The 1,061,196-nt window shown below is 41.7% G+C and overlaps 1 protein-coding gene across 1 annotated transcript; it reads left to right on the forward strand.

Moving 5' to 3' along the window:
• Positions 1-98,667: 98,667 nt before the first annotated feature.
• Positions 98,668-974,890, forward strand: LOC117359265 (roundabout homolog 1-like). Its single transcript, XM_033941735.1, has 4 exons — positions 98,668-98,838; positions 478,882-479,020; positions 957,958-958,041; positions 974,491-974,890. Exons 2-4 carry the CDS (start codon positions 478,933-478,935, stop codon positions 974,613-974,615), a joined length of 297 nt encoding a protein of 98 aa, XP_033797626.1. The 5' UTR covers positions 98,668-98,838; positions 478,882-478,932; the 3' UTR covers positions 974,616-974,890.
• The last annotated feature ends 86,306 nt before the right edge of the window (positions 974,891-1,061,196 follow it).

A 1,061,196-nucleotide genomic window follows, 5' to 3' on the forward strand; every position in this document is an offset into this window, starting at 1 on the left:
AGGCGTCTTGCGGGTCTCCCTAGGCTCCCGGAGGCGCCTTCAATATAGGCGGCCTGCCTGGGGAGCATTTTTTAAAAAAACGTGCATCCCGATCGGCTGATTAGACAGCTGTAGGATGCCTACAGCTGCCTAAAATCGGGACGCACTTTGGAGAATCAGGGCCTATCTGTCTTAATTGGCAACACGAGTTACAATGTTGACAGAGAACAGATCTTTAGTAAACAGGCCCCTCCACCAATTCTAGACTCCATATCTTCTTTTGTGCTGTACTGTATGCCTGGAACAGGCTGCCAAAGTCAATATGTCATGCTCCATTTCTAGCGATATTCAAATCCAAGCTAAAAGCTCACTTTTTTGAAACTTTCAACTCTAAATTCACTCACCGTCGGTTACCTCTACCCACCGTATCATTCTTTCAGCTAGAAACACCTCAATCCCGAGATGTCCTGTCTGTCTATCCAAATTATATTGTAAGCTCTTCTGAGCAGGGACCATCTATTCAATATTAAATGTACAGCACTGCGTATGCCTTTCAGCTCTATAGAAATGATAAATAGTAATAGTACTAGTAAGCTGTACCTGAGACAAAGCAAGTTAAAGTGGCTTGCTTATGGTCACAAGGAGTGTCAATGGGAGCTCTTTGGTTCTCAGTCCCCTTACTAAGCCCCAGGTTATTTCTCCACTCCAGAACTTTGTTTCTACTATTCACATTTTAAAATGACCTAATTTCCAAGGTGCAATATGAGACGGGGATAGCACTGGATATACTGATGTCAGATGTGATTATGTTTGCAGAAAGAATATTTTGGCTCTTGCACTGTTTGCACAACTGGTTTTCATTATTTTAAATTTCAGTAATAAATACATGGGTCAAATGTTTTATATATATCCAGATGATAAAATTCCTGAACAATAGGGTCACTAAATTCAGAACCAGACATCCTGCTATATAACGGGATCATTTAGAGGACAAGGTATTTCTTCTCTTTACTGTTCTTATATCCCTTCGATCTATATTCACCCTCCTGTGTTAAGCTGTACATGTCAGATTCTGAGCTGGTTTAAATTCAATAAAAATTTAAGAGAAATTTTAAATTTATGGATAAAGTTTAAAGGCAGAGGAGTATAAGCTGATATACACATATTTGTGACTTGAATTGGCCTCTGTGATGACGGGATACTGGGCTAGATGGACCATTGGTCTGACCCAGTAAGGCTATTCTTATGTTCTTATATTTAAATAAACATTCAGGGTTGGTTGAAAGGGAATTTGAATATTTATTCACAAAACATGTTGCAGCAGCAAAGATATATCCAATCAAAGTAACAGGATTGACCATGACTGTCGAACCTCCTGTAAGTTCATTTGCATGCATATTTGCCACTGCACCATAGGCTATGAGGAACATAAGAACATAAGAATTGCCACTGCTGGGTCGGACCAGTGGTCCATCGTGCCCAGCAGTCTGCTCACGCGGCGGCCCTCTTGTCAAAGAATAGCGCCCTAACTGAGACTGGCCCTACCTATGTATGTTCTGATTCAGCAGGAAGTTGTCTAACTTTGTCTTGAATCCCTGGAGGGTGTTTTCCCCTATGACAGACTCCGGAAGAGCGTTCCAGTTTTCTACCACTCTCTGGGTGAAGAAGAACTTCCTTACGTTTGTACGGAATCTATTCCTTTTCAACTTTAGAGAGTGCCCTCTCGTTCTCCCTACCTTGGAGAGGGTGAACAACCTGTCCTTATCTACTAAGTCTATTCCCTTCAGTACCTTGAATGTTTCGATCATGTCCCCTCTCAATCTCCTCTGTTCGAGGGAGAAGAGGCCCAGTTTCTCTAATCTTTCACTGTACGGCAATTCCTCCAACCCCTTAACCATCTTAGTCACTCTTCTCTGGACCCTTTCGAGTAGTGCCGTGTCCTTCTTCATGTACGGCGACCAGTGCTGGACGCAGTACTTCAGGTGGCCTGGTACAGCGGCATGATAACCTTCTCCGATCTGTTCATGATCCCCTTCTTTATCATTCCTAGAGTTTCAGGCATCAAGACCCTAAGTCTATCAGATTGTTATGAAAAGGTTTTCAGAGAGTAAAAAAGCCAGCATAAATAAGACATAAAAGACCAAATTCAGTAAGTGGTGTCCAAATTTAGGCACTGGAAAATATCAGCACCCAATGCAAGGTTGAGTACCGTACCCTTTATAGAATAGCATGCAGTGCTGATTCCTGTGCCAAATTTGAGTACTAGGACTTATACCTACTAAAACCAGGCATAATTCCTGGTACCCAATTTGGCCCATAGGCATTCTATTACTATGATCACAGCGTCCAAGCAGTGACATGCTCCACATACACCACAGTTCACCTACTTGGCATACTTGTTGTGTATAAAGTTTTTCCCCACCATCTTATGGACCCCTGATGAAGACGTGTTGTTTGAAACAAGGACCGTGTTGGGTCCCTTTACCTCTTTAAGATAGTTTATTTGTGCGCAACAAATTGTTTATTGGAATAAACATTGTCTGCATCTTGTACTGTGCTCTGCAGTCTTTTTTTTTTTTTTTAGTTTCCATAGTATTTTGTAACGCGTGCAAATTTCTGGAAGCCCCCTAACCTGCCTCTGACCCTCCCATGGCCATGCCCCCCTTTTGGGTTGCATGCCATGGAATTTGGGTGCATAATTCTATAGAATATCACATAGCAAGATGCACGCACAAATCCAAGTTGGTGCCAATTAACATGAATAGTTAATTGCTAGCACCCAACTGCTGAAGTTCATTGGCTCGTTATCTAGTTTAGTTGCATCAAAGGATCGTACCTGAATTTGGGCATTCAAATCTGAATGCCTTTTATAGAATTCCCCCCCCCCAAAAAAAAAAAGAGTAATTTTATAATTGTGCAGAGCACCCATATTTATACACCTCTTGATCAGGTATATGTAGAGTTACCAGACTTCCATATTTTCCTGGACATGCCCTCGTTTTAGAGGACATGTCTGGGCGTCTGGATGGCTTTTCAAAACCTGGCACTTTGTTCAGGTTTTGAAAAACTTCCAGCTAGCAGCGACGTCAGGATGGTATCTGCGCATGTGTGGATGCAACGCGGTGATGTCATCGCGTCACACTAGCACATGCGCAGATGTCCTCCTGTTAAGTAAAAAGGTTGAGGGGGTGGGGCTGGGGGCAGGGCTGGGGGAGCGGAACAGGGCATGGCTCAGGCGGAACTGGGCGGGCCAGGGGGCAGGGCCATGGGTCCGGATTTTAGTTCTGGAAAATCTGGTAACCCTAGGTATATGTACAGTACAACTTTTGTGTGTAAATGTACATTTAGGCATGTAAGTGAAAGCACAACAATTAAGCACATAAATACAAACGAGTATTCCTATGACTGCCACTTATATGAACAACTTACAAAATGCTGTAAGTTACACGGGTACGAGTTGCCAGAGACGTAGCCACAGATGTAAACCTGGCTCTTCTGCTAAGCCTTTAATACACGTGGCGATGCATTTTCGATATGATGTCTAAATTCGAGTTTAGGCGTTTGGCGAAACACGCACAAAAATTCAGTAACAAACATGACTACTTTTGAAACAGGAAAAGGTTTGTCTATTTTGTATTAAAAAATGACCATTTCCCAGATGTCTTTGTGCACAGTACATCTATCTTTTTGAACCGTTTATGGGGGGGAAGGGGGGAACGCCTAAAATAAAATTGCACAAAACAAGTCATTGGGATGTAGGAAGGCCCAACATTTTTAGTATACTGGCAACATAGACATCCCAGCAAAAGAGTGGGGCATCCTAGGATGGAAAATGACATTTTGATAAAAATCAATGATGTTTGCAAAAAGCTGAAGAAGAAGATGAAAAGAAGGTGGCTGGATGATATCTGGGAGTGGACTAGACTGGACATCCAAAGTGCAGTGCACATGGCTCCGGATGGTGACGGGACTAAATCGCGCGAGACAATGGAGCGCCAACAACTGAGCGCAGACAACTGAGCGCAAGGTTGACGGCGCGCCGAAGAAAAGCACTATTTTAAAGGGCTCCGACGAGGGATGTGGGGGGGGGGAAAAACCCCACTTTACTTAACAGACATTGCGCTGGTGTTGTGGGGGTTTGGGGGGTTGTAACCCCCACATTATACTTAAAACTAAACTTTTTCCCTAAAAAACAGGCAAAAAGTTTGGTTTCAAGTATAATGAGAGGGGTTATAACCCCCCAAACCCCCCACAACGCCAGCGCGATGTCTGTTAAGTAAAATAGGGGGGTTCCCCACCAACACCCCCGTCGGAACCCTTTAAAATAGTGCTTTTCTTTGGCGTGCCGTCAACCTTGTGCTCAGTTGTCTGCACTCAGTTGTTGGCGCGCCGTTGTCTCGCGCAATTTTGTCTATGAACCGCTCCGGATAGGAAAGGGCTTTGGGGAAGAAGGACTGTTCCAATGTCTGACTTCAACAGTCCATAAGAAATTTGGGGGTGCAATGATAATGATAATCAACCTATAAATTAACAACCAATCAGTGTACATACAGTAATTGAATATCTGAAACATGAAAATATGCCCCCCAAATTGTGAAAAGTAAAAACATAATCTGAAAATGAATTACGGTAACAGCATTTTTCCCCTCCTCATTCTTCTGCTTTCAAGAAATAGGCTAGTTAGAAGAATGGGGGTTTTGAGCAATGAAAACAACGATTCTGCTGCCCACAGTCCCCGTTCTCATGAGAATAGATCTTGTGCAAAGAAGCAGGGTAGAGAATTTGTGAATTGCTGCTCTGATTTCGCTACTGCCACCATCCTTCTGGGATGACGTGCCACCATCTGCTGCTGCTGCTGCTGTTTTACAAGCCTGCTGTCCTTCCTAACGTGACCACCAGCTCCCCGCTGTACTCTCGTCCCCTGCCTGCTTCTGTTGGCCTCCTGGGACCAAGAGCTGTAGCATCCCAACCAAAAAGGAGTATTGTGCAGTGGCTTAGTAAGGGGTGGCGTGGGGAGGGGCAGTCCACCCTGGGCGGCATGTTGGTGGGGATGCTGGCACCCCTCCTCCCACTGCCTCTTCCCACTCCTCCCATTGCCATACATAACTAGAGGTACACGGGAATGGAAGGGGCACCCGCATGGCAGGGGGATTCGGGGAAGGAGCGAGGTGGGCAGAAATGAGGGTATGGAAGAGGCGCCACTGCCCCAGGCACTTCTCACCCTCGCTACGCCACTGGTATTGTGAGTAGATTAATTCAGAAAACTGTGATGTCAGCATGTTGATTGGAGGGTAGAAAAAGTGAGATGAATGAGTGCACAGCTGTGTTTTACTGTTATTTATTTTTTTTCAAATTGGGCGTGACAGAGTGGGCATTACTGATTTAAAATATATATATATTTAAACTAAACTAAAGCTTAACTTTATATACCGGGTCGTCAACTTAAGGAAGCTCGACTCGGTTTACAACAATTAGATAAAAACTAAAGAAAGTTTACAATGAATAAATAAATCTAAAGAAAGTAATAGCAAAAAGTTTCAAAGAGATTAATTTTCAAAATGTTTGGCAAAAAGAAAAGTTTTTAGAAATTTACGGAAAGATTGGAAAGAACTGGGGCTCCTCAGAATTAAGGGGAGTTCATTCCATAGTTGAGAAAGTTTAAAAGCCAGAGATTGACTGAAGATCTTAACTCCTTTAATTCCTTTTCTAGAAGGAAGGGAGAGTTTGAATTGTTGGATGCCTCTAGCAAAGGAAAATCTGTAAGCATTCCATAATAAGTGAACAAGGGGAATAAAAATGCCATATACAATTTTGAAAGAGATGCAGGCACATTTGAATTGAATTCTAAGATAAACAACAAAGAGGACTCCCCATCCCAGGCCACACTGAACTAATACAAAAATGAACTCCTCACGGGCCCAAATACCAATACAAAATTGGGAGGCAGGTGAGTGCATAGCTTAAATATTCAGGCTGTTTTGTTTAAAAAATGACATTAATGCAGTAGACTGAACATAATTCTGTATTTCACAAGATATAGAAACAGAAGGAGAAGAAAAATGAACTATCATTTCTTCAAACTTCTAATGCATCCTCATGACCACAACAGCTAAAAAGGAGAATAAAAGAGCAAACAAACATAAGATCCTACAACTATGTAATGTTATATTGTAAAACTGTGGTGGGACATGACGATTCTGTAGAGAACCTTTTCTAAGCCACCGTAAAAAAATTTGCAGTTCTGCGACTTAAACAGGATTTTACTATGTAATAGCTGCAAATCCCCCCTCCCCCTCCGAACACCTTTTACAAAGCCGAGGTATCAGCTGCCATGCAGCAAATGCTCCGATACCCATTAAATCCCTATAGTCATTGGAGCAATTGTCGCAGCAGCAGCCACTACCGCGACTTTGTAAAAAGAGCCCTTAATGTGGCAACCACTGGGGAAATTCCTAGTATTTGCTGTTATACTGTAGGTGCTATGTTAATCTGCAGATTCTACATAGTGCTACATAGTAACATAGGGCCCCTTTTACAAAGCTGCAATAGTGATTCCCAATGTGACGCAGCCCATTCAATTCCTATGGGCTGTGTCGTATTTGTGGCACCGGTACTCACTACCATGACTTTGTAAAAGGGACCCATATTAGTAAACATAGTAAAAATGTTGGTCTATAAAGACCTGCATGATCCATCCAATCTGTTTTATAAGGTGGCTAGAGCTGAATCTGGCACTCTGCTATCTGTGTTGCACTGTGTAGCAGCAGCAGTGCATAAACCAGCAGTGTTTTCTACCCATCGATTTGTTGTACTCATTCCTTGATACCTACAGTTCTCAACAATTGTGATTTTATCCCATCTGGACCCCTGATGAAGGAGTGTTTCTCCGAAACACAGCCCATGTCGGGTCCTGCATTTTCACACATGAGAACTACCATTGAAATCACAATATTTTATTAATTTTAATAAAGTAGTTTGGCACTTTGTACATTGTCTCTGCAGTTTTTCCCTTTTCTTTTTCATCGGTTGACTTGTCTACTACAGACCAGCTGGATTGCTTCTTTTGTTTTGACTCTGCACAGGTTCCACTTCAAGATTTGACATTGGTACACTTAATTGCTGTCTCTCCCTACCAATTTTGGGACACAGATCATAGAAATCTGCTCAGCACCAGTCCTTCTTCCCAACTACTGGAGTTCCCATTGAAGCCCACTCCAGCCTTGATCTTGATCAGTTCTTGCAATTTACAGGACTTAGATCAGAGAAGTCTACCCTGCATTGGTCTTACTTCCTAGCCTCCGAAACTGCTGTCAAAGCTCACTCCAGTGATTAAGTCATTTAAGTTTGCTGAAACCGCTCATTGTCTGAAAATCATTCAGGGTCTACCACATCTCCATTCCTGTTTGTGTTTGTCTTCTGTAGTCTTCATTCCAGCCCTTCAGCTGTGAGCACAGAATAGAAATGTCCAAAGTTGAACTTATTGAAAATGCCTCTCTTTGTGTGTAGAAAATAATATTGCATGTCCATTTGATAATAAAAATCATTTTGTAAACCCTACAGCTTTTATGAGTGCAATATGGTTCTACTCTAAGGGCTCCTTTTACTAAGGTGCGCTAGCGTTTTTAGCATGCGCTAACCACGCGCTATACAAAAAATACTAACGCAAGCTCTATAGAGGTGCTAGCGTTTAGCGCGTGGGGTATTGTAGCACCCGCTAAAATGTTTAGCGCACCTTTGTAAAAGGACCCCTAACATATTCACATTATATTTGTTTCAATTGCTGGTTGAAGAAATCATGACCCATTTTTGACCCTTACTTTATTACTATTGCTTTGGAATACAAGACAACACTTGGGACATGTCCCTGTTTGAGACAAATTGGACAATATTATGTTTTTGTTTTTTTATTTAGGGGGGGTGGTTCTAGACATTAGCACAGACTCAAATCCAAAGAGCTGAAAAGGCAGTTCTATTTCTACAGTCTCAATAAGAAAAGTGACTACTGTTGCTAAACCCAATTAACCTTTTTATGTTTATTTCGCTTTATATACCTTCTCTCTCATGAATTTTTCATTCTCTATTTAGGAATTTTCTAATGTACATCCATTCAATAAAAGAATGGGCATAAAGCCAATGAAGAAATTATTGCTTGTGTCATTACTTTGTCATTATGAGAATGATTCACAAAGTTACAGTAGCATTTTAATGTAAAAAAATGCGCATTATTAGTGAATACAACCTACAAACGAAAATTGGTCCATGGTAAATAACGCATACTGTCATGTTAAAATGCTACTGCAGCTTTGTGAATTAACCTATGGAGGTGTTGCACTGCATAAAACAATTCAAGGTTTAACATCATTAAGCAAACCAGAGCTACAGAAAAATTGTTAAGATTTGTTTAATATCAAATATTACACTGGAACATCATGTTTTAAGCACTATTTCAATAGTCTGAAGATTATAACATTGACCGACAACTAGAAAGAATGGAGGACTAATACTTGATCTTGTAGTCAACCTCCAAAATCACATATCACAGTTTTGAGGACATGATGAAACATTGACGTCCTTACAATTCATAGAAGATCTGATTTGAAATCCCTGAGGCAATGGAGACTAAACTGTGAAATGCTGGTCAATGTTGGATGGACCATTAGAAGACACAAGCAGCTATGCAATAATTTCCTTTATTAAGCTATTAAATTTGAAATTCTAAAAATTACAAATCAGATAAGATTAAAGTATAAATAAGAGATTGAATTTAGGACGTCAAAGGAAGTTATTGAATATGATAGCACCAAAATAACAGTAGAGCTTGTGAGCTTTTTCCTCCTAAAAACGTTCATTCCCTATGTGAAGTTATTATTGCTACATGTGTGATTTTGGAGGTTGACTATCTACAAGATTGATATGTTACCATGTTAATGATTTTATGGAAAATAATTTACCCCCTCTTTTACAAAGGTGCACTAAGCTTTTTAGCACTTGTTAAATATTAGCATTTGCTAAACGCGCTAAATGCTAATGCATGCATGTTATCCTATGGATGTGTTAGCATTTAGCGCACATATTGATTTAGTGTGCACTAAATCCATGCTAAAACGCGTGGAGGGGCATAATAAAAAAAAAAGTCTAAGTCACCTTTTGGCCTAAGGTCTTAAACGTTGAAAGTAGAAGCAGGGAAAATGTCCATTATCAAAAAAACTTCCAAAAGGAGGGTTTTTTTGATAATGGCCTGCCTCTACATTCAGCTGTTTAAACACCCAGACCACCACTACATCTAAACTTACACTATATAATCAATCTACAAAAAATCTAAGTCCCAAATGCCCAAAACAAGGGCTTTTAGGCGAATGAGGAGACAGTCCTTTGCCTAAAAGACAGACACCGGTTACAGAATCCCCCCTACAATGATCCAGGCAGGAGGGAGCCCTAGCTCTCCTGGCCCGCAGCACCCCGAACCCCCGACAGCATCGGGGCAAGAGGGAGCCCAAGCCCTCTTGCCCCGGCGGCACCCCGAACCCCCGACTATGTTCGGGGCAAGAGGGAGCCCAAGCCCTTTTGCCCCGCCTTCTCCCTGACAGTATCAGGGTAAGAGGTAGCCCAAGCCCCCTCTTGCCCCGCTGACTCCCCGACAGCATCGGGGGCAAGAGGGAGCCCAAGCCCTCTTGCCTCGTGATCCCCAACCCCACCCCCCGATGGGGCCAGGAGGGAGCCCAAGCCTTCCTGGCCCGGCGATATCCCCTAACCCCCACTAAAATACGGGCAGGAGGGATCCCATACCCCCCTGCCCTCGAGCACTGCCCTCCCCCAGTACCTGCACCCACCGTGCAGCCGAATCCCCATCCTTCCCACCATCCTATAGGAACCCCGCCGCAAAAACCTTATCTCTCTAAGCAGCGTCGTGCCGGCAGCACTCTAAACAGACTGCTTCGGCCTTGTATGCCCATGAATTCACTTTGCTGCATTACTGATGATGTCATCAGTAACGCGGCAATGAATTCAGGGACAGATAAGGCTAAAGCAGTCTGTTAGAGTGCTGCCGGCCCGATGCTTCTTAGGGAGGTATATAAGGCTCGCGGTGGGGTTCCGATGGGAGACTGGGAAAGATGGGGATTCAGTTGCGTGGCTGATGCGGGTACTTGAGGGGGGGGGACAGTGCTCGCTCACAGGTTCTGCTACATGAGGGATGAGAGGGAGAGAAGGGAAACTTTTGGCAAAAACCTGGACTAGGGCTTATTTTAGGGGTAGGGCTTATATTAAGACCTACCCCGAAAACCCTGCTAGAGCTTATTTTCTGGGAAACACGGTATTTTATCACAGTTTGATCTTACAGCTGTGTTTGATACCGTTGATTATAACTTTTTATTATATAAGCTAAGTTCTTTATGGATATCAGGCACCATGCTGTCCTTGATAAAGGAATTCTTTACTCTCAGACACTATTAAAAAAAACTGGGATTTCACAGTTTGACAAACGGGACTCATCATTTTACAAAAGTGTAGCTTGGTTTTTAGCGCTGGCCATGGTGATAACAGCCCCTACGCTCATAGGAATTCTATGAGCGTGAGAGCTGTTACAACTGCAACTGGCACTATAAACCATACTACGCTTTTGTAAAATGGGGGGGGGGGGCATGTGAGGTCTCATAGGTCTCCCCATTATCCCCTATTTTATTTAATATTTACATGATATCTTTTTGTGACAATTTTTCAAAATCTGGAGCAAAATTTTTCTGCTATGCTCATGATATGTTTTTATTGATACCTTTCCAAAGACATATCCCAACTAAAGTCACATTACATTCTATCTTGCATAACACATCTGGAATTGTTAAGTTCAGCACATGGTTTTAAACTAAATAAGGATAAAACAAAATTACTTTGGTTGGATAGAAATGGACCTGATATCCTTGAAGAAATATATTTCCCTGATGGTTTTAGCTTTCAGGTAGATAAAGTAGCCAAGATTTCTGGAGTTTATTTAGACACCATGTTATCCTTAATGGTTAAGAGACAAAAATTACTATTGCAATGCATAACAGCTTGGACTAGAATAGAAAAATGTTTTTCTTCAAACAGTAAGCAAAGTTTTCTAAGGCAATGCAATTTATAAAAACTACCTTTTATAAATTACATTGCCTTAGAAAATTTCACTTATAGTTTGAAGAAAAAACATGTTTCTATTCTTGTCCATTCTTGTTCTATTTTTATTTGCTTTTTTGCAAGGAATTAAAGATTTATACCCCTTTTTACTAAACCGCAATAGTGGTTATTAGCACAGGAAGGCGCGCTGAATGCTTCGCTCTGCTCCTGACGCTCATAGGAACTCTATGAGCATCAGAAGCAGCGTGGAGTAAAAGGGGGAGGGGGTTATTTATTTAGAACAGTATCTCCCAATTGTGTGCCACAAAAAGATTCTGGGTGTGTCATGAAAGATTCCAAACTTTTACTTTATTTTTAGTGAAATGGTGTGGTATAAATAAATTTTAAAAAAAACAAAACAAAGGAAATAAGGTGATACCTTTTTTATTGGACTAACTCAATGCATTTTACGATGAGCATCATAAGTATACAGTAGAATAGATGACATGTGTGTCGTGTATGCAAGAGTCTGTCAAATGTTATGAACGTCTGTGTGCATACGGATATAACCGCCCAGACAAGCATCATTCTTTGACGTGATTGGTCCTTGAAAACTAACAGCAAATAATTTTATTTTTATTTTTAATGCAGTAGTTATCCTAACTTGAGCAGCAAAGCAATCAAGGCTTTGTTACCGTTTGTATCTTCTTATCTTTATAAACTTGGATTTTCAACTCTGACAGAAATTAAATTGAAAAAAAAAAAAAGGAACGACTGCTTGTAGACTATTAAGCTACCTTTTGAGTTAATTTGCACACAAAAGAAGCACATTCATCACATTGATTAGCAACTCTATTTTATCTACTTTAGTTATATTTATTTATTTATTTTAAAAATTTATATACCGTTTAAACCTAAACGGTTTACATATCGTTACATACGTAATTCAGTAAAACAAATAAAATCAAACATTAACATAATCATCAGAAAATCACATAGGGCTTCTTTTACTAAGGTGCGCTAGCGTTTTTAGTGCACGCAGGAAATTATCACACGCTACGCTTCAAGAACTAATGCCAGCTCAATGTTGGCATTAAGGTCTAGTGTGCGTGGCAATGTAGTATGCGCTATTCTGCGCATGAAAGCCCTAGCGCACCTTAGTAAAAGGAGCCCATAGAGTGCCCATCAAAAGAACAGTCGCAAAGATCAATACCTACAAAAATGCATTATTACCATTACCCATATATAGCTTAAAGAACTTAAAATAAATAATTCTCAGATTTATTTTTTTGTTCGTTTTGCAATTTTATAATTTCAATTATAATGTGCCGTGAAAAACATTTGCTCTGTTTCATGTGCCGCGATAAACAATTGCTCTGTTTAGAGTGCTGGAGCTAAAAAAGTTTGAGAGACACTGATTTAGAAAGTTTATTATCCTGCTATAAGATATACAGTATACTTCATTTTTATGTTATCTGCTTTGAACCTGGTTTCTACAGATTTGCAGGGTCTTAGGGGTGCACCGTGACCGTGAGTAACTATGGTGCTGCTATAGGTGCATGCACCAAAAGGGTTCCAACCACAACCAGCATGTGAGACTGTGCCTCAGGGCTGAATGTACATATCCTACACACAGCACCCCTGCAACCTCCCTGTTCCTCATCAGGTCCTCAGTGCACAGTGACCCTACTTTCAGTGTTCCTGCAACCCCCAGAACTCCCCAAAATGAGATGTCATGGTACAGCTTGGGGGAGGGGAAGGCATTTGCCTACCAGCATTTAGCAATCCAAAAGGCTACAGCATGCCACACACTCATATCTTGTACCTTGCAGTAACTGGGGAGAAAACAAGAGCAACCCCCACAAACCACAACAGTGGGTCTCAAACCTCCAACCCTTATATTGCTGCCTCTCAACCCTAACCCCCTATACTACACAAGCATCTGTCAAGAAGGTAATCAATGAAGGACAGTCAATGAAGCATCTGTCAAGGAGGTAGTTAATGAAGGACTACACAAGCATCTGTCATGAAGGTAGTCAATGAAGGTCCATCCAGCCCAGTATTCTGGACCCACCATTGGTCAATCCAGGTCATAGGTAACTGGCAAAATACAAGAATAAAACAGATATTATGCTGCTTATCTCAGGCATAATTGGTGGTTCCCCAAATCCATCTTAATCATGGCTTATGAACATATCTTGTTGAACCTTATACGAAGCCATCTTTTAATGCCTGGTATGCTAACTGCTTTTACCACAGTACCTAGCAATGAATTCCATAGTTGATATACATGTTGACATGCTGTTGCAACAGGGGTTTTAGGATAAATATCAGTCAGTATTTTGCATAACAATGTGTGTCCTTACACTTTTTGACAAATTTCTGCACATCCTGATAAGCAAGGCCGATGGAAGGCCTCTGGTCCCTGTTCAGGAAGGACCATGCTCTAACCCTGTCAGCCCTTCTCCAGCCCTGCCTTCCTACAAGGAAGGTGAGCTCTACACTACCTTGCATCTGAGGGCCAGAGACCTTACCAGCATTAATGCTGGGTTAACATGATAGCACTAAGGACCAGATTCTGTATAGGACGCCTACATTAGGTGCCACTAAGCACTTTAATCAAGGATGCCTAGTGATACCTAACTTTGGAATCCGTGAACAACTTTAATAAAAATTAGTGTGGTAATTGACAGTGCTAGTTTTTAGCCAATCAAATAAAAAACAAAATTACCAATTAATAGTTCTGCATGGAACTCTTAGGATGCTCAGTGACGCCTAAGTCAAGGCTCCTTCTGACACCTAATGATGCCTACCTGAAAAGAAGGCATGGGTTGAGGACATAGAATAGGTGTGGTTGACTTAGGTGTCGCTGGGCATCTGAGTTAGATGTGGGTAAATTACGTTGAATGAAACCTAGTCTAATGTACTAGCACCTACCTCTTGGTGGCTGTATAAGATGGCGAAAGCTTGTAGAGGGATATGAGCCTTGAAAAAACCCGTTGGATTGAACATGTCGGCATAGAAGTCCCTACAAACTGACCACCTGAAGGCAAAAAGTTAAAAGCTAAGTACCTTTCTTAGAAATAGTTGTTTACAAAATGTTAAAAATAACTTTAAAAACAATTCAACTAAGGCAGTTAGAAAAGTTGGACCCAGTGAAGATATAGTGCGTGAAGCCAGATACAGTGAAATGTTTTGAGTATCATGGTGGCACTTCTGAGGGTTGGTGAATATTGAAGAAACTTTTGACAAGTGTGAGTCTATAGAAAGGGGTGTGAAAGTGACATCCGTTTCATGTTTTCAATATACAGAGTTTTGCTTGCACAAGAGCGATTACATAAAGATATAGTGCTAATCTTCAAAAATATGTTGGATTCTAAACAGGAAAGGTTACAAAGAGGTTAGGTATTCATCAAATACAAATCTAGAGGTAGAGCAATTTCCAAATCATATCTATTAACTATTGAGGCTATTGTCAATTCAGCAGGGAGTTATGTTATTTTGAGTGGATATCTGAATAAAATTTTGACTTTTAGCTTGTCTTTACACCCCAAATAAGGAGATTTCTTTCTTCTTCTTTTTTTTTTTTTGCCAACATAAGAACATAGGAATAGGCCCACTTGGTCAGACCAATAACCTATCTAGCCCATTTTTCTGTTTTCAACAGTAGCCAATCTAGGTCACAAGAAAATAACAAAACCCCCAATAGTAGCAACATTCCATACTACTTATTCACGGCAAATCGTGGCATCCCCCATATCTGTCTCAATAGCAGACTATGGATGTTCCCTACATGAACTTATCCAAACCTTCCTCCTTTAAAACTAGATACTAATGGCCTTCCTCCTTTAAAACTAGATACTAATGGCCTGATTCTGTATTGGATGCCAGTCTCGGCGGCCGCCTAAGAAGTGGCTGAGAATTGGGTACTGGCTCCTATTCAGAATCACTTCTGCCCTAACAAACAGATACCTAACCTCCCCAATTCTCTAACTGGTGCCCATGTTACCAGTGCTGGTTAGAGAATCAAACATTAGCCTGATCGCAAAGAAAGGCGGCCCAACTGCCTATATTTGCGGATGGATCCCTTGCCATCAGCTGATCATAGCAAGGGAATCTACAATCAGCTGAGGCAGCCTACATTTCAGGGTCTGTCGTGGCTCTAGGGAGATGCCTAGGGCTCCTTAAACTCACCAAAGGCTAGTTCTAGGTGAAACCATCCCATGCCCAGCCTTGGTTGAGTTTAAGTGTCCCTACCCATCTCCCTAGACCTGGGATAAATGGCTACAGTATAGGTGTCCTGCTTCAGGGAGGTTTTGTGTTTTTTGGTTTTTTTTTCTAAAAACGTACATCCCAATTGGCTGCCAGAGAGTGGTAGGACACCTACTGCCACCTAAAATCAGAATGCCCATTTGTAGAATCAGCCCCTTATTGCTGTTACCATATCGTCCAACAATGAATTCCAGAGCTTAACTATTATTTGAGTGAAAAAATATTTCTTCCTATTTGTTTTAAAAATATTTCCATGTAATTTCATTAAGTGCCCCCTGGTTTTTGTACTTTTTAAAAGGGTGAAAAATTGATTCACTCTTACCCATTTTACACCACTCAGGATTTTGTAGGCCTCAATCATCTCTCCCCCTGCCCCCTCCCCCCCCCACCCCACCATCTCTTTTCCAAGCTGGATCCCCAACTTTTTTGGCCTTCCTTATATGTGAGAGGAGTTCCATCCCCATTATCATTTTGTTTGCTCTTCTTTGAAGCTTTCCAATTGAACTTTTTCCAATTATTGAAATTAGAGACCAAAGAACAGATGTGTGTAGAGGGAGAGGGGAAGACTTTAACTTTACACTACTAAGATTAGACAGATCGGGGAACAAAAAATATTTGATAAATTTAAGAAACTGGGCAATTATCTCAGTGAAGCAGGACTATCTGATGTCTGGCTTTGAAAGCATAGTAATGAAACAGATTATTTTTTTTCTTCTCTTCTATTCATCAAACCTATTCCCATACAGATTGCAGGTTTCTTTCTCAGAAATCTCTTGAGTTTAGTTTAAAAAAAAGTAATATCAGTAATATCAGACTCATTTTAAAAACAGGTCTGGCCCCAAACATCTAAACTGTTTCAGATTATGTTTTAGAGTTTGGTTGGACATTTCTTTGAATTATAATTCAAAGAAATGTCCAAGCAAACTCTAAAACACTGGGAGATGAATAGGCAGCTGCTCTCATATCCATTTTTCACAGAAAAGTTAATGGAGCTTTGGAAAGAATTCTTAATGCTATATCAACAGCCAGACTCTCATGGGGCCCTTTTACCAAGCAGCATAAAAAGTGTCCTTAAAGTGCCCCTACGTGGGTATTTCCTTTTTATTTTTAATTACATTTTTTCCTAATGATACAGCATACTAAGAAAGCAGAGAGAAAACATCAAGAATATATAAATAACTTCAGGCAATATTCTGCTAGTTCACATCATGGAGAACATCTGTTCAAACAGAGAAGAACATTATGGGCTCTTTTTACTAAGGTGCGTTAGACCCTTAACGCGCGGAATAATGTGCACTAAATTGCTGCGTGCGCTAGACCTTAATGCCAGCATTGAGCTGGAGTTATTCTAGAGTGTTGGAGCATTTACCTCACCAGTCTGCAGTAAAAAGCTCTACTGCAGTTTAGTAAAAGCCAGCAAAATAAATTAAATAGCTGAAAATACAGGCTAATAAATTCAATAGAACCTAATTATTATCTCAGACAGCATAAACATTATCCTTCCTTTTTTCCACATTATCCTTAATAACAGATTTATTAAATAAGAAACTTTCTAACTGGGTAGTATCCAAAAAAACAAATACTGGGGTTTACAAAACGGCACTCAATGTTTTTAGAGTGGGCCAGCGAGGTAAATGCTCTGAGTCTCATAGGAATTCTATAAGCATTGGAGCATTTATCTCGCCGGCCCATGCTAGAAACCTCTAGCGCTGTTTAGTAAAAGGAATCCATAATGCTTATTCTCAGTCAATTAAACATTTGTAAGGAAAACTGAGAAAGAGGCTCCTACAGCCAAAACTTTAGGTTTCAGAAGTAGGAAAACCTTCCAATGAAGCTGTGTTGATCTAGCAACATCATGAAATATTGTCACAGTCTGCCCACAAAATAATACACTATTAATAATAATAACAACAGTTTATATACCACAGGACCATGAAGTTCTATGCGGTTTACAATGATTAAAAAATGTTACAGATTGAGTAGTACTAACAGAGTTAAGGTTTAGTGGTCAGTTATTGTGGGGAAAGATTATGCAGTGCAGCTACCTAAGTACTTTAGGAACAAATATGTTTTTAGGTGTCTCCTAAATTCCCCGTAAGTATTCGCAAGCATGAGTAATTGTTTCAGATCTTTACCCCATAATGCTGCCTGATATGAGAAGAGATGTTGATGATGTCTTTTAAATTTACTTCCTTTAACCGGTGGAGAAACAAAATTCAAGTTTGAGCTTCTCTTAAGTCGATTGATTGAGAAAGAGAAAAGGTTGGTTATATATCTGGGGGCTAGGCCGAAAAGTACCTTAAAATAGAAACACCCAAACTTAAACTTCACACATGCCTCCATCAGCAACCAATGCAGGAGTTGATAGGAAGGAGTTACAATGATCAAACTTATTCAGCCCAAGAATCAGCCTGACCGCAGCATTTTGTACCAGTTATAATCGCTGCAAGCTCTTCTGGGAAACTATCAGATAGGCAATATTACAGTAGTCAAGTTGGCTCATTATAAGGGATTGTACCAGAATTCTGAATGATGAAGCATCAAAATATGCTTTAATGGACCAAAGCTTCCAGAGAGTAAAACAGCCCTTTCTGACCAAAGAGTCCACCTGGTCTTTCATGGTTAAGCCCTGGTCTATATTACACCCAGTACCTTCATAGTGGATTGGATAGGATAACTGAATTTGTTGATGCGCAGCGATGTTTTAGTATCAAGTGGGTTTGGCGAGGCTACGAAGAATTTTGTTTTTTCTGAGTTTAGTTTCAGTCTAAATTCAGTCATCCATTGTTCCATCACATTTAGTACTTCTGAGAGAGAGGTCGTGAATGGGATAATGATCGTGAAGTCATCTGAATAACTGAATAATTTTATCACCAGTTGGGACAATTGCGCACCTAGTGATGACATGTAAACATTGAAATGCTGTGGGGACAATGGTGACCCCTGCAGAACGCTGGATGGATTACTCCAGGTTTCAGATAGATTGTAGTTAAAGCGAACTTGATAAGTCCGGGACGTAAGGAAACCTCGTAACCAGACTAGCACCTCACTTCTGATACCAATTGCATCTAAGCATTGTAACAGTTTCCCATGGTCCACTAGGTCAAAGACAGAGCTCATATCAAATTGTATAATCAGTGCGTTAAGGCCCCTACTAAACAAGGAGTGTAAATCATCCAAGCGATTACTGTCTCAGTGCTAAATAGAGGTCTGAAAGCAGATTGAGTTTCATGTAAAAGAGAGAACTGATCAAGATATTCCATCAATTGGGTATGTACCAATCCTTCCATGATTTTTACAAAAAATGGAATGGATGCTACTGGTCTATAGTTGGTTGCTACTGCTAGTGATTCTTTACGATTTTTTATAATTGGGGTTATTATAATGTGACCATTATTAGTAAGGAATTTTCCATTTTTAAAATTATCGTTAGGAATAAATTATCCTTAGGAAAATAAGCTTTAAGAATTGCCACTTTTAAATCTTCTGATTCCAATGTTACCAACAAAGTCGCTCGCTCAATAATGGTACGAGTATCTTGAGAGGTTCTAGTTTGGATCTATCCAAACTATCAGGAAGGTTCATAACATCAATAGCTCCTTCCTCCTTAATTCCTTAATATTTCAGATACCACATACTTTTCACAGTTTGAGATTTGCACTATGTTATGAACGTACAGTTTAAATAATTCTAATGAAGACAAATAATGCATAACAGGAAAGTTCAACAGTCTCACATTATAATAATAATAGCTTATATACCGTGAAGTTCTTTGTGGTTTACAATGATTAAAAGATGCTACAAATTGAGTAGAATTAATAAAGTTAACAGCTAGTGATTAACAGCTCTAGAGATCAGTTATTGTGGAGTAAGATTGTACAGGTCAGTTGCCTAAATACTTCAGGAACAGATATGTTTTTAGGTGTTTCCTAAATCTATATATATAAAATCGGAGGTATGTATGTTTGTATGTGTGTGTGTATGTGTGTATGTGCCGCGATCACGCAAAAACGGCTTGACCGATTTGAACGAAACTTGGTATGCAGATCCCTCACTACCTGGGATGATATGTTCTGGGGGTCTCGCGGCCCACCTGCACACGTGGGCGGAGCTACAAACAGAAAATCATATTTCACCCATTCAAGTCAATGGAAAAAATGTAAAAAGCTGTGGGACCGATTTGAACGCAAATTGGTATGCAGATCCCTCACTACCTGGGGTGATATGTTCTGGGGGTCTCGCGGCCCACCTGCACACGTGGGCGGAGCTACAAACAGAAAATCAGATTTCACCCATTCATGTCAATGGAAAAAATGTAAAAAGCTGTGGGACCGATTTGAACGAAACTTGGTATGCAGATCCCTCACTACCTGGGGTGATATGTTCTGGGGGTCTCGCGGCCCACCTGCACACATCGGCGGAGCTACAAACAGAAAATCAGATTTCACCCATTCAAGTCAATGGAAAAAATGTAAAAAGCTGTGGACCGATTTGAACGAAACTTGGTATGCAGATCCCTCACTACTTGGGGTGATATGTTCTGGGGGTCTCGCGGCCCACCTGCACACATGGGCGGAGCTACAAACAGAAAATCTGATTTCACCCATTCAAGTCAATGGGAAAAATGTAAAAAGCTGTGGGACCGATTTGAACGAAACTTGATATGCAGATCCCTCACTACCTGGGGTGATATGTTCTGGGGGTCTCGCTGCCCACCTGCACACGTGGGCGGAGCTACAAACAGAAAATCAGATTTCACCCATTCATGTCAATGGAAAAAATGTAAAGAGCTGCCATTCTCACAGTAATTCAAAAACGGCTTGACCGATTTGACCGAAACTTGGTATGCAGATCCCTCACTACCTGGGGTGATATGTTCTGGGGGTCTCGTGGCCCACCTGCACACGTGGGCGGAGCTACAAACAGAAAATCAGATTTCACCCATTCATGTCAATGGAAAAAATGTAAAAAGCTGCCATTCTCACAGTAATTCCAATTACCTGGGGTGATATGTCCTGGGGGTCTCGCGGCCCACCTGCACATGTGGGCGGAGCTACAAACAGAACATCAGATTTCACCCATTCATGTCAATGGAAAAAATGTAAACAGCTGCCATTCTCACAGTAAATCTAAAACGGCTTGACCGATTTGAACGAAACTTGGTATGCAGATCCCTCACTAACTGGGGTGATATGTTCTGGGGGGTCTCTTCACCCAAGAATTTATATGTTCTTGCTCCTGGAGGTGAAACTAAAAATGTTGTTTATAATCAAGTTTTGTGTTAGTTGTATTGTATTCATTTTGTCAAATATTTCACATTATAATTTGAATATTGTACTTTTTATAAAGCTGTAAAAAAATTATTTCATTCACCACTATAAAGTATTTTTATTTGAATCCATTTACAGCTATAATTAAATACCCGTGCAACGCCGGGGCATCAGCTAGTTCCTTATAAGTAGTAGGCATAAGCAATTGTTCCAGATCTTTACCCCATAATGCTGCCTGATGTGAGAAAAGATGTTTATGATGTCTTTTAAATTTACATCCTCTAATTCAGTGGTCTCAAACTCAAACCCTTTGCAGGGCCACATTTTAGATTTGTAGGTACGTGGAAGGCCTCAGAAAAAATAGTTAATGTCATTAAAGAAATTACAATTTTGCATGAGGTAAAACTCTTTATAGTTTATAAATCTTTCCTTTTGGCTAAGTCTTAATAATAATATTGTCATTTATAGCTAAAGAGACATATGATCAAGAAACTGTTTTATTTTACTTTTGTGATTATGATAAACATATCGAGGGCCTCAAAATAGTACCTGGCGGGACGCATGTGGCCCTGGGCCACGTGTTTGAGACCACTGCTCTAACTGGTGGAGAAACAAAATTCAAGTGTGAGCTTCTCTTATGTCTGTTGGTTGAGAAAGAGAAAAGGTCAGTTATATAATTAAGGGCTAAACCAAATAGTACCTTAAAGCAAAAACATCCAAACTTAGGGCTCCTTTTATCAAGCCGCACTAGCGGTTTAACGTGCGTAATAGCACGCGTTAAACCGCTGGCTGCGCTAGCCGCTACCGCCTCCTCTTGAGCAGGCGGTAGTTTTTAGCCTGCATGGGGGTTAGCGTGTGATGAAAAGTCGCGTGCGTTAACCCCGCTAGCGCAGCTTAATAAAAGGAGCCCTTAAACTTCACACGTGCCTCCATTGGCAGCCAATGCAGAAATCAGTAGGAAGGTGTTACATGATCGAACTTCTTCAACCCCAAAATTAGCTTGATCGCCACATTTTGCACAAGTTGTAATCGCCGCATATTCTTCTGGGAAATTGCCAAATAGGCGATATTACATTAATCAAATTGACTCAGTATAAGGGATTGTACCAGAATTCTAAATGATGGAACATCAAAATATGCTCTAATGGACCGAAGCTTGCAAAGAGTAAAAAAAAACTTTTCTAACTAAGGAGTCCACCTGGTCTTTAATGGTTAGGCTCTACCTTCATAGTAGACTGAAAAGGATAACTAAGTTTATTGATGCACAGTGATGTTTTCGTGTCAAGCAGGTGTGGTAAAGCTACAAAAAATTTTGTTTTTTCTGAATTAAGTTTTAGTCATCCATTGCTCCATCAGATTTAGTACTTCTGTTGCCTTAGGAGTAACTTCCGAGACAGAGGTAGCGAATGGGATAATGATCGTAAAGTCATTTGCGTAACTAAATAATTTTATCCTCAGCTGGGTCAATTGTGCACCTAATGAAGACATGTAAACATTGAAAAGCAATGAGGATAATGGTGACTCCTGCGGCACGCCAGATGGATTGCTCTAAGTATCAGAGAGATCGTAATTAAAACTACTTGATAGGTGCGGGACATAAGGAAACCTCAAAACCAGTCTAACACCTCTTCTCTGATATCAATTGCATCTAAGCAATGTAACAGTTTTCCATAGTCCACTATGTCAAAGTCAGAGCTCATATCAAATTACATGATCAGGGCATTAAGGCCCTTACTAAACAGGAAATGCAAATTATCCAAGATAACCACAATTACTGTTTCAGTGCTATACAAAGTTCTAAAATCAGTTTGAGTTTCATGCAAAAGAGAGAACTGATCAAGATATTCCATCAATTGGCTCTAGCCTAATTTTCTAGCGTTTCCATTTGCAAATGAATTGCCAGGTTATCCTTATTGGCTGCCATCACCATAGCCTGCATTGTTTTCAACTGGGAATCAGTCTTGGAAACAACTTGTTCTAAAGAAATAATCTGATTCTCCTGTTTAGCCAATTTAGATAAAGATGATAAATTCTCTTGTAAAAGTTTTCTCCATTCTTAATATGGCAGTTCCTTTAGTTTTTAAGGTTTTTAGCACTGCCCACATTTAATCCAGGGGCAATGCAGGTAAATCAATAGAAAACTTTACCGGGACAGGCACAGATAGAAAATGCTTGTTTTGAGTACCCAAGTAATCAGGAGTAGGCCTTAATGATAACACAGGCTCATTGAGTCCTAATTCACCATGATTATGAGGTAATTCCATCTCCTATAACACAGATGGCTGGGGAGGTACGGTTCAACCATTAGAAGACAAAGAGGCTATCAAAGGGAAGGCTATGCTAAATAACAAAGTCATAGAGGCAGCAGTCTTAAAATGAATTCACTGGACCTCTTACTAGATTTGTCTTCTTTGTACTACTTCTGTTTCCCTTCCTTTTCCCCATGTAGAAATTCAAGTAGCACTTCCCACTAGAAATTGACACAGGGAAAAAATCTGTCCCCATCTCCGTCCCGTCCCTGGCTCACCGTCCACTTCACCGCCCCGTTACCGCCATTCCCTTCACCGCCCCATCACCGTCACCGCTATCCCCTTCACCGCCCCATCACCGTCACTGCCATCCCATTCACCACCCCGTCACCGTCCCCGCAGCATCCATATAAGCCTCAGTACTGCGAAACACCATGAAGACAGAAGAGAGTCCTGCCACTACTACTACTGCACTGAGAATCTCTTTCAGTGCCTCTGCCCTGTAGTAAAAACAGAACATAAAATAAATCAAATGACTTGTCCTCCCTTGCAATGACGTGTCCTCCATGTTCACCTATACCTCGAATCAGGTCAATTGTGCACACCAAAAATTCCCACGTGAGCACATAATCATGCAGATGCTGCAGTACAATGAGCAACAGGAGGATCTGGAACGTGAGCGCAGGCAGGCAGTGATACAAAAACAGCAGACACCGATTGCAGCGTTCCGCCATCTCCCTCCCTCCACCTCACCTTAGATGTAGAGTATGCCGGCTTTCTTTTTCGCCCAGTCGCACGCATTCAAAAATCCATGCACACGCGGCTGCTCATTTGTTCAATATTCTCTTCTGACGCAATCGGAAACAGGAAGTTACAGGAGAGGAGAAGATTGATCAACTCAAGTAGCTGCACGTGCGGCTGGGCGAAAAAGAAAGCCAGCATACTCTACATCAGTGTTTTTCGACCTTTTTACTCCCGTGGACCGGCAGAAATAAAAGAATTATTTTGTTGACCGGCAAACTACTAGGACTAAAATTTAAAAACCACGTTTCCACCCTATCTCCGTGAGCTCGGTCACCTCATTAACTATAGAAAAATAGACAAATATAGTGCAAAATATAGACAGCAGATATAAATTCTAAAAACTGATACGTTTTGATCACTAAATTGAAAATAAAATCATTTTTCCTACCTTTGCTGTCTGGTGATTGATTTCATGAGTCTCTGGTTGCGTTTCCTTCTGTCTGTGTATCCTTTCTTTCATTTCTTTCTTTCTGCACTCAGGCCCAAGAATTGTCCCTTTCTATTCCCTCCCTCTTTCCTTCCTATGTCCTTAGTGCCCCCGGTGCCTCCTTCCCATGTCTTTAGTGTCCCCAGTGCCTCCTTCCCATGTCCTTAGTGCCCCTTCCTGTCTTTAGTGCCCCCAGTGCCTCCTTCCCATGTCTTTAGTGCCCCCAGTGCCTCCTTCCCATGTCCTTAGTGCCCCTTCCTGTCTTTAGTGCCCCCAGTGCCTCCTTCCCATATCCTTAGTGCCCCTTCCTGTCTTTAGTGTCTCCAATGCCTCCTTCCCATGTCTTTAGTGCCCCCAGTGCCTCCTTCCCATGTCCTTAGTGCCCCTATTTAGTGCCCCAGTGCCTCCTTCCCACGTCTTTAGTGCCCCCAGTGCCTCCTTCCCATGTCCTTAGTGCCCCTTCCTGTCTTTAGTGCCCCCAGTGCCTCCTTCCCATGTCCTTAGTGCCCTTCCTGTCTTTAGTGGCCCCAGTGCCTCCTTCCCATGTCCTTAGTGCCCCTTCCTGACTTTAGTGCTCCAGAGCCTCCTTCCCATGTCCTTAGTGCCCCTTCCTGTCTTTAGTGCCTCCAATGCCTCCTTCCCATGTCTTTAGTGCCCCCAGTGCCTCCTTCCCATGTCCTTAGTGCCCCTTCCTGTCTTTAGTGCCCCCAGTGCCTCCTTCCCAAGTCTTTAGTGCCCCCAGTGCCTCCTTCCCATGTCCTTAGTGCCCCTTCCTGTCTTTAGTGCCCCCAGTGCCTCCTTCCCATGTCCTTAGTGCTCCTTTCTGTCTTTAATGCCCCCAATGCCTCCTTCCCATATCCTTAGTGCCCCTTCCTGTCTTTAGTGCCCCAGTGCATCCTTCCCATGTCTTTAGTGCCCCTAGTGCCTCCTTCCTATGTCCCTCTCACTGCCTTCCATACTTCGTCCCACCCCCACACCCGAAGCCTGCCTGTCTACCTCTGTCCCTCCCTCTCTAGCCAAAGCCAGCCTGCTGCCTCCCTGCAGCTCAAAAAAAAAAAAGCCTCCTTTCTTTTCCCCTGCTCTTATTGCCATGCTGCAGCTGCTAAAGCCGACAGGAAGTCTTTTCGACGTCAATTCTGAAGTCGGAGAGGACGTTCTGGCCAGCCAGGCAGCGATTGGCTGGACCAGAACGTCCTCTCCGACGTCAGAATTGACGTCAAAAAGACTTCCTCTCGGCTTTAATAGCTGCAGTATGGCGGTAAGAGCAGGGGAAAAAGAAGGAGGCTTTTTTTTTTTTTGCACCTGTCCATCTTGCCGGCCCTGCTCTATATCAAAGGTGGGTGGAGGGAGGGAGATGGCGGAACGCTGTGATTGGGCAGATGGGGCCCACGCAATCCTTGAATGCCTCACTGCGGAGACAATTCCATTCACCGCTCCACGGGTCAGTGAATGGCCTTGTCCCCGTCCCCGCAGAGACCACTATTTTTTCTTCCCCGTTTCGGCGGGTTACCCGTGGCTAGTCGCGGCTAGCCGCGAGTAACAACCACCGTGTCGTTCTCTACTTCCCACTCCTCATTCCTCTAAGGTTCCAAAGGGGTGGGACCTACTTCTGTGAACATGTCCCTTTGGGCACACCCCCATGGCTGCGTCCCACGGCAGGTCACAGATTTTATAGAGCAGCCAAGGTCCCTCAGTGATGTTGGCTCACCAGATTCTGACCACAGTAGTGCTTGTATCCAGCTGAGCAGCTCCTCCAAAAGGTGGGTGTTCCTTGGCAGGTCACAGATTTTATAGAGTAGCCAAGTTCCACAGTGATGTTGGCTCACCAGACTCTGCACACAGTAGTGTTATATGCAACTGACTGGCTCTTTCGAAAAGTGGGTGTTCCTCTACAAAGATGTTTCCCATGTACTAAGGCCATTTTAACCACAGCTGGAAAATGCCTGGTTTTCCATGTTCTCAACTAATAGCCATACATTAATGTTTCCATTATTGTATGGCCATTAACAAAGAATAGCATGTGAGCAATTGTCAACACCTATTTTGTAGGCAGTAAGGGCTCATATGTTAACCCTGTGCTAATCAGTTAGCATGAGGTAACGTAGCTGCACTGATCAGCATAGAAACACCTATGCTCTGCCCCCATCATTCCCCATTTTTGAAGAAAATTCAAAAATTTAAGTACATGATTTGCACATGCAAATCTCCAACTTATTGCAGGATGCCTGAGTGTGTCCCATGGTAAGCCATTTTAAGCTGCAGTAAGCGTATTGCTTATTACAACTTTGTGAAAGGAGCCCACAGTTTCATGATGTGGGAAGCTGGGAAATCAGTTTTGGCAGATCATATTTCCTCTAGTTCTATATATATTTAAATTCAAAGACTTTATAAAAATGTTTGAATTGCAAAAAAAGATGCATACAGTGGAAGCCCCCTTGTAGAGCTAATCTTAGGAAGGATCTTTATATGAAGCTGATTGTTTTGAAAGGGGGAACTAAGGACTAGATTCACTAAACAAACCAATCATGTACTGATCGGTTTGCGAGCTCTTTGTGACCCGATTTCCCTCCGACCCAATTAACTAACCTCTCCTCTAATCCAATCACGATCCGTGCATGCAAATGAGAGGAATTGGCATGGAAAGCAGGAAGGATTCGATTCACTAAATATACTAACTGGCTGGCCAATGAAAAAACTAGCGACTGGTGAGGACCAGTCGCTTGTGCTAAAACCCTGCTCTCTACCCCGATTCCCCTGCTCTGGCCACCCTGCTCTGCTCTCTTCCCCGACTCTCCAGCCCTGCTCAGCCCCGACTCGCCTGCCCTTCCCCGCAGTGCGAGCCCATGGTTTTAACTCGCAGGTTTAAAGTGGGTTAAAACCATGAGCTTGCAAAGTTTTAAAAAATAGTTTAAAAAAAGTAAAAACCCGGTCATGAAGGACCACCAGCGCATGCGCAGACCATCTACAGTCTAGGAAGATGGTCTGCGCATGCTCAAGGATCACTCTCCAGCGATCTATGCAGTTGGTGGGGGGGCGTGCCAACAATCGCCTCCATTTGTAGGCAGGCCTTTAGTGAATTTGTCGGCCTACATGCAATCAGGCACGGATCGGACACGGAAAGAAGGTTAGTGAATCTAGCCCTAAATGGGATTGAAACTGCTCAATCAGCTCACTAGGGGGTCCTTTTATTAGGTGCATTAACAGATTTTGGCATGTGCTAACAAATTAGTGTGCATTAACTGCAATGCAGCCCATAGGTATACAATGGGTTGCATGATATTTAGGATGTGCTAACCATTAGCAACAGTAAAAATTTGGCTAACAGATCATACTACAAACATTGCAAAAAAAAAATCTAATAAACAGTTATTAATAACATATATGGAAGGGGCATTTTCAATAAAATGTCTAAATGTGAGTTATACAAAAATCCAGTACCAAACATGGCCATTTTCAAAATTGCAAAACACCTTTCTTGCTTTTTCAGAAATGGCCATTTTTCAGATGTCTGTCTATATTTTTGAACCATTTTTGAAAAAAACACGTCCAAAAGTAAAACACACAAAACAAACCATTGGGTTGTAGGAGGGGCTAGCTTTTTCAGTAGACTGGCCACACAGACATCCCAGAAGAGCAGTGGGGTATCATAGGGGGACACTGCAGTGAACTTCACCATAACCCCCTTATAGTATATGTTGACCCCCCTCCAGAGTATTGGGGGCTGTTAGTCACTGCTGCATGAAAGAACTGCAAAGAACGTGTCCTGAGAACCCTTGAAAGAGCCGCCGTTTGCGGTGAAACGGGTCCCCGTTGGGCGTATCAATACTCTGCACACTTTAAAGATAAGTGATGATTTGCTGTGTATAAAAAGAAAAAGTAAAAAAAGAATAATTAATTTTTGATATAGCTAAAATTGGTTACACAAAAAAGAAGGTGGAGGTAATTTGGTCAGTGATGGTAATCTTATAACCTTAATAACTTGGCATTTGGATTGAGATATCCTGGGATTGAATTATCCCTATCCAAGTGGGTTACTGAAACCATTTTACTCCATGATCTTTTTCAAATACCCTTCAGTGGGATTTAGTTTGGATTGAGGTTATTCCTTTAGAATCTCACTTTTGCATCTTCTGTGTTTTATTTATATGAATCTGAGTCCTCATATCTGTAGTTCACTACACCACCCACTAGGCTACTCCAGGAACTTGCTTGCTGGTTTACTAGGACTGGCCGTAAGATCAGCTCAGTAGCCTCATCTATTTGAAACATAGGGTAGAATTTTGCTGGCCTACATTTCATGCATTTATCACAGCCCTGGGAAGATGCCTAGGACTACTTAAGCTCACCCAAGGCCTCTTCCGGGCGAAACCACATACACTCCCAGCATTGGGTGAGCTAAGTGTCCTGACTAGAGAGCTGCACGGGAACGGGGACGACGAGAATCCTGCGGGACCCGCGGGGATCCCACGGGTTCCCCCTTCAGGTCACGGGGATCCCGTGGGGACGCCCCTAGGGTCGCGGGGATCCCATGGGGACGCCTCCGAGGGTTGCGGGGTTCCTGCGGGGCTGAATGTATTCAGCCGCGAGGCTCGTCTCCCTACCTGCCCTGTTGCACACAGCTGAATGGAAGTCTTCCTGATGTCAGCGCTGACGTCGGAGGGAGGGCTTAAGCAAAGCCTTCCCTCCCTCCGACGTCAGCGCTGACATCAGAAGACTTCCGTTCGGCTGTGTGCTGCGGCAGGGCAGGCAGGGAAAAGGCAGTGGTACAAGGCAGTCAGCCCCGGGTGCAGCACAGCCAGCCAGGTCCCCCGTCCGACCGACAACAAGCCCGGTCCGTCAAACCTCCCTGCCCTGTAGCCGCAAATTTAAATTACTTTCTTACAGCAGCTTCAATACTCCAGCTGCTGTAAGAAGGTAATTTAGATTCGCGGCTACAGGGCAGGGAGGTTTGTTGGACCGGGACTGTTCTGTTGTCAGTCGGGCGGGTAAGCGCCACAAAGGTAAGGGGCAGAGAGGGAGAAAGGGAGGAAAGATGGAGTGGAGAGGAAAAGGTGCTTAAGGTAAAACTGAGGGGGGAGAAGGACACTGAAAGCACTGGGGAAGACAAAGGGGTGGAGAAGGGCACTGAAAGCACATTGGGAAGACAAAGGGGTGGAGAAGGACGTTGTAAGGACATGGGGAAGACGGGGGGGGAGAAGGACGCTGAAAGGACATGGGGAAGACAGAGGGGGAAGAAGGACACTGAAAGCACATGGGGAAGACAGAGGGGGGAGAAGGACACTGACAGGACATGGGAAAGATGGGGGGGAGAAGGACGCTGAAAGGAAATGGGGAAGAGAGAGTGGGGAGAAGACGCTGGCAGGGAAGAAGACAGAGATGCCAGACTATGGGGGGAGCGGAGGGAAGAAGATGGGTGCTAGATCAATTTGGAAGGGGGGAGAAAGGGAGGCAAAGTAACAGAGCAAATGGAAGACGCAGAGAGAAGAGAGACAGTGGATGGAAGGAATTGAATGAGAACATGAGGAAAGCAGAAACCAGGCAACAAAGGTAGGAAAAAAAAATATATTTCTTTTTTTTGCTTTAGGATAAAGTAGTATATTAGTTGTGTTGATAAAAATTTATAAACATTAGAGGCTCTGGTAGAAACCCGTTTACAAAGTATGTATTCTTCCCAATTAATATTTTCAAATTAATAGTCTTTTTGCTTATTTGTAAATGGGTTTCTACCAGAGCCTTTAATTCAGTAGCATAATTAAATGAAATAACTATTTCTGTAGTTTATAGGGACGGGTGGGGACGGAGGGGATTCCTCGCGGGGATGGGTGGGGACGGGTGGGATTCCTCACGGGGATGGGTAGGGACAGGTGGGACTTTGGCGGGGACAGGTGGGATTTCTGTCCCCGCGCAACTCTCTAGTCCTGACGCGTGTCCCTTAACAGATGCCTACAGTGTTGGTGCCTGCCTCAGGGTTTTGTTGTTTTTTTTTTTAGAAAATGTGCATGCCAATTAGCTGGTTAGACAGTGGTAAGATAACTATCACTGCCTACAATCAAGATGTCATTTATAGAATTTGCTCCTAAGGGCTCCCACACTAATCGGTTAGGACCAGGTTCTGTAACTGGAACCTAAAAATGATAGGCACCTAAAGTTAGCTGCCTTTTGCATGTCAATCACACATAGGCGCCAATTACAGAATCGTGCTGAGCGTTGGGAGTAGTGTAAGCTATTCAGCACAGCTCACCATGCTACAAACTGCTAGCGCAGTTTGATAGAAGAGGCCCTTAGTTTGATAAAAGGGGACCATAGATTTTTAACATCAATATTCTTAGAGTAAAGGGAAAATTCTACATAAGGTGCTCCAAAAATCAGCACATAAAATTTAAAAAAACATGTAGCACTATTCTATAAACTGGAAGGAAAAGACCTGCTCTCAATTCTGGGAACTATCTTAAATCTCTTAAACCACTTTTTATATAATAGCACTTAGCACTGGCACCCACAATTAAATTTTTCCCCTCTTTTACAAAGGTGCGCTAAGCTTTATAGTACGCGTTAAATATTAGCGCGCAGCAAACACGTGCTAAATGCTAACGCATGCATGTTATCCTATGGACGCGTTAGCGGTTAGCGCACACGTTGATTTAGCACACGCTAAATCTGTGCTAAAACGCTTGGCGTGCCTTTGTAAAAGAGGGCCTTAGGTGCAACCATTTACACAAACTAAAACCTGGTATAAATCCCCTAACTTAGGTGCAGATTGGGCATATTCGATTATAAAGTGCATATATTACAGAATGCCCATGACCTACCTGTGCCCCTCCCATGGCCATGCTCCTTTTTCTGTACTGTGCAATAAAATTTAAGTGTACTTCCTTATAGCATTTACATAAAAAGATGCACCTATAAATTCTAATTAATGACAATTAGTGCTGCTAAGTGATTGTTAGTGGCCATTAGATGCTCATTAATCTAAGTTGCATGCACAAATTGTGCATGCACCCACATTTGTGCATGCAACTCAAAGTACCATATATAGAATCTCGGGGTTAGTCTAACTTTTGCATGTAGCTGCATTTAAAAAAATGAAACAAGAGTTAAAATATATTCCAACCCATAATACTTTGACTTCTATTCAGATGAAACCAAACTATGCTACTTTCCCTACAAGTAATGGAATTGTAGTTAAGCATGCAAACTGAGAAGTTTGCAAACATTTCACTTTGTGTGTATCTTCTTCTAATTTTCACATATGTGGTGGTTTCCTGTTAAATTTTGTTCTACTTGCTTTGCAGCCATACTTTTGGCTCCAGAGCTTAAGACAGAAACAGCACTAGAAGGTCGAACAGTGGCAAACAGTCTGTAGAAAATTAAAGAATTGTATACCCAGTTAATAAATCAACATTGCCATGCAGTTTTCTTGTTATAATTTTGATCATTCAACTTTCAGCAGGAGAAGAATAACCTACTGAGATCACTGCAGACAGCTATAGGGCTTCTGATAAGAGCACTTAAATAGATTATCCATTATGCACCAGCTCAAGAAGGTTATCTAACAGAAATATAATCAAAGTACCCTCAAGGGCAGGATTCTTGCTGATATATCAGGGCTGAAATCATTTTCTAACCTCAGGATTTTTTTTTTTTTTTTTTTCAGAGTGTGCTAGAATTCTAGTTTGAGTCTCATTCCAAGAAATATTTTATCAATGTCTTTGTTCTACACACTGAAATGAGAATATGTGCTCTTCCACGGTTGCTAAAGGGCTTTTATAAAGTAAACTAGATTTAGAAAATCCTTGCTCATTTAAGATATATGGAGAATAAAGATTGCATGACCAAGCGTTCAATGTCATTGTCTGAAATTAGTGAAACAGGAGAATAATCATTTCAATCGAATGCATGAAAGAAACAAAATAACAGATCCAGATAACAGGAAGGGTCTGTTTTTAAAATGTATGTCATACCTCTGCTTGTTTGGCTCCTTTCAGATATATGTGTTTATTTGTGCACTTTGATATATTGCCTTTATCACAGTCCCAAAAGTGGTTTGCAACAATAAAAACAGCTGCAAAAACATAGAGAATCCTATTATCCACATATCCATCTTCACAAACACATCTTCAGTATCCAATATTATCAGACCCTCCATTAACAACACTCAAATTACAGTATTTACAATAATAACCATAGAAATAAATATAAATCCCTGCCATCCACACTCCTTGTCCACCAGCTACAACGTTCCAGCTCCTACGTATCTAACAAAATTAGATCCCACAACTCATCTCCAATCATACCCTGCATCATAATTCAAGTCTTTCAGTTGGCTGGACATTTTGGACCTGATTCTAAAAGATAGGCACCAAGGAATTTGACTTATAGTGCTTCTCAAACTTCAGGTAGGCACCATTTATAGAATCACACCTAGAGGTGTCTAAATTGGACTTAGGCGCTGGTAGACAAAGATCTTAGTTGTCCCCTATTTATACCAGAATTTTCTTGGTCTAAATACTGGCACCTAAGTCCAGTTTGGGTGCCTAGACACAAAATTTATTTATTTATTTTTAAGCTTTATAAACCACTTAAATCTAAGCGGTGTATATATCAAACATACACAGTTATAAAAACAAACAATATAATAACAAATAATACAAAAATAGTAAAAGTTAGTACTTGGTAGAACATTTTAAGTGTTATAATAAATTCAAATCCTTCCTCCTTTACCTTAATCTTCCCTGGAGAATTAAATCCAACTGAGTATACAAAAAAAATCTACAAATAGTTGTGCTTTTAAAAGTTTCTTGAATGACATATGATTCCTACCTACTCTCAATACTCCAGGAAGGGAATTCCAAAGTTTTTTTTCCTGCTATAGAAAAAAAAAATAGCCATTTTTGATCTAACATAGAGGACCCCGTCTTCCTTCAGACTATTCAATTGCATTTCTCCCTCAGATCTCAAGTTTCTTGCTGGCCGATAAATCTCCTACAAATTCTAAAAACAAATAGTAGCAGAAGACTATAATATTTTGTGAACAATTGAAAACACCTTGTAGCATATCCGCTGCTGTACTGGTAGCCAATATAAAGACTTCAGAACTGGAGTAATATGTTCAATCCAATTAACCTTGCAGATGAATTCATTAAAAGCTGTAAAGATTTACACCTCCGTTTTGTCAATCCAAGGTAGAGCATGTGGCAATAATCAAGCCTAGTTAGCAATGCTTGAACCACAGAACGAAAATCTCCAGGTAGAAACATTGGTTTCAATCTAGGTAGGATATGTAATTGTGCATACCCTCCCAGGACTACCTTTGAGATCTGCTTCCTCATAGAGAAAACACACCAAAGATCTGCCCCAACCACGCCTACTTTCTGGTATGTGTCTGCCACCCAATTATTTTAAATTTTTGCCAATTTTGAGGTCATTATTGCTCATTAACAGCATTGATGAAGCTAATTTAAAAAATTAAGTTTGGCGTCTAGATTGGTTAGACATACATATCTAGGTGCCTAACTTCAGGCCCGTTTATAGGATCTGTCTACATCTATCCAAGAGGTATGTTTTAAGCTCTTCCACATTTTTTCAGAGTATCCAATCCCCTTTAAAAGTTTGTCATCAACCACAAACCTTAGTACCCTAAATTTGTAGTGAAACATCTTTGGGGATTTTATTGATCTGCCTTTCCAGGCCTGAGTTGAAAAATCATACCCCTAACCACTCTACTTTGCTCTCCTTAAGGCCACAATATTCTTCAATTCATGGATTATCTGATGTTGAGTTCAGATTTTCTATAGATGCTTTTCACTATTTCCTCTATTAGCAGTTCACTCTTTATTCGGTCATAGATCTCCACATCAAGCATTCTTAATTGGCCTATATGTATTTCCAGCTAACATGTGACTAAAGGCTGCCTAAGGGTCAATTCACTATGAAATTCAGTTAGCTTGTGTTTTTTTCGCAGACTCTTAGCTACCTTTTATTGTCTGTCTGTGTCCTTCTAATAAAACACATTTTTCAGTCTTACTTCTCTTCTAAGTTAAAATCTCATTGAAAAAAATGGGATTAAAACCAGAAAAGGATCAACCTGGCCTGAAAGCTGGATCTAAATTTTAACAATGCTTTTAAAAAATATGCTTCTAATTGACAGTATATGAATGAATATGTATACTTATTTCAGACTGGATCATAATATAGTTCAGAAAATTTTTTAAAATTGGATTGAAATTTCCATTTCACAAAAATACAGAAAATAATGAATGGTTGGTTATTTAAAAATGAATTACCGTATTTTTCGCTCAATAAGACACACCTGACCATAAGACGCACCCTAGATTTAGAGGAGGAAAACAAGAAAAAAAACCATTCTGAACCAAATTCTCCCTCCCAGGCTCTTCATCCTGTCCCTGTTCTGGTAGTCTAGTGGTAGGCAGGGACAGGGCACAGGGCAGGCAAGCCTAGTGGCAGGCAGGGCCCCCCACCCCGAGGCAAACAAGCAGACAGGCAGGGCCTTCAAAAGTACATAACCTTTCTTCTCATCTTCACTATCCATGTGTACCATATCTTTCCCTTCCATTAATTAACACATCGCTGTATCTTTATTCCTCCCCTTTCCAGCATTATTCCATGTCCCTGTCCCTATTCTCCCTCCTCCTTCAGCATTTCTTTGCTCTGTCTCTTTCCCTCCCCTGGTTGCCCTGGTTCTTATGCTGGGAATGTCATTTCATTCCTCCTGTACTCCTCATCCCCCACCACCCACCATGAGGCAGGCAGGCCCCCCTCTGTACCCCCTCCAACCTTTCCCCCATACCTTTAGTTCCTCCGGCGCAGCTTGACGGGCCCGTTCCTCCATGTCCCGCCCGAACGCGAAGGGAGTCAGAGGAGCGGTGGTGGAGGCAGCTGAGGCCCGGATGTGCCACCCAGCACTGCCATGGGGGATAGGAGGGAGGAAAATTGGAGGCCGGAACCAGCCGCCACTGCTGCTATTTCCATAGCTGCTCTTCTGGGCTGCGCAGCCATGCCAGGACTCCCAGCGGCTTCCAGATCTGATGTCCGCTGCTTGCACCCGGCCCACAGGGAGTGTGTGTGAAGCAGGACTCGCTGTCTCCAGCTGCCTCATCAGCAGCAGAGTGGTGCCTAAGTGAACTTGCCTGGTCGGCTGATGTGGCTACCCCCTCTTCCCTTCTGTAGCGGGACCAGGCAGGCGCACAAGGCTGCCTGCCTGGTCCCATGCCACTTCCCGCGAGAACGGAAGCGACGCAGGACTAGACAGGCAGCCTTGTGCGCCGAACTGCAGCTACAGAAAGGAAGAGGAGGCAGCTGCGTTAGCTGACCAGGCAGAAAGCCTTGCGCACTACTCTGCTGCTAGAGATGCAACTGCGTCCAGTGAGGGAGGGCACCAACATTAAAAAAAGGTAACTGGGTGATGGGGTTGGTGGTTTGGGTATTCATTCCATAAGACACACCCTTATTTCTGCAAAAAGGGGAAAAAAGTGTGTCTTAAGGAGTGAAAAATACGGTAATTTTAAAATAGAAGCCTTTCTGTGGAGTTTTACTTATAGTTGATAATACAAACTTAGGAGCCCTTTTACTAAGCTTGCTGCCAGGTGCACTCAGGCATCCTGTGGTAGTTTTTGCGTGTGTACGAGTGCTAACCATGCACTAAAAGATATATATTTTTAGCACTGGGGACATGTTTGGGGGAGGAGAGTGAGCATAGCTATGCACAGGAACCCTAACTGCCTAGACAATAGTTAAGGACTCACATGCTAATTGCCATGTGCTAATGGTAAATGTAACACATGGATACGTGCGGCCAATTTTCAGCGTATCTTTTGCTGTAAGACTGGCTGGAGGGATGCCTACACCCTCCAGCCAGCAGTCTCGCCTCTTCATGATGGCAGGCCTTCCCCTTCCCGGTACATCCTAGAATGCACCGGGGAGGGGGCCTAAGGCTCTGACTGGCCCAGGCACCTAAGGCCCACTCCCTTAATTATCAGACCAATAGGAATCCTAGGCCACTTTCAGTGCATTCCAGAATGCACTGGGAAGAAGGTCTATGACTCCGGTTGGCCCAGGTGCCTAAAGGCCCTGGGAGGGGCCTTAGGCACCTGGACCAATCAGAGCCTTAGGCCCCTTACCGGTGCATTCTAGGATGCACCGAGAAGGGAAGGCCCACTATTGTTTAGTGAAACATCTTACAGCCAAAGTTACAGAGGGACAGGGGGATTGGGGCTTGGGGGGGATGTTGGGCATCCCTCCTGCCTATCGTGGTTTGGGGGGTGCTTCAGGGATTCTGGCAGGAGGGAGTGGGCATCCCTCCTGCCGATGTCAGGAGGGGGTCCCTTGCTACAACCGCTCAGCTGATCGTGTCAGGGGTATTTCTACCCCATTATCAGCTGAGTCAGCATGATACCCTAGAGTCCACTGAGGAGTACTGCCAGCTCAGTTGATCATGGATAACTTTCCTTGCCGCGATCAGTTTATGGCTGCTGCTTTAGGATCCGGCAGTGGCTTAGATAGGTGGCTGAAATGTAAGCCAGGGTTTTCTAGGCTTATATTTCAGCTGCCTCTCTTGCAGTGAATAATGTAATGTAATGTAATGTAATGTAATGTAATTTATTTCTTATATACCGCTACATCCGTTAGGTTCTAAGCGGTTTACAGAAAATATACATTAAGATTAGAAATAGGAAAGGTACTTGAAAAATTCCCTTACTGTCCCGAAGGCTCACAATCTAACTAAAGTACCTGGAGGGTAATAGAGAAGTGAAAAGTAGAGTTAGAGGAAAAATAAAAATAAAATAAACATTTTAACAAGACAGCATTGATCTAAATACTTTGGAAGGTAGAAGAGAGGAGAGAAAGGAATAGAAGCAGAAGGGGGAGCCGTTGAACAGTAGAATTCTGGAGAAATTTAAATGATAGAAATAGAACAAAACAAAGACAAATAACAACTAGGTAGCTGCTTTAGCCCACCTAACACCACTTCCAGAGTTAGCCATGCCTACTTTGGCGTTCCATGGCCTAAAGCGGCTACCTAGTCGCGATGCTAGTCACCTTTTATTTAGGCATCAGTAGGCACTTCAACACTGCCATTTTTTTGCCATTTCTGACAGAGTTTTTCAATTAACTTAATCATTGGCAGGGCACCTACCAACACCTAAATTTAGGTGCTAGTTGTTGAATTTTCCTGTTAATGCCTACTGGCACCTAAGATCACTTAGGCACTGATAGACACTATTCTATAAACTGTGCATACCAGTTGATTGAAAACTGTGCCAAACGCTGCCTAGGAGTTAGACCAGGGGTGGGAAACTCCGGTCCTCGAGGACTGTAATCCAGTCGGGTTTTCAGGATTTCCCCAATGAATATGCATTGAAAGCAGTGCATGCAAATAGATCTCATGCATACTCATTGGGGAAATCTTGAAAAGCCGACTGGATTCCAGTCCCTCGAGGATCAGAGTTGCCCACCCCTGAGTTAGACTCTGCTTAAGAATCATGGCCTTCATGCATATTCATATTCATATTCATTGTGGAGTTATTGAAAACTAAACTGACAAGGATATTTTTTGTAGTCTATACAGGAAACCTTGTGTTGCTGATAGAAAATGAACAATAGACTTTCAGAAACGCTCTTATAGGCCTCCTAAAATCTGAATTTTATATATTTAAGCAGTACATTAAAAACATATCACAGCCCATTCCCTCCATCTATGCTAGAAGAGATATCCTACATTAATAAATGTAAAAAAATGCAATGCAATAAACATTTTTCCAAAATATATCCCCTCTTTTACTAAGATGCACTAACCAATTAGTACGTGCTAATTGAATTAGTGCATGCTAAATGCTAACTTGTCCATAGACTAACATTTACGCATTAGAGTTTAGTGCACGCTAATCAGTTAGCGCACCTTAGGGCTCCTTTTACAAAGGTGCGTTAGGGCCTTAACGCGTAGAATAGCGTGCGCTAGCCACTACCGCCTCCTCTTAAGCAGGTGGTAGTTTTTCGGGTAGCGCGCTCTATAGCACGCGCTAATCCAGAGCTGTGCTAAAAACTCTAGCGCACCTTTGTAAAAGGAGCCCTTAGTAAAAGAAGGCCATAGTCAAATAGAATGTCTTATCTCTATGTTGGTTAAGTCAACAAAGACACAGATCCCTGTTTTCCATTTCCAATGCAGAAGGGGTTTTCAAATTTCACCAGCACTGCAATATTTTTTTTGTAATGTTTGGATTAGACATCCTAGCGCACAGTGTGCTAAAATAATAACACGGCAGACTTTGAAAAGAAATTACTTACCACCATCTATTTCAAAACAGGTTGGATGTAACCATTTTTCATTATGGAATAAAGCGTCTCCAGGAGATGAAAAAAATAAGACCCAATAGAAAATAATAACAGTGAGTGGTGAGGTCTACGCTTTCCAGAATATAGTGTATATTGTGATAAATAAAAAGATTTTTCATAACCATTTTATATATTGCTTTCCTATTTTATAGCTGGTAAGAGATCACCATTAACATCAGTTATAAACATTGTCATTTTTTATGTAGACAGTTTACTCACCCAGAAGTACCCATCAAATTTCCTAGTCCCCCATAAAACAGTCAGCCTCTGGACTATGAATATTTCAGTTTGTAATGAACATTTATTTACCTGTCGGAAAAGTAAACACTATGAGCAGCTGAAAATAAAGTCAAATGACACAGTGGTTAAAAGTAAACAGGATATTTTATCTAGTAGCACTGGTAAGCAAATAAAAATGGAACTAACCCTGCTGTCAGATGCAATCCAAATACTTTAAATGATAGATTTGATATTAGATATTGTGTGTTGCATTACAGGTAATGTAAAAGAATTGGTTTCACAAAATGCAGTGGAGTGTTATATTGTCTTTAATGTATCTGCTTCAACAAAATGGTCTTGGTCTAATATTAAAGGTATAATATAAAAAATAAAAACTGTTCTACGACATAACTGTCGTTGTATTGGTCGTGAAGAAAACTGAGGAACCCTGTTATAACATGTGTTAGGCAGTTAGGTCCAGATTCTATATAATGAGCCTTAAAAATTGGTGCTGACTAGAACGACGCTTAGCGCATTTCTATAAGATGCAGATATATTTTATAGAATTGCACTTAGCACCACTGTGCGACTCGTAAAAGTTAGGTGTGGGAATTTAGGTCGGCTAAAACCAGTCCTAAATGCTTGCACCTAAGTTATGTGTGCATCGGGCATATTTTATAACAATGTGTCTACTTTTTAGGAACATCCCCTATCTGTCCCTGGCCACGCCCCCTTTTCAAATTCACACACTGGAACAGAATTGCGCTAACTTGTATATGGAATTTTTAATTAGTCTTAATTAGCATCAATTATGAGGTGTTCATTGCCAATTATTGGTGTTGACTGGGCCAATTAATTAAGTTGTGTACATACATTGGCTACGTGCACCGATACACGCATACAGCTTTAGGTGCCATTTATAGAATTTGTAGGTTAGCATATAAATTAGCACAAGAAAGCTTAGGGCACAGTTGCAGTAACAATTAATGTGTCTTTATGATGATACATCAAGATGTTCTCATATATATTCATTAGGGATATCCTGAAATCCCGATACATTGATGGCACTTGAGGACTGGAAGTACAGACCAAGAGGCCATGCAGTTAGTATATGAATTAGCACAGAGAAGTTCAGCGCCCAGCTGCAGTAGCCATTAATGTACCTGCTTGATGATGCATGCTAGCTCATGTGCTAACTGCATGCTAATTTATGTGCCCCTTGGTCTGTACTGCCAGTTTTCAGGGTCCATCAATGACTCAGGTTTTCAGGATATCCCTAATGAATATACACATCTCCAACACAGAGCACCAATTAATTTAAAAAGACAGCTTCAGCAAAATTTAAATACTAAATACCCAGGAAGCTATATTTATTATTATTATAATTTATCAAATCCACACAATAATCTATAAATCACATTCATACGTACAACACCAGATATCATATATGAGCTATATATTATATCGTATAGAAACCCTTCCATTGATTCATTCACCCCAAAAGTAAAAAATTTTATTGATTCAGTTCTTCTCACCAATTGCTGCATTGTATCATCCCAGCCAGAAGTTATCTGGACTCAAATATATTATATCTCACTTCAAAAAATTCTCGTTGTTTTTCATGGTGCATTGCATTGCATTGTCTGAGTTTCCTCATGACGTTAGCAAACAATTCTGTCATGAGGAAACTCGGATAATGCAATGCACCATGAAAAATGAGAATTTTTTAAATATATATTTGAGTACGGATAACTTCTGACTGGGATGATACAATGTAGCAATTGGCGAGAAAAATAATTGAATCAATGAAAGTTTGGACTTTGGGGTGAATGAATCAATGAGAGAATTTCTATATATGATAACTGGTGTTGTTTGTATGAATGTGATTTACAGATTATTGTGTGGATTTGATAAAAATGATAATAATAATATATATTTTTATAACATAATATTGTAGTGAATAACTTCCTGGGTATTTAGTAATGAATGTACTGTACACGAGAGAATCTTGCATACAAAGGTGTTAACAGACATTCAAAGCTCTTTCCTACATATTCATTAGGGATATCCTGAACAAGTGACCTGTTGGTGGTCCTCGAGGACTAAGAGTATAGACCAAGGGCAAAGCCTGTTATGGTGTGGAAAATGGGTAGATTAGGGTGGGAAATGAGCATTATATATGGTGATCTTACTGCATGCTGTCACTGGTTCAGATAGTACGGATACCCATCCACACTGTCTGTACACTTAATATATGGTAAACAATTTTTATGTGTGTACATTGCGTGGGAATATGCTGAGAACATGGCCCTCCCCCATCCCTCAACAGACCAAACAAAGGCTTTGCACTAACTAACCAGTAATTTGGGCACTTACCACAAAATAAACGCAAATCTTTTGTCCTTTGTGATACCTTTTAAATGAATCAGTGGGCAAAAAAATTTACTGCAAGAGCTTTCAAGCCCATATAGGCTCCACTCCTTGTACAGAAGAAGCCTGCATGATCTCCAAGGCTCATATTCTACAATGTTTTCATTGATGGGGAAGGGGTAAAATACGGACCTGACGGACCTCGCGAATCTAAAACCGCACGTCCTTAAAAATCTGAGGTCCATGCCACTTGTAGTTAGTTTCTGGCTCTGACAGACCTCGATGACAATTTAGCGCTGACGGATCCGTCTCAGCATAGGGAGGGAAAAGTATTAGGATCCGTCAGCGCTAAAATGTCATAGAGGTCTGTCAGAGCCGCGGACCTCAGATTTTTAAATTTACTGGGGCTGCAGGAAACCGGTTTAAAGGATTCATTTTGGAGCCACCCCAGCACTAGTCTCTGGCTCTGACAGACCTCGATGACATTTTAGTGCTGACGGATCCTAATACTTTTCCCTCCCTATGCTGAGACGGATCCATCAGCGCTAAATTGTCATCGAGATCTGTCAGAGCCAGAAACTAACTACAAGTGGCACAGACCTCAGATTTTTAAGGACATGCGGTTTTAGATCCGCGAGGTCCGTCAGGTCCATGTTTTACCCCTTCCCTCATTGATGTGGTAACAGGTAACCTACCCTGTTAATACTGGTGAACTGAAACTTCCCAAAATAGATAATTGCCAAAGGTATTCTTTTACAAAGCTGATATAGAAAGTGATTAGGGCCCCCTTATGCAGTTCTTTCCCGTGTGCTAAGGCCATTTCTGCCACAGTTGGAAAATGACCAGTTTTTCTTTTTTTTCCCCAATTAATGGCTATGTGCTAATGATTCCTTTAGCATGCAGCCATTAACAAAAATTAGCATATATTTTATAGACAGTAAGGCCTAGAGTCACTAAGAGGATCGGTAAGACCGTGCGGGTCTGCATCAATCCGATTTTTTTGGCTGATTCAGAAAGAGCTATTGATGCACTAAAAAGTTTGCATGCAAGAGATTCACATGGATGTTCATCATAATCTCCGACTCTGCCATTCGATGATCGCTGTAAAAGTGACTCTCACACATGCACAGAGATGGCAGGGGAAGCTCGAACAGCTGAGAGGCAGGAGAAACCCCGAAAGCAGCCTCCTGCCACTCAACTGTTCAGGGCAGGAAACCTTATTTTTTTCTTTCTTACACACACACAATATCTGCCCCATTAAAAAAAACACCCCCACCAACGATGACAGCTCTCCAAGACAATCTGACCTCACAAATCGCCCTTCTCCCTCACACCAATTCAACGAAAATGGCAGGAGGAATGCCCACTTCCTCTCAAGGGGAGGGGCCTTAGACATCTGAGCCAATCAGGGCTTTAGGCCCCTCCCAGTGTATCACATGATGCACCAAGGAGGGAAAGGCCCGCATATTTGAACTAGCTGGCCAACAAGCAACACGAACTGAGCTTCCTTCCAGCTCCAACTTCTATAAAAAGGTATGGGGAAGGGGGGGTCAGAGGGTGGGGTTTTGGGGGACTTGTGGTGACAGAAGGGCATGAGCATCCCTCCTGCCAATTTTCTTTCATGGGGGGGGTTCAGTATGGCAGGAGGAAGTGTGCATTCCTCCTGACATTTTCGCTAGTGTTTGTGTGTGTGTGTGTGCGGGGGGGGGGGGGGGTAGTTCATGGGGCCGGTTCGTTGAGGAGAGTCATCATTGGCAGGGGAGAAGGTTGTTTTTTTTTCCTTTTTTTTCTAATGGGGCAGATATTGTGCATGTGTAATATGAATCTATGCCCATTAAAAAAAAATTAGACAGGTAAGTGATTGATCTTGACCAGTCACTTTTTTTGGATCCCTAAAAGTGATCACTTTTTTAGTGCATCGGGAAGCCATGTTAGAGCATCAATCGCTCTACTAGTTTGCATGGCATTTTAGTATTAATCTGCTTATTTGCATGGTCGGATCAGGGAATGAGCGATCATGCAGAAAACCAGACGTTTGGCCATTTTCTGCATTGGTTTGGCAAATGTAATCATCGCTAAATATGTTAAAACAGGTTTAGCGATGATCGCTGGCTTTAGGGCATCTGGGCTTCAGGGTTCTGCTATTCATCAGAGGGTGATGCTTAATGGAGTGCCATAAAAATCAGTGCTGGGGCCGATTCTGTTCAATATATTTCTGAGAGACATCGCTGAACAGTTAGAAGGTAAAGTTTGCTTTTTTGCAGATGATACCAAGGTTCATAACAGAGTGGACACCTTGGAGGGAATGGAAAACATGAAAAAGGATCTGCAAAAGATAGAAGAATGTTCTGTCTGGCAACTAAAATTTAACAAAATTTATTTCATCTGCATTTAAAATCTACAATAACATGTAATACAAAGTGCAAAGTGCTACTAATAACAAAATCATAGGCTGGGGAAAGCTTTAAAGTAGAGTCCATCAATTAATCTTCAAAGTTCTTAATGGTGTTAAGTTTTGAAGCCATTCAGGCCCAATGACGCTCACTTAACTTGATGATGAGTCAATTAAAGTCCCAATATCTCCTTTGCTGTTATTAGTTGGACTTTGCACTTTGTATTACATGTTATTGTAGATTTTAAATGTAGATGAAATAAATTTTGTTAGTTTTTAGGATATGAACTGAATTAAAGAAATCAATAAATTAAATATTTAAGTAATTTTATGTTATGGTATTCTTGGTATAGCATTTTAATGCATTGAATATCAGTAATAGACTATATTTACCCTACTTTATATAGTTGAGTATAACTAAAATTTAATGCAAAGAATTGCAGAGTGATATATTTGGGGAGTAGAAATCCGAGGAAGCCATATGTGTTTAAGGCCGCTAGTCCCCGGACAACCACCGGATTGGAGTTTTCAAGTGCCTCAAGGCTTTATTTGTTTTGTGATGTATGGTTCTAAGAGTTTATGCCACAAGATCATTTGGACCCCTGAGGAAGGAGTATTTTCTGAAACACGGACCGTGTCAAGTCCTGTGGACTCACACTTGAGAACCATTTTTATCATTTTTTTTTTTTATCCAGCATTGATTGCTACATTGAATCCTTTTCCAATAAAGATTATTTGTTCATACCTTGTACATCGTTTTCTGCAGTTTTTCTTTTGGTTTTGTCCTTAGACTTTGAACTGTACCTCGCTTGAATGTTGTTCTTTTGTTTTGTCAAAAATGTAGAAGGAACTTAGGACAAACACTTCTAGGAAATAGCCATTTTTAAAACAAAAATATGTTTTCTGGTCTGAAAATGGCCATTTTCTCTACTAGAGTTTTGGATGTTTTCCCCAAAATGCATATAATCAGATTTAGATATCATATTGAAAATGCACCTCATTATGTTCCGTCTTTGCTTACACTCTATGTTGTCTATTAAAATGTGTTATCGTATATTGGGTTGCCATTATAATATAGTATACCATGTTGCACTTTGTTATGTAATTTGAATATTTTTTACTGATGCAATCATTTATAGCTCGTGTTTGACTTATTCTTGCTATTGTAAAGCACCTTGAGTGAATGCCTTCAAAAAAGGAGTAAATAAATTATAATGATAATAAATAATTTTATAAAATACCCTTTCTTCATGTACAACAGCCTTTACATGTAAATAAAACAAAAACTTCTATAAAATCATTCCCAGGGAACTGTTAGTATCTACTGAACATAAACTTCTAATCCCCAGTCTGTAAAACTTGATTCATGAAAAAACCATACCACAGATAAGTGCTGGATGAAATAGACCTTAGCTTTATTGCTCTAGTACTCACATCTATCCTATATGTCTGATCAAGTATCTTCTAAACTCTGTTGTCAGTCTGTTGGTTCACCTCTTGCCACTATTTTAAAAAGCCAGAACTTAATGGGAGGTCTGCCATGTACGAGTAAGGCCAACAGCCCTTATAATAGCCTTCCCCCATTTGGGAGCTAACAGGATGTTTAGGCCCAGTGCCTCATTAGAGCTAGGCTTGCCAACTGGATCAATATGCACCCGATAGTATTGATCCAGTCCTGGGTTTACCCCCCCCTTCATATAGGGTCTTGTATTCTTGCTTCTTTTAAGGAATGTAATGGGAAATCAGAGCTACAGATAGATCCCTATATACAATGGAGTAAACCCAGGGCTGGATCAACTATGTTGGGAAAATCTGGGTCTAGTTGGCAACTCTAACCAAAGCCTCACCAGACCTGGATCTAACAGAAAGAGTGACAACAGCTATATCATTCTAGACCTCCCCCTTCCAACCTTTTGGCTCAGGCATCATTCCACTGGACCATGTGGATCTCCCAATCTCTCCTACAAAATTGCAGATTAGGAGAACTTCAAACTTGGCCAGACATGAAAATGGATTTGAGGGTATGCTTAACATGAATGAGAAAGAAACCCAGGCTGTGAAAATTCTTACAATTCACTGAACTCGTACTCATTCATGTTTGATAGGTTCGAGAGGTGCTGCCTAAAATTGCCAACTTGCTTATTCATCTTCCACACCCTTTAGAATATAGGTCTGTATTAAAGCTCCAGCATCAAGGGATAACTTCAGATCACAAGATATACACTCTAGGTAACTAGGCAGAAATACAAGCCAAATTATTTCTCATTACGTTTACCATCTGCTTGCCTATTAAACTGCCAGAATTGTTACCTCCAAGGTGAATGAGAATAGCTGGTGGGCTGCATGAAAAGTTGATTAGCTGTCTCACCATTAGTATTAAATCAAACGAGCATGCCTCTCTTCCCAATCCATCAGATCTGCAAGCTGTATACAGTATGCTGAGGCCTAAATCAAAACCAGATTGCCTTTCTTGGTAAAATCTACAGCCCAATAAACAAATGAGTGTTCAATAACCCAAACCTTTAGTTGTTTCTGGACAACACATATATAAAATGAAAGCAGAATTATTGAAGGGACAGCAGGGAAAGTCACTTGGGGAAGAGGAGAGTGGGAACTATCAGGCAGACTGATATATGATGTATAGGCTGCATACTACACTTGCCTAGATTCTGGATTGCATGATTTGTAAACCAGATGCCGTGACACTAGACAGCAGATTGCATTAAACTATATTGCTGACTAAAAACCAGTCAATATACTTCATCATATTGATAAAGATAAATGCAAGTTTAATACATTTGAAGATTTGATATACTTAAATATTTAAAAGATGAAATAAGTTTGGCCAAAAAAACTCTTGCCATAGCCTATGAGGAAGTGTTAGCGGCTAAATACTGTATACTCTTTAATCACTTGTGTTTGATACACAAAAGAGTGCCGCTTCTGATGGCTTTGGTTAAATGCAAACAAGTGCTTTAAGACAAAGGAATATGAGTAAGCTTATAGAACTACGCTAATATGAGACTCTAGATTTAAAAGATATATACAGGTCTTAGGTCTTTATAGTTGTATCAGTGACACTAGACTCAGCAGCTATTGTGAATAAATGTGTGCTAAAACCATAGGAACCTAGACCTTCAGCCAGCAAGGTACATTGAAGCATGACTGTGAACTGGAAAATGCTCAAAGCAGCACCATCAGCATGTATGAGAAAATAGACCCAGTGATGTAGTAAGGGGAGGGGATGCAGACCACCCCGGGCACCATGTCGGTGGGGGCGCTGGCACCTCTCCACCACATCATACCACACCATGCCACTCTCATGCCATTCCTCCCCCCACCCCGTACCTCTGTAGATCTTCGCTAGTGCAAGAAATTTGTCCTGCCTGTTGCTCGCGCTAGCCTGGTTCCCCTCTGAATCACTTCCGGTTCACGGGGCCAGGAAGTGAAGTCAGAGGGAAATCCAATGTAGGTACGAGGTGCACGCTGGAGAAGCCACTCGTGTTGGTAAAGATTTAGAGGTACAGGGGGGAAGGGAGAGCACGAGTGTGAAATGGGAAGGAGAGGGGTGCAGAAGAAATGGGGGCATAGAGAGGAGGGCATGGGGGGGGGGCCTCCTGCCCTTACTATGCCACTTAGTAGACCCTCCTTCAATTGTTTGTATATGTACAGAGTAATATTCAACAGCTGCTTCAGTAAGTGGTTTTTTGTTTTAACATCGGCTACAGCAGTCAAAAAGTATTTGGATATTCAGCACCAGTATCTGGATAGTGGCCTCTGCTGAATATGTAAATGTGATCAGTATTGGACCTTATCCTGATAGTGACAACATTTTTAATCTAGATAATGAAGAACATTCTGTCCTAATTTATCTCCACCCCCACCCCCCTCAGCATTATCAGTATACTGCAGGTCTATAAGAATATTTAGAGGCGCTATTTAAATACAGCTTCTGAATATTCTGCTCAGCAGACAGCAGGAACTATGCTTTTCAATATTGACCCAATAATTTCTTATATAAAGGACTGGACAAGTAAACCAAATCCAGTACTTCTGACAAGGTGATCACTTTGCCACTACCCAGCTGATTTGTTTTCAACCAGTGCATTACTATTGCTAACCTTTAGAACTCAGTCTGTGTCACAAAAAATAAAATAATAATAATAAAAAATGTGAAAGGTTATTCTAAAAAATGTTTGCTAGCCTTCTTTTCATTTATTAAGTATGGGAGAAAATGAATTCTAAATTGATTGAACATTTAAAATTAATTAAAAAATAAATTATTATAAACAAAAATATTTAAAAATTTAATATAAAAAAATAATTAATTCAAACAGAGGTTTTTGACCTATGTTAATACCTTAAACCCCAAATTGGTGTCTTCCCATTGACTGGACTCTGGGGTTTTTTTGAGGTCTTTTTTCCTCTGTTTGGATGTCACTGTGCATCATACATTCTTTTCTAGTGTTCTATATCATTTGTTTATCTTAATTCTATAATAATAATAACTTTATTCTTCTATATCGCCATAATCTTGTGACTTCTAGGCAGTTTACAATCAAGATAGCTGGACATTCAGCGAAATACAATATGCAGATAATCAGATGAAATACAGAGAGCAGAGACTTTAAGAAAGCAAGAGTATAGAAATACAATTTTCTGAGCAAGAGTATAAGATGTACATTTTGGTAGGTAATGTCCGACAGGACCTCTAATTACACACATAACTTGCAGGAATGCCCTTGATTTGCCCATGACCCTTCAATTTCTGTGCTCCCTCTTTTGACATGCACAAACTTTAGGTATATGAATCCCAAGCCTAAATTTCTAAATATGTATTTTAATTAAAATGTATTAGCAACAAGAATTGCTCATTAAGATTCCGATTATTGGTGCTAATTGGATTCTCATGGAATTAAATAGCACATGCAAATTTGGTGCATGCCTAAGGGCTCCTTTTACTAACCTGCGATAGCATTTCTAGCGCACGCAGAATTGCTGCACGAGCTAAACCCTCACTACGCAGCTAGAACTAATGCCAGCTCAATGCTGGCATTAGCGTATAGCGTGCAAGGCAATTTAGCATGCGCTAAATCCGCTATCGCAGCTTAGTAAAAGGAACCCTAAATTTGCATGCATAGTTTTTAGTACTGTTTATAAAATTTAGGGAATCATGTGCTAAAACACATTTATTAATGCGAAAGAATGGAAACTTTTTTAAAATTAGAGTAATCTTTCCCTATAAAACTGGCCAATCCAAGCCTCAAGAGAGCTACCTATTTACACTATTTGATCCATGGTGGGACATTATTAACAAGATGGCAGGCAAGTTCATAGATTATCAGATCTATACCCTCTCTAAGTCCATACTGCACTGATAACCTCTGCAGCTTAGCCAGGAACTATGAGGCCCAGTGGCTGTGGTACTTCAAAAGGCACCACCAGAGGTTTTGAAGTAGAGAGGCTATATATTTCAACAGGAAAGTCATTCATTTGGCTTCCTCTTTTACTGTTAAGCAGCTAACCAGAGGCATCTATGCAGTTGCATTAAACATATTACTCTCACCCTTTGGTGACTGCAATATGGCAATAATCAATAACGTACTCAAATGAAAATAAATTTTGCATGTTTTGAATGCCAACTACATCCCACCAAATCAGTCATAACATCTAACATTTAAGTTCTTCTTCATTTTCTATCAATGAAAATCTTCAGATTGGTTTTGAGCCTGAACATTACTGAAAATAAACTACAAGAAATCTTTCTAGCCCAGCACTTGATAAAGTAACTCATTTGGATAATCTACCATTCATTTATAAACCAAAGCTGAAACTGATTAATTGCACTGATTCTGAAAGATGATTTAGATACACTTTTGTCTAGAGGGAATGAACTTAACTTGCTTTTGTTTATTTACCGCCATGCTGCTTCTGATGTCCATCTACCAGAAATAATTTTGTTTGTTCAGCAAGGCCAGGAAAACTCTATCTTTTTAAGTTATAGCTTTCCATTTTAACTTTCTAGATTAAACATAGATCTATCTTTATATTGAACTAAGTAAATATACCATACCTTAAGGCTGGTATTGTTTTGGACAACCTAATAAATTACCACCTCCCCCCCTCCATGACTTGGTAAAAGGGTGAATATATGATTAATATTATTATGATATACAGTACTCCCCCAAAATTTGCGGGGGTTCCGTTCTAGGAACCCTTGCAAATTTTACAAACCACTAATGTAGTTTATTGCCTGTCAAAAGGCAGGAGAGGCAGGAGAGGGCAGCTGGAGCACTGGCGGGTGAAGAAAATCACTTGCGATCTGCTCCGACTGCCTCTTCCTGTAGTTGGCCCACAAGTTATTCACAAATTTTCAATATTCGCGGGCCAGCTCTGGCCCTAACCTCCGTGAATATTGAGGGAGGAGTGTATATAAATCTTAATAGATAAAGAACAAATAAATAAATAAATAGAAACTGCTAATCTCCTAATAAATATGCAGGATCCATGGGAATCACCTGACAAGAGAAATTTCAAGGTCCCACCAAAGATCAATAAATGAACAGGAACAGTGACAGTTTCAAATTCTGCAACAAAACAATTCATAGTACTCTTAACAGACACTAACTCCCTCATCACATCACCTTTCTTTGCACCTTCCTCCTTTACCTAGAAACCAGATTCAGTACAGCAACTGCAGAACCACAAGCAAGGCCTGTGACATTGGTTCCAGCCAGCACTTCAATGAAAGTAGAGGGCATATCAGTAGCCATGATTTTGTGTATAAGGAATCTATATAGTTTCATATTGGCACAAGAAATAATTATAGGCCCAATATTCAGCCAGTAGCGACCAGTGTTGTGCAGAATGCTTCTGGTATTAATCCTGGGAATTGAATGCCAGGCCACATCTGGGCACCTGTATTGAATTTCTGGGTATGGCTAGAAAGTGAGCCCCATATTCTATAAATGGCACCTTAGTGTTTAAAAAAATGCAGGCGCCTATCGGTACCTAAAAAGAAGGCACCTGCATCATGGCTACAGAGGTGCTTTATGATGCCTAATGCCACTGTAGGCATGGCTAACGCTGGAAGTGCCATTAATAGGGTTACCGGATATCTGGATTACCCCGGACAGCTTTTCAAAACCTGGCACTTTGTCTGGGTTTTGAAAAGCTTCTGCCAATAAGTGCCATCGGAACGGTATCTGCGCATGTGCAGATGCAATGCAGTGACATCACAAGCATGCGCGTGATGTCATCGCGTCAGACCAGCATATGCGCAGATGCCATCCCGACGAACAAAGAGGTTGAAGTGGGCAGGGCTGATGGCAAAATGGGGTGTGTCTCGTCAGAATGTGGCATGGTCGGGCAGAACAGGGCGGGCTTGGGGGCAGGTCCAAGGATCCAGATTTTCATTTCCAAAAATCTGGTAACCCTAGGCGTTAAGCTTCTTAAAGTGCCTTGATAGCCTCGATTCACTTGAAAAATAGGCACCAGAAATGTAAGCAAGAGTTTTAAAGGTCTATATTTCTGGTGCCTACATTTCGCAAAGCCGCAATTCTACAAACGTCACCAGTGCTTGATTGACATGTAATCGACAGCCGTTGATACCAACCCCATTTGAAGAATCCGGCCCTGAATAACTGGCCAAGTGCCACCACTTATCCAGAATGCCCCTAAAATAACTGGTTAGCATTGAATTGAAAACCAGCTATTTTAGGCAGCTCTAACCAATTAAATGCCACTGAAAATCAGCGGTTAGTCCTGAACAGGCGATTTAACCAGCTGTTTCTAGATATTGACCTATATATGTTATGAGTTATGCTTGAGAAAATCTCACATGATCTGCACCACTAGCACTCCTAGAAATAGAATCAAAGCAGAGTCTCAGATTCTTTATTGTACGATAGTATTATCGAGTTAAAAGTCAAGGGCTCTCGTTCCTTTGTGAACTGAGTTTAATATGTCTTACACTCAAGCTCATCCTCTCAATGGGGAAGATTAAAGGAAGGTACAGTCAAAGATGCAGTCAAAGCTGTTCATTTTTTTTTCCTCACTAATATGGGCTTATTGTAATTGCTTTGCCTTCTCTTCTGTAGAGTTTTCTGAGCCATGAACAGCAGAATATTTGTAAATGTTTTTTTTCAGCTGCATTTTTTTAAATTCATGAAACAGAAAGACATTAAAGACATGGTTCGGGATATATTTACTATTGCGTATGAGACTGTGCACACTTCTGAATCTGGAGGCCAGTTCTCATTGTATTGCCATTGTTTAAAGGCTCTGATGACACATTGTTTAAAAAAAATGTTCAATATTGAATCTAAGGAGCCAGGGGGTGTCCATACAGACTGTGGTCTCAAACTAGTTCTATCATAAACAGAAGGTTTATCTGGGGAAACCCCCCCAAAAAAAAACTCAATTGTAAACTCCTCAGGAACCTCTCTAAATCAATCATGAACTGAATAAAATTAGATCTGATAGAAGTTTCTTGCTGGAAAGACAAAGAACTCATCATGCAAGCCTTTCGGAAACATGGTCGACTTGAATATGAAGGTCAAAAATTACTATTATTTAATGACTACTCCTTACATGTATCCACCCTTCGCAAGGCAATGGTGCCACTATGTTCCATACTTCATCGTCGGGGAGTGAGGTTCGCACTTATGTACCCGGCATCTTTACGCATATGGAGAGATGGGAAACCATCAAAGTAGCCGCACAACTATTTATAGACTCTATGTCTGAGACTATGATCAATAATACCCCAACAATTTAATTCTACTTGTCATCAGTCATGCAGTTTTCTTTGAGGTCTCTGTCTGATCAAATCAATTCCAGTTTTGATATTTTAGATTGTGCCAATAAGCTCTTATCTCACTGTACTATGTAATGAAATACATACTTTGTATAGTCTACTAAGTTAAGCACACTAATCTCACATTTTATATTACTGATTAGGTGTGGATTTTGTTAATTGCTTCACATGTGTTATTCTTCTTTGCTCATAGGAGCACTCTTAAAATATTTTAAGATATGCATAATATTATGGTTTACTTCTTTTCTAACTATATATTATGCTGATAATACTGATTTCTTCTTTCTTATTTTAATGCTCTTTCCATTTTTCTTCTTAGACAGAAGTGTCTACCTAACTTTACAAATATATCAGCTATTTTTTCTTGACCAAGGGGATATACTTTATATTTCACCACTGCATATCATATATTATGGCTGACCTACATGTCTTTTCTTTTAATGTGAATGGTCTGAATCATCCCATTAAAAGAAAAAAGATATCTAATTATGTGTTCAACAAACATCCAGATATAATTTTCTTACAAGAAACCCACCTTCCACCCGCTGCTGCCACGAAATTCCAACTAAAGGGATATTCCGCTCATTTATACTCCCCTGCAACTCATCAAAAGAAAAATGGTGTTTCAATATTTCTTAAAGATAAACTCTCTCCCATTATTCATTCAATTAAAACAGACACGGAGGGAAGATGGTGTCTGGTACATGCTGCGTTGCACTCAGTGGATTTTGTTCTTCTTAATATATATGGCCCGGTTAAAGATCACCCGGATTTTTTTAGAGATATTCAGCTAGCGCTAATTGAATTCGGTTCTTGTTCTCTAATATTGGGAGGGGACTTTAATCAAATCCAAGACTTGTATATTGATAGATCTTCTTCTTGTAAACCTTCCAAATCCAAGTCTTTCACAGCTCTTCAGGCTCTAAATGATGCCTTCTCACTTGTAGATCCTTGGCGATTACTTCACCCGAAAGGTAGAGAATACTCACATTTTTCACCACCACACAATACTTACTCGAGAATTGATTTCTTTCTCATATCCTCTTCTCTCATCCAGGATCTTACCAATGCTATTATACATCCAATCTCTCTTACGGATCATGCTGCCATTTCTTTATATATGTCTGTCTCGGCTCCACGTAAAGAATCTCCTTCTTGGAGACTGAACAACGCCCTTCTTTTAGATGAAGAAACTGTTGAAAAAATTAATTCGTTCACAGTAGAATTTTTTGAAAATAACTCTAAAGACCCTGAAGTTTGTCCTTCCATAGTCTGGGAAGCTTACAAAGCAACCCTTAGAGGTGAATTGATAAAAATTGCCTCTTGGAAAAAAAAACAGTCCATGATAAAGGAAAAAGAATTAGAAAACTCTATTAAAACATTAGAAATACAACATATGTCTAATCACTTACATGACCCAAATATTCTCCAAAATATCCAAAAACTTAAATATGAATATAATACCTTAGTTTCATGCACAGCCAGACAGGATATCTTCATCTCCAAATCTGGCCATTATATGGGAGATAATCTTATGGGTTGCCCCTTGGCCAGATACCTTAAAATTAAATCCAAAAGACTACATATCACATCTATCCAAAATGCATTAGGACAATTAGTCAAAACCAGATCTTTAATTTCTTCTCAATTTGAAAATTTTTATGCTTCATTATACCAATCTGAATTTGCGGCTTCTGAATCAAATATAGACTCCTTTCTTTCCTCCTTATCTCATCCAACCATATCGGACTCTCTTAAATTGGAACTAGATTCTCCGATAACCATAACAGAAATAGAAGCTGCCATATCTTCCCTACAGACTGGGAAAGCCCCTGGTCCGGACGTTTCACTAACAAATTTTTTAAACAATTCCGAAACATTTTAGCTCCTCATTTCCTTATATACTATGATTTCCTCCATTCCACTCCAGATAAACAATTTAATTTCACTGAAGCCACCATTGTAGTAATTCCTAAGCCTGACAGAGACGCCACTTTGGTCAAAAACTTCCGTCCTATCTCTCTCCTTAATTTAGATTACAAAATAATGGCAAAATTACTTGCATTAAGACTTACCAAAGTGATTCCACATCTTATACATAAGGATCAAACAGGGTTTATCAAACAAAGATATATAGGAGATAACCTGCGCCTCTTTCACCATATTAATGCTCACGCTAAAACTTTGACAGACCCAATAATAGGCCTAGCTATAGACGCTGAAAAAGCCTTTGATCGAGTGGAGTGGCCTTTTCTTTTCTGTGTCTTGAAATGGTATAACTTTGGCTCATTTTTCACGAAATGGATAGAAACATTATATCACTGTCCCACCGCTCGTATTCTAATTAACAATTCTCTATCCAATAAATTTCCCCTTCACAGAGGCACTAGACAGGGATGTCCTCTCTCACCACTACTGTTCAATTTAGTGTTGGAGCCTCTTCTCTCTGCTATTCGACAAAATCCCTTAATTAACGGTATTCCCTCCTCTGATTGAAACTTTAAATTAGCAGCCTATGCTGATGATGTCTTAATTTTTCTTAGGAACCTCAATCTTCTCTTCCTCATCTTATACATATCATCAAACAATACTCCCGACTTTCCGGATATTCTGTCAATTGGGAGAAATCAGAAATCTTTCCTCTGAATAATAACATTCTTCAATCAGATTTGGCTAACTTTCCATTCACATGGTCTAATGAAGCTGTGAAATACTTGGGGATTTTAATACACAAGGATCCGGTCCTCGCTCAAGATCTTAATATATCTAAAATCAAAAATTTAATTCTTAACACTACATCTCGGTGGTCTCCACTTTATTTGTCTTGGTGGGGTAGAATAGCATCCATCAAAATGACCCTAGCACCTCAAATTAATTACATTCTCTCTATGCTTCCTCTTTTATGCCAGAAATCATTTTTCCATTGGCTAAATAAGAAACTATCTGAATTTATATGGAACAAGAAAAAAACCTCGAATTGCTCTAGCCAAGCTGAAGGCCTCTAAAATTAACGGTGGTCTTAACTTCCCGGATTTCTATCATTATTATACTGCTTCATTAGCTAAATATGGAGCCTACTGGGTTAATGACTCCTTTTCTCAAGACCCTCCTACTTGGTTTGAAATGGAGTGTTTTCTATGCAAACCTCTACACATCTCCTGCTTACTAACGATATCAATACCTAGACATTTGAGAAAGTATTCTCTGTTGAATTCAACGCAGCATGCTCTCCATCATTTAGATAATATAGCTGAGATCTCAATTAGTGTAAGCCTACTCATGTCTCTTTGGAATAATCCCAAAATCCAAAATCATGGCAAATCCCTTTCATGGAAACGGTGGCAGCGAGCAGGTATATGGTTTGCTCATCAATTGTCTACTCTCACTACGTCAATTCCTTTTGATTCACAGTGGATCTCACTTATTGAAGTGCTGTCTTCTGTGCATATACGGTATGACTTCATGTCTTCCAAAAACACTATCTACCATTGGTCTTTATGGTCTCTATCAAAAGGAAAAGCTATATCTTTTTTCTATAATATTCTGAGAGATCATTTATTCACTTTTTCATATCAATCTATGAAACACTGGGATAATATACTCACCATTCCGCTATCTGACATTGATTGGGAACTCTTTTGGTCTTCAACAAACCGCCCACTTCTATCTTCTAGAGTTTCACAATCAATGTTCTTTATTATGTGGAATACAATATGGACCCCATTTCGCATGTGGAAAGCCAACTTAAAACTTGACTCTGTTTGCTGGAACTGCTTGAAAGAGGAGGGAACTCTTGATCATATGTTTTTTCATTGTACTTTAGTCCGCTCTTTTTGGACCCAAATTTGGAATACCATACAATCTATCACTAACTGCTCAGAAGAAATTTCTATGGACATTATAATCCTTCGATCTCAACATCCATGCTTTGCGCAATCAAAATGTCCTCCTAAACTCATTGATACCATGATTGTGACTGCTCTCATGCACATTCTGAAAAATTGGAAATCATTTTCATTATTAGATTATTCGTTTTGGTGGAACTCACTATATATGTATCATAGACTTGAATCATATGCATATGAGAGTAAAATCACACTCCGAATCTCCATGAATTTAAAAAGCAAGAAATCACCCTGGTCATTTTTAGATACATATGTACGCTCTGCTTTGTAGACACTCCTGTCTTCCCTTCCTTTTCTCCACCTTTCCTCTTTCTTTCCTTTCTCTTTTTATTTTTACTCTGTCTTCTTTCATCTTTTTCTCATACAGTCTTCACAAACAACTCCATTACTCTGAGCTTTTCTTAATACTATGGTCCTTTATAATTAATTTTATATTTATAGATCATATATATACAAAACGTTATCTTATTCTTATGTATTTGAATTGTTCCTTGTATTTTTCAAAATACTCAATAAAAATTTTTTGAACTTAAAAAAAAAAAAAAAAGAAGTTTCTTGCCCTATGAGATATGACATTTAACCGGCCAGGAGCCATTTCAGCTGCAATCTTAGCTTCTAAGCTGCATGGAAATACATATTACTCTCACCCTTTGGTGACTGCAATATGGCAATAATCAATTAAGTATTCAAATGAAAATAAATTTTGCATGTTTTGAATGCCAACTACATCCCACCAAATCAGTCATAACATCTGATTTTATGTCATTTAAGTTCTTCTTCATTTTCTATCAATGAAAATCTTCAGATTGGTTTTGAGCCTGAACATTACTGAAAATAAACTACAAGAAATCATTCTAGCCCAGCACTTGATAAAGTAACACATTTGGATAATCTACCATTCATTTATAAACCAAAGCTGAAACTGAAGTAATCCTGTGTGCAGGGAAGTAATCCTGCAGTGCCAGCATTTTTAACTGCCCTGCTGACTTCTGTCCTGCAAATCACCACACCTTCTCCAACTTCAAGCAAGCTTCCAGTACAGCGCCTCACTCTTCCTGCCATTTCCATCTGAGGAGAGGGTGGGGGTGGGGTGGGATGGAGCTCACTGAGTTCTATATAATCTTTGCAGTAAGGTGGCAACAAAAATGATATCCTCTTTGAAAGAGTAACTGTTCAGAAAGAAATTCTACAACTTAAAGGTAACCATAAGTAAGACATCAACAGTAATAAAAATAATAAATAACTATAATTAAATATTTTCCTCAATTTTGTCATCTTTTTATGATTACAAATGTTAATCAATAGCTTCTGTTACACACCTTTACTTGCATATTTGGCTAATGCCACCATGCACATTGAGGAACCCACCCTGTAATGTTTCACAGCAGCGTGCAGGAGTGGTTTGCCATTGACTTTTCCCATGCAGTGTGTGGCTCCACTATGTTGCTGCTCCCCAACATGGGGCACCTTGGCCTATGGCACCTGGTAATCCCAGGTGGTCGCCCATCAAGATACTAGCCAGTTCTGATCCTGCTTAGCTTCTGATAGCAAGATCATGCCTACTCAGGGCAGCCAGGCTGTGGGCACTTGTATATTTATTCACTGGAAAATTCCACACACGTTTGTAATCCTTATAGGGAACAATACTGTAGGCCTATAGAACTGTAAGCTATTTTTTAAAAGGATCCTCCCTCCCCTTGGATTTTTTCCTGTAGGAACCCCTTCCCTGGTGAGTACCATGAGTAGAAAAGTGCCCATGTAATACACATTTACTCAACTTTCTTTTTCAAAACCAATCTGTTCTCAGAATAATTCCTTCTTTTCTCTAAAATATTTTTTCCTCATTAATCAAGAGATACGAGTATATATTTCATATTATTCTAATCCTCAGAATGCCAAGAAAATAAATTCCACCATTCAGATACTAAGACAGTATTCAAATCATATATAATTAAATAATTTAAAGTGCTCTATTACTAAGGGCTCCTTTTACTAACTGCACGCTACACGAAAAATACTAACGCAAGCTCTATGGAGGCGTTAGCGTGTAGCATGCATGATAATGTAGCGCGCGCTAAGTGCGTGCTAAAACCGCTAGCGCACCTTAGTAAAAGAAGCCCTAAATTGTGTTAATTAAAAACAAGTGTATAATATGGAAAATGGTCTAACGCAAGACATGTTAAAGTATTTTATGTTAATTTTGGCATTTGCTCCTGCTAACTGTGTGGTATATATTTTGGAAAGGACATGTCAGTGATAGATAATGGGAGTAGAAGCACTATTCAGCTATTGATAGATTAAGGTCGGGATTCTTGTCAGGATTCCGAAAATTAAATAGTGGGAGGCGTCCTACTGTTCCCTAACTTAATTGTTTCAATTGGTGCTAAATGACGTGGTAGTTGACTGTGTCATTTGAAACCAATTAAAAAGTTATTTTAATAAAAAGGCACTGCTACATGGCCTTTGGGACTGGCAGAGTGATGCCAAAGCCCAGAAGTGGGCATGGTTAGGGTCGGTGCCAGACTTCGGCATCATTCTGCGCTGCTGGCTGCAGTTCAGACGGGTCCCTAGGCACTAGAAATGTAGGCCTGTGAAACCCTGGCCTACGTTTCCAGTGCCGAAAGTCTCATCAAGCCACAATTCTGGAAACGGCGCCTGTCGATGATTGACATGCAGCAGGTATCCATTTTGTAAGAATCAGCCCCTAATGAATACCGTTAACTTAAAATGTTGTCCTTTTGGCCCTGATTCTTTAAATTGTGCCTATCGGTAAGTGCCTAGATTGAGGCACCTACTGAGTTAGGCCCTAACTTAATTTTTTCTCAGTTGGTGCTGATAATTGAAAGCACCATAAAAAAACGATTAAAAAAAACAATTAAAAAAAATTAATTTTCAGGTAGGCACCTAATTGTTCTACAATGAGGCGCTCACTGGCTCCTACCTGCACCTACCTGAAAGTTGTCATGAAGGGCAGAGTTTAGGTGTGAAATGAGTTAGGCATTGGTATTTTAGTACTAGAAATCCTTGGCCTAATATACAAGCATCCAAGTTGCAGACACCTACCTGCACCTACTGTAACTCGATTTCCAGCAAATAATTGAAAGAATTGTTGTTGTCATTAAGCCTCTTGGATATGTAGAAAGAAATGTTGAAAGAAAAATCAACAAACAAGTTGTAAGTAATTCCTTTTTTTTTTTTTTTATAATTCTTTATTCATTTTCACAAATTACATTAAGTGTTAATATTTTCATTCACAGTAACAATAAGTACATCACTTATAAACAATCATTGGTATATTACATAGATTCTTATCCCCACCCCTCACCATCCCTCCCAACCATATACTCCATTATTGTATGATATATGTAATAATAAAATACCTACCTCCCTACCTCATAAACTGATAAACATAAGGGAAATAATTTTACTTAATCCTGACAATATTTTGTTAACCATTTATCAGTAATTCCTTTTATGGAAATAACACATCTGTAAATATCTAAAAAGATAACAACTCTTGAAAGCTAGTCACATGTGTATTAAATTAATTCCATAAAGAAGTATTGCTTCCAACACATTTGTTGACTCTTATTTGTACAAGAGGTCTAACATATTCCTACCTATTTCATTAGCAGCTTTATATAGCTTCCTAAGAGGTCTCATTCTTTGAAATTTCATTTAAATTGGTCCACCTTGATTAATCCCACTTATAACTCACCTGGCTGCACAATTTTAAAAAGGGTTTCAGTGTTGAAGTTAACTTGGATGGTAGACATCAGCACATAGCATATTAAAATATATGATAATCAGGTCATTAGTTAATCTGCAGCAATGCAGAAAGGTTTTTAAACTGTGTGTTGATGTCTACCAGGCTAGCACAATGGGAAAAATATACTACCAGATATGGGGTGCTATTAAAGGATTTTAATATTCCACAACCTGACTCCCCTCCCATGACATAAAAATATTAATCCCTAGTACACTACCAGCTCCCTAACCTAACCTGACCCAATCTTCCCTGCCCTGGCATTAACAAAGCTTGTTGTCTGACTCCCTCCTCCTGAACCAAGCCAAACCCACTGCTCACTTGACACAGAAATAAAAATTCTCTGGAAGACTAGTTCCCCCCCCACCCTCAGATATGACTTATTCTCTGGTATCACTGCACAACAAAGTTTTTGCTTCCTGAACACTGCTGGGTGTTTCTTATAGAATTTTGGGTGCTGATCATGAATATTACATCAAAAATTACCCATCACGTACCATTTCAGAGAAATCTTCAATTTTGTCGTGATTTTTTCTTATATTTGGATGCAAACAAGTTTTTCTCCCATAAGTGTCTTATCAACAACGGTTTGTGCCGCCTGGGTATGTCCATGCATAAAATCTAGCCAGGTTGGAAGCTGTTTTATGGAAGATGACATCCTGGGCATGTCTGGGCAGGTCTGAACGAGCTTGCGCTGTCTCACCATGCTATAATGGTGGCTTCCATACACCGATCCTGCTCATTTGGTTAATATAGATAGTCCGTGTGTGTATATAGTATCAGTATAGTAAAGTATAGTAGTATAGTAGCTGTAGCAATATAACAGTAAGTAAGCTTGATGCTATAGACGTTTTGGTGTCGGGCAATATGTCTCGTCGGTGTCGTAACAGCCGCGACACATTCTGCTATATCTGTGGGGAATATACACTTACGCCTCAGAGACGTTCGATGACTGCCCTTGTAAAGAAAGCCTATCATCTGTATTTTGGCTGCAAAATAGGTGATCAAGACAAGCAATGGGCGCCTCACATTTGCTGTGCGACATGTGCTGTTAGTCTGAGAGCCTGGCTCAGAGGTACTCGAAAGACGATGCCATTTGCTGTTCCGATGATATGGCGAGAACAGAAAGACCATGTGACGGACTGTTATTTCTGTTTGACTAATGTGTCTGGTTTCTCTGCCAAAAACAAGAAGTCAATTGAATATCCTAATCTGCCTTCAGCAATGAGACCCATGCCACATGATGACAGTCTTCCAGTTCCGAAACCACCAGAGGATTGGACCTTAGACGAACCAGATGAAGAAACTGCAGTGCAGGGTTCTAACAGTGACATTGACCCGGATTTTGAACCATCCTCATCAGGCGATCCACATCTGATAACACAGTCCGAATTGAACGATTTGGTCAGAGATTTGGGTCTGTCAAAAGCAAAAGCTGAGCTGCTAGGTTCGAGACTGCAGGAATGGTGTTTGCTATCACCAGGTACGAAAATTTCTGTGTTTCGAGACCGGCATCATGATATAACCAAATTTTTTGCACAAGTCGACAGTCTCTGTTTCTGTTGTGACATTGAAGGATTGTTCTCGGTCTTTGGTTGTGATCACAACCCGGAAGAGTGGCGTCTTTTCATTGATTCGTCAATGTTAAGCCTGAAAGCTGTTCTGTTGCACAATGGCAACGTTTATCCTTCAGTACCTGTTGGCTATGCAGCACATATGAAAGAAACATATGAGAATATGGAAATGTTACTAAAGTATGTCCAGTATACCAGGTATAACTGGAATATCTGTGGAGACCTCAAAGTCGTTGCTCTGTTACTAGGACTGCAGCTTGGCTATACAAAGTACTGCTGTTTCATCTGCGAATGGGACAGCCGAGACAGAGAGTCGCACTATTCTAGAAAGAACTGGCCACTCCGTAAAAAGTTAGTTCCAGGACAGAAAAATGTAGCACATGAATCGCTTGTTGACCCGACAAAGATATTTTTGCCTCCTCTTCACATTAAACTGGAACTCATGAAGAATTTTGTGAAAGCAATGAACAAGGAAGGGGAAGGTTTTCGTTATTTAAGACAGATGTTCCCAAGAATAACTGATGCCAAGATCAAAGAGGGTATTTTTGTTGGCCCCCAGATCAGACATGTTATGAGTGACAAGCGATTTGAAGATCTGTTAGTTGGGCCGGAAAAAATTGGCTGGAAAGCCTTGAAAGACGTTGTTGACAATTTTCTGGGCAATTACAGAGCCCCAAACTACATTCAGCTGGTAGACAAACTTCTCAAAGCATACAAGAGAATGAAGTGCAATATGTCACTCAAGATTCATTTCCTCCATTCACACTTGGACTTCTTCCCCGCAAATCTCGGTGCTGTGAGTGACGAGCACGGTGAAAGGTTTCATCAAGACATAGCTACGATGGAGAAACGATACCAGGGCAATTGGAATCCGTCAATGCTTGCCGACTATTGTTGGATGCTACAACGTGATGCACCAGACACTGAATATAAAAGAAACTCGGGAGCAAAACACTTTTAATTCTGTTTCATTTAGTCGCTTGTGCGAAACGTAAACTTGACTATATATTTTATTGTCAGTAAACATAAAAATGTCTATTTCTCATAGTTCTTACGTGATGCAGTAAAACCAAAACCATATTTGAGCATACCAAGTTGGTACCTGTCATAATCACCAAAAACTTTTCAGGAATCAAGACTTAACCAAAAAATTGTTGTGCAGTGTTTAGCAATACCCCAAACTCGCTCCCAGACCCAGACCCCTCTCCAGCATACTTTTAAGAAGACAAATCAATGCCCACTTGCTCCTGCCTTTATGCCACCATCTTGGAAAATGGATGCACTGAGTGGGATCAGTCTATCAAATAAGAAGGGGAGGATGGAGGAAATGTCACTTGACACCACAATTTTTTTTTTAAAGTCAGAGGGTCATGTCAGGGGATTACTACACTACCAAAGAATTTATTATTAATGTGGGGGGAGGGGGGCAGAGGTGGTCAAGTAGAGTTAAAGACCACTCGACCACCAAGGAGATTTTTAATGTCAAGGAATGGAATTTGAGTTGGTGTAGATCAGTGGTTCCCAAACCTGTCCTGGGGGACCCCCCAGCCAGTCAGGTTTTCAAGATATCCCTAATGTCAAGGAATGGAATTTGATTAAGATAAGTGGCTTTTGAAAGTTACAGCACTATCTGTTTACAAAAATACAAATAAAAAAAAAAATATATCTTAAAATTGATTAGAAAAAGTTCAAAAAAATGTTTTAAAATTATTTAAAAACTTATAACTGTTCTCTATATCTAGAAGGTAGAGCCAATGATTGAGATTTTGTTTGATCTGGAATCTTGGTAATTTTTTACCTGATTTCAAGTTCTCTGAGGCTCCCTTCCATCTATCTAATTGGCAATTACTATACTACCAACAACTTTATTATTAATGTGGAGGGAGGGGGGGCAGAGGTGGTCAAGTAGAGTTAAAGACCACTCGACCACCAAGGAGATTTTTAATGTCAAGGAATGGAATTTGAGTTGGTGTAGATCAGTGGTTCCCAAACCTGTCCTGGGGGACCCCCTAGCCAGTCAGGTTTTCAAGATATCCCTAATGAATATGCATGAGAGAGATTTGCATACCTGTCACTTCCATTATATGCAAATCTCTCTCATGCATATTTATTAGGGATATCTTGAAAACCTGACTGGCTGGGGGTCCCCTAGGACAGGTTTGGGAACCACTGGTGTAGATGGTGAATAAGGGATCCACTAGACTACTAGGGATTTTGTTGTAAAGGGGGGACATGCAAACGACACTTGGTTGTTGTTTGTTTTTTAATGTCTCCCTTCCTGTCAGTGTCTGAGCCAATCACCAGTCATGCATTTTTTACATGGAAGCAATTTGCTTGCTCATTGCGTACAGTATATCCATAGTATATTTTAACATTAATTTCCTGAGTTCTTGTCTTCTAACTTTTAATGCTGAGGCAGGAACTTGTGGTGCTAATAATGTTAGTGGGTGCTTTAAAGTAGTAGCAGGAGGCTAACACTGTAAGAGTTGTTGATCTCCAAAACCATCACAATACACAACCCACAGTGTACACTGATGTGACAGGTAACACAACATGAACTGATGCTATGGAAAATCTTAATTCTGAACATTTTCAATCTTCCTTCTTGATTTATTTCACTTGTCAAGCTGTGGATACAAGAGTCACAGTTTTCTCAAATGAGCCATATGGCATAATATATGACATTCAGAACCAAACCAAAACTGATACACCATAGTCTAAACAAAACAAAACAAGTGAGAATGGTTCTATTCTGTTCTATATTGTTGCTAAGCTATTTATAGCTGTAGAATTTTACCAAGACTGGATAATTAATTAATTAAGCCTGGACTTTAAAGAGCAATTCATCAGTCACAGAAGTCAGCAGTCAAAAATACTAACAATGAGCTGCAGTTTCTCATTATTAAAATAAATATCATCCTGATTTGCATATTCTTCTAAACAGATTGCTAAAAATGGTAAAATAAACATGGCTTTAGGTTATTTAAACTCATAAGCGATGTTTAAATTATTTCAGTGATGTGCTAGATTAGTCTCTCAAACTGTGTGCCATGGCACAGTGGTGTGCCCTGAGAAATTCTAGAATTTGACTTTATTTTTGAAAATTTTCTTCATAAGTGTACTCTAGAGTAGATGACATGTACATCGCATACGCAAGACTCTGTCAATGATATGAGCATTTGTGTGTGTAAGGATACCACCTCCTAAACAAGCATCATTCTTTGATATGATTGGTCCTTGAAAACTAAAAGCAAGTAATTTTATTTTTATTTTTGATGCAGTAGTTATCCTAATGAGCAACAAAGCAATCAGTGACATAGCAAGGGAGGTTGGCGCCTTGACCAATGGCATATGGCATCATTGTGCTGTGCAACCCCCACTCTTTCCTGCCCCCATCCCTCCCTCACTCTTCCCCGCTGCTTGAGTGTCCCCCAACTTTTCATTGAGTGTTCCCCTAGTCTTTGTACTTTTTGAAAGAGTAAAAAATCAATTCACTTCTACCCATTCTATACCATTCAGGATTTTGTAGACCACAATCATATCCCCCTCCAGCCATCTCTTTTTCCATGCTGAAGAGTTCTACCCTCTTTAGCCTTTCCTCATTTAAGAGGAGTTCCCATCCTCTTCATCATTTTTGTCACTCTTCTTTGAACCTTCTTTACATCTGCTACATGTTTTTTTTAGATACACTAACCAGAATAGAACACAGTACTCAAGGTGAGGTTGTGCTATAGAAGGGATGAGGTGGTATAGGGGTAGAATTTTTATCTGGGAGATAAAGTAGGAGGCCCAGGCTTCTTGTGGCTACCCAGAGGTGCAAATGTCCATACATAAATCAATTTTGTGTATATTTTAAATTGAACATATATAAATTGTGACTTCATATGACTTTTACACAAAACCTGCCCCTGAACACACCTATACCAAAATTCCATACTTGTATGCTTGGAGTAATTTAATTAGAAACATTTAATTAGAGGCATTTTAAATTATATATTCATATAGTTACCCTCTACATTTGTATACTTTCAATGCTTGCCAAAACCATGCTAGAAATACCCCTTTAAATCTACACATGCGATAGCATATGCATGTAAGTAGCACCTGTTCTAAAATCAATGCCTAGTGGGCTCATTTTCAAAAAAGATAGACATCCAAAAGACAGCATATAAAAGCACTTGAATGTCTTACTAGTCAAAACTTCCAAGTGGGCATTCTCAAAACAAATTTTCTAGATGAGTGGCACCTTGGATTACGAGCATAATCCGTTTCAGGAGCATGCTTGTAATCCAAAATGCTCATTTATCAAAGCGAGTTTCCCCATAGGAAATAATGGAAACTCGCTTTGATACATTCCCACCCCCCCACTCCAGATAATCACTCCCCCCCCCCCCGCTCGCAAAGGCCCCCTCGCTCCAACCAGAACCCCCCCACTGCGCAAACCGCCATCCCCCCCCCCCCCGCCAGTACAACTTAAATTAGAAGTCCTTGAGCATGCGCAGATGCATGCTCAAGGCAGGCAGGCAGAAGCCGGAGATGTCAGGTCAAAAGCGCGCCGGGACAAAGGCGCGCTTTGTCTATGAACCGAAGCCGGAAGATTTTCTAGGCACACGAGCTGTGCCTGCGTGCCGGTGCTGGTGCTAGACGGGGAGGTGGGTAAATTTAAGTTGTACTGGCGGGGGGGGCCGGTTTGTGCGGTGGGGGGTGCCGGTTGGAGCAAGGGGGCCTTTGCGAACGGGGGGAAGCGATGCTGGTTATTGGGGGGGGGGGGTGCTTGCAAATCGAGTCAACACTCGGTTTGCGAGTCAAAAGTTTGCTGAGTGTTTTGCTCGTCTTGCAAAACACTCGCAAACAGGGTTACTCGCAAACCGAGGTTTGACTGTATTTCTGATTGCCTCCAGTGTGTCCAAATCTTAATGGATGTGTTAGAGGTATGTATGGTTAGGCTTAGGAAGGGCTTAGGACTTTAATGCTCGTAAGGCATAATCAAATCTTCAACAAAAGGTTCTAGGCTTTTTTTGTAGATGTTTGGAGCTAGACCTGTTTTAAAAGAGTCTAAATGCTACAAAGGTGCCCAAACAGACCAGATGGTCACTGAAGGGATTAACGCATGACCCCTCCCTTACTCTCCCAGTGGTCACCGACCCCCTCCCACTACTCAGATGTTAAAAAAAAAATCAAGTACATTCTAGCCTGCATTAGGAGGGGTGTTAACAGTTTATTAAGAATGCATGCTGCTTTGAGGTCTGAAAAACTTTCTTTTGTGTATTTTTCGGGTGGACATATGCACATTCAAGAATGGCCAAAAAGATAGATGTACTAAGGACCAAAATATCTACATAGGTCATTTTCCCAAAAACAGCCCCTCCTTTCCTCTAAGGCCGACCAATTTTCAGCACTGTTTGTAGGGTTTAGAAAATTTCAGCACCTTTTTAACAAATGATTCTCTTAATATACCTTTGTGACAAGGATACAAGGAATATTGGAAATGTTATAAAATGTTAATGTATATTCAGAAATAAAAACAATAATTATATTTTGGTAACAAAACCTTTGCATTTAGCGTCATTTAGCATGTTTTTTATTCTCCAGAATTGTAGAGACTCGTGTGCTAATGGCCATGCGCAAATAGAAAAATTAGCATGTGGCCATTAATATGGGAAATAGGAAAACTGGCCATTTTACCTCTGTGGTAAAAATGGCCTTAGTGATCAGAAATGGCCTGCATAAGGACACATTAAAGACACTTTTTACTGCAGTTTGGTAAAAGGCCCTTAAAAGACTAATTTTATAAGAGGATCTTTTTTCTCAGAAGTCCAAATGTGTCTATTGATGCTTATATATATAAAATAGGTTCTCAATCCATCCCTAACAATATGCAAATGCTAACATACCATATTTACTCCTGCTAGTAGACTTTTTATTGTATATTATAAAGTATGCATATATCCATTTTCAACTTCCCCCACGAGCCACCTCATGGAATGACTATGCATAGTGTATGTCAAAGATATACACCATCTTATCATTGTACTCATCTATACACAAGTAAATGGCCACACAAATTAATAAAAGGCCTTTTCCGTGTATAAAAACAGGCTTGATTCATATAGAAACCCCATAAAATTACCTCTATAATAGATACACAACAAAAAAGAAATAAGATATGAATTAGGTCAGCAAGGGTATGACTAAGAAGCATAAAGCAGACAGTTATAGGAGAGGAAAAATGAATTTGTATTGCATTTGTTGTTAAAGATCAGCCTATTTAGTCAGTACAGACAGGCACTATCTAAATAGGAAATGTGAGGAATTAGATTGATGCTCCCAGTAGAGAATGACACGGTGAAAAAATTGGTCCCCGTCACCGCCCCGTCCCCGTCTCACCATCCCCGTCACCGCCCCGTCCCCGTCTCACCATCCCCGTCACCGCCCCGTCCCCGTCTCACCATCCTCTTCACCGCCCCGTCACCGCCACTGCCACCCCATTCACCGCCCCGTCACCGCCACTGCAATCCCATTCACTTTTCTTTATTTACGTATAAAGGAAACATTCTTTAAAACTTTAAAACTTAGTTAAATATTAGTTAATAACTATACAAAAACAAAACACGCAGAGAAAAAATTAATTAATATAAATTCCCTGACTTCCCTGCACTGTCCCCCCTTGAAGGTCTGTCCCCATCATGAAAGCCTGATGCCCCCCCCCCCGACGTCCGATACATCCCTCCCCCCGAAGGACCGCCGACTCCCCAACAATATCGGGCCAGGAGGGAGCCCAAATCCTCCTGGCCACGGCGACCCCCTAACCCCACCCCGCACTACATTACGGGCAGGAGGGATCCCAGGCCCTCCTGCCCTCGACGCAAACCCCCCTCCCCCCAACGACCGCCCCCCCCAGCTTCAAAATGATGCCTGAAGTTACCTTGGGGGTTCTGAGCACTATTAATTTTAATTTATTACAGCACTCCAGAAATATTTTTCTAATTGTTTTAACTTGGAAAAGCGAACCAGGATTGTCTTAATGAAAGGCTTATGTTTGCACTGCAGCCCTCCTGCCCTCGACGCAAACCCCCCTCCCCCCAACGACCGCCCCCCCCAGCTTCAAAATGATGCCTGAAGTTACCTTGGGGGTTCTGAGCACTATTAATTTTAATTTATTACAGCACTCCAGAAATATTTTTCTAATTGTTTTAACTTGGAAAAGCGAACCAGGATTGTCTTAATGAAAGGCTTATGTTTGCACTGCAGCCCTCCTGCCCTCGACGCAAACCCCCCTCCCCCCAACGACCGCCCCCCCCAGCTTCAAAATGATGCCTGAAGTTACCTTGGGGGTTCTGAGCACTATTAATTTTAATTTATTACAGCACTCCAGAAATATTTTTCTAATTGTTTTAACTTGGAAAAGCGAACCAGGATTGTCTTAATGAAGGCTTATGTTTGCACTGCAGCCCTCCTGCCCTCGACGCAAACCCCCCTCCCCCCAACGACCGCCCCCCCCAGCCGACCCGCGATCCCCCTGGCGACCCCCACGACCCCCCACCCCCCTTCCCCGTACCTTTGGTAGTTGGCCGGACAGACGGGAGCCAAAACCGCCTGTCCGGCAGGCAGCCAACGAAGGAATGAGGCCGGATTGGCCCATCCATCCTAAAGCTCCGCCTACTGGTGGGGCCTAAGGCGCGTGGGCCAATCAGAATAGGCCCTGGAGCCTTAGGTCCCACCTGGGGGCGCGGCCTGAGGCACATGGTCGGGTTGGGCCCATGTGCCTCAGGCCGCGCCCCCAGGTGGGACCTAAGGCTCCAGGGCCTATTCTGATTGGCCCACGCGCCTTAGGCCCCACCAGTAGGCGGAGCTTTAGGATGGATGGGCCAATCCGGCCTCATTCCTTCGTTGGCTGCCTGCCGGACAGGCGGGTTTGGCTCCCGTCTGTCCGGCCAACTACCAAAGGTACGGGGAAGGGGGGTGGGGGGGTCGTGGGGGTCGCCAGGGGGGTCGCGGGTCGGCTGGGGGGGCGGTCGGAGGTTCTTGGGGGGGCGGTCGTTGGGGGGGAAGGGGGGTTTGCGTCGAGGGCAGGAGGGCCTGGGATCCCTCCTGCCCGTAATGTAGTGCGGGGTGGGGTTAGGGGGTCGCCGTGGCCAGGAGGGTTTGGGCTCCCTTCTGGCCCGATATTGTCGGGAAGTCGGCGGTCCTTCGGGGTGGGGGTGCGAGTGGTCCTGCCGGGGGGGGGATGTATCGGACGTCGGGGAGTCGGCCGGGCAAGAGGGCTTGGGCTCCCTCTTGCTCCGATCGCGGGTGCGGGTGGGAGCGCGTGCGAGCGGTCGTTCGGGGTGGGGGTGCGAGCGGTCCTGCTGGGGGGGTGAATCGGGCGTCGGGCGGTAAATAGCGGTTCCTAGAAGGGGGTACATTGGCCCGTGGGGACAAACCTGTTCACCGTTTCCGCGGTCGGTGAATGGCCTTGTCCCCGTCACCGCAGCGACTGCTAGTTTTCTTCCCCGTTTTCGGCGGTGACCCGCGGCTTAAATGCGGTGGCCGCGGGTAAACCGTCACCGTGTCATTCTCTAGCTCCCAGAACAATCTGTAGGTGCAGATCTTATTCTGCATTGGGCTTTTGGTTGAGACTGAGAACCTGCATAGGTTAGCATTCTGCTACCTGACCCCAATGGAAATATTAAAAGGATAGAACCCTGTCTAAACAAAGAATATTTGATCACCTAAATACCTGTTACCTAGGTCCTAATTCTATATATGGTACCAAAAATATCCATACTGAAAAAAAAACTGTGTTTAGCGCTATACTGTAAACCACATGTCAACTTAGGCACAGTTTATACAATTACACATTAGTACCCATTTCCATAAATAAAATTTAGATGCAGCCATTTGCAATTAAAACTTCATGTAAATACCTGTATTTAACTTAAACGTGGATAAGGCATAGGCTCTACAACAGTTATTCCTGGCCAGTGGCGTACCTAGGGTATGTGACACCCGGGGCCCATTGTTTTTTGACACCCCTGCCATCATTTTTGACACCCCCCCATGTAAAAAATATTTTTAGTAATGTTCCCCCAGGTGCAAGCCATGAGGGGGGTATTCCTGGCCTGGAAGTCGTGGTCCAGGAACTTCCCTTCTCACGGCCCGGTCCCAAGGCTCTGGGTAGTCCCCATGGCCCAGCATGTTCTCAGCCTTCTCTCCTGTCCGATGGCCCTTTACGTTCCGTGAAGCTGATAAAACTGCTGGCCTCAGCAGTGATTCAACTATGTCACCCATGGCTCCCCTTCCTGCTTTCCATGTCTGCCTCTGCCACAATCCACCCGGGCAGAAACAGGAAGTTGGATCACTGGCAGACGCAGAAAGCAGAAAGGGGAGCCGCGGGCAACGTAGCTGAATCACTGTTGAGGTCGGCAGTTTTTACAGCTTCACAGAAGAAAAAGGGCCATCGGACCAGACATGCGAGAAGGCTGGAACATGCTGGGCCATGGGGACTACCCAGAAGGAAAGGGCCGTGAGAAGGAAAGTTCCTGGACCATGACTCCAAGGCTGAGAATATCCCCATCATTGCTAAAAGGGATCGACATAATGGAGCAAGCTCACTCACCAGCAGGGGGAAAGGATGGTGAACAAGAAACAGCGTTATTCACATTAGCAAATTTAACCCAGTCTCGGACCAGAGGTCATGGCCTGAAGCTGAGATGTGACACGGCCAGGACAAACGTCAGAAAGTTCTGCTTCACACAGCGAGTAGTGAACGCCTGGAACTCTCTCCCGAAAGAGCTGGTGGAGGAAACCACCATTCTAGGATTTAAGGGAAAATTGGACGCACATCTTCTTGCAGAAGAAATTGAGGGATACGAGTGACCATTGTATTTGCCAGGGTGTGCCTGGCTGAGCCTCCGCGTGTGCGGATCGCCGGACTAGATGGACCCCAGGTCTGATCCGGTGCAGGCATTTCTTATGTTCTTATGGTTTGCACCTGGAACGGACCTCACCACCCCCCCCCCCCCACCCCCACTTGGTACGCCACTGCTCCTGGCAGAATTCTGCAAGTGCAAAATTTGTGCAGAATTCCTCACCCCCACAGACACGTGGAGTGGCAAAATAAATTAAAAAAAACATCTAAGTCCGTTTTGGGCCTAGGGCACTAGTCGTCATAAGTTGGCAGCATCTAAAGTCCATTCTTGAAAAATACATTCAAAATATATATATATTTTTAGAATTGTCTGCTTCTACATCCAGTTGTTTGATCATCCAGATCGCTAAGTCATCTATCTTTATACCACATTCTCATCCAAAAATTCATCCAAGTCCCCAAAACCTAGATAAAGACCTTTTGAATGTGGGAGAGACCAGCAAAGTGATGGACTGGCAACCCAGACATTGCAACTGAGTAGTGGGGAATCTTACAGGGCACTGCTGTGAACTTCACAAAAAGGGTGCTACATAAACATCTTACCACAACTCCCTTATAGGTCATGGTGAGCATCCCAGAACACCCCCAAAGCCTACTATACCCACACCAATAGCACTTATGGCTGCAGGTAGCACCTATATTCAGCTTTTTTGGTGGGCTCACATTTTTCACCATGAATGCAGTGGTTAGAGTGGCTTATGGGCCTGGGTCCTTCTCTCTATGGTTCACTAGACCAGTGATTCCCAACCCTGTCCTGGAGGAACACCAGGCCAATCGGGTTTTCAGGCTAGCCCTAATGAGTATGCATGAGAGAGATTTGCATATGATGGAAGTGATAGGCATGCAAATTTGCTTCATGCATATTCATTAGGGCTAGCCTGAAAACCCAATTGGCCTGGTGTTCCTCCAGGACAGGGTTGGGAACCACTGCACTAGACCACCCATCCCAGACTACTTAAAATACCTCTGTGCAGCTCTACTAAGTTTCAAGTTTATTTAAAAATTTGATTTGAGCGCAATATCATATTCCAATGTGATTTATAAATAATAAAATCAGGGTAAAAAAACACACACACAAATATTAAAACTATGACAATACAGGACACAAGAGGGAGACAGGTTTAATTACAATTCATTTTTTTAAAAAAATGAACATAGAGGTTAAAACAGTAGGATGCTAGGTGCTGATGTTATGGAGGCAGGTATGTACGTTTCTATTCCTATTTTTATGGTGGTGGGGGGAAGGGGGTCTGTGATCACTGGGGGAGTGTTATCTGGTCACTTTGGACACCTTGTAGGCACTTATACCTGTTTTTAGATCGCCTAAGTCACAACATATAAGTTCTATCTAGGCAGTCTCGTTAAACTTTTGATTATCGCTGCAGGATGACTAAGTCTAGGTCGCCCACATCCCACCTATCTCCTGCCCTAACCACTCCTCAAAAAATGACCCTTTTCACTCTGGGCACACAGCGGCAGTCAAAAGTCCTAAAATGCTTTTAGATATGTCTAAAACCCATTAGGCGGGTTTGTAGACGTATTTCCATTTTGATTATGAACCTCATCGAATTCTGCACATGCTGTGCAAAATTCAGTGCAGATATGAGCAGTAGAGAAAGAAATGAACCACTGCACCTCCTCCTGTGCCGGCTTGGACCCAACTGTTTATGTGAACTGCGATCTCGCACATGTAGAATTCCGCCTGGAGTAAACAGTGCATGTAACTTATAGGAATACTCACAACCTGCCCATGCCCCTTTCCTGGTTATGTTCCATTTTGAGATCCACATAGTAGAATTTACATGTACAACTTTATAGAATATGCTTAGCAAGTCATGCATGTAAATTCTAATTAGAGCCAATTTGTGTCGATAATTGCTTGTTAAGTGCCAATTATCAGCACCGATTGGCTTGTTAACCAATCAAGTTGCGCATGCAAAATCGGCAGTCCACTCAGATTTGCATGTACAACTTTAGTCGCTACACTGTTTATAGAATCTGGGGAACAGTTTATTAAATTAATATTTTATGAACGCTACAGAATGATTTTCTTTTTTCAAAGCTCTGACAGCAGTACACAGAAGCGAGATGTATTTTATATCCTGTATAAGAGGCAAAAAAAAAAAAAATCCTCCTACCTCACTACCTTATCTTCTATGATCAAGGTAGTTTAGATAAATAAAAATCAGCCTATAAATAAAATGCAGAGAAAACAAAAGCAGAACATAAATGAGAATTAATAAATATGTGAAAATATACGTAGTATTAATAGTTTCATTTATATAAAGCATATATAATGAAATAATGGACACATGAAGCAAAGAATGTAAACCGTTTGCAGGAAAAGAAATATTTAATATTCTCAGTAAGCGATGCCCACACTAAATATTTCAGTACATGCATTTATTAAAATGTCAACCCCCTTTAAATTATTTTTATATCCTAGTGCCGACATCACTCTAGCTGTAAATTAATAGACAAATTACTGCAGGAGAAGTGAGGCTGAATAAAATCACTTTGTATCTTGGTGAAAAGAGTTAATAATGCCAGCCCATGGAGGCAGAAGGAGAAAACCAATATTACTTTTCTTCGCCAAGGCTCTGGGATTGTTCAAATCCTTGGGTAGTTCTGTAGTGCAAACATTAACAAGGTTGTTATGCTGGTGTTGTTGCTCGGGGTTTATCAAGTATTCATGATGTTCTCTGATATAGTGTACTGACACTGTGTTCAGGGACTAGGTGCGAACCTTTGTGTCTCGCTGCCAGGAGAGGTGCATGACTTCTGTTCATATTTAATTCCTATTTCTGCAAATTCTTCCAAAGCGAGTGACATTTCCACAGATGAGATTTAAGAAAAAAGCATAAACAAGACAAAGTGTGATCTTCTAATTGGTTTCATATTTCTCTCCCAGGACAAAATAGTCTATGACCCTGAAATAAAAAAGCTTATATGCAGGGGCTATTAAAAAAAAAAAAACCCAGAGATTTATAAAAGGGTATCGAGCAATGAAACAGAAACATGTATCCACTGTCCAATGTTTGGAATCTGGGAATAAACTTAAAAAGGAAAAGTATATTTCCAAGTTTGGAAGATTAAGGGCTTCTTTTTCAAAGCCATGCTAGTGGTTATAACGCACGCACCGGATTAGCGCATACTATAATCTACCACCTGCTCAAAAGGAGGCAGTGCGGAAATTTAGCACATGCTATTCCATGCGTTAAGGCCCTAGAGCGGCTTTGTAGAAGGAGCCCCAAGTGTTTCCATACTCTATCATGGGAAGAGTTATTTATTTGATTTATAATATGTTGTGACCACCATTCCAGAAACAACAGCTGCATGCTATAATTTGATATTAAAGCCTATTGTAAGGAAAGGGGACTTGATAAAAATAAATTGCACATTTTTTAAATATAGTCTTTAACTAAGGGGCTCTTTTACTAAGTTGCATTAAGTGCTAATGTGCACCTAACACAGTAAAAATGGCCTAATGCAGAATCCGCTAAAGCAGTGTGTTGCAAACCTTTTAAGTTGCTGGCACACTAATCTCGGGATTGTGGCTGGAGGGCACCCAGAAATGCACGGACGTCAATGTGATGATGTCTCATGCATGTGTGATGTCATCACATTGGCATCCATGCAGGTGCGGCCTTGAGCCTCCTATTACCGCTGGTGGGGAGGGGGGGCTGCAGAAGGAGAGGTGAGGAGAGGGAGCAGAAGCGCCGGCGAGGAGGAGAGGCGTGGGCGCTGGCTTACTGACTACAGGATATGCCTCACCATGAGAGGCACATCCTGTAAGCAGTCAACCAGTGCTGGTGCCTCTCCTCCTCATCGGCATCTCGGATCATATGTGGAATCCTCCGGGGCACACAGTTTGCGGTATACTGTGCTACATCATTCTATGTTAGTTTTGACATCTATGGACCCTTTTTTACAAAGCTATAGTAGCAATTCCCAGTCGGAAAATGTGGTGCAGTCCATTCAGTTCCTATGGGCTGCATCTCATTTGCCACTTTGGGACTCACTACTGCGGCTTTGTAAATGGGGCCCCAATGTGTGCTAAGTATGCAGTATTTATTTACATTTTATAATTTTTAAGAGGGTGTATTAAGGGCAGAGAATGGCCATGAATGCACTAACCAGCTACTAACTGGTTAGGTCAACCATAATGCAGGAGCACTTAGCACCTCCAAAATAAGAGGTGGTAAGTGGCAATTTTTTTTAAAGTGTCTTTGTGCTAAAACTAACATTAGCGCACAGCCACAAATACAACAAATAGGAAAAAAGCATTAGAAATGGGCTTAGCACATGGGACAGGCCTGTGTACGGATATGATAAGCTCATTTTTAGCATACTTAGAGGTCCTTTTACTAAGGCGCGCTAATCAATTTAGCGCACGCTAAAAATTAGTGTGTGTTAAATGCTAATGCACCCATAGAATATAATGGGTATGCAGTGTTCTCCCCAGAAATTTTTTCCAGCCAGGTGGCATGAAAAAGTAGCCGGGTGGGGCGGGAAGAGGAAATTTGGTGATGGGGAAAATTAACCCCCTCTTTTACTAAGGTGCGCTAGCATTTTTAGCGCACGCAAACCCCTGCGCTACGTGGGAAAACTAATACCAGCTCAATAGCATCTAGCGGACGTGGCAATTCCTATGCGCGCTAAGCGCATGCTAAAACCACTATTGTAACTTAGTAAAAAGAGCCCTAAATGTGTACTATTTTTATAAGTTAATGCTCAATATGACTTCCTTTTTTAAGGTTTGACACTTGTGCCAGAATATTTTTACTACATTTAAGAAGTATTTGCCCTTTTTCAAATGGTATAGAGGTTAAAAAAAGGAACAGGCATTAATGAAGTCATTAGGTTCAATCTAGCCATTTATTTCTGCATGAATTTAAACAACTAAAAAAAAAGATAAATATAGCTCATCCAGTCATACAAGAAATGGCTCTACAGCAGGGGGTGCCCACAGTTTTTGGGCTTGTGAGCTACTTTTAAAATGACCAAGTCAAAATGATCTACCAACAATAAAAAATTTTTAAAAAACACAAAGCACACTGTAAGCAGAGAAAATCTTAATTATCATTTATATTCCGCGGGTTTTCAAAGAGGTCAAGGCAGACGATTCTATGCAATGTCACCTCAGGAACAACTATACAAAAATAGACAAATATACCCCCTCCTTTTTTACTAAATCGCAATAGTGGTTTTTAGAGCAGGTAGATGCACTGAATGCCCTGCGCTGCTCTTGATGCTCATAGGCTCCCTGCGCTAAAAACCGCTATTGCGGTTTAGTAAAAGGGTGCCATAGTGCAAAATATAGACAGCAGATATAAGTTCTCTAAACAGACATATTTTGATCACTAAACTGAAAATAAAATCATTTTTCCTACCTTTTTGTCTGGTGATTTCATGAGTCTCTGTTTGCACTTCCTTCCTCTGACTATAAATCCAATATTTTTTTCTTTCTGCCCCTCCCCTTTTCTTTCTGTCTCTCTTTCTTTCTCTCTCCCCCTGCCCCCCCAAGCCATCACGCCACTTCCCCGATTCTTTCCCTACCCCCTAAGCCACCATGCCGATTTCTCCCTGCTTCCACGAGCCAGGCCAGGAATGTACAAGCACCGGACTCACAAGACTTCACCTCTGATGTCAATTCTAACGTCGGAGAGGAAGTTCCAGGCCAGCCAGGCAGCAATTGGCTGGCCAAGAACTTCCTCTCTGACATCAGAATTGACGTCGGAAGTGAAGTCTTGTGAGTCCGGCGCTTCTACGTGCCTGGCCTGGCACAGGGAGGCAGGAAGAAAAAGATTGCCAAGGCAATGCGATTGACTCACATTGCCTTTGCGATCTACTGGTCGATCGCACTCGACCATTTGGCCACCCCTGCTGTTATAGTATCCTGTCCTGACCTGAGGAAAGGGGTTTAGTCCCCAAAAAACTGCCTTATTTCCATTTCCTATTTATAAACTTTAATCAATAGATACAATACTACTTGATTCTACGTAAAGCAACAAAAAATTTTTTTCTACCTTTTGTCGTTTCTGCTTTAATCATCTTGTATTCACTCTTCTTTCTAGCCAGCATCTGTCCGCTCTGTCTTCCATGCAGCATCAGCCCCTTCCATCCACTGTCCGCCCTCTCCCCGTTCCATATGGCATCTTCCCTCTTTTTATGCTCCTTCAATAAACTGTCTATCCTGTGCCTCTTCTCTTCTCCTTTGTACATGATTGATTTCAGCTCTGCCACCTCTCCATTTTTCTCTCTCTGTCACCACCCCGTCCCCTATGCTCTGGCATCTCTCTCTTCTCCTTTCTTTCCTTCGCACCCCACAGTCTGGTATCTTCCCTTCCCTGATTCTCTGGCATCTCACTCCTTTCCTTTTCTTCCATCTCTCCCTCCCCCTCCATGCTCTGACATCTCCTCCTTCCTTTCCCCCTTCCTTTTCCCTTGGTTTGGCATACTTTCCTCCTTCCTTCCATGCCCTGGCATCTCTTCCTCCCTCCTATCCCTCCAATCCCTGGCACCTCATTTCATTCCCTCCCTCATCTTCTTTCTCCCTCAGTTGGGTGCAGCAAGTCTCTCCCCCTCTGCTCCCTTTCCTCCTTCTGTCACCCAAGACCTGGCGTCATGAACTAGCATTCACAATTCGCTGCTGTTGAAAGCTTCGGGCCTTCTTCTCTGTCAGGTCCTGCCTTCATGGAAACAGAAGTAGGCAGGACCCAGCAGAGAGGAAGGCCTGAAGCTGGCAACAGCAGTGAATTGTAAATGCTGTTGCTAGCCGAAGAAGTTCATGACGCCAGGCCGAGCACCCGGGGCAGACTGATACTCTCCCCCCCACGACCCTCCTATCTCTCCCTCCCTCCCATCACGAGACTCTAAACAGCACTGCTCTACTCTAAGCAGGCTGCTTCAGGGCTTTCTCCTGCCGTGATTCCCTCTGGCACGTCACTGATGAGGGAAGGAGGGAGAGATAGGAGGGTCGGATCGGGTTGGGGGGCGCCCGGGATGATGATGAGGCTTCTGCTGCTGCCAGCGAATCCAGAAAGGGTGAGACCCCAAAGCACAGCACTGGCGGGCCCGCCCTGACCATTTCGGGCCCTAGGCCTGTGCCTACTGGGCCTATCCTTTAATCTGGCCCTGCTTCCCCCCCCATATGCCCTGACATCTCTCTCTTCCACTCCATGCTATGGTATCTCCTTTCCCTCCCTCCCATGGTCTTTGCATCTCTTTCCTCCTTTTCCTGATCTTCCTTCTCTCTCCTTCCCTCTCTCTCCCCAATTGGGTGCAGCAGTATTTCTCTTCCCCCTCCCCCCATTGGGTACAGCAGTATCATCAGCATTTCTCTTCCCCCCCCCAATTGGGTACAACAGAAGCAGCATTTCTCTTCTCCCTCCCCCCTAATTGGGTGCAGCAGCATGACTCTTCCCCCTCCCCCTATTGGGTACAGCAGCATCATCATCATCAGCATTTCTCTTAACCCCCCAATTGGGTACAGCAGAAGCACCAGCATTTCTCTTCCCCCTCCCCCTCTAATTGGGTACAGCAGCATTTTTCCTCCCATCCCCCCCCCCCCCCCGTCTCACACACCCGGCAGATTCGCTAAAGACAAAGGCAAGTTGCAAAGTTTCTCTTGGTCGCTGACCTATCTCCCAAAGGGCAGTGACAGAGGGAAGCTTACAACTTGCTGCTTTTGCTTACTTCGGGCCTTTCTCGTTGCCGGGTCCTGCCTTCGTGGAAACAGAAAGTAGGCAGGACCCAGCAGCGAGAAAGGCCTGAAGTAAGCTTCCCTGTGTGGCTGGCCTATTTCCCGCATGCTCCGTGGCTCTGATGGTCCGTGCCGGCTTCTCTTCTCTTACCCCCCCCCCCCCCCCGACGTAACTTCCGATTTCGGAGGGAAGCCAGGTTCGAGTTGCTTGCTGGGAGTTTTTTTGGTTTAAAGTCCGGCGGGTCTTTCGGCGGCTCTTCAGGCTGCGCGTTAAGCAGTGATGGCAGCAGGATTCGGCAGATGACAGCTGGGCGGGCATCTAAATTTGCTGGGTGTTGCGCCCAGCTGAAAAGTGCTGGGGAGAACACTGGGTATGTTAGCATTTAGCATCTGCTAATCTTTAGTGCGTGCTAAGTCGGCTAGCACGCCTTAGTAAAAGACCCCTTTAGTAAGTGGACCCCTAAAATCTTTAAAACAAATTGGATAATTTTTTTTGACTCAATGCATATTAACCCCCCTCCCCCCTTTTATGAAGCCGTGTTAGCAGTTTTTATCGTCGGCCGCAGCGATATAAGTTCTGACGCTCATAGGAATTCTATGAGCATCAGAGCTTTTACCATCGTGGTCAGCAATAAAAAATGCTAATGTGGCTTCATAAAAGGTGGGGGTAAGTTTTGGAACACAATGCCAGAGGATGTGGTAAAAGCAGTTTAGTTTAGTTTATAAACTTAGTCAAGTTTATAATAATTGCAGAAAAATTCCTGGAGGAAAGGTCCATAAACTGTTTGGCTATAACGGGAAGGAAAGATTTACAATATATTATGGGGAAGAACAAAATGGAAGACAAAAAAAGATAAAGGGGAATAGAAAAACTGCATTAGTAAATATATATATATATATATATATATATATATATATATATATAAAATAATAATTTGCAATAAGCAGCATGGAATCTTGCTACTTGAAGCTTGTGACCTGGATTGGTCACTGTTAAAAACACAGGATACTGGGCATAGGATCTGTGGATGCTTGAGCACTGTCAATATTGAGCAAATTATTTGATTGTGTTCAGTAAGGGGTAATTTCCTTTGGGTTTAGCACTCCCAATCATCTACTGTGCTAGATGTAAATTTGGTCTGACTCAAGATAGTAATTCTTATGTTCTTAATCCTCTATAACAGGGGTGCCCACACTTTTTGGGCTTGCGAGCTACTTTTTAAATGACCAAGTCAAAATGATCTACCAACAATAAAATTAAAAAAAAACACAAAGCACACTGTATGCATAGAAAATGTTAATTATCATTCCTATTCCAGGGTTTTTCAAAGAGGTCAAAGCAGATGACTCTATGCACTATCACCTCAGTAACAACCATACAAAAATAGACAAATATACCCCCTCCCTTTTTACTAAACCACGATAGCAGTTTTTAACGCAGGGAGCTGCGCTGAATGCCCAGCGCTGCTCTCGACACTCATAGGCTCCCTGCGCTAAAAACCTCTATTGCGGTTTAGTAAAAGGGGACCTTAGTGTAAAATATAGACAGCAGATATAAATTCAGACACATTTTGATCACTAAATTTAAAATAAAATCATTTTCCCTACCTTGTCTGGTGATTTCATGAGTCTCTGGTTGCACTTTCTTCTTCTGACTGTGCATACAATCTTTCTTCCCTTCTTTTAGCCTGTATGCTTCTTCTCCTCCAGACCTCATTCCTTCCCCCCAACTTTTCCTTCCTCTTCCCTGCCCTTTCTTTCTCTCTGCCTCCCTTTCATTTTTTTCTGTTTCTCTTCTTTCCTTCTGTCTCCCTGCCTGCCCTTTTTCTTTCTTTCTCCCTGCCCTCCCCCAAGCCACTGCCACTGCCATTACCATCGGGGACCAGGACCCAAACGCCACCAATAACAGGCCCCAAGCTCTCCCTGCTTCGGCCAACCAGCATTCCTCTCCCCGACGTCAATTCTGCCGTCGGGAGAGGAAGGCTGATCAGCCCAAGATCGTGATCAACCTATTGGGGGAAATGCTGTCGGGTCCTGCCTTCGCGGAAACAGAAAGTAGGCAGGACCCGGCAGGAAGAAGAACAAATGCTTCACTAACCTGTCTCCCGCATTAGCCCTTAGCGAACGCTTGCTTCAGGACTCTCAACATGTGCGTGCAGGCTTCCCTTCTCCCCCCCCCCCCCTCCCCGGACATAACTTCCGGTTTCGGAGGGAAGAGAAGAGAAGCCTGCACGCACACGTTAGAGCCCGGAGCATAAGTTCGCTAGGGGCTGAAATCTCCAAGCCGGTGTTTTGGTTTTTTTTTTTAATGTTCAGCAGCGGCAGATGACAGCTGGGCGGACCGCCCAGCTAAAAGGCCCTAGGGAGAACACTGGAGAGGAAGGCTGATCGGCCCGTAGATCAGGACGGCAACACGAGTGCGATCGACTCGAGTTGCCTTCCTGAGCTACTGGTCGATCGCGATCGACGCGTTGGGCACCCCTGCTCTATAATAATCCTCTAAGCGCGCATGCGCACTTAGGAGACTGATTCGTGCTATATCCCTCCGTGGTCGTATTCGTCGGCTTGATGAGGTGCGCAGGGCAGCTTACAATGGTGGCAGCTTGAGGCTTGTGCACTGGCTTGGACGGCTGTCGGCGCTGGAGGAATTTGAGTGGCGGTTTAGGAATGGCTGGAGGCTGTTGTGCGAGGGGGCTGCTTTGGGGGGAGGGGTGTGCTGGGGGCAGATAGCTTTGCTCTGGGGGGAAGACAGAAGGGGGCCACAGTCAGGGAGACAGTTAGGGAGAAGGAAAGGGTGCTGCTTTTGGGGGAGGGGTGTGCTGGGGGGGCAGACAGCTTTGCTCTGGGTGGAAGACAAAAGGGGGCCACAGAGAGACAGTCAGGGAGAGGGAAAGGGGGCTGCTTTGGGGGGAGGGGTGTGCTAGGGGGCAGGTAGCTTTGCTTTGGGGGGTGAGAAGGCAGAAGGGGGCCACGGAGAGACAGTCAGGGATGGCACAACAGAAAAATATAGGCAGGCAGGGGGCCAGAGAGAGAGAGACAGAGAGACATACAGAAAGAAAGACAGGGGGCCAGGGAGAGAGACAGACAGAAAGAAAGACAGACAGCAGCCAAGGAGAGAGAGGCAAAGAAAAAAAGACATACAGACAGCCAGCGTCCAAGGAGAGAGAGAAAAAAAAAAACCAGACAGACAGCGGCCAAGGAGAGAGAGAGAGAGAAAGAAAGAATGACAGACAGACAGTAGCCAATGTCTCCTACAATGTAGGCATCTAGACGTGTCAATCACGCATTAGACGCCTCTAACAGAATCGTGTATATATTTTAAATGCTTACATTGTAGGCGTCTGTAATGTAGGCCTGGATTTACCATGCCTACAATGTAGGCGACTATAATGTAGGTACAATTCTGTTAGAGATGCCTACCAATGCCTAACTTTATAAAATACCCTCGATCCACCCCCCAACCATGTCTATATGGTGGTAGGTGCCTGAGTGTAGGTGCCTATATGGTCTCAAGACTACAACGGGAACTCACAGCAGCCATTTTGATGACGGCTCTGCACGGGACAGGAGCATAGGAAGATCGCTTCTGTCCCGCGTCACCGCTAGACCATCAGGAAAGATCCGGGAGGCTCGGAAAGCCTAAAAATAGAAGAAAAATAGAGGAAAACTCTTAGACAAAAAAAAAAAATCACGAATAACCGAATCCGCGGATACGAAGGGAGAGGTGTACTCAGTCATGCCCAAATGCTGACTTATGTTAATATTCTATGATGGCAATTACACATAATTGCCAATTTAAAATTTGAAATTAGCATGGAACATCCTAGCACTTAAATTTTGTTGACCATTTAAAAATTAGGGTACCTCTGTACATATATTGAAGGCCTCATTGAAGCATACGTTTAAACTTTAAAGTTAACTTTTTTCTGCTGTCTGAAAATTTGCTTCATCATGTTTAATTTGGCAAGGAAAATTGTTTCTAAATGCAGTCAGCATTTTCTCTATCCACTTAATGTAACTTGCACATAGAACCAGCCTTGTTCCCTGAAATGAGTTAGCATGAGTTTGGGTGATAATGTGACATAGTAGGAAATGGTTCAGACAATAAGAAAAGCTTATCTCGACAGGTAACAATAAACACCCCTTATGGCTAATCAAACTAGAAAATGATGAGTCACACAGGTTTCACTAGTTATTGTTCAAATAATAAAACCTTCAATTTATTTAATTAGGCTGGCACTGTGAAAATGATCTCCTTTCTTAATATTTTTGAAACGTGAATTAGATATACATTTTTGACAGTGCTATCCAGATTCTGCAGTAAGTAGTTTTTTTAAAAGACTATAAGTAGAAAGCCTGTGTGGTAAATGGAGGGCAAAAACTTAAGCCCAAATTCTATAAACAGTCTCTGAATTTAGGCACCTAGATAGGCATATATGCCTAGCCAATCTAAGCATCTAACTTAAGGGTCCTTTTATTAAGGTGTGTTAACCGAGTTAGGATGCGCTAATTGATTTAGCACGCGCTAAAGATTAGCGTGTGTTAAAAGCACCCATTATATTCTATGGGCACCTTAGCATTTAGCGCACACTAATCATTAGCGCTTGCTAAATCATTTAGCGCACCTTAGTAAAAGGGCCCCTTAATTTTTTAACTAGCACCATTAATGAGAAAAATACGAGCTCATAATTGATAAAATTAATTGGATGGTAGGTGCCTAACTCAGTAGGCATCTACTGATTTCAGGCAAATGCTTACCCCAAGGCACCTACCAGAAAATGGGTGTGAATAAGGGTGGATCATGGGCGGATCTTGGGTCTGTTTTCTAGATCGGCACCTAAAATGGACTTAGGTGCCAGTATTTAGGCCAAGAAAACCCTGGCATAAATAGAGGTCACCTATGATTCAGGTGCCTAGCGGTGCCTAAATCCATTTTAGGCATCACTAGGCACAAGTCTATAAACAGCGCCTAACTGAAGATTGATAGGCACCATATACCATGTTTCTCAGCACCTATCTTTTAAGTGCCATTTATAGAATCAAGGCCTTATTTCATGGGCACTATGTTGCATGCAGTAAAGTAGCTCATAGCATGGGAGCATCCGTAATATCAGCCACAACATGCAATGTTGAGCCTGGGCAATGAAAAAAAAAAAGTACTGTCATGACAATGTATCCTCTTTCCCTACCATCTCCATCCAGTTCAATAACTCACTGAAGTCACAATCTTCCCCTCGTTATCTCCTCCTTGGTCTAATTCCCACTCAGAAATCACAACCTGCCACCATTTCCCCCTAGTCTGAACCCCGCCAAGTCAAAGTCCTCCCTCAGTTTAATCCCTTCCATAACCCTAAAAAACCACCAGTCTGAGCACAAGTCCCATCCCATCCCATCAGAGAGCCTGACCTTCTCCCCATCATTCCAACCCCCTGAGACCTACTTGGAGGTCTCTCTGATGTTCCAGTAGTCCAAGGTGGGAACATTTACCCTTCCTATCATGGGACAGTGCTGGGTTCAACATGGTAGGGGTCTTCCTTCTACATAAGGAAAATTTAGAATCCAACATAGTCCTGGACAGCAGCAGATGGGGATTCTCCTTCCCAGGACAATGGAACATCAGTAAGAATCCTGGATAGGTCCCATTTGGTTGGGCTCTGTAGAGAGGAAATGTTTTTGCATGAGTTTTGTGATTTTGGGGAGAGGATCAGACTGAACTGGTGGAGAGGAGCTGGATTGGATGTCAAAGGGATTGGACTGGGTTGGGGAGTTTTGACTTCAGAAGAGAAATGTTGGATGTTGGGTAGATTGTGACTTGGGAGGGAGTAATTGTGGACTGGGGAAATGGCAGGGGATGCACTAATGAGGCATTTCTTGCAATAGAGGCCATGCTATAGGATTGCTGATAGTACAGCTGTACAGTACTTGATGCCATTTCCTAAGATGACATTAAACTCAGCTGCACTATCAGAAATTGTGATATTAGATGTGCAGTACTGATCTGTACACTAGCTGTCACAGCCAGTCACTTTTCCAGTCTACCCATCCAATCTGTGAACCACCCCTACCCTCATTAAGCAGATAGCACATGAGTTTTATTATGTTGTCTAATTTTAATGTGCAGTAGTCCTTAGTTCAGGTCTATGCTAACAAATTATTGGGAGGCTAAAGTATCATTCCTTTCTACACTCCTGAAGATACATAAAAATCTAAGGAACCCTGCCGGCCGCCCTATAGTTTCTGCCAGAGATTCTCTTTTAGAAAGAGTATATAAATTTGTGGATTTATCTATCTGTCTACTTACCAGTTTAATTCTTTCCTTGATCAAAGATACAACTCATTTTTTTGAATATCCTCAAGTCACAAGTGGGAATTCCAATGCGCGCAAGACTAGTCACACTGGATGTGCACTCTTTATACACATCGATCCTGCAAAAGGAAGCTTTGTGCGTGGTGGAGGAAGTTTTGAATACCCACCCAAGACCATGGCAGGTTACAACAGATTTTTTGGTGAAATTGACAGAATTGGCCCTTAAGAATAATCACTTTATTTCTGAGGATAAGATCTTTGCTCAAGTTTCAGGGCTAGCTATGGGTGCCTTATTTGCTCCTTCTATAGCCAATTTATTCATGGCGGAATTTGAAAAAGAATGGGCATATCCAGCAGTAGGTTTTCAATATGTGAAATGCTGGTATAGATATATTGATGACATTTTTATGGTCTGGACAGGCAATTTGGAAGAGCTATATGCACTTATGGAAAATCTTAATATTTTATATCCAAAGCAACATCCAGTATAATTCAGCACTGCCTATGGTACACAACAAAAAAGAAAAAAAGACCTCAGTGTCTAATAGGGGTTCCAAACAAACTACCCACATAGACAAGCCAATCTCAAAAACTCTAGTTTGAGACCAGCAGACACATCCTCGGTCAAAAACTCCAAGATAAGTGGTATTATATTAAAAACAAAATACAGTCATTCAATATCATCACTTATCTGAAAATGTGGTATTCCCAAAGTTCTTTATGTGCTGAAGCTTAGAAGCAGGAAAAAACCGGCATAGTGGAGCATAGAGCAATAGCACAGCAGCTAAATAATCATCACCGCTGGCTTAAAGAATTCCACAATATCCAACAGGGCCCCCTGTTTCGCAGTATAGCTTCTTCAGGGATTTGCTGCAAAAAAAGAAAAAACAATTTGTATAAACAATCAAAAAATGAAAAACGATCAAAATCACAGACCGCAGCACAGCTCACAGCATCAGTTAACCCGCTTCAACTCCTGTTCTAAAATGTACCCCCAGCGTTATGTCTGATTAAGGCTCTCAGCGTCATGATGTCATCTACATTCAAATTTATAATGAAAAAAGCACACAAAATATCCAAATCCAAAACTGCAACAACAAAATCAAAAATCAAAAAAAGCTCTCCATTCCACACAGCCATTCAAACCAATAGGTGAACAGGTCTGAAGAAGAAAAATCCAGCGCTGTTCTCTTCGCAGCAGGAGTTGTTTAAAATCACCACCTCAAACAGAAGGAAACACTCTCTCCAGAACCCAGCAGCGCAAATCTTCAAAATTATGATGTAAATCCATGCAGTGTTGCACCATCGGGGCTTTCACTCGTTCTCAGGCAATACAAGATCAATTTTCTATTAATCTAGTTTTGAAAGCCCTCAATGTCTGCCCCACATAGAGTTTCTGACAGGGACATCTAATGATATACACTATCCCACTGCTCTCACACGTAAACTATAACTTTTATGATCTGCTGGGTTCACAAAAAATGAACACTACTCCTTAATATTTGTCATCCTACTATAAAAGTTGAAAAGTCTCATCATTTTTAGGAGATTGCGTTCCTGGATGTACGTATGGGCAACAAGCACCAAGATGAATTAAGTACAGTGGTTTATTCTAAGCCGACCGATCAAAATACATTTTTGATCTATCAAAGTATGCATTCCAAGAGACTGAAAGATAGCTTACCAGTGTGAAAGAACTTTATGCAATTTGGTTGGTGAAGTAGAAAGAAAATGTTTTGCAGCGGGATTGCCCTGAAAAAGTAGTAAATACAGTGTATAAAAAAGCATTACATAATAATAGAGACTTGCTCTTGTCACCACAGAATACATCAGAGGATCATTTTTTTTTTGACTTGCAACCTAAAATTGACTTCATCTTCCCAGGAAATTGTGTCCATAATTAGAAAGCGGTGGCAAATATTTTCTAGCCACGAAACGCTTGGGCAATACCATTGCATGGTGTCTTTTGCTAGGAATGGTAACCTTACAGATAGGCTATGCAAAGCAGATGTATGGACTCCTAGAAATAGATTGGAAGACAGCGGATTTCAAAAATGTGGAAATTGTTCTATACGTGAGGTAACAGTAGAGGGCACTGTGGTACAATGGGATAAGGGCAAGAAAAATAGGACGTTAGCAGGGGTCACAACCTGTACATCAAAAATTGTGATTTACTTGATTAAATGTCCATGTGACAAGATTTATATTGGTCAGACATCACAATCATTTTGCACAAGAATTAAAGAACACAGATCATGCCTGCGTAATAGCCGACTAGAAGCACCACTGGTGAAACACTGTGTGCAACATCAACATAGTTTTGATAGCCTCCGCTGCACAGTGTTGAAATAACTTATGGTTCCCATGTGTGTGCGGGGGCGGGGGCGATATCAAAAAGTGGTTAGGTAGACAAGAAGAAAGATTGATTTTTGAGTTGTACACAGTAGAGCCAGGAAAATGCTTGAATACCTGATTGCAAAACTGCTTAGATAATCTTGATAGGCAGTATATAAAATCCTAATAAACTTGAACTTGGATTGAACATGACTATTGAATGGAAGGCTTTCTTCAAATGTGTTTGCTATGCCTTATAAGCTGCTGTAACTGTAGAAGAGATTTTGGGAAAAAAAAGGGGGTTCCCTTTAAGCTGTTGGATGTTTTGAATTTTGTGCTATTATGATGTCATGTTGGTGTCTTTTTAACTGGCAAGGCCCTCTTTCCTATTCCTATTGGAGACCGTATCTGGCGAAAGACGTAAGAAGACTTGAGGCGGTCCAGAGGAGGGCGACAAAAATGATAGGAGGCATGCACCAGAAGACATATGAGGAGAGACTGGAAGCCCTGAATATGTATACCCTAGAGGAAAGGAGAGACGGGGGAGATATGATTCAGACGTTCAAATACTTAAAGGGTATTAACGTAGAACAAAATCTTTTCCAGAGAAAGGAAAATGGTAAAACCAGAGGACATAATTTGAGGTTGAGGGGTGGTAGATTCAGGGGCAATGTTAGGAAATTCTACTTTACGGAGAGGGTGGTGGATGCCTGGAATGCGCTCCCGAGAGAGGTGGTGGAGAGTAAAACTGTGACTGAGTTCAAAGAAGCGTGGGATGAACACAGAAGATTTAGAATCAGAAAATAATATTAAAGATTGAACTAGGCCAGTTACTGGGCAGACTTGTACGATCTGCGACTATGTATGGCCGTTTGGAGGAGGATGGGCAGGGGAGGGCTTCAATGGCTGGGAGGGTGTAGATGGGCTGGAGTAAGTCTTAACAGAGATTTCGGCAGTTGGAACCCAAGCACAGTACCGGGTAAAGCTTTGGATTCTCGCCCAGAAATAGCTAAGAAGAAAAAAAAAAAAAAAAAATTTTAAATTGAATCAGGTTGGGCAGACTGGATGGACCATTCGGGTCTTTATCTGCCATCATCTACTATGTTACTATGTTATGTTATGTTACTGTTCTTATGTGCAGTTTGATATTCAAGAGAGGTTTTCTCCTGATGCAGCATTCTGCAAAACAAGGTCTTGCAAGGATTCTTGTTGAGTGTAAGTGTTGGAATATGGGTGATTTGCATCTGGTTGAAGAATTGGTATAACAGTTTTGTGGATTACTATCATGATTTGAGCATCAGAAGATGGAGCTTTGAAGAACTGTACTTTCTGCTTGAAAGCTAAGTACATTTGGATGACTGTGTTATGCATTTTTTGTGTTGCAACACTAGGCACTGATATTATAACCTCGTAGATATTTTTGATCTTTTTTGTATCGAGTGTCCTTTCTGAGTTAGTTGATAAGTGCCCGGTTTTTTGGCCAGATACTTTTTGTTCCCTATTTTTTGAGTGAAGTTTTTTCTTTCTGGCCTGTTTCTGGAGCGGACCAATGTTTTAAAAATTAGACTCTTCGGTGGAGTTGTATACTCGAGTACTGATCCTTTTGGGATTTTGAGGTCCACTTTATAATTGTTTGTTGTACTTGTGGGCCACTTGAAACAAAAAGTGGGAGACATTAGGGGCCTCTTCTATCAAACTGAATGGCCCGCGCTACTCCCGATGCTCATAGAGTTCCTATGAGCGTCGGGAGCAGCGTGGGCCATTCAGCGCGGCTCTCTGTGCTAAAAACTGCTAGTGCAGTTAGATAGAAGAGGCCCTAGGTGTTTTTGTCTATGCTAACATCTACCATGAGATAGAATGTCTGCCAGGTACTTAATGTAGCTTAATAACAGGTTCCATATATTTAATACAGATACATAATATCATTAGAAAATGGTCAAGAATAAAATTTAAACTGCAGAATATAGGAAAAATTAATGCACCAGTGTATACATTTAAGAGGTGCTTGGGAACCAAAAAAAGTATATATACAAAATTGATAGTATGCATATAAACCTATAAATCTATGCATATTCAATTGATTTGCATATGTATAAAAGTTCTAATGTACATTGATATTTTCTATCAAAGCAAATGGGAAAGAAAAATAACACCCAATTGGGGAAAAATTGTGAATATCTAAAATGAATTATTATTATTATTTTTCTAGTTGCAAACAATTGTAGTACATTTACCATTTATTAAAATAATATAAGACATACTCCCACACAATGGTGTAGTAAGGGGGAGAGGAGGTGAGTGGGGCGGTCCACCCCAGGCATCATCTTGCTAAGTGCACAGCACCCCTCCTCCTCTCCACCCAGGCTCTTTGCCACACGCGGGCACCCCTTGCCTTCCTTCGTACCTTTTTTACTTCCCCAGCACTAGGTTGATGCCCACGTCGGCATCAGTGCTCTCTCTGACATCACTTCCGGGACCCACGCCTAGGAAGTGATGTCAAAGGGCAAGCCGACACCGACGCAGGCATGCTGCTCATGCTGGAAAAGTTAAGAAGGTACGAGGCAAGGGAAGGGGTGCACATGTGGCATGGAAGGGACAGGTTGGATGGTGGGAGAAGGGCACCACAACCCCGGGCACAATTCACACTTACTATGCCACTGCTGTCACAAATAACTTGAGTGCACCAGTCATTAAGTTGCACACTTATCTACGGATTATATATCTATATCTATAATAATAAAATGTTAGTTGCGCATGTGCACTTTAAAGCCGTGTTCCCTGATCCGTCGCGGCCATGAGAGTGCGCATGCGCGCTTACACGCATCGGGCTTACCACCGCTGCAGCCAGCCGAGGTCTGCGCATCGGGCTTATGCTCAAGCCGCCAGCATGGCTCCTCTCTCGAACCGCACCAGGCACCAGGAGCTGCGGCGGCGGCTTTGAACTTAAAAAATGAAGTTGTTAGAAGGGGAAGCCGCGAGGCTGGGGGGAAGCCGCGAGGCTGGGAGGAAGCCGCAAGGCTGGGGGGAAGCCGCAAGGCTGCGGCGGCCTTCCTCACCCGGCTCTCACGGTGCAGCTGAGCTCTTGCGGCCGGCGAAACCCTAATGCTGACACTGAATCCAGGGTTGATGTTGGTTCCCCCACCTCAGATGCATCGCAGCCGTGGGGCCGGGGAAGGGGGCGGCCACCGCCGCCGAACAAACGAGATGAAGCGGCCGTGCTTTCTTTGACTGCGCTCTTTACACTGCCACCAGTCGTGTCTGCAGGCGGACCCCTGGGGCCGGCGGGTTGAGCCTACCATCCAACCCTCCTACCGCGAGATGAACACAAACCTCCGGCCTGCAGCAGCTCCACAGCACTCTAAACATTCTGCTTCTCAGCCTTCTACTGTCTTGATTTTCACTGCCAAGGAAATCAGGACAGTAGAAGGCCGCGAAGCAGAATGTTTAGAGTGCTGTGGAGCTTCTGCAGGCTGGAGGTTTGTGTTCGTCTCACAATGGAAGGGTCAGTGGGGTCGGCTGCATGGCAGCGGTAGGGGCGGGGGGGGGATACATAGGAAACATGCTGCAAATGCCAAATTCTACTGTAAGGGAGAATGGGGGGGTAGAAATTAAAGGTTCTACTGCACAGGGGGATGGGAGGCAGGCAGGCTGGCTTCGGGGGGAGGGTGTGGGTGGAACAAAGTCTAAAAGGCATTGAGGGGGGCATTGGAAGGAGGCCCAGGGAAGCAGGGAAGAGGAACCGGGGGAGCAGGGAAGAGGTGCTGCTGACCAGGGAATCAGGGAAGAGGAACCGGGGGAGCAGGAAAGAAGTGCTGCTGACCGGGGAAGCAGGGAAGAGGATCTGGGGGAGCAGGGAAGGGGTGCTGTTGGACCGTGGTGGGAGGGAGGGGCATAAAAATGGGAAAATGCTGCACAGGGAAGTGTGGAGGGGGGAAATGCTGCTGCACAGGCAAATGGAGGGGAGGGAATGCTGATATGGCTACTGTACAGGAAAATGGAAAGGGAGAGATAAATGCTGCATAGGGGACAGGAAGAGAGACAGATAGAAAGAAAGACAAATAGTAGGAGGGAGGGAGACAGAAAGAAAAGAAGAAAGACACAAGAACAGGGAGAGAGACAGAAAGAAAGAAAGACAGACATACATATATTCTAGCACCCGTTAATATAACGGGCTTAAAGACTAGTATATATATATATTGTGCTTTGAGTTTTGTACGTAAATTTGGTCACAGCACTAATTATAATTTACGTGCACATCTTTTTAGGTGTATTCAGTAAAGAGGTGCACATTAATTTTAGTACATGGATCCAAAAAGGGAGTGTGGCCATGGGAGGGGCATGGGTAAGGCATGAGTGTTCCAACAATTTGCGTGCACGATTACTGAATATGCCTGAAATTACAGAAGATTTCAGTTGTTATAAATCCCCACACATAAAACTTTGCCATGGCTCCTGGTGCTAAGTGTATTCTATAAATGGCACCCAACTCAAAGCACAAAATATAGAACAGCCCTTAGCATGCATTTTTTTCTGCACAATACATAAAATTTACTCAACCTTAATCAGCTGAACGTATATATATTTTTAGATAAATGCAACTTTTAAATTTAAAGAATCAGAAACATAAAATTGGCCACATGAAGGAAAATAGGTTGAGAAAAATGAATGGCTCAAACATTTTTTTGTTGTTCACTTAGGGCTCCTTTTACTAAGCTGCGATAGCGGTTTTAGCGCGCGCTTAGGGCTCCTTTTACTAAGGTGCGCTAGCGGTTTTAGCACACGCAGGAAATTACTGTGCGCTACGCTTCTAGAACTAATGCCAGCTCAATGCTGGCGTTAAGGTCTAGCGCGCATGGCAATTTAGCACATGCTATTCCGCACGTTAAAGCCTTAACGTGGCTTAGTAAAAGAAGCCCTTAGCATGTACTACATTGCCGTGCGTGCTAGACGCTAATGCCAGCGTTGAACTGGCATTAGTTCTAGCCACGTAACGCGGGTTTAGCGCGCGCTAAAATTCTGCATGCACTAAAAACGCTATCACATCTTAGTAAAAGTAGCCCTTAGGATAATACAGTAGAATCTTAGGGCTCCTTTTAGTAAGGTGCGCTAGCGTTTTAGTGCATGCAGGAAATTACTGCACACTACACCGCACGCTACACTTCTAGAACTAACACCAGCTCAATGCTGGCGTTAAAGTCTAGCGCATGCGGCAATGTAGCACGCGCTATTCCTCGCATTAAAGCCCCAGCACACCTTAGTGAAAGGAGCCCTTAATGTATTTTTTTTAATGTCAACTTCAAAATTAAAGAAATAGCAAATTTCAGCAGATCCATATAAAGTTCCCTCTCAATTAAAAATTCATTAATTTGGTGTTCACATATTAACACATTCTTCAGAGAGACAGTCTGTTTGTGTACCTTCTATTTAATCCATGGATTTTGTATCCTGAAAAGTGGTATAATTAGAAACTGACTGGCAAACTCCAGTGGGATACAGAATGAATAAAGGGACTATATGGGAAATTATTTTCCCTTGTCTTCCAGAAGAACAAGCAACTACACATGACTTTTATCTTACTACACATAGAAACAGCATGAAAAGAAGTCATTTTCCAGTTCTAAGGAGTTAGAATTGGAAGATACTGAATTTAATAATAAAGAGACAAGAAGCTATCATGAACTGCAATGAACCCTTCGTTTCATCCATTTGATTACTGCCCATATCATTGTCTTCAATATTTCAAGTCAAGCCAAATTTGAATACAGATCCCACATGCAAAAGGCTTGTGAATAATCCTTAGAGCTCAGCATTATCCATATTCATGGATATTGTATAGACTAAAATTTAAACAAAGAACAGAAAATCCTTAGTTTTATCCATTTAAATAGTAGTTAACTGATCAAATTCTCTTTTGCTTGTTGAAGAACTGATGAAGGTACAGTTTATAGGAATTCTAATAAAATCAGTGCTTTGAAAGAAGCTGCAAGCACTAGCAAAGCATCGTTCTCATGCAGAATTTGCTTGTAAAATCAGTGAAATGATCATACTTCATAAATTCCTCTGCAGAAAAGTCAGACTTGACACAATTAAATTAAATTCCAGGACAAAGAACTGACATTGTGGAAAGTCTCTGAGAAATGTGGTTTTTAGTGCTGGCTAGTGCGCAGAATGCCTTGCACTGCTCCTGACACTCATAGAAGTCCTATGAGCGTCAGGAGCAATGTAGAGCGTTCAGCACGCCGGCCTGCGCTGAAACCTGCTTTTTTGGTTTTATAAAGGGAGGGAGGGAGGGAGGAAATGATTGGGTCCAGCATTACTTTTCCAATTAGAACATGAAATTCAAACATTACACTTTATGATCCTTTCCATTTTACACTGGAGTCAAAAAGATTCATTTCATTCAAAGGGTTTGTGATCATGGCATGTTTTGATCCAATAGTTGCTCACTTAAGTTTGAAAAAGAATTATTGCTCCCTGTCTAACTGTTGACTTTTTTGGGTTGCATATGCAGGTATCAGTCCTTCCATTTGGGATTATTGTAATGCTTTGACAGGCTGATATTCAAAACTCTGGCGATGTTCTGTACATAGAAACATAGAAACATAGAAAATAGACGGCAGATAAGGGCCACGGCCCATCCAGTCTGCCCACCCTAATGTCCCTCCCCTACCTTTGCCCTGTGAATAGATCCCATGTGTCTATCCCATTTGGCCTTAAAATCAGGCACGCTGCTGGCCTCAATCACCTGTAGTGGAAGACTATTCCAACGATCAACCACCCTTTCAGTGAAAAAGAATTTCCTGGTGTCACCTCATAGTTTCCCGCCCCTGATTTTCCATGGATGCCCTCTTGTTGTTGTGGGGCCCCTGAAAAAGAAGATATCTTCCTCCGTCTCGATGCGGCCCGTAAGATACTTGAACGTCTCGATCATGTCCCCCCTCTCCCTGCGTTCCTCGAGCGAGTAAAGCTGCAATTTGTCAAGCCTTTCCTCGTATGGGAGATCCTTGAGTCCCGAGACCATCCGGGTGGCCATTCTCTGCACGGACTCCAGCCTCAGTACATCCTTTCGATAATGCGGCCTCCAGAATTGCACACAGTATTTCAGGTGGGGCCTCACCATGGATCTATACAATGGCATAATGACTTCCGCCTTACGGCTAACAAAACCCCTTCGTATGCAACCCATGATTTGTCTTGCCTTGGATGAAGCTTGCTCCACTTGATTGGCAGACTTCATGTCCCCACTGACGATTACCCCCAAGTCTCGTTCTGCTACCGTTTTTGCTAGGATCTCGCCATTAAGGGTATAGGACTTGCATGGATTTTGGCTGCCCAGGTGCATAACTTTGCATTTTTTGGCATTGAAGTTGAGTTGCCAGGTCCTAGACCAGCGCTCCAGTAGGAGCATCATGTTGTCGGGCATTGAATCTTTGTCCGTTGTGCATTTGCCCACTACATTACTTAGTTTGGCGTCATCGGCGAATAATGTTATTTTACCTCGAAGCCCTTCTGCCAGGTCCCTTATAAAGATGTTGAATAGGATCGGGCCCAAGATTGAGCCCTGTGGCACTCCACTGATCACCTCTGTCATTTCAGAGGGGGTGCCGTTTACCACTACCCTTTGAAGCCTACCTCCGAGCCAGTTCCCAACCCATTTCGTCAATGTGTCACCTAATCCTATAGAACTCATCTTGCTCAGCAACCTGCGGTGTGGTACGCTATCGAATGCTTTGCTAAAGTCCAGATACACGATGTCCAGGTACTCCCCAATATCCAGCTTCCCAGTCACCCAGTCAAAGAAGCTGATCAGGTTGGATTGGCATGATCTCCCCTTAGTAAATCCATGTTGACGGGGATCCCGTAGATTCTCCTCATCCAGGATCTTATCCAATTGGCGTTTGATTAGGGTTTCCATTAGTTTGCTCACTATCGATGTTAGACTCACTGGTCTGTAGTTTGCTGTCTCCAGCTTTGAGCCTTTCTTGTGGAGTGGAATGACGTTAGCCATCCTCCAGTCTAACGGGATGGTGCCTGTACTAAGGGAGAGGTTGAAGAGCTCGGACAGTGGCTCTGCCAAGACATCACTCCGCTCCCTAAGCACCCTGGGGTGTAAGTTGTCAGGCCCCATTGCTTTGTTAACCTTAAGCCTTGACAGCTCATCATAGACACTGCTGGGCGTAAACTCAAAGTTTCTAAACGGGTCAATTGAGCCAACCCTTGTCTGTAGCTGAGGGCCAAGTCCCGGCGCTTCTCGGGTGAATACTGAGCAGAAGTATTCATTTAATAGTTGGGCTTTTTCCGAATCCTTTTCCACATAGTCTCCTAGTGGATTCCTGAGATGTACTATCCCGCCTGAGTTTTTATTTCTGTCACTGATATACCTGAAAAAGGATTTATCTCCCTTCTGGATGTTCTTTGCTAGAGACTCTTCCATGTGGAATTTAGCCTCCCTGACTGCTGTTTTGACGGCTTTTGACTTGGTCAGGTAGTCTGCTCTAGAGTCCTGTTTCCCCGATTGTTTGTAAGAGATGAATGCTTTTTTCTTCTCCTTGATGAGGTCCGAGATCTCCTCAGTAAACCACTGCGGCTTGTTGATCCTTCGCCTTTTACTTACTGATTTAACATAGCGGTTTGTTGCTTCCTGTATGGTGGCTTTCAGAGACGACCACATTCCTTCCACGCTATTGGTTTCTGCTTGGCTTTGTAGCGCCTGGTGAACAAAGGAACCCATGTCTTGGAAGTTTGTGTCCTTGAATTTGAGGACCCTGGTCAGTGTGGTAGATTTAGTAAAACCTTTCCTAAGATTGAACCATACCATGTTGTGGTCACTGGAGGCCAATGTCTCGCCCACCGAGACCTCTGTGACACTTTCTCCATTGGTAAGTAGTAGGTCCAGTATTGCCTGATCCCTTGTTGGGACTAATACCAGTTGCTTGAGACCAGCTCCTTTCATAGAGTTTAAGAGCCTCCTGCTGCTGCCGGAAGCAGAGGTAAGTGTATCCCAATCCACATCAGGCATGTTGAAGTCTCCTAGCAATACTGTGTCCCCACGCAAGGTGATATTTTCTATATCTCCGATTATTTCCATATCCAGATCATCCTGTTGTCTTGGGGGTCTATAGATTACGCCAAGATACAAGCATTTGTCCTTCCCTCTGGCCAAATTAACCCAAAGGGATTCCCTAGTGTACTGGACATCTGAGATTCTTGTGACCTTAATGTCATCTTTAGTATATAATGCTACACCTCCTCCCATTCTGCCCTCCCTGTCCCGACGAAGCAAGTTGTAACCCGGTATGACCAGTCCCACCCGTGGGAGTCTGTGAGCCAGGTCTCAGTTATCGCGACCACATCTAGGTCGGCATTCCTTATTTCTGTTTCCAATTCCAGGATTTTGTTTCCTAAACTGTGTGCGTTGAAGTACATAGCCCTCCATGTTGTGTTTGTGTTACGTCTTAATGGGGATATTCCTGCTTGAGCTACTTGAACACCTTTAGCATTATTTGCATTATTTGTGCTCTCCATAGACCCATAGACATGTACTCCATGTACATGCTGGGAAATACCACAAGAACAGTGCAGCTAACTTCCCAATGACCTAGACTTAGTCATCCTGCAGGGATGATTGAATGTTTGACGAGACTGCCTAGGCGAAACTTATACGTTGTGAGTTAGATGATGTAAAGACAGGTATAAGTGCCCAAAAGGTATTCAAAGTGACCAGATAACCACTGCCGAAACAAAATAAAGACATTCACACACTCCCCCCTGTGTTCACTGACCCCGTTGAACCCCCACAAAGTTCAGAATAAAAATGTACATACAGTGGTACCTTGGTTTACGAGCATAATTCGTTCCAGAAGCATGCTCGTAAACCAAAATACTCATATAAAAACGAGTTTCCCCATAGGAACTAAGGGAAACTCGCTTGATACGTTCCCACCCACCCCCACCCCCCGAGGCCAGCGGCGCTGCTCTACCCCTCCCTCCCGAGAACCGGCATTGCTCCCCCTGAAGGCCCCCCCCCCCGCGTGATCCGCCAACCCCCCGCGAACCGGCACCATCCCCCCCCGCAATCCGGCATCCCCCTGCTCGCGTCGCACCCCCCCCCCTGCCACAATCTGAAATCCCCCAGCACCATTCGAACACGCTGCTTACCCCCATCTGGCCACCAGCACCGGCACCAACGCATAGGACATGCCGGTGCCAGTGCCTGAAGATCTGCGTCTTCTTCTTTGCTGGGTCTTGAGCATCTACACATGCTCAAAGCCTTCGAGTTCATGCTCTCTCTGAGATTCTCGGAGATCTCCGAGAATCTCAGAGAGAGCGTGAATTCGAAGGCCTTGAGCATGCGCAGATGCTCAAGACCCAGCAAAGAAGAAGACGCAGATCTTCGGACACCGGCATGTCCTGTGTGCCGGTGCTGGTGGCCAGATGGGGGTAAGCAGCGTGTTCGGGTGGGTGCTGGGGGATTTCAGATCATGGCGGGTGGGGGGGGGTGAGCGGGGGGATGCCGGATTGCAGGAGGCGCCGCTCGCAAATCGAGGCAAGCTTTTGTTTCCGAGGTGCCGATTTTGCGAATGTTTTGCTTGTCTTGCAAAATACTCACAAACTGGTGCACTCGTAAATCGAGGTACCAGTGTATCTGCCTCTTGTGACAATTCCAACCCTCCAGTCAGCCCTGACACACAGGAGAAGCGAGGATCTGTGAGACCATGCCACCAAGTAAAGCAGGCCTTTAGTGAAAGGCACTCCAAAATTTCAAAAGATGTCTATCCTCTAGCTCAGTCTAGGCAGTCCCCTTTTAGCAAGCAGGAGGAAAATCTCCTCACTAACCACCAGGGGAGCCAGAGAGAGAAAAAACCTACTGCCACCTCAGCTAACAGATAAAAAGCTAGCTTACAGAAACTAGCTAGGGTAGTTGAGGAACAGTGCTTGAGAAGGGCTTCCTAGTCAAAGCTGTAGGCCCAGGAAGGAGACCCTATGAATGGGTGAATGCTGAGGATTTTCAGACTTCAGACCTGGAACTAGAAGGGGAAAGCATGGACTGTACAGAGCCTGAGCCAATGGAGGCTATGGAAGTTAATTGCTGTAAAGTGGGCAAGTAGCCATTTTGTGGCATGTTTTTTTCTTTTTGCTTAAGAGGGGGGAAAAAAAAACCTCAACATAGTTTTGCTTGCTGGTGGAGCTTACCAGAGCCTTGATTGGAACTTTGGGAGAAAAGGACTTGAGGGTTGCTAGCAGTATTACTGTTTTTATTTTTATTTTTGCTACTAGCAAAGAACTTCTACTGTTGGAGAGGTTTTGTTTTCTGCTGTTTGTGTGCATGATTACCAACACTGCTGGGATAAGATTTGCTGTGGAGGAAGTAGGCTGGGATGATGTATGCTGTATCATCCGGGTGGGATATTTTGAGGGTCTTCTCTTCCTCTAACATTGCTAGGAAAGGGGATGAGCGAAGCTACTCAGCAGCCTATGCCCCACATTGGCTCTAAGGAGCCGACACACACCTGCCTATAGTGATAGAGGGCAGGTACTGGAAGCAGTAATTGTTTTGTTTCACCAAGATTATTTGTTGTCTTTTTTGTATTGGATGTCTGTAAGAACCTGGTGAAGAAAACTGTATCCAATTTATAATAGTCCAGGAAACTTGCAGGGCTGTGGCTCCCCTGAGGGGAAGTTTGGACTGTATGTGAGTTGTTGGTTTAGTTGTTGTTTTTTGTTTTGGAGAACTGTTTGCCCTGGATGGGATTTGCTGGGCCTAACTGGGAACAAGTCAGCCCAGTGAGAACTTAACTCTTAAAAGGCTAGCTTAAGCCTGACTAAAGGACTTACAAGAAAGTTGGGTGTTTGTTTTGAGAATATTATTCTTTTGATTGGACATAATAATAAACCACACATTTCTTTTGAAAACAGAGTGGTTTGAGTGTGGTTTTAATGTAATATGACTTTGCTTTGCCTGAAGGGTCATTCATCTGTTAGAGGGTCACGCAGTGAACAGTCTCATCACCCTGCCCCCATCCTCACTACCCAGCAATAGACGGGAGGATGACACTCTGGAACATCAGCACCTGACATAGGAAAGCCTAGTAGAGCTGCACAGAGGTGACTTAAGTAGTCTGGGGGGTGGGCTAGTGAATCATAGAAAGGAGGACCCAGGCCCATAAGCCATTCTAATCAATGTGAGCCCAAAACCTACTGTACCGCCATATAGGTGCCACAGGTGGGTATAGTGTGTTTTGGGGGGGCTCACCATAACTTATAAGGAAGTGCTGGTGAGATGTTTATGTGGCACCTTTTTTGTGCTCGTCTGCATTGTTACCATGTCCAAAAGTTCTTGTTCTAGGCATTTGGGACTTGGAAAAGATTGCAAAGGCAACGCGATCGACTCATGTTGCCTTTGCGATCTACTGGTCGATCGCGATTGACCATTTGGGCACCCCTGATCTAAACAATCAAGACAGACAAACAGGATGCCATGATAGGGGTTACAGTCGGAGCGGCTGGCTAGGGTGGTGAGCAGAGGGCAGAAGAAAGTAGGGTTATGAATTGAAGGCTATCTCAAAAAGGTGAATTTTCAGCTTACCTTTGATTAAAGGAAGTGAAGGGGCATGGCGGAAAAACTCAGGTAGTTTATCCCATGTATATAGGACAGCAAGATGAAAGGAATGATGTCTGGAACTGGAAGTGCAGGAGAAGGATACAGATAAAAGCAAATTATTTGAGGAACGGAGTTCTTGGGGAGGTATATAAGGAGAGAGGAGAGATACCGAGGGGCAACAGAACAAAAACACTTGTAGTTTAATAATTAGAGGTTGAACTGTATATGAAGGCAGATAGGGAGCCGGTAAATTGATCTGAGGAGTGAGGTGAGTGTAGCGAGGTTGACAGAAGATAAGTTGTGCAGCAGAGTTTTGTACAGATTGCAGGGGATAGAGACGCTTCAGTGGGAGACCTGTTACAAGTAGATTGCTGTAGTCTAAGTGTAAGGTTACCAGAGTGTAAACTATTCATAACAATGGCCCTAGTTATCTGGTCCAGAAATGAGTGCCCTGTGCATAAAATAGTATGATTTTTTTGAATACATGAATTTTCTACGAGCAGTTCATATGTCAGGATACAGTCTTGGCTATATAATTTAGTTCCTGAATCTGACAATACTTTAGATATTTAAAATTTGTCACAAACTTTGGAAGGAGGTGATCAGAGAGCAATCTATGCTTCAGTCGATATCTTAGATTTTTGATTCAGTTTCCATTTTTTTGGAAAATTTGTGTCCATTTTATTGGGGTTCTCTTTCCAGTTATTTTTCTAGTCATTGCTTCTATACTACAAATTTGTTCAAGTACTTTCCAACAAGATCCAGTCAGGCCTTAAGCTATTTCATAGCTCTAGCACTGCTTTCATTTTATATTTCAATAATTCATTAGGGATAATTGATTCTATACAACATTCTTTGTTACTGTCTTTTGATTTATCACCAGGTCTGGATATGATTACAGTGCCCTTGTCAAACAACTAGAGGAATTCATTAATATATTTAGAACTGCTCCCAACTAGTAAGGTTTTACATAAACTTCACCTCATTTATCACTTCAGGGAAGGCAATATTTAGTTCAATAAATCTTTAAGAATCCTACGTGAGGGAGAATCTTTGCTAAAATTGTTAATGAGTTTTGATGAATAGACAAAATTGCTACCAGCAAATAAAGAAGCTGACCCCTGTGGGGTGAATCTGTCCCCTATATTCAATGTCAGGGCTAATCCAGGTACAAGCACTGAATATCTGGATCACAAGCAGTTTCTAGAATTTAGCAGGATAATAGTTAGGTTGGTGCCTGGATAACTGCCCAGATAAAGTTAAGACAGCCTTTTTGATGTCCTAACTATGGGCTAGATTCACAAAGCAAACCAATCATGTACCGATCGGTTTGCGACCCCTTTACTATCAAATTTCCATCTGGCCTGATTCACTTACCTCTCCTGCAATCTGCTTCCGTGCGTGCAAATGAGGTGAAACGCGTGCAAATTGGACAGTGACGCGATTCACAACACCAAATTTCCGATCCGACTGGGCTAGCCGATCACCTGAAGAAGCGACTGTTGGGGACCAGTCAAAAATGTCTTTCTGACTGGAAGCCTTGCTCTCTGCCCTGCAATCTCTCCTGCCTGCTCGCCCCGAATGCTGCCCTGCTCAGCCCTGCTTCTCATCTCCTGCTGCTCGTCTTTCCGATGCTCTTCTCCTGCCTGCCCAAACTGCTGCCTGCTCCGAACTGCCATGATTTCCTGCCTGCCTGGACTCTCCCACCCTTCCCCGCAGTGCAAGTTCGTGGTTTTAACTCGCGGGCTCTAAGCGGGTTATAACCACGGGCTCCATTTATCTTTTTATTATTATTACAGCGGCAAGGTGAAGGCGGCAGCTGGCAAGAGCGGGACCAGCTTTCTGGGAGCCACGCGGGTTGGGGGTCAGTGGAGGTGGTGGCGTTTGGTTCAGTCTGTGGCAGGAGAAGCAGGAGAGTCGGAGTGAATCTACTTGTTAAAAATCTCCCTGAAGTCATGCCACCTTTCACTGTACAAAAGTACAAAAAAGTAAAAATAAAAAAAAAGATTGCTGTTCCTATAGTCTGCGCATGCGCGATCCATGCAGGCAGATGGGGGTGTTCCGCCAATCGCCCCATCTGCATATTTTACTTTAGTGAATTTGTCAGACCTGCCCAGATCAATCCCGATCGGGCAGGTTAGTGAATCCAGCCCTTTATCTGGGCACTTACACAATTAGCAGATGAAAAATCACTACTAACAAGGTATGTTCCAGCTCCACCCTAACTATGCCCCCTGAAATCCTTAGCACTAGTCAAATGGGAAATTCTAAAAACTGAACCTAAACTTAAGTGGCCTACTGGTGCCTAAATTAATTGACAAATGCCATTTAAAAACAGTAAAAAACAGGACAGATAAAGCGCCTGCCAGCGCTTAAATAACACGTGCCGGAATCATGCCTATATAGGTGCTTCACAGTGCTTAATGCCACTGTGGGTTTGGTTAATAATGGAAGTGGTGTTAGGTGCCATAAGCAGCCTATGTAAGCATGATTCATGACAAAAACGGGCACCAGAAATGTAGGCCTGAAAAACCCTGGCCTACATTTCCGGTGCCTATCAATTCCGGAGGTGTGATCGTGTAGTGAATCCGGGCCATAGTGCTACAGTGGTCTATGCTAATATTCAGTAATGCTAAGCGGTTAAGTGCCACTGAGTATCGGAAGCAGAGCTGGCTAGCAGGATTTAACTTTGAAGGGGCCTTCCTATCTGGATACATGCCACTGAATATCAACCTCTACATATCTTCATTCGGTGGTGTTCACGTACTAACCCCCCCCCAAAAAAAAACTGTTCACTGTTTAGTACCCTTGTTGTGAAAGTTAGCTGTGAGAAGTAAATAAATTATTGGCATAGTCAAAATTCCTCAGGTAAACTTTGCAAAAAAATTATTTACACATTGCCAGCATGAAATAAATGTATATATTCATGTTTTTTGGACCTTATGGGCAGGACTTTTGTTTTTGTTTTTTGGATTTAGAATTTTTATTGAAAAATGAACCTCTATCCCCCCCCCCCCTCTTTTATCAAGCTGTGCTGCTGAGCAAGAAACGCTAAATATATTTTTCCTTTGCATGGTGGTGGCAAGATATAAAAGTCCTACTGATCAAAGTAGGAGGGCCCCTTGGATCCCAACTCAGGGGCCTTCTGATACCTGTGTAATGGGATCCCATAGGGTGCATATATGAAATTAAGAAATTATCCTAGGGATTCCCCTCTTCCTGAAGACCTCAAAGCCTTGATAGTCTTCTAGTGGAAGAATAACCTATCAGTGCAGTAGACTTGGGAACCGGATTCAATTTCCCCTTGTCACTTATCCTCCATTGCCTGAGGTACGAAAAAGTACCTGTACATAATATGCAAACTACTTTGATTGTAACCACAGGACAGCAGTATATAAGAACATAAGAATAGCCTTACTGGGTCAGAGCAAAGGTCCATCAAGCCCGGCAGCCCGTTCTCAAGGTGGCCAATCCAGGTCACTAGTACCTGGTCATCCCTAGTATCCCTTAGGCTCCTAACTAGTGTTATAAAATATATATATCTGTATATACCACTTATAGCCTAAGTGGTTTACATTCAGGTACTCGGGCATTTTTCACTATCTCTCCTGATAGGGTCACACTCTATCTAATGTACTGTACCTGTGGCAATGGAGGATTATGTGACTTGCCCAGGGTCACAAGGAGCAGCATGGGATTTGAACCCATAACTGCAGGGTGCTGAGGCTGTAGCTCTAATCGTATACACACCAGAGCCCTGTCCTTAGACTGAAAAAATTGTATGCCCTTATTTGGCAATCAAATTCTTGCGCAAGACTAGGAATCAAATGGTCCCATGTGGAATGTAGCAACCACCGGATCACAAGTGAATGGGGATTTCAGCACAGAAGAGAGTTCAATATTTTAGCCCCAATCCAGAACTGGGAAAGAGTACATATTGGACTGTCAGCACTTTGAGGTCTCTGAAGAGGAAAATGGTCCATCCTATCATAATGCATTTATGCAATGAGTTAAGACTGAAGGGTAGAGTTGAGAAAGCCCATTGGACACAAGCATTCAAAGGCTTCCCAAGAGGGTTGTTTCATTTTTAGACATCACTGTATGAACAGGAAATTTTGGGCTTTCAGGAAAATAATTGCAGCAGTTCAGTTAGGGTTTTTTTTTTCATAAACTAGCTTGCAAAATATTTTCATGTGCTCATTTTCACAAAACTTTAATGAGCTGTTTTGCATTAATTTTCATTGCAGAAACTTGTTAATGACAAATTTACATAATATTTGTTGTGAAGCAAACATTGCATGAAAGTGTGTTTTGACAAAAGTGGTCTTTATGTGAAAAATAGTGCAAAATGCCTGCAATTTGACATGTTTACATGTTTTCTGGCACATTTTTGTGAAATTGTGTCGCATTTAATCTATGACTGGTATGTGGTAGTAGTGACATGCTGGAAAAATGTTCTTTACACTGTCTTTCCTTTCAAAATCAGTTGTAAAAGGTTGCTGTGGTGTGTTTTTTTTTTTATCAATAATGTTAAAAACCTTGAAGTCCCAGTGCATTCTGTCTTTTTGTTTTATTTGATCACACAAAGCCAGTCATAAGAATAATGCTTAACATTCCCAGCAAGTTGTGTTTTTGCTTTAGTCATAATGATGTGGCATTACTCATGTATGAATTTGTCACATCTCAGCAGGATGTCTTTATGGATCTCACAGCAGGGTTTTTCTAGGGATTACTCTTAATTCATTGTACCTTGTCCATGATTATAAAATACCTTCTTTCCATCACTTGTTCTCTACAGCAGTCCTACAGCTTAATAAAATATTTCCTATTTTAGAGTTTGTTTTACTAAAAATTTGATATACCGCTCCCGCATTTTCATGACCTAAGCGGTTTACAATGTAACAATTAAAAACAGAAAGGAATTCCACAGAACATATTCAAATAGTAAAGGTAAAAATAAGGAAAGATACAAGATATCCTCTAATAAAACCCTAAGCACACATGTGTACTTATGAAGTCGTGATCCCTGCCCCCGTGATGTGTGCGGGGCATTTGTTAGGCCGGCCCACTTCGATTATGCGAGGTAGGCCGGCCTAGCAAAAGCCCTGAGGCTGCCCGGGCTAGCGGATGCTGGACAGGGGGAGCCAGGGAAAGCAGAAGGAGTACTACTGGACAGGGCGAGCAGGGAAGGGGTGGTGGTGGACAGCCAAGAAAAGAGAGAGACAGAAAGAAAGACAGACAGCGGCCAAGGAGAGAGAAAGAAAGAAAGACACACACATCTACTCTAGCACCCGTTAATGTAATGGGCTTAAAGATTAGTATATACATATTCTAACTGTCAATAGTAATTGATAACAGAGCAATCATAACTGCACATAAGCTACATTTATTATTCTACTTAATTATTATTCTACTTAAAAAAAGCATACAATGATGATATATTATAGCATGGGGATGTTATATTATTATAGCATGGGACTTTTTAAACTCATTAAAAGAAAAGTTGGTTTTAGAAAGTTCATGGATGTTCCTTAAAATCCAGAGCAGCAGTATATGTAAAATCCCACATACATACAGGACTGACTCTTGGCATGTCTGCAGATTTTAGAAATTATTCTTTCAAAAATGTTTTTCTATAGATGCAAAATTAGAGAACCCTGTTTGAAAAAAAAAAAAAAAATCAACAACAAACCCTCAGACACAAAAATCCTAAAGCGTAGGAATGGATTTTTTTTTTTTTTTTTTTTTTTAGAACTTCTGGCAGCATTCTATAAAACTCATTTCTAATACTTTGGTCTCTGTGCTGCCTGATGAGATATACACTTGATTTGCTGTGGTAGAAAATACTAGGTTCAGCAGCCATCAGCGTGGGATCATCAGCATTGGGTCAGGTCAAAGCATATTAGCATTCAAAGTGAAAACAGATAGAGAAAAGTGAAAAAAAAAAAAGATTCTGGAGGGAAGATACATGAAAAAGACAAAGGATCTACGTACTAAGCATTTTTCCTATAGATTCATACTGCGAGAAAATCTTTACCTCCTGATATTCCAGAGGTACTTATCCGGTGAGGAATGTTTCCTAGCCGGCTAAGAATCACTTAGCTAGCATTTTGCCAATATTCAGTGGGAGATAACCAGCTCTCACTGAATATCCAGTTTGCCAGATTGGCTGGTGACTCATTATGTCATGTGACATAACCAGTAACCTCCGATATTCAGCAATTGGCAGGCTAAAGCTAGCAGCTAGATAGACCCACTTAAAGGTCAGGATTCTCTTTTGCCATTTTGCCTTAGTTTGGTAGCCACTGAATATCGGCTTGGTCAGTTATTCTGCTAAACCTTGATCCAGATATTTAATGCCGATGGCCAGATGTGGCTCCAGAATTGATCCAGGATTGCTGCAGACCGTGGGAGGTAGCCGAGCAGCCTGCTAAATCAGGGCTTTAATAAATAGATCCTCAGTTTGTTATTATTTATTTGTACAATTATTATTTTTATTATTTTCAGCTTCTGCAAAAGAAATTCTATTATGTTCTAGTTTGAAATAGTTCTAACCAATAACATATTAGGATCAATTTTGAGCCAGCGTAGTCACCATTAAAATAAGCATCAGTGCTTAATTTAAAAGCATCAGTGCTTAATTTAATCTACAGTACATATTCAAAGCTGGCAGCACCATATTGGCTGGTGACCCCACCAATGTTATTGATGTCTAAATCCGAGTTTAGACTTTTTATGGATCATGCACAAAAATATAGTCGTGAACATGACCATTTTCAAAACAGGAAAATGTCCATCTTTCTTTTTGTTTCAAAAATGGCCATTTCTCAGATGTTTGTGTATAGTATAATTCTTTTTGAACCATTTTCTAAAATAAAAAAGTCCCCCCAAAATTGCACAAAACAAGTCATTGGACTGTAGGAGGGGGCCAGCGGTTTTAGTAGACAGGCCACACAGACAAACCAGCAGAGCAATGGGGCACCTTAGAAGGCACTTCAGTGAGCATCACATAAAAAGTTCCACATACATATCTCGCCATAACCCCTTTATATTGTATGGTGAAACTTCCAAAATCCACCCCAAATCTACTGGACCCAATTATACAGCACATTAATAGCCCTTATGCCTGCAGGTGTCACCTACATGTAGGTACAGTGGGATCTGAGTGAATTTTGGAAGGCTCCCATATTTCACCATAAGTGTAGTAGTTAGAGTGGAATATGGGCCTGAGTACCCATCTATATAGGTAACTATACCGCCCACTAGGTTGCTCCGGGAACCTGCTACCGGTCTACTAGGACTGGCCATAACATTTGAAGCTGTCATAAAAACAGGTGTGTACTGTTTCATTCACATCTTTTGGGGGAGTGAGATAGGGTCAGTAACTGGGAGAGTGTGTGGGGGTCATCTGGTCAGTTGTGTATCTTTTTGATACTTGCCCCAAATGTCTAAATCAGGGGTGCCCAATACGTCGATCGCGATCGACAGGTCGCTCGCTCAGGCGACCCCTTTCGATCGCAGAGCGTGTTCCCTTCTTCTCTTCTCTTTTTTCCCCTCCTGACTGGCCTGCTCCTGAATTCTGCTGCTGCCTCCACTGCTCAACATTAAAAAAAAAAAAAAACGGCTTGGAGAACTTATGCTCCGGGGGCTATCGTGTGCTTGTACCAGCTTTCCCTTCTCTTCCCTCTGAAACCGGAAGTTATGTCTGGGGGGGGGGGGGGTAGAGAAGGGAAGCCGGCACGCACATGTTAGAGCCCTGTTCGCGGGCTAAAGCGGGAGACAGGTCAGTGAAGCATGCGATTTGCTCTTCTTGCTGCCAGGTCCTGCCTAATTTCTGTTTCCTCAAAGGCAGGACCCGGCAGCATTTCTCCCAATAGGTTGATCTGGCCAGTGGAACTTCCTCTCCGATAGCAAAATTGATGTCGGGGAGAGGAATGCTGGTGGGCCCGAAGCAAGGAGAGCTTGGCCGGCGGCGGGCGGCTTTGGGGGCCTGTTATCCGATGGCAGCGGCAGTGGCAGTAGCTTGGGGGAGGGCAGGGAGGGAAAAAGAGGGCAGGCAGGGAGACAGAAGGAAAGAAGAGAAACAGAAAAAAAGAAAGGGGGCATGAAGAGAGAAAGAAAGAGAGGGCAGGGAGAGAAGAAGAAAACGTTGGGGGGGGGGGGAATGAGATCAGGAGGAGAGGAAGCATACAGGCTAAAAGAAGGGAAGAAAGATTGGATGCACAGTCAGAAGAAGAAAGTGCAACCGGAGACTCATGAAATCACCAGACAAGGTAGGAAAAATGATTTTATTTTAAATTTAGTGATCAAAATGTGTCTGAATTTATATCTGCTCTCTATATTTTACAATATGGTCCCCTTTTACTAAACCGCAATAGAGGTTTTTAGCGCAGGGAGCCTATGAGCGTCGAGAGCAGCGCTGGGCATTCGGCGCAGCTCCCTGCGCTAAAAAATGCTATCGTGGTTTAGTAAAAAGGGAGGGGTGGTGGGTATTTGTCTATTTTTATATGGTTGTTACTGAGGTGACAGTGCATAGAGTCATCTGCTTTGACCTCTTTGAAAAAACCCCGGAATAGGAATGATAATTAACAATTCTATGCGTACAGTGTGCGTTGTGTTTTTTTAAATTTTATTGTTGGTAGATCATTTTGACTTGGTCATTTTAAAAGTAGCTCGCAAGCCCAAAAAGTGTGGGCACCCCTGGTCTAAATTATGCCCTGGACATTTTCTAAAATATTTGATTATTGCAGAAAAATGTCTAAATCATAAACCCACTGTAGTCCTGCCCAAATCCCACCTCCTACATGCCCTCATAAGATTTGGATGCACTGTAGGTGAATAGTATAAAAATCCTGTGTTTGCTTGGGGATTTTCTGCTACTTAAAATGTCAATTGTGTTAGGCATTCAATCGAGGTTTTTTTTGTACTATGACTCATATGTTGTCATATTCTTTCGCTTGTTGATTTATCTGGCTGTTATGCTTTTATCTGCTTCCCCCTTTCTGGTTGTATGTTCCTTTTGCAATTGCTAATAAAGATATTCACAACAACAACCAAAAATAAAATAAATCCACCTACAAAATGGATTTCAAAAATAGCAAATTGGAGAGAAAAATGTCTGTCTTCCCATGTATGCCTCTTTTTGGAAGGTTTTCTAAAAAAAAAAAATCGATAAACAGATAAATAATCCATTAAGGGGGAAAGTTACTATACAGTGAACTATACCATTTACCACAGCTTAATTTACTTCTAGAATCACTAATCAGGGGTAGCCTAGCACCACAGGAATTACATAGAAAATATAAGAACTAATACCTCAAATATATGAAAAATATTCCCACTGTAAAGGAACGATAATAGATGTGATCAACTTCACAAGCTGCTTATTTCAGCACCCTGGGGGCATGAAGCCTGGGAACATGATGCCTGAGGATATCGGGAAGCCTCTCATAAAGGTGTCAAAAACTGTCAAATAGAATCATGGTCTGGGTTTGGGTTTCCCTTCTCTTCTCTCCTTGGCAAAGACTCCTCCAAGGATACCCCTGACTCTCCCACACCAAGACATTTACATTAGCACTTCCTTTTAGGCATAAGAACATAAGAATTGCCGCTGCTGGGTCAGACCAGTACCCAGCAGTCCGCTCACGCGGCGGCCCTCTGGTCAAAGACCAGTGCCCTAACTGAGACCAGCCCTACTGGTGTATGCTCCAGTTCAGCAGGAACTTGTCTAACTTTGTCTTGAATCCCTGGAGGGTGTTTTCCCCTATAACAGCCTCCGGAAGAGCGTTCCAGTTTTCCACCACTCTCTGGGTGAAGAACAACTTCCTTACGTTTGTACAGAATCTATCCCCTTTTAACTTTAGAGAGTGCCCTCTCGTTCTCCCTATCTTGGAGAGGGTGAAAAACCTGTCTTTATCTACTAAGTCTATTCCCTTCAGATTCTTAAATGTTTCTATCATGTCCCCTCTGTCTCCTCTTTTCAAGGGAGAAGAGGCCTAGTTTCTCTAATCTCTCGCTATACGGCAACTCCTCTAGCCCCATTACCATTTTAGTCACTCTTCTCTGGACCCTTTTGAGTAGTACCTTCTTCATGTACGGTGACCAGTGCTGGATGCAGTATTCCAGGTGAGGGCGTACCATGGCCTGGTACAGCAGCATGATAACCTTCTCCGAACTTCTTAATCATTCCTAGCATTCTGTTCACCCTTTTCGCCGCCGCCACCACACATTGCACGGACGGCTTCATCAAATTGTCGAACAGTACTCACAAATCTCTCTCTTGGGGGGTCTCTCCAAGTACCGCCCCAGACATCCTATATTCGTGTATAAGATTTGTTACTGACATGTATCACCTTACACTTATCCACATTGAACCTCATTTGCCATGTCGCGGCTCATTTTTTGAGTGTGTTTATGTCACGCTGCAGATCTTAGCAGAACTGCTGCATCTTCACTACTCTGGATACTTTGTATCATCCGCAAATTTAATCACCTCACTCGTCATACCAATTTCCAGATCATTTATAAATATGTTGAAGAGCATGGGTCCAAGCACCAAATCCTGCAGCACTCCACTGGTGACGTTTTTCCAGTCCAAGTATTGTCCATTTACCCCCCTCTCTGTTTCCTATCCGCCAGCCAGTTTTTAATCCACATGAATACTGATTCCATGGCTCGCAATTTTTCAAAGTAGTTGTTCATGCGAAACCTTGTTGAACGCCTTCTGAAAGTCCAGATACACAATGTTGACCGAGTAACCCTTGTATATCCACCTGTTTACTCCCTCAAAGTGCAGCAGGTTCATCAAACAAGATCTTCCTTTGCTGAAGCCATGCTGGCTGGGCCTCATCAGATTGTGTCCGTAATGATGCAATCATTTATCAGTGCCTCTACCATTTTTCCCAGTACCGAGGTCAGATTCACCAGTCTGTAGTTTCCCAGATCATCCCTCGAACCTTTCTTGAAGATCAGCATAACATTCGCCACCTTCCAGTCTTCCGGAATCCTCCCCGATTTTGATCGACAGATTGGCTATTAGTTGAAGCAGTTCAGCTATAGCCCCTTTCAGTTCCTTGATTACCCTTGGATGGATGCCATCCAGTCCAGGGGATTTATCATTTTTAAGCCTATCAATCTGCCTGCATACCTCTTCTAGACCAGTGGTTCCCAACCCTGTCCTGGAGGACCACCAGGCCAATCGGGTTTTCAGGCTAGCCCTAATGAATATGCATGGAGCAGATTTGCATGCCTGCCACTTTCAGTATATGCAAATTTCTCTCATGCATATTCATTAGGGCTAGCCTGAAAACCCGATTGGCCTGGTGGTCCTCCAGGACAGGGTTGGGAACCACTGTTCTAGACTGACCATCAACCCTGTCAATTTCCCATCTTCGTTTCCCTGTCGGCTTCCGGTATGTTGTGCATCCTCTTCGGTAAACACAGATGCAAAAATTGTGTTCAGTTTGTCGGCGATAACTTTGTCCTCCTTTAGTACTCCCTTTATTCCATTGTCATCCAACGGCCCCAACACTTCATTCGTGGGTCGTTTCCCTTTAATATATCGAAAGAATGGCTTGAAGTTTTTTGCCTCCTTGGCTATTTTTTCCTTCTTGTCTCTTTTGGCTCCTCTTACCACTTGCTTTGATGCTGTTTGTGCTTTTTCCAGTTTTTGTCTGTTTTTTGACCTTTTCCATTCCTTAAATGAAGTCTTCTTGTCTCTGATCGCTTTCTTCACCACTACAGTGAGCCATGCCAGTTCCTTGTTCTTTTTCCTCTTGGATCCTTTGGCACTGAGTGAGATCTTAGTCTATAATAACTTCTGGGTGCCCAGTTTTGACTGTGAGCACGTAACACTGGCTGAGCCAGTTGGATAGGGAAGGGGTAGTTAAGGGTTAAAGTTTAGCAGGCTGTTGGAGGCAGGAGGGGGTGAATAAGGAGTTAGTGGGATAGGTATTCACAGTAGAGGATTTAGCAGGATTGGTGGGTGTGGAGAGAAGTGGGAGGGAATTGTTGTGGACAGGTGAGATGTGATTGGTGGGAGGTTGTGTGAGGAGTGGGGATTTAGAAGGAAAGTTTTGGTGCATTTGCAGCATTTTTGGTTGGGATGGAGGTCAGTAGGGTGAGGGTTTTATATGGGAAAAGTTCCCTGCCCATTCACCCCTCGTTTGTTTGTTTTTTCATTAGGGGTTTGGGGCTGGGGGTTGGTTCATAGCAGGGTGGGTGGTTAGGTTTGTCACAGTTTTATTGTGGGAAAATGTGGACCAGTGTAGCTATGAAATTAATGGGGGATTTTTTTTTTTGAGCTGCTCATGTGCAACACCGCTATGAGTGGTGGCAGGATTCTGCAGTACTGCGAGCCCTGCTGGGATGGGGTATTGGGATTGTGGGGACATTTTTGTGTGTGGAGCTAGTTTGTTACCGAATAGCTCCAGGGGTTTTGATTGTTATGCTATATTCTTTTTGATGTATTGTTATCACTGATGGATTTATTGTACTTTTGGGAGTTAATAAAGCTGTGGCCCAAATTTTGCCATTAATTGATTAGTGTTATTATTATTGTTGAGGGAAACATTTGCAGAGATGTGCGAATGACAGTGTTATAGAATAGCCCAGTATCAGCACACCTTCTATTTAGGCATCAATATTTGTACCAGTAATAGGCCTGGTGTAACTGTGGGCCCATATGAATGCCTCCTTGCTTTTTATGCTATGCCACTTATGCTTGCCCCTACAAAATAGCATGTTTCTCTACTCACCCGAACCCATGGCGGCTCAGTGCTTCTGCTACCCCCAGCCAGCATCAGTCCCTCCCTCCCCTTCACTTTCCCGCCACTCCAGCCCCCATCACAGCGAGACGGAAGAGGATGAGGAACGCTACGATGAGGAAGAGGAGGCAGAGAAAGATCGGTAGAACATCAAGCCCCCCGCCATGGCACTTCCAGCAACGCCAGCACCCCAGCTAACCCCAGCAGTCCTACTGATCTCAGCAGCCCTGCCAGCTTCATCACAGAGGAACAGAATTAGGCCTAGGTGCCTTGGCTAAGTTTGGGTATATGCGGATCACCAACTAATAAATATTCATTAATAGAGAAAATAATTTGCTATTATAGCCTTTTTTTTAGAGAATGGTCCTTAAATGTGTGTGTGTGTGTGTGTATACACACTTCTTGTTGTTGGGAGGGGGGGTTGTAATAAATATATTAAGGTAAAAATAAGTTTTGTTTTGACCATTTTGAAAGAAAGCAGATAACTGCAAAGGAACAGTGTTTTAAAATAATCCACTACCACTGCATACTTATTCCTGCCCTTGGTCATCTTTCAAAAATACCTGAGGGAGCAACAGATCTATCTTTTCATTTCCATGCCTATATTTTATGTACTCATGGCAATTAAGACACTCCAGAGCTTGCTTAAGTTGGCCATTTGTATTTTTTTTTTCTCAGATGAACATAAATCTCTCAGCCTTTGGCCTTGGGCCTCATAACACACCTGAGGCATCTTTCAGTCAAGGAGTAAACCAGGCCCTGTCATGTCTTATTGTTTCCTTGCTGCTGCCTTTGACAGTTAACAGCTGGGTCTTTTGGAGTTCATGTGACTGCAATTACTGAGGGTTCTTTTCTTAGGAAATGAAGAGAGTAAATGGAGGAGCTATGGGCCCTGATTTATATCATGCGGAGAACACAAAAAAGAAAGCAGGAAAAAGTAATTTGGAAAAACATAATCATTGCTCATTTTAAGGCTAGAGTTATTGCATATCTATTTTATATTTGTTATTGGATGAACATCGCCTTATCTACACCAAATCCAGATATGAGATATTAATACGATAGATAGTAATTGGGCCTGATTTGAATTAAACATTGTTTCACCAAAATCTGGAACTATATAAGTTGCTCTTGATAAATCTGTACGTTTGGGGATTCGGAACTATTTCATACTCTTCAACAATGATATAATGCTCACATTCAACAAATAAAATTGAAAACCTGCAAAAGTTTACATTCTAAAATCTGTCCTACAGATAAAGATATAGATACAGTATATAGAGATAGGGATAGGGTGTGACTGCCTAATCTTTCATGTAGAGAGCCACAAAATGCCTTAAATTTTCTTTCTGACACAAAAACTCTAATGAGAGATATTCAGATAATTAGCACAATTTTACTAGCATTAAGGAAAATGTAAAAGCTTTTAAAATATCCACCACCCAAGGTTCCCATTTAGTTTAATGGCTTAAGTACAAAATAGCCGCCCAGGTACATTAGTGTGTGGTAGTTTATTTAAAGACTTGGATAAATCTCAGTATCTGTACTGTGTATGATTGGAAGCCTCACTCATATACTGTTTTTTTAAACTGCATTAGGGCTTAGTGGTATTTAGACCTTATCTGATGATTTAGAGAGTGATTTGGTATAGGTCATAAAGGTTGGAAAACAGACATTTAAGTCCATGCAATCAAAAATTCCATTTTTGAAAAAGCTCAGCTAATGCATTCTGAATTTTTTTTTTTTAAAGCTGCACTGCTGGGGAGGGGGGGCATTTGTAAAAAGCACTACATGCATTTATAAATGGTAATTTTTTGTTATTTATTTTAAAAAGTATGGCCCCCTTTCTTGCAAAGCCATGTTAGGCTTCTTTATCGCTGGTATTAGACCAGATGCTCATAGGAAGGGATAAGTGACATTATTTACAAGCACAAAATGGCACATTTTGGAAATGTATTAAGATAGCCCAATGCTGTTTATGGCGTTGTCTATGTAATATACGCCACCAATCCACAACGGCATATAATAAACTTCAGAGTGCCTAATTTCTAAGTAATAATAATAATAATAACTTTATTCTTGTATACCGCATAACCATGGAAGTTCTATGCGGTTAACAGAAGAAGAGACTGTACAATTACAGCGAAGATACAATTTCGTTAATCTTACAATAACATTTTGGACAATGCATTTTTCAATCAAATTAAATTTACAAATTTCAATCAAGTTAAATTTACATTTTAGACGGTATATTTACGGAGAAGTTAATTTTTGCAGGTAGGTAATATATTCGGAGTAGTTATGTTTGCTATGAGTTACTACAGCAGAGTTACAAATGGAAGAGTTACATATGCCGGTAAAGAGTCTGGGGAGGGTCGAGGTCAGAGGAGGAGGAGGGAGGGGAGGAGAACGTTTAGAGGAATTTGTCAAAGAGGTAGGTTTTAGTTAACTTCCTGAAAGTTTGATAGGGGGGGGAATTGGAGATGAGAGTGGAGAGGCATTTGCTCCATTTGCCCGCTTGGAATGCTAGGGATCGGTCGAGGAATTTTTTGTAGAGGCAGCCCTTCGGGGAGGGAAAAGAAAACAGGTAGGTATTTCGTGTACGAGAGGGGCCTGCAATTTCGAGGTGCTCAGATAGGTAAGTTGGAGAAGAGCCTGCTAAGGTTTTGAAGCAGAGGCAGGCAAATTTAAAGAAGATTCTTGCCTCCACCGGCAGCCAGTGGAGTTTGGAGTAATAGGGGCTGACGTGGTCATATTTTTTGAGGCCGAAAATGAGGCGGACAGCGGCATTTTGTTCTATTCTAAGACGTTTGATGGTGTTTTTATAGGCTCCCAGGTATATGATGTTACAGTAGTCCAGTATGCTTAGGATTAGTGATTGGACCAGTAGACGGAAGGAGAGGTGGTAGAAGTGGTGTTTGATGGTGCGAAGTTTCCAGAGGGAACTAAAACATTTTTTGACCTGGGCACTGGTGTGGGCTTCGAAGGTCAAGCTTCTATCTAGGATGACTCCGAGTATTTTTATAGTGGGGTTGATGGGGTATTCTAGGCCGTTCAGTTTCAGGGAAGTGTTTGTTATTTTGTTGGTAGGGCTTGCCAGGAAGATTTTGTTTTTTTCTGTGTTTAATTTTAGCTTAAATTGTGAGGTCCATTGTTCTAGCTTGGTGAGGATAGAGGAGGTGAGTTGTTCCGTCTGTTGAGTGAATGAAGTTAGGGGGATGATGATGGTGATGTCATCGGCGTATATGAATGATTTAAGGTTTAGGTCGGCTAGTATCCGTGCTAGAGGGGCCAAGTAAATGTTGAAAAGGGAGGGGAATAATGGGGAGCCTTGTGGGACTCCACAGGAGTTACGCCATTGATGGGAGAAGGTTCCGTTGCTGTGGACCTGAAATGTGCGGTTGGTTAGGAAGCTTGAGAACCAGTTAAGTACTTGGCCGGAGATGCCGATGGAATCGAGGCAGCAGAGCATGATGTCGTGGTCGACCAGGTCGAAAGCGCTGCTTAGGTCGAATTGGAGTACGAGGGCGCTTTTGCCCAGTGAGAATAGGTGGAGGAGGTAATTGGTTAGAGCAGCTATGACCGTTTCAGTACTGTGGTTTGAGCGGAAGCCGGATTGAGAGTCATGAAGGATGTTGAAATTTTCTAGGTAGTTTGTGAGGTCATGGTTAATGAGGCCTTCTATGAGTTTCTGGAAGAGTGTTATGTTAGCGATGGGTCTATAGTTGGCAGCGGAGGAGATGGGTTCTTTGTTGTTTTTGAGGCGGGGGGATACGAGAATAATACATTTCTAAGTACCTCTATGGTCTTCAGTTCCAGCCAACCACCAGCCAAATTATTTGAAGGCTTGTTTCTCTTTCTGACTTTTATTCATCATCAGACCTTAGTTTTTTTTAAGTGCTTGTGCTCTATACACTATGTTTTGTACAAATCAAAAAACAACTTTAAAACTTATGTTCTTAGCTTTAGCTATTTCTTCTTTTTTTTTTTTTTAACCTCAGGAAGGACCTTAAGGTTCAACAAGTTTTGCCTGAAAGCTTTTTCAAGAACGGGTCCCCTACAAATAAGAGGCAAAAGCTGGTAAATACATCCGTTGCATTGTTCTAAAACTTTAAACTAATCCCTCAATCTCTTAGCAGTTCTAATTTTAGAAGTAAAATTACCCCTTTTGTTTTGCTCCACAGCATCCCGACATGTGTTCTTCTATGTAAAGATGGCCGTTGCATTTTTTAGTTCTGTTTAAATCAGGTGACTCATTAACTACCTCACTGATGAAATCAGTTTAGTGGGAGGAGCCTAAACTAGTGTCATCCATTCTATTTCCAAATTTAATCCTCCTGGATGCACCGTATTCAGAGTGTATATCCAGCATTCTTTGAAATTTAATCTGTTCTCAATGTAACCACCCTCCCACCCTTCTTTTATACAATCTATGACCCTCCATCTTAAATCATCTATGGTGTGAGATTTTTCCATCCAATGCTGGACTAGAGGTGCCTGGATGCTTTCTGTAGCTATACGTAACTTGTGTTCATTTAGTTGTATAAGAAAAAGTTTATTGATTTGCACAAAACATAGAGTATAGAGCACAAGCACTTTAAAAAACTAAGGTCTGATGATGAATAAAAGCCAGAAAGAGAAACAAGCCTTCAAATAATTTGGCTGGTGATTGGCTGGAACTGAAGACCATAGAGGTACTTAGAAATGTATTATCTGAAGAAAGAAAGATTGCTTAGAAATTAGGCACTTTGAAGTTTATTATATGCTGTTGTGGATTGCTGGTGTACATTTTGGAAATATTCATATTTGTGGGGTACTAATTAAGGAATTGTCCTCTAAAACTCAAACCTTTGTCAATTTGGGGTGGTTTGACTTCCAGAGAAGCAAATCCCCTTTTAAGGTCTCCTCCAAATCCCTGGTCCAAAGACGAAGTAAGCCAATATTTCTGTATGATTCAACAGAAATTTTTTGGGGAGATATGTGTATTGCTGATCTAAAATATAGGATGCTGTACATATGTGTATAATTTTAAATGTCATCCAAACCCAGGCAAACAGCCACCACCACACTCCTTTGAAATCTTGACACTCAACTACAAATATGAAAATATCACTTGTTCTAAAATCATTCTTCCTACATATATCTGAGTAAATCTACAGTAGAGGACATAATATGAGGTTGTGGGGTGGTAGACAGGACTAACATCAGGACTTTTCATGGAAACAATGGAAAGGCTAAAGCAGCCAGGGCTCTCTTCAGCTTAGAGAAGAGATGGCTGAGGGGAGATATGACAGATGTCTATAAAATACTAAGTAGTGTGGAATAGGTAGAGAAAGCGTTGTTTGCTCTTTCCAAAAATATTAGGACTAGGTGACATACAATGAAGCTACTAAATACTAAATTTAAAACAAACCAGATAAAATATTTCTTCACACAACATGTATTTAAATTCTGAAATGTGTTGCCAGAGAATGTTGTAAAAGCAATTAGCTTAACAGGGTTTTAAAAAAAATAAAAAATAAAAAAAAAATCTGGATAATTTCCTAAAAGACCATAAGCCATTATTAAGATGGGCTTGGGAAAATCAACTGCTTATTTCTAGGATAAACAGCATAAAATCTGCTTTACTCTTTTTAGATCTTGCCAGGTACTTGTGATTATGGATTGGCCACTATTGAAAACAGGATACTGGGCTTGATGGACTTTCTGTCTGTCCCAGTATAACAACTGTTATGCTCTTATGTTAATATCTGGAGGAGGTGTTGAAGACAAAAACAATGATAGAATTCAAACATGAGCTAGATAGACACAAAGGATCCCTAAAAAGAAAGAGGATAGTATCTAAACAAAACTTATCAGATCAACAGCTATAACTTCATCTATGATGCATAGGAGTGGTGCTTAAATGGCAGTTCCAGCTGTGGAAAAGTGAAGCCAATGGCAGACAGACGTCTATGGTATATATCCCATATAAGGCAAGACAGATCAGGATGGGCTATACGGAAGTAGGGCCAGTGCAGGGCAGACATTTTTTATGGTTTGAGTCCTGAAAATGGCCAGGATAGATCAGGAACAAGTATATATATTTGTACCACATTCGTACCATGTGAGTGCAAGTCTTGTATATCTCGGTGGGGGAGAAGAAGACATCTTATACTAAAACTTAGCAAGTAAAATCTAATAATGCTACAGGATTGTTGGTTCAATATTGCCTTGATAATGAACGTGACTTATGGGTAACTTGGATAGACCATGCAGATTTATTTACTTATTTTGTTTTCTATCTCGTTTTGCCTAAGGAGCTCAGTATGGGCTACAGGTTAAACATACATAAAATACAGTTAACAGGTTACAATACGACAGTTACAGTACAATTTTATGATATGGGGTTGTGTCCTAATTCTATACATACTATGGGTCTAATAACAATAAACATAAAATAGAGTTCAGAGGTTAAAATTTGTCATAGTTATCCTCAAAGGTGTAAGTTATCCTCAGCGGTGTAAGTTTTTCAATACAAGTTTTTATTCTAACTAGACACACATTAGGGATCTAATACCAATATACATGATGTACAATTACAGGTTAAATTTGCCATAGTTACAGTGGAAGATGTTTCAATACCCGTTTTTTTATAACATGATACGTACTGGGATCTAGTACCATTATACATTTCTTTGTAATCAATCGGTCATGGGCAGGGGAGTTAGATGAAGAGGTATATTTTTGTTGCTTTCCTAAAGCAGAGGAGTCCTTCAAGAAATCTGATCTGCAGGGGCAGTTGGTTCCAGTGGTTCAGTATGAAGTGGGAGTAGGAATGTCATTTGGCGGTTTGCAGTTGAATGGCATGACCAGGAGGCGTTTTGAGGCATATTTAATCCTGGAAGTGGAGGGACCTCTTCGACACGTATGGAGGAATCTTTTCCATCATGTAGTCCAGCGCCATGTCATGCAAGGATTTGAACACTAGTATCAATGCCTTGAAGACACAATGTTTGGCCATAGGCAGACAATGATAGAGCCTGGCAGACAGGCTCAAGGGCAGTGTTCCCTCTAAGGTGAGCGCATGAGCGATCGCTCACTATTTCCAGTGGCGTCGCTCATACGCTTTCCTCTGTCGCTCACTCGAGGGCGGGAGGAGGTGAGAGGAAGCGGCGGCGGCGGCCTGTATTTTAAAGTTAAAAGATGTAGCGGCGGCTCCTCTCATACATATGTCTGAATGTTGCGTTTTGTACATGTTGGAGACTTGGTATGTTGTTTGCCGTGAGACCGTTGAATAGGGAGTTGCAGTAGTCCATGTGGGAAAGGACTAAGGCTTAGAGTAATTGGGTGAAGTCAGATTCAGAGAAGCAGTTCCTTATTTTTTGGAGTTGACGTAGGTAGTAAAATGAAAAAGATACCTCCTGAGAGATTTGGCTGTAAAGTGACAGGTTAGAGTCAAGGAGTATTCCTAGGCTGTGTGCTTGGTCCTTTGCAGTTAAGGTAGTTGAGTCCCAGCATAGTGAGGGCTGGGTGTGGTTGCAGTGTTCTTTGCAGATCCAAAGGAGTTCCCGTTTGGAGGCGTTTAGTTGCAATTTATTGACGGTCATCCAGTTTTTTTATTTCCGAGAGGCATCTTAGGAGTTGCACGATCTGGGTTTTCTCCTAGCAGTAGGTATAGTTGGATATCATTTGCAAAGGAGCGAATCTATATTTGATATTTATGGGTTATGTCTAGAACTGGCCTAATATACAGTAGAGATTGAATAATAGGGGGATAGCAGATGGTTTTGATAGCGCATCATTGAGCAAACCATCGTAACACAGTGTCTTGGATTCCAATTTGAGAGCCACACAATGAGAAGAGGATGGTCAATAGTGTTGAATGCCGCACTGAGATCCAGCAGCACTAGAAGGACATCATTACCCTTATACATGAGGTTCCAGCAGTCTTCTGCTGTCATTTGCTACGTTACTACATCCCCCATTTACATCTGCACATGCTACAAGAAAAAGTAACATGATAAATAATGGCAGAGAAAGACCAGCAAGGCCAGTTGAGTCTGCCCAGGAGTTGTTGGGATTCTACTGTCTGAACAGTGCAAATTCTTCTATAAGTTTGTTCCAGGGCTTGGGAATCTCATTTAAATTTTCACAGAGCCCCTTTTTAATAAAGTATGGTAAGTTTCTACACCTTCTGTGATTTAACAGAAAAATTAAAGCTTAGTGCACAGTAAAAGACATTAGCATGTGCTAAGTACCATGTGATCCATAAGTATAAAATAGGACATGTGGAGGGGCATAATAATAATTTTAAAAAGTCTAAGTCTCCTTTTGGCCTAAGGCCCTAAATGTTGGAAGTAGAAGCAGGGAAAATGTCCATTATCAAGTCCTCCTGGTCCTGCGACACTCCCCCCCACCCCGGCAGAGAACGATCTTGGTAGGAGGGAGCCCAACCCCCTCCTGCCCAGGTGACCCCCTACCCCGATCGCCCCTGAGCCCCCGATTGGCCCCCCACCTGCCAACCCGTGAGACCCCCTGCCGTCCTCTAGACCTTCCCATTCCCCCTCCCCGTACCTGTAGAAATAGTTGGACGGACGGACGGATCCCAAGCCCGTCTGTCCGGCAGATCCGCCATCCCTCAAATGGCGAGCCTTAGGGCCTGATTGGCCAAGGCGGCTCAAACTCCACCCACAAGTGGGGCCTGAGGTGCCTGGGCCAACCGGAATCGGCCCAGTAGCCTTAGGCCCCTCCTGTGGGTGGAGCGTTGGGCCCATGTGCCCAAGGCCCCACCTGTGCAGTTAAATACAAATTAGCATGCACTATGATACCAGTGCAGTAACAGTTACAGCACTTGTGTGGTAACAGTTAACATGTGTTAATTTGCACATTTAATTCTAGAATGTTGTTTAAAAGCAAGAGAAAAAATACACCATCTGCATTTTCCTCTTGGCTGTTCCTAAAATCTATCAGTTTGTTTATCTAATGATAACTGACAGCATCTTCCAGAAGTGCAGGGAAAATTTTGTTGGCTATTTATTGAGCTCAAGCAGAAATTAAGCTGTGGGAAAGCCAATTCACTACCATTGCTAACTAGATTAATCCTTAATTTTCAGTGCTGGGCTATGTCTGGGCACCAGCATTGAATATTGGAGACTAATTTCAGGTAGGCTGACTTCTGTAGCTTATGCAGAACCGGCCAATATTTGGCCAGGGTCCACATAAAAGAATTATGTGGGCTGAAGCTGAATATTAGCTGTGCCCCACATAACTTGTATTTGGGGTTTTTGCGCTTGATCCCCTGAATAAACCCTTCCTCTCTTCTTCCCCACCCCAACCCATGAGTAAAGAACCCCTCCCACCCCTCTCCTGGGAATGACCCCCTGATCCCCTCACCCCCATTCAATCTAGGTAGGCATTCCCCAAGCCTACCTTTCCTTCCTGGTGATCTATTGGGGGCATTGGAGGCAGAAGAAAAACCGCCTTACTCTTGCCCTGCTCCTTGAGCTTCTTAGAAAACAAAACAAAACAATTGTTGTGACTTCTTGTGGTACTTGTGTAGTACCATGAGGCTGCTAAAGGATATAGCAGTCATTTTGTAGTTGCAACCAATAGAGGCAGGAGTGAGTAGACGTCATTCCTGTACTCCTGCCCCATTATCCTACTGAACCCTGAGAAATTTCATGTAGGTCCAGGGGATCTATCATGATTGGCGGGGTAGGGTTGGGTGGGAAGGGGCTTAGCCATGTAAATGGGGTACTATCTTTGTAGGAGGGGGTGATCAAGGAAGAGTAGGGAAGAGTGTTGAGAGATGGAGAAGAATAAGGAACAGCATACAACACTTTTTCAAAGCATGTCTTTGGCCAATATTCTGTTGGGGATCACATTGCTAACATTTTTGAGCTGTTCTAAGTTTGCTCGGTTAACTGTATAGATAGTGGAAGTGAATATTGCTGGCACCGGCATAACTGCTGGCTCCTTCCCAACCACACCTCCTGTATCACCCCTGACCTGCCCATTTTTGTAATGGACGATCAGAGCTGATATTCAGCAGCTATGCCTGGTTTACTGTCGCAGAATATCAACAGCTGAGCGGCAAGGGGTGATTTAAGAGTGCAGGAGACTCTTCTGCCTGCTTAAATCACTTTGAATATAGAGTAAGTCTAGTCATTTTTAGGGTGACATTTGCTTCCCATGCCATCCATAGCAACTCATTTACTTCCTACTTAGCCCCAATCCAACATTGCCCCTACACATCACACAGCAGTCCTCCCCCCCATTCCAAGTCCAGCATTGCTCCTACTCTTCCATCACTCCCACTCATTCAAATTCATCCCCTCTTTTCACCTTCCTAAGTCCTGCATTGTCACTTCTCTTTTCCTTCCCCTGTCAATCACCTACCCCATTCAGCATTACCTTCTCTCTCATTCTCTCTCTCTCTCTCTCCCTACCCCTAGATACATCATCACCTCCCCCCCCCCCAATAAGTCCAAAATTTCCCATAAAACTTCCCTCCCTCCTTTCAGCTGCCCACATGGCCCACTGCTGCCATGCCTCCAGGTCTGCATCAGAGTCTGGGCTGGTTTTCCCCCTTCTGCTGCTGTTGTAGCCCACTGATTCCATGCTTCCAATCCTGCAGCAACAATCAACATGGCATCGGCTATTAGCACCTGGGAGACTTTGCTGGTCTTGCCCTTCTGATGCATGTTATAAGTATCAGGACTGGAGCATGTCAGTGGTGTGGGACCAGGTTGATTGCTGTGAAGGGCCTGCAGATAAGGGAAGATTATCCTGCACCCCGATACAGGCCATGGTAGCAGCATAACGTGATGAAGGGATAAAAACATAAGAAAATATGTCCTGGTCCTGACCCTGTGATCAAATGGCCCTCCTACCACTTCTTCATTTTATCAATTCACAACTGGGCTCCTGGACCCACTTTTTGCACTAGCTGAAGGCAGCAACCTCTTTTGCCTATTGGTAAAAGTGGCCCTTTCTATACCACTGTTACAATACATGCCCTCTAGGAAGGTGGGTAGTGGAAGGAGAAGAAAGCTTACAACACCATTCTATGTCCTTTATATACTCTGTCACTATGTGTTGGGGAGGAGGAGGAGTTTACACTGCTATTGGCTTTATTATACTTGGATTTGTATACCTACTACCTCCATTGTATGCACATCCCTCTCATGCATATTCATTAGGGGTGGCCTAAAAATATGTCCTGTTGGTGGCTTTCAAGGACTGAGAGTAAAAATCGAGGGACTTTAAAATCAACACTATCCATGTTTGGCTTGTGTGTGAGAGAATCTAATCTAATCTTCCATTTGTGTGTCGCTCATACCTATACAGGCTCAAGGCGACTCAAGAATCTTGCTCTGTTATTTCTTAAGCTTGGTCTTTGGAGGACTTAGTTCCTGGTGCTGTGAAATTATCTTTTTTCAGAAAAACTAAACTCATAGAAAATAAAAGATTTTAATGAAAAAAATGGACAGTTTGGGCTTCCCTCCCTATCATATTTTATACTGTAAATGGAGTGGAACCAACAGACATCTACATTTCTGTATCTTTTAGCCATAATAACACAGATGTGAAGATGATTACAACATTGCAATATTTCGTGAGTCAGCTAGTTTATATGCAGTTCATGAGATCAAATAATTTATTATTTTTCTAGTTAATTTAAACTTTTGAAAGAACCCGAAGGCTTTAATGTAGAGCTTGCAAATAATGGCCAGTAATATGATTAAATTCTTGTTTAATGCTTATCTAAATTAGCTCATTAGTTGGTATGAAGGTTTGAAAACCCCCAAAGAGGGAAAATATTCAACTTTCATTACATTTCTGATACTGATCTAGCAGTCTATGGGTGCAATATTCATTATGGTCTGTGTACATAAAATGGTATATCACGTCTTACAAAGTAATTACTATGCAAATCCCATGATCTTCACAAGCAACATTCACCAGTGACAGGGAAACCTTGTTTGGCTTAAATAATCACTTGGGAACCATTTATACAGTCATTAGAATGAATGGCACATATTTCATACAGTTGATAGGGGGAATATGTTATTGCCTAAAATGCGAGATATATGCACTAAGGTCCTGATTCTATATGTGACGCTTAAAGTTAGGAGCCTAGATTGGCGTGACTAGCTGATCTAGGCACCAAACATATCTCCACCTTTACAAAGCCGTGCTAGCGTTTATAGCACCGGCCACCATGGTAACAGTTCCGATGCTCATAAAATTCCAAAGTCTAGGGGGCTCATTAACAAAATGAAAATACGTCTAAAATCCCTCCTAAATTGGCACTTGGACGATCTAAAAGACAAGTCGTCCGAGTGCCAATAATCAAACCGGATTTTAGACGTATCTAAAAATGACTTGGGCCTTTTTAGTGCTGCTGTATGCCCAGAGCTAAAAGGGGCATTTTAGGAGAAGTAGTGAGGGTGGGATTTGGGCAGGACGTGGGCTGACCTAGACTTAGTTGTACTGCAAGTTTAATGAGGCTACCTAGACAGAACTTATAGATAGCAACTTAGGCAATGTAAAAACAAGTCTAAGTGCCCAGAAGGTATTCAAAGTGACCAGATATCCACTGTATAGACAAAGTACAGACCCCCACACATTCCACCAAAGATCACTGACCCCCCCCCCCCCACACACACTGCCATAAAAATCAGAATAAAAACTTTATATATCTGCCTCGAACATCAGCACCTGGCATCGATAAGCCTAGTAGATGCATAGAAGTGGCTTAAGTAGTCTGGGGGGTGGGCTAGTGAACTATAAAGAGGAGGGCCAGGCCCATAAGCCACTCTAACCACTACATTCATGGTGAAACATGTTCACCCCCCTAAACCCTACTGTATTGTTATATAGGTGGCATCTGTAGCCATAAGGGCTATTGGGGTTGTAGACAGGTAGGTATAATTCATTTTGGGGGGCTAACCAAGACCTATAAGGGAGTTGTGGTGAGATGTTTGTGGCACCCTTTTTGTGAAGGTCGCAGCAGTGCCCTGTAAGGTGCCCCACTACTCTGTTGCCATTTCTGGGTGGCCAGTCCATCACTATGCTGACTCCTTCCACGTCCAAAAGGTCTTGCTCTAGGCGTTTTTGACTTGGATGAATTTTTGTATGAGAATGGGGTATAAAAATAGACGACTTAGCTGTCTGGATGATCAAACAGCTGGACGTATAATTAGACGATTTTCAGAAAAAAAAATTTGGACGTATTTTTTCGAGAATGGACTTTAGACACTGATGACTTTGGGCAACTAGCGACTTAGGCCCAAAACCTTAGATGTTTCTTTTGATTATGCCCCTGCATGTGTTTTGATAATGAGCCTCCAAATCTTTTCTACATAATATTCAAGGTGTAGCTGTGACATTTTGTGATACAAAGACATTCTAACATTCTCATCTTTGTTTTCCATTCCTTGCCTCCGCTGCACACTGAGCTGAGGGTTTCAAAGTCTCCTCAGCAGTGGTACCTAGATCCTGAGTATTCAGAACTTCAGGACAGTAGGGAATGGGTGGACATAGAGATCATGACCCTACCAATATTTTATCCACACAGAATGACATGATGTAAAATATAGGATGTCAAACTTATCAATACATCACCAAACAAATTAGCCTGGAAGGATGAAGATACAATAACTATGGAATTACAAGTTGTGAGAACAGAGCTGACTGTGATGCCAGAATAACAATTATTGTCTCATCTCCCATGAGAGCAGAGAGTGGCATTTATATTCAGGGTGGCAAAAGCCGATTAAGGAATTTCCAGAAGAAACTAATTCAATGTTAAAGCATAGCTATTGAGAGTTTTTACAGGACAAAGATCAGTGGGTATGATAATTTGTTCAGATTGTTGGTGCTGATTTGAGTAGATGTCATCAGAAAGAAAGGTCATAAAGACAATTTTTGCACTGGGAAATACAATTGAATGTGGCAAACAGTCTTTTTTTATTGGCATCATTTGAATCATGAATATGAAGCTAAAAGAAGGTAACTAAAGAAATATGAACATGATAACTCTTATCTTCCTTTGCTCTTAGCTAGGGCCAGCTCAAAGCATGGATCAAGTGAGCACTGACTCAAGCTGCCAAGCCTCAAGTGCACTGAAAGCCATCTTCACCTGATCCCTTGCAGTGAATAACTCTCTTCTCCAATGGAATCTCTCTATCCCCTCTTTCTCTTTCCCTCTCTTAATGACACCCTCCCTCCCCCTCCCTAAATCACAGGTTCATTCCAGCTGCTCCCACATCAAACCTTTTAATGTTTTCTTCTCTAACCCTGACCCAGAAGCATTAGAGGAGAGAGGAAGTATGAACGATGTTGGACACAGGAAAGGGAGGTACAATAATGTTGGTGGGGGGAGGTAAGGAGAGAGCGCAAAAGAGGAAAGATGCTAAGGGTGGGATTATCAACATGGGCTGCTATTAAAATGGGTTATTTTACCACAAGTTATACTGTTTTAACACAGGGTCTCATTGCATAAGATGGAACCCTGTACTAAAATAATATGATTTGTGGTTAAATAACCTGTCTTAACAGTGGCCAACATTGATACCTTCCCCCTTAATGGAAGGGAGAGAGGAAAGGCTGAAGAAAAAGTTGGGGAATAGAATCTAGGGTGAGAGAAAGAGATGAAAAGTTTTAAGCAGATATAATAAAAAGAGGGAGATGGAAGAACAGATGGTAAGGAGGAGGAATGAAATCTTGGTGGATAGAAAGAAAAAAATTAAATGGAAGCAAGCTGAGAGGTAGAAATCAATGTCTGAGGTGGTTATAGGAGAGAAAATGAGGAGGACATGATGGGAGAAAAGACATACCAGATGGACTGGAGAGCCTGGAAGGAGAGTTAAGACAGAGGACAGCACAAATCAGAAACTAAGATCATCATGATTAGAAAAATGAAATTGCCAGACAAGAGAACAAAAGTAGAAAAATATCTTTTCAATTTTGTGATTTAAATATGTTGAATTTTTTGGGGGTCAATGTTAAAAGTGATTTAATGGCCAGAAAAAGTTCTTAGTTGGTTAAATTGCCTGTTCAGGGCTAATCAGTCATTTTTCAGTGGCACTTAACTGGTTATTGCTGCTCAAAATAACCAGTTGGCGCTAAACTCAAAACTGACTATTTGGGGGGTTTTCCAGGGCACATTGAGCACTTGGCCAGTTAAGTGCCAAAATTCAGCATAATTGTCCATATTTAACTCATGAAAGTCAGTCCTATCTTTGTGCAGTAACTCATAGGGCCCTTTTTATAAAGCCACAGTGAAGTTACCATGGCAACATCACTACCACAGCTTTGTAAAAGAGGTTCATAGTCAGTTTAGTGCTGAATATCACATTTAACTATGTGTTAGCCAACACTGCAAACCTAGAAATGCAAAGGTAAAGTTCAAACGTGGCCTAGCATTGAATTTCTGGACAAAATGTTAAGAGCTACCAGCTGAATATTGCTCCCTAAATCCGCTAATTTTACATTTTGCATAGTACAAGTACAGTTACCACTTCTATTTTTCTGGTGTTATACTGCATGCAGAGAATAGTTTTTTGGAGGTTCACCACACATTCTATAAATCTCTGAGGGTCTTTCTATGTTGTAAATCAGGTTAATTCTATGTATGAATTTTATTTATTTATTTACACTTACATTTTGAAAAAGGAGCCATCAGGTCAAGAATAAGCAGCAATCATCCTATTCCCATTATCCTCGTTACCCCTGGGGTTGACTGGCTGAAGATAGCTGGTGTGTGGGAGCCCTGAAGTATATGTGTGTGTGTGTGTGGGGGCTGTGCCAAAGCAAAAGTTGGCTCAGTGCCACAGTTCCTTGAGCCAGCCCTGCTCTTAGCAATGGTATTAATGTGCCACTATGCTGACCCCTCCCACGTCCAAAAGGTCTTGCTCTAGGCGTTTTTGACTTGGATGAATTTTTGGATGAGAATGGGGTATAAAAATAGACGACTTAGCTGTCTGGATGATCAAACAGCTGGACGTATAATTAGACGACTTTCAGAAAAAAAAATTTGGACGTATTTTTCGAGAATGACTTTAGACACTGATTACTTTGGGTAACTAGCGACTTAGGCCCAAAACCTTAGATGTTTCTTTTGATTATTTTTGATATTTTAGAGACTTGGTAATCTGGGAATATTCTGCACATATTGGTCAGTTTTGATTCACATATATAGTGAATAATCTGTAGTCAGATTTTGAAAAGTTGTCAAGCAAATTATATAAATAATAGTATTAATTTTTACCTAGTTTGAGTTCATGCAGAACACAGATGAGGTCAGATATATCCAATGCATCCACACAGTATTTCATAAATTTAAGCATTGTTTTTTTCAGTATTGCTATTGCCTATTCATTTAAGTGTGGGCTGTCTCTTCTGACCTGCATATAAGGTGAACAAATGGGAGTTGAATTATAGGACAGCACACGGAGAAATAATGAGGTAGTGTGATATAGTCCCACTGTCTGAGTCTTCTATGGTGGGTAAGAAGCGATGGAAAAGAGATGTGGAAGTGAAGGGTGAATGGTGGGTTACACTAAGTTGTAAAAAGGGGGGGAGGGGGTTGAGGTTGGCTTTTATGTAGAAATGGAATAAGCTGTTGCAGCATGAACACCCATTAGCCTAATGTACATGAAAATTATGTAAAAATATTAAAAGGAATATTTTATTATTTATATTCTGCTTTTAAATAAGGTGGATTACAACCAAACATACACAATATAAAAATAACAAAACAAACTGTCAAAAAAACTGCAGAATTGCCAATAGCCTAACACAGCTTCATAGGGGGAGAGTGTGGCGCAGTGGTTAAAACTACAGCCTCAGCACCCTGGGGTTGTGGGTTTAAACCCACTCTACTCCTTGTGACCCTGGGCAAGTCGCTTAATCCCCCCATTGCCCCAGGTACATTAGATAGATTGTGAGCCTGCCAGGACAGACAGGAAAAAGTGTTTGAGTGCCTGAATAAATTCACATAAACCATTCTGGGCTCCCCTGGGAGAGCAGTATGGGAAATTGAATAAATAAACAATATTTTACCTAATTTTAATGGCATTTAAAAACATCCACCCCCCCCCCTCCAAATACTGTGGTACTTTTAAATTAAAAATATTTATTAAAGTGTTTAATGCTGGATGAGGTTCTGAGGGAACTTTAAATGTGCTATGATGGTTCCAAGTAAGCCTGTGGCTCATATGTGGGTGAACAAGTGGGGTCTGAGCACATTATAATATTAAAAGCTTATTTATTATTTGAGAGAAAAAAAAAGAAAAAGAAAACAGTTTTTAGAACCTGTGTGGTTTCTGTTTTTTTTTTTTTAATTGAAAATGTATGATCTAAAATCACATGATAATCCTACTATGGGGTAGGCTGGTATGATTTCTGTTCCTGGTCACTCTTAAGTTTAATACCATATCCAAGACTTCAACACGTCAGCAGTCTGGTGGAATAGATATGTGGTAATTCGTATAATTCCTATGAGCGTCCAAGCTGCTACCACCACAGTTGGCACTAAAAACGCCAGCGCGGCTTTGTAAAGGAGGAGGGTTAAATAAATCATCACACCAAATGTTGAGAACTGAAAAAGATGTTCATGTATTTATCTCCCCCCCCCCCTTTTTTTTTTTTTACAAAACTATAGCTCAGTTTTTAGCGCTGGTTACGGCGGTAACAGCTCAGAAGCTCACAGAATTCACATGAGCAGCGGAGCTGTTACCGCCATGGCCAGCGCTAAAAACCATGCTATGATTTTGTGAAAGGGGGGTTTATTAACTTAACCCCTCTTCTATGAAACCGCGCTAGAGGTTTTTAGTGCAGAGAGCCACGCTGAATGGCCCACGCTGCTCCCGACGCTCATTGAGTTCCTATGAGCATCGAAAGCAGCGTGGGCTATTCAGCGCGGCTCTAGCGCAGTTTCGTAGAAGAGGAGTTTAATGTGGCCACATTTTCATCTTTATGTATACTTGGCTTCCTCAGGGGTGGCATAAAGTGAGTGTCACTTTTCTTAATTCAATCTCATTTTTTATGGCCCCTTTTACAAAGCTGTGGTAGTGATTCTGCTGCTGCATTCAATGCCTATGGGCTTTGGTGCATTTGCCGCAAGAGAATTGCTACTGCAGCTTTGTAAAAGAGACCCTTATTATCTACTGCCCAGAGGATATTTATTGCTGCAAAATTAAGACACATGCCCAAAGGATCCATGGGATCCACATACCATATGTCTTTATTAGAAACCAAATGCTGATCCAGTGGTCTTCTCCAGGGTTATGTCATTCCTTCTGTAGCCCAGAAGGTAAATATTCAATAGTTTCTGACTTAACTGTGTGGTGCCTGTAACTTTTGCTACAAGCTTTTAACCTCTGCTCCCAAGGATTATAGGTTTGATCTCCAGTGAGCCTCACAAGACCCAGGCAAAAATAAATGCTATTTTCCTGTTTTTTTAGTGCGTGCCAAACGCTAACGTGTGCATGTTATCCTATGGATGCATTAGCAGTTAGCGCACGTGTCGATTTAGCATGCGCTAAATGTGCGCTAAAATGCAAAAGAGGGCTATAACACACACCAAAAACACATCTGTCTATATGTTAGCTCAGAGATATGTTAAGGGAGTCTTTTACTAAAGATTAGCACATATCATATATAGCAATGCCCATAGGAATAAAATGGTTGCTGTGGCAGATAACAATGGCTTCATTTACCCACCCACCCCCTTTTTACAAAAGCCTAGCATGGTTTTTAGCACCGGCCACAGCAGTAACAGCTCCGGCGCTCATAGGAATTCTATGAGCGTCGTAGCTGTTACTGCCATGGCCGGCACTAAAAGCCAGGCTACACTTTTGTAAAAAGGGGGTTATTGCATTAGATCACTGCTCTGAAAGCTAATGGAAATCCCTAATGATTTGCAGGAGGCCTTGGAACAAGTAGCAGGGGCCTGGTAGGCCTAGTCCACAGCTTAGTAGGGGAACAGGATTCAGGTTAAGTCTGCAACTATCCTAAACCTTTGCCAGGTACCTGAGACAAGTGGTTGAGTCTATAATGGTTCATGGTAAAAAGCCAGGCTTATTTACGGGATTTGGCTGAGGGCAGATATAACTAAGTTGGTAGAGGTCAGGCTTGATAAAATAAGGCTTTTAGGCAAACCAGCTAGTAAAACAGCGAGGGACCTGGGGGACAATATGGCTCTAGACTGGCTAGTTAGTTAAACCTGTCTTAGGGGTTCACAGACTAGTTGGATTTTCAGCATATCCCTAATGAATATGCATGAGAGAGATCTGCATATAATGTATGTTACAGGCATGCAATTTCCTGTTATGCATATTCACTAGGGATATCTTGAAACCCAGGTGGCCTGTGAACCTCGTTGAGTATCCCTGGCTTCTGGGTTGTTCAGCTATTGATCTGGCAAGGAAATAGGGAAAACTACCTGCTTGTTGATATTTGGTTAAGGTATTGTTTTGTTTGCTTGTTATGTTAATGAAGTTGTGGCTACAATTGCCAAGAACAGCAGTCAGTATGGTAATTATGGGAAATAAGGACAGGGGAGTTTATCATCTGTTCCTCAGTTACTCCTATATTAGAGAATGACATGGGGAAAAATTTTGTCTCCGTCCCCGCAACCACTGTCTCCTCCCCATCCCCACAACTAGTATCCCCGCAGCATCCATACAAGCCTCAGTACTGCAATATGTAGCTTATTCCTTTCTTATAAATCAAAGTTCTGGCTGCTGAACTAGAAAAAGATGTTCAGCTGGCAGGGCTTTATTTATAAATTTTTATTAACACAACTAATATACTACTCTATTCAAAAGATAAAAAGAAATTTTTTTTTCTACCTTTTCTTGTCTGGTTTCTGCTTTCCTCATCTTCTCATTCAATTCCTTCCATCCACTGTCTGTCTTCTCTCTGTATCTTCCATTTGCTCTGTTACTGTGCCTCTCCCTTCACCCCCCCCCCCCCCAATTGGTCTGACCCTTCTTCTTCCCTCCACTCCCCCCATAGTCTGGCATCTCTGTCTTCTTCCCTTCCAGCATCTTATCCTCATTCTCTGTTCTCCATTTCCCTTCAGCGTCTTCTCCCCACTCTCTGTTCTCCATTTCCCTTCAGCGTCTTCTCCCCACTCTCTGTTCTCCATTTCCCTTCAGCGTCTTCTCCCCACTCTCTGTTCTCCATTTCCCTTCAGCGTCTTCTCCCCACTCTCTGTTCTCCATTTCCCTTCAGCGTCTTCTCCCCACTCTCTGTTCTCCATTTGCCTTCAGCGTCTTCTCCCCACTCTCTGTTCTCCATTTGCCTTCAGCGTCTTCTCCCCACTCTCTGTTCTCCATTTGCCTTCAGGGTCTTCTCCCCACTCTCTGTTCCCCATTTTCCTACCGTGTCTGTTCCTTTCTTTTCTGCCACCACCTTTCCCTCTCGTCACCTCACCGCCCTTCAGCACATATTGTGTGGTCTGAGCATCTCCCTCCCTCCCCCTTACCTTTGCGGCACGTTTTAAGTTTAGAGAGCAACTTGCTCAAGCCGCCGGAGTCTGCCTGCAGTCGCGTGCATCTGTGGGTAGAAGCTTCTCTTCTGATGCAACTTCCGATTGCGTCAGAGGAGAAGCTTCCGCCCACAGACACATGTGAACGCATGTAGACTCCAGCGGCTTGAACAAGTTGCTCGCTAAACTTAAAACGCACCACAAAGGTAAGTGGGAGGGAGGGAGATAGATATAGAAGATAGATTCGGCCAGTAAGGAGGGAGGTGACCGCTCGCGGACCCTCCCATAACTGCGGGGACAAGGCCATTCACTGCTCCATGGGGCAGTGGATGGCTTTGTCCCCTGTACCCGCAGTGAGCACTTTTTCCCCCTCACCGTTTCAGCGGGTAACAGCCACCATGTCATTCTCTATCCTATATCACAAAAGAAAGAAAAAAACAAAAAAAACAAGCTTGTACAATTATGTACATTTGTTAAAATTCTGTTTGCTAGATTAAGTACTAAGAACCTGGTTCATCTTTGTATCCCTCCACCCCACCCCATCCAGTACATACAGCAAGGAATGGAGACCTTCATAAATCAGGTCCTATGTGTTAAAGTAATGGACAGTATACCTTACCTTCTCATCTATATTCATTCCAACAGCAATTACAAAGGTGGCAATTACAACCAGCTACCAGTCAACACAGCTTTGAGAAGATGTAAAGATAAAATCTTCTCTAAATCTCTGGGGAAAACATTGACCAAAAAAACAAGCATAATAAAGTGGGCTGTTTCTAATTTTGGTCAACAAAAATAGTCTTTCATTTTTCAACCAATGAAATACAATTAGAAATCCAGAATGTTTTTACACAAAGGTTTTTCAAAAAGAAGGAATAAATATCATATTTGTTTAATTCATGTCTTGTGCACAAAATCAATTACACAGATTGACAGTATGTGGATCAATTATTAAACAAACACCTTTGCCACAATGACAGCACCAGGAAATATATTTTGATGTCAGCTATTCCAATCAATTTTCTTTCTGTATTCACATATGACTCTATTTGTACTGAATTGCCAAACCACCTCATTTCACAGCTTCAAAGAATAAACCCTGCTGCTAGGTGGGAGAATCACAATTTGGCCCCCACTGTTAGAATGCAGGAGCTATCGACTGATGTGAAAACATCCTTTCTATTGTTAAAGTCCTGGGATGTGCTCTGGACTCTGTGTTTGAAAGTACATATCTCTATAGTCTTTTCCAAATGTATTTCCACCTCTCCTATACCTTAGCTTTTCTCTCAGTGATTGGAAGCAATATAGAAACGCATATCTTATAAATAAAGAATAACAATTTAACTTATCTTTCACAGAGCATCGGGATCATGAGCAAAATTAAATTATTTTTGCATTATATTAACTGTGTGTAAAAATGTCTTTTTAAAGGACATGTAATAGGCAATAATGCAACATTTGCTTGTTTACCTTATTTGGATGCAGTGCAGTACAGGGCTTCCCAAATGTCTCCTGGGGACCTCACAGCCAGTCAATATCCACAATGAATATGCATGAAATAAATTTGCATGCAATCACACACTAAAAATTCAGAAACCTAGGAACAGAACATTACAGTAGGTAAAGACCATATGACCCATCTAGCATATCCCCTGGAGGAAAAGTCCATAGTCTGCTGATGAGACAGACAGACAGGAGGCGAGCCACTGCTTGCCCTGGATCGGTGGTATGGAATGCTGCTACTATTTGTTTTTTTTTCCAGGTACTTGTGACTTGGATTGGCCTCCGGAAAGATGGGATACTGGGGCAGATGGACCATTGGTCTGACCCAGTAAGGCTATTCTTATTTACCTCAGGCATATTTGTTGTGGGCACTCTGAAAAACTTACTGCCTGTGTGTGTCCCCATAATAGGTTTGGGAAGTCCTAGTCTTAGTGGTCCTTTTACTAAGGCACGCTAATCGACTTAGCGTGCGCTAACGTTTAGCATGCACTAAATGCTAAGGTGCTCATTATATTCTATGGGTGCCTTAGCATTTAACATGCGCTAATCTTTAGTGCACGCTAAATCGATTTAGTGCGCAATAAATCAGTGCGCCTTAGTAAAAGGACCCCTTTGTGTTGTGGCATTTCAAAACCCATTTCATGAAATATCACACCATCTATTAGCTCAATGGATCCAGTTTACGGTATTATCTGTAAGTTCAAACAGCTGTTGACAAACTGAGCCTGCGACACAATGGTTAAAGGCGGCTATAGCCTTGTGACACCAGGCAAGTCGTTTAATCCCCAGTTGCCTCAGGTACATCAGATAGATTGTAAGTCCACCAGGACGGACAGGGAAAAATGCTTGAGTACCTGAATAAATTTACATAAACCATTTTGAGCTCCCCTGGGAGAACAGTACAGAAAATTGAATGTCAACAACAATATTTTACTTAATTTTAATGGTATTTAAAAACTTATCCCCAAAATACTGTGATACTTTTGCCCAAAGGGTTAAAGTTCAGAACTGAGCAAAAAAAATTGTAGTTTTCTCTGTTCAAACATTTCCTCGTGTGACTTTTCCAATCAATTTTTCCTCTCCTAATGTTGCAGGAAATTATAATTCTGGCATGTTATTTTAAAACTTTGCAAGCAGATGGACTTAAAGACTCTGGAGGTAATTTTAGAATAGCTGAGTGTCATTTATAGTCGTATTTAAATAGCAGATTTACACATGCACATTGGCACATACATATAATAAGCAATTTTAGAAAAGGTGCTACTTATATTTATAAACCCTAGCATACAGAGATTTCAAGAAAACCTGTCCTTAGGTGTGGTTTGGCCAGTTCTTCTAAGTGTACTATATATGCATTTAATACAGGGGTGCCCACACTTTTTGGGCTTGCGAGCTACTTTTTAAATGACCAAGTCAAAATGATCTACCAACAATAAAATAAAAAAAAACCACAACGCACACTGTACGCATAGAAAATGTTAATTATCATTTCTATTCCAGGGTTTTTCAAAGAGGTCAAAACAGATGACTCTATGCACTATCACCTCAGTAACAACCATACAAATATAGACAAATATACCCCCCTCTCTTTTTACTAAACCACGATAGCAGTTTTTAGCGCAGGGAGCTGCGCTGAATGCCCAGCGCTGCTCTCGACACTCATAGGCTCCCTGAGCTAAAAACCTCTATTGCGGTTTAGTAAAAGGGGACCTTAGTGTAAAATATAGACAGCAGATATAAATTCAGACACATTTTGATAACTAAATTTAAAATAAAATCATTTTTCCTACCTTGTCTGGTGATTTCATGAGTCTCTGGTTGCACTTTCTTCTGACTGTGCATCCAATCTTTCTTCCCTTCTTTTAGCCTGTATGCTTCCTCTCCTCCAGACCTCATTCCCTCCCCCAACTTTTCCTTCCTCTCTTCCTGCACTTTCTTTCTCTCTGCCTCCCTTTCTTTTTTTTCTGTTTCTCTTCTTTCCTTCTGTCTCCCTGCCTGCCCTTTTTCTTTCTTTCTCCCTGCCCTCCCCCAAGCCACTGCCATCGGGGACCAGGACCCAAACGCCACCAATAACAGGCCCCAATCTCTCCCTGCTTTGGCCAACCAGCATTCCTCTCCCCGACGTCAATTCTGCCGTCGGGAAGAGGAAGGCTGATCAGCCCAAGATCGTGATCAACCTATTGGGGAAATGCTGCCAGGTCCTGCCTTCGCGGAAACTGAAAGTAGGCAGGACCCGGCAGCAAGAAGAGGAAATGCTTCATTTACTTGTCTCCCGCCTTAGCCCGTAGCGATCGCTTGCTTCAGGGCTCTCAACATGTGCATGCCGGCTTCCCTTCTCTCCCCCCCCCCCCCCCCGGACATAACTTCCGGTTTCGGAGGGAAGAGAAGAGAAGCCGGCACGCACACGTTAGAGCCCGGAGCATAAGTTCGCTATGGGCTGAAATCTCCAAGCTGGTTTTTTGGGGGTTTTTTTTAATGTTCAGCAGCGGCAGGTGACAGCTGGGCGGACCGCCCAGCTAAAAGGCCCTAGGGAGAACACTGGAGAGGAAGGCTGATCGGCCCGTAGATCAGGACGGCAACACGAGTCTGCGATCGACTCACGTTGCCTTCCTGAGCTACTGATCGATCGCGATCGACGTGTTGGGCACCCCTGATTTAATATTTTAGAATGCAATACATACACCACCAGATTCCACAATTTTTGGGAGAGCTGATATGCATGTATACTAATTATCTAATTAACATCCCCCTCCTTTTTTTTGAAGCTGCGCTAGAGGTTTTAAGCGCAGGCTGGCTAGGTAAGAGTTCCAATGCCCATAGGAATTCTTTGAGCGTCGGAGCATTTACTGCACTGGCTCTTGCTAAAAACCTCTAACACAGTTTATCAAGCACTTAATTGGTAGTAATTAGGAATTACACAGGGATCTACCCCATTTCATAACATGCACGCCTAAATGTCATTGCACCCAACTCCAAAAGAAGTGTGGACATGGGAGGGGCATGAATGTGTCAGAGGAGTTCCCAGAAATTAGGCACAATATTATAGAATACCCATAGTGCCATGCGTAACTGCCAACAGTTGGGCGCCGATGTGTACAATAGCTTTTCATAGGCATAAATGCTCATGTCCAAAGTTAAGCACCAAGGCTCTAATTCTAGAAAGGGCACCTAGTTCATGTCAATCATGAGTTGGGAACCAATTATAGAATCATGCCAAGAGGTGCCTAAATTGGACTTGAATTCAGACACAGTCTTTGTTTCCACTACCTCGACCTAGGCCTTCACAGTGCCGCTGAACGACCAAAGCTAAATGGGGCACTTCAGGAGGAGTGTTGAGGGTGAAAGTTGGGCGGGACATGGGCCGGCTTAGACTTAGTCATACAGCATGTATAACCAAAAGTTATACAGCCCAGGATCGACGAATTTGGATGTTGTGACTTAGACCATGTAAAACATGGTCTAAGTCACAAAACCCCACCTAAAGTCACCAGATAAGCACTGCAAACACATAAAATAGACCCCCACACACTACCCCAGTGATCAACGACCCCCCCCACCCCCATAAAAATATTAATCACACCTTTAAAATTCAGCCTCCAGACCATCATCACCTGGCAGCCTGGCATAGGAAAGCCTAGTTATCCAGCACAGAGGTGGCTTAAGCCGTCTTGGGGGTGGGTTAGGGACTCATGCAGAGGAGGACCCATACCCATAAGCCCCTGTAATCACTGCATTGATAATGAAACATGTGCACTCCCCTATAAACCCCCAAAACCCTTTTGTACTGGCATATAAGTGGCTCCTGCAGCCATAAGGGCTATTGGGGTAGTAGATAAATGGGTCCGGGGATTCTGGAGGTGGTTTGGGGGGCTCACCGTGACCTATAAGGGAGCTGTAGTTAGGAGAAGACATGGCATCCTTTTTGTGAAGTGCCCTGTAAGGTACCCCACTATTTAGGTGCCATGTCTGGGTGTTCAGTCCATCACTTTGTAGACCCCTCCCATGTCCAACAGGGCTTGTTCTAGGCATTTTTGACCTTGGCGAAAATGAGGTATAAAAATGGATGATTTAGTGACTTGGACGATCAGATCTGCAGGACGATTTTTGAAAGAAAAAAAATTTTGGATGTATTTTTTGAAAATGTGTCCTAGGCTGTTTTTTAATTTGGACGACTTGAGATTTAGACGTCCCTTTCGATTATGCCCCTCCACATCTTTCTTTCTTTCTTTCTTTCTTTCTATTTATCTCTCTCCCTCACTATCTTTCTTTTTTTCCTATATTTCTTTCTGTCTCTCTCCCTGCCCAGACTCTCACTGAAGCTGCCTTCCACCTGTGCCAGCTAAGGGATCTCTTGTTCTTTCCTCAATCCAGCTGTGGCCAACTGCCTGCACATACCTGCCCCGCTACACAACAGGCAAACACATCCTGTCTCCCCTCCAGACCCCCTTTTTTACTAAGATGTGCTAACCAAATAACGCGCACTAATCGAATTAGTGCACGCAAAACGCTAATACATGCATGTTAGTCTATGGCTGTGTTAGCGATTAGCACGGGCTAATTGGTTAGCGCACCTAGGTAAAACAAAACATAAATGGCTTTTATACATTAAAAAAAAGAATATTCAGGTAGATAACCTGGATGGAGTGGAAGACCTAAATCCCTGACTACCTTTCTGAATAGATTTATGGACATGCTGGAATGTACATTGGTACTATGTTCTTATATGATTGGTCCTTGCTGGAAAATTCATTGAGAAAAACAGCATTTCCTGCTATCCCATCTTCACCATTAGTGCTGGAATAAAACATATGAGCCCAGTGCAAAAACTAAGAAATGGGGCCAGCAAGTGGCGGGCACAGTGAATCTGTGACATCATCAGCTTTGCCAAGGGGCCCTGAAATTACCAACTCAATCCAAGGACATCTCTTTGTTGGGCAGAAGGACATAATTTTCCATGTTTATTACGAATTTGATATACCAGCTTTGGAAGGTTCATCAAGGTGATTTACAATATAATCAATTGAAATCAAATAGAAAGAGAACTATGGTTATTAATAGGAAAGAGCAATGAAGAGAAAGAGACGGAGAGAAAAGAAAAAGTGTGGAGAGGAGACCAGCACTTGTCTTCAATCATTTCCTTTGCTGGCCAATTTTAGTCTCATGACATATCAGAGGAATAGGCATAGGAATGAAATGACCAGATTCTCTACAAGGGCACCTAACTTAATTGGCTAAATTCCCTTAATAGCTTCAATAATTGAAAAAAAGGAGAGCGATAGGAGCCTATCACATGACATCTGGTGGTGCCTAATGCCTAAGTGGGCATTTTTATGAATGGAGCTAAGCACAATTGTCCAAAAACTTAGGCACCTGAAATACAATATAGGCTTTTAAAACCCTGGCCTACATTTCCAGTGCCTAAATTTTTACAAAGGCACCTACAAGTGTTTGACACATGTCTCTCACCATTTTTCTAGGCACCAGCCGATTTAGGCGCTGTTTACAGAATCCAGGCTTAAATGTCTTATTCTACCATTTTCAGCTCTTAACTCTCCAGATAATTTATTTTAAAAAATGGGAGTTTAATCTACATATTTTTAAAAAAAGAAATGGAACAGAATCAATGACTTAAACAGCCGCTTTAGCGGAGGAGCGAAATAGAAAACACCATTATGTGAGTGCACTGAGATTGTGTAGCATGCTTGAGACCCTTTGGCAGAAAGGGCAATATTGGAAGTAACTGGGGCAAGCAAAGGACAAAATGTAGTGCATATGAGGAAGGAGTTCTATTTGAACATCGGAGCCCTCGCTTGCCGAAGTGATGGTGGCCCACCCCCATCCGTGTACTCTCTCTCTCCTTACTACCTACCTAGCTGAGGTCCGCTCACATTCCCGCTGTCTTCTAACTCGTTCCCTAGACCCTCTTCTGTTCTTCTCGGCCTCCTCTGTTCTTCCCCGGACTGTTGCCTTATTTTCAGCGCTGCCAGGAGCCCCCGAGGGGTCGCTGCAGAGCCACGATTAAACCTGCCTGCCTGCCTTGGGATCGTAGCAGAGCCACGACCCTACCTGCTGTTCTCCCCCACCTGGAAGTTCTTGGACCATGACCCCAAGGCCGGGAACTTCCCCCTCATGCTTCCACCCGGGGCGGTCTGCCCTGCCCCCCCCCCTTGGTAGGCCCAGTCATCACTGTCTCTGGCCTCGCAGCATCGCCGAGGGAGGGCGATGGTGAAACTGCCATAGGCAGAGTTCTACTGTACTGCGCATGTGGAGGCACGGAGGCACGAAGTTTAAAGTGCGCATGCACACAAAGGGTTTTATTATGATTATCAGTGCTAAATAATTAAATTAGGCACCTAGATCAGCTAGGTGTAAAAACTTCAGGCGTCTTTGATAGAAATTAGGCTGGTGGGGGTGGGCTGGAGGCATGTAGTGGGCAGGAAAAGGGTGGGACCAAAATCAGGACATCCAAGAGTGATAATGGAACTGGTAGAAACATCTAAGGGGAAAAAGAAGGGTATGTTTCTTTAGACCTGTTTCAATCACTTTCACGTAATGAAAAGGTGCTCTGAATGATGCCCTAACTAAAAATGACTGAGCACTGGAGGGATTAAGGCTTGACCAATCCTTTATCCCCCAGTGGATACTCTCCCCCCCTCCCCCTAAGAACTGAAACTCAAAGTGTATATTGGTCTCTATGACAACTGCAGATATTGTGGACATACCCAACTAGGGTTACCAGACGTCCGAGTTTACCCAGACATATACTCTTAACAGGACTGTCCAGGAACTTTGTCCAGGTTTTGAAAAGCTTTGAGCTTGTTGCCACATCTGGAGGGCAGCTGCACATCCACAGATGCAACATGGTGACATCACACACATGCACGCATGAGTGTGATGTCATCATATCGCACCCACACTTGCTTGGAAGCCCTCCAAATGCGGCTCCAAGAGAAGAGGTTTGGGGCAGGGCTGGGGAAGAGCAGGGCATGACTTGGATGGAACAGGACAGGGCTGGGTGGAACTGGGCCATATGTATGGATTTTACTGTTGTAAAATCTGGTAACCCTATACCTAACAGTACAGCAAGCAGGTCCCTTGAGTAGCCTAGTGGTCAGTTCAGTGGACTGTATAGAAGAGGACCCAGGTCCAAATCCCAATTTAACTAGTTCTGTTTTAGTAGAAATTGTGAGTCCTCCAAATGCGACAGAATACCAACTGTACCTACAGCTAGGAAACATCTGAAGGCTTGAAGGCTATTGTAGTGTTGTTCAATTAGGAAAAGTCCTTAGTGCCCCCAGTGCCTCCTTCCTATGTCCTTAGTGCCCTCAGTGCCTCCTTCCTATGTCTCTCTCACTTCCTTCCAGACTTTGTCCCAAGCCAGCCAGCCACCCTGCCTGCCAGCCTACCTCCTTCCGTCCCTGCAAAAAAAAAAAAAGCCTCCCTCTTTCCTTCCCCCCCCCCGGTCCGCCGCCGCTGCTGCTCTCCTTACCTCCCTGCTGCTGCTAATTGCCACCCAGAAGCCTTTTTCCCGATGCCTGGCTGGCCCTGAATGTCCTCTCTGATATCAGAATTGACGCTGGGAAGAAGGCTTCTGGGTGGAAATTAGCGGCAGCAGCAGCAGGGAGGTATGGAGAGCAGCAGCGGCGGTGGACCAGGAGGGGTTGAATTGGGCACTGGAGGAAGGCCTTTTTTTTTTGCGCAGCAGGGAGGGACAGGAAGTGATTGCCTCTCCAGTTGTCCCCGTGCACAGCTTCGGGACGCTGTCCCTGAAAACGGGACATTTTTGCGTCCTGAAGCTGTGTGTGGGTACAACAGGACAGGGGATCTAAAAACGGGATGGTTTTGTTCATGGAGGAAGTTAGGGGGTGGGTCACTAGTGTGGGCAGACTAGATGGGCCGTGGCCCTTTTCTGCCGTCATTTTTTGTTTCTATGTTTCTAAAACAGGACGTATGGTCACCTTAAGTATACTGGATAAAGATGTTCTTCATATGGTTTCCTTCATTTCTTCTGTGCAGACTTGTGAATGTCACCCCCACCCCCAACTTTTGACTTTAAAATCAGGCATAAAACTTGTGACCTACAGTATGTATGAGTATATTTGGTAAATTAACATTTAACAGTGTATACAAAATATAACATTTCTGGCCCTCTTTCCTATCCCAATCTAAGGAAGTGCGGGATGTTATAATTGGAAATGTCACATTCTACAAAGGTCCTGGAGGCTAGCTGCTTGTGTTCTGGCGGAAAATAACTGAACTAAGAGAAGCTCCATTCTTCATTTGCAATTCATGATCCATTGGCAATAGTATCACTCTCTACAAACCATCATTTGTAATGTTAATGCCCTTCCCCCACCATGCCCTCAGTTGTGATTGTTTACAGGTTCTGATTAATGAATCCTTCTGTTGGAAAAGAAAAATCCAATTCCCTTAAATAATTAATAATCTCAGAGCGCTCCTGGAATGGTGTCTGTATGCGTGTAGGCACGCACAAGTATACATGCGAATGAATTAGTGTGGCTCTCTGCATATGGTGTTTCTGCGTGTGTAATTCTTCCACCTAAGGTAATAGAAATGTTTAGTTTTATTTATTCAGAGTAACTTAACACTCACATTGGAAATGAGCGTCCCCTAATGCATTTTCTTATCTTCAGAGGCATGTACGAAGGCTTATTCCAGGGATGCCCACACTTTTTGGGCTTGCAAGCTACTTTTAAAATGACCAAGTCAAAATGATCTACCAACAATAAAATTTTTGAAAAACACAAAGCACACTGTATGCATAGAAAATGTTTATTATCATTTATATTCTGGGGTTTTTTCAAAGAAGTCAAGGCAGATGTCTATGTACTGTCACCTCAGTAATAACCATACAAAAATAGACAAATATACCATCCTCCCTTTTTACTAAACCGCAATAGCAGTTTTTAGCGCAGGGAGCTACGCTGAATGCCCCGTACTGCTCTCGACACTCCATAGGCTCCCTGTGCTAAAAATTGCTATTGTGGTTTAGTAAAAGGGGGCCATAGTGCAAAATATAGACAGCAGATATAAATTCTCAAAACGGACACATTTTGATCACTAAATTGAAAATAAAATCATTTTTCCTACCTTTGGTGATTTCATGAGTCTCTGATTGCACTTTCTTCTTCTGACTGTGCATCCAATATTTATTCCCTTCTTTCAGCCTACTGTACGCTTCCTTTCCTCCAGACCTCATTCCCTCCCCCAACTTTTTCTTCCTCTCTCTCTGCCCCCTCCACTTTCTTTCTTTCTCCCTGCCCCTTCTTTCTTTCTGTCTTCCTGCTTCCCTTTCTTTTTTTCTCTCTCCATGCCCCTTTTATTTCTTTCTCCCTGCCCTCCCCCAAGCCACAGCCGCCGTCATCGGGGAACAGGCCCCCAAGCCACCACCACCCCAAGCTCTCCCTGCAGAAGCGTCGGGCCAACCAGCATTCCTCTCCTCAATGTCAATTCTGATGTCGGAGATGAAGTTCCGAGCCAGCCAGGCAGCGATTGGCTGACCCGGAACTTCCTCTCCAACGGCAGAACTGACGTCGGGGGGGGGGGGGGGGGCACTAGTGAGCGCGAGCACGGATGGCAGCCTAGTGGATTAGCTCCGGAGACCCTCGTGTTAGTGCCTCGAAAAAAACCTCACTTTTACTAATTTGAAAATATAATTATTGGCTCAGCTTCTCTCCGACATGTTAGCGTCGAAACCGGGAAAGCGAAAGAATGCAGAACCGGCCTCCCCGCACAAGCAAACTGCAGGGAAATCAGACGACGAGACGTCAGCCATAATGGCCGAGCTTCGCGGCATTCGCGAGCTCCTTACCGACACCAAACAAGATATCTCGGACATTAAGGAGGACCTCACCAACCTGAAAGGGGAATTCACCAAGGTACTCACTCGCATTGACGTCTTAGAAACTAAAGCTGTGGCGACTGATGAATCGCTGAAACTACTCCGTCGCCAGACAGCACGTGTTGCTCTGCTAGAGCGGGCGTTGGAGGACGCTGACAACAAGGCCCGGCGTAATGGCTTCCGTATGCTTGGTCTGGCTGAAGGAAAGGAGGCATGCGATATTGTGGAATTCCTGGGTGCCCTGCTTCCACAGATTCTTAAACTAAATGATATTCACAAGCTGGAGTTTGACAACGCTTATCGAGTGCCTCATCAGCGACACCAGACATCCAGGTTTCCCAGACCGATTGTGGTTACCATGATGCGCCACAGCCAGACCATGCTAATCATGCAGCATGCGAAAATGCATGGCCCGATTGTTTTTGAGGGTACCAAATTACTTTTTGTACCGGATCTAGCAAAGACGCAAGCAGTTCCTGGCATACAGACCTAAATTGAAAGATATTGGTGCGAAGTTTGGTGTCCTCTTCCCAGCTCGCATGAGGGTTACCTATAACAACAAAACCACAGACTACACCGAACCTGCTGTCCTGGCTGAGTTCCTTGAATCTGTGCAGCCTTCCTCTATCGATAAGACCTGAACTGTGATCATGTAGTAATGCTTCTGGTATCTCTCACATGGTTTCATACCTGTTCTTGCTATTATGAGCCAAGTTCTTTTTTAGGTCTCTTATAGTGATGTTTATTTTCTCATACCTGTTTTATCTCTCTGGCAGCGGGTTCACTGGTCTACCTGTGCCACTCACTTACCCACAGGTCATGTTAGCTCATTTGCTAACTTTTCACATTGATACAGACTGTGTACAGTTTTTCATTTTATCTTCACAGGGTCTCATCATCGCTGATTTACCTATGTGTACCAGTACTTATATTATTGTATGCACTTTATTTCTTATGCTTGTTGAATTTTATCCTGTTTTCACATGTCCATAACTTGTCTATCCCTCAATGTCAAGGGCCTAAATAACCCAGTAAAAAGAACCAAGATTTTGAGATACATTGAAAAATTTTCTTCAGATGTTATCCTGCTACAAGAGACTCACCTCTCTGCAACTGAGTCCGCTACGCTGGTTTTGAAGGGTTTTTACCCAGTATTATTCTCTGCTGCTGTAAATAAAAAAGGAGGTGTTGTCACCTTTTTGCGGAGACGTACTGACTTTGCTATCACCTCTCATACTAATGATATTGGGGGCAGATGGTTGGCTGTTCATATGTCTATTAATAATTTTCCGATCAGTGTTATTAACATCTATGCACCAAATGTGGATCATCCACCATTCTTTGATGACATTGCCGATTTGATTACTTCTACCTGTGGCCCATATTATATTTTGGTGGGTGATTTTAATCTGATCCTGAACCCTCTCCTGGACAGGAAGTCGACTGTTCCCTACCGTAAATCGAGGTCCTGGTTTAAGATGCAAGACATGATGGAACAACTGAAACTTGGTGACCCGTGGAGAACTCTGCATTCTAATGACTTGGATTACACCTTTTACTCCGCCCCGCACGCCTCTTACTCGTGTATAGATTTCTTTCAACTCAGTTATAATTTGATGGCCAAAGTAGACACTGCCACCATTGGAGAGATAGCAGTGTCGGACCATGCTCCAATTTTTTTGTCCTTCAATGATGTGGGTACCAGACCCAACAGGAGTGTATGGCGTTTAACTCCTGTTTACTGTCTGATGACCAATTTATATCTACCATGCAGTGCCACATAAAATAATTTTTTGAGCTTAACACTGTGGAAGAAACCAGCTGGACTACAATCTGGGATTGTTTCAAGGCATATATTAGAGGGCTGATAATCTCGTACGCTGCTGCCAAGAAAAAGAAACTCCTGGAAAGTGAGATTGCCCTTCAGAAGAAATTGAGGGATGCAGAAGAGCATCATAAATCTCATCCTCATGACCTTACATCTTTGAATTCTTTAAGAGCTTTGAGATTTGAGTATAATTTGTTGCTCAGTTCCTCTGCTGCCAAAGAGGTATTCATGAAGTCAGCTTATTATTATGCCAACATCAATAAATGTGGGCATCAATTAGTGGAATATGTTAAAATAAAATCAGAAAAAACCATGATTCCGGCTATTCAGGACGATGCCGGATTGATGTGGCTCAATAATGCCGATATTTGTTCTCAATTTCACCAATTTTACACCAAGTTCTACACATCTGAAACTCCGGATGTATCTTCTATAGAACCATTCTTAGATGCACTGCCCCACGATACTCTTTCTGATGTACAAAATGCAACTCTCTCATCACCACTGGCAGATGCTCATATCCGTGAAGCTTTACTATCCATGGCCAAAAAGAAAGCTCCAGGGCCGGATGGCCTCACGGTTGAATTTTATCTTGCTTTCCGGGACCTGCTTATCCCTATTCTATTACAGCTATATACTCACCTAATTGACTCTGGTCTAGTCCAAGGAACATTCACCGAAGCTACGATTATTGTTTTACTGAAACAAGATAAAAATCCTCTCAGTGTCAAAAACTACCGGCCTCTATCTTTGATCAATATTCATGCGAAGATCTTTGCTAAAATCTTAGCCATCAGGTTACAGTCTGTACTTCCTACAATCATTCACCCGGATCAAAGTGGTTTCATGAGCGGTCGTCTTTCTTCAGATAAAACTAGACTGTTTGCACATATTATTCTTCAAGCTCAACAATCAACTTCTCCTCTTGTTGCGGTAGCCTTGGACACAGAAAAGGCATTTGATCGTATGGAGTGGTCCTTCATTTTTGCAGTATTGAAATGGTTTGGGTGTGCAGATACGTTCATTTCCATGGTGAAAGTTCTATATACGTGTCCTACCACCTCTATACGTATCAATGACTCGAATTCGACTTCTTTTCAGCCTACTCGAGGTACAAGGCAGGGGTGTCCTCTTTCCCCACTACTTTTTAACCTTGCACTCGAACTGTTACTCATTGCTATTAGAACTGATCCCTCCATTCGTGGATTCTGCCATGGAGATTTTCATGTGAAACTGTCCGCTTATGCTGACGACGTGCTGTTGTATGCAGATCCAACTTCTTTACCGTATATTTTTCTTTTGCTGGATAAATATTCTCGCGTATCCGGCTACAAGCTCAACATCTCCAAGACTGAGATCTTACCCTTGAATGGCTCGATAGACCCTGAATTCCTTCGAAGCCTTAACTTGCAACCAGTATCACAAAAACTGAGATATTTAGGTATCTTTTTTGGTGCATCGCTAGAAGATACCAAGAAATATAATTCAGATTTACTGTTCCAGATTGCTACTTCTCTGACGGAACGCTGGTCCCCTCTTAAACTATCTTGGTGGGGGAGACTGGATACCATCAAAATGATTTTAACACCCAAACTTAACTATATTCTCTCCATGATTCCCTTCTTATTGGATACTAAAGTATATACTAAGTTAGAATCAATACTGGTTTCTTTCCTGTGGCAGCAAAAACCTCCTCATATCGCAAAGCTGCTAAAGAACATGGTGGTGTAAATTTTCCAAGTTACCATGATTACCATCTGGCTTTCCTTGCTCGTCAGGGATCAAAATGGCTGCTTGAATCTCCTCTTGAACATCCTCCATGGCTATCTCTTGAGTTAAGCTTATACTCAGCGAACCATTTGAAACATGTATCATTCATGGCACCTAACCATATAACTGATAACAACATCATTTTTTCTTCCACCAGTAATGCGCTACGTGCAGTCGACAACTGTGCTGATATAAGTTGGAATTCGACCCTCCACTCTTCTATATGGAACAATCCACTTATCAAGATTCAAGGTCAATACATGGAGTGGAAATCATGGATAAAGAAGGATATCTGCTCCATTGACCATGTGACGGTGAATTCTAAACTAATGTCTTTTTCTTGTCTTGCCTCTACATATCACTTACCTGTCACTCATCAATTCCGCTGGCTCCAGCTTTATCACTGTTTATCGCTGTATTTAAAGATTCATCCCTTGTCTCCATTGGCCCCTTCTATATCACAGTGGTGTGTGAAATTCAGTGGCGCCAAGAAAGAAGCATCTTCCTGGTACCGAATACTTCGAGACCATCAATTTTCAGCCTGCTTATCTCTTCATTCTTCCTGGGAGGATGCCGCACATATCTCATTTAATTCTGCCACATGGAAGCTGATATGGGTCTCTGCAAGAAAATCTCTTAAAGCATCAGCCATGGCCCAGCAAATGTTTTTTCTCCTTCATAGGGCCTACTGGACCCCCCATAAGCTTTCCCTGACTGGTAACAAACTTTCTAATAAATGTTGGTCTTGTGCTGTGGAGGTTGGAACATTTGCCCACATGTTTTATTACTGCCCGAATGTTTATGCGTTTTGGTCCAAAGTGTGGGTTATTATCTGTGACTATTTACCTATTACATCTCCTCACTCATATGCTGCAGTGATTTTTGGTGCCTATGCTTTACCTGATGATTTAGATAAGTATTAATCTAGACTATTGTGTAGCTTATTACAACTTGCACATAAATCTATCCTGTCCAACTGGAAAGACTCTGCATCTCTAAGTGTAACCTTCTGGTGGAACCTAGTGTGTCTCTACACTAAATTTGAAAGAGTAGCTGCTGAGAAAATTAATTCATTGACTACCTTTAACAAGATTTGGGCTCCTATTGTTGACATGTGTTAAGAAACATCTGCATATTTGTATTGCCTTGTTTATCTCCTTCTTTTTATTTTTGTCTCATAGTTATTCCCTGTGATAACTGACGTTTATTTATAGATATTGTCACAGTTCTGTATCATGGTGTATTTTTTTTTACTTGTTCTCTTTTCATCCATTGTTTTTTGACAAAAATTCAATAAAAATATTGAACACACAAAAAAAGAACTGACGTCGGGGAGTGGAAGGTGATTGGCCCGGTAGATCGTGAAGGTAATACAAATATCACAGAGCCTGGGATGGGCTCTTTGATCGACTTGCTTTGCCTTCACGATCTACCAGTCGATCTTGATCTATGTATTGGGCACCTCTGGCTTACTCATTGGTCCTAAAACAAGCACAGTTGCTCATGCGCACCAGGGAAAGACAAACTACACCAGCATATAAAAATCACTCCAAAATGCACTATTCATTAACTCCTAAATATATTAAGGAAAATGAAGTATGAGAGGCAAGAGGAGTAACACTCAAAACAGCCAGTGTAACTCCCTTGAAAGGAAGCCCAGAATTCCGATATTAAAAATCTGTTCAAAACTGAGAATTTCTGCCTTCCACTTCATCCACCTTCAGATATTTTCAGACAACTCAAGGGAACAGAATTTCTCTTCCCCCCCCCCAATGGCGATTGTTGAAAAAATAAAAGAAAACTTATGAAAGGCAAAATAGTATGCACTGTTAACAATACTGCCCAAAATGGTTTAAAAAAAATAAAAAAATGACATGGGAAATTAAACTAACATCCACTTTTACTAAGGTGCACTATGTTTTTTAGCGCACGATAAATATTAGTGTGTGCTAATCACGCACTAAACACTAATGCATGCATGCTATCCTATGGATGCATTAGCGTTTAGCACATGCGTTGATTTAGCGCTCGCTAAATGCACGCTAAAACTCTTAGTGCACCTTTGTAAAAGAGGGCGTATATGTTGTGCTGTTTTTTTTTTAACCCCTTTTTATTCCTAATAGGTACATTAAAATGGCATGGGCTGCAGGAGTAAAACAGCAATACGAAGGTGTGCTGAAAAGTTCTCAGCCCAATCTAGAAGAGAATGATATGGATAAGGTTTAATCGATCTGAAACAATGTCAAAATAATAGAATTGCGTTTCTGCAAATTGGCACTTAATGAAATAAGATAACACTCTTTTCAGCTACAGTGGCAAAATAACCCTCAGAATTTAGGAAGTTGGTTGTTTGGGCTGAGGATTTTTCAGCACCCCCTTGTATACATATAGGACTTCTTTTACTAAGGTGCGCTAAGCATTTTAGCGCAAGCTAATTACACGCTAAATGCTAGTGCATGTTATTCTATGGACGCATTAGTGTTTAGTGCATGCGTAGATTTAGTGTGCGCTAAACACACACTAAAATGCTTAGCACACCTCAGTAAAACAGGGCGAGAGTCTGATTGTGAACCTACCGGGCAGTGATGTAATAAAGGTGAGGGGCGCCTGGGGCAGTGGCACCCCTCCCCTACCGCACATGCACCCCCCCCTTGCTTTCCTCCATACCTTTTTCGCACTCTCTCTGACATCACTTCCTAGGCAGGGGTCCTGGAAGTGATGTCAGAGAGAGTGCCAAAAAGGTATGGGGGAAGGCAAGGGGCACACACAGCAAGGAGAGGAGCAGGGAGCGAGTAGGTGGACAAGTGAGTGAGCAGAGAGTGAGCGGGCGGGCAGGGGAGCGAACAGGTAGGGGATTGGGGGAGGCAGAAAGGATGAGGGGTGCTGCTGCGCCCTTAGGAAGACCAAGCCCGGTGGTGGACCGCACCCCCACTCCCCACTCCCCCCTCCCCCCTTACTATGTCACTGCTTTCGGACAGATAGGGAGAAATACTTGAGTACCTAAAGGTACTTAAGCCCTTTTTTACAGAGGCGTGCTAAGCGTTTTAGTTCGGGTTTAGCACACGCTAAATCAATGCATGCGCTAACCGCTAATGTGTCCATAGGATAACATTCATGCATTAGTGTTTAGCTCGTGTTTAGCATGCACTAATATTTAACTAAAAAGCTCAATGCACCTTTGTAAAAGAGGGAGTTAGGCATACAAACGTCATAAGAAAAATAATTGATCGATGATATCTAAAGCATGAATATATACATCAATAAACACCATATTTTAAAAAATAAACAAACACCCTGTTTAAATATAAGTGTAAATAAGCAAAGTGCACATTTAGAAATACAATCAAATAATTAAAATATAAAACATGTATAACCCATATTGGAGAAAACAAGCAAAGGACAAGATGTAGTGCATATGAGGAAGGAGTCCTATTTGAACATTGGAATCTTAAACAGGTTCTCCCTCACGTCCTGTGCACTGTTTCAGGTTCCGATGTTCAAATAGGACTCCTTCCTCATATGCACTACATCTTGTCCTTTGCTTGCCCCAGTTACTTCCAATATTGCCCTTTCTGCCAAAGGGGCTCAAGCATGCTACACAATCTCAGTGCACTCAAATGATGGTGTTTTCTATTTCGCTCCTCCACTAAACCGGCTGTTTAAGTCATTGATTCTGTTCTGTTTCTTTTTAAAAAAATATGTAGAGAAAACTCCCATTTTTTTATTTTTTTTTTTATAAATTATCTGGAGAATTAAGAGCTGAAAATGGTAGAATAAGACATTTAGGCCTGGATTCTGTAAACAGCGCTTAAATCGGCTGGTGCCTATAAAAATGGTGAGTCATGTCAAACACGTGTAGGCGCCTTTGTAAAAATTTAGGTGCTGGAAACGTAGGCCAGGGTTTTAAAGGCCTATATTTCAGGTGCCTAAGTTTTTGGACAGTTGTGCTTAGCTCCATCCATAAAAATGCCCACTTAGGCATTAGGCACCACTAGTGCCATGTAATAGGCGCCTATCACTCTCTATTTTTTTATTTTTTTTTTTTTTCAATTATTGAAGCTATTAAGGGAACTTTGCCAATTAAGTTAGCTGCCCTTTTAGAGAATCTGGTCATTCCTCTGATATGTCATGAGACTAATATTGGCCAGCAAAGGAAATGATTGAAGACAAGTGCCGGTCTCTTCTCCACACTTTTTCTTTTCTCTCCGTCTCTTTCTCTTCATTGCTCTTTCCTATTAATAACCGTAGTTCTCTTTCTTTTTGATTTCAATTGATTTTATTGTAAATCACCTTGATGGACCTTCCACAGCTGGTACATCAAATTCTTAATAAACGTGGAAAATTGTGTCCTTCTGCCCAACAATGAGATGCTTGGATTGAGTTGGTAATTTCAGGGCCCCTTGGCAAAGCTGACGATGTCACAGATTCACTATGCCCATCACTTGCTGGCCCCATTTCTTAGTTTTTGCACTGGGCTCATACGTTTTATTCCAGCACTAATGGTGAAGATGGGACAGCAGGAAATGAAATGAAATATGCTGTTTTTCTCAATGAATTCTCCAGCAAGGACCAATCATAAGAACATAGTACCAAAGTACATTCCAGCATGTCCATAAATCTATTCCGAAAGGTAGACAGGGATTTAGGTCTTCCATTCCATTCAGGTTATCCCCCTGAATTTTCTTTTTTTTAATGTGTAAAAGCCATTGATGTTTTGTTTTACTAAGGTGCGCTAACCAATTAGTGCGTCCATAGACTAACATGCATGCATTAGCGTTTTGTGTGCGCTAATTCGATTAGCACGCGCTAATTGGTTAGCGCATCTTAGTAAAAGAGGGGGGATATTTTTATTCTATCCTCTTGCCTTATAGAGATTTTCTATGCTAATCCCACACCTTTTTGAATTGTCATTGCCCCCCCCCCCCTCACCTCCAATAGAAGATCATTCTAAAATCTACCAACTTTTCTGTAAAAAGTATTTTCTGATATCGCTTTTCAGTGTCTCTCCTTGCAGTTCCAGTTGGCTATAACAAACCCTGACAGGTGCATAGAAAATACATTCACATTGGTTTCAGTTGACTTTTGTAGTACAAAACCCATATGTATAACACTATCACTACCTATAAGCAGAGATAGGTGCATCCATGTTTTCTGATCTCATTTGTTCTGTTCACCTGACATCAAGAAGCCACTAATCTTTAGTGTTTGCTGTCTTGGTGCTGCAGTGATGCCCATTTAATTAAATGTATCGTAGACTTCAGGATTCATTGTTCCTTTAGATTACTTTTTACCACTCAGTCCATGGCTGGCTTATGTGAATGGATGAGTGCTATAATTAGAGGCTATTCTATGTAATGTCTTGTTTTGTTACACGAGTATTGATAACATCTTTAAGAGGGATACAGTAATGACCGTATTTTCCTTTACTTTACTCATGTCTTGGGTAGTTCATTAATAAGATTCCAACAGACTATTTTCCCAGTTGCAAGTACCAGATTAAAATAAAAGGTTAGAAACATTTTATAGTTAGCTTGAAAATGGTTTAAATGAAAATTCATGACAACTATTCTAACCATGGTCTGTTAAACAAAAGGATTTATTTATCAAACCACATAACATCCAGAATATTAACATCCAATTTTAACATGTGCAAATTATGCCAAAGCACAACAATTAATACATATGTTAATTCTGGCATTCATGCATACTTTAACTACATTCATTATGGCATAGTTGAGCTTTTAGCATTAAAACACATGCATTAATATTTGCACTGTTAATAGTTTATCTAAAGTAACAACAGAGTAATTTGCATAATTGTTCATGTTATTACATCATAAAACTTAACATTAACATAAACTTATTACCACTGATTTGACATGCTTGGAATGTCTGCATTAATTAATTCAGGCATTTAATACACTTGCATTAGTACTAACAGATTTAAGCAAATAAATCCCAAAGTTATTTCTGCTCATGTCTATTACACCAGTAGGGTAGCTAGGCCTAAATTGTCCCTTGCTGGAAAAATTAAGATGGGTCTCCTATAACTCCATCTCTCTCTGGTAGTGTGTGTGTGGGGGGAGGGGGGGAGAGAGAACATTTTAATTGTTGCAGTAAACAAACCTGAAAAAATAGAAATAGAAACTGAAATGCAGGTTATCAGAGATGTCCATTTCCCAAAGCTGACCAATTTTAATAAAATATGTGTTTTCTACTTTTGTAGTCTAATCATTGGTTTAGTCCCAGAATCTATTTTCTGTTCTTCTCTGTTTTTATCTTAAGTCTCTTTTCAGGGTCTCCTGCTTTTTTGTTGTTTTTTTTTTTTTTACATACAAATATAAGCATTGCCATACTGGGACGGATCAAAGGCCCATCAATCCCAGTATTCTGTTTCCAACAGTATTTAATCCAACTCACAAGTACCTGACAAGATCCCAAAAGAGTAAAATAGATTTTATGCTGCTTATTCTAGAAGTAAGCAGCATAGAATCTTGTTCAATATCCATTTTAACTCTGTTTCCATATCCTTCCTCTCCAACATCTCTCCTCTGTTCCCTGTTCCTATCCTCCCATGTTCAGCAACTGCCCTCAATGATCCTATCCTCCCTCCTTACATAGTAACGATGACAGATAAAAGACCTGTGTGGTCCATCCAGTCTGCCCAACAGTCACATTTATTCTCAAGGCAATGTTGAAGCAACAAACCACTAACCATTCATTTTACTTGCTAAGTTCCAGTATAAGATGCCTTCCCCTCCCTCCGCAAGATAGGCAAGACCTGTACTCGGATATTTTGAATGTGGAATAAAATATGCATAATTGTTCCTGATCCTTCATGCTGAATATGGGACAGAAATCGTAGACGTCTGTCAGACTTCTACAGTTTCTGTCCAGCATTGGCTACACTGCCTCACTGCTGGAGTCTCCATCAAAAGTTAACTCTGGCCTCTCCCGATCCGTATTAACATAGAAGGGACACAGACGGAGAAGTCCATCCGGCATCGATTTTACTTCCCCGTTGCTGGGGCTTCCATTTAAGTACCACTCCTGTGCATCATAAATTAAGTTATAGTTTTTGGTCTGTTGAGATTCGTGTTGATACTATCCATTTTCTATTTAGGGATCCTTTAAATGTATTCCATGTATTTTTGAACATGGTCACTGTTTTTTCCTCCACCACCTCTACAGGGAGGGCATTCTAGGCATCCACTACCCTCTCTGTGAAGAAGAATTTCCTAACGTTACTCCTAAGTCTACATCCCACAACCTCATATTATGTTCTCTAGTTGTACCGCTTCTCTGTCTCTGGAATATATTTTTTCTATAGATTAATACCCAAGTATTTAAACAAATGTATCATATCTCCTCTATCGCTTCTTTCCTGCAGGGTATACATATTCATGAATTCAAGCCTCTTCTCATACGTCTCTCGGCGCAATCCCAATATCATTTTTGTTGCCTTCCTCTAGATCACTTCAAGTCTTTTTACATCTTTAGCAAGGTACATCCTCCAGAACTGAACACAATATTCCAAGTGGGGCCTCACCTATGACTTGTACAGGGGCATCAACATTTCTTTTTTTTCTGCTGGCAATTCCTCTCTCTATGCAGCCCAGCATCCTTCTGACTGCGGCCATTGTTTTGTCATCTCTCCATTTTACTTTGTCTAGCATTCCACCTGTGTCACTATCCCTTCCCTGTTATCCAGCATTATCTCTCCCATGTCCAGTTTCTTCTCCCTTTCTTCCTGCACTCCTACTTCTGGTTCATCCTCTCTCTTTACTATCCATGCAGGTCTAACATTTCTGCCCCCTATACACTTTTCTCCTGGTCTCTCGGTCTCTCTCTCTCTCACTCTCTCTCTTTCTCTCTCTCTCTCTTACCTCTGGTTTCTCCATCCTTCAGTTCCAGCATCTCTGTACTTCTCTTGCCACTGCTGCTGCTCCCCCACCCCCTATGCAGGTCTGGGATCTCTCTAGCCCCCAGAGGTCCTACTTAACTCCAAACGCCCTTCTCCTGTGCAGGTCCAAAGTCTCTCTAATCCACATCCTATCCTAGCACCCCCACCCCCATATGAATGATATATCTCCCTCCCTTTTCACAATTATCCTTCCCTACAATCCACAAAACATATATAGTGTCACTGGCAGAGACAATGACTGAAATAAACAGACTTTGCCTGTCTCTACTAGGGCCTTTCCTGTGCCACACCCATCTCTGATGGAACTTCCTGTGAGTAGGAACAGGGACAGTCTATTTTATTCATTGTCTGCAAATGACATGTAGTGTATTTTGAGGACTGCAGGAGAGGGAGTGTGTAAAAACAGGGATTAGAGATATGTTGTTCTTGCACACAGGAGGCAGTTGTAGAAAAAACGATCCCATGTGGGGTGGGGGTGGGACATAAATAGAGAAGGATGCCAGAGTAGTGGAATGAGAAGTGAAAGTGAGTTAACTACCACCACAGGCAACCTCTAATATTGGGCAGCCCCAAGCATTTTGTTGGACTTGCTCAATGGTAGCTATGCCCCTATATTGCATCAAATCTAATCTATATGATTGCCAAAACAGATAAGCTGAAACATTTAAACATCAATAACCATATACTTAAGAGGACATCTTTGCAGCCCTAAATTATATTCTATTTTTTGTGTGTGTGTGTTGTGCGTTCTGTCACTCATGACTGCGTTATAAGTTCCAAAGCACAAGGATAGCCCATAAGATGTCTCTGCACAGTGTGAAATACATTTAAAATGCACTACACAAACAAGTGGTAGAGTAGTCTAATGGTTAGACCAGAGGGGAAACCTAGCCTAGTGATTAGTGCAGTGGACTCTAAACCAAGGGAGCTAGGTTCAAATCCCACTAAACAGTTTATTTTGTAATTGTGAGCCCTCCAGGAAAGGAAAAATACTGTACCTAAATATATAAGCCACCTGCAAGCCTGGTGTATATTCAGGTACAATAAGTATTTTCCTGTTCCTGGGAGATTATGGAATGGGAAAAGTAATTTGAACATCCTCAAACTAAAGAAAAATTTTTTCTAGAGCATCAAAAAACATGCAGCACTGCAAAGTTATATGTGGGACAAACAACTTGGCGGTTCCGAACACGATTTGGAGAGCACAGGAGTAGTATTAATTGTGAGCACTAGAAAGAGCCATTAGAGCAGCACTGTAAACAGGAAAATCATTGTTGCTCCGCTTTTAAATGCAATGTCATAGATCACATTCCTGAAACAGTAGGAGATAGAACTAGGAAGTTATTACAGCAGGAACAGGAATGGATCTTCTGTCTAGGTATGGAAGAACCCCGAGTTCTAAATTCTAGGATAGCTTGACACCTTTTCCTGTGATTAAATCCTTTTTGAATTCCATACTTTTTGAATAACAGTATCTGTGAAACATAAAAACAAAACAACAACAAAAAATACAGTCTTATAGTTAAAACACTGTCTGGTATTTGTGAACAGTGTGGGCAGGGCCTGTTTAACAGGGCCAGCCTAGTTTTGGTAAGAGAGTGTTTTGATTGGGTTGCTTAAGTTATAGGCAGGTCTGCAATGGCAGACGCTGTCAATTTTAAAGAAAAGGCACCTTTTTCCTGTGATTAAATCCTTTTTGAATCCCACATTTTTGAACAACAGTATCTGTGAAACAAAAAAACAGTATTGTATTTAAAACACTGTCTGGTATTTGTGAACAGTGTGGGCAGGGCATGGTTAATAAAAGAGCCAGCCTAGTTTGAGTAAGAGAATGTTCTGATTGGGCAGTGTAAGGGAATGTTTTGACTGGGTCTGCAATGGCAGACGCTGTTGAGTTTAAAATTTGATCCGAGAGTCTTTATATGTCCATGTTTTATAGTAAATACCACACCAACATACATACAAGACCATTTAAACATAATGTTTGGGTTTAAGAACGCTTGTGGAAGCTTTGGTTCTTGGATTTAGAAGGTGGGGCTGAGTCTATTAACATGGCTAACCTAGTTTAAGTCAGGGAGCACTGGCATTGGACAGCTCAAGCCGTAAGCGGGTCTATGATGTCAGACGCCATCGAGTTCAAAATCTGACTTGGAGGTTTCCATGTTTGCTAGCCTTTTGAGCACGGAGTTAAGTGCTGATGTAAGTTTAATTCATTTGTTTCACTAACTGAAGGGAATATAGTTTTACATTTATAAGGTATACCTTTTGAAATGTGTCTGCTTTGATTGTATTGCAGACGCAGCCTTATTGCCCTGACACAGCATCGTCTAGCTTAAGGCTTTTGTACATATTTTATGCTAGCACTCATCCAATCGCAGTTCTAAAACACTAGCGGGAAGTGCCCCCTTCAGTTTAAGAAAGCAAGTCTGAAATGTAGTGTTTAGCTCTGAGGAGGTTTTTTTAAAAAATATATATATAAAAATTTATTTAAAAATTATAAAATAATTTATTACTAAATTATAAAATAAAAATTATAAAATTAATTATTTGAATATGAAATTATAAAATCAATAGGTAATCATAAAATTAATAAAGAAACTTAGGGAGGAGGAGGTTTTTGAGCCAATGAGGGAGCTCATGAATACAGTTTGCTTGAATTCTGAGTTATGCTTATCGAAAATGCTTCTTCAATACGCATCATTTTGTCTGCTCTATAAAATATTTAAAATGGTAGCAAGTTGACTTAGATAAAACTACTTCTCCAAAGGAATGCTTGTGCCTTCGTATAGATAGAATGAACATTACCTTTCTTTTCTTTCTTCGTGCTCATTAGGCGCAATCCTGATTGGTACTGGTAGCAGTCAAAAGTGTTACCAGATGACAGAATATAATTTGTAGATAGCAATCATGCTGTTCCAGAACTTTTATGTTGCAATTAATCTTACTAGATAAGACAGAATTTATGGGGTCTGGAAATGAAAATCCAAGAACTTATCCTACAATAAAGAAGCATGCAGTATCTCCATCACTATGCAAGCAGTCAGGTGCACTTGCTAAAGATATATTTAGAAAGCAGGGTATGAAAACGGCAGAGCAAACTCATTTTTCAAGGGGTAAGTTACATGCTCCCTAGCTGCAGTACGTATCGATTTTTTTTTTCTTTAATAATGCTATTACTGTGGACAGTAGGGAGTCACTATATTCCAAGTACAGAAATTTCCTGTTTATATGCAGCACAAATAATATATAATTTCCTTAATATTTATGCAATATCACAAAGAAAATTACTCTGAGATAAAACAGCAAAAGGAAAAATAAAAATAAACAGCAAAAAAACAAAGATTATATATAGATAGATATAGATATAGATATACAGGGAGAAAGAGAGATACAGATACAGAATCCCATAATTGCAGAAATAAAATAAGATATTGCAATTCTATTCAGAAGACACCAGATCCGGGGGTGGGGTGGGGGATGTTGAACACTGATTAGTATTTGTTTGATTCCTGTAGCAATGACGATGAGACAATTACTGTAAGCCTCAAATTAGAATGGTGCGAAATGTGTAGGAATGAAGGTTGGTTGGATAATTAGATTGCTCTGTCAGATGTCCTCAGGTTCTAGCCTTGCTGTCCAGGTTGTTCAGACAGAAAAATTAGATATTCATTTGGGGTATATCACAGAAGCCATTATCAGACTAAATAAGTATGCTATAAGGGAATCCTATGAAACTGCAATCTCCTGTGATTCTACTATATTACCTTTATTTCTGTTTGTTGGCAGCTCTCATTCTCGGGGAACAGTATTTCTTATTGATTTGGAATTTTGGAGCTATAGACGTGTGTGTGAGCTTCAGGGTAAAGAACGTAGAAGTGAGATACAGAGATTGTTTTCTCTTTTTTTAATGTACAATTCATCAACAATTACAGTACTTGATGGAAAGAAACAAATAAATAAGAGTGAGGGAGATGAGAAATGAGAGGGCACTCCAAGAGAAAATAAAAACCTTTAATGTTACATCAGGATGCCCTTTAAGAATTGGTATATCTTTGCAAACTTTGGGGTCCTTTTACTAAGGCGCACTAACTGATTTAGCACGCGCTAACGATTATCGCACGCTAAATGCTAAGGCACCCATAGACTTATTAAAAGGACCCCTTTATGCAGCTATGTGTGTGTGTGCCCATAGTCGGTTATTGAGAAAGACTTGGGGGAAGCCACTGCTTGCCCTGGATTGGTAGCATGGAATCTTGCTACTCCTTGGGTTTTGGCCAAGTATTAGGGACCTGGATTGGCTACCATGAGAATGGGCTACTGGGCTTGATAGACCATTGGTCTGACCCAGTAAAGCTATTCTTATGTTCTTATGTTAACAATTCACAGTAGGAATTCACCACTCTGATCATTTTCATGCAGTTTGTAACACATCCACTTTTTGTTGTCCCGATCATCCTCCGATACACGCATGCAAATGAGGGGAATCGGCATGCAAAACAGGAAAGATGCGATTCAGTATACTTTCCGACTAGCTGGCCAATCAAAAAAACAAGCGACTGGTGAGGACCAGTCGCTTGTGCTAAAACCCTGCTCTCTATCCCGATTCTCCTGCTCTGGCAGCCCTGCTCCCTGTCCCGATTCTCCTGCCTGCTGCCCTGCTTTCTGCCCTGCTTCTCTGCCATGATCTTCTGCGCTCAGCCCCGAATCACTCCTGTTCTCAGCTTGACTCTCCTGCCCTTCCCCGCAGTGCAAACCCGTGGTTTTAATCCACAGGCTTAAAGCGGGTTAAATCCATGGGTTTGCAAAAAAAAAAAAAAAAAAAACAGCTAAAACGAACACCAAACGCATGTGCAGACTATCTACACAGGGATCTCTAAAGTCCCTCCTTGAGGGCCGCAATCCAGTCGGGTTTTTAGGATTTTTCCAATGAATATGCATTGAAAGCAGTGCATGCACATAGATCTCATGCATATTCATTGGGGAAATCCTGAAACCCGACTGGATTGCGGCCCTCATGGAGGGACTTTGAGACCCCTGATCTACAGGGAAAGCAGATGGTCTGTGCATGCATCAGGATCACACATTAGCGATCCATGTCGGCGGATGGGGCGTTCCTCCGATCTCCCCCATTAGAATATTATTGATTGCAGAATCCATCGGACCTGCCCGGATCAGACACGGGTCGGTCACGATCGGGCAGGTTAGTGAATCTAGTCCTATATTTTGTCATATACTGTACATACACCCACACACACACACACACATGAGGTATTTTTTCCACTATATTACTGGATTTGTTAGAGGATTGCCGTTTCTGTTTCTCGTTTTCTTTTATGTCTTTCTTTGACAGAAATTCCATTGTACTAGTTTTGATCACTCTCAGACACATTTTAATTGTTCTAACTAGTTAAATGGTGAACTGCAAAGCAGAGCCATGAAGCTTGCTAATAAGCTCACCAGCCTTCCAAGTTAAATCTGATGGGGAAAAGTCCTTTGAAGTACAGTAGGTGGAGTTAATCAAAAAGGAAATCCGCCATCTTCCTTTCAAAGTCAGTGAAGTGCAAACTTAGCTAATGATTCTTCAATGAATACCAAAAAAAGCATAACATGGAATGGGTTTAATATAGTAATGAATAATTAACATTGGTTTTTTCTTTGAACTGAAAAGAGCATGAAATAGAAAAGACAGGTGTGCTGTAACAGCAGATTCTCAAAGGGGAAAAAAGTACATGCTGAAAGCACATACTTTTGCAGGTAATAGGTTTCCATTATTACCGGTAAGGTAATTACAAACTTGAGCCTGTTTCATCACAGGGTCTGGTAAGGCAAAACCCTTTCTCAGCTCATAGATAAACAGTTTCTCAAGTAAGGTTCAAGGGCTGGTCCCAGCCACACCCACATATAGACCCCCCTTTTATCAAGCTGTGTTAGGGTTTTTAATTGCTGGACGCTGCGGTAAAAGCATAGAAATTCTATGAGCGTCAAAGCTTTTACCGCAGCAGCTGGCAATAAAATAACCCTAACGCAGCTTGATAAAAGGGGGTCATAGTTCACAGTCCTTAATATAATAAGGTTGGTTTACCTTAGCCACTCTGCTTCACTCATCTTTCATAAGCATTATTTTATTTCTTAGAGCTCTGCGTCGGCTCATGTCTAGGGAAACCAGGAGTTTCTCTCTCTCTTTCTCTCTTTTCTCTCTCTCAGGAACCTCTCCTGAAAGGTCAGTACTTCCCAAGGCTTGTATCAGCCTATAGCTAGTTAGCTTCTTCTCTCTTAGACTTCTTCTGTCTGGGAAGTCTCTTTCTGGAGGATCTCTCTCCCTGGGACCTCTCCTCTCTGATTCATCTCGGGGGAAAAATACTTCTCTCTACTTGAATCCTGCTCCTCTGACTCAGCACTAAGTTGTACAGTAGAGAATGACACGGGGAGCGATCCCCGCAGCGAACCGCTGCGTGGCTGCGGTTTGGCTGCGGGTTATGGTGACCTAATTAGCAAATCGCCGCAGATGCGGGGACAAATCCTTTCACCGCCCGCAAAAACGGTGAATAGATTTGTCTCCGCAGGCCAATGTCCCCCCTTCTAGGAACCGCTATTTACCTGTGTTTCACCTGCACGTTGCCGCATTGACTCCGCCCCCCAATATACTGGCTCCTCATTTGTCAGATCAACCCTTCCCCCCCGACGATCGCCGGCAGGAAGGTGCTCAGCCCTTCATGCCGACAGAACCAGCCCTCCCCAACGATCGCGGCAGGAGGGTACCCATCCCCTCCTGCCTACCCCAACCCCCCCAACGGCCCTCCCGACGATCGCAGCAGGAGGATATCCAACCCCTCCTGCCAGCTCCCCAACAGCCCCCCTATGATCACTGGTAGGAGGGTGCCCAACCCCTCCTGCCGGACCCTCCCCCAACAAACCCCGCCATCCCGAAACACCACCCTTAGTCTTACTTTCCAAGTTGGACCGGACAGCTCCTCGCTCGTCTGGCCAGCAGGCCTGCCTCCGTCCAAATGAGGCGGGCCCGCCTCTCCCCTCCCCTGCCTAACCCACAGGATCCTAGGGCCTGATTGGCCCAAGCACCTAAGGCCCCTCCTATAGCAGGAGTGGCTTTAGGTGCCTAGACCAATCAGGCCCTAGGATCCTGTGGGTTGGGCAGGGTAGGGGCGGGCCCGCCTCATTTGGACGGAGGCAAGCCTGCTGGCCATACGTGTGAGGAGCCGTCCGGTCCAACTTGGAAAGTAAGACTAAGGGGGTTCCGGGGTGGGAGGGTTCGTTGGGGGGGGGTCCAGCAGGAGGGGTTGGGTACCCTCCTGCCGGCGATCTTAGGGGAGGCCATTGGGAGGACCGGCAGGAGGGGTTGGGTACCCTTCTGCTGCGATTGTCGGGAGGGCCGTTGGGGGGGGTCTACAGGAGGGGTTGGGTGCCCTCCTGCCGTGATCGCTGGGGGGAGGGGAGACTTGCAGCCGTAGCCGCGGTCACTATGCTAATCATGATTAGCATAGTGACCGCGATTAGGTACACGATTTGGTACACGATTAGGTACACGATTTGCCGCGATTAGGTACAGCGGCCGCGTCTACTTACCATGTAGGCTAACATTGTAAGCATTAAAAGTACATGTCGTGTTTGTTTTTGTATAGTTATTAACTAATATTTAACTAAGTTTTAAAGTTTTAAAGAATGTTTCCTTTATACGTAAATAAAGAAAAGTATTTAAAATCGTACCCGTTTGAGGCTTTTATATATGCAGCGGTGACGGTGACGGGGCGGTGAATGGGGTTGCAGTGGCGGTGACGGGGCGGTGAATGGGGTGGCAGTGGCGGTGACGGGGCGGTGAAGGGAATGGCGGTGACGGGGCGGTGCAGAGGATGGTGAGACGGGGACGGGGCGGTGACGGGGACCAATTTTTTCACCGTGTCATTCTCTACTGTACAACACAGGGCACTCTAGGACACTTAGTTTTTCCTAATTGCCCAACACCCTCTACTTCCCAGTGGCATAACAGCATTCCTAAAGATGGAAAACGCCTTAATCTCTCACAGATACATTTGCATGACTTATTTCTATTTTTTTCTCCCATCTCAGAGCTTCTGACTCTGGCTGTGGTTTAGCAAAACACAAAATAATCCTTCATGTGATTTACCTCCCCTATTTCCTATCAGATATATTGTAGTTATACCCCCTTCCCTCACAATTTCATGTTTGTCTCTCAACAAAAGTCCCCAGCCCCTTTCTCTCATCTCACTCTTTAACTATGCTAGCTGTGGTTTGGCCTTTTTTAAAATTAAACTAAAGCTAAACTGTGGTTTGGCCTTTTTAAAAATTAAACTAAAGCTAAACTGTGGTTTTTTGTTTTTTTTAAAAATTAAACTAAAGCTTAACTTTATATATCGAGTCATCAACCTAAGGAAGCTCGACTCAGTTTACAACAATTAGATAAAAACTAAAGAAAGTTTACAATAATTAGATAAAAACTAAAGAAAGTAATAGCAAAGGTTTCAGAGAAATTAATTTTCCAAAATGTTTGGCAAATAGAAAAGTTTTTAGAAATTTATGAAAAGATTAGAAAGAACTGGGGCTCCTCAGAATTAAGGGGAGTTCATTCCATAGTTGAGAAAGTTTAAAAGCCAGAGAGTGACTGAAGATCTTAACTCTTTTAATTCCTTTTCTAGAAGGAAGGGAGAGTTTGAATTGTTGGATGCCTCTAGCAAAGGAAAATCTGGAAGCATTCCATAATAAGTGAACAAGGGGAATAAAAATGCCATATACAATTTTGAAAGAGATGCAGGCACATTTGAATTGAATTCTAAGATAAACCAGGAGCCAATGAGGACTCACCATAAAACACCTATATAATAGAGATCTTTTATATTTTATATGTATCTGAGTTATTTCAATGTGTAATTTGTATTTTATGTGATCTGCTGAAAACTTGTGAGAGATTTAGCGGAATATCAAATTTTAATAAACATAAACATATAAATAAATAAGTTACTTATATTAACTTTAACACTTAACAGCTAGTTTGTTTCCTTGAAGTGTTCAGACACTGCAGATTTTGCTTTCAGAATGACTTAATGTTTGCCGGTGGCTTTATTATTTCAAGATACTGAGACTGGGCAATTGAATTAACAGTGATTTTTCTTTAGTTTTAAAGCATGTCTGGTAAATTCCGTGTAACTTACAATTGCATTCATCTTTTAAAAATTTGACCTGGCAAGTGCTTACTCCTTAGTCAGTTACAGAGATATTACTCTCTGTCAGATTATAGATATCATGGAATATATGAAAGATCATGCACTATAATAATCCATATCACAGAAAGAATGTTAGTCACCGCAAATTATTTTAGAGTTCTGGACTGGTTTGGTACTAATGGTGAGCCTTTTGGAAAACCCAGGCTCAATTCCCAGGCCTGACTTCTGCTTTCAAGGCCATATAGGGTTAGGAAGGCAGCATTGGCAGTGCTCACAGCCCCAAAGATAAGGGAAATGGAGTCTCAACCAGTAATAAACCATAATATGGCCTGCCTGGGTTTAGAACGCATGAAAGCTGGATTCCATAAAATGTCACAACCTGCCAGGAAATGTTGATCTTGGGATGGAGTAAAGGGGAAGGGATGGCTTCAGATTCTGCAGTTAGGCTATTCCAATCCTGACTTTACCCTACTGCTTACTTGGATTTATAGTTCTGCTTCAGGGCATTAATAGATACATCAGAATTACAAGTCCATGCAGACATGCAGTCCTTGTCCAATCCATCATCTTATCCAGACTTGATTACTGCAACTCCATCTACCTAAGCCTAACAAAGAAAAATCTCCTCAGAATCCAACGGATTCAAAATACCGCGGCTAAACTAATCTTCACAAAAGGCAAATTCGACCATGTCTCCCCGCTTCTGTCTAAGCTTCACTGGCTCCCAGTCACCCTCAGGGTTCGCTACAAATGCGCCTGTCTCACCTTCAAATCTCTTCACGGCATCCTTCCTCCCCTCTTTCCACTATCCTGGCTCTCGAGTACCCACCCCACCAGATCCACTCAGAAATTTAAACTATCCTTCCCATCTCTAAATGGCATTTCCCACACAGGAAAACTTGGAACATCCCTCCTCTTCAGGATCACCGAGCTGTGGAACAGCTTCTCTGCCCACCTTCGGAGTTCGACCTCCCTCCAACACTTCAGAAAACATCTGAAAACCTGGCTTTTCTCCAAAATGTAACCACCCCCCCCTCCTCCATTATTCAAAGCCCCCTCTTTCCTTCCTGTTTAGCAGCCCTTCTTCCTTCCATTGTAGTTCCTTTCTCTGTTTTAATTCCTGTAAACCGTGTCGAGCTCCACTTCCGTGGAGATGACGCGGTATATAAACTTAAGGTTTAGTTTAGTTTAGTTTAGTTTAGACAGTAGATAAAGCGATGATTGGATCATCCTGTCTTGAAAACAGAAATACTATACTTTAATGCTGTATGGTATGTGCTGTTATACTCATGTCACACCAGGGATCCTCAGAATGCCACCTGGTCACAAAGAATAGTGTGGCAGCACTCCTTACTGGTTCCCTTTTTCTTGGTGTATTTTTTAGTGCATATTTATATTATTTTAAAATTTTTATTTCCCTTAATAAATATATAACTTATTTATAATATTATATCATTATCACCCTCTTTTACAAAGGTGCACTATGCTTTTTAGCGCGGGCTTAATATTATCGTGCGCAAAACACACGCTAAACGTTAACATGTGCATGTTATCCTATGGACGCATTAGCGGTTAGCGCACGTGTTGATTCAGCATGAGCTAAATCCTCACTAAAACGCTTTGCGCGCTTTTGTTAAAGAGGGCCTATGCTATGTCTTGTGGTTAATTCCATATTTATGCTGACGACGTCACTATTTTGATCCCTCTTACTATTTTCACTGCCAAAATTATAAATCAGATATCATTCATACTGAATCAGATTGAGCAGTGGACCATAGATTTCAAGTTGAAACTCAGTACTGAAAAGACTAACCCCCTCTTTTACAAAGGTGTGCTAATCTTTTTAGCGTGTGCTAAAGGCTAACGTGTGCATATTATCCTATGGATGCATTAGCGTATGCGTTGATTTAGCATGCGCTAAATCGCTTAGCATGCCTTTGTAAAAAAGGGCCTAAATTTTTTTTTTCTCTTGCCAGTCCTAATGAAAAATTCACAGATATGTTACTCCATCTTAACGAACATGATTACCCAATAGCTATTTCTGGGAGTTACGTTAGATCAGGAGTGTCCAACCTGTGGCCCGAGGGCCACATGCGGTACCATGAAGTATTTTGTGTGGCCCCGGTCGAGGACGATGCAGTGTTTTCCTCTGCTGCCCCTGGGTGTTTACCGTCTTGCCGGCTCTCTCCTCTGTCTTGCTGCAGCGTTTGCGCCTTTGTGCGGCCCCAGAAACATTTATTTTGGCCAATGTGGCCCAGGGAAGCCAAAAGATTAGACACCCCTGCGTTAGATCATCACCTAATTCTGGTTGAACATACTGACCTATTGGTAAAAAAAGGCTTTTTTGTCTTGTGGAGATTGCGGACCAGCAAAAAATATTTTGATCCAGCATCATATAGATTACTGGTACAGTCGTTAGTTTTGTCCATTTTTGGATTACTGTAATATCATTTACTTAGGATCTTACAAGAAAATTTTAAGAAGACTGAGGATAATCCCGTTTGATCTTTGGCTTCAAAAAGAACGACCATGTTAGCCCGTACTATCAACAATTGCACTGGTTACCTATTGAAGCAAGAGTATTATTAAAATTTGCTTGCACTTGTTTTAAATTGGGATTGGGATTGTCTCCAAGTTATCTTTCCTCCCACTTTGAATTATAAAGGCCTTTGAGGGAAACTAGAAGATCTCATTTATTTACCTAACCCAAGGTAAAAGCTGGTCAATATAAGACATTCCTAGATAGGACATTGGCGTTTCAAGCAGTTAAACTGCAATCGTGGTTAGGCGAATGTAGCCATCAAGCCCTATCATACTTATTATTTAATGAGACCAAGAAAAAGGGAACCACTGAGGAGTGCTGCCACACTGTAGTTTGTGACCAGGTGGCGTTCTGAGGATCCCTGGTGTGACATGAGTATAACAGCACATACCGTACAGCATTAACGTATAGTATTTGTAATCATTTCAGTGCCTTGAACAGTTTTGGCAGTTGAAAACACAAAGCCATCAATTAGAAGGAGCAGTCGGACAATTTCGAGTGAAAACCTATGGCACAGTAAACCAACACAAATTGATTCTGATTGGACACACAGTAGGACATGTTTAATAGAGAATGACACGGGGACAAATTTGTCCCATCTCTGCAGGGACTCAATTTCCCCTTTTCTGTCCCCGCGAGTTTTGTCGCAGTCCCTCTCTCTGCCCCATTCCTCTAAGCTCTGCCTTAACCACACAAGCCTCGAACGCATGATTTTAAAGCGTTTGAGGCTTGTGCAGATGAGGATGGAGCTTGCAGGAATGGGGCATGGACAGGAAAAGAACTCACTGGGACGGGTTGGGAAAATGAGTTTCTGCGGGGACGGAGAAAAAATTGTCCCCGAGTCATTCTCTAATGTTTAACATCATAGCTGGCTTAACTAGCTTCCCTCACACACAACCTTACCATTAACTAGTTAGAGCAAGGATAGCATAAGTTTTCATTATATTTATTGTCCCATTACAGGAATGATGTGAGTTTCCGTCATACTCTTTGCCTTGCTACAAGAAAAGTTTTCCCTAAAACATAGTCCCATGCTTCCACCATAGAACAGATGCAGCTCAGTTCATGGAAGTTTAAGTAGCATGAACCTCTTATCACATACAGCCAGCAAGAGGATGGGAGGGGATGCATTTTAAACCCAGTTGAACAGACAAATGTATATGTGAGTTCAGGGGTTTTTCACTTGCTTTTCCAGATATTTCCCTCATACAGTGTACTGCCCCCTGCCTTAACCTTGCCATGGTGTGACAACCTATAAGAATGACATAGACATCTGTTCACCAAGGACTGTTCTAACACCTCCAGTCATTACATGTAAGACAGCTAACAGATGGTATTGACTTTTTATCACTACCAAACTGAATACAGTTTGAACTGCTGACCTGTGAACCTGTGCCTACCCCCTTGAGCCATCCAATAACTCCCACAAGCTCTGTTTACTAACACAATTATGCAGCTTATAAGAGTGAAATAATGGAGGAAGGGGGAAGATGTAGTCATGAGTGGATTCTGTAGTAGTACCTGTAACCTCATAATCACAACAAAAAAGAAACCTTAAATATCCATTTATATTTCAGTGTTAAAACTAAAATGCTACTGAAATAAGTTTTTCTATTGTTAAGTAGTTAGATCTTTTTTCATGCACTGGGGCCATTTCACCAAACTGCGATAAGTACCAATGTATGCTTCGCAGCACATACATGTTTGTTTCCCATTTTAGAAATATGAATGTGTATTTTACCAGCACTGCCACAGAGATTGGTATTCCATGCCAGTTTGGCATGGGGGAGGGGGGGCAGAGTAAAAAAAAATGGAAGATTAAAGGCGCTGTAACAGTGCGGGCAGGAGTTGGGTCTGGGCCAAAACAGAAACAGCCAGACACGCGCACAAAGGGTAAAAGAACCTTCTTTATTAACTCAAAGGAAAGGAAAATCTTGCACCCTGTTTCTTCACAGGGCCAGGCATACACAGAACAGTTTTTTTGTTCAAAACGTTCTGGGAGGCTAACTCCCCAAATTCCTATAGTGGAGTGCTGCTCAATAGAAGTAGTTTGCCAAAACCTAAACATGCTTGGTAGCAGGTGTAAATCACCGCATCAATCTTTCAGGACAAGGACATTTAGAGGAGATTTTTATAAATGGCACCCAAATTTGGGCGTTATTCTATAAACAGTGCTCTGAATTGGGGACATAAGAATAGCTTTACTGGGTCAGACCAATGGTCCATCAAGCCCAGTAGCCCGTTCTCTCAGTGGCCAATCCAGGTCCTAGAGCTGGCCAAAACTCATGGAGTAGCAACATTCCATGCTACCGATCCAGGGCAAGCAGAGGCTTCCCCCGTGTCTCTCAATAACAGACTATGGACTTTCCTCCAGGAAATTGTCCAAACCTTTCTTAAAACCAGCTATGTTAACCACTCTTACCACAACCTCTGTTAACACGTTCCAGTGCTTAACTATTCTGAGTGGGGAAAAAAAAATTCTTATTATTGGTTTTAAAAGTAATTCTCTCCAGGATCTACACGTGAACATTTAGGCACACTTAATATTTAAGCACAAGCATTTACACCAACTGAAAGCTGGTGTAAAGCCTGGTGCATAAATTAGGCATGGATCTCCCAAATTCCATAATACTACACACATTTCCAGTGAATGTTCCTGACCCATTGCCATGCCTCTTTTCAGTTGTGAGTTAAAAGATTTGTGTGTGTTTCTTAGCACTTAGCAAGATATGCTAAGTGTTCTTTCTGCAGCACTTTGCAGCATCCTGCTTACACAGGAAGAGGAAGTGCTGCAGAAAGAATACTTCTGGGGCAGGCCAACAGCAGGAGGCTGGCTTCGTTGCGTTGCCAGCTGCCCGAAGATTTTAAATTACAGTGGCGAGGAGGTGGTAGGTGGAAGAGTTGGGAACTGGGGAGAGGTTGTACCACAGGATCCAGCTGAGGGGGGGGGGGGGGCTGGGGTTGGGAATGAGGGTAGGACAGATGCTGCATGGGCAATGGGGGACAGGGTTGGGAAAGCAAGAAGGACAGATGCTGCACAGGCTGGGGGTTAGGAAAGGAGTGAAAGAGAGATGGTGTCAGTGGATGAGGGAAGAGAAAAAGAGAATTGTTAGAGATAATTTTTGGACATCATAGTGGTGCAGGGAGGGAGGAGAGATGACTCAAAGAAGGGAGAGATGTCAGATTTCGGAGAAGGGTGATGGAAGGAGGGAAGAGAGAGATGCCAAACCACAGAATGGAAAGGAGAGAAGGACAGAGATGTTAAACTACAGGAAGAGGGAGGGAAGGAGAGAGCGATGCCAGACCATGGGAGAGGAGAGAGATTTCAGGCTATGGGAAGAAGAGGAGAAAGATGCCAGACCATAGGAGGGGAGAAGTGGGAAGACAGAAATGTCTAACTACGGGAGAGGGAGAGAGAGGGATGAGATGGTGCACAAGGATGGAGAAAGGGAGACAGAAGGAACAGATGGTGTACAACAATGGGTGTGGCAGGAAGAGATAAAAATAAATGCTTCTTATGGATAGATTGGAATAGGGAAGAAGAAAGAGGGAGGAGATGGTACCCATGGATAGCTGGGAAGACATGGAAAAGTAGATATATTTTGAGAAGAAAGCAGAAAAATGAAAGAAAGTTGAATGTTAAAAGTTAATGCTACAGATGGATGTAGTGCGTGAATATCTCAGTCATATATATGGCCTTTGATAGCTGTTACATCAACCAAACACGGATCAATGACCACCACTGTTTTTTCAGAAAATCTCTTATAGGTGTCTTTTTTGGGCTTCAGACATGCCAATAGGTCACCACATAGTTTGTGGTTAACCACTTTTTGGCAATGGCTTCTTCTCCAGCCCTCTTAATAGTTTTCTAGTTTTTAACTATTTTTTTAATTTTTGATTAATAAAGTGCTTAATCTTAAAAGTGCTTAGTCTTAATAAAACTTATCTTAAATTTTTTGCTTTTTTTCTTTTTTCTTATTTATTCTTATCACATCGGGAAGGGGACCTGTCACATCGACATGTTTCGCTGTTAGGCTGCTTCAAGAAAAGCCCCCCCCCCCCTCAAACTATCTATATGTTGCACCTAAAATGGCAGGTGCCTAGAAAAATGGAGTAGAGTAAAAACGGTAGATATGAATTGCTTGTTTATTAAAACTAGGGGCATGTGGTGAAGCTACTAAGGGCTCCTTTTACTGCTAGCAGTTTAGTGCATGCAGGAAATTACCGTGCGCTACACCGCGCGCTATGCTTCTAGAACCAACGCCAGCTCAATGCTGGTGTTAAGGTCTAGCGCGCGGGGCAATGTAGCACATGCTATTCCGCGTGTTAAAACCCTAGCGCACCTTAGTAAAAGGAACCCTAAGTAGTAGATTTAAAATACACTGGAGAAAATGTTTCTTCATGCAACGTGTAATTAAGCTCTGGAATTTGTTGCTGGAGAATGTGGTGAACTCAGTTAGATTAGTGGGGTTTGGATAATATCTTAGAAGAGAAATCCATAGGCTATTATTTTTTTATTTTTTAAATCTTTATTGATTTTCAAACTTTGACAGTGCAATACAATTAATTGAACATAAAATACTGCATAAAACACACTATTAACTAGTGCTGCCCGATTCACGATTCAAATCGGTTCACCGATTCACTTCAGGTGAATCGATTCGAATCGATTTCAATTTTTAAAAAATAGGCTTCCCGATTCGGACCCTCTCCCCTCGCCCCCTAAAGCAGGAGCAGCAGCGCTGCTCTTGCTGGCTGGCCACTGCCGCACATGTTTTAAAGGGCGAGGAGCGAGGGTCAGTCTGGAAGTGCTGCAGTCCGGCTTCCCTCCTGACCTCTCCAAAGGACAGCCCCCCCCCCCCGAAAGACTGCGCTCCCACCCCGGGAAGGCCTCCGTGTTGCTCCTGGCCTCCTTGAACCGTTTACCTTATTGCTGGAGCCTGCAGCCGAAGATCACGGTTACAGCGTCTTTGTGCTCTGAGCAGTTTCCTCTGCTGCGGTCCTGCCCTCCTCTGACATCAGAGACAGGATCGCAGTGGAGGAAACAGCTCAGAGCACAAAGACGCTGTAATTGCAATCTTCGGCTGCAGGCTCCAGCAATAAAGTAAACAGTTCGGGAGTAACATGGAGGCCTTCCCGTGGGGGGTTTCAGTCTTTCAGGTTGGCAGTCTTTTGGGGGGCAGTCCTTCAGGGGGTGGGGTGGGACAGGCCTTGGGGTGATGCAGGCCTTTAAGGGGGGGGAACAGGCCTTTAAGGGGGGGGACAGGCCAGGGATGGTGGCATAGGCCTTCATGGGGGACAGGTAGGCCTTCGGGAGGCAGTTCTTCAGGGGGTGGGACAAGCCTTGGGGGGGGTGCAGGCCTTTAAAGGGTGAACAGGCCTTTAAGGGGGGTGCAGACCTTTAAGGCGGGGACAGGCCTTCAAAGAGGGGACAGGCCAGGGATGGTGGCATAGGCCTTCAGGGGGAACAGGCAGGCCTTAAGGGGGGAAAGACCTTCAGGGGAGGGGGGCCCTGGTGTAGAAGTACACGGAGGGAGGGAAGGGGGGGTTCAAAGAGACGTGCATATGCCGGACTTTGAGGAAGAAATAATGGGTCTAAAAATAGAGGAGAGGGAGAGAGATGATGGTCAATGGGATTTAGGGAGGGAAGGAACAGAAAGGGAGAGAAGTTGGACACAAGGGATGGTGTGGAGGGGGGATAGAGATACTGGATAGGAGGGTAGTTGGGAAAAGAAAAGGAGAGATGGTGGACCCTGGGGTGGTGGGGAAGGAGGGAGAGATGCTAGATGAAAGGGTAGTTAAGAAAAGGTGGATCTGTGGAGGGAGACAAAAAAAGGAAAGATGCCAGACCTCCGGAGGAGGGAAGGGAAACGGAAGGGGAGGACAGAGATAGCAGATGGATGGTTAACATGCAGAAAGAAGAAAGAAGGAGACCCTGGCAAGCAAGTTATCAGAAGACAACCAGAGCCTGGGACCAACAAGCTTTCAAAAATGACCAGACAACAAAAGGTAGAAAAACTAATTTTATTTTCCATTTTGTGATTACAATATGTCAGATTTGAAACGTGTATCCTGCCAGAGCTGGTGTTAGACCACAAAGTGGGCTAGGATTTAAGAGAGAGAGAGGAAAAGTATTTTTTGTTTGTTTATTTTGTTTACACCACAGCGCCAGTGTGGTTAGGAGAAGGCAAAGGGGGTGAAGAGGCTATAAAATAAACCCACCAGGATGTTTGAAAAAAACACCAATTGGGCAGGAAAATCGAATCGAATCGAAAAACCAATTCAGTAGGCTGAATTGAATCAAAAATTTTTTTTTCTAAATCGGGCAGCACTACTATTAACTACACAAGTAATACATAAAACAATCATTTTCTCCCACCCTCCTCCCAGTTATTAATACAATAAGACATATGATGCGATTACAATATTATAATTAAGTAATTTTAATCTTCAAAATACATTTCCCTCCCCCCACCCACCCACCCTGGATGTGTAAGGAAATCTAAGAAAAGGAGAGATACATGACCCTTATTGCGAGGTAACAAATGTAGTCATAGGCCATTATTGAGATGGCTTGGAGAAATCCATTGCTTATTCCTAGAATAAGCAGCATAAAATTTGTTCAGTTACTTGAGATCTAGCTACTTTGGACCTGGTTTGGCCACCTTGGAAACAGGATGCTAGGCTTGATGGACCTTCGGTCTGTCCCAGTATGACAATTCTTATGATCTTATGTTAAATGTGTGGATGGTATTTATTGAGTCTCCTATATGGAATAAGTTAAGCTAACTAACTACTTATCCTCATTTTCTCATAAGCAGTTTCTCGTGTTGCTTTCCTCCTTTGAATAATAAAAATAGTATTCATTAGTTACAAACTGTGGATTTAGAAGTCACCTTGTGTCTTTTCCTCTTAAATAATGTGAGAATATGTTTTACATGAGCAATAAGTTCTATCAGAATTGGGTATTCTGTATGTAAATGGTGTCAATTTTTCAACTAAGCTGCATAATTTTTTTTTTCATGCTGTAAACAAACTGCCTCTAGCTAATTGAGTGCTATGATAATCATACAAACACACTAGATTTATGAAAAACATTGATTCTAAATTCAATTGGCCTAACAGTGGAGGTAAATTAACATTGCTGAGTTCATTTTACAACAGCGTGCTTTTTATTTTTGCATTTTCTACACGGTGCCTGAAAAAATGCTGCTAAAAATCATACCCAAACTCAAAACGAAATATTTTAATAGTTAAAAAATTAAAATACTTCCATCACTCTCCTGGAATACTGTGTACAATTCTGGAGACCACATTACCAAAAGGATGTGCAGAGAATTGAGTCGGTTCAGCGAATGGCCACCAGGATGGTGTCAGGACTCGAGGATCTCCCGTATGAGGAACGGTTGGGTAAGTTGCAGCTTTACTCACTCGAGGAACACAGAGAAAGTGGAGACATGATCGAGACCTTCAAATATATCACGGGCCGTATTGAGGTGGAAGAAGATATCTTCTTTCTTAAAAATCCCACGGCAACAAGAGGGCATCCACTGAAAATCAGGGGTGGGAAATTTCATGGCGACACCAGAAAATATTTATTCACTGAAAGGGTGGTTGACCACTGGAATAATCTTCCACTACAGGTAATCGAGGCCAGCAGCGTGCCAGATTTTAAGAAAAGATGGGATTGGCATGTGGGATCTCTTCATGGATGAAGTTAGGGGGTGGGTCACTAGTGTGGGCAGTCTAGATGGGACGTGGCCCTTTTCTGCCATCATTTTCTATGTTTCTAATCAATGTCCATATCAGCCCAACTTTATACAACTACTACTATACCGCTCTATGTCAGTGGAAACACGCAAAGCAATTGTACAACAGCAGGGAAGGATTAAGTAATAGGCAAACTAGGCACATGCCTAAGGCCCTATATTTAGAAGCACATTCTTATCATAGTAACTCTGCAGTTGGTAAGAAGAAGTAGAGAGAGCAGTGGCATAGTGAGGGAGGGAAGTTCCCTGGGTGGTGACACCCCCGCCCTCTTCTCCGCCCTACATCCACCCTCTTCTCAGCCCCTCCTCCCTATGAACATAAGAATTGCCATACTGGGACAGACCGAAGGGCCATCAAGCCCAGTATCCTGTTTCCAACAGTGGCCAATCCAGGTTCCAAGTACCTGGCAGAAACCCAAAGAGTAGCAACATTGCAGAGCTGAGATTATGATGTCATAATGCCTCATTCCACCAATGCCTAAGAGCCAACCTCAGCAGTGATGTCCCAATGGCTTGATTGTCCTATACTCAGCTCACATAAGAACATACGAATTGCCATACTGGGATAGACTGAAGGTCCATCAAGTCTAGTATCCTGTTTACAACAGTGGCCAACCCAGGTCCCAAGCATTTAGCTAGATAGCAAGTAGTAAAACAGATTTCATGCTGCTTATCCTAGGAATAAGCAGTGGATTTCCCCAAACCATCTCAATAATGGCCTATAGATTTCTCTTTTAGGAAATTATTCAAACCTTTTTTTAAACCCGCTAAGCTAACTGACTTCACCACATTCTCCGTCAACAAATTTCAGAGTTTAATTACACGCTGTGTGAAGAAATATTTTCTCTGGTTTGTTTTAAATCTACCGCTTATCATGCTTTCCCCAAAATAAGACCTACCCTGAAAATAAGCCATAGTCGTAGGCAGCTGCGCTTCCCCCTGACCCCCACCTCCCCTCCATCCCTCCCTCCCAAACGATCCCCGCCAACCGCGACCACAAATGCCTTTCCCTTTCCTTCCCCCTATCTCTTTGATTCTCCCGGCGTGAGCAGCATTCCTAACTTGCTACCCGCGCCAGTGTCGGCTCTCCCTCTGATGTCACTTTCTAGTAATGGGACCCAGAAGTGATGTCAGAGGAAGAGCCGGTTGGAATTGCTGTTCGCGCCGGTGAAGAATTAGAAGTATGGGGGAGGGAGTAAAATGTGCATGTGGTGGAGGGGGGGGAGGAGTGGGAAGGAGCGGAGGAGGAGAGCTACTGGCGCTCCCACCAAGACAGATGGACCGCCCCCCTCTCTATGCCACTGGGGTGGGGGAGAGAGATTGGAGCCACAGGTGTGCTAAAAAATACGCTGACTGTTCTCAGGACCCCTGTTCATTGCCCTCCAGTCAATAGGAAAAAGTAATTAGGCAGCATTTCTTATATTCTGTTTCCTCCCTTATTGGCTCTCCTCTGCAGTCAGCCACATGGACCCCATTTTTGGAAGTTTTAAAATATATTTATATTATATTACATTTATCTATTTATATAATTCATACATTTACCTCCCCTTTTATAAAGCCGTGCTAACTGCTGCCGCTGAGGTAACTGCCCCAAAGCTCATAGGGATTTAAATGGCTTTGAGGCTTTTGCCATGCAGCAGTCGCTAATGTGTTTTTTTTAAAGAGGGGGTTATTGCCTTTATTGTGTAATCTCAGTAATCTCTAACACTGTGCCTAAATATTTAAATGGCCCCTGATATGCCCATGTCCCTCCTGTTGCTCCTTTTGGAGTTACACATTGTGACCATACGGCTCCAGAAAAAAGGGGACGGATTGAGACATCCGGGTTTTACTTCCATTGAAAGCAATGGAAATAAGGAGAACAGATTGAGACATCTTGGTTGCTTTCAATGGAAGTAAAACCCGGATGTCTCAATCTGTCTCCTTTTTTCTGGAGCCATATTGGTCACACTAACACACTTTGGGTGCCCAGCATTTTAGAATAGAACATAGACATAGGTGTATGTAAATCTAAATTACTGCCAATCAACTCCAATTAACTTCAATAACTGATTGCAAACACCCAATTGACTAAGTAGTTTATACGTGTATTTGGGCGACCACTATAGATTTGAGGGGAGTGTGTCAAGCAACTTATCCCACAATAAAGGTCCAACAATGGAGAATGCAGCCTCCTTCATATCTGCAAACTTGTTAACAATGGAAAAAAAAACAAGTTTTCAGATCCCCCCTGACCTCAAAAATCAAATTGTTTGGTAAGTCTGCAACATTTGTCTCATAAACAAGCATCAACAATTATAAACAAGCATCAACAATTTTAAAGCTAGTTCAATAATAAACTGAAAACTAGCACAGAGATTTCATGGCATTCGTAGCATGATCCAAATGAGCGAATTCAGCTACCAGCTGTACAACAGAATTTTGTATAAGTTGCTAGGATTGACTATGTACCTTTGTCCAACCCAAGTACAACATATTACAATAGTCTAGCTTTAGCAAAACCAGAATCTGAACCACATCCTGGAAATCCTGTTCCTGCAACATTGATGTCAGCTTACACAATAAAAATAATTGTTAAAAAACATGCTGAAATTAATCTAATCAAATTGCAATTCCCATGGTGGGAATTGCTACTGTCACTTTGTAAAAGGAACCCTTATTCAGAATAGTAATAAAATCTCAGCACTACTCCTAGTATTATACTGGAGATCAATAATATTCTCTTCAAATCCTAGTTATCATTTTAGATATATTTAATTATTTAGCATTTTTATGCAAAAATTTTGAACCATTTTGAATGATGGTATATGTCAAGTAAGTAGCCCAAACCTTTTGGATAAAAATGTTAAATAATGAACCTCCCCTTTTACAAAACTACGCAAGAGGTTTTTAGCGCCAGCACGCTGGATGCCCTGCACTGCTCTGACGGTCACAGAGTTCCTATGAGCATCGGAGCAGCACACAGAATTCAGCGCACCAGCCGGCGCTAAAAACCTCTTGCACGGTTTTGTAAAAAAAGGGGGGGGGGGTAAATATACATAGTGATATAATGAGGATTTCAAGAGAATATTGATCTCCTGTGTAATACTATGAGTTGTGCTGGGGCTTGATCATTATTGTGAATAAGGGCTCCTTTTACAAAGCTGTGGTAGAGAGATTCTTGGCATGGCTAATGCAACAAAGCCTATAGGAACCGAATGGGCTTTGTGGCATTTACCGCGGGGAATCATAACTGTGGTTTTGTAAAAGAAGGCCCTACGCAACCCTACACTGATCATATTTTACTATGCCACTGTTTGTATGGGGAAGAGGAGGGGTGAGGGGAGCAATCCACCCCTACTCCTCTATACCACCCTCCTCTTCCCATTCCTCCCCTCCATGCATGCACCCCCCTCCCTCCGTTCCGTTCACTCACATCTATAGCTGAAGTTGTTCGTGGCGGTCAACAACGTGCTCCTTGTGACCCCACCGGCTCTCCCACTGACATCACTTCTGAGTGCCACACATAGGAAGTGACATCAGAGGGAGAGCTGACGGGGTCATGAGAAGCCCATTGTTGACTACCGCAAGCGACAACTTCAGCTAGAGGGAAGGAGTGTGTGTGCGGCAGGCAGGATCAATGAAGGAGCATGGGGGGGGGGAGGCACACACAGCTGACAGGAACAGGGGATGTGGAGAAGAGGGTGGAGGGGTGTCACTGCCCGGGGCACCTCTCACCCTCATTACGCCTCTGGACAAAAGAAGTTACTCTAATGATATGCGTCTGTAAAGAAATCTGAAAATCTAACAGAATTTGTAAGGAGTACTGCTCTCACTGGGCCAGAAAGCAAGAGAGAATCCAATTCCCTGCACTCGTATCACTTCACTTACCATACTCCCAGGATAGCATGCATAAGGATGACAAGACACTCATTCAGTAGTGTGCTCATGAAGTGAGGCCAAAAATTACCATTCACGCAAGGAATCCTTTTTTCTTCTCTATTCTGTCTACCAGCAGGAAACATTTACTGTATATTTAAGTACTCACCCTAGTACACACAATCTTTCATCTATCATAACACATAAGTCATAATAGACAGAGACAAAGACGGGGAACACATCCAAAGACAGACGTTAAAAATAGATGTTTCTGACAAAGAAATTTATCCCTCCCCCCACTTTGTCTGTCTGAAATACATTTTAGCAACCAGCCAATATTAATATTCATACCATAGCTGTTGAAACGGGGGGAGCCACGGTGCCATGGTGGCCCCAAAAATTCATCTGCCCATCGATACCATCATCATCACCATGGAATCAAAACAAAGAAAAAGAGACTGTGGGGCCTCCCAGTTCCTACTGCAAGCTCTTCCCCGGAAGAAGTAGTGATGTTAGAAGTGGGTAGGACCAGCAGATGAGAGTAGGAATTATTCAGCACTGTGGTCTCTCTTTTTTTTCTTTGTTTTTCTGCTGCTGTTAGTCTGGAGAACAGCAACAGTGGCAGTGGAGTGTTCGGCTGGAGGAGGGAAGAAAGGGTGCAGACATTATATTAGCTGGACAGAGAGATGGGTGGGGGGATTAGAAAGGGGACAGTTGCTAGGTATGGGAGACAGGGAATGGAAGCTGAATGGGAATAAAGGAGAGATACACTTGACTTGGGAGGGGGAAGAAAGGGGGCAGACACTGGATTGGGGACAGAGGGGGCAGATGCTGGATGTGGGAAGGGAGAAAGAAGGCAGACGCTGGATGTAAGGGGTAAGATTGGAGACAGACATTAGATGGAAGAAGAGATAGGAGGCAGACACTGGATGGAAGGGGAGAAGGGGATAGATGCTGATAAGGAGGGGCAAATGCCAAATGGAAAGGGAAGAGAAGAGGCAGATAATGTATGTGGGGTTAAGAGAGGGCAGTTGCTAAATGGAAGAAGGAGAGGGGAAGACACTGAGGGGAGAGAGGGTTCAGATACTGGATGTGAGATGTGGAGAGAGGAGGCAGACGATGGAAGGATAAGGGAGAAAGCAACTGGCTCTGGTTGAGAGGGAAAGGCAGATTCTGAATGGAAGGGGAGGAGGAGGAGGCAGATGCTGTATGTGGGTGGCTGAAGAGGGAGCAGATGTTCGATGTGGGTAAGAGACGAGACAGATGCTGGATGAAAGAGTGAGAGAGGGACAGACACTGGATATGGGGGGAGATAGGAGGCAGACACTGGATGGAAGGGAGCAGATGCTGAATGAGAAGGAGAAAGGGTAGATACCAAATAGAAAGCAAAAATGGGGAGAGATGCAGATGCTGGATGGAAGAGGGGATGGGGATAGACACTGGATGAGAGAGAAGGGGCAGGTGCTAGATGGAAGGGGGAGAGAGGAGGCAGATGCTGGATGTGGGGAGACTGGGTGGAAGAAGAAATAGAGGGGTTGGATACTGGATGGAAGAGGAGAAATAGGGATGGGAGCAGAGACTGGATGGAAGGCAGACACTGGATAGAAGGTAGGAAAGAGAATAGAGACACTCGATGGCAGGGGGAAAGAAAGGAGAGAGCAGACACTTAATTGAAGTGGAAGAGAGAGGGTCAAATTCTGCATGAGAGAAGAAAGAGGACATGAAAATGGAGAATCAGTAAGGGAAAGAGATGGCAAGCTGTAGGTAGACAGTTAAAAAAAAGGGGGGGGTGAAATTATAGACTGTATTGCATGAAATAATTAAATCTGGACAAAGGCAGAAAAATAAATTGAAGAAAGTTGAGTGAAAAAGAAAAGAAAATGACAATTTGATTGGAAATCTTGGCAAGAGACATAAAAGGAAGACAAGGAAAGCAGAAAACAGAGACTGGGACCAATATGATTAGAAAAAGTAAATGGGCAAACAACAAAAGACAAGGTTGGATAAGTTCTTACTGGAATAGAACATACACAAGTAAGGTTAGACTCAAATAGGGCATTGATGTTTGACCTAAGGACTGCTGCGTGAGTGGACTGCTGGGCACAATGGACCACTGGTCTGACCCAGCAGTGGCAAATCTTATGTTCTTAACAAAAATTATTTTTAGTTTAGAATAAAGCATTATGGTGTCTGTTAATAAATAATAAAAATGAAAATAAGGTAAATATCTTAACAGCTGTATACTATCCTAAACAGAGGGAAAAGGTTATGGTCACTGAAACATAATTGAAAAATGTATAGGGTACCATCATATTATCCAAATGTTGTTTTATTTATATTTGTTAACTTATAGTAAAATGTTTGGAATATGTCAGTTTTTGAAATTTACTTCTCTTTCCTTCATATTTTGTAACATGCATTTATTTTTTCTCTTTCTCTGGTGTCGCATTGTGACTTCTTGGAAGTTCAGTTTAATATTTATTTACATATTTCTATTTTTCATTTATGGTTTGTTATTTTATACTGTGTGAAGGTCTGTATATATGAAAGAGACATGGTTTTCTGTTAGCATTAACTGTACAGGATGGATCTGTACTAATCCCGCTTCTTTAGTTTTTCAATAGGTTTATTGATGATCTAGCCCCCGTTGCAGTGTTTGTGGTGTTGTGCTTTTCTAAGTAGGTGCTTGTTACATGACTCGTGGAAGTTACTGCTATTTTGATATGGTATATAAGTCCTGATTGATATGGTATATAAGTCCTGATTGACATTTATAGTGTTTTGTATTACTTCAGTATGTCTGCTGCATTGTATGTCTTATACCGGATTTTGGATTTACCGTATTTTTCGTTCTATAAGATGCACCTTTTTCCCCAAAAAATTGGTTGGAAATAAGGGTGCATCTTATAGAGCGAATACCCGCCTCCCCCCCCGACCTTAATTCCTTTGGTGGTCCAGCGTTTCCTCCAGCTGACTCCCTTTATGTAGACACTGCTGTCTACAAGCTTATCCTCAGTGCCGCTCCACACCGGCACAGAGGAAGAGTTGCTGAAGCACGTCTCTTCAGCTTCCTTTTTTCAGCACCGGCGGGGAAAGGCAGCATAAAAAAGTTTTCAGCTCTGGCGGTGCTGTAAAAAAAGGAGAAGGACCTCTGACAGTGCACTACTACTGCCCTGATTGAAACGCGAGGACTCCCGAGTCCCGCCAACATCGGGACTGGGAAAGAGCCGGCAAAGCAGCAACATGTTTCTTCAGGGCCCTTCCTCTGGCTGACTCCCTCCTGCCCTTTCCTCCAGCTGACTCCCGCGGCGCAGGACAAGGCAGGAAGAAAAACGCTCGCACCTCAATTCTGCACCACTTTGACTCTGATTTAGCGTCTGACTCTGATGCCGCATCAAAGTCAAATCCATGCAGGAGGCAGATGCAAGTGTTTTTGCTTCCTGCCTTATCCTGCGCTGCGGGAGTCAGATGGAGGAAAGGGCAGGAGGGAGTCAGCCGGAGGAAAGGGCCCTGTCGCTCGGGAGTCAGCTGAAGGAAGGGGCATGAGGCTGAAAGCTCGGTGTGGGGGCTCTATGGGGGGGGGGGAGACCCTGCCTACCATCAGGCCACTAGGCTTGCCTGCCCTGTTCCTGCCTGACCTGTGCCCTGCCCCTGCCCTGTACCCGATCCCAGCCTTCCCTGTCCCGGCCTACCACTAGACCACCAGAGTGGGGACAGAGTCTGACAGGGAGGGAGAGACAAGGTGCAGAGTCTGGCAAGGAGTGTGGGGTTGGGTGCAGAGCCTGGCAGGGAGAATTTGGTTCAGAATGTTGTGGGGTTTTTTTTTTCTTGTTTTCCTTCTCTAAATATAGGGTGAATCTTATGGTCAGGTGTGTCTTTTATGAAGCGAAAAATATGGTAGATCACACCTTTCTCATTAATAGCTCAAGACAAGCTACATCCAGGTACTTTAGCTATTTCCCTGTAACCTGTAAAGCTTATAATTTAAGCTTTCAATCTGATTCGATGAAAGGTTAAGTGATTTGTCCAAGATTTCAGGAAGCAGAAGCAGCAGCAGCAGCATCCCTGGTTCTCAGTCTGCATGCAGCTCTATTAGATACTGCTAATACAGATAACACATATTATCTATATTACCTAATCTTAGGTAAATCAGCTGCTTACTAAAGCCTAGCTGAGATGGAAACTGGTTGCTATTTGGCAACCTACCAAAAACATGGATCGGTAAATTATTTTATGGTTGTCAGAAACCTCAAGATTTCTGTTACAGTGCTGCTGAGCATCACTGCATGGCCGACAGGAAGATGCTTGACTGGGGAGCTAATGCTGGCTGAGCCAAGTGTTAAAGTATATGCATATATTTCTAGAATACTGCACATATTTTTCTGTTGTAATATGTTGCATTGTTTTGATTTTCTTGGTACATAATTCCCTGAAATTAATACAATGTGCATATCATCAGTAACAGAGGTATTGGGGGAGGCTGCTGGTTGACAGTGAAGGAGTCCTTCCCTGCTGTGATCAAAAGTGCCCCTACTGCTCACCGCCACTCCCCCCCCCCCCTTAAAATGGTGCTTGTACAGGGGGAGCTGTATTCCCTCTAAGCTGTGCTATACACACAGTAGTTAAAAAAAACAAACCAGGCTATAAATGATAGTTAATTAAAATTTTCTTTGCATACAGTGTGCTTTGAATAGTTTAATTTTGTGGTTGCCATTATATACTGTTAATAAGATTATATTGCATGTATTTGAAGAATATATGGGAAAAAAATGGTATTACAGTTGGATGGCTGGTGGGCGTTAGGATTGCCTAGTCACTTGCCTGTCTGGTGTGAAGGTGGCAGACCTCGCACGTCACGTAGATAGAATTTTAGAAAGTGCTGGGGAGAAGCTTGCTGTCTTGGTACATGTAGGTACCAATGATATAAAAAAATTTGGGAGGGAGGTTCTGGAAGTCAAATTTATCCCCTCTTTTTCTAAGGTGTGCTAACCGATTAGTGCACGCTAATCGAATTAGCGCACGCTAAATGCTAACAGATCCATAGACTAACATGCACATGTTAGCGTTTAGTGCATGTAATTGGTTAGCGCACCTTAGTAAAAGAGGGCCTTAGACTCTTAGGTAAAAAGCTGAAATCCAGATCCTCCGGGGGAGCATATTCAGAGATGCTCCCCCTTTTATGCGCACGGCCCAAGAGGCAGGCAGAGCATCAAAGTCTGAATAGGTGGTTGAGACAATGGTGCAGTGATGAGGAATTTAGTTTTCTTAGGAAATAGGCAACTTCCCGAGAAAGGGAGGGCCTATTCCGAAAGGATGGACTCCGCCTTAACTGGGACGGAACCAGGCTGTTGGTGCTAACATTTAAAAAGGAGATAGAGTAGCTTTTCAATTAAGATAGGGGGTGAGGGAGGGGGGAGAAGCTGAGTCGCCCAGGAGTGGATGATTTGGTGTGGAGTATCCTTGAAGGATACTATAGAAACAGGATTAGGGAGTCCCAATAGAGAGGTTTCAGTAATGTTGAAAGAAAGCCGGGAGTGTTTAAGAGGAAGGCAGTGTAAAGGACTCAAATTATCCCTGTTATCTTCTCAGCGGCCTGTAGATACAAGGAAAAAGACACAATTTTAAGTGTCTGTATACAAATACTAGAAGTCTAAAAAATAAAATAGGATAGAGTATATAGTATATAGTATACCACTGAATGATGAGATGGATATAATCGACATCTTAGAGACCTGGTAGAAGAAGGACAATAAATGGGATGCTTGGGTTACCTGGGTACAAATTATATATTGCAATTATATATTGTATCAAATTGGAGAGGGGGGGATCCAAAAATGGTCATAAATCCTGTATTCACGTCCAAATCATGCAGATACTTCCAAGTCGTTTAATCAAATGTATTTTTTAAAAATACATCTAGGACAGCACTACGTTCATGTGAACATGTCCAAAATAGAGGCGCTCCGTGGGTGTGTTTATGGTCTGAATGTTCAAGTACTATAACGAAAACTAAGATGATCAAGCTTTGCCGTATTCCTGGATGTCTGTACTTAGACCAGTTTCAATAGCGTATAAGTTAGTGACACACTCATTTTTAACCTATTAACGATCTGCCTGTGCTTGAGTCAAGCATTGATGCTAATAACTGCAGAGTTGCAGAGTGCTATACATTGTCCAGTTCTCTGTGCTCCCAATGTGTACATTAACCTAACCCTAACTACTCTACTTCTCTGCTGCACCCATTTCTCACCCCACATCCACACAGCTATCTGCCATCTCACCTCCCTGACATTACTACCACATATCTGCATTTCTACCTGTCCCCTTCACTTCTATTTCCACAAACTCACTCACCGTGCTCTCTGTAGCTGTGCTGTAACATTCAGTAACACTCGGAGGGAGTGCTGATTGTCTCACCTGTGTGTGCCTGATACACTGGCTCCACCAACAACAGCAATATCCTTTTGGAATATACAGGAGAGCAACCTGAGGAAATTTCAATGTTTGGCTGCTAGGTAAGCAAAGCTTTGGCGAAAGCGATCAGCGTTCTGGCGCCTGGGGTCGCAATGCCTAGGCAAGGTCAACCAATGGCTGACAACGCTGTCCAGTGGTATCACAAAGGGGGCGGGATAGAGCCAGATCGGGAGGGCGTTCCTTAAAGGGCGCAGGGCAGGCAGGAGAGATTGCGGCCTGGGGGGGGGGGGGGTGTTGGGCAGATCTCTCTTGCCTGCTCCCAGACTCTCCTGCTCTCTGCCACCATTCTCTGCAGTGCAGGCACGCTTTAAAACCACGGACTTGCACTGCAGGGAATGGCGGCAGAGAGCAGGAGAGTCCGGGAGCAGGCAAGAGAGATCTGGGCTGGGCTGAGCCTTGACAGTAGTGACTGTCACTACTGTCAAGGTGTGCGCATGAGCGGGGATCGCTCTGGCCGTGAGTAGGGGGAGTGTAGGGGCCTTGCTAATGATCGTCCCCATTTGCATGCAGGCCTTTATTGAATCAGTCGGCCGGCATACAATAGGAAACGGATCATGCACAGTTTGGAGGTTTAGTGAATCCTGCCCTAGGTCCTGCATCCTCCTCAGACGTGCCACCTATATAGGGAAAGGAGAGCATATGTAGATCCTGCCCATCTCAGCCACCTGTCACAGCATACAAATTGTTTGTTGTTTGCTCCTCTATGTGCTCTTCTAACGCAAGCTTAAAGCAGTGCTACTGTCATGCACCCACTAAGCTCTCGTCTACTTGTTCTTCCCCTTGATTGCCCATTTTCCGATCTGGCCATGCATATTAGCTAAAACTCCATGCAAAATAGTCAAGTGATTGATGCACTAACATCGCTTGGCTATTCAAAAGAAAAAGTGGGTTTTAGCGATTATAAAAAACAATTTCTCTAGACCTGTTCATAACATAGTTATCAATAGGTTTGCCTGTTTATTTTTTTAATTTTTTTCAGTGGCACATATATTTTGCGTGTGTGTTACACATGCAAAATATCTGTCCCATTAAAAAAAAAAAAGTCCCCCACTACCAATGACGGCACTACCAATGATCCCTGACAAATGCCCCCCCCCCCCCCGAACCAGGCCTCCCCTGAGCTACTGCCCAACCATGAACCCAAAACAAATGGCAGGAGGGATGCCCAATTCCTCCTGACATGCAGAACACTCCCGCGCCAGGCACCCCACTTGCACCAGGCACCCCGGAGCCACTGACCCTCCTGAACTCCAAAAATTTGGCAGAATGGATGCCCACTCCTTCCTGCCACCAGAAAAATAGCAGGAAGGATGCTCACTTTCTTCTGTCACTGGATGCCCTCCCCCACCCCAAACCTCCCTGTACCTTTTTAAAATGTTAGAAGCAGGAAGCCTCCTGCTTTCAGGCTCCTACTTCGGGCCTGCCTGTCTAAATGATGGGCCTTCCCCTCCCCGGTGCATCATGTGATGCCTGGGGAGGGGCCAAAGGCCCTAATTTGTTCAGAAGCTTAAGGCTGCTTGCAAGGGGTTGGGCCATAGGCATCTGAGTCAATCATGCCTTACTTACCTCACTCTGTATCCAGAATACTGAGGGAGGAGCCTAAAGCCCTACTTGGTCAGGGCAATCAAAACCTTAGGCTCCTCTCTCTGTATCCCAGATACAGAGGGATGTGCCTAAGACCTGATTGACTCAGACACCTAAGTCCCCACCCCTTTGGAGGGGCCTTAGGCGTCTGAACCAATCAGGGTCTTTGGCTCCTCACCATGCATCACATGATGTACCGGGGAGGGGGGAGGCCTGTCATTTAGACAGGCAGGCCTAAAGCAGGAGCCTGAAAGCGAGCTTCCTGCTTTCCACATTTTAAAAAGGTGGGAGGAGCATCCGGTGGCAGGAGGGAGTAGGCATCTCTTATACCCCTTTTGGGGGGAGGGGGGTTTCGGGGTAGCAGTGGCCCTGGGTTACCTGGCACGGAGGGGTGGTGTTCACCCTGCCTTGTTCAAGGTGGAAAGTAGTCTGCCATTTCCTCTTTGATGCTACTCCTCTCCCTGAAAGTTTCTTTATTTGCTAAAGCAGTCTGTGAAAAGGATAGTCTTTATGCCCTTCTTTAATTTTCTGGTTTCCTTTTCTAGTTTTAATTCCTTTGGAAATAGAGTTCCACAACATTGGGACCATCACTGAGAACATTCTTGTCCTGACGCTTTTGTATTTGATGTCTTTCTTGGCTCAATCACAGGGCATCTGTGCCAGAGACTCATGTGTAACTTATAGTATTCTATAAGTTACAAATATGTGAGTTTTGCCCTCAGTCTGCCCAGATTCCACCTGTCAAATACACACTAGATAAGACATCCATATTTACAGAATAGCACTTAGGTGGATTTTGACATACATGCATTTATGGGCAAATGCATGCGTATATATGCCACTATTCTAAACATTTAGGTTTGTAATCAGCATTGTGTTAACACCCACTTTATAGAATTAACCCCTTGATGCCATAGCACACCACAGTGCATCAAAGTGAACTGGAATCCCAAAGGAGCAGGAGGAAATTAGGCCAAAGAAAATTTTCTTATAAGCAAGTGGCTCTCTCCAGTTTTTCTTCCGTTGACAGTCAATGGGTATTCTAGATCTTGAAATGGTATCACCTTATTATCATTTGTGTGAGCGCCTGTCTAGCTTTCTTGTAACAGTCTGTGAACATAAAACCAGTAAACAAATCTCCATAGAAATGCTGTCATTTTATCTCCACCTGGTATGCTGCCAGACCAGCTGTTTTCTCTAGCAGCATAATTTGTACTCATTCAGTCACTGACTCTTATTATATTTCTGCATTTTCCTTGGTCCTGGGAGACGCTACAGCCACAGGCATCAGAATCTGAATATTTATAAAGAAAAAAAAAAAAGATGTAACTAACTTCCTTTAAATAATTTTTTTTTAAACCCACTGTTTTGTATTTTTGCATGGGTTTCAACAGAATGTAAAATTATTGATAATAAGCCCTGCATTCCAAAATCTTTACTCATTTCACCTGCTCTCCATTATGATTTGTGCCTTATCCAGTTGCGTAATTCATGCTGTGCCCTAAGCCCTTTTGAGAAAGAGGGCCTCATATTATTTGCTTTTGTTTGTGGGAATATTCTTGCCTCACAATATGGAACTTTACAAGCATTCAGCCTGTTCTTATACAGTGAACTCTTAATTCTGATTGTTGCTATTGTCTGTCTGAGTAGGTAAAACCAATGTTTCAGCCATCATGCTGTGGCTTTCTTCAGGGTATACTGTGAGGTCTGCAGTTTGTCTTTGTATATAGTGGGTTTACTGACCTGATTGAGAACAGGGAGGATCGTTGGTCATGAATTTGAATTGTGGCAGGAAAGATCGTTGGTCACAGATTCATGACCAACAGTCCTCCCTGTTTTCAATCAGGTCAGTGAACCCACATATAAAGACAAACTGCAGACCTCACAGTATACATTGAAGAGAAAGCCACAGGATGATGGCTGAAACATCGGTTCTACCTATTCAGACATGGTGAGACCTGGACAACAGCAGCAATCATAATGCCAGCCGTGGAAGCCTAAGAGAACACCTTTTAATTATCTCTCTCTCTCGCTTTATAAATATTTTTATGCTAATCTATGGTTGTTTTAAATGCTCAAAATCAAAAAGAAAAAGTCAGAAAAATTATATGCAAATTATTCTAGATCCATAAAGTTTCAAGTTTATTATAAATTTGATTGATCGCTTATTCAAAATTCTAAGTGATGTACGCATCAATAAAATTATAAATTTTTAGGGGGCAACAAAACAAATGGTAAAAACTCAACCTTGCAGACATATTAAAGACTAACCTTACAAACATATTAAAACAAAAGGAAAGGATGGGGAGAGAAATATAAATTGTTGATAGTAAATAAGACACAAAAAATAATTTCTCAGATATAACATAAAACTCAAAAAATAATGATAATAATATATCAAAAAAGGTGCTCAGTAAATAATATAAACCATCTTTCCACATCATGGTTTTAATTATCACATCATAGCAACACCCTCTTCCAGCCAATAATGTATCGATGGAAAAAAATGAAACTTATCATTAGCTGATGGTAGTGGTGTGGTTTCCATCCCCAGCCGTATCTTGACTATAGAGCGTCTTCAAATATCAGATAAAGATGTTTCATTTTGTTCATCTATATATTATTGGCTGGTAGGGGGTGATGCTATGATGTGATAGTTATAACCATGACCTAGAGAGATGGTTTATATTATTTACTTAGCACCTTTTTTTCATATATTATTATCATTATTTTTTTGAGTTTTGTGTTATATCTGAGAGATTCATTATTTTTTGTGTATGCCTTAAACGCTAACATACAACACTGTCAATGCTTAGGGCAAGCTACAGAGAAATTTTTACCTATAGGTTAAAGTCAATTTGGATCTGTTTTGTTCACAGCCAGAGTCCATGAACTGATTCATTTCTACCTGGCAATGTTCCATTCTGTCCATACTCTCCTGTTGGCTTATAACACTGCCTGCATCCCCCATCAATTGCTAGGCTGCCTCAAACAATAAGCTGCCTTTTCTCTTTGAAGTTGGCTGGATTTCCTTACATTTTTGGCCACTTTCCCAGGCCCTTGTATCTTCTCCAAATTGCTTCATTTAATTACCTAGGCAGTGATTTCATAACCACCTCTGCCAAGGCTATTACCTATTGCCTCTTCTTAACTGTAGTAACTTAAGATGTTAGTCATCTTAACCCAAGGTCATCTTCAGTCTTGTATTTATATAGTTGCACTCTCTAACTTTTAATGAGAGAACACAGCCCAGACTGTATAAAGAGCTATAAAATTTGTTATACCATTCATACCCCAGTAATGCATCACTCTAACTTCCTTACAAAGAACATTCAATCTATAAAAATAGATTCAACTTGAAAATATTCCTCATGTATCTAGTGCAATATAGTGTGTCTGCATGAAGAGTGGAGTTTCAATAATCGTACACATAAGTCAAAAACATATGGTTTTCTTTTTGCCATCTTTGCCAGTTTTTCAAAGCTAAAGTAGGTATATACTTCTGCTTTCAAAATTGTCTCAGAAACATTATCCCCTTAATTCTATAAACTTGGGTATCCAACTTTACACTTAGGCCCAAATTCTATATATGGCATCCCATGTTGTGCACGCAGATCACTGTGCATAGTTAGGGCCAGATTAATGGATAGGCCCAGTAGGCAAGTGCCTAGGGCCCAAAATAATTAGGGGGGCCCGCTGAAGGATGACTTACCAATATGCCAAATTTTTTTTTTGTTTTTTCAGATGGCAACAGGCCCCCCTCCATGGCAACAGGCCCTTACCCGACAATGACAACAACACCAGCCGCCCCCCCCTTCCACTGGCATCAACAGCAACGTGTCCAACGGTGCTCCAAGAAGGTCCTGCAATGAATGCGTCTTCCAGTCCATCCCCCTCATACATCACTTATTTCTTCCAGCAGACGCAGTCATTGCGGGATCTTCATGGAGCTGAGCCGGCCTCGTTGCTGTTGATCCCGGGGGGGGGGGGAGGGGCACATTGCCATCCATTGATGCCGGGGAGGAAGGCCGGTATTGTTGTGGTCGATGTCGGGTGGGGGTCTGTTGCTATTGATGGGGGGGGGGGCATTTCCATTGCCATGTGGAAAGGGTAGTGGAGGGAGAGAAAGGGGGCAGATGCTGATGGAATTGGTATGCAGGGGAAGACATAAGGGGGAAGGATACTGAATGGAATTGGGTTAGAGGGAAAGAAAGGGGGCAGATACTGATGGAATTGGTGTGGGGGAAAACATAAGGGGGAAGGATACTGGATGGAAATGGGTTAGAGGAAAAGAAAGGGGGCTGTTGGAAGTGGGGGGGGGAAAGGGAGAGGAGAGAGTGAAATTCTAGACCGTGTGGGTGTGGGAGAGGGAAGGGAAGGGAAGAAGAGGAGAGAGATGCCAGACCTTTGGAGGAGGGAATAGAAAAAGATGGATGCCAGACCAATGGGGGTGAAGGGAAAGATGGAAGGGGGAGGCATACAGTTTCTGGAAGTGGCATAGAAGGACAGAAGATGAAAGTAAGAGAGTGAGAAGAAGATGAGGAGAGCAGAAACCAGAGAAGGTAGAAAAAAATTTTCTATTTATTTTGCTTTAGGGGACATGCATCGCTGTTTCTGTGTTGTTGCATTGTATGCAGAGTCCAGCTTCTTGGTGGTTCAATTTAACTTTTGTCTACATATTTCTATTTTATCCCCCCCCCCCCTCTTTTATAAAACGCCGGCCATGGTGGTAACAGCTCTGATTCTCAGAATTCTATGAGCATCTGAGCTGTTACCACTGTGGCTAAAAACCATACTACAGTTTTGTAAAAGAGGGAGAGGTTAGTTTGTGATTTCATATTCCATTCTAGGCGAAGGTGTTTTCTGTGTTCTGTTTGTATGAAACATCAAAAAAGTAAACCTCCCGGACCCCAAGAACTGAAACCAGATAGGGGGGAGAGACTAGAGCGGAGCTGGTGGATATAACTATCCCTAATAAATGAGTGATAAACACAGGAAAGCCCTCAGTCACACAGCCACTCACTGGAAAATCTAGCGGAACAGGCTGTCACTGGCTTACTCCCAACAGGGTGTTAACTGTGAAACATCCCCGGGCTTTTACACTGTGTGTAATTTATAATAAAGTGCACCCAACAGTGCTCGGTGTGAAAAAAGATAATAAATAAAAAAACACACACTCCTTCCACCATAAACAGCAATAGTCTCTGCCCCTTATCCGGGGGGTCAAATACAAACGTCCAAAACCAGCAAAGTGAAAGAGCCAACAGGAAGTACTTAGCTTCTCAGTGGAAACAACAGCCAGCGAAGATATTGATTCTCAATTCGTCCAACGGGACTCCGTTTCGGGGGTGCACACCCCCTTCTTCAGGAACTGCTGGACTGCGCTGTGACCCTCCAAATGATCCGGCACAGCTTAGGTTGACAAAGCTAGAGCTAACCTAAGCTAGAGCTCTGTCAACCTAAGCTGTGCTGGATCATTTGGAGGGTCACAGCGCAGTCCAGCAGTTCCTGAAGAAGGGGGTGTGCACCCCCGAAACGGAGTCCCGTTGGACGAATTGAGAATCAATATCTTCGCTGGCTGTTGTTTCCACTGAGAAGCTAAGTACTTCCTGTTGGCTCTTTCACTTTGCTGGTTTTGGACGTTTGTATTTGACCCCCCGGATAAGGGGCAGAGACTATTGCTGTTTATGGTGGAAGGAGTGTGTGTTTTTTTTATTTATTATCTTTTTTCACACCGAGCACTGTTGGGTGCACTTTATTATAAATTACACACAGTGTAAAAGCCCGGGGATGTTTCACAGTTAACACCCTGTTGGGAGTAAGCCAGTGACAGCCTGTTCCGCTGGATTTTCCAGTGAGTGGCTGTGTGACTGAGGGCTTTCCTGTGTTTATCACTCATTTATTAGGGATAGTTATATCCACCAGCTCCGCTCTAGTCTCTCCCCCCTATCTGGTTTCAGTTCTTGGGGTCCGGGAGGTTTACTTTTTTTATGTTTACTTTTTAGCCTCCTTAGTATTTTCGGGTTCTTGTGATTTTCTATACAGACTGTTTGTATGAAAGACATGGGTTTTTTTGTTAGCGTTGACTAGCCTTGTTTGGTAAAATGCATCGGCCATGGTTCTTGGGAGCACCTTGAATAAACCTGATTTGAATCTCCTTATTTTCTGCCAATCTTCTTTTGTTCATGTTGGATTCTTTGGTGGACTGCTTGCCTTGTTGTTTCATTGCAAGTTAACATACATATGGGTTACAGTTGGTTGATGTAGAGTGAGGCAGTTGAGAGGCGTTATAAACTTGGTTATTAATAGACATATTTCGGATAGTTTTACTGCTTTACAATATATTTGAACAATTTTATATATGCATGGAAAGGGTTTAGAATTAAAGTCCTGGGTAAGTTCAAGTTTAATAATAATTTGTTAACCGGCCTTTTCAAATTACAAAGTGGCTAATAATAATAAAATAAAAAACCAGAAAACGGGGAAATACAGACATATTAAAAATTAATTATATTGATAAAGAGAAGTACAAAAGACGCACAAGACAGACATATACGAAAGGAAAGAGGGAAGGAACTACAATAATCAAAAAAAAGAAAAACAGTAAAGGAAAAAAACACAAAAGGTAGGGGGGTCTATTTACTAAATTGTTAAGAATGCCAAGGAAATGCCTAAGAAGAAATGGTAAAATATAATATATCTGTCCTTAAAAAGACAATTAGACTGAAATCAAATTGCAAAAGCATCTTTAAAAAGTATTGATTTTAGAGTTGACTTTAATTTATCTAATGTGCAGATCTCCTGTAAATATAACGGGGCTGAATTCCAAAGTGTGGGAGCAGTAACAGAGAATATATTATAACACATGGTATTGATGATTTTAAGTGAGGGAACAGTTAACAGATTTTGGTTTGACGACCAGAGAGTACGCTGAGAAGATAGGTGAATTAAGTCTATTGATCGGGTTTTGAAAGTCAGCAGCATTATTTTGTAAGTGATATGATGAGGAATAGGTAACCAATGAGCTTTGACCATCAGAGGTGTAACATGGTCGTATTTTTTAGCCATAAAAATAATTTTAACGGCAGTGTTCTATATGATCTGAAGACGACAAATTTCCTTTTTTGTGATTACCTTAAGAAATGAGTTGCCATAATCTAAACAAGAGATAATAATAATAATTTTATTTTTATATACCGCCATACCAAAAAGGTTCAAAGGGGTTCACAACAGGAAAAGTTGATACATACAGTGCAAATTAAAAAAATACAGGTAAAACAGGCAGATATTAAAATACATCAATTAAAAAGCGAGATAGTTTAAAACAGAACGCATTAAGATATCAACCTATCAAACAGATGTGACTTTAACAGTTTTCTAAAATCAAAATAGGAAGTAGCCTCTTGCATAGTTTTTCCGAGCCACATATTCAATTTGGTAGCCTGAAATGAGAAAGTTCTCTCAAAGAACTTCTTATAATGGCAAGATTTTATAGAGGGGTAGTTGAACAAGTTTATCCTACGTGTATTCTTGCTGGAGTGACTCAGAGAAAAGTGAGGAGCAAGGTAGCCAGGTAGCATACCGAAAACTGCTTTTTAGCAAATGCAAGAGAACTTAAACAGGACTCTCTGGACTCTAACGGCAATCAGTGAAGTTTTTGATACAAAGGAGTAATATGCTCCCATTTTTTTAAGTCCGAAAATAAGGCGAACAGCCATGTTCTGAACCACTCTCAGTTTTTTAAGTATTTTCTTGTAAGCCCCTAGATATACAATATTACAGTAATACAGAATACTCAAAATGGAAGTCTGTACCAGCAGATGGAAAGAAGCTTCGTCAAAAAACTTATTATGACAGGGGTTGCCAAACAGCATATTGCAAATAATTGGGAACGGCTATGTTATAATTTTTGGTGGAACTCTTTATGCCACATCTTTAAACTGGAGCGTGCTATACCTATTCAACAGGGGCATTTTAAGAAATTTAGAGATGTTTGGGACCCATTAATAATATTACTTTTTCCCTTTGAACATACACGTCCAAGATGGGGGGATAATTTTTTATTTTCTTAAAACTGATGATAATTGTTGGGTTTTAGGGGGGTGGGATATTTGATTTGAATTAGTTTCTGATAGAATATTAAGTGATCTTAAAGTGTAAAATGTTTTCATCTTGTATTGTACTTATTGAAAGTTTTAAAATTAATAAATAATTATTTAAAAAACTTCTTAATGGTGCAAATCTTCCAGAGTACCAAAATACATTTCTTAAACAGTAAGTCAGCATGTTTATATTATATTTTACCCCTCAAATTTTTATAGATTGTTCAATATTGTATTCTATCCCACTCACAAGAATCATAGTTTCTTTAATCTTATCATTGGGTGTTGCTAAAAAAAATTTAGTTTTCTTCATATTTAGTTTCAGTTTAAAAGCAGTCTTCCAGAGCTCAATCTGATTTAAAATGCTTACCAAAGAATTTATGAATTCAGATGGCAAACAAGTAAGCGGGATAACTATGGTAATATCATCAGCGTAAATATAAAAGTTAAGCTTTAAACTTTGCAACAAATTTCCCGAGACAAGATAAATGTTGAACAAAGTTGGGGATAGAGGGGAACCCTGCGGTACCCCACAAGAGTTTTCCCAACAGTAGGACAAATTACCATCCTTAAACACCTGGTATGATCTTTTACCCAGGAATCCCCAAAACCAATTCAGAACTGTTCCCGAGATTCCGATGGATTCCAGACAGTCCAAGAGAATGGTATGATCCACCAAATCAAAGGCACAGCTCAGATCCAGCTGCAGAATCAGGGTGCTTGTGCCTTGACTAAATAGGGAGTATAAATGATTTAACAAGGAGGCCATAACTATTTCTGTACAAAAACCTGACCTAAAGCCAGATTGGTTATCGTGCAGAATGCTAAACTTATCCAAATAAGTAGTCAATTCCGCATTTACCACCCCTCCAGTAGATTAGTAGCCAGAGAAATACTAGCAATGGGTCTAAAATTTGATATGTTATTTGATGATTCTTTAATTTTTTTTTTGATTGGAGTTATCACAATTTGACCCTGTTCCCCTGGGAACTTCCCTATAGATAATAGAAAATTGACCCAAATTAGCAATTTGGCCTTAAAATTGACCACGGTCGCTTTCATGACATTTGGAGGACAGTTGTCGAGTCTACAGTATGATTTAACATACTTGTTATAGAACTTATTGAATGTTTGTCAATCAATAGCAGAGAAATTGTTCCAACTCAAGTCTACTCTAGGAGCATCCAGACCCTGAATGATAGAAAAACACCAGTGATGGAAAGTAGGGTCAGCTAAGGAGTACCTTAATTTTTGTACTTTCGAGTTGAAAAATTCCGCCAAACTATCCGTAGTTAGGATGGCTTCTTCTGTGGGACCAGTAAGTGTCTCTATGTTGTAAAGGTCATTGACTAATTTTAAAAGACTGCTACTATTAATTAATACATTACCAATTTTTTGGGTATAGAAATTTTATCGTTTCTCCATTGTCAGATTTTTATAGACTTTCAGTTTTTGCCTCCAAACCTCTCTATGCTCTGCGGTTCCTGATTTTAACCATTGCCTTTCTAATTTCCTTAGTTCCCTTTTTACCATTAGAAGCTCTGAGTTGAACCATCCATCTAAGTTTCTAGATCTCTTTCTTCTTACTTTAATAGGAGCCATTTCATTTAGAATATGAGTACTAGTGCTAATCCATGAATCCATAAATTGATCAATCTCTTCATTTTGATTGGAATTTATATCATAGTGGGACCAAAATTCCATGGGATTAACCCTACCTCTGCTAGCATGAATTTTTTTTATTTCTTTTTTTATTATCATTGGATTTAGCTTGTGTTGTCTTTGCCAATCAAAATCAAAGTTACATAGTCTGTGATCAGACCATAAAGAATCAGATTACCAGGGAATGAATAAGAATATTAAGTGAAGTTTGATCTAAATATTTTGCAAGAGAGCGAATCATGCGGAGACGGCAGAAACATTTCCTTACAACGGCGCTCATATGATGTAAGTTTTTCATCCAAAACAATTCCGAGAAGCTTCATAGTTTTAAATGTCTGAATAGGAGTAGACCTAATTTTGATAGGTGAAAGTAGAGATTGGCCTTGCCTAAAAGGAAAGATCATGGATTTGGTCTTGTTTGTATTAATAATAATAATAATAATAATAATAATTTTATTTTTATATACCGCCAAAGCCATAGTAGTTTGAGGCGGTTTACAACAAGAAGAGCTGAAGTCAGCGAAAAAATAACATTGAGGGAAAGCATATTAGTATGAAGCCAATTATTTATGATTTCGAATTTTCTATTGATTGTAAGAATATAATTTCTATTGGTAAGATCAATCGGATGTATTAATTGTATGTCATCGGAATATGCGAAGGTAGAGAAACCAATGGACTGTCCTAGGGTGGTTAGAGGTGCTAAGAAAATATTGAAGAGAAGGGGAGACAGAATGGAACCTTGTGGAATACCAAAGTTATTAGGGAATGTATCTGAAGTGTGATTATTAAATTATACTTTTGAAGTATGATCTTTAAAATAAGAAGTGAACCAGTCTGCAACCTAGTCACTTATACCAATATCTTTAAGTCGATTGATAAGAAGTTGATGGTCTATGGCAGTGGTAGGCAAACTCATTAGTCAAAAGAGCCAAAATCAGCAGTACGATTAAGATTTTTTTTTTTTGAGAGCCATACCCCATGCCCGTTTGCGCTTCGACGGCTACATCAACCCTACTGAAACTCCACTCACCTGCATGTAGTCGAAATCTAATCGTGGCAAAGCCTAAAGAATGACACGGGGAAAAAATTTATCTCCGTCCCCGCCCCGTCAGCTCGGTCCCCATCTCCACAAACCACCTGATCCCATCCACACAAGCCTTGAATAGTTTTACACTGAACTTATTAAATTAAAGTATAAAAAGAAACAATATTCCATTCAATTGTCAATTTATAAATCAGCGTCTTATCCCCACTCTCTCTTCCCCATTTCCCTTCAGCGTCCTCACCCACTCTCTCTCCACTTCCCTTCAGCACATGCACATTAAAACAAGCAAGCAATTTTATATCATTATATTCATTCACATAAATTAAAGTTTAAATAATGCCAGTCACATAACAAAACATGATTTTACAAAAATAATTCCCTGCACAGTGAAGTCTGCAAAGATTACTAGATGTCTTTCAGCAGTTCCCCTCCCCCTTACCTTCGTGGCCAAGTCAAAATGATCTACCAACAATAAAATTTGAAAAAACACAAAACACACTGCACACAGAGAAAATGTTCTTTATCATTTATATTCCGCGGGTTTTCAAAGAGGTCAAGACAGATGACTTTATGCAATGTCACCTCAGTAACAACTATACAAAAATATACCCCCTCCCTTTTTACTAAACCGTGATAACGTTTTTTAGTGCAGGGAGCTGTGCTGAATGCCCTGCAATGCTCATAGGCTCCCTGCGCTAAAAATCGCTATTAAAGTTAAGTAAAAGGAGGCCATAGTGCAAAATATAGATGGCAGATATAAATTCTCAAAACAGGCACATTTTGATAACTAAATTGAAAATAAAATCATTTTTCCTACCTTTGTTTGGTAATTTCATCAGTCTCTGGTTGCACTTTATTCTTCTGACTTTGCATCCAATATTTCTTCCCTTCTTTCAGCCTCCTGTATGCTTCCTCTCCTCCAGACCTCATTCCATCCCCAATGTTATCTTTCTTTCACCCTGCCCCTTCTTTCTTTCTCTCTCTCTCCATGCCCCCTTTCTTTCTGTATGTCTGTCTTTCTCTCTCTCTCCATGCCCCATTTCTTTCTTTCTTTGTTTCTCCATGCCCCCTTTCTGTCTGTCTCCCTTCTTTCTTTCTGTCCCCCTGTCCCCTCTTCTTTCTTTATTTCTCCCTGCCCTCCCCAAACCACCGCCATTGGGGAACATGCTTCCAAGATCAGAGGGGATCGGGCACATTCAGGGTGGTATGGCCGTAGGCCGTATGCCACCGCCGCCGGAGAATAGGCTGCCACCGCGGCCATCAGGTAACAGGCCGGCGCCGAGTTCTCAGCTTTCCCTGCTTCCCTTCCCCGCGGGGCCCACCAACTCTCACTACCCGACGAGTATTTTTTTTTTTAATCTTTATTAAATTTTCCAACTACAATTGTGTTTACAAATAATTCATGTACATATAATATTACAAGAAAAGCACAATAAACTTACATATAGTAAAAAGTAATTATTTTCCCACACTTTCTTTCTAAGGTATGCAGTTGTTTCATTATAAGCTTAAGTAGGTGGGAAGGGAAAGAAGGGGGATTTGTTCAGAGGTGTTTGGGGGTTGCATAGAAGAAAAACTGTGCACTGGTATGCTAATCTTTTTTTGTTTTGAATTAAAGAAAAGAAATACAAGTGGAAATAAAGAAGTAAATAAGAAAATAGATTAAAGGGGGCAGGGTATGGGCAGGTTGTCGGCTTGTTAGTTCCAGGGGGGCTCAGTGTACTTGTGTGCCTAGGGGCCCTCAAATAATTAATCCTGCCCTGGTGGGGAGTGCTGCTGTTGGTGGCTCACAGATTAGTGGGTGCTTTGGCTCCCCCAAGAGCACCTGGGAGATGCTTATCTGCTGCGCTGGTTTATGAGGTTGGTTGGAATTGTCAGGATCCCTGGGGTCGCAGCTTTGTTTTTGGGTTGGGAGTCCTGTATGTTACAGGCCTGTAGCGGTAACCCGAGCTACAAGGTTTTGGCTCATTGGAAGATGAGCGGGTATTTGGCAGTCAGCTCAGTTGAATGGTGATGCTGCGGGTCAGGTGACCCTGCAAGGGGGAGGGGGGTATGGCGGTCCATGCCTAACCCCCTAGGCTCATCAGGATATGAACGGTTAAGGGGAAGCGAGCTCAAGTGAGCAAATGTCTTGAGGCTCGTGGCACGGAATAGGGGTATGGAGATCCATGCCACCCCCTAGGCTCTTGCTGAGATGTCAGGGGAATACAATTGTGAGTTTTGTAAAACTGCAATGGCTTGTAGTTCGGGGTGAAGCAATTGTTCATTGCTTCTTGGTAGTCCCAATAAACAAAGCTGCGGCCTGATTTTTACCATCAATAAAGTGTCTGTGTTTTATTTATCATTGACATTATTGCTGAGGATATACGTGCGTAAGTGAATACGGTGAAGGGGTGTTGTAATTTGGGGTTGGAAATGGTTTAGACGGGGGTGTGAGAGCACAACAACTTGTCCATTCCAGATCCATATGTTATAGGATCCCATTATCTAAAGTGGCTTTTACAGCTTTACAAACCTAGTCATCGGTTACAGTCTTGTGATTTGGGGAAATTTAGTGCTGCCAGTGGTAAATGAATGTAGTTTGGTCTAAACTTGCATATCTTGTTTTTCTGGTGTGGCTCCAGGCATGTGGAATAAACTACTGGGGGGATTCACAGAAGTTTAGAATGATGCTATTGCAGTTTTAGGAAACATCTGAAAACTTGTTTTTAAATCAATATTATTCATGTTGATTGGGAGGGATTAGGAAAGATAGGTGGGGGTAATGACTGGAGAATGTGATAGGATGGGGGATGTGGAAAGGGAAGAGTACTTTTGATTGTTTTGTTGAATGTAATCTGTTTTGTTGAACATTTCAGATTATAAGGCTCTAATGTATATTAAATCAATTTAAATATAGAAAAAGCTATATAACATTAATCCCTGTAGTTCAACTATTTACAATTATTATATATTATTGTAGGTGTATATCTAGTCATGTACAAAAAGGAAGACAGAAAAAATCTTGTCTACTTCTAAACTTTTTTTCTGCCGGGGCCACATTATATATTTTGTACACTTTTGGAGGACCAAAACACTCACCGTCATATTTTGCCACATGTTTTGTTGAATTGTGGAAACATAACACTGTGTCAGCTTCCCCTCAGCCATCACCCAGTCTCTTTCCCCTCACCTGGCTTCAAATGCAGAAGAAACTGCGAGATCCTTGTTTCCCCACCAAGACTTGATTCTCTGCAAGCTTGAACTGCACATTGCCGCAAGTTCGGGTTGGTCTCATGGTTTCAAGCATTGTAAAACTTGAAAGAGAGCTGAATTGCAACAAGGAAGCAGGAATCTTTCTATAAACACAAGAATTGCCAAACTTCCAAGGGCCAGGAAAAAAAGCACTTGGAGGGCCAGGTTCTGGCTCGTGGGCTATGTTGGACAAGCCTGTTCTAGACTCATGAAGATTTAGGGCAGAGGTGTCCAACCTGTGGCCCGAGGGCCGCATGCGGCCCAGTGAAGTATTTTGTGCAGCCCTGATCGAGGGAGATGCAGTGTTTCCCTCTGCTGCTCCCGGGTGTTTACCGTCTTTCCGGCTCCCTCCTCTGTCTTGCTGCAGCGTTTGCGCATTTGTTCGGCCCAAGAAACATTTTTTTTCGGCCAATGCGGCCCAGGGAAGCCAAAAGGTTGGACATCCCTGATTTAGGGCCTCTTCTATCAAACTGCGCTAGCAGTTTGTAGCGCAGTGAGCTGCGCTGAATGGCCCGCGCTGCTCCCGACGCTCAAAGAGTTCCTATGAGTGTTGGGAACAGCGCGGGCCATTCAGCACAGCTCTCTGCACTAAAAACTGCTAGCGCAGTTTGATAGAAGAAGCCCTAAGTATTGATTCTTCTTTCCCCACCTGTATTTGTTAACTCTCTTCCTTTTTCTAGGTTCTCATTATTAGATCTCCATAGAATTCTTTAGGAAACAGGTTTTTAGATGACTCCTCTCAGATTCTACTGATAGAATATAGTGGTAGCTTTAGGGTAACCTGAGGGCTTAATTCAGTATATGTCAGCCAAAAGCCTTCTCAAATGCTTCCAGTCCTGAGATTTGCATTTCACTTGACTGAAAGAACCAGCAGAAAATGACTTATGTATGGGAAGAGAAAACAATGCTGTTTTTTAAGTCTTTAGAGTATATCATATTTAGTGACTCTTGAAAGTGAATATTGCTTATAAAGCTGGCATACTACAGTTTAAAATGATACTCCCATGTGCTGAGAAGTCTCAAATGTTTGTACACCACTCTCTGCAAAACACAATACATATGCCAGGTTTTTAAAAAAATATCAGTCACTGTCATGCATGAAAGATCTGTCCTTTAGATCTTTTATCTGGCCTGCAGTGCCGTGCTGTCAGGAACTTCAGGGGATTCGCCCCACCCACTAAAGGCCCTGAGGGCACTGCTCTGAATTTGATTGGTTTAGTAGGCATCAGGCAGATGCTGCTCAGCCAATCAAATTCAGATCCATACTGTCAAGACCTTCAGAGAGTTCAGAGAATCCACAGCCCAAGGGCCCTGCTTTTTTGTTGTTGTTTATTTGTTTACTTTTTGTTTGATGCAGTTTGACTGGTTGAGCAGGCTGCCGTCTCAACAAATCAAACTTCATCAACCAAAGAGTAAACAAAAAAAATTAAAAAGCAGGGTTGTAGAATTGTGGATTCACTGAATCCCCTGAAAGCCCTCACCACATGCCACTTCTGGCCTAATATGAAGCAAAATATACAAAGAATTATTGCCAAGTGAATAATCTTCTAAAGATCTATACAGTAGGGACATGCATAGGAAAAAAAAGTGTTTTTTTAATCATTTTTTAGCATGCATTATACATTTTTAAGATAGACTTTACAAGTGTTAATTCATATGTTAATATATATTAAACAATTTTACTTGTGTTATTTTAAGGCATACCAACAAGCTGACAGAAGGGTGACCAAAATAATTAAGGGTATAGAATGAACCTCATATGTGGGAAGGCTAAAGCAATTAAGGCTCTTCAACTTGAAGAAAAGATAGCTGATAGAATATTTATTTATTTGATTTTTTTTATTTTTTTTTTTAAGCCTGTTCTCCCAAAGGAGCTCAGAATGGGCTACAAATCACAAGCATTTTCCCTATGTGTCCCGGCAGGCTCACAGTCAATCTAATATACTTGAGGTAGTGGGGGATTAAGTGACTTGCCCAGGGTCACAAAGAGCAGCATAGGAGTTGAACCCACAACTTCAGGGTGCTGAGACTGTAGCTCTAACCATTACAATCCACTAATTAAGGTGTGGAGGAAAAATCAAAGGGTATTTTAACCTTTCCCCACTTGCTATACAACAATATGTTGTCTGAAGTCATCCGCTTAGATCAGGGGTGTCAAAGTTCCTTCTCGAGGGCCGCAATCCAGTCAGGGTTTTAGGATTTCCCCAATGAAAATGCATGAGATCTATTTGCATGCATTGCTTTCATTGTGGCCCTTGAGGAGGAACTTTGACACCCCTGGCTTAGATGAAAGAAAAGCCTCAAATCATGGGTGAACCACTGCATAAAACATCATCGGCATAAAAAAACTTTTGCCTATTGAGTCCAAACAACAGTGTGAACTTACCTGAAGACCAAAAATAAACTTAATTATGGGTCCCTCTCATTCCTGCCAATGCTAACATTTCATGGATACCACACCACTTCTTCGGGGCTGTTGGACCTCTGTTCTTATATTCACAGTTCTGTGGTTTTACCTTCTCCAATTACTCTATCACTACGCCTCACTCTCCTTATTATGGGCATGCCTATCACCTCTGTTATATGCAAATCTGCCTCATGCATATTTTAAGGCAGTGTATGCAAATCACTCTCATGAATATTTATTGTGGATATCCTGAAAACCTGACTAGTTGGGTTGCCTCCAGGGCCAGGTTTGGGAACCATTGTTCTAGGCAACATTTCTAAATATTTATGTTCTTCAGAATATGCTGATGATTGTGATATTTTACTGAGATACACTTTTGAACACTAAAGATCACACACAGTTCAGAGATAATGCTTCATATCAAATGTCTCCTGAGGACTCAGTTAAGAAATCTTATTGATAGATGTTTAGGTTTGCATCCCATCTTTGCCGTGTTAGTAAGAAATCTGAATTAATCATCAAATGTCCCCTTGTCTTCAATAGGGTAGGTAGAAACAGGAAATTAGACATGTGCCTAAGGCACAAATGTTTAGGAGGGACGCAAATGTCTCAGATGTGTACAAGGCAACTGCTTTCAGAAAAAAAAGGGTGGAGGGAGTATTAGAGCCCCTATTACCCATAGAGGTCTGTCCATTTTCCCAATCCATGGCACATCTGTACATTATTCTCCTGTCAACAGGCGGAGTCTACAAATAGCACTTTTTACCACCTCCTTCCTACTCTGATGGTGTTCCCCTATAGTCAACCTATGCAAGACACCATTTGTATTTGTAGGAGTTTAAAAATATATTGATATGTCATGCTCTTGTCTGCCTGGGTTAATCCTTCCCTACTCTTCAGGAATTAACATGTGTTATGTTATTGGCAATATATCTTAATGAATGAAAGAGCACATTGGGATGGCCTCCCTTAAATATTAAAATAAAATTGTCTTTGTAAATAGCTTCAGTTAAATTCCACCCTTGATTCAGACTATTTGGAGAACAATTTAGACAATATTCCATTCTTACAATCTAATGGATTCCATTTCATAATGTTCCTGACAATTCTCAAACCATGTTTCATGCTGGAATGGACCATAAGGCAGAATGAGTAAGAAAGTTGAATGCATAGACAACATCCTGGGTTCAGGTTGCATGACCAGTTCTCCAAAAGCATGTTTCACAATCATACAGAACCTAGCTTTATTCTATTCTCATTATCAAACTGTTTAAATACTTTTTTTTTCTAGCACTTTATGCTGATAATTAGATGTCTTTGCAAAAAAAGAAAAGTGGAAGGTACTGTGGGCAACCTTCAAAAAAGACCCTTTCTCTGCTAATTAAGAAGTAGATTTTCAAAATTTATCGTGCCTTTAACAATGGTTGCTAAACCAACTCCAAATGGTTTAGCATGGCAGTATTTTACTAGCCGTTTTTCAAAAACAGTTCACCATGGCCTTTTCCGAGCTTCCTGGCAGACTCTTACTCTGCCATGCAAATGTATTATAATGAGGTTATGAATATTAAAATAGTAGTAAAATTAGCTCATCAATATTTAAATGAACACTCTGGGCGATTCTCTATCATTGCTGGGTGATTCTCCAAGCACAGTGCTGACTTTTGATGACCAAAGGTTACCGGCTGGTCCGGGGGTGCTGGTATTGCACAAAGTGCATCTCAGGATTGTGTTTCTGGCTGTGACTTATCATAAAAAAATTTTTAAAAATACACCATCCACATAAATTATAGTAGCTTTGATGGCCAAAGATTACCAGATGCTCCGGGGGTGCTGGTACTCAAGTGCGTCTCAGATGTGTGTTTCTAGTTGTGGCTCAACATAAAATGTGTAAAAAAAAAAAAAGTACACCAAGCAGGGCCTTGAGAAGGGATGAGCCACTGCTAAAGGAAAGCAGAAGGAGACCACAGCAGGTGCAGAGGACACACAGCCACAGCAGACACAGAAGACATCCACAGCAGACCAGCAAGCAGGCAGCAATGGAAGCAGCAGACAGAAGCAGGATGTTGAGCTACCCAATTTTCTGCACCGTCTGCCATATGTATGACTACCTCCCTTCTGGGAGGCGGTCTTATGTATGCGCTTGATGCGGAGAGCTGGTGAGCCTGAAGAAACAAGTCATACTCCTGGAGGGCAAAATACTGGAATTGGAGACACTTCAAGCAGTGGAGGAGGAAGACGGAGATGCAGAGAACATCAAGACGGAGAACACCATTGAGGAAGAAGTCTGGGAGCTGGAGAACTTCATAGAAGAGGCATGCAGGGAGGTCGTGGAAAAACACCAGCAACAGTGGAACTGCCGGGATACACCTATAGAGAGTGTGGACCACCCGACAGACAACTACCACGAAGAAATAGGTGACACAGCAGCGAGAACAAAGGACATGGACCTACAGCTGGAGAGATGGACATACACTAGGGATACGGACCTGCGGCTGGAGAATCAGGAGAAGATAGAGAGGACAGCAATCGTTGTGGGGGACTCCATCATCAGACAAGTCAACAGCAACATAGCGGGAGGAAGACTGGATTGGCTGGTGACCTGCCTACTGGGAGCCAAGGTAGAAGACATAGTGAGCCGCATCGACAGGATCATCGACAGTGTGGAAGAAGAAGATACGGCGGTGGTGATCCATGTGGGGACGAACAACGTGAGCAACAGGAACTACAACAGGGAAGTACTGAAGGACCAGTTCTGGATGATAGGAAGGAAGCTGAAGACCAGAACACAGAGGATAGCATTCTCAGAGATCCTGCCGGTACCTAGGGCCGACGAGAAGAGGCAGATGGAGCTGCAAGCAGTCAACATGTGGATGTGGTGCTGGTGTGAGGAAGAAGGATTCCACTTTGTGTGAAACTGAACGACATTCTGGGGGAAGAGCAAGCTATTCAGGAAGGACGGACTCCACCTCAGCAGAGACGGAACGAGGCTACTTGCAAGCAACATCAAAAGAGAAGTTGAGAAGTTTTTAAACTAGGAAGAAGGGGAAAGCCGACAGTCAACTGAGAGAGAGAGTTGATGCTTCGGGAAATAGTATACCCGAAGAAAAGACTTACCAGATCACAGGCAAGACAAATCTAAAGGGACACAAGGAGGAAGGAAATTTAAGAAAGGAACAGGCCACAAACTCATGTGTATGTACATGAACGCAAGGAGCCTTAGGAATAATATGGGTGAATTAGAAGCTATAGCACAAAAAGATAACGTTGACATCATCGGCAACACGGAAATATGGTGGACTGAGGAAAACATCTGGGACACTGTGCTACCCGGATACAAACTATACCACAGAGAAAGTGGCTCAAAAAGGTGGGGGCATAGCCATATACGTCAAAGAGGGAATTGAATCTACTGGAGAGAACACACCACAACTGAAGGATAAGTTAGAGTCTCTATGGGTCAAAATTCTGGGAATAAATGGACTGGAAACGAAGATCGGCATCTATTACTAACCTCCAGGGCAATCCAAAGAGATTAATGGAGAAATAACAGACAAGATTAAATACAACTGCAAGGGAGGCAACGCAAGGGATAAACTGGAACCTAGGCACATCCGGCTGCGTTAGGGAGACCCAAGTTCCTGGATGCTGTAGGCGATTGCTTCCTGGAACAACTTGTCAAGGAAAATACAAAAGGAAATGCAATTCTGGACTTAATTCTACATGGACTGCGAGGACCGGCACAAGATGTAGATGTAGAAAGGACGCTGGGAAACAGCGATCACAAAATGATCCACTTCGACCTGGACGCAGGGGCGAAACATCAGTACAGAATGACAGACACAGCACTGAACTTACGAAAAGGGAATTATGAAGGGATGAGACTCATGGTGGGGAAGAAGATTAAGAAGAGGATAAGCACTTAAAAAAGGAAGATATGACAGCATGAGAGCCATGGTAAAAAAGCGGCTCAAGAAAAGGGTAGACAAAATTAAAACGGTAGATCAGGCATGGTCCCTACTGAAAAATACTATCACGGAAGCACAAAATCTCTACGTTCCACAGATATCCAAAGGATGGGAAAATAAAAGCATAGGAGAACCAGCATGGCTTACTAAAGAGGTGAAGGATGCCGTAAGAGAAAAAAAGAACTCCTTTAAAAAATGAAACACGAGAAAACAACCGGAGCTTGGAACAGCCACAAAGACGATCAGAAGAAATGTCACAAGGCGGTGAGGGATGCCAAAAAGATCTATGAAGAGAAAATAGCGCAAGAGGCCAAAAACTTCAAGCCCTTTTTTAGATACGTAAAAGAGAAAAAATCTGCAAAAGAGGCTAGACGACCAATGAAGAAAAAGGTACATCAAAGAAGACAGACAAATTGCAGACAGACTAAATTCCTTCTTTGCGTCTGTCTTTACAAAAGAGGACATTGCATCAATACCTGAAACAGTGAAAGTGTTCAAGGAGAAATAGAGGACAGCCTCACCACAGTAGAAGTGGATTTGGACCAGATATTCTACCAGATCAACAAACTTAAAAGTGACAAATCTCTTGGACCAGATGGAATTCACCCGAGAGTATTAAAGGAACTAAAGGTAGAAATCGGAGAACTACTGCAAAACCTTGCTAACCTGTCAATTAAAACCAGACAGATACCGGACGACTGGAAGATAGTGATCACCCCAATTTTCAAAAAAGGATCAAGAGGAGAACCGGGCAACTATAGACCTGTGAGTCTTACATCTGTCCCTGGAAAGATGGTTGAAGCACTGATTAAAGATAGCATAGTCCGGCACTTGGATACTCATAATCTGATAAGAGCCAGTCAACATGGCTTCAGGAAAGGGAAGTCATGTTTGACAAATTTACTTCAATTCTTTGAAACAGTGAACAAACAAAATGATAGCAGAGAACCGGTGGATATAATATACTTGGACTTCCAGAAAGCGTTCGACAAAGTTCCACACGAAAGGCTTCTCAGGAAATTACAAAGCCATGGAATAGAGGGAGACATACTAAGGTGGATAGGCAAATGGCTGGAAAACAGAATACAGAGGGTGGGCATAAATGGGAAGCTCTCAGACTGGGAAAAAGTAACTAGCAGTGTGCCCCAGGGCTCAGTTCTTGGGCCCATGTTATTTAATATTTACATCAACGACCTAGAAGAAGGAACGTCCAGTGAAATCATCAAGTTTGCAGACGACACTAAGTTAAGTCGGGCGATCAGATCACAAAAGGACAGCGAGGAACTCCAGAGAGACTTGAGCCAGTTAGTGAGATGGGAAGAGAAATGGCAGATGAAATTTAATGTGGAAAAATGCAAAGTAATGCATTTGGGCAGAAAGAACAAGGAGCACGAGTATAGAATATCAGGTATAACATTGGGTAAGAGCGAACAAGAAAAGGACTTGGGTGTACTGATTGATAGGACCCTGAAACCTTTGGCGCAATGTGCGGCGGCGACAAAGAAAGCAAACAGGATGTTGGGCATGATAAAGAAGGGAATCACAAGTAGATCAGAGGAGGTTATAATGCTGCTCTATAGAGCAATGGTCAGACCACACTTGGAATATTGTGTCCAACACTGGTCTCCCTATCTAAAGAAGGATATAAAACTGCTGGAGAGGGTGCAGAGGTGAGCTACGAAGCTAGTAAAAGGTATCAAGAACTTGAGCTACAAAGAACGACTTAGAAAACTGGGACTGTTCTCCCTTGAGAAGAGGAGACTGCGAGGGGATCTGATTGAGACTTTCAAAATACTAAAAGGAATCGACAAAATAGAGCAGGAAAAAAAAGTTATTTACGATGTTAAATGTGACTAGGACAAGAGGTCATGGACTGAAGCTCAGGGGGGACAAGCCCAGGACAAATGCCATGAAGTTCTGCTTCACACAGTGAGTGGTGGACACCTGGAACGCTCTCCTGGTGGAGGTTGCTGCGGAACCCACCGTTCTAGGATTTAAGGGTAAGTTAGATGCACATCTCGCAAGATGCATAGAAGGATACAGGTGACTAAGGATTTGCCAGGTTACATCTGGCTGGGCCTCCGTGTGGGCGGATCGCTGGACTTGATGGACCTAAGGTCTGATCTGGAGATGGCAGTTCTTATGTTCTTATGTTCACTGTAGAAACACTAGATCAAGCTTGGTCCCTTTTTAAGGACACAGTCACCGAGGCGCAAAATCTATATATACCGCATATCAACAAGGGATCCAAGAGGAAAAAGTACAAAGAACCAATGTGGCTCACTGTAGAGGTGAATGAAGCGATCAGAGACAAGAAAACTTCGTTTAAGGAATGGAAAAGATCAAAGATGGACGAAAACTGGAATAAACACAAAAAACATTAATGCAGGCACCATAAGGCGGTAAAAGGAGTCAAAAAAGACTACGAGGAAAAAATAGCCAAGGAGGTGAAAAACTTCAAGCCATTCTTTCGATATATTAAGGGGAAACGACCTGCAAAGGAAGCGGTTGGATGACCATGGAATAAAGGGAGAGCTAAAGGAGGACAAAGCAATCACCGACAAACTGAACACATTTTTTTGTGTCTGTATTTACCGAAGCATACTATAACCCATCAGGTTATATGGTGGAAACAAAGATGGGAAACTGGCAGGGTTGATGGTCAGTCTAGAGGAGGTATGTAGGCAGATTGATAGGCTTAAGAGTGATAAATCCCTGGGACCAGTTGGCATCCATCTGAGGGTCATCAAGGAACTGAAAGGGACTATAGCTGGACTGCTTCAACTAATAGCCAATCTGTCGATCAAATCAGGAAATATTCTGGAAGACTGGAAGGTGGTGAATGTTACGCCGATCTTCAAGAAAGGTTAGAGGGGAGATCCGAGAAACTACAGACCAGTGAGTCTGACCTCGGTACCGGGAAAGATGGTAGAGGCACTGATAAAGGACCAGTCAGCACGGTTTCAGCTAAGGCAGATCGTGTTTGACGAACTTGCTGCACTTCTTTGAGGGAGTAAACAGGCAGATAGACAAGGGCGACCTGTTTGACATTGTATATCTGGATTTTCAGAAGGCGTCTGACAAGATTCCACATGAACGACTGCTTTGGAATATTGCAAGCCATGGAATCAAGGGTGAAATACTCACGTGGATTAAAAACTGGCTGGAGCATAGGAAACAGAGAGTGGAGTTAAATGGACAATACTCAGAGTGGTGTGCCGCAGGGCTCGGTGCTTGGACCCTTGCTCTTCAACATCCCTATAAATGATCTGGACATTGGTACGATGAGTGAGGTGATTAAATTTGCGGACGATACAAAGTTATTCAGAGTAGTAAAGACACAGGGGTATTGTGAAGATCTACAATGTGACATAATCAAGCTCGAGAAATGGGCATCGACATGGCAAATGAGGTTCAACGTGGATAAGTGTAAAGTGATGCAAGTCGGTAACAAAAATCTCATGCATGAATACCGGATGTCCGGGGTGGTACTTGGAGAGACCTCACAGGAAAGAGACTTGGAAGTTCTGATTGACAAGTCGATGAAGGCCTCCGCGCAATGCGCAGTGGTGGTGAAAAGGGCGAACAGAATGCTAGGAAAGATAAAGAGGATCATGAACAGATCGGAGAAGGTTATCATGCCGCTGTACTGGGCCATGGTGCACTCTCACCTGGAGTACTGTATCCAGCATTGGTCGCCGTACATGAAGAAGGACACGGTACTATTCGAAAGGGTCCAGAGAAGAGCGACTAAAATGGTTAAAGGGCTGGAGGAGTTGCTGTACAGTGAAAGATTGGAAAAACTGGGCCTCTTCTCCCTTGAAAAGAGGAGACTGAGAGGGGACATGATCGAAACATTCAAGATACTGAAAGGAATAGACTTAGTAGATAAAGACAGATTGTTCACCCTCTCCAAGGAAGGGAGAATGAGAGGACACTCCCTAAAACTAAAAGGGGATAGATTCCGTACAAACATAAGGAAGTTCTTCACCCATAGAGTGGTAGACAACTGGAACGCTCTTCCGGAGTCTGTTATAGGGGAAAACACCCTCCAGGGATTCAAGACAAAGTTGGACAAGTTTCTGCTAAACTGGAACATACGCAGGTGAGGCTGGACTCATTTAGAGGACTTTGACCTAAGGGCCACCGTGTGAGCAGACTGCTGGGCAAGATGGACCACTGGTCTGACAATGGCAATTCTTATGTTCACATAAATTAGTAGTTTGGGGTGAGAAAAGATCTCAATTACGCTTCTCAAGTGTGTGAATTAAAGGTGTGTCTTATCCACGCTCACACCTTCCCCTTCCATCCAATAATGCTGGCATGCGTATGATTGACACAGTAATGAAGCTTTTGCTGGTTGTTCTCCACCTCTCATATCCACCCATGCCAACAATGGGAGCCTATGGCATAGTTTTACCTGGCACATGTGCACATTTATGCCTTTTTATGGTCTATTCTTTTTTTGTAATTGTTTATTTATAACAAAAAAACAATGCATCGAAACTGCAGTACAGCACATTCTGTGCATATGCTGATTGCTATTACATTACATTACTGACTTTTATTTTGCCATTACCTTGCGGTTCACCAGCAACTCATTTCATGTAAATTTGGCGACCCTCCGCAAACCTCATTTGCATGTGCAGTTTTTCGAGAATCACTTGTCTTTTTGAAATTGTTACATTTACAGCTGTGACAGTGGCCATCGGATTTTACCGGCGATATTAGAGAATCTTCCTCTATGACTTGTGGCAGACACACTGCACATGCTGATGAAACATTCTCAGTGCTGAAGCCATCTTCTATGTTAGGGGATAAAACAGCTTATATTCCTTGTTTTAGGAAGCCTGCTAGTATCTTGAGCCCTAATTGGAGCAAGGTTAGGTGAAGGGGAAGAAAAGAGATAAGCTATGCAGAGCCAAAGCTCCCGAACAAAACTTTCTCCGACTCAGGAGAATTCAGGTGGGTGAATGGAAAGTTGCCCTTTACAAGCACTGTGGAACAAACGAGGAAATGCCTGAATCACCTAGCATCTGGTAGCCAAAGGAGGTTTGGATGAATCCGGGCACACCTTTAGCAACAGGGAACTTAAAAGCAGCTCAGAGAGTTCAAGCGGGGAGGAGTTCAACGGCACACCTATAACGTTCCTCCTGATATAGAAATGGAAGAGCTACCAGAGGAAACTGTCGGTAGCTGACCTGAACTTCTAAGGAAGAGGAGCTGATGCAACAAGAGCTCAGTGAGTGGAATGCTGTAAGGGAAACAGAACCCATGGAGTGGGTCTGAGCAAAACATGCTATAACTTAAAGGCAAGAACGAAGCTTAAATTGTGTTTTTCTGGTGTGTTTTGCTTGTGGTATTCTTTTTCTGCTCAGCAATGCTGGCTGGGGCAGAGAGTGTTAGGCTACTGAAAGCCTCGCCCTGTTTGGGAAGAAGTTGTTCCTTTTGAACTATTGAATTTTCTAATGAACATAGAAACATAGAAGATGACGGCAGAAAAGGGCTACAGCCCATCAAGTCTGCCCACTCTGCTTACCCACCCCCTTTCTATGCCCTAATGACCCAATTTCCTTATCTTGAACCTCGTAGGGATCCCACATGGGTATCCCATTTATTCTTAAAGTCTGGCACGCTGTCTGCCTCGATCACCTGCACTGGAAGCTTGTTCCAATGATCAACCACTCTCTCTGTGAAGAAATACTTTCTGGTGTCACCATGAACTGCACAACTGCCTTAACCCAGGAAGGTGAATGAAGGTGAGGATTGTAGTCAGAGCTAATCACTGAAACTGCACAAGTGCCTAAATCAAGGAAGGTGAATGAAGGGCATTGTGGTTTGGAATTGTGTTTTTTTTTTCTCTTTTTGAATTTAAATGAAGTTTGTTTTTGCTTGGGAACTGAGAAAACCCAGAGGGGAAAATGGGAGGAACCCTGGTGTACAATGTTGATTGACTAATGGTACATTCTTTTTTTTTTTTTTTTTTAATTCTTTATTGATTTTTAATCAAAAACATTGTCATACAAATGAAAGAACAAAAGATATTCCACATATTACACTATTATCTATATAGGTAACATAAATATCATTCAATAATTTCATACATTCTAACAACAATAAGAAGAACAATGAAACTCTGATTAACTCTGACCTGTCTCTACTCAAGTTTGTGGAAAATACTATGGCCTGCTAGTGAGAGTTCATGAGGAAACACTGGCAGTAGCCCAGACTTTAAACCTCCAAAGTATACTCTTTCATTTATAGATAATAACAGAGTTTATGATAAGGACCTTAAGATGGAAAACCATTGAATAGAAAATTCAGGCATATGTGATTTCTCCAGAGTGAGGGATAGATGTATAGAAAGAATATAACCCTTCTTTTGAGTCATTTGAGACAATACTTATTGCATCTGGCCAAAGTTTCTTGAAAACACATATAGACTGCTTTTTAGAGTAATCGGTCAAAAAAATGGAAAAAAAAATGCATTAGAGCAGGGGTGTCCAATGTCGGTCCTTGAGGGCCGCAATCCAGTCAGGTTTTCAGGATTTCCCCAATGAATATGCATTGAAAGCAGTGCATGCAAATAGATCTCATGCATATTCATTGGGGAAATCCTGAAAACCCGACTGGATTGCGGCCCTCGAGGACCGACATTGGACACCCCTGCATTAGAGAAAGAAAGTGTCATGCAAAGAATTCCTTTGCATGCCGGCTAGGGGCATTATAGACCCTTTCTGTATGTTTCAGAGCACCAGTTTTCCATTTTAAGTATTCAGTCTTTTGCACTCATGTCAGGCTTACTGAAATGAACTACAAGAAAAGTTGTAAAAAGACTTGGATAACTGTTTTCATTGGAATGCCTTTAGCGTTTTAATTTACTACTTTGCCATGTTGTTTAGAGTCAAAAGTTTCTTTCATCTACCTTGCCCACAGCACACTGGTCGAGCCACAGATCAATAGTCATTTAAACTGCCATTCTAAACTAAATCAGCTGAGCTCATTTGCCCGCTCGAAGCAGCCAAATGGGTTTTAGGTTGAATCTTGGCAGCAATCAAACTTGCTCCTTCAGAAGAGCAGTGATGCACAAATGGACATTTTCAAGTTTCAATCTGTGAAGGTCTCTAGCTTGTGGAGTTCCACCCATTTACAGTTTGATGTGGATCAGTTCAGACACACATTATAATTTAATTCCAGCATAGAGTTTACTCCTAATGAGAGATGTTATGAGCAGATAGATTAGAGGAATATTCTGTACCATCTATACAGCTCCAAACACTACAAAACTATGACCAGACTACTTTTTAAGGCATGAAAGTTAATTATGTTATACCTGCTCAAAGGCGCTTTTATTAGTTTTCAGTATCATTTCATGTGTCCTTCAAAGTTCTCTGTCTTATGCATGAACCCCTGGATTCTACATATGGGGCTAGATTCACTAACCTGCCCGAATTGGAACAATCCATTTCCGATTCGGGTAGGTCCGACTGATTAACAAATCATTCGTATTCAAATGGAGGCCTATGATAGAAGCTCAAAAGGTATCATTTATTTCTATGAGACCCTTTCCTCCTTCAGCTGTTTAAATGTACAAGTTTGGTATACACTGATTTTAATAAATAACTTTGTGGGCATGGAGAAGTTTTTCTCATTCACACATCCAATATTTCAAGGTATTTTAAGAGGCCAGTCTACAATACCGAAGCTATAGGAAAGTGTAGGACTTGCCAAGTGATTAATGGCCTGTATCTTATTGCTTTATGACGATGCACTTTTTTTCAATATCAATTTTATTCTCCTATGATGTTCTTTACTGATTCTTTCTCTATGCGATTTCTGCTTGATTGCTGCTCCTTACTCAAGTTTCAAGTTATATACTGTATACACCTTTCTGTTCAAGTTCCTGTATCCCACTGTCATCAGTCAGAGAGATGTTTTCAATTTTGCTCAACTTTCCCCTTAACATACTTGACCAGACCAATAGTCATCTTGATAATACCGCAAGTCTCAAACTCCACCTATCACTAAAGCCAACTACCCCAAACAAATAACCTTACCCATTTCTCACTCTTTTTGAAAATGACCAATTTTTTTTTTTTTGTAAGTTCTTGTTGTAATACATCTTGGATAATTATTTTGTAATCAGCCTTGAACTGCAAGGTAATGGCGGAATAGAAATCCCTAATGTAATATAATGTAATCTCATCAGAGAAGCTTTACACTCCTCAAAGTTGTTCCTCTAATTGTTAGTCAATAGAACTGTAGAGCTTCAGGTCATCTACAAACAGTGATGGCCATATTCTATAAATGGTGCCTTATTTAGGCGTTGTTGGATGTCCTAATCATGGCTGCCTGGTGATGCCTAAGTTCTGTGCAGATCCTGAACTTAATTTTTAATTGGCATGGTAATTGACCACACCAGTTTTCTGCCAATCAACAACAACAAAAATGTAAGCAATTTAAGAGTTTGGCACTGAACTCTTATGATGCCTAGAGATGCCTAAGTGGAGGCGCCATCCAACACCTAGGGATGCCTAACAACACCTAGGTTAAAATGTAGGTGTGGTAATGGGTGGAGAATAGGTACGGTTGACTTAGGCATCGATAGGTGTCCAACATAGGCACTGCCAAATTAGGAAAGTAAAAAGCTGGCCTAATGGATCGGCTCCTATGTCTAGGACACCTAGTAATGCCTGCTATAAACGGCACCATTTTTTTGATTGACAACCACTCCGAACAGCACCTACAATTTAGGTGACACTCGGCACTCTTTAAAGACTCTGGCCCTGTGATGAAATCTCTGGATTGTTGGCATCTTTAGGAGTAGGACCGAAGCTATAGCCCAGAGTGAATGAGATTACTCAGTGGATTAAGTGACAAACAAATGTGAAGAGAGTCTCCTTGAAATATGTCTCAATGAATATTGATGTTAGGAATGACAAACTGCCTGCCTGCATATTGCAAGTGATGCCACTCTTTCTGCATACATAGGTTAATAAAATAGATATATTTTATTTTACTGTTGTGGCTTTTTTGTGTATTCATTGTCTGTATCCTGAAAACTCAACTGGTAAAATGATCAGTAGGATAGGTTTGGGAAATTGTATCCTGTAGTCTGATCTAACAATTGATGTTCAAATGAATCTGTCAGTTTCCTATTACACAGATTTCTATTTAAATGATTTTTGTCATTGCCAATGGATGATACATGTTAAGTGATAACAGTCCAGGAAACTTGAGTATGAAACACAACGGTTTGTAACAGAGTGAATATTGCCTTGTGGTTTTATGGACATGCCAGGATTGTACAAAACCACTGACTGACACCTGTGAATATGTAAATAATTGACTTAAAACATCTGCAAGCAAGTTAAATAAACCATCTAATTCGCTCCAGTTTACCTCTTGGTTCCTGCCTGATTTTCATCCCAAAATGCAGATTACAAAAAATTGGTATTAATAGTGATGATCTCTCCTTAAATATCCCAAGGGGAGATAAAGAAAAATGTACTTCCCCTAATTAAAATTAAAGAAAACAAAATAAATAGAATAAATAAAAGGATCAATCAGTACGGGCTCGGTGCCCTCGTTTCAACCATTGGCCCCGGGCAGGTGTTTATGCAGTGACAAGCACTTAGAAATAAATCTAAATAAACCCTGCCCCGTACATCATATTATCCCTTTAATATAAGTAATTTGTATAGAAAAATATAAATAATTATTGCCAAATAATTAGAAGCACTATCATCCCCAGATTGAAACGGCAGGAGAGAAAATCACTCCAAAGAAAATCTCCCTGAAACCTCATATAAAGAAACACAAAATGTGAAAAATAGGAGAATAAAAAACCAAAAAATGAAAAGTGACTAAAAATCGTCAAAAATCAAGAAAAGAATATAAATAGCAATGTGATGTCCTCAATCTGTTTCAACAGACCACAATACCAAAAATCCTATGTGCCTGTCACTAATAATACAAGAAAATAGTGGTAAAAAGTGAAAAACAGTGAAAAACAATGAAAAATACTTAGCTCAGCGGATCCAGAACGGAACAAAGTTCAAAGTTCGCCAGTTATGGCTATATAGTTCCTCTCATTTATCGATCCCGCTCGTATGAAAAGTACTCGTTGAAGAGTTAAAGCTATCGGTCCATTCACCGTAGCACTTGAATCAGTCGATCCCGATCCCATACAATCAAAAGAGCTATTCAATAATGTTCACTAGACGTTTTACTCCTTCTTCGATAATGTTCACTGCTCATTTTGCTCACTCGACAGGTCCTGTTTCAATATCCTCGTCAGGAGGGAGCAAGAAAATTAGTAGAATGACTGAAGATTTTTACAAAGACGCCAAGTCCTAAAATGTAAAGGACGGAGTAATCCCCGGCAGCGGCACAATCAAGCTGCTTTCATCCCAAAAGACAGGCGAGACTGAGAGGGTGACTAGTCTGGCCCTGGCCTACCCCCATGCTTATGTATGAACTGTGAGTGACTGTGACAGTGACTGAGTTCCAAGTGGAGCAGATATTTAAAAACATAAGAATAGCCTTACTGGGTCAGACTAATGGTCCATCAAGCCTAGTAGCCTGTTCTCATGGTGGCCAATACAGGTCCCTAGTACCTGGCCAAAACCCAAGAGTAGCAACATTCCATGCTACTGATCCAGGGCAAGCAGTGGCTTCCCCCCATGTCTTTCTCAATAACAGACTATGGACTTTTCCTCCATTAATTTTTTAATTTTTTTTATGAGCCCTGGTGTAGGGCAAGCGACCAACTGACCTGACCCCGAGGAGCTGGTTGGAGCTTGTTGCATGGAGATATGGGCAGGTGGGACTTTGGGGCTACATTAGCATTTAGCATGCACTAGTCATTAGCATGTGCTAAATACATTAGTGCATATTAGTAAAAAGACCCCTAAATCTACGTGGCTCCTTATAAAATTACCCCGCTACTATCCTTTGCAACAACCTTTCAACTATGTATATGACAAAGACAGAGCAGTCCTTTTATAATTTCTTTGGGTTGCTGTACCTCAAGCACACATACCTTTAAAATCAGTAACAGGATATAAAACATTCTCTTTTATATAGTGCCCTCGGGGAACCAGATTTCATTTTTGTTTTATGCTTTTCAAATTGTCACTGCTCTTTTATTGTTTAAATTATGATAAAAAATATCTTCAGTTCCACTGAGGAGCTGTCATTTTGGCTCATAGTCAGGGAATATTATATTTTTAATGGCTGAAATTTTGCTGGATATTTTGTTTGCCTTCCTTTGGATCACCACAGAGACGTATTTGCTAAAAACAATCATAGTATAAAGTGAGCTGAAAGCTATTAGATAATATGAGAAGATGTGAAGGAAAAAGTAAAATAATTAAAAAAAAAAAATCTCTACCCAGGTAATTTTATAGAAGCTAAGTATCATTTTAAATTTGAAGTTCTGCAATGCTACCTCAGGCATAATAAGTAGAATTTTCTGTTCAAAAGTAATTCAATGTGTCAGCCTTTCCCAGCACAGAAAATTAATTGCTTGGTGACACTTCAACACCACTGTCAATTAGTTAATTTAAAGAAGGTTCTCTTGTGACTAGTAATATACACAGGGAAGAAAATATTCCATTTGCTACCTTCTGCTTAAAGAAAGTGTTCTCTGTTAAATGATTAAAAATAAAAAAATCAGGAGAACAATTATTTAGAAAAACCACCAGGACAACATTGTTATTATAAAGAGAAGAATTGGTGGATAAATGATTTTGATAACTAAAGCCCCCTTTTATCAAGCTGCGGTAGAGCATTTTAGCACGGGCCTGTGAGGTAAATGCTCCAGTGCTCAAAGGAATTGAATGAGCTTTGGGGTATTTACCTCCCCAGCCTGTGCCCTCCCTTGTGACCCATTGATTTCTTTGACTGGGTGACCAAACAGTTGGATATGGGAAGGATGCTAGATGTAGTGTACTTGGACTTTAGGAAAGCTTTCAACAGGGTGCCTCAGATTTCCGTGTAGCAACTTGAGTTACGCTGTCACACGGAAATCTGAGGTCCAAAGAAAAATAGAGATCATTGTGTCCTGCAGAACATGATGCTATTCATATGTCACAGCGATGTACTAATATATCATTAGTTGTAACAATGAACACATTAGGCCTAATTCTATAAAATGCACCTACTGATCTAGGTGCTTAACATTTTTTTTAATTGGCTTAACTGGTGTTGATAATTGAAAGTGCCAATAAAAAACAATTAAAAAAATTAATTACCTTCGCTAATTGACTCATAGAAACATAGAAAATGACGGCAGAAAAGGGCCTTGGACCATCAAGTCTGCCCACTCTAATGAACCACTCCCCAACTTCACCCCTCAAGAGATCTCACATGCCTATCCCATTTTTTCTTAAATCTGGCACGCTGCTGGCCTCAATCACCTGCAGTGGAAGTTCATTCCAATGATCAACCACCTTTTCGGTGAAGAAATACTTCCTGATGTCACCATGAAATTTTCTGCCCCTGATTTTCAGCGGATGCCCTCTTGTGGCCATGGGACCTTTAAGAAAGAAGATATCATCTTCCATCTCGATACGGCCCGTGATATATTTAAACGTCTCAATCATGTCTCCTCTCTCTCTCTCTACGTTCCTCGAGTGAGTATAGCTGCAATTTACTTAGCCTTTCCTCATATGGGAGATCCTTGAGTCCCGAGACCATCCTGGTGGCCATTCGTTGAACCAACTCAACTCTCAGCACATCTTTTTGGTAATGTGGCTCCCAGAATTGTATACAATATTCCAGATGAGGTCTCACCATGGACTCCTGTTATGTCAATTTAGGGCTCCTTTTACAAAGCCGCGCTAGTAGTTTTAGCGCACGCACCGGATTAGTGCGCACTACAGCTCGCACTAGCTGAAAATCTACCGCCTGCTCAAAAGGAGTCGGTAGCAGCTAGCGCGTGTGGCAATTTAGTGTGTGCTATTCCACGCGTTAAGGCCCTAGCGAGGCTTTGTAAAAGGAGCCCTTAGAGTGGGGTACTTTTTGCTAATCTTGATTTTCAATATATAAACTTCAACTTAACTTGTTTGCGAGTCGAATCAAGGTGAAACTTGTCTTGCTGAAGCGGGAATCTGACGCGTTTTGTCAAGACGGCTTCCTCAGAGAGCCCACTTAAACTAGTTGACATTCGATGAGAAGAGCTTCATTCTTCATAACTCTCCTGACTTCTCTTATATCCGGTTCACGTGAAGTCACGTGTTCCCTTTTTTGTTTTTGTTGAGTCCTCCATAACTGTGCCTTTACTGTAGCCTCTGACCTGCCCATTTTTTTGTTGAACAGTCTGTGGTGATATTCAATGTCCAGTTAAGTGACTGCCCGCTTAAATTGCTCTGAATATCAGCTGACTCAATTTCCTGGCCTGGCCTCCTTATTGTTTGGCTGGGATTTGATTTAATTTACACTGGCTTGCCCTCTACTTTTCTGTTTTATATGAATTGGCTGACATTGCTGGCTGGATGTCTCACCGCCACTGGAAGCTGAACATGGCCTAGACTGAGCTTCTTATCTTTCCCTCTAAACCAGTGATTTCAAACTCATGGCCCGGGGGCCACATGTGGCCCACCAGGTACTATTTTGAGGCCCTTGGTATGTTTATCATAATCACAAAAGTAAAATAAAACAGTTTCTTGATCATATATATCTTTAGCTATAAATTACAATATTACTATTAAGACTTAGCTAAAAGGAAAGATTTATAAACTATAGAGTTTTACCTCATGCAAAATTGTCATTTCTTTAATAAGACATTAACTATTTTTTTTTCTGAGGCCCTCCAAGTACCTACAAATCCAAAATGTGGCCCTGCAAAGGGTTTGAATTTGAGACCACTGCTCTAAACCCACCTATCCTTTTCCCCCATTACCAACTTATTTCTGTGGATAACACTTTCATCTTCCCTGCCTCATCAGATTATAACTTTGGAGCTATTTTCTCTCCTTCTTTACACATATCCAACAGATTGCTAAAACCTGTCACTAGTAACTTCAAAGAATAAGTAACAGTAGTGGTAGTAATCGTAGTTTTATTTTGATGCCCTGCAGTACATGTATGATAGTGAAAGTCAGATTATGAAAACTGCCCTTTTTTCCATTAGATCCCATAGACATAACATGTTATACAGAGTTAAGTAGCACTGGGAAACCTGAAACTCGGTCCCTGAATTGCAAGGATCATAGATCAATCCTCTAACTCCTTCTCCCTTTGACCAACATGGTCAAATGACCCTCACCCTTCACCTTTAGGTGATAAACTTCCCACTGGGCAACAGATATTCCTTAAGATTCATTTAATTCCCACTGTAGAGGTCAACAATATTCTCTGTACAAAAGACATGTATTTATTGATTGAACCACATTTTGTGCTCACCTATACAAAAGACTGCTCAAGGCAAGATAACATAAAATGCAATAAGATGATCAAGCAATCTATACATCTGTTACTCATTTCACATATATTAACTCCAGCAGTATGAATTATATTAGCAAATGAAGGCTGAAAATTGAACCTGTTGGGCTGACAAGTGTATCCAATATATTCTGAAAAATTTTGAATCAGATAAACAATGTATTATAGTTGATTTGGCTTTATCTTGCAAACACATCCCCTCTGTATGGGTGATATATGCCACTCTGACAGGAGTATACCGCTGTGAGTGGATTAAAGACACAGCAAAATGAGAAATTGGGCATTGACAAGTCCTCCATGCCTCATTCAAAGTGAGCCAGTAAGAGATGTGTTAGGTATATAAAGTTACAAAACCTAAAATGTTTACAGATCTAGGCTACAACCTCTTACACCAAAAAACATTTCACAGATATTTTATTAATAGCATCAATTTAGAACAAAAGATCTCAACCCATTCTTTGAGACACATCCAGTCAGTCAGGCCTCTAGGATAGCCACATATTAATATACATACCTACTAACTACAAGAAGCCTTCTATTGCACTTATGATTTTTTATTCTTTATTACCACATAATAAATATATTTATATCACACTGATTTAAATAACATGTTACCAAACCACACAATCTAAATAAATCGCACTGCAAAACTTTTTTCTTCATAAAATGGCTCAATGGGAATATCCCATTGGGACAGAAAACCTGGATTGGAATAAAGCCTGTTCTTTTTCAGTTCCTTTCAAAACCACATTGTCTTGATTTTGAATTTATCCCACAATCACTTGCTGTCTTGCAAATTGTTACCACATTCTCATGTTGCTCAACCACAATGATTATAGTTTGTATTTTCTAGTATCGCCATTGGACTCTACAACCATATTTCTCAGTCGCCCAATGAATATACATGAGATGAATGTGTGTGCATTAATTCCATTGTATGCAAATCTATCTGATGCATATTCATTGTGGATATCCTGAAAACCTGACTAGCTAGTTGTGTTTTGAGGACTGGATTGAGAAGCACTGGTCTAGAATATTTCATTGTTTTACTTGCCAATGTACAGCTATATATAAAGCAGAAGTAAACAACCTTGGTCCTCAAGGGCTGCAACCCAGTTGGGTGTTTAGGATTTCCCCAATGAATATTCATCATGCATATTCATTTGGGAAATTCTGAACACCTGACTGGGTTGTGGCTCCCGAGGACCGAGGTTGCTAGCACTTAGGATTCCTTTTGTTAGGGTATTAATGCGCGGAATAGCACACGCTAAATTGCCATGTGCGCTAGTCGCTACCGCCTCCTTTTGAGCAGGTGGTAGATTTTCGGTTAGCACGCGCTATAGCGCACGCTAATGCGGTGCATACGCTAAAATGTTTAGTGCACCTTTGTAAAAGGAGCCCTTAATATAGGATTATTGACTCAAAAAGAGAATAAAAGAAATTATAAGAAAATCATAGCTACTTTACACAGTATATATAGCTTATTTATTAATTTAATAACTTCTTTATTAATTTTCAAAAGAAGAACAAAATGCATTAAATTTTACATACAGTTATTATCATAGACAGCACTTACAATCGATCAATAACAATACAAAATATATCCCCCCCCTCCCTTCTACATCCATCAAGGAATAATACAATATATATTTCCGCCCCTCCCTGGATGCGTGTGAACCTCCTTTTAGAAATCAAAGGCTTATACTAGTGATCAGTTTTTACAAATGTCACCAATGGTCCCCATGTCTCATTAAATTTTTTGTAATGTTACGAATTCATTCGTTCATAACTATAATATTGGCACAGGGTTTCCCACAAGAAGTTAAAATTCAATCTATCCCAGTTTTTCTAATTTTTTTGTAATTAATTGTATCACTATCCCTGTCATAATAAGTAATCTGTTCTGGCTTGCACTAATTGGACTCTTAGTTTATAACAAGTTCCCGAATAAAACAATGTCATATGACAATGGGATAGAAGTTTCCAGTATCCTATTAATTTTTCCCCAGATAGACTTCCAGAAGTTGAGTATCAAGGGACAATAGAACGACAAGTGATCCAGTGTCCCTACTTCAAGATAACAGTGCCAGCATCTATTAGACTTTGAACTATCTAACTTTTGCAAACGAACTGGGGTCCAAAATATTCTGTTTAACAAAAAGAACCAGGTTTGTGTCATAGATGCTGACGCTGTGCATCTCATCCTCCAAGTCCAAATCCATGGCTCTTGAGTAGCAGAAATCTGCTGCTTTGTTTCAATGCTCCAAATATCTTTAAAGCTTGTTTTTGTTTTTTTGTTCAAATATTCAGATATTAATTTGAACCACTTGGCAGCCTGATACCCTTGCAAATCTGTCTGTAAACACAGGCTCAGCAAGCTATACTGATTTGTTAAGTTGCGCCAATCAGGGAACCCTTTCTGAATGGCCTGTTTCAACTGCAAACCATTTATAAGCTTAAGACTTTGTAATGACAAATGATTGTTGCAGTTGTAATAAATTTAGCATTTTCCCATTAGAGATCACATCATCTAAAGTACATATGCCTGCCTGCAGCCAATGTTTCCAGAGAATTTTAGACTTGCCAATTTGAATCCTGGAGTTTAACCATAGAGATTGACACGTGGATTGATGAATCGGAATAGTGTTAAATTATTAATAAATTTTAATGTATTCCAGGTGAAAAATAAAATACTATTGTCCTTATAAATCCTAGGCAACTTGATACTCAAAATGTGGCACAATCGTAATGCTCATATTGCTCACAAGAAATGGGTATATATAGCTCTTTAGAAAATTATTTTATTATTAAAATTGTTTTAGGACGTAGTATTATGATGCAGTAAATTTTAGGCTTTTATTGTACCTTAGTTTGATGTAGAAGTCACTAACCTGTGGTATCTTGTGGTACATGAATAATGTAGCTTGCAATCAAGCTTGTAAGCCATGTTCTTCATACTGCCCAAGATCGTTCCCGGCTACATCTTAAAAGGGCCAGTCATTAAAATAATCTTTTCCCCCTTATCCACAAAGCTGCCACAAACAAACATTTCCTTCCTAAAACTCTTCCATAATGACCCCATACAAACAGCCCCCTTCTGAGGGGTCCTAGTGGGGTTGTAATAGGAGATCTTCTGGAGAATGTGTTTAGAGGGTCTTCAGGAGTGAGCATTGTGTTCATGCAGGGTTTCAGAAGAAAGGAGAATATAATTTTGATGTATGTCCCCTTTAAGAGGTAGGTTAGTGGTTTGATGCTCCTGGGCTTGCAGTATTCACCACAAGCTGCATTCTTCAAGTTACATAATAAAGAAATATTTTACATGTATCTCTTTGCTTTACATCTCATTATTTATCCCATGGTACATGATTTATCCCATGAAAATAATACATGGTACATGAAAATGATCAAGCTTATGACTATATGATGTACGGGGCAGGACTTATTTAGGTTTTATAACCTGGTGCTGGTCGCCCATAAGTCTCCTGCCTGGGGCTTTAAAAAATTATTATTATAAATTCAATTTCATAATTTAATTTTTTGGCCCATACTGAAGTGTCTTTTCATTTAAAAATTTAAAATTTGTCAGCTCCCAGCGTTAGTCTTTCGAGTGGATTGGTTCTGCCAATTATTGCTATTGTTTTTTGTAAACAGATTAAACTACAATTCCCTAGTGGAGAATACCTAAACGAAATAACACTAAATAAACCAATTCCCACTTATATGCAAAAGTATATAAGTATACTACTTATTTAGGCCTACTTATATACAAGGTGAGGCCTCAGTAATGGAGCCTATGCACAGCGATATTCACTGACTGGATTTATCGGCGCAGTTACTCTGCTCCTTGCTCCAATCATCGGCCGCACACCTGTATCTCTTTACTTTAACAAATTATTTCTACCCATTTTATTAAGTAATAAATATTCTAAAAGTTCATAATAGGTTAAATTATTTTCTATAGAAGGCTAAATCATTTTTTGGCTTTCTAAAATATTTTCTTTAATCCTATAAATCCTATTTTCTTTTCTTACTTTTATTATTATTATTAATTTCCAACTTATCTTCTAGTTTAAAGCTATTCGCATTCTTCAGATTCACCTCACCTTGTATATAAGTAGGCCTTTATCGGTAGTATACTGCATTTTTGCATGTAAGTGGGAATTGGTTTATTTAGTATTGTTTTTTGTAGACATGAAAATGATAACGTGTTAAGATACAAATAACAGAGCCCTTTAACTAAACCTCATTATGCACTTAAGGTCCCTTTTACTAAGCTGTGCAAGGAACCAATACGTTAAAATATCCTGTGTAAATGTTGCCATCTGTCACTTGGAGAGAGTCAAGATGGCTACAGCATAGGTGGCGGCATTAACAACTCGAGCTCACTCATCGGAAAAAATGTACCTGATACGGCAGCATTATGCCTCATTCAAAGTGGAAAGGAGCAGTTTGTCCGGACCCTTCTGCAGTGAGAACTTCAACTGCAACCCAGTGAAGCATTTTGGAGTTCACAGCCTCTACCATTGGTCCCTTCATAACCAGAGGATCTTCCGAGCTTTCGCCAGCAGAGGGAGCTGTCGCCGGTGACTTCGGGTTGGAGGTTCCCCTCTCACCTCCAGAAACTATTCCACCACCACACCCTGCTCTGCCTGCGGTCCAGTTGGGCAGTCCCTGCCTGGTATTAACATCAGGTGAATCCCCGTTTGAAGGGGTCCACTGAAATTACAAGGGAGCAGAAAGCCCCGGGAGTTGGTCTTTTGACCAGATCAGGAAAGAATAAACCTGCTGCGGTGACTCTTGAAAGCATATGGGACGCTCTCGAGAGAATAAACCTAACAGTTGCTGGATCTTCTCAGGAGTTAACCAAAATTGTGAGTACTGTAGACGCTACGGAGAAATCCTTGTCTTCTACTAAGGAAGAATTTGCTTTAGAGTTTAAAAAGGTCAATGATAAAGTAGTGAAGTTACAAGAAGTGACTAATGGGATCTTGAAAGAAAAAATTATTTTGAATAGAAAGATAGAAAATTTAGAAAATTATAACAAAAGGTTAAATATACGGTTATTAAATTTGCTAAAATCTCAAGGAGTAATGCCTTATGAGATGTTTAAAAAATACTTGGGCTCTCTTCTATCAAACTGCGACAGCTGTTTTTAGTGCAGGGAGCCGTGCTGAATGGCCCGCGCTGCTCCCGACGCTCATAGGAACTCAATGAACATCAGGAGCAGCACGGGCTATTCAGATTGGCTCCCTGCGCTAAAAACTGCTATCACAGTTTGATAGATGAGGGCCTTGGTAGAAATTCTGAAATATTCACCTGAATATACTGTATACCTCCTTTGAATTGGATTTACTATTTATCTACCAAGAAACAACTAGATTTGGTCACAAGTGAAAAACCTCCTAATACAGTAGATCGCTTAAATGTCACAGAATTACTGGAAACTACACTATGATCAAAAACAGAAATAGCTACATAAATGGTTTCCTTAGTCTTTGAACAAGACTTAAATGCAATTTTGAAATTATATTTTCGTAGTCCTCATTTGCTGTTTCTGGATATAAAAGTGTGGATTTTTCCTGACATCTCGAGGAACACGCAGGAGAGGAGGAAGTTGTTCTTGGCAATGAGATCAGAAACATTGGCTATTGGAGCAACATTTTTGTCGCCATTTTCTTGCAAATGTCTGATTAAATATCTAGGCTTGAAATATGTTTTGTTTTGTTTTTTAAATGCCAGAACAACTCCGAGCATTTCTGGATATGAAGAAAGTGGCAACTGGGAACGTTTAGTGAAATTATAATATAGTTATTTTGTGAAGATGGGATCATTTTTTGCTGTTAAGCTTTTTACTTTAATTTAGTTTTACTGTTTCCTGGTATTTTGCTCCTCATTTATTCAGACTCTCCTTCTTAAGATTTGTGTTCTAAGAAATAATTAATTGTTACGTTTATGGATATAAATGTTTTCCTATGATATCTTTCTGTATTTCATGAACAAGAGATCTCTTCTGAAATTGTTTAAAATTCAATAAATAATAATAGAAAATAAAAAGTTGCCATCTGTGTACAATAAGCACACAGTATTTTTTTTTTGGGGGGGGGAGGGGGCAAGGCATGGGCAGAGAGTGAGCAGAGAGTGGGCACAGAAGCAGTAACCAGTTAGGAACAGGATACTGGTCTCGATGGACCTTTAGTCTGTCCCAGTATGGCAATGCTTATGCTCCTATGTTCACCTGCAGTAATTGTTTTGTTATACTGCTCATGAGCTAAGGCTATCCAAGCGGCGTGCAATATAGTATAAAAAAGAAAACCACAAAAATACATGCAATTAAAGAAGTAACATTAGCAAATAGTCATTAATAAAATCAATCGAAAATAGAGTATTTTATGGCTGAAGTATCAATGGCCTTAGTGTGCATGAAAGGCACATGCAAGAGCATACTAAGGCCATTTGTGGGGAGAGTGTGATGCAGTGGTTAAAGCTACAGTCTCAGCACCCTGAGATTATGGTTTCAAACCTATATTGCTCCTTATCCCAGGACAAGCAGGCAGCATATTCTTAACGTATGGGTGACGTCACCGACGGAGCCCCGGTACGGACCTTTTTAACTAGAAAGTTCTAGTTGGCCGCACCGCGCATGCGCGAGTGCCTTCCCGCCCGACGGAGGAGTGCGTGGTCTCCAGTTTCTTCGTTTCCGCGGAGCGAAGAAGACGCATGTGCTTTCAACGGCCGTTGAAAACTCTATTTTTGCCTTCCCGCTCGCGATTTTTGATTCCTTTTTGTAATTTTTTTTCTTGTCTTTCGACCTAATTTCTTTAAAAAAAAAAAAAAAAAACCTCGTGTCTTTTTTCTTTGTTTTTGCAGCCGGCCCCAGCGGGGCCTGTTGTAATCATCCAAGCCTCCGGGTTTGATTTCGCGGAGGCCGTGTTTCCCTTCATGCCCCCTCAACCGGGCTTCAAGAAGTGCCAGCGGTGTGCACGCCCGATCTCTCTAACTGACCCACACAACTGGTGCCTTCAGTGTTTGGGTCCAGAGCATCGGGCTGACACCTGCACCCGCTGTGCTACCCTTAAGAAACGCACTCTCAAGAACCGGCAAATACAACAAAATATTCTTTTCGGTACCGGTTCTACCATGGATCAGGCCCCGACGTCGACGGCACCGCCTAAATCGGCACCGACCACATCAACGACGCCTGATCTTCCTTCGGGGTCGACAGCGCCAGGTAAGCCGGCTAAGAAGCCTTCCACTTCCCTTGAGCGCCCTCCAGTTACCGCGGTGACCCCGGTCCTTCCGGCGTCCCGCCGACCCCGTAAACGCTCCGCTCCGATCTCGGTGAGTGCCTCGTCATCGGCCTCCTCATCGCCGGAGCGTCGAGCAGCACCTGTGGTACCGAAGAAAACTAAAACGGTACCGGTGCCCCCATTGGAGGACCGCATCTCGGCCATCCTCCAGGACAAACTCCAGGAGCAGCTTCAACAGCAACTCCAACAGCTCCTTCCGACCCTACTGGCACCGCTCCTTCCGGTACCGGTCCGACCCGAGCCTCGCACCACTCCACCGGTGTCCACCCCCTCGGTACCGATGGACACTTCCATGCCGGTCTTATCTGCCCAGCCTGCTCTTCAGACTTGCGCTGCAGAGGACCCCTCCCAGCCCCAAGATTGACACCGGTTGTCTCGGGACCGAGATCGGCACCACTTCTCCCAGGACAGGGATCGACGCCGGTCTTCATCTCCCGGCACCGTATCCATGCGATCTGGCAAGTCCCTTTCTAAAACCCGCCATACTGAGCCAGCCGTCAGGGACCCAGACTTATGGGAGCAATCCCCACTCGGTACCAAGGAGGATGCCTCTTCTACAGATGAGGAACCCTCCATGGCTGAATCCACCTCCAAGCCCGAGCAATCCTCCTTCACTAAATTCCTTCGGGAGATGTCTGCGGCTCTCTCCATACCACTTGAGTCCGACTCCAAGAAGTCCCAGGCCTTTTTAGAAGCCTTGGACTTCGACCAACCTCCCAAGGAATTTCTTAAACTGCCCGTACATGATATCCTACGGGAAACATTTTATAAAAATTTGGAGAATCCCCTTACTGTTCCAGGTGCCCCTAGGAAACTGGACAGTTTATACCGGGTCATCCCTATTCCGGGATTCGATAAACCCCAATTGCCCCATGAGAGCCTCCTAGTAGAATCCACTCTCAAAAAATCTCAGGGTTCCAGTGTTTATGCCTCCACCCCTCCTGGCAGAGAGGGAAAAACAATGGACAAATTTGGAAAGCGCCTGTACCAGAATGCCATGCTGGCTAACAGAGCCAACAACTACACCTTTCATTTTTCATTTTATATGAAATACCTGGTACAACAACTTTCTGCTTTACAAAAATACGTGCCTGAACGCAAGGTCCCACTATTTCAACAGCAAATTTCCACCCTCCTTCAGCTCAGAAAATTCATGGTGCGCTCGATTTATGATTCCTTCGAGCTCACTTCCCGAGCTTCTGCACTGGCAGTAGCCATGCGACGCCTTGCCTGGCTGAGGGTGTCTGATCTTGATGTGAACCACCAAGACCGCCTCGCCAACGCGCCCTGCCTTGGTGATGAACTTTTTGGGGAGTCTCTGGATACCACAACTCAAAAACTTTCGGCTCATGAGACAAGGTGGGACACCCTCATTAAGCCTAAAAAGAAGACTCCACCTGCACGACCATACAGACCTCAGTCCTCTTACCAACGTCGCTTTTCTGCTAGGCCGCTTAATCCTCCTCAACAGCAATCTCGTCGGCCTCGCCAACAACAGCACACTCAGGCTCGCTCTCAGTCTCACCAGGCGACCAAGCCTCTCCCTCAGACTAAACCTCCTCAGCCCTTTTGACTCCTTTCTCCAGGGCATAGCCAGTCTCCAACCGTCGATGCCTCTTCCTCAACCTATCGGAGGCCGCCTCACCATCTTTCTACAACGCTGGGAGGCCATCACATCAGACCTGTGGGTTCTCAACATCATCCGTCATGGATACTCACTACGGTTCCAGTCTCTTCCTTTAGACCATCCTCCCGTAGAGTCTGCTTCTCACTCCTCCCAAACTCCACTCCTCCTCAGGGAGGTCCAATCCCTCCTCCTCCTCAATGCCATCGAAGAAGTTCCTCCAGACCAAAGAGGTCAGGGATTTTACTCCCGCTACTTCCTGGTACCCAAGAAAACGGGAGATCTTCGTCCCATCCTAGACCTCAGGAACCTCAACAAGTGTTTGGTCAAGGAAAAGTTCAAAATGCTCTCCCTTGCCACACTTTACCCTCTTCTATCTCAACACGACTGGCTATGTTCCCTGGACCTCAAGGAGGCCTACACTCACATTCCAATCCATCAGGCTTCACGTCGCTACCTTCGATTCCAGATACAGAATCACCACTATCAGTACAAGGTACTGCCTTTTGGTCTCGCATCATCACCCAGGGTGTTCACCAAATGCCTGATTGTGGTAGCGGCTTTTCTCAGGTCCCACAACCTACAGGTGTTCCCCTACTTGGACGATTGGTTGGTGAAAGCGACTACATCTCCACTTGTGCTCCAAGCCACTCATCAAACCATCTCTTTCCTCCATCTCTTGGGATTCGAGATCAATTATCCCAAGTCGCATCTGCTTCCCACACAACGCCTTCAGTTCATCGGAGCAGTTCTCGATACCAATCAGATGAGGGCGTTCCTTCCTGCCGACCGGCACCGCACCCTACTTCACCTTTGTCGACAGGTGCTCCTCCATCCATCCATCCCTGCTCGGCAGATGATGGTCCTTCTGGGCCACATGGCCTCGACAGTCCATGTGATTCCTCTGGCGCGACTCCACCTCAGGATACCTCAATGGACCCTTGCCAACCAATGGTCACAGACCACGAATCTTCTTTCTCATCCCATCTCTGTGACATCGTCTCTTCAGCAATCTCTTCAATGGTGGTTGAGCTCCTCAAATCTTTCCAGGGGACTTCTCTTTCATCTACCCCCCCATTCCATGGTCATAACCACGGATGCTTCCCCCTATGCATGGGGGGCTCACTTGGGCGATCTACGCACCCAGGGACTCTGGACCCCTCAGGAGCGTCAACATCACATCAACTTCCTGGAGCTCAGAGCCATGTTTTATGCTCTCAAAGCTTTCCAGCATCTCCTCTACCCCCAGGTTCTTCTCCTGTGCACGGACAATCAGGTCGCCATGTACTACATCAACAAGCAAGGCGGCACTGGATCTCGTCCCCTTTGTCAGGAGGCCCTCCGAATCTGGACCTGGGCCACTGCCCACAATCTTTACCTCAAAGCTGTCTATATCCAGGGCGAACAGAACTCCCTGGCCGACAATCTCAGCCGCATCCTTCAACCTCACGAGTGGACTCTGGATCCTCCCACACTCCACTCCATCTTTGCTCGCTGGGGCACCCCGCAGGTGGACCTATTTGCAGCTCCTCACAACCATCAGCTGCCCCAGTTCTGTTCCAGACTCTTCTCTCCGCATCGTCTGGCCCCGGATGCATTCCTGCTCGACTGGATGGATCGGTTCCTCTATGCCTTCCCTCCACTTCCTCTGATGTTGCGGACCTTGTTCAAACTCCGCAAGGACAGGGCCACCATGATTCTCATCGCCCCTCGGTGGCCCAGACAGCACTGGTTCTCCCTCCTGCTTCAGCTCAGTTCCAGGGAGCCCATTCCTCTTCCTGTATTTCCTACTCTGCTTACTCAGCAGCATCAGTCTCTACTGCATCCCAATCTGTCTTCCCTCCACCTGACAGCTTGGTTTCTCTCGGGCTGACCTCTCCAGAGAACCTGTCTCAGCCTGTCCGTCGCATTTTGGATGCCTCCAGGAAACCCACCACACTCCAATGTTACCAACAGAAGTGGACCCGGTTTTCCTCTTGGTGCCTCCTGCATCATCACAATCCCACCTCATTGGCGGTGGAGACCGTACTGGACTATTTGCTCTCTCTGTCTAATGCTGGCCTCAAGTCCACCTCAATCAGAGTCCACCTCAGTGCCATCACTGCTTTTCATGAGCCTATCCTCGGAAAACCTCTCACGGCTCATCCTCTGGTTTCCAGGTTCATGAGAGGCCTCTTCAATATCAAACCACCTCTACAGCCTCCTCCGGTCGTCTGGGACCTCAATGTGGTTTTGTCAGCCCTCATGAAACCTCCCTTTGAGCCTCTTGCTACTACTTCGCTCAAGCTTCTCACATGGAAGGTGCTTTTCCTCATTGCCATCACCTCTGCCAGGAGGGTCAGTGAGCTGCATGCACTGGTCGCCGATCCACCGTTCACTGTTTTTCACCATGACAAGGTGGTTATGCGCACCCATCCTAAATTCCTCCCCAAGGTGGTTTCAGCCTTTCACCTCAACCAGTCCATTGTGCTGCCTGTCTTCTTCCCAAAACCCCATTCTCATCCTGGGGAACAGGCGTTACACACGCTGGATTGTAAGCGTGCCCTCGCTTACTACCTTGACCGTACCAGGGCTCACCGCTCCTCTCCTCAGCTTTTTCTGACCTTCGATCCTAACCGTCTGGGTCATCCTGTCTCTAAACGAACGCTGTCCAATTGGCTTGCTGCCTGTATTGCGTTCTGTTATGCTCGGGCCGGCCTGTCACTGGAAGGAGCTGTCACGGCCCATAGGGTCAGAGCTATGGCTGCTTCTGTGGCTTTCCTCCGTTCCACACCTATTGAGGAAATCTGCAAGGCGGCCACTTGGTCTTCAGTTCACACATTCACTACTCACTACTGTCTGGATACCTTCTCCAGACGGGATGGACACTTTGGTCAATCTGTGTTACAGAATTTATTTTCCTGATGGCCAACCATCCCTCCTCCCTCTCTGTTAGCTTGGAGGTCACCCATACATTAAGAATATGCTGCCTGCTTGTCCTGGGATAAAGCACAGTTACTTACCGTAACAGGTGTTATCCAGGGACAGCAGGCAGATATTCTTACGACCCACCCACCTCCCCGGGTTGGCTTCTTAGCTGGCTTATCTTAACTGGAGACCACGCACTCCTCCGTCGGGCGGGAAGGCACTCGCGCATGCGCGGTGCGGCCAACTAGAACTTTCTAGTTAAAAAGGTCCGTACCGGGGCTCCGTCGGTGACGTCACCCATACGTTAAGAATATCTGCCTGCTGTCCCTGGATAACACCTGTTACGGTAAGTAACTGTGCTTTCTGACCCTAGGCAAGTCACTTAACCCACCCCCTCCTCCATTGCCCCATGTACATTGTTTGCTTATGAGCCCACCAAGACAGACAGGGAAAAATACTTGAGTACCTGAAAAATTCATATAAACCATTCTGAACTTTCTTGGGAGAACAGTATAGAAAATTGAATAAATAAATTTGTTACCACAGCTTAGTAAAAGGACCCCCTTAATGCTCAGTGCAGGCCAGAGCAATCTCTCTTGATGAAAGTATGTTTTGTTAAGGCTTCAGCATAACACATTATGAATCAAAGGGAACACTTTGATAGCAATGTTGATTAAAATGTCATAAGTAGCTGACTTCAACAAATTTCCCCCTTCTTCACTAAGCAACACAGCATTGTCAAATTACATAATGTACTCATGTACGCAAAGTCGCTCTCAATCCTTGATCCCTAGACAAGTCCTTGGCCATTAATGAAGTTCTGTTCCCAACTGAGGCAACTTGAATAGACAAGTTGCCATTGAAGCATCATGTCTCACGCCTTTTAGTAATAATGACCCTCTTGACCTTGGGCAAGTCTCTTCACTACAGTACCTGAGCTGTAGTTTGCCTTGAGCTTGGATCTGGAAAAAAAAATAGTGAAATTGGAAATTCCTTTCTGGGTTTAAGTCTGATTTTACATTGGATGTTTAGGTATGATTTGGAAAAACAAGAACTCCCAAACCCCAAGAAGTAGAACTGGATAAGGGGGAGAGACAAGTCCAAAATTAGATATCCTACTATAATGAACCACCCAAAGGTGTGAATTCAGTGATTGAGAGAGCCCTCAGTCGCACAGCCTCCCTCCGGGAACTCCCAGAAGTAATAGCTGTCACTGGCTTACACCCAAAAAGGTGTTAACTGTGAAACATCCCCGAGCTCTCTCCGTGCAAATTTAGTGATAAATATGCACACAAATAGTGCTGAGTGCAAAAGTAAATCAAAAACACGAATTTATCACCTGCTGGCTGTATTATCCACGGAGAAGCTGAGTACTTCCAGTTGGATTTTGCTTTGCTGGATTTGGACGTTTGAACTTTGTGTTTTGGCCCCCTGGATAAAGGGTAGAGACAACTTTATGGTAGAGTGTGTTTTTGATTTACTTTTGCACTCAGCACTATTTGTGTGCATATTTATCACTAAATTTGCACGGAGAGAGCCCGGGGATGTTTCACAGTTAACACCCTTTTGGGTGTAAGCCAGTGACAGCTATTACTTCTGGGAGTTCCCGGAGGGAGGCTGTGCGACTGAGGGCTCTCTCAGTCACTGAATTCACACCTTTGGGTGGTTCATTATAGTAGGCTATCTAATTTTGGACTTGTCTCTCCCCCTTATCCAGTTCTACTTCTTGGGATTTGGGAGTTCTTGTTTTTTCGTTATTTCTCATCTCCCATCCATTTCGGGTTTTGCTACTATTCTAGGTATGATTTGGGACGTCAGGTTGGGATCTGAAAAATTTCACAGGTATTTTTTTTTCAAAATGTGGAGCCTTTCCTAAATTTCATTAGGACCAAAAGAACCCCTTCCTAATTATGTGCTGCAGTTATAAACATTTCCAAGTTTCCAAGTGTATTAGTTTCTTGATATACCGTCTATCAAATATATCTAAATGGTTTACAATAAAATGCTTTATATAAATAAAAACAGTATTAAAAGATTTTCATAAACAGTACATAAATAACTAACATGAAACCAAGAGGATAAAGGGGAGGGGAATGCATCATAACATCAAGATAAAAAATATTGAGGAGGGAAAAGGGAAAACACAATAGGTTAGGAGGAAAAAAAAAATCTTATCCTCAAATGGGAAGATACCGTAATTTTCATGCATTGAATGCATCCTTGAAAAGGAGCGTTTTGAGTTTGAATTTACATTTTGTCAGTGAAAATTCTATTCTGAGGTCTTGAGGCATAGGGCTCCTTTTACTAAGCTGCAGTAGCGTTTTCAGCGCGTGGTGCAGATTAGCGTACGCTAAACCCAGTGCTATGTGGAAAAACTAATGCCAGCTCAATGGAGGTGTTAGCGTCTAGCGCGTGCGCTAAAACCACTAGCGCAGCTTAGTGAAAGGAACGCATAATGTTCCATAGTGAGAGAACCATGACAGAAAAGATTATTTTACGTGTTTTATCATATACATTTTGGCAGATTGAAGGAATCACTAGAAGATTTTAGGAGTTTGATCATAGTATTCTTAATGGGGTATATGGAAAGAGGGTTTTATTAATAAAAGCGGGAGCATGTTAAACTCTAGTTTTAAAGGTGAGAAGTAGGATTTTATAGGTTATACAGTGCTGAATGGGCAACCAACGAGCTTCTCGAAGAAGGGGATTGACATGGTCAAATTTTTTAGCTTTATAAATAATTTTTATTGTTGTGTTTTAGATAATTTACCAATGTAAGCCACACAAACCTTCTAAAATGGCCTCCTTAATGCGTTTATTTGTCCTCAGTGGCAAGTGGTCAGGACCTTCAAGGGATTCAGTAAATCCCCAGCCCTGCCACCACACCATCTGGCTTTTTGTTTTGGATTTTTTTTTTTCTGGAAAGTTTGCAGTCCTTCTCTCATCTTTTACAAACCACCACCACCACCACCACCACCCTTGTAGGTGCAGTATTTCCCCCCTTCAGTGTCTCTTTCTCTTCCTTTCTTCACTCTACTGCAATCTTTCAAACCTGGCTTTGTCAGCAGTAGCAGCAATTAACACAGTTTGTCTGCAGATGGCCTTGAAGCTTTCTCCCTGCCATGTCTCACTTCTGACTAACTTCCTGTTTCAGGAGCTTGGAGGAGAGACATTGAAGGGAAAAAAAAGAAGGAAAAACATTGGATCCTTGGGGGATCAGGAACTGGAGAAATGCCAAATCAAAAAGAGGGTACCAGGGACAGAAATGCTGGACTGTAGGGATGAGAGGAAAGAGAGGGTAAAGGTACTGGATATAGAGGAAGAGAAAGATGCTGAATGCTTTGATTGTACTTCAGAAAGGCAGTATATCAAATACCATTACCATTCCATTCCCCACCACCCTTGCATTCCTATGGAATGATATTGAGAACATTGACAGGAAAAACATAAATTCATCTTTTCAGCATTTCTGCATCTGATGTATTAAACTGCTAGAGCATCTGTGGTTAAGAAACATTAAGTAGCATCCTCTAGCAGACTATAGCAGTGTTCTTACCTCCTTCCTGCTAATGGAAATCAGAACCCTCTAGAATGATAACACATCTTTTTATAGAGGCGTGGGAGTATCTGGCCTTAAATAATAATAATCAGTTTATATATCGCAAGGCCGTGAAGTTCAATGCGGTTTACAATAATTAAAAAATTACAATTAAAAGAAGTTGAATAGAACTAAAAAAAATTAAGAAGCTAATAATTAGAGACACTATAATGATCTAGATGGTCCATAATAAAAAAATTTCTAATTAGCTGCCTAAATATTTTGTAAACAGATATGTCTTTAAATGTCTCCTAAATTCCCCATAAGTGTCAGTAAGCATAAGCAGTTGTTCTAAATCCTTACCCCCATAACGCTGCTTGATATGGAAAAAGATTTTGATGATGTTTTTTAAGTTTACATCCTCTAACAGGCGGGAAAAACAAAATTCAAATGTGAGTTTCTCTTGTGTCCGTTAGTTGCAAAAGAGAAAAGCTCAATTATATATTTGGGAGATAAACCAAACAAAGCCTTGAAGCAGAAGCAACCAAACTTAAACTTCACCCATGCCTCCATTGTCAGCCAATGCAGTACTCAATAGGGGGGTGTTACGTGATCATATTTCTTCAACCTAAAAATCAACCCGACCGCCACATTTTGCACCATTCGCAATCGCTGCATAGTCCTCTGGGAAATTGCCAAGTAGGCAATATCACAGTAATCAAGCTGGCTTAGTATAAGAGACTGTACCAAAACTCTAAATGATGAAACATCAAAATACGCCCTAATGGACCAAAGAATCCACCTGGAAGTTCTTTTTCACACAGAGGGTGGTGGATACATGGAACGCGCTACCAGAGGATGTGATAAACAGGAGCACGCTACAGGGGTTCAAAGAAGCTTTGGATAGGTACTTGGAAGACAAAGGGATTGAGGGGTACAGATAAGAGTAGAGGTAGATTATAGGGATGGGATTAGAGGTAAGTTACAAAATTAATCAGGGACCACTGTTCAGGCACTAGGCCTGATGGGCCGCCGCGGGAGCGGACCGCTGAGCAGGATGGACCTCTGGTCTGACTCAGCGGGGGCAACTTCTTATGTTCTTATGTTTCTTCATAGTTAAGCCCTGATCCAGTATTATTCCCAAAACCTTAATGGTAGATTGAATAGGATAGCTGAATTTATTTATACTCAATGATGTCATAGTATCAAACGGGCGTGGTTAAGCTACAAAGAACTTTGTTTTTCCTGAGTTAAGCTTTAGTCTAAATTCAGTCATTCATTGCTCCATTAGACCTAATACTTATGTTGCCTTGGGAATAACTTCAGAGAGAGAATTAGCAAATGGAATAATGATCGTAAAATCATCTGCATAGCTAAACGATTTTATCCCCAGCTGGGACAATTGCGCGCCCAATGATGACATATAAACATTAAAAAGCAATGGGGACAATGGTGAACCTTGCGGAACTCCAGATGAATTATTCCAAATGCCTGAAAAATCATTATTGAAACAAACCTGATAGTGCAAAACACGAGAAAGCTGCGAAACCATTTTAACACCTCTCCTCTAATATCAATAGCATCCAAACATTGCAACAGTTTCCCATGGTCCACTAAATCAAATGCAGAAATGGGTGGGGGTGCTTTTATCATAGGAAAGGGATGCAATCATGGGAGGGACTTTGGGGGAGATGGAGCAATGGATCAAGAGCCACTATATCACTGTAATGATTTTGTATAGCAGGGGACTCCAGGATGATGCCAGAGCTTCTGAGCCCTCATTATTTTTGTGGGTGAAGAAATGGAATGTTTACGAGCCTATTCAGTTTGAACCAGATAGCACCAAATATTTCATGATCCATCAAGTGCATGCTATGCTTTTTGTGTTAACAAGCTAATTAATTGTGTGTGATCTCTCTGAAGAGAAATATTTGTAGATGCAAGCTACATTTTAATGGATAGACCATTAAGTAGTGCTATCGTATGCATGATAAATTTTTAGCTCACACACACGAGTTGTTGTGTTTGTTTTAGTGCTTAGGCCTCTAAGATTAAACGTCTGCTTGTCATTGTAATAAAGTCATAACTAGTGTGTGCAAGGGACAGTTTTTTCAATACATCAAGGGTCACTTTGTCCTAAGGCTGATCCCTTATTTCTTTGGGATGATTTACTTAGCCGGTGCCAGAAATGCAGTAGATCACAGTCTTCCAAGTTTGTAACAGATAATCAATAGTTAGAGGCAATAAAATTAAATGTTTTCAGTTTCATTAAACTTTAGGGACAGGTAGTGAGTAACAAAGAAGTGAAATAGCATTAAAAGTCTATTAACTTGACCATAATATTTTATAGTATCTGCTCATCTTTGGGATATAGGAAAAAAGTTGACATTTAATCTGTATAGAGGAATATTCTAACCATATAGAGATAATACTTGCACTCTGTCAAATAGAGCTTACTTCTGGAGTTCACTTGATGTAAAATACAGGCAACATATTCAGGTGTGCTTGGGAGTTGTTTTATTAAGGCGGGTCAAAATGAATACAGTTGAGACTAAACTATTGCCAAATTGTCTTGTCCATTGATTGTATCTACTACTAATACTATTAATTATTTCTATAATGCTACCAGACATACGCACCACTGTACAGTCACAAAGAAGACAGTCCCTGCTCGAAAGAGCTTACAATCTAAACAGACAAACAAAATGTCATGGATATACTGTATTTTTTGTTCTATAAGACACACCCGACCATAAGACACACACACACACACACACACACCCCTGTAGAGGAGGAAAAACCAAGGGGGGAAAATTTTGCCCGCCTCCCTGCCCTGTACCCTGCCCCCCCCCCCCCCCTCTGTTGGTCTAGTGGTAGGCCAGGACAGGGTACAGGGCAGGTCTAGTGGTAGGCAATCAGGCAGGGTCCCGGGCAGGCAGGTAGGCAGTCAGGGCCCCTCCATGAGAACTGACGGCAGCCATTCAAGGAGCAGCGCGGGACCAGGCAGCAGCATGAAAATCTCACAGCTGTCTTGTGTGCCACTCTGCTGCAAGAGGAGGCAGCCGTCCAGTGAGGGATGTCACCACAGCATTAAGCTGAGGGGCTCGAGCACCTGTGTGGCTCCTGGTCTCGAGGAGGGTAAGTTCTGGCATCTTCTTCTGCTTTACAGTGCTGGACTACCAGAATTTTAAAAAAAGGTACGGGGAGGGTTAAAAAATTGCTATTTGCTTCCTAAGATGCACCTACATTTCAACCCACTTTTAGGTGGGAAAAAAGTGCCTCTTATGGAGCAAAAAATATGGTAGTTAAGGGGAATTGTTAATTTGCTAGCTGGGTTGGTGGGCAGTGGGGGGTAGGGTTATGGATTGAAGGATATATAAAAAAGGTAGGTTTTCAGTCTGCTTTTAAACATGGTGAGGGAACCTACCAATATTTGTGGATCTTTTATCCCTCTCCGTCCATTCTACAGAATAGTACTAAGTATTCAAATGTGGTGTCCAGCATTTGTTTAAACATTGGTCACAGGATTTGATTATATCCCACCCAATATTCAAAAGGGTAAAAACCTGCTCAGTGACCCAGCACACAATATTCAGCAGCACTAATTGCTTACTATCACTGCTAAATGGCTATTCCCTAATCAGTTAGGTCAGGGGTAGGGAGGAGGCGGAGCACCTGCTTAGCCCATTAGTGGCAATTTTCAGTCCACTATTTATTTATTCAATTTTCAGGCTAGCTCAGAATGGTTTACATGAATTTATTCAGGTACTAAAGCATTTTTCCCTGTCTGTACTGGTGGGATCACAATCTATCTAATGTACCTGGGGCAATGGGGGGTTTAAGTGACTTGCCCAGGGTCACAAGGAGCAGTGTGGGTTTGAACCCATAACCTTAGTGTGCTGAGGGTGTAACTTTAACCACTGCCACACTCTCCCACTAACTGGCTAAGTAACTGCATAATGTGTTTCCCCCATCTATGTTCTTTTTCATGATAAACTATAGTTCTACCTTTTACCCCTCCCCAAGTTTGTTACGCTTCAGTACAAGCTGTCAGTCGGTCTGACGTCATCACGTTGCCTAGCTTGTGAAATAGATGCTGTTGCCATTTTCAGCTCCACGGAGACTGCTGTTAGTTTGTTACACAAAAGTAAGTAAGAACGCTACAATATGAGACTTTTAAGTAGACTATTTTGTACTAATTTTGGATTCTTTTTGCAGTGGCTTGGTATGTGTAAAAATGGCCCTGAAGCAGTGGACATAAGTTGAGCTCCACGAAACGCTGGCCACGTTGGTATCTTTCTGATACACAAGCACTGTTAAAAGCTAAGTACTTTTTCCATTACCAAAGTGTTTAACGACAGCTAAACCAGATTTGTCTGAAATTTTTGTCAGTTCAGTCTCTATTGAATGAAACTAGATGAAAGAGTGTAGACATATTGTAAAAAGAAAAAAAGATATTAGCATCAGAAAAGCGACAAAAAAGTTTAAAAAAAATATTTATTTAGATGATATTAATAAGAATACCTACTTTTAGTATATTTATCATTGAGTAATTATGGATAGAATACACGCATAAAAATAGGAAGAAGGCCAATGATTGGAGTCAGGGAGCAGCACAACCACGCCGAACATCTCAGTCTGTGAATACGACTGTGCGTGGGCTCCGTTACTGAGGCCTCTTCCTACACACACATTTTCTAGTATATAAGTGATATACACTTTTTCATATATATGGGAATATTGTGAGAATTAATATTTTGTGATATTTTTCCCATTAGGGGACTATACCTTAGTGCTAGATATACATCTCACCAAATACCCCTAATAATTTACAGTGAGCTCTCCAAAACTCACCCAAACCTACTATTCCTACCTATCTACCCTCCCCCCCTCACACACACAATAGCCTTTATGGCTGCAGGTGGTATCTATATGGTAGTATAGTAGGGTTTTGGTGGATTTTTGTTAGCTCTCACTTTCCACCATAAATGTAGTGGTTAGAATGTCTTATGGATCTGGGCCCTCCTCTCTGTAGTCCACAAACCCACCCACCTGGCTACTTAAGATACCTGTATGATGCTCTACTAGGATTTCCCATTCATGATGCTGCTCTTCTAGAATCAGGTATTTACTCTTTCATTCAGATTTTTTTAGAGTAGGAGAGGGTCCGTTACCACTGGTTACTCTGTGTGTGTGTTGGGGGGGGGGGGCGATTCTTAATCCCTCCACTTGTAATCTGGTTAGTTTGACTACCTTTTTGGCACTTAGATGCTTCCAAAAGAGATCTAGCCCAAAATGTCTACGTTCCATCAAGACAACCTCAAAACAAACATAAGAGATCATACATTTTGCACCAAAACAGGTCACTGTGAAGAAGCATGGATGGAGTGCTGAGATAACTGATTTTTTTCTGGTGAGATGCAATACTTGGATCCCCTTAAGAAGCTTCAGTGAAACTGTCTCCATCGGGAGATAAGATAACTGTTTGCCAGTTTCTGAATTTTGAACTGCACATTGGAATAATATTATTATATGTTCAATGATGGAGGAGTTTTTATGCTAATGAAAGAAATCCAGTCCATTTTAGAGGTGTTAATACATATTGTTTTATAGCTTTGAACCACTTCTTGATTTCTGAGTCTTTCTTCCTCCATTTTTTGCTAGATAGGTTCCTTTCAGGACATTTTGCAAAAGGTTTGATTATCCCCACAAGCTATCTAAGTCTAGACTGCCCATAACATGCCTTTTAACACACACCCTTGAACTCTGGATGTACAGCGGGTAAAATGTTGCGCAAGATGTCCAGGAAAATGGTTTCAATTATCGGCAGTTGGACGTCCTGGTGATTAATTTAATTTTAATTTCATTTAATTCTTATATACCGCTAATAACCGTGAGGTTTCTAAGCGGTTTACAAAAATGAATGCATTAAAAGATACAATAAATAAAAATAAATAAGATAGGTACTTGGAAATTCCCTAACTGTCCTAAAGGCTCACAATCTAACTAAAGTACCTGAAGAGACAATTTATGACAAATAAAGATAAAATATAAAGATAGAGATAGAGATAGAAATGAATATTCCACCAAGTAAAGAGTAAATAAATTTAAAGATAGAATTAAAAATAAATAAGTAAAATAAATAAAAAACAGAGATAAAAAATAAGAATCAAGAGAAATAAAAAAAATATATATTTAAAGTATTCTCCCCTGCTGGATCGGGGGAGTGGTGTAACTGTGATCAGGTGCCCTGCTGGAGAGGGCTCCCAATACTGCTGCTGGTATCGGTGAGCCGTTGGCACCGCTTCTTTTAAAGTGTTCTCCCATGCTGGATCGGGGGAGGGGTGTAACTCGTTAAGAAAAAGAAAAAAGCATTTGTTTCCTACAAACACTCAGGAAGAGGAGCAGTAAAAGAAGACTATCTGGCCAAGTCCAAAGCTGTCAAAATGGCAGTCAGAGAGGCCAAGCTTCGAATAGAAGAGAATCTAGCAAAGGAGATTAAGAAAGGGGATAAATCCTTCTTCAGGTACATCAGTGATAGGAAAAGAAACACAAATGGGATAGTACGCCTTAGGAAAGCAGACGGGACTTATGCAGAATCAGATTCCGATAAAGCCGAACTACTAAACGAATACTTCTGCTCAGTCTTTACCTGTGAGGCGCCAGGGTCCAGTCCACAGTTGCAAGCAAGGCATAGCTCATATGACCTGTTCTGGAATTTTGAGTTTACACCCAGCAGCGTCTACTGCAAACTATGAAGACTCAAAGTGAACAAAGCCATGGGACCGGACAATCTACACCCCAGGGTGCTTAGAGAGCTGTGTGATGTCCTGGCGGAGCCATTGTCTGTGCTCTTCAATCTTTCCTTGAAGGCGGGAAGAGTCCCCTTGGACTGGAAAACAGCCAATGTGATCCCACTCCACAAAAAGGTCTGCAGGACAGAGGCTGAGAATTACAGACCGGTGAGTCTCACATCCATAGTGAGTAAACTCATGGAAACACTAATTAAGCATAAATTAGATACGATCCTGGACGAGAAGAATCTACGGGATCCCCGCCAACATGGATTTAGCAAGGGCAGGTCCTGCCAATCCAATCTAATTAGTTTCTTTGACTGGATAACAAGGAAACTGGATGTGGGTGAGTCCCTAGACGTCGTTTACTTGGACTTTAGTAAAGCTTTGGATAGCGTTCCGCACCGCAAACTATTGAACAAGATGAAATCAATGGGACTGGGAGAGACATTAACTACATGGGTCGGTGATTGGCTAAACGGTAGACTTCAGAGAGTGGTGGTGAATGGTGCCCCTTCAAAAACGTCAGAAGTGATCAGTGGAGTGCCTAAGGGCTCGGTCTTGGGCCCGATCCTCTTCAACATATTTGTGGGAGATCTGACTCAGGGGCTTCAGGGTAAAATCACATTATTCGCCGATGACGCCAAATTATGCAACATTGTAAGTGAGAACACTTTACCAGACAGTATGACGCAGGACCTACTTCTATTGGAACACTGGTCCTCGACTTGGCAGCTAAACTTCAATGCTAGAAAATGTAAGGTCATGCACCTCGGCAGCAGGAATCCATGCAAAACTTACACACTAAATGGTGAAACCTTAGTTAGGACCAAGGCGGAACGTGATTTGGGGGTGATCATTAGCGAAGACATGAAGACTGCCAACAAGTAGAGAAGGCTTCATCAAAGGCAAGACAAATGATGGGTTGTATCCGAAGAAGCTTTATCAGCCGGAAGCCCGAAGTTATAATGCCGTTGTACAGATCCATGGTGAGGCCTCATCTGGAATATTGTGTACAATTCTGGAGGCCACATTACCAAAAAGATGTGCTGAGAGTTGAGTTGGTTCAAAGAATGGCCACCAGGATGGTCTCGGGACTCAAAGACATCCCGTATGAAGAAAGGCTGAATAAATTACAGCTATATTCACTCGAAGAACGTAGAGAGAGAGGAGACATGATAGAGACATTTAAATATATCACCGGCCATATTGAGGTGGAGGATGATATCTTCTTTTTTAAAGGTCCCTCGGCCACAAGAGGACGTCCGCTGAAAATCAGGGGTGGGAAATTTCATGGCGACACCAGGAAGTTCTTCTTCACCGAAAGGGATGTCGATCGTTGGAATGAACTTCCACTTCAGGTGATTCAGGCCAGCAGCATGCCGGATTTTAAAAGGAAATGGGATACACATGTGGGATCTATAGGGGGGTAAATTCAAGGGGGTAGGGTTGTTGGAGTGGGCAGACTTGATGGGCTGTGGCCCTTTTCTGCCGTCATCTTCTATGTTTCTATGTTTCTATATTTCTATCAGGTGCCCTGCTGGAGAGCGGCTCCCGATACTGCTGCTGGTCTCGGTGATCCGTTGGCACCGCTTCTTTTGAAGTGTTCTCCCCTGCTGGATCGGGGGAGGGGTGTAACTGTGATCAGGTGCCCTGCTGGAGAGGGCTCCCGATACTGCTGCTGGTCTCGGTGATCTGTTGGCACCGCTTCTTTTGAAGTGTTCTCCCTTGCTGGATCGGGGGAGGGGTGTAACTGTGATCAGGTGCCCTGCTGGAGAGGGGCTCCCGATACTGCTGCTGGTCTCGGTGAGCCATTGGCACCACTTCTTTTAGGATGGCCAAGTGCTGACAGGCATTTTTTTGGGACATTTTAGTTTTTTTGATTATGCCCCTAATAATGTAAGAACCAATCCAAATTTTAGTTCCACAATAACAAATTCCAATCCAATTCAATATTCAACTCCTTGGGATATGTCATATCTAGGGTGAATTCTATTAGGAAGCATATTTGAATTCTAAATATGCACATGTAGGAGCTCAATCCATGCACAAAGAGATTTACTTTTGTTATATTATCTGGTAGGCTGGGAAGTCCTCTAAAAAGAGGGCATGTCTGGGTAAATCCAGAAGTCTGGTAACCCTAACCCACATGTTTTTCAAGTTCAAGTGCAGTCCTCATCGCACACAAATGCTTAGTATAATGGCATTCCTGCATGCAAATGCCAAAATTCCAGGTAAGCACTTTTGTGCAAATCGTGCTTAGCTTACATAGGAAGTGTACACATGGGGAAAGTATAAATGGAAATCATACTTATGAGTGCATATTACAAAGTGTTATGATGTATACATGTATCTGTGGCATTTAGGCACTAGCATTTAATGTCAGCTGTGCTGCTGATGTGCTTGTGCCTAAATGTTAGGCAGTGGCACAGTGAGAGAGCTTGGTGCCCTGGGTGGTGGTGCCCTGGGTGGTGGTGCCATACCATTCACCCTCCCTCCCATTCTTCCCCGCCACTTGAGCGCTGCCCCTACTGTTCACTTCCACTTGAGCACCCCCACACCCCTGCATACCTCTTGAAATGTTTGCCAGCACGAGCAGCGCCCTTCTGGCGTCACGTCCTAGTCCTATGACCAGGACATGGCATCAGAAGGGATCTGAGTTTGGCGCAAGCAGCAAGTGGAAGATGCTGCTTGCTTCAGTGAACGTTTAAAGAGGCTCATTAGGAGGCACTGGCCCCTTTGCCCCTTGCGAAGATGGCGCCCAGGGCAGTCCACCCTCCCTTCCTTATTACGCCACTAATGTTAGGCTTGTATTCTATAAAGGAAAGTAGGTGCCTACATTGCTTTATAGAACAATCTCCTTCTAGACTGATATAGAATTGCCCTGTAACTGACTATATTAGACCAAACTGTTGCGGCTGCCCAAATTTATTTATTTATTTTAAACATTTATATGGCATCTGTTACCAAGAGGTTTCCAATTAAACATACATATCATTAAGACAAACATCATTACGAAGACAAGAACATCTTATTTTACATCTTCATTACTAGCTGCTATGAAATATTATAGAAGTGCATTAACAAATAGCTGTGTTTTCAGCAACTTCCTGAAATTCACACGATCAGCACAGAGTCGCAAGTTCCCTGTTAGTGCATTCCACATTTTCACCCCAGCTATTGAAAACATTGTAGCCCTCATCACAGCATAGTGTACTCCCAAGTCCTTAATCATGGTCAATCTCATCCCACCCTCGGACATCAACATTCTTCCTGGTCAATATATTTCCAGAAACGTTTGAAAATACACTGGGGCTATCTGATAGAGTGTTATCCTATATTATGGATAACACCTGGACCTAAATCGTTTTTGGATCCTTTTACCGAAATGTGCTAAGAAATGGGATTAGGACTTTCCACACACACTAAGCCCATTTCTAATGTGTCCTTAAAACAGGGTCTTTTTCTTTTCTTTCTTTTTTTTTTTTTTTGCAGATCCCACAATAATTTTTCCATTAATGCATAGGATCTGCAAAAATATTAATTAATGTGCTAAGTGCTCCTGCATTATCCAGTTAGCACATGCTAATGTGAATACATTACCGTATTTTCACGCATATAACACACGCGTTATACACGTTTTTACCTACCGCGCATACCCCTCGCGCGTTATACGCGTGAGCGCGGTATACAAAAAATTTTTTTACATAGTTCCCACCCCGCCCGACGCCCGATTCACCCCCCCCAGCAGGACCGCTCGCACCCCCACCCCGAACGACCGCTCACACGCGCTCCCACCCGCACCCGCATCCACGATCGGAGCAAGAGGGAGCCCAAGCCCTCTTGCCCGGCCGACTCCCCAACTCCCCGACAATATCGGGCCAGGAGGGAGCCCAAACCCTCCTGGCCACGGCAACCCCCTACCCCCACCCCGCACTACATTACGGGCAGGAGGGATCCCAGGCCCTCCTGCCCTCGACGCAAACCCCCCTCCCTCCAACGACCGCCCCCCCCCCAAGAACCTCCGACCGCCCCCCCAGCCGACCCGCGACCCCCCTGGCCCATAACAAGCCCCCTCCCAATTTTTTTTTTTTTTTTAAGGCATACGATTAGCACAAGCTGATAGTCAAATTACCATAAAACACTTGATGAAATTTTAAGTAAACCTTTTCTTGTACACTAACCCCCTCTTTTACTAAGGTGCGCTAACGTATCCATTATATTCTATGGATGTGTTAGCGTTTAGCACGTGCTAAATCGATGAGCGCACCTTAGTAAATGAGGGGTTAACCCCTCATTGGACCATTTCGCCCAGGCCTGTTGAGAGGGGCCCAGAATTCACTGATGCCAATGCAATCCCCCTCCCCATGCCCTCTACTTGGCTGCAGCAGCGATCAAGAGAGAAGAGAGGCTCTTTGGCAGACAGAAAGCTGCTTTAGTCTCCTGCTCCTAAGCTGCATTATCACATTAATTCTGCTCTACCAGCCACAAGTCCTTCTCCCTTATGCTTCCTGCTTATGCAGAAACAGGAAATGACTTCACAGGAGGCAGAATGTGTGAGGAAGAAGGAAACATGGCCACTGCAAGCCACCCTTCACAGCTGGGGAAACAACAGGGGTCCCGTACAGGAGCAGAAGACTGAGCAGTAAGTTACTGCTTCACAATCAGGTGATTTATTTGCATTCAAACTGCAGGGGCTGTGGGGACGGGGCCTTAAGCTTTGTGTCTCAGTGGCCCTGCTTTTTTGGTTTAATTTAGGAGAATTTTCAATGTAATATTTGACTGGTTATATGTGGCTGAAAAATCAGATTATGATAAATAAGTAAACTATCCAAATTATCCCCCTCTTTTACAAAAGTTGGCAGTGCGGGTTGACACAGTAACCTCCCCCCCTTTTTTTTTTTTTTTTTTACAAAAGCATAGCACGCTTTTTAGTGCCGGCTGCGATGGTAACAGCTCGGACATTCATAGGAATTCTATGAGCATCGGAGCTGTTACTGCCGCTAAAAAGCGTGCTATGCTTTTGTAAAAAGGGGGGGGAGGAAATAAATGCTTAAATGCCCATAGGAAATGAATGGGCATCAGAGCATTTGCCGCATGGCACTTGACTGCGCGACTTTGTAAGGTGGGGCTATTTTACCACTGAGCATTGTCCTTGATGAATATAAGGTGCTCTTCTGTAGTGAGTAGTAAAGAGTAAAGCTGCCCCAAAAATGGGTCATCTTTTCCAGGAAACTTTCTAAATACATTGGAACCTTGGTTTATGAGCATAATTCTTTCCAGAAGCATGCTCGTATACCAAATTACTTGTATATCAAAGCAAGTTTCCCCCTAGGAAGTAAGGGAAACTTGCTTGATTGGTTCCATCTCCCCTCCCCCCCGGCCACCGGCGCTGCTCCACCCCACCACATCCTCAAAAGATCCCCCACTCCAAAGGCCACTGGTGCACTTCCACACCCCCCCCACAAATTGTCATCGCCCCCCCTGCCCGCAAACGCCACCCCCCCCCACAAAACGGCATCGCCCCCCTCCCCTTGCAAACCGGCATCCCTTGCCCACCCAAACTGAAGGCTTACCCATAATCTGGCACCCGCACGCAGATGCTCAAGGCCCAGTCCGGGATTCCAGTTCAGACGGGGGTGGGGGGTGGGGGTGAGCGTTCATGAAGGGGGACGATGCCGTTTCGCAGGGGGGCAGCGTTTGTGGGCGGAGGGGCGATGCTGGTTTGTGTGTGTGTGGGGGGGGGGGGACTCGCAAATGCTCGGTTTGTGAGTCACGATTTGTGAAAATGTTTTGCTCGTCTTGCAAAACACTTGCAAACCACCATACTTGCAAACCGAGGTTTGACTGTATTGAGTATTTGGCAATGGTTTCTATTAAAGGGTTTCAAGTGGTGCACTTATTAACCAGTCCATTTAATAGTCCCTGAATGTTCTCTTCCAGTAACAGTATTTCAAATGCATTCAAAAGTTGCAATTTTAATGTCAACAGCACAGTAAGAACTGCAGTTCAGAAATAGCCTGAATGTTACATTCCTGTGTTTTTCAAGAGGTGATTATTACTGTATGAAAAAGTATGGTGGGATATCTTTGATATACTCACAGTTGCTCTATATATATATTAAAAAAAAGTGTTTGAAAAAAAGTGACTATGAATGAATGAAAATCCTATTTATATAATCGTATACGGAGTTTTTTTTATAAACCTGTGATGATGTGTTGAGGGCTGGGTACTTGTGTAGTCCCAACCTCTCACAATTGAGGTTTATTTTTCTCCGTGTTATTGTTATTATTATTATTGTTTTGATTTTCTATATGTTCTAAGTGACGTCAATGCTTCTGTTGGATGCAGCTTGAATGAGTCCCTGCTAATAACTATATTTAACAATACGTACAAAATCCACATATATGGGATATAAAATGAACCATAATTTAAATAAAATTGTATCAGTGATTATATCATAAGCTTAACAAACACAGTTGGGTTCAATAATCATAAAAATAGCATTCTAAGTGTTTTTAATAAATGCATGTCTGCATGCCTTACATGCTGTCTGGACAGAAAATAACCTTTTGCATCTTTGACAAAACCATAAATATTTACAGAAAAGTCAATGTTTATTTGCATAATTATGCTTTCTTTTTCTGTGTCTTTCTTCACTTCTGGACCATTTCCCATCTCCATAGCATACTTACAATTCAACGGAAGCAATAAAAGAAAGAAAAATGTATCTAAAAGAGTTTTTCACAGGGACAGCGTGAATTATTATTTCTATAGCGCACAGAATGGCACAAATGCCCAGGAGTTGTAGAATATGCAAAATATAGATACACACAGCTCCTGCTCCATCCATCATATATTCCAGAAAGATGAAAGATGAAATGATGGCAAGGATATGGCACACAGACAAGTGAAGAAGATGGATGATTATGATGAGGTGGCCACATAAGGTGCCATGCCGTAAGGTTAACAGTGGCACAGCTTGCATGAGAGGAAGGTTTTAAGGTAAAATGTGAGGGAGTTTGATGAACAAACAAGGCTGCTAGTTTTTCATATACATGAGTCTTATTTTCAACAGGATTTCCTTTGTGTTTTCTATAGTTTCAAGTTTCAAGTTTATTAATTGGCTTGTTGAATCGCTTAATCGGATTTCTAAGCGATGTACAATAAAATATACATGTAAGGAAACGAAAACATTACATACAGTTAATTAATTATAACATAAACAAAAGGTAAGAGGGGGTGAAATACATTTTTTATAGTAAAGAAAGAACATACAGGGAAAATACATAAGGAAATTTAAAAAAACAAAAGAGAGAAAAATAATTCACTAGAATAACACTTTATAATAAAATTTAATTAATTTGCAAATGCGTCTTTGAACAAAAAGGTTTTTAATTCGCTTTTAAATTTCCCAAACACCTTCTCCTCCCGTAAAAACATGGGAAGCGCATTCCAGATCTGGGGAGCTGTACATGAGAAGATATTATTCTTTTGGAGGTTTATGCTCCATTATTGTACTTTTCTCTGTAGAATATATCTGCATGGCACTGATCCTATGTTGTTCTTCAACATTCTATTAAATATACATAATACTAAGTCTGAAAGCACATGTAATATAGTGCAATACAATGGTGTGTTTCCCATTCTTCATTCAGACTGACATGTCTGTGTGTGGGATAAGGTGGGAAGGCTCATAGAAGAGTTATGTCTCAATAGACTAGCTCTTTTAGGGTCTTCAGACTGCCAATCGTGTAGCCTAGCACGGTTGGACTGCAATCCTCATTGGACCCATTTTTCTGATGTATATTTCTTCATTATAAATTTAATACTTATTTTTTCCTGATGCATATGTAAATCATCTTAAAAATTGGATGAAAAAAACGATTGGTTAGGGACTATGCTTTTACTTCACATTAAAAAAAAAAAAAAAAAAACCACTAAAAAACTTAGCGATATCTGGGACATCTGTTGCTGGAAAAGATCTTACTAAATATTTGGCCTCGTTTGAACTAGGGGCAGGAATGAAAAAAGAACAAACATAATATAGACTTTGGCACACATCCTGAAATTTAATCAGCCACTGCTAGCCTTTCGGCATCCTTATTCAATCCATGCGGGGCTACAGTGTTTAATTTGAAGATCCATCTGAGTTCCCTTAGACTCAATGTTTTCTCATATGAGTATTTCGATTTTAGCAAAGCCTTTGACAGTGTTCCACATAGACATCTAATAAATAAGCTGAGTGCCCTCGAGATGAGCCCCAAAGTGATGAGCTAGGTCAGAAACAGGTTGAGGGTAGTGGTCAATGGAGATCACTCTGAGGAAAGGAATGTTACCAGTGGTATGCCTCAAGGTTCTGTTCTCGAGTCTGTTCTTTTTAACATTTTTATAAGTGATATTACTGAAGGACTGTCAGGTAAGATTTGCCTCTTTGTGGATGATACCAAAATCTGCAATAGAGTAGACATCCCGTATGATGCGAATAACATGAAGAAAGACCTATCGAAGCTTGAAGAATGGTCTGAAATTTAGCAGCTAAAATTTAATGCTAAGTAATGCAAGGTCATGCATTTGGGGTTCAAAAACCCAAAGGAACAGTACAGTTTAGAGGTTGAAGAACATGTGCATGACAGAAAAGTGGGACTTGGGTGTGATTATGTGATGATCTTAAGGTAGCCAAACAGGTTGAAAAGGTGATGGTGAAAGCTAGAAGGATGCTAGGGTGCATAGGAAGAGGTATGGTCAGTAGGAAAAAGATAGTATATTTGCACCTTCAAAAAGACATAAAAAATATGGAGTCAGTCCAGAGGAAGGCTACTAAAATGGTGTGTGGTATTCATCAGGCTTACGGGGAGAGATTTAAAAATCTCAATACGTACTGTATAAATATCTACATGTCTTAAATGCACATGAATCAAGTCTCTTTCATTTGAAAGGAAGCTCTGGAATGAGAGGGCATAGGATGAAGTTAAGAGGTGATAGGCTCAGGAGTAATCTAAGGCAATACTTTTTTACAGAAAGATGTGTAGAATAGTCTCCCGGAAGAGGTGGTGGAGACAGAGACTGTGTCTGAATTCAAGAAAGCATGGGATAGACACATGGGATCTCTTAGAGAAAGAGATAATGGTTACTGCGGATGGGCAGACTGGATGGGCCATCTGGCCTTTATCTGCCATCATGTTTCTATGTATGTTCCTGTGGACATGTGATGTATGACAGACACGAGAGGTACATTTCTGTCTATGGATAGATAGGCAGTCCTAAATTCATCTGCTTAGTTAAGTAGAAATATGGAGTGGGACAAATAGACTATAGTTCCTCTGCATTACTACAGATAAGTTCATTTGAATCTTGTTTGTGAACTGAAGTGGAAATTTCAAAATTGTAAGCAAGGACATTTTATTGGAAGGAGTGAAAAGTGGAAAGGAAGAACTTTAGATTTTGATTAGTTGTTATTTTCACTGTTCACCACTGGAGATATGAAGATACTCTTCAGATAAGTGTAAAAATTGAAAATGGGTGCTGTTTCACTTTGATTTGAAAAATAAGCATGCAGAGCTACCTGGTAGCTATTTTCTGAACACTTTCACTATTGCTGTTAGAATATTATATTTTGAACAGTGGATGATTTTTACTTTTATCTTTGTGTTTTTAATGACATAGATATTGGAAACAATATGTTGAATTAAAGAGTGTTTCGGGATTCTAGGATTGAATTAGTTATGTGGGTGCCAGCAATATTCAGTGTTGTCTCCTCCCCTGCTCTGACCCTGGGTGGCTCAGCACAAAAATGACCATTTTGTGCTGATATCCAGTGGGGCACTGCCCAGTTAAGTGCCACTGAATACTGGCATTCGGGCAGCAAAGGCTCACCTGCCTGCTTAAATTGCTTTGAATATTGGGTGGATAATTTTTTTTAAAAAAATATAGAGACAGTGAAGTTATATGTTCACCAGCTGCTAACAGATTTATAATTTTGTTTCAATAACATATTCAATAACATATTCAAGTACTCCTTAAATGAAGACGTAATGGACTTTGTGTATTTCTGCTTATACTACCATCACATGGTCTACACAATATATCCAATCTTTCATGCATTCAATTGATTATATGCAGTAGCAAGTTTGGTTATGGGTTATGGGTGTTGAAAAAAACAGCCTATATTACACTTGTTTTGAAGAAATCGCATTGGCTGCCAATTGCATTTTGAGTCCAACATAAAGGGGTCCTTTTATCAAACTGCGGTAGGGGTTTAACACGTGTAATACCGCACGTTAAACCGCCTGCCGCGCTAGCTAGCTGCTAACGCCTGCATTGAGCAGGCTTTAGTTTTTTAGCCGGCTGCGGGGGTTAGTGCGTGATGAACTGTCCAAAGCGCTAACTCCGCTAGTGCGGCTTGATAAAAGGACCCCAAAGTGATTTCTTTAATTCACCAAACTGTCTACCACCAAGCAGCTTGGTACTTTTCTAATGTGTATGGTACCTTATCAGCCTAACTGAGCTCTTGAGATCTGAGAATCAACAGTTGTTGGAACAGATAACGAGAGGTAGATATTACATTACATTACATTACATTAGGGACTTCTATTCCGCATATACCTTGCAGTTCAAGGCGGATTACAAAAGAGCTAACTGGACATTTCCAGTGAAGTTACAACAGTTTTGGGGTTGGTTTTTTTTTTTGTTGGTTACAAGGGAGGAGAGGTACCTGGATTAATTCCGGAAGAACTTGAAAATTGGATATTAAATTGATTGTACGTTACTGTGTGATATAACAAATAAACAGATTACAGTTAGAGTACAAATAAGATTACGTTACATTTCAGGGATCTGAATACTTGGTTGGTGTTTTGGGGAGGAAGAGATTATTTAAGTGGAGGTTTTGGAGGAAAATTTATCTAGGAAGAGGGGGAAGGGTTGGGTTAAGATATCTGGATAAATTTTTTGAAAAGTAGGGTTTTGATTTCTTTTTGAAAAGTTTTGCTGAAACCAGAGCCGCTGCTTTATATATTGCAGGTATTAACATATGGTCAAAGACCAGTGCCCTAACCGAGACTAGCCCTACCCTATTAAGCTATGGAACACATTGTTGGGACAGTTATGGCTGTGTTTTGATTGGTTAAGATTAAAAAAAAAGAAAAAAAAATTCTTGTTTGTTACAGCATTTTTTTAAAATATCTTTATTAATTTTAAATCTGAAAGTGTCATACAATTGAACAAACAGTAGGTATTACATAAATTACACTAATATCTATACAGGTAACATATACAACATTCAAGATTTATAGTTATCTTACATGTAATAACATAATATAACATAATATATATTGTAAATAAAGAATATAGTTACCCAAATGTCCCCATCAATATTTATTCCCCTCCCTCCAACCCCCCACCCCCACTCCCCATGGATGTGTAAAGGTACATGAGCAAAAGGAAATATAAGATAAATACATTATTATAAATTCACAAATTTAGTCAATGGGCTCCAAACTTTATTAAATACAGCACTAAGTCCCCTACATTCTGCATTAATTCTTTCATATCTATACGTAGTGCATACGTTCACCCACCAAAAAGCGTAACTTATTCTATCATGGTCCTTCCAATTACTTGTGATCACCTGCTTTTTTGTGAAATGTTCAAGGTGTTCAGTGGCAAAGTGGGTTATTTTAAGAGTAGTTGTTTTAAAGATTTTGCTTTGTGATTATTTCTAAGTTTTTTATGTTTGTACTCTGTAAACCGCCTAATTGTAGACGGGAGGGGGGGTGTATATAATTATATAATATAGGTCTAAGGCTACTAAATTTATATTTACACTGAGGTCTTGCATTGCAATTGGTAGATTGCTTACCTACTGCACCCATAACCTGAGTTTAAATCCCATGATGGAATTTCTGTCAAATAGCCAGCCTCTGGTCAACTTAACCGTCCATCCATTTTTGGTCAGTAAATGAGTATAGTAGGGGGAGGTGATAAGATGACTGGTGAAAACAATGATAAACCACCCTGCTAATACGAGTAGTTTGCCAAGAAGTTATTACACAAGTGGCAGCCTCCATAAGTCAAACACGATTTCTATAAACCTTTTTCTTAAGCCTATACTCATATTTGCTTCAAAACTCTGCTTGCATTTAATAATAGTGTATAACTGAAATCAAAAGAAATTCTTTTTTTTCTGATTATTAACTGCCCCCACTTGAGGATGCAAGCTTTAGATAGGGTACCAACACTAAACAATAGGACTGAATTAACCATTTAGCAAGGCATTGTGTAAAGACTTAGAGCTCCTTTCACAAAGCAATGAGGTTTGTGGCCTGCTTCTGCTGCTTTGGGTTTGAGGGAGGGAGGGTGGCTTTGCTGCTCAGGACCACTGCCGCACTGGTGCTTTGGGTCGGAAGGGAGATGGGGGTTCGTGGGTCAGGACTGCTGTGGCTACAATTTCGAGGCTTGAGGAAGGGGATTTGTGTCTCAGGACCACTGCCGCTGGTGTTTCGGGGGACTTTTTTTTTTTTAATTAGCAATTTTTTTTTTAACGGTGAGCAATGAGGTGGTGAGCACTGCCTCCTGCTGACCTTTTGCTGCTTCAGATAAGGAAGGGAAAGATGGAGCGAGGGGGTTTACAGCTCAGGACTGCCACCTGTTTCTGCTGCTTTGGGGCTTGAAGGAGGGAGGGAGGCTTTGCATCTCAGGACTACTGCTGCACTGGTGCTTCAGGGTGGGAGGAAGGGGGGGGGGGATTCAGATCTGTGTGAGACAAGGTTTCTAACACAGCACTCTCAACTAGAAAAACAGTTATCTAGCATCCACCAATCCCCATGGGTGCTGGATAACTGAGATTCTACTATACTTACTCTAAGGTCTTGTACTACAATTGGTAGGTTGCAATGTAACATTATTAACTTGTCTAAGCAAACATAAGACTTCATTGGACATTTGCTATTTATTTATTTTTTTTAAACAATAGAAACTCATAAGATTCTAGAGAAAGTGACAATTCAGGGGCCTTTCTACTGAACTGCGGTTAAAATTTGCAGTTACTGAGGCTTGGCATGGGAATTTACCCTGCACCGCAACTTCATAGGCTGCTGCAAGTTCTTGCGGTATTTGTGGTTCTCGCCTGTCAAGGAGCGGTGAAGGGGTGGCCGTCAGCACGAAAAGCTCGCTCCTGTGTGCCAGCCTGGTGCACCGCTGGCTACTACATTTACAATCTTCGGGAGAATTTCAGCGCAGGATACACCCTGGACCACCAGGGAACAGGTACGCGAGGGAAGGAGGGTGGTAATTATTAGTGTCGGCCGGGGCAGGAGACAAGAGGGATCTCTCCTGTCCCGGCCTACCACTTGGTGGTTTAAGTTAATGGGAAGGGTTAATCTGCTGGCTGGGTTAGAGGGCAGAGGGGAATATGGGACAATCAAGCCATTGTGACATCACTGATGAGGTTGACTCCTTATAGGGGGAAGAGGGGACAGGGAAGGAAGATGGGACAGTGTTCAGAGCCTGGCAGGGAGGGGGGCTTGGTTCACAGCCTGGTAGGGAATGGGACTGAGTGCAGGGCAGGGAAGGAAGGGGGTTGGGTGCAGAACTTGTCAGGGAGGTAGGGCTGAGTGCACAACCTGGCAGGGCAGGACACTTGAATGTTAAGCCGCCTGACTTATATTCGAGTCAACCATTTTTCCTCCTTTTTGGGGGGAAAAATGGGGGTCTTGACTTATATTTGAGTATATACGGTAGCTACTAATTGTCCTTGATGACCAACTATTGACTATGTTGTTGTTAGGTGCCATTGACTTGTGCTCAAGTCCTAGCAACTTGATGAGTTACAGAGCTAAAAAGAGATCTATAACTCATCAAGTTGCTAGGACTCGAGCACGAGTCAATGGCACCTAACAACATCCCTCGTCTCCTGTGCTAGTCCAGCGTCATTCCCATGGTTGTTTTTAATATGTCCAGCCATCTGATTGCAAGTCACCCTCTTTGTCTGGTTCCTTCAATCTGACTATAGGTTTTCGTAATTGGTACTAATTAGCATTTGTACCCATAAGTGCCATTAGTCAGTATTCTATGAATTGCTCATGCAAAATCCAGATTGTGGAATTGTACTTGGGGCAAATCAGTGTTATGCCTAGCAGTTATATGTGTGAGTTATAGAATAGTTGCATTTAAGCATCATTGTGCCTACAGCTAGGTACAAGCATTTATGCAAGCCATTCAGCTAGTGTATATGCTCACACCTAAACTGAGGTGGGTAAATTTGGACTTTCATTAGTATTTTATAACAGGAATTGTGAACGTGTAGCGCACATCATCCCTGTCCCTAACTTTAGGCAATCTATAAAGAATGATCCCATACTGCTTACCACTGTGTAATAAAAGAGCCCCTAGGTTTCATTCAGTGAAATGTATTTTTGTCTAAACTCAGTTGAAAAAAAAGTAAATGAAGACAATCTTGTCCTAAATATATATATATATATTTTTTTTCTTAAAACAAGCAAGGGGGAGGTTTTTGATTTGGAAGGGGATGAGAAGTTGATATTCAGATACCTCAGTCGGTCTTGGAGATGCCCAAAGTTGAATGAGTCAATGGGAGCCATAACAGTAAATTTTAGAAAGCTTGGATAGGTGAGGAAATCGACACAGAAGTACAAACATTGAGATAAATTACATTATTTTAGAAGAGCTGAGTCTGCAAGTGTAAATTGATGTGAAATTGACTTATCTCTCTGCCCCCAAGGGAAAAAAAAGTCATGCTGAGACACATGTGAAGTGCCACAAAATAAACTGACTTTCTCCTAAAATGTAGAAGCGGTGGAAAGAATGGATAGTCCCCCCTCCCCCATAAAATATAATACAATTAGAAAACAAAGATCTGCAATCTTCCCCCTTCCCATTTTATACAGTTTGAAAGGAGATGTATAAACCCCTTAGGGAATGAAATGAGCGCTTGCCAACAGAATTTTATTTATTTATTTATTCAATTTTCTATACCGTTCTCCCAGGGGAGCTCAGAACGGTTTACATGCATTTATTCAGGTACTCAAGCAGTTTTCCCTCTCTGTCCCGGCGGGTTCACAATCTATCTAAAGTACCTGGGACAATGGGGGGATTAAGTGACTTGCCCAAGGTCACAAGGAGCAGCATGGATTTGAACCCACAACCATAGGGTGCTGAGGCTGGAGCTTTAACCACTGCGCCACATTCTCCCCAATCTGGTCTTTGGGCTCTGTCTGGCCATCTAAACAAATAGAAAGAAATGTTTGTCAAGAGATGAGACATATATGTGATCATCTCTGAGAAAACATGACTAAAGTCACCAGAAATATGAGTTTTTAAAAAAAAATTCTATTAAAAACAACAACCCAATTTGTAATACAACATACTGTTCGTGAACAATACAACTCTTATTTTTTTCAATATAAAAGATAAGAGTTGTGGATGTTCACGAACAGTATGTGACTGCTTAGTATTTTTTGAAAAATTGAGCAGTGTAGTTCAGAATGAATCTAGAACTTTAGCTGTGTTTTCCCAGAGATGTTCACATATCTCTGTGACTGTTACCCTGGATCAGAGTGTGGACCTCCACTATCGTGAACTCACAACTTCATTACATGTTCATGTAGATAAGACACACATGGGATTGGACGCTATCTAAGATCAGATTGTTCTCATTATAAATGACCTAATAGGTCAGAGGTGGGTCTAGTGAGCATCAGACAGAGATGCACAGGTCTCTACATTTGTTTTGGCCTGTGAATATAACCATGCAAGATCTGTCTGAAATAGCCATGTGCAAAACCTTTAGAAATGTGTTCGCACATGCACAGATGCTGGCTTTTTTCAGAAAGAACAAACGTGCAATTCCAAAGTGGAAGCAACACCGTTTCGCAGAAGCAAGAGATGTGCTGCTCACTAGGCACCAAAGGCATCACAGAAGAAAAGAAAACATCAGAACAGTTGACTTCAAGGCATCTGAAGCTGGTATGACGAGAGATCATTAAATATCGGAGAACTCTGGTTTGGACATCCAGGCCAGAGAACCAGTGCCTACACTAAATAGATAACTCTGGGTGGGGTTCTGTCATCGCAATAGAGATTCTGAAGCTCTCAAAAAGGAATGGGAAGAACCGCAGAATATTGTGATGAATCCCTATTAGGCCAGGTGTGACAAGGGCTAGATTCTCTGAACAAGGAGTCCCTGTGATGGATCAGCTAGCTGGATTTTTCAGAGGTAATTCTACAGATTGGTATCTAGACATATATGCCACTTATTCACAACATAGGTATCAATAATTGGTAGTTATGCATAATGTGCACTAGGCACTATTCTCTAAGATAGCACCTAAGTACTATAGCACATAAGTACAGGAGATAGTGGCATGTTCAAAATTTTGGAGTATTTCTGCCTTTGGTCCCTATCTCTCTTAATTCTTTACGAACTATAAGACTAAGAACCTCTCAACTGTATAAACTTTCTTTCCCTTCAATTAAGGGAATAAAGGCATTAGGTTACGTCTCTCGCAACTTTATATACATCTTTACTTCTATTTGGAACTACCAGTTGAGATCGGATCTTTTTCTCTTTATGTCTTTAGAAAATATCTGAAGACTTTTCTCTTTCAAAAAATTTTTACATAAGTAATTATATTAGAAACTATTACAACCTCTTATTGTGTAAATCGAGTCTAGCCTCTGTTGTCTGGAGGGTGATCCAGTATATAAACTAAAAGATTGGATTGGACATCAAAGGGTCTTTATAAAATTACTTCAGGGATTATGTGACAAAACAGCGTGTATATTAATGCAACTTATGTGTTGGCATGTTTTGGGTGGAGCACAAGTAGAGTCATGATTTAGATTAATAATTTATAACATACATATAGTACATACATTACACATTAGCGTTTACACCTGTTTCCACACAGGCATAAATGAATACAGCTTAAATCTACCTGCGTCGTCTGCGGTTCACCCTTGTATTTTATAAAGACGCATGGGTGCCTGTGATGCTCATTTCAAAAGAGAAAAAAACATATTAAAAGTGGTAAATAGATGGTTTTGTCACAGGAAAATGTCCAAATCACAATTTTCAAAACTCAGTTTTGAGACATTTTTCTCCACAGTTCATCTAAATCACAAGGGACTGTGTTGGGGGAGGGGGCATGTTTCGAGATTTGAGTGGGCCCAGAATTTGGACATTTTTCGGGAGTAATGGAAGTAGACCAAAATGTCTAGGCCAAAAATCAGTATGTTTTTTTCTGGCCCTGTTTCAGTCATGACTAAGTAATAAAATATTACCCTAACTGACCAGCTGACCACTGAAGAGATTAAGGCAAGACTTCCCTTAATCCCCAGTAGTCATTGACCCCTCCCCCAAATGTGACAGTGACAGTACATTATTAGGCTCTGTGATATCTTCAGATATTATGATTATTCCTATTAGGGCAGCAAGTTGGTCCTAGGAGTACGCTTGTGATCAGTACATTGAACTATAGAGAAAGGGACCCAGGTCCATATACCATTTTAACTAGTGCATTTGTGGTAGAAATTGTGAGCCTTCCCAAACCCATGAAATACCAGCTGCATCTATACTGTAGATAGAAGACACCTGCAGACCTACAGGCTTTAGTAGTAGTGTACAGTTAGGTTCAATAGGGTTTTTTTCTGATCCTTGAGGGCCCACAATACAAAATAAGGATGTTAAACTGGGATTAGTACCTGGGTCCCTTTTAGTGAAGTACATTGGAACAACTGTATCTCTGCTTTGTAGGGATGTCTGTGTGGCCAGATTACTATGAATGGTGGCACAGAGAAACTCATACGGCTTGCTTTTTTAAATATTTTTCAATAGGATTTTTTTTTTTTTTTTAAATAGTAACTAAAGAACTATGTATTGGCATAAAAATATCTGAAAAATAGCAATTTTTGAAACTTAAAAAAAAAAAGACTTTTTTTTCGATTTGAAAATTGCTATGTTCAGGAAGAGAATTTTAGATGTTTTCAGCACAACATCTACAATTGAACTTGGACATCGTATCAAAATTGCCACTCTATTTATCTTTATGAGTTGGTGCTGAAATGTTCTCAGCCCAACCAAACAATTTCCTAAATTTAGAGCGGTATTTTGCCTTTGTAGCTATAAAGAATGTATCTTATTTTGTTAACCCCCCACCCCTTTTAGAGGTTTCTACCAGAGCCTGGAGTGCTAAATGCTCCAATGCTACTCCGATACTCATATAATTCCTTTGTGTTGAAGCAGTGTCAAAGCATTTGGTGCCTCCACCACAGCTTAGTGGGGAGTGTGTGGCACAGTGCTTAGAGCTACAGCCTCAGCACCCTGAGGTTGTGGGTTCAAATCCGATGCTGCTCCTTGTGACTCTGAGCAAGTCACTTAATCCCCCATTGCCCCAGGCACATTAGATAGAGTGTGAGTCCCATCAGGACAGGTAGGGAAATATGCTTAAGTACATGAATGTGAACCACTTAGGCTATGAGTGGTATATAAATATACTTCTCCCTAATCATTCGCGGGGGATAAGGGCAGAGCCAGACCGCGAATGTCAAAAAACCGTGATTATCCGGCTCTGACCCATCCCCACCTCTCTGCCGCCTTCCCAGCCTTACCTGGTGGTCTAGAGGGTTTTCGGGGCAGGAGCGATCTTCCTACGCTCCTGCCCCGTGCAGATCGCCATCAGGAAATGGCTGTAAGGAGTTCCTGACGTAGTCTCGAGAGACTATGGGAACTCCCAGCAGCCATTTGCTCATGGCGATCTGCATGGGGCAGGAGCGTAGGAAGATCGCTCCTGCCCTGAAAACCCTTTAGACCACCAGGTAAGGCCGGGAAGGCGGCAGGGAGGAAAAAAAGACTTTAAAAATTGTTCCCCTCCCCAGAAAAAAATTGCGATTATATGAAACCGCGAGTGCAGGAACCGCAAATGGGGAGGGGGAAGTGTACTAAAATAAATAAGAGGGCCTAAATGCCAATTTCTAGAAACAAAATTCTCTATTTTCAGATCATTCTCTATTGTTTCAGATCATTGATTGAACCATATCCATGTCTTTTTGGTTGGGCTGAGAACTTTTCAGCACCCCCCTCCTATATAACAGGTCCCAAAAGGAGGCCTGCTTGCCCTTCAAACCAGGCTGTTCTAAAGCAACCTTTGACGGGTCTTAAAAATATGCTTTTTTGTATATAATATATATTCATTTTAGAATATTTCTACATTTTTAGGAGTTCAAAGATGACTAAGTTCTGTGAAAGTTTTAGTGGCTCCATATTTACTGTCAGGACTTTGATTGTAATTAGTGGGTGGCACATGCTGTAGCACAAGAGAACAGAACAATGTAATTAATTACAAATGTTTAATTTATTAGATCAGTGTTCAAGATCCCATAATTGTTCCATAAATTATTGCTCCATTTTTATATTGTGCTCTGCAAGAGTGATTAATGCATAGTCCAACTTTAAGCTTTTGTTCCTTAAAAGTTTCACTATGAAATTTTGCTTCTAATTTCAAATATTCGGTTTTGAATATTGAGATTTTCAAAAAGTTCCTGCTCTTCATAAAATTGAAAGAGCATAGCACGGTGGTGGCTATGTTAGCCCATTTGAATATTTAGAAATAACAAGGTAAGTGATAACCTTTCTATTGGATTATCTCAACAGGACTCTGCCTGGCTAATCGGAACTATCTTCACTTCAGCAGTGGATGGACCTGGAGAAGGGCTCCTAGCTCTTAAAAGCTAGTCACGGATTTATTAAGCTAATCCAATAATGGTCCCATATCTTGTTTGCTGACCCTTATTTCTCCAATAACCGATAAGAAATACATCATACTTGCTGCAAACATCTACTTGAGTAAATTGTGTGGCTAAGACTTAATGGAAAAATATATCAGACCTGATTTTTGCAAAGGAACTATTTTTAGCTGTTACTGATATGTATGACCCATATAGTGATCAAGTTTCAGACTGCATGATGATTTTAGTGTAAAAATGTGCCGGTGTTAACAGCTTCTTGGAGGAACATGTGGTTTTTGGTGTTTTTTTTTTTTCTTTTCTTTTAAATTACTGGTCCACTATATATAAGGACCTTTCACAGAATTCTATCAAATGCTGTCTGTCCTAAAAATAATCATCTTCTACACTCTTGTTACTATAGTGGAATTCTGGAAAAAAAAAAATCAATTGAAGAACTGATCTCTCTTTCACAAAAGCTGCTTGCTTAATGCCGCTTTATAGTTCCAAGATGAGAGAGCAGTAGGACCCAGGGGCATCCTTCAGCCACCAATAGAAGCCCCTCTATGGATCTATTTGTATGCAATGCCGTCTGCTCTGCGCATTGAGTAATACAGATAACTGGGTTTTGAATTCTCTTCCGAAGAAAGGATTTGATTTCCAGGGGTGCCGATATTGGGAAGAAATCCTGATTTAGCACGGTTTTGTGCTGGTAAAAGTCTTCCTGCTTGCTCTCAAGTCAAAAGGTCTCCTCCTGCAGTGGAAAGTTGCCTGATGTGTCTGAGCGGTGGAACTGGGAGTTTTGTGAATGCAATCTGATCCATGAGGGTAAGTCCCACACCAAAAAAAAAAAAAAAAGCACCGGCTACAAAAGGTTTTAGTTTGCATCCTTTCATTTCAACTTGACTTTTAAAAAACCATGTCATTGATTTCTCTTTTTCAAAGAGGGTTGCATTTACAAAGGAAAATCAGATTCACTTTTAAAGATGGCATTAATTTACCATCACAAATTGATATCTGAAAATGCTAAAGAAACTCCTGCAACCTGAACACATGTCCAACAAGTTTCTATGCGGAAATGAGAGGTTTGATTTTCTTAAAACTTGAATGTAGTTTGATCTGTTTTTTAAGGGTTTAGGAATGTAAAAAAAAATGCATAAATGTAATGGGTATAACTAATGGGCAGAATGAATGGACCATTCAGGTATTTATCTGCCATCATTTACTATGTTACTACAACCAGCATAAACTTTATTTTATATATATATATATATATATATATATATATATATATATATATATATATATATATATATATATATATATATAATATTGCAGTCCCTGTTTTGACTTACATGTGGTTTCAATGCATGCTGAGTTTAGTTCCAGCTTTTTTGATAGAGATTAAATAGGTTCCAGTCAAGTTGTGCAGACTAATATTTCTGACTTGCACCCTATTAATGTCTCATGCTGAATATATAGCCTGCTGCTCTTAAACTTTGATCACATCTGAGCAGGTTCTCTGCTAAATGGCTACATTGTGATTTATAACATATATTTAAAAACCTGTAATGTTTTCCCACGCTTCTATAATCCTGCACTGCATATTATCCTCTATTCCAAACGGCAGATTAGGCTGGATAGAAATCATGCTCACCAAGTCAAGTGAATTGTGATACTGATGGTTAGGAACGGTGAAAGGGAACGAGCAGCCCTCCTCCCAAGCCCTTGAAGGATTAGGGTGCAAAAGGTAACCAAAAGAGGTTCCATCAGTTACACTTGGCAACATGAAGAAATTCCTTGCACTGTGTGCTGAAGTTTTGCATTATTTATGAAAGGCGATTTCCTTTTTGGAAGACTCCTTTGCTTTTCTCCCCGAGTTGATTGCTATAGGGCATTGCAGGTGTGTAGCAGCAGAGCAGTTGAAATGCTACATTTGCTGTCCCCCTTATTTCTCTCTTTCCCGTTTAGTCTTGCTTTCTCTTTTTCCCTCCCTCCCTCCCTTTTTCTCATTTGATTTCTCCCTTCCTCCTTAGTCTTTCTCTCTGTTGCTCTCTGCAGCTGCTGCAGTGCTGGGAAAGAAACCCAATAATGAATTTCCAGAAGCATTCTTAGATTGTTTCCTCCTCCAATTTATGTCTTTTATGCCTTATATATATATATATATATATATATATATATATATATATATATATATATATATATATATTATTATTATTATTATTATTTTCTGACCTAATGAACAGTATATTTCTTGCAATATTTACACTTAAAAATGTTCTTTTTATGGCCACATCCACCTATATTTATACTTCATCTACCTGGAACGTTCTCATCAAATGTCTTCCTTTTCATATATGGATCACTAACACCTTTTATAGATTTTGGATCACCTCCTTCTGCTCCCCTATGACCCCCCCACACACACATGGTTCAGTCACTTTCACTAAGATTCAGGCAATAGGAAGAGCTTTCTGCAACTTTAAATGCTAATGTCTGCTCAGGAATGGATGAAAGAAAGGGGAGGGGGGTGTCAATGATTTTGTTTGTTCTGCCAACTTTATTGCCTAAGATAATTTGCTCTAATTAAAAGTGACATTGATTTCATAGGATGTAAACTGCTGCATTTTCTGAGCCCATGAAAGAGCCTCCAAACTCTGATTTATGAAAGTGTGCAAAATTGAAAGTCTCTACACATTAAGATTGAGAACAGAAATGCCTGGCCTGCAATACTGACAATCTGAAAAGTCCCATGGAGATCTGACAGATTAGTTACAAAGTCTCCAGGGAAGATGATGAGAAGCTTCTATTGGATCAGCAGGTCCAGCATTTGCTCATTTCATTTTTCGGCCTTTCAGGAAAGCAATAAAACACACACCCAAGGCGGTGTAACAGAACACACATACATACATTTATATATCCTATATATTTATGTATAGGGTCAATATTCAGCTGGTGATGGTGAGCATATTTTTTAGCTGCCAATGGCATTATTACAAGATATTCAATGCTGGATCATATCCAGGCTCCAACATTGAATATTTGGGTTTATGCAGTCAGTTATCTCCAATGCAGATAAGTGCAATAACCAGCACATAATTATACTGTATAAGTAATGCTGCAAAAATTAAGAATTGACTTTTATGTGGTCCAATTTAGAACATAGGAATTGCCATACTGGGACAGACCGATGATCCATCAAGCCCAGCATCCTGTTTCCAACAGTGGCCAACCCTAGTTCCAAGCACCTAGCTCAATCCCAAGTAGTAAAACAGGAAGTTAAGTGCTGAATATATATCTCAACTTCATAAGTTCTGACTCCGCCCACAGACCACTCACAAAATAGCATGCTTTGAGTTTAGCAGTTACTGGTGATAGTCAAAAGCACTATCGGCCGAAAGCCCCACACAAGCAATTATGCTTAAGTACCTGATTGTAAACTGCTTAATACACTTTGTCCAAGTGGTATATCAAAATCCATTCCCTTTCCCTTTAACTGGCCAGGAGCCATTTCTGTCCTGTTAAATCACTCTGAATATTGATCCATTATCTATCATTATAATTCTTCAAGTTTTCATAATAAAGAATGATAGTGTAGGCAGAATGGCTCTGATTCTATAACCAGCGCCTACAAAAATAGGCGCTGAAGAACGCAGTACATAGTTAAAGGGAAAGGGAATGGGTTTTGATATACCACTTGGACAAAGTATATTAAGCAGTTTACAATCAGGTACTTAAGCATAATTGCGTGTGGGGCTTTTGGCTGATAGTGCCTTTGACTATCACCAGTAACTGCTAAACTCAAAGCATGCTATTTTGTGGGTGGTCTGTGGGCGGAGTCAGCACTTATGAAGTTGAGATATATATTCAGCACTTAACTGTCAATCTTCAGCTAGATGCCTAGCAGTGCCTAAATTGGACTTAGATACCAATAGTCATCAAAATCTTAGGCGCCCCCTATTTTTGCCAGGGTTTTCTTGGCCAAATACTGGTGCCTAAGTCCAATTTAGGCACCTGCCTGAAAAACATGCCCAAGGTCAGCCCACGATCTGCTCTTAACCATGCCCGCTTTCTGGTGCCTCGGGCTAGGCGCCTATCTGAAATCAGCAGGCACCTACCGATTTAGGCGCCTAACTAGTAATTCATTTTAATGTAAGCTAAATCTTGAGCCAATTAAGCTTTTTATGAGTGCTGATTAAGCTAATTAAATAAGGCCCCCTTTTATCAAGCCACATTAGGGTTTGTTGCCGGCCGCTGTGACAAAAGCTTCAAGGCTCATAGGAATTTTATGAGTGTCAGAGCTTTTATCGCAGCGGACAGCGATAACAAAATCCTAACACGGCTTGATAAAAGGGGGCCTAAATTAGGTGCCTTAATCGGCTAGGCATGCAGATTTAGGGGCCTATCTTTAGACATGTTTTATAGAATCTGGGCTAATGTGCTTGCAATATTCTTAAGTTAAAATGACTTTTCCTCTCTATTATACAGTAATTAGAAGGGACTAGAAGGAAAATGTCATTATGTCTGTATAATGTTACAAGTTAGGATCAACTAACTTCAATTAAGGACAACTGTACAACACCGCTAATGTTTCATAAAATATTATTGGTAGTAGCCTGTCCTTTTGTTTTACTATTGTACACTGTAAATCAATGCCCTCAATTTTCTTTGAATGTACACTGTTCAGTGGAGTACCTCTCCTAGCTCTGTAGTTGTGAAATCTAACCTCATCTGAGTTTTTGTATACCACCATTTTAGTCCATTACAAAAAGACCACCTAATGTGAGTTGAAAAGGAAAGCAGGTGAAAGGGGGGCAGATAGCATTCCCCTTCAGGTGCCATTCTGAAGGGTAGATATATATATTTTTTTAACCAATCCAATATGCTTCAAAGGAGGGAGTGTAAATTGGTTTGGAACAACCCTTTCAATATTGTCATTAAAGGAGAGAAGATGCTTTCTCACATTCTTTGCCTTGGGTAATCTTCTACAGCTAGCTCAGAGTAAGAATTGATGAGGGTCATTAGGTCAAGAGTGTTACCATGAAATTTGATTTTGGTAATTAAGAACCCTGTTCACCAAATATCTTTGTGATCGCAACACAGTTGTAGAATGTTATTACTCTTTTTAGTGAATGAAACCCAGGTTGGTTGGTTGTTATTTACAAAATGAGGAGGAGCAGGATTTCTTTAAATTCAGCTTTTCTATTTCTGCATGAATGCATTTCTCCTTGTTGATTTCTATTTTACCTAGTGTGACCATATGGCTCCAGAAAAAAGGGGACGGATTGAGACATCCGGGTTTTACTTCCATTGAAAGCAATGGAAGTAAGGAGAACAGATTGAGACATCTTGGTTGCTTTCAATGGAAGTAAAACCCGGATGTCTCAATCCGTCCCCTTTTTTCTGGAGCCATATGGTCACACTAATTTTACCACATCATTATGATAATTCCATTTATCTTGGAGGAAGTTCATGTCCAAGAATCATTTCAGCTGGGTATTGTGTTTAGAATTTTCTCACCGCCTTGAATAAGTCTAATACTATAAGTTCATGTAATGAAACAGGTGATCCTTATTACAGATTCCCTTTCAGTGTTAATGATACTTCTCTAGTTTTTTTAAGCCTTTGAACTGAGACAGTTATGTAATCATTTTTTGTGATGAAAGTAATATTTGATTACATAAGGTTTAGGCTAATAGATTTATTAAGCTTCAAACTTTCAGGGCCCTTAATTTTTATATCTCAGAAATCTACTCCTCATAAAGCTCAGGTGTCCTATATTGAAGAGTAAGGTATTTAAAGACAGGTGCCAGTGTCAGGTTTGCAAGTTGAAAAGGTTCCTAGTAGGTGCTAAGTGCATGCTTCAGTAATGTCAGACTCCCCCAGACTGTGCCGGACAAAAGTGAAGCTTCTGCGAAGGTTTCTCATCTCATTTTTACAGAGATTCTTAAGGATCTTGCTTGGAATTTCTAATTGGAAGTTTAATCCTCTCACTCAATACTAATATGAGGCTATCTGGGGTAACTTTGTGGTTCAATGGTTACCAGCTCTGTGAGTATAGTGGTTCCATTAGCACTTCCAATATGAAGCAAACAGATTTACTATATTTATGGAGGAGTAATTAATGATGAGTTTAGTATGCCCAATCAATTGGAAAAGTTGACTTTTATGCTTTAGGGGACCTAGACCAAGACTCTGGTGGGAAGAGAGTTGCAATGGTCATTCAACAGCAACAACTTTGAACATATTTAGCATTCACATCCAGGAACTAAGTTGTGGTCTCCAACTAAGGACTGTTGTTTTAACAGCTGGGCTAGATTAGGGTGCTAAGGAGATATATATCTCAAATTCCTTTGTAGTTATCAGTCTATGGTTGTGTAACCATCGACTGATAAAGGTCATTCAGACTGAGATAGAAAGCCAACAGAGCAAGAGAAAACTGTGAAATTATCTATCAGAAGGAATAAAGAAGCACTGCTGCATGTAGTACTTTAATTTATGTTGCAATTACCTTGAATAGTTTGCCTCCTGGTTCTATAAAATATTCAAACAGCTTGTGAAATAAATATTGAAATATTGGAGGGGGGGTTGGGTTGGGTTGGGTTGTGGTAGACCTAATGTAGAGGGAAAGTAGTTTGTTGTGCACTAGAAATTTACAGGTCTCCCCCAAATAAAACACGTGTCTCAGAGATACTACAACTGCTACTTCACAGTTGACCTTCTAGCCACAAAAAGACTGAAGAGTAGAAAACTGAAGAAAACGTCCTTTTTCCCTCAGCTTTTCACTTTTACTGTGTGTGCCCTTTATAAAATCATGCTTAGCGCAGTTCTAGTTGGTACTGATTTTTTGGAGCACTATATATAAAATCAGATCCTAATTCTGTTTCTAGTGCAATGTGTCTAGTGGTCCTGAATGCTAAGTTTTGCATCTGAACCTACAAGTTGCTTGCAGAATGCTGCCAAGTATCTTTTGAACTCCACTTTCTTTCCAGAGAGCTGCTCCTGCCCCCTGAGTTTGTTTGCTTGCTTGTTGTTGTTGGTTTTTTTCTGCAAACAAGTTGCTCATTAGCATTTCTGCTGTGCTCTGGGGTGATATTATTTTGGGGTATTTTTTTCTAAGTGTTCAGTTGGAGGTTCAGTGCCCAGAATTTCCCATTTGTTTGGGACCTCTGCCTGGGAGAAGATGTAGGCTTGCTTTGCAGAAGTCTCCTGCTAGCATGATCAGCCCTCGGGGACACCTAGTTAGCCAGCCTGCTTTTATATTTTTTGAGTTCAGGGGACGTCCCTCGTGTAGCTGCTCGCATCCCTGATTTATCAGGAGCTTGAGCGCAGGCTGTTTGGCTCTTTCCCAGCTTGGCCAGGATTAATAGCGGGCCTGCTGCATGGTCCTTACCCCCTTTGCCTCACAGGTTTTCTGGATGAACAGTCTGAGCCTCAATCCCTGGAAAACCTTGCATCGCAGAGTTCTTCTCCATTTATTCCAGCTGCATTCCTGAGCTGAAGCAGCAGGCACATGGCAAATTAAGTAAGGCTATTATAGCCTATGTGGAAAATCAGAGGTTCTCCAAAAGTGAATTTTGAAGCAGCCAGATCCAAGGTCCCCCTTCTCTAAAACTCCTTTCCCTGCATTGTTTTGTACTTCAGGGATGGCTGCATTTTTTTGTGATGGCTATCTTGGATATTAAACTGTATTTTTTTTCTAAAGCCTCCATCTGCTTCAAACACCCTCAATTTTACTTAAAATTGATAGGGATGAACTCCTCAAGCCTTACTACTCCTTTATCATACCAGGTTTGCACTGGATGGCCAGAAGAGGAGTATCCATGTCCCACTTGCAATGAAGCACACGGGGGAGGGGTGGGAGCCTTGGACTCAGTTGCCTCCAAGACCTCCAAGGATGGGGATATGCTGGATGTACATTCCCAAGGGAATAGGCCCTTTCCAGAGCCCTCTAAAGGTGCATTAGCCAAGCGCAGACATGCAGTGGCTGCAGTGCCCAGGAGGAGTGGTGGGGGATCCCTGCTGGGGTCTTTAAGGCTTTACCTCAGATTTTGTAAGCCTTATGTGGAATGCCTTTTTGAACTGCTGAGGGTCCTCAGCATCTGTTTTCAGCACGAAGGAGATGGTAGCGCAGGGGATCTCCCCTCAGCATGTACCTTGGATACAGAGCAGGACCGGGAGGTTCAGTCTGATCTAGACTGCGAGATTCTATACCACTATTGTCCCAGGATGCAGTATCTCTGGCAGAGTCTGTTTCTCTGTGTGAAAGCAGTAGTCAAGAAGCTGTAGTGGCCCTGGACCAGGAGAAGACCCCACGGAGTACAGGCTGTTCAAAACCTCTGCACTCTCAAGCATTATTTCTACCTCATTACAAGAATTGAAACTGAAAGTTCTTCCAGTCGCAGTGCTCAATTATGAGCAGCTCAATTGCTCTGATCACGTTCTTTCCCTTGTATCAGGACATCACAAAGATGGTCATGGACCACTGGGAGTCCTCAGAAGGGTCCCTGTGAGTGGATAATACTATGGCCAAGTTCTACATGAAGGCTTTAGATTTCCAGCAGCTGTTTGTTCAACTGAAGGTAGATTCACTGGTGGTATGTAGGTAACCGAACAAATCTCCTTGCCTAGTAAAGGATGTACGATGCTAAAGAATACTGAGGACTGTAAAGTGGACATGGTCCTCAAGTGACAATTTGAAGCTTTGGCCCTACGGATTAAGGCAGCAGCTTCAGCTTCCTTTGTGGCACATGCGTGCCACACCCTTCTGTCTTGCGTCCTCGCCTCAGAGGAAGACAAAGATCCCTAAATGCTCCTATCTGGGGTAGATTAAATAGTGGACGCCCTGTATGACATTATCAGAGTTATGAGTAAGGTATCAGCCTATGCTATTTTTGCTTGGCAGATGCTCTGGATCTGACAGTGGGCAGGAGATTCAGCCTTTAAAGCCAATCTGAGCAGGCTTCCCTTTCAAGGGCAGATGCTATTTGGCAAGGTCTAGATGACCTGATGTCCAGCGCTATGTACAATTGCCCTAAGGCCTTGCAGACAGCAGACCACAGATTACTTGGGGTATGGGATGTGGGAATTTTCGAGGCTCTCGAAGATTCTGTTATGCAGGAGGCCAAGCGACGCAAAGGTCCTTTTAGGGATCGTGGCAGAGGTTTAGCGGGGTTAGGAGACAGCAAGCCTCTGACTCTCATCCCAACCTCCAAGAAAGCACAATAACACCAGGACAAGGGCAAAGTCTCCCCAGATATGGGGCAGGCTATTGTCTTTTTGGACAGTCTGCGCTCAGATAGGCGCAAACTGTTGGGTCCTAGAAGTTGTTTGAGAAGGTTACAAAATTGAGTTTTGTGCCCTGCTTCCAGATCTCTCTGTATATTCTCCATCAAGCCAACCATAGAGAGCTCTCAGAGTCTTAGAAATGGTACAAAGGTACAAATGCTACAATGGTATAGGTTACATTTCTCGATCTTTTGCACACTTATTTGCATCTGTTTGGAACAAGCTTCTTGAACAATGTGACAGTGGTAGCCTAAGTCAACAAGCAAGGAGGCACCAGAAGCACCCCATTATGCTAAGGAATGGAAAAGGTCAAAAACTGATGAAAACTGGAATAAGCACAAACATCAACGCAGGTGCCATAAGGCGGTAAAAGGGGCCAAAAGAGACTAAGAGGAAAAAATAGCTAAGGAGGCAAAAAACTTCAAGCCATTCTTTCGATATATTAAAGAGAAACAACTTGCGAAGAAAGTGGTGGGACCGTTGGATGACCAAGAAATAAAGGGAGCGCTAAAGGAGGACAAAGGAATCGCCAACAGACTGAACACATTTCTTATGTCTGTATTTACTGAAGAGAATATACACAACATACCGGAACCCATAAGGCTATATGCTGGAAGCGAAAATGGGAAACTGACGGGGTTAATGGTCAGTCTAGAAGAGGTATGCAGGCAGATTGATAGGCTAAAGAGCAATAAACCCTGGGACCAGATGGTATCCATCCGAGGGTCATCAAGGAACTGAAAGGGACTATAGCTGAACTGCTTCAGCTAATAGCCAATCTGTCCAGCAAATTGGGAAAGATTCCAGAGGACTGGAAGGTGGCGAATGTTACGCCAATCTTCAAAAAAGGTTCTAGGGGAGACCCGGGAAACTACAGACCTGTGAGTCTGACATCGGTACCGGGAAAAATGGTGGAGGCTCTGATAAAGGACCATATCATTAATCACTTTGATGGACACGGTCTGATGAGGGCCAGCCAGCACAGTTTCAGCAAAGGCAGATCTTGTTTGACAAACATGCTGCACTTCTTCGAGGGAGTAAACAAGCAGATAGACAAGGGTGACCCGGTCGACATTGTATATGTGGATTTCCAGAAGGTATTCAACAAGGTTCCGCATGAACGACTACTTCAGAAAATTGCGAGTCATGGAATCGAGGGTGAAATACTTACGTGGATAAAAAAACTGGCTGGAGCATAGGAAATGGAGAGAGGGGATAAATGGACATTAATCGGACTAGAAGAGCATCACCAGTGGGGTGCTGCAGGGCTCAGTGCTTGGACCCGTGCTCTTCAACATCTTTATAAACAATCTGGACATAGGTATGACGAGCAAGGTGATTAAATTTGCAGACGATATGAAGTTATTCAGAGTAGTGAAGACGCAGGGGGATTGCGAAGATCTGCAACGTGGAATGGGCATCAACATGGCAGATGAGGTTCAACGTGGATAAGTGTAAAGTGATGCATGTCGGTAACAAAAATCTCATGCATGAATACAGGATGTCCGGGGCGGTACTTTGAGAGACCTCCTAGGAAAGAGTCTTGGGAGTTCTGATCGATAAGTCAATGAAGCCGTCTACGGAATGTGCGACGGCAGCGAAAAGGGCGAACAGAGTGTTAGGAATGATAAAGAAGGGGATCAAGAACAGATCGGAGAAGGTTATCATGCCGCTGTACCAGGCCATGGTGCGTCCTCAGCTGGAGAACTGCATCCAGCACTGGTCACTGTACATGAAGAAGGACACAGTACTACTCGAAAGGGTCCAAAAAAGAGCAACTAAGATGGTTAAGGGGCTGGGGGAGTTGCCGTACAGCGAAAGACTAGAGAAACTGGGCCTCTTCTCCCTCGAGCAGAGAAGATTGAGAGGGGACATGATCGAAACATTCAAGGTACTGAAGGGTATAGACTTAATAGATAAGGACATGTTGTTCACCCTCTCCAAGGTGGGGAGAACAAGAGGGCACTCTCTAAAGTTGAAAGGGAACAGATTCCATACAAATGTAAGGAAGTTCTTCTTCATCCAGAGAGTGGTGGAAAACTGGAACGGTCTTCCGGAGTCTGTTATAGGGGAAAACACCCTCCAGGGATTCAAGACAGTTAGACAAGTTCCTGCTGAACCGGAACGTGCGCAGGTAGGGCTACTCTCAGGGCGCTGGTCTTTGATCAGAGGGCCGTTGCATGAGCGGACTGCTGGGAACGATGGACCACTGGTCTGACCCATCAGAAGCAATTCTTATGTTCTTATGTTCTTAAGCTCAACTCCTCTTTTGATGGCCCCATTTTCAGGCTCTCTCGACCATGCATGTAGGGGGAGTGAAAAGTGTGCAGGCCGACTTTCTCAGTCAGCTGACTTTTAACCCAGGGGAATAGTCATTGTCCCCCCCCCAGGCATTCAACTACATAGTTCAGTGGTGGGGATGTTCAGAGATGGATCTGATGGCCTTGGCTGTAAACACAAAGGCAGATCCCTTTTACAGCCAAAGATATGAGCCCGAAAGCATGGGGGGTTGGATACATTAGTCTAACCGTGGCCAGACAAAGGGCTCTTATTAGTGTTTCTCCCATGACCCATGCTAAGGTGTCATCCGCAGGATGGTAATCCTAGTAGCACTTGATTGGCCACACAGACCATAGTATGCAGACCTAGTTTGTCTCCAGAAAGGCAAAGGTCTCAGACTGCTGGTCCAAGTGGATCTTCTCACTCAGGGACCCATCCATATTGAAAATTTGGAACATTTTGGGCTTACGGTATGGCTCTTGAGCAAGTGGCCCTAATAAGCAAGGGTTTTTTAAACTCTGCTTAGATCTAAGAAGTCATTATTTGTAGCAGCCTATGCCAAGGCCTGGAAGTCCTTTAAACACTGGTGTGCTGAGGATGATGTAGAGCCCTTACAAGCTCCAATTTTAGTAATCCTAGATTTTTTGCAAGAGGGACTTCAGAAGGGTCTGTCGGTCGGATCATTGAAGGTGCAGATTGAATGCTTTTGCTGTTTCCAAGCTCGGGAGGAAAGACGGTTTCTGGCCTCTCACCCAAATATCACCCAGTTCATTAAAGGAGCTCTTTTGTTGTACCCTCTGGTGCGCCTCCCTTTTCCTTCTTGGAATCTTAACATCGTATTACAAGGTCTCAGTTGAGCTTCATATGATCCATAATGGGAGGCTTCCTTTCTTGATCTTACAGTCAAGGTTATGTTTCTGGTGGTGATTACATCGGTGAGATGAGTTTCTGAGTTACAGGCTCTGTCCTTCAGAGACCCATTGCTTAAGTTTACAGAAGCAGGGCTTTCCGTACTGAAAGTAGTCTTGGCCTTCCACGTCAATCAGGAAGTCCATTTACCTGCTTGTCACCCTATGAGGTCTAAGAAAAAAAAGATAGTGTTGCATTTGCTGGATGTCAAACAATTGCTTCTTCAGATCACCTTTTTGTTCTGATCAGTCATGCTAAGAAAGAGAGTCCAGCATCTAAAGCCTCGATTTCCAGATAAGCTGTGGTAAGCATCCACCGATCACATTGAAAGCACACTCCACTAGAGAAGTCATTACCTCATGGATGGATATTTGGGCAATTTCGCCCAAGAAAATCTGTAGAGCAGCTATTTGTTCTACCCCTCATACCTTTATCAGGTTCTATAGGGTGGATGTAGCAGCCAGGAAAAATGCCACTTTCTAGTCCTCCATTTTGAAGGTATGCTAAGCAGGCCTACCCTAGACTCTGAGGACTGCTTTGGTATGTTCCTAGCATGGAGGACCACTAGATAAATTGCACTAGAAATAAAGATTAGGTACTTACCTCAATAATCTTATTTCTTGTAGATGTCTTAAGGTCCTGAAGATCCATCAGTCAGTGGGCTTCACTTACCTTCTGCCTTAAGACAGGTCCAAATTTGGAGACTCAGATGAACTGAGAGGATATAAAAAAAAAGAAAAGAAAACACTCAAGATCATAAAGTATAGTTTAAGCCTCTGCTTGATAGCAGGACATGTAAGTAGCTATGTGCTTTATTTGAGAGTAGTGCTGGTTGCACACAGTTTTTGTACTTGTGTTGATCAGTTACTGGAATGTTATAATGTTAATGGGCATGTTTGTTACAGAGCAGAATTGAATTGTAGTGTTGGGGATTTTTTCCCATTTCCCTCCTTCCAGTTATATCTGTCATTACATTGCTACTTGATTACTTTTGTACAAACTGAGGGAGCAGGAACAGCTCCCTGGGAAGGAGGCAGAGTTCAAAATATGATTGACAGCATTCTGCAAGCAACTTGTGGGTTCAAATACAAAACCCTAGCATTCAGAATCACTAGACACATCTACAAGAAAGAAGATTATAGAGGTAAGAACCTAATCTTTCTATATAGCGCTCAAAATTCAATGCACTAATTTCAGTGTGTTCTCAAACTGTGCACACAATGTAATTGCTAAACAAGACAATTAACACTGACAATTAGACACTAACAATCAATTATCTTTGCTAATTCACAACAATTAGAATTTATGTGTGCATCTTGTTAGGAGCTATTCTATAAAGATAATTTTTTTGCGTGGATCTGAAAATGAGAAAAACATTAGTAAGTCATGGGTATTCAAAGTATTTGTATGCACTGTTACAAAATACTCCTGATCCATGCTTAATTTAAGTGCAAGGATTTATACCAAGGTTTAGTTGGTGTAAATCTTTGCACCAAAAGTATTACTAAACACTGTTCTATAAATGGCACCAAACTCATAGCATCATTTATTGAATTTGGTTCTTGGTGTGCTAATCATATTTCTAAACAAAAGACCATTAAGGCATTGTAACTCTGGCATTAGTCAATTCACCTTAAAACAAAACAGGTATTTATCACTAAGGAAAAGACAATTGTGGCAGATCAAAAAACTTAAATGCAACATGCTAGAGGTAGTTTTCCATCCCAGCAGTATTGGACCACAAACCGTGCCCTGTTATTCCAGAAGCTTCTTTCAGGAGCTGGCGGTAGTAATTCTGAAAAAGCAGTAAAAGAGAACCAAAAGATCTTGGTTCCACACACAAATTGAGAAACTCCAGAAACAAAACACATTGGAACTGTAGCTTCTGGATATCACAGATAAATGGAGGTAATGTTTATTAAAAATCTTCAAAATATAACATGTCCAATACTTAGGACAAGTCAGTCAGCTGTACCAAATGGGTGGACCCAACATGGTCCATGTTTCAGTAAAACTTCATCAGGTGTCCTAAGAAAAATCATACAAATTGAATTATTTTATGAAATAAATAATTGAAATGATACTAATGATACCTGTGCTTATGTGAATCCATGGTATAAAGTGGGGTGCACAAATTCTTTTCATGAAAGAAACAATTGAAATGATACTAATTACATCCATGAATATGTGAATCCATGGTATAGTACATCACCATGTTGGCCACCCCACTTTATACCTTGGGCCCACACAATTTAGTATAGCTGATTGACTTGTCCTATGTAAAGTAACATTTGGACATTTTATATATCGAAGATTTTTAATAAACATTGCATTCATTTGTCTGCTGGTTTTTCTGTGACACCCAGAAGCTTCAGTTTCACCATGTTTTGTTTTTGGTAGTAATTCTGAGGGAATTGTAAATTTTCTGACCTGGACTTCTCAATTCTCTTCTCAATATTCCATTTAAAATGGATCTTTGCGTATATTTGGATTTTCAAAAGGCATTTAATACAGTCTCTTATGAGAGACTCCTTTGGAAATTTAAATCATAAGAACAGTTTCTTACTATAGATTGGCAACTGGTTGAAAGAGAGGAAACAAAAAAGAAGCTAAATGGCCAGTTTTCCCAGTAGGTAAATAGTGGAGTGCCCCTTAGATCTGCCTGAAACCAATGTTTATAAATAGGAAACTGACTTCCTATTTATTATCATAGTTACTTCACTGACTAGTATTTATATATGTCCCTGTAAGCCTCTGAAACCAATGTTTAACATATGCATAAACAACCTGGAAAAGGGAGCAACAGATGAATTGATTAAGTATGTAGGTGACACTCAAATATTCAAAATAGTTAAATTGTAAGCAAACTTTGATAAACAATAGAAGAATCTTGCAATGCTAAAGAAATGTAATGTGGACAAGTACAAAGCAATGCACATAGGGAAAAACAAGTCTAATTATATTTTACAAGGTTAGATTCAACATTTGGTGTCAATATCCAGGAAAATGATCTTGGAGTAATTGTGTACAATAAATTGAAATTGTCAGCTCAGTATGCAGCAGCAGCCAAAACAACAAATAAAATATTAAGAGTTATTCTGAAAGGAACAGATAATAAAACAGAGAACAATATATTGCTTCTGTATAGATCCGTGGGGTGACTTCATCTTGAATATTGTGTACAGTTCTGCAACTTTTGGCTACCTTAATGGAATCCAGGACATTGCGCCCAATCCCTATCCCTTCCCACAATAAGCAGTTACCCCAAATTCTATAACAAGCACTAAAACTTGCACATGAAATTTTGGTTGTATACCCATATTGCATGCATAATTTAATTGAATAACAAGTTAATTAGTGCAATAATTGTATTCTTAGCAAACAATTATCGGCACTAATTAAAATCGATCACATTTTACAAGTAAGTCAAAAAAGGGCAGGTGAAAATGGGTGGGGTCATGTTATTTTCAATTATGCATGTAATTAAGGAATACAGACATCCATGCTTGAATTTAGGTGTAGGCATTTGCACTTTTTTCAACGCTGATTTTTTTTTTGGCACCATATATGGGCTAGATTCACTAAACTCCTCTACTGATCCGATCCAAGACCGATCCGTGGCCGGGGGGCTGATTCACGACACGTCCTCATTCAAATGGGGATGATCAGAATCACGCCTCCAACCAACTGCATGGATTGCTGAATAGCGATCCTGATGCATGCGCAGACCATCAGTAGAGCAACAACCTTTTTTTAACTTATATTTTGTGAGCCTGTGGTTTTAACCTGCTTTAAACCCGGGGGTTAAAATCTCGGGTTCGCACTGTGGGAAAGGCAAGGAGAAGCAGGGCAGAGCAGGAGAGTTGGGGCAGAGAGCAGGAGAGTCGGGGTAGAGAGCAGAAGAGTCCCTCCTGTGATATCTTGTGATTTGGACCATGGAGACAGGTCCAAAGTACCTCCTGTAGAATCTTGTGAGGGGTTAACATCGTCCCTGTTAAATTACAGAAAGATGCCTAAGGCTATTTCCTTTCAGAAGGAAGCCTTGACTCCTCAGGAGGCAAAGGAGATACCGCAAGAAATATCCCTTAGAGATCTTTGGTTAATTAATACTCGGGTTGAGAGATTATTGAAGTCTGTAGCTGTTCAAAATGTTACTTTCTCATGAAGTAATTCAGAAGCTAGAAAATGTTGATGAGAATGTTAAAATATTAGACAAACGATTAGCAGCAACTGAAACTCATGTAAAAGCTTTATAAGCATTTACATCTTCTGCAGTAAGAGATTCCCATATAGTTCCAAATTTGAAATGTTGGAGAATATGTTTTGATTAAGGAATCTGCGTTAGGTAAACTTTTCAATCATACTGTTGTCAGCTGAGATCTTATTAAGAAAATATTTTAAGGAAATTCTTGGTTTGCCAAACGCAGATTCCTTATCATTCTCAAATTCCAACTGACTTGGGAACAGATCAACTTGCCCCTCCGGAATTTGATCTTATTGGCTTTTTGGAAGGCTCGCAAGATATGATTCGAACTAGGGCTACTTTATTAGTAAAGTTTTCAAATGAGACAGATAAAATATTAATTCTTAAAATGTATTTCCAAAATAAAATTCTGTGGGGACAATGTGCTAGTTTTTCCAGATGCTGCTAAAGCCACACAGTTTAAAAGAAAAGCTTTTTTTGTTATTAAAATCTAGAGTTTGGGCATTGGAAGCATCATTTTTCTTAAAATTCCCATGTAAGTGTTCACTAAAATATCAAGAAAAGGAATTTGTGTTTTGGGACCCCTTGCAGCTTGAACAATTTTTGTTAGCACATGAATTTTCAAAATAATAGTGAAATGACTGGAATTAGACAAGAAACCAGTCATAATTGAAGGAATTTAAGGTATTTATTTACTTTCAGGTAGTTTTCAAATAATTTCTGATTCTTTTCTTAAAATGTTTCCTAAGATATATAATGATAATCAGGGCAGGATTAATTCTTCGAGGGCCCCTAGGCACACAAGTACACTGGGCACCACCCCTACCCCACCCATGTCCCGCCCCATTTATCTGTTTTCTTCTTTACTTCTTCATTTCCACTTGTATTTCTAATTTTTTTTTAAATTCTAAACAAAGATTAGTATACCAGTGCACAGTTTTTCTTCTATGCAACCCCCAAACATCTCTGAACAAATCCACCTTCCTTCTTTTCCCACCTACTTACTCAGGAATTTAACTCTGAACCCTTTCCATGCATATATGAAAGTGGTCAAATATTTGTAAAGCGTAATACTATCCAAAATATAAGTCTATATTAATAACCAAGTTTACAACGCCTCTCAACTACCTCACTCTACAACAACCAACTGTAACCCATATGTATGTATAAACAACCAAATCTGTAACTCCCAGTGGCGTACCAAGGAGGGTGGGGGAGAGGTCCGCCTTGGGTGCACGCGCCAAGGGGGTGCACAGCCGGCCGGATCCAGTACCTCCCGCACTGCTTCAATTGGCACTTCAGCGCGGCTGCTGTACTTAGAGCAGAGTCGGCAGCCGTGCTGAAGTGAAGAAGGTCCCACGATGACTGGTAAGAGGTCAGTGACGTCGGGGGGGGGGGGGACCGGCAGCCGCAGTCATCGCGGGATCTTGCCGCAACTAACTGCGTCTTCCAGCCCATCCCCCTCCAATGTCACTTACCTCTTCCATTGGAGCAGAAGCATTCATCGCGGGATCTTTGGGACGGAGAAAGAAAGGGTGGCATGAAAGGGTGTGGAGGGTGACAAAGGGGGGTCAGGCTGCTATGGAAACATGGTAAAGGGTGACAAAGGGGGGGTCAGGGTGCTATGGAAACAGGGTAAAGGGTGACAAAGGGGGTCAGGGTGCTATGGAATATTGCTGCAAAAGGGGGGTCAGGGTGCTATGGAATCACACTGAAGTCAAAGGGGGATCAGGGTGATATGGAATCATGCTGAAGGGTGACAAAGGGGGGTCAGGGTGGTATGGAATCATGCTGAAGGGTGACAAGGGGGGTCAGGGTGGTATGGAATCATGCTGAAGGGTGACATAGGGGGGGTCAGGGTGATATGGAATCACGCTGAAGGGTGACAAAGGGGAGGTCAGGGTGGTATGGAATCATGCTGAAGGGTGACAAAGGGGGTCAGGGTGGTATGGAATCACGCTGAAGGTTGATAAAGGGGGTCAGGGTGGTATGGAAGCATTGTGGAGGGAGAGAAAGGGGCAGATGCTGATGGAATTGCAGGGAAAGAGACATAAGGGGGAACGATATTGCATGGAATTGGGTTGTAGGGAGCAAAAGGGGGCAGATGCTGATGGAAGTGGGGGGAAAGAGAGAGAAGGGGCAGATGATGGAAGTGGGGAGAGAGAAGAGGGCAGATGATGGAAGGAGAGGATAAATAAAAGGAGGGCACATGATGGGGGAAAAGGATTGAGTTAGGGAAATACTGGAGGGGGTGAGGGAAAGAGGTGACGAGCTGTAGGTAGACAGTAAAAAAGGAAATTGATGAGAGGGTAGTAAGAACGTAATCTAGATGGATGCAGAAAATAAACTGAAAAGGAAAATGAGGGAAGAAAGGGTTTGCAGAAGAGAGGTGTGGGAGAGGGAAGGAGAGGAGAGAGATGCCAGACCAATGGGGTGAAAGGAGAGATGGAAGGGGGAGGCATACAGTTTCTGGAAGGGGCATAGAAGGAGAGAAAATGCCATATAGGGGCAGAGAGATGGCAGATAGTGGATGGAAGGAAGAGAGTAACAAGAAGATGAAAGCAGAAACCAGAGAAGACAAAGGTAGAACAAAAATTTTCTATTTATTTATTGCTTTAGGAGACATGTGTCACTGTTTCTGTGATGTTGCATTGTATACAGAGTCCAACTTTTTGCTGGTTCAATTTAACCTTTGTCTATGTATTTCTATTTTATCCCCCCTTTTACAAAACTGTGGAGCATTTTTTAGCACCAGCCATGGTGGTAGCAGCTCTGATGCTCAGAATTCTATGAGCATCAGAGCTGTTACCACCGTGGCTAAAATCCACACTACAGTTTTGTAAAAGGGGGAGGAGTTAGTTTGTGATGACATATTCCATACTAGGCGAAGGTGTTTTCTGTGTTCTGTGTGTTCGAAAGACATGGTTTTCTGTTAGGATTGACAGTGTAGGATTGATCTATACTAGTCTGGCTTTTTTAGTTTTACAATGGGTGTATTGATGTTGTACTGCTCACTGTAGTATGTAAGATGCTGCCTTTTCCTAGGTACTCATGAATGACGTGTGGATTGTTACTAAAAATCATGTTTTTTGTACAGATGAGGGGGTGCAAAAAATGATGGGCCCCGGGTGTCACATATGCTAGATACGCCACTGGTAACTCCTCTAGTACGGTCCACTCCATGTATGTTAATTTGCAAGGAAACAACAAGGCAAGCAGTCCACCAAAGAATCCAACGTGAAACAAAAGAAGAATGGCAGAAAAAAAGTAGATTCAAATCAGGTTAATTCAAGATGCTCCCAAGAACCACGCCAAACAAGGCTAGTCAACGCTAACAAAAAACCATGTCTTTCATACAAACAGAACACAGAAAACACCTTCTCCTAGTATGGAATAAGTAATCACAAACTAACCTCTCCCCCCTTTTACAAAACTGTTGTATAGTTTTTAGCCACAGCCAGTGCTAAAAAAATGTTCTACAGTTTTGTAAAAGGGGGGATAAAATAGAAATACGTAGACAAAAGTTAAATAAAACCACCAAGATGCTGGACTCTGCATACAATGCAACACCACAGAAACAGCAATGCATGTTCCCTAAAGCAAGATAAATAAATAGAAATTTTTTTTCTACCTTTGTCTTCTCTGGTTTCTGCTCTCCTCATCTTCTTGTCACTCTCTTCCTTTCATCTTCTGTCCTTCTATGCCACTTCCAGAAACTGTATGCCTCCCCCTTCCATCTTTCCCTTCACTCGCATTGGTCTGGAATCCATCTTCTTCCATTCCCTCCTCCAATTGTCTGGCATCTCTCTCATCTCCTCTTCTTCCCTTCCCTCTCCCACACCCACACGGTCTGGAATTTCACTCTCTCCTCTCCCTTCCCCCCCACTTCCATCAGCCCCCTTTCTTTCCCTCTAACTCAATTCCATCCAGTATCCTTCCCCCTTATGTTTTCCCCCTTTCCCTGTACCCCAATTCCATCAGCATCTGCCCCTTTCTCTCCTTCCACCACCCTGCCCCCTTTCTCTCCCTTCACCACCCTTCTAGGTCAGAGGGGGCCCACTGAAGAAACAGAGGACCCGGTGTTTTTTTTTTCCCTTGGCAACGCGGGCCCCCTGGGAAAGATCGACAACACTGCCCTCCCCTGGCATCTCCATCAACCAACCTGAATAAGTGACGTCAGAGGGGGTGGACCGGCAGATACAAAGAATTGCTGCAAGGTCCCGTGATGACTGCGTCTGCCGGTCCAACATCACTTCCGACATCACTTATTCAGGTTGGTTGATGGCGATACCTGGGGAGGGCAGTGTTGTCGATCTCCTGGGGGGGGGCCAGCGCTGCCAATATTTCCGGGGGGGGGGGGGGGGGTCCAGCGCTGCCTATCTTTCCCGGGGTCCCGCGTTGCCAAGGGAAAAAAAACAAAACGAGTCCTATGTTTCATCGGGCCCCCCTGACAACTTCGGGCCCTAGGCACGTGCCTAGTTGGCCTTTTGGTTAATCCTGCCCTGATGATAATCTCCCTAAACTTGGGCAAAAGAGAAATTGTAACTATATGATGTTGCTGTTTGGAAATTTACTTATATATAATCCATTCCTGTATTCTGTATAAGAATTTATGTTGAAAATTGAAAAAAATAAAAATACATTGAAAACATTTTTATTTTCTAAGCATCAGGCAAACCCGTTCTGCCTAATTTTCCTTATTGTTATTTCATATTTTTGCTTTACTTTTACTCCTTTCTTTTCTTTTTTTTTTAAGTTTCCATCTTATTACTATTGGTTCACTTTGGCTCCTTTTTTATGAAGGCGCGTTATCGGGTTTAACACGCGTGACTTCTTATCACGCGCTAACCCCCACGCTAGCCGGAAAACTACCGCCTGCTCAAGAGGAGGTGGTAGCAGCTAGCGTGGCCGGTGGTTTAGCGCACTATTACGCTTGTTAAACCGCTAATGCGCCTTCGTAAAAGGAGCCCTTTATGATTGTTAACCAAGTCGAGCTCCATTTTTTATGGAGATGACCCGGTCTATAAATTTAAATTTTTGTTTAGTTTAGTTTAAAATGGCATCCTTTAGAAGTTGGGAATGACAACAGTCATTCTATGTGTAAAGCAAATTTTATCTGAAAAAAAATAAAATGTTTCCTAAGATAAATAGGTGAAATGCCCAAAAGTGTTTTGCAACATCTCCCAACATTGTTGGATCCCCCTCCCACATCCCTGAACCTGTTGACAGATCGGCTGGAGGGAAGGCCACTCCCTCCTGCCTATAAGTCCACTAGCTTCAAATGACGGGCCTTCCCCATCTCAATGCATCTTGAGATGCAGTGGGAGGGGCCTAAGGCCCTGATTGGCCAGAAACCGGCTCAGCTGATGGGGATTCCTCTGCTGCCATCAGCTGATGGCAAGTCCTCAATATGCTGGTTTTTTTCCTCCATCTGTGGGTGGTGGAAGGGGGTCATGACCACTGGGGGGGTGTAAGGGGAATGTCATGCTTTAAACCCTCCAGTGGTCATCTTATCATTTTGGTCACCTTTGGGGCACTTAGACCTGTTTTACTTTGGTCTAAGTCCTGGCATGTACGTTCCACCTAGGATATTCTGGAAAAAGCTTTGATTATTGCTTCAGGATGTCCAGGTGGAAGCTGTGACCAGTCAGACTCTGTGCCTGATGTGTTCCCAGCTAGAAACCCCAGGAGAGGCAGAAATAGAGCTAGGAAAGTTGTTCCCAAGCCCCACAGAGCCCAGCAGTCTAGGTTCCCTGAGTACACTAGGGAGAATTACACTGAAGATGAGGTCCTATCTGACTATTCAGAAGCTGAGGAGATAGAAACTCAGCTCAGCTCTGCAAGGTTTGTCTCCAAACCTGTGAATATTAGGTTTAGACAGAATACTCCTGTGAGAAAACCCTGCAGTTACCACAACATCCACAGGGGGAGCCCAAGAGAGCCTCAGAACAGCACAGGCATACTGAGAGCAGGGTGTGGCTTACCCCTGAAAATCCAACTGCTTTCCCTTCAGAATCAGAGAGGCCAAGGAAGGGAAAAGGTCCTCTCTCCTGGGCTCAGCAGCCAGCCAGACCAGAGCAACTGAATAGCCTTGAACCCTTGGAAGTGGATAATTTAGCTCCATGCCAGGAAGATGAGGCCATACCTCAAGTGGAAGAAATGGAGGTTTGTGAGCAGGTATTTCCAGAACAAGAAGCTATGGAAATAGGTATTGCCTGCAAGGCTCACTAACTGGAAAGCTGTGTGTTTTTGCTGTTAGCAGTTTCTAAAGCTATCCATTGAACTGTTTATTTGGTTTATTTTTGTGTGAACAGTTATTGGGACTTATGCTACAGCCTATGACTTATTTTGCAAGAGGTTTTTATTTTTTTCTTTTTGCTACCTGGGCTCACAGCATTTGCTGAGGTCCAATGCTAGACCCCAGGCGGGGGCAGGACTCTTTAGCTGTGATTGTATAAAGGACTATGTCTGATGTTTTCTCAGTGTGTTTGTTGAAGAAAGTTTTTGTTTTCTTTTTGGAACTGCTTTATTTCAAGTTTGAGTGCCATAAAACCTAGGAACTGAGAACTGTTCTAAGTGAGAGAGGTTTGTCAAGATCTTGAATGTTATGTGAAGCTTGATGACAAACTTGGCAGTTCTCCTGCCCCAGCTAAGGAGCAGAGAGCTGAGGGCCTCCTGAATGTTTTCCTTTTGCATTTATGTTTTGTGGAAGTAATGCAGTGAAGGTTATTGCACTGTGCTAAGTGAACTTAACTCTCTTTTGAGCAAGGCCCAGTTCTAGGGCCAGAAAAAGGTCTAGGCCCCAGGTGAGGCCTAGCAGCAGGAAGCTATGTTGCAATTGCTGAGGCACCAGGACTTTCTATATCCTGATATTGCTGACCAGGATTTTTGCTTTGGTTTTTCTTATTGTTTGCCATTCTGATTTTGTTTTTATGGAATAAAGAACCCTGGATATAATTTTAACTAATTACCTGGTTTCCTACTGACTGGTTTATCTGATACGTGGCCTGTGGGGACTGTCTCCAGTTTGAGCGGCACGCCAGCGCAATTTACCTGTGGTCCACCCGGGGCACTATTTGCCTAGTCCAGGACTCAGTGGCCACAGAGGACACCTGATTCCTTCCTATAACACACTTCCCAACATGCCCCTTTGAGCTCTGGACGCACATCAGCTTAGAAGTGCTGCTGGACGTCCAGAAAGTTTGCTTTGATTATCGGCACTTGGGCGTCCCTGCTATTAGGACGTCCAAGTGCCGACTTAGGCAGGTTTTTGAACATTTTAAAGTTTTGATTATGCCCCTCAAAGTCTGTGAGTTCTTTGGTACCAATGGATCTGGCAGGGAATTATCAAATAAATCTCAGTGGGTATTATGATTATGCAAGTGCCATCCCATAATAAAGCTGGAGGCACCATAATTGGGATGAGCCAACACTCCAACATGCAAAGGGAGTATAAGGGATGTGAACTGGAATAAACAATGGAGGGGGGATGGAAGTGCTGAGTATCAGTGTAATTAAGTTTATTATGCAGGAAGGGATCAGGGAAAGACAAGCATGGTGGTGTTAAGCTGTTTGGAGCACAGGACGGTGTTGTGCTCCAATCAGTTTTGAGCACAGCTTTGTGGAGTCTTGATGGTTTGGGTGGGAGGGAATTTTACCTTAGGAAGTCAGGGTGCTAGGCGGGCATCAACCCCCCCCCCCACCCATGGGAATTACGGGTGGTGCTTGAAGATGGGTAGGCAATTTTTCTGTCTCTTGGGAAGGATGTGTGAATTTTGTCACAGTTGTGACTGTTTTTTGTTTGTTTTTTTGCAAAATAAAGATGGCTGGAACAACTTTGATGGATTTGGGAGAGGAGTGGATGTGCAAGTGCCTTAATTATGATTATGATTTCAATTGGTTAACCACTTCTTCAAAAGTGTTCAATGTAAAGCACAGTAAAATAATAATAAATATTTTTTAAAAGCCTCTACCAAATCAAACCCCACCTAAGTCCTTAACTTAAATTTGAGAACAATATATCATTATAACAATATAAATTTTTTTTTAAATACAGCTCAGCCAGTAATTCAAAACTTCACCCAATCACTCCTAATCTAGATCTCCTTCAACCCATTCAAAATCAAGCAAAGACCTTTACAAATAACCAAACCTTCAATTTCTTGCAAAAGCAACGGTAATCTATCTCCACCCATGCTTCCATTGGTCCCACATAGTCAAATGCCTGACCTTGAGTAAGCTATAATAGTATCCCCAGTGGGTAGAGGACTCCAAATACCCCTCACCCCCTTTTTATGAAACCGTGTTAGGCTTTATTATCGCCGGCCGTGGCTGCCAGTGTTATGGCGAGTTAAGTTTAAAATCTTAATTTTGGTGTTTAAAGCCCTTCAGGACATGTTGCCAAAGGTTATGAGCTCTTTGATTCGACCATATGTCCCATCTCATCTGCTGCTACCACAGTCTCAACATCTTTTGGAAGTCCCACCTTTGCACGTTATCTGCAAAGTTACATCCATTCTAGGGTTTTCTGTGTCATGGGCCCTATGCTGTGGAATGCGTTTCCAGATGCAGTACATAAGATTCCTCTGTTTCTTTAATTTCGAAAAACTCTCAAGGCATTTTTTTTTTTTTAGAATCTTTTGTTAATTTATAAATGGAACTGTGTGTAGTAAAAATGCACTTATGATGTTCAGTATAATTTTATCTCCTTTTACGAAGCCGCGTTAGCGGTTTAATGCGTGTAATAGCATGCGCTAATTTGCCGGCCACGCTAGCTGCTACCGCCTCCTCTTGAGCTGGTAGTTTTTCGACTAGCGCAGGGGTTAACACATGCTAAAAAGGTGTGTGCGATAAAGCTGCTAACGCGGCTTCGTAAAAGGAGATAAAATTATACTGAACATCATAAGTGCATTTTTACTACACTTAGTGTTTGTTGTTTTGATTGTTTGTATGTGTTTTTAATCTGCAGAGATGTTTGCAATTTGCGGAGTATAAGTGTTTTTAAAATAAATAAATAAATAAAAATAAAACCTTCATTCGTAGAATTCATATGATCATCAGAGCTAATACCGCTATGGCCGGCGATAAAAAAAAAAAAAAAAAAAAAGCCTAATGCGGCTTCATAAAAGGGGGCTGATTGGGTAGATGCTTTGAAAGCCAGCTTCTCCCCTAAGTTCTGAGACCAACACAAATTAAGAACTTTATAAGCAAAGCATAAGTTCAGTATGAAATATCATGTGGTAGCAATGCAGGTATTTAAGCAATGAGGTAACATGGTCATGAGACCTTTTTTTTCAAGATTATTCAAGCTGTCCTTTGCTGAAACAGGTTTTTTTTTTTTTTTTTACAAATACATTTATGTGAGTAAAAATCTTGCACCTCTGTGGACAGAGAAATGGAGAAATATGCACGTAGAGGTCAATATTGAAAGGGGTCGATATTCAGCCGGCAGTACTTAGCGTTTTGCTGACTACTGCCAGCATTATTTCCTGATATTCAATGCGGGGTCCTGTCTGGGCTTCAGCATGGAATATCTAGTTTTGCATAGCCAGCAAATACATAGCCAGTTAAGTCTGATATTTAGCACTTAACTGGTTATGGCAGGGGTGGACTCGCATGAATGTCTGTATGACCCCTAGAGGGCCGCAACATTACGTAATTTCAGAACCAGAAATACACAGTTTTACAAACCTTCCATGATAAATAAGTTAAAATTTAGCTAAAAATGATAACAAATTGCTAGGGAGGCTATTATGAAAATATTTGTAAAATACAGTACAGTATTTAAAATTGTCAAAACTCTGATGCATGACATTTTCTGTGTACTTCCTGTGTACTTCTGTGTACTTCCTGTGGTCTCATCACTTAAAATTCAATGAGTGACCACATTTAGCCCATGAGCCACAGGTTATACCCCTTTTGGGCTATGAGTTATCGCATAAAGATAGGACTGCTTTTTATGCTGTCCTATTTATGTGGTTAATCTGACCGGTTAAGTACTGAATATCGGTACTTAACCAGCCAGGTGTCAACTTCTCTCTGGAATTCCCCCCATAATAGCCTGTTTGCAGTTTGACTGGTTATTTTTAGCAGCACTAACTGATTAAGTGTAAGTGAAAATTAGCAGCTAGCCCCAAACATGCAATTTAACTGGCCAGGACCTTTGACCAGAAAGAGTTTACAAAAGTTAGGTCATTAAATTGACAACTTTGTAAATTTACTAGGGCTGAGTGCCTAACTTTATGCTCAGACAGATAAATTCTATTAAAGGTAACTAAAGTGTAGGTGCCTATATTTTTAGATGCCCAATTACAGAATCAGGCCCAAAATCTAACTTACCCCCTCCCCCTTTTATGAAGCTACATTAGTGTTTTTATCACTGGCCGCGTTGATAAAAGTTCCGACACTCATAGTAATTTTATGAGCATTGGATCTTTTACTGTCACAGCCAGCGATAAAAAGTGCTAATGCGGTTTTATAAAAGGGGGTGTTTATTATTAATTAATTAATAGTTAATTAGAGACTTAATTTATGAGCTTTAACAAGCTTATCATTGAAAAAATTAATTAGAAGATAGGCACCTATCTTCTTAGGCACAAGTCTACAAAAGATAGACTTTTGCTTGGCACTTATCGTTATCTAACATGTATCTAACATGTTTAGGGATAGAGAAAGGCTTAGGCACTATTAGGTACGATTCAGTGAAGGACTTAGGCACCTATAATGTAGGCCTTTGAAACCCTGGCTCTGCCAGAGGATGTGGTAAGATCGGATAGCATAGTTAGTTTTAAAAAGGTTCCATGTCCGATTTCATAATCTGGCCCAAAATTTAACTTAATTTGCAAATATAGGCGGCTCAAAACTGGTCAGCAACAGGGGAAGATTTAGGGTAGGGAAAGAAAGTTAGTAACTTAGCTTTGATTTTCATCACTGAACACCTAACTTCAGAGACCAGATTGACTCCTTGGTCAAAAAATATTTTTCAGACTAAGATAACTAAGAAGAATAAGATCTGTATTTAACCTAGATCAGTTTTAGAATAATTGTGCAAGCTGTTTTACTTTCATATTTTGATTACTGTAACTCTTTGTACTTTGGTATCATTGAAAAGGAATATAGATTACAGCTGCTCCAGAATACAGTGGAGCAGGTATATAATCTTTCAAAAATGATCAAAAATCAATTTGTCAATAAACCTTATAAATATTTTCAAAATATGCTGATTGTAAAATATCGCAATAAAATTTTAGGAAGATGGAAGGACCTCAGACGCCCCTTCCCAACTCACAACAGAGCAGCATATGCTAGTCAATTTAATGGGTGTCTTTTTTTCAATCATCGGTCCACTCCCCCCCCCCCCTCAATTTTAAGTTAAATGTGCAACAAGTCCAATTTATAAAATGTCAATCAAGACAGGAACTTAGCTTTAATTGATAGACTTCTGAAGTCTGACCTTGACGGGGCCCATTTCGCCTTGAGCTTCTTCAGGAGATCAGGGGGTAGATCATCACCATACAGTCATGTTCCAAGTAATTCTTAGTAGAATGATAAAATCCACAAAACATACTTAGAGCAGAACGCATCTTTTTCTCCCAAAACAGCACGGGCATAGAAACTATTGAAGCATCACTGGCCCTGGCCTGCTGCACTTAATCCTGTCCAGTGGTGCTATCAGTCATCAAAAAATACTTAATTAACCCTTCCCCCTTTTACAAAACCACAAAAGTGGTTTTTAATGCAGGCTGGTGCGCTGAATGCTCTGTGCTGCTCCTGATGCTCATAGGAACTCTATGAGCGTCGGGAGCAGCGCAGAGCATTCAGCATGCCAGCCGGTGCTGCTAAAATGCTTTCACAGTTTTGTAAAATTGTGCACGCCTACTACTTATGGGGAATTTAGGAAACACCTAAAAACATATCTGTTCCTGAAGTATTTAGGCAACTGACTTGTACAGTCCTACTCCACAATAACTGATCTCTAGCACTGTTAATAACTAGCTTCCAACTTTTGTTAATTTGTTTTCTACCCCATAACTAGCTTCCAACTTTGTAAATTCTACTTAATTTGTAACATCTTTTAACCATTGTAAACTGCATAGAACTTCACGGTCCTGCGGTATATAAACTGTTATTATTATTATTAAAAGGGGAGGGCGAAGGGTAAATGGCTTGGGAAAGCAATGTTCCTAAATTATATGTTTTTTTTTCTTTCTCTCATAAGGCTTTAACCTTATTCTGCATGCCTTTACAAACCAGATTTTGTGTTAACATTCTCATTCTTTGTCATATGTTAGAAAATGCAGTGGAATGTATACATATACTCTTGTTAATGCCAACCGACTAAGTGAAAAAACTTGTCGGAAATCTAACTAGCCACCGCATTGTGCCACTATAACAAAGCAAGATGATTGCACCTGCTAACGACAATAGCTTATTTCTTGGAGTGTAAATGCACCCACAGACCTTTTTATTATAGTCTAACTGGAGGGCTGGTGAATAATCTCAGCACGGTTGAGCAGCAAATGTTGGAGGATAATTGGATCTGCAGGCTAAGATGGTATGAATGAAAAGGGGTTTTGATGGCAGATTGATCGGCAGTTACTTTACATTGTGTTTGAAAGTGTACTTCTTCCTGTTGCTACACTTCTATTTTGAACACAAAGCTACATAGGTTACTTTTTGAAAGTTCCAGCAATTTGTTAGTCTCCTAAAGAGCCAATACTTCTGGTTTTTGGTTAATAGCTGCTTTTCATTTCATGATTAAAATGATTTTGTGATGTGTTTTTTTGGAAATATGAATTAAGTTAATGAGGTCAAAGAAATTTCCTTATTGGCAGGAGCAATTACTTCCAAACTTTGCACACGTGTAATTATAAACAGCACAGCTACACCTTTACAAACAGCATAGCTACAATCTTCATGCAGGATATAATCTATCTAGCCAATTCTCTAAAAAGAGACGCACTTTTTCAAGCGAAGTACCTTTTTTGGATATGGATCATTGCGAAAGATTTATTTCATAAAATGTGTGTTTCACAAGTATTTAAACAATATTTGAAGCCTATGAAGACTTAGGTGAATCACGGGCAGAGTGGCTCATGTGAAACTAATCACCACTGAGGCTTCTGAAGATTATATCCTGTGTGAATTTTGTAGCTGTGCTGTTTGTAAAGGTGTATCTGCGTTGTTCATAATTACATATCGAGCGTTAAGCACATGTACAAGGTTTTGGTGGAATATGGCATCTATTCACATCTAGTCCCCTCTCCTCCACCCCCTTTATGAAGCTGTTAGGCTTTTTTTATTCCAGGCTGCAGCGGTAAAAGCGCTGATGCTCATAGAATTCTTATGTGTGTTGGAGTTAATACCGTCATGGCTAGCGATAAAAAAGCCTAACACAGCTTCATAAAAGGGGGCCTATGTTTCTAGAATAAACCAATGATAGGTGATTCCAATACTACTTCAAATCCTATTCAATCCATACAGAGGTCTGCACCAAATTTTCTTTAAACATAGACTGATTTCCATGGGTACACTAACTAAAACGCGCGGGACAAATGCACGCCGACAATCGTACACCGACAATCACGCACAGGACTTATGCGCACCGGATTAAAACAATTATAGTAAGCACTCTGAGGAGGAGTGTGGGGGAGGAACCCTCCCATTAAACTTTGACTCCCTTTGGGGGGCTAGAGGGGGTGAACCCTCCCATTACAGAGGAAACTGCTGTTTTACCTCATTTTGGGGGGTAATCGGCAGTTTCCTCTATAATGGGGGTGTTCCCCTCCCACACACCTCAACGGGAGTGCAAACACTTCTAAATTTAGTGGGGGGCTCCCTCCCCCAAACCCAGTCCTGCGCGTGATTGTTGGCATGAATGTCAGCGTGCATTTGTCCCACATGATAATGACAAGTCACCATTTCCATGTGTTCTGCAGGCAAATGTTTTTTAGATCCCAGCAAAGAGAAGCATGGGACTCCAAATCAGTGGCGTACCTAGGGTATGTGGCACCCAGGCCCATCATTTTTTGACACTCCCCCATCTATATGAAAAATATGATTTTTAGTAACAATCCACATATTGCACCACAAGAGTGTACCTAGGAAAAGGCTGCATCTTAAACACTGCAGTGAGCACTAGAACACCAACACATACATTGTAAAACTAAACAAGCCAGATCCCGCACAGTCAATTGATCCTGTAGTCAATGCCAACTGAAAACTGTGTTCTTTTCATACACACAGAACAGAGATACACCCTCACCCAATATGGAATAATCACAAACTAAAAATAGAAATATGTAGACAAAAGTTAAACTGAACCGCCAAGAAACCAGACCCTGGATACAATGCAACACCACAAAAACAGTAACACATGTCCTCTAATACAGTGCAAAATATAAAGACAGTAGATGTAAATTTGAAAAAACTGATACATAACAATCACCACTTTACAAATTAACAAATAAAAATAAAACAAATAATGAGAAATTAAAAAATACAATTTTATTATACTAATCCCCGTAAGCTCGGTCCCCATCCCCGCAAACCACCTGATTCCATCCACACAAGCCTTGAATTGTTTATATTAAAGTATAAAAAGAAACAATATTCTGTACAATTGTCAATTTATAAATCAGCATCTTCTCCCCACTCTCTTCCCCATTTTCCTTCAGCATCCTCAGCCCACTCTCTCTCCACTTTCCTTCAGCACGCACATAAAAACAAGCAAGTAATTTTATATCATTTTCATTCTATTCATTCATAGAAATTAAAGTCTAGATAATGCCAGTCACATAACAAAACATGATTTTACAAAAATAATTCCCTGCACAGTCAAGCCTGCAAGGATTACTAGATGTCTTTCAGCAGCTCCCCTCCCTCCCTCCCTCTTACCTTTGTGGTCAAGTCAAAATGATCTACCAACAATAAAATTTTAAAAACACAAAGCACGCTGTACACAGAGAAAATGTTAATTATCATTTATATTCCGCGGGTTTTCAAAGAGGTCAAGGCAGATGACTTTATGCAATGTCACCTCAGTAACAACTATACAAAAATAGACAAATATTCCCCCTCCCTTTTTACTAAACTGCGATAGCGGTTTTTAGCGCAGGGAGCTGCGCTGAATGCCCCACGCTGCTCTCGACACTCATAGGCTCCCTGCACTAAAAAATGCTATTGTGGTTTAGTAAAAGGGGGCCATAGTGCAAAATATAGACAGCAGATATAAATTCTCAAAACGGACACATTTTGATCACTAAGTTGAAAATAAAATCATTTTCCCTACCTTTTTATCTGGTGATTTCATGAGTTTCTGATCCTTCTTCTTTCTTCTCCTGCCCCCCCCCTCTTTCTTTCTCTCTCTCCCTGGCCTCCCTCTTTATTTCTCTCTCCCCCTGGCTCTCCTCTTTCTTTCTGCCTTTCATTATCTCCCCCTTGACCCCCTCTTTATTTCTGCCTTTCTCTCTCTCTCCCGCTGGCCTCCCTCTTTATTTCTCTCTCCCCCTGGCCCTCCTCATTCTTTCTGCCTTTCTTTCTCTCCCCCTTGAACCCCTCTTTATTTCTGCCTTTCTTTCTCTCTCCCCCTGGCCCCCCCTCTTTATTTTTTCCTTTCTTTCTCTCTCCCCCCCTAGCCCCCACAAAGCCATTGTGCCAATTTCTCCCACGATTCTTTCCCTACCCTCACCCCCAAGCCAGCAGCCGATTTCTCCCTGTTCCTTTCCTGATGTCCTGAACTTCATCGGGCAGCAGCAGCATTCACAATTCACTGCTGTTGCCCGCTTCAGGCCTTCTTCTCTGTCGGGTCCTGTCTTCATGAAAACAGGAAGTAGGCAGGACCCGCCAGAGAACAAAGCCTGAAGCTGGCAACATCAGCGAATTGTAAACGCTGCTGCTGCCCAAAGAAGGTAATGGAGCACCGAGGCAGACCGCTTCTCTCCCCTCCCAGCCGAACCCCTGCTGACCCTCCTATCTCCCCCCCCGTGAACCTTTCCGACCCTCCCAGTGAGAGTAGCAAACCTCCTTCGCGGCTTTCTCCTCCCTCTGCCGCATCACAGATGACGTCATCAGTGATGCGGCAGAGGGAGGAGAAAGCCGACGTTACTGGAGGGAGGTTTGCTGCTTTCGCTGGGAGGGTCGGAAAGGTTCACTTGGGGGGAGAGAGATAGGAGGGTCAGCGGGGGTTCGGCTGGGAGGGGGGAGAAGTGGTCTGCCTCGGTGCTCCAAGGCCTGGCCATTACCTTTTTTGGTAATGGCGCCGATGCTGCTTTCGCTGGGAGGGTGGGAGCGCGATAGGGACCGGGCCAGCTGTGCACCCCCCCTAAGGCGGCACCCAGGGCGGATCGCCCCCCCCCTTGGTATGCTACTGCTCCAAATTACAGTAGGTTTTAAGGGATCCACTAGTGTGTGTATATGTATATATATATATACATTTTTTCCAAGTTTTGCCAAAAAAAGCCTATCTTTGAGAAAAAAAAAGAGTTAACAAATGATATGAGGATGCACAATATGTGAGGGAGTTTTTTTGCCAGTGAAAGTATCAAAAGCAGTTTTGATTTGTACCTTTTGGTTCTATACTGCTATATTAGTCTTGAGGCTTTTTCTTCCTCTTTTTGGGTGCATGCTGGGTTTCAAGAGGGGGGTACCTCGGTGCCATGATCACCCAACATTTTGAATCATTATATGAAAAAAAAAGAGTTGCTCCTCTATGGACTGTCTTTGCACGGTGAGTGCGGACTTGTTTATTGTTCTGAGCATCACACTTACTAGTTTATAACTATTGAACAGCATTTGCATTTTTTTATTCTCTTTAAAACCTTTACCAGCAACCAGCTGTTAGGGAGCTGATCATTGATTTTCCAAAATAATGGCCTGACTAGTGAACAGACTTCCTGGTTTACAACACTAGTACATGGCATGTTTTCCTGATGACATCAGTATCTTGGATTCAACCAGGCTAAATTTTATGACTATGTACCTCATTTACAAAATGCGGAAAGGTACTTAACAATATTTTTAGAATTTAAGCCTAGTGAAAGAGCTGCTGCCTCTGTGCCTAGAGGTTGTCAGTTCAAATCCCAGAGCTCCTCTTTGTGAACCTGGGTGAGACACTTAATCATCCATTCCTCCAGGTACAAAATAACCACTTTGTGTGTGGTCATGTAACTACAAATAGGCAGTATACAAGCCCTAATATCCTTTCTGTAAGTCATCCTCAGGTACTGTTCAGATCTTTAGACATCATTTTATACATCAAACATAGAATCCAACCTAGAGAGAGAGAAAGAGAGAGAGAAGATCAGACAGACATGAGATCAGTTCTCTGAGACACCCAACAGTCATATGCCACCAAATGGGTTATCAACTAAGGTTTCTCCCTATCAGGCTCATACAGTTTATTTGAGTGTCAAAAAAATGGAAAACTCATGTAAGTCATTTATACTAAAGTGCATATATATAAATATAAATTAATTGACTGGTATGCTTTTTAAAAAGCCGACAAAATTTGCCCCAGATATTAGAAACATAGAAACATAGAAAGATGACGGCAGAAAAGGGCTATAGCCCATCAAGTCTGCCCACTCTACTGACCCACCCCATTAAGTCTGAGTACTAATGACCTTGTTCCTTAACTCGACCCTCGTAAGGATCCTACTAGGGCATCCCATTTATTCTTAAAGTCAATAACGCTGGTGGCCTTGATATTCAATACTAAGACTGGATATTAACTAAGCATTGAATATCTGGGATCGCTGCAGCCTGCAGGCTGAATATTGGGACCAATATTCCCAGGATCTTATAAATAGTACTTTGAGTTGTGTGCACAGATTTGGGTATGTGCCCAATTTGCACATGCAATTTAATTGAATAATGAGCCAATCAACACTGATGATTTGACCAATAACAATCAATTATCAGCACTAATTGGCAGTATTTAGAATTTGTATGCACATCTTTTTAGGCATATTCTAGTGTGCAGCTCTGAAAAGAGGGTGTGATCATAGGAGGGGTATGGGTGGGTTGTAGGCATTCCAATGATGTATATGCACTGTTACAGAATACACCTGATCAGTGCCTAAATTAGACAAGAGGATCCTGGGGCTAAGTTTCTTCTATATATGGCAACTCAGAGCATCATTTATTGAATAGCACTTAAGTGCTGATTCTATATATGAGCGTCCCGATTGTAGGCAGTGGTAGGCGTTCGACCACTGTCTAGCAGCCAATCAGGATGCATGTTAAAAAAAAACCCGAGGCAGGATGCCTACACTATAGGCGTTTGTTGTGATTGAGGAAGACGCATCGGAACACTTAAACTCACCTTGGGCAAGCTTAAGTGGCCCTAGGCATCTTTTCTAGGGCCATGGTAGATGGCTTAAATTTAGGCCAGAAAAATCCTGGCCTGCATTTCAAATAGACATGGCCACTGATCTGATTGCGGACAGAGAATCTCCCTGCCATGATCAGCTGAGCGGCTGCGGCAGGGAAACCCCCGTAAAGTCCCCCAGCAGGAGAGATGCCCACTCCCTCCTGTCGGAACTGCCGACTCCTCCCCTCTCCCGACAAATCCCCCAACAGGAGGGATGCCTACGTCTGCCAGAACTTCTGACACCCCCCACCCTCCCACGAAGTTCCAGGCAGGAAGGATGCCCGTTGGACAGGTTATTTTCCGACCAACCTGGGCAATTTTTGCACGTCCCATTTTATGCAATGAAATCTAGTTACTAATCACCCACTTAACAGTAAAATAATTAATCTTAAAGGTAGCCCACATTGATAACTCCCTTCCCCCCTAATTTTTCTTAGTTTTAAGTTGACATAAAAATGCATTTCTACTTCATAATGGATATTTATTTATTTAATTTGTTTTCTACCCCATTGTCGCCAAAGAGCTTAGAATAGATTTTATATGTTTGTCTCAAAAGTATGAGGAAATTCTTAGTAAAACATTCATAAAATGAAGAATACCACATTTGTTTGTTTTGGTGGACCTATTTCAATATTATACACATTTTAGCTTCTAGAAAAGAAATATATGCAAATGTTTTAATGTATTTCATCATTTTTTCCACCAAAAGTAATTGATTCTACTAAATTCTTGTTAACAGTCTTCAAATTCAGGTGTTTGTTAATTAAGGCCCTAATTCTATATACGTTGCCTAAAAAATTAGCGCTGAGTAGTGCGATGCTAAGTGCAATTCTATAAAAATTAGGCACACTATATAAAATCATGCTTATCACTGCCTAAGTGGTCGTAGGCATCACTAGGCATAATAACTTTTAGGCGAACTATACTAATGCTAGGGTTTTCTTTGCCTAAATGCCTGCACGTAAGGCCCTCTTTTATTAAGGTACGCTAACTGATTACTGCACACTAATTTGTTTAGCGCACTTTAGTAAAAGGGGGGGGGGGGTAAGTTATACGCACAATGGCGCCTATCAGCCTGTTTTACAAAGCTGCGCTAGCGGCTGCCGCGTGGCAAAAGACCCAAAGCCCTATAAATCTCTATGGGCTTTGGGGCCGTTACTGCACAGCAGCCGCTAGCGCGGCTTTGTAAAACAGGCCCTAAGTCAAAACAGGCACCTAACTCAAAAACACACCCATACCCACATTTACAATTTTATTTATATACCGCAGTACCTTGTGGCTTACAGTATTAAGAAGAAACTATCAGCATCAGTGAAGGACACACAAAAAATACATAAACCTATTCCAGTAAAAATTTCTGAAACAAATAACATTAGCATTCGCACTCTGTCACCTGCAATAGCAAGACACACCCACAACTACTTAATCACACAAATAATCACAGCTGGATATTTGGGGAGTCCCTGGACATCGTGTACCTGGACTTTAGCAAAGCATTCGATAGCGTACCACACCGCAGATTGCTGAGCAAGATGAGTTCTATAGGATTAGGTGACACATTGACGCAATGGGTTGGGAACTGGCTGGGAGGTAGGCTTCAAAGGGTGGTGGTGAACGGCACCCCTTCCGAAATGACGGAGGTGATCAGTGGAGTGCCACAGGGCTCAGTCTTGGGCCCAATCCTATTCAACATCTTTATAAGGGACTTGGCAGAAGGGCTTCGAGGTAAAATAACATTATTCGCCGATGACGCCAAACTAAGTAATGTAGTGGGCAAATGCACAACGGACGAAGATTCAATGCCCGACAACATGATGCACGACCTACTCCTACTGGAGTGATGGTCTAAGACATGGCAACTCAACTTCAATGCCAAAAAATGCAAAGTTATGCACCTGGGCAGCCAAAATCCATGCAAGTCTTATACCCTTAATGGCGAGATCCTAGCAAAAATGGTAGCAGAACCAGACTTGGGGGTAATCGTCAGTGAGGGCATGAAGTCTGCCAATCAAGTGGAGCAGGCTTTGTCCAAGGCAAGACAAATCATGGGCTGCATACGAAGGGGTTTTGTCAGTCGTAAGGCGGAAGTCATTATGCCATTGTATAGATCCATGGTGAGGGCCCACCTGGAATACTGTGTGCAATTCTGGAGGCCGCATTATCGCAAGGATGTGCTGAGACTGGAGTCGGTGCAGAGAATGGCCACCCGGATGGTCTCGGGACTCAAGGATCTTCCATACGAAGAACGGCTTGACAAATTACAGCTATACTCGCTCGAGGAGCGCAGAGAGAGGGGAGACATGATCGAGACGTTCAAGTATCTTACGGGCCGCATCGGGGCGGAGGAAGATATCTTCTTTTTCAAGGGTCCCACGACAACAAGGGGGCATCCGTGGAAAATCAGGGGCGGGAAACTAAGAGGTGACACCAGGAAATTCTTCTTCACTGAAAGAGTGGTTGATCGCTGGAATAGTCTTCCACTACAGGTGATTGAGGCCAGCAGTGTGCCTGATTTTAAGGCCAAATGGGATCGGCACATGGGATCTATTCACAGGGCAAAGGTAGGGGAGGTACTTTAGGGTGGGCAGACTAGATGGGCCGTGGCCCTTATCTGCCGTCTATTTCTATGTTTCTATGTTTCTAACTCAGATTAGTGGAAGAACTATTTGGCCGTAGCTTTATTAACTATCTTAACATCATCTCAAGAATCACATCACAATCTATATTGAACAACCCCAAACCCCCAATGTGATTTTCACACCCCCATGAAGCTATTCAGTGATGAATCTAGCTCCCTTTAAGTTCTTAAACTGTATCATATCATCGCAAATTCACAATCCAATCCATATCAAACAACAACAAATCCCCAATGTGTTTTACACACCCCAAGGGAGCTATTTGGTGATGAAACTAGCTCCTCTTTCTTAAACTGTGTAGCCTCCCCAAACATGACCCACTGTAACGCCAGGCCATGCCTCTCCTTGCTGCAATGTCGCCTGCAAGAGTTGCATTTAATTATTTATTAACTGCAGATGCCCCAAACACAACTGGGTCCAATACCATATTTTTCCACACACCCCCCTTTGTCAGCTGCGACCTCCCCCTCCCACCCAAACACTGAAAGCACTCAACTTACCCAACCCCAAAACCCCCCAACAACAACACAATCCAGGGGAAGGATAGGTGGGATAAATTTTTCCTAGCCCTACCCTATCCTTCCCTGTTCTCCTCACACTAACACTCCAACCTGCCAAAACACCTGACCAATCATCAAACTACTATTACCCAATCTCCCCAGTTACCTCAACCAATCACCCATTTGTTTACATCTACCTTTTAACCATTTATCTCCTCACCCCTTTTGTCTACGCCAACAATATTCAACTCCTTCACCCTATCAACCCAGCTAATATTAATGACATTAAAGAAATTAATATCAAATTAGGCATAATTAGCTTCTGGCTTCGAACCAATAGACTTTCATTGAATATAACAAAATCTCAAGGGATTCTATTTCCACTTAAAAATATTTCCAATTAAAAATAATAACTGGACAAATAACCATCGACTCTGCTCCCCTTCAAATTGAATCCAAACTTAAACTCCTAGGAATCATCTTCAATAAACACCTCACCTACCATGGCCAAATTAGTTCTCTGACCAAAAATTGCTTTTACAAACTCCGTCTAATTCGTTCGATAACTTCAGTCTTGCAATCCACCTCTATTCAAAGTATAATCCATTCATTAATCATCTCACACATAGACAATTGCAACTCACTCTACCATGGAATAACCAAAAAGGAAACTTGTCAAATGCAACTAATTCAAAACACCGCAGTCAAACTCATCTACAAAGCCAAAAAATATGATCATGTTACCCCGCTTCTTCAAGAATCTTACTGGCTACTAGTCTCTCATAGAACAACTTAAAAGATTGTCCTTCTCATCTTCAAAATTAGAATCTCCCACCTGCCTGTCTTTCTAGACAAATATCTCATCCCACATACCCCTACTAGGGCCCTTAGATCCACTAATCTGAACTTATTGACAGTCCCCTCAATCAAGGATTTATACTATGCTAGAAACACCATTTTTTCCGCAGTTGCGCCTTCGCTTTGGAACGCAATGCTACCACACCTCCATTCTGAATATTCCCTAAACAAGTTCAAACACACCTTAAAACATTTCTATTTAAACACGCCTATCAAAATTCCAATTGAGAACCTAAAATAAGGAAAAATGAAAAAAACAAACAAACAAACAATAAATGGAAAAGCGACATCCCTCTTCCCTTCTTGTTTTATCCCTCCCCTCTCTCCATCCTTTTATTTTAATGTTATACAATGTAATTAAAATTCTCCCTTCCCTCTCTCTTTCCTCTTGTTCTCCCACCCATCCAAATTACGTCCTTGTCTTGACCACATTCCCCCTATTCTTATTTTAATTTTTATTCTTTTTAAGTAATTTTAATATTTTAAATATTTTCTTTTTTTTTCTTTATTATTCCTATTACTGTAAACCAACCAGATACCTGTGATGGCCGGTATATCAAGCTATGAAAACAACATTCTAATCTCCTGTCCATCAGTACCAAAAACGAACCTATTTCTTCCTCCTTCTTTAAACTTTAATTACTCCTAGCAGGTGACTAGGCTCAGCTAACGTTATCTTCCACCAGCTTATTCTGGTGTCTCCTTAAGTTTTCAAAGATTGCTTGAAATGCATATATGAAGTAGCATCAAAAATCAAAGGAACATGATGCAGTCATCAACATGCTGCCTGAAACAACATCAGACACTTCATAAATTGCTTTCAAATTCTACCCTTCATAGAGAGGAAGGCGAACACCATAGTAGACCTAGATGGGCATCTAGAGATGGCAAAAAAAAAAAAAAAAGATCCAGCAAATGATTTGGCACTAAATCATGTAAAACTTTGTATAGCAATCAATCAACATAATCCTGGCCTCCCCTGGAAGCCATGCCTACTTTCAATTATACACTATGGACTAGGTGCCCACTTTTTATAGAATCATGTTTTTTTGAGTTAGACACCTAACTTTCAATTAAGTCCAATTAACATCAATTATGAGGTGTTAAAGTCTATAAAATCCTGAGTGGTGTTGAACAGGTACAAGTGGATCAATTTTTTACTGCACGAAGATTTACAAAGACTAGGAGACACTTTTAAAACCAATAGAAGTAAACATTTTTTAACTCGGAGAATAGTTAAGTTCTGCAACATGTTACCAGAGGATTTGGTAAGAGTGGTTAATGTAGCTAGTTTAAAAAAAGGTTTGGACAAGTTCCTGGAGGAAAAGTCCATAGTCTACTGTTTGAGACAGATATGAGGGAAGCTACTGCTTGCTTTGGATTGGTGGCATGGACTGCTGCTATTATATGGGTTTTTGCCAGGTACTTGTGACTTGAATAGTCCTCCATGAAGCCAGGAAACTGGGCTAGACGGAACATTGGCCTGACCTAGTAGGGCTATTCTTATGTTCTTATTAGCACCAATTATGCCTATTAATCAATTAAGTTAGAAGCTGATGTAAGCACCTAACTTTAAGCAGACTTTATAGAGTTTGTAGGTAAATATTTTCCCCAGGACTTTGCATTCCTGGTTCAAGTTAGAGATATGATCAAAGTTTATAAAATCATGAGTGGAATGAAAGACGTAAATAAAGTTATTTACTCCAAATACTACTAAGACTAGAGGATATCTCATGAAACTAGCAGGTTAAAGATATAAAACAAACTGAAATAAATTTGTTTAATTCAGTGAACAATTGGGCAATTATTAATCTGCAAGATTTGAGAAGGTCACTACTCATCCTTGACAATTAGTTGCAAAGATATTTGCCCAGTATTTCTTAGATATTCTGATTGACCAGTATGGGGAAGGGATGCTAGGCTTGATAGATATTTACCTCTTCTCCACAGTGATATACATTTCATATTAACAAATATTCACTGTCTTAAGATTTTTCACACTTTGCTTTCAGTGTCTGTGATATTCATTTATATAAACACAGTCTGCTGAACAGCAGTCAGTAATATACAAATAATAGCATGTTCCAATATCACAGCTGTTAAATTTGAAGAAGGCCTGCTGTTATCTTATTGTAGCATTAATTTGAAGAGTAATTACATTCTGTTTATTGCTTGTAAACCCAATCCCCTCTCTTCAGATCATGCTGTGCTCCAGAAAGATTGAAAAGTAAAACTAAAATCAATATCTTAAGATACATGTTCGCAAAATACTGGCTATTCTGGCTTGATTCAAGATTGATGCAGCATTGTGTATTGACAGCTTCTATACCACTACTAATGACTTGGGAGTTTATTAGTGGTATTTGCCAAAATATAACCCCCCCTCCCCCTTTATCAAACTGCACTGCCGAACAGCGCACGCTAAATGCCGAGCCACTCGCAGGAATAGAATGGGCGGCTCGGCATTTAACTCGCGGTGCTTGGAAGTGCAGCTTGATAAAAGGGGGGATGGATAGAGTTGAGCCAAAATGAAACAAGAACAACAAAAAACAGGAGTGTATACGATGGAAACAACAACAAAAAAGCAGGGCAGCATACACTTTACAAGACATTTTCCTATCATTAAAATTAATGAGAGTTAAATTAGAAAAGAATGGAAAAGCCTTCTTTGTACTTTCAGAGTGGATATCCAGAAGGAGATTTTAGGCACCACCTTGAAACACAGAGTTGAAAGCTACAGACAGCGCTAGTAGCCTAATTGGTTTCAATGGAGCCACTGAAGCAGGAGAAAGGGAGGAAAGGATGTTCTATGGAGTAATATTTCGTTTAGAAGTCTTAGACTCAATGTATTATGATCCTTAATAGCCCTCAACTGTATACAGAAGCAATCCCTCTGATTATTTATGCTTAAAGACCCTAATAAGGCAACTATGGGCTACTAACACATGCTGAATCTTGTCAGAAAGAAAAAAACAATTTTCAACAATTGTCATAACCACATTGAAAGGACAATAGTCAAATAATAAGCTATCTGTATTGACATAGTTTAATTTAAAAAAATCCAAACATGAATTCTACCACCTGTAAGTTTTAAAATGTAGTATTCAGTTATCTGTGCTACATTTTCTATCTCAGACTATGGGCATTATTGATTGGTTTCAATTAATGCATGTCGGGGGTAAGTATATTAGCATATCACCTGAGGCAGAACTCTCTAGTGAATCCTGTACACTGACTTTTTACTAGGTTTGCTGTTTTGACTACTATTGAGCATATTGCTGGGAGGTGCAATATTTCTCGCTCTTGACAGGGACATTACCCAAGGCACTAATGACAGGTCATTTACAGCAAACCTATGTTTCACTGCAGAGATGTCTCTTTAAGTGACATCTTATCAATGGCAATTCAATTACTCAACTTTAAGGCTCTAGGTTTTATCTTACCGTGAGTCATGCGTTCCCATACAATTTGCATTTTTTCTAAATCCAGAGATGCATAAATTCAAAGAATGTTCAACTGGTAAATCCACTTATTTAATCCCATGCAGTTGTCTTTCTTCTTCTTCTTTTCTTTTTCTTTTTTTGTTTTTTACAACATAGCAGCACTCATTGATGAAGTGTCTTGACTTCAGGTGAGGTTTCCTAGAAATTCCACTTCATTTCTCAATACTGCTGTAGTTTCTCAGATTAATGGTTATTGCTGTTGTCCGTGTCTCGCCATGTCTGGGTAGGCAGAACTGACGTTTCAGCTATCATGCTGAAGAAAGCCACAGCACAATGGCTGAAACATTGGTTCTACCTGGCCAGATGCGGCGAGATCTGGACAGCAGCAACAATCGTGACGCCAGCCGCAAAAGTCTAAGAGATTGCTCCTCAGATAAGTTCACATGAAGCATGGTTATTCCAAAAGTTTCCTAAAATGTAAATAAGGTTAGTGTTTTATAGTGAAAGGGAAATATTTTACAATTCTAGGCCAGGAGAGCCATCCATGTCTCCTATCAATATATAGTAATGCTAAAGAGTAAAATGGTGAATGACTCTAAGTGACATTGTATCATTCCAAACAGACATTGAGGATGATATTCAGAGCCAGCTTAAACTGCTTCCAGATGCCTAAGAGGGGATAATCAGTAGCACATGACTAGAAAATGCTGCTGAATATCTCCTCAGACTGCTGGAGGTAGCAGTAGGGAGGAGCCCCAGGTTATGCGATGTCATCAATTGAATATCAGGCTGGCACCTGCATAACATTAAAAAAAATTATTAACAATAATAATAAAATAACCTCCTGATCCCCCCCTCCCCGAACATGCCCCCTGCCCTTCCCCCAGGCTGTGATAAGCCCCATCTGGAATATGCCCCCTACCCTCTCTGTCTTGGCAGGCCCCCCAGGCCTATCTTTGTCCCTTGTGGTCCATCGGGGGGTCAATGTGGGCATTAGAAGTGCAGCCCCCCTCACTTGTGCCCCTATGGCAGCTTCTCAAAATGGCTGCTGCGACCTCTCACCTCACCAGAGTTTTAATTAATTATTTTTGAGTAGGCCCAAAATTAGTATCATTCTGTTTAATGTGATACCGCGCATTAACAGTCTGCCCTGTGTGGTAGATACAGGGCACACTCCCTGCATTTACTGCACAGGCTTTGCACTTACTTTTGCATTAAATGTGTGGTTAAGTGCAAAAATTACCACAGTTCAGTATGAATAAAAGGGCCCCAATATGAGAAGTATGTTGCTCTGATGTTGAATAATATATTTAATCATGGACACTTACAGTGGAGATTATCATCCCTGTGGAATGTAGGATATATGATGAAATGACCACACACATAATTTTTGCACAGATTTAGCTTAGCTTAGAGTAGCCCCAGGACAGAACTAGCACAGAGAATAAAGCACCTTTGAACCACAGAGAAAGTGAATCTGTTATGTCAAGGATGAGGTTATGCCCGGAAAACATTCCATTCTTCAGAGTCATATACATATGCATGTTTTCTGGTATAATAAGGAGTTATATTATTTTAATTAAGTACATTATACTAGCAATTATTATATAATTGCACTGTAAGTAAAATAATTCAGCAAATTATTGCTCTCTATATAGAAATTAGAATATTGATGAAAAGATAAAATTACATTATGGGCTCCTTTTAAGAAGGCGCGTTAGGGCCTTAACGCATGGAATAGCCGCACCTGCCTCCTTTTGAGCAGGCGGTAGATTTTCGGATAGCGCACACTAATCCAGTGCGTATGCTAAAACGCTTAGCGCACCTTCGTAAAAGGAGCTTTATAACTTCTATTAGCATTAGTAGATTCAGTAACCCAAGTCAAATATGTATTTACAAGGGGGTGCTGAAAAGTTTTTAGCACAACCGATCAGCTTTCTAAATTCTGAGCGTTATTTTGCCACTGATAACTTGCTTGCCAGGGTCTCCTTCTTTCTTCTTTCTCTATGTTAACCATCCATCTGCCATCTCTGTCCTCCCCTTCCGTTTCCCTTCCCTCCCCCGGAGGTCTGGCATCTTTTCTTTTTTTTGTCTCCCTCCACAGATCCACTTTTTCTTAACTACCCTTTCATCTAGCATCTCTCCCTCCTTCCCCACTACCCCAGGGTCCAACAACTCTCCTTTTCTTTTCCCAACTACCCTCCTATCCAGTATCTCTATCCCCCCCTCCACACCATCCCTTGTGTCCAACTTCTCTCCCTTTCTGTTCCTTCCCTCCATAAATCCCATTGTCCATTATCTCTCTCCCTCTCCTCTATTTTTAGACCCATTATTTCTTCCCCTCAAAGTCCGGCATATGCATGTCTCTTTAAACCCCCCTTCCCTCCCTCCCTCCATATACTTCTACACTAGGTTCCCCCTGAAGGTCTGTCCTCCCCTGAAGGCCTGTCCCCCCCATCCCTCAAGGCCTGCCCCCCTTGAAGGCCTATGCCACCCCTTGAAGGCTTGTCCCCCCACTTGAAGGCCTGTCCCCCCCTTAAAGGCCTGTTCCCCCTGAAGACCTATGCCACCATCCCTGGCCTGTCCCCGCTTTGAAGGCCTGTCCCCCCTTTGAAGGCTTGTCCCCCCCCCCTTAGAGGTCTGTCCCCCCTGAAGGCCTATGCCACCATCTCTGGCCTGTCCTCCCTTTGAAGGCCTGTTCCCCCCCTGGAAGGCCTGCACCCCCCCCCCACCAAGGCCTGTCCCACCCCCCACTCCGAATGACTGCGCACCCCCCCCCCCCCCGGGAAAGCCTCCATGTTCCCCCTGGCCTCCCCGCACCGTTTACCTTCTAGTTGCAGCCTGCACAGAAGATCGCGGTTATAGCGTATTTGCAAACTGCTTTTAGCTGTTTCCTCTGCTGCGGTCCCATCCCTCCTCTGATGTCAGAGGCAGGATCGCGGCGGAGGAAACAGCTAAAAGCAGTTTGGAAAGATGCTATAACCTCAATCTTCTGTGCAGGCTGCAACTAGAAGGTAAACGATGCGGGGAGGCCAGGGGGGAAGCGGGAGGCCAAGGGTGAAGCCGGATGCCAGGGTGGGAAACCGGACGCCAGGAGGGGGAAGCCGGACAGCAGCACAGCAGTACTTTCCGACTGACCCTCCCTACTCACTCTCTAAAGCAGGTGTGGCAGCAGCCAGCCAGCAAGAGCAGCACTGCCGCTCCTGCTTTAGGGGGTGAGGGGGTAGGGTCCGAATTGGGAAGCCAATTTTTTTTTTTTTTTTTTTTTAAATCGATTCACCCGAAGTGAATCAGTGAACCGATTCGAATCGTGAATTGGGCAGCACTACTTCACCCTTTTCATTCGCATTTTTTCTTCCCAGTTTTTTTTGTTTTGTTCATGTCTTCTGACTTGCCACGTACTTTTATGTTTTTTTACCAGTTCCCTCAGGCACCATATCACAGTATTACAATTTTCTGGTTCTTCAGGCAAATCTGCGTTCATGCTACTTGGTACTCTTACTGCTCTTTAAATGCTCCAGTTGTTTCAGCATTCTTTGTTTTCCCACATGTCACCTGGTGTCAGCCCATTCATTTATTTTGGTGTTATTTTGTGCTCTGAGCTTCCAATGATCCATTGCTTTGTGTCCTGTGTTCTCTCTTTTCTTATTGATATACTTTGTTGACATTTCAGCACATACATTATTATCTAGTGGATATACCTTTATACACATTTTTTTTTCTTGCTTTTGTTTTATATGTTTTGTTCATTTTTACTTACCATTTGCTCACTTTATGATATTTCTGAAGCCTTATTGATACATTCATTTGCTATGTGATATGGTTTGGCCATATGCATTTCAGCTTACATTTCTTTTATTTCTGTATTGTCTTTTTTCAGTACAATAGCCATTGATGTACATGTACAGTATTTGCTTTTTATTAATGTTTAGTTGTGTCCCCTGAGGAAGCTGTCATTTGAACGTCGAAACTAGGATCCTTGTTGGGACGTGTTTTCGAATAGACAGTTTTCCAAGAAAAAGGGACTTGTGTCTATGTATAAAGACAGTTTTCCTTGACTGATTGGACTCCTCCGTTGCCTCTTCTGCTATATTCCAAGTGCCAATTTAGGCCATTTTATGGATGTCTTTCTGTTTTGAAAATGAGCCGCATAGATACTTTTAACCCTTGAAAGCAACAAATAATAAATTTCCAGGATATTTGCAATGAATATGTATAAAATGCATTTGTAGACAATAGATGTAATGCTTTCAAATATACTGTATTTTATGTATGATCTTTGTCCTGAGTCAGGAAGGATTTGATTTAAATAAAATCAATTTAAATCAAGTTTGGCCAAGTTAAGTCCTTGGGGGGTCTACAGAAAGGTCACATCTTTTAGGATATTCCCAATGAATATTGTCACTGTCAGTTGAGTTCATACCCGGAGCCTGCCCAATGGGGTTTCTGATAGATTGCTGAGGAACAAACAGGCAGACTTCTATCTCACAGCTTCTGTAAAATCTTTCACAGGTCAGTTTTAGAACAATTATAATGGCTTTTCTAAGATCACAGCAAATACAAGGGGCAAGTTCATCACAGTTCCAGGTTAATTATGCCTATACTAGTGTTTAAGCCCGTAACATTAACGGGTGCTAGAATAGATGTGTAAACTTTTGCACAATGGGGCATTGAGGCATTTCTTTCTTTCTCTTTCTTTCTTTACTTCCTGCACCCCCTGTCCAACAGTAGCCCTTCTCCCTTCCTTTTACCTCTCCCCAGTCCAGCAGTCATGCCCTTCTCCCTTCCTTTTACCTCCCCCCCCTGTCCAGCAGTACCACTTCCCTGCTCACACTGTCCAGCAGTCATGCCCTTCTCCCTTCCTTTTACCTACCCCCTCTTCAGAAGTACCCCTTCCCTGCTCCCCCTGTCCAGCAGTAGCCCTTTTCCCTTCCTTGTACCTCCCCCCCCCTGTCCAGCAGCACCCCTTCCCTGCTCCCCCTGTCCAGCATCTACTAGCCCGGGCAGCCTCAGGGTTTTTTTCTAGGCCGTCCGGCCTCGCATTATCCAAGTGGGCCGGCCTAGCAAAGGCCCCGCGGCTGCTTGATGAAACCACAGCTGCTGCCGCTGCTGGTCCAAGGGTGAGAAGAGGTGTCCCGGCAGCGTAGGCAGAAGGCAGGAAGTCAGACGGCATCGTAGATCGGGCAGAAGGCAGGAAATCAGCTGAGGCAGGCACGGGTGATTGGCGACAGGTGAATTATTGTTCTGTGCATGCGCAGCATGGAAGCACGGCACACGGAGACACGGAGTTTTAAGTGTGCATGCGCGCTATTATAGTTGATTCACTCTTTCTAGAATGTTCAAACATACAATGTTCAACAATTATTCATTTTATAAGAAATGTTATGGGCTCAGAAAATGGACACCTTCTCAGCAGTCTGTGCCCATTTTTCCAACAAGTATGAAAGGCACCCCATTTTTTATCACTGTCCAGTCCAGCAAATATGATAATGGTACTGACAAAAAATTAGTGTACTTATCTTGTATAGTGATAAATCTTCCTTTAAATCAATTCCACTTCTCCATCAGCTTGTCAAATGAATCTTATGAGTTACCAGAAATGAAAAAAATATTTTTTTAAAATAGTAAACTTAAGTCCTTTTTTTTGTTTTTGTCCTTTTTTTTGTTTTTTTAAACAGAGAAGGGAAAAACAGGCATCCGCAATATAGAATCACACAAAAGCTACCCCAAAGCATCTTTACCCATATGATTTTTAAACTAATTGTCAAAGTTAAAAAGAACCCCCCCCCCCCAAAAACAAAAAACAAAACAAAACACTTATACTGCTCTTATCAGCCTGTGGGTTCATATTCCATGGCAACTTTCCCAAAATTTCCCTCTTCAGCAAGGACATCCATAAAATCTACCGTACCTCAGATTCTGCTCTGAAAACTCTCGCTAGTGGGAACTTCTCACCCCCTCTGCTCTTATAACGGGCATGATATTTTTCTGATCTACCCACAGGGAATATTAGCTCCACAATTGCCTGGCAACACTGAGGAACTCCAGGAAGCCTCTGCCTAGATTAGGGTTGGCTGCTCTCCTTGGGAAGTTTCCTAATTCTCAATCTTCTGTTCTTGAGTTTTCTACACATGGGGATAGATGGCTACTAATAAATTGTTAAGAGATGCTGAACTATCCTTGCTGTGTCACACTTATTGGGATAGTGTTGCCTAGCTTGTATATCGTCTAATGTTTTCCTATGTTGTCTAATGTCTTCGGACTTCCTGTGTATGTACATTTGTAACCCATTCTGGGCTCTTGCAGAGGATGGGCTAGAAAACTAATAAATAAATAAATACCCTAAGATGGGGCTTCAAAAGCAAGGACTTTGCAGGTTTCAATATGCTGTGGCCCCTTCTTCCCTTCCCTTTTTGCTTACCTCACGGTGAGATGTTCTAGCTTTAACTTGTATGAAGAGAGGAGTGCACAGTGGAAGTGGTTTGCAAGCGCTTCTCAAGCATATTCAGTGGAAATATCTCAAAATCTTACCTCTGTGGCTCTTAAAGGTGAATATGGACAGCCCTTATTTAAATTATGATTTAAATCACTAGTCAGAAAACAAAATTTGACCAGAAGGCTTTGAGCATTTGCGCAAATGCTCAAAGCCTAGTCCAGCCCGGCAGAGGAAGAAGGAGGATCTCTCTCGCACCGCCCGGCCCATCCCAGCCCAGCCCAAACCAACGAGGGAGGATCTTCGGGACACTGGCACATGCTGTGCATTAGTGCTGGTGCCGGTGCCGGTGCCCAATCGGGTAAGAGTTGTATTTGCGGTGCTGGAGGGGATGTAGGATCGTGGGGGAGGGGGGGGGGGTGACGCGAGCGGGGGGGGGAGGGGGGAGGATGCCGGTTCACAGGGGGAATGCCGGATCAGAATGTAAAAAAAAAATTGTAAAACATGCTCACACGTATAACGTGCATGGTTATGCATGGTTTGTAAAATCGTGCATAACGCGCACGTTATATGCATGAAAATACGGTAATCTGTTTTATTGTAACTATAGATAGATATGAAATTCAAGAAGTAATTTCTGAAATCTTCCAAAAGCTATGGGTAAGGAAGGCAGGCAGTCCTTAACAATAGTTAACATGATATAGCTATATTAGAAAGTAACACGAAAATGGTTACCACAGTAATGGGGAACACTTTGAAAAATCCCCCAGGAATACCATGGTAACGGTGGACCATTTCATTGTAGTGCTGCAGGAATGGGGACTGTTATTGTGGCATTCCTGAATGGGGACTGTTATTGTGGCATTCCTGCAGTAATAGGGAAGTCCTCCCTGGGTCCCCAAGCTTATCAACTCTGCTCCCGGGGTCCTGTGTCTCTCAAGTTGAATGGGTCCCTTACAGCAGTGATTCCCAACCCTGTCCTGGAGGAACACCAGGCCAATCGGGTTTTCAGGCTAGCCCTAATGAATATGCATGAGAGAGATTTGCATATGATGGAAGTGATAGGCATGCAAATTTGCTTCATGCATATTCATTAGGGCTAGCCTGAAAACCCAATTGGCCTGGTGTTCCTCCAGGACAGGGTTGGGAACCACTGCCTTACATCAACAGCGATTCCCACTCGCTGTCTGCTGATGACCTAGAAGCTTCCCCTCTTTTGCAAAGTCCTGAGAGAGAGAGAGATACATAAGAATTGCCGCTGCTGGGTCAGACCAGTGATCCATCGTGCCCAGCAGTCCACTCATTCGGCGGCCCTCTGGTCAAAGACCAGCGCCCTAACTGAGACTAGCTTTTCCTGCAGACGTTCTGGTTCAGGAGAAACTTGTCTAACTTTGTTTTGAATCCCTGGAGGGTGTTTTCCCCTATGACAGACTCCGGAAGAGCGTTCCAGTTTTCTACCACTCTCTGGGTTCGTACGGAATCTATCCCCTTTCAATTTTATAGGGCAGGGGGGAGGGGGAGGGATAGAAAAGCCACAATCAATTGGGTGGAGGAAAAAGGAAGATCAGGAAAGGGGAGAATAGGGAGATGCCAATCAATGGGGAGAGGAGGAAGGAAAGGAAAGAAGGGGAGAGATGCCAGAGACTAGAGCATGGAGAGGGAGGGGGAGGGGGATATAGAAAGGAAGGAGAGGAAGAGAAGAGAGAGATGCCAGAGCATGGCGGTGGGGATAGATTGAAGGGAAGGAGACAGAGATACCAGGCCTGGAGGAAAGGAAAGGAGATAAATGCGAAACCAACCATGGGGGAGAGGGGACAGAGATGTCAGACAGTAGAATGGGATGAGTTGGTGGAAGGGAGTCAGAGAAGGAAGGGAAGGAGACAGAGATGCCAAACCATGGGGTAGGAAGTAAAAAGGAAAAGAGAGTAGAGAGATCCAGAGTATAGGAGGATGGAAGCTGGAGACAATGAGAGGAGAGATAAAAATAGAGAGAGGGATGAAGCTGGAAGGAATCATGTAAAAATGAGAGAGGGGCACAGGCTAGGGTTACCATATGGCCCCAGAAAAAGGAGTGTGGACTCAGAAATCCTGGTTTTACTTCCATTGCAGTCTGAATCTTTCCTCCTTACTTCCATTGCTTTTAATGGAAGTTAATCTGGATATCTCAGTCTGTCCTCATTTATCTGGAGCCATAGCACAGACTGAATGGAGAGGGGCAGGGGCTGGATGGAAGGGGGAGGGCAGACAGTTTATGGAAGGGCATAGAAAGAGGGAAGATGCCAAATTAATGGGGCAGCCAATGGATAAAAGGTAGAAAGAAGGCAGACAGTGGATGGAAGGGGCAAAGAAAGAGGGCAGACAGTGGATGGAAAGAAGAGAGTGAAGAGAAGATGAGGAAAGCAGAAACTAGAAGCAACAAAGGTAAACAAATATTTTTTTTTGCTTTAGGATAAAGTAGTATTGTAGGTGTGTTGATATAGATGCTTATAAATAGAAAATGAAAATAATCTTTTTATTAGACTATTTGTAATTCATTTTTGACTAATTTTTGGAGACCAAAACCCCCTTCATCAGGTCAGGACAGGATACCGTTACAGCAGAATACTGTATTGACCTGATGAAGGAAGTTTTGGCCTCTGAAAATTAATTGAAAAATGTATCAGTTCAATAAAATGGTATTCTTATTTTCCTTTTATTTTTCTAATTGTAAAGTTGTCATTGTTGTTTGTCAGGGTTTTTTTTTTCAAATTTATATCTATCTTTATATTTATATTTTGCACAGTATTAGGGGACATGAATCACTGTTTCTGTGGTGTTGCAGTGTATGTAGAATCTGGCTTTTTGGCAGTTCAGTTATAAAATAATTTCTATTTTTAGCTTTTGATTATTTACTTCATTCTGGATGAGGGTTTACTTTTATTGTGTGTGTAAGAAAAAGACATGCTCCCTCTTTTACAAAGGGGGAATATTTAGGGGTCCTTTAACCAAACAGCTGTAAAAAGTGGCCTTAGCACCAATGTTCCCTCTAAGGATTGATGAGGTGTGTGCAAAAAAAAATATGCATGAGCGACAAGTTACATATTCCACAAATTTATGAGCAGGCACGGAGGACGCATTTGTAAACAAATGTAGTTTATCCTTGTACTCCTTATGTATTTTTAATCATCTATGGATATGTTTGTATGTTTATTGTTCAAATGGTTTTATTTATTTCCCAAAATTTATTTTTGTTATACACATTGAAAATATTTGATATTGCGTTTAAATCAAAATCTCAATAAACTTGAAACTTGAAATGAGTGCCCATGAGATTGTGGGAGGGTTAAATACTCAAAACTTAGAAGAATAACAATTTACTTAAAGTTTTTGCTTCTCCAGCTTTCTGGTATCTTTACATAATGCAGTGGTGTACCTAGCATATGTAACACCCGGGGCCCATCATTTTTTGGCACCCCCCCCCCCCCATCTGTACGAAAAACATGATTTTTAGTAACAAGCCACACGTCACACGTCACCTAGGAAAAGGCAGCATCTTACATATTGCAGTGAACAGTACATCAATACACCCATTGTAAAACTAAACAAGCCAGACCAACACAGATCAATCCTACACCGTCAATCCTAACAGAAAACTATGTCTTTCGAACACACAGAACACACCTTCGCCTAGTATGGAATATGTAATCACAAACTAACCCCTCCCATAGACAAAGGTTAAATTGAACCAGCAAGAAGCTGGACTCTGCATACAATGCTTCACAGAAACAGTGACACATGTCTCCTAAAGCAATAAATAAATAGAAATTTTTTTCTACCTTTGTCTTCTGTGGTTTCTGCTTTCCTCATCTTCTTGTAACTCTCTTCCTTCCATCCACTGTCTGCCGTCTCTTTTCCCCTATATGGCATCTTCTCTCCTTCTATGCCCCTTCCAGAAACTGTATGCCTCCCCCTTCCATCTCTCCTTTCACCCCCATTGGTCTGGCATCTCTCTCCTCTCCTTCCCTCTCCCACACCTCTCCTCTGCAATCCCTTTCCCTTTTTTCCCTCATTTCCCTTTTCAATTTATTTTCTGCATCTGTCTAGATTATGTTCTTACTACTCTCTCATCAATGTTCTTTTTTACTGTCTACCTAAAGCTTGCCACCTCTTTCCCTCACCCCTCCAGTGTTTCCCTAACTCAATCCTTTTCTCCCCATCATGTGTCCTCCTTTTATTTATCCCCTCCTTCCATCATATACCCTCTTTCTCCAACCCTTCCATCTAGTACCTTCTCCTCTCTCTGTCCACTTATCATCCAGCATCTGCTCCCCTCTTTCTCTCCTCCCATTTCCTTCTGGCATTTGCTCCCTTATCTCTCCCATCTGCACTTCCATCCAGCATAGGTTCCCCACTACCATCCAATGTCTGCCCTTTCTCCCTCCATCCACCCCTCTTCAATCAGCATCTTCCCCCTTTCTTTCCCTCCAATATCCTTCCCCCTTATGTCTCTCTCCTTTCTCTGTACATCAATTCCATCAGCACCACCCTTCCATACCACCCTGCCCCCTTTCTTTCCCTCCACCACTCTTCCATTCCAGCAGTCCTGCTCCTTTCTCTCCCTTCATGCAGCAAGGTCCCGCGATGATTGTAGCTGCCTGCTGCCAATCCACCCCACTCTGACGTACTTGCTCTAGAGCGGACTCAGCAGCTGCATGCTGGAAGGGCCCACGATGACTCGTCTGCTGGCTCTGCTCTGGAAGAAGTAAGTTACGTTGGAGGGGGTGGGCCCAGCAGACACAGGGAGTTGCGGCAAAGTCCCGCAATGATTGTGTCTGCCGGGTCCACCCCCTCCGACGTAACTTACTTCTTCCAGAGCAGAGCCAGCAGACGAGTCATCGCGGGACTTCCCCACACCTGCTCCCCCAAAATTGCCATGCTTCGGTTCCTCTTTTTTCTTCCTCCCTCCCCCCGCGGGACCCTGCAGCACCATCAACTCTTACTCCCTCTAACGCCGGCCCTGCAGCTCCGGACTTCCCCGCACCTTCCCCCCCCCCCCCCGATCGCTATTATTTTAAATGTTATAGCGGCGGCGCTGTATCCATCAGTGGAGACGTCTAACCTCGGCCTGCCCCGGAATTCTTACTGCAGCAGCTGCCCGTCTAGGCAGGAACAGGAAGTCACTGTTGCAGTAAGAGTTCCGGGGCAGGCCGAGGTTAGATGTCTCCACCGCCAGGGTCGGAAACCAAACCCCCACCCCGACGTCCGATTCCTCCCCCAGCCTCTCCTTACCTTTGCGACGCGTGTGTGCGCTGTGACAAGAAACTTGTGCGCTGCGATGTAATATTTTGTGCGCCAGCGCACGCCAGCGCAGCTTAGCGGGAACACTGCTTAGCACACTCTTAGGCAGGACAGTCCTGTGCACTAAACTGCTGGGGCAAATTGACAGATTTTTTTTCTCCCTTTTTTTGTAATAATGACCTTGTGCTAATTTTCACATTAGCTCATGGCTCCCTAGCCAGAACATGGGGAAGAGGAGGAGGACTAGCAATAATCTTCCGAGACCACCTCAATGCTTCCATTCTCAACACAACCTCTTCGCCCAATTCTGAAATTCTAACCATCGCCCTAGCATCAACATCTCTGCCCTCCTCACTAACCATCACTTTATTTTACATACCCCCCCAAAAATGGACCACGACCAAAGACGACTTCGCTGAATCACTACTTACCAATTCTCTAACAAGCCCATACAACCTACTGTGCGGGGACATCAACATACACCTCGAACAAACTGACCAACCTGAAATCTCGGATTTCTGGTCATTGCTCTCCCAACTAGGCTTTGACAAACACCCCCCTATCAAAACCCACCAAAGAGGACATCAGTTAGACCTGGTAACTCTATCCTCCAAGGAACAGGCCAATCCCACTTTTTATTGGAAACAAGGCAGCTGGTCAGACTCCCTTTGGTCCGACCACTGCCTATGTACCTTCACCATTGGATGCCAACTCAAACCTCCTAAAAGCGGCAAAACAAGAATCATCAAAACCCACACTACCAGAGGAAAGATTGACCCAACGGAATTCTGGTCCCACTTCGAAATCAACACCAATCCAATAGAAGATACGGAACAAATCATGACCTCCTGGATACAATTTAGTACCAACATACTAAACGAGATTGCCCCCACAAAAACCCGCAGAATAAGAACCCCTAACCAAGAGGGCTGGTTTGATCCTGAACTGCTGCTATGCAAGAAGGATCTCAGAAAAGCTGAAAGATTATGGCAAAAATCCGGAACCCTAGAACACAGATTGGCCTGGAGACAAAAATTTAAAAAGTACAAAACCCTCACTAATGAAAAAAGAAAAAATTTCTACTCCCACAAAATCGGTAATCCTAAAACCAAAAGCAGTAACCTCTTCAGACTGGTCAACGATCTATACAACATAGAAACCTGCACAAACCTACACGAAGAATCCACCTTAACCGCCAACACCCTTGCCGACTTCTTCAATACCAAGATCCAAAAATTAAGAACAACACTACCCGCCAGTACCAACCCCCTCGAGCTCTTCCCCATCCTCACAGACATGAATCTATCAAACCCAGATCCTGGAGCCAGAGTCGACCTTAGCTGGAAACAATTCGCATTAACCGATTGGCAAACCTTCAATACTTACTACAACAAGTATACACACTCCTACTGCCATCTGGACACATGCCCACCAAATATCATGAAAACTGCCCCCCCCCCCCCACTTTAAAGCAAAAATGATGACATGGGTTAATTACCTACTATCCACAGGAAACTTCCCGTCATATAATGATTACCCCAATTTTAAAAAACGTGAAAGAACCACCTAACTCCCCATCTAACTATAGGCCGATCGCCAGCATCCCCCTATTTACCAAAATAGTGGAAGGGATGGTAAAGGCGGAACTTTCCGCATACCTTGAAAAATTCAACATTCTTTGTGACAGCCAATCAGGCTTTCACGTGGACCATAGCACTGAAACCATCATAGCCTCCCTTCTCGACCACCTCCACACGCTCTTCAGTCAGGGCTCAAGTGCCCTGATCATACAACTCAACCTGAGCAGTGCTTTTGACCTGGTCGACCACACCATTCTCCTTGAATGCTTAGCTCACATTGGCATCTCAGACCAGGTCCTCAACTGGTTTCAGGGGTTCCTACAAAATAGATCATACAAGGTATTCAAGAATAACTCTTTCTCTTACTGCTGGGACAACACCTGTGGGGTCTCGCAGGGCTCCCCCCTATCCCCCATCCTATTCAACATATACCTAGCCTCCCTAGGTAAACTCTTACACAACCTAAATCTCAAATTCTTCATTTATGCAGACGATATCACAATAGCCATCCCACTAACCAACTTTTCACAAGAACTACTCGACCACATCACAAACATTCTCAACCAGATAGAACTCTGGATGCTTTCATTCAGACTGAAATTAAACCCCAACAAATCAAAATTTTTCCTAGCCTCCCCCAAAGATAAAATCAAGGAAACCACAATTCAACTAAAAGGAATGACCTTCCCCCTCGATCCGACCATAAAAATTCTGGGAGTCACGCTGGACAAAAACCTATCCCTAGAAAACCATACCGACCTTATCGTTAGGAAAAGCTTCTTGGTACTTTGGAAACTTCGCACCATAAAAAAATACTTCAATGACATTGCATTCCGCCTACTTGTACAATCCTCCATCCTCAGCATTCTCAACTACTGCAACATCATCTTCCTTAACGCCACAAAGAAAACTACCAGGAGACTAAAAATAATCCAAAATACCGCAGTGCGCCTCATCTTTGGCCTAAAGAAATGGGAACATGTCACCCCTTTCTACCACCAACTACACTGGCTGCCATTTGAATCTAGAGTTCTTTTTAAATTTGCATGCTTCTGCTACAAATCGGTTAACGGTTCTTCTCCAAGTTACATAAATACCCACTTTAACCTTTATTGCAACAACAGGACATCACGCAGAATTCAACTGTTCGCCTTCCCTTCGCCAAAACACTGTCCTCTCAAAAGATTCCTCGATAGAACTTTTGCCTTCCAAGCAGCCAAGTCGAACCCATGGCTAGCCCAGATGATACTCGAGGCCCCCACCTACCTTGCCTTCAGAAAACTACTAAAAACTTACCTATTCAGCAAACACGACCCTTAATATTCCCTTCACCCCACATAACACTTGCCCCATTCCTGCCCCCTTCCTCCTTCACCAGACCCTCCCTTTTTCCCATTCTCTACTTCCCTTGTCTAGTTCGATCAAAGCTGCAATTTCTGTTAAATCGTGGTAAATCTCCCCCTCATTGCAGACTGTTGTAAATTGCTGTAATTTCATCGCTGACTGCTGTAAATTGTTGTAATTTATCGTAAATCTGCTTGTAATTTGTTGTAAATCTGCTTGTAATTTGTTGTAAATCTTCTTGTCAATGCAGGTCAATTGCTAATTGATGTAAACCGCCTAGAACTCGCTGGGTATGGCGGTATATAAGAATAAAGTTATTATTATTACAGGAGCCTCTAATGCAGGGGTCTCAAAGTCCCTCCTTGAGGGCTGCAATCCCAGTTGGGTTTTCAAGATTTCCCCAATGAATATGCATGAGATCTATGTGCATGCACTGCTTTCAATGCATATTCATTGGGGAAATCCAGAAAACCCGACTAGATTGCGGCCCTCAAGGAGGGACTTTGAGATCCTGCTCTAATGCCACTTATTTTGTAGGCAGTGGGAACTCACACACTATATCTGCACTAATCAGCACTGCAATGCCCATGCACTGGGTCAGAAAGATAGATGCACAGAGCACAAAAACATCTGTTTTTGAGAAAAAAAAACAACAACCAAAAACCCAGGATGGATGTTTTGCAGATTTGAAAATTGCTATGTTTGGTACTAGATTTTTGTGTGTGTTCCGTAAAATGTCTAAACTCAGATTTAGATGCCATATTGAAAATGCCTCTCCACATCTTTGTTGAGATGTGGTGACCGGAACTGCACATAGTATTCGAAGTGCAGCTATAACATGGAGCGATACAAAGGCATTATAACATTCTTATTTTTTTGTTTTCCATTTCTTTCCTAATACTTCCTGAAGGTACCTTTTAGGATAAGGCCCTCCGTTAGTAGTGCAGAGACTTGAGCCAGAGACTGAAGAGATGTAAAAAGGCTTTTATTAAACAAGCATATATGCTGGACTTCTGGGCAGAACTGGCTGCATAAACAGAAGACCCTGAGGATCTCGGACACAAAAGTTATATAGGGTCCTAAGTCCTAACCAGTCCAAACCAGTTCTAACCAGCTCTGACCAAAAGGTAACAGCAGAGAGAAAAACAAAACCATAAATCCATCCTATAATCTATACATCAAGGCTAACTAACAGCAACATCCTTTTGCCTCCTGGCCGTGCCTGGTACAAGACAGATACAAAGAACAGGCCTGCATGCATACGTGATTTCTCAGAGCAATAAAATGGAGTCACAAGTTGTTCTTTGTACTAATTATGACCCACTGATAGTTTCTTCATATACACCGTGACCCAGCTATGTCAGCTAGCTAGGGATCCTTCATTCCCAACTTTTCTTCTGTAGGCTAGCTGACTAGCTGGGTTATGGGAGGTCAGGGCCATCTGTATCAGAGGTGGGGACTGGGTGATAGGAGGAAAGGGCCAGGACTAGGGCGGTGGTACTTTTGTCAATCGTAGTCCTAATAGTACGGTTGAGGGTTTTTAATAAACATGGTAACAGGCAAGGAAGAACACAAAATATGACAGAGAATACCAGGAAAATTATGGTGAGGGCTTTAAAGAGTCCCGGTTTGGAGGCCCAATCAGTCAGTGAGTTGAGTCCAAACATATCAGCAGAAAAACCCTTCCAAGTCTGGACAGGAACGTGAGCTAATCTGGTAATCTTGTCTATGACCTCTTCAACCACAAATCCTTCATCATCCAGTTGTAGACAGCAGTTGGAAAGATTGAATTTTCCACACACCCCTCCTTCAGCGGCCAATAGATAGTCTAAGGCCAGTCGGTTCTGATAGATGGCGGTACGCATCATAGTGTTCGCTTTGGCCAGGGCTCCCAGGGCCCTAGCTGTTTCATTGGTGATAACTTCTAAAACCGCCTGCAGTCGTATGAGGCGGTTAAGCATGTAGATTGGGGTCCGGTACCCAAACATACCATCATCAGCCCAAGTAGCAGGACCGTAGACAGCAATGATGCGCTCCGGGGGCCAAGTGTCTCCCCATTTACCAATCTCCAGGCTTCTTTCAGAACGGGCCCGTTGATCGAATACTGGGACAGCCAGATGTTCTCCTTCGGATAACGGGAGGAGGAAGAAGGCTGGTTTGATAGTGCCCAGAAAACAAGTGCCAGTCCAATTTGAGGGTAGAGTGGGGTATGCCATTTTCCCACAGATCCAGTAGTATCCTTCCGGTGCAGCCCAAGGGGCAGAAGCAGGCAGGTTGAGGTAGACATTTAATGTGGTAGCATTGCCAGTAGTATTCCATCGTCTGGGTATTTTTAACTTAGGATCTCCGGTCCAATAAGTCCAACCGGGCTGAGAGGTGCTGTTTTTAGTCCATAAGGATTGGCACTGCAGGTGTCCAACACGAGTGGTAAAGGATGGTCCGAGGCGCTGTATGCAGTGTTTTGCCAGAATGGAGTTTTTCAGAGGCCAGCTGGGTGCCCCCGCAGACATAACAGTTTGTCAGATTTAAGGTGGCTCCTATGGCTTCAGCGAACTGTATGAAAAGGTTGCGAGTGGTGGCAGAGGGCACAAAGTCTTGTTGGTCAAGTTTCATATGTTCATAAAAGTCTGGGAACACAATGCTGTGTTGTTCAGGGATTCGGTGTCTCTCAACGAGTTTGATGTGCAAGACAGTACCAGGGTCCGTGCCTTTACCATATATCTGTAGGCCCACAAGATAGCGAGCTTTCCGGAAGCTATGGTCGAGATTCCATTTAAACAGCTGTAGAATAGTGAAGTTAAGTGGGTTACAGTTCTGGAGGCCACAGTCAGAGGTAGTCACCCCTTTGGATAATATGGCTCGGGTGGTAGGCAGTCGGGTCATACCCCAAGTGGCCCAGGATACACATCTCCAGTAGTTACAGTAGTAGTGTTCGGAAGACCCTTCACAGTGGGACGGCTTCTGTCCCGCCAGGCACATGTATTTATCGTTGTGCATATATTCCCTCCTCCATGCTAGGGCACCACAACGTCCAAGGAAGGTGGGGTTTTGGTCCATGGCATGGCAAGCATCAAAGAGGACTGAGGCCGGGACATAGGGATTAGTGACCAGGGTTTGTTGAATCAGGGGGCCCTGATCCCAGACTGACCTGACCTCTATCCAAGTATCCCTATTAGTTGCTTTGGGGTCGAAACAGATCTGTGAATCTCCATTATTACATATAGAATATTCAACCTTGTTTTATATACATACAGGGGTCACTAGTTGACCCTTACACTCATAATTAGTTTGAAATCTAATAACATTTTCCGTTTTGCCCCCATTGTCCACTAGTGCCACACAAGGGGCACACCCAGGCGTGGGAGGGGTAGGGGACATGGACAATGTTGGCAAGACGTAAATCACAAGCAGTAAATATACAACAGAGTTCATGTTAAATATCTTGTCAGATCTCCGGATCAGACGTGCGTGATTACTCTTCCAGAGTGTGGGGTAGCCGCGTGATTTTCAGTTGAAGGTCAGTAGGCCCTTTTTCACAAATATACTCAGCAGCGGGCTTCACACGGCTGTAGTGAATCCAAGACTCGTGGCGGGACAATTTGACAGCTGTGGGGGAAGCAAGTAAGACAGTGAAAGGCCCTGTCCAAAGGGGTTTCAGCGGTTCTTTCTTCCATACTTTCAGCCACACTTGATCCCCAGGTTTGTAGAGGTGGACAGGGGTTGTAATTGGTAGCGGGGCTCTAGAAATGACCCAGTTCTGTAATTTCATAATGGTCTTTCCTAGCTGCTTTATCTCTGCGTCTGTGATAGTGTTCCCTATCTGTTCAAGAGACTCAGGGTCTAGACTGACTATTGGCGGGGGTCGGCCATACATGAGCTCAAATGGGGACAACTGATTGCGTTTACCTGGGGTACAGCGGATGCGAAATAGAACAGAAGGGATCAGTTTGGGCCATGGCAGGCGGCTTTCCTCTGCCGCTTTTCCGAGGAGGGTTTTAATAGTTCTGTTGATGCGTTCAACTTGGCCAGAGCTCTGGGGTGATAGGCCGCATGTAATTTCCAGGTGATTTGCAGAGCCCGAGAGACTGCTTGTGTGACTTGTGATATGTAGGTGGGGCCATTATCGCTGCCAATCACTAGGGGCAGGCCATAGCGAGGGATGATGTCATGGAGTAAAACCTTTACTATTTCCCTACTTTTCTCTGTGCACACTGGGTAGGCCTCTGGCCACCCAGTGTGGGAATCAATGAAAACCAGGAGGTAACGGAACCCATGGGAGGGGGGCAAGTGGGTAAAATCTGTAGAGAGGACTTGCATGGGATGTGAACCGATAGGCTGGTGACCAGGAACGGAGGGTCTGACAGAAGAGGGGTTGTGTCGGAGGCAAATGACACAGCGGAGCAGAACATGGGAGATGAGTTGAGAGAGATTCGGGATATAGAAATTCTGTCGGAGAAGAGTGCGGAGGGCTGGGTTACCGGCATGAGAAAAATTATGTGCACGGTGGACAACAGTGAGGGCCAGGAGTTGTGGAACATACAGGAGGGGGGTGGATGTGTGGGAGGAGGGTATAGTAATCCATCCGGATGGGAAGGTGCAATGGCCAGGTTGCTGCGTGGCCTACTTGCGCTCGGGGTCAGTGTACTGGGGGGAAAGGGAATGAAGGAAAGGTTGAGGGGAGGAAAGGGATAACAGAAGAGGGGGTGTGGGCGGACCTTGGAGGGCCGCCTGGCGAGCCGAGCGGTCAGCCAAGGCATTACCGCGGCTGATGAAATCACGGAGGCGACGGTGGGCCCAGCAGTGCATGATAGAAACTTTGGAGGGTAGCAGGATAGCATCCAAAAGGTCCAGGATGAGTTGGTGGTGTTGGATAGGGGATCCAGAGGAGGTGAGGAAGGAGCGCTGGCGCCAGAGGGCAGCGTGGGCGTGAACAGCTAGAAAGGCAATTTAGATAGGAAAAAAACAAAAATGCAAAAAGGGAGAGAAAAATCTCCAAAAATGGCCAATGGTATAGTTGGTTTCCTTGGGGTACCCCACAAACCAAACAGATAGACAACACAAAGATTACAGGGCATAAACAAACATAGAAAACAGAAAAGGCGTGGAACTTTTCTTCCAGCTGGCAAGGATTCAGAGCTGAACTTAGATCTGCAGAGAAATGCACAGTTATACAAAAACAAACGTCCATCATAGCACGAATCATAATTGTGTGCACACAGTGGCAAAGTAAAGTGCGATATAACACATGGCATAATAATCACATAATCATAAAAGGCATCTATTAATGGTTACTGGAACATCCGAAAGAGAAAACGTAAGAATGTGATCACTCTGGCTTGGTGCCCTGCCAATTACATTCATAAGGCAGACAGGGACGCAACTGCTAGGGTGTGCTTCAATCTTGAAAAATAAGCAAAACTTACTAGGTACAGTGTACAATGTTAAATATAGAGGTATTCTGAAGTATGGCAATGTCAATTCAAAGGGGAAAAAAAAGAAACATGTTAAATGTTAAGTGCAAGGTCATTTCAAGGTTACTGAAAGCAGAACATTGTCCTCCTTCTCTGGGTAGAAAAAGGCTCATTGTAACAGGTCCAGAACAGCTCTGTATGTATGACTGCGAAGACAAAGAAGAGACATTTTAACGTGACACCACCCCTGAGGTCACTTAGCCATGTTCCCTGCAGGCAGACCTGGAACCCTTGTCTGCCACCTGGGTCCCGCTACACTCTGAGGAGTGGGCACTGCTGCAGACTAGATGTAGCTACTTTACTCTGCACTGTCCTTACATAATAACTACCCCCTTCCTCTGGAGTTTGAGCTACCAAGTTTATTTGAAAGGTATTTCTGTTTCCAATTGTATTTAGAATCTGATTGATAATAACACTTTATACAAACATCCATGGGAAGAAAGAATTCATAAAGAACACCAGGATAAAGACACAATACGGGAAAGCAAGGGAGACTGTTAGCACAAAAGAAGTAATCTCAATCCATCCGTTATCAATAAAACTCATTCATAAAGGAAAAAAAAAAGTTGACCACATTACACCGCTATTGATTAAGTCCCATTGGCTACCTATTAGCCACCAAATTACTTTTAAGATATTATTCTTGGTTTTTAAAGTTCTAGCTTTCAATGAGCCTCAATTCATGTCTAGAATGATCATTCCTTATTATGCCCCTCGTTCTCTACGATCATCATCACAAGATTTATTAACTGTCCCTTCCTTAAAAATTGTGGGTACAAGAAGAAATGACATGTTTTCTGTTACAGCGCCACAAACGTGGAATGCACTGCTACTGTACATCAGAAAAGAAAAAGATCTTATCTCTTTTATAAAACTCTTAAAAACTTTGTTATTTAACTTTGTACTTGTGTCTTAAAATTGTTTGTCCTCTAAAATGTTGTTTTTTTTTTTTTTTTTTTTGTTCAGCGCTTAGGCGATTCATCAAATAATAATAAAACTTGAAACTTGAACTTGAATTATCAAGCCCATGTTTAGCAAATATTTCAATTTTCAGAAAAATATGGATACTTAACCTCTATCATTGTTAGTCTTGTACTTTAAATCCCCCAACACTGGAATACAAAGGCAGGGATGTGCCCAACACAAACCCCACATGTCTGACAAACGGTTGCTTTTTTTTTTTTTTTCTTTTTTTTTTATTACCAGCAGACACACTTTGACAACTGCGAGAACACATAAACTATCTGGCTCAACTTTCTTTAAATTACTCACTGTCTGTAACAAATCCACTGCACGCAACATATATCTAAAATCACAGTCCTTATTCTCGTTCATCAGTGCGAACTTCCACATGCATTTTACCCTGTTAAGCAACTTACACTATCCTGTCTGCAACTTTCGGCAAAACAATCATGCTGGCTTGCTTTACCAACTTTTCCCAGGTTTCCAACCTAAATGCTATTTCCATCTCCCCGGGTAATTTCTCAACATCACCAATTTCTCGTTCTCTGTGTCTTGTCAGGTGTCCCCAGAGCTTTTGTTTTATTAATTTGACAAGTATGACAAAAAGTTGATTAAATTCCAAATACTAAGCCTTTGACAACAATAAAAATAAGGGTGAAGAAAACAATAAAAAAATCTTAGGGTCGCCATAATCGCCAGAAAAGGCAGTTGTAAAATATTTAAGCATGATCTGAAGGGGGTCGGTGGTGCTCTGACCCATATTATACAATCTATATATGCACCCAACAAAAGTTCCAATTTCCAGAAACCAGAATCCTATATACCTCTCTGTGCTTCACAACGGATTAAGAAGTTACTAGACAGAAGAGGTAGAGACAGGATAGAGAAGGAATCAACTTCTCACTTACCAAGACAGGTCCGGTACCGGCACAACAAAACCAGGAGCCAGAAATCTCCACCGATTCGTTCCTTCTCGAGGTGCAATCCGTTGTCTTCGACGAGAAACCGTTCCTGGTCAACCACCAGGTTAATGCCGGCTATTACGGGTCTCGTAGGAGGCAAGGTTTGAAATCCTCCGAGGGAGACGATCGTGCCAAACAGGCTCAAGTCTGTAGATCAAGTCCCTGTTCGGCTGCGCCAAATGAAGGTACCTTTTAGGATAAGGCCCTCCGTTAGTAGTGCAGAGACTTGAGCCAGAGACTGAAGAGATGTAAAATGGCTTTTATTAAACAAGCATATATGCTGGACTTCTGGGCAGAACTGGCTGCATAAACAGAAGACCCTGAGGATCTCGGACGCAAAAGTTATATAGGGTCCTAAGTCCTAACCAGTCCAAACCAGTTCTAACCAGCTCTGACCAAAAGGTAACAGCAGAGAGAAAAACAAAACCATAAATCCATCCTATAATCTATACATCAAGGCTAACTAACAGCAACATCCTTTTGCCTCCTGGCCGTGCCTGGTACAAGACAGATACAAAGAACAGGCCTGCATGCATACGTGATTTCTCAGAGCAATAAAATGGAGTCACAAGTTGTTCTTTGTACTAATTATGACCCACTGATAGTTTCTTCATATACACCGTGACCCAGCTATGTCAGCTAGCTAGGGATCCTTCACTTCCTAATAGTCTATTTGCTTTCTTAAACACCGCTGCACACTGAGCAGGTTTCAGTGCATCAACGATGACACCTAGATCCTTTTCCTGGGTGGTGACTCCTAATCTGGAACCTTGCATCATTGTGTTTCAGTGTATAATTTCATTAATTTGCTACCTGTGTGATGAGAAATAAAAATAAATATGCTACAATGCCTCTGTCTATAAACTTTTATTAGTTTTCATTTTTCTATATGGAACAACTGAAGATAATGGACACACCTAAGCAACAGGATTGGCTGTTGAGAAAGTTCCATGAGCTATGCACTTCACTGCTTCTACAGCTTGTAGGATTTAGGCGTTTTCACATTTTGACTTCAGCTCATCTTATAACCAAGCACGTATAATGATACCTGAAATATGTGTTAGAGAACAGTTCAGTAATAGGAAAATAATCTTTCTTACCATGTATAGCTATATAAGTGCACTGGGAGAGCTGAAAAGAAAAATGAGAGGGTGGAAAGACATCCCATCATGTCTAGTTAAACTAGCACTATTGTACACTAACGCTATATTTTATGATTATTTATCCCCTGGTAGTATTTAACTCTCACAGTTCTGAAGATAAATGCAGCAAAAGCATTTTTTGCCATGCTGCTATAAAAATGTGCTTTTAATAGATTTAGTTTTGCTTCCTTTTTAAAGAAGAAGAGGGAAAGATTCCTCAGTCCTCTGAAAGACTGTAAAAGGCTGTGTTATTTACAGAGTTTAAAATGTCATAAAACAGCTTGAAAGACTATGGGGAGTCTGTGCAGTAATTGGAAGAAATTTTCAGACTGTTTGCATTGCATTAGTGCAAGACAGCGACATGCATTTATTGGCAATAAACATATCTTTGCTTAATTATAATTATAGCCTTGACTTCTAAAACAGACTTTGGTCAGCATGTATAATACCATTTGAATAGTTAAGATATAGAGAGCTTCTATATTCTTTGTGACCTGTGGGCTTTTGTTTTGTTTTGCTATTAATGATATTTAAAATTGTTCATTATTTTGCTTAGGCATGTACACTTTCTAGAAAACAAAATGTCTATTGTTATCTCACACTTCAGGACTTTAAATGAAGGATTAATTAAACATAAATAAATTTGCATAGAGAACTTGTTGAATGTGCATTAAATAATTGAAGTGTTCTGTGCACCATGTGCAGGCTAAGAAGATAGATTAATCAGGTACGCTAAATGCTCTGCAGTGCTCTGACAGTCATAGAGTTCCTATGAGCATCAGAGCAGCACAGAGCATTCAGTATGCCGGCTGGAACCAGAGACCTCTTGCACAGTTTTTAAAAATGTGTGCGGGTGGGTAGGTTTTTTGCACCTAATATACTGTACCTAAGTGGAAAACACAAGGTACAGTGAATGGAAAGACTGTGCTTTACATGCAGGGAACATGGCTACCCTATCTGACTGCCTCCAATCTAATCCCCCTCCAGTTCTCCCCAAAGCAATCTATCCTCCTCTAAGCCAATCCCTCTGTTCATAGACCCTGTTTCTAAGATCCTTCCCATAATGCCAAGTCCCTCCACAATGTATTCATCCCCATCTCCCCACCCCCAAGCACTCCCTGGTAGTCAAGTAGAAGGGACAGGATCAGTTCACCTCTGCTGCCAGCCTGTCTGGCTTCTAGTTTCAAAATAGTAACCATGACCCCCCCCCCAGTTGTATTCTTGCAGTTAAAATATAGTGTAGGTGTAAAAGATATTCAGCATCTATACATTCCTGTAAGTAATGAGATCTAATACAATCCTTATTTATATTCCTCAATGAAGTTCACAGCGATTTACATAATATGAATGAGATAATACAAAAATTGTGAATTGGTTATCCTACAATTATAACTTCTTAAGTATAAATTCTTAAAAAAGGTTAGGTCTTCAGATCTTTTTTTTAAACTCTTTTTAAATTTGCTGAATTTGAATAGGCAGAATTTTCCATAGTTTAGCTGCTTGATAAGCCCAGATTGAATTATAAATTCTGCTATATTTTATATTTTTAATTTCAGGAAAATGAAAAGGATGGTTTTGCCTTAAATTAAAAGCTGTCTCAGTGGAGAAGTTAAAAAGTTGTGATATATAATCTGGAGTGTCCCCATGGCGAGTTTTAAACAATATACAATAAAATTTATAATAGATCCAGGGCTCCTTTTCCGAAGGTATGCTAGCGGTTTTAGTGCGTGCGCTAGATGCTAACGCCTCCATAAAGCTGGCGTTAGTATTTTCCATGTAGCGCAGGGTTAGCGCACGCTAAAAACAATAGCGCGCCTTCGTTAAAGGAGCCCTGTAGGGATTGAACACAGCAAACACACATACGCAGGATACGAGTCGGGATGGAGGCGCTGCCAATGGCTAGCTCTGAGTCCCTTTTATTATGCTTCTATGCATATGACATCATAGTAACACCCTCGTTTACACATCTAATGTTGGTGGATACAAAGGTACATGCTTTTACATCGTGATCACCTGCACTTTGCCTCGTGCTTTACCTCGTGATCACCCTCCAACTCAGCACTTAGGCAAGGGCCTGATTAACACGTGGACAGAACCTGAGTCTTTGCAGTATGCAATGCAATGCCTGTCAGTTGATGTCTTTTCCAAATAAGGACAGCTTAAGATAAGGGTTAATATGTGACAGGGGTCTTGTGACAAGAGGGGAGAGGGGAATACCTCAGCATTCTGTCATAAGCTGCTATCATTTTCCCTTGCTTTAGAATGGCCGGCTACATGGCAAGAGGGGAGAGGGGAGAGGGAATGGGAATAATTCATAATTCTTACACAGGGGCAGTGAAATCAGTGTGCCGATCTCGCCTTGTTTCAGAATGGCAGAATGGCGTCCCTACATTGCCCCAAGTTTCAAGTTTAAAAAAAGTGAAGACCCTGTAGATAAGATGTGATCCTATCACTCTTCTTCAATCTGAAAATCATTCTTATAGCTGAATTTTGCAGAATTTGTAGGTTTAAAAAAAAAAAAAAAAATATATATATATATTGTTCCGGAACAGTAAAAAAAAATGTAACATTGCAATAATCCACTAAAGACAGGAATAATGATTGCACCAGCAAATGAAATTGATGATGTCTGAAATATTTTTTTTACCTTCTTATCTGCCCCCTCCTGCTTTTTACAAAACCGTAGCACGTTTTTTAGTACTTGCCATAGCGGTAACAGCTCTGATGCTCATAGAATTCCTATGAAAATTGGAGCTGTTACCGCCGTGGCTAGCACTAAAAAACATGCTACAGTTTTGTAAAAGGGTGTTAGTTTCCAAAAAAGACCAAATGACTTTTTGATTAACATTTTGACTTGGGGCAACAGAGAAAGATTGTTATCAAAATGTACTCCTAGAGGGTATAAAATATTTGGGTATTATGATTCAGAGAACATTGGAAGACACAATGACAGTAAATGAAAAATCCTTATTGTTGAAAGTCAAAGAAATGTGTGAGCATTGGAACCCATTACATCTTTCTTGGTGGGGGAGAGTCCAAACCATAAAAATGATGATTTTGCCTGTAGTTTGCTACCAAATGGGTATGTTCCTGGTTTATTTCCAAGAGGCCTTTTATAAAAAAATTGAATGAGATTCTTACAAAATGTATTTGGCTGGGTAAAACTGCTAGAATAGCTTTAATATCTTTGCAAAAAACAATTTTGGCGGGTGGGGTAAATTTTCCAAATTTTTATAGGTATCATCAAGCCTTCATTTTGCGTCAGGGTATGTATTGGATCCTTCCTGAACTCAAGGAGCATCTTTCGGACTGGCTGATATTAGAATGTCAACTCTTGTCCCCATTACGATTGTGCCATATTTTGAGTATCAAGCTGCCAAGGATTTATAAGGACAATAGTATTCTATTTTCCACCTGGAATACATTAAGGTTTATTAATAATTTAACACCTATTTCGATACAACAATCCACGTGTCAATCTCTATGGTTAAACTCCATGATTCAAACTGGCAAGTCTAAAATTCTCTGGAAACATTGGCTGCAGGCAGGTATACGTACTTTAGAGCAGTGGTTCCCAACCCTGTCCTGGAGGACCACCAGGCCAATCGGGTTTTCAGGCTAGCCCTAATGAATATGCATGGAGATTTGCATGCCTCTCACTTCCATTATATGCAAATCTCTCTCATGCATAGTCATTAGGGCTAGCCTGAAAACCCGATTGGCCTAGTAGTCCTCCAGGACAGGGTTAGGAACCACTGCTTTAGAGGCTGTGTTCTCTAATGGGAAAATGCTAAATTTATTACAACTGCAACAACCATTCAGCATTTCAAAATCTCAAGCTTATAAATGGTTGCAGTTGAAAAAGGGCATTCAGAAGGGGTTCCCTGACTAGTGTAACTTAAAAGATCAGTATAGCTTGCCGGGCCTATGCTTCCAGACAGATTTGTTAGGGCATCAGGTCGCCAAGTGGTATAAATTAATACCTGAATTTTTGAATAAAATGCCAAAAACTAGCTTGAAAGACATTTGGAGCATTGAGATAAAACAACAGATTTCTGTAACTCAATGGCCACGGATTTGGACTTGGAGGTTGAGATGAACAACATCAGCATCTATGAAACAAACTTGGTTCTTTTTGTTACATAGAATTTTTTGGACCCCAGTTCATTTGCAAAAGTTAGATAGTTCAAAGTCTAATAGATGCTGGCACTGTCATCTTGATGTAGGGACACTGGATCATTTGTTGCTCTATTGTCCTTTGATACTCAACTTCTGGAAATTGATATGGGCACAAGTTAATTTGATACTGGGAATTAGGATTCCATTGTCCTATGAGGTGGTTATTTGTGGGACATTATTGTATGCTAAATCTCTGTTGGACAGATATAAATGCAGACTTTTGATTATTATGACAGGGATTGCCATACAGATGATTACTAAAAATTGGAAAAATTGGGACCACCTTAATTTTTCCTTTTGGTGGGAGTCCTTGTGTCTATGCTATAAATTCAAAAAAATGTATTCAGAAAGAGTGGGACATAACAACATTTTTTAATTAACATGGAGCCCATTAATTGAGTTTATGAGATCTGATTAAATGGAAGAACCCTTAATTCCTATAAGATTCCAATACACATCCGGGGAGGGAGGATTATATATTTTATATTATCTCCTGTTTGGTTGTAAGTGCTGTTTATTATTTATTTGTTTAATAATTTTCTGCATTTTGTACACATGTTGCAAATTAATAAAGTTTAAAAAAAAGTACTCCTAGAATTCTAATTATTGAAGCCAAAGTGTAGTCAATACTGTTTACTTTAACTTCACACCCCCCCCTATTTTGGGATGATTAACTAAACTTAGATTTGTTTTATTTTAATTTTTCAGTTGATAAACCGACATCCAGCTGTCTATTAGATTCATACAGTGGTTTACTGTAGATACGATAAGTTCTAAAGAACAGGAAAAGGAGATAAACACAGTATAGATGAAAGAAAGTTAGCTTTTCCCAGTGCATAGCCTAATGGATGAAGGGAAATATTGAAAAGGGATGGAGATAGTGAAGAACCTTGAGGGACTCCGTAAGGGAGTTCCCATTCAGTGGATATCATGGAAGACATTTTTATTAAGATAACTAAGATTTTTACTAAGTTTTAAATGATTTCAGAGATCATTACATTTGAAATAAATAGACCTAAAGTCATATTAGTATAATCATCCCTGACAACATCATGTATTCAGTACTCATATTTCAAATTTCTGTATTTCTCTGCTAATTTAGGTCCTCTTTTACTAAGCCGCAATAGAGGTTTTTACCGTGGCCTGGGGTGCTAAGTGCTCCGATGCTCATAGCAATTCTATGAGCGTCGGAGCATTGAGTGCTCCAGGCCACAGTAGAAACCTCTACTGTGGCTTAGTAAAGGGGGGGGGGGGGGAACTGAGCTTATCTACCACAGAAGTGAGGAAAGGAATTACAAATATAGAAACATTTATTTATTTATTAGTAAAAAAAGCATTTCATTTATAGTTTATAGTTTATTGATGTATATCCTGCTTTATACAATGTAGGTTCTAAAATGTACAGTGTGACCAGTCAGACTCTGTGCCTGACATGTTCCCATTTAAAAACCCCAGGAAAGTCAGAACTAAGGCCAGAAATATTATTCTCAAGCCCAGAGAAGTACAGCAGCCTAAGCTCCCCAATTACACTAAGGAGAGCCTTGCAGAAAATGAGTTCTCAGAGGTAGAAGAAATGGAGACTCAGCCTAGCTCTGAAAGGTTTGTCTCCAAACCTATTAATATAAGGTTCAGGCAAAATGCTTGTTAGAAAACCTTGCACTTTCCCGGACATCCACAGGGGGAGCCCAAGAGAGCCTCAGAACAGTACAGGCACACAGAGAGCAGGGCATGGCTAACGTGACCATTTATAATTTTTCATCAAAAGGGGACATCTATTAATTGTCAGTCCCGCCCCCAATCCCGCCCTAGCCCCCCCCCAATCCCGCCCTCAATTTCTTCCATTCATTTTTCATGTACACATATCTTATTAATTCATAATGGTAACCCATAAAATTTAAAAAAAACTACAAAGCACACTATACGCAGAGAAAATGTTAATTATCATTTATATTTGGGGGGGTTTCAAAGATGTCAAGGCAAATGACTTTCAAATATGCAATGTCACCTCAGTAACTAAAGAAAAATAGAAAAATATAGTGCAAAATATAGACAGCAGATATAAATTCTCAAAACTGACACGTTTTGATCACTAAATTAAAAATAAAATCAATTTTCTTACCTTTGTTGTCTTGTGATTTCATGAGTCTCTGGTTGCGTTTCCTTCTGTCTGTGTATCCTTTCTTTTGTTTCTTTCTTTCTGCACTCAGGCCCAACAATTGTCTCTTTCTATTCCTTCCCTCCTTCCTTCCCATGTCCTTAGTGCCCCCAGAGCCTCCTTCTCATGTCCTTGGTGTCCCCAGTACCTCTGTCCTGTGTCCTAAGTGCCCCCAGTGCCTCCGTCCTGTGTCCTTAGTGCCCCCAGTGCCTCCATCCTGTGTCATTAGTGCCCCCAGTGCCTCCGTCCTGTGTCTTTAGTGCCCCTTCCTGTCTTTAGTGCCCCCAGTGCCTCCTTCCCATGTCTTTAGTGCCCCCAGTGCCCCCTTCCCAAGTCCTTAGTGCCCCTTCCCATGTCTTTAGTGCCCCCAGTGCCTCCTTCCCATGTCTTTAGTGCCCCCAGTGCCTCCTTCCTATGTCCCTCTCACTGCCTTCCACACTTTGTCCCACCCCCACCCCCCAAGCCAGCCTGCCTGCCTGTCTACCTCTCTCCCTCCCTCCCTGGCCAAAGCCAGGCTGCCTACCTGTCTACCTCTCTCCTTCCCTCCCTCCCTGGCCAAAGCCAGCCTACCTATCTCCTTCCCTCCCTGCCGCAAAAAAAAAAAAGCCTCCCCATCTTTCCCCCTGTCTGCTGCTCTTACTGCCCTGCCGCTCTAAACCCAACAGGAAGTCTTCTTTCCAACGTCAATTCTGACGTCGGAGAGGACGTTCTGGGCCAACCAGGCAGCGATTGGCTGGCCCAGAACGTCCTCTCCGACGTCAGAATTGACGTCGGAAAGAAGACTTCCTGTCGGGTTTAGCAGCTGTAGCGGCTGGGCGGTAAGAGCAACAGACAGGGGGAAAGATGGGTGGCTTTTCTTTTTTTTTGCGGCAGGGAGGGACAGGAAGTGATCGCCTGTCCCGTTGTCCCCGAGCACAGCTTTGGGACGCTGTCCCTGAAAACGGGACATTTCAGCGTCCCGAAGCTGTCTGTGGGGGAAACGGGAGAGGAGGTCTGAAAACAGGACTGTCCCGTTCAAAACGGGACACCTTAGGCATGGCTCACACACTGAAAAGCCAGCAGTGTTTTTTCTGCAGTTAGAGTGGAAAAGGAGGAGGAATGGTTCTCTCTCCACTGCTCAGCAGCCAGCAAGCCCGCCAGCCCATGTCAAGCTAATAATCTGGAACTCATGGAGGTGTATAAGATAGCTCCAAGCCTAGAACAAACATAATTTTTGGAAGAAGAATTTCCTAAAGCAGAAGCAATAGAAGTCAGTGTAGCATGTAAGGCCTACTGAGTTTAAAACTGTATTTGGGTTTGGGTTTTTTTATTTTTTATTTTTTTGAAGTTTCCAAAGCAAACTACTGTGATGAAGTTTTTTTTTTAAATTGCTGTTTTGGGGTCTGGAATGAACAATGTGTTGAATTGCCAGGACTTATGTGATAGCCAGTGATATAAAGAAGTTTTTTTTATTTCTCTTGGCTATATGAACTCTTAGCACTTATGAATACTTTAGCCTCATGCAAGATGGGGGCAAGATACCTTCTTTTGCTACATAAGGATTGTTGCTGGTGCACTACAGTTTTGTTGAAAAAGTTGCTAAGGCACAGTGACTTTTGGAAATCCTGAACTGCTGACCAGGATTTTTGCTATAAGTTTTTGTATTTTTTTTTGTTTGCCATTCTGTATTGCACTTTTATAAAATAAAGAAACTTGAACTAGAATCCTGCAAACTTTGGAAACACAGCATTGGGTGTGAGTCGGGTTTCTTGATTCTTTTTGATTTATTACTTGATACTTTGCCTGTAAAGCTGGACTCCCTGCAACAATGCAGTAAACCTGTGGTCCACTAGGGGTGCTATCAGCCTAGGCAGGGCCCAGTGGCCACACCATCTAATATAATAAAATGATAGGCCACGCATGCGCACTAAAAAATTTGTGTTCCCTGATCTGTCGCGGAAAAACGATTGCGCATGCGCGGGTTTTACGTCACCAACTGATCGCTTAGTACGTCACAGCCTCCCTGCTCTACACAAGCCCGACCGCAGCCAAACGACGATCTCCATTCCTCCTGCCGCCGCCAATCTCCATTCCTCCTTTGCCACCTACCCCCTTCTCTTCCCCACAGCCTCCCTGCTCTCCACAAGCCGGAAGCAGCCAGACGACAATCTCCGTTCCTCCTGTCGCCGCCGATCTCCGTTCCTCCTTTGACACCCACCCCTTTCTCTTCCTGCGGGCCCGAATAGCGATTCCAGCAGTGTGTGTATCAGTCTTCACACGCTGCTTTGGGCCCTTCTACTGCCCTGATTTGCTCTGCCGCGTCTCTGATGATGTCATCAGGGACTTGCCAGAGTAAATCAGGGCAGTAGAAGGACCCGAAGCAGCGTGTGGAGACTGATGCAAGCGCTGCAGGAATCACCACGTTTGTAGTCCGGACCGTGGGAAGGGAAAGGGGGGGGTAGAGGAAACGCTAATGCTGCTGCACAGGGAACTGGTGGGGGGGGGAGGGAAATGGAGGGGGAGGGAATGCTGCTTTGGACAGACAGACAGAGAGAGGAAGGGAAACATAAAGAAAATAAGAAAGACACAGGGGCAGGTGCACAGGGAACTGGTGTGGGGGGAGGGAAATGGAGGGGGATGGAATGCTGCTTTGGACAGACAGACAGAGGGAGAAAGAAGAAAGACACAGGGGCAGGGAGATACACAGAAAGACAGACAGGCAAAGGGGGCCAGGGACAGAGACAGACAGAAAGGATAGCAGGAGCCGCGTCAGGAGGGGTGCGGGATGCGGCAGTGGGAACTTTTCCAATGGGTGCAACTGGGCGGCTGTCGGGAACCTCTGATCAGGGAAAGAGCAAGGTAAGAGTATCATAGGGATAAGAAGGAGGAGGGGGGATAAAAAAGCTTGGAGAGTGAAGCACGTTCTGGTAGGCCCTCAATATCCAGAAATGAGATCGTCATTGACCAAGTGAGGACCCTGGTGATGCGGGATCATTGAATCACGATCAGAGAACTTGCAGAAGAGGCAAGCATCAGCGTTGGATCCGTTCATTCCATTTGACTGAGGATTTGGGCTTCAGGAGAATTTCAGCAAAGTTTGTGCCAAAGCTGCTAACGATCAAGCAGAAGCAACTCCGTGAGATCGCACAGGACATGCTGGATACTGTGAACAGTGATACCAACTTCCTCAGCACAGTGATCACTGGCGATGAGTCCTGGATTTATGGGTACGACCCAGAAACCAAGTTGATGTCATCACAATGGACTCATTCAACATCCCCAAGGCCAAAAAAAGCAAGACAGGTCCGCAGCAATGTCAAAGTCATGCTGACCGTTTTCTTTGACTCCAGTGGTATGGTTCATCATGAGTAAGCACAACCATCACCAAGGGGTCCTACCAAGAGGTTATGCATTGCCTTCGTAACGCGTGAGACGCAAACAGCCGGACCTGTGGGCAGCGGGCAATTGGCAGCTCCATCACGATAATGCACCTGCCTGTTCTTCACATTTGAAAGAGAGTTTCCTGGCCAAACACAACACATCTGTAATTCCTCAGGCTTCCTACTCTCCTGACATGGCTTCATGTGACTTCTGGCTTTTCCTCAAACCGAAAATGCCCCTGAAAGGGACCAGATTTCAGTCAAGAGAAGACATCATGCGGAATGTGATGGACCAGTTGCGAGCAATCCCAAAAGAGGCATTCTAGCTTTGCTTCCGACAATGGCAGAACCATTGGAAGAAGTGTGTGGCAGCCCAAGGGGACTACTTTGAGGGAGATTAGTATAAGATTGTATCTAAATATGAGTATTTTTTATGACTAAAGATCTGATACTTTTTAAACAGCCCTCATAAACCTTCATTTTTTCTGACATGCAGGCTGAATCTTTACCTGTGCTTGAACACTGAGGCCCTGATTCTGTATAGGACGCCCGGGAGAGGTGTCCTATTCAGAATCAGGCCTACACTAAATCCCGATTCTGTAACCGGCATCCATGTTACAGACGCTGGTTAGAGAATCGAGTTAGATTAGACACAGCCCGCTACAGTTATCGCAGCAGTCTCTGCCGCTATAAGTATAGCGGGCCGCGGCCGCCTGTCCAATTGCCGGCAGGAGGGTGCCCAAACCCTCCTGCCAGAAGATGCCCCCCCGACACTACCGACCGCCCCCCTCCCCGACACTACCGATCGCTGGCAGGAGGGTGCCCAATCCTTCCTGCCCGAAGACACACCCCCCTTCGCACCCTCCCCCCCGCGCTAACAGCCCCCAAACCTCCACCCCACCAAACTAATCTTTTCTTTTGGCCAGACGGGTCTTGCCCGTCCAGCCGGCAGGCCCGCCTCGTCAAAATGAGGCGGGCCCGCCCCTTCCCAGCCCATCTCGTCGAAGCCTAAGGCCTGATTGGCCCAGGCTCTAGAAGCCTGGACCAATCAGGCCTAAGGCATAGCGGGTCCGCCCATCCCCACTAAGTCTAAGTCTATCCTGTTCTCCCTAAACAACTCAGAATGGGTTACAGGCTAGGCTGTTTTCCTGGTTCTATAGTTTATAATATACATGAAAATGACTGATTTTTGGACCATGCGACTCTTCATTTAGGTCAAAGAGCCAAACTGAAAATACTTTCATTATCACATTTTATCATTAATTTTAAAATGAATGCACATCCCTGATTCATACCACTATAATGTTTATATAATCTTTTAAAAGTTTAGTCTTTAAGAGACCAAAAAGTAGTATCTATTTGCTCATTAGCAATAATGATTGCCTAATCAATACTGGCCCTTATGAGCTAACAACAAAGAACTGGCAAGCTACTGAAGCATATATAATATTGACATTTAAAGAAATGTTGTAAACAAGTGCATGTTTACTCTTCTACTTTTCATTAATAGCACACATAAAACAGGTAGTCTTGAGAACTATATAAGGGTAATAAAGGTTCTTTTTTTTTTCAAAGATCTTACCCTATTTATTTGTAAGATATGATAACATGTAGCACAGTACATGAGATTTTGAGACCACATTGGCCATTCAAGGGATTGATGTTCAAATATCTCAAGCTCATGAATAAGCAAAAAGGATCTTTCATGATAAGTAAATAAATATAATATAAAAAATGAAATGCTATCCTAGGCCCCTTTTATCAAACCACGGTAAAGCTTTTTACCACAGGCCGGTGAGGTAAATGCTCTAATGCTCATTCATTTCCTATGAGCATCGGAGCATTTACCTCACTGGCCTGTGGTAAAAAGCTCTACCAAGTTTGATAAAAGGGGGCTTTTAGGTACTGCAATAAGAACTGGAAATAGGCAGCCAAGGTCTTTTATGGGCCCTTTTACTAAGTTGCACTAATGGGGTTAGCGTGCTAAATGCTACGAGAGAAGCCCATTTTATGCCTATGGACTTAGCATGTACTAATCGTTAGCATGTAGTAAATCCATTAATGCACCTTAGTAAAAGTGAGTTGATTTAGTGGCCATAGTGGGAGTGCTTTGATTTTTACAGGCAATTCTCAGCATAATAGCATGCAAATTATATGTACGCTATTTGTGCAGAAAATTGCCGGTAAAGGGAGGGAGGAAATGTGCCTGAACACAGCTCCTCCCTTCTGTCAAAGCTGGTTTCCCTGCCCCGATCAACTGAACTGCAGTGAGAGTAGCAGAAAGAAAAGTCCTCCTTCCTGCTGACCACTTCCTTGCCTACCACTGCCCGGACCCCTCATCACCCTGTACAAGATCAGCAGAAGGGATGCCCACTCCCTCCTGCCACCGGTGTACTCTTCCCCTCACCAACAACCCTCCCTGACAGCCCCCCCCCACCATCCCCATACCTTGAAATTGAAAGATGGTCAGAGGGATACCCACTCCTGTCTGGCAAGCCCGCTTCTTCAAAATGGCAGGCCTTTCCCTTACCAGTGCATCCTGGTAAGCTTGAGACACCTGAGCCAATCAGGGCCTTAGGCCCTGAAGGGGAAGGCCTGCAATTTTGAAGAGGTGGATCTGCTGGCTGGAGAGTGGGCATTCCTCTTGCCGTCCTTCAATTTAAAGGTATAGGGGTGGGGGCTGTTGGGGAGTTGTCAAGGGAGGAGGCGGAAGACACCTGTGGCAGGAGGGAGTGGACATCCCTCCTGCAGTCTTTCAATGTAAGGGTATAGGGGGCAGCGGTATGTCAGAGGATTGTCGGACGGTGAGTACACCGTCAGCAGGAGGGAATGGGCATCTCTTCTTCTGAACAAGGAGACCTTGAGGGGGATCGGTGGGAGGGAAGAAGGAATTAGGGGTATTTTTTTTTTAATTTGCAGGGGGGTCTGATCTGTCAAGCCTTACTTTCTTTCCAGTGCCTGAGCCAATCAGCACTCAGGCACTGACAGGAAAGTAAGGCTATGACAGCTCAGACCCTGCTGGAAAATTTTGACTGAAAATGTTGTACAACAAGGTTAAGGAATCACCCGGTGATGATAGAGAATCAGCTGGAGTGGTCATTTAAATATTAATGAGCCCATTTTACTACCATTTTAATAGTAATGACCTTGTTGTACTACATATGCATGGCAGAGTCGGAGGCTGCTAGGAAGCTCGGAAAGCACCATGGTGAGCCGTTCTGATAATTGGTCAGTAAAATACTGGCACGCTATACCGTCTTGAACCAGTTTAGCAACCATTGTTAAAGGCACGGTATGTTTTGAAAATCTGTTTCTGTACAATACCATCCTTACAGGATACCAGGGGTAGAACACATAAAAGTTATGTCTTACAGTGCATTTACCACAAAAGGATCAGAATAAAATAAGTGCTGAAGTTTTATAGTAATCACTAGGAATGTATATTTATTTGAAACATCATTAATTTCATATCATTTTTAAACTGAAATAATAGGAAAAAAAAATCTTGTGTTGTCAATTGTGTCTTCTATTCAAGAATGTGCATAATTATTCATACAACTAGTCATTAAGCCCGTTACATTAACGGGTGCTAGAATATGTCTATTTGTCTTTCTTTCTTTCTATGTCTCTCTCTGCCCCTGTCTCTTTCTTCCTTTCTTTGTCTCTCTCCCTCCCATTGTCTGTCTGTCTTTCTTTCTGTCTGTCTCTCTCCCTGGCCCCCTTTGTCTGTCTATGCTTATTTCTTTCTGTCTCTCTCCCTGCCTGCTGTCTTTCAATCTCGGGTGCTGTCTGCCTGGCCCTCTTTTGTCTCCCCCCCCAAAGCAAACCAAGATTGCTCCTTGGCCCCCTTTCCCTTCCCCCCTCCCCCACTTCCCTGTGCAGCAACAGCAGCATTCCCCTCCTTCTCTGTGTAGCAGCAACAACATTTCCCTCCTTCCCTGTGCAGCAGCATTCCCCCTTCCCAGTACAGCAGCATTCCCCCACACTTCCCTGTACAGAAACAGCATTCTCTCCTTCCCTGAGCAGCAACATTCCCCCCATTCCCTGTGCACCCACCCCTTGCCTGTTCCCTTCCCCCGTCCATCAGCATTTATTTCCTGTATACGCTCTACTTGCCTCAAAGAAAAGCACTGCACCGCGCTGTTGCTGGCCTTGGTGTCTTCTCTACACTGCGGCCAACCCTAGCGGAAACAGGAAGTTGTGAGAGGGCGGGCTGCAGTGGAGAGAAGATAGTGAGGCCAGTGGTTAAACGCTGAGGTGAGAGGAAGGAGGGGAAAAATAGATGGCGGCAGGGGGGTTTTGAGATCAGGGCGTGTGCGGCAAGCCGCCGCTCACGCCTGAAGATTTTAAAAGCTCCCCTGCATCGGTCTGCCCAGCTCCTTACCTTAGTTGAAAGACGCGGCGGCGGCGCCTCTTCACAGGAGCAGGGCAGACCGAAGAACAGCACGGCCGACAGCTGCCGCGGCCGACATCCGCCTCGGGGGAGGAGTGTTTCGCGCGCATGCACACTCCTATCTGAGGTGCCCTACAGCGCACAGAAAACGGAACACGCGATGGGAGTGCACATGCGCGGCTTAGCCTTTTATTATGATATGTTTTATTATTTATCAGTGTGCCCTATTGCTCAATAGAGCACCCACTTGATCATAAAATGCACACTATTTATCGAGACACAGTATTGTAGAATGGTGCACCTATTGAAAAATAGGGAGGGCTTTTAGAACAATAGGGTGTACTCTGAGCATACTTTGAACAATAGGATAACTTATTGTACAATAAGACACACTACTGATGATATTAGCACCTGAAATGACAATAAATTTAAAACAGATTTCTCTAAATAGATTTCAAAATGAGAAAAGAATATTCTAAGAGAAGTATGCAGTTACTTTAAAAGCTAACTTTTAGTAAACTGGAACTGAACAAGTGCTGAAAGTACATGTTTGATATCCTAGAGAAATGACTGCTTATAAATTAAGAGGATATAAGCTTGGCTTTGAAATTGACATGCAATTTACTGTCTGAGTTTGTGTGGTGTAGTGGTTAGAGCTACAGCCTTAGCACCCTGATGTTGTTGGTTTAAATCCCCCACTGCTCCTTCTGACCCTTTGTAACCAGAAAAGAAGAGAAATATGATAAAGGAGCCAAATTTAAATACCACATAGGATACATGTGGTATATAAATAATTAAAAGAGAAATAAATAAAATATAATAGTGGTACCAGCATTTTACTGTATACAATTTTAATGTAAAAAAACAGCATAAAATTGCCATTCTAATAACGTCATAACGCTAACATTATAAATATTATTAGGACGTCTATGTAATGTCTAAAAGGCGATTCTGCAAAGGACGCCTAACAATATATACGTGCTTAGATTTGCTCAGCGCCACTAAACGTGATTCTCTATAGTGAGTCTATGCATTATAGAATCGCACTCAGCATTCTGATCCTGGATGTCTAAATAATGTCTAACTTTTAGACGTCCTTTACCGAATCTACCCCTTAGTGCCTAGAGTTTGTTACAGAATATTAGTCAAACCCTGTATCAGTTTGTATAACATTTATGTACTTGCAGTTACATCTGGTATAAGTACTGGCACCAAAATCTGGCAGAGATGAACATAGCATGCAGTAATAACGGTGAGTCTTACCAATGTTTCACCCCTTTGTATGCCCCATTTTGCAAATATGTGCTAAGCAGGTTAAGCAGGTATTTGTAGAATTGCACTTAGACAAGAAGCCCATCAAAGCAGTCTCCTAGATTATAGAATTGCCCTTTAAAAGTGTAATTTTATAACTGGCTGCCTGATTTGACAGGATAAAAGAAGCCTTTTAACTTGCCTATTTTATAAAGATACTTAGGCGCATTTCTGTACTTTTGCATTTTTAGTATGGAGAGCCATTTTGGATAGTGCATCTAAGTCCAACCAGGAGGCAACATGTCCATTTTCAAAAACACTAGGGCTCTCATTCTGCAAAGTGTGCCTAAAGTTAGGCATGGTTTTGAAGTCCTCGGTAGATGTAGTTTGCAGAATCGCACTGAACAGCGCTCAGTGCTAGTTAGATGACCAAAGTTTTGGGTGTCCTTTACAGAATCATTTTTTAGGTGGAAGGTAGACGTCCAACCAATGTCCTTAATATAATAATTCTGATGTTATTAGAATGGCAATTTTATGCTGTTTTTCATTATAATTGTGATATACTATTTTTCTTTTATATGTTTAATTCTTTTATTTCGCTTTTGTCAGAGTGAGTGGAGTTCGAACCAGCAACATCAGGGTAGAAGGCAAGTTTAACCAGTATGCTACAGAGTAAGCTAACAAACTGCATAGCAATTGTTAAACTAGGGGCTCCTTTTACAAAGATGTACTAGCGTTTTTTACGCATGCACCAGATTAACACGCGCTATAGTGCACGCTAGCCATAAATCTACCGCCTGCTCAAAAGGAGGCGGTAGCGGCTAGCGCACGTGGCAATTTAGCATGCGCTATTCCGCACTTTAAAGCCCTAGCGCGCCTTTGTAAAAGGAGTTCTAGGTCTTGTAGGTATTGTAAGGAGGTCTACTATTGAGCGTGGTTTGGTCTTCAGATAGACATGAGTTCTGTGGACGCGACATAGGCGGGCTTTGGACGTTTCCAATGTGATCTGTTAAATAGAGTTCTGGGTTTTTATTTTTGCTTTATTAAGCTCAAAAATAAATTTAATAATGTACTACATAAACATATTGCATGCAAAACCTATTAGTTCTGACCAAACAATGGAATTTGCTAATTAGAGCACATGAAAAACACAGCTTTATGTTTCTTGCAAAAAAAAAAAAAAAAAACTACCCTTTTTCTCGCTAAAAAGTGCTTCAATGAGCTTATTCTTCAAAGAGATGCAACCACATAACATAGATATATATATATATTGCATAGATAAGTTCATTTGCAAAAAGGTAAAAACAGATACACAAATCTTAACATGGTTTCTAGTTCATTGCAAATTGAGGTGTGCAGCTGCACAATAGTGACCTCATTGTGAGATCATCAAGGTACACCTGCAAGGTAGAATGCCACAATTAAAATAGGTTAAAACAGTGTGTAACCCAAAAGAAAAATATCAAAATAGGTAACTAATAGAAAAATACTTTCTATATGATATTATTGCCACTGGGGAGTCTGAAGTGCAAAATTGCACAGATCATAAAATTATGTATAAATGTGAGTGAAGGTCATCAGTATTCACTACTCTCAAATAAGGACAAGCCTATAATAGTAGTCATGAGCCATTGTCACCCAGCAGGGTAATCAAGCATGAAACATCCTCGGACCTAGTGCACGAGTGTAAAGTGTCCAAATAAATGGTGTTCACAAAACAGTGACTTAAAAATTAATAAATATGTTTTTTTCTTTTTCCTTTAGCTTTTCAAAAACACACCTAGTGTGCAATAGTGCTATCAAAATTCTGGGAGTCACACTAGACTGACATTTAACACTGGCAAAATGCACAAATTTAGGGGTTCTTTTACAAAGCCGCACTAGCGGTTTTATCGCACGTACCGTATTAGCGCGTGCTATAGCATGCGCTAGCCGGAAATCTACTGCCTGCTCAAAAGGAAGCGGTAGCGGCTAGTGCATGCAGCAATTTAGTGCGCATTAAGGCCCTAGCACGGCTTTGTAAAAGGAGCCCTTAGTGGTACAAAAATGCTTTTTTACATTGTGGAAATTAAGAACCATAAAAAAATATTTTGATCCTTTATCGTTCAGACTATTGGTGCAGTTTTATCTATTTTAGACTATTGTAACATCATTTATTTAGGATCACCAAAAAAAAATTCTAAGGAAATTAAGAATAATTCACAATACAGGTGTTCGATTGATTTTTGGTTTAAAAAAGAACAACCATATTAGTCCATATTATCGTTTACTTCATTGGCTGCCTTTGGAGGCAAGAGTATTATTCAAATTTTCCTATATCTGCTGTAAGCTAATATTGGGATTTTCTCTAGCTTACCTTTTTCCTCATTTTGTGTTGCATAGACCATCAAGAGAAACTAGAAAGTTCTACTTATTTGCTTATCCAAAAATTAATGGATGTAGATATAAAACCTTCTTAGATAGGACCCTAGCATTTCAAGCTGGTAGGCAACAATCTTGGTTAGCTATGTTATCCTATTGCTGTTTTCGGAAATTAATTAAGACCACTTTGTTCGATAAGTTTATTACTTAGTTTTATTATTGAAATTCTATTTTAGAAATATTTGTATTTTTTACTGTATTATTGTATTTCACTGATTGTCCAACTCTTTTCCGTGTAAACCGTCTAGAACTTTTGGTTATGGTGGTATAAAAGAATAAAGTTATTATTATTATTAATAGCATAAGATGAGATAAATAATTAAGTACAAGAAACTAATTCCTTGTATATGCTCCCTTGGCATCCACTGCACCAAAGCAAGTTACAAAAAGCTTTCCAGATTATTTCAAAAATTAGGAAGGTTTGTACTTATCACAAAGATGCTAGCACCAGAATGAACTTTGCCAAAGGAAAGAAAATCTGCTTGGATGCCTGCAATCATTCCCCTCGCCCCTTTATTACGTTCATCTTTTATTACATTCAACCGCGCTTAGCATAAGATGTGCAAGCTTGAACTGTGGTTTCTGGATGCGATCAGTGATACGATGACGTAACACTTGTATATGTGCTCGTACTACAAGACAACACTCGTTTATTGAGTTAAAATTTTATAAAATGTTTTGCTTGTCTTGCAAAAACACTCGCACACCACATTACTTACTATCCATAATGTGTTGTCTCATAATGAGCCTGCTTGAGTCTGGGTCAAACCAACCTGTTGGCATCTAAAGACTGAAGAAACTGTAAAGGGATGTAAGGGAAAACCAAAGATATGCTGGCTGTCCCAAACAAAATTCTTTGTGTGTTAGGCATAAGATTTTAAATGGAATGTGAGAATGCATAGGAAGTTAGTGTAAATGCCAAAATAGTGACATAAGATGATCAAATTTGCAAACTTAAATAAGAATCTTGTAGCAGTGTTTTTCATTAATCAGAGACATTTAAGATGATATTTAGAGATACCTGCATACACTGGGTTACAGTAATCTAAACAGATCACAAAAGCATGAATCAGAGATTGTAGAAAAGAGAAATCCAGAAAATTATGGAAATACCAAAGCTTTTGTAACCAGAAAAAAAGCCTGATCTCACTACAGCATTAACCTGATCTACTAAAGTCAATTCTGAGTTGATAAGTGTCCCTGGATTTTTAAAACAATGCACTGGCTCAATAGGAAGTCCAAAAAGAGAGAACTAAAACTGAAGTTGAGAGAGTGATCCTGTCATCCAACAAGTGACTGTCTTGCTGGGATTCAGCACCAGCTTATGATGATGAAGCCAGTATGCCAAATCCTTTAAACCAGTGGTTCCCAACCCTGTCCTGGAGGAACACCAGGCCAATTGGGTTTTCAGGCTAGCCCTAATGAATATGCATGAAGCAAATTTGCATGCCTATCACTTCCATCATATGCAAATCTCTCTCATGCATATTCATTAGGGCTAGCCTGAAAACCCGATTGGCCTGGTGTTCCTCCAGGACAGGGTTGGGAATCACTGCTTTAAACTATCCTGTATGGTTTCAAGTCAATATGCAAGGAAGAGGTAGGAAAAATCATTATGATGTCATCTAGAAAAGCAGTTTGATATTGTATGACTGAATAAGTGGGTTAATGGGCTTAAGTAAATGTTAAAGAGCAAAAGAGAAAGTAAAGAGCCTTGAGGGACTCAAAAAATAGCTGGTCATGATGATGAATTGTTGTCTGAAAAGTGAATCTTGTACATGCGTCCTTCCAGGAATGATTGAAACCATCAATACTGTACATGGTTCCAGTCAGGCCTATATCTGATAGATCCTTCATAAGTAGTGCATGATAAGAACATAAGAATAGCCTTACTGAGTCAGACCAATGGTCCATCAAGCACAGTAGCCCGTTTTCATGGTGGCCAATCCAGGTCACTAGTACCTGGCCAAAACCCAAGGAGTAGCAATATTCCATGCTATTGATCCAGGTCCAAAAAAGAGGCAAAATAGTCTAAGGATTCAATGAGTGTAAAATGCTAGCCAATCACCCATAACAAAACAAATGAAATGAACTAAATTAAATTAAATCTAATTTAAATGTGTTTAAAGTAGGGAGCAATCTCAGTGTGAGGGTTCAGCGATGGGAGAACAAACTCTAGCGCTTACAACAAAAGACAGAGGTGAATCACCTCCGCCTGCACACCATCATGGATTGCCCCACGTGTGCAAAATCAAATGCAAGTGAATACTATAACACAAACAATAAGGTGTCACAAAGAGTGAAAAAATAGCAAAAAACACTCAAAGAATCCTCCCCAGCCTACTCCCCAAGATACAAAAAGGCCAACGCCAACTTAGCTTGAATAAGCCTGAAGAGTGGAGAAGACAGACAAAATATCCAGTTCAACCAAGCCCGGTTTCGGGAGGAAAAATCCCTTCATCAGGAACGTTGAGATGAATTGGTTCTCCTCCCCTCCTCCAGCCGGCTCCAATTCACGCTATTTTTTCACTCTTTGTGATACCTGTCTAACCTTGTCTTGAATCCCTGGAGAGTGCTTTCCCCTATAACAGCCTCTGGAAGAGCGTTCCAGATTTCTACCACTCTCTGGGTGAAAAAGAACTTTCTTACATTTGTACGGAATCTATCCCTTTTTAACTTTAGACAGTGCCCTCTCGTTCTCTCCACCTTGGAGAGAGTGAACAATCTCTCTTTCTCTACTAAGTCTATTCCCTTCATTATCTTGAATGTTTCGAGCATATCCCCTCTCAGTCTCCTATTACACATATTAAACTAAAAATATCACAATTTTATTATAAATTTCAATTAATCAATCAATATAATACTTCAAAACAATATCATAATACAAAACAACCCCACTCATTCACTCTTATTCATACTACAAAACCCTTCTAGTGACCATAAAAACTTCAAACAGCAATATTAATGTCCATCTTGAACTCCAAAGGATAATGCACCAATTTATCAAAGTTCTTCTATAGCTTTCAAAGATGAAATAATCAGATATCACAAGTCTTCAGCCGATAGATGTTTCAACACTGTTAGTCAATCCCAACGCTGGTCTGTGTTTCGCTACTAAGCATCTTCAGGAGCTTCAACTAAAAAGGCTTCACTTTCTTCTTACAAATCTTCACTTTTCAACACTTCAATTTCAAACTATTGTCTGACACAACTGAGCTAAGATCTCCTAGTCAGGATCTCAACCAACTGGATTGAAACCAGTATTATTGGACACTAAAATTGCTATATTTTAAGTTTTTATGGTCACTAGAGAGGTTTTGTAGTATGAATGAGAGTGAATGAGTGGGGTTGTTTTGTATTATGATAGTATTTTGAAGTATTATATTGATTGATGAATTGAAATTTATAATAAAATTGTGATATTTATAGTTTAATATGTGTAATAGCTTTTTCTATATATGATAGTAATGAATATGCATGAGAGAGATTTGCATACCTGTCACTTCTATTATATGTAAATCTCTCTCATGCATATTAATTAGGGATATCTTAAAAACCCGACTGGCTGGGGGTTCCCCAGGACAGGGTTGGGAACCACTGACCTAGATGGTAATTATCCTGGTGAAAATTAGTGGGTGGGAATTATTCCAGTGGGAACTAACCAGGTGGTTACTGACCCGATGCCCCTGGCTACATAGTAAGATGTTTCATTATATTATATAAACTAAACTATAAACTCCTATACGTTTTCCAAAAGGTACTTAAAAAGATACAAAAAAGAAGGCAAAAGATGTCAGTAAGGACTCTATGAGTGTGTCTATCAGCTAATCACACATAACAGACCAAACCACACAAATACCAAATGTCAATTGAGGAGTGGAGATGCTCTCAGTGTGAGGTTATTAGCGACGGGAGAACAAACTCCAGCGCTTCCACTACAAAGACGGAGGTGAATCACCCCGCCTGCACACCATCATCGGGCGTCCCTAGTGTGCAAAATCAACTGTGCAGAATTAATAACAATAAATAAGTCACAAACAGTGAACCAGTGAGAGAGTGAATCACACTGAAAACCCACTCATAGAGTCCTCCCCAGCCTAATCCCCAAGATACAAAATGAAACCACAGCCAACTTAGCTTTTAAAGCGAGCCAAATGAAGTCAATGAGAATTGCAGGAGACCAGAATAGTCATTGGATCCAACCGGTTTCGGGTGAAACCCTTCATCAGGATCTTAAGGCTGGAGTAGAACCAGCTGGGAGGGAAGCAGGAGATTTTGTATCTTGGGGATTAGGCTGGGGAGGACTCTATGAGTGGGTTTTCAGTGTGATTCACTCTCTCACTGGTTCACTGTTTGTGACTTATTTATTGTTATTAATTCTGCACAGTTGATTTTGCACACTAGGGACGCCCGATGATGGTGTGCAGGCGGGGTGATTCACCTCCGTCTTTGTAGTGGAAGCGCTGGAGTTTGTTCTCCCGTCGCTAATAACCTCACACTGAGAGCGTCCCTACTCCTCAATTGACATTTGGTATTTGTGTGGTTTGGTTTGTTAGTAGTGATTAGCTGATAAACACACTCATAGAGTCCTTACTGACATCTTTTGCCTTCTTTTTTGTATCATTATATTGTCTATGTTATTTAACCATTCTAATGTGTGCTTATTAAGGGGTTTCAATTGTGTTATTTGAATGTTGTTCCATGCTGAGTATTATAGTATCATTTGTATTGTACTGACATCTATAGCATTTCTATTACATAATTGTTCTACAATGCTGTTAAATTGGTTATTCCTGACACTGTTTCCTTTTAGTCTTATTATTAGGTTTCAATTTGCTGTTTCCAAGCTTACCTCACAAATTGTATGCATTCTTATATTTGGTCATTTTATTATTGTTATGCTGTTAACAAAATTATACGTTTTATTTTAAACTGCTGTGCGCTACCTTATGTGAATCTTTTCAAAAAGGCGGTTAATAAATCCCAATAAAAAAATGATATTCTGCTGCCATTTACTACTGTATGTCAATATGCTGCAGACAAACAGGAACACTTGATGTAGGGTTCAGTATTAAATTCATGAACAAATATGCACATGTGTCAAGTCAATCCTGCTACACTAGTGAGATTTTGTGGCTGGCTTGACCATTTCTCATGACTCAATTCCCCATGGAGTGAACAATTGTTAGAACACAATCTCCATATCCTGTGGAGGTTCTATTGAGGCATAATCTATTCTTAGGTGGCTTCTGTTTCTCTCTCTCCCACAAATGGCAGCAACACTCTTTTTACAGTTTTTTTTTTCTTTCTTTGTCTATAGTAAAGCCAATTAGTGCTCAGCCTGCCTTAGCTAGAAGCCTTTAGACTGTGCCTTTTGTTCCTGTGGAAAGCAGGATATGAAACCAAGGGGAGGGAGTGCACCATACAGCTCATTGGGCCCACTGGGGACACTCTGTGGCTTCAAGGAACCTGCTGTATACTTTATCGCCTTGGAGACGAAATATGCCTAGAATCTTTAAAGTGCATCAGGGCATAAAATAGCACAGTAGAAGCTGCATGCCGTGAGATTACTGGACACATCACTATTAACGTTAATAAGTTATCCACAGTACATTAAGTACAAACATTTTTCCCTGTGAATTTTCTAGAAGATGACTGCTTATATCAATCATATTTTTACAGTACAGTAAGACCATGATGATAGGCAATTATATTAACTAGCTATTGACAAAAAAAAAGGTACAATAATTAATCGGGCAGTACTAAGAAGTCTGGATATTGGCCAGTGCTTACTTGTAGGGTGGTTCAACAGACTGAGAAAAGCTTCTTTTATTTTCATTGAGCTTTGTTCTTTAATAGGAAGAGGGGTGATTTAAGAAACTATTTTGACACAGAAAAGGGCTTTAATAAAATTGTGGTGGTGCAAAATAGTATAACTTCTCACACTGAAAAGATATTGCATAGGCATTTCCAGGGTGTAGTTTGGGAGGAGTAAAGGCAGACTTGTCATGTCTGCATATATTTTATAAAATACTGTGTGTGGGTATACTGTACATATAGGGTTCCTTTTACAAAGGTGCGCTAGCGTTTTTAGCGCATGTAACGGATTAGTGCACGCTACCTGAAAAACTACTGCCTGCTCAAGAGGAGGCGGTAGCGGCTAGTGCGCGCTATTCCTCGCGTTAAGACCCTAACGCACCTTTGTGAAAGGAGCCCATAGAGTACATGCACTCAATTATACCCACAAGCAGGTGTCAATTTATGTATGAGCATTATGTACTATTGGGGCTGATTCAAGGCATTTAGGTGTAAACTCTATACATGTTGCCTAAAATATCAGCGCCAAAAAGGTTGACGCTTAGGGCCTGATTCTGTACAGGACGCCGGTCTCAGCTGCTGCCTATGAATTGCTCAAGGGTGTGCTATACAGAATCACATCTGTCCTAATGGACAGACGCCTAACTCGGCTAAGCTGGCTGATTCTGTAACAGGCACCCATGCCACAGGTGCCGATTAGAGAATCATGTTGTCTCTTTCCAGAGGGAAACTTATTTTTACCCTGAGGTGCCTATAATCTCCTAAGGTAGCATCTCACATGGCAAGAAGTCCTGTTTAAAAGGAAGCACCTATGTCTCAATTCAAATCCACCTCCTCTCCAGTACCTTTACAGCTACTTATTATTTGCTTCCATACAAGTGTATGGATTGTGGACTTTGCCATGCCATTTACATTATTATATATGTGACCGACTGAGCAAAAAGGTACCAGAAGTGGGGTATGTGACTTATTTGTACCACAAGATAGAAGGATATCAACTGCATAACCCTGCAAAATTTCAGCCTTAGGTATGGACTATATACGTCTTTAAAAATGAGGAGGGCTTATCAATTTTAAATAAGTAATTAAATCCAGAAATTACATGCCCTCTTAGCTTTTAGGTTGTAGAACATGAAAGCCATCAAAGTTGTTGAAAAAAAATTGCATAGAAATATGATGACAGATAACAGCCAAATGGCCCATTCAGTTTGCCCATCCACAGTAACCATTATTTCTTCCTCTCTCTAAGAGATCCCTTGTGACTATCCCAGGCTTTCTTGAAATCAGACACAGTCTCTGTCTCCAACACTTCTACCGGGAAACTGTTCCACGCATCTACCACCCTTTCTGTGAAAAAGTATTGCCTTAGATTACTCCTGAGACTATCACCTTTTAACTTCATCCTATGCCCTCTCATTCCACAGCTTCCTTTCAAATGAAAGAGACTTGACTCAGGTGCATTTACATCACATAGGCATTTAAACATCTCTATCATATCTCCCCTCTCTCACATTTCCTCCCAAGTATATAGATTGAAATCTTTAAGTATGTTCCCAAACATTGCAAGATAGAAGTTCAGTTGTATTCCTAACATATATGTAATCTCACTACCTCATTTCTGGTACCTTTTTGCTCAGTGGATCACATATATATATATGTATGTATCTATCTATATATTATTTTCATATACTGATAACATTTTCAATCTCTAAAATATACATTCTTCTCACTTTCTGTTCAAAATACTGTATAATGTTCAATTTTCCTCCTGTTGATTGACATAGTTTTGAATCTGCATTTTCCTTCCCTTGCATTACTTACTGAAACTTTGTAAAAAAATCTATGAAATCAATACCAATAATGTAGGCAATTGTCAATGATGTACTTTAAATCTTCGGGCATTCGCTGCACAGGATCAATGAGCAGGCCTGGCCCCAGAAGTAGAATTAAGGGTTCTGGGTTAGGCCTGCTCGTTGAAGCTGTGCGGCGGCTGTCCGAAGATTTAAGTACAATGCCGGGAAGCGGGTGGGAGGGCAGGCACTGACCACCAATCGTCAATTTTGGGGAGGCCATGGCCCCTGTTCTGAAGTATTTGTAAACGACATAGTTGATGCTTAGTAATACCTGCATGAATGTGCATAGATGCCCAAAGCACTATTCCAGTGGTCTCCATCCTTCTTCGTGCATAGGGCCACAGTGTGGGTGCCGTTTGTAGAATAGCATGTAGCTCTGAGATCTGCACCCAACTGGGCACAAGAATTTCCACCAAATGAAATCTGGTGTGAATCCTTGTGTGCAGGCTAGGTACGGATCCCCTGAATTGTATGATTTTGCATGCATCTTTAGTAAACACCCTTGACCTATCCATGCCCCTCCCATGGCCACACACCCTTTTCAATGACACACTAAAAGATTTGGTGCACATCTTTATAGAATACTGCATAGCAAATCCTAACTAGAGCCAATTAACTGCAGTAATTGATTGTTAGCACCCAATAATTGCTAGTTATTGGCTTGTTACTCAATTGTGCACACAAATTGGGTGCATGCCCAAATATAATAATAATAATTTCTTCTATACCACCATAGTCAGATAACTTCTAGGCGGTTCACATCGAAGAGGGCTGGACAATCAGCAAATTACAGAATACAAGAAGTGAGGGTACAATTTATTACACAAGAAATAGATAAGAGGAAAATATGAATCTCAAGTATGCAGTATGGATCTCAAGTATGCAACCCAGGGAATAAAGCTGGGCAATTAGCAAATTACAGAATGCAAAAAGTGAGGAACAACTTGTTACTCAAGAAAAAGACAGAAGGAAAATGTAAATTTACTAGCTGATGCCCCGGCGTTGCACGGGTATTTAATTATAGCAATAACACTGTAAATGGATTCAAATAAAGATACTTTATAGTGGTGAATGAAATTATTGTTTTACAGCTTAATAAAAAGTACAATATTCAAATTATAATGTGAAATATTTGACAAAATGAATACAATACAACTAACGCAAAACGTGATTATAAACAACATTTTTAGTTTCACCTCCAGGAGCAAGAACATATAAATTGTTGGGTGAACCCACCCTTGAGCAAGCAACATAGAGTTGTGGGCCGAGAGACCCCCAGAACATATCACCCCAGGTAGTGAGGGATCTGCATACCAAGTTTTGTTCAAATCGGTCAAGCCGTTTTTGAATTACTGTGAGAATGGCAGCTTTTTACATTTTTTCCATTGACATGAATGGGTGATATCTGATTTTCTGTTTGTAGCTCCGCCCACGTGTGCAGGTGGGCCGCGAGACCCCCAGAACATATCAGCCAGGTAGTGAGGGATCTGCATACCAAGTTTCGTTCAAATCGGTCAAGCCGTTTTTGAATTACTGTGAGAATGGCAGCTTTTTACATTTTTTCCATTGACATGAATGGGTGAAATCTGATTTTCTGTTTGTAGCTACGTCCACGTGTGCAGGTGGGCCGCGAGACCCCCAGAACATATCAGCCAGGTAGTGAGGGATCTGCATACCAAGTTTCGTTCAAATCGGTCAAGCCGTTTTTGAATTACTGTGAGAATGGCAGCTTTTTACATTTTTTCCATTGACATGAATGGGTGAAATCTGATTTTCTGTTTGTAGCTACGCCCACATGTGCAGGTGGGCCACGAGACCCCCAGAACATATCACCCCAGGTAGTGAGGGATCTGCATACCAAGTTTCGTTCAAATCGGTCAAGCCGTTTTTGAATTACTGTGAGAATGGCAGCTTTTTACATTTTTTCCATTGACTTGAATGGGTGAAATCAGATTTTCTGTTTGTAGCTCCGCCTACGTGTGCAGGTGGGCCGCGAGACCCCCAGAACATATCATCCCAGGTAGTGAGGGATCTGCATACCAAGTTTCGTTCAAATCGGTCAAGCCGTTTTTGCGTGATCGCGGCACATACACACACACATACACACATACATACCTCCGATTTTATATATATAGATAAGTTTAGTGAGGCTTCGGTTTGGTTCATAGACTACGGCGCGAAAGACAAAAGCGCGCACCGACAATTGAGCGCAGCGCGTGCCGCCACGCCTCTCTAAATTACAGTTTTTAGGGGCTCCGACGGGGGGTTTTGTTGGGGAACCCCCCCAGTTTACTTAATAGACATCGCGCCGGCGTTATGGGGGGTTTGGGGAGTTGTAACCCTCCACATTTTACTGTAAACTGAACTTTTTCCCTAAAAAGAGGGAAAAAGTGAAGTTTTCAGTAAAATGTGGGGGGTTACAACCCCCACACCTCCCCCAACGCCCCCACAACGCAGCACGATGTCTATTAAGTAAAGTGGGGGGGTTCCCCCCCACGCCCCCCCCGTCGGAGCGCTAAAAACTATAATTTAGAGCGGTGCGGCGGCGTGCATTGCGCTCAATTGTCTGGGCGCGCCTTTGTCCCGGCGCGCTTTTGACCTGACACCATTCTACATGCATTCAGCAGTACTAAATATACATATTAATTTAAATACCAATGACAACAATTAAATTCATTCAGTGGCTACCACTGATGAGAATAATCCCAATATTTTTATAAGCTATGGGATAGTTTTTTAACCTCTGATTGTGACTGACTTAATTAGCCCCAGATATTTAGTACCAGTCTATGTGCAGGCACTGACTCTAAATATTCAGTGCTAATTTCTTTGGGACTGGGCACTGAAGCCTGTGCAGATCGTGGCTGAATATCGGTCAGATTCGGCATAACCTTTTTTTTTTTTTCCAGACCCCATGATCCTCTTCCTGCTCCCCAATGCAGCCCTCCCATTTATCCTCCCACTTTCACACTTCCCCCTCCCCTCCAACACCCTGCAGTCCATATAAGATCCCCCAGGGTTACCTGATATCTATGATGGTCCAATGAGGGCAATAGAGGAAGGAGAAAAGCTCACTCATTCCTGCCTCTTGTGACTTATGCAACCTTTCGCAGCAGCTTTGCTCCTGCTCCCATCATCCCCACTGGAGTATCGTGGATATCAAATTGGTCTGGGAGAGGGTGTTTGGGGCTATTCCTGGAGGGGTGAGTGAGAATGGGCTGGTGATGGGGAACGGGAGGAGGAGACACAAGGTAGCTCAAAGGGCTTTATAAAGGTTGACCAAATTTATGCAGATCCCGGCACTGAATATCAACCAGGGGGGACCCGCATAGCTAGCCTGTCCTATTTAGAACAGCTTTTGAGTTGTATTAACTTGGATGAGTTTGTTATATGATTCTCAGTACCAGAGCCGTAGCAAGGTATGTACAATGAGTGCGGTCACACAAGGCACAAGAGAGGCAGGGGTGCTAAAACTACTTGGACATAGGCTGCAGCACAGAATGCCTCCCTGCTTCTTCTCCCAAGCACACAACGCAGAGTCTCCATTTGTCCCTTTCTTGCCCCCTCCCTCCTGGGGTCCTTTTCTCTTCTATATGCGGGTGGGGACCATAGTAGGGCTCCTCTGGAACACAATGCCTACCGACTTATGTGAAGAAATAACACTAGAGTGCTTTAAAACAAAACTAAAAACATTTTTATTTAAAGATGCTTTTGACCTTTAACCTAAAACTCAGTCATGACCTCTAACCTATATCTTTCCCATGATCTTAATTTACAGAAGGGTCCCATTACAATTGTACTTCCCTTTTATATCTCTCTTTCCTTTTTGACATGTAGTTCTCTCTCTCCATCCCTTACATACCAGAGTGTCTGTTTGTTTTAGTCTATTACCCGATTTCATATTTTTATGTATACCGCTTAGAAGCTTGATAAGCGGAATATCACAGTTTAATAAAAACTTGAAACTTGATCCTGCTCAATAGCATTCCAGGCATTGAGTTCTGTGCCTTTTGACATGCACTTCCTCTTCCTGTTTCCATATAATCAGGACCCAGCAGTGCCTGGCCATGCTTGAATGAGAGGCTCCATGTTGCTGTGCTTGCTGGGCATGGTATTTTGCCTGCAAATGGAGGTTTGGCGAGAGGTGCATTCTGGGGGGAAGAGTAGGAGGGTGATGGATGAAGATGCTGCATTATATGTTTGTGTAAGGTAGAAGGGAAGCAGAGAGCCAGTCTGTATGGGGATGGGAGTAGGGCATAGTGTGCAGTTACACAGAGCGCAGTTATGATTTGCTATGACCCTGCTTGGCACTGAATACTGGTGGCACCCACATTTCTTCTGGCTCTTCCCTAATACCATCTCTTGTACCACCCCTGACTAGCCCATTTTTTTGTGGCTGGTCAGAGCTGATATTCAATGCCACAACCCAGTTATGTACTGCTGAATAATAGTGGTTGGGGGCCCAGGTGATTTAAGTGAGCTAGATCCTCTCCTGCCTGCTTAAATTGTTTTGAAAATCGGCTGGTATGTGTTTATGTATATGAAATACTACAGATAAAAAAAACATATATAAATGTTTGAATCTCCTTTCTGTGGGGGTAATTTTAAAACGGAAAAGGTTTTTATACAAGTGTGTTCCCAATATTTGGGCAAAGTTATATACAAACATTCTGTACTCCTAAAGTAAAGGCATTCCCAGGGGAGTGATGGAGACAGGGTTTACATTTATGCACCTACTTTTAAAAATACACATGCATGCACATAAAATAGACCATAAAATTTGTGTATGCTAAAGAAGAGCTATAAACATAGGCATTTAAATTCCCCACATTAATTTTCAAGATGGAAGCACGTGCATATTTTTGCTGTGAAAGTTTGCCAAAATCCACACTGGGAAAATTATGGGCTTCCTTTTTATTGTGCATGCAGTTAAAGAATGATCCTCTTAGCTGTTTAGCAATTTGAAATATGACTATTCTTTTTGCTCAGTTGAGCAAGCGGGGAGTGAAATGTTTTCAGAGTCTCTGTATTTTTTTAGTCTGGAGGGACAGGAAAGGGTACGACACTTGCAGGTCATGGAATTCTAGTACCCCTCCTTATATAATTTGAGTAGGTGGGTACGATTTATCTTTGTTATTTTATTTATATTTGTGTTTATCAACTGTATCTATCATATATTAACCATGTAGGTATTGTGTGATTAAGGGGCTTACTTTCAAAGCATATGGATGACTCTAACAGGGCAAGAAAACATCCATCTGTTAAAAACATCCAGATTGCTGTTTTGAAATGCCAGAATTAGGGCATCCTCTACTGCAGTTTATCCAAATACCAAGAGGAAATGTTTTGTGAGGAAATAGGGAGGGCCCAAAATTAGGATGTTCCAAGAGCGATAATCAAATGGAAAGAAATGTCCAAGGCTAAAAAATGATGGATTTTTTTTTTTTTTTTTTACATGTTTCAGTCACATCTAGGGTACAAAATATTATTTGACTGAGCAGCTGACCACTGGAGAGATTAAGGCATGACCCCATCAAGAATCCCCCAGTGGTTGCTGTCCCCCATCCTCTCCCCTGAAAATGAAACTGGAAGGGAATACCAGGTTCTATAACAGCATCAGGTATTACGGGCATTCTGAACTAGAGAATGACACGGTGACTCTTTTCCGCAGCTAGCTGCGGGTAACCCGCAGGAACGGGGGGAGGGGGGGAGAAATAGATTGGTTGCCACAGGTACAGGAACAAGGCTATTCATCACCCCGTAGAGCAGTGAATGGCCTTGTCCCAGCAGTAAAAAATCTGTTGCAAGCTGCCTCCCTTCTCACCCCTCCTAGTCAGCAGTTCCCTATCACGATTGCAGCAGCAGCAGCCCCCCTCGTGAGTCCAGCAGCCCCTCTCCCTCCCGTGGATCCAACATCCCTCATACCCTCCCCCCTGGCTCCCTGAACACTGGCAGCAAAAACACCCATGACTCTCTTGCGCCAGCCCCTTCTGCCTCCCGGGGCGGCCTACCAGTCAGTTGGAAGCTTCCTGCATGCAGCGCTACTCCGGGAACCTTCTTGCTGCTGAGTCCCTCCTTACGATGTAACTTCCAGTTTTGCAAGAAGGTTCCCAGAGCAGCGCTGTGTGCAGGACGCTTCCAACTGGCTGGTAGGCCGCTCTGGGAGGTGTAAAGGGGCTGGTGCAGAAGAATTGCGGGTTTGTTGTGTTTTTATTTTTTGAAGCCGGATTTGGGGAGCCAGGTAGGGAGGGTGCAAGGGCTGTTGGATCTGCAATAGGGAGGTATGGGGGCTGCTGGACTTGCTAGGGGGACTGCTGCTGTACCCACAAATGAGGAAGGAGTTTCCTTGGGTTGCTGGATGGCTGGACGGCAGGAGCTGAAGGGAAGGGAGACAGTTACTGGATAGGGTCTGGGGACTGGGAGAGAAGGGAAAAGTTGTGGGGCCCATGTGCTGGGTGGAGTGGAGCTGGAGGGAAGGGAAGGGAGAGATGCCAGATGCACACCTGGGCGCTGAAGGGAGGGAATAGAGGTGTTGGATCCATGGGAAGGGGGCTAGAAGGATGGGAGAAAGGTGCAGGACCTGCAGGGATGGAGAGAGAGAAGGAAAGGGAAAGAGAAAAGCTGAACCAAATGGATGAAGGAAGAGTAAGTGAAATATTGAACATAGTGGAGGGAAGGAAGGAAGAGAGAGTGTGAGAGAAACATTGGTGCAAGGGAGTAAGAGAGGGGAGAAGCTGGACCCAGGATGGACATGGATGGGAACATAGGATCAAGGACAAAAGGAAATGCTATATGAGGGTGGTATATGGACACAGAGAGAAGATGGCTAGACATGGGGGAGATTAAGAATGCAGAAGGAAGATGCTGGACAGAGGGGATATAGAGGAATGATACTGTACATGGGGAGGAGGGGTGGTCATAGAATAGAGAGATGATGAAGGCAGGGAGATGGACACAGGGGAAATACTAGAAAGGGACATATAGGAGACATAGAGAAGGGAGACACTACATTGGGAACAATACATACACATAGATAGAAGATGGATGGTGAGCATGGAGAAAGAAGAAAAGTAAAATGGTCAGGAGACCCTGGCAATTGAATTAAGAGAAGACAATAGAAAACAGAGTCCAGCGCCTGAGACCAACATGATTTGAAAAATAAAATGGCGAGACTATAAAAGGTAGAAAAAAATAATTTGATTTTCTATTTTGTGTTTAGAATATATCAGATTTGAAATACATATCCTGCTAGAGCTGGTGTTAGACATAACTGGGACTGCAAAGCCCAGGTTGTGCTTCTTTTGCTTCCAGCTGGCTTAGGACTCTCTCTAACCAGGAGGTAGTTGCTCTACTCGCCTAACACTATTCCTGCCATGTGTGACTGAAGTATTCTGTTAGCTTGATTTTTCTATGTAGCATTCTGTAGTAATTTAACTTCAGTTTTCTCGATAGTGGAAGGGTTATTTGTGAGGGGGAGGAGAGGGGAGACAGGGGCTGCTTTGATCCTTGCTCTGTATTATTTCCGATTTTATGAAATGACAATTGTACAGAATATTGTTTCTTTTTACACTGTAATAAAATAAGTGGGATGGGATCAGATAGTTTGCGGGGGCGGAGCGGGGATGGGACCTGAGCTGACGGTGATAGGGCAGGGAGGGGGGCCGAACTCGCGGGAACGGGGACAAATTTTTTTCCACGTGCCATTCTCTATTCTGAACGTCATAGCTAACAAGTCTAAGGAGGAGCCTAGTTTTCACTGTAGTGAACTTTAAACCAGGGGCCCCAGGTTCAATTCCTACTTTATGACTTTTTTGTTCCTTTAAATTGTAAGCCCTCTACAATCATGAATATACCTACTGTATCTAAATATTTATGACAACTGCATGACTGAAAGCTATTGAGGTGGTGTTCTGTCGTACTAAATGTATTCTCCTGTTCCTGGAGGACTCAGCATTTAAAATTAGAGTTGTAGGAGGATATGAACCACGGTGCATTGGATTACAGTCTACTGCACTGACCACTAGTCTGTCCCTGGGCTCTGCAAGGGTGCCTGTGTGGCAACTTGTGTAAAAATGCTGCCAGACAGATGTCTTTGTCCCTGGTTTTCTGGCATTCATAATTTGGACATTTCAGATTGTAAAATAGCTGTTTATTTGAGACATTTTCATGTACTTTCAAGGAGGAAACCCTCATATTTCCTGTTTGAAAATGGCTTGAGATGTTCTTTTGTTTCGGACATTATGAGCACTCACTTTGTTGATGTCATCTATGTTGCACCACATGAGGTGGTTTTATTCTCCTCTATTTCCATCTCGGTATCAATTGTGCAACAGATGTTTCTAAAAATTATTGCAAGACTAGAAAATGCATTTTAAATGTAACCAAAGTTCCTGCTGTGAGAGCTTTGAAAAGCTGTTTAAAACTTTAGTGATGAATGGCTTAAACAAATTAAAAGCAAGAACAAATAATCAATGTGCCAGTTTTTAATCAATGGCTATTATCTGGACTGCTAATGTCCTGCTTTGAGATTCACTAAATCCACTGAACCTCTGAATATGGATGTTCCGATTAATGATCCATTATTTGGTCTATTGACGGTTGTTCCTTTTAATTGCAAAAGCATAATCATTTACCTGGTAGCTGTGTAGCAAACTATTTATTCTTAAACTTTAAGGAACTGAATATTTCTATAGCTTATAAATACGTTTCTGAAGATAGGAGTAGATAGTGAGGTCTTCCAGACCAAAAACTCTCATTTTGTTCATCAGAAAAAAGTTAATTTTTTATGGAACCAACTTGACGTTGATGGAGTTGAACTAAGGAACGCAGTTTAGTTTATAATTATACAGTTATATAGGTTGATAAAAGTAAAATTATTGTTTAACTACAGCCATTTACAGTGAGGTATTGCAATTCATGTTTGTAATGTTAGTTGAAGCCATGAGCCATTCAATCGAAATTCATCTTGAAACTGTGAGAAGATTCTCAGTTCAGCTATGCTAAACTTAGGGCTCCTTTTACTAAGCTGCGATAGTGTTTTTAGCGCGCGTAAAACCCGTGCTAAGTGGCTAGAACTAACGCCAGCTTAATGCTGGCATTAGCGTCTATCGCGCGTGGCAATTCTGCACGCGCTAAGCGTGCGCTAAAACTGCTATCGCAGCTTAGTGAAAGGAGCCTTTAGGATTTCAAAGGGTGGCATGTTTGGTTTAAGGGTTCCTTTTCAAAAAAGGGGTAGATGGATGGTTATCTCACCAAACCTTTCAATTAGTTTTGGAGATGGATTTATATGTTGTTTGTCTGCAGTGCATCTAAATCTGAAGGGGGGTGAGGGTAGAAGCCCGCTTTCGGTGGGACCAGGGCAAGTTTATGATGTGGATGTTTTCTGCAATAATCAATCATTTTAGAAAACATCCATTTGGATGTTTAGGACTAGACCTGTTATAACAACAAATAAATGGCAAAAGGTGCTTAAACTGACTAGATGACTACTGAAGGGATGTAGGTATGATATTCCACATTCCCCCAGTGATCACTGGCCCCCCTCCCCCACCAAAAAAAAAGATGTGAAAGAAATAGTACATACCTGCTTTATGACAGCTTCAGATATTATGGCCAGTCCTGGTAGAGCAGCAAGCAGGTTCCTTGCCTGCCTAGTAGGCAGTGTAGTAAGCCATTGAGATGGGAACTCAGGCCCTTACCCCACTCTTACTACACTTATGGTGGAATATGTGAGCCTTCCACAACCCAACCTAATCCAACTGTACCTAAATATAAATGGCGCCTGAAGGCATAAGGGCTATTGTGGTGTACAGTTGGGTAAATTTTGGAGGGCTCCCCATAAAATATAAAGAAGTTATAGTGAGATGTGTACCTAGTACTTTCTATGTGAAGTTCACTGCGATGTCCCCTAGGGGGTCCTGCAGCTCTGCTAAGATATCTGTGGCTAGTCTCCTAAAAATGCTGGCCCTTCCTAAATCCCAATTACATTTCTTTTGAATATTTTTTCCCCAAAAATGGTTCAAAAGGATTGACACACTGAGGATAAACACAACTGGCCATTTTTGTAACAAAAAGTTGTTTTCCTGCTTCTGAACTAGTCATTTCATTACTGGATTTTTGTGTTGCAAAACATACAAACTCAGCTTTGGACGTCATATCAAAAATGTCTCTCTTAATCTCATAATATTAGCATTCGCATCCTATCACCACCTTTCACTAACTTAACTTAAACTCAATAAAACAACTTACAATGTTTCTGTGGAATAAAACGTTTGGTCGCAGCTTTATTCAATCAACAATCAAATAATACAATAACATCAATCTGTAAACATTTCCATCATATAAATGTGGCTATCCCCCAAGACCCCCTTTTTCTCCCGCTCCCATGAGTTATTCGGTAACAAAAGTAGCTCTTCCTTCTTTCAACCCCACGCCCCTTTAACCCTCGCATAACCCACGGTATCGTCAGATCATACCACCCCTCCTACAATTCATGGTGGTAATGCCCATGAGTGATTCAAATTGAATTCCACCACCTCATTGCGGTATCGCCCATGAGTGGTTCATTTCCATTCCCCCTTTTCCATGTACATTAGCTCTCCCCAGCTGCATTTTACAATAATTTTCCCCAACTTTGGCCTGTATAAACCTCCATTAAACTGCGACTGTCCCTAACCCCCCCACCCCTTTTTCCCATTACCCTTCATGTCCCTCATCCACAAAATTATCTTTCACTAACTTCCCTCCACCGGGCGAGTGGGAGGGAAACACTTTCAGACCCCACCTCCCCACCTTCCACCCGCTTCCCTCACCATCCGAAAATAAAGAATAGCCCACCAAATTCCACACATCTCCTCAACCAATCCCCTTGCACTATATTACACCAATCACCCGCACGCAACTGTTTTCAGTATTTCCTTATCTAACAACCAAAACTCTATCCTATAACCTCTCTCCTTTAATTTAAACCCTCTCTTTTTTTCCATCCCCCACCCCTCCCCAGTAACCCTAACATCTATCTAATGGTGACTGGCTCAGCTAATATTATGATCCCACCAGTCAAAACTTCTGGGTCCCTCTTATCTTCTCAGTTTCAGAGTTTAATTACACATTGTGTGAAGAAATATTTTCTCTGGTTTGTTTTAATGCCATTCTCTTCTTGGTTGGGCTGAGAACTTTTCAGCACCCTTTTGTAATTTTCGTGTAAGAATATTTTTTTAAGGAATGTGTTTAAAACTTTTGTAAAGCCTGCTTCACTAATCAAGTTAACCACATTCTCTGGCAACATATTACCAAACTTAATTACACATTGAGGGCTAAATTCTATATATGGCACCCAAAAAATCAGCACAGAAAAAAAATGCTATTCTATAAGCCGTGCTTAAAATTAGGCATGGTTTTTATGGTTAAGGGTTGTTGTAGGGACAAAGTTCCTGCCCTTCCCCCCCTCTTTTTTTCCTGGTTTTTTGAGGTTTGGGAAGGGGGTACTGGGTTCTTTGGGGTGGGTGGTTGGATTGGTCGCAGTTTTATTGGTGGAAAAATTGAGGTTTTGGGGAAAAATGTGGAGCAGTGTGGCTAAGAAAATTATGGGGGATTTGTTTTTGAGCGGCTCATATGCGACACCGCCATGGGTGGCGGCACAAATCTGCGGCACCGCTAGCCCTGCTGGGGGTGGGGTATGGGGATTGTGGGGACATTTTTGTATATGGAGCTAGTTTGGCACCGACTAGCTCCTGGGGTTGTGATTGTTATGTTACACTGGTATGCTACACTGTTTTTGATGGGTGGTTATCACTTATGGATTTGTTGTACTTTGGGAGTTAATAAAGCTGCAGCCCAAATTTTGCCATTAATTTGTTTCGTGTTATTATTGTTGTTGAGGGAATCATTAGCAGAGATGTGCGAATGACAGTGTTATTCCATTCTACTTATCGTTTACATATTTACTCCATTTCAATACATTTTCATTCTTAAATAGAGAGAACTTAGCTTTTCAATTTTAAATCTTGCGTCCCCTTTACCAACACATTTTGTTCATTCTTTGTTAAGGCTGGGGAGCTACTATTCCAATTCTTTTCCTTACATGCCACCGACGACAAAGAACGAGCGAAACGTTGGTAAAGGGGATGCAAGATTTAAAACTGAAAAGCTAAGTTATTTAACTCTCTATTTAAAGAATGAAAACGTATTGAAATGGAATAAATATGTAAATAAGTAGAATGAAATTAATAGCAAAAGAAGATACTAAATGAAACATTTAAGACATATAAATATAATAATATAAAGAGATATAAAGCAAAATAGGTATACCACAATAGGAAGCATGAGGAATTGAATCCCCGAGGAACTTTGGTGTCCCAGGGGCAGTCTGATATCCCTTGGCAATGCCATTATAAATTTTGATAACCTAGGTCATATCTCTCATCAGCCTCTTTTAGCCTTTCCTCATAGGGGAATTTTTCCATCCCCCTTTATTATTTTGGCCACTTTTCCATGAATCTTTTATAATTTTGCTATATCTTTTCTGAGATGTGGTGACCAAAATTTCACACAATATTTAAGGTGCTATCACACCATGGAGCAATTCAAAGGCATTATATTATTCTCTATTTTGTTCTCCATTCCTTTCCAAATAATTCCTAACATACTATTTGATTCCTTGGCTTCTGCAGCACACTCTGAGTGTCTTAGACACCTAGACACTGATAACATCTAGATCATTTTCCTGAGTGGTGACTCCTAATCTAGAATCTTGTATCGTGTATTATAGTTTGGAAAAGAGACTGCTGAGGGGGAGATATGATTGAAGTCTACAAAATCCTGAATGGTGTAGAATGGGTACACGTGGATCGATGTTTTATTGCATCAAAATTTACAAAGACTAGACGACACTCAATGAAGTTACTTGCCCTGAATTGGTGGCATGGAATGCTGATACTATTTGGGTTTTTGTCAGGTAACTTGTGACCTGGATTGGCCTCTGTGAAGACAAGATACTGGGCTAGATGGACCATTGGTCTGATCCAGTAATGCTCTTCTTATGTTCTTATGTGCACTCGCTTACATAAAATTTCATCTGCCATTTGGATGCCCAGTTTTGCAGTCTTATAAAGACTGCTTGGAGTTTTTCATAATCCTCACATGACACCAGGGCCGGATTTTCCTATAGGCTAACTAGGCTTCAGCCTAGGGCCTCAAGATCAAGAGGGGCCTACATTCAGATTGTTAACAAAATTAAAATTCCACTATTCTAAAAACAGTGAACACTAAAACAGTGAACCGAAAATAAGGAGAAATTCTACGCTTCGGGATCGGAACTGGCTCCGGCCGCAATGAGGTGCTGACTTGGCTTCTCTCTTTCTTTTGCTCGCCCTGGGAGGAGGATCGGGGAGGGAAAGACGTCAGTCCGGAAACAACTGGGCAAAGCCCCGCCCCGTGGGGAGAGAGGCAAAACGTGGATCCGTCGGGACAGGACGGCCCAGACTGGCATCGGGGGGTGGGGGGTGGGGGGGTTCAGTGGAAGGGGGATGGGAGGCAGGCAGGTTGGCATCGAAGGGAGGGTGGGGGGTTTAATGGAAGGCAGGCAGGCAGGATGGCATGGGGGTGTTCAATGGAAGGGGGATGGGAGGCAGGCGGGCATCGGAGGAGGGGTGAGGTGAGGAAGGACGCACTGGGGGCACTATGGACATAGGAAGGGGCAATGTTGTGTGTTATGTTTGATTAGTTATTGTTACAAGTACTATATATGGTGCTGAGAATAAATGTCCAAATAAGTGTTCTCGACTTTTTTTTATTTATTATCCTTGTCACATTTTTTTATAAAGGTTAGTACCAATAACAACATGTTTCATTTAACATGATGTATTTTATTATCTCTCATGTAATTTACAAGCTTAAAAATTGGAGGTGAAAGGGCCTCATAAGTGGAATAGCCTAGGAGGGCCTCTTTTCATCTAAATCCGGCCCTACATGACACATACAGAGTTAGCATCTGATTCAAGGAAAGCATTACATTTTAAGCCACAGCAAGCACGCCCTAAATGGTGTTCAAAGGAAAACCTGCCGTGTTATTTCTGCATATTGGGTAATGCCTCATTTACAATCTGAGGAGAAGGGAGTCCCATATGGATTTCATATGGAAATTTCTATGTGCAAGGTTTGAATCTCAACAGGACAGACTAGAAGGCCATTTTGGGCTTTATTTAATATACCACCTCTTTTACGAACGCATAGCGCGGATTTTAGCACCGGCAGCAGCAGTAACTGCTTTGACGTTCATAGAATTCCGCTGCTGCCGGCGCTAAAACCCATGGTATGCATTTGTAAAAGAGGGGGATAATTCATTATTTTACTGTTACTTAACATCTGCACATACATGCTAATATATTTGCAGATTGGCTTAGCATGCAGACTATTGCCTTGTTAGCACAGAAAGCACCTCTTTTAGAACAGAAATGATTTTAAAAAAGAGTTTACAACATAAGGCTTTAAGGATAAAGACTCAAGAAAAAAATCAGAAAATATATTTGTTTGAAAGGGTAGTAGATAGATGGGATAGACTCCCAAGGGAGGTGGTTAAAACAGAAAGAGTAGCTGAGTTAAAAAAAAGCTGGAGATAAGCTCAGAATACCTCTTAAATGCAAAAAGTACAGGGAAAACCAAAAATCGATTAGGATCTATGGTTCTGTAGTAGACTAAATTGGCCTTATTGCCCTTCTAAGCAACAATTTTTCTGTGTTTTTATTTTTTTTATTCTACATTGGTGGGAGGTAATTTTATAAGCATTTTCCTGGTCTAAAACTCTGTTTTAAACAGTTAAAAAAACTTCTATAAAATCAAACCATAGTTTATGTGCATGAAAGTATGGAGACAAAAAAAAGCACATACTTCTTTGTGAAGAATATACCCATCTTGGGTAGAGTGCAGGTGGGGTTGCAAAGTACCTGAATTCTTTATGAAATACACCCAGTCACATAGCTTGTACAGTATGCACATACTGTATATTTATATCAGCTCCCAAATTGTGTGTTTAGCTATTTATTTAAAACAATTTATATTCCTCCCAGTTACAGTTTTAAATAGATTAAAAATCACATTCATAAAATTACAATTATCTCTACTATGGTAACGACTGCTACAATACAGCAAAAATAAGAGACATTATGCAATGAAACACCACTACAAACCTACCATCAGTCAAATGCCTGATTAAAAAAAATTAAGCTTTCATTTTTTTTTTTCCTGAACATAGAGGCCCAAATTCTGTAACAAGGGTCTAATGTTAAGCACCTATTTTGGAGGCACCCAACTAGATAGGCGCCTATCTAAATTGAACAAGCCCAATTAAGCTTTTTAATCAGCAATAATTGAAACTTAGGCGCCTATCAAGAAAGAGTGATTCTGTAACAAGGCGCCTCTAAAATTTAGGTGGCCTTCAAAAAAATAGGCGCTATGTATGTTAGGCTTGGGCGTGGCTACGTGTTAGGCGCCTTGCTACAGAATTGCTGCTCTTAAGCGTGCTTAAGCGCGCTTAAGCACTCGCATGGCCACCTAACTTTTAGTTGTGCCTAAAGCTGGCCTATTTATTGGCTCCTCCAAAATAGGTGCCCAAATAGGTGCCGTTCAGCACGATTCACCAAACGGCAGCCAATTGTACTTGGATTGCGCTGAACAGTATCTATATCGGCGCCTATCTTTTGGGTGCTTCCTATAGAATTTGCCCCAGAGTGATAGGTCAATAGTCTCAGTTTTAAAGGCAGCCTATTCCACACATCAAGACCAGGCACAGAAAGAAAGCATTGCTTCCTCTAACCAATCAAGTTGCTAGCTGCAATTTTGGCCAGTTTACCCCCTATAAACTTCCTATGGTTTTATAAAACAGGTCAACCTGTTTAAAAAATTACTCTTTTTATGCATGGCCCCAAATTTTCGTATTCCTGACGTCAAAGGAAAAGCAGAATGGGATGCTCATCACTGTAATACATTTGAAAACCAGCGTCTGAATATCAACTTGATCAAAATCCGACAAGTAAATTTTCTGCCCGATTATTCTGTAACAGTATGCATGTTACAGCGCCTCATCTTTTCTCTAAGCAATTTACCTTCAGGCTAGAATCATAGTGAAAAGGTAAAGGTAGACAAGAGAGTTTTTCATCCCTCTACTAATGCTAGTGCATGCTTTATATTCAAACCTGAAAAGCTCCTGCAGATTGACAAGAAATACATTATTCTTAACCAATCTGCAATATGTGTCAACGGTGCCCCAGCTGTGACATTGAAGAGGTTAAAGGGTGCGAGGACTTGCATCTCTTATACAAGCCTAGTAAATGGAAGTGCAAAATTAAGGAAGAAATTTGGCTTACATTTCTCTTTCCTTGCTGGGATTCATTGTGATGTTGCCAGCTTCACTGAGTGAAAATACAACAGCAAATTAAAGAGATTTAGAAACTCACTGGAGGAGCAGTTGTTCTAGTGGCTTTCGTACAAATGTCTAATTAATTCTTGCACTAACTCCAAATTGTTCTTTTGTGATCTGTGAATGGGAATTTGTGAGAGAACCTGTGCAGATGAAACTAATGGAAAACCAAGCTGGGATTTGAGGATGAGCTGACAGTTTGCAGTTCCTGAAGCCAGCAAATTTTTGTTATTTCTCTCATTAATATTGCATTAGTAACTTAATGAAACATTTGGGTGAATATATTATAAGTAATGAAGGCATTAATGTTATTTTTCAAACACTCAATTATGCTAATTGGCATCTGTTATTTTTGCATGCAATGTGCATTCAATATTTTTTGGATATAAAAAGGTGCCAGTACCGTATAGATAAGCCAAAACCAAAGGAAGATATAGCAACAGCACTTAAATATTTTATGGCAAAATATTTGTATTTACAGAATCCTCATTTATTTTCATAATGTGTCTTCTTATTTGGCTTTTGCTACACAAACAATGCGTCTACACTAAGTTTTATTATAATGTACTGTTTTCATTTGAATCTGGGTTATATTTTGTGGAATCCCATTTCATATTAGAGGCAGGCACAAACTTTGCAAATAATAAGGAAATATATCAGTATGTGCACTGTGCATGTATGTACCTGATACCCTTTCTAATTTGTATTTGATGCATATTATACTTGATGCATATTATACTAACACTAGTGTTTAAGCCCATTACATTAACGGGTGCTAGTAAAGCCTCCTGCCCTCATATGTCCCTAAATTTTCAGCCCCAGCTCCAAACCCAGAGTACTGAAAGGCCCGCGGCTTCCCCCCTCCTCACAGCGAGGCAAGAAGCAAAGGGGGTTGCGCACTGTACCTGCGTTCAGCGGGCTGACGAAGGCTTCCAGCCACAGGGCGCTTTCTTGTGTTCAGCGACCCGCCTTCGGGCCTGCGCCGAGAGCCATAGCCAGCTCATGCCCGGGCTCTAAGGCACAACATCAGTCTCCCCCCCCTCCCCGGGTCTGCTGCGGAAAGATTAGAGACGCTCCTCCGGCAATGCCTGGCAGGAAGGACTGAGAGCCGCCTCCCCTGCTGCCGAATACAGCCACGGAGGGCAATCGGGGCGGCCAGGACGCATGCAGGGAGAGAGCTTGCCTGCGCTTCTCCAGCAGTTGGTGAGTGAGGGCGGATGGAGGGGAGTGGCCAGAGTGTTCCCTGCCGCCGCATTCTAAAATAGAATCCGGCCACGGATCAGAAAACACGGCGGCAGGGAACACGAAACCCTAAGTGCACTTGCGTGCTTAGGGTTTGTAAAGTATGGTGGTGATATGCTCTTTTCTCATTGCAGCTGTGCTAAAAATCCCACCTTACTACTGCTATTCTATCCAGTACTTTCCAGGCTATGACCCTCCCTCTGCAACAGTTTGATGGTAAGTCACTCTTGATATAGTAAACTCCAAACTATAAATTACAGTTTCTCCAGTTAACTAAGACTTTGACAGTACAAATATGCACATAGGGGTTCTTTTACTAAGGCGTGGTAACCGATTTAGCGCACGCTAACTGATTTAGCGCAGTATACTTTTACTCTCTGCCCCAGACATGCCCCTAGTGTTAAAAAATAAAATCTGGTTTAGCACCTGGGAAACGCGTGCTGATCCTGAAACTATATGGGATGCCTAAACATGTTCCCATGGTAGTGCGCACACATTACAGCTCTCCTTCCGTAATCGCGGGGGTTAGGTGCAGAGCCAGCCCGCGTATAGCGAAAAATCACGAATAAGTTTTTGGGGCGGCTCTGACCCACCCCCGCTTCCTTCCTGCGTCCCCAGACTTTACCTGGTGGTCTAGCGGTGGTCTAGCGGTATGGGGCTTCCTATGCTTCCTGCCCCATGCAGAGCTGTCATCAAAATGACTACAACGGGAACTCACGGCAGCAATTTGATGGGACAGGAGCATAGGAAGATTGCTCCTGCCCCGCATCATCGCTAGACCACCAGGTAAGGTCTGGGGATGTTCAGACAACCTAAAAATAGATAAAAAATTAGATGAAAAAAATAATCGAATTTGCAAATCCAGAGGGAGTGCTTACTGCAGCTTAGCACAAGGGCTCCAAAGATCTTTAACTGGTCATTGTTAAGCGCTTCATACTCTTATTTTCAAGCTATACTATTGGTGGTAGTTTTAGAAGAGCCTTGTGTTTTAGATGTGCATAAACTGGCACTTGGGACAGGTTATTGATGTCAGCTACTGTTAAGATGTATTTTACTGTTAACCCTAGTTATGAGTAGCTAGGGAAAGAGGAAGCTATCAGTGTAGGCTGTAGTGTAATGAGGGTGACTGGCGCCTAGGGCAGTGATGCCCCTCTCCTGCCCTCTCCCTACCCCCTCCTGCCACACATGCAGCTTTTTAACTTTGGCATGAGCAGTGATGAACATGCTTCCTGCGTCTGCTTTGGAGGTTTCTCTGATGTCACTTCCTCCAGGAAGGCAACATTTTAGAGGAGATCCCTCCTCTAAAATGTTGCCTGCCCCTAATAGTAGCGTCTCTACAAATCATTGGAGGAAGGGTTTTGACTGCAAATCACAGGTCTCTACTGGGCATCAAGGGAAAGATTTTGACTGACGATCATGGGTCTTTACTAAGCATCATAAATGGGTTTTGACTGTCGATTGGGTTACTTGTGAGAGGGGTAGGAATTGTGCAGGAGGAGTAGGACTTGAGGGGGGCTAATGGAAGCCAGGGTATGAGCAGTACTGGCACGCTACCTCCTATCATTTGTGCTACTAGATTGTCAATAGAGTAGATGTACTTGAGGTGGCAGAAGTTTGGCTGCATTATCGGAAGTCGTGACAGCTAACACACAGTACTTGAGCCATGTGCTAGCTGACACAGCTGGTCACACGCACACATTGAGGTGGCAGATGAAGTTCAACGTTGAGAAATGTAAAGTATTACATATGGGAAGCAGAAACTTGAGGTACAACTATACGATGGGAGGGATATTATTGAATGAGAGTACACAGGAAAGGGACTTGGGGGTAATGGTGGATATGACAATGAAGCCGATGGCACAGTGCGCAGCGGCCGCTAAGAGAGCGAATAGAATGCTTGGTATAATCAAGAAGGGTATTGCGACCAGAACTAAAGAAGTTATCCTGCTGTTGTACCGAGCGATGGTGCATCTGCATCTGGAGTACTGCGTCCAATTTTGGTCACCTTAAGAAAGATATGGCGTTACTCGAAAGGGTTCAGAGGAGAGCGACACGTCTGATAAAAGGTATGGAAAACCTTTCATATGCTGAGAGATTGGAGAAATTGGGTCTCTTTTCTCTGGAGAAGAGGAGACTTAGAGGGGATATGATAGAAACTTACAAGATTATGAAGGGCATAGAGAAAGTGGAGAGAGACAGATTCTTCAAACTTTCAAAAAAATAAAAGAACAAGAGGGCACTCGGAAAAGTTGAAAGGGGACAGATTCAAAACGAATGCTAGGAAGTTCTTCTTTACACAACGTGTGGTGGGCACTTGGAATGCGCTTCCAGAGGACGTAATAGGACAGAGTACGGTAATGGGGTTTAAGAAAGGATTGGACAATTACCTACTGGAAAAGGGGATAGAGGGGTATAGATGGAGGATTACTGCACAGGTCCTGGACCTGTTGGGCCGCTGCGAGAGCGGACTGCTGGGCATGATGGACCTCAGGTCTGACCCAGCAGAGGCATTGCTTATGTTCTTATGTTCTTATTACGAAGCTAACACAGGATTTTTTATCACAGCAGCTGCTTTTTTTAAAACACAGGAGACTGTAGCATGGTAAACACCACATTAGGTTCATAAAACAGCTTAGTAAAATAGCTCCAGAGTGATAACTTATATGGTCAGACATTAAGAAAACAATTAGAGAATGACATGGTTGCTGATATCCGCGGCTAGCCGCAGGTAACCCGCCGAAACAGTGTGTGGGGGGGGGGAGTGCTCACTGCAGGCATGGGGACAAGGCCATTCACTGCCCCGTGGAGCAGTGAATGGCCTTGTTCCCACAGTTAAGGGAGGGAACGTGTGTGGTCACCGATCGCACGCGGCCTCCTCCCTCCTTCCTACCTACCAAATCTATCTCCCTTCCTCCCCCCCTTACTTTCATGGTGCTTTAGTAAAGTAAGTTGCTCAAGCCGGCTGAGCCTGCCTGCCTGCAGTCACGTGTGTGTGGGCAGAAGCTTCTCCTCTGACGCAACTTCCGGTTGCGTCGGAGGAGAAGCTTCTGCCCCCTTGATTCTTATCCCCTTGCCGATGTGTGGGCAAGGGGATAAGAATCACAAACCTTATAAGCTAAGTTTAGCTTCATATTTTTAATGTTGCTGGAAAAGTATTTATTATGAAATATTTATATATCTATTAAGTTAATCACAAGTTGAAAGAAGAAAAAAGAAAGAAGAGTAAAAAAACATTAAAATGATAAAACACCAGGTTGGGAGTGATGAGGATCTCTACCACCACAAGTTAGAATACTGAGCAGGAGAGAGCAGGAGAAAAGCAGCTACAGAGAGAGGCAAAGGGAGAGAGAAGCCAAAGGGGGAAAAAAGCAGATAAAAGAGCAGGCGCAACCACAGCAGACACAGAAGGTATCTGCAGCAGACCGGCAAGCAGGCAGCAATGGAAGCAGCAGACGGAAGCAAAATGTTGAGCTACCCAGTTTTCTGCATCGTCTGCCATATGTGTGACTACCTCCCCTCTGGGAGGCGGTCTTATGTTTGCGCTCGATGCAGAGAACTGGAGAGCCTGAAGAGACAAGTCGGACTCCTGGAGGGTAGAATACTGGAACTGGAGGCACTTCAAGCAGCGGAGGAGGGAGACAGAGATGCAGAAAACGTCCAGACAGAGGAAGCAGAGAAAAGATGGAGGACACCATCGAGGAAGAAGTCCGAGAGCTGGAGAAGTTCATAGAGGAGGCATACAGGGAGGCCGTGGAAAATCACCAGCAACAGTGGAACTGGCAAAAGACCATACAGAGAGTGTGGAACACCTGACAGACAATCACCAGGAAGAAATGGGTGACACAGCAGCGAGAACGAAGGACATGTACCTGTGGCAGGAGAGATGGACATACACCAGGGATACGGACCTGCGGCTGGAGAATCAGGAGAAGATAGAGAGGATAGCAATCGTCGTGGGCGACTCCATCATCAGACAAGTTGACAGCCACATAGCGGGAGGAAGATTTGATCGGCTGGTGACCTGCCTACCGGGAGCCAAGGTAGAAGACATAGTGAGCTGCATCTACAGGATCCTCAACAGTGTGGAAGAAGAAGAAGATATGGCAGTGGTGATCCATGTGGGGACGAACAATGTGAGCAACAGAAACTACAACAGGGAAGTACTGAAGAACTAGTTACGGATGCTAGGAAGGAAACTGAAGACCAGAACGCAGAGGATAGCATTTTTGGAGATCCTGCCGGTACCCAGGGCCAACGAGAAGAGGCAGATGGAGCTGCAAGCAGTCAACGCCTGGATGCGGTGCTGGTGTGTGGAAGAAGGATTCCACTTCGTGCGCAACTGGACGACATTCTGGGGGAAGAGCAAGCTCTACAGGAAGGATGGACTCCACCTCAGCAGAGACGGAACGAGGCTACTTGCAAGCAGCATCAAGAGAGAAGTGGACAAGTTTTTAAACTAGGAAGAAGGGGAAAGCTGACAGTCGACCGAGAGAAAGAATCAATGGTTCGGGAACTGGTATACCAGAAGGATACCGTGCATGAAGATAGAGGGAAATACTCACCGGATTACAGGCAAGATGGATCGAAAAGGACACAAGAGGGAAGAAAATGCAAGAAAGGAATAGGCCGCAAACTCAAGTGTATGTACACAAACACAAGGAGCCTTAGAAATAAGATGGGTGAATTAGAAGACATGGCACAAAAAGATAAAGTTGACATAGGCATCACGGAAACATGGTGGACTGAGGGGTTTTATATCACTGGCCACTACAGTAAAAGCTCTGACGCTCTAAGGAATTTTACTAAGACGCCAACATCTGGTAGATGCATTTTGCTATTTATGCGGCCAATTTATCAAGACAAGAGGGAAAAATACTCCACAGAAGCATCTTCTAAGATGTGCATTTCCTAAAAGGCACTTGGATGGCAGAATTTTCTGCTATATCATTTCTTAGAATATTTAATTTTTAAATCTATTTAAATATTAAAATTTTCAATGTTATTTGAAAATATATCATATATGAATCAATCTGGAATGTTCTGTAAAAAAGGTAAATTTCAAAATATCAAAGGCCTGGTCATAATAGAAACGTTTGAGGGGAATGATAGCCATTTTTTATACTTTTGTGGCATAGTCAATTAAGAAAGAACACTTATTACCCAGGAACAAAAAAATAAATTGTTACATAGTGAAATGTGTGCACTGCTGGAGATGGTTCTAGCTCTTTATATGCCACATTGTCTTTATAAATGAAGGAAAAATCAAGGGATCCTTTTACTGAAGTGCGCTAGCCGGTTTTTGCATGCTAATATTTGGCATATGCTAAAACGGCTAGCGAGCCTTAGTAAAAGGACCCCCAAGTTTCTTTTTGGACTTTTCATAACATACCCTAACATGGATATTTATGAAATGCATTTGCTTATATTTGATCTAAAAGCAGGTTTATTCGCATAGTTTTTGGTGGCCCAAAAATTGGATCAATTTGTGCCATTCATTGACCCAAAGGACTAATGTAGAAGGAAATGGTTTTCCTAGCATGGAGCTCAAAGATGACTTCTCAACGTAGAAAAGTCAAGCTTTGCAGAGGATATTTCATGGTTTGACAGATTTATGGAGATTCTGCATGAACTGCTATGTCTTTTCCAATAGTTTTCTTTTATAGAAACCCACATGATGTAGCCTGAGCAGCACAAAGACTTACTTAAACAACCAGGTCATAACCTGCTTAGCAAAATAAATCTACACCCAGGAAAAGATCAAGTACTCTTCAAAATATTGTACTGATTTTCTTGTCATTGTGACTGCGACGGTGTAAGCCAGGAACAAAAGTAATTTGCTTGTGACACGTTGCCACACTGCTAGTGTCTTGAAATGGAACAGATATCAGAGCAGTTATAAATATTTTAGTTCAGTTTATTTTAATTAAGACAGGTGTCACCTTGCATGGAATGGTTAACTCCTTCAGTTTGCTATCAAATCCTCTGTCAGTATAGTGTGCTATTGACTGGGTCTCTCTACTTGATTCTTTTTCTCACAGGGGCTGTGATTGATAGTTCTGTAAAAACACCTAACACTTTCTACTGTGCTGTATGTCAAATCCCATGCGCAAACATATACCTTCACTCATGAAGTGTGGGTCATTTTCCATATCAATATTACATTGCAGGCTGTCCAGAGCTTTGCTACAGAGAGGTCCATGGGACTCATTAGTTCTTCCGTTTGGGGTAATCTGAAAAACTATATAACTAGGAATTGGGACATTCCAAACCAGGATATGCAGAAGTCCTCAAATATTTAACAAAAGGTTCCCTGAATATGTGGTGACATATGGGGCTAAATTTATAAAGAGGATGACAATATTTACATGTAAATACAGTACCTGACAGCTTCTGCATACCCAACTGCTCGTGGATCATACACGAGCACTACAGATATCCAGGGAATGTATTGAGTGTATAATCCGCGAGAAGCTGGGTATTAAGAAGCTGTCAGCCAAGTGGGTGCCCAAATCTTTGAATGCTGATGAGAAATAACATCAAGTGGACACTTCCAAGTTGATTTTGCAGCATTTTTAGTGAGCCGTGCCAACATTTTGGAATGACTAGTTACTGTTGATGAAACATGGTTATACCACTATGATCCTGAGACAAAATAAAAGTCCTTGCAGTGGCGACATTCAGATTTTTCTAGGCCAAGAAAATTCAAGACCCAAAAGTCAGCAGGAGAGGTCATAGCAATAGTATTTTGGGATCAAGAAGGTGTTGTAATGACTGACTATCTTCCAAGGGGGCCAAACAGTTGATACAGAATGCTACTGTACATTGCTGTGCCAATTAAAGGAGACATTGAAATAAAAGAGGAGAAGGAGGTTACGGAAAGGAGTTCTCTTTTTGCAAGACAATGTACTTGCTCACAAGGCTGGCAAAATAATGGATGTCTTGACACAGTTTAGGTTTCAGTGCATAGACCATCCACCCTACTCAACAGATCTTGCGCCATCTGACTATTTTCTGCTTATAAACCTTAAAAAGAGTTTGAAAGGGTGACAATTTTTGAATGATTTGGAGGTGATTGGAGCAATGAAGCAGTATTTTAGTGACTAGATATCAGAGTATTTTTTGGAAGGGTTGCAGAAACTTTATACATGATGTGCCAAGTGTGTTAAACTTAGGGGCAAATCTGTGGAATAATTTGTAAGTTTCATGGCTCTACATCATTCCTTTCTTTGTTGGGCTGAGAACTCTTCAGCACTCCCTTGTAGGCACGTACTGTAACTTATAGAATACCATAAGTTATGATTGCCCCTGCCACATTTATGCATACACAGTTATGTGAGGTCTATACGGGTGTGCAATTGTTAGGCACACTGATATCAGGTTACCCTAACATTCTAGAACAGAACTTGATGCCCAGATTCTGCTATAGAATAGACTTCTACTATGTGTCCTCAAGATACCTAAATGGAGGTGACTAGTTGTAAAATTGTCCCCATAGGGGCAGATATTGAAAGGCATATAACTTGATCCATGTCATGGTGGTCTGAAGGTGGAGTCTGAGCAGAGCTAGAAGTTACCCAGCTATCAGTAATGTTCATTTTGCAAACTGGATAAAATCAGGACAGCAAAAAGGCTGTTCTAACCTCATCTAGGTAGCTATCCAAATACTGGGTTGAATAGCACTGATACCCAGATAAATGCTGGTAGCCACATTATATTCAGATATTTAATGCCTGGCCTAGTACTTAATATTCAAGTATAAAAAGTCTGCAGCAGCCAGTGTATATATATAAAAAAATATTGCTGAGCACCATAAGCTGAATACTACCCCACACTTTTTCTAGGCAAGCCAAAATAAGGAAACTGTATGTGCTGTGGATCTATACACAAAATAGCTATTTACACACCACTGATCACTGATGAATGTAAATGCTGCTGTTTATACACAAAACAAAGCAAGCCTTCTAAAATGGCCTCCATTCTCTATTACATTGATGCAGGACTAATAGGAACCCTGGATAGTGGTGTCATTTTTAGGTAGATGAAGAGGAGCTGTTACCATAAAATCTTTTTAAAAATGGTTTAAAAACTAAAATGATAATGAGAGGCTGCCAATTATAAAGCAGAAAGCCTTCAATAGCCATTTCATTCAGTGAGCTTGGAGGATATTACAGTCATTTAATGTTCCTTTGAAATGAGTATCATTTTTAAATTCATAAAGCCTCCAACACAGGAAATGAAGTAACTAACTTACAGATAATTGTATTATGTTTTTAAATGCTGAAATAACCTTGTTAGGATTGGCATTACTTCTGACAAAGTAATACATTCATAGCAAACGACAAAAGATGGAGTTACAATAAAAACAAGCCAGTATACCAATCAAGCTGAAGAAGGTTTCTAGGATAAGAAAAATGGAGAGAAATAAACCTGTTTCAGTGGAATAGAACAAGGTATTATATTGATGCTTAAAAGGGTATAAACATAGGAGTTCTGAGCTCTCTGGGGAGGGAGGATGGGATATAAATTGAAATAAATAAATAAATATTAGAAAGTATTTCTTCTATAATGGATGGTAGATTCATGGAATAGCCTTCCAGTTGAGATAGTGGATAACAGAACTCAAGAAATATTAGTTATGAAAAAGTATAGGGGCACATAGATCAATCTGTGCCTTTGAATGCAACAGGAATTAAATTGGGCAAACTAGCTAGGCCCCGTAATTCTTCTCTGCCTTCATATATGTATTGCAGTCTAAACTTTTTACCCCAATAAGGGTTCATCTGCAAACTACTATATGCCTGTACTCATAGAGCTATTTGAATTAGAATTTTAAACTATATATTGTTTTCTCATATTCATTATTCTGACACAACTTTTGGGATTTCAACACATGCTAGATAGAGCATACAATATTTTTCAGGTACCTATAGTGAAAGTGATCTAAGTAATTGTGGAGGAAGGGGGATTTATAAGATCCTTTGGCAAACCATCCTTAAGATAATATTTATTAGGGCTTTGCGAGCCATTGTACGTTGAATCCATTTGCATTCCCATTAAGACATCCTTTATGAGTTGCACAGATCAATGTCTGAGGCTTCCAAAAGTCAAGCATAGATCTTCCTTTGTGTACTCTGTCTGTAGAAGGGCAGCTGAAAGGCACTTCCTGAAGTAAGAGGTCATTCAATAATGCCACACGAATCCCTGGAGCTCTGCACTCTGTCACAGTATTTTCTGCAAATGTTGACACAAATGAAGTGAGGCAGTAATTTATATTCATATTCACATTATTATGGTAATAGGACGGTTGATGGCAATATCAATATGGTAATTTAAGTATACAGAAAAGAACTTTCTCAACAGAGTTTTAGATTAATTCCTTTTAACTCTTTTCCTATAAAACAGATAATAACAATCCGCTGAGGGTTCAGCTAAAATACAGTGGCACACCTTTGATATTACTTGAATATGGTGATTGCACTAGCAGCTTGGGAGATTGAAATTGCAGCACATAAGAATTTAAAGGTTATTCTCTCAAATAGCTATACCGTACTTAGTACAGATGGGTTCTCAAAGCTTTGCTTTGTATGGCTGATAGTTGTTTACTGTTCTTGTTCCTCTTCCTGTGTCTGCCTTCAAAAATGTGTAAGACAACAATAATGTATGCTATTTCTTAGTGGTTCTGATTGTTCCCCGATGTCTGTCAATGTCATTCATCAGATTCAAACCATGTGACATGCTTTTAAATGATACAGTGCTGACTAAAGAAAGGTAGAATAAAATCAACTTTGTGCTACACCTGCAGCAATAAGCTGTATTCATTAATGTTGATATGGAGAGAACAGATGATTGAACTAGATAAGCAAAATGTCTTCAGAAGGCATCAGGATTATGAGTGCAGAAGAAAAGCTTGAATCAGGTCAGCTATCCTCCAAAAATATATACAAGCAAGAGCTTTGGGCTGCAAGTTTGATGCTTGCCTGTTATAGCATGGTTTACAACAGGTGGCTTAGACACTTCTTTCCAAATAAATATAATTCTATTTATTGTTTCAGTAGATTAAGATACCCATAGATAATTGAGAAAAAAATCCCTCTTATCTCTATAGTAACCATAATGTATGTGCACATTTAATGGGAATGTCTTATTAATGATCTACAAATGGCAACTTACTCCTTTGACTGGCACAAAAAATAGAGGTCAGTTGTATACGAGGGCATTTGGTAGGAACTTATTCTATAGAGCACAGGTGTCAAAGTCAGTACTCGAGGGCTGCAATCCAGTCGGGTTTTCTGAATTTCCCCAATGAATATGCATGAGATCTATTACCATACAAAGAAAGCAGTGCATGCAAATAGATCTCATGCATATTCATTGGGGAAATTCAGAAAACCCGACTGGATTGCGGCCCTCAAGTATTGACTTTGACACCCCAGCTATAGAAGAATATAGGTACCTTTTATTCTTTATAGAATATTAACCTAACTTGTATTTGTAATTGCAAAAACAATCTTTTGGTGTAGCAATACTCATGCATAGCTCTACAAATATCTTCATCCTCATGGGAACGCACTCTGCATGACCATGAATAAGTGAAAATGTCCATGAATAGTGAAAATAGGTTACACTTTATTTTGTACAAATAAGCAAATTCTTGAATATGGAACACATGGATAATGAGAACAAACTGTACAGTATAGTCAACAAGTGTCACTTATTCAAGGAAGCGTTCAATACATGATTTCGGCATTTTCCACTCTATATCTATCATAATCAATGATCTTCTGCAACCCCTTACCTTTCGTTTTTCCCTTTAATCGTCCTTCTTTCCTATCTCAAATTGTATTTCTACCTTTCGTGTCATGTTAGTCGGTTCATTTTCATTGATGATTATTTATAAATTTTGTAAAATTTTAATAGTACTTTTATTGATGTTTACTCCCTTTTTTACTTATAACTCACTTAGAAGTCTAGATAAGCGATTATATCAAATTTTTAATAAAACTTGAAAACTTGTGTAGCAAAAAAAAGGTATGTAAACCATTCATTCACTGGTTGCACCTGGTAGAACAGTAGCTTAAGCTCAAAGCTTCTTGTTTCTATTAATCAGTCTTTCATATCACCCTTGAGAAGTTTGCTCATTCTTGCATATAAAATGATTAAAACTCTGAGACATTTGTCAACTTCCTTGTATAAACAGCATGCTGTAGGGTTGTGCTTCACAGCTCGGTCCTTCAGTACCCCCTTGCCAATCAGGTTTTCGGAATAGCCGCAATGAATATGCATTGATTTGATTTGCATACACTGCCTCCATAATATGCAAATTTATTTCATGCATATTCATTGTGGATATCCTGAAAACCTGACTGGCAAGGGGGTGCTCCAGGACCGAGTTGAGAAACACTGCTGTAGGGCACACAACTCTACCTCAATAAAGTTCAGATAGTTCTTTGGCTTTGGCCAAAGTTTTAATGATTGTTTGTTTAAAGTATCCAAGTTTATTTCATACTTGATATACTGTCTATCAAAAGTTACCTAGACGGTTTATAATAATAAACTTTATTTTTGTATACCCCATACCAATGAGTTCTAGGTGGTTTACATCAAGAAAAGCTAGTCAATCAGCGAATCTTATAAATGCACCACATGACATATCATAAATACAATACTAAAAGAATTAAGATATGAATTTATCAAACAAGTAGGTTTTCAGTATTTTTCTAAAAGCATGGTAAGATTGAGCTTGAGGAATTAAGATACTCCACCAGATGTTCATTTTACTAGCCTGGAATGCTAAAGTTTGATTTAAAAAATATTGTATAATGACAAACTTTAGGTGACGTAAATGCAAACCAGTAAGATTTGCGTGTATTCACGTTTGTTCTATGAAATTCAAAATGAGAGACAAGATAAGCTGGAGCTAAACTGAATAATACTTTAAATCATATGCAACCAAATTTGAATAAAACTCATGCATCAAATGGTAACCAGTGAAGCTGTCTATAATAAGAGCTAACATGATCATGCTTTTTCAGACCGAAGATCAAACGAACCGCTGAGTTTTGTATTATTCTTAATCTATTAAGAATTTTTTAATGAGATCCCAAATAAATTATGTTACAATAGTCCTATTAAACTGCACTAGCAGTTTTAAGCCAAGAGAGCCGTGCTGGTTCAAATCCTATGCTGCTCCTTGTGACTCTGGGCAAGTCATTGAATTCCCCATTGACTCAGGTAGAGTGTGAGCCCACAGGGACAGATAGGGAAAAATGCTTGAGTATCTGAATGTGAACCACTTAGGCAATAAGTGGTACTTAAATAAATACATACTTAAATATATGGATAAAGAATGGAAACAAAACAGAAACAACAGTGCTTAGATGGCAAATCCAGTAGTTGAGGAAATAAGGTTAATGCCAGGTAGACTTCTAGGCTCTGATTCTATAGAATTAATGGTGTCTATCATGTAGATGCCAAGGACTACAAGTGTCAATCATAAGTTAGGCTCCACTTGTAGGATCACGCCTAGTGGCACCTAAAGTAGGCATTGAAATCTTAGGCACCCTCAAGTAGGCCAAGAAAAGCTTGGCATAGTTTTACTAGGGTTGTATTGGCCTAAATAAGGGTGTCTATATCAAAACATGCCCCTAAACACAAAATATACCCATGATCTGTCCTTTAACCATAAGAATTGTTGCTGCTGGGTCAGAACAGTGGTCCATCGTGCCCAGCAATCTGCTCTCGGGGCGGCCCTTATGTCAAAGACCAGTGCCCTAACTGAGACTAGCCTTACCTGCGTACGTTCTAGTGAAGAAAAAATTCCTTAGATTTCTACGGAATCTATCCCCTTTCAACTTTAGAGATTGCCCTTTCATTCTCTCCACCTTGGAGAGGGTGAACAACCTGTCTTTATCTACTATGGGCTCCTTTTACTAAGCTGTTCTAGTGGTTTTAGTGCGCATGCTAGACGCTAATGCCACCATTGAGCTGGCATTAGTTTTTGGCATGTAGCGCGGGGTTAGCGCGTGCAGCAATTTAGCACGCTCTAAAAATTTTAGTCACTCTTCTCTGGACCCTTTTGAGTAGTACTGTGTCCTTCTTCATGTATGGCGACTAGTGCTGGATGCAGTATTCCAGGTGGGGGCGTTCCATGGCCCAGTACAGCGGCATGATAACCTTCTCCAATCAGTTTATGATCCACTTCTTAATCATTCCTAGCATTCTGGTCGCCCTTTTCGCCGCCGCTGCAGCTTCATTGACTTGTCAACCAGTACTCCCAAGTCTCTTTCCTGGGGGGTTTCTCTGAATACTGCACCGGTCATCCTGTATTTGTGTATAAGATTTTTGTTACCGACATGCAAAACCTTACACTTATTCACGTTAAACCTCATTTGCCATGTTAAGGCCCATTTCTCGAGTGTGTTTATGTCACATTGCAGATCTTCGCAATCCTTCTGTGTCTTCACTGCTCTGAATAACTTCGTATCATCTGCAAATTTAATCACCTTGCTCGTCATACCAATTTCCAGGTCGTTTATATATATATTGAATAGCACAGGTCCAAGCATCGAACCCTGCGGCACTCCACTTGTGATGCTTTTCCAGTCCGAGTAAGAGACGCAGGAGCGCGATCCTGCAGGAGAGTTGATCCGCCCCTCCCCCGAACCAGCAGGGGATACTATGGGAACAGCACCGATACCAGCGGGCAGGCACAGAGACGCAGGAGCCCGATCCTGCAGGAGTGTTGATCTGCCCCTCCCCCGAACCAGCAGGGGATACTTTAAAAACACCACCGATACCAGCGGGCAGGCACAGAGACGCAGGAGCCCAATCCTGCAGGAGAGTTGACCTGCCCCTCCCCCGAACCAGCAGAGGATACTTTAAAAACAGCACCGATACCAGCGGGCAGGCACAGAGACGCAGGAGCCCGATCCTGCAGGAGAGCTGATCCGCCCCTTCCCTGAACCAGCAGGGGATACTTTAAAAACACCACCGATACCAGCGGGCAGGCACAGAGACGCAGGAGCCCAATCCTGCAGGAGAGTTGATCTGCCCCTCCCCCGAACCAGCAGGGGATACTTTAAAAACAGCACCGATACCAGCGGGCAGGCACAGAGACGCAGGAGCCCGATCCTGCAGGAGAGTTGATCCGGCCATCCCCCGAACCAGCAGGGGATACTTTGGGAACAGCACCAATACCAACGGGCAGGTACAGAGATGCAGGAGTCCGATCCTGCAGGAGAGCTGATCCGCCCCTCAAAACAAATAGGAGAAGGACCCCAAGACTCAAAAAAGCTATTCCAGCTTCTAAAAGATCTCACAGACACCACACCCTACATAGCCAACTGCAACTCTACCTCTCCTTCATCCACCCTCTTAGCCACATACTTCAAAAACAAGATCGCAAACATCAGAGCCACGTTCAACGGAACCCCCTCACACATAGAGACCTCTTTTCCCCCCACAGAAAAAGAACCAGTCGCAGCAGATAGAACTTGGTCCCATTTCTCACCCATAGAATGGTCAGACTTCAACAATCTATATAATAAATACAGCCAAGCAGCCTATGTTCTCAACTACTTCCCCCCGTACCTACTGAAAACCTCAAGTACATTATTCTGTTCCCTGATTCTACAATGGATTCAATCTTTACTATCAGAGGGTCATTTCCCATAAGAACTCAGCGAAATCATCATAACTCCGATATTAAAAGACCCCAAAGGAACAATGGACCAACCATCCAACTACAAACCCCTAGTGTCAATCCCACTGTACGTCAAGCTGATGGAAGGCCTTGTAGCCAAAATCTTAACCTCATACCTAGCCAAACACAACTTACTCCATCCCATACAGTCTGGCATATGAGCCAACCATAGCACAGAGACCCTATTAGGAACACTAAAGGACACTGCCAGACAATACCTCAGTACACGCAAGAAAATCCTGCTCATACAACTAGACCTTTCTGCAGCCTTCGACCTGGTTGATCACGACATTCTCATACATATTCTAGACTCCATTGGAATCTCAGACAAGGTACTTTCATGGTTCAAAGGCTTCCTACAATCCAGAACCTACAGGGTTAAAACAAAGCAAGAAAAATCAGTACCCTGGTTCAACCCCTGTGGAGTTCCCCAGGGATCACCCATATCACCCACACTATTCAATATATACATAACCTCCCTCAGCTTCTACCTAGACAAGCATGGAATAACCTCATACAGCTATGCAGATGACATCACCATTCTCCTCTCCTTCGACCACCCAGAACCCAACATGACAAGCACAATACACAGAACACTCAAAACAGTTGCAACATGGATGACAGAGCACAAATTAAAACTTAACCCTGACAAAACAAACTTCATCCTCCTAGAAAACAATAAAACTCCTACCTTAACAAATCTAGTAATAAACTCGATCTCATACCCTATTCAACCCACACTAAAACTTCTGGGAGTACTAATTGACAGAGGCTGTACCATACAATCACAAATCAACAAAGTAATAAAAGCATCATTCGTGACCATAAGAAATCTAAGACAAATCCAAAAATTTTTGACAGGAAACAATTCCTACTTTTGGTACAATCCCTTATCCTTGGACTAATAGACTACTGCAACATACTATACCTCCCATGTACAGCGACCATGATAAAACAATTACAAACTATACAAAATACAACCCTACGACTCATCTACTCATTGAAAAAATATGACCAGATCACAGAAGCATACCATGACTCTCACTGGCTCCCAATACAAGCAAGAGTACACGTTCAAAGCTATTAACGGAGAAAGCCCAACCTACTGGAATAACCGACTAACTCAATCCTCCTCATCCAGGCACAGGAGAACCCACTCACTTTTCACACACCCACCATCCAAAAATGTCAAACGAAAAAAACTATATGACAACCTAATAGCCACTAGACAGACAAATCACCATTCTGTTGTCATTGACCACAGACTACAAAACCTTCAAGAAAGATACTAAAACCCTACTTTTCAAAAAATACATTAAACCTGTCTAATAAGACCAGTTCCTACCTAAACCCTACCTACCCACTCTACACCCTTAATATACTGTAATATGCTTCTAATTACCCAACTAATACTAAAATGCCTCCATTTATCCAACACTTAAAATCTCGACAACTCTTTGGTAATTCTTATGTAACTCTTATGACATCTCTTATGCTATTCCTGTAAACTTTTATGTTGATTTTTATGTAATCTCTGAAAACATTTATGTAATCCGCCTTGAACCGCAAGGTATTGGCGGAATAGAAATCACTAATGTAATGTATCCCCACTCTCTATTTCTTGTCCGCCAACCAGTTTTTTATCCACTTGAGTATTTCACCCTCAATTCCATGGCTCGCAATTTTTCAAAGTAGTCGTTCATGCGGGCCCTTGTCAAACGCCTTCTGAAAATCCAGATATACAATGTCAACCGGGTCACCCTTGTCTATCTGCCTATTTACTCCCTCAAAGAAGTGCAGCAAGTTCATCAAGCAAGATCTTCCTTTGCTGAAGCCGTACTGGCTGGTCCTCATCAGATTGTGTCCATCAAGGTGATCAATGATGCAGTCCTTTATCAGTGCCTCTACCATCTTTCCCGGTACTGAGGTCAGACTCACCAGTTTGTAGTTTCCCGGAATTCCCTCGAACCTTTCTTGAAGATCAGCGTAACATTCGCCACTTTCCAGTCTTCCAGAATCCTTCTCGATTTGATCAACAGATTAGCTATTGGAGCAGTTCAGCTATAGCCCCTTTCAGTTCCTTGATTATCCTCAGATGGATGCCATCCAGTGCCGGGAATTTATCATTTTTAAGCCTATCAATCTGCCTGCATACCTCTTCTAGACTGACCATCAACCCTGTCAGTTTCCCATCTTCGTTTCCTGCGTATAGCCTGTCGGCTTCCAGTATGTTGTGTATATTCTCTTCGGTAAATACAGACGCAAAAAATGTGTTCAGTTTGTTGTCAGTGGCTTTGTCCTCCTTTATTTTATGGTCATCCAGCGTCCTCACCACTTCCTTTGCGGGTCGTTTCCCCTTAATATATCGAAAGAACGGTTTGAACTTTTTTGCCTCCTTGGCTATTTTTTCCTTGTAGTCTCTTCTGGCCCCTCTTACCACCTTATGACACCTGCTTTGATGTTGTTTGTGCTTTTTCCAGTTTTTGTCTGTTTTTCACCTTTTTCAATCCTTAAACGAAGTCTTCTTGTCTCTGATTGCTTCCTTCACCACTACAGTGAGCCACGCCGGTTCCTTGTTCTATTTCCTCTTGGATCCCTTGTTGATACGTGGTATATAGTATATAGATTTTGCACCTCAGTGACTGTGTCCTTAAAAAGGGACCATGCTTGCTCTAGCATTTTTTACAGTGCTTATCCTCTTCTTAATCTTCTTCCCCACCATGAGTCTCATCCATTCGTAATTCCCTTTTTGAATGTTCAGTGCCATGGCCATTGTTCTGGATCGATGTTTTGCCCCCTTGTCCAGGTTGAAGTTGATCTTATTATGATCACTGCTTCCCAGCGTCCCTTATATTTCTTTACCTTGTGCCGGTCCTCGTAGTCCATTTAAAATTAAGTCCAAAATTGCATTTCCTCTCATATATTCCTTGACAAGTTGTTCCAGAAGCAATCGCCTACAACATCCAGGAACTTGGTCTCCCTACTGCAGCCGGAGTTGCCTAGGTTCTAGTCTATCCCTGGATAATTGAAGTCACCCATGATAACTACGTTGCCTCCCTTGCAGTTGCGTTTAATTTCGTCTGTCATCTCTCCATCAGTTTCTTCGGATTGCCCTGGGGATCGGTAGTAGATACCGATCTTCGGTTCTGTTCCATTTGTTCCTGGAATTTTGGCCCACAGCTACTTTGGTACCTTGGAGTAGACATCTACCTCGAAGTAGTAGACACCTACCAAGTTAAGTGCCTACTATCTAATTAATGATGGTTTTCAACCAGCACTGATTAAGGCTTTTTAAATTGTTGTTAGGTGCCTAGATCTAGACACCTAACTTATTAGGCTTTTTAAATGATTTTTAGGTGCCAATCTAGACATGTAACTTTAAGCATCATTTATAGAATCAGGACTCTACAATGTCTGTTCCTGAAAATGGCAAGAACAGATCAAGCCATAATAGAGAGTCGGCCAAGATGGCGACACTAAGCAGGAAGCATTGAGAACGCTTCCACCGCTGAACGATTTTCTTGCTACTGACTATGCCGCATATGAAACGGAAAGGCATTGTAAGAGTGCCTACCTCTTCAACACCCTCTCCAACCTTGTTACAGCAAACGTTGGAGCAGTCCTTCCTGGCAACTCGCTCAAGATTGGGAGAGTTAAGCCCCACTCCAAGAATGAGTGGAGAGAACTCATTTTCGCTGGGGCAGGAGATTTCACTCTCTCCGGCACTTGTTGTCCCGCCTCCTTGTCTGGCGGACGCGACTGCCCAGGAAGTGGAAGGTAGGGAGGCCGAAGATGCACCCGACGCTCCCGCTGGAGGAGGTTCCGAGGCAGATAAGCTTCTGCCGATGTAGTCCAGGGTAGGAGAATCATTCTCCTCCAACAAGGACACCTTGTCAGCTATCTTTAAGATACTGCAGAAATTGGAGGTTGCTACAACGAAGACAGCAGAAGAGGTAAAGGTTCTTGGAGCCAAGTTGGATTGTGTTACAAAAACTATTGAGCAAATGAATGTTGAGACTAAACACTCACTTAAGAAATTGCAAACTGATATACAATTATTAAAAGACTATAAGAATGCAGCAATAAAAGATAGTATCTTTTTGCAAAGGAGATTAGAAAATATAAAAAATTATAACTGCAGACTGAATGTGAGAATTTTGAATTTTCCTACACCTCCTGGAATTCTTCCATATAGTCTTCCACTACAGGTGATTGAGGCCAGCAGCGTGCCTGATTGTAAGGCCAAATGGGATCAGCACATGGGATCTATTCACAGGGCAAAGGTAGGGGAGGGACATTAGGGTGGGCAGACTAGATGGGCCGTGGCCCTTATCTGCCGTCTATTTCTATGTTTCTATGTTCAAAAAATATGTGATGGAAATTCTTGCCTATTCCTTAGAATTTACTCCCCATTTGAATAAAATATATTATCTTCCATCAACTACTAAAAAATCTAAGGAGGCTATGGAAGAGGAAAATCTTCAATTTGCTCAACCATCACAACTTGATTTAAAGAACATATCTGCTATACTTGAAGAATCTATTTCTGAGTCAATGCTGAGAGCAACATTATTGATATCTTTTGTTTTCAACTGGACATGGATGCATTTATGAAATTATATTTTAAATTTTCAAAAAATTTGTTTTATGGTAAAATAATATGGGTGTACCCAGATGTGACAAAAATTACTCAAGAAAGGAGGAAACAGTTTTTGTCTTTAAGAACATAAGAACATAAGAAGTTGCCTCTGCTGAGGCAGACCATAGGTCCATCCTGCTCAGCGGTCCGCACCCGCGGCGGCCCATCAGGCCCATTGCCTGAGCAATGGTTTATACCTATCTATACCCCCCGATCCCTTTTTCTTCTAGGAATCTATCCAAACCTTCTTTGAAACCATTTAATGTTTTCTTGTCTACAACAGCCTCTGGAAGCGCGTTCCATGTATCCACCACCCTCTGAGTGAAAAAGAACTTCCTAGCGTTTGTTCTAAACCTGTCCCCTTTCAATTTCTCCGAGTGCCCCCTTGTACTTGTGGCGCCCCTTAATTTGAAAAATCTGCCCCTGTCTATTTTTTCTATGCCCTTCAGGATCTTGAAGGTTTCTATCATGTCTCCTCTAAGTCTTCGCTTCTCCAGGGAGTAAAGTCCCAACTGCTTCAATCTGTCGGTATATGGGAGATTTTCCATTCCCTTTATCAGTTTGGTTGCTCTTCTTTGTACTCCCTCAAGTACCGCCATGTCTTTCTTGAGGTACGGCGACCAGTACTGGACACAGTACTCCAGATGCGGCCGTACCATTGCACGATACAGCGGCATGATGACTTCCTTCGTCCTGGTCGTAATACCCTTCTTAATGATACCCAGCATTCTGTTTGCTTTCCTAGAGGCTGTGGCGCATTGCGCCGATGCCTTCAGTGTTGCGTCTACCATCACTCCCAGGTCTCTCTCCAGGTTACTAACCCCTAGTGGTGTTCCCCCCATTTTGTATGTGAACATCGGGTTCTTTTTCCCCACGTGCATGACCTTGCATTTCCCCACGTTGAAGCTCATCTGCCACTTTTCGGCCCACTTTTCCAGCTGCGATAGATCCTTTTGGAGATCCTCGCAGTCTTCCTTGGTTTGAGCCCTGCTGTATAGTTTGGTGTCATCTGCAAATTTAATGACTTCACACTTAGTTCCCGCCTCTAGATCATTTATGTAGATATTGAACAAGAGCGGTCCCAGCACCGACCCTTGCGGAACTCCGCTCGTGACCCCTTTCCAGTCTGAGTAGTGTCCCTTTACGCCAACCCTCTGCTTCCTGTTTGCCAGCCAGTTTTTGATCCATCGGTGACCTCCCCTTGTATCCCGTGGTTCCATATCTTTTTAAGCAGTCTCTCGTGTGGCACCTTGTCGAAGGCTTTTTGGAAGTCAAGGTAAATGATGTCTATAGATTCCCCTTTATCCACCTGGCTGTTCACTCCCTCAAAGAAGTACAATAAGTTTGTGAGGCATGACCTACCCTTACAGAAGCCATGTTGACTCGGTTTTAGCTGCCCATTTTTTTCGATGTGTTCACAGATGCTGTCTTTAATCAGTGCCTCCATCATCTTTCCCGGGACTGAGGTCAGGCTCACCGGCCTGTAGTTTCCCGGGTCCCCCCTTGCGCCCTTCTTGAAGATGGGCGTGACATTTGCTATTTTCCAATCCTCCGGGATCTCTCCGGTTTTTAAGGATAGGTTGCATATCTGTCGAAGTGGCTCCGCTATTACGTCTTTTAGTTCCTTGAGTACCCTTGGGTGAATGCCATCCGGACCCGGCGATTTGTCGCTCTTTAGTCTGTCAATCTGCTTGAGTACATCCTCTTGGCTTACCTCTAAACAGACCAGCTTATCGTCTTGGTCTCCTATTACGATCTCCTCGGGTTCCGGAATGGTGGTTATATTCTCCATCGTGAAGACTGACGTGAAGAACTCATTTAACCTGTCAGCTATCTCTTTCTCTTCTTTTACAACTCCCTTTCTGTCTCCATCGTCCAATGGTCCCACTTCTTCTCTCGCCGGTTGCTTCCCCTTGACGTATCTGAAGAACGACTTGAAGTTTGTTGCTTCCTTTGCCAGTCTCTCTTCGTATTCTCTTTTTGCTTTTCTAATCACTCGGTGACACTCTTTCTGGTGTTCTTTGTGCCCTTTTTGGTTCTCCTCTGTTTGGTCTTTTTTCCATTTCCTGAACGATGCTTTCTTGTCGCTTATCGCCTTCTTCACTGCAGTTGTTATCCACATTGGGTTTTTTGTTCTATTTTTTTTGCACCCTTTTCTAAACTTGGGGATGCATATGCTTTGTGCTTCGTGCACAGTCTCCTTGAATAAGGTCCAGGCTTTTTCTACGGATTCCTTCTTCCCTATGTTGCCTTTGAGCTTCTTTCCCACCATTTTTCTCATGGCATCATAATTTCCTTTTTTGAAGTTGAGTGCCATCGTTGTGGTTCTTTTCCCCTTTGATGATCCAATTTCAAGCCTGCACTGGATCATGTTGTGATCGCTGTTACCTAGTGGGGGTAATACCGCCACCTCCTTTGCTGTCCCCCCTAGTCCGTTGAAGATTAGGTCAAGAGTGGCATCGCCCCTTGTTGGTTCCGTGACCAGCTGCTCCATGAAACAGTCCCTCGTGACTTCTATGAATTTTGTCTCTTTTGCGCAGTTTGAGTGCCCAATACTCCAGTCTATCCCAGGATGGTTGAAGTCCCCCATCACCACCACATTTCCGCTTCTGCATACCTGCTTCAGTTCAGCCTCCATCTCCTGGTCGATTTCTTCTGGTTGTCCAGGTGGGTGGTAGTACAGACCCAGTTTAATGTCTGCTCCTGCTCCTCCCTGTAGCTTAACCCATAGTGATTCCAGGCCATCCGCCCGTATTGTTGTTTCCGTCCTGGCTGATGGTATGGAGTCTTTTATGTACAGCGCTATTCCTCCACCCTTTTTATGTGTCCTGTCTTTCCTGTATAGTTTGTACCCTGGTATGGCCACATCCCATTGATTGTCCTCGGTCCACCACGTTTCTGTGACTCCAATTATGTCTAGGTCCTTATTGCTGGCTGTGATTTCCAGTTCTCCCATTTTGGCCCTCAGGCTCCTAGCATTTGTGTATAGGCAGTTTAAGACCCAGTTTTTAGTCCTCTCTTTTTGTTTCCCTTGTGCTTTGGTATTCCTGTAGTTTCCCTCATGGTTTGCCAGCTCCTGAGCTTCGTCCTCCTCCTGTTGTGTGTGTGTGACGTCCTCTGCCTGTTTCCCCTGCGCCTCCTGCTCTCCTAGTTCCCACTCCGTCCTGGGCTCTTTTTCACAATGACTTTGCCCCTCTGTTTTCTGTTGTTCTGTGTTGGTGCCGCTTACCTGGTCCATTTGTGCCCTCGATCCCTGCAATGCGTCTTTAGGTCCTTTTTCATCCCATACACCCTCAGACCCGAGTCCTCTTTTACACTGTCCCAGTTCAGTACCTTTGTCAGGTACTGATGTCCGATGTGTCGAGGTCAGGTCGACTATCGGCTTTCCCCTTCTTCTCAGTTTAAAGCCAAGTCTATGACGTTCTGGACGTTGCGTGCCAGCATCCTCGTCCCAGCTGTGCTAAGGTGCAGTCCATCTTTTCTGTAGAGCTTGTTCTTCCCCAAGAAGGTAGTCCAGTTCCTAACAAAGTGGAAGCCCTCCTCCTCGCACCATCTCCTCAGCCAAAAGTTAATTGATTGTAGTTCGCTCTGTCTCTTTGTGTCCGTTCTCGGTACTGGCAGGATCTCTGAGAAGGCTATCTTCCTTGTCCTTAGTCTCAGTTTCCTCCCCAGGGTCCTGAACTGGTCAGTTAGTGTAGTCCTGTTGAAGTTTCTCCTGCTGATGTCGTTGGTTCCGATGTGGATCACTACTGCTGTCTCCTCCGTCTCGGCTCCCTCCAGGATCCTCTCGATATTGCTGATGATGTCTTTTGTTCTTGCCCCCGGGAGACATGTTACCAGTCTGTCCTCTCTCCCTCCGGCTATATGACTGTCTACTCCTCTCAGGATTGAGTCCCCGACCACGATAGCCGATCTCCCCTTCTTCAACTGTCTCTCTGACAAGAAGTAATATCTCTGGGTGTATCTTTTCTTCTGGCATATCCCTGTAAATGCATTATAAAGTATTCCCAAGTTAAGTATGTGTTTTTTTCACCAGATCAGTTAAAATCCTTTTTGGAGCTGAAAAAGTTAGCTTGATGAAGTGTGTACAAGTGTGATGAATAAGTAATGGCGATTTGTAAATTAGTGTTAATCCTTACCTATTACCTTTACATTAATTGAATTTTATCTCTCTTTAAATGTTTCGGCTGTACTCCTCTCTTACTTGTGGTCTAAGGAAGTCAGTTAAAATTATTCCACTATTGTATTTTTGGATTATATTAATATTACTTTACTGTATTTCTGTAACAAGAAGTTATTTTTCTTGTACAAATTTGATGAAAATTTAAATAAAATAAAAAAAAACAGATCAAGATAAAGAATACTGCATATATGTCATAGTGCAACATATGCTATGAGTTTATCTTTTTATCTGCCATCATCTATTCTGTCACAATGTTACTTCAAATATAAAATCCTGTAGTATGCAGAGGTTCACGTTTGATGGGACAACAGAGTCAACATCAAATGTATTCTGCACAGAAGAAAGGTCTAGCAATCTACTTCGGTATTCTGCCACAAAACTTGAGGATGCTCATCAAGTTGCTAGGACTCGCACATGAGTCGATGGCATCTAACAAAACAGTATGCATTATACCTAGAGCACCTAGTTTCAAATTAGGAGAAATAAGCTCTGTTGAACCCCTGCTTTACGCAGGACTGGAATTCTGCTCATTATAACTATTTATTGATTGTTTTGTTGGTTAACAATGTCCAACATGATGCAAGATAGACCCCTTTTAGGTTTCTTTGTCTAGAACCCCAGGGAGTGCAGAGCACTTTTAAAATCAAGCTTTGCTTATCTGTCAGTCTCCCAATGCACTAATTGTCCACAGGGCAAGTTGACTGATTTCTTCCTCTACTGTGAATATCTACTTCAGGGGTTAATAGAGCTGTTAACTATAAACTAGGCTGGTTTGCAAAGGCAACAAACACCTATGTGTTGTATAGAAGATCATACTAGAAAGGAAACATTTAACCTGGCTGGAAAGAATGCAAAATATAGCATAGGAACAGCTGCACTTTCTCTTTGAATTTAATTAGAACACAGCTGTGTTGGAAATCTGGTCATTTAACAGTAGTTACCAAACTGATTTTTCTTTCAGTCTGAATTAAAAACATTACTTGATTAAGTTATAATTGCTACTGCCAAATCCCTAAAACATGTAAATATTGTTGGTTAGCATTAATTAAAGCTGATTTACTTACATTGCTAGCTCAGTTTCAAAAAGATATTGCTTGCTTATATGTGTAAATATTTAACATTTGAGTTTTGTAAATATAATTTTCAGAATAAGCCAATAAACCTCACTGATTTATTGATTTGGATGTAGTCCATGTGTTTCTATTCTTATTTTTAACCCCAGGTAGAGAATACCCTCAATATTTACAGAACATGTGGAGGGGCATAATCAGAAAAAACTTCTAAGTCCCCTTTTGGCCTAAGGCCTTAAACGTTGAAAGTAGAAGCAGGGAAAATGTCCATTATCAAAAAACACGTCCTAAAGGAGGTTTTTTAAAATAATGGCCTGCCTCTACGTTCAGCCGCCTCTACGTTCAGCCATCCGTTGAATGGCTGACCTTAGGGCCTGATTGGCCCAGGCGGCTCAAACCCCACCTACAGGTGGGGTTGAGGCGCTTGGGCCAACCAGTATAGGCCCAGTAGGCTTAGGCCCGTCCTGTGGGCGGGGCCTTAGGCACATGGCCCTATACAGTGCGACTAAAGTTAGGTTACTTCATCGGGGTGCCTACCCGATATAGGGACCTTACTTGAATAAGGCTGATAATCTGCACTCAGTACCTCTCAGTTGGCACTAAGGCATCTAACTTGGTAGGCATGCTTCTACAATAGTTAGGCACCTGGTGCAAATCATAGGATTAGGGGTGGTTCGTGTGTGTGTTTTTGAGTTAGGCATCTGGTTTTGAGTTAGGAGTCATTGGCCACCTAGCTTAGGTGCAGGCATTTAAGCCAAGAGAACTCTGGTACAAATAGGGTGTGCCTATATGTTGGAAAGCTTAGTACCCCTAAGGCAATGCTAAGCGTGATTATATAATGGGTGCCTAACTTTTATAGAATTGCACTTAAAACCACATTAGTCAGCACCAATTTTTTAGGTGACATACCGTATATACTTGAACATAAATCGAGATTTTTGGGTCAAAAAATGGTCCAAAATATGGATCTTGGTTTATATTCGGATCAGCGCCTACCCACTCCCCTCCCAGACCTGTTGTAGGCCTCCGCCTGGCCTGCTGCAAGACCTGGTAGTCCAGCGGTGGGACAAGACAGAAGGGATCCCCCCTATCTCCTGTCCCGGCCGACTCTAACAACTTTCACCTCCCTGGCATACCTTTCAAATCCCTGGTGGTCCAGCAGTAAACCGGGGTAGGAGCGATCTTCCTATGCTCTTGCCCCGTGGAGAACCACTAGCTGAATGGCTGCCATGAGTTCTCGTGGGAACTCATGAGAATTTGCAGCAGCCATTCAGCTAGTGCAGGGGTAGGCAATTCCGGTCCTCGAGAGCCAGAGCCAGGTCAGGTTTTCAGGATATGCATGAGATAGATTTGCATCTCAAAGAGGCAGTACATACAAATCCATCTCATACATGTTGATATCCTGAAAACTGACCTGGCTCCGGCTCTCGAGGACCGGAATTGCCTACCCCTGAGCTAGTGGCCTAACTTTTTGTCCATTTTATACCACAAAAATGTCCAAGTTGAAAATGTCCAAACCCAAGTCATTTGAACATATGAGGGGCCACCATTTATACTACACTGGCCACACAGAAATGCCAGCAGAAAAGTGGGGCACCTTAGAAGTCACTGTTGTAAACGTCATATAAAAGGTGTCAGGTACACATCTCACCATAACTCCCTCATAATGTATGGCGAGCCCTCCAAAACTCCCCCAAAACACACTATACCCACCTGTCTACCACCCCAATAGTCCTTTTGATGCAGGTGGCACCTATATTGGGGGTGGGGGTGTAGCGAGTGATGGGCTCACACTCTCCAATATAAATGTAGTAAGTTGAGTGGGATATGGACCTCAATCTCCCTCTCTATGGTTTACTACACCACCCACAAGGTTACTAAAGACACCTGCTTGCTGCTCTAGTAGGCTTTTCCATACCAGATGCTGTTCTTGAGACAGTTATGTACTGATTTATTCAGAAATTTGGGGGAGTGGGAAGGGGTCAGTGACCACTGGAAAAGGTGAAGAGGGTCATGACTTAATCTCACCAGTGGTCATCTAGTTAATGTAGGTACCTTTATGACACATAGATGCTTCAAAAACAGGTCTAGCTTCAGACATCTACATCATATACTGGGTGTCTTCAGAAAAGTTTGATTATCAGCGCAAGATGTCCAAGTCCAAAGCCCACCCATAACACACCTCTAACATATCCCCTTGAACTTTGAATGCTCAGTAGGAAAAAAGCCTAGCCAGTTTTGAAAATCGACACTTAGACTTCTTGGTGAGAAAAACTTCCAAGTACCGATTTAGGACATTTTTTTGACACCACAATATTCACTTTTTAAATTATGTTTCTGAGGGGGGAATGTCAGGGATAGAGAATGGGTGTAGATGCATTATCTTATCATGGTTTAAATACCATGCACTAACTGGTTAATGCATCCATAACATAGGAGCACTTAGCACCTCCTAAATTGGAGGTGATAAGTGATCCCCCATCAGTTTCAAGTTATGCATGCTAATGTGCTGGGAGGATGAATTTTAAGAAAATGCTGAAAAATCAATTGTTAGCACTTTCCTGTGTTAGTTAGTTTTTTGATTTGTTTTTTTCTTTTCTTATGAGAGCTGTACTGCAATTGTGTCTGTATGTGGTGTTTAACTTGTTATGATCGTAATTTTTGTACACAACCTGAAAGAAATACAGGAAAGTCCTTAATTTCCTGGGCACACTGAAAATGGGCTTGGAGTCTGGCAAAGTTCTGTGTTAGCATATGCTAAGCTCATTTATTATTCTGCTTTAGTAGGAACACCCCAAAGTTAGATTTCCATTAGTTATTCAAAGGATATCTACCGGTAGCTATTGTTAATTTTGCAAGAATGACAGGCTGATATTATACACTGCTGCCTTTGCCTAAACTGTAGATTTCTATTTTTTTCATTGAGAATTTAATTAACTTTGTTCAGATAGAACTTGATTAAACACTGTATCTTATAATTGTAAGACTAAATTACATTATAAACTATGCAATTCTTAATGACTTCAGAAATTAATAAATAATTAGTTTCAGCTATGTCAATAGATAAGAATAATTTGAATACTCATCAGTTCAACTTTATTCAGCTCATACATTAAAGAAAACAGCATGCTTATTAGTGTTAATGAGGGTAATTTTATAACACTGCCTAAGCTGTGAAGATACAGAGGTGCATATGTTGATCCTATTTTATAAAAACATACAGATCTAAATGCCTTGCTAAAATTGCCCATATCATAAGGATGTGCATTTGTTTGACATGCCCCATGATGTTTCATATTTTTTAATTGACAATACAGAGAAAAATTGGAAACTTTGTTCCCCCTCCTTGTTAATATATCCCTTTTTTCACAAAGTCTGATAGTGCGAGCCAGTGTGGCAATGTTCCCGAAGCCCATAGGGATTTAAAGGGCTTTGGGGCTTTTGCTGTGGGCAGCCGTTACTACATCTTTTTAAAAGGGCGGGGGGGGGGGGAGGATAGTGCACTATTGCTTCAGTAGATGCCAATTAAAAGAACAGGCCGGTTGATATTCAGTGCAAATTTAATTGGCTGGGAACGGCTGCTGAAAATGCCCAGTTAGTGCTCAAAAAGCCAGCAACATTGGGGCACTCTGGCAGCATGGCCACTGATGTCCTGATATTTGGAATTTAAGCTGTGAGACTTAGCAGGCAACTAAGCCCGCATAAAAAGCAAGCCTATCTTTCCCTGTTTAGTCTTGGCTGGTTAAGTCTGAATATCACCTTCATTGGCTATACACTTACTGGTTTTGAAACCCCCAAATTTTCATTGCCATTCTCCATGCCCTTCAAACACAATATCAGTCCATATACAATAGACTCTCTGATAACCGGAACTCAAACAACCAGAACTCTATCAATCTCATGGGTGCCGTATAACTGAGACTACTGTATATACGTATATTTTTTTATATCATGGATCCTTAGATGGCTATACTGAGTTGAATATTTCAGTACTTATAACAGAGCCTGCTTTTTCAGAACTTTTTTTAAAAAAATTATATCTAATATTTGTTTAAGCTTCAATTATTTTTTCTTCTTTAATATTTATTGAACACTTAACTGATTATGTCACTGTAAAAAGCCACCTCTTCCGACATGTCTGCCCACTCAAAAGAACCCTCCCCTTAAAAGAACACTCCCCTTAAAAGAACACTCCCTCTAAGCAATTCCCCAAAGTGAACTCACATGTTTATCTCATCGTTTCTTGAAGTCGAGCACGTTGCTGGCCTCAACTACCTGACGTGGAAGACCATTCCAACGGTCAACCACTCTATTGGTGAAGAAGTACTTCCTGATGTCACCATGAAATCTCCCACCCTTGAGTTTGAGCAGATGCCCTCTTGTTGCCGTAGGACCCGTAAGAAAAAGGATATCTTCCTCCACCTCGGTACAGCCTGTAAGATATTTGAACGTCTCTATCATGTTTCCCCTCTCTCTGCGTTCTTCGAGAGAATATAACTGCAGCCTGCTTGGACATTCTTCATATGGGAGATCCTTGAGTCCTGAGACCATCTTAGTGGCCATTCGCTGAACCGATTCCATTCTCTTCACATCCTTTTGATAATGTGGCCTCCAAAACTGAACACAGTACTCCAGATGAGGTCTCACCATGGACCTATACAACGGCATTATGACTTCAGGCTTTCGGCTGGCAAAACTTCTTCGGATGCAACCCAGCATTTGTCTAGCCTTGTCCGAAGCTTTCTCTACTTGAGTGGCAGTCTTCATATCTTCGCTAATGATTACACCCAGGTCCCGTTCTGCGACATTTCTTGTTAAGGTTTCACCATTTAGGGTGTATGTTATGCTGGGGTTACCGCTACCAAGATGCATAACCTTACACTTTTTGGCATTAAAACTCAGTTGCCAAGTATTAGACCATTGTTCCAGTAAAAGTAGGTCCTGCTTCATAGTGTCGGGCACGGTTGCACTGTCAACCACGTTGCATAGCTTAGCGTCATCGGCAAATAGTGTAATTTTACCTCGAAGTCCCTGAGGCAGGTCTCATACAAAGATATTAAACAGCATCGGACCCAAGACCGAGCCCTGCGGCACTCCACTGGTCACTTCCGACGTTTCTGAGGGACTACCATTTACCACCACCTTCTGAAATCTACCACTGAGCCAGTATTTAACCCATGCCGTCAATGTTTCTCCTAGTCCCATCGTTTTCATCTTATTCAATAACCTATGGTGTGGGTCACTGTCAAAAGCCTTACTGAAGTCCAAATACACGATATCCAGAGACTCTCCCTTGTCTAGTTGTTTCGTTACCCAGTCAAAGAAGCTTATCAGATTGGATTGACAAGACCTTCCCTTCGTGAATCCATACTGGTGGGGATCCCTCAGCCTCTCGTCATCCAGAATTGTATCCAATCTGTTTTTAATCAACATTTCCATAAGTTTACACACTATTGATGCAATACTCACCGGTCTGTAATTTTCAGCCTCTGACCTGCATCCTTTTTTGTGGAGCGGAATGACATTAGCAGTTTTCCAATCCAAGGGAACTTTTCCCTTGCTTAGGGAAAGATTGAAAAGTGCAGTTAATGGCTCTACCAGGACATCTCTCAGTTCCCGAAGTACTCTAGGGTGTAGATTATCTGGTCCCATGGCTTTGTTCACCTTCAGCCTCGATAGCTCATGGTATACATTGCTCGCGGTAAATTCAAAATCCTTCTCCGCCAATTTGAATCTTGGAGTTTACCCATATAGATTGATTTGTAGATTTGTAAATTGGAATAGTTGTTAAATTGCTTACATATCGTAAAGTTTTCCATGTATCTGCTAGTATTCTATTGTCTTTACTATAGCTAGGCATTTTGATACTGAGAACATGGGACAGTCGCAATGGAGACATGAGTTGCCATTCTATCCATAACCAATCTGGGAGTTTTTCCATGAGTTCTGGGAGGATCCAATACATACCATGACGCAAAATATAGGCTTGATGGTACCTATAAAAGTTAAGAAAATTTACCCCTCCCTCTGAAATTGATCTTTGTAAAGATACCAAAGCTACTCTAGGAGTTTTACCCAGCCAAATAAATTTTAACAGAATGCTATTTAACTTTTTATAAAAGGACCCTTGAAAATATACCGTCAACATGCCCATCTGATAACAAACCACAGGCAAAATCATCATCTTAATAGTTTGGACTCTCCCCCACCATGAAAGGTGTAAAGGATTCCATTGCTCACACATTTCCGTAACCTTCTGCAATAACAATTTTTTTATTTATTTTCATTGTTTCGTCCAATGTATTTTTAATCTAAATGCCTAAATATTTTATTCCATCTTCCTTCCAGAGAAAAGGAAATGAATCAAACAAACCTTTTGTACAATGTACATTGAGTGGAAGAACTTCTGATTTAGACAAATTTATCTTATAACCTGAAAATTTCCCGAAATTCTCAATTAATTCAAGTAAGCAAGGAATGGTTATCTCAGGATTTCTCAAATAGAGCAATATATCATCCGCATAAGCTGAAATCTTATATTCCCGATCTTTATGAGGAATACCCTGTATCTCCTCTGTCTGTTGAATGGCTAATAACAAGGGTTCCAATACAATGCATCTCAATGGCCACGAATTTGGTCTTGGAGGATGAAATGTACGGTTTCAGCATCTATGAGACAAACTTGTTTTTTTCTGTTGCATAGAGCGTTATGGACCCCTGTTAGGTTGCAAAACTTAGATAGTTCTTTGTCTAATAGATGCTGGCATTGTCATTTAGAAGCAGGAACTTTAGATCATTTATTGTTTCATTGCCCATACATTATGAATTTTTGGAAATCAATTTGGGACCAAATTAATAATTTATTAGAGAACCCAGTGGCATTATCTTATGATACTGTGATATTTGGTATGGATATGAGAGCAAAAAGTCAGATTTCTGCGAATAACAATAAATTATTACTAATAATGACAGGGGTTGCCATTCAACAAATCACATATAATTGGAAAGACTGGAGAAGACTAAATTATAACTTTTGGTGGAATTCTTTATGCCATATCTATAAAATGGAAAGATTTACTGCGTTACAAAAGGGATATTTTAAGAAATTTCAGGATGTATGGAAACCATTAACAAAATATTGTCAGGATTAAGTAGAAGTATTTCCCTTATGTTTATCAGTTTATGAGGTAGGGAGGGGGGTATTTTATTTTTACATATATCGTACAAGAATGGAGTATGTGGTTGGGGGGATGGGTGAGGGATAGGGATAAGAATCCATGTAATATACCAATGATTGTTTATAAGTGATCTATTTATTGTTACTGTGAATGAAAAAATATTAACACTTAATGTAATTTGTGAAAATGAATAAAGAATTTTTTTTAAAAAAGTAAATTCGAAATCCAGGAACGGGTCCTCCGAGCACTCCCTTGTTTGCAGCTGCGGCCCGGATCCCAGCGCCTCACAGGTAAAGACCGAGCAGAAGTATCCATTGAGTAGTTCGGCTTTGTCTGAGTCTGAGTCTACATAGTTACCGTCAGATTTCCTTAGGCGCACAATCCCATCTGTGTTCTTTTTTCTGTCGCCAACATACCTGAAAAAGGATTTATCCCCTCTGTTTGCATGATTAGCTATATTTTCTTCCATCCGGAGTTTGGCATTCCTGACTGCTGTCTTAACAGTTCTAGATTTCACCAGATAGGCTTCTTTAGCTTCCGGTCATTGTGATTGTTTGTAGGATACAAATACTCTTTTCTTTTGCTTTACTAGTTCCAAGATCTCCACGGAGAACCACTGGGGTCTATTATTTGTCTGTCATTTACTCACGGTCTTTATGTAGAGGTTGATTGCTTCCTGCAGGGTAGATTTCAGAGCTGACCACAGTACCTCCACACTGTCCGTTGTGTCCTGGTTTTGCAGCGCCTCATAGACAAAATCTCCCATGCTCTGGAAGTTAGCTCCCTTAAAGTTAAGGACCTTTGTCGATATATTTGACCTAGTGACTCACTTCCTGAGGTGAAACCACACCACGTTGTGGTCACTGGAGGCTAAAGCCTCACATACCAAAACCTTTGTGACACTGTCTCCATTGGTGAGCAACAGGTCCAGAATCGCCTGATCCCTGGTGGGCTCCAGCATGAGGTGTGCTCCTTGTATGGAGGCTAGTAGCCTCCTGCTGCCGCTGGTTGTAGCGGAAAGTTTGTTCCAGTCTACATCAGGCATATTGAAGTCCCCCAACAGCACAGTGTCTCCACGCAGAGTGATGGTCTCGATGTCTTCAATTAGTTCTTTGTCAATGTTGTCTTGGAGGTCTGCACACAACACCAAGATACAGGCATTTGTCATAGCCTCTAGCAAGGTTCACCCAGAGGGATTTCCCCGTATACTTGACGTAAAAGCAACACAGAGTCGAGGCACATAACATACAACAATTCTATTCTTAAAAAAAAAAAAAAAAGACAGAAAATTAAGAGGAATACATTTCTAGATGCATTATTCATCTTTACTTGCACAGCTATAAACTAGTTATAAACAGCACAGTCCAAGGTGTAAAAAAATCTGCATTACCATTTCCTTGACAATTCCCATGTATTTGTCTCATTCATCTGCTACAGCACTGCTTCTTTTACTGTGCCCAGTGTCTGACGCCAGATAATTTAAACTGAAAATACTTCACTCACATGTCCTACTATCCCATTGGAGGAGTTTTTACAATAGGGACATCCAGTCAATTTCTTCATTAAGGGCTCCTTTTACAAAGCATGTGCTAGCTGAAAAACTACCGCCTGCTTAAAAGGAGGTGGTAGCGGCTAGCGCACACCGCAATTCCGCGCATTAAGCCCCTAACACACCTTTGTTAAAGGAGCCCTAAGTCCTTTTGGGTAAGAGGGTGTTTAATTGAAAAATCCAAAGAAGTCACAAAAACCCGAAAATAATGGAAGGTAAGAAAAATCAGTACAAAAGCGAGAACCTCCCAAACCCCAAGAACTGTAACTAGACGAGGGGGAGAGACAAGAGCGGGAGCAGCAGTTTGTTTCCACGGAGAAGCTAAGTACTTCCTGTTGGTATTTTTTGCTCTGCTGGACTTGGACGTTTGATATTTTGGCCCCCTGGATAAGGGATAGAGACAATTGTAGTGAATAGTAGAGTGTGTTTTTTTTAATTTATTTATATCTTTTTTCACACTTAGCACTGTTGGGTGCACTTTATCACAAAAAACACGGAGTAGAGCCAGGGGATGTTTCACAGTTAACACTCTTCTGGGTGTAAGCCAAGTGACAGCCTGTACCACTGGGAGTTCCAGTGGGTGGCTGTGTGACTGAGGGCTCTCCCGTGTATTTATAATCATAATTTATAGATTGTGGTGTGTAGCTCTGCCGCTCCAGCTCTTGTCTCTCCCCCTTGTCTAGTTACAGTTCTTGGGGTTTGGGAGGTTCTCGCTTTTGTACTAATTGAAAAATCCAACATTGCTCCTTTATATTTACATTACATTAGTGAAAAGTATTTGAAAGTATTAAATAACCAGGTTGAACACCAGCAGGAGGCAGTAACACTGCTGCCTGGTACCAGCTAAAAATCGGGCCCAGTGTTACTACAATGTTACTATCAACATAATTGCTCTGAAACAAAAAGTTAATAAAAAATAAAGCAAAGCAAAAAGTCCCACAGATGCACAGAAAGCTAAACATGCTTTTGACTGTACATCCCTAATGACTGAAAGCTTTCACACATTTGATCATAATACCATGCAACTTTTGAGCAAAATTATTCATTACTAAGCTACAGTATGCTAAGAAATGAGCTTACCACATCCTAATGTGAAACTGTCCAGTACGCTAAGGCCATTTTTAGCGCAGCCATCCAAAAGGGCTTTTTTCAATGTGCTGCATTTCTGGCCATGCATTAATATTTATATTAGTATGCATTCATTGGGAAAAAAAAAAAGAACAACTCACAAGAATACTTACCTGCTCTATTTAGAAGGCATTAAGGGCTCCTGCATTATGCATGCAATAACCTGTTAGCATAATGGTGATGTCAATAAACTGTCTAATTACCATATCTACTAACAATCGCTTCCTCTGACACGCCCCCTCTAAAAATTCAAAAGAAGTAAATACTGCCCACTGATATTTAAAGCTATTTAACCAGCCAGAAATGGCCACTAACTGGTTAAATAGCATTTTGGTATAAGATAACCGGTTATTTCTGCTGAATATTTGTGGTCCGTACCACAAAATTTAACCAGTAATACCATATGATAACCGTTTATATTTTGTGCTAACCAGCCATATCAGGCCACATAATTATCAGGTCTATCTTTGGATGCTATTAACTTAACTGAGCAGTGGTGAATATTTGTTTAGCTGGTTCGGTTTGCATCAACCATCCCCCCCTCCCCAAATAATAAATACCAGTTACAAGAAATGGCCCGGCATTGAATATCCGGGGTCAGTGCTGACCATGGCCTTTATGCAGGCTGCCTCCCGCAGTCTGAAAATTGGCCTCAGTGTGCTTAACATGCGCAGATGGCAAACTAAAGCTGAATTCTTTAGCATGTCTGCAGTAAGCTCTTTGAGGCATGCATCATCAATAGGAGGACAATTAGCAACCTGGTTTTATAGCATAATCCTGTTTGCGTTCACCATTTTTCAAAACATTTTTTAACAGTGAGGGATTTTTTTTTTCTAGGATTGCATCTGACCCACTGTGAATAAATTGAATAAACAAGCCAATAATTGGGTGCTAATAATTACTGGCACTAATTGGGATCAGTTAAAAGTTTTGTGTGCATTTTTAGGCACCGGGATCCAGCCACAAAGTTTGCATGTGGTTCCGTAAAGGGGATCAGATTGGGGGCATTCCAGTAATTTATGCACGTTATTATAGAATAAGGGAAATCCATGTCCAAGTTGGTGTAAATCCTCGCGCTTAATCTCCCTCCCCCCTTTTACAAATGTGCAGCAAAGGTTTTTAGTGCCTGCTGGTATGCTGAATGCTCTGCACTGTTCCTATGGTCATAGAGTTCCTATGAGCATCAGAGCAATGCAGAGCATCCAGCGTGCTGACCAGCGCTAAAAACCTCTTCTGTGCTTTGGTAAAAGGGAGGAAAGTTAGTTGTGGTTTCCGGCATCTAGCAATACTCTATAAATGGCAACTAACATTGAGCACTGTTTATACCAGTGTATTGCAAACTGTGTGCCACAGCACTCTAGAGTGCCACCCAAGATTCAAGGTGTGCCACAAGACGCCAGAGAGGAGAGGCGCCAGCTACCTCCTCAGCTGACCTCCTGTAGGCATTCATCCGGCACCAGTGCCGCTCCTCCTCTCCAGTGCCTATTCCCTTCCAGTATTCCCTTCCCCCCCCCCCACTGGTGACTCAGGGCCCCGTCTGGAGGGCCTTTGTACACGCACGGACATCGACTTGATGACATCATGCATGCATGTGATGTCATTGCGTCAACGTCCACACACTTCCAGATGCCCTCGAGCCATGGCCAGCAGTTTAGTGCTTCAGCTTTGCAAAGTTTGCGAGACACTGGCTTATACTGCTTAGTGTGTTTTTTTCTGTTGGCACCAATTTTTCAGCGCCATTTATGGAATTCAGTCCCAAGACCAGACTTTTACGCTTTTTTAGTAAAATGGTTCCTAAATCCTCTCTTGATCCTTTTTGGACTCTAGGTTGCATTTTTTTGTAAGAAGATCAAGAGTTGTCATTGTGGGCAGAAATGCTTGAATATAAGTAAATTTTACATTATTTACACTGTGTGGTACCTCCAAGCTCCAAGACAGGAAACTCAAAACAATATTTATCTATGTTTGAAATAGTTTTTGGCTTTTTTTGCATGGTATTTTTTTAAAGCCTGTTATGCAGGTTAACCTGAATATGCATAAATAACTGTCAGTTTAAATCTTCTGTTATTGATGAATAGGAATTGAAGTGATTAAATAAGAAATTAGTATTTGAGCACCATGAAAAGATACTTCAGTTGCTTAGAGCCATGTCTCAGTGGAGGCAGACATGAGTACAGCAGCTGTATAGTGTGTTTTCATATAGAGGGGCAGGATTTCACTAGATAACTGATGTGTTGCCTTTGCCCTTTTGTGAGGATAAAAAGCTTTAAATGCAGTGCTTTTAAGTAGGCTAGTAAGGTCTCTATTATTTGTAGAAACTGTGCTTGTATAAGTGGCTAATATAGAAAAATAGAACAATTCTCTTTAAGTGATAGAAGGTATCTGAGAATTTAGGCAGAATAATGAATGGTCAGGGCAGATGCCAAGGATTTTAGGCATCCTAGGTGAATCTTCAGCATTGAGCCCCCCTCCCCCAAATATGTCCCTAGGCCCTCCCACTTCCTGAAGTTTTGATAATTAAGCTCTATGATTATAACTGGGCATCATACTTTTATTCTGAATATATAAAATAAGTTCCATTTACAAAAGCGATTTACTCAAGTAAGTGGGCTATTTGGCCATCCTCCTGGAGAGAGAAAGCATGCACTGATGATTTGGGGGAGTTGATGGGACTGTTACGGCCTATAGTTCTATCCTGGCTGCTTCTGTGTTTTGCTGCTTTGCAGAAACTGCCATCCTTGGTGAGCACCTAATCTCTTTAATGGTTACATCAATCATGTGTGAGGAAATACACAATGTATTGTACAGTACTGTACAATTAGCATTACTTTACAAACTGTATAACTATTCCTTTATAGCATATTTCTCTAAAGTTCTTCACAAAGTTTTATATAATATTCTTGTTATTGTCCAGTTACAGTTAGTATAAAATTGTATGTTTCAGAATTTTTTTTTTTAACTATTTAGAGCATGAAGTTCTCCCGCATTAACTCTGTTAACCAATTAATGCACACTAATTGAAAAACACTAACTAGTTAAAACCAGACATGCTCATTCCCCACCCATGGCATGCCCTCTTCCAAAGCATAATTTTAAAAAATGTATTCATGTGAACATATGCTAAGGACTAAATTCTATATATGGTGCCCAAGTTTGGGCACCAAGTAATATTAGCGCCAAACACTATTCTGTAAAGGGTGCTCAGAGTGGTACCTTTTATAGAATAGCATTTAGCACCAAGGTCCACACTCAGTTTTGAGTGTGAGGATTAATATCAACTGAAACCTGGTGTAACTTCATATGCCTAAATTAGACATAGAAGCCCACTAATTAAGTGGTGGACTAATAACTATGGCCGAGCCACTTGATGAGCTACAAATATTCCTGGTTAAGAGTGTGGGGAGGAGGGGGAGTAGGAGAAGTGAGTAATGAGTTAAGTTAAAAAGTTGAGTAGATGTAAAGTAAGTTGTGGGATTGGAGGCTGGAATTGGTTGCTGGCCAAGGACAGTTAGGGATTGGTGAGTTAGGGTAAGGCTGTGATTGGTTGGAATAGGTGGGATATACAGTAGGATGTGAAAGGAATAGTTGTGGGGTTCTGGGTGGTAGAAGGGTGGGAAAATGGTTAGCTGCTGGGCTTAATGGTTAAGGTAAGGCAGGGAGTTGATTTGCCTGCCCTACGCACCCCATATCTTGTTTCTTTGCTTTGGTACAAGCTAGAGGGTTTGTTTGGTTGGGAAGGGGCTATTTCAAGTTGTGTGATTGGGGTGGAGGTCGCAGCTTTGTGGAAAATGGGGTGCTTCCAGATTGCCATGGCAGTTGAGTAAGGTGTTTTAAAGAATTATGGGGTGTCAAATACTTGGGTGTGATACTGGGAGGGTTCCTTACATCAAGGTAGCTCAGTACGCAGCGGCCATGTTAGAAGCCTAAATTTAATACTTGGAAGCTTCCTGCCGAGTGTCTGAAAAGCTCTGTTGCTGTATCTTCCCCGACCCTGATGAAGGATGAAACGCGTCGGTGGGGAATGAGGCAGACACTGTTCAAAGACTAATCATATTAATGAAAAGCTAAGTGCATTTATACAGTTCTATATTTAATATAAGAAAACACAGATGATATAAGTATGGGTATTTTTATATATAAATAAAAAAAGATTTAAAGAAGTAATAAGCAAAATTGAATACACCGATTAAATAGTTCCGGTGAGGAAGACCACCACACAAGTTTCGTCAGTGTGGTAATCTGAGGGACTTCGGTGATTACATATAGTCATATATTAGTTAAATGAGCTCTTGATGAACTAATATTGTGGTTTATAATTTCAACCATAAGTACCAGGATCATTTTTGATAGTCAGTAAGATGGCACATATTCAATCAACGATTAAACAGGTAGATGAGGCCAGGCGACACCACAGGTCTCATGGGAGGGATGAGAAATACTGTGTAATGTACACTGAATGTATTCATGACTTTGACAGTGCAGGAATGTCATTACAGACTAGCTAGCAGTGAAAATAGATTGTAAGGCCTGTCTGGAAGATGGGTTAAAGTTTGAGCTGGTTCATGGAATTTGTTATTTGTACAGTTGTTAAATAAAGTTGCGATGAAGCAATTTTGTTCCAAATTAATTGTGTTTGTAGTTGGTTATATAATTGAAAGTGATTGTGGAATGAATGAAGTAGTGCATAAGTGATGTAACACTGCCTGCAAATCCCAGGAATGTCCCTGGTCTATGCATGCCCCCTTTTCTAATCTGTGTGTAGAATTTAAATACGGATCCTGACGTCTAAAGATGTATGTGTACATTTAAATTAATGCCAATTTGCAATGATAATTATTCACTAATACAGTTGTAGAGACAGGAAATTAAAAGAATCACCTAAATATACTGATATATTGCTCATCTATTTGCAAGAAAATTCATCCAAAACAAGGTAGAATATATTAAAAAAAAGTAAGAAGGATACCAAAACGGTGCTGGGTAAGGAGTGGTATCTTTCATGTCAATGCTGTCTGAGCTTCATCCTTAGCAGCCTACATTGGAATAATTTGGAAGACTGGATAGCCTATTGGCCTTTTTCTGCTGTTGTTTGTCATTAGTATAATAGGCTGAGTTTGGGTAAATGCACTTATTTGTTTATAGAATTACTAACTGAGGTTTTCTACTATGATAAAACTGAGTTTAAATCTGTTGTCTAAGACTGTAACATCCATAAAAGTTCAAATCTCAGCCTATCATGCTACTATATATCTCATTGGTATGTTGTGCATGTAGCATGCAAAATATAGGGCTCCTTTTACTAAGCTGCTTTAATACGCGGAATAGCACACGCTACATTGCCGCGCACGCTAGACCTTAACGCCAGCATTGAGCTGGCGTTAGTTCTAGCCGCATAGCGCGTGGTGTAGCGTGCGGTAATTCCCTGCATGTGCTAAAAACGCTAGCGCACCTTAGTAAGAGGAGCCCACAGACATTTTAGCTTTGACATAAAATTGAGTTATTAAATGTCATAATTTGATTCAGTGCATCTTGTTTAATATAGTAATGCTGCCAATTTATACTGCAGAGTGTTACAATTGACACAATATGCCGCAGCTAAGTTAGTAATCGACATTGACAGAATGGCACAAATTACGTCAATTCTGAAGTAATTACATTGGTTACCAGTTGTATTTTGGGTACAACATAAAGTTGTTTCTGTGGTCCACCAGACCATTTGCCATCAAGCACCGTGGTATTTTCAACAAGTTGTGGCACTCTATATGCCTAATAGATCTTTATGATCTGAAAATCAGAAGCCATCAATTCCAATAGTGCAGGGAAATTATGCAGACACTAGAGCAGGGGTGTCCAACCTTTTGGCTTCCCTGGGCCGTATTAGCTGAAAAAAATGTTTCTGGGGCCGCGCAAACGCTGCAGCAAGACAGAGGAGGGAGCCGGCAAGACAGTAAACACCCGGGGGCAGCAGAAGAAAACACTGCATCGCCCTCAACCGGGGCCGCACAAAATACTTCACAGGGCCGCATGCAGCCCTTGGGCTGCAGGTTGGACACCCCTGCACTAGAGCACTGACTTTTTGTATTGCTGGTGTTAAAATGTGGGATGCTCCGGTGGGCCAATTGCGACTGTGTGAAAACTGTGTGCGACTGTGTGAAAACTAGTTTCAATTTACAGAACAGTTAAAAACTCTGTTACTGCATTTTTTGTGATTTATGAATTGGTATTTGAAGAAGAGAATCTGCTTAACCGGGTTTGCTATTGTATTCTTGTGATTTATCAGTTGACATTTGCAGAGAAGAAATTGTTTAATTATGTAGATTTTATGATATGGGTTATTTTTATTTTATGTATGTTTTAATTAATGTAAACCTACGGTCCTTGCAGAATCACAGCCAGTGGTGCCTAGTGACGTGAAAGTCTGGCACTGCCCCTAAACATGCCCACTTCCGGTCTTCAGCGCCACTGGGCACTGCTAGATGCCATGGACCCAGGTGTAGTTCTGGAGTCCACCTAGCAGCACCTATTTTTTTCATTGCTCTTTAATAGTGTAAATAATTATCGTACCACTTAAAACCAATTAAAACACTTAAGTTAGGCACCAATAGGCACAATTTAGGCACTTGCTGGCACCTAACTTATGATGACTTTTTTCAGAATTCAGCCCAATGTGTCTATCTATGGTTTAGTCATTTCATGATAAAAAGGAAGAATGCTCCATAAATATTGACAGCTAATTCCTTTTGATGAAAATGCCAGATCACCGTTGTGCACTCTAATTGTAAATGGATAGGAATTTGATGTCTCAGACTGGGCGATCCACTGGCTATCTTCATTCAAAGCCTTGAAGTCGTCCTCCATCATGCACACAGTGCTCTTTCTCAACCACGGGGCTTATTGGACTCCAATTAAACTTTCTAAACTACATTCCTCAGGCTCTAATAAATGCTGGTCATGTCTTCATGGTGTGGGTACTCTGGATCACATGCTCTTCCGCTGTCCACATTTGCAACAATTATGCACTTCCATATGGGGCACTATATGTGAGGTCTTACCCATTACTGAAGAGCTCTCGTACTCGACTGTGCTGTTTGGTCCCATTGCACAGAAGCAGGAGTTAGATAAATTTGAGACCAAACTCTTGAGGTTCTTACTGCTGATTGCAATTAAAACAATTCTTTCCTCTTGGAAGGACTTCTCTCTACTTAACCATAATATCTGGTGGAATACCGTTTGTCTCTATTCTAAGTATGAATATGTTGCTGCAGAAAGCACTAATTCTTTGTTGTCTGCATCTTATTATGTTCCCTTGTATTTATTTTTGTTATATCTGCTGGAATGTTATTTGGTAGAATGCTTATGCTTTATCTTATGGGTACCCAACACTTTTATTTATTTGTACTATGACATTTTCTACCGCACATATAGGCATTTTTTGTATGTACGAGTGTTATTGGACCTTGTTTCTTATTCTTGTTCCTGACTTGGTATTCTGTTTTTCTTTTGTTATGTTATAAAATTCAATAAAACAGATTGAATTCAAGTAAATGGATAGGAACACCAGGAGCTGTGTGATCAATTTCCCAGACTTCTGGAGAGTATCTCTACAAGAAAAAAAACATCATTGCAGTTTTAGTGATTGCAACTAATCTTTCTTGGATGGTTGTATCTTTTCAAAAGTGACAAGTGATGAGGATGTGGTTAATCTGACAAACGTTCCCTTTCCTAAGCCTTGGTCAAAGATTAATTTTCTGTGTCAGGCTTCATGCACTGAGTTTTCACTTTGCAAGCTAAGATAAAACTCGGAGGCAAAAAAAATAAAAAAAAAAAGATCATGGCTTTTCTAATTCCTCTACCCATGCATTGGGAGGACATTATCATAGGTTCCTGTTGAAAATGGTCCTTCCCAGAACATCTAAAATTATATGTGAGTTTTCACAACATGCGTACTTATATCTAGGTGGAAAAGAACAGTTTAATGATGGTGGTGGGAGTGTTAAACATAGGCTTCATATACTGTTTTTTTCTGGGTACAATCTAAGTGGTTTACATATATTGCATGCACTGATAATTGAAAGTGTCATTTAAAAAAAAAAAAAAAAAAAAAACAGTTTAAAAACATTAAACATTAAAAAAAATTAATTAGCTGGTAGGCGCCTGCCATTTCAAGGTAAGAATCTACAACAGGGCACCTACCTGCAAGTAGACATGGTTAACGGCAAATTCAAGGCAGAGGTTGGGTGTGGATTGACTTAAGTGTGATACCTTAGGTGCACTCATTTAGGCCAAGAAAACCCTGGCTTAAATGGTGCTAACAGTTTTTAGTGCAGAGAGCCGCACTGAATGGCCCGTACTACTCCGACGCTCATAGGAACTCTATGAGCATCGGGAGCAGCGCTGGCCATTCAGCGCAGTTCACCACGCTACAAACTGCTAGCAGTTTGATAGAAGAGGCCCTAAGTTTTCAATGCCTATCAGCACCTAAACCACTTAGGTACCACCAGGTGTGATTCTATAAATGGCGCCTAGTGGATGATTGACAATTGCGCGCAACAGCATCTAGGAGTTAGGTGCCATTTATAGAATCAGGTCCTGTTTGCAAAGAGGGTGCCCTAATGCACACTTGCATAATGGTTCGCATATACACATAGGAAAGAGCGTGCACTGTTTGCAAATAATCTAGCCCTTTTACAAAACTGTGATAGCGTTTTATAGCGCAGGCCGGCACTCTGGATGCTCTGCGCTGCTCCCAATACTGGTAGGAACTCTATGAGTGTCGGGAGCAGCGCAAAGCATTCATTGTGCTGGCCTGCATTAAAAAACGCTATCACAGTTTTGTAATGGGGGGGGTGCACTACTGTCAGCAAAAATATAAGATGTATCCTTGACATTTCCTATCCTTGCAAATGAAAGTCCATCTCTAATGCTTCTTTCAGCTTTATTATGTTGTATGTGTGTGTATGTGTGTGTGTGTATATGTATATGTGCATATATATATATATACACACACACACATACATACACACATTTGTACTATTTTTAGTAGGTGTGTAATTAAATGCCCAAATGCATGAATGAATAAATAAATATATACATACATATGTATTTACCTATTTCTATTCTGCTTATAAATAAGTAACCCCCTCCTTTGCAAAGCTGCAATAGTGTTTTTAGCGCTGGCTATGGTAACAGCTCAGATGTTCAGAGGAATTATTTGAGCATCGGAGCTGTTACCACTATGGCTGGCACTAAAAATGTTAGCACGGCTTTGTAAAGGAGGGGGGAAATTACAATAAAGCACACACAATTATTTTATTTATATTTTTAAGTTTTATACCCCACTTACAGACTAACCCCCCTTTTATAAAACCATAGCATGGTTTTAAAATACATTGGAGCAACACAAAAAAACATCTTTGAAACATTAAAATGAAAACTTTATATTGAATCTGGTATCGCACTGGCAACCAATAATTCCTGCACTGGCAACCAGCATTTCCTAATCAAATCTTCTTAAACCATCAAGCAAGCACACATGCAGCTGCATTTTGAACAATTTATAATGTAATTATTCTAGTTTGGGGCATTCTCAGAAAGAGCATTACAACATAGATATGGTTCACATGATTTAACTTCCCCCTAGGAACTGCCTTTCGAGTGTCATTGGTTCCTATGAGTTTTTGTTCCCTTCTTTCCCAACCACAAGCAGGAGCACACAAATGTGAACACTGCTGCTTAGGAGTACTTTTCTTGTGGACCTTTCTGGGTTTAGGCTGGGGAGTAGACTTTATATGACCTGCCTTCTCTGTCTCTAAAGTCACCCTGTGACAATATCCCTCCAAACAACACTGCTTAGCGCATATTATATCAGTTGTCTGCAACCATGATTCTGTCACACAAAAAAATATCGCCCATTTTCACAAGATATATTAACACTGTCTTATTTTTCACTGGACGAGCATTCACCAACCTAACAATGCAAACGCTTAACATTCATCTCTCTATTAGATAAAATATCAACATTACTCTCTGTTAGATAAAATATAAACATCTTTCAAAATACTTTGTTCCTCACAGCAGACCTATGCTGCTATTTCACTGATACTAAGGACCCATATTTACCTTTATCTGTTAATATTTCAATAGTAGCCATTGAAGAGATTTACTCAAATTCTGACTCTAATCTATAATATTTTGCCAAACACTCCTCAAAATCCACTCAAGGAACACCTTACGGAGAAAGCTGCTCCTTAGTTGCACTCCTTTGTAAGCACAACAAAGGTAACACTCATTCTTCTGGTGTACCACACCTCTGGTGCTCCTCTGCCCTTATTCACTGTGCACTTCGAGTGATATCACTTAGTAGGCATGGTTAGCAATGTTCTGGGGCAGAAGAGTTTTTACCAGCAGCAGGTCCCCTTTCAAAGATGGCCCATGGGATTAAACAGAGACAATTAAAATAAAACATGAACAAAGATTTGGACAGAAAAGTGGTTCTTTTAGCTAGATAATAGGCATGAAGGGGCGATAGATGCGCTGGAGATAAAACAATCAGAAAGACGTCTAAAAAGTCAGTTTTGAAAATTCCCACTTGAACGTTGACTAGTAAGATGTCCAAGCGCCAGCTTATGCCATCTATTGGACATCTATCTTTTTTTTAAATAAGCCCTTGTGTGATAGGAGGTGAAAGGTTGAAGTGTGCGGACTAGAAACGAGACCTTGAGATGATAGTGTCTGAGGTTCTCAAGGCAGCAAAATGTGACAAGGCAGTCGCCAAGGTCACGGGAAAGGTAATGAATTCTATCACCATGTAATTCTCTATTTAGCACCTCCTAAATAGGAGGTGGAAAGTGGTTCCACCTTAACTCTCAGCAGATACCACTCAGAATAATATTAATGCATAGCTTGCAACAATAAAAAAATATATACTGGGAATGCTCCTTCTTGCTCTGGCCTTAGTTGTGGGCTTCCTATATGTTAAACGTGCCCTTGTTTTCTGATCACCACAAGCATTTTTAAATTTAATATCTATAATGTGCACCCTGATGCAAGACGTATTTTCTTAAGCAAAAATAAAATATTTCCTACCGAATCCTTGTAACTTCGCTTGTAAAAATCCTTAATAGAACATGACCTAAGATTCTACTCCTTGAAGTGAGCTCCATTTACCAGTGCTTTCTGTTGCCTGTGACTCAGTTTCTACTGTACATTTAGTACCTTGGGATCAATCTCGAGGATGACACCTTATTGATGTGCCTCATATGTGTAGTAATATCAAAAGCCTTAACTGAAATCAAAGAAATTGCTCACTTTTGTTTGATATGATCTTCCTTTGGTAAAACCATTACCTTGGTTCCTGCAACTTGTTGGCTTCAAGATAAATCATTTTCCTTTCCTTTGCTAGTGATTTAGTAGCAATTTGCCTACCACTGGGGTCTGATTCACTGACCTCCTCCTCCTTTCCACTTTCATGGTGAGGGATGATGTCTGCTTTCCTCCATTTTTTTTAAACTGCTCTCTCTCCAAAGAGTAATTGAATAGAACTGTCCTTATAATGACCTTGTAATGGATTTTCCAGACTTGCAGCATAATCCTTATATTGCTAGGGTGGTATAATGGAGTAGACACCCTGAGTTATACTTTCTGTAACCAGGGGTTTTTTGTTTGTTAAATCTTTATTCATTTTTAAAGCCAAGACAAAGTGCAACATATTATCATACAGTTAACAGAATAAACAGCACTCAAATTCATCAACCAGGATTTTAAAAAACAAACAAACACCTAAATAAAAGATTGCTCACCTGGGTTAGCAATCTGATGTTTTGGGGAGCTCAGAAGGCTCTGTCTGATAATGTCAGTGTGTAGGAATAATTAAGAAGTGTATTTTATTAAGTTCTGAAAAAAATATTTTTGAGGGAGAATTAATGTTTTGATTTACAAAAGCTGTGTGCCTGGCTTTGTAGATTTTGGAATTCTGCACAGCACATATTACATGCGGAATCTCGGGCAGCACAGCTCTGAGGAAATCAGAAACTACTGTTTAAAAAAGATCAGTTATAGCAATTGATTTAAAGGTAGTATACTACTACTTCTACTACTATTAATTATTTCTATAGCGCTCCCAGATGTATGCAGCGCTGTACAGAGTCACAAAGAAGACAGTTCCTGCTCAAAAGAGCTTACAATCTAAACATACTAGACAGCTTAGTAAAAGGAGCCCATAGTGAAACTTGAAGCAATTCCTACTTTGATGAAATATCTTGTATTATTGACAGAAAGCAATTTGTTGTGTGCTTTATAACAGTACTGTTAGTTACACAGTTTTTAATTATATTTTAATTATTATATCATATTTTTAATCTTTTAATCTATCATCTTTAAATACCTGAGTGTAATAATAAAACAAGAAACAGGATGTCATAAATACAGGATGTCATAGAAACAGGATGTCATAGATACAGTTCAGGGGAATGGTTAATCTGCTGGCTAAGCTGGTAGACAGTGGGGAGTAGGATTGAAGGCTATATCAAAAAGGTGGGTTTTCAATCTGCTTTTAAACAAGGTAAGGTAAGGGGCTTGGCGGACAAACTCAGGTAATTTATTCCAGGCAAAGGAGGCAGCTAGATGAAAGGAACGAGGTCTAGAATTGGCAGTGGAGGAGAAGGGTACAGCTAAGAGCAGCTTATTTGAGGAACGGAGTTCTTTGGGAGGTGTATAAGGAGAGAGAAGAGAGGAGAGGTATTGAGGGGCAGCAGAATAAACACACTTGTAGGTCAGCAATAGGAGCTTGAACTATATGCGAAAGTAGATAGGGAGACAGTGAAATGATTTGAGGAGAGGAGTGACATGAGTGCAGGACTTACTTGACCATATTCGTTCAACATTGGCGTTTGTTTGATATCTTTTATGCGGTTTGTCTTATACCTTAACCACCATGGACCCTTGAGGAATGCATGTTGTCCGAAACACGGACCGTGTCGGGTCCCCTGGTTGGCTTTAAGGTTGTATATGTTACGGCATTTTTTTCTATTAATAAACAACGCCTGCATCTTGTACATTATCTGCAGTTTCTTTGTTTTTTCGCTAGTTTCAGGTGATGGCATAGACATTTTCTTGAGTGTAGAGAGGTAGATCTGGAGTCATCAGCATATAGGTGATACTGGAAGACATGGGAGGAGATCAGGGCACCGAGGGAAGAGATGTAGAGAGAGAAAAGAAGAGGTCTTAAGACAAAAACCTTGGGTATGCCAACCGCTAGCAAGGTAGCAGCAGAAGAGGACTCACCAACACATACACTAAAGATGCATTGGGAGAGGTAGAAGCAAATCAGGAGAGGACAGATTTGCGGAATCCAAGCGAGGACAGCGTATCAAGGAGTAAGCTATGATTAACAGTATCAAAGGCAGCAGGCAGGTCAAAAAAGGATGAGGATCAAGTAAAGGCCCTTAGATCTGATCATGAACAAGTAACTGCAGACTTTGCTGAGGGCAATCTCTGTGGAGTGTTGAGGGCAAAAACCAGATTACTTTGTAAAGCACAACAATAATTACCTTTTTCTTACTTTAACTCTTAGAAAAGCAATATTGTCTTGTGCACTATTGACCTTGCCCCCTATTTCTCCACCATTTAAAATGATATATGATCATTGTTAAATGGATGGATTATTTATTAGGATAAATTTCCACCAATAAAATATATCACTCTCAAAGAGAGGAATCTATTTTATAAAGACATATTAATATGGAGAAATAAAGCTCACCTGATTAAAACTTAGCTCTATAATAATAATATACTAAGGGCTCCTTTTACAAAGCTGCGCTAGGGCCTTAACGTGCGGAATAGCGCATGATAAATTGTCGTGTGCACTAGCCGCTACCGCCTCCTTTTGAGCAGGCGGTAGATTTTCGGCTAGCGTGCGTTAATCCAGTGCGTGCACTAAAACCACTAGCGCAGCTTCGTAACAGGGGCCCTAAGTATAATGTATGTGAATATTGAAGGACCAAGATTCAAAGCATTTGCAATCAGACTAGAATTTTATTTCTTACAGAGCAGAATTAATTATAAAAATCAGGCAGGTAGAGCGGGTTACAGATAGAATCTTTTAACAAAGAGAATGTGCTGCAAGATAAGATATTGCTAAAGCAGAATGATTAATCAAAAGTTACTCGCAATAGCTGGTTGAAAAGTCCTTAGTTGGAGAGACCGCATGGTAGAGCTAAGCACATGGCTTATAGGAGAGATGTTGCAGCACGATGAAACCCAGGAGAAAAGGAAAAAAAGGGGATGAAGATGGGTAAATCTTCTGGCTTTATAGATGCAGGTGGATTGAAAACTGGCCCCATGATGCATCAAAATCCAGGAGCAATTATCCAGTATCGGCTATGTCTCCATCTTGAGGCTGGTATCGCATTCATTCATAGAAAAGTATTTCAATTCCAACTTTTTCCTCTGTTTCTAGGTGGATGATGTCATCTGATTGAATTTTCTTATCTTTGTTTGAGTGGCTTAAAATGTTATGCAGACTGGGGGGGTATTTCCTTTTACTGGGACACCCAGCCATGCTTTGTTAGTCTGAGAAGATAGTGAGCTGCTTTGTTAGTCTGAGAAGATAGTGTGCTGCACTTGGCCATTTCTTTGTCATCCCTGAATAGGTATATTTAACATTGTCTGAAGGCAAATGGCTCAGTCTTTCAGAATCCAAGTTAGAAATCATTTCATGGGTCAGGCAATAACTCCAGCAAAATTAAATAATATGCTACACAGGCAGCGACAGAGAACAGCATGCTCGAGTAGCTTGAGTAGGAACAGAAGAAGGGAGACAGTGTGATAGTTGGATGAGCAGGTGGAATCCAGCGAGGGGTTTTTGAGAAGCAGCTTAACCACTGCATGTTGGAAGGCAGTGGAGACATTTGCAGTGGAAATGGATAGGTTGAGAATATGGCAGATGGGAGGGATAACAGTATGTGAGATGGGGTCAAGTAGAGGGGTGGGAATGTAATGTAATGTGGTAATGTAACAGAAGATGATGGCTGTGAAAGGTAGTTATAGGCTGGATTTGTAGGGTTCTTCGAAAATAGTTTTTGGGAAAAGCTTTGGCAGAGTCATTGTGCTTACAAATTCTATGAGGGAAATGCTATTTTCAAAATATGAAACAGTGGCTCTGTCTCCGATAGATTCTATCGTTCTAGGTTGGTTAAAATTATTTAGATGTAGGTTACATCAAAACAGATTGCAAACCTTGAAGATTACTTTAGGGTCCTTTTTATAAAGCCATGAAAGTGATTCTCCCATGTCAAATGCACCAAAGCCCATTCAGTTCCTATGGGCTTAGGTGCATTTGCCAAGGAAGAATCACTACTGCAGCTTTGTCAAAAAGAAATTAAGAGAAGCTTGTGGAAAGATTGATGGTGTTCAAAAGCTTCTTCAAACTAAATTGGAGTTTCTAGCCTCATTCATCCAAAAGTAGAAATAATGTATAGGATAGTTAATCTGGTTCTGCTGGATTTCTTTGTTCTGCAGTATGGGAAGCTAGATTGGAACTTTAATGTTTAAGGAGAGCAGCTTCAGAACTACAGTAAAACCTTGGATTGCAAGTAACTTGGTTTGCAAGTGTTTTGCAAGACAAGCAAAACATTTGATTAAATTTTTTACTTGATAAACAAGCAAGGTCTTGCAATACAAGTACATACAGTTTGCACACATCACAATTGAGCTGATGGTTCTTCTCTCTCTGAGGCTGCGGGAGTGTAGTGACTGTTCCTAAATGAGCGAGGTCTTGCAATACAAGTGCATATAGTATTTTGTATTAAAATTTATGGGTTGTGGAATGAATCATCTGAGTTTCCATTATTTCTTATGGGGAAATTTGCTTTGATATATGAGTGTTTTGGATTACAAGCATGTTTTCGGAACAAATTATGCTCATAAACCAAGGTTTTACTGTATTCAGTTTTCTCTAACTTGGTCAAGTCTATGGATGAGATAGTGGCATAGTAAGGGTGTGTGTGTCGGAGGCGCCATCTTGATGTCCTAAGAAGATCCAAAGGGTAACAAAGCCTTGATTGCTTTGTTGCTCAAGTTAGGATAACTACTGCATAAAAAATAAAATTACTTGCCATTAGTTTTCAAGGATCAATCACAACAAAGAATGATGCTTGTCTGGGCAGTTGTATCCTTACGCACACAGGTGCTCATAACATTGACAGACTCTTGCATATGTGACATACATATCATCTATTCTAGTGCATACTTATGAAGGGAATTTTTAAAAATAAAGAAAATTCTGTAATCTCTCATGGCACATCTGGAATCTCTTTGGGGTGGAACAGTTTGAGAGACACTGGTCTAACCAAAAATCTTGTATTCCCTCAGGAATTGTGGTGAAGAATTCAAGCAGAAAAGGGGTAAATAAACCTTTGGCACCTCTCCTCCTCTCCGCTGCCCGTACCTCTTTGATTCTTCGCTGGTGCATGCAGCATCTCCAACCTGCCACTCGCACCAATCTCAGCTCTCCCTCTGATGTCACTTCCTGTTTTTTCTGAAGTCACTTTCTGGTAACAGGACTAGGAATTGATGTCAGAGGGAGTGCTGCGGCCAATGCGGGCAGCAGGTTAGAGATATTGCTAACACCAATGAAGAACCAGAGAGGTATGGGAGGGAAAGAGAAAGTACGCGTGTGGTGGGGGTGGGAGGGCAGGGAAGAAGTGAAGGGGTATAGAAGAAAGTGTGTGTGTGTGTGTGTGGGGGGGGGGGTTAACACTGTCCTGGGTGCCTCCTATCCTCACTTCATCACTGGGATGAGAAGAGATCTTCGTGATATAAACTTTGATGGTTTCATAGAATGTTGAAAGCTAGCGGGGAGAAACTGCAGCTGGAAGGTTAGGAAGCTGAGAAGTGAGTCAACTTGAACTGTATCCTGAGTGGATACAAGACAGAACAGTAGAGGCCTTGCATGATAATCCTATGCTGCAAAAACTTTCTACAGCTTTAATTTGTACAGTTCAGATTGTGAAAGTGATTTTGTGTGGGGTGTGTTTAGACAACAAAAAAGCCGCCATCAATTTGCAAACTAGAGATTGAATACTGTAATCAGGGCTAAAACAATCATCCTGTGGTTTAGCAACTAGTAAACATGCCTAAGAAGAAACTGACAAAATTAAACAGAAAAACACATATGGCTCCTTTTACAAAGGTGCATTAGGGCCTTAACGTGTGGAGTAGCGCGCGCTAAATGCTACCGCCTCCTCTTGAGCAGGCAGTAGTTTTTCAGGTAGCGTGCGCTAATCCGGTGCGTGCTTAAAAACGTTAGCGCACCTTTGTAAAAGGAGCCCATAGAGCTGGACAGGGAGAAAGGGGTTTTCTTTTTGTGTACCTTAAAGTGAAGTAGTAGATTCTTGCACTTATGTACTGACCATAATTACCGGACTGGACTTCAGAGCAGAGACTCAAGAAGCTAGCCTATATAAGAGAGCGGTGATCTGGTAAAGAGCTAAGTAGTGTCATCATTATCAACCTACGGGAGCATAGACATATAAGCTTTTAATGACTTATGTTGTCATAGGAAAAAGCACAAACAATATCAAAGCAGGTGCCAGGGGCCAAGAGACTAAGAGGAAAAAATAGCCAAAGAGGCAAAAAACTTCAAGCCGTTTTTTTGATATATTAAGGGAAAACGACCCGCGAAGGAAGTGGTGAGGCCGTTGGATGACCATGGAATAAAGAGAATGCCAAAGGAGAAAAGAAAGAAGTTAAAGATGAAGTATATTATACAAGTATGGAACAGATAAGAAACATTATTTATTAATATTTAATATAAAATAAAGAGTTGCAATAGTCTTGATATACACAGGGTGAAATCAGTGAGGTGTGCTGCTACGCTGATAGAAGATCTTCAGAGTAGCGTTCTTAGAATTCCTCAGTGTTTAAATATTCTTGACTAGTTCTTTGCAAACTTGTTGGAGTCTTATTGGAACTTTAATTGATTGCTTGCCATACAGTCTGTTGACAGTTGAAAGGAGGACAAAGCCATTGCCGACAAACTAAACACATTTTTTGTGTCTGTATTTACCGAAGAGGATATACGCAACATATCGGAAGCCGACAGGCTATACGCAGGAAATGAAGACGGGAAACTGACAGGGTTGACAGTCAATCTAGTAGAGGTATGCAGGCAGATTGATAGGCTTAAAATTGATAAATACCCAGGACTGGATGGCATCCATCCGAGGGTAATCAAAGAAATGAAAGGGGCTATAGCTGAACTGCTCCAACTAATAGCCAATCTGTCGTTCAAATCGGGAAGGATTCTGAAAGACTGAAAAGTAGCGAATGTTACGCCAGTCTTCAAGAATGATTCGAGAGGAGAACCGGGAAACTACAGACTGGTGAGTCTGACTTCGGTACTGGGAAAGATGGTAGAGGTGCTGATAAAGGGCCACATCATTGATTACCTAGACAGACACAATCTGATAAGGACTAGCCTGCACGGCTTCAGCAAAGGAAGATCTTGTTTGACGAACTTACTGCACTTCATCGAGGGAGTAAACAGGCAGATAGACAAGGGTGACCCAGTCGACATTGTATATCTGGATTTTCAGAAAGCGTTCAACAAGATCCCACATGAACGACTGCTTTGAAAAATTGCAAGCCATGGAATCGAGGGTGAAATACTCAAGTGGATTAAAAACTGGTTAGCAGAGAGGAAACAGAGAGTGGGGGTAAATGGACAATATTCAGACTGGAAAAGCATCATGAGTGGAGTGCTGCAGGGTTCGATGCATGGACCCGTGCTCTTCAACATATTTTAAATGACCTGGAAATTGGTACGACAAGTGAGGTGATTAAATCTGGAGATGATGCAAAGTTATTCAGAGTAGTGAGGATGCAGAAGGATTGTGAAGATCTGCAATGTGACATAAACACGCTCAAGAAATGGGCCGCGACATGGAAAATGAGGTTTAACATGGATAAGTGTAAGATGATGCATGTCAGTAAGAAAACTCTTATACACAAATACAGGATGTCTAGTGCAGTACTTGGAGAGACCTCCCAGGAAAGAGACTTGGGAGTACTGGTCGACTAGTCAATTAAGCTGTCTGCGCAATGTGTGGCGGCAGCGGCAAAAAGGATGAACAGAATGATTAAGAAGGGGATCACGAACAGATCGGAGAAGGTTATCATGCCGCTGTACCAGGCCATGGTACACCCCCACCTGGAATACTGCATCCAGCACTGGTTGGCATACATGAAGAAGGACATGGTACTACTCGAGAGGGTTCAGAGAAGAGCGACTAAAATGGTTAAAGGACTGGAGGAGTTGCCGTACAGTGAAAGATTAAAGAAACTGGGCCTCTTCTCCCTTGAAAAGAGGAGACTGAGAGGTGACATGATTGAAACATTCAAGATAATGAAGGGAATAGACTTAGTAGAAAAAGACAGGTTGTTCACCCTTTCCAAGGTAGAGAGAACGAGAGGGCACTCTCTAAAATTAAAAGGGATTAGATTCTGTACAAACGTAAGGAAGTTCTTCTTCACTCAGAGAGTGGTAGAAAACTGAAACGCTCTTTCAGAGGCTGTTATAGGGGGAAAACACCCTCCGGGGATTCAAGACAAAGTTAGACAAGTTCCTGCTGAACCAGAACGTACGCAGGTAAGGCTAGACTCAGGGCACTGGTCTTTGACCTAAGGGCCACCGCATGAGCAGACTGCTGGGCATAATGGACCACTGGTCTGACCCAGCAGCATCTATTCTTGTGTTCTAGTTTTGGAATCACACTCAAAGTGGTTTACATGCAGGTACTTCAAGCATTTTCCCTATCTGTCCTAGTGGGCTCATAGTTTATCTAATGGGGCAGTGGAAGATTAAGTGACTTGCCCAGGATCACAGAGAACAGCATGGAGTTTGAACCCACAACCTCAGGGTGCTGAGGCTGTAGCTCTAACCACTGGTGCTGAGGCTGTAGCTCTTTCCTCCTCTACTACTCTCATCAGTGGGTGTTTGCACCTAGAAATGAGAAACTTTGCATGCAGATAGATAGATTGTGAACACCCTGGGACAGATAGGGAAAATGCTTGATTGTAAAACTGCTTAGATAACCTTGATAGATAAAATCCTAATAAAATTTGAAACTTGAACTTTACTCACCTTTGAAAATACGGGAAACTGAGATTGGCCTGGTCTATTATTTTCATTCCCAGAGCTGGTCTGGAACTTTGAATGTTTTATAGCCAATGGCTTTCCATCATGTCTCCCTCTAACCCAGTGTCTCTCAAACTTTTTTTTAGCTTTGGCACACTAAAAATTTAGGGGTCCTTTTATTAAGGTGCGCTAACCGATTCAGCACACACTAAAGATTAGTGTGCGCTAATTGCTAAGAAGCCCATAGGAATATAATAGATGTCTTAGCATTTAGCGTGCGCTATATTGGTTAGCACACCTTATGTTTTGTTGTGCTGTTTTTTTCTTGTCATAAATAAACAATTGCAAAAAAAAAAAAAAAATGTGGCTCGATAGGCGGCAAGCAAACATGCATTTCATCATCCACCATCTGCAGTCATTCTCATTTTTTCAATTTAATCAATTGATGTGCTTGTTTTTGCGTGCAAATTAGGTCAAAATGTGGCTCGATAGGCGGCAAGCAAACATGCATTTCATCATCCACCATCTGCAGTCATTCTCTTTTTTTCAATTTAATCAATTGATGTGCTTGTTTTTGCGTGCAAATTAGGTCAAAATGTGGCTCGATAGGCGGCAAGCAAACATGCATTTCATCATCCACCATCTGCAGTCATTCTCTTTTTTTCAATTTAATCAATTGATGTGCTTGTTTTTGCGTGCAAATTAGGTCAAAATGTGGCTCGATAGACGGCAAGCAAACATGCATTTCATCATCCACCATCTGCAGTCATTCTCTTTTTTTCAATTTAATTTCTGTCAGAGCTGAAAATTCAAGTTTGCAAGATAAGAAGATCCAAAGGGTAACAAAGCCTTGATTGCTTTGTTGCTCAAGTTAGGATAACTACTGCATAAAAAATAAAATTACTTGCCATTAGTTTTCAAGGATCAATCACAACAAAGAATGATGCTTGTCTGGGCAGTTGTATCCTTACGCACACAGGTGCTCATAACATTGACAGACTCTTGCATATGTGACATACATATCATCTATTCTAGTGCATACTTATGAAGGGAATTTTTAAAAATAAAGAAAATTCTGTAATCTCTCGTGGCACATCTGGAATCTCTTTGGGGTGGCACAGTTTGAGAGACACTGGTCTAACCAAAAATCTTGTATTCCCTCAGGAATTGTGGTGAAGAATTCAAGCAGAAAAGGGGTAAATAAACCTTTTCATCCAAGAAAGATAAAATCTACCATGTTACCCTAAAACTACATGTTTCCAGTGCCAAGGAAAGGATGAAATGCATATTTCTTTAAGAGAACTCTAACAATGTTTTAATAAGGTACAAAGGACAGTGACAAAGGATTGGTAGCTTACAATTTATTTCCTCTAGTTTTACCAGACTCTAAAAAGGACCATTAAAGCCACTTGTCTTATGATAGAACCACCTTCAACTGAACAGTGACATGAAAATTAATTCTCTCCCAAGATGAAAGCTTTGAAGAAAAAGACCAGAGGCAAGGGCTAGGGTTCTCCCATGATTATCATAACTCTCATAGCAATATGGTTTTGATCTGCAATATTCTTTGGACAACTTTTATCTGTGCACAAAGCACAAAGCCAATAAATTAGTAACAGTGAAAAGCCAGTCCTAGAGCTGGATATCAGCATGCTGACGTGCACTCAACATTGCCCAAATATGTGCAGATCCTACATTTACTATGCATAATAATAGGCAATATTAATGGCATACAAATGTCTAGTACAGGGGTAGGCAATTCCAGTCCTCGAGAGCCACAGGCAGGTCAGGTTTTCAGGATATCCTCAATGAATATGAACGAGATAAATTTGCATCTCAAAGAGGCAGTGCATGCAAATCCATCTCATGCATATTCATTGTGGATATTCTGAAAACCTGACAAAGGGGTACTCCAGGACTGAGTTGAGAAACACTGATCTAGACAGGGGGTAGGCAATTCTGTTATTGGGTGAGAGTACCTAAGAAAGAGACTTCGGGGTAATAGTGGACAAGACAATGAAGCCGTTGGCACAGTGTGCAGCGGCCGCTAAGAAGGCAAATAGAATGCTAGGCATAATCAAGAAGGGTATTACAACCAGAAAGAAAGAAGTTATCCTGCCATTGTATCGGGCGATGGTGCGCCCGCATCTGGAGTACTGCGTCCAATATTGGTCACCGTGCTTTAAGAAGGACATGGCGATACTCGAGAGGGTTCAGAAGAGAGCGACATGTTTTATAAAAGGTATGGAAAACCTTTCATACGCTGAAAGATTGGAGAAACTGGGGCTCTTTTCCCTGGACAAACGGAGACATAGAGGGTACATGATAGAGACTTACAAGATCAAGAAGGGCATAGAGAAAGTGGAGAGGGACAGATTCTTCAAACTTTTAAGAACTACAAGAACGAGAGGGCATTCGGAAAAATTAAGAGGGGACAGATTCAGAACCAATGCTAGGAAGTTCTTCTTCACCCAAAGGGAGGTGGACACCTGGAATGCGCTTCCAGAGGATGTGATAGGACAGAGTACAGTACTTGGGTTCAAGAAAGGATTAGATAATTTCCTGAAGGAAAAGGGGCTAGAAGGGTATAGATAGAGGATTACTATACAGGTCCTGGACCTGATGGGCCGCCGCATGAGCGGACTGCTAGGCATGATGGACCTCTGGTCTGACCCAGCAGAGGCACTGCTTATGTTTTTATAGTCCTCGAGAGCCACAGGCAGGTCAGGTTTTCAGGATATCCACAATGAATATGCATGAGATGGATTTGCATGCACTGCCTCTTTGAGATGCAAATCTACCTCATTCATATTCATTGAGGATATCTTTAAAAAAACCTGACCTGCCTGTGGCTCTCAAGGACCGGAATTGCATACCCCTTGTCTAGTAGGTAAAGTACTTTATGGAATGTTATAGCAAAAATGTAACTACACCTCCCTAAGGTATAGCTTTTTTTTTTTTTTACATTTCTTTATCTGTAAAGCTGTTAAGCCTATAATCCCATATTTCACAAACAGTGCCTTAACTTAGGTGCTGGTGGTGCCTAATTTAAGTGAAAAAATGTCATTTAAAATGCTACTTAAAAAAACTTTCAAGGCACCTATGATACCTAAAAAAAATGCTGGAATCACACCTCTAGAGGCGCCTACCAGACCTAATGCCACTGTAGGTTAAGCACGATTCACCTCAAAGTAGGTGCCAGGAATGTAGGCCTTGAAAACTCTATCCTACATTTCTGATGCCTACCTTTGTCAGAGCACAATTCTCGAAACGGCACCATTGTTTGATTGGCATGTGATCAGTGGCCAATTTTAAGGTGGCTGCCGACTTATCACTGCTTTCTTAGCACCACATAATTTTGTACCGTGTTAGCTCAATGATATGGTTTTTGATGCATAGGTTTACAAAAGCTAATGCACATATGATAAAAGTGATATTTTTACAATAAAGCCCTGAGTCAATTGTTGGGCCCCCTCTGATAGGCCCTGAGTCAATGGCAAGCAAAAGAATGAAGCTGATAAATAAGATGGATCTTATACAGGCCCACATTTTGGAATAGGTAGAGTAGTCAAATGCATCTAGAGCTAAATGTTAATAGGTATCAGAGGGTTACCATCACTTCCATGCTTCTATCCAGGTACCATAGCATTAATCTGGAAGGAAAATTCAGTGTGAGGCCTGAAAGCTGCTCTACTACTTGTTGGATTATAGGGTGCCCAACAAGAAGTAGCCTTATGATCCACAGTAAACCCATACAACTAGTTAGCTCATTTGGGTACCTGGGTGAATATTTAAATCAACAGTGTCCTTTACTTTTCCATTGCTTGCCATCCCTGGCCATCCTCCCTCTCCTCTACCAACTTTATTTCACTTCTCTTATTTTGCACTCTACTCTTCCCATTCTCATTGCCTTCTCATGTACACCCTTTCCGTTCTTCATTCGTACTCTCCATTCTTTGTCTCCCTTCCCTCTCCATTCTTGCTGTCCCCTCTAATGCCCTTTTCTTCCAAACCCCACACATACCTTTGCTACCCCTTTCTCTGAACTCTTACTCTCCACACTTCTCTTTCGCTGTTCCCTCCTCTTATTTTGATCCTTACATAAGAACATAAGCCATGCCTCTGCTGGGTCAGACCTGAGGTCGAACTTGCCCAGCAGTCCGCTCATGCGGCGGCCCAACAGGTCCAGGACCTGAGCAGTAATCCTCTATTTATACCCTTCTATTCCCTTTTCCAGCAGGAAATTGTCCAATCCTTTCTTAAATCCCAGTACTGTACTCTGCCTTATAACGTCCTCTGGAAGCGCATTCCAGGTGTCCACCACATGTTGGGTAAAGAAGAACTTCCTGGCATTTGTATTGAATCTGTCCCCTTTCAACTTTTCCGAATGCCCTCTTGTTCTTTTATTTTTTGAAAGTTTGAAGAATCTGTCCCTCTCTACTCTCTCTATGCCCCTCATGATCTTATAAGTCTCTATCATATCCCCTCTAAGTCTCCTCTTCTCCAGGGAAAAGAGACCCAGTTTCTCCAATCTCTCAGCGTATGAAAGGTTTTCCATCCCTTTTATCAGACGTGTCGCTCTTTTCTGAACTCTCTCGAGTAACGCCATATCCTTCTTAAGGTATGGCGACCAAAACTGGATGCAGTATTCCAGGTGTGGGCGTACCATCGCCTGATACAGCGGCAGGATAACTTCTTTCGTCCTGATTGTAATACCCTTCTTGATTATACCTAGCATTCTATTTGCTCTCTTAGCAGCCGCTGCGCACTGTGCCGTTGGCTTCATTGACCTGTCCAGAATTACCCCCAAGTTCCTCTCTTGGGTACTCTCATTCAATAACATCCCTCCCATCGTATAGTTGTATCTTACCTTACCTCCCTTGCCCCCTTTTTAAAAATTCCCCTTCATATGCATACATATAGAATTTTTCTTTCCCTCTCTCTCACTCTCTTTCTCTCCGCTGTACTCAAACATTCTCACTTTTGTCCCCTTAACTCTTGATCTATTCCTCTTCTATAGCTCTCTGGGCCCCATTCACTTTTTGCTCTCTCCTTCCACTACCCCTCCCCCCACTCCCAAAATACACATAGGGCCAGCCCCTAAGCTGTAAGATTTTGAAGGCCCCTTCAGTTTTTATGTTTAATAGTTATCCTTGCTAGTGAAACATGAGCCCCTTGTAACAAGAAGCCCTAAGCTGTAGCTTGTCATGAAATGTAGGCCTTTCTCGGCTGTTTGGAGAGGAAGTTTTCATTAGTGCCTGTACCACATTATCAAGCCTGTCTGCCGTGAAGCAACAGATAAGTGTGGCTTGCGCTTTGTTAGATTAATATTTAATCACCTTACCATTATAGTTGGCACAGTGGGGTTGCCTATGATAAGAACATTGAAGGTTAACCAATGAGGAATTTGGGTTCTCCTTCTTAGCTCTGGAGCAATGACTGTCCGGAAGCTTCTGAGGCAAATTCCCCTGCATATGTGCTTCAAATGTATGCTTTAGGTATAAAATAATTAAGCCTTGAGCTTTAGCTTCAGCGTTTGAACTGGAGGATATAAGTGTTGTGCTTGTCCAGCTTATACATAAACCAGGCCCTAGCCCCACACAACACATTTTTGTTCTCCTTTCCCATCTCTTTTCACAGAGTCACAGTTCCCCCCCCCCCCCTCCAGTACTGGAACTATCACTTTCATATGTATATTTTCTTTCTTTCTTCAATGCGTGTATTCACCCCCACTGGTTTGCTTCTCTTGCTCTGATCCTCTACTCTTGGTTTCCCCCTCACTTTCATATTTACATATACACTCTCACTACCTTCATAGGCACAAAATTCTCTTGTATTCTTCTCTGTGGACCACTCGCCTACACTCATTTGCCTTTCACAAACCAACCCCCACACACAAACACATATGCACACACATGCAATTTTTGTGTTTCCCTTTGTTGTTGTTGAAGGAGTCTCTGGACCTCTTGCTGCTGACTGATTGGTTTATTCTGCAAATAGAAGTCAGTTAATTTGCAGCTACAGCAGTCACAGTGTTTTCTCCTGGTCCTCGGCTTGGTATCTGTTCTAGTGTCTACTGTGCTCCCAACTTCTATTGACACTGCTACATGCTGTAGTTCTTATTCCTCATGGTCAGCTTGAAACATGAGGCTTTTCCTCTTCAAGCTTCTCATACCAGACAAATGTCACAATGGCTGAAGTGTTATTAAGAAACGTTAAACAAAAAAACAACAACAGAACTGTTGATACTTTGATGTCAGTGATACTACCACCGCCCCCTCTTTCCTTTTTACAAAACCACAAAAGCCACTCAGCGTTGGGAGCAGCGCAGAGCATCCAGCATGCCAGCCTGCATTAAAAACTGCTTCTATGATTTTCTAAAAGAGGGGATAAAATAAGAAGAGGAATGAAGGTGCAATGCTAGTATCTAGGTTCGCAAGCCTAAAAGACAGGAAAGGCACAAAGACTGAAAATGGAAAAGTAGATCAGTCATTTAAAATCTATATTTCAGAGCTGTAAAACTAAAAAAAAAAAATAAAAAACCACCCAGAAAAAATATATCTATATTGGAAACTTTGTTAAACAGGCCAAATAAACTGTATGGATTACTATACCACTCAACAAGTATTAAGTTTAAGAAGTAAGAAAGAAATAGTGAACCAATAGCTGAACAAAAAATAAAATAGGGGGGAGGGGAGGGGGCATAGATAATTCACAACAGAAAGGACATGGAAAACAATGGAGTGAAAGCTGTAACATGCCTGGATGGCAAGTTGCAGTAATTAAAATGATCCAAGGTAATCAGAAGTATAAAACACAAGCAACTGTACTCTGTCATAAAAGTATGTAGTGAAAAGCAAACATATTAAAAAAAAAAACCAAAACAAAGTGGTCATCTTCCGCAAAACATCCAAACTGGAATTTGGACATCATATTGAAAATGCCCCTCTAAGGGCTCCTTTTACTAAGCTGCAATAGCGTTTTTAGCGCACGCAGGATTTTAGCGCGCACTAAACCCACGCTACGCGGCTAGAACTATCACCAGCTCAATGCTGGCGTTAAGGTCTAGCGCGTACGGCAATTCAGCGCTCGCTAAAACCACTATCGCAGCTTAGTAAAAGGAGCCCTAAATCTTCAATTTCATTTTTAAATGGGCAGGCGTGTGGAGTTTGAATAGCAGAGTTGTTTCGGTGTTTCTCAAGGCTCTACTTTGTCACTAGCCCTTTTTGATATCTGTTTAATAATAATCATAAAAATTTTATTTCTTATATACCGCTATACCATAAGTTCAAAGCGGTTTACAACAAGTTACATAGAATGAGAGTAAGAGATGTTTACAACAAGATACTTTAGAAGTATGTTTGCTAAAGTACACTACAAAAAAAATCCATCACCTAATCCCTAACATCCCTCCCCCATTATTATGGATGAAGATCTGCAAAAATAGTTGAGAAAGTTGTATTATCCTGTTTGCATAGCAGAGACAGAATGTGTGAAAATAATCTATATAAAGTTAAAGGTTTTTCCCCGTCCTTTACAAAGCTGCGCTAGCGTTTTTAGCAACAGCCGCCGCAGTAACAGCTCCAATGTTCCTGGGATTGTTTAGGGGTTTGCGGCAGGAGGGAGTGGGTAACCCTCCTGCCATGGACAATGTATGTGGGGGGGGGGGGGGTCGAGTGTGGCGGCGGGAGGGAGTAGGCATCCCTCCTGCTGGCCAACTTGCGGCGAGGTTCAGGGGTTCCCAGCCACTGCCACTCAGCTAATTGTGGCAGGAAGATTTCCTTGACACAGTCAGCTCAGTGGCAACGTGATTCTCTAACCAGTGCCTGTGACATGGACGCCAGTTAGAGAATCGGGGTGGTTAAGCGGGGTTAAGCGATCCTATATGAGACGCCCTTATGTGATTCTCAAAAGTTGCTTGGACGGCTGCTGAGACCGGGCGTCCTATATAGAATCAGGCCCTTTCTGCACTATTAGTACTGAATGGAAAAGCACACAGTGTTGTGTTTTTCTGTTTATTTTCATTTAATGACATGCAATGGCATGGGATATATCAACATTTCCTATGTCATTTCAAATGACAGCCCATCGCTATTTAGCAGTGCAAATAAAGACTTGACAGCTTTAACAATGAATCCTATATATTTCCATGCAGTTCTTAACACCTAGTACCTTCCACCCACTAATTTGATCTGCCCTGTCTTTTCAGCATAATTTGTACCTTTCTGTTTCTTACTTCCTCTAGGTCTTTGAGATGAATAATGGGAGAGATATTCAGAATGATTTAATCAGGCAGGAGAGGCTCCTACCCACTTAAAGCATGGTGATCTTGGAAATCCCTGATTTTCAATGGCACTTAACTGCACATTGTTGCTGATAACCCAATGTGACTGCCACAGCACAGCTAATGTTGGAATAGTCAGGGAGGTGGGGGGGTCTAGGGTAAAGTCAGGGTTGCACTGGGATTTACTTGGTTAGCAAATTTAATCTAGGGACATAGGGCTAGATTGGATCCGATCCATGTCCAGGGGGGCTGATTCATAAATCGCCCTCATGCAAATGAGGGATATCGGAATCATGCCCCCAAACAAGCACGGGATCAATCTGTAGCGATCCCGATGCATGCGCAGACCATCTGTAGATGGTTTGCACATGCGTCAAAGAGCAGCGACTTTTTTTTAACTTTAGTCCAGCGAGCCTGTGGTTTTAACCTGATTTAAACCAGCGGATTAAAAACATGGGCTCACACTGTGGGAAAAGGCCATGGCAGCGCTTGAGGATGAGAGCAGGAGAGACGGAGGCAGAGCAGGCCGGCAGGAGCAAATTGGCAGAGAGTTGGGGCAGGGAGCAGGAGAGGAGATTTGGGGCAGAGCAGGCCGGCAGGAGAAAATTGGCAGAGAGTTGGGGCAGGGAGCAGGAGAGGAGATGCGGGGCAGAACAGGCCGGCAGGAGAAAATTGGCAGAGAGTTGGGGCAGGGAGCAGGAGAGGAGATTTAGGGCAGAGCAGGCTGGCAGGAGAAAATTGGCAGAGAGTAGGGACAAGGAGCAGGAGAGGAGATGCGGGACAGAACAGGTAGGCAGGAGAAAATCACGGCAGAGTCAGTGGCAGAGAGCTGGAAAGTCAGGGTAGACAACAGGCAGAGAGCAGGAGATGGCAGTCGGAAAGCAGTGAACAACTGGTCCCCAGCAGTCTCTTGTTTGAGATCAGCCAGCCCAGTCGGTGTTGCAGGGTTTTTGTTAGTGAATCGCTGCCTGCCTGCCTACATTTCAATGCTGTAACTCCTCATTTGCAGGCGCAGATTGGAGGATGATTGGGACAGAGGTTAGTGAATCGGGTCGCAAACCGATTGGTACGCAATTGGTTTGCTTAGTGAATCTAGCCCTTAACCAGGTACTGATTTAAATTTCATTAGTACCCAGAAAAGTTCTGGCAGCTACCTATGACCCAGATAGTCTCTGTGGGTACCCAGAATAAGCCTGACATTGAATATAAAGGTGGTCAGCTGATTTTTTAAAAATACATGGCATATGCATGCAATCAAAAATATGTTTTTATTTGTAGTCATAACCTGCTTCACAGTTACTAGAGGTAATTTGGAATTGCTCTTTTTTTTTTTGCCTTTTTAGTTGCATATCCCTGGGCTACTTTAGTCTTTATCTAATTTCTCAATTTGCCAGTATCCTTCAAAGACACTTCACTCCAAACCAAAGATTGTGCTCCTAAATGACTTCTGGCTTTTCTCCTTGATGTTGCTTTAAAGCTGCTCTCTTTCCCTTTTAAACTGGACCTGAATGTGTAAGTTGCCTTAAAAAGCAATAATCCAATCAATCTAAAATATTTATTTATAAAAGTTCTCTCTACCTTGTAGACTCTATAGATTTGAAACTGTCATATTAAATTGCATTGGTATAAATGGGGCCAGTTCTATAACTTGGAGCCATGATGTAGGTGCCACAATGTGGTATGCTGAGGGTCAATTCTATAACAGAACCTAGGGTTCTTTCCTGCCCTGAAGAGGTCACTAGACCACCAGCGATGTTAAGGGAAGTTTGAGGAGGGCTGCCCTGTGTCCCTATTCCCACAGTATTACCACAGCAGTGGTTCCCATTCCCATGGCACTACTATGGAACGGTCTACCGCTACCGTGGTAGTTCCAGATAAATTGTTTTAATCTGCCCTATTACTGTGGTAATTACAATGAAACCACATAATTATATTGGTACTGATTACCAGTCACACTCTTGTGCCGAATAGTGTGGAACTTAATCGTGATTCTATAAAAGCTAGATGAACTTTTTTATTTTTTCAGAAATTCTGGTTAGAGATTTAGTTTGACCCTGATTTTGCACTGCATGACTACCTCTGTAAAGTAAAAATTGCTATCTGTAACCCACTATGTCAGAAGTCGATTAGTTTGGCTCTTAGGCATTGGCGGAATGAGGCATTATGACATCACAATCTCAGCTCTAGAATGTTGCTACTATTTGGGTTTCTGCCAGGTACCTGTGACCTGGATTGCCACTGTGGAAACAGGATACAGGGCTAGATAGACCATTGGTCTGACACAGTGTGGCTATTCTTATGTTCTTATGTTGTATCCAACAAAATGCTGTTGCAACCCACCTCAAACTCTGCGCCAGAGGATTTGGCAGGATATAATGCTCTAAAAAGCGGCATTATGACCCTCTCCGATCTACTCGCGATTCCCTTTTTTATCATGCCCAACAATCTATTTGCTTTCTTTGCCGCCGCCGCACATTGTGCTGACGGGTGTACTGATAGATAGGACCCTGAAACTGGCAGCACAATGTGCGGCGGCGGCAAAGAAAGCAAATAGAATGTTGGGCATGATAAAGAAGGGAATTGCGAGTAGATCGGAGAGGGTCATAATGCTGCTTTATAGAGCAATGGTCAGACCCCACTTGGAATACTGCGTCCAACATTGGTCTCCCAACCCAAAGAAGGATATAAAACTGCTGGAGAGGGTGCAGAGACGAGCAACGAAGCTAGTAAAAGGTATGGAGAAACTGGAATACGAGAATCGACTTAAAAGACTGGGATTGTTCTCCCTTGAGAAAAGGAGATTGCGAGGGGATATGATCGAGACCTTCAAAATATTGAAAAGAATCAACAAAATTGAGCAGAAAAAATTATTTACATTGTCCAATTTGACACGGACAAGAGGACATGGAATGAAGTTAAGGGGGACAAGTCCAGGACAAATATCAGGAAGTTCTGCTTCACGCAACGAGTGGTGGACACCTGGAATGCTCTCCCAGAGGAGGTTATTGCGGAATTGACCGTTCTAGGATTTAAAAGCAAACTAGATGCACATATAGAGGGATATGGGTGACTAAAAATTATGCCAGGTGTACACCTGGCAGGGCCTCCACGTGTGCGGATCACCGGACTTGATGGACCGAAGGTCTGATCCGGAGATGGCGCTTCTTATGTTCTTATAAGATCACATGTAACATAACACTTTATAGAATTGTGCTTAGTGGCACCTAACGTGGGCTTAGGCATTGATAGGACTCCTAACTTTAGGTACACCCTATTTAGACAAGAGTTTTCTTGGCCTAAATGAGTGCACCTAAGTTGTTTGCCTACCAGTACATAAGTCCAACAGAGGCACCATGAAAAACACACCCACAATCCTCCCCTAACCACACTTTCTTTCTGGTAGTTGCCTTGGACTAGGTGCCTACTTCAAAGTGCTAACTTATAATTAGCAGTGCCAATTAAGCCTCCTAATAAATTAAGTTAGGCATCTAGATAAGCTAGGCACACTGATCAAGGCGCCAAACTTTAGGTATTATTTATAGAATCAGGGCCTAAGTGACTTTGGTGCATACATAATAGAATGAGGCCTAGTCCTTATGCATGTAAATGCCACATATTGGTGCCTCTGAAGCACATAAGTGTTAGTATTCTATAAACTAAATGTGCCCTTGGGGGGGGAGGGGGAGAGGAATTCTATAAATAGGTGCTCCCTATGCCTGGAATAAATTGTCTGAGTTTGTCCGCCACTAAGGTTACCAGAGGTCTGCATTTCCCCAGATATGTCCTCCTTTTGAGGACATGTCCGGGGGTCTGGACAACTTTTCAAAACCCGGCATTTTGTCTGGGTTTTGAAAAGCTTCCAACAAATCGCCATTGGACAGGCAGCAGGGGCAGGGCTAGGGCGGGGTTGGGGGCAGGACAGGGCGTAACAGGGTGGGGATGGTTAGAACTGGGCGGGCCTTGGAGGCAGGTCTAGGAGGTCCAGATTTTCTGTTTGGAAAATCTGGTAACTCTATCTGCCACGCCCCTTCCCTTGTTTAAAAGCAGACTGAAAACCCACCTTTTTGGTGTAGCCGTCAATCCATTACCTTACTCCCCACTGTCCACCAGCTTAGCCAGCAGATTAACCATTTCCCTTAACTGTATCCATGGCATCTTGTTTGTCTTTGGGAAGCAGAGCTGAGATTGTGATGTCATAAGAACATAAGAACATAAGAAGTTGCCTCCACTGGGTCAGACCGAGGTCCATCCTGCCCAGCGGTCCGCTCCCGCGGCGGCCCATCAGGTCCGTGACCTGTGAAGTGGTTTCTGACCACTTCTATAACCTACCTCAGTTTTATCTGTACCCCTCTATCCCTTTATCCTCCAGGAACCTGTCCAAACCCTCCTTGAACCCCTGTACAGAGTTCCGGCCTATCACATCTTCCAGAAGCGCGTTCCATGTGTCCACCACCCTCTGTGTAAAAAAGAACTTCCTAGCATTTGTTCTAAACCTGTCCCCTTTCAATTTCTCCGAGTGACCCCTAGTGCTTGTGGCTCCCCACAGTTTGAAGAATCTATCCTTATTCACTTTCTCTATGCCCTTAAGGATTTTGAAGGTTTCTATCATGTCCCTCTAAGTCTCCTCTTCTCCAGGGAGAACAGCCCCAGCATTTTTAACCTGTCGGCGTATGAAAAATTTTCCATACCTTTTATCAGTTTAGTCGCCCTCCTCTCCACCAATAAGAGCCAATCTCCTCAATGATGTCACAATGGTTGATTATTCTGTACTCCCCTCTGCCCTCCAACCCAGCAAGCAGATTAACCGTTCCCTTTAACTGTATCCATGGCATCCTGTTTGTCTGTCTTGTCTGTTTAGATTGTAAGCTCCTTCGAGCAAGGACTGTCTCCTTCATGACTCTGTACAGCGCTGCGTACGTCTGGTAGTGCCATAGAAATAATTCGTAGTAGTCAATGCACTCTTTATAGAGCAGCGTTCAGTGCTGAATTCCATGCTCAACTTTGGGCATGAGGACTTATGCCACCTAAAACCTGGTATAAATCCAGGCATGCAAGTTGGGGGCGGTTCCCCATTATCCTGTAACACTGTGCACGTCTTTTATGAATGCTTCTGACCGGCTCATGCCACTCCCGTGGCCATTTACCCTTTTCAATTACACACGATGCAGTTTAGGCGCCCACTGTTACAAAATAGTGCATAGCCAGATCAGTGCCCAAATTGAAATTAGTACCAATTAAGTGCTTGCTACATCCAATAATTAAATTATTGGAGCCTATTTACTATTTATTTGCCCATCTGAGTTCCATTCCATGCCCAAATTTGGGCAACCTTTATAGAATCTGGAGGTTGGTGTCTAACAGCTGATGTCAAGTTATAGAATGAGGGGTAAGGCCATGTTGTTTTTTCCGCAATCTTCTTCATAGCACTGACAATTTATTATTTATTTCTTTTAAAAATGCATATACCTTTTAAAACTAAAGTTTACATAATTAAAATGAAGTCAAAGTAAAAACAAATACATGATAAAATAGGGCCTTAATGCACAGAATAACGCACGCTAAAATGCCGCACGCGCTAGCCGCTACCGCCTCCTCATGCGCTAATCTGGTGCGTGCGCTAAAAACGCTACTGCACCTTCGTAAAAGGAGCCCATAATAAAATAGACATACATACAATCCTCAGGAAAATACCATAATGTGAATAGTAGAGATCATAGATAATTCATCAATTTTAGCATAAGTAACTAAAAAAAGGCATCTACGAATAGCTGCATCGTTAGTAGTTTTCTGAACCTACCCTTTTCACAGCAATTTCATACCTGACCCACCAAGGAGTTCCATAACTTAACTCCTGCACAACAGAAAGTCCTTTTACCAGTCTCAACGAGTCTTGGATTCACAGACGTCTTCAGTAACGCTAAACTCTCAGAACGCAAAGATCTTTTTGGTGTATAACTGAGTATATTACTTTTAAGTAATTCTGGGATGTTTCCATACAGAAATTGATGGCAAATAATAATAATAATAATAATTTTATTTCTTATATACCGCTATACCATAAGTTCAAAGCAGTTTACAACAAGTTACATACAATGATCACTGCTTTATATTGGACTCTGAAGGCGACAGGAAGCTAATGTAATTTTTTTGAGATATGGTGAAATATGATCATATTTAGACAAACCCAGTGGCGTACCAAGGGAGGGGGGAGGTGGTCCGCCCCGGGTGCATGCTCCAAGGTGGTGCACAGCTGGCCAGGTCCGGAACCTCCCGCGCTGCTCTAAACGGCACCTCAGCACGGCAGCCGACTCTGCTCTAGAATAAGTACGGCAGCCGCACTGAAGTGCAGGAAGATCCCGCGATGACTGCATCTACCGCCTCTGCTCCGGAAGAGGTAAGTGACATCGGAGGGGGGTGGACCAGCAGCCGCAGTCATCACAGGACCTTGCCGCAACTCCCTGCGTCTGCCAGCCCACCCTCCTCCGACGTCACATACTTCTTCCGGAGCAGAGGCAGCAGAAGCAGTCATCGCGGGACCTTGGTGATTTGGATAGAGAGAGAAAGGAGCATAGCAGGGTGGTGGATGGAGAAAAAGGGGGGTCAGGGTGGTATGGAAGCGTGGTGTAGGGAAAGAAAAGGAGCAGATGCTGATGGAATTGGTGTGCAGGGAAAGGGGAAAGAGACTGCATGGAATTGGGTTGGAGGGAAAGAAAGTGGGCAGATGCTGATAGAAGTGGGGAAAGGGGGAGGAGAGAGTGAAATGCCAGACCATGGGGGTGTGGGAGAGGGAAGGAGAGGTGAGAGATGCCAGACCATTGGAGGAGGGAAGGGAAGAAAATGGATGCCAGACCAATGGGGGTGAAGGGAGAGATGGAAGGGGGAGGCATAAAGTTTCTGGAAGGGGAATAGAAGGAGAGAAGATGCCATATAGAAGGGACAGAGAGAGGGTAGATGGTGGATGAAAGGAAGAGAGTGACAAGAAGATGAGGAAAGCAGAAACCAGAGAAGACAAGGTAGAAAAAAAATTATATTTATTTATTTTTTGCTTTAGGGGAGATGCATCTCTGTTTCTGTGGTGTTGCATTGTATGCAGAGTCCAGCTTCTTGGTGCTTCAGTTTAATCTTTGTCTACATATTTTTATTCTATCTCCCCCATTTACAAAACTGTAGAACATTTTTTTAGCGTTAGCATCTGAGCTGTTACCACCGTGGCTAAAAACCACACTACAGTTTTGTAAAAGGGGGAGGGGTTAGTTTGTGATTACATACTAGGCGAAGGTGTTTTCTGTGTTCTGTGTGTTCAAAAAGACATGTTTTTTTTGTTAGGATTGACTGTGTAGGATTGATCTGCTCTAGTCTGGCTTGTTTAGTTTTACAATGGGTGTATTGCTCACTGCAGTATATAAGATGCTGCTTTTTCCTAGGTACGTTCTTGTATGACGTTTGGATTGTTACTAAAAATCATGTTTTTCATAGAGATGGGGGGGTGTCAAAAAATGATGGGCCCCAGGTGTCACATATGCTAGGTACGCCACTGGACAAACCCATCCAGTTCTGGCTTGTATACACTTTGTCGTGCACAAATTATATTTTACTACTATTACAGAGTAAAAAATTGGATGCAAATTTCAAACGAAACAAGGTTGAAAATGTGTGTTTTCTCCTTTTCTACCCAGTTCCCAAAAATTTCCTCTATAAATCAAGTCAGATGAATGCATGTGTCTAACTGCAAAAAAAAAAAAAAAGATTTAAATAATCAAAGCCTGCATAAATATTGTTAGAAATGCTTTCAATAAAATTTGACCTTTTACAAATATTCTTGGCATATATTTAAATAAAGTAAGTGATCATCTTCTGTACTTTATTATGAATAAGCCTAGAGAAGGGCGAGGTGGATTCTGCTGGTGTAATTTTAGCCTCTGCATACAGAATATGCACTTTTTTCTAGTGTTATTACAGTATTAGTATTCATTCCTACATCTGCTAGGAACTTTGGATATGCAGCCTAGTAATTTGGGGATCCCAAGAGAAATGAAAGGTCTCATTTGTGGACTATGATGCCACAAGCAGTAAAATTATGTGTGAATTATTTGTATATTATCTCTGGAGGTGCCATCAGCAATGCCACATCATTACCTGAAGTTTTTATGATGCACTTTTTCATTGTATTATATACATTTTTGTCATAGGTTTTGCATTGAATTTTTTTTATATCTTCGCTAATGACACATTGATACTAGCTTGTTAGATCTCTTTTTTTTCTACTTAGCATGTATATTTAATTTGAGTTTTTTAACCTAGCAGTTTCCTTCCATTTTTTTTTTTTTAATTCTTTATTGGTTTTTAATCAAAAACAGTGTCATACAAATGAAAGAACAAAAGATATTCCACATATTCCACTATTATCTATACAGGTAACATAAATATCATTCAATTCTTTTAAGTTTTCATCTTAGTTAGAACTGGGGCTGGAATCTGACACCATAACTTTCAGTAATAGAACAAGCTATTTCAGTGCCTGGGGCATGCTGAAAAAAATGTATCCTCCAACCACAGCTCAAATCCTCCCTCCATCCCCTGCACAACTGCACCAGAGGCACTGTTTAAAGTATGATAGGTAGGGCAAAAAGCCCCCATCAATGCACCCTAGTTCCAGCTTGATGAATGTTCAAGTGTAACTGCCAATGGATATATTCCCCGCCCCCACCCCTAGCCCAGCATTTCAAGAAGCTAGCGTACTAATACCTAGGTCTTCGACCTTTTCCCTCTTCAGTTAGCTATTCATGCAAACACACTATGTACCAAATATTTCAAAAAAAGATAACCACTCTCTGAAATGTAGTTATTGCATTTGTGAAAACATATTCTCAAGTACCAGCTTTAAAAAAAAAAATGCATGTTTTTGCATCAGCTTTGTACTATAGAATAATGTGTAGACATTGTAACATAGTAAATGACGGTAGAAAAAGCCCTGAACGGTCCATCCAGTCTGCCCATAATTCGATTAAGTTGGCTCTTCCTTGATATTTCTGGGCCATAGACTAAAGTCCACCTGGTATTGTTCTAGGTTCCAACTTCTGAAGTTGCCATCTAAGCCCACTCCAGCCTATCCAACCATCCTGTAGTTTACAGGATATCTGTTGTAAAGTTTGTCCAGTAATGTCCTCATGTTCCAAAAGTTAGTGGAGTTCCCATTGTTGCCCTCCCAAGCCCATCCTGTACCAAATCACTATATATGGGACACAAACCATACAAGTCTGTCCAATACTGGCCTTAGTTCTTTAATTTGCACCATTTGTTTTCTAATTAGAGATCCTCTATGCAGTGGCGTACCTAGGGTATGTGGCACCCGGGGCCCATCATTTTTTGACACCCCCCCATGTAAAAAAATATTTTTTGTAATGACCATGAAACAGAATAAATGGTCAGAATAGAAACAGGCAGTGAAAATTTTCTTATATTCCAAACATAACATAACATAAATTATGTCTGAATTGTCATGACATCAGAAGTACATATGGAGTAGTTGCAGGTGATGTTTGGGACAGTTCTGATTGTGTTAGTTCGGTTTTATGTGTTTTTTGAATAGAAGGGTTTTTATTTCTCTTTGAAGGTTTTGCAGTATGTGGTCGATGTCAATTGGTTGTAGGGTTGGGGGTCGAGTGTTGCAGCTCGAATGGCTAGGAGGTTGTCGAACAGTTTTTTTCTTTCGACGTTTTTGGATGGAGGGTGTGTGAATGGTGCGTGAGTTCTCCTATGTCTGTTTGAAGTGGATTGAATTATTTAGCTGAAGAAATTAGTTACCCCCTCATCCCATACACATTAATTCTCTTCCATTTTTGTTCCCATTATAAAAAACACTGATAAGTTCCCAGAAAAAAAATACATTAAAATAAGAAGTGAAAACAAAGGCCCCTACAGATGAGAACATAACATAAGAATAGCCTAACTGGATCAGACCAATGGTCCATCATGCCCAGTAGCCCATTCTCATGGTAGCCAATCCAGGATACTAATGCCTGGTCAAAACCCAAAGAGTAGCAACATTCCATGCTACCGATCCAGGGCAAGCAGACACTTCCCCCATGTCTTAATAACAGATTATGGACTTTTCCTCCAGGAATTTGTCCAAATCTTTCTTAAAACCAGCTACACTATCTGCTTTTACCATAACTTCTGGCCACTTCATTTTTAAGTTTAGATCTTTCCTTTCAAACAGAGACCTTGCTAGATGTCAAATACAGCACAAGGTAACTTCACATGGACTTAGCTGTGCAGGAAATGTGAATCTCCTCATACACCCACCATATAGTGCAAAAATGTGCAAAGGTCTGTTTTTTTCTTTCGATCACTACATAGCCTAATGCCACACAAGCAGCGCTGTTACAAACATATTCTGTAGGTCAATGCTAAGGATAACAAAGTTTCCTTCCTTGGACCAGAAGGAGATACTGATAAACCACTGGAAGAGATCCCAACACAACACCCAAAGACCCACTCAGTGTGTGAACCAGTTGAGTGGAGTGGACTAACTGGGGGTTGGAAATGGGCCCAAAGTTTGCTCAGCAGAATTTCCCAGACCACCTCTTCCTCTCAACACATTGACACGCTGCCACCACCACCACTAGAAACACCTCACTGGGTAGGCCAGCTATGCTATAAAGTTTATAAAACACATTATTATATTTTCTTATAAAGCACATATTTTAACTGAACTCTCTGACATCCTCAGCCTTTCCATTCACAAAAATAGAAGGAAGAAAAGTTCCCATTTCCTGCTGTTTCATGTCCCCGGCCTATACAATATTTTTTTTCTGCAGACCCTTCAAAAGTCTGACCAAATCCTCGTTTCACTTGCATTATAAAGTACTGAGAATGCCATCTCTCCCCAATCCCAGGTCCTAAAGTCTAAGACAGTAGCGCAAACTAATGCCAGATTCAGGAAAAAAAATTTTGATTCGATTCAGCCTATTGAATTGGTTTTTCAATTCGATTTTCCTGCCCAGTTGGGTGATTTTTTTCAAAACTCCTGGTGGGTTTTATAGCTTTTTCACCCCCTTTGGCTTCTCCTAACCACACTGGCGCTGTGGTGTAAATAAAATAAAGAAACAAAAAGGACTTTTCCTCTCTCTGTTAAATCCTAGCTCACGTTTGCAGTCCAACACCAGCTCTGTCAGGATACACATTTCAAATCTGACATATTATAATCACAAAACAGAAAATAAAATTAATTTTTCTATCTTTTGTTGTCTGGTTATATTTCAAATCTTGTTGGTCCAAGGCTCTGGTTTTCTTCTGATAACTTGCTTGCCAGGGTCTCCTTCTTTCTTCTTTCTGCGTGCTAACCATCCATCTGCCAACTCTGTCCTCCCTTTCCATTTCCCTTCCCTCCCCAGGAAGTCTGGTATCTTTCCTTTTTTTCATCTCCCTCCACAGATCCACCTTTTCTTAACTACCCTTTCATCCGGCATCTCTCCCTCCTTCCCCACCACCCCAGAGTCCACCATCTCTCCCTTTCTTTTCCCAATTACCCTCCTATCCAGTATCTCTATCCCTCCTCCACACCATCCCTTGTGTCCAATTTCTCTCCCTTTCAGTTCCTTCCCTCCCTAAATCCCATGGTCCATCATTTCTCTCCCTCTCCTCTATTTTCAGACCCATTATTTCTTCATCCCCCCCCAAAGTTTGGCATATGCATGTCTCTTTGAACACCCCCTTCCCTCCGTGTACTTCTAAACCAGGGTCCCCCCCAAAGACCTGTCCCCCCTTGAAGGTCTGCACCCCCCTTGAAGGCCTGTCCCACCCTTGTAGGCCTGTCCCCCCCTTGAAGGCCTGTCCCTCCCCCTTGTAGGCCTGTCCCCCCCACCTTGAAGACCTGCCTGCCTGTCCCCCCCTTGAAGGCTTGTTCCCCCCCTTGAAGGTCTGCACCCCCCTTGAAGGCCTGTCCCCCCCCTTGTAGGCCTGTCCCCCCCTTGTAGGCCTGTCCCCCCCTTGAAGGCCTGCCTGCCTGTCCCCCCCTTGAAGGCCTGTCCCCCCCCTTGAAGGCCTGTCCCCACCTTGAAGGCCTGCACCCCCCCCGAAGTCCTGCACCCCCCCCGAAGGCCTGCACCCCCCCTGAAGGCCTGTCCCACCCCCTTGTAGGCCTGCCCACCCCTTGTAGACCTGTCCCCCCTTGTAGACCTGTCCCCCCTTGAAGGCTTGCCTGCCCCCCCCTTGAAGGCCTGTCCCTCCCCCTTGAAGGTCTGCACCCCCCCCCGAAGGCCTGTCCCCCCCCTTGAAGGCCTGCCTGCCTGTCACCCCCCCTCCCCCTTGAATGCCTGCCTGCCTGCCCACCCGCCCCACCCCGAAGGACCGCTCGCCCCCCTGGCCTCCCCGCACCACCTATGAAGCAGCACTACCTATGCTCCCGGCCTTGCCGTTCAGTCCCCACCACCACCACCACCACCCCCGAAGGACCGCTCGCCCCACTGACCTTCCTGCACCACCTATGAAGCAGCCGCAGCAGGGTCGCGACGTCAGCTATCCCTGCGCTGCTTAGGCGCTGCTTCCTCTGACGTCAGAGGAGGGGGCGGGACCGCGGCGCAGGAAGCAGCGCCCAAGCAGCTCAGGGATAGCTGACCTCGCGATCCTGCTGCTTGCTGCTTCACAGGTGGTGCAGGAAGGTCAGTTGGGCGAGCGGTCCTTCGGGGGTGTGGGGGGACTGAACGGCAAGGCCGGGAGCACCCCTTCAGGGCTGGCACCCGGGGCGGACCGCCCCTCCCGCCCCCCCCTTGGTACGCCACTGCCTCTATGTTTATTCCACGCTTTTTAAAATTCCATCACCGTTTTCCTCTCCACCTCCCTCAAGAGGGCATTCCAGGTATCCACCACCCTCTCCGTGAAAGTGAGTATGCTTACTTTCTGCCCGTGCCATGCCCCTTTAAACAACATCTTTAAAAAATGTGTTAACACTTGAAGCAAAATACCTGAAAATTATTTAATGAGCCTGATACTCAGTCAAAGAGGGCAGTCCAGATAACTCATGTCACTTCATTGGCTCCCCATCCATTTCTGCAAACAGTTCTAACTTCCCTCAACGACATAAGAGACTGACAATGCTCTGTGAATTAGTTTGCAAAAGGGTACTACATGCAAATGTTAAATATTATGCATTTGGGGCCTTCCCATGCATTTTGCACCTATTTTGTATGCTGTGTCATTATGACATAATAGATGCCACCCTTAAACAATATCCATAACTCCTCGACTCCAAGGGGTTGTGAAAACTGAGTCCACATATCCAGCCAATTTGGAATGCAGAAGTCTTGCGGCAGGGATCAAATTACAGTAAGGATCTGCCACATGGCATACAGTATATAGCACTTGTTATCTGAGCACCTGGATGGTAGTAATATTTGATTGCAATCTATAGAAAAACTTCATCCAATCATGGATTGATCCTCCATATCTTTCCCTAACCTTTTATACTTACCTTCATTGTTCTTCTATCCTGTTACGACTGTATTTCTCCCCTCTCTCCAATTTGTTTCAGAGTGTTAGCCTAGTTTGTATTTTGTACTGTAATCAACGTGCTTGTATGTTTTAAATTGTACTCATTTTAATTACTGGACATCACCTAGAAATTTGATAGGCGATTCAATCAAATTTTAATAAAACTTGAAACTTGATTTCAGGATTTTGGGGTTTGTTTGTTTTTTTTTCCTTCTTTACAAGAATTGCGACAATCCTTCACTGTACTGTGCTCAGTATATCTCTAAATGCACCCCATATGCTGATGCCAAATGTCTCCTGCCAATTTCTGAGCTCCCATAGAAAAACGCTCAATGAAGACTCATTGGTATCCAGTAAATGCTTATACATTCTTATGAATAGCGTCTGAACAAATGTTTAATAACTATGCAGTCAGGCAAATGGCTTTCTTTATATGTTTATTATGCCCAATGGACCTTTAAATTAGAAATAATTGCATTCAACAATGCATATTTTTACAATTCAGATTAGCTTTGTTATTTGTAATCAAATTTCTGATTCCAATCAAAGGTTACTCAGCAGAAGACTGCTTTTTCATTACGTTTTGCATTATTTAATATATGAACCTTTTTTCTTGGATGTTTCCAGAAAGTCAATAATCTTGAAAACCAAAATCTCTACTTTAGCATATGTGTGTGTGTGTGTGTGTATTTGTCTCTCTCTCTCTAAAGTGTTTTGTGACTTTAATGTCATTCATCCAGCATGAATTTTACCTTTCTGGGTGATCACTATCTTGAGATAATTCAAACTGATGTATTTAAAAGGTTTAATTTTTAAAATGTTTTCTTTGTTATAAAGCTATTTTATCCTCGGAAAAGGCCTTTTATAAAATTGTCCCATAATATTTGTGTACATATCTATGCATGCAACCAAGATAGTGCATGCAGACATCTCCAGGGAAGGAGCAGGACAGTGTAGAGATACACAAGAAATAGTAAGATGTCTGATCTTAATCATGTAGATGTGGAGAGACATTTTCAATATGACATCCAAATCTGATGTTTGGAACAATATGCACAAAATTGTAGTACCAAACAGGCCCATTATTGAAACTGAAAAAGTCTATCTTTTTGTTTCAAAAATTACCATTTTTCAGATGTGCTTGTCCTCAGTGTGTCTATCTTTTTGAACTATTTTCAAAACAAACATGTCCAAAAGAAGAATGCACAAACAAGCTATTGGGATGTAAGAGGGCCAGCATTTTTAATAGACATCCCAGCAGATCAGTGGAGCACCCTAGGGGACACTGCAGTACATTTCACTTAAAAATGTCCAGGTACTCATTTCACCATAACCCCCTTAAAGTGTATGATGAGTCCTCCAAAACCTACTGTATCCAACTGTATACTACTCATATGAACATAAGAATTGCCGCTGCTGGGTCCATCGTGCCCAACAGCCCGCAAACACGGCGGCCCTCTGGTCAAAGCCCAGTGCCCTAACTGAGACTAGACCTACCTACATACGTTCTGGTTCAGCAGGAACTTGTCTAGCTTTGTCTTAAATCCCTGGAGGGTGTTTTCTCCTATGTCAGACTCCAGAAGAGTTTTCTTCTACTCTCTGGGTGAAGAAGAACTTCCTTACATTTGTACAGAATCTATCCCCTTTCAAATTTAAAGAGTGCCCTCTCGTTCTCCCTACCTTGGAGAGGGTGATCAACCTGTCCTTATCTACTAAGTCTAGCCCCTTCAGTACCTTGCACCACCTACATGTAGCTAAAGTAGGATTTGGGTGGAGTGTGGAAGGTTCACATATTCCACAATGTGTAGTAGTTAGAGTAGAATAGGGGCCTAAGTTCCATCTCTGTAGTCCTCTACTCTACACCACTATGCTATTCCAGGTACCGATAGGACTGATCATAACATTTGAAGCTGTCCAATAGGCTGGTATGTACTGTTTCATTCACTTCATGGGGGGGGTGGAAGGGGGTAAGTGACCACTGGGGAAGTATGAGGGGGTCATGCCTTCATTCCTCCAGTGGCGATCTGGTTAGTTTGGGCACATTTTGGCACTTATTTGTTGTTAAAATAAGACTAGCCCCAAATATCCAAACTGTGCCCTGGCCATTTCCTAAAATATTTGATTATTGCTGAAAAAATGTCTAATTCATAAGCCCATCGTAGTTCTGCCCAAAGGATGCATCTAGCACACCCTCTTGAAATTTAGACACACTGCAGATGAACAGTATAGAAATCTGTCTACAGAATAGGTTTTGAAAATAGTAAATTGGAAGGGTTTGGTGAGAAAAATGTCCATCTGCCCCTTTATACAAGTCCAAAGAAGAGGTATAAATAATCTGCAACGCAGCAAATGAATGGAAACAAAAGCAAATCCCAAATCAGATAAAATCTTCCTTTATTAAATCCAAACTACCCGATGTGGGCCACATTTTGCCCCAGCTAGAAGGCTACTTCAGCTTCAGGCACGAGCCCAGGGGATATTTGTTTACAAATTCAATCAACATGACCTGAATCAGATAATTAAAATTTAAAGTTCCTGGCAGTCTTCCAGCATTTGTTTGCCAATAATTGATACCATTCCCTTGGAAGCTGCTGTTGCATGTTTTAAAATGCCTTTGACTGATTACAAGTGTATGTGAGAGTATAAATATTTTTAACACTCTTTCCATTGATATAAACCCCTGATGCAATCCTTACCTGGGGTGAAACATGGCCCATGTTGGATGTTTGGGATTTAATAAAGGGAGGTTTTATTTGATTTGGGATCCTCTCTTGTTTACGTTCATCAGCCCCTTTCTGCCACTTTTTGGACATTTTTCTTTTTTGAAAATGACCCCCATGGCAAAACATGGATTCATGTCGGATCAGAACATGGATTAGAATATTTTGAAATGGGGTTCTGTTGATAATTTTGTCAAGGTAATTTTTCAGAAAAGTGATTTTTGAATATTTTGGAACTTTGAATTTAAAAGATTTTGTACACAGTGATTGGTTTTAGATATGCAAAAAAGAATGGACTTACATTATGATGGTGCCTATGTAGATTGATACTGAGGTTTGCGCTAACATGTTTTTGGTGGTCCATCTTTCACATATTTATTGTTGATTGAGATACACATAAATATTATTAATTGACTATATCCAAACTGTTCTGGTATTGGTATTTTAATAAATATGCAAGTAAACACATACCCCCTAATTCTTTAATCTTAACGCCTAAATGTAGACATTTGTGTGCTAAGATTATAGAATACTTCCACTTGCATGAATATAGGCATCATGTATGCATTTGCTAAGTATGTGCTAAGCACTATTCTGTAAACTTAGCATGCAACACATATAGGGCTAGATTGTATAAATTGCACTCATAAATTGGCACCAGAAAATATTCTATGAGTGTAATATTTTGGAATGCCTCTGACACGCCCATGTCCCTTCCATGGCCATATCCCCTTCTGAGTTATGCGCTACAGGATTTAGGCCTTCTTTTACAGAATAGCACACAGCCAGATGCACATGCAACAAATAATGGGTGCCAATTAACTTCAATAATTGGTTCTTAGCACTCAGTTATTGGTGGTTCTGAGCTTGTTAATCAACATATTTGTATGTGCATTTTGATAGTGCATGCAAATCTGGGTGCCATATATAGAAACCGAGAATGAGGCATGGGCGGGCCTCTCACATGCATGTGTAATGTATAGAATACTATACATTACATGCTTAAGTGCCACATTTATGAACCAACATTTATAACTGCTATAAACCATTTGTAATGCTTACATCCATTTCATAGCTGGAGGGGGGGTTTGGGGGACTGGACCCTCACATTGGGCTAAGGCCCCCTCCGGAACTGCAGCACCTCTTTAACTGGCTGTCAGTGAAACTGAAGCGCCGCCAGCCAGTTCCCGAGCAGCACCCCTCCTCCTGAAGCTGATTCTTGAATGGAAAAGTCAGCGTTGTGCCTCCAGCTACTGCTGGGACTTCCTAGTACAGTCCTGGTACCCCAAAGTTGAAAGGCTGGCTAAACCCCTGGCTCACACCTAAATGTACACTGTATCCAATATGTTATCCAGGCACCCAGAACCTGTGATAAAATAGCACTTAGGGCCGGATTCTAAAAACGACACCTAAATCGGTCAATCACACTTAGACACCGTTTATAGTATCACAGTTAGCAGTGCCTATGTAAAAACTTAGGCACCTGAAATGTAGGCCTGGGTTTTAAAGGCCTATATTTCAGGTGCCTAAGTTTTTGGAGAATTGTGCTTAGTGGCGCCTAAGTCATGCTTTGCCCTTAGAAATGCCCACTTAGGTGTTAGGTGCCGCTAAGCACCATGTGATAGGCACCTATCTTTTATAGAATCAGATAGGTGCCTTTTAACCAATCAATTTTTTATTAGTGATTATTGAGCCTATTAAGGGCATTTTGTCAATTAAGTAAGGCACCCTTTATAGAATCAGCCCCTAAGTGCTCAACATTTTGCCCTCATTTCATCACCTATGTTTTGATGTCCTATACAGAATTGACCTCATAGAATATACACGGTTATTTATATCTCCATTGGAACAGGTGTGCCATCATTTATTTACTTATTTAATTTTATTTTCATAATTTAAAAATTTAGGGGTCCTTTTATTAAGGTGCACTAACTGATTTAGCACCCACTAAAGATTAGCATGCACGCTAAAGATTAGCACACGCAGTGGTCAAACAACATACAAAATAAGCAAATACATTTGCACATCAAACATGAATTTCAAACAAATTTCAAGGCATAAAAACTTCTCTGGGGCAGCAATCTCACAATCAAACAAAATTAGAGGTATAAAACCTCTCTCCTAGAAACATATAAATGCTGATACCTATAAGTATGTTTTCAGAAGTTTTCAAGGTCTCTCACTCAAGTTGAAATCTAAACATGGAATGCCTCTCGTGGATTCACATAAATATTGGCACATATAAGTATGTTTTCAAAAGTAATAAAAGGAATATTGGGTCTGGTTTTTGGCTCCAATTTTATAAATACACATAACTGTCGATATTGCATTTATATGACAAGCTTAAATTAGGTGCCTTTTGGGATTTCCTAACAGAGCACTAGGACAGAGCAAAAATCTATCAAGCTCAGTACTTGTATTTTCACCAGTGACCAATCTAGGTCACAAATACCTTGCAAGATCCCAGAAGAGTAAAACAGATTTTATGCTGCTTATTCTAGAAATAAGTAGATTTTCCCAAGTCCATCTTAAGCCCAGCTAAGCTAACTACTTTTACCACATTCTTTGGAAATGAATTCCAGAGTTTAATTACACAATGAGTGAAGAAGTATTTTTTCTGGTTTATTTTAAATTTACTTATTAGTAGTTTCATAATGTACCCCTAGTCCTAAGATTTTTGGAAAGAGTTAAAATGCAATTCACATATGCCCGTTCCATTCCACTCAGTATTTTATAGCCTCTGTTATAAATTTAGTCCCTCAATAAATTTGAAAATTCCCCAGTCAGGTATCAGAGCGGTAACTAGGAGAGAGTTATGCTCTAGTGCAGTCTTTTTGATAGTTTTACAGGATAATGCTAGCTTCTATCTTTTGTTGAATTTTCTGCTTAGACAGATAGGCATAGCATAGAATGCCAAGGCAAGTCTACCTAGGCTGAACACTGCTACAACTTGAAAAGAAATACTTCATTACTCCCTGAGAGAATCCATTTGGTTCATTCTTTATACATTATTATTACTACTACTACTATTAATCATTTATAAAGTGCATATCAGCTATACCTAGCACTATACAGATAAGAATAATGGACAGTTTAATTATTGGATCTAGACAGCATGGACAGATGAAATATCCATCAATTAAACAATGTATATGAAAATAATGTTTGCTACTCACTGGATAAAGAACAGATAGCATAGAAACAAGAGAAAAACACAGAAAGTAATACACTGTATAGTTTCTTCTGCTGTTACACCATTATCATTTAATACTGCCTTGATTTGCAAGAAATATTACACTTAAATCATTTTGGATTTATACCCTGGATATACCATCTGAAAAATCTCACTCTTTGGTCTTCAATTTCACTCCTTGGTTTGGTAAATTTCGCTCTTTGGGATGGTTCATCTTTGGCATCTCTGTTCTCACCAGTCTAGATACCTTCCATCCAGACTTTCTATCAGTCTTATTGTTCCTCCAATACCTACTGGCACCCTTCCTGGTGTCTACTGGTGGGGGAGAGGGGAGGATTTATTTATTTATTAATTTATTCATTCATTCAATTTTCTATACCGTCTCCCAAGGGAGCTCAGAATGGGTTACATGAATTTAATCAGGTACTCAAGCATTTTTCCCTGTCTGTCCTGGTGGGCTCACAATCAATCTAATGTACCTGGGGCAATGGGGGGATTAAGTGACTTGCCCAGGGTCACAAGGAGTAGCATGGGTTTGAACCCACAACCCCAGGGTGATGAGGCTGTAGCTTTAACCATAGCAACCCTAATGTATTAGAGGCCTGAAACTTCCAGGAAAGAAAGATAATGTAAATTCAAAGCTGCTACTATCTTTCTACAAATAAGGCAGTTCCTTACATTGCAAATATCTTGTTTCAATTTTTATTCCATGATAACATCAAGGTTGGATTATTGTAATTCACTCTACACTGGTCTGACTATCAAGGATTTGCACCAGCTATAATTATTCAGAATGCTGCACCAAGACTAACTGAAGGCTGTAAACGACGTAACTACATCACACCATTTTTGCAAAAACTCCACTGGCTACTACTACTACTAATCACTTTTATTTATTTAAAATTTTATATACCACATAAAAACTATGCGGTTTACAAAATTACATGCATACATATTTAAGAAATGCTAAACATGTTTCAATAAGACAAACACAAAAGACTAATGGTATCATTATTAAAATCTTCTTTTAAATTCATCCTTTAAGATGGAAACACAAAATCCAATAAAATAATTTACAGGACAGGAAGGCAATAACAGAATATAGTGTTAGAACAGGAAGACATTGACAAATAAATGCGTTTTCATAAGTACTGTACATTTTTATATTTATAGACAGTCCCTTCTCGGAAGAGCTTACAATCTAACTTGGACAGACAGAAATGACATATAGGTTTGGGGATGCAGAATCCAAGGTGAAAGGAATTAGGAGTCGAAAGCATTCTTAAAGAGGTGGGCTTTTAACTGGGTCTTGAACACTTTCAGAGATGGATCCCGCCGTAGGGATTTAAGCAGCTTGTTCCAAACATATGGATCAGCAAGGTAGAAGGGACTGAGTCTGGAGTTGGCAGTTGAAGAGAAGGGCACAGATAGGAAGGACTTACCAGCTGAGCGGAACCCATGGGAAGGAAAAAGAGGGAGATAAATGAAGAGAGAAAGTGAGGGGCAGCTGAGCGAGTGCATTAGTAGATCAGTAAGAGGAGTTTGAATTGTATTCGGAAACAGATGGGAGGCTAATGAAGTGACTTTAGGAGAGAGGTAACATGATTAAAGCGGCTTTTATAAGAACATAAGAATAGCCTTACTGGGTCAGACCAATGGTCCATCATGCCCAATAGCCCGTTCTCACGGTGGCCAATTCCCAAGGAGTTGCAATATTCAATGCTACCAATCCAGGGCAAGCAGTGGCTTCCCCCATGTCTTTCTCAATAACAGATTATGGACTTTTCCTCCAGGAAATTGTCCAAACCTTTTTAAAACAAGCTACACTATCCGCTTTTACTACAACTTCTGACAATGCGTTCCAGAGCTTAACTATTCTCTGAGTGAAAAAAATTTCCTCCTATAAGTTTTAAAAGTATTTCCCTTTAACTTCATCGAGTGTCCCCTAGTCTGTAATTTTTGATGGAGTGAAAAATCGATCCACTTGTACCCGTTCTACTCCACTCAGGATTTTGTAGACTTTAATCATATCTCCCCTCAGACACCTCTTTTCCAAGCTGAAGAGCCCTAACCATTTTAGTCTTTCCTCATACGAGAGGAGTTCCATCCCCTTTATCATATTGGTCACTCTTCTTTGAACCTTTTCTAGTGCCACTATATCTTTCTTGAGATAAGCAGACCAGAATTGAATGCAATACTCCAGATGAGGTCGCACTATGGAGCGATACAGGGACATTATAACATTCTTAGTCTTGTTAACCATCCCTTTTTAAATAATCGCTTAGAAGTATGATTAAGTGATTAATCAAATTTTAAATAAAACTAAAAAAAAAATCCTGTTTGCTTTTATGGCCGCCACCACACATTGGGCAGAAGGTTTCATCGTATTGTCTACGACAGTGGTTCCCAGCCCTGTCCTGGAGGACCACCAGGCCAATCGGGTTTTCAGGCTAGCCCTAGTGAACATGCATGGAGCAGATTTGCATGCCTGTCACTTCCATTATATGCAAATCTCTCTCATGCATATTTATTAGGGCTAGCCTGAAAACCCGATTGGCCTGGTGGTCCTCCAGTTGGGAACCACTGTCGTAGACAATACGAAGTGATGGTAATGCATTGGCAGGGGATGTGCTTGTAAGGCAACCCCTGATGAAATGATGGTAGTGCATTGGCATTTATGCAGTCTATGCCCGGGCAGGGCAGAAATTGTGCTTCATCTGGTAAGGCAGAAAATAGTGGGAGCTGTGTGACTTGAAAGGCTAGGCACTCTGCCCTGAAATAATATAGATAGAATATTTACAATGATTCATATATGTAATTGTATGATACTGTATGTTGCACTCATGTATGTAATTGCAAGATACTGTAAACTGTGTTTACAGTTGTAAAGTAAGTACAATGTGTGTGTAAGTACAAGCTGTGTGTAAGTAGTACAATGCTGTGGCCATAATAAATCCACTCTTCTTGTTATATGTTTTTGTTGTGTGTTGATATTATATATGGGATAAAAGAGTGCCAAGGTGTCACCTGCCCAGTTTCTGAAAATATATCCAAATTCAAGAAAGCTTAGGACAAGTATATTGGAGCTCTAAGAGAGAGGAAGGGATTGTAGATGGCATGGATAGGCAGGCTAGATAGACCATAATGTCTTTATCTGCCTTCATTTTTCTGTTTCTATGTTTAAAAAAATCACAAATGTTAAAAAGCATCAAAAGATTTAGGGCTCCTTTTACAAAGGTGCATTAGGGCTTAATGTGTGGAATAGCGCACGCTAGACCTTAACGTCAGCATTGAGTTGGCATTAGTTCATTAGCACGCACTAAAATCACTAGCGCACCTTAGTAAAAAGAGCCCTTAATGTAATTGAGTATAACTAAGAGTATAACTAAAACTATGAAACTTGCAAAAATAAATTGGCATTTATTTGCTACTTCAGCTTGTCTGTGGTGTTCTTTGCTCACATGTTTAAAGACAATAGACTGTTTTCAGTCCAATTCTTTATATGTGAGTTTGCAAACCATTGGACCCCTGAGGAAGGTGTGTTTGCCGAAACACGGACCATGTAGGGTCCGGTTGGATTGTTATCACAGTATTTTTTATCATTGTACTTTTTTAATTGAATTTTCATGGTTTTATATGTCAGTGTTTAATAAATTATCTCCAGAACATCTGTATCCACAGTTTTTGTTTTCATCGGTGGATTGTTTTCACTGTGGATCTTTGGGTCACCCCACTTTTCTTTGTTGTATAGAATTATCAGTGACACTACATTTATCTATATGGTTTATTAATTTAAACAATTTTATATATTGTTATTTCAAATTCAACAATGTACAGGAACTGTAAAACTATATGATGGGTAATGATCACACATCACAGAACTTCTTTGTCTCAGTAGGTGGCTCTGATGAGACATAATGAATCTTAGCCCTCTTTTAGACTTGAGAATGGTAATTGTCAAAACTGCCTTTTAAATGGGTATGGTCTTTAGACCCCGTACCAGGGACTAATTAATGGCATTTGTTGACAATGTGGATCATTATGTCTACATCTGCCCAAGCATACAAAAACAGAGGTGAAAACATGCATATTCACAATCAATAATAGCAACCTTGAAAGTTTTGTCTCTGATTTTCACAAAGCAATCTGCATGCTGGGTGCATTTTCCAGCACTATTTGGAAGATAAAGAACAGTTTTAACAAACACAATGCAGAATGATGATCCATCTCAACTCACCACAGAAGGAGCAATTCTTAAAAGCATTTCTTTGCATAAAAGTAGGATTTATGCATGGAAATTTTAATTTTGTTTTTCAAAAATTGTTTGCAGTTTTTGAGAATGTAATCAAAGAGTCAAACAATAAAAATATGATGCAACTGAATTTCTATAGTAAGGGGCTACTTCTATAAATGGTGCCTAGAAAAATGGCACCAGCCACATATCAATCACACGTAGCACCATTTACAGAATCATGGATAGCGATGCCTATATAAAAACATAGGAGCCTGAAATGTAGGTGAGGGTTTCAGAGGTCTACATTTCAGGTACCTAAGTTTTTGAAGAATCATGCTTAGTGGTGCCTAAGTCAATGCCCATAAAAATGCCCACTTAGGCGCTAGGCGCCTTTAAGCGACATGCGATAGGCACCTATCTTTTATAGAATTGAAGGCGCCTATCGCTCAATTACGGTAATTTTTTAACTAATTATTGAGGCTATTAGGGGTATTTTGCTAAGTTAGGCACCCTTTACAGAATCGGCCCCTAATTGTCTACCTTAAAGTTTTAATTTAACATTTATTAGCTTATTCTTATATTATAAATATTTTATTTTCACTGTTGGTGATAGTTGTGAAAATATCTATCAAACAATAAGGAATTTAGTGAATAAGCTGTGAAATATACCACATGAGTCAGTAACCTGCAGTACATCAGTATCTCAAATTCACACAGTAAATTTAATTTTGCATTGCTACAGCTGGATCATTGTGCATTCCTGGTCACAGCAGTGCAAAGATAGCAAACTTGAAGTCATACCTGCCATCTTTTAGGATCTATTGATGAAAGAAATACCCTATTCCCAACTCCTTCAAGCATTCTACTCCTACCCCATTCTACCCAAAATATGTCCTTGTCCTTGCCAGATCCAAATCTCCCCACGGTCATAGAATGATGCATTTTACCAACTGTTATCAATTACAGGAGAATCATCAACCTGGGCTACTTTTTAGACGTGATATTCTCTGTGTGAAATGGATAATACACATGTAGAAGTTAGTATTGCCCAAGCTCTGTCCAAACCACAGCCCTCAAAATCTCTATGTAATTTGGGATTTCCTCATGGGCGTTCCTATAATTTATGCGCTATAGAATTCACCTAATGCATGCACAAGTTAGGCGCCTAAATTTTGGCCTGGTTTTCTTTGGGTTAAATGAGTGCATCTAAAAGTTATGTCATGCACTGGCACTACGAGACTGAATATAGAAATTAGTTATTTTAATTAACGTGCTACATTCATTGTGAACTTGCTGCTATTTGCTCTTTTATTTTTCTCTTTCTTTTGGGTTTGTTTGCATTATTAGGTTTTATGCATTAGATCTTGAAGTTTGACTTTTAAGTGTTTGTATGATAATGGTGTATGGCTGTTTTTTTGTTATGTTTTTTGTCATATTTTAAATTGTGGGCTCCTTTTACAAAGGTGCGCTAGTGTTTGTAGCGCACGTATCGGATTAGCGCGTACTATAGTGCGCTGTACCCGAAAAACTACCGCCTGCTCAAGAGGAGGAGGTAGCGGTTAGCACACACACGTACTATTCTGCGCGTTAAGGCCCTGATGCATCAAGTTTCAAGTTTAATAATAAATTTGATTAATCGCTTAATTTTAATTCTAAGCGATGTACATATTAAAATACAGTGTTAGGGAGACAAAACAGTGCATTACAAAAACAAAGTCTTGCATGGTAATTAACAAACTCAACAAAATTAAACACAAAAGGATAAAGGGGTAGAACTACAAATTATTTGAAAGAAAGCAAGACATTTAAGGAAAAAAAAACATAGGGAGGGTAAAGTTAAAAAAGCTTCAATAAAATGATTAGAGTCGAATTAAAATTGACTAAAATAACTAATTTTCAAATGCGTCTTTGAAAAGAAAACTCTTCAATTTACTTTTAAATTTTTCCAAATTCCATCTTTGTAAAAGGAGCCCTGTATTTTTGTGTGATATTATGTATGTCAATTGTTGCCCGCATAGAATTGTTGGATATGCGGGATATAAATTTTTTTAAATAAATAAAGGTGTGTGCAATTTATATAGAATTTTAGTCAACATTGATTGTTGGGTGCTATATAAAGATTTAGGCCATAAGAAGCAAATCCTATAATTGGTGCCTAAATAAATAGGCACTTTAACAAGCTCATAATTGGAAAAAAATAATAATAATAATTGGGTAATAGATGCCTATCTTCTTAGGCATGATTTTAGAAAAGATAAACACCTGTTGCATGGTGCCTCACAGCGCCTAACACCAAAGTAGTTGTGTTTAGGGGCAGAAAAGGACTTAGGCACCACTTGGTGAGATTCTCTAAAGGACTTAGGTACCTATAATGTAGTCCTTTAAAACCCTGGCCTATATAACAGGTGCCTAAGTTTTAAGTTAGGTGCCACTAAGGGCTCCTTTTATCAAGGTGCGCTACGGGGGTTAGCGCGTCGGACATTTCATCACACGCTAACCCCCGCGGCACACCAAAATCTAATGCCTCGTCAATGGAGGCGTTAGCGACTAGCGCAGCAGGCGGTTGAATGCGCGGTATTCTGCACGTTAACCTCCTATAGCAGCTTGATAAAAGGAGCCCTAAGTGTGATTGACATGTGATAGGCACCTACATTATATGTAGCTACCTTTTTAGCTGCCATTTGCAGAATTTCCTCTTAAGGTTAAAGAATAGCGCCTAAGTCTAGTTGTGTAACTGCAAATTGGTTCCAATTAGAGCCAATTAATGCCACTTAAGAGTCATTATTGGCAGTTAATTAAATTACGCATTTTTTTATAGCTTGCAGATGCAAATTTTTCACACCGGTCACAAAATTGTACGCTCAGCTTAATTGAATTAGGGAGCATGTGTAGCTCACCATATGTACTTTGGCATCTACTTGAAATCAGATGCCAAAGGACCCACTTTCCTGTGACTGCCCCAGTTTATAAAGGGAAACTCCCTGGGATGGTTTCTATTTGAAAATTAGTTTGCAAGTCCAAGACTAATGCAATCCACTTTGATTAATGCACCATAAAAATAACAAAAACATATATATTTTTTAATTTGTTATAAGCTATTCGCATAGGATGATGAATGATATCCCAAGTGAGTCACCTTATATTCCATTTGAGGTCAAAAATCAATGATATCCATTCAGCATGGCAAATGTTTTATTATTCTTAAGGATCATATATACCAATCAATACTAACACTGTTGATATATGTGACACTCTACCTAATACAGTTGGATCATGTTACTATGAACACTGTATCATTAATGAAGTAGACCACTGAAATTCATCATTCCATATGTGTTTCATTAAGTTGCTACTTTACACACATGGATATTGTGAATAAAATTTATTCACGGTTTCACTCTGGAGTAAAGCTTTTCTTGTTCAATGCGCAGTAAATCACAATATGGTGGCATATATTCCATAAAATTGATCTAAATGTAGATGTGAATGTAACAGGAGGTGATAGCATAATACACAGTTTAATTTGTTTAACTAGCTCACTTTTAATTAAAATATTCTGAAAATGGAATAGGAGTGAATGAGCCTTGAACTGACCATGGTGAGATCTGAGAGTATAGGTTGGATGATATCAATTTATATTTCTAAATCCTTGGGGGCAATCAGTATTGTTTTTTAGGACCATAAACTGCTTAGATGCAGTATCAGTATGTGGTATATGGAATACATTTGAAACCTGAAATCTGAAAATTGTATTAAATAAGCTTTTTCTTTTGTTTTGTTATGTAGATCTAATTTTGATTTTAGAAGCCTTTTTACTAAACTGTGATAAGAAGATAATACAGATTTTACCTTATGAAAGACATTAGTAGGAACTTCACCCTTTCATGTTCCAAGTGAGGGCAACCTGCTCTTTTCTCCATGTTGCTATTCCCCCTAAATGTTTCTTTATTTGCTAAAGCGGTCTGTGAAGAGTATTGTCTTTATTCCTTTCTTGAACTTTTTGATGTCCTTTTCTAGTTTTAATTCCTTTGGAAGGGAGTTCCACCACATTGGGGCCATCAATGAGAACATTCTTTTCCTGATACTTTTGTATTTGATATCTCTGAAGGAGGGCATTTCCAGTAGGTATTCTTGGCTCGAGCGTAGGGCACGTGTTGGTGTATGGCTGTCTAGTCTAATTGCTATTGATGTGGTAGCTAGGAAATATTTTCTTTCCTGCTATACAAGCAACCATATTAGATCTTAACCGACCCTCAGTGGCACCACTCAGGACTCAAACCTTTCATTGTCCTGAGCTTTACGTGTCTGCTCGTCACTGGGTCTAATGATCTTTTTCATAGAGCTAAATATTTTTCTTAAACTTTTTAATTTTTTAATTATTTTATGTTTTTATACTTAGCTTAGTTTTAAGCTAAGTATAAAAATATAAAAACATAAAAGAATTAAAAAGTTAAAAAGTTTAAGAAAAATATTTAGCTCTTTGAAAAAAATCATTAGACCCAGTGACGAGCAGACACGTAAAGCTCAGGACAATGAAAGGTTTGAGTCCTGAGTGGTGCCACTGAGGGTCGTTTAAGATCTAATATGGTTGCTTGTATAGCAGGAAAGAAAATATTTCCTAGCTACCACATCAATATATGAAGTATGCACCTACATTTAATTATAGTGCTTTTGTTTGATTAGTCTAATTGCTAGGCATTACGGTTCTGACAGATGAATGATTTTGAATTTCACCCTGCTTTCAAGCGGGAACAAGTGTCAGTGTAGCATGTAGCGTAGATGGGCTGGGAGTAGAATGGTAAACTTTGGTGATAAATTAGTGTTGGGGAGGAAGAGAGACTGGTGGGCCTTACAGTGCTACCCCTCTAGTATTTGTTTTACCCACAAGTCTTCCCGCTGTGTTCTTCAGTTAAAGGCAGCTTGAAAAGAGGTGTTTACAACCCACCATGCTTTAATTTCCTTTGTATGAACTTGGTAATGTGTGCTGTATTGAGCATTCCCAATCATTTTGAAAAGTTGAATCCTATGCTTTTTTGTTCCTGCTGCTAATATTACATTACATTAGTGATTTCTATTCCGCCTTTACCTTGCGGTTCAAGGTGGATTATATAAGAATTGTTATGATATTAAGAAGTACATATTGTTAAGATATTAAGAAGCACTTAAGGAATAGTTTGAACATTTTCTAATTTGCTAAGGAGTAGTTGGTATTGCAGGAGGAGTTCGGAACATATTTGGTTGTGTTATATTGATTTGATGTATTTTTTGAAGAGTAGGGTTTTTGTTTCTTTTTTAAAGGTTTTGTAGTCTGTGGTCAAAGTCAGCAGATTGGTGAGTTGTGGGTCCAGTTTCGCTGCTCTGGTGGCCAGTATGTTGTTATATTGACTGATGTATTGTCGGTTGTTGTGTTATTCCTTCCCCTTACCTGGCCTTAATGTCCAATTGTGACTGTTACAATGGTTTGGGTTTTTTTGTATTCAGAGTTTTATTACTTTCATTTATTCACCCCCTGATGAGTTCTCGAATGAATATGTCAAATTATTTTTAAACAAACAGTGGTTTAGAGATGTCACCCTGGAGTCACTCCAAGGAGTTTTCCCATGAAGCATGATCTGCTTTGCAAGAGACACATGGTAGTTCTCCCAATGTCATGCGAAGTTGATTAGTCCCCTGAAAAATGCGACCTGAGTGGAACAGCTGGTGATTTTAAGCTCTTTCGAGCAGGGACTGTTTCTTCTTCTTTGTGACTCTGTGCAATGCTGTTTGTGTCTGGAAGTGTTATAGAAATAATTAATAGTAGTAGTAGTGGCAGTAACGCAGAAAGCAGTACAATTCACATATGCCACTAAATGCAGAGAGAAAAGTACAACTCCTTTAGAAGACTTTACTAATTAATACAAAAAAAGACTTTAGAACTTTTAATTGTGGGAAGTGTGTGGTGCAGTAGATAGAGCTATGGCCTCAACACCCTGCGGTTGTAGGTTCAAATCCCACACTGCTCCTTGTAACCCCGGGCAAGTTACTTAATCCCCCTTTGCCTCGGGTACATTAGATAGAACAGCAAACCACCAGGACAGATAGGGGAAAATGCTTGAGTACCTGAATGTAAAACCACTTAAGCTATACATAAATAAATAAATCTATTTCCTGCTTGAAAAGATAGAGAATGCATATTATAGTGTTGTCTCTCCATCTGACATATTATACTGTACTACACTTAGAAAAATGACAATTTTGCAGTTGTTCTGAGGAACAGTGCCTAAGCATTTATTCAATATTTAAATTTCAACCATCTTATTTAATTTTTTTTTTCAGACGTCCCGTATCTTTTATCAGTTGAATAAATGAAGTAATTCACAACGCAATAGACTTGTTTCTTGCAGTGTTTTTGGAGGACATTGTCATTCCCCTGTAGCCTTTTGCCAGACCCAGCTGTGTGGCTGAAATCGCTTGGCTGGTAATTAGGTATTTATCAGATTGTTTCTGAAAAGGTTTGAGGCACTTATCTGACACAATTATCTTTGAAAATTGAATCCCCTCTTCTTTTCTGATCCTACTGAGGGCATTCAAAAGGACTGTGAATATTTAAACCTTTATGTCTTTGAAAACCCCTTGCCTTTTTCTGAGAACATATAATATAATGCAATAGACAAAATACAGTCAAGGGGAGAATGGGGTTTTTTTTTTTCACATCTTTAGTACTGAATTTTATTTTCTAAGCCTCTACTGATGACCGTTGCCTATCCATTCTCATTCTGCTCTGCACATGTAACTGCTTCTGACTAGCATTGCCTCACACTAGCGTTGGCCAGTTTATAGAATTCTACTAGTACTTTTTTCTTGAGTTAAGATTCTTAACGTCAATGGTTCTCTCACCTTTTCTTCACTGACAGTCACTAGTTAATGAAAAGTATAAGAGATGACTGGTATTGCTTTGCTGAAACATATTTTAACTTCTTCATAAATTCATTTTAAGGATATTATCTTTTACTTGTACATCTTCACCTTATCTTCAAGTTTAAGGCTAGCCTTACAATATGGGAAGGAGGAGGGAGAGGCAGAAAGAAGGCAGAGAGAACAGAGGATGACACACAGAAATATTGGGGACTAGCATTACAGGAAGGCTGGAGGATGGGTATGCCCTCATATGGATGAGAAAATTGTATCTATCCTCATGTATATTGAAGGATAGAGCTATAATAGATTTTTTTTTTCCTGTATATGTTTCACATATAAAATTTTTTTAAAGCACTTCCGTTTAAAGAAACCAAAACTTTTTGAGAAATCTATAACTCCAGATATCATAAAACTGTTCAATTCTTAAACAGTGTCCTTAAAATTTCCCAAACCATTTACTCATAGTCCTCAGCAACACCATCATGGACTCAATTGCTTTCATAGTCCATGGCTTTATGTGTCAACTCCTCATCGGACTCCTCATGTATTTAATATTTATACTTTGGATTTTTTAATTAATGCTTTATACTTTAAATCAGCATCAATTAATCAGTACTTAGCTTAGTGGTCGCAATAATGGGATATCAGACCAACATGTCTCGCCTAAAAAGGCTTTATCAAGGCAGTAATCCCTTCCTGCTTCAACTTTAGACCACAGTCCATGGTGGTGTTGCTGAGGACTATAATTTTGGGAAATGTTAAGAACACTGTTTAAAAATTGAACAGTTGTTTTATGATATCTATGTTTCACATGTGGCATTTTTGCATCCCTCCCACAAGCAGTGTATTACTGATTTGTCATATATCAACCCTAGTGAGCAAAATGAGAGATTCGTCAAAGTGCTCCAGTTTGAATAATTTTAAGTGGAGAGTTCTAGATCCCTGAAATCAAAAATTGTTGAGCAAAGCAATGCTGTTAATCTCATTACTATAATAATTATTAATCTGAATTCGATATTGTGGATAAGTGAGCAATTACATTATTGCATGTGCCTGCTGAACTCTAGAAATTGAAAACTTATCAAGATATTAGTGTGTTAAGGGCAGAAATATGCAGGCACCTTGATTAATTGCTCAGTTACATTACATTAGTTTCTTTTATTCCACCAATACCTTGTGGTTCTAGGCGGATTACAAAAGGAAGAGATTCTGGTCTTTTCCAGAAGATTACAGGGAAGCTATTGGTTGCCACATTTGGAGTCTGGTGATGGAATGAGGATATTGGTTGTATCATGAGTTTGTCTTGTCATATTTTTTGAACAGCCTGGATTTTGTTTCCCTCCTGAAGGTTCTGTAGTTTGGTGCTGAAATCAGTAGACTGCAGATGTGCATTCAGATAAGTAATCTTTAATAGTTTATATGCTAGGTTACAATTTGATGCAAACTGTTGTGTCTCATAGCAGGTGGCAGAGACAATGAATTAGCTGTGATGGTCTCTATAATAACTGGCTCCGTGATTTTTCACTAGAGTTTTGGTTATGGGTCTGAGCATTCACTTAGAATGCTAGAGTCACTGTTGTGACCATGAGATGCATTTATTTATGAATATGCTGTAAAAGGTGATTATTGTTTGAGAGATATATTATTATCACCTTAGAAGAAAGCAGTTCCCTTATATTTTGTGTGTATCTAGTTTGGAAAACAGAATCCATACTTTAGCAGAGTTTCTTTCTGGTGCAGTTATTCTGAAAACATTGGCTATCCAAAATACATGTCCTGGAAGGGTTGACTAATCTGTTCAAAATCTTTTCATGTGCTTGTTCACAGGGTTCTACTGTACATATTAATGCAGACCCTGCCTGACTCTAATAGACTTATGACATTTTGGAAAATTAGCTTCCATTTTTTTTCTCTGACTGTATGAGCAAGCTGTCACAGGACTAGCCCTTGTTTCATAGGCTGTAGATCTAGTATGTAATGTTATGAACTATGGCTGTGATAGACAGGAAAGTGACGACATTCAGGGTGATATCTGTACACAAAGCTTTTTGCTGACAGAAGGTCTCACGTTCCTTCTGCATAAAGGTTGTACTACTCTTATAAATCACTATCACAATGTCATGTCTTTTCAAGGGCTTTCTTTGTTGAACAAGCAAAGGAAGGAATGTTTTCATTTTTTGCTGAGCTGGTAATAAGAATACTGAAAACTAACAATTAAAAGAAAATGGAACAGAGCTGTCCCTGCTAGCTTTGATTGTTTCATTGTCTTCTCGATGATGACTTCATAGCCAAACTGATAAACATCCTTCAAACTGGGAAAGATTAGCAGGTTTTCGCATATCTGCTTACTTTCCTCTCCAAGGATTGTACAGCAGAATGTGCCATTGATTCTTTAATGATTATGAGGGGGGGATGGTAAAGTCTTCAAACAATTTAGTTTACTGTACACCCTGACAGGAATGAACCTCACTCCTATGTTAGGATATGTAGCATTGTGCTAAAGAGACAATCCTTGTAGCGGATGCAGAATAAATGAGCAACACTTCATGGAGTAACTGGAAATTCCTTTTAATTAGGCTGGGACAATTCCTGTCTCTTTCTATCACATTTTCTTGGTATCCTTTTACTTTTATTGGAATTTGAGAATCTTCTCTTCCAAATTCTATATTTCATGCCTAAAAAATTGAATCTGTAATTTGTATCACTCGGGGGCAAATTCTATAAATGGCGACCTACCACTGTTAACCAGCCAATCGGGATGCACGTTTAAAAAAAAAAAAAACCATCCCGATGCAGGCTGCCTATATTGTAGGCGTCTTTGCAAGCCTAGGGAGGTGTGTAGGGCCGCCTAAGCTTGCCCAAGGCTAGGCATGGGCGTGGTTTCACCTGGAAGTGACCTTAGGTGGTCTTAGGCATCTCCCTAGGGCTGCAATACATTTCAAATAGACGCGGCAAGGGAATCTCCCTGCCGTGATCAGTTTAGCAACCACAGCAGGGACCCATGCCCCCTGCGAAGACTACCAGAATCCCCCTCACAAAGTCCATCAGCAGGAGGGATGCCCATTCCCTCCTGCTGGAACCCCCCTCTCAATGAACATTGTCAGGAGTGATGCCCGGTCCCTCCTGTCAGAACCCCCCCCCCCCTTGAAAGAACATTGGTGCAGTTTTTTTAGGCACCTTGAAATGTGTTGATAGTACTCAAAAGCATGGCAATGCTTAATAAGATATGGCAGGAAAGGGCCTCATACAGCATGGGGTGGTGATGTTATGAGTTTGGTATGAAACTGCAGTAACTAATAGAGCTTGACAGTATATTATGGTGCCTGACAGTACAAAGCGTGGTAAGGCAGCACACAACAGTACATGGCAGTGCATGTTGACTTTTTGGATATTTTCTCTACTCTATCCTTCGTAATTTCCTTCGGGGAAAAATAGGTACTGGAAATGTAGGCCAGGGTTTTCAAGGCCTCCATTTTTGCCACCTGCCTTTGATGTGAATCATGCCTTACAGAGGTGTTTTATAGTGCCTAATGCCACTTATAGCATTAGTCACACCTACAGTGGCTATAGGCATCCTAAAGTTCCTCTATAGATGCAATTCCAATGCAGTTTTTTTAGGTACCTTGAAATTCATTTTAAACAGCATATTACACTTAACTTAATCATTAGTAAGGTGTTTATAAAATATGGGCCTTTATATCAAGTTTGTTTTAATGAAAAAGAACAAAAAATCAGTACAGAAATAACACTAGAATCACCAATATGCTTATTATAACAAGTGGGGTCGGATTCCTTAGAACCCCACTAATACAATGTTACAACCACAAAATAGGAAAACATTCTCCTGTCATCAAATAATGATAAAAAGACATTTTATGCAAAACTAGCAGCATTTTATTAAATTAACCTTCAATATCTGCACTTTATTGTGGAAACCTAAGAACATAAGAATAGCCTTACTGGGTCAGACCAATGATCCATGAAGCCCAGTAGCCCATTCTCACAGTGGCCAATCCAGGTCACTAGTACCTGGCCAAAACCCAAGGAGTAGCAATATTCCATGCTACCGATACAGGGCAAGCAGTGGCTTCTTCCATGTCTTTCTCAATTATGGACTTTTCCTCCAGGAACTTGTCTAAACCTTTCTTAAAAACAGCTACGCTATCAGTTCTTACCACATCCTCTGGCAACACGTTACAGAGCTTAATAATTTTCTGGGTGAAAAAAAAAGTCCTCTTATTGGTTTTAAAAGTATTTCCCTATAACTTCATCGAGTTACTTAGCTAATAGCTAAACACTTTGGTGTAGTCATCTACCATTGGAGTTCCAAACACTCAAGCATTCAGGGAGAAATTCTATAAAAGGAGCCTTAAGATAGGTGCCTAAATAAATAGGCACTTAACTTACCTTGCCCATCCCCCCCTTTATCAAATTGCACGATAAGATTTTAGCAAGTTAAGTGCTCTAACCCAGTGGTTCCCAACCCTGTCCTGGAGGACCACCAGGCCAATCGGGTTTGCAAGATAGCCCTAATGAATATGCATGGAGCAGGTTTGCATGCCTGTGACTTCCATTATATGCAAATCTCTCTCCTGCATATTTATTAGGGCTATCCTGAAAACCCGATTGGCCTGGTGGTCCTCTAGGACAGGGTTGGGAACCACTGCTCTAACCCATGGTAAAAACCTCTAGCACAGCTTGATAAAAGGGGCCATTAATTAGCAAATTGGTTTCAATTATGAGCTTTAATAAACTCATAATTGATCAAAAAATAATTGGGAGATAGGCACCTATCTTCTTAGGCATGAGTCTACAAAAGACAGACGCTTATTGCATGGCACCTAGCAGTGCCTAATACCAAAGCAGGCATGTTTAGAGGTGGAGAAAGACTTAGGTGTAGACCTTTAAAACTCTGGCCTATTATAATACAGGCACCTAAATTTTAACTTAGGTGTAACTAAGCACAATTCTGTAATGGGCACTAGAGAATGACACGGTGACAAAATTCATCACCGTTCCCATCCCCGCGGATAACCGCGGGAAACCATCTTCATGTCATTCCTTAAGGAGAGAGGGAAGAATCAGAGTATAATTGGGCATAACCACTGACCCGCAAGCTTTGCTTTGAAGAATGCTGGTATAGAAGGACTGAGGTTGAAATAGACACTAGAAAATGACTTGGGATTATTTCCCACAGTAATCCGCGGGGACAGGAACGGTGATGAATTTTGTCACCGTGTCATTCTCTAATGGGCACCTAAGTGTAATTGACATGCGATAGATGCCAATTATAAAATCTGGCCCTCAATGTCTTCTTGAGAAAGTCATGATAAAGCCTGCAATGCTGTTCAATTCCTTGCAACAAGACCTCACATTGCACTATTTATTTAGCTGTCTATCTTTAGGCACCTGGTATAGAATTTCCCCCTGAATGCTTGAGTGTTTGGCATGCCATTGGTAGATAACTACATCAAAGAGTAACCCCCTCTTCTATGAAACCGCGCTAGTGGTTTTTAGCGCAGAGAGCCACGCTGAATGGCCAGTACTGCTCCTGACGCTAGCGCAGTTTCGTAGAAGAGGGGGTAAGTGTTTATTAGCTAAGTATGTTAAATTTCTGTTATTTTCCACAGTAAACTCCAGATATTGAAGGTTCATTTAATAAAATCCTGTTAGATTTTTTTGCATCAAATGTCTTTTTGTCATTATTTGATGACAGGAAAATGGTTTCCTATTCTTTCGTGGTTGTAACACTGTATTAGTGAGATTCTAACGAATCCGGCCCCACTTGATATAATAAGCATTTTGGAGACTCTAGTACTATTTCTGTACTGATTTACTGTTCTTTGTCAATAAAACAGATTTGATATAAAATGTATTTTTATCAGTGTATAATTGCTGAGTGTGAAAACAAAAGTTATAGATATAATACCAATACATTTTCTCTGTTAAGCAAAATAATAGCAAATTTTAAGAAAAACTGAGCTTTATGTAATCAGTGGCTTTGAGGGACCCCAGGATGGGCTTTAAATTTTATTAATTTATTTATTTGCATTTATATCCCATCCTACCAGAAGAGCTCAGAGTGGGTTATAAGTTTACATGCATAATAAAACATAACATGTATACATAATAAAATATTACAGGATATAGTAATGTCAAGCATGACAGTACATTTTAGATCATGACATGATAGGACAATACATAGGGGAGCTTGATAGAACTCAAAAGCATGGCAATGCTTAATAGGATATGACAGGACAAGACCTCATACAGCATGGGGTGGTGATGTTATGAGTTTGGTATGACATTGCGGTAACTAATAGAGCTTGACAGTATATTATAGTGCCTGACAGTACAAAGCGTGGTAAGACAGCACATAACAGTGCATGGCAGTGCATTTTTAAAAACATATTTTTTGATCAAGCACAATCAAATTTGTGGCAAAAACTTCAATTCACACAGTTTTTCCGGACAACTCTACTGCACCGACATCTACTTACATGTGCAATTTAGAATACAGTAGATTATGTATGTCTCTGCTGTATTTGTCTGCCCTCATTTACACCACCTATATAGCCAATGAAACTGTGGGTGTCTGAATGTTATGTACACCAGTACTGGGTTGCAGTAGTCACCTAGGTTTTATTACAGAATAGGCTTTTACTGCACATCCTCAAATTACTTAAATCAAATCTTATCTACAATTTGTGAGTCGCTCTATGCCTAGGTAGGTTCAAGGAGATGTACAATTTGAGTAATACAGAGAAGAGAGGGGGGAGAGGAGAAGAGACAGGAGAGGAGAGGGAGGGTGAAAGGTTTTCTAAAATAAGGTAAAGAGTGGAACATTTTGCATTGAAGAAATTGAAATCTCAATCCGTGTAGGTTACTAACCATCAATGGAACGTATTGCCCTGGAGAGAAGAGTCTTCGGGTTTTTTTTCGGAATTTGGGATAGCTGGGTTCAGTTTTGATTGTTGTTGGGAGGTTGTTCCAGGTTTTTGGGCCAAGGTAGGTGATTAGTATGCTGAATGTGCGCTTGCATGTTATTCCTTTAGGAGACAGAAGGATAAGAAGGAGTTTCTTGATGTTTCTGGTTGAATTGAATAGAGAATTGGTGAAGAGATTTATGAGAAGTATAACTGAGTTTACATACAAGATGTGTTATATAATGCAAGATATTTTGAATCTGATGTGAGCATTGATTGGTAGCCATTGGAGTTTGTTGAAGTACGGCAAGATGGAGTCATATTTCAGTTTGAAGATTTGCCGTATTGCCATGTTTTGAATCAGTTGAAGTTTCCGGGTGAGGGTGGTATTTATACCTACATAGGGTGAGTTACAATAGTCTAGTTGGAACAGTACCAACATCTATGTCAATGGAAGTGCCTAGTTTGTAGAATTGTGTCCAATATGGAGAGTGCTGTCCTTTCTGGATTAATCAGTTACAGGTGTTTCTGTTGCTTAGAGAACCAAACTGGTTTACAGTCTCAGGGGATAGCCATGAGGGAGTATAAGACTCAAGAGTTGACTCTACAAGAAAAAAGTAGAATCGGTGACATCAGCGCAAGTAGATTTGCTCTTAGATAGGTTGTTTGCTCACAGAAATTTGGTGATGATGGAAAATCAAATGTTTGTTTTAAATCCCTGTGTCATTAATGTTCCCCAACCCTGAAAGTACCTACAAGAGGTACCTACATGAGGTTTTTGTTACCAGGAGGAATCACTTCACCTATTAATTAGGCTTTCTTTCTTGCTATCTGGGAGAAAGGGGTCAGGGTCTAGGAAAATCTCCTCTAGTTATAATCTTACTGTGGATAGCTTGGAGATTGCTAGGATATTGGATCAGTTTGGAGAGTATCTTTATTAATATCTTTTGCCTCTCCCATGGATGGACAAGCTATTCTGCGATTTTGTTTTCATTGAAGGCACATGATTTTTCCTGCACAAAAAATATGTGCAGCTCAGTAAACTTTCTCAGAAACAGAGGAAGAGGTTTTTAGCTATGTGCCTTTTTGATGAACCTGGTCAAAGTTTGTCATGCTCAACATAGTCAAAAGTCTTGGTATAATCAATGTTGCACAGGTAGAGCTTAGTCTGGTACTCCCTCTCCTTTTCTATAATCCACCTCAAGTTTATGATGTGATCACGGGAGTAGTATGAGGGATGCTGAGAAGTTCTCAGCCCAACCAACCCCCTAAATTCTGAGCATTATTGTAGCACTGCCATTGAAAAAAAGTGTTCTTATTTTGTTAAGTGCTGATCTGCAGGAAAAAAAAAAATTTCAATGTTTTGACATTGTTTCAGATCATTGATTGAACCATATCCATGTCATTCTCTTCTTGGTTGAGATGAAAACTTTTCAGCACCCCCTTGTAAATGTATGATGAAATATCAAAATATTAAATATGTTTTATTTGAACCATTGCAGCTTAGAACATATTTGAGTCGCATAAGCCTAGAGCCTAGATTATGATATATGTACTTTTGAATTGAGATCTGCTAGAAAGAATTATTGATTTGCTGTAAATAGAACTAGGATTGTTTCCTCTGATGTTAACTTTCATTGTATGATTTGTATTGTTTTGTTTTTGTTTTTCCCATTTTTGATTAACTTACCTGGGCATTTCTTCTTGTCCTCCTTTCCACTGGAAACTTGACGTGCTACTTTTTCTTTAGACATTTGCACAGGTTATGCTGCTCCTGTTCCCTATGTTTCTTCTTGTCTAGCTTTCTTGCCAAGTTATTCACTTGGATGTGTTTTTTTTAATGATAAAATTTTTAAAAAATGGATGGGAAACCACACTGTTACAGTACAAAATTGCTTGCCCCATCATTCGATCACCAGAAAGTAAAATGAATGGAAGATTGATCTCAAACTTGTTCCTATGCACATACCTGCTAAACTGTACATTAGTGTAATTGAGATGTTATCCTAAAGTTTGATATAAAAGTTCATTATGGAAATAACTTTAGAAAGTATTTCAAGTTTCAAGTTTATTAAGGCTTGATATATCGCTTTACATTCCTAACCGGTTTACATCAAATATTGTTAAAAATAGGGGGATAATACAAACCTAATTAAAATGTTGAATAAATCAGTGTTTTTCAACCTTTTTACACCTATGGACCGGCAGAAATAAAAGAATTATTCTCTGGACCGGCATCGGTCCGTGGACCGGCGGTTGAAGAACACGGGGCTAAGTCGTGGGCCAGACCCTGCCCATCTCTACCCAATCTCCACCCCAGACCCCACCCCCATGATAGTGCTAATTGCACCTTGCACGTCCCTTGCCTCATCTGGAAGCCTTCCCTCTGACGTTGCAACGTCAGAGAGAAGGCTTCCGGTTCAGACGTAGGATGCCTATAGGAGCCACTGCCCGTGGCTTTGTGCACTGAATCAGTTAGGAAGAGGGAGCTGGCTCAAAGATAACACCGCATCGATCGCACCGTGGACCGGCAGTTGAAGAACACTGTTTTGGGCCAGATACACGTGCTGGCCCTGTGGACCGGCAGGGAATTTCTGTGGACCGGCACTGGTCTATTGGCCGGTGGTTGAAGAAAACTGGAATAAATCATACAAAAAAATAAACAAACTAGAAACATGTGGAAAATGGCTGTTATAAAATTGTGAGGCAACTCTTGCTCTGAAGAACAAGTATATTTTTACACAGACTGTGTTTCCAGGGATTCATACTTGCTCAGAGTAAACTGTATGTAGAAATTTGCACTTATAGGCACATTTGGATGTTACTGAGAATTTTTCTAGGAGCCTATGATATAAAGGCACATACAAATCATATGTTGTCTTTATTAATACACAAATACATAATCACATATCGGTATCCATCAGTAGCATTTGATTGATTTATTTACTCATTTATTTAGCCCGTCCTCCCAACAGGAGCTCAGAACGGGCTATAAGAGTACATTCATAGTATGGGTAGGACAAACTTTAGTGAGGAATACAGACTTTACAGCATTTACAGTATAGAAAAAGGGAGTTTAGATTACAGCATTTACAGTGTAGATATAACATACAAACTTAAAAATACAGACTTAGTGGACATAGGGTGGATTAAATTGTAGCATTTTCAGTGTAGATATAACATGGAGGTAAAAATTGTTTTTCTTAGCAGGTGAGAGCATCTTTGTTGTTGGAGAATGTGGTAGTAATTTGGTTATATTTGCGGTGGCATGCGAGTTTTAGTGAGATTCTGTTTGGTGTAATTAGGTGGTGTCTTTGAGATCCATCCATCAGGGGTGTAGACCCGGGTTGTTAAGGAGCTGGGTTTGTAAAGAGGAAGGTTTCACGGTTTTCCTGAAGTTCCAAAGACTGTGATCTAATGGATGGGGGGGATGATGTGCCATATTCTAGGTAAGTAATGAGAATAAGAGTGTCTTCTGGCTGTCTCAGATGTGAGTGAGCGGCCAGGTGGCAGGATCATCTGTTTTTTAGTTTGAGATCTCAGTGATCGTTTGGGGGCATAAATTTATGGTTTTGATCCTATGTAGTTTGGTGTCACCTTGTGTAAAGTCTTGAAGGCTAACACCAAGGATTTACAAGCGCATAGTTTTTGGATAGGCAGCCAGTACATGGAAGTTATCAATGTTTTATACTTCTATGTTTATTAGGTTGGTTCCTACTCTTATCTACTGGTCCTAAAAATCACAAAAAAGCAAATGATACATTTTGATAGACACGTGACAGGATATTATGTCTTTAGAGTGTCACATGTATTGGGGGTTTTGTAGAATTTGTATTTAATTAAATGCTTTATTTTTGTATAGGTTAAGAGTAATTTATTTATATTCCACCTTTCAAAATGCAGATTTTTAATATTCATTAAAAAAAATGAAACAATGAATCAAATGTATACAGTAAAACAGCACAAACAAAAACAGTGAAAAAGATTTTTTTAAAAACAAACCCACTCATACAATCACACAATACACACAAAAAAAGATCCAAACAATAGTACAAGTGCAGTAATTCTGTGTATGCTCCAGCTACTCTAAAACAGACACATTCTCATGAGTCAATCCTGAATAGTGCCCTGGCAGATATTTTCTATTTTATTTTATTTTTAATCTTTATTGATTTTTAATCTAAAAACAGTGCTATATAAATAGAAGAACAGTAGATATTACATACATTGCACTAATTCCTATATAGGTAACATTTTTATCATTCAAGAATTTCAGTTTTCTATGTATAATAATAACATAATATAACATAGTATATAATATAAATGAGGAATAAAGTTACCCAAATGTTGCCATCAATATTTAATCCTTTCCCTCCCTCCCCCTCCCTCCATGGATGTGTAAAGGTAAATGAACAAAAGGAAAGACAAGATAAATAAACATTATTATAAAATTATCCCTTACAATGCCACCTATTCGTTCTGTTAGGCTCTTTTTTTACTAAGCTATGGTAGAGGTTTCTACCATGGTCTGGGGCACTAAGTCCCAAATTTTGTAACCGGCGCCTAATATTAGGCACCTATTTTGGAGGCACCCAACTAGATAGGCCCCTATCTAAATTGAGCAACAAGCTCAATTAAGCTTTCTAATCAGCAATAATTGAAACTTAGGTGCCTATAAATAAGGCACCTCTAAAAATTTAGGCGGCCTTTAAAAAAATAGGTACTATGCACATTAGGTGTGGGCGTGGCTACATGTTAGGTGCCTTGTTGCAGAATCACTGCTTTTAAGCGTTCTTACGTGCTCACATAGGCGCCTACCTTGTAGATGAGCCTAGAGCTGGCCTATTTATTGGGTGCCTCCAAAATAGGTGTCGCTCAGCGCGATTCACTAAACAGCACCCAATTGTACTTGAATCGTGCTGAACAGTGCCTAACTTTTGGGCGCTTCTTATAGAATTTGCCCCTAAATGCTCCGACGCTGCTCCAATGCTCATAAGAGTTCTATGAGCATTGTAACATTTAGTGCTCTGGGCACCGGTAGAAATCTTTATTGTAGCTTAATAAAAGGGGGTCTAAATAGTTATTGATGTTTGGTGGCTGCCTCTCTTGTAGCTTATCTATTTTCTTCTTGTTTTCAGATTGCATTTGTAGGTTCTGCTGAACCATTGGGATGAAAGGAAGGGAACAACATGAAATGGAAAAGTCTTGCTTCATTTATTATAACAGCAGCCTTTAGTCTGTCTACTTCCCCGCAGGTACTGGGTCAACTTATTCCAGGTAGGTGAATTTCCACATTCTTATAATGATGTTAGTTTCATTTTCATGTCATTTGCTGCTTTCCTTGGCAGATGTGGCATGACTTATTGTGTAAATGTGGTAATGTCTTTGTGATGTACATAGGATATGTATGTGTGTACACAGACAGAATGGGTTGATGTGCTTGCATTTTGCTAATGTTTTAGGATGAAGATCTGAGTGTCTTAGATTACATGCACAGCCTGTTAATAAGCTTGATTCCCTAACTAATTAGAATCTGACTTTGTATGCATGTTGACTAGTGGAAAGTTGGATACTCTGGCATTAATGTTCACAGGGACCAAGTCTGGCAGCTTACTGTAGAGATCTGTTTTACCAGTGGGAAATAAATTGATTTTCTAAGACTTGGTGTAATGCCTATAGTGCTACCTTTTTATAGGTAGGGTTGGTGGTGTTAAGATATGTAAACTTTTCTGTAGGCTCTGAGTGCAACATTTTGTAATATTTCATAATATATGTGGCAGTTAGCACTAGAGGGAGGTTATGTTCCTGTTACTGAGGCATCATCAAATTATTCATTAAAACTTTAATATTTAATAGTATGCTGTCAATTATGTGATTTTACAGGATCATTCTTTGTGAGGGTAGGAAGGTCATGATTTTTGCCTTCAGAATCAAAATTTTGGATGGGCTTTGATTCTTTTAAGTTCTTAGTAATACTGCTGCCCACTGCTCACAGGCATTGTCTATTGCCACTTTTCTCATCCACGTTTCTAGTTTATTCTTCATACTCTGTCGCCTGATTCAAGCTGGCATTAAGAGATAAGGGTGGAGTTGCTTCTAAAACTTTCCTGTCATTAGTAACTCTCCCAGCACACAGTAGAAATCTGTGGAGCACCAGGGCCAGTTAAAACAGCTGTGAGTCACATGGACAACCAAGGCATCAGTAGCAGAAAGCAACATAGAGAAGTAATGGGTCTACTGCATCGCCAGTTGCACTCTTATGCTGCCAGTTGGAATTGGACTGCCTGGGGAGAGGCATGGGGCCAGAAGAAATGTAGGAAACCATAAATGTAAACAATAGCCCTGGGTACAAGAAACACATGGCACGCCACTGCTTTTAGAGCATATTCACTAGATATTGAGAAAATCATGTTTTATATAATTTAGAGTCAACTTGTAGATCAAAATGGTTTGGAGGACAATATCATTGGAGCAAACAGTCCTATTGTCACCTGACCTGAATACAACAGCCAAACTTATTTTTGGAAAGAGAAACTATGACCATGTTTCCCCATTGCTAAGAAAACTCCATTGGCTTCCGGTCCATCATAGGACACAATTCAAGTATGCATGTGTGGTTTTCAAACTCCTTTTTGGAATATTTGACTCTTTGATTCCCCTTAGTGGGAATTCCTTTAGATCCTGCTATTCAAGAATTACAACAATTCACAAATTAGCATTTCCTTCTCTGAAAGGTATTAAATGCATTGGGAAGCTTAGTAAATCTTTTACTTTTAAATTGGTGAGAATTTGGAATGGAGTTCCAGCTTTATTCTGTAATTCACTTTATTCTGCAATTCGCTTCATTCTGCAATTCGCCTTATTATCTAGCTCTATTCTGAAATTCGCAGATTGTCCAGCTTTATTCCTTGGGTTGCATACAAGAGATCTATATTACATACTTAAGATGCATATTTTCATTTTATCTATTTCTTGTGTTAATAAGTTGTACCCTCACTTCTTGCATTCTGTAATTTGCTGATTGTCCAGCCTTCTTTGATGTGAACCGCCTAGATGTCATTTGACTATGGCGGTATAGAAGAATAAAGTTAGTATTATTATTATTCCACATTCTCCAAGACTGGTAGATCAATTATTTCAATTTTGAAAAAGTTCAAAAACCTGGTTGTTTTCACAATAGTTAATTTGATTCTAGATGTCGTATAGTAATTTTAAGCAATTCAACATACTTTTTTCTAACTTTTTCCATCCATCTAATTTAACCAATTTCTGTTTTTATCCCACAGTTTTTACTTGTTATGTTTCATTTTTTAACAAACTGTAAACCAAGTCAAGCTTTTTAGAGAGTAGATTTGGTATATAAAATGAAGATTAGATTAGATATGCATATTTCAATTCAGGCTTCCTGCTGGGTATACTGTATAACTGTATAGCTATTAATCTGTATAACTCTGAGCTACTGTATAAGTCAGAGTTGTTGCACATAGAAGACCAGGAGGTTTCCTTGCAATAGAGTGATCTGTTTCTTCGCAAGACACTCCTACATTCTTCAAATGATTACAGGACTACTTGCAAAATAAAACAAAACAAGAAAGCCACTGTGCTCCCCCCTCCCTCCCCCCCCCAAAAAAAAAAAAAAGTAGATGAAAACAAAGGGAATGTTGGATAAAAATGAACATTAGAAAGGACTTCAGTGGAACTATGAACAGCACACCTCTTCAGAGTAGCTGAATTATATTCATGCATCAATACCCATAACTTTTTATGTTGCTACAGCTATTTATCAAATACATAAATCACAGGTTATCAGGGAACCTGACATCTTTTCATTACACTTCAATACATAGGATATTTTACTTTTCTGAAAATATTTTAAATTCCCTGTGAACCAGCTAACCACTGAGAGACGAAAAGCAATAGTATGTTACATTACATTACATTCTGACTTGCATTCCACCAAAGCCCTTATGAGTTCATGGCGGATAACAATATATTTCTATTACTGGGAACAAACCCAGTTAAACATAATGCAATGACAATTATTCAAATAGAGCATTAACAGTAGAAGATGATACATTTCAAAATAACATTTTTTTAAAAACATGAATGTCTTTAAAAGTTTTCTAATAACAGTTTATTAACCTGAACTATTATGGCTTTGGCGGTATATAAGAATAAATTATTATTATTACTGATCTTATTAAAATAGAGAGATCATTCCAAATTAAAAGAGCCCGATAAAAGAAGGATGCCTTCCATTGAACAAATGATCTAATTGTCTTTGGTGAGGGAAATTGAAGATACAATTGCTTCTATACAATATGACCTGGTCTTCCTGCTAGTAATGAAATCAATGTGTTTGAACAGTATGATAATCTTCAAAAAGGCTTTGGTCTCTATTCCCTGCATGTTTAGAATACTAGCATATCAATGTGTGGAATGCTAGCATATTCTACATGAAAATGGTTTCTAAAGCTTTCCTAAAACCCATCTGCAGAGATCAGGGGCAATTTATTCCACAATGCAGAAGCAGCTACAGAGAAGGCTCTGGAACATAGAACATGGAGACTGGAAATATGATGACCAGGTCAGGATGTACACAAGTTTGGCACACGATTTTGATTATTCATGTTTTTTATCCCCATCCCCGACCTCAATACAATTTACTTTTTAAAGCCTCCACAACTTACTTAGGGCCGACTCTGACCCACCCCATCTCACTTCTGCAAGCCACAAACATAAAAGGCTGCCATGAGTTCCCGAGACTAGTGGTAACTCACAGAAACCCTTTATTTTGGTGGCTCTGCATGGGGCAGGAGTGTAATAAGAGTGCTCCTGTCCCTCTTCACTGCTAGACCACCAGGCTATAAAAAGTAAGTTGTGGAAGGGTCCAGGAGGTGGGAGGGAGGCATGGGTGGGTGTGATACGTATGGGACATACCTGTAGTCTGAGAGTTTGTTTTTTTTGTTTGTAACAATGACTGTTTAAGAAACCATCTGCCATGCAAAAAGGGATCTTAATACGGAATAACAACTTTCTTTTTTTAAAAGGGGAACTAGAGTTCAGAAAGATAACTTGCACCTGGCAAGACAGGATATGGATGATTCAATCGAGAGAAGGGGGGGGAAAGACAGGATGTGCATAAATGGTTAGTGAACTTGTCTGTGATATGTTCATGTTTGAACACATAGACAAACCGGACCCTGACCATAACTTGTCTGTGAACACGTAGACAAACCGGACCCTGACCATAACTTGTCTGTGAACACGTATACAAACCGGACCCTGACCATAATCTGGGCATAAAAGGACAGGCAGAACTCAGTGGAATCGGGACTTCTCCACTGCTGACGAGCCGTGTGATGCTGATATGAAATGAATGCGCTGCCTCTGATAGTCGCTGGTCCTCCGATATCAGGGTGATGATGCAATATATGGTAACAAATTATTGATTCCTTACTGCATGATTTCATTATTATAAAATTGTATGAATAAACCTATATTATGCTTTCAGTCATCTGTGTATGCTATTAATTTTCCCAGTCAGGGAGCTGGTGAGGGGAAGGGAAAGTGGGATATAGCATTACCCTTAGAAAAATAGCAATACAGTGGGTCAGAGTCAACCTTAATTAAGTTGTGGAGGAATCCAAGAGAGATGTGGGAGGCAGGGGTAGGTCAAAGTTGGCCCTAAATTTATTTGCAAATTTTCCTTATTTGTGGGTCGCTTTGGCTTTGCCCCTAACCCCTGCAAATATGGAGGGAGAAGTATACTCAGTTTTAATGATATTGTAGAAAAGGCTCTGCTGACACAGAATTATTGCTAAAATACCCGCAGAAATGGCCGTGTATTTGCCATGCAGTCAGATCATGAATGGCATGGTCCCAAGAGTTCTAATTTTAACCGTTTGGAAAAGGAACATCATTATCCTTGGCAGGTTGGTTGTGTGCAAAATTTGTGTCTTTATAGCATTTGTTGAAGAATCTGATTACCCTTGATAAATGCCTATGCCGAAACTTGGCCAAGTCATATCCAGCTTCAACAAAATATTTTTGATTTCGCTCTTGGTTGTCCCTACTCCTTGGGCTATATTTCTGTTCTTTCACAGGTTTTGCTTTTGCAAAGATCACACTCTTGTTTTTTTCTGCCATGATCCCAAGAGCTTCCCATATGTAAGTGGCAGCACACATTTACCCCCACATTCTATATATGGTGCTTTGAGTTGTATGTACAACTTAATTGATGAATGAGTCAATCAGTGCTGATAATTGATCACTAGCAAGCAATTATCGTCACTAATTGGTACTAATTAGAATTTACACATGCATCATTTTAGGCGCATTCTATAAAGAGGTGTGCATAAATTCTTGTGTGCAGAACTAAAAAGAAAATGTGGCCATGGGAGGGGCATGGGCAGGTTGTGGGAATTCTGAAAATGTATGTGCAGTATTATATAATATACCCGATCTGCACCTAAGTTAGGCGTGGGGATTTACACTAGATTTTAGCTGATGTAAATGGTCATGCCTAAATTGAATCACAGGTCCTTGCACTAACCGCTATTGAATTCAACCATGTCTAACTTTAAGCAGGGTTTATAGAATGGCGCTAAACGGGGTTTTTCCACGCCATACTGTATAAAAAAATTTTCCCCTAATGCTCTTTTTATTTTAATAAAACTTCAATAATAATGGTAAAACAATGTTCTCAGTGACATACAATAACTAAAAAAGATATAATACACTTAAACAGTATATCAAATGTTAATAAAACATAAACATATTACATGCTAGTAGATGATAATTCTTCTTTCACATCATTTATATGTTTTCCGCCAAGACTTCTGTGTCATTGCTAGAGGTTCAAAGGTTTTCATTGCCTCATAGCTTTATATGTCAATTTGTCATTGGTCATTATTTAAGTTTTTTACTTTATGCATTTTAAATTATAGTTTTTATACTTTTAGAAATTAACTGCTATTTAGCTTTAAAAAGCTTCCAATTGATAGCATTCCATAGGATAAGGGTATTGTATATCCAACATGCTTTATCAAGGATCTCCCCCTATAACAACAAAAAGTGTTTAAATAATGAGATTATTTAATAAAAATTCTAAAACCCCGTCATTTAAGTTACTACCAAATTCTTTCTTATACCTTATTATAGCACAGATGCCATTCATACCCCAGCTTTCTTCAGAATGAAAATGGTGCCAGCATGTCTATCCTGTTTAAATATATCTCAGCTGACTCTCTGTCCCTCAATAGAAAAGAGCCTGCTTAGAGACATCATTCAAGCTCTGCATTAAGGTCAATAGATGTCACTGAACAGAGATAAAAGATTCATAGCTGTTCTTTAAAATTGAAACACCTTTCTATGATAAATACCCTCCCTCTCTACTTGAAGTTGTTCAATAATTCTCCATCTATTGAATGTTGTTTACCCATCCAGTGCTCCACTGGAGATGCTTGTATATTTTTAGTAAAGATTATAGATTTATGCTCATTCAGATGAATCTTCATTGGGTGACTGGAACACCCTATATATACTAATTTACAGGGGCATGCTATCATATATACTACTTTCATACTATTACAGCTTGTTTCAGATTATGCTGTTATACAGATTTTAGTTTGTGGATCTGTCCACTATCTCCTCGCTCGTGTGCCTGTCCCATGCTTTCTTGAATTCAGACATGCTATATTTCCTTAGATTACTCTTGAGCCTATCACTTCTTAACTAAATCCTATGTCCTCTCATTCCGGAGCTTCCTTTCACATAAAAGAGATTTCCCTCATGCCATGTCAGCATTTAAATATCTCTATCATATCTCACCTCTCCCGCTTTCCTTCAAAGTATACATATTGAGATCTTTAAGTCTGTCCTCATATGCCTTATGATGAAGATCACCAACCATTTTAGTAGCCTTCCTCTGGACCGATTCCATCCTGTTTGTATCTTTTTGAAGGTACCTTCTTCAGAATTGTACACAATATTCTAAATGAGGTCTCACCCGAGTCTTATATAGTTTGATATGCAGGCTGTGCCTGCTAGGTCTGGCCCTAGAGTAAGACCCATTTCTAGAGCAGACATTTCTCATTCGGGTACATTTAAAACCCATTCTGACAAGTTCCCCGACTTTCCTTCTTTGTCCAGTAGAGGGAGACAGGGAGCTGAGTTGCAGATTTCCCCTCCCCCACACTGTTCCAGAGTAACTAACAGGATATCCTCTGCACCTGGGAGTTTTGGGTGTGGTTGCAGGCTTCTAAACCTGAAGTCTGAACTATTAGAGAGGCAGAGGGAGAAACTAAGGGCAGAGGAGCAGCTGCAGTTGAAGAACTGGCAGCCAAGCTCAGGGCTAAGAGCTCTGCAAGGCCGCCAACAGCCGGAATGCATGGAGTTAACAGAAGCCGGAGTAGATTTATCTCCTGACCCGTCTTAAGTCCCTCAAGACTTGGAGCTGGATCCGGAGCCTAATGCTGTGTTTGAGAACGGAGTCCAACCCATGGAGGTGTGCTTGTCCAAAAAGGCAAGCAGTGGAAACTGCCTAGGAGGATTATAAAATCCTGTGTTTTGTTTTTGAACTATTTTGAAAATGCAGGGTGGGAACCTTTATAAGAACTGTGAAAGACTCATGCTGTTTTGTTTTTTTTCTTCCTTTTGAGAAGTTGGACTGTTTCAAGTCAAGGTGGTGGGGTTTGCCCCGCATTCAAAGAGGTGGGATCGAGGGCCTAAGTTTGGTAATAGTATCACCACGCGGAGCACACCGCCTGACCAGCATTTTTCTCTGCTGGAAAAGTCAGTGCCGTAGCACTGGTATACACCAATGTTAGCTGGCTAAAAGAAAAGACTGTTGAATTATTATTATTATTATTTTTTAACCTTCCAAGCTGGGACTATTAGTTAATTGTGGATCCCATAACTGCTTGTGAATAAGGGTTGCATGTTGGGGGGTTTAAAACCACCTGGAGTTTACATTCAACTCAGAGACTGTTTTGTTGTGCCAGTTTGATGTTTTGGACTATGTTTTACTATCAAGAATCCTGACATGTTTGTTTTTGTTTTATAACTGGCTTGTGGGCAAACAAGCGAAGCAGCCTATTTGCTTTGATTTAAGAAATAAATCCAGTCCTTTGTTTGCCTATTACTTACCTAGTGTGTTGGTGGATCCTTTCACTGAACGTTTACTTTATTTTTTTTTTCTTCCTTGTGCTGCCCGCAGCGGCGCACAAGAGTAATTCCCTTGTCCCGGTGGCCTGGGACCCATTGCCTTGAGGCTGCCGGTGACAAAAGGGGCATCAATACCTCATTTTTCCTTCAGGCCATACCTCTCTATGCACCCTAGCATCCTTCTAGTTTTCACCATCACCTTTTTAACCTGTTTGGCCACCTTTAGTTCCTCACATACTATCACACCCAAGTCCCACTCCTCTTTCATACGCAAAAGTTTGTCACCCCAAATTGTACCGTTCCCTCATATTTTTGCAGTCCAAATGCATGACCTTACATTTCTTAGAATTACATCTTAGCTGCCAAATTTCAGACCATTCTTCAAGCTTCGCTAGGTTCTTCCTCATGTTATTCACAACCCTATTCCAATCCCTCGTACTGAGTCTACTTGACTACTGTAACATCACCTATTTAGCAATTTCCCAAAAGAACATGCAGCGTTTACAATTGATGCAAAATGCAGCGGTCAAACTGATCTTTGGGCTGAGGAAGTTTGACCACGTGACACCCTACTACCGGCAGCTGCATTGGCTGCCAATGGAGGCGCGCGTAAAGTTTAAATTTTCCTGCTTCTGCTTCAAAGTACTACATGGACTTGCCCTTAAATATATAACTGACCTTTTCGTCTTCTCAGCCAACAGACACAAGAGAAGCTCACATTCCAACTTCGTTTCCCCCCCAGTGAGAGGTTGTAAACTGAAAAAACACCATGAACATCTTCTCTCGCACCAAGCAGCATCATGGGGTAAAGACCTAGAACAATTGCTTTCACCCACTACTTATGAGGAATTTAGGAAACGTCTGAAAACACACCTGTTCTTAAAGTATCTAGACAACTGATCCTCTCTTCTCTCTCCACTCTATAGCGATTAACTTGTTCTATTGATCACTCTCTCCTCAAAAATGGATTTCCTGCCTATTAACCCTCTTTCTTCCTCCCCTCTTAAAGTCAATCAATTTGTACCTTTGTTTAATCTTTGTAAACCGCATAGAACTTCACGGTATTGCGGTATATAAGCTGTTATTATTATTATTATTATTATTACTCTATTGCATATTTTGGTATCATCCACAAAGAGGCAAATCTATTCGGCCCCATTGCATTGTCCACTTTCAATTTAGCTAGTTCCTCATGAATACGATCCTCTGAAAATCTATCAGTGTCTACCTTACCTCCATCCCTATTTGTATTTGTCTTCTGCGTAGAGAATGACACGGTAGCGGGTTACCCGCGGCTATCCGCATTTAGTTGCGGGTAACCCGCCGAAACGGGAAGAAAAAATAGTGGCCTCTGCGGGACGGGGACAAGGCCATTCACTGCCCTGTGGAGCGGTGAATGGACTTGTCCCCACAGTGAGGCAATCAAGGATCGCGCGGTCCCCGCCATCTCCCTCCCTCCTTACTGCCGGTTGAATTTTTGCCGGTCCGCGTGAAAAAAAAAAACAACTTCCTTCCTTTTCCCCTGCTCTTACCGCCATGCTCATGCTGCAGCTACTAAAGCCGACAGGAAGTCTTTCCGACGTCAATTCTGACGTAGGAGAGGACATTCTAGGCCAGCCAATCGCTGCCTGGCAGGCCCAGAACGTCCTCTCCGACTTCAGAATTGAGTTGGAAAGACTTTCTGTCGGCTTTAGTAGCTGCAGCATGAGCATGGCAGTAAGAGCAGGGGAAAAGGAAAGAGGCTTTTTTTTATTGAGCAGCAGGGAGGCAGCAGGCTGGCTTTGGCTAGGGAGGGAGAAAGGTAGGCAGGCAGGATTCGGGGGTGGGGGTGGGGGTGGGACAAAGTGTGGAAGGCAGTGAGAGGGACATAGGAAGGAGGCACTAGGGGCACTAAAGACATGTGAAGGAGGCACTGTGGGCACTAAAGACAGAAAGGGGCACTAAAGACATGGGAAGGAGGCACTGGGGGCACTAAAGACAGGAAGGGGCACTATGGACATGGGAAGGAGGCACTGGGGGCACTAAAGACAGGAAGGGGCACTAAGGACATGGGAAGGAGGCACTGGGGCACTAAAGACATGGGGAGGAGGCACTGGGGGCACTAAAGACAGGAAGGAGGCACTAAGAACATAGGAAGGAGGCACTGGGGGCACTAAATACATGGGAAGGAGGCACCGGGGGCACTAAGGGCATAGGAAGGAAAGAGGGAGGGAATAGAAAGGGACAATTCTTAGGCAGAAAGAAAGAAATGAAAGAAAGGATACACAGACAGAAGGAAACGCAACCAGAGACTCATGAAATCAATCACCAGACAGCAAAGGTAGGAAAAATGATTTTATTTTCAATTTAGTGATCAAAATGTGTCAGTTTTGAGAAATTATATCTGCTGTCTATATTTTGCACTATATTTGTCTATTTTTCTATAGTTACTGAGGTGACCGAGCTTGCGGAGATGGGGCGGAAACAGAGTTTTTAAATTTTAGTCCTAGTAGTTTGCCAGTCCACAAAATAATTATTTTATTTCTGCCGGTTCACGGGTGTAAAAAGGTAGATGTAGAGTATGCCGGCTTTCTTTTTCGCCCAGCCGCGCGTGTTCAAAAAGCCGCGCTTGCGCGGCTGCTCGAGTTGATCAATCTTCTCCTCTCTTACAACTTCCTGTTTCTGGTTGCGTCAGAAGAGAATATTGAACAAATGAGCACCCGCACGTGCTGCTGGGCGAAAAAGAAAGCCGGCATACTCTACATCTAAGGTGAGATGGAGGGAGAGAGATGGCGGAACACTGCAATCGGTCGGGTGTCTGCTGTTTTTGTATCACTGCCTGCCTGCGCTCACGTTCCAGATCCTCCTGCATTTTTAGTGTGCACAATTGACCTGATTCGAGCTTTGGTGAACATGGGGGACATGTCATTGCAAGGGAGGACGTCAATTGATTTATTTTATGTTCTGTTTTTACTACAGGGCAGAGGCACTGAAACAGATTCTCAGTGCAGTAGTAGTAGTGGTAGGACTCTCTTCTGTCTTCATGGTGTTTCGCAGTACTGAGGCTTATATGGATGCTGCGGGGACGGTGACGGGGCGGTGAATGGGATGGCAGCGGCGGTGACGGGGCGGTGAAAGGGATGGCGGTGGCGGTGGCGGTGACGGTGACGGGGCGGTGAAGGGAACGGCGGTGACGGGGCGGTGCAGAGGATGGTGGGCCGAGGATGGTGCAGTGACGGGGACAGATTTTTTCCCCGTGTCATTCTCTACTTCTGCGGTCCTGCTGCAGTCCTTCTGCGGTCCTACTCTTGGTGAACACAGAGCAGAAATATTTGTTAAGCAATTCAGCCTTATCATTATCAGCTTCTACATATTTCTCCCCTTCACCTTTGAGTCTCACAATGCCACTTTTGCACTTCTTCCTATCACTAATATACTGTACCTAAAAAAAAATCTTGCCCCCCCCCCCTCGTTTTACCATTTCAGCTATTTTTTCTTCCATTGGCACCTTTGCTTTCCTTACTACTTGACTAGCCTCTCTTAAATTTTTCCAGATACTTTTACCTGCCTTCCTTGCTCTGTAATCTTTTATTTATGAAAGCTAACCTCTTTTTCCTTACCATTTCAGCTTCTACTTTTGAGAACCAAAGCAGCCTTCTTTTCCTCTTACTTTTGCTTACTTTCCTTACAAAATGGTTTGTTGCCCTTACAATAGCTCCTTTCAGTTTTTGCTCACTGCTTTCCTACTTCTTCCAGATGTTCCCATCCAGACATTTCCTTAATATAATTTCCCATCTGAACAAAGTTTTGATGTTTTTTTAAAGTCTAGAACCTTTACTTTTGAATGAGCCCTCTCTACCCCTGCCTTAATATTAAACCACTGTCCATCAATTATAGAGAAGGGTTATTAGTCAGTGACAATATTTTTTTAAAGGGAGAGATTAATATTAAACCACACCATGTGGTGATCACCAGATGCTAGATGATCATCCACTGTAACATAGTAGCATAGTAGATGACGGCAGATAAAGACCCGAATGGTCCATCCAGTCTGCCTAACCTGATTCAATTTAATTTAAATTTTTTCTTCTTAGCTATTTCTGAGCAAGAATCCAAAGCTCTACCCAGTACTGGTCTTGGGTTCCAACTGCTGAAGTCTCGATCAAAGCTCACTCCAGCCCATCTACACCTTCCCAGCCATTGAAGCCCTCCACACATCAGAAACACTTTCCCCATTTGTAAGTACTAAGTCCAGTATGGCTCCATCCTGTATAGATTCCATTACCAACTGGAACAGTTCTTGTAGATAATACAGAATCTCCCTTCTTCTAGAATAGCCTTCTATACTCCTGCAAGTCCCACCCCCACTTTAAAAATTCATAAGTTCCACCCTCATTCAACCTTGCTTTCCCACTGATAAAGACCCACCAAGACCTCCAGATTTTATCTATTTTTCCATTCACCAAAGTTACTAATATGCCTTCTTTAACATTCTTCTGTGCTATACTTTACATAGAATTAAAAACAAAAATAATGGTTTTCACAGTTAACATTATACGTCTTCTGTGATGATATTATTTATTCATATTCAGTGACTGAAGCCACAGAGTAGTTTTCTGTACCCTTATATAAATGTAGGTTGTTGACAAGAGGATACAGATCTAGATAGGTTTATCTTATTTCAGCACAAAAGAGTAGGCCTCTGATACTGTCAGCATTGCATGATAGTTAGAGTAACAATAGTAATAGCTGTCTTCCTATTTTCTTTTGGCAGTGTGCTCCTTCTGGAGGGCTTCCGGCCCAACAAACTCCAAATAAGAGCAGGCCCCCTCAGCCAAAATATATTTTTTTAACATGCAGGTAGCACACACATATTTAAAACTTACCATGGGGTATACTGAGGTGTACCATGGTAAGTTTCAAATGTGTGCGTGTAACCCACATATTAAAATATATACTTTTTTTGGCTGTGGGCGTATCTTGGAGGTGGAGAATGAGCATTATGCGCTAATTCTCCACCTCCAATCGCCACACTGATTAATGCAAGCATTAGTGCATAAGCCCTTAAAGCCTATAAAATAGGTAGTGGTAAGGGCTCACATGCTAATTTTTGTTAAGCTCTGGTAAGCATACAGGTCCATATTCTATAAAAGGCCCCTTAAGTAGAAAAAGCCATTTTAAACAAAATTAGAAGCTTCTTTTTTTTTTTTTTTAAATGTAGGCACCTTCATCATGGCTATCAAGGTGCTTTATGATGCGAGCACTAAGTTCCGTACCTTACTCCTACACTGGATACAAACCATGCTCACAGATGGCATTTTCCCGAATGACCTCAGCGAAATCATCATCACCCCAATCTTAAAAGACCCAAAAGGACCAACAGACCTCTCATCCAACTACAGACCAATAGCCTCAATACCTCTATATATCAAACTAACAGAAGGATTAGTAGCCAAATTCCTCACCAACTATCTCAAGGACCATAACTTACTCCATCCCACGCAATCTGGCTTCAGAACTAACTTCAGCACAAAGATACTACTAGGCTCCCTTATCGACACAGCAAGACAACACCTCAGCATTGGAAAAAATGCTGCTCATACAGTTGGACCTGACGGCGGCATTTGACCTGGTAGACCATAACATCCTACTGCAAATCTTGGACTCAATAGGCATCTCAGATAAAGTATACTCATGGTTTGAAGGTTTCTTAAAATCCACAACATACAAAGTAAAATCAGACAAAGAAAAATCCAAACCTTGGTCCAACCCCTGCGGCGTTCCACAAGGGTCCCCACTGTCCCCTACTCTCTTCAACCTATATACGGCCTCTCTTGGCGTTTACCTGAACAAACAAGGCCTATCCTCTTATAGCTATGCTGATGACATCACCATCCTCATTCCTTTCGACCAACCAATGCTCTTAATGTCAGACACAATACACAGAACTCTAGCTACAGTTACGACTTGGATGGAAGACCACAAACTGAAACTCAACCCAGACAAAACTAAATTCATCCTCCTAGAAAATAACAAAATCCCAACCATAACCAACTTAGAAATCAACTCTATCAACTACCCTTTGCAAACCACCCTAAAACTTCTAGGTATGACTATTGACAGAGGCTGCACCATGCAACCACAAATTAACAAAACAATACAGAAATCTTTCGCAGTTATGAGAAACCTTTGACAAGTCCGAAAATTCTTTGAAAAAACACAATTTCAGCTCCTAGTATAATCTCTAATCCTAAGTATCCTAGACTATTGCAACATCCTCTACTTCCCCTGCCCTGCAATAATGATTAAACAACTACAGACAATTCAGAATACAGCTCTGAGACTCGTCTATTCATTGAAAAAACATGATCACATTACTGAGGCATTCATCAATTCTCATTGGCTTCCAATCCAGGAAAGAATACAATTTAAATTTTACCGTATACTATTTAAAACTATAAATGGAGACAGCCCAACCTACCTAAACGACCGCCTCATCCAAACCACCTCTACCAGGCATAGAAAAACACACACCCTATTCATTTACCCCCCAATCAAAGAAGTAAAATGGAAAAAACTATACAACGGACTACTGGTCACTCAGGCAGCGAAGATAGACAACCAAGTCTCCAACCTGTTGACAACAACCCCAGACTACAAGATTTTTAGAAAGGAAATAAAAACTATACAAGAAATCCCTTAATAAAGCTTAATACCATGATAAAGCTTAACTCCCCTCTTACCATCCCCTCCCTAACCCCAGATTCTACTTTTCCCTCTCTTGGAAACCTTCTCTGATCTAACGTTGTAACCCTTCTTCCATAACTCTTTTTGTAATCCGCTTTGAACCGAAAGGTAATGGCGGAATAGAAATCTGTAATGTAATGCCTAATGCCACTCTAGGTGTGGCTAATGCTGGAAGTGGCATTAGGAGTAGTAAAGCACTTCTGTAGCTGCGATTCACGTGAAAAGGTAGGTACCGGAAATGTAGGCTTTTAAAATCCTGGTTTACATTTCCAGTGCCTACCTTCCACAAAGCCACAATTCTATGAATGGTGCCATCGCATGATTGACTACATGATCGGCGGTCATTTTTTAGGTGGACGACAGCGTCTTTTATAGAGTCTGGCCCACAGTGTTTATCACAGCTTAGCAAAACGACCCCTTAGTATGTAGCATCACTTTGATTATTGTCATAGGTATAAATTAACCATAAATTTTGTGCCTGCTCTTTCTGCAGTGAAAGATTTTAGAGATATACTATCACTGAGCAAACAATTTGTAATTAAACTCTGGAATTCATTGCTGGAGAATGTGGTGAAATCAGTTAGCTTAGTGGGGTTTAAAAAAGGTTTGGATAATTTCCTAAAAGAGAAGTGCATAAGTCATTATTGAAATGGCTTGGAGAAATCTACTGTTTATTACTAGGATAAGCAGCATAGAATCTGTTTTGCTACTTGGGATCTAGCTAGGTACTTGAAACCTGGGTTGGCTACTGTTGGAAAACAAGGAGAAAAGGGTGGTCCCAACCTAAACTGCTCTCGGTTGGCTGCTGTTGGAAACAGGATACTGGGCTTGATGAACCTTTGGTTTTTATGTTTTTATATTATGTTAATGTGTAAATGTCACTGACATTTGGCATTTCATTTCATATTATTATTCAAATAAAATTATATTATTGCAGGTCTGTAATGCTAAAACCATTAGGATAAGCTAAAGTTTTCAAAAAATAAAATAAAACAAAAAGACCCAGCTTGAAAGGAGGTGCATGCTCTTATTTGGAGTTGGTTGGGCCTGGAAGCCCTCCAGAGGGGTGCATTGCCCATGGAAAATAGGAAGACTACTATTGTTATTCTGACCGCCAAGTAATGCTGAGAGTATCGTAGATGTGCTCTTTTGTCTTAAGACTGGGGATACCCCTAGCACAGGTGTCAAAGTTGGTCCTCGAGGGCCACAATCCAGTCGAATTTTCAAGATTTCCCCAATGAATACGCATGAGATCTATTAGCATACAATGAAAGCAGTGCGTGCAAATAGATCTCATTCATATTCATGGGGGAAATCCTGAAAACCCGACTGGTTTGCGGCCCTCGAGGAGGGACTTTGACACCACTGTGCAGGGCCGGACTAAGGGCATAGTAAAGCCACTTTCTACTGCAGCTTTGTAAAAGGACCCCTTATATTGTTTTGATTATTGATGTGAACCCTACAGGTGAAAGCTACCCACAGAATTGCATAAATACAAGCAATCTGATTATCACTATTTCAGTATTTGCTCAAGTAAAAATTAATACAAAGGGTGCTACTTTCTGTTGAATATACTAGTGTTGGAATGATGTGGTCAATTCAGTATATTAGACTGCTAAGTAAAACCCAGCAAAGGGACTTCTGCAGCTTAGAATTCATGGTAAATGTTTTCTACCTTAAAAAAAAAAAAACCTGAATATACTTTTGTTAAAATCTTTCCAAAGCAATTTACCTGTCAGGGAGACATTTACTGTTGCTTTATAAGAAGCACCTGCAGAGTCCAGCTTATTTCCATGATAAGTAACTCCTTCTACTTGCTCTGGTTTCAATCTCATCAGAGCCTCAATAGAATCCACTGAAAGAAGGCAGTTTGCCTCAGATTGCTCTTTCCATCAATTTAGTTTCAGAATAAAATCACAGGTGGCATTTTGATTTTGTCCATGCTTTGTAATTTTCATCAGAGGCCTCAGACCTGAACCGACAGACTCTTTTCACTTGCTCAGACCTCATAGAGTGCTCACGCTTCCTGGCAGGGATCCAGCATTGCGATTATCCTGCAGGCTTGAATAGAGCAAGACCAATTTTGCCTCCAGCAGTAAATTTCCATTTTGCTTTGCTTGGGGCACATGCCTTTCTTATAGGGGTAATTTTTATTTCACCATTTTTAGGGTAAGAAAAAATGTAATTCTAAATCCAACATCTCTTTCCATTCCATGCCAAATACTTTTCCAAAGAAGCACTGTCTTACAGTTTTACCAGTATTAATGGAGCCATAGATAATAGTTTTCATAGGATGGTTATTATAGAGCAAGTAATGAAGGAGAACAATTAAAATAGCCATTACCTCTAAGATTACACTGTCATGTAAGGCCATTACTTATTATATTCAGAATTGATTATAAATTAAAATTATGTGACAAAATGGCTTTTAAAGCATATACTACATATGATATTTTAATTGCATGATAATAAAATATTTCAGCAAGGAAATATCTTTTAATTTATGTTGAAAGAAAACTATACTTTTTTTTAAATACCTCTTTCCAAGTTTATTGCATATATTAAACAATTCCAGCCACTGTATTTGCTTATGATACAGTTGTAATGATTGTGATAACCTGTTTAAAATTTATTAGGGCCCTAAGGTTTTAACCATCTCATTTTCTTCCAGCAAATATAGGAGGGTTTTCATGTAATAGCAATCACTCACTCTTTCTAGCTAGTGTTGAATCACTTTAGGTTTTCTACTTGTCTCTTTTTTTCTTCGTGGATGTATTCCATTGGGAAGTACCGTCTCCCTTCTTTATTAAAATTGCTGCCAGACCTTTCATCTCATGACATTAGATTTTATGCCTAATTCATATAAAACTGCAGTCTCCACTTCATAGCTCTTGTCTCCTGAGACACATGCACTGCTGGATATCTCTGATGTGTAATATCTTTGTTTAATCAGTGTTTGAAAAAGGATTGGGACATATTCAGATTCTCTCCTTGCATTTTAAGCAAGGAGAATGTTTATTTTACCTCTTTACCTTTTGGTGAACTGATGCGATGGATTCATATGTATTATTTATTATTCTGTGCTGTTCCTTTGTATATTTCTATACTAATCTTTCAGACTGCAAAATGAGAAACTGCTTATTGGAAAATAGCCATTCTTATAGATTAAATTCTGAGGCTCTACAGCTTTGAAAACTGGATATTTCAACACACCTTGACGGTTTCTGGTTAATTTTTAAGGATATTATATTATCATTTTAGATGGGAATCCTGATGCCCATGTTCTTCAATGATCTACTGGTAAAATATGGTACTAAAGCCTCCAGCTTCTAAGGAGACTTCCCATTGTTCAGCTTTCGATCATTTGGGAATCCTTTGATTCTGTGTGCAGTTTACAGAAGAAAAAAAATGAAAAAAAGTAGTGTGAGAACTGGGAAGCATGCATATACACTTCTCCCTCCATATTTGCAAGGGTTAGGGTCAAAGATGACCTACAAATACAAAAAAATCACAAATAACTTTTTACTTTCATATTCGCAGGGTTTGTGGTATAGCCCTCGCCAATACCATGAAATCGTGAATAAAACTTATTGTTAATATTCGTGACCACACTGAAACAAGTACTGAACTTTTCTCTCTGCACACTTTTCTCTGATGCTGCTGTTTGTCCGACCATGCTGACAAAAAGCACTGAACTTTTTTCTCGGCACTCCAGGATGACATCATTCGGGTGGCAAAGTCAGCAAGATGAAAACCTAGAAAAATCGAAATCATGAGTGCTGATCCCACGAATATGGAGGGAGAAGTGTAGCAGATTCAGTCTTGTTTACATTTTAGTCATCTGTCCCAGTGTTGGTCTTCTACCTAGTTCCACTTGCTTTGATGAAATTTGGCCAATATTCAAATCTGGTTATCATGTGCTGCTAACCAGATAAGTGCCAGTAAGTGTGATATTCAGTGGCACTATCCAGATAGTACCACTGAATATATCATCTGACTGCTTTGTCTCTATTCGGAGAGTGCCAGGGTGATCCATGGGTGGAGCTTAAGCAGAGTCAAAGGTTTTCCAAGCACTTAAGCGGTTAGGTTGTTGAGGCTAAAAATGATTCTCACTATCCACTCATACAAATGCGCTGTCGCACAAATCTTTATGCACTGACACAGGTTAGTTAGAGATTAACAGGGGTCTCAAGTGCTCACAACCAGAAGCCTGAGTTATTTTTCAAAGCCACTGGCTGATACCGTGAGCTATCATCGGTCCCGTATCTTATCTCTATGCCTATGATTTGTGCATTTAAGTTATTTAGTTATTAAACTATGTTTTTTTATATAAATTAATCCTAAAATCTATATTATTTAATGCTTCACCATGCCCAATAAATCAGGATTACTTAGCTTTTTTCTTTTATATCTTTCTTGTGCTGTTTTAGAATCAGCTCCGATCCCCATAGGGAGGAGCGATGGCAAATCGGCCGAAGCCGTTGCCACTAGCAGGGGGGGGGGAGAAGGGGGGGGCGGGGGAAGGGGGGGTAGATAAAAGAGGAGTGGGAAGGGGGACGCACCCTTTTCAGCGACCCCAGAGCTAGGAGAAGGAGGCAGCATTTTCCTTCTCAATATAGCTCCACCGCCAACCAGCTTCCTTTAAAAAAAAAAAAAAAATAATAATATATATAGTTGAACATATAATTATACTAACCAACGAGCCAGGTAAGAATTTTGTTCCTTTTGCGGCCACGCGGCAGTGGGCCACATTCTGCGTCCGGGCCTCGCGACTGCAACGTCTGATGTTTCTTTTCGGCCCTGCGTGTTGTCCGGGTTTTCCTTGCTCGGTGGTCGCTTCGGCTCCCGATGTTAGGGAGGGCGAAAAGGGGCGGTCCGCCCTGCACGGGCGTACGGGTCCTGCTTGGGAGCGACTCGCTTTCCCTGCGCTCTGCTTCCCGGCTCTCCCCGCGTGTGGCTTGGGCGGGTAAAGGGGGGGGGCTGCTTGAGAGGAGTCGCGGCGTCGGCCGCGCCGGCGTTTCTGAGCCGGCGACTCCTTCCTCCCAGGGCGCGATCGCGTTAGAGCTGCGACAGCGTTCGGGGCCGGCCTCTCCCTCCCCCCCCCCCCAGGCCACGGGCCGCGTTGGGGCCGGCTGCTCGTGGCACGGGCTACGGCGCAAGACCGGCGCTCCGGGGCGCCGGCGTTCAAGGAGAGGGGGGAGGAATTTTGTATCTCACTCCTCACATGCCGCGGGCCGCGTGGGGACTGGCGGCCCGCGGCGTCGACAGCGTCTGACCGGCGCCACGAGGCGCTGGCGTGCAGGACCAGCGATCCCCTTCCTCCGCGTGGGGGCTGGCGGCTCGCCTGGAAGGTAAGCACAGCATATGTCTAAAAGCATACATATGGGCAGTGTTAAGAAATAGGGCACGTCACCTTGCTTGGACGGCTGGGAGGCCAGGCCATGAGCTTCACTGCAACCTAACGCTGAGGAGAGGACACCTCCTTGCACGGGAAGGGTCCGGCGAGCCGGGGAAGCTTGTACGGCCCCCTACATCGTGCAGGGAGATAGGCATATGCTGTGCGGCTGTTGTTATGTTATGTTGTTACGTTATGTTGTTATGTTATGTTCATCTGTTGCAGATAAGTAATGTTATATTGCGCTGCTGGCTGCGGCCTAATAAATTCCACTCGTTGAAATTGTCTGAGTGTCGTTTGTACCAGGCCCTACATGCCAGGGGGGCAACAAGTGCTGAGTGCACGATTTGACTTCCATTCCATATACTTCAGGATTTCTTAGCTTATTTTCTTTATATTAATCCTGTTGTTTTCTTGTTTTCGGAGTCGAACCCAGGACTCTTTGGTGCAAGGTAATAAAGCTTTCCTCTAGTCCATCAGTCCAGTGGTGGACTAGAGGAAAGCTTTATTACCTTGCACCAAAGAGTCCTGGGTTCGACTCCGAAAACAAGAAAACAACAGGATTAATATAAAGAAAATAAGCTAAGAAATCCTGAAGTATATGGAATGGAAGTAAAACAGCACAAGAAAGATATAAAAGAAAAAAGCTAAGTAATCCTGATTTATTGGGCATGGTGAAGCATTAAATAATATAGATTTTAGGATTAATTTATATAAAAAAACATAGTTTAATAACTAAATAACTTAAATGCACAAATCATAGGCATAGAGATAAGATACGGGACCGATGATAGCTCACGGTATCAGCCAGTGGCTTTGAAAAATAACTCAGGCTTCTGGTTGTGAGCACTTGAGACCCCTGTTAATCTCTAACTAACCTGTGTCAGTGCATAAAGATTTGTGCGACAGTGCATTTGTATGAGAGGTTAAAAATGAAACAGGATATTCAATGACGTTTGCTGGAAATGACCCTGCATTGAATATCCAAGCTTAATGCTAGTGGCGGATGGCAAAAGTGCTAAGTGACTATAGTATGTGACATAGCTTGCTAGGTGTGGATATTTAGCGTCAGACTGACTATGTTTAACAGCTAAAATAGGCTACATAAATAATAGACATAACTTTAGCCAATAAGCACCTAACTTGTTAGCACTGAATATTGATATAACCAGTTAAGTTGTCGCAGTTAAAAATGAAACAGAATATTTAATATTGGTTACTGGAAACGGCCTGGGCTTGAATATCTGGGCTTAATACCAGCAGTGGACTACAGAAGTATTGCCCACCGCCTGCTGAATATTGGGCCTTAAGTACTTATGTGTTAAATGCACTCTTTGTTAATCTCAAGTTTGAGCTGCATTAAAAAATAGTGGAACTGTCACTTCTTGGTGCTGTGTTAGTTTTGGGCTTGCTATATGTTAAAATTCTGTGTTATAGAGCATTAAACACACATTTTAGTAGAAGGGCAATTTAACCAGCTAGGAGAGGTTCAGACCTAATGCAATAAGTGCTCCCACATTAATTTTTTTAATGGTTGCACATTGATGCTAACATGTGCACTGCCCAAACAAAATATAAACTAACTAAACCTTAGGTTTGTATACCGCGCCATCTCCACAAGCGTAGAGCTCGGCACGGTTTACAGGGTTAGGTTGAAAAGGAGCTACAATGAAGGGTTATAGGAAAGGAGCTAGGAAGATAAAGAGGGACAGGGTACCAAAGAGCAGGAGGTGTTAGATTTTTGAAAAGAGCCAAGTTTTCAGGTGTTTGCGGAAGGATTGGAGGGAACTTGAAATTCTGAGCCGGGATGTGAGGTTGTTCCAGAGTTCTGTGGTTCTAAAGGGGAGGGATGTTCCTAGTTTTCCTACGCGGGATATACCTTTTGCAGAGGGGAATGATAGTTTCAGTTTTTGGGAGGATCTAGTGGAATTAGGGTTAGAGGAGTTCCAGAAGAGTGGGATAACGGGAGGGAGGATGTTGCCATGTAGGATCTTGAAAGCTAAACAGGTATATTTAAAGAGGACTCTGGAGTGAACTGGGAGCCAGTGAAGTTTGGACAAGAATGGGGAGACGTGGTCGAACTTGCCTTTAGCGACAATAAGCTTGGCCGCGGCGTTCTGGATTAGCTGAAGTCTATGGAGTTTTTTTTTTAGTTAGGCTTAAATAGATGGAGTTACAATAATCCAGTCTAGAGAGGATGGTGGATTGAACAAGGACGACAAAGTGAGAATGATGAAAGTACGATCTCACTTTCCTCAGCATATGAAGACTAAAGAAGCATTTTTTTACCAAGAAGTTGAGGTGGTCATTGAAGGAGAGAGAGGAGTCTATGATGATGCCAAGGACTTTGCTTGAAAACTCAAGCTGAAGAGTGGAGCCGGAATATAATGGGATGGAGGTGGGTAAATGATCTAATATTGGGCCGAGCCAAAGTAATTTTGTTTTGGACTCATTCAATTTCATTTGTACAGAATGTGCCCAGGAATGGAGGTTCATTATACATGCGGATATGTTCTCAGCGAGATTAGTGAGGTTCGAGTCGGTCTCGAGGAGGATGAGGATATCGTCGGCATAGATGTAGAGAGTTTCCAGGGGGAAATATAATAGAAAAAAGGCTGATTTTACCTTCTGTTAGAAATGGACTTAGCACATGGGCAGGGCTAATTCTTCGGTGGGCCCTAGGCTCCCAAGTACAATAGGCCCCTTAGACCTACCACTCCATGGCCCGGCCCCCTCCCTGCCCGTGTCCACCCCTCCTGTGAGAGTGTACCTCCAGGCCCAGCTCCAGAAGTCCAAGTAGCACCTTTTCTTTCCTTCTTCCTTATTCAGTGCAGCTGGACTTGCAGTCTTGAAAAGGCTGCGAGCTCTGTTTGTGAATAACATACACTTGCAGCTATCTGAAGATCCTAGAAAATATCCATTCTAAGTTAGGTACAAAGGGGGAGATTCTATTTATGTCGCCTAAAAAACTTGGCACAAAAAAAAATCTGCGCTTAGTGCTATTCTATAAAACCACATGAAGAGTTACCGTAAATACTCAAATATAAATTGAGATTTTGGGGCCAAAATAAATGGCCCCCAAAAGGGGGTCCAGTGGTGACCGGGACAGGAGGGATCCCTCCTGCCTCCTGTCCCAGCCAGATTCTAATTATTTTTACCTCCCTTCCATCTCCCCCATATACCTTAAGTATCCTTGTTGGTCCAGTGGTAAATTGCGGCAGAAGCAACTTTCCTTCGCTCATGCCTGTGCGGAACTGTTAGCTAATTGGCTGCTGTGACTTCTCCTTCCTTCACTTGCAATACAAGTTAAATCTTGAGAAACATAGCTATGGCCTCTTTTTTTTATTTTTCAAAAATCCAAGTTTAAAACATGGCTCTTCTGATGTATGTATCTATACACCAGTTAATTTTGCAATAGGGATAAGGATTATGAAGGCAATGATTACTTGATCCTTTGGCTAATCGTCCTACATTTCCTTATGTGTACTGTAATTTTTTTCTTCTATGCTGCACCGTTCTTTTGCTTCTATCACCTCACTGTATCACTACAATATTGTTTTGTCTTTAGCTTTCTCCTGGTAGCTCTCCATGATGGCTTTCCTTGAATGAGTGAGTTATAAATCTTGCAAATAAACAAATAAAAAAAACATTCTTGCTACCTCCTAGGTAACTCTTCCTGCCTTGGTAAAGATATTGGGGGGTTAGTTTTGATACCCCCAAAAAAGGAGTGGCTGCGGGGCCGGGCAGGCTTATACTCTTTGGGTGTATGGAAGACAGCCTGGATACCATCTGCAGCTAAGTGGTTTTGTTTTTCCTGCTTGCCATTGACAGTGTTAGAGACTATTATATGTGCTGTGTGCTGTGCTTATACCTTTGGAAGTTTTGAAATTTAGCGTGCTGAAGTTTTTTTAGGTGGTTCCTACGAGGGCTACTATTGTGTTTCTCACTGCTGATTGGACTGATACATTTTGGACCCTATTTGTGGTTTTTTAGTAGAGTTTTTTGCCATATGAAGATGAATTGAGGCTTTTTCTCCACTTTTTTTCCTGTTTTTCTTTGTTTCTTGTTGTGTGTATGTTTTTTTTGGCCATTGTTTGAGTGAGTGGGTCTTTGTTTGAGTGCAGTGGGTAGACCTTGTAGTGTCTAGGTAGGTCCCTTCTGAGGTTTCCAATCGGACATAATTTGATAGTTTATTGGGTTAGTTTTGATCCCAATCTAATGCTAGCTTTTACAAAGCTGCGGTATAGATTTCTACTGTGGGGCAACAAGGTAAATGCTCCAGTGCTCATAGAATTCCTATGAGCGTCGGAACATTTACCTTACCGTCCGTGGGAGAAAACGTCTATCAAGGCTTTGTAAAATGAGCCCTAAATTATTATCTTCACATTTCATCTATAGTGAATGCTTTTTCAATTAGTAAACTCTGGACCAGAAAGCTTTATATAATCTTATACATACCTTAGTTTTAAGCAATCTAGACTTCACCAGTGCCTTGCCCCGAGGATTATGTGTTTTTGAAAAATAGAAACACAAACAGAAATAAATGAACAATGACCATATGGTCTGTCCAGTCTACCCATCCATGCCATCTACTCTCCCTTTCACTCTTAGAGATCCTATGTACTTGTCCTAAGCTTTCTTGAATTCAGATACAGTTTTTGTCTTCACCACCACCACTGGAAGGCTTTTCTCAGGTTACTTCAGAGTCTTTCCCTTTTCACCTTCACCCGATGCTCCCTCATTCTAGAGCTTTCTCTCAATTGAAAGAGAATCACCTTCTGTGTATTTATTCCACGTAGGTATTTAAAGATCTCTAACATCTCTCCCCTATCCCCCCTTTCTTCTAAAGTATATACTATATATTGAGATCTTTAAGTTTATCCTCATATGCTTTTACATGAAGACCACTGCCTATTTGAGTTGCTCTTGGAACTGATTCCATCCTGTTTATATCTTTGGGAAGGTGCAGTCTCCAAAATTGATCTCAAAAGTCTACAATTAATTTAGGCCCCTTTTTACAAATCCGCAGTAAAGGTTTCTACTATGGGCCGGCGAGGTAAATGCTTTTATGTTCATAGGAATAATGTGTATGTGGAATTTTGGCATTTATGCACGTATATGCACACATGTTTGTACAAATAGTATCATTTTTTACAATTATGCATGTAATTGGCATGTACTTGCTAGCACTGTGCCTCTCTCCTGCCTCTAAGGCCTTTCACTTTTATCAGGATAACTTTTTGACCAAACATTGAGTCGTAGTGGATTTATTTTTTACTCCATCAAAAATTGCAAAGACAAGGAAACATTCGATGAAGTTACAGGGAAATACTTTAAAAATTAATAGGAGGAAATATTTTTTTCACTCAAAGAATGCACTGCCAGAGGATGTAGTAAGAGCGGTTAATGTAGCTGGTTTTAAAAAAAAGGTTTAGACAAGTTCTTGGAGGAAAAGTTTATGTGTTTTTGAGATGGACATGGGAGAAACCACTGCTTGCCCTGGATCAGTGGCATGGAATGCTGCTACTATTTGGGTTTTTTTGTCAGATACCGGGCTAGTTGGTCTGACTCAGTAAGGCTATTCTTATGTTCTTAGTTACTAGTCCTTAAATTTTAAAACCAACACTTTATGGGATTATCTATGAAGTTAACTACATAAATTGTTTTGAATAGTGATACATAGTTTGCATTCTTTATTTTTTCCCTCCACAACAAAGGCTCCCATTTTTTTTTTTTTTTTTAACTGCTTGGAAACCTCTTCCTTTTCCTCCACCACAGTTTCATTTTTCCCCTTTCTGAAAATGTGCATTTCTGAATTCAGGTTACTCATCTGGAATGTGCTGAGTGTTAACTTTTCTCAAGGTGAAAATTTAGGTCTGTAAAACATGAACTTTCACACTTACTGCCCCCAAACTGTTTTTCTTGCGGTGCTCACATTATTCATACTGCATTTCTGCTTTTGATTGACAGATTCCAAAGTTGGTTGATTGTTTCATATATTTTGACTTAAGAAGATGACTTTTTTCCTCTTCCTCTTATTTTTTTTTTTTTTTTTCTTTTTTTGTGATGGCAATAACAAAGGTTTGGAAATCCTATCAGCAGAAATGTCATGCCTTGAAAGAAAAGAAATTTTACAGAAGAAAAAAAACATTTGCCTTCAACAGACTGTCACCGAGTGCACCGTGTAGTCTTAATAAAACCCAGAGATTGCCAGTTGCACTTCAATTCATGGTCTCTTTATTAACCCTAGTCTTCTAGTGTGAGGCTTTATTTAATTGTCTGAATTGATGGAGATGAACCAAGAGGCACAGACAGCAGCAAGATGCCTAATGAAGGAATCCGTAGTTTTAATCTGACGGCAGAGCACGCGACGATCCTCCTTTGATAATGATATGGCCTTTGTGATGAACCTGCCTGGAAAGGCACATATGTTACCCTATCTCCCTAAGTAAGTCATCAGAATGCAGTAGCGCACACTGAATGACTCATATGGGCTGATGCAAGTAATTTTTGCTCTCCCATCGCTTGGTTGATAGGAAGTGGCACTGTCCTGGATTATGACTGATAGGGGTTATATTGTACAGCTGCTGTGACTGTGCCTGAAGGTAGATTTTCCTAAAAGGGTGAGGTTTTTTTTTTTTTTTTTTCCATCTTCAAGAATGTCACTTGTTCATTTCTCTTTCACTCTTCCACTTTATTAGAGAAAATTCTTGTTGAGACTTTCCCTTCAGTTGCTACTTCCTTTTTTCCTCTGGTATTGCAATGCTGAATCTTCCAATGTTTCAGCTTCCATTGCTTTCTCGCATTTAAAGAAAGAAACATGGCATTTGATGTTTCTCTGAGCGTCCTTATTAAAGAGCAATGGAAAATGTGGTTGTTTTCTTATCTAGGAAGAGATTTAAAATGTATGTCCTGCCGTCCTCCAGTGGAATAATTCCACAAATGGTCTTCTTTCTGAATACTGAACATCTCAGTGTCTCCTTATACAATCATGCAAAGATGCTATTTCCACCAGATTGTTGACTTAAAAAAAATGAGGGCAGTTTAGATTGTGTCTTTCATCTGAGAAAAATGAGCAAGGATAGATTCATGATGACACTGCATTTGTTTTTTCCATAGAGGTCATGCCCATTTATGTTACAATAAGATGAGACTTGTTCCAAGTTTGTGCATATGAAAATGTGTTTACAAATGACTCGTAGGGACTCAATTGATATACAAAGCTCGTATGTTTGTAGAATTGGTTAAGATGACAGATTTCATTGTGCTACAGACTTTTTGACAAGCACAGTATTTCATTCCACTGAATAGATTCACATCAAACTAAAGCTTTGAATTTCTCTGGCCACAAACAACATTTAGGGCTCTGTTTATCAGGCAGCAGTAGAGCATTTTACCACGGGCCTGCAAGGTAAATGCTCCGACGCTCATTCAATTCCTATAAGCGTTGGAGCATTTACCTCGCTGGCCCATGGTAAAATGCTCTACTGCTGCTTGATAAAGGAGCCCTTATTTAGAAAAAAATTTAGTTAATGTAGCAAAGCAGATTGATCTCTATATAGTAAGTCGAATTCATCAGCTGCATATTTCCATTTCCATATCTATATGATATGAAGGTCTTAAACTTATAGGGACCTAGCTTTATGTTGTTTGCACAATGTTTTTAAGTTCTGTGAGGCTTAAAAAAGCAAACAAAAACAATTGTATCTTCTGCTGCAAAATACAGTGCTCCGCCGCAAATTCGCGGTCGGTCGTTCACGGTCCTGGTCATTTGCGGTATTTTCTGACTGCGAATGACCGGGCAGGAAAGGACAGCCGGAGCGCCGGCGAGTGAAGGAAATCACTCGCTGTATGCTCCGACCGCCTCTTCCTGTACTAAAGTCGGGTCTTACCAATCAGGAGCTGCATGTCAAAGCAGCTCCTGATTGGTGAGGCCCGACTTTAGTACAGGAAGAGGCGGTCGGAGCATACAGCAAGTGATTTCCTGCACTCGCCAGCGCTCCGGCTGCCCTCTCCTGCCTCTCCAGCTGCCCTCTCCTGTCTCCCCTGCCTAAAAACCGTATTCGTGGTTTTTTGAAATTTGCGGGGGTTCCTGGAATGTAACCCCCCGTGAATTTTGGGGGAGTACTGTAATTCATTATTAATGTGTCCCAGAAAATTAGGGTTTCCAATTGTGAAATTCTATGTATTGCAGTCAGTCCATTGCTCATTTTTTCTCATTATGAATCAGTGATGGTTCATATGCCTGTGGTGGTGCAATCATATTAAAAATAAATGAAGTGACCTGTGGGAGAAAATAATAAAATAGGGAAGGAGAATTGGGTAGAAGTGGATGACCCCATGAAGGGAATGGGGCTGAGGAAGGGAATGGGTAGAAGAGGACACATAGTGATGGTGGCAGAAGTAAGGAGGTGGGGTAGGATGGGGGAATAATGTTTGCTGCATCTTACACTTTTTGGCCCACTGGTTGTTAAGCCAATATTCACCATCTGGTCAGCTAAGTCCTACTGGCCAAAGATAGACCTGCTTTAAAGGCGAGTCTATCTGGTTGCTAAGCTTAGTCAGCAAGTCGTTCAATATTGGCGGTGACCAGCTATGTCACTGGGCTATCTGTCGAATGGAATATTCAGAAGGGAGATAGCTAGTGATCTCTCACTGAATATATGTGGATAACTGTCTTTGTGCTATTTAGCTGACCAACAGCCTTCCTAGCCGGCTAAATATAATATTGAAAATCAGGCCCAATATAAATTTGATAATTTTCTTACAATAGTCTAGAAATTGGTAAAATGCTTCAGACAGTGCCCCCCCCCCCCATTACATACACACACACACACACATATATATATATATATATATACAAACCTAAGCAGAAGCAAACAAATTTTAGGGGGATGTTTACTAAGCTTTGTTAAGCGGATAGGGTGGGTTTTACTGCACTACACTTCTCTCTCCTTATTCGCGGGGGATACGGGCAGAGCTGGACCGCGAATGGTAAAAAAAACGCGAATCGGCTCTGACCCACCCTGCCTCCCATCCGCCTTCCCCCGGCATCCTGGCCTTACCTGGTGGTCTAGCTGGTTTTCGGGGCAGGAACGATCTTCCTATGCTCCTGCCCCGTGCAGATAGCCATTAGGAAATGGCTGTGGGGAGCCTCCGTAGTCTCTCGAGAGACTACAGGAACTCCCCACAGCCATTTCCTAATGGCTATCTGCACGGGGCAGGAGTGTAGGAAGATCGCTCCTGCCCCGAAAACCAGCTAGACCACCAGGTAAGGCCGGGATGCCGGGGGAAAGACAAAAATATGGGGGTTTTTTTCCTCCTCCCACCCCAAAAAAAATTGCGATTATGTGAAATCGCGAGTAGAGAAACCGCGAATGGGGAAGGGGAAGTGTATAGACTTTAGTGCTGACCTGCATGGATAGGGTAGGTCAAGAGCAGAGATAGTGCATGGTTGGCAGTGACAGTTAGCATACAGGCCATTACAGCACACTAGCTGCCACCACTGCTGATAGTGCGCTAAACCTGGACTCCTGGACTACTGTAACATACTTTACCTGTCATGCCCCATCAACATGCTAAAACAATTACAAACAGTCCAAAATACAGCCCTAAGACTAATATACTCGCTGAAAAAATACGACCCCATTACCTCAGCTTTCCAAGACTCACTCTTGCTCCCAGTACAAGCATGCATACAACACAAATTCTACTGCACCCTATTCAAAGCCCTAAATGGAAATGGACCAAGCTATCTGAACAACCGCTTAATCTGGAAAAACACATCCAGACCAAGGAGAACTCAAGCACAGTTTACCCACCCCCCAATCAAAGGCATGCAAAGCAAAAAAATATATGACGGACTATTAGCCACCAGAGCAGCAAAAATAGACCACCACCTCTCAAATCTGCTGACCATGACGCCCAACTACAAAACATTCATGAAAGAACTGAAAACCATACTATTCAATAAATTTGTCAAATGATCTAACCAAACTGTATCGACCATCCCAGATACTGACACATACTATTGCTATCAACCTTGTAATCTCCTTGGGAATGCCCAGGCTAATTTCTTGTTGTAAACCGCCTAGAACAGAAGGGTATTGGTGGGATAGAAGACATCAATTTAATGTAATGTAATTAATGCTTCCTTAAGTAGGGACATTAAGGGAATGATTTTATACGTTGGTGCTTCCTTTTAATGCATGAGCTTTGCAATTGCGGTACCTTAAGTTTTGCATTTAAGGTGCTGTACGTGCTTTATAGTAAACATGATTCTTAATGAGCTTGTTTTTGTTTTTCTTGCAACTAAGGACATCTCATTGTTAACATAACATAAGACATAAGAAACGCCTACGCCAGATCAGACCCTAGGTCCATCTATTCCGGCGACCCGCACACGCGGAGGCCAAGCCAGGTGCTCCCAGATGGAGACCCTGGTTACCCATATCCATCAATATGTTTTGCAAGGAGGTATACATCCAACTTACACTTGAAACCCAGAATGGTAGTCTCCATCACCACCTCCTCCGGGAGAGCATTCCAAGCGTCCACCACCCGCTGTGTGAAACAGAACTTCCTGACATTTGTCCTGAGCCTGCTGCCCCTCAGTTTTAGTCCATAACCTCTTGTCCGTTTCACATTTGACAATGTGAACAACGATGATTCTTGCTCTATTTTGTCGAATCCTTTCAGTATTTTAAAAGTCTCAATCATATCCCCACGCAGTCTCCTCTTCTCGAGGGTGAACAGTCCCAGTCTTCCTAGTCGTTCTTTGTAGCTCAAATTTTCCATACCTTTTACTAGTTTCGTGGCTCGCCTCTGCACCCTTTTCAGCAGGGCTATATCCTTTTTTAGGTAAGGAGACCAGTGTTGGACACAGTACCCCAAGTATGGTCTGACCATTGCTCTGTAAAGCGGCATTATAACGTCCGCCGATCTACTCGTGATCCCCTTCTTTATCATGCCCAACATTCTGTTTGCTTTCTTCGCTGCTGCCGTGCATTGAGTCGATGGCTTCTGGTTTCTGTCTATCAGTACCCCCAGGTCTCTTTCTTGTTCAGTTTTGGCCAATGTTACACCTAACATTTTGTATTCATGTTCCTTATTTTTCTTGCCCAGATGCATTTATCTATGTTAAACTTCATCTGCCACTTGTCCGCCCATTCCTCCAGTTGGTTTAGATCCTTCTGGAGATCTTCAATGTCTTTTTGTGACCCAACTGCCCGACATAGTTTTGTGTCATCTGCAAACTTGATTATATTACTTGTTGTCTCCTCTTCAAGGTCATTTATGAAGATATTAAATAAGATAGGCCCAAGAACCGAGCCTTGGAGCACTCCGCTAGTCACCTTCTCCCAGTCCGAGAATACCCCATTTATGCTTACCCTCTGCAATCTATTTTCTAGCCATTTGCCTATCCATCTAAGTACATCCCCTTCAATTCCGTGACTTAGTAGTTTCCTCATAAGCCTTGTGTGTGGGACCTTGTCGAACGCTTGTTTAAGCTTATGAAATTACAAGACAGTGATAGGCCAGTTGAAAGAATTTCCTAAAAGAGAAGTCCATTATTGAGATGGCTTGGGGAAATCCACTGCTTATTCCTAGGATAAGCAGCACCCACTTAACCTTAGACACCCACCTAACCTTGATCGAACATACAAACTCGGTGACAAAAAAGTGCTTCTCCACACTTTGGAAATTAAAAACTATCAAAAAATACTTCGACCTTCTATCTTTCAGACTACTGGTACAATCATTGATTCTATCCACCCTAGGCTACTGCAGCATCATTTATGTGGGTATTCCTAAAAAAACCGTGAGTAGACTAAGGATAGTGCAAAATACGGCCGTCCACTTAATTTATGGACTAAAGAAAAGTGAACACATCAGTCCCTACTACAAACTTCTACACTGGTTGCCTATTGAGGCACGAATCTTATTCAAGTTCTCCTGCTTTTTCTATAAAGTGGTGTGGGGAATGGCCCCCAATTATCTATTACCCCACTTCGAACTTTACACACCCACAAGGACAACCAGAAATCTCTTTGCCTACCCGAAAATCACAGATTGCAAATATAAAACCTTTCTGGATAGATCTTTTAAATTTCAAGCTGGTAGACAGCAATCCTGGCTAGGCAACTTCATGGACAGAACCAGGTTAACCTACGGCGACTTTCGGAAAGAAGTCCAAGACCGCTATGTTCAATAGATTTAATTCCTAGTCAAAAAACGCCCCTCTTTCATTTTAAAAGCTCTCACTCTTCACGCTGATACTACGTATCTTCATCTAACGGTATCCTGTTTTCAATGATTGTTCAGTGTCTTCTTCACCAATCGTATTCTGTAATTCGCTGGCTCTCCAGCCCCTTTAATGTAACATGTTAAGTTTATACAACAACCCATTAATATCTTTTCTTGCTAATTTGTAATCACTGACTGCTCAGTGACACCTTCACTATTTGTACACTGTAATTCGCTGATTGTACAGCTCTCTTCATTGTGAACTGTCTAGAAGTCGCAAGATTATGGCGGTATAGAAAAATAAAGTTATTAGTATTATTATTATTAATAAAATCTGTTTAATAATATTTATTTGAATCTAGACAAGTATTTGGGACCTAGGTTGGCCAACATTGGAAAAAGGATATTGGGCTTGATGGACCTTTGGTCTGTCCCAGTATGACAACTCTTATGACCTCAGTGGTGAGTAAATTAATGGAAGACTGTTACAAAAATTCAGTGGATTACAGAATCCAAGGCAACATGGATTTACTAAGTTAAATCTGATTAATTTATTTGAATGGATAATCAGAAAGAGTTAAAGTGTGTGTGTTTGTGGGGGGGGGGGGGGAATTGGTAGATGTGGTGTTCTTAGATTTCAGCAAAGCCTTTAACACTCTTCCACATAGGCGACATAGACTGACTTCCCTTGACATGTGCCCTAAAATGACTGACTGGGTTAGAAATTTTGTGGGGGTTGGGGGTATTACTACATGTACAGTACATTGCAGTGATTGGTCCTTGGTCCAGTTCTTTTAAAAATCTTTGTAAGTAATATTGTGGAAGGGCTGTCAGGAAAATGTTGCAAGTTATACCAAAATCTGTAACAAGGTAGACACACAGGAAGGTATGGATAACATGAGAAGGGATCTAGTGAAACTTGGTCTGGAATTTGACAGCTAAGATTTAATGTTACAAAAAAAATGTAGGGTCATGCATTCAGGCTGCAAATACCCAAGGGTTTGGTGTGGTATACGGGATGAAGTGCTAATGTTCAGAAATGAGTAGAATTTGGAGGTGATCCTATCTAATGACCTTAAGGGGGTCAAATATGTAGAAAAGATGACAGGAAAAGCCAGAAAAATGCCTAGGAGAATAAGGAGAGGAATGGCCAGTAGGAAAAGGTGCTAATAGTGCTTCTTTATAAGTCTATAATGAGACCTCATGTGACCTCATATATAAAATTTATGAGATCACACCATCAAAAGGATATAAAATAGTATTGAATTGGTCCAGAGGGTGGTTACCAAAATAGTCACTGACCTTATTCATAAAGTACATGGGGACATACTTAAGGATTTCCATATTTATACACTGGATTGCTACTATTAAACCAGGGATTGTGGAAAAAAAAATCCCATTTCCCCATTTTGAATTCTAATAAATGTTTTGAGATGAATGTAGTCAATAGAGGTATGCAGACGTACCTATGTCATTTTCTAACAGAAGCAACAATAATACTGAATATGCAGTTTAATTTCTCTAATATCTTTGATTTCTTATTTCTTTTTTTCTGGATTACTGTTTTTTAATCTTATGTTTATTAATTGCAATGAATAGGATCAGAAAGGTGCAACATGTCAATTACCAGTTTGGTGATACTGTAAAATATGAAAATTGATTAATAATTTAAAAAGAAATAATAATTTTCAAACAATTGTGTAGTGTTCCCTTTTAAAAAAAAAAAAAAAATATATATATCTTTATTCATTTTCAAACCAAAAACAGTGCATACAAGAATTCATTTTCAAGTTATTTGAAAAACAGCACTTACATCCAACAATAAAATACTTAAAAAATCATATTCCCCCCTCCCCCATAATTTCAATGTTTTCAAAATAGCTGAGAGCTCGTTTAGCGAGTCAACACTCATTTTGTGAGTTAAGGTTTGCGGGAGTGTTTTGCTCGTCTTGCAAAACACTCGCAAACCGCGTTACTCGCAAACCGAGGTTTAACTGTACTTTAGCCCCAAACTTCACATGGTCACAACAGTAAATCTCTCAGGTAAGTAACCTCCTCAGTTAACCTAAGTTTAGCTTCAATGACAAGGAGCAGAACATAAAGCATTCCCTGCTAAGAGTGAGGAAAAAAAACCTACTGGCTGCTTTTCCAGCTACTCACTGTTAATTAATGTTCATAGGCTATGCCTGACTCTCTGTAATGGAGCCAGCTTCCTGCACTTCCACTCCTTCCACCTACTCTGGAAACTAGCAGGTAGAAGTGGGAAGACTTTCCTCCACCTCCTGCATGGGCCAATCTGAGACCTCAGTCACTCAGTCACCTCAGTCACTGTTCCAAGGCTCTTAGTCTGCTCTGGGATGCTGGAGTGACTCAGCCTCATCACTTTCTCCTCCCCCTACTGCTTGCTTCAGCCTGCCTTTAATCAGCCCAAAGCCACTCCCCTTCAGCCTGTAGAGGGGGATGGGCTTTGGTTCCACTGCAGGCTCCCCTTGCCTGTTTTGCCTGGGTTTTCCAGGCTCAGCTAGCTTATCTTTGGCTGCACTAGCTGATGTATAGACAGGATGCCGATGTTGCAAGTCTGCCTGCCCCTGATCCAGATCCCCATTGCTTTGGTCATATGGGCAAGTGAGGTCAGCCTCAAGTTGGTCACCAGAATTAATCTGGTCAGCTCTTCTGCACAGGATCCTGTTAGGTGCAAAACTAGTGCGGGTGCTAGGTTTGTCACAATCTCTCCTGCTGCAATGTGTCAGGTGGGGTTATTGCAGGGAGCAGTGCAGTGTGGGACCTGGGCTAGCAGCCCCTACTGTATGGAGATGGACTGGTAGCATTAGTGGAAGATAACCCCTTACTCTTCCATACTGCAGACAGGTGAAATATCAAACCAATCCACTTTCCACAGGAAACTAAGCAAAACTAGTTTTTCCTCTAAACACCCTTAAAAAGTACACTAATACCATCTGACAATGCATTTCAATGCCATCATTGTCATGTATTCTAAGAGCCAATGTTAATGACAGGCAGACAAGATAAGTGGTACAGTACATATTTACCTATGGATATTGTAGGAAAAGCTCCCCAGGGTGTAGTTAAGATTTTTCTGTTAATGTATCCATGAAACAATTAGCACACATACATTTTCACTGCACTAAAAAGTAATGAACTGTTTGTATAATTTTGAATTTCATGACCTCATTAGCATATTTTGCTAAAACACTTGCATGCTAGTTTACATATCTTAAAAGGTCTGTTATGTGTAGACTGTGCATGTTAACAGCTTTTCTTTAACATACATCAACACTTTCTAAAGCATTCTCGTACTCTAGTACAGTGGTTCCCAACCCTGTCCTGGAGGACCACCAGGCCAGTCAGGTTTTCAGGATAGCCCTAATGAATATGCATGAGAGAGATCTGCATATAATGGAGGTGCCAGGCATGCAAATCTGCTCTATGCATATTCATTAGGGCTATCCTGAAAACCCGACTGGCCTAGTGGTCCTCCAGGACAGGGTTGGGAACCACTGCTCTAGTATATTATTGATCACTTATTTTTCTACAGTTACCATGCCGTGTGAAAGCTAGAAACATGTATCATGCCTAGCGACTGCAAACTGTTCTGTGCTTTTGAAAATAAAGACACTACTCATAGGATGTCTGTGATATTATAGAATTCTCTTGACGCTGTTTGAAATATTTATGATATTCCCCTTTAGGCACAAATTTCTCTCTATATATTTAAGAACATGTGTTGACAGCACATGTCATCCAGATCTGTGAATATGCCACCTACATACCTGTCTCCAGAACATCATTTTTTAAAAGAAGTACTTTGTAAATAATGTAAACATCATCTGTATGGCAAGAATATAAAAACACAAGAATTACAGATATTTTCTTAAAGTGCCAACTAGTCATTACAATGGAGTAAAGAGCTCAAGAAGATTCCTGAGCTGATCTGTTTGGGATAGGAGGATTGTCTGGAGAGATTAATGTTCTTATGTCAGTCTGTCATGTAATTTGGTGGTGTTTTAAGTTTTTGTAAAACGACTGTAATGTCATTTGTGTATATTTATGAATGTCTTGATGTACTTTGCCTTGTAAAAGGCGGATTATATATAAACTAAAAACCAAGTTGGATGTCAACGGGATAAAGATTTTCTAATAATTCCCCCCTCCCCCGTAACAAAGCTGCATTAGGCTTTTTTATCTCCAGCCATGGCTTTATTAGCTCCGACTCTCATAGTGAGCGTCGGAGCTAATACCGCTGCAGCTGGTGATAAAAAAAACAACTAATATGGCTTTGTAAAAGGGGTGGTGGGGTAATGTTTGCACTACAAAAAGGTTTAAGTTAATACAGTCAAACTTCGGTTTGCGAGTAACCCAGTTTGCGAGTGTTTTGCAAGACGAGCAAAACATTCTCGCAAAACATGTCTCGCAAACCGAGTGTTGACTCAATTTGCGAGCATCCCCCGATAACCGGCATCGCTCCCCCCCGCTCACAAAGGGCCCCCTCCCGCTCGAATTGGCACCCCCCCCCCCACGAGAACAGGAACCCCCTGCCCGACCAACTTTAACTCCCCCCCCTTTGGCACCGGCACGCAGTCCACAAGTGCCGGTGCCGCTTGAAGATCTTCTTCCCAGTCTCTGCCGGCTTTGAGCATGCATCTGCGCATGCTCAATCTCGGCGAGAGGGAGAATTAGAAGGGCTTGAGCATGCGCAGATGCATGCTCAAAGCCGGCAGAGACTGGGAAGAAGATCTTCAAGCGGCACCGGCACTTGTGGGCTGCGTGCCAGTGCCAAAGGGGGGGTGAGTTAAAGTTGGTCAGGCGGGGGGTTCCTGTTCTCGCGGGTGGGGGTGCCAATTCGAGCGGGGAGGGCCTTTGCGAGCGGGGGGGGAGCGGTTCTCGTGCCGGTGCCAGACAGGGGGGGGAGTTAAAGTTGGTCGGGCGGGGGGTGCCTGTTCTCACGGGGGGTGCCGGATCACGCGGGGAGGGGGACTTTGCGATCGGGGGGGAGCAGCGCCCTGGCCTCGGGGGGGGAGATGGGGGGGTGGTAACGTATCAAAGCAAGTTTCCATTATTTCCTATGGAGAAACTCACTTTGATAAACGAGCATTTTGGATTACGAGCATGCTCCTGGAACGGATTATGCTCGTAATCCAAGGTACCACTGTACATTTGTACTGTGAGGTGACTGAGTGGTAAAGAGATTACTAATTGTCAAAATAAAAAGATAAGATTTTAGGGCTTTATAATGATTCCTAGGTGAAAAGTCCAAACTGGCTTATAATAGACAGCAATTTTATAAAGTCAACATAAGAACCTATGGGGCTCATAATCAAAACATTAAAACATCTTAAAACCTGCCTAAGTCAGCACTTTGATATCCTAATAGACAGGACATCCAAGTGCCAATAACCAAACCAACTTTATGGCCATATAGAAGGATTTCTTATGCCTCTGAATGCCTCTGTGTGCCCAGAGCTGAAAGGGGCATATCTAAAGGAGTGTCCAGAGTGGTATGTCAGTGGGATGTAGGCTGATTTAGATTTAGATGTCCTGCAAGGATTATTGAATATTTTCCTGGACATTCTTGACAAAATTTAACGTTGTGAGTTAGTAGATGTGAAAACAGGTATAAGTGCCAAAAAGGTATACAAAGTGACTAATAACCACTGCGAGACAAAGTAAAGACCTTCATACACTCCCCCAGTGTTCACTGACCCCCATCATATACCCACAAAGATCAGAATAAAAAAGTACATACCTGTCTCCAGAACATCAGCACGGACTTTAAACGCATGGGAGATTTTGTCCATCAAGCACTGCAACACCAAGCGATGACCAATGATGTGGAGGATATGTGGTCAACCTTGAAATCTACCTTACACACAGCAACAAACCACTACATAAGATCAGTAAGTAAACGGAGAAGAAACAACAGACCTCAATGGTTCACCACAGAGATATCAGATCTAGTCAAAGACAAGAAGCGTGCATACATATCCTACAAACGCTCGGGGGAAAAAGAGGCTAGAACAAAATATATGGCCAAATCAGCAGCTGTCAAACTGGCAGTCAAAGAGACCAAGCTTCGAATAGAAGAAAACTTAGCAAAGAACATGAAAAAGGGGGACAAATCTTTCTTCAGGTATATTAATGACAGAAAAAGAAACACGGATGGGATAGTACGCCTCAGAAAACCTGATGGGAGTTATACAGAGTCAGACACAGATAAAGCCGAACTACTAAATGAGTACTACTGCTCAGTCTTCACCTGCGAAGGGCCCACAGTTGCAGGAGAAGCACAACTCGGGAGACCCGTTCCTGAACCACAAGTTTACACCCAGTGACGTCTACAGCGAGCTATCAAAACTCAAGGTGAACAAGGCTATGGGACCGGACAATCTGCACCCCAGGGTGCTCAGAGAGCTGTGTGATGTCCTAGCGGAACCATTAGCAGTACTCTTCAACCTCTCCCTGAGTACGGGAAAAGTCCCTTTGGACTGGAAAACAGCTAACGTCGTTCCTCTGCACAAAAAAGGTTGCAGGGCAGAGGCTGAGAATTACAGACCAGTGAGTCTCACTTCAATTGTGAGTAAGCCAGTGGCGTACCTAGGGTATGTGGCACCCGGGGCCCATCATTTTTTGACACCCCCCCCCCCCCTCATGTAAAATTTTTTTTTTTTTTTTTTTTTGCAATAACCATGAAATGGAATAAATGGTCAGAATAGAAACAGGCAGTGAAAATTTTCTTTTTTTTTTTTTTTTTTTTTCCAAAGTATTTTTATTGAGAATGGCAAAAGGTCCAGACAAGCAACCATGGTCTGTACAGAAACTTATACATTATCAAAAAGAACACAGAATGAGAGTAACAGCAACAACAAGCATGAACAAGCCTCTCCCAAGAGAAAATTGCCAATGAGAGGCATAGCAATACACAACAAAAGGCCAAAACTTGGGGCAAGCAAACAAATCCCACCCCAGAACCCACAAGAATAATAAGCCGGACTAGACCCTCAGCCATATTTTATAATGAAAAAAACCCCCACAAGCAACAACACCCAGACCGCTCACCAGACACACCAATCCGCACAACAAGCACCCAAGAAACACCCAGCCACCACCCAGACAAAACTACCAGACACACCTACCCCACCAAGCCCAGACCCAACCCCCCCCCCCCCAGAGAGTGCAAGCGCAAAGTGGACCGTGAAAAGGGCAGCTGCAGAAGTGGAAAGCCCCAGATAAGTAGGTTAGCTAAAGAAAGCCCACAGATAGAAGAAATCAGGATAACAGAAGTTCCAACAAATGCTCCCACAGAAAATTTTCTTTTATTGAACCTCATTTATGTAACCATTATTCCAAACATAACATAACATAAATTATGTCTGAATTGTCATGACATCAGAAGTACATATGGAGTAGTTGCAGGTGATGCTTGGGACAGTTCTGATTATGTTAGTTTGGTTTTATGTGTTTTTTTAATAGAAGGGTTTTTATTTCTTTTTTTAAGGTTTTGTAGTTTGTGGTCGAGGTCAATAGGTTGTAGAGTTGGGGGTCAAGTGTTGCAGCTCGAATGGCTAGGAGGTTGTCGAACAGTTTTTTTTCTTTTGACGTTTTTGGTTGGAGGGTGTGTGAATGGTGCGTGAGTTCTCCTATGTCTGTTTGAAGTGGATTGAATTATTTAGCTGAAGAAATTAGTTACCCCCCCCCATTCCACACACATTAATTCTCTTCCATTTTTGTTCCCATTATAAAAAAACACTGATAAGTTCCCAGGAAAAAAATACATTAAAATAAGAAGTGAAAACAAAGGCCCCTACAGATGAGAACATAACATAAGAATAGCCTAACTGGGTCACACCAATGGTCCATCATGCCCAGTAGCCCATTCTCATGGTAGCCAATAGTGCTGCCCGATTCAGAGAAAAATATTTCATTCGATCCGATTCACCCTGTTGAATCGATTTTTCGATTAGATTCACTGTTAATGACACCGCTTTTTAAGTTTAAACAAAGTATAACAATAAATTTCACAACAACAATAAATTTCACAAAGTACTTAAAAAAAAAAAAATCACATTTTTCCATTAAAGCAGTTCTGGAGACATTTGCTTGAACAGTCTTTTTTCCCAGTCCATAAGCAAGCAATATGAAAAAGATTTCCTTAATTATCTACTCAAACATTTTTGCTATTTACTTTCATTGTACCTATACTATTATTCAGTAGAAAAAATGGACTTAACTGTGCAGGAAATGAATCTCCTCATACACCCACCATATAGTGCAAAAATGTGCAAAGGTCTGTTTTTTTCTTTCGATCACTACATAGCCTAATGCCACACAAGCAGCGCTGTTACAAACATATTCTGAAGGTCAATGCTAAGGTTGACAAAGTTTCCTTCCTTGGACCAGAAGGAGATACTGACAAACCACTGGAAGAGATTCTAAAACAACTACCCAGAAATAACACCCAAAGACCCACTCAGTGTGTGAACCAGTTGAGTGGAGTGGACTAACTGGGGGTGGAAATGGGCCCAGAGTTTGCTCAGCAGAATTTCCCAGACTACCTCTTCCTCTCAACACACTGACATGCTACCACCACCACCAACACTAGGAACACCTCACCGAGTATGCCAGTAATGCTTATAAACTTTATAAAACACATTATTATATTTTCTTATAAAGCATATATTTTAACTGAACTCAGCCTTGCCATTCACAAAAATAGAAAAGTTCCCATTTCAAGCTGTCTCATGTACACTTTTCAAATCTAACATATTGTAATCACAAAACAGAAAATAAAATTATTTTTTCTACCTTTTGTTCTCTGATCAATATTCAAATCTTGTTGGTCCCAGGCTCTTGTTGTCTTGCTTGCCAGGGTCTCCTTTCTCCGTGCTAACCATCCGTCTGCCATCTCTGTTCTCCCCTTCCGTTTCCCTTCCCTCTCCCGGAGATCTGGCATCTTTCCTTTTTTTTGTCTCCATCCACAGATTCACCTTTTCTCAACTCCCCACCACCCCAGGATCCACCATCTCTCCCTTTCTGTTCCCAACTATCCTCCTATCCAGTATCTCTATCCCCCCTCCACACCATCCCCTGTTTCCAAGTTCTCTCCCTTTCTGTTCCTTCCCTCCCTAAATCCCATTATGCACCATCTCTCTCCCACTCCTCTGTTTTTAGACCCATTATTTCTAACCCCCAAAGTCTGGCATATGCATGTATCTTTGAACCCCCCCTTCCCTCTCTCCCTCTGTGTACTTTTACACCAGGACCCCCCTCCCCCGAAGGTCTGTCCCCCCTCCGAAGGGCTACACCCCACCCCTGAAGACCTGCACCCCCCGAAGGACTTTACCTCCCACCCGAAGGTCTGTCCCCCTCTGAAGGCCTAAACCCCACCCCTGAAGGACTGCCCCCCCCCCCCCCGAAGGCCTGCACTCCCTTGAAGGTCTGCACCCCCCCGAAGGCCTGTCCCCCCCTTGAAGGCCTGTCCCACCCCCTTGTAGGCCTGTCCCCCCTTTAAGGCCTGCCTGCCTGCCTTTCCCCCCCTTGAAGGCCTGTCTCCCCCTTGAAGGCCTGCACCCCCCTTGAAGGCCTGCACCCCCCTTGAAGGCCTGTCCCCCCCCCTTGTAGGCCTGTCCCCCCCCCTTGTAGGCCTGTCCCCCCCTTGAAGGCCTGCCTGCCTTCCCCCCCTTGAAGGCCTGCACCCCCTTGAAGGTCTGCACCCCCCCAAAGGCCTACACCCCCCCCCCGAAGGTCTGCACCCCCCTGAAGGCCTGCCTGCCCCCCTTGAAGGCCTGCACCCCTTGAATGTCTGCACCCCCCCCCCCGAAGGCCTGGCCCCCCTTGAAGGCCTGCCTGCCTGCCTGTCACCCCCTCCCCCTTGAAAGCCTGCTTGCCTGCCCGCCCGCCCCACCCTGAAGGCCTGATGCCCCGACCCACCCCGAAGGACCGCTCGCCCCCCTGGCCTCCCCGCACCACCTATGAACAGCCGCAGCAGGATCGCGAAGTCAGCGTCGGGTACCAGCCCTAAGGGGGTGTTCCCGGCCTTGCCGTTCAGTTCCCCGCCACCCCCGAAGGACCGCTCGCCCCCCTGGCCTCCCCGCACCACCTATGAACAGCCGCAGCAGGAACGCGAAGTCAGCGTCAGCGATCCCTGCTGCTTCCTGCGCCACGGTCCCGCCCCTCCTCTGACGTCAGAGGAGGGGCGGGATCGCGTCGTAGGAAGCAGCGCAGGGATGCTGACGCTGACTTCGCGATCCTGCTGCGGCTGTTCATAGGTGGTGCGGGGAGGCCAGGGGGGCGAGCGGTCCTTCGGGGGTGGCGGGGGACTGAACGGCAAGGCCGGGAACACCCCCTTAGGGCTGGTACCCGGGGCGGCCCGCCCCCCCCCGCCCCCCCCCTAGGTACGCCACTGGAGTAAGCTCATGGAAACACTAATCAAATGTGAATTAGACACTATCCTGAACGAGGAGAATCTACGCAACCCTCACCAACACGGTTTCACCAAGGGTAGATCATGCCAATCCAATCTTATCAGCTTCTTTGACTGGGTAACTAGAAAGCTGGACCAGGGAGAGTCCCTGGACGTCGTATATTTGGACTTCAGTAAAGCTTTCGACAGCGTCCCCCACCGTAGATTATTGAACAAAATGAAATCGATGGTATTAGGTGCAAAACTAACTCAATGGGTCACTGACTGGCTTCAGAGAGTGTTGGTTAACGGTGCCCTCTCCAAAACATCGAGGGTGTCCAGTGGAGTGCTGCAGGGTTCGGTCCTGGGACCGATCCTTTTCAATATATTCATAGGAGACCTGACCCAGGGGCTTCAAGGTAAGATAGCATTGTTTGCCGACGACGCCAAACTATGTAACACTGTAAGTAAAAATGATTTGTCCGACAGCATGAAGCAAGACCTGCTTTTACTGGAACATTGGTCCACGACCTGGCAGCTGGGCTTCAACGCGAAAAAATGCAAGATCATGCACCTTGGCAACAATAATCCGTGCAGAACATACACACTGAACGGCGAGACCTTGGCTAGGACGGCAGCAGAGCGGGACTTAAGGGTGGTCATTAGTAAAGACATGAAAACAGCCATCCAAGTGGAAAAGGCTACATCCAAGGCTAGACAAATGCTGGGTTGTATCTGTAGAAGCTTTGTTAGCCGGAAGCCGGAGGTCATAATGCCATTGTACAGAACCATGGTGAGACCTCATCTGGAGTACTGTGTGCAATTCTGGAGGCCACACTACCGTAAGGACGTACTGAGAGTTGAGTCGGTTCAGCGCATGGCCACTAGGATGATCTTGGGGCTTAAGGATTTCTCATACGAGGACAGGCTGCACAGATTGCGGCTATACTCTCTCGAAGAGCGTAGGGAGAGGGGAGACATGATTGAGACATTTAAGTACATCACTGGCCGCATAGAGGTGGAAGACAACATTTTCTCTTTCAAGGGTCCGTCAGCCACAAGAAGACATCCGCTGAGAATCAGGGGCGGGAAATTTCATGGGGATACTAGGAAGTACTTCTTCACAGAAAGAGTGGTAGACCATTGGAACAAACTCCCAGAGCAGGTGATCGCGGCCAGCAGCATACAAGATTTTAAGAATAAATGGGATGCCCACGTCGGATCTTTACGAGGGCAGTATAGAGGTGATACCACCTGTGAGCGACCCCTTAGGAGTTGTTAGGGGAGGGTTAATGGAGTGGGCAGACTTGATGGGCTATGGCCCTTTTCTGCCGTCATCTTCTATGTTTCTATGTTTCTGGTATAGGAAAGCCTAGTAGAACTACACACAGGTCTCTTAAATATACTGGGGGGTGGGCTAGTGAACCATAGAGAGGAGTAGCAAGTCCCATGAGTCACTCTAACCACTACATTCATGGTGGAAAATGTGAGCCCATCAAAAAACAAACAAACCCTACTCTACTTCTCATATAAGTGACACCTTCAGCCATGAGGGCTATTGGTCTTATAGACAGGTGTGTATAGTGGATTGGGGGTGGCTCACTATAGCCTATAAGGGAGTTTTGGTGAGAGGTTTATGTGGCACCCTTTATGTGAAGTTCACAGCAGTGTCCTGTAAGGTGCCCTACTGCTCTGTTGCCATGTCTGGATGGTCAGTCCATTAAACGACTAAACCCTCCCAAGTCCAAATGACCTTGTTCTGGGCGCTTGGGACTTGGATGAAATTTGGGTCAAAAATGTGGTCTAAAGATATGTATGCTGGCAGTCTGGATAACCCGATGGCCTGGACGTCCAGATAGACAATTTAAAAAAAACGAACACATTTTAGATGTATTTTTCAAAAATGGGCATTTTTCCACTAATAACTTTGGGCGTCTAGTGTCATATTTCCAAATTGGACTTAGACATATGTTTTGATTATGCCCCTCCAGGTGTCTTTATAAAATACACACCCAAAACTAACCCCATCAGCATGCAAATGCCCACAAACAAATGTGCCTACTCCGAATAAATGTAAATTTAGGCATGTATGCCATGGGGGCAATTGTGTAAAGTACCACCTATACTTAGGCAACAACACTGTGTGTAAATATAACTATTCTATCATAACAGGTATATATATATGTATGTATATATATATATATATATATATATATATATATATAAGAACACCACCATACATGTAATATTTCCATTAATCACTTCATTGTTTCAATTACTGCTTCTTAACCACTTAAAAAGCTTCTATGAAAAGAGATGTTTTAATAAATTTTTAAAAACTCTGAAAGTTGCTCTGGTACTGGTATACCTCACCTGAAGTGGTGTAGCAAGAGTAAAAGGTGCCTGGGGCGGTGGTACCCCTCCCCTGTCCTCTTTTCTGCCTCCCCCCACCCATCCACTCCTTCCCTTCCCCTTCCGTTTCCTGTACTTCTTTAACATTCCCAGAATGAGCAGCAATCCCAACCTGCTGCTCGTGCCAACATCGGCTCTTCCTCTGGCATCACTTCCCTTACACACAGTAGTGGGGGTGGAGGGAGAAAAGAAGGGGTGCCAGTGCTCACACCAAGAAGGCGCCCAGGGAAGACTGCCCCCCTTACAATGCTACTACTCACATGTTATATCTATTCTATGGATATATGTTGTAAATCGCTTAAATTTCTTGATTTGTGGTATATAAGAAATGTTTAAAAAAATAAAAATACCTCATATGCTGTAACTCATCAACAGATAAATGCATCATGTATTCCAATCTTAAGGATCGACAGGGCTGATGTAATGTCACAGCATGTGAAAGAAACCATGGTATCCCTCAGTGAATTGCTTGAAAAATCAATACCAACACAAACACTACTCGAGATTAAAAGGTAGCCATTGCATGCTCAAATTTACTGTCACCAAAGATTAAAAGCACTGAACCACTTGTAAAGATGTACATTTGGATGATGACATACCCAAATAGAGTGCATTACAATAATCCAACTTTTGCAATACAACACTCTGAACTACCAGATGAAAATCATATGGGGCAACATTGGTTTTAATCTACTCAAAAGATTCCTTCAAAAAAAAAAAAAAAAGGAGCAGTGATTGGATGTGAGATGCCCATAGAAGTATCTGATTGATTGCTAGGAGTGAATGGGAGGAGCATGTAGAAGGAAGTGGAGAATTTCAGCATTAATGGAAAGAAGAGTTGCAAGAGGCTGTGGAGTGTCTTATTTTGAATGGAAGATCCCTGAGGCAGCCAGGACAGTGAAATGGGAAAACCTATCAGATCTTGACTTTTGAAGGTGAAAAGAGAAGCAGCAACATTTTATGCCTTGTTTATTCCTGGACGCAGCAACTGGAAAAACACTGCAAGCTAAGTACTGACTTATTAGTAGCATTTGTGAATGGTGTGTAAGCATTAACAGCCTAAAATCTGTTTTACTCCTTGGGATCTTGCCAGGTTCTTGTGACCTGGGTTGGCCACTGTTATGTTAATTTTAGAGACAAATGCTGGCTATACCCCCATAAGCTATCAGATAGCGCAATTATCATCACTTATTCCGGCCACTAATGTCTAGCAACTGAAAAACTTTACTGTACTTTAGTAAAGCCCCCTTTGAAGAGGCCATGTTTGAAGAGGCCATAGCATTATGAGAAATTCATTAGGAGAGATGAATAAACTATAAGAGCCTAGGCCATAACCTTTCATGAAAGCTAAGCAAATGCTGTTTGAGTATGGTAATGGTAATTGTACAAGCCAAAGTAAGAAGTCTGATGTCAGCCACTATATGTGGTGCTTCCTTAAGGTATATACATTGAACAGAATTATACATTAGGGCAGGGGTAGGCAATTCCAGTCCTCGAGAACTGGAGTCAGGTCAGGTTTTCAGGATATCCACAATAAAAATGCATGAGATAGATTTGCATCTCAAGGAGGTAGTGAATGCAGATCCATCTCATACATATTCATTGCGGATATCCTGAAAACCTGACCTGGCTCCGGCTCTTGAGGACCGGAATTGCCTACCCCTGCACTAGGGAAATACAAGTCTGAATTCATGGCAGTGGGTTAAATATTTTCTCTGCTTTGTCTTTCGTTTGAAAAGGAAGACTTAGCCATGTTTTTGAGATATTATCTGTAAGAATGTGTCTCCCATTAAAAAACATGTATAAAAACCCCGTAATGCTTCTTAATAAAAAGTTTATCCATATTCAGTGCCTGTGATCTAAGAAATCAAGTCACCATTTTATGTCTTACCTAGTGTGACCATATGGCTCCAGAAAAAAGGGGACGGATTGAGAAATCCGGGTTTTACTTCCATTGAAAGCAACCAAGATGTCTCAATCTGTTCTCCTTACTTCCATTGCTTTCAATGGAAGTAAAACCCGGATATCTCAATCCATCCCCTTTTTTCTGGAGCCATAAGGTCACAGTAGTTTTACCCCCTGTTTTACTAAGGTGTGCTATGCGTTTTAGCGAATGTTTAGAACACGTTAAATATACATGCACACTAACCGCTAATGCGTCCATAGACATGCACGCAGCATGTGAAAGATACCAACATTTAGCGTGTGCTAAAAGGCTTAGTGTACCTTTGTAAAAGGAGCCCTTAGTTTATCCGCATGTGCTTTATAATATATAAAAATAAAGGGCTGTTTTTCTTTGCTTGAAGCAGTGTTACAGGCAACCATGAACATAAAGGACTATGTTAAAATATAAAGACTCAATGGTTTACTATTTACTGCTAACTTTTCATGTTCTGTATGCCTTCAACTATAGCAGAGCTTGAATTCTTTTTTTGCTTATGGGTTATTATTGGGTAGCTAAAACCTGAGCTATGCGTTCGTGAAAGAGGGGGTTAATTTGGTTCATGGAACTTAGAAAGATGGATTAATGTAGCTTATATGGTCGGTATCATACAGTAGTATCCTAGGAAAAAAAAAAAAATCAAATATTTATATTTATTATGGATGTAATACAAGGGATCTTCAAAAAGCTTCTGCACTTTTATTTTTTTTTAATACAAATATCTCAAATTACATCACTACCTACAAAGTGAGCCAGCTTGCCTGACTGATTAGTCACATCAGTCCAAAAAATAAAACTTGCCAACTTGATATAGAATGTAAAGAACTATACAGTGGTGCCTCGCATAAAGAACGCCTCGCACAGCGAACGCTGCACACAACGAACTTCATTTCATGATTCATACAACAAACTTCGTTTCACACAATGAAGTCGCCCGAGCTTCCACGATCGCTGCCGATGTATTGCATCCTTCCGCGCAGGCACTGCAGGCAGTCGTTAGTCACTGCGCTTAACGCGTTTCACATAACGAACTTTTCGCATAACAAACTTGCTCCTGGAACGAATTAAATTCGTTGTGTGAGGCACCACTGTATATTGTTAATCACATGCTGGGGATATCTCAGAACGCTACTCTGATAATTTATGTCAGTGTAGCAGCACTCCTCACTGACTTCACCCAGTACATGAAACGAGTTTAAATTCTAATTACTTATATCATTTTTTTGAGGTAATTTATAAATATTCTTTATGCAAAAATTTTTTCATTCATTTTCATTTGAAAATGAATGAAAACATTTTTGCATAAAGAATATTTATAAATTACCTCAAAAAATGATATAAGTAATTTGAATTTAAACTCGTTTCATGTACTGGGTGAAGTCAGTGAGGAGTGCTGCTACACTGACATAAATTATCAGAGTAGCGTTCTGAGATATCCCCAGCATGTGATTAACAATATATAGTTCTTTACATTCTATATCAAGTTGGCAAGTTTTAATTTTTGGACTGTTGTGAATCACTTGCCTCTAGCCTTTTTCAATTATTGATTAGTCACATGACATTCTATGACACACCCTTTTACTACTTCTTCCATCCCAACTATTTCCTGTGAAAATATGAAAGTGCAAAAACATTTTGAAGAACCCTCGTATATTGCCTATTCCAACAAGTTGGTCTTGGCAGTTAACGATTCTAAAACAATTAATTGGAATGGAACTCCATTAAAAATGAGGTCAGAAAGTTGCTTGAATATTAGCTAGAGTAAAGCAGTTTAAAAAAATTCTATAAGTTGATTTGCTTTTGGTAAGCCAACTTACTTATATATATCAGCATTTTACAGCACTTTTTAAAGAGAGAATTTCAATATAGATAGATAGATAGATATACACACATGAGTAAATGAAGGAATTAGCCAGCAGTTCTAAATATATTCATCATGATGTTTTATCACATCCCAACTTCATCCAGCTGAGGTTATTTCATCATAATAGCCACTCTCTAATGCTGAGAGAAAAGAACTTCAGATGAGTTGATCATTAGAACTTCATTTTGGCAGATCAACAGAGCTGCTGTCTGGATCATTACCTGAAAAACACATTGGCATTCTTTTTAAAGGTATCATCAATATTCAGCTTTTTATTGGCCTTAGTAACTTTTCTCTTTGATTGACTGAAATCTTTCTTTCTATTATCTGGGGTTGCATGAGTAAACTAGTTCAATCTGAGGCTCACTCATTCCAACATCATTAGACATATTTTTATGAAAATGAGATGATCAAATACTTTGAAAAAAAATACCTATGTAATATAAATGTGCATGAGTCGAGTCTCTTTCATTTGAAAGGAAACTCTGCAATGAGAGGGCATAGGATGAAGTTAAGAGGTGATAGGCTCAGGAGTAATCTAAGGAAATACTTTTTTACAGAAAGGGTGGTAGATGCATGGAACAGTCTCCCAGAAGAGGTGGTGGAGATAGAGACTGTGTCTAAATTCAAAAGGGCCTGGGATAGGCACGAAGAGAGAAAGAGATAATGGTTACTGAGGATGGGCAGACTCGATGGGCCATTTGGCCTTTATCTGACATCATGTTTCTATGTGTGACATGATAATGGCATTGGCTTTTTCTATTTCCTTCCTGCTTTTGCAAGTTTATTATTTGGTGTACCACTTGTCACAATGTATTAAAGTGGTGTGCAATTAAAAAATATCAGCAATTTCCAAAACATAGAAACATGATGATGGGTAAAGGCCAAGTAGACCATCCAGTCTGCAGCATCCATTATCTCTTCCTCTCCCTAAGAGATCCTATGTGCCTGTCTCACAGTTTCTTGAACTCAGACAGACACAGGGCCTCTTCTATCAAACTGCGCTAGCAATTAATAGCGCAGAGAGCCGCGCTGCTCCCGACGCTCATAGGAACTGAGCATCAAGAGCAGCGCGGGTCATTAAGCGCAGCTCACCATGCTACAAATTGCTAGCGCGGTTTGATAGAAGAGGCCCACAGTCTTTGTCTCTACTACCTCTACCAGGAAACTATTCCACATATCTACCATCCTCTTTGTGAAAACGTATTTACTTAGATTACTCCTGAGCCTATCATCTCTTAACTTCATTCTATGCTCTCTCAGAAAGACAATTATTATAGAGACTAACTACTCAGTATTAACAATATTATGAATATTAATGATTTAGCAGTCAGCCAAACAAAAGCTCATGTTGAACATCCAGTCTTCAATTATGTTGCTTTGTGATGATATACCTTATGGGAACTTACGTCAGGGATTATTAACTCATGAGCATCTGAATCTCCCTGCCAGTAGGTAGGCTCACATCTCAGGGCTCATTGTCTGCAAAGTTCTGTTCCTAGAACTCTTCATTACTGATCTTCCTGCCCTAAACTACAGGAGATCAACCAATACTGCCTGATCTCCTGTAGTAATGGTACTGCTACCAGTGGCTTGATCAGTTCTAATTTGTCCTTGAAGTTGAGTCACATCTGAGATATTTATCAACCAAGATTCCTTTTTGCCTCTCCTAGTGACCAGAGTTGTCAATATACCCAAAAATACAGTAGGAGAAAGATTTAAGCCAGTCCTGGATTTCTGGCAATCCCATCCTGGTGCGTTATGCACCCTCCATCAGTGATTTGTCCTGATTTATGGAATGTACTCCTCAATGGAATGTACTCCTCAATGATGTAAATCTACTGATTTTGATAGGTAGAAATAGAAAGAACAAATTCAGTTCTTGTTGTAAGTTTAAAATCAGGACTATCCAAAAATGCTATCCCCCTGGAATTGGGTAACTTAGAAGTTTCAAGTAACAGTAGCTCTGATTTGTTTTTCACAATGGCAAGTGATTTAATGGAAAGTCCTTTTTGTTATCTCTTCTCTAGCGAGAAGTCTCTCTGTTATCTCTTCTCTGTGCTGACTTTCCATTCTTGGAGCATCTAGACCTCAGTAGCTTCTTAATGATTCACCTACTTTCCAACCGGTTCTTTATTAGGAGTTTAAGCCAGGACAATTTCAACTTGAGACACCCCCAGAGCTAACACTCCCAGATGAGGGGTTCTCTAATACTAGGGTTTACCCTTGTAGCAATTGCTATTGCTTCCAGACTCTCTTCCATTGGTAGCACACTTCCTTCTCAGCACCAAATTCATTATTGCATGGAAGAACCTGTGGTTAGGAAAGGGAAGACATCCACTGATGTTGTTTCAAAAGCAGGTAGCACTATTCCCATCCTTAAGCAACAATTTCAGACTAGTTCCTTAAGCTGAAGATGAGAGGAATAGCTTGTGAGGGAGGAGGGTATTTAATTTTTTCAACCATTACAGAAATTGTAGTTCCATTTGAAGGAGGGGGAGGAGAAGAGGAAGAGACCAGTTCTTGATTTAATGACAAAGCAAAATCCTGATCTCCTTTGTGTGACAGAGTTTTGGTTGGGTGGGGTGAGGTGGGTCCGGGGAGGGCATAAGAGTCCAGTCCTCCGCGGTTGTTGATGAAAATGCACACCATGGTTGTTCTTACTGTTGTGTTTATTTTTGCTTAATAAAATAGATTTGAACATAAAACAGTGTTGTACTTGTTTAGTATATAGACCTTTAACTAGTGGCCACTTGATTATGCAATTACTAATATGTCATAATATTTAATTTGGGAACTTATGTTTCAAAATTGTTTGCTTCAGGAGATTTTACTTTGCATGTTCATCAACATAGTATTATTTTGGTAAAGGAGAAATTAGCTGACAGCAATACAGTGGTACCTTGGTTTACGAGCATAATCCGTTCCAGGAGCATGCTCATAATCCAAAGCGTTCGTATATCAAAGCAAAGTTCCCCATAGGATATAATGGAGACTCAGACGATTCGTTGCTACTGCTGCCAGCGATCGACATAAACATGACAAAACTGCAGAGGAGTGAGAAAGGTGATGGAGCAGTGTCAGATCTACAGGGAAGAGGAGGAGGAAGAAAAACTGTTCCGAGGGGAGAAATGCTGAGCTCACAGTGGGGAGTGTTTATTCCACCTCCCCTTCCACCTCCAAAGTGTTTATTCCACGTCCCTCTGGATTACCATGTGGACAGAATGGTTAAGTAACCAGAAGGCAGCTGAATTCAAGAGCCGAACCAACCACGTAACTTGCTACTCACTGGGACCTTGCAGTTTTAACTTTTTTTTTTGTTCGTTTTGTGCCATGGGTGCTTACCTTCTTGCCGACTCCCTTCTCCTTCTTGTTGCAGTGTTTTCTCAAAGCTGCGGGCAGCGGTTCCCACGTGCCCTCCATGGCCGACCCGGAAGCCCTCCCTCTGATGTCGGAACATCAGAGGGAACGCCTCCGGGCCAGCCACAGGAGGCATGCAGGAGCTGCCGCCCTCAGCCCTGAGCAAACACTACAGCAAGGAGGAGGGAGCTGGCAAGAAGGCAATCATCCAGGGGCGACAGAGGAAAAACCGCATTGCCCTCAAGTGGGCCGCACAGAGCAGCAGGTTAGACACCCTAAAAGGAAAAACTGCAGTGTGGAAGAGAAGCAGAAAATCTGCAGTCGGTGTGCATGCATTGCAAGGTATGGAGAGGAGGATGCGGGATGTTTTACTTTGGGACACGCTCGTATAGCGAGTCGAGCTCGGTTTCCAAGTCGCAGATTTTACAAATGTTTTACTCGTCTTGCAAAACACTCGTAAACCGAGGTTTGACTGTACTTGCATTGTTTAGTTGTGGTGCAAAAATTAAATGGATTTTTTGAACAGTGTAATGCAACAATATAGGTTGCACTAAGGCCAACTTTTGAAAAGGTTGGCCTAAGGTAATAGAAGACCTCTTGGTATAGCTGTAATATTGCTGAGACAAAAGTGGTGCTGCATAGAACAAAAGTTCATGGTTGAGTATCATCTATTGATAAATGAAATAAGCAGTTTTGTACTCTACAGTAAAACCTTGGATTGCAAGTAGCTTGGTTTGCAAGTGTTTTGCAAGACAAGCAAAACATTTTATTACTTTTTAACTTGATATACAAGCAATGTCTTACAATACAAGCACATACAGAATACACACATCACAACTGAGCCAATGGTTTTTCTCTCTCTGATACTGCAAGAGTGTAGTGACTGTTCTAAAACAAGCAGTCTAGCAATATGAGTACATACAGGGCTCCTTTTACGAAGCCGGGTTAGCGGTTTTAGTGCACGCAGCTTTTTAGCGCACGCTAAACCTGCGCTACGCCAGCATTATTCATGCAGCATCAAAACAAAGATGAAACTGTTATAATGCTCTTGTATCGCTCTATGGTACGGCCACACCTTGAATACTGTGTGCCATTCTGGTTGCCGTATCTCAAAAAATAAAAAAGCAGAATTAGAAAAGGTACATAGAAGGGCACAAAAATGATAAAAGGGATGGGATGACTTCCTTATGAGGAAAGGCTAAAGTGACTAGGACTCTTCAGCTTGGAGAAGAGACGTCTCAGAGTGATATGATAGAGGTCTATAAAATACTGAGTGGAATGAAAAGGGTAGATGTGAATCGCTTGTTTACTCTTTCCAAAATATACTAGGACTAAGGAGGGGGGGGGGTATGTGATAAAGCTACTAAATAGTAGGTTTAAAACAAACTGGAGAAAATATTTCTTCACAGAACATGTACTTAAACTCTGGAATTTGTTGCTGGAGAATGTGGTGAAATCAGTTAGCTTAGCAGGGTTTATAAAAGGTTTGGCTAAATTCCTAAAAGGGTAGTCCATAGGCCATTATTGAGATGGCTTGGAGAAATCTATTGCTTATTCTTCGGATCTAGCTAGGTACTTGTTATCTAGGTTGGCCACTGTTGGAAACAGGATACTGGGCTTAATGGACCTTCACTCTATCCCAGTATGGCAATTCTTATGTTCTTATCTATGTCTGTGTAATGGTCAGATTCAAGAATACAGGCAGTCCCACTAACTTGACAAGGGCTCTTTATGAACTTCAAATTCCACATATCTCTTGGTTCAAATGTCCAATGTTCCCTGATCATAGCTGTCTGATAGGTACTGCTCTGTTATCTGATTTTTACTTTCCTGACCTTTCACTCTGAAATCTGAGGATTGTCAAGCAGCTTAAACTCATTTGGAGGGGCATAATAAAAAACGTCCCCTTTTGGCCTAAGGCCCTAAATGTTGAAAGTAGAAGCAGGGAAAATGTCCATTATCAAAAAATAAAATGTCCAAAATGTCCGATTCCGTTTGGCCCAGGCACCTCAGGCCTCACCTGTGGGCGGAGTTTGAGCCACCTGAGCCAATCAGGCCCTAAGGCCCACCATTCGACGGATGGCGGGCCTGCCAGACGGACGGGCTTGGGACCAGTCTGACTGGCCAACTTTTTTTTACAGGCACTGGGAGGGGGGTTGGGGTCGGCAGGGGGTCGAGGGGTCGGCAGGGGGTCCTGGGGTCTGTGGGTAGGGGGATGATTTGGGGTTCGGGGGGGAGATTGTGAGAGGGGTGTGTGCTTAGGGCAGGAGGGCCTGGGATCCCTCTTGCACGTATCGTACTTGGTGGAGTGGGGGATTCACTGGGTCATGAGGGCTTGGGCTCCCTCCTGGCCCGATCGTAGTCAGTGGGGTGGGGGTCGCTTGGCCAGGAGGGCTTGGGCTCCCTCCTACCCATATCGTAGTCGGTGAGGTGGGGGGCACCTGAGCCAGGATGGCTTGAGCTCCCTCCTGGCCCGATTCCTGTTGGGGTAGGGGTGTCGGCAGTCACCGGACCAGGAGGTCTTGGGCTCCCTCCTGGCCCGATCGTTGTCGGCGGGATGGGAGTCACCTGGGCAGTTGGGCTTGGGCTCCTTCCTGCCCAATCTTGTCAAGGGTGGGGTGATACATCATGGCAGGAGAGATTGGCTATCTCCCCTGCCGCTATGGCGATCACCCTTCTACCCGAACTGCTATAAACCGCGGCAGGAGAGATTGGGCACCTTTCCTGCCACGGGTCATGGCAGTTCGGGTAGAGGGGTGATTGCTATCACAGCAGGGAAGATGAGCCATCTCTCCTGCCGTGATGGTTGCGGTGGGAGGGTGGGTAGGTTACCAGGCTGCTGAGCTGATCACGCCAGCTGCCATCAGTTCAGTGGGCCCTTTTCGGCACTTACACCTGTTTAGACTTGGTCTAAGTCAAAACATATAAGTGCTGACTAGGCAACCTGTCAAAAGGTTTGGTTATACCTGCTGTACGACTAAGTGTAGGTCGGCCTACCTCCTGCCCATCTCCCGCCTTTTCCCCTCCTCTAAAAACGCCTCTTTTCGCTCTATGCGTTTAGAGGCAGGGGAAAGGCCTAAGCTGGTTTTAGATACGTCTAAAACCAGCTTTGGTTATGGATACTTGGACGATCAGGCTTTTTGATCATCCAAGTACCGTATTTTCGCGGATATAACGCGCACCGTTGTAAAACGCGCACAGGGGTATAGCGCGCATAAATCACGAAGATATGTAAAAAAACTTTTCTATACCGCGCTCAGGCATATAACGCGCATGCTGCCCGACTCTCCTCTGGCCACCCCGACTCTCCTTTCGCTCTTCCCGACTCTCCTCTGGCCACCCCGACTCTCCTTTCGCCCTCCCCGACTCTCCTCTGGTTGCCCCGACTCACCCTGACTTTCGGTGCACTGCCCCGCCTCTCCGTGCGCTGTCCCGACTCTCGTTCACCTGCCCTGACTTTCCGTGCACTGCCCCGCCTCTCCGTGCGCTGTCCCGACTCTCGTTCACCTGTCCCCCCTTGAAGATCTGCCTGTCCCCCCTTGAAGTCCTGTCCCCATCCTGAAAGCCTGATGCCCCCCCCCTTCTCCCCCCTCGGCAGGACCACTCGCACCCCCACCCCGAAGGACCGCAGACTCCCCGACAATATTGGGCCAGGAGGGAGCCCAAACCCTCCTGGCCACGGCGACCCCCTAACCCCACCCCGCACTACATTACGGGCAGGAGGGATCCCAGGCCCTCCTGCCCTCGACGCAAACCCCCCCCCCCCCCAGCCGACCCGCGACCCCCCTGGCCGACCCCCACGACCCCCCCCACCCCCCTTCCCCGTACCTTTGGAAGTTGGCCGGACAGACGGGAGCCAAACCCGCCTGTCCGGCAGGCAGCCAACGAAGGGATGAGGCCGGATTGGCCCATCCGTCCTAAAGCTCCGCCTACTGGTGGGGCCTAAGGCGCGTGGGCCAATCAGAATAGGCCCTGGAGCCTTAGGTCCCACCTGGGGGCGCGGCCTGAGGCACATGGGCCAAACCCGAGCATGTGTCTCAGGCCGCGCCCCCAGGTGGGACCTAAGGCTCCAGGGCCTATTCTGATTGGCCCACGCGACTTAGGCCCCACCAGTAGGCGGAGCTTTAGGACGGATGGGCCAATCCGGCCTCATTCCTTCGTTGGCTGCCTGCCGGACAGGCGGGTTTGGCTCCCGTCTGTCCGGCCAACTTCCAAAGGTACGGGGAAGGGGGGTGGGGGGGTCGTGGGGGTCGGCCAGGGGGGTCGCGGGTCGGCTGGGGGGGAGGGGGGTTTGCGTCGAGGGCAGGAGGGCCTGGGATCCCTCCTGCCCGTAATGTAGTGCGGGGTGGGGTTAGGGGGTCGCCGTGGCCAGGAGGGTTTGGGCTCCCTCCTGGCCCGATATTGTTGGGGAGTCGGCGGTCCTTCGGGGTGAGGGTGCGAGTGGTCCTGCCGGGGGGGGGATGGATCGGACGTCGGGGAGTCGGCCGGGCAAGAGGGCTTGGGCTCCCTCTTGCTCCGATCGTGGATGCGGGTGCGGGTGGGAGCGCGTGCGAGCGGTCGTTCGGGGTGGGGGTGCGAGCGGTCCTGCTGGGGGGGTGAATCGGGCGTCGGGCGGGGTGGGAACTGTTTAAAAACTTTTGTATACCGCGCTCAGGCATATAACGCGCGAGGGGTATGCGCGGTACGTAAAAACCACGTATAACGCGCGCGTTATATCCGCGAAAATACGGTACTCATTTAGGCCACTTTTTAGACGTTTTTATTATTATTATTTTGAACCCTTAATCTTTAGCCTATAATATTACAAAGCTGGATTCTATGATTCCTTACACTTAACTTTCTTTAATTCAAAAATTAAATCAAAGAAATAAATAAACTTACAGTTCAGTTGTTCTCAAGGACTTCTTCTTCCTCATACTCTATAATCAACCACCACCTCCTATGGAATAGAACAAGCTAGGAAAGTATTTTCTCATGCTTTGTGAAGTGGTAATACTATGCTCCAACTTCTTTCACTAAACTATATTTTGGTAAGCAAAATTCAAAGGTTTTAAATCAGAAGGGGAACAGTACTTTCCTATAGCCATATGTAGCTCTAAAATAGAGTCAGCTAGCTATCTCCACACATAAGAACAGAAACCAGGACAAAGGTCTGCTCAGCCCACCGAGGATACAGAAGTGCATCCTGGGCGTTTTCTTAAAGAAACATTCTCACTGCTTACACATATCTATATACAAGTAATCAACATTCATGAAAGTGGAAGCAGAACAATATTCAAAGCAATTTAAATGGCAAAGAGAGGCTTCTGACTGTTTAAATTGCTTGTCCATAGCAAATCATGGATATTCAGTGGCCCTTAGCTGGTTAGTACTGCTGAATATCTGCGATTAGCACTTAGGTCCGGATTCTGTAACTGGAACCCAAGTCGGTGTCTGCCTTAAAAGTGGCCGCTGATTGCCTATCAATCATTCCAGTTAACCTGGGTTGGAGTTAGCACCTAAGTAGTTACATGCTGAATATTGTGCCAAACTGCATAAAAATAAGCCAAACACATACGCCTGGATATTCAATGATGGTGCCTGGACAAGGCCAGGCATTGAATATCCAGGGATAATGCCAATATCAGCCAAAAAAAAACCCTGTTTATCATCACTGGCTGAATATTTACCCCTCAATTTTCTTTCAAATTATCCATATATAGTTGTACTGATTGAAGAAAGGAATTTTGAGAGGCTGAGAAACTTGCTTATTATTTTGGTACTAAAGTGCAGCCAGTACATAAGAACATAAGAGCTGAATATCCTAGAGTGGTTGTTTGGATATAGCTCCACAAATGATCTAAATTGAGGAATTCTCTATTTCTTTAGTGCATACATTCATGTTATTGACCACATGTATCACGTGGTTACCTTTCATTATTCCTTGGTAAGATGCCTATGGCTTTGAAAAAGACTAGTGGCTGTCTGATGTTGAAAAAGGAAACTTGGATCCTATTTTCCAAAGTTCATATCAACAAATTTCTAGCTTAAGTTGCTTAGTAAAATTGAATGAAAATTTTATATTTTTTTTCAACTGCAAAACTTTATTGATCTATGTAGTCAGCAGCATGGTTTTCATAAAGGTCATACTAATGGCCTCATTTTTTTAATGCTCCTATTATGTTTAGAATGGACAGAAGCAGCTTTTGTCTTAAATATTCTTATAAGTATCATAGAATTTGATTCTGCAATTCACCAACTCCTACTGAGGAAGTTAAAACATTAGAATTGGATTCCAAAGAATTGATTTGTTTAAGTGATACCTAACATGGTGTGTACCACAAATATGCACTGATTTTGATGTGTCAAATTGGCATGGAATCCATCAGGGAGTTCTACAGGGATCAGCTCTTTTGACCTTGCTGTTTAACCTTTTTATTCAACCACCAAGTGAAATAATTAAACAGCATAATGTATTCACTGGGTTGCTGAAGGAGACCCCTAAGGTATTGTAAATGGTTTAAAATTCAGCTGCAAAAGTACTGTTAACGTGTAATATGATCAAATTTAAATTTACCTTCATTGGTTGCCTTTGATATTTTCACAAGCAAACACACAAAATTTTGCTTGTTTTTTTTGTGGGTTTTTTTTTTTTTTTTAATCTATTCTATCTTCTCAGTATCTCTCATTTATATTGCAATGTTAAATGTCAGATTGACAAATTAGAGTGGGTCTGCAGAATACTTTAATGGTCCCATCATAAAAAGTAGGAAGCGAGTAATGTATGAGTGCAAGTTCATTTTTTGTGTTTGTCCTGATTTATGGAATGTACTCCTCGATGTAGGATCATTGACTGATTTGAATGGGTTTTTTGGGGGGGAAGAAGTTGAAAACTTATACATCTATTAGGTCCGCTCTTACTATCAGAAGCTAAGCAGGGTCATGCCTGGCTGGTACCTGGTTGGAGACCATGACAAATACCAGGTGCTGAAGGCTGAGGGGCCCTATGTTGGGCATCAGCAACATAGTGGAGCCACATACTGCACAGGAGTTGGCAATGGCAAACCACTCCTGCCGTGAAACATCAAAGGGTGGATTCTTCACTATGCATGTTTTCATGAGTCAGTGGTAATATATATATATATATATAAGAGAGACAGAGACTATCCCAGCATTCATAATGCTTGTCTCATGGCATAGTACACAAAGACAATTTTGGAGGTCCTACTATAAGATAGAAGCTAACATTTTTGCACCCATTATGGCCTTAAATGTTTAGAATATTAACATTTATGTTTAAGTTATGGGGATATCTGCAGCACTTATGTACCAGCTCTAAGATTGGCATTACTAAGTACATTCATTTTCACCAAAAACACCTATTTTCACCAAAAACACTTTACCGTCCTTGTACAATCCATCATCCTATCCAAACTCGATTACTGTAATGCCATTTATTTATGCCTAACAAAAAAAAAGTCTTCGCAGACTCCAGCTTATCCAGAATACTGCAGCCAAACTGATTTTTGCTAAACGGAAATTTGATCACGTCTCCCCACTACTTACCAATCTTCACTGGCTCCCAGTACTTTCCAGAATTCATTTCAAATGCTCCTGCCTGGCTTTCAAGATCATTCACAGCATCCTCCCTCCCCTAATCCCTCTATCCTTCCTCGCCCTGACGCCTGCTACCATCAGATCAGCCCACAGACATAAACTATCCTTCCCTTCTCTACATGGCATCCTCCAAGCAGGTAAACTGGGAAGATCCCTCCTCTTCAAAATCACGGGCCTTTGGAACGATCTCACTATCCCGCTGCGGAACCTGGGCTCCCTCCAACTATTCCGAAAACAACTGAAAACCTGGCTTTTCTCTAACATATAACTTCTCTTCTCCTGTTTACATCCCCTCTCTCATATGCTCTTGTAAATTCTTTTCCTCGCTCTTCCTATATTTTTAAGCTTTGTAAACCGTATCGAGCTCCACTTCCGTGGAGATGATGCGGTATATAAACTTAAGGCTTAGTTTAGTTTAGTTTAGATTCATGCATATATATCCAGTGATGCTAGTATTCTATTAAAAAGAAGTACCCCCCAATTATATAAAAAGCACCAAAAATGGTGTGCATAATTTTGGTCATATACCCAAATTGCATGTGCAATTTAGTTGGACAACAAGTTAATTAGCACTGATAATAGTCATTTTAACAAGCAATTACTGGCATTAATTAGAATCAATTAAAGGTTAAAAGCATAGTTGTAGGCACGGGATCCTCACCTAAATTTAACATGTGGTTCAGAAAAGGGGAGCACTGGGCAGATAATAGGCAGATCAGAAGTGCTCTTTCAGTTATCCATGTCATTATAGACTATCTTTTACTGGAAGCTTTTATAATGCTACTAAAGGCTGGGAAGTCATTAGTAGTGATAAGGGCCTCTACGCCTACATTTAGGCACAGTGAGAAGATGGCTGCGGACCTTTTCATAAACTGACCTCGCAACCCAATTGCTGTATATAATATAGGTTTATTAGCAATAGACAAAAGTCAGCTTTCATGAAACAACAAAGTACAGCACATTGAGCCAATGGATAACATAGACAGAGTTGCCATCTCCTGTCATGAATCCATCCTAAAGTCTAAGGCAAACGGTATGCTACTTATATACTTTAGTAGCCAAGAGTACCATCTAGTTACAGATTACATACTCACTTTCTATTGGGTTGACACATCTGTCATATCTATTGATTGTAGAGTATGCATATTTATCTCGGAGCCATATTAAAGCATGATGTCACCTAGTGTCAAAATCTGACTCCTCTCTATTTTTCCTGACAATGCATTCTTAATACTAAGGTCAATAATTTCTGAGAGTAGGCCCCCCTCCTTTCTGAGCTTCATTGTTCTTCGTTAGTAGTTAATAGTTGGCAGGACATTTTATTTTGGTTCGTCGTCTTCTTGGACAGTCCTGAAATATCCAAGGCTGCTACAGTCAGAAAATATCTTCTAGCTGCTGGGCCAAAATTGAACCTCTTACATAGCCTTCTTGTTTCTTGCTGACAGGGAGAGATATGATTGTTCAGAAGCTTGAATTCATAAGCACAATGTCTCTCTTAAAAATATAACTTTTGGGGTCTCACAGGGGTCTTCACGTTCATTCTCATGACAGTCTTATTCCCTATTCTTCCTCAGCAGGCATTTCTACTGTATTTTCCTTGGTATAAATGGCCATGCCTAAATTAAGGTGTTGTTCCCAGGCATAAGTGCTATTCTATAAACCATACCTAAATTTAAGTGTAGCTTATAAAATAGAGCTCTTTTCAGAACTATATATTATTTAGCCCTAGGTGTCTACTTTCCTTTATAAAATAGGCTCTTACCACACTCATTCAGGTGCTTAATTGTAGGTGTCCCATTATATAATTGTCCTTCATGTGCTAACTCTTACTAATGTGCTTGTGATAAATACAAAATTACTATTGTTTTCTTAGTAGGTTTACTAAATTCATTAATATCATTTTTGTGTTTTGATTTGGTCATTTCATTCCAAGTTTCTACTCCTGCTATTTAGAAGCCTCTTTTCACCACCACCCTTCTCCAGAATAACCCAGCCATCACTGTGATAATCCTAGACCTGGATCAAAGGTCACATTTCCTCTTTGGGTCTTGGAACTAATGCTCTTTCACTCATCCATAGAGTCTATAAATGCTGTTTTCATGCACTCATTTACCCCCCCCCCCCCAATCCCTCTTTTACTAAGCCACGGTAAAGGTTTCTACTGTGGCCCAGAGCGCTAAATGCTCTGATGCTCATAGAATTCTAATGAGAGTTGGAGCAGCGTCAGAGCATTTAAACCTCTACCGTGGCTTAGTAAAAGTGGGCCTAAATAAGTAATGTGTGCATTTGTATAAACTTATAAACTAGTCTTACCCCCCCAAAAAATTGATCTAGGTAGTTAATAATGCATTTAGTCAAAAACAATGAAGGCAAAATAGTTAAAAGAAAGACAGATCATTATTTGTTTTTTCTACTTACACGATGTGTTGTCTGTGTATCTAAAATTAATAAATCTTACTTAACATTTTTACTTATTTTGTTTTTGATCTTTATTTCATTTTGCACAGTCAGAAGTATGTTTTATTCCTATGTGACACATCCTGATTCAATGGCTATTTTAAAAAATTTGTGCATAATCATGTGACCTCTTTCAGTGTACAAATGGACATAAGGAATCTTAACAAGAAAACATTGTGGGGGGGTTTTAAAACTTAGGATTATTTGCTTCTGTTATTGCAACCATTATTTATGAAGAGGCGAAGGAGGCATACTTATTGATTTTGAATAGCAGCATGCACAGGAAAACAGTACTATGATTATTGGAAAACTAAAACAGTATGAGGAGTTTGTATGCCTGGAAGGAAATGTGCAAAGAGAAACCTCACGGTATTTCTCTTTGAAAATTATGCTAGTGCTCACAGCATAAGAACCTTGCATCCATGTACTTTGCAAATGTCTAGAGGCAGGTATGAAATAGGCACTTGAAAGTGCATTTAGGGATTGGAAAATGAATTCCCCTTATATAGTTTCTTGCACTCAGTGCTTCCAACTTCCAATACCTAAAAGTATGTGTGTGCACTGTAATCTTCCACAACAGTCTTGAGAAGGGGATTCAACTTTCATACTCTTTTTTAAAAAAATTTGAGCAAACTTGCAATATTCAAATAAAAAGGTTTCATTTTGGCCACCATATTATTTACTGTTTCTTATCTCTCTTAACTATTATTTGACCTTAATCCAAAGTCACCTGACTTTTTTCCTTGGAAAAAAAAAAAGTATGCAGACCAATTCTATAACCTGGTGCCTCAGTCTAGGCGCCCCAATGCCATGTGCTTAATGCCAAATCTTTATCTGATGTACAGACATGTTCTGAGTTGAATGTCCTCTCTAAAATGATGCTCTTAGTCATAACATAACATACCAGGATACAACCTGCTTCGCCAAGACAGAGAGGGTAAGTTAGGAGGAGGGGTAGCGCTTTACATCAAAGAAAACATCAAGACAACCAGAATCACGGATATCAAGTATACTGGGGAATCCATCCGGGTAAACCTGGCCAGAGGCGGAGAAAAATGCCTGTATCTTGGTGTGGTGTACAGACCTCCAAGACAATCGGAGCACAAGGACATTGAATTAATTGAAGACATTGAGAATATCACCTTACGGGGAGACGTTGTTCTGTTGGGAGACTTTAACATCCCTGATGTAGATTGGAACACACTCTCAGCGACTACTTATGATAGCAGGAGGATATTAACGTCCATGAAGGGAGTACGGCTCAAACAATTGGTATTAGAGCCCTCTAGGTCCCAGGCCATCCTGGACCTGGTACTTACGAACGGGGAAAGCGTCTCAGAGATCTCGGTGGGAGAACCGCTAGCCACCAGTGACCATAACATGGTATGGTTCAACCTTAGGAAAGGCTTCCCTAGATCACAAACAAAAACAAGGGTACTCAATTTCCGGGGCACTGACTTCACACGCATGGGAGACTTCGTCCATCAGACGCTTCAGGTTCAAGAAGTAACGGATAATGTGGAGGTTATGTGGTCAACCTTGAAATCGACCCTTCATGAGGCAACTATCCACTACATAAAATCAGTAACTAAACAACAAAGAAAAAAGAAACCCCAATGGTTCACTGATGAGGTCTCGTACCTCGTCAAGGATAAGAAAAGAGCGTTTCTCTTGTACAAACGCATGGGGGAAAAGAAGCAAACATTGAATACAGGACAAAGTCTGCAGCGGTCAAAACAGCAGTCAGGGAGGCCAAACTTCGAATGGAAGAAACTCTAGCGAAGAACATTAAAAAAGGGGACAAATCCTTCTTCAGGTACATTAGAGACAGGAAAAAGAACGCAGACGGGATAGTACGCCTTAGAACGCCAGACGGGAATTATGTGGAAACAGATTCTGAAAAAGCCAAACTACTGAACGATTACTTCTGTTCAGTCTTTACCTGCGAGGCGCCAGGGCACGGGCCACGGCTGGAAGCAAAGGAAAGCAAGGAAGACCCATTTCTGAATTTTGAGTTCACACCAGCTGATGTTTACAGAGAACTTTTAAGACTCAAGGTGAACAAAGCCATGGGACCGGACAATTTGCACCCAAGAGTGCTCAGAGAGCTGTGCGATGTTCTGGCGGAACCGTTAGCCATGCTCTTCAATCTCTCCCTAAGTACGGGGAGAGTCCCCCTGGACTGGAAAACAGCTAACGTCGTTCCTCTGCACAAAAAGGGTTGCAGAGCAGAGGCTGCGAATTACAGACCAGTGAGTCTCACATCAATAGTGTGTAAACTCATGGAAACTCTACTTAAAGGTAAATTAGACACGATAATGGATGAAGGGAATCTAAGGGATCCCTGTCAACATGGATTCACCAGAGGCAGGTCATGCCAATCCAATCTTATAAGCTTCTTCGATTGGGTGACAGGAAAGCTAGACTTGGGAGAGTCTCTGGGCATAGTGTACTTGGATTTCAGTAAAGCTTTCGACAGTGTCCCACACCGTAGACTATTAAACAAGATGAAATCGATGGGTTTGGGTGAGAAACTAACTGCATGGGTCAGTGATTGGCTGAGTGGAAGACTTCAGAGGGTGGTGGTCAACGGCACCCTCTCTGAGACATCGGAGGTGACTAGTGGAGTGCCGCAGGGCTCAGTCCTGGGACCATCCCTTTTCAACATATTCATAGGGGACTTGACCCGGGGGCTTCAGGGTAAAGTAGCACTGTTCGCCGACGATGCCAAACTGTGTAACATAGTAAGTGAAAGCAACCTCCAGGATAGTATGACACAAGATCTGATCACGTTAGAAAACTGGTCCTCGACATGGCAGCTAGGCTTCAACGCTAAAAAATGTAAGGTCATGCATCTCAGCAGAGGAAATCCATGCAGAACATACTCCTTGAATGGAGAAACGCTAGCTAGGACTTCAGAGGAACGGGACTTGGGGGTAATCATCAGTGCAGACATGAAGGCTGCCAAACAAGTAGAGAAGGCCTCATCAAAGGCAAGGCAAATGATGGGATGTATCAATAGAAGCTTCGTCAGCCGTAAACCTGAAGTCATAATGCCACTCTATAGAACCATGGTGAGACCCCATCTGGAATACTGTGTGCAATTCTGGAGGCCACATTACCGGAAAGATGTGCTTCGAGCTGAGTCGGTCCAGAGGATGGCCACTAGGATGGTCTCGGGGCTCAAGGGTCTCTCATACGAAGAAAGACTGGGCAAACTGCAGCTCTATACCCTAGAGGAGCGCAGGGAAAGGGGTGACATGATTGAGACATTTAAGTACGTCACGGGTCGTGTCGAGGTGGAAAACGATATATTCTTTCCCAAGGGACCCTCGGTCACAAGGGGGCACCCGCTCAAACTCAGAGGAGGGAAATTTAGTGGTGACACCAGGAAGTATTTCTTCACAGAAAGGGTGGTAGATCACTGGAACAGACTTCCGGTGCAGGTGATCAAGGCCACCAGCGTGCTCGACTTTAAGAATAAATGGGACATCCACGTGGGATCCCTACGAGGGTCAAGTTAAGGAACTAGGTCATTAGCATTCAGACTTAATGGGGTGGGTCAATAGAGTGGGCAGACTTGATGGGCTGTGGCCCTTTTCTGCCGTCATCTTTCTATGTTCTATGTTTCTATGTAACATTAGCAATCACACTCTGTCACACGCTACCAATAGCAAGACACACCCACAACTACTTAATCACAGAAATAATCACTTAACTCATATTAGTGGAAGAACTATTTGGCTACAGCTTTATTAACTATCTTAACATCATCTCAACATCACAGCACAATCCATATCGAACAACCCCAAATCCCCATGAAGCTCCATGAAGCTATTCGGTGACAAAACTATATCCCCTTAAGTTCTTAAACTTTGTAGCCTCCCCCAAACATGACCCACGGTAAGGCCAGGCCATGTCTCCCCTTGCCTCAGTGTCGCCTGCTCACTCTTGAGGACAATTGTCCTTGAATAGAAAAAAAAAAGCCACAAAATAAAAAACTTAAAATGAACATTCCCATAGACAACATTGAAAATGACATAAAAATTTTACAGCTGTCCATCCATAGTTTATATGCAGCAATGCTCAGGGGAGGGGGGAGTTCATATTTTCAAAGAAATCAGAAACATTTTCAAATTTGTGACTAGAGTCATGAAAGTCATCATTGCAATGTTTTCATAACACAGACTTGCACACCTGGCCTTAGCTAGTTTATATTTGAATGATGCGTGGTCAGTGATTGGCTCTTTCTATAAATTATAGGGTCTTTCAATAGTCTCGAATGCAATGGCTTGTATCATAAACTGCAAGACAAGCAAAGCCATGATATCACATGTATATTATTGTCATGCTTGCAATGTTAGGTGGTAACAAATATGCCTATAAATTCACACAGTGTTGGAAAATGTAGCAGCAATGAAGTATTGATCATCAGGATGTTGGGCCATTATTCAGAAGATTAGATCAATTTATAAGTGACAATAACTTGTAGGAGAGGTGACCTTCCTCCATTCCCTTTATAATTCCAGCTCTAAACATTCTATGTTTTATTTAGAGGCCTCCAGGTGGAATGAAATGTTTATAAAAATGAGATATTGAAACGGCTTAAGAGTTGTGAACCTGAGTTCAGTTTAATGACCCACTCTGGGGCCATATAGTAGAAAAACACCGTCTTTTTCTATACAATTGAAGGCTTATAAAAATTCACTCCAAAAATAGAAATAAAGACTTTTTCAGTTTATTATGTTCAGTTCTAAGGAAATAAGTGAAAGTAAGTAGAAGAATGAACTACTTGTGAACTGAATCTCAGCTATAAAAAAACAAAACTTAAATGAATATAATTTTATTCTTGAAATGTACAAAAGGTATAATCAATTGGAAATACAATGCAAATTGCCAAGCAGAATGATTTACATTTCCAGAACTTTAATAGAATGTGCTCAATACAAGATCTTCTTCAATATCTCTTTATGAATGCGTATTTCATATTTGATTTCAGAAACTTAAAAAAGATTGAATAAGCCTAGGCTATTTATATATTTAGTTCTTTTCACAACACATATCCTTTGAAGCTCTTCCTGGAGCTCACACATTAGTCCATCATGCTTTGAACACCTTCATTTTTAAAATCAAGATTTTCATTCTTACACATACAAAAAAAAAAGGCAGAAGAAAAAAATAATAATTGTCTCACTTTTGAATATCAATAATATATATGAGTTAGCATTTAATTGAACAATAATCTAGATATGAATTATGAAGGCTCAAATGATTTGTACTCCCATAGGGTCCATTTTACTAAAGTGCAGTAAAGATTTGCAATTACTGCATGGTAATTGCCCAAATTGTGGGCGTGGCCAGCTTCTGCTCAATCTGTTAGGATTAGATTCTATAACCCCTCCTTTTACAAAACTGTAGCGTGTTTTTTTGTAGCACCAGCGCGGTGGTAACAGCTCCGACGCTTATAGAATTCCTATGAGCAGTGGAGCTGTTACCACCATGGCAGGCGCTAAAAAGCATGCTATAGCTTTGTAAAAAAGGGGGCAGGGGTAAATGTCACCTAAAAAATTGATTCAGAAAAATTGTGCTCAATTCTATTCTATAAATGGTGCTCAAAGTTAGGTACCAGGAATCATACCTCAATTTAGGCAATGAAAAAACAACAAATAGAGGCACTGGAGATGTCACAGCCAACTGATGGTTACAAGTCTTTTATTCAAAATCAAACAGTTGAAATATGTAAAAACAAACAAAGTCCTGACTTCTTCATTTGTGAAGTAGAGACACCGATACGTTTGATATTGTCCCCTGAGGAAGGTGACGTCATCGCTGAAATTTGGATCCTAGTCGGGACTTTGCTTTTACATATTTCAACTGTTTGACTTTGAATAAAAGACTTATAACCATCAGTTGGCTGTGACATCTCCAGTGCCTCTATTTGTTGTTCTTTCCATAGTAGTCTGAGGCTTGGTCTCTTCTTTTCCTTTTCCTCAATTTAGGCGATGCCGTTTCCACCAACTGAAATGGGGTGTAATCCTTGCACTTAAATTAGGCACAAATTTTCCCCTTATTCTATAACCATGCACATAAATTGAAGGAATGCCCCTAATCCACCCATGACCCAGCATGTGGCCATTGATAAAGAAAATAAGAAATGTAGCCATTTAATAGCCATTTGAGAAAGACTGGTGCTAGTGATAGTGCTGGCCACCTTTTAATGCAGCTTAGTAAAAGGGCCCTTAAAGACCTCCATTCTGAAATACACAAAGAATTCTACACACACTCAAAAAAATCCTTATGGTACAGAAGTGAAATTTCCCTGATCTGTCCAACTATCAAGATCTATGTGATGCAGTGGACCAAAAAGCTGAAATGTCTTGCTCATGTACACACACAGGGAAACAGTGGAGATGTCCAACAAATTGGTGTACTTTATTGATTCAATAACTTGACACACAGGTGTTTCGGCCAACTTGGCCTGCCTCAGGAGTCTTACAAAGTGTCACAGCAGAACATAAAATATGTCACAACATAAAATCACTTTATGTAGAATATAATACTTGGTAATGAATCCAGCATGACTATAAAAACGCCAATGCTCACAAATACTCACAATATTGATTTTAAAGCTATTGTGAGTGTTTGTGAGCGCTGGCGTTTGTATAATCATGTTGGATTCATTACCGAGAGCGGCCCTGTTTTGCAGAAGCTATTTCAAGGGCAAGGCACAGTCCTTCATCTGGCGAGTCATCTTTACTGGGCTTTCTGCTTGAGTTTGTAATTTTTGACCCGATGAAGGAATGTGCCGCTGTCGGGCTTGGGACTTTTCTCACCTGTTGTATTTGAAACTATGTCAGGAAATGCCATTTTGAAACCAGTCTGGATTGGATTATTTCAAGAGTTCCCAGGATACAGCTATGAAGATAAGACTATTGCTTCTCTGATAAGTATATAGTATGAGGCTCATAATCGAAAGAGAAAAATGTCCAAAAACCGGCCTAAGTCGGCACTTGGACGATCATCAGTCAAAAACGTCCAAGTGCCGATAATAAAACCAAGTTTTGGACGTATTTATAAATGACCTAGGCCTTCATAGTGCCACTGAACGACCATACTTAAACGGGGCATGTTAGGAGGAGTGTCCAGGGTGGGACGTGGGCAGGCTTAGACCTAGTCGTACTGCAAGTATAACCGAAAGTTATACAGCACAGTATCAACGGAACTTGGACGTTGTGACTTACACCAGTAGTTCCCAACCATGTCCTGGAGGACCAGCAGGCCAATCGTGTTTTCAGGCCAGCCATAATGAATTTGCATGAGAGAGATTTGCATATAATGGAAGTGACAGGCATGCAAATCTGCTCCATGCATATTCATTAGTGCTATCCTGAAAACCCGATTGGACTGGTGGTCCTCAAGGTCAGGGTTGGGAACCACTGACTTAGACCATTTAAAAAATGGTCTAAGCCACAATAACCCACCTAAAGTGATCAGGTAAGCACTGCAAACACATAATAAAGACCCCCACACACTATCCCAGTGATCACTGACCCCCCTCCCCCCACCCCATAAAAATATTAATCACAACTTGAAAATTGTGCCTCCAGAACATCATCACCTGGCAGCCCGGCATAGGAAAGCATAGTCGTTCTGCACAGAGGCGTCTTAAGCCCTCTTGGGGGTGGGTTAGGGACCCATAGAGAGGAGGACCCATGCCCATAAGCCCCTGTAATCACTGCATTGATATTTAAACATGTGCACTTCCCTATACACCCCCAAAAAACCCTTTTTTACTAGCATAAGTGGCTCCTACAACCATAAAGGCTATTGGGGGTGGTAGATAAGTGGGTCTAGAGGATTCTGGAGGTTTGGGGGGCTCACCATGACCTATAAAGGAGCTGTAGTGAGATAAAGACATGGCACCCTTTTTGTGAAGTTCACAGCAGTGCCCTGTTTGGGTGTTCAGTCCATCACTTTGCAGACCCCTCCCATGTCCAACAGGGCTTGTTCTAAACATTTTTGACTTGGACAAAAAGTTGGACGAAAATATGGTATAAAGATGGACGATTTAGCGACTTGGATGATCAGATTCAAGTTCTTTGGTCTGGCTTTGGGCTCCTTTTACAAAGTTGTGCTAAGCATTTTACCACTTGCTAAATATTAGCGCACATTAACCACGCGCTAAACGCTAACACGTGCATGATACTAAAACACATAGAACACCTTAGTAAAATAGGGGGTTTGTTAACAAATCAAAATAATCCATAATGAGCAAACTTTAAATATGCATACTTAGCTTAATTCAAAAATCCATGCTTGAAAAGAATACCAAAGGGATGGGATATGAAAAAAATAATAATTCCCAGAAGATCACCGATGTGACTGTGTTTGAGCAATCCAAAACTCTGCATTTGAATAGTATAGTCAATGGTCCAATTTGAATGAAGATCTGTCAAAGTGTCTGATTTATAGTATACCCCCACAAATTTGCGATTCCGAATTTGCTGACTCAGTCATTCACAGATTTTTTTTCCGTGCGTGTTTTTAGACTACAATGACTACAGAGAAAGTCCGAAAGCACAAGACGGCAGGAGGCAGAGCAGATAGGCAGCCAACTGTAGACAGCCAGAAGTCCTCGGCACCTCCTGTGAGATCCAAGTTAAAAAAAGCAGCAAAGTGGCGAGTGCCATCCCTGCAGCCCTCTCCTGCCTCCAATCCCTGCATCCACTATTTGCGGTTTTTCGAAGTTCACTGGTGCTCCTGGAACGTAACCCCCGCAAATTTTGGGGGAATACTGTACATTGGTAATATTGTAATTAGTTGATGTATCTACACAGGCATTCAAGTGTCAGCCCTGTGAGCACTGCAGGGGCTTTAGCTCCCCAAATATCGAGCAAACTCCTTCACTGTGTCCAGTGAAGGGCACTTTTTATTTTGAATTTATCATCCTCAATCATTTTGAAAAGTTGGCTCTTGTGAGTGAGAAGTCATTTATGATCTTCAATATACCACTGCAGCACTTGGTTTATCACTGAATAATTATCACAAATCCTTAACTGAACAACAAATTATTTTTGATGCCAATCATACTAAAGCATATTAACTTGGAGCAGTTCATGCATCCAGTGGATGTTAAGGAAAGCCTTTCTTATTTGTGTTTTTTTCCGTTCTGGTTTGGTGGAGCAAAGACTCATTTTCAGGGTGCATGACTTTCTTTTCACTATTTTTTTTTTTTTTTATTATTATTATGATGTGTGCCCTTGTCTGCCATTGACATTATACTCAAACTTCATTTGAATTTCATCATTTAAATGCATATTACTTAATTTTTGTCTTCAGGTGGCTCACTTCAAATAGCTTTCTGTTTTTAAACAAAAATGACAATTCTAAAAAATAATGGAATCCCTTGTAAGAGATTCTTTGGTTGAATAAAATGTATAGCTGAATATAATGATCTGTCTGGGTATTAATGTGTTATTAGGATTTATTTTTTAGATGGGGAGGGTTTGTTTCTTGTTCTGCAAAACAATTTAATCTTATATATTTTAAATTAGTTTCTTGTGATGGTTGTGATTCTTAAGCTGCAGCCAACTGAATTGGAAGGCTTTCAGGTTTAGTACCTTAATCAATAACCTCTTTACAACATTAGTACTCATTCTTTTTTCTTTTTTTTTTAAGAATAAGTGCAAAGTCCTGCAGGTTTTCAATGTGTAGCAGTGATTATGAACTGGAAACTATATGGACCAGTGATTTGATCTGCAGACTTTCAGAAAGATGTGATAAACTGTGCTAATCTGGTCTGGTGCTGATTTCTGTGCAACAAAGGGCAGAAGACAATTCCACTGCAAGTCCAGAACAAATGGCAACAGTGGAGGAAAAGAAGAAACAATCAATGGCATTCAATCAGATGAGTTGATTGAAAAAGGTAACAATACGATTTGTGTTTCAGCCTTAAAGCCTGCATCAGGAGTCTAAACATAACATATAGGGCTGCTTTTACAAAGATGCGCTAGTGGTTTTAGCCCACGTTTAGCTCGCGCTAGCCACTATCGCCTCCTTTTAAGCAGGCGGTAATTTTTCGGCTAGGACGCGGTATAGTGCGCGCTAATCTTGTGCGTGTGCTAAAAACGCTAGCACGCCTTTGTAAAAGGAGCCCATAAAAAGATTAAAAAACACCTCAAAAAATAAAATCAATAAAAAATCTAAATTTTTTCAGGCCAGAAGAAAAATGAGACTTTAAAAACATTTATAGAAACAAAAATAAATAAACACAATGTAAAACATATATGTTGCTGATTTATGTGCTACAATTATTTTTTAACGTAGGATAGACTGTAGGAAAAAAACAGTGCAATTTACATGGAAATTCTCAAATCGTGCACTCAGCACTGTTGCTCTTACCTTTCATGGACTAGCGTGGAACAATGATGACACTCAGGCATTTATCGACTCATGTGGAATTTATTTGGCCGCAGCCATGACAGCACAATTGCATCAAACTGTTATCAACTGAACATAATAATCAAGCATGAACGGTGATGACCCGTACACTGTAACCACACTTCTGACAATGGCATAACCTGCAAGGTACATCACCGGGCAACATATAACCAACCGATGATCAGGCGCACAGCATATACCTCTCTATCCCCAAACAATGTGGGGTGCCGTACAAGCAACCCAGGCTCACCGGGACCCTTCCCGTTCAAGGAGGTGTCCCCTCGTCAGCGGTACGTAGCTGTGAAGATCATGGCCGAAAGGGCGACCTCCCTTCCACTCCCTCCTGTCCCCTAACCCCCCCCCCTTGCGTCTTTGTTGATTGGCCCTTCCTTTTCCTCCCTTCCCCCTCCCCCCTCCCATCCTTTCGCTCCAGCTTCGGCCGATTTGGCCGCGCTCCTCCCTAGGCGGTATCGGAGCTTGTTCTTTACTGAGAGTCCCTTTTGTAAAGCTGCAATAGCAATGCAGCTGCGATAAATGCACCAAAGCCCATAGGAATTAAATGGGCTTCGGTGTGTTTACTGTGGCAGCATCGCTACTGCAGATTTGTAAAAGAGGCCCTGAATGAGCTGCATAGGGTTTTAGTTTTTAAAACACAAAATAATCAATCTTCATCTTATATTCATCTAGTATCATCCTTCTTCTACTTCCTCCGCCAGCTAAAAACCATACGTGCCTACTTCTCAGAATCTGAATTTGCCCAACTACTCTACGCTTTTGTTCTATCCCGCGTAGACTATTGTAACGCTCTACTAGTGGGCCCGCCTACCAAATCTCTCTCCCGCCTCCAAAGGGTGCAAAACGCTGCAATCCGCCTTCTGAAAAACCTAGGCATCCGCGACCATGTTACCCCTGCATTAGCTTCCATGCACTGGCTGCCCATTCAAAAACGCTGCACCTTCAAGGCCCTGCTCCTCGCTTTCAAAACCTTCCATGAAACGATTCCGTACTACAAACTACTAAACTACAAATCTACTTCCCAAAACGACCACTGAGGTCCCAAGGAGAAAAACGACTGACCATACCTTCTGGCCGTTCCCTCAAAACTGAAACTGCCCGCAAACGCTCCTACTCACATTTCATACCCAAACTTTGGCACACAATCCCTCCATCTGTCAGATCACTAGATGGACTCTGGAACTTCAGGAAGGCCATGAAAACCTTCCTCTTTACTAACCCAGCGCCTTAAAGTCATTCACCCTGAAATGCCACCCAGTCAACTCACCTTTGTCACTTAATTTCACCAGATGCTACTTAGTACATATGTTTTATTCTCATGTCTATATTGTAATTTATGTAAAATGTCATCTCTGCTCTGTCTGGATTTTTATGGATGTACTTTGTAACCCGTTCTGGGCTCTTTTGGGAGGACGGGCTAAAAATCAAATAAATAAATAAATAAAATAAATAAATATAGAAAATTATTTGATTTCCTATTCACAGTCTTGTACACTTCGCTCTCTTCAACAGAACCTACTTACCATTCCATCAAAAAGACATATCACATATGCATCTACATAAGAACATAAGAATAGCCTTACTGGGTCCGACCAATGGTCCATCTAGCCCAGTAGCCCGTTCTCACGGTGGCCAATTCAGGTCACTAGTGCCTGGCCAAAACCCAAGGAGTAGGAATATTCCATGCTACCGATCCAGGGCAAGCAGTGGCTTCCCCCATGTCTTTCTCAATAACAGACTATGAACTTTTCTTCCAGGAACTTGTCCAGACCTTTCTTAAAACCAGCTACGCTATCCGCTCTTATCACAGCCTCTGCCGATGCATTCCAGAGCTTAACTATTCTCTGAGTGAAAAAAGAATTTCCTCCTATTGGTTTTAAAAGTATTTCCCTGTAATTTAATCGAGTATCCCAAGATCGTATCTTCCTAGTCACTGGTCCACAACTGTGAAATTCCCTTCCAAACCAGATCAGAATGGAACAATTTAAAAATCTTTTAAAAACATTTTTATTCATGAATGCTTTCGGTTGATAGATCAATTACTTTCATCAGTGCCAGCTTTGCATGTATCAATCTGAAATTTAGGCACACACAATTAATTTGAAATTAATCTAAGCTTTTTACTTACTTTACTATTGATATTGTAGTTCTATTTTTCTATTTTTATACAATTTTAATTTTGATTAATTTTAAATGTAAACCACATAGATGTTATGCCAATGCACTATATCAAATATAAATTAAACTTGAAAACTTGGAAACCTCTGATTCAACAAACCATGCTAAAATTATAGCACTTTTATACTTTGTTGTTAGTGCTGAAACTACACCTCCAGAGGGCAAGTAAAGCTTTAAGGGCCTGATTCTGGAAAAAGCACCTACACAGTAGGCGCCTGCCAAACAGATGCCTACTGCGTGTCAATTACCAGTAGGCATCACATCCAGAACTGCATCTATTTTTGTACAGACACCTTAAATGTAGATCAGTGTTTTACAGGTCTACTTTTAGGGTGTCTGACTTCTGCCTAGGAAGGTGCCTAGGCACACCTATGGATGCCTATGCCATGCCTATGATGGTCTTGGGCATCCATTGGTGTGTTTGGTGCTTATGTAGATGTGAATCAGAAGTCTACATTGTAGGCATCATTCACCGCATTGATTTTTAAAAGAAGCATGCAACCCAATTGGTCCGTTAGAGGTGGTACGACGCCTACCGCCACCTACAAACGGGATGTCATTTTGAGAATCAAGCCCTAAGTATTCATTGACCCCTGGAGATGGGATCTCTAAATCAGGGACCCACAAGTCCCAGAGTACACCTATTTTGAGAACACAAGACTAGAGTACCCCTGTCTTAGGCTCTCCAAGAAAAGGCACATTTGACTTGAACATCCTAAGACAAGGAATACCTGGGTTTAGCACCCTTGGGCAAGGCACCTATGAGACAGGTAGGCTTTGAAACTAAACAGAGCTTCCAAATACCCCTCTCCTGACTCATGATCTAGGAGTACTTCTGACCTTATTGGGAAGCATAGGCATTTCTTCCTCTGCTACCATCTCAGAAAAATGGCATCATTTCAGCTAATGTCAATTATATCATTATGGAGTAATTCTATAAAATAGGCACCTATTATAAATGCAAATTAGTAGAATAATAGAATAATTCTTAAAGGCCCACCACCCCAAAATGGTAGGCCTGCCCCTTCCCAGTGCATTATGGGTTGCACAGGAAGGGGCCTAAGGCCCTGATTGGCTAACATGCCTAAGGCCCCTTCATAAAACCAAACATTCCAAACATGTCTACTTTCAATATGTATCATTCATGATACCAATTTTGGGCTATTGTTCTTCACATTTTGTTATCCTAATTAGATACAAGCTCATGTGAATGTTTTAAACAGTGTTTTCCAAACCTGGGGGAACCTCAGCCTTTCAAATTTTCAGGATATCTACAATGAATATTCATGAGTTAGATTTGCATGCAATGGAAGCAGTGCGGGCAAATCTAATTCATGAATATTCATTTCAGATATCCTAAAAAACTGACTGTCAGGGGTTTCCCCAGGATAAGTATGGGAACTACTGTTTAAAAATATGGAACTGCAGGCAATCACCCATATCATTTTCAGCCTGCCAGGATTAGAAAAAAAAAAAAAAAAGTAGGACATTTGTATAATCCTGTTAAAAGTTAGATGCTATGACACCTTACTGTCAATTAATAGAATGAATAGTATCTTTGATATACATAAGTGGTGCCAGTTTATAGAATATTAGTGATTTTGATGAGGCATCATGATGAGAAACTTCAGTATCATGATACCTCAACCTGTTTCTGTAAATTTAAAAGTTAACCAGCAAAATTTACTTCACATGGAAACAAAATAAAGAAACCATAAATTAATTGAGAAAAAAAAAATAAAATATTTTGCTATATTACAATTTCTTTCCTGTATTTTGCTGTATTACAAATTATTTCCTGTATTTTGCTGTATTATAATTTTTTCCTTGCATGCTATACTTAAATGACTAATTTCATCTGAAGCACTAAGGGATGCTTTTATTAAGCTGCACCAAGCACTAACATATGCTTACTGCACCTTAAATTGGCCTACCACGGGGCTCAGTAGGTTTTGCATGTGCACATGCTACCCACACACTGAAAAGTAGAATTTTTTTGTAGTGCTGGGGGATTAATTGTTGGACAGAGAGTGAGCAGAGTTACAGTAAACGATTAGAATCATGGATATTGCCTCACGCTAACTGACTGGTGAAGGACTAATTCATGAGCCCTTAACTCAGTAAGTGCTCATGTGCTAATGGCCATTGTAATGAAGCTTGAAGTCCTACCGGTCTGCTTCCCCTGTGGCCTGAGATCTTCAGCAGTCCAGTCAAGATGACCACATTCTTGAAACCTTTCCTTAGCCTAGAAGGAAGAAGGTGTTGATGCCCCTGTACAGGTCATTGGTAAGGCCCCACTTGGAGTATTGTTTTCAGTTCAGACCGTATCTGTCGAAGGACATAAGAAGACTTGAAGTGGTCCAGAGGAGGGTGACAAAAATGATAGGAGGCTTGCGCCAGAAGACGTATGAGGAGAGACTGGAAGCCCTGAATGTGTATACCCTAGAGAAAAGGAGGGACAGGGGAGATATGATTCAGACTTGAAGGGTATTAACGTAGAACAAAATCTTGAAGGGTTTTAACGTAGAACAAAATCTTTTCCAGAGAAAGGAAAATGGTAAAACCAGAGGACATAATTTGAGGTTGAGGGGTGGTAGATTCAAGAGCAATGTTAGGAAATTCTACTTTACGGAGAGGGTGGTGGATGCCTGGAATGCACTCCCGAGAAAGGTGGTGGAGAGGAAAATGGTGACTGAGTTCAAAGAAGTGTGGGATGAACACAGAGGATCTAAAATCAGAAAATAATATTAAATATTGAACTAAGGCCAATACTGGGCAGACTTGCATGGTCTGTATCTGTATATGGCCGTTTGGGGGAGGATGGGATGGAGAGGGCTTCAATGGCTGGGAGGGTTTAGATGGGATGGAGTAGGTTTTAACGGAGATTTTGGCAGTTGGAACCCAAGCACAGTACCGGGTAGAGCTTTTGGATTCTTGCCCAGAAATAGCTAAAAAGAAAAAATTTAAAAAATTTAAATTGAATCAGGTTGGGCAGACTGGATGGACCATTCGGGTCTTTATCTGCCGTCATCTACTATGTTACTTTGTTACTACGGAACTCTAGTTCAGGATTCCAAACTGAGCCAGTCCTCGTTTTTGCCTTTTAAAACAACTCAGGCTTAATAGTCCAGTTCAAGGTTCCAAAATGAGCTTGCAATTCTTTGCTGTGAGTCAGCACAGCTTAAGAATATCACTTTAATCTACAGGTAGGTTTGACTACTAGTTTTTTCAAACTATTGCTCCCAACTGAGCTTATAATTTCTTGCTGTGAATGTCACTGTAATCCATAGGTTAAGCATGTCACTGTAATCCATAGGTTATAAAGGAGGTTATCTCTGAGAAGCATCCTGTCTCATCTCAGGGGTAGCAAAGGGTTCCTTCAGTGCCTTAGGCTCATACTATAATCCATCTCCTCTGGCTCTTTTATGCTCCATTTCTTGCCGTCAACCAACCAGTCTGTTGCTTCTGGCTCCTGGTTGCCTCCCATCTGCAAGTGAGGGGAGTTTATCATTAATTCATCCTAGGTGGAGGGATCAACCCTAGGTTTTACCCCAGTCTCTGTCAAAACAAGTGGTGGCACTGCATATTGCTTCTAAACCCAGCGGAACAGAGCCATTTCCTTCATTAGCTCCCCCAAGTGGTGAAGCAACGGATAGTTCCTAGCTGGCTGGCTGGCCTGCAGGAAATCCATTCCCTTAACCGGGGAGTCTGGTCCGGGCTATCTTCAGATTCAAAGTGCTCATGAAGGGATGTCTAGAGTTGCTGCCCCTGTCCCCCTCAATCCCTGATCCTCCCACAGCTTCACCTGGGACTCCATCACACCATGTGCTAATGGAAAAATTAGTGCATGGCCATTATTGCAGAAATGTAAAAATTGTCAATTATCCAGCAGCACTAAAAGTGACCTCAGCATACAGGAAAGACCATATTGAGACCCAGTACAGGCCACTTTTTAGTGCTGCTTAGTAAAAGGACTCCAAATTTTCTAAAATCAGTTGTAAAGAATCAATACAAAAATTCTAGCACAAGTGGCAACGTGAATGTTTTGCATATTGATTTAGTTTTTATATAGTTAAACATACAAAGCCATGTCTCGTACTAGTGTGATAAAGATTAATTGCTCCTTTTATCAATGTGGAACACATGTGTTGAGATTCTGATGTTTAGAGAATACAAAGTAAAGCCACTTTCACCTAGAGGGCACTGATCTTAATCACATCTTAATAAGCCTCCATCCTCTGGAGCTAGGTACTTTTTATCTCTCTGAAGGTGTTTAGAAAATTATTTTCACTATCTTCCTGTGTCAACTCAATTTAAACCAGAGAAAATACACTTCGACTACATCTATGGAAATCCCAAGATTCCAGTGTGTTCTTTTTAAATGCCACCACCGGATTTCTTCATTTTTCATAGTTTAGTTTTGGTACAGCTTTTAATATATAACTTAGATTGTGATAAGACTCAGTTCATATGACACGTGAAGTAATTCCTTAAAAACACATCTGAGAACAAAGCTTCTGTTCTTTTCACAATATTGGCTCTAGTTCTCTATCTATCTCTAGTTCTATGCTAACAAAAGGTGTAAAATATTTTTGTAGAAAAAAATGTTTTGCTCCATTCATAATATAAGAAAATTAAAAAAAGAATAATGCTAATTACATTTTAAATGAGTTCTTTAGTAACAAAGAACCCTAAGGGGCTCATTTTTAAAAAAGAAAAACATCCAATCAATGGCATAAGATGACATTTGGACATTTGTTTCTTAAAACGTCCTTATTTTTTAAATATATTTTTAGATGGTTTTCTATGCTGTTTGTCTGCAGTGTGTCTAAATCTGAAGGGAATATGTTGGGGGCCATGTTTTGGGTGGGATTAAAGCTGACTTATGATTTGGATGTTTTCCTGCAATAATGTAACATTACAGAAAATTTCCAGGTCAAAACTTGGTCCTTTGAGGTTAGACCTGTTTCAGTAACAAATAAATGCCATAAAGGTAGTCAAGCTGGCCAGATGACCACTTTAGACATGAAGGAATGGCCCTCCTTACTTCTTCAGTGGACATCAATCCCATTCCACCCCCCCCCAAAAAAAAAAAGTGAATAAAACAGTACATACCAGCCAGTGACAGCTGGACAGATGTTTGGCGTAGCCTAGTGGTCGGTGCAGTGGACTGTAGCGATAGGGACCCAAGCCCATACCCCACTCTAACCAGTACACTTGTGATGGAAAGTATGAGCTCTCCAAAACCCACACCAAACCTACTGTACCAACAAATAGGTGACAACTGCAGGCATAGGGACTACTGGGATGGTGTACAGTTGGGTACTGTAGGTTTCGAGTGAATTTTGGAGAGCTCATCTTACAATGTAAGAGGGTTATGGTGAGATATATACCTGGGACCATTTATGTGAAGTTCACTGTAAGGGTGCTCCACTGCTCTGCTGGGATGTTTGTGTGACCAGTCTACTAAGAATGCTGGTTCCTCCTATATCCCAATGGCTGTTTTTTGTGTGTTTTTCATTTGGACTTTTTTTTTTTTTCCAAAAAGGATCAAAAAGATAGATGCACTGAGGAAAAGCACATCTAAGAAATAGCCATTTTTTAAACAAAAAGGCAAACTACTGGATTTTTGGACACTTTCCGCAAAACGTCTAAATTTGGCTTTAGACATCAAATCAAAAATGTCCCTCCACATCCATCCATCTATCTATCTATAAAAAGTTGAACTCCTAAATGTAAAGACTCATTTTACATCGAAATTTGAGATAACATTTTTCTGTTAAATTTGAAACCATTTATAAAATACATAAAATGATGCTGGCAAACAGTGGGATAGTGAGGGTCACCTGCCATCTTCTCCACCTGCATTCCCCATCCTCTCCTTCCCCACCCCCTCCTGCTGTGCGCATGCACACCCCTTCCCTTCCCCCGCACCTCTTTAACATTCCCGGCTCGAGCAGCAACCACAGATTGCTGCTCATACCAGAGTCGGCTCTTCCTCTGATTTCACTTCCTAGGCACGGGTCCAGGAAGTGAAAGTCAGAGGAATATCTGACACTGGTGCGAGCAGCAGGTTGGGGTTGCTGCTCGCACCATGAACGGTAAAGAGGTATGTGGGAAAGGAAGGGGTGCATGTGTACCACAGTGGGGGGGGGGGCAGGGAAGGAGCCCTGGCAGACAGGATGGGTGCCGGCACCCCCAGGAAGATGGCTTACAGGGCGGACTGCCCCCCCCTCTCTATGCCACTGCTGGAAAATGCACATGTACAGAAACAGAGCAGCATCACTTGGGCTCCTACTACCACTGTTCCCTCCAAGCTGAGTGGGAGTCCTCGCATCTACAATTCTGCTGGAGGTGGGGGGGTAATGTTACACCATCACATTTTCAATACGGAAGGATAGACAGGCTGTGCAGGACTACAGGCAGGGCCGGATTTTCCTATAGGTTAACTAGGCTTCAGCTTAGGGCCTCAAGATCAAGAGGGGCCTACATTCAAATTGTTAGCAAAATTAAAATTACACTATTCTAAAAACAGTGAACACTAAAACGCTGAACCGAAAATAAGGAGAAATTCTACGCTTCGGGATCGGAACTGGCTCCGGCCGCAACGGGGCGCTGACTTGGCTTCTCCCTTTCTTTTTCTCGCCCTGGGAGGAGGATCGGGGAGGGAAAGACGTTAGTCCGGAAACAGCTGTGCAAAGCCCAGCCCCGCAGGGAGAGAGGCAAAACGTGTATCCGTCAGGACAGGGCGGCCCAGACTGGCATCGGGGGGAGGGGTTCAGTGGAAGGGGGATGGGAGGCAGGCAGGCTGGCATCGGAGGGTGGGTGGGGGGGTTTAATGGAAGGCAGGCAGGCAGGATGGCATGGGGGGTGTTCAATGGAAGGGGGATGGGAGGCAGGCGGGCATCGGAGGGGGGGTGAGGTGAGGAAGGACGCACTGTGGGCACTATGGACATAGGAAGGGGCAATGTTGTGTGTTATGTTTGATTAGTTATTGTTACAAGTACTATATATGATGCAGAGAATAAATGTCCAAATAAGTGTTCTTGACTTTTTTTTATTTATTATCCGTGTCACATTTTTTATAAATGTTAGTACCAATAACAACATGTTTCATTTAACATATTGATATATATCACAGTAATGATGTATTTTATTATCTCTAATGTAATTTACAAACTTAAAAATGGGAGGTGAAAGGGCCTCATAAGTGGAATAGCCTAGGGCCTCTTTTCATCTAAATCCGGCCCTGACTACAGGGAACATAAAATTGAAGCACTAATCCCCTCTAGCCGCAGTATGGTTAGAGGACTTCCCCTTTGTTTAAAGGGAACAGGGATTACTACTATTACTTATCATTTCTATAGTACTACATATGCAGTGTTGTATATAAAACACGGAAGAAAAAAACCCTTGCTCAGCAGAGCTTACAATCTAAGACAAATAGGACAAATAAAAGATTAGGAAATTTCATATATTATAAGAATGATTAAAACAACATGGGTATTAATCAGGCGAAAAAGAGGTGATGATAAAAAATGGATCTGTTACTTGGATTTGGATAGGGCCAGGCCAAAGACTGATCCCAAAAAATGATATGCCAACTCAGGGCATCTATTCCAGATACACAGTGAAGCAAGTTGTTCTAAATGTAATCAGTTAACTATGAAGGTGCTTGTACTGAATATTGCTGACCTCCCCACTTCAAACATGGCCGGTCAGAGCTGATATTCAACTGCATTGGCCAGTTAAGTGCTACTGAATATTGGCAGTTGGGCAGCCCCAATAAATTTAAGAAGGCAGGAGCCTCTTTTGCCCACTTAAATTCCTCTGAATATCAGGTGGTTTGTGTTTTAATAGATGTTTCCTGTGCCTCCCCTATATATCATTTTAGTAGGAGGGGCCAACACAGCAGTATCAGGGATTCTTAGTTTTTGATGATGTGTGAGGCAAAAAGTTGATTGTGCCATGGTCCTGGTAGTCCATTCCTTTCCACTCACTATGGATGTTCCCTTTGATTGGGGAAGAGCTCTAATGGTTAGCAGTTAGAAATAACTCATTCTATATAAAAACCTGTGCCTGATCTTATCCAACTATAAATTGGATTCAAAACTCTTATGGGAGATATTATCACTACTGTAAGAACATAAGAGTTGCCATACTGGGACAGACCAAAGGTCCATTAAGCAAAGTATCCTGTTTCCAACAGTGGCTAATCCACGTAACAAGTAATTGGCATGATCCCAAGGAGAAAAACAGATTTTATGCTGATTTTCCTAGGAGTAAACAGTGGATTTCCTCATGCTATCTTAATAATGGCTTATGAATTTCTCTTTTAGGAAATTAGCCAAGCCTTTTTTTAACCATGCTAAGCTAACTGCTTTCACCACATTCTCTGGCAATTTGTTCCAAAGTTTAATTATCCAGTTTGTTTTAAATCTTCTACTTAGTGGTTTTATCACATTCCCCCTAGTCCTAGTATTTTTGGGAATTTTAAACAATCGATTCATATCTACTCATTCCACTCCACTCAGTATTTTATAGCCCTCTATCATATCTCCCCTGAGCCCTCTCTTCTCCAGGCTAAAGAGCCCTAGCTGTTTTAGCCTTTTCTCAGAGGGAAGTCATCCCATTCATATTATCATTTTCATCACCCTTCATTTGTCTATAGTTCGGTTAGGGTTGCCAGATTTTCCTTTTGGAAAATCCGGACTCCTAGCTCCTCCTCCAGGGCCGCCTAGTTCCACCTATCCCCACCCCAAGCCCGCCCACCACTGCCTGCTCTTGTCAGGAGGACATGTCTTGGGAAGTCCAGACATCTGGTAACCCTAGTTCAGGTTCTTCTTTCCCACATGTATCACTTTGCACTTGCTCACGTTAAACGTCATCTGCCATTCTTTTTTTTTTTTTTTTTGTAATTCTTTAATAGAAAGAAAAAGAGCACACAGTACAAGCAGCAAAACATGGTCATCAGCATACCCGCTCTCACCTTTCTGCTGATGAAACAACTCCCCAGCCTTCTACCATCCCCCCTCCCCCAACAGCAATTAAACAATACAAAAAGTAATCCCTAGAATCCAGGACCCCAAGACCCCAACAAATCCCCACACAAAGAGAGTCACCCCCAATACACAAATAGAGCAAAACATCAATTAGAGCATTCCAAGAAGACTAAACAAGAGACAGTACCAGCTTGATCCCTCCTCCTAAGCATCCCCCAGCACCCTTCCCCACTTCCAAACCTTGCACTGCCAAATATCTACCCCAAATATCTACATATTGTTGCTATGACCTTGCTAACAAAGCCGAGAGCCAATATCTATCACAGACCCACACATTAACATGTTAACAGTGTACTACAAATATATATTTTTTCTTTTATCCTGTCTTCTGCTTCCTCTTGCAGTTTTTTTTCTAATACTCCATTTGGGGATATATGCATACAGAAGGAGAAACACCAGACTTAGGCCTAGATTCATTAACCTCCTTTTTGGGTGATCCTTGGCTGAGTCTTCCTGAGTGATAAATCCATAACGCGTCCTCATGCAAATTACGCCGATCAGAGGCACGCCCCCACACCGGCAACACGGTTTACTGCAGAGCGATCCTGACGCATGCACAGACCATCTTCTTTGCTTGTAGATGGTCTGCTGATTATACAGAGGTTGTGAATTCAGCACCCAGCGCATCTTGTAATTGTGGCATTCTACCTTGTAGGTGCATCTTGATGATCTCACAATGAGGTCAGCTTTGTGCAGCTGCACACCTCCATTTTCAATGATGGAAAATGCATGTTAAGGTCTATATCTGGTTTTTCTATTTTTAAGCTCTGAGAAATGAAGTGATGTGTGCAATATTTTTCATATTCTTTCTTTGCTCTCAAGAAAGAGCTGATTGCAGCACTGTTTGGTGAGAAAAAAAGGGGGATCTTTTTAAGCAGGAAAGCCAAAGGTGGTGTAATAAGTAAATTATATTACTGTTTGGGCAGAAAAGTACTATGTTTTCCATGCAATATGTTTATATTGATGTGCCCTATTGATATGGTGGCTTATTAAATCTATTAGGAGGGGGGAAAAAGGAAAAAACCAATTCCTGAAGTCTATGTAGAATATATCATTTTGGGAGCCCAAAGCACGTCTATGGTTCCACCCATAGAAACCCGAGTTCAGCCCAAGCAGAAACCACGCTTAGACCAGCTTTTCATTCGCCTACAATTTCCTCGATGTTTAGATGCGGTCTGCCGCCCAACTAGCGTCTATCTGGTTCCTATCCTTAACCACGCCCATGTTACGCCCTCATTACGCCCACGTCTATATACTTGGACACAACTTTTCCGAAAACTCGCGTCTACCTAGCATCTATATTCTGACAATGCCTACTGGATGCCTAACTCTGTCTAAGTCCCAATTAACGCTTGTTAAGACCTTTAAATCGCTCATTAACCACTTAAATCGGACGCCTAAACCATGCATAAAGTTAGGCGCAGTCTACAGAATTGGGGCCTAAGTGCTGTTCTTTAAATGGCACCTAATTTAAGTGCCTTTATAGAATATAACACTGAGGGTCTCATTTTCAAAAATGAAAGATGTCCCCCCCAAAAAAAAAAACCCCCAAAAAACCCAAAACAGCATAAAGTGGCACTTGGACGTTTTTCTTGCCAAAATGTCCAAGTTCTGATTTTTGAAGCCAACTTTCTGGATGTCTTGCTAGGCTTCTTAGCCTCCGTACATCCAAAGTTCAAGGGGATAAGTTGGAGGCATGTTCTGGGCAGACTTTAGGCATGCTTAGCACTTGGTAGTCTTGCGGTAATAACTGAACATTTTTCAACATAGTCAGGATGGAGCTTAGAAGGCCGGAGCTAGATCTGTTTCAGAAGCATCAAAATGCCAAAAAGGTACCCAAACTGACCAGATGACAACTGGAGGGATTAAATAATGAACCCCGAAGCACTCCCCCAATGATTACTGACTCCCTTCCACCCCACAAAGATCTGAATAAAACAGTACAGCAGTACCTGGTATGGGAAAGTCTAGTAAAGCAGCACACAAGTGTCATAAGAAGACTGGTGGATAAGCTAGTAAACCATAGAGAGAATGATTCAGGCCCATAAGCCACTCTAACCACTACATTTATGGTGGAAAGTGTGAGGCCATCAAATCAGGAAATGTGCATCCCGATTGGCTGGTTAGACAATGCTAGGACCCCTACTGCCACCTACAATCAGGATGCCTTTTAAAGAATGTGGCGCCATCTGCCTACAAAATAGCCAAATGCTAATTGGGAAACGAGCATGTAACTATTAATGGAGGAAACAGGAATATGCACTCATTTACTGCTGCACTGAATGTAGCCTCATCACGCAGAAAACCCACGCATTAATTATAGCCCTGGTCACTTTTTAACACAGCTTAATAAAAGGGCCCTTATATCAGAAGAATTAATTCTAAAGATCTCAAAAATAGAAAAATTTCATATATAAAGACAGGTCAACAAATCACTTCACAACAGGCTCATGTATAGTTTTCAAAGTTTAAGAAAGAAATCTTTTCCGTTAGCTTGGCTATAAATCAATTCCATGCTTAAACCTGGTGGTAAAATGCCATAGCTCTCTACTTGGAGAAATAAAAGGCCTATAAATTCCTGACAAGCTCCCTATTCAGATTCATTATTAGACAATAACTGGGTGACAGCAAATCAAGCATTGATTGGACACTCAAAGGGAAGAACTCACCGATCTGTTAAACTTTATAGATGCAGAGCACTAAAGTCCTAGCTTGCTTATCAAGGATGAGATTTTTCTAGACCTTCTTATGTCTGTGCCATTTGTCATGCTGTCAGTGGTTTTCTATCCCTGAAAAATCCAGTTGCAGAGAAAAGTAATATTTGCTTTAGAGAACAAATGCATACGAACAACAACATAAAATATTAAGTTCCACTATTTTTCCCCATAGATGTTGATGTGGTATTAGCTTCAAAGGAATGTTTCATATTTTAAATTGGATATATTGCTGCTCGTGCCCTGTTTTTGCAGTTCTAACTCATGCTCCCCTCCTTTACATAGCCGCACTAGCGTTTTTAGCGCCGGCTGCGGCAGTAACAGCTGGAACACTCATAGGAATTCTATGAGCATCGGAGCTGTTACCATGGCACTAAAAACGCTAGCGCAGCTTTGTAAGGAGGGGAAAGGTGAGTTGAGTTCAGGTACAGTAGGTATTTTCCTGTCCCCAGAGGGAATATAATCCAAAGGGTTCATTTGCCAAACAATGGTAAAAAGTGACCTTGGGACGCCCTGTTATGGGCCATTTTCCACTTGCTAAGACCATTTTTATCCCTGGGGTAAAAAGGCCAATTTTCTATTGGTTTTGTATTAATGGCCACATGCTATTTTTTCTAGTAGCATGTGAGCTCTTATTGCCACCTATTTTGTAGGTAGTAAGAACTCACACGCTAAACCTGTGCTAATCAGTTAGTGCATGGTAATGCCTACACGCTAACTGGTTAGTGCAGAATACCCCCCCTATGCTCCTCTTTTATTTTTAATGCATAGGTAGAATGTGCAGCGTCCCAAGTAACCATGGGACATTTCAGCGGACCCCATGGCAAAGCCATTTTTTGCTGTGGTAAGCATGCGTTGGCACTTACGAAAGCTTTGTTAAAGGGCCCCTAAGTTTGTACCTGAGTCAATGAAGGATTATGTGATTTGCTTGTGGTTGCAAGGAGCCACAGCACATTTTCTGGCAATAAAATAGAAAGAGAATGGGATTCAAGTATAACTTAAATGACCTTCATACTTTGTATAGGGCATGAAGCAGCAGAGAGGAGTTGATCTAACAAAGCTAGTTATCTATAAACAGTTACTAACCAGCACGTCAATATTGAAACATATAGGGCTCCTTTTACAAAGCCACGCTAGGTCCTTAACGCGCGGAATAGCACGCTCTAAATTGCCGTGAGCACTAGCCGCTACCACCTGTTTTTGAGCAGGTGGTAAATTTTCAGTTAGCGCGCGCTATAGCACGCGCTAATCCAGTGTGTGCGCTAAACCCCCTAGTGCACCTTTGTAAAAGTAGCCCATAATGATGCTATCCGCATAAGTGATGCTGACTGAGGTAGTGACGGTATGTGTATAGTTCTGGATGGAGTTTTGGTGGAGCCATGGTGGTCTCGGAACTTATTTAAGTAGTGGCAACATTTAATTGACTATCCGGATTACTTATCTAAAGCCCCCTTTTATCAAGCTGCGTTAGGGTTTTTTTAATCGCAGGCTGTTGTGGTAAAAGTTCTGACACTCATAGAATTCCTGTGATTGTTGGAGCTTTTACCACAGCAACCTGTGATTTAAAAAAAAAATAAAATAAAAAAAACACCCCTAACGCTTATTGTTTTGTGGTCAGAAGATATGGATCTACCCTGATGTAACAAAAGCTACACAGGTTAGCAGAAAATTGTTTTTTGGCCTTAAGGGAGGGGACTCTAGCTTTGGGAGCCTTCTTTCTTTAAGCTTATCGATTTAAATGTATTATAAAATATTTGCGGTTGAAATATGTTTTTTTAGAACCACAACATTGGAAGACCTTTTTGGAAATGAAGATCTCTGGAGTTAAGGAACCTTTTAAAATTTGCTATTATATATATATATATACTGTATTTTTTTGTTGTTAAGCTCAAGTTTATTGCTTTTCCTTGGAAATATTTCCTATGTTCTCCTATTAATTAATTTCACCCCTCTCTCTGTTATAGTGGTCTAAGAAGGAGAAAAATATTTTCTTATTTTTGAAAAAAAAAAAATTGTTTTCTTCTAATGTATCTGTCCATGTTTCTTAATCAAGTTTGATCATGTGGCGCTATTATTGAAAAAAACCCAGATTATTTATGAAGTTTTGGTGTTGATTTTTAAAGTCTTACACTATGGAGTCCTTTTATCAAGTCGCGGTAGCAGTTTAATGCGCGGAATACCGTGGGGTTTAGCGCATGATGAAATGTCCAATGCGCTAACCCCGCTAGCGCGGCTTGATAAAAGGACCCCTATGTGATACCTTAGTATTTAGCTCAGGTGCTGAACCAACCTTGTAGATGTTTGAGGTTTGAGGGGACATTAAGATTGGTTAGTGATGGTCTTAGTAGTGTTCACTATGCAAAAATAAGAGCTTCAATGATTTCTGTGGCAGTACTCTTCTTTTGAAATAATTTGACAGGACTGCTTAGAGCAGTGTTTCTCAACTCGGTCCTGGAGTACCCCCTTGCCAGTCAAGTTTTCATGATATCCACAATGAATATGCATGAGATAAATTTGCATATAATGGAGGCAGTGTATGCAAATCAAGTTTATGCATATTCATTGTGGATATCCTGAAAATCTGACTAGCAAGGGGTACTCCAGTACCCACTTGAGAAACACTGACTTAGGGCTCCTTTTACTAAGGTGTGCTAGCGTTTTTAGCACACGCTGCATTGCCGTGCATGCTAAACCCGCGCTATGTGCCAAGAACTAATGCCAGCTCAGTGCTGGCGTTAGCATCTAGTGCACGTGGCAATGCAGCGCGCCCTAAGCACGTGCTAAAACCGCTAGCGCAGCTTAGTAAAAGGAGCCCTTAGAGTACTTTTCTGATGTTCAGAAATTTAAGAGCTTGTTAAAAAGAACTTTATTTCCAGAATGTATTTTATTAAATCTTTTGTATTGTGTATTTGCTTTTGAAAAATTTTAGGTGAATGTTATTTATTTTTGTATTGTTATTCAGACTGTGAATGCTTTATGTAAACCGCTTAGTTTTAAGCGTTGTATAAATTTTAAAATAAATATATAAAATACTACTACTAATAATAATAATTTCTGTAGACATACGCAGTGCTGTACATCAAAACAAGAAAAGACAGTCCCTATTCAAAATAGTTTACAATCTAGTCAAGACAAACTGGACAAGAAGGTCCATCAATATACTGTGCTCAGGTGGAGAAATTACAGAGGGAATGATAAGACAGATATTGGTGCCTGAGATGGAACCTGAAGTATCGAGTCAGGCAGTTTGTTCCAGGCATACGGTGCAGCAAGGTAGAAGGGACGGAGTCTGGAGTTGGCTGTAGAAGAGAAGGGTACATATATGAGAGACTTATCTGAAGAGTGGAATGCCCAGAGGGGAGTGATGAGAGAGGAGAGATACTGAGGAGCTGTGGAACGAATACACTTGTAGGTCATTAAGATGAGATTGAATTGTATGCAGAAACAGCTAGGGAACCAATAAAGTGATTTGAGGAGAGGGGTAATATGAGCATAGTGACACTGATAGAATATGAGGCGTGCAGCAGAGTTCTGAGCTGCATAGTGGAAGGCCATTGAGGATCAGGTTGCAGTAGTCTAGATGGAATTTGCCACAAGCTGTTTTTGTTTGCTTATTTATTTAGGGCAAGAACCATGACCTCCTAAGAACATAAGAATTGCTATACTGATACAGACCAATGGTCCATCAAGCCCAGTATCTTGTTTCCAACATTGGCCTATCCAGGTCCAAGTACCTGGCAAGATCCCAAGTAAAACAGATTTTGTGTTGTTCATCCTAAAAATAAGCAGTGGATTTTTCCAAGTCCTCTTAATATGAGGGCTTATGGACTTTTCTTTTAGGAAATCATCCGGACCATTTCTACAGACTTGATTACTGCACTCTATCTACCTAAGCCTAACAAAGAAAAGTCTTTTCAGACTTCAACGGATTCAGAACACCGCAGCTAAACTAATCTTCGCAAAAGGCAAATTCGACCATGTCTCCCCGCTTCTGTCTAAGCTTCACTAGCTCCCAGTCTTCCTCAGGGTTCGTTACAAATGCGCCTGTCTTACCTTCAAATCTCTTCACGGCATCCTTCCTCCTCTCTTTCCTCTATCTTGGCTCTCGAGTACTCATTCCACCAGATCCACTCAGAAATTCAAACTATCCTTCCCTTCTCTAAATGGCATTTCCCATACAAGAAAACTTGGAACATCCCTCCTCTTCAGGATCACCGAGCTGTGGAACAGCTTTACTGCCCATCTTCGGAGTTCGACCTCCCTCCAACACTTCAGAAAACATCTGAAAACCTGGCTTTTCTCCAAAATGTAACTTCCCCCTCCCTCCCCCCCTCTCCTTCCTGTTTACCAAGCCCTCCTTCCTTCCATTGGAGTTCCTTTCTTTGTTTTTAATTCCTGTAAACCGTGTCGAGCTACACTTCTGTGGAGATGACGCGGTATATAAACTTAAGGTTTAGTTTAGTTTAGTTTAGTTTAGTTTAAACCTTGCCACCACCCTTTCTCCAAGCTGCAGCAACACTATCAGCCCCCTTTATGCAAGCTATAGCATCAGCCCCCTGCTCCCATCCCTAACTACAGCGTCAACCTCTCTTTATCTGTCTCAGCATCAGCCCCCCACCAGCAACAGCCTGATGAAAAAGGGTAATAGGCGCTCTAGGCAAGCCAAACTCTGGCATGGTACTATACAATTTCTATTTCTCTTTGTCCTTATGTTTATTATCTCCCTTCTCTCCCTTCACCCTGCACCCTCCACCAGGTAACCATATTAGGTAAGGGACAAGGGGTCTTGGTGTTTGCTTCCATATGAGAAATTGTATGCACTTTTACCCAAAGTGGACAAATTTCTGCTGGGTAGAATGAGTGGACCATTTTTGATTATCTGCCATACCTATGCTACTATATTAACCTAGAATGCCCCTTCCCTTTATCTATATGCTCAGAATCTCTCAAATTTTCCTATCCCTCACAGCCATCTCTCTTCTCTACCCTCTTTATTGTTTGACCAGAAAATGAGCATCGCACAAACCTCTTTGTCCGATTTTTGCAATACCTAGCAAATATCTCTTTGATCTTCTACCACATTTTCACTACTCTTTCTCCATAATTCCGCATGTACCCATCATCTTCTCTGTACCCACCACCTACATCTCCATCTTTCTCCATCTACTACACATTCCCAACAGATATTCTTCCTCTCATTTTCTAAAGTGGCAGGTCTTGTCCTCTTCATTTCTTCAACCTCTAGTTGGATAAGCTCCACCAGTATGAGACACTGGTCACTTCAGAGGTAATTATTCTGCATATACCTCCTTTATTTGATACCTCTGACTTCTTGTTAGAAGCTGCTAAAGATAGATAGATAGCAGTTCACATTTATTTATTTAATATATCACAAAGAAATAAATTATCTAAGCGGTTTACAAATATAGGGGTATTTTACTAAGGTGCACTAACTGATTTAGCGCACACTAATCAATTTAGTGCATGCTAAAGATTAGCACACGCTAAATGCTAAGGCGCCCATAGAATATAATGGGCACCTTAGCATTTAATGTGCGCTAAATTGGTTAGCACGCCTTAGTAAAAGGACTACATAGTTTGTATAGAATAGAGAGGGGATAGGAAAGATGCAAGGATGCTAAGAATACTGGAGGATGTTATCAGTCAAAGAGGAATATTACACATAATTCAAGAAGGGTAGTGACGAAAAGGCAGGACAGTGAAAAAGGGGTTATGGCTGTTATGGAAAGAACTAAGGGGTTTTTTTTTCTTGTGGGAAAGCTTTAGAAAAAAAGTGAATTTTAAGTTGAGTTCTGAATTTAACACCCCCCCCCTGCATAAGGGTTTTTTGTTGCAGACTGCTGCAGTATAAGCTCCGATGCTCATAGGAATTCTATGAGTGTCGGAGCTTTTACCGCAGTGGCCGGTGACTAAAAAAAACCCTAATGCGGCCTCATAAAAGGGGGACCTAAGTGATGAAAGTTCATTTTGTAAGTGTAAGTGGATAGTGTTCCAGAGAGTGGGATCAAGTACTGAAAAGGCAGATGTTCCCTTGCCAGGTCAGAATAAAGTGATACTCTCATAGATTTCTATATGATTAGGATTTGTCTGTGTATTGATTGTATGTCACATTATTGTGATGAGGGCAATGTTGCATACAGGTTTCTTATTTTATACTTGGAGCCTTATATTAATATTTCCTGCTATTGGTACAAAAGAAGATCATTGCAAAGGAGGTAAAGGGCCCTCAATTTGATAAACCGCCTTTCTTTTGTACAATAGATACTGTCTGTTTCTAGTGGGCTTATAATCTAAGTTTTTTTACCTGGAGCAATGGAGGGTTAAGTCCAGGATCTCAAGGAGCTACAGAGGGAATCGAACTCAGCTCCCCAGATTTTTAGCTCACTGCACTAACCTTTAGGCTACTCCTCAATTCCAGAAAAAGTATATGGCCCCAACAGAGTATTAAATGTAGTGCTCAAACATGACAGTTTACAAATCCATTATGTTCAGGGCTGGCTCAACCACTCGACCAGGTGAGGATCTGGTCCAGGAGATACAGGGTGCTAAAATCCCTGAACCCTGAGCTCACCACCAGTGCTTCACCTAATCCAAAACTTTCTCCCTTTTTCTCTCCAGCCCCTAGTCCAGCATTCTTTCTCCTCTCCCCCTCCTTCCTCCCCTCCTCCCCCCAGCAGCCCTCTAAACATTACCTTGCTTGCCAATAGCAACAGTTTGCACAGCAGTCTTCTTTCAGCCAGCCCTGGGTCTTCCCTCTGCTACGTCCCACCTGTAATTTCCTGTTGGTGGGTTGCAGCAGAGGGAAGACCCATGCTGTTGCTACCGGCAAGCAAGGTAATGTTTAGGGGGACACAGGGGATGGAGGAGGGAGGGAAAAATACTGGACTAGGTGCTGGAGAGAGAAGGAGAAAAAGCTTAATCTTTGGAGGCAGGGGCGCTGTCGGAGGGGCATGGCCATCAAAGTTGGCTCAGTGTGCCATAACCCTTTGAGCCAGCCCTGAATATGAAGCCTTTACTGCCTTAGAAAGCATTCAAAATATTGACCTGGTCTAGTTTGTCTATAAAGGGCACATGTTAGAAACTGCAGTTGTGTTGTGCACTTATGTGTTCAGGATTTTATAATTGATCCTCTTTGGTACCAGTTACTTATCTCCCCCCCCCCCCAAAAGGTACAATGAAAAGTAAAAAGAGAAAAATGTCTTCCATCCAACTTTGGAAATAAAGTTGCTCATGTATTCAGGAAAATTAATGTTTTCACAGTTTTCATATGAGTTACTGCACTAAGGAAATTATAAGGTGAGTAGTCCTTGATAGGTCTGGGATCTGCTATCAGCCTAACCAGCTGTCTATATGTTGTTCCTTTGTTCTGTAACTTAGTTTAGTTTAGTTATAATGCAAGGCAGAGAAAACCAGATCTTTAACATAAACTTTCAAAAATAACTGTATAACCTTTAGCAGGGTGGGATTGTGCTCTAGTAGCACTGCAAGGCATCATCAATAAAGCTTTGAAGTCTGCACCACATATTTATCTGTGGTCTGAATGGAGCAGGAATCCATGCAGACTATCGATTTCCCACTTATCAATTTACTGTTTATTTTTTCAGTCCAAAATACAGCTATATAATCAGTGAAGTGAAATCAATGGTTGTTTCTCCTATATGCTGTTGTATGTAGTGGTCAAGCATGTTAACCAGCTTAAAAGATATATAGGCCAACCCTAAAAATGCAATTAGCCTGACTCTATTGATCGCATGCATATGTTAACAAAAATAATGGAGTTCATGAAACAGGTTAATTAACTATGGTTAGTGCATATCATGGTATTCAGTTTCAAGCTCGGGGTCAGCAGGTTCTCGTTAGTCATGGTCATTACAGCTTAAACGTTTAAGTACATAATTGAACAAACAAGCATAATACACCTATAATTAGCTAAAATTATTTTACAGCAAATTGAGTTTTAAGGATACCTATATGAAAGTCTTTGTGATAAATTTACATGCATTAAAAACCCGGCATATGCAAATTTATCCCATTTAATTTTGGTTCTTCTGGCTGTGGGGTAACAATTACTGAATTAGACCTAACTTGTCATATAGTTTCCAATCATATTACTATTGTCTGTCTTTTTTTTTTTGGTGATTTTTTTTATATATGCTTTTAAATATCAGGTTTTCTCATTTCATTTCCTAAGGGCTCAAATTGCTCATTTTTTTAACCTCTGGAGGGTGAATAGAGAGAAAACGTAGATTGAGCCACTATATTCAGAGCGCATAAGGAGAAGGAGGAGGAGACGTCGTGGATGTTCCATTAATGGTCTCTGCTCCACCCTTAGATCTACAGCAAAGGCATAATGAGATTTGTGAATATTATATTGTAGAATTTTGATTAAGGCACTAGGCTGAACCCACTTCTGCATATTCAGTTGCATTCAATGAGGCAGTAAGCATGAAAATTATGCAGCAAAAGTACAATTTGTATACCAGCATTAGAGAGCCAAAAGTCTGTCCAAAACCAGATAATAATTAAAAGATGCTGATTTTGTTGGAGATTTTCTTCCTTAGCAAGGCAAGGAAGGACCGCAGTCACCTTGACTTGGGATTGGAACCAGCATGATTAGAGTCAGCGCAAATTTCAAACACACTGCCTGACAATAAATAAATGGAGGTGTCGAGTCTCATTTCGATCACCTTCAGTAATGACCTTGAACACATGCAAATGTGAAATTTACTCAGTAGGGACACTGTGGCAACTCTCCGATTCAACTGTGAAATTAGAGTAGCTTGTGCTTAAACTGGAATTTCACACCCGCTGAACTAGCAGAGTCTATCTCTGAGTTACAGCGGTTAGGTTAATCAGTTTTATCATGCCATACCTCCATTTGTTTGCATCAGTAATGATGTCCTCAGTAGAAGAAAGTATATTGTCTCATTTACAAGTACCTGGGTTACTGCATGAGGATTTTGAATATACTAATTCATCAAAATTGTACAGTTCTTCCTTTATCTTGTTTTGCACCAAAAATAAGAACTAAAAAATTGTGTAGGTTCTTTTTAAGATTTCTCCAAAATTCAGTTAATGATTTCCTGGATTCACTACAGTAAAAGATTATTTTTTATTATTAAATAGTGATGGTATTCTTTAATGTTCAGGAACAACATTTTTTTTTTTTTTTTAAATTAAGAGTAGAGTTACAGTAGTATGATTTAAATCTTCCATGCTGAATGTCATACATTTTTTAGACTTCTCAACCTGGGACAAAGAGGATTTTGGATTTCGTTGATAGCTCATTACTTTCAGGGAAGATAGATATTTCCAGTCCGAAGAGGGCTTACAATCTGATTTTGGACCTAAAACAATGGAGAGCATACCTTTTTTGGTCCAGAAGTAATGGAGAACATACCTTTTTTGTAGTATTAGATTTTGAATGTTTATGGGGTTTTTTTAGTATGAATGTAGCATTCTATCCTATTTTATTAATGGCGTTCTATTTCTGTTTTATAAATTGTTTTTATTGTAAACTGCCTTGTATTGTGCTGCAACTAAGGCGGTATATCAAGTTTAATAAACGATAAATGATACTCAAGATCCCAATGAACATCAGTGGAATTTGAATCCTGGCTATCTGGTGCTTCACTCACTACTATAACCTTTAGGATGCTCCAGTCCTATTGTATATCAAAATTGGCTATTGTAAGGGGTTTATCATCTCAAAATTTTTGAAAGTATAATGGATATCTGTATCTACAAGGGTCATTTAATAAATAATGCACATTATTTTTTTTATTTACATGTTTTATTTTTTTTTTTAATTATTTCTTTACAATCCTTCAATATAGTCTCTCTGCTTTGCAATGACTGAGTCCCAACATCCGGGAAGCTTCATTATTCCATCCTAGGAACTCTATGATCGCTGGAACAGCACGTGCTGACCGGCAATAAAAACCTCTTGTGTGGTTTTGTAAAAAGGGAGGTTTGTGCAGGATAATGAATTAATATGCATCACATCCAAAATTTTATATAAAATGACAAGAAATTGTGGCCATTTAAAGAGTAGCTTTTGGTTCTAGAATCCACACCCTATCACTATCATCCTCCTTGTCACCAGTTTCTCACCAGTTGAAATTCATAGGAATAGAATCCATCCTCGCTACAATAGAAAATTGAATGTCTTGTTTAAAATTAAAGCTAAACACTGAAAAAAAACCCAAAATTCTTCCTAGCAACAGCCTCTAACTCTACGTTACATTCCATAACCTTGAGGAGAACCATATATCCTTTATCACCACAACTTATAAAAAGAGTATTTAACTACCTGACCAATTTGTTGTTTAAATTTGAGTTGTGAATCTAAAATAACTTCCAAAACATGAACAGTATTTACTCTAGAAATTATACATTTTGGTACCTTGTGATTAGGGTGCTTACTTTTCTCCCACTCTATTTATTCCTAATAGATCCACTACTTCAGATCCTTAAATCTATAGAATGAGAAGCTATCACTAAAGATTCCTTAGCGAAAAATCTCATCCGGCATTCATTCCTTAGCCCTTTGAGTATGCGACCTTGCTTTCAGTGAGTCATCATTCAGCAGAATGTTATAGGGCCATTTTCCTGATGCCTTTGTGACTGAAATGTCTACGCATGTGCACGAGCACTGAAATGTCTACACGATTTGGGAGAGTTTCCTGCTTTTCTGTCATCAATTTGCTTTCCTTCAGCTGTTTCTACTTCCACTCCTGTCTGCTGCAAGGACACAGCTGGTTCTGCCCACTCGTGACATAATCGGCAGCATGCCAGAGGTGCATGCGCCAGAGGGAGTGCATTCACACAATTGCATCCACAAGGCAGTATAAATAAGGAGCTCCTTAGGGTACTCCTTTGGGTGAAACTTTAGACGAAACTTCAGATTACACAGATCTTTTCTTGTATTTAAGATAGTAATTATGTTAGAAGCAATAACAAGTTATTCTTTGTTGTATGCTAGTAAGAAAAGGTTAGGAGAACTACAGCCTAATTGTATCTTAAGATGGTTTCTGATTGTTTTATTAGTACAGTGCTACCTCGGAATCCAAACACCCCAGAACTTGAACAACTTGGAATCTGAACTATTTTTTAAATTAAATTTTGCCCCAGAATCCGTACGCTGCTTTGGAATCCGAACGTAAGGGAACTGCAAGCGTTGCTCAGCCCAAAGCTTTCCCTCTGACGCAGCTTCCTGTTTCCGCCTGGGCAGTTTGCATCAGAGGGAAGCTTTTGTCTGACCACTGTTTGCAGTTGTCGTTGCTGATCTTGCTGCCTATTCCAGCGGGGGCCCGATCTTGCTGCCTATGCCAGGATGGCCCGATCTCGCTATCTATGCCGGTTGGGGTGCCCGATCTTGCTGTCTCTGCCATGGGTGCCCGATCTTGCTGTCTATGCCGGTGGGGGCCCGATCTTGCTGTCTCTGCCTTGGGGGCCTGATCATGCTGTCTATGTCAGTGAGGGCCCGATCTTGCTGTCTATGACACAGTGTATTTACTGTTAAATTTATTTGAAAATCTGAGTTTGTGGGACCAAGGAACGGGTTAATCCAGTTTCTATTATTTTCAATGGAAAAAAATTGTCTTGGGACTCGCACGGGATTCTGGAACGGATTAAGTTTGGATTCCGAGGTACCACCGTAATAGGATATATATATATATCTTCCGATGTTATTAAGTCTTTACCATCATTCTGTTATTAAGTCTATATCCTCAAATCTGTATTCTCTATTGTCATGTACCCTCCTGGAAATGTCCAGTTCTCTTCTTATGTAATCCGCTTTGAACCGCAAGGTACAAGCGGAATAAAAATCACTAATGTAATGTAATGTAATATATATATATATAAATACCAGTGATCCTTGGGAGAAGAAGGTATGGGGTCTTTCAGGAGTTTTAAGTTGTAAGCATGTCAATATAGGCAGGCTGAATGCTTTAAAAGAGTAATTTGTATCCTGAAGAGAAATGAAGGGCATTCTCTTGAAGGTAGGAATCATTAATGGATGATCGATAAGGAATAAAGTAATGGTAATTATGATATGTTGGTTACAGATGGATTTAACATGTTATGCATTACAGACCTGGCTTTTAGAGACTGATACAGTGCTAGTTCAACAGTACTGTCCTCCTAGTTGTGATTGGGAAAGTGTATGTAGGATGAATAAGAGCGAGGAGAGAGCAATTGTGTTTTATAAGAAAAATATGGATTTAAAAAAGAAAAAGGATATTGGGATGTCATCATTGATGGAATATGTTTTAATTGAAAATTAAATTTCCTTTTGTGTGATCTACCGTCCACCAGGCAGTTTGGAGGAAGATTAAGAATATAAGAACATAAGAATAGCCTTACTGGGTCAGACCAATGGTCCATCAAGCCTAGTATCCCATTCCTACGATGGCCAATCCAGGTCACTAGTACCTGGCAAAAATCCAAGGAGTAGCAATATTCCATGCTACCGATACAGGGCAAGTAGTGGCTTCCTCCATGTCTTTCTCAATAGCAGACTATGGACTTTTCCTCCAGGAACTTGTCCAAACCTTTCTTAAAACCAGCTACACTATCCGCTCTTATCACATCCTCTGGCAACGTGTTCCAGAGCTTAACTATTCTCTGAGTGAAAAAAAATTCTTCCTATTGGTTTTAAAAGTATTTCCCTGTAACTTGTTTGATGTTTACTGATATTTTATTGAATTTGCCAATTGAGCTGGAAAAACTTTGTGTGTTAGTGATTGTAATATTCTAGCAGTCCCCAGGACTAGATGCTTCTGGATCCTGGGACTATGAACCTTTTTCAAATGTTTGAAGCATTTTCTTTTCATCAGATTATACAACAAGAAACACATATAGCAGGGCGTGTTTTAGATTTGGCATTTTGTCCTCCGAGATGATGAGTAAATTGTGTCAATCTCCTTGTATCAGTGTGAGTGAGCAGGTCTGGACTGGTACACAAACAGCCAGACACAAGCATAGAAAGTAAAGGAAAATTCTTTATTAACTTGAAAGAAAAAAAGAAATCTGGCAGCCTGTTACTTCACAATGTCAGAACAGTCTTTTGAATCCATAGTCCTAAGCTGGGCCTGTGGCTGACAGGACCCAAGACATAGATTGTGGCTTGTGACTGCCATGCTCCAAACACACTTTGAATAGCTTTCCTCAGTCAGGCAACAGGGTCTGGCACTAGCCAGACCTCAGAGCAACTCACAGGTGTTCAGCAACAAAAGGAATACAGTGGTACCTCAGAATCCGAATGCCCCAGAATTCGAACGATTTGGAATCCAAACTTTATTTTTCTTCATTTTTGCCCCGGAATTCGAACGCTGCTTTGGAATACGAACTGCAAGCAGTGCTCAGCCCAAAGCTTCCCCTCTGACGCAGCTTCCTGTTTCCGCCTGGGAGGAAAGCTTTGGGCTGAAACACCACTTGCAGCTGCCATTGCCGATCATGCTGCCTCTGCTGCTGGGGGTTCTGATCTTGCTGCCTCTGCTGCTGGGGGTCCCGATCTTGCTACTTCTGCTGCTGGGGATCCCGATCTTGCTGCTCATCTGCTGCTTGGGGTCCTAGATCTTGCTGTTTCTGCCAGGTAGGCCCGATCTGTGCAGAGTTTTGTGGGACCAAGGAACGGATTAATCCAGTTTCTATTCTTTTCAATGGGAAATAATTATCTTGGAACTCGAACAGGGTTCTGGAACGGATTAAGTTTGGATTTCAAGGTACCACTATATTGGCTTACCTCAGCCAAGCAGAGTATCTAAGGGTTGTTGCCAAGATACTTAGAGGAATCACCCTCCTTCTTTCCCCTGGGCCTTCTCTAGCTAGTTCTGGCCTGACCTCTTATACTTCCTGCTTTCTGGTTCCTGTCTTCCTGACTCCTACTTCCCTTGCCACTTCCCCCTAAGGAGGAACTGCCTATATTAAGGTGGATCTGGCATTGTGAGGGAGTATCCAGAAGGGGGAGTAGTGTTCTATAGACTCTCTCACAGTCCGGTTATACAGCCAGTTGGCTGGTCAGGTCATTTCTTAGTGAGTTTAACAATAGAATTTTTATATAAGTTGTAAATGATTCTGTAATGTATCTCTGTTCCTGAAAACTTTGTGTATGTATTCTTGTAACCCGTTCTGGATAGTTCCAAATGTTCTTTCTTCAACACAGGTTTTACAGTTGCAAATTTTCAGCAACTCTGGTATCTGTTCAAGTTGTCAAATTTGTTAATAATAACAGTCAAGGACGTTACAACACACCTGCCCAATTGCTTAATTATAGAAAATGAACAGGGAACTACAATTGCTTTAGTAGGCTGTAATGCTTCTAATACAGTTGAAAATTATAGGCTCATTGCTATGTTACCGTTTGTGGGGAAGATCATTGAGAAAGTAGTTTTGAAACAGTTGGAAGATTTTTTTGAACAAGAGCACTTGCTTGACTGCCATTAATATGGCACAATGTTGAAACCTTGTTAGCTTCCACCATAGATGTATTAAGATTGCGCTTGGATAAAAAGCAAACGTTTTGTGTAATGTCCTTAGATGTGCCTTCAGCTTTTGACACTGTGGACAGTTGTATTTTGTTGAATAAATTGGTGGCAACGGAATAAGTACTTCAGTATATGAAAGGTTTGTTTCTTATTTCCAGGACAGATCAATTCAGGTCAAGATTTGAGGATCAGTGTCTAAAATAATGCTGATATGTAAAGGAGTTCCACAAGGTTCAGCACTTTCAACGTTACTCTTTAATCTCTACTTGGCCTCATTGGGCAATGTTTTTAAGAAACTGAATAGAGAATGACAAGGAGACAAATTTTTCCTCGTCCCCAACGGATCTATCATCATCCCGTCCCCATGACTTCTGTCCCTGCCTCTGCCCCTTCTCTGCAAGCTCAGATCCTCATCTGTACAAGCCTCAAAAACTTATAGTGCTGCATTAAAAGTGGCCTTAGCATGCAGGAAAACCCTGCGCTGAAGACAGCGCAGACTACGTTTTAGTGTTGCTTAATAAATAAGGGCACTTTTAAATTGTGCTGTCCTTTCCATTCAGTTTATAAAATGCAATTGCATATTTAAGAATCACTTTTCCCAATTCATCCTCTTACCCAACCTTTGTATATAAAAAATACCTCTTAATATCCATGAAGACTCTAGTGTCCATTGATAGAAAATCCTCGCTAATATAGGGCAAACTGATTATTTAACAGAAAATGTTGCATGCTGTGCTGAAATGGTTTTTAAATGTGATCTGCATAGTTTGATCTAATTAATGTTGAATGCAGACTTGAAAATGGAAATTGTTTGCGTTAACAAGCTTTTATTCTGAATTCATTAATGTTTTATTTATCAGTATATGTTTAGAGCTCAGAAAGCAACAATAAACTCACAGAGTAGCACGTAGAAACATGATGTGTAATTGATTTGTCTTTAAAAAATGATGTCTTAAACTTCTCCTAGATAAGAAAAAATAGAATTTAGGCAGTATTGTGTATAAAATGTCCCCCTTCTGCTTCTATTCCTTTCTCTCCTCTCTTCTACCTTCCAAAGTATTTAGATCAATGCTGTCTTGTTAAAATGTTATTTTATTTTTATTTTTCCTCTAACTCTACTTTTCACTTCTCTATTACCCTCCAGGTACTTTAGTTAGATTGTGAGCCTTCGGGACAGTAAAGGGAATTTTTCAAGTACCTTTCTTATTTCTAATCTTAATGTATATTTTCTATAAACCGCTTAGAACCTAACGGATGTAGCGGTATATAAGAAATAAATTACATTACATTAAAATCATCAGTTCTTCCATTATATTAGAAATGTACAGAATAGATTCTATATATTGTGGCCAAAAATCTCAGGGAGTCTAGAGGTTTCATATATTAACATGGAAATTGACCTTGTAAAAGCATACCTCGCATGACCCCTCCCCTCCCCCACCACACACACACATACACAAAAGCACTTAAAAACATGTAAAAGTGCTAAAATTCTATTGCTAATTGTAGTGATGGGCCACCAGAAAATTTTTGTTTCATGTTCATTTGTGTTATTTAAACCATTTTAAAAGGAAATCTCTTGCATGTGCTTAGTTTCTCTTTTTTAAATGCTCCATCCCACACACATTTATAGATGATATTTGACATGCACCAATTTCTTTGCATGATTATGCAATTATGTTATAAAATAGATGTATAAGTACAAACCTTGAAAAACAATAGGGAGGGCAGTCTGCAAAATCCAAAATGGTGGTCAAAACAGCAGGTCAGCTGACGTAAAGTCATAAAAATCTGTTTATTGTAATGGAGACACAAAGCACATACACATATCCATTTCTTCTCAAATCTTCTGCTCCTTTTCTTTACATGTTCTGATAATCAAGATTATTAGATCCAACAAGCATTTGTATAAAATTGCCTCCCATTCACACATGAAAGCACTGTCATCTAAACATAGCAGAAGGTTTGTATTAAGTGCAAGGCCTATGCAGTAACTGTTGGGGGTGTGCCCAGCATCTGCTTTGCAGTATTCCAAGGGTAGAAAATAAGTACATTGTAAATTCATCAGTATATAGTAGCTCCGTACTGGGAGGTAGATCCCTACCGGTAAATACTTAGAGACTGTCCAGGGTCAGAGCTGCCATTTTGTACCAGACCACCAATACGTCTATCTTTAAAACATAGTCTGGACCAAAAATTTGCCCAAACCAAGATCTTTTAGGCATAGGAGAGGCCACTACCTTCTCCTAACCGCACGATTCTCTAACCGACATCTGTCATAAGCACCAGTTAGAGAATCGGGGAACCCATTCCCCCCCCCCCACCTCCATGAAAACTACAGCAGGAGGGATGCCCAATCTCTTCTGCCGGACACCCCTCACCTAACCCCCGAAAGATCGCTGGCAGAAGGGATGCCAAGTCTTGTGCAGGACCCCCTCCCCCAAGAAGTTCACCAGTACCTCCTACCGGATACCCCCCACCCCCCCAAAGGTAGCCCACCTGCAGGTAGTCTTCATGGGGGGATGGGTTACCAGGGCCATTAAAACTGATCATATCAGCGGCAACCCGATCAGAACTTATACCTCTTTTGACTTCATCTAAGTCCAAATGTATAAGTTCCGTCCAGGCAACCTCATCAAACTTTGATTATCACTGCAGACAACTAACTTTGGTCGGCCAAGCATACCACCGCACCTCCCGCCCTAACCACTCTTCGAAAAATACCTATTTTTGCTCTGGACACACAGTGGCAGTAAGAGATCTAAAATGCCTCTAGATATATATAAAAATCCATTTCCATTAATCAGCACTTGGATGACCTGTCATTTGGGTCATCCAAAGTGCTGACTTAGGGCGGGTTTTTAAACATATTTCATTTCGATTATGAGCCCCATAGACAAACACTAAATAACAAACATACAGAACATACGAAATACTATAAGACATCAAATTGTCTAAAACAGAACTTCCATAAATCAACTCACTTACATAAGAAACATCTCTCAAACAGCACTGTTTAATCAACTTCCTGAAATTCAGACAAGGGAAGGGAGCACTCTTGGCTTCAAACGATAATGCGTTCCATAATAGAATGCCTTGCATAGCAATCATCGAATGACAGAATCGAGACAGTTTCACACTGTTTTCAGAGATTGTACTTTCAAACAGAACTTCTCATCAGCGCGCAATACTCAAATTGGCTGTATAAATTGAAGAGATTGCATTATCACTACTGGCTCTTTTATGCCATAAATCAAACAGAGGTACTTTAAAATCAACTCAGATATAGGCAACAGATGACGACTCACTAAAATCGGTGTGATATGATCAAATTTTGAAGCCCCCACTTATCAATTGCGCAGTGGCATTTTGCACCAATTGTAGTTCCTGAAGTACATACTTCAGTAAACCAAAATAAATCACATTGCAATAGTCAACTGTAGGGACTAATATTGCACTTATAACTGGTGTAACTTAAAACTGGTGTAAATAGAAATGAGTATGTATTTAGAAATTAGAAACAGAGAGAAATGAAGACAAGTAAAGATCATATGGTCTGTCTATTCTCCCCAACCATACCATCTTCTATTCCTTCCTCTTCCTTACAGATCCTGTATACTTTCTTGAATTCAGATATAGTATTAATCTGTATCACCTCCACTGCAAGGCAGTTCCACAAATTCACCACCCTTTCCATGAAGAAGTATTTCCTCAGGTTACTTCTGAGTCTATACCCTTTCACCTCATCCTTTGCCACATAGGTATTTAAACATCTTTATCACAGCTCCCCTCTGCCACCTTTTAAATTGAGTATACATATTGTGATCTTTAAATCGGTCCCTATCCACTATCTCCTCCTCTTGTTAAGAGATCCCACGTGCCTGTCCCATGCTTTCCTGAACTCAGACACAGTCTTTGTCTCCACCTCCTCAAGCCAGCATTTCTCTCCCCAGCAAGCCAGAATCTCTACCCCTCTCCCTACCCTATCCTTTCTAATCCAGCATCTCTCTCATCCCTGCCCCCCAGTCACTATCTCTTACTCTATTCCTCCCAGCCAGCATCTCTCATGCTTTCTCCTACTTATCCTTCCTGAGCAAGCATCTCTCTTACCTCTGCCCCTTATCCTTCTCGAGTCAGCATCTCTACCCATCCCTCCCCAGCCAGTACTTCTCACTCTCCCCATCTTCCCCAATCCAGCATCTCTCTTCCCTTTCCCCTTCAAACTAGCATTTCTTATTTTCCTCTTCCCCCCTCAAATCAGCATTTCTTATTTTCCCCTATGCCCCCCCAGCCAAGATCTCTGACAGTCTCTGTCTCCCCTAAAACCCATACATGTTTTAAAATTTCCCCTCCTCCTTTCATCATTACTCCCTCTCTCTTCCCTTTCATCCTCTCTGCCCCAAATGGCATCTATTCCAACAGAGGCGCTAGCCTGGCATGTGTCTCTCTTCCTAAGGTTCCCCCCCCCCCCATGTACCTCAGTGATACCGATGTTTGAATAGGAAACTAGCTGCCAGCTCTGCAGGCTTCCCTCAACCTCATCCTGCCTTTGAAGAAAGAGAAAGTGACATCATCGAGAGTGGGAACACAGTAGAGGAAAGCCTGCAGATCCTGCATAGGTTGCCTGAAGATGTCGCTGACAGTGGTTCTGTCCAAGGGCCGCAGATGGAGAAACAGGAGAGCCACTGCAACCAAATTCTTCACAGAAAACAGGTAATTCTGTGTGCCTCGGGAATTCTGCACAAATTCTACATTGTGCAGTCGTGCAGAATTCCACCAGAAGTAAATAGGGTGATTATTTTATATTATCTATTTATTTATGATATAAGATGTATGTGTTCCACTGTTATGTCATGTAAATCTCTTAATTATCAGCTATATGTTTTGTATTTTTTTCATATAAATAAAGGTGAGTTTTAAAAAATGGGATCCATACGTGTTAGCATGAAGATAAAATAAAACCATCTCTGTTCAAAATAATTTTCTGCTATGAGCTTGTACAATTAAAATATCTAATTCTCTCTATATTTTTATATTGTAATGAGGTGAGAGAAAACATGTTCATTTTGCATTTTAAAATATAAAAGAGGTATATATTCAGTATGGGGTTGTCAGGGTAACCAATATAGATGGAAATACCCTGAAATGAACTGCATCTACATCATACGTGTTTGCTTTTCTGGAAGGTTAAAGCAGAAAATTAGCAAGAGACTGTGATTCTGGTAACTTTGACAATTAAGCCTGCTAATTGCCAGCTGACAATCCCTTTGAGAGAAAAATGTGTAGTGATGAGTGTTTTCAGGCCCTCATCTTGTACAAATCTCAGCTAGTGTCAAAATTTCAAAACCAGGTCTGTCAAAAACAGCATTCCTTTGAAGAAGCAATTTCAGTTCAGTTTTTGAAAGGTGTAATTTCTAAATTTCTTTTATCATTTTATTATTTTAAAGTTTGTCCTAAAGCTTGGCAAGAACTGATTAGTTTTCTTTCCTAGAACTGTATAATAAAGGGCAAATCTCACGCTGCCTTCACAGAGGATAGTTTCATGACAGGGTACCTGGGCAGGAAAGACAGATATATGCATATATTCACCTATTCTACTAAGGCAACCTGTGTGCCTGTGTGTCTTTACAAAATTACACGATGAAAAGTAGATGCACCTGCTCTAGCTTGGCTCCCTATTCCCTCAGTAGTTCTAACTATTTCTCCTTTCTTCACTCCTTGTGGCTTCTGTTCATTGGACACGCTGCTGCTATCTGAGCCTTTCTTTGCCATGGCTGTCCACATTCTGTACTTGTACATGCTTGGAACAATCTTCCTGAATTGGTTTGTCATGCTCCACAGCTATCCATGTTTAGATTCCACATAAACTCCATCTTTTATAAGACTGTTTTAATATCCAAAACCCCTGACTTTTTCTGATCCTGATTCTCTCTTATTAAACATGTTTTTACTATAATACTACTGACTCTTATATAACTTATAATACTGCCTTCCATAGACTGAATATTGGGGATGCAGCTTATAAACATAGAAACATGATGGCAGATAAAGGTAAAATGGCCCATCTAGTCTGCCCATCTGCAGTATCCATTATCTCTTCCTATCTGTAAGAGATCCCACATGCCTCTTTCACACCTTCTTGAATTTAGACACAATCTCTGTCTCCACCACTTCTTCCGGGAGACTATTCCATGCATCAACCACTCTTTCTGTAAAAAGGTATTTCTTTAAATTACTCCTGAGCCTATCACCTCTTAACATTATCCTATTCCCTCTCATTCCAGAGCTTCCTTTCAAATGAAAGAGACTTGATTCATGCGCATTTACGCCACGTAGGTATTTAAATGTCTCTATCATATGTCCCATCTCCCACCTTTCCTCTAAAGTATACCAATTGAAATCTTTAAGTCTGTCCCCATATTCCTTATGATGAAGACCACGCACCATTTTAGTAGCTTTCCTCTGGACCAACTCCATCCTCTTTATATTTTTTTGAAGGTGCGGTCTCCAAAATTGTACACAATATTCTAAATGAGGCCTCACCAGAGTCTTATACAGGGGTATCAATACCTCCTTTTCCCTACTGGCAATACCTCTTCCTATGCACCCTAGTATCCTTCTAGCTTTTACCGTCAGCTTTTCAACCTGTTTAGCCACATTAAAATCATCACATACAATCACACCCAAGTCCCGCTCTTTTGTCGTGCACATAAATTCTTCACCCCCTAAACTGTATCGTTTCTTCAGATTTTTGCAGCCCAAATCCATGACCTTGCATTTCTTACCATTAAATTTTAGCAGCCAAATTTCAGACCATTCTTCAAGCTTTGCTAGGTATTTCTTCATGTTATTCACACCATCTGGGGTGTCTATTCTATTGCAGATTTTAGTATCGTCCACAAAGATGCAAATCTTATACAGCCCTTCAGCAATATCACTTTTAAAAATGTTAAAAAGAACAGGCCCAAGAACAGAACCTTGAGGCACTCCACTGGTAACATCCCTCTCCTCAGAGAGATCTCCATTAACCACTACCCTCTATTGTCTTCCACTAAACAGTTCTTGGCCCAGCCCATTACTTTGGGGCTTATCCTGAGGGCACTCTGTTTATTTATTAGATTATCTGGGATTTTCTAAAATCTAAATACATCACATCTAGAACACTCCCTCTACCCAATTCTTTGGTCACCCTGTCAAATAAATTGATCAGATTTGTCTGATAAGACCTACCTCTAGTGAATCCATGTTGCCTCTGGTCCTGTAATCCGCCGGATTCCAGAAACTTCATCATTTTCTGTTTTAAAAGTGTTTCCATTAATTTGCTTAACACAGAAGTCAGATTTACTGGCCTGTAATTCCCTACTTCTTCCTTACTTCCACTTTTGTGGATAGGGACCACATCCGCCCTTCTCCAGTCCCACTCCTGACTCTAGAAAAGCACTGAAAAGGTCAGTCAGTGGAGCCACCAGAACTTCCCTAAGTTCCTTCAGCACCCTCAGATGTACACCATCTGGCCCCATCATTTTGTCTACCTTTAATTTAGCTAGATCCTCATGAACACAACCCTCAGAAAATTGATCAGGGTCTACCACTCCTCTATCCCCATTCGCATTTGTCTTCTGTGGTTCAGTTCCTGGTGCTTCAGCCATGAACATAGAACAGAAATATTTTTGTTAAACAAGTCAGCCTTTTATTTATCAGCTTCAACATATTCCTCCCCTTCACTTTTGAATCTCATAAAGCCACTTTTACACTTCTTCCTATCACTGATATATCTAAAAAAAAGTCTTGTCTCCTCATTTTACTGCATCAGCTATTTTTTCTTCCATTTATATCTTTGCTTTTCTGACTACTCACCCACCCTCTCATAACTTTTCCAGAAATGTTTGCCTCTCTTCCTCTTTCTACGATTTTTTTTTTTTTTTTTGTAGTTTATTACCTTATCAGCTACTACATTTGAGAACCAAAGCAGCCTTCTTTCCCACTTACTTTTACTTACTTGTCTCACACAATGGTTTGTCGCCCTTACAATAAATTCTTTCAGTTTTACCCACTGCATTTGTACACCTTCCATACATTCCCATCCAGACAACAATTCCTTAATGTAATCCATTATATTACATTGGTGATTTGCATCCCACCTTTACCTTGCAGTTCTAGATGGATTACAAAAGAGGTAAGATGGACATTAACCAGGAGAGATTCAGGGTTAGGTACTGGTCATACAAGTTAATAGAGGGTACTGCATTAGTTTTGTCTTAACACACATTTTTTTGAATAGCAAGGTTTTTTATTTCTCTTCGAAGGTTATGTAATCAGGAGTTGTTATTATCATTAAGTTGGAGAGGTGATGGTCAAGTTTTGCTGTTGAGTTGCTAGTAGGCCATCATCCATCTTCTTGCGCAGTGTGTCTTTGACGGTTGGTGGGGGGGGTGAATAAATGGAATCTGAGTCCTTCTTGGCCTAGTTGAGTTGTTCCAAATGAGGTGATTGTTCTGGTAGGTGGGCCTTAAATGTAGACAGTAGAATTTGAATAATATTTGTGCTTGCATTGGGAGCCAGTGTGAGTATAGGTATTTATTTATTTATTTATTATTTATTTATTTAGATTTTTATCCCGTCCTCCCAATAGCTCAGAACGGTTTTACAATTGAACATACACACTGGCGGAGTAAATTAGACATATAAGTAGTACAACAGGTTTAGTGGGTGGATTTATAGTTTTTGGAGAGAGTTAAATACAGGGGGATTGAGCAGAGAGAGAGAGGGGGGAAATACAGTAGTTCAAGGAAAGTTATAAGCGTATGGGTGCAATTTTTTTTTTTTTTTTTTTTTTTTAGTGGAGAGAGTAAGAGAGGTAATACTGGGATTTCGGGAAGGAGATAGGAGAGTGGAGGGTGGGGCTTATGGGGGGGAGAGACAGAGGGGAGCTTTAATTGAAGAGGAGGGTCTTTACCGATTTACGGAATGCTAATAATGAGTTCTGTTGTCTAAGTTGGGGGGGAAGTTGGTTCCAGAGGTGTGGAATGAAGTGGCTGTAGGAATCGTTTGTGAGCAGTTTCTGTGAGCAGGGATCTTCCGGGGGGGACGCATAGGCGTGTCTCTGACTTTGAGCGGAGGGTGCGAGTGGGGTTGTAGATGGGAAGCTTGGATTTTATATAGGAGGAGTGGTGAGTAGATTCTCTTGTGGGCAATTGTTAGGGCATTTGAAAGTACAGCGTTGGCTAATTGGGAGCCAGTGTTCAGCATGGAGTGCCGGGGAGATGGAATCGCGGTAGTTGAGGTTGTGTAGGAGGCGGATGGCTGCATTTTGGACCCGTTGGAGGCGTTTGATATTATTTTTGGTTAGTCCGTTAAATAGCGAGTTACAATAATCCATTCTGGAGAGGACATATGCGTATAGGAGTTGGGCGAGGTCTGGTTTGGAGATGTAGGGTTTGATCCTTTTCAGTTGGCGAAGGTAGTAGAAGGAGGTGGAGACTACTTGGGATATGTGGTTGGATAAGGATAGGTGTCCGTCTAGGGTTACTCCTAGGCTGCGAACTTGATCTGCTGCCGTTAGTCGAGTGGAATCCCATGTTAGTGTAGGTCGTAGGTATTTGGTGTTTTTGTTTCTGATCCATAGGAGTTCGGTTTTGGAGGCGTTAAGTTGAAGCTTGTTGTTTGACATCCAAGTTTTCATGTCAGTGAGGCAGAGTTCGAGGTTAGCAATTTGGGATGGCCGGTTTTCGCCTAAGGGGAGGAGCAGCTGGATGTCATCTGCATAAGAGTGGATTTTGATTTTATATTTTTGTGCTATATCGATGACGGGTTTGATGTAGAGATTGAATAGGAGGGGGATAGAAGGGCGCCTTGAGGAACGCCATATTTGATATGCTTAGGGTTAGATTTATTTGTACCTAGTAGGACTGTTTGGGTCCTTTGGTGAAGGAAGGAGGTGATCCATTGGAGGGCTGTGTCTTTGATTCCGAGGTCGTGGAGCCTAGATGTGAGTAGGTGATGGTCAACTGTGTCGAAGGCAGCGCTAAGGTCAAGTAGGACTAGTAGGGCGTCGTTGCCTTTGTCCAGTATTGACCAGCTGTCGTCAATGATATCAATGAGAACTGATTCTGTGCTGTGCCCTTACGGAAGCCGGATTGGACTGGGGATAGGGCAGCTTGTTCTTCGATGAAAGGGTGTAGGCGGTGGAGTACAATTCGTTCAAGGAGTTTGGAGACAATTGGGAGGTTGGAGACTGGGCGATAGTTGCCAGGTTCATTAGGATCAAGGGAGGGTTTTTTGAGAGTGGGCTTGATAATAGCTGATTTCCAGCTGAGGGGGACAGTTCCAGTAGTTAGAGAGGTGTTAATGATGGGGAGGATGGATTCTGCCATGGCGTCTCCGGCAGCCAGCAGGAGGCTGGACGGGCAGGGGTCGAGGATGGTGTTGGAGGGTTTAAGTTCTCTCAAGGTTTCGAGGACCTCCGCATGAGTGGCTAGGTGAAATTGGGAGAGAGAGGCGGAAGGGGGGTATATGGAGTTGGTTGGTGCTGAGTAGGAGTGGGTTTAGTGTTGAGGTCGAGGTTAGCTCGGATGTTTTGTATTTTGGACTGGAAGAAGTCCGAGAGAGTTTCGCTATTGAGTTCTGTTTGGTTGATTTAATTATTCCTTTGGGCGTTGGTGAAGATGGTTGGTAAGGGTGAATAGTTGTTTTGATCTGGAAGGGGCTTGTTGTAGGAGACGAGAGTAGTAGGTCTTTTTTGCTTCTAGAATGGCAGCTTTGTATGTGGTGGATATGTTTTTCCAGTGGGATTTGGTTTCAATGTTCGGATGTTTGGCCCAGATCCTTTCTGCTTTCCTCAGGGATCGTTTTATGGATCGGAGGTCATTAGTGTACCAGGGAGCAGGTGCTTTGTTGGTGATTGTTTGGGTTGTTTTTGTCTGGACCAGGTTATTATAGAGGGATTGGATGTTAGAGTGCCATGTGGCGGCTGCCAAGTCAATTGATAGGGGATGTTGGGTATAGGATTCGTTTAGGGTGCGAATACCTGCGGCCATATCTTGAGGGTTGACCGAATTAGGAAGTTGACGTAGGGTGGGGGGGGGGGGATCTTTACGTGGGATTAGGGCAGTATCGAGTGGGAGTTCGAATTCAATGAGGTGGTGGTCTGACCATGGGACAGGTGTGGAGGTGTAGGTTTGCTGGGGTTTTGTCGTTGGGTCTTTGAGGGTGAAAAGCAAGTCTAAGATGTTGCCTGCTGAGTGAGTGGGGGTGGTTATAGTTTGGTGGAATCCTAGATCGGAGAGGGAGGAGAGGAAGTTGTCTATTTGTCCTGAGGTGTTGGGGTAGTCTGGGAAATTGAAATCTCCTAGGATTGTCATGTGTTTGTGTGAGATGGTTAGTTCAGTGATGAATTCGAGGAGGGTTTCTAGGGTATCTGCTGGGGAGTTGGGGGTTCTGTAGAGGAGTATGAGGGCGGTTTTTTGTTTGTGGCCTAATGTGAACGCAATAGCTTCTAGGGAGGGAATGTTGATGGAGTTTATTAGTTTTGGTGTGGCGGAGGTTTTGATAATGGAAGTCACTCCACCTCCTTTTCCAGAGGTACGTGAGCAGGTTAGAGCCTGGTAGCCTGGGGGACATAGTTCGCCTAGCGTTATCCCCTCGTTGTCTTGGAGCCAGGTTTCGGTGATCATGAGGGCGTCCCAAGTCTTGTCGCAGATGAGGTCATGTAGGAGGAAGGATTTGTTGTTGACTGATCTTGCATTGATGAGTGCCAATTTGAGTGTGTTGTGAGAGGAGGTTTGTGGCGAGGGAAGAATGGGGATGAGGTTGGCAGGGTTTCTGGAACGGCTTTTTTTAGGTTGGGGGAGATATCACCGTATCTGCCTTGGCCTGTAATAATGGGGATGGTAAAGTATAGTGTTGTAAGAAGTGTAGTGGGAATGGTGGGGGTGGGGATGGGCGGGAGGGTGGTTTGTAAAGTGGTGGGGAGGGGCGGGGAAGGTGGTGGCCTGGATAGTTGGTGGCATGGCAAGGGGGGTTTGGGGCGTTAGGAAGGAGGGATTCAGGGGAAACTCACTGTCAGGGGAAACTCGGTTTGGTTCTATTGGTGAGTTAGAGTTTGGTGGGAGTCAGTTTTTATAGAATTAGATCTGGAGCTTGGAGCTGAAGTGTTATTATTGGTTAGCTGGAGGAGCAAGTAGAGGAGAGAAAGCTGGGGGATAGAAAAGGAAGGAGTCAGAGAGCAATCAGTTAAGTTAAAGAGGATTGAGTAAAATACTGTTACTAGTTATAGTAGTTGTGTGGTCGTGTATGCTGTTATGCTAGTTAAAGAGCATGCAGTTAAACAAACAATAGAGGTCTGCTATCCAGTGTCGGGAGGGGGGCGGAGCAGGGCTCCCACGCTCCCTCTCGATGCAGGGGCTGAAAAATGAAGGCAGGCACCTCCGATGAAGTTTTCTGTGTTAAGGCTGTTTTCCTGTGTCGGGAGGGGGGCGGAGCAGGGCTCCCACGCTCCTCTCTCGATGCAGGGGCTGAAAAATGAAGGCAGGCACCTCCGATGAAGTTTTATGTGTTAAGGCTGTTTTCCTGTGTCGGGAGGGGGGCGGAGCAGGGCTCCCACGCTCCTCTCTCGATGCAGGGGCTGAAAAATGAAGGCAGGCACCTCCGATGAAGTTTTCTGTGTTAAGGCTGCTTTCCTGTGTCGGGAGGGGGGCGGAGCAGGGCTCCCACGCTCCTCTCTCGATGCAGGGGCTGAAAAATGAAGGCAGGCACCTCCGATGAAGTTTTCTGTGTTAAGGCTGCTTTCCTGTGTCGGGAGGGGGGCGGAGCAGGGCTCCCACGCTCCTCTCTCGATGCAGGGGCTGAAAAATGAAGGCAGGCACCTCCGATGAAGTTTTCTGTGTTAAGGCTGTTTTCCTGTGTCGGGAGGGGGGCGGAGCAGGGCTCCCACGCTCCTCTCTCGATGCAGGGGCTGAAAAATGAAGGCAGGCACCTCCGATGAAGTTTTCTGTGTTAAGGCTGTTTTCCTGTGTCGGGAGGGGGGCGGAGCAGGGCTCCCACGCTCCTCTCTCGATGCAGGGGCTGAAAAATGAAGGCAGGCACCTCCGATGAAGTTTTCTGTGTTAAGGCTGTTTTCCTGTGTCGGGAGGGGGGCGGAGCAGGGCTCCCACGCTCCTCTCTCGATGCAGGGGCTGAAAAATGAAGGCAGGCACCTCCGATGAAGTTTCTGTGTTAAGGCTGTTTTCCTGTGTCGGGAGGGGGGCGGAGCAGGGCCCACGCCTCTCTCGATGCAGGGGCTGAAAAATGAAGGCAGGCACCTCCGATGAAGTTTTCTGTGTTAAGGCTGCTTTCCTGTGTTGGGAGGGGGGCGGAGCAGGGCTCCCACGCTCCTCTCTCGATGCAGGGGCTGAAAAATGAAGGCAGGCACCTCCGATGAAGTTTTCTGTGTTAAGGCTGTTTTCCTGTGTCGGGAGGGGGGCGGAGCAGGGCTCCCACGCTCCTCTCTCGATGCAGGGGCTGAAAAATGAAGGCAGGCACCTCCGATGAAGTTTTCTGTGTTAAGGCTGCTTTCCTGTGTTGGGAGGGGGGCGGAGCAGGGCTCCCACGCTCCTCTCTCGATGCAGGGCTGAAAAATGAAGGCAGGCACCTCCGATGAAGTTTTCTGTGTTAAGGCTGTTTTCCTGTGTCGGGAGGGGGGCGGAGCAGGGCTCCCACGCTCCTCTCTCGATGCAGGGGCTGAAAAATGAAGGCAGGCACCTCCGATGAAGTTTTCTGTGTTAAGGCTGTTTTCCTGTGTCGGGAGGGGGGCGGAGCAGGGCTCCCACGCTCCTCTCTCGATGCAGGGGCTGAAAAATGAAGGCAGGCACCTCCGATGAAGTTTCTGTGTTAAGGCTGTTTTCCTGTGTCGGGAGGGGGGCGGAGCAGGGCTCCCACGCTCCTCTCTCGATGCAGGGGCTGAAAAATGAAGGCAGGCACCTCCGATGAAGTTTTCTGTGTTAAGGCTGTTTTCCTGTGTCGGGAGGGGGGCGGAGCAGGGCTCCCACGCTCCTCTCTCGATGCAGGGGCTGAAAAATGAAGGCAGGCACCTCCGATGAAGTTTTCTGTGTTAAGGCTGTTTTCCTGTGTCGGTCGGGAGGGGGGCGGAGCAGGGCTCCCACGCTCCTCTCTCGATGCAGGGGCTGAAAGAGATGTGGTCAGATTTGCTTAGTGAGTAGATCATAAGAACATAAAAACATAAGAAGTTGCCCCCGCTGAGTCAGACCAGAGGTCCATCTTGCTCAGCGGTCCGCTCCCGCGGCGGCCCATCAGGCCTAGTGCCTGAACAGTGGTCCCTGATTAATTTTGTAACTTACCTCTAATCCCATCATTATAATCTACCTCTATTCTTATCTGTATCCCTCAATCCCTTTGTCTTTCAAGTACCTAGCCAAAGCTTCTTTGAACCCCTGTAGCGTGCTCCTGTTTGGGGTTCAAAGATCAGTTTGAGGAATGTGTTTTGTATGGTCTGTAACTGTTTTATCATGCCTGTGAGGCATGGTAGGTAAAAGATGTTGCAGTAGTCTAGAAGTCCCAAGACTACTGATTGGACCAGGTGTTGGAATTGTTCCCTGTTGAAGAATTTTCAAATTTGGTGTATGACTGCAAAGGATTTTTGGATGGTTTTGTTGTTTTGAAGTTGCATAGTACAGCATCTGTCTATCATTACTCCAAGTAGTTTTAGGGTGGGTTGAATGGGTATTTGATAGAATTTATTTCTATTTCTGATGCGGTTGTGGTTTTGTCTTTTCTGAGCAATGGGAATTTTGATATGTCCGTGTTCAGCTTTAGTTTATGGATTTTCATCCATTTTCAACTTTTTTTTATTGTTTTTAGCAATTTTTCTGCTATAATGGGAATCGGATGGTTGAAAGGAAGGAGAATGGTGATGTTATCTGTGTAGCTGTATGATGTAATGCCTAAATGGACCAGGCTGGATCCCCCATCACCCACTGTAACATCCATCAGAAACACTTTACCCTTTTGTAATCACTAAGTCCAGTATGACCTCATCCCGCATGGGTTCCATTAACAACTTCCGGAACAGTTCTCCTTGTAGAGAAACCAGGCTCTTCCTACTTCTAGAAGACACCGTAATAAGGATACCCCAATCAACATGCAGCATGTTAAAATCACCTATTAGTAAAACTTCCCCTCTCTTAGATATATTCTGAATGTCTACTATTAAATCTCTGTCTACTTCTTCCATGAAGGAGGCCTGTATATCACATCAATGTACTGTAAATATATTTACCATTCCCTCTTTCCAAATTGATCCACAATGCCTCTTCCTTGCCCTACAGATCCTGCAGTTGTGTGGCTATAATATGATCTTTAACATATAACACTACTACCCTCCTTTTCTTCCTACCCTGTCTTTCCTGAACAGATTATTGCCTGGTATAACTACATCTTAGTCATGGTTCTCCATGAATCACATCTCTGTGATCGCCACTATATCCAACTCATCTTCTTCCATCACAGCTTCTAGATCCAGAATCTAGTTTCCCATACTTTGAGCATTAGGATATACTGCTTTCCAGACATTGCCCCCTTTTCCCATTCATGTGGAAACATTCAGTGATTTACTTATTGAAGGGTTTGTACTCACCCTGAGGCTATGATCCCCATCACTTCTAGTTTAAAGCCCTCTTCAGTAGATTAGCCAACCTGCTGCTAAAGACACTTCTTCCCTTCTTTGATAGATGGATACCATCCCTGCTCAGCAGCCCTTAGAAAGTCATCCCATGGTCCAGAAAGCCAAAATGCTCTCACCGACACCATCCACATAGCCACACATTCATCTCCATGATTTGAGCTTCTCTGCCCTGGCCCATACCCTCGACAGGGAGGATGGTTGAGAATACCACATGCGCATGTGACTGCTTCACCTTCCCTCCCAGAGCCACAAAGTCACTTTTGATATTTTTGCAGGGGTACCTGGCAGTATCATTAGTGCCAACGTGGATGAGCAGCATTGGATAATAGTTAGGCTTGATGAGTCTTGGCAATCTCTCTGTAGCATCTTGGATTTTGGCAGCCGGCAGACAGTTTACCTCCTGGGACATCATATCTGGTCTGCAGATGGATGCTTATGTACCCCTCAGAAGTGAATCACCAGCTACCACTACCTTACACCTCCTAGTGTTCATGGGTCTAGTAATTTGGGGGATTTCAAGCTTTAGTCCTTCCTTTCCCTGGAATGATCTTATCTCCTCCACTTCCAAAGCAGCATACCAGTTCTTCAGTTTGTGGGCGGGTAGAGTTAACAGTACCAATCTTGCAGGGTTCTGTAATCTGAGACCAGATGTATTACCTCTTCTTCCCCACTGCTGGAAAACTTTGACGTCTCATGAACCATTTCATCGATATATCTCTCTCATTCTCATGGATGCCTCTCAGTCTTGCCACCTTCTTTCTCAGTTCCTTTACTTCCTGCATGAGGGATTCAAGCTGAAGACAGCTTGGTACCACTCCCTCAGCCTGGGTAACATTTTCTGTCTATACAGAGACAGAAGTTGTAACCTGAGCAGCAGCTATGGTGATACGCTGTTTACTGTGGTTGCAGAAGTACTTACACCTGGAAGAAAAAAGAAGAACAGTGGAGTGGGCAGGAGGAAATTAACCTCAAGGGTCACCTGTGGAGTATTATCTTTAAGAAAGTCCTCAGAGTTCAGTCTCAAACTAAGATGCTGAGACCAGTCAGAGGTCTTTCTTCAAGGAGTGTTTTTCAGTTAGGGTGAGAGGATTCACACCCCCATGAAATATAGTGTGCTTGGCCTGACTTTAAGAGTTTCCAGGCTTCTTTCCCACTTACCACTCCCCAAAGTCTCAAAAAGGTCCTAAACAGATCCAAAGAAGCCTTTTAGTCAACAGCTCTCTTATCAAGCAAATATATACAAATTATATATGCAGTTCTCAGGTTGCAGTAAAAAGATAACTACAATGATAACCTACTGAAACCCAAGTTTACCTTTCCCAGACGGTAGTTCACAGGTTGCTGTGAAAAACTTTAATGCTGAGCCTGTACAACCTCTCTCTTACTGAGGGTTGGGCACTAGGCCAGCATTCCTCCCCTCAAAGGTCACCTGTGGTGTCTGGTCTCTAAGAAAGTCCTCAGAGTTCAGTCTCAGAGATACAAAGCTATTAAACCTCTACATCATCATAAACATTGAAAATAAGTCTTTAAAGCTTTTCGAAAAGTATAATAGGAAATAAAAATTGTCTTAACTAAGCTGGAAGATCATTCCCTTTAAATCACATACTTTACTAGCTCGTTCCCCTCCCCCAGTACATCCCCAAAATGTATCCCTTATTTGTCTGTGCTCTGCCGATAGATAAACAATTGCAAATGTTTTACCCCTTAATACCCCCAAATCTAATTTGATAATAGCAAAGTAGAAGGGGGAAATGACTGCACTTGAGGTGGACTGAAATATTTTAAGTACATGGGGCACCATATAACTCCACAATTCAAGTATGTCAATCAGCTTGGAACATTAAAGGAGAGCATGGCCACATTCCTCCACCTCTGCTGTTACGAGCTTTAGCTCCTGGATAAGGTTAAAACATTTAAAATGGTTAGCCTGTGATGGAGATCCCGCAGAGAAAAGAGTGTATCATAGGGAGTAGGGGAATACTGGCTAAGTTCTGAGAATTTGAGGGAGGCCTTTGCACACAGCTGCAGAATTCTACACAACAGGGAAATTCTATACAATTTTGCAGTGCAAAGTAGCACAGAATTCCTCCAGGAATAAGTAACTGTCAAGTAATGATACTTCAGTGTGTTATTTCTTGACTAGAATCTCTCCTCTTCTATCATCATTTTTTTGAGCTGTTCCTGCCTACATAGGCAGACGATTAACTTTCTTGAGGACCATGTCACACCTTCTTGCCTTCATCCATAATATGCTGAGAGAGGCCCTGCCTGAGAAGCCGGTGACTCATTTTCTGAAGTCAGCATGCATTATAAATGACAAAGAGATAACAAGGCACTGGCAGACATAACAGGACAGGTAACTCTTTCATGGGATGCAACAATTTGTAGCTACTCAAGCTTCACGTCCATGGTTTGTGAACCTTTTCAGCACTGTCACTTCACACATCTACCCTAGTACGTATCTCTATTTCTGCAAATACTGTGCTCATCAAATGGTTCATGTGAAACAATGAACTAATACATCCTGTTCAAATTGTTAGATATGAAAAGATGAAATTCATAAATGACCTATATAAACTAATGAGAAACACTGAAAATGTTAATTGCAAAAGTTTTCTTGTCCTAGGCAGTGTCTGATAGGTATACTTCATACTTTTTTTTGTCTTTTGTTGCCATACAGAAAGGACTTTGCTTACCAGAAATGTTTTAATGGGCTAATGAGACTGGACAATAAGGGGCAACCTCGCCTATAGTATTGTGTCTAGTTTTGAAAACAGTACCTTTGAAAGGCAATAGGACATAGTAGAGGAAGCCTATGGAAAAACCTATCAAAATGGTAGATTGGAAGTGGGAGAAGACCATGGCGTCCCTTTTACTAAGGTGCGGTTAGCTGTTTTAGTGCATGCTAATATTAGCGTGCGCTAAACGTTAATGCCGTCCATTATAGTCTATGGACGTCTTAGCGTTTAGCGCGTGCTAAAATGGCTACTGCGCCATAGTAAAAGGATACGCGTATCATTTAAAAGCAATATCTTTCTTAACAAGGGGAAAGTAAAATGCTATCCTCCTTCTTCATACTTTATAAATGATATCACTGACTATGAGAAACGGGGTGGAGGCCACAAGAGACAAATAAAAGCTGGCTATAAGGATATGGGTAATTAACTCCAGATGTGGCAGGTCAGGTACATACTGGAGGGTATTAATGGAGTGTACGTGGTGACTCTCCTCCTGAAGGGCCTCAATTTCTTTGTCTTGACTGTTCCAAATATGTTTATGTCAGTCCCTGTACAGGCTCCCAAACACCTTCTGTACATTTTTATGACAGTTAATATTCAATGAAACCAAAATATCTGTACTGTATATGTCAATAGCATTAATAGGGCTATAAAAATGAAGAACATTAGTAAAATTAATCTGGTGCTAAGGGTGAGATAAAGGTCCAGAATGATACGGATGTATGAAGTCGAAGATTTTTAAATGCCTGGGTCTACATCCAACTATATGTATCATATAAAGTAAATCCTACGAGTATGGGAATGGGAAGAGTTATGACCCCCTTGGCTCTGAAGAAGTAAGAGCAAGTAAAGTTCAGAGTCAATATGTTCTTCTTTGTATGAATGTAGCCTTTTGCTGAGCAGTGTTTATTTTACAAGTCAGTGGAATTATCAAGAATCAGAATGCCTATAAACCAGATGAGAGAAATATACAGATTAATAGTCAGCTAAGTAAACTTTTGAATTTGTATGCTAAATACAATTTTTAAGACCAGGTGTAGGAAAGAGTTGTAGCCATTATGTCCCTGATTCTAGTAATGGCGCTCTAAGTTAGGTGGCCGTAGACATCCTACACCGCCTAACTTAATTGTTTTAATTGGTGATGAATGGCATGGTAATTGACTGTGTCATTTAAAACTGGTTTAAAAAAATGGAGGCACCTAAGGATGCCGCCAAAAGGGCCACCATTCTCCCATCTTTATGGTACCTAACACCAGTGCAGGTGTGGCTAATGCCAGAAGTGGCATTAGGTGTCATAAATCGCCATCATAGCCATGATTTTCACAAAAAGTAGGTGCCAAAAATGTAGGCCTTTTAAAACCCTTACCTACATTTCTGGCACCTACCGTTCACGAAGCCCTGACTCTAGAAACAGCACCATTGTGTGATGGATATGGGATTGGCGGCCATTTTTAAGGCACCTGCCAACAGGGGTCGTTTATAGAATCCGCCCCTTTAGCTCTGTGGGAAAAATGTTTAGTACATATGGCCTGCAATTTCCAAACCAAGTTGTTTCCTAGCCTCAACTGTCTTTAAATAATTGATAAAGAAACAGATTTAAAATATTTTTGGTGCACCAAGGAGCATATGAAATAATAGTTAGTATGTATACTCAGGCTGTTTAGTGAGCATAAAAAGTGAACATAAGACCCCCACATGCACATTAATCAATGATCAAAAGACAAACCAGTATGCGCTAAACTTTGCCAGGTCAATGTTTAAATCCATTGACCAGTATTATTTTAAATGCCAGTATAATATTTAAACACTTCTGGGCAATTTAGACCACCGGAGACAGCCTGGCTAAATCCAGCGGTTATCAGTAAGCATCTAGTAGTGCTTTAAAAATGATAAATAGTGGTACTAGATAGAAAACCAAATATTTAGGGCTCCTTTTACGAAGCCGCGGTAGCGGCTTAATGCACGTGACTTTTAATCACGCGCTACCCCCAGCGCTAGCCCAAAAACTACCATCTGCTCATAGAGAAGGCGGTAGCAGCTAGCGTATCCAGCAGTTTAGCGTGCACTATTACTCGCGTTAAACCGCTAACGCGGCTTCGTAAAAGGAGCCTTAGTTAGGATGGCATTCTAATCTTGTCTTCAAATATGACATAATGATGTCATAAACTGAAGTAAAGGGTCATCCAAGTCCTCGATTATGCACACATTTATTTATTTTTAAATTTCTATACCTTTTTTTTCCAAAATGGTTTACAAAATGTTACATACATAAAATACTATAAAAGATCCAGAACAAAAAACAGAACAAAAGGTCAATTGCTGAAAGAAATGCATCTACAAATAGTTGTGTTTTCAGCATTTTCCTGAATGAATTCCTATCATGTTTTACTGCATGTGTTCTTTATCACACATGGTCTCAGATGGCTTCCACAGACTATGAGTTGTCACAGTGGGAGACAAGGGCTTGAGAAGGGATTAGGTAAAATCCCTCACAGAAGGCACTTAGGGGAAACAATGAGAGAGAGTCAGGAGGCTGCCTCTTCTCATCAGTTTCTGTGCAGCAAGGATGGCAAGGACATGGGAGAAGGTGGATCAGGTGCATGACACTTTGGTCAATCACCTGAAATCTGTTAGCTGGTGATGGCCATTCATGCTGTTCTGCCCAGTGTTCACTGCAGATCTCCTGAGGCCAAAGTATGAATAATTGTCTGGGTATTAATGGCATACCAACTCTTGCATTTATTTTGATCTGAATTTACAGCTTTTTCATAAGAGCATAAGTAGTGCCTCTGCTGGGTCAGATCAGAGGTCCATTGTGCCCAGCAGTCCGCTCACGCAGTGGCCCATCAGGTCCAGGACCTGTATAGTAATCCTCTGTCTATACCTTTCTTTCCCCTTTTTCTTCAGGAAATCATCCAGTCCCTTCTTGAACCCCAATACCGTACTCTGTCCTATCACATCCTCTGGAAGCGCATTCAGGTGTCTACCACCCTTTGGGTGAAGAAGAACTTCCTAGCATTGGTTCTGAATCTGTCCCCTCTTAATTTTTCCAAATGCCCTCTCGTTCTTGTAGTTTTTTTTATAGACTTTTGAGCCCCTATGTGTGGGATCAAGGCATTGCTACCCCAGTATACAAGCAAAATTGAAGCCATTCATTTTCATCTTTCTAGACTCTTTAGATTAGATGTCTGCTGAGACTATGGGTTGGATATCTGCAGTGTGGGTGATGTAGTTGCCAGATGATGCCCATTGCCTATTTGCTTCTTGCAAGGCAGCAGTAGTCCCTTGCAAACAAAGGCCTGGGACAGCTATGCTCTCTCCCTTTTGCTCTGAGGGTTGCCAATGCCCTGCAGAAGGGAGGTGTACCCAGACCTCCCCCCACTCACCGCACTGAGCTTCTGCTGACCCAGACAGCCCTAGCATCAGCCCCGAAGCCCATAGAGATTTGAAGTGCTTTGGGGCTGTTGTCAAAGCGGCAGCCGCTAGCTCGGCTTTGTAAAACAAGCCCTTAGTCCTATGAAGCAGTGGGCTGTAAGCTCTGCATCTGCAGGACTAGGCTAGTGAAACTGGGAAAGGAATAGTGACTCAGTAGCTTTCAGAGGCACTAATTTCCTATGCCCGAGGTGCTGACAAGCTACAGGAATTAGCATCCACTTTGCTGGCTGAAAGGGAGGAATTTAACAAAAGTTGTGTTTTATTTTTACTAGACCAGATAGAACACAGAGGGAAGGAAAGGGAACTATTAGCAATAACAAGTGGCACAACTTAAAAAATCAGTATAGCTTGACGGGTCTATGTTTCCGGACAGATTTTCAAGCGCATCAGGCCACTAAGTGGTATAAATCAATATCTGAATATTTGGCAAAAAAACACCTAAAACAAGTTTAAAAGACATTTGAAGCATTGAAACAAAGCAGCATATTTCTGCTCCACAATGGCCACGGATTTGGACTTGGAGAATGAGATGTACAGCGTCAGCATCTATGAGACAAACTTTTTTTGTTGTTGTATAGAATTTTTTGGACCCCAGTTCATTTACAAAAGTTGGATAGTTCAAAGTCTAAAAGATGCTGGCACTGTCATCTTGATGTAGGGACGCTGGATCATTTGTTGTTCTATTGTCCCTTGATACTCAATTTCTGGAAATCAATAAGGGAGAAAATGAATATGATACTTGGTGCGTCTATGCCATTGACATATGATGTGGTTTTATTTGGAACGTTATTGAGACCTAATACCTATAAAAGCAGACTTCTTTTGATTATGACCGGGGTTGCTATGCAAATGATAACAAGGAACTGGAAAAATTATGATAGGTTAAATCACTCCTTTTGGTGGGAAACATTGTGTTTATATTACAGGTATGAGAGAATGAATGCGGAACAGATGGGAAACAAAAAAAAGTTTAAAGAAATATGGGGTCCATTAGAGGATTTTGTGAAATAAATGATTGATTAGTTGATAGAACCTTTAAAGTCCTAAATAGTTCTGTTACACACATCCGGGGGGGGGGGGGGGGGCAGGGAGGAAATGGTTCTTAGTTTTCATATTTGTTGAATATAAGTGCTATTTTATGTATTATATGAATGAGTATCTGTTTGCATGTTGTATCAGCTCTGAAACTTAATAAATATTTACCAAAAAAAACACAACAACAAGAAGTGAGAGCCAAGAGAAGTTTGTCCAAGAAAGAGGAATGGAGTTAGAATTCCCTCCCAGCCTCCATAGCCAGGAAAGGGAAGAGAGTCCACTTTTGAAGCAGGCAGAAGTCTGACTAGTTTGTTCAGCTTGAAAATTCCCTATGTTGAGAAGGGGCAATAGCGTAGTAAGGAGGGGGGCATATGGGCACTATATTCGTGGGGGGGCATTAGCGCAAGCGCCTCTCCGCCCCCTCCGCATACCTCCTTAAATGTTTGCCAGCACGAGCAGCATCTTCCATTTGCTGCTCGCGCCAGACTCGGCTCCCTTCTGATGTCACTTCAGGGTCGCAGGACTAGGATGTGACAGAAGGGAACTGAGGCTGGCATGAGCAGCAGACGGAAGATGCTGCTCGCACCGGCAAACATTTCAAGAGGTGCGTGGGGGTGGGGTGCGGCGTAGGTTGCGCATGTAGCAGAGGGAGAATGGCGGAGCACACAGCATGGTGATGCTGGGCACCACCGCACTGGGTGCTAACCTCCCTCGCTATGCCACTGAGAAGGGAAGATACTTTGTTCTGGTATTCATGTTGAGTAAAGCTGTTATATAGTGACTGGATGCATTGGCCTTAGTCTCTGAGGTCCTGCCCAAGTATCCCGAAGGGAATGTGAAGGAAGAAAGCTTGAGGATAACACTGTCCTCATGGCCAGTGAATGATACGAGAGATGTGGACCGATGCCCACTGTTCCCTCTAAGCCAGGGGTCTCAAAGTCCCTCCTTGAGGGCTGCAATCCAGTCGGGTTTTCAGGATTTCCCCAATGAATATACATGAGATCTATGTGCATGCACTGCTTTCAATGCATATTCATTGGGGAAATCCTGAAGACCCAACTGGATTGCGGCCCTCAAGGAGGAACTTTGAGATCCCTGCTCTAAGCTGAGCAAATAGTCTTCTCACCCTGCAGTCTTGCCCAGTGGGGGGTGCTGTTTCACTATCACATTTTCTTTTTTTTTTTTTAATATTCTTTATTCATTTTTGAAAACTTACAGCAAGCGTACAGGAATATATCATTTAGTAACAACAATAACACTTGTAATTCTCATATAATTCTAAAAATTTTCAATAGTGATTGGCCAAGCAAGCTCTGTCAGACTCTAGGAACCTGCCTGTCCCTAGCGATCGAAAACACAAACTGAAGCATCAACCCCCTACCGGTAGTAATGCAGTTGAAGGACTTCCGCTCAGCTTAGAGGGAACAGTGCCGGTACTAAAAGTTATATGAAAATATCAAAAAACTGGACTAGTGCTAACAATTTCAATAACAATGCTTTTCAATTTTTCATGAGTATGCCTCAGCCCCACCACTCCACCGCTGTGCTATCTTTTGACTGCGTGGAGATTTATGTGGCACTTCATCATCGGCTGCTCATATATTTTTGATTTTTATAGAATCATGAAAAATCCTTCATATACCGTATTTTCGCGGATATAACGCGCACCATTGTAAAACGCGCACAGGGGTATAGCGCGCAGAAATCACGATGATATGTACAAAAACTTTTCTATACCGCGCTCAGGCATATAACGCGCATGCTGCCCGACTCTCCTTTCGCCCGCCCTGACTTTCCGTGCGCTGTCCCGACTCTCCGTTCACCCCCCCTGACTTCCGTGCACTGTCCTCCCTTGAAGTCCTGTCCCCCCTTGAAGGCCTGTCCCCATCCTGAAAGCCTGATGCCCCCCCCGACGTCCGATACATCCCCCCCCCCCGGCAGGACCACTCGCACCCTCACCCCGAAGGACCGCTGACTCCCCAACAATATCGGGCCAGGAGGGAGCCCAAACCCTCCTGGCCACGGCGACCCCCTAACCCCACCCCGCACTACATTACGGGCAGGAGGGATCCCAGGCCCTCCTGCCCTCGACGCAAACCCCCTCCCCCCAACGACCGCCCCCCCCCCAAGAACCTCCGCCCGTCCCCCAGCTGACCCGCGGACCCCCCTGGCCGACCCCCACGACACCCCCACCCGCCTTCCCCGTACCTTTGTGTAGTTGGGCCCAGAAGGGAGCCCAAACCCTCCTGGCCCACGGCGACCCCCTAACCCCACCCCGCACTACATTACGGGCAGGAGGGATCCCAGGCCCTCCTGCCCTCGACGCAAACCCCCCTCCCCCCCAGCCGACCCGCGACCCCCCTGGCCGACCCCCAGGACCCCCCCACCCCCCTTCCCCGTACCTTTGGAAGTTGGCCGGACAGACGGGAGCCAAACCCGCCTGTCCGGCAGGCAGCCAACGAAGGAATGAGGCCGGATTGGCCCATCCGTCCTAAAGCTCCGCCTACTGGTGGGGCCTAAGGCGCGTGGGCCAATCAGAATAGGCCCTGGAGCCTTAGGTCCCACCTGGGGGCGCGGCCTGAGACACATGGTCGGGTTTGGCCCATGTGCCTCAGGCCGCGCCCCCAGGTGGGACCTAAGGCTCCAGGGCCTATTCTGATTGGCCCACGCGCCTTAGGCCCCACCAGTAGGCGGAGCTTTAGGACGGATGGGCCAATCCGGCCTCATTCCTTCGTTGGCTGCCTGCCGGACAGGCGGGTTTGGCTCCCGTCTGTCCGGCCAACTTCCAAAGGTACGGGGAAGGGGGGTGGGGGGGTCGTGGTGGTCGGCCAGGGGGGTCGCGGGTCGGCTGGGGGGGAGGGGGGTTTGCGTCGAGGGCAGGAGGGCCTGGGATCCCTCCTGCCCGTAATGTAGTGCGGGGTGGGGTTAGGGGGTCGCCGTGGCCAGGAGGGTTTGGGCTCCCTTCTGGCCCAACTACACAAAGGTACGGGGAAGGCGGGGTGGGGGTGTCGTGGGGGTCGGCCAGGGGGGTCGCGGGGTCGGCTGGGGGACGGGCGGAGGTTCTTGGGGGGGGCGGTCGTTGGAGGGAGGGGGGTTTGCGTCGAGGGCAGGAGGGCCTGGGATCCCTCCTGCCCGTAATGTAGTGCGGGGTGGGGTTAGGGGGTCGCCGTGGCCAGGAGGGTTTGGGCTCCCTCCTGGCCCGATATTGTTGGGGAGTCGGCGGTCCTTCGGGGTGAGGGTGCGAGTGGTCCTGCCGGGGGGGGATGTATCGGACGTCGGGGAGTCGGCCGGGCAAGAGGGCTTGGGCTCCCTCTTGCTCCGATCGTGGATGCGGGTGCGGGTGGGAACGCGTGCGAGCGGTCGTTCGGGGTGGGGGTGCGAGCGGTCCTGCTGGGGGGGTGAATCGGGCGTCGGGCGGGGTGGGAACTATGTTTAAAAACTTTTGTATACCGCGCTCAGGCATATAACGCGCGAGGGGTATGCGCGGTACGTAAAATCACGTATAACGCGCGCGTTATATCCGCGAAAATACGGTATACTTGAATACTTAAAAATGTTTTTCTTAATGTAAAGAGTGGTGTAAATACTTAGCTCTTATCAGCCAACGTCTGGGAGTCTAACCCGACATGTTTCGCGCCAAATGGCGCTGTATCAAGGGTCTCCCTAAATACAAATTTAAAAAGACAAACAGTTATCCATAAGTTTTATGTAACTGTCCCTCAAAACCTACACCTTCAATATAATTTATTACTAGAAAAAATGTGTGCTTACCGAGTACGTGCTAGTCATCCGACTCATAGTATTGCTCAGAGTAAGATGGCTGCGGCGTCTAGCCTCGGGTTATATATAGTAAAAAACTACAGTCATTCATAATCCCTGCACCTCCCCCAGGGCCTGATTGGATGGAACACTAACCTACCAGAGACATCCACTCTATCTCAGCATTCAAGCCAGAAGGTGCTACAGTATCTAATGAAAAGATAAACCTCTGCTCATTCTCATTAAGTTTATTATGATCTTTATGATTATGAATGACTGTAGTTTTTTACTATATATAATCCGAGGCTAGACGCCGCAGCCATCTTACTCTGAGCAATACTATGAGTCGGATGACTAGCACGTACTCGGTAAGCACACATTTTTTCTAGTAATAAATGATATTGAAGGTGTAGGTTTTGAGGGACAGTTACATAAAACTTATGGATAACTGTTTGTCTTTTTAAATTTGTATTTAGGGAGACCCTTGATACAGCGCCATTTGGCGCGAAACATGTCGGGTTAGACTCCCAGACGTTGGCTGATAAGAGCTAAGTATTTACACCACTCTTTATATTAAGAAAAACATTTTTAAGTATTCAAGTATATATGAAGGATTTTTCATGATTCTATAAAAATCAAAAATATATGAGCAGCCGATGATGAAGTGCCACATAAATCTCCACGCAGTCACAAGATAGCACAGCGGTGGAGTGGTGGGGCTGAGGCATACTCATGAAAAATTGAAAGCATTGTTATTGAAATTGTTATACACTAGTCCAGTTTTTTGATATTTTCATTCATCTTCACATTTTGGGACTGGTACAAGCATTTACTACTTTGGCCATATTTGAGGGTACTAAAAGTTAGGCACAGTTAGACTCCATTTATAGAATCGAGCCCTAAATGCTGTTCTATAAAGGGTCAGCTATGAGATGTAGGCACCCTGCATTACAGATTAGTATGCAGCCAAATGCACGTTCATTCTTATTGGTGCCAATTAACTTCAATAATTTGTTGTTAGCATCCAATTATTGATAGCTGATGGCTCATTAAGCAATTAGAGTATGCACACATCTTGGCAGTGCTCCCAAATTTAGACGCCATATATAAAATCCGGCGGCATATGTGTAGGTCCTTCAACTAATGCATATATCTGGGCTTGACTTATTTCAATCTATTATATAAACTCTAAAATATCTTAAAGTGAAATTCATAATTTGCAAGCCAGTTAGACCACTGCTGTGTGATAATACAGAGGGCAGCTGCCTGGTCATTTCAGTGCCAAACCTCTATAGTGAGATCAGATTCTTCTAGTTGCTTACAAAAATAGAATAATGCCATTTCCCAGTGCACTAAGACTGGGAACTGTGGGCTGGAAAAGCATTTCTAGCAAGCAACCCGCAGAGCACAGGTGGCAGTGAGGCCCATTTACACACTGGAGTAATTGACAGCCCCTTAGAGTATTGCCACATGATGCTTTACAGATGTAAAGGAAAGGTAGGTGTCGCTCAGTAAGGCATCCTGTTGGTGTGATTGGCACATACAGCCCTGTTTTTACCAGACCGTTGTGTGTTTTCTTCAGAAAGACACATCACGGATGCACCATTAATATGATCCCTCTCCCATTGTCATCTGTTAAGATCTTTTTTTATTCTAATGAAAGATCTATCTTGTGTGCACATTCTAGCCTCTGCTGTTTGATTATGCACAAAAAATTTCCATCAGATGCTTAATTACAACTTAGCATGAATTCCAAACAGCTGGCTAATTCCCCTGCTTCTGATTAAAGAGATTACAAAAATAAAAATTTAACATTACATTTACATACAGCTCTAAAAGGAAACATTTGCGCAAAAGTTTTAAGTCATTTAAGAAATTCATGTCTGCTCAGCATTTGGGGATCAAAGCATTTAATACGTCGAAGAACAAAGTGAACAGGAAATATAAAAAAAAGAAAAATAGCATGTAGAATTTGTCAAATGCTGGATCAGTTGAATGCAGGACATTTTAACTAGATTATATGAGGGCTTCTGAGGTCATATTCTATATATGGCACCCAAAATTTCAGCGCCATTTAATAAAAGGTATGTGCACCTTATTAAATCATGGTAAATGCCACTGTGTGGCATAAACTTTTAGGCACACCCATTTAAGAAAACCAGGCCTAAATATATGTACCTAACTTGTGCGTGCTTCGGGCGTATTCTGTAACAATGCGTATACATTTTAGGGACATCCATGATCTGCCCATGCTCCTGCCCTGGTCATGCTCAGATTTGCACACTAGAACTGAAGTTGAGTGCTTAACCTCTAATTAGTGCCAATTAGCATCAATTACAATGCAAGTACGTTTCTGCAGTTACCACACCTTAAGTGCAAAGCCCGTATGGTAAATGTAGAGGGTGTGCCCAGCATCTGCCATGCATTTAAAGCCAGATTCTATAAACTGCGCCTAGGTTAGGTACCATTAATTGCAGACACCTAACTAAATTCCATATGCAACTCAAATTGATTTAACAAGTTTAATTGGCATTGGTAATTGACCACGCCATTGATCATTATTAAAAAAATAAATAAATAAAGCAATCAATTAAAAGTTGTGTGTGGAATTATGTGCGATGCTTATCAACGCCTATGTGGAGGCACATTCCAATGCCTAAAGATGCCTACCTGAAAAGTAGGCATGGTTAGAGGCGAAGAATAGACATGGTAGACAGGCATTCAAGATAGGCACTGGTAAATTAGGCCAGGTAAAATCTGGCCTACTATATCAGCGCCTACCTCTAGGATGTCTAGCGACTCCTAAGCCCACTTAGGTACCATTAGGTGTGATTCTATAAAGGATGCCTAGCAGGTGATTGACATATATAGAAACTGGCCCTTACTGCAATGGACACACACATCACATGAACCTGTGTTTCATAACAGTGCAGTTGCACCTGTGCTACCCTTCTACTCCTGCCTTGAAGCTGCCAGGGCTCAATATAGTATCTCTGGTCCTTAGCTTTGTATTATGTTGCTTAGAGGGGTTCATATTTTCAATAGGACATCTAAGTCTGCATTTGGACATTTTGGGAAAGACATCCAAAAATCCAGTAGAGAAAATGTCAATTTTCAAAACTGCAAAATGTGTATCTTTTTTTGTTCAAAAATGACCTGCTAGATGTCTAGATGTCTTGACCCAGCAATACTTCAATCTTTTTTTGGTCATTTTCAAAAAAAAAGTAGGACATCCAGATGAAAACACATCCAAAACAATCCATTTGCATATAGGACTGGCCATACAGACATGCCAGCAGAGGTGGTGAGGTACCTTAGAGGGCACTGCTGTGAACTTCACATAAAGGGTACCAGGTATACATTTCACCATAATCCCCTTATAATGTATGGTGAACCATAGACAGTAGAACCCTTTTTTGATTGGAGAGGCCCAAAAGCTCTGCCCTAGCCCAGCAGGATCTCGTGACACGACTTCTCCAGCTCCAGACTTCCCTACCTACCTTCCCTGGTCGATGTAATTTTAAATCTTTGAGCAGCCGCTGTGCAGCATCAATGAGCAGGCCTGCCTCTGAAGTCTTCATTCTGCAGTGACTCCCTGTTCCTACCTAGGTAGAATGCTACAGAATGTAGAGTTCTGGGGCAGGCCTGCTCATTGACACTGTGCAATATATGGGAAAGGGGACCAGTTACAAACAATGTAACAGGAGTGATAAAATGCAAGTGTTGAACTGAAAGAAAATCACTCCGTGGACCTGTTCAAAGTATTATATGGATGATATAACAGAGTTCACAGGCTTACTCAGAATCATGGAGGGGAAAACTGGGGCGAACCCCAGAGGAAAAACCACCTCACAGCCCAATCATCGCATGGACAAGTAAACCAGAGGTTATATCAATTCATATATGTTTTTACGTTGTGAAAAAACTACGGTTTACTATAGCTTATAGTCAAAGAACTTAGGCAAACTTAGCTTGCAGCTTGCGAGTTCCGACATGCATGTTTCGGTCCTGCCTCAGGGAACACAAAGGAAAAATCTTAAGAGAAACACTCATGCAATGGGAGATTCTGAAAAGAAAAAATTAAACAAATTAATGCTTTATTCAAAACAACACGTTAAAAGAATATTCTAAATAAAGTCAAAAAGCAATTTAAATATAGCTATTGGCTAACAGGGAAAAAGACTCACCCAACAGAGGACTGTTGTCTCACATAGAGAAGCGCACAATGCGCAGTTTAACAGCTTTGAAAGGTGACCAGAGCGGAGAAACCGCTGAGATTTTATAGAGCTCCAGAGACGTGATCACGTGACAGAAGCACGTGATGCTGCATACGGGAGAACAGAGGAGACAAAACACTGAAGGGACAGAATTGAAAAAATGATTTACAGAAAAAATGATTTACAAAAAACGATTTGCAGAAAAAATAAAAAAGAAAACTCAAAAATAAAAAATAAAAAAGAAGAAGGAAAAAAGATGAAATAATGCTGATTTAGAAAAAATAAAAAATAAATGAAAAAATGCTGGTTTACAAAAAATATATATAGAAATGCTGCTGGTTTACAAAGAAAAATGCTGGTTTACAAAAAGGCGTGCCACTCGATCTCACTATTAAGACCTTGTGGATGTAAAGTATTTAATCTAAAAATCCAGTGCTGCTCCCTAACGTATAGCTTGGCTTTCAGGTTACCCCCCTGAGGTAGCACAGGAACTTCCAAAATTGAAAATTTCAAGGAAGTAAGATGGTGATTTTCAGTCACCCAATGTTGAGTAAGCGGAGCTTCCATCACTCGAGTGGAAATCCTACTGAGGTGTTCTCCAATGCGTACTTTAATACTTCTAACAGTATGTCCAACATATAGCTTGTTGCAAGGACATTGAATGACGTACACAACTCCGCTAGTTGAACAATTGGTAAGGGGTATGTTGGTACGTTTGTGCATCCATGAGGGTACATTAATGCTGGTAAGTGGCACGCTATACGAACAAACTTTGCATGATGAACAAGGAGAATGACAATTCCCAGGTAAGTTCAATACAAGGTCCTTAGACGAAAATTGTGACTTTGTCAAACATTGTTTTAAGTTTCAACTACGAGAGTAGGCAAAACGAGGGAGCTCCTGAAAAACAGCATGATGTTGTAGAATGCTCCAATGAGATTTTATAATACGTTTGTTCTTAAAAGCTTGCTGTGAGTAAGGGATAACACACACTGGAGAAGATTCAGGTTCCTTATTGGAGGAAGAAAAAAGAACTTCTCTTTGAGCAAACAAAGCTCTTTTAAAAGCCGTCTTGACAACAGAGTGAGGATACCCACGTACTCTGAAGCGTTGTTTCATATCTTCAGCCTTGTGCACATAATCATCTTGTGAGGAGCAAATGCGACGTAGCCTTAAAAACTGGCCCCCACTATTGCATGCCTATACGTGTCAGCATTTGAACAGAGATATATCTACTCTTCTGAACTTTTTTCAAAACTGTTAACATGGAAGCGATACATCGATGATGTGTTCGCTGTTTGGTTGGGTACCCACGATGAGCTTACATCTTTTTTCCTGTGGTTGAACCAAGGTGATCCCAATCTTCAATTCACCATCAATTCCAGTATGCACTCCTTACCATTCTTAGACATTAACATTTCTCTACAGGATGGCAAGTTTTTTACCACTATCTTTAGAAAACCTACAGATAGGAATACCCTTCTCAGGTATGATAGTCACTATCCTAAGCATTTGCGTGATAACATTCCAACGGGCCAGTTTTTAAGGCTACGTCGCATTTGCTCCTCACAAGATGATTATGTGCACAAGGCTGAAGATATGAAACAACGCTTCAGAGAACGTGGGTATCCTCACTCTGTTGTCAAGAAGGCTTTTAAAAGAGCTTTGTTTGCTCAAAGAGAAGTTCTTTTTTCTTCCTCCAATAAGGAACCTGAATCTTCTCCAGTGTGTGTTATCCCTTACTCACAGCAAGCTTTTAAGATCAAACGTATTATAAAATCTCATTGGAGCATTCTACAACATCATGCTGTTTTTCAGGAGCTCCCTCGTTTTGCCTACTCTCGTAGTCGAAACTTAAAACAATGTTTGACAAAGTCACAATTTTCGTCTAAGGACCTTGTATTGAACTTACCTGAGAATTGTCATTCTCCTTGTTCATCATGCAAAGTTTGTTCGTATAGCGTGCCACTTACCAGCATTAATGTACCCTCATGGATGCACAAACGTACCAACATACCCCTTACCAATTGTTCAACTAGTGGAGTTGTGTACGTCATTCAATGTCCTTGCAACAAGCTATATGTTGGACATACTGTTAGAAGTATTAAAGTACGCATTGGAGAACACCTCAGTAGGATTTCCACTCGAGTGATGGAAGCTCCGCTTACTCAACATTGGGTGACTGAAAATCACCATCTTACTTCCTTAAAATTTTCAATTTTGGAAGTTCCTGTGCTACCTTGTGGGGGGGGGGGGTAACCTGAAAGCCAAGCTGTACGTTAGGGAGCAGCACTGGATTTTTAGATTAAATACTTTACATCCACAAGGTCTTAATAGTGAGATCGAGTGGCGCGCCATTTTGTAAACCAGCATTTTTCTTTGTAAACCAGCAGCATTTCTATATATATTTTTTGTAAACCAGCATTTTTTCATTTATTTTTTATTTTTTATATTTTTTATTTTTTCTAAATCAGCATTACTTCATCTTTTTAACTTCTTTTTTATTTTTTATTTTTGAGTTTTCTTTTTTATTTTTTCTGCAAATTGTTTTTTGTAAATCATTTTTTCTGTAAATCATTTTTTCAATTCTGTCCCTTCAGTGTTTGTCTCCTCTGTTCTCCCGTATGCAGCATCACGTGCTTCTGTCACGTGATCACGTCTCTGGAGCTCTATAAAATCTCGGCGGTTTCTCCGCTCTGGTCACCTTTCAAAGCTGTTAAACTGCGCGTTGTGCGCTTCTCTATGTGAGACAACAGTCCTCTGTTGGGTGAGTCTTTTTCCCTGTTAGCCAATAGCTATATTTAAATTGCTTTTTGACTTTATTTAGAATATTCTTTTAACGTGTTGTTTTGAATAAAGCATTAATTTGTTTAATTTTTTCTTTTCAGAATCTCCCATCGCATGAGTGTTTCTCTTAAGCAGGACCGAAACATGCATGTCGGAACTCGCAAGCTGCAAGCTAAGTTTGCCTAAGTTCTTTGACTATAAGCTATAGTAAACCGTAGTTTTTTCACAACGTAAAAACATATATGAATTGATATAACCTCTGGTTTACTTGTCCATGCGATGATTGGGCTGTGAGGTGGTTTTTCCTCTGGGGTTCGCCCCAGTTTTCCCCTCCATGATTCTGAGCAAGCCTGTGAACTCTGTTATATCATCCATATAATACTTTGAACAGGTCCACGGAGTGATTTTCTTTCATTGACACTGTGCAGCAACTGCTTGAAAATTTAAAATTACAGCAACCAGGAGGAGGTAGGTGGGAGAGTAGAGTAATAACTGACTCTTCTGACTGCCAATTTTTGGGGAAGCCATGGCCCCTGTGGCCTTCCCTGTTCCAAAGACTATGTAGTGAACCCTCCAAAACTCCCCCAAAACCTACTATACCCATTTGTCTACCACCCCAGTAGCCCTTACAGTAGGAGTTTGGTGGGCTCACATTTTCTACCATAAATGTAGTGGTTAGAGTGAGTAATGGGCCTGGGTTCACTACTCCACCTACCAGGCTACTCAAGACACCTTCTTGCTGCTCAACTAGGATTTCCTATATTATGTGCTGCTGTTATAGACAGGTATGTACTGTTTCATCAGATCTTTGGGATGGGAGGGGCTTAGTGACTACTAGGGGAGTATGGGGATGTCATGTCTTCCCTTCAGTGATCATCTATCAGTTTGGGTACCTTTTTGGACCTTATTCACTTTTAAAATGGGTCTAACTGCGAACGTCTAAATGGTGTCCTGGATGTCTTGGTAAAAGTTTGATTATGGCTGCAAAAGACATCCAAGTGCTAAGCAGGCCCTAAGCTCACCCATAATATGCCTCCAACATGTCGTCTTGCGCTTTTGACACACTGCAGACAAAAAGCCTAGCAAGACGTCTAGAAAGTCAGTTTTGAAAATAACTACATGGACATCTTGTCCAGTATGACATCCAAGTTCCACTTTATGCCACTTTTTCGGACATCTTTCTTTTTCAGAAATGAGACCCTTAGCTTCTAGAGTTCCTATAAAAGCCACTTCTTAGTTTATTTTCAAATTGTGTGCCTTTTTTTTCACATTTTCAGATTTTTATTTCAGCTCTTTTCACACATTTGCACTAATAAAATCTTTTGTAGCATTTTTTAGAACTTTTTAATCTGCACAAATCATTTTTGCATGCATTAAATCATAGGTTAAGGTGTGTTAAATTGTTTTTGAGCACATTATGTTTTTAAGACATGCTTATGAACAGAATGCATTCTAATGAATGTACAACCCTAAAAGTCAGAATAATACTCGCAGTTCATCTAATCTAGCTGCTTTTTCTCTTTAGTTCAATATGGGGTCCTTTTACTAAGGTGAGCTAACTGATTTAGCACATGCTAAATGCTAACGCATCCACTATATTCTATGGACGTGTTAGCGTTTAGCGTGCGCTAAATCGATTAGCGCGCCTTAGTAAACAAGGGGGTATGTTTTATTGAAAATTTTTAGAAATAATTACAAAATAACTCACAATCTTTCATCTTACAAATATGATAATAATAACAAGAACAAATAGAACAATTAGAACAAACAACATTTCAAAGGACAAGGATTGGATACAAATGTAAATCAAGATAAGTAAATGTTGACTTCACTCTGTCAAAAATTGTTCCAGTAAGTATTTTTGATCAGAGCTGTGAATCATGAGAGCCTGAAAAATAGTGCAATAGTAAATTAGAATTCCATTGATGGAAACAAAAACATTAGGCGCCATGCAACATTATTAGATAAAACATTTATATTTCTGATGACTCACGAGGCCACAGAGGAACCTACTGGAGACTAGCTGAGTGACCTCTGCTGGTACTGACCTTCTCCTCTCATTGAGGTCATGCTGCCTCAGACCCTTCTCCTCTCATCTAGGCCATGCTGCATCTCTGAGGCATCGCAAACCTTGACCCTTTATAGAGGTGAGTCTAGTCTGAAATACATTCTAAACACAGGTGCCCTGCAAGGGACTTAATCTGCAGTCTTTGAGAAAAATAAAGAACTAAGGACCTTATTCAATAATGTTTTTATCCCTATAGGTCTTTGAATAAGTTTCTACATTTTGTGAACAAAACAGTTTCTGTTGTAGGGTGAAAACAATATTCTTGTAAAAGTATATGGGGGAAAGAGTGGCATTCAGGAAATACATCTAGAGAAACATTGTTAGATTTACTTTTACAATCTTTATTTTCATTTTGTAGTTTTGACATAATTATTAGTCAAGACAAAGAGATAATACAATACCAGGTCAAACTTTGAAATAACACAATAGTCAATAATGAAAATTTACATAAGTATGTATATGTTTGGATAGATTATTTTATTGATATGGGAAGGGATGGGAGGTGGGTGGGGGGAAATTAAAACATGTATAATAATATTGTTTAAGAATGTCAAGTGAGTTATGTGAATTAATCGTAATAATATTGTACACTTGTTGAGAGAAATAAAAAGGAATAAAGAATTTTAAAAAAAGAGAAAATTAACATAAGAAAAGCAAAAGACTTTCTTTTCTAATCATAAAGGCAAAGAATTAAACCAAAATATAAAATTTACTGGATTGTAACATTAGACCTCAATTAAAGGGGAAGAAAGCAATACAATCGCTGAATTCTCTAATCAAACAGTACAAAGAAAATAAAAGATGGTAGCTGAGAGGGAACAAGAACCTATTAATGAGCTGACTTGAAACAGAAGTTCTCTCAAGTATTCTAAATTTGCTATTTAGCAGAAATAAATTTTAGGTTCAAAAAAGACAAATCTATTCCCTTGATAGGTCATCACACATTTACAGGGGAATCTGAGTACAAACGTCGCACCTAACCTTTGGTCTCAAAATGAGAAACTGTATTCTTCTCTTTTGGGTCGTTCGTGACACGTCTGGATACATTCTCACTATTTTAGTCATAAATGGTATATCCTTAAACTTAAAGAACAACTTAAGCATCCATTCTCTGTCAGAGTCAATAGCAAATTGTACAAGCAGCGTAGCAGTTAGATTTACTTTTAAAAAGGGGCAATGTCTGGTGGCATTTCCATGGATCCAATTAAATACATTAGGTTCAGCATATAAGAAAGATGGAATCCATTGTCTCATGTTGTCAGAATCTGATGAAATGCCCAGTAGCTGGAAAGAAGTAAAAGTTATGCGGTCTTGATTACCATGATGGTTGTGTTCAATCCGTTCAAAATAGTGCACCATAAAATACGGACGTACTATTGGCCATAATACAATATAGCTAAATCCTTCATCCAAAAAAATCAATCCTTGGAAAAGCTAAGGTCAGAACTGAATAGGAGGTGCCAGATAAACTAAGAATATTTCCTATAAAAATGAAGATATTAATTTTATAACAGATCACCTAGATTCCTGTGTATACTTATAAAATTGGCCCATAAAAGCTGACCTGTTAGGTCTCTGGATTTTTTGGCTCTTCTTAACTGGGTCTTGAGTATTTCTTTCAGTGCTAAACTTTGGGAATGCCAATATTGGGTGGTTTATTGCGCTTATTTTTCTCAAGAGCAGGTATATAGGTCAGAGGGGGACCCTTCTTCAATTTGCCCTAAGTGTCAGAAGGGTGTTAACTCATTTTTTCACGCTTTTTGAACTTTGGAGGGCCATCCTTATATTTTTAGAGCACCTTTTTGGACAATCTCTTCCGATGTCCCCAATGGGGATCCTTCTGGATCATTATGAATCTTTTCGTATATCAAATAAGGGACATCGGATGTTGATTCGGAAGGCTGCTGTGTTGGGTAAGAAAATTATGCTCAGTGTTTGGATGTAATCGACCACATCTGCTTTCTGGGCCTGACGGAATTGTTTCCATGGGTTGATGACTAGAACAAAGGCATGCCCATTATACCTTTAAGAGAAAACAGGTGTTTTTGCAGATCTGGGATGCTTATATTCAGTCTTTGTCTTCTAGGGCTAGGAGTTTAGTTCTGAATTCATTTTAATTGGGCTCTGTACTAGGGGCTTTTCGGTACTCATCCTGGGTTGTCTGGTTGTGGGGGGATATGGTGTGGGTGATGTGGTGTGAATGTTGGGAGTATGACTATTATGGGGAGTTGGGGAGTTTTGGCTTTTGGGTGGGAGGGAGGTAGTTTTCCACTGCTTGGGGGATGGTTGGTAGTTGTTCTCTGGCGGTTAGAGGGTATAAAAATACAGCCTTCTGAAGTTGATATCTACTTTGCTCCTTTGTTCTTTGGGGATATGTGTTGGGGGGGAATGAAGTTTTATATCTTATAGAATTATACAGCTGAATGCAGTGGGGGGGATAGGGGGACATGAGAGATGTACCTACTGTATGAAAATACATTTGATGATTTTATTGCTGTGGATGGGGGGGAGGTCGTTTTCCACTGTTTGGGGGGAGTAGTTGTTCTCTGGCAGTTAGAGGGTATAAGAATATAGCCCTCTGATGTCGGTATCTGCTTCGCATCCATATGAACATAAGAATAGCCTTACTGGGTCAGACCAAAGGTCCATCAAGCCAATCCAGGTCACTAGTACCTGGCCAAAACCATAGAGTAGCAACATTCCATGTTACCAATCCAGGCAGGGCAGGATTAATTCTTTGAGGACCCCTAGGTACACAAGTATACTGGGCCCCGTCCCTGTTCTGACGCGCCCCGACTGAAACAGGAAACTGTGTCAGAGGGAAGCTTTGGGCAAGCAGCACAGCTTGGAAAATTACAGTTGGTGTTGCCTTTCTTACCCACGCTCCTTGTTCATCTTACTTTCTGTCAATGGGGAAGGGGGGGTCCGTTGCCGATAGGTTTGTCGATGGGGGGGGGCCGCGTTGCCGATCGGGGGGCCGCATTGCCGATCGATGCTGGGGGGGGCCCCATCGCTGTTTGGAAAAAAAAAATACCCTCCTTCATTGGGCCCCCCTGACCATTTCGGGTCCTAGTCATGTGCCTACTTGGCCTATTCGTTAATCCTGCCCTGAATCCAGGGCAAGCAGTGGCTTACCCCATATCTTTCTCAATAATAGACTATGGACTTTTCCTCCAGGAAATTGTCCAAACCCTTTTTAAAACATTGGTTGCCTATTCAGTATAGAATGAGGTTAAAAAATTGTGATCCTTATTTATAGATTTTCATAGTACATTTCCACTTTATATGACTCAGGTACTGTAGATTTGTCAGATTTTCTGGGCATTATGGTTAGAAGAGACACTACAGTTTTCATTAATATCTATAGCAAGGTTGGCTACACTGATACCAAAGAATCAGCCTTTTCCTTTTACAGGTCTGTTGTGCAATAAGCTGCCATGGAACATAACATAACATAAAACTATTTATGAATCACAGATACCTCATAATCCTATGCGATTTAAAAAAAACTAAAACCAGCACATTAACTGTTGAATTTACAATCAATTAAAACAATATAATAATAATTTTCTGAATTTACTAAACAAATAAGTTTTCATTAATCTTCTAAAATGCATGTAAGAGAATGATAGTGAAATTTAATGGTTGAATTATAGACTCCCATTTGGCCATTTGGCAATTACATATCTTTTATATGAGGTACTTGCATTTCTTTACTGATGGAAAAGTGATATACCGTATTTTCACGCAAATAACGCGCACCCCTGTAAAACGCGCACACGGGTATAGCGCGCAGAAATCACGATGATATGTACAAAAACTTTTGTATACCGCGCTCACGTGTATACCACGCATGTTGCCCGACGTTCCTTTCGCCCGCCCTGACATTCCGTGCGCTGTCCCGACTCTCCGTTCACCCCCCCCTGACTTCCGTGCACTGCCCTGACTTTCCGTGCGCTGTCCCCCCTTGAAGTCCTGTCCCCCCTTGAAGGTCTGTCCCCATCCTGAAAGCCTGATGCCCCCCCCCCGACGTCCGATACATCCCCCCCCCCGGCAGGACCACTCGCACCCCCACCCCGAAGGACCGCCGACTCCCCAACAATATCGGGCCAGGAGGGAGCCCAAACCCTCCTGGCCACGGCGACCCCCTAACCCCACCCCGCACTACATTACGGGCAGGAGGGATCCCAGGCCCTCCTGCCCTCGACGCAAACCCCCTCCCCCCAACGACCGCCCCCCCCAAGAACCTCCGCCCGTCCCCCAGCCGACCCGCGACACCCCTGGCCGACCCCCACGACACCCCCACCCGCCTTCCCCGTACCTTTGTGTAGTTGGGCCAGAAGGGAGCCCAAACCCTCCTGGCCACGGCGACCCCCCAACCCCACCCCGCACTACATTACGGGCAGGAGGGATCCCAGGCCCTCCTGCCCTCGACGCAAACCCCCCTCCCCCCCCAACGACCGCCCCCCCCAGCCGACCCGCGACCCCCCCTGGCCGACCCCCACTACCCCCCCACCCCCCTTCCCCGTACCTTTGGTAGTTGGCCGGACAGACGGGAGCCAAACCCGCCTGTCCGGCAGGCAGCCAACGAAGGAATGAGGCCGGATTGGCCCATCCGTCCTAAAGCTCCGCCTACTGGTGGGGCCTAAGGCGTGTGGGCCAATCAGAATAGGCCCTGGAGCCTTAGGTCCCACCTGGGGGCGCGGCCTGAGGCACATGGTCGGGTTGGGCCCATGTGCCTCAGGCCGCGCCCCCAGGTGGGACCTAAGGCTCCAGGGCCTATTCTGATTGGCCCATGCGCCTTAGGCCCCACCAGTAGGCGGAGCTTTAGGACGGATGGGCCAATCCGGCCTCATTCCTTCGTTGGCTGCCTGCCGGACAGGCGGGTTTGGCTCCCGTCTGTCCAGCCAACTACCAAAGGTACGGGGAAGGGGGGTGGGGGGGTAGTGGGGGTCGGCCAGGGGGGGTCGCGGGTCGGCTGGGGGGGCGGTCGTTGGGGGGGGGGGGGGGTTTGCGTCGAGGGCAGGAGGGCCTGGGATCCCTCCTGCCCGTAATGTAGTGCGGGGTGGGGTTAGGGGGTCGCCGTGGCCAGGAGGGTTTGGGCTCCCTTCTGGCCCGATATTGTCGGGAAGTCGGCGGTCCTTCGGGGTGGGGGTGCGAGTGGTCCTGCCGGGGGGGGGGGGATGTATCGGACGTCGGGGAGTCGGCCGGGCAAGAGGGCTTGGGCTCCCTCTTGCTCCGATCGTGGATGCGGGTGCGGGTGGGAGCGCGTGCGAGCGGTTGTTCGGGGTGGGGGTGCGAGCGGTCCTGCTGGGGGGGTGAATCGGGCGTCGGGCGGGGTGGGAACTATGTTTAAAAACTTTTGTATACCGCGCTCACGCATATAACGCGCGAGGGGTTTGCGCGGTAGGTAAAAACGCGTATAACGCACGTGTTATATGCGTGAAAATACGGTAAGCAACATATGCAAAGATCGTTTTGGTAAAGAAAATGAATGATGAGCATATAAGTAAGAAGGAACTATACCAAACATGATCTTATAACAAACAGATCCCAGCTTTAATAATACCCTGGCCTCTTTTGGGAGCCAATGTAATTTCTGAAATTTTTTATTATTTTTTTTTAAAGAAAGATGTTGAAATTTCTTCGGATTAAATATCAGACACACTGTGAAATATTGGATAATTTGTAACTTGAAAATTTTTATAGGAACCTGCTGAGTATATTATATTACAATAATCTAGAATACTTAATTAAATAGATTGCACCAATATTTGAAATGAATAAGGTTCAAAATAAGAACGAATGGACCTTAACTTCCATAGCTAAATTGGTATGCTAAATCTACAGGGGTAAAATTTTGGAATTCCCTTTCTAGCATCCTGAGGACCTATTCTGACCATTTCCAGTTTAGAAGGATGTTGAAGACACAACTGTTTGTGCAGGCTTTTCTTTTAAATTGTGCTGGTAGACATATCTAATAAGAATCTCGGATTATGACTGCTGCACTTTATTTAGTGGGGATGGATAACATGTAAACTCATCGAGTTTTGACATTATTTTAAGTGGATTAAATTACTATGGGGTCGTTTTCTAAGGCACACTAACTGATTTAGCACGCGCTGAAGATTAGTGCACGTTAAATGCAAACGCGCCCATTATATTCTATGGGCATTATATTCTATTAGCATTTAGCACGCCTTAGTAAAAAGACCCCTATGTGATTGGAATGTAATTGAATGCATTTTGTAAATGTACTGTTCTTTAAACTATTGTGAATGTTTTAACTGTTAACCTCTTGGGCCCTCTTTTACTAAGGTGTGGTAAGGGGCTCATAATCAAAAGAGAAAAACGTCCAAAAACCGGCCTAAGTCGGCACTTGGACGAACATTGTCAAAATACATCCAAGTGCTGATAATAAAAATGGGTTTTGGACGTATTTCTAAACGACCTAGGCCTTTATAGTGCCGCTGAACAACCATAGCTAAACGGGGTGTTTCAGAAGGAGTGTTGAGGGTGGAAGTTGGGCGGGACGTGGGCCAGCTTAGACTTAGTCGTACTGCATGTATAATCGAAAGTTATACAGCACAGGATCGACGGAACTTGGATGTTGTGACTTAGACCATTTAAAACATGGTCTAAGTCACAAAAAACCACCTAAAGTAACCAGATAAGCACTGCAAATACATAATACAGACCCCACACACACTATCCCAGTGATCACTGACCCCACCCCCACCCCATAAAAATCATAATCACACCTTTAAAATTCAGCCTCCAGACCATCATCACCTGGCAGCCCGGCATAGGAAAGCCTAGTCGACCCGCACAGAGGCATCTTAAGCCATCTTGGGGGTGGGTTAGGGACCCATGGAGAGGAGGCCCCATGCCCATAAGCCCCTGTAATCACTGCATTGATATTTAAACATGTGTACTCCCCTATACACCCCCAAAACCCTTTTTTACTGGCATATAAGTGGCTCCTGCAGCCATTAGGGCTATTGGGGTGGTAGATAAGTGGATCTAGGGGATTCTGGAGGTGGTTTGGGGGGTTCACCATGACCTATAAGGGAGCTGTAGTGAGGAGAAGACATGGCACTCTTTTTGTGAGGTTCACAGCAGTGCCCTGTAAGAAACCCCACTATTTAGGTGCCATGTCTGGGTGTTCAGTCCATCACTTTGCAGACCCCTCCTACGTCCAATAGGCGTTTTTGACTTGGACAAAAAGTTGGCCGAAAATGTGATATAAGGATGGACGATTTAACGGCTTGGATGATCAGATCAGCAGGACGTATCGTTAGCTGATTTTCGAAACGAAAAAATGTTTGGACGTATTTTTCAAAAATGTGTCCTAAGCTAATTTTTACTTTGGATGACTTGCGACTTGGACGAAAACAGACTTAGACGTTCCTTTCGATTATGCCCCTCCATGCATTTTAGTGCGCGTTTAGCACATGCTAAATCAATGCGTGCACTAACCGCTAATGCATCCATAGGATATCATGCACGCATTAGCATTTAGCGCGTGCTTAATGTGCGCAAAAAATATAACGCACCTTAGTAAAAGAGGGGGTTAGTTATAGGTAGTTTAGAAATAAATAAATAGCATTACAATTCCTTTTTGAACTACCACATCTACTTGCGATTTCATTGCTCTAAGGTTTAAGAAGCAGTTAACAACATATTTATTTTCACAAGCCTATTTTGGGCAGTAAGCTATTTTTCTAGGATAGGCAATGATGATACAGTTTTGGAGTTTAATAATAATAATAACTTTATTTTTATATACCGCAATACCACAAACAGTTCAGAGCGGTTCACAGAGGAAGAGACTGTATACAGACAATGATATTACAAAAGACTTTCAAAATTACATTAGCATGGTAAGGTTAATCAAATTAGAGCTGGTTGTTTTGTCTTGCCTGAATTCTTGTGAGTTTTGTTTTTAAATCGTATGTTTTTGTTTGCCCAGGTAATAGACTAGAAATGATAAATATAAATAAATATTAAATACAAGTACAATCAATGTATTTATTTGCTTGGTTTTACCATATATCTCGTCCTCCCCAGAGTGCTCAGACTGGGTTACAAATTGACATTCACACTTCTAAAGTAATTTTTATTTTTGTACTTTGAAATTTTCTTTTGGTTTCATGAGCAGCATTCATAAGCAGACATGTCACACTATGTCAGACTAAAAGGTCTGTCTAGTAGCCCAAAATCCTATCTCCAACGGCAGCCACTCCAAGTCACAAATATCTAAAGAGTAGAACCATTCCTTGTAGCTCAAACCTAGAGATAAGCAGGGGGCTTTAGATTTTTCTGAACCAGCAACAATGCCATAAAACATTTTAATTTACATTCTTTGAGACATAAAAAATAGAGAAATAAAGCCAGAGTCTACTAATGCTCTGTTATCTTCAATGTACAGTAGATCTGCAATGAAAGCACATTAGAAAGACCACTATTTTGGGATTAGATTTGTAAGAGTGATGACGTTCTGACCTTTATCCTAACTGATCTTTTCTAAGATAGAGCCATTGATTTCTTCTGGAAGACAATATAAGATCTACAGGTCTCCAGAGGGGGCATGCTTGGAAATAACAATACCTCAGCTGGGAACGTAAAGAAGGCCAATAGTGGGAACAAATTGCAAAAAGGAATAAGTTTCTTTGCATTTTTATGAAAGTGAAATTACAGTTGCATCAGATGACAAACTTCAAAACAAATAAAAAAAAAAAAAAAAGAAGTTGAGTTGATATAATATGGCCAATTGTTGAACTGTGCAATTTAGAATGATGTTTACAGGTAGGTTTATCCATAGACTTTGCCCATGTTTTTGCTTTGAAACTTTCTGGGGCTACAAAATGCTCATGAACATTTAAAACTTCTTTTTTCTCTGTGGGTATTTGAAACTGCATTTAAATCCTAAATCCTAACCCTACCAACATATCTTTCTGCCATCCCTTTAATAGTGGAACACTACTATAAACAAAATGGAAGAAACCTCTCGTGATACACCCAGAGCCATTTTGAAAAGCAGTAATGCTGTAGCTAAATGCATTTTCAATAAAGGACCCCCCGAGTAAGCCATTAATGGTGGCGAAACGGGACCCATCAGGGAAATTTACATTGAACCGCACGATTGCACTTTAAAATGGAGGTTAAATAAAAGAGGTTTTTGGTCGATGAATGATAACCTGACCTGCATAAGCTATTCCAATGATTATTCATTGGAAATTTACATTGAACCGCACGATTGCACTTTAAAATGGAGGTTAAATAAAAGAGGTTTTTGGTCGATGAATGATAACCTGACCTGCATAAGCTATTCCAATGATTATTCATTGAAAGCGCAGGAGTTCTGAGACCTTTTCCTCTTATTACACAGCACTCTAGTTGTATAGAAATCTGTTTTTTTTTTTTTACTGTGGGTGTATCCCCTTAATAGTCCCTTACCACCTCTTCAGCCCCCTCTAATTTCCTTCATGATAACTAAGTTCAGACCCCTTTCTCCTATGTGATTCCACCTCATCAACACCCCTCTAATTCCCTACATGAGCACCATGTTCTGACTCCCCTTTTGTCCTATGTGTCTGTCATAATTAGATTGTAAGCTCTTCTGAGAAGGGACCAACTCTTGTGTGTACAATGTGCAGCACTGCGTACATCTGGTAGCGCTATAGAAATAATAAATTGTTGTTAAAGAAAATACAATCTATTTACATTCCCTCTAGGAAGTCTTATTTCAGTCTAGCTAAAAGTTTATAAGTTGTTCCACAATGCAGGCTTTGAGGCACTGAGGGCTTGATTCTGTATAGAATGCCCGATCTCAGCAGCCACCTAAGCGGCATTTGAGAATCACACTCGGGCATCCTATATAGAATCACCTCTGTCCGCCTAACCACCTCAATTCTCTAACCAGCATCCACGTCACAGGCGCTGATAAAGAATTGCGTTGCCGCTGAGCTGGTCACGGCAAGGGAATCTCCCTGCCATGATCAGTTTAGCAGCCACAGCAGGGAACCCATCTGTGTCCCCCCCACCCCCCGCGAATACGACCAGCAGGAGGGATGCCAACTCCCTCCTGCCGAAGCCACCCACCCCCAAATGCCCACAGCAGGGGGAGTGCCAAAATCCTCCTGCCGCCACCTCCGAGACATCCCCCAGCAGGAGGGATGCCTACTCTCTCCTGCCGGAAACCCATCCACCCCCTAAGATCATCGGCAAGAGAGATGCCCAGTCCCTCCTGCCAAAATCCCTCCTGAAGATATGCTCCCATCCTGAACCCCCCCTCCCTTAAGCCTACCCGGACCTCACCAGTACATATTTTTCATTGGCCGGCTGGAGGGATGCTTATTCCTTTCAGCCAGCAGGCCCACCTCCACAGAATGGTGGACTTTCCCCTTTCTGGTGCATTTAGGGATGCAGCGGGGAGAGACCTATGGGCCTGATTGGCCTAGGCACCTAAGGCCCCTCCCTTAGGAAGGGCCTTAGGCACCCATGCTAACCGGAATCTTAGGCCTCTCTCCCAGTGCATTCTGGGATGCACTGGGAGTAGCCTAAGACTCAAATTGGCCATATTCCTTAGGCCACTCCCATGGGGTGGTGGGCTTGGGGGGCTCAGAGTGGGTTCATGCGTTCAGGGGAGGCTCTAGCAGGAGAGACTGGGTAACCCTCTTGCTTATGATCTTAGGGGGGTGGGGTGTTCTGGAAGGAGGGCCTGGGCATCCCACCTGCTAGCGATCTTTGGGGGGTGGGTGAGTTTTTGGTAGAAGGGAGTGGGCATCCCTCCTGCCAGGGGATGTTTCAGGGTGATGGTGGTAGGAGGAATTTGGCACTCCTTCTGTCATGGACATTCAGGGGTGGGAGGGATTCGGGGGTTCTGACAGGAGGGAGTGGGCATCCCAACTGTCAGTCGTCTTCATGGGGGGAACGAATGGGTTCCTTGCCACGGCCGCTAAACTGATCACACAGAGAGATTCCCTTGCTACAATCGGCTAGGCAGCCACATCTATTTGAATGTAGACCAGCATTTTGAGGGCCTACATTTCAGGGACCTATCACGGCCCTAGGGAGATACCTAGGGCCACCTAAGGTCACTTCCAGGTAAAACCATGCCCACGCCAAGCTTGGAGGCCCTACATGCCTCCCTAGGCTGCCTGCCTCAGGGTGCTTTTTTTTTAAAAAAAATACAAAAATATGCATTCCGTTTGGTTGGTTAGACACTGCCTGCAATCTGGACGCCATTTATAGAATTTGCCCCTGATTCTATTAAAGGTGCTGAGGAGCACAAGTGTCAATTACAAATGAGGTGTTGTTTATAGATTCACACCTAGAGACACCTAAAGTAGTCTAAAATGCCAGTAGGCACTGAAACCTTATGCATACTCTATTTATGTCAGGGTTTTCTTGGCCTAAATGAGTGTGCCTATGTCAAAGCACACCCAAGATCCACCAACAGTCTATCCCCTCACCATGCTTACTTTCTGGTAGACACCTTGGAATAGACACCAACCAGCTAATTCATTGTGATTTATTATTGTGTATTATAATTGATTTATTCATTGTATATTATAATTGTAATTTTCAATTAACGGTGCTGATTAAGACTTTTTATATAGCAAGCAGCGCAAGCAAAATCCAAGCTGCTCATAGAATTGGAATGGGCAGCTCGGGAGGGGAGTGGGGGTGGAGGGAGGGATAAGTTAGACACCGATTGGCTAGGTGTGCCAATCTGCATTTCTAACCTTATGCATCTTTTATAGAATAAGGCCTTAATCTCATTAAGGGATGCCAATTTTCAGATAGTTAATAAATTGCTTTATACATTATTAATGACTGAAAATTGTCTTCCATATTTTACTCAGGCCTTGTTTCATAAATCGGTTTATTTTCAATGGAAGAGGGGATTTCAAATAGATTTAGGTAACTGTTTTATCACAACATAAGTGAAGATCTTCAGGACTACAAGCAGGGATTAATATATAGAAACTCTGTATACTGAATTTAGAATTCAGCATTTTAGGCTTTCCCTTCTGTTAGAACTGGAGACAACTATGGTAATGAGTTAGAGCAGGGGTCTCCAAAGTCCCTCCTTGAGGGCTGAATCCAGTCAGGTTTTCAGGATTTCCCCAGTGAATATGCATTGAAAGCAGTGCATGCACATAGATCTCATGCATATTCATTGGGGAAATCCTGAAAACCCGACTGGATTGGGCCCTCAAGGAGGGACTTTGGAGACCCCTGAGTTAGAGGAACTGACATTTCAGAAATATGGGTGTCAAACCAAACTAATCAATTCGATAAACTTTGAGTGAATCACAACACTGTAATGGCCACATTCACCTGCTTGAGAATTTTATTTTTTTTCACTCAGTTACAGGGCTAGCTCTAGTACTAAGCAAACTAGGCACCCACGTAGGTTGGGACAATTTGGGGTGTAGCACCAGCATGCCCACTGCTGCCATGGCAGCAAGAAAAAAAAAAAAACAATCTAGATCAGTGCTAGAGTCTGATGCAAGCCATGTGAATGCAATTCTCTATCTCCTATAGTGCCTGCGAGTACGTACCCCATGAGACTCCTCACCGCCTGTTGCCCTACCCCCACTGTTGCTGCAGTCAGCAGGAAATTATATCACATAAAGCTCCATGCTGGGAGGAAGTTTTAGTGGCTAGCACGTGTTCCCTAAATTTGACTGATCAGAGTGTGCTCAGCAGACAGTAGGTGGCAGAAACTGCAGAAAGTTACATAAAGTGCTGAACATTGGCTTAGTGAAGCAGATTGAGGCAGCAAAATACAGTGGGCTCAATATTCAAAAAGATTTAAACAGCTAGAGAGTCTCTTTGCCATTTACATCATTTGTCCAAGGCTAACTGGGCATCCGCCTAGAACCGCAAGGCACAGGCGGAATAGAAATCCGTAATGAAATGTAATGTAATGTAATTCTCAGCCTCATTAGCCGGATAGTGCCACTGAAATTGCCCAGTTAGTGCCCAAGTCAAAATTAGTTACTTTTCGGGGCATTCCAGGGGTGAAGTCTGTCCTTAACCAGTTAAGTGTGATATCCAACACTTAAATGGTTAAAATTAACTGTATAAATAGGATGGTATAAAATGCAGTCCTATCTTTATGTGGCTCTTTATAGCTGATTAAGTGCTGAATATCATATTTAGCTGGTTATAATTTGGCTGTCTCCTTATACCTGGGAATTCAATGCTGGAGTCCAGACATTACCCTGCATTGAATTTCCAGGTATAATGCGGCAGTCAGCAAAACGGTGATCGCCATTGGCTGAATATCAGACCTCGTGACTCAGTGTGCTGGTGCAGTCCAATCCAGGCACAAAACTCAGTTAATAATGGCATCCTATTCTCTCCTCAATGGGAGACCCACTCTAAGTCAGTCTGATGCAACTGATACTTCCACTTCTGCAGAATTCTAAGATTCAGGAAAGTAAATGGTTCAGAAGATAGAGGAGAAACACGACCCACCAGGTCTCTGACTGAGCCAAGGACCAATGAATGAGGGAGGGAGGATTCCCTACGCATTGCGGCTGGAAACTTGAAAGGGAGCAAGCATCAAAATAATGGGCTGTTGGCTGGGCCTAAGGGTGGGAGTGTGTGTGTGTGTGTGGGCGGGGGGGGGGGAGTTGCTGCTGTTGGGTGGAATTAAGGGCATGCACTTCCACTGGCAAAGTACTTGCTATCAAATCATACCAAGTAGGTTTTCAGAAGACATTTAAGCATATAAGTGGCTGCTATCATGTACAGAACTCTGCATGTAGTCTGATGAGTGGCTGGCTCTACAGGTTGTATGGATCTTTGAAGTGAAATCTCCAACAGTCATTCTCCCGCAAGACATAGAACACAGAATTTTACTTCTTAAAGTCAGGAAAATCAAGCATAGAATAAACCATGGAACTCTTCACACAGGCACTATTTTTTATTTGAGCACATATTTTTCATCAAAAACAGATACTTTACAGAAAAACAATAAGGCTATGTTGAAATACTAGCCTCAGCCTTGCAGTGTCCAAAACCAAAAAGAGAGAGAAAAAAATAAAAAAACAATCAATCACCATCCCTGCTGAATGAGGGCCCTAGTGTCTCAAAGCTTGAGGTTTCCTTTCCCTGCTTTCCATGCAACTCAGCCTTTCTTCAATAAATTATGCCAAACATGATAGGTTCCTGTATTTCACAGAGCCTCCCTTGCTTGGAATATTCTGCATGCCTTTCTGCTTGTAACAGTTTTCAGTTCAGTCTGCAAATACTCAGTTCTTTAAACCTTAGAGTAGTGCCTCTAAAGAACAAACAAGGTAGCTTCAGTGTCTAGATTCTAGGAATGTTTCCATTCCAGATTTTCCTTACAGTTACATCAGGCTTTGGCCACTAGGTTTCATTCCCACCTAGGACTGTCCACAGGATATTGGATACCCTAGGCAAACCTTCAGCCATGTGCTGTACCATGAAGTAGCTCAAGGTCTTACTTTTCTCTCTCTGTAACCAGCCTCTCCCTTCCCCTTTCTATCTCCTCTACCTTCCAATGAACAGTATCTACCTGTCCCCACCCTATATCTCACATGTTGCTAGCATCTCCCCTTCTCTATCTCCACCCCAACTCTAGCATCTCCCTTGGCGTGAGAGAAAATGGAGAAGGGGGGGCAGTAGCAGTGTCTCAGCAAAGAGAAGATTCTAGAGCACTGGTTTTCAACCCGGTCCTCAGGGACAACCTGGCCAGTCAGAATGTTGAGATATCTACCATGAATATGCATGAGAAAAATTTGCATACTAAGAGGACAGTGCATGCAAATTCATCTTATGCATATTTGTTGTAGATATCCTGAAAACCTGACTGGCCAAGAGGGGTCCCTGTGGACTGGGATGAAAACCAGTGCTCTAGAGCACACCAGAACCACAATACCCCCCCCCTTCTGTTGCCTTATGGGAGATCCATTCTGTTTGATGGGAACAGTATCAGTCCTGCCATTAGGAGATGTCTAGTTCTCCTAATGGCAGGACTGATACTGTTCCCACCAAACAGAAGGGAACCCTTACCCTTTCCACACTTGCTGACATATGCTAAGCCCTTGTGCAGAGCCATAGACCTAACAAAAAATGTTAATGCTTAAATGTAACAAAAAATCAAAATAATAGCAAATGGAATATAATAAATCACCACATAAACGTATTCCAAAAATCCCACTGCCTTAGAGGAATAGTTGTATGGCTGGCATAGAGGTCCTCCAGGTGAAATTTTCCCTGGAAGAAACTGAGGTCTTTTCTCCATTTGCTTAAAGATATTTTTCAGCAAAAAGAAAAATATCTTTAAGCAAATGGAGAAAAGACCTCAGTTTCTTCCAGGGAAAATTTCACCTGGAGGACCTCTATGCCAGCCATACAACTTTATAGCTGCATAGGAAAAAATATCCTAGGTCGATAAAAACTCCATTTGTTCAGAAATCTTTAAATATCTTATAATTTATTGTCCAAAATGCAACACTTATCTCAATAATTTACTGTCCTCCAGGCATGGTTCGAATCCAAACAGTCCACACTCTTCTCCCAATGCCGTTATAATTTCCAAGCATGTGAGGAAACACTTCTCAGACTCCCGACAGGCCCTGTTTCGCTTATATTCGCTGCATCAGGGGAGGTCTCTGCAAATGTAACAAAATAGTTCAAACATTCTTTAAAGTTTCTTATATCCAACATATAATAGCAACACATTGCTTACATTGTATCTTTGAGCTACCGCTTCACTGATTCTCTTGTAAGAAATGACGGCTCGGCATTCTGATCGGGTTTTAAACAAAGATCACATAGTTGTTTCAACCACTCCGGGCAACGGAGGCGTTACCACTCGCAAGCATCACACTATGCGAAGTGAATTTTATTCAGAAAAAGGCTCGCCATTCTATTCTGGCATTTAAGCCATTTGGCATACATGATTTCAATCTGAAGACCCATTTCTGCTCACATTGTCTCAGGAAGGTTTTGAAGTCTCCTCCTTTCTTGGATGGATGTAATTGTTCTATAATCCAACATCGCATCTCTGTAAAAGTATGATTTAATTCTAGACAGTGTTGCACCATAGGTGCCTCCATTTTTCTACAGCCCAGGCAGGATCTGTGTTCAATGATATGCGTTTTGAACAGACAAGAAGTCTGTCCTATGTATAGTTTATTACAAGGGCATTGGATCGCATAAATTACTCCACTTGAATCACAAGTGGTATGTGTTTTTAATTTATATATTTTGCTGTCTATTGGGTTTGTAAAACAATCACATTCTACAGTAATCTGACATATAGTACAGTGTCCACATTGATAGTGACCTACCCTCCACTCTCGTTTAATACTCTAGGGGGACCCAAAGCCCCTCTACTAGTTGGACAGATCATTTCTTGCAAGTTCTTATTTCTTGAATATGCTGTCAATACCTGAATCTTTCTGAAACAGGGATGAATCGATAAACAGTTCCAATATTTCTTAATGACATTCCCAAATTTTCGTGCTTGTTGGAAGTGCCGTAAAACACAGACCAACTGATCTTTCTCTGGTTCTGGTTCAGTGTATGTCAGTAACTATTCCCTATGGTTGTACAATACTCTGGTATAAGATGTTTTAATGCACCTCTCAGGATACCCTCGTTCTGCTAGTTTCCTACCTAGAATGTGTGCTTGCTCCTTAAATTCATGTTTAGTCGAACATAATCTACGGTAGCGAAGGAACTGCGAGTTAGGCAAGTTCTCCTTCAAATGTTGGGGATGAGAGCTTGAAAATTCTAAGAAAGTGTTTCTATCGGTCTCTTTACGGTGCACTGATGTGTGAAATATTCCATCTTTAATCTCAATTCGTACATCCAAAAATGAAATACAATGTGTGTCAAATGACATCGTGAACTTAATAGTAGGCAGACAGGTATTCAAGAATGCAACAAACATTTGCAAATCCACTAAAGAGTCTTCCCAGATGATAAAAATGTTGTCTATATAACGACACCACAGGGCTGTCTTAGGGAAATATGTAGAGTTGTAAACAAATCTTTCCTCGAAATCTGCCATGAAGAGATTTGCTAAAGAGAGAGCACATGTAGCTCCCATCGCAGTACTGATGGAGTAGAGGGGCCAAATAAACCACCGGTACGGTTCCATCTTTCCTCTAATTCATCCTCAGCAAGCGATAGTGGTTATTTTTTAGGAAGAGGAAACCAGGGCAGACGCAGAGGCCAAAGAAGAACGAGAGGTCGTTATCAGAGTGGAAATCGGCCCAACACACGATCACAACAACTAAACAACCAGTAGTGGTAAATTTATCTAGATATACTCCCTCTGAAGCTGAATTGAACATTCTATCTAAGGGTTTAACCTTTGTCCCAGAGTCTAGATCAGACCCCTTTCAATTAAGAGTGGATTTGGAGAAATTTTTTCGTAAGTTACAATTACGTCTGCATTTTTCTTTAGAACATAATGAAGTTTTTGATCGTTCTGTAGTTAAGCAGAAGTCCACATGGGTTCCAATAGGTCCTCCCGACCCTGCTCTACAACTTTATAGAGATATTGTGCTGAGGGAAATAGAACACCCCTGACTCATCTATGCTCCTCCCATGGCCACACCCATTTTTCTTTTAATTTTATTTTTATTGAAATTTCAATTTTCCATGATCAGAAAATCATTCAATTTACACAGAAACAAAAATAATAATTTTATACAATTAGAAATTAAATTCAGCAATTCTTCCTCCTTTTGTTCTGTTATTTTAGTCCACTATCATGGGGGAGAAAGTCAAAGTAACAGTCGGATTCCATTAAAAACTACATTATTTAAGGAAAAACAATGAGCGCCTGAGTCAAACCCAGTTTATTATCTATAGGGATACTTCTTGTTCATCAACTGGGGTGGTAGCAGTAATCACTGTCTTACCTGAAATAAATCTAGATAACTGAGAAGATTCAAAAAAAGTATATCTAACTCCTTTGTAATTAACAAGACATTTACAAGGAAATCTGAGTACAAAAGTGGCTCCAAGATGAATAACCTGGGGCTACAAAATTAGAAATTGCTTCCTTATCTTTTGATTCAGGAAAAGTTTATCTTTATATTTAAAACCAATCCCTATCTGAATCTAAAGCTAGTTGTACAAACAGTGTACCTAAAGACACTTGTTCAGAATCTGACTTTTCTAGGTTTGTCAAGTCCATTAAGTCGAATTCAGGGTCTTGTTGGTCTCCAGCAGATTTTTTTCTTTCCAGTCGGCAGGTAGTAAATTTTTGAAATAGGTGGTATCTTGAAAACTTATACTAAATATCTTTTAAATACAGTGGTGCCTCGCATAACGGCCGCCTCGCACAGCGAACGCTGCGCACAACGAACTTATTGTCTTGATTCGTACAACGGACTTCGTTTCACACAACGAAGTCGCCCGAGCTGCATCGCAAACCTCCCCCCGCCGCCTCCGCATATTTTTAAACCTCCCCCCGCCGCCACCGCATATTTTTAAACCTCTCCCCGCCGCCACCGCATATTGTTAAACCTCCCCCCGCCGCCACCGCATATTTTTAAACCTCCCCCTGCCGCCTGGGCCTGCGCTGATCTCTGAATGGCTGCAGTCAGCTCTCGCGGGACTCACAAGAACTAACTGCAGCCAGCTCTCGCGGGACTCACAAGAACTAACTGCAGCCATTCGGAGATCGGCATGGGCCCACACAGGCGTGCAGAGGAATTGCTCCTGATCTCTGCGCTTCTGGCCTGTACGCCACTGGCTGGGAAAGATGGGAGGAATTAAAAAAGGTACTGGGGAGTATGTGGGGGGTGATTATAATACACAGCAAGGATCAACAAAACCCCTGTCTCCCCTCCCCTTCACATATATCCCCTCTATATCATGCTAACAGCTCTAACAAGATAAATTTATCTTTTTTTATGTCATCTTAGCATATTTTATGCTACAGAACGAATTATTTTTTTTTACATGTATTGTTATGGGAAAACGCATTTCACATAACGAACTTTTCGCATAACAAACTTGCTCCTGGAACGAATTAAGTTCGTTGTGTGAGGCACCACTGTAGTTCCAAAGCTGAAATCGTAGTTAACTTAGGAAAATTAATTAACCTTAAGTTCTGTTGCCTTGTAACATTCTCAAGCATTTCAAGTTTAAAGTTAATGTTTCCATTTTCCTTTATAAGGAGCTGGTTTGGAGCTCCTAATACTTTCAACTCTTTCCCATGAACTATTAATTCTTTTTCAAGTTTTTCAACCTTTTGTTGAATTTTACAGGAATCTAACAAGACACCTGAACACTGAGTTGTTACATTTTGGATTTGGTTATCTAATGAAGAATGTAATTCTGAAATTGCTTCCCAAATTGAGTTTAGATCAATTGTTGATGGCTTTTTTAAAGAAGCTAGTGCAAACTCCATAGCAAATTTTGATTTCACAGGACCTGAGGAACCAGGAAATTCTAGTGGTTTCTGTGCTCCCTCAGACGACTCTAAGGTCTCACGCTGCAGCGGTTGTAATGCAGATAGCCGATAGCCACCGAAATGCGAGGTCTTCACCTTCATTGCAGCTCTCGGACATCTCTGCTTCACTTCCCTTACTCGCTGCACTAAAGGTCAACGATTGGGGGAGTGGTTGCGCCGGCGTGTACCGCTCCTCCGGCAAAAGGCTGGCTGCATCGAAAAGGGAACGACACTGCTTCGACCGGCTCGCCTCTATAGCCGTGGACTGCTCGCCCAGATCACCTTTGGGTTGACGCTCGACAAAAGCGTTCATCAGCCCCAACTTCTGAACTTCTGGCCCGGGTTCAGATGGAAACACCCGGGTCTTTGATTTCCATTTCACCATAAGGTAAGGGGCAAAAGGGATGGCGACGTTCTGCCGAGCTCCTCACAGCACCATCTTAGTTAGGCTCCTCCCCCCCAGGAAACAAGATTCTCTGCCACACCCATTTTTCAGTTGTGCACATAAAGATTTATGTAAGCATCTTTATAGAATAGCACTTAGCATGTAAATCCAAATTATTACCAAGTAACACTGATGATTGCTACCACCCAATTATTGGCACTAATTGGCTCATTACTCAGATTGTACACACAAATCGAGCATATGCCCAAATTTGCACACACAATTTTGAGTGCTATATATAGAATCTGGGGATATATGATCCTGATATTTTTTTTTAAAAAAAGCACTTATACATTCAGCAGATGCGATGAGTCTAAGGGCTCCTTTTACTAAGGTGCGTTAGCGCGCGCTGAATTGCCACGCGCATTAGACCTTAATGCATTGAGCTGGCGTTAGTTCTAGCCGTGTAGCACATGGTAATATCCTGCGTGCGCTAAAAAAAAGGAGTAAAAGGAGCCCTAAGTGCTTTTTGAATATTGTACTCACAATTGCTAAATAGATATTTAAAACCTGCCTTTTGGATGAAGATATACATTAATTTCTATTATTACCAGTGCTTAAGATGTACAGTTTTTATGTTTGAGTCTGGTATTTGCAATGGAGGATTTGCAAGGGATTTGGGTTCTTATTAAGTTTATTTGCAGACAGTATTTTTGAAGTTTAATTGGGCCTGAAATTCCCCACAAAGCTGGAAGCTAGAGGCAGTTTCAATTATTGCCTGTATCAAGAGACTTCCTTTAATAACAAGAATGGAAATGAATAAAACTTGGAGAAATACTGAAAGCTTCAGCTGAAAATTTCAAAGAGTTTATGAGTTCCAAGATGGACTGCTTTTCTAAACTATAGAAAAGCATGAGTGACAGACATTTGGTAACGCATTTCTGTAGTGCTTTTATTTAATGCATTATACAATATAATAAGTGACGCATATTAGTAAAGCAACAGCCTTGTTTCCAGAGCCTAATTAGGTTCTTTCTGCACTGGGAATTTCAGCATGTCAAGTTTGTGCTGCATCTGTTGAAATTCAACTATGGCACTAGGATAAAAATCTCCATCCTTGCAAAGATGAATTATTTGTATGTTGTGAAAGCAGTTGTTGGGCCAATATTAAAAAAAAAAAAAATCCAGTGATGTTCAACATGAATGAACTATTGAAAACAAATATGGTAGGGTCCTTCTTCAGAATACAGAAAGTACCGTATAGTGGAGAGCTCCGTTTAGTGTTTCCTTTGAAAGATGACAGCCTAGTCAACCTGCTTAGCATGCTTTAACTCAGTGTCTTACAACATAAGAACATAAGAAGTTGCCTCCGCTGAGGCAGACCAGAGGTACATCTCACCCAGTGGTCCGCTGCCGCCGCGGCCCATCAGGCCCATTTCCTGAGCACTGGTCCCTGACTATCCCTATGACCTACCTCTACTCCTATCTGTACCCCTCAATTCCTTTATCCTCTAGGAACCTATCCAAACTTTTCAAAGCTGTGACATATCTGTGCCGTGGCTGGAGGACATCTGGAAATGTGCGGATGTTAACCCATGTCAACGTTCATGCATGCATGCAAATCTAGAGGAGAGGTCCTGTAGGCAGTCAGACGGCGCCAGTGCCTCTCCTCCTCACTGGCGTCTTGCAGCACACCTAAAATCTCGCCTCGGCACACTAGTGTGCCACAGCACACAGTTTGCAATACACTGCTCTAGAAATTGAGCACTGCCTCAGAGGGAGGACTGTGCCCTATCTAACCACCATCTTGACTGGAGGCACCTTGTCTGCTAATGAGCCAGCTCATCCCTGCTTATCTAATTGATATCAATAAATCGGAATCCAAGGTGATACAGATTACTAATACTGTATATATTTCTAGAAGCCAGTTATCAAACTGATTTTTCATGATTAATTAGGTGTAAACTACAAAAAAAGGGTCCTTTGGAAATTTTCCTCTCCCCAGGGTGGTGAAAAGTACCTCTAGGACAGGGGTCTCAAAGTCCCTCCTTGAGGGCTACAATCCAGTCAGGTTTTCAGGATTTCCCCAATGAATATGCATGAGATCTATGTGCATGCACTGCTTTCAATGCATATTCATTGGGGAAATCCTGAAAACCCGACTGGATTGCGGCCCTCAAGGAGGGACTTTGAGATCCCTGCTCTAGGACAAATACAAGGCAAACTTTGGGGCTCATTTTCAAAAAAGAAAGACATCCAAAAAGTGGCATAAAAGAGCAGATGGATGTTTTTCTCATCAAACATCCCCAAATCGCTATTTTCAAAATCAACTTTCTAGATGGGTTTCTATGCTGTTCATCTAAAGTTTGTCTAAATCTCAAGGGGGTGTGTTGGAGACTTGATGTGGACAGGACTACGGTGGGCTTCAGACTTGGATGGTTTACTGTCATTTCAGAAAATCTGCAGGGCACAATTTGGACATCTGGGGCTAGATCTACTTTAATGATGATTAAGTACCAAAAGGGTACCCTAACTGACCAGATGACCACAGGAGGGATGTAAACATGACCCCACACACACACACACACACACTCCCCCAGTGGTCACTGACCCCCCTCTCACCCCCCGAAAGAAATGAATGAAAGAGTACATACCTGCCCATATGACAGCTTCAAATGTTATGGATTGTCCTACTGGAACAGCAAGCATGCTCATATCCCACCCCAGAAGCTCATGTATTGTAACCCCATTAACTAAGGCCACGCCTACAGGAGATACCTAAGGATACTGGGCCAATTCCGGATGGCCCAAACGCCTCAGGCCCCATCTATGGGAGGGGTTTGAGCCAACTGGGCCAATCAGACCCTAATGCCCGCCATTTGAGGGATGGCGAACTGCCGGATGGATGGGCTTGGGAACCGTCCATCTGTTCAACTATTTTTACAGGTACAGGGAGGGAGATTGGGGGTGTGGGGGGGTTGAGGGATCGGCGGGGGGGTCTCGCAGGTCAGCGGATGGGGGCCGATCGGGGGTTCGGGGGGTGTGGGAGGGGGTGCGTCGAGGGCAGGAGGGCCTGGGATCCCTCCTGTCCGTATCAGTGGGGGTGGAGGGGTAGGGGGGTTGCCTGGGCAGGAGGGGTTGGGCTCCCTCCTGCCCGGATCATTCTCGACCGGAGTGGGAGTTGCCTGGCCAGGAAGGGATAGGCTCCCAACTACCTGGATCGTTCTCTGCTGGGGTGGGGGTCACCGGGCCAGGAGGGCTTGGGCTCCCTCCTAGCTCGATCGTTCTTGGCGGGGTGGGGGTCACAGGGCCAGAGGGCTTGGGCTCCCTCCTGGCCCGATCGAAGTCAGTGGGGTGGGGGGTCACCTGGGCAGGAAGGCTTGGGCTCTCTCCGCCCGATCTTGTCGAAGGGGGGGTGATGCATCGTGGCAGGAGAGATTGCCTATCTCTCCTGCCATGATAATGATCCGAAGTGCTGCGGTTGCTGGCACTTCGGGATCGTTATCACGTCAGGAGAGATTCGCTATCTCTCCTGCCGTGATGCGATTACCCCTCTACCCAAACTGCCACAAACCGCGACAGCAGAGATTGGGCATCTCTCCTGCCATGGGTCGCGGCAGTTCGGGTAGAGGGGTGATCGCCTTTGCGCCAAGGGAGATGAGCCATCTCTCCTGCCACGATGGTTGCGTGGGGGGTTGGGTAGGTTGCCGGGCTGCTGAGCTGATCGCAACAGCTGCCATCAGCTCAGCGGGCCCTTTTTCAGCACTTATACCTGTTTTGACTTGGTCTAAGTCAAAACGTATAAGTGCTGACTAGGCAACCTGTCAAAATCTTTGGTTATTTCTGCTGTACACCTAGGTGTGGGTCGGCCCACCTCCCACCCTTTCCCCTCCTCTAAAAACGCCTCTTTTTGTTCTATGTGTTTAGAGGCAGGGGAAAGGCCTAAGCTGGTTTTAGATACGTCTAAAACCAACTTTGGTTATGGGTACTTGGACGATTAGATTTTTTGATTGTCCAAGTACCCATTTAGGCCACTTTTTGGCCTTTTTTTTTAAATTATTATAAGCCCCTTAGGCTTTAAGTGGTATATAAATAAATAAATGAATCAATGCTTATGGTGGAATATGTAAATGTTCCACTATTCACCCATATCCTACTGTACCAATATGTAGGTGACACTTGCAGGTATAGGGCAATTGGGATGGTATACAGTTGGGTCTAGTAGCTTTTGGGTAGAATTTGGAGAGCTCCCTATACACTAAAAGGGGGTTATGGTGAGATGTGTGCCTGGGACTTTTTATGTGAAGGTCACTGCAGTGACCCTAGGATGTCCCACTGCTCTGATAGGATGTCTGTGTGGCCAGTCTACTAAAAATGCTGACCACTCCTACATCCCAACAACTTGTTTTATTTATTGAATTTTTGTTTTCTATCCCATTCTTCCCCAAAAGCTCAGAACGGGTTACAGGTTAACATACATAATATACTGTACAGTTAACAGGTTTACAATTTTCCATCGTTACAGTAATTGATACAAGTTTTATCCTAATTTGACACATACTAGAGATCAATACCATAATACCAATATACGTGGAGGGGCATAATAAAAAAAATGTCTAAGTCCCCTTTTGGCCTAAGTCCTTAAATGTTCAAAGCAGAAGCAGGGAAAGTGTCCATAACCAAATCAAACATCCTTGTTTTGATTATGGCCTGCCTCTACTAATCGCCCAGATCACCACTACATCTACAAGTACACCCCCACGACGTCTACACTTTTTGCCCATAATGAACAAAAAAAATGCCTAAGCCCCAAACGTCCAACACAAGGGCTTTTAGGTGAAGGAGGAGCCAGTCCTTCGCCTTAAAGCTGGATTCTGTAACTGGTGTCTGTCAAAAACAACACCGGTTACAGAATCCCACCCACACCAATCCAGGCAGGAGGGTGCCCAAGCCCTCCTGCCATGTTGAACCGCGAACACCCCCCCCCCCGACAACATCGGGGCAAGAGGGAGCTCAAGCCCTCTTGCCCCGGCGATCGTGCCCCCCCTGCCGAGTACGAGCAGGCCAGGAGGGAGCCCAAGCCCTCCTGGCCCCGGCAAACTCCACCCCCCCCCTGACTAACACAACGGGCCAGAAGGGAGCCCAAGCCCTCCTGGCCCCGGCGACCCCTCTGACTAATACAACGGGCCAGGAGAGAGCCCAAGCTCTCCTGGCCCCGGTGACCCCCCCCCTCTGATACAACGGGCCAGGGGGGCACCCGTCCGTCTGGCCAACTTACAGGTATGGGGGAAGGGGTGGGGTCATGGGGTTGGCTTGGGGGTCACGGGTCGGCGGGTGGGGGGGATCAGGGGTTCTAGGGTGTGGTCATTGGGGGAGGGGGGTTGTACGAGGGCAGGAGGGCCTGGGATCCCTCCTGCCCGTATTGTAGTTTGGGGTGGGGGTGGGGGGTAGGGGGGCTTGGGCTCCCTCCTGGCCCGTTGTATCGGAGTGGGGGAGGTCACCGGGGCCAGGAGAGCTTGGACTCTTTCCTGGCCCATTGTATCGGAGGGGGGGTCGCCGGGGCCAGGAGGGTTGGGTTCTCTTCTGGCCCGTTGTATCGGAGGGGGGTCACCGGGGCCTGGAGGGCTTGGGCTCTCTCCTGGCCATATCAAGTCGGGGGGGGGCACGATCGCCGGGGCAAGAGGGCTTGGGCTCCCTCTAGCCCCGATATCGTCGGGGGGGGGGTGATGTATCGCGGCAGGAGATTAGCCATCTCCCCTGCCGCGATGCGATCACTCCTGTACCTGAACTGCCACAACCCGCGGCAGGAGAGATTGGGCATCTCTCCTGCCGCGGGTCACGGCAGTTCGGTTAGAGGGATCATCGCATCGTGGTAGGGGAGATGAGGCATCTCTCCTGCCATGATGGTTGCGGTGGGTAGGTTGCCGGGCCGCTGAACTGATCGCGCCAGCGGCCATCAGCTCAGCGGCCCCTTTTTCGGCACTTAGACCTGGTTTGACTTCGTCTAAGTCAAAAAGGTCTAAGTGCCGACTAGGCAACCTGTAAATGTTTTGGTTATACCTGTTGTACGCCTAGGTGTAGGTCGGCCCACCTCCCTCCCTCTGCCCGCCCTTTCCCCTCCTCTAAACACGCCTCTTTTCTCTCTGTGCGTTTAGAAGCAGGGGAAAGGCCTAAGCTGTTTTTAGATACTGTACGTGTAAAAACCAGCTTTGGTTATAGGTACTTGGAAGATCAGGCTTTTTGATCGTCCAAGTAGCCATTTAGGACACTTTTTAGATGTTTGTTTTTTGTTTTTGTTTTTTATTATGAACCCCTTAATATACAGTTTACAGGATAAATTTGACATAGTTACAGTGAAATATTTATCAGTATAACTTTTTATCTTAATGTGACACATACCGAGGATTTAATACCAATATACATTAATATTTTTTTTGTAATCTATTGGCCTTAGGCAGGGGAGTTAGGTGAAGAGGTACATTTGTATTGCTTTGGACTATTGCAGGGGTAGGGAACTCCGGTCCTCGAGAGCTGTATTCCAGTCGGGTTTTCAGGATTTCCCCAATGAATATGCATGAGATCTATTTGCATGCACTGCTTTCAATGCATATTCATTGGGGAAATTCTGAAAACCTGACTGGAATACGGCTCTCGAGGACTGGAGTTCCCTACCCCTGGACTATTGTAACACCCTCTATCTTGGAATTTCCAAAACGAGAGGGAGAGCGTTGCAATTGGTACAAAATGCAGCCGCCAGACAAGTACTGGGAGTTGACAGGATAGTACATACAGTATTACCCCAATTATGAAGAAATTACACTGGTTACCAGTTATATTTTGGATACAACATAAGGTCGTTTCTGTGGTCCATCACACTGTATATCATCAAACACCTAATAGATCTTTACGATCTGAAAATCAAAGACTATTGAATTCAGTAGCACAAGGAAATTATGCAGATATTAGAGCGATGACTATCAGCACTTTTGCAAGTAAGCAAACATTTAAGTAAGTAGGTAGCAGCAAAACAACTAAGTGCTATTGTGAAAAGGCATGTGTAAGTGCATAGCATGTAAATGGAAGGGGTAATCACAGGGTGGAGCTGCCATTTACCTACTTAGGCCCGGATTCTCTAAATGACACCATTTTTTGAGGCACTAGTAGGCGCCCAAGCTCAGTATAAAAACGCTGTTTAAACGATGTTTCAAGGCACTGGAATCATGCCTCCATAGGTGCTTTAAGCCACATAACACCGCTGTTGGCGTGGCTAACACCGGAAGTGGCGTTAGGCGGCCTAAAGCACCTATGTAAGCGTGATTCGCCTCAAAAGTAGATGCTAGAAATGTAGGCCTAGAAAACCCTGGCCTACATTTCCAGCGCCTAACTTTGTCGGAGGTGCAGTTCTGTAACTGGTGCCATCACGTGACTGACAGGCGATCGGCAGCCACTTATACGGCAGCTGCTGACAACAGCACCAGTTAGAGAATCTGGGCCTTAGTGTGCAGAATACTGTAAGTTTTCTGCACTCTTGTCATATTTATGTGACTGCAGTTATGGGAGATCTATGGCTAGTGTAACTGCAGATGCATAAATGTAAGACAGGCTGATGTCAGGTTGCTGTGCTATTCAAGAAAAGAATATATTCTCACCACATGGCATTAGGGTGCCTAAAGAGAGATGCCCAGTGATAGAATTGTCCCCAGGGTGGCTGAATATATGTGCTTTTTAATCATCATTGTCGGCATTTAAAAAAACAAAACATGGCCGACTGTCATGGGTGAATATTGAACCCTATATAAATATCCATAAAGAAAGTCAGTATTCTATGTAGTAACAAAAGTCAGGGTTAAAATATTAACCAATACCACCATCTAGTGGTAATGAAGGGTTTTTTTGGTGTGTGGTTTTTTTGTGTGTGTGTGTTTGGTAGTAGGATAAGGTATGAAATATATCAGAGAGCTAACAGCCTACTCTGACAGTAAGAACATAAATTCAGTATCACATCTTTGGGATCTCGCCATGTCCTTGTGAACTGAATTGGCCACCTTTGGAAACAGAATACTGGGCTTTGTGGACCTTTGGTCTTCCCCAGTATGACAACTCTAATGTTCTTATCAATGGACTAATTTTTAAAAGCACACAATAAAGAAGAAGGTGGCTTTTTCAACAGAAAACAAATCATAAAACTGATCCTACTATAAAGAGAGTAGGAGGGAGGAGAAGAGGATACAGCTGCCAGATAAGGGGAGCGATAAGGGCAAAATAAGATAATTTACCAGAGATCAACTGGGGCTCACAATGACAGAGTAGAGAGAACCAACTGGTTAGAATATTATATTAAGAGGAAAATTCAATAAATGGAGCCCAAAGTTAGGTGCCGCCGGAATGATCCGTGTTAAGTTGCTCTGCATGGAGTGCCTTTTATGATTAGTGCACATTTTGGGCCTGTTTCTGTATAGAAAACCTAAAAAAATTGGTGCTGATCATAACAGCGCTGAGTGCAATTCAATAAAAGAATCACACTTAGCGGCCATATGTGGCATACATTTAGGTGCACCCATTTAGACCAAGGAAAACCATAGCTAAACACCCGTTCCTAAGTTGTACACAGATTGGACATATTCTATAATAGTCAGGGCAGGATTAACCAATAGGCCAAGTAGGCACATGCCTAGGGCCCAAAATGGTCAGGGGGGCCCGATGAAGGAAGGCTTCAACATTGTTTTTTCCAAACGGCGATGGACCCGCTCCAGCATCGATCGGCAACACGGGCCCCACCCCGATCGGCAACGCCCCCCCCCCCCCCCCCATCGACAGAAAGTAAGACAAGCAAGCAATGCGGGTAAGAAAGGCAACGGGAACTGTAGTTGTGCAAGCGGTGCTGCTTGCCCAAAGCTTCCCTCTGATGCAGCTTCCTGTTTCCGCCTGGGCGCATGGTGGGGTGGGGCGGGGCAGAGGGCCCAGTGTACTTGTGTGCCTAGGGGCTCTCGACAAATTAATCCTGCCCTGATAATAGTGCATGCAACTTTTAGGAATGCCCCCCCCCCCATCCGCTCATACTCTTCCCTTGGTCACTCCCTTTTTTGAGATTTGCACTCTGCAGCTGACGCGTACCACTTTATAGAATGTGCCTACCAAGTTATGCACGTAGCTTCCAATTAGTTGCCAATTAGCATCAGTTATGAGTTCTTATTTGCCAATTATCAGCACGGATTTGTCTTATTAATTAAGGTTTATGCACAAATTGGCTGTGCACTACATATGAAGTATCTTCAAAAAGTTTCTGCACTTTTATTTTTTTTAATACTATTAAATATTTCAAAAGCAAATTACATCACTTTTCCACATAATCACCTTGCTTTGCCTGACTGACTAGTCACATTTGGGCCATCTTCCTAGGCGAAACGCGTTGGGAAGGGGAATGAACTTCTAACAAAAGCTAAGTTATATTACTTATATATTTATTAATGAAATAGTAACCCCTCCCATCGCTAAGCACCCTTTAGAGTTGTGCACTGTGAAATTTAGGTGTGCATGTTATAGAATAGAGCTAGGAGAGATCCATACAAACGTAATTCCTAATTACTGCTAATTAAGTACTTGTTAACTCCAGTAATTAATTGTTAGTGCCTAATTGACTAATTAGTTTAAGTGTGGAGCCGGGATCTGTGCTCAAATATGAGCAGCCTACAAATCTAGGGGTAACTTACTGTTATTTGGTGATCATTATTATATTACTTGGCAACAGTTGACTAAGGATTTAATTTTCTGCAATTTTTAGAGGGAAAAATTGCCTGACTTTTAAATATAGGGCTCCTTTTATCAAGCCGCGCATGACTTTTCATCACACGTTAACCCCCGTGCTGGCCAAAAACTACCACCTGCTCAAGAGGAGGCGGTAGCGGCTAGCACGTCCTGCGGTTTAGCGCACGCTATTATGTGCGTTAAACCGCTAGTGCGGTTTGATAAAAGGAGCCCATAATGTTTAGGAGAATAAATTCCACAATGCTTTCTTTGCACAAGTTTTGTTTCATGAATATTTTGTCCTTTCCATAAGTTTCAGGAAGTTGAACTATGGTTCAAGATGTTCCATCTAAAATTTATACAAAGCAAAACTGAAGCACAAGCTTTTTTGCGCCTTTTGCGCTTTTTTGCGACTTTAAATATGTTTTTTGCTCTGCTGCATTTGAAATAGAAATGGAAGTCATTTCACACTCATCTGAGAAAACTAACTGAGGAATATACCCTATTTAGTTATTTTTTTGGATTACTGCAAAAATGACTTGTTGCTTAAATTAGATTGGATATCACTTTGGATGCTGACATGAAAATCTCTGGCTTCCTCTGCCATCTAGTGTTGCTTGAAAGAAATGTCAACTGTAACACTGCACAAACTATTAACTGTAAGTTTGGATTTCCTTCCAGCCTCTCCTTCCTTCCCTCTTCCCGTAAGACTGTCATTTGAATTCTTTGTTGTACTCATGATCTGAAGAAGAAGGATTATCTTTGAAAGTTAATCTAACCATATTCTAGTTAGTCCAATAAAAAAGGTATCACTTGGATTCTTTTTTGTTTTGTTTTATATCTTTTTATTTCTACATATTCCAGCCTTAGAAATCAGTTCAGTCTGTAATACTTTAAAAGGAAAAAGGTCAAAGCAAGTTCACATGTATTATTAATCAGAATAAGCTGACTCCAGTTGAAAGACTCAGGGTGTTTTTTTCTTCCATTTAAGGCTAAAGTACACATTTTTAAAATCTTGTATCTCCTAATTAAAAGTCTGATTTCTTTTTTCAACGTGTGTTGTGTTTATTTGTGGAGTATTGTGCCTACCTAAAGCTAATTCAGAAAAAAAGGATCTCTGTAATATGAGAGAAATATTTCTGTATAAAGGAGAATGCAGTAACATACTTGAATAATTAGAATATATATAATATAACTTTTTTTTTTTTTTTAGATATTAGTGGTGTAGTGGTTACTACTACTACTGTGTTTCCCCGAAAATAAGACCTACCCCAAAAATAAGCCCTAGCATGATTATCAGGGTAGGTCTTAATATAAGCCCTACCCCAAAAAATAAGCCCTAGTCGCTGGTAGCAGCACTTCCCCCTGCCCCCCCCTGCTGATCCTTCCATCTCTCCCTCCCATTCGAACCCCGACCATGAGACCAAAATACCTGGTAACAAACGGCAGCATTGGCAGCACAGGCTGCATCACGGCCTTCAAATACCCGAGCGTTCCTCTGCCGCATCACTGATGATGTCATCAGCAACGGGCACTGAATGCCCGGGAGTGAGAAGGCCGCAATGCAGCCTGTGCTGCTGATGCTACCATTTGTTACCAGGTATTTTGGTCTCGCGGTCGGGGTTTAGATGGGAGGGAGAGAGGAAGGGATCAGCGGGGGGGGGGGGGGGTGCAAGGTGGTTGGGGGGATGGGAGAGATAGAAAGATGCTGCTTGGGGGGATGGGAGGAAGGAAGGGATAGAAGCTGCAAGGGTTCTGCTGCACAGGGGGATGGGAGGGAGGAATAGAAAGATACTGCATAAGGGGATGGGTGAGAGGGGAGGAAAGATGACTCACATGGTGAGGGGGGAGAGAAAGGAAGAATTAGAGTGTTGGAGAGGAAGGGAGAGATGATCATTGTACATGAAAAAAAAATAAGACCTACCTGAAAATAAGACCTAGTGCCTTTTTTGGGTCCAAAATTAATGACAGTGTCATATTTTGGGGGAAACACGGTACTACTACTATTTCTGATTTCTATTGCACTGAAAAGCATACATATTTGGCAAAGGACATAAAAAGACTTGAAACGGTCCAGAGGAAGGCAATGAAAATGGTAGGAGGATTGTGCCAGAAAACGTATGAGGAAAGATTGGAAGCCCTGAATATGTATATCCTAGAGCAGGGGTGTCAAAGTCCCTCCTCGAGGGCCGCAATCCAGTCGGGTTTTCAGGATTTCCCCAATGAATATGCATGAGATCTATGTGCATGCACTGCTTTCAATACATATTCATTGGGGAAATCCTGAAAACCCAACTGGATTGCGGCCCTCGAGGAGGGACTTTGACACCTGTGTCCTAGAGGAAAGGAGGGACAGGGAAGATATGATTCAGACGTTCAAATACTTCAAAGGTATTAACATAGAACAAAATCTATTCCAGAGAAAGCAAAATAGTAAAACCAGAGGGCATAATTTGAGGTTAAGGGGTAGTAGATTCAAGAGTAATGTTTGAAAATTGTTCTTTACAGAGAGGATGGTTGATACATGGAATGCGCTCCCGAGGGAGGTGGTGGAGAGGAAAACGGGGACAGAATTCAAATAAACATGGGATGAACACAGAGGATTTCTAATCAGAAAATAATGGGTATATATGGAAGGAACTAAGGCCAGTACTGGGCAAACTTGCACGGTCTGTGTCCCGTATATCGGCATTCAGTAGAAGACGAGCTGGGGAGGGCTTCGATGGCTGGGATGGTTAAGCTGGGCTGGAGTGAACTTTGACAGCGACTCCAGTAGAAAGAACCTAAGCACACTACCGGGCAGGGCTCTGGGTTTCTGGCCTAGAAATATCTAAGAAAAAGGACCATTTAAATTAAATTAATTTATGGAGCATGTATGGCTGGGCAGACTGGATGGACCATTTATTTACTATGTTATGTTACTATCCTCCTCATTTACTAAGGCGCGCTAATCAATTTAGCGCACGCTAATTGATTTAGCAGGCGTTAACAATTAGTGCTTGCTAAATGCAAATGCGCTAAATTAGTTAGCACACCTTAGTTAAAGGACCCCCATGTTAGAGCTGCTGTCTCTGCCTGCTAAGGTTGCAAGTTCAATTCCCACTGCAACTCCTTGTGATCCTGGGCAAGTTACTTAACACTTCATTGCCCTGGTTACAAAATAAGTACCTGTCTAAAATATGTAAATCCCTTTGAATGTAACCACACAGAAAGGCAAGCCCCATCCATTTTACATTTTAGATTTCCAGTAAGTAATTTAAATGAGGGAAATTAGTCAAGCTTTTTCACCGTGACCTAAACTAGTGGCTTCCAAACCCGTCCTGGTAAAACCCCAGCCAGACAGGTTGTCCGGATATCTGCAATGAATATTTATGAGTTAGATTTGCATGTACTACCTCTATTGCATGCAAATCTAACTCATGAATATTCTTTGTGGATATCCTGAAAACCTGACTGTCTGGGGTTACCCCAGGACAAGTTTAAGAGTCGCTGACCTAGACAGTAGTTTAAGAGCTATAACTTTACACTATTAGTATAATTTGGGAGCTCTGTTTGGTGAAAGGGCCGAAATCATTCCAAAACACAGGCTAAGTCACACGCCAGACCCTGCCCAATCTCCATCCCATACCCCACCCCCATAATAGTACTAATTGTAACACCATTTTTTACATTCATTTTTCATATATACACACACAATATGATCTTATTAACAACATATAATGGTTAACCACAAAATTAAACTACACAAAACACACTGTATGGGGCTCATAATAATAAAAAAAAAACCATCTAAAAAGTGGCCTAAATGGGTACTTGGACGATCAAAAAGCCTAATCGTCCAAGTACCCATAACCAAAGCTGGTTTTAGACGTATCTAAAACCAGCTTAGGCCTTTCCCCTACCTCTAAAAGCATAGAGCGAAAAGAGGCGTTTTTATGGGAGGGGAAAGGGCGGGAGGTGGGCTGACCTACACTTAGTCGTATAGCAGGTATAACCAAACCTTTTGACAGGTTTCCTAGTTGGCACTCATACGTTTTGACTAAGACCAAGTCAAAACAGGTATAAGTGCCGATAAAGGGCCCGCTGAGCTGATGGAGGTTGGCCTAATCTCTCCTGCCATGGTTTGTGGCAGTTCTGGTAGAGGAGTGATCGCCATCGCAGCAGGGGAGATAGCCAATATCTTCTGCTGTGATGCATCACCCCCCCTCAACAAGATCGGGCAGGAGGGAGCCCAAGCCCTCCTGCCCAGGCGACCCCCCACCCTACCGCCTACGATTGGGCCAGGAAGGAGCACAAGCCCTCCTGGCCCAGGCGACCCCCACCCCGCCAACTACGATATGGGCAGGAGGGATCCCAGACCCTCCTGCCCTTGGTGCACCCCCCACCCACGATCACCCTCGAATCTCCAATTGGCACGCCGACCCCGCGAGCCCCCCACCCCCAAACCCCATCCCCGTATCTGTAAAAAAAGTTGGCCAGATGGATGTGTCCCAAACCCAGACGGCAGGCCCACCATCTGTCGAATGGCGGGCCTTAGGGCATGATTGGCCCAGGCGCCTCAAACCCCACTCACAGGTGGGGCCTGAGGCACCTGGGCCAACCGGAATTGGCCCAGGAGCCTTAGGCCCCTCCCACAGGAGGACCTGTGGGCGGGGTTTGAGGCACCTGGGCTAATCATGCCTTAAGGCCCACCATTCAACGGATGGCTGGCCTGCCTGACGGACGGGCTTGGGACCTGTCCGACCGTCCAACTTTTTTTTACAGGTATGGGGAAGGGGGTTGGGGGGGGTCGAGGAGTAAGCAGGAGGTCATGGGGTCAGTGGGTGGGGGGATTGGGGGAGCGATCATGGGAGGGTGTGTGTCGAGGGCAGGAGGGCCTGGGAACAAACACAAATAGGAATAGAAGTGTAGTAGATCCAGAAAGATTCTCAGAAGACTTGGGCTCCTTTTACTAAGGTGCGCTAGCGTGCGCTACAATGCCGTGGACGCCAACCCCGCGCTAAATGGAAAATGCTAACGCAAGCTCTATGGAGGAGTTAGCGTGTAGCGCGCGCTAAAACCGCTAGCGCACCTTAGTAAAAGGAGCCCTATGTTTGTTAAAAATAGACAAAATGATGGGTCCTGATGGGATACATCCCAGGGTACTCAAGGAACTCAAAGGGATTCTGGCGGCTCTGATGTCTCATCTTTTTAATGCTTCCTTAGAGACTGGTGTGGTCCCGGAGGACTGGAGAAGGGCAGATGTGGTCCCTTTGCACAAGAGTGAAAGTAAGGAGCTGGTTAGTCTGACCTTAGTAGTTAGTAAATTAATGGAAACACTTCTTAAGCGGAGTATAGCAAGATATCTAGAATCAAACAGACTGCAGGACCCAAGGCAGCATGGTTTTATGAGAGGCAGGTCTTGTCAGACAAATTTGATTGATTTCTTTGAGTGGGTGACCAAACAATTGGATATGGGAAGGGCATTAGATATAGTGTACTTGGACTTTAGCAAAGCTTATGACATGGTGCCACATAGGAGATTGATAAATAAACTGAATGCATGTGGTATATGGACCCTACAGCGATGAACTCGATTACAACTTGTAATTAAACTCTGGAATTCATTGCCAGAATTTGTGGTGAAATCAGTTAGTTTAGCGGGTTTAAAATACGTTTGGATTATTTCCTAAAAGAGAAGTCCTTAGGCCATTATTGAGATGGCTTGGGGGAAATCCACTGCTTATTTCTAGGATAAGCAGCATAAAATCTATTTTACTACTTGGGATCTAGCTAGGTACTTGGGACCTGAGTTGGCCACTGTTGCAAATGGGATACTGGGCTTAATGGACCTTCAGTCTGTCCCAGTACAGCAGCTCTTATGTACTTATGTGAGCCAAGTATAGGACAATCAAGCCATTGTGGCATCACATAAGAACATAAGAACTGCCGCTGCTGGGTCAGACCAGTGGTCCATCGTGCCCAGCAGTCCACTCACGCGATGGCCCCTAAGTCAAAGACCAGCCCTACCTGTGTATGTTCCAGTTCAGCAGGAACCTGTCCAACTTTGTCTTGAATCCCTGGAGGGTGTTCTCCACTATAACAGACTCCGGAACAGCATTCCAGTTCTCTACCACTCTCTGGATTAGGTTGGCTCATAGGCATTGGAAGAATGAGGCATTATGATATCACAATATGAGCTCTGGAATGTTGCTACTATTTGGGTTTCTGCTAGGTACTTGGGACTTGGTTGGCCACTGTTGGAAACAGGATACTAGGCTTGATGGACCTTTGGTCTGTTCCAGTTTGGCTATTCTTATGACTTCCAAATACTTAGTGGATGAGATTCAAAACAATGTAAATAGCTAGGAAAGATTCCTGGCTATTCAAATCATTTGTCTGGGGCCCAGCACTGAATATCAGAGGGTAAAACTGGCCATGGCAAAAAAAAAAAAAAAAACACTGACCACCGCTGGTTGATATTCTACCTTTTAGAAATTATCATTATTATTAGTAACAGTAGTAGTAGCAAAATGTGTTTCCCCTGAGACCATGTTGGGTCCAAAGTTCCCAGTGTATTGGGTCCTAGATATTTTTATGTGGATTACCAAGTTGAATTCTTAATAAAGCCTACATCTTATCAACTCTCCTGAAAGTCTTTTGTTTCTGTTGGATTTCCTTCTGTGGAGTAAGCAGGGTCACCTTTTTTGCTTGTCCCCTGAGAAAGCACCTTGAAACGTTCAATGTTCAGTCGATGCAGTCTAATGCATTGTTTCGTCCCATGAGCACCCTGGACTGAACTGAAATCTCCACCATTCTGACCCTCACTGAGAGTGCTACAAAAGGCAGCCCTAAAGTATATCGAAGCCTTATTACTCTTTCAACCGTTAAAACCAACTGTTGACAGCATCCTAGAAATGTTGTCCCCACAGGCTACATCCTATAAAACAGGAGACCCCCCCCAAGTCTACTGATCAGTCTGTAACTTGTGTCCCCAGCTTCATTAGATGCAGTGTCGCGTTTCATTTGTGGTTGATTTTCTTTCTTTCTTTCTTTGTTATTGGTTATAGTTATCATCCGCAGAGCTTTATCAGCCTGTGCTAGAATGTCACAGATCAGTAATCAGAAATGAGATTTTGATACTTGTCCCCTAACTCTGCAGCTAGCCATTAAATAATCCTTGCGAAGGGCACTTTAGGGCTGAAGCATTCATGCATTCTGTCATCCTAAATTTAAGCCTCAGCAGCTTCTATTTATTTTTCCTTAAACATGGCCAACTATGGACTCAACAACCCACTAATATTTGTGTTACTCTGACTTGGTTTTGTACCTGAACTTTTTTTTTACACAATTCATTTTCAAAGCTCCAAATGCTAAAAATCATGCGCACTTAAGCATGTGTCATGTGTTGCATTAGTAGAGTGTTTCCTGCATGCATGGTTGTCGATGTTTTGCATATTGTAATCTGAATTTGCTTTTTTTAAAGTCAGGGTGAAGACAGGCAGTGGCATATTAAGGGGGGGGGGCAGGGGGGGCAGTCCACCCCGGGTGCTGTCTTGGTGGGGGTGCCAGCACCCGTCTTCCTCTCTGCCCCCACTCCTTCACCACCTCCCACTAATGCGCGTGCATGCCCCTTTCCTTCCCCATACCTCTTAAATGTTCCAGGCACGTGCATCAACCTCAACTTGCTGCTTGTGCCAGCGTAGTCTCTTCCTCTGACGTCACTTCCTGGATCCGCGCCTAGGGAGTGATGGCAGAGGAAGAGCTGATGCTGGTGCGAGCGGCAGGTTGGGATTGCTGCTCATGACGGAAATGTTAAAGAGGTACGGGGAGGGGAAAGGGTGTGCCAGGCAGGAGGGGGTGGGGAAGGAGTGGATGGGGGGTGGGGGCAGGGAGTAACATAGTAACATAGTAACATAGTAGATGACGGCAGATAAAGACCCAAATGGTCCATCCAGTCTGCCCAACCTGATTCAATTTAATTTTTTTTTTTTTTTTCTTCTTAGCTATTTCTGGGCGAGAATCCAAAGCTTTACCCGGTACTGTGCTTGGGTTCCAACTGCCGAAATCTCTGTTAAGACTTACTCCAGCCCATCTACACCCTCCCAGCCATTGAAGCCCTCCCCTGCCCATCCTCCACCAAACGGCCATACACAGACACAGACCGTGCAAGTCTGCCCAGTAACTGGCCTAGTTCAATATTTAATATTATTTTCTGATTCTAAATCTTCTGTGTTCATCCCACGCTTCTTTGAACTACCTCTCACCCTCGCTATGCTTCTAGAGACAGATAAATAACTGGATGAAAGGCAAAAATATTTATTAGGTCTAAATGAGTCAAATAAAATGTTTAGGTCTTTGGACCAAGTAGCTAAGGGACTTTTTTACTAAACTGCAATAGTAAACGGGCTTAGTGCATCCTATTGTGCAACTTTCCTGTGTGCTAAACCGCATGAGTGTAATTTCAGCCTTTCAATTGCTTCTTTTTCTGGCCATATGCTAATGTTAGCATTAGTACATGATCAAGGAAAATAGTTAACAAAGAAGACCTTACTGCTTCCTTTGAAGGAGACACTAAGGACCAGATGCTAAAAAATAGCACCTAATTTGGTAAGCACATAGGAAAACAGCACCTACTATGTCAATCAAAGTTAGGCCTATTTTGCTAATAGCTAGTGCAATTGCAATACACATCTGAAACTTGTAAGGCGTTTTTTTCCTGGCCAATGATAGAAGTGTGCAGGGGAGTTTGTACTTTTGACAGCTCTCTCTTTCACAGCTCTGGGACGGCTTCTGAGGCATTTTTCTCCTCAAAGCATTATACTCAGTTTTCACTGGAGTTTGTATGAATCAAAGTTAGGCACCATTGGTAGAATTGTGCCTAGTGGCACCTAAATCAACTTAAGCGATAGTAGGTGTGAATAACTTAGGTGTCAGTATATTAAGCCAGTGTTTTCTTGGCCTAAAATACTGGCACCTAAGGAAAGTGTCTACTGGTGCCTAACTCAATCCACAACCAAACTCTGCCCCAAATTTACTCCTAATTATACCTACTTTCTGGTAGATACAGTGAGACGCCTCGGTATAGATGCCTACTTCAAAGTCTTAGGCGCCTACTGGGTAATTCATTTTTTTATCATTTTTTAAATTGGTTTTTAATGGCGCTTTCAATTATCAGTGCAAATTCAGCCTATTAAAAAATTACCCCCCCCCCCCCTTTACTAAGCCACAATAGAGTTTCTACCACAACCCAAGGCGCTAAATGTTTTGACGCTACTCTGACACTCATAGAATTCCTGAGTATCAGAGCAGTGTCGGGGCATTTAGCTTAGTAAAAGAGGGCCTAGATAGTAAAGAGGGCCTAGATTAGGTGCCTAGGTGTGCCTAACTGTAGTTGTCGTTTTTAGAATCAGGGCCTAAGAGTTCCCGTATTAAGTCGTTATTCAGTTAGCGTACACTAATCTCAGTGCATTAGATGAATAGCACTTTCTTGCCCATTCTGTGCCTCCATGATACCAACTGCTTGCCTGTCGTGGCAGTGTTCTTGATTTTTTTCTCCCTGGTCGGCAACGGGTTCCTGAGGAAGGGACACTTTGAGTCCCAGAAAACGGGCTTGGTAGGACCTGATCATGAGGTTATTCTGGATCAGACACCACTTCGTTTGACTGCAAAGCAACCGGATAAAGTTCTAAGCTAGATGCTGAGTATTTTTCTGGGAACGGCTGGGGGGTTTTTGCAGTGGGACTCTCTGCATTATTGGAGCACACATAAGTGAATTATAAATTATTAATTATTACCATTGTTTATTTGATTATTCATTGGTTTATTTGAGCACACGTGATGTGTCCAGTGATGGTATGCAGGTGATGCGGGTGTTTACCTACTTCCCAGTTGTGTCACGTGCTGGAGAAATCCCTCCGTTCGCTGACCCTTCACACTGAGGACATGTCATTCTCACAAATTATTCTTATTATTTAGTTATTTTTAGCTTGTGTAGTGTGATCTTGTGTGTGCAGGAGTCCCCCTGCAAGAACCCATTGACTAGTTCTGCTTCTTTATTGAATCATTTTAAGCATCAATAGCAGTTTTTTTGGGAGTTCGTTTTGCATTTTGTGCCTATGACATGCCCCTACCTAAAAAAATTAAAAATAATAAATACTGGGTATTTAGCATGCCCAAATAGCAAAACTAATTCAAAACACTTTAATGCATCCTCCTTAAGGCCATTTCCCCCATATTAATCAGCACTTAATGAGGTTTAGTAAAAGGACCCATAAAATTCTTATGTCAATATTTTAATTATCTCTACCCAATCCAAATTAAGCACCATGGAACAGGATATCCATATTTTAATACACTCTGTCCGTGTGTTGTTATGTTACATGGAAAGCAACATAGAGATAAACCAGATTTTAGCGATGAAATGAACACGTTGACTGTCACCTCCATTTTTTAAGATTTCTTTCAGCATTAGAGTTCACAGTCAGAAAATGAAACAGAATTACTAATCAGAGAAATAACTTATACCCTGGGGGATATGGTGGAATGGATTAGCTTTTTGTGATTATATTCCTCTTTATAGGAATAACTCGGCACACCCTGCAATACACAGGGTTGGTCCTAGGAAACTAAGGCCAAATTTAACAGGAGAGGAAGAGACTGCACTCTTAAAGATTCCCAGTTGAGGATCACTTTCTGAAAATACAAATTTTCTTTACTGTTTCATTAAACTCATAGAGGGGTATATCAAAAGAAACGTCTAAGTCCGTTATGGGCCTAAGTCGCAAGTTGCCCAAAGTTGGACATGGGAAAAGGTCCATTTTCGAAAAATACGTCCAACATTATTATTTTTTTTTTTCAAAAATCATCCAACTGTACGTATGTCCAGCTGTCTGATTGTCCAGACTGCTAATTCATCTATCTTTATACCCCATTTTTGTTTCAAAATTCATCTGAGTCACAAACGCCTAGAAAAAGACCTTTTGGGCATAGGAGGGGCCAGAAAAGTGATGGACTGGATACCCAGACATGGTACCAGAGCAGTGAGGTACCTTGCAGGGCACTGCTGTGAACTTCACAAAAAGAGTGCCACATAAACATCTCACTACAGCTCCCTTATAGGTCATGGTGAGCCACCCCCCCAAACACCCCCAGAACCTACTAGACCCACTTATCTACCACTCCAATAGCCCTTATGGCTTCAGGAGCCACTTATATGGCAGCACAAAAGGGGTTGGGGGTTGGGGTGTGCACATATTTCACCATGAATGCAACGATTAGAGTGGTTTATGGGCCTGGGTCATCCTCTCCATGGTTCACTAACCCACCCCCAAGACCACTTAAGCCACCTCTGTGCAGCTCTACTAGGCTTTCCTATGCCAGGCTGCCAGGAACTGATGTTCTAGAGGCAGATAAGTAAAGTTGTTATTATGATTTATTTGGGGATGGTGATCACTAGGGCAGTGTGTATGGGTTTGTACTTTGTGTCTGCAGTGCTTATCTGGTCAATTTGGATACCTTCTGTTGACTTAGACTTGGTTTTAGATGGCCTAAGTCACAACGTCCAAGTTCCATCTAGGCAGTGTTGTTAAACTTTTGGTTATACATGCAGTACAACTAAGGGCTCCTTTTACTAAGCTGTGATAGCTGTTTTAGTGCACGCTTAGCACACTAAATTGCCCCGCATGCTAGACGCTAATGCCAGCATTGAGTTGGCATTAGTTCTAGCTATGTAGCGCAGGTTTAGTGTGCGCTAAAATTCTGCGTTAGCTAAAAACACTATCGCAGCTTAGTAAAAGGAGCCCTAAGTCTAGGACGGCCCACATCCCGCCTTCAACACTCCTCCTGAAACGCCCCTTTTATCTCTGGTCATTCAGCAGCATTATGAAAGCCTAAGTCATTTTTAGATACGTCTAAAACCCAGTTCGATTATTGGCACTTGGACGACTTGTATTACTGATCGTCCAAGTGGCAATTTAGGCTGGGTTTTAGAGGTATTTCTGTTTCGATTATGAGCCCCCTAGCCTTTACCCAGGTCCTCTCCACTAATATCCTGCACTATCCCACTGTCCCAGTCCCAGGCCTGACAAACATTTTCAGGCAGCTGTGGCAATAGGAGTTAAAATCAAAGCAGGGTCAGTGTAAAAGTATTAGACACTCAAAGCAAATCTTCAGCTTTGTGCCCCACTAAGTTATCTTTCAGGCCTCAAGGCCTCACCTTTCCTCTAGATTTGGTAGTAGATTACCTCAACCCACTCCTCTCAGAATGATCCTGGAAAAAATTATTAGGTGCCTGTTTTATTTGTATTTTCTAAAGCAGTGGTCTCCAACGTGTATAGGGTTACCAGATGTCTGGATTTACCTGAACACATCCTCCTTTCAAAGGACTGTCTGGATATCCAGATGGATTTAAAATACTTGGCATTTTGTCCCGGTTTTGGATGACCCTGGATCTGCCAGAGCTTGAGGCTGCATCTGGAGGGCCTCTGAGCATGCACAGATGTGATGTGATAACATTACATGCATGCGTGTGATCTCATCGTGTCACATCTGCATATGCTCAGTGGCCTTTCAGACATGGCCCTGAGTTCTGGGAAGGAATGAGGTTGTGTGGGGGTGGGGTTAGGGGTAGAACGGGGTAGGGCCATGTGTCCTCTTTTTTCCCATAATAAATATGGTAACCCTAAATGTGTAGCCCCTGGGCTGCATTCAGCCCCCAAAGTCCTTCATTGCGGCCCTCAAACAGTTGGCTGAAATGCTCTTCAAATCCTGTAAATAGATTAATTTCAATCTTACCCACTTGATATGCTGTAGTACCTGCAAACATTCTCTTAAGCTACTCAGGTGTCTCATTTATGGAATTTGCTACTGTTGACAATCCAAAATAAAGTGAGTTTTTAAAATATATCCTTGAAGTGTTAAAGAATCAGGTCAAGGTGGTTTATAAAATTAATAGTTTGTATAAGCTTGAAATCTTTTGGTGGGCCTTGGAGCTTTCCCCTAAGCTGAGAGGACGCTGAAATGAGAGCTCCTTTTTGAACCCTTGAAAAAGCCCGTATGGGGCATGCTAGAGACACTGCATTAAAGGATAAGTAAAAGATGTAAAAAACTGCTGCTGTTGTCATTTTTTCACTAGATAATGATTCAATATAACAGCAAGCATATAAGTTGATGGATTAAGCATATCTGCTATCATCATATGGAAGGTCTGAAGGACAATTTATACAATAGTGACATATGCTTTTGAGCCTTTCTACAATCAATCCCTTATTAAGTGAGGTTGATATCTGTTGTGGAAGCTTTCTCGTATCCACACTATGGCCCTGTACGTGAAAAAGGTTGGAGATCACTTTTCTAAAGGCTACAGAGGCATCTACAGTATAAATTCCTTATAAAATAGACTCCCAGATCTTGTCCCAATAGCATAAAAAGGCCGATGCTCACATTTACACCTGCTCCAAGGCAGCTGTACATATGTGCATGTTCACCAGCATATTTTAATGAATATGCCCATACATCACACCACCACCCCTGTTTCACCCGAGCTAAGCCCCAACAAAACCTACACACATACAGTAGTTACATGTCATCTTGTTATTCATGCTTAGACATGTGAATACTGCCATGCAGTTTTATAAAAGGTATTTTTTACACGTAGATAATGTTTTGATAAGGTTTTACATGCAGGAAATATATATAAAATCACCCTCCAATATAATGAGGGCAAATTCCAAAAAGTCATTTACCTGGGTAAATAAGCTTTTTGAAAATTGTGAGTAAAATTATGCACATATAATTCTTTGTGGCCATCAGGACCTATTGCTTTGCCTTGGCTAAAATTGCTTTTTGATGTCCTCTGGATTCTACAATCCTAGATGAGAACTTACCCCCTTTAACCCTGTCAGGACCATAAGGATCGTAGGCCAATTTTTGTGGTTTTGACGACATTTTTATGGTAAAAAGGGCTTGCAGATGCCAAAAAATTGATTTTTTTTTGTGAAATATCATTATTTTTTTTAAAAAAAATCACACTTCTGGCTTATGGACAGTGTGGCAAGTGAATCTTCTCGTCAATCTGGCAACGACGCTAATGAATGAATGTCGGAACCAGTTTGTTTACATAAAGGCAGTATCATATGGAATCCGTACATATCAAATTTAGAACTGTAGACTATCCCAATCAAAATTTATAGGATTTTAAAGTTATGGGACAAATATGTCCCTTGGTCCTGAAAGGGCTACGGTGCGCTAAGCATTTAGCGTGCGCTAACCGCAATTGCATCCATAGACTAACATGTACACGTTAGCGTTTAGCGCGCGCTAAAAAGCATAGCGCGTCTTTCTAAAAGGAGACCTTAGTCTTTAATCTTCGACTGACTCTAGCCAGCAGTGCTCATATCTCCTTTGCTGACACCATTTCATTACCCTGCAAAGGCTTCTTTTTCCTAAGAAAATCCATGCAAAGCTTGAAGGACCTTACTCATTTTTACTCCTTCTACTGTTTGTAAAATTTTACTCACTTGGGTGCTCTTTTACAAAGCTGCAATAAGTACTAACACGTGCTTACCACAACAAAAATATCTTATTGCAGGGCATACTGTGGTATCTCATGGTAATTTTGGGATGTGCGTATGCTACCCATATAATAAAAAAATAAATGTTATTTTTTAGCATGGTGAGGTGGGTCTGGAGGCAGAGTGAACATACCTGCTTATTCCTGACTACCATAGCTCTGTTCAAAGTACGAGTCAATGAGGTTGTCACTAGAGGTTGCGGTAGCCATTTTGAATAGGCTGACATGTTCATCAGGAGTGAGTGGGCATCATTTCTATTACCATGTCAGGAAAATGTTAAAAACATTCCTATTCTCCTATAACCCTCGTGTGTAGTATTCTGCAACCTAGGAATCTTACTGCAACTACACAGAAAACCCTAGGGATCTTTTTTAAGCCACAGTGAATCCTCGCTGATTACTTGCAGGGTAAGAACTTGTATGGTATGGTATTCCTGTCTGATTGTCTCTCTAGACCACAAGAGACATAAGAACATAAAAATTGCATACTGGGATAGACCGAAGGTCCATCAACCCCAGTATCCTGTTTCCAACAGTGGTCAACCCAGGTCTCAAGTACCTAGCCAGGTCCCAAGTAGTAAAACAGATTTTATGCTGTTTATCCTAGGAATAAGCAGTGGATTTCCTCAAGCCATCTCAATAATGGCCTATGGAAGTTCTCTTTTAGGGGAGGAGGCTATGAAGGTGGGGATGGAGGAGGATTAGGTCTGATTTTTATTTTCTTCGGGGGAAAAGGGAATGGGTGGGCTCCAGAACTGGGTGACAGAAACCTTGAAATGGGGGGCTCCAAATCTGGGTGACAGAAACATTTATGCAGATTCTGACCTATATTCAGTTGGGGCCTGCATAGATCTCAGCATTGAAAATCTAGTCCTAAAGTAACCTTTATAAAACACTGACCATTAAAGGCTGAATATTGGCTGGTAAGTCAAAAATAAGTTAATGCAACAAATGAAATAGAAAAAAAGTATTGACTAGGTCAGCATAAATGGAGCCAATCAACAACCTTGGACTCTAATTACACAGAAGAACAACAAAACATGAGCATATGGAACCAAAAATCAATTGATACTGAATAGAGCTATTATGGTCAGCTGTAAGAAAAATCCAAAGCTCGGGATAATGTGATTTGACTAATAAGCAAGCTCTGAAAGTCATGAGAGTGGCTCTGCATATCAGAAATACTTACTGATCCTCATGCATAGTATAATGAAACTGGTAATATATTTCCCATTCAAAGGATTTGGATTTTAGATTTTGATTTAATTACTTGCTTTGCCAAATCCAGGCAGGCAAATGGAACGACTGGCTGAGTAACCTTATCATGCACTCCTCAACCTACTTCAGTTTTAGAAAATTGGTAAAAACGAGTTTGTTCAATCGATTTGTAAACTAAGAATTTTTATAGCTCTGCTAATTCAACCAGTAACCTTAAGAACTATATAACTTTCCACTTCTTTCATTATGTATGATTGTATTGATGAATTTGAATTTGACCTCTTCGCTGATTGTCCAGCGCTTCTTGTTGTAAACTACCTCGAACTATCATGGCTTTGGCGGTATATAAGAATAAAATTATTATTATTATTAAATCCATACTCAAAGTGAGCTACAGTCAGATACAGATAGGACATGGCCTAGAGTCCAATGTAAAAGGGTTTGATTTGATTTACCTGGAATATGCAGTGCATTAAGATCTTTTTTAATGCTAGGATGTGGGGTTTTTTTGTTTGTTTTTTTCAATGACAGTGACTGCTGTCATATTCTCTTCCTACATCACAAATTTGGTTGACTCAAACTAGACAGTAAAATCAAATTCATACTAAAACAAAAGCATCTCTTACATAATTCCACTAGAGGGCATCGCGTACCAGATTTTTGACTTCACTGTAGTTTGCAAAGATCTGAAAAAAAGAATGTAGTTTCTACTCAGTTGTCTTGCATAAAATTCATTATTATTTTTTTTAATTCACTGTTCCATATTAATTTGTGCTGCTGTCTGGAGTTTACTTATAGATGAATGCTAATAGAAGCTAATCCTCATTAGCAGTACTGAACTGATAGTTACGGTGTGTGGTTTTTCACTGATTACAATTTGGGGTTGATGAGATAGTCCTTCCTTTGAACTAAAGGATTTACTGGGTTAAGGCAGGTCTGTGTATGAGATACTATTAGTATACGAGTGCATCAGGAAACATTATGCAGATTAGGAATGTGAAATTGCTGGCTTGTGATTAGGGAAATACTTTCTCCCAGTTTTAACAATGGCTACCCATGCTATAGGCCCGATCACACTAGTAAGTCATTATTTTTTTCACTTGCAATTGTATATCAAGAAAAAAATCCAGTATGGTCACTCTATCAAATTTTCCTGTCACCAAAAAGGAATAGACACCAGCAAAGAATAGGCTGAAAACTGTTGTCAACTTGCAGCATGGCAACTAGAGAATGACATGGTGACAGGTATCCATGGGTACCTGCAGGGAGGATTTGCCAGAGCCCATGGGGATGAGATGGAGACAGATCCCACGGTGATGAGGCAGTGACAAGGAGAGGGACAGAACCCGCATGGACAGGGACAAACTTTATTCCTGTGTCCAGTGGCGTACCTAGCATATGTGACACCCGGGGCCCATCATTTTTTGACCCCCTTCCATCTGTACGAAAAACATGATATTTATTAACAAGCCACACGTCACACATGAGTACCTAGGAAAAGGCAGCATCTTACATACTGCAGTGAGCAGTACAACATCAATACACCCATTGTAAAACTAAACAAGCCAGACTAGTACAGATCAATCCTACACCGTCAGTCCTAACAGAAAACCATGTCTCTTGAACACAGAAAACACCTTCGCCTAATATGGAATATGTCATCACAAAATAACCCCTCCCACTTTTACAAAACTGTAGTGTGGATTTTAGCCACGGTGGTAACAGCTCTGACGCTCATAGAATTCTGAGCATCAGAGTTGCTACCACCACGTCTGGCGCTAAAAAACGCTCCACAGTTTTGTAAAAGGGGGGATAAAATAGAAATACATAGACAAAGGTTAAATTGAACCAGCAAGAAGCTGGACTCTGCATACAATGCAACACCACAGAAACAGTGACACATGTCTCCTAAAGCAATAAATAAATAGAAAATTTTTGTTCTTCCTTTGTCTTCTCTGGTTTCTGCTTTCCTCATCTTCTTATTCAATTCCTTCCATCCACTGTCTCTCTTCTCTCTGCGTCTTCCATTTGCTCTGTTACTGTGCCTCTCCCTTTCTCCCCCTTCCAAATTGGTTTGGCACCCATCTTCTTCCCTCTGCTCCCCCCATAGTCTGGCATCTGTGTCTTCTTCCCTGCCAGCATCTTCTCCTCACTCTCTCTTCCCCATGTCCTTTCAGCGTCCTCCCCACTCTGTCTTCCCCATGTGCTTTCAGTGTCCTTCTCCCCCCTCTGTCTTCCCCATGTGTTTTCAGCATCCTTCTCCCCTCCTCTGTCTTCCCCATGTGCTTTCAGCATCCTTCTCCCCCCTCTGTTTTACCCATTTCCCTTCAGAGTCTTTTCCTCTCTACCCCACATTTCCTCCCTTTCTCCCTCCCTGCCCCTTACCTTCGTGGCACTTTCTCTCCCCCCCCCCCCGGACAAGGCCCGGTCCGACAAATGTCCCTGCCCTGTGGCTGGTAACATCTAAACTGCCCTCGTACAGCAGCCGGCTGCTGTATGGCTGCCGTACAGTTCGTCTCTGATGCAACTTCCGGTTGCGTCATAGATGACCTTTACGGCAGCCACACGCAACTCCAGCTGCTGTAAGAAGGTAATTTAGACTTGGGCCATGAAGGTAAGGGGGCAGGGAGGGAGAAAGGGAGCTATTTCAAATTCACCGTTGAATTTTATGGACCTGGCTGGCTGTGCACCCCCCCCTAAGCCTGCACCCAAGGCATACCGCCACCCCTGCCCCCCCCCCTTGGTACACCACTGCCTGTGTCATTCTCTAAAATCTTGAGACTAGTATCAATATAAAAGCATACTTTCCTCAAAAATCAGTACTATTTTATGGTCAAACCATTTCCATTTTCCCAGATGTATCCAGGCAGACACAGCAGAGTTGTAAAGCCTTCCTTTTGCTGAGGCCCAAAGTCTTAGCAATGGGAGGTCAGTGACGTACCAAGGGGGAGGGGGCAGTCCACCCTGGGTACAGCCTTAGGGGGGGTGCACAGCCGGCCCGGTCCCTATCGCGCTCCCTCCCTCCTTACATAAGGTGACCAGCGATTGAATCCTTCCAACCCTCCCAGCGAGAGCAGCAAACCTCCCTCCAGTAGCGTCGGCAGCCGCAGCGCTAAACAGGCTGCTTCGCGGTTTTCTCCTGCCTGTGAAGCGTCACTGATGCGGTAAGTCTGAGCCATCCCACAGTAAGTTCTGAAAATGCGTATATAAATCACGTACTAAAAAATATTGTCTGGGGAGGGTGTATGTCTGGAGCAGAGAGTGGGCTTTTCTATGAGAGGCGTAACCAGATTTTGATGGTGGGAGGCATAGCCAGGTTTGATTTATTTGTTCATTGCTTTTTATACTCATAGATGATACCTTGCTTTTAGAATCAGGACTGCAGTGTGGTAGAGTGAATGGGATGATCCAAACCAACGAGACTGCGGAAATGCAATGTTCTCGGACCTTGGAGATAATTTTATTTGACATTTTCTTGATAAAAGCAAATGCAGCAATAACACAGTCCACATGTGTTTGCTTTTATCAAGAAAATGTTGAATAAAATTATCTCCAAGGTCCGAGAACATTGCATTTCCGCAGTCTCGTTGGTTTGGATCTGTTCATTTCCTGTGGAAACTTGCGTCGTCTTGCTTTTGCTGTTCCTAGAGTGAATAGGATCTCAGAATCTGTGTGTTAGGTCTTTCCTGTTTTGTTTTTTTAATGGAATTCCTTTCCTTCTTTAAGTGTATAGTTTGTAAAGCTGTAAATCACCCTGATCCGGTAAGGCCAGGTGGTATATCAAGCTTTTTAAATAAACATGAACATGTATATGTCTGTGTCTGTATTCACATACAGTACTTGCATAAATGACTAGAATATTGGGATTCACATGCATTCTTGCTGGCTAAATCTATGTGACTATAGAATTACCCCCAAACTGATTTGCACAACTAATCAAATAGGTCCCATAATATCAGTCCATGATTAGTAATATAGCAGAGCAACTAGAAAATAAATTAATGCCTGCATCAGAGACATTTTTATCCTTGAAGAAATTAAATGTGTATGGGTGGCTGAGCAGTGTGCATTAGTTACATGTCAGATTCACAGTATTTGGGTAATTGCTGCTGAAAAATTGCATCTAGTCAATGGCATCAGCCTGGAACTTTCAGTCACAAAGAATATGCCTACTCTGAGCTTCTGTGAATGATTTCTCCTCCCAGTGAGTCTTGAAAACTCGGAAAGACACGGGCATTTTGTCTTGGGTTCCTGTTATAACTAGAGAGTGGAAAATGAATTACTTGTTTTGAACAGATACAAGTGTATATTTACCATACCATACCATATAGTTTCTTAGATCTCACCTTACCTTAGAACAGGGGTGTCAAAGTCCCTCCTCAAGGGCCGCAATCCAGTCGGGTTTTCAGGATTTCTCCAATGAATGTGCATGAGATCTATTAGCATACAATGAAAGCAGTGAATGCAAATAGATCTCATGCATATTCATTGAGGAAATCCTGAAAACCCAACTGGATTGTGGCCCTCGAGAAAGGACTTTGACACCCCTGCCTTAGAATAACACACAGATTTGTTACTCAGGAAATGTTTCTCAGTTCTTTGGAAACTCCGAATCATTAAGAAATATTTTGATACAGCTTTCTTTTATTTTGTTAGTTCAGTCATCGATACTGAGTATCCTTGATTATTGTAATATAATCTACCTGGGCGCCTATAAGAAAATCTTCAAAAAACTAAGAGTGGTTCAAAACACTGATGTCCGACTGATTTTCGGTCTGGAAAAATGGGAGCATGTTACTCCTTATTACCAAAAATTACACTGGCTACCGATTGAGGCTAGAGTTTTATTCAAATTCGCATGTGTTTGCTTCAAATCAATCTTCGATATGTCCCCAGGTTACCTTGTTTCCCATTTCTCTTTAAATCACTCCAATAAGCCCACACGTAGAGTCCAGTTATTCACATATCCTACTGTCAAATCGTATCGTTTGAAGAGATTTCTCGAAAGAACTCTCTCTTTCCAGGCAGCCAAAATGAACGCCTGGTTTGGCAAAATCATCCTATTATTTTTTAAGAAAACTATTAAAGATACAACTATTTGACAAATTTGTAACCCAAGCTTCCAAATTGCTTTTTAAATATAACATGTATTGTGTACATTCTAGAAATTGATGCATCTTTTTGTATATTCACTGGATGTTCAGTCTTATCTGCTGTGAACTGCCTAGAACCATTCATGGTCTGACGGTATATAAGAATAAATAAATAATAATTTTCAGCAAGGAATTATTGTGGCTTTCAAAAAGATTGGGATCAGTTATTACATTAGCAATTAGATTCTAGAAAGCTTGGATAGAGAGCAGCCATTTTAAGGAGATAATTTAAAATCTAACATTCTCCTGAAGCTGTAATAGGAGGAGATCTGACCAGTGGCATAGTAAGGGGGGAGGGGGTGCGCATCATCTTGGTGAAGATGCCGACACCTCTCCTTTTCTCTAACCCCCCTCCCCGTTCCTTCCTGCTCCTCCCCTGCCATGCCCACACCTTCACTCCCTCCCCCTACCATGCCTCTAGCTTTTCACCAACACAAGCAGCAGCTTCAACCTGCTGCTCATGCCAGCCTTGGCGCTCTCCTCTGACACAACTTCTGGATCCTGCAGCTAGGAAGTGATGGCAGAGGGAGAGCCAACACCAGTGCAGGCGGCAAGTTGGAGATGCTGCTCGCACTAGGGAAGCTAAACAGGTACAGGGGAAGGGATGCGTGCATGGAAGCATGAATGGGGAAGGAATGGGGGGTGAAGAAAAGGGCGAGGGAGGGTTTCCCACCTCCCCGGGTGCTTCCCACCCTTGCTATGCCAGTGGACCTGACATAATTATAAGGGTAGTCTGTTCCAGATTCTGGGGCCCAGGGATTCAAAAGTCTCAAATATTTTTTTCCAAGGGAAATGGTACAACAGGCATACATCAAGGGAAGTTTTTAAAAAGGTACTAAATCTCCTGCCCTATGAGAAGAGAGTCGCAAAGGATTCTTAGGCTAAATAGCAAAAGAAATGCATTTTTTAAAGAGGTTTTGGGGCCAGTTTTATTAAAGTCGCTCAACACAAAATAATTATCGTATTTTTTGCACTATAAGATGCACTTTTGTGCCCTAAAAGTGGATGGAAATGTTTGTGCATCTTATGGAGCAAATATTGTATCACAGACCATGATGTGCAGTGTTCTCCCTAGTGTCTTTTAACCAGGTGCTCCGCTGACGGCAGCCATTCAGGGAGTAGCACAGACCCAGGCTGGAACGCGAAAAGCTCACTCCTGCCTTGTGCGCCACTGGCCATGAGATCTGAAGCAGCCGTCCAGAGAGGGAGGGGCTCAGCGCGGGGCTGGAGCGTGGGAAGCTCACTCCTACCAATATACCGCTGGACCACTTGGATTTAAAAAGGTGAAAAAAGGTACCGGGGGTGCGGTACAAAAATTGTTAGTCGGCTGGGACGGATCCCTCCTGCCTTGGCCTACCACTAGATCACCAGAGAAGGGACAGGGTACAGGGCAGGGAGATGAGACAGGGTACAGAAAACTAGAAGAGTGCTTGAACCTTAAAGTCTCTCCTCATTTGTTAATGACACTGATGATGGTTCTTAATATCGCTGTTGACTTTATATGGTTGAAATATTATTCTGCTATATTTTATTAAATATATTAGTACACCATTTGGTTCAGAATTTTTTTTTTCTTGTTTTTCTCCTCTAAACCTAGGTGCGTCTTATGGTCAGGTGCATCTTATAGTGTGAAAAATGTGGTATTATGTGGTTCTGCAGTTTAAATGCCGAAGTTATAGAGAAAGTTCAGTTTGTTTCATCATAAGCTGCCTTTCCTATCTTGAATGTGTAATATTATAAGGGCAGCTCTACTATAAAACTAGGCATTTATGGTTACATATCTCTTTGTAGGAATAAATGGAGAGAAAAGTAACAAGAACACATATAAATGTCTTAAGCAGTATACTACAGTGCACAGATGCAAGGGGTGTATATATGGGTGGAGCATGGAGGACCGGGGCATGGTTTCCAGTTATGCACACAAATTAGTTTCAGTTTTGCATGTTTTTGTCTCTTTTGGGCATCTGTCCAGGTCTATGGCTTGTATAATTGTAAATGACTAAATGTAATGCGCAGTACAACAAAGAAAAATGGGGAGACCCAATGATCCACAGTGATGTAATGTGCATCACTACTGAGGTAAACTAGTATTCTATAATAGAATCCAGGCTCCCAGATGTTGTTATAAGATAGTATGTAACCTTGCAGCATTAGAGTGCCCAGAAGGAAGTGCCTCCTTATTGATTTGCCTCCTAAATGTACATCTGTCTGACAGCTTTTGTCACAGAATAGCAGATTCTAACTGGGAAGTAAAAACCCATGGCCAAATATTTTACTTTTAGCTGGACATGGGTCTGTATTGGAGATCATGGTCAGAAGTAGCAAGTTTGACAGGCTTGGAATTAAGAAATGCAAATGAGTTTACTTTTGTTTTGATTTGGGGGGAATGATTTGATTTTGCTTTGATTTGTTTTAGTGAGGGTTATTTTTTTAACAGTGTAACCTCCTTTGGAAAACCTTCTTGGGCTCCTAATGGGGTGAGTGGGTTCTCCTGAAGTCACTAATCTAATCTAATTCTTAGTCTTATATACCGGATCATCTCCTAAAATAAGGAGCTTGATTCATTTTACATAATTAGATCACAAAGAAAGATCCATTAAAATTCATTGAAGCTATAGCCTAAAAAGTGATGAAATATAGTGGTTTTTAAGGTTTTGCGAAATATCTGAAGAAATAAACATGATCTCATTTGAGGAGGTAGTCCATTCCATATCATAGTTAGTAAGTTTGGAAAGGAGTGTGAAATTTTACTAATGGACTTGATTCCTCTTAATAATGGAAAAGAGAGCTTATACATATGAGTTGTTCTCATGCCCGAAGATCTCATGGTGTTTAGAGATAAAGACATCAAAAAACAAATTGTCCTTGTAAAATTTTAAAGACTATACAGGCACATTTAAATTGAACTCTCAATTGAAATGAAAGCCAATGTAATTTCCTCAACAGAGGTGACACAGGATCAAATTTTTTCTTTCCAAAAATCAGTCTGGCTGCAGCATTTTGACTCAATTGCAGCCGTTTCTTGTTTCTTTTGCTTAATCCCATAAATGGAGTTACTAGAGAGGAAGCCTGCCAAGTAGCCTGACAGGACTGAGATAATGGGATGTTATGCCATTGGGGTATATAGCCCGGAGAATAGTAATGTGTAGAGCTGTAAATTTATTTAAAATATTTATAGCCCGCTGCATCCACAGTTGTAGGCGGTTAACAAATGTGTACACACATGTACATAAGTTTCCAATACAAACAAAAATTACAAAAGGTACTAACAATAAAGAAAAAATTCTAAAAGAAATGGGAGATACGATTGACAAAAGTTATTAAATTGGGGAGGGGGGATGGTCAGAGTAATAAAAATGGTTGCCCAATGCTCCACTGAGACATGATGAACTAAGGAAGTATCCTGTCTTGCCAAAATAAGTGGCAGCTGAGGGGGTAAAGCCAGAGCCGTTTCTGCTCAGTAGCAGGGACAATCTGTGAGTTGACCCTTCGGCAAGGAGGGACAGTAAATCTGGAATGTGTTGGGAGAAACCGGCAGGAAAGCAATCTACTTGTGGAAGAGGTGGCTGAGGAGAATCACCTCGATGAATGGATGGACAAAGGAGGTCCAGTTTATGAGTCTGACAAGTCTGGGAGCAGTGATGAGGAGGACAATCACAGTGGTTCTGCCAAGCAGGAAGGGACAGTGCATGCCAAGTGTGGGGAATGACAATCCTCATTCCAGTGAACTCTGTTTAGGACTGTTTTTCATTACGCATCATTAAGAACTTCCATATGGATCAGCTCATGCATCGATGAGGATCTGGGTGAATGAATTGTATTTCCTCCCTAGATTTGACTATGTTAGGCAATTAGAAATTAGTTTTACAAAGTTTAAAACTAGTAGCAAATGCAATTGGTGATACCAAAAAGTAAGACAAGATATATTTGACTAACTTTTAAGAATTATCCCCTCCCACTCTTTTACAAAACCGCACAAGAGTTTTTTAGCACTGGCCAGTGTGCTGAATGCTTTGCACTGCTCTGACGGTCATAGAGTTTCTCTGAGCGTTGGAGCAACTCACAGCATTCAGGTTGTTATAGATGGGGGCAGTGGTAATTTTATAAGAGAGCTCAGATACAATCTTCCCCTCTAATTCTATAATTTTGTACACAAAGATATATATGCAGTTATGTTCTAAATTTGCAACTATCATGGCTTACTGCAGCTGTGTGAAAGAGCCCCTTAGAGCCAGAATGTGGGTCCCTTATTGCCCGAGTGAACTCTTTCAATGGTTATAATGTAATTTGCCCTAAACCTTTCTTCATTATCACTGAAACTGCCATTTCATTGACCAATGTTGTCTCGGAAATATTCAGAAAGGTTTTTCTGTTACTATAACAAAATGTAATTCATTATTTTTCATACCTGACACAGAGATTTATGACTTGCATGTAAGGTCATGCATATGTATGTATATGTATGGAGAGGGTCATAGGAAAGCTTTTTAAATTGCACTTTGCACTTATTGAAAAGCTTTGAAAGCTTTCAGAATGTCATGTTATTTCTTTAAAAAAAAATATGAATCAGAATTTCATTATCATTTATTGCTTTTTGATGACTCGAATATTTATAATTGCATGTCATTTGTCAGAACACCATTAAACACATAAATGCATATTTTTAGAGTACTGTATATTTATCTTTATTGAAGACCAGACCTTGGATAAATTAGGTCTGCTAGCAAGGCTCCAGTTTCCAGGACAGGTATAGATGGTATTTACATGGTTTCAGATCTTCACTATGTTCTTCACATTTTATTTATAACATCCATTAATAAACATGATCACACTCACAATTTATGTTGCGTATTAGAGGTTTAGCACTTTATCACTGAAGCTGTGGCTGCTGTGTCTCAAAGTGTAAATAGAAAGCAATCTACAGGCTAAACAATGTGCATAGTATTTTGCAATGAGGGCTATGAAACTATTAAAATCCCATGTGGAAAGGAAAGAAAAACAAAGCAAAAGATATGCGGAGGTCAAATCCCTCCCCCTCTCAATTTTCAGTTGGATCACACTACATATTTGCAAAACTTTCCCTGAGACACAAAACCATTATTGTGTAATACAGTAAGAAGTTTTTTTTTAAATCCCTCCCTATTGTTTTATCCCTTACTCGTCTCATTTACATACATTGTATTTCTACCCCCACTTCCCTTTTGGTCCTGTTTATGTTATGTGATTTGACTGTTGTTTGTACTGACTCCTCGAATTTGGTGATGTATTATTTGTTTATTGCTCTGTATTAAGATTAAGTGATTCGTTAAATTTTAAATAAAACTTGAAACTTGTACCAAAGTATATTAAGCAGGAGCGAGCTAATGGAGGGGACTATGTTTAGGTGCCTACTTTGCACCTTCTTGTGGCCTATTTAAAAAAGAAAATTGAATGCACACTTTTTGTTACACGATGTCAGCGTAATATGTGCTTTGAATTAACATGTGATCACTTACACCAGCCATAGAGGTGATGTGGTTGGTATCGAAATTGCAAAAAAAACACAACCCGTATGTAGGCCCACCACCAGGGCCGCCATCAGAAATTTCTGGGCCCCTTACTGAGCAATCCTATTGGGCCCCCCACACACCCTTCCCCCCCCCCGACACCTCCCCCCATTCTTCCATGGGCCGAATACACACATACTTTTCTGCTAATGCTCCACCTAAGCCAGTCCCTTAAAATCTTCTCACGTCCATTGGGTGATTTGGCATAGAGGAGATATTCATAAAAAGAACGTCCGTCAAGATCTTTACTCATAGACTGTGCCATTTGCTTTAAATCATCTTCCATCATTAATCCAAATTGCACAATTCTTTCTCTGTCTTTGTCCTGAATGACATCTGGCCACATTGCTGGATCCTTCCAGTCAACAAATTTATGAGCAGGCGCAGAGAACGCATTTTTAAACAAATGTAGTTTATCCTTGTACTCCTTATGTAATTTTAATCATCTATGGATATGTTTGTATGTTTATTGTTCAAATGGTTTTATTTATTTCCCCAAATTTATTTTTGTTATACGCATTGAAAATATTTGATATTGCGTTTAAATCAAAATCTCAATAAACTTGAAACTTGAAACGAGTGCCCGTGAGATTGTGGGAGGGTTAAATACTCAAAACTTAGAAGAATAACAATTTACTTAAAGTTTTTGCTACGCCAGCTTTCTGGTATCTTTACATACAGTGGCGTACGAAGCATATGTAACACCCGGGGCCCATCATTTTTTGGCACCCCCCCCCCATCTGTAAGAAAAACATGATTTTTAGTAACAAACCACACGTCACACATGAGTACCTAGGAAAAGGCAGCATCTTACATATTGCAGTGAGCAGTACATCAATACTGTAAAACTAAACAAGCCAGACCAATCAATCCTACACCGTCAATCCTAACAGAAAACCATGTCTTTCGAACACACAGAACACAGAAAACACCTTCGCCTAGTATGGAATATGTCATCACAAACTAACCCCTCACTCTTTTACAAAACTGTAGTGTGGATTTTAGCCACAGTGGTAACAGCCCTGACGCTCATAGAATTCTGAGCATCAGAGCTGCTACCACCACGGCTGGCACTAAAAAACCCTCCACAGTTTTGTAAAAGGGGGGATAAAATAGAAATACACAGTTTCAACGCTCTAGCTCAGAGGTGCCCAAACTTTTTGAGCTTGTGAGCTACTTTAAAATGACCAAGTCAAAATGATCTACCAACAATAAAATTAAAAAACACAAAGCACACTATACGCTGAGAAAATGTTAATTATCATTCCTATTCTGGGTTTTTTTCAAAGAGGTCAAGGCAGATGACTCTATGCATTGTCACCTCAGTAACAACCATACAAAAATAGACAAATATACCCTCCATCCTTTTTATTAAATCACAATAGCAGTTTTTAGTGCAGGGAGCTGCGCTGAATGCCCAGCGCTGCTCTTGACGCTCATAGGCTCCCTGCACTAAAAACCACTATTGCGGTTTAGTAAAAGGGGACCATATTGTAAAAATATAGACAGCAGATATAAATTCAGAACTGTGCATAGTAAGTGAAGGGAAGTTTTCATCTCTGGGAATTTACCCAGTTAACTATTAAGTTATTTGGGCAAATTCCTTTGAAAACTGTGGTAATACTGCCTCCACTTTGCTAAATTTAAAATAAAATCATTTTTCCTACCTTGTCTGGTGATTTCTGGTTGCACTTTCTTCTTCTGACTGTGCATCCAATCTTTCTTCCCTTCTATCAGCCTGTATGCTTTCTCTCCTCCACACCTCATTCCCTCCCCCAACTTTTTCTTACTCTCTCCCTGACCTTTCTTTCATTTTTTCTGTTTCTCTTCTTTCCTTCTGTTTCCCTGCCTGCCCCCTTTCTTTCTTTCTCCCTGCCGTTCCCCAAGCCACTGCCACTGCTGCTGCCATCGGGGAACAGGACCCACCAATGGATAACAGGCCCCAAAGCCGACGCCGACGCATGCTCTCCCTGCTTCGGGCCGATCAGTCTTCCTCTCCCTGACGTCAATTCTGCCGTCGGAGAGGAAGTTCCGCCCAGCCAGGCAGCGATTGGCTGGCCCGAACTTCCTCTCCGACAGCAGAATTGACGTCGGGGAGAGGAAGACTGATCGGCCCGATAGATTAGATCGCCAAGACAAAGTGAGTCCTGGGTGATCGACTCACTTTGCCTTGGCGAGCTACTGGCGCCCCTGCCTTAGAACACTGCCTAGGACCCTGGGGGAGCCCGGGCCCCCTGTCAGCTCCGGGCCCCTGAATGCAGGACTGGTAGTACTGCCCTGATGGTGGCCCTGCCCACCACAAAATATGCACAATTACATTTAGGTAACACTTTATAGAATAGACAAAAACTACAAACTGAGAGGAATGGGGGTAAAGCTATACAGCTACAGAGTCTTATTATACTTTGTAATGACCTTTTTTTTTTTTTTTTTTTTTTAATTTTTATTTTAATTTTTTTTTTTTTTGGCCTTTTTATTTTCCTTACCTCCCTAATGTTTTTTCCTTTTATGTACTCTTTAAACAAAATTGTATTTCTTCCCCTTTTCCCACTGTTTCTAGTTTTCTTCTTGTCCTATGGATGTTACCCGTGTACGTTTAGTAGAATATTATGTATAAGTTAGTTTTGTTTTGTTTTTTTTTAAATTCTGTTTTTAATTTTGTAAAACGCTTTGAAATTGGAAAAGCGTTTAATCAAACAATTTAATAAACTTGAAACTTGAAACTTGAAAACTTGAGTCACAAAAACACCCCATTAATTGAAAAACAAAAAGTAGCTAGACACCTAAGTACCACCCTCTGCCAACCCAACATCAAAGCAGAAAAAACTTGGGTGGAGTCAGATGTACTGTTGTGCTCCACAAATTATGCACAATCACATTTACTCTACATATATAAATTTGTGCCTCCTCTCTCACAGGTGTACATGTATATGGGTTCATTTTATTCTGCAATATTTGTGCTACAATTTTATAAAGACCTCTTCTCAAAACCCTGAGTAGTATACATTTTCAGTATGGATCAATATCTTCGTAGGGCTACAGCGACACCACTTAAGGCTCAACAAAGTCCATTGCTATAAGCTTTATGTGCCAAATCATGATTTGGCACATAAAGCTTATGGCAATGAAATCTGTTGAGCTTTGAGCATTGTTGCTGAAGCCCTATGGAGATATTGATCCATATTGAAAATGTATACTACTCAGGGTATTGAGAAGTATTTACATTGTTTACCCAGAGTATATCAGATTTTGGCCATAACAGTGAACCATTTTATAAAGATACATAGGTACCTTTAAGTCTTTATAAAATAGGCACCTTATTGCCCTCTTAACAGAAGTAAGTAGTTTAAAATTTACCTGGTCTATATCATTAAACAGTTCATCAAAGTCATATAATATAGCACATATAATAATGATTACAGGTCTTTAAAATTGGCATAAAATAACATAGTAAATGATAGCAGATAAAGACTGAATGGTCCATCTAGTCTTCTCTTTAATTACATGATTGCAATTTCATGATTAAATTAGAATGTCTTTTTTTTCTTTGTTATTTCTGGGCATGGATCTTAGAAGTCCACCTGGTACTTTCCTTGGGTTCCTAATATTAGCATTCAAATCCTGTCACTGCCCTCCAATAACTTAAACTCAATAAAACAACTTACAAAGTTTCTGTGGAATAAAACGTTTGGCCAGAGCTTTATTCAACCAACAATTAACATAATACAATAAAACATCCATTGTTAAAGAAGTCTATCATATAAATGTGACTATCCCCCAAGACACTCCTCTCCCATGAGCTATTGGTAACAAAATTAGCTCTTCCTTCTTCTCAACTCCATGCCTCTTCAACCCTAACATGACCCATGGTATTGTCAGGTCATACCCCCTTCCCACAACTCAAGGCAGTAACGCCCATGAGTGATCCAAATTGAATTCCCCCACCTCATGGTGGTATCGCCCATGAGTGATTCATTTCCATTCCCCAGCCACATTTTACAATAATTTCCCAACTTTGGCCCACGCAATCCCCCAATAAAGCTGTGACCGCCCCAACCACAATTACCATTTATGTACCCCACTCACAAAAATTATCTTCCACCAACTTCCCTCCACCAGGCGGGTGGGAGGGAAACACATTCACACCCCACCTCCCAACCTTCCACCCGCTTCCCTCACCACCCAAATAAAAAAATAGCCCGCCAAATTCCACACACATTCTCAACCAATCCTCATCCACCACATCTCACCAATCACTAGTCACACACGTTTCCAGCATTTCCTCACCTGACAACCAAAACTTTAACCCTGTAAAATATCTAACCTCCAACTACTGGAGTTGCCATCAAAGCTCCCTCCAGCCTATCCAAGTTATCTCAAACTTTTGTGGAATTCAGACCATGAATGTCTGCCCAGCACTATCCTCATATTCCAAATTGCTGGGGTTCCCAAAGCCCTCCGAAGCCCTTCCTAAGCCGAATTGTCATATATGGCAATTCTGCCTGGTACTGGCCTTAGTACTTTAATTTATTCCAGTCATATTCTAATTAGAGATCCTCTGTGTTCATCCACACTTTCTTGAATTCAGTCATTGTTTCTGCATATTCCATATGGTTAACATGGAATATGCAATTTCTGCATATCCCATGTTAACCAAAAATAAACTGAGCATTGTACTTTCTATGTTGCTCTTTCCTTATACTTTGATCAAACATTTTTGAATTAAACTATTAGTGTGTGTGAAGAGGATGGCTTTCCCTCCTCCAGCATGTCAATTTTGTATCATCCTTTCCCTCCATGTCTTCTCTTGCCTTCCTAACAAAAACACTGTGAGATTTCAACCACTTGTAGACCATAATTCCATTCAGCACCCAGCATATATATACCTGTACATCTATTCAGCCAGCAAGTGTCACCATTACACAACAGCTGAGACTTCCTCTCCACAGCATCCACAGTTTGTGTGTGCTCCTCTTTCCATTGTGAGATTTAGCTCTTGAAATATTTTCCTTGTGAGTACTGTAGTGTTTTCTTATATCGTGGTAGAAGGTGATTTCATTTTATCCATATCAAAGGGCTAATATAAAGTTGACGATTTCCCAGTCATCTTTAAAAACATATACTTTGCCATGATTCCTAGAGCTAAATAGCCTATAGTCCCTTTAACACACTAGTCAGCAAGCAAAGGCCTGGGGTGAGATGAATGTAGCACTGTTCTCTACCTTCTGATGAATGTGTCCTTCATGTATTTCCATTTGTCTTTTCAATTAACAATTAAGGATTTATTCACCACAGTCTTTGACTCAGTTAGGTCAATATTTATTTTTCTTAAAAATAGATCCATGCACAAATAAATCATCTTTTCATTTTGTAAAACCTATTCTGATACTTTCCAGATCTGGGGCTTGAGATACCCCAAAGGGCTCCATTAAAAAAAAAAAAAAATCAGTTAAAGCAAGGACGGTATTAAGAAACAGTAAAAACTATGTGAAAGTAGCATTCCACCCTTCTCCTCTGGGCAACAAAACCAGGGAACAAAAACAGAGAGATGTGGAAGTACATTTTTTTTCTGAACTGGCCTGGTGGTCTCAAATATATCTGGTCATACGTATGACGAATACCAAGCAAGTTAATGTTGCAGTAGTAGCTAATCCTTCCTGATTGTGACTTTGCTGATCTCCTGTAACCTTATAACCTATCAGTTCTGAGTACTAAAAGCTTTTTTAAAAGGGATGGGGAGTATTTCTATCTAGCAGCAAGGGACATCGCCACAGATCACATGTCATACAAAAACAAGGAGACACCTGATGAAATTTTCAAGTGTCAGGTTTAAAATAAGCAAGGATTTTTTTTTTTTTTTTAATCTTTCTAGAGATCTACCAATTGCATTTGCTTTGCTAAGTAGGTTTCTGTAATTTGCCGCATATGGGAAAGCTCAGATCAAATTGGCAAAAATCCTCCACCAGAGATGTACGGAAAATAAATATAAATATAGAAATTCTAATACTACTACTTATCATTTCTATAGTGCTGCTAGGAGTATGCAGCACTGTACATTAGAACATTAAAGACATGGTTCCTGCTCAGAAGAGCTTACACTCTACTTAGCAGACAAGCATCACAATTAGGGGGTTGGGAAGTTTACCAGGGATGAATGCCTAACAGTGCATGAGAGTTAGGAGGTAAAAGCAGCCTCAAATAATTCGGTCTTGAGCATGGATTTGTATATGGCCAGGGACGGAGTTTGATGTACTGATTCAGGGAGTCTGTTCTAGGCATAAGGTGCAGTAAGAGAGAAGGAATGGAGTCTGGAGTTGGCATTAGTGGAGAAGGGGACTGATAGGAGAGGACTTACTTAATGAATGGGAGGAGTATATGGAGAGATAAGAGAGGACAGATATTGAGGAGCTGCAGAGTGAATGCACTTGTGAGTCAGTAAGAGGAGTTTGAATTATATGCGGTGATGGATGGGGAGACAATGGAATGATTTGAGGAGAAGGGTGATATGGGTGCTCTGGTGGAACATAAGTCATGCAGCAGAATTTAGGATGGCTTGAAACAAAGAGAGGTGGTTACAAGGAAGACCTGTGAGAAGCAAGTTGCAGTAGTTGAGACGAGAGATGATAAAGGTATAGATAAGGGTTTTGGTGTTGTGCTCCAAGAGGAAGGGTCCGATTTTGGAGATATTATAGAGAAAGAAGTGACAGGTTTTGGCAGTCTGCTGAATTTGTGCAGAGAAGGAGAGAGAGGGGAGTTAAAAATGACCTTGAGGTTGCAAGTTAACGAGATAGGGAGAATGAGAGTGCCATCCACTGAAATAGAGTGGGTGGGGGGGGGGGAGATGTGGGTATAGGTGGAATTGCAAGTAACTCAGTCTTGGCTGTATTCAGCTTTAGGTGGCAGTGGGACATCCAGGAAGCAATGTCAGACACGGGCCTGGTGTGAAGATTTCTGGTATGGAGAGGTAGATTTGGGAGTTATCAGTGTAGAGATGGTATTAAAAGCCAAGGGAAGAAATTGGGGAAGGGAATGAGTACAGATGGAGAAAAGGAGTCCTAGGACAGAGCCCTAGGGTACCCCAACTGATAACTGGATAGGAGTGGAGGAAGATCCACCATTGTATACACTATTCACAGCAAATTTTGGGCCATGTTTACTAAGGGTTTTTTGTTTGTTTTTTTTACTAATTTTAGTGCTTGCTAATGGATATTCGAACAACAAAGATTCTCCCGAGCCCCAAGAAGGAAACTGAGATGAGGGGGAGAGACCTCTAGTAGAGAGGTTGAATCTAATAATTGTTAAATTAATAATTTTAGATTTTTAAAGAGAGCCCTCAGTCACACAGCCATCCTCCAGTCCCCCGGAGGTAACTGATGTCACTGGTTTGCACCCAGAAAGGTGTCAACTGTGAAACATCCCCGGGCTCTCTTGTGAATTTTAGTGAAAATAACACAAAAGTGCAAAGAAGTGCAAAAAGTAAAGGCACCCTCTCTACTAGTGGTCTCTGCCCCCTGATCCAGGGGGGTCAAACAAGAAAGTTCAAGTGTCCAAATTCAATAGTAAAGCCAATGGAAGATACTTAGCTTCTCAGACAAAACAGCCAGCAGATAACCAAGCGTCCTACGGGACTCCGTTTCGGGGGTAGACCCCCTTCTTCAGGAACGGCTGGCTCAAAGCAAGAGCCCCCAAATCATTGGGCTGTAGCGGTTTGGCAGTGAAAGAAAATGGCGCTTGAACCAGAATGGACGCCTCCAATTTGAACTGCAGAACAGGAGACGTCACTATAATGACGCATCACATGACTAAACAGCTGAGAGCAGGAAAAACAAATTTCACTAGCCCTCGCGCATCGATATACAATCACCGATATACAATCACCGATATACAAGATACTTACATTTTGGTTACCTTGGACCTGGAGTCCCTATATTCCAATATCCCTCAATCTGCTGCTTTGGAACTGATTTCTGGGATTTTCATGCAGGACGTCCAGCACGACCGCATCAGAGCTGATCTTCTAATCAAGTTAGCCAGGTTGGTCCTTTACCACAACTACTTTCAATTTGACCAACAATTTTTTCTTCAGACCCATGGAGTCGCCATGGGCACGGCTGCTGCCCCAAGTATCGCCAATCTATATGTGTCTTCTTTCGAGGAACGATTGCTGTACCCTTCTGTATGGCATTTCTACATCAGAACATGGCTTAGATTCATCGACGACGTATTCTGTATTTGGACGGGTCCCGTTGAATTGTTGCCCCATTTTTTGGACTGGCTTAATACTCTTGATCCAAATTTGAGATTTACTATGTCATACGATCTGAACAAAATCTCTTTCTTGGACGTTTGGGTTCAAAAAACCGACAACATCCTAACCACTACTTTATACAGAAAACCAGTTGAAGTTAATAATTATTTGAACTATACCAGCTGTCACCCCACCAAGCTTAAACAGTCGTTGCCCATCAGCCAGTTTTTACGAATTCTTAGACTGTGCACGGACCCAGGCGAGTTTCGTAGAAAAGCTCGCATCTTGTATACCCACTTCAGGGAACGGGGATACCCTCACAGAGTCCTTGTTCATGCCTATAATAGAGCCCTATATGCTAATAGGGCCTTACTTCTTTCAAAGGCTCCTTCCAGCGAGGATACCAAGACCATCTGTGTCCTTTCATTTTCGGACCATGCTTTTGAAGTGGCCCGGAGCATCAGGTCCCACTGGCACGTTCTCCAGCTTCACTCTAGCTTTCAAGACTTACCTTGTATCGCTTATGCTCGCCCCAAGAATATTGCTGACCATGTGATCCACTCTAGATACATTTCCAATCGTACTCAGATTCAGCGTGTTGGTCAGCATGTAAAATGTGGCGATAGTTGCGATATAAGTGCCAATTCGATCGAGGGTCCTACGTGGCAACATCCTGGGACTCTGAAATCGTATTCTCATAAAACGGACACATCATGTACTTCCAAGTGGGTTATATATATAATCGAGTGTCCGTGTCACATGCTATATGTGGGGCGCACCCAAAGGACCATCAGAACACGTCTCATAGAACATCGGAGCCGGATCAATACAAAATCTATAAGTTCTCCTATGGTGCCCCATTGCATACAATACAACCACACATTTCAGGATTTACGTTGGGCCATTATTGAGCAGATTTATGAAGACTATCAAGGGAACAAATTAACTCTGTTACAATGTAGGGAACAGTACTGGATTTTTGAACTCCAAACTCTGTCCCCTACAGGACACAACGAATACATTGAGTGGCACCATACTTTTTAACCACTTTCAGTGGCCTTAGCATTATTTGTGTCTTTTCTTGTTTATTTTAAACTTTATTCTTTATTACGTTTGGACATACATAACCTGCGCAAGGGCTAGTGAAATTTGTTTTTCCTGCTCTCAGCTGTTTAGTCATGTGATGCGTCATTATAGTGACGTCTCCTGTTCTGCAGTTCAAATTGGAGGCGTCCATTCTGGTTCAAGCGCCATTTTCTTTCACTGCCAAACCGCTACAGCCCGATGATTTGGGGGCTCTTGCTTTGAGCCAGCCGTTCCTGAAGAAGGGGATCTACCCCCGAAACGGAGTCCCGTAGGACGCTTGGTTATCTGCTGGCTGTTTTGTCTGAGAAGCTAAGTATCTTCCATTGGCTTTACTATTGAATTTGGACACTTGAACTTTCTTGTTTGACCCCCCTGGATCAGGGGGCAGAGACCACTAGTAGAGAGGGTGCCTTTACTTTTTGCACTTCTTTGCACTTTTGTGTTATTTTCACTAAAATTCACAAGAGAGCCCGGGGATGTTTCACAGTTGACACCTTTCTGGGTGCAAACCAGTGACAGCCGTTACCTCCGGGGGACTGGAGGATGGCTGTGTGACTGAGGGCTCTCTTTAAAAATCTAAAATTATTAATTTAACAATTATTAGATTCAACCTCTCTACTAGAGGTCTCTCCCCCTCATCTCAGTTTCCTTCTTGGGGCTTGGGAGAATCTTTGTTGTTCGAGTATAATTTCTTCTCCCATTTTTCGGGTTTCTTTAGGACTCTGCTAATGGATATTAGCATGCACTAAATGCTGTTGTAATGAGTGGTTTCAGAATCCCACCCCTGACACAAATGTGAATGGGCCGAGCGGTCACCACCTGTCACTTCATCACTCCCAGGCACTTTTGGTCTTCCTTTCGTTCTTCTCCACAGTTTACTGACACACTGCTAAAACATGGCCAAGTTCCTCCAAACACTTCCCTTGTCTCTCTGGCCACCAAAGATCTCTCTAGCCTCGACTGGTCCCTCTGGTTGCCACCGGTTACTTCTGATCTCATCCCTGGATATTCTAGTAGCCAGTCCCTTCTGGTCACTCTGGAGCCACTAGTGATCACTCTGATTGCCAGCCTCCTGGGTCCCCACCAGTCCTGGACACCATTGGTCCCTCTGGTTGTCAGCCTCTCTGGTCTTCCCAGTTACTCTGATTCCTCTGCTGGACACCACCAGTCTTCCCCATTGATCTCTTCACCAGTCACTATCAGCCAGGACTCCACCAGTACACTGGTCCCTCCACAGACCCTCTGGTCACCAGTCACTCCCTGGGTGCTGCTAGATATGATTTTATAAAGGATTCCTAGTGATTGACAACTGCATGGACCAGCCCCTAAAAGTTAGGCACCATTGATAGAAACTGGCCCTGTATGTTTAGGATGGCATATGAGTGGATGTGTTGACTTGTTCATACTGAGGAATGAATGATGTAAAATCAAAGACTTATTCATCTCTCTCTTTCCCTCCTTTTTCTGTCTCTTGTTTTTGTTTCTTCATTGGGTGAAGGGGTGCTGCTGTAGAGGTATTACAGATTCCAGTCTCAGATCTCTGTCTACTTTTCCCATTTATTGTCGTCAACTTTGTGTGACACATCTTACAACCGCCATGGAATACATTAGGCAGAATGGGAGGCAGTCTGACAGATGACAAGCAGGGGTGAATAAGAAATTGCAGTTGCATACCCTGTGCCTGTATTTCTCTGTTTTTCCCTGGGCTCATGGCTATAAATCAAGGCCAATGTCAGCTGCTGTGGACCTCTGCTGTTATTGTAAAGTGCAGTTCTGATATTGCTATCAACACAGCCCTCCCAACTAGCATTTTTCACGCTTGTTCTGTCTGCTGTAACACAGTTCACTGAATTAGAAAGGGGTGCTTATGTACAGGAACTGCTGTGGTATGAAACCTATAGATATTCAGGCCAGTGGTGGCGCTAAAACTGGAAATTCAGTGCCGTACTCTGTGTAGGCTGCAGCATTGAATTTCCAGGTTTTGTTTTTGTTTTTTTTAAAGCTGGCTAGCACATACCCATTTAAGTTAGTCTTCAGACTTAACCGGCCATGAGCTAGTACATAAAGATAGGACAGCTATTTTTTTTTAATTGTATTTTTTCTTGTTTGTGAACCTGATCCAATTAGGGTCTTTTTAAAGAAAAATATAAGTAGCCTATTAAAACAAATCCTGTTTCTGTGTCATGTGTTGTTGCTAATCTCATTGTAAGAAATTGTCATCCTATTGTTACTTGACCAGCAACTGTAGTTTTCTGTGTTCCCCATTCCCTATTTATTTGTGCCCACATCTTTCAGAGTGAAGTACTCCTATTGGCCTGTTTAACGACTACAACAATAGCGGGTAAAGTTAAGGCAGGACTTCCACTTGGGGAGGGGGGGGGCGTTGGCTTCACCACCATTACATTTACATCAACTCCCTTTATACTATCATTTCAGGAAAATGTTGAAGACATATCTCTTTTCTTTGTAATTCTTATGACTTTCAATCAATTATGACTTTAATGGATCTTATTATATCTGTACTAATTATATTGTAAACCACAATGAATCCTTGCTGAAAATTGCAGGTTAGAAGAAACTGTATGGTATGGCATGGTAAAGTATGTTATATTCTAACATAGGAACTATGGGGTCAATATTCAAAGTGATTGAAACAGTTTAGGAGAGGCTCTTTGCCGTTAAATTGCTTGTCTAGGGATAACCATGGCCATTCCTGGGATTGAACCGGTTAGTGCTGCTGAATATGTACATTTAGCATCAGTGGCTTAGTAAGGGGGGGCGGGGGGCATTTCACCCTGAGCACCCATCCTCCTCTCCACCCCCCACCCCTTTCCTTCCCTCGTACCTCTTAAATTTTTCCGACGCGAGAAGTATTACAAACTTGCTGCCTGCGTCAGTGTTGGCTCTCTCTGATATCACTTCTGGGTCACGCACCTAGGAAGTGACATCAGAGGGAGAGCGAACACGGCACGGGCAGCAAGTTTGTGATACTGCTCGCACCTGGAAAATTAAAGAGGTACTGGGGAATGGAAGGAGCAGGGGGATCGGGAAGGAGCGGGGGAGCAGAGAAGAGGGCAGGGAAGGGGTGTCACTCACCCTTGCTATGCCACTGGTTAGCACCTAAAAGTAGAGTTGGCACATATGCAGTTGTGTCAGCATTCAGCACTTAGGCCCAAATTCTGTAACCAGCGCCTAAAGTTAGGCACCTATTTTGGAGGTGCCCACATAGATAGGCACCTATCTAAATTGAAGAACAAGCTCAATTAAGCTTTTTAATCAGCACTGATTGAAACATAGGCACCTATCAAGAAAATGCGATTCTGTAACAAGGCGCCTCTAAAAATTTAGGCGGCCTTCAAAAAAATAGGCGCTAGGCATGTTAGGCGTGGGCGTGGCCATGTGTTAGGCGCCTTCTTACAGAATCGCTGCTCTTAAGCATGGGCGCCTAACTTTTAGTTGTGCCTAGAGCTGGCCTATTTATAGGGCACCTCCAAAATAGGTGCCCAAATAGGTGCCCCTCAGCGCAATTCATTAAACAGCACCCAATTTTAATTGACTCGCGCTGAACAGTGCCTAAGTAGGCGTCTAACTTTTGGGCGCTTCTTACATAGAAACATAGAAAATGATGGCAGAAAAGGGCCATAGCCCATCAAGTCTGCCCACTTTAATGACCCACCCCCTAGACTTTACCCCCCTAGAGATCCCACATGCTTATCCCATTTACTTTTAAATTCTTGCACGTTGCTGGCCACAATCACCTGCAGTGGAAGTTCGTTCCAATGATCAACCACCCTTTCGGTGAAGAAATACTTCCTGGTGTCGCCATGAAATTTCCCTCCTCTGATTTATAGCGGATGACCTTTTGTGGCCGAGGGCCCCTTAAGAAAGAAGATATCATCTTCCATCTCGATACGGCCTGTGATATATTTAAAAGTCTCCTCATGTCTTCTTATAGAATTTACCCTTTAATCACTTAACCACATAAATAGAATGGCATAACACACAGTTCCATCTTTATGCAGTTCATCCTAGGTGGCTAAATGCTGAATTTTGCACTTAACCGCATAAGTACATGGCACAGCTTTGAATATCCAGAGATAATTCTGCTGGAAGACAAAAATTTCTGGCCATCAGCTGAATATTTAAGAATATTGTTGTTCATTAGGTTTTGAGACTACATTTGTTCCTTTTTTTTAAAGGTTTACCAAATAAATCCCATCACCTTAGGAAAGGACCCATTTGGTCAGTGGCATTGTAAGGGGGGGAGGGGTAGGACCGCCCCAGGTGCCGACTTAGTGAGGGGCACCAATACCTCTCCCCTCTGCCCCCCCCAGCAATAAAATCAGTCTCTGAAGGGTCTCCCCAGCTGCCACTGCGTATTCAAATCTTTGCCAAGAGGGTAATTCTATAGCATTGCCCAAAGGGCACTTGAATACCACATGTTTTAGAAAGAAACATAGATGCATACATTTCTTTACAGAATACTAGGGTGCTGAACAGATACACAAATATGTACTTAAACACAAGAACTTACAGCAGCCAAAGTTGTCCCAGAGATGTGTGTCTAACTTTTCTGTTATGCATTTAATTTTGCAGCCCACCCATTTAACTTTACACCCTACCTAGACAATCTTTGTATATGCCCAGCTGCGAACTATACACTATTGGAAATGCAGCTGTTCTTATAGAGTAACACTTAAGCACATATACATTAATATACTAAACATTTATAAATGGAACTGATGTGTAATAGGGGTGTACAGACAGAAAATATTCATTTTGTGTTATTTCCCCAAGACATATCCAGGAATATCCATTTTGTTCTGGTTTATTTTTTCTTCTGTTGTAATCTTCACCTAAATTTAGCTGAACAAAAATTGCAGCTCTTTTACCAAACAGTGGGGGAAAAAAAGCTTTTGCGTGCCCTTACATGTGTCTTTCCCATATGCTAAGGCCATTTTTCCACTGGGTAAAATGGCCAGATTTCTTATTTTTTGTATTATTGGCCAATCACTAGGCTTGCCATTATGAAGTGGTGCTGAAAAGTTCTCAGCCCAACCAAGAAGAGAATGACGTGGAGCCATGACATTTACAAGTTATCCCACATATTCACCCCTAAGTTCAACACACTTAGCACATCATGTCTAAAGTTTCTGTAACACTTTCAAAAAATACTCAAAAATTGTCACCCATTCAAACTCTTTTTAAGGTTTGGAAACAGAAAATAGTCAGATGAAGCAAGATCTGGTGAGTAGGATAGATGGTCTCAGCAATGAAACTCAACTGCTTCAAAACATCCATCATTTTGCCAGCATTGTTAGCAGGTGCATTGTCTTGCAAAAAGAAAACTCCTTTCCACAGCTTCCCTCTCCTTTTTTTTTTCAATGCCTCCTTTAATCGGCACATCAAGTTACAGTAGTATTCTGCATTAACTGTTTGGCCCCTTGGGAGACAGTTTGTCATTACAACACCTTCTTGATCCAAAACACTGTGGCCATGTCCTTTCATGCTGACTTTTGGGTCTTGAATTTCCTTGCCCTTGGAGAACCTGAATGCTGCCATTGCATGGAGTGTTATTTTGTCTTAGGATCATAGTGGTGTAACCATGTTTCATCAATGGTAGCTAGCCATTCCCAAAAAGTTGGTACCAGGTCCCTGAAAATGTTGCAAATTCGACTTGGAACTGTCTACTTGATGTTATTTCTCATCAGTATTCAAACATTTGGGCACCCACTTTGTTGACAGCTTCTGCATACCCAGCTGCTCATGGATTAAACACCAATACATTCCCTGGATATCTGTAGTATCTCAGCAATTATTTTAACCAATAGTTGCTGATCTGCCAAAATCAGGTCATGGAGAAGGTCAACAATTTCAAGAGTTGATACCATTTGAGGCCTTCCAGACCTTGCTGTATTTTCAGTCTCGAAATCTCCATGCTGAAAGTTTACACACCACTTCTTCACTGTAGAGCAGGGGTGTCCAACCTGCGGTCCGAGGACCGCATGCAGCCCCGTGAAATATTTTGTGCGGCCCCGGTTGAAGGCGATGCAGTGTTTTCCTCTGCTGCCCCCGGGTGTTTACCGTCTTGCCGGCTCCCTCTTCTGTCTTGCTGCAGTGTTTGTGCGTTTGTGCGGCCCCAGAAAAATTTTTTTCAGCCAATGCAGCCCAGGGAAGCCAAAAGGTTGGATACCCCTGCTGTAGAGTATGATGGGCATTTGTCACTCAGTGTTTGCATCATACATTTATGGATTTCTTTGGGAGTTTTCTTCGGCAGGAATTGGAATTTCATGATGGCTTGGAGCTCCACACTTGAAAATGCCACACTTTTCGTTAACATGGTTCAATCAATGATCTGAAATAATGTCAAAACATAGCATTACGATTCTGTAAATTAACACTTTGCAAAATAAAATAACACTCTTTTCATCTACAGTGGCAAAATAATGCTCAGAATTTTGGAAGTTGATTGGGATGAGAACTTTTCTGCACTGCATTGTAATGCATGACCATTAAAACAGATTAACACATGAACCCTTACTGCCACCTGTTACTTAGCAATAATCCAGTCCAATCTTTAGGTTTTTATACCGGGTCATCATACATTTATGGATTTCTTTGGGAGTTTTCTTCGGCAGGAATTGGAATTTCATGATGGCTTGGAGCTAAGAGCCCTAAGAGGGCTCGACTCGGTTTATATGAATTGATTCATCACATAAAGATAGATCATTACAATTAAAGTACACAAAGTGGAAAGCATCTTTATTTATAATATCCTGATGTAAATTAGGAGAATCTATTAAAGCCATAATTCTATGGATGGTGCCTAAAATATAGGCGCCAAGGAATGTGGTGCTTAGCGCATGTCAATCTTAGGTGCCATTTTTAGAATCGTACTCAGTGGTGCGTAAAGTGAAGTTAAGTGCTTGTAGGCATCCTAACCTTAGGCACACCCTATTTGTGCCTGGGTTTTCTTGGCCTAAATACCAGTGCCTAAGTCCAAAACGGATGTCTACATGTCCATGATCCACCCCTTAACCATGCCTACTTTCTGCTAGTTGCCTTGGACATCCAATTAATTTTAATTTAGCCAATTATAAGGTGCTAATTGCTTGATATCAGCACCAATTTAGCTTCTTAAACAATTAAAGTCTCCTTTCACAAAGCTGCTGTAGAGATTTCACTGTGGGCCAGCGAGGTAAATGTTCTGACACATAGGATTTCTATGAGTATCAGAGTATTTATCTTGCCGGCCGGAGACATGATCGAAACATTTAAGTACCTCACGGGACGTGTCGAAGTGGAAGATGATATTTTCTTTCTCAAGGGACCTTCGGCCACAAGAGGGCACCCGCTCAAACTCAGGGGCGGAAAATTTCATGGCGACACCAGAAAGTATTTCTTCACAGAGAGAGTGGTTGATCATTGGAACAAGCTTCCAGTGCAGGTGATCGAGGCAGACAGCGTGCCAGACTTTAAGAATAAATGGGATACCCAAGTGGGATCCCTACGAGGGTCAAGATGAGGAAATTGGGTCATTAGGGCATAGACAGGGGGTGGGTAAGCAGAGTGGGCAGACTTGATGGGCTGTAGCCCTTTTCTGCCGTCATCTTCTTCTATGTTTCTTCTTCTTCTAAGTTAGGCACCTAGATTGATTAGGTGCCGATCTGGGCATCAAACTTTAGGCATTAAGGAATCTGGGCCTAAATAACTCATGCACTAATCAGCATGCAGCAATGTAGCTCTGCTAATTGATTAGCACATAATACCCACTCTCTATCCCCAGACACTCCCCTTGTGCCCACAAATAATTTTTATTTTTTAACATGTCAAAATTACCAAGAGATGCCTCAGCATGCGTTGAGGGTTTTTTTTTGCTATATTTTGGTACAATAACACATTAGTGCTTATTGCAGCATTATAAAAGGATCCTTTGTGAACCAAAATCATAAACTTAACAACATGCCACTTTCTTCAGTGGCTAAATTAGTGCATATACTTTATATTTAGCTAGTCAGAGGAAAACGCTTTTTATATATTTAGACTCTTCTGTTTTAATTCCAGTGTTAGCCCGATAAAACCTTGAAAATCCACTCCTTTATTTTTCCAGTTAATGGCAGCACAGTCTACAAATATTCTTCCTCCTCTCCAGAGAGGGCAGCAGATACCTTGTTCCACCCAGGATCAGCAGCACTAACTGTCTGCCCTCAGGGTATTTGCAGCATCAATCACTTTTACTCTAAAGTGAGAAACTGGCACCGGCCACATAAATGTAATGCATGTTTAATGAATGCAAAAATTTTGTTCATATATCTATACTGTCTGTGTGTTTCTCTGTTTTTGATGTACCCAGAGCCTTAAATTTATGACAAAGAATTAATTCAGCAGGGATTGTTCTATTTCTGCATTAGTTATTTAATCATTTTACTGCTAGCAAGACACACCAGAGAAGCTTCAGTGACAAAAATGAAGATTTATTTTAATGCATCAGAACTTCTATTTAAGCTTGCCTCCTAATCAGAAAAAAAGGCATTATCTCAAAATGCTCCATTAAAGTGAAAGAAAAATTATTCCTACACAGTGACTAATCAGCAGCAAGCTTTTCCACAATTATGCAGCCTTTTTAGAATTCTAGGTAGACAACATAAAAAGGAATAAATCTTTTGTAAATAACAAACCTGTTAAACACAACATTGTAAAGTATAATAGGTGGGCTCCAAGTATATGCATGAGAAGATAGTGTGATGAGCTCTTGTTGCAGTGGATATTTTCTCCATCTGTATTCAGATAGAGAAGATCATGGGTAACAGAAAAGTTCAACTACAATCCAAATATCTATCTAAATAGCTACTGTAGGTCTTTAAACTCACCTTAATACAGTATATTGGCAATACTATTCTATAAATAAGTTTCCTGATAACAATGGCTCCCTTTTATCAAGCCGCGTTAGGTTTTTTTAAAAAAATTGCTGGTTGCTGCGGTAAAAGCTCCACCCCTCATGACTGTCAGAGCTTTTATTGCAGCAGCTGGCAAAAAAATCTCCAATGCGGCTTGATAAAAGGGGGGCCTAAATACAGTATGATGGGTGGCTTCAAACCAATTCTATTTGAGGGGTGGAATAAAGAATAAACCTAATGGGACTGGCTAGGAGTATGCAGTAAAAGAAGATTTGCTAAATATCTTTGAGTGACATAAGTTATGCTCTGGTACATCCCACCTGTAAAATATAAACTATGTAAACTATGTGTTCATTTGAAGACTAGCGTTAAGGAATGTAATTAGCATGTAGGTACATACGTACACACATATGGATGTACAGTATATGCTAGTATTCTGACCATTTACGTGTGTAACTAGCATATAAATCTAAGCGCCTACTATATAGAATTACCCCCTGTTGCTTCATTGCAAATAGCAATTAGGCCCCAGTGTCCATTTTAGTTCTAAATTTAATATTCATAAGGAGGGGCATAATAAAAAAAAATCTAAGTCCCCTTTTGGCCTAAGATCTTAAATGTTGAAAGTAGAAGCAGGGAAAATGTCCATTATAAAAAAAAAAAAAACATCCAAAAGGAGGGTTTTTAAAAAAAATAATGGCCTGCCTCTACGTTCAGCTGTTCAAAATGCCCAGACCACCACTACATCTAAACTTACACCATATAATCAACCTAAAAAAAGCCTAAGTCCCAAACGCCCTAAACTAGGGCTTTTAGGTGAAGGAGGAACCAGTCCTTCGCCTAAAAACTGGATTCTGTAACCAGTGTCTGTCAAAAACACCGGTTACAGAATTCTCCCCCCCACAACAATCCGAGCAGATGGAACCTAAGTCCTCCTGGCCTGCAGCACCCCGAACCCCCAACTACGATCGGGGCAAGAGGGAGCCCAAGCCCTCTTGCCCCGGCAGCACCCACCTTCCCCCGACTTGATCGGGGCAAGAGGGAGCCCAAGCCCTCTTGCCCTGTGGCACCCCCACCCACCGATCACGATCGGACAGGAGGGAGGCCAAGCCACCCGCCGATCACGATTGGGCAGAAGGAATCCCAAGCCCTCCTGCCCAGGTGAACCCCCCCCCCCCACTCCCACTAAGATATGGGCAGGAGGGATCCCAGGCCCTCCTACACTTGACGCACCCCCCCATGACAGCCCCCTGAACTCCTGATCAGCCCCCCCCCCCGCTGACCCGTGAACCCCCCGCTGACCCCCAGCCCTAGTCCCCCTCCCCGTACCTTAAAAATCGTTAGTCAGACGGCGTTTGGCTGCACTTGGTGGTATCGCTATTGCGGCAAGGGAGATGAGGCACCTCTCCTGCCCCAATGGTTGCGGTGGGGGGTGGGTAGGTTGCCAGGCTGCTGTGATGATCGCGCCAGCTGCGATCAGCTCAGCGGCCCCTTTTTGGCACTTATACCTGTTCTGACTTGGTCTAAGTCAAAACGTATAAGTGCCGACTAGGCAACCTGCCTAAAGTTTTGGTTATACCTTTTGTAGGCCTAGGTGTAGGTCGGCCCACCTCCCGCCCAGCCCCCACCCTTTCTCCACCTCTAAAAACGCCTCTTTTCTCTCTGTACGTTTAGAGGCAGGGGAAAAGCCTAAGCTGGTTTTAGATACGTCTAATCCAGCTTTGATTATGGTACTTGGACAATCAGGATTTTTGATCGTCCAAGTACCCATTTAGGCCACTTTTTAGACATTTTTTTTTATTATTATGAGCCCCATAGGTATTATGTTTGCTTATTAGGTAATGCAATATTCTTCAATAAGGCAGCACCAGACTGATTGTAGAAAGTTCATTGTTGGTGTTTCTTAGTGGTAAGCTATGTGAAAGGAAGATGTATTTATTTTTATTTTAGTATTTATACACTGCTGATAGCCTAAGCAGTGTACATTCAGGACTCAAGTATTTCTCCCTGTCCTGGTAGGCTCACAATCTGACTAACATACCTGAGGCTGCAGCCCTAACTACTAGGCCACTCCTCCACTGCATGACTGCCCTTAGTCATGTGTTCTCTTAAGTTGAAGAGTCTTAAACTTAATAAAATGAGGAAATATGTGAATATTATAGACCAAGTTTAATTATGGTACATAAACTGTTAGTGGCTTGATTTGAACAGCTCCATCAAGTTTTACAGAAAAGTAATCCATCTGTTCAGCCAACCACTGTTCTAAATACACATTGCCATGATAATTTCAACCACATTTTCCAGAGCTGTAATTTAAAGCAGATCAATTATACCGAACAAGTCTTGAAATGCAAAATGATGAAAAGACATTCCATTGAGAATAGCATCTTTAAATCTTATCGGTGCCATCAGCTTGGACCACCCAAATCCTTCAGTAAAGGGAATTAATTTTGCTTAGAGTTTAAACAAGACCATAGAACCAGCTTCATCTGAATATTTTTATTACCTGGCATTTTCCTCCTGTTTCTATGGGCTTCTTGGCACAATGAACTTTTATTTGCAACCTCGTACTTGAGGTTTTTCTCATTTGTATGCCATATGGGCCCTGAATCTGGTCACTTTGTTGCACCCAGGAGTGATGACCATAAATCCCTCTGTTCCCTAGGTTCAGTGCATACTGCCTTGATACTGCCTTCACAGTATCTCTAATACAAATCAACCAATACAAATCAACCAAAAGAATGGAAAACCCAACTCAGTGACTGAAACAAAGATCTTACATTCTTCATTATGAACCACCAGGCCAGCCCTAGATTTAACATTTTGATTAGGGTTGTTGTGTACAGAAAAAGTATTTGGTTCATTTTTAGGCGAATTTAGGATTTTTTTTGCTTTGTATTTTGTTTGTTTCACACCTTTGGTTTAATACAAACTTTTCACAAGTTTTAGAAAATGTTAGTGCTTGAAGATCAGGGCAACATGGCGACATGGTACAGTGGTTAGCAAAGCTGGGTTTAAAAAAGATTTGGTCTAGTTCCTGGAGAAAAAGTCCATAGTCTGCTATTGAAACAGACATAGGGGAAACCACTGCTTGCCCTAGGGTCAGTAACATGGAATGTTGCTATTATTTGGATTTTGTGACCTGGATGGGCCACTGTTGGAAATAGGATACTGGACTAGATTGGCCAATTGGTCTGACCCAGTATGATGTTCTGATGACTCAATGCCCACAAAGGTTTTGGTACCTATTGAAGCAAAAATGACAGAAAGCAAAGTGCTTATAATTATCAGTACCGGTTTGTGTTATCAGTGATTTATCAAATCTCTGAGCACTGAAACCAGTGGCAAAGCAAAGGGGGGAGGGGGCAGACCATCCCAGGCGTCATCTTGGTGGGGGCATCAGCACATCTCCACCCCCCATGCCATGCTCACGCCCTCCCTTCACCACCATCAAAGCCTCTTTAAATTGTTCGCCCATGTGAGCAATTACTCTAGAATGCTGCTCGTGACGGCCTGACTCCCTCTGAAAACACATCTGGGTTGCGGGGTCAGGAAGTGACATCAGAGGGAAAGCCAGTAGATGTGCGAGTAGGAGGCCGGAGAAGCTGCTTGCACTAGTAAAGGTTTAAAGAGGTACGGGGATAGGAAGGGACAGCACAAGTGTACTGGGGGGGGGGAACAGAAGGAGCTGGGAGGGGGTTGGTGCAGAAGGAGAGGGGGGCAGAGAGGAGGGTGCAGGGGGCATCACCATCCCCGGTCACCTCCTCGCCTCACAATGCCACTTACTGAAACAGTCTCTGATTGGAGGAGTCATCTTACTGACAATGGCAGAGCCAATCATACCTAATGTGTGTGACTTGGCTTGTCTAAAGTAGGACCCTATTGTGAAGTTATTTTAACAAAACAGTTTCAACAGGACTTCTTTACAAAGCTGTATTACGCAGTTAGTGTGGGTTTTACAACATGATCTAATGGCCACCATGTGTTAAAAACCAGCTGACCAAGTAGAAATTCCACACTAGCTGATTAACTTAGGTAAGGGTGGGTCACTGGCATGACAGGGGCGGGGCTGAGTGTGAGACCACGCAGGACACAACTCAGAACTGCATGTTGGCCGTCATGACTGCTGATAGTGAGGCTGCACTCAACACTGTTTCATTCTTTAGACCCCCATACTTATTTGCAAATCAAGCTCTCATTATTGAAAAACCTCTGCTTAAAGCACAATGCTAAATGTCAAGCTGCCCAAAGGGATAGAACAAGCTGCTCAGCAGAGCAGCTTCATAGAAGGACCTGAATATTGCTCAGGTAAACAGCTTCCAAGTTAAATATCTCATTGCTAAAGGCATGGATATGTAATATGCAGCAAGACCAAAATATTTCTGTTAGAGTTTGTTGCCAAGAGTTTAATTAAAAAAAAAAAAAGACTGTGATTCTTATTTTCTGTTCGAGTATAATTTTAACTTATAGGGTGAGGCAAAAAAATGCAAAAGCTTGAATTTCAATGAAAAAAGTCATACTTATTTAGTCATCCAAAAAATAAGCTGATGTTATATTGCCAATTTGAACGAGTCATGGCATATAACTAGCTTGCGGACTATCACCAGTCCTTTAATCTCTTATTTTAACATTTCATTTTTCTTTTCCTCTTTATGTATTTTGCTATACTAGTGCTTTAATAGTATCATTATTTTGTTAACATTATGGTACTTAGCTCGGGTGCAGGTGCTTAACCCGGCCATTTGGAAACAACGCAAGCTAGTTATATGACTCATTCAAATTGGTAATATAACAGCGAACACTTGAGATCCTAATAATAATCTCTTTATTTAATTTCATTGCATATATATATGATTTTCTGGCTCAAATGTCAGCTTATTTTTTGGATGATTTAAGTGTGTTCCACAAGTGTTAAGAAGGGATTACCATACTTATTTAGTCATCATACATGCGTATTACCGTTAAACAACATTTAATTATCTTAAGCCATGTTGATGTTACTAACATTTTAACATTACTACCTAGCAATTTTTGCAGTTTACAAATGTTCAAGCTAAAACATAATAAAATAGCATCATTCAAATAATGCAATTAACGTTGTTTCTGAATTTCACAGTCACTGTGAATGCTCAGATTGCCCGTCCCAAGGCCTTCAGTCACTGTGGGAAGTTCTTAACAGCTTTGTTGACTGGTGCCTGTAGCAGGCTGTTCCATATAATCTGCAGCGCTCCCTTGAGTTGGGCGATTGCACTTTGGGTGGAGCGTTTGATAGGGAGAACACAAGGATGTTTATCAGCATTCGTTCAAACATAAAGGCCTCCAACATTGCTCTTCTTTTTTCTGACTCGCGTGTAAAATTTAGGTGAGAATCCAATACCTAAATTTAAGCCTGTAACTCATAATTGATTTTACTTAGCACCAATAATTGCTTATTAAAAATCCAATTATTGGCGCTAATTGGCTTGCTATGCAATTAAACTGTGTATGTAATTTGGGTTCACAATCAAGTTTCAAGTTTATTTATATTTGATAAATCGCTTATCCATAATTTACTAAGCGAGTTACAACCAAAATATAAAAGTAAGTCATAAAATTAACATACTATTTAAAATGGGTGAGACAAACAAATGAACTGACAAACTTGGATACAGAAGGAAAAAGGGGTAAAGTTACAAAATTGGTGTTAAGATAGATTAACGAAAAAAACGTAATTGAAAAGAACATAAGGGAAGGTAATAAAATTAATTTTCCTATATAAATTTTTTTTTTTTTTTTTTTACCTTTTTGTTTTGAGAGATGTTTTCTACTTTATTTAAGACTTATGATGGTCCAAGTGATGAGTGTGAATTTTTGGCATTTTTTATAGAGTTTGGGGAAAATTCGTATTAGGACTTTAACGAACCTTAATAATTGTTCCCTTACCTCCTCCTTTTATTTATTTTCAAGTCAGGTATACTTATAGGTAGCTATGATGAAGGCTTTTATATATATTTCTATGACACTGACCTCGGCTCTGACTGTGGTTCTTCCTTTTTCAGTGAAAGTCAACTTATTTCCTAATGAATAGATTCCCATTGCTAGCATAAAAAATTAAGGGTTCCTTTTATAAAGCCGTGGTAGAATTTTCTGCCACATGCCGTCGAGGTAAGTGCTCTGACGCTCATAGAATTCCTATCAGTGTCGGACTATTTACCTCGCTGGTCTGCGGTAGAAAGCTCTACCGTGGCTTTATAAAAGCCAGCGTACGCTTTCTATAAAGATATTAAACTGTGTGTGTGTGTGTGAGATACAACATACTATTAGCCACCATACCATATTTTAATATTTCCCTATTTTTAAATACAAACTAAAGACTCATGCAATTTCATTGTATAGGAAGCTACAACATTTGTTACTTCTCCTTTTGACTTCTGTACTGATGTGAAGAAACTTAAATTCTCTATCAGTGCCACCTTTCCGAAATCTATCCTTCAGAGTTGCGCACAGACTGATATTATGAGGTGCAAAACTGCAGAATCCAACATAAAAATACTTTGAGCAATACAGACTTTGCAATATTTTGAGGCTGAAGCAGCAAATTATTGTGGACCCACATAGTTACCTGGAACATAAATGTCCTGAACACTGGAAACAGAACCAGTTAACAAGACCGCAAACCCTGTGGCTTTGGCTAAACTGAAACAGCCATGAGAATTTCCCTACCACATGAAAGAGAACCGATTAACAAAATCTCAACATATAACACCCCAGAGAAGCAAAAGGAAGGGCCCAGTGGGCCCAGTATATCAGCTCTTACCCTCAGAGAAAACAGCAAGAGATGCTCAGGAGCCCAGGCATATCACCTCTGAACCCCAAATAAAAGCCTGACACCTGCCCTGCTCCAAGCCCCAACCCTGTTCCACCCCAATTTTCCTGCCACACGTACTGTTGCATCATTCTCCCACACCACTACAACTATCAGAACTAGGGTTGCCATTTCAGTAAAAACTGTCACATGTATGTACGTTCTATGATTACGTCGCAAGCTTTACATAAAAGAAACAGAGCTCCAGTAGCCAAACTCAAAATACAAACACATTTCAGAAAACCTGTCCCTGAAAGCAGCAGCAGTGTCCAGGACAGGGCAGAGAAGTAGCCTAATGATTAGAGCAGCAGACAAGGAATCAGAGGGCCCAAGTTCCAATTCTACCGCAGCCCCTAGCCCCTTCATTGCATTGAAATGACCAGGGGTAGAATTCACAACCTCACCCCATTTAGGGTCTGCCAGCAAAATCATCACATTGAGTGGCCACATAAGCTTTCCAGATCTTGCTGCTTGGCAGCAGAGACTAAAGAGAGTCAAATGCAGTACAAGTCCAAAAATCTGAACTGCTCGGAGATGAGCCAGTTTGGATTTTCCAGATTCTCAGGCAGTAATTTAAAATTTAAGGAATAAAAGAGAGATGAGCGAGTCATTTTTTGCTGATTTATTCACTAACAAATACAGAATGCTTCATTTATCAAAATAGGCATATTTAAAGGAAAACATACAAATAAATGCAAATATTATATCTCATTGAATTATACCATGTTAAGAGTCATAGAAAACACAGTGACAACTGGAAAAGGTGGAGGGGGGTCAGTTTGAGCACTTTTTTTGGTACTTATTCATTGCTAAAGTAGGTCTAGCCCCAAACGTCGAAATTGTGCCCTGGACATTTTCTAAAATGTTTGTTTATTGCAGAAAAACATCCAAATCATAAGCCCACCGTAGTCCCACTTAAATTACACCTCCCATATGCCCCCTTGAGATTTAGACACACTGCAGTTGAATATCATAGAAAACGTCTACAAAATGGGTTTTGAAGATAGCGAATTGGAAGGGTTTCAAAAAATATAAGAACAAGAGGGCATTCGGAAAAAATGAAAGGGGACAGATTCAAAACAAATGCTAGGAAGTTCTTCTTTACCCAACGTGTGGTGGACACCTGGAATGCGCTTCCAGAGGATGTAATAGGGCAGAGTACAGTATTGGGGTTTAAAAAAGGATTGGACAATTTCCTGCTGGAAAGGGGGATAGAAGGGTATAAATAGAGGATCACTGCACAGGTCCTGGACCTGTTGGGGCCGCCGCGTGAGCGGGCTGCTGGGCATGATGGACCTCAGGTCTGACCCAGCAGAGGCATTGCTTATGTTTTTATGTTCTTATGGTTTGGCGAGAAAAATGTCCATCTGCCCCTTTATGCCACTTTTGGACAGTGGCGTAGGGAGGGCGAGAGGCACTCGGGGCATTGGTGCCCTTTTCTCGCCCACTTATTTGCCTCACCACCTCCACACATGCTCCTTCCCCGCATGCTGCTTCCCTTCCCCCATACCTGTGTAACGTTCCTGGCACGAGCAGTAACTGCCAAGCTGCTACCATGCCAGCATCGGCTCTTCCTCTGATGTCATTATGCATTTTTAATGACATGTATCTCATGATTTTATTGTAATTTGTATAATCGCTTATTATTATGATAAGCGATACATCAAATTATTATTAAACTTGAACTTGATGTCACTTCCTAGGCATGAGACGCATGACAGTGATGGGGGTGGGGCGGAGAGGAGAAAGGGTGCCTGTCCTTACTACGCTACTGCCCCAAAGTGTCCTAGCTGAACAATTTACCTTTATGAATTAAATCTGAATAGTAAACCTTTCTGATTTGGAGGATGGGAGAGGGGGAAGGAGAGGAGAGGGGGTTCTGGTCGGATTTCTGGTTTGTTTTGTTTTTTTCTTTTTTGAAAATGCAATGGGAGCACTCTCTTCTTGGCTGGGTGAGCGTAGTTTTCTGCCTTCCTTTTGCTTTGTTTTTTGTTTTTTTTACAGCAGAGGTTTGAGTGCTGGTAGTGCCCCCTTTTGGGTGTCGTAGCATCCTGTTTTGTGCCTTATCTATGCTCTGACTTCTGCTGTTTGCTCTGGGGGGTTTTGGCTCGCATGATTGTATTTTTTTGCTGTTGCTTACTCTGTTTATTGTTTGTTTTTTAATTCTTTATTCATTTTGAAAACTTACAACAAGTATACAGGAATATGCCGTTATTAACAACAATAACACTTGTAATTCTCTCATATAATCCTAAAAACTTAAAAATTATAACACAACCCACCCACCCTCTTTCAAATATTATAAACAATTATATCATAAATATGAAATAAACATATAATTTAGTGAAATTTTTAGAAAAACTCCCCCCCCACCCACTCTATGTGTACATATATTCATCCAAGGAAAATGATGTTTACTCATTACAATATCTTTCCAATGGCCCCCAGATCTTTTATAAAATTATTATAATTCCCTTTCTGTATAGCAATTGCTCTTTCCATCTTAAAAATATGGCATACCGAATTCCATCAAAATGTATAATTAAGATTAGTATAAATTTTTCCAGTTATTGGTAATATGCTGAATAGCAACCCCAGTCAAGATTAATAATAGTTTGTTATGTGCTGATATTTGACTTTTTTTCCTCATAGACATGCCGAACAGAATAGTATCATAGTTAATACTCTGTTTATTGTGCATTATTGTTATCGTTGCTAAGATGTGTATTCTTGTTGTTCCAATAAAGAGATTAAAAAAAAAAAAGTAAACCTTTCTGGCTTTTCTTATTTCTTTCAGGTAGAAACTGTCATATTCATTATAATGCTTTTTATTTACTTCTAACTCTGTGACTCATCATTTTCTCTCCGCTTTCCTGGCTTGAAATCTCAGAAAATGCAAACCTGAGTCATACCATGGGTGACTAATGTTAGGATCCACTCCTGTTTGTCATGGTGGGACATGCTGGTCCAATGTTTCCCTTAAGAATGCATTCCAAATGGTATCCTGATCCAATAATAGTAATATAACAAAACTGGGCAGGAAAGAACAGTCTATATAATAAATGAATTTATGTCAGTCCTTGATAAAGGATGATAGCTCTTCTTATCCAAAAGAGGTCTGTGATCTAATTTATAAGGAGAAGTAAGGCAAATGCCTACTAAATGGTGATTAGTTCATACAAATGACTTACCACTAACTTTTGAGAGAGAGCAGGTCAGCTTTGAAAGACCCTTAGTAAATACTATAAAATCCCTATCAATAATGGAGGTTGCCAAAGCAAAGTGAGTTTCCCAGACTGCAGAAATGAGAACATTGCAAAAGATAAATCTATAATACGCTGAATCATAGCATCTCATTGGTCACAACACATAACAGGTAGTACATTTAAAAAATGAATGGCAAGTGCTAAAGACAACTGACATAACATAAATCCAGTATGTATTTTATATCAGTTGGCTTTAACAATTTCAATATATTACTATGTGAAGTATTACAGATAATGTTTCTCTCGATTTAGAAATGAAAGAGTAGCCAGGTGGTCAAGCTGTGATTAAATAAACGTTCACCTTCTCTGTACCATGATGCTGTCACTGCTAACATAAAAAGGCCTTCCTTCAATGTCAAATTCCATACATGCATATTGTGATGAGTCTGGTCACCTTCATCATGGTTAGGAACCACTAAATTCAAGTACTGCCCAATTTTTAAATCTAGGAAAACACTTCTGCTTCTAGAAGTTTGATCCAAGGCCATAAACTACTCCACTCTGTGGAAAGAAGACTACACCGTACCCCTACCCACTACGAATCCCTTACTCCTAGCCATAGATCAGCTTTGGGATCTACCCCAGTAGGGTGTAGGCAGCAGTCCAAAGAAATAAATATATATATTAATAGTTCAACAAAGCATTTAGCTACTTCAAAACAGGCAAGTGTTACTGTCTGGCCAAAAAGACCAGAGCTCAAAACAAGTCAGAAAATCCCTTCAAGAAAGCTCCATATCATCAGGAGAATTATCAGCAGGAACAGGATGTACCAAGGATTCCCAGTCCATCGTGCTCTCTGGCTTAGGTAGCTCTGTTACGAGTGATACCAGCTCACTTCCAGGTGGAACTTCGAAGCGATCAGAAGTTCTGGGGTGGAGTATGTTTGAACTTTCAATTGAGGATGTTCCACCCCAGCTTTTATTTCTCCCCATGGCAGGGACTGCAATATTTACCCAGTCCCAGCAGTCAGGAAAGCTGCTTTCTGCATACTTCCTACCAGAGGAAAATAAAGAGGGAAGAGAAACCTGCTTCGTGGGGAAGGAGTGGGTCCTTAAAGGAGCAGAAACCTGCTTCTTCCTAGTCTTAACTGTGTCCTTGTCACAATATACAGGATTAGATTAAGGTCATATTGCTGGTCTATTACATGTTTAATGTTCAGTGCTGTTTATGCCTTGCAGCGCTATAGAAATGGTAAGTAGTAGTTGTGGTATTTGAAACAAAAAGTGTCAAGAAAAGTGTGAAATATCTTGTAAGTTTCATGACTGGACTTAGAACTTTTCAAAGGCCTCTCGTATATGAAGGCATAGCCTAGTGCGCCACGGAGTATTGATAAGAAACTGAATAATAAAATTATCTTCTTATGCCCAGATTGTTACCAACTGGGTGGGATACTTGAAATTCTTGAGCTGATCAAGGGTTGGATTTGGTACATTTTGTTGTAGACTGTTTATTGCTATTGGCATTGAACATGAGGTATCTAATTGTCTATTTTTCTTTGTGTTCATATTGTGTAATAAAGCGGCAGTCTTATTTTCCATAATAATATGTGTCTCTTGTTATTTTGAGGTGGAGGCAAAATGAGGGATGTAAATGCCTATGTTAAAGTTATGATTGAAGAAGCACATTTATGTAAAGTGTGTGCTGAAGGCAATTGCTATTTAAATGACAACCAGTATGTTTAGAGGCCTAAATCTGCATCCCATACAATTAAAAGTAATTACATTCTGGCTGCATTTGCGAGAACTAGTTAGCTCTTGCATACAAACAAAAGGGAAATGTGGCTTTCATGCCCCCTCTTATTATTAAATTTTAGATTCTAAAAACAAAATCATAGTTACATTGTGTTGCTGTATACCAGGGTTGTCCAATGTCAGTCCTCGAGGGCTGCAATCCAGTCGAGTTTTCAGGATTTCCCCAATGAATCTGCATGAGATCTATTTGCATGCACTGCATCCATTGTATGCAAATAGAACTCATGAATATTCATTATGTTGTGAAGCTATCAGCACATACCCGATTACTCAACAGCTTGACTTCTTTTATATACAGAGTATATGAGTACATGAACAACAATTTGATCCATGGCAGTTCAATAGATTATTGCAGGGGGGGAGGAGGTCCACACCGGGCACCATCTTGCTCATGCCACCAGCACCCATTCTCCTCTCTGCCCCCTTCCTACTCCTTCCCCCTGCCTCATGTGCGCCCCCATCCCTGTACCTTTTTAACTTCAGCTCGAGCAGCTACCAACTTTCTGCCTGCATCAGCTTTGGCGCTCTCTCTGACATCAATTCTGGGCCCCGTGCCTAGGAAGTGATGTCAGAGAGAGCGCCGAAGCCAACACGGGCAGTAAGTTGGTGGCTGTTCACGCTGAAATTAAAAAGGTACGGGGAAGGGGCGCAAGTTTCAAGTTTGTTTATTTTTTTATATACTGTCTATCAAAACAAATGTCTAAAGCAGGGCTGCCCAAGTCCGGTCCTCGAGATCTACTGGCAGGCCAGGTTTTCAGGATATCCACAATGAATATGCATGAGAGAAATTTGCATACCAAGAAGGCAGTGCAGGCACATCTTTCTCATGCATATTCATTGTGGATATCCTGAAAACTTGGCCTGCCAGTAGATCTCGAGGACTGGACTTGGGCAGCCCTGGTCTAAACGGTGTACAATATAAAAAAATTGTAGAAAACTGTTAAAATGGGTAAATAAAAGCAATATTTTGTCATATATTAGAATACTAGGCAAATTCACATCAACGTACATGAAATAAAAGGGAAGTTGGGAAAGGAGAAGTTGTTTAAAATACATCGAAGTAAAATGAATAAAAAGGGGAATGGCAAGACATTAGGGAGGGGATCGCATGGTAGGGGAGATGGCGAGGAGGGCAGGGGAAGGGTACCGTTTACCCTCGCTGCACCACTGGATTCTTGATCTCGCCTCTATCATGCACTTTGAGATTTCAAATTGCTTAGGAATGAGGGACCCAGCTCAGTGTTCTGTCTGTGAATACGTTCATATAAACAACATCAAAGTATCTTGTATTTAATTTTTAATTTACATTTGTTTGCCAGAGAAAATGACTAAATAATAAAGATCCTTGCTCCCTCACTAAACTTATCATCAGTTGACTGAATTAATCAGAAACAAATTCTAAACCTGACAGATATGACCATGATAAATGACTTGTGTAGGTTAACCTCTCCGTAGTCATATTTAATCCATCAGTGTGCAGTGCTGGAGGTAAGAGACTGAAAGGCTCCTTTAGAATAATTTTATTCCAAAGTTTACCATGAATCAATATGTTTATTCCAAGTTTATTCCAAGTTTATTAGGTATTTTTGATTTATCGCCTATTCAAAGTTCAAGGCGATGTACAAATAAAATAGTTGGTAACACATTTACAATTATTAAATTAAACAAACGATTATCTAAAATACAAATACACATATAACATTACATTTAAAGGATATTTGAATAGATTATTATGAAACATAAGGAAAATTATTTAATGGTTACATTCGATAATAAAATCATTAATTCAAATTTAAAATATTTAATTAAAATCAGGGGAAAAACAATAGGAAGGGGCACAAAGACAATTGACCTTTTAAGTTATAGATGCGGAAAGAAAAAAAGAAGAATTAGTTATTAAAGGCATCAATATATAGAAAACTTTTAAGTTCTGACTTAAATTTTGTTAAGTTTTTTTCCTGTCTTAGGTACAATGGAAGATTGTTCCAAGATTGAGGGGCTGTTATGGAAAAGATAGTGTTACGCCTTGTGTTGATAACTTTTAGTGAGGGAATTACTAAAAGTTGCTGGTCTTGAGATCTAAGGGATCTAGAAGTAGTATAGGGTATTAAAAGTCTAAATATAAAGGCTGGAGTTTTGTGTTCTAAAGCTTTAAAAATGAGTAAACATTGTTTAAATACTATTCTATGTGCTACTGGGAGCCAGTGGGCTTTCTTAAGTAGGGGTGTGACATGATCAAATTTTTTAGCCTTATAGATTAATTTAACAGCAGCGTTCTGGATTATATGGTCTGATTCTGACAGAAATCAAAAACCAAAAGGAATAAACCAACATTGCAGTATTGGAAATTTGCTGTGTTTCGAGAGGAAAGGTCACTAACATGCAAAAAGAAGTACGTGTTCCTTCTGTCATACTGCTTGGTAACAAGGATGAATCCTGCAATTTCATGTTGGTCCCACTTCACTGTCTTTCTTAGGCATCTTTATAAGTGCAAACTGCTTATTGCTGATCCTCCCAACATATGTGTGTTGCAGCAACCCGGCCACTGCAAATTATATGATAGTTGTCCAGTGAAAGCCATAGGGGATTCCTAAGTTTGCTTCAGATTGGTCCAAATGCTGTTGCTTTGTTACCCATTGATAGACTCCCATTGATGCTCTTTTCCAGGGGTGTCAAAGTCCCTCCTCGGAGGGCTGCAATCCAGTCGGGTTTTCAGGATTTCCCCAATGAATATGCATGAGATCTATTTGCATGCACTGCTTTCATTGTATGCTAATAGATCTCATGCATATTCATTGAGGAAATCCTGAAAACCAGACTGGATTGCGGCCCTCGAGGAGGGACTTTGATACCCCTGCTCTTTTCCAACTTGTTATTCATTACTGGTCATCTAGCTGCTAGTGTTTCCTATATTTTTTTAAACTAGTGCTTTTGAATCAAAACCATTACAGGATGCTGTCTCCACTGGTGCAGCAAGAGTGGGAGGCACCCGGGGCAGTGGTTCCCCTCCCGACCACCACCACCACCACCACCATGCGCACATCCCTGTGCCCCTTCCCTTCCCCCATTTCTGTTTAGTTTTCCCGGTGCGAGTAGCATCTCCAACTTGCTGCCCATGCTGGCGTTGGCTCTCCCTCTGAGGTCACTTCCTAATTGCAGGATCCCGAAGTAACGTCAGGGGGGGGGAGCACCAAGGCCGGTGCGAGCAGCAGGTTGGATCCGCTGCTCACGCCAGCGAAGAGCTAGAAGTATGGCAGAGGCGGTGAAGTGAAGGCACGCGCATGCGCGGTGGAGGAGGAGGAGGAGAGGTGCTGGTGCCCCCCCACCAAGATGGCCCCTGGGGCAGTCTGCCCCCGCCCTCTCCCTTACTGTGCCACTGACTGTCCCTCTCCCTTAGTAGCACTCCTTCACAGTGTTAGAGTGCCCTTAAATCCCATAGTCCTGCCCAAGCTGGAAGTGAGACGGGAGTGGTGAAGCCAGGAGGGTATGATCTAGGACAGGGGTAGGCAATTCCGGTCCTCGAGAGCCACAGGTAGGTCAGGTTTTCAGGATAACCACAATGAATATGTATGAGATGGATTTGCATGCACTGCCACCTTGAGATGCAAATCTATCTCGTGCATATTTATTGTAGATATCCTGAAAACCTGACCTGCCTCTGGCTCTCGAGGACCGGAATTGCCTACCCCTGATCTAGAAAGTATATAAATGCTTAGGCCATAGCTAGGTTAAGGAGGCCCAGAGGGAAACAGCAACACCCCATGGCATGTGCCTCTACCACTTATGTGTAAACTGTGTCTGCCACTGTAAAGTAGGCCGAGCTCCACTTGGAATCTTATAGGTGTTGTACTTTGACCTGAATAAATGCTAGAGACTTCCCTGGTAACTTTGATGAACCAGGACAGTGACATGTAAAGCATGGTGCTGTACTGCTTTTACAGACTAGTTTTATGTTGCGTTTCCCCTCCTGTCTGTGAACGGAACTGGGCCCCTGACTAGGGTTCCCAGATTTTCCTTCCATGCTCCCAGGACCGTCCATTTCCGCCTCTTTCCCGCCCTGGATGCCCCTTCCCGAAGAGACTATGTCGGGAAGCTTTTCAAAACTAGGGTTTTGAAAAGCTGTCCTTACCCCCGGGCATGTCCTCAAAAGGAGGACATGTCCTGGCAAATCCATACGTCTGGTAACCCTACCCCTGACCTAACCAGCTTTAATAAATGCTCTTTATCTGTACCTGCAACTGTTGTATGGCTCTGTCTTACCTGAACACCAGGCCCACCCTTGTTCATTTTCCACAACCCTTTTTAATTAAATTTCAAACATGTTTGAGGCGCATTGACTGGGTAGCTAAAGGAACTGTAGGCATTGTCCTGTCCCTGTTACTAAACCACAGTAAGCGCTAACCTGGGTTTAATGTGAAAAAAATGCTTACTGCAAAATGCATTAAAGCGTTTTCCAGTAATTTCCCTGTCAGCATGAGCTAATCATGCACTATTATTATTATTATTTTATTTTTTATTTTTTTCAGGAGGAGGAAAATGTCAAGGCAGGAAATGCGAATGGAAACATTATCCAGCTAGTGCATTCTGGATAACACAGACTTAACGTGGGAGTATGTACTGCCTCCTAAGTAGGAGGTGATAAGAGCTCCTGTGTTATATTTTTTGGCAAGTCCCATATGTTAATAGAGAAATTAGTATGGGACCTCCAAAACAGAAAAGAAAAAAAAATCCTTAATATACTGTTGCAGTAAATCTGGGCTTAGTGTGTAGGAAAGTCCTGTGCCAGCATGTGGTAAACCCAGATTTTGACTCAGCTTAGTATAAGACCCTCTAAGTTTGTTTCTGAGCCTATGAAAAGTTTTGTGACTTACTCAAGATCACAAGTAGTGGCAGCAGCAGGATTTGAACCCCAGCTTCCTTGATTTTCAACCCACTGTTCTAACCATTAAGCTGCTGCTTTATTCACACAACTAAATAGGAGTCGGATGACAGCGGCAGCCCCGGGAGACCCTTGATACAGCACTTTTTTAGTGCAAAACATGTCGGGTCTGACTCCCAGGTTTGGCTGAGATAAGTACTATTTATATTTTTACACAATTGAATATATATATAATAAATAATTTTTTCACAATTGAAGAAACGGTTTGAACACTTTTGAAACATGTTACAAAGTATAAATAAAATGGACAGCCAATGATGAGGCACCACATAATTCTTCCCGCAGTAGCAAATCATTACAGCGCTGGAGTGGTGGGGCTGAGGTGTCCTTTATAAACATACATACTAAACTAAAATTACTATTCTATCCAGGGTGCATATATTTAAAGTTATATTGATTCTTACACTGGATATAAATATCAAGTAAATTAATATCGCCGGTTTCTTGAGGCTTTATTCCTTTGGACATTTTCCTGGACACTTCTGAACAAGTAAAGGATTTCAGTTTCAGTACTGTCACTCTCACCTTCCACAAATACTACCCCACCCCCTTTTATCAAGCTGCGCTAGAGGTTTTTAGCTTGGGCCGGTGATGCAAGTGCTCCGACACTCATACGAATTCTATCAAGTTTATTTAACTCAAGTTTCAAGTTTATTTAACTCTTGATATATCGCCTATTTAAATATTCTAAGCGATGTACATAATATCATAAAACATAGAAACATTAATAAACATTTAAAAACAGCAAATTTCAATAATGACTAACAGGAAAGCGAGGGAAAGGGGGCAAAGTTACAATAAGGGCTTAGGAAAAAAGGGAAAAAACGAAAGGTTGGGTAAATAGTTACAGGGCACTCGTTGAGAAAATTAATTTAAGCAAAGTATATCCATTAGGGCTTTAAAGATCATAGGCATCCCTAAACAAATAGGATTTTAAAAGTTTTTTAAAAGCTGAGATATCGTGTTCCATTCTGATATACTGAGGAAGGGAGTTCCACGCTTGTGGACCTGCTACAGTAAAGATATCTGCTCTCCGTGTACCGATGATTTTTAGAGATGGGATAGTTAGTAAATTTGATTCAGATGAACGTAAAGATCGTTGTGGTTTGTAAGGAATCAAAGATTTTGATATGAATTGTGGCTCGCTAGATGTTAAGGTCTTAAAAATTAGAAATATAATTTTGTATAATATCCTATGATTTAATGGTAACCAATGCGCGTCAATCATCAGTGGGGATACGTGGTCAAATTTTTTAGCGTTATAGATAAGTTTGATAGCCGTGTTCTGGATGATTTGGAGTCGCCTTCTTTCCTTCTGAGTGATATTAAGGAATAAGGCGTTACAATAGTCAATTTTTGCAATGATAAATGAGTGTATTAAGATTTTTATGGATGAAGGATTTAGAAATTTGGAAATGGCTCTTATCTGACGAAGTTTGAAGAAACAGTTTTTGACTATAGAAGAGATATGATCGTGGTAAGATAAACTGTCATCAAGTATAACCCCAAGAACGTTGGAGCATTTACAACACCAGCTCATGCCCAAAACCTCTAGTGTGGCTGATACAAGGTAACCAATAGCTCTTAAATTCACTAAAAATCAAGTGAATATTTGATTTTAAAAGACGTAGATGCAACAGTATAGCTCAATGAATATCATATTGCTGAAAAGGGAGTTCTATTCTGAAGATTTGCCTTAACGATTCTCCAGATAGATTTATTTCTCTCTACCAGATCTTTTATTGTCAATATTCACAAAACCCAATGGAATGGAGATCTTGATTATCACCCTTAAATTCACTGCACAGGGAGACTTGGGACTCAGTTCTGTAAATGATGCCCAAATTTGGACATAAAAAATGTGCACTGTTCTATAAATGGTATTCAAAGTTGAGTGTCATTTATAATTAGAGCTGGGGGGTGGTCAGTGCCCAATTAAAGGATGAAGATTTATGCCAAATAAACCCTGGTATAAATCCCCATGCCTAAATTAGGTGCAGATCCCCCCTAATTCTATAACAGAGCATGCAAACTGTAGAAATGTCCACGACATGCCCATGCCCTTCCCCCTAGGCACGCCTCCTTTTTAAATCCTTGTAGAAAACTTTATGTGCACATCTTTATAGGATAGCGACTATAAAGATGCATGTGAAAATTCCAATTTCCAACTAGGGTCAATAATTGATTGTTAGCCCCCCAATTATCTGTACTAATTAGACTGCTAAGCAATTAAATTGCCTGCACAATTTGGCTGCATGCCCAAATTTACACATGCAATTTTGAGCTCTGTATATAGAATTAGGTGGGATTGTAGTGTAGTGATTGACTAAGGGCCTTCAGTAATTGCATATGAAGGATAACAGCATTGTAGCCCACTATAGTTTCAATGGATTGAGGGTCTAATAAAAGAGGGATGAAACTGCAAGAGTAGAGGGAATTGGAGGAGTAGGAGTTTGGAAAGAGAAACAGAGTTGAGAGGAGTCCATGGGTGGGACAGAGGGAGCTGAAAAGTTACAGGGAAATACTTTTAAAACCAATAGGAGGAAATTTTTTTTTCCACTCAGAGAATAGTTAAGCTCTGGAATGCGTTACCAGAGGTTGTGGTAAGAGCAGATAGCGTAGCTGGTTTTAAGAAAGGTTTGGACAATTTCCTGGAGGAAAAGTCCATAGTCTATTATTGAGAAAGACATGGGGCAAGCCACTGCTTTCCCTGGTTTGGTAGCATGGAATATTGCTACTCCTTGTGTTTTGGCTAGCTACTAGTGACCTGGATTGACCACTGTGTGAACGGGCATTGGGCTAGATGGACCATTGGTCTGACCCAGTAAAGCTATTCTTATGTTCTTATGGTTGTTCTAGCTTGTGAATGATGGAAGTTGTCTATTTTTATTATTGTTTGGTCTTCTGTGACAATATATTATTTCTTATTTTTTTTTAATCTTTATTCATTTCAAATCTTAAATCAAGTACAATATTGACATTTATCAATTAAGCATTCAAATACACTTGAAATCCTATAATTGATCATCATAGATTTCATTGTACCCTGCCTAATAATGTGGATAGGTGATCAATAAATATATATGATTTTTAAATAAATAAAATGCATAAAATTTGAAACCAGGTAGGCTATTTGTTTCAGATTACACTTTCACCCCCAGGTTCTATAATTGGGCACCCAGATTTGGGGCACAGATCCCAGATATGCAAGTAAACTAGCCAATTAAGCACTAACAATCAATTATTAGAGTTGATTGGTGCTTAATTGGAAGTAATTAGGAATTATGCACACATCTGCCTTACGCCCCATTTTATAACATGCATGCTTAAATTTCATAGCTTGCAACTCAAAAGGGGTATGGCCATGGAAGGGGAAGGCCAGGTCAGGGGCAACGTCATAGAATACTTGGATTTACACACCTAGCTGCCATCATTTGGGTGTGAGGATTTACACTAAGCACTATTCTGTAGAGGTTGCTTCACGCTAAGTGACCTTTATTGAATTATCACAACACAGATATTAATGGCACCTAACTTTGGGCACCGTCAGTGGTATAGTAAGAGGAGGGGTGGACCACCCAGGGCACTGCCTTTGTAAGGGTGCCAGCACCTCTATGCCTCTGTACCCCTCAAAACCCCGCTCCTTCCCACTGAATGTGTGCCTTCATTTCCCCCTCCCCTGGTATCTCTAGCTTTGCTGGCGAGAGAAGCAGCTCCAACCTGCTGCTCTTGCTGGCTTCGGTGCGCCCCCTCTGACTTTCCTTCTGGGTCCCATGGATGTAGGAGGGAGAGCGGACACCAACTCAGGCAGCAAGTTGGAGATGCTGCTCTTGCTGGGAAAGGGAAGGGACATGTGCATGGCAGGGGGCAATTCCCACCCTTGCTATACAGTTTACTGACTCTGGTCCTCACTGGGCAGGTGAAATTGACCTTTGCTTTCCACTAGAACCAGTGGCGTACCAAGGGGGGTGCACAGACGGCCGAGTCCGGAACTCCTGGGACCTGCCGGTCCACCCTCGTGGCCAAGAAAAAGGCTAAGAAGCCGGTGGGAATGGCAAAAGCATCCTTCAAGGCACACCCTCCCGAACTGGCTCTATCCCACCCCCTTCGTGATGGCACCGGGCAGCTTTCTCAGCCATTGGTCAAACTTGCCTGGGCACTGCAAATGCTGTCCGGTGGTGTCACGAAGGGGACGGGATAAAGCCAGATCGGGAGGGTGTTTCTTAAAGGACGCTTTCGCCGCTCCCGCTGGCTTCTTAGCCTTTTTCAAACCGTAGCAGTGGTGTACCAAGGGCGGGGGGGGGGGGTCAAAAAATTATGGGCAAGGGGGGGTGTCAAGAATGATGGGCCCCCGGGTGTCACATACCTTAGGTATGCCACTGGTAACAACCTCTGCTGTTACTATTGCCATTTCACTAAAGTTCTCTGTAATGGTTACCAGAAATATTCTTCTGTCCAGAATGGAAGGCCATATCACCAGAGTAGTTTGGACACATTAAAGATGATAAAGAAGCAGGATGTACAGAACTGTGGTCAGAAAATTTGTTTTTCCACTATAAAACTGAAAGTAGGGAGTTTCTAAGTGAAACGAGTCCTCCTAATGGTTTTTCATGGCAGTTAAGGCTCTATGATTTATGGAAGACTTCTGTCCATGCAATTATTCCTCAAGAAATAAGGACATGACCTAAAATAACCATGAAAATGAGTAAACTGTGTCTTTTCAAAAATGTTAGATTCTCAGTAAATCAACCGTGAGGCCAATTTATTAATGACATACTTTTCTGCTATATTTTATATATACTATGCACGCCTACACATCTGGATACAGAAACACGCATATGTTCTTCCTGCCCCCAGCTATTGAAATAGGTTTCAGTTATGGCATAGCACCTCATCTTTCTTCAAAATAAAATCTAGACAGCTATTGTTTACTTTATTTAAATTTAATTTGATTTAGTGGGCTTTGAATTGCTTTCTAGTACAACTGTCAAAAGTGGTATACAACTGTTTCTTCTTAATACATAATTAAATTTCCATGTAATGTATTTCTTTATCGCTCACAATGTGATATTTTTAACCTGTGCCCACCCAGAAATTTCACTGCAAGATTCCTTATCTGATTCCTACATCTACTCAGACCTAGATAAAGAGCTATTGACCAATTCAGATTTGGTTATTGAAGCCTTAGCTGAAGCCTACTTGTCTACTTTTTGGAAAAAAACAAAAACAAAACTATTTTATCTTTCCCTGGAAATAGAACAGTTAAATTCAAGACGCCCTACACTTTGTAGATTATCTTTTGCTAGAACACAATCAGTTATTTGGGGAAAAACATTTAATGAAATATTAGTGTATATTCCCCATTTCTGACTCAGGAACATAGTGAGAATTCAACTGAGGGGGCTACATATTTCCCTTCAGCTCTCCCCCCGATCACAGGTGCATTCATATTGTATATCTGCCCAAGCCTCTTCCAGCCAAAAAGGTCCACTGCCGAAGCCCATCACCAGGAGTGGACTTGCCATTCAGGCAATTTGGCAGTTCCAAATTGCCCAGAGCAGCAAGGGACCCAGTGCCTCCTACTCTCTTCCCCCTATCCATGATCCAGCATGAACAGGGCCATACTATAACTGAAGCCTATTTCAATAGCTGGGAACAGAAAGAACATATGTGTGATTCTGTACCCAGATGTGTAGGCGTGCATAGTTTATATAAAAGATAGCAGAAAAGTATGTCATTAATAAATTGGCCTCAGTTGATTTACTGAGTATCTAACATTTTTGAAAAGACACAGTTTACTCATTTTCATGATTATTCAGAGAAGCTGCCAGCTGCCGGCTTGGAGTCTCTCTTCTGATATGAACCACCCCAATGACACAACTTCCAGTTTATGTGGAGGAGGTTCAAATAAAAAAAGAGGCTCCAAGCAAGCCACCGGCAGCATCTCTGAATTGCCCAACATCTGATGGAAGACACCAATTAAGGTAGATTGAGAGGACAGGGGGTAGAGGGAGAGAAAGAGGGAAAGATATGGTGGAGGTGAAGAAAGAGAGACGTTATATACCTGGGGAGTGAAGGGGGAGGGAAGATATTGAAATGGTAGATGGGGGAGGGTAGAGGTGAGGCTGGGGGGGAGGAGCCTCATTGCATGGGGTAGGCACCAAGGAGCCTTATTGTTGGGGGACGGGGGCCCAGAAGCCTCATTGCCCAGGGGCCCAGATCCTTCTCAATCCACCCCTGCCTCCAACCCATGTTGCCTGAGGAAGTCTGCAATGTCACAATTCTAAAGGGCTTATCAAGACGCCTCAGCCCCACCACTCCTCCGCAGAAAGTATCATTCGAATCGCGGGAAGTCACTGGTGGAACTTCATCATTGGCTGTCTTTGATTTAGCTCACTCCATATTTTAAGTATAAATATATAAATTTTTTAATTTATTTTTTATTTTATTGTTTTTTGTTTTTTCTCTTTTATATTAATAATAAAGTTCTCAGTTTCATTGCATTAAATTACGACAGTGCAATCCTTCAAGGATAATACTTATCTTTAGCCAACCACGGGAGCCAGACCCGACATGTTTCGCACGACTACCGCGCTTTTTCAAGGGTTTCCCGAGGTGCACCACCGTCATCCGACTCCAAAAAGTTAAAGAGTCGGATGACGGTGGTGCACCTCGGGAGACCCTTGAAAAAGCGCGGTAGTCGTGCGAAACATGTCGGGTCTGGCTCCCGTGGTTGACTAAAGATAAGTATTATCCTTGAAGGATTGCACTGTCGTAATTTAATGCAATGAAACTGAGAACTTTATTATTAATATAAAAGAGAAAAAACAAAAAACAATAAAATAAAAAATAAATTAAAAAATTTATATATTTATACTTAAAATATGGAGTGAGCTAAATCAAAGACAGCCAATGATGAAGTTCCACCAGTGACTTCCCGCGATTCGAATGATACTTTCTGCGGAGGAGTGGTGGGGCTGAGGCGTCTTGATAAGCAATTCATTTTTTGTAAAGAAGGTGAAAAAATCCAGACCGAAGTTAATTTGAGAGTCTGATGTTTATGGTTGTGGGCTGGATAAAGTTTTTTGTTAAGGCCAATACTAATACAATTCTAAAGGGAGCATGATCCCAAACTGGGGGGAGGGCAGGCTTCCGAGGCCTCTTTTTGGCTATGTCCCTGCTCCAAAAAGGGGGAAAACCTGATGTATAGAAACTCAGAATTAATTATTTCCATATACAAACCTATATGTTTTTAAGTAGATTTATACTGCAGTTTAACTGTGAAAGCACAGTATATTGAGTGTATTCTATTCTGCTTAGTCACATTCTTTTAAACATTGTTCCCTCTGTTTATCATTAGATGTGGAACATAGATAAATGTGATAGAATGTATAAAAGATGCTTTCTGGTTTGTTACATGTGTTTCTTTAAGTTCTATATTCCATGACATTTTTCCTTCCCCTCAAACTCCCTCTCTGCCCTTCTGTCAAATGCTGAAGCCCTGCAAACTATAGTTTGTCTTTACCCTCAGCTCCCTGGGCTGTTCTGGGTGACTAAATTAAAAGAGGCAAGAGGAGGGAAAATAGGTTTTTGCCTGCAATTATTCTTGATTGTGTGAAATATCATTAGACATCTAGAATAGATGATCAATGAGAAAGGGAAGAAGGATGCAGGTTAGAAACTTGTGGCTGTGACATACCCAAGACAGGCATTAACTCAGTCTTCCTAAGACTAAAGGAAAGTCCTGCACCTGCTCACTTTATAATTCCTGGATTATTTGAACTGGAAACATGATGAAATGTGTCACCTTTTTCTTCTTGCACTTTGACAAAGCATAGAAATTCCTTTCTGCTGAAAGATTAAAAGGTGATATGCAGGACTGCATCTGCTGCTAGTTGTTCATCTGGGAGGGTGTGCAAGTTTGGCTGGGCAGATAGAAGTCTGATACTTTTTCATAGGCTGGCATGGCTGTGTTCGTAGTGATGCTGTGGCTATTACTGGAGATGGTGCAGGTTATGGATGCTGGGGACATCGCTGATAAGATCAAAGCGGGATCAAGGTGGAAGGGTGATAAAAATCGTAAGTAACCTTGGCTTCAGTACATTCTTTGGGGATCGTTTCTGCTCATCTGTATGTGAAATACTAGCAGGCCTTGGCTTAGTTTTGTTCTGCCAGAAAACTGTAATGGAAACCTAACTATAAAAAATTGTAGAGGTTGTGTGCATATACCTGCCAAAAACAAAAGTTGCACATTCAATGAAGAGCGACCAAGATGGTAAAGGGGATGGAACTCCTCTAGTATGAGGAAAGAATAAAACGGTTAGGGCTCTTCAGCTTGGACAAAAAAGACGACTGAAGGGAGATATGATTGAAGTCTGCAAAATCCTGAGTGGAGTAGAACGGGTACAAGTGGATTGATTTTTCACTCCGTCAAAAATTACAAAGACTAGGGGACACTGGAAGTTAAAGGGAAATTATTTTAAAACCAATTGGAGGAAATTTTTTTTCACTCAGAGAATAGTTAAGTTCTGGAATTGCGTTGCCAGAGGATGTGGTAAGAACGGATAGCGTAGCTGGTTTTAAGAAAGGTTTAAATGTTATTTCTGATTACATTTGATGTAAGATGTAAAAATGAATACAGAATATTTTTTTAAAAAAAGAAAGATTTGGACAAGTTCCTGGAGGAAAAGTCTATAGTCTGTTATTGAGAAAGACACGGGAAAAGCCACTGTTTGTCCTGTATCGGTAGAAAGGAATATTGCTACTCCTTGGGTTTTGGCCAGGTACTAGTGACCTGGATTGGCCACCATGAGAACGAGCTACTGGACTTGATGGACTATTGGTCTGACCTAGTAAGGCTATTCCTATCTTCTTATGTTCTTATGTATGTTCCACAGTGTGACATGACGTTCTCTTTATATTGGACTGCTAGAATATTTCAAACCAATCTGATCTGGTTAACTCCTCTGAATCCAGAGACTTGTAGAGACTTATAAACAGGACATCATGTTATGGTTTCCATCCTGAGGGCAATTTTCAAAGACATTTTATCAGGAAAGAACAGCACTTCACTTACAGAAATGGTCTTTTATAAAACCTGTCTACCTTATGTGAAGGAAAATCTCCACATGCAGTGCATGTCATATACATGTTTTATCTGAGGCAGTCCTTGGTGGAGTTTGAAACGACATGCATAATTTACTGCCTCAATGTATATGACTTGGATAGCAAATGGTTATCTTATAGCCAGACACAGGAATTACAGTGAGGTAGTTTATATACTTTTCAAGGATGCATAAGCTCTTGACCTGCTCTTGCTATTGTAAGGGACAATATTTTCACTAATGGTTGCATTGCTGTGATTACATTGATATTTGATTCATGCACTTCATAAGTGCTCAGTTTAGTTTTGACTAGATACCACTTACTTTCTACTGATAAAAGTTGCAATCGAGCACTCAGTCCTCTTTTTTTCTGTGCCATACTTTGACAAATGGAATAAAGGGGCATAATGAAAATATACGTAGGGCACTAGTCACCCAAAGTCGGCACCGGTAAAATGTCCATTCTTGAAAAGTATGGCTAAACTATTCTGTTTTTTGTTTTTAATCATCTATCTGTCATCCAGGCGTTTGTTCATCCAGACTGCCACTACGTCTATCATTCTCGACCAAAAATTTGCCCAAGCCCAAATGCCCAAAATAAGAACTTTTGGATATGGGAGGGGCCAGTATTGTGATGGACAGGCCACCCAGACATGGAAACAGAGCAATGGGCACCTTACAAGTCACTGCTGTGAACTTCACAAAAAGGGTGCCAGATAAACATCTCACCAGAACTCCCTTATAGGTTATGGTGAGCCCCCCCCAACTAAACCCACTAATCTACCTGTCTACAACCCAAGTAACCCTTATGGCTGCAGGTACCACCTATTTGGCAGTACATTAGGGTTTTTGTGGACTTACATTTTCCACCATGAATGTAGTAGTTAGAGTGGCTTATGGGCCTAAGTCCTCCTCTCTATGGTTCACTAGCCCACCAACCAGACTACTTAAGGCACTTCTGTGCAGCTCTACTAGGCTTTCCTATTCCAGTTGCTGATGTTCCGGAGGCAAGTATGTACGTTTCTATTCTGAACTTTGTGGAGGTGCAACGGTGTCAGCGAACATGGATGACTTGTCTTTTAGATCATCCAAGTGCCAACTTGGGCGGGTTTTTAGACATATTTAAGTTTCAATTGTGAGCCCCTTAGTATCCAAACTAAAAACTGAAGTTTAGCAAGATAAAGAAGTAATGGTTTCTGTTACTGTACTAGGTACTTTGTATGGCACTGATTTTTGAAAAACAGGAACATAGAAACATAGAAAGATGACGGCAGAAAAGGGCCATGGCCCATCAAGTCTGCCCACTCTACTGACCCACCCCTCTAAGTCTACTCTCCTAGAGATCCCACACCTAATGACCCAATTCATTAATTCGACCCTCGTAGGGATCCCACATAAGCATCCCATTTATTCTTAAAATCTGGCACGCTGTTGGCCTCGATCACCTGTACTGGAAGCTCGTTCCAATGATCAACTCTTTCGGTGAAGAAATATTTCCTGGTGTTGCCATGAAATTTCCCACCCCTGAGTTTGAGCAGATGCCCTCTTGTGGCCGAGGGTCCTTTGAGAAAGAAAATATCATCTTCCACCTCGACACGTCCGGTGATGTATTTAAATGTCTCAATCATGTCTCCCCTCTCCCTGCGTTCTTCGAGAGTGTAGAACTGCAATTTGTTCAGTCTCGCTTTGTACGAGAGACCCTTGAGCCCCGAGACCATCCTGGTGGCCATCCGTTGAACCGACTCGACTCTTAGCACATCTTTATGGTAATGCGGTCTCCAGAATTGCACACAGTATTCCAGATGAGGTCTAACCATGGTTCCTTACAATGGCATTATGACTTCAGGCTTCCAGCTGACGAAACTTCTACGGATACAACCCATCATATGCCTTGCCTTAGATGAAGCCTTTTCCACTTGATTGGCAGTTTTCATGTCTGCACTGATGATTACTCCTAAATCTCGTTCTGCTGAAGTCCTAGCTAAAGTCTCACCATTCAAGGTATACGTTCTGCATGGATTTCTGCAACCGAGGTGCATGACCTTACATTTCTTAGCGTTGAAGCCCAGCTGACAGGTCGAGGACCAACGTTCCAATATAAGCAGGTCCTGCGCCATACTATCCTGCAAATTGTATTCGCTTACTATATTACATAGTTTGGCATCATCGGTGAATAATGTTATTTAACTTGAAGCCCTTGAGTCAGATCCCCTATGAATATGTTGAAAAGGAGCAGACCCAAGACTGAGCCCTGCAGTACTCCGCTGGTCACCTCCGATGTTTTAGAGAGGGTACCGTTAACCACCACTCTCTGAAGTCTGCCACTCAGCCAATCATTGACCCATGCAGTTCTCATTTTAGCCAGATAAATCCTATTGTAGGCAGTGTATATTTGCATAATACTGTTAGTTCTATACATATTTGTATCTGCTGTATTGCATTGTTTTGCAAGCCTCACCTTAGACCTCTGAATGTTTTTCAGTGTTACATATCTCTTAATCGCAAGTCTCTCCAGTTTTTACAAGTCAGTCTTCCAATCTGCAGCTCAGGACCCTCACTCAGTCCCTGTTAACTGGTTGACGGCTTCTAAAAAACAATGTGAAAATGCCATGAAGAGCACTCCTTGCTTTTCCTGTACAAGAGATGCCATGCTGTCCAAAGAGCTCTATACGTCAGAGGGAAACCTCTGAATTATTCAGCTTAAACAGATCACGCATAAGATGGTATCATAGATGCTAACACTTTCTCTGACAATATACTGCAATCAGAAATTATGCAAATTATACATATGATACCATTCAAACTTTATATATTATACATAGAGGTATATTTGAAGAGCCAACAATTAAATAGAGAATAGGAATAAAGAAAAAAAACCTCACAATATTCAGCTGGGAGCAGTCAACTTTTTTTTTTTAATGCTGTTTCTGGTTAAATTAGACCATGATATTCAATGTGGGGCTGTGTCTGGGCACTGGCATTGCATATCAGTGGCTGACTGGAGTATGCCAGAATGCTGGCAGGCCTTTATGTGAGTCCTGGCTGATATTCTTCCAGGACCCCCATAATTTATAAGGATCTCAGCTGAATATTGTCTGGCTCCATCCTAAATGCTGTGTACCTGTCCGAAGAGCCCCTCCCATTCCCCTCCCCTCCCTCTCCCCTAACAAGAAAAGACCCCTCCCACTACCTGGCAAGATCCAGATCCCCCTCTCACCCAACCCCTCTGCAAGGTCCACCTTAGAATACTTCATACAACCCTCACCCAACTAGTGGCCGTCTGGAAGGACCCCCATTTACCGCAGTGCTGCAACTGCCCCCCACCCCCACACTGACCCCCAAAAGAGCAGACCACCTTAGTGTAAACAAAAAATTCCCACCTCACATAAAAACCAAACAATGGGTGGGACGGGAGGGCAACTTAAAACTGACCAAAACTCCCTCCAATACCCTGCAACCCAATTCTCCCTCTGTCTCCTACCCTCCTGTTATCCCACTACATCACCTCACAGTTTTCCACCAAACTCCTGCCCAAATTAGCCAATAGTGTCACTTCCCTACACCCAATCCTTGATAGCCTTTTCTTCCATACAAAACCCCACACCATTCCCCAATCGCAAACCTCCACAACTCACTCACTCCTTCATCCAATCAACAAAACCATACACCCCCCTGTCCCCATCCACCCTATCCCCATTTTACTTCAAATAATTTTGTTGCACAGTGGCTCAGTCAATGTTATCAGCCCACTGATTAATTCAGTGGGCTTCTCAAACAGAACTGTGGAAGCAATGATCTCAAAAAACAGTTTATTGTGAACAGTTAAAAATCTTCACAAATAAAAGTGAAGCAAATACTTGACAAATCCAAGAAATAGACAGTATAAAGTCTGTGGCTTGGACCCGACACGGTCCATGTTTCAGTATAAAACAGCCTTCTTCCAGGGTCCATTCTGGTTGAACCACAGAAAACAGAAATGCTAAAATGCATCCAAAATACTGTGTGATAAAAATGGAATGCAGCCAATGTAGGAAGTCTAACAGTTCAATTCTTCTATGTATATCCATGTTATTTTGTGCCACCATGCTTTTAAATTGCTGAAGATTTTGTACGTGATCATTCATTTGGTCTCTTTGACTCAAAAAGTCCTGTTTAACCACTTCTACTACTTTAGCTATCTGGTCAATTGAAAACCAAAGAAGTTACCTTATTTGTAGAGCGGGAAACAATCATAGGGTCGAAGGCATTGGAGCAACTATAGGTCTTGCAGCTCCATCTTCTAACATACTGCGGCCATCAGATAGTCTGACTCCCCCCATAAGGTTCACCAGCATTGCAAATTCAGCAGCGTGTGACTTTACGCCGGTTTCTGTCAGGGTTCCAGGGTACAGGAGTGGACATTCTCTTTGTCAGCTCCAAAGCAGGGTGACTCACCCTGACTACCTTCAACGGAGATCCAATTGTGAAGCGGTTGATCATCTGCTGACCCAAGGGCATTGTCTGAGTCACAGGGAGAGCAGCATGAAGTGCTCTTCTGTTTGGTGTGAGCATTTTACTAAGCAGCAAACGGTAATAGACCAGCAGAGAGAGACAAGCTTGCACACAGTCAACATTCTGCCACCATCTTGACAACTCCCCCAAGAGAGAAAATATTTTTTTTAAATCAACAGCTAGTTAAACTTTGGAATTCATTGCCAGAGGATGTGGTAAAAGCAGTTAGCATATCTGGGTTTAAAATATTTTGGACAAGTTCTTGGAGAAAAGTCCATAAACTGTTATTTAGGTAGATATGAGGAAAGCCATTATGTATTTCTAGCGTTGGTGACATGAATCTTTGGGATTCTGCCAGACACTTGTGGCCTGGAGAGGCCACTGTTGGAATCAGGATACTGCTAGATAGACCATTGCTCCCACCCAGTGTGGCAAATTCTTATGTATTTATGTTCTTATCTTTCTTCACTGTGTTCCTGGGCTCAAATGTGTGCTTTAAAGGACGTCATGCCCTATGTACTTCTTACATGAAATTCATCTGTTCAGAGAAATACGAGTAAATCTAGAATTATCAGCAGCTTGGGGTTATAACGGTATGATTTCTTGTGCTTCACTTAAGCATCTGGTGGAAATAGCAGTTTGCTTTAGCAGCTAAGCTGTCTTGATGTTTAGCTAAGCTAATTATTAACTCCAAAAAAGTGTGAATGACATGAGTGGTACATATCACAACTGAATGACAATATGGTGTCCTTTTCTCCTTCCTCCTTTTCAGTTTAGAACTTATCCTTATAATGATATTGGCAGGTGATACTAGGATTCATTGAGATTAAAGTGTTAGCACTACACCCAACAGCTCAACAGTGCTCATATTGTTAATCATACAGTATATCATGCACTTACGCCCACTTGGAATGTTTCAAAGAGTGGATGCGAAAATTTCAACTATTGAAATTCTCTGTATTCTCTGTATGTCAGTTTCAGAAAGAAGTTAATGAGGAATGTTTTCATAATAATGCTCTTTGCAGCAGTAATATATATTCATTTCAATAGTGCATCTTAAAATGTAGTGTATGTTAAAGAGATTTTAATTGTGCTAACCTATGCAGCACGGTCAAAAAAAATCTGTATTTATTTTAAATCAAATAACAGTGAAATGTGACCTAAAAAGGGCAGGATCTATAAAAGCATTAACACTCCAACCTATTGGATACAACAAATTATGAATCAATTTGTACTTCCCAGATTCATTTTTTCAGAATCACACCTAACAAACATATCACTAAGTTCAATTCATGTTTTAGATGTTCATAAATTGAAACTTAGATACCCGTCTTGCATGGACATCCAAATCCTGATTATACAAAGCCTTCTAAAAGTGAAGAACATGCATTTGACAACAGGGTGTGGTCTGGGCATGCTTTGGATGAAATTTAAGTGAGCTTAAAACATAGAAGTTCCTCCTTGCCCTATGCAACTGCTTTGGGAACAGGAATCACAGATCTCACTATCCGGGAAGCAATGGGACTACTTTTGGACATGGACAAATCGGCCTTTGCATTCTGTACCAATTCTTCAATCCTTGTATTATTTAGCACTTCGGGCTCCTTGGACCCCTGTCAAAAGTAGACATGCTAAACAATCTATATCTGACCAGTGTTGGAATTGTCATGGTCCAGCTGGGACCTTAAAGCATATGCTATATGACTGCTTCATGGTGCGGAGCTATTGGACAGAGTTGTGGGACGTCTTGTCAGAAATATTCTCTATCAATATCCCTCTCATTTATGATATTATTATTTTTCATTCTATCATTTCTTCTTCTTTTCTTTCACACACTCATGCGTCCATGCTAGACATCCTATTAGCGATTGCTCTGAAGATAGTATTGGTCCATTGGAAATCTACCATACAGGCTTCGGTGTCTCAGTGGTGGAATCATATCAGTCTCATATACACTTATGAATATCACTAGTCTTTAAGCCTGTTACATTAATGGGTGCTAGAATAGATGTGTCTGTCTGTCTTTCTTTTTTTCTCTCTCTCTACTTGGTCGCTGTCTGTCTGTCTTTGTTTCTTTCTGTCTCTCTCTCCTTGGCTGCTTTCTGTCTCTCTGTCTGTCTTTCTTTCTGTCTCTCTCTCCTTTGCCACTGTCTGCCTGTCTCTCTGGCCCCCTGTCTGTTTGTCTTTCTTTCTTTGTCTCTCTCTCTTTGGACACTCTCTGTCTGTCTGTCTTTCTTTCTGTCTCTCTCCCTGGCCCCCTGCCTGCCTATCTCTTTCTCTCTCCGTTGTGCCATGCCTGCCTGTCTCTCTGTGGCTCCCCTTCTGTCTCCCCCCCAGAGCAAACCAAGATTGCTGCCTGCGCCCCAGCACACCCCTCCCTCCAAAGCAGCCCCCTTTTCCTCTCCCCCTCCACTTCCCTGTGCAGCAATAGCAGCTGGATGCCTTGCAGCACCCGCACCCTGTCGGCCTCATCCAGGCTGAAGGACACCATCCTGCCGTTGCTCTCGCCGTCGCTGAAACCGCCACATGCGCCGCAAGCCGCCATACACGCCACAAATGGAACACGGCTACTGAGGCACAAATCATGGCGGCAGGGATCACGTTGTTTAAATTGCGCATGCACGGGTAAGGGTTTTATTATATTAGATATAGCAGAACACAGAGGCTGTAGATCCCATCATATGGATTTATGGTCCTCATTTCTATCCTATTGCTCGGTTCATCATATTTCACTCAATCATTGCTAATATGATATATATGCTTTTATTTATCTTTGTATATTTGTTTTCTTTCCCATAAACCATTACATTTACTCCTGTGTTCTATTGGGATTGCAGTATATACTTCATTCAAGCAGCTCTATTCCTTCTCATTTGTTTACTTGTATTTCTTATGTAATTTCTTGCATACCTGTTGGCTGTTCCATATCTTCTGTACTGTATACTTCTAGCTAGAGTCCACATTTTTATACATCTGAATACTTGTACATCTAATTGATGATTATTTTTTTGTTTGTATTCCATGAGTATATTATTATTGTATCATTGTTAAATCAATAAAAGGTTTGAACTGAAAAAAACATAGAAGTTCATTCCTCATTTATACTGTAAAGAGAAAGGAATGTCCATCTCCTAACATGCGTTACATGTAAGGAGCATCGCAGGTCATTTACCACATCTACTCCAGCCAGACCTAAAAACCTTAGAGGTGCCTCACCCAAACTAATGTCCCCTTTCTGACCCTCCCTTCTAATTCTCTCTTCCTCCCTCCCCCACCCCACCAAGATTATCTGAGCCTCCTCCCAATTCCTCTAGTGTATCTAGATTCATCTCAAACCCTTTTATGCTGATCCCCCTTCCCTGCTTTGTCAGCTTCCCCTAGAGAAAGCCCACCTTGAATAAATCAGTTGTAGCCCCCCAAACCCCTATATTCATCTACCTTACCCCCCCCCCTCAGAACCTATCTGGGGTATAGATCTGGCCTCTGATCTACTGTTGGTTAGATGTGGAAATCTGGAGCTGTAAGTAAAAAGTCCTCCCCTAGATCAAGTCTTTTTTAAGTCATGTAGGTTTTGAGTTTAGTGTGGCAGCTCATGGTCACTGATGAAAGCATTGACTTGGGGTGGTCGCAAAGGATCTTCCTTATCACTCTTTCTGTTTAACATCTTTTCACAACCTTTTGGTCATATCATTGGGATTTTCTTCTGTTTATGTATGCAGATGGCATTCAATTGTTAATTCCACTGGAGAATTCCTCTGAATTATTGGCCAGTTGAATGATTGCTTAGAACAGGTGGCTGGTTGGTTGTGCTCTAAGGGTCTTATGCTTAACATGCTCAAAATGGTGTTATTGTTTTGGTGGATTTCCTTTGTCAATATTATCTTAGAGAGCTCAGAGAGCTGTATAACTTAAGGTTTCATTTAAGAGCTTAGAGGTACTTTTAAAACAAAAAGATCTATCTATAAAGTGGTACAATCTGTACTGAATATCCAGGACTAAATTAACCCATGTTGACCACCATGGTCTGAATGTTAAGCTAAAAACTCAAAGGGTCAAATTCTATAAATGGCGTCCTGATTGTAGGCAGCAGTAGGCATCCTACTGCTGTCTAGCCAGCCAATTGTGACGCACGTTGTTGGTTTTTTAAAGCCCCGAGGAGGATCACCTACATTGTAGGCATTTTTGCAAGCCTAGGAAGGTTCATAGGGCCGCCTAAGCTTGCCTAAGGCTAAGTGTGGACATGGTTTCGCCTGGAAATGTTCTTAGGCAAGCTAAGGCAGCCCTAGGCATCTCCCCTAGGGCTGAAATATAGGCCAGCAAAATGCTGGTCTACATTTCAGATAGACGCAGCCACTGATCCGATTAGCGGCCATGGCAAGGAACCCATGGGGGGACCTAAGGAATCTGACCAATCAGAATGTTAGGCCACTCCCAGTACATCCCAGAATGCACTGTGAGAGAAGCCTATGATTCCAATTGGCTCAGGTGCCTAAGGCCCTTCCTGTGGGAGGAGCCTTAAAGTGCCTGGGCCAATCAGGGCCTTAGGCCCCTTCCTTGTACATCCCATGATGCACTGGGAAGGTGAAGACCCGCCATTCAGTGGAAGCGGGCCTACTGGCCAGAGGAAGTAAGCATCCCTCCGGCTGGCCAACTCAATAAGATATTTGAGGGGGTCGGGATGGGCTTCGGGAGGTCAGGGGAGTGGTGGTGGTGGGGGGGTTCTGGCAGGAGGGACTAGGCATCAATCCTGTCAGGTGATGTCTTGGTGTGGTGGTGGCAGGAGGAATTTAGCACTTTTCCAGCCACGGACATCCAGGGGTGGGGTAGTAGCTTTGTGGGTTCCAGCAGGAGGGACTGGGCATCCCTCCTGCTGGGGGATGTCTTGGGGGGGTTCTTTTGATGGTTCTAGAATATACTGTAGACACAGGCATGTACCACACCCCTTGCAAATGTAAATGTCTAGAATATTAGCACTTATACGACAATGTATGCACATACCCATTTGAGTGCTAGTAAGAAGCCAAAAAGCTGTTCTTCAAATACCCATTTAATTTTCAGTGCATATTTGGAAGGGAAGTGTATACAGGGAAGAGTATGGATGAGAAACAGAAGAACCCTCATGAATCAAACAATCAAGGAAGTGAGCTATAAAAACATCAAAAGACCTCTAGATGATGGTGAAGTGGTATAATCAAAATTCTTTATTCATAAGGAAGAGGACTCAACATAGCCATGTTTCAGCATAGAAGTCTGTATTAGGAGTCAACATGGACCTTATCATGAATCCTAAGTGAACATAAAATACAGCCAGAGCAGTCTATGACAAATCAATAAGAGATGCAGCTGATATGGAACGGGACCAGGAAAGATCACTATCGCAGTAAAATGTATGGCTGAGACATGGGAATGACTCCAAATTATGCATGTAACTCAGAGAATAGTGTAATTTCAGGGTCCCAAAATGAAGGTAATAAGCTTTAGAATTCTCTTCTATGAGGGCTCCTAGTGTCATTTCATTCACCAGTTCCAGTTACCAAAACAGAGGACAATGTCCACTCTGGTAGGCTTCACTCATATATTGGGTGAATCAAAAACTTCAATGCAGTTAATACTGTAAACTAGAAAAGGTTCAAAGAGTAACCAAGATGATAAAGGGGATGAGAAAACACTAAAAAGGTTGAGTATGAGAAAACATTAAAAAGGTTAGGGCTCTTCAGCATGGAAAAGAGACAGCTGAGGGTAGCTATTATTGAAGTCTACAAAATCCTGAGTGGAGTAGAATGGGTTTAAGTGGATTGATTTTTTTTTACTCCGTCAAAAATTACAAGGACTAGAGGACACTTTGTGAAGCCACAGGAAAATACTTTTAAAACCAATAGGAGGAAATATTTTTTCACTCAAAAAATAGTTAAGCTCTGGAATGCGTTGCCAGAGGTTGCGATAAAAGTTTTAAGAAAAGTTTGGACAATTTCCTGGAGGAAAAGTCCATAGTCTGTTATTGAGAAAGACATGGGGAAAGCCACTGCTTGCCCTGGATCGGTAGCATGAAATGTTGCTACTCCTTGGGTTTTGGCCAGGTACTAGTGACCTGGATTGGCCACCGTGAAAATGGACCATTGGTCTGACCCAGTAAGGCTATTCTTATGTTCTTAAGCTTCATAGAAATAAAACCCCTCAAAATCCACAAAAATAAAGCACTAAAATAGCATTGTGTGCCTTTTCTTCTTTGAACTCTACTCTTTGAGGCTTTCCTTCTACTTTTTCTCTGATACACACAGGTGTAAGACTGAGGAAAAAATCACTATTATAAAAATAACTATTGTTTGAGTGAAATGCGCCTAAAACATCTGAAAAAGGAAAGAAACTATTTTAATGGGATTAAAAGTCTGTTCTTTTTTTGAGTTTTAAAGACTGCTTAAAGCAGCAAGTTGTAAGAAGTAGGCAATTTTTCCATAACATATATGCACACAGGAGTCATTTGTCACTTACATCTACTGTAAGCTTGGCATGACTGATGGAGTTTGTTGCAGATTTAATATGCATCGCTAATCCATCAAGTCTTTTTGCATCTGATGCTTCTAATTCATTTGGACCATGGCATTTCCAAAGTAGATGCTGTTCACACAAGCCTCTCAAAGTTCAAGCCACAACAATGTTTGAAATGACTGCAGTCTCCAGTATTTCAGAGTGTTTTTTTCTTAGGTTGCCATACACATAATGGATTGGAGAGTTTAGTTTTTTTGGAATGCTTTCTCTTTCAATATTATTTCTCAGCCTTTAAGGTAATGTAAAAATCCCAAAGGACTCATAAAGTATTAATCAATTCATAATTTTGAATGTATTTAGCAGTAGAATTTTTTTCCTACTAAAGTTTGAATAAAATTAAGTTGCAGATCATCAACACAATTCTCCAGTTTCAAAACTGAAATGAGTCAATCAGCAGCAGGATAACAGAGCTGGCAAAACCTATTTATACTCATAGTAATTATTATTGCCAATTATTTCCATAATTCGAACAGTCTTTAAGTAAAGAAATCTTGTCTGCACTGCAAATAGGATACATGCCTTCTTAATGTTAGTCAGTGACCTCTTGCTTTTGAATTACTTGTTGTCTCCAGAAGCTTGTTGGTTTGTTATCCATTTCCTTCTCTTCAGGATCTTTTGTGCTTGATGAGAAATCCCTGCAGTCTCCTTTTAAGCTGTGGAGGGCGTGTATGGCTAATTTTTCATCTTAACTGAAAGCCCCCATCAGAACGAATCAATACACTTTCCATCATATGTACTATTTCTGTATTCAGCTGCATTGTCTTTCCAAGACATCTATTCCCAATAAAGTATTGTTAAACCTCCAGGTCTTGAAGAAGAAAACCAGCTTTCTGGATCCTAGTACTCCATCACCTATACTGATAGCTTACTCTCTCCTAAAAACTGTCAGCTCAATTACTGCTTTCGACTTTGTGGTGATGATTTAGGAGGTCCAATAAAAGACAAGAGGATTGGCGACAGTAGTTCTTAAAGACAAATAAAGCAATGTCATATTTTCCACTTTAATTTGTGGTTTAGGTGTGGTTCTGAATGGTAGAATGAGTTTTGCTCCGGTTGCTTCGGTCACACTACAGAAGTCAGTCATATAAAGTCTCTCTTCTGTTTTACAAACCTTACAATGTCCCATGATCAGTTTTGCCTTGTACAGCTTGTTTCAACAGTGTATGTCTGTAGCCCCATGTTAAAAAATTCATGTGGTTTGTTTGTCAGTAGTGATAAGTGAACAATCTTACATTTAGCTGCTAAAACTTCAGCCCTGAATAACCGTTAGTTCAATCAGTTTTGCACAGGACAGAAAATAATGTGTATATTTTCAAATTTACAACAGCAATTCATGTGTGGCATAAAAGATATAGACATCAGCATTTACATCTGCTCTAAGGTGGTTGTGTCAGCTAACTGCTTATTTGGAGCTGGTGTTTCACTAGCAATTGAAGTAGTAACTGTGCTTACCTCTCTAATGTTTAAACTCCCCTCAAAAATTCTTTAAAACATCACATCTTGGCTGATCCCAGATATCCATTAACATAGACTTGTAAGTGTTGACATTTAACAAGTGTACTGTAGGTTGTAAAATTGGCACTTAGGGGCTGATTTTATAAATGGGCGACCCAATTGTAGGCTATGGTAGGTGTCCTACCACCATCTGGCAGCCAATTGGGATGCATGTTTTTAGAAAAGCTCTCTGAGGCAAGCCGCCTACAATATAGACATTTGTTATGGGTATAGGGAGATGGGTAGAGACACCTAAGCTCACCCAAGGCTGGGCATGGGTATGGTTTTGCCCAGAAGTGGCCTTGGATGAGTTTAAGCATCTGTATGCCTACATTTACATAGATGACAGGCAAACAGAAGAACACCTCACCTTGGGATATAAGCAGATAAACAAAAAGGCAAGGGAGGTGTCTTTTCAACCAAAGATCGAGTCTTTATTCAAAACAAGTAGTCCCAACAAGGAACCCTGTTTTGGCGTGTGGTAGACGCCTTCCTTAGGGGACACTTGGCTGGTGGACACTGAGTCCAAAACGCACTTGAAAGAAAATGGCAGTGCTCTGAGCAGTACAAATCACCTTTTGAAAATCCAAATACAAAATATTGACTGGATCGCCTTTATCCACGTTTGTTCACCCCTTTGAAGAAATAGAGTAGATTGGTGAGGCAAGACTTCTCTTGACTAAATCCATGTTAGCTTTGTCTCATTCATCCATGTTTAAGTATGTGCTCTGTAATTTTGCTCTTTATAATAGTCTCCACCATTTTCCTTAACATCAACATCAGACTCGGCAATCTATAATTTCCTGGAACCCTTTAAAAAAGTTGACATTACATTGACCATCCTCTAGTCTTCCAGTACCATGCTGGATTTTAAAGATATCAATAACAATAGTTCTGCTAGTTTATTTTTAAATTCCATCAGTACTCTGGGATGTATATCATCAGAGCCAGGCTATTTGCTACTGTTCAATTTGTCAAATTGCCCCATTACATCTTCAAGTGATATAGAGATTTGTTTCAGTTTCTCTGACTCATCTGTATTGAATACAATTTTTGACACTGGAATCTCCCCCATATCTTACTCGGTAAAGACCAAAGCAAAGAATTCATTTAATCTCTTCGCTATGGCCTTGTCTTCCTTGAGCACCCCTTTTACCTTTTGGTGATCTAGAATTTCAAATGATTCTTTTCCCAGCTCCTTACTTTTAATATACTTAAACATTTTTTTATTATGTGTTTTTGCCTCCACTTCCATATATAAATGGTGTCACTTCTAGTTGTAGTACCAGCAATTAAGTTAGTAAAGCCAAAATTCTAATTTGATTTTAATATGGAGGAGGAATTAAACAACATGGAATTAAGGGGAATGATTTCTCCAAATCCCTCATGCCTTTGAATTGTGTAAAACCTGAGATAGAAATGTTTCCCAATACATGTATATTCTCTATGTAAAATGAGGAAAACGTTTATAGATTTTAATCCTGTCCACAGGACCAGCTCAAGGGTCTGTGATTCACTGAGCCTATTTTTGCCTTAGTGCCCCCAATTTGCAATCTGGTATCTCTTCTACCACTCTCACCCACCCCATCCCACCACTCTAATCTGACCATCCCTGCTTCCTCTCAAGTCCCCCCTCCTGCTCAACCAGATGAAGCACTGGTTAAGGGTGCTGATGATAAAGGATGCCAAAATTCCAGTCTGGCATCTGTCCCTCTAGGAGTTTCAAGTTTAAAATTTTATTAAAATTTCATAAAACGCTAATCATACATTCTAAGCGTTTGATAATTAAAACATTTAAAATGGGGAACAATTAACAAACATTAATGACATGACATTACTTACATAAAAACAACAGGATGGTAGGGAGAAAAACAATTTTAAAAGAAGAGTACAAATAAGGTTAAAAACAAGAGGGAAAGGGAGGAATCATATCAGTATTGAATATGAGTAACACAGAATTTGGCAAGGAAGGACCCAGAGATCATTTAGCAATCATAAGCATCTTTAAATAAGAAGCTTTTAAGGTTGCCCTTAAATTTATCTAAATTTTTCTCAGACCTAAAATGTGAATGTAGATCGGACTGGGATTTTGGAGCCCTTTATCACCAGCTGCCTGAGGCAATGCCTCACCTTGTCAATAGGTTTAGAAGGTTGTGCCTGCCCAAGCCACACCTAAATCTCTGCACAGTGTGGATCTCTATATGTAAATAGCGGCTTTTGGAAAGTGATATAAACATATGTAAAAGCAATAAATCACAGGGTAAAATTAAATGCATTCTGCTAAGTTTTCAGACTTATAATTTCTCAGGTTATCAAAACAGGGAGGTTTTCATTATCACAATAACAGTTGATGTTGCTCATAAATATTGAGGCAAGTTGTTATTTTGAGAGGAAGAAAATGTTATTTTTATTTCTCTTTTATAATGTTCTGGCTCATTAAGCATTATGAACCAGAGATGGCACAGAAAACGCACCTAGGCAGGCTTCATTTCGTAACGACATGAATTCCTGCTGGTTGAGAACTTTGAAAAGTTTTTGTTAGCACTGTTTTAACAGCTGCGACTGTCAAGTACCAGAATATCTCCAGCTTGGTAACTTCTGGGGCCAAAGATAACAGTTCAAGCTGCTAATTTCACAGAAAGAGAGGTAGCACATCTCATCTCATTATTCTGGAAGAATTACAGCATTCTTAGCTTCAATAATAAAATAATAGATTGTTTCAGCATACTTGTCCATTCTTATCCAGTAACTCTGCTTCAGAGTTTTTCTCTTCTGTTATGTTTTTTATTGGATTATTACACTGTTTTTCCCTTCATCCTTCCCTTTATATATCCTTGGTATGTATGATAATAATCCTTTTCATAGCTACATAGCTCATAGTTCGATTGTGAGCCCATTGGGACAGAGAGGAAAATTACTCAAAGTACCTGATTAGACTTTTCACCATTGTGTAAATTAAATTTTTTGTTTTGTTTTTGTAAACCGCTTCGAAGCCGGTGTGATGATTCAGCGGTATAAAAACACTGTGTTAATTTACATTAAATTATTTAAAAAATTGAAGTCATGTCCTTCAAAACTAATTACTCTTTCTTTATTTCTTTATTGCACTTAAGTTGACAGAATAAACAGTAAACACCAACCCAACCACACAAGTCAGAGGTATATGCACAATAACAGCTAAATAGGGGATTACATGTCCACACAGATACATTTAGAGGGAAAGTTATCAACATGAGCTGCTGTTAAATTGGGTTATTTTATCACAAGCTGGGTTTACACTGGGTCTCATTGCATAAAATGGGACCTTGTAGTAAAATAATCTGACTTAATAAGACTGTTTTCTCTTAGTGAAAGTCCTCTATCTACAGTTCTGCCAGTGGGTAGCGCTATTTCACTATAACATTTTCAAAAGTGAGGAGCAGGGAAGTTCTGTAGGACTCTGGAGAACCTGCCTTTCACTAGTGATTGAAAGCACTGGCAGTGATGTAGTTGCAGAGCTGCCACTCAGCTTAGAAGGAACAGTGCTTAATAGTAACCCATATTGATAATTTCCCCCTCCCCCCTTCTTAGGCCCTTTAGAAACCCTTGTCACGCATTACATGTGTAAATATTAGCATCAAGGAAGAAAGTTATCAATATGGGCTATCAAGTGTTATTGTACTGTTAATCCCAGTTATTAGTAAATAGGTCTCAATGTGTAAAATGCGGACAACTAACCAGACTTGTGGTAAAATAACCCAACTTAACAATAGCCCACAATGATAACAGCCCACCTTAGGGGGCAAATTCTATAAGGAGCTGCTTAGTTTTAGGTGGCTGAAGGTCATATAAGTGGAAGGATTCTAGTCATTTTTGCACATACGTTGCCATATATGTGCAAAAATGATGTTTCATAGAATAGTGACTAGTGGAAAATCTTGGGCCATGCTTTGATGCTTTGTACTTTGCCAGTGGGTAAGCATATGGACAGAGAATATATGTGGCTCCGCTACTTTGGAACACTTTGCCTCAGCATATAAGAGAGAAAAATGATCTGAGTCGTTTTAAAAGAGTTTCCTTTTTAAAGATGCTTTTAATTTTTAGATTATGTTCAAATTTTATATTAGTTTCCTTCCAGGTTTCTACTTTTCCCTCCCTAATGTTCTTTCCATCTATGGTTCTCCTCTGTACTTTAAAGCATTGAATTGTAGTTCTGTCCCTTATTACCTTGTGTATTGATTAGTCTGTAAGTCTGTTGGTCTAACCCATCATTTTTAAGTTTTAAATGGTATGTCTAAATATATGTTTATTTTTTATTAACGTAATTCGCTTAGTAAATCTAAATAAGCGATTCATCAAATTAAAATAAACTTGAAACTTGCATAAACTATAGAATTCGGACATATATAAGGCTGTAAAAGAGGCTGCCTCCTCCTATAACACTACTCTCTTCTCTTTTCTAAATACCCTCACTCCCCCTACCCCATGCTCTGTAAGGTGTCCCAAACCCAAGCCTGGCTAAACTCTGCTATTTACATTCCTGTGCCAGGTTTGCTGAATGGCTCTGGCTCAAATCTCATCTAATGCTGACTTCATTCATTTCAAAATCCTCTTGACCTCCTTCCAATCTGCTCTCTTACCTGCCAAACAAGATTATTACGCTCGCCTGACTCGGCTCCAAGCCTTGCCACCTTTTTCACACACTGAATTCCTTACTCAAGGCTCCCCCACCTCCAACGCCTCGGTCACTCTTCCCCCAGACTATGACTGTGCACTTATAAGACAGGGTTCACAAAATTAACCTTTAGATCTCAAACAAGCTACCTCTTCCAGCCCTATAAGGAATTACCTTCTTAAAGCCTGCAGTAATGCTTTAAAATCCCAGATTGTGCTGTAAACCCTAAAACAATTATAATGTGTTTCTCTGCAGGAACATGTTCATATTTAGCAGTAAGGCAGGCCAGATTTTACCAGTTATATACTATCTGCATAATATCTTTCCAATTAGTGAGAATAAGCTTAATTGCTAATTGCATTTAAATATCAAAGAGGTGCTTATGACATTTAGGAAGTGCTTATGACACTTAAGCTAGAGTGAAGGACTTCCAGGTAACCAACTTGAAAGAAAACCTTATGCCACACTTTCCATCAGAAAATGTGCAAATCATGACAAAAAAAATGTATAGAACAAGGTGACCCCCCTTTCCAAAGCATAAAGGGGTAATTCCAGGGGCGGTTCAAGGCAATCTACTGCCTGTGAGGGATGAGCTGTGCACCCCCCAACCCTCCGAGCATCCAAAATGAGGGTGAGGCAAGGGGTGCCCCAACTATTAGGCAAGAATGGCCCTTCCTTACCACATTGTTCATTCCTTTCCACAACCTTTTTATTTTTATTGTAATCCCTGATTCCCTCTTTCCCCATGTTCTCAATTGTTTTCCTTTACGTTTTGTCTTTCTTTTGTTCTTACCCTATTTAATTTGTTGTTTTTTTTAAAAAAATGTTTTATTGTAAACCGCTTAGATTTGCTTTCTGGTTTTACATTTGCATTACATTAAATAAATTGAACTTGGCAGCAGCTTCTTAGAGGGTAGTAGGTTCAGTAACACAGTAAATGACAGCAGAGCCTCTCCTTTTAGACCCAGGTTACCTATGTTAAAGCAATACAATAGATTCTGCCAGACAAACTCAAAGAACCATGTTTCTCACTACACATACTTTAACCTGCTTTTTAGCAAAAACACAAAGGAGATATATAATGCTCAAACAACAAGGAGCAGAATAAGAAAGAAAGCAAAAGAAAAGCTCAGTTTAACCATAATAAAATTAGTTATATAGAGCTGATATTCTACCTCCCCACAATGTATAGATCAGAGCTAAAACATTTCTCCATGGAAGTCACCATAACACAAAGCTCTCCTCTACCAGGTACATTATGAAATACAAAACCTGAAAACAGGCTCCTTATTTTGTACTGAATAGCACTTTAATACTTGATAATTTCTAGCACCAATTAGTGAGCATAATTTATATACTTCCCCCTCCATATTCGCGGTTTCCTTATCTACGGTTTCGATTATTTGTGATTTTAAGCCAAAAAAATAATTTCCATTTTTCAGGCTATTTTAAGCCCTGTAAGCCCCCCCCCCCCCTTTAAGCCTTACCTGGTGGTCTAGCGGGTTTTCGGGCAGGAGCGATCTTCCCACACTCCTGCCCCATGCAGATCACTCACAGGAAATGGCTGCCCTGAGCTCCCGTCGTCTCTCGAGACTATGATGGGAGCTCAAAGCAGCCATTTCCAGTGAGTGATTTTGGCTACAGTAGCATCAAGTCTAGCAAGCATTCAAGTCCAATAAATCTGCTATATAAAATCATATTTTCTAGACACTTTAATAAAGATGAATCTGGAATTACAAGTGCTCATATAGTGTGTTTCAGGCAAAAAGAATTTCTGAGTGTTTTACCCCATAATATTTTGAGAACATTGACAATTTTGAAGTAAATGACTTGCTAGTACATTTTTGTAGCATCCAGATTTCATAAAATCTTTGAGAGGATTGAAAATGAAAGGTAAGAATTTTGCTGTTTTTAGCTTAATGCTGCTGGGATTGGAACTGAGGCACAAGGAGATAAAGTGATTTGCCCAAGGACACCCGGAGACCCTTGATAAGAATCTGCATCTCAGGAGTTTTCTTGACACATAATTAATTTCTCAAACTGCCAGGTTACACCTCGTATCTTAAGGTTAGGAGGTCTTTTATGAGAAAATAAATAACAGATTACACATTCTATCCTTCTGATGTATTTGCTCTGCCCTGTGGATTTCGCTCCATTGCATAATTTTAGCTCACTTTGAAATTTCACCAAAATGACTTACTCAACAAGATCACAGAGTCGGTGAGAAGGCAGATTTGAAACTTACAAGTCCCAGAAACATCCTTGAATTTTCTGCACCAGTCACAAGATAGCACCTCTTCACACATGCTTCATAAATTAATTTCTCATTTTCTAACTGCACAGTGTCACTTGATCTATATGTGTCCTGATAAAATTCTAATCAGTTAAAATGTCATATGGCAAATTGTTGTTAGGTGCCATCAACTCGTCCTCGAGTCCTAGTGACTTGATGAATTGTATGTGGATCTAAAAAGAAATCAGTTTTGTGCTAGTCTGAAAAGGTCCTCCAGCGTCATCCCCATGGTTGTTTTCAACGTGCCTAGCCATCTGATTACTGGTCACCCTCTTTGCCTGGTTCCTTCAATCTTCCCAAACATGATGTCCTTCTCCAGTGATCTTTCTTCTGAAAATAAGACAGTCGTAACTTCATCATTTAGGCTTTGAGTGACATTAGATAGATTGTGAGCCCGCTGGGACAGATAGGGAAAATGCTTGAGTACCTGATTGTAAAACCACTTAGATACCCTTGATAGGCGGTATATAAAAACCTAATAAACTTGAAACATAGCCTGTTTGATCTTTTCCAGAATCAATTTGTTAGTTCTTTTGGTGGTCCACGGCAGGGGGGAGGGGTAATTGGAAGGCAGGCACTTGGTGTTAGGGGAGGATGACAGAGGGGTCCTGGTTTTGGCAGTGGGGGAGGGGGTATGTGGAAGTGCTTCTCTGCCCTGGGCGCCCCTTATCCTCGCTACGCCACTGCCTATGACTATGAACGAGATTCTCACATTTTTCATTTAACATTGAAAATTTAAAAATGTAAATATTTGTAACAAATTAAACATTATAAGAAATTTTATAGCAGAAAATTTTCCCATCCTTTTGAGAAACAAAGTTCTCTTACCTTCCAGCATTTTGGGGCAGTGCTTCACTTGTGAAGTGAGGTGCCCAAGGTTTGTCTTGATCACCCAACTGGCATGCCAAAATATGCCTTGTATGCAGCAAACATTTTAGCAGATGTTTCTATGGAGTACTTTATCCTTCTAGACTTGATAAATTGGCTGCATACTTAGCAAAATGCCCCTAAATTTATTCAGCTTGGAATCAATCTGGAATATTCTATAAAAAAAGGTAAATTTTAAAATATCAATGTCCTGGCCACAAAAGCAAAGTTTGAGGGGAATGATAGTCATTTTCTATACTTTTGTGGCACAGGCAATTAAGGCCCCCTTTTTTCAAACCATGGTAGGTTTTTTATCGCCAGCCGCTGCAGTAAAAGCTCTGACGCTCATAAAATTCACATGAGCATCCAGTGATTTTTTTTAAAAACCCTAACACGGCTTGCTAAAAGGGGGCCTAAGAAAGAACACATTTCGCAGGAACAACAACAAAAAAAAAATTGTTACGTATTGAAATGAAAAGATATCAATGACATTTTCCATGTCATTTCAAAAGCATTCACATCTCTATTGCTGGATATCTTTTCTGCTGGAATTATATAAATTTGTTTTAATTAATGATCAGCACAAAAAAGGCATAAATAGAGACAAGGTAAGAGAGGTAAATAAGGGAATTGAGATTTTTTTTTTTAATGGTTATCCTTAAATACCTCTTTATGAGTCGCTTTAACAAAGCTGCGGTAGTGATGCTGCCGCAGTATATGCACCAAAACCCATTCAATTTCTATGCAGCGCTACTGAGGCTTTGTAAAAGGGGCCCTTTATATTATTTGTTTTGAGGTGTTTTGTTATTGTTTATCCGTTAAAACCTAAAATCACAAGCTATTTTTATACAATAAAAGCTAAATTCTGTATATAGTGCCGAAAAAAGTGCTATTCTATAAGCCATGCTTAAAGTTAGGCACAGTTTATGCCTGGAAAATGCGACTAAATTTAGGCATGAGCAGAGTGTGCCAGGTCTTCAAATAAACCACACTTTATTGGCAACCAATGGCCTAACATAGTGTTCTTCAACCACTGGTCCATGGACCAGTGCCGGTCCACAGAAATTTCCTTCCATTCCATAGGGCCAGCACATGCATCAGGCCCAAAACAGTGTTCTTCAACCGCCAGTCCACGGTGCGATCGATGCGGCGTTATCTTCAAGCCAGCTCCCTCTTCCTCACTGATTCAGTACACAAAGCCACGGGCAATGGCTCCTACGGGCATCCTGCGCCTGAACCGGAAGCCTTCTCTCTGACGTTGCAGTCTGGGATCCGGGGTGGAGATTGGGTAGAGATGGGCGGGGTCTGGCCCACAACTTAGCCCAGTGTTCTTCAACCCCCAGTCCACGGACCGATGCCGGTCCACAGAATAATTATTTTATTTCTGCCGGTTCATAGGAGTAAAAAGGTTGAAAAACACTGGTCTAACACATCATATGACTCAACACAGGTCGTGTTTCAGCTAAAAAGCCAGCATCAGGAGTCCTGGTGAGTGACAAACCAGATAAATAAACAGTATTCCTAAAGGGAATGCCAGATGGTAAAGAGTAATTAAATGATTAAAGTCTTTACGATCTGGCATTCCCTTTAGGAATATTGTATATTTATCTGGTTTGTCACTCACCAGAACTCCTGGTGCAGGTTTTTTTTAGCCGAAACACATTCCATGTCGAGTCATACGATGTGTTGCACCATTGGTTGACAATAAAGTGGGGTTCATTTGAAGACCTGGCATGCACTGCTTTTGTTTTTGGACTTGCTGTTGTTTGTGCAGAGCTGACTACCTCCGCTGTTTTGTTCTAAATTTAGGCATGGCCATGTGCACCAAAGAAAACATGGTCCAAATACTCGTGCTTAAATTTAGGTACAGAGGGCCATGTTCTATATAGGGCATCCAAAAAATCAGTTCTGACTAGAATGACACAGCATGATTTTAGGAAAGGTATGCACACCTTATAGAATCACACTAAGCACCAGTATATGTTGTAACTTGTAGGCACATCCATTTAGGCCAAGGAAAACCAAGCCTAAATAGCTGCGCCTAATTTGTGCGTATTCTATATCAGTGCACATAACTGTTAGGAACACCTATGATCTGTTCATGCTCCTCTCCTGGCCATGGTCCCTCTTCAGATTCGTGCACTTGAACTGATGAGCTGCACTTTATAGAATACGCCTACCAAGTTGTGCGAATAACTTTTACTGCGTGCCAATCAGCATCAATTTTGAGTTGAAGACACTTATCGGTGCCGATTGCTCTTGTGAACAATTACGTTGTGTGCACACACATCCACCGTGGGCACCAATTTGCGCGCACAACTAAAGGCACCATATACAGAATTGGGGGGACAGACCCTAATTCTGTAATTTAAAGGAATACCCCCAATTGGCCCATTCTTTGCCCATTTCCTTGCCCCCCTTTATTTTTACTTAAATGTAACATTTAGGTGCAGATCCCATGCCTAAATTTATGCACATAACCCTTAATTGATTCTAATTAAACCCAATAATCAAATGTTAAAATGCCAATTATTAATGCTAATTTGGGTACATGACCAACATTTCATTCACAGTTTTTGGCTTTTTTTAGTTTTTATAGAATTAGGGGTCTGTGCATACATCAGAAGTCAACCTCTCCACCTTCCATACAGTGTCTATGGGAATGCTGTAGCACTGCTAGGCAAAGTCTTTCCATGTGCATATGATTATGCATATACAGTATGGGCTTTAAAAAATTTATATAAATCCTTTTCTACATATAAAACAGGCTTTGCATGTGGAAATTGCTTTATAAAAATTACCCTTTTAACATTTAGAACTATCAATTTCATGACCAAAATTGCTGAAAAGTCTTGTGTATTAATATCTTCCGAAAATTATGGTCAAGAGAGCCAAGGAACTAACAAAGCAAAACACAGTAAATATTTTGGAGAAATCAGCAGTGGGAAATTAAGCATTCAGCTCCAGGGATAGGCAGGAAGAACCTTTTGAATTCCAGTTTGCTAAGGTTTTCACTCCCTCACCTTCCTTCCCTTTCATTTCATCTGAAGCATTCAGTGTTACCACTGTGTTGTCTCTCAAGTGGAAAGAATCCATTAAGCGACCAGGTTAAGCACTTTACTATGTGTTTTCAGGCACTGTTGGGTTTTGCTTCAAAACTGTAGAAACACCATAATTCTCCACTGTTGTAGGAAGTGTTACAGCTGGTTTAGCTACTGGGATCTGCTCTGGGGCCTACTATAGAGGACACAGATGCAACAATGTTAAAACTTTACTATTTCACATCCTACCTAGCAAAGGGAAGTTGAGGGTGGGGACTCTTTGCTATTTAACAGTGGAAAAAGATGAAATGGCAGATCTTTTGAAAACTTATAGATATCTATATAGATAGCAATTTTTAGAAATATTTTTGTATTTAGCAGTTTTTCATCAATGGAAAGAGCTTTTATAACATTGGCTGTGTAATATGTGGTAAACTTATTTGTACTGTATATACCTGAAAACAAAAAAGGGAGCGAATACACTTTAAGCACAGGTAATTCAAAAACACTGATCAAACATTCATCTCAAAAGTGCTCAGAGAATGAGTTGTCAAACTGCGGGACAAGCCCACTTGATGGAGCGTCTGAAGTGGTCACCTTCTAATCATAGCACGTGAGAAGTAGTATATACTTTTTTTTTTTTTTAAGCAATTGAAGTTAAAATGTGAAAAAAACTTTGACTTATCAAACTTAATTACTATTGATTATCTTGGAGTGATTCTGCACCAGATTTACTATAGTCTCTTTAATCACTTATTATACAGTAATCACTGAATTTGTGGTTCCCCAATCTATTGATTTGACTGAGTCTGCATCTAAAATATAAGTGCCAGGAAGGGAATACTGCTTGTGATTTTGATGAAGAAGATAGTTGACCTTGATAGTTTAGGAAATTATATGAGACAAAACTCCGCTGCTGGGTCAGACCAGTGGTCCATCATGCCCAGCAGTTTGCTCACGCGGCGGCCCTCTGGTCAAAGACCAGCACCCTAACTGAGACTAGCCCTACCAGCGCAGGTTCTTGTTCAGCAGGAACTTGTCTAACTTTGTCTTGAATCCCTGGAGGGTGTTTTCCCCTATAACAGCCTCCAGAAAAGCATTTCAGCTTTCTACCACTCTCTGAGTGAAGAAGAACTTCCTTATGTTTGTACGGAATCTATCCCCTTTCAACTTTAGAGATTGCCCTATCGTTCTCCCTACCTTGGAGAGGGTGAACAACCTGTCCTTATCTACTAAGTCTATCCCCTTCAGTACCTTAAATGTTTTGATCATGTCCCCTCTCAATCTCCTCTGTTCGAGGGAGAAAAGGCCCAGTTTCTCTAATCTTACGCTGTGCGACAGCCCCTCCAACCACTTAACCATCTTAGTCACTCTTCTCTAATCTTTCGCTGTACGGCTGTACTAATATTGCCACTTTTCATTTATGCTTGACTGGGCCCTGGCAATTCATTTTGCTTGTAGATATAAGGTGGTCCCCTGGGGTGGGAGTGGGGTTGGGGGAGGGATATGATGGGGAGTAGGGGTAGAGGATGGGGTGGATTGTTTCAGTGGCAGGTGATGCTTCTTATATACGAGGGTCATTTCATAAATAATGCACTTTCAAATATTCCTTTACAGTTCTTCAATATAGTCTCCCTGCTTTGCAGTGACCGAGTCCCAACGTCCGGGAAGCTTCATTGCCGAATGGCTTGGGTACCAGCAGAAGAAAGCTCTTCCAGAGATGCAAAATGATGTCCACGCATAGGTTGTTTCAACTTTGGAAAAAGGTCAAAGTCTGGTGGACTCGTGTCTGGACTGTAGGGAGCATGAGGTAACACCTCCCAGCCATATTCGCGTAGTTTTTCAATGATGAGTGGAGAGCTCCATCTTCCTCATGACCAAAAAAATTTCAACAAGCTCAATCAAAATACAAACAAATGATGATTTTTGCTTATGATCATGAAGGCATTATTATCACAGACAAAGCTCCATTTGGAAGAAGTGTCACAGCAGTATATTATCGTGATTTTTTGCAAAAAATGCACAGAAAAATGCACAAAACCCGACCTCAGTTGCTCTTGGCTGGGCCACTCATTCTTCACGACAACGCTCGCCCACACATAGGGAATGTCGTCATTGAGAAACTACGCGAATACGGGTGGGAGGTGTTACCTCATGCTCACTACAGTCCAGATATGAGTCTACCGACTTTGACCTTTTTCTCAAAGTTGAAACAACCTATGCGTGGACATCGTTTTGCATCTCTGGATGAGTTTTCTTCCTCCGTTACCCGAGCCATTCGGCAACTGAATTAAAACGGTGTCTTGAATGGAATAATGAAGCTTTCCGGACATTGGGATTCAGTTATTGCAAAGCAGGGAGACTATATTGAAGGATTACAAAAAAATACTTGAAAAAAAAATAAAACACGTAAATTAAAAATAATAGTGTGCATTATTTATGAAATGACCCTCATAACATCTGTAGACTCAGAGGGTTTCTTTTGGTTTTCTTCAGAGGGTTTCTTTTGGTTTTCTTTTTTTACAGTACTGTACTTGTTACTTCTTTGTATAGTACTCACCAATAAAATGGTTTTCAATAACAAGGTATTGGAAGGATTGGGAAGGTGGGGAAAGGTTTGAAAATGTTTAAATATTGAACTACTGTCCATTACTTTGATTCAATGTCACTTTCTCTTTGTTTATTCAATTAAAATTGTTTAAACAAAAAAATTGGTGCTGAAAAAATCCACACTTTACGCTATTATTCTATAAAGAGTCATAGATTTGATATGCCATTTTTTTTGTCGATACGACCCAAGCAGTTTACATATATCATATAAAGGCCCTTTTCTGTCCCTAGTGGGCTCACAATCTAAATCTTGCACCTGGAGAAATGGAAGGTTAGATGACTTGCCCAGAAGGGCTTCAGTGAGAATTGAACCAGTTTCCCAGGTATAGCTCGGTCCATGCAACTAAAATTTAGGTGTAGCTATTTACACCAATGAAAACCTAGCATTAATGTGCAGATCAGGCAAATCATATAACAGTGCGCCTAACTTTTAAGAACGCCAAGGACCCACCCATGCCCCTCCCCTGGTCACACCCCCTTTTAAGATCCATACACTAGAATTTACACACACCACTTTATAGAATGTGCTTAGAAAGTCGTAAATTCTAATTACTGCCAATAATTGCTTGTTAATTGGCAATTGTCAGCAATGATTAGCTTGTTAACTAAATAAGTTGCATGCGCATATCAGCACACACACAGATTTGAGAACGCAACTTTAGTCATCACTTATAGAATCTGAGGATTACTTTTTAAATTTGTCTATGTACATGTGTAAATTTATCAGGAAATTTTGTACATGATAAAGACCAGGTGTAAACCATACCACTAGTGTGTGAGAGGGCTGCCTCAATGCTTCATTACCATCCTCTTGCAACTTGGGATGATCTATGTATATTCTACACTTTAATGAATTCCTATATTATTTTTGGCTCTACAGTCCCTTCTGGTAGACTATTGCTACTGGTGCTAGTTTAAGAGATGGTGCCAGCAAGGGAAGTAATGGCAAGGGATCTTTCCTGCCTAAGGACCTACTTGACTCCCAGGTATTGAAGAGTGTCCTTAGAAGGTGGGGGGGGTTTCATCAGGGAGAGTGTTTTTATGCTTTCTGATCACATTTAATAGAATTCCTTTAAATTGTACCTTTTTAATGTAGATTGCTTAGATCTGTGTAAAGTTGAGCTGTATGTAAATCAAGTATTAATCTCTCTATATAAAATCAGATGTATGTATGTATTTTCCAGCATAACTCAGAAACTCATGGACAGATTTCAACCAAATTTGGTACACATATCAATTACTATCTGGGAACAAACACTGTGGGGATGGGAAGTGGGTGACATGTAAAGAATAGAAAAAGACAAATATTGCTTTGACCAATTGTGTGGAGCTTTGGTAGTGATGTCACACTGTGCTGTTATTGCTGTAACAATGCCTCCAAGGAAATGTAAGGCAAGTTTCCAGCAGCTACATCTAGAGCTTCAGAGACAATCCAGCAGCATAAGGCCCAACTACAGGATATGAATTAGAGCTGCTACATCTAGAGCAGGGGTGCCCACAGTTTTTGGGCTTGCAAGCTACTTTTAAAATGACCAACTCAAAATGATCTACCAACAATAAATTTTAAAACAAAACAAAACACAAAGCACACTGTATGCAGAGAAAATGTGAATTATTTATATTTCGGGGTTTTTTCAAAGATGTCAAGGCAGATGACTCTAGGCAATGTCACCTCAGTAACAACTATACAAAAATAGACAAATATACCCCCTCCCTTTTTACTAAACCACAATAGCGGTTTTTAGTGCAGGGAGCTGCGCTGAATGCCCCGCACTGCTCTCAATGCTCATAGGCTCCCTGCGCTAAAACCCACTATTGTGGTTTAGTAAAAGGAGGCCATAGTGCAAAATATAGACAGCAGATATAAATTCTCAAAACGGACACATTTTGATCACTAAATTGAAAATAAGATCATTTTTCCTACCTTTGTTGTCTGGTGATTTCATGAGTCTCTGGTTGCACTTTCTTCTTCTGACTGTATCCAATATTTCTTCCCTTCTTTCAGCGTGTGTATGCTTCCAGACCTCATTCCCTCTGCCAACTTTTTCTTCCTATCTCCCTGCCCCCTCCTCTTTCTTTCTGACTGTCTTTCTCCATGCCACCTTTCTGTCTCCCTGTTCCCCCTTTCTTTCTTTCTTTCTCCCTGCCCTCCCCCGAGCCACTGCTGCCGCCATCGGGGAACAAGCCTCCAAAACCCACCAACCCCAAGCTCTCCCTGCTTCCCGACACAGAAGCGTCGGGCCGACCAGCATTCCTCTCTCCAACATCAATTCTGATGTTGGAGAGGAAGTTCCGGGCCAGCCAGGCAGCAATTGGCTGGCCCTGGAACTTCCTATCCGACGTCAGAATTGACGTTGGGTAGGGAAGGTTGGTCAGCTCAGCGCTTTTGTGTCAGGAAGCAGATAGAATGCGAAGGCAACACGATCGACTCATGTTGCCTTCGCGATCGACCTTTTGGGCACTCCTGATCTAGAGCTTCACAGACAGTACAGCAGCTTGAGGCCCGACTACATGATATGAAAGTTAAGAGTCTAATCCATAGTTTTGGGGCTCTCTGAGACACTCTCGATGCCGTTTAAGTCCAAGTTTAGCCCCATAGAGAGGGCCATTCTTGCTGCTGAGATTGGGATATCTGGGCAACACCAGGTGATCAGATAGTCATACATAAAACACGGGGGGATTTAATCAAAGGGATTGCGATTGGGGTAAGGGCTCTGATTAGGATAGGAGTTTGAAACTCTATTTGATATGGACAAAACACTCATGGTCAGTAAATGCAATCAGCATTTGCCTCTAGTCTAGGGAACTCGTCTTCGAGTGATGTTCACTGGATTGCAATTATCAATAGCTCCATAAATAAGGTAACAATGGTAAGGTCACTCAAACGCTAGGCAGGGAAATGATCCTTTTCCATAATAGATGAAACTTCTATTATTATGATCAGGTATCAGAATCAAGTGAAACTTACCCAAGTAGTAAATAGCCAGACTAGGGATTAGCAGGGCCGGATTAACCACTAGGTCAAGTAGGCACGTGCCTAGGGTCCAAAATGGTTAGGGGGGCCCACTGAAAGAGACCACTCAAAAAAAAAATTTCAGACGGCGACAGCCTGGACCCCCAACTGGCATCTCAGGGCCCATATGGAGGGCCTCTGCACATGCGCAGACATCAACGTGATGATGTCACGCATAAGCGTGATGTGACATCCGCGCACTTCTAGGTGCCTCAAGCTGTGGCCATTACTTTTACATAGTAACATAGTAGATGACAGCAGATAAAGACCCGAATGGTCCATCCAGTCTGCCCAACCTGATTCAATTTAATTTAAAAAAAAAATTTATTTATTTTTTTTAATTTTTTCTAAAAAAAAAAAATTAAAAAAAATTAAATTGAAACAGGCTGGGCAGACTGCATGGACCTATCGGGTCTTTATCTGCCGTCATCTACTATGTTACTATGTAAAGGTAGTGGCCACAGCTTGATGCACCTAGACGTACGCGGATGTCACCATGATGACATCACGCTTATGCGTGACATCATCACATTGATGTCCGCGCATGTGCATAGGCCCTCCATATGGGCCCTGAGATGCCCGTAGGGGGTGCCAGCAGGGAAGAGAGCCGGAGAGAAGGAGAGGCACTGGCGCCAGCTGATTAGTGTGCCCTTTAGTGTGCCCTGGCTTTTAGAAAGTTTGAGAGACTTTGCTAGCTGAAAAATAGGCATGGTTAGGGGCGGACTTAGGCATCACTAGTTGTCTGACTAAGATTCTGGTAAATTAGGCAAAGTAACACCTGGTCTACTTCAAAATGTTTCTGCACTTTCATATTTTCATGGGAAATTGTTGGGGGCAGAAGTGGTAAGAGGATGTGTCATAGAATGTCATGTGACTAGTCAGTCAGGCAAGCTGGCTCACCTTGCAGGTAGTGATATAATTTGCTTAAAGAAAGTATTAAAAAAAAAAAGTGCAGAAGCATTTTGAAGATCCCTCATATATTGGCGCCTACCTCTAGGATGCCTAGCGACACCTAAGCATGCCTAGATGCCGCTAGGCAAGGTTCTATAAGCGGTGCCTAGCAGTTGATTAAGTCATGCTGAGTGGTGCCTACAATGTAATCCCCTTTTACAAAACCGTAACATGGCTTTTAGTGGTGGTAACAGCTCTGACGCTAATTGGAATTCTGTAAGTGTTGGAGCTGTTACCACCATAACTGGCACTAAAAATCATGCTATGATTTTGTAAAAGGAGGAGTAAGTGCACTTAGGCACCAATTTGTAGAATTTGGCCCCCATTGTCTCTGTATTGTCATACAAGAAATGGTTGTCATGCTTTGTTAATTGTAAAATATTAATGGCCTTCTATTGTTATGGTTCTAAATATGGATGTATGACTATTCGTACTTCACTTTAAAACAATAAACATACCGGGACATAAAAAAAGTTTTTCCTACCCTAAATTCACCCTTTTTGATACCCACTTTAGTGCTCCAAAATTTAAGAGGTCAGTGGAATGTTGTAAATAAATTTAGGCATGCAGCCACAGTAAATTTATTTGTGCATTTATTTGAAATGGCATGGGAAATGTCGACATTTTTTTCCCAAAATGACAGACAATTTAGGATTTGTTCATGTGTCTGATAGTGTGCAGTTATTGCAAAGAGTGTATTGTAAAGGCTATGCCCTTTTTTGCAAAGATAGCATACTCTTTTCCAATAATGCACATAGGAGTAAACCATTGTGCATGTATGAATAATGCATGCATATGCACACAGTTGGGAAAGAATGCACCCTCTTAATGACATCATTTCTGTAATGAATTAAAAAACAAACAAACACCTGAATACAAAGAAAATTCCAGTAAACTATATAATTGCAGCAGAAAACTATATAAAATGAAAATATTTGGGCATCATACCCGTAGTAAAAAAAAAAAAATTAAGGGGTCCTTTTATCAAGCCGCGCTAGCGGGGTTAGCGCATCGGACATATCATCATGCGCTAACCACTGTGGCCGGCTAAAAAACTAACACCTGCTCAATGCAGGTGTTAGCAGCTAGCAAGGCAGGCGGTTTAACACGCGGTATTATGTGCGTTAAACCCCTACCGCAGCTTGATAACAGGACCCCTAAGAGACAATAGCAGTCAAGGAACACAAATCTTTTGAGTATCTGTCCCTTCTTGGCTGGCTATCCAAAAATCTGGTTCTTTTACATGACTGAGAAGACTAAAAAGGTTCCCTAATGCAGATTTTTAAATTTTCTCAATTATGGAATGAACTTCCTTTAACTTTAAGATGCCCTAGGCCTTTCCAATTCTTCCGCAAATCATTAAAAACTTTTACATTTGCTAAACATTTTGCAAATTAATCTCCTTGCAATTTTAGCATTGTTTTTAATTATTGTTAACCGAGTCAAGCTTCCTCTGGTCGATGACCGGTATATAAAGCTAAGTTTTGTTTAGTTAGTTTAGTTTAGATTCTCAAAACTGTATTCTGTTATTTGCTTGGCTGACTGTGATCTTATGCCTCCAGAAAATGTGAGCCCTATATGTACTTTATGGAAAAATAGGGGTTTTTTTTCTGTGTCTCATACCATATTTTGGCTAGTTGCTGTCTCCAGGCAACAGGGTTTATAGTCAGATCATCTGGCCTGCAACCGTTCCAGAGAACCAGAGTAGGGCAAAAGACATTCATTCTTGCTGCATTATAGGCCTCTAAAATTGGTCTGACTTTCTAATTAATATTTCAATTCAGGGGAAAAAAGGTGGTAATCTGTACAACAGTGTTAAAAGCCTAGACATCTCAATTGTTCATGTATTAGCCCAGAGCAGCTGATCCCAGCTGGTAGTGCTTCAATAAAGGTTAGCAACTGTTTGCAAGACCACAATCCTGCAGTAAATCTGATTTCACCATAATTTGTATGGAGAACATTCTTGTGATTCATTGGTGGTGGCATTCCCATTGTGCATAAAAAATAGTGCACCAGGGCATAAATGAATCTCAAGGGGAACCAGTCTCCAATGGATAACCTGTGATTTATGCACTAATTTTGAAGCTGCGGTGGCATGATAAATCAACCAATATGACTCTGTCTTCAGTGCTTCCAGTCACAAAAGGAATTGCACATATAGTGAAATATTAGAATTCCATGCAGACATTTGCAATCACACTTTGCCATTGCAAAGCCCACAACAAAAGAAGCCCAAGATATTCATTTTCTTCTGGCTGAAAGAAACTTTTGCAACATATAAAGTCCTGTGTTAGGAATGTTTGTGGTGAGATAAAGTTTAAAATAATACCATAATTAGTATTAGTTCCCAGCTCTGGAAGACAAAGCAGGGTGTATGATGGCATTGGAAATTCAATTGAGATCTGGTTGTCTAATTGATTTCTGTCTGTCTTGCTAATATGTCTGCTCTTCAAAGAGCTGCAAAAAGGACAATCCAAAATAATGACTTTTTTTTTTGCTATTTTTCTCTCTTGAGCACTCTTTGCCATCTCTGCTAGATGGCATGATTAGATGGTTCAATGAATCTTTGCAACCAAAGCTTCTTCTCTGCATTTCTTGTTGTCTGGAAGGAACTTCCTCAGTAGCGACAATAACTTTACTTTCCTCTTTGGCCTGAGAGGACGTGATATGAAGTGGGAGAGGGGGGGGGGGGGCTTGAGCCTATTCCTAATTCCCGGCCCAGCCTCAAAACTGTGGGTCAGCTTAAAATTGTTAACATTACCAAATACTATGTGACTTTTTAAAATATTGTGAAATACCAAGTGGGTAAAACATTGTGTTGAAAATTATGTTGCAACAGTTACACATTATTAATTATCAGTTCATAAAGGTGCAAATTAGCATTCTAGAAACATAGTTAACTTGCAATTTTATTTTTAATAATTAGTGTAAAGATACCCATGGGTAGGGGGAGTAGCATTTAATTCTGATTATTTCATAGAGAGAAACAATTACATTTCTTTCCCACATGCTGTTTTCCTATCATATCTGCATTTAGAAATTATTTGTAATATTAACTTACTTAATGACATTTGGATTCCCAACAGATATTCTATATTTGTCAATTAAAGAGATGTTTAAAACCTTTCCTCAGCTGGATGCACATTTGACATAAATACTTATACCTAAAAAGGCTAGAGATTCAGAGATAGATGCTAATCTTTGGAACAAAGAACAAGATATATTCCAGATGTAAATTTAATTGGCATTAAAAAGGTTGTCATTTGAATACTAAAAAAAATTAAAGTTGCATTCTAATGAGAATTTTTCAACTGCAGTTCACTCAATGTTTTTGCCAGCCCCTGACTATATTCAGGCTTTCCAGATTCTACTATTATAGCATTGGAGTTGGCACTGAATACAATTCTGAGAAATTTGATTGGATGTTCTTATTAAAATAATTTTATCCCTGCCTTTGGAAGTTGATTTGGTTGCCTGCAAGTTTTAGATTTCATTTTAAGCTATTATCTTTGATTCATAATATTTTAAATTCGAGTGTACCAAAATGTTTATGTTGGTAGCAAAGAGACAGCAGACCAAGTACAAATGGAGACTTTGGGCTCCTTTTACGAAGCCGCATTAGTGGTTTAATGCGCGTAATAGCACAGGCTAATTTGCCGGCCGTGCTAGCCGCTACCGCCTCCTCTTGAGCAGGCAGTAGTTTTTCAGCTAGCGTGGGGGTTAGCACGCGCTAAAAATGTACGTGCAATAAAGCTGCTAACGCGGCTTCGTAAAAGGAGCCCTTTATTTACTACTCAAATGCCCAACATGGCAATGTTTCACCTGAAGGTAAAAATAATACCTCTGAGCCATGGAAACATGTTTTTACCAGTTTGGTGAAGTTTGAAGATCTACACACCATTGATAATTTACTGCCCCTTCAGGTAAAACATGGCCATATCAGTCATGTGTCTATGAGGATCTGGGAGCTTGAATAGTGAATAAAGTCTGCATTTCAAGTTCAAGTTTATTTGGCATTTCACCTATCAGTATAGCTACTTATTTTAGTTTGTATTTGTACCATTTTCCTCATTTTATTATTGTTGCCTGTTAGAAAGTTAACTGCTGCTACACTCTAGTTATTAACTAAAATGTGATCGTGTTATGATCTCTGTTTCCCATTGGTCTCAATATTGCTACCTTTTACATTAAGTCTTGCTTTCCTCTAAGGACTAGATCTAAAATAGCTCCCCTTCTTGTCAATTCCTGGACCAGTTGCTCAAAGAAGCAGTCTTTCATTTTGTCTAGGAATTTTACCTCCCTAGCATTTCCTGATGTGACCTTTATCCAATTAATATTGGGTCTGACCAAACTGTTGCTAGCTGCCTGAACTTATGCAGGACCCAGCCAATATTTAGCCAGGACCTGCATAACTGGATCTATGAAATATTTCCATATCCTGTCAACACCAGTCCCCTTGCCAGCATCAGCCTCCTGAACTTCCTTCCCCAACTGACATCATCCCCTTTCCAACCCCCACTGACATCAATCCCCTTATCCTCCACCAGCATCAGTCAGCTAATGACATCAGATACCTTCTGGAAACCCCCACTCCTACCCACTTGTAATTTCCCCCTCCTTCAAAGCTTACCTTATCATCTTTGATGGTCCAATGGGATAGCAGGAGCAGGAGCGATACCCACTCACTCCTACTCCTAGTGAATCCATCCAGGTAATAGCCTCTGTGAATTCTGGATGTCAGACTTCTACACACGTTGCTCATTTGTAAAATAAGCCCTACATAGTCATTCTTTATTTATGTGTGTGTATATATATATATATATATATATATATATATATATATATATATATATATTGAAGCAGTCTTCCATTTCTTCAGTACTGACATCTTTCTAAGTGTGGGATTGCAGTTGCAGTTACTTCATTTTCTTAAATACGCTTGCTTTGCCTTCTTTTTGAACTTGAACAAGATCCAAACTAATGTCTTCCAAGGTGAAAGGCCAGCCTAATAATTTGACCATTTTGATTCAGACTCCAAATGAATTAGTAATTCCGGATTCCCTTTTCTCCCTGCTCCTTTCACACCAGATGTTAAGCCTCTTACATTGTCCCTAAGTGGACATTAGGGCATGACTACTGGGAGCTAGAGACTTATGTTTCATTTATTATTTTACTCTTAATCCATCTAATTGTCAGAGAACTTTTTTTTTCCCCTTCATAATTTCCTGAAGTTCTAAAATGTAGGGGAAGTTTAATTTCCCAAAAGATATGATCATTTTTTTTCTCTTTAATGCAAATATATTTAGAAGTAGTAGGAGAGCTTTCCGGTGTTCTACATTTCATAAATATTGGGATAATGAGTCATTGTGTGCAATTCTACAAACAAATACAGTTGTCAGTATTAAATTATAAACTGTTATCCTTTCTATAGTAACTAACATTCCATTCTGCCATGAAAATAACTCACAGAGGAGCTTATCTATTATTAAGCTGGGTTAGCATGTTTCTACATGTTTACTGGATGGTGAAATGTTTTACTGTATCCAAAGGGGGGAAATAATACACAAACATGGGCTCCAATTCTACATAGGTCACCTACATAATCGGTGTCGACTAGTGCAGTGTTAAGCGTGATTCTATAAAAGTTAAGTGCACTGTATAGAATCACAGGGGCAAATTCTATAAGAATCTTCCAAAAGATAGGCGCCGATTTAAGCACCATGCAGCGCAATTCAAGTAAAATTAGGCGCTGTTTAATGAATCACGCTGAGCGGCACCTATAAATAGGTCAGCTCTAGGCACAGCTAAAAGTTAGGCGGCCATGAGAGCACTTAAGCACGCTTAAGAGCAGTGATTCTGCAACAAGGCGCCTAACACGTAGCCACACCCACGCCTAACGTGCATAGCACCTATTTTTTTAAAGGCCGCCTAAATTTTTAGAGGCACCTTATTATTGAATCACTCTTTCTTGATAGGCGCCTAAGGACTCCTTTTACTAAGCTGTGATAGCGTTTTTAGCACGCGCTTACCGCATGCTGAATTGCTATGCATTTTAGACCTTAATGCCAGCATTGAGCTGGCGTTAGTATTAGCCGCGTAGCGTGGGTTTAGCTAAAATCCTACGCACGCTAAAAACGCTATTGCAGCTTAGTAAAAGGAGCCCTAAGTTTTAATTATTGCTGATTAAAAAGCTTAATTGAGTTTGTTATTCAATTTAGATAGGTGCTTATCTAGTTGGCGCCTCCAAAATAGGTGCCTAACATTAGGCGCTGGTTACAGAATTTGAGCTTTAGTGCCGGCTAAGTAGGCTTAGGCATTGCTAGCATCCTAAATTTTAGGCACACCCTATTTATGCTAGAGTTTTCCTGGTCTAAATGCCTGCACCTAGGTTGTGCATACAATGGCGCCTAGGTCAAAAAACAGGCACCTAACTCAAAAACATGCTCACGATCTGCCCCATCACACTTTGGACTAAGCACCTATTTTTTTTTTTTATAGAATCACGCTTTATGAGTTGTGTGTCCAACTTAGAATTAAATCCAATTAACACCAGTTGCAAGGTGTTAATCACCAGTTATCAGTGCCAATTAAGATTATTATTCAATTAAGTTGGTTAGGCAGGCCAATGTAGGTGCCTAAGTTTAGGTGGGAATTTAGGTTCAAACAATTTTTATTGATGCAAACACAGCAAATACAACACCAGCGCACCCCAAAGGTGCACAGTACAAATAATAATGCATCATATACAATAATAGAACAAGCATATATAATAAAAGAGTAACATCAACCAAACTCCCTCCCCTTCCTTTTCTACATAGGGCAAGTAAGTGCCAATTAAGCTTATTATTCAATTAAGTTGGTTAGGCAGGTCAATGTAGGTGCCTAACTTTAGGTGGGAATTTATAGAATTGGGGGACAGAGTCATTCCATATCAAGTGGTCCAGAACTCCCCACTTGACCATCTCAGAAATTTCTGAAATTTTTTTCAGGGGATACATTATGACCTCTAATGAAGTTATCCAAAGTTTTGGGCATGATCTCAATCAGGTCCTGAGTTAGGATCCCCTTTATTTGGACCACTTTTTTTTTTTTTTATAACCACAGAAGATGTCACATATGGACCCTCCTTGAAATTTGACCAGTTGACATGGAATTATCTGATAGTGACTAATGCAGACAGCCAGTGCTATATTGGTACATGCATATACATGGTGCAGTGTAGGTATGCAAAAGAATAATATGGCCAAAGTTTGCAAGCTGTGTTATTCTTCAGGAGATAGGGCAACTTTTCTCCCAGGAGCATTGATTTGCCAATGTGTGAGCCAGTGCTCCTGAGGAGCCTATAAGCAAAATGGTTCTCCAACTTCTGCGTTATAAAATTTAACTGTGGTTTTGGGGAAAACCATATGTGTCTCTCTATAGTTTGATGTGACCCCCCCCTACCTCCATGCCTACCTCCATGATTTATGAGGGACCTTATTGTCCCTTATAAGCAATGCCATTTGTTTTAAAAAGTTACCTTATCTATTTTCTACCCTGGGCCCCTCAGGCTTCCCTGCAAATCACAGGTTTCTAGTGTGAGCAAGAGTGATCCCCACATGCCCTGTTGGCATTATTTTCCAAAATGGTAATGGCTCACCTTATTCCCTTCTGTGTTCCACGTGTAAGAGGAATCAAGTGAATATAAGGCCAAATGGTAATGTTTCAGTAAATAGTGCTTTTAGGACAAGAGCAAGCAGGGATTGCTTCCATCTCCTATTAGATACCAGTCACTTCCAAATAAGTCCATAGGGGTCCAAACAGTGGCATAGCGAGGGTGAGAGGTGCCCCTACCCCACCCTCTTCTCTGCCCCACCCCATACGCTCCTTCCCTACTCCCCTCCATTGCTGCGTACACGCAGCACGCTTCCCTTCCTGTGTACCTCCGTAATGTTTCTGGTGCAAGCAGCAGCTCCCATCCTGCTGTCACACCCGCATGGGCTCACCCTCTCCTATGTGCGGGTCCAGGAAGTGATGTGAGAAGAAGAGTCTACGCAGGCGTGACAGCAGGTTGGGGGGGTTGCTGCTTGCACCCGGAATGTTACAGAAGTGTGGGAGAAGGGAAGCAGTGTGCATGACAGTGGGGGGATGGGGAAAGAGCAGGGAGGGTAGAGAGGAGGACAGGTGCTGCACCTCTATGAAGACGGTGGTCCCCCCCCCCTTACTACACTACTGGGTCCAAAGCAGTGTTCTAAAACTCGTGGCCCAGGGGCCACATGCGGCCCGCCAGGTACTGTTTTGAGGCCCTCGGTATGTTTATCATAATCACAAAAGTAAAATAAAACAGTTTCTTGATCATATCTCTTTAGCTATAAATGACAATATTATTATTATTAAGACTTAGCCAAAAGGAAAGATTTATAAACTATAAAGAGTTTTACTTCATGCAAAATTGTCAATATTAATTCTTTTTTCTGAGGCCTTCCAAGTACCTGCAAATCCAAAGGCTTTGAGTTTGAGACCACTGGTCCAAAGGATGCTTTTCGAACAAGTACTCACTACGGTTGTACTGTATTAAAATAGACCGCTTTTAATGTAAAGCTAAATTGGTTCTAAATATGTCTAAGACCATAGTATGTTGTATCTCAGGAGATAAGGCAACACCTCAATTAGATTTTTCTTTAAATAATCTTCTATATATATAAAATAGGAGGTATGTATGTGTGTATGTATGTATGTGCCGCAATCACGCAAAAACGGCTTGACCGATTTGAACGAAACTTGGTATGCAGATCCCTCACTACCTGGGGTGATATGTTCTGGGGGTCTCGCGGCCCACCTGCACACGTGGGCGGAGCTACAAACAGAAAATCTTATTTCACCCATTCATGTCAATGGAAAAAATGGAAAAACCTGCCATTCTCACTGTAATTCAAAACCGGCTTGACCGATTTGAACAAAACTTGGTATGCAGATCCCTCACTACCTGGGGTGATATGTTCTGGAGGTCTCGCGGCCCACCTGCACACGTGGGCGGAGCTACAAACAGAAAATCAGATTTCACCCATTTATGTCAGTGGAAAAAATGTAAAAATCTGCTATTCTCACAGTAATTCCAACTACCTGGGGTGATATGTTCTGGGGGTCTCGCGGCCCACCTGCACACGTGGGCGGAGCTACAAACAGAACATCAGATTTCACCCATTCATGTCAATGGTAAAATTGTAAAAAGCTGCCATTCTCACAGTACTTCAAATACGGCTTGACCGAATTGAACGAAACTTGGTATGCAGATCCCTCACTACCTGGGGTGATATGTTCTGGGGGTCTCGCGGCCCACCTGCACACGTGGGCGGAGCTACAAACAGAAAATGATATTTCACCCATTCATGTCAATGGAAAGGATGTAAAAAGCTGCCATTCTCACAGTAATTCCAACTATAAAACACTTTCTATGACACTATAACCACTAGGGACATCGTTTCTATTCTACCACGGACACCATACATATAGAGTTTGTATGTTCTAACTGTGTTTGTAACTGTTTCCTTCATGCACCCCAGTTCATAATGTTATTACATTACATGAGTACTCACATATGCTGAACTAGGAACACAGGTTCCATTCTGAACCGGGAAAAAACTGCATGGAGTTTCTTTTCAACCTGAGTTTCCACATATTGAGTTGTTTAAATCAATACTGAAACTTTTGGATGCCACTTATTCCAACATATCTTCCTTTTCAGTTTAAGAGATTGCAAATTCCAGTGAGACTTGCATTCTCTATCACAATCAACAAATCACAGGGACAGACTATTACATACTGTGGAGTGGATTTAAGATCCCCCTGTTTTTCCCATGGACAACTCTATAAGAATTTATATGTTCTTGCTCCTGGAGGTGAAACTAAAAATGTTGTTTATAATCAAGTTTTGTGTTAGTTGTATTGTATTCATTTTGTCAAATATTTCACATTATAATTTGAATATTGTATTTTATAAAGCTGTTAAAAAATAATTTCATTCACCACTATAAAGTATCTTTATTTGAATCCATTTACAGTGTTATTGCTATAATTAAATACCCGTGCAACGCCGGGGCATCAGCTAGTTGTAGTATAAAGCTAGTAGATAGTTTCAGGTACTCGGGGATTATAATCGATTGTCATCTAAATTTTGAGGAGCAGGTTTCAACCGTTGTTGCTAAAGGTTTTGGGGCATTAAGACTGGCATTAGAGCCAGTCAAGATTTTTGGGGATGAGAAATCATTGCACACGTTAATTCATGCTTTTGTATTGTCAAAGTTAGATTATGGTAATTTAGTATATGCAGGTATTGGGTCAGGACAGTTGAAGTGCTTACAAACAGTGCAAAATGCTATGATTAGATTAATAGGCTGTGCATATATTCGTGATCACATGGCACCTTTGTATTTAAAATTCCATTGGTTATCAATAGAATTTAGGATCAAATTTAAGATCCTGATGTTGGCACATAGAGTATTATTTCAGCTAAAGCCTTAAAATCTTTCTAACTTGATGTTATTTTATGCTCCAAGGCATTTATTACGATCTTTGAATGACAATAGGATAGTCGTTCCTCATATCTCGAAGGCACATCTTGTGTCAATTAGAGATTGTGCGTTCTTTTATTTAGTTCCGCGGTTATGGAATAATTTGCCCATAGACTTGAGAAAAGAAGAATTATATATAAATTTTAAAAGACATCTAAAAGCACATCTTTTTTTCAGTTGGCTTTCTTAAATTGAAGAATTGAGTCTGGGACTATAATCTGTATTTATGTAATGATTAATTGTAATGATTAATTTCTGTTATGGAAATTTTTAGTTGTATATATTAGTTATGGTTTATTGAAATTTGATTGTTATAGTACTTTATGAAAAAAATTAACTTTTGTTCTTATTCTTTCCTTTCCTATTTTTAAATGGAGTTCTTTTCTTAATGAATCTGAACTATACATTGTAAACCGCTTGGATCCTTTTTAAGCTGTTATGTGGTATATAAAGTTTTTTATAAACATTCCTATTGTGAAATATGACACGTATTTGGTTTACACAACAAACAGCTTTAAATAACAAGAAGCACCCTTTTCTTTCAAGTAGTTTGGATATTTTTGTTTCTTCACAATTATACATTGCACAGAAATGCATACTAATTGGCATCTTCACCATTATTTTTCAGTTCTTGATTCCATGGACTGGGAAAGGATTTTGTCTCCTTCAGATATGATGAATGTTATATAAATCACAGGAAGAGGTCTTTTAAGCAAACATTAACAATGAGGATAATTGCTAGGCTACCTTTCCCTAGGAAGATTTACTGTTTACTCAAACCTCAGAAGGGGTAGTTATTGTTGATTTATGCTAGGCAGAATGGAGAATATTATAAAAAAAATTCTTGTCCTATGGCCTAACAAATTATTTATTGCCATCAGTCTTCTGTGCTATGCTAAAGGATGCTGATTAATAGTTTTAGATTACCTATTAATATCTTAGTAGCATAATGAAGCCACAGTGCAAGTTGAAAGCATTAATTAACTACTTAGAAAATAGTTCATTTGTAGTATCTATTTACGACTGCATACATAGTAGATTCAATTTAATGGAAATTTAATTAAGAATACTGTGAAGTGTGAGATCAGAACGGATTGCATTTTTCTTAAGACTTGTTTTAATAAATGTTTTCAACATGTACATTTCAAATTCAATTTTTTAAGATTATTTCAAATACTAAAAAACAACCTTCTAAAACTTTTTAGCTGATCAGAAGTAACAAAATAATATCTGTTCTGTAGTGCAGCCATCTAAAAACCTTCTGGTCTTCTGGCAGAGCAAGCTGTAATAGGTTTTCAAGAAACATAAGTCCCTTCTGTAGATGTCATTCTAATGTGATCTCCAAAACTCACCCACAACCTACTGTACCCAACTATATACCTCCCCAATAGCCTTATGCAAATGTCACCTATATGTCTATGTGGAGGACTCATACTTGCCACCATAAGTGTATTAATTAGAGTGTGATATGGGTCTGGGTCCTCTTCTTTATAGTCCACTAGCTGATGCCCCGGCGTTGCACGGGTATTTAATTATAGCAATAACACTGTAAATGGATTCAAATAAAGATACTTTATAGTGGTGAATTAAATTATTTTTTAACAGCTTTATAAAAAGTACAATATTCAAATTATAATGTGAAATATTTGACAAAATGAATACAATACAACTAACACAAAGCTTGATTATAAACAACATTTTTAGTTTCACCTCCAGGAGCAAGAACATATAAATTCTTGGGTGAACCCACCCTTGAGCAAGCAACATAGAGTTGTCCATGGGAAAAACAGGGGGATCTTAAATCCACTCCACAGTATGTAATAGTCTGTCCCTGTGATTTGTTGATTGTGATAGAGAATGCAAGTCTCACTGGAATTTGCAATCTCTTAAACTGAAAAGGAAGATATGTTGGAATAAGTGGCATCCAAAAGTTTCAGTATTGATTTAAACAACTCAATATGTGGAAACTCAGGTTGAAAAGAAACTCCATGCAGTTTTTTCCCGGTTCAGAATGGAACCTGTGTTCCTAGTTCAGCATATGTGAGTACTCATGTAATGTAATAACATTATGAACTGGGGTGCATGAATGAAACAGTTACAAACACAGTTAGAACATACAAACTCTATATGTATGGTGTCCGTGGTAGAATAGAAACGATGTCCCTAGTGGTTATAGTGTCATAGAAAGTGAATTACTGTGAGAATGGCAGCTTTTTACATCCTTTCCATTGACATGAATGGGTGAAATATCATTTTCTGTTTGTAGCTCCGCCCACGTGTGCAGGTGGGCCACGAGACCCCCAGAACATATCACCCCAGGTAGTGAGGGATCAGCATACCAAGTTTCGTTCAAATCGGTCAAGCCGTTTTTGAATTACTGTGAGAATGGCAGCTTTTTACATTTTTACCATTGACATGAATGGGTGAAATATGATTTTATGTTTGTAGCTCCGCCCACGTGTGCAGGTGGGCCGCGAGACCCCCAGAACATATCACCCCAGGTAGTGAGGGATCTGCATACCAAGTTTCATTCAAATCGGTCAAGCCGTTTTTGAATTACTGTGAGAATGGCAGCTTTTTACATTTTTTCCATTGACATGAATGGGTGAAATCTGATTTTCTGTTTGTAGCTCCACCCACGTGTGCAGATGGGCCGCGAGACCCCCAGAACATATCACCCCAGGTAGTGAGGGATCTGCATACCAAGTTTCGTTCAAATCGGTCAAGCCAGTTTTGAATTACAGTGAGAATGGCAGGTTTTTCCATTTTTTCCATTCACATGAATGGGTGAAATGTGAATTTCTGTTTGTAGCTCCGCCCACGTATGCAGGTGGGCCGCGAGACCCCCAGAACATATCATCCCAGGTAGTGAGGGATCAGCATACCAAGTTTTGTTCAAATCGGTCAAGCTGTTTTTGCGTGATCGCGGCACATACATACATACATACATACACACATACATACCTCCTATTTTATATATATAGATTGCATTGCATTGACCACCAGGCTACTTCAGGGGCCTGCTTTCTGCTCTAATAGGACTGGCCCTAACATCTGAAGCTGTCATACAGGTTGGTATGTACTATTTCATTCACATCTTTGAGGGATGGGAGGGATTCAGTAACCACAAGAGGAGTAAGAGGGCCATGCCTTCATACATTTCAGGAGCGCTTTCTGCAATGGTGTACCTAATATATTTAATACCTCGGACTGATAATTTGTAACACTCCCTCCTCTATCCTCTATATAAAAAAAAATATTTTTTTAATAATAATCCACACAACAAGGGTGCACCTAGGAAAAGGCAGCATCTTAAATACTAATTAAACATAGAAATCTGTAGACAAAAGTTAAACTGAACCACTATAAAGCCAGACTCTGTATACAATGCAATACCACAGAAACAATGACACATGTCCCCTAACACTGTGCAAAATATAAATGCTGGATTTTACTAAACCCAATGAAAACTACTTGGTCAAACTTAAAACTATGTCTCCCAAAAGAGAAGAATCATACAACAAAACTAAAAAGGAAGAACTAAGAAAGTCAACTTCACTTAAATATATAAACTTTCAACCTGAGAGGTGCTCAGAACCTTGAAAAACAAGGTGGAGTAAATGCTAATGGGGACAAGCCCCTATAGACATTTCAGTGTTCTATCATTGCATTCTCTCCCGTGTTAGAAAGAATATAGTGAACCAATTTTTCCAAAAATTGAGTTAATGTCCCAAAACAATCATGTGAACAAAATAATAACTTCAGCGTTTTTTCAAAAATGTGAACTTAGCTTGCATGGGTGCTTTAGGAAGCTGTCTCACTCCAGCGGGCTCTAACGCATTTCGCCACAAGGCTTCTTCAGAGAGCCGCCAAACAAGCTGGAACTGAGTGAAAACTTCTTCCTGCCAATACAGGACAGGAAGGAGAGGGTTGGTGTAAAGGGCCACTACTCGGACTGGCAAGGGGTCACGAGCGGGGTTCCTCAAGGGTCAGTGCTGGGACCGCTCCTGTTTAACATATTCATTGACGACCTGGAGGCGGGAACAAAATGCGAGGTCATCAAATTCGCAGATGACACCAAACTATTCAGCAAGGTTGAAACCACGGTAGACTGCGAGAATCTCCAAAGGGATCTTACGACATTGGAAGAATGGGCGAAAAAGTGGCAAATGAGCTTCAATGTAGGGAAATGCAAGGTCATGCATATAGGGAGAAGGAACCCGATGTTCACTTACAAAATGGGGGGATCAATGCTAGGGGTCAGTAACCTTGAAAGAGACCTGGGAGTGATGGTAGACACAACACTGAAGGCGTCGGCACAATGCGCCACAGCCTCGAGGAAAGCAAATCAAATGTTAGGTATCATTAAGAAGGGTATCTCGACCAGAACGAAGGAAGTCATCCTGCCACTGTACCGGGCTATGGTGCGCCCGCACCTGGAATACTGTGTACAGTACTGGTCACCGTACCTCAAAAAGGACATGGCAATGCTTGAGAGAGTCCAGAGAAGAGCAACTAAACTGATTAAGGGTATGGAAAACCTTACATACACTGACAGACTGAAGAAGCTGGGGTTGTTCTCCCTGGAAAAGCGGAGACTCAGAGGAGATATGATAGAGACCTTCAAGATCCTGAGGGGCATCGAAAAGGTTGACAAGGATAGATATTTCAATTTGAAAGAAACCACAAGAACAAGGGGTCACTCGATGAAATTGAAGGGGGACAGGTTTAAAACAAACGCAAGGAAATTCTTCTTCACACAGAGGGTGGTGGACACATGGAACACCCTTCCGGAGGCCGTGATAAGAAATAGCACAGTACAGGGTTTCAAGGATGACCTGGATAGGTTCCTGGAGGACAAAGGGATTGAGGGGTACAGATAAGAGCAGTGGAAAGTTTAGAGATAAGTGTTGAGGTAGGCATAAAATTAGTCAAAGGACCGCAGATCAGGCAATATGCCTGATGGGCCACCGCGTGAGCGGACCGCCGGGCTAGATGGACCTCTGGTCTGCCCCGGCGGAGGCGACTACTTATGTACTTATGTACTTATACAAGAGAGTGCTTTCAATGATACATTGTTTTAAAAGAAAAATATACAGATAAACACTCACTGAACTTTACATCGCTGCCGGTGGTACCTTCCTTGTCACCCGTGATTACATCACTTCCTGATAGGGAAACTTCCTCCTAAACTCCCACTATATATACAGATACATCTGTCAATCTTAGTGGAGGAACGCTCACCATTCCACTTCTTTGTTCAAACCTGCCGGGCTAACAGTCTGCCAATGGAAAATCCAGGCTTGTTCATGTTTCCATAGTAATGCTTGTTTGTTCCCACCCCTATGGAGAGTAGGGGCTTCCAATACAACAAACTTTAAATCTTCAAGGGAGTGAGACAGTGCTTGCCAATGTTGTGTAAGGGGAGCTCCCAAATCCCCACGTCGGATTTTACTGAGGTGTTCCGTGATTCGAACCCGGATAGTCCGGGTGGTATGTCCAATATACAACAATTGGCACGGGCATATGATCATATACACTACTCCCTCAGTACTGCAATTTGTATGATGTTTGAGATCATATGACTTATGTAAGACTGGATGAGACACCCGCTGGGTTTCCATGACATGTGGGCAAACACTGCACCTCCCACATTTAAAATGCCCCTTAGATGTAGCAGAAAATTGAGGATACATTTGTTGGTTCTCCTGCATAAACTGGGAAGATGTGATCCGGTCCCTTAAGTTCTTGCCTCTGGAGTATGCAAAAATAGGAAGATGTTCCAATGGCTCATGCACCTGTAAAATATGCCAATGAGACTTGATGATTTTTTTGATATCAAATGCTCTATAAGAATATGGCAAGGTGCATACCATCCTAGGCTCATTGGAATCTCTAGAGGAAAGGAGTAGATGATCCCGTTGCGCATACAGAGCTCTTTTAAAGGCTCTTTTGATGACCCGAGAGGGGTATCCTCTCTCTTCAAACCACCGCCACATCTCCACTGAACGGGATTTATATTCTTCCACAGTGCTGCACAAACGTCTCAAACATAAAAATTGGCCCATCGGAAGGTTGACACGCAAGTGCCTAGGATGGTAGCTGTCAAACCTCAAAAGGTTATTTCTATCTGTGTCCTTACGGAATATGGTTGTGTTGAAATGACCCTGATCCAGATGAATGAGAATGTCCAAAAAAGCAATGGTTGAACGTGACTCAGATACTGTAAATTGCAAATTCAAATCACAAGAATTTAACCAGTACATAAAGTCATGCAAGCGCTCTTCCGTGCTGGTTCATATTACAAAAATATCATCAATGTATCGTTTCCATGTATAAATAAACTGAAAAAATGATGAGGTATATACATGTTGTTCCTCAAAATCACTCACAAAAAGGCACGCCACTGAGGGAGCCATAGTCGCACCCATGGCGGTGCCCTTGATCTGTAAAAAGAAGTCCATATCAAACTGAAAATAGTTTTTTTCCAAAGCTATGCTCGCTATGTTAACCAAAAATTCAAGTCTCGCTGATGGTAAGCTTAAAGTGCTGAGATGTTTACGAATAACCACAATAGCGGCTGCTTGGGGAATGTTTGTATATAAAGCCGTGATATCTAAAGTGGCCAACATGGCTCCTTGGGGCACCGAATTGCACTCCTGTAAAAATTTAAGCATGTCAGTTGAATCTTTTACATACGATTTAGCTGTGGGAACCAAGTGCTTGAGATAAGAATCCACAAATTGTGATAATGGTTCCAAAACTGAACCTATGCCAGAAACAATCGGGCGACCTGGAGGATTAGATGCATTTTTGTGTATTTTTGGAACAAAATATATTGCTGGTATAACAGGATGGTCTTGACGTAAGAACTGAAATTCTCTTTCTGTAATAATTCCACTCTCCAAGGCTTGTAATAACACATGTTGAATACCTGCCATAATTTCCATGGTGGGGTCACTCAATAAAGGTTCATAAAAATTTGTGTCATCCAACTGGCGTCTAGCTTCACTCACATAAGCTTCAGTGTTCATCACCACTATGCCTCCACCCTTGTCTGCTGAACGTATCACTATACTGGTATCTTGAGCCAACTCCCGAATGGGTAGCAGAAATGTTACATTGTATACAAGCGGGTCTACTTTCCAAGGTGTTAATATCACGATCCACCAGATTATAAAAAATTTGTAAATGGGGGTCCAATACCCCCGGAAGATTCCAAGTAGATGGTCTATGGAGTTCATGCGGATCCCGTATTGGTTGTTCTTGGTCTTGAAAAAATAAAGCTAGATTACATTTTCTGACCAGCTTGTATAAACTTATTCTAGTGTCTAAAGGATTATAATTTGTAAAAGGAACATAGGACAACCCCTTAGACAAGATAGATACCTCCCTATCAGACAAGGGTCTATGAGATAAATTGAAAACATTAGTACTCACTGTCATGGTCTCTGGGGACTTCTCCCCTTGGTGGTCCGCGTTCCTCTTCCTCGAGTGGAGGCTGACCCTTGAAAATTTACTGCTGTGGACCTGGTAGTACTTGGAGCTGATGTAGAAGCGCTTCTTGAATCGGGATCCTCACTTCCCGAGCTACTAGATGTTTGTGCGTATGGGGCCCTCTTAGGCTGACGAAGCCGCCTATTGCGGTCCATCCACGGATATACAAATCCTCTAATGTAATCCCCTTCATCTCTCTTGAATTTTCCAATTTTAGTTTTTCTAATGTCCATCCTGAAATCATCCATTTGCTTTTTAAGGTTATCCATTTTCATAGAGAGGTCCTCAGGGGATTCATGCTGTTGGACTGTTGTTAATTTTTCTTGATATTCCGTTTTATAAGACTCCATTTCACTCTTGGTGGTGTCGATAATCAATAGCATAAGATCATTAGAGCATTTATTTAAGATTGCATTCCATTTGTCCAAAAAGGACATATTATCCAAAAACAGCCGAGGTTCTATACGCATTCTTAAACCCCTCGGTATGCGTTTAGCCCGGCAATATTCAGCCAGGGTAGCAGCGTGCAACTCAGCCCGTATAGATCTTTTTTGTAGAAACAACAGCTGATCCCAATCAGCCGTGGTTGCTGTGGTAGAAGTGTCTTCGGAGGAGAATAAAGTGAAAGTTGACAAAATTTCATCTGCTTGTTGGTCAGTAAAGGACAGAGTGGCATCCCAACCGGCGGACGACATGTTTGAAACAGTCCCAACTAAACTGCAAAAGAAGTTTTTAGTGTGGGCCAACGAGGTAAATTCTCCAACAATTATAGGAATTCTATGAGTGTCAGAGCATTTATCTTGCCAGCCCGCACTAAAAACCTCTAGCTCCATTTAATAAAAAGAACCCAAAGATAGCAGATGTAAATTTGAAAAAAAACTGACAAATAAGTCATCACTGTACAGATTATCAAATAGAAATAAAGCAAATAATGGAGAATAAGAAAACTCCATTTTATTGGACTGATACATTTTCGGTGGCAAGTCAAATGCGTGCAAGACAAATGCGCGCGGACAATGTGTTAAAGTTAATTTTCATAATAATCTTTACATGTCTTTCTTGAGGTTAAAATAAAATAAATTCTGGACTCAGTAGTTGTATAGTAATGCATTTATTTCTGGTTAACTGTGTCATTTAACAAAGCATAATACAGTGAACATATAGAATGGACAAACAGGTCCCCCAGGACAAAGTTAAATGCAATATAAGTATTAATGAACACAATTAAACATGACGTGAACAGTGCACAATTGTCTACAAATGCATGGATGTTAAACACTTGTACAAACAAATGGGGGGCAACTTTAAATGTCCCATCCATGAACCAATGGCCATGTTGCTCCAACACCTCAAGATTAATAACATTGTGAATAACAATTAATAACATTGAAATGTTACCATATGACCACCACATAATAGTTTACAAATTAAATTATAGGTGCTGTTAAGCATTTTTGCACCAATGTAATTTGCTCAATGGTACTTATGAAGTTTTATTTATTGTTAGAAATACAAGTTGAAAGCTAGGTAATGAAAGGAAAGATGATAACTTAAACTGGTAAGGATGGTGACAGACCAATATGACTGTCAGTATGTTCAGTAATGGAAAAGAGCATTCCAAACAGTTTGAATGGAAAAGACAATGACTTCTAATAAAATATTGGTGGTTGGTGTTAAGGTGTTGGTCCCAAAGTCATGGGTGGAGTGGCGGAGGGGGGTTGTACATGTGTGACACTGGGTGGGGCTTTGAATGGGGGGTGGGTTGAAACAGAGGATAAGGTGGGAGAGGAGGTGGATGCTAATATATCTGCAATGACAAAGATCATTATAAGCAGTTTGAAATTGAAAAGACAATTACATAATCAAAATAAAGGCTGCTGAAAGAGAAGTATTCTGTTTAACAGAATGAGAAAGTATTGTTCCCCATCCTCACTGTCATCTGAAGAAAGAAATAGATAAATGCATGTAGTGTCTGAAATATATGCATTGAATGAAGAACTGTTAATGCTTAAAAAAAAATTATTAGTCAACAGAGAGATTATGACTGCAAGGGCAAGCACAGGAACATCGTAGAAATGGACAGGGAGTGGAGGAAACTCCAGTGCCTGTTCAACACCAGTGCTTTGACCCCTCGCTCTCAATTGTGTTAGCGCTTTTCTACAGCGGCCTACCAAAACTTTGAGCGAAACTTGAGCTACACAGCATCTTATATAAAAAGTTAGCAAATGAAAATATAAACATACCTTGCAAATGAAGAAATTTGGAAGTAGTGTTGCTCTCACCAAAGGCGAGTGAAATCCGGATTTGGATGTAGTTTTGCTCTCACCAAAGTTCTAGACCAGACCTATAACGGACACAGTCAGGCAGCGAAAGGAAGGTGGACTGTTCTGAGCAAGTATAAATGGAGCAAACGTAACCAATCACAAAGATGCTAGCGAAGGGAGGGCGGGCTGTTCCGAGCACGTAAAAAAGGAGCTTACATAACGAATCACAAAGAGGTTAGCAAAATGAAGGTGGGCTGTTATGAGCATGAGTCTTTGCGCTCATTTGTCTGCTCCCATTTGTCTTTGCGCTCACTTGTCTTTGCACTCATTTGTCTGCTCCCATTATGCCTTGGCGCAGTTATCTTACGCGCATTTGTCTTGTGCTCACTTGTCTTGCGCTTAGATGTCTTCCGCTCACAAGTCTTGGCGCTCACTTGTCTTGGCACTCACTTGTCTTGGCACTCACTTGTCTTGCGCTCAATTGTCTGTGCCCATTTGTCCATGCGTATGTGGCTTGTGCACATTTGACTATGAACCACATTTTCAATTAACTTTCAGAGGCCAAAACCTGTCCTGACCTGAGGAAGGGATTTTGGTCTCCTAAAGTTAGTAAAAAAATGTATTAAAATTAGTCCAACTCGTCTAACTCCTACTGAAGTTGATATTACTACTGCTGACGATTCCACCGGCTCTTTCTCTTGAGCTGTGTCAGGCTTTATTACTCTTTATTACATGCCTCCATATACTAAGCAGCTTTTACAGCTTGCTTAATGTGTTTATAATACAGGGTTCTACTGGACTAAATTCTATTGAAATACATACTTGATCTCTGAATTCATGTTGCTTCTTTTATTACTTGTTACGTTAAAGCTCAAAGCCCATTAATATTCAGTATGGGCTGGATTCTCTAAATGGTGCCATTAGTGGTAGCCACTTAGAAAAGTGGCACTGATTGTGTGTGAATCAAGTGATGGCACCATTTAGAGAATCGCGACTACCTCTAAAGTATGTGCCAGAAATGTAGGCTAGAGTTTTACAGGCCTACATTTCCGGCATCTACTTTCCACAAAAATCACAATAATTAGAGGCGCCTACCAGCGCCTACACCCACTTCTGTCGTAAACCATGCCTACTTTAGATGTAGGCATTGGTAGGTGCCTCTATGGACAGGAGTTGAACACCATCATTTGTAGGCACTTGCATTGCAAGCGCTTACAGTTAGTTAAAAATTAGATTTCAATTGGTTTTAAATGATGTGGTCAATTACCACGCTGTTTATCACCAATTAAAACAGCGGTCAGGCAGCTTCTGCTGCCTAACGTTCGGCACAGTTTTGAGACTTTGGGCCTCTTTGTATTCAGCTAAATAATATTTTTCACTATTATTATTCAGTTTAATAGTAAAATGTGCTATTCGGTACAGCTCTACTTGTGGGACACTTCACTTAAGAGACTGAAGAAGGAAGATCTTACCATTTACTATCATTCAATGGATTCTACTAGTCAGAAAAATCAAATCTTTTATACCTACAATATGCAATTTCTTTTTTTTTTTTTTGTTCATCTTTATTCATTTTTAAAACTCACAATAAGTGTAACATAAAATACAATCATTTTATACTTTAACATCACTTAATATATCATCAAATTCTAACTTGCATCAAATATCCCCCTACCTTATACCCAACAGTTATTCATAAGCAAAATAAATCATAAAATATTCCCACCCACCCATGAACAAAAGGGAAAATAACTTAATATTTATTCTATGCAGTAATTTCAATCTTTACAGTATCTTGTTAATGGCTTCCAAATAACCTGAAATTTCTTAAAATTTCCCTGCTGTATGGCAATTATCCTTTCCATTTTGAATATATCACACAAAGAGTTCCATCAAAACCTATAATTCATCCTACCCCAATTTTTCCAATTATTTGTAATCTGTTGTATGGCAACCCCTGTCATAATGAGTAGAAGCTTATTGTTATTAGAGGATATTTGGCTTTTTGCCCTCATTGACATGCCAACAATACAGTGTCATAGGATAATGCTACCGGATTATCTAACAAATTATTTATTTGACCCCATATTAATTTCCAAAAAGCAAGTATTAATGGACAATAGAATAACAAATGATCTAGTGTCCCAACTTCAAGATGATAGTATGCAATTTCTTTAATAGAATACTATGATTTAGTGTGTCAAAAGTGAATGTGAGATCCAGAAGAGTATTCACAACAATAAGGGCCATATTCTATAAATAAGACTCAAAAACAGGCACTGTAAAAGATTGCAGTACTACTACTACTACTATTTGTTATTTCTATAGTGCTGCACACACGAGACAGTCCCTGCTCAAAAGAGCTTACAATCTAATTATGACAAATGAATAGAACAAAAAGGGTGAATCTATACATGTTGCTCAGATAGGGAATTACAAAAGGAATGATGAGGCAGAAAGGGTAGGGGACTATAGAGGGAATGACAAACAGATATGGGTGCTTTACAAGTGGGCTGGGTTAGACCTTAAAAACAGCTATTAAAAAAGTGGGCTTTCAGCATGGTTTTGAATACCACCAGAGATGGAGCCTGACATACCAAGTCAGGCAGTTTGTTCCAGGCATATGATGCAGCAAAGTAGAAGGGATGGAGCAGTTGGCAGTAGAGGAAAAGGGTACAGACAAGAGACACTTACCCAATAGGTACTAAGTGTGATTCTATGAAGAGTACACACTTTATAGAATCACCCAGTGCAGATTTCTGCAACTAGACTTAAGTTCTATACTTACAGTATACCTGCTGAAACGTACAAATGTTTATGTTTACTTTACTATATTTATATCCCACCTTTATCCAAAGCAGGTTACAACCAAACATGCATAGGATAAAAATACAGACAAAGAGACAGAAAAAAAGACAGACAAAAGAAACAGACAAAAAACACAAAGCATAAACAAACACAAGAATGCTAAGGGCATTTCAGAGCATTTCAAGGAGCTTGGCTTAACAAGTATGATTTGTTTAATTAAAATATAAGCTCTGTTGAAGAGGAACTGTCTCTTACACATCTAGTGTACTGTATAGCACTACGTATGCCTAGTAGCACTATAGAAATGAAAAGTAGTAGCAGTGGTAGAATGAGAGATTAGCATGGAATGTTGCTACTCTTTGGGTTTTGACCAGGTACTAGTGGCCTGGATTGGCTACCATGAGAACAGGCTACTGGGCTTGATGGACCGTTGATCTGACTCAGTTCTTATGTATTCTGTAATAACATGCATAACTTTTTTGAACACCGTTGACATGCCTATGCTCCATTTTGAGCTACATCCTATGGGAGCTGGGTGCACTGCCTTAAAGAATAATGCACAGCCTGATAAATGTGCAGATTCTAATAGGTGACAATTACCATCAATAATTGGTTGTTGGCACCCAATTATTGATCTCTTTAATTAATTAGTGCATGCATCTTAGGACCATGCCTACATTTGGGTGTGCAAATATCGGTACCATATGTAGAATCTGTTTCCAGTTGTGCATTCATAGTATTTAGCAATGCTATAAGATTGGTCAACATCCAGAATCTGATTATTCTCCTTACGTATTTAACTGTAAGTGTAAAACTACTATTCGTCTAATTTTTCCAAAAAATTGAATATTTTGAAAGTAGAAGATAATTGAAAAGAGAAGTCACATTTAATACTGTTTTGTTTTTTAGAAGAGCCTTTTTCAGCCTTTTTCAAAACTTCCTGAAGAAAGTTTTCTGAAAAAGAAAAAAGCTGAATCACCAAAATAAAATCAACATTAGTAGTGTTAATCAACCAAGAAGGAATGAATCTTTTCATAGGGTTGGCTTGGCATGCTTGGGATGGAACTCCTCTCATATGAGGAAAGACTAAAAAGGTTAGGGCTCTTCAGCTTGGAAAAGAGATGGCTGAGGGGAGATATGATTGAAGTCTACAAAATCCTGAGTGTAGTAGAATGGGTACAAGTGGATCGATTTTTCACTCTGTCAAAATTTACAAAGACTAGGAGACACTCGATGAAGTTACAGGAAAATACTTTTAAAACCAATAGGAGGAAAAAAAATTTTCACTCAGAGAATAGTCAAGCTCTAGAACACATTGCCAGAGGTTGTGGTAAGAGCAGATAGCGTAGCTGGTTTTCCTGGAGGAAAGGTCCATACTCTGTTATTGAGACAAACATGGTAGCATAGAATGTTGCTACTCTTTGGGTTTTTGCCAGGTACCAGTGACCTGGATTGGCCACCATGAAAACAGGCTACTGGATTTGATGGACTTTTAGTCTAACCCAGTAAGGCTATTCTTATGTACCCATTCCAACATCAGAGGTTCAAATCATAGAAATATAGAAGCATGATGGCAGATAAAGGCCAAAGGGCCCATCCAGTCTGCCCTTCCACAGTAACCATTATCTCTTCCAGGAGACTGTTGAGGTAGTGGAGACAGAGACTGTGTCTGAATTCAATAAAGCCTGGGATAGGCATGTGGGGTCTCTTAGAGAAATGGAGAAATATCAGTGGAAGAAAGCAAGACAGAAAAACCTGAAATTTCAGTTAAATTCTAATTTTATCTTCTCTACCATGTCAGAGAAATATTGGCCAAATTAATGATAATCTGGCTATATCACACCATTTAGCTTGTCATTTCACAGAGAATTAAATAACTCCCTTAACCATTAATAGATAATTACAAACTATAGGAAATACAATCTTCTTAGCCAATGAGATCTTTGTTTCATAAGCTTTGCAAAGTGATCTACACTTTTCCCTATCTTCCAGAGCAAATGATATTCTCCATTTCCTTTCCCCTTTGGTCTCTAGTGTTTTTTTTAAATCTCTTAATTCTGAAGTAAACCAGGAGCTAAGATTACTGATCATATTCTAAACAGGGAAATGACATAATGGCTTTGCTTAATTCACAGTTCCATAAATCTGTCATCTGAACCCTAGACAGCATAGAAGGAAAGTCTATCAATTCATGTGACAAATTACCTGAGGTCATCTTAGATGTAAACAACTTGCTAACTCTATTTCTCTTTGTCATGTCATCTATAGAACTTGGAACTCAGTCATGCCACCATCAAACCAAGAAACAGGAACAACAGAAATATTGTTATAATCATGCAAGCCTTTATTGAATTGCTCAAAAATATAAAATGTAAAGCCTCATTTTGCATAGGTTATTGAGGAAGAAACAGAGACATCCTGGTCAGGATGTGTTTAATTCTTGTATTTTACAAAGGCTTTATAAACACAGAACCTCCTGTAGATAGATAGATAGATAGATATACTGCATTTCCTCACTAGTTTTGCTGCAGGATGTAACATTGTGAGTTGCTGACAATAGCAAAGAGATGTGAGGCATCAACAGTGTAGATGGCAACAGGTGGAACAACAAAGTAGAATTAAATCACTAGGGAATAAATTTTATTTACAAGGCCTGACACAGCCTATGTTTCAGCGAATGTTATGTTATGTTTTGTTATGTACAATCTTATATCCCACCGAATCATCATTTATTAGAGCTCTAGGTGGGTTACAGGCAACATATTGTTACCTAAAATTTTGTATAGAGTTAAAGATGTTATGAAATTATACATACTGTCTGAACTAATATATCATAAATAACAGCTGACCATTAACATTGTATTTGTTTCAGGTGCCTTGTATTATTAGATTGTGTCTCTTTGGACCCCTGGTAGGGATTTCTTAAAAAGCCATGGTTTTAGATTTTTGTGAAACAGTGTGTGTGCTGTGGTTGTGTGAATTTCAATGGGAAGTGAATTCCACGCTTACATTTCATGAACAGATAAACTCTGTGGCATAGTCTGCGTATGTTGAGAAAAGTTAGATCATTATTCCATCAAGAACGTTTCTCAGTGTTGGTACAGTCCATTGTGCTTGCCCAGCTGGACTATTGTAATTCTTTGTATCTGGGCATCAAGCAGAGCAGTCTAAAATGACTTCAGATGATACAAAACTTATTTTCGGGAAAAAGAAAGTACGACCATGTTTCTCCTCTGTTGATAAAGCTTCACTGGCTCCCGGTCCATTTTAGGATCCAATTTAAATGCGCATGTGTTATCTTTAAGCTTCTCTATGGAATATTTGACACTTTGGTCCCCTTATGTTACTATGTGCTTAATTTAATTACTGTTTTATATTTTCATTACCTTATCTAACTACTGTAAACCGAGTTGAGCATTTTTGGATTGAGGACTCGGTATACAAAACTAAGCATTAGATTAGATTAGATTAGATTAGAATACCTTCAGATCTTGCTACTTGAGGAATACACAGAGATATAAACTATCGTTTCCCTCCTTTAGGGGAATCAAATATTCTGGGAAGCTTAGCTAATCCTTTGCTTTCAAGCTGGTAGAAACTTGGAACAGACTTCCTTACTCTATTAGATTGAGAGGTCAACTACAACAATTTGGTAAAGTCCTAAAAACTTTGCTGTTGACACAATATCTAAATAGTTTACCTATAGAACCAATAAATTGATAGCACTGCAATATTTATTCCTTCCCATTTTCTTCTTCTTATGTACTCTGGTCTTTAATTACTTGTGAACCGAGTCGAGCTCCATTGAGAAATGACCCAGTATATAAATTGAAGACTAGATTAGATTAGATTTACGCCTAAACTCACCTCCCCCCTCTCGCCATTCTCTATTTCTGTGGATAACACTATCCTCCTCCCTGTCTTGTCGGCTCACAAACTTGGGGTGATCTTTCACCCCTCCTCTGCTCAGATCCAACAAACCACCAAATCCTGTTGCTTTCTCCTCTATAATATTATCAAAATCCATCCTCTTCTCTCTAAACACACTACCAAAACCCTTGACCATGCGCTCATCACCTTGTGCTTAGACTACTCTCGAGCCTCCTGCGCACCCATCTATCATCTCTTCAATCCATTCAAAACTCTGTTGCACGACTCATATTCTGTGAGAGTCGCTATTCTCACATTACCCCTCTCACAAGTCACTTCATTGGCTCCCCTTCTATTACTGAATACAGTTTAAACTCCTCTTGCTGACTTACAAGTACACTCACTCTGAAGCCCCCCAACATCTCTCCCCCTATGCTCCCCCCCATGATCTCCGTTCATTGGGCAAGCCCCTGTCAACTCCAGACTCCGATCCTTCTTTCTTGTGGTGCCGTATGCCTGGAACAGGCTGCCTGAATCAATACGTTGTGTTCCATCCCTAGCAGTATTCAAATTCAAGCTAAAAGCCCACTTTTTTGAAACAGTTTTCAACACTTAACTCCCACTCACTGCTGTCAGATACCTATACCCACTGTATCATTTCCTCTCTCATAATCTCCCAACCCTGAAATGTCCTGTCTAAATTAGATTGGAAGCTCTTATGAGCAGGGACTGTCTATTGTATATTAAAATGTACAGTGCTGTGTATGCCTTTCAATGCTATAGAAATAAGAAATAGTAGTAGTAGTAGCATTGAATTTCTGGATTTTGCACCAGCAGCAGTTAGCAAAATGCTGATTGAGGCTGGCAGAATATCGGAACCATATTATAAAGTACTTCATAAAATAATAAAATCTAATAGGGCACCACTAGACATTGGCAAAATGAATATTTAAGCCCCCAAAACAGCACGCTTATCATAAGATACAGTTAAATCTGATATCAATTCACTTAATGCTAAAATAGTATTTTTAAGTACTTCATAGATTAATAAAATAATATTAATAATAATTTTATCTGAGTCATCCATCACAATTAAAGAAACAGTCACTACCATTCAGTTGCATGACCTCATCTGTTTAAAGAAAATTGATCAATAATTTATGTATTTATTTATTCAATTGTCACTCTATACCGTTCTCCCAGGGGAGCTTAGAATGGTTTACATGTATTTATTCAGGTGCTCAAGTATAAGGGGAAAAAAAGAAGCCCCTTCCACCCCCAATCTTTGTATATAAAAAAAAAAATCCAGGTGGACAAACCTGATTCAAGACTGGATCATTTCAATCTATTATTTAAGCTGACTGTCTAAAGCTAATCTATAGTATCATCCCTCAGCCATTCGTTAAAAAAAAAAAAGAAGAAGAATGTTAAAATGCTCATTAAACAATCTAACATGAAATTTAAAAATGGATTGCATGTTAAAAAAGATATCTAGGAAAGACTGACAATTAGGAGCCCATACAACTGGACTGAGATTGCCTAAAGGGTTTTAAATATTTACTGTAATAGGTATTATACAAAAGCATTGAGACCACTTCTATCAGGACAATATACAGAATGATATTAATCTAAACAAGTAGACCTCCCAAGCCTAATAAAATTATCTTAAAAAGTCTATCTGGAAGGCCTCATCACACAAGGCTTCATCTGGAAGTTAAGCATCACACAAAGCAAACCATGATCAAAGTTCGATGTCTCTAATTCAGATTTTATCTACTGATGATGCCATTGTCATTGCTGGTAATAGAAATGGAGCAAGCTCTTGAAGGGAAAGCTTGAAGGTTTCTGATGATCAGAAAGGCTCAGTTTCATAAACCCGATGCTATGCCCTAAATTAGAAGCCTAACGGATTCAAAATACTTTTTTTGTTTGTTGTATTCTGAATTGATTCCTTACTATTATAGATAATCCAACAAAACTCCTAGTGTCAAAATGTCAGACTTATCTGGGTTAAAAGGAAAGTCCATTACTGCCCGACAGAGCTCCGTTTCACTGTCTTCTTCAGGAGCGGAACTCCTTTACATCCTTAAAGAGCTCTGTCTGGCAGTAATGGACTTTCCTTTCAACCCAGATAAGTCTGACATTTTGACACTTTGCGTTTTGTGAGATATTCATGCAGCGAAAAGAAAATTTGAGATAGTTTTCCAAATGAGGAGATTGTATGGTATATACACACAATAACACATTTTTGTTTCACGTATTAGTGTCACATTAGGGAGGAGACATTATGATGTACGGGGCAAATTCATTTAGGTTACAGTGATTGAATAATATGAGTTGTCAGCCCGGGGGTATACTGTTAGAAATTTGACTTTTTACAGTTCCCCAGTACTGAAGTCTCTCTCCTGTAACATATTTAAATCTAGTTGGATTCTTATATTATTCTACATTGTGCTACTCTTCCTTAATTTGGTTTCCTATTGTGGGGGTTTAGTATTGCCATATTGATTGCTGACTTTTTTGTTATAAAGGTTTTCGACAATTCTAGGTTTAGAGCTTTTTTACTTTCATGATGGTACACTTCTCCCTCCGTATTCACGGTTTCCATATCTGCGGATTCGCTTATTCGCGATTTTTCGGATTTTCCTTTTACTGTACCAATAAAAATGTTTATCGCTTACCATTCACTCTGAAAATCGCTGCTTCCATGCTTTCTCCCACAAATTCACTGCTTCCATGCTTCCCAGTGTGCACTGAGAAAAATACTTTCTCAGCATCCATAGAGAGAAAGGCTTCTTCCCAGCATGCTTGCTGCTCCAAGCCCAGAAATCATTGCTTGCCTAATCCAAGCCCAGAAATTGCTGCTTGCCTAATCCAAGCCCAGAAATCGTGAATAACAGTAGAAAAGATATTTGCAGTTTTTCCATATTTGCGCCTATGGTCCGCCCACATCCACCGCGAATACAGAGGGAGAAGTGTACAGTAAGTTTTGGGTGGGTTATGGTAGGCTCACACTCTCCATCCCAAGTGTAGTTGTTAAGAGTGGTATATGGGCCTGGGTCCTCTTATCTGGAGTCTAATGCATTGCCCACCAGGATACTCCAGAGATCTGCTTGCTGCCCTCACAACACTGGTCATAACATCTGAAGTTGTCATATAAGGCATGTATATACGAGCGGCCACTGAAAAGTTCTCAGCCCAATCAAGAGGAGAATGATGTGGATCCATGAAACTTACAAGTTTTTTCACACTTTTCTTGATACTTTTCATTTAATTTCATATTACTGAAATGAAAAATGTCAAGAAAAGTGTGAAATTATTATTTATAGGTTTGGTCTCTGTGGTTATCTGTATATAGTGTAGAGAGTAATGTGCTGTGTGAAAATCATGGGGGATTGGAAAATGGTTAAGAGGTAATGATAATGGATACAAACCATAAGTAAAGGAATATAGGCTAACAATAGGAAAGACAAAATGGAATATTTGGTTCAGGGATACTAGCCACATATATGATGTATCAAGAGATTACAGTATTACATATTTTATTTTTTAATGTGCAATTGGTTAATAGGCTGAGATAATTTGTGATTTAATAGATGGCTCCCAGATGGCTATTGTATGTTTTGTGGAATCTTGGCATGAAGATGCAAATAATTTAGTACTTAATGAAATCTGCTCAGTGAATTATATCTGTGAGCATCTGCTGAGGGTGGGTAAATGGGGAGGTGGGGTTGTAATTGTTTTAAAGAACAGTTCTTTGATTAAAAATGCTATGCTTTCCAAAAGAGGATATGAAGGATTATTAGGCTATGAAGGCTGCAAAATTGGGTGTTCAGCTATTATATCATCCATTTAGACCAGCGATCTCAAATACGCGGCCCATGGGCCACATGTGGCTCTCCAGGTGTTATTTGTGGCCCGCAGTCTGGACGCGATCAACAGCATTTCTCTTCCCCTTTCCCTTCCTTTTGGAGCAGCAGCGTGTCTGGCCAGCTCGTTCCGTTCAAATCCGTGGGTTGGCGGCTCCTCGCGCTATCCACTCCTGCATCGGAAGCCTCTCTGATGTTAGGGCTGCAGAAAAAATAGAGTTCTTGGAGGGCCGCAGAAAAAAATAGTTAATGTCTTATTAAAGAAATGACAATTTTGCATGAGGTAAAACTCTTTATAGTTTATATATCTTTCCTTTTAACTATTAAAGGAAAGCTTTATAAACTATAAAGAGTTTTACCTCATGCAAAATTGTCATTTCTTTAGTAAGACATCACCTGTTTTTTCTGCGGCCCTCCAAGTACCTACAAATCCAAAATGTGGCCCCGCGAAGGGTTTGAGTTTGAGACCACTGATTTAGACCAAATTTTCTCTTGATCCTTTAGTACTGGTATTATAACTGGCATCAGTTCATGTTGATCTAAACAAATTCAGGATTACTGGTGAGTTCAACATTTACCCCAAGATTCACTCGTTAATCAAATATTGCAATTTTTGTTCACATTTAAAATGTTGGGCATTATGGCCCTGATTCTCTAAAAGTGCGTCCCGATTTTAGGCAGCTGTAGAAGTGTAAGGCCAATCAGACCTTAGACTTAGTAGGGATGGGCGGACCCGCTATTCCTAAGGCCTGATTGGTCCAGGCTTCTAGAGCCTGTGCCAATCAGGCCTTAGGCTTCGGCGGGATGGGCCGGGAAGGGGCGGGCCCGCCTCATTTCGACGAGGCGTGCCTGCTTGCTCGACGTGCAAGACCCATCTGTAAGAACAGGTTTGGTGGAGTGGGGGTTGTTAGCGCCGGGGGGGGTGCGTCTTTGGGCAGGAGGGATTGGGCACCCTCCTGCCAGCGACCGATATTGTCGGGGGGGGGGGCGATCGGTAGTGTCGGGGGGGGCGGTCGGTAGTGTCGGGGAGGGGGGTGCGTCTTCGGGCAGGAGGGTTTGGGCACCCTCCTGCCAGTGATCGGTCAGGGGGCCATGGCCCGCTATACTTATAGCGGCAGAGAGATCCCTTGCCGCGATAAGTGTAGCGGGCCGTGTCTAATCTAACCCGATTCTCTAACCCGCGTCTGTAACATGGACGCCGGTTACAGAATCGGGGTTTAGTTTAGGCCGATTCTGAATAGGACGCCTCTCCCGGGCGTCCTATACAGAATCAGGGCCTAGGTGTCTTGCGGGCCTCGCCTTCAATATAGGCGGCCTGCCTGGGGAGCATTTTTTTTTTTTAAACGTGCATCCCGATTGGCTGATTAGACAGCTGTAGGACGCCTACAGCTGCCTAAAATCGGGACGCACTTTTAGAGAATCAGGGCCTATATATTTATTTATTATTTGGATCTGTAACCTGTATGTACATGACTTCCAGGATAGGTACCAAAAAATACATAATATTGGATATAATAATAGCACAGCAAAATAACATAAAACAATCCTACTTTGAGGGAGTCTACAAGATGCATTCACTCCCTCTGCTGGATACTCCCTCACATTGTCAGAGCTACCTTAATATGGGTAGCTTGTCTTTAAGGTGACGTGACACAGGATGGAGGAGTCAGGGAAATAGGAATCAAGAAATATAAAAGGGAAGGGTCAGAGCTAAGTCAGAGAAGCCCAGGGGGAAGAAGGAAGAAGAGGTGATTCCTGTATATGCCTCGACCACAACCCTTAGATACTCAGCTTGGCCAATCTTCCTTTTGTTGCTGATCACCTATGAGTTTGCTCTGAGGTCTGGATGGGCTAGACTCTGTTGGCTGATTGAGGAAAACCGTTGAAAGACTGTTTGAGGTATGGCAGTCACAAGCCACACCAGTGGTCTCAAACTCAAACCCTTTGCAGAGCCACAGTTTGGATTTGTAGATACTTGGAAGGCCTCAGAAAAAATAGTTAATGTCTTTATTAAAGAAATGACAATTTTGTTTGAGGTACAACTTTATAGTTTATAAATCTTTTCTTTTAGCTAAGTCTTAATAATAATATTGTAATTTATAGCTAAAGAGACATATGATCAAGAAACTGTTTTATTTTATTTTTTTGATTATGATAAACATACTGAGGGCCTCAAAATAGTACCTTGTGGGCCACATGTGGTCCCCCGGGCTGCAAGTTTAAGACCACTGAGTCATACCATGTTTTGGATCCTGTCAGCTGCAGACCCTTCCAGAACTTTTTTTTTAACAAGAGGCTGTTCTGTATATGCCTGGCCCTGTGAAAAAAACAGGGTGCCGGACTTTCCTGTCTTTCGAGTTAATAAAGTTTTCTTTACCTTTTATGCTCATGTCTGGCTCTTTGTGAACTTGCTCAGACCCAACCCCCGCTCACACTGTTAAATGTGGTGTCAGATAAGTGATTTCTGCTCATAACCGCTAGAGAAGTGGAGCCCATGAATTTCAGGACCTGGGCCTGAGTTTAATATCACCATATTTGGAAGCTAAAGAAGTTAGCTCCACCTCGAGAAAGAGACCTGAAAATATAATCAATATCGGATAGGCAGGTTTGGTTGGGTTTTTTTGCTTGCACTCAGAGTATTCTAGTACTGTCAATAAAACATGGAGAAAGTAATCCAGCTCATGATGGAGGGACAATAGCTGCAGCAGCAATTTATGCAGGCCCAACAGCAGTATCAGAAAATTATAAAGACCCAGCAACAGCAAAAGTAGCAGTTCATGCAGGCGTTCTTGGACCAGCAATTGGTATGAGGTTCTACTAAAACTGATTGAACTGCCACAGGGCTCTCAGGCCCATACATCCCCGAGGTTACAGGAATCTAGGTACCCTGCAACAGTGCCTTTGCCTCTTATTACCTAAAATGACACCAGAGGATGATCAGGGCCATTTCTTGGTGAATTTTGAGAGGACAGCCCACTTAGCTGGCTGGTCGAATCAATGTGGTCTATATATCTGGGACACCTCTTGACTGCTGGAAGCCAAATGGCTGCCCAAAGTGCCAACTCAGACAGCTGAGCTACATATATTGTAACAGCATCAAGGCAGCAATCCTGGAGCGGGCTGGGTGTACCCCAGAATTTTACAAGCAGAGGTTTCAGAAAAGCACCCTCCAGATGAAAGAGAACCCTCACAGTTTTTTCTGTAAACTAAAGGCAGTCACATGGAGATGGCAGCCGGAGAAAAAGTCCAGGGTGGAAATAGCCAATATGGTCCAACTGGATCAGTTTCTGGACAGATTACCCCAGTCTAAGAGACAATGGGTGAGACAACACCCCAAGCTAATGCTAGAGCTGGCCTTGGAAGTGGTAGATATGTTCAACCAAGATCAACCAGCCTCTGACCCAGGGAAGGAAAAGAGACCGAGAGGGAATACCAGAGGAAGGGATGAACAGACAAGGAACAAGTACCCCAAGGAATGGAGACAGACATCTGGCCCAGGGGCCTCAAAGGGAAGACCCAAGCAATAGAGGTTGGTTTCATGCAGGTGGGGCTGGGTACAAGATTTGAACACTTATGTCTGCTTTAAGTGTTGAGACAAAAGGGATTTGGGAAGAGACTGCCTTAGGGTAAACGAAGACGCCGTGGATGTAATGTGGTGGAACCATATTGGACTTGAAAATATTGTGTGATATTGGCACCAAGGTACTCCCCTCTTCAAACCTAGCATGCACCCAAAAAGAGGGAGGAAAAAGCCTCAGACTAATGTAGCAGTATAGAACCAAAAGGTTCAAATCAAAACTGCTTTCAATACTTTCACTGGAAAAAAAACTCCCTCACAGAACAGCGCAGGTTTAGAAAAGACAAAGTCACCCAGAGGCACGTTCAAGGACTTAGCTGACGACTTGAGCTCCAACGCTGTCACTTCTTCTCAAAACTTCCCAATGTTTTGGCTCATCAGGGAGCACACAAAACAGTCTTGAAGAGTGCAGCCACGCTGAGACCAGCCCCAGAACAAAAGGAAACAGGCAAGAGCCTTTAAAGTCCTCATAAACACGTCACTCTAACACGGACCTCACTTCTGGTCCGAATCCACCAATCAGCTCTCAGCTCATTTTAAATACAGCTGATTGATGAAAATAAAACATCAAAAAAAGAAAGAAAAAGCTACAAAACATACAGTTTCCACCTTAAAAAAATGCTTGCCACTCCACTCTTTGATCAAGACCTAATGGCCACACTATTTGTAAAGAGAAAATCCAATGTTGTTCCATTTGATAAAGTTTTTTCTTCCCTGCACAACGGAGAAAACAAGGAGTCAATCACTGCACATTTAAAATCTTCAAATATATGCTTAGCTTGCTTACAATACTTTGTTAAGACATTCGCTGCATTTTGGTGAGAAATGTTGTGCTTATGTTTCGAAAGCCAAATTATAAAGGTTCTAGAAGTGTGGCCTATATAACATAGCCGACAAGGGCATATCAAAACATACACCTCCCATCCAGAGGCACATGTGGTAGATCTTTTCAATGTAATCTCTCTCCAAAGAGGAATTTCAATCACCATCCCTTCCAACATAACATCACACATCACACACTGGTTACATTTGTAATGATCCACAGGTCCCCTATATTGATCTGTCCATATCAGCTTTGCACAGTTTGTCATTCAGATTCTAATCCCTACTGTAAGCCACCATACACGACAAATCTTTCAATTTGTGGTGAGTTTGTAAAATTGGCCAATATTTCTTAACACTCTGGTTTATGACAGGACATCTGAGAAAAATGGAGCACATACACCACAGACTGCTCCTGCTCCTCTTGTCTCCTATATGTCAACAAATGCTCCCTGGGGTTACAGCGTGCTCTTTTCTCTGCTTTCTTCACAATTCTTCTGGGATAACCCCGCTCAGTGAACCTGCGTGTCAGTAATTTTGCTTGCATGTCATACTCTTGAACAGTGCCACAAATTCTTCTATAACAAAGGAACTGAGATACAGGGAGACTATTTTTCAAAGTCCCTGGGTACATGCTGGAATAATTTCCTGCTGGTCCCCAGAGAAAGGAGGAAGATCCTTTCAGTAAGATGTTCCCTTTGGAGGACCCCCAACCTCTGTGTAGAGAATCCAAAGGTGACTAAATCCTGCAGATAGAGGCTGAGGGAAATGTTATGCTGTCCCCTAAACTTGGGGGCTGTAGTTGATGAGGATCCAATATCAGGAGAAGAGGGACAGGATACCAAAAACTGCTGGATAGCCTGCTCAAATGGAGTGTGGATGGGTCCCCAGGGAATTTTAAGAGAGCACAGGCTGAGGACAAATCCTTCAGAACAGCCCAAGCTCAAATGGTAAGTATGGATGGGAAACCCATGGGGGATCAAGATCGCAACCCCGTACATCATAAATAAAATGGATCTGATGTATAGGGTGGCCAAGGGAACCCCAGAGGGGAAGGAGATAGAGCAGTTGTTAGTTCCACAGCCCTATCGCAGGCACAGTTAGCCCTTAGTCACCTTTTAGGAAGTCACCAAGGGAAGAGAAGACCTGAGAATGAAGTTTTGGCCCAGTTTTTCTGACCAGGTATATATAAACAGAGTTATTCTGCCAATCCTGCCCAACCTGCCTATTGAGTAGTATTGCTAGTGTTCCATCAGCCCCTCTTGTGTCTATGTCCCTTGTCAACATCCTTTTTGAATACATGACTATGGACTTTGTGGGACCTCTGGAGTGCACTATATGGGGCAACAAGTATATTTTAGTAATTCTGGACTATGCCACTTGATATTCAGAGGTTATTGCCCTGCACAACATGAAGGTCACTATGGTGGACACTGCCTTGTGGGAAGTCTTCTCCAGGATGGGAATTCCTACAGAAATATTTACAGACCAAGGGACCAGTGGCGTACCTAGGGCATGTGGCACCCGGGGCCCATAATTTTTTGACACCCCCCCAATGTAAAAAAATATTTTTTGTAATAACCATGAAACTGAATAAATAGTCATAATAGAAACAGGCAGTGAAAATTTTCTTTTATTGAACCTCATATATGTAACCATTATTCCAAACATACCATAACATAACATAAATTATGTCTGAATTGTCATGACATCAGAAGTAGTTGCAGGTGATGCTTGGGACAGTTCTGATTGTGTTAGTTCGGTTTTATGTGTTTTTTGAATAGAAGGGTTTTTATTTCTTTTTTGAAGGTTTTGTAGTTTGTGGTCGAGGTCAATAGGTTGTAGAGTTGGGGGTCGAGTGTTAGGAGGTTGTCGAACTGTTTTTTTCTTTTGACGTTTTTGGTTGGAGGGTGTGTGAATGGTGCGTGAGTTCTCCTATGTCTGGTTGAGGTGGATTGAATTATTTAGCTGAAGAAATTAGTTACCCCCCCATTCCCCACACACATTAATTTTCTTCCATTTTTGTTCCCATTATAAAAAACACTGATAAGTTCTCAGAAAAAAAATATATTAAAATAAGAAGTGAAAACAAAGGCCCCTACAGATGAGAACATAACATAAGAATAGCCGAACTGGGTCAGACCAATGGTCCATCATGCCCAGTAACCCATTCTCATGGAAGCCAATCCAGGTCACTAGTACCTGGTCAAAACCCAAAGAGTAGCAACATTCCATGCTACCGATCCAGGGCAAGCAGATGTTTCCCCCATGTCTTAATAACAGACTATAGGAATTTGTCCAAACCTTTCTTAAAACCAGCTACGCTATCTGCTTTTACCATAACTTCTGGCCACTTCATTTTTAAGCTGAGATCTTTCCTTCCAAACAGAGACTTTGCTAGATGTCAAATACAGCACAAGGTAACTTCACACGGACTTACCTGTGCAGGAAATGTGAATCTCCTCATACACCCACCATATAGTGCAAAAATGTGCAAAGGTCTGGTTTTTTTCTTTCGATCACTACATAGACTAATGCCACACAAGCAGCGCTGTTACAAACATATTCTATAGGTCAGTGCTAAGGTTAACAGAGTTTCCTTCCTTGGACCAGAAGGAGATACTGACAAACCCCTGGAAGAGATCCCAAAACAACTACCCAGGAGCAACACCCAAAGACCCACTCAGTGTGTGAACCAGTTGAGTTGAGTGGACTAACTGGGGGGTGGAAATGGGCCCGGAGTTTGCTCAGCAGAATTTCCCAGATCACCTCTTCCTCTCAACAAATTGACACGCTCCTCCACCACTAGGAACACCTCACCGGGTAGGCCAGCTATGCTATAAACTTTATAAAACATATTATTATATTTTCTTATAAAGCACATATTTTAACTGAACTCTCTGACATCCTCAGCCTTTCCATTCACAAAAATAGAAGGAAGAAAAGTTCCCATTTTCTGATGTCTTATATCCCCGGCCTATACAATATTTTTCTTCTGCAGAGTGCTGACCCTTCAAAAATCTGACCAAATCCTCATTTCACTTGCATTATAAAGTACTGAAGATGCCATCTCTCCCCAATCCCAGGTCCTAAAGTCTAAGACAGTAGCGCAAACTAGTGCTGCCAGATTCAGGAAAAAAAATTTCGATTCGATTCAGCCTATTGAATTGGATTATCGATTCGATTTTCCTGCCCAATTGGGTGTTTTTTTCAAACATCCTGGTGGGTTTAGTTTATAGCTTTTTCACCCCCCCCCCCCCTTTGGCTTCTCCTAACCACACTGGCGCTGTGGTGTAAATAAAATAAAGAAACAAAAAGGACTTTTCCTCTCTCTGTTAAATCCTAGCTCACGTTTGCGGTCTAACACCAGCTCTGGCAGGATACACATTTCAAATCTGACATATTGTAATCACAAAACAGAAAATAAAATTAGTTTTTCTACCTTTTTGTTGTCTGGTTATTTTTCTAATCTTGTTGGTCCAAGGCTCTGGTTGTCTTCTGATAACTTGCTTGCCAGGGTCTCCTTCTTTCTTCTTTCTCCGTGCTAACCATCCATCTGCCATCTCTGTCCTCCCCTTCCGTTTCCCTTCCCTCCCCCGGATGTCTGGCATCTTTCCTTTTTTTGTCTCCCTCCACAGATCCACCTTTTCTTAACTACCCTTTCATCCAGCAGCTCTCCCTCCTTCCCCACCACCCCAGGGTCCACCATCTCTCCCTTTCTTTTCCCAACTACCCTCCTAACCAGTATCTCTATCCCCCCCCTCAACACCATCCCTTGTGTCTAACTTCTCTCCCTTTCTGTTCCTTCCCTCCCTAAAAACCATATCCATCATCTCTCTCTCTCTCCTCTATTTTCAGACCCATTATTTCTTCCCACCCAAAGTCCGGTATATGCACGTCTCTTTGAACCCCTCCCCCTTCCCTCCGTGTACTTCTACACCAGGGCCCCCCTCTCCTGAAGGCTTGTCCCCCCCTTAAAGGTCTGCATCCCACCCCTGAAGGCATGTCCCCCCTTGAACACCTGCCTGCACCCCCCTGAAGGCCTGCACCCCCCCCCGAAGGCCTGCACCCCTCTTGAAGGCCTGCTTGCCTGTTCCCCTTGAAGGCCTGCCCCCCCTGAAGGCCTGCCCCCCCTTGAAGGCCTGCACCCCCCCCGAAGGCCTGCACCCCCCCCGAAGGCCTACACCCCCCCGAAGGCCTACACCCCCCTCGAAGGCCTACACCCCCCTCGAAGGCCTACACCCCCTCGAAGGCCTGCACCCCCCACGAAGGCCTACACCCCCCTTGAAGGCCTGCCTGCCTGTCCCCCCCTTGAAGGCCTGTCCCCCCCTTGAAGGCCTGTTCCCTCCCTGGAAAGCCTGTCCCCCCTAAGGCCTGCACCCCCCCCGACGGCCTGTCACCCCCCCCCGAAGGCCTGTCTGTCCCCCTTGAAGGCCTGTCGTCCCCCCCGAAGGCCTGCACCCCCCCGAAGGCTTGTCCCCCCTTTGAAGGCTTGCCTGCCTGTTCTCCATGAAGGCCTGTCACCCCCCCCCTCCACAAGGTCTGCCTGCCCGCCCCACCCTGAAGGCCTGCTGCCCCCCCCTACCTCGAAGGACCTGCTCGGCCCCACCATCACCACGAAGCACTGCTTATTCCTCCGGCCTCCCCGCTTCATTTCTCTGGGGAAACAGCCTGCAGCAAGATCGCACGATGCCAGCGATCTTTGCTTGCTTCGGCTGTTTCCTCCGCAGAGGAGGGGCGGGACCGTGGCGGAGGAAACAGCCGAAGCAGGCAAAGATTGCTGGCATCGCAATCTTGCTGCAGGCTGTTTCCAGACGCGACACCCGGCGCAGGGTGGGGGGACCGGACCGGACCAGGAGCACCCCCTCAGGGCTTGGCACCCGGGGCGGACCTCCCCCCACGCCCCCCCCCTTGGTACGCCACTGCAAGGGACCATCTTTATGTCCATGGTCATAAAGCAGGTGTAAGTGCCCTGCTAAAGGTGAAGACTTTACGAATGTCTGTTTACCATCCATAGATGGATGGCCTGGTAGAGCAGTTTAATAAAACTCTGAAGAAAATGCTAAGAAAATTTATAGCTGAAGATGGGAAGAACTGGGATTCTATCCTTCCATATGTGCTGTTTTCCATTTTTGAAGTACCCCAGAGTCTGAAGGTTTTCTCCATTTTTAATTGTTGTATGGGCAGAGACTGAGAGGAATCCTGGATGTGATTTGAGAAGCCTAGGAGAAAGAGCCCAGTCGAGGGAGGAATTTGGCTATGTACTCACCATGCAGAAGAGACTGAAGAAGCTGGGGAAGCAGCCAAACTGTCTGGAGAAGACCTAGGTGGGACAAGCATGGGTCTACAACCAGAAAGCCATGCAGAGAGTCTTCCAGTCAGGAGTCCAAGTATTAGTTCTCCTGCCATCCTCTGAGAGCAAGTTGTTGTGTAAGTGGCAGGAACCATAAAAAATAGTGTAGAAGACCAGATCTGATAATTACAAGGTAGCCTAACCCGACAAAAGAGATAAGGCAAAAGTATTTCATGTCAACCTATTAGAGAAATGGACTGCAGCATTAGTCCAGACCTGAACAAGGGTTATTGGCAGGTATACCTTGCACCGGCAGCCAAGGGAAAAACAGCCTTTTCCATACCCCAAGGCTTGTTCCATTTCACAGTTCTCAGCCCAAACAAAAAAGCTGGGGCAGTCTCCATTGAGGACTATACACATAGTCCAATGATTTTCCACTTTTTTTGTTCCATCAGAAAAATATTGAATGAAAAAAGTGGAAAATCGCTGGACTAAGTGTATAGCCTTTGATGGAGACTGCCCCAACTTTATTGGTTGGGCTGATAACATTTCAGGGGCCCTTTGTAAGTCTTAAACCCAGGTCTATGCAGATAAATCTTTGCAAAATTACTTCAAAATTTCTTTGTCCATGTAAGCCAACATATGAGAAATAGAAAAGTGAAAATGATCTACAGTACAATGTCACTTTAGGCTCAGTTGTTTCTGATAGGGTGCTTGAAGAAGTATTTTCAATTTCAGTTCCTTCAAAAACAAGTAATTTTGGTTTCTTCAAAAGCAAGTTGATTTTGTAGCCTGTACTGCCATGGGAATATCTTTTGTTAGAAACCATGGCCCTAGGAGAAAAACTGTCTGGGACAAAGTCATGAGCTGTAATAAATAAGATTTAGTGAAACTAGCAATTGCCAAAGGACTGAACCACCACTGGTGGAGCCGGGGTCTCAGAATGAAAGCTGAGCCCCCTAAGCTAATCAGATCTTATTAGGTTAGATGTGTTATGGTCCACTTACGGTGACAGGGCAGTATTCCTTCAGCTCTTAATGAGGCATATTCTAATTAGGCTCTAATTGAAAATTTGGAAGTGTTACAAATCCTAACACTGCAGGGTGAAAAAGGTAGCTGTATAGGTCTTGTTAGGAATCTTATCGTTTTATTAATGCTCAAGAAGACAATTTAAAATAAAATGAAGCAGATAAGATATATGCTAAATGCAGCTCACAAACTCAGAAATATGGAATTTGGTTCAAGGTAGTTAGAAGCAATTCTCTTTGTGAATACTTGACTCATACTTCCAGATGATTTTAATGTCCTTGGAAGCCAAATAGAGGTCTTCCTAGTAATTGCAATGCATGACTTGGAAGCCAAATTCGTTGGGTTTTTTTTTAGCAATCATGAGTAGACATTCAATTTACTAATACTCCCTCCCCCATTTACTAAACCGTGATAGCGGTTATTAGCGCAGGGAGCCACACTGAATGATCTGCGCTACTCCTGATGCTCATAGAGTTCCTATGAGCGCCCGGAAGCAGCGCGGAGCATTCAGCACAGCTCCCAGTTCTAATAACCGCTATCACGGTTTAGTAAAAGGGGGGTGGGGGGACTGTGTACCGATGCCATGCTTGAAATCAGTATTCTTGTATGGATAACTCACATGTTGCAGCCTACATTTTAACATCATCCTTTTGGAAGTCTTCTGATTAAGCTACTGGATTTTTATACCCCCTTTTTTTCAGCTTAATAGCACGTTTAAAATATTTAACACAATATGTAGAGTCCTAGTTAATAAACATAATTTGCCTTAGGTATTAAATAATGAAAGTCTGTTTTCAACAATGATGGCTCCTTTCTTTACAAAAGTGGCAATATTAACAAAAATAAATAATTCAGCTGGAAGATGGGGGTAGTTCCATAACTGGGATATATGCTTGAATATGTGGTTCAATACACCTAACTGCTAGAGATGCATGCATAACTAAAGTATTCTATAAATTATGGCCCAGATTCTGTGAACGGCGACTGAAGTTGGGTACCTAGATCGACCTACCTAGCCAATCTAGAAGCCTAACTTAATTTTTTTAAATTAGCTAATTGACACCACCTCATAATTGACAAAATTAAAATGAATTGGGTGGTAGACACCTAGCCCAAGGCATGGTTATGAGCAGATCATGGATGCGTTTTACGGCTAAGTGCTTAAATTGGGTATAGGCGTCAGTAGGTGCCTAACTTAGGCACCGGTATTTAGGCCAGGAAAACCTTGGGCCGCCTAAGATTTTGATGCCTACCGATGCCGAAGTCCAATTTGAGCACCATTAGGTGTGATTCTATAAACGGCGTCTAATTGAAGACTGACAGCCTCTATGCACCTCATTCCTCAGTGCCTATATATTAGGCCCCAATTATAGAATCAAGGCCTATATGCATACGTTGAAATTCAGCCCATGCTATACTTAGATTCTTCCCATGTGTATGCCTACCTAGTATGTCCTATGTAAAATAGGTACTTATTTAAAGAATATATTTATTCAAAGATATTTATATCTTTCGTCAACTCTAACCCTGGGTGGATTACAACAGCACATACATAGTAAAAGTAAAATGATAGACTCAGACATTCTAAATCAATAGTCTAAAATAAATATAAAATTATACCTGCATATCCTGCTAAAAATTTTCATTAGGGGATAGGCTTGTAGAAAATGTGCTGTAGCAGGTTTCTAAAAGCTAGATAAGTTATTGCATTGCAATCAATGGGGACCTTGTAGTGCACTAAATGCTAAGGTGCCCTTTATATTCTATATTCTTAGTAAAAGGACCCCATTATCAGGTAAAGAACTCCATAAAGTTGGCCCAGTAGCTCTAAAAGGAGACTCATGGTAAATATTCAATTTAAAGAGCCTATAAAAAGGTACCTCCAGCAATTCTTTGTTAGCGGATTGTGATGGATGCAATAGATTATACATTTTCAAATGCAAAGAAATGCCAGATGAAGTTTCACCATGCAATTATAAATATCAATGTACGAATCTTAATTAAATTGAATTCTAAAATGAATAAGTAACCCATGAATTTGAAACAGGACTGAAGTGATTTGTGCAAAGCAAGAGACATGGAGGACCATTTTTGAAAGTAGGTCTAAGTCCGAATTTGGACATTTCCAGCAAAATATCCAAAGATGGAGGTGGAGAAACGACTATTTTCAAATGGGACATCCAAATAATTTCTGCCTATTTAGACATCTTGGCCATCAAAACATCTAGGCAACCAGGACATCTAACTTTATTTCACCATTTTCAGTCACAGAAACTCCAAGTTAGAAATGTCCAAATCAGCACTATTTAGACATGGAGGGGGGAGGGCAACATTGTAAAGAACTGGCCACATAGACACCCCACTAGAGCAGTAGGACACCTTAAAGGGCACTGCTGTGAATTTCACATAAAGGGTACCATAACCACCTTAAAATGTATGGTGATCCCTCCAAAACTCCCCCAAACCTATTATATCCACCTATCTAACACCCCCAATAGCCCTTATGACTGCAGATGGCACTTACTGTATATGGGGGTTATTTTACCATCTAGGAGCAAAGATTCTCCAAGCCACAGCCCGGTCTTTTTGAGCTATGTCTTAAAGCACTGTTCTTCAACCGCCAGTCCGCAGAAAATTCTTGCCGGTCCACAGAGGGCCGGCAAGATCAACGCGGTTAAATTTCCCGTCGGCATCTCTTCCCCTTTCCCTTCCAGGGCTTAGGATTGGCTGCAGACAGCAAAAAGAAACACAGAAGCCATGGGACTTTTCCTCTTGCCAGCATCGCTATAGGCTCTGCCAATCCTGATCCCGCCCCCCCTCTGAAGTGACTTCCTGTGTTTGAGGGGCAGGATTGAGACTGGCAAAGCTTATAGCGAATAGCAATGCAGGCAAGAGGAAAGGTCCCGCAGCTTCTGTCTTCTTCAGAGTTCTGGGCAAGGGAACTGTAAGTAAACTGTTAAGAACCAGGCTGCTTCCAATTTAGTGTCTGTTATGGTGAGACCAGCCATTGTGACACTGGAGTCACTCTGAGGCCAGCAGCAAAGGGAGGAAATAAGATATGCTGGATTCCCACGTGTTGTGGGAAGGAGATGATAGACCGGAGGGGGGGGGGAATGGTGTGACAGAAGGGAGATGGTGGATCCCCTTGGGGGAGGATAGTTATTGGAACTAGGTGGGAGTTGGAAGAATAGGGACACAAAGACAGATGCTGGACCTTGCAGGGGGCAGAGAGACATGGAAAATGCTGAACAGGAGGGTGGAGTATGAAGACAGAAGTAATATGTTGGACATGGGTAGAGGGAGTAGGGAGACAGAGGGGATATGCTGGACATGGTGAAGGGGGAATAGGGAGACAAGGAAAAGATGCTGAATAAGGAATGGAGGGAGTAGGGTGATGGAAGGTATCTGCTGGATTAAGATGGGGAAAAGAGGGGAGGTACTGGAATACGTTCAATATAAAATCATAACTGAGGCTTGTGCGGATGGGATCAGATGGTTTGCGGGGACCGGGGCGGGAATGTGTTATTTTTTAAATTTCAGTCTTAGTAGTTTGCCGGTCCACAAAATAATTATTTTATTTCTGCTGGTCCACGGGTATAAAAAGGTTGAAAAACACTGTCTTAAAGCAACCAACAACATTTTTCTGCTGTCCCAGGTCTACATCAGACCAGAAGAGGTTTTAATCCTTGATCTGTATGTACTTTCTACCATCCTTTTTCCCTTGATATTCACAAGCTTATCTGATCCCATTGCAACAAAACAATCTGACAGCATAATGCTGCTGCCTCTACAGTACGCTTTATTGAAGGGATGGTGTTAGCAGAGTAATATGCTGTGTTTGTTTTCTGACACATGTGTTGCTTAAAACTGAGACCACTGAGTTCTGCTTAGGTGACAGATCACAAAACCTTCTCTCACATGCATCCAGGGGGAGGTTATCAAGTTGCATGAGGGCAAGAATTCAGCTTGACAACTTCCCCCGGACACGATACCCAAGTAGAACTCAGTGGTTTCAGTGTATACGTATGTCATAAAATGAACAGAATATTAATCCGCTAACACCATTCTACAGTAAAGAATGGAGGCAGTATTTTACCAACAGGAGCAAGGAAGCACCAGACACAGCCCATTGCTTCCAGACTGTCTCTTAAAGGGGGTCAGTAAAACATTATATTTTAGATTATTATATGCTCTGTCCCCTGCAAAAATAAAACAAAAACAACAAACAAACAGATGTAGCCCTCTCAATCAAGCCTCAGCAAGATTAATCCACAGCCATTCTCCCCTACAAAAATGGCCCCTATGATGTAGCCCCTGTCCCCTACCAGGAAGCCATGCCCAGAATGGCTCATTCACCTTCCTCAAGGCTCTTGCCTCTATACTTTTAAAAATCCCTGGGGTCTAGTGGGTGGACTGGAGTGATCCTTAGTTGTTTCTGTCCTTGCCAGTGCTGCGATCCAAAATGGCACTGGCAACCCTCTAACAGCAGTGGCACAATGCTACCATTAGGAGAACTAGCTAACCGTAACAAATGGAAAGCTAACATAAAAATCTACAAACAAATGATAAAAGACAAACGTAAAGCATTCTACTCAATTAAAATCAACTCATCTTGTAATGGCTCACAAGGAATCAATACAAAAGAACTATTGAACCTGATCACAAATTTATTTGACACCGCTCGCTACACCACATCCACACACAACACTGTTACCCTCTGCAAATGACTTAGCACTGTACTTCGATTCAAAAATTAAAAACCTTAGAATCCATTGTTCAACTAACGACCCTAGTGATCATCAAATAGCTCTCACCCAAGAAAATGATATACCGGCAGACATGATCTGGAGCTCCTTTCAAGATTTAGAGTGGAATAATTACACCCGACTATATAACAAATACTCTAAATCCTATTGCGTTCTGGATTCATGTCCCCCAGAAATCATGAAAGTGGCACCTTTAAAATTTAAACTATCGCTGATGCAATACTTGGCTCACAACCTAAAAACTGGGAAGTTTCTCTCTAATAATGGTCACATAATAATAACCCCAATTCTAAAAAATCGAAAAGAATCTTCAGCCCTAATATCCAACTATAGACCGGTAGCATCCATTCCGTTTATTGTAAAAATAATGGAGGGATTGGTACATATCCAACTGATGGATTATCTTGATCAGTTCTCTCTCCTACATGAAACTCAATCCGGTTTTAGACCGTTATTCAGTACTGAGACAGTAATTGCGGCTATCTTAGACAATCTGCGCCTACTGTTTAGTAAGGGCCTTAATGCCCTGGTTATGCAATTCGATATGTGTTCTGCCTTTGATCTAGTAGACCACGAGAAACTGCTGCAATGTCTAGATGCCATTGGTATCAGGGATGAGGTGCTGAACTGGTTCCGTGGCTTCCTTATATCCCGCACTTATTAGGTACGTTTTAATTATGAGCTTTCAAACACCTGGAGCAATCCATCTGGTGTGTCACAAGGGTCTCCACTATCTCCATTGCTCTTCAGAGTCTATATGTCCTCACTGAGCACACAGCTAACCCAGCTGGGAATAAAACAATTTAGTTATGCAGATGACTTTACGATTATCATCCCATTCGCTAATTCTGTCTCTGAAACTATTCCCAAAGCTTCAGAAGCCATAAACATGATGGAGCACTGGATGACAAACTTTAGGCTCAAACTTAATTCAGAAAAAACAACTTTCTTCGTTGCTTCGCCTCATCCGCTTGACACCAAATCACCACTATGTATCAGTAAACTTAGTTACCCTATCCAGCCCACCATTAAGATACTAGGTGTAACTTTGGATCACTGCCATGAAAGACCAGGTAGACTCCTTAATCAGAAAGGGATTCTTTACTCTCTGGAAACTCAGATCCATTAACGCTTACTTCGATACATCGGCATTCAGAACCCTAGTCCAATCCCTCGTACTAAGTCTACTTGACTACTGTAACATCGCTTATTTAGCAATTTCCCAAAAGAATATGCAACGTTTACAATTGATGCAAAATTCAGCAGTCAGACTGATCTTTGGGCTGAGGAAGTTTGACCACGTGACACCCTACTACCGGCAGCTGCATTGGCTGCCAATGGCGGCGCGCGTAAAGTTTAAATTTGCATGCTTCTGCTTTAAAGCACTACACGGACTTGCCCCTAAATACATAATTGACCTTTTCTTCTTCTCAGCCAACAGACACAAGAGAAGCTCACATTCCAGTTCGAGGTTGTAAACTGAAAAAACACCATGAACACCTTCTCTCACACCAAGCAGCATCATGAAGTAAAGACCGTCCTAGAACAATTGCTTTCGCCCACTACTTATGGGGAATTTAGGAAACGTCTAAAAACACACTTGTTCCTATAGCATCTAGACAACTGATCCTCTCTTCTCTCTCCCCTCTATAGCGATTAACTTGTCCTTTTGATCACTCTCTCCTAAACAATGAATTTCCTGTCCTATTAATTCTCTTTCTTCCTCCCCTCTTAAAGTCAATTCAATTTGTTACCTTTGCTTAATCTTCTATAAACCGCAAAGAACTTCACGGTATTGCGGTATATAAGCTGTTATTATTATTAGTAGTAGTAGGGTTTACCATGCCATATAAGGGCCTGAGGAGAGGCTAAAGTGGGTAGGGCTCTTCAGCTTGGAGAAGAGATGGCTCAGGGGTGATATGATAGAGGTCTATAAAATACTGAGTGAAGTGGTAAGGGTGGATGTGAATCGCTTATTCACTCTTTCCAAAAATACTAGGACTAAGGAACACGCGATGAAGCTACTAAGTTCCACTATCCATTTTTTCCAGGACTCCATTATTTCTAAAGAGTAATTCACTACTGATTTCTGAAGATGGTAATTGTTCAATTTCCCCAAGCACTGCAGCTAGTACGATTGGGGGGGAGGGGGAAGGAGTCTTTACTTTAAATTGGGTTTGCATTCTGTTATGCAGTATAATACTTGAAGTCTGATTCTTCAGATACTGGTATGTATTTTGAACTAGATTTAAAACAAACTGAAGAAAATATTTCTTCAATAACGTGTAATTAAACTCCGAATTCGTTGCTGGAGAATGGGGTGAAATCAGTTATTTTAGTGGGGTTTAGAAAAGGCTTGGATAATTTCCTAAAAGAGAATTCCATAGGCTATTATTCAGATGGTTTGGGGAAATCCTCTGCTTATTCCTGGGATAAGCAGCATAAAATCTGTTTTACTACTTAGGATCTAGCTAGGTACTGAGATGGCCACTGTTGGAAACAGGGTACTGATGGACCTTCAATCTGTCCTTGTATGGCAATTCTTATGTTCTTATGCTATTGTTTTGATATGTATTATGATTTTCAGATTATATTATACAGCTTATTAACATAAAGGGTGCTAGTTTTTTCACAATAGCTTCCTGGGGGGAGGGGGGGGTTGTGATTGTTTGATGTGGATTGTATTGTGATTTTGAGATGAAGTTAAGATAGTTAATAAATCTGTGACCAAATGGTTCTTCCACTAATATGAGTTGTGTTATTATTTAGTTGTGGGATTCTTTAGTTGTGGGTGAGTCACACTGTCGGTGGCAGGTGACGAAGTGCAAATGCTAATATTACAGAAAATTACCGCCCTCTTACAAAAGCCAGCAGCGCAGACCGGCGTGATAAATGCTCCGACACCCTTAGGAACAGAATGGGCATCGGAACATTTGTCACGTGCATTTGGCTGCGCAGCTTTGTAAAAGGGGGCCTACATTTGGTCCAAAAAGCAGGATCAAATTTTTTTTAAAAGGCAGAATAAAACTACCCCCCCCCCCCCAAACACACACACTTCCCTTTTATGAAACCGCGTTTGGGTTTTTGTATCGTCAGCCGCTGCGGTAAAAGCTCCGATGCTCATAGAATTCCTATGAGTGTCAGAGCTTTTACCGCCACAGCCACCATTAAAAAACCCTAATGCAGCTTCATAGAAGAGCGCAGGGGGTAAGATAAAGAAATGCTTCATTTTCAGAAATTAAATAATGCTGCTGCCAATGCTACACAACTTATTATTAATATCTACAGTATTAATAATAATACTGAACATCAGACAGGTCCAGTGAGGCTATTCATTGTGCCCATTTCCTTTCCTGTTACAGTACCAAAGACTTTACTCAGTCTCTGGCCTTGTCCTCACTTCCAAGCCCTATTTAAAAAAAAAAAATTGATGCTGTTTTCACCTACACCTTCTTCACTGGGAGACAGTTCTATTGCATCCACCAAGGTTTCCATTAAGATATATTTTCCTTATGTTACTCCTGAGCCTTTCAGCCTCACACCATCATTCTCTAAATTTCTTTCCACTGAAGCTCAACCGCATGAGTTTTTGTTTGTTTTTTTTCTAATTTTAGCAGCTTCAAGTAGAGTTTGATTATATAATCATATATACATCAGGAAACACTGAATTCAACGACATTATTTCAGAGTGAAAACGGTGCTTATTTCCTGGTAGTAAAGCATTATTTTTGATACAGCTTACTGTCTCACCTGACAACATCGATATTTGTTCCCAAATGCCTTGTGAAACTATGCGACTGCAGTTTCACAGACACAAAGTAAGCTTCAGTCGGCTCACGCAGAAAGCCTTTCCAAGTTAATCTCTTGTTAAAAGCATGCAGCCTTTTGGAGGCCCACATCAAACAGTGGATACGCCTCAGCCTGGAGAGAGGGACCAAGAAACAGCTATGGAAAGTGTTCTGTCTGCAGGAAATACTAAATGGGGCCATCCAGCATTGCCTTTATAATTAAGTTTAAATGAAAGGCAAATGGAACTGAATAATTGAAAACACCCATTAGCCCCAAAAAGTAACAATTTCAAGGTCTATGCTTGAATTAAAGTAGGGGGGAGGTGGTAAATAGTTAAACAGAAGGTCTTAAAATCCTTATAAAGAGAACATACAGAATCAAAAAATTCAGATCAGTCCTTATAACCACTTAACAGCATGGGTAACATTGGCTATCATACACAGAATGGGATGGTAAAATTCGTATTTCATCCAAACCCAAAATCTGACAATGTAATCATTGGTCCTCTTAAAATAGATTGTAGACTCCATATAATGCTGATGGTCCATTTATTTGAACATACCCTCTCCAAAGAAAATCATGCAAAGCACCCAGCAACAAGGCTTCTCTAGATTACCACCCACACTTTGGAAAACACTCCCAGAAAGGCAGCACTTAAAGTAAAACTTCTCTACCTCAGGCTCTTCTCTCAGGCCTTTAATGGAGGAAATAATGAATTGACTAGTCACACATAAGGACCAACACCAACTGCATATACTGGTTCCCCATCTAGAAGCGTACCTCTATTTTCCTAAGGTGATTGAGCACTTGCAAAAAGGGGGTAATGCTGAACCCCCTACTCTGACACGCCTCAAACCCCAACCCTCCACTTACCCCCCAACTGCCAATATTCCTGAATCCTCCACACCGACCCCCCCTCCCCCAAGCCCTGATACCCCGGTACCCTTTGTAGTATGGCTGACTGGAGGGAAGCCTGCACCCTCCAGCATGCAGGCCCGTCTCTTCACAATGGCAGGCCTTCCCCTTTCAGGTACATCTGTAGGAGGGACCTTAAGCACCTGGGCCAATCAGGGCCTTAGACCATCTTCCTGGTGCACCCTGGAATATACTGGGAGGAGCCAATGACTCTCATTAGCCCCTCCCAGTATATCCAAGGATGCACCAAGAAGGGGGTCTAAGGCCCTGATTGGCCTGGTTGCCTAAGGCCCCTCCTACAGATGCATATTAGGGCCTTGAGTGCCAGTGTTCCCTCTAAGCTGAGCAGGAGTCCTCCACCCACAGTCTCACCAATAGAGGGTGTTGTTTTACTGTCACATTTTCAATTGTGAGGGACAGGCAAGTTCTGCAGGACTCCAGGGAACATACCTGTTCTTAGCGACTGAAAATATTCCACCCCCTAGTGGTAGCAATGCAGCTGGAGGACACCTGCTCAGCTTAGAGGGAACAGTGCTTGGGACCCTCCCCGGGAAGGCCTGCCATTGTAAAAAGCGGGCCTGCCAGCTGGAGGGTGTAGACATCCCTCCGGCCAGCTATACTACAAAAGGTACAGGGGTCGGGGCTTGGGGGTGTTGGGGTGAGGGTTCGGGAGTATCAGCAGTTGGGTTGGGTCAAGGGTTCAGTGGGGGTGTTGGGAGTGTTGGAGTGGAGGTTCGTAGATATTGGTGGTTGGGGTGGGTCATGGGTTTGGGGGGCTGCAGTAAGGAGGGAGTGGGTATCCTTCCTGCCTATCGTGGTTGGGGGGTGTACTTCGGGCATTACGGCAAGAGGTAGTGGGCATCCCCCATTCCTATCACAGTTGGGGGTCCCCTGCTGCAGGCACTCAGCTGATTGAGGAAGGGGTATTTCCCCCCCATCAGCTGAGCTGGCAGGACTCCTTAAACTGTGGCTTCAGTGGAGCACTGCTGGCTCAGCTAATTGGGGATAACTTTCACTGCTGCAATCAGTTTATGGTTGCTGTGGCCTGATTTTAGGATCCCACGGCAGCATAGATAGGTGGCTGAAATTTAGGCCAGAGTTTTCCAGGCCTAAATTTCAGCCACCTATGTTGCCATGAATTGTGACTAGGTAGCTGCTTTAGCCTGCCTAACACCACTTCCAGCATGGGCCTCACTTTCTTTGGTGTTCTGCAGTCTAAAGCGGCTACCTAGCCATGATGCCAGTCACCTTTTATTTAGACATCGGTAGGTGCTTCATCACTGCTGTTTTTTGCCATTTCTGACAGCATTTTTCAATTAACTTAGGCATTGGCAGGGCACCTACCAATGCCTAAGTTTAGGCGCTGGTTATGGAATTGCCCTGCTACTGTCTAGAAAAGACATACCTGCACATAGAGGGGCATGAGCAAAAATGTGCCTAAGTCTGAGGGACTTCCCCAAACCCAGCAGGAAAAATGTCTATTTTCAAAGGTGCCAAACACCTATCTTTTATTTTTGAAAATGAGCAAGGTATAAGTTTTGGTCCTTAGGACGTCTACCTTTTTTTGCCCATTTTCAAAAATAAAAATATAATTGTGAAAAACTTACAAAAGCAAGTTTTGTAGACATACCTACCAACTACCTTGTCTAATCACAGCAGAAAGAACCCCCATCAGATGAGCCGGTTTCAGGGGATTCCTGGTGGCACAGCTGATGGGGATTCCCCCTGCCAGGATCAGCTGAGCCACGGCACCCTACACCCTTCCCCCCCTGATATCCTGACATCCCCCTAATATCCCCTCACATCCTGACATCCCCCTGATATTCAGTACCTCCCCTGACATCTCTGCATCCCCCTCCCAATGTATCTTGGAATGCAATGGGACGGCCAAAGGCCCTGATTGGCCTAAAATTGCCATTTTGAGCCAATCAGAACCTTTGGCCCCTCCCAATGCATCCAAAGATGCACTGGGAGAGGGGAGCTCTGTCATTGTAGCACATGGCCCTGTAGGCAGTACGGACTGATCTTCCCTCCTGCCATTTGCTCTTCTAAAAGTATGGAGAGGTTCCGAGAATGTGGGAGGGGGGCCCAAGAATGTTGGGAGGATGTTGGGAGGGAGGCAGAGATGTCATGGGAGGGATGGGATATCAGGGGGGGATGTCAGAATGTGAGAGGGATGTGGGGGATGTCAGGGGGAGGGGTGTAGGGCTTCGTGGCTCAGCTGATCTGCCATCAGGAATTCCTCAGCTGATGGGGATTCCTTCTGCCATGATCAGCTGATGGGAAGCCTATAGGTATTTTTTTTTTTCGCTCTTTGGGTAGTGGGAGGGGGTCATGACCACTGGGGAGTAATGCCTTAAATCCTCTAGTGGTCTTCGTGTCAGTTTGGGCCCCTTTGTGGAACTTAGACACAGCTCAAGCAGGTCTAACTGCCGGCATCTAAGTTCCCTCTAGGAAAGTTTTGATTATGGCTGGAGTACAACCAAATTGAAGCCTACCCTTTTCATGCCCATAACCCACCCAACATACCCCATTGCTCTCTGAACACACAACAACTTAGAAGTACTGCTGTACGTCTAGAAAGTTGGTTGTGATTATTGGCACTTGGACGACCCTGCTATTAGGACATCCAAGTCCTGACTTAGGCTGGTTTTAGGATGTTTTAAAATTTTGATTATGAGCCCCTTTGTCCCTCTTTTACAAAGGTGTGCTAAGTGTTTTAGTACAGATTTAGCACACGCTAAATCAATGCATGCACTAACTGCTAATGCGTCCATAGGATAACATTCACGTGTTAGTGTTTAGCATATGTTTAGCGCATGCTAAAATGCTTATCATACCTTTGTATAAAAGGTGGTTAGTATAGAGAATAAGTAGCTCATAATCAAAAAATGAACATCTAAAAGCGTCCTAAATCAGCCCTTGGACGTTCAAGTGCCAATAATCAAAACTGCCTTTCTGTACATCTAGCGAGGTATCCCAGCCTCAGTGCATCTAGAATTTGAGATGGGCGTGATGGAGGCATGTTATGGGAGGGCTTTGGGTGTGCATAAGGGCAGGTTAGATTTGGATGTCTTGCAGTGATAATCAAATGTTTTGTAAGACATCCTGGACGGCACTTAGATGCTTCCAAAACAAGTCTAGCTCCGAACATCTAAGTGCCTTAAAGTTCACCAAGTGCTCACTGAACCCTTCCACCATACAAAAATGAGAACAAAAAGGTACATACCTGGCTCTAAAATAGCAGCATCTGGTATGGTGAAGCCTAATAGAGCATCAAGTGTGTAGAGTTACCTGGTAGGAGGGCTAGTGAACCATAGAGAGGAGGACCCAGGCCCATAAGCTACTCTAACCACAACATCTATGGTGTTAAGTATGAGCCCAGTAAAAACCACCCAAACCCTACTATACTGCCATAAAGGTGCCACCTGAAGCCAAAAAGGCTATTGGGGTGGTATACAGGTGAGTAAAGTAGGTTTGGGGGATCTTTGAGGAGCTCACCATAAATTATAAGGGGGTTATAGTGAGATATCTGACACCCTTTATGTGAAGTTCACAGCAGTGCCCTCTAAGGTGCCCCACTGCTCTATTGAAATGTCTATGTGGCCAATCCATTACTATGCTAGCCCCTCCCATGTCCAAATGGTCTGGAACAAGATGAATTCTTTTATATTTGAAAATAGCCCAGAAAAAAGTTAGTTCTAAAGGCCAAGACATGCAAATAGATCATTAAAAAAAATAATAAAAAATGGGCATCTAGCAGTTTTGCAAATGGATGTTTCCCCGCCCTGATATTTGGACATCTTGCCCTCTAAGTATTTTGCATCATAAATAAAAACCATATATAGTATAAAAATAAAGTAGTTTAAATCGTAAATAAATAAATGCAATGACTCAAAAATATCACTTTAAATAAAACCACCTAAAAAATGATAAAACAAGTTTTATCAGCTTGTTATGTGGTTCAGGTATTGATTTTAAAAATGTTAGGTGGTTTTATTTCATGCGGTATTTTTGAGTCACTGCATTTATTTATTTATTTACCCTCTCTTTTACAAAGATGCGGTAGGGGTTTCTACCAAGGGCTGGCAAGGTTAATGCTCCGATGCTCATTGTATTCGTATGAGCTTTGTAAAAGCCAGGGTAAATAAATAAATGCATTAGCCCACCCAACAGGTAACTCTACAGATTTATGATTTTCAAATATTTATTTGTATACTATGCATGGTTTTTATTTATGATTCAAAATACTTATTCTTTATACTATGTATTTTTTTTCTAGACGTTATGGCCCTGATTCTAATAATGGTGCCCTAAGTTAGGTGGTAGCAGGCACCCCCTACTGCCAAATAACTTAATTGTTTTTAAAATTGGCACAGTAATTGACTGTGCTAATTAAAAATCAATTAAGATGCTATTTTTAAAAAATGGAGGCGCCCTTAGGTGCCTCTAAGAACAGCACAATTAGGCTTTTAACATCACAAAGGCTAATAAGAACATTTCTCCTTCCAAATGTAAATCCAAGTAATGTTTCCAAACATTGCAGATCAATATTTTGTCTACCTTCAATTTATCAACTGTTCACTGCAATACATGCTGACAGAATCTATCATCATAGCAGTAGCACAGAAGGGCATAAAAAATGGGAGTATATGGAACTATAGACCAATTAATACTGAATAAAACCTTGGCCAGTGCTAAAAAAAAAAGCAAAAAATCTGAGTATGACATGGATCGATTACAATAAAGCAAAATAACTCTGGATGGATTAAGTACAAGGTACCTACATTTCTTTTTAAAATACTAGTGCAGTGGCCAAAAAATGTACAATTGCACCATCTTATAAAATTATCTCCTAAATACCAAGAAATGAAGTCAGAGACCAAGAAAATGTGGCAGAAAAATGCTGAAATATTTTCCATTGTATCAGAAACCACAAGCATCGTTAAACATTTTCAATAGGTTGCCTGTACATGTTCCATTTAATGAACTCCAGAAGGAAGCTCACTTTGGCATGATGCATGCGCTATAGCAGCAAATTTGAGACAGCATACCCTTTGAGTACATACCCTAGCTTAGAAGTGAAGTTCATTACTGTCATGGTACTCGTATGAGTAAAACTAACCCATTTGGAGGCATTCCTCCTAAAAGAATCCACATCAACTAACCCAAAAGCACAAATTGTTTTGCAATATAGAAACATAGAAGATGACTGCAGAAAAGGGCCACAGCCCATCAAGTCTGCCCACTCTATTGACCCAACCCCATCCAGAATCTGTGTCCATCATTACACAAGTATTCCAATGGGCAAAAGAAATTAGTGAGAATCTACCCATGCACACAGGAAAGGGATCAACAGAACTTTCAAGCAAGAGAAAAAAAACTCACTTTAAAGAATTAGACCAGCAAGCAAGGAAAAATAAGTGACAACAGGAAATACAAAGTGTTACTTCAAAAATGAAACCAGATACATGAATGGTTAAGGAGAGGTAAAATGAAACCAAATAATAGATAGATGTTGCCCAGGACAATGGATGATGGACAAGATAATTTACAGCATGCATAGAAAAACTGATAAAACAATAGATTTTGTAAAAATTAGCTATAAACAATGCCCATCTCTATTTTTAAATTATTTGTAGTATATTCAATATAATCCTCTCCTTTTACTAAGCTGCGATAGAGGTTTTTACCATGTCCAGGGGCGCTAAATACTCCCATGCTGCTTTGATGCTCATAGAATTCATATAACATAACAATCTGCTTCTATACCGCAGGACGATGGAGACAGGAAGGGAGTGGTGAAGGAGGAGAAAGAAGTGGCAGAGAGACTTAACATGTTCTTTTCGTCTGTATTTACAAAGAAGACACATCCAACATATCGGAACCTGAGCAATTCTTCAATGGAAATCAAGGAGAAAAATTAACATCCATGGAAGTGAGCCTTGAAGATGTACGCAGGCAGATAGAAAAACTAAAAACTGACAAATCCCCGGGTCCGGACGGAATCCATCCAAGGGTTCTGAAGGAATTAAAGGAGGAGATAGCGGAACTACTGCAGCAAATTTGCAATCTATTCCTGAAAACAGGCATGATCCCGGAGGACTGGAAGATAGCCAACGTTACGCCCATCTTTAAAAAGGGATCAAAAGGTAACCCAGGAAACTACAGACCAGTGAGTCTAATCTCAGTTCCCGGGAAAATGGCGGAAGCACTGATAAAAGAAAACATCAATGAACATTTTGAAAGAAACAAACTTCTGATAACCAGCCAACATGGTTTCTGCAAGGGGAGATCGTGCCTAATGAACTTATTGCACTTTTTCAAAGGAATTAACAAACGGATGGACAAAGACATCATATATCTAGATTTCCAAAAAGCCTTTGACAAGGTGCCCCATGAGCGCCTACTCCAGAAATTGAAGAGCCGTGGGGTGGAAGGAAACGTACATAGATGGATCAGAAACTGGTTGGCAGGTAGGAAACAGAGGGTAGGAGTGAAGGGCCACTACTCAGATTGGAGGAGGGTCACGAGTGGGGTCCCGCAGGGCTCGGTCCACTGCTATTTAATATATTCATAAATGATCTAGAAGCAGGGACGAAGTGTGAGATAATAAAATTTGCAGACGACACCAAACTATTTAGTGGAGCTCGGACTAAAGAGGACTGCGAAGAATTACAAAGGGACTTGAACAAACTAGAGGAATGGCGACGAGATGGCAGATGAAGTTCAACATTTAGAAATGTAAAGTATTACATGTGGGAAACAGAAACCCGAGGTACAACTATACGATGGGAGGGATGTTATTGAATGAGAGTACCAGGAAAGGGACTTGGGGGTAATGGTGGACGTGACAATGAAGCCGACGGCACAGTGCGCAGTGGCCGCTAAGAAGGCAATTAGAATGCTGGGTATTACAACCAGAACGAAAGAAGTTATCCTGCCATTGTATCGGGCGATGGTGCGTCCGCATCTGGAGTACTGTGTCCAATATTGGTCGCCGTACCTTAAGAAGGATATGGCGATATTCGAGAGAGTTCAGAGGAGAGCGACACGTCTGATAAAAGGTTTGGAAAACCTTTCATACGCTGAGAGATTGGAAAAACTGGGACTCTTTTCCCTTGAGAAGAGGATACTTAGAGGGGATATGATAGAGACTTACAAGATCATGAAGGGCATAGAGATAGTAGAGAGGGACAGATTCTTCAAACTTTCGAAAAATAAAAGAACAAGAGGGCATTCGGAAAGTTGAAAGGGGACAGATTCAAAACAAATGCTAGGAAGTTCTTCTTTACCCAAAGTGTGGTGGACTCCTGGAATGCACTTCCAGAGGGCGTAATAGGGCACAGTACAGTACTGGGGTTCAAGAAAGGATTGGACAATTTCCTGCTGGAAAAGGGGATAGAGTGTTATAGATAGAGGATACTACACAGGTCCTGGACCTGTTATGCTGCCGTGTGAGCGGACTGCTGGGCACGATGGACCCCAGGTCTGAACCAGCAGAGGCATTGCTTATGTTCTTATGTACCGTGAAGCTCTATGCAGTTTACAAAAGCAAAGTAGTTACAATTGGATGAGATGTCCTAATTGCCTAGATCAGGGGTGCCCACACTTTATGGGCTTGCGAGCTACTTTTATAATGACTTAGTCAAAATGATCTACCAACAATAAAATTTAAAAAAAAACACAAAGCACACTGAAAGGCAGAGAAAATGTTAATTATTCATATTCCGGGTTTTTTCAAAGAGGTCACGGCAGATGACTCTATGCAATGTCACCTCAGTAACAAAATACAAAAATAGACAAATACACCCCCTCCCTTTTTACTAAACCACAATAGTAGGTTTTAGCACAGGGAGTTACGCTGAATGCCTCGTGCTGCTCTCAATGCTCATAGGCTCCCTGCGCTAAAAAACACTATTGCGGTTTAGTAAAAGGGAGCCATAGTGCAAAATATAGACAGCAGATATAAATTCTCAAAACCGACACATTTTGATCACTAAATTGTAAATAAAATCATTTTTCCTAGCTTTGCTGTTTGGTGATTTCATGAGTCTCTGGTTGCACTTTCTTCTTCTGACTGTGCATCCAATCTTTCTTCCTTTCTTTCAGCTTCCTGTATGTTTCCTCTCCTCCAGACCTCATTCTCTCCCCCAACTTTTTCTTTCTGTCTCCCTGTCTGCCCCCTTTCTTTCTTTCTCCGTGCCCTCCCCCAAGCCACTCGGTTTGCTGCCACCGCCATCGGGGAACAGCCCCCAAGCCACCGCCGTCCCAAGCTTTCCCTGCAGAAGCGTCGCGCTGACCAGCATTCCGCTCCCTGACGTCAATTCTGACGTAGGAGAGGAAGTTCCGGGCCAACAAGGCATTTCTCCTCATTCCATCCAGCCTGAGCTTTATCTCTCTTTGATCCAGCATTTCCCTCCTGTGTCTGTCAGAATTACCATTCCACCTATTTTCCAGCATCACCCTTCTTTGTGTCCATCTCACCTATATCCCTATCTCACCACTTTTTCAGAATCTTCATTTGTCTCTGTCCTTATCTTTACGCCATGTTCTCCATTTGCCCTTTCAATGTCTTTATCTCCCCCCCACACACACTTTTTCAGCATTACTTCTATGTCTCTATTTCACCTCCTCTTCATGTCCCCTCTGTATCTCTATCCTTATTCAGTAGGTCCTGCTTACTCTTTCTCTTCTTTGTGTCACTATCTCCATTTTCAGCTTTCCCCCCTTTTCCTTTGTTAATGCACCCTGTAGCCAGAATCTTTCCACCCTCCCTCCACTCCGGCCCAGCCCAGTATGAAATATTTCCTTTTGTTTCCCTCCCCTCTCTCTTTCTCTCTCTCTTCTGCTCCCTCACCCACGAGTCCTGCATCTGGCCCTCTCCCTTCTACCTGCACCTGGCAAAACCCCCCTGCTCCGCGGCTCTCTTAAGCAACTTGTCAGCAGCGGTGATCGAGACAAGCTGCCGACATCGAGGCCTTCCCTCTACGAGTCCCGCCTTTGTAGAAAAAGGAAGTTGAAACAAGCGGGACTCGCAGAGGGTAGGCCCCGACGTCAGAAGCTTGTGTCGATCGCTGCTGCTGAATTGCTGAAGAGAGCCGCGGAGCAGGGGGTGTGGCCGGAAGCAGATAGAAGGGAGAGGGCTGCTGGAAGAGGTAGAAGTTTCGGAGTATGACACCGAACCGGGCCAGGATGATTTCTTTTTCGGGCTGTTGCTGCTGCCGCCGCCACGCCACCATGCCCCCCCCCCCCGAAATGACAAAAACAGCCTAATGCCCGGCGTCGGCATCTTTGACGTCGGGGAGAGGAAGGCTGATAGGCCCGGTAGATCGGGACGGCAACACGAGTCTATCACAGAGCCCGGGATGGGCTCTGCGATCGACTCACGTTGCCTTCCTGAGCTACCTGTGGATCGCGATCGACGCGTTGGGCACCCCTGGCCTAGATACTTAGCAAACAAATACATTTTCAAGTGTCTCCTGAATTCTTGATAGGTGCCAGAGACCGTGATCAAGAGATTTAGGTCTTTATCCCAAGAAGCTGCCTGATAAGATAAAAGGCGAGCTTCATCAGAGCATTTAGGGCCAAATTCTATAAATGGCATCTCGATTGTAGGTGGCCAACTGCTGCCTAACCAGCTAATTGGGACACATGTTTGTTTTTGTTTGTTTTTTTTTAATCCCGAGGCAGGCTGCCTACATTGTAGGCACCTCTGGGAACCTAGGGAGGCACGTAGGCCCACCTAAGCTTGCACAAGGCTAGTTTGCACCTAAGCTTGCACAAGGCTAGCTTGCACAAAGCTATTTCTTGGCGCCATGGCCAAGAAATAGCCTTAGGCGGGCCTAGGCAGCCCTACACTCCTCCCTATGCCCGCGATAGATGCCTACAATGTAGGCCAGAAAAGTACTGGCCCACATTATAAGCAGATGCGGCTGCTGAGCTTATAGTGGCAAGGGCTCTCCCTGCTACGATAAGTTTAGCGGCCACAGCAATAGCAACCAGTCCCTCCAAACATTTCCAGCAGGAAGGATGCTCCTCCTGCCGGAAACTCCCATCTCTGAACATCACCTGAACATCGCCGTCAGGAGGGATGCCCAGTCCCTCCTGATGGAAACCTCCACCCACCTCCCAAACATTGCCGGCATCCCCCTACTGGACCCCTCCAGACTCCATCAGCCCGCCCGTAACCCACCCACCTTAAAATGTTGGCCGGCCCAAGGCATCCTTCCTGCCTCCAGCTGGCTCTCCCACTTTCTCATGAATGGCGGGCCTACCCCTTTATGGTGCATTGTGGGATTCAAGGGGGAGGGGCCTTAGACCCTGATTGGCCCAGGAAGGGCCAACTGGAATCTTAGGCCCCATTCGCAGTGCATTCTGGGATGCACTGGTAGTTGCCTAAGATTCCAATTGGCCAGATCCCTTAGACCACCTCCACGGGTCAACTGGAATCTTAGGCCCCATTCGCAGAAATTTAACTTACTCCTCTTGCAAAAATCTATATAAGGGAATCATTAATATTTACATAATAAAGAGAATATTATATCTTTGTTACTGTGTGCCAGATATCCTTTAGGGAAAAAGGTCTATCTTGATCAAATGCTCCTTTTTGACCAAATTCAGAAGGAATGAAGTTTCAAGTTTATTACATTTGATATACCACCTCATTAAATCCTAGACGGTTTACATAATAAAACTTTTTTTTACAAAAGTACAAACACTGGACAGCGACTGGAATAGGGGATCTATCAAGATTCCCCACTATCCCTAAAAGACCAGATTTTCAACCCAAAACAACTGAAGGAAGGGAACCAGCATTAACTTCTATAGATGTGCTAGTTCCCAATAATAAAGTTAAAGCAAGCTGAGGAGGCAGAGAACACTAAAGAGAAAAAAAAAAAAAGCTGAAGCAAGGGAGAGTGTACTCACATTTTCTACTGATCCTGGTACAGTAACTATTCTTAAGTCTTGATCCATAAGGCTATGCACAGATAACTTTTCAATTTTACTTTCACTCATACTTTTTCCTTTTCTTTCCCATAATGCTGAAGATAGATTCTTCTGGGCTCTGAAGAAGTTCCAAAGGGGCTTGATCTGCCTCTTTGGTCATGCCCCTTCAGGCATGCACCCACAGGCTCAGCTAGGCGGGCTGTGTTCAATGGAAGGGCCAGCTCTTATTCAGCCTCAGCCTGACCAATCACTGAACAGCAAGTATTCAAATGCCTGTCAGATGATGGTTCTGGTATCCTGCAGAAGGGCCCAGCTCTTATTTCCCTAAGGGTAAATTGAGGCTTTGAGTTGCACATGCAACTTAATTGAATAACAAGCCAATTAGCAATGATAATTGGTATCCTAGCAAGGAATAAATAGTGCTGATTGGATTTAATTAAAAGCTACACATGTAAATTTAAGGTGCGTGTCCTAAAAGGGGGCATGGAAATAGGATGGTCATGGATAGATCAGGGATATTATTAGAATTTATGTGTTTAAATGTATAGTAAGGTAGAACTGTACCTAATTTAGATACTGTTAATGCAAATGGATATGTCTAAAGTAAGGCATGGGTTCTGGGTGTAAGCACTGTTTTATAAACCCAAACCAGCACCATTTATAGAATAACTCTTTTTTAGCACCAATTTTTTAGGTGTCATATATAGAATTTACCCCTTAGCACATAGTTAACATGTGGAATCAGGCTGCCATGCAACCATGTTATGGGTTTGGTGGTAGCTGGCTAGTTTCCATGCATTAAATTGTATGTTAATGAATTTTCAGAGGTTTTTTATCAGGAGGAATGGTATCAGTGGAGAGTAGATGTGGAAGGGTTAGCCATGGCTCTGTGACCCCATTTGTATAAATGGTGCTTAAAATATAGGCACCAAGCAACTCAACACCTAGCAGCTGAAAATCTTGAGTTAGGTACTATTTATAGTTTTTGCCAGTAGGCATCAAATCCTTAGGCACCCATATTTATGCCAGGGTTTTCTTGGCCTAAATAGCGGCATCTGTGTTAGGTGCCTACCGATCCCTAAGACCAATTTAGGTGCCTAGATGCAAAACACACACTAGATACACCCATGATCCATCCTTAACCATGCCTACTTTATGGATTTGGTCTAAGTGCCTACCTGGAAGTTCTAGGCGCCTACCAAATTAGATGTCTATGATCTAATTGTTTTTTAATCTCTAATTGCAATTTTCTGTTAGCAGCGATGATTAAGCCTAATTGAATAATTAAGTCAGGCACTTAGATCAGGCACCGATCTAGGTATTTAACTTTAGGTGTCTTTTATTGAATCAGGGCCTAAGTGCTTTCTCCTTAACTAGGAGCTGGTACTCCATATCAATCTGAATGTTAACACATGACCTGCAATAAAAAATAGTGTGAGTGTACTTGTTGCAGCATTTGTTTTGGGCTGGTATGGTAGCACATTCAGCCCAACACTTAATAGAAGGGCTTCATAACTAGTTTTGAGAATAGATCTGCTTTTTGACAGTTAGCAGTCATCCAGAATTTTCCTTTATCCAAGCCATTGTTTTCTATGCTTCTCCATCACATTCCACTAACTATGCATTTTACATATCCAGATGTTGCTGAAATGGTTTTTTGATTACATTACATTCTACTGTATTTTGTAATAAATGTCTGCCTCTTTAAGCAAACTCAAGGGGGTTAAGCCACGAATTTGACCATCTGATTATCTGCATTATATTCTGAGCACTTTTAAATATCTTCTCAAGCAGACAGGTATTCCTTGATGAATGGTACCCATATTCTACAGCATCTGCAAATGTTTAAAGTTCTTTTTTAGACTCAGCTTTGCTCAATGCCAAAATCGCAACGGAAAAGGCTGTCAAATAGTGTAACTTAATTTTAGGACAGATTTAAATGTTTTGCTCCTTGTGCAATCAAGCAGCCGCCATGCAAAATAAACTCTTAGGATCTGATTCTGATTCCGTCTCAGCTGAAGGTTATCCTGTTTTCTTAGAGGCACAAATTATTTTTTTAATGGTGTGTTGGCATACTGTACCAGATGTAGCACCTATTATTTTTGATCTCAGACTATGTCTGAAGGTTGTGTCAGTTTTTATTCCATTGAACTGGGTGTTGGAATGTACTTAGAATATAAGCATAATACCTCATGTCTTGATGGCCAATGCCATTTTATTTACTGTTTCTAGTGGAGCTGTCTTTCAGAAATGCAATGCCAAGCTCTTTTGTGTTTCTTACAGTTGACATTCCATCTTTGCAAGTCAAATAGTATGTGACAACATTGCATTAACACGTGCACTGCGTTTTTAAGGAGTTTCACCATTAACAGAGCAGTATTAAAAAGTTTTGAAAATCTCTTAGCAGTATTTTTAAAATTATTTCTGTGATTTAAAAAGATAAAATCTGTAGTGCAAAACATTTCTATGGTCAATATTATTTATAGATTATTCTATACTCATTTATCTAGACTGTAGGGAGCAAAGCAGTAGGGAGCAGATGCAGCCAGGGAGACAATAGATTTCTCAGTTGATCTTCTGAATTCTCTTATCTTATGAAATATTTATCATTTACTTAAGGTTTCGTGCTACTGATATTCTTGCCTTTAAACACACATTCAAACAGGGCAAAAATATGATTTTTTTTAAGCAACCCTTCCCTGAGATCTAAATGTGAATGTACTAATGTAATACGTTTCTAAGTTCAGTCCTGTTTAAAAGCATTTAATATAAGCATTGACCTGTGGCAATAAATCTACTAACCTTAGACCTTTCCCACACTCATAATCATTTGACTTCTGTTATCATGTGGAAAAGGTTTTTCAGAATTTATTTGCTACACATGAAATTGCCCATTTTAGGGGTTCATGCTTCTTTGTAAATGTGCAGTAAAGGATTAATCTTGCCAAGAAATTGACCCCAGCCATTGACATAAAATTGTAGTCTGTGACCCACTATAATTCCAAATTATTCAGTTTGGGCATGTGTCAAGTGCTGATAAACCTCTGCATTAAATACTTTTCCACATGAGTTATTATTTATATTTCATAGGAACTCATAGGGTTTTACTTTTTTGTAATTTGCTTTCATATTGATTTGTCTTGCCTCCAGGGCTGAGGCCAAAAGTTTCTGATTACAGCCTGAGACTTGTGCCCAAGAAATATTAAATCTTATGACCAATATTTTGGTTAATTAACACAATTAATTGTCAAAGTAATAGAATAGAACATTGACTTTTTCCTGTTTTGCTCATATGAAAACCTGTATTAATTTCTATTGGTGAAGGACTTTTTAATTTAGAAAAGCATATTTTTACCACTGAATCATTTTCTTTGAAAATGTAGCACACTGGGAACTTCATACAAAACCCATTTTGATTTGAAAGACATACAGCATGACTTTTTAGTAAACAGTACAAATCAAGTCTCATCCTCTATAATAAAACCCTAAGCGCGCAAGCGCACTTAGGAGGCCATGATACCTGCCGCTGTGCTGTGTGCTTCCGTGGCCGTGTTTGATTTGTGTCGTGTGCGGCGGTTTGAGCGGTGCTGAGAGCAACGGCAGGAGGGTGTCCTTCAGCCTGAACGAAGCGGACAGGGTGTGAGTGCTGTGAGGCATCCAGCTGCTACTGCTGCACAGGGAAATGGAGGGGGAAAGGGAAAGGGGAGGGGTGTGCTGGGGGAAGGCAGAAATCTTGGTTTGCTTGGAGGGGAGACAGAAGGGGGCCACGGAGAGAAAAGCAGGCATGGTGCAACAGAGAGAGATAGGCAGGTAGGGGGCCAGGGAGAGAGACAGAGAGACATACAGAAAGAAAGACAGACAGACATGGGGCCAGGGAGAGACACAAACAGAAAGAATGACAAACAGACAGGGGGCCAGAGAGACAGACTGACAGCCAGCCAGCGACCAAAGAGAGAGAGACAAAGAAAAAAAGACAGACAGACAGCGGCCAAGGAGAGAGAGAAAAATAAAGAAAGACAGACAGACAGGGGGCTAGGGAGAAACATAGACAGAAATAATGCCAGAGAGACAGACAGAAAGACAGACAGACAGCAGTCAAAGAGAGACAAAAAAAAAGACAGACAGACAGTGGCCAAGGAGAGAGAGAGAGAGACAGATAGAAAGAAAGAAAGACAGACAGACAGAAAGCGACCAAAGAGAGAGAGAAAAAGAAAGAAAGACAGACACATCTATTCTAGCACCCATTAATGTAATGGGCTTAAAAACTAGTTTTACATATAATAGATCAAATTTCAGGATGTGCTCAGGTGGTACTTTTCCAAAGGATCTGCCAACACAGAGTCTTTTTTAAAATACCCACAGGAGTGCACCTGTGTTTGCTGACATGTAGCAGGATCAGCCACCTTACCAATATACATGTAGAAAAAAAATTATCAATAATCAAAAAACATTTCAAAATCAAAAGATACTGATGCAGGGACTATCAACCAGCAGCCAAAGTTGATGGAGAAAAGACCAAGGGCTCCTTTTACAAAGGTGCATGCTAAAATGCCACATGCGCTAGCCGCTACTGCCTTCTTTTAAGCAGACAGTAATTTTTCAGCTAGCATGCGCTATAGCAAATGCTAATCTTGTGCGTGCGCTAAAAACACTAGTGCACCTTAGTAAAAGGAGCCCCAAGTGTTACCAAGGATATATTAGTATTAATATCCAAAGGTCTAACCCAGGGGTGTCCGACCTTTTGGCTTCCCTGGGCCGCATTGGCAGATAAAAATGTTTCTGGGGCCGCACAAACGCGCAGACAATGCAGAAAGACAGAGGAGGGAGCCGGCAAGATGGTAAACACCTGGGGGCAGCAGAGGAAAACACTGCATTGCCCTCGACTGGGGCCACACAAAATACTTCACGGGGTCGCAGGTTGGACACCCCTGGTCTAACCTAACTCCCCAAAAATATTTGAAGTAGGAGGCACATCCTTGGTCAGAAAAACTCCATTCTTATTCTTTAACATCATGCAACCTATATCCATATAATAAATGCTTAATCCATATAATAAATGCAACCAATATCCATATAATAAATATAAGCAAAAAAACAAAGTATCTTTAGATAGGTAGTCCACTTGACAATCAGCACATAGCAAGGATAGCAGATTAGCACAATTCCAAATGCTTAGATGACATCTTCGATTCTTCACGGAGTTATTCGCAAGAGATATTGAAGCAGAAAGTTCAGTTTAAAGTGGTTCCTCTGACAAAGCAATCGCGAAACAGGGGCCCTGTTGGGAATCCAGTGGTTTGGAGCTTGGATTTTTCAATTTGGAGATAGCAGCATTTTGACCGCAAACAATCGGAGATGTCATATAAGTGTTTGGAATTGTGCTAATCTGCTATCCTTGCTATGAGCAAGACCCATCTCCAGCAATTTCTGTCCCATTGGCTGCTGGGTACCTAATGGCACTTCTTGATACCTCATAGTAGTATCAGCACAAATTGTCTCATTATTCAAATACATTGCATGCACAAATTGGAAATGTACACAAATTTGCAAGCACAATTTGTAGCGCTTTTTATAGAATTAGGGGTTAAGTGCACATTGAAGGCTTAACACCCTTTAGTAAAAGGACCCATGAGTGAGGTGCAAAGAGATTTAACATCTTACAGTTAATCTAGCTAAGTCTAAATGCTAGCCAGACAATCCATTTTAATATTAACCCCCAAGTTAATAATGTAGGTAAACTTCTCATTATACCAATTTAAATGTAAGTTTATCCATTGTGAGGGAAGCATTCCTGAGATTAAGGGGAACTTTGACAAGCAGACTTATAAAAATGTGATCATATGTACGAGATGTAAGCACCTAGCTTTCCTGGTGTAATTTTTGATACAAGATATGTGCATGCATTTGCTTTGAAAATCTAATATTCCATACAGAGAAAAGTATGCACATACAGCACATTTTACTCATATGCATACTTAAAAACTATCCCTCAGTATTGGCAGTCCATATAACTGTGTGTACAGAATTAATTGCACTGTTTCAACTTCTCTTATCTGTATTTGAGACATGGATGGTAATAGTCTAATTCTACATATGGTGCTAAAAATTATGTGTGGAAATACGGGCATGCACCCAATTTCCATGTGCAATTTAGTTGAATAACAAACAAAAAAGCCAATTAGCACCAATGCTAATTAGCAGTAATTAAAATTTGTGTGCATTTTTAGGCTTCAGGATTTGCATGTATCTAAAAATGGGGTGCAGCTATGGGAGGGGTATGGACGTATTGGGGAGCATTCCTAGAATTTATATGTGGTTTTATAGAGTAAAGGGAGATCTGTGCCTAATTTAGGTGCAAGAAATTTGCACCAGGTTTTACTAGGTGTAAAGGCTTGCATCTACAAGTTGGCGCAGATCTCGTATCTAAATATGTTTTAATGGATTTATTTTTATTATTTGAATTATTATATCTTTTTTATTTAATAATTCTTTTCTCAGGTACTTTAGCTAGATTGTGAGCCTTCGGGACAGTTAGGGAACTTCCAAGTACCTAATTTTAATTTAAATTTTTATTATTATTTTTATTTTATTGTAACCCATTCTGAGCTTCTGGGGAGGACGGGATATAAAAGTGAACAAATATTCTATGAAAGGTGCTCAACTCAGAGTTCCATTTATTTAATATCACTTACCCCCTCTATTACTAAGGTGCGCTAATGATTAGTGCGCACTAATCGAATTAGTGTGCGCTAAACACTAACACGTGCATGTTAGACTATGGACGCATTAGCGTTTAGCATGTGCTGATTTGATTAGCACGTGCTAATTGGTTAGCGCAAAATTTTAGCAGTGCCAATTTTTTTGTGTCAGTTATAGAACAGTATCCTAAGTGACTCACTCAAGGTCACACAGGGGTGAAGTTATCAACATGGGCTACCATTTAGACTTGTTATATTATCACTTTAGCACAGGTTCCATTTTATGTAATAAGACCTAGTTACTAACAACTGGGATTAAAAGTAAAATGACACATTTTAATGGTACCCCATATTGATTATTTCCCTGAGGGAGAAAAATAATATTGTATTTCCCCATATATAGGCCGCCCCCATGTACAGGCCACAGGAAATGCCGATTTAGGTTTAAAAACTCTTAGATAAGCTGCCCCATGTTACTAGCCGTGGCTTATTAAAGAGTTTTTAAACGTACATCGGTCTATACTGTACATCAGGGCGGCCTATACATACCCCCCTTAAATACCTCCCTCGCCGCCCTCCCTGCTGGTAAATACCTCCTGGATGGCTGCCTCCTCCAACCACACTGTGCAGAGTAGGAGCAGTGTTTGTGATCTCAAGCCTCACCCCGCACTGCTTCCTGATTGGCTGCCATCAGTTCTCTTGACGGCACCCAATCAGGAAGCAGTGCAGGGTAAGGCTTGAGATTGCAAACATCCCTCCTGCCCTGCATAGGGTGATTGTGGTTGAATAAACTCGGAGTGGAAAATTGAAGATGGGTTCCATAATAGTTTGATCCACTAAAGGTTAATCAACCAGGAGATTAAAATCATTTAAATAAATGAAGGAAAGAATCTCAAAATTGCCACTCCAAGGATCATAATCATATCATCCATATAGGAAATTGTGGCATGGGTATCTTCCATCGACCCTAAACCTTCATCTAGCCATGTGACTTAATATGCCACTTTAATTAAAATTTTAGAATATACTAAATAATTTGTTTAGATTTTTTACTTTTTATGAAAAATTTTTAAGTATTTTTAGGTATTTAGCTTTTTAAATAAATTATCTTCTTTTTATAAATAACATTAATCAAAACTGTGCAAATAGCATTGTTCATTTGTGTAGATCACACTAATCGAAACTGTGCAAATAGCATTAATCAAAGCCTTATTATTTGTGTGATTACATCACAACTGATGAATTACAACAAAGACACTTATCTTTCAGCTTAGTTTATGGTGTGAAGCGGCATTAGATGCATTGCCGCTTCCGCCCCATGTATCGTATCCAACGGGAACTTGTTTCGCCACTAGCAAGCGGCTGCCTCAGGGTTTATGATATGGGCTAAAAATGAAAACATAAAAAAGAATAGTGAAAATTGCATTCTAATTTCTAACCTATAAGGCAAAAACACAGCGTACTTACTTTAAGCGTTGATGTTCAGTATGTTGTACCACAAGCCCACGATAAAAAATGGCGCTTATATTGATAGAATACTAGCACATGCACAGTAACATGCATGACATTATGCATGTTGGTTGAATAGTACCCTCTAATTATTGAGCAACAGAGCCATTTAGTTAAACTAAATTGCTCTTTCAAATAAATGCTGAGCAATCCAATGTTGTGTTGAGACCAAATGGGTGCATGCTTTTGAGAAGGTGAATCCATCTTAACTCTCGTTGTTTTAATCTCTTCAACCTGTCACCTCCTCACTTAGATATTGGTTCATGGTCAATGACCAAACATCGGAGATCCAGAAAGGTATGTTGAAAAGCAGTACAATGTTCTACTATGACCTCTGAACTTCTATCACGTTTCAAGTTGGATTTGTACTCACACATTCTTGTCTTAAGATCTCTTGTGGTCATACCCACATACAACAATTTGCATGGGCAAATATTAACCTATATAATGAATGTAGTCCTATAGTTCATAAAGTAATTCAAATTATATTGTTTATTGTCAAATGGATTCACAAAAGTCTGCTTGTATCGTGACCTCACAAATACTACAGGAAAGACACTTAAAGTGTCCTTTAACAGTATTAGATGTTTTCTTAGTTCTTATCATAGAAGGACACAAAATTTCTTTTACATTGGAGTTACGAGAAAAGGCTATTCTAAGCCTTTTTTTCTCAAAGACTGGATGAAGTTTCCCAATTATTTCCCAATTATTTCCCAATTATTTCTGACAATTTGTGCTACTGTTGCACTTTTTGAACAATATCATATAACATTCGTCTCAGCATCATCCTCAAGTATATTTTTTCTCCGATCATCAAGGAGATACTCTCTATTAATGTACTTAGCACAATGTTTCGCTTTATCCATCACATGATTAGGATACCCCCTCAAAATAAATTTCTCTTGTAGATGTTTAGACTGCCTTTTATATTCATTCAAATCTGAACAATTTCGCAGAATTCTTACCATCTGGGAAAAAGGTAAACTTTCTTTTAGTTTTTTCGGGTGGCGCTGTCATATTTCAAAAAAGTATTTTTATCAGTGTTTTTGATAAAAACTTTAGTGACAAAGGTGTTATTGATTTGACAAATATCAACATCTAAGAAATGTATAGACTCCTTTGATGATGTCATAGAAAATTTAATGTTTATGTCGCAAGAGTCTACTCGCGTTAGAAAAGATGCAAGTTCAAATTCATTGCCACTCCATAATAAAAATACATTGTCAATGTATCTATGCCATGAATAAATTTTACCACTAAAAGGAGAGTTTTTTTATCCATGTGTCTTCAAAATTGATCATATATAGATTGGCAATAGATGGGGCATAATAGTTTCTCAAAGCAGATGGGGCATAATAGATTCCCAAAGCAGTCGGGGAGGACGTGTCCCTATCAGTGCAGCATTTAGGAGTGTGAGAAAGGGTTGTAAATGAAGCGGTATTGGGTATGGTGTGGAATGAATAGGAGGATATCCAGCACTTGCCAGCAGAGATGTCTTTGGCGCACGCAGAAGGGCCTGCCAGCGGAGTGATGAATTTGTTGGGTCCGCGCCTTCCACCAGCATTCACAGTTTGCTCAGGTATTTAAGGGGGAAGTTCAGTTACGGCACTCTTCTAATGGGGCGGCTTATCTAACAGCAAGTTTTAATGTCTTTAGATAAGCCGCCCCATTTAAGCAAGCCGCACCCACTGCAGAGATTTGTAAAACCCATGTATAGGCTGCGGCCTATACATGGGGAAATACGGTAATCTTGATGTTAAGTTAACCATTTTTTGTATAGTATGACAGCACAGAAGAGCAATATAGGATAGTAAAATAATTATAAAAGAGATGGAATAATCCATCTGAGTTTCTCCTGATTATATGAATATCCATTTTAGTATAGGAAGATTAATAAATGCATCAACATATGTGAAATAGATATTTTTCTACTACTTGAGGAAGTGCTGTCTTGTTTGCAAGCAGCATGCATTTTTATCACAGCTCTTTCATGGGAATTAACATAAATCACCATTGCTCAAGCCTTTGTAATTTGAGTCTGGATCAGCAGCTGTTTCTCAACAGCCCAGTTGCTAGACATAAATGCTTTTTTCTGTGAGTCACAACTTTACAAGGACACCAGACATGTAGAGGACAATTGAATAGCAAACAGCCTAGACAAGGAGGCATCTAGTTTTAGTCTATTTTATGAAAGACACATAGGTGTTTATGTTTCTTTATAAAATATGAGTAAACCAGTAGAACTTGGAAACTAGACTATAGAGCAAGCATAAATATTAGCAAATCTTAAGGGGCATTTTCGAAGGATGTCCAAGTCAGAACATCCCAAATGGACATCTATCTCACATGAATTTTCAAACAGGAAATATGTCAGTACTTGTATATTTAGATAAAGTAGATATTTTTTTCTGTTCTTGAAAAGCATACAATTAAAAAAAAAAAAAAAGAGTTAAAGTGGGATTTGAACCTGGGTCCCTTGATTTACAGACCATTGCATTACCCACTAGGCTAGTCCTCAGATCTACACGCTATATTGTTCAGAATGTCTATAATACCTGAATCTGTCACAGAGCCTGACATTCCTTTCTAGTCTATGTCTCATCGTGTCACCCCATTTATTCCTGCTTTTGTGCAGCCCAGTAACCTGTATGGACTTTAGGAACAGAGGCTGAGTATCAGTGCATATGGTCCTGATGGTTGACAACCGGCATTGAGACATTCTTATTACATAGTCAATCAAATCCCAATTTTATAAAGCCACAAAATGAATGTCTAAAATTGCAGTTTATCCTTATGGCAAGGGACAGATTTGGGCAGGACTAGGGAAGGGCCAAAATATGGACATTCAACTCCATCAATATCCAAAAAGATAGATGTTGTTATTTAGACCTGGTACTCAGCATGTATTTTTACTTCATTGGTTATATCAAAGCTTTTTGATTGTGTGGATCATGATAAATTATGGAGAACTCTGGTACAAATAAGCTACCCAAAATATGTAATTTTGCTTATAAAAAGCGTCTATGAAAATCAAGAAGCTGCAGTGAGAACTGAATCTGAAAACACTGATTGGTTTCCAGTAAAATGTAGTGTCAGACAAGTTTGTGATCAAAACATAACATGCGTTATACAGATGACACAACACTTATCATAAGCAGTATAGAAGATACTCATATGTTGTATCTACTGAGAAAAGTTAAAGCTGAAAGTCATAAAATGGAATTAGAACTGAACAAAAATAAGATGAATATCATGAACATGGAAAGAGAAGATTTTGAACTTGAAGGTGAGAGAAGTTATAAAGAGTTTTAATCTCTTGAGTTCCTTTGTAAACAAGGAAGCAACTAGTAGTGAAGAAATGTGCTGTAGAATAGCACCTGGTCGCTCTATAGTGAAGGCTCGTAACAAAGTATTTAAAGGCAAGGAAATAACACTCAAAACAAAGATCAGACTTGTCCATGCACTTATTTTCTCAATGGTTAATTATGAATGTGATAGTTGGACATTGCAGAAGCAAGACAGAAAGAAGATTGATTCATTTGAACTTTGATGCTGGAGAAGGATTTTATGCATGACGTGGAACACCAAAAGAACTAATAAATCAGTTTTGGAAGAGATCAAACCAACTATGTCACTTGAAGCTCACATGATGAAGTTCATAGTCTGTTATTGAGAAAAACATGGGGGAAGCCACTGCTTACTCTGGATCGATAGCATGGAATGCTGCTATTCCTTGATTTTTGGCCAGATACTAGGGACCTGGATTGGCTACCGTGAGAATGGGCTACTGGGCTTGATGGACCATTGGTCTGACCAAGTAAGGCTATTCATATGTTCTTACACCATTAGAAGGGAGAGATCATTGGAGAAAAACATCGTGTTTGGGAAGACTGAAGGCAACAGGTGAAGAGGGCATCCTGCAATTAGATGAATGGATACAATGAAGACAACTATGGGGATGACGCTGGAGGACCTTTCTGTACTAGCACAAAACCAACTTCTTTTTGGATTTATAATTCATCAAGTCGCTAGGACTCAACCCTGAGTTGATGGTCCCTAACACATGTACACTCAGCATGTCCAGCTTAAAGAAAGGCACTCTGATTGAGCAGCTGTCCACTGGAGGGATTGAGGCAAGTCAACTCCACTGGTTGCTGCCTCCCCTCCCCTCCCCTCCCCTTTAGATGTTCAAGACAATACAATCTTTTTAAAATGAATTGTTGAGGAGTAGTCTAATGGTGGTGGGACCAAGATTCAAATCTTAATTCAGCTATTTGTGATTTGTTATTTTAAACTGTGAGCCCTCCAGGGATAGAAAAATACCTACTGTACCTGAATGGCTAAGTAATCTGCAAGTCTGTGGGCTGTTGAATGCTTGACATATAATGGCACTTGATATTACAATTAAAAAGAGCATAACATGTAACTGCTTTTATATGTTGGACCATAAGCATATATTTGTGAATGTTATAAAATATGTGGTCTGTTATTGAAAAAATGATAGGTTTTATATATAAAACAAAAAATGCATTATTAAAAAAAAAAAAAAATTACATTACTAAAAAAATGCCACTTAGATAAATAGGAGAGTGATTCATTGAATTAATAAAGGTTGGACCGATGAAGCATTAAGCAACTGGTGATATATACCCGATTGCTGCCTGAAGGTCCATGCATATGATAGATGCACCCCCAAGGGTAGATGCATTCAATACTAGCTTTTCTTTTAAGTTAGTTGTATTAGACAAACCAGTATATAAAATATGTATATACATTGCAACCCTATCCTGCTCTAGAGGGACAATACCCCTAGGAGCACCTATGTAAGTAAGGTTTGTGCTTAAGTACACACCATTTTATCAGCCTGGGGAACTTATACACAATGTTTGGCTATGCAGTTTTAAAAGAACCATTTTCTACATGTAAAACTTCCTTTACAAGCAAAAAATGCTTCATAAAATTGCTCTTATAATGGACACATACCCACAAATACATGCATACATCTGTGTGTTTTATGTGTTCATGTGTGTGAGACATCTGTCTCTAAGTGTTCCAACATGATCTTAAACATGCTTTACCCTTAAAGTGTTGTAAAACATAGACACAGCTATAAAGATTTTGGAAGCATATGCCTAGAACTTAGACTATTTCAATTTCAAAACTTTAATAGGAAATATGTTAATTCCTCATCTAAAGCTGGTTAAATTGTGCTCAGCATAGTAACTTAACTTAAGCAACTTACTTTATAATCTACAGGAATACCACTTTCCGTTGCCTAGGTATTGCAATACAGGTGTGTTTTTGCAACTGGTTTTCTCTCAAAAGAAAATGGACAACAAATTGTCACTTATAAATTATGGTGATTTTGGAGCGAGGAGGTCTATTCATTTCTTTTCCAAGAACAGGTTGGATGCTCAGGGAAGAAGCCTCAGGCCATATGGAGAGTAGACCCCTAAGTATCAGAAAATGGCTTAGGGTAAAGGAAAAGGGGAGCAAACCTGGGCCTTACCTCCATTCTGCCTGTGAAAAAAAGTAGAGCAGTATCTTCAGGTACTGACTTACAATATGAAGGAGTAACATGGAAATGATATGCTTTTGAAAGGAAACACTCTCTTATTTCACAACCCATCCTTATGAAGAGCCCTAGTAGATGGCCTTGGCTGCCATTTTGATACAGGAGACTCCTGTACAGAAATGTTGAAGGATTGCTCTTGCCCATCCTCCCTGCCCCGTACCAATAAGGACAGGGCTTCCATCAGAAATTTCTGGGCCCCTTACTGAGCAATCCTATTGGGCCCCCCCCCACACACCCCTTCCCCCCACTTTTGTCTGGGGGGGGTGCTATCAGGAAATCGGCAGGGGACAAAAAAAAGTATGACAGCAGTGTTTATTGTTGTACACAGCAGAAGCATAATACAGGAATTTGTGCTATGGTGACCTAGGACCAATGTTCCCTCTAAGGATTGATGAGGTGTGTGCAAAAAAAAATATGCATGAGCGACAAGTTACATACTCCACAAATTTATGACTAGGCGCGGAGGACGCATTTTTAAACAAATGTAGTTTATCCTTGTACTCCTTATGTAATTTTAATCATCTATGGATATGTTTGTATGTTTATTGTTCAAATGGTTTTATTTATTTCCCCAAATTTATTTTTGTTATACGCATTGAAAATATTTGATATTGCGTTTAAATCAAAATCTCAATAAACTTGAAACTTGTGCCCGTGAGATTGTGGGAGGGTTAAATACTCAAAGCTTAGAAGAATAACAATTTACTTAAAGTTTTTGCTACGCCAGCTTTCTGGTATCTTTACATACAGTGGCGCACCTAGCATAAGTAACACCCGGGGTCCATCATTTTTTGGCACCCCCCCCCATCTTTAAGAAAAACATGATTTTTAGTAACAAACCACATGTCACACATGAGTACCTAGGAAAAGGCAGCATCTTACATATTGCAGTGAGCAGTACATCAATACACCCATTGTAAAACTAAACAAGCCAGACCAGCACAGATCAATCCTACACCGTCAATCCTTACAGAAAACCATGTCTTTTGAACACACAGAACACAGAAAACACCTTCGCCTAGTATGGAATATGTCATCACAAACTAACCCCTCACCCTTTTACAAAACTGTAGTGTGGATTTTAGCCACAGTGGTAACAGCCCTGACGCTCATAGAATTCTGAGTATCAGAGCTGCTACCACCACGGCTGGCGCTAAAAAACACTCCACAGTTTTGTAAAAGGGGGGATAAAATAGAAATACACAGCTCAGAGGTGCCCAAATACACAGCTCAGAGGTGCCCAAACTTTTTGGGCTTGCGAGCTACTTTAAAATGACCAAGTCAAAATGATCTACCAACAATAAAATTAAAAAACACAAAGCACACTATACGCTAAGAAAATGTTAATTATCATTCCTATTCTGGGTTTTTTTCAAAGAGGTCAAGGCAGATGACTCTATGCATTGTCACCTCAGTAACAACCATACATAAATAGACAAATATACCCCCCATTCTTTTTATTAAACCACAATAGCAGTTTTTAGCGCAAGGAACTGCGCTAAATGCCCAGCGCTGCTCTCGACGCTCATAGGCTCCCTGCGCTAAAAAACACTATTGCGATTTAGTAAAAGGGGGCCATAGTGCAAAATATAGACAGCATATATAAATTCAGACATATTTTGATCACTAAATTTAAAATAAAATCATTTTTCCTACCTTGTCTGGTGATTTCATGAGTCTCTGGTTGCACTTTCATCTTCTGACTGTGCATCCAATCTTTCTTCCCTTCTTTCAGCCTGTATGCTTCCTCTCCTCCAGACCTCATTCCCTCCCCTAACTTTTTCTTCCTCTCTCCTTGCCCTTTCTTTCTTTTTTTTCCTCTTGATGCCCCCTTTCTTTCTCCCTACCCTCCACAAAGCTACTGCTGCCACCATCGGGGGAAACAGGCCCCAAAGCCACCACCGCGGCTGCCCCAAGCTCTCTCTGCTTCCCACCGGGCCAACCAGCATTCCCTCGACGTCAATTCTGCCATCGGAGAGGAAGTTCCACCCAGCCAGGCAGCGATTGGCTGGCCCGAACTTCCTCTCTGACTGCAGCCTTAGGGCGGGTGCACAGCCGGGGCGGATCGCCCCCCCCCCCCCCTTGGTAGGACACTGAAAACGTGGCAGCGGCTCCTCTCACGAATCCCCACCTGCGTCTGAAGTCCGATGCAGTCGGAGATCTTGAGAGGAGCCGCCGTTGCATCTTTTAACTTTAAAATTCAGGCCGCCACCGCCGCTTCCTCTCACCTCCTCCCGACTTAGAGGGAACACTGCCTAGGACCCTGAGGGAGCCCGGGCCCCCTGTCAGCTCCGGGCCCCTGAATGCAGGACTGGTAGTACTGCCCTGATGGCGGCCCTGAATAAGGAAGACTCCCAATAGGTACCAGGGGAATCTGGAAGTGAGCCCAACCAGCAAAGTTGGGGTAGTCTCCATCAAGGGCTATACACTGAGGCCTGGATTCTCTATATGGCACCAGTATTGGCGGCCACCTAAAAAGTGGCCACAAGTCGTGTGTCAATCAAGCAATGGCGCTGTATAGAGAATCACGCCTCCAGGAAAGATAGGCACTGGAAATGTAGACCATGGTATTCCAGATTTATCTTTCTGGTGCCTATCTTTGTTGTAAATCGTGCCTATGTAGGTGCTTTACAGCACCTAATGCCATTTCCAGTGTAAGCCAAACCCATAGTGGCTTTAAGCGTTGTAAAACACTAGATGCAATTCTGGCACCTTTTATTTATATGCTGGTAGACACTTTAATTTTAATATTTTTTGCTGTTTGAAAAAGCATTTCTCAATTAACTTAGGTGCTGTTTGTATAATTTCCCCCTTAGTCCAGTGATTTTCCACTTTTTTCGTTCCGTCAGTGAAAAATTTCTGGACTGTGTATAGCCTTCGATGGAGACTGCCCCAACTTTGTTGGTTGGGCTGAGAACTTTTCAGCGTCCCCTCGTAAACCCCAAAGCTAAGAGAACGCCCGCAAAACTCTTATTTTCTTTTCCACAAAATAATGCTTTGATGAATGCTTTTGTATTGTCATTGAGAAGTTCTACCTCTTGCTATGCTGATTGGTGCTGCTACTGCAGATGGAGCAGGTGTTGAATTTACCCATATTTACACAGTTGGGTACTTTAGAAGGCTTCTGATGGATTCTCCATGCTGGTGAATCATCAGATGTCCTGAAGCCTTAGATTAAACATCCATCTCACTTACTTATGCAAGTCGGGATCATAAATTCAATAATGAAGCAGTCTCCAAAGGGCAGAAAGCGCTCAGACATTATAATTGGATTTCTTTTGTCCCAAAAGTGTTTCTTTGAAACACTTGCTAGCTTGAATAAAGTATAATAATAATTGTTATTTACATTGTGCGTGACTTGCTATAATGATCTTAAACAGGTTATACCTTTTATGCCAATTACAAAATATAAATGTGAGGGAAAGGTTTGAATAACTTGCCTGGAAAGTAGACTGTATTTTAGTTTCAAAACTCGAGAGGGAACAATATTTTTATTTCCATCTAAAACTTACAGCTCAGCACTGTAACTTACAAAAGACAGCATACGATAAGGGATTCTTAATGGAGGGATTTAAACTTATAAACCAGAACTTCTTCTGATTCAAATGTCTGAGCTTTAGTCATTTAGCTATAATTCTTTCTGCATATGCCATTCTTAAGATTAATGAAAAGTGTATGCTGTTTTCAGGGAATTTGCACATTGACTCTGTAAATAATCTATATAATAAAAGGCTAACTCGCGCATGCGCACTCCTATTTGTGTGCTTCCATGATCTGTAGTTCCGTGGCCGCATGAGTGCGCATGCGTGAGTCCCCAGCCTTCTTCCCAGCACCTACCTTGGCCGCAAGCAGCGGCGGCTCATCTCCTGTGGGGACCTGATGTGTGCTGTGTCCGTCCGTGGCCGCGGCTTGGCTTGAGGCATATGCGCCAATTAGGTGCATAGCGGGTGACAGGTGACAGGAGCAGTGCTGGCGCTGGTGCTCGGGTGACAGGAGCGGCGCTGGCGGCGGATGGCGGGAGGAGGGTTCATGGTCCTGCCGCCGCTGCCGCTCCTGTTCACAGCGGCCTGCACGTCGCCGACTCCCCCCCTTCCCGCAACAACCGCTACCGCTCCTGTTCAAAGCGGCCTGCTGAGGTTCGCGGCCGGCTGTAATGAACCTCGCAGGCCGCTCTCCACATGGTAGCGATCGCGTCAGAGGGAACATGCTACCGAGTTGGAGAGCGGCCTGCGAGGTTCGTTACAGCCGGCCGCGAACCTCAGCAGGCCGCTTTGAACAGGAGCGGTTGGGGAAGGGGGGGGTAGTTTTAACAGGATTATAATTTTAACAGGATGAGTCGCCGAAAAAAAAACCTTCAGCCGCAGCAGGCCAGCACGCGGGAAGGAAAGGGGGAGGGGCCGAACAGAGCAGGGCAGCTCACGGTAAGAGAAGGAAATGGGGGGTGGGGGAAAATGCTTCTACTACTCAGCAGGGACCTGGAGGGGAAGGGAAATACCGCTGCTGCTTCTCCAAAGGAAAGTGGGGGCGGGGGGGAGAGAAGGGATTGGGGGGTGGGTGGGGGAAAATGCTGCTACTACTTCTCAGGGATCTGGAGGGGAAGGGAAATATCACAGCTGCTTCTGCAAAAGAAAGTGGGGGGGAGAGAAGGGAATGGGGGGTGGGGGAAAATGCTGCTACTGCTTCAGCAAGGACCTGGAGGGGAAGAGAAATACCGCTGCTGCTTCTGCAAAGGAAAGTGGTGGGGGGGAAGGGAAGGGAATGGGGGGTGGGTGGGGGGAAATGCTGCTACTACTTCACAGGGATCTGGAGGGGAAGGGAAATATCACTGCTGCTTCTGCAAAGGAAAGTGGGGGGGGGGGGGAGACACAGAAAGAAATACAGACAGACAAAGGAGGCTAGGGAGAGAGACAGACAGAAATAAAGACAGACAGGGGACCAGAGAGAGAAAGAAAGACAGACAGACAAAGGGTGCCAGGGAGAGAGAGAGAAAAGTTGCAGGAGGGAGAGAGACAGAAAGAAAGGAAGAAAGAGACAGGAGCAGGGAGAGAGACATAAATAAAGAAAGACAGCCAGCCATATATTCTAGCACCTGTTAATGTAACGGGCTTAAACACTAGTTATATATATTTTATTAGAGGCGTCTCAGCTCAATCATTGGTTGTGGTCCATAATATGGCCCTGTGTCCTTATTAGGGATGTTCATGGTGGGTAGGGGAGAAAGAGTAGTCATGCAATAAAAGGGAACATGGGGAATGGTGATGCAGGGGACCAGATCATGGGTATTTGACTTAAAAGTCAGGCTATGGACTTAGCTCCAAGGAGTTGGCTAGTGGGAAAGCAAAGCAGGAAGGATGGGGTGGGGGTGAAGGAGGAAGGGATAAATCTAGGTTTTCTGTGGGAACCACCCTCTTTTGTGTATTTATTATGTACAAATCTATGGTTTGTGTAGAATGTTGTAATTGGTTGCAGTGTGGCAGAAACCCAAACTAGGTAGGGAACAAAAAGTGGGAAAGCGCAAGGTGAAGATCATTTCCCATAAAGAGGCACCTGTATTTAGGCATCTAGAACAGTGCTTCACAAACGTTTGCCACTGTGGCACATTAAACTCAGGGCTGTGTCTACAGGGCTTCTGAACATATGTGAGCATCGATGGTGATGTCACACATATGTGATGTCATCATGTTGACATCTCATGCTCAGAGGCCCTGTAGACAAAGCCCTGAGCTCAGGAGCATTCCAAAACCCAGAGAAATTGCTGGGTTTTAGAAATCCATCAATCACCGGGGGGGGGGGGGGAGGGGGTGGTGTGGAGGGATAGCAAGGAGGGGAGGCACCGGCATTAGTGCTAGCAGTGACTGACTCATCTCTTTCATGGCACACCTGGAATATTGCCGTGGCATACAGTTTGTCAGACACTGATCTAGAAGATGCCTAAGTGGAGTCTACTTGCTCTTAAACCAGATATAATGTGCATATATATAAATGTTCATGTGTAGATCTGGGATATACATTGTTAGCTTGTAGTATTCTATGGGTTATATGTGAATGTGTGAGTGCAGGAGTAGCCTAATGGTAAGTACAGTGGGCTGAAACCCTGGGTAATTGGATTCAGTTCTCCCACTGATGTGCCTTGTGACTCTGTTCAAGTCTCCATTGCCTCCATTAGGAACAGAGAAAGTACCTGTTTATAATAAATGTAAACCACTTTGATTGAAAACAAGAAAGGTGGACTATCAAATGCCCTTGTATCGCTCTATGGTATGGCCGCACCTTGAATACTGTGTGTAGTTCTAGTCACCATATCTCAAAAAAGATATAGCTGAATTAGAAAAGGTACAGAGAAGGGCAACAAAAATGATAAAAAGGATGGGATGACTTCTCTATGAGGAAAGGCTAAAGTGGCGAGGGCTCTTCAGCTTGGAGAAGAGACGACTCAGGTGGATATGATAGAGATCTATAAAATAATGAGTGGAGTGGAAAGGGTAGATTTGAATCACTTGTTCACTCTTTCCAAAAATACAAGGACTAGGGGACATGCGATGAAGCTACTAAGTAGTAGATGTAAAACAAACCGTAAAAAAATATTTCTTCACACAATATGTAATTAAACTCTGGAATTAATTGCCAGAGAATATGGTGAAATCAGTTAACTTAGCAGGGTTTAAAGAAGGTTTGGATAATTTCCTAAAAGAGAAGTCCATAGGCCATTATGGAGATGGCTTGGGGAAATCCACTGCTTATTCCTAGGATATGTAGCATAGAGTTTGTTTTACTACTTGGGATCTAGCTAGGAACTTGGGACCTGGGTTGGCCACTGTTGAAAACAGGATACTGGGCTTGATGGACCTTCGGTCTGTCCCAGTATGGCAATTCTTATGTTCTTATGTTTATGACTCTTCGTCCTGCTCAAACTCCAGCCATATAGTATATGTACCAGCTTGCAAAGCATGTACTGTCTAATATATAAGCAGAATAGCATTGGCCAGATTATTATCTGTTATATGTGTATGTATCCACATATGACAAAACAAAAAAATGGAGGAACTGGAAACTCAATTCAAAAACATACAAAACGATTTCCAGTTTAAATACACACTGGTGGAAAATGCTCAATACCTTAGCCCCTGATGAGCTAACTTCAAGCCAGTAAAACTCAATAGAGGGAAAACGTCTCAGATGCTACAAAGCTGACATTGCTTTGAGACTAGAAAGGGGAGCTTAAATTGTTCATTAGCTCCCTTTCTGCTTTCTATCACTGGCGAGAAAACCCCCTAGGAGGTCATGCTTGAAAAAACAAAGCAGCACTTACCTTTAACTTTCGGGACTGCTACTTTCTCTTTTGAGTCAATAAGCTGACGGTGGCCAGCGTTTCACGATCTGCTGATCATTTCTTCAGGGCTCTACAGAGAAAAGCACAAAAGTTTACAAAACAAAAATCTGCATTCATAGATAAAAGTATTTATAAATTCAACAACTTGCCTGGAGTGGTCTGCGCGTCTGCGGGGTAAGGTAAAAAAATGGTGCCCCAGCGTTCTTTAAAACAGCGTAATGAGAGCTGACCACATCATTGTTATCATGTGATCAACCCACCCAGATCAATTTTCATTAAAGGACCAGCATAAGACAACTAGTTCCATAATGTCTGAAGCAATACTAAAGATAATGCCAATGGCATATATAGATGAATAAATTTAAAGATACATACAATGTGTTGATGAATTAATAAAAATAGACCCAATCAATCGAGGCATTTAATCCATAAGGATGTACTGAATTAAGGTTAAAAATTCAACGTTGTTCCCGCCGCAAAAGCCTTAGGTTTCTATTTCCACCACGTTGATTTGCTTTAATGTGATCTATGACAAAACACCTTAAATCATCAAATACATGATCGTACTGAACGCAGTGTGACAGTCAAGCCTCTCATAAAGGCACTGTGATGTTCATTCACTCTTAAATGAAATTGTCTAGATGTTTGTCCTATATAAAGTTTCTTACAGAGACAAATAAAACAGTAAACCACAAAATCTGTGTTACAGGTGGTTTTATATTTGAGTGTATACGTTGTCCCATCCACAGGGTTCACAAAGTCTGTAACAAATATAGTAACATTGCATGTTTTACATCTGCCACATGCAATGTGCTCTCCAGTCTCTGTGTCATTTGTGGTAGAATCCAGTAAGGCAGGGCACAATATTTCTTAAAGATCTCAATCTGTATACTTTAGAGGAAAGGCGGGAGAGGGGAGATATGATAGAGACATTTAAATACCTACGTAATGTAAATGCGCATGAGTCGAGTCTCTTTAATTTGAAAGGAAACTCTGCAATGAGAGAGCATAGGATGAAGTTAAGAGGCGATAGGCTCCGGAGTAATCTAAGGAAATACTTTTTTACAGAAAGGGTGGTAGATGCATGGAACAGTCTCCCAGAAGAGGTGGTGGAGACAGAGACTGTGTCTGAATTCAAAAGGTCCTGGGATAGGCACGTGGGGTCTCTCGGAGAGAGAAAGAGAGAACGGTTACTGCATATGGGCAGACTAGATGGGCCATTTGGCTTTTAACTGCCATCATGTTTCTATATTTCTAAGACGTAGCCAAAAGGAAAGATTTATAAACTATAAAGAAAGAGTTTTACCTCATGCAAAATTGTCATTTCTTTAATAAGACATTAACTATTTTTTTTCTGAGGCCCTCCAAGTATCTACAAATCCAAAATGTGGCCCTGCAAAGGGTTTGGGTTTGAGACCACTACTCTATGGGCATCAGAGCAATTATCGTGACCCACCACAATAATGGTTTCAATAATGAGCTTTAACAAGTTCATAATTTTAAAAAAATACAATAATAATTTGATATAGGTGCCTCTCTTCTTAGATGCAATTCTATAAAAAATAGTTGTCTTTGTAAAAGGGGATAAGTTAGGCGCCTAACCTTAGATACCTCTTACAGAATTTCCCCCATAGTCATCATACTTATGTATTACTATTAAACAACATTTATACCCCCTTTTATTAAACCGCGATAGCAGTTATTAGTGCAGGGAGCATTCAGCGCAGAGCATTCAGAGCGGCTCCCTGCGCTAAAAACTGCTATTGCGGTTTAATAAAAATGGATGTTAATATCTTCCGCTCTGTTGTTGTTACTGACATTTTAGCATTAATACTTAGTAATTCTAGGTCGTAGAATTACTACCTAGTGGCGCCTAACTCCAAAGTAGCCATGGTTAGGGGTGGAGAAAGACATAGGTTCTCCTAGGTGCAATTCTCTAAAGCAGTGGTTCCCAACCCTGTCCTGGAGGACCACCAGGCCAATCGGGTTTTCAGGCTAGCCTTAGTGAATATGGATGGAGCAGATTTGCATGCCTGTCACTTCCATTATATGCAAATCTTTCTCATGCATATTCATTAGGGATAGCCTGATAACCCGATTGGCCTAGTGGTCCTCCAGGACAGGGTTGGGAACCACTGCTCTAAAGAACAAAGGTACCTATAAAGTAGACCTCTAAAACCCCGGCCTACATTTCCAGCACCTAGGTTTTTCTTTAGGCGCCGGTAGCCACGGTTCTGTTAATGGTGCCTAAGTGACATTGACACGTGGCCAGTGCCACTTCTCTAGGCGCTAGCCAATTTAGGTGCCATTTACAGAATCCCGGGCACTGTGTGCAGTTCTGGAGACTGCACTTTCTGAAAGATATAACAAGTATGTGGGATCTCTTAGGGCAGGGGAGTCAAACTCAAATCACATAAGGGGCCGAAATCTAAAACACAGGCTAAGTTGCGGGCCAATTTTTTAATTAAAATACATACCCCTATCTTTACTAACGCACAGCGTGGGACCCAGCGCTGGCAGTGGAGGCAACTGCTCTGACGCTCACAGGACTTTTTTGCACGTCAGATCAATCACCATCGCCGCCAAAACCCAAAATGCGCGCCAGCAAAGTAGGGGTTAGTCTTAGTAAAAGTATAGGGATACAACCTCTCCAATCCCACCCCGGCTTTGTGTTACATACAAAATAAATAAAAAAGACTTTTCCTCTCTCTTTTAGATCTTAGTTCATGCTTGCTGTCTAACACCAGCTCTGACAGGATACATATTTCAAATCTGACATATTGTAATCACAAAATAGAAAAAGTTATTTATTTTCTATCTTTTGTTGTCTGATCATTTTCTTTTGGTCCCAGTTTCGCTTTCTGATTTTATCTATCTTCTAATTCTCTTTCCAGTGTCCGCTGTCCATTTTTTTCTCCTCTTCTCTCTTGCTCCAGTTTCTGTCTCCAACATATTGATTTTTCCCTTTCAACTTTTCTCCTTTTTTCTTTTCTGCCTCTGTCCACTCAAATCTTGCCATCTTTCTCATCCTTCTCCTTCATTCTAAATTTTCAGCTACCTATCAATTTTCCATCTTCTCTTATTCTGTAGCTCTCCCATTACCCATCTCACTACTTTTCCAGCCTCCTATTTCCTTCTATCTCTTCTCCTAACTCCTCTTGGTCCAACATTTTGCTCCTTCTCTTTTCTGTTGTTCTTCTTCCCTCCTCCCTTGATGCTGAACAATGAGACGGAAGGAAAAAAAGGAGATGCTGCATCTCCCTTCCATCCCCAGGTCTAACATTTCTCCCTCCCTTCCATCTCCAGATCCAACATCTCTTCCATTCTCTTCCCAACTGCCCCCCATCCTATCTTTTTCCCTGTCTGCCTGCCTCCCTCCCTTGCCCCAGGTCCATTATTTCTCCCTTTCTCTTCCCAACAGTTCTCCCTTCAAGTATCTTTTTCCCTCTTCCTCCACACTACCCCAGGTCCAACCTCTCTCCCTTCATCTCTCTCTCTCTTCACAGCCCAGCATGTCTTTCCATCCAGTGTCAGTCCCTCTCTCCTCACAGCCCTGCATGTCTTTCGTTCCAGTGCCGGTCCAATTTCACCGCCAAGCTGAAAAATCTTCCGGCCTCGGCAATTCAGCAATGTTGTACGTGGCTCCCCCTCCTGCTGTACGTCTGCCGTGCTCTGTCTCCAATGATGTGCAACTTCATGTTTCCACCCGGGTGGATCACGGCAGATGGAAAGCAGGAAGGGGAACCACGGACAACACCGCCGAATCGCTGACAAGGCCGACAGACCTTCCAGTGTGACAGCGACAGCAGACCGCCATGGGAGGTGAGAAGGGGAATTTTGGGAGCATTGCCACGGGCAACATAAAAAGGCCAGGCAGGCCAGATTCAGCCTGCGGGCCTTGTGCGGGAGGAGGAGATAGCAGATGATACGGATGGGCTGACTAGAAGGGATATTTGGACATATGGATATTTTCTCTGTTTATATGTTTCGATTCTCTTATTCTATAACTTGGCACCTACATTTACACACCAGATACGTGATTAAGATAGAATGCTAGCATTTATGCATGACTGTTACAATTATGTGGGTAAATGTTTGTAGTTTGGTGCTAAGCAGTATTTTTTAATTTTAGGGAGGAATTCTTCAAGAGATGCTAATGATTAGTGCATGCTAGACACACCCATAGGAATATAATGGGAGTTTTTAGCATTTAGGCACCTAGTAACATAGTAGATGACGGCAGATAAAGACCCGAATGGTCCATCCAGTCTGTCCAACCTGATTCAATTTAAATTTTTTCTTCTTAGCTATTTCTGAGGAAGAATCCAAAGCTCTACCTGGTACTGTGCTTGGGTTCCAACTGCCGATGTGTCCGTCAAATCTCAGTCCAGCCCATCTTCACCCTCCTAGCCGTTGAAGCCCTCCACAGCCCATCCTCAACCAAAAGGCCATATACAGATACAGACCATGCAAGTCTGCCCAGTACTGGCCTTAGTTCAATATTTACTATTATTTTCTGATTCTAGATCCTCTGTGTTCATCCTACGCTTCTTTGAACTCTGTCACAGTTTTCCTCTCCACCACCTTCCAGGCATCCACCACCCTCTCCGTAAAGTAGAATTTCCTAACATTGCCTTTGAATCTACTACCCCTCAACCTCAAATTATGTCCTCTGGTTTTACCATTTTCCTTTCGCTGGAAAAAATTTTGTTCTATGTTACTACCCTTCAAGTATTTGAACATCTGAATCATATCTCCCCTGTCCCTCCTTTCCTCTAGGGTATACATATTCAGGGCTTCCAGTCTCTCCTCATACGTCTTCTGGCGCAAACCTCCTGTCATTTTTGTCGCCCTCCTCTGGACCGCTTCAAGTCTTCTTACATCCTTCTTACATCCATCCTTCTTACATCCTGGAGATACGGTCTCCAAAACTGAACACAATACTCCAAGTGGGGCCTCACCAACGACCTATACACCAACGACCTTCTTCCTTCTACTGGTTATGCCTCTCTTTATACAGCCCAGCATCCTTTCGGCAGCAGCCATCGCCTTGCCACACTGTTTTTTCGCCTTTAGATCTTCGGACACTATCACCCCAAGGTCCCTTTCCCCGTCCATGCATATCAGCCTCTCACCTTCCAGCATATACCTCCCAGTATATTCCTTCTGATTATTTATCACCAAATGCATTACTCTGCATTTCTTCGCATTGAATTTTAGTTGCCCGATATTAGACCATTACTCTAACTTTTGCAGATCCTTTTTCATATTTTCCACTCCCTCTTCAGTGTCTACTCTGTTACAAATCTTGGTATCATTCACAAAAAGGCACACTTTTCCTTCTAATCCTTCAGCGATGTCACTCAAAAACATATTGAACAGAATCGGCCCCAGCACCGAACCCTGAGGGCCTCCACTACTCACCTTTCCTTCCTCCGAGCGACTTCCATTAACCACCACCCTCTGGCATCTGTCTGACAGCCAGTTTCTAACCCAGTTCACCACTTTGGGTCCTAACTTCAGCCCTTCAAGTTTGTTCAAGAGCCTCCTATGAGGAATCATATCAAAGGCTTTGCTGAAATCTAAGTAAATTACATCTAGCATATGTCCTCGATCCAGCTTTCTGGTCACCCAATCCAAAAAATCAATCAGGTTCATTTGACAAGATTTATCTTTAGTAAAGCCATGTTGCCTCAGATCCTGTAACCCATTAGATTCTAGAAAGTTCACTATCCTTTCTTTCAGCAACACTTTCATTATTTTTCCAACAATCGAAGTAAGACTTACCGGCCTTTAGTTTCCTGCTTCATCCCTGTGACCACTTTTGTGAATAAGGACCACATCCGCTTTCCTCCAATCCCCAGGAACCATTCCCTTCTCCAGAGATTTGTTTAAACAAATCTTTATTAAGATCCACCAGAATCTCTCTGAGCTCCCTCAGTATCCTGGGATGGATCCCGTCCGGTCCCATCGCTTTGTCCACCTTCAGTTTTTCAAGTTGCTCATAAACACTTTCCTCCATGAACAACGTAGAATCTATTCCATTTTCTCGTGTTACTTTGCCAGACAATCTTGGTCCTTCTCCAGGATTTTCTTCTGTGAACACAGAACAGAAGTATTTGTTTAGCACGTTTGCTTTTTCCTTATCACTCTCCAGCATCTTCTAGTTTAGCAATTCCATTTTTCATCTTCCTCCTTTCACTAATGTATCAGAAAAAATTTTTGTCTCCCATTTTTACATTTTTAGCCATTTTTCTTCCACCTGCGCTTTCACCATTTCAACATTAACCTCCTCCCCCCCTTTACAAAACTGTAATGCTGTCACATCAGTAACAGCTCCAACGCTCATAGGAATTCTGTGCGTGTCGGAGCTATTACCGCCACAGCAGACACTAAAAACCATGCTACAGTTTTGTAAAAGGGGAGGGGTAATGTAGTAGCGCTCTTGATGAATTCCCCTCTAAGTGTGCTAGAACATAAGAATTGCCGCTGCTGGGTCAGACCAGTGGTTCATCGTGCCCAGCATTCCGCTCCTGCGGCGGCCCTTAGGTCAAAGACCAGTGCCCTAACTGAATCTAGCATTACCTGCGTACGTTCTGGTTCAGCAGGAACTTGTCTAACTTTGTCTTGAATCACTGGAGGGTGTTTTCCCCTATAATAGCCTCCAGAAGAGTGTTCCAGATTTCTACCACTCTCTGAGTGAAGAAGAATTTCCTTACGTTTGTACGGAATCTATCCCCTTTTAACTTTAGAGAGTGCCCTCTCGTTCTCTCTACCTTAGAGATAAAGGCCAAATGGCCCATCCAGTCTGCCTATCCACAGTAACCGTTCTCTCTTCCTCTCTCTAACGGTTCCTTTTACTAAGGTACGCTAACGTTTTTATAGCACGCTACATTGCCGTGCGTGCTAACCCCACGCTACGCACCAAAAACTAACACCAGCTCAATGGAGGCATTAGCATCTAGCACGCTAAAACCGCTAATGCAGCTTAGTAAAAGGAGCCCTAAGAGATCCCACATGCCTAGGCCCACGCCTTCTTGAATTCATACACAGTCTTTGTCTCTACCACCTTTCCTTAGATTACTCCTGAGCCTATCACCTATTAACTTCATCCTATGCCCTCTTATTTCAGAGCTTCCTTTCAAATGAAAGAGACTCAACTCATGCACATTTATACCACATAGATCAGGGGTGCCCATAGTTTTTGGCTTGCGAGCTACTTTTAAAATGACCAAGTCAAAATGATCTACCAACAATAAAATTTTAAAAAACACAAAGCACACTGTACGCAGAGAAAATGTTAATTATCATTTGTATTCGAGGTTTTTTTTCAAAGAGGTCAAGGCAGATGACTTTATGCAATGTCACTTCAGTAACAATTATACAAAAATAGACAAATATACCCCCTCCCTTTTTACTAAACCACGATAGCAGTTTTTAGCGCAGGGAGCTGCGCTGAATGCCCTGCGCTGCTCTCGATGCTCATAGGCTCCCTGTGCTAAAAAACGTTATTGCGGTTTAGTAAAAGGGGCCCATAGTGCAAAATATAGACAGCAGATATCAATTCTCAAAACGGACACATTTTGATCAGTAAATTGAAAATAAAATCATTTTTCCTACCTTTGTTGTCTGGTCATTATTCAAATCTTGTTGGTCCCCGGCTCTGGTTGTCTTCTGATAACTTGCTTGCCAAGGTCTCCTTCTTTCTTCTTTCTCCGTGCTAACCATCCATCTTCTATCTCTGTCATCCCCTTCTGTTTCCCTTCCCTCCCCTGGAAGTCTGGCATCTTTCCTTTTTTCATCTCCATCCACCTTTTCTCAACTACCCTTTCATCCAGCATCTCTCCCTCTTTCCCCACCATCCCAGGGTCCACCATCTCTCCCTTTCTTTTCCCAACTACCTTCCTATCCAGTATCTCTATCCCCACTCCACACCATCCTTTGTGTCCAACATGTCTCCCTTTCTGTTCCTTCCCTCCCTAAATCCCATTGTCCACCATCTCTCTCCCACTCCTCTGTTTTTAGACCCATTATTTCTTCTCCCCAAAGTCTGGCATATGCACGTCTCTTTGAAACCCCCCTTCCCTCCCTCCCGTCTACACCAGGGCCCTCTTCCTCCAAAGGCCTATCCCCCCTGAAGGCCTGCACCCCATCCCTGAAGGCCTGCCTGTCCCCCCTGCAGGTCTGCACCCCTCCGAAGGCCTGCACATTCCCCCCTGATGGCCTACACCCCACACCTGAAGGCCTGCACTACCCCTTGAAGGTCTGCCTCTCCCCCCTGAAGGTCTGCACCCCCCCTCCCCCCGGAAGGCCTGCATGTTCCTCCATGCCCTCCCAAATCCATTTACCTAATTCCTGTAGGGAGCAGCCTGAAGAGAGGATCGCTAGTACTTTAGTAATCCTTGCAGGTTGCCATAGGCCTCAGGAGCTGTCTTCCCTCTGCCCCGATCCTGCCTCTGACTCAGAGGGGGTGCGGTCGGAAGACAGCTCCTGAAGCCTATGGCAACCTGCAAGAATTGCTAAAGTACCAGGAGGTCAGGGAGAAAGCAAGACACCAGAGCTGACTTCCCGACTGACCCTCCCCCCTCACCCTCTAAAGCAGGAGCGGCGGCGGCGGCCAGCCAGCAAGAGGCAGTTTTGCCGATCCTGCTTTAGCGGGCGAGGGGGGAGGGTCAATCACAGAATTGGAAGGCCAATTTTTGGGGAGGGGTTTAAAATCATATCGATTCACCCGATGTGAATTGATTCAAATCGGGCAGCACTAAGAAGTCCTCGGCTCTTATCTCAACAGGCTACTTTCTCTTGTAGTGCGCTACCAACCTTCATCCCTCCCTGCCAGCAATCTGATTGGCCAGCGTTCTTCAAGAGGCGGGCCAGTCAGGAGGGGAAAAAAAGAGAAGGGAACCCAGCTCTGCGATCGACTGGGCTTGCCTGAGCGATAGACTGGTCGATTGTGATCGACGTATTGGGCACCCCTGACATAGATATTTAAACATCTCTATCATCAAATAGACCTAACATATGTGTCACTGTGCCTTCACAATCTAGTTGTCTCATAATAAAATTGCCTTCCTTTGCATTTATCAGAAAGGGCTTTTCCCCATTCTGCATTTTGGGGAAAAAATACTCTTTTATATAATACAGCCGTCAATCCCATCATAATACCACAGAACAATTATGGGGTGGGAGGGAGGGTATTTTTATTGTTACATGTTGTATAAGTATTGATTATATGATAGATAAGGGTGGGGAGGGGGGAGATAAGAGAATATTATATGTATCATTGTTGATTATTAAGTGATATATTTATGGTTATTTGTATGGATATGTTATTACACTTATTATAAGTTTAAAAATGAATAAAGATTAAAAAAAAAAAAAATACCACAAAACACCTTCCTTGTGGTTCTGTGAACCAGCAGCCTCCTGTAAAAATGTGCTATTGTTGTAACATCAGGCCAGGCAAGAAAAGCATGAAAAAAGCTATTGGCTCTATGTACTCCTGGCATCTCAAAAACAAATCTCATAGCATGCATTTAGACTTTATTATATAGTATAGGTTGCTCATACTTGCAACTGTCTGATGACAATCTTTTTCTCAGTCTCTGTAGGCTTATGCTTTATTCCCCTATCATGCAGGCAAAATGCTGGTTGTCAGTATATTCTTTATCTTCCTCCCTCTGTTGAGTGATACCATTGTAAGGCCTCGTCCCACAGGCAGCCTCTTAGACAATAGCATTCTCTGAGACTGGCACCTTCACCTTCTTGTTGATGCTCACACATCATCTGCACAAAACATCTGAGCTCTGTTTCTATGGTTGGGATTAAGCTCAGGTCTGTTAGTGGTACTATGTGAAACCATGGTGCCATTTGGATGCTGATCTGCCAATCATGTGTTTGTTTTAAGCTACAAAAGATAACAGATGTTAGCCAAGCGAACCACCATGTTGAACTTGAACAAAATGGCTGCCTGCTCAGAGTGTTTCATGAAGGATAACAGGGATTGGACACTAAAGAGGCTAATATTGTAATTCTAAAAATGGCATCCCATTTTGCACCAAGACATTTCAATAGACTGCATGGTGTGTATTCATTTTTTTTCCTACTGTAACTCCATTCATTTGTATGAGTATCCTAGAGGATTTATACTAGTTTTTGCAAAACTACAGTAGAAGTTTTTGCCACAGGCCAGTGAGGTAAGTGCTCCAGCACTCATAGAATTCCTAGGAGCATTGGAACATTTACCTTGCCAGCCTGCAGTAGAACCCTCTACCATGGAGTTATAAAAGGAGCCCTTAGTTTGTTAATTTAGGCCCCCTTTTATCAAGCTGCATTAGAGGTTTTTTTTAATCGCTGGCCGCTGCAGTAAAAGCTCAAACGCTCATAGAATTTCTATGAGCATCAGAGCTTTTACCATAGCAGCAAGCAATAATAAAAAAAACCCTAACGCAACTTGATAAAAGAGGGCTTTAAGTTGTTAATTTGAAAATTCCCTTTCCAATTAAAATTACTGCTCAAACTTGATAAAGACATGATCAATCAGTCTTGCTTAGGTACAAAATATGGGCTGTGGAATGTTTACCTAATGTCTTCATAATGTTATGGGATACTAGCGAATAAAGGGCCTTCCTCTTCATATCCTCTCCTTCAGTCTTAAAGTATCTTCAATAATAGTACAGTCTGATTGAAACTGCCTTTAAAATATTGTTAAAATATTTTCTGATATTTTTAAAATAAAAACCAGTTGGTATCCAGCTAGGGTTGCTTGTGTATCAATGTTTGTACTAAGAATATTAAGCATGCTTGCAAAAACTATGTGCAATCCACTAACGAGCAAATTCAATAACTCATTAATGAGTAAATTCAATAACTCCTGGTAGAAGGGTAATTTTCAGCCTCTCATTTTACCTTGGGAGCTGGTCACTTTCAGTAAGTGAATAAAATAATTTAAAAATTAGAGAGGGTCATTTTAAAAAATATTTCCAAAAACCAAACAGCGCTTTGAGTGTGGGAATGGGCTTTTGTAAGATTGCCTCCCACGTTATGCTCATAAGGCCTGATTCTGTATAGGATGCCAGTATCGGCGGCTGCCAATCGTGTGTCAATCATACACCGGCGTCCTATGGAGAATCGTGCCTATACGCACAGACAGATGCCTGAAATGTAGGCCAGCATTTAGCAGGTCTACATTTCAGGTGCCTGTCTCCCATCTGCGGAAATGCGTACTGACGCTATTTGTAAATAGTTTGTACTGCTGAGAAATAGCATACACTGTTAATGAAATGGGGAAAAAAAAATCCAGGACTCGATATACAGCTGGCAGCAATCAGCATTTTGTTGACCACTAATGGCATTATCCTTGGAAATTCAATGCTGGGCCATGTCTGGGTATGCAATTTTCAGCACATGATCAACTATGGCGAACCACATAAAGATAGTCTTTATGTAGTCCTGTTTTTGTGGTTACCTTGACCAGTTAAGTGCTGAATATCAGCATTTAACTGGCCAAGTGCTGACACCACACATGAAATGCTTCCAAAATAGCCAATTTTGATCTGGGTGCTACCTGGACATTTTGGGTCATATTCTACAAATGGAGTCATACATTCAGTGGCAGTAGGTGCCCTACCACTGCCTAACTTGATTATTTTAATTGGCTTTAATCAGCACAGTAATTAACCATGTCATTTAAAACTGATTAAAAGCTCATTTAAAAAAAAGTAGGCACTGGGACGCATCTACAGCAGGACATCTAATGATGCCTTTTGCCTAAATGGTCATGCTTAGGGGCAGAGTGGGACTTAGGCAACATTAGGCACCTGCAGTACAGTAAAACGCTGGCATACATTGCAGGCGTCCAAGTTTTTTCTTAGGCATCATTAACCATGATTTTAACAGTGCTAAGCGTGACTAAAATACATCCAGCATCCATTTTTGTAGGTGCTGCTGATATAGGCACCATTTATAGAATCTAGCCCTTTGAGCAGCATTATCCAGTTAGTTAGGTGCCTTCAACTTGTGTTTGAGTCCTAGCGACTTGATGAATTACAGATCTAAAGATAAATTTGTTTTGTGCTAGACTGGTAAGGTCCTCCAACGTCATCCCCATGGTTGTTTTCAACGTATCCAGCCATCTGATTACAGGTTACCCTCTTCGCATGGTTCCTTCGATTTTCCTAAATATGATATCCGTCTCCAATAATTTCTCTTCTGACAGTGTGACCAAAATAAGATGGTCATAACTTATAATTTGGGCTTTGAATGACATAGCCAGTTTGACCTCTTCCAGAATCGATTTGTTAGTTCTTTTGGCAGTCCACAGCATGCATAAAATCCTTCTCCATCACCAAAGCTCAAACGAGTCAATTTTCATTCTTTCTTGTTTCCGTATTGTCCAGTTTTCATATCTGTAATTGGACCACTGAGAAGGTGAGTGAGTGAACAAGTCTGATTTTTGTTTGAAGTGTTATTTCCTTGCCTTTGAATACTTTATCGACAGTCTTCGTTGAAGAGTGACCAAGTGCTATTCTGCGGAGTACTTCTTCCCCGCTAGTTGCTTCTTTGTTTACAAAAGAGCCAGAAGATTGAAATCCTTTAAAACTATTCTATCACTTTCAACCTTAAAATCATCAATTTCCTTGTTCAGGATCTTCATCTTGTTTATGTTCAGTTCTAATCCCATCTTATGACTTTTGGCTTTGATTTTTCTCAATAGATACAGCCAGGGCCGCCATCAGAAATTTCTTGGCCCCTTACTGAGCAATCCTATTGGGCCCCCCACGCACCCTTCCCCCCCCCGACACCCCCCCCCTTCTTCCATGGGCCGAATACACACATATTTTTCTGCTAATGCTCCACCTAAGCCAGTCCCGTAAAATCTTCTCACGTCCATTGGGTGATTTGGCATAGAGGAGATATTCATAAAAAGAACGTCCGTCAAGATCTTTACTCATAGATTCTTTCTCTGTCTTTGTCCTGAATGGCATCTGGCCACATTGCTGGATCCTTCCAGTCAACAAATTTATGAGCAGGCGCGGAGAACGCATTTTTAAACAAATGTAGTTTATCCTTGTACTCTTTATGTAATTTTAATCATCTATGGATATGTTTGTATGTTTATTGTTCAAATGGTTTTATTTATTTCCCCAAATTTATTTTTGTTATACGCATTGAAAATATTTGATATTGCGTTTAAATCAAAATCTCAATAAACTTGAAACTTGAAACGAGTGCCCGTGAGATTGTGGGAGGGTTAAATATTCAAAACTTAGAAGAATAACAATTTACTTAAAGTTTTTGCTACGCCAGCTTTCTGGTATCTTTACATACAGTGGCGTACGTAGCATATGTAACACCCGGGGCCCATCATTTTTTGGCACCCCCCCCCATCTGTAAGAAAAACATGATTTTTAGTAACAAACCACACGTCACACATGAGAACCTAGGAAAAGGCAGCATCTTACATATTGCAGTGAGCAGTACATCAATACACCCATTGTAAAACTAAACAAGCCAGACCAATCAATCCTACACCGTCAATCCTAACAGAAAACCATGTCTTTCGAACACACAGAACACAGAAAACACCTTCGACTAGTATGGAATATGTCATCACAAACTAACCCCTCACTCTTTTACAAAACTGTAGTGTGGATTTTAGCCACAGTGGTAACAGCCCTGACGCTCATAGAATTCTATGCCAGATGCCACCACGGCTGGCGCTAAAAAACGCTCCACAGTTTTGTAAAAGGGGGGATAAAATAGAAATACACAGTTTCAACGCTCTAGCTCAGATGCGCCCAAACTTTTTGAGCTTGTGAGCTACTTTAAAATGACCAAGTCAAAATGATCTACCAACAATAAAATTAAAAAACACAAAGCACACTATAAGCTGAGAAAATGTTAATTATCATTCCTATTCTGGATTTTTTTCAAAGAGGTCAAGGCAGATGACTCTATGCATTGTCACCTCAGTAACAACCATACAAAAATAGACAAATATACCCTCCATCCTTTTTATTAAACCACAATAGCAGTTTTTAGCACAGGGAGCTGCACTGAATGCCGAGCGCTGCTGTTGACGCTCATAGGCTCCCTGCACTAAAAACCACTATTGCGGTTTAGTAAAAGGGGACCATATTGTAAAATATAGAAAACAGATATAAATTCAGAACTGTGCATAGTAAGTGAAGGGAAGTTTTCATCTCTGGGAATTTACCCAGTTAACTATTAAGTTATTTGGACAAATTCCTTTGAAAACTGTGGTAATACTGCCTCCACTTTGCTAAATTTAAAATAAAATCATTTTTCCTACCTTGTCTGGTGATTTCATGAGTCTCTGGTTGCACTTTCTTCTTCTGACTGTGCATCCAATCTTTCTTCCCTTCTATCAGCCTGTATGCTTTCTCTCCTCCACACCTCATTCCCTCCCCCAACTTTTTCTTCCTCTCTCCCTGACCTTTTTTTCTTTTTTTCTGTTTCTCTTCTTTCCTTATGTTTCCCTGCCTGCCCCCTTTCTTTCTTTCTCCCTGCCGTTCCCCAAGCCACTGCCACTGCCGCTGTCATCGGGGAACAGGAACCACCAATGGATAACAGGCTTCAAAGCCGACGCCGACGCTGACGCTGACGCATGCTCTCCCTGCTTCGGGCCGATCAGTCTTCCTCTCCCCGACATCAATTCTGCCGTCGGAGAGGAAGTTCGGGCCAGCCAATGGCTGGGCGGAACTTCCTCTCCGACGGCAGAATTGACGTCGGGGAGAGGAAGACTGATCGGCCCGATAGATTAGATCGCCAAGACAAATTGAGTCCTGGGTGATCGACTCACTTTGCCTTGGCGAGCTACTGGCGCCCCTGCCTTAGAACACTGCCTAGGACCCTGGTGGAGCCCGGGCCCCCTGTCAGCTCTGGGCCCCTGAATGCAGGACTGGTAGTACTGCCCTGATGGCAGCCCTGGATACAGCATGTCTTTGCTGCTGGTGATGAGTGTTGTATCATTTGCATAGTGCAGGTTGTTTATATTTCAGCCACCAACTTTGAAACCAATGCTCCGTTCCTCCAAATTTGCTTTTCTGAAGATGGCTGCTGCTAAATATGAGTGCTTAGCCCTGAACAAGCAACTTAACTGGCCATTTCTGGCCTGTTAAATTGCTTTGATTATTAACCTCTAGGGTTTTTTCCTGCTGTTTTGGGTTAGAGTGATATGAAATAACATGGGAAATGTAATTTCAAACAAATGTGCATCCTTAATGAACATTTAGGAGCAATCATTTCATACATTTTAACACAATAAAAATATGAACAATTTTAGGCAATTGTCTATGTTTGAAATTCCTGTGTTGTTATATATTTACATGTAATTCTACATAAAGTAGATATGAAGTATCCAAATTCAGATCAAAGTCACATGAAATGGATTATGAGTGACTGATGAAAAGAGTATGTGTAAGATATCACATGTCTCTGTATAGTCACCAAGGACCAATAATATTCCATAAAAAATATAAACATTTCTGGCTGTCTCCAAGGAGTAAGGGAACTATAAGGAAACAGCTTCAAAAGCTTCAAAAATAATGATTGAAATTCATATTATTATTTACAAACTTAGAATGAGTATTATCTTTCAGGGATATACATTTATTTGAAAAGGCGTGGGACATATCTCCTGTAGGGGTCCAAGTTGTGATAAGCACTAGCATATGTTTACTGCAGCTTAAAAGGGCTTACTGTAGGATGTGAGAAGCTGTCCCATGGTAATTATGCAATCAGCACTAGTGTTGCCTGATTCGCCAATTCAAATCGATTTACCAATTCACTTTGGTAAATCGATCCATTGTCTGAGAAAAATTGGACTCACTGATTCAGCGACCATACATAAAATAAAAATAAACAAAATTTCAACAAACAACAAACATTTCAGATCATTCAATGAAAACAATTAATTCACAGCGCTCCATTATATATCAATCCAGAAACCTACTTGCTGCTCTACTGAGATTGCCATAACATTTGAAGCTGTCATATAGGCAGTGGCCTGTGGTGAGGGCTTTCAGGGGATTCCCGACAGCCCTGCTTTTTTACTTTTTGACTGGTTGAGCAGGCTGCCTACTCAACAAATAGGCGGTTGAGAAATCTTTTAATTAAATAAATAAAAAAAAAATAGGTTCCTAGAGTAGCCTAGTGGGCAGTATAGCGAGATGGAGACTCAGGCCCATACCCAACTCTACTACAGTTATTGTGGAAAATTTACCCAAATCCTACTATATCTACCTATAAGTGACGCCTGCATGCATAAGGGCTATTAGGGCTCCTTTTACAAAGGTGTGCTAGCAATTTTAACGCGTGCTTAGTGCATGCTAAAATGCCGCGTGCGCTAGCCACTACTGCCTCCTTTTAAGCAGGCAGTAGTTTTTTGGCTAGCGTGCGCTATAGCGCGTGCTAATCTTGTGCGTGCACTAAAAACACTAGCGCACCTTCATAAAAGGAGCCCTTAGTGTGGTATACAGTTAGATCCAGTCATTTTGAGGTGGGGTTTTGTAGGGTTCAACATACATAACGTGACCATACATCCCATTTTGAACAGGGCATCCTGTTTTTAATTACCTTGTCCCGTTGTCCTGAAGCTGACGCCAAAATGTCCTTTTTTCGGAGCCCAGGATTTCTTCCTGTTTCTCCCTGCTTCCCCGCTGCAGCGACTGCACTGCACATGCATCGGGCCTACAAGCCTTCCTCCACCCGAAGTCAATTCTGACGTCGGAGAGGAAGTTCCAGGCCAGCCAGCTGTTAGTTTTCAAGGACAAATCACGTCAAAGAATGATGCTTGTCTGGGCGGTTGTATTCTTATGCACGCGGACGCTCATAACATTGGCAGACCATAGCATACGCGATGTACATTTATTATATTGTATACTTATGAAGGGAAATATTAAAAATAAAGTAAAATTCTGGAAACTCTCGTAGCACACCCGGAATCTCTTCCGGGCACACCACTGTGCCATGGCACACAGTTTGAGAGACACTGCCCTAAGGGCTCACGTACTAATCACATGCTAATCAGCATGCAGCAATCTGGTTGCACTGATTACACAAGCTTGCCCACCTCAGCGGTAAAATTAATGTTATTTTTTTTTTTAATGCCAGTAGTGCGCAGATACGTCAAAAGCACCATGGGATGCCTCAACATATTCCAGAGTACACCATCTTAAACTACAGTGTGTGTGTTAGTGATTGCTGCAGCTTGGTAAAATGGTCCCTTAAGCTATAGCTACAAATTAAGAGGTTCTAATGGATAGCTTGTGCTAAGTTTTCACACAGGTATGAAATACAGTAGGATGCACAGCACTTAGCACATGTTAAGCTTTAGTAAAAAAAGAAAAAGAAAAAAAAAGCCCCTAAGATAAATATAACTGCAAAAAACTTTTACAGTTAGATTTAAAGCAGCTATGAGCAACCACACAGAGGGAGATGATGAATGTAGCTCATTGGTATTGGCATGGCATTGGCATGTAGCTGATTGGCATTGGTGTGAGCGGACTGCTGGGCAGGATGGACTATTGGTCTGACCCAGCAGCGGCAATTCTTATGTTCTTATGTTCTCTGGCTAATCTGAAAACCCCACCCTGGGCACACCTGTCCAGCTTAATCTGTGCACATGATTTTATATGAACAGATTTCAGCCAGAAGGGGAGCAGTATTTTCCATCATTTAGATTGATGTTTCCCCAGTGGCGTACCAAGGGGGGGGGGGGGGGGGGGGGGGGGAGGGGCGGACCGCCCCGGGTGCCAGCCCTGAGGGGGTGCTCCCGGCCTTGCCGTTCAGTCCTTCCGCCGCGGTCCCGCCCCTCCTCTGACGTAAGAGGAGGGGCGGGACCGCGGCGCAGGAAGCAGCGCCTAAGCAGCGCAGGGATCACTGACATCGCGATCCTGCTGCGGCTGCTTCATAGGTGGTGCAGGAAGGTCAGTGGGTCGAGCGGTCCTTCGGGGGTGGTGGGGGGGGACTGAACGGCAGGCCGGGAGCATAGATAGTGCTGCTTCATAGGTGGTGCGGGGAGGCCAGGGGGGCGAGCGGTCCTTCGGGGTGGGGCGGGCGAGCAGGCAGGCAGGCTTTTAAGGGGGAGGGGCAGTCCTTCAAGGGGGGGCAGGCCTTCAAGGGGGGGGGGGACAGGCCTTCGGGGGGGGTGTGCAGACCTTCAAGGGGAGCGATAGGCCTTCAAGGGGAGGCAGGCAGGCCTTCAAGGGGGGGATAGGTCTACAAGGGGGTGGGACAGGCCTACAAGAGGGTGGGACAGGCCTTCAAGGGGGGGGACAGGCCTTCGGAGGGGGGTGCAGGCCTTCGGGGGGTGCAGGACTTCGGAGGGGGGTGCAGACCTTCAAGGGGGTGCAGGCCTTCAATGGGGGGACAGGCCTTCAAGGGGGGGGGGACAGGCCTTCAAGGGGGGACAGGCCTACAAGGGGGAGACAGGCCTACAAGGGGGTGGGATAGGCCTTCAAGGGGGGGACAGGCCTTCAGGGGGGTGCAGGCCTTCGGGGGTTGCAGACCTTCAAGGGGGGGACAGGCCTTCAAGGGGGGGGACAGGCAGGCAGGCCTTCAAGGGGAGGGACAGGCCTACAAGGGGGGGACAGGCCTTCAAGGGGGGGACAGGCCTACAAGGGGTGGGGGACAGGCCTTCAAGGGGGTGCAGGCCTTGGGGGGGTGCAAACCTTCAAGGGGGGGACAGGCCTTCAAGGGGTGACAGGCAGGCAGGCCTACAAGGGGGGGACAGGCCTACAAGGGGGAGACAGGCCTACAAGGGGGTGGGACCGGCCTTCAAGGGGGGACAGGCCTTCAAGGGGGGGACAGGCAGGCAGGCCTTCAAGGGGTGGGACAGGCCTACAAGGGGAGGGACAGGCCTTCAAGGGGAGAGCAGGCCTACAAGGGGGGTGCAGGCCTTCAAGGGGGGGACAGGCAGACCTTTAAGGGGGGACAGGCCTTTGGGGGGGACCCTGGTTTAGAAGTACACGGAGGGAAGGGGAGTTCAAAGAGACGTGCATGTGTTAAACTTTGGGGGGGAGGAAGAAATAATGGGTCTGAAAATAGAGGAGAGGGAGAGAGATGATGGACCATGGGATTTAGGGAGGGAAGGAACAGAAAGGGAGAGAAATTGGACACAAGGGATGGTGTGGAGGAGGGCTAGCGATACTGGATAGGAGGGTAATTGGGAAAAGAAAGGGAGAGATGGTGGACTCTGGGGTGGTGGGGAAGGAGGGAGAGATGCCGGATGAAAGGGTAGATAAGAAAAGGTGGATCTGTGGAGGGAGATGAAAAAAAGGAAAGATACCAGACTTCCTGGGGAGGGAAGGGAAATGGAAAGGGAGGACAGAGTTGGCAGATGGATGGTTAGCATGCAGAAAGAAGAAAGAAGGAGACCCTGGCAAGCAAGTTATCAGAAGAAAACCAGAGCCTTGGAAAAAACAAGATTTGAAATATAACCAGACAACAAAAGGTAGAAAAATTAATTATATTTTCTGTTTTGTGATTATAATATGTCAAATTTGAAATGTGTATCCTGCCAGAGCTGGTGTTGGACTGGAAACGTGAGCTAGGATTTAACAGAGAGAGGAAAAGTCCTTTTTGTTTCTTTATTTTATTTACACCACAGCGCCAGTGTGGTTAGGAGAAGCCAAAGGGGGTGAAAAAGCTATAAAACCCACCAGGAGTTTTGAAAAAATCACCCAACTGGGCAGGAAAATCTAATTGAAAAACCAATTCAATAGGCTGAATCGAATCGAAATTTTTTTTCCTGAATCTGGCAGCATTAGTTTGCGCTACTGTCTTAGACTTTAGGACCTGGGATTGGGGAGAGATAGCATCCTCAGTACTTTATAATGCAAGTGAAACAAAGATTTGGTCAGACTTTTGAAGGGTCTGCAGAAAAAAAAATATTGTATAGGCCGGGGGACATGAGACAGCAGGAAATGGGAACTTTTCTTCCTTCTATTTTTGTGAATGGAAAGGCTGAGGATGTCAGAGAGTTCAGTTAAAATATGTGCTTTATAAGAAAATATAATAATGTGTTTTATAAAGTTTATAGCATAGCTGGCCTACCCAGTGAGGTGTTCCTAGTGGTGGTGGTGGCAGCGTGTCAATGTGTTGAGAGGAAGAGGTGGTCTGGGAAATTCAGCTGAGCAAACTCCGGGCCCATTTCCACCCCCCAGTTAGTCCACTCCACTCAACTGGTTCACACACTGAGTGGGTCTTTGGGTATTGTTTTGGGATCTCTTCCAGTGGTTTATCAGTATCTCCTTCTGGTCCAAGGAAGGAAACTGTTATCCTTAGCATTGACCTACAGAATATGTTTGTAACAGCGCTGCTTGTGTGGCATTAGGCTATGTAGTGATCGAAAGAAAAAAAAACAGACCTTTGCACATTTTTGCACTATATGGTGGGTGTATGAGGAGATTCACATTTCCTGCACAGCTAAGTCCATGTGAAGTTACCTTGTGCTGTATTTGACATCTAGCAAGGTCTCTGTTTGAACGGAAAGATCTAAATTTAAAAATGAAGTGGCCAGAAGTTATGGTAAAAGCAGATAGTGTAGCTGGTTTTAAGAAAGATTTGGACAAATTCCTGGAGGAAAAGTCCATAATCTGTTATTAAGACATGGGAGAAGTGTCTGCTTGCCCTGGATCGGTAGCATGGAATGTTGCTACTCTTTGGGTTTTGACCAGGTATTAGTGTCCTGGATTGGCTACCTTGAGAATGGGCTACTGGGCATGATGGACCATTGGTCCGACCCAGTTAGGCTATTCTTATGTTATGTTCTCATCTGTAGGGGCCTTTGTTTTTCACTTCTTATTTTAATGTATTTTTTTTCTGGGAACTTATCAGTGTTTTTTATAATGGGAACAAAAATGGAAGAGAATTAATGTGTGTGGGATGAGGGGGTAACTAATGTCTTCAGCTAAATAATTCAATCCACTTCAAACAGACATAGGAGAACTCACGCACCATTCACACACCCTCCAACCAAAAACGTCAAAAGAAAAAAACTGTTCGACAACCTCCTAGCCATTCGAGCTGCAACACTCGACCCCCAACCCTACAACCAATTGACATCGACCACATACTGCAAAACCTTCAAAAAGAAATAAAAACCCTTCTATTCAAAAAACACATAAAACCGAACTAACACAATCAGAACTGTCCCAAGCATCACCTGCAACTACTCCATATGTACTTCTGATGTCATGACAATTCAGACATAATTTATGTTATGTTATGTTTGGAATATAAGAAAATTTCCACTGCCTGTTTCTATTCTGACCATTTATTCCGTTTCATGGTCATTACAAAAAATATTTTTTTACATGGGGGGGGTATCAAAAAATGATGGGCCCCGGGTGCCACATACCCTAGATACGCCACTGTGTTTCCCAAAAAGGAAAAAGTGGAGTGCCAATTTTGTACTTCAGGGTAATCAAGAGGCCATTTGTTCAGTGGTTGAAACTGTCTGGACTCACTCATCAATTTTGCCTCATATTTAAAGTTTCAGTTAATAGTTTAACTTAGAAGAAAATCTGGAACCCCTGAGATGTTCCATCTTTCTGCCTACTGTAAATTGGAAGATGAGGTCCTGTGAGAGTGATTAGATTCTGTATCCAGTAATTCTACTTGAAGAAATATTAAGACAAATATCTTGGTGTGTCTAAAGATGATAGCATGTGGTTGGAAATAATTTAGGTGTTCAAAACGCTGTTAGAGGGTTTTTTAACCGAAAACAAATCATCTAAGGCATGAAATGGTCTACAGGTATTCTCAGCTGCTGGTGAGAATTGTAATTCACCTTGTATACTCCAGAAAACAGTAACTGAACAATGTGCAGAAGCCTTTTAATAAACTTGTCTCTTATGAGTGTAGACTTATTGATCCCAGAGAAATCTAGATTCTTTGCAGGTTACAGTTCTGCAATTCTTATCTAAAGAAGGGGCCCTTGTGACTTCCAAAGTTCGGATAGCACCACAGCCTTGAATAATTCCTTTGATCTACGTATTTAAAGGAATTTCATCCTGCAATCATTTCCCCATCCTTAATAGATTACTGCCTACATAATTCTACTTGTATAACTATTTACTCACAAAATCTAAGTAGTGTACCATACGTTGTGGGTTAAATAATTTGATATAGACAAAACGCCTTGTTTCTTTTTCTTTCTCTTAGGAGCATGAAAGAAGCTGCATGCACTGTTTAAAAACACAGAATGTAGGTAGTCTTGCATGATGGCAATTAACAGACTTAAGGGTCCTTTAACTAAGCAGTGCTAAAATTGGCCTGCGGTAGCCCCAACGTGGGTCTTTCCTGAATGCCGAGGCCACTTTTAGTGCAGCTAGAGAAAAGGTAGATCTTGCTATTTTTTCAATAATATTCGTGTGCTGATTTCTCCATTAGCGCATGAACCCTTACTGCCACCTATTTTCTAGGTGGTAAGAGCTCAAGTGCTAATCCTGTGCTAATCAGTATAACCATGCCCACTCTCTACCCCCCACCCCTCCCAAAATACACCTGCACCCCTGAAAAGGAAATTTTGTTTTTTAGTGCTTGGGTTTATTGCACTGATTGCAAAACTACTGCAGGATGCCTTAGTGCGCCTATCAGTTAGGTTAGGTTCTATCAAGTTGTGTTCGAGTCCCAGCGATGATGAAAATCGTTTGTGGCAGAATAAAGAAGTATAAATTTGATTTTGCCGTTGTCGCATCAAACACGATCCTCCACCTCCATCATTGCCCATCTGCTGCTTCTGAAACCTGTCCACCTTGGGAGGCCCTGCTGGTAGTGAAACTACTGAAGGCTTCATAGATGTGTACAAGCCCCAGTGGCATGACAAGCCCATGTACCGTGACTGGAGGCGTCCATCACTAGTGCATTTTAATCTGTGGTAAGCACATATTAGTACTGACCAAGGGTTAATAAAAGGGCTCCCTACATTGTTATTGTAATCACTGTTTCATCTACTGTATGCCTGTAACTAGCTTGTATTCCAGAACTAGCTTGCTCTTAATGCATATGAATTTGGCATTTTATGTATTTATTATTTATTTTAAACATCCCAATTTTCAAAGTGGTTTAACTGGGCAGGAGAGGCTCCTGCCTGGTAAACCCTGCTGAGATGGCCTCCTCTGACATTTGGTGGCACTTAATTGGATGATTCTGCTGAATTTCTCTGCTAACCGGCCATTCCCTAACTGACAAACACTGCGTTTTATTAAATGACAGTAGAGGTTTCTACCATGGGCTGGTGAGTTAAATACTCCGATGCTCAAAATTCTTTGAGAACTGGGACTGAATACCACTGTGTTAGATGATAAAAGGACAGTACTGAAAACAAAAGGAAAAAAAAAAGGTCGGTTAATAAAAAATAAGTCTGACACTTAAAAGAGTGCTCTCATCTCTTTTGGAAGACCATTTGAAACCCTACATCTGTGGAAAAGATGGTCCCTATTATTGCTAACAAACAGGCCTATATCATGATATGGTACAGGCCATGTCTGTCACAGGCCAGTAGTTTTGAAGGCCATATGCAGCTGGAACAAATGCAGCTTGTCCTTCCAGATGTTTTTCCTTGTCTGGGTATTACTGGCATCGACTATATCAACAAAAGAAAATTAAAATGTGCTTGCTGAAGCACCAGGTTAGCTAAGGAGACCATTTGTTCTAGGGAGGAGACCATGCCTGAACCATCAGAGCGAAAAAATAGAAATGAACTTTCTGTACTTAATTCTGTTCTAGGGATGTTTTCCTTTTCATATTAATATGTGAGGGCCTTGTGAAAAAAGAGAACACAATACAGGGTGCATGTGTGTATGTGTGTGTCAGGAGGTGGAGGGTGTTTGCTTTTGTTGGAAGAAAAGGATATGTATATGTGTTTATGTAGATTATATAGGATCATATTCTATAAATGGTGCCTTATGTTAGACGTTGATAGGCGTCCTACTAGCGCCTAATTTAATTGTCAGAGCCATTAAAAAATCATTTAATAAATGTATATACCCAGAGATGCGTACAAAAATGGCACCTTCATCATGTCTACAGAGGCAACTTAGAATGCCTAAGGTCGAAGTAGGCATGATTAACGCCAGAAATGATCTTAGACATTCTTAAGCGCCTCCATAGACATGATTCAGGTTAAACACAGGCACTGGAAATGTAGACCTTCAAAACCCTGACCTACATTTCCGATGCCTGTGTTTAACGTGAACCATGTCTATGGAGGCGCTTAAGAATGTCTAAGATCATTTCTGGCGTTAATCATGCCTACTTCGACCTTAGGCATTCTAAGTTGCCTCTGTAGACATGATGAAAGGTGCCATTTTTGTACGCATCTCTGGGTGTATACTTTTATTAAATGATTTTTTAATGGCTCTGACAATTAAGTTAGGCGCTAGTAGGACACCTATCAGCGTCTAATATAAGGCACCATTTATAGAATATGATCCTATATAATATATAATATATCTGTTCACCCTCGAAAAGAGAAGACTGCGTGGGGATCTGATTGAGACTATTAAAATATTAAAAGGATTTGACCAAATTGACCAGGAAGCAGCATTACTGACATTTTCAGATGTGACACGGACAAGAGGTCATAGCCTGAAACTGAGTGCCAGCAGGAATGTCAGGAAGTTCTGTTTCACACAACGAGTGGTGGGTGCTTGGAATGCTCTCCCGGAGGAGGTTGTGCCGGAGACTACTGTTCTGGGTTTCAAACGCAAGTTGGATGCACACCTTCTTGCAAATCATATTGAGGGATATGGGAAATCCGGGTCTCCAACAAGGAGCACCTAAATGGGCCTCCGTGTGTGCAGATCGCCGGACTAGATGTACCTTGGTCAGATCCGGTGAAGGCGTTTCTTATGTTCTTATGTTCTTATTCTGCATGCTGCTAATGTTTTCCATTCTGAACAATTTATAATAAATAGTTACATTCAATGGATGTTTGCCTCTGATATGCACTATGCGACACTAATCTTATACATGTAACTCATGAATTGTAAAAAAAAAAAAAACCCATTAAAAATACAATACAGAAAATTCCCTCTACAGTGGGCCAAAATTAAAAACTAGGACAAAGTCGTGGGCCAACCAAAACAAGTGCCGTGGTCGTAACCATGTTTAAGGACAAGGTTCGGTAAAAGAAACTAAAAGAGTGTAAACATACAAGTGGCCAAAGAAGCATCACAGGCACATAATAAACTAAAAACCCAACAAAAAAAATATAATATGCATAGTGAAAAATAAATAATAGCAAAACCTTGCGTGTGGAAAGGTTTTAAAAATGTATAAATAAGAAGTCTCTGCTGCAGAGCGTGAAAAAAGTGTAGCTGTCCTGCACTAACAAACGTCGCATTGTGGCAATAGACTATAAAAAACATAAAAACCATCAGCTAATATTTTATGGGAACTTAAGATAACTTAAACTAACTATGTGCACACTAAAAATAAAAAGGAAGAATGAAATAAAGCCGAAAGTAAAACCGGCTCGAAAAATGATGGCAATTTAGAAAAAGTGGGCTCACATGGCAAGTGCCGTAGTCACAACCATAATCATAAGCAAAATGTGGCACCAAAAAATTCTAAAGAAATCGATGACCACAACCCAATTAAAAATAATGAATAAATAAAAGTGAAAGGTTTAAAAACAACTGACACACGTCATGAAGATAGTATAGCTGTCATACATTGACATACCCGGCGGGCCACACATGTGGAGGGGCATACTCAGAAATCAGCTGTTTAATCTCCCAGACTACCACTACGTCTAACCTTAGAACACATTATTAACCCAAAAATTGCCCAAGTCCCAAACACCCAAAGCAAGACCTTGTAGGCAAAGGAGGGGCCAGTCCTTCGCCTAAAAGCTGAATTCTGTAACTGGCATCTGTTAAAAACAACACCAGTTACAGAATTTCCCCCCTCCCCCCCTCGTCTGCAACAATCGCGGCAGGAGAGATGCAGTTGAATTTCTCCAGCATTTGTGCTGGAGTAAGATCCTGATTTGGTGTTCTCAATCCTGGTTGAGCCAAGCAAACAACATGGGGCTCATAATCGAAAGAGAAATACGTCCAAAAACTGGCCTAAGTCGGCACTTCGACGAACATTTCTCAAAAACATCCAAGTACCGATACTAAAAACGGGTTTTGGAGGTATTTCTAAATGACCTAGGCCTTCATAGTGCCGCTGAATGACCAAAGCTAAATGGGACATTTCGAGAGGAGTATCGAGGGTGGGAGTTGGGCGGGATGTGGGCCGGCTTAGACTTAGTCGTACAGCATGTATAATCGAAAGTTATACAGCCCACGATCGACGGAACTTGGACGTTGTGACTTAGACCATGTAAAACATGGTCTAAGTCACAAAAACCCACCTAAACTCACCAGATAAGCACTGAAAACACATAATACAGAACCCCACACAGTACCCCAGTGATCACCGACTCCCTCCCACCCCAATAAAAATATTAATCACATCTTTAAAATTCAGCCTCCAGACCATCATCACCTGGCCGCCTGGCATAGGAAAGCCTAGTCGTCCAGCACAGAGGCAGCTTAAGTCATCTTGGGGGTGGGTTAGGGACCCATAAAGAGGAGGACCCATGCCCATAAGCCCCTGTAATCACTGCATTGATACTTAAACATGTGCACTCCCCTATATACCCCCAAAATCCTTTTTTACTGGCATATAAGTGGCTCCTGCAGCCATAAGGGCTATTGGGGTGGTAGCTAAGTGGGTCTAGGGGATTCTGGAGGTGGTTTGGGGGGGCTCACTATGACCTATAAGGGAGCTATAGGGAGGAGAAGACATGGCACCCTTTTTGTGAAGTTCACAGCAGTACCCTGTAAGGTACTTAGATGCCATGTCTGGGTGTGCAGTCCATCACTTTGCAGACCCCTCTCACATCCAACAGGGCTTGTTCTAAGCGTTTTGGACTTGGACGAAAAGTTGGACGAAAATGTGGTATAAAGATGGACGATTTAGCGGCTTGAACGATCAGATCGGCAGAACGTATAGTTAGACGATTTTCGAAACGAAAAAAAAAGTTGGACGTATTTTTCAAAAATGTGTCTTAAGCTGTTTTTTATTTTGGATGACTTGCGAGTTGGACGTAAACGGACTTAGATGTCCCTTTCGATTATGCCCCTCTACATGATGAAATGTCTGAAACTGTGATGAAGTGGGGCCGGTTTAATTCTTAAGCTTTTAATGACGCCTTAGGGTGAAATACAGAACTGTGTCGAGCTAAAATGTTCTCAAAGATCAAGTCTGATTGAATGAAAGTGGAGGCAAATCCAGTAGACAACGGTGTGCAGAAGATAATTGAGAACTGATACAGATAAGAAGATTAGGCACTGAATACAGTGTTTTAGTGAAAGGATGAACATTTTCATGAATTTTAACTTTTTCTATGTGTTGGATAGATTGGGGGGTTTCACTGTTTGGAAGAATAATTGTGTTTATGTTTAGTATGAAATAATGTTATAATATGTTTTAAAGGTTTTGATGGTGCTATATTATTATAATAAATGATGAATTATTTATAAGCATAAGAAGCAGTATGAAACATAGCACTTATTTGAGTATTTTTTTATATACATACTCATTAGGGATATCCTGAAAACCCAACTGGGTGGGGGTCCCCCAGGGTAGATTTGAGAATTACTGATTTATAGAATCTAGGTGATTATGTAGACAGTTTTGCTTTCCATAGCTCTGCTGTATGATAGTTGTGAATTTTTTCACTCTTGATAAGGACAATTCTATAAAATTGCTACTTGGGCACATCCAAGGCATCATTAGTTGACAGGTACACTAAGCATTATTCTGTAAGGTGAAATCTAAGTGCTATAATGCCTCACTGCAAGGGATCGTCCAACATGCAGAACAGACTAGAGGGCAGATTATAATTAGGACAGTAAGGCCCTGATTCCAAAAAATCCGCCTGATATCAGCACCAGTTCTATAAAACTTAGGCACCCATTATAGAATCATGCTCAGCATCGCCTAAGCATGGTTAGGTAGTGCTCAGCATCCTAACAATTTATGTTAGAGTTTTCTCTGTCTAAAGTTAGGCACTGATATCAGAGCTTAACAGCACCAGATTCATAAAGAGGCACCTAACTCCCATGATCCACCCTAACCATGTCCAATTTTAGTGTAGGCACTTTGGGTTAGACACCTACTTTTATAGAATCAAGTTTTTTTGAGTAAGGCACCTAACTTTCAATGAAGATCAATTAAAGCCGATTGTGAGATGTAGAGTGTCATAGAATCCGGACCCAAATGTGTTATACTAGTGGATGAATAGCCTAGTGGTTACTGCAGTGGCCTGAGCACCTGGGGAACTGGGTTTGATTCCTATTGCAGCTCCTTAACCCTCCATTTCCCCAGGTACAAAATAAAAACCTGTATATCATACATAAACTGCATTGCTTTTAACCACAGAAAGGCAATATATCATGTCTCATCCGCTTTCTTTATAATGTCCTCATTAGCATTCATTTTCATTTACTGTGCAATTAGGTGTACCATAAAAATTAACCTCTGCATTCTGTACCAGAGGTCTGCACGGGACCAGGGATCCCCCCTTACCCACAGGACTCCCAAGGGGACCCCCCTCTGGCCCACAAAACTCCCACGAGGATGGAAGCAGGGTTCAACTTGCTGAGGCCTACCTAAATTCTGATGCAGCTGAGAGACTAGTCTGGCACCATGGCAGAAATAGCCATGCTGAGCAATGACCTCAGCATGCACACAGCTGAAAGCCTTGCTGATTGGTCCGGCAGCACGGCGGGGCGGAACAGCAAGCAAGGCTCTCAGCTGTTTACGTGCTTAGCTCACTGCTTAGCTTGCTTGCTGATTGGTCAGCAAGACTAGAGCGGGAAGACACAGGATGTATTTAGTGATCCGCCCAGCAGTGGCGTACCAAAGGGGGGGGGGGGATCCACCCCGGGTGCATCCTTAGGGGGGTGTACAGCCGGCCCGGTCCCTATTGCGCTCCCACCCACCCAGCGAGACCAGCAAACCTCCCTCCAGTAGCATTGGCTGCTTCGCGGCTTTCTCCTCCCTCTGCCACGTCACTGATGACATCATCAGTGATGCTTCACCGGCAGGAGAAAGCCGCGAAGCAGCCTACGCTACTGGAGGGAGGTTTGCTGCTCTCGCTGGGAGGGTCGGAAAGGTTCACTTGGGGGGAGAGATAGGAGGGTCAGCAGGGGTTCGGCTGGGAGGGAGGGAGAAGCGGCTACCTCGGTGCTCCAATGCCTGGCGCCATTACCTTCTTCGGGCAGCAGCAGCTATTACAATTTGCTGCTGTTGCCGGCTTCAGGCCTTCCTCTCTGCCGGGTCCTGCCTACTTCCTGTTTTCATGAAGACAGGATCCGACAGAGAGGAAGGCCTGAAGCGGGCAACAGCAGTGAATTGTGAAGTTCAGGACACCAGGCCTTGGGTGACAGAAGGAGGAAAGGGAGCAGAGGGGGAGAGAATTGGGGAGAGTGTTGCTGTACCCAACTGGAGGGAATGAAAGGAGATGCCAGGGCATGGAGGGAAGGAGGAAGGTATGCCAGATCAAGGGAAAAGGAAAGGGGAAAGGAAGGAGGAGATGTCTGAGCATGGAGGGGGAGGGAGAGATGGAAAAAAAGGAAAGGAGAGAGATGCCGGGAATCAGGAAAGGGATGATGCCAGACTGTGAGGTGGGAAGGAAAGAAAGGAGAAGAGCGAGATGCCAGAGCATAGGGGAGGGGGTGGTGACAGAGAGAGAAAAACGGAGAGGTGACAGAGTTGAAATCAATCATGTACAAAGGAGAGAAGGGGCACGGGATAGATAGTTTATGGAAGGAGCATAGAAAGAGGGAAGATGCCATATGGAAGAGAGAGAGAGAGAGAGGGTGCACACTGGATAGAAAGAGCACAGAGGGCAGTGAATGGAAGGGGCAAGATAGAGGGTGAACAGTAGATGGAAGGGGTAGAGAGAGGGAAACAGACGCTGAATGGAAGTGTGGGGGAGAAGAAGGACAGCTGCTGAATGGAAGTGTGAGGGAAAGGGGGAGCAGATGCTGGAAGGAAGTGGGGAGGAGAAAGAAAAAAAGGGCACATGCAAGATTGAGGGTAGAGGATAGAGTTAGTTACTGGAAGGGGTGAGGGAAAGAGGTGGCAAGCTATAGGTAGCACAGTGAAAGAGGAAAATTGAGGACTGAATAGTAAAAAAGAATTTAGACAGAGGCAGAAAATAAATTGAGAAGGAAGACCAGGGAAGAACAGGAGGAAGGGAGCGGACAGAGAGATGCCAGAGCAGGGGGGAAGGAGAGGAGACAGATACCAGTGGGGGTGAAAGGAGAGATGGAAGGGGGAGGCATACAGTTTCTAGAAGGGGCATAGAAGGAGAGAAGATGCCATATAGAGGCAGAGAGATGGCAGACAGTGGATGGAAGGAAGAGAGTAACAAGAAGATGAGGAAAGCAGAAACCAGAGAAGACAAAAGTAGAACAAAAATTTTCTATTTATTTATTGCTTTAGGAGACATGTGTCACTGTTTCTGTGGTATTGCATTGCATGCAGAGTCCAGCTTCTTGGTGGTTCAATTTAACCTTTGTCTATGTATTTCTATTTTATCCCCCCTTTTACAAAACTGTGGAGCATTTTTTAGTGCCAGCCGTGGTGGTTGCTGCTCTGATGCTCAGAATTCTTTGAGTGTCAGAGCTGTTACCACCTTGGCTAAAATACACACTACAGTTTTGTAAAAGGGGGAGGGGTAAGTTTGTGATGACATTCCATACTAGACAAAGGTGTTTTCTGTGTTCTGTGTGTTCGAAAGACATGGTTTTCTGTTAGGATTGACTGCAGAATTGATCTGTACTAGTCTGGCTTGTTTAGTTTTACAATGTGTGTATTGCTGTTGTATTTCTCACTGCAGTATGTAAGATGCTACCTTTTCCTAGGTACTCATGTGTGACGTGTGGCTTGTTACTAAAAATCATGTTTTTCGTACAAATGGGAGGGGGGTGCCAAAAAATGATGGGCCCCGGGTGTCACACATGCTAGGTACGCCACTGCTGCCCAGCACTCCGAAGACCCTGATACTGGCGAGACTTGAACTCAAAAAGGGTGACCCAAGGAGGCAGGAGACATGGGATCGAGCGATTTTTTTTTTTTCAGACTTGAGCTGAGGACGGAGCAGCATTGAGCACAACAGGCAGGAGGAGGTGCTTATCAACTTTCCTTCTCTTTTTCTCATGCTCTAATTCTCCCATATCCTGTCTCACTTTTACTTGGTCTCCTACTCCCCATTACCAAATTTCTACCACCTGTGTTCGCTATCTTCCTCTCACTCATGTCCTTTCTATTCCCCCAATACCAATAACCACATAGTTCTACCATTTCCACTTCTCTCCTCACTCCTTCTCTAGTAGCTTTATATTTCCTTATTTCTTCCCCTTCACCCGCCAACATCTTTTTGTCCCATCTCTTTCTTCCTGCCCCCATCTTTGCTTCCTTCCATCCTCCCTGCTGTCTTCCCCTTCACACCCATTATCCAATATGTCTTCAGAGAGGCAGGAGGATTCGGCAGTCAGGTATAACTTAAACATAAAAGAAACTGTGGAATTGATGATCCTGAATAAATCTTATACTGTGTTTTATATTTTCATTTTTTAATTCATCTGCACCTTTTTCAAATAAAGATTTCATCAGGATCATCAATTCCACAGTTTCTTTTGCGTTTGCGCTGTTTATGTTAGTGGAATATCTGGTGGAACCCTTTTTTTGTTTTCTGTTCAGGTAATTAACTCATAAACCCCCTCTTTTACTAAGGTGTGCCAGCTGATTTAGTGCGCGCTAAATGCTGACATGTCCATTATATTCTATGGACGCGTTAGCATTCAGTGCATGCTAAATTGGCTGGCACGCCTTAGTAAAAGTGGGGGACTATAAGTCAATTACCTGAACAGCAAACAAAAAAAGGGTTCCACCAAAGAGATGCCACAAGGAAAACAGCAGCGCAAACACAAAAGAAACTGTGGAATTGATGATCCTGTCAGAAGTAATTGCTGCTTTTTATGGGGATGGGTGGGGACGGAAGGGATTCCTCATGGGGACGGGCGGGGACGGAGGGGATCCTGGCAGGGACGGGTGGAGACGGACAGGATCCTGGTGGAGATGGAGGGGATTCTGGGGACGAGTGGGATTTCTGTCCCCACGCAACTCTCTATTCTGTACCCAGTAACATATACTGTATGTGTACCTGCAGTAACCAGGCACTTCTTGTGGAAGCTTTCTGCATTAGCCTGGTAGTGATTCCCCTCATATCACCTGTGCAGTATAGCTGAAGAGCAGTATGGCAGTGCCTATTCACCCTCCCCCCAGACTTGCATGAGTCCCTTTAGAGAAGCAAGAGAGAAATTAAACCTGCTTGGTAGGGAAGCTGCCTGGCCTCCTGCAATTGAAGCTGCAGTTAAAGGGTGGATGAGGTGGCAACCCAGCCTACTTTCTTCACACTCTTCAGAACTGATACTGATCAGTCATTAACAGCTGAATCTGCAATCAAGCTTGGGAGAGATGGAGAGTTGTGCTACCAAGCTCACATTGTGTGCTTAATCGAGCCCATGCTGAGATAATTAGGAGGCCCTCAGAAAGATACTGATTTTTAAAAGGAGGATTTTCTTTTTTTTTTTTTTGCAGCTGTGCCAGAGACTTGAACTCTTCTGCCCTGCTAATACTTTCCTTTTGGGTTATATTGCTGATTAGACTGGATTATATCCTTGAAAGAATATACTCGTAACACATGCAATGTGTAATTTAGTATTTTTGTGAACTGTTTGAGCCAGCCTATAATGCTTGATGTGTGTTTCCACAGCTGCTCTCTTACTTAGAAGAAGAAGAAAAAATTATAATTGAAATGATCATATTTTGTTGCTTTATTCTGATATAGAGCCAAGATAGTATAAGGCAACATTATCTTTCACACGATTGTCGAACTATAGGCTGATATTGTAATTGCGCTAATTGAAAAAATGATGTTGAAGCAATAGTGTTTGTTCAGACATCAGACAATAACAATCTATTCTGTTCTGGAATTCAAAGCATTACTACAAATGCTGAGGACAGCATTTCTAACATGCATTTGAAGTAATAGGATATTTATGATGAAGAGGAATGTGGAATTGGTTTCACATGTAATTCCTTGAGACTTCTTGGTTGCATAATTAGGATATTCTCAAAATTAGATTTCTCCAAAATCAGCTGACTGGTCTAATAAAGGAATTTAAGGGAAACATTCCATCAAGAAGGACATTTCTTGTTGGTTAGGTTGTGTGGTTCATTGTTTATAATCAACTATAATATTTTCAAATTATTTGACCATTAAATAAGTAGAAGAAGTAGATTCATAGAGTAGACTGACCACAGCTGCTGCTAATGATGGTTATTGTGTAATAAGGATGCATTACATCATGGATACTTAAATATTGCCATCTGACTCCACTCTGGCTATTCGATATAATACAGCTGCTCAGAATGCCTTGCAATGTGTAAGGCAGCAATGCCATCAAAGGATATCCTTAAGTACTCTATTCATCAGCCAAAATAATTAACCCTGCAGGTGTCAAGCATTTTCCTATCCAAAGCTCCTGAATTCAGGACCCAGGCATCAAACAGGAATGATATTTATTTGATTTCTGAAGCAAAAAGGATATATAAAGTTTATGAAAGCTGCACCTACTTGACCTAGAAGCACACTTAACGATCTGAGGAAATCTAGGTGAAATTGACAAGTTCATTGCTGTTTATAAACTTGTCTAGTAGTGATTAACCTGTGTGAGGAGGCATCAATATATATTTAACCCCAAATTCTATTAATGGTGCCTTATGCTGTACGCACAAATCAGTGTGCACAGCTGATTTGCATGTAGAAATTGTTTAACAAGCCTAAACAGTTCAAACAATTGGAAGTTAACACTTCATAATTGACGTTAAGTGAAACTAATTGAAAGTTACTCACACAACTTGGTATGCATATTCTATAAAGGGCGTCTTCTATCAAATTGCGCTAGCTGTTTGTAGCATGGTGAGCCGTGCTGAATAACCCGCGCTGCTCCCGACTCTCATAGGAACTCTATGAGCGTTGGGAGCAGGGTGGGACATTCAGTGCGACTCACCGCGCTACAAACTGCTAGTGCAGCTTAATAGAAGAGGCCTAAAATGTTACCCCACTTTATAGATGTGCAAATTTTAAAAGGGGGCATGGCCAGGGGAGGAGCATGGATGGATCATGGACATTCCTAAAATTTAGGTGCATTGTTATAGAATATACCCAACACACGTACAAGTTAGGCACAGGTATTTATGCCTGGTTTTCCCTGGACTAAATGGGTGTGCCTAAAGGTTATGATTTGTTCTGAGTTATCTTATATAAAATTCAGATCAATAGTTAAGTCACAACTTTTTTGTTTAGCATTTTTATGCGAAAATTGGAGAATAGGGATCCTGTCTTTTTGGCAACTATTTAAACAAGATTTAAACAATATTATTTTTAGTTTTTTTTAGATTTCTTGGATTTAATTTTTTTTTTCTTCTTTCTCTTTGTCCTTATCTTTTCTTTGCTTTCCTATTTAATATGGTGTTCTTTTGGTTTCTTGTTTTTATATATTTTTTACACTGTGCCTTTGATATATCGAAGTGCGGTTAAAACTTTTAATAAACATAAACATAACTGTCTATAGAATTATGCAGCATGTTCACACTCTGCCCTTGCTCCTCTCTGGTGCTATCAGATGGTGAAAGCAGTCTGTAAGAATATTGAGCAGCATTATCTCAATCAGAGGTGGACAGCCTAAGGGCTACAATTCAGTCAAGTTTCAAGATTTCCATAAAGAATATTGTAACAGGGAAGCTCCCTGTCACTGGTTCAAAATCTTCTTTAAAGCCCTTCCACTAAATCAAATGCACCTATCCCTAAGCCAAGGAAGCTGCCCTTTAACTCTGTTACCAGTGCTAAGATCAGACAAGCAGGGCAGAACAGACAAGGGATGGCACAAAAGAACAAAATACCTGTTCCAAGCCACTATAATTCCTTTTATAAACCATCTGTTAATTCTCCAGTTAAACTTCTGGTCAGGCAATCTGACACAGCAAGGGTTAAGGAAAGGGGTGGAGCTGACAGACGTGGTTAGAGCACCAGTGAAAGTTCCACAGCAGGTTACATCAAGGCTAGCTAAGAATAAACACAGGCAATCAGGAACCTGGAGGGAAGGACGTTCCTCATAGAACAGGAAACTGAAGGCTATGAGCTCTGTCTTACTGCGTTCTGCTAAAAAAAACCTCCTGTCCCACAGCACTAACATGCTGACAAAACTCTGCTTTCTAAGCAGAGGCTAATTGGAAGGGAAAAATTCCTTGAGCAGGGTCAAACGCTTTTCTACAGGATAGCTTGTACCCAGCTTCAGAGAGTGAGGAGACTCTTATGGAAGTAGAAGGTTATGTCTCTGAGGGGGATGAAATGGACTGCAGCCCAGAAGCCCTAGTCTATATGTCTGAATGCAGCATGAGTCAGTAAGGTATTGGGGAAGGGGGAGGGAATGAAAGTTTGTTCTGTAACAATGGTCTAAAGTACTTTAAAGAAACATTTATGTTGTCAGGAGGGACTGTATAATGAATGAATGTTTGATGTGTGAATGTGAAGATTGGTTAGCAACAGAAATTAATCCAGAATCCCTATATGCAAGCAAAGCATAGTGAGTGGGGGATGGGTAATACTAACTAACCTTAAAAGGAGAAATAAAGCCCGGAGTGGATTCAGTGACCTGACATTGCACATCCCTGATAGTGGGAACTTTTGGGAGGGGAATCTTAGACCATAAAAACAAGGGTGGATGGTTCCCATCCCACTGCCCAGAAATAAGAGGGGTCAGTGAGATATTCATACTTCAGGCAGTCAGGTGGGGAGAACTTCCTGAAGAAACAATGGGCTCAATACAGTAATTGTGCTAAGCATAGAAGGTGTGGAGCTAAAGCCCAGGGCCAGCTGGTCCACAGGGGCTCTGGTATATAAGTTCTTGAAACCAGAATGCTGCCCAGAACTGTGCAAAGCATGGCAGCAGAACTGAGAAAAAGAAACCTGGATTAAAGGGAAATATTTATGTTTGGTTTTTTCTTTCTGATTGATGCAAAAAGTGGCTGTAAAGGAGAACTTTGAGATAAATCTTTTCCAAGCATCATCAGCCGGTGTGGCTGTATTAGAACCAGTGCAAACTGAACTGGATAATAAAACTTGGAACTGGAAATTATTGGTGGAAAGTTTTCTTTTTCTCTGCTGTGCTTATTCCAGAGTGGTCCTCCAAAGAGCGCTAATACTTACACCTGGGGTGGGAGCCGGGTTGCCAGTGCTAGGCTTATCCCTGGCCCCATCACAATATGCATGACATTGTTTTGCAAGTAATGTTTCCATTGTATGACAATAGATCTAATGCATATTCATCATAGAAAACCTGACTGAATTGTGGCCCTCAAGGATGAAGGTTGCGTACTGCTGATCAAGGTACTGCAGTTGAATATTAGCAGATAGGGAATTTCTCTCTGACATTTTATGACTAAATGCTTTTAAATATCTGCTCCCAAAAATCTAGTATCCCTGAAGAAGACATAGAGGGAAAATGAGTATAAGCTCAAAATAATGAAGATTCAAGAAGTTGTCAGACTGCTATTAAGAGAACTGTATTAACTGCAAGAGCTTAAGATCGTAATAACAAATTGAACATTTTTGTGGTTTTGCTTCATAACATAATGAAAGATGTTGAGTACTAATAGCTAAACAGTGAAGGTGACCTGAGGTGCTCAATTTCTTTCATTATATCTGCTAAGACTCAACATGAATGTGGTGCCGAAGAAGCCTGCATCAGGAATCTGAATGATAATTGTATAAAAAGATATTGAGAAATACCACAAAAACACGAAAGGGTGCTTTACCACTAACAAGAATCTTATTGACAAGGTATCAATTATAGGTGATATTTCTCGATATCCCGCTCATCTCTCCCACTGATGTCACTTCTGGATGCTGCGCATATGAAGTGATATGAGAGGGAGAGCCGACAGGGTTGTGAGGAACACGTTGAAGTTCTTGTTGCTCATGGCAGTGAATATCTTGAACAGACGTGTCAAACTCTGGCCCGCCAGATGATTAACAAATTGCACTTAAGCTGGCCCGCCGGAAGACTTTAAAAAAAAAACTATCAGGTACAAATGCTGAATCAGCTGAAGATTCACGTTTTTTAAGTCTCACGGCTATCACATTTTGAGGTTGGCTCAGGATGGATGCCTGTGATTGGTGCATCGAGCACGTGTACTTTTTACCTGACAAGGAAGGCGGAACCGAGGCGGTGGGCTATGGATTCTCAAGCTTGTTTCCACTAGCCACTAGCTGTTGAATGGAAGTGATCAGGACTCAAGTTTTCTTCCGTTGTCGTTCACAGAGTTCAGAGACAATCCACCTCAGGAAAAGAAAGTCCAAGTTGTATAGCAAAGAGGCTGTAAACACCACACATGGGAGAGGTAAAGTTTCAAGTTTATTTAGTTTCTTTGATTACCTCCCCATAGTCCAAATCCAATGCGATTTACACAAGTTCCAAAATTATGTAAAATATAAAAAACCAACAAACATAACATTCATTACTAGTACAATAGTACATGTAAGGAGGGAAGGGGTTAACAACAATTAGCATAAATACAATTCTAAAAAAAAAATAAATAAATAAAAGTGAAGGTAAAACAAGGGGAGGGTTAAGTCACAAAAGGTTTGGGAACAAATACCCGCTTGATTCTATTAGATCGTCTTCCTGAAACTATTATAGGCTATGACAAATCTATTGGAAAGCGTCCTTGAATAGCCAGCTCTTTAGGAGACTTTTAAACTTGCTAAGTGACTTTTCTTCTCTTAAATTGAATGGAAGTGAATTCCAAATTTGTGGAGCTGTGACTGAAAAGATTATATCTCTCTTAGAATATATAACTTTTAAGGAAGGTACTACTAGCAGGGCTTTGTCTTCAGTTCTTAAGGATTTTATGGGGGAATATGGTATTAGATATCTTTCTAAAAATATGGGAGCTTTATTAATAAGTGTTTTATGTGTGATTAAAGCTATTTTGTAAGTGATTCTGTAGTTTACTGGTAGCCAGTGTTCTTCCTTTAGGAGCAGTGTAACATGATCAAATTTTTTCTTTTTCTTAATTACTTTTATAGCACTAACATTCCCTATATATTACCACAAGTTCAAAGTAAAGACCCTCTGAATCTCAATAAAGCATTGTGTATTATATCCCTTTTCATTTGATATATATTATAAAATTATATCAAATGTTACAAAGGAATGCATACATTCTGCTTTCCATAATGGAAAGAAAGGCTATCGATTCAATGAGGAGCATTGAGTAAGAGGCTTTTCAGTCATACTGAGCCAGTACTGAATCTGTATTTGCTCCATGCATCGTGGTGGTGGGGTTATTGTGATGTCCTGTAAAGCAACTGTATTAATTTACAGTCTTCCAGGTATGCAATAACAGAGTAGCATGGGAATCAACAACTCAACCTGAATAAGAGCTAGAGAAAGCTATGGAAGCAATAGCAGTTGAAAAGGAACCTGAAGAGAGAATGCAGAGCACAAGACTTCCCCACCTCAGTAACAGATGCCTCTATAGCTGTTCTTATGAGACTATATGAACTGTGACAGCTTTTGAAAATATATGTAAGTCCTGAGTCTAAGTCAGGGGTGGGCAACTCCGGTCCTCGAGGGCCGGAATCCAGTTGGGTTTTCAGGATTTCCCCAATGAATATGCATTGAAAGCAGTGCATGCAAACAGATCTCATGCATATTCATTGGGGAAATCCTGAAAACCCGACTGGATTCTAACCCTTGAGGACCAGAGTTGCCCGCCCCTGGTCAAGTAAATGTTTTATTGTTGTGGCTCCTAAACTCTGGCACAATTCAACTTGAACCCTCTTTGCAAAGATACAGATGTGGAAAAAATCATTTTATTTTCTGTTTTGAGATTACAATATGTCAGATTTGAAATGTGTATCCTGCCAGAGCTGGTGTTAGACAGCAAGTGTGAACTAGGACCTAAAAGAGATAGGAAAAGTCTTTATTAAGGTGCGCATTTAGCATGTGCTAAATCGGTTAGCATACCTTAATAAAAAGACTCCTAAATATCTTAATAAAAAATTTGGTCCGTGATTCAGCCTATGTGTTAGATTTTGGCCCCTTATGTGATTGAGTTTGACACCCCTAATCTAGAGGTATGGAGAAAGGGAAGTGGGGCGCACATGTACGACAGGGGTGGAGCGTTGAAGGAGCAGGGGAGGAGTGCCTCTCATCCTCGTTATGCCACTGGCTGTGCTATCAGCAGTCATGACAGCTAACACAAGGTAATAACCCTCATGCTACTGTAGCTGTCGCAGCAGCCCACTCCTCTGTGCCACCCTGGTCATACCTGTGCATCACCTATTCTCTCACTAAGCAGTAAGCATCGGTCTTTTATCATGTTAGTTGTTTTAACACACATTTGACATTACCATGAGTCTGTGCTAATATTTACTGTGAGGCAAAACCCATACAAGCTACTTAATGTAGCCCATTAAAAGGACCCAATAGCTGAAACACAGCAGGGAGCAGTGATGTAGTTAGGGGGTGGAGGCAGGGAGCGGACCACCCTGGGCGCTATCTTGGTGGGAGTGCTGGCACCTCTCTACCCCCATACCATGCTCGTGCCCTCTCCTCTCTGCTCCCTGGACCTATTTAAAATCTTTGCCAGCACAAGCAACTACTTGTAGCCTACTGCTCGCATTGGCTTGGCTCCCTCCAAAATCACTTCTGGGTCTCGGCGCCAAGAAGTGACATCAGAGGGAATGCCAGAGCGAGCAGCAGGCTGTAGAAGCTGCTTGTGCTCATGCTGGCAAAGATTTTATGGGGGGTGGGAAGGGAGGGCACAAGTGTGGTGCATAAAGAGCGGGGAGAGGAGTGCACGTGAGGGGCACCGCGTCCCCGGGCGCCTCGTACCCTCACTACACCACTGACAGGGAATCAAGAAACATGGAATAACAGGATCATAAAGAGTAATAGCACAGGAAGTGTAGGGAAAATCATGTTTGTTTCATTTCATTATTTCATTTATTTGAATATTTTATGCAGCTTACACATAGCCAGATCTCATATTTTAAGGGTACCAGAGCACAAGGTAGGGGAATCAAATTTTGCCTCATCTTGCTGCCAATCTGTGTTCTCCCATGACCACTTCATACTTTAGCTCCTCCTACCTGCAACCACTGCCACCATCCTGAGCATGTGTGGAGAGTCCCACCTCCTGCACATGCCCAGTTTGCAAAAACTCAAAATGCCTGGTGGGGAGGAGGCCTGGTGCAGCAGTAGCAGTACTCACAAGTTGACAAGCACTTCCACTGGTGAGATATAAGGACTCCTGCCAGCAAGGGGCCTTGGACAGAAATTGGAAGGGCCCTGGACCCCAAGCTCCACCCCCATGGCTGCCCTTCTGATATGTAATGAATATAATTTGGAGGGGTTTTATTTCCATCTTTTTTGTTTGCTTCATTCACTGTGTTTTCTTTAACACTTGCAATTTTAAAAAAATGAATAAATTTTTTGCAAATGTTATAAATACTACTATTTATTACTATTTTATTCAATCGTGTCCGACCCTTGGATATTCTGTAGGGTGGTCCTCGCCATGCTTCCCTGTTTTCCAGGGCTTCTTTCAATTGTTTGAGGTTCATTCCCATGTCATTCTTGATGGTATCCAGCAAACTAAAATGGTTTTGATATACAAAAAAAAAAAGTTTATTGTTCTGAGTCTTTTCAGATGGGAAATAGCACAGTCATCTTAGAAACACTGTTGACATTTCCAAATTTGGTCAGAACAGTACTTCTCCACTATGAATTTGTATAGTGCTTTTATTCAAAGTTCATGATATGCTACAAAAAGGACAGAAAATATTATTCATATCCTAATGTGATTTCTTTTTCACATATTGCTTATTACTTGTTTATTTATAAGTTTACCAGAAATCCATTACAATGCAGTTTGGATATTTTAGAGTACATTGGTATGTTCAGTTGTGTCAGAGTCCTTTTTGGTCTTTAGATCCTTCTCAATCCTTAAAAAATGATGACAGTTTTAATTCTATTTAAGTGAATATGAACCTAAGGGCTCTTTTTCCAAAGTCGCAGTAGCGGTTGCTGCTGCGATAATTGTTCCGAAGCCACTACCACAACTTTGCAAAAGTGAGAGGTGGGGGTTAATTAATCTCTGATGATGCAAAAAAAACCCAAGCATTAATTACTCATCAAGGCAGTGTACAAATATGGACTGCTTTATTTAAAGATGTATCAGCATCAGTAATTAATACTGATGAAAATTAAAGCCTTTGAGGGAAGGGGGGGGTCAATGAATATTAAATAGTTGCACTGAGAAGTTTATAAAAACTTATTTTGATCTTTAGAAAACAGAGCCTTACAGTATTTTTCATGTGCTAACAGAATGATTTTGCTATTGCTGCTACAGAACTCACCTTTCGTAGCATTTCTGCCTTAGGCTCTGGGTTGTATGCCGTTTGTGTTAAAGACTGTAGAAATAAAAGCCATAAAATTGTATAACACCCAGAACGCTTATAAACCAAATGCTCAGAAATATAGAAAAGACTATTAAACTTGCAGCCTCAAAAGTAATGACTTTCCGGGAAAAAAAATATAGAATGACACTACCAGATGCTATTAAGCTATCTGGCTGATGCGTCTACTTCTCCCTTGCCAAATAGGCAATCCAGTCATAAATCAACCAAGAACGTACAACACAAGTGGAAAATACTTCATGCCATTTCATGGTTCACTGCAGAAAATAATGGGCATGACTGGAAAGTAAGTGCAGCAGTTCCGTGAACACACCCTACAGATGTGGAATACTACCGGCTACCATATATAATATTTTCCAGTGCACTTCTGCTTCTCTTGGGTTTCATCTTCCTATAGTTACAAGACCATTCTCTTTACAGAGGGTGAAAAAGAAAAGTCCATCCCTCAATTCACAGCAAAACATTGTGTGATTGCTGAGCTAATCGACTCAAATATTTTGAAATAAGGGTTAGCAAGTAGGTTGTAGGCAATGCTCCTATGTTAGTGAAATCGATAAATCTAGGACTAGCTTTGCAGAGCTATGCTCCATGAACTCCCCATACTCAATGCCCCAGAGAGAGACAGCTATCTTCAGAATAGAGCAAGTGAGATAGTGAAGGCAATGCTGTAGATATAGTTTATAATATCTGTGGTGCATCTGATAAGAGAAACCCATATTATCCAAACCGAAAGGACCTCAAAGACAATCAGAGATCTTGGTCTCACTAAGTCCAGTGCCGAGCTTTTGACGTCGAAGCTCAAGTACTGGGACTTGGATGAAAGTGTGCAAGTCACAGATCAGAGGAAGCGTCATCAAGCTTTTTCCATCTTCTTCATCCATCAAGATGAGCTCTGCTTCTGCCACAATGTGACCAGTCTGTTTGATGCAATTGGAATTGCCTATAACCCAAATTTGTGGCATCCCATCTTTGACAGCTCATCCAGGAGCATCAAAGTTGTGCTGCTCCATAAGGGGAACAAGTACCCATCTCTTCAACTGGCTCACTCAGTTCACCTTAAAGAGGATTATAGCAGCATCAAGGCTTACTAGACACCTGAAGTATAATGAGTATGGCTGGGAGGTCAAAATGGTGGCATTCCTAATGGGTATCCAAGGCAGTATTACCAGGTTTCCATGCTTTCTTAGTCTTTGGGACAGCAGGGACATAATGGCACATTAACCAAGGTGGGACTAGCCACAGCAGATCAAATTCTCTGTTTGGAGAAACAATGTCAAATGGGAACCACTGGTGGAGCCCTGGAAGGTTCTGATGCCTTTACTGCACATCAAATTGGGCCTAATGAAATAATTTGTCAGAGCTCTAGATAAGGAGTCAGCAGCCTTCAAGGACATTCAAAACATCTTCCCTAATCTGAGCCAAAGGTCAAGGTTGGTGTCTTTATCAGACAACTGATAAAGAAGATCCTGGAGTGCAAGGAATTTCCCAGGAAGCTAACTAAGAAGGAGAAAGTGGCTTGGAACAACTTTGTCACTGTGGTTTGGGGCTTCCTGTGCAATCACAAGGCCAATAACTACATGGAGTTGGTTGAGAATCTGGTGAAGAATTATAGTAAAATGGGATGTAGGATGTCTTTCAAAGTCTATGTCTTTGATGCTCATTTTGAGGAATTGAAGGAGAATATGAGAGCATACTCAGAGAAGCAAGGTGAGTGCTTCCACCAGGATATATTGGACTTTGAATGTCACTACCAAGGACAATATAATGAGAACATGATGGGAAACTACATCCGGGTGCTGATTCATGGAAGTGATGTACAATATAATCACAAATCTCAAAAAACTACTCACTTCTAAGCCTTCTGTGGTCATCTTTGTATAACTTCAATATAAATACATATTAATTGTGATATTTGCTTTTTATGACTTTATAAGAATGAAAAGATGAAAATTTGATGTTTTCATGTTTTAAATAGGTAAATTGCATTTATTATACTTTTTAGGCATGAGCAGTTAGGAAATGACATTCATTGCCCAGGAACAAAAATTGTATTACATGGAGAGCCATTTTACAAGTCCAAGGACGCACAAAGTAAGAGACGGCGAAACAACAATTTTCTGAACTACTGGACAGCCAACTTTAAAAAAAAAAATTGTCTTATTGGACATCTTGGCTGTTAGGGCATCTAACCTTAGGATGCCTAACTTTGTTCACCATTATCGACCACAAAAACGTCCATGTTGATAATGGCCAAATTCAGACCATTTGGACATGGGAGGGGCCAGCATTGTAATGGACTGGCCACACAGATATGCCAATAGAGCAGTGGGACACCTTAGAGGACACTGCTGTGAACTTCACATAAAGGGTGTCAGAACTACATCCCACCATACCTCCCTTCTAATGTAAGTTGAGCCCTCCAAAACTCCCCCAAACCTATTATACCCACCTGACTTCCAACACAATAGCCCTTATGGCTACAGGTGGCACCTAAATGGCAGTAGAATAGGTTTGCTGAATCCCCCCTAAGGGTCATATTTAATAAAATACACATTAGCACACACTAATGCACTTAGGGCTAGATTCACTAACCTGCCTTTCCATGCCCGATCCGTGGCCAATCTGCAGCAGGCTGACCAATTCACCAAGGCTCAGCATGCAAATGGGGGGCGATCGGAGGAACGCTCCCCATCAACTAAATGGATTGATAGTGAGCAATTCTGAAGCATGCGCAGACCATCTGTAGATGGACTGCACATGCTTAGGGAGCTGCAAACTGGGTTTTTTTCTGTTTTTTTTACTACTACTTCGCAAGCACGTGGTTTTAACTTGCTTTAAACCTGCAGGTTAAAACCACAGGCTCACACTGCGGGGGAAGGGCAGGAGAGTTGGGACGGCGAGCCAGGGCGCAAGGCAAGGCAAGAGGAGAGTCAGGGCTGAAGTCAGGCTGAAAAATGCAGGAGAAGTCGGCAAAGAGCAGGAAAGGTCGTGAGTGACTGGTCCCCACAAGTTGCTTCTTCTGTTGATCGGCCAGCCCAGTCGGTGTCCCAGATTTGTTTAGTGAATCGCGTCCCTGCCTACTTTGCATTCCATTTCTCCTCATTTGCATGAACAGATCAGAATTGGATCGGTACACAGGTTAGTGAATCGGGTCGGAGGAAAATCAGGTCGCAAAGGGCTCGCAAACCGATCGGTTTGCTTAGTGAATCTAGCCCTTAGTGCCCTTTGTTGAATCCCCACCCTCTCTACTACTACTATTTATAATTTCTATAGTACTGCTAGACATATGCAGTGCTGTTTATTAAAACATTCAAGAGACAATCCCTGCTTGGTAGAGCTTAAAATCTAATCAAACAGGACAAGTAGGGGATTAGGGAGATTCTCAGGCAGTGACAGAGAATTTCTCTGGCATATTCTATGCAGGATCTTGGTAGGAATGACAAATTCCAATTCCTCATGGTTTAGGTCAAGTATAAGTTGATAAACTTGATCAATCCAGGGCTTATTTTGTACATTTCAAAGAAATGGATTATCGAAAAATGTGGGATGATATCAAATGCTTACTTATAGTCTGTCCAGCGTATATTAATGTTATGGCCTTATAGTTAAGCCTTCTTATTGCCTTTCTCCTCTGTTGCCATGATGTTATTACTAATTGGGGCTGGAAATGTTGCCAGAAGAGAGACCTAGCAATCATCTAAGGGCAATACTTAGTATTTATTTAGGATTTACATATTCCTGGTTCTAGAAGGAAGTGTGATATTGCCATGGATGATCTGCCAAAATCAGGTCATGGACATGGTCAACAATTTCAGAAGACACAATTTGAGGCCTCCCAGACCCTGCTACATCTTCAGTCTCAAAATCTCCACCCTGAAAGTCTGAACACCACTTCTTCACTATGGAGCATGATGGCCATTTGCAGTGGCGTACCTAGGGTATGTGGCACCCGGGGCCCATCATTTTTTGACACCCCCCCCATGTAGAAAAATCTTTTTTGTAATAACCATGAAAAATAAATGGTCATAATAGAAACAGGCACTGAAAATTTTCTTTTATTGAACCTCATATATGTAACCATTAATCCAAACATAACATAAATTATGTCTGAATTGTCATGACATCAGAAGTACATATGGAGTAGTTGCAGGTGATGCTTGGGACAATTCTGATTGTGTTAGTTCGGTTTTATGTGTTTTTGAATAGAAAGGTTTTTATTTCTTTTTTGAAGGTTTTGTAGTCTGTGGTCGAGGTCAATAGGTTGTAGAGTTGGGGGTCGAGTGTTAGGAGGTTGTCGAACAGTTTTTTTTCTTTTGACGATTTTGGTTGGAGGGTGTGTGAATGGTGCGTGAGTTCTCCTATGTCTGGTTGAAGTGGATTTAATTATTTAGCTGAAGAAATTAGTAAACCCCTCCCCCCATTCCACACACATTAATTATCTTCCACTTTTGTTCCCATTCTAAAAAACACTGATAAGTTCCCAGAAAAAAAATACATTAAAATAAGAAGTGAAAACAAAGGACCCTACAGATGAGAACATAACATAAGAATAGTCTAACTGGGTCAGACCAATGGTCCATCATGCCCAGTAGCCCATTCTCATGGTAAGCCAATCCAGGGTCACTAGTACCTGGTCAAAACCCAAAGAGTAGCAACATTCCATGCCACCGATCCAGGGCAAGCAGACACTTCCCCCATGTCTTAATAACAGACTATGGACTTTTCCTCCAGGAATTTGTCCAAACCTTTCTTAAAATCAGCAATGCTATCTGCTTTTACCATAACTTCTGGCCACTTCATTTTTAAGCTTAGTTCTTTCCTTTCAAACAGAGACCTTGCTAAATGTCAAATACAGAAAGAACAAGGTAACTTCACAAGGACTTAGCTGTGCAGGAAATGTGAATCTCCTCATACACCCACCATATAGTGCAAAAATGTGCAAAGATCTGTTTTTTTCTTTCGATCACTACATAGTCTAATGCCACACAAGCAGCGCTGTTACAAACATATTCTGAAGGTCAATGCTAAGGTTAACAAAGTTTCCTTCCTTGGACCACAATGAGATACTGACAAACCACTAGAAGAGATCCCAAAACAACTACCCAGGCACAACACCCAAAGACCCACTCAGTGTGTGAACCAGTTGAGTGGAGTGGACTAACTGAGGGGTGGAAATGGGCCCAGAGTTTGCTCAGCAGTATTTCCCAGACCACCTCTTCCTCTCAACACATTGACATGCTGCCACCACCACCACCACCACCACCATTAGGAACACCTCAATGAGTAGGCCAGCAATGTTTATAAACTTTATAAAACACATTATTATATTTTCTTATAAAGCACATATTTTAATTGAACTCTCTGACATCCTCAGCCTTGCCATTCACAAAAATAGAAGGAAGAAAAGTTCCCGTTTCCTGCTGTCTCATGTCCCCGGCCTATACAATATTTTTTTTCTGCAGACCCTTCAAAAGTCTGACCAAATCCTCGTTTCACTTGCATTATAAAGTACTGAGGATGCCATCTCTCTCCAATCCCAGGTCCTAAAGTCTAAGACAGTAGTGCAAACTAGTGCTGCCCAATTCAAGAAAAAAAAAATTTTCGATTCGATTTGGCCTATTGAATTGGTTTTTCGATTCAACTTTCCTGCCCAATTGGGTGGGTTTATTTTATAGCTTTTTCACCCCCCTTTGGCTTCTCCTAACCACACTGGCGCTGTGGTGTAAATAAAATAAAGAAACAAAAAGGACTTTTCCTCTCTTTTAAATCCTAGCTCACGTTTGCTGTCTAACACCAGCTCTGGCAGGATACACATTTCAAATCTGACATATTGTAATCACAAAACAGAAAATAAAATTAGTTTTTCTACCTTTTGTTGTCTGGTTATTTTTCAAATCTTGTTGGTCCAAGGCTCTGGTTGTCTTCTGATAACTTGCTTGCCAGGGTCTCCTTCTTCCTTCTTTCTGCATGCTAACCATCCATCTGCCATCTCTGTCCTCTCCGTTTCCCTTCCCTCCCCAGGAGGTCTGGCATCTATCCTTTTTTGTCTCCCTCCACAGATCTATCTTTTCTTAACTACCCTTTCATCCAGCATCTATCCCTCCTTCCCCACCACCCCAGGGTCCACCATCTATCCCTTTCTTTTCCCAACTACCCTCCTATCCAGTATCTCTATCCCCCCTCCACACCATCCCTTGTGTTCAACTTCTCTCCCTTCCCTCTCCCTTCCCTCTCTAAAAACTATGGTCCATCATCTCTCCTCTATTTTCAGACCCATTATTTCTTCCCACCCAAAGTCCGGCATATGCGCGTCTCTTTGAACCCCCTCATTCCCTCCGTGTATTTCTACACCAGGGCCCCCCTCCCTGAAGGCCTGTCCCCCCCTTAAAGGTCTGCACCTCACCCCTGAAGGCCTGCACTCCCCCCCCGAAGGCCTGCACTCCCCCCGAAGGCCTGCACCCCCCTGAAGGCTTGCACCCCCCCTCCTAAGGCCTGCACCACCCTTGAAGGCCTGCACCCCCCTTGAAGGCCTGCCTGCCTGCCTGTCCCCCCCCCTGAAGGGCTGCCTGCCTGATCCCCTTGAAGGCCTATCCCCCCCTTGAAGGCCTGTCCCCCCCTTGAATGCCTGCCTGTCCCCCCCCCTTGAATGCCTGTCCCTCCCTTGAAAGCCTGCCTGCCTGTACCCCCCCCTTGAAGGCCTGTCCCTCCCTTGAAAGCCTGCCTGCCTGACCCCCCCCTCCTTGAAGGCCTGTCCCCCCTTTGAAGGCTGCCTGCCTGTCTCCCCTTTGAAGGCCTGCCTGTCACCCCCTTGAAGGCCTGCCTGCCTGTCACCCCTCCCTCCCCTTGAAGGCCTGCCTGCCGGCCTGCCTGCCCGCCCCACCCCGAAGGACCGATCACCCCCCTTTACCTCCCTGCAACACCTGAATCAGGCCCTGAGGGGGTGCTCCCGGCCTTGAGTTCATTCCCCCCCCGAAGGACCGCTCGCCCCCCTGGCCTCCCTGCACCACCTGAATCAGCCCGCAGCGGGATCGCGATGTCAGCGATCCTTTCGCTGCTTTGGAGCTGCTTCCTCCACCACGGTCCCGCCCCTTCTCTGACATCAGAGGAGGGGAGGGGCGGGACCGCGGTGCAGAAAGCGGCTCCGAAGCAGCTCAGGGATCGCCGACATCACGATCCCGCTGCGGGCTGCTTCATAGGTGGTGCAGGGAGGCCAGGGGGGCGAGCGGTCCTTCGGGGGTGGGGGGGACTGAACGGCAAGGCCGGGAGCACCCCCCTCAGGGCTGGCACCCGGGGCGGACCGCCCCTCCCTTAGTACGCTACTGGCCATTTGTCACTCAGTATTTGTATCATACATTCTTGGTTTTATTTTGGAGTTTTCTTTTGCAGGAATAGGAACTTCATGACAGCTCAAAATTCCACATTTGAAAATACCACACTTTATGTTGACATGGTTTAATCAATGATCTGACACAAATGTCAAAACATACGAGTAGCATTAAATTCTGCAAACTGGCACTTTGCAAAACAAAATAACACTCTTTGCAGCTACAATGGCAAAATAACACTCAGAATTTAGGAAGTTTGTTGGGCTAACATTTCAAACCCCCCCCCAAAAAAAAAAAAAAAATAGTGTCAGTGCAAACCTATCCCCAATTTCACCCCTGGTAATACCTCTGCTTACTGTGGATAGATATAAGCGTGAAATGGCATTATACCCCCTACTGGACAAAACCCAGACAATCTTATTACAAGTCATTTCCATGCATAAAACAGTGGCTTATGTGCATTGTTGGGTTTCAAAATGATTCTGCATATGATATGAAAGCATTCTGAAATTCAGCTTGTTGTTACTGTGATTCATTTATCACCCTAGGAACCATAAAGGACTCAGAAAATCTCAGATCCCTATAAACTGTAATACCTTTAATTGAATGAATATGCTAGTGCATGAGCTCCTGGGGTTCTGTGGATCCCTTCTTCAGGTCACGTTGAATACAGCCCTAGAGCAAATATAAATATGCATTTGTAACACTGCTGTTTTGTGAATTCACCTCGGCACCTTTCAGATTATTCTTTCATTTTATTTATTTGGGAAGGATTTTACTACAGTTCTGTAAGGTGACATGCCATTTATTTGTATTTATTAAAGTCAGCTTTGGGCAGACAGATGTGCCCTTTTCCATGTTTGATTTCTAGCAAGGATGTAGAATGCTGCCATATTCATCTTTTTCCCTTTCTTGCCATACACTGATCTTTCCTACCAGTCTTTAGGCTCCAGTCGTACAGTTACACTACACACTGTTCTATGGCTTGAGTCAATTTGCATTCAGAATAGTGTACACTCCAGACTACGGGCAACTTTGATTGAAGTGTACAATCAAATTAAAATGTAAAATTCCTTTTCCAGTCAAAGATAATTTCATTTAAATTACAAACCCACATCACATTCACAACAGGAAACAGATTTAATAAGAAGTTAGTGTTTCTTTCTTTGTGTTATTTTTCTTTGCAGCATTTTTAATTTAATTTAATTTTTATTTTTCCAATCCAGAAAAACAATAATAAAAGAACATTGAAAATAACAAAATTACCCTCAATATCTCCAACAAAAATACACCAAGAGGTAGATTCAAGAAAGGCTGCCAAAAGTTAGACACAAAAGAGCTGATTGCATAAATGACGCCTAAAGTTAGCCACCTATATCAGTGCGCTCCGCCTAACTTATGCTAGGTTTTACTAAACCGCAGAAGAGCTTCTTCCCATGGGTCAGTGGGGTAAATGCTGTGATGCTCATAGGAATTGAATGAGCATCAGAGCATTTACCTTGCTAACCCACAGTAAGAAGCTCTACCACAGTTTAATAAAAGGAGCCCTTAATTATTTAAAAAGTTTGGGACACCTTTAATCCAACTGGAATGAGCATCGGAGAATCTTATTAGAGATATCTTGAGGTCCTCAATGGTGTGACACATATCTAGGTGCACTACTTTAAGATAATTGCATTGCTTTTCTAATTTACCATTTCATACACAAATATAATTTACTTTTCTCAAGTAGATTCATATTCTCAAGTATAATGGAGAAGTTTTTAAGGGGCCCTTTTACTAAGCTGCACTAGTGGTTTTAGCACGCGCTACATTGCCGCACGCACTACATGCTAACGCCTCCATAGAGCTGGCATTAGTGTTTTCCTGCATAGCGCAGGGTTAGTGCACCCTAAAAACACTAGTGCACCTTAGTAAAAGGAGCCCTAAGTTTCGATAAACACTAACGCGTGCTTACTGCATCAAAAAATGGTGTACTGTGGGACATGTTGAGGCATCCCACAGTAATTTTACCACGTTCATGTGCCTACCCATATGCTAAAAAATTACATTTATTTTTGACATTGGAGCATTTCTGTGGTCATAAAAAGCAGCATATGAATTACAATTAACATGTATTTATATTGAATTTAAACATAGATGACTACGTAAGATTTAGAAGTAAGTAGTTTTTTTTTGAGATTTGTGATTATACTCGTATTGCAAGTCATTTTCATGAATCAGCCCCCAGATGTAGTCTCCAATCATGTTCTCATTATATTGTCTTTGGTAGTGGTGTTTGAAGTCTAGTATATCCTGGTCGAAGCGCTCACCTTGCTCCTCTGAGTATGCTCTCATGTTCTCCTTGAATGTCTCAAGATGAGCATCAATGACATGGACTTTGAGAGACATCCTACAGCCCATTTTACTGTAATTCTTCACCAGATTCTCAACCAACATCACATAGTTTTCCCCCTGGCTCCCCACTCATCAGGTAAGTCTCTCTTATCTGTATCTGTCTCCTCTATGGCCAACTCCAGATGCCATCCTTTCTACTGTGCTGTACCGTATGCCTGGAACAAACTGTCTGACTCAGTATGTCAAGCTCCATCTCTGGCAGTAATCAAATCCAGACTCAAAACCAACTTCTTTGAAGCCACTTTCAATTCCAAACTCCAACCTACCAGCTAAGCACCAATATCTGTATTATCATTCCCTCTGTAATTTCTCCCATATATGTACCTTCTTGTTCAGTTTGTCTGTCTTGAGTATATTGTAAGCTCTTTTGAGAAGGGACTGCCTTTTCTATGTTTTGATGTACAGCGCTGTGTATGTCTAATAGTTCTACAGAAATGATAAGTGGAAGCAGTAGTAGTAGTAGTAGATTTTGGCCTTGTGATTGCCCAGAAAGCACCCAACCACTGTGACAAAATGTTCCAAGTCACTTTCTCTTTCCTAGTTAGCTTTTGGGGAAATTCCTTGCACTCCAAGATCTTTATTATTTGTGGTCCAATGAAGATACAAGCTTTTACCTTTGCCTCAGACAGATTAGGGAAGATGCCTTGAAGATACTTGAAGACTGCAAACTCCTTATCTAGAGCTTTGTCAAATTGTTTCAATTTGATGTGCAGTGGTGGCATCAGCACCTTCCAGGGGTCCACCAGTGGTTCCAATTTGGCATTTCTCCCAAAAGAGAACTTGGTCTGCTGTGGCCAGTCCTGCCTATGGCAGTATGTCTTTGTGTCTCTGCTGGAAAGATAATCTTCAACTAGCAGCTCCATTATCCATTCATAATACCTGAATCAAGTTAGTTTCCTCAATTAAAATCCTAGGTATCATTATTGACAACAAACTTACTTATCGTCTTCAAATTAGTGCCCTTGTTAGGAACTGTTTTTACAAACTCAAAATGATAAGGTCTTTTGTCCCTCTCTTAGATACTCACTGCCTCAGTATTCTAATCCATTCTCTTATTATTTCAAAAATTGATTATTGTAATTCGCTGTATAAAGGGTTATGCCAAAAGGATATTAGACGTCTTCAAATGATCCAAAACACGGCCATCAAAATCATTACAAATTCAAAAAAAATATGATCACGTTACTCCATTGGCTTCCCATCCCCCACCAGATTACGTACAAAATTGCTCTCTTAACCTTCAAATCCCAAAAGACCAATGAGCCTGCATTTATTAATAGGCTCCAGATCTCATACGAGCCCCCTAGAACTCTTAAGATCTGCATCACAACACACTATTTTTGTTCCTTCATTAAAAATTATTGGTACCCACCGTGCCTCTATTTTTTCTGTCACAGCTTCTACTATCTGGAATTCCTTCCCGTCACATATTAGAGCAGAATAAAATCTAGATACATTTAAGGACAATTTAAAATGTTTTCTTTTCAAAGATGCCTATGAGTAATTTACCATTCTTGATATTTTATCGTTTTTACCTTATCCCTTCCTTATGGGTTTTTTTCTTCAAAAATGTAGTTCTCCCTCCTTCCCTCTTGTTTTACTATCCTACCCTATGTTAAGTTAGTGGGTCCATGGTAAGTCATGGTTTTTTTATGTTAATTCCCCCTTTTTTAATTGTCATATATTATTTTAATGTACAACACTTTGAATTATGAACTCATTAGGAATGCCACCATTTTGAAGTTTCCAATGACCTCCCAGTCATACTCATCATACTTCAAGGCACCTAGTAAGGTCTTGATGCTGTTGTAATCCTATTTGAGATACATTGAGTGAGCTAGTGGAAGAAACAGGTTTTTGCGCCCATTAAGGAGCAGCATGGTTTTGATGCTCATGGATAAGCTGTCAATGAAGAGATGCCACTCTTTCGGGCTACAGGCAATTCCAGATGCATCAAACAGATTGGTCACATTGTGGCAGAAGCAGAGCCCACCTTGATGAGTGAAGAAGGTAGAAAAATCTTGGTGATGCTTCCTCTGATCTGTGACTTACACACTTTCATCCTACAAGTTCCACTGCTTAAGTCTTAACATCATAAGCTCGACATTGGATTTGGTGACACCATGATCTCTGATCAAGCCGTTGAGGTCTTTGTGGTTTGGATAGTATGGGTTTCTCTCAGCAGCTGCACACTGATATTGTAAACTGGATCTACAGTGTATCCCTCACTCTGACTTGCTGCTCTCTTCTGAAAACAGCTGCTCTCTTTCTGGGGGAGTGTCTTTGGGGAGCTCAGGGCAATGTGACACCGGAGTGATGAATGAAGAAATATCCGGATATGTGATTGCAGATGCATGCATGCCAGTCTGACATTTGGAAGGGTCTACCATTCAGAATCAGCAGTTGTTTGAGTAGTCAGTGAGTTCCTGCTAAATTCTTGGGATAGCAAACTTCATGGCTCTCTTTGCCCCTCTGTACTATCCTGTAGAAGAGAAAAATGAGATTGTGGTAATGAAAACCATACATTTATTTTATTTAAGACTACTGTGTATGAGATTCTCGGAACATAATTCATAAATGATATAATTTCAAATAACTTTGAAAATTTTTAAATTTAAATATTTTTAAAAATTCATTCTAAGGAATTTTATATCAGAAAATTCTACTATCCTAGTGAGAAACAGAGTTTTTTTGGCAGTGTACACATGTGAAACGAGGTGACCAAGGTTTGTCTTGATCCCCAACAGGCATACCAAAATATGTCTTGTAGGCATCGCACATCTTAGCAGATGTGTCTATGGAGTACTTTTTTTTACCATTACCTTGATAACTTTGCTGCATACATAGCAAATTGCATCTGCCAGATGTTTATAGTCTCTAGGTGCCATCTAAAACATTGCAGATATGTTACCACTTATACACTTAGCACTGAACTGAGCTGGCGGGCTTAAGATCTCTATAGTTATACAATACTACTATTTATATTGATGGAAAGTTCTAGAAAGTTTTTAAAGTTACTCTATGGGGTCCTTTTAATAAGTCCTGTGGCCAAAATTAGCGCAGCAGGCACCTACTGCTAATTTTAGCCTGCAGAAATTCAGAAATTACCATGGGTCAAAAATGCACAGTTCTGCAAAATAGGTAAATTAGAATTTTCAACAAAATGAATACAGAAGAAAAAACAAAAGAACAATGGTTAAGTGAAACATTTACACAATCTTGCAGGAATAAGCAAAGTAACCATTAGGTATGCAGAGAGTTATAATACTAATACATATGTGTTATGACAGTTACCTATATTTACATAGTAATTTGAAGAATCTCAGGTGTGAGTATTGGTAGAATACGCTAGGACCCTAGACCACATCTTAGTAAAGGAAGAAGTAGTTTTCATGTTATCAGCTATTGATTTTTCATACTTTGCAAAAAGACAAACAGTATTCCACCATTCATTATAGTTTAGAGAAGAAAAGTCTTTCCAGTGGGATAGTATGATTTTCATAGCAATCAATAAGAAAAATTTCAACAATTTATCACTGTTGTTATCTAGTTTTGATACCAATGCAGATCCACCCATTATTATTATAGAGTAAGTAAGATGGGTAAGATTTCATATATCGTAGCCCATATCTCTGACCAATAGGGTTGTAATAAGCTACAATGAAACAACATATGGTCGAGCATACCAATCTGTGCAGAGCAAGACCAGCATAGATTAGATGTGGTTGAAGAAACTTTGGAAAGTTTGTACGGAGTCCAATATGCTCTATGATAAAGGAAAAGAACCAGTTGTTTAATCGCTGCTGCTTGTAATGAGCTGAAGGAGGTGAGCAATATGTTCTCCTATGTTGAGGGAGTTAGCGGGAAAGAGATATCTTTGGCCCAGACATCATAAAGTGCTCCAGAATAGTGGCGTACCAAAGAGGGGGCGGGGGGGAAGTCCGCCCCAGGTGCACGGCTTGGAGGGGTGCACAGCCGGCCAGGTCCGGTCTTCCTGCCCTTCCTATCCCCCGGCCCGCGCCGCTGCAATCTTACCTCCCCGCCCCCCCCCCCCCCCCCGCCGACAAGAAGTCTTTCCGACGTCAATTCTGACGTCGGAGAGGACATTCCGGGCCAGCCAGGCAGTGATTGGCTGGCCCGGAATTTCCTCTCCGACGTCAGAATTGACGTCGGAAAGACTTCTTGTCGGCGGGGGGAGGTAAAATTGCAGGCACGAACCGGGGAAAAGGAAGGGGAGAGGCACTTTTTTTTTCTTTTTTCCGCGGCAGGGAGGGCAGGATGTAGGCAGGCAAGCTGGCTGGCTTTAGCGCAGCAGGGAGGTAGGTAGGCAGACAGGCAGGCTGGCTTTGGGGGGGGACAAAATCTGGAAGGCAGTGGGGGGGAGATAAGGAGGCACTGGGGACACTAAGGACATGGGAAGGAAACACTGGGGGGGCACCATGGACACAGGAAGGTGGCACTGGGGGCATCATGGACACAGGAAGGAGGCACTGGGGGCACCATGGACACGGGAAGGAGGAACTGGGGCCACTATGGACACAGGAAGGAGGCACTGGAGGCACTAAGGACACGGGAAGGAGGCACTGGGGGCACTATGCACACAGGAAGGAGGCACTGGGGGCACCATGGACACGGGAAGGAGGCACTGGGGGCACCATGGACACAGGAAGGAGGCACTGGGGGCACTAAGGACATGGGAAGGGTGGAGAGAGGGAATAGAAAGGGACAATTGTTGGGCCTGAGTGCAGAAAGAAAGAAATGAAAGAAAGGATACACAGTCAATTAATAGATGTCCCCTTTTGATGAAAAAAATAAATGGCCACGTTACCTCTGACTTACTTTCTCTGCAGCAGAGTCGTCAGTCACGCTGAGGTGCAGGAAGGTCCCGTGATGACTCGTCTGCCGGCTCTGCTCCAGAAGAAGTAAGTTACGTTGGAGGGGGTAGACCTGGCAGACGCAATCATTGCGAGACTTTGCCACAACTCCCTGCGTCTGCCAGAGCAGAGCCAGCAGACGAGTCATCGCGGAACCTTCCAGCATGCGGCTCCTGAGTCTGCTCCAGAGCAAGTACGTTGGAATGAAGTGGACTGGCAGCCGGCAGCTATAGTCATCATGGGACCTTGCTGCATGAAAGGAGAGAAAGGAGCAAGAATGGAAGAGTGGTGAAGGGAAAGAAATGGGGCAGGGTGTTATGGAAGGGTGGTGCTGATAGAATTGATGTACAGAGAAAGGGGAGAGACATAAGGGGGAAGGATATTGGAGGAAAAGAAAGGGGGCAGATGCTGATTGAAGAGGGGTGGATGGCGAGAGAAAGGGCAGACATTGGATGGTAGTAGGGAACCTATGCTGGGTGGAAGTGCAGATGGGAGAGATAAGGGAACAAATGCAGGAAGGAAATGGGAGGAGAGAAAGAGGGGAGCAGACGCTGGATGGAAGTGGACAGAGAGAGGAGAAGGTACTAGATGGAAGGGTTGGAGAAAGAGGGTACATGATGGAAGGAGGGGATAAATAAAAGGAGGGCCCATGATGGGGAGAAAAGGATTAAGTTAGGGAAACACTGGAGGGGTGAGGGAAAGAGGTGGCAAGCTTTAGGTAGACAGTAAAAAAGGACATTGATGAGAGGGTAGTAAGAATGTAATCTAGACAGATGCAGAAAATAAATTGAAAAGGAAAATGAGGAAAAAAAGGGAAAAGGATTGCAGAGGAAAGGTGTGGGAGAGGGAAGGAGAGGAGAGAGATGCCAGACCAATGGGGGTGAAAGGAGAGATGGAAGGGGGAGGCATACATTTTCTGGAAGGGGCATAGAAGGAGAGAAGATGCCATATAGGGGAAGAGAGACGGCAGACAGTGGATGGAAGGAAGAGAGTTACAAGAAGATGAGGAAAGCAGAAACCACAGAAGACAAAGATAATTTTTTTTTTTTAATTTATTGCTTTAGGAGACATGTGTCACTGTTTCTGTGGTGCACTGTATGTAGAGTCCAGCTTCTTACTGGTTCAATTTAACCTTTGTCTATGTATTTCTATTTTATCCCCCCTTTTACAAAACTGTGGAGCATTTTTTTGTGCCAGCTCTGGTGGTAGCAGCTCTGATGCTCAGAATTCTATGATCGTCAGAGCTGTTACCACCATGGCTAAAATCCATACTACAGTTTTGTAAAAGAGGGAGGGGTTAGTTTGTGATTACATCTTCCATACTAGGCGAAGGTGTTTTCTGTGTTCTGTGTGTTCGAAAGACATTGTTTTTTGTTAGGCTTGACTGCAGGATTGATCTGTACTAGTCTGGCTTGTTTAGTTTTACAATGGGTATATTGATGTTGTACTGCTCACTGCAGTGTGTAAGATGCTGCCTTTTCCTAGGTACTCATGTGTGACATGTGGCTTGTTACTAAAAATCATGTTTTTTGTACAGATGGGGGGGGGGGGTCAAAAAATGATGGGCCCCGGGTGTCACATATGCTAGGTACTAGCAATAAAAACACAGATATGTTGAAAAACCAATGTATGTAAACCAACGCTTTCAATCGTCGACTGCTGTATTGTTAGGACATTAAAAGATAATGTTTTGCTAGAACACAGTGGAGCAGGTGTCGCCTCGCTGTTCAATCAAAAAGAAGGAAAAAGCCTCAGAAAAGGCCCTCCCACCGCCACAAAACGTGGAATTCAAGGTGGTTAGACGGTAACCTCACAGGCAAAACCTTCAAAAATGAATTGATGCGAGCAAAGATACTTGTGCTTCACATGTGTAATAATATAGATAGAGGAATAAAGCCACTTATCTTAAACTGATCGGCACACCATATGCTAGGTACGCCACTGCTCCAGAAAACTTGAATTTATTTTTCTTCAACAATTTGTACCAAGCCGAAGCTTCACCTTTCCTTAAGCTAAATACTGCACACCAGTTAAGAATTGACGGTGCATCATGAGAGATGGATTCTTTGTTCATGAATTCCTGAATACAGTGCTGCAATTGAAACCAGCGATAAAACTGAGTTGGCATTAGATAAGGTAGCAAAGTCAGACAACTTATTATCATGAAATAGATGTGATACCGGCCGGATTCCAGCCTTAATCCATGATTTCCAATCAATATGTTGACCCTGAATTTTCACTAGAGGATTAAGCCAAATGGAGGATTGAGTAGTAGAGCTCCATTTGATATCCGCAATTGTATCCAAATCTTTTAGAGACGACGCAGTTGATTTCAAAACCGGGTTGTCTTGTGTAGTACTATGAGGCAGTAGGAAAGAGGAGAATCGCAAGAAGACTTTATGATACAGCTTATGCTCCAATTGTAGCCATGTGGGGGTAATCTAACATTTAGATTCCAATAACCATTGTGAGCCTTGTCTTCCCAAGAAAGCAACATGGTAATCAAACATGCTAGGAAAGTTCACTCCACCATTATTTTTAGTGCATTTTAGTTTCTTTAGAGCAATTTGGGGGACCTTATGATTCCCATAAAAATTCCGCCATCAACGATTCAATCTTTGTTATGTTTTGAGGGGAAATAAAAGAGGTGATTTTAGGAGACAGAATCATCTTGATAGAATCCAATCTTCCCCACCAAGTGAGTTTTAATTAAAAAGGTAAATTTAAAAATATCAATGTCATAAAAGCAATGTTTGAGAAATGATAACCTTTTTGTATACTTTTGTGGCATAGGTAATTAATAAAGAACACTTATTACCCAGGAACAAAAAAAAAGTTGTTCCATAATGTTATCGCTGCAAAACATCAAAGTCCTAAGCCCGCCCTAATCCCATCTACAGTAAAGCATGCCTTCGACATGTTCCCATGAAATTTAGACACTGCTGAGAAACGACAAAGAAAATCATCTAGAAAGTAGGTTTTGAAAATGGCAGTTTGGACATTTTGGCAATCCAAATGTCCAAGTGCGCACTTTCTGATATCTTTTGGACGTTTTTGCTTTTTGAAAATGAGCCCCATAGTCACAGACATGCGTACCATTGTCATGGTGTAAGCGGCAAACCTATGTGTTGGTAATAAATCCTGACTTATTCTAGCATTTCATGAATGCAATTGCATGCATGTAATTGCTGATATGGAATTTACACTTAGCATCCTAGCAGCTAACAATAGGTGACCTGTACAGAATTTACCCCTAAATGTCTGTCTGTACTTTAGTCTGCACAATTAAATGCCCTGTCAGAGCTTTGTGTCAGGCAGGGGATTAAAATAATCCTGCTGGAAATGCTACCTCATTCTTTTGGTGAATTATGTAGCACATTTCTTTGCATTTCAAGTCAAGGCAGCCCATTTCAACACCTCACTCTGATCTCAGGGCAGAAGATGCAATATTAACCACTTCCACACACAGCACATAAAAGCAGTTGACATAGAAAAAGAGTTTTGAGTTAGCATAAGGTTTATAAAGTGTGATGACAAGCAAGTGTGAGAAAATGACCTTTGTGGAAAATTTATAAGCTCTGTTGACCTTTGTTGATGTAATGGATTTTATTCTTGTCATCCAAATTTGAAAGATTTAGGTGCAAATACACCCTCATCAGATTAATGTGACGCTTTCCGAAGCAAGCTACAAAGGCAAACATGCAATAGATTAATTCTCCAGTCCATTTGCTATGCAACAGGGGGCTTGCGAAGGCCTGCAGCTGTTTGCATTTTCTCCTCTTAGCACGTGTCACTGTTGCAAATGGAAAATATTTTTATGTCGTACAATTATAGGGTTGAAGAAAAGCCATAAACAAATTATAACCAAAGTTTTTGCAGGGATTTAGTCTGTCTTCTCTTTGGGGAAGTGAAGAAGAGCAAAGTGCATCTGCTGTGTATTGTTTTGTTTTACATTATCTATATAGTTCTATGATACCTAGCGTTATGGACTGTTTCTGAAAAGTATTATAATGGTAGCAAAGTGCTGAAATGGCCAACAATGGCAGATTGGTGAGGAACTACAATTACGCGCCCTGTTATAGAATGGCACCAAACTGTTTCCATGTGAAAAGGGGAGGGGGGGGCATAATGATGGGAATAAATGGTGATGGGAGTAAATGGGCAGGTTATACACTGTTATAGAGTTCAGAAGATCTGTGACCAACTTGTGCACTGAGATTTAGACCTGATTTCAGTTTGTGTAAGTGTTCACACCCGAAGCTGGGCATGGATTCCAAAGCTACTGGACATACTGTTCTATAAAGGGCACCCATCCCAAAGTGCCCTTTATAGAATACTATCCAGTGCCTTTTTTTTTGTGGTGGTGGTGGTGGGGAGAGGGTTGAGCACTATTTACTGAATCTACATCACCCCTATTGCATTACTTTACAATCATTATTTATATACCGCAAAAATCTATACAAGTTCGCTGCAGTTTACAGTCAGTAAGAGTGGAGACAATGTCCAGAATAACAATTAAAACATTTTAAAAACTATAAAATGCATATATCATTTTGCTTCTGACACAAATTTACTAAAAAGATATGTTTTTCTAAATTTTCTAAAATTCTTACAATTAGTCTGAGAAAAAACTTGAACCGGTAAGTTTTTCCAAGATTTAGCAGCTTGATAGGCAAAGGTTGATGGCTGGATTATGATTTAGTGCCTAAACACATAGATATGTATATACCCAGTCAGTAGTGTAGTAAGAGGGGTGGGGGGGGCAGTTCATCCTAGGCACCATCTTGGTGGAGGCACCAACACCCATCCTCTTCTCTGCCTACTCTCCTTCCCACTCCTCCCCCTGCCACACACGCGCCTTCACGCCACCATACCTCTAGCTTCTCGCTGGCATGAGCAGCAACTCAAACCTGCTGCTTGTGTCAGTGTTGGCTCACTCTGACATCACTTCCTGGTCCCGCACCTAGGAAGTGACGTCAGAGGGAGAGATGACACCGTGGTCAGCAAGTTTGTAACGCTGCTCACACCGGGAAAATTAAAGAGATACAGGGGAAGGGAAGGGGCACGCATGGGTGGAAGGGGGGGGTGGAGAAGAGTGGACATGGAGGTGGAGAAGAGTGTGGGGAGGAGTGCCACTTCTCCAGGTGTCACTCACCCTCACAGTGTCACTGTACCCGGTTTTGCTAGTATTCTATACAGGAAAATAGGCACCTTCTTTCATTTGTAGAATAGGCTCCAATAAGGCTCCCCTTTATAGATTTGCGCTCTGTATCTGTGAATTAGTGTGCTCTAACTGTTAGCACATGAGCTGAGCAACAGCTACTGTGCTGGTTTCACTTACTGATTCAATCTTAACTGCATGCTGTGTTATGAAGAAGGAACTGGGGTGGTTATGAGAATGAGTATGGATACCGCATGGTACATTATCATGTTCTGTCACTTCTACAGATGAAATAAACAATTCTATAAGGATTGGCTTACACACCCCTGAACACCTAAGTACAGAATGCTGACATTTAGGTATCTTAGAGAGGAAGCTAGTGCAGGCTTCTTTTAAGATGTGTTATTTTAATGTTAACCCCAGTTTTTAGCAGCTAGGCTCCATTTCATAAAACGGAACCTGTGCTAAAAGAGTATGAGTAAGTGTATGTAAAATAACACATTTTAACAGTAGCCCATCTGTGGTATTCTTGAATCAGGCATTTCAAATGACATGGGGCATGGTATTCTGCAGTTGACGTTGACCATGGATATTCAATGTTGGGCCTTTTCTGGTGTCCGGAATTGAATATCAGTTTATCCAGCTAAGTCAATATTCAGTGTTGACTGACTAAGTTTATAATGGCCAAAGATAAGACTGCTATTTATATGGTCCAATGTGGCTGCTAAAGTTAGTTGCTCAGTGCTGAAAATTGCCAGTTATCGCATTATTAGATGATTAGATTTTAGCCACTGACTGGAAATATTCAGCAAAGATGACTAGTTATCTTGTGCTGGATATTCACCTTTAACCAGTTAAGTGCTGTTAACTGGTCAGCACCATCTTTAGCTGGTTAAGTAGCAGTAAATATCAGCCAGATGATATACAGTGATGTGCAAAAGTTTGGAACTTTGCATTCTTTCATAAGTTTGGAATTTTGCATTCTTTCAACCTTCTGACCCTTTATTTTATTTATTGACCTAATAGATTTGTCTGTTTATCACATTATAAGAAAAACATTTGGCTATTAGAATCAACTTTTTAAGATCATTTGTTTATAATTTTATATAACTACTATAACTTTTACAAATCATGCTTCAAAACTGGACCGAGGGTATTCAATCAGCACACATAATTTCTGACCAATCAAAAGGCTGCTTTCATCAGCCAATCACAGTCTAGGCATTTAGATAATAGGGAAGCTATAAAAAGCATGGGCTTTTAGGGTTTCATACACTTTCTGTATCAACCATGAGCAAGACTCGGAACCTGATGTTGGAAGAGCGTGTTTGGGTGTTAGTGATGAGTGAGAAAGGATTTTCATGCTACCAGATTGCAAGCAAAGTCGGCTGCAGTCACAGTACAGTAGTAAAGATTGTACAAAAGAAGAAAGTGACAGGTTCAGTAGTACAGAAGCCTCAGTCCAGTCATCCACGTACATCAACATCACACCAAGACCATGCACTCTCACATATTTCATTGACCAATCACAAGTTGACCTCACCTCAGCTACTATGTAAGTGGTCAGACTAATGTCATGCCAGTGTCAGCTCATCAACAGTTCATTGCTGGTGCCTGCAGTCTGGTCTACAGGGTTGCAAAGCACACAACAAGCCACCAAATGAAGTGGGCGTGGAAGCACTCAAGCTGGATATATGAAATGTGGGAAAAGGTATTTTTCAGTGATGAAAGCACCATGTGTTTGGTATCCAGGCTCACATGAGGACGTTTCCAGGAGAGGAGATCAAGCCTAAGTACCTAAACCTCACTGTGAAGCTGAGATTCCTGTGTGGTCAGTTCACTAGGAATGCTGCCAGACAACTGTCCCTATGGCTTGTTTTTCCCCGCACTGAAGAGGAGCAGCATTTAACTTACGACAGCAGGAGGTGCCCCTGACGAAGAAAACAAAAGGGGGCTCTGTAGGGCGATCAGCTGAGGCACTCCCTTATACGGACCTTCTTTACCGGGGTGGACATGGGCGGTCTTTATCAATATAAGTTCCAGCGGCGCGGCAAATAGTCGGTATTTGAATGTTTAATGATTATCATTAAAAAGTGATTCCATTGAAAGTGATTTTACATTTTATTTAATGTTTTTGAATTTTCAATGTTTGTTTTGCACTTGGCACTTTGGGTATTACTTAGTAACCTTTAAAATGTATTTAAAAACAAACAAAAAAATAATTTACACATACACAGTCCCAAGTTGAGCGTAATAATGTTTGTGGGTTAGTCCTGCCTAGCACTTTTGTGCTGTACACTAGGATATCCCCTGGTGAACTCTTTATTGAATGGTAAGAAGTTCCCATGAACTCATGGCACACCTGGGACTGCAGAAAAAATGCATGACTTTTGATTGGAATTATTGTGTTCAAGTACCCTTAGTTCCAACAACTTCACTGAGAATCAAGAGCAGGCCTTTTTCATACAGCAAACGATTATTGACCCCTCTCTATTAGAGTAGGCTATCCACATTTTGGGGCTCCTTTTATCAAGCTTGTTTTCATTTATTTCTACTGCACAAACTTTGCAACCAAAGTGCTGAAAATTCAAAACTAGTTTCACCTGTTTCTTACAACAATCTCGAGGCATGCGATGACAAGATACATCTGAAAGCAAAACTAGCCCAGTGCTGATAAATATCAGTTCACTTTTACATCAGATGTCTGGATTTGGAGTTTTATTTACTTAGGGCTCATTTTACAAAGCCGCGTTAGCAGCTTTATTGCACGCACTTTTTTAGTGCATGCTAACCCCCGCGCTAGCTGAAAAACTACCACCTGCTCAAGAGGAGGCATAGCGCAGCCGGCAAATTAGTGCATGCTATTACATGCGTTAAACCGCTAACGCGGCTTCGTAAAAGGAGCCCTTAATTTGGGAAAGAAATACATCTAAGATCATGGTTCCTGTCAACTCAGATTTGCAGAGTTAAAAGGACTTATAAGAATCAACAGGTCTTTCTGAGAGCTAAAGTAGAGTTTTACCATTTTTTATCATGAAAATCTGTTTGTTCCTTCTACAACAGTAGTCTTAAGAGAGTTTGACTGAAAAGTCAATTATGCTTTTCAATCCCCCACAACATCTGCTGTTCAGTAAATAACTCTATACTGTGTTTATAAGATTTAAAGGATCTAATCTGGATGGTATGGTGGTGAGGTTCTAAAGTTCAAAAAGAAAACAAGGCACTAACAGAGGACACAGGGCTTTAGTTCCAATAAAAGAGGTCAGTTTCACATTCCTCATATGTTTGCTTTTACCTGCTTCTGTTTCATTTTTATCTCTAAACCACAAGATCATTGTACAGTGTTGCCTATGTCAATCATTTAGTCAATAGAAGTCAAGATGTGAAAAAACAGTATTGTAGCTAGATTTTGGGCTAGAGAAGTGTGACTTCATGAGCGTGCCATTGAGCCCTGCCTCATCCCACCTATGGAGTTTGGGATGCAGTGGGCAGTGATTCAACCTTCCTCAGAGATGGTACACTGGGGCAGCACTGTTGCAAGCAGGACCGGCGTTGCAGCTTGGCCATGGTGTCACCGCATGCTTGCAACGAGAAAGAGGCTGGGTGGGCCCAAACCTTGATTGGCAGGCATGGCCCACCCAGGTCTGCCCATAACTACACTCCTGGTAAAAACCCAAATCATGTATAGCTCTCCCTCCATTTTCATAAGAGTTAGGTGCAGAGCCAGCCCATGAATTTGGGAAAAGTCGTGAATAAGTTTTTCGGCCGGATCTGACCCACCCCCGCTTCCCTCCTGCGTCCCCAGAATTTACCTGGTGGTCTAGCAGTGATGCGGGGCAGGAGCCATCTTCCAATGGCTCCTGCCCCGTACAGAGCCATCATCAAAATGGCTGCCGTGAGTTCCCGTTGTAGTCTCGAGACTACAACGGGAACTCACGGCAGCCATTTTGATGACGGCTCTGCATGGGTCAGGAGCATAGGAAGAATGCTAGACCACAGGTAAGGTCTGGGAAGGTTTGGATAGCCTGCAAATAGAAGATACATAGAAAATCACAAATAGGGAAACCGCAAATACTAAGGGAGAGCTGTATTTGTTTATCTAAATTTTCTCAGATCCTGGTGTTTACAAAGCAAACAGAGAAGCATGGAGGGGCATTCTCAATATGATGTGTAAATCTGATTTTGAATGTTTTGGGGGGAAATTTTTTTTTTAATCCAGTAGAGAAAATGGCCATTTTCAAACTAGAATAGCGTCTTATCTTTTTGCTTCAAAAATGGCCATTCCCTGCATTTGTTTATCCTTAATACACCTATCTTTTTAACCATATAAAAAAAAGAATCCAAAAGAAAAACAAAAACAGCCATTGAGACATAGGAGGAGCCAGCATTCTTAGCAGACTGGCCACACAGCTATCCCAGCAAAGCAGTGGGTCACCCTACAGGGCACTGCAGTAAACTTCACGTAAAAGTCCCCAGGAACATATATGAGCATAACCCTCTCACATTGCATAGGGAGCTCTCCAAAACACCCAAAAACCTACTGTACCCAAGTGTATACCACTCCAATATATCTTACACATGCCTGTAGGTGTTACCTACAGTATATGTTTGTACAGTAGATATTGGGTGGCTTTTGGAGAGATCCACCAGAAGTATACTAGTTAGAGTCTGATATGGGCCTCGGTCCCTTTCTTTGCAGTCCACTACACTGACCATTAACCTCTCCAGAGACCTGCTTGTTGTTCTAATAAGACCTGCCATTAGATCTGAAGCTTTCATACAGGCGGGTATGTACTGTTTCATTCACATCTTTAGGGAGTGGGAAGTGGGTCAGTGACCACAGGGGGGAGAGTGGGGGATCATGCTTTTATCCCTCCAGTAGTCACCTGGTCAGTTTTGGCATCTTATGGGCACTTATTTGTTATGGAAACAAATGTAGTAGCCTCAAGCATCCAAGCTTTACCCTAGATTTTTTTCTGCAATGCTCCATTATTGCAGAAAAACATCCAAATCATAAATCCACCTTAAGCCCATACAAAACACACACCCTTGAGATTAGATGCACTGCAGGCAGACAGCATAAAAAACTGTCTAAAGATGTGTTTCAATAGTGACAATTTGGTCACTTTAGCAAACAAATCATCCAAATGGCACTTTATACCTTTTTATATATGTTTTTATCTTTTTGAAAATGAGACCCATTGAAATAGAGAAATATGAAGCCAGATAAAGACTATATGGGTTGTCTAATCTGCCTATCCATGCCAACTACTATCCCTTCCTCTCCATTAGAGATCCAATTTGTCCCAGGCAAAAAAAACCCTACCTATTACATTCTTTCTTAAAGTACATATTGTGACCGGGTAAGACCTGGACTGGAGTAGCCCAAGCCCTGATTTAGGTCATCCCAGCCTCAGCCGAGCAGTTGAATGAGGCATGGAGGGGTAGAGGGGTGTCTTAATCAAAATAAAAAAAGATTCAGTACAGGTGTTTAGTGTGAATTTTAAGATGACTTTATTTTCTGGGTTTTATATTGTAGTGCAATTCCAAAACATACAAACAAAAAAACTCTCATTGGTGGCTAAACAGCCTGTTAGCCCACCATGCTTTATTCACTAATAAAGTTCAAAAGAAAACACAAAATTAACTTTTCAATTTTAAGTCCTGGAACCTGCAACCTGCTTGCACTACTGGGTCAGGTTCCCCACAGTTCTCCTGTGATTATGAAAATTTCAGAAACAATGATTCTTAACTCTTCTATTATTCTTAATTATAACAGAAGCAGTAATTCCTGATACTTCTGTTATTCTTATCAGAAACAGCATTGTTACTTTCCCCATACTTTACTCTGTAATCATGCTCTCTAACAAGCATAACTCCTCAGGTTCCATTTCAACATCATTTGCAAGCATTTCTTCTGGCATTTCTGTATCAAATTCATTATTTTCTTCAGAAGAATGACTAGTGGTTTCAGTCCTGAGGTTTACTCCTTGCTTTCTGTGGGGAATGCTGGCTTCTGAATCTTGGCTGGTACAGGTCTGCTTCTCTCCAAGGCTTCAGGTATCCTATTAGAATTAGATTGTGGCTGCCTCTGCTTCCCTTGGCCTAGAGCAGTGGTTCCCAACCCTGTCCTGGAGGAACACCAGGCCAATTGGGTTTTCAGGCTAGCCCTAATGAATATGCATGAAGCAAATTTGCATGCCTATCACTTCCATCATATGCAAATCTCTCTTATGCATATTCATTAGGGCTAGCCTGAAAACCCAATTGGCCTGGTGTTCTTCCAGGACAGGGTTGGGAATCACTGGCCTAGAGCAGGGGTAGGCAATTCCGGTCCTTGACAGCCGGAGCCAGGTCAGGTTTTCAGGATATCCACAATAAATATGCACGAGATAGATTTGCATCTCAAGGAGGCAGTGTATGCAGATCCATCTCATACATATTCATTGTGGATATCCTGAAAACCTGACTTGGTTCCAGCTCTCGAGGACCGGAATTGCCTACCCTTGGCTTAGAGAACATACCCTTTTCCCTAGCATGGGCTGATTGCCCCTCAAAACACCTATGGTTCTCTGGTGGCTTGCTAATGAGCCTGGATAGCTTACCTGCTCATTAACCCTGCCCTCAGCAGAGCTGGTTGCAGGAGCTAATCCCTTTGTGGGTTTTGCTATCACCTGCATGGTGCATGCTGGTCCTTATAGTTCTTTGCTTTTAGTATGCCCTGCATTAGAACTAGGCAAGTATAATCAGGTCCCTTTTAGGTTACCTTTCACTGGGGATAAATTCTGCAGGGCAGTCTCCCTAACATGCCTGTTTCTAGGAGTAGGTTTAGGGATAGTTTTAGAGCACTGCAGGGTTTCTTCCAGCATGGCAGGACTCTCCCTGTCACAGTATATGAAGGACAAGGTACTCAAATAGTATAAAACCAGTTAATTTTGGTAAGATCTAATATTTTTCATTATTAGTTTAGAATACCATTTATCCAAAAATTCATTAACTATAAATTTTTATTTTATGGAAAATAAATGTGAACCAAAGGGTATATGGGTTGTCTTGAAAAATTTCTAGTACCTGAATATTGTTTTGCCCCATTATCTGGGAAAACTCTTATATCTGAAAGTGCCCATTATCTGGAACTTCCATAAGTGTGAAAATTGTATTATCCTGATTGGTTTCTGTCCCAGCCATTCAGGATAAACAATGTTCTAGTGTGGCTCTCACAACTTAGGAATGGTAGGTTAGCTAGCCAGGTTCTTAGAATATCCATAATAAATATGCATGAGAAAAATATACATACAAAGGAGAAAATATATTCAAATCTTTGTTGTGCATCTGTTATGGATATGCTGACTAACTAGAAGTTACATCAGAACTGCTTTGAGAACCACTAATATACTAATCAAAGATATACTTGTAATTTTCTGTTGATAATACTTCTCCACAAGAGGTTATGTGGTTCCAAGGCAGTCTAGGCTGATGGGATGCAACAATTTTTTATAGCAACATTTCCATTGATTCCAGAGATCTTTGAGTCTTTGCAGTACATGATAAGAAATGAATTAATAGTATAGTAGAAGTAACTTAGACTTTCCCTCTTTGTAATTCCTTTTGCCATAATTCAGCCTTTTCAAGATATAAAACATATCCTCAGTGAGGTTTTTGATAAGCGCAAACCTTTGGTTGACTATGCAATTGCTCAGCAAATAGACAAAGATAACTACACAGTGAGCTGCTGAATTATAAAACTAGTTATTTCACTGAAAAAGGAAGTGCATCATATCATTTTAAGTCCTGGTATGTGGAGCTTCTAGTGCACTTACTTGAAGGATTTTCTCTCTCTCTTTTGTTTGCAGGAGAGTAAACACAGGAAGAATGGTGTCTGTTTAGTTTATGACCTAATCTATTTTTTTTTTTTTTTTTTAGTTGGTTATAAAGTTTAGCAATAGAGCAGTAATCATAAAATAAAAGCTTGTTTTTATTCCAAAGTAAATGTTTTTCCTGGCTGCTGAAATGCTTGCTGCTCAGGAAGAAAAACTTTACAGCTTACCAACATTATTTATGTATTGGCTAAGTGTAAGAAAACAAATACTTCTAAATCTAAAAGCATATTATAACGTTAATGTCCTTAAGTACTTCCAGAGATTTCTTATGTATGCTTTAGTTAGGGCCAATAAACTAATCATTTTTTTCTAAAAGACAGAAAATATGAAAAAACCCTTTAGTCATAAGCAGGATTGGAAAAATCCTGGCTGCCAGGTTGCCCAGGAAAAAAACCCAACATATCAGGCACTAGCAAACAGTGGAAGAGATGCTGGCAGGGTCTGGACAGTGAAGTGCTGCACCAGCAGCTTCCACTGGTGGGGAGTGGCCCATGGAGAATTAATGACTGCTGTTGGTAGGCTGGAGGGAAGAGGCTGGCTGAGGAGGGAAAGGGAGTGGGAAGGATAAAACATTTAGAAGTAGGGAAGGAGGGGGAGGAAAGTGACTGGAGAGAAAAGGGGAAAGCAAAGAAAATGTGAAGATAAAGGAAAAGTATACAAAAAAAATACAAGTGAAATAGCACACCCAAGGATTGAAGGAGTAGCCTAATGATTAAGAGGTAAAGTTATTAAACTCTGTTAGGGCTTTAAATCACAATATTTGCCTCTTAATGGAACTCAAAGGGCCTTAACGCAGCTTGAAAATTTCCCACAGTGACATTTAAGTTGCCACAGGATCCATTGTAATGAGATCTGCATGATTTGCATCAAATTCCTATCCAAAAACCATAAGTTGTGTTAGAGCCAAAACATCACCTTAGCTTTTTACTGGGTTATTTCACCACCCAGGAGCATCAAGCCATAAATTGACAGCCTAATGCTTCTGGGCTGATAGAGCAGAGTTGTCCTCCCCCCCCCCCCTCCCAGGCTTCTGGATGCTTCCAGCTTAAACCCCCAGAGTCAAGCCCCACCCTCCACCCACAAAATCCAAGCACTCCTACCCCTATTTCTAAAGTAGCCCTTGCCCCCCTCAAAGGGCTACTTAGAACATTGGTAGTCCAGGTTTTTTTTTGGGGGGGCAGGAGCTATGCCAAATCAATCCTGTCCACTCTAGCACCAGCTGCAAAATGATACACTAGTGGTAGTCTTGTTCAACTACCACTAAGGGTCATAGTTCTATGCATATCACTCCCCACTTGTTCATTCACTAGAAGGTAAATAATTTTATGATTCTACCTCCAAAAGGTTGTAACACATTTATGGCCTGAAATGACTTCTTTTTTTAGTATGGTTCCAAATTGATGGAATAAATTACTGCTAATTAGAACATAAGAATAGCCTTACTGGGTCAGACCAATGGTCCATCTAGCCCAGTATCCCATCTTCATGGTGACCAGTTCAGGTCACAAGTGCCTGGCAAAAACCCAAATAGTCGCAACATTGCATACTACTGATCTAGGGCAAGCAATGGCTTCCCCTATGTCTGTCTCGATAGCAGACTATGGACTTTTTCTCCAGGAACTTGTTCAAACAGTTTTTTTTAAACCAGCTTTGTTAACCACTCTTACCACATCTTCTGGCAATGTGTTTCAGAGCTTAACTATTCTCTGAGTGAAAAAATATTTCCTCCCATTGGTTTTAAAAGTATCTCTCTGTAACTTCATCTAGTGTTCCCTACTCTTTGTAATTTTTGATGGAGTAAAAAATCAATCCACTTGGACCTGTTCTACACCACTCAAGTTTTTGTAAACTTCAGTCATATCTCACCTCATTTGTCTCTTTTCCAAGATGAAGAGCCCTAACCTCTTTAGTCTTTCCTCATATGAGGGTAACGGGACAATCGCGCGCCAGACACCAGCGCGCTAACAATTCGGCGCAAGACACAAGTGCGCCATGGGAAAACTTAGTTTTAAAAAGCTCCAAAGCAGGGTTTGAGTGGGGAGTCCCCCATTTTACTACATACTGTTCAAGCTGCTGTTGGAGGGGGTGGAACCCCCCACATTATAGAGAAAACAGAACTTTTCCCCAAAAAAGTGGGGGGGGGGTCCCCACTCACACCCCGCTTCAGAGCTCTTTAAAGCTAAGTTTACCACGGTGCACTGGTGTCTTGCGCTGAATTGTCTGCCCTCCATCGTCGGCGCGCTGGTGTCTCACACACGACTGACTATGAACCCATATGAGAGGAATTACCTTTTATCATCTTGGTCGCTCTTTGAACCTTTTATAGTTCTACTATATCTTTTTTTAAATAAGTCAACCAAAATTGAATGCAATACTCAAGGTAAAGTTGCACCATGGAGAGATACAGAGGCATTATAACATTCTTAGCCTTGATTATCATCCCTTTTCTAATAATTCCTAGCATCTTGTTTGCTTTTTTGGCTACCGCCTCACATTGGATGAAAGGTTTTGGCATATTGTCTACAAAGATACTCAGATCTTTTTCTAATTAAAACAGACAAACAGGAGAAATAGTGGTTAGGAATGATAAAACAGATATGGGTATTTTACAAGTGAGTGGGAGTTAGGAGTTAAAAGCAGCCTTGAAAAAAGTAGGCTTTTAGCCTAAATTTGAACACTGCCAGACACGGAGCTTGACATACTGACTCAGGCAATCTATTCCAGGCTTATGGTGCAGCAAGATAGAAGTGGCAGAGTCTGGAGTTGGCAGAAGAAGAAGAGGGTACAGATAAGAGAGACTTACCCGATTAATGGAGATCCCAGGAGGAGTACAAGGAGAGATATTGAGGAACTGCAGAGTGAATGCACTTATAAGTCAATAAGATGAGTCTGAACTGTATGGAGAAATGCATAGCGAGCCAATGAAGTGACTTGAGGAGAGGAGCAATGTAAGCATAGTGACATTGGTGGAATATAAGTCATGCAGCAGAATTTTGAATGGATTGAAGGAGAGAGAGATGGTTTAGTGGAAGACCTGTGAGAAATAATAAGAGTGTAGATAACGGTTTTGGTAGTGTGCTCAGAAAGGAAAGGTCAGATTTTGGTGATATTATAGAGAAAGAAATGACAGGCTTTTGCGGTCTGTTGGACTTATTGCAGCACAATATCCTTTAGGTTTTAAAACATTACTCACAGCATTTTAAAAAACATTAATTTAAAAGCATTACATAGCACCATAACAAAAATGTTTATTTTAGCTAACAGGAAACATCAGTTTAATTTATACAGTTTGTTCATGCATTTGAGGTAGAATAGTAATGGCTAAGACATGATGGCCAGCCAAAAATTTAAATTAGACCAAATTTGGAGCAAGCTATGCGCTATGTCTTAATAGATAACAGGAATAAAACAGAGAAAGCATCCAGCCAGCCATGACAAGGTCCAAGGATTCCCTCTTCAATATGAAGAGGCTGACTCTATATATGGGGTAGGGCATATTCTGACTGAGCTAGAAGCCAAGAAATCAGAGGCAACTAGATAAAAGTTTTTAAAAACTTTTCAGCCCTGTGAGCAGCCCTATAAACAATGGAACCACTTGACATAAGACTGCTCCAAAAGGATCAAATGGCACCTTGTTCTAAAAGGCTGCTCTCAAAGCAAGAGTTAATGGGAATTGCTCCTGCACCCATCACCCCTATGGACCCTTTGAAGTGATTCAGGATCCTAGAAGGATGTGGTAGGGGTGGGATTGACCCCTATATTATTTTATTTAAAAGGTAAAGCTTCATTAGGAGTATCATTCTTTACATGTTTTAGCTCCAAGTAGGGGCTGGAGGGGACTGGCACACTGCACCCGAGCTTGGAGAGCACCTTGGAACGGTCTGGGGAATGCCTGCATATTAGGGTAAATCAAAAATTAAAAACCAATTGTTAAATGATGTGATAACCAGAACAGAGCTAGGGATATGCAACATATGTACTCATACATTGCCTGTTGGATAGTTTGTCCACACAGAGTACAGTGCTTGACCTTAAGTCGTGTGGCAGCCATGAGGTCAGAAACATGGACGCTCCATGGCAAGATTGCACCATCGAAGAACAACATATGGTAGTGTGCTTTCTTTAGGCAGAGAGAGTGAAACCTGTGGAAATTCATTGTCGGATATTGTATGAACATAGCATCATGAATCAATGAAAAGTTTATGAGTGAGTAAAAAGTTTTAAAGTGGGAAGGTAACCGACGAAGTGGTTAAAGTGGTTAAAGTTTTAAAGTGGGAGTAACCGACGAAGATCATTCTGGTCACCCATCAACATCGCACACACAAGAGCACATTGACAGGGCAGATGCTTTGATTAAAGAAGGCCCATAGATAATGGTGTCTCAATTAGCTGCAAATTTGCCATAATATATGATGGCTTGGGATACAGGAAAGTCTGTGCATGATGGGTTCCAAACTGTTTACTGATTTGCACAAGCAACAGCATGTGGAAGCTGTGATCCAGTTCCTGAGCCAGTATGAAGAAGATCCGAGTATTTGGGAGAGAATTTTCACTGGCAACGAGACATGGGTGAATCACTACGACCCAGAGAGCAAAAGACAAAGCATGGAGTGGAGACATCCATCTTCTCCAATGAAGAAGAAATTCAAATGTCAGCCCTCCTCCAAGAAAATCATGTTAACTTTCTTTTGGGACATGAAGGGGCTTATTGTGGCATATTTCCAAGCGCACAGGCAAACAATGAACAGTGAAAATTATTGTGCATTGCTGTGAAATGAACTAAAACCTGCAATTGGCAACAAAAGAAGAGGAATGTTGTCCAAAATGGTCTTGCTGCACCATGACAATGCATGTCCTCATACAGAAGCAGCGACAGAAGAGGCAATGCAACAGCTTGGGTTTGAACGTCTTCCACATCCTCCTTACAGCCCAGATCTGACACCTAACAATTATCATATTCACTGAAGGAGAAGCTGCAAAGTTGCAGATTCACCTCTGATGATGAAGTAAAGGAAGCAGTGCTCACCTTAGCTTCAGGAGAAGCCGAAAAACTTCTTCTCTGCAGGAATGGAGAAGCAATTTGAACGATACAACAAATGTGTCGTCTTGCATGGGAACTATGTGGAAAAGTGATATGTTGAATTGCTCACAATTACTTCTATTAAAGCCATTAAATGTATTTTGCCTTACTTTTTGACTTACCTTTGCAACTCATTGATGCCAACATTAGGACTAAAATGGTTCCATGAGCCTACTGGACACCAAGGATCAGATGTCCCTTGAATGTCCAAGGTACCTCTAGTTCAGGTTAGTAGGCTTTTTAAAACTTGTACCACCATGCAAAGGGAACAATTAAAAAATATACAGTGGTACCTCGGTTTACAAGTGCACCGGTTTGCGAGTGTTTTGCAAGACGAGCAAAACATTCGCAAATTTGATGCCTCGTAAACCAAGCTTGCCTTGCTGTACGAGCGCCCCCCCCCCCCCCCGAGAACCGGCACCCTCCCCTCCATGATCCGGCACCCCCCTGCTGCCATCGAGCACCCCCCTCGCCGCCACCTGAGATCCCCCAACCCACCCGAACCCTCCTTACTTCCCTCCGCATCGGCATCGCCGGCATCAGCATGTCCTGTGTCCGAAAATCTTCTTCCTGTGCCGGGTCTTGAGCATGCGCGATGCCGATGCGGAGGGAAGTAAGAAGAGGGTTCGGGTGGGTTGGGGGATCTCAGGTGGCGGCGGGGAGGGTGCCCGATGGCGGCGGGGGGGGTGCCGGATCGCGGGGGGTAGGGTGCCCGTTCGTGGGGGGGGCCTTCGGGGATAGCAATGCCGGTTCTCGTGGGGGGGGGAAGGTTTGGGATGAGAACATATCAAAGCAAGTTTCCCTTACTTCCTATGGGGAAACTTGCTTTGATATACGAGCATTTTGGATTACGAGCATGCTTCTGGAACGGATTATTCTCGTAATCCAAGGTACCACTGTATATATATATTCACCCATGATTACACAGCCCAGAGCACACAAAGTTTGCAGCTGTGACAACATGTGGGAAATTTCATGTGAAGTTTAGCTAAGGGAAACCCATGATCTACAGAAAGAGTGGATTTGCATCTTGTAGCTAACTTCAAAAAAAACAGATACTGACCCATGAACATTTTTGCAAATTAGTTCACCAGGGCCATAAGAAGGGTTTTTAGTGCAGTTACTAAGGGAAGAATCTGCAGTAAGTCTAAGACACTGAAATCAACCCCAGTAAATCCCCACTTAGAACTGAGCTTCATTAATGTACCAAATTTGTCCTCTTGGAGACACCGACCCTACAGAAGAATAAGCATGAAATGATCCTAAAATGCCTTTCTGAGGTACTAGAAGCACAAATTGTCATTACTTTTATTGTTGCTAAGGATTTAATACTTTAATCATCAGTGATTCGTAGACCCATTCCACAGTTGTTTTACTTTGGGAAATAAGGAAATGACATTAGAAGTGACACATAAAGTGTTGATGAATTGAACCCTCAGATCGGCATTTCTTGAGATATAGTATTACAAGGCAAGGGAGCCTTCAGTCATATGGAAAAGTCATTATGCAATGCTCATAGAGATATATTTGAAGAAATGAGGACATGAATGTTCAACCCAAGCAAAGCAGTGAATGCAGAATGGAACCTCGCATTCGATCACCAAGACTATCATAGCACTACTTTAAAAAAAGTAAACACTGAAAAAAAATCAATCTGTTTTCCTAATTATTGGTAGTACAAGAATGGAAATTAGACTGGATTGAATAATACCCTGAAAGACACTCTTCTTTACTCTGCTTGAGCAGATTCCTTCCAGTACGGAGAAATGCTGACTTTACCAAATCAAAGCAAAATGTGACACTTTGCCAGACAAGGAAAAACATTCACGGGCCATTCCTCTTACTACAAAAAAATTTATGTTTAGTGTGATACTTGATAAAATCAATATTCCAAGGAGAAAACAATCTTCCTCATCAGTAGTTGCTTAAATGGAATTTCAGAATGTGTTAATACATGTATAAGTTCTGACTGATGGAGTGATTTTGTACCTTTTAACAGCACATAATAGAAAGAACTCTGTTACTACTTATCACTTATATCAGTGGTTCCCAACCCTGTCCTGGAGGACCACCAGCCTGTCAGGTTTTTGTGATAACCCTAATGAATATGCATAAGGCAGATTTGCATGACTTTCATTCTTCATTATATGCAAATCTCTCCCATGCATATTCATTAGGGCTATCCCAAAAACCCAACGGGCTGGTGGTCCTCCAGGACAGGGTTGGGAACCATTGACTTATATAGTGCTGAAAGGCGTACGCAGTGCTGTACATTTTGACATTTATAAATGGTCCCTGCTCGGAAGAACTTACAGTCTAACCTGAAAAGGCAAGACATGACATAGAACTCTACAAATGACTCTCAAATTTTAGTGTTGGAAAAAAATGGCACTAGAAGGGAATTCATCAAGCAGCATTAGTGTATGTGTCTGATAACACTGTAAAAATAAGTAGTAGTAGTAGCAGTTGTTACAGTAATTGGCCCTTAGCATGACTCAAACAGCCCTAATGCTGCTTTTCTAAACATAGTACAGCAATATTTCAGTTGCCACGCATTAGTAAGTAATGAGATGCAAAATAAGCAAATGCATGTTCTGTATCTCATTACTGTGCAAATCTCCTAAAGCAACTTTTGGTGATATACCACCAGTTGAGTCAAGGCCCAAAAATTCACAGAAAATAGTCTCATCTTTTTGATGAGGTTATTTTACTCTCTGGGAGCATTGGGCTGCACAAAGCCTTGACCTGATGCCTCTGGCCTGTGGCACTGCCCCCCACCCCCAAAGGACCTAACCCCAATTATATAGAATCCAGTAGATATTATCCCTTCAAAATGGGTATTGATGCTGAGGCAAGGGTTGATGCCATTACTAACGACAATGATAAATCAGAGTTTATTGGATGGGAGCACATATGGAAGCACATGGTAATAAGGCCTGTCTTGAAGAAACTAAATGTAGGTCCACTGAGATTGGAATAATACAAACCCACTTTTAATTTGCCTTTGTGCACAAACTTAGTGGTTGCTGAGCAACTGGTAAACTTTGTGACTAAAAATGAGATTCTACACCCTAGACAAACTGCATACAGACAAGGTTACTCTACCAAAACTACGTTATTGGAATTGTTGAGTGAATTGAGTCAATGGTTAGATTGAGGAATGGTTGTATTAGTAGTTTCATTTGATATAATGTCAAGTTTTGATATGGTGGACCCAGTACTATTAACAGGGGAATAGCAGAAATTGTGGATACGAGGTACTGTGCTATCATGGACTAGGAGTTTTCTTACCTAATGTGCTTTTTCTGTCAGGCATAAAACTTTAACTTCAACTCCTCGACAGCTAACTTGTAGAGTACCATAGGGTTCCCCATTATCACCAATCTTGTTTAATGTTTTTCCATTCTTTAATGATTCTGATTCACTCATTTGATGTGTGTTTATATATGTGGATGATCTACTTTTGATCTGTTATATCTGAAGATCACAGGTAGATCTTACTTCAATGGAATCATGTCTAATTGTGGTGCAAGACTGGCTGAAAGATCATCACATCACTAAGTTTGGAGAAGACTATAGTCTGTTTGGTTTTTCAGGGATTGACATCCCAGACCACATTGGTCAATTTGCTAGGAAATATGCTGCCTGTGGTGCCGATATTTAAATACTTGGGGGTGACAATAAATGCCACTTTATCTTTTGATGATCATGACAATGATATTGTGAAGCAGGGCTTTGCAATATTGCAGAGGTTAAAGGACAAATTAATAAAGCTTCCTTTCTGGTGTTAGTGCACTCACAATTTATATCTAAATTAGACTAGGCAAATACATTGTTATAGGAATTACAGGTAGAAATTTGAAGACATTACAAACATTTCAGAATGTCACTGTTCGATCGGCTGTTCTGTCAGGATTTCCTCTGCTGTGCACAGAAGTGCACCTTTGGTTTAATAGGCGATGTACAATTACATTGGAGAGCAGAGTGACCTTCCATACCCATGGAGCTTGATCTAGCTGCCTCCACTCTGGGGACCCCCCTTACTGCTGTAGATGTTCTTTTCTTCATGGGCAGTACCTGATGGTAGACATGCAGCCCCTCTGGAATCTCTGTCAGCTGGTCGACATCTGATGATATCAACGGGGAGCAAGGGGCAGAGTGACCTTGCTCCAGCTCCCTCCACTCCGGGGACCCCCTTACTTTTGTAGATTGCCTTTTCTTCATGGGCAGCATGGGCTGCCCCTTGGGGCTCTTAGTCACCTGACAACATCTGATGATGTCAGTGGGGGGCAAAGGGACCTACCACATCCCAGGAGCTTGCTCTAGTTCCCTCTGCTCTGAGACTCCCTTGCTATTGCATTTGGTCTTTTCTTCATAGGCTATAGGTGGAGAAGAGAAAGGGAGAATGGTTGGACATGAGTGTATGGAGAGGAAGAGGAAAAGAGATGGTGCACATGGGGAAAGGAAGAAAAAGGGAGAATCATTGGGCATGGGGAAGGGAGGGAGAGAGAAAGATGCTGAACAGTGGGGGGGGGGAGGAGAGGAAGAATTGTTATACATAGTGGTGGAGAGGAGGAAGGGAGAGGTGAGAGAGGGAGAAATGTTAGATGTGATGGAGAGGAAAGGGTGAGACAGATTCTGCATGGGGATGGAAAGGGATGCAGGAGGGAGAAATGTTGAACATGGTGGTGGAGGGGAGGGGGAGATGTGGCATGGTACTGGAGAGGAGTGATAGATGGAGAAATGTTGAGCATGGGTCTGATAGGGAGAGGTAAAAGATACTGCATGAGGTGTGAGAAAAGGGAGAAATGCTACATGTGGCAGTAGAGGGGATGGGAGAGATGTGTCCTGGATTTAATATCTTTCTCTATTTTCCCATTTCCTTTGCAGCAAGGAAGGAAGTGAGAGAGAAATAGTGGATAATGAGAGAGAGGGAGACATTTTGGACATGGAAGTGGAGGAGAGAGATGAAGAATATGCAGGAGGGCAGACTGAAAAAGAGAATGATGGATCCAAGGGCAGAAAAGAATGAGGATACTGTACAATAGGAGGGAGATATAGAGGGAAGAGATGAAGTAATGCTGCGTCATGTTAGGACGGACAGAAGAAAGAAAGTGACAGGAGGATGTTGGTGGGGGTGGAGTAGAAGGGACAGGGAGATTTTAGGTTTCAAGGGTGGTGAGGGTAGAAAGAGGGAGCAGATGCTGGGCAGAAAAAGAGAAGGGAGAGAGAAGCTGGGGATGGTGGCACCCTGTGGGAGAGGCAGGGGGAAGGATGGAATTGGCAAATGATAGTGATTACAATGGGTAAAAATATGGTAGTAGGGAGTAGACTAAAGATGGAAGAAAATGGAAGAGTGGGTGACAGAGGAAGATAGAAATCTGATAGGTAACTGAAAAGTAAAGAGGAAAAGGGAGAAAAAGGGTAAAATTTGAGTGAACAGCTATAAAATTAAAAAAATGAGAAAAGAGCTAAATGAAAAAGTTAATATGTGAGAGGCAGATGTAGTGAGGGAATAGAAACATAGAAACATAGAAGATGACAGCAGAAAAGGGCTACAGCCCATCTAGTCTGCCCACTCTGCTTACCACCCCCTGTCTATGCCCTAATGACCCAATTTTCTTATCTTGACCCTCGTAGGGATCCCACATGGGTATCCCATTTATTCTTAAAGTCTGGCACGCTGTCTGCCTCGATCACCTGCACTGGAAGCTTGTTCCAATGATCAACCACTCTCTCTGTGAAGAAATACTTTCTGGTGTCGCCATGAAATTTTCCGCCCCTGAGTTTGAGCGGGTGCCCTCTTGTGGCTGAGGGTCCCTTGAGAAAGAAAATATCATCTTCCACTTCGACACGTCCCGTGAGGTACTTAAATGTTTCGATCATGTCTCGCCTCTCCCTAAGTTCCTTGAGAGTGTAGAGCTGCAATTTGTTCAGTCTCTCTTCATACTAGAGACCCTTGAGCCCCGAGATCATCCTGGTGGCCGTCCGCTGAACCGATTCAATTCTGCGCACATCTTTACTGTAATGTTGCCTCCAGAATTGCACACAGTACTCCAGATGAGGTCTCACCATGGCCCTGTACAATGGCATTATGACTTCAGGCTTTCGGCTGACGAAACTTCTATTGATACAACCCAATATCTGCCTTGCCTTAGATGAAGCCTTCTCCACTTGATTGGCAGTTTTCATGTCTGCACTGATGATTACTCCTAAATCTCGTTCTGCTGAAGTCCTAGTTAAAGTTTCTCCGTTCAAGAAGTACGTCCTGCATGGATTTCCGCTTCCGAGGTGCATGACCTTACATTTCTTAGCATTGAAGCCTAGCTGCCAGGTTGAGGACCAACTTTCCAATATAAGCAGGTCCTGCGCCATATAATTCTGTAAACTGTATTCACTTACTATATTACATAGTTTGGCGTCATCGGCGAATAGTGTTATTTTACCTTGAAGCCCTTGAGTCAGATCCCCTATGAATATGTTGAAAAGGAGTGGACCCAGGACCGAGCCCTGTGGCACTCCACTGGTCACCTCCGATGTTTTAGAGAGGGTACCATTAACCACCACCCTCTGAAGTCTGCCACTCAGCCAATCATTGACCCATGCAGTTTGTGTCTCTCCTAACCCCATCGATTCCATCTTGCTTAGCAGCCTGCGGTGTGGGACACTGTCAAAAGCTTTACTGAAGTCCAGGTACACGACCTCCAAAGACTCTCCCAAGTACAACTTTCTTATTACCCAGTCAAAGAAGCTGATGAGATTGGATTGGCAGGACCTACCCTTGGTGAATCCATGCTGACTGGGATTCCGAAGATTCCCTTCATTCAAGATCGTGTCCAATTTGCTTTTAATTAGTGTTTCCATGAGTTTGCACACTATTGATGTGAGACTCACCGGTCTATAATTCGCAGCCTCTGCCCTGCAACCCTTTTTATGCAGAGGAATGACATTAGCTAATTTCCAGTCCAGGGGAACTTTCCCCTTACTTAGGGAGAGATTGAATAGCTCAGCCAATGGTTTCGCCAGGACATCGCTCAATTCTCTGAGCACTCTTGGGTGCAAATTTTCTGGTCCCATGGCTTTGTTCACCTTGAGTCTTGCCAGTTCACTGTAAACTTCACCTGGTGTGAATTCAAAATTCTGAAACGGGTCTTCTGTGCTTCGTGGAGAGAGAAGAAAAGATAAATGGACAGCAGCTTCTTGAAGGAGAATTTGCAGGAGACAGGAAAGCTGAAGAGAAAAACCAGAACCAACTTGATGGAAAAATATATATCCAGACAACAAAGATAAAAAGAACATTTTATTTTGAATTTATTGGTTGAATTATGTTAGCTTTGGGAAATGTCTATAGTAGATTTCTTTGTACTGTGTTCAATTGAAAAGGAAATGTATTTTTATTTGTATTTCTCTAGTGCTGAAGTACCTGCTGAGTTTAGCTTCTTGTGGTTCACAGTTCAATTTTTGTTTCTAATTTGTGACCTTTGTATTTATCAGCATGATAATAATGGTAGGTAGGGAGCTTGGAGGAAAGGTAGGGAGGAAAGGGGATCAGGAGGCCCTCCTTTTTTTCCTGCCCTGGGCACCAGCTTATCCAACACTTGCTGTAGCTGGTGGGGTTCCCCAGGTACCGCCAGCTGAGGGCCTCCTCCAAAGGTGGCCAGAACTCCCTTTTTCCAAGCATGGCAGTCCTGGAAGCATACTTGAGCCACTGAGGTGCCAGAATCTGTCAAGGACGTTGCTGCTAGCTACAAAGCTTGGTAAAAGAAAGGCTTCAGCTGACAGATTTTGGATATCCTCCTCAGCCATTTATATTTCATATTTACATTAGAGGCTCTGGCAGAGACCCATTTACAAAGTATGTATTCTTCCCAATTAATATTTCTAAATTAAAAAAGTATCTTTGCTTATTTGGAAATGTTAGTTGGGAAGAATACATACTTTGTAAATGGTTCTCTGCCAAATCCTCTAATATATTAAAATAGCATGATGTTAGGTGCCATCGACTTGTGTTCGAGTAATAGCAACTTGAATTACAGATCTGAAAAGGAATCAGTTTTGTACTAGTCCGATAAGGTCCTTCAGCATCATCCACATGGTTGTTTTCAACGTGTCCAGCAATCTGATTGCCAGTCTCTCTCTTCACCTAGCTCCTTCGATCTTCATAAACATGATATCCTCCTCCAATGATATTTCTCTTCTGATGGTGTGACCAAATTAAGACAGTCATAACTTCATCATTTGGGCTTCGAGTGACATAGTTGGTTTGATCTCTTCCAGAATTGATTTGTTAGTTCTTCTGGAGGACCACAGCATTCATAAAATCCTTCTCCAGCACCAAAGCTCAAATGAGTCAATCTTCTTTCTGTCTTGTTTCTGTAGGTAGTACCAGCTTTCGCATCCATTATTGATCACTGAGAAAATGAGTGTGTGGACAAGACTCGTATTCGTTTGGAGTGTTATTTCCTTGCCTTTGAATACTTTGTCGAGTGCCTTCATTGAAGAGCACCTAAGTGCTATTCTGCAGAGTATTTCTTTCCTTGCTAATTGCTTCTTTGTTTACGAAAAAACCCAGGAGATTGAAATCTTTTGCATCTTCTATCACCTTCAAGCTCAAAATCTTCATCGTTTTCAATGTTCATGATCTTTGTCTTGTTTATGTTCAGTTCTAATTTCATGTTATGACTTTCGGCTTTGACTTTTCTAGGTAGATACAGCATTTTTGCTGCTGGTGATGAAGATTATATGATCTGCACAGAGCATATTGTTTATATTTCAGTCACAAACTTTGAAACCAATGTTCTCTTCCTCCAGTCAAAAAAATAAAAAATGTTATTCCAAATATTTCCTAATACCAAAAAAGAAAGGTGGCCTCAGACCAATCTTAGACCTCAGACGACTAAATTGTTGCATTTGCAAAGAAAAATTCAAAATGAATTTGCTATCTACAGTTTTTCCCTACTTATGATAAAACAACTGGATGGTATCCATAGATCTCAAAAATGCTTATGCACATATTTCAGTACATCCCTCTTTTCAGTAGCATAATAAACTCCCTCTTTTACTAAACTGCTACAGTGGTTATTAGCACAGGGAGCCAAACTGCTCCCGACGCTCATAGTAACCCTATGAGTGTCAGGAGCAGCACGGAGCATTCCGCGCGGTTCCCTGCATTAATAATCGCTATCACGGTTTAGTAAAAGGGGTGGTGGGGGGGGGGTAAATAAAATAGCTACTTTTGAAGATTATGGGTATGGGTAGGGATGGAAGAGACTACTTCCGGGAAAGGGCAGGGATGGAATGGATCTTAGCGAGGATGGATGGAGAGGAGTTTGATTTATGTCCCCATGCAACTCTCTACTTTGGAAGATATGTCATTACAGATTTTACTAGTGTTTGAGACATAATTTCTGAGGCAGTATTTCTACCTATTAGATATAGTTAGCAAATGCCTTTAAATGCAGAACTGATGTGCTCAGAAACCTTTAGCCAAGTGAGAAATTTCAACACACAAAGAGATTAGGTACAGTGTGCACTGTATCTTGAGCGCTGGCATTTTGTGATGGAGGTATTGATCTGTGAATAGTTATTTGAAGCCTTGATGCAGTCAATCATCATTTTACTAGGAAGGCATTGAAAGGATACTTTTTTTTTCCCCCTTCTAGCTGTCACTTGCTTTTTTAATAGTGTGAATAAAACTGGCAGAACAGATGCTGGCAACGAAAAAAAATAAAATCTTTGAGGTTTCTGGGTTCTGAAAAGTGCAGAAACATTGGCTGCAGAGGTTTTTCACAAGCCAAAGTTGCTGACAGTCAACTGACAGTGCCATTGTGGGGAGACAAGAGAGGAGGAGACGTTTCTTTTTGCTGCCAGTTTTGTGCAGGAGAGATCTGGCGTGTGCACTGCATTTAACCCTGAATCAATTCAACAAAAAACTCTTCCTGTTGGGCATGTGGGAGGAGGACCAGAGCCAGCTGAGAATCTTTAATGAGAGTGAGATCAAACATCTATTTTAAAGACTTCTGAAGTGCCGTCTTAGATCTTTTGATTTCTATCATATATCTGTAAATGAGTAATGCAGCAGCATATTCAGGAAGAAACACTGCATGAATGCTGCTGAAGAATTAGCACAGAAAATTACTCCAGGCCATATGGGGGGAGGGGGAGAGATAGCAAGTAAGGTGCATTAAGGTAATAAAGCATGCCATTTGCTCCTTAATGCATCTTAGATGTCAATAATTTTTTTAATAAATAATTTATATTCCACATATCCTACAATTCTATGTGGATTACAAATTATTCAGGCACTCAAGCATTTTACCCTAATTGTCCCGGTGGGCTCCCACTCTATCTAATGGGGATTAAGGGCTCCTTTTACAAATGTACGCTAGCGTTTTTAGCGCATGCACCGGATTAGCACACGCTAGCCGAAAAATTACCGCCTTGCTAGTGGCTAGCGCACATAGCAATTTAGCACGTGCATATTCTGCATGTTAAGGCCCTAACACACCTTTGTAAAAGGAACCCTAAGTGTCTTGCCCAGGGTCAAAAGGAGCAGCACAGAATTTGAACCCACAGCCTCAGGGTGCTAATGCTGTAGCTCCATCCACTGCACCACACACTCTATATTACTATAAGGCATGCTAGTTTATGTTATTGGCAGGAAACTTTCTTTCTTCATTTATTTATTTGGATTTATTAACCGTCTAATTGAAGAGATTCAATCAATGTGGTGTACAGCATGTACAATTTAACATAGAACCTTCAAACAGCATAACAATAACAAAATGGCTAGATATAAACATAATTGCAGTAAAAAGAGTGAGAGAAGGTGAGAGAGAGGCAGGATGGCATCAATTATGCCTTTGCATGTCCTAATCACACGTTTCAGAGTCGCAAAATCAAGAGTAAAGGAAGACCTGAAACGGGTATCAGACCACCCAACAAACACTCTATGTTTGTTGGAAAAATTCCTCATTTACCCAACGGTGCCTCCACCTCCTGTTTTGTTCATTTTTAAGCTTTTTATCAAACAATTTTTTCATTACTTATTTCACTACTGGAATTCTTATGTATTATGCATATCTAGTGTGAAAAAACTTTTACTTAGCTTTTTTGCATAACGTAGCAATACAGTCCCCAAACGCCAACGCGTTTCGATAATCTTTATCAAGACGAAAATGGGGAAACTGAAATACCAAACACACACATACACCATGTTAGGGACAGAGCTCAAAAACCAATTCCCTTATCAATGCAATTTCGCTTTACTTACATTTATGCAGAACAAACGTCACATACCAACCATCGGCAAAAAAAGCACGCCGAGGTTCGCCGACTCTGAGATTTAAATACCCCACCCAAAAGACGTCAATTCCGGGGAAATGCTCAGCTGACCCATACAGAATTCTAAAAGGGGCCATAAACTGAAAACCAAACACCCCTTATCCATAACCCAAGACACCTAAAAATCCGCTTGAGCTAGCCAGTTAGAAGTTTGATTTAACCCATTAGGGGCCATAGAGTCTAATAGGAACATCCACCGGAGTTCACCGGAGTTGCATGTCCTACACATCTTTTATGATTAATTATACATTTTAAAAAAAATATTTAGCTTTCAAGGCTATTATAAAGTGCATAAAATTGTACATACATTAATAATCAGAATCAGCCCTTACAATCCATCAGTAACAATAGAAAATGAATTACCCCCCCATCCAGTATATTCAATCAAGTACTAAAACAAAGGAGATAACCCCCCCCCCCCTCCCTGGATGTGTGTATAATCTATAGGAAATTAAGGTAAGTAACAAAAGACGTCAATGGACCCCAAACTAATCCGAATAACTTATTATGTCCCAACATGTCAGCGTTCATTTTTCATACTTGTAGCATAAACATACATTCGCTCACCAAAATGTAAAACTAAGGCAATCCCAATTTTTCCAATTATACATATTTATTTTTCATATATATTGTGTTTTTAAAACTTATTACAAATATATAGAAATGTTAGCATTATTTGTAATTGATATTTTTTAAATGTATTTTATGTGGTCATTCCATCCTTGTTGAATTATAATGTTGCTTTATTACATTTGGATGTATACATATTCTGTTTTTAATTTTTCATTGTTTTATACCTATATTTTGTAGACTCCTGAGGCAGGCCGGTTGAGACCGAAACATGTACATGTCAAGTCATTGAGTTTGAACCATATATTTGATGAATAAATATTAAATTTCATGTAATAAATAGTGTTCACTAATCTTATTAGGACATATCCACTCTTTGTTTTCTGTCTAAATAAGTCTACCCAGTGCTACTGTAGTTGATTATTGGTGTGCATTTTATTATTACTATGAAAATTAATCAACATATGAAAGATGGCCCAGATGTTCACTGCAGCTCCTCATTCACCCACCTGCCATTCCTCCCAAGGCTTCAGTGGGTCACAGTAGAGAGATGCTGAAAGCTGCCTCTTTCTGGCTGGCAGAACCTTTCCTCTGCTGCATCTCACCTACAGGATATTGCATTAGAGAGGCAGAATGAATAGAGCAAAGGCCTCGCCACCCAGAGGATGCAGCTTTCAGCCTCTCTCTGCTGCAATCTACTGCAGCCTTGAAAGTACCGGTGGGTAGGTGAATGAAGACCTACAGTGACACCAGATCAAGGTGCAGCAAGGGAGAGGAAGGGAGGGTTTGGCTACAGGTGGCCCCTACCATTGGGTGGCTTTGGGCATTATGCAGGACTCGCTCAATGGTAGTTACAACCCTGCTTCCCAGTATAGGAGTTTGGTGCTTTGGAAATCTTCATTGTTAGACCTGTAGTCATTGCAACAGCCCTGGGCATTTTCCAGAGTCAAGCAATGGTAAGTACAGTGCTCCCCCGCAAATTCGCAGTCGGTGGTTCACGGTCCTGGTCATTTGCGATATTTTCCGACCAGGGGAAGCAGGAGAGGGCAGCCAGAGTGCCAACGAGTGAAGGAAATCACTCGCTGTATGCTCTGACCACCTCTTCTCTCTCCACATGGCTGGATCTCCTTGGATTAGGGTGTTTTTTGCAGATCCCCTGGATCTGGAGGGGAGTCAGACCTCCACCCACTGTCTGTGTCTGGTAATCACTGACTGCAGGAGGACTCGAACCTTGGATAGCCTTGAGAGGCACATTTAGGGATTATTCAAGCAGAGCGCAGCCCTCTTTCCCTACCTCTCTATAAAGCCCTCTCTGAGGAATGACCAGGTAGGGGAGACAGGAGAAGGCAGTTGGAGAGGCAGGAGAGGGCAGCCAGAGCGCCGGCGAGTGAAGGAAATCACTCCCTATATGCTCCGACCACCTCTTCCTGTACTAAAGTCGGGCCTTACCAATCAGGAAGCCCGACTTTATTTAGTACAGGAAGAGGCAGTCGGAGCATACAGCGAGTGATTTCCTTCACTCACCGGCGCTCCGGCTGCCCTCTCCTGTCTCCCCTGCCTAAAAACTGTATTCGTGGTTTATCAAAATTTGCGGGGGTTCCTGGAACAGAACCCTCGTGAATTTCGGGGAGTACTGTATCCATATCTGGCCACTAGGCAACACTGTAATACAATAACAGGTACTCCACAACAATCCCAACTGAAAAAACATAATCAAAGTACCACAAACTGATATCTCGGCCAACTCTTTTGTTTCATTGTGTAGTGTTTTAATTGTATGGAATTAGTCATTCTAACTTCTACTGATTCAGTGGATATGACTATTCTACCCCCAAAAGAATTAATAAAGCCAAACTTCAAAACCAGAAGATTTTTGCATTTCACATCTTTGCTACCCATTAAAGAGGTTAATAGTTTTCCTTAAGTATCGAGTCAGTGCTTCTTTGTAAGCATTTCATCCTGACAGCTGATTCCTGATTCTTTTACCACTGACCTTTGGTCAGGTGACAGAAGGGGACACACAACAGGAAGCTTGCAGCTGTTACAGACCCCCAAACTGTGTCCCTCTGAGATTTAGTAAACAATAATAGATGGACAGTGCCATGTGCATTCATAAATAAAGGTTAACAAATAAAATCAAAAAAATATATGTTGATACCTTCTTATTGCATTATCTTCATGCATCTTGACTAGGTTTACAGACCAAAAGACAATGAAAATCTGGGTAGCGCATAGAGGAATTGAAATATAGCAGAGTCTTACTAAATTTTAAATAGGATTTACTGTAAATGGAAAACTCATTTTTAGACATAGCCCAACACTGATTTTCTGCTTCTTCTTCCCTCTCTCCCACCCTCTTCCTCCCCATATCCTTCTTTTCACAAAGCAGGTTCGATATTTATAGCTTTGGTTAGTTAACATATTAACATATTAGATGATGGCAGATAAAGACCTTTATGCTCCTTCCAGTCCGCTCAACATGATAAACTCATACGGTATGATGTGATACTACATACAAGTACTGTATGCATATTTGATTTATCCTTGCCATTTTCAGGGCACAAACTATAGATGTCTGCCTGGCATTAGCCACTATCAGAGCACAGAGCTTAGAATTACCCAGCACTGGCTTTGCATCTCATTTCCAAATGTTGCCATCTAGTCGCTGCTAAGCTTGTTTGGTTCTGTGCCTTCCACATAGGGTCTCTATGTTTATTGCATATATTTTTGAATTCCATTACCATTTTCATCTCCACCATCTCCCTCAGGGGAACATTCCAGGCATCTACCTCCCTCTCTATGGAAAACTATTTCCTGCCATTATTCCTGAGGTGGCACCCCCCCCCACCTCCTCTGCAATCTAAATTCATGTCCTCTAGTTCTACTACCTTCCCTCCTCTAGAAAAAAATTGTTTTAAATGCCTCTCAAATATTTGAGTGTCTGTATCATATCACCCCTGTTTCTCCTTTCCTCCAAGGTGTACATCTTTGAGTCATCAAATCTCTCCTCATACATCTTGTGGCGCAAACCCCATACCATTTTTGTCACTTTTCTCTGAACCACTTCAAGTCTTTTTATGTCCTTAGCAAGATACGGCCTCCAAAATGTATTTATTTTTAGTATTTATAGACCACTTATAGCCTAAGTGGTTTACATTCAGGCACTCTGTCCCGGTGGGCTCACATTCTATCTAATATACCTGGGGCAACTGGGGATTAAGTGACTTGCCCAGGGTTGAGGTTGTGAGGGGATTTTGGAGAATTCTGGTCATTTTGTGGCAGGAGAGGATTTTGAATAAGTGGGGTCCCCAAATGACTTGTACAGGGGTATCAACACCTCCTTTCTTCTGCTTGTTATACCCTTCTCTATGCAGCACAGTATTCTTCTGGCCATTGCCACCATCTTGCCACATTGTCTCATCACCTTGAGATCCTCAGACACTATTTCCCCAAGGTCCATTTCCTGATCTGTGCTTATGAGGAAAGACCAGAAGCGTTAGGGCTCTTCAGCTTGGAAAAGAGACAGCTGAGGGGAGATACGATTGAAGTCTACAAAATCCTGAGTGGAGTAGAACGGGTACAAGTGGATCGATTTTTCACTCCGTCAAAAATTACAAAGATTAGGGGTTATAAGAACATAAGAATTGCTGCTGCTGGGTCAGACCAATTGTCTATCATGCCCAGCAGTCTGTTCCCGCAGCGACCCTTAGGTCAAAGACCAGTGACCTAATTGAGTCTAGCCTTACCTGCATACGTTCTGGTTCAGCAGGAACTTGTCTAACTTTGTCTCGAATCTCTGGAGGGTGTTTTTCCCTATAACAGCCTCTGGAAGAGCATTCCAGATTTCTACCACTCTCTGGGTGAAGAAGAACTTCCTTATGTTTGTACGGAATCTATCCCCTTTTAACTTTAGAGAGTGCCCTCTTGTTCTCACTACCTTGGAGAGGATCACTCAATAAAGTTACAGGGAAATACTTTTAAAACCAATAGGAGGAAATATTTTTTTCACTCAGAGAATAGTTAAGCTCTGGAACGCATTGCCACAAGTTATGACAAGAGTGGTTAACTTAACTGGTTTTAAGAAAGGTTTGAACAATTTCCTGGAGGGAAAACTCCATAGTCTGCTATTGAGACAAACATGGGGGAAGCCGAAGCCACTGCTTGCCTTGGATCTGTGGCATGGAATGTTGGCACTATTTGGTTTTTTGCCAGGTACTAGTGATCTGGATTGGCCACCGTGAGGTCGGGCTACTGATTCTGACCCAGTAAGGCTATTCGTATGTTCTCATACATCTCCTTTGGATTTTTGCACCCTAAGTGCATCACTTTGCACTTCTTGTCTTTATTGATAGTGTCCTTAAGCCCTCATGTTTGGGAGTGTAAGGGGTTAATGTAAAGATGTAGAGGGAAGTGGAGACATATATGCCTAGAGGAAAACGCAAAGGGATCTATATTTATTTGTTTGCTACCACTACCACCATCACACTCCCCCTGAATTTTAATGACTAATAGTTTTAATGATTATTTCTATGATTTTTTTTCACCCTACTGTTTTCATGTTCCCCTTCCCTGAAATGTTCTATGGCCACTTAAGGGGGTAGGGAAATCTTGCATATCCTTTACTTGTTGTGAAGTTTCGATAAATGTTTCTGAGGAAATTTCTCTTTGAGATGAGGTGTAACCGTGGTACTTATAGACTTGAAATCAGCTCAGATCCTAATATGTTACAAATTGAGCAAGTTAATCGAGTTTATGAGGTGGGAGTAAGCCGGTTCTCTCTTTGGTCTCCCATGTCAGGTTCTTTGGCTCAAAGACTCGATCCTGTGCAACACCCTGCCACTTCATTAGCAATTCTAATACACTATATTCTTTTTCAACCCTTATGGAGCTTTCATCATAGCATTTTTCCTCAGCATCCGTGATTATGATGGGCACTTTGGGGATCTGTCTATTGTGTTCGAACTGCTAATGAAAAAGCCAGTGGCACCCCGGCAGTAAATTAACCCTCACAATGCCACGTGATGCCGAATGTCTTTTTGAAATGTTGCCTTCTGTTGTGCTCTTTTCAGATTTCACACTAAAATCTGATCCTCTCAGCAGACACAAGTCCCATTTCATTTTGAAAGCCATCTGTGGTACAAGGTTCACCCCCCCCCCCCCCACATACACACACACACACTCCCCATACACATATGTACACATCTAAAATGTGATATAGTCTACCAGGAGATTTCATTTGGGGAGGGGAGGAATAAAATATGTTCATCTAATGAGAAAAAAAATGGAATCCCGGGTGCAAATCTGTGTTTATGCATTTCTCCGTAGGCAAACAAATTGGGATTAATTGGAGCTGTCAAATTACTGGGGCTTTCGAGGTCATGCAGCAGCATTGTATAAAAGTGTCTTTAGAAAAAAAAATCCTAGAGAATTTTGAGTGCTAGAAACAGCTAATGAGAAATTGCCAATGTCTTGCAAACTGAGCACAAGCAGAACCTAAACTTTGGAAGCACATCCCATTGAAAATGGCAAATGAGTAAACCTTCAATAAAATTCAGGTTTTTATTAATTCCCCATTCTTCTCCCATTTTACTAAGCAGTAGTAGAGGCTTTTGCCGCAGCCTGGAGTGCTAAATGCTCCGACGCTGTTCCAACGCTCATAGGAATTCTTTAAGTGTCGGAGCATTTAGCGCTCTGGGCTGCGGTAGAAACCTCTACCGCATCTTAGTAAAGGGGGAGGGGGTGAGTTTCAATATCAAAAGTTGCAGAGCAATATAAAGGACCAAGACCCCTTTTTAGTTCTAAATGAATGGAAGCTTGGTGCTTTGGGAATCTTCATGGTTTCCACAGCTATTAACAGAGAAAGCTTAACATGGGCCAAGGGAAAATCTTTTAGCTTCAAAACTGGAGTTTGACTAATGATTTCAGGACTCATGAAAATGTACAAATGCTCAAGTTTATCTAAATAATGAGGAAAAAAAAGTATTTTTTTTTTCAGCAGGGTTAATGTCACCATAGACTTGTGCATATCCTTTCCTCTCCTGACCTATGATGAAACATAGAAACATAAAAACATAGAAAATGACGGCAGAAAAGGACTATAGCCTACCAAGTCTGCCCATTCCAAATACCCACCCTCCCTGAATTCACTCCCTTAGAGATCCTATGTGAGTATCCCATTTTCTCTTAAAATCTGACACGCTGCTGGCCTCAATCACCTGCAGTGGGATAAAGTCCAGAAATGTAGTAAGAGAGAAACTATGCAGGAAAAAAAAAATTCAGTATCTATAATATGCCCAGACAATGGTTCAGAAATGAGATTCTAAATGACTACTACTGAAAACCAAATAAATTAAGGCTAAATAATTGGACTGGAACTTAGTTGCAGGAAGTAGTCTTTCTAAGCAATTTAAACAGAGTTTTGAAAATAGTTGAATCTTGGTGCCTGTTAAACCACTTAGGGTAAAGGACTCTAACAGAAGGCAAACATAAGATCCTATAGGTAAAAAAAAAAAAAATAGCAAAGGATCTGAGTGCTCACAGTTTAGGACTGTGGGCATATCTGAGTGGAAGTTTTAATTAGTGGGATAGATTGGGGGCAGCTTGGGGTCTAGTTGGCTGTGAGTTGGGATAAGTGGAGCATTGGATTTTGGTGAAGGCAGGGTGGCTTGGTAACAGGGAATGGTTTGTTGTTAGTGGGTTGGAGCTGTGATTGGCGGAAGGAGAACAGTTTGATTGGTTGGGGTTGTAAGGGGATTTTGGGTTCTAGTCATTTTGTTTCAGGAAGGTGAGTGGAAGGGAGTAAATAGTATGGGTTAGTGGGTACATTTTGCCAACCTTTCCCTCCCATTTTTCAGTGGGGTTGGTGTGTGATTCTGCATTGGTTTGTGGTAATTGGGGAGAGTTGGGGGAGTTGGTCGCAGCGTTTGCTGTGGTGGAAAAGCTCAGGTGATAGGGGGCATTGATGGTCTCAGTGTGGCTATGAATTTTATGAATGGTATGGTCTGCCCGGTTGTGAAACCGCCACATTTGGATGCAGAACCCTGTGACCCCACAGGTCCTCCTGGCAAAAGGGGATTGTTGCATACTTGGGAATTGTGGTACATGGGGCAGTGGCGTAGCAAGGGTGAGAGGCGCATGGGGTGGTGGCACCCCTCCCCTGCCCTCCTCTATGCCCCCCACCTCCACGCGCTCCTTCCCCACCCCCTCCTGCCGCACACACATTGTATCCCTTCCCCTGTACCACTGTAGCATTCCTAGCACGAGCAGCAACCCCCAACCTGCTGTTGCGCCAGCGTCGGCTCTTTCTCTGATGTCACTTCCTAGGTGTGGGTCCAGGAAGTGGCATCAGAGGAAGAGCCATTGCTGGCGCTGCAATGGTGGGCAGGGAAGGAGTGGAGGCGGAGAGGATGATGGGTCCCTAAACCCTCATCAAGATGGTGCCTGGGACGGATCGCCCCCCTCCACCATTACTACGACACTGACCTGGAGCTAGTTCACTACTGAATAGCTCCAGCAAGGTGAAATATTAAGCTATACTGAGCTGATGAATTTGGTTTTGAATTTTGTAATGGAAATTGCTGATGTTATATTCCAAAGCTTGTCATAATAAAGCTGCGGTCCAGTTGTATTATTATTTTAATTTTGGGTTTTGGAACACAAGGAGTGTGCAAATGCCAATATTATGACCAGCTTATATTTGATTTTAAAAACGCAAAAAAAAAACAACCCAGTTATGGCTGCTATAGCCAGGTATCAAAGAGGGATGCAGTCATCACATCCCACTGTTATCTGCCTCCTCCTGAATGCTAGAATCAATATCGCAACCTCCTGTGGTGATCTTCAACTACATAAGAGAACAGGAGGTGGTCAATAGCAGCCAATTGCATATTCATGTTTTGGAAGGGCTGCAAATTCTCCTGCATCCCATAAATACAAAGTAGGAGGAAGCATTAAAAGAATGAACAATTCTACTCCAAATGTTTCTAGTGAATTGACATATAACATATGAAGGGTTATAGCGACGGAAACCGAAGTCCTATTTATCCACAAAGCAGATACAACTTAGAGAGATTATGCATGTGTCTCAAAGATAGCTGATTTATTAAGAATAATAATTTAAACTAAACTATTTTTTGTAAAACCCCTTGCCATGCCTGCCTAAGGATAATTTAGTATAATGCACCAAAAGGGAGGCATCATAATGAGTGCAAAATGCAGGACACTAAGCATTATTCTATAACAGCATTTGACTGCCCAGATGGCATATTTGATCAGAGCACAAGGTGCCATTTATATGCCAACATTTAGATGCGACTATATTTCTGAGGTCAAAATAGTACTGATCATAACAGAGCTGCTAATAACACATCAATCAACAATATCTCTCCTAAAAACATTTAGGTGCAAGCACTTACGCCTGGTTCATGACAGATGCAAACGTGAGCACCTAAATGTTGCAATTTTTCAAATATATTACAGCATTCTATAAGTTACACAGGTAAATGAGAGGCCTGCACGTGCTTTCTCCATTCCCCGCCCACATAAACCCCTTGCATATACCATATATACGCTATGCAAAGTGGGCCTGATTCTATACGTGATGCCCAAAAAATTGGTGCTGACTAGAACGGTGCTTACCACGATTCTACAAGGTGCGTATACCTTTTATAGAATCATGCCTAGTGCCTTTGTATACAGTTTTGCATGTTAGGCCAGCTAAAGCCAGGCCTAATTGCCTGTACCTAAATTGTGTGTGGACTGGGTGTATTCTGTAACAATACGCATAACTTTTAGGAATGCCCACAATCTACCCTGGCCATGCCCCCTTTTCAAATTCCCAAACTACAGCTGGTGCATACTTTTTTAAAATAGAATCACTCTTTCCAAGTTGTGTGCATAACTTTTAATTGGCGCCAATTAGTGGAAAAGGGAAAGGCAATGGGATTTGTATAATACCTTTTTTTGTGGTTACACGTTCAAAGTGGTTTTGTTCCTGGGGCAATGGAGGATTAAACGCCTTACCCAAGGTCACAAGGAACAGCGCTGAGATTTGATTCCACAATCGCAGGGTGCTGAGGCAGCAGCTCTACCAATAGGCCAATTAGGCTAATTTAATCAATTACATGTGCATGTACTTCAGCTACATTCGCCGATGTGCACATACATGCAAAAATTGGGGGATTGTGTGTGAAATTTGCAGAACAGCACTAATCATGTACAGAGAACTTACATTCATGTGTATAAGTGCGTGTAGTCTGTAATCATAGCGCACAGATGGCACTTACATTTAGGTATTAAGGCTCATATTCTCTAAATGGTGCTTTAAGATAGGCACTGGTAGTTGCCTAAGTTAAGTGAAAAAAAGCCATTTAAAATGCTACTTAAAAAAAATGTCAAGGCCCCTACCAGCGCTTCAGAAATGGCTTTGGAATTGTGCTGCCAGAAGTGCCTACCAGCGCCAAACACCACTGTAAGTGTGGATAATGCCAGAAGTGGTATTTGTTACCAGTAGGCAATTCTGGAGGCATAATTCATGTCAAAGGTAGGCGCCAAAAATGTAGGCCCTGAAAACCCTGGCCTACATTTCTGCCGCCTATCTTTGCCGCAGGTACAATTCTCTAAACGGCGCCATCACATGATTGGCCGCTACTATTAAGATAGCTGCCGACAGCGGCACTGTTTAGGCATCCCGGCCTAAGAGTATAGCATGAATGCGTGAGCGTGCATATTCAAGTAGATCTTAACAGGCAACGTGCTAAATATTTGTGTTACTGTAATAAGCATGTAGAAATAACTCTTAAAGGCAGCTGAGCATCCCCCCTACCTTCTGATGCACAGAACACCATGTCCTATGCCCTCTCCCACCCAAACACAGATGAAAAAGCTGCCATGTTCTGATGTTTTTCCATCCCGGATCCTCCATCCCCCCACGATGAAGGGGCAACCATTCTCTGATCGCCCACTCTGGACCTCTTATCTCCGTCTGTCCTTTTACCGGTTGCCTGTCTATCCCACCAATCCCAGCTAACGATGGCAGATTTATGAAAGAAAACAATTCCCTCTTGAGTCACTGTTGCCAAGTACCAAATGGAGACAGTTTATTGAGCGAACAAAATAGTCCCTGAAGCAGAGGGTGAAATGGAGAGACTTCTTTGGACCAGAGCCAACAATGAACCATTGTGTGAACTGAAATAAGCAGTAGCGTTTATTTTATTTTAATAATTGACCATGTTTGCCTTGTATTATTATTTTCACAAGTGCGGCACATGTTTATGGACATTTTTCAAAGACTCTGTGTGATACAGTAGACTCACGGTGTGTTGCTAATAGATGCCAGTGGTGAATTAGTCTTTCTGCTCACTCTGTGGCACTCCGACAGTGTGCCTAAAAACACTAAATTGTTACTGGATACAAAGTTTTGCTGGTTCTCAGTAGCTCTCAAATATATCCAGTCTTAAGTACCGAGTGCTTAATAGCAGCTTTGAGGTACTGTAGTTCACAGTCTGTGATACTGACAAGGATAATTTTTGTTTTGTTGTGATATTCATATATTTCTCTCCTGAAAGGATAGTTCTATTTTTGGGGAAATACTACATGGTGTCAGCTGAGCTGACCTTTTATTATGTCGCATTGCCAAAAAGAGTGGATAAGGACAGCTGATGAAGGGAGGGATTGAAACATGGAGGACCCTTGTTCTTAGGGAGATGGGGGGGCACAATTAGGCACAGCAGGGACTGTCTCTTATGTGTTTAATGTACAGCTCTGGGTATGTCTTGCAGCACTTTAGAAATAAGTAGTAGCAGTAGTAGGGTTACCAGACATCCAGATTTTACCGGAAATGCCCTCTTTTTAGAGGACTCTCCGGGCTTTGAACAACTGTTGAGATCGGGGCAGAGTCTGGAGTGATGCAATGTGGTGACATCACACACATGTACACATGCGTATGACATCTTGAAGTCGCATCTGTGAATGCTTTGATGCACTCCAGACTCGGCCCGAAGAGACGAGGTTTGCATGGGGCTGGGGTTGAGGGGGCAGAACAGAGCAGGCCCGGGACAGAACAGGGCGGGGTCACACGTCCTCTTTTTCCAGATGCAAATTCTGGTAACCCTAAGTAGTAGTAGTTCAGATTCCCTTGGGTTTTCTCCTAGTGAGTGTGTGGACCCAGAGAGCATGCTAATACATAGTATCCATGCCACACAAGCTCTAGCAAGTAGTAGAGAAATGGCACAGACAAGAGCACACCACTCGTGCCTGTTAAAAGCTAATCTGCATATGATGTTTCTTCACTTACTCAGAAATACATGCTAACATGATGAAGATCAATTGCACATGCATGCTAAGCTTTAACGCATGGGTGTCTTTGTTTTATCCTAATCAGAGCACTTCATAGCACAGCAGATCTTTGAGAAGGAATCTCCTGATATCTCACTTATTTGTGACCAAGCTGAATGCTGTATGTTTTTGTTGAGAAGACAAAACAACAAAGTGCAGATTGCACCAAAGGGTTCCACAAGAGAAATGCAACTGAAATAAAACAAGAAAAATTGTGAAACAGGATCAGATGTACCAGCTGTAGTTTAATAAGCGTCCCAAAAATATAAAAGTATTTCACAAAGGATACATACAGTCACAAGTTGCCTAGAGCAGTGGTTCCCAACCCTGTCCTGGAGGACAACCAGGCCAATCGGGTTTTCAGGCTAGCCCTAATGAATATGCATGAGAGAGATGTGCATATAATGGAAGTGACAGGCATGCAAATCTGCTCCATGCATATTTATTAGGGCTATCCCGAAAACCCGATTGGCCTGGTGGTCCTCCAGGACATGGTTGGGAACCACTGGTCTAGAGTAAAAACTAAGGGCTCCTTTTACGAAGGTACGCTAGTGTTTTTAGCGCATGCACATATAGCCGAAAAACTTCTGCCTGCTCAAGAGGAGGCGGTAGCGGCTAGCACAGGTGGCATTTTAGCGCACGCTATTCCACGCGTTAAGGCCCTAACCCACCTTCGTAAAAGGAGCCCTAAATAATATATAAAATTACAAGTGACCCTACATGGGCCGTATTTCAGCAAAATTAAAAATGCTTTCCTCAGGGGTTTTAATGGGTCTTTGGTTATCTTAGATAGATAGAGAGAGAGATAAAACAAACTCTTTTACAAAACTGCAGAAGTGTGGGTTTTTTTAGCACAGGCTGTTGAATGCGCTGTGCTGCAACACACCAGCCTGCACTAAAAATCACTTCTGCGGTTTTGTAAAAAGGGGGTAAATTTACAAAAAAATACAAGTAGTTAAAGCACTGCAATCAGGCACAAACTTCCACTGTTGGCTGGCATCAGCCTTTTAACTACTTGGATTGTTTGTGACTTTTATATTGTTTTCTTATATACTCATATGACAGCCAAGGCCCCATTAAGACCAATGAGGAAGGCATTTTTAGTTTTGCCGAAACATGGTCCATGTCAGGTCACTTGTAATTTTATATATTATTTAGTTTTCACTGTGGGTCACTTGTGTCTGTATATATTCTTTATGGATTGCTTTTATGTTATTTAGACACTTATTACTCTATCACTGGTACGTCTGATCTTGTTCTACAATTTTCTGTTATTTGTATGGTTTTGTTGAAAATTTAAAGAAATAGTTGTTTTCCTCTATAAAATCTTTGCAGCTTTTCCAAAATACCACAGGAAGAATGTTTCATGATAGGATTGCCAAATGGCTCTATTTTTTGTCCATCATTCTGATCCAATCTTGGTTTTACCCGAGTGCACAAATATGAAACATAGAAACATAGAAGATGACGGCAGATAAGGGCCATAGCCCATCAGGTCTGCCCACTCTACTGACCCACCCCCAAGTCTACTATCCTAAGGATCCCACTCCTGGTGACAGGTTCCCTTGGCTTAACCCTCTAAGGGATCCCACATGGGCATCCCATTTGCTCTTAAATTCTTGCACGCTGTTTGCCTCGATCACCTGCACCAGGAGCTCGTTCCAAGGATCAACCACTCTCTCGGTGAAGAAATATTTCCTGGTGTCGCCATGAAATTTCCCACCCCTGAGTTTGAGCAGATGCCCTCTTGTGGCTGAGGCTCCTTTGAGAAAGAGAATCTCTTCTTCCATCTCGATACGGCCGGTAATATACTTAAACGTCTCGATCATGTCTCCTCTCTCCCTACGTTCCTCGAGTGAGTACAGCTGCAAATTTTTCAGCCTTTCCTCGTACGATAGATCCTTGAGCCCCGAGACCATCCTGGTGGCCATCCGTTGCACTGACTCTACTCTCAGCACATCTTTTCGGTAGTGTGGCCTCCAGAATTGCACACAGTATTCCAAATGAGGCCTCACCATTGTTCTGTATAGTGGCATTATGACTTCAGGCAGTTTTGTTTTCTTAAAGAAGGCAATAGGACAGTTGTCTCCAGCCTGTGGCCCCTGGGCCATAGGAGGCCTGCAAAGTCTTCCATTGTGGTTCTCAAACAATTGACTGACATGCTCTTCAAATCCTGTAAATGCTTTAATTTAAATCTTTCCCACTGACAAACAATCTAAGGGCCTCTTTTACAAAGCCGCAGAATTGAATGGGCTTCAGTGCATTTCCCATGGGGGAATCGCTACTGCAGCTTTGTAAAAGAGGGCCTTAGATTTTTTGTCAGTGGGAAAGATTTAAATTGAAGCATTTACAAGATTTGAAGAGCATGTTTATTGGAAGTTTCTATACTGGTACTGACTGGGAAGTCAATTCATAAGAATAGCCTTACTGGGTCAGACCAATGGTCCATCAAACCCAGTAGCCCGTTCTCATGGTGGCCAATTCAGGTCACTAGTACCAGAGCAGTTTGCATGAGCTTCGGTAATGGTGTTACATTACATGAGTTAAATATGTGTATATCTTACCTACGAAGTGTGTTCAAAAAGTTCCAGGACTGATTTTATAAAAATTCATTAGACAATATTACAACTTATTCCATTGGGTCCCCTTCCGTATACACTTTTTCCAACATCGTTTCCACTTCTGGAAACAGTCCTTAAGCACATCTTCAGGAATCGTCAAAAGTTGCTGCATCTAATTTAGCTTTATATCTTCAGTGGTGTCAAAATGCTCTCCTTTTGATGTGGATTTAAGTTTAGGAAACAAGAAGTCAGCAGGGGCCAAGTCAGGAGAGTAAGGTGACTGGGGAAAAGCTGTCATCGCATTTTTGTGCAAACTTTGATGCATTCAAAACACCTTCCACGACTCATGACATGTTCCTCATAAGCCACTTTCATCATTTGATAAGTTTCTGTAACGGTCTTAGCCAATTTAAAGCATGCTGTAGCACCGCTCATTGAGGTCGCATAATGGAGGACTTTGGAGGCTGTATACAGCCTGGGGAGGCAGCAGGTTGGAGATCACTGTCCTATTGTCTTCCTTAAGGAAACAAAACTGCATATTTGTGCACTCAGTGGGGGTAAAACCAAGATTAGATCAGAATTTGTCAGTCTTGCAATGAGACAGGACCGCAATGTTTCAAAGAATAAGACCAATAATCACATAGGTAAGTCACTGAAGGATGCATCCTTCATCCTCTCACCTTTCGAAACCTCCTGCAATTCCTCTCCACAGGCAACATCTATTCTAGTCGCAAAGGACGATAAGTCAATTCTTATCTGGAAACACTGTTTCCTCCAAATATCTCTTAACGTCAGATATAACAATTTAAAAAACAGATCCTAGCTTTTCTGCAATATAAAGTTATGCTATGTAAAATAATTGTAATGTAAGTTATGCAAGTACTGGAAAGATAATGTAAAGTAATGCAAAGTAATTCCACGTAAAGTTATGTAAAGTGATGCACGAAAAGTTATGTAAAGTTAGGTATGCAAAGTTTGTAAAGTAATGTAAAGAATTGTATTGTCATCGCCTAGAAATGACCAGCCATCTTCTAATGTAATCCGCTTAGAACCGCAAGGCACAAGCGGAATAGAAATCACTAATGTAATGTAATGTAGCATAAATAGAAATAGAAAAGAGGAAAGATAAATCAGTTCTTCTAATTCCAGCCCCCACTCCCCATTGAATATAACTCAGTGCAGTCCTTAGCTCTTAGGAAGGTCTTTTTATATGGCAAAAGGGCTTTTATAAAATATACCAAGGATTAAGCATGTAAAAATATGAATGATGGCAAGAAAGCATGCAACATAACATAACATAAAAATGTATTTCTGTACTGCAATACCATTAAGTTCTATGCGGTTTACAAAAATAGAATTTAAAAACTGTACATATACAGTACCGTTGAATACAATACATTAATTTTCTAAGAATCTTGTATACAAATACGTTTTCAATTGTCTCTTAAAATGCTGATATGAGCAAGAAGTCGCTGTTAGAGAATTCAGATCTTTATCCTATATTGCAGCTTGAAAGAATAGGAGATGATGATATCTTTTATATTGACAAACTTTGTAGGCATGTTTGAGGTTGGAGCTTGGTTGGACCAGGGTCAAAATCACAATTTATACACTTTGCTCCAAATTCTGTATATAGAACCTTAAATTATACATTTAAATTGGAGTGCACATCCAATTTGTGTGCCCAACTTGATTAATTGGCCTAATCGGTGCCAATACTTGATGATTAACGCTTCCTAATTGATGCAAATTGGCACTAATTAAATGTTGCGCACACAACTTGGAAAGCACAATTCTACAAAAAGAAAGTGCCAGTGGCAGGGTGTGAATTTGAAAAAAATGGACGTAGTTAGGGGCAGATCATAGGTGGATAGTGGGCTTTCCTAAAAGTTATGCGCATCGTTATAGAATATACCCGATCCACGTACAAGTTATGCATAGGCATTTACGCCTGGCTTTGGCTGCCTAAATAGATGGTCCTAAAAGTTGTGTGACCCATTGGTGCTTAGTGCAATTCTATAAAAGATACTTATGCATAGTACACATTGAAGAATCATGCTAAGCGCCATTCTAGTTGGTTTTGATTTTTTTGAGTGCTATATCTAGAATCAAGCTCACAAAATGCAATCATACAGTACATGGTTGTTTCTGAGCAGGCTTAAAAGACCACAGATTTAATCAAGGTATGATTTTGGACATCTTGCCCCTAGAATCTTACACAGATACATTTTTTTGGTGGGGGGGGATGTATTTCATAGGGGAGATGTATTTGATGGGGGGGGGAATGAATTTCATGGGAGTTTTCATTTATTGGAGGGAGGGAGAGAATAAAAGGTTTGTAGCTTTTATTAAGCATAACCAACAGTTTTACACAAGTCACTGGAGTTCACTTGGTAGCCTTTTCTGCAGAATCTCAGCTTTACATGCATCAGGATACTGCTTGCTTGGGGATCTGTCCAACATTGTCCCAATTTACATTTTTATATTTGCATTGCCATAGCATTCACTTACATCCCTGTCAGAAATTTATCTTGCTTTAGCAAATCAACAGATTTCTTTCTTCTGCTAAACATTTTTGGCAGCACAGATGGAGAACCCAGCAGTCAGGATCTCACTCGAAAGCTTCAGACAACAGAACGGGTTGCTGATGCCACTTCTACCAGCTTGTTATCTTGGCAAAGAGCCTTGGTCAAGTCACAGAACTGGTGCTACTGACATTTGTTAATTCTGCATAATTAAGCACCAATTATACACAGTATTGTTTTGTGGCAGGCTTCTCAGCTGGCCTTTCTTTGAAGTAGTTTCATGCCAGTTTGCCTTCCGTATTTATAGAAATTACTTCCACTTTATTTGTTATTCCAATAAGGAAACCAAAGGAGTTTTTTATTCCTTAAAATAGAGTGGTCACTGTTTTGTTTTTGGGGTTTTTTTTTAAGTTAGTTATTATTTCAAGAAGTTACTTTCATGACTAATTATTTCACCCATCTCATGGTTCTGTAGTTAAATGCAAGAATTAACTGAAGAAATACATGCATATAGGCGTGAGAGGGGAAATATGATAGAGACGTTTGAATACCTATGTGGCATAAATGTGCATGAGTCGAGTCTCTTTCATTTGAAAGGAAGCTCTGGAATGAGAGGGCAGAGGATGAAGTTAAGAGGTGATAGGCTCCGGAGTAATCTAAGGAAATACTGTTTTACAGAAAGGGTGGTAGATGCATGGAACAGTCTTCCGGAGGAGGTGGTTGAGACAGAGACTGTGTCTGAATTCAAGAAAGTCTGGGATAGGAACGTGGGATCTCATAGAGAGAGGAAGAGATAATGGTTGCTGCGGATGTGCAGACTGGATGGGCCATCATGTTTCTATGTTTCTAGTTAAAGAAAACACAATCTTGAGGAAAATATTAGAGAATGTGGCAAGATTCTCAGATCTCTGCATAATTAATTTTCCTAAATTGCCTTATGCATCACCCAGAGAAATGTTCCATCAATATTTGAAGGAGGTGCTTTTAATACCTGATCAATCTCTTCCTCCTATGTCTCAAATGTATTGTGTGTCAACATGGATGACAGAAACTTAGAGCAGGAGACTTATTCTCCAGAGTGGTGGTCTAAATTTTTTTAATATTTTGGAGTCATCTGAGGGTGACTCATTGGTGAAAACCACATTATTGATCACCTTGGCTCTATTATCTGATCAAGATTGGTTATTGTGAGCCTTCTATAAGAAAAGAGATGTGTCCTTTTTGGGTTGTCAGGTCAGAATATTTCCTGACCTGACCAAGGAGACCTAAAAAAGAAGAAAAATTATCTTATTAATGAAGCCAATTGTAATTCAGTTAGGCATTTTATTTTTTTCTAAACTATCCATGTAAGTGTATTGTCAAATAGAAAACAGACTAGGCAGAAAACAGACTAGGGATAAATGGTTAATATTCTCAATAGAGAAGGGTAAATAGTGGGTTCCCCAGGGATATGGGCTGGGACTGCTGCTTTTTAACATATTTATCAATGATATAATGTGACAGGGTAAATCCCTAACTCTGACCAAGTTTCTAAGGAAACAACCCTGTCACTAGTACAGGACAATTGAAGCCAGAACCAATAGGAAAGAAAAGGATTTCCTCCAGCCTGCCATATTCATCCTTTTATGAGGAGTCTACTAGGCTTTTGCAGCACACCTAGGCAATAACTTCTATCCTGACTAGGACTGGGAAGGAGAGTGGGACAGGCCCTCAGCACACAAGCTTCCAGCCAGAGCCTTTTCCTAAGGGCTGCAGGAACCAGGATTGCATTAAAACCTTTGAAGCTCAGAGGAGCAAAGGACTGAGGGCAGATTGAGAGCCATTTTAATGAAGCTCTGGATGAGGACATGACTTCACATTCAGAGGAGGGTGGATCAGTGGGAGAGGAGCTCATGGATCTGGGAGATTACTCTGTAATCGCAGAGGAAGAGACAGAAATGCATTGGGAGCCAGTGGAAGGCAGAGGAGAGATATGAGAAGTTTGTTACCATAAGTTCCTGCTATGAATTGGATTAGGAGTAGGTAGCTAAAGTGAAGCCAAGTAAAATGCTGGAAAGTTTTCCTAGTTGCTAATAAAGTGTGGGGAGTTGGGAGAGAGTTAATAGCTCTAAGAAAACCAACCCTTTCAGGCTAAGTGGGAAGCTGCTGTGTGGTGGAGAGGATTAATACCCTTTCTTAAACTGTGCTAAATAGCCATAGTGCCCAGGGGAATGACACCAAACCTATGAGACTGTGGAGCCTTCTTCCTTTACCTTGATCCCTAGTTTGCCTGGTATGTATAGCAGGGCCCCTAGAATACTTCTAGCCCATACTAAGGGGGACTTTGGGAGGGATTCAATCATCTAATCTTGGGTGGATAGGTTCCCTTCCCACTGATTCATGGAGTAGCGTTGGGTCAGTGAAGGTTTATTACTACAATAGCAGGCAGGAGAAGCATTCCAAAGATGGGGGAGGGGGAGAAGTGATTACAGAAGAAGGTTTGAAGAAGAGGGCTTAAAAAATGATCCCAGCCATGTGAATATAAGCGTGAGAAAGACTTCAACAGACAACATCTGGTTCTCTTCCCCTGGCCCTTAGTCAGATACTCTAGATATTAGGCTACTCTATCTCATTCTCTCAGTGGCCATGTTATAATATGGCTATTCCAATTCTGCCACTAAGACATCCATGTCCTTCATTTTGCTCTATTCATAATTTGTATGTTTTACTTTGTAAAATGGATGTTCATGCTAGATGTAGCCAGAGCTTGGACATTCATTTCTCAGTATTTTAGAATAAGGCAATAAGCTACATGTCAGCAGATTATGTTTAAAAATACATGAGACATGGACGTCCATATCTGACATACAGACAAGGATGCCTGTATTCTCAGTTGGATGTATTTTCTAAAATTTTGCTCTTCTTTAATCCATTCAGTACAGAGCAATTTTCATCTCCTAAGGGCACATAGCTGACTGACCCTTTAAATTGGTTGTTTAGATCCTGTTAAAAATTATACAAATATGCTTCCAAACATGCTTCTGAAATGCCCTCTAGTGTGACTTTTTTCTGTGCAACCATGTATTAGATAGATTGGAGGCTATTCTATAAAGAGGGTGCCAAAAGAATAGAATGCCAGCATAAATGTGTATATGTATATACATATGTAAATAAATGTCTATAACATGGTGCCTACCTGTATATACAATGCCACATCATTTGATAGTGAGTGTGCATATGGGTAGGGTCTGGGCAGAACTTGGCATGCATAAGTTATAGACTGCATAAGTTATAGAATGCTATCATTTTAACATGCTTTTTAGCCAACTAGGTGTGAACATTTACACCTCCTCTGTGGGATTTGCGGGTTGACTCATGCCTTTTTGCGATATATAAATAAAAATTTATGTTGCTATGTTCTGTTTTTCAGTCATACATATGTACATTCGGGTAGAGTAGGCACTTTCCTCTCACTGAAGGGAAAAGAGCATAAGAACATTAGAATTGTATACTGGGACAGACCGAAGGTCCACCAAGCCCAGTATCCTGTTTCTAACTGTGGCCAACTAGGTACCAATTATCTAGCTTTATCCCAAGTAGCAAAACAGATTCTATGCTGCTTATCCTAGGAATAAGCAGTGGATTTCCCCATGCCATCTCAATGGCACATGAACTTCTCTTTTAGAAAATTATCCAAACCTTTTTTAAAGCCTGCTAAGATAACTGATTTCATCACATTCTCCAGAAACAAATTCCAGAGTTTGATTACATGTTGTGCGAAGAAATATTTCTATGGTTTATTTTAAATCTACTATATAGGTACTTGCCCAAGATCACAAGCAGCTACAGTGGGATACAGACTAGGCTTTCTTGGTTCTCATACTGCTGCCCTAACCATTAAACTACTCTTCCAGGCTGATATAAGTGTCCATACCTCAACTGTACATGTGTACTTCCACTGCTATGTTGTGTATGAGGGAAAGTAGGGGTCTACTTACCTTCATAGAATAGATGCCTTTGTAGTGCCTAAAAGTAGAAACCCCTTTATAGAATTGCCTTTTTCCATAGATGACTTACAATTTTATATACTATCTTACACCGCCCATTACTAAGCCACGTTAGATGTTTCTACCATGGCCTAGAGTGTTAAATGCTCCGATGCGCTTAGAATTCCTATGAGCTTCAGAGCAGCATCAGAGTATTTAGGGGGATAATCTATAAATGGTGTTGAAATGTAAGTGCCAGTAGGCATTACATTGCATTAGTGATTTCTATTCCGCCATTACCTTGCGGTTCAAGGCGGCACTTAAATTGATTGTGAAATGTCATATAAAACAATCAGTTGATGGCAAGCCCTGGACTATTTAGATTTTTGAGGCAAATTCTCTAAAAGGCACCGTTGCATAATTGACACGTGATCAGCAGTCACTTTTAAGGCGGCCACTGACTTCAGCGCTGGTTAGAGAATCTGGGAGTTAGCACCCTGGACAGCAGTAGAAACCTCTACCGTGGCTTCATAAAAGAGGGCCTTACTTAGATTTTACAATGATTTGAAATGAGAAATCCTTAAAGAGGATCCAATTATGACATCCCAGTGCCTAACTTTGAGCATCATTTATTGACTCTACCCCAATGTGGGCAGTAAGAGAAAGGATTCTACAGTCATGTGAAAAAATTAGAACACCCCATGAAATATTCAGTTCTTTCTTAAGAAATGTTCACATATCGATGTCAAATCTTTTTTTTTTATTTATCTCTGGAAAAGAAAGTGATGTAATTGCAGGTAAACAACAAAATTTCCTTGATTTACTCTTGAAACAAAAGATATCCACAAAAATGTGTATTCTAACATTACAACACTCCCACATATCCTCCCACTTAAAGTGGCTCAAATCATACACAGGTGTATCACATCAGATGCACATGATTAGAATATCGTTACTCAGCATTTTGAAGGAGGTTTGCCCACCTCAAACATTTAGGCGAGAGTGAACACCATGGTGAGACTGAACACCATGGTGAGATCAAAAGAGCTACCTGAGGCCTTCAGAAAGAAGATTGTAGCAGGTTATAAGTCTGGTAAGGGATTTAAAAAGATCTCAAAAGAATTTGACATTAGCCATTCCACAGTCTTTAAAATAGTGTACAAGTGGAGGATTTTCCAAACAACTGCCAACATGCCCATGTTTAACTGACCAAGCAAGTTGACCCCCAGAGCAGACCGCAAGATGTTAAAAGAATTCTCCAAAAAACCTAAAATGTCATCACGGGACCTACACCAGGCTCTTGCTACTGCTAATGTGAAAGCCTCTACAATCAGAAAGAAACTGCACAAATTTAACTTCCATAGGAGATGTGCAAGGAGGAAACCTTTTCTCTATAAGAGAAATATCAAGGCCAGACTGAAGTTTGCCAGAGAGAACGTAGACAAACACCAGGACTTCTGGAATAGTGTTCTATGGACAAATGAGTCTAAAATTAAATTATTTGGACAGCAGAAAAGAGGACATGTTTGTCGTACACCAAATACAGCATGCCAGGAAAATAACCTCATATCAACTGTGAAGTATGGAGTTGAAAGTGTCATGGTTTGGAGATGCTTTGATGCAGCTCACCATCATAGAATCCACCATGAATTCTATCGTGTATCAGAGGGTGCTTGAGGAACATGTGAGACCATCTGTAAGAAAATTAAAGCTGAAGCGGAACTGGACCCTGCAACATGACAATGACCCAAAACATCCACCAAGGACTGGCTGAAATTTAAGAAACGGAGAGTCCTGGAGTGGCCAAGTCAAAGCCCTGATCTTAATCCTATTGAGATGCTTGTGGGGTGATTTCAAACAGGCTGTATATGCAAGAAACCCCTCAAACATTTCAAAGCTGAAAGAATTCTGCATTGAGGAGTGGGCCAAACTTTCCTCAGACCGATGTCAGAGACTGATAGATGATTACAAGAAGCGTCTCACTGCAGTTATTTCAGCTAAAGTGGGTAACACTAGCTATTAGGGTGTAGGGTGTCCTAATTTATTCCTCAGTTAGAATAAACATTTTTGTTTCATGAGTAAATCAAGGAAAATATTTGTTGTTTACCTGCAACTACATCACTTTCTTTTCCAGAGATAAATTAAAAAAGATTTGATATAAATATGTGAACATTTCATAAGAAAAAACTGAATATTTCATGGGGTGTCATAATTTTTTCACATAACTGTATGTGAGATTTAAGTGTCTGGTTTATTTCATTTAAAAGAAACATTATGTAACAGCATGAAGTTTGGTCTATTCCAAGTGAGAATTGTGTGTTTTTAAAGCAGACACCTTGTTCTTCTCTTTGTCCTAAAATATTTCAGTTCACTTCCTTCTAAAATAAAGCAGCCTCTACACTCTCCTCCTTTTGAACACATGGCTTTTTCTAATTAATCATGGTATCCATGTAGTATAGTGATGGGACTTTCTATGCCTGGGCAACCAAAGCAGCTGAGGTCACCACCTGTTCGCAACCTTCTAGTTTCATTTAATTAGCTTTTACAGCAGTTCCTTTCCATTGTCTTTGAAAAGGGAAGCAAGGAGAGCAGATGTGAGCACCAGAGAGCAAAGACTGGTGAAAGCCAGAGTCCAGAGGGTAGAAAAGATGTGCAATGAAAAAAGCTACAAGGGGAAAAGAAGAGTTGATGAGGTAGCAGTGAAACTGATAGCACACAGTATTTCTCCAACTAACTGCAAGACTATGGGCTCCTTTTACAAAGGTGCGTTAGGGTCTTAACGCGTAGAATAGTGCGTGCTAAAATGCTGCGCGCACTAGCCGCTACCGCCTCCTCTTGAGTAGGCGTTAGTTTTTCGGGTAGCGCTCGCTAATCCGGTGCGTGCACTAAAAACGCTAGCGCACCTTTGTAAAAGGAGCCCTATGATTTCTAAAAGAGTTTCACCACAGGTTGAATGGTCAAAAACATTCACAGATCCTCAACACAGTGGATAAAATGTCAAAGTAAAAATTATTCTTTTTTAAAGATTTTTACACTTGCATTGGTTATCTTAACATTTTTTCATTTATTTGTGATGCTATATATTTTAATTGGTGCAAAAACATTTTCGACCCATACCTGAATATTTAGCCATTAAAAAAGAGTGTAGGAGGACGGCCACCATTTTGAATCCAGAGTAGGCAAGGGGGAGGAGCAACTGTGAGATGTGTGTTCCCTGACTCCACCAGACACCAGGTATTTTGCAAAGTAGCTCCTATGAGAAGGTGGGGAGGGGCTTTGGTGGAAGAGAAGTTTCAGAAGGATCTTCAGAGTGGGGGCAATTTGAGAGTTCTTTGGGGCAGAGGTTGTGATTGGAGGGTTCTTTGGGTGGGGGAAATTTGATGTGGAGTGACATTTGCTAGAAGGGGGAGTATCCTTACCATTTTTCCAGCCCCTTTAAGAAGCAGCTTTACATCCCGATGAGCCAGAAAAATTAAAGACAACTTTTTGCTTCCATTATTTTTCCAAGAATAATGAAGGTTGCAGTGTTCACCACAAGCTGTGTTATTTAGTTTACAGTACATAGAAATGAGGTGTTTTGTATGTTTTGTATCTCATTACTATATATCCATCAGTACCTTAAATTATTGTGCATTATGTAATATAATGCACAAAGCACATTATTTCCCTTTAACTCTAATTGTGGCATTAATGCATCTTAATAACTACTCCCCTTCATCTGCTTAGGAAAGATGATACCATTTTGGCCCTCATCAGGGTCTCTTGCTTCTTTGCCCTCAATGATTATATCAAGCTTAAAGCAGAGAGAATGGATTCTATACTTCTGTTTTCTTATAATTCCTTAACCTCTAAAAATCAATTGTGCTGGCTTGTAGCAGGTTCATTTATTATGGCTTTAGCTGACTAGCTATAATCCAATGGTTTTAAAATTGCTTGTGACTGAATTTGCAGTACTGCAAAGAACATTGATAGCATCAATAATAGTGACATAGTAAATGATGGCGGGGAGAGGCAAATTGACCCATTCAGTCTGCCAAGTTCTGTCGTCCACACTGCTAAGAATGCATCCTTGCTGCAATTATACAGGGTGACTGGTTTGTTCTGTTCTCCTGCTAGCTGAGCATTCAAGACCCCCTTTCAAGTGTTCACCCAGCACTCCTCCCCTCACATTTCCAAAGCAAAAGGCTCTGCAGTAATCCTGTAATCAACACCAGTGCTGCTGTTAATCTGACAGTTAACCTCCAAAATAGGTGTTATTTTTCTGGTTTGCTCCCTATTAGGTATGAAAACCCAGAAATTTTTCATTTTATTTTTTTGTGGTGGAGGAAAAGCATATGTCATTAAGGGTGCACAGTATCCCCTGAATTCTATATACGGATCCCATATGTATACAACAAAATTTGTGTGTGCACCCAAGATGCATGCTCAATTTAATTGACTATTGGGACTGCAGAAATTGGATCCAAGATGGCCACTAATGCCCAACGCTTCTGATTACTTCTCAGTTTTTCTTCATTTTGATTCGGAAAACTTTGGCGGATGCCAAAGAGACGGGGCAAAAGTGCTGGTGGAGCCTCCTGAATCTCAGAAGCCCCTCTTGCAACAATTGATGAGCTCCTCAGAAGATTACAGTGGGAACCTTTACTGTCGGGGAATCGCCCGCTGGAGACGCTACCTGGGAGTAATGCAGCAGCGTCTGTCCCAGGGTTAGATGTCACCTTGAGCCCTGACATGAGAGCGCCTCCCACGCAGCTGATGCCACAACGAGCCAGTTCACCGCAAGAAGAGAACACACCTGGAGAAGAACTGCTCTCGACTCCTGAGGCCGATTTGTCAGTGAACTTGGCATTGGAGACCTCCCGGTAAGAGTTAACTCCCAGAGTTGAACCTGTGGCTGGAACATCACAAGCTGGGAAAAAGTCAGTCATTTGCAAGGTAAAACTGCCATTTACTTCTTTACTAACTATGCCAAGTTCCCTTTTCAAGCCTACCAAACCCCAGGAGGTAACATTGAAAGCTTTATGGGATTTAGTTGTAAACTTAGGAAACTCCTTCACGCCACAAATAAAAACTTTGAAAAAAGAAGTGGATATTCGTAAAGAAGAGATTAACATCTTAAAAACTGAATTTGCCTTGTACAAGACAGACACCAAAACAGAATCAAGATTTAATTGTTAAAGATAACATTATTTTGCAGAAGAAACTTGAGACACTTGAAAAATATAATAGAATTAATAATCTATAGTTAATAAATTTTCCCAAGATCTTCTCAACACCTCCCAGAGAAATGGTGAAACGATACTTTTTTTGAGATCTTGAAAATTCCTGAAAAATCTTTGCCCCCTCTTACACGGGCATATTATTTGCCAACATCACATCAAAACCATGATGAAGAATTAAATATTCAAAAAGAAGCTCCATTAGATATCTCTACATTATTGGAAACCTCTGACTGTGATATAGTTACCCCAGCCAGAACACTGATCGCTTTTGTTCTCTTCACAGTCCAAAGCAATCAGCATTCTGGCTCCTGGGGTCGCAGCGCCTAGGCAAGGTCGACCAATGGCTGAGAACGCTGTCCGGTGGTGTCACAAGGGGGCGGAATAGAGCCAGATTGGGAGGGCATTCCTTAAAGGGGCGCTTTCATTGCTCCCGCCAGCTTCTTAGCCTTTCTTGGCTGCGGGGGTGAACCAGCAGCCACGCTGAAGTGCAGGTCCCAGGAGGTTCTGGACCCGGCCAGCTGTGCACCCCCCTCTAGTGTCCATCCCCCCCTGCCCCGCCCTTGGTACGCCACTGTTCTCTGGACAGAGATTGGTTGTTGAATTTTTGTTTTTCAAAAATAGAAGGAAAGAATTCTTGGGACTAAATATTCAAGTTTTTCCTGATGTTTCGAAGGAAACTCAAAAAAGACAGTTTATTTTGTTAAAACCTGGGGTGATCTAGATTGGAGGAATTTTTTTCCTCCGCTATCCATGTAAATGCATAGTTAGATATAAATCCTTAAAATATGTTTTCTTCGATCCGAGTCAATTAACATAATTTCTATCTCAAAAACGAGCAGAAAATTAAGGAATTACAATAACTACTCATGAATAAATTTTGGGTTTCTTGCCTTGCAGCGAACATTTAATTTCCTTAATAAAATGTACATCCTGGTTTGCATAACTCAATATTTCTTGGATCTGATTGTGGACTTGAATGCATTTAACAATTATAACTAAGTTTTTAGTTTTCTTTGTTGTGTGCTTAATTGCAATTCCTTATTATGTTTATTCGTTTAATCACACTATTTGTACAAGATTTATATGTTTGGAAGTTTGATTAAAAAACTGAATAAATAAATAATTAAAAATTGACTATTGAGCCTTTAACCATCAATAATTGGGTGCTAACAACCAATAATTGAAGTTAATTAGCACTCATTAAAATTTGTGCATGCATCTGGCTTTGCACTATTCTATAAAGCAGTGTATCGCAAACTGTGTGCGGGACTCACAAGAAATGATGGCAGCCATTCATTGAATGGCGCAGGGCCAGGTTAGAGCGTGAAAAGCGCATTCCTGCCTTGTGCACCGCTGGCCGCAAGATATGATGAGGCAGCCGTCCAGAGAGGGAGGGGCAGGAACAGGAGCGCGGAAAGCTTGTTCCTGCCAATACACCGCTGGACCACCATAATTTAGAAAGGTACTGGGGGGGTTTTAAAAAATTGTTATATTCGCTCCGTAAGATGCACAGACATTTCCACCCACTTTTGGGAGGGAAAAAGTGTATCCTATGGAACGAAAAATGCAGCAACACGATCTAACTGATTAATGCAGAGTTAACATGAGAGCACTTAGCACATCCTAAATAGGAGGCAGTAAGTGCTCCCGTGTTAAATCTAGGTAGGTACAAGTACTGCACACTAATGACAACATTAATAAATGATCTGCAAACTAAAGATGAAATAAAGATGTTAAAAATTGCCACATTAAATTTGCATTTAGTGGCATAGTGAGGGAGGTTGATGCCCAGGGCAGTGAGACCTGGCATCACATGCCATGCACTCCTCACCACTTGAGTGCTCCCTATTCTTCTCCATCACTTGAGTGCCCAACCCAACCCCATGAAGCTCTTGAAATGTTCACTGCCACAAGCAACTTCTTCCACTTGCTGCTCGCGCCAACCTTGACTCCCTTCTGACCTCACATCCTGGTCCCATAACCAGAAGGGAGCAGAAGCCGGTACAAGCAGCAAATGGATGATGCTGCTCACGTTGATGAGTGTTTAAAGAGGCACTGGGGGGGGGGGGCAGAGAGGAAGAGAAGCACCAGTGCACCCCCTTCCCCCATGAAAATGGTGCCTGGGATGGTCCCACACACAAACACTCATTACACCATTCTTTAATGGTTTTTCATGTCTTCAACTTTATTGTTGCATATCACTTCTACTGTGTAGTTTTAATGATTTAGAAGCCTGGGCAGAATAATATTTGCAGAAAGATATCTGCTGTATCATCTACACACACACACACACACACACACACACACAAAAACCACTTTATTTGATAAAAAAATCATAGACTAGCCAGTTTGCTCTGCCTGCTATACCAGATTTCCCATTTCAGAGTTCACAAATTTAATAATGACAACAATGTGACCAAGACAGGAGGTGAATTGTGTTGCTTTGGTCTGAAAACTCCCCACAGGTGAAGATGGAAACATTCTATAGAAGCTGAAGAGAAAATGGGAGAGGTATCTGATTTATCATACTCTGAGATGTTAGTATCTGGCTTTAATCTAATATAGCATAAGCACTAGATGATCCTTTATAAATTCAAACCTAGCAAACTAGAAGAGTGGTGAAAGCAGCTATTTGCCAAATGAATTTTTTTCACATACCTCCATAAGGTGAGTGCATCACCCTAAGCTTATTTATCATTATAATTTGTGACTATTACCCTTTCTCTGACTCATGGTTTATCTTATTTTATACGACCTCAAGAACAGTACATATTCTTTCAAAATGAACATTTTTAAATATTACTGTTGGCATTTTCAAAATCCAGATACGTATAAAAAGAACTCCTTATATAGTACTTGCCAGGAAAAGTTCAATCTCTTTGTTTTGTACTGCATTGAGCAATAGGAGTGCTTTTTAATGAATACAATCCATAATACCAAGCACAAAGGTATAGAAATACCTCCATGGAGCCCAAAAGGCTTCAAACCATTAGATTTAATTACAAGTTCCTGCATAGAGGAAAGCAACTGCATAAATGCCGTTGACATAGATCTGCTTTGGAAAGAGTTTGAGAAACCAAATTGGGATCTTTTTAAAGACTATACAGTATAGTAAATATGGGGAAAACATTCAGTCATCTTGATCATTGTCCTCCAGCAATTATGAAATCAGCTCCGATGAATTTCAAAATAGATTTATTTCATTGGCTATTTTATATGCTGGAAAAGGGTACTTTTCCTTCAAATAGAGGACATATATTAATTACACCAATAGTTATGTATTTGCTGATCAGCACCATATATTTTGTACGTTATGGTTTGCAAAACTTAATAAAACATTTTTGAACTGAAAAAATGAATTCAAAAGATTCACTCTCTCTGGTTAATAATTACAGACCAATTGCATCAATTCCTTTCTTCATCAAAATTATGGAGGACCTGGTCCACTTTCTTATTGAATTATTTGGAATCTCATTCAACCCTACATGAATCTCAGTCGGGTTTCTGTCCTTCGTGTAGCATGGAAACAGTGATAGCTGCTCTTAGAGTTTTTGAACAATTTGCTAAGTAAAGTTTCCAATGCGCTAATCATGCAGTTCGATCTGAGGAGTTCGTTCGATTTGGTGGATCATGCAAAACTATTGGAATGTTTGGTATTGGTATTAGTATACATGCAGGAGTTTACAACTGGATTGAAGGATTTCTATCCACCCATTTGTAGCAGGTTAGATTTAATAATGAATGCTCTGGTAAGTGGAAAAGCCCATGTGATGTTATGCAGATTATATTACTATCATCCTACCATTTTCCAAATCAATTTCAACCATTAGAAATATGGTAGATGAGATATTTAAAACCATTGAAGAATGGATGTCATAATTTAAACTAAAACTAAACCCAGAAAAAAAACAAAATTTTTTTCCTGTCTCCTTATGTCAAACACCGATTGAAAAAACCTTGTTACTAAATAATGTTACATATCCAATACCATTAAGATTTTGGGTGTCATCTTAGATCAGAATTTAACCATACAAAATCAAATAGATTGGTGTGGAAGGTCTTCTATACATTATGGAGACTACATAGTATAAGATCCTACTTTGATGTTGCATCATTTAAATTCCTAGTTCAATCATTAGTGTTGAACCAACTGGATTACTGTAACATGGTGTATTTAGCAGACACACAAAATAATTATTTAGATTGTGAATAGTCCGAAATGCTGTGGTCCATCTGATTTATGGCTTAAAGAAGTTTGACCATTTGGCCCCCTTCTATCAAGAATTTCACTGGCTGTCCGTTGAGGCCCATGTTAAATTTAAGTTTGGCTGTCTCTGCTATAAAGTTTTATTTGGTCTGGCACCCAATTATTTATTTGATTCATTTTCTATTGTTCAGTCCAAACGTTTATGAAGATCCCACGGTCTTTTTAATTTTCCATCAGTAACGGATTGTCGCTACAAAAAAAATATCATGAACGGCTTTTCTCATAACATGCAGCCCTTTGGGATAGAGATTTGAAACCACTGCTATTAAGTTCCATGTCATACTGCCATTTTAAGAAGCAATTGAAGACGTATTTGTTTAATAATTAATTTCTGATATAATCTTTTTATATGATTTTTTATTTTGTTAACCGCATAGATCTTACTGGTAATGTGGTATAGAAATTGTTAATAATATTATGTTATGTAACTACCACCCTGCTGCATTTAATTAAATATTTGAACCTTCCTAATAGCTTACTCATTTATGATTCTCTTGTATATCCTGATTGCATATGTCTACAGATGAAAGCATTAGACAAGATAAAGTCAAGGAGTCTTTTGCTATGCTGCAGTAAGAATAGGCCTTAGTGTACCCTTACACAGGTCTTTCCTGAACACTAAAGGGCTCATTCTCAAAAAAGAAAGACATCCCAAAAAGCAGCATAAACCGGCATTTGGAAGTGTTAATTGCCAAAATGTCCAAGTGCCAATTTTCAAAACTGACTTCCTAGATGTCCTGCTAGACTTTTTGTGAACAGTGCATTCAAAGTTCAAGGGGACGTGTTGGAGACATCTTATGGGTGGGATTTGGGTATGCTTAATGCTTGAACGGCTTGCAGCGATAATCAAACATTTCTCAAGATGTCCAGGATGACATTTAGACATCACAAGCTACTGTTTATGTCTGGTAGCCCTATAAAAATAATTAAAAGATATTTTGATTTTGCTTCTTTGAGATTTTTTGGTACAATTTTTAATTTTATCAATTCTTGACTATTGTAATATTATCTATTTGGCATCTTACAAGAAAAATCTAAAATGTATTTGTTTAATACAAAATACAGCAGTGCGTTTAATTTTTGGTCTGAAGAAGTATGATCATATCAGTCCTTTTTATCAGCAGCTGCATTGGTTGCCTTTTGAAGCACGTATTCTTTTTAAATTTAGTTGTCTTTGCTTTAAAGCTCTTTTCGGTCTGGTTCCATGTTATTTAGCCTCCCAATTTACCTGTTATAGTACAAAATACCCGTAATGATTTTATGTTTATGTATCCCTCTATCAAGTTTATGTACCCCTCTATCAAGTTTATGTTTATGTACCCCTCTATCAAGAGATTTTTAAATAAGACATTTGCTTTTCAATTAGGAAAACTGAATTCTTGGTTAACTCCTTTGATCTTTCAAATGTTTTCATATACTGCTTTTAGGATTTCTGAACATTTATTACATAATTGTTCTTAACTTCAATTTTATTATGTCTAATATGTATATTTCACTGATTGTCCAGTTCTTCTTTTTTATGAACCGCCCAGATCTTTGTGGGTGGGCGGTATACAAGAATAAAGTTATTATTATTATTATTATTAATAAACATAGTAACATAGTAGATGACGGCAGATAAAGACCCGAATGGTCCATCCAGTCTGCCCAACCTGATTCAATTTAAATTTTTTTTTATTTTTTCTTCTTAGCTATTTCTGAGTAAGAATCCAAAGCTCTACCCGGTACTGTGCTTGGGTTCCTACTGCCGAAATCTCCGTTAAAACCTACTCCAGCCCATCTATACCCTCCCGGCCATTGAAGCCCTCCCCAGCCTATCCTCCACCAAATGGCCATATACAGACACAGACCGTACAAGTCTGCCCAGTGCTGGCCTTAGTTCAATTTTTAATATTATTTTCTGATTCTAGATCCTCTGTGTTCATCCCACGCTTCTTTGAACTCAATCACAATTTTACTCTCCATCACCTCTCTGGGGAGTGCATTCCAGGCATCTACCACCCTCTCCATAAAATAGAATTTCCTAACATTGCCTTTAAATCTACTACCCCTCAACCTCAAATTATGTCCTCTGGTTTTACCATTTTCCTTTCTCTGGAAAAGATTATGTTCTACATTAATACCCTTCAAGTATTTGAACGCCTGAATCATATCTCCCCTGTCTCTCCTTTCCTCTAGGGTATAAATATTCAGGGCTTCCAGTTTCTTCTCATACGTCTTCTGGCACAAGCCATCTATCATTTTCATTGCCCTCCTCTGGACCGCTTCAAGTCTTCTTACGTCCTTCGCCAGATACAGTCTCCAAATCTGAACACAATACCCCAAGTGGGGCCTTACCAATGACCAGTACAGGAGCATCAACACCTTCTTCCTTCTACTGGCTACGCCTCTCTTTATACAGCCCAGCATCCTTCTGGCAGCAGTCACTGCCTTGTCACACTGTTTTTTCGCCTTTAGATCTTCGGATACTATCATCCCAAGGTCCCTCTCCCCGTCCGTGCATATCAGCTTCTTTCCTCCCAGCATATACGGTTCCTTCCAATTATTAATCCCCAAATGCATTACTCTGCATTTCTTTGCATTGAAGTTTAGTTGCCAGGTATTAGACCATTCCTCTAACTTTTGCAGATCCTTTTTCATGTTTTCCACTCCCTCTTCGGTGTCTACTCTGTTACAAATCTTGGTATCATCTACAAAAAGGCACACTTTCCTTCTAACCCTTCAGCATTGTCACTCACAAACATATTGAACAGGATTGGCCCCAGCACCAAACCCTGAGGGACTCCACTACTCACCTTTCCTTCCTCCGAGCGACTTCCATTAACTACCACCCAGTTCACCACTTTGAGTCCTAACTTCAGCCCTAAAAAAGGGAAAAACGTCTCTTCCCTCTATAATGGGGGGTTCCCCGCCAACATCCCCACCCAATGGCAGCACAAACAGTACTAACTTAACTGCGGGAGTTCCCTCCCCAACCCCCCCCCCCCCTCGGAGCACTTTAAAATTAAGTTTAAGTCCAGTGCGCTGATGTCCTATGTGCGATTGTCTGCTTTTTATTGTCGGCACTCGATTGTCCTGCGCATTTTCGACTATGAACCAAATAATTGGATCCCAGGTCCTATAACGCACATGGACTAGTTTTCTTTAGCTTACCTCATATGCAAATTGTCATGTTTTCAATGATTTCTGTGTCTAGTGCTTCTTCACCACCATTCCTCTCAATTACCAAAAGGGAATCAATGGGAATTGATCCAATTTGTTGAACACAATTCTATTATTGATAGCAGTTTATATTCATTTGCTTTGCCTAATCTTTTATTAATGTTTGTTTTCAAAATGTCAATTAATGCTACTATTACCCAGCAACCACATAGTATAGACTTTGGAATGAGAAGAGAAATTACCAAGTTAAAATGTAACAAAAAGACCACCTGAAAGAGGTGCTTTCTCCCCCCCCCTCCCCACCCCCCAAAATAAAATCAAGACTTACTTACAGAGCACATTGCAATTTTGTCTAACATAATTTCCATGAGTACTATTTATCTCACTTTTACAGAATTATTTAGCCATTTTAGTTTTAAAGTCCTTTCTTGTGCTACAAGAGTTTCATCAGGAGACCACATATCTCCTTTTTATTTTCCAATATGCCACATATGACTAAGAATAGAATCTATCAGCTTGTTCAGGTACATCATCTGGACAAGACAATAGCAAAGAATCTGATGCAGTGACGAATCATAACAGTAATATAGTCATATTCTAGTCTGAAATATTGTCTTGATTAATTACACTAGTATGTTTCTGTTCTGTTTCAATTTACTGACATTTGTATCAGCAAAGGAAGTTGATTCATCTCTTTGTTTTAAACCATCATATAGATGCACCACAATGCAAAGTGTGCCAATATTACTATATGTAGATAATGTAGATCTAATTCCTTCTACCTAGATTAAAATGTCACCACTTGGGCTGATGCCTCTGGTTCACCATATTGTTTCCCCGTAGTGTTATAGATGGTGTTATGCCAGATACTTTGAAAATTGCTTTCATGTGGCAAAGAGTGCTACAGTAGCTTAGACCCCTCACTCGTGCATTGTAACATGATTTACTCATGTATTGTAACACCATTACTGAAGCTCAGGTATTGTATCATCATTATGGAAACTCATAAAGTTAATAACATCGTTACTGAAGCTCGTGTATCATAACACTGTTATAGAAGCTAATGTAAACCACTCTGAATTGATTACCCAATCATTGCTAGTGGAATAGAAGCTTTCAATAAACAATAAACTTGACAAATTATGGACCAGTCTCTAATCTTCCAATCCTAGCTAAGATTATTGAAAGGATAGTTTTGAATCAGTTATCCCCTTTCATCCTTGCCAGTCTAGCTTTAGGTCTTAACACTTATAATAAATTGGATGTGGCTTGTTGGCTCTTATGGGCGAATTCTATAAAATCCACCTACAGTTAGGCTTGATCAGTGCTGATAATTAGCACTTAACATCTCATAATTGACCTTAATTGGAATTAATTGATTAGACATCTAACATGGTTGGTGTGATTCTCTAAAAATTAGGCATCTTGTCCAAAGCACCTACCTAAAAGCGGACATGGTTAGGGGCAGATCGTTGGTTTGTTTTGGTTAGGTGCCTGTTTCTGTCTTAGGGACCATTGTGTGCCTAAGACACATGCATTTAGGCCAAGAAAACCCTGGCATAAATATGGTTTGCCTAAAAGTTAGGACACTAGTGATACCTAAAGCTACTTAGGCAGCACTAAGCATGATTCTATAAAGTGCATCTAACTTTTATAAAATCATGCTCAGTGTCACATTAGTTGACGCTAATTTTATAGGTGACCTATATACTGTAGATTTGAGGCATCACTGTTTCAAGTTTATTAAAATATTTGTTATACCGCTTATTCAGATTTCTAGGTGGTGTACAGCAGTAATAAAAAGAAGGAGACTTTAAAAGTAACAAAACATTTTGGAATTAAAATATTAAAAACAAGACAGTGTTAATTTAGTAGACGTTGACAAAGAACAAGTACGTTAACTACACACAAATGGGAAAGAGGGAAGAACTACAATATTTAAATAAAGCACACATTAAGGGTAAAAACAATACGTGGGGAGAGGGACTGGCATTAGTTTAGTCCTGAAAAGGACAGGTTTATCCGAAAACATCCTCAAATAAAAAAGTTTTGAGGTTTGCTTTAAATTGCTTTATTGAAGTTTCCATCCGCAAATGATGAGGCAATGAGTTCCATAGGGTAGGCGCGGTGACGGCAAAATTATTAAATCTCAAAGTGTTGATTAGTTTAAGAGATGGTACAACTAAAAGGTTTCACTTCATTTGTCTGTAGTATTTGGTGTAGTTAACCATAAACCTCTCTTGGATACTGGCTGACACATTTCACAAATGATATTCCTCATTCCTATACAATCAGAAATTCAAAGTAGTCAGGGGGTGATAACCAATCAGATTATCTTCCCCTTACCTTTAAGGTATCACAGGGGTCCATATTATCCCTGATTCTTTTCAATCTTTATCTTAGTCCATTAGCTTTCAATAATTCAGTTGTTTGGCCTTAATACATATTATTTTGCAGATGATATTTTAATTGTTCACTATACTCCTGGTAACTCACATGACTTGTTTCAGAAATGTCTGAAAAGATTTGCATCTTGGCTTTGCGTACATCATCTGGTTCTCAATCCCCAAAAGACCACCGTATGCTGGATTACAGGACAGAACTCCACTGCAACTGTCATCCTGGTGCTATTTGGTGCTCCCATTCAATCGGTTAGCAAATTTAAATACCTAGGTGTAACATTGGGCTTGTTGCTTTCTTTCACTCCTCAGATATCTTTGGTTATTAAGTCCAGTTTTATTGTTCTGTGCAAATTGCAATCATTTCATAGTTTTATAGATGGAAAACTTCAGCATATTTTATATCATGCATTTATATCATGCACTAATAGCTTCTTGGTTAGATTAATGCAACTCAATCTATACAGGTATTCCTAAATATAAACAGGAAAGATTGCAGACAGTACAAAATACAGCCATGTTAATCATTTATTAAGTGAACAGGAGAGATCATGTCTCTCCTCCATTTTCTAAGTTATACTGGTTACCCATTAAGTTTAGAATTGATTTCATGATTCTGTTATTGACCTTTAAAGCCCTACATATTGGTCTCTGATTATCTTGCTAGGCTCACCATTCCATATGTTCCAGGCCACCTTCTTCATTCTTTCAGTTACCACAGATTAATTCTTCCAAACCTTTCCCATGTATATGACGAGTCCATAAGGTAAAGTGCCTTTTTTTTTTTTTTCTGGCACCATTCCTTTGAATTACATGCCGAACTACGAGCAAATTTAAATCTGGTTTAAAAACACTCTTTTTTTTCAATTGCATTTGATACTCAGTAAAGCCAAAGACAGAGCAGTGCCACAGAAAAGCAAGAGTACCGTCTCATTTTGTTAGAGGTGTTTTGTTTTGATTGACTGTGTACTCGGTATGATTGTTCTATTCGTGACAGAGATTTGGAGGCAGTGCATGCAAATCTGTCTCATGAATTTTGGATATCCTGAAAATCTGAATGGCTGGGGTGCCTCTAAGATCAGGTTTGGGAACCATTGATTTATTCCTTGATTATGCAAGTAAATGTCTAGAATAATGGCATTAATATAAACACTATTCTTTAAATATGCAGTTAACTTATATAGCATGTATTTCTGAAGTGGGACGTACATATGGGTAGAGCTTTGCAGAGCATGGATGGTACTCACACAGGTAATTTATTGAATACTAGTCTTTAAGCCCGTTACATTAACGGGTGCTAGAGATTCCTCGGCTTCCTCCCCCTCCCTTTCTCCTCCCCTTGTTTCCCTTTGCACAGTCTCCCTGCTTCATCCGCTCCTTCTCCTGCACGGGCCACCGGAGCAGAGAGGACTGGGCAGAGGGGGCTGCCAGCCGGGGCCAGCAGAGAGGAGCTTGGCGGCTGGAGGAGTAGCAGCAGCCGCTGCCGATTGCAGCCTCCGCCTCCCTGGATTTGCTAGAGCGGCCTGCAAGGTTCGCTACAGTGGCTGGCGAACCTCAGCAGGCCGCTTTGAAGAGAACCGGCAATGGGAGGGAGGAGTCGCTGACACACGCGCTAGCGCAGGCGCAATGAGCACTGGCACAGAAGCACAGCTCACGTCACCAGGACTCACGGATTTTCGCCAGCGCATGCGCGCTTAGCCTTTTATTATTGTGGACTAAGGGCTCCTTTTATAAAGGTGCACTAGCGGTTTTAGCACGCGCTTAGCGCACGCTAAAATGCCCCACGCGCTAGCCGCTACCGCCTCCTTTTAAGAAGGCGGTAGTTTTTCAGCTAGTATGCACTATAGCGTGCGCTAATCTTGTGCGTGCGCTAAAAACGCTAGCGCAGCTTTGTAAAAGGAGCCCAAAAAGTTACACTTTTATGTCTGTCCTACTCAATATTAGGCGAATAGAGTCAAATTCTATAAATGGGCAACAAGAATAAATCATCTCTAAGTACCATTCAGTGGCTTGCGGTGAGGTCTTTCAGGGGATTCAGATAATCCTCAGTTCTACAGACTTGCATTTTTTTTGTTTATTTTTTGCTTGATGCAGTTTGATTTGATGAGTAGGCAGCCTGTTCAACCAGTCAAAGTGTATCAAACAAAAGTCCCTGGGGGTCCTATAAAGGTAAAGCCCTTTCTATTGCAAACGCAAACAGTGTCTCACTTCTGGCTCACCACACAATTGTTTCCCAGGTATTCACCTTTATAGGACCCCCAGGGACCCCTGAAGAAGACTTTTTGTCGCAACGCGGACCATGTTGGGTCCTGTATCCCTAGCGGACTAGGTCCTTTAAGGCTTTTATGTGGATAACCTATTTTTATGTGGATGAATTTATTTTTATGTGGATGAAATTATTTTATGTGAATGATTTTGGTGTACCTTTGGAACTTTGACTCTTTCAAATAAAGTCCATTTAGGAACATCGTCACTCCACAGAGGTTTTTTGGTTTTGTACTAGACACCCACCTCAAAGTAATAGGTGCCTACCAAGTTAGGCATCTACCATCCAATTAAGTGCAGTTAGTGTCAATTATGAGTTAACTGCGAATTATCAGTGCTAATTAAGCCTTTTAAACAATTATGTTAGGTGCCTAGATTGGTTAGACACTCCAACTTTAGGCATCGTTTATAGAATTGGAGTCTTAGGCCCTCTTTTACAAAGGTGTGCTAAGCGTTTTAGCACGCACTAAATCAATGCGTGCACTAACCGCTAACACGTCCATAGGATGCACGCATTAGCGTTTAGCGCATGATTAGCACGCGCTAATCTTTACCATGCGATAAAAAGCTTAGCGCACCTTAGTAAAAGAGGGGGGTTAGTGTCGATTCCTGCTCGCTAATGTTAAGTGCCAGACTTATATCTGATGAAATTTGGTGTGAATTTTGGCACCCAAATTAGGTGCACTGAGCCAGTATTCCATAACTACATACATAACTTTTCAGAACACCCCTGACCTGTCCATGTCACGCTATAGGAGACAGACACCGTGCCTTGTAGAATAGTGTACAGCCACATGCATGCACAAATTGTAATGGGTGACAATTAACATCAATAATTGGTTATTAGCATCTACTTATTGATGTTTTTGAGCTCATTCAATTATGCTGCACATGCAACTTGGATGCACACACAAATCTGGCACCATATATAGAATATTGGGAATAATGTTTTTTTCATTAGCCTCCACATACTGATTTCTTGAGTTCATATATTTATACTAAGGTTGTTTCTTAGCCTTCCAAATAATGTGCATGAAAGAAAAATAAAAGAATTTTAATAGTACTTTGCAAAACTATTATTGCTCTTTTTTTATTATTATTCATTTTCCTTCTGTTTACTACTTTGAACAATTTGTCTACAAACGTGAAATAGATGGATAAATAAATAAACAAATGCTGACATTAAATAATATAGGTACTTATTGATAGAAAGTGTTTTTGGATGCATTTGAGATAAACTGCATTCATCTGCTTCTTGAACATCTATTTGAAGGTAATGCAGTTTCTCATTGATAGAATTATGCTGATTTATAGGATTGTAGATGAGGATTTTCATGCAAATAGCCAAATATCTACAGATTTGAACTAACATATATTGGGTATTTATTGCATTGCAAAAGCAAGAGTTCAGATTCCATTCTTTGGGTAAATCAGGTCACTACTGGTCCAGTTCAGGGTGTCATCATGTGGATCTCTAGGTCTCTGTAGAGGCAAGTTATTTGATTGAACCAATACTCTCTAGTTGTGGTTCTGCCTAAGCAGATAATTTCCTTTTGAGTCCGTTAGGGAATGGGCTTACCAGGGGTTAGGCAAGACGCCAACATTCCTCCTCCAAGTGTCACTCCCTTTGACTTCTTTCAGAATGCAAGGTCCCAATTTCCACCTACTTTGTCGATTAGGGTGAGAAAACAGTCAGATCCATCTCAACTTCAAATAGATACATAAGTTCAATATAAGGTTTAAGAATGCATTGTAGTTTCGAAAATAAATGATAACTCCATTATATCCATCCCTCCAGTTGGAGGAATATGTAAATCATCCATTAAACAAATTGAAAAAGACTTTTATATTTTGGGTGTCCAATAAACAAATAAGTCCACTATCTGTTGATTTTCAGACCCTGTGCTGAAAATCCATCTAGCCACTCAGTCACCTTCCCCCTAATTATATAAAGTTGCATGCACAATTTGACACTTAGGACTAGATTCAATAAATGGTGCCCACATTTGGTCACCCCAAAAAATCTTTATAGAACGTTATTCTATAAATGGCACTCTGAGTTGCATGCTGTTTATAGAACAGCACTTAGAACTGATTTCCATACCAAAATTTGGGCAAGAGGTTTTACATCAACTGAAACATGGTGTAAATCCTGGCACATAAATTAGTCGCAAATTCCTAATATTCAGTAAAACTGTTCATCTTTAGTGAATGCCCTTGACCTGTTCATGCCCCTCCCATAGCCACACCCACTTTTGAGTTGAATGCTAAAAGATTTGTGCACAGATCCTTATAGAAAAGCAAGATGCATGATCGAATCCAAATTGTTACCAATTAACACATATAATTGTTAGCACCCAATTATTGGCTCTAATTGGCATTAGCCAATTTATGGCACTGAACCTCCTGCCCGGCACTTTTTTTTTCTTTTTTAAAACTTTTTTACAGCCCATAGTTTTAACTCGCTTAAAGCCTGCGGGTTAAAACAATGGGCTTACACTGCGGGTAAGGGTGGGAGAGTCGGGGCAGGCAGGCGATGAGTACAGCTCGGGGCAGGCAGGCAATCAGGGCAGCATCGGCGCAGGCAGGCAGATCTGGGCAGGCAGGCGAACAGGGCAGCTACAGTCAGGGCAGGCAGGCAGATCATTGAAGCAGTAGATCGGGACTGACAGGGCTGAGAGCAGGGCGGCAGAAGGCAGTCGGAAAGGGTTTCAGCGACTGGTCCTCAACAGTCGCTTTTTGGGTTGATCGGCCAGAACAATCGAATTGACAAATGTGTTTTGTGAATCGCGTTCCTGCCTACTTTGCATGCAGTTCCTCTCATTTGCATGCAGGAATTAGAATCAGATCGCAAAACAGGTTAATGAATACTGCAGGAGGGAAATCGGGTCGCAAAGGGCTCGCAAACCGATCGGTACACGATCGGTTTGCTTAGTGAATCTAGCCCTTAGTTTCGCATACATCTCGGAATTGCTTACAATTTTGTGCACAAAAATTTGCTTGCCATTTATAGAATTGTCCTTTTAGCTTGCAAAGTTGCATATTCACATTATAGAATAGTGTTAGTTATATGCATAATTGAATATAATAATTGCAGTAACTTCTATGGCTCTAATTAGCAGTTACATGTGTAACTACCATTAGGTGTGATTCTGCAAATTGTACACACAAAATAAATAGTTCTCAACTGCAATGGGGATATGGATTCTGGAAGAGGCTTGGGAGGGTCAAGGGCATGCTTAACACACATGCAGGTTATAGAAAACTAGCAGTTATGCACCTATGTACAGTTAAATGTGAACATTTACATCAGCCATTAAGCTAGCTAAGATGCTTGTGCCTCAAGTTTATTTAACTGTGGCCTTACACTAATATTCTATAATAGCAGTTATGCATGTGTATGGATAGTTTATATGGTTAGTTAAGGCCTACCTGAAAAGCAAGCTTAAACTATATAGAAAGTGATGTGGCAGTCAATGGTAAATACATGTATTCAATAATCCTCTTTGTGTCTAGGGTTCCACTTTGATTCACTTGGATGCAGGACAGGGTTTCAGTGGCTGTAGAGAGCTGTAGCAGAAGAGGAGGAAAGCAGATACAGATCAGTCCTACTAACGGCTACAGCATAGGCAGCAGAATTGGGCGGGCCAATATTTTTCTTGTCATAGTATCAGTAACTGGAGAACTGGAGAACTGGGGAGGGGCTGGGAATTGGTTTGTTTGGCCCACTCCAATAAAAATGGTGTTCCACTGCCCCTGAGCTGTGGCATGCCTCTCCCCCCAGACAGTGGGCAAATTCTGAATCTCGAGACGGGAGCTGCCCCAGAATATGAGTCTCTCTTTTCAGTGTCACCATGTACCTCTGGTTCTTCCTCTAAAAGAATGCAAAGTTCCACTACTTTTATTATGGCCTGAGTGTGGTGTGTGCAGCCACGTGGCAGTGTATACATAGCATAATCACCACACTTATGTGCATAGACAGACAGACAAAGAAATACACCTGCCCCAACAGGTGCTTGTGCTCTAGCAAAATTCCCCTAAAAGTCATCATTAAAAAAAAAAAAAAAAAAAACCTAAAAATATATCAGTCTGCTTTTGCTGACACAAAAAAAATATATATACTGCTGCCTCCTAATACAATAAACTTGACTTTCTACAGAAGTGAGCTGGCCCCCACCCCTTTCTCTTCCCACTCTCAGAAAAGATAGCACACTTACCTCCTCCTCCCTCCTCCTTGTTTGAGAAGACACTGTGTCCTGTCCTCCCCCCCCCCAATCCTCATCCCCACAATGAGGTGAAGTCCCCAGAGTCTGTAATTGCTAGGAGATGAAGCGATGATGGGGAGCGATCACAGTCAATAGCTTTGATTAACAATAAGATGGAAAATTAGCAATCCTAGCACTCAACTACCCTGCCTTCCCTTTCCCATATGCTCATCAGAGCCTGTGCCGGCTGCTTCACTGAGTCGTTCAGAGCTCTTGTAAAGGCTGAGAGATAGCAGCATAGGTGCAGAGATATTAAGGAAATAAAGATACCAGAGGAAAAAAAGGGAATCTAATTAGTCATTACAAAATGTACCCATGGTTGATTCATAACAGGCTGTGCAGGGAGGAAGTTTGCTGTCTGTGTCTGCTGTGTGTTTTGCTGTCGTGGGTGGCTCCATCTGTGTCTGGACACATTCTGGTAAAAATGGCAAGCTCTCTGACCACTGTGACCCCCTCAGCAGTTTTGGTGTTGTTTCCGACAGACTCTGAGGATGCAGAAAGAGGGAGCAACAGCGGAACGCCACTTCCTGCCGCTGATAATGATGACAATTCGCTGGGCTACACAGGTAGAGTGCAACTTTTCAATATACTGAATGTCCCCCTTATGCCTTCTCCTTTCATTCTCCCATCTTCATCAGCTATTATCACATGTGCTAAATTCTTAGATGGCTTTTCCTACAAGCAACTATCATCATCATTCCTCATTGTATCTCACTGCTGTTCATGCCACAGCTCAGTAAGATTGTCAGGGGATAACAGCAAATTGGGTTCAGCTCTGGGGAGAAGTGCTTATGATTTTTCTTAATAGCAGAAGAAACTTTGTATTTCTGTGTTATGTACTTATTTGTGTTGTGTTTGGGGTAGGGTTACCATACAGCTCCAGAAAAAGGAAGATGGATTGATACATCCGAGTTTTACTTCCACTGAACGCATTGGAAGTAAGGAGGTCAGATAGAGATATCTGGGTTTTACTTTCATTGAAAGTTAATTGCATGTATATTTTAATGCACTGTTCTCGAATTGAAAATGAATAAAGATTTATTTTAAAAAAAGAAAGCAATGGAAGTAAAATCCGGATGTCTCAATCCGTCCTCCTTCTGGAGCCATATGGTAACTCTAGTTTGGGGGAGGTCTGTTCTAAATTTTTACAAGCTTATCACCTTTGTTGGTTTCAAAGTTAAATCTTTACCCTATCACTTAGATATCTGCCCATGTAAGAGAGAGAATGGCTTTCTTAGGCACCAAATAATTTGCCCTTGAAGACAAAAACTGTTGTTTTTTTTTAACTTTGGTTTTTATTTATGTCTCTCATGGACATACTTTTCTTTACAGGAAGTAACTCCTAATGTACCCAAGTCCTGGGTTTTCCATTTTTCTTTGGTGTCCTTAGAGAACTCTCTTGTCTGTAGGCCAAGTGAATGAAAGAGGAAATATACACCAAACAGGATGACTGAAAATAAATGACCAACCAGTTAATGTCAAAATGTAAACTATGAGTATAGATGGCTTTCTTTGGTTGCTTAATGGCTTCTAAAGTTTCAAGTTTATTAAGATTTATTATACTCCCTATTTTCTTTGCCTTGTTTCCTATATAATTCAGTACTTTCCTCTTTTTCCTGGGTTATAAAGGCAGCCTCCTTCCTGCTACAGAAAACCTGCAAAAGGCCAGAATATCACTGTATAATTAAGTAGTTGCTGAGTTGTGAACTAGAAGTGAATTTTCTGTTTGCTGCATGTTGTTACACCTCAACGTTTGCATTTATTCACTAGAAAGTACATTTAAAAAAAAAAAAAAAGATAAACCGTACAAATACAAAACTGCAATGGTTCTGTCTCATTGTAGGGCATCATAATTCATAAAGCCACTTCCCACTTCCCTGTGAACAGTTTCAAGAACAGACCTTGAGGAGTTGCCAAGCAGTTTGGGGGGGGGGGGGGTGTATGTGTGTGTGTGTGTGGGGGGTGTTGGCAGAGACATTAACCCCAGAAGTACTGCCATTAATGTGCAGCTTTTAAAGATGTAAATCATGTAAATATTTCCATTTAAGCAAAATGTATTTTCTTTTGCATTATGTATATGGGGGCTCCTTATACAAAGCTGCGGTAGCGGCGGCTGCTGCGGTAATCACTCCAACGCTCATAGAGATTTAATGGGCATCAGAACATTTGCCACATGGCAGCCGCTACCGCTGCTTTGTAAAAGGGGCGGATAAGCTGGCATTTTGTATAAAATATTTGCTATTAGTAATAAAACAGACAAACAAAAAAGATTTTAGATACACACCACAGAAAAAAAAACCATAAATGCGACTATGTTTGGTTTCAAACCAGACGTCTAGAGCTTTCCAGGAATTCCTGAGTGATGCACACACACAGCTTTGATAAAAGGAGATCAAACATCCATCGGAGCCCTTTCCCACTCTAGGAAGTCTCTCTTTGTGGTAAACCAGAAAAAGGTGAATAATCACTCTGTTGATCCGTCCTAAGGGATTATAGATTTACAGGGAAGAGAGGGTTTTTCTATTTTGTAATTGTGGACCTTACCATACAACTCTGTTGAGAAATTCAAATTGTCATACTCTTTAATGTTCTGTGCAATGAATGTAGCTTTCTGGAAGGAAAAATAGACAGTTTCTCCTCCCCTCCCCCTCCCTTACTCCAACTATAGGGGACAAAAGTCAGTTCTAAGTTTTTAATTCCTCTAATTCCTAGCAGTTTATGTGAGGAATTTGCAAAATATTTCAATAAGTGGGTGAGAAAGCATAGTAACTCATCTCTGTCTATGACGAAGTAGCTGCCCCCTCCCTTTTTCGCCGAACATTTGAGAAGAGTGGAGTTCACTGCAGCAGTGACACAAACATTCATTAAGCCATTCCTTTTTCCTTTTCAGTTCTATACGTGCTTATATTCCATTTTACATCGAAAATCATTTCTAAGTGTCTTTGATGGCTCAGGGACGCACATTGGAAAACCTTTGATTTACTTTTGGTTTTTATTTCATTAAATTTTGTTTCATTTCATTGCCACTTTTATTTTATTTATTTATTTATTATTATTTTTTATTTTTTTGCATTTTATCACTTGCTAAGGGGCCCTTTTACTAAGCTGTGCTAGAAAGTGGCCTGAACTATTTTTAACTCATGGCTTACCCATGCAGAGAGGCCACTTTTTTTTTTAGTGTGGCTCTACAATGGCCACAGTTTGGCTTTTCCAATTAATGGCTATGTGCTAATTTTGAAATTACTGCATGGCCATTGCTGTCACCTATTTTGTAGGTGGTAAAGGCTTCCACACTAATCCTGTGCTAATTGGTCGGCATGTGCAAATCCCCATGCTCTAACCAATTATCGCAGGGCATGCCTACTGACCACCCCAACCAAATTCCCCACACTAACAAATAAAATGTATTTTTTTGCCCTTGTGTGATGTGTGCTAAGCACGCGTTAGTGCTTACTACCACTTAGTAAAAAGACCCCCCCCCCCCAATTTGTGCTAAAATGCAGATAAGCAGTGGAGTAGTGAGGATGAGAGGCGCTCATTTCCCGCCCTTGTCTCTGCCCATCTGCTCCTTCTTCCCCAATCCTACCTGCCGCACATGCCCCTCCACGCTTCCTTCCTTCCTCCTACCTACCTCCTGCTTCTTCCCCCCACCTGCCACACATGACCCCCCCCATGTTTCCTTCCTCCTGCCGCACGTGCCCCCTTCCCTTCCCCTCCACCATACCTCTAGTTGAAGTTATTGCTCACAGCAGTCAACAACGTGCTCTTCGCGACCCCATTGGCTCTCCCCTCTGATGTCACTTCCTATGCAAGGGAAGGGGGGTACATGCGTGGAGGAGAGGAATGGGAAGAGGGGTGGGAGAGGGGGAGGGGTGCTTGTGCCCCCACCAACATGGCACTTGGGGCAGACCACCCTTACTACGCCACTGCAGATAAGAAACAAAAACAAAGAGACCAGAATTTGCTACACTTGAATTGTGCTCCCCAGATGGCAAGGCTTACAAGGCAAAGCCTTTAATACAGTAAGAAAGGAGTTTCACCCTTTGCACAATAGCAACAAATAATGGTCCGACTGAGAAAATATCCAAACTTGGAAGAAAGGGAGATTGAAAGTAGTAAATTAGGGGAAGGGGAAAACAGGTACAGTGTTCCCCCGCTCATTCGTAGTTCGCAAATCGCAGATTTGCTCATTTACAGTCTGCTCCGACCACCTCTTCCTGTAGTAAAGTCGGGCTACACCAATCAGGAGCTGCGTGTCAAAGCAGTTCCTGATTGGTGTAGCCTGACTTTACTACAGGAAGAGGTGGTTGGAGCAGACCGCGAGTGATTTTCTTCATCTGCCGGCGCTCTATCTGCCCTCTCTTGCCTCTCATGCCTCCCCTGCCTTTTGACAGGCGAAAAATTGCATTGGTGGTTTTTCAAAATTCGCAAGGGGTTCTGGAACAGAACCCCAGTGAATTTTGTGGGAGTACTGTAGTTTAAAATAAAGGTAAGGCACTGCACTTCTGAAGAGGTCAGTTCTGACAAAACTGGAAGTCCAGAGAAGCAGGAAACAACCAGACCAAGAAAAAAAGGCCAATTCCATCTGTTAATATCATTATTGTAGCAAAGATTTAAAGAGCAAAAACAGTGATGCATTACGCGGATGAGAAAATTATGACCTAAAAAGAAAAAAAATAATAATTCAAAATGAAAGAAATACTTAAGTATTCTTTTCTCTGGTGTTTAAAAATTAACAATTTAGGTTTTCATTTTCCAGCTACCGGTAATTGGGAGTAATTTGATGATTCAAAATATCAGTGTTTATTGATGTTTTCACATCATGGCTATTTTTGCTTGATACCTTTATGGGTAGAATCAAATATGTAGATTTCTGTCATTTAGAAATTGTCAGAACAGGAAAGGCATAAAAACTGAGCGGAGGGTACGTGGCCACCCCAAAGGGCAAACACTGAGCTATACACTCCCTACCATTGTCCAGCATCTCCCTTTCCAAAGCTCATCCCCTCATAATCTAACATCTCCCAAACTCCTTGTAGTCCAGCATTTGGCATTCCCTCCCCATTTTGCATGCCTCCAATTTGCCCAGTATCTGTCCATTATCTTCCCTCCTAGGTACACATCTCTCCTTATTCCCCACCTGCCATGTCTAGCAACTCTCCTTCCCCCTGTTAATTAGCAATAGGCAACATTAAACTTTGAAAATAGCCTTAAAATAACTTTTTGCTAGTAAAACGTTAATATTTATTATTTAGAGTGCCAGCAAGCAAGAAAGGAAATGAGTTTATTCTATAACATTTTTAGATAGAAGCTTTCTATTGGTTTCAACCAATTGCTATAAAACATTTAACACCCCCCCCCCTTTTTTTCCAAAACTGCACAATAGTTTTTTAGTGTTGGCTGGCGTGCTGATTGTTCTGTACTGCTCCAATGGTCATACAGTTCCTATGAGCATTGGAACAGCACAGAACTTTTAGCATGCTGGCTGACGCTAAAATCCTCTTGTACAGCTTTGTAAATGGGGTTATTTTGGTCCATATTCTATAAATGGCGCCTTAACTTAGGTGTGGTTAGGCCCCCTACCAGTGCCTATGTTAAGAGGAAATTGGCATTTAAAAGTGCTTTTAAAATATATTTCCAGGCACCTACTGGTACCTTAAAAAATGGCACCGTAATTGTGCCTACGTGAACACCAGAAATGGCATTAGGTGTTGTAAAGCACCTCCATTGGTGCAATTCACATCAAAGGTAGGCTCCGGAAACGTAGGCCTTGAAAACCCAGGCCTACGTTTCTGACACTTTCCCTTGCCAGAGGCGCGATTCTCTAAATGATGCCATTGCGTGATTGACACATGAATGGCGGCCACCCACAAGAGCGCCATTTAGAGAATACAGGCCTTTGTCGCTTTCCTTCAGCTCTGAGCAGGTAAACCATCACACATATATACTGGAGGCGTATCTATAAATCGGTGCCTTCATTTAGGGTACATCAACGTGGAGCACCAATTCTAGAATGCTAGCAAATTTTATGCATCGCTTAAGACATGCCCATGGCTCAACTATGCACCACCTACATATACACCCCCCTGCAATTCCAGCCTAGAGCAGGGGTAGGGAACTCCTGTCCTCAAGAGCCGTATTCCAGTCGGTTTTTCAGGATTTCCCCAATGAATATGCATGAGATCTATTTGCGGAGGTGGTTGAGCTTATTTGAAGGCTCGCATAGAGACCTGAGGCTTTTTCTTTCATCTTATAGTGACTCTTAGTCCTAAAAGTGGGTTTTTTGTATTGAAATTGAGTGGTGCATATTTGTGCATAACTACCAATTTGGGCTTATGATGCACACCATCTAAGCACCAGTTTATAGAATTAGATCCGTTAGACCTTCAACAGGTGTACAGGCTGCTTTTGCTAATGCACTTACCCACAAATTCCATAAATGGTGCTTTGAGTTGTGCATGCCCAATTTGTACAATAACTTAATTGAATAACAAGCCAATTAGCACTGATAATTGCCTTCTCAACAAGCAATGAGCATTCATTGGTTTTAATTTAAATGTATATGTATAGATTTAGGTGCGGGATCCGCACCTAAAATTTATGCAAGGCATCAAAAGGAGGATGGAAATGGGAGAGTCTTTGCAGATCAAGGACATTCCTCAAAGTTGCCCACATAATTATAAAATAAGGGGCATCTGCCCTTAACTTTAGGTGCATGGTTTTGTACCATATGTTCATTGGTGCAAACGGGAACACCTAAAGTTAGGTGTAGCTCAGGGCATATAAATGGCACCTAACATTAGGTTCTGTTTATAGAATAGCGCTTTGGCGGGATTTTTCCATGACAATTTTGTAGAAGCAATATATAAAATTCAGTCCATAATACATTTCTTTGATATTTAACCCTTGCATTAAATATAAGCTCTGAAATCCATATTCACATCCCATCCCACACTGTGTTCTGCATCACCCCACCTTCATCTGGGGCTTGAGCAGTAAACTTGATGCAGGATCTTTGAATTCCTGTATATACGAGGGGGTGCTGAAAAGTCCTCAGCCCAACCAACCAACTTCCTAAATTCTGAGCAATATTTTGCCACCGTAACTGAAAAGAGTGTTATCTTATTATGTTAAGTGCCAATCTGCAGAAATGAAATTCTATGTTTTGACATTGTTTGAACTATATACACGTCATTCTCTTCATGGCTGGGCTGAGAACTTTTCAGCACCCCCTGGTTATGTAAAGAGTTTCAGTCTCTGGTAACTACAGCTGAGATTGTGATGTCATAATGCTTCATTCCACCAATATGAGCCAACCTCATCAGTGATGTCACAATGGCTTGATTGTCCTATACTTGGCTCACTTTTATTACATTTGAGGCAGTGCTGAAATGTTCTCAGCCCAACCAACCAACTTCCTAAATTCTGAGCATTACTTTGCCACCGTAGCTGAAAAGAGTGTTATCTTATTTCATTAAGTGCCAATTTGCAGAAACAAAATTCTATGTTTTTGACATTGTTTCAGATTATTGATTGAACCATATCCACGTCATTCTCTTCTTTGCCAGGCTGAGACCTTTTCAGCACCTCCTGGTACTCCTGGCCTGCAGCATCTTGCCCCTTTTGATGCACATTTTATATTGAAGGGAGTGGGACACTACTAGTCTTGGTCACGCATGAATATTCAAAAGCCTACTTCTGCGCTGCTACTCTCTTACTAGCTGTGCTGTTGCTGCACAAGCCTACCCAAAGCCCTCCACACACACACACAATGGTAGGGCAAGCTTGGGATGGTGCAAGGTAAGTCAGGGGAGTCTCTGCACTCCCACCCAGGTAGTGCAAGCAAGCCGCTGCATTGTAACTTAACTGCTTCCTTCCTGCAACAATGTAACCTTCCTTGAACTGTTTTGTATCCTTATAATGCATTGTTTCTTTGTAATGTATTGTATCTTCCCTTCCGGAACAATATTCACCTGCTTCTCTGTGTTGTAAATTCGCCCCATGTTGTTACATGGGCCTCTTAGCCTGTAAATCACCGTGAACCTGTACAGGAAAAGTTTGATTAAGAAGTCCTGATTTGATTAGATTAGAAATTATGTAAATCTAAAACAGATAAATTACCTGAGACTATTGCAGAGGTTGATAAGAAATGATAAAGTAAAGAAATGAACATTGTCTGCTTATCTGAAGTTATAATTTAAATTACCTTTTTTCTATGAGATCTATTGGGTGAAGTTACAGTCCCAATAATGTGGACTTGGATTTAAAGGATTTATTTTCTTCAGTGTAATAATTTTGTTTTGCATTGGTGTGTATTCCTATTTTTATTTCTTGTAATAATGAATAAACTTATAAATAAATAAAAAAATAGATTAGAAATTATGTTTTCCACTGTTTACCCAATGGACACCTACTTTAATTTTCTTTTTAGCAGCAGACTGTTTTACTGATATTTATTTATTAAAACCTAAAATCTGAAATCCTAGATATACAATATCCTCCTCATTCTAAAACTGAGCCCCTAAATGTTAGCACCATTCATGTGCTTATATTATAGAATACGCAAGGCCTTTATTGAGGGGGTACTTGAGTGTACTGAGTACAGGCACCTTTTCCATTGTTTGATAAAAATGACCCATAGTCCCCAAGTATTGAAATGAAAAGTCTCAAGAAAAGTGTGGATTAACTTAAAGACCAAATTGTATGCTAAACTTGACTCTATGGGCTCCTTTTACAAAGGCGCGTTAGCGGTTTAATGCACGTAATAGTGCGCGCTAAACCGCCGGCCGCACTAGACGACACTGCCTCCTCTTGAGCAGGCGGTAGTTTTTCAGCTAGCGCGGGGGGTTAGCGCGTGATTAAAAGTCGCATGTGCTAAATCCGCTAACGCGGCTTCATAAAAGGAGCCCTATATATCTAACATTACTGTATAAATGTAAATTCATAATTTGTCTGTGCCTTATGTATGTCAGCCTTGTTACCTGTTCTGAGCTTGTTGGGGAAGATGGGTTATAAAACTAACCAAATAAGTTTCATGGCTCCACATCATTCTCTTCATAGTTGAGCTGAGAACTTTTCAGCTGCCCCTTGTACTACTTCCTGCTGAGCACAAGTTAATCAGTTTTAATGGTTATGTGATAATAGTAAAATTAAGGCCATTAATAGCAAAAATAGAAATATTGGCCATTTTACCCCAGCAGTAAAAATGGCTTCAGTGCACTGGAATGACCCGCTTAAGGGTATGCTAAGACCACTTTTTACCACTGTTTAGGAAAAGGGTCCCCTAATGTAGTTAGGGATCACAAAGACTGTTCCCTGAATAAAAAAGGGAAAGGGCTGCATTTATTTATTTTGTTTTTATTTGTATTTCAAAGGTATTCGAGGATAGTTTGAAAAGTTTGGTAAAAAGCAAGTTAAACAATATAGACTCCATCGAGAACTATACACTTAGAGGGGCATAATTTTTAAAAAACGTCTAAGTCCCCTTTTGGCCTAAGGCCCTAAACATTGAAAGTAGAAGCAGGGAAAATGTCCATTCTCAAAAAAAAAAACATCCAAAAGGAGGTTTTTTTTTAATAATGGCCTGTTTCTATGTTCAGCTGTTTAAACGCCCAGACCACCACTACGTCTACACTTACCACATATAATGAACCCCAAAAAAAGCCTAAGTCTCAAACTCCCAACACAAGAGCTTTTAGGTGAAGGAGTAGCCACGACACCACAACATCACCCCCAACCTTAAAAAAGTTGGACTCTCCTGCCGGTATTCACGGAGGGTGCATCTTTGACAGGAGGTTTGGGCTCCCTCCTGTCAGTATTCGCGGGGGAGGGGAGTGCATCTTTGGCAGGAGGGCTTGGGATACCTCCTGCCAGTAATCACAGCAGTTTGGGGGGGGTGGTGTCGACAGGAGAGGTTTGGCATTATCCTGATAGGGAAGTTAGCAGGGATTACAGCAGGAGAAATTAGGCATCTCTCCTGCTGCAACCGTTGCACTGGAGGGAGGACAAGTTGCCTGGGCTGCTGAGCTGATCACGGCAGCTGCGATCAGCTCAGCAGCCCCTAGTCAGAACTTATACATAGAAACATAGAGTATGACGGCAGAAAAGGGCCAACGGCCCAACAAGTCTGCCCACTCAAGAAACCTCCCTCCTCGATAATCCATCTTTTAAGCATTCCTCTGGAACGACCCCACCAGACAGTCCCATCGTCCCTTGAAGTCGAGTGTGGTACTGGCCTCAACTACCTGAAGTGGAAGACCATTCCATCGATCAATTACCCTTTTAGTGAAGAAGTATTTCCTGGTGTCCCCATGAAATCTTCCCCCCCTAAGTTTTAGTGGGTGCCCTCTTGTCGCTGTGGGACCTGTAGGATAAAAGATTTCTTCCTCCATCTCAATGCAGCCCATGACGTATTTGAATGTTTCTATCATGTCCCCCCTTTCTCTGCGCTCTTCAAGAGAATATAAGCACAGCCTGTTCAGCCATTCTTCATATGGGAGATCCTTGAGTCCTGAAACCATCCTAGTAGCCATTTGCTGAATCGACTCCATTCTCTTCACATCCTTTTGATAATGTGGCCTCCCAAACTGAACACAGTACTCCAGGTGAGGTCTCACCATGGATCTGTATAACGGCAGTATAATCACAGGCTTTCGGCTGATAAAGTTTCTTCTAGTGCATCCCAGCATTTGTCTAGCCTTTGCTGATGCTTTCTCCACCTGATTAGCAACTTTCATATCATCCCGGATGATTACTCCCAAGTCCCATTCTACTGCAGTTCTTGTTAGGTTTTCAACCATTCAGGGTGTATGTTCTGCATGGATTTCCGTTACCAAGCTGCATTACCTTACATTTTTTGGCATAAAAATTCAGTTGCCAAGTACTGGACCATTGTTCTAGTAAAAGTAGGTCCTGTTCCATGGTGTTCGGCATGGTTGCGCCGTTAGGTTCGGCTGCGCTGCCCACAACGTTGCATAGTTTAGCATCACCAGCGAATAATGTAATTTTGCCTTGAAGTCCTTGAGGCAGATCCCTTATAAAGATATACCTGTTTTAACTTGGTCTAAGACAAAACGTATAAGTTCCATCTGGCAACCTGCCAAACCTTTTTGGTTTTGGCTGCCAGATGACTAAGTCTAGGTTGGCCCGCCCACCTCCCGCCCTATCCACTCCTCCAAAAATGCCCCTTTTTGCTCTAGGCGTACAGAGGCATGGTAAAGGCCAAGCTGGTTTTAGATATGTCTAAAACCAGCTTTGATTATCAGCACCTGGACGATCTGCTTTTTTGATCGTTCAAGTACCGATTTAGGCCATTTTTTTGAACTTTTTTTTATTATTATTATTATGAGCCCCATGGTATTCAAGGGGCTGCCTTTTTATTATCATAATTGTGGTTTATTTATTAATATACTATACAATACAAAAAAATCTAATGTCAAAAAATGACCCAGTTATACAAACAAATCAGCTGTGTATTTATACTTAACTTAATAGCTTAATTAAGGGAGAAACAGACTTCAAATGCTCTTAGAAACAGGGTTTTAGACTATTCTAACCCTGTTTCCAATTTTAGAGCTATCAGTCATAAAAGCCTCCATTGTCTTCTTATTATTCAATGTTTGAATATCACACTTTTCTTTTTGTTGTGATAGATATTTAACTTAGCGTTAACATGAGCCGTTGGTACTGTGCTGTACCATGCCTTTTCTCTACACCATAATGTGGGCTACATTGATATTTGGTCTCTTATTTCTGCTGATATACACCCCCCCCCCCTCCTCCCTTACAAAGCCGCACTAGTGTTTTCCTATCTTCAGTGGAGTTCCTTTCATTAATCAATTGTTGCATTGTAAGCCGCTTAGGTCAGTAAAATGCTGGAGCAGTATATTAAATCTTAATAAACATAAACATAACAGCTTGGATGCTCATGGGAGTTCTATGAACGTCGGAGTTGTTACCGCGGCAGCAGGCACTAAAAACACTAGCGCGGCTTTGTAAAGGAGGGGGGGTCAATTCCTGTTGCTTTTTAAAAATATCATTATTATTGAAATGTAATTTCAGTTTTAAGAAAAACACACGGCAGGCTTCCATTTGTGTCATGAAAATGACATTCTCAGATTTTCACCTTTTCAGTAATATGTTTCTCAGAAAGTTTGCAAACTATCGTCTCACTCAGCGTTAAGCCTTTCCAGAGGTTTTCCTAACACACTGAAACTCCTGTTCTTTGAAAGGAATTTGAATATTAAAAACCCCTGTTCATAAAGTAGAAAAACACAAGTTAAAATGATTGGAAGGACCCAGTTTGTCTGAACTGCTCTATTATACTGTTTATACAATGGTTATGGCAGTGTTCCCATTTAAATCCATGGATTATTCTTCACATATATAATTATGTGCCCCAACTTCAAAACTTATGACATGTACAGAATTCTTAATCCAAATGAACAAGCCTCTAGGTTGTTCATTTTTCCACTTTCTGTCATCCGCCATGCCACTATTCCACTCCTCATCTATGTGTTTATAGCTATAATTTGCTTAACTGTTGCAGGGCATACCACTGTTGACTTCTCTATAAGCAAATTTAAGGGATTCACATTAGAGAATGACACGGTGACAAAATTCATCACCGTTCCCGTCCCCGCGGATAACCGTGGGAAATAATCCCATGTCATTTTCTAGTGTCTATTTCAACCTCGGTCCTTCTACACCAGCATTCTTCAGAGCAAAGCTTGCGGGTCAGTGGTTGTGGCCATTCATACTCTGATTCTTATGTGAGCCAAGGAGAATGAAGCCATTGTGACATCACTGATGTGATTGGCTCTTAGGCACTGGTGGAATGAGGCATTATGACATCACAATATCTGCTCTGGATACCAGAGACTGTCATTCTGTAGTGTCTATCTCAACCTCAGTCCTTCTAAACCAGCATTATTCAAAGCAAAGCTTGCGGGTCAGTGGTTGTGCCCAATTATACTCTGATTCTTCCCTCTCTCCTTAAAGAATGACATGAAGATGGTTTCCCGCGGTTATCCGCGGGGACGGGAACGGTGATGAATTTTGTCACCGTGTCATTCTCTAATTCACATTAAAGGATCATGGATTTGATATGCTGCCTTTTTGTGGTACAAACAAAGCAGTTTACATTTGTTATGCTCTGCCCCTAGTGGGTTCACAATCTAATGCTTGGGTTTACTAAACGGACCATGGGCCGACGAGGTAAATGTTCCGATACTCATAGAATTCCTATGAAACCTCTACTGCAGTTTAGTAAAAGGAGCCCTGATTTTGTATACCTGGCGCAATGGAGGGTTAAGTGACTTGCCCAGAGTCCCTCCCTTTTGGTGTGCACAAAAGTCTCTGCAGAAGGTGTGGATAACTGGTAGAGCTGCTGCCTCTACACCCAGAGGTTGTTGCGGGATCAAAGCCCAGTGCTGCTCCTTGTGACCCTGGGCCAGTCACTTAGGGCTCCTTTTACGAAGGCGCGTTAGGGCTTTAACGCGCGGAATAGCGCATGCTAAAATGGCACGCGCGCTAGCCGCTACCATTTCCTCTTAAGCAGGCAGTAGTTTTTCGGCTAGCGCACGCTATAGCGTGTGTTAGTCCGGTGCGTGCACTAAAAACGCTGGCGCACCTTCGTAAAAGGAGCCCCTAATTGCCCACTGCTTTGAAGGTCACCTTTGAAATGCCAAAGCCATTGAAAGAATGGAAGATACTTCTCTGATCATTGTATAGGTTAGAAGATGCTAATATCTGGCTCAGGTTCATGCAAGTAACAAGGGCCAGCTTCCACAAGAACCTGAATCTTATTTACAAATTCAAGCTGAACAATTCTTCAGACATTATTGTAGTTCTGTTCCTGCAGTTTCTTCCTGCTTATCTAAGCTTCCACCTCCCTCACCAGCAGAAGAAATAGATGGATATTTAATTGAAGACATCACAAACTTGCTGTGAAAAGGGAAATGCTATTACTAGGCAACTTAGGACACACTGGGGTCATCTAGTCTAGAAGGTCCTGGATCCTCAACAGAGAGAGCTCCTTCAGCAGCTGATAATGGAACCCAACAGAAAGAGGCAGTATTAGACCCAACGCTTACAAATGAGGAGAGCTTCAGATGTCACAGTGGATGATCTTCTAGGAGCTGGTGATCACTGGATGATGTGGTTCAGTATTATGACAGATTGTGATGCTCACTAAAAAAAAAAACCCCAAACAAATCCCAAAAGGACAAGACTTCAGGATAAATCATTTCAAGATGGAAGAATAAGTCAAGGAGTTGTTAGCTGGATAGCAGCATCCAGGCAGTGCAAGCTCAAAAGGGGCTGTAGTGCTCTGAACCAACATTTGCTCTGAGGTAGACAATGACATGGCGACAAATTTGTCCCCATTCCCGCAGGAACTCAATTTCCCTGTCCCCGTGAGTTTTGTTGCTGTCACTGTCCCTGCCCCATTCCTGTAAGCTCTGCCTTAACCACACAAGCCTCGGGCACTTATGATTTTAAAGTGTTTGAGGCTTCTGCAGATGAGGACAGAGCTTGCAAGAATGGGGCAGGGACAGGAAAAGAACTCACTTAGACCGGACGTGAAAATGAGTTCCCGCAGGGACAGAGCAAAATTTGTCTCTGTGTCATTCTCCACTTTGAGGTACCCTCCTTTGCCCATCCTTGTCAGTCCTTTAAATAGCAGAGCATGCAGTTTTGCTCCTGCTGGTGTGTTTTCTTTCCTGCATGACAGATAGCACTGTCACAAGTTTTATGCAAGAGCAGGAAGTACCTGTTCTCACATTTAAACCTGTAGAAGTGCCAGTAGCTGTACAGAGAAAACGACAGTGGCGAGAGTAAGATGAGGCGTCAAAACTGCAGAGGACAACAGCGCACCGATATTTGAGCGCAGGAAAAAAAGCGTGCCGCCGCTTCAGCTGCTTTGAGGAATTCCTTTTTATGGTCTGAGGGAGTGTGTGGGTGGGGAAACCCCCACTACACTTAGAAGTCCTCGCTCTTCTGTTGGGGGGCAAACCTCCCCCACTACACTGAAAACTCCCAAACAGTGAAAAAATGGGGGTTTTCAGTGTACTGGGGGGTTCCCCCAAGCCACCCAACGGGAGCATGATGACTCCCCCCCACACCCACTAAGACCGTAAAAAGGAACGCCTCAAAGGGGCGGAAGCGGCAGTACACTTTCTCCTGTGCTCAAATGTTGGCACGGGATTGTCAGCGCGCTGTTGTCCTCTACGATTTTGACACCCTACCGAGAGTAAAGCACACACACGATCATTTTTCATGCATTTACAAAAATTGAGAATGTACTGTAGAGTATGCCAGCACCGGACTTAGGACATTGCCACCAACGGCTGAGCTTGGTAGGAATTCTGAACACCAGAACAGGAGGTCTTCAGCTGGTAGGGTGTGGCCATTCCTACTAGTCAAAATATACAAAAAATCTTACCTGTTATGGTGCAATAAATGTTTTAAATGAGAGGAAAAGGATATCAGAAACCTGCTTGATTTGTTGAAATAAACCTTAACCAAGACTTATAAGGTTCCTCGTTTCTATCATCGATCCTGAAAAACCTCTCACTCCTATACTTTTTTGTATTTTTAATTTTCTTAATTCATCTTCATGCAAACTCTAAAACCCATGCTTCATGCTTGAACAAGTGGGAAATTTTATATATTTTGTGGGCAAATCACTTAATCCTCCACCAGGATAGATTGGAAAAAATGCTTGAAGTACCTGTATAGAAACTACTTTGAGTATATACTATATGTATAACTACAAAAAAAGGCCTTTCCCTTTATCTGCCATCGTGTTTCTAAAGGTAGTATCACTATTTCAAATATATGTGGGACTTTATGAAGATTGGTGTATACTGATTTTGCACTTATGGGTCAAAACTAAAAACATCAATTATTTAATTCCCACCCCTTTTTTTACTTAGCTGCAGTAGAGGTTTCTACTACGGCCCGGAGCGCTAAATGCTCCGATGCTCTGACGCTCATAGAATTCCTATGAACATTGAAGCATTTAGGGCTCCTTTTACAAAGATGCGCTAGTGTTTTTAGTGTGCGCTACCTGAAAAACTACCGCCTGCTCAAGAGGAGGCTAGCACGCTATTCCATGCAGTAAGGCCCTAATGCACCTTTGTAAAAGGAGCCCTTAGTGCTCTGGGCCGTGATAGAAACCTCTATTGTGGCTTAGTAAAAGGGGGGTACTTATTAACTCTTTAACCCCCTTTACAAAACTGCAGATGCGGTTTTTAGTTCAGGCCAGTGTGCTGAATTCTCTGCCCTGCCCCCGACACTTTTAGAGTTCCTATGAGCGTTGGGAGCAGCGCAAAGTATTCAGTGGACCGACCTGTGATAAAAACCGCTTCTGTGGTTTTGTAAAAAAAAGGGGGGGGGTTATGAAGAGATTAAATCAAGGCAATAGGTATAGTTTATCAAAAACACCTTAAATTTTATTAACATCATAATAATAGTGAAAAAAAAGAACAAGTGTAAGCATAAAATACAATATGGGTTGTTAACTCTGGTCTTCATGGCTTTACATGGTTTATAATAATGAACAAGTATATTTTCTGAATATCTATAACCTGTGTAAGAAATGCAACGACTGGAATGTTCTCTATGAAACCAGCAGGCTAATCTGGCAATACTCTATATTAATGGTTCTTATTCTAGCCTTTGGTAACCTTTTCTAATACACCTGGTTTTCAATAGGGGTGTTTAGCTAAGATAAAGACCATTCTTATTTTTATTGGGGGGGGTTTATGGCTTTCAAAAATATTTTTCTTATTCCAGGGGGGGAGGAAGTTTAATGCATGCTATTACAAGTACCACACACTAAAAAAAAAATAGCATCCCTGCTGATTAAAACATTTTCCAAATGTCACTGACATTTCCTATGTTGTTTCAAATGAAAACACATCCCTAGTTTTCAGCTGAACCAAAATATGCAAATTAACCCAGGTCAGAAAATAACTACATGTAAATACATCTGATGAATATTCATTTTCCAGACAGTGAAAATCAGACCTGTGGGAATAGGATAGGCCAGAGGATTGGAACAGCTGTCTACAACGATGACTTCAAACCAGGCAAAGCATCACATTACTTACTATACAATGTAATACATTTTCTGTAATTTTATCAGGCAGCCAATCATATGTAAATGATTAATAGTAGTAATTCTAGCTGATTTTCCATTTCTCAGGATGGATTGATTTACTTCTGAAGTTACCTCATTGTATGCATGACCTTATAATTTTTTTTTCCCCTAAAGAATATCATGAACTACAAATCCCAGCAGGTAGCTGGGTAAAACCCAGGATTTGGCTTGTCTATTGCCAACCCTTCTAGCTATGGACAAACTGAATTTCTTATAACACATGAAATTACATAGCCAGCACTATAAATGCCTTTTCCTGATCACTATTCCAGTCCTACATTTTATGTTGTCAGACTTGCAATTCATTTTTTTTTCTAAACAAAACGGCTAGCCTATTCATTTGAATTGCATTAACAATGAAAATTAATTATCGCTGCATGCTGAGTCACTAGATGAAATGAATGAAACAGCATTGCTCAGTGATGAGTTGCTTACTTCTGGGAAAGTGAATGATGACCCTCCTGTGTGCTTCTCGGTCTTACAGTGGCAATATATTGTATTTGGTCAGCTCGTTCCCAGTCCACTAATTGAAAGGGTTCTGCTTTTTGAATTTCCTGTTGATTGTCCACTTTCCCTGACCTCGTAGGTTGAGTTTTGTAAGAGTCACTTGGAAAAGAAATGTATCAATTAACAATTAAAATATCACACAGTTTTCAATGAGGAAAATGCCAGCACAGAACAGTTTTCAACTAGAGCAGGGGTGTCAAAGTCCCTCCTGGAGGGCCGCAATCTAGTTAGATTTTCAGGATTTCCCCAATGAATATGCATGAGATCTATTTGCATGCACTGCTTTCATTGTATGCTAATAGATCTCATGCATATTCATGGGGGGAAATCCTGAAAACCCGACTGGATTGCGGCCCTCCAGGATGGACTTTGACACCCCTGAGTTAGGGATAGGTAAACAGGCATAGATTAAATCTAAATCCCACCCAAATTAGAGAGGGGTGTAGGGGTGTTCAGATAAAATTAGTTTCTGTTGGTGTGTTCCAAACATCTGGGATGTCTCACATGTAACAGATGTCAAGTGGCCCCTGTTCTCCAGTCAGGGATCTCTTTGCATACGATTCATTTAATAATTGTCAACTGTAGTCAAAGTTCATACTTAGTTAACCTATTTACCATCTACCTGCAGGGGTTTTATGTAAACATTAAGTCAGTTTTGGACTGCCTCTTACACACTGAAAAATGCCCCAGGTCACAAGTAACAATTAATCCTCTTTTCTAATTTTAATCACCAAGATTAGCTTCTTTCTTTAATACTGTAAACCTTTTTGGAAGCTCAAGATGGATGAAAGCCCAAAACAATTTCAGTTTCTTTAATCTCCTGCCAAATGTGCTCCAGTCATAGTTTCAGAGATGCGCAGGTATGAGTTCCTTCTTTTAAGGCAGGAAAGAAGACATTATGTGATTCTGGAATGTCAGCAATTCCCCAGCTTGACTGGCTATGCCCCGAGAAGAGCTGGAGAGATTAAAACTGGATTACATCTTTAATAGCCTGAAAAAAATGTAAATTTATTGAAAACAGAGTCACTTATTCAATGAAAATGGATAAGACCCTGGCAAGCCTCTATAGCTGTTCAGAGTCAGATGGCAACATAATTAGGAAAGCAGGGAGCTGGTTTCAATTTAATTCCATCAGGACAGCAGACTACATCATCAGATCACTATATAATCTGGCCAAAAACAATGGTCTTTGAAAGAGGCTAGAAAGAAGTCAGAAGATATGAAAAATATAATTTTTCTTTTACTTTTTTCTGTTAAGGGGGGGAGTCATCTTGGGTGCACTAGTGTATGTTTTGTGCCCCTTGACGTAACTTAGTCTTAATTGCACTAACAATAGGTATAGAGCAGACATGGGCAACTCCAGTCCTTGAGGGCCAGAATCCAATCGGGTTTTCAGGATTTCCCCAATGAATATGCATGAGATCTATTTGCATGCACTGCTTTCAATGCATATTCATTGGGGAAATCCTGAAAACCCGATTGGATTCTGGCCCTCAAGGACCGGAGTTGCCCATGTCTGGTATAGAGCCTTAAAGCAGCACTGTATACGTCACCTCATGGTACATACAAGGCACATATGAGGGGTCGCTGAAAAGTTCTCAGTCCAACCAACAAAGTTGGGGCAGTCTGCTTCGAGGCCAGTGATTTTCCTCTTTTCTCATTCTGTCAGAAAAATACGGAACAAAAAAAAGTGGAAAATTGCTGGACTATGTGTGTAGCCCTCAACAGAGTCTGCCCCGACTTTATTTGGCATGAGAACTTTTCAGCGGCCCCTCATATGTGTCCTTGCATGTATCATAAAGAAGCTTATTACTATGTAAATAGCATACCATAGCTTTTGGTATGCATTGGATGCACACTACAAGTCACAGTATGGCAAGTAAAATAACCTCAGCTGAAAGCTGGGTTTATTTCACATACTAGGAGCACTGGTGCAAAAGATTAGAGGCATTATTCACCACCACCACCACTCACCAAATTCCTCTATAGGGTGTCCCCTCTCAACAACATATCCCTCCCATAGTGAATCCCTCAACCAATCAGTAGTAGGACTCAGGAAGAATTCTGCCCCCCCCCCCCCCACCCTGCAACCCCCTCAACCCTCCTCCACCTTTTCAGTGCCTAGCTTATTTGATTCTCTGTTGGTTAGTGTTGTGGGTAGCAGCAATGCCTGTTTTTCCACATTGGGATGACTCCAGCTTGGGTAGGGGGGTCTTAGATTTGGAGATAATATTGTTAGAGGTCTTGTATAGGGGTGGCCACATGAGGTGCTTTGAGGTTGAAGGGGGAGGACAATCGGGTATTTGTAGAGGTTGCTGGCCCCTTTAAGATATAGTCCAGAAGCATTGTGCTGTGCCTTTGTGGGATGTTCACTGCAAGTCAAATTGTAGAATTTACATACCATTTTTGCCTCCTATTTTAGGGGGAAAAATGATAACTTAAACATAAACCGAAGGTTTATATTCTACCATTTCTCCCCTTCCATCCAATGTGCTGTCAGGTGTCCCTACCACCCTCCAATCCCCCCCCCCCCAGTTCTTCCACCATTAGTACCCCCAAACTGTGAGACTTCCCCCACCATCAGCGCACCTCCCTAACATGAAAAGACAGCTTTCCCCCTCCCTCCCCAAGCAGACATGACCAACTGCCATCCTGGACCCAGCGGAAAGACCCCAGGCCTACCTTGCTTCCTTAGTGGTCTAGTGGCATGTTGGGGAAGGAGTGATTCCCATTCACTCCTGTTCATGCTCTCTCCATGTAAAAATGGCTGCCAAGACTTCCAGCGTCAGTCTCGCAAGGCTCCCTCTCTCTATTGTGACTTCCTGTTCCTGTCTTGGCAAGATGCTATAGAAAGTAGGCTTCCAGGGCAGGCTTAAGGCAAAAGGCTCACCTCGCTGATGCTGCTGGAGGCCCAAAGATTGCAGCCCAGAGAAGGTAGGTGGGAGACAGAGGAGAGCCTTACTTGACTCCATGATGGGGAGGCTGGAGAGAGAAAGGTCACTCTACTGGATCCTGCTGGGTGGGGAATGTTGAGAGAAAGCCCACGGGAGAAGAGAGAGAGAGACAAAAAAAAAGAAGTGCCTACAAGAGAGGAGGGTTGAAAGGGGTGAGAGAGAGAGAGAAGCACACACGGGAGATGGAAGTTGGAAGAAGAAAGAGAGAGAAAGAGAAACACTCACAGGGGAGGGGGGTTGGAAAGAAAGAGAGAAGCACACAAAGGGAGGGGGTTGGAGGGAGAGAGAGAAAAGCACTGAAAGGGGATGGAGGATGGAAAGGGAGACTAAGGAAATAGGTGAAAGTTGTAGGGGTGGGCAGGGTCAGGGGTGAGGCAGTGATGGGCCGGGGCAGAGTCATGTGTCCTCCTTTTTTCTCTTCATAAATTTGGTAACCCTAGTTATTGTCTTCACCCGCTCCTCATTATTCTCATTAACCTACATAAATTTGAAAGAGTTCAATAGTGCAAAAAGTAAACAGTGCAATAATTATTCACATCATGCTCGTATATCCAAAGCATCTTCTGAACCATTTCACTGATTTCTAGTAATAAATATTACCAGTGTAGATATCTTTTAAATACACTATTTATTGGATCCAGAGCATCTAAGCATTCAGCGCACGATAAATCAGTTAGCATGCCTTAGTAAAAGAACCCTTTAGTGTATGTTAAATCAATTTAACACACATTAACTTATGATTCAACACATGCATAGACTGATACTTGTTGGAAATGCATTTTAAAAATATTTTGTTAAGATAAATGTCTGAGACAAACTTAAAAGGAAGTCTGAAAACCAAGAGAAAAAAGGCTGAAACAATCAAAAACGAACCGGAAATGTTCACCCTGTCCCTGTGCAGAGCCCTACTGTCTGTTTTCTAGTATGCTTCATATTTTATACTCCAGGACTTTAAACCAGTTTGGCTTCAAGTGCTCTAGGCAAAGCTTACAGATGCTTGAAATTTTATTCTCTAACTTCCCACTGTATGTATCTCCACTGTTTACTCATGTCTTGTAGCTGGAGGAAGCTGACTGCAATATCTGAGCTTTGTCTGAGGAAACAGGAAGAAACATAATACCTGGCAGTCACAAAGCAGTGTGTGGGGCTAGACTGGATTCCAACTGGGCTAAAAGCCTGAAAAAAAAAAAAAAAAAGAACTTGTCCTGAATAGACAGACTTTGAGTAGTTTTATTCATGATATTTTAGCAGCTTTCCTGCATAAGGAGGCCTGCAACTGTATTTCAGGAACAACAGTAGTTTTCTTTTTCCCCATTAGCCAATTGCAGTTTCGTAAACAGAAACATTGGATCATCTCCTGCATGCCTTTTTGGGGAGGCAGGAACTCATGCTGAGCAGCCTCAGTGCCCTCGTGTACATCCCTGCCCTGGCATTTTAGCCTCTCTTTCCCTCTCTCCACCTTCCTTCCCACCCCGCCCCATTCCGGCATTCATCACTCTCCCTGCTTTGTTTTCCATCTCCACCCCCATGGCCCTCTGACTTGCCTTCAAATTGCTGGTGATGGCACAGCTCCTTGAAGCCTGCCTCTGTCCAGCCTGTGAGGCATTTCCTCTGCCAAAAACTGCCCACCAGAAACAGGAACTTGCATCAGAAGAGTGGGGCATGGCAGATCCTGGAGTGCTGCCACCACTGGCAAAGAGGGCAAGTTGGAGGGCTGCGGGGAGAGTGAGAGATGCCAAAACAGGGAGAGGGTATAAAGAGAGCAAGATATATCAGGAGGGGGATAGAAAGCAAAGCAGGAAGAATAAGAAATGCCAGAATGGGGGATGGAGGGGTAGGAGAAAGGTGGAGAGAGGGTTGACAGAGAATGAGAGATACAGGGCTGTGGGGGGTCTAGCTGGTTGAGCAGAGAGTATGAGAGACAGAGAGGGAGACATGCTAGCCCTGAGGTGGGGAAGGTAAGGGAACAGGAGGAACATAAGAATAGCCTTACTGGGTCGACCAATGGTCTATCAAGTCCAGTAGCCCATTTTCACGGTGGTCAATCCAGGTCACTAGTACCTGGCCAAAACCCAGAGTATCAACATTCCATGCTACCGATTCAGGGCAAGCAGAGGCTTCCCCCATGTCTTAATAACAGGCTATTCACTTTTACCACAACCTTTGACAACACATTTCAGAGCTTAACTATTCTATGAGTGAAAAAAATATTTCCTCCTATTGATTTTAAAAGTATTCCCCTGCAGTTTAATTGAGTGTCCCCTAGTCTTTGTAATTTATGATGGAGTGAAAAATTGATCCACTTGTACCTCTTCTACTCCACTCAGGATTTTGTAGACTTCAATCATATTGCCCCTAAGCCTTCTCTTTTCGAAGCTGAAAAAGGAGAGAAGGAGGTATGCTGGCCCTGGAAGGGTGAGGCGGTAATGCAGAATTTGGGAAAATTGAGGAGATACACTGGACATGGGGAAGGGGGAGGGATACCAAGGAGTGATACTGGACAAATGGGAGGGGGCATAGAGATACAAAAGATCAATATCAGTGAAATGAGGGGGATAGGGACAAAGAAGGGCAATGCTAGACAGAACAAGAATAGAGATAGGGACAAAGAGTGGAGATGCTGAACATGGTGAGCGAATAGGGGTAGGGACACAGAGAAAAGATGAATGGTGAATGTAAATGGAGAAGGTGTATAAGGACACAGAGAAAAGATGAATGGTGAATGTAAATGGAGAAGGTGTATAAGGACACAGAGAGAAGATGAATGGTGAATATAAAGAGAGAAAAGGTAGCAAAATGGACAAGTAGACCATGGCAAGAGAGTTAAGAAAAGACAGAGACTATGTCAGTTTTTGGAATTTATATTACCTAGAGCTGGTGTCAGATATTAGAAATGGCTCGGGCCTGTGAAAAATACCTCATTCACTGGCCTTAAATCTCCAGTATAGCAGTAATAAATCTCCTGCTTTGGGTAGGCCACCCTTGGCATCTCTACTTCCCCTTCATCACCTTCTTGAGACATTTCAAGACATCTTGAGACATCTTAATAAGATGCCACCTGCTGCTGCTATAGGATGTCTTTTCAATAAGAACTGCAAGGTCTCACAGTTCGTATAGCAAGAATAATTGGAGTACAAGAAGGTCATGGAATTGAAGTGTGTGGGACTGGAGCCAGGCAGTGGAACAGTTCTGGACCTTGGAATTGACAGAGTGTAAAATGTAAATGCTAAAGTCCTCTCTTATGAAACCAAAAAGAGAGTGTGAATGTACCAGGAGGATTTGCAGTGGATTATGAAACCACCAAGGCTCTTTCTGAACATTTACATTGTGGTTTGGGATGGCCTGAAGGTGTTGGGGTGATGTACCATCAGGAGACTCACAGGGCAGAAAGCTGACATGTTTTGGTTAAAGGCACTTCTTTACCCCCAGGATGGTCAGGTACCCTAACACATACTCCTATTTGTTTAGTGACAATCTACCATCTAGGTGCATATTGATGATGTCACAATGATGTCAAGATTGTACGCAACAAACAGAGAGAAGCAAAGGCAAGGGAGATTTCTTAAACAACCAAAACATGATCTAGGTACAAATGTCCCAAAATAGGACATTTATTGTTAAAATGTTTATTATTAAAATGTCCCAATAAGGATCATCATCGACAGAAGCCTTCATCCGGAGACACTGAAAGCATATAAAACATAACCATACTTATAGATAAAATTTAAAAAACATTAATTAATGATTAAAATGATAAAAAGATTAAATGCATAAGATATAAAAACATAGGACCTCTTTTACTAAGGTGCACTAAGCATTTTAGCACATGTTTAGCGCGCACTAAATCAACGTGTACGCTAACTGCTAATGCGTCCATAGGATAACATGCATGCATTAGCATTTAACACGTGATTAGCACGCACTAATATTTATCATGCGTTAAAAAGCATAGCTCACCTTAGTAAAAGAGGGGGGATAATGTCAATAAAGGAACATTGCATATAAAAATGTGGAGGGGCATAATCAAAAGGAACGTCTAAGTCCATTTTCGTCCAAGTCGCAAGTCGTCCAAAGTAAACAATAGCTTAGGACACATTTTCAAAAAAATACGTCCAAATTTTTTTTGTTTCGAAAATCGTCTAACTAAACATCCTGCCGATTTGATCGTCCAAGCCGCTAAATCTTTAGACCACAATTTCATCCAACTTTTCGTCCAAGTCAAAAATGCCTAGAACAAGCCCTGTTGTACGAGGGAGGGGTCTGCAAAGTGATGGACTGAACAACTAGACATGGCACCTAAATAGTGGGGTACCTTACAGGGCACTGCTGTGAACTTCACAAAAAAAGTGCCATGTCTTCATCTCACTATAGCTCCCTTATAGGTCATGGGGAGCCTCCCAAACCACCTCCAGAATCCCCTATACCCACTTATCTACCACTCCAATAGCTCTTATGGCTGCAGAAGTCACTTAAATGCTAGTGAAAAGGGTTTTGTGGGGTATATAGGGGAGTGCACATGTTTCAATATCAATGCAGTGATTAAAGGGACTTGTGGGTATGGGTCCACTTCTCTATGGGTCCCTAACCCACCCCTAAGACGGTTTAAGATGCCTCTGTGCAGCACGACTAGACTTTCCTATGCCAGGCTGCTAGGTGATGATGTTCTGGAGGCACAATTTTCAAGTTGTGATTAATATTTTTATGGGAGTGGGAGGGGGTCGGTGATCACTGGGGTAGTGTGTGGGGGTCTGTATTATGTGTTTGCAGTGCTTTGCTGGTGAGATTAGGTGTTTTTTTTTTACTTAGACTATATTTTAAATGGTCTAAGTCACATCGTCCAAGTTCCGTCAATCCTGTGCTGTATAACTTTCAGTTATACATGCAGTACGACTAAGTCTAAGCCTGCCCACGTCCCACCCAAATTCTGCCCTCGACACTCCTCCTGAAATGCCCCATTTAGCTATGGTCCTTCAGCGGCACTATGAAGGCCTTGGTCGTTTAGAAATACGTCCAAAATCTGGTTTGATTATCGGCACTTGGACGTCTTTCGTTTATGATCGTCCAAGTGCCCACTTAGGCCGGTTTTTGGACGTTTTTCTCTTTAGATTATGAGCCCCATAGCATATTAAAAAAACTATAAAACATAAATGCAGGTATATGAATCAAACAAACAAACAAACCATTGTGCATAAAACAGCATGAAAAAATAATATGTGTCAAGAGAAAAACAGAACTGTCACATCATTGTTGAACCAGTGAAACCAGTAGATTTTTTTTTTTAACTGACTTAGCCAAAAGTGTGTACATATGCAACAGAATGCAAATAGTGCTAAAAGAACTGAAAAAAATAGTCGGAGAGAATCCTATGGAATGGCTGAACGAGATAAGATTCGTCAAAGGCAAAAATGGTGATGCAAGACCTCAATAGAGAAAACAAACAGCTTAGTGAGACAGATATCTAAGCTGAGCTTCAGTGTATAGAACAGGGAGTGCACAGAACAAAAGGCTGCATTTTAGACCAGTTGTGGGTATACGAGGATAATCAAAAAGTGAAAGGTAAGAAGCAAGCATAAAAAAGTGCAAAGTCAAAACTGCCCAGACCACGCGAACCCAAACAGTTGATATATATCATGTCCACTTGCTCTGAGCCACAACCACTCTATACATGTTTTTTTTCCCAGGTGCTATGCTTGAGTAATGCATTATTAAACATCTATTTCCATTATTATCAGAGGAGTCCTCTTTACCTCAAAAAAAGGTTTAGTATGCAATATATATATATTTGTTCATGTGTTTTGCTTAAGTAATGCATTAATAAACATATTTTTCCATTATTATCAAAGAGGTGTCTTCTTGACCCCAAAAAACAGAAGCCCCAATATGTGGATGCCCCTAGCACGCCTAAGTAATGCCTAAGGTGTGTCAACCTAACTCATGCCCAATGCATGCCCAAAAGTAGACCTGGTTTTGCAATGCCTACATTTTAAGTGAAAATGCAGACATCTTTGAACACCTAAGAATGCTGAGCGCAGGGCCGGATTTTCCTATAGGCTAACTAGGCTTCAGCCTAGGGCTTCAAGATCCGTGTCACATTTTTTTATAAAGGTTAGTACCAATAACAACATGTTTCATTTAACATATTGATATATATCACAGTAATGATGTATTTTATTATCTCTCATGTAATTTACAAACTTAAAAATGGGAGGTGAAAGGGCCTCATAAGTGGAATAGCCTAGGGCCTCTTTTCATCTAAATCCGGCCCTGGCTGAGCGCCATACAATTCTGTAAATGGATGTCCACTTTAAACCCACACCCATGCCTATCCTGTTAAGCGCTGCTTTTTCCGATGTTTGTCTTTGAAATTGTAGATGCCTATTCTGTGAATCGCACATAGCCTTTGGACATCTAACTTTCAATTATTGCTTGTTAAAGTCATTAACTGAGCTTATTATTCAATCTATTTGGATGCCTAAGTTGTTGGACGTTTTCATGTAGGCATCCTTTATAGAATATGCCATTGAGTGTATAGCGCTCAATGGAGACTGCCCCAACTTTGTTGGAACTTGTCAGTGGCCCCTCGTATACTTTTTTATAGATACAAGTAGAAAGCTAGAGGGAACTAGGGTTGATCCTAGTGGGTCTTTGGGTGATGGAGCCAAGTTGTACATGTAGGGGGTTCTCTTTACGAGGATTTTTTGAACATCTTTGTTTCATATTACAATTTTTATTTTAAGTTGTTTTGGGTTTACAGTCCTTCCTGGATTTCTTCTCGATCTCTCTATGTGGTGATGTATCTCTTGAAGTAGGTAGAAATGCAAAAATGTATTTTTTTGTTATAGCTCTTGTTTTCAAGTATGTTTTATTAACATTTTTGTAATGATCTTGATGTTGTTCTCCAATGAGATTAATTGGAATTAGATTATACAGAACATCATGGGATTAAACAAAATATTTACATTTTTGTATGTACTGCACAAATACTAGATTCTTCTATGCCCTATTATTGTCCTTTTATAATATAATGTGAACTATGTCGAGCCCCAAATTTTGGGGATGACTCGGTATATAAATTTAAAGATTGGATTTTTAAATTTGGAAATGCAAATTGAAATAGTGGCTTGGGAATGTATAACTGAGTTTTAGTATCTGTTCAACAGATATTTTGATGTACTATATTCACGATCCATTTATGAGTCTATTGAAGAGGTTTCTTGAACAGAAATTAGATACTTGATTTGTTTTATTTTTTAGCCTATGGAAAATATATTCTACATATATGAACTGCTTTCTGGTGGACACCCTCTAGTGGAAACTCATATGTCTGCATGTAACAATATTAAGCATTTGTCGTGATCTGCTTATTTTTCATAGGAGAATAGCAGCAATACAGAATTGAAGCAACAGCATATGTTTCCACTAATCCACACAGACAGAGAAATGTCTGCTTTTATCCCCACTAAAAAAGGCACATATCGCTTGCACCACTTCATAGCGATGAAGTCACTTAGGCTGGGCTCCACCTCGGGTTCCACAGCTAATGCTCTCATGAAGATAATCCGTATTACTGACAGTAGACCAGGAGACCAAAAGGATCATACAAATCAGGAAATATGGTTTAATATGAGCGTTGCCATTTCTCTTTGATTCCTTTTTTTTTGAGGCATCGAATGACTGAATGTCTTGGGACAGCACACTCTAAAAATGTTGTGGTTTGTACACAACTACAGTCTAGAGCAAAATATAAAGGCAGAATGGAAATATGTGTGCTTTGGTTTATTTGCACAGATGTAAAACATTACAGCTGTATAGGAAGTTCTGTAGACACATATGCTTTGGGTTTGGGGCACTTTTTATTTGGCAGAGAAGAGGAACCTCCTCAGATGTCATTCTGTCCTTTTACATTAAGACATTTTCACTTCGGAAGCAGTAAATCTCTCCCACAAAGAAATTAGGAACAAACCTCTCAAAAGCAAAGAGGACAAAACAAGATTCATTCTATTTTAGAGCAGGTCCCACTCAACTCTACTCTAAAGAATTTGTAAACTAGCTCTAAAAGCTTCAAACATGATCCATCTTCAACTAATGTGAAATTCATTCAATGCCTGGTTTGAAAGCTGTTTCAAATACATTGCAAGAAAGTTTAAAGACTGCACTGCAGCTATAAAGTACTGCCTGTCCCATACCCTACTGCCCTTCACAAGTAAGAATCAGATAAATAGTTAGACATTGTGGTTAAACATGGTGTTTAAACAGTTTACGTACATTCAGTGCTGCTATTTAGATCAACAATGGCATTGAATATATGATCTTTGCTGTTGTGCAGATATAAGGACAATTTTATAACTAACCCCCTCTTCTATGAAACCACACTAGCGGTTTTTAGTGCAGAAAGCCGCGCTGAATGGCCCGCGCTGCTCCCGACGCTCATTGAGTTCCTATGAGCGTCGGGAGCAGCGCGAGCCATTCAGCGTGGCTCCCCACGCTAGAAACTGCTAGTGCAGTTTCGTAGAAGAGGGGGTAAGTGTACACTTATATGCTTAAGTGGCAGCAAAGCCACTAAAGGGGGGGAGTCATTAATGTGGCTTATTCTATAAATACTGCCAGATCGCGCCTAACGGTGCCTAACTTAATTGGTTTTAATTGGCATGGTAATTGGCCATATCATTAAAATCCAATTACAAATTTATTTTTAAAAAATTAGGTGCCTACCATGGTAAGCACCGGAATCGAGCAGACAAGATGGCAGCTAGCAGTGTCTAAGATCAAAGTAAACGTGGTTAGAGGACCTTAGGTACCACTGGGCATGATTCTCTGTAAAACTTAGGCACTAGAAATGTAGGCCTTTAAAGCTCTGGCCTACATTACCGATGCCTAAGATTTTTCTTAGGCACTGGTAGCCACAATTCTATTAATGTCGCCTAACAGTGACTGACACACAGACATCACCATTGTGTAGGCATAGATCGATTTAGGTGCTGTTTACAGAATCTGGGCCTAAGTGATTTAGCATGTGCTAACCACGTTGGCACATGCTAACAATTAGATCACACTAAACGCTAAGATGCCCATAGGAATATAATGGGCATCTTAGCATATAGCATACACTAATGCAGTAAGAACATGCTAACATGTCAGTCAAAAACCCTTTATAAACTCTTTTCTTCCACTTACCAACATATCGTTACAAACAGAACTAGTGCCCAAAAGGAAATCATAAGGCCGATCCTAAAAAAAAAACCCTCAACACAAACATACCCAGCAACTTCAGGCACGTCTCCAACCTGCCATACATATCTAAGACACTGGAAAAAGCAGCACTAACTGACCTACAAACATTCATTGGCAAACAGGAGGCCCTGTCCACATTGCAGTCAGGCGTCAGAAAATACCATAGTGCTGAAACTGTTTTACTTGACATCATAGATGACTGCTGGCAACTACTGGACAAGGGAAATGACATCCTACTCATTCTGCTTGACCTGAGTGCAGCCTTCGATACTATCGATCACTTTCTCCTCCAAGCCCGCATTGCAGAAATAGGTATCAGGGATACAGCAATATGCTGGTTTCAATCCTTTCTGAGCCAAAGATCCCAAAGAGTTCTACTCGACACTAACCTATCAAAACCAAAACAAATTAAAGAGTACCTCAGAGGGCCCTACTATCACCTCTTCTATTCAATCTCTACATCAAACCAGTACTAAGCCCAGAAATACCAAACCAAAATCCACTCTTTCACTGACAATTATATCTACCACTAGGAGCAAATTGTGATACCCAGACTATAACCCTACATAACTGCTTATCTGAAATTAAACATTGGATGATCTTGAACTCCAACTGAACGTCTTCAAGCTAGAACTTCTATGGATCACGAAAAACAAATGCTCCTATACCTGTGCTTTCCTAAACTGGGAATTAATTACTTTGACAGCAAGAGATGAAATATGGAGCTTAGGAATCACGCTGGACTCAAATATATCACTCTCTAAACACATTTCACAAGTGATCTCCCCATCTTTCTACTACCTCCACCAGCTTTGGAATATATACTTCACGGAACAAGACTTCACCCATCTACTCTATGCTTTCTTCCTTATATGCCTGGACTACTACAATGCAATATTCAATGATCTAACAGCAAAAAAAACCCAACAACACCCAACAACTACAACGAGTTCAAAATGCAGCAATCAGACTACTGAAAAACCTACAAACCCATGACCTTGTCTCCCTAGCTCTGATATTAGCCCACTAGTTACCCATAACCAAACGCTGCATCTTCAAAGGCCTAGTGCTAGCATATAAATCTCTCTAAAATATGGGGCCCACAACTTCCTCTCTATACTCCAAGGAGAACACTATGCTCCCAAGATAAAATACGCCTACACATACCCTCAAGACAAGCCCTCCAACTCCAAACAGCCTGAAAACAATCTTACTCCCATTTCCTACCTAACCTCTGGAATAGCCTACCTCCACACATCACATCCTTTAAAGGACTACTAAACTTTAGAAAAGGTTTAAAAACCTACCTCTTTGCCTAGCCATTCCCTCAACCCTTACCTACGCCCACCCTATCTCTCCATATTTCCTCAGCGGGATTCCTCAAGGACTACAACGTAAAGATTAGATACTTAAAGATACTGACCTTTTGTGTACCGTTTTGTAAAAGGGGGGTGGGGTAAATTGCTTAGCACCTGTTCATGAGTTCCCCATAAGCCCTATTCTGTAAAGGTGCAAATTATGTGGCATGGCATGTAAATGCAAAGGGAACGTTCACATGGGTGGAGCACATGAAAGACATGTGCAAAACTGCCACTTATGCACACACATTACAGAATACTGTCTATGACTGGTGTAACTTTGGGCGTTTCTATGTAAGGTGCGCCAATGCTGAGTTATGTTAGTATTCTATAATAGAATGCAATCTCACCACACAGCATCAGGACAAGTAAAAGGAAGTGCCCACTTCTTGAGTTGCCCCATCAGGGCAATCCTCAGCCTCTGTCTGTACATTAAATTGTTCTAGCCTAACTTAAATCAATTAGAGACCCTTTTTCCAAGCTGAAGCACTAATGTAAGCACACTGCAGCTTGAAATGCTGAGTCATTCTGTGGTACTTGTGACATGTGCACACTACAAGCTCATTAAAAAATAAAATTTATTTTTCCCTCGGGGGGTGGAGCGTTTAGCGCATGATTAGCATGCGCTAATATTTACAGTGTGCTAAAAAGCATAGCGCACCTTAGTAAAAGAGGGGGGTAAATGCTTTCACTGCTATACCTTTTCGGCACCATTTTGAGTCCTTCGCCTTTGGGGATTTCTTTTATGACAAACTGTCAGTGTACGTTTTATTATTATTTTTTACAATAAACTTGGCATTTGTCATTCTTCGACTCCAAGGTATTCTCTTTTTTTTTTCCCCTTTTTTGTTGGTCCTCCCCTACTTCTGTCTTATTTTCAGATTTTATCAGTTTCATAACTAAAGATCCGGTTAGGTGAGTTAGGGGTTTATTACCTGCCTGTAAACCAAAAACTCGTTTTGAATTTCAATAGAATCAATAGAAAATAATATTTATTTTTGTATATTTTTGATTAATTGCTAAAGAAAAGGGTGGGTAGGGAGGGAATAAATTTATTTATTTGATGTTATACTAGAAATAAATTTAAGTGATGTATTTAATTTTAAATGTTTTATTATTTGTACACTTGTAAGATTAAGAAATGAATAAAGAATTTAAAAAAAAAAAAAAGAATTTCATACCCTTAGGGGTCCTTTTATTAAAGCACGCTAACCAATTTAGCACGCACTAAAGGCGAAGGCACCCATAGAATATAATGGAAGCCTTAGCATAGCGCGCGTGCTAAATCAGTTAACGCAGCAAAATAAAAGGACCCCTTAATTTTTTAATAGAATAAACCACCTGAACTGAATAACTGAAAAAATAAAATGAAATACCTAAGGCCCTCTTTTACTAGGCCGCAGTAGAGGTTTCTACCGTAGCCCAGAGTATTTAGCTCCCCAGGCTGCAGTAGAAACCAGGGCAGGATTAATTCATCGAGGGCCCCTTGGCATACAAGTACACTGGGCCCCCTGCCCCGCCCCACCCCACCCCACCCCACCATGCGCCCAGGCGGAAACAGGAAGCTGCGTCAGAGGGAAGCTTTGGGCAAGCAGCACCATTTGCACAATTACAGTTCCCGTTGCCTTTCTTACCCGCGTTGCTTGCTTATCTTACTTTCCATCGATGGGTGGTGGGGGGGGCCGCGTTGCCGATCGGGGTGGAGTCCGCGTTGCCGATCGATGCTGGAGGGGCCCATCGCTGTTTGGAAAAAACAATGTCGATGCCCTCCTTCATCGGGCCCCGCTGACCATTTCGGGCCCTAAGCACGTGCCTACTTGGCCTATTGGTTAATCCTGCCCTGATAGAAACCTCTACTGCAGCTTAGTAAAAGAGAGCGTTAGTCGAGAGGGTTCAAAGGAGAGCAACACGTCTGATAATAGGTATGGAAAACCTGTCATATTCTGAGAGATTGGAGAAGCTGGGTCTCTTTTCCCTGGAGAAGAGGAGACTTAGAGGGGATATGATAGAGACTTACAAGATCATGAAGGGCATAGAGAGAGTAGAGAGGGACAGATTCTTCGAACTTTCGGAAAATAAGAGAACAAGAGGGCATTCGGAAAAGTTGAAAGGGGACAGATTCAAAACAAATGCTAGGAAGTTCTTCTTTACCCAACGTGTGGTGGACACCTGGAATGCGCTTCCAGAGGACGTTATAAGGCAGAGTACGGTACTGGGGTTCAAGAAAGGATTGGACAAATTCCTACTGGAAATGGGGATAGAGGGGTATAGATAGAAGATTACTGCACAGGTCCTGGACCTGTTGGGCCGCCGCGTGAGCAGACTGCTGGGCACGATGGACCTCGGGTCTGACCCAGCAGAGGCATTTCTTATGTTCTTATGTTATGTTCTAAATAGGTAGACAATTGCAAGTATATTTACAAAGTGCCTCAGTACTGGGGGAAACACTTTAACAGATGCAAATCTTGATATATTATTGTTTAATGCATCAAGTTCTTCCTTTCCCAAACCATTTTGCAAGTTTTGCTACCGTAATCACAGGGTGAGTCACACTAGGTCAACTATACCGCCAGCTGAACGGCCAGAAGCTAAGAACATTTTTGTTTGATGCTCCAGGGATTTTCCAAGACAAAGCTCTTTTGCCAGGTTTTCAAATGAATAAAACAGACTTAGTCAAGGCAAATATTTCATTTGTACTGGCAACAATTAGACTTGCTAACGATTTGTAAAACCCAAGACATCTTTCCAGGATAAAAGGCAGAAAGAAAGGTCCAATGGTTTTTGTACCGTACTTTCTGTTGCAATTTTTGTGACCTTCTTGAGGCCAGGCTACCAAAGTAATCCAGAAAATCTTTCCTTTCTTTTCCATTCTAAATTTTAGCTACTAGCCTTGAAAACGTCAAAAAAACATGCAAAAAATGGACTGTTAAAATCATTCTTTACTCAGAGAATCCTTATTTATTATTTTGTTAAAAAAAAAATAGTCCAATGAAGTTCAGAGGGGTTTTCCTTTTCTATTATTATACTATACTGGGGTTTTATGTATTTATTTATTAGGATTTATTTACCAACCTTTTGAATAAATTCACTCAAGGCAGTATACAGCAGGAATAAATATTAGCACGCGCTAAATGCGAAGACATCCATAGAATATAATGCACGTGTTAGCGTTTAGCGTGCACTATAACGGCTTGCACGCCTTTCAGCCTCTTTTACAAAGCCGCGTGGCAACAGCCCTGAAGCCCTTTAAATCTCTATGGGCTTTGGGGCCATTAGCGCCACGCAGCCACTAGCATGGCTCTGTAAAAGGCCGTTAGTAAAAGGACCCCAAAGTATGATATGGTATGCTACATTAAAATATATCTTTCCATATCCCTATAATTCAGGTTTAGAGTGGATTACATAAAACCATAATACATACACTTTCCAACTGCTCTACAAAGTAGTCTGATTTTAGAAAATTATCAAAGAACCATGTCTTAAATGTTTTTCAAATGATTTCATATGTTGATCTCGGACATATATCTAAACTTTAGATTCTAAAGGAAATAAATGACAAACCTTAGCTGTGCTGCTACAATAGGACCCTTGCTATATATCTATCTAAAATCTATATCTTGTACTTAATACCCTTAAATGATGGGCATGACATGACAGGTATTTGCAAAAAAAAGTGATAATATTATGTCACCAATACTTTATCTTCTTGGAAGGAATCTAGATTGACTAGAAAACTCTTGAAAAATGTACAATCAAGACTCAAAAGCACGTAGCCAGATAATAGCACCTCCTGTCCAGGTAAATGCAGCTGACCAGGATACTCAGAGGCACTCTCCAGAGTCTCTGCTTCTGAGCATTATGTAGACCTCTTTGGTAGTATGCTGTTCATGTTGGTGCAGTGTGGACAACGCCAGGAAGGTTCCATACTCAGTACTTTTCCTGCCTTCTCCTCCTACCAGAAGTGTTTATTCCTCCCTGCTTGGAGCAGCATGGGTCTGTCTCTGAAGTGCTGGCAGCTTCTAGTTCGGGGAGGGGGGGGGCTTTAAAGGAAGGGTTTTGGCATTTTTGTACACCACCTAGAAGGCTTGATTAGGCGGTAAAATAAATTTTAAATAAACTTGATAAAATTAAAACTTGAAGGGAAAGGGGGCTGTTACGGATGAAGCAGCATGATTCTGGTCCCTGTAAGAGTGGACCAGCTGTAACACTGTTTTTCCTTTACTAATCTTGGTGCCAATGCAATAAGCTCAGGAAAATCAGTGGTAAAACTACCAGACTAAAGGATAGCATGGTAGACATGTAAAACACAGGCAAAAGGCCAAGTTATAAATTGCTCCAGATGTTTTTAAAAAAACATTATTTGTTAAATTTTCTGTAGTGCTCTATCTTTACACAGGAGCAAACGGATCCCCTATGGTGAACTGCAGCACTTCTCCTCAGATGACACTTTCTGATAGGCTTTCTTGGTCATCCAGTGGTTTCCAGATCCCTGACCCCCAGCCCCTTGAACATGTCTGTGATGGCCCAGTGCACCTCTGGACCACCAAATAGCTCATCCTGCCACCGTACCAACCCAATAGCCTACAAATATATCCCTGGTGGTTCAGTGGGACCCTCGGAGCTCTGACACCTTGACCAGGATATTCAGAGGCGCCTAACTTTGTAGTTGAGAGGCTGCAGCAATCATCTTGCAAGTAGGTGATATCTGACCCTAATGGTGCATCAGAATGTACTATCAGGGTTCAGTCTGCCAAATTGTGGAAGCATTTCTTTTATTTGGCAAACCGACCCCATAAACTGGGTTCCAACACACTGGTAGATGTCGGGTGCTGAACTTTCCAATATGGTATCAGGAGGAACAGAATGTTTCTTGTGTTATTGGTCCAGTAGGATGCTTCATCCTAGAGGCTCTCAAGGGCTTCTCTATGCCAATGGTGCCAAGGGCCAGAAAGTTCTAGGGTTCCAGGAGAGGGAGTGGGGTCAGGAGTTAGGGCCCACTGGGCCACCAGGGAATCTTTTCCAAATGAGGGATTGAAGTCTGGTACCAGGGTGACCAAACGTTCTTTGTAGGGTCAGGGTGAGGAATCCAGGGCTCACTGGACCACAACAGATTTTTTTAAATGGACTTTAAATGGTCTCTTCCTTTCTGTCAGTGCATGAGCCAGTCTCTGCCCACAACCTAACAGGAAGGGAGACATCAGGCTTTCTTAATGGTACAATATTATGTGGTCAGTTACGGATGCGAAAGCTGGACACTATAGAAACAAGACAGAATGAAGATTGAGTTTTGGTGCTGGAGAAGGATTTTAGGTATGTGGTGGATCGCCAGAAGATCAATTCGATTCTGGAAGAGATCAAACCGGCTATGTCACTTGAAGCCCAAATGATGAAGTTACGACTGTCTTATTTTGGTTACACCACCAGAAGAGAGAGATCACTGGAGAAGCATATCATGTTTGGGAAGATCGAAGGAACCAGGCAAAGATGGCAACCTGCAATCAGATGACTGGACATGTTGAAAACAACCATGGGGATGACGCTGGAGGACCTTTCCAGGCTAGCACAAAACCGATTTCTGTTTAGATCCACAATTCATCATGTCGCAAGGACTCAAATTCGATGGCACCTAACAACAACATCAACAGTATTATGGTAGTAATTTGAAGGCATTTGTTTACTGCATCTCTAATAAAAGTTGTTTTCAGCCCATGCATTAGAACACTGCGCTGCAGCTCACCACCCGGTTGTAATATTTGGTTTATTACTTCAGTCCCTATATCCAAGTTTTCTTTAAAATTTGATATACTGCTTAAAAAGTTGTCTAAGCAGTGCACAAAGTCATGAACAGATAAAATATTGGGGGGACATAATTAGACAATAGGATTAAGACTCCTTCTTTTTCCTAATTTCTGGTTTCTGATAGGATATTACTGTTATAATAAAATTATTTGTTAATTCAATGTTTATCTTCCACCCTTCTGTTTGCTCCCTGATACCTACACTTATCCCACCTCAGAAACTCCCACTTCACCACTGCCCCAAACAATACATGTCCATACATTCCCACATATCACACCCCTACTCTGCTTCTAACTTACATATACCATCACACCCCAACCTCAGAATCTCATCTAAGTACCCACAAATGTAGTACCCACAAACGTAGGGGTGCTGAAAAGTTCTCAGGCCAACCAAGAAGGGAATGACATGGATATGGTTCAATCAATGATCTGACACAATATCAAAACATAAAACTTTGTTTCTGCAAATTGGCATTTAACAAAATAAGATAACACTTTTCAGCTACAGTGGCAAAATAACACTCAGAAGTTTGGAAGTTGGTTGGTTGGGCTGAGAACTTTTCAGCACCCCCTCATATCTTTGCTGTTTATGTGTGCCTTGTCTGTAAAAAATATTAATGGGACCATTTTACAGTGATTTAAAATGTGGTGGATGATTTAATCCTAATAAGAAAATTGATATCCTAATAAAACCTTTGCATGTAACAATTACATGGAGTGTGCCAGGCAGGGATGATTGTAAATATATTAAAAGTCATATTTAATTAGTGTAGATCTTATCACACAAGATGCATTCCATGCTGAACTGGCTTTCTTAGGTTTCCAGATACACCTAGTAACATACTCATTTTGAAATAATTAATGACTTGTAAAGTTGCCAAGAATTTTTCATTATTCTTTAGGGCTCTATTATCGAACCCTGTTTCCTGTACTTAATAACATTCTTTAGAAGGGGGAAGATTTTGTAAAAGTACAAGGTCATTTTTGACAACCAAGTTTTGTTGAAGAAAATCACTGTACTATTATTTATTCATTACTGGAAATATTTGTTTGAAAATTGTTTGTTTTCTTAAATATGTGATTCCATAGTTATCTTTTTGAATACAGTCATGTTTCTCAAATGATGGAGTAATCCCAACAACAAATGGTTGAAAATAGAGAGAAAATGATACCATCAGCAATATAAATTCTCTGTATCATACAGACATACTCAATTGTGCCTCTTTATCTTCATGCCACCTTACAAAATGCAGGAAGAAGACTGATTATGTGTTTATCTTTCAAGGACTAGTTAAGTCTTGTATGGGCTTCGCATTTGTCTGTTCTTAGTAGCAAAAGTACTCTTGAGCACAAGTTGGGTATGCTGCAGTATATGAAGGGTTCAGGTTTGTTTAAAATTTGATTATATCGCTTATAATACTTCTAAGTGGTGTACACTTTAAAATGGGGTACATTATTATAAAATAAAGAATACATCTCAAATCATACAAGGACCAACGTGATACAACAGGGAAAGGGGTTGAACTGCAATAGTTATAGTAAAGAAAGGAGTCTAGGGAAGCACATAAAGGATTGACAGGGGGAATCTCTGATGTCTCCTGAGTTGCTGAAAAGTTCTCAGCCCAACCAATAAAGTTGGGGCAGTCTCCATCAAGAGCTATACATTTACCCCCTGTTGTACTAAAGGTGCGCTAAGCATTTTAGCACGCATTTAATGCACATTAATCTACGCATGTGCTAACCGCTAATGCGTCCATAGACTGATATGCACATGTTAGCATTTAGCACATGGTTAGCACGCGCTAAAAAGCATAGCGCACCTTAGTAAAAGGAGCCCTTAGCCCATGATTTTCCACTTTTCTCTTTCTGTATTTTTCCGACGGAGACTGCCCCAACTTTGTTGGTTGGGCTGAGAACGTTTCAGTAGCCCCTCCTACACTGATAGTTTCCTCCTTTTCTAAAAAAAAAAAAAATTGTGTTTGACTGAAGTGGCATGAAGAAAAAGAGGCACAATTGGATATGTTTGTTGGTAAGTGTCTATATAGCACAGAGAGTTTAAACTGCTGATGGTCTCAAATGATGGAGCCAGAGGAAGTATAGATGCTAGTGTTACCTCTGGAGATCTCCAGCTGATTGATCCACAGTCAAAGTGAGAGTGAGAACAGCCAAATCAGTTCAAGGCAAGGGTCAGAAGTGAAATGAGACGTATGCTGGCATCGAACATGGAAAGAAAAAAAAAAAAGAAAGGTTGGCTTCCTCTACTTAACTGGAAATGACACAAGCAGGAACAGCCTTGCCTCGCTGAAAAGGGGGCGGCCTCCCTCCCACTCCTCTCTTATCTCCCCCCCCCCCCTTTCTCCACCCCCTCCCCCCCCCCCCCCCGGCTACGATTGGCAACGGCTTTCGGCCGATTTGCCATCGCTCCTCCCTATGGGGATCGGAGCTGATTCTAAGTCATAATCTATTTCTGACTGTATTCAAGTACCAATTTAAAGACCCACCTCCTTAAAACGGCCTTTAAACTCCGAATGATGATTCCTTCTGATCTTGACCCTCTCATATTAAAAATGCTTTATAGTAATAACTATACACTTTGGGGCAGGTTCTAAATAGTCTGCCTAAAAAAATTGGTGCCAACTAGTGCTAAGTTGGATTCTATAAAAATTAGGCACTGTATAGAATCAGGTTTAGCACCGCCTAAGCGGCATTAGTTATCACAACTTTTAGGCACACTCTATTTATGCCAGGGTTTTCTTGGCCTAAATACCTGTGCCTAACCCTCCCTTTTACAAAACTGTAGTGCGGTTTTAAACGTTATGAGTGTTGGAGCTGTTACCACCGCAGCCAGCACTAAAAACTGCACTACGGTTTTGTAAAAAGTTGGAGGGGGGTGAGTTAAGTGTACAATGCAGCCTAAGTCCAAAACAGGCGCCAATCTCAAAATCACGACCATGATCTGCCCCTAATCATGCCCACTTTTAACTATGCGCTATGGACTAGATGGGGGGTTTTTTTTTAGTTGGGCGTCTAACTTTCAATTAAGTCCAATTAGCGTCAATTTTTTTTATTAGATATTTAGATAATGCCAATCAAAGTTACCCAAACGGTTTACAATCAGGTACTCAAGCAATTTCCCTGTCTGTCCCAATGGGCTCACAATCTATCTAATGTACCTGGGTCAATGGAGGATTGATTGACTTGCCCAGGGTCACTAGGAGCAGTGTGGATTTGAAACCACAACCTCAGGATGATGAGCCTATAGCTCTAACCTCTAGACCACTCCTTCCTCCTTCCTTATAAGGTGTCACATGCCAATTATTGGTGCCCATTATGCCTATTAATCAATTACGTTAGGTGGCTACATTGGCTAGATGAACCAATCTAGGTGCCTAATTTGCCCTTACTTCCCCTTTTTGTCTTGTCTTTCCCCCTCTTTTACAAAGGTTTGTGTCTCAATTAGATTGAAAGGTTTTATATATCTGTTACCTACTAACTAAATAGATTTTAAACAAGGTTATGTTTCTTTTTATTTTCCAAAGATATCAAATATATCTTTCTGCCAGGTCATTCAATCCAATTATATCTATAGATAGATGCTTTTCACACTGGATGGATAGAGACCAAAATATATATTTCTGTGTTGTCTGTATTTATGTGAATTTCACTAACCATTAAAGATCATTAGTCTTTTATTTTATTTATTTTCCTAGTTAAAAAAAATCATTCAAAATGGTTTTACATCTTACATAAATCAATAAAAGTTAAAGACAAGAAGTAATTTTTTAAAAAGCCAGGATAAAAACAACAATATAACAATATAAAACTTATGCTTCCTTCATATCCCACAAAATTAAATCAATTAATGGGGAAACAAAAATATCTTTAACTTCCTCCTAAATATAATCAGATGTGTTTCCTATCTCAACTCAGTAGGAAGTTTGTTCCACAAATCTGGTTCCACATTTGTCCTAGCATCACTGACTGACCACCTCTTCCATTTGTTTTCCCTGGAAAATAGCGCACTGGTACTTCAATTCGACCTAAGCAGTGCCTTCGACCTTGTCGACCATGACATTCTGATCAGATGCCTCGATTCTATTGGCATCTCGAGACAGGTACTAACCTGGTTCACAGGCTTCTTAAAAAACCACACATACCAAGTCCACAGTGATGGCACCTTATCCCAACCCTGGAGCAACCCCTGCGGAGTCCCACAAGGCTCCCCTCTCTCTCCTTCTCTGTTCAACGTTTACATGGCACCATTGGCTCGTATGCTATCCGACTCAAAACTAATATCATACATTTATGCAGATGACATTACAATCATCATCCCCATAACCTCACTGACACATGAGACTGAACAACTCACTTCTTCTGTTCTCACTAAGGTAGAACAATGGACCACTCAATTCAAACTAAAACTAAATCCAGAAAAAAACAAGCTTTTCCTGACAAGTCCCAACCACAAGCTAATGAATACCTCTCTGAAATTAAACGGGCTTACCTACCCAATCAATTCCATCATCAAAATCCTAGGAGTCACCCTGGATCGATGCCTAACGTTTGAAGACCATACCAATGCCTAGATTAAAAAATGTTTTTGCACTCTCTGGAAACTGCGTACCAGTATTTTGACTTCCTCTCCTTCCGATTACTGGTTCAGTTACTTATTTTAAGCACCTTAGACTACTGTAATATCATATACTTGGGATCCTTTAAGACAGGGGTGTCGAACTCAATCAGAGAAGGGGCCAAAATCTAAAATCCAGCCTAAATCGCGGGCCGAATGGTTTACTGAACAGTCATAAACTGACAATGTTAACCAGAAATGTGAATTTAAAATGAGTGGAACAATCTTTTCCTTAACAGTGCTGTTAACCAACTCACATGCTATCAAGCAAAACAGTAATATTGGTATCAAGCAAAACAGTAATATTGGAATGTACCTAAAATGCTCATTGTTTTGTTTTCTGGCTAGATGTCTGACACCGTTTTCCCCGTATCAATGAGTCAATGTTCGGTTTTATTTCTTGGGCTGTAGCAACCCGCAAAACAGCATGAAGGTTGTCATCGGTAATGCGTGATCTGTGCTTGTTTTTGTTCAGATTCATTATTGAAAACATCTGTTCACAAAGATAGGTGCTCCCGAACATGGATAGAATATGGGCAGCATGAAGTCGGAGCTCTGGCATTGAGTCAGGGGGCAGTAGAGGGTAGAAGTCCTCAATTTCAACATCCTGAAACCTTGATTTCAGGCCACTGTCAGACTGAAGCTCGATTATCTCCATCTGAAGGTGATGGGGCACATTGTTGACATCAACTGTAAAAGGATTGGCAAAGATGTCAAAGCCTGAGTGCTGTGTTCTAAAGTCAGAGAAGCGCCGCTCAAATTCACTTAGTAAACGGCTAACTTTGGTAGCCAGCCGACTGCAAGGAAAAGTACCAGAAATAGTGGTTGAGATACTCAAACAAACGGGAAAGTGGGCAAGATTGTCCTGTTCCAGTTGGGACTTCCATAGTTGAAGTTTACGCTGGAATGCTGTGATCATGTCAGACATCTTCGTGATGACTTATTTGCATCTCTGCAGCTTCAGATTCAGTTGGGCGAGATGCTCACATATGTCACACATCATAGCAAAATCACATAGCCAGGCGGGATCCGACAGTTCAGGCAAGGGCTTTCCTTTACTTTCCATGAAAAGAGCAATTTGTTCTCTGAGCTCAAAAAATCTTTTGAGGACTGCGCTCTTGCTCAGCCATCTTACTTCTGTGTGGTATGGCACGTCTCCATGCTCTGCACCCACCTCCTGTAAAAACTGCTGGAACTGGCGATGATTCAGGCCACGTGCCCTTATAAAGTTAATAGTTTTAATGACTGTGGTCATTATGTCATTCATGTCCAGAACTTTTCCACACATAGCCTCTTGGTGGATAATGCAATGATAAGTAATCAAGGGTGTGTGGCAGTGACTTTTTTGCATTCTTTCCTTCATTAGTCCAACCAAGCCTTTCTTTTCTCCACACATTGAAGGTGCGCCATCGGTAGTTAGCCCCACCAACTTTTCCCAGGGTAATTTAAAATTATTTATAGATTTCTCCACAGCCTCAAATATATCTCTACCAGTCGTCGTCCCATGCATGGCAGCTACATCCAAAAGTTCCTCAGTGACAGAGAGGTCGGTCTTCATAGCACGTATAAAGATGGACAGCTGCGCTGTATCAGTGTTGTCTGTGCTTTCATCGATAGCAAGTGAAAAAGCGAGATAACTGCATGCCTGTTCGGCCAGCTGTGATGATAGATTTCCTGAGAGTTCTTGAACTCTGTCCACAATGGTGTTTCTTGACAAACTGACAGTTTGAAAACTCTGTATCTGGTCTGGGCATACTTTCTCACACACTTTTAGCATGCATTGCTTCAAAAAGGCACCCTCTGAAAAACACCTTGAAGTACGGGCAATTTCTTCAGCCACTATAAAGCTTGCTTTCACTGCAGCATCATTTTTCGCTGTAGCCTTTGTAAACATTTGCTGCTGTGATTGTAGTTTGCCTTTTAGTTCTTTAACAATTTTATGCTTTTCTTCCAAAGTATATTTGCCATACTTAACATTATGTTTGGTGTCAAAATGACGACGTATATTGTACTCTTTCATCACCGACACTGTCTCATAACACAATATACACACTAGTTTGCCCTCACTAAGCACAAACATGTATTCATTGTCCCATTTGTCATTAAATTGTCTGCCTTCACCGTCAACTTTTCTTTTCCTGGACATTTTGGGATCAATATTGGCAGTAAAAGATGTAGTTTATTGGAAATCTGCGTTAGAATGAAAAAGTCAGTCAATAAATGCCTGGCTGGGTACAGATAGCAGATTCTGTTGCGATTTTTATGCCTACACTTTATGCCAGGAACTGGCAGCTTCTGCTGTGTATTTTTTTTACATAGTTCCCCCCCCCCCCGATGTCCGATTCACCCCAAGCAGGACCGCTCGCACGCACCTGCACCCCCACCCCGAAGGACCGCCGACTCCCCGACTCCCAACATGATCGGGGCAAGAGGGAGCTCAAGCCCTCTTGCCCCCCCAACTCCCCGACACGATCGGGGCAAAAAGGAGCCCAAGCCCTCTTGCCCCGCCGATTCCCCAACTCCCCGACAATATCGGGCCAGGAGGGAGCCCAAACCCTCCTGACCACGGCGACCCCCTACCCCCACCCCGCACTACATTACGGGCAGGAGGGATCCCAGGCCCTCCTGCCCTCGATGCAAACCCCCCTCCCCCCATCAACCTCCCCCCCAAGAACCTCTGACCCCCCTGGCCGACCCCCACGACACCCCCACCCCCCTTCCCCGTACCTTTCTGTAGTTGGCCGGACAGACTGGAGCCAAACCCGCCTGTCCGGCAGGCAGCCAACGACGGAATGAGGCCGGATTGGCCCATCCGTCTCAAAGCTCCGCCTACTGGTGGGACCTAAGGCTCCCGGGTCTATTCTGATTGGCCCAGGCGCCTTAGGCCCCACCAGTAGGCGGAGCTTTGAGACGGATGGGCCAATCCGGCCTCATTCTGTCGTTGGCTGCCTGCCGGACAGGCGGGTTTGGCTCCCGTCTGTCCGGCCAACTACAGAAAGGTACGGGGAAGGGGGGTGGGGGTGTCGTGGAGGTCAGCCAGGGGGGTCGCGGGTCGGCTGGGGGGGCGGTCGGAGGTTCTTGGGGGGGGCGGTCGATGGGGGGAGATAGATAGCAAGTACTGCCGGCGAGATCACAAGCCTCCTATGTCACCGCGCGTCATTGTGATGGAACGCAGCGGCGTGCAGTGATGACAGCGCGGTGCGGGCCACATTGCAAGGCCTGGCGGGCCGGATTTGGCCCGCGGGCCTTGTGTTTGACACATGTGCTTTAAGAAAACCATAAAACGTCTGAAAATCATACAGAATACTGCTGTCCGTCTCATCTATGGTCTAAAAAAGTCAGACCACGTTAGCCCTTTCTACAGAAAACTTCACTGGTTACCAATCGAGGCAAAGGTCATCTTCAGGTTTGCCTGCCTATGCTTCAAAACCATAACTGGCTCATCCCCGATCTACCTCTCATACCATTTTATATTTCCAGGTACCTCCCGCACACGTAATACCTATCTGTTTGCCTTCCCCTCCCTGAAGGGCCGTACCTACAAGAGATTCCTTGATAGAACATTGTCATTCCAAGCTGGCAAATGGAATAAATGTCTAACCACCCTCATTTCAAATGCGCCCTCCTACCAAGCCTTCAGGAAATCAATCAAATTTCTCTGACTCCTTCCTGCCTTGTTGTATCACTGACATACTTATTGCATAACCGACCTATTTCCAGCCATATCTAACCATTCTCGACTCACTAATGGAATCGAATCACCCCACCAATGTAATTGACATTATTCTCTGTAACTTCGCTGTATATCTACAGTCTGTAAACTGCTCTGAACTGCTTCTGGTATTGCGGTATACAAAATTAAGATATTATTAAAGTTATTATTATTGTATCACTCAAAGAACCTTTAAATCACCTTCTGGCGGGAAGGGGTAAAACCTCACAGACCTCGCGGATCTCAATCCCACGTCCTTAAAAATCTTCATTTATTGACAGCTGAGGTGAGGCTAAAAATGGCTAAACTTTTGCCCTGAGGTCCGTGCCATTTTTAGTCTCAGTATAGGGAAGGAGAAGCATTAGGATCCTTCAGAGCTCCCTTAGCTGAAGTGTTATTAATAAAAGACTATCGGCACAGATCCATGTGGTCAGAAACAGCAACAGATACAGCGGTGGAATGAGGGGCTAAAACACAGACCTGCACACATGAAATATGAAACCTCAGCTGTCAATAAATGAAGATTTTTAAGGACGTGCGGTTAAGAACCGCAAGGTTCATGAGGACTATGAGTTCCGCGTTTTACCCTTTCCCCCTTCTGGCTTTTCTTACAGTGTCCACACCCAGTACTTGAAGTAAGTTACCTTGACTCGATCGCAGTGGTCAAGTAGGTATCTAGGAAATATGTTTCTTTTTTAAATAAGCTAATCTCTGATATTGCAACAACTTACAAATCAATGTTAGTCATTTAAAATGAACCCTTTCCTTTGTAGAAAGCCAGTGCAATTGATTCAAAAGGGGTTTAGCACTTTCCCAATTTAAGGCTAGATTCACTAAGCCCACCGATCAACTTCTGGCCACTTAGCGACCCCTTTGCGACCTGATTTCCCTCTGACCCAATTCACTAACCTCTGTCCCGATCATCCTCTGACCTGCGCATGCAAATGAGGGGGAACAGCATTCAAATGTAGGCAGGCAGCGATTCACAGAAAAAAAAAGAGACACTAACTGGGCTGACCAATCCAAAAATAAATGACTGCTGAGGACCAGTCGCTCAGGTCCTTTCCGACTGCCCTGCCTTCTGCCGCCCTGCTCTCTGCCCTGTTTTTCTGCTCTTGCCCCAATCTCCTGCTTGCCCTGATCTCCTGCTCTTAGCCCTGATCTCCTGCCTGCCCCATCTCCTGCTCTTGTCCCAAATCTCTTCTGCCGCTCCGACTCTCCTGCCCTTCCCCGCAGTGCAAGCCCGTGGTTTTAACCCACAGGCTTAACGCGGGTTAAAACAACAGGCTTGGGAAGAAGAAAAAATGCAAAAAGAAATTTCCTGCTCTGCCGGGCACGGAGAGCCAGCGCATGCACAAACCATCTACAGATGGTCTGCGCATGCTCAAGAATCGCTATTCAGCAATCCAATTCAGTCGGGGGCATAATTCCAATCACCCTCATTTGCATGACGGCGATTCGTGAATCAGCTCCCCGGACACAGATCAGATCTGATCCCTCACGGATCGGATCTGATCCGTGCCCTTAGTGAATCTAGCCCAATGATCTAAATGACGTATTCTGAGTTATTCGCTATTTCTTATACAAAGTAGTGGGTAAATCCACATATAAGATATTGCAATATTTCTGAAGGAAGGCATGTGTTACTGCTATTAATGCTTTCTTATCTAAAAATGGTTTTAATTGCCTAATCAATTTTAATGTGAATAAAGCTCTCTGTGAAATGGCAGCTATCTGATCTTTCCCAATACCATCCTGTCCTAACATAACCCCCCAAAACTTTAATAATTGCTGTTAAACCAGCGCTTGACCTAATGAACGGAATGCACTAAGAGCAGCTGAATATCAGCACTGAGTAGTGAAATTAAATGAACAACGGCAGAAGTCATATTCCTATAAAACAATTCAGAATGTTAATTCCTTGAGCAGGAATGACATGAAATTCGAGACATGACAGCTGTAAAAACATTTCTAGGCCTTCCTTGTGCTTGTTAGAGGACTCGCTGTCTTAGCTCTCGGTTGGCAACTTTTGATTTTTACCAAGCAGGACCTAGAAAATCAGCTACCAGCTCGCACATTTATTAAGGACACATTAAGCAGTTGGAATCCCCAGGGCAAATGAAGAGATTGTTGCTTTTCCCCCTGAACAAAATCCTGGGGGAGACAAAGCTTGGCATTGTGTATTCATCAAGCTATCTCTTCTGCATAGGGAGCATTGCCATTGTCCTCCTAGATTCCACTTTGCAGAGTGTTCTGGGGGCTTTGCTTAACGGTTCACTGGCACTCCCATTGACAGAAGAGTGGGGGAATGCTTTGAAAGGACATGATGCCCCCAAACGGTTGGTCTGTTATATCAAACCATTAGAAAATGACAGTACCAAACATGCAGTTTAGGGAAGGATGATGGTTTGATGTTGGTGGGGGGTGGGGGAGACAGGTAGGGAGAGAGTGCTGAGTTTTCTGCTATTTCATGAGATTAGGAAATGGAATCCAAGCAATCTCTGCTGTAATAAATGAAGACAATTTGTGGCCTCAGAGATTTTATATAAACCACTTCCCTTTGTCTGCGATGCTGGTCTGCTATACAAAATGGTTAGTCTTTCCATAATTTCCTGACGACATTGTGCTCCTGGAAAGGAAAGTACAATGAGAACAATAGGATGGGTTTAGCAAGCATCTTCTGGTGGTGAAAAAAATGTTCCACATTTATCAATTACAACTTTCTATTAGTTTCACTGGGAATAAACCTCAGCATGAAATGTAGGAAACAAAACAAGAAAATAAATACTTCTTCTTCTTACAGTTGCTTTAACACCAGACAAGGATTGGCTATTAAGATTTTTTTTCAAGAATAAACAGAAAGACTTTCTAGGGTATAAAATACAAATGTATCCAGACCTGTCACGAGATACACAAAAACGTTGACGTGAATTTTTGTTGTTAAAGCCGGGAGTTATTGCTCTTGGGGCGACCTATTTTCTTCATCACCCATGTAAATGTGTGATAGTGTATCAATCGCAAAAATATGTTTTCTTTGATCTTAGTCAACTAACAACCTTCCTGAAAAAAGGAGTGGATATTTGAACACTCAAAGATTTTGATTTCCTGTCTCAGCCAACAACCTTTATTTTATCTTCATTTCTAATTCTTTGTTATCATCTCGCTGATTTCTACATTTTGGTTCTATTATAGAGGACTTGAGTTAAAGTTAAGCTATATTATTGGATTAGTAGGATATAATTTATATTGTACTTTATTTGTTGCTTAACTTTATTTTTCTTTACAAGTATTAACTTGATTATAATTGAAAATTGATAAATAAATAAACTAAAAAAGAAAATAAATACTTCATAGTGCAGGGAATGATACTGGTCTTATTTCTGGCAGAACATTTCTTGATCATTATATAATTTACTATGTCAATATTGGTTCTCACTTAGGGGCCCTTGTACTAAAGCTTAGCCAGCAATAATAGATATTAGTGTGTGCTAAGAAGGAATTCAAGGGGTGCTAACCAATATAGCATGCCAATTTAGTACACACTAAATAGCGCCCCTTGATGAATTCCATCCTAAGTGTCACATAGTCCATAGGTAGAAAATAGGACACACTGCATTTAGCGTACACTGATTCCATTAGCATGTGCTCCTTAAAACATTAGAAATAATTTAACTCTGTAAAATAAAATTCTTTAGGCTCTCTTTATTGGTCAATTTATTCATCTATATAACAAAATAATACAAACAAGCAATTAGCTCAGATAAATCAGTTTTTCATAATAACATAATATAACATAACATAAGAATGTATTTTTAAACCGTGAGAATTTGCGGGAGCCAGTCAGGAAGCTGCTCAGCACCGAGCAGCAGCGCCAAAGCACGCTCCTGCTCGGTTGCATTCAGTGGCTGAAGAAACCCGGTCTCGCGGTAGCCACCACCGACCGGGTTAGCAGCGGGGCAGGAGTGCAGAAAGCTCGCTCCTGCCCACTGCGTCTCTGGACCAGCAGGGATCGGCAGAGGAGGTACGAGGACAGGGCAGGGAGGGGGGACAGGGTGCAGAGCCTGACGGCGACCTGTAATAATTCTGGAAGGGGGGCGCTGGCCCCAATATAAACCGAGACCCCCGTTATTGAGGCCAATTTTTTGGGCCCAAAATCCCAGTTTATATTCGAGTATATACGGTACTTTGATTTTTCCATATTCACCAACACATTAAAACACATGTCTGCAATCTATAAATGCCTGCTGTAAAGACTGATGGAGAGTACTGAAATGACTGAGCTTACCTTCCTCCTATTCAATACAGGTTTATTTCATGTATCACATTTATTTAATGTATTGCAAATTACATTAGCTAAGTAGTTGACAATAGAATTTAAAAATATACAGAATGTAAAAAAGATGACATGGAAGGGAGCTAAGTTACAGTTAAATTATATGAGGTAAATGGAAAAAGATGGGCATAATTTCAACTAAACGATGATATGGGAGGAAGGGAGTGAACAGATCACAAGGGCATCATGAAAGCTGCACTGAGACTAAGACTACATCAGCATCAGATGATACAATGCAATACAACATTTATCCCCTCTTTTATTAGGGTGCACTAGCCATTTTAGCTCGTGCTAAATATTAGTGCACGCTAAACGCTAATGCGTCCATAGACTATAATGGAAACATTAGCGTTTAGCACTTGGTAAAAGGACCCCTTATTGATATACCACAAATACCTGAACAAAGTTCATTGCGGTTTAACATCAATAAGAAATGGAGACGGCGTCCAAAATTACAAACTTAAAATCAGCATTAAAATGCACATCCTCTACAGCCAAATTGTTTTCTTGTATTGCCTGTTGCCCTGTTGTACCCTTTCTTTTTTTTTTTTGTAATTCTTTATTCATTTTCAAACTTACAATAAGTGTGATAATAAGTGCAATGAAATTAACATTAAATATATAACTTATTAATCATCAATGGTACAAATAAAATGCTTTTATCTCCCACCCTTCCCACCCTTCTTATCATATAATCAATACCTTATACAATATGTAACAATAAAAGTATCCCCCTCCCCCCTATTGAACTTGTAAATTTAAGGGGGAAAAAAAATAAATAAAAATTGTCATCTAATCAGTACAATATTTTGTTAATGGCTCCCACACATCTTGAAATTTCCGAAAACATCTTCTCTGAATTGCAATAAATCGTTCCATTTTGTAAATATGACATAAGGAATTCCACCAGAAATTATAATTTAATCTACTCCAATTTTTCCAATTATATGTTGAATGGCAACCCCAGTCATTATAAGTAATAATTTGTTATTATTTGTAGAAATCTGACTTTTTGCTCTCATTTTGTACCCTTTCTAATAAAAATACTTACCCCCCAAAAAAATCAGCATTAACCCCCCTCTTTTACTAAGACATGCTAGCTGATTTAGCGCGTGCTATACGCTAACACGCCCATTATATTCTATGAACGCATTAGAATTTAGCATCTGCTAATATGTAGTGCGCACTAAATTGTCTAGCGCACCTTCATAAAAGAGGGGATAAATTTGCTGCTACTTTAACACATGCTCATTAACATACATTTCAGAGTCTTCTTAAAACTTTTACTTTTATAATTATATATTTCAAATATTTATAATGCGCTTAATGCCTTAGCAGCTCACAATAAACGTGCATAATATCAAAATATATGACATATCGTTCAATGATATAAAACAACATAAAAACACTTTTCATTTTAATGATTTGAAATGAAACGGAAAGTGCATTTGCCTCACTGAAATGAAGAGTGTCAAGAGAAGTGTGGAATAACTTGTAAGTTTCATGGCTCCATTTCATTCTCTTCTTGTTAGGCTGAAAACTAGCTGCCCCTTGTATTGTGATGTCACAATACCTCATTCTACCAATGCCTAAGAGCCAACCTCACTGGTGATGTCACAATGGCTTGGTTTCCCTATACTTGTGCCCATTTACTAGATGCATTTGCCTCATTGAAATGAAGTGTCAAGAGAAGTGTGGAATAACTTGTAAGTTTCATGGCTCCACGTCATTCTCTTCTTGGTTGGGCTGAAAACTTTTCAGCTGCCCCTTGTACTGTGATGTCACAATGCCTCATTCTACCAATGCCTAAGAGCCAACCTCATTGGTGATGTCACAATGGCTTGGTTTCCCTATACTTGTGCCCATTTACTAGATGCATTTGCCTCACTGAAATGAAGAGTGTCAAGAGAAGTGTGGAATAGCTTGTAAGCTTCATGGCTCCACTTCATTCTTTTCTTGGTTGGGCTAACTTTTCAGTGACTCCTCATAGTTGAGAAAAAGTGAAGGGACTAACAGAAGTGATGAAAGCTAAGAACAAGGTATTGCAAGTATTGATGAACACTGCTGCAAGAATGATTACAGATGTATCATGAATGACCCTTATTTGCCGGTTTTGAAGCAGTTGCATTGGCTTCCTATACACCAAAGGATATAATATAAAGTACTGTCAATAATTCATCAAGTCTTGTATTGTAAAGCACCTGGATGTTTTCAACATATGCTGGAGTTGTATTGTTCAAGAAAGGCATTAAGATCTGAAAATGCTATGAGATTACCTACAGAAAAGGAGAGGGAAATAATGCATGTTAGAGTTAGAAATTCAGGCCCTCTTTTACTAAGGTGCGCTAACCAATTAGCATGCACTAATCGATTTAGTGCGTGCTAAACGCTAACGCGTACATGTTAGTCTATGGATGCGTTAGTGTTTAGAGCCCGCTAATCGGTTAATGCACCTTAGTAAAGGAGGGGGTCAGTGTTCTCAGTTGCAGGTGTGACATTCTTGCCAGGTCAGTTGTGTTTATGTAAGCCTACAGATATATTTATGAAACTTTTGAAGACACAACTATTTCTTGGTGTGTTTATGTGAATGGATTGTATATGATCAATAGTTATGTAAGATCTGTGATATCTTCAGAATTTGGAAGAGATAGTTTGTTTGTTGATGGAATTATATGAATAATTATAAAAATGGACAGAAGTGTCGGTAGCAGCAGCTTTTATTAGATATAAGATGTATTATTTTAAATACTTTGTATGTTGATTGTAAACTGCCTAGATTTTTAGGCGGTATATAAATATCAAGGAAGGATGGAAAGCCAGTGCAAGTAATCCAGTGAACTAAAAACAGAATTTTAAAAAGTATTCAGTAAGACATAAGAAGCCAGTGTGAGAAGTGGGGAAACACTATCATATTTCTTAGCACCATAATGAGCTCTACAGCGGTGTTCTGTATGATTTGAAGTCATCAGAATTGATATTACTATAAACCTTGCTAGATGGAATTGCAGTAGTCAATTCAGGGGAGTGAATTAATAAGCAGAGAGACTGGGAGTTGAAAAAAAAAGAGCATGCTGTAAAATCATAGTGCAAAAAATGATTCCAGATAAGCACTGAAATGCCAGAAAAAGCAAGGCAGTTATCAAAAATAATTCCACAGATTTGGGTAGAGTTAGTAAGCAGAATGGGACTGCCACAAATGTTTAGAAGGCAAGGTAGTGAGAAGAAGGTGAACTAGGAGAAGAGCATGGCAACAGCCTTGATTACATTGAGTTTTAAGCTATTATTGTTGAGTCAATCTGCAATTTGATTACGTTTTTGGAGGATATTGATGGGTGAATCAATAAGAGTTGAACATTGTCAGCATACATAAAAAAGGAAATTCTAATTCAATCACTTGGAAGGTCTATTGGGGCTAGAAAGATATTAAATAAGATAAGACCTAACGCTGGGCCCTGGGGCACTCCACATTGGAGTTTGTGACTTCAGGAATGAGAACCAGACCATTGGTCCTGAACGTCCTATCTTGGACATAAGACTGAAACCGTGAATGCTGTTCCTGAATTACCTTTGTCTTCCAAACAATGGCAAAAGAATGGTATGGACTACCAGATCAAATGTGGCTATTAGGTCCAGAGTGATCAGAAGGATTTCATTTCCTCTATTAATTGATATTGCGTTTACCAAAACGCTGATACAGTAGTTTTTTGAAAGATGTGATTAGTGATGTTTTAAAATAAACACTTAGGGCTCCTTTTACTAAGGTGCACTAAGCATTTTAGCGCGCGCTAAATATTAGTGCACACTAACCACGTGTTAAACGCTAATGCATGTATGTTAGTCTATGGATGCGTTAGCATTTAACATGCGTGTAAATTTAGAGAATGCTAAACACGCACTAAAACGCATAGTGCACCTTAGTAAAACAGGGGGTAAATTGAAGAAGTCATTTTCAATATTATTTCCTATGTTATTATAAGGTTATATAGGTAAAACATTGTTTATTTCCAACTGTATGTACCATTACTGTTTTCTTTTTGCTGCTTCAAGCCTCTGGTTTTATATTAAGCTGTACTCTCAATAACTGGCTACAGATAACAATTCAGACTCAGACTAGTATGATTTGGAGAACAATGCACCTTCCCCTCTCTGCATTTTTGCATGACTGGAGCCTACTGTACCTCATCATTGCATCTTGATCATTTCCTTTTCTATCCTCAAGTGTCTAAAAATAAATGCCTGCATCTTCTTTGAGGTTAAAAATGCTAAGCTAGAGTCTTTTAGGAAAAATAAGACCTTGAGGGTTTTTTTTTCCAATCGTGGATTGCAGGAGAATACAGACAAATTTTAAAGTCTACAGAAGAAGGAATTTCTATCTAATACTGATTGTAACCCTAAAATTCCTTTCCTGTAATAGCTCAGCAATTTACTGTTCCTAAGCCTGACAGGTGATTGTTCAAGTATGAAACAACTGTTCTTTATAGAATGGAGCCCATCACTAGGGACTTCCATGGCTACTGTGATTAGAGCTGTCATAATGGTCTGCAGATGCCTATGAGTCGGTGGCTTGATCCTGTCTTTCAGCGAAATCTGTGACAGGTCATGTAAAAATACATTAGGGTCAATATTCAGTACAACCTATAGAGCAGCCCCTTACCAGGATGTGTCACTTACTGGGCTCGTACTACATTTTCAGGGGCATTCTCTGGATAATATGCCCATCTTTACTGATTACCCCAGCACTATCCACAGTGCAGTGAGCACAAATAAGGCAAAGCTAGAAGTTATCTAGGTACAGTATATAGTCAGCACCTGTACCCAGATAAATATCTGGGCAAGTTAGGACAGCAAAAAAGCTGGTCCTGGATAACTGAAGGCATCTCCCTTAAATCCAAATATTTTCTGGGTTTGGCATGGCACTGAATACTTTAAATGCCATGGTCAGCATTTTAAAGCAATGTTGACCATGGAGTTTAGATATCAGGAGGCTTATATTTGTAAAGTTTAAAAAACACACATATTGCACACACATGGATTAAAAAAAAAAAAAAACAACTTATGGATACTCATTTAAAAAGAAGAAAAGTACAATACCAAAATAAACATTTTCTTCATTAAATTAATTTTAAAAATTATAATTAGAGCTTTTGATTTTCAGTAATAACCAGAAACCACCAATAAAACATACCTAGTTGGATATAAATGAAACCTACAAAATCCTTTCAGCTCAGCGCACTCTGATGACATCAGCCAGCTGCACCTGTCGTAGCCAGATGACATAATCACAGTAGGACCAACTTCTCCACCCTTCACTCTGGCTAAAGAAGGCATGGCATTTGGAAGTAGGAATATCTCTTCCCCTACTTGCCAGCTATACATCGCATATTTCTATTTAAAGCCTGCAACCATGGCATCTTGGGCTACTTCCTGTTCTTTCAAACCCAGACTGGAGTGTTGAACTTTAACAGTGTGGCGCACCCTCTAGCCCAAGTTGCCTAAGACTACACACCTATTAGTTCAAAATTATGAAGTACAGATGAATAGCTAGCAGGGAGGTCATATATTTTAATAGCAACATAAGTGGTTATTATAGAAGCTGCCCAATGTATAAGTAGCCACAAATGCAAGCAGCTGCGCCAATAGACCAATTCAATCCAATCCAGAGTGACCACACAAAAAGCACTAAAAAGCCCCCAAAAAGTCAACATTAAACAGAAAAATTAAATTTAAATTTAGTGAAACGTATCTTCAGTGTGGGGAAATAAGCATAAGGAACTGGCAAACAATCATCGTTGCAGCACTTCTCTTTATGACTAAATGAGCAAGACTGGCTCACTTCAAGCCACACACCATCATAGGATACGTTAGTGTGCATAATTTAAAGGCTTCTTTTAACAAGCCACGCTAGAGGAGTTAACGCGCGTGACTTTTCATCACGCGCTAACCCCCACGCTGGCTAAAAACTACTGCCTGCTCAAGAGGAGGCGGTAGCGGCTGGCGGTTTAACGCGTGCTATTATGCGCGTTAAACCGCTAGCATGGCTTGATAAAAGGAGCCCTATGCTGCGTTAGGGCATTAACGCACAGAATAGCACACGCTACAATGCCGCGTGCGTTAGACGCTAACGCCAGCATTGAGCTAGTGTTAGTTCTAGCCATGTAGCGTGGAGTTAGTGCGCACTAATCTGCTGCATGTGCTAAAAATGCTAGCGCACCTTAGTAAAAGGAGCCCTAAAGAATAATCAAAAGTGCACAACAATGTGAATTTTTTAACTTGTTGAACTTATCTGGGAGCCGTTTAGAAAAACCACATATCTGTTTTTTATTACTATTAACGTGTGGAGCGCTAGAAAGGACGCAGCCTCCTCCGTGTGAAAGTTTGAAATTTAGGGGGTCTTTTTACTAAGGCGCGTTAACCGAATTAGCATGCGCTAAATGCTAAGGTGCCCATTATATGCTTTGGACGCCTTAGCATTTAGCGCATGCTAATCTTTAACATGCGCTAAATCAGTTAATGCATGCTAAATCGGTTAACCTGCCTTAGTAAAAGGACTCATGGAGCAGTGGTCTCAAACTCAAACCTTTTGCAGGGCCACATTTTGGATTTGTAGGTACTTGGAGGGCCTCAGAAAAAAATAGTTAAGGTCTTATTAAAGAAATGACAATTTTGCATGAGGTTTATAGTTTATAATTATTTCCTTAATAATAAAATGGGGGGGAGGAGGGTGAATTAAAGTTTTACTATAGGTTTAATCAATAGTAAAGAATATTTATATTTGTATATTTTTGATTGAATGCTAAAGGAAAGGGTGGGTGGGAAGGGAATAAATGTATTTATTTGATGTTATACTAGAAAGAAATTCAAGTGATGTATTTAATTTTAAATGTTTTATTATTTGTACACTTGTTGTAAAGATTAAAAAAATGAATAAAGAATTTAAAAAAATAATAATAATATTATAATTTAGAGCTAAAGAAACATATGATCAAGAAACTGTTTTATTATATTTTTGTGATTATGATAAACATACCGAGGGCCTCAAAATAGTACCTGGCGGGCCGCATGTGGCTCCCGGGCCGTGAGTTTGAGACCACTGCCTTAGAGACTTAGAAAAAAGCACTTAGCTGTTTTCTGTATTTGGGGGGCTTTTTTTCTGGCGGTTCAGCATTGTGTTTCCACATTATTAGGTTTACTGTTATATGGAGTAACTTCAATCATCACAATGCTGAACTGCCAGAAAAAAAACAGAGGGCTAGTGCGAACAGAGGATTGGAGTTGCTACCTGCGCCAGCGAAAATCTAGAGATGCGGTGGGGAGAAGTGAAGGCGCATGCGCAATGGGGGAAGGAGTGGGGGGCAGAGAGGAGGAAGGGTACCAGCACCCCCCACCAAGACGGCACCGGAGGCAAACTGCCCCCCCCCTTTTACTACACAACTGGCACTTACATCCCCCTTGCTTAATTCTTAAAATCCATTTACACACCTAAAACAACATTCTAGGCTTGAAAATGGTTTACAACAATTGCCTTCTAAATGAATAACTATGAATTCCATTCTCCTTCCTATCCCAAACCATACCCCATTTCAAAAGTGGTAACTTTGGCCATTTAGCCATTTCAGCAGCTACATTTATCCATAAGTACTGCAGATATTAAAAATAAAAATAAAACACTTATGCGGTCAGCAGTGCTGCTAACCACATAAATGTTTCTAAATATCAACCTGAAAATGCCTAATTGGGAGCAGTTTTTATAACGTTCAGACTGTCATGTCATGCAGCTGGAGAGACAGTGGAGAAGGCTCTTGTTTCTGTTGGCTCCAACTGCTGCTCAGATTACAGTCTACTTAATAATAGCAATTGCCCTGCTACTTTATGACACCAAAAATGTATAGAGGGGAAACCTTGACACTGAAAATTGCTATTTAGCATGTGGTGGGTGGGGTTTTTATGACTTATATTGGAAGAGGCTATTCCTCCTACATAAAGCATTTTGTTCCTTAAAAACATGGCTCTTGAAAACAGCCCTTGGTAAAATGTTCCATGTAGGAGGCTTCTAGATGGTTCTACTAAAGTAATGGTTCTCAACCCTGTCCTAGGGGACCCCCAGCCAGTTGGGTTTTCAAGAAACTGCACGGGGACACCAAGAAATTATTTTTCACTGAAAGGGTGGTTGATCGCTGGAATAGTCTTCCACTTCAGGTTATTGAGGCCAGCAGCGTACCTGATTTTAAGGCCAAATAGGATAGACACGTGGGATCTATTCACAGAGAAAGGTAGGGGAGGGTCATTGGGGTGGGCAGACTAGATGGGCCGTGGCCCTTATCTACTGTCTATTTCTATGTTTCTATGTTTCTATGTCTCCTCCATTATATGCAAATCTCTCTCATGCATATTCATTAGGGATATCCTGAAACCCAATTGGCTGGGGGTCCCCTAGGATAGGGTTGAGAACCACTGCACTAAAGGATGTGGAAGAAACAAACAAAAAAAAATAGCAGCTTGCATCAAATATTAAATAAATTTTTTTTTTCGCTATGGTTTTAAACCATGGAAACGCTGTGATGATTGTTAACGATCAATATAATTTGAAGTCCTTAAGGGTCATTTTATTACAAGTCCTCTAAACAGTTAGGTCCAAATTCTCTATCCGGCGCTGATTTTTATTTTAGGTGCCCAAACTCATTTAAAAACACCGTTCAACTGATGTTTTTAACTGAGTTTCAAGGCACCAACTGGCACCTATAAAATCAGCACTGGAATCACGCCTACATAGCTGCTTTAGGCCTCCTCATGCCACTATGGGTGAAGCTAATGCTGAAAATGGCGTTAAGTGGCCTAAAGTGCTTATGTAGGCATGATTCATGGCAAAGATAGGCGCCAGAAATGTAGGTCCGTAAAACCTGACCTACATTTCCAGCACCTATCTTTTGCAGAGGTGTAATTCTCTCTATAGGGAGCCATCATGTGACTGACGCGCGATCAACGGCCGCTTTTTAGGTGGCCACTGATATTGGCACCCTATAGAGAATCCGGGCCTTAATACTGGCAAGACAGTATGTGCTAATTTGTGTTATTACTGCATAGTATATTTTAATAACAATGTCCCTAAAATATTTTGACATTTTAAAACTATTGTTTTTAAGAGGCGATAAGTGCATCCCTACTAACTGTGACTACACTTATCATGAGGTAAAGATGGATTTTGTTCAGTAACACTATGGGCTCCTTTTACTAAGTTGCGATAGCGTTTTTAGCGCACGCAGGATTTTAGCGCATACTAAACCCGTGCTACGCGGCTAGAACTAACGCCAGCTCAATTCTGGCGTTAAGGTCTAGCGCGCGCTAAAACTACTATCACAGCTTAGTAAAAGGAGCCCTATATGAGAACATACTGGGAGCATCTCCTAATAGCAAGAGCACAGGTTTTGCACAGATTGCCTTTTCATTTTTGCATGTAAAAAGGGGTGCTGGAAAATTCTCAGCCCAACCAAGAAGGATATGGTTCAATCATTGATCTGAAACAAAGTCAAAACATAGAATTTTGTTTCTGCAAATTGGTACTTACCAAAAAAGATAACACTCTTTTCAACTACCGTGGCAAAATAATGCTGGTTAGTTGGGCTGAAAACTTTTAATCACCCCCTCGTAATGTGCAGTAAATGCAATACTTAAGGCTCCTTTTACTAAGGTGCGCTAGCGGTTTTAGCGAACGCTACAATACTGCACGCGCTAAACGCTAATGCCTCCATAGAGCTTGCGTTAGTATTTTTCATTTAGCGTGTGGTTAGTGCGCCCTAAAAACGCTAGCACGCCTTAGTAAAAGGAGCTCTTTAGTGTCCTTATGAACAAATTAATAACATTTTTTTTCTTTTTTGAGTATATAAATATTTTTCAAATATTTCTTTTCAAGTTTGGGAGTTTGATTCACTTTATTCGCTAAGGGGTATACTCAAGAAAGTGTACCAGAAATTAGGCACAAAAAAAAACATGAGTCTCTAAGTGCCAATTCTATAATGGCAGTTTTATGCGAAATTGCCATTGGTGTAAAGATCTTAAGTTGGCATGTACACACCTAACTTTAGGCATGAGTTGTTATACCATGTCAAAGGCTAGTATAAATGGTCATGCATGAAAATATTCTATTTTGTTGCAATGATCCGGATACAATGCTATCCTTAGGCCTCAGCCCCACCACTCCACCACTAACATATGTTAATAGCGTGAAGAATTATGTGAGATATCATCATCGGCCGTGGGCAATTTTATTTTTCAATTAAATTTTTAGGTGAGTTAAATTCAAGTCGCATTAAAGACTATGGGGTCCTTTTACAAAGGTGCGTTCGCGTTTTTAACGCACACACCGGATTAGCGCGCGCTAGAGAAAGTTGTGCATTTAGATTCAATTTACTGCCAATTATTACTTGTTAATTGCCTTATCAGCACTGATATCCTGGTCCTCCTCGAGACCGACGCAAACCTCACCAATCTCGCAGCAAACATCTCCTCATGCATAACCAACCTTCAATCCTGGGCCCTCACTGTACAAATGAAACTGAATGAGTCCAAAACGAAACTACTTTGGCTCGGCCCTAAACTAGACCAACTACCCACCTCCATCCCATTGTCCACAGGCTCCTCTCTACAGTTGGAGTTCTCTAGCAAAGTTCTGGGCATCACCATTGACTCCTCACTATCCTTCAACGACCACCTCAACTCCCTGATAAATAAATGCTTTTGCAGCCTTCACATGCTGAGGAAAGTGAGGTCCTGCTTCCACCAAAAACACTTTGCCGTCCTCGTACAATCCATCATCCTCTCCAGACTGGATTACTGCAATTCCATTTACCTAAGCTTAACTAAGAAAAGCCTCCATAGACTCCAACTAATCCAGAACACCGCGGCTAAGCTTATCTTCTCAAAAAGTAAATTTGACCATGTCTCACCACTCCTGTCCAAGCTCCACTGGCTTCCTGTTATCTCCAGGGTCCACTTTAAATGTGCCTGCCTAACCTTCAAGATCCTTCACGGCATCCTTCCTCCTCTTATTCCTCTATCCTGGAATTCCTCAAATCCAATTTCCACTAGATCCACGCAAAAACTAAAATTGTCCTACCCCTCCTTAAAAGGCATCTCCCTCGTCGGTAAACTTGGGTCCTCCCTCCCCTTCAGAATCACTCAGCTCTGGAATAGTCTGTCTTCCCCTCTCCGTAACTTGAGCTCCCTTCTACTATTCCGTAAGCATCTGAAGACCTGGCTCTTCTCCAAAATGTAACCTTTTCCCCTCCCTGTTACTCTTAGCCCTAGCTTCTCTTCTTACTTATTTATATATTTCCATTGGAGTTCCATTCTATCCCAAACCATGTAAACCGTGTCGAGCTCCATTTGTGGAGATGATGCGGTATATAAACCCAAGATTTAGTTTAGTTTAGTTAAATCAATTAAGTTGCATACACAAATCAGCAATGTGCACAGATTATCACACTATACAAAATCTAGCCCTAAATTTATAAAACAGTACCTAAGTGCAGTTGTGTGTGTAACTACAAATTAGTGCTAATTAATGCCACGTAAGAGCTATTAGTGGTACTTAAGATGAATTGGTGCCTATTTTAATACAAACCCCCTGTTTTACTAAGGTGTGCTAAGTGTTTTAGCGTACATTTAGTGCACACTAAATATACGCGCATGCTAATCACTAACGCGTCCATAGACTAACATGCACGCATTAGCATTCAGCGCGTGGTTAGCATGTGCTAATATTTAATGTGCAGTAAATCGCTTAGCGCACCTTACTAAAAGGAGCCCAAAGTTATGCACACAACTGACACTATTCTATAACTTGCTCACTAGTCAGAAATTTGGGCACACAAATTTGTAGAACCTGGCCCTATTTGTCCTTGAGAACTTTTTCTAAGGCTGTCCCCACTTTACGAACATCCAACTTATGTCGGACTCATATGTACAAATGTGAGGACTGCCTGTACACAAGAGCTGAAAAGGCAGTCTCCCCCACCCCAGCCCATTTATCTTTTCATCAAGTGGCTCCCACACACTACCGTGGCTGACTCGGAAGCCTTCCCTCTGACGTAAAATGCAAATGTGTCACAGAGAAAGCTTCCAGATCAGCCGTGCCAACAAGTGTGAATGGCTGCTGTTGACTTGAAGAAATGATAAATGAGCTGTTGCATGGGCTGGAGGGGTGAGAAGGGAGGGTGGTAGAGACAGAATCTGCTGCATGGGATGGGGGGATGGGAAGAGAGGGAGAGAGAGAGAAAGTCTACTGCCCAGCAGGGCCACCATCAGAAATTTCTGGGCCCCTTACTGAGCAATCCTATTGGGCCCCCCACGCACCCCTCCCTCCCCCGACACCCCCCCTTTCTTCCATGGGCCGAATACACACATACTTTTCTGCTAATGCTCCACCTAAGCCAGTCCCATAAAATCTTCTCACGTCCATTGGGTGATTTGGCATAGAGGAGATATTCATAAAAAGAACGTCCGTCAAGATCTTTACTCATAGACTGTGCCATTTGCTTTAAATCATCTTCCATCATTAATCCAAATTGCACAATTCTTTCTCTGTCTTTGTCCTGAATGGCATCTGGCCACATTGCTGGATCCTTCCAGTCAACAAATTTATGAGCAGGCGCGGAGAACGCATTTTTAAACAAATGTAGTTTATCCTTGTACTACTTATGTAATTTTAATCATCTATGGATATGTTTGTATGTTTATTGTTCAAATGGTTTTATTTATTTCCCCAAATTTATTTTTGTTATACGCATTGAAAATATTTGATATTGCGTTTAAATCAAAATCTCAATAAACTTGAAACGAGTGCCCGTGAGATTGTGGGAGGGTTAAATACTCAAAACTTAGAAGAATAACAATTTACTTAAAGTTTTTGCTACGCCAGCTTTCTGGTATCTTTGCATACAGTGGCGTACGTAGCATATGTAACACCCGGGGCCCATCATTTTTTGGCACCCCCCCATCTGTAAGAAAAACATGATTTTTAGTAACAAACCACACGTCACACATGAGTACCTAGGAAAAGGCAGCATCTTACATATTGCAGTGAGCAGTACATCAATACACCCATTGTAAAACTAAACAAGCCAGACCAGCACAGATCAATCCTACACCGTCAATCCTAACAGAAAACCATGTCTTTCGAACACACAGAACACAGAAAACACCTTCACCTAGTATGGAATATGTCATCACAAACTAACCCCTCACTCTTTTACAAAACTTTAGTGTGGATTTTAGCCACAGTGGTAACAGCCCTGACGCTCATAGAATTCTGAGCATCAGAGCTGCTACCACCACGGCTGGCGCTAAAAAACGCTCCACAGTTTTGTAAAAGGGGGGATAAAATAGAAATACACAGTTTCAACGCTCTAGCTCAGAGGTGCCCAAACTTTTTGAGCTTGTAAGCTACTTTAAAATGACCAAGTCAAAATGATCTACCAACAATAAAATTAAAAAACACAAAGCACACTATACGCTGAGAAAATGTTAATTATCATTCCTATTCTGGGTCAAGGCAGATGACTCTATATATTGTCACCTCAGTAACAACCATACAAAAATAGACAAATATACCCTCCATCCTTTTTATTAAACCACAATAGCAGTTTTTAGCGCAGGGAGCTGCGCTGAATGCCCAGCGCTGCTCTTGACGCTCATAGGCTCCCTGTGCTAAAAACCACCATTGCGGTTTAGTAAAAGGGGACCATATTGTAAAATATAGACAGCAGATATAAATTCAGAACTGTGCATAGTAAGTGAAGGGAAGTTTTCATCTCTGGGAATTTACCCAGTTAACTATTAAGTTATTTGGGCAAATTCCTTTGAAAACTGTGGTAATACTGCCTCCACTTTGCTAAATTTAAAATAAAACCATTTTTCCTACCTTGTCTGGTGATTTCATGAGTCTCTGGTTGCACTTTCTTCTTCTGACTGTGCATCCAATCTTTCTTCCCTTCTATCAGCCTGTATGCTTTCTCTCCTCCACACCTCATTCCCTCCCCTAACTTTTTCTTCCTCTCTCCCTGACCTTTCTTTCTTTTTTTCTGTTTCTCTTCTTTCCTTCTGTTTCCCTGCCTGCCCCCTTTCTTTCTTTCTCTCTGCCGTTCCCCAAGCCACTGCCACTGCCGCTGCCATCGGGGAACAGGACCCACCAATGGATAACAGGCCCCCAAAGCCGAAGCCGACGCATGCTCTCCCTGCTTCGGGCCGATCAGTCTTCCTCTCCCCGACGTCAATTCTGCCGTCGGAGAGGAAGTTCCGCCCAGCCAGCCAGCGATTGGCTGGCCCGAACTTCCTCTCTGACTGCAGAATTGACGTCGAGGAGAGGAAGACTGATCGGCCCAATAGATTAAATCGCCAAGACAAAGTGAGTCCTGGGTGATCGACTCACTTTGCCTTGGCGAGCTACTGGCGCCCCTGCCTTAGAACACTGCCTAGGACCCTGGGGGAGCCCGGGCCCCTGTCAGCTCCGGGCCCCTGAATGCAGGACTGGTAGTACTGCCCTGATGGCGGCCCTGCTGCTCAGGATGGGGAAAAGGAGGGAAAAAAAGGGGCTGTATACTGTACATATATACACAAATACTGTACACTACATACAGATTTTCACATGATCTGAGTTATATACAAATTTGACTTAAGAACAGTTTCAAAAAAGGAACTCGTTCTTAATCTGGGGACTGCCAGTATAAACAATTTTTTTTTCAAGTTTGGGAGTTTGATTCACTTTATTCACTGCTTGGCCTGAGGAAATGTTTTATCACTTTTTATCTTGCTATTTCATGAGTTATCATACATGCTTGAATTCATTTTCAGTGGTTGGTTAAAGGTCCATGTAGCAGACTCCTGCCTAAGTTCTCTTTGCTGCTCTGATGGCACAAGATGAAACCACTCAGAGATTTTACCAATAATGACCTTTTTCATTAGTAGTCTAAAAATATTCAAAATATTAAGGACCACTATGGTTCTCCTTTCATATGAGGAAAGACTAAAAGGGTTAAGGCTCTTCAGATTGTAAAAGAGATGGCTCAGGGGAGATATGACTGAAGTCCAGAAAATCCTGAGTGGTGTAGAATGTATACAAGTGGATCAAATATTTTACTCTGTCAAAAATTACAAAGACTAGGGGACACTCAATTAAGTTACAGGGAAATACCTTTAAAACCAATAGGAGGAAATATTTTTTCAATCATAGAATAGTTAGGCCAGAGGTTGTGGTAAGAGTGGATAGCATAGCTGGCTTTAAGAAAGGTTTGGGCAATTTCCTGGAGGCAGACATGGGGGACGCCACTGCTTGCCCTGGATTGGTAGCATAGAAGGTTGCTACTCTTTTTATCAGGTACTAGTGACTTGGATTAGCCACAGAGAATATGTGCTACTGGGCTAGATGGACTATTGATCTGATCCAGTAAGGCTATTCTTATGTTCATATGTTATGTACACAAACTAAGGTACACTGATTCAGCACATGCTAATGATCAGTCCACACTAAATATTAAGAAGCCTAATAGTTTCCCCAGATTTAATGAACTATTGGGTAGATCTGCTGATCATCGTAATTTTAAGAACCTGATCCTATCAATTCCAACTATAGATATGAAATACAAGAAATCTCTCAACAAATCATTCAACTACCAAATAGCAAGAGTGTGGAACTCACTCCCCATCATAATTTGCACAACCACAGTATATACACAGTTTCCCAAAAATCTAAAAATATGGAGTATTTTTTTAAAGAAATCCCTACCAGAGTCTAAGGAGACTCAGACTAGTAATACAAGACACCCAAACTAGAGAATGACACGGTGACAAAATTCATCACTGTCCCCGTCCCCGCGGATAACCGCGGGAAATAATCCCATATCATTTTCTAGTGTCTATTTCAACCCCAGTCCTTCTAGACCAGCATTCTTCAAAACAAAGCTTGTGGGTCAGTGGTTCTGGTCATTCATACTCTGATTCTTCCCTCTCTCCTTAAAGAATGACATGAAGATGGTTTCCCGCGGTTATCCGCGGGGACGGGAATGGTAATGAATTTTGTCACCGTGTCATTCTCTAACCCAAACTAAAGAGAATGTATGCACAATTTATTTTTTTTTTAAGTTCAAAACTATTTATTGACTTTTGTGAAGAATGTACGCACAATTTGATAACTTTATGTAGCATATACTGTATAATTTTTATAGCATGTATAATTTTTTACAATGTAGCAATATATTGCTTATAACCTACCTAGAGAACTCTAATTCATGAGAATTTGGTGGGATATACTGTAAGATTGCACATAATATAACATTTATACCTTTGGGCATTCATAGTATTTAGCGTGTGCTAAATCAGTTAGCACACCTTAATAAAGGCATTAAATCAGTGAGCGTACCTTAGTCATTTAAAAAATGAAATACATTCAAACAAAAGTATGCACTGGATATTATCATGGTTTAACTTTTGACACAGAAGGCCATGGAGCAGATTAGGTGTGGACTGGTTGGTTTGTAAGCTTCTATGCATAAGAGATAGCAGCACAATTTGACACTCTAAATCTACCATAGTGAAGCAAATCTAAACAGTTAATGTGTTTTATTTCAAACAGAAGTTCCTTTTTTAGGAGGTGTTTGCCTTGAGAATTTGGCAAGTTAAGGAATGACAAGGCCTAGGGGAGCCCAATGTCATATGATATCACATTATACTTCAAGTAGCTCCGTCTGACATACTGTTTGGGTTACCTTACACTTAAACGCTGAGATGGAGGTTTTACCCTAGAATGACCTCTAGAACTTTATAGCAAATTGGTATAGTAAACTGATGGATGATCTGACATAAATAACAAGAAATGCTCATTTATGGTAGATCTGCAAATCATTTCTATGACCGTGAAGAAAAATTTCTAAAAGCCTCAGGTCTCAAAACTCTATTGAAGTTCGTAGCTGGCATGAAATTGCACTGTTAGCGTCTTGGTTTATTTAATATGATTTATTCTTTGTAACCCAATAAACCCAATGCCAGAAAGATCTTTAATAATTTCTCAAGGAAGGTGCACTTTTCTTGTGTTCCCTTTATTTTTCTCTTTAGAGAATATGGAACAGCAAATGATCTTCTTTGGGTTTAGAATGGTAAACTCAGCATCTTAAAACATACACTCATTATATTCATGTTTTTCCTATTTTTAATACCCCTTCCTTCCCTTCCCCAGGAGCCACAAACTATGGCTGTCTTTGGAAACTACGGTGCCTTTTACTAAAGTGTTTTAAACAATTAGGGCTCCTTTTATCAAGCGGCAGTAGAGCCTTTTATCTTGGGCCAGTAAGGTAAATGGTCCGACCCTAATTCAATTCCTATGAGCGTCGGAGCATTACCTTGCCAGCCTGCGGTAAAAGGCTCTACCACTGCATGATTAAAGGAGCCCTTGACGAGGAAATTAATACTCACTAGCTGGTAGCACACAGCTGTGTTAACAGATAGTAGAGCAGTTTGACACTTGCCTGGCACATTCCTATGTTAAACTGCATAGTATGGAATGGAGCAGAAAATGGGCATTGACTATGCCTTGTGGCTAACACACATTTAACTGTATACATGGTAGAAGACATAGAATTTAGGGCTAAATTTAGTAAATGGCGCACCAAATATTAATCTATACATGGCACTCCCAGTTGGGTGCCATTTACAGAATTTAGTGCCAGAGTCCATGCTCAGTTTTGGGCATGAGGATTTATACCAATTGAAATCTGTGCCTAAATTAGGTGTGGATCTGCTGTATTCTATAACACTGTGTTCAAATTCTAATGGTCACCAATTAGTGCCAATAATTGATTTGTAGCACTGAATTATTGGCGCTAATTAGCTAGTTATTAAAATAGCATGCACAAACTAGACGCACAAGTCAGATGAATTGCAGGAGCCAAATCTCTTCCCTTTGAAGCCAAAAAAGGTGGTCAACTGAGGTGAAACATAGAAAATATACTTCATAGATTGATATTTTATAACACATTTAGAGGAATAATTCAACCAACTCAGAGCACCAATTTAGAGTACTTGAGGCTTCAACTTCAGAAATTGTTGTTTTCTTTTCTGAGTAGACCTGGATTCATCAGGAAAAATCAGGAATTTGCAACTCAAAAAAAGAAGCCTGACAATTCCAAAAGAAGAGCTTCAAGATCCAGCTCCAACACATTAAGAGCATCAAATGATGCAGACTGTGAAAAATTACAGGTAGACCTTAGGAAATTAGAAGACTCGGCATCCAAATGACAGATAAAATTAAATGTGGACAATTGCAAAGTGATGCACATTGGGAAGAATAACCCAAATCATAGTTACCAGATACTAAGGTCCACCTTAGGGGTCAGTGACCAAGAAAAAAAATCTGGTTGTCATTGTAGACAATATGCTGAAACCTTCCACCCAATATGTGGTGGCGGTCAAAAGCAAATATGATCCTTGGAATTATTAGAAAAGGGATAGTAAATAAGACTGTTATAATACCTCTGTATTGCTCCATGGTGTGACCTCATCTAAAGTAGTGCATTCCATTCTGGTTGTCGTATCTCAAAAAAGATATAGCAGAATTAGAAAAGGTTAAAAGAAGAGCGACCAAGATGATAAAGGGGATGGAACTCCTATTGTATGAGAAAAGGCTAAAATGGTTAGGGTGTTCAGCTTGGAAAAGAGATGGCTGAGGGGGGATATGATTGAAATCTACAAAATCCTGAGTGCTGTAGAATAGGTACATGTGGATCAATTTTATACTCCACCAAAAATGAGAAAGACTAGGGGATGAAATTACAGAGAAATACTTTTAAAACTAATAGGAGAAAACAATTTTTTCACTCTGGAATGCATTGTCAAAGGATGTGGGAAGAATGGTTAACGTAGCTGGTTTAAAAGAATGTATGGACAAGTTCCTGGAGGAAAAGTCCATAGTCTGCTATTGAGACAGACATGGGGGAAGCAACTGCTTGACTGGATCAGTAACATGGAATGTTGCTACTATTTGGGGTTTTGCCAGGTACTTGTGACCTGGACTGGCCACTGTGAAGACAGGATACTGGACTAGATGAACCAGTGGTCTGACCCAGTATGGCTTTTCTTAGGTTCTTATGTATCAGAGCCGGACAAAATGGTAACTCTGCTTCTCTTTTAGCAAAAAGAGAAATAAAAAATTCTCTTGCAATTGAAAGAGATTGATTACTCTGGAAAGAAAATGTATAAATTGTAGGATCTGATGATGTATAATGTTCTCCAAATTTTCCAATTTACGAAGAATAGCTGTATTTTCTCTCAGGGTTTCCACAGTTGGCATCATTCTTATTACAGGTTTTCAGGTTGTCAGGTAGAACCAATGTTTCAGCCATCATGCTGTGGCTTTTTTCAGGGTACGCACTGTGAGGTCTGCAGTTTGTCTTTATATAGTAAGTCCTCAAACCCAATTGGTTGGGGCTTGAGGTGAATGAGGTAGGAAAATCCATTGGTCACCAATTTGAATTTTAGTGGAAAAATCAGTTGGTCTCTTTTTCCCATATAATGGTAAATTCTCTGGTGGGTTTAAAGATGTTCTCCCCATGAAGCTGGCTTATATGTTCTCTCAGGGTTTCCACAGCTGGCATCATGCTTCTTGCAGGATTCCAGTTCTTACTGTATCTTGTCAGGTAGAAATTGATGTTTCAGCCATAATGCTGTGGCTTTCTTCAGGTTATGCTGTAAGGTTTGCAGTTTGTCTTTATATAGTAGGTCTTCAAATCCAATTGGTTGGGGCTTGAAGTGAATGAGGCAGGAAAGTCTGTTGGTCATCAATTTGAATTTTGGTGGGAAGATGTTAGTCTCTTTTTACCTTAGAATGGAAAATTCAAATTAGTGACCAACTGACATTCCCACCAAAATTCAAATTGGTGACCAATGGACATTCCTGCTTCCAAGCCAGAAGAAACACCATAATCTATAAGGGAGTTCTGATGAGATGTTTATCTGGCACCTTTTATATGAAGTTCACAGCAGTGCCCCACTGCTCTGTTGCCATGTCTGGGTGGCCAGTCCCTTTCAGGACTGGCCCCTCCCATGTCCAAATGGTCTTGTTTGGGACAGGAATGAAATGTTGGTTGAAAATGTGGTATAAAGATAGACATCCTGGTAGTCTGAGTGTCCCAATGGCCTTGACGTTCAGATAAAAGATTTTAAAAATATATACTTTTTAGAACTGTATAACTGATGCTGCTACACCTAAAAAGATACTTGTGTAGTGACGCTTTTGTGGTACTGGCCCAAACCAGCCTGGCTCAATTGGGGACATGAAATTAGAAGCTGACTGAGACTGAGGCCCTCTTTTACTAAGGTACGCTAACCGATTAGCACGTGCTAATCGATTTAGCGTGCAGTAAACGCTAACGTGTGCATGTTAGTTTGGAGGAGCTGCCATACAGAGAAAGATTAGGGAAACTGGGCCTCTTCTTCCTTGAACAGAGGAGATTGAGAGGGGACATGATCGAAACATTCAAGGTACTGAAGGAAATAGACTTAGTAGATAAAGACAGGTTGTTCACCCTCTCCAAGGTGGGGAGAACGAGAGGGCACTCTCTAAAGTTAAAAGGGGATAGATTCCGTGTGAATGTAAGGAAGTTCTTCTTCACCCAGAGAGTGGTGGAAAACTGGAACGCTCTTCTGGAGTCTGTCGTAGGGGAAAACACCCTCCTGGGATTCAAGACAAAGTTAGACAAGTTCCTACTGAACAAGGACTTACGCTGGTAGGGCTAGTCTCAGTTAGGGCGCTGGTCTTTGACCAGAGGGCTGCCGCGTGAGCAGACTGCTGGGCATGATGGACCACTGGTCTGACCCAGCAGCGGCAATTCTTATGTTCTTATGTTAGTCAATGGACGCGTTAGCGTTTAGCTCACCCTAATTCAATTAGCACATGCTAATCGGTTAGCGCGTCTTCGTAAAAGAGGGAGTGAGAGTAGTGAAAATGACTGGGGTTTATTTTTATTTTATTTTTCATTTTGCTTTATTTTTATTGAGCTTGTTTAATTTTGCCATTTTGTTCCTGCTTTTATTTTTAGGATTTTTCTTTGAGGTTCTTTGATATTGAAGTTTTCCGTTCTGTTGTGCTTTTTATGCACCTATAGTATTGAATTTATTGTACTATCTATTCCTTCTTCCTTCTATTTATATAGGTAAATGTAAGTAATTATTTCTTTCATAAGTACTCAGTTAGATTTTTGGCCATTACTTAAGTCAATTCGTTTTGTAAACCGCTCTGAATCCATTGGGAGATTTAGCGATATATAAGACACCGCATTAAATTAAATAACCCTCCTAGACATTTTTCCATGCAGTTATTAGATGGGCAGCCTCCAAGGTAAGGGGATCTCACAAACACTAATGCGTAGGGGACAAAGTGTGAACATGTTTGCCCATATGGAGCTGGTTTCTGTGCCATAGGCACTCTTTTAGAACATTCTAGATTTTCATATTTACCACAACGGCATTTGGTGATATCAACTTTTATCTCTTATACGTCTTTCACACTTTTTTAGACATCTTGTTTGAGGGCAGAGATACATCATTTTACTATGCATTACTATGTTATTCTAAAATATGTCACTGGTTTAGCACATCTTCGTCAAGACGTCTATATTCCCATATTCCTAACTTAACTAGAATGGTGCTGCAAATGGATACTTTAAAGCAATACAGAATCTTAAAAAAATAAACTATTCATAAACATTTTAAGATACTGTCATCATGAATATTCTATATACCGCACCAAACTTTAAGCGCAGCAATTATTCCAGAAAATCGTTCGGTGTCACAATTCTGGTGTCCCAGAAGGTTTTCTGAATTGCGTTAAAACAAACTATATAATACATGTTGCCATAATCATTGCACCCACAAGGGTTTAATTTCATCTGTGCTTTAGGATTAATGTACTTAGACCACCCCAGCTCTGCTTCTGTGGCAGGGAACATTTAAATAGTTGTGTAATTTCATACTGAAAATGCACAGCTGGCTTTAATTCATATTAAGGAAAGCAGAAAGATTATAGTGTCACGTCACCTGAACTGTCAAGTATAAGGCAGACTGAATTATTTATATTTTTGTGACCTGGTGGATCTCCATCTTTTCCTGTTGGGTTTTGTTTTGGGGTTTTTTAACTTAAACTGGACTGTATGTTACTTCTGCCTGTTGTCAGTAGGAAATTACTGTTGATTAAAAACATTAAAATAGCACAAATATTTGTGGTTTTGCTCTATGTAGTGTGTGCTGTTCTCAATGATAGCACTGGGAGTACTCATTCCCAATACCACCACTGCACTAAACAACAAGCCCCAAGTAAGAAAATTATTTTCCCCTTACTCTCAAAAGCCATGATCCCCTTAAAGAAGCTGGTCCCTCATTTTTCACCTCAGGAAAGGTCCAATGTGAAGTCCTGCCCTCTTCCTGAAGCACCATTCCATCCAAAAAGTTTAAAAAAAAATTAAAAAAGCATTCCCACAACTTCTCCCAACCCCCACTGCTAGGCAGTCTTTTACTCTAAATCCAAACTCGTACTATCTCCCAGGTACAGGCGCCATCTCTAGTTTCTCCTGCCTTATCGACATAATCAACCAGAATAGCACTGAATGACTTCATCAGCCAACATCATTAGCGGCTGTCATTCTGAAAGATGATGCCACTGAACAAAGTCTGCCTTTGGAGACAGTGGCATAGTAAGAGGGGGGTGGTCCGCCCTAGGCACCACCTTGGTGAGGGCGCAGGCACTGATCATCATCTCCCCCGTTCCTTCCCTGTCCCCCATTGCTGCACATGTGTGCTGTTTCTCTTCCCCTATACCTCTGTAACATTCCTGGCGCAAGCAGCAACCCCCAACCTGCTGTCGCAATAGTGTCGGCTTTTCCTCTGACGTCACTTCCTGGACCCATGCCGAGGAAGAGCCGATGATGCCACGACAGCAGCTTGGGGGTTGCTGCTCGCGCCAGGAACATTACAGAGGTACAGGGGAAGGTAAGCGTCACACGTGTGGTAGGAGGGAGCAGGAAAGGAGAATGTGATAGAGGTGGGGGGGATAAGAGGGGAGGGGCACCACCACCCAGGCACCTCTCACCCTCACTACACCACTGCTTGGAGAGACCCATTACTTTGAATTTAGGGTAACAGGACATTTCAAGACTGGGAACATGGAGTGCTAGAGAAGAGATCATTTTGGACTTTTGGTGTAGGGATGGAATACCAGGATGGAGGTCTGTTTCCACTTCACAGAGGATGGCATAGGGCAGAGGGCCACACGCTAAATGCTAACACGTTCATGTTAGTCTATGGACATGTTAGCGGTTAACGTGTGTATATTTAGGGCGCACTAAACGCAAGCTAAAATGCATAGCGCACCTTAGTAAAACAGGGGGTTTGTTTCAGGGTCATACTGGTACACCCTTGTTTCATCACCAAAACATTGTCTTGTATCTCCTAAAGGTCTTGGCAAACTTCGACTCTCCTTTGCTTTTGTTCATCCTTCTGGACCATTTTTGCATACACCTTGCTCATGCCAAGATTTTCAGTTAAGATTTTCCTGTTTCTCTATCAATGGTCTGCTATGCTTCTAAGTCAGCTGATGAATGGGCACAAAATTGAAAAATTATTGCAATGTTTAGGTCAGTTCTGCTCATTACTGGCCACCCTGACTTTTCTTCATCAGTGACTCTCTCCCCTCAGAAAAATATTTAAAACCATTTGTACCCTGCCATTTTTTTCATGCCATTATCCCCATAAACTTGGACTAATATGTCCCTGATTTCACTTCCACTCTTGCCAAGTTTGACAAGAAATTTAATGTTTGTTCATTGCTCTAATTCAAGCTTCAACATTCTTGCAACGGCATACAAAAACACGCAACAACAATAATGAATGCCACTCAGCAAGACACCGCCACATGTTGACATGAACACATCTGTGAGACACTGATATACCAAGGTTATGAAGCCTACCAAGTTGTTTGTACTGTGTTGCCAACGTAAGCAGACAGAGGCAAGTGCGTGAACTTGTCAGACCTCGTACACAGGAATTCAGGGTAAATACTCCAGAAAATAGAGCTTCCCAGTGCTGTCATGGTAACCTCAAAGTCAGGTTTCCAGTATATATATGTGTATGAGATACGTTTGCATAATAACAACTCAGTACATGCAAATTTATTTCATGCATATTTACTGTGGATAACCTAAAATCCAAGCTGGCTGTGAGATCCCCAGGACAAGTTTCGGAGGCCACTTACCCCAAAAATACAACTGTTGAATTTTTTTCTGATTCATTTTGGGAAGTAACTACTTATTTAAGTCTGCTTATTTTGCCGTTAAAAGAAAGGAACAGTTTTGCAGGTGAATGTAAACATGCAAGGGATTGATCAGTGCACTTTGCATTTCTTTGATAATTGTCCTTTGGGAATTTTGCCACCTAAGAGTGTAGAATGTAGAAAGCTAGAGTATATCATGTAACCCCCACAGCAAACTATCAACTCCATGCAAATCTCTACAGATAAAATCTGATTGAAGGGCCTCAGATCAAAAACTTATGGGCAGAACATTTTTTTTTTTTTTTTTTAATAAAACCAGATTTTATTTTGGGCTTATTGAACAGACGAGACAATCTTATGCCACAAAATGAATTCCAGAATAAAATAAACCACCACATAGCACTCCGAAGTTGGAACCAAAAGACTAGAAAATATGCATGTTATTATCATTTCCAGTATCACTAACACTGAGTACTGAATTCTATGCTGAACTGTATATTAGTCCTAAAAATTCTGTGTTTAAAAAAGTGTGATTCTATAAACTGTGCTTACAATTAGGTGCAGTTTATAGAATAGTGTTTATGCCTGGAATCTGTGACTAAATTTAACCTCCTATTTTACTAACATGCGCTAATCGAATTAGCACGCACTAAACAATAATGCATCCATAGACTAACATACATGCATTAGCGTTTAGCTGCGCTAAATCGATTAGCGCACCTTAATTGGTTAGTGCACCTTAGTAAACGAGGGCCTAAGTGAGGACATTTGTACCAAAGAAAACTTGGTGCAAATCCTGTACATAAATTTAGGCGCAGATGCCCTTGATCTATAATTATGTGCATAATTTAAAATAACACCCCTGATCCACTAATGATCCACCTATTTCTGTGCCCCTTTTTTGACTTGTATGTAAAAATTCCGCATCAAAATGTATGTGTGTAACTTGTAATTGATTCTAATTAGCACCAATAATTGCTTGTTAATATGCCAATTATTAGTGCTAATTAGCTTGTTATTGAGTGAAACTGTGCGCATAATTTGGGTATGTGACCAAAACTGTGTGTGCAATTTTTAGTGCTTTTTATAGAATTAGGGGTGAATGACTCTACATTAGGAGGGTAATTTTAGCACAAGGCATCTAGTTGAAGAGATCAAGTAGATATCTACCCCCCTTTTACAAAACTGTAGCACGGTTTTTAGTGCCAGCCACAGCGGTTGCAGCTCTGACGCTCAAAGGAATTCTATAAGCATCAGAGCTGTTACCGCTGTGGCTGTCGCTAAAAACTGTGCTATGGTTTTTGTAAAAGGGGGGGATAATTAAGTACTGTTATGTAAAGACATACCCCCTGTTTTACTAGGGTGTGTTATGCATTTTAGTGCGCATTTAGCATGTGCTAAATATACACACGTGCTAACCGCTAACACATCCATAGACTAACATGCACGCAGTAGCGTTTAGTGCATGGTTAGCACACCTTAGTAAAAGGAGCCCATAGAGTTACCTAATGTGTCCAAAATACTAGCATTAGCAGCAGATATCACACAGTTGTGGACATTCACAGCCCAATGGTTCCTGGTCATCTAAATAGCGCATATCTGCCAAAGTGCTAATATTCAGCATGAGATGGCTCCTGAATACATATTAGCAGATAACCATATATTCAATGCTGGTCACCAGAAATGATATGGCATTGAATATCTGGGCTCAGCACTAGAGAATGACACGGTGAAAAAATTGGTCCCCGTCACCGCCCCGTCCCCGTCTCACCATCCCCGTCACCGCCCCGTCCCCGTCTCACCATCCCCGTCACCGCCCCGTCCCCGTCTCACCATCCTCTTCACCGCCCCGTCACCGCCACTGCCACCCCATTCACCGCCCCGTCACCGCCACTGCAATCCCATTCACTTTTCTTTATTTACGTATAAAGGAAACATTCTTTAAAACTTTAAAACTTTAAAACTTAGTTAAATATTAGTTAATAACTATACAAAAACAAAACATGCAGAGAAAAAATTAATTAATAAAAATTCTCAAAACTGACACATTTTGATCACTAAATTTAAAATAGTTATTTTTCATACAGTTTTTCAATCACTAATCTTCCACCACCCCTGGGGCTAGCAATGCAAAAACAAACACGACATGTACTTTAAATGCTGCCGTGATTAGCATAGTGACCGCGGCTACGGCTGCAAGTCTCCCCTCCCCCCAGCGATCACGGCAGGAGGGCACCCAACCCCTCCTGTAGACCCCCCCAACGGCCCTCCCGACAATCGCAGCAGAAGGGTACCCAACCCCTCCTGCCGGTCCTCCCAATGGCCTCCCCTAAGATCGCCGGCAGGAGGGTACCCAACCCCTCCTGCTGGACCCCCCCCCAACGAACCATCCCACCCCGGAACCCCCTTAGTCTTACTTTCCAAGTTGGACCGGACGGCTCCTCACACGTATGGCCAGCAGGCTTGCCTCCGTCCAAATGAGGCGGGCCCGCCCCTACCCTGCCCAACCCACAGGATCCTAGGGCCTGATTGGTCTAGGCACCTAAAGCCACTCCCGCTATAGGAGGGGCCTTAGGTGCTTGGGCCAATCAGGCCCTAGGATCCTGTGGGTTAGGCAGGGGAGGGGAGGGGCGGGCCCGCCTCATTTGGACGGAGGCAGGCCTGCTGGCCAGACGAGCGAGGAGCTGTCCGGTCCAACTTGGAAAGTAAGACTAAGGGGGTTCCGGGGTGGGAGGGTTCGTTGGGGGGGGTCCAGCAGGAGGGGTTGGGTACCCTCCTGCCGGCGATCTTAGGGGAGGCCATTGGGAGGCAGGGGAGGGGAGGGGCGGGCCCGCCTCATTTGGACGGAGGCAGGCCTGCTGGCCAGACGAGCGAGGAGCTGTCCGGTCCAACTTGGAAAGTAAGACTAAGGGGGTTCCGGGGTGGGAGGGTTCATTAGGGGGGGGGGTCCAGCAGGAGGGGTTGGGTACCCTCCTGCCGGCGATCTTAGGGGAGGCCATTGGGAGGACCGGCAGGAGGGGTTGGGTACCCTTCTGCTGCGATTGGCAGGAAGGGTTGATCTGACAAATGAGGAGCACGGTGAAACACAGGTAAATAGCGGTTCCTAGAAGGGGGTACATTGGCCCGCGGGGACAAACCTGTTCACCGTTTCCGCGGTCGGTGAATGGCCTTGTCCCCGTCACCGCAGCGACTGCTAGTTTTCTTCCCCGTTTTCGGCGGTGACCCGCGGCTTAAATGCGGTGGCCGCGGGTAAACCGTCACCGTGTCATTCTCTACTCAGCACCAACCTTGGGCTTCACACCGGCTAACTCCTGTGGCCCTTTAATTCCTGGTCTTGAATAGGGTTACCAGACTTCTGGATTTTCCCGGACATATGTCTGGCGCGTCCATATGGCTTTGGCCGGTTTTAAAAAGTTTCCATCTTGGGACCGCATCGGGAGGGCAAGAACAGGTTGAGGGGGCGTGGCTGGGGGTGAGACTGAGGCATAACAGGTGGGACGGGCATAATGGGGTGGGGCTTGGTGAAACTGAGCGGGCCTGGGGGCGGGCTATGGGTCCAGATTATACAGGTATAAAATCTGTCAACCCTAGTCTTGAACAGCTTTAAATACCTGCTTCTAGATTGTGCAAGTAGGAGCACAGATTAGCATATTTTATATATTGTGTTGTAGATTAGGAACTGGTTAATGGACTAGAAACAAAGGGTAGGGTTAAATGGCCATTTTACTCAGTGGAGAAGGGTGAATAGTGGAGTGCCACAGGGATCAGATCTGAGACCAGTGCTATTTAGCATATTTATAAATGATTTGGAAATTGGAGTGACAAGTGTGGTGATTAAATTTGCAGATGACGTGAAACTATTCAAAATTGTTAAAACGCATGTGCACTGTGAAAAATTGCAGGAAGACCTTAGGAAATTGGAAGCCTAGTAATCCAAATAGCAGATGAAATTTTAATGTGGTCGAATGCAAAGTGATAAATGTTAATAAAAAATTTTGAACTTGGAAAAAAATCACTTGTTCAGGGCTAACCAGTCATTTACAGCAACATTTAACCAGTTACTGCCACTAAAAACATCTCAAACCCAGCTATTTGGGTGGGGGGGGGGGGAATGGCATTCCTGGGGCAGAGTCAGTACTTGGCCAGTTAAGTGTCAATACTCGGTACTTAACCAGCCAAGATCACCACATAAATAGGACTTCATGAAAGTCAGTTCTATTTTTGCGTGGTGCCCCATAGCAGCTTAACTGCTGAATATCACACTTAACCGGCTATGCTTTAGCCATCTCTGCACACCTGGAAATTCAATTTCAAAGCTCAGACTTGGCTTGGCATTGAATTTCTGGGCATAATGCCGGCAGAGGTCAGCTTAGTACCATAGTAGACGGTAGCATCCTGTACTGGATAAAGAGTTTTGGAAAATAATTAGCCAGAATTTGAGAGTGACTTTATTTGAAAAGCATGTTTTTCTTACCTCATTCAGAAAACCTTCTTTTTCAACCCCACCACAAAGGTAAAAGAATTACAGTAGGTTTCTAAGTTGCCACCAGTAGAGGGCACTACTGCATTATACTGTACACTAAGGAAAAAGAAAACCCACTATGATGGATCGGTGTCAGGGTTAAGTAAGGTCTTTAAAGATCTGATAGCACTTTAAAAACACTGCAAAATGGTATGATAAATCCAGTTAATAAAATTAATTGAAACAAGAAGCGGCATGACTATAGGTGGTTTTATTTTAACTTTTTATATATATATATATTTTTTTTAACTTTTAGTTTACTTTTAGTTTACTGATCATGACAAGAAAGTAAATTAACTATACCTTAACTAATATGATTTTCTTTGTTTTATACATACAGTGGCTATGTTCACTGAAAATTAGAAACATGATGGTAGATAGAGGCCAAATGACCCATCCAGTTTACCCATCCGCAGCATCCACTAGTCATAGAACATCAAGTAATAATAATAATAATAATAACAACTTTATTCTTCTATACCGCCACAATCTTGCGACTTCTAGGTGGTTTACAATCAAGAGTGCTGGACATTCAGCGAAATACAATAAGTAGATATTCAGAGGAAATACAGAGATCAGAGACCTCAGGAGGCAATAGTATAGAAATACAATTTGCTGAGCGAAAATGTAATATGTACATTTTAGTAGGTAATGTCCGACAGGACCTGTTGGGGATAAATAGCAACGTAAAGTTATGATAAGATGAAGATAACAGATTATATTTATAACAGTGCTGTAAGTTCAGGTGGAATAGGGAGGGGGGAGGGAGAGGGAGAGCGGGTCAATTGTTTAGGTATTTCTGGAACAGGTATGTTTTTAGGCGTTTCCTGAATTCCCCGTAAGTAGTGAGGTTTGGTCTTTTTGTAGTCTGGCAACTTCAAACCAGTTTTCTGTCATCTTCAATCCCTGCAGCACTCACTCTCCATTTGCGAATAAATACTAGACAAATTAATCTATCCTCTTTCTTTCCAAGTCAATTCGTCATCATGAAGTATACCATCCTCTGGTACTATGTGAAAAGCACTTGAATGCTATGTCCATCTGACCGACCCCTACTGATTGGTGAGGTTCACGGGGCCATGAGAACTGAAATGTGATCCTGCACAAAAGACTTGGAATGGGAAGCAAAGGCTGCTTCAGTGTAGTCAAACTACAGCACATGCTTCGCACACTGATCTGTTTCCGCTCAAGTTCAATATACACCTTTGGAAAGACCATTTACTGCTGCCTAGGGACTTTTGAATCTGGGCTATCCGAATTTTGTAAGTCACTGTTGTTTTACAGTCTCTTAGATTCTTTATACATCTTAATTGACCCCTCCCCCCTTTTATAAAACTGCAGAAGTGGTTTTTAGCACAGGCTGGTGCACTGAATGCTCAGTGTTGCTCCCGACGCTCATAGGAACTCTATGAGTGTCAGAAGCAGTGCAGAGTATTCAGTGTGCTGGCCTGTGCTGAAAACCTCTTTCGCAGTTTTGTAAAAGGGGGGTAATTAAGTATGTCACCAATTCCTCTTTTGGAGTGCTGGAGAAGAACTTATTTCACCAGTCAGAAGGGCAGGATTTCTTACTCTGAACTCAACTCTACCTCCCACATCAAAGCATTGCGTTTTTAAGTGTTTGCATGTGAATTGCACAAAAGCATTTTGGGTAACTCTAGGATTTTATTTTCTCCCTCATACTTTAAGTACTGCCAATTTTCTAGAAATTCAGGAGCCCGCAAGTCCATAGAAAATGAATAAAGCAAGAGATGGATGAGTATAATTTTTCTTGAAACAGAAAGTTTCATCCATGGTCAGATTATAATCATATGCTTTATTTTCCAACTAATAACTCTCTGACTTTGCGAGCCCTGGGTTTGATGGTCTGTTGAAAACTAAGAAATAATTTTTTTTAATCCAACTACACCCTGCTGGTAAATGTTTCCTGAATATTATTTAATGCAGCTCTTTTCAGATGTATTGTATATGATACTATTGTATAACTAACAAAGCAGTATTACCACAGCATGAACCCCAAAATCACCTGGGTCAAAATTCCTCCTTACTCCTTAAGGATCTAATTTGGCCAACTCATAGAAGACAGAGGGGGTAGAATATGGAGCTCACCCCGAGGAGAGAAAGATAAGCAGTGGAGTGCCTCAGGGCTGATTCTGTTTAATATTCTTCTGAGTGTTATTGCTTAACCCCTTTTTTTACTAAGGTGAGCTAATCGAATTAGTGTGTATTAAATGCTTACGTGTCTATAGACTAACTTGAAATATGAAACTATTGAAAACCATTTGCACAATATCAAAAATGGACACTACTTCTATAATCCAACTTATTAATTAGTAATTGGATTTAATAGTATGACTGTTGACTTTTTGACTTTTTAATCACATTACATTAGTTAACTTCTAATGAGGACAAGCCTCAGACTTAGGAGAACATGTTTCCCAAAATGGGATTACTTAAAGAGAGAAACACATTGCTCTCTTATCTCCTTATAACATCACCGGCTATTACCCCACCTCCTTACCAAAGTTTGTATTGTTTTGTTGTATCAAGAAGTTTGTATTGTTTTGTTGTATATAGACATTAGTGTTTAGCATGCACTAATCGGTTAGTGCACCTTAGTAAAAGAGGGACTAAGCTTAACTAACATGAGGCCAAGAGGAAAGAGGGGAAAGGAATACATATTTACATCGAGATAAAATTTTTTTTAAAAAAAAGAGAGAGAGGAGGGGAAAACACAATTGGATGGGATTTACTTGTTTGAATTAGTTTGTCTTCCGCGGTTGAAATGTTCAGTGTTATGTGTTAAAAGCATCTTTAAATAAGAATGTTTTAAGTTTAGATTTGAATTTTATCATGGAAGATTCTAGCCTGAGGACTAGGGGCAGAGCGTACCAAAGCGATAGGGAATTGTCTGAAAAGTAATATCATAAATAATTGATCTGCATATAGGACCCAATTCTAAAAATAGCACCTAAAACTTAGGTGCCAAGTAGTGTGGCGTAACAGCTACAAAATAAATGTTCATATGCTAATGGCCACTAATGGGAAAATTAGTCATAGCCATTATTGCAGAAATGTCATAAACAGCCATTTACCAGCAGTACTAAAATTGGCCTTAGAGCGCAGGAAAGACCTGCATTGGGGCTAGTGCAGGCCACATTTTAGCTCTGCTTAGTAAATCGTCCCCCAAATATTTTTCCATGCACATTCCTAGGAGAGAGATTTGGGGATGATCGTCTCTGATGCTATGAAAGGTAGTGAAACAAGATAACAACCGGATTTAGTCAAAGCCAAAGGGATACAGGGTTGCATAGAAAGTGGCATAACTAGGGTTACCAGATTTTATTCCTGTAATATCCAGACCCTTGGTCTCACCCCCATGTCTGCCCCGTTTCAAGTTTAATAAAAATTTGATTGATCGCCTATCTTAAATTCTAGGCAATATACAATAATTTTTTAAAACAGGGCATTACAAGTTTAAAATACTCAACAAAAACAGACGAATGCGAGACAAAAGGGAGAAGGGTGAATTACAATAGTCAAGAAAAGAGAACAAAAAATAAAAAACAGAAGGGTGGGTGAGGAGTTTCATTCAAAGCTGCCTTTACAGACTCGAGGAAGCATCTCTATATAGAAAACATTTTAAAGCTCCTTTAAATTTATCTAAATTAGGTTCCTCCCTGAGATAGGGGAGGGGGGCAGAGAGTTCCAGGTAAGGGGGGCAGTAATTGCAAAAGAGGATGTACGGCAAGTGCAGAATGTCTTAAGGGAGGGGACAAATAGTAAATTTTGGGAAGAAGATCTGAGAACTTTAGAGGAAGCATGAGGGATGAGTAATTTGTCAATGAAAGCTGGTTTTCTGGATTTATGTGTTTTAAAAGTAAGTAAAACAATTTTGAAAGTAATTCTATGAGGGATGGGAAGCCAATGGGCATTTTTAAGCAGAGGAGTGACATGAGACTGGAGTCGGTGCAGAGAATGGCCACCCGGATGGTCTCGGGACTCAAGGATCTTCCATACGAAGAACGGCTTGACAAATTACAGCTATACTCGCTCGAGGAGCGCAGAGAGAGGGGAGACATGATCGAGACGTTCAAGTATATTACGGGCCACATCGAGGCGGAGGAAGATATCTTCTTTTTCAGGGGTCCCACGACAACAAGAGGGCATCCGTGGAAAATCAGGGGCGGGAAACTACGAGGTGACACCAGGAAATTCTTTTTCACTGAAAGAGTGGTTGATCGCTGGAATAGTCTTCCACTACAGGTGATTGAGGCCAGCAGCGTGCCTGATTTTAAGGCCAAATGGGATCGGCACATGGGATCTATTCACAGGGCAAAGGTAGGGGAGGGACATTAAGGTGGGCAGACTAGATGGGCCGTGGCCCTTATCTGCCGTCTATTTCTCTGTTTCTATGTTTCTATATTTCTTAGAGTTGGTGATGATTTTGATGGAAGTATTTTGAATTAATTGAAGCCGTCTGATTTCCTTTTGCAATATTCCTTTGTAAAGAGAATTACAATAAACAATTTTAGAGATAACAAGGAAGTGTATTAAGATGTTTAAGGAAGAGCTTTATGGAAGCAGTTTCTGACCACTGCACCAATTTGTTGCTGGAAGTTTAACTTACTATCAATGATTACACCCAAGATTTTTGATGAAAAAGTTCCACCCTGATCCATTTCACCCAAGTCGCACTCTGATCCCTCCAGCCTCACCCCCCAGCCCCGCACCCCTCAACCTGTTCTAGTGCTCGGAGCCGCATTGGGAGGGCATCTGCTCATGCGCGCATGCAACATGATGACATCACATGCATGTGCGTGACATTTCCGCGTTGCATCCATGCATGTGCAGATGCCCTCACGACGCAGTCCCAGACTGGAACCTTTTCCAAAACCCGAACAAAGTGCCGGGATTTGAAAAGCCATCCGGACACCCAGGCATGTGCACCCATTGGTGAATTACTATTTTGTAATTGACTGGTAAGCCTGCACTAACCAGTTAGTATGGGGTAAAGTGGATGTGCTGACTGATGATTCGTGCAGGAAAGCCCACTCTCTGCTACCCCCCCCCCCCCCCCGACATGCTCCCCTGAGAAAAATTAAAAAATATTATTTAGCATGCGCTAGTGTCTGCTGATTAGGAGAATACTGCAGGATGCTAAGTACATCCTGCAATAAACCATTTTAAGCTGTGTTAAGTGTGTGCTAGCGTTTGCCAGAGCTTAATAAAGAGACCCTTTAATCTTTTCTATGGGAAAACTCTTATAAATAGGGTACACGTTATCCCCCCCTCTTTTACTAAGCCCAACAGCACGGGCTGGCACAGTAAATACTCTGACGCCCATAGGAATTGAATGGGCGTTGGCGCATTTGCCATGTGGCACTCGCTTGTGTGGCTTAGTAAATGAGAGCCTATATCAATTGCTATAAATTTAAATGAGATTTTATCAAGAAATTATACAAATGTGCAAATTAATCACAGGAATCCAAAAGGCTCATATTATCAAATTACCCTTCCCCCCTCCCCCCTTTTTTATTTTACAAAAGTGCAGAAGAGGTTTTCAGTGCCGGCCGGCATGTTGAATGCTCTGCACTGCTCCTTTTGAAAAAAAGGGGGCAGGGGTTCATTTTTAGTAAAGGTGAGAAAATGTTATTTTAGAAGTTGAAACCCATTCTAGTTCCCATTCGTTCCACCAATGCCTTGTGCCTATTAGCTGAGTTCTGCTTTATCCACTAGGTGACACCCTAATACTCCCCAACAGATACTATGGTCCTCATAAGACACACAGATCATGAAGAAAATTCAGAAAGAGCGGGGAAAATTAGGCACATGAATAAATCTCCATGGGGCAGACAGAATCAAATACCCCCAAGTCAACCTTTTTTTTTTTTTCCACTCTATGACAAAAACTGCTGCATGCCAAATATCCAGATGTTCAGCCATTTATATTTTCAGAAATTCTGCAGAATTGAAAAATTGATCTCTAATAAATGAACAATTTAAAGACTGCTTTGTTATTTAATATTCTGCATTGGTATTGCTGTGAGAATGGAGGAGTAATAGCATGATACATGGCACACATGGAAAGCTTACAATTGGAAAAATGGTCTATAATGAATTCAGTGTGTGAGCAAATTCCAATTGTAACCCTACATTAACTGAAGAATCCTCATAACTATCAGGATAAAATCCAGAAAGACCTATGTTAAAAAAAAAAAAACAGATTGTGAGCCTGTAGGGAAAGAGAAAGAACCTGCATAGAATATGTTAAACTGCTTTGGTTATATTACAGAAAGGTGAAATAGCAAGTCCATGACCCCTTTACCCTTTACTTTTTACAACTGGTTCAACCCTGCTCTAAAAAGGGGGGAGGGGGGAGTTATCAGCTTCAGCTACCTTTGAAATGGGTTATTTCATCACTGCCTCATACTATTGTAACACAGATTGTATTTTATGCAATGAGACCTAGGCCCTCTTTTACAAAGATGCACTAAGGCCCTGATTCTCCAAAAGTGCGTCCCGATTTTAGGCAGCTGTAGGCGTCCTACAGCTGTCTAATCAGCCAATCGGGATGCACGTTTTTTTAAAAAAAATGCTCCCCAGGCAGGCCGCCTATATTGAAGGCGAGGCCCGCAAGACACCTAGGCCCTGATTCTGTATAGGACGCCCGGGAGAGGCGTCCTATTCAGAATCGGCCTAAACTAAACCCCGATTCTGTAACCGGCGTCCATGTTACAGACGCTGGTTAGAGAATCGGGTTAGATTAGACACGGCCCGCTACACTTATCGCGGCAAGGGATCTCTCTGCCGCTATAAGTATAGCGGGCCGCGGCCCCCTGACCGATCGCTGGCAGGAGGGTGCTCAAACCCTCCTGCCAGAAGATGCCCCCCCCGACACTACCCACCACCCCCCCCGACATTACCGATCTCCCCCCCCCCCGACAATATCGATCGCTGGCAGGAGGGTGCCCAATCCCTCCTGCCCGAAGACGCACCTCCCCCCCGGTGCTAACAACCCCCAAACCTCCACTCCACCAAACCTGTTCTTACGGCCAGATGGGTCTTGCACGTCCAATCAGACCTTAGACTTAGTGGGGATGGGCGGACCCGCTATGCCTAAGGCCTGATTGGTCCAGGCTTCTAGAGCCTGGGCTAATCAGGCCTTAGGCTTCGGCGGGATGGGCCGGGAAGGGGAGGGCCCGCCTCATTTCGACGAGGCGTGCCTGCCGGCTGGACGTGCAAGACCCATCTGGCCGTAAGAACAGGTTTGGTGGAGTGGAGGTTTGGGGGTTGTTAGCGCCGGGGGGGGTGCGTCTTCAGGCAGGAGGGATTGGGCACCCTCCTGCCAGCGATCGATATTGTCGGGGGGCGAGATCGGTAATGTCGGGGGGGGCGGTCGGTAGTGTCGGGGGGTGGGGGGGCGGTCGGTAGTGTTGGGGGGGTGCGTCTTCGGGCAGGAGGGATTGGGCACCCTCCTGCCAGCGATCGGACAGGCCACGGCCTGCTATATTTATAGCGGCAGAGAGATCCCTTGCCGCGATAAGTATAGCGGCAGCGTCTACTTACAATGTAGACCAGCATTTTGCTGGCCTACATTTTAAGCTTTTCCTCTACTAGGGAGACAAGTAGGGCCGCCTAGGTTCGCCTAAGGCCCTTAGACGAGCTTAGGCATCTTGCGGATCTCCATAGGCTCCCGGAGGTGCCTTCAGGCCTGCCTGGGGAGCATTTTTTTTTTTTTTAAACGTGCATCCCGATTGGCTGATTAGACAGCTGTAGGACGCCTACAGCTGCCTAAAATCGAGACGGCAATTTGGAGAATCAGGGCCTAAGGGTTTTAGCGCATGCTAAATCAACACGTGTGCTGACCTCTAACACATCCATAGGATAACATGCACATGTTAGCTTTTAGCACGTGATTAGTGCGTGCTAATTATCGTGCGCTAAAAAGCATAGCGCACCTTAGTAAAAGAGGGGGCTAGTTACTAATAACAGGCGTTAACAGTGAAATAATACATCTTAACAGTAGCCCACATATAATTTCCCCCTAATCCTCATAATGAACTTTAGTCATTTGCCCCTGGATTCTATATATGGCACCGATCCAAGATGTGTGCTCGGTTAAACTAACTAACGAGTCAATTAGTACCAATAATTGGGAGCAAAATTGGCACCAACTTGAGCGCACATATTATGCACTATTCCATAACAATGTGCACCCAAACCCCATCCCTTGCAACCCCAAAGGGAACAAGGCCATAGGAGGTGCATGGGAGAGTCAGGGGCATTCCTAAACTTTGTGCACAATGTTATAGAATGCCAGGGATGTGCAACTAATTCGTGCCCGGAAAATATACCTGGTTTCAGCAGGTGGAAATCCTGATGCTCAAATCTGAATGCCAAAATAAGCACTCAGTGCTATTCTTTAATTTGGGGGGCTCTTGTTTGAGTGCCCATTATAGAATAGCATTGAGCGCTTTTTTTTTTTTTTTTGGGGGGGGGAGAAGGGCATTTACTGAATCTTGCTCTTAATCTTGTTATAAATGTGCTTAATATACATTTTCACCCTAGGAGAGTGAGAGGGATCTCTGTTTTGTAGAAACCTTCCCCTGCTGAAAAAGGATACCTGTTTACTTAAATTTAAACCAAAAAAAAAAATGGAAAAGGATGTGATTATGGGGAGGTCCTGAACCAGATATGTCCATTTCCTATACACACAGAAGGGGGAAACTGACTAGAAATTCCAAGCAATGGCTTGGTTTCAGCTTTCACTGGAGTGGTGCTCCATGACTACAATGTTCAAGAGAATAAATATACACAGAGGGTCGGGGCAATGCCCTGATAAGGAAAATTCTGCATTCTTCTTTGTGTGTGTCCTGGGGCAGTTAGGGATCATATAAATACCTATTCATTACATTTCCACTCTGTGTGTCTGAAGGTTACCCATGGATAAGATAATTGCTCCTTCATTACATGTACGAGAGTATATATATCCCAGGGGCATCTATGGATCAAATTCTTGTTTCTTTCTTATGCTTAGACTGGGTGGAAGCCATGCATCAGATAATAAAGAGCGATAGAACATGTTAACTGACTATAATAGAATGTGCCACAAACATTTGGATTTCGCTATACATTATATATAAATTTGATTTTTGGCCAGGTAGTTTCCTTTCTTGGCTATGGTGTCACAAATTTCATTCATAGCAATTTGGGGAGGACCAGGATTTTATGGGGCCCTTTTAGCAATATGCACTATAAAATGGGTTTAGGACGCCCGTTCCCGCAGGCTAAATCCATTTCTAACTTCTAGTGCATCCAAAAAATACAACTTTGGGGTTTTTTTGCAGGTTATGTTGTCATTAGTGCACACTGCAGTTGCAAATAATTAATGCAGGAACACTTATCAGCAAAAACCCCAAGAGGTAATGGTCTGTCAGTCAGTCAGACAGATATAAAACACAGAGATCAAGTAAGTTCAAAGAAACGTTCAATTGTATTAATAAATTGCACTTCTCTTCAACTTACTTGCCCCCTCTTTTACAAAGGCGCACTAAACATTTTAGCTCAGATTTAGCGCATGCCAACCGCTAATGCATCCATAGGATAACATGCACACGTTAGCGTTTAGCGCGCACTAAAAAGCTTAGCGCACGTTTGTAAAAGAGGGGGTTGATCTGTGTGTTTTATATCTGTCTGGAACACTTACCAACTCCTGTTTAGGGAGCACAAAGGCCTCCTACGTTAACCCTGTGTTATTCAATTAGTATGGGCTACTGTAAGTGCATTATCTGAAAAGTGCTTCAGACCCAATTCTCGGTCCCTGACATGCCCCCTCCAAAAATACATTTTTTAAACTAATAAATATCATGCGGTTAGCACATGCAAGAAAGAAAAGTACCACAAGATACTTTAGCGTATCCTGCGGTAAAGCCCAGATGCACTAAAGCCTGCGATCGTCACTAAACCTGTTTTGACAGCTTTAGTGACAATGGCATTTGCCGACGCAATGCACAAAATGGCTCACCGTGATTTTTGCCCCTCAATCGCCCATTTTCCAATCCAGCCATGCAAATTAACTAAAACCCCATGCAAACTAGCCAAACGATTGATGCGCTATCATCGCTTGGCTATGCACAAAAAAAAAAAAAGGAAGGGTTTTAGCGAGCTGAAAAAAACAGACAGGCCTGCCTGCTTTTTTTTTTTTTTTTTTTTTGGAGGGGGGGTCCATTTTTTTAATGGCACAAATACACACACAAAATATCTGTCCCATATAAAAAAAATGAAAAAAGCCCCCCCCTCCCTGCCGATGACAGCCCTGCCTGACAACCTCCAACAAACGCAGCACTGGGAATCCCCACACACACATGCCTAACCCCTCCTTTTACTAAAACATGATAGCGGTTATTAGCGTACGGAGACGTGCTGAATGCTCCGCGCTGCTCCCGATGCTCATATAGTTCCTATGAGCATCAGGAGCAGGGTAGAACATTCAGTGTGGATCTCTGTGCTAATAACCGCTATCGCAGCTTAGTAAAAGGGGGTATAAGTTACATCTTAGGATAAGGGCCCCTAAGTTATTTAAGGTTCATCCTTTTCTTTTCTAGTCTAGCTGTAACATCTATGCCTCATAGCCAGGATTCATATAACACCTTCCTGGAGAAACCATATGCGCACATCCAAATGCAGCCCCTGGATCAGCCATTCCCAACCCATCCTCAAGGCACATTGGGTCTCCAGGAAATCCACAAAGAATATGCACACTAGTTACATTTGCATGCACTGTCTCAATTGTATGCAGTTCTATCTCATCCATATTCATCAGGGATATCCTGAAACCCAATGGTAATACGTGTGCCCAGAGGATTGTTGGAATGATGGAAAGGCTGACCCTCCCCCAAACCTCCCATGCAGTAAAGCACTGCTTCTATAACATCCTCAATCAAACACCACAAGAAGAGCAAAACCCGGGCTCCGGAACCAAGTCTCGGGCTTGTATCCTGCCACCGAGACAGGAAATTATCAACGTGGGCTACCGTTGAGTCATGTCGTTTTTTTCATGTTAACCAAAGTTATTAACTTGAGCGTTTTAGCACTTGTTTAGCGCACACCGAATCACACATGTGCTAACTGCTAATGCGTCCATAGGATAATATGCACGCGTTAGCGTTCAGCGCATGTTTAGCGTGCAATAATATATATCGCGCACTAAAAATTATAGCGCACCTTTGTAAAAGAGGGGGTTGGTTTCATTGCATAAAATGTGACCTGTGCTAAAACAGCACGAGTTAGTTTTAAAATAACATGTCTTAACAGTAGCCCTTATTGATAACTGCTCCTCAAGATGTGTTACTAATAACTGGGGTTAACAATAAAGAACATGACTTAAAAGTAGCCCATGTTAATAACTGCACTTCCTCCCCCCCTTCCAGTAGCCCACATTGATAAGCATGCCAACCTAAGTCACCAGGCCATTCTTAAGTTTTGGATACACTCAAGGGATCGGCCCCTCTTGGCTAATTAATGCAGTGGGTTCTTCCATTCCTTTGTTTGTCAGAATTAGTAGAAACCCCTTCAAATGTATTTGCTAGAGCCTAACTTCTTTTTCCTCCCCCTATTTTGCAGGCATGTTTCTCTGCTGACATAATAGGCCAGAGGTCCTTTTATTTAAACAGCAAAGGGGAAGATCAAAGTCAGAAGCAGTGGCAAATACAGTGAACAGAAACAGGAGAGAACACACAAGACAGGTCCACATTTAGGACCCGATTCTAGTAACGGTGCCTACATCAGCCGGCACCTCCAAAAACAGTGCCAGATGAGATGCATAGGCACCATTACAAGAATCACAGCTTATGTCTAACATAGGTGCCGGTAATGTAGGCCAGGTTTTGTAGGCCTAGTTTACCGGAGCCTACGTTTGATGAGAATGGCATCTACAGAGGCACCTAGTAGCACCTATGGTCATTTCTGGCATAAACCATACCTTCTATGGCCATAGGAGCCATTAGGTGCCTCTAGACATAATTATGGTATCCTTTTTTGGTAAGCACCTATAGGTGCCTATATTTTTTTAATGACTTTTTAATTGGTTTTAAACAACGAGGTCAATTAGGACGCCAATTAACACCAATTAAAACAATTAAGTTAGGCGGTGGTAGGGTGACTACTGCCACCTAACTTACAACGCTGTTACTAGAATCTGACCCTTGTATGGTAGAACAATCCAGATTTTGTTCTAATTAGAAAAATTGCAAAATCAGTGTTCAGGTTTAGTGATACTAGCAGCTTGCTAAGGTCATGAGGCCCATGTGCTAATGCTGTTAGTGCACACTAAGGCCCTCTTTTACTAAGGTGCACTATGCTTTATAGCGAGCGATAAATATTAGCATGCGCTACATGCTAACGCTAAACACGTGCTAAAATGCTTAGCGCACCGTAGTAAAAGAGGACCTTAGTGTGCACTAACAGCATTAGCACATGGGCCTCATGACATTTATGTCCAAATTCTATAAAAAGTGCCAAAAATTGCGAGAACAATTTTGGTCATGAAACCAAATTGCACGCACAATTTAATTGAATAGCAAGCTAATTAGCACTAATTGGCATTTTGACAAGCAATTATTGGCATTAATTAGAATCAATTAAGGATTACCTGCATAAACTTAGGCAGAAGCCAAAAATGGGAACATAGAAATGGGAGGTTCAGGGGCATTCCTTTAAATTGCAAGTATAATTACAAAATTAGGGACGTTATGCGTAATTTAGGTGCCTTTTCCCAGGCATAAGCACTATTCTATAAACTATGCCTAGGGGCTCCTTTTACTAAGGTGCGCTAGCGTTTTTAGCAAGCGCTGCATTGCCACATGCGCTAACCCTGCGCTCACACCAAGAACTAACCCCATAGCTCAATGCTGGCATTAGCATCTAGCGCGCATGGTAATGTAGTGTGTGCTAAACACGTGCTAAAACCGCTAGTGCAGCTTAGTAAAAGGAGCCCTAACTTTAGCGCAGCTTATAGAATAGCATTATTTTTTTCTGTGCCAATTTTTTGGGCAACTTATATAGAATTTAGCTCTTAGCTCACATTACTGTCCCTTAGCATGCAATAGTAAAAGGGCTCCTGAATATTTGGAGACATTTTTTAAAGGCCCAGATTCACTAAGGGCACGGACTGGATCTGATCAGTGAGCAATACAATCTGATCCCTATCCGTGGGGGCTGATTCACGAATCGCTCTCATGCAAATAAGGACGATCAGAATCATGCCCCCAACCGACCGCCTGGATCACTCTATAGCAGGGGTGCTCACACTTTTATAGCTTGCAAGCTACTTTTAAAATGACCAAGCCAAAATGATCTACCAACAGTAAAATTATAAAAAACACAAAGCACACTGTATGCAGAGAAAATGTTAATTATCATCTATATTCGGGGGGGGGGGGGGTTTCAAAGAGATCAAGACAGATGACTTTAAAATATGCAACGTCACCTCAGTAACCACTATACAAAAATAGACAAATATACTCCCTCTCTTTTTACTAAACCATGATAGCGGTTTTTAGCGCAGGGAGCTGCGTTGAATACCCCGCGCTGCTCTCAACGCTCATAGGCTCCCTGCACTAAAATCCACTACTGCAGTTTAGTAAAAGGGGGCCATAGTGCAAAATATAGACAGCAGATACAAATTCTCAAAATGGACACATTTTGATCACTAAATTGAAAATAAAATCATTTTTCCTACCTTTGTTGGCTAGTGATTTCATGAGTCTGGTTGCACTTTCTTTTTCTGACTGTCCAACTTTTTCTTCCTCTCTCGCTGCCTGCCCCTTGCCACACTCCATTCCCTCCCCAAACTTTTTTTTCCTCTCTCCCTTCCCCCTCCCTTTCTTTCTTTCGCTCTCTCTCCCTGTCCCCTTTCTTTCTGTCTGTCTTTCTTTCTGTCTCCCTGTCCCCCCTTTCTTTCTTTCGGTCTCATTGTCTGTCTTTTGTCTGTTTTTCTGTCTACCTGTCTGTCTTTCAGTCTGTCCTTTCTTTTTCCCCAAGCCACCACCGGCGCCGTCGTCTGGGAGCAGGCCTCCAAGCTGCCGTTACCACCGAGTTCTCCCTGCTCCCTGATGCTGTAACAGGCCAGCAGCCTTCCTCCTGTCAATTCTGATATCGGAGAGGAAGTTCCAGACCAGCCAGGCAGTGATTGGCTGGCCCGGAACTTCCTCTCCGATATCGGAATTGACATCTGGGGAAGGGGGGAAGGCTGGTGTCCCCGGCACTTCTGAAGTCTAGCCTGTTACAACATCAGGGAATGGGGAGAACACAAAGGCAACGCGAGTCAATCGCAGAGCCCGGGATGGGCTCCATGATCGACTCACGTTGCCTTTGTGATCTACTGGCCAATCTCAATCGAATTTTTGGGCACCCTTGCTCTATAGCAATCCCCACACATGCGCATCAAAAAGCAGCAACCTTTTTTTTTTTTAGTTTTAACTTTTTAGTGAGCCCAGCGAGCCCGTGGTTTTAACCCACTTTAAATCCATAGGTTAAAACCACGGGCTTGTACTGCGGGGGAAGGCTGGGGAAGAAGCAGGGCAGCGCTCGGGGCAGAGAGCAGGAGAGTCGGGTGCAGAGAGCTGGAAATTCAGGGCAGAGAGAGCTGCAAAGTCGGGGCAGAGAGAGCTGGAGACGCAGTCGGAAACAACGTGAACGACTGGTCCCCAGCATTCGCTCGTTTGTTGATCGGCCAGCCCAGTCGGTGTTGCAGGTTTTTTTTAGTGAATCACTGCCTACCTACATTTGAATGCCATTCCCCCTCATTTGCATGCACGGATCGGAGAATGATTGGGACAAAGGTTAGTGAAATGGGTCGGAGGGAAATCGGGTCGCAAAGGGGTCACAAACCAATCGGTACACAATCAGTTTGCTCAGTAAATCTAGTCCAAAGTGTCTTCAAGGAAATGGAGGTGTACCCTCAGAGGAGAATCCTATGAAAACTGATCTGATGTCCTCCTCTGTACAGAAAGGAAGCAGTTCTAGGGGAAAGAACTAGGATGTAAACAGATAAGAGATTTTATTTCAAAATCCATGTGCCTAGTTTTAACCTGTGTACAAAAGTATCTGAGGTACAAGACCCCTGATGCACTGGCTGACCGGATGGTTTTTGAAAGGACACTATGTTTTAGGGAAGTGCATCCAGAATGCATCCAGTTCTTTAAAATGCCTTATAAAAAAAAATAATTGTAAACAACCACAAAATCAAAAGGAGGAGAGGGGGTGAACAGTCTCAACAGACTCTGTTTCCTATTCTATGTGAGCCATTACAGCCCTGACAAAATGGCAGTGTGGCTGTGAAACGATCGTCCGCTGGCTTCAGATAGTTGCTAGGAGTTTGGGTTTTGTTTTGGGTTTTTTTAGCAAAATTTGAACTGCTATGTAGCTTTATATTTTTCATCACTGTATTGAATAATTAAGCTTTGCTATAGTTTCAGCAACAAAAGTTTTTTAAGCCTGTGATATGTGGTTGGTCGAGTGGGTTTCCCTCATCGTATGACTGAGGCTTTTTCTTTTGTTTGCTTTGATTTGCATTGCTTAAGTGTTTAGCGTTCTTTTTGAACAGTTTTGAGGACTTGGAGGAATCAAATTGGGGGAGTTTTCTGCCATCATCTACTACGTTATAAGATGTATGTTTTTTGTTTGACTTTTTTATTTGGGGGGAGGGTTACTGAAATAATTCATTTATGATTAGATTAAAAGTTATACCCCCTTAGAACATAAGAACATAAGAAGTTGCCTCCACTGGGTCAGACCGAGGTCCATCTCGCCCAGCGGTCCGCTCCCGCGGCGGCCCATCAGGTCTGCGACCTGTGAAGTGGTTTCTGACCACTTTTATAACCTACCTCAAGTTCTATCTGTACCCCTCTATCCCTTTATCCTCCAGGAACCTATCCAAACCCTTCTTGAACCCCTGTACAGAGTTCTGGCCTATCACTTCCTCCGGAAGCGCGTTCCATGTGTCCACCACCCTCTGCGTAAAAAAGAATTTTCTAGCATTTGTTCTAAACCTGCCCCCTTTCAATTTCTCCGAGTGACCCCTAGTGCTTGTGGCTCCCCTCAGTTTGAAGAATCTGTCCTTATTTACTCTCTCTATGCCCTTAAGGATTTTGAAGGTTTCTATCATGTCCCCTCTAAGTCTCCTCTTCTCCAGGGAGAACAGCCCCAGCATTTTAACCTGTCAGCGTATGAAAAATTTTCCATACCATTTATTAGTTTAGTCGCCCTCCTCTGCACTCCCTCGAGTACCGCCATGTCCTTCTTGAGGTACGGTGACCAGTATTGAACACAGTACTCCAGGTGCGGGGCGCACCATTGCGCGATACAGCGGCATGATGACTTCCTTCGTCCTGGTTGTAATACCTTTTTTGATGATGCCCAGCATTCTGTTTGCTTTCTTTGAGGCTGTCGCACATTGCGCCGATGGTTTCAGTGATGTGTCGACCATCACCCCCAGGTCCCTTTCAAGGTTACTCACCCCTAGCAGTGTTCCCCCCATTTTGTAGCTGAACATCGGGTTCTTTTTCCCTACATGCATGACCTTGCATTTTTCTACGTTAAAACTCATTTGCCACTTTTTTGCCCAGTCTTCCAGTTTCGTTAGGTCCCTTTGCAGGTCTTCACAGTCTTCCGTGTTTCTAACCCTGCTGCAGAGTTTGGTGTCATCAGCAAATTTGATAACCTCACATTTTGTCCCTGCCTCCAGATCGTTAATAAATATATTGAACAGTAGAGGTCCCAGCACTGACCCCTGCGGAACTCCGCTCGTGACCCATTGCCAGTCTGAGTATTGGCCTTTTACTCCAACCCTCTGCTTCCTGCCCGCCAACCAGTGTTTGATCCATCGGTAGATATCCCCTTGCTCCCCGTGGTACCACAGCTTTTTAAGTAGCCGTTCGTGAGGTACCTTGTCGAAGGCTTTTTGGAAGTCAAGGTAAATGATGTCTATGGATTCCCCCTTATCCATCTGGCTGTTTATTCCCTCAAAGAAGTACAGCAAGTTCAAGGATGGTGATGCCTACATTACCCAAAAATTTACAGGGGAAGGGTTTAATTAACAGTAAATTATATACAGGTACAGTAAGTATATTCCTGTCCTTAAAGGGTTTACAATATGAGCTTGTACCTGAGACATTGATCAGTTAAGTGGTTTGCCCAAGATCAAAACTAAGTCACAGTGGGATTTGAACTAGACTTACTTGGATTTCAGCCTACTGCTCTATGAGTAGTTTTTTGTATTTAATTCACACTTTTCCAGTGCTAGTTCATGGTGTGTTACAGTCGTATACTGTAGGTATTTCCTCATCCCCGGAGAGCCTAAAATCTAAGGGGCTCTTTTACTAATGCACCCCTAACACAATAAAAATAGCCTACGTAGGTCACACTAAAGTATTTAACATTAGCTTGCAATCTGTGTGCGCAAAGGGAGAATTCAATAAATGAAGCTCAAAATGGGCACTGGGAAAGTTTGGTGCTAAAGGGCATATATCCTTTTAGAATAGCACTTGGGAGGAGGGGGGGTAAATTCATCAAGAAGGGTTATGGCTTTAAATCGCAGTAATTGGCCCTTACCGCGACTTAAACAGCCCTAACACTGCTGCTCCAAAAATAGCGCAGTAATATTTGTCACTGCATGTTACGAAGTAATGAGATGCAAAATATGCAAATAAATGTTTTGTATCTCATTATTATGCTAACGCAGATGATTTAATGTTTCGTATCTCATTATTATGTTAACGCGATTTATCACCAGTTGCAGTCTCATGTGATTACCACTAGGGGTCATATTTCCTTAATAGGCCACACGCTAACGACCAACCCTAACATTAGCACATGGTCAGAAATACAACAGATAGAAAAAAAAAGCCCTTTTTGACAGCCGTGCTAGAATGGGTTTAGTGTGCGAGAAAAGCTCAGATAAGAAATGCACTAGACTCCCAAATTGGTCTAAATGGGTGCACCTAAATGTTAGTGATGTGTATGGCTGCTAACGTGATTCTATATACGGTACGTGCTTTTATAGAATCGGTCTAAGTGCCATTCTAGTTGGCACTGATATTTTTGGCCCTAAAACCAAGTACAGAATCAGACCCTAAGCCCGTTTACTACCACAGCTTACCCCCCTCTTTTACAAAGGTGCGCTAAGCTTTATAGCACTTGCTACATATTAGCGTGTTCTAAGCACGCGCTAAATGCTAATGTGTGCGTGTTATCCTATGGACGCATTAGTGGTTAGCGCTCGCGTTGATTTAGCTTGTGCTAAAACCGCGCTAAAACGCTTAGCGAGCCTTTGTAAAAGAGGGCCTTAGTATAAGGGCCCTTAGGTTTGCACTATTAGGTGACACCTCTACTTATTTTCTTTTCATATTAATGAAGGCAGAGGGCAGGGATTGTCAGGAAGCCTCTCAGAAATATTGGACTTTCTGGTGATATCCTTCCCAAATAATGAATAGAAGCAGAACTCACAAGCGAGACGAAGATGTGAGTGCTAAAACAGTAAAGGGGAATGTTAAACAAACAAAAAGAGAAAATGTAGAAATGCCCTCTTGAATTATAAGCGATGCATCTGTCCACAGTTCAGATTCACAGCTATAAAAGTTTCTCACTCAACTCCTCCACCATTTATGTTTGATCACAGTTTAAGTGTGTTAAAATGGCTTACTTGAGCAGCATATGGTGAATTCTTGCTACATCCGGGATTATGAAAGCAAACAGAGTTAAAAGCTGCAAAGCATGAAAAGTGTTTGTGACCTCTGTGTTTTATCAGCTGCTGTGAGATTTGAGGGGGAAAAAAAGAAAACAAAAACTTTCCTTTCTGGGAAGAGGTATTTGTTAATTTTAAACTGAGCTTTAGATGCAGAACCATCTGATGTCTGTGGAAAGATAATCAGTGGATAGTTATTTTATAAGGTTGTATTTGTCACTTATTACCTTCTTCTACTTAAGGCACATTAAAATGCTAAAGCAAAGAATTCTACAGCCCAGAGCTTTCCTGAAGGCAAATTTTCTGGATAGTCATATATTTACTGTAGACAGCCTGAATAGATGAAGGTGTGAGGAGATGGTTGCAAAACACTGATGCAATCCATAATCTGATATATATATATAGTAACAAAATGGTACCAAAAATAATACTGAAACCACTAGATATAGGGCTCCTTTTACAAAGGTGTGCTAGCATTTTAGCGCGCGCACGCTGTAGTGTGCGCTAGCCGAAAAGTTACCACCTGCTTAAAAGGAGGCGGTAGCGTGCAGCATTTTAGCGCGCACTAAAACCGTTAGCGCACCTTTGTAAAAAGAGCCCATAGTGGCGCTAGAAAAGGGTTCAAAAGAAGAGCAAACCACGATGGTAAAGGGGATGGAGCTCCTCTCGTATGAGGAAAGAACTAAAACAGTTAGGGCTCTTCAGCTTGGAAAAAGAGACGGCTGAGGGGAGGTATGATTGAAGTCTACAAAATCCTGAGTGAGGTAGAACGGGTACAAGTGGATCGATTTATTACTCTGTCAAAAATTACAAAGACTAGGGGGACACTCGATGAAGTTACATGGAAATACTTTTAAGACCAATAGGAGGACTTATTTTTTTCACTCAGAGAATAGTTAAGCTCTGGAACGTGTTACCAGATGATGTGGTAAGAGTGGATAGCGTAGCTGGTTTTAAGAAAGGGCTTGGACAAGTTCCTGGAGGAAAAGTCCATAGTCTGTTATTGAGAAAGACATGGAGGAAGCCACTGCTTGCCCTGGATCGGTAGCATGGAATATTGCTACTCCTTGGGTTTGGCCAGTTCTAGTGACCTGGATTGGCCACCGTGAGAACGGTTACTGGGTTTGATGGACCATTGGTCTGACCCAGTATAGCTATTCTTACGTTCTTATGAAACAAAATAACAAAATTTTAGCATAACCCAGAGTCCATTCAAATGAAACCCAAACAAACAAAATAATAGAAACTAATATAAAAATTTACAAAAAAAAGAATACATACATATATTTCAAAGCAAAAAATAAATAAGTAAATAAAAACATAACAGAAGAAGTGACCTCCTGGTTAGTACATTGTCAAGGTATCAGGGAAAGCAAAGATCCTTTTACGAAGGTGTGCTAGCGTTTTAGCGTATGCACCGGATTAGCAACGCACTAAAGCGCAAGCTAGCTGAAAAATTACCGCTTGTTCAAGAGGAGGGGTAGTGGATAGCATTTTAGTGCGCAGTATTCCGCACGTTAAGGCCCTAACGCGCCTTCGTAAAAGGAGCCCCAAATCTTTTTTCTTTCACCAACGGTCCTTGAGACAAAGATAAGTCACCATCTCCCATTACCTCAAATATCCACTCTGCTTTAGCGATTCTCCAGTGGCGGAAACTCATGCAGTTCCTATGGGCTTTGGGGTGTTTGCCATGAGAGAATCGCTAATGCAGTTTTGTGAAAGAGCCCTTACATTATAACCAATTTGGGACATCATAAGTGAATTCTTATCACAGATGTACAGTGTTGAATATTCCAGTATCATTATAAAAAATGATCTGGTCAATATTCAAAATGATTTAACTGGCCAGAAATGACTGCTGACTGGTTAAATTGCTTGTTTTTGGGTTGTCTGCTCATTTTCAGCTGTACTTAACCTGTTACTACTGAAAATTAGTGCCAAATTTAGAGCAAAAAAAACCAAACATCCTTTAAAGAATGGAAAAAGGATCCAAATGAAGAAAATAAGAAGAGACACAAGCACTGGCAAGTTAAGATGCACAGCATTGATAAAGAATATGAAGAGAAACTTGCAAAAGAGGGCAAGAATTCATAACAATCTAATCTAATCTAAACCTTAAGTTTATATACCGCATCATCTCCATGAGAATGGAGCTCGACACGGTTTACAAGAACTTAAAAATAGTGGTAGAGAAGAAGAAAAAGGATTACATGAACTAACAATGTTTTTTAGGGTACATCGAAAGCAGAAAACCTGTGAGGGAATGAATCTGTGAGACTGTTGATGATCAAAGAGCAAAAGGGGCACTCAGGGAGGATAAGACCATAGCGAGAGACTAGAATGAATTCTTGCTTCGACTTCGGTCTTTACAGAAGAAGATGTAAGAGATCTACTTGAACTGAAATAATAATAATAATAATAACAGCTGATATACCGCAATACCGTGAAGTTCTATGCGTTTACAGAAGATTAAGCAAAGGTAACAAATTGAATTGACTTAAGAGGGGAGGTAAATGGTATTCAAGGGTGATGATGTGGAAGAACTGAAAGAAATCTCTATGAATCTGAAAAGATGTGCTAAGCCAAATTGACAAGTTAAAATGTGATAAAATCATCTGGACTGGATGGTATACATCCCAGGGTACTCAAACATTAAATTGCTGACCTGCTGTTAGTGATCTGTAGCCTGTCACTAAAATCATCTATACTACCTGAAGATTGGAGTGTGGCCAATGTTACATGAATTTTTAAAAAGGGCTCCAAGGGGAAATCTGGGAAATTTGCCTCACTATAGTGCCAGGCAAAATGGTAGAAACAATTATAAAAAATAAAATTGTGGAACACGTAGACAAACATGATTTAATGAGATAGAGTAAGCATGGTTCAGCCGAGGGAGATCTTGCCTCATCAATGTGTTGCCTTCTTTAAAGGTGTGAAATAAACATGTGGATAAAAAGTGAGTCAGTTGATACAGTATATCTAGATTTCAGAACGCTTTGATAAAGTTTCCTCATGAGAAGCTCCTGAGAAAATTAAAGTGTCATGGGATAGTGGCATTTTTTTATCAGATAGAAAACAGAGGGTAAGGTTAAATGGTCATTTTCTCAAAGGAGAAGAGTAAAGAGTGGAGTGCCACAGGGGTCTAATACTAGGACTGGTTCTATATAACTTATTTATAAATGATCTGGAAATTGGAACGACGAGTGAGGTGATTAAATTTGCAGATGATACTAAACTGTTCAAAGTTGTTAAAATGCATGCAGATTGTGAAAAATTGCAGGCAGACCTTAGGAAATTGGAAGACTGGGCATCCAAATGGCAAATGAAATTTAATGTGGACAAATGCAAAGTGATGCACATTGGGAAGAATAACCTGAATCACAGTTACCGGATGCTAGGAATCCACCTTGGGGTTACATAGAAACATAGAGTATGACGGCAGAAAAGGGCCGTCGGCCCAGCACGTCTGCCCACTCAAAAGAACCCTCCCCTTAAAAGAACACTCCCTCTAAGCAATTCCCTTAAGTGAGCCCACGTTTATCCCATCGTTTCTTGAAGTCGAGCACATTGCTGGCCTCAACTACCTGAAGTGGAAGGCCATTCCAACGATCAACCACCCTTTCGGTGAAGAAGTACTTCCTGATATCACCATGAAATCTCCCACCCTTGAGTTTGAGCGGATGCCCTCTTATTGCCGTAGGACCCGTAAGAAAAAGGATATCTTCCTCCACCTCGGTACGGCCTGCAAGATATTTGAATGTCTCTATCATGTCTCCCCTCTCTCAGCGTTCTTCGAGAGAATATAACTGCAGCCTGCTTAGACATTCTTCATATGGGAGATCCTTGAATCCTGAGACCATCTTAGTGGCCATTCGCTGAACGGATTCCATTCTTTTCACATCTTTTTGATAATGTGGCCTCCAAAACTGAACCCAGTACTCCATATGAGGTCTCACCATGGACCTATACAACGGCATTACCAGTGTTCCCGCTAAGCTGCGCTGGCGTGCGCTGGCGCACAAAATATTACATCGCAGCGCACAAGTTTCTCGTCACAGCGCACGGCGTACGGCAGATGGCAGGGCGGCGAGAGGAGAATCGGGCGAGTTGGCTCATAACTTGCTGGCGCCCGATATTTTTAGCTCACAGCGAAAAAAGTTTGCTCACAACACCCGCCCGCTTAGAGGGAGCACTGATTATGACTTCAGGCATTTCAGCTGACATAACATTCTTCAGATGCAACCCAAATATTTGTTTAGCTTTGGCCGAAGCTTTCTCCATGAGTGGCAGTCTTCATATCTTCGCTAATGATTACACCCAGGTCCCGTTTTGCAACAGTTCTTGTTAAGGTTTCACCATTGAGGGTGTATGTTCTGCTGGAGTTACCGCTACCAATGTGCATAACCTTACACTTTTTGGCACTGAAACTGAGTTGCCAAGTGTTAGACCATTGTTCCAGTAAAAGTAGGTCCTGCCTCATAGTGTCGGGCACGGTTGCGCTGTCAACCATGTTGCATAGCTTAGCGTCATCGACAAATAATGTTATTTTACCTTGAAGTCCCTGAGGCTGGTATCGTACAAAGATTTTAATCAGTATCGGACCCAAGACCGAGCCCTGCGGCATTCCACTGGTCACATTCCGACGTTTCTGAGGAAGTGACCAGTGAGTGCTGCAAGAAAAGGATTTGGGTATCATCGTAGACAATACGATGAAACCTTCCACCCAATGTGAGGCGGCGACCAAAAAAATCAGAACAGGATGCTAGGAATTATTTTAAAAAGGGATGGTTAAACAAGACTAAGAATGTTGTAATGCCATTAATTCTGGTCTCCTTATCTCAAGAAAGATATAGTGGCGCTAGAAAAGGTTCAAAGAAGAGCGACTAATATGATCAAGGGGATGGAACTCCTCTCGTATGAGGAAAGGCTAAAAAGGTTAGGGCTCTTCAGCTTGGAAAAGATTAGCATGCGCTAAATGCTAAGGCATCCATAGAATATAATGGGTGCCTTAGCATTTAGCATGCGCTAAATTGGTTAGCGTGCCTTAGTAAAAGGACCCCTAGATTTGCAGTTATAGCATGTTAGGTTTTTATGGTGCAGCACAGCAACTGCAAAATCTCTCTTTAGTAAAAGGCCCCTACATTTTATGGCATGACAAACAAATACATGTCTGTATGGGATATCACATTCTTTTACATGACCCAGAGAACCAGTTGCATAAGTGATTGCAGTCAGAAAAGGCTGCAAATAAATGCATATGTCCTCTCTAAAATGGTGCTTATGCAGTATAGTCATTTGATTTTTGCTTTTGGTTGTATTTTTGCCCTTAGGCCCTCTTTTGCTAAGGTGCGCTAGGTGTTATAGTGCATGTTTAGCATACGCTAAATCAATGCGTATGCTAACTGCTAACGCATCCATAGGATTATATGCACACGTTAGCGTTTAGCGTGTGATTAGTGCACGCTTATATTTAACAGGCGCTAAACAGCATAGCGCACCTTAACCCCTCTTTTACAAAGGTGCACTAAGCTTTTTAGCATGCACTAAACACATGCTAAACGCTAAACACATGCATGTTATCCTATGGACGTGTTAGCGGTAAGTGCATGTGTTGATTTAGCGCACGCTAAAATGCTTAGCGCACCTTTGTAAAAGAGGGCCTTAGTAAAAGAGAAGGTTAATGCCGCAGTGAGCTCCATAGTGTGGACTGTAGTCTGTTTCCTTATTGAAATTGAAAGAATTTATTTTGGGATTGTTTCCCTTTCTTTTCTTTTCTAACTTATATGTACAATAGAATGAAATCTTTGAAAAAAACAAGTATCACTTATATGAGTGCAGCAAAAGCCTAATTCTACAACTGGGAGCATTATAGGAGCCCATTGTTTCCATTTATATGTTTCTGGTTGTTATATTTCATGTTCTTATGAGTGGCGGAGCAGCGCAGGGCATTCAGGGCACCTCTTGAGCAGCTTTGTAAAAGGGGGTAGATTCTATTAATAAAAAGAGCTACCTAATTCCCTTTATAGAATACCAGTGTAGGAGGGAAAATATGCACCTACGAGTTAGGCAATAAACCGAAATAAAACAAAAGAAAGCACAATAAGGTGATAACTTTTTACTGTCCTAACAATTCATTTTGACAAGCTTTCAAAGGGTTAACTAACCAACATGCCTTCAAAGGCGCTCAACAAATGTATTATGCAAGTCCAATAAAAAAGGGATCACCTTATTTTCATTTCATTTCGTTTATTTCTTTTTATAACCTTTAAAGTGGACTAAGGAAAGCAACCACAATATTTTATCCACATAAGGGGTCCTTTTATTAAGCTGTGCTAAGCATGCCCTTACATGGGCCTTCCTGTGTGTTAAGGCCATTTCTAGCACAGCCATGAAAAAGGGCTTTTCTTCTATTTGTTTTATTTCTGGCCAAGCATTAGTGTGTAGCCATTTTTCCAAAAATTACCAC

Source organism: Geotrypetes seraphini, chromosome 4 (assembly GCF_902459505.1).
Source record: "Geotrypetes seraphini chromosome 4, aGeoSer1.1, whole genome shotgun sequence".
Lineage (NCBI taxonomy): Eukaryota > Metazoa > Chordata > Amphibia > Gymnophiona > Dermophiidae > Geotrypetes > Geotrypetes seraphini.

Coding starts and splice junctions, on each gene's coding strand:
- LOC117359265 (XM_033941735.1), top strand. CDS start 478,933: ATGAAATGGAAAAGTCTTGCTTCATTTATTATAACAGCAGCCTTTAGT. Junction 479,021..957,957: donor ACTGGGTCAACTTATTCCAG/GTAGGTGAATTT, acceptor TGTTTCCGACAG/ACTCTGAGGATGCAGAAAGA. Junction 958,042..974,490: donor CAATTCGCTGGGCTACACAG/GTAGAGTGCAAC, acceptor TTCATTTTCCAG/ACAGTGAAAATCAGACCTGT.